A 1,153,433-nucleotide genomic window follows, 5' to 3' on the forward strand; every position below is an offset into this window, starting at 1 on the left:
TTTAATCAGTGGAGGCTCATGTTCATAGTTTATAGGATTAAAATTTTTTATCAAATTTTCTTTCTTATACAGTGATTCTGTGTATTCCTACCATTATGTTTTTTTTATTTTTTTATTTTTTATCAGCTCTGCATCATTGAAGGTGACTCTCCTTGCTTGATTCAACACGAAGTCAGTACACGAGTATATAGCTCTCCTTTGTACCGTTAATAACTTGTGTTTTTAACTTAACTTTCATACGAACTTTAGAGTCTCTTTGTTTTACAAAACACGCCAAGCTTGATAGTTGCTGCTAATGGTGTTGGCATCAGGAAGGATTTAATTTGATCGTGAACAATTTTTTTGGTTATTTTTCAGGATTAATACTAAGTTTCCAGTTGTTGCCACAGTGATCGGTATTGTCATGACACACCAGTAACATGCCACTGACTAAATTTTAGTTGTGACCTCTCGCAGTTTATAAACGTCTTTGGCTCCTGCTGTCCACATTCTCTAACACAGCGGTCGTCGAATCGCGGGCCGCGTGCGGCCCAAATCAAGTATTCGTGTGGCCCGCGGTGCTCAGCCGATTTTATAATAGTATGCATCAAGCAACTAACAGCCGAAACCAAAAGCGTCAACGAGCGTTAAGAGCTCCTCAAGAGCGTATTTTCTTGCTCAGCAAGAAACAAAAACAGTAATATTTTAAGGTGTGCTTAATTTTAATTGACGTTGGTCAGTTCGGCTGTGAACTAAGTAAAGTTTGCCGCTTACGTCATGGCCAGAGTAGTATGTGGCGCGGCGACTGCGAGTTTTATAGAAGTGAGAGGGTGAATGTTATGTTGTTTGTCTTCCAATGCTCACAACTCAGGAGCGTGCGCACCTAGCACCGATCAACTGCTATGGTACATACGTCAAACGGAAGTAACATGGATTCGCGAATGCACATCCCGTTGCCCGCCACAAGCAGATACAGCAACAAATAATAAATGGATAATAAAGAAACAACAAATAAGCTAATTCAAGCAATAGCTTCGAAAATACATATGGTAACTGGCGCACGCCAATGAGTAGTCTAGTACTCAGGGGCGGGTTTTCGTGCGCCCGTCTTTTTCCTAATACAAAATCCCGAATGAAAACAGTCTTTTTCAGTCGCTTGTTATTCTTTCAGATACTGGGGCGAGAAGAAGCCTAGGAAATATTCCCGGGATTCAGAGAAACAGACATTGGATCCTGCTGCGATGGCGCGGGCCATAGTACCCCCCTAAGTATGGAAAATTGGGCACTAAGTAAGCCTTCAGAAGAATGCATGTGATTCCGAATTATTATTTTCTTTTGGACTTTAAAATTTTTGATGTGATACCTTATAACATGTGCATTCAAAATGTATAAGTAAAAAGCTATCAACAACCATGGTTTAGTGAAAATTTAATTTAACTTTCAGTGACTATCCTCCCCCTCCCCCTCCTTTCCTATGGGACCCGAGGAGTCGCTCTACATAGTCAATATTGACTCTTAAGTGAAAAGGTCTGACAACCTCTGTTCTAACACGTCTTACTTGTGAAAGGTGCACGGCACAGGACTGTCGAGCATGGTTGAAAGAGTGGTCTCGGATATAAGCTTCAGAAGCTTGTAGAGCTGGATTGATTTCTGTTTTCTGTGGGTTTGGTTCATTACTTTGGGCAAATACGGTGGCTCAAGATGTTCTTGTGAGCGTAATATTGTTTCCACGCGTCTTATTGGTACAAGATTTCGATAAAATAACCCGTTAGCCGGCCGGAGTGGCCGAGCGGTTCTAGGCGCTACAGTTTGGAACCGCGCGACCGTTACTGTCGCAGGTTCGAATCCTGCCTCGGGAATGGATGTGTGTGATGTCCTTAGGTTAGTTAGGTTTAAGTAGTTCTAAGTTCTAGGGGACTGATGGCCTCAGAAGTTAAGTCCCATAGTGCTCGGAGCCGTTTGAACCAAATAACCTGTTGCCGTAATCAGGTGCTTCATCGCGTGCGTATCAAGAAGACGTATAAAATAGTGAGTAGCCCGAGAGGGCCTCACCTAACATTAACGTCGGCAAAACATGATATTCAGCAGATGTGATGGTTTCTTGAACAAACTCACTGTAAATTCCTTTGCTCAGTCCTGTTCAATGAAACTTGGCCTCTTTGGATGGTAAGGTCTTGAAGCCATAGTGACTGACCTTATCACGTGTTCCCAATTTATTGCAGTTAATTTTTACGAAGCACGTACGTAGACCAACAAACACCCGCTGTTATTCTGTTGAACCCACTGTCAGTCTTCATTCCACGTCGGCGTCGTCTTTTACTCTAACACCACACGAAAACCAGCTTTATTCGCTTTTTTTATCGTACTTATTTTCTCCATTCGTCTTGCAATCCTCGGCAGTTAGTGACTTGGAGTGTTGAAGGGGCAATTAAGTCAAAAACCTCCCACTACCTGCCCTACTTCCCCACCTCCCTTTGACCACTAAAATTTTTTGATCAGAAATGCTTTTACTATGCATTGCGGCTGCTGCTTCAGAAATCTAGTTCTTTTTAGTGAAGATACCAAGAGTTCAACATTTTTCACAACGATAGTAAAGCACGCGCACGGACCATCTAATGGCTGCAGGTCACCTGAGCGCATGACACTCCAGTGAATCCAGTCAATCCAATCCCCTTACATTCTCTGCGGAAGAGACGCCGGCGACATGCGTGGAGTTTAGGTTCTCTCTGTAATTATATTGCAGCTGGTATCCATAATCGTCAGAAGGTCATGCTCCAAACGTTGATACATGATGGTTGTTCAACCAAAATTTTTTTCCTTGTGTTTTGCTTCAGCTTAATTTTTACGCTCCTACGCTGACGGTAGGTTGTATGAGCGCAAGCACTTTCTGATCTCCGCAGAAAACCACTCCTCTTGGATGTGGAAAGTGATGTGTTGGCAGAAGAGCCAACACCGTGTAGCTAGAGGAGGCCGAAATGCACGCGTTTAAGCTCACGCAAACTGGCGTGAGGTCTGGAACAGGACAATGTAATTAATATAGCCAATAAGGTACGTTGCTGCTGGAATACTTAACTTCAATCCATAATGTACATCGCTCTTGACGGTGCATGTTTTACAATCTCAATATAAACTGGTAATGGCGCCTTGCTAGGTCGTAGCAAATGACGTAGCTGAAGGCTATGCTAACTATCGTCTCGGCAAATGAGAGCGTATTTGTCAGTGTAGCATCGCTAGCAAAGTCGGCTGTACAACTGGGGTCGAGTGCTAGGACGTCTCTCTAGACCTGCCGTGTGGTGGCGCTCGGTCTGCAATCACTGACAGTGGCGACACGCGGGTCCGTCGTATACTAGCGGACCGCGGCCGATTTAAAGGCTACCACGTAGCAAGTATGGTGTCTGGCGGTGACACCACAGAAAGTGTTGGAATCAACGAACGGTGTTAGCTGTGCTGAGAGACTGGTCGTGGAACTTCGGATACTATCCTGCATGGAGCGCCACCTCAGTAGAATTCCTGGTTAGAGAATCTTGAAGCATTATTTTCCATTCAAGAAGGCCAATGGCATTCCATTTAATGATTTTGATACTTATTCACAGTACCTGATGTATTATAAAGGATTTTGGAGTGTTCTATGATTAATTTTCCGATCCGAGTTTGTGATTATGTTGGCAGATAACGTGGACGATTTGCTCCAGAATTTAATGGCTTGTCAACGGGACGTTAAGAGTCAGTTTGGTCGCCTGCGTAATCATTCGCGGATGTGGTGGCTTGTCTCTCGAGCTCAAAGTGAGTCAGGAGACGGTATATTTCGTCCATTTTGTATCAAGAATTAAGTAAATAATCGAAAAGTCAGCTCGAATTTGTCGTTTGTTGGCTTGAGTATTTTAGGAGGCAGTACTCAGAACTTACCAAAGAATTAATGTCCAGCAGAACTTAGTATTTGTAGATAATACAGTGTAAAACAGAACGATTCCCACTTTTCGAGAGAAAGTCAATGTGCATGTAGTAAGCCGCTGAACGCGCGACGTAATTTCCAGCTGTTTCGCATGAAAAAATTACGATAGGAGCCTCGAACAGGGTATTCAGGAAGGAGTCCTCGACTTCAGAATGGAATATCTCAAAAACTAACATCCATAGACGGGTGCAACAATAGTTATGTTCATTGTGAAACTGTAGGAATGTTATACAGAAGCTATCCAGAAGTTTAGAAACAGTTCGAAAAGCTGCTAACAGATGGCGCTGCACGCTGTGCAACTCGTACAGTATCAGCGTGCACAATTAAACTCGTCCTCTGCAAGCAGCTTTTGCAGTCACGTCACAATCTTTCGGAAAGGTCCACCACTCGAAGTACGGAGGTGGCGTAACGAATGAAATTTGCCATCACATCCTGTAGGGTCTCAACGGGACTAGATTCAGATGCCACACAGATCGCCGATTTAAACTCATCCAGCGTTCTGTGACGGTTCCGGCAGACAATGTCTTTCAATGTTCCCCACAAAAGGCAGTCACAAGGAATCAGATCAGGAGACTATGGAGGCCAATGCATCCCTGCACCGGTAAACTTGCAATAATTCAACGCACTGACTCTGCTCCCAAAGTATTAATCAAGAAAGCGAAACCCCTGTTCGGTCTGGCCCAACTTGCATGAACCACTCGGTGCCTGATCGATTCTCCAACGCTAGTTGTGGGACAAAAACCTGTTCAAAATTGTAATTAACGTTCAGTAGTGACGGTGAATACAGTGGTTCAGCTTCGCACAAACGGGGATTTTCGGAACCCCGAAATCGCTAGTTTTGTTTATTCGCCACTTCATTCGGGTTGAAGTGCGCGTCATCTGCTACCAAGATGCAGCCAAAATCAAATCCTTCATTACCATTGTGAGAACCTGGTTCGGAATGTCAACTCTTTGTCACGCAGCTCGTACAGTTATGGCCTGCCAGCTTTAGATTTAAAATGGAAATACGTGTAGACTTTATCTCAGTATCTTCTGCATGCTTTAACGCCTCAAACCAGTCTCTGCTGCAAATCTTCGGGCGGATTTCCTTGGATTTTGCTGAATAATTCTAGAAACCGTGGCGACATTTTCAAGTGTAACTTTAGCTTGCCTGGAACCAACATTTCCCACTAGATCGTCAGCCACTCTGCCCGTCCGTTGGAATTTAGCGAAGATCTTGCGAATGGTTTTTGCATCGTGTCCTTTTGGAACATTAAATCGCGTTTGCCAACCTGTGCCTTGTAGCCATAGGACTGTGTTCTAGAATGTGGTATTATAATACTAGAAAAACACGGTGTTCAGTGGAATACGTGATTTCAACCTCTTCCTTCGGTACAATAACCCCTTTTCGCATTTTAGTGGTGGAATTGATCGTTCGGATCTGCGGTGCACTGTTTATAGGCATTACTTATTGCGATTACAGCGCCATCTGATAGCAGCTCTTCGAAGTATTTCGGAACGTCTGTATAATTTCTGTATAAAATTCATACAGCTTTCACAATAAAAATACATTTGTTGCACTCGTCTGTCGATATTAGTTCCCGAGATATTTAATTTTGAAATCAAGGACTCCTTCATTGGACACCCTGTACTTTCAGCTACACTGCTGGCCATTATAATTTCGACACTATGAATGCGGCATGCAATAAGTGTCAAATCGGCAAATGACGTTGTACATGCTCGGTTATGCAAATGATGAGCATTTAAGCTCAACCGCACGAAGTAGGTGGGAGTAACGCCATCCGCTTTCTGTATACAGGATGGTCAGAAACTGGAAAAAAAAATGTTCACATGTGTGTGAAATCTTATGGGACTTAACTGCTAAGGTCATCAGTCCCTAAACTTACACACTACTTAAGGTAAATTATCCTAAGGACAAAAACACATACCCATGCGAGGACTCGAACCTCCGCCGAGACCAGCCGCACAGTCCATGACTGCAACGCCCTAGACCGCTCGGCTAATCCCGCGCGGCAAAGACTGAAAAACTTGCAAGGATGTTGCAGGGTAAGTTGCGCTGAGAAATTTATGTTAAGAAAAAAATTCGATACGTTGCGCCGTTTCCGAGTTAATTGGCACTGAAGTTAGCCTGTCAGGCCGCTACGCGCTATAATTCAAGCTGTCCGCAAGAGACGGTGTCACCGAACGTGTTCTTTCTTAAAATCGAAAAAGAGAGCGGTACAAAAATCGGAAATGGGATGGTAGTAAGGATCGAACTCAAGCCAATGGCTGAGCAGTCTCGTGCACTATCATCTACGCTATGAGATCAATTGACATTAATTGTATATGGCGGGCCTCTTGAATTTCCGCGTGCTACGGCCTGATGGGCTAGCTTCAATGCTAATTAACTCGGAAACGGCGCAATGTATCGAATTTTTCTTAACAATTATTTCTCAACAAAGCCCACTTTGCATCACCCTTACAAGCTTTTCAGATTGTTTCCGATCAACCTGTATATGACAAGATTATGCACAGGGTTTCTCATTCAGAAATCGCATTTCAATGCTTGTCTGAGACGGGATCGCGTAACGTCTAGTGGAAGAAGCAGAGACATCTGGGGCGCTAAAGATATCTTGAGCTACCTTTACTTTTACCGCAATAAAAAATAATCAAGTTAATAATCGAGTCTCGTAACAATATTTTTATTGAGAAATTACTATGGATTAGTATTATTAATAATTCACAGTCAACTGATCACTCTCATTCTTGACTAATCTTCACACTTGAACTTGCTACAACTAAGATTTTTTACTTATTCATTCTTCAGTCTTAACATTTCTGCTTCTGCATGTAAACTAGCTGTTCGGCCAGTAGCCCGTATTTATAACGCTACGTATAGAAAGTTCTCTGTACAAGAAAACAGTAGAATATTTGCGAATTTTCTCGAACAAATGCCAGACAGAATAGCATCGAGATCACTAGAATGGCCGCGACTTTTTTCGTAGGTATGTGTTAGCTATCTATGTGCCAGATAGAAACGTATAAAATACGATGACACGGACACGCGTGCTACATAGGAATGTACAACTACTTGATTCAGTCGAGTCGACTGACGATGAAACGAATGAATAGCGTGCGGACTGACTGGCGGGGGCGGCGCGGGTGGCAATGCGGGCGGCCCCGCATGGAGGGGGAGCAGGGTGGGGGCGCACCCCGGGCGCCCCCCCCATATGTATCCGCCGCTGCCTCCACGTCGACGAGACGTTAAAACCTTAATCTTCTTTTCTTTTATAATTTTCGAGCACAGAAGCTTTAAGCTTGCCACAAAGCAACTCACATTCACAAACTAAGAGGGCTATGTTTTGCAGTAGAAATGAACACATGCTATAAGACTTCCGTCCTATAACTGCTTTCAAATATTAGAATTTGTTATAAATGTGAGGGATGCTTTACGCGGAACCGTCATAAAACATGTTGAACTACTAAACCACACCTTCCTACTACAATCGAAACTGGGAAGCTCTCTAAAGATTTGAAATATTGTATTTTGAACGTTATTTGTGAATGCAATTCCTCTGCAGAAAACATTAGAACATTTCTAAAAAGAGAGATGGACTAAGTTACTTGTAGAGTACATCTATTAGAACAGAATGCCTTGCACTAGCTGCAATCGGGGCCAAATGGTAAGCAGTTGTGTCCTAACCACAACTAAAACGGAAGGTGGTACCGAGGACAGAGTTGAAAAGTATGGTTTTGTGTAAGGGAGACGTTAGAAGGAGGGAGAAAGAAGTCCAGCCAACTACGAAGTCATTGGAGGCGGAACACGTGTTCGGATTTGGGAACGATAGGGAAGGAAATTGGGTGTCATTTTGAAGGAAACTAGAGAAAACCTAAATTAGGATGACCGGGTGAGGATTTGAACCACCCTCGTGAATGCGAGTCCAGTGTCTTACAACTGCGCCACCTCGCTTTGTGACATGGCGTGAAAACCTGCGTATGTGCACAGTGGACCATACAGCAGCAAAAGCTGGTCCAGAAGAACACTGCTGGAGGTAGCTACTTATATAGTGATACACTAGTTCATTAGAGTATTGCCCTCGTCCGGTGGTTCATGATTCATCTATGCCGGCCGAAGTGGCCGTGCAGTTAAAGGCGCTGCAGTCTGGAACCCCAAGACCGCTACGGTCGCAGGTTCGAATCCTGCCTCGGGCATGGATGTTTGTGTTGTCCTTAGGTTAGTTAGGTTTAACTAGTTCTACGTTCTAGGGGACTAATGACCTCAGCAGTTGAGTCCCATAGTGCTCAGAGCCATTTGAACCATTTTTTTGATTCATCTATATCTTACCAATGAAGAAACAGCATCCTATAGACAGGTGACATTTTGGGAGACCTTGAGCCTAAAATCTTTACTTACGCTGAAATGTGGGAAACAACTAATGTTCCGTTTTTTGGACACATGAAGTAGCCTGTTAGCTGACTAACTTCCTCGAAGCGAGAGAGAGAATAGTGAGTCATTCCGTGACGTCATACAATCTCTGCGTTGCTGAATCCAGCAGCGGAGGTAGATCAAGTGGGTCGAGACAGTGGGCTGTTGCACAACTCTTGCCCGTACATGTCAACGCAGACGAGAGCTAGACTGCATGAACTCACCCGCGGGTTCTCCGACATTCTTCTTATTCGCTTGATTTACCTCCTCTGTCTAAATCGTGTTCAACAAGGTAGCAGCCGTTAATAGAAAAGACATTTGTCGATGCAAACGCACTGTATGTGCACTGAAAGACAATACTTACGCCTGGTGTTGCGCGCCAGGAGCCTTTAGGAGATTAGCGTGAAACTATTGTAGTGGCATCGCTGTGTACGGCCATTCTCTCACTGCATGAAAAAAAAAAAAAAAAAGTCCCGTCAAGCGAATTTGGTTTAAAATTGAAGGAATGGTTTGGCTAAAACGTTATGTCAACATCGAAGTAGTTGAAGACGAACAGTAAGGGGAGGAAGAAATCGATCGCAGCCTTGTGGAAGGAAAGATCCTGTCATTCACTTTGTGTGGTTTAAAGGAACCACGAAAAATCGAAACCAGTATTATACGATACTGTAGTGCCTGTGTTGTTAAGAAGAACGATGCAATTTTCCTACAGGCATTATGGAATGCATGAAATGTATTGTCAGTTATAAATGCGAACGAGCATCAGCTGTATAAGGGACTGGGACTCGAACCTGGATTTCCCGCTTTACGCGGGCGGTCGCCTTAACCACGTTGGCTATCCGTGCACGACTCACGGCCACACCCAGTCTTCCATATGTCGTCTTCCCTGCGTCACAACCTGTAGTCTTACACGCATTATGTAAATCCCATGCTACGGTCGCAGGTTCGAATCCTGCCTCGGGCATGGGTGTGTGTGATGTCCTTAGGTTAGTTAGGTTTAAGTAGTTCTAAGTTCTAGGGGACTTATGACCTAAGATGTTGAGTCCCGTAGTGCTCAGAGCCATTTTTTTGTAAATCCCATACAGGTGAGGACATTTTAATTGAAAATGGCAGCCTAGTATGAAAGTCGCTGCCTGGTATCGGTGAATAAATACGATATTGTAGTGCCTGTGTTGTTAAGAAGAACGATGCCATGTTCCTTTGGACTCGCATGCACGAGCCGGCACGGCACTACAATACCTCATAGCGTTCAAAATGTCATTGGATTTAAGCTGTCCATTAGACCGATGTGCCTGTATCTGGGGGCCTAATGTTTGTGCTTGTCCTCTGGACACTGTAGTTTATCGTTCGGTGGTATTGCCACTCACATTGGTGGGGATCCCACGACTTTCATGCGAATATGGCATCCATGGTTCCGTGTGGGCATTACTCAACACCATGCGGGATAACAGTGGCCGAAAGGATAGACACAATGATCACTCGGTCGTGTAGGATCGTACAATCACTACCCTAACATTGAGTCAGGAAATGGACTTATTTGCAGCAAGACAAGTATCCACAAGGACAGTGTGGAAATGAGCAGATCATCACTGCCTGTAAGTACAACAACCATTGTTGCAGCTTTCCTTGACAGGGAGAGACGGGCCGAGAGTGGCGCGCACGACAACACTTGAAACAGCTGTGGCACTGCGCCGTCTTTTCACACGAGTCCCGGTTCTGCGCACTGCATGACGGTAAACGTATCTCTGTACGATATCTCTGAGGAGAACGACTGCCAGATTGCATTCATCATCGTCATACTGACCCAGCATCTGGGGTGTGGTTTGGGGTGCCATTGGGTACAAGATACGATCACTTCTGGTTCGCATAGTCACTAATTTGGACAGCAGGGGTTAAATTTCTGACATGTTAAGGCCGGTGGGTGTGCCCTAACTTCAAGGTCTCTGTGATGTTATCCTTAAACAAGGTAAGTCAAGACCGCTTGTTGTCCCTGCTCGGCCGGCCGATGTGACCGAGCGGTTCTAGGCGCTTCAGTTTGGAACCGCGCGACCGCTGCGGTCGTAGGTTCGAATCCTGCCTCGGGCATGGATGTGTATGATGTCCTTAGGTTAGTTAGGTTTAAGTAGTTCTAAGTTCTAGGGGACTGATGACCTCTGAAGTTGAGTCCCATAGTGCTCAGAGCCATTTGAACCATTTTTGAAGTGGGCCCACAGATTCTCAATTGAGTTTAAACCCGAGGAGTTTGGTGGCCAGGGGTGTACGGTAAACTCACCCTAGTGCTCTTTAAACCGTGCACGTAAACTGCGGGCTGTGTGACATGTTGCACTGTCCTACTGGTAGACGCCATCTTGCCGAGGATAACGAACTGCGTGTAGTGGTGAACTGGGAAAGATGCATACTTGTGTTGATCCATTCCGCCTTTCGGAATGACGTGATCACCCAGAGAATGCCATGAAAACGTCCCCCAGGCCATAACGTCCCCTCCTCCGGCCTGGACATTTCCGACGATCGTTGCAGGGTGTTTGCTTACAGACATTCCACGCCTTACAAGCCAACGGCCAGCTGTCATCTGAAAACGCCACCTGTCGCCACTGAGTGGGCGTCCAGCTGTGGTGCTGGCGACCAGATTCCATCTTTCGTCGCAGATGAACAGCAGTCAGCATGGATGCATGAAACAGGAACCTTCAGCGGAAGCACATACGCATCAACGTTCGCTGAACTGTTGTTGAGGAGACTCGGTTGGTAGCCCGTAGGTTCATCTGGGCGGTCAACTGCTCAATAATTGTGCGTCTATTCGCGCGTACACATCACCGCAGCTGTCGTTCACACCAGTCATCTACGACCCGTGGTGCACCACGGTTGCCTCGGCCCCGACTTTGAATAGCGCCATTTTGCTATGCACGGTATACTTTGACCACGGGGGCATGCGAACAGTTTACTAAGTTAGCCGTTTCGGAAACTCTTCCAGCCTTGTCCCGGAAGCCAATACTCATGTCCTCTGGGGTGTCCGTATTACGGCATGGACTGTACTGTTTCCCGGGTCCGCGCGGCATGCTTTATATACTCTCTATTCCTAGTGCTGCCACCTGCCGTCTGTGAACAGTTATTGCCCATTGGCGTTGAACATAGGTGGCAGCCACATTAATGTGATTGGACTGTGAAGTTTTGAAGTTTCATGGATACCTGAAGCACTGCCTTCATCAGAAACAAATGTGTACAGGAGAAACAGAGCTATTCTTTTTCGCAGCATGTAATGTTACTTGAATTACGTAACCATTACGGCACCTCACCTCAATCTCTCGACACCAGCAATATTCTACTGTGTTTCTGTAGAAAAGTAACATATTTCTGTGACAACATTCAGATTTGATCCCTCCAAAACCCAGGCGATCATTGTAGGCAAAACCACCCCCTCCTTCCGCCTCCTTGATTTCTATCTCACCGTCTATGGCCGTCCTATCGCCCTCACTCCCACCCTTAAGTACCTTGGCGTCACCCTCGACCGTCGCCTCTCCTGGACTCCCCATCTCCGGACAATCCAAGCCAAGGCACGTTCCCGCCTCCGTTTCCTCAAGCTCCTTTCCGGCCGTACGTGGGGTCTGGACCCCTCCACAATCCTCCACACCTATAAATCCCTCATCCGCCCTATCCTTTGTTACGCCCATCCAGCCTGGATCTCCGCCCCCCCTACCTTTTATAAATCCCTCCAAATCCTTGAACGCCATGCCCTCCGCCTTGCCTATTGCATCCGTCTCCCCTCCCCCACGTGGATCCTGTATGATCTCATCCCCTTCCCCCACCTCCTCCTTTTCCTTGAAAGGATACGGATCCTGTACACCTCCCGTAAACTTGATCCTCCTCACCCGCTCGTGTCCCCGATCCTCTCCCACCCCCACCCGCTGCCGCGCCTGTATTCCCACATCCCACCCGGTCTCCATCTCTCCACCCTCCTTACCCTCTCCCAAGGTGGCTTCCGCCAGCTCCCCTCCCTGATGATGTCCTCGTCCCCTCCATCTACCCCTCCTATCAACTTTGACCCTGACCCACCCCCCACTTCCGGTGTCCTTTCCTTTCGGCACCCTCCCTCCCTTCTCTTCTCTTCCCTTCTTTTTCCTTTTCCCCCGTCCCCTCCCTCCACCCCTCTACCCCTGGGCTTCCCCTCCCCTTCCTCCCTCCTCCCCTATCTCCCCTGCCCGTGGCATCTCTGCTCTCCCCTCTCGCTCTCCCACTCCCCCTCCTCCTCCTCCTCCTCTCTTAGCAGGTCCCCGGACTCGCACACGCATAGTGAACATTCGCGCGCCGGAGATCATCGCCCTCGGTTTAGTGTCTGTGCCGTCGTGTTTGTGCATCAGTGTTTTTCGCCGTCCACGCTCCTTCGTTCACATGTGTCGTCTAACTCGTCAGTGTTTGTGCACAGTGCCGACAGTTTTCTTGTTTGTTTCGTCGAGTGTGAACGGCTTCATGTTTTTTAATTATTGTATCTACTGTTTTTTAAACCGCCAGTCTGTTACTTTTCTGTCTCCCTTTCTCTTTTATTGTACTGCTTATGGCTGAAGAGCGGAGTAACCTTTTCCGCTGCCAGCCCACCTTGTATGGGGTGTTCAAATTACAATAAAGAAAAAAAAAAAAATCAGATTTGATTTCATTAATGTAGAGGTACTTTGATACATCGATATGTTTATATTGCAGCGATATTATTCCTATGTGTATTCTTTCTTTTGTCACTATGATCTTTGTCGTACCTGTAACTCTGATTTTTGGGCGCGTAAGCGATTATTAGAGAGCCAAGTCTTGGTCGTCATGTTGAAAAGACACAAATTGTGGTCAGTTTATGAAATGTGAACTTTAACAGTGAGGAAGATATTTTCAGGTATGTTTTATATTGTGAAGTGGTGTTTTATGAGTTACGTGATAATACAACAAAAGTAATAAAAAAGAAGTGTAACTTAAATTCGGAGTGCTGATTACTATTTTAAATCACCGTTGTCCTAACTTGCAAAAGTTTAATCTTCAAGAATGGTTTGTGAAACACATCTATAAAACTTTTGAATATCGCAGAATAACACCTAGGCCTCTTTCCATCCGAGCTTGGAATCATCACCACCTAGATTTTCGACGATTGAGCCATGAGTTCACAACGAGACCAGCGTGGGAAACACGAAAAGATGAGTGCCTAGTTTATCCGTTACTTCATGAAATGACTTTATTAACTGTGCTCTAGTGACACCTGCCATATAATATAACTTTGTTTTGCCCGAAAATGAAATATTTAGCAGCGTGAGCAACACTACAATCATAATTAATTTTTGACCTTCGTTGTGGTAGGGTTGTTAGAAGCAGGAAATGCAACTTGAATACAGCGAGTGGACTAAAATATGGAAACACCAAAAACATAACACTTTACCGTGGCTAATACCTTGTAGCCGGCCGGTGTGGCCATGCGGTTCTAGTCGCTACAGTCTGAAATCGCGCGGCCGCTACGGTCGCAGGTTCGAATCCTGCCTCGGGTATGGATGTGTGTGATGTCCTTAGGTTGGTTAGGTTTAAGTAGTTCTAAGTTCTAGGGAACTGATGACCTAAGATATTGAGTCCCATAGTGCTCAGAGCCATTTGAACTAATACCTTGTAGGAAAACCGTTGGCATTCAAAACAGCTTCCAGTCGCCTCGGAATGGATACATACAGATCCTATATGTTTTTCAGTGGAACCTTTTAGTATTCTTCCTCCAAAACAGTGGCTGCTTAAGGTAATGATGATGACGCGGATAGTGATCATGCACCCATTTCTCCAAAGTAGACCGCAGAGGCTCAAATATACTGTGATCAGGTGATTGTGGTGACCAGGGGACTTGCGACAATTCATCTTCGTCCTCGCAAAACCAGTCCTGCGCAGTGGGAGCTGTGTGAACATAGGCCATTTCTTCTTGGAACACATCATCACCACTGGGGAAAAAACTTTGTACCATGGGATATATCTGATTAGCCAAAATGGTCAGATAATCTTTGGCAGTAATGTGCCTTTGCTGAGTAACATTGTGGCCCATGGAATACCACGATATGGCTGCATAAGTCATCACTGAACCACCGCTACGTTTTTCTCTTGGGAAGTGAACTCTGCCAGAAGTTGGAAACAGTTGCAAAAAGACTCATCCGACGAAATGACTTGCTTCCATTGCTCAGTAGTACAGGTTTTATGGCTTCGGCACCACGTTTTCCTGTGAGGTGTGATTTTAGAAATCCAGCTCGCCCTTCAATTTCCAGCTTATGGAGTTCCCTTCATATCGTTTTATTGCTGATAGGTTTCCCGAGTACGAAATTCAGGCCTGAAGTGACGTTTGCAACTGTCGTCCTCTCATTATTCGTCACAGTTCTGTTCAATGACCGTCTGTCACGGTCTCTCAGCACACACTTTCGTCCGAGTTGTGACTTTGCGGATGATGTTTTTCCACTGTCACCAAATGCGATATAAATCTTCGATACGGTGCTCTTGAAACACCAAACACTACAGGTCGCTTGGTTACGAAGGCACGCGCCGTATCAGCACCAACAATTTACCGACGCTTGAATTCACTTAGCTCCGACATAATGCACCCACAACAACATAGAACCCTCTTCTGACAACGACTGGTTCTTGCAACTTATTGAGGACATTGTACAGATGACGTTGGTGGTCATATACAACAGCACAATCCACAGCCTTGGCTACCATCTTCATTTATGTTCAAACATGGATTACTCACGGTGTTTCCATATTTTCGTCCAGTCCCCGCCTATTCATACGAGACAGAAAGTAAGGAGCAATCAACTGTTTGGATGTTTCACAACATAAACCGAAACCAACAACAGTGGTTCTTTAGTGAAACACCTCCAATAAAACGATCATTTGTTACTTTGATTACACTGGACGAGTCGCGATCATTACCTTAGATATCAACTAGCGACCTGTTCTGACTTCGCTCGGGAAGCACTAACTATCTTCGGTCGGACGATTTGCCCAACGTAGTGGTAGTAAATTACGTACGTAAACGTCCTCGTGAATCATTTAAGCCGGCCGCTGTAGGCGAGCGGTTCTAGGCGCTTCAGTCCCGAACCGCTCTGCCGCTGCGGTCGCTGGTTCGAATCCTGCCTCGGGCATGGATGTGTGTGGTGTCCTTAGGTTAGTTAGGTTTAAGTAGTTCTAAGTATAGGGGACTGATGACCTCAGATGTTACGTCCCATAGTGCTTAGAGCCATTTGAACCATTTGAATCATTTTATCTGTTAGTGAAAACCCAGTCATAATCCCTAGGGTAGTTAATAAGATTAACCTTCACATACAGACGGAGAAACAAAGCAGGGGCTTTAATTTAGTAATGATTGTATATAGAAGAACTGTAAATGCCGAATGGTGTACAGCAGTTAGCACAAATCATCGATGATATCAGGAAAAAACCGAAAACATTTCATCACCTTCGTCAGCGCAATGTCCGCTGCAGCACAGCACGTGAAGCTTCGTAGTGAACAGTAATTTTAATCACTACAAGAAGCCCTTGAATATTTCCAGAACAATGTTTTTGAGATACCAAAATCATACTGTAAAAAAAAAATTTCCGGAATTGGTATGAAAGAACGTAGAAGCATGTAAATTTTCAAAGAAAATATGTTGAGAGGCGATAAGGCGACTTTTTCGTTATTTTATTTCACTGTTTTCTGTAAAATTTAAAAGGCGGCTATCGTATTCAGTAATTCGCTTTTCAAGCGAAAAGGCAGGCTGTCTTCAGAAATGGGTCCACAGTGGACCATTTGAAAGCCTTGAATGAAACTGCAGAACGAAGCAAAGAGTATATATTGCAGTTCTCCCTAGGGTTCGTGGATTCTGAGAAAGCTTGTGGCTCATTTACAACAAAATCGATACTGAAAACCCTTGAAGAGCATGGCACACATATCAGGACACACTACGTTATTAAAAGTATGCGGATACCTCCTATGTATAATGCGGGACTGGACACCAAATGTCACGAGAAAATTGCAGCGAAATGCAGGAAGATCTGCAGCGGATAGGCTCTTGGTGCAGGGAGTGGCAAATGACCCTTAACATAGACAAATGTAATGTATTGCGAATACATAGAAAGAAGGATCTTTTATTGTATGATTATATGATAGCCGAACAAACACTGGTAGCAGTTTCTTCTGTAAAATATCTGGGAGTATGCGTACGGAACGATTTGAAGTGGAATGGTCATACAAAATTAATTGTTGGTAAGGCGGGTGCCAGGTTGGGATTCATTGGTAGAGTCCTTAGAAAATGTAGTCCATCAACAAAGGAGGTGGCTTACAAAACAGTCGTTCGACCTATACTTGAGTATTGCTCATGTGTGTGGGATCCGTACCAGGTCGGGTTGACAGAGGAGATAGAGAAGATCCAAAGAAGAGCGGCGCGTTTCGTCACAGGGTTATTTGATAAACGTGATAGCGTTACGGAGATGTTTAGCAAACTCAAGTGGCAGACTCTGCAAGAGAGGCGCTCTGCATCGCGGTGTAGCTTGCTGTCCAGGTTTCGAGAGGGTGCGTTTCTGGATGAGGTATCGAATATATTGCTTCCCCCTGCTTATACCTCCCGAGGAGATCACGAATATAAAATTAGAGATATTCGAGCGCGCACGGAGGCTTTCCGGCAGTCGTTCTTCCCGCGAACCATACGCGAGTGGAACAGGAAAGGGAGGTAATGACAGTGGCACGTAAAGTGCCCTCCGCCACACACCGTTGGGTGGCTTGCGGAGTATAAATGTTGATGTAGATGTAGATGTAGAGCGGGTGGACTGCCAGTATAAAAGGAGGTAGGGAGTAGAGTGATGTCAGTAGGGAACCAGTAACGGCACAATGTGTCGGGCACGTGAGCTCAGTGGCTTCGAACGAAGACTACGCATTTATTGTCACCTGAGTAACAGATCCATTAGAAACATTTCAATCTTTCTAAAGCTACCCAAGTCTATTGTTGGTAATGTGACTGTGAAATGGAAATGCGAAATAAAAATAACGACTAAGCCTAGTCCATACAGACCTCGTGTGCTGCCGGACAGAGGTCGTTGAGCATTACGGAGGGTGGCTGTAAAACACTGCATGAATTCAGTGGAGGGAATCACTCTTGAGTTCCAAAGTGTTACCTGGAGTCCAGCTAGTGAAATCTCTATGCGTAGGGAGCTAAAAAGAATGGGGTACAGTGGTCGAGCATCTCCTCAAAAAGCCATAAATTTCTGTAATCAGTGTTAACCAATCCTTCAGGTGGTGTAAAGAGCGCTGCCTCTTTACAGTGGATGACTGGAAACGAGTGATTTGGAACGATGAATCTCTCTACAGCATGTAGCAATCCGATGGATGGGTTTTGGTTGGGAGGATGCCTGGAGAACGTCACCTGCCATCGTGTGTAGTGTCAGCAGTGAAGTAAACAGGAGGTGTTACAATACTGGTGCTGTTTTTAGTGGTTAGGTTGTATTCCTCTTATTGCACTCCAGATAACGCTAAATGCTGAAGGATACGAGTATGAACAAATTTTACAGGATTATGTACTGCGTATTGTAGAGGAACAGTTCGGAGACGAAGACTGTATCAGCAATACAATGTAACCCTCATAAAGCTGCGTCTGTGAGGCTATAGTTTGTGGACAATAACATTTCTGAAATGGACTGTCCTGCGCAGAGTCCCGAGATAAATCCAGTGGAACACCTCTGGGATGAGGTAAAACATCGACTTTTCTCCAGACGTCCGAGTCCAGCATCATTACCTATTCTGGACTCGGCTTCTGAGGAAGAATGGGCTACCATTCCTCCACAGACATTCAGACACCTCACTGAATGTGTCCCCAGCAGAGTTCAAGTCATTATAAAGCTGAAGGGAGAACATATATCCAATATTAAAGTTCACTAAAAGGTACTCGAATACTTTTGACCAGATAGTGTGTGCTCAAGAACGTCTGCATGAAGAGCAAGTTTTCAGACCTATAAACGATTCGGTTGCCTGTAAACTTCCTCAAAGGTAACTTGGAACGGCTTTGGAACTGTGAAGTATCCTTATTTGTCTGCTCTTTTCCAGTTGTTGCGAAAAGGATAAAGAAATACATGACATTGGAACATATCTGAAGCAGAGTCGTTTTGTTGATGGTGTTCTGCTCCTTGTCGCTAGCGGTGACAAACTTCAACAGCGAATATACCAATCCAAGAGAGGGGGTTGGGATTGGGCTGTTTGGGGGAAGAGACCAAACTGCGAGGTCATCGGTCTCATTGGATTAGGGAAGGACAGGGAAGGAAGCCGGCCGTGCCCTTTCAAAGGAACCATCCCGGCATTTACCTGGAGCGATTTAGGGAAATCACGGAAAACCTAAATCAGGATGGCCGGACGCTGGATTGAACCGTCGTCCTCCCGAATGCGAGTCCAGTGCCAACCCAACAGAGCAATTTTGCAATTAGGATGGGAAATCAACTACAATAAGACTATAATCACGTATGGCCCATATATGTAAGTGAAAATAATACAAATTAACAATAGTCACGGAACCAATTTATTAGCTGTCATATTTAGAGAAGCTTAAGGCCACAGCTTGATGTACAGCAAAAGAAACAGTAAAAATAATACATAGTCCTTTCAGTGAATTCAACTCTACTTATAGCAGAGAAGTATCGACTTACGTAATGCTAAAACTATTCAGAAGTTATCAGTGAACAATGGAGGCAAACGTATTCGGAATTATGAAGAAAGGCTGGATAATAATGAAATGGATCAGGGAAGAGGCTGGAGTGAAATACATAATGATGATTGCAATGAAAAATGGAGATAGGTGGATCACGTAGCATGATAACTGGGTCAAAGAAGTACTTTGCTGGATTCAAAAAGATAACAAAAGACAGACGGAGCGACCTAATTGTAAAGTTAGATGACATTAGAAAACATGCGAGAGAAATGTCAATATGTATAGCTGAAGAATGAAATTCGAGAAGTAGTCCTGGAGGAGACATTTATTCGGAAGTGTATACCAAATGGCTAGTGATGATGTTTCACTCAGTTTTATTGAGCCCTTCAACTTTAAAGGAATATAAGTAGAAGGGCTTCAATGTGATTACTAACAGCCCCCTCTCTCATCAAGGGAACTGAAATGATCAATAAAATGGAAAACGACTGAGGAAAGAGAACTGTACACTGAGGGCATCAGCGCTTTTTCTTGTCTCCATTAGCACCATTTGCTGCCGCGTTAGCACGAGTCTGGCATCAATGTATCTAGTTCCCCGCACTGTTTACCTCTGACCCCTCAGCATCGTGCGGAACGACGCGAGTGGTGAATGGAACGTCGAAATTGGACGCAGGGAGCACTGATGCGCGAACGTCACACATGGCAGACACCATGGGTGAGGATTTCTTCGTGGTCGGGAGTAGAAGACTATTACTCCCATGGGCCTCTAGTATTTCTTGCGACAAGTACGGAGAATAAACAATCGTATATCGGAGAGTTAAGTAGCTACTCGCTGACAGGTCTACGTGACGTGCCCAAAGCTACTATGCAGCCGACGTTGCAAGTGTTCATACAGCTCAAGATATACAAGGTGCCTTACGAGGTACGAATAATATTTTTTATCCCACAAAAATGACGGCATTTTTGCCAATATTAAGAAAATGCACTAAGTTAACGTCTGCTTCCTATTAGGAAATGGCACAGTAAGTCGACAATTTGTGTGAGCTTTCAGGAAGAATGATGCACTGTGGCGCAGGAAAATAATCGGAAACTATATAATGAATGTCTTGTGAGATACTGCCATCGGAACATCGCCTTACCATCTGACGTCAAACCTTTATCTAACATTATTACTGTCATAAGTTTCCTTTAATTTACGTCTATGGTCACAAACTTTTTGTTAACAGATTATCAGTTTCGGTCTTTAATGACCATCATCAGATCTGCAGCAAAAATGGGAAAAATATAAATACACTCGCAAACTGTATACAGCTTAAGAACAATACATTGAACATAATGAAAAATGGTACTGACAAAATCTACATTTGTGCGCTTTAAATATGAAGAGGCATACCTGTTTCAGAAAAGCAAAGCCCTAATGTACTGCAGCCATTGTGGCATCGTCAAATGTTAAATGCGGAATCAGCACCAGCATCGTCAAATACATGTAAATAACATTACATGCACGAGTCATGTTGTCAGTAGTACTACTGTTTAAGACAAGCTGTCGTACAGTGGCCACAAGATGTTTGAGCTGTAAGTTCACCAGATGTCGCTAATGTCGGCATACACTAGCTTTTAATAATTAACTGAAACAGCGAAAATAAAGGGGGATACAACAGTTGAAGTCTGTAATAAGCTTATAACGTATAAAAGGCATTACAGTAATAAAAATCAATAAAAAGAAGAACACGACAAAAGTAATATTGTTAAAAAGAGGAAGAGTTAAGAAACAGTGGTTGACATGTGCTCAAGTGCCAATATTCTAGATAATGATATAAACATTAAACATCGTTGATAGTGCAAAAAATAGGGAACCAACTAGACTGCTTAACTGTCAAAATGACTTTGTACCCAATGCCTACTTTGCTTTATTTGACAATGTTTTACTCTAATCACTGCACGCCTCTGTTATATATAGTGTGTTGATAAGTTCACCTAGTATTGAGTGCATCACAAATTTACTTCGTTTCCATACGTTTTACGCATGACTCTAGTATGTTCTTGTTCCTTCTCTCCCGGGTTCCCGGGTTCGATTCCCGGCGGGGTCAGGGATTTTCTCTGCCTCGTGATGACTGGGTGTTGTGTGATGTCCTTAGGTTAGTTAGGTTTGAGTAGTTCTAAGTTCTAGGGGACTGATGACCATAGATGTTAAGTCCCATAGTGCTCAGAGCCATTTGAACCATTTTTTTGTTCCTTCTCTATTCATGTCATAGACTGCGTTAATCAGACAATGTAGATCATCCACTGTTACGGAATTTTATCATTATTTTCTTGCAACGAAGTGCCGCAGGGTACGAGGGGCCCTCTGCCTGTCACGCTCCTCCAACCACTTCCCGCCTGTGCAAAATTCTGACGTTAGCGTTAACAGAGGGCGCTGATTATGTGCAGCACTATGTTTTTTCTCTCATTTGTGGCTCCTTTAGCAATCTGTTTTATGGTTGTTTAATATTACCCGGTGCACTATCAACGATGTTTAATATTTATATCATTATCTAGAATATTGGCACTTGAGCACATGTCAACCACTGTTTCTTAACTCTTCCTCTTTTTAACAATATTACTTTTGTCGTGTTCTTCTTTTTATTGCCTTTTATTACTGTAATGCCTTTTATACGTTATAAGCTTATTACATACTTCAACTATTGTATCCCCCTTTATTTTCGCTGTTTCAGTTAATTATTAAAAACTAGTGTATGCCGACATTAGCGACATCTGGTGAACTTACAACACAAACATCTTGTGGCTACTGTACGACAGCTTGTTTTAAATAGTAGTACTACTGACAACATGACTCGTGCGTGTTATGTTATTTACATGTATTTGACGATGCTGGTGCTGATTCCGCATTTAACATTTGACGATGCCACTATGGCTGCAGTACATTAGGGCTTTGTTTTTCTGAAACAGGTATGCCTCTTCATATTTAAAGCGCACAAATGTATATTTTGTCAGAACCACTTTTCATTATGCTCAATGTATTGTTCCTAATCTGTACACAGTTTGCAAGTGTATCTATATTTTCCCCATTTTTGCTGCAGATCTGATGATGGTCATTAAAGACCGAAACCGGTAATGTGTTAACAAAAAGTTTGTGACCATAGGCGTAAATTAAAAGAAACTTACTACATATACGGGTCACTGTCTTTTCGCGACGATGTCGCAGCTTGTTTATTACTGTCATTTGTGATCCTGATATGTGTCACAGCATACGGCTTCTTGCATGTGTAATCATTTTTATAAACACATTATAGTTTACAATCCGCCTACATAACTGAGTGGTCAACGCGGATGACTGCAACGTTTTTCCCTTGGTGGGAGAACTGGTACAAGTGCTCTTCGCCTCTTAGTGCCAACTGGGGATCTACTTGACCGAGTAGGAGAGGCTCCAGGTCAATAAAACTGCAATGGCTAGAAGAGCTGTGTACTGACCCCACGCCCCTCCATACCACATTCAATGGCGCCATTGGCAGAGGTTGACACAGCGGTCGCTCAGCCCTGATTGGCCCGTCTAGGGCAGAAAGCGGAACTTCATCTACCTACCTACCTTTACCTTATTATAGTTTACACATTAGCACCGAACAGAAAAATAACAGATGCGGCCTACAGGGAAATAAGTTAGACCTGTGGAGAAAAGAGAAGCAGTTCTATGACCATCAAGAGCTCGGATTACAAGCCAGTACTAAACAAGGAAGGTAAAGCTGAAGGGTGGAAGGAATATACAGAAGGGATAACCAAAGGGAAATTAACTGTAGATAATTTTATTAAAAGGGAAGATAAGTTAAATGAGGATGAGATGGGAGATACGATACAGTGGGAAGAGTTAAACAGAGCACTGATTAACATAAACAAGGCCCCTGGAGTAGACTACATTCCCTCAAGATTACTGAGATTCTTCCACTTTGTATGTAAGCGATACGAGACAGGCGAAATATCTTCAGACTTCAGGAAGACTCTAATAATTCCAATCTCAAAGAAGGCAGTTGCTGAGAGGTGTGAATATTATCGACCTATCAGTTTAATAAGTTGTGCTTGTAAAATAATGAAGTGATTTCTGGCGTTCCCCAAGGTAGTGTTATAGGTTCAAAATGGTTCAAATGGCTCTGAGCACTATGGGACTTAACATCTATGGTCATCAGTCCCCTAGAACTTAGAACTACTTAAACCTAACTAACCTAAGGACATCACACAACACCCAGTTATCACGAGGCAGAGAAAGTGTTATAGGCCGTTTGCTGTTCCTTATCTATATAAACGATTTTGGAGACAATCTGAGCAGCCGTCTACGGTTGTTTGCAGATGACCCTGTCGTTTATCGACTAATAAAGGCACCAGAAGATCAAAACAAACTGCAAAACGATTTAGAAAAGATATCTGAATGGTGCGAAAAGTGGCAGTTGACCCTAAATAACGAAAAGTGTGAGGTCATCCAGGTGAGTGCTAAAAGGAATTCGTTAAACTTCGGTTACACGATAAATCAGTCTAATCTAAAAGCAGTAAATTCAACTAAATACCTAAGTATTACAATTACGAACAACTTAAATTGGAAAGAACACATAGAAAATGTTGTGGGGAAGGCTGACCAAAGACTGCGTTTTATTGGCAGGACACTCAGAAAATATAACAGACCTACTAAGGAGACTGCCTACACTACGCTTGTCGTCTTCTTATAGAATACTGCTGTGCAGTGTGGGATCCTTATCAGAGAGGACTGACGGAGTACATCGAAAAAGTTCAAAGAAAGGCAGTACGTTTTGTATGGGAGAAAATGTCACAGAAACGATACAGGATTTGGGCTGGAAAACATTAAAAGAAAGGCGTTTTTCGTTGCGACGGAATCTTCTCACGAAATTCCAAACACCAACTTTCTCCTCCGAATGCGAAAATACACTCCTGGAAATTGAAATAAGAACACCGTGAATTCATTGTCCCAGGAAGGGGAAACTTTATTGACACATTCCTGTGGTCAGATACATCACATGATCGCACTGACAGAACCACAGGCACATACACACAGGCAACAGAGCATGCACAATGTCGACACTAGTACAGTGTATATCCACCTTTCGCAGCAATGCAGGCTGCTATTCTCCCATGGAGACGATCGTAGAGATGCTGGATGGCTTGCCATGCCATTTCCACCTGGCGCTCAGTTGGACCAGCGTTCGTGCTGGACGTGCAGACCGCGTGAGACGACGCTTCATCCAGTCCCAAACATGCTCAATGGGGGACAGATCCGGAGATCTTGCTGGCCAGGGTAGTTGACTTACACCTTCTAGAGCACGTTGGGTGGCACGGGATACATGCGGACGTGCATTGTCCTGTTGGAACAGCAAGTTCCCTTGCCGGTCTAGGAATGGTAGAACGATGGGTTCGATGACGGTTTGGATGTACCGTGCACTATTCAGTGTCCCCTCGACGATCACCAGTGGTGTACGGCCAGTGTAGGAGATCGCTCCCCACACCATGATGCCGGGTGTTGGCCCTGTGTGCCTCGGTCGTATGCAGTCCTGATTGTGGCGCTCACCTGCACGGCGCCAAACACGCATACGACCATCATTGGCACCAAGGCAGAAGCGACTCTCATCGCTGAAGACGACACGTCTCCATTCGTCCCTCCATTCACGCCTGTCGCGACACCACTGGAGGCGGGCTGCACGATGTTGGGGCGTGAGCGGAAGACGGCCTAACGGTGTGCGGGACCGTAGCCCAGCTTCATGGAGACGGTTGCGAATGGTCCTCGCCGATACCCCAGGAGCAACAGTGTCCCTAATTTGCTGGGAAGTGGCGGTGCGGTCCCCTACAGCACTGCGTAGGATCCTACGGTCTTGGCGTGCATCCGTGCGTCGCTGCGGTCCGGTCCCAGGTCGACGGGCACGTGCACCTTCCGCCGACCACTGGCGACAAAATCGATGTACTGTGGAGACCTCACGCCCCACGTGTTGAGCAATTCGGCGGTACGTCCACCCGGCCTCCCGCATGCCCACTATACGCCCTCGCTCAAAGTCCGTCAGCTGCACATACGGTTCACGTCCACGCTGTCGCGGCATGCTACCAGTGTTAAAGACTGCGATGGAGCTCCGTATGCCACGGCAAACTGGCTGACACTGACGGCGGCGGTGCACAAATGCTGCGCAGCTAGCGCCATTCGACGGCCAACACCGCGGTTCCTGGTGTGTCCGCTGTGCCGTGCGTGTGATCATTGCTTGTACAGCCCTCTCGCAGTGTCCGGAGCAAGTGGGTCTGACACACCGTTGTCAATGTGTTCTTTTTTCCATTTCCAGGAGTGTATTTTGTTGACACCGACCTACATAGGGAGGAACGATCATCACGATAAAATAAGGGAAATCAGAGCTCGTGCGGAAAGATATAGGTGTTCATTCTTTCCGCTCGCTATACGAGATTGGAATAATAGAGAATTGTGAAGGTGGTTCGATGAACCCTCTTCCAGGCACTTAAATGTGACTTGCAGAGTATCCATGTAGATGTAGATGTAGATTCAGAAACGACTTACAGAAAAATGGAAAAACTAGCAGAACCCGGCCTCGAGGAAAATAAGTTTGGATTCTGAAGAAATATAGTAACACTGACCCTACGACTTACCTTCTCTTTGTAGATAGGTACAAGAAAGATAAACGTAAGTTTACAGCACTTGTAGACTTAGAGAAGGTTTTGACAATGTTGGCTGGAATACACTCTTAGAAATTCTGAAGGAAGCATGGATAAAATAATGGGAACGAAATACTATATACAGCTTGAACAGAAACCAGACTGCAGTTATAAGAGTCGAAGGACATGAACGGGAAGCAGTTGTTGAGAAGGGGGTGAGACGGGGTTGTAGCTTATCCCCGATGTTATACAATCTGTAAATTGAGCAAGCTGTAAAGGAAACCAAGAAGAAATTTAGAAAAGGAATTATAGTTCAGTGAGAATAAATAAAGGCTTTGTGGTTTGCCGATGACATTTTAATTCTATCACAGAGCGCAAAGAACATGAAAGAGCAGTTGAGTTCATAGTGCCTTGAGAATAGATTATAAGATGGGCATCAACAAAATTAAAACATGAGTGATGAAATGTGGTCAACTTACCGATTCATGCCGAAGGAATCAGATTAGGGAATGAGCCACTAAACGTAATAGATTACAATGAGGCGATAAAAGCCATTCGATAGAGATACTCAGATATAGAGATGGAGGTAGTATCGCGTACACAAGCTACAAAACGGCAGTGCATTGTAGAAGCTGCCATTTGTACTCAGGTGATTCACGTGTAAAAGTTGCAGACGTGATTATGGCGGCACGACGGGAATGAACAGGCTTTGAACGCTGAATGGTAGTAGGACCTAGACGCAAGGGACTTTCTATTTCAGAAATCGTTAGGGAATTCAGTATTCTGAGATACACAATTTCAAGAGTGTGCCGAGAATACCAAATTTCAGGCATTACCTCTCACCACGGGCAACGCAGTGGACGGTGGCCTTCCCTTAACGACCGAGAGCAGCGGCGTTTGCGTAGCGTTGCCAGTGCTGACAGACAAGCAAAACTGCGTGTTATAACAGCAGAAATCAATGTGGGACGTACGAAGAACGTATCCGTTAGAACAGTGCAGCAAAAACTGGCTTTAATGGACTATGGCAGCAGACGACCGACGCGAGTGCCTTTGCGAACAGCACGACATCGCCTGCAGCGCCTCTCCTGGGCTCGTGGTCATGTTGACTACTAGACGACTGGAAAACCGTGGCCTCGTCAAATGGGTCCCAATTCCAGTTGGTAAGAGCTGATGGTGGGGTTAGAGTGTGGGGCAGACCGAGCTGGTGGTGGGCCCATAACGGTGTGGGCTATATTTTCATGGAATGGTCTGGATCCTCTCGTCCAATTGATCCGATCATTGATCATATCAGGACCGGAAGACTTGCTTTTATTAAGTGATTTAAGTTGTTTCTCTACTCCGAGCATATCTACTTCTAACCTACTCATGTTGGCAAGTGTTCTTGATTCGAATTGTGGAATTTTACCTCGTTTTGTTTGGCGAAGGAAATTCGGAAGGCTGTATTTAGTAACTTTGCTTTGGTAGCACTGTCATCGATAGTATTTCCATTGACATGTGGTGCGAGAGCAGAATTCTGAAGATTAGATGGGTAGATAGAGTAACTAGTGAGGAGTTACTGAATCTAATGGAAGAAGGAAGAAATGTATTGCATTACTTGACTAAAAGAAGGAATCGATTGATAATACACATTCGGATGCATCAAGGAATCTTCAGTTTGATAACGGAGGGAAGATGAGGGGGGGGGGGGATAAAAATTGTAGAAGGAGGCCAAGAGATGAATAAAGCAAGCACGTTCCACTGGATGTATGATGGAGAAGTTATTCGAAGATGAAGAGTCGTGCACAAGATAGAGATGCGTGGAGAACTACGTCAAACCAGTCGTCGAACTGAAGACCTCAAAACAACAGGAAATGTAACACTTTTTGTCACATTTACACTGCGCGTAACAGTATACATACTAACATACAAAGGACTTTACCTCAGACACAACGTTTGGGGGGGAAAAACGAGGATCGGAGGAAGAACTCATAGTTGGGCAAGCTGGCACAGCAGCTATGTTCGAGCTGATAGCTCGGGTATAAGGGGCAGTCAAAATAAAAAACGAGACAAATGGAAGAAGAGTAAGTAAACTGTTTGTTATTTCGAAAGTAATCCCATTACTGTTAATAATTTTTTCCACTGTGAGACAAGACGGTCAATGTCTTCATGGAAAAATGTTTGCAGTTAGTTATGGAACCATGATTGTACCTGCGTACACCTCTATATCTGCGTCTAAATCTATATCTATACTTCGCGGTGTGAAGTGCATGGCAGAGTGTACATACCGCTCTACCAGTAATTAGGGGTTCTCTCTGTTCCATTCAAGCATGGATCGCGGGAAGAATGACTGTTTAAATGCCTCTGAGCGTGCTGTATTTAATCTAATCTTGTCCTCACGATCCCTATGGGAGCGATGTGAAGGATGTTGTACGTTTCAAGAGTCATCATTTAAAGCCGAATCTTGAAACTTCGTTAGTAGACTTTCTCTGGAGAGTTTCCTTCTGTCTTCAGGAGTCTGTCAGTTCAGTCCTTTCAACATTCCTGTTACGCTCTCCCACGCATCAAACAAACCTGTGAACATTCGTGGTGTCCTTCTCTGTTTGTGTTCAATATTCCCCGCAAGACCTATTTGGTACGGGTTCCATATACTTGGGCAGTATGCTAGGACGTGTCGCACGAGAGATTTATTTGTAAGAAATCTCCTTTGTAGATTTTTTTACATTTCCCTGGTATTCTACTAATATACCCCGGTATGGTACCTGCTTTACCCACGACTGACGCTATGAAATGTTCAATTTCATGTTCCTACTAAGTGTTACACCTAGGTATTTGTATGAGTTTACCAACTGTGACTCGCCATATTATAAGCGTAGGAAACTATGCTTTTTCGTTTTGTAAACTGCACATTTTCATATTTCTGAACATTTAAAGCATGTTGCCAAACTTTGCACCACTTATAAATCTTAAGACTGACTGAACATTTTTGGAGTTTCACTCAGACTGTACATCATTGTAGATAACTGCATAAACAGCGAAAAGTCTGAGATTAGTATTAATATTGTTCGCAAGGTCATTAGTATACTACACCAAGGGATCCAACACACTCCTCTGGAGTATAACCGAAGTTATTCTACTTATGTCGACGACTCTGCATCCAAGATAACGTGCTGCGTCCTCATTACCAAGGAATACTCAATACAGTCACGACTTTCGCCTGATACCCCATACGATCGTAGCGTAGCGTAGGTATGGTACCGAGTCAAATGCTTTTCGGAAATCGAGAAATACTGGATCTACCTGACTGCCTTGATCTATGGCTTTTAGATGTCATATGAGAAAAGTGCGAGTTGGATTTCGCATGAATTATGTTTTCGAAATCCTTGCTTGTTGGCATGGAGGAGGTCGTTTTGTTCGAGATATGTTACTATGTTTGAGCTCAAAATATATTCTAAGTTTCTACAATAAATGGATGGCAAGGATGTTGGACAGTAGTTTCGTGGACCACTTCAGCTACCCTTCTTGCAGACAGGTGTCACCTGTGCTTTCTGACAGCTACTGGGCACAGTTTTTTTGTTCGAGAGATGTGCGATAGATTGTAGTTACGAGAGTGGCTAACTCAGGCGAAAACTGGACGTAGAGTCTGATAGGAATTCCGTCAAGCCCTGGATCTTTGTTCATTTTTAACGATTTCAGCTGCTTCTCAACGTCACTGACACTAATATCAATACTGACGGAAAGAAATCGAAACACCAAAAAATAATTAATGTAGAGTAATGAAATTTCGGAAATACATTTTTCTTGGTAACATAACTAAGTTATTAACTTTGCAAGATCACAGACTAATGAAAACGCGAGACAAGCCATTACAAATGTGAAATGCTGATACATCAATAAACGGTGTAACCGTCAGAATGTTGAATGGAAGTATGCAAACGTGTCTGCATTGCCGCGCGGGATTAGCCGAGCGGTCTAGGCGCTGCAGTCATGGACTGTGCGACTGGTCCCGGTGGAGGTTCGAGTCCTCCCTCGGGCATGGGTGTGTGTGTTTGTCCTTAGGATAATTTAGGTTAAGTAGTGTGTAAGCTTAGCGTCTTCTGACCTTAGCAGTTAAGTCCCATAAGATGTCACACACTTTTTTTTTTCGTGTCTGCATTGTGTTGCACAGGTGCTGTATGTCAGTTTGTGGGATGGAGTTCCACGTCTGTTGCCCTTGGTCGGTCAGTACAAGGACTGTTAATGCTGTTTGTGGATGACGCTGGAATTGTCGTCCAATGATGCCCCATATGTGCTCTATGGGACACAGATCTGGTGATAGAGCAGGCCAAGGCAACGTGTCGACACACGGTATAGCATGTTGGGTTACAACAGCGGTATGAGGGCAGGCGTTATTCTGTTGGAAGTCACACCCTAGAATGTTGTTCTTGAATGGAAAAATTGTAAGTGGTAAACGGGGTCACGCATTGCTAAGGGCCGTAACCTTGAACGTGATTTTCAACGTGATTTGGAGGTTAAAGTGATTATTTTAAAATAGGGTCCCTAATATTTGATTTAAGATTTGAAAAGAGCGGCAAATTCCAGGCGTGAAATGCAACATTATTCAAGGTCATGGTGAGGTCAGTGAAGGTCAAATAAGCAAACATGTTTTTAGTTCAAGTAGAGATTAACTCGGAATAGAGGAGGGATACAGAAAAGTAAACTGTTAGACACAAAATGGAAGGAGAGCCTGAGGCATGATGTACGTTTTACTTATGTTAGTTGTGCCTTGAAAATCTCAAAATAACGCGTATATGTTGTGATGTATTTATTCTTACCAATAAACACGTTAATTAAAGTAATTCTTCAGGCTTTCCCGGCGATCTAAAGACATCTTGGGTTGTCGGGTGTTCTGCTGGATATCAGCGTCGTACTCACACGATATTTTGGTAGCGTATCTCGTTACCTTCATCAGGTGCGACCTGAGACTACTCCTCGAGTGGACCTGGTCCAGTATTTATGGTGGCATAAATACTACCGAAATATCGTGCCAGTATGACGCTGATATCCGGCAGAACACCCGACAACCCAAGATGTCACGATAATTAAAATTTAAAGTTCAAATATCTCTTGGCTCTTTCCAAATCCAACGACTCAAATAGGGGTTTCCGTGAAACAAAACGCAGCCTTAGAATGACCTTCCATGATTGACTTAAAGGTCATGGTTATCGGTAAGGATACGTGACTCCTTATGCCCCTTCCCATTTGTATCTAACAGTGTATTTTGCTGTACCTCTCCTCTATTCAGAGTTAATCTCTACTACAAGTAAATACATATTTGCTTATCTGACCTCCATTGAACATGCCGTGGCCTTCAATAATGTATCATTTTATCTGTAGAATTTGCCGCCCTTTTTAAATCTGAAATCAAATATTAGGGTTCCTATTTAAAAAAAAACCACTAGAGTTCCTTATTGAGATGTGAGACTACTGATTCTTTGTCTAGTTTTCTGAACATATGAATCTTTCTACTTGTTTTAATTGCCCTTTGTATTTTGGTATGCGTTGTTTCAATAACTGCCTCATGGTCACTGAGACCAGATTCGTTGTCGATATCCTCAAAGATGTCAAGTCTAATTGTTTACATTAGATCTAACACATTTCCATAATGAGTGGGGCTCCGAATTATCTGTTCTAGGTAATTTTCAGAGAAGGTATGTCTTATTAATGTTTCATATTATGTCTTGTCACTTCCACCGCTAGCAAAATTATAATTATCTCAGTTGATTGTTGGGTGATTAACTTATTCCAATGACTACAGTATTGTGAGGGAGCTTAGGTAAAAGCGAAATGAGGTTTTCTCTAAAGTTTTCGGGTACATCAGGAGATGAGTCTGGTGTTCAGTAGAAGGATCGTATTATAATTTTGTGTTCGCTCTTGGTACTTTATCCGAAGCAAAGCGACGGCCATGAATGTCGTTCTTCAGGCCTCCAAAAGATGGAAGTAGCATTGGGAGAAATAGGGACTGTGTGGAGGATGTGTCAGGGCTTCCCCCCGAAACTTCTGCACCGTACTAGAAACAGCCATGTGTTCGGGCATTTTGTTTGCAGGTTGCTTCGACAACGCTCCAGAAGTTTCTCTGGAAAGTCCTTACACATTCACCATACAGTCCCGGTCTCTCCCCAGGTGATTTCCATGCGATTTAAATGTATTAACAACTACGGCGATTACTTTCAAAGTAATAAATAGTTTACTGACTTTTCCTATGTGTCTCGTTTTCATCTGACTGCCCCTTACACAGTGAGGCTGAAAAATACTAAGAATCTAATCTGCGCTACATGACCATACTACAGACAACGCCTGTACGTAGCAGAAGTTATCTGTCGCTTGAGCAGTGCATGTCGAGATGTTCTAGTTGTCTAATCTTAAATAGTGGGCAGTATTGTTCACCGCTACAAAGTGTAAGTAGAGGGTTCTTCCTATTGTAGAACATATTAGGGTTTCTTCCCCGTACATTCGCGTACGGAGTACGGGTGGGATGACTGTGTAAATGCCGCGCTGTAATTAGTCTAACCCTGTCTTCGCAGGCTCAGCGTGAGCTGTATGTAGGGGACCGTAGTTTAATCCTAGATTTTTCACTTAATACTGGTTCTTGAAACTTTGTAAGATGGGTTTCACGGTGTAACTGACGTCTACCATGAAGTTTCTGCCAATGCGCTTACTACCGTAAGTGTCATAAAATTTTCTTGACGGGGTGAAAAATTTGCCAACGTTAGTCATACAGTGTTATGCAAGAAATGTATAACTGAGATCAAAATTTAGCTTAAATTCAAAAGAATTACGAGACACGCTCCCCGCGATTAGCCTATAATGAATATTTATTGTAACAAAAGAAGAATTACAAAAACTATATAACTTTTGTAATTTAAATTTATTTATCTCTGAGAAATAACACTTGACAATGTCGGTTACTAGTATCGTTCTGTGCAGGAGATCATCTTTAGACCCAGTTCCTGTGAGGACAGTGTTGTATAAAGTGTAAGCATTCAGTCATGCCATTTTAAACCACAGCACAGTTACAGGGGTTGGACAAAAATATGAAAACACCGAGGGAAATGCGTTCTTGAACATAAATGTAGAATTTAGCCACGCCTGTACATTGCGATGTTGTATTTTGCCACAAATGGCACCTATGCAATGTCCTCAATGCGTTGTAAATGTCACGAGGTAGTCACAACAGTGTTCTGTGTACTTGTAAGTGTACATTTCGGAACTAGTGAAGTCGGACGTGGGCAAATTGTTGGTTCTCGTATGGTGGATGCTTCCGTAACCAAGTAACCTAAGTGTTTGGTGTTTCAAGACGCACTCTATAGAAGATTTATAGCGCATACGGTGAAAGCGGAGAAATATCATCTGCTAAGTCACAACGTGGACGAAAGTGTGTGTTCACTAGAGTAGCACTCTCCGAAAATTACGGTTCGGTAGATTTGGTACACTACATAAATTGTAGCGTTACCGCTAGTGTTGCTATAACTACTAGGGAATGAAACATAAATGACTGTGTAAGAGAGAAAAAGGGATCTGACGACTTCTCTCTCTTTTTTTTTCTTGGTTTGGTCGTTTGTTTTGCGCATAATTAGAACCGCACATCAATCAGTGTTAGGTCCTTTGTGCATTGTATATCCTTACAGAAAATAAATTGCATTTTATAAGTAATAAAAATTATTTGATCGCGTAACTCGTGCGCTTTTATGTAGCTAAAGCAATTACTTTTGATACAAGTACAATCTACATGTACAAACATAAAAAATTTACATAATTATCGTCGTTATTTTGTACTCAGTGGAACTTTCTTCATAACGATCAGAAACAAGACATTGCTGTTGTTAATTATAAATCCTAAAGTTGTTTATGAATGACATAAACACGTTTCATGTAAGTTCGACGAAGGGTGTTGAAGCAATGTTTGATATATTTTTGTGTAGCGGTTTTATTATTTAATTTTTTTGTTGAGGAAATTACGTTTTCTAGCTCTACGTTAGATATCTGTTTCACGTTACAAATCAACAATTTTTGAATAAAACCTGAATTAAACGCTGATCGTTTCAGTGTTGCAATAAGTACTGTTAATTTGTAAGTAACAGACAACAGAAGAGCTATGTAGAACAAAAATGTTCCGTGGGTTACCTTATCTTTTATGTATCCTCAATTTCTAGAAGGTTCGTTTTTTAGGGGAATCTGGTAAGACACTGATCGCATACGTAAAGAAAGCGATGTTTATGAGGTAAAGCCCGATATGTATGCAACACACCCAACATACAGGAGATGTGGATACGACCTTAACTGACTATTGGTGCTAGGAAAACTATGCTTACTTATGGTCGTCTACGATAGCCTTCGGTAGTTTTACAACTGTAGTGTTGAGTGATCGTGATAGACGGCCGCTGAAGAGGATTGTGTCAAAAATAAGAGGGCGACAGCTGCAAAGGTCTCTGTAGCGAACCGTGTCAGCACCAATACAACACGAAGGGAGTTCAATAAGCGGAGAACTACAGGGCGAGCTGAAATTTCAAAACCACTCATCAGTGATGCAAATACCAGTAACAGGAAAACGTGGTGCCGCAGCCCTATGGAGCAATGGAAGGAAATCATTTGGCCGGATGAGTCTTTTTGCACACTGTTTACAATTTCTGGTCGAGTTTACATCCCAAGAGTGAAACACGATGGGGTTTGGTGATGATTTACGCAGCCATATCATGGTATTCCATTCGCTCCATGGTTAATCTGAAAGGTCAAATTACTGCCAAGAATTATGTGACCATTTGTCTGACAAAGTCAATCTTCCGCTACACTGTTCGTTCCGCAATGGTGATACTGTGTTCCGAGACGACCGGGCCCTTGTTCACACAGCTCGCATGTCCAGGATTTTTTAAAATTTTTTTATTTTATTTTATTTTATTTTATTTTATTTTTTTGTGAGGCCGAAGATCAATTGTCACTTCTCCCCTGGCCATCACAATTACATCTACATCTACATCTATACTCCGCGAGCCACCTTACGGTGTGTGGCGGAGGGTACTTATTGTACCACTATCTGATCCCCCCTTCCCTGTTCCATTCACGAATTGTGCGTGGGAAGAACGACTGCTTGTAAGTCTCCGTATTTGCTCTAATTTCTCGGATCTTTTCGTTGTGATCATTACGCGAGATATATGTGGGCGGTAGTAATATGTTGCCCATCTCTTCCCGGAATGTGCTCTCTCGTAATTTCGATAATAAACCTCTCCGTATTGCGTAACGCCTTTCTTGAAGTGTCCGCCACTGGAGCTTGTTCAGCATCTCCGTAACGCTCTCGCGCTGACTAAATGTCCCCATGACGAATCGCGCTGCTTTTCGCTGGATCATGTCTATCTCTTCTATTAATCCAACCTGGTAAGGGTCCCATACTGATGAGCAATACTCAAGAATCGGACGAACAAGCGTTTTGTAAGCTACTTCTTTCGTCGATGAGTCACATTTTCTTAGAATTCTTCCTATGAATCTCAACCTGGCGCCTGCTTTTCCCACTATTTGTTTTATGTGATCATTCCACTTCAGATCGCTCCGGATAGTAACTCCTAAGTATTTTACGGTCGTTACCGCTTCCAATGATTTACCACCTATGGCATAATCGTACTGGAATGGATTTCTGCCCCTATGTATGCGCATTATATTACATTTATCTACGTTTAGGGAAAGCTGCCAGCTGTCGCACCATGCATTAATCCTCTGCAGGTCTTCCTGGAGTACGTACGAGTCTTCTGATGTTGCTACTTTCTTGTAGACAACCGTGTCATCTGCAAATAGCCTCACGGAGCTACCGATGTTGTCAACTAAGTCATTTATGTATATTGTAAACAATAAAGGTCCTATCACGCTTCCTTGCGGTACTCCCGAAATTACCTCTACATCTGCAGATTTTGAACCGTTAAGAATGACATGTTGTGTTCTTTCTTCTAGGAAATCCTGAATCCAATCACAAACCTGGTCCGATATTCCGTAAGCTCGTATTTTTTTCATTAAACGTAAGTGCGGAACCGTATCAAATGCCTTCCTGAAGTCCAGGAATACGGCATCAATCTGCTCGCCAGTGTCTACGGCACTGTGAATTTCTTGGGCAAATAGGGCGAGCTGAGTTTCACATGATCTCTGTTTGCGGAATCCATGTTGGTTATGATGAAGGAGATTTGTATTATCTAAGAACGTCATAATACGAGAACACAAAACATGTTCCATTATTCTACAACAGATTGACGTAAGCGAAATAGGCCTATAATTATTCGCATCTGATTTATGACCCTTCTTGAAAATGGGAACGACCTGCGCTTTCTTCCAGTCGCTAGGTACTTTACGTTCTTCCAGCGATCTACGATAAATTGCTGATAGAAAGGGGGCAAGTTCTTTAGCATAATCACTTAGAATCTTAAGGGTATCTCGTCTGGTCCGGATGCTTTTCCGCTACTAAGTGATAGCAGTTGTTTTTCAATTCCGATATCGTTTATTTCAATATTTTCCATTTTGGCGTCCGTGCGACGGCTGAAGTCAGGGACCGTGTTACGATTTTCCGCAGTGAAACAGTTTCGGAACACTGAATTCAGTATTTCTGCCTTTCTTCGGTCGTCCTCTGTTTCGGTGCCATCGTGGTCAACGAGTGACTGAATAGGGGATTTAGATCCGCTTACCGATTTTACATATGACCAAAACTTTTTAGGGTTCTTGTTTAGATTGTTTGCCAATGTTTTATGTTCGAATTCGTTGAATGCTTCTCTCATTGCTCTCTTTACGCTCTTTTTCGCTTCGTTCAGCTTTTCCTTATCAGCTATGATTCGACTACTCTTAAACCTATGATGAAGCTTTCTTTGTTTCCGTAGTACCTTTCGTACATGATTGTTATACCACGGTGGATCTTTCCCCTCGCTTTGGACCTTAGTCGGTACGAACTTATCTAAGGCGTACTGGACGATGTTTCTGAATTTTTTCCATTTTTGTTCCACATCCTCTTCCTCAGAAATGAACGTTTGATGGTGGTCACTCAGATATTCTGCGATTTGTGCCCTATCACTCTTGTTAAGCAAATATATTTTCCTTCCTTTCTTGGCATTTCTTATTACACTTTTAGTCATTGATGCAACCACTGACTTATGATCACTGATACCCTCTTCTACATTCACGGAGTCGAAAAGTTCCGGTCTATTTGTTGCTATGAGGTCTAAAACGTTAGCTTCACGAGTTGGTTCTCTATCTGCTCGAAGTAATTCTCGGACAAGGCAGTCAGGATAATGTCACAAGAGTCTCTGTCCCTGGCTCCAGTTCTGATTGTGTGACTATCCCATTCTATACCTGGTAGATTGAAGTCTCCCCCTATTACAATAGTATGATCACGAAACTTCTTCACGACGTTCTGCAGGTTCTCTCTGAGGCGCTCAACTACTACGGTTGCTGATGCAGGTGGTCTATAGAAGCATCCGACTATCATATCTGACCCACCTTTGATACTTAGCTTAACCCAGATTATTTCACATTCGCATTCGCTAATAACTTCACTGGATATTATTGAATTCTTTACTGCTATAAATACTCCTCCACCATTGGCGTTTATCCTATCCTTGCGGTATATATTCCATTCTGTGTCTAGGATTTCGTTACTGTTCACTTCCGGTTTTAACCAACTTTCCGTTCCTAATACTACATGCGCACTATTTCCTTCAATAAGAGATACTAATTCAGGAACCTTGCCCTGGATACTCCTGCAGTTTACCAATATTACGTTAACTTTTCCTGTTTTTGGTCTCTGAGGACGGACGTTCTTTATCAACGATGATAATGTCCTCTCTGGTAAGCCGTCAGGTATTTTATCGTTTCGCCCAAGGGGGGGTCCCTCTAACCTAAAAAACCCCCGTGTGCACGCCACACGTACTCTGCTACCCTAGTAGCTGCTTCCGGTGTGTAGTGCACGCCTGACCTGTCTAGGGGGGCCCTACAGTTCTCCACCCAATAACGGAGGTCGATGAATTTGCAACCATTATAGTCGCAGAGTCGTCTGAGCCTCTGGTTTAGACCCTCCACACGGCTCCAAACCAGAGGACCGCGATCGACTCTGGGCACTATGCTGCAGATATTAAGCTCAGCTTGCACTCCGCGTGCGATGCTGGTTGTCTTCACCAAATCAGCCAGCCGCCGGAAGGAACCAAGGATGGCCTCAGAACCCAAGCGGCAGGCGTCATTCGTTCCGACATGTGCTACTATCCGCAGCCGGTCACACCCAGTGCGTTCAATAGCTGCCGGAAGGGCCTCCTCCACATTACGGACGAGACCCCCCGGCAAGCACACCGAGTGCACACTGGCATTCTTCCCCGACCTACCCGCTATTTTCCTGAGGGGCTCCATAACCCGCCTAACGTTGGAGCTCCCTATAACTAATAGGCCCGCCCTCTGTGACTGTCGGGATCTTGCCGGAGAATCGGCCACTGGCCCAACAGGCGAGGCATCCTGTGGTGGCTCGGAAACGATGTCATCACCACTAGGAAGCACCCCGTACCTGTTGGAAAGGGGTAAGGCAGCTGCCACGCGGCCAGATCCCACCTTCGCCTTTCGGCCAGGCACGCGAGAGCCCACCACTGTCCGCCATTCACCCTGGAGTGATGGCTGACCGGTAAGATGCTCACTGCCGGAAGACGCAGCGACATCAGGGGTTCCATGTGATTCCAAGGCCACCGAAGTAGGCATAGGTCTCACCACAGTTGCCCCAACGCCACTATGAGCCGACGCCTGCGCCTCGAGCTCGATGAGCCTAACAGACAAAGCCTCCACCTGCCCCCGAAGAGTGGCCAATTCTCCTTGCGTCCGCTCACAACAACCACAGTCCCTACACATGACTATGTTTACCCTACCCTATACGGTGACAAATTCCCAAGATAATCTTCTGATGAGCTACTCTGATAATCAAGAAACACTCACTGAAATACGAGACGCGAAAACTACGCTAGGTTTTCCCAGAAAAACTATTTAAAAGCTAAGCGCAGCAAATAAGTACAAAAACGCTTTATACAAACAGCACTCGCTGCTGCTGGTGCTCTCGCTCTCGCTGTCACAAGACAACTGCTGATTCAAGTGACTAGTGGCTAACGGCCGCGAAACAAACAAAAGACGGTTTTAGGGCGCTTTCTGTTCTAAACGATCAAGAAAACACTAAGAAATCTAACACGAAAACTACGTAAAGTTTTATCAAGAACTGTTAGTTACTATGCAGAGCAGATAAACACAAATAGAATCCCTTCCTTAGTGGAAGGTCGTAAACAAAATGCAAAATAAACGCTTTATACAAACAGTACTGTGCTGCTGCTGGTGCTCTCGCTCTCGCTGTCACAAGACAACTGCTGATTCAAGTGACTAGTGGCTAACGGCCGCGAAACAAACAAAAGACGGTTTTAGGGCGCTTTCTGTTCTAAACGATCAAGAAAACACTAAGAAATCTAACACGAAAACTACGTAAAGTTTTATCAAGAACTGTTAGTTACTATGCAGAGCAGATAAGCACAAATAGAATCCCTTCCTTAGTGGAAGGTCGTAAACAAAATGCAAAATAAACGCTTTATACAAACAGTACTGTGCTGCTGCTGGTGCTCTCGCTCTCGCTGTCACAAGACAACTGCTGATTCAAGTGACTAGTGGCTAACGGCCGCGAAACAAACAAATGACGGTTTTAGGGCGCTTTCTGTTCTAAACGATCAAGAAAACACTAAGAAATCTAACACGAAAACTACGTAAAGTTTTATCAAGAACTGTTAGTTACTATGCAGAGCAGATAAACACAAATAGAATCCCTTCCTTATTACCAGATCTCAATATTATTGAGCCTTTGTGGCCTACTTTGGGGAGAATGGTGTGTGATCACTCTTCATCTCCATCAGCGTTACCTGAACTTGTCACTATTTTGGAGGAAGTCTGGTATATGATTCCCTTTACAACCAAGCAGGAGCCGTACTTCTCAGTTCGAAAACTAATGGAAGCTGTTTTGAATGGCTCTGGCTCTGAGCACTAAGGGACTTAACAGCTGAGGTCATCAGTCCCCCAGATCTTAGAACTACTTAAACCTATCTAACCAAAGGACATCACACACATCCATGCCCGAGGCAGGATTCGAACCTGCGACCGTAGCGGTCGCGCGGTGCCAGACTGTAGCGCCTAGAACCACTCGGCCACCCCGGCCGGCCTGTTTTGAATGCCAACGGTTTTCCTACGCGGTATTAGCCATAATGATATGATGTGTTTTTTGTGTTTCCATATTTTTGTCCATCCTCCGTAGGAACGTACTGTATTCGCGGGAATGTTGTATGTGAAGATATGGTGAACAGTGCGGAACTAGTAAGTAACTTAATAAATTCTACAACTACGTCTACATCTGCAAGGATATTCTGCAAATCACATTTGAGTGCCTGGCAGAGGATTCATCGAATCACCTGCACAATGATTCTCTATTATTCCAATCTCGTACAGCGTGCGGAAAAAACGAATACCTATATCTTTCCGTGCGAGCTCTGATTTCCATCATTTTATTGTGATGATCGTTTCTCCCTATGTAGGTCAGCGTCAACAAAATATTTTCGCATTCGTAGGAGAAAGTTGGCGACTGCAAAGAAAAACGCCTTTGTTTTAATGAGGTTCATCCCAAATCCTGTATCATTTCAGTGACATTCTCTCCCCTATTTCGCGATAATACAAAACGTGCTGCCCTGCCTTGAACTTTCTCGATGTAAACCGTCAATCTTATCTGGTAAGGATCCCACATCGCGCAGCAGTATTCTAAAAGAGGACGGACAAGTGTAGTGTATGCAGTCTCTTTAGGAGATCTGTTACATTTTCTAAGTGTCCTGCCAATAAAACGCAGTCTTTGGTTAGCCTTCCTCACAACGTTTTCTATGTGTTCTTTCCAATTTAAGTTGTTCGTAATTGTAACTCCTAGGTATTTAGTTGTACTTACAGTTTTTATATTTGACTGATTTATTGGGTAACCGGATTTTAACGGATTCTTTTTAGCACCGATGTGGATGACTTCACACTTTACGTTATTTAGGGTCAATTGCCCATTTTGACATCATTCAGATATTTTTTCTAAACCGTTTTGCAATTTGTTTTGACCTTCTGATGACTTTACTAGACGATCATCTGCAAACAGTCTAAAGATGGCTGCCCAGATTGTCTGGTAAATCGTTTATATGGATAAGGGACAGCAGATGGCCTATAAAACTACTATGAGGAACGCTAGAAATCACTTCTATTTTACTCGATAACTTTTCGTGAGTTGCTTAGCGACCTCTCTGACAGGAAATCAATAATCCAGTCACAACACTGAGATGATACTCTATAAGCACGCATTTTCACTACAAACCGCTTGTGTAGTACAGTATCAAAAACCTTTTGGAAATCTAGAAATACGGAATCAATTTGAAATCTCCTGTGAATAGCACTCAACACTTCGTGTGAGTAAAGAGCTAGTTGTGTTTCACAAGAACGATGTTTTGTAAATCCGTGTTGGCTGCGTGTCAATAGACCATTTTCTTCACGGTAATTCATTGTGGAAGTGTAGACGGAATTTAATTTATACAAAATAAATTTAATTTATATAAAATACAAACATCAAAAAAGGTTTTGCATCACCTCGGTTCCGAGAGTTCCGAAATCTGTACAGAAAATTGGAATAGAGATCAACATAAACATCATTTCCGCCCTTGTTATTGCTCATGAAAATCACAAAATGGCTCTGAGCGCTATGGAACTTAACTTCTGAGGTCATCAGTCCCCTAGAACTTAGATCTAATTAAACCTAACTAACCTAAGGACATCACATACGTCCATACCCGAGGCAGGATTCGAACCTGCGACCGTAGCGGTCGCGCGGTTCCAGACTGTAGCGCCTAGAACCGCTCGGCCACCATGAAAACCACACATTGCATATTGTACCAGCGTACATCGAGACCTTCAGAGGTGATGGTCCAGGTTGCTGAACACACTGGTACCTCTAATACCCAGTAGCACGTCCTCTTTCATTGATGCATGCCTGTATTCGTCGTGGCACACCATCCACAAGTTCATCAAGGCACTGTTGGTACAGATTGCCCACTCTCTCAGAGTGGTTGATGGGTCACGTCGTCCATAAACAGCCTTTTCCAATCTATCCCAGGCTTGTTCGATAGGGTTCATGTCTGAAGAACATGCTGGCCACTCTAGTCGAGCGATGTCGCTATGGTGAAGGAAATCATTCACAAGATGTGTACGATGGTTGCGTGAATTGTCGTCCATGAAGACAAATGCCTCACCAATATGCTGCCGATATGGTTGCACTATCGGTCGGAGGATGGCATTTACGTATTGTATAGCCGTTACGGCACCTTCTTTGATCACCAGCGGCGTACATCGGCCCCTCGTAATGCCACCTCAAAACAGCAGGGAATCTCCACCTTGCTGCACTCGCTGGACAGTGTGTCTAAGGCGTTCAGCGTGACCGTGTTGCCTCCAAACACGTCTCCGACGATTGTCTGGTTGAAGGCATATGCGACACTCATCGGTGAAGAGAACGTGATGCCAATCCTGAACGGTCCATTTGGCAAGTTGTTGGGTCCACCTGTGCCGCGCTGCATGGTGTCGTGTCTGCAAAGATGGACTTCGCCATGGACTTTGGGAGTGAAGTTGCGCATCATCAACCTATGCGCACAGTTTGAGTCGTAACACGACGTCCTGTGGCTGCACGAAAAGCAATATTCAACATGGTGGCGTTGCTGTCAGGGTTCCTCTCAGCCATAATCGGTAGGTAGCGGTCACCCACTGCAGTAGTAGCCCTTGGGCGGCCTGAGCGAGGCATGTCATCGACAGTTCCTGTCTGTCTGTATCTCCTCCATGTCCGACCAACATCGCTTTGGTTCACTCCGAAACGCCTGGACATTTCCCTTGTTGAGAGCCCTTCCTAGCACAAAGTAACAATGCGGACGCGATCGAACCACGGTATTGAGCGTCTGGGACTGGTTGAACTACAGACAACACGAGCCGTGTACCTCCTTCCTGGTGGAATGACTGGATCTGATAGGCTGTAGGACCCTTCCGTCTAACAGGCGCTACTGAAGCATGGTAGTTTACATGTTTGGGCGGGTTTAGTGACATCTCTGAACAATCAAAGGGACTGTGTCTATTGTACAATTCCCACAGTCAACGTCTATCTTGTGGATTTCTGGGAACTGGAGTGATGCAAAACTTTTTTTGATGTGTGTATTAAAACAGAAGTGACTGTAAACCAAGTTAGCCCAAAACGTCTCCTCGAAACAGTCTACCTTCTCTATCTTTTACTTCAGACTTAATTAATGCAAATGGACTAGAAATTAACGAGCGACATTCAGTCACGAAACTAGGATGAAACACGAGATAGGAGGTTACAAATAAACCAGTAAAAATTACAAGGGTAGCATACAAATTCGTCGCTGACGGATATGAACTACTCCTAAAACGAGAATCGTAGTCGGAGTCCAGTCACACACTAGATCGAGTTCCAGTAGATGTTAACTTCAAGGAAACAGGCGAAGGCGCCGGCTTGTAATGTCCGTTCACTCCAATAGGAGAATGTACCCAAGCTTTCTGTTGAAGTTGTGAGAGTGGCAACGGCTAGAGGGCGTTCGTCCGTTGGGGAATTAGCCCAGCTGGCGGCTTCGGCCACTGCTGTGCGACTCGACGCTGCTATTTACGGAGACGAAGGTGATGGCAGGCGTATCTGTGCTGTCACCACCTGTGACAGCCTGTCGTGAGGGCGGCGAAGAGCGGTTGGCACCTGCCTCTACTGCTGCAGGTGCCGCTCGAGCGAACGGACGCTGCAGAGTGAGCGACATGCGTGGTCGCCGAGTAGATATGTCGGCACCAGCGAGAGTCGTGCAGCCCGTCAGTGGGTGACGCTCGCTCAAGGTCCGTTGGTGGGCAGGGGGCGCTGGGTAGGCCTGGCTGTCCAGTATCATCCGCTACTGCTAACATTTGGGGAGTGGAAATGTCAGACATTCTGAGTGCCAAATCCCACGTTTCTTAGGAGAATGAAAAAGCAATGTATCTCTTTTTGTACGTAACATGTCTATACACAAAAAATTGAGAAAATATTGTGATACCACAGAATTATGCTCGTCACATTACTGATAAAAATAATGAGATAATTTTGAAAATCGTTGCAAAGCGGAAGCAGTGTAACAAACATGTCTGGAATGGCTGCAAGGAGAATCTCGTTTTTTTTTTTTGGGGGGGGGGGAGGGGTCTTATCCTCGGTTCCTATTTGCACTAGGAACATGGGGAAAAAGCTCTTAGTTTATCCTGGACCAGTGGCCACTTGTAAAGCCATTCTAAATCTTTCTTACTGTAGATATGTTACAGTATATTAAGCAAGCTCTGAACGACCAACAAGAGCTGGCGCCCAGGAAAATTGTGAGAAATGATTAATTTCGTTTGTAAAAGATTTTAAGTTGGCTGAAATTAATGCTCAGATAATGGCACCATTCGTTTGTACGCCGTTCAGTATTTACGTGCAACAACAGTAACCCTCGTTCGGATTTTAGGTGCAAAATCAGTCAGCATTAACTAACTCCGGAATGGAGCAAGGTTGATGGTTCAAATTTGGCCCGCGATGTATCGGGTCTTTGTCTAAGATGGGTTTTAATGTTTTGAAAGAATCATACTTCATTTGGATTTTACGTGGAAAAAACACGTTTTTCTGGGAGGGATTGGCAGTGCACCACTTCTATACTTTAAAATTGTCCGAATCGGGTCAAACTTTGCACGAAGATAGATAAAAGGATAACTTCAAAACGAAATTTCTGTTATCTAATAATCGTTACCCGTGTTGAGATAAGTCGAGCTAAGGTGCTGCAGTCATGGACTGTGCGGCTGGTCCCGGCGGAGGTTCGAGTCCTCCCTCGGGCATGTGTGTGTGTGTTTGTCCTTAGGATAATTTAGGTTAAGTAGTGTGTAAGCTTAGGGACTGATGACCTTAGCAGTCAAGTTCCATAAGATTTCACACACAAAAAAGTCGAGCTAAATGTACCACATAAAATTCGTCCTTAGGTGAACTGAGTGCGCAAAAACGTTTTAAAGCGAAGCAAACAGGTAAAAAATCCATTTTTACCATAAAACTGAAAACTCGATTAAAAAATCTAGTTTCATTCGTATTTTACGTGCAAAAACGCTTTTTTGTGATTTTATTTTTTTACGCACGCCACTTGTATGTCTCAGACTTGTGCGAATCGGTTCAAATTTTGTAAGAAGCTAGACAAGTACATATAAGTACTGGTCGTCTTGTTGTTTTGTGAAAGCTTTGTCCGTCGCTTTGATGTAAGCAATATGGGTCAAAAGACAATTAAAAAACCTATACCAGATCATTCGTCGTCCGAGTCAGCAAAAATCTACATCGGTTGCCAAGCTATGGCGTTCTTATGTCAAAATTATGATAGAGTACATGTTAGAAACCAGAATGAAAAATGCAAAACATCTTTACATACTCGCGTCTATGGTGAGGTTTGTAAGAACAAACAGATACAAATTTATGTGCTTCTGGAGAGTGGGATGCATCTACAATAAGAAGTATCCGAGAGTGGGATGCATCTATAATAGGAAGTACCCCAGTGTGGGGATGCATCTGTCCTAAACTTTAATGACGCGTTGTGTCATATTGCAAGTCATGGCAAATGTCATGTTGGACGACATGATAGCATGTGTCACGTTATACGAAATGACATCCTACTTTACTTGATGCGGTGGATTATATTACATGACATGTATACTAAAGCTAAGCCCGACGTATCCCTTTACACATTTCTCATTGCCGTTTGTTCTCTTCCACATTTCGGCTTATAATCTTTCATATTATTTACAAAGTCATTTCCACAAAACAATGTCTACATGAAAACAGAATGCATTACATGCACAAGATAGACTGACCACAAGCACTTGCAGCATGACAGAAGCTAAACTGGACTGAACTTCTGGCGTATTTCTCTTCTATTTATAGGTGAGTGTTTGAGGCCAGAATTTTCTCTGACATTATGGTTTTTCAACTGCAATAATTTCTTAATCAAAATATGAATTTCAACAAAATAATACACTTTCATAAACAGAAAAATCAAGACAATTAGTCTGTAATAATGGATTTTAAAAAGAATTAACCTTGAAATTATGAAAGTTCTTGAAAATATGAAAATTCTGAACACCAATAATTTTTAAACTAATGTTTTCTGACAAAATAAAAGGTTCATTTAAAAGAAGATAATGAAAACTTTGAAAAGGGTATGTTAGATCAAATAATGTTTGGTTGTATGGAAATTTTATGTAATGCTTTTGTATACAATTCAATTTTTAATATTATTCATTTGAATAAAATAAATCTAATTACGTAGTTATAGTAATGATAACTAAGTACTGAGTAATAAATTTTATTCTTTAATATTTTAAGTAAAACATTGACAATTTAAAAAAAGTTGTTATATTACACGTTGTGTACTTATCAGGTTCAATAATACGAAACTAGAGTGTGAAACAGTTACATAAAACTTTATTTTTATTTTTAAAAACTTCTTCTGTTTCAAACAAACGATGAGATAACGAACCTTTTGCGGATTATGATACACTTACCACTTGACAAAAAAAAAATCGGAATACTTCTATTAGTTATAGTCAACACCGAATATAATTACCACATTTATGTGATCAATAGTATCGCGTAATACGAAAACAAACATGTATCTCAAAGTGAACGTGACACCTGGTATGAGATACTTCAGTAACGAAATTTTATCTAGCTCCCTGATGCATTACATTGTTGAAGGTTGCTTAAATATACCGAGCGTTTCACAAATTAGTGCTGTCTATAAAAACTGAACGTACGCAGTTCCCTGAAGATGGCGGCGGCTGTGGTGGTGGAGGCAACTGAGGGTAAGGCTGTTTCTGTCGCCGGTGCACATAGAGGTATTATTACCCAGCAGGTGGCCAAAAGTCCACTTTTCAAATGCGAATTATTTCCGGAATGCATAACTTCTTGTGATAGTCTGATAGATCGTCTCTCGTGCAGTGCATCAGAAGCTTGTCTACTGGCTTGAAATCAAACTGCGTTTGTGAATATGCCGAAGTGTTTTTACTTCAAGTGTGGTGAAAAGCAATATGGATCCAGAAGATCCGGGTATGTACCAATGTTTATAATTATTTTCATTCATATTATTTACTACTTTTATTAGTAATCATTACTTTCTATAGCTCAGGGTGTTTCCCTAAGTATTTGTTAATACAGTGTGATGGAAAAATCATTTCTCTACTGGAAAGTAGCCACTGAATACCGCAGATTGATTTTGTTGGTTTAGTTTTACGTTAATAAGTTGTCAGCTAGAAAAAATGTCGTCTCAGAAATGAAGTTTGCAAACATTTTGCTTTTATCCTAGGTTCTTCTAAAGTTAAAATTGTGACAGGAAAAGGCCTCTATGACCTTATGAACATATGTTCTAAAAAAGAGTTTGAAAATGATTGGCCTTTATAAAAATTACATATTATCATAGTCTATCTTCCCTGAGGAAGAAAAGAAAGGTTTTAAACCTAAACTGTCTTACATGAAGTCACAGTTAAAGAAACAATGGTTTGCTTCACATTAAGCTGAAAATACCTTCTTAAAAATAACCATAATTGGCCGTAAAGTACCGTTAAAATTGCAAAACTCGAGTTGGTAGGCCGTCAAAGTTGTTCGTAGATTTGCGCGAACGCAGTAAAAGGCATAAGTCACAGATTTTGAGCAATAGTTTGGGGACCACAGAAATAACGTATGCCAGTCATACGAAGTTCTGAGAATCTGGAAATTTTGAGGATTGTAAAGTAGTTAAAGATATTACTTCATCTCCTACACGAGGAGCTACATACAGATATGTATTAGATCGGGGTCGTAGAGACTTACAAGTAAAACAAAAACGACTTTCACATATCCAAGCCTTGTCAATCTTTGTGGAATCCTCGCTGATAAGGAAAAAATATGAAATAATCCTAACAGCTGATAAGGTTTATGCCTTTTATAGTATCCTTCAAAAGTACTGCTACCCTGCGACTGAATCCTGTCAGGTGACTGCCACATAATCGGAGATTCAACTCCAGCCTTGCTTAATCACACATGTAAGCGATTAATATTATATTTGGAATAGGTTTTAAATCATCTTGCAGATGATGAAAAAAATGCATTGTAACTTATCTATAAATTGGGTTGTGACGGTTCACAGCAAACTGAGCTTAAATAAAAATTTTAAAACAACCATGATTCTGTTGCGGACGTTCACTCCTGGAAATGGAAAAAAGAACACATTGACACCGGTGTGTCAGACCCACCATACTTGCTCCGGACACTGCGAGAGGGCTGTACAAGCAATGATCACACGCACGGCACAGCGGACACACCAGGAACCGCGGTGTTGGCCGTCGAATGGCGCTAGCTGCGCAGCATTTGTGCACCGCCGCCGTCAGTGTCAGCCAGTTTGCCGTGGCATACGGAGCTCCATCGCAGTCTTTAACACTGGTAGCATGCCAAATGGCTCTGAGCACTATGGGACTTAACATCTATGGTCATCAGTCCCCTAGAACTTAGAACTACTTAAACCTAACTAACCTAAGGACATCACACAACACCCAGCCATCACGAGGCAGAGAAAATCCCTGACCCCGCCGGGAATCGAACCCGGGAACCCGGGCGTGGGGTAGCATGCCGCGACAGCGTGGACGTGAACCGTATGTGCAGTTGACGGACTTTGAGCGAGGGCGTATAGTGGGCATGCGGGAGGCCGGGTGGACATACCGCCGAATTGCTCAACACGTGGGGCGTGAGGTCTCCACAGTACATCGATGTTGTCGCCAGTGGTCGGCGGAGGGTGCACGTGCCCGTCGACCTGGGACCGGACCGCAGCGACGCACGGATGCACGCCAAGACCGTAGGATCCTACGCAGTGCCGTAGGGGACCGCACCGCCACTTCCCAGCAAATTAGGGACACTGTTGCTCCTGGGGTATCGGCGAGGACCATTCGCAACCGTCTCCATGAAGCTGGGCTACGGTCCCGCACACCGTTAGGCCGTCTTCCGCTCACGCCCCAACATCGTGCAGCCCGCCTCCAGTGGTGTCGCGACAGGCGTGAATGGAGGGACGAATGGAGACGTGTCGTCTTCAGCGATGAGAGTCGCTTCTGCCTTGGTGCCAATGATGGTCGTATGCGTGTTTGGCGCCGTGTAGGTGAGCGCCACAATCAGGACTGCATACGACCGAGGCACACAGGGCCAACACCCGGCATCATGGTGTGGGGAGCGATCTCCTACACTGGCCGTACACCACTGGTGATCGTCGAGGGGACACTGAATAGTGCACGGTACATCCAAACCGTCATCGAACCCATCGTTCTACCATTCCTAGACCGGCAAGGGAACTTGCTGTTCCAACAGGACAATGCACGTCCGCATGTATCCCGTGCCACCCAACGTGATCTAGAAGGTGTAAGTCAACTACCCTGTCCAGCAAGATCTCCGGATCTGTCCTCCATTGAGCATGTTTGGGACTGGATGAAGCGTCGTCTCACGCGGTCTGCACGTCCAGCACGAACGCTGGTCCAACTGAGGCGCCAGGTGGAAATGGCATGGCAAGCCGTTCCACAGGACTACATCCAGCATCTCTACGATCGTCTCCATGGGAGAATAGCAGCCTGCATTGCTGCGAAAGGTGGATATACACTGTACTAGTGCCGACATTGTGCATGCTCTGTTTTGCCTGTGTCTATGTGCCTGTGGTTCTGTCAGTGTGATCATGTGATGTATCTGACCCCAGGAATGTGTCAATAAAGTTTCCCCTTCCTGGGACAATGAATTCACGGTGTTCTTATTTCAATTTCCAGGAGTGTATTTCAGTCACCTTTAGGACATCGCCAATTATTAGTCGCACGGATAACGATCCAATTGTTTGAAAAAATCCTATACCATCATTTCCCTGATTTAGTTTTCCTCATGAAACACCTGATGTTACTAATGAAGACGTTGGTTACATCAACAAGCAAATTGAAACAGTACAAGAAACAAAAATTGCAAGAACAAAGGGTAATTCATCTACAAAATACACTTTGCTGAAGACTATGGTAGATGCAAAGGTCTGCAATGCAGGAACAGAGTCAGCGTCGACAATGTGATGCCCCATTTGCAAGGCTACGTCAGAAGACTTCAAAAACCAAGATATTAAATACTGAAGCTTTTCAGTTTGGGCAGTCTACACACTATTCCCGAAGTAAATTTTTTTAATTTTTGTTGCATTTGTCTTATAAAATAAACATTAATAAGTGGCAAATCCGTTCAAAAGAACCTTGTTCAAGCACAAAGTTACATAAAAAACGTTTAGAAATCGATTGGGGTTAATTGTAGATGTTACCAAGCGAGGCTAAGGAAATAATAATGATGGGAATACCCGTAGAAGATTATTTGGAGACCCTGAAACATCAGCAGAAATAACAGGTGTAGATCTGCAACTCATCTATTGATTCAGTGTTATTCTAGAAGCTATTTCCAGTGGACATAAGATGTACATAGTCAAAATTTCTGCTTGTACTGCTGAAACAGCAAAACTGTATGTTGATTTATATCCACGGCATCCTATGTCTCCTACTGTACACAAGATTTCGGAGCATGGCCAAACTGTCATTGAACATGCCCTCTTACCCATAGGCAGTTTATCAGAAAAAGCAGCGAAGACCCCCAATAAGCACTTTCTTCTGCACAGACAAACGTTTACCAGGAAATTCTCACGAGAAGAATGCAGTCTGGATGTAATAAACAGACTGCAACCGACAACTGATCCATTAATAATAGGTACGAGGCTGAAGCCAAAGAAAACTAGCAAATATTTATTAAAAGAAGCTTTACATTTACCGTTCTCAAGCGAAGGATGGATTAGGCATATCCCTCAAACTGAAAATGGTAAAGAGGTGTCCCCAATACATCTACATCTACATCTACATAGAAACAAACTGCTCAGATGAAAAAGACTGGTAGGCATCAACAGTATAATAGATAATATTGTAGCTAGTAAAGAAAGAATCTAATAAAAATACTATAATTTTGATTTCTTTCATGTTATAAAGTCTGTAAATACACTCCTGGAAATGGAAAAAAGAACACATTGACCCCGGTGTGTCAGACCCACCATACTTGCTCCGGACACTGCGAGAGGGCTGTACAAGCAATGATCACACGCACGGCACAGCGGACACACCAGGAACCGCGGTGTTGGCCGTCGAATGGCGCTAGCTGCGCAGCATTTGTGCACCGCCGCCGTCAGTGTCAGCCAGTTTGCCGTGGCATACGGAGCTCCATCGCAGTCTTTAACACTGGTAGCATGCCGCGACAGCGTGGACGTGAACCGTATGTGCAGTTGACGGACTTTGAGCGAGGGCGTATAGTGGGCATGCGGGAGGCCGGGTGGACGTACCGCCGAATTGCTCAACACGTGGGGCGTGAGACCTCCACAGTACATCGATGTTGTCGCCAGTGGTCGGCGGAAGGTGCACGTGCCCGTCGACCTGGGACCGGACCGCAACGACGCACGGATGCACGCCAAGACCGTAGGATCCTACGCAGTGCCGTAGGGGACCGCACCGCCGCTTCCCAGCAAATTAGAGACACTGTTGCTCCTGGGGTATCGGCGAGGACCATTCGCAACCGTCTCCATGAAGCTGGGCTACGGTCCCGCACACCGTTAGGCCGTCTTCCGCTCACGCCCCAACATCGTGCAGCCCGCCTCCAGTGGTGTCGCGACAGGCGTGAATGGAGGGACGAGTGGAGACGTGTCGTCTTCAGCGATGAGAGTCGCTTCTGCCTTGGTGCCAATGATGGTCGTATGCGTGTTTGGCGCCGTGCAGGTGAGCGCCACAATCAGGACTGCATACGACCGAGGCACACAGGGCCAACACCCGGCATCATGGTGTGGGGAGCGATCTCCTACACTGGCCGTACACCACTGGTGATCGTCGAGGGGACACTGAATAGTGCACGGTACATCCAAACCGTCATCGAACCCATCGTTCTACCATTCCTAGACCGGCAAGGGAACTTGCTGTTCCAACAGGACAATGCACGTCCGCATGTATCCCGTGCCACCCAACGTGCTCTAGAAGGTGTAAGTCAACTACCCTGGCCAGCAAGATCTCCGGATCTGTCCCCCATTGAGCATGTTTGGGACTGGATGAAGCGTCGTCTCACGCGGTCTGCACGTCCAGCACGAACGCTGGTCCAACTGAGGCGCCAGGTGGAAATGGCATGGCAAGCCGTTCCACAGGACTACATCCAGCATCTCTACGATCGTCTCCATGGGAGAATAGCAGCCTGCATTGCTGCGAAAGGTGGATATACACTGTACTAGTGCCGACATTGTGCATGCTCTGTTGCCTGTGTCTATGTGCCTGTGGTTCTGTCAGTGTGATCATGTGATGTATCTGACCCCAGGAATGTGTCAATAAAGTTTCCCCTTCCTGGGACAATGAATTCGCGGTGTTCTTATTTCAATTTCCAGGAGTGTACATTATTACCCTACCAATATGTTCTCACAGTACAGATAATACCAAACACTGATTTTGACCAACTTTTTGCATGAAGTACCCCTATGTGGGGCGGTACTGCCGGTGCAGGGTCGTCGGCCACGGATGAAATATTGTGCTTTGGTGTCCAGGGCGTAAGTGGTGATATTGATGGCGCCCGTGGCGGACACGCTGATCAGTGCATTGACGGAGGGGAGGCGAGGGGTGGCTGCACTTCTACATCTACATCTACATCCATACTCCGCAAGCCACCTGACGGTGTGGGGCGGAGGGTACCCTGAGTACCTCTATCGGTTCTCCCTTCTATTCCAGTCTCGTATTGTTCGTGGAAAGAAGGATTGTCTGTATGCTTCTGTGTGGGCTCTCTGATTTTATCCTCATGGTCTCTTCACGAGATATACGTAGGAGGGAGCAATATACTGCTGGACTCTTCGGTGAAGGTATGTTCTCGAAACTTTAACAAAAGCCCGTACCGAGCTACTGAGCGTCTCTCCTGTAGAGTCTTCCACTGGAGTTTATCTATCATCTCCGTAACGCTTTCGCGATTACTAAATGATCCTGTAACGAAGCGCGCTGCTCTCCGTTGGATCTTCTCTATCAACCCTATCTGGTACGGATCCCACGCCGCTGAGCAGTATTCAAGCAGTGGGCGAACGAGTGTACTGTAACCTACTTCCTTTGTTTTCGGATTGCATTTCCTTAGGATTCTTCCAATGAATCTCAGTCTGGCATCTGCTTTACCGACGATCAACTTTATATGATCATTCCATTTTAAATCACTCCTAATGCGTACTCCCAGATAATTTATGGAATTAACTGCTTCCAGTTGCTGACCTGCTATTTTGTAGCTAAATGATAAGGGATCTATCTTTCTATGTATTCGCAGCACATTACACTTGTCTACATTGAGATTCAATTGCCATTCCCTGCACCATGCGTCAATTCGCTGCAGATCCTCCTGCATTTCAGTACAATTTTCCATTGTTACAACCTCTCGATACACCACAGCATCATCTGCAAAAAGCCTCAGTGAACTTCCGATGTCATCCACCAGATCAGTTATGTATATTGTGAACAGCAACGGTCCCATGACACTCCCCTGTGGCACACCTGAAATCACACTTACTTCGGAAGACTTCTCTCCATTGAGAATGACATGCTGCGTTCTGTTATCTAGGAACTCCTCAGTCCAATCACACAATTGGTCTGATACCACGGGCCTTCGATCCGGCAATCTTTCCTTCGAAGGAAAGAAGGGAGATCTGGGTTTAACGTGTCGACACCCGCGACGAGGTCATTAGAGATGGAACACATGGCCAGACTAGGAGAGGATGGAGTAAGAAATCGGCCATGTCCAAGCCAAAGGAACCATCCCAGCACTTCTCCTAAGTGATATAGGGAACCCACTGAGCCGTGTACGGCTCGCATTGGTGCTATTGGTAGGTTTCCGCCCTCTGTTAGAGGCCAGACCATATCCTTTAATTGGCATGGTTGCGGTTGTTTGTCTTCTTGTCGTCTTGACTTGCGCCACTCGTTTCGCAAGCGTTGCCTGTCCGCTAGTGGCAGCAGTGGCGGTTGTCGATATGTAGCAACTGTTGCCCTATGTTTGGGGCGACATCGTTGTTCTTCTGGGTCGTGTCAGTGTGCAGTTCGGTTGGAGACTCAGGAGCCAGGTCCGAGCAGTGTGAGAACACGCTGGGACTGCTGGCGGCGCGCATGGATTGCCGGATCGAAGGCCCGTGGTCACGAGGGTGCACGACCTCGTCGTAAACCGGATCCTACAAGCTATAAAGCTATAAGTTGAGTGCATTTAGATTCAAGTAGAGAAACCTCTACCATTGTGAGATCTTACGATTCTCCAGTGACTTGGGTTTGTGTTGCTGCTCGTAGTGTTGCTGAGGCGAAGAGCAGCGAGTGGAGTGCTTGGGGAAGGCGGATCTGATTAGCTTTCCTGGACTTCTAATGATTAATTATTGCTTTCAGTTTGCTACTATTTGTTAAGTTCAACCAGCGTATTTTTCCTGCCTCATGGTCGCTAGCGCCCCAGTTATTTGCCCTGAGGGTTAGTGTATGTAATGGCGGTGTACGTTTCCTCTCCTTGCCGCTGCTGTCTGGTGAGGCATGTAGTTTTGACAGCTTTCTTGATTGTAAGTTGGTTGGCGATTCTTCTGCTCTGGTGGTAGTGATTCCTTTCTCGTTCCATGCGCTCTAAGCACAGTATTCTGCGGGCGGAGTCCAGACTGCCGGTTCCGGCTTTGGCGTATTTTTACATCTTTGCATTTGGTTTATTGGACGTCAGGTAGCCTCTGCAAGATTATCATTAGTCATTCGTTAGACTGCCACTAGTCTGAGTTACCATCTTGTGAAGTGAATGCAACTCTTGGCTGCCTATCTCATCGCCCGCGAAACTGTTTTTTGCCGGACCTACTCAGAGGTCGATTCCTGGTGCGCCGTCTGTGACTGGCCCTTGTCTTTTATTAGTGTATTTGCTGTTTTATTGTATGTTTACCATCATTTTGCCCACCCGTTTGGTGATTAGTTGCCTGTCTTTTTAAATTAACCTTGCTATTGCATTGCTGTTTTACAGTATGTTTGTTAAAATTTTTTATAATTGCCGTTCTTGGTGCTAAAGTCCTTCAGCCGTTACTGTGGTTACTTGCCTTAAAATTCTAATTGGGATCACATTGGCTTGTTTTTAAAACATTATTTGCTGTGTCTCTATTTTATGCTCATTTGGTAAATGGTAACGCACTGAAAGCACTATTAATTACACAGCTGGTTAGACACTGGACTCGCATTCGGGAGGACGACGGTTCAATCCCGGGTCCGGCCATCCTGATTTAGGTTTTCCGTGATTTCCCTAAATCACTCCAGGCAAATGCCGGGATAGTTCCTCTGAAAGGGCACGGCCGACTTCCTTCCCCATCCTTCCCTAATCCGAAGAGACCGATGGCCTCGCTGTCTGGTCTCCTTCCCCACACAACCCAACCCAATTACACAGCTGTTTATTCCTTCATTAATAACGTGTGATATCTTCATTTATTGCTGAGTCTGGAATTACCGTTTTAAAATAAATGTGTGTAATTGCAAAAGGGAACCAACAGTAACTGATTACAGCCCTGTCCACAATTGTAACCGAATCCTGCCTTCCTTGATTACCAGGTTTCACCCACTACAACCGAGCGACCCTTCCGAATGTGAGTCCAGAGTAGTTCCGCTGTGCCACCTATGTCAGTCAGGCATGGTAGGAGAGATAGCAGTTATTGTTAGGAAGTAAGGGCACCGTTGCAACCAGTTTAGTCCGCCACAGAGATGGTGTGGTTGGTTTCGATGAATTAGCGGGAGTGGGTATGAGATGGGGATGTTTTTTTTTCAGTTCTGATTATCGCGCACCTTACAACAGCTTCTTTTTTCCACGCGAAATGTACGCTGACAGCAGTAGAATCCTTCTGCAGTAAGATGCTAATGCCTGTTCTCTGAATTTTCTCAATAGGGTTTCGCGAATAAAAGGAGTCTACCCTACACGAAGGATCTCCGAATACTCGCGTGTTGAGCGAAACTACTGGCAACAAATCTAGAAGCACGCCTCTGAATTGATTTCTTTAATCTGACCCGGTGGGGATCACAAACATTCGAGCACTACTCAAGAATGGGTCACACTATTGTTCTATACGCAATCCCCTCTCAAGATGAGCTACACTTTGGTAGAATTCTTTCAATTGCCTTCCCTGCCACCGACCTTACGTGCTAGTTCCATATCATATCGCTTTACAACTTTATAGCTAGATATTTTATTTAATCGCATCAGAAACACAGTTTGTTTCCAGAAACAAACATAATTCAATATAAGCTAGATATTTTATCAACGTGACTGTCAAGCAGCGCTCCACTAATACTGTATTCGAACATTGTATGATGATTTTTCCTACTCACTTGCATTAAGTTACGTTTTTTTTCATTTAAAATTATGGATATTATTTTATATTTACTGAAATTTGATGAGAATTGTTAGTCATTACCCTAAGTGGAAATTTTGTTCAAGAATTTCTTTCCTAGCCATCGTATATGACGATACTTTCCCAGGAACAACAAAACTGTAAGCGAATATTTTGGTGCTGTTGGTCCCATCTGATAATCCTTTATGCGTATTGAGAACGTTAGAGGTCCTATTGCACTTCATTGGCCCACATGCTACAGGATACACCGGGCTGCGCCCCTGCAACGCGGTCGTCATACTTGCAAAAAAAATGGTTCAAATGGCTCTGAGCCCTATGGGACTTAACATCTATGGTCATCAGTCCCCTAGAACTTAGAACTACTTAAACCTAACTAACCTAAGGACATCACACAACACCCAGTCATCACGAGGCAGAGAAAATCCCTGACCCCGGCGGGAATCGAACCCGGCAACCCGGGCAGCGAGAACGCTACCGCACGACCACGAGCTGCGGACGTCATACTTGCAGTTGAGTACCGCGAACTCTACTGCTGTAATCCGATCCACGAACGACGACGGTTCGCGCAGCTCGAGACACGGACGGGGATTGCATTGTTGCCGGTTCCAAGCAACGTTTGAGGTAGGCCTTCCGTTTGCAGAAAGCGTGTATATTGCAAATTACGTCCCTTGCTTGCTGGTACACAATTTGTCGCTTAGCACCACATCAGCAGTGGCAACTCGTAACAAATGGAATAAACATTCAGTAAATAACTATACACGATCACGTTTAATGCTCGCGTTAGTAACGCCATTCACAGCACAGCACTGGGAACACTACTGAGAATGCGCAGAACAAATCTAAACTCAACCACCATCGTTTATGGTCCCAAATGTAGTAACTTTACTCCGGGAGATGACTTGGAAACAGCGGACGTCAACACAACTCGTTAGGCTGTTTTCCTCCAAGCCTCAAGCAGCCGCCACAGCATCATGGCACATGCCGTGCAAATATGCGGCGCACGTGTAGTACAAACAGCGCTGCAGTGGCAGACACAGTTCGCTTCTCCAAAATCACCTGCCCACGTAACGCCTCACCAGTATCCGTCTGCTGACTGGGACTTATGTCGTAACTGGTTCATTCGGCGGGGTCAATGGGGATCGCTTTTGCTGTCCATCAGACGGAGCGCTCTTGTCCTCGCCGTGAGCACCAGCCGTTCAACGCTCACTAGACATCTGCTCTTGAGTCCAACGCTTCGCTGGAACTGCGTCTCAGTCGCCCACAACCTCGCGGGACCCGATCGCTAATCGTCCTCAGCACTCTTCTGATCATCATCCACTACGGATTTCATGGAGTACGTCACTGTGAGCACCTTCTCTGCGTCGTCAGAGACTGACATTTCACTTTGTGAGCAAGTGATGTGGACACTTGTCCTCAGACTCGGTGTTGAGTTCTGTTTCTTAGGTAATAAACAAACGTTTGTTAGTACCTGTGCATTTCAATTGTCGACTATTGCACCCCTCGGGAACAGACAGAAAACATCGCACGATTCTTTCGTTTCAGCTGGACACTAGGCTCTGTTTGCACTACGTCGCTTTGGTAACCAAGTACGATTTATAATTTGATTTAAATAATACTGTACAAACAAGTGCTGTCAGTTGGATTGTAGCCATATGGTAGACGTTTGATGTATCTGTTATCGTTACTCTGTAGTTTGAGAGGTCCCTGTTTGCTGCACGTAAGTACTTGCACATAAGTTCTACAGTACGAAAAAGATGTTGCACGTATAAGCATTGTTTAATTTTACCGCATCTCAGATACTATTTTATCACAAAGATTCCCAAGTTCTTAATTGAATGCCTTTACGTACTCATGAATTTCAAGAGAAGAGATAATACACTGAAGATCCAAAGAAACGGGTAGACCTGCCTAATATCGTGTAGGGCTCCCGCGAGCACGTAGAAGTGCCACAACACGAGGTGGAATGGACTCGACTAAGGTATGAAGTAGTGCTGGAGGCAATTGACACCATGAATCCTGCAGGGCTGCCCATAGATCCGTAAGAGTACGAAGGGGTGGAGATTTCTTCTGAACATCACGGTTCAAGGCATCACAGATATGCTCAATAATGTGCATGTCTGGGGAGTTTGGTGGCCAGCGGTTATGTTTAAACTCAGAAGACTGTTCCTGGAGCCACTCTGTAGCATTTCTGGACGTGTGGGGCGTCGCATTGTCCTGCTGGAATTGCCCAGGTCCGACGGAATGCACAATGGACATGAATGGATGCAGGTGATCAGACAGGATGTTTACGTGCGTGTCACCTGTCAGAGTCGTTTCTAGACGTATCATGGATCCCATATCACTCCAACTCCACACGCCCCACACCATTACAGAGCCTCCACCAGCCTCAACATTCCGCTGCTGACATGAAGGGTTAATGGATTCATGAGGTTGTCTCCATACCCGTACATGTCCATCCGCTCGATACAATTTGAAACGAGACTCGTCCGACCAGACAACATGTTTCCAGTCATCAACAGTCCCACGTTGGTGTTGACGGGCCCAGGCGAGGCGTAAAGCTTGGTGTCGTGCAGTCATCAAAGGTAAGCGAGTGGGCCTTCGGCTGCGAAAGCCCATATCGATGATGTTTCGAAGAATGGTTCGCACGGTGACACTTGTTGAAATCTCCAGGAATTTGCACTTGTGTCACGTTGAACGATTCTTTCCAGTCGTCGTCGGTCTGGTTCTTGCAGGACCTTTTTCCGGCCGCAGGGATGTCGGAGATTTGATGTTTTACCGGATTCCTGATATTCACGGTGCACTCGTGAAATGGTCGTAGGCGAAAATCGCCGCATCGTCACTACCTCGGAGATGCTGTGTCCCATCGCTCAAGCGCCGACTGTAACACCACGTTAAAACTCACTTAAATCTTGATAACCTGCCATTCTAGCAGCAGTAACCGCTCTAACAACTGCGCCAGACTCTTGTGTCTTACTCAGGCGTTGCCGACCGCAGTGTCGTATTCTGCCTCTTTACATAGTTCTGTATTTGAATACGCATGCGTATACCAGTTTCTTTGGCGTTTCAGTGCAGTACTCGTAAGTAATCACAATTAGCTATATGCTTACGTAAATTCAGTCAAGCGAAATTTTCTGCTTAACAATACTGTCTCAAGCCTACTGGAGTTTAATTCACAGTGGTAAGAAAATTATATGGTATCAACGCTTTTCGCACTGCACGAATTATGTATCGCAAACTTGTACCAAAGTATTACAGCGAATCTACTCAAACTAATTCAATTCACAATTAATGTAGAAATGGACATTAAAATTAAAGCCCTTCACTTATCGATATGACGTCAGTAGTAGCAGCAAAAAATTATTTACATAAACCTTTAATTAATGGAAATTCCATCCAGCGAAAATTACGCTCTTTTGTTCCGTTAATTTATCATAATATTAGAGATCAAGCGGCAAGCCAATCAGGGATATAATTTACGACCTACATCGGATTTCTTTTATTTTGCTTTTAAGCTAACAATCCGATTTCGTTTATCTTTTCTATCTGTAATCAGTTTAAAATGTTTATGAATTAAACATTATCTATAAATTTTTGATTGTCAAGTAAATACCTTTTGATAAAAAATCTTTCTTTTTCAAATTAGTTAGTGGTAAAAAATTATAAATCTTTACGTCAGCTTTACGCCATTTACGACTACCTAGCGTTTATTGAATGTCTTTGATTCTTGAAAGACATTTTCAAGTTATTATTTCTCAGTAATTTTAGTCCTGGTTACGTAAAGCAAGTCGTTGAACGGTAATTTATTTTCAATCATAAGTCGGGAACAAAATTTTCTTTTCAGTACGGTGGCTTTATTCTATCTCTTTTATTTCAAAATTCAGTACAGTTAGTTCGTCGTAAGTGTACCAGTGCCGGCAAAACATAAAACCCCTCTCACGGACAGAAATCACCAACAAAAAGGACAAACCGGAACCTAGGTGTTACCATCACTTTAGTTCATACGATTAAATAATCAGATCAAAATTAAAGGCTCTCCAGGTGTTGGCAACACGTGCCCCTCTAAAAATCCTTAGTTGAAATATTCACTCGACTCTGTTAATCATAAGTAATAACTTTGCAGTACACACGTCATTTACAAGGACTCCTTTGAAAGTCGTGGCTCTCTTTCACTATGTAAGGGTAGATATTCACGAACTCACGTGCAGATCGTCAATTCTACGAACAAGATAATAGTCCGAAACCAAATGCTACATTCTGTCACCTTGAATAAAACTCTCTTGAACCATTACTTTGCTCAAGGCCCAAAGCTACCAGTACACAACTATTAAAGAGCCTCAGCTCTATCTCTTAAGAGTTTCCGCTAAGGGGGTTTCCCGAACCTGTAGCTTCCCACCATGTAAGTGTACTGATACCAGACCGTTATAGTCAGTCAAATCTCACAGACCCAGTCATTAACTCCTTTTCCTTATAGCCCCTTAATATACATCAATACCAATAAATAATTACGCAAGCCCGAGAAACTATAACTCGCGACTAAAAAGCTCCCTGCGTTACATAAACTGTTAGGCGAAACCTGACTGATCATCCACGAAACTAGTAAAACAGCTGCTCCCAAATTTACCTTGGCAGGATACTCGAAGCAGCATGTATTGTCGGCAGTCTCTTCCACTTCCGACTTATCGCACGCAATTGCTCACTCCCGACAACTAGCGTACCCAGTACTACCCCTTCACGACTTAAATCGACTTCTCGTTCGGTTGAAACGATACTGCTTTTCTAGACCATATGAAAAAGGACAGGAATCACTAAATTTAAAAAATGTACAGCGCCATTATTCCTTTTAACACTTTAAATATTGTTGGTTAAGGCCGCCGGCTGCACTCCCAGCGGCCAGCTACGACAGCTGGCTGTACTGCGGGGTGAGAGGATGTAGTGCACAGCAGAAACTCCCGAACATGCATGTACTCGACATTATGAAATCTACAACACGGATACAAAACACATACTAGAAAACTTTTAAAAACATTGTTTTGTACATTTACTTGGATAGTAACTTATTTCAGGAAGCAAATTTCAATATGTAAAAGCGACACTAAATAAAAAAAAAAACGTGAAAATCTAGAATTTCCCAGCATGTACAGTTGAGGAAAAGCTCTCGGATTTCCAGCATGGTGACAGTATTGTAAAACCGCGACGTTTCGACGAGTGACATAGTCATCGTCTTCTGGCAAAGATGTCACTCATCGAAACGTCGCTGCTTTATAATACTGTCATCCGGCTGGAATCTCGAGAGCTTTTCATCAAAAAAATGTGCATTTTCAACTTGGCACAGCACGTATTATTAAAAAATGCATGTAACCAAGCAGTCAAATGTGGACACAATCCGTGAGTGTAGGATGCCCTGTCTTCTTTGTTTTAGTGGTATGAAATGCTGGCAAAGCGAGCCCTCGTTGACATGCTGAAACTGCTACAAGGTTGCTGCCACCGGGGGCTCTAGAAACTGTTTACGTAGCAGGTCTAACTCTTCCACAGAGGTCGGTGGCACAGTATTTAGATCTAGATTCGTTTTCAGGAGGACAGCGGTACATAATTTCCCTAAATCGCTTAAGGCGGATGCCGGGACCGTTGGTTTCAAAGGACACAACGGATTTCCTTCTCAAATTCAGGGTTGTGCTCCATCTCTAATGAACTCAACATCGGCGAGCTGCTAAACCTATCGTTTTTCCTTCTAACTGTACCGCCAGTAATTTCTGCTTGTCTGCTAGTTGCTGAAGTTGCAATAATCCTGTAGTAGCCTTCTTAGTGCTGTATGGCATAGTACATACACGGAAATGTGAAATCTATCGTCCTAAAGTTTCTAGCATGATACAGGTCATCGGACCCTAGGCTAACACACTACTTAATGTAACTTAAACTAACTTACGCTACGGACAAACACACACACCCATACCAGAGGCAGGACTCGAACCTCTGACGGGGGGAGCCGTGCGAACCGTGGCAAGGCGCCTCAAACCGCGCAACTACCCCGCGCGGCTATTCATTGACCTAACACGTAACAGAGGACCACGACAAGTAAACCTCAAGAACGTCCGAGACTCTAGCCCAGGTCAGTCACAGCAACTGGAGAATTTAAGGTGGTATTAGTGACCTTAGCTGATGACACATGTGCGGTGACAGTGAATAAAATGGATGATTTATCGCCTAACACTGTTTCCCTACGAGGCAGAGAGGATCACTCATCACCTACTGCAAGGGTTTCTTACAGAATTAATGAAAAGGAGACATGGGGAAAGCTACAGTCAATGAAAGACAATAAATAAAGATAATAATAATATTTCAAAAATAAAAAAGAACACAAAAGTGACATATCCCTGTTATACATTATCCATAGCTCACTTAAAATTTTGAATGTCTTGGCGAACTTTCGACGTGCTGAAGGGCAGGTAATTAAGCAAAACAAATACATAAAATGTACACTTTCAGTAATTTAGCCCAGTCCCGAGAGAGAGAGAGAGAGAGAGAGAGAGAGAGAGAGAGAGAGAGAGAAAGAGAGCTGATTGTAAGTGGTGGGCCACGAAGGAGGGTTGGAAGCCACGATTTCTGAAATGATGGCAATGGCACGACCGGCACGACATCACTGCCTATGTAGTCGCGGTACCGAACGCATACGGTACAATCGGCGTGATTGCGAGGTTGCAACCACTGTAATTTCAGCTAGCTTCCTGTTATGAACCGTGTTGTGCTATATTAGCCGGTCTTCAGACGGAGCAGTTTCCGAGTATAGAAAGCAGCACAAGGATTCTAAGATGGTGGTAACTTTTGCGATTCTCTGTCCGTGAATAGATACGTCTACCATCTGCAACCGACTGCTCTCAAATGGGGGCCTGCGGGTCATGTCTCCATGGTGTTCTAAAACGCAGCGACACTCCTTAGTGTGCTTCAGCTCCAAAAAAATGGTCCAAATGGCTCTAAGCACTATGGGACTTAACTTCTGAGGTCATCAGTAACCTAGAACTTAGAACTACTTAAACGTAACTAACCTAAGGACATCACACACATCCATGCCCGAAGCAGGATTCGAACCTGCGACCGTAGCGGTCGCGCGGTTCCAGACTGTAGCGCCTAGAACCGCTCGGCCACTTCGGCCGGCCGCTTCAGCTCCCACAGCCAATATAACTGGGATTGGAGAAGGTAACGTTTGCTGTGAACCCGGACAGCAGGGCAGCCCGAACATTTGAAATTCAAGTTGGGAGCCATGCTATGGCGACAGTTCTCCGAATGTGGAGCAATTAGTCTTCCTATACGTCGGCGTGGCTGTTGCTTATGTTCGAATGTAGCCGCTCTAGAATTTAAATATCTCCTCCATTTTGCATATTAATTAGATTAATTAATTTAAGGATGGTAAATTATTGTGTCCCTTCCAACTGATAGTCCTCTATGCAGGCAAGGCATTGGTGGATCGGTTAGCTGGAAAAAATTACTCTTGCTGTTGAGTGGTTATAATTAAACTGACGGTGTTCCGAATGCTGCAGAGCGGGAAGTATACATCGCAGGACGCTGAAACATCATAGGTATGTTCATTAATTCGTGCATTCGAGGAGTATGCTGAAAAAATAATACTTTCACTTCCTGCCGGCAGGTGAAAATATAGCGCTGTAAGCAGTCAGAATGTGGTGTGGGTGCAGAAAAACGGGAGGAACGATCAAACGCGTGATATCGGTCCTTCTGATACGTTTATTAGCATATGGGCACAAGTTACAACAAGTGTTGAATATGGGCTCCCAACTCAGCAACATGCTGCACTTGTAACATGGCATGGTCGATAGTTGTTCGCAGCATATCTGGTGTAATCAGAGCGATATGTCGTCGTACGTTATCCTCTACATTAGGAAGAGTCCGGATATATCCCTGAGAGAGAGGATCTTTCAGATATCCTCACAACCAGAAGTCATATAGATTTACGTCGCAAAATCTGGAACGCCACACGTCTTGAAATTGCCTAGAGATAATGCGGTGGTTGCCGAAGGACTCTCGAAGTAAGTCTATTACCTAGCAAGCGACATGTGGTGTCGCCACATCACCACATCCTGCATGAAAATAGTGGTGTGGACGCAGTAGCGTTCTTGCAAAGCTGGAATCATGTGTTGTACCAGGAGGTCCTTATAACGTGCAGATGTTACTGTACACCTAAAAGGCCAATCAGAAGTCATCTCCTCGAAGAAAACGGACCGAGAATGAAGGAGCTTGTGAAACCACACGACACAGTCACACAAGCTGAGTGGAGTGGATGTTTCTGCACAACATGTTGCGGAGGAGAACCCCATAGGCGATAGTTCTGTCCATTCACGGCACCTTGTAGTATAAAATGTGCCTCCGAAATGTCTCTCCTGTAAGAGAATATATACAATCGATGTACGAGTACAGGTTGTAGACACATAATTGACGACAGATGGATGTTTGGGTCTGGCAGTGAGTTGTGCTGGGATAACCTAATGGTAAGGCGACCTCTCGCGATAAGCGGAAAATCGGGGTTCGAGTCTCTGTTCGGCGCAAATTTTCACTGTCGTCATTCCACTATACAGCTGATGGTTGTCCGTATTCGCAACTGTGAAAACATTTCATGTATAAAATGTGCCTCGTCCGCCCAAGGAATATTCCCCAGCCATATGTCATCCATTTCCATGCGTTCCATAAAACGAAGGACAAAGTCATGGCGTTGAAGCCTATATTGGGGTTTCGTTTGATGCACATTTTGAATCTTGCAGGGATACCAGAGAAAAATGCTTCGCAAAATCTTTTGAACTGTTGGCCAGGGGAGAGACAATTCCCTTGACACAGCTCGAGCACTGGCTGCATAATTTGAGGCTTGTGTTGCACGGTCGGCTATAGCTACAGCAACTACATCAACAACTGCCACGGGAATGGGCCGCCTCTCTCTCCCTGCTGCACCACCTAATTCACCTGTTTCCTAAAATTTCTTGACATGCGGCCTCTTCGCAATTGTTTCTTTGGGCGATATTTCCTTATGATAGCGCTGCTAATGCTGACCTTCTGATAAAACAACTTTACCAGCAGAGCACAGTCTTTATTCTCAACAGCCATTGCGTTTCGTACGGAAAACTTCTGCTTTCGTAATCCTTTACATCAACAGCCTTTCGACAAAAGGAATTAATATGCGTCACCAAGTGACAAACAGCATACCGGCGTTAAAAGGGGAAACATTTCACATTATGACTGATTACAGCGCTATATTTCCACCTGGAGACAGAAAGTGGAACTATTAGTATTTTCAACATTGTCTTTGAGTGTACTCATTAACGAATTTACCTATGATCCTTCAGCGTCCTGCGATGTACAGAGCGCAAGCTGAAACACTTGGAACATTATCAGTTTAATTATAACGACCCGGTACATAAAAAAGATTAAATTAATTTGACAGTTTTTTAACTGATTAACTGAGAAGTCCGTGCTTAGTATCAATCAGGACTAAATTAAGTAAGCAACACCTTTACGTCACTGAAGTTAAAGAATTAATTTTAACTTGCTATCTCTCTTTTTGTTCGGAAATGGGAAGGCCAGCCACTGTGGCATTGCCACATGCGGTGTATGCTTACGAAAAATCTATGGGCTACAACTGTCCCCTTCAGGGTTCCAGTTTGGGGAACAACTATCTTTGTGGGAACCAGAATCCCTTGCTAAGAAACACCCATAAGCAACATAAAAGGAATACCAAATACAAACACCAATGAATGAAAAATAACACCTACACAAAATATAAATGGAACAGTATTTACACAATCAAAATGCGATGTTCTCTCAAGGACCGCCTCAATACAAATAACACTTTACAAGAAATTTTAAATGAGTTGCAATGCTTGGTGGTCTGTGCCACTCCACAAACTGTATCTTACAATCATGGTTTATCTTACACAATTACTCTTTGATGATAGTTTTCTGAACTCATGGGAATCTAATGAACTCACTTTTTGTATTTATGTTTGTTAAGGACAGACTATCCCAAGACGGATCCTTCCTATTCTGAATTCGAATGTTACACTGGCTCTATCACTTGTGGAAAAAGGAACTTGTTACCTGGAGAGCCGGCCGGGGTGACCGAGCGGTTCTAAGCGCTACAGTCTGGAACCGCGCAATCGCTACGGTCGCAGGTTCGAATCCTGCCTCAGGCATGGATGTGTGTGATGTCCTTAGGTTTAAGTAGTTCTAAGTTCTAGGGGACTGATGACCTCAGAAGTTAAGTCCTATAGTGCTCAGAGCCATTTGAACCATTTTTTTTTTTTTTTTTTGTACCTGGAGACTTTTCGTGGTCCAGTGTCTCACTATGCCACTACCAGCATTTTTGCGTAGATACTAAGGGCTTTAAATATCACCCTCTCTAAAGGGGCACTGTTTACACACTTCAATCACACATGTAGTTGGGGGCTGGCTCATCATGAAATGACCAGCTGAGTCATCCCAGTGGATGTGAAGGAGGCGCAAATAATCTGAAGAGATCTCGGTTGGTGACCTCCTGCGGCCGGTGGGGCACGCCTCCGTAGGTCGGCGACAACCAGGACACTAGGACACTGTAACAACCACTTCAGTGCCTCACTGCACTGTATACACTTCTCCCGGGCCCTGACAAGCGTCAGCTCAGCCCCAGCTGCTGTCGCCTGAACTATTCGGTCGCTGTCACTGCCTCATTCCCTGCAGATGACTTTCTTGTTTATGCCCCCATAAGGACATACTGACGATACACGACTACGGTCGCCCAGTTGCGGGCTGACCTCACCCAGGCAGCAGGTTTATTTATGCATTCATACACATCATAATTAACAATGTAATAGACACAATTAAAACTGGATAGCTTTCTCTTAAATGTCAGGATTTCTTGCAGCCACCCTACCATTCACAGAGGTGCCACCTCAATTTGCAATGTGAATCGAACCTTTGTAATTTTGCCTGCAGTTTAATTGGTTTGTCCTTCATGACAGACGAACCTTGAGACAGTACATTACTGGCGACAGTTTCCCCCAGCTTGAACAAACTTCCCCGAGTTCTAAAGCGTGTCACTGTAGGTCAATTTTAGCATGGTGATTAAACAGAAAATCCAACCCTAGGATTGAGCAGCAGCCTTCCTACACACTGGACACAGCTTGTACATTCTCCTGGAACTGGTCCGCCCCAACATGAAAACTCGATAATGCTGAACCTAGTGTCTCCACATCACTGCTATTCACCCCATGTTAACTATAACATGGGGGGTTCAATTGATTTTCATCCATGAGGTCCAGACCCGCCACTGACACGTGCACCCCGGAATCCAATAAATATTTGTATTTCTTACCATATCTAACGTCTACTAAGCAACACTCTGCATCTGCATAGATTTTCGCAACATTGAAACTTGCTGAGAACGCCCAGCGGCGGATTTACAGTTCCCTTCCGTATTCAACACTTACTTATTCCGCCCCGCCCATTTCATTTTACATTCCTGCAACCCAGCTCCTGGTGTGCTGTTACTACGCCTCTCTACTCAAGCTCTGTACCTAACCTGATGGCAGGTTAGCTAAAGGTCCTTCATGGTTTCATGCCCATACCCTCATCCACACATCAGCTAGCACTCCACTTACAAAAGCATTCAATCCACTATGCTCCAGCACCTGGAGAATAATTTTACTTTATTAGTCTCCATCAACTCATATGCATGTGCATTAATTTTTCTTATTCTGTCGACAAAACTTTCTACTGACGCGTTCGGCTTCTGCGATACTCCACTCAGCTCTTCCTGCAAGAATCTTGAGCTATTCCACATCTTATAGCATTGTGCGAGGCCCACCTATAGTTTGCTGAATGTAAACGTGTTCAAATGGCCAAGGCACTATGGGACTTAACATCTGAGGTCATCAGTCCCCTGCCGGCTGGAGTGGCCGAGCGGTTCTAGGCGCTACAGTCTGGAGCTGCGCGACCGCTACGGTCACAGGTTCGAATCCTGCCTCGGGCATGGATGTGTGTGATGTCCTTAGGTTAGTTAGGTTTAAGTAGTTCTAAGTTCTAGGAGACTAATGACCTTAGAAGTTAAGTCCCATAGTGCTCATGAGCCATTTCATCAGTCCCCTAAACGTGTTCCTTATACCCTAATGATACCTATGATTTCGATTCTTGATCAGATATCTGTAATCATACACATGCATTATGGCAAGCAACATGCGCGTGTTTTTTTGTGTGTGTGCATGATTTTTTTTCTACACCTTTACCTAGAGAGAAAAATTATTGTTGTATATTCACTGTAACATCAGGCATGGTGTCTTTTTAATGTGAGATACCACTTCCCAGTGAACATTGGGTTCCACCAGGCAACGCTAAAAAACAACTGTAGTAAAAAGCAATTAATTCCACCTAACTGTTAATGTCGGAAGTTACCCTAGCATGGGAGTGTCACTATCATTTAGGGATGACACTGATACAGGTTTTAGCAAAACTGCGATGAGTTTTTCGACAAAGTAATACAGATTATTTCGATATGGAAATAACATTGGTTACTTCAGTACAATGATCAAACGAATTTTTCGTTGGCGATCAGAAATCTATAATCATATTTGTGTCTTACAATAAGTTCATGTATAAATAACATCTGCACATACAGGGGGATAGAAAGCACCCGGTAAAAACAATTCCCATATATTTTGGCGACTCTATCCCATGTAGGAAGGAATGATCATCATAATAGAATAAGAGAAATCAGAGCTGGTACTGAAAGATTTAGTTGTTTAATATACGCTTTGTTCATTTTCTCCTATATGCTATCAAAGAGTGGAATAGTTGAGAAGTAATCTGCAAATCCCATGTGAAGCACGTTAATGTGAACCGCAGAGTAGTTTGTTACAGTTGTTTTGCTGTAACATAGCGATGTATGGAGTAAGATATCACAATTTAGTTTATTTATCTGTAACAGCCACCGCACCACAATTCTGCTCACAGTGCCTTGCAACCGGCTGGGTGTATGCATATTATTATTACAGTGTGAGAGATGCATAAAAGTGTTCTGATATGAAGCATGAGAAGAGCTGTATTTAATATTAACAGTAATGTGTGGCACAAAGATCAACTGAAGCTTCTTGAAAAGTGCTACTTAAACTACAAGTTGTACTGGTAGTGTCAATTTATGAACCAAATGTATTTTTTACTGCTACAGATCAAGGAAGTTAGAACTGCAGTGCTACATGTGTGCTTTATACTCGAAATCTCATTTATAAATAACAAACACAGTTCTTATTTTTGGATGCAAGATGGAATTTTTTCGTTCGTGACTGGCAACACGCATTTGTTTCTTTGTACGCATAGTGTTACTCTACGCATCCAAATGACTATTCAGAGAGGAAACTCCAACGTATGGCCGCTTTCCATCGATTTTTTACAGCAAATGAAAATATCTTGTGTACCCTGTTATATCCAGATTTTCCCTTACACTGTGTTTGATATATTTTGTAGGCCTTGCTTGCGCATCTGCAATGGACTGCTCTTTTTCTAGTAGCAGTTTATATTCTTCCATTGTGGTAACTGTTTTTGAAATATTCCAGTTCTTGCTTTTTGACTCTGTTCTCTTCCATTTCCAGTCTCCTTCTTGGTACATAGCACATTAACTGTATTTAAAGGAGTAATTTCTTTGATAGGAAAGTTAACTCTCTTTCACACGTTAGTTCTTTTTCTTAAGACCCGCGAATAATGTTTTTTTTTGGATAAAGAATCCTAGTTTGGAAATGTCTACATTTGAGTGTTATGGAGACTAATGTTATAGTTTGAGAGAAATATGTTTTTCCAGCTTTAATATAACACTCCTGTACAGCAACTTTCCTAAAACGTTTTAATCTTTACTCGTTCTTGTTTGTCCGGAAGTTTTACTTGTACATCAGTCAACTTTTGTGTGTTCTTGTTGCCACAGTTGAAAAATTGCAGAACGCTGTTAAATAAAACACAGCAGCTGTTTTGTAAGCTATCTGATAATTTATGCCACACAAAACTTATTGGTCTAAGGTACAGTGAAGCATGTTGTAAATACTGTTTGTTGGCATTTAATACACTTAGACAGTCTTCCATAGGGTCAAACACATCGTCCACTCCATAGTTGTAAATTGTAGGTACTATTCTGACAGTACCATGCTCTTTAGCGAAGAACGATGTAGAAGTTTTTGGTAGATAAGTATCAGGGCATTTTATAAAATTGGTAAGATGGTTACCAAAAATTTAGTTCATTCTTGGGCTTGCGATCTGACATATAAATTTGTTATACAGGGTGAGTCACCTAACATTACCGCTGGATATATTTCGTAAACCACATCAAATACTGACGAATCGATTCCACAAACCGAACGTGAGGAGAGGGGCTAGTGTAATTGGTTAATACAAACCATAAAAAAATGCACGGAAGTATGTTTTTTAACACAAACCTACGTTTTTTTAAATGGAACCCCGTTAGTTTTGTTAGTACATCTGAACATATAAACAAATACGTAATCAGTGCCTTTTGTTGCATTGTAAAATGTTAATTACATCCGGAGATATTGTAACCTAAAGTTGACGCTTGAGTACCACTCCTCCGCTGTTCGATCGTGTGTATCGGAGAGCACCGAATTACGTAGGGATCCAAAGAGAACGGCGATGGACCTTAGGCACAGAAGAGACTGGAACAGCACATTACGTCCACATGCTAACACCTTTTTATTGGTCTTTTTCACTGACGCACATGTACATTACCATGAGGGGTGAGGTACACGTACACACGTGGTTTCCGTTTTCAATTACGGAGTGGAATAGAGTGTGTCCCGACATGTCAGGCCAATAGATGATCAATGTGGTGGCCATCATTTGCTGCACACAAATGCAATCTCTGGCGTAATGAATGTCGTACACGCCGCAGTACATCTGGTGTAATGTCGCCGCAGGCTGCCATAATACGTTGTTTCATATCCTCTAGGGTGGTAGGCACATCACGGTACACATTCTCCTTTAACGTACCCCACAGAAAGAAGTCCAGAGGTGTAAGATCAGGAGAACGGGCTGGCCAATTTATGCGCCCTCCACGTCCTATGAAACGCCCGTCGAACATCCTGTCAAGGGTCAGCCTAGTGTTAATTGCGGAATGTGCAGGTGCACCATCATGCTGATACCACATACGTCGACGCGTTTCCAGTGGGACATTTTCGAGCAACGTTGGCAGATCATTCTGTAGAAACGCGATGTATGTTGCAGCTGTTTGGGCCCCTGCAATGAAGTGAGGACCAATGAGGTGGTCGCCAATGATTCCGCTCCATACATTTACAGTCCACGGTCGCTGTCGCTCTACCTGTTTGAGCCAGCGAGGATTGTCCACGGACCAGTAATGCATGTTCCGTAGATTCACTGCCCCGTGGTTTGTGAAACCCGCTTCATCGGTAAACAGGTAGAACTGCAACGCATTCTCTGTTAATGCCCATTGACAGAATTGCACTCGATGATTAAAGTCATCACCATGTAATTGCTGACGTAGCGACACATGTAACGGGTGAAAGCGGTGATGATGCAGTATGCGCATGACACTACTTTGAGTCCACCGGCTCTCGCAATGTCCCGTGTACTCATGTATGGGTTCATGGCAACAGCAGGTAATTTACCAACTGCACCCGCTTCTCCTATGACGGGCCTGTTACGGACCCGTTTGCGTGCTACGACCATACCTGTTGCATACAGTTGGCGGTACATGTTTTGCAATGTGCGGCACGTTGGATGCTCTCTGTCCGGGTATCGTTCTGCATACACCCTGCAGGCTTCAGCTGCATTTCGTCGACACTCGCCATAGATGAGTATCATCTCCGCCTTTTCAGAGTTCGAATACACCATGGTCACAGTTCCTACAACACTACACTATCACAGACGTGTGTACTACAATTGGTCTGCGTGCGGAGACGAAAGCAGAATAACAATAGCAGCAAGCGCTACATGCGGACACTGCGACAGCTAGACCAAACCACAACAGTGCACTACAGCCACACTCGTAAACACGGTCGTCATCGTAAACATGTCCCTGCAGATGCTGCTCGCCGACCGTGGCCCGTGTTTGTTACAACACGCAACTGAACGTCGGAGGTTTCAAGCGTCAACTTTAGGTTACAATATATCCGGATGTAATTAACATTTTACAATGCAACAAAAGGCACTGATTACGTATTTGTTTATATGTTCAGATGTGCTAACAAAACTAACGTGGTTCCATTTAAAAAAACGTAGGTTTGTGTTAAAAAACATGCTTCCGTGCATTTTTGTATGGTTTGTATTAAACAATTACACTAGCCCCTCTCCTCACGTTCGGTCTGTGGAATCGGTTCGTCAGTATTTGATGTGGTTTACGAAATATATCCAGCGGTAACTTTAGGTGACTCACCCTGTATATATCTTTACAGTGGAACTTGTCCGTATGAAACAACCCTGCCTTCGTTTCCAGTAACTTCACCGTTTCCGTGGTAGTCTTCTTCTTGTTTACTTTGGTGGTAGGTATTGAAATCTCCATTTTGTTAAAAATCCCAGCAAAATTTTGCATTGTATCCACATCCATAAGGTAATAGTTGTCTACCTGAAGTTATTGCAATAGTCCAGGCAGTTGGTTCATTAGAACATCCATTTCAATGCCGGCGAATTCCACTTTATACGGCACAGCCAAAGGATTTTTATACTTATATAAAATAGTTTCCAGTGCTTCCATGCCATTTCTTTCCAATATGCATTTTGCTTCCGCATTATTGCTCCTGCGTAGGAGAAATGATGATTTCATCTTGACATTATATCCCTAAAATGTGCGCCTTTCCACTATTAAAGTACAAATATATGGTGTCATCTCACTCTTAAATGAAATGTTTACATTAAAGTCTCGCAGCTTCAGTTGAAAATTCTGGTTACGTCCGCTGTATATGTTTTCTGTAAGTGTGGGAGAACTCTTTCCGATGTGTTTTAACCGAATTCAGATAGTGTATTATTCTGACATCGCAAAGCAGTTGTTATCAGATGATATGGAACTGTGTAGTGTAGTCCTAAATGTCTTAATAAAATACTCTGCAGGCAACAAAATTATGTTTTTAATCCTATGAAAGACTGTCTATGTCGAAGAAGGGCGGGATTGTGCAGACTCGTATCTGGTAATTACAGGCAGAAATTTTTCGAACGTAGAGTTAAGATCATGATGTAGCCACAGCCATCTTATTAACAGAAAAAAAGCCACATCCTTTGAACGTATATAACTACACAGCCCCATATCGCACGACAGAGTTGGCAAAATGCTGTGTATCTCTAATGCAAAGTAAACTATGTAGAATATAAAAAAAATCTACTTATCTTCCATATCTCTTATGTCCGAAGTGTCATGTAAACTAATGTGCATTGCTATATGGCACAGCTGTATCGCGTTTTATTACCAGAACACTCAGAAGATGTAACAGTTCTATTGAAGATACTAAATATACAATACCTGCCAGTAACCGAGGGCGTTTGAAGATTTTAATTTTTCTTTTTATTTCCTATATTTTTTAAGCAGATCCAAATGGGAATGAAGGTTAATAAACAGTTTTTTTCGAATGTCCTCAAACCCGTCATTTTTAGCAAGTACACTTACATGTGATCACTTTCCATTAGTATTTACAGTGCATGCAGATATCTTTTATTCCCCATTCATATCCAGAATTTTTTCCGTATGCTGTGTTTAAAGTAATTCGTAAGCCTGCCTACACATTGCCTTGGTTTTTTGAATAACAGCTTATGGTTTTCCTTCATGGTAACTGTTTTTGCCAAATACCACAGCCTTCGTTTTCCATTTCCAGTTTTCCGCACTAACTGCAATTAAAGTAGTAATTTCTGTAATAGAGATCGGCTTAAGTCTATTCGATACATTGCTTCCTTTTCTTAAGACCTGTGGAATAACAGTGTTTGTGGGAACAGAAAGTTTTTGGTGTCTTTTTCTTAAGACCTGGGATAACGAGATGTGTAGTGCCCAGTCCACCACAGGCTGATACAATATAACTCTCTTTTCTTTGTGCAGATCCAAGTAAGAATGGAATTTTTTAGAACAGATCTTTTATAAATCCCTTTATATAGTAGTAAACACTCTCATATCGATCATTTTCCTGCAAGTCACCAACATGTCACCACTTTCCATTATTATTTACAGTATATACTGATAACCATTTTCTCTCTTCATATCCGGATTTTTCCGTGTGTAAGTGTATATGCAATCATTAATAAAGATTTTTGTACAAGAAAACTTGTATTCTTATTTGTTACCCTACCAGGCATAGTTTGGTTTCTGTAGCATCCAACAGTAATGCGGATACTCCGTCCAGCCAGAGTATCTACAAAGTACTTGAAGTGGCATTCATTCTCCTCCCAAACGCCTATCCGAAAAAAATTCTTTCAGTGCAATGCTAACTGTCAAAATCATCCTATTTTACACTAAAACACATGGATTTTAGTGGGAGTGTAGTGGATTACAACATTAGTTAGCGCGTCATATGTGAATGTGCTGACTTTTGCTATCTTAAATAAAACTTTATGCTTACTAGTTTTTTAAAAAATTTCCACTCCACAACCACCTAAAAAAGGTGACATCCCTTTTTTACATTCTCGTATGGTGCGAACACATGATACAGACAAACTGCTGCTACCAAAGTTTATTATGTGCTCTAAATATCACACATGTACCTAACCGATGGAAATAATTTCGAAAACACTGAATTATCTAATTGAAAACTCCTAGCCCAATTGTGCAAGTGAACCAGACGAAAGTGAATACAGATATCTAAGTAATGAAACTGAAAGAAACTGCGAACTGGCTAAGCAGGAATGACTAGAGGGTAAATGCAAGGCTGTAGAAGTATGCATAACTAGGGAAAACATGCATGCCACCTATAGGAAAATCAGAGGGACGTTTGGAGAAAAGAGAAGCAGCTGCACGAAGATCAAGCCAGTACTAAGCAAAGAATTGGAAGCTGAAGGGTTGAAGGAATATGTAGAGAATCCATATAAGAGAAACAAATTGGAGGAAAATGTTATAAGAAGTGTATCCAACGGCCTATCCGCAGTGGCAACACCGGCTTCTCGTCAGATCACTGAAGTTCAGCTCTGTCTGGCTTGGCTAGTACTTTTATGGGTCGCCATCCGGGTCTGCTGAGTGCTGTTGGCAAGCAGGATGCTCTCAGCCCTTGTGAGGCCAACTGATTGAGCAAGTAGCGGCACCAGATAACGGCTGGGAGAGCAGTGTGCTGAACACATGCCCCTACATATCCGCATCCGGTGTCGCCCGAGGGCTACGAATGACACGGCTTGTTCGGACAGGTTTTCTTGTTATAAAAAGAGTAGAGGAAGTAGGTGAAGATCAGGTGGGAGATACGATAATGCGAGAAGATACTGACAGACCACAGAAAAACCAAGTTGAAATAAGGCTCCTGGGATAAACGAGATTGTCCCAGAGTTATTAAGATCCTTGGGAGAGCCAGCCACCACAAAACTATTCCACCTGGTGTGTTAGATCATGAGATAAACGGTATACTCTCAGACTTCAAGGGGAATATAGTAATCCCGTGCCAAAGAAAGCAGGTGCTGATAGGAGTGAGCACTGTCGAACCATCAGTTTAACCCTTTAGTGACCAAATTATTGCCGGAAGTTGTAGACTTTTTATGAACACTTTATTGGGCTAAGAAACCGTTCATAAAATCATAGTTTAAATCATTAAAGTGAGAGTTTAGCCTACGAGTATAAAAAAATTAGTGGGAACTATTGTTCCCACCGAACTCTGGAGTAACTTCACTTGCTAATTTAAAAAAAAAGTATTTCATTTATTTTTTAGTGCAAAAACATGTTAAACATTACATTTATATTTGTATTAGTTCATATTGTCTTTTGAGTTCACTAAGGTGATGTACTATGGAACTTAGAGAAGCATGGCGCTACACATCAAGGTACACAACAGTTGCTACACATTATCTTCGTTCTCTTTTCTTTGTTCTTGGTGCTACATTGGCGGCATCTTCTGTTTGTTGTACCTTTTGTAGGGAAGTGAGTTCCAACTTTCTCCAGATGAACTTCATCTGGTACTCCAGACACACCTCTTTTTGGTGTTTGAAAATGAACGGGCCTTCCTCTTCTCTTACGACTTGAGAAGCCAGAATAAGCTGCCTTGCCAAGTGAAATCTAAATGTTAGTTGGTCTGCTTCTGTCTTCTGTAGCTTCCACATAACGTAGGAATTGACAACTGCCAAATCTACAAGAAAGAAAAACAGTCTGTGCCACCACTTCCATGAACGACGGCCTACAGCATACCGTTCACGCAGCTGATCAAATCTATCCACTCCTCCCATTATTTTATTATACTCTGCCACAGCCAATGGGCAGAATACTTCACTTCTGCTTATATCTTTGTTTCTTCTCAAAACAGTTGTAACGTGTTTGGGATTGTGGTAATTTGATAATATACAAACAGGTTTACTATCCTGCCACTTCACTGCTGCAACACATGACCTGGCAGCAAATTCGAATTCTCCCCTGCTAAGCTTGGAATTTTTTTCGGCATATCAGGCAAATCCTTCCTGTTTGGACGAACAGTTCCGATGCCGTAAAGTCCATGAGACTGTAACTCTTCCATTATTCGTACTGTTGTAAAATAATTGTCAAAAGCTACCAGCCTCTTGCTGCCATCCATTGCCTTTGTTAGAGTAAGCACAACTTCTTCACCCAAAGTAAACTCGGATGTATCATTTGTATCTCTTTTTCCAGTGTAGATGTCGAAATTTATGATGAACCCAGTACTAGCATCAGCTAAGCACCACACTTTATATCCACGCTTCACTGGTTTCATTGGCATATATTGTTTGAGTGTTGACCGTCCTTTGAAGGCCACCATACATTCGTCAACTGCTAAAACAGAAGATGGTTTGTAGACTTTACAAAGCTTATTTGATATTGCTCTGATGACAGGTCGAATATTGTGCAACTTGTCATAACCTGGCTTCCCTTTTTTGACACACGTGCTGTTGTCATTGCAATGCAGGTTCTCAACAATTTTTTTGTATCGAAGCTTTGTCATGACCGATGAGATAGCAGTTACTCCAAGAATAGGGTCACTGCTCCAACAATTTCCGAGTTCTGGAAGCTGATGAACACCCATCAAAATAAGCATTCCCAAAAAAGCTTTTAGCTCAGGAACAGTATTGTCCTGCCAGTTGGAAGATACTTTGGTTGTTTTCTTCCCTGACCTCACAACACACCTTTCCTGCCTTGCATATAAGTTTGTCTGATTGCAAATATGAAGCAACAGCTCCTCTGTAAATATAGACTCAAAATATTTTATTTCTTTATCAGACTTTGAGAAATTTGCAATATTTTCTGCGCTTTCTTCTAATTTCAGTGGACGATTTTCAAAATAGGAAATATTCTCATTCCACATTTTTTCACTAGAAGAAAATGTTGCAGCAGCTGTTTCTGGGGTTGAATCGGATACACTTGCTTGACAAGGAGACATGTTTCCAATTTCACTAGTGTCTATTGTCAGATTGAAACAGTTGTCTTCATTTGAAACAATAACGTTATCACTATTTTCGTCCAAAATCTGAGAAGTATTTGGTGATTCAGAATCATCATCAGAGTCAGCATCGATATCTGAATCTTCTACATCTTCTGGTAAAGCATACAAAACTCTGAAAACCTCTTCTGGTGTCAGTCCAGGCATTCTAAACAATAAGAAACAAACAATAACTATGATGCCGATTGCGCAGCCATATGCATTGCACTTCACACAAGTTCAGTGGGAAAAATAGTTCCCACTAACTTACCTTGTAATATTTATGTAATTTTCATTCAAATCCAGCAAATATACATGAACACTATCTCCCTCATAAATATAAAAGTAGATAAATACAACACAAGTCACTTCACACGCAAAAGGAAAGCACACTATCCAAAAAATGCTGTAGCGGTCGAAACAGCGACTCGTTTTCACGAGGGAGCGCTTCTGCATTGATTGACTAATAAGCTAGAAATAAAACAGCTTTCGCCTAACCGTTGACAATGTACACGTAGTTAGCACACTCTAACAGAGATGGTAGCACAAGTTAGAAGTGGGAACACGGATTACCACTGAACTTACAGCGAAAACAAATAAGTGGGAACTATTGTTCCCACTGGTCACTAAAGGGTTAAATTAATCACGGTTTGCAAAATATTGACACCTATTATATCCACACGAATGAAGAAACAAGTAGAACCTCCGGAAGGTCAGTTTCGGTTCCTGAGAAATGCAGGAACACACGAGGCAGTACTGATTTGGTTCAAATGGCTCTGAGCACTATGGGACTTAACATCTGAGGTCATCAGTCCCCTAGAACTTAGAACTACTTAAACCTAACTAACCTAAGGACATCACACACATCCATGCCCGAGACAGGATTCGAACCTGCAACCGTAGCGGTCTCGCGGTTCCAGACTGAAGCATCCAGAACCGCTCGGCCACACCGGCCGGCGGCAGTACTGACCCTACGCCTTATCTTTGAAGATAAAAAAATGGTTCAAATGGCTCTGAGCACGGGACTTAACTTCTGAGGTCATCAGTCCCCTAGAACTTAGAACTACTTAAACCTAACTAACCTTTGGTGCAGAGCTGGGCGGAAGGTCTGAATCAGAGGCTCAGACGGTTTTGCGACCGTGTTGGCTGCAGATTCCTTTACTTGCGCCATAGGGTGGTGGGGTTTCGGGTTCCGCTGAATAGGTCAGGAGTTCACTACACTCAGCTGGCGGCTACACGCGTAGCGGAGGCTGTGTGGCGTGGACTGGGCGGTTTTTTAGGTTAGAAGGCCTCGGGAAAGTACGGGGTGGGCTGCAATCTCAAAGGGTGCATGGCAAATACAGGACGTGCTTGGATCAGGGAACAGTCGGAATTGTAGTTGTAAATTGTTGTAGTTGTGCTGGGAAAGACCCTGAGCTACAAGCGCTAATAGAAAGCACAGAAGCTGAAATCGTTATAGGTACAGAAAGCTGGCTAAAGCCTGAAATAAGTTCTGCAGAAATTTTCATGAAGTCTCAGACAGTGTTCAGGAAAGATAGATTAGGCAGAATTGGTGGTGGAGTGTTTGTGTCTGTCAGTAGTGGTTTATCTTGTAGTGAAGTCGAAGTAGATACTCCGTGCGAATTGGTATGGGTGGAGGTTATACTTAACAGCCGAACTAAGTTAATAATTGGCTCCTTCTATCGACCCCCAGACTCCGATGATATAGTTGCTGAACAGTTCAGAGAAAATTTGAGTCTCGTAACAAATAAATACCCCACTCATACGGTTATAGTTGGTGGGGACTTCAACCTTCCCTCGATATGTTGGCAAAAATACTTGTTCAAAACCGGTGGTAGGCAGAAAACATCTTCCGAGATTGTCCTGAATGCTTTCTCCGAAAATTATTTCGAGCAGTTAGTCCACGAACCCACGCGAATTGTAAATGGTTGCGAAAACACACTTGACCTCTTAGCCACAAGCAATCCAGAGCTAATAGAGAGCATCATGACTGATACAGGGATTAGTGATCACAAGGTCGTTGTAGCTAGGCTCAATACCGTTTCTTCCAAATCCACCAGAAACAAACGCAAAATAATTATATTTAAAAAAGCGGATAAAGTGTCACTAGAAGCCTTCTTAAGAGACAATCTCCATTCCTTCCGAACTAACTATGCAAATCTGGACGAGATGTGGCTCAAATTCAAAGATATAGTAGCAACAGCAATTGAGAGATTCATACCTCAGAAATTGGTAAGAGATGGAACTGATCCCCCATGGTACACAAAACAGGTCCGAACGCTGTTGCAGAGACAATGGAAAAAGCATGCGAAGTTCAGAAGAACGCGAAATCCCGAAGATTTGGCACGGACTTCATTGCGAGATGCCTTTAATAGGTTCCACAACGAAACATTGTCTCGAAATTTGGTAGAAAATCCGAAGAAATTCTGGTCGTATGTAAAGTACACAAGCGGCAAGACGCAGTCAATACCTTCGCTGCGCAGTGCCGATGGTACTGTTACCGAGACTGTGCCGCTAAAGCTGAGTTATTGAACGCAGTTTTCCGAAATTCCTTCACCAGGGAAGACGAATGGAATGTTCCAGAATTTGAAACACGAACAGCTGCTAGCATGAGTTTCTTAGAAGTAGATACCTTAGGAGTTTCGAAGCAACTCAAATCGCTTGATACGGGCAAGTCTTCAGGTCCAGATTGTATACCGATTAGGTTCCTTTCAGATTACGCTGACACAATAGCTCCCTACTTAGTAATCATATACAAACGCTCGCTCACCGATAGATCTGTACCTACAGATTCGAAAATTGCGCAGGTCGCACCAGTGTTTAAGAAGGGTAGTAGGAGTAATCCATCGAACTACAAACCTATATCATTGACGTCGGTTTGCAGTAGGGTTTTGGAGCATATACTGTATTCAAACATTATGAATCACCTCGAAGGGAACGATCTATTGATACGTAATCAGCATGGTTTCAGAAAACGTCGTTCTTGTGCAACGCAGCTAGCTCTTTATTCGCACGAAGTAATGGCCGCTATCGACAGGGGATCTCAGGTTGATTCCGTATTTCTGGATTTCCGGAAAGCTTTTGACACCGTTCCTCATAAGCGACTTCTAATCAAGCTGCGGGCCTATGGGGTATCGTCTCAGTTGTGCGACTGGATTCGTGATTTCCTGTCAGGAAGGTCGCAGTTCGTAGTAATAGACGGCAAATCATCTAGTAAAACTGAAGTGATATCAGGTGTTCCCCAGGGAAGGGTCCTGGGACCTTTGCTGTTCCTGATCTATATAAATGACCTGGGTGACAATCTGAGCAGTTCTCTTAGGTTGTTCGCAGATGATGCTGTAATTTACCGTCTAGTAAGGTCATCCGAAGACCAGTACCAGTTGCAAAGCGATTTAGAAAAGATTGCTATATGGTGTGGCCAATAACGAAAAGTGTGAGGTGATCCACATGAGTTCCAAAAGAAATCCATTGGAATTCGATTATTCGATAAATAGTACAATTCTCAAGGCTGTCAATTCAACTAAGTACCTGGGTGTTAAAATCACGAACAACTTCAGTTGGAAAGACCACATAGATAATATTGTGGGGAAGGCGAGCTAAAGGTTGCGTTTCATTGGCAGGACACTTAGAAGATGCAACAAGTCCACTAAAGAGAAAGCTTACACTACACTCGTTCGTCCTCTGTTAGAATGTTGCTGCGCGGTGTGGGATCCTTACCAGGTGGGATTGACGGAGGACATCGAAAGGGTGCAAAAAAGGGCAGCTCGTTTTGTATTATCACGTAGTAGGGGAGACAGTGTGGCAGATATGATACGCGAGTTGGGATGGAAGTCATTAAAGCAAAGACATTTTTCGTTGCGGCGAGATCTATTTACGAAATTTCAGTCACCAACTTTCTCTTTCGAATGCGAAAATACTTTGTTGAGCCCAACCTACTTAGGTAGGAATGATCATCAAAATAAAATAAGAGAAATCAGAGCTCGAACAGAAAGGTTTAGGTGTTCGTTTTTCCCGCGCGCTGTTCGGGAGTGGAATGGTAGAGAGATAGTATGACTGTGGTTCGATGAACCCTCTGCCAAGCACTTAAATGTGAATTGCAGAGTAGTCATGTAGATGTAAATGTAGAACCTAAGGACATCACACACATCCATGAGCGAGGCAAGATTCGAACCTGCGACCGTAGCGGTCGCGTGGTTCCAGACTGTAGCGCCCAGAACCGCTCGGCCACACCGGCCGGCCTTTGAAGGTAGATCAAAGAAGGAGAAATCTATTTTTATAGCACTTGCGGATTTAGTTTTGATAACGATGAGTGGACTAAACTCTTCTAATTCAGAAAGTAGCAGAGATTAAGTACAGGGAGCGAAAGGTTGTTTAAAAGTAGGTACAGAATACAGATTGCAGTTAGGAGAATCGAAGAACATGAAAGGGAAGCCGTATTTGAGAAAGGACTGGGGCGGGGTTTGAGCCTAGCCCCAACGTTATTCAGTCTGTACATTGAACAAACAATGAAGGAAAACAAGGTGAAATTTGGAAAGGGAATTACAGTTCATGGAGAAGAAATAAAACCGTTAAGGGTTGTTGGTGACATTGTAATTATGACAAAGATTGCAAATGATTTTGAAGAACAGTTCAACGGAATGGATATTGCCTTGAAAAGAGATTATAAGATGATCATTAACAGACGTAAAACAGGGGTAATGGAATGGAATTGAATTAAATCAGGCGATGCTGAGGGAATTAGATTAGTGAAAAAGAAACATAAAGTAATAGATGAGTTTTGCCATTTTGGCAGTAAAATAACTAATGATGGTCGAAGTAGAGAAGATATAAAGTGCAGACTGGCCATTTCTCGACAATGGTTTATGGGAAAGAGGACTTTCTTAAAATCTGGTCTCAATTTAAGTGTTAGGAAGTATTTTGTGAAGGTATTTGTCTGGAGTGTAGCCTCATACGAGAGAGAAATGTGGACAACAAGCAGTTCACAAGTCGGCTAAGAGAAGGGATCGGTTAGAACACATCCTTATGCATCAAGTAACTGTCATTTTGGTAAGGGAAGGGAAGGTGGGGAGAGGGGGATAAAAATTGTACAGTGAGGACAAGGCTCAAATACAATAAGCAGATTGAAATAGATGTAGGTTGCAGTAGTTATGCAGAGATGAAGAAGGTTGCACAGCATAGAGTAGCATGGAAAGCTGCATCAAACCAGTCTTCGGACTGAAGACAACATGGAGCCAGTAAATTATCGTACGGTAATCAACTCCTGCCATTTATGGTTATCTGTAAGCAGTGCAGAGTACACTTTACTCGTCTGATAATTGAGTAAAGTATTGTGTGTGCGTGTTTGCTACCCTGGCAGCAAATAAAAAAATTGTTGCTGATTTGTGTCTGCATTTTCAGCTTTCTGTCATAAGCGTTTCCGTTTGGGTTTCTGCTGTTGCGGATATAAGGGGAACAGTCGCGTTAAGTTTCGATACCATGCATGGTGAAACTTCCATACTTCCATTTTTCCTGACTAAACATTAATGTTTTTTAAAAAAATGTGAAGGACAGGAAATTAATTAAGAATAAGTTATTATTATTATCATTATTATCATTATCATTATTATTATTATTAATAGCAATAAAAGGAGGATCCTAGACATTTGGAATTGCCACCTTAGATTATTGCAGAATCGACAAGAAACAACTGCAAAAACTAACCAGAAACAAGGACTTGGAAACCGAACTACAGCGACTCTGGCCTAAACCAGGGAAAGTGATCCCAGTGGTTCTCTATACAATTGGAACAGTGCCAAAAGATCTCAGTGTGCGCTCGAAAACCATTGGTATTAAAAAAGTATTCATCTGACAACTACAAAGAGCCACTTTACTGGGATCTGCACGAATTGTCTCCCTATACTTTAAGCAGGCCTAGACTCTTGCGAAGTGTCCAAATAGTGATAAAATTTGAAATCCCTCATAGTGATCACATTTTTTGGGTTTACTGTTATCGCATAGTAATAATAATGAAAGGAAAATCGATTTTGGGATCTTTTAGAATCTGAAATCTCAAACATACTTCACAATAATGCTCAAATACTTCTCCGCGACTTCAGTTTACAAGATGGAAGGAAAATAAATTTAAGAATATTGTAGGAGAATGGCCATCACACTTAACAACAAATACAAGTAGTGTAAACTATTCAGAATGTTTAAGATGTTTCGGTTAAAATATCCACACACGTTCGTAAAAAACGAAGAAAACTAAGCTTGAATATCTCCAAATTCAGATCTAGGAGAATTTCAGCTGGACCACATAGCCGTATACGAAAGGAATATCAGTAACGTTATGAATGATAAAGTGATCAGAAATCGGTAATTTGATTCAAATCAGTATTTTTCTTAGGTTGAAATTAGATTTATCTCATAGAACATAAGAAATAAAACCCAGAAAGTAAACAACGCCAGTAGAGCCAATATTACGAACGAAAATATAGGAAAAAATAGAGAAAAAATTGAAACCACCCTAAAAGGTGATTGGCACAAGCACAAAGAGCAAATTATTGGAAGAGTAAACTTTAAGACTGACTAAGAATGAGTACACTGTGTAACGAGAAATGTGAAGAAACACTGCAGCAATAAGCTCAAAAATGGAAAAGGGGAAATCTTTAAAAAAAAATAAAAATGAAAGCCTTTAACAACAAAAGAATTTAGCGTTAAAGCAAAATTAGCAAATATTATTCTTGAAACCCCTACAAATACTAAAATCTGGTTGAACACAAGAGGAAGGTTTATCATCTCTAGTATTTATCTGTGCTTTAGAGCTTCTTTGGGACTTTTACATGTTTGAAATTTAAACACGGACGCTACGAAAAACATCTACAACGACGGGGACAACGGACTCCCTCTACTGTGAATATGAAGAGGAAGAAGATCTTAAGGAAAGAAGATTGAGTTTAACGACGCGTCGACATCGATGTCATTAGAAATGGAGCACAAGCTCGGATTGGTCGACTTTGGTTTGCTGGGAGAGTGGTTTTCCTCTAAAGGAGACTGTATATAGGATGCTGGTGCGACCTATTCTTGAGTACTGCTCGAGTGTTTGGGATCTGTAGCAAGTCGGATTGAAGGAAGATATCGAAGCAATCCAGAGGCAGGCTGCCAGATTTGTTACCGGTAGGTTCGACCAACCGGTAAGTTTTACGGAGATGTTTCGGGAACTCAAACAAGAATCCCTGGATGGAAGGCGACGTTCTTTTCCAGAACCACTATTGAGAAAATTTAGAGAACCGACACTTGGAGCTGACTGCCAAACGATTCTACTGGCGACAACATAAGTCGCGCGTAAGGACCACGACGATAAGATATGAGAAATTAAGGCTCATATGGACGCATGTAGATAGCCGTTTTTCTCTCGCTCTATTTGCATGGATCAGGAAAGGAAATGACTTGTAGTGGTGCAGGCTACCCTCCACCACGCAGCGTACGGTGGCCTGCGGACTGTCTATGTAGATGTAGACGTAGATGTAAAGGCTTGGTTACACATCGCCTTATCAGACAACCCCCATCTGCTGCTCCACGGGATGGTGCGACGGAAGGTCGAGGGAGCCACGCAGCGGAGACAGCTGAGGTCAACAGTTGCGGCAGATGGGCAGCCAACACCTGTGTGGGAGCGTAGCCGTGTGGCGTGACGCGCCACCTAAGGAACTAGAACAGGAGTGACGTGGGCCAGCAGGTAACTGCGTTCCTCACCAGCAACAATGATGCTCCTGTGAACTGGATGCCCGTTCTTTGCGACTGGGAAGCCGGCAGACAGAGGAAGAGACAGATTTCACGACAACGAGCTCATCAGCGCCCTTCGAAGCGGCTGAAAGGGGCCCAACTCACTTCAAAACCTGGACAGAGTACAAGCGGATAAAAGTGCGCGTCCTGACTTTAGTCCCGCGAAATCTTGGGTATACTGCGTGGGTGCATACTAGTCCAATGTTGCGGTGCTGTTTCAGTCACAAGTCAATATACACTCCTGGAAATTGAAATAAGAACACCGTGAATTCATTGTCCCAGGAAGGGGAAACTTTATTGACACATTCCTGGGGTCAGATACATCACATGATCACACTGACAGAACCACAGGCACATAGACACAAGCAACAGAGCATGCACAATGTCGGCACTAGTACAGTGTATATCCACCTTTCGCAGCAATGCAGGCTGCTATTCTCCCATGGAGACGATCGTAGAGATGCTGGATGTAGTCCTGTGGAACGGCTTGCCATGCCATTTCCACCTGGCGCCTCAGTTGGACCAGCGTCCGTGCTGGACGTGCAGACCGCGTGAGACGACGCTTCACCCAGTCCCAAACATGCTCAATGGGGGACAGATCCGGAGATCTTGCTGGCCAGGGTAGTTGACTTACACCTTCTAGAGCACGTTGGGTGGCACGGGATACATGCGGACGTGCATTGTCCTGTTGGAACAGCAAGCTCCCTTGCCGGTCTAGGAATGGTAGAACGATGGGTTCGATGACGGTTTGGGTGTACCGTGCACTATTCAGTGTCCCCTCGACGATCACCAGTGGTGTACGGCCAGTGTAGGAGATCGCTCCCCACACCATGATGCCAGGTGTTGGCCCTGTGTGCCTCGGTCGTATGCAGTCCTGATTGTGGCGCTCACCTGCACGGCGCCAAACACGCATACGACCATCATTGGCACCAAGGCAGAAGCGACTCTCATCGCTGAAGACGACACGTCTCCATTCGTCCCTCCATTCACGCCTGTCGCGACACCACTGGAGGCGGGCTGCACGATGTTGGGGCGTGAGCGGAAGACGGCCTAACGGTGTGCGGGACCGTAGCCCAGCTTCATGGAGACGGTTGCGAATGGTCCTCGCCGATACCCCAGGAGCAACAGTGTCCCTAATTTGCTGGGAAGTGGCGGTGCGGTCCCCTACGGCACTGCGTAGGATCCTACGGTCTTGGCGTGCATCCGTGCGTCGCTGCGGTCCGGTCGCAGGTCAACGGGCACGTGCACCTTCCGCCGACCACTGGCGACAACATCGATGTACTGTGGAGACCTCACGCCCCACGTGTTGAGCAATTCGGCGGTACGTCCACCCGGCCTCCCGCATGCCCACTATACGCCCTCGCTCAAAGTCCGTCAACTGCACATACGGTTCACGTCCATGCTGTCGCGGCATGCTACCAGTGTTAAAGACTGCGATGGAGCTCCGTATGCCACGGCAAACTGGCTGACACTGACGGCGGCGGTGCACAAATGCTGCGCAGCTAACGCCATTCGACGGCCAACACCGCGGTTCCTGGTGTGTCCGCTGTGCCGTGCGTGTGATCATTGCTTGTACAGCCCTCTCGCAGTGTCCGGAGCAAGTATGGTGGGTCTGACACACCGGTGTCAATGTGTTCTTTTTTCCATTTCCAGGAGTGTATGTGCCGTGACAGTTACTGGTAAACCGTGAATCGGAAAACGACACATTTTTTCAGATATTGTGTATGTAATCTGTTTAAAGCATATTCAGCCCAGCTGTCTGGATAAAATAAGACGAGCATGACAGCAGGAGGTACGTTTATGATACTTTTAGCCAGTGTAATGACGTCTACCGACTCAAAGGAAAACTATTTCCGGTTTTATCCGAAATCATTGGCTACAAGTTTTCCACTGCGTGGCTCCACTTCTGTAAGTGGTTCTCCTACTACCTTAATAGTATATTTAACGAGTTCAGATGTATGTGTGTGCACATATTTGCGCGTTTTTAGTGGACGGTAATTTTTGTACCGTGCGGCAGTGCCACACAGTTGACAGTTATTGTGCAGTAATGCAAAATATTCTGCAATAATATACGATGCCGAAATCAGTCCACATAGTTTTCGACGCACGGATATGCCGTAATCGAAACTGCTCCGTTGCCGATCGTTCGATCATCTGGAGATCTTCAGAAAGCTCGGAATGATATCCGGCGTTGCCGAGAAGATTTTACACGCAAATATTTCCTGAGAAAACGATGCATGAAGTATTTCATCATCTTCTGGCGTATTCGGATCCACTCATTTCGATATTCCAGAAAATGGCAACTGAGTAAGGTAAACAGATGCCACCTGAGGTAAAGATCTGCTTTTCGAACCATTTCCCAATTGCCAAACCGACAGTGACCCTTTTGATAGCGACAATGGCGCAAGCCACGAATGTGACAATGATTTAGACTGTAAAATGTAAAAAGATGAATAAAACACTTCAGTACCGCAGTTTAGACTTCTAATTCGCTAGCAGAGACCTCAAAACATTTTATGAAGTTTTATATTTATAAATATGGTGTGGGTTCCCGTAGTCATGTCCTAGTTCATGAACCACGGGCAACGTATGAGTGGCCAAGTAAGTGGTCCCGACAGTCGGGATACCAGTTACTTTGGAATAAGGCTGGGCATCTCGGACATATTCTGAGTCGTGGTCACCTCTGTGCTCACATGGCAAAGACTACCAAATCCACCGGTTAGTCCCTCAACCGTTAGGGGTAAAACTCAATGGGACTCAGGGCAAGTAAGGCTAGCAACCTGATTCCCTGGTACTTTAAATATGACACTGACAACAATCAGAGCAAAATGCCTCGGACCTTTGGAGGTGACGGAGTCCCACCTCTAACTGACAAACCAGGGACTCCTAAGATACGACTTGGCAAACAAATAGTAATGAGATGGGAAGCTATTAATATCCATGGGGGCTACTCTGGGAAGAAGGTAGAGCTGGCAGAGGCTGCAAGTAAGATGGGGCTGGACGTTTTAGCTGTTAGTGACATTCGGGTAAGGGGTGAGAAAGAAGAGGAAGTGGGAGAATACAAGGTCTACCTGTCAGGAGTCAAAGCAGGAATAGCACAATGGGATGTAGAGCTTTACATCAAGAAAGTAATGGAACCCAGCGTAGTTGCAATAAGGTATGTAAACGAACGACTGATGTGGATAGATTTGACAGTGTCTAGCAAGAAAATTAGTATTGTGTCAGTATATTCGCATTGTGAAGGGACAGATCAAGGTAAGATGGATAGTTTTTATGAGGCACTCAGTGATGTAGTTGTTAGAGTAAAGGACAAGGACAGTGTTCTGCTCATGGGTGATTTTAATGCCAGGATTGGAAATCGAACAGAAGGGTATGAAAAGGTTATGGGTAAATTTGGAGAGGATATGGAGGCCAACAGGAACGGGAAAAACTCTTGGATTTCTGCTCCAGTATGGGCTTAGTAATCACAAGCTCCTTTTTTAAACATAAGAACATTCACCGGTATACTTGGGAAGGCAGGGGAACCAGATCTGTCATTGACTATATAATAACAGATCAGGAATTCAGGAAGGCTGTGAGGGACACACGTGTATTCAGGGGATTCTTTGATGACACTGATCACTATTTAATCTGCAGTGAAATTGGTATTGTGAGGCCGAAAGTACAGAAGGTCAGGTCCATATGTAGGAGGATAAGAGTGGAGAAACTTCAGGATAAGGAAATCAGGCACAAGTACATAACAGTGCTCTCAGAAAGGTACCAGTTACTTAAATGTAGTCAATTACAGTCATTGGAAAAGGAATGGACAAGGTACAGGGACACAGTACTAGAAGTGGCTAAAGAATGTCTTGGAACAGTAGTGTGTAAAGGTAGGATGAAGCAAACAGCTTGGTGGAATGACACAGTCAAGGCAGCCTGTAAAAGGAAAAAGAAGGCGTATCAAAAATGGCTACATACTAGAACTCAGGTAGACAGAGAAAGTTATGTTGAAGAAAGAAACAAAGCCAAACAGATAATTGCAGCATCTAAGAAGAAATCTTGGGAAGACTTTGGAAACAGGTTGGAGACTTTGGGTCAAGCTGCTGGAAAACCATTCTGGAGTGTAATTAGCAGTCTTCGAAAGGGAGGTAAGAAGGAAATGACAAGTATTGTGGACAGGTCAAGAAAACTGCTGGTGAATCCTGTGGATTCCTTGGGCAGATGGAGGGAATATTTTGAAGAGTTGCTCAATGTAGGTGAAAATACGATCAGTAATGTTTCAGATTTCGAGGTAGAATGGGATAGGAATGACGATGGAAATAGGATCACATTTGAGGAAGTGGAGAAAATGGTCAATAGATTGCAGGGCAATAAAGCAGATGGGGTGGATGAAATTAAGTCGGAACTCATCAAATACAGTGGAATGCCAGGTCTTAAATGGCTACACAGGATAATGGAAATGGCCTGAGAGTCGGGACAGGTTCCATCAGACTGGACAAAAGCAGTAATCACACCAATCTTTAAACATGGAAACAGAAAAGATTGTAACAACTACAGAGGTATCTCTTTAATCAGCGTTGTGGGTAAAATCTTCTCAGGTATTGTTGAAAGGAAAGTGCGAGTATTAGTTGAGGACCAATTGGATGAAAATCAGTGTGGATTTAGGCCTCTTAGAGGTTGTCAGGACCAGATCTTTAGCTTACGGCAAATAATGGAGAAGTGTTATGAGTGGAACAGGGAATTTTATCTATGCTTTATAGATCTAGAAAAGGCATATGACCGGGTTCCTAGGAGGACGTTATTGTCTGTTCTACGAGATTATGGAATAGGAGGCAAACTTTTGCAAGCAATTAAAGGTCTTTACATGGATAGTCAGGCAGCAGTTAGAGTTGACGGTAAATTGAGTTCATGGTTCAGAGTCGTTTCAGGGGTGAGACAAGGCTGCAACCTGTCTCCATTGTTGTTCTTATTATTTATGGATCATATGTTGAAAACAATAGACTGGCTGGGTGAGATTAAGAAATGTGAACACAAAATAAGCAGTCTTGCATATGCGGATGACTTAGTTGTGATGGCAGATTCGATTGAAAGCTTACAAAGTAATATTTCAGAGCTAGATCAGAAATGTAAGGACTATGGTATGAAGGTTAGCATCTCCAAAACGAAAGTAATGTCAGTAGGAAAGAGAGATAAACGGATTGGGTGCCAAATAGGAGGAACAAAGTTAGAACAGGTGGACGGTTTCAAGTACTTAGGACGCATATTCTCACAGGATGGCAACATAGTGAAAGAACTGGAAGCGAGGTGTAGCAAAGCTAATGCAGTGAGCGCTCAGCTACGATCTACTCTCTTCTGCAAGAAGGAAGTCAGTACCAAGACTAAGTTATCTGTGCACCGTTCAATCTTTCGATCAACTTTGTTGTATGGGAGCGAAAGCTGGGTGGCTTCAGGTTACCTTATCAACAAGGTTGAGGTTACGGATATGAAAGTAACTGGGATGATTGCAGGTACTAGTAGATGGGAACAATGGCAGGAGGGTGTCCACAATGAGGAAATCAAAGAAAAACTGGGAATGAACTCTATAGATGTAGCAGTCAGGGCGAACAGGCTTAGATGGTGGGGTCATGTTACACGCATGGGAGAAGCAAGGTTACCCAAAAGACTCATGGATTCAGCAGTAGAGGGTAGGAGGAGTCGGAGCAGACCAAGGAGAAGGTACCTGGATTCGGTTAAGAATTATTTTGAAGTAGTAGGCTTAACATCAGAAGAGGCACCAATGTTAGCATTGAATAGGGGATCATGGAGGAATTTTATATGGGGGACTATGCTTCAGACTGAACGCTGAAAGGCATAATCAGTCTTAAATGATGATGATGATTATATTTATAATTTTTATCCGCCAAATGGTATAACCATTTTGAATTCTGTAGCTCCGACATCGTATTCGTAATCAGCGACTCCAAAAATCTAACACAGTTTTATATTATTTTATATCCAGTTTTCTATTATGTCCAGGTGAAGATGGTCCACTGTGCGGCAGGATGCGCATACAAACCAGGCAGGAATGGACTGCCTTGTGGAATATAGACATTATAATCTATTCGTATTTCAATTAGTTATACTATATACGAACGACAGATAGGGCGCAAACAGGTTGTAAGGAAATAGTAGCAGCAGGTATTGTCAGGCCGCAGCCGCTCTGCCTTTTGCGCCCACAGTAGGCAGACAGTGAAATCTGAATTACTGGTTTCGAATATCTCCACTGCTGACAGCAATTAAGTGCGCCGCTGGTTAACTGTTCGAGCGTTCCCCGGTACTTGCTATATTCTCGTCTACTGAATAACACACCTATTCACTTTATTATCAGCAGGAAGCTAAGTTTGCAAATAAAAAACGCTGTGAAAACGTACACTGTCATGACAGTTCAGTGCTTTAATTTTCTGCTCTATTTTTAACATTTTCAATAAAAGTTCTCTTTATTGTAGCTTATTTTTCGGACATTCGTTCTCATAACTTGAAACGTCAGTTACAGACACAATATCTGTTCGTCATGGAGGGCCCACGTTACCCAACATCAACCACTATAGGCGGGGACAAACGCCTCGCAAAACAGCCCAAAAAATCGTGATCCGTTTCAAGGTTGCGTTATGTAATGGGATTAGGTCATAATATATCTATTACTCTGCGAGTCGTATTTATCTCTTGTAGTTAGAATAATCAGAAGGGTATAAAATGATTTAGAATACACATTATGGATTAAAGCTCTAAAGCACGTTTGCTGCAGCCACCCTTAATATACAATCACCTTCAATGGAACCATAAAGGAATTACAATATTCAGATTTAAAAATGTATAGCCACGTGGAAAGATCACTACATCTACGAATGTTTCTACCGTAAGACTCGGTGGAGAAGTACATGTTAGATGACAAATGTGACAGTGTTGGGTTCAGTTGTCAGTCAGACCTAGGATTCTTACTCCACATATCACTTCTTTTACCTCTGACAGTGATGTGTATGTCTAAAAATGACACGCCATGTTATGGTTCGTAGACCACACTAGAGTAAGCCCTCAGTTCAAAATGACAGTCACCCCTTAAAAGAGTACACTAGTAGCTTTGGTGTACTGTAGATGCTACCAGGCTGGCACATGGCTCTCCACCGCTGACATAAGCCATGACATTCAAGTGTTATACATTTGTCTGTCGGTTGTATGGAATCATCGCACTAAGATGGGTCGTCGTGGAGACATGACAGACTGGTAGAAATAAAGTATTCCGTTCGGAAGTGTTCTTGACCACACTGTGAATGAAGTTGCCTGATTTGTTGCTGTATCAAAGCGGACTTCCAAACGTGTCTAAGGGGAATGGTGTACCACTCGCAGCCGTGTAAGGCGACGTGCAAACAATGTTCATAGAAAGATTCTAAACGACAGGAAGCAGAGACGAGTGCCACGCCACGTCAATGAAAATCCATTTCAAGCCCGACAGGAATTGCTGCGGTCAGTTAATGCAGACCCATCTCAATGAATTTGCAAGCGAACTTTTTCTGTCGGATTTGCATGCAATGGGATTTTGGAGTCTGGTACCAGGTGTTTATAATTAAAGCGCAGCTTCTCACGGACGTCCAGTGTGAACCGTGATTATCGTCTGCCAGTGAAACTTTGTAGATATGCTAACACGTTAACGTGGAACCGATTTACGCTGAAATAAAATGGTTCCAGTTTTGACCACCAAGTGCAAATCTGGCGATGCGCACTGTTTGTATGACAGTATGACTTCCACGCTGCCATTTGACAAGCCATGATGGTTAATAACAAAAGCAGCATTATGCTTTTTTCAGTTGTTTGACCTTTTCTGCACACGTCCTGTTCCTAATCCATTGCATATGGTAATATTTCTATACGTCCTTGCAAACCCAGCTTGAGATTTGTACCTGGTGGTCGAAATTGGAACTAAGTTTATTTTTTTATTTTATTTTATTTTTTAAGCGTAAATCAGATCTGCATTAACGCATTAGCATGTCTACCAACTTTCGCTGCCTTATGATAATTACAGCCCAGACTAGACCTTTGTGATCAGATGCACTTTAATTATAACCATTCGGTACGTCGCAAAAGGCCGTTGCTCAAAGCAACTCATAAAACAGCACGTCTTCAGTCGGCCAAAGAACACTACAAAATAGCCGATTGATCCCCTGATGGTGAGTCATGGCTGGACAGCTCAGTCGGCAGAGCATTTGCCCTCGGAAGGCAAAGGTTCCGGGTTCGAATCCTAGTCCAGCACACAGTTTTAATGCGCAATTACTATCAACTGTCAAAGGGACAAAGGAGCTGCCTCACTCAAACAGGTACTTATGCTGCCTACATTGTCAAAAATTACGTAACACAGCAATATTAATTCAATATGCCAGCTCCGCCATCCACTGGTAAAGACGAGGAAAGCTGTCAACTGACGCAACGGAGCAGTAGTAGAAGAATCGATGGCAGCCGAGCTCCGCAGCAGAAAACGATGCCGTGTGGCCCATTGCCAGGTGCAAGGCTTTCTACTGGACGCCGTTTCTGTGGCTTCCGTGCTCGGCTAGTCAGACGTACTAAATACATGAAAAATATAGTGTCATGTTGTGCTGGAAGAAGTTCTCGTCGACGATGAGGTCATTAAAGGTAAAGCACATGTTAGTAAATGGCATGTCGAGATGAGTACAGTATCAATTATTTAAAATTTGAATCAGTCAACTCATACAATTATGTGATTGTAACAATTTATGGGAATATGAAATGGGATAATCACAGTAGTTCAGTTTAAGGTGAAGCACGTGGCAGGTTCATGGCTAGGATATTGGAAAATGCCACCACACTACAGAGCAAATGGTTCAAATGGCTCTGAGCACTGTGGGACTTAACTTCAGAGGTCATCAGTCCCCTAGAACTTAGAACTAGTTAAACCTAACTAACCTAAGGACATCACACACACCCATGCCCGAGGTAGGATTTGAACCTGCGACCGTAGCGGTCGCGCAGTTCCAGACTGTAGCGCCTAGAACCGCTCGGCCACCAGGCCGGCACTACAGAGCAGATTGCTTATAAAACACTAATGCGACTCAAACTCTAACACTACGCAGGTGTATGGAACCATGTACGAATGATCACATATTTCATTAGTCATCTATATGTATAAGTCCAAAGCTGCTGTAAGTTACCTGAGGGAAGTAATTTACCTAGGTTGGCAGTTGTCTTTTTGAAACACCGTCGTTTTAAGGATTTTGCTTCGGTTCGCAGAGGAAAACATTTGAGACACATTGCCCCTCAGAAGCGACACGTAAAGACCACAGAAGGGACGTTCATTTACACACATTTCGCCATCGAAAACGACAGTTTGTCGTGCGATGTGCAACACAACAACGTTCTTGACAATCTTTGACACTGCTGACACCACCCGGACGATTCACCTCTTCTCTAAGGACATCGTGAGACTGCAACCCCACTGAACGTCATAGCAACTCTTTGGAGTGTAGCACAACTGCAGTTTTTGCTCTGGTATACAGAATGGAACGGCTAGGGACAGTTATTAACCATTAGACATAATATGAACGTGATCCGAAGCAGCAAATATTGTTTATGCTTTTCGAGCCCTCCTATTTTACTCCCTTTAATTTTTTTGCGCCATGTAAATATTCTAAAGTACTGTAATGTGTTGTACGCAGGCACAATGACAAAACCCACTTAAAGGTAACTTTTTTTTCATTATACATATCAATTTCACGACTGCGATTATTGTGCCTGTAACTATTTGTTGTTGTTGTAGTTGTGGTATTCAGTCCAGAGGCTGGTTTAATGCAGCTCTCCATGCTACTCTATCCTGTAGAAGCTTCTTCATTTTGCAGTACCTACTACAGCCTACGTCATTCTGAATCTGCTTAGTGTATTCATCTCTTGGTCTTCCTGTACGATTTTTACCCTCCACGCTTCCTTTCAGGACTAAATTGGTGATTCGTTGATGCTTCAGAACGTGTCCTACTAACCGATCCCTTCTTCTAGTCAAGTTGTGCCACAAATTCCTCTTCTCCCCAATTCTGTTCAGTACCACATCATTAGTTACGTGATATATCCACATAATCTCCAGCAGTCTTCTGTTGCACCACATTTTGAAAGCTTCTATTCTCTTCTTGTCTAAACTATTCATCGTCCATGTTTCGCTTCCATACATGGCTACACTCCATACAAATACTTTCAAAAAACACTTCCTGACACTTATATATATATTAGATGTTAACAAATTTCTCTTCTTCTGAAACGCTTTCCTTGCCATTGGCAGTCTACATTTTATATCCTCTCTACTTCGACCATCATCAGTTATTTTGCTCCCCAAATAGCAAAACTCCTTTACAACTTTAAGTTTCTCATTTCCTAATCTAATTCCCTCAGCATCACCCGACTTAATTCGACTACATTCCATTATCCTCGTTTTGCTTTTGTTGATGTTCATCTTAGATCCTCCTTTCAAGACAGTGTACATTCCGTTCCACTGCTCTTCCAAGTCCTTTGCTGTCTCTGACAGAATTACAATGTCATCGGCAAACCTCAAAGTTTTTTTTTCTTCTCCATGGATTTTAATTCCTATTCAAAATTTTGCTTTTGTTTGCTTTACTTCTTGCTCAATATACAGACTGAATAACATCGGTGATAGGCTACAACCCTGACTCACTCCCTTCCCAATCACTGCTTCCCTTTCAAGCCCCTCCACTCTTATAACTGCCATCTGGTTTCTGTACAAATTGTAAATAGCGTTTCACTCCCTGTATTTTACCTCTGCTACCTTCAGAATTGTCAAAAGCTTTCTGTAAGTCTACAAATGCTAGAAACGTAGATTTGAGTTTCCTCAATCTATCTTCTAAGATAGGTCGTAGTGTCAGTATTGCCTCGCTTGTCCCAACATTTCTGCGGAATCCAAACTGATCATCCCCGAGGTCGGCTTCTGCCAGTTTTCCCATTATTCTGTAAAGAATTCATGTTAGTATTTTGCAGCCGTGACTTATTAAACTGACAGTTCATCAATGTTCACACCTGTCAACACCTGCTTTCTTTGGGATTGGTATTATTATATTCTTCTTGAAGTCTGAGGTTATTTCACTTGTCTCATACATCTTGCTCACTAGATGACAGAGTTTTGTCATGGCTGGCTCTCCCAAGGCTATCAGTAGTTTTAATGGAATGCTGTCTACTCCTGGGGCCTTGTTTCGACTTCGGTCTTTCAGCGCTCTCTCAAATTCTCCACGCAGTATCATACCTCCCATTTCATCTTCATCTGTTTCCAGCAGTTTGTCATCAATAGTGTAGTTGTGCAGTAGTGAATTTCTTTTAGTATGTATGTGCAATATGTTATATTTATTTACGTTCAGAGTCAACTGCCAGAGCCTGCACCATTCATCAATCCTCTGCAGGCATTCCGAAAATCAGTACTGTCTTCTGGCGTTGTTACCTTTTTATAGACAGCTGGATCATCTGCGGACAGTGTTAAAGAGCTTTCGACACCTTCTATTACATCATTTGTATATATCGTAAACAGAAACGGTCCTGTAACACATCCTTGTTGTGCTCCGGAATTACGTTTACGTCTGTCGGTTTTGTTCCGTTAAGAGAGACGTGTTGACATCTGCCTGCAAGGAAATCTCTGTTTACGGAATACATGTTGATTTATAGACAGGAGATTTTCTTCCTCCAAAAACGTCATAGTTCTTAAGCTTAAAACATGTTACATACGTCTACAACAGATTGGCGTCAACGGGGCAGGTCTATAATTGTGTTAATATTCTGCAAGCCATCGTTTCTGTACATTTGAAAATAATAATGCTGTTTTTTCATGGAGATCATTTTTGCAATTAACAATGAAGGAAATCCGCAAACAGTTACATTTCCTTTTAAGGTATGTTCAAGCCTGTGCGGTTTTTGTCGAGACACCCATATTAAATGCCTCAAAATTCAATTTATCATGCCGTAACAAGTGCCCGAAGCGTATTTCAGCGATCCGGAGTGGTGTGTTTTTGTACTATTATGGCAAGAATGAAAGTTGTAATTGAAATTAATTCGCTGCAGTGAAATGAACGGAGTCAGTGGGGGTATCCATTGTAAATAAAGTGTGGAAAACACGGAATAGATTATCTGCGCCGTATAGGTGCTGCTTCTGAAATACTGTAATTGTTAAAATCTCATAAAACGAACCCACACATCATCGTCGAAGTATTTTTTAACTTACTTGGTCTTTCGCGAGTTACGCTCAATTCAGTAACCTCATCCGTTAATTTATCATTACAGCACACTTTACACTAAAGTTACATGCTCGTTCACTCTCTGTCACAGAAGATTGACTCCTCAACCAAAACAGGGTTCTCCTCACAAAGCAGGGAAGAAAAACTGATTAACTGCAAATTGCCCTTCAGTAACAATGATGTTACTAAAATTAGAAACATGTTGATACCAAAATGTGTCCTGTTGAAACAATTTTATGGATATTTTATGTCTACTGCTCGGAAATATGGCGCGCAATTTTCAGTTGGTGGAATTTATTTTTAGGAGATTTTAGCCTTATAATGTTTTACAGTAAAGCTGTTTACTTGAAAATCTGTATCACTTGATGTGCTGTCTGGGAAATAAAACAAATTTCAAATCAGCGTACACTCCGCTGCAGAGTGGCAATTCGTTCTGGGAACAATCCTTTTCACCGCAGTATCCTGTCTTCCAGGAGTGCAAGTTCCTCAAAGTATGCAGGAGCACGTCTGTGACGTTTGGAAGGTAGGAGAAGAGATATTTTTTACTTTTATTTGTTTGCTTTTGGTTTCAAGACCACACAGCCAACCATAATTGATACATATTAGCTACAACCGACAGTTTTAAATATTATGTTTGCACAAAATTTAAATGCTTTTATAACAAGAGAGATATAATTTTTATAAAAATTGTATGTATACACTACGCTTACCTATGTACAAAATTTAAATTAAACTCAGTTACAAGAAAATGAGTATTATTTTCAATTAAAACACTTATACAGATACATTACACGTTATGTTACCGATCTGTGTTCTGACGTATTGGGTAATGAGGATCTGTCCATCAGGTAATGCGATTCTTTGTTTCGGCTCTGCGCCCTTGAAGTGGCCTCTCCCACATATTGTCTCATGTTGCCGGTCTTCTCTGAGGGAGAAATAAGGATCACTCTTGCCGTACTCGAAGGATCTAGATTTTTGCCTTGGGTTATTATCTGAACACTCCTAATTCCTTGAAAGCTATGAATACGAGCTTATACGCCCTAATGTCTGTTGTTCTCAAAAGAGTGGTAATTCAGTGGATGCCTTTGTGCCCCATAGCACTCACTGTTTTAGTGTCCAATCTGTGCTGTGTATCATTTCGGGACATTCAATTTCATTCACGCAGTGGTTGTATAAAACGTTTGACACCGTTTTTTTTCATATATCAATGAGTTGTCGTTGGTTCTTCTTCTCCTTTCGTTGTCTCATCGCACTTGCATTGTCCTTTTAAGTCTTTGTATGAAGTCTGTGTGTGGACGTTTGGATGACATGGCATTCCTGAAGCTCCGCCTTGTTTAGCCAGTTGGTCGACCTGTTCGTTGCTGCTGATGTCGTTGGGGCCTTTGACTAGACTAATGTGCCTTCTTCATACTGAATTTGTAGTCTGCTGACTTGCTGGATAATTTTATAAACTACCGGGTTGTTGGTGTCGCCGTGTACAATGGTTCCTCAAGATCATGACTGCTGCTCAAGTAGAAGAGGTACTGGCGGAAGTAAAGCTGTGATGGCGGGCAATGACTCGTACTTGGAGAGTTTACTCGGTGTCGCCACGGTAGCTCCGGATGTTCGGTCAGGGGATGGCAAACCTCTGACCTAAAAAACTGAATGAAGTTTTCGTCGATGGAATTAGAGAGATGTGATGCGACATCCGCACAGAGCTGCTGAAGAGAAACGACGAAGAAAAAGGAGAGGAAAAAAAAAGACGTCGGTGGCCTACTTTCAAGTTTCGAGCCCCGGTCCGGCACACAGTTTTAATCTACCAAGAAGTTTCAATATTACTAAAGTTTGTAATTTTAAGTTGCGTAGCATGTAAGGTGAACCACATTTGATATCAGCTATTCTGTAGACATGGAACTTGAGGGAGCAGACTGCAGACGCGTTGGCGGAGTGTAGTGAAGGAAGGGGGGTGGGGGGAGGGGGAGGGAGAGAGGGAGAGACAGAGAGGGTAGAGGCATGTTACAGGCAGTCGAGGTGCAGTTTTGTTTTACTGCATGGATGGCAGTTGCTTTGACTGCTGTACGACTGTTTTATATGGGTATTCGGCAAGAGCGAGGTTCAAATGCTACTGTGGTCATAGGTCATATTGGTTCAAGCTTTTCGCTCTTTGCCCAAATCTTTTACATTGAACGTCGGAATACCTATCATTGTCAGATCTATCAAATTCTACTGACTTCGCTGTTTAAGGTACTTCAAGGTCTAATCTTCGTCACTATACTGTGTGTGTGGCAGAAGAAAGACAATTTCTGAAACAATGTATTCAAGAGCTGTGCTCACACAGAGGAAGCAGTTAAGTAGTGGGAACGTCACATTACACCGTTTAATGAAAGATAATGATCATCATACAAGCCGACAATATAGCCACATTTACTGTGGGAAAAACTGCAGTAACAGCTAGCCCTTCGCATGATCTCAAATAGAAGTTCATTCTGCTAGTGTGGCGAATTTTCTCCGGCGTGCAATGGGAAAGTACTGGCAGTCCGCGAACTGGTCCCACCCACGTGCCACGTAACCGAGTTGACACACAGCTACACAGAAGGCACAGCTGGAGGTCGATGTCCTTCTTATAGCTTCAGCTCCACAATTACAGTCGTGCGCATCATCATACGTACCTTTATCTATGTAGATTTCACTAGCCCTTGTTCATTGCTCGAGCTTGGTCCAGTGACATTACTAAAAAAGAACGCAAATAATGCACCAAAATTTGGGCTATTCTAGAGTTCTTGCCCGACACGAGGTTTAAATACACTGTAACGCACTGCGCGCCGACCGCCGTTGTGTAGCCGTTACAGTCGCTGATCTCTGATGTGCAGGATACTAGTTCGACTCCTATCTGCAGGAATGATATATCATTTAAAACTTGCGATTTCTGGGACTTATTTATTTATGGAAGATTTAAGTTGTTAGCAAATTCAATGTATGTACAAATACACTCTTTTCTGGGGCGCACACTGGACTCCGCGTCCGGCCATCCAGATTCAGGTTTTTCGTGATTTCCCTAAATAGCTCCAGAAATATGCCGTGATGGTTTCTATGAAAAGAACCTGCATCCTTGAAAAATTCTGAGTTTGTGCTCCGTTTCTATTGATCTCGATGTCGACGGGAGTTAAACCCTAATCTTCCTTCCTTCCTTTTGCTGAGGCAGGCAGTTCAGCTGTCTATAGTTTCATGTGCACGCAGTAATCGTACTTTATTTGCGAAGTGTTAGTTCTTCCTGACGACTTTGTGCTCGCGACTGATAATTGATTCCTGATTCTACTTGACAAAAAATTACTACGTCATATAACAGATGTACCGAATAAAGCAGCTCCTTTCTCCATTCTTAAAACACACTGAGCTTATGCTCCCTCTCTATTGACCGCAATGTCGACGGGACGTTAAATGCTAATTTATATTAAAAATGAAGAAATTCCTCCAGCTGTATTTAAGGTGTCGATTTTATTTTGGCAGCTAGTTTCAACGTTGTAACAACGTCATCTTCAAGCTCATACACTTGTTGACGTCAACTGCGGGCGGCTGATACTAGAAGACAGTGGTGATGTATGGACGTGCTTGGGAGCACTGACTTCTAGTATCAGCCGCACGCAGTTGACGTCGACAAGTGTATGGACCTGAAGATGACGTTATTACAATGTTGAAACTAGTTCCCAAAATAAAATCGACACCTTAAATACAGCTGGAGGAATTTCTTCATTTTTAATATAAATTTATACCAGCTGACGTCCCACTGTCCTCCATTTCCACTATGGATGTATGAAGATTAAATACTAATGTTCTTTTGTTGTATTGAGGCAGACTGTTCAGCTCCGTCTATACTTTCACGTGTGCGCAATAATCGTACTTTCAGTGTCAAATGTTAGTTCTTCTTGAAGAACCTGAGCTCGCAACTCATAATTGATTCCGGATTCTACCTGACAATATATTACCAGGTCATATGACAGACGTATCAAATAAAGCAGGATGTTAGCTGCCTTTATATCCTTTAATAAACGGAAGGTCGTCTCTAAACAGGAGAAACAGACTCCTACTACACAAGTCGATAATAAAAACAGTAATAACAGTAATGTTGTATGCCTGACCCATGTAGGGACATGCTGCGTCTACGCATGTTAACAAACTTTAGGTGGTCCAAAATAAGACACTGCGAATAATATTACATGCTCCACGGTTCGTCAGAAACTCCACAATCGACAATGATTTAAAAATTAAAACTGTCTCAGAAGAGATCCGCTCCATATCCGAAAGCCTTTGCGACAAACATCCTTACCCAGCCAACACAATTACCCACGTACTGAAGTAGAATTTGATGAGTCCCGCTTCGAACTGAGTCCCGTTGATAGCGAAGACGTGCTGGAGACGCTCCGGACAGCGGTGCGATACCAACCGCCATACGGCCCGACAACCATGATTGATGGTCTGGGGTGCCGTTTCTGTTCATAGCAGGACCCCTTTGTTTGTCATCCCCGGCACACTTACAGCACAGCGGTACGTTGACCATTTTTTATACCCTGATTTACTGCCCTTCATGGAAAGCCTTTACATTTCAGCAAGATAATATCCGTCCGCAACGCCAAAAAGCTCTCTTCGGAGAAATATGTAGTTGAAAATGGCAATAACACATTAAATGCCATCTCGAAGATATCCGGTTATTTACTGCTTATTGGAAACCAAAATGTATCCAAAATCACTTCTAAAACTTTTGATTTCAACATCCTGTCTGCTTTCAGATCTACCAGTTGCTCTTGTAAGACTAAATCAGAATTATTCGGAATGTGTTCCGAATCCATGAATTGATCACGAACTGAGTCAAACTCTTCAGCACTCTTTCCTAAATGTTTTTTTTTGAAAAAGCACTACATTTTCTTTAATTAAGTCTATTAACACCTTATTACCGTCAATAATGTGCCGTACAGTTGAGAACATCTCACACGATCCATTTTCAAGTGCCTGTAGCCACAAATTTAACTTATTAATAAAGCCTTTACTACTACTCTCCATACTAGTCAGAATATTTTCGTTTTTACTTTGCATTTTTCTGTTTAGTTCATTTAAGTGTACGAAAATTGCGGAAAGATATGCCAACTTAAGTACCCATTAATCATCTGCAGATAAATCCGCATACTCATGCCCCTCAATAAAAAAAAAAATGCAAGTAACTCATCTCTAAGTTGAAACACTCGCATTAACACTTTACCTTGAGATAACCATCATACTTCTGTATGTAGCAGAAGTGTAGAGTGCTGTGTTCCCATTTCTTGACACAGAAAGTTAAAAAGCCATATATTAAGGGCCGCGTTTTTGATGAAAGTCACGGCTTTTACTACTTCTTGCATCACAATTTTCGGAGGAGCTGGCAAACACATAGCAACAATGGCTCTGCGGTGAGTGAGACAATGGCCGGTTCGTGAGTTAGAATTTACTTAGAGTACTTCACCCACAAATCCTTTCACACAGCCTTTCACATAAGCGGCTCCGTCTGTACAAACACTAAAGTAAAACTCCCACGATAATTCATTACGGTCCAAATATTCGTGATTCACTGGTTGCTCGTTCCGGCAGTTCTTTGCAAAAAAGGGGAAATTACTTGCAATTACATCTACATCAACATACTTTATGTACGAAAAATGTTATGCGTGAGCGCAGATATCAGTAGACTCATCGATCTGAAGTGAAAACCCGCAAGAGCTCTTTATTTTCTCCTTCGAAATGTCTTTGATGTTACTGCACATGTCACTAACTCGTCACCTGATTGTGTCAGCAAGGAGAGGAACTTTGAAATTTCGGTAGCAGTTTCTGAACCAGGGACTATTTTTCATATTTCTTTAGAAACACTGTGTGTGTGGTTTACTGGTCTTTATGATAAGTTCGGCTACCTTCTCGTTAGCTGCACTTTTTGCGAACCCGTACCGACGTAGTCATACACTTCACTGTCTTTTTTTTTTAATTTCGTTCCAGCATCCGACGAAAATAATTCACATCATTACTTAACAGAGAGGAATGTTTTGTTGACAAATGTTGTCTCAGTTCAGTGGGAACAATAGGAGCATTACTGAGTTTCACCATACACAGGACAGTCGGGCATTGGGCATATTTTGTCACCACAAAAAAACAGCAAGATAAATAATTATCACTATGTTGCCTTTGAAATATATACTTTCTGTTTCCTTTTTTCGGGATCAATGGTTTCACTACCATCACTCGAGGACAGTCCACTCCATGCAATGAAGTTATTCGTATCGAAAAAAAAAAAAAATAGTAACACTGTAACGGAAAATACTGATGTTGCACTCACAATATTCTCCTACTGCGGAGCTCAGTTGTGATAAAACGGAACTGAAATGCTCGAACAGTGGACAGTCCAGGAAAGAATAACAACAATACTGTTGAACTGATGATGATGATGATGAGCGTTTGGCGTCATTGGCCGGGAGGCCCCTCGCGGCGCAGGTCTTATTACATTCGGCGCCACATTGGGCGACCTGCACGCCGGATGGGGATGAAATGATGATGAACACAATACAACACCCAGTCCCTGAGCGGAGAAAATCTCCGACCCAGCCGGGAATCGAACCCGGGCCCGGAGGACGGCAATCCGTCACGCTGACCACTCAGCTACTGGGGCGGACACTGTTGAACTGAAATACTGTGTCGTTATCTGACTATGTGTGGGTCTTCTGACGGCGAACGAAAAGTGTAATAAATTTTAAGAGGCAGCTACAAACTAGAAAAGTATCAAAACAATCCAATAAAAATAAGAAGAGAGGGATATTTTTGCTAATTCCCGGAATTTTGGGGAAGATCATGTACACAAAAGATGAGGTGTTACAAAGTAATGTCGTTCTAGCGGCAGTAAAGGCGAGAATACAATTTAAATAAGACAAGAAAAGAATAATGTCAATATTGAATAAATAAACAGTGACAGTTATCAGTATGTATTACACAATTACAGTCTAAAAAGCACTTTCTTGCTTAAAATTGAAAGAAATAAATTACATTTAACTTCTTTAAAAACATAAATTTTAACATCAAGTCTAAAATCGAAAAACACCTTAATTTATTACAATAACATGTAAATTTTCGCGTCATACCCTTCAATTTGTGGCGGCACATCAGTATGCCGTGGCACACCGGTTGCGGAACTCTAATGTAGAACACAGCCTGGAACAGCGCGGAGTCTCGAAGTGTGAGGAATACTGACTTAATATAACTGGCTGTAAAAGCAGGCAAAGAATTAAACATATTTCTGTTGATGGCAGTTCTTTTTGACTAACAATTCCGCTGGAAGAAGAATATACGTAATAAAGCGTTCCCAAATCAAATACTGTCCCAAGTAGAAATATGAGAGCACGTGTGAACAGTGCAAGACCTTGGGAAGAAAATAAATAAACAATGATTTAGCGAAATTCCTGATTATTAATAAGTAACTCAATAAGCTATGGCAACAACAGAACTACATTTGTCCTATAATTGACCACATCGTGTACAAGTTCACAAGGCATGACAATGAGAACAAAAGAAAACTTCATACACTCTAGAATACACGGAGCAATATTAAAACAGTGGGAAGGTAACTAGTGCCATACTCCAATCTCACGGATGGACAATTGAAATACCTATACTGTTCGTCGAGGAATAAGACGTCTCTCTCTCTCTCTCTCTCTCTCTCTCTCTCTCTCTTTGAACAACGAAAATTAACACTACTGAAGTACATCTATAGCCCTGATGGCGATGCAAACAAACTCTTACGCCAAGCTGCGCTAGTGCTGCCACCACCTTTTCACAATCCTTGTATTTTACAGCATGGGAATGGTCATCGGAATGTGAGTTCACTTCAGTACTCACAAGGCGTTCGCAAGTCAGTCTCGTCAAGCGTGGAGATCTAGTACGACTAACAAAAGGAAAAAGAGCAGAGAGTGCTGAAAGCATGAAACAAAATGCCGAAAGGAAAATACCTTTGTCTAGCATTCAACGGGACATGCTTCGATTGAACTCTGCCGCGCCGGCACCTGGCTGTTCAGCCAGCCATTGACTACAGATTTTCAGGGTGTCCCAGCAGGAATGGTCAGTATTCAGGGATATGAGAGGAACAATCATTCGAAGCAAAAAAGTCTGTTAAACATGGGCTGTGAAATGCATACCTTAAGAACTATGAGCACATCTTCATCTTCGATACTGTGAAACAAATCTCATCTGATAGAATACTGTGAAACACGTCTCTTCTACTGAACAATTGGTCATAGCTCTTAAGGTATGCATTTTAGACCCTATGTGTACCAGACATTTTTTTATTTTGTTTTCGTCCATACTGCCTCCTCCCACAGTATGAAAAGCAAAGGACGTGCAGTAGAAGAGATTTGTTTCACAATATCGAAGAGGAAGGAGAGCTCATAGGTCTTTAGGTATGCGTCCTAGAGCCTATGTTTACTTGACTTTTTTTTCGAGTTATTGGTCCGCCGCTTGCGGTCTCGCGGTAGCGTTCTCGCTTCCCGAGCGCGGGGTCCCGGGTTCGATTCCCGGCGGGGTCAGGGATTTTCACCTGCCTCGAGATGACTGGGTGTTTGTGTTGTCCTCATCATTTCATCATCATCCAGGAAAGTGGCGAAATTGGACTGCGCAAAGGTTGGGAAATTGTACGGGCGCTGATAACCGCGCTGTTGAGCGCCCCACAAACCAAACATCATCATCATCATCATCATCGAGTTATTGTTCCTGCCGTGTCCCCGAACATCGACTATTTCTTCTGTGACTCCTTGCACTTTCACTGTAGTGTGCTTAACAGTCGAGAGCCCTGTTACAGAAGGTTCTTGCAATGTCGTGTGACTAGGGTCTCCCGTCGGGTAGACCGTTCGCCGGGTGCAAGTCTTTCGATTTGACGCCACTTCGGCGACTTGCCCGTCGATGGGGATGAAATGACGATGATTAGGACAACACAACACCCAGTCCCTGAGCAGAGGAAATCTGCGACCCAGCCGGGAATCGAACCCGGGCACTTAGGATTGACATTCTGTCGCGCTGACCACTCAGCTACCGGGGCCGGACGTCCTTGTAATAATGTAGAGACTCACAAATCGCATAAAAATGAATAACTTACTTGGAAGGCGACATTTAAAGAATGGCTTTCATCTTTTTTAATACATACTTGTTTATTCTAACACTTATTAAAAACCGAGCGAGGTGGCGCAGTGGTTAGACACTGGACTCGCGTTCGGAAGGACGACGGTTCAATACCGCGTCCGGCCATCCTGATTTAGGTTTTCCGTGATTTCCCTAAATCACTCCAGGCAAATGCCGGGATGGTTCCTCTGACAGGGCACGCCCGACTTCCTTCCCCATCCTTCCCTAGTCCGATGAGACCGATGACCACGCTGTCTGGTCTCCTTCCCCAAACCAACCAACCAACCAACCAACCAACTTATTAAAATAAAATTGCACAGCCAGAGCAATTTTTCTAAAAGTTTTTGCAGTACGCTTGATGTCCGGTTCTCTGCGATAAAACCTGTCAGAATTTCGCAAAGTTGCTGTTTCTTTGCATTATTCATAATATCACAGAATATATCCATAGCGTCTATGGGACATTCATTGTGTGCACTTTGCTTCTTCTTCTTTAGGGTAGATAACTGAATTCCACTCCTTCGGCATCGTGTCTTTCCGTCATTAATTTGCACACCATAGACTTATTTAACTTAAAACATTTTGGTTGTACGTTCCACCACTTTTCCAGCAGCACTGTCATGCCTTTCTCCTTCTCATCGTCAGTAAATGTAATGAACTCAATAGCAAGCCGCCTCACCAGCCAGTTTAAGGCATCTTCCGCGATCACTTTCCGTGCTTTCTCAGATAGGTCAGAATGCGTACTACTGTGAACTGAAAGATGGCTGTTCACTGTCAGGTGAGCAAGTTACACCACCAGACAAAATAGTGTAGCACCCAGAAGACATAGTCGGGTGTCAATGTAGTTTCGTGCACAAACGCAACATCGGGTGTTAAGTAAATCATTAGAGTTGCTAGTCTCTGTGACAGGTAGAACGGCCACCAGAGAACAATAGTGTTGTTCGTGTTTGTGTTGTCGCAAGGCGTGGTAGTGTATATAAGGGACGTGATCAGCGTCGGATGTCGAGTGTTCATTGTGACGGACGTGGAGATGCTGCATACTCGTGTAAGAGAGCGTTATCAGAACCTGGCAGTCTGGAAGGGGTCACATCGTGCGTCTCAATTTGGCCAGTTTGTCGAATCCCACAATATACATATTTTTGGGGCAATCGGATGTGACGATAGGGCGACGTTGGACTGTACGGTAACACAAGGGCAGGCATGGGAAGGAGCGCATGGTTCCCGGCACGAATCCGCCCGGCGGACTTGTGTCGAGGTCCGGTGAGCCGGCCAGTCTGTGGATGGTTTTTAGGCGGTTTTCCATCTGACTCGGAGAATGCGGGCTGGTTGTCCTTATTCCGCCTCAGCTACACTATGTCGCCGATTGCTGCGCACACAAGTTCTCCACTCCACATACGCGTACACCACCATTACTGTACCATGCAAACATAGAGATTACACTCGTCTGGTGTGAGACGTTCCCTGGATGGATGGGGGGGGGGGGGGGGCGGGTCCACCGGGGGCCGAACCGCACAATAACCCTGAAAGACTGGTTCGGTGTGGGGCGGCGGAGGGGTGAAGTGGACTGCGGTAGTCATCGTGGGGTTGTGGACCACTGCGGCTACAGCGAGGACGGAGCCTCTCTGTCGTTTCTAGGCCCCCGGTTACCATACCATACAATACAATACAATACAATACAAGGGCAGGTCAAGGTTCCAGTCGACAAAGTCTGACCAACACAAGGAAGATCGCTGTATCGTGCACCATGTCCATTGTAACCCCTTTAAATCTGTGCCTAACAGCCGAGAACAAGTGATAGACTCCCTGCAACGTTGTGCGTCATTCTGCACCATTGGTTGGGGACTAACAGCAACCGGACTAAGGAATTACCGTCCCATGCATAGGCTGCCGTTAACACCACAACACAAACGGTTGAGTCTGGAGTGGCGCCATGACTGGGAAGCATAAACTGCTGCTGAATGGCTCACACTGTGATCAACAATCAATCTCGATTCCACGCTATCCTGTATGACCTTTGTCATCGATTAGGGTGGAGACCTGGGGAGAGATTCCATTTTTGCAATGCTTCGGAGAGGCGCAGTGGCGTTATTTCTGGAGGCATGGTGTGTGAATCCGTTGGGTACGACTTCAGGTCATAGCTGCAGCGTCCTGCACCCTCATGTCCTCTTATGGGACAGTATCGTGGTGCCATATCTCAAGAGGATAATGTTCGGTCACACATAGAACCTGTCGCTATGAACTGTATGTGTGATGTTGAAGTACTCCAATCGTCAGCAAGATCCTCAGATATTTCTCTTCTTGTGTGAGACCAGCTCGGACATCACCTCAATCCCAATGCTAGTATGCACTGCATCAAGGACCAGTTACAACAGTTATCGGCCAGCTTGCCTCAGGAGACGATACAACGACTTTATGACACGCTTCCCAACAGAATCAGCACCTGCATCCAAGTGAGACAGTGTGCTCTGTAATACTAGTAAGTGTGCTCTAACTGTCAAGTTATATGCAAATTTCACTCGATGTTGTAATCATTGAAATAAGGTTAAATACCAACTCAGCCCATGAAGTTCCATTTCGTTTCATCGTTCCTTTGCAGGTGCTTCACTTTTTCTTTTGTAAGGCACCGTAATTCCCCTGTACCGGATATAGGGTTCGTTTTGTCGAGTGATCCTTAAGACCCCAAGGGTTTTACTTACAATAAACAACTGGTAGCAACAGATTTTTGTTTGAACTGTCAGTCAAGATATCTCATTTATAGAAGATTTATAGCCAGAAGTCAGCTGGGATCCTGCTTCGACCGTTACACAGATGAGCCAAAACATTATGATCATCTGCTTAATAGCATGCTGGTCCACTTTTAAAACTCAATACAGCAGCGATTCTACGTAGCATGCATTCGACATGGTAGGTTTTCTGAGGTATGTGGCTCCAGATGTCTAAACACAAGTCACATATTTCCCGTAACTTAGGGGCTGGTGGTTTGTGGGCGCGGTGCTGGTGCCCGATAGTGTCCCAGATTGTTCCGTCGCGTTCAACTCAGGCTAATTTGGTGGGCAAGACATCAGTGTGAGTTCACAATCATGCTCATCAAATCACTGTGCGTTTTTGGCCTTTTGACATGAACGGTTATCTTCAGAATGAGATTTTCACTCTGCAGCGGAGTGTGTGCTGATATGAAACTTCCTGGCAGATTAAAACTGTGTGCCCGACCGAGACTCGAACTCGGGGCCTTTGCTTTCGCGGGCAAGTGCTCTACCAACTGAGCTACCGAAGCACGACTCACGCCCGCTCCTCACAGCTTTACTTCTGCGAGCACTTGCCCGCGAAAGGTAAAGGTCCCGAGTTCGCGTCTCTGTCGGGCACACAGTTTTAATCTGCCAGGAAGTTTTCAACAGTTATCTTGCTGGAAAATGCCATCGCCATTGGGGAACACATCAAGCATGAAGGGATTCAGGCGGTTTGCAGTAATGTTCAGGTAGTCTAGAGCAGTCATAGTGCCTTCGATTACCATCAGAAGTCCCGTAGAAGCCCAAGCGAATGTCCCCCTAGAGTAATACTGCCCCCCTTCCCAATCCCACCGGTCTGTGTCTGTGGGATGGTGCAAGTGTTTCAAGCAGCCGATTGCCTGGATGACGGCGTATCGAGACACGATCATCGACCTTTTATAACACGAAACGTGATTCATCCTACCAGACGACACGTTTCCATTGATCCACGGCCCAAACTCGATTGTTCCGCTTCCACTGCCATCGTAACTCGTGACTTCGTTGGGTCGACATGAGAGACATGAGGACATATAGCGACCGTCTGCTGCAGAGCACCATATTCAACAATGTGTGCTGAAATGTGTTTTCCGAGATACTGGTGCCTGCAGGCACCAGTATTCTACTCTGTGGTCAGATCTGCCCAAATCTCTGGCCGTCCTGTTTCACGTAAGTGAAATCTCCGACCTCCACATTTCCCGATAAGGCGTTGACGTTTAGCACCTCGTCGCTTACTCGTGGTTTAATCGTCCTTCAGCCACTTTCTGTAGACGATCACGACAGTGGCACACCAACAGGCGACCAGTTTCGGCGTTTTCGTGATTACAGTCATCAGCTGCGAGGCTACAACAATCTGCCCTTAGTCAGAGTCGCTTATATCAATGGATTCCCCCATTTGAGGACCGTTTCGTCACTATAAAAGTTGCCCATTCGTTTGCATTCCGCTTATTTACTTTTCTTATCGCGCCACGGACATGCAACGCCAAGAGGCCATATTCAATGTCGTGATGAGCAATGGTAATGTTCTTTTGGATTCTCAATGTACGAGACATGTTCAGAAAGTAAGTGCACTAGATTTTTATATTTTTTTAGGAAAAGTGTGTTTCAAAAAAAATTACAGTATATTGTTGACACTGCTGTTGACTGTTTTTCCACATAATTGACATCCCGTTCAACCTGTGACCTGCGGCACAAGCTTCTTCTTAACAACCTCGAAGAATTCTCCCGCCAATTTCCTCCCCCATTCAGAACTTCTTTCTAGACCTGCTCGTCGATTGAAAATCTAATTCTACTCATCTCTGCCTTCATGGAGATGAAAGGATGATAATCGGAGGGCAGCAAGTGAGAGGAACATGGGAATGGTTCAAAACATCCCAACCGAATTAGTGCAAGAACGGGCGTTGCCATGCAACAAGCACTCTCATCTCGTCAGCATTACCCGTCTTTTGTTTTGAATGCTCCCTTTGAGTTTTTTAGGGTCTCACAATATCGTTATGCACTGATGGTCTCTCGCCGAGGCATTAATTCTACCAAAATGATACCTCTTCGGTCCGAAAACACTGGGGCCATGATTTTTATGCCAGAAATTGTGCTTCTGACTATTTTAACAGATGGTGAATTTAGGTGACGTGACTGTGACGACTGTCTTTTTGTGTTAGGCGTCTAATTAGCCTCCCACGTGTAAAGTAGCAAGTTATTACGAGATAACATTCGTTGCAAAAGCACGCAGCCGTTTGGTACGCTGCAGGATGGATTTTTTTTTTTTATTTTGTCGCTTAGCTCACAGCACAACTAACGCATCCTGCGATGAGAACTGCATAGCGTAACAGTCAATGCGAAGATTCGTACCCTCTACGAATCTAAATAATCCATATTTGTTATTATCCGATTTTGTTCAAATTTGGTACACAGCCTTATGTTATCAATGGAATGATGCTGTCAAAATTTCAGATTTTTGTTTATCATAGTGCCGGAGACAAAGAAAATTATGATTTGAAGCCATTACAAAGTTACCAGTGCATAAAAACCAATTAATTAGAATGTTCTTTTTTAACACTTTAGTCACTGTGCATTACGTAATACAAAAATCGGTCAAAATGATTATTTTATTATATTTTCTTGTGTGAGTGCGTGAGAATGACTGAGAGAGTGTATGTGGGACATACGTTAAAACTTAATAGTTCACTTTTCATAAAACCTTGTACAAATAGACCGTGGGAAAGTTGTGGTGCAACCATGATTCAGATGACGTATGGCGGTGTGGGCTTGCTTTTGTATGAAAGCAGCCAGAATGAAAGTTAGAGGCGGAATAAGTTTATCTATCAATTTGGAGAATAATTCGTACTTCGCTTATTTTGATAAAACAATATACTAGAAATTGAAGTTTTAATGACGTTAATTACTATCAGATTATTGATTGGATAAGAAAAGTTTTGCCGCGAGAATGATCTGGAAGGAACATTCAACAGCCAATCAGAGTTAGCTGTTCTCGCGTGAAGTGAGTAGAACAGTTCGAGATAGTCGCTTGCTAACCGGCCTACGGCTAACACCATCTTAGATAGCTCCGTAAAAATACTCTAAAAAGTGAAGAAATAGTGAGTTAATTTCGGTTCGAATACCTCGTGACTGAAGCGACTGGAGTTACGAGCATTTTACTGAAAGTTTGGTGTTTCTAAATAAAATATACTCCTGGAAATGGAAAAAAGAACACATTGACACCGGTGTGTCAGACCCACCATACTTGCTCCGGACACTGCGAGAGGGCTGTACAAGCAATGATCACACGCACGGCACAGCGCACACACCAGGAACCGCGGTGTTGGCCGTCGAATGGCGCTAGCTGCGCAGCATTTGTGCACCGCCGCCGTCAGTGTCAGCCACTTTGCCGTGGCATACGGAGCTCCATCGCAGTCTTTAACACTGGTAGCATGCCGCGACAGCGTGGACGTGAACCGTATGTGCAGTTGACGGACTTTGAGCGAGGGCGTATAGTGGGCATGCGGGAGGCCGGGTGGACGTACCGCCGAATTGCTCAACACGTGGGGCGTGAGGTCTCCACAGTACATCGATGTTGTCGCCAGTGGTCGGCGGAAGGTGCACGTGCCCGTCGACCTGGGACCGGACCGCATCGACGCACGGATGCACGCCAAGACCGTAGGATCCTACGCAGTGCCGTAGGGGACCGCACCGCCACTTCCCAGCAAATTAGGGACACTGTTGCTCCTGGGGTATCGGCGAGGACCATTCGAAACCGTCTCCATGAAGCTGGGCTACGGTCCCGCACACCGTTAGGCCGTCTTCCGCTCACGCCCCAACATCGTGCTGCCCGCCTCCAGTGGTGTCGCGACAGGCGTGAATGGAGGGACGAATGGAGGCGTGTCGTCTTCAGCGATGAGAGTCGCTTCTGCCTTGGTGCCAATGATGGTCGTATGCGTGTTTGGCGCCGTGCAGGTGAGCGCCACTATCAGGACTGCATACGACCGAGGCACACAGGGCCAACACCCGGCATCATGGTGTGGGGAGCGATCTCCTACACTGGCCGTACACCACTGGTGATCGTCGAGGGGACACTGAATAGTGCACGGTACATCCAAACCGTCATCGAACCCATCGTTCTACCATTCCTAGACCGGCAAGGGAACTTGCTGTTCCAACAGGACAATGCACGTCCGCATGTATCCCGTGCCATCCAACGTGCTCTAGAAGGTGTAAGTCAACTACCCTGGCCAGCAAGATCTCCGGATCTGTCCCCCATTGAGCATGTTTGGGACTGGATGAAGCGTCGTCTCACGCGGTCTGCACGTCCAGCACGAACGCTGGTCCAACTGAGGCGCCAGGTGGAAATGGCATGGCAAGCCGTTCCACAGGACTACATCCAGCATCTCTACGATCGTCTCCATGGGAGAATAGCAGCCTGCATTGCTGCGAAAGGTGGATATACACTGTACTAGTGCCGACATTGTGCATGCTCTGTTGCCTGTGGTTCTATCAGTGTGATCATGTGATGTATCTGACCCCAGGAATGTGTCAATAAAGTTTCCCCTTCCTGGGACAATGAATTCACGGTGTTCTTATTTCAATTTCCAGGAGTGTAGTTTGAGAGTTTGAGCATGTGAAATTTCTGGTCGTAGTAACAGTTCCACGTGGCATGTTTCGTGCTCTGTACGGAATACTTTGGCGAGCACTTCTTTCGAAGAAGGCAATGGCCTTGCCGTAGTGGATACACCAGTTCCCGTCAGATCACCGAAGTTAAGAGCTGTCGGGCGTGGTCGGCAATTGTATGGGTGACCATTCGGGCTGCCATGCGCTGTTGCCATTTTTCGGGTGACGCCAATTGAGGAGCTGCTCGACCGAGTAGTAGCGGTTCCGGTCAAAGGAAGCCATCGTAACGACCGAGAGAGCGGTGTGCTGACCACACGCCCCTCCTATCCGCATCCTCTGTGAGGATGACACGGCGGTCGCGTGGTCCCGGTTGGCCACATGTGGCCTGATGACGGAGTGCTCTTTCGAAGAAGACCACTGAAACGACCGAATGTTTAACTCGCGAATAGTTGTGGGTCGGTACCTGGTAGAACGTGAAAATTAGTCGGGTCAGACTTGCAAGGATTCTGGCTGCTCTTCGAGTGAAACTATGTTGTGCAGACAGTGAACTTTGAATGACAGAGAATTACCATATTAAATACGGACTTGATAGCCATTTCATGTGTTTCCATATGAATAAAAAGCAGAGTCAATCTAATTTTAAACGCTTTCTGCAAGTAGACTGCATCCTCCGAACGCCCGATTTTTTAAAAATGAACTTTCAGGAACTGACTTTCAACTTGAGTTACGTGGCCTGTGTGTGGTAGGTATTAGGTAGTGGTTTCACCAACGCTGCTTTACAGTGCCTAGCACGTATCTGCTACTACAGAGTGAAGGGACGTCGGAAAGAAACACATCGAGGTAGGTGAAAGAGAGAATGCGGACGACCGACCCAGCCCCTGCCGCACACGTTTCGTCTTCAGTCACAAAAGAGCTCAGAAAATCCTCATCTTCCAATTCAAGTCGCTCAAGAAACTCGCAGGTGTCATTGGACCGATTTTTCTTGTGCTGCTCTATCAGCTGTTTTGGGACCAATCTTGGGCCCAGTTTCTGGTATCCCAGCTTTTCCATGGGTGTCTTGTATAAGAGAGTTCTGCAGAGTTGTGGAAACATCGCAGAAATTTCATCCACCGTCAAACGACAGTCTACATGAACCGTTTCCCCGTTTCTTTACACCAGACCATTAGTCAAAATGGAATGTCTTCTGCTCTCCTATTCGCCATGAACATGTGTTCTGCCTCCATTAAACTACCTACGCCACTTACACACTCATCGAAAGGTCTGTACCCAAAGACTGTAAAGTTGCGCAAGTTACACCAATAGCCAAGGAAGGAAGCAGGCGTAATCTCCTGAATTACAGACCCATATCACTAATATCGATTTGCAGTATGGTTTTGGAACATATTGTTTGTTCGAAAATAATGAACTATCTCGAAGATAACGATTTATTGGCTAATAGTCAGCATGGATTCAGAAAGAATCGTTCTTGTTAAACAGAACTAGCTCTCTACTCTCTCGAAGTAATTAGTGATATCGACAAGACTCGTCAAACTGATTGAGTATTTTTAGATTTCCAGTAGGCTTTTGACACCGTTCCTCACAAGCGTCTTCTAATCAAACTGAGTACATATGGAGTATCGTCTCAGTGCCCGCCCGGCTAGCCGCGCGGTCGAACTCGCTGCTTCCCGTGCGAGAAGACGTGCCGGTCCCCGGCACGAACCCGCCCGGCAGATTAACCGTCGTTTCTAGGTCCCCAGTTTAAATACACGATACAATACAAGGAAGTGTTATAGGCCCTCTGCTGATCCTGACCTACATAAACGACATAGGACACAATCCGAGCGGCTCTCTTAGAGTGTTTGCAGATGATACTGTCATTTATCGTCTTGTAAAGTCATCAGATGATCAAAACTAACTGCAAAATGATTTAGACAATGTATCTATATGGTGCAAAAAGTGGCAATTGACTCTAAATAATAAAAAGTGTGAAGTTATCCACGTGAGTACTAAAAGGGATTACAATTACGAATAACTTCAGTTGAAACGATCATATAGATAATGTTGTGGGTAGTGCAAATCAAAGACTGTGATTTATTGGTAGAACACTTAGAAAATACAATAGATCGACTGAAGAGACTGCGTACACCATGCCTGGCCGCCCTCTTCTGGAGTATCGCTGTGCAGTGTGGGATACGCATCAGACGGGACTGACAGAGGACAGCGAAAAAGTTCAGAGAAGACCACCAGCTCGTTTTCTATTATCGCGAAATAGGGGAGAGAGGGCAACGGACATGGCGCTTGAATTAGGGTGGCAGTCATTAAGACAAAGGTGTTTGTGGCAGAATCTTCTCGTGAAATTTCGATCACCAACTTTCTACTCCGAATGCGAAAATATTCTGTTGGCTCCCACATGCATAGCGAGAAATGATCATCATGATAAAATATGAGATATCAGAAATCAGACTTGTTAGATAGTGGAACCTTCGAGAAATAGCTTGAAGGTGGTTCGATGAGCGCTCTGCCACGTACTTAATTGCGAACTGTATATTTACATGTAAACACACTCGTTCTGTTCGTAACATCTTCGCCGTAAACCGTTTTGATTTGCGAAAAATTTCGGTAAGTGTTATTTGTTCCTCGCGTAGGAAGCGGATCACAGCACATGGCTCGCACTTACCGGGATTTCTTACCGACATCATTCACGCAGCTGAACACTTTACCGTGAGTTTACATACTACTGTGTTCCTGAGATGTTCGTTCAGGTCAGGGATGCCCCCCCCCCCCCCCAAAAAAATCACTCTCTACCACCCAAAGTTTCCAACCATCAAAAAAAAAAAAAAAAAAAAAAAAAAAAAATCAGCTCACTCACTCTCTGAACGTGCCTTGCACATTGACGCTAACGACGCAAGTGTTACTGTAAATGATACACGAAGATTCAAATGCGGAACACAGCAACGCTAGGGCTTTTAATGATGATCACATAACCGTTGAAGATGGCGCAGGTTTTAGCACAGTGGACTCTCATTCGAGGGGAAGAGGGTACAAATCCTCATCCGGCCATCCTTATTTGCGTTGTCCCGGGTTTCTCTAAATCGATTAAGGAAAATGCTAGGAACGTTACTTTGAACAGGAAGAAGAGGGGATTTCGTTTCCCATTGCTTCACGATCCGAGCGTATGCTCCATCTCTTATGCGATAACGTCTCGCTGGGTTTTGATTTTCATTTCCTTTCCGATCGTAACATAAACGCAAAGGCTTTACGTGCAGTTACTGGGTTACATGTGAAGGGCTTATTTCAATAGTAGTACAAGTCCATTACCTTCACTTTTCTGCCTATAATGCTTCTGATCCAAACAAACAGAAAGAAAGGTTCATCTCTAGCAAGAAGCCATATACTAGAATATTTATCGTATCTCAACTGCAGATTTTTCAGCGCTCATTTAACTTTAGGACTCTGTATCGCAGAATAAACAAAAATGGACTTGTACCACTATTGAAATAAGCCCTTCATTTCTAACTGCGGTTTCGTTATCAGCCATTTTTCGTTCCCTTCCAGGTGCCAACATCTCCACATTCGTATTTGCAGTTTTACTCATTAATGTTCCTTGAGTTTAGCCCTTGATGTTGTGCCCCCATTTCTGCTAATTTCTCTTCTTTCTCTAATTTATAGCTCATCTTCTTATTACTGCGTGAAATTATTCGACCTTTTGGTTTCCTTCTCTGCCAAAAAATATACAGTTCATAGTACACTAACTTCCCTTACCCATTTGAAACACGCCTTGGTTTATGGTTTAACATTGTACCTTTAACAAGCAATCAGCAATTAGCGCTGCAATTCCTTGAAATATGGAGACCAAATTTAACAACTAATGTGCCGAATATTTTTCTATGCCATTCATACAGTTTATCAAGAAGGTATTTCTCACTGTACCTTTGAAATGTAGAGCGGTTGTTGTTGTTGTTGTTGTTGTTGTGGTCTTCAGTCCTGAGACTGGTTTGATGCAGCTCTCCATGCTACTCTATCCTGTGCAAGCTTCTTCATCTCCCAGGACTTCTGAATCTGCTTAGTGTATTCATCTCTTGGTCTCCGTCTACGATTTTTACCCTCTACGCTGCTCTCCAATACTAAATTGGTGATCCCTCCATGTCTCAGAACATGTCCTACCAACCGATCCCTTCTTCTTGTCAAGTTGTGCCACTAACTCCTCTTCTCCCCAATTCTATTCAATACCTACTCATTAGTGATGTGATCTACCCATCTAATCTTCAGCATTCTTCTGTAGCACCACATTTCGAAAGCTTCTATTCTATTCTTGTCTAAGCTATTTATCGTAGTTTTGCTTTTGTTGATGCTCGTCTTATATCCTCCTTTCAAGACACTGTCCATTCCGTTCAACTGCTCTTCCAAGTCCTTTGCTGTCTCTGACAGAATTACAATGTCATCGGCGAACCTCAAAGTTTTTATTTCTTCTCCGTGGATTTTAATACCTACTCCGAATTTTTCTTTTGTTTCCTTCACTGCTTGCTCAATATAGAGATTGAATAACATCGGGGAGAGGCTACAACCCTGTCTCACTCACTTCCCTACAACCGCTTCCCTTTGATGTCCCTCGACTTTTATAACTGCCATCTGTTTTCTGTACAAATTGTGAATAGCTTTTCGCTCCCTGTATTTTACCCCTGCCACCTTCAGAATTTGAAAGAGAGTATTCCAATCAACATAGTCAAAAGCTTTCTCTAAGTCTACAAATGCTAGAAACGTAGGTTTGCCTTTCCTTAATCTAGCTTCTAAGATAAGTCGTAGGGTCAGTATTGCCTCACGTGTTCCAACATTTCTACGGAATCCAAACTGATCTTCCCCGAGGTCGGCTTCTACTAGTTTTTCCATTCGTCTGTAAAGAATTCGCGTTAGTATTTTTCAGCCGTGACTTATTAAACTGATAGTTCGGTAATTTTCACACCTGTCAACACCTGCTTTCTTTGGGATTGGAGTTATAATATTCTTCTTGAAGTCTGAGGGTATTTCGCCTGTCTCATACATCTTGCTCACCAGATGGTAGAGTTTTGTCAGGACTGGCTCTCCCAAGGCTGTCAGTAGTTCTAATGGAATGTTGTCTACTCCGGGGGCCTTGTTTCGACTCAGGTCTTTCAGTGCTCTGTTAAACTCATCACGCAGTATCGTATCTCCCATTTCATCTTCATCTACATCCTCTTCCATTTCCGTAATATTGTCCTCAAGTACATCACCCTTGTATATACCCTCTATATACTCCTTCCACCTTTCTGCTTTCCCTTCTTTGCTTAGAACTGGGTTTCCATCTGAGCTCTTGATATATATATATATATATATATATATATATATATATATATATATATATATATATATATATATAGCGGTTACAGTTCCTCTATTACGCCCAAGAGAACATCTTACAACTTCGAGATCTCAATGTGCATTCCTTCTACCAGTACTTTTCGCTGCGTTCCAGAAGGTCCTATGGATTTTGCGGCATGATTTCGTCACTGTTATATTCGTCCTCGTAGGAGTATATCTAAATCAGATATTACACGAGATAAAATACTTTATTAGAGAAAGAGGTATCAAGAAATCTACCTCTGCCCAAATATTATTTGGGGTTACACTAACTCAAATAATTAGGAAAACTTTTTCTTATATTTATTCGTTTTTTTTTTCAGTATGGAGATGCTTGTCTGAGACACTAGACTTGTTTTAATTATGAGTGGCTTTTAGTTCTCAGACCTGTTTTTACAGTTTAACTGTTTCCCTCTAAAGAATTTCAGACAAACGCCAGGTCGAGCATCCGTTCTGCCTAATGGCCTCGATGTTGCTTGGATGACAAAGCCTAACGCTCTGTTTTTCCTCCAATACATAGCATTGAAATATTGCGATGTTTTTAAATACTTACGGTAAAGTCAGTGTCACATTTGTGGAATGATAATTGCAGTTTCTTCTTAATAGATAGTTTCCCGTAAGTACACGAAACATTTTCTTTTATTCTTGAAACAATTCTTGCTCTTTTTTCTCGAGCAAGGGACTAAAACAAAAAATTGGAAGGACTCTTAAATTTGCCTTTCGTGTTGTTGGGTGGTATTTTTTAATACCATTCCATGACTTCATTATCGGAACTCTACACCCCCAACAGAGTTCCTGAAATGTCTTTTTATTGTAAAAGCACTGTAGCAATTTTGAAAAAAAGGAATAAAAATGGATGCGATAGATAAAAATACTAACGGAGAGTCTGGAAACTAAAGAATAGTTTATCCAACAATTGATAAAAATCGTTTTCTTTTGCACTTGTGCGCTTTTTCTATGAACAAGTATATATTAAAGTTGACTTTTGCCCTGACTAATGGAAATTATATCTCTGAAAATTTAAAATAAATCATTAAAAAAAAAAGGAAAAGTACCAATAGTCTTGCGTTGGATTATCAATACGTTTTACCTAAAGGCTGATAAGTTTGATTTTTATATTTGGTTTGGTAGACTGTGCCACATTTCAGCGAGGCACTTTTATACCAATTGATGCATGTATGTGACTCTCTCAATTTAACAAAGTGGCATACCATTAATCTGGGAACTAGATGCCACGTGTTCTACGGGATAGTCCCTTATTTAACTCCAGTGACCTGTTGGTCTGACAGAATGCGTATGGGACGTAAATCGTCCACATTTTCATTAACAGTCATTTTTCAAATAGCGCGCTTTTTCAGTAACGTGTAGCGCGACCAAATAGAGAAAAACGTTGTCATATAAAAAAAAACTGAGAACATACACGCTTTGATTAAACGAGCCACGAGATTGGAATTCTTTTTGACGGTTTTATGCAGTTACTTTCACAAAATGGTTCAAATGGCTCTGAGCACTATAAGACTTAACATCTGTGGTCATTAGTCCCCTACTACTTAAACCTAACTAACCTAAGGACATCACACACATCCATGACCGAGGCAGGATTCGAACCAGCGACTGTAGCGGTCACGCGGATCCAGACTGAAGCGCCTAGAACCGCACGGCCACACCGGCCGGCTTACTTTCACAAGGAGAGCAGTTTGTCACTTCCGCTTTCGTTGTGCATTGGCTATTGTTCTAGGTCGCCTCCTTTAAAAGTTTGGTTCTAGACCGTTCGAGGCGTAGATTACGTTACTTGATGTGATATATTGAAAACTTTTGACAGAAAGGCCAAAATGAAAATGTGTTTTTATTGATTGAAGTCTTAAAACTTTAGCAAAGTTTGATGAAAATATTTTGAAGGAAATAGCCTATGTGAAGATGAACTTTTTGAATAAATGAACCATGTAAAAATGTGTGTGTGTTCTGAAAAGACACAAATTAAGAACTGGTAAGTGTGTTGGTGAAAAACGGTCTGTCGTTTTCAACTTTCTTGCATTTCAAGATATCAGCTGCAAAGCTTTGCATCTCATTTCTGTGTTTGTGCTTAGCCCTGCCTGGCACTAATGCTACTGCAGAAAGAGTGTTCTCTATGGCAAATGCTTTATGGACTGATGATTAGAATATGGTTAGTGTGGAAACTGTTAAGGAAATAATTATAACAAAGACTGATTTTCAGGGTACAACATGCGATTTATAATACTCTATTTGAAAATATCAAACTGCTTAATGTAATACATTCTTCTGTAAAATATAATAATACAGATTTTTTTAAAAACTCCCCATGACGAAACTTCCTACCCAGTACTGAGACTGAGAAATAAGTAACCCACGTAAGTAATAAACATTGTTTACCCTAGTTTAAGACCTCCTTATATTAAAGTGGTATACAGTGTTTGCATGTGATAACAATAAAACAATAGTATGTTTACTCGATTCGTAATGAAAGGTATTTTGATTTTGTTTTAGCTCGGGTTTTAATTGAAAGGTACGATGATCTATGTGCTTTTAGCATAAACCAAGTACTTTAATACAAATATGCTATGTAGATACAGTATTAAAGTTCTCATAAAATTTCGAGTCGTTTGAGTTTCTAATTTGTGTCCCTTATTTTGATTTTGAAGCTTGTCACTGTATATTAGCCATTCAGCACCAAACTGTTTAAGGTATATGTGTATGTAAGGAAGCTGTGGTGTGTTACATTTTTTGTCCAATTTTTTTATAAATAACTTGTTACCAAATGTTAACTAGAAGAATTTCTCTGCATGAAATGTTTTAAGAACTATCACCACCACCACCACCACCACCACCACCACCACCACCAGTGCGGTGCAAACAAGACCAATCACACAATCTGGATATAGGAAGGACAAAACATTAAAACATACTACTACCTTCACTTCCGAAAATGAAGCTAAATTTTGATAGTGCATGTATTTAAACCCAGAAGGCCTTACTGTAAACTGTGGCGAAGATTGATGAGTGATGTGTCTGCTGAAACAATGTTTACAACGATAACAAAGTTAACCACTGAGAGTGAACTGAAATTGTGCATAGAAATATCCTATCATCTATTAAACTTTGTATTTACAATGGAAAATTAGAAATGTAACTTTCGCCATGCCTTTTTCGTGGGCGTCCACAGCAATTTATCCCACGATGGAGTAAGAATTCTATTTTTTTTAAATACGAAAGTGTTAGCGAGTTCGGAGGCGTCATCCCTGAGAACATAATTTTACAGGAGATGCATGAAATTTCTCATGTTAAAAAGAAGTTTTAGTTATTGACTCAATGTTCCCATTAGGTCCCAGAAGGTACACGTGATGTTATCATTATATTCAAAGTATAAATTTTTATAATACTTTTTAACTAACTATTAAGACAACTATGCAATAACATCGAAACCAGTTAGTCTGTCTGTGTGTGTGTCCGTTGTATGATCAATATCGGTTTGTTGCTATGGTGGCACGATCATATTTGATACTTGTGTGTATTTAAAATTAGATTGTATTGAAATTTTGACACATGTAGCTGAAATAACTTACCTAATAAGTATGCCATTTATCTATGACAGAATAGTCATTTCGTGAACACTTAGATATAGCTTTTTATAGATGACCACAAGGATAACGGACCCGAGGATGCATGACAATATCCAAACGTGTTAACATATAAAACACAGCAAAGTCATCCAACCTATACAAAATTGTTAAGGCTTTCGTGGCCACTTGTTGACAAACTGCCTATTGGCTTCTGTCTCGGGTTCTTCGGCCGACGTTCATCTAATGATTTTTTCTGACGTTTCGCCAGCACGAGTGGCTGGCATTGTCAAAGCTTCACCCTCCATTGCCGGTGGTGAACTGGAGGCGAGCTCGCGGCCGCAGATTATATGTACCCGGCGCGCCAACGTCCGAGGGCTTCTCCGCGGTCATTTCCGGTGCGGTTCTCCTCTTGCTACCTGCGACGGTCGTTCGCTGCAGTACGGGAAGCTAGGATCCGTTTACCTTAAGGCTTTCCTCTTTCTTGTTGAAACTGTTCGCGTGTTTTTGCATTTCTACAGCTTCTCTGAACAAGCGCGTGTGATAGTGCTTCTCTACAGCCAGAACTTCCGTGTCGGTGAATTGTATTACGTGGTCGGTCTCATTCAGTGCGTGCTCTGCCACGGCCGATTTCTCCACCTGCCCCAACCTGCAATGCCGCTTATGCTCTTTGATCCTGGTGTTAATTGATCGTCCAGTCATTCCGACATAAACTTTCCCGCATGTGCATGGTATACGGTATATTCCCGACATTGCAAGTGGGTCCCTTTTCTCCTTCGCCGATCTAAGACACTCTTTGATCTTCCTTGTCGGTTTGAAAATCGTCTTTACGCCGTGTTTGCGCAATATACGGCCGATTCTGTCCGTCACTTTGGGAATGTATGGCAGAAAGGCCGTACCCGACATTTCTTTTTCTGGTTCCTTACTTCGCCGAGTGTTTGGCTTTGTTACACTTCTAATGTAAATTGTGGAGTACCCATTGCTCCTCAGAACAGTTTCCAGGTGTTGCATTTCTCGTTTGAGGTGTTGAGGCTCACATATTCGTCCTGCTCTCGTTACGAGCGTACTAATCATGCCTCTTTTCTAGCTCGGGTGGTGGTTTGACAGTTTGTGCGGGTATCGGTCCGTGTGTGTCGGTTTTCGATACACGCTGTGTCCCAGGTTTTCCCTTGTGACCAGCACATCTAGAAATGGTAGTTTCTTGTCCTTTTCTACTTTCATGGTAAATGTTATGTTGGCATGGAGGCTGTTCTCAGGAATTCACCGAGCTGTTCTTCACCATGGCTCCACACCACGAAAGTATCATCGACGTACCTGTACCACACCTTAGGTTTGCAAGTCGCCGAGCCCAGTGCCTGTGCTTCGAATTGTTCCATGAAGAAGTTGGCCACCACTGGACTGAGAGGACTACCCATGGCGACGCCTTCCAGCTGTTCGTAGAAATCGCCATTCCACGTGAAACAGCTCGTGGTGAGACATGCCCGCAAGACATCAAAAAGCTCTTCCATGCATGGAAGACCATGCACAGTACCTTTCATGTAACTGCTGAAAATGTTTCATTACACTGACTAATCTTCTTGAGGCACTATAAATTCCTTCTCTTCCTGTCAGGTTTAAATTTTACTCTAATAGATTGGATGCTCAAACACATAATTCTACAACAGCAATAACACTTCTTGCCTTCTGTAAACAGTTTTTCAGTGGAGAGAAATAGCCCACCATATCATATTAGTGAAAACAGTGTCAAAGTGGAACAAGGTATGGTGTGAATTAGGAGGAGTGAAGCAGTTAGAACAAACCACATGGGTTTCACATTTAAGAACTTTCTTAAATGAACACCATTTCTTCAATTCATTAAGGAGATTTGAGAGATTTTATTATATATCTCATACACATTACAGTGAAGAAAACCTGCACAATCACATATTCTTTATAATGAATTTTCAGGGAATCCCATTCAAACTGACTAAGTTATACAGCAAATGGTACTGATCTTAAATATATTAATGAAATAATTTTCTAACAATCAGTAAACCATATTCTCAGTAATTGGCTACAGCTACAGAAGGAACAACAACTGTCACTTTGAGTTTAAAACCTAACTGCTTTGTAGATATCAGTTTTGTAATCAGAAGTGACAAACAAAATAAGTGTCTGTGGCTGCATTCAGCTGGCACAAGTGCCTTTTAACAAGAACAGATATATTTAAAAATTAACTAATCATAACAAAGGATTAATTTTTAACTTTTGTACAAAAACAGGGTATTTCAAATAATTTGAATCACAAATGAAGTACACTTTATCAATTCAAAAATATTAAAACATTTCATGAATGCTTACTTTTGTTGATATTCTGGGCAAGCTACATTAGGAAACAACCATTTATTGGTTATATAATGTATAATTTCAGAAAGAAATATATTTATCATTTTAATTCAGTCTGATCTAGTATATGCATTTATAATTATTAAATTGATATAGTAAATTTTGTGCACAACATATGTGCTTTTTAAAATGCCATGCATCAATTCATCTGCCACATTAGTTGTTTTCTGGAGACTAGGGAGATAACAAATACTGCAGTTGCACACTTTGACACTCTTAATAAAGTAGCAAGATGTAAGTGTCAGCCACATTTTATCACATTTCTCTTTACCCACTTACAAATGATTACATGATTGGATTTTAAAATATTTCAATCTTAAATACACTTATTAAAATAGTGGATGAGGCCAATACTGTTAAATACTGGTGATGGGAAAGGGGGGATTAAGGCTCTGGATAATACATCATACATATTTGAAATACTTCTGTTGAAGCAGTTCTTTGGCAGCATACATAGGCCATTAAGCTGGACAAATTATCTACTGGATTACGATATCCAGTCTTCATTCCAGCACAGTGTTACTAACTGAAATTTTATTTTTCAATTGTATTCAGTGCTATGACTTTCCTGAAACAAAATCTATTATTCAGTTGACAATTGCTGTACAAATTACATGTCTCCTCCTGACATAAACCTTCATAGTTCTTCTGTATAATACATCTCAAGCCAAAAAGATCTCTTACTGCAAATGTTAATTTTGTCTTTATTAAATTTCATGTTCAAAGCTCAGCAATAGTGTTCCTCAATTTTACAACCATATGTATAACAAAAATGATTGAGATGAGGCTCTCAAAAAAGTTAGCAGATATTAACCTATTTACAGGTATTCAAACCAAATAAACTCAAGGACATATTTGAAAATATTAAGAGCAGCATGTTAATTTCTGGTATGTATTTAGTGAGAAAGTTAATTTTAAAAGTAAATGCTAAAAAAATGCGAAGCACGTGTTGTTGTGAACAATCAGTATGGTTTTATTCTACCCATTTCAGAAATAAGTATCTCTTACTCAGAAAGTATTTGCATAATGGCAGAACAGCATCACCTGTACTTACAGTAGCATTGGAACTACAGTTGTAAAATAAAATTTTTGTGCTGTTAAATGCTGGTCATGATGTAATAGGAGCATCTGCCTAGTGATATTTGTAAAAGTCAATGGTTTTAGACATCCAGTGAACATATTGTCATATCATTTTGTTATATTTTTACATACTCAAAATCATCTGAAATGTGAAACTGTTAATTGTAAATTAAACATTCCTTGCTGTAGAAATGGTTCTCAGACGTTCAGATGCTTACACAAATGGAAAGGATAGCAAAAAGAGGTTGCACCAAACTTCCCTTAAGTATTTTGTTAAAGATTTTGATGGCCTTGCCTGCATGGTATTTGACAGTAATCTTCAGTAAAAAAAATTGAAAAATTATTTATTTTTTGAGTGGTGCATGTTCAGTTTCACTTACAATAATTTAAAAACCTAATTTTGTTAGCTTACAGCATTTTATAAATGCAGAGGAAAGATTTAGCTATCATGCAGTCTACACTGTCTCCTGGGAATACTGATTTGACTTGTGTCAAGCAATGTTGAAAATTGTAGGGAGGGAGCTGGAAGTGGATGGTGACCAACATTGTAAGCAGTTTAGTATCACGTGTAGTAAATAGCTTTTTTGAAAGAGAAATTGTGGAGTTTTAAGGACTATTGCTGTCTTTTGCCTTTCAGGCAGAACTAATGTTCTTCACCAGGCATCACATCAACATTCATCTGACATACTACGGTAGTCACTTGCATGTATCACTTGTGTTTACATTGTGCCAAATATGTGAGAATTTTTGGAGCAGTTACTATTTGAGATGAACATAGGTAATATCAGAATTGGTGAAGTCTCAATACCCATATTATAGACAAGTAGTTCATTGAGAAATATATTAGTACATAATTCTCAAAATGAGTAATTCCTGAAATTTTTATTATTACAACATGAATTTAAAATAAAATTTATAAGGTGGTGCAGGCAGAAAATATGTTCAGTGAATGGCTAATCTGTGATTATACAAATCTGGCAGTGCTCATGGTAATATTGGTGCTGATGAGTACAAAACCGTTCACAGCTTACATGAAAGGTGCATTTGCTATGCTAGAAACAACATGGAAATTTGGTTAGTTATCACATTACCTCTACATACAGGTAGTAACATTTTATTTTAGAATAAAAGGAAGTGTTTCAGCAGACGATTAGTTTGTAGATTTAAACTAGCAGTGTGTAGCCCTTCTTTGAACCAGATACTATCATGTACATGGAGCAGTTATAGATGAAAACAGGTATAAAAAGTGGCACATGATAGTTTCACTTTAATTCCAACAGAAACTGTGAAACATATCATCTTTGTCATAAAAAATGCAAAATATGAATAGTTGTCTAGAAAATTTCAAGGAATATTATCATTGAGAGAAGACATGCACAGTAGAAAAAATATCAGTAATGGCTGAGTGATGATCCCTCCAAAATCACATAAAAGACCAAATCAATGTCACTGTAGTCCTAACTATAATCATGAGTATGCTATGCTATTTTATAAGCAGGATTGTATCAGAAACTCATGCTGAACACTGCACTGGATGAAAATCAGAACTTCATGGAAACTGCTTTACATCACTTTAGCGAAGAAACATACATAATATTATAGATATGCACCAACAGCAAGTCTTCTCATGCTTCCAGATATGGCAGCACAGTATTTTGCAAAACAGGTGCTCTTCTATCTTGCAGTGTCACTGTACTGGTAAAGATCCTATCACTGGTTATATGGTCCTTTGCTTTTTCTATTGCATCATATCTGTCTAAAAGCAGAACTAGCAGGAAGTATCAACTACATTTATATGCACTTCACTTATAGGCTCACAATACAGTCAAATTAACAGTATTAGTTTATATATAGGTGCACAATTATATAATAACAGTTTTGACTAATGCAAACTGATTCCACCATCTTCTTTATGTAGATGACTAAGACTCACTTTCGATAATAACTGTAAGGTGTTACATCTAATGCAAAAGGTTTCTCAGTGCACCATTTGCTTGAATAGTTTGATACAGCAGTCACATAATTGGTTGACAACTGTCTGGAACCATAAATCTTTGATTTGAAATATTATTGGTACAATACTACATCAAGAAACATGACTTTCTTTTTGGCTATTTTAGTATCGAAATTTTAAAGATTCTTTTTTTTTTTTTTTTTTTGGAGAAGGAAGACCTACACGATTATCAGTCAGTAGACACGAAAAAGATAACACAGTAGTTCCGAGAATGATATTACCACTGGGGAAAAATGTTCAGATTCATCCTTGATATGAACAGGTAGACAATAGCTCCAAGTGTAAGGTTACAACAGTAATTACAAACAATGATAATAAAGGAAGGAGGAATTTTACGCATTCCTGCTTTAAATTAAACTATTATGTACAAAAATGTTAACAAAAGTACAATCTACTCGAGTCTGTAAGTATTTAATACACACAAACATCAATAAATTCCAGACATGTTAATTCCTACAACTCCCCCTCCTGAAAAGGAAACAGAAACCATCCATCTTACCAATAATGTTTTTGGAGGTATTACACCTGGTTGAATAGTTTCTGAGGTACTGACAGACACAAGCAAGCAGTATAGTCCAAGTAAGGGTGTCATCACCAATCAAATAACAGATGAAAAACAGACAACTGCATCAAAATAGCTGGCACATTTTTGATATAGCTATTTTCATAGACGTTTCACCATTCTGTTATCGAATCCAGTCTCTATCAGTGTCGAAACCCCCAAATTTTCAAATACGTGCCTCTACTTCATTTAAAGTGCAATTGCAGAACTTCAGTTCTTTGAACTGTAACATTCACAAAGTCACTTATATGAGGGAGGAGTAGGTAAAATATTGCAGCAATTCCTCAAGAAACAACATCATCCATATTGCAGTCTCACAGCTCGCTAAAGCATATACTGATAATGCAGCTCCAAATGTGCCAAATTCACAAATGAAGCATGCTGCAGACTTTTTTTTCTTGTAACTTCAGGCAATTTATAATCACCTACAATTTCCCCCGCCATCACGCATACGATTGGTCTAATGAAACTGCCAGCTTGTTGCCTTTATCAACCCAGTTTCGCAGACGACCGCGAAGTTCCTCCAGAGATTTTGACTTTGCTTTATTTATTCGTTTGTACTTGACATCCTTGGGCTTTGTTACTGATCTGTGGTTGCTCATAACACGATTGTAAGTTGTCATGACTCGGTGGTGTGGAGACTGCGGCGTCGGAGGACTTTCGTGCAGCCGCTCGAAGCTGCCGTAGAGTGCTTGCAGCCTGCCGCTGCACGCGTCTTCATCTGGAGCGTCTTCAGGCCCTGACGCAGCATTGTCAGCTGAGGAGCTGCTGTCAGCCGCCTGTGCCCCTGATACTGAGGCCGAGGCCGATGCTGATGGTGATGGCGAGTTCGTCTGCTCTCCCTCTCCATCTTCTTCAACGCTGTATACCTGCAATTGTAAAAGTGCATCTAAAAATCTGTCAAGTATTTTAGAGTAGGTTGCGCAGCAATGTTTAATCACTCAGTAAGAGACACTATTGAGTGCCTATGTATATACGAGGGTGGAACTTAAATAGTGGCAACTATTTATTCAGAACCGATACAAAAGAGTTATATGTTTGCACCTGTTACTGTCCTCCAAAGGCCGGCCGAGCGGTTCTAGGCGTTACAGTCTGGAACGGCACGACCGCTACGGTCGCAGGTGCGAATCCTGCCTCGGGCATGGATGTGTGTGATGTCCTTAGGTTAGCTAGGTTGAAGTAGTTCTGAGTTCTAGGGGACCGATGACCTCAACAGACGAATGGAAAAACTAGTAGAAGCCGACCTCGGGGAAGATCAGTTTGGATTCCGTAGAAATGTTGGAACACGTGAGGAAATACTGACCCTACGGCTTATCTTAGATGCTAGATTAAGGAAAGGCAAACCTACGTTTCTAGCATTTGTAGACTTAGAGAAAGCTTTTGACTATGTTGATTGGAATACTCTCCTTCAAATTCTGAAGGTGGCAGGGGTAAAATACAGGGGGCGAAAAGCTATTTACAATTTGTACAGAAAACAGATGGCAGTTATAAGAGTCGAGGGACATCAAAGGGAAGCGGTGGTTGGGAAGGGAGTGAGACAGGGTTGTAGCCTCTCCCCGATGTTATTCAATCTCTATATTGAGCAAGCAGTGAAGGAAACAAAAGAAAAATTCGGAGTAGGTATTAAAATCCATGGAGAAGAAATAAAAACTTTGAGGTTCGCCGATGACATTGCAATTCTGTCAGAGACAGCAAAGGACTTGGAAGAGCAGTTGAACGGAATGGACAGTGTCTTGAAAGGAGGATATAAGATGAGCATCAACAAAAGCAAAACGAAGGTAATGGAATGTAGTCGAATTAAATCGGGTTATGCCGAGGGAATTAGATTAGGAAACGAGATACTTAAAGTAGTAAAGGAGTTTTGCTATTTGGGGAGCAAAATAACTGATGATGGTCGAAGTAGAGAGGATATAAAATGTAGACTGCCAATGGAAAGGAAAGCGTTTCAGAAGAAGAAAAATTTGTTAACATCGAGTATAGATTGAAATGTCAGGAAGTCGTTTCTTTAAGTATTTGTATGGAGTGTAGCCATGTATGGAAGTGAAACGTGGACGATAAATAGCTTAGACAAGAAGAGAATAGAAGCTTTCGAAATGTGATGCTACAGAAGAATGCTGAAGATTAGATGGGTAGATCACATAACTAATGAGGAGGTATTGAATAGAATTGGGGAGAAGAGGAGTTAGTGGCACAACTTGACAAGAAGAAGGGATCGGTTGGTAGGACATGTTCTGAGACATGGAGGGATCACCAATTTAGTATTGGAGAGCAGCGTGGAGGGTAAAAATCGTAGAGGGAGACCAAGAGATGAATACACTAAGCAGATTCAGAAGGATGTAGGCTGCAGTAGGTACTGGGAGATGAAGAAGCTTGCACAGGATAGAGTAGCATGGAGAGCTGCATCAAACCAGTCTCAGGACTGAAGACCACAACAACACAACCTAAGGACATCACACACATCCATGCCAGAGGCAGGATTAAAACCTGCGACCGTAGCAGCAGCGCGGTTCCAGACTGAAACGCCTAGAACCGCTCGGCCATAGCGGCCGGCCTTGAAGGACAGTAACAGGTGCAAACATTTAACTCTTTTGTATCGATTGTGAATAAATAGTTGCCACTATTTAAGTTCCAACCCTCGTATATTAAATGTTCAAAAGTATCCAGACACCTATTAGTGGATTGTAATATGGGGTGTGTGCAGACTTCCTTTCATGAAAGTTTGGACCTTCCTGGAGGGGGCGGGGGGTTGAGGTCCACATTCAATGATATGTGAATCTCTGTGGAGGAACGTCATCCAATTTCTCCTCAACAGCGATAAGCATAGAATGTAGTGATGTTGGACGCTATACTCTGGAGCGAAACCGACGCTCTTTCTTGTCCCAATGGTGTTCCATTTGGTTCAGCTCGGGACTCTGGGTAGGCCAGGCAATTTCATGAAAGTTATTGTCCACAAACTATTTCCTCGCAGGTGCTGTCTTATGAGAAGTTGCACTACCCTGCCGATACAAACAAGGGACAAGAACCTGAGCATGAAGAACACTCTCATACCGTAACCCCACCTCCCTCCTCCTCCTCCTCCGTTCTTCACTGTTGGCGCAACACATAATAGTAGGTAATGTTTTTCCGGCATTCACAAAAACGCAAGGAATTCCATCGGATTGCGACAGGATATAGCGTGATTCATCATTCCGCACACTAGTTTCCTGTCGTTTAATGTCTAGTAGAGTTTCCCTTTACATCAGTTTCAAGTGTCACTTAGTACTCACCACAGAAATGTGTGGCTTACAAGGAGCTGATCGACGATTGCACACCAGACATTTTTAACGCCCTACGCTGGTAGAACTTTGGAACTCAAGAGTTATTCCTTCCGCTGATTTCATGTGGTTTATTTTTCTTTTACGACACTCGGCACTGCCTCGATGATCCCTGTCTGTCAGTACATGAGGTTTGCCGGATCTTGGTTTACCTGTCGTTGTTGACTGGTGTTTCCATTTCAGAATCACCATCACCAACTTGGGTAACTGCAGAAGGGTTGAAATATCCTTGCTGGATATGTTACTCAGGTGACATGCAATGAGTAGTCCGAGCACACTGATCTCCCGATCGACCCATTCGGCAGTTACTGCTTCTCTATTAATAATAATAATAATAATAATAATAATAATAATAATAATAATGATGATGAGCGTATGGCATTGGTGGCCGGGAGACCCCTCGCGGGGCGGTTCGGCCGCCGCTCCACAAGTTTTTTAACGCCACTACGGTGACTTCCGAGTGAATGAGGATGAAATGATGATGAAAGACACACAACAGCCAGTCATCTCGAGGCAGAGAAAATCCCTAATCCCGCCGGGAATCGAACCCGAGACCCCGTGCACGGGAAGCGAGAACGCTACCGCAAGACCACGAGCCGCGGATGCTCCTCTATTATTAATGCAGTACTCCCCGCCTCTTTATATATTGGCGGGTCCGCCTCTCGTGACATCTATTGACCAATTCCGCATTACATACGATGTCCCGATACTTGTAATCAGATAGTGTATATGCTATACGGACGCGCAATGTATCTCAACGTACCAGGTTACTAACAACGAACTCTTGGAAAAGCGAAACTTTGTCACAAGGTGGTCAGTCGGTCAGTGTAACTGATCATTTTAAATTCTCAGGACTGAGGGTAGATGGAAGTATTTCTTGAAATATAAAGTTCAAGATCTTGTACAGAAACTGAATGCTATTTTCTTCGATATAAGAATGATTCCTGTTTATAACAATGAAACACAAAAGTTAGTTTACTTTGCTTGCTTCCTCTCTATTATCCCCCATGGTGTTATATTTTGCGGCAACTCTAAGCACTCACCAAGAATATTCTTAGCTCAAGAAAGGGCGGTAAGGCTGATCTGCTGTTCGCGAACTCTGTGCAGGTGTCTCGGAATTCCAACTCTGCCATCTCTATACATATCTTAATGGATTATTGGCTCATTCATATAAACTGCACACTTGTTCAGTGAATACTAGGGGAAACCTATTAGTAAATGGATAACACTTCCTAACTATTCACCGCAACTTGAACTCTTCTTTTGATGGTCCGTGTCCGGGTAAAACATTATGGGACTGTAGATCCACCTTGATGAAAACACTGTTTTAATTATCCAAACTAATCTAGGCAAAATGCCACTATCTTCAGCTGGTTCCTTTATTCTAAAACGTGAAAATTAACATCGTTACATTATACAACGAAAATCATTTTTATATGTCGCACTGTTAGCTTCCAGATACGTGTGCGAATATTCTTACACTACCTTTTTACTATTATAATCACTTCATATTTCTGTGTTTGTTGTAGTTTTTAGACATACAGCGTGTCTTCTGCAAAAGACATGAGGAGCTATCATTAACAAATATAAAACAACGAACTTGAAAACGTGTGTGTCATGAAAATTAAGTCTGCGACTGTGTTGAGACAATTTTGAACGATAACGTTTTATATCATTTATAGGCGTTATCCGATCAACGTTGCTCCTAAGAGAACGGAACAAGCGTAACTTTCACTTTGACAGCAATTCAGATATTACGCCTTGTTTCTTTGTCGTGATGTATCGCGTGTCGCGCGAATTTTGAATGCTGCAGCGGAAATTCTGATGAGTTCTACGTCATTATACGCTGGGGAATGTGGGAGGTAGAGCGTGCGAATGTGTTGTTAACGTTAATTCACCGTGTATGCTACCCTGTTTCACAACGTAGAGATAGCTTCGAAGTGGCATGCGAGCTGTCACTCTTTGTAGCTCTCAGGAGTTTTATATAACTTAATCATAAATTACAGCTTGTTTCGCCTGTATATTGAGTTTGACAGGAGTTGCACGTGAGTTGGTATATTCCTGCATTGCTTAATTTGTTTGGAGTACTATTTTCTGCTCTTAGCCTTCTTTTTTGTGTTTTTTGTTCTGTATGCTGTTGGAATCCCTTGCCCCTTCATTATGTTTACAGTTCTGTACTACTATATTGTGTTAGTGTGTACTGTTTGCTTTTCAGATGTAGTATGGTATGTTGTGTTGTGTTGTGTGTGTCCTCCGCCTCTGTTTTCTCTGTCGCTAGTTGTGCACTGCGTGAGTGGCCACTTTGACTATCTTTCACTTTTATTTTGTCGCTGTGCTTGCTCTTGGTGTCTGTTTTGTGTTCATTATCAATAACAATTTATGTGATTATTTTTAGTTTTCATGTGTGGTTTTGAGACTTGAGACTTGTTATGTTTAACATATGGAGCATGTGTCTAAAACTGGTATGTTTGTATGTTGTTGGGTGATTGGATGTGTTATGGATAACAGTGCTGGTGGTTGTGTGTTTTCTGTAGAGAGAAAATTCGGTTTGGTTGTTGTGTCGTGTTATTTTGAGGTCCAGGAAATTTTATTTCTTGTTTTATTCAGCTTCCATTGTGAAGTGCGTTTGTAGTGTACTGTGCTGATATTATTGTGTAGCTCTTCTCCTTTGTGTTTCATCTATTAGAGAAATTTTGTCATCCACATATCACTACCAGTATACTATTTTTTACTCTTCTTGTTTCACAGTGTTCTACATCTACATCCATACTCCGTAAGCCACCTGACGGTGTGTGACGGAGGGTACCCTGAGTACCTCTATCGGATCTCCCTTCTATTCCAGTCTCGTATTGTTCGTGGAAAGAAGGATTGTCGGTATGCTTCTGTGTGGGCTCTAATCTCTGATTTTATCCTCATGGTCTCTTCACGAGATATACGTAGGGGGGAGCAATATACTGCTTGACTCCTCGGTGAAGGTATGTTCTCGAAACTTTAACAAAAGCCCGTACCGAGCTACTGAGCGTCTCTCCTGCCGAGTCTTCCACTGGAGTTTATCTATCATCTCCGTAACGCTTTCGCGATTACTAAATGATCCTGTAACGAAGCGCGCTGCTCTCCGTTGGATCTTCTCTGACTCTTCTATCAACCCAATCTGGTACGGATCCCACACTGCTGAGCAGTATTCAAGCAGTGTGCGAACAAACGTACTGTAACCTACTTCCTTTGTTTTCGAATTGCATTTCCTTAGGATTCTTCCAATGAATCTCAGTCTGGCATCTGCTTTACCGACGATCAACTTTATATGATCATTCCATTTTAAATCACTCCTAATGTATACTCCCAGATAATTTATGGAATTAACTGCTTCCAGTTGCTGACCTGCTATTTTGTAGCTAAATGATAAGGAATCTATCTTTCTATGTAATCGCAGCACATTACACTTGTCTACATTGAGATTCAATTGCCATTCCCTGCACCATGCGTCAATTCGCTGCAGATCCTCTTGCATTTCAGTACAATTTTCGATTGTTACAACCTCTCGATACACCACAGAATCGTCTTCGAAAAGCCTCAGTGAACTTCCGATGTCATCCACAAGGTCATTTATATATATTGTGAATAACAACGGTCCTATGACACTCCCCTGCGGCACACCTGAAATCACTCTTACTTCGGAAGACTTCTCTCCATTGAGAATAACATGCTGCGTTCTGTTACCTAGGAACTCTTCAATCCAATCACACAATTGGTCTGATAGTCCATATGCTCTTACTTTGTTCATTAAACGACTGTGGGGAACTGTATCGAACGCCTTGCGGAAGTCAAGAAACACGGCATCTACCTGTGAACCCGTGTCTATGGTCCTGTGAGTCTCGTGGACGAATAGCACGAGCTGGGTTTCACACGACCGTCTTTTTCGAAACCCATGCTGATTCCTACAAAGTAGATTTCTAGTCTCCAGAAAAGTCATTATACTCGAACATAATACGTGTTCCAAAATTCTACAACTGATCGACGTTAGAGATATAGGTCTATAGCTCTGCACATCTGTTCGACGTCCCTTCTTTAAAACGCAGATGACCTGTGCCCTTCTCCAATCCTTTGGAACGCTACGCTCTTCTAGAGACCTACGGTACACCGCTGCAAGAAGGGGCAAGTTCCTTCGCGTACTCTGTGTAAAATCGAACTGGTATCCCATCAGGTCCAGCGGCCTTTCCTCTTTTGAGCGATTTTAATTGTTTCTGTATCCCTCTGTCGTCTATTTCGATATCTACCATTTTGTCATCTGTACGACAATCTAGAGAAGGAACTACAGTGCAGTCTTCCTCTGTGAAACAGATTTGGAAAAAGACATTTAGTATTTCGGCCTTTAGTCTGTCATCCTCTGTTTCAGTACTAGTGTTGCTGAACATTCTGTTGTCTATATGCTCCAAGAAAATAAAGAGAAAACGGAAATGGTGTGACAGTGGGCCAGTGCATGTATAGTCTCTCCTCTAGGCATCAGGTCGATACCAAACCACTGTGGCCTAATCTTCTTAGCGTTCAGAATTTGCATGTTTTATTTTGTTGCGGTTAGTGAAAGATACCAGTTCTTTGACTGGCATTTTGTTTATGGACTTTCATACGAAACCCAGGTTTCGTCACCAGTAAAGATTTGGTTCAAAGACTCTTCACCATTCTTGTAATGCTGTGTGAGGAATATTTGTGCAGCTGCCTACAGCCTGAACAACCAGTAATAATTTGGCAAAGAACTGATCGTGAAATTTCATTCATCATGAATATTCGTTCTTGCGCCATTAAAACTGATGTACCATTTTCGAACTGAAGCTTCGTTCGACACATGTCCATAAACTTCCGATATCTCTCTGTAAAGTCGGCCGGAGTGGCCGAGCGGTTCTAGGCGCTACAGTCTGGAACCGCGCGACCGCTACGGTCGCAGGTTTGAATCCTGCCTCAGGCATGGATGTGTGTGATGTCCTTAGCTTAGTTAGGTTTAAGTAGTTCTAAGTTATAGGGGACTGATGACCTGAGATGTTAAGTCCCATAGTGCTCAGAGCCATTTGAGCCATCTCTCTGTAAATTTCGAAAGGGCACGCTTTTTTCGCATTCAGAAACCGTGCTGAAGTACGAACTTCACATTTGGCTGGATCGCTAGTTTTTCACACTTTTAAAATCGCACAAATAAACAGTGACTTACTGTTGCTGTTCGCTTCATAGTGGCGCCAACGATTAGGAAGGTCAATGACACAGAGGCGGGGGTGGGAGGATAATTGCGCGGCTTGTCATAGCAAAACGATCTTTACTCTTAGACTGACCCCCGTACGTAAGTACATACGTAGATTCAGTCCCTTGTTTGATCCTGGCGACACATGTCAGCGAATTGAGAACCGCCCGGTAATCACGCACCTTGCGTCCTGTAGCGATAAATCATCTTTCTCCTGGCCTGTCATTCTGGTTAGTTATTCTCGATTTGGCTATGTTAGTGGCAGAGGGTGACCGAAGGCCCTTCCCCCTCCATCCCCCCTTCCCCTTCCGGGAAGGAATTTGTAAAAATTATCTGTCTGCGTCTCGTGTTAGCCCATGTCAATGTTTGAGAAAATTTTCGAAATTTTTGTGAATCGCGTAACTTAGGCGGAACTTGGGTATCAACATGGAATTAACCTAGTCGTATGTGGGAAACCTCCTACAAACCACATCCAGGCTGGCCGGCACACCCGCCCTCGTCGTTAATCCACCGGGCGGGTTCGATTCGGGCCCTTCGCGCCTCCCTGAATCCTAGAAGCGGCAAAGCGGCGAGATAGCGTGCGCGCATTCCGGGCGGGTCGCCAAATGATGGTAAACCAGTAAACACCCGACTCCTTAAAGAATCTAACTCCCATGTATAAGAAGGATTGAACTGTCTGATTACAAATGGGTCACTGTGTTAAATATTTACAATGTTGCGTAAAGTTTGTTGGAGGTCGTTAAGTGCTCTCATTGTAAGACACTGGATGAATCTAGTCTGGCTAATTCGTGCTGCATAAAAAAGTAGCTAGTTTTTCACGCATCTCAATGTTCATGGCATCATATCTCATGAACTATGTGTCGTAAAACAATACAATTTTGCAGGTACATCCAGTGATATATACATACACTTAGGTGACAAAAGTCATGGATACCTCCTAATACGGAGCTCCTTTTGTCTGGTGTAGTACAGCAGCTCGACATGGCATGGAGTCAACATGTCGTTGGAAGTCCCCTGCTGAAATATTGAGCCATGTTGCCCCTATAGCCGTCCATAATTGCGAAAGTGTTGCTGGTGCAGGTTTTGTCCACGCACTGCCTTCTATGGGATTCACGTCGGGCGATCTACGTGGCCAAATGGCTCAAATGGCTCTGAGGACTATGGGACTCAACTGCTGAGGTCATTAGTCCCCTAGAACTTAGAACTAGCTAAACCTAACTAACCTAAGGACATCACACACATCCATGCCCGAGGCAGGATTCGAACCTGCGACCGTGGCGGTCTCGCGGTTCCAGACTGCAGCGCCAGAACCGCGCGGCCACTTCGGCCGGCTACGTGGCCAAATCATTCGCTCGAATTGTCCAGGATGTTCTTCAGACCAATTGCAAACAATTGTGGACAAGTGACATTACATCGTTGTTTGCCGAACAAGAAGTACATGAATGGCTCCAAATGGTCTCCAAGTAGCCGAACATACCTATTTCCGGTCAATGATCGGTTCAGTTGGTCAGAAGACCCAGATGGTTCCATGTAAACACAACCCACAATGTTATGGAGCCATAACCAGCTTACGCCACGCCTTGTTGACAACTTGGGTCCATGGCTCCGTGCGGTCTGCGCCACACTCCAACCCTACCATCAGCTCTTACCAACTGAAATCGGGACTCCTCTGGTAAGGCCACTGTTTTCCAGTCGTATAGGGTTCAACCGACATGACCACGAGCCCAGGAGAGGCGCTGGAGGCTATGTGGGGGGGTGTGAGCGAGAAAAAGTTTCATAAATGTTTAGAATTGTGTGTAACGTTTGATGGAAGTCGTGAAGTGGTCTCATTCCCGAATACTGTATGAACAAAGTCCTGGTATTTGCACGTCGTTAGTTGTGCTGCCTCTAGACAAACTGTTTCTAATTGCAATACTTGTCGTATTGCGTTAAAGTTGTAAAATAAGATTATGTTTCTTCCTGAGTATACAGGGTGTATCAAAAAGAATTATCCGATTTAAAAAAGTCATAACTATTTTGTTATGTGAGATATGTGCGTGAACAATGTACTTTTGGAAAGAGCAAACTTTCGAGTTTTACGTGGTTCCTGCTAGGTAGCAGCAGTGTGCGCCCACTTCATTTCTAGTAAAAATGGTGTCGGGACAACAGAAAGCGTTTTGTGTTCTACGTTTTGCACAGTAATAACTGTTCAGCCTGGCTTTCGTACTAGGTACGGTGTGAATCTTCCTGCAGCACAGAGCATTAGACGATGGCATGAACAATTCCGAGAGACAGGTTATTTCTGTAAAGGCAAACCGCCGGACCGTCCCGGAGTGCCTGACGCAGATGTCAAACGCATCCGCCATAGTTTCACGAGGAGTCCGCAGAAATCCGTTCGCCGTGCAGCTAGACTGCTCAACATGCCCCCGATGTCCATCTGGCGTGTGTTGTGTTGACGTTTACGTATGACACCATTCAAAATTCAGCTACTGCAAGCTCTTCGTGAAGGTGGCAAACAACAACGTGTGGGGTTCTATAAATCTTTCTTGGTAAGGTGGAGGATGAAAGTTTTCTTCCACTCTAAGTATTTAGTGACGAGGCAACATTCCATTTAAATGGAAAAGTGGACCGTTATAATGTGAGAATATGGGGCACGGAACAATCACGTTAAGTTGTACAACATGAGAGGGACTCTCCAAAATGTAATGTGTTTTTCGCAGTTTCACGGGAAAAGGTGTACGGTCCATTTTTCTTGGCCGAGAACACTGTTACAGGAAGCACATACCTCGATATGCTTGAGAACTTTCTTTTCCCACAGTTGGAGACTGATTCGAACGACTTCGTTTACCAGCAGGATGGGGCACCGCCACACTGGCGTCAGGAAGTGCGGGAATTTTTAAATCAAAGGATTACTAAACGATGGATAGGTCGCACGGGACCAAATGACTCAGCCTTACATTACTGGCCTCCAAGGTCACCGGACCGGACTGAATGTGATTCTTTCTTGTGTGTGTGTGTGTGTGTGTGTGTGTGGGGGGGGGGGGGTATCAAAGCCTCTGTTTATGTGCCTCCGTTACCAACAACAATGAAAGACCTGAGACATTGCATAACAGCAGCTGTGGAAGCTGTAGCTCAAGACATGCTCGCTGCAATGTGGGAGCAATTTGAATACCGCATTAACATATGCCGTGCATCTCGAGGGGGACATGTTGAACACCTATGAAAAGGCATGAAAAAATCTTTGAGTTTCCCCTTCGTCAAAAAATAAAATTCGTTGTATACGTTTGTTAGTTTGAGAAACAGAGACGTGCAAAATCGGATGATTCTTATTGGTACACCCTGAATTATTGCACCACATTAAATTTTTAAAATCCTTCAACAGTTTCACGAAATATGGAAAATCAAAGTTTTTTCACTCTGGAAGCCGTTAGATAGGCAACCTGCAGCTGTTAGAGTGTTCCGGGATATCGGCTTAGTAATACAGATGACGAGGCTATTTTATTAGCTGCGCAGAGGGCACTCACAGTCTCGAGGATCTCCGGGCGGCGCAGGAAGCCGTTGGAGCGGCGCAGCGACGGGTACTTGGGCTGCTCGAGGGCGTCGGAGACGCTGCGCACGACGGCGACGGCGCCGCCGCTGCGGCCGGCGTAGCGGCCGTGGTGCCACGCGTGGCCGGCGCCGACCTGCCCGTGGCCGTGGCCGTGCGCGTGCGCAGACGGCCCGTGGCCGTGGCCGTGGCCGTGCGCGGAGCTCGTCTCGCCGTCGCCCTCCTCCATGATGACGGCGCTGTCACTGTCATTGAGCGAATCCAGGTTCGTCGAAGCCTCCCCTGGCGGGGGTGACTCGCAGCAGTCCAGCCCGGCGTCTGCCAATCGGGAGCGCAGCACCTGCAACACCCCAGACTGCGCTTTGCATCTCACTGTTCCAACCAATTCACGGTTTACCATTAGGAAGTATTCAAACACACCTCTCTCTCTCTCTCTCTCTCTCTCTCTCTCTCTCTCTCTCTCTCTCGCACACGCACACGCACACGCACAGTGCACCAACACGCACACAGTGCAACAACACGCACCCTCCCTCCATCGTCACCCCAGCGCCCTACTCTACGCACACCACCTACAGCTGCCATGATCCCTCACAGTCAGCCCTAAGGCATGTGATCAAGGACACGTGCAGTGTGCTACAATATACAGAGTGAGGCGATATACACATCGGACTAAAAAAAGTGGTGATAAACGTTGTTCACCTCGAAGAGGGACATCAATTAACATAACGCTCGGTCCTATGCACCACCTCCAGGGGTGGGAGTGCGGGTGACTTTGGAATCTTAAACAGGAACTCCTATTTTTTATTGCAGATTTGGATTCTCCGTGAAAAAATATGTAACTTTCAAACGGTTCAAATGGCTCCGAGCACTATGGGACTTATCATGCGAGGTCATCAGTCATCTGGCCATTAAAATTGCTACACCAAGAAGAAATGCAGATGGTAAACGGGTATTCATCGGACAAATACATTATACTACAACTAACATGTGATTACATTTTCACGCAATTTGGGTGCACAGATCCTGAGAAATCAGTACCCAGAACAACCACCTCTGGCCGTAATAACGGCCTTGATAAGCCTGGGCATTGAGCCAGACAGAGCTTGGATAGCGTGTACAGGTACAGCTGCCCATGCAGCTTCAACACGATACCACAGTTCATCAAGTGTAGTGACTGGCGTATTGTGACGAGCCAGTTGCTCGGCCATTGACCAGACGTTTTCAGTTGGTGAGAGATCTGGAGAATGTGCTGGCCAGGACAGCAGTCGAACATTTTCTGTATCCAGAAAGGCCCGCAAAGGGCCTCCAACATGCGGTCGTGCATTATCCTGCTGAAATGTAGGGTTTCGCAGGGATCGAATGAAGGGTAGAGCCACGGGTCGTAACACATCTGAAATATAACGTCCACTGTTCAAAGTGCCATCAATGCGAACAAGAGGTGACCGAGACGTGTAACCAATGGCACCCCATACCATCACGCCGGGTGATGCGCCAGTATGGCGATGACGAATACATGCTTCCAATGTGCGTTCTCCTCGATGTCGCCAAACACGGATGCGACCATCATGGTGCTGTAAACAGTCCATGCTGCTGCAAACGTCGTCGAACTGTTCGTGCAGATGGTTGTTGTCTTGCAAACGTCGCCATCTGTTGACTCAGGGATCGAGACGTGGCTGCACGATCTGTTACAGCCATGCGGATAAGATGCCTGTCATCTCGACTGCTAGTGATACAAGGCCGTTGGGATCCAGCACTGCGTTCCGTATTACCCTCCTGAACCCAACGATTCCATATTCTGCTAACAGTCATTGGATCTCGATCAACGCGAGCAGCAATGTCGCCGTACGATAAACCGCAGTCGCGATAGTTTACAATCCGACCTTTATCGAAGTCGGAAACGTGATGGTACGCGTTTCTCCTCCTTACACGAGGCATCACAACAACGTTTCACCAGGCAACGCCGGTCAACTGCTGTTTGTGTATGAGAAATCGGTTGGAAACTTTCCTCATGTCAGGACGTTGTTGGTGTCGCCACCGGCGCCAGCCTTGTGTGAATGCTCTGAAAAGCTAATCATTTGTATATTACAATATCGTCTTCTTGTCGGTTAAATTTCGCGTCTGTAGCACGTCCTCTTCGTGGTGTAGCAATTTTAATCCCAGTAGTGTACTTAAACCTAACTAACCTAAGGACAGCACACACATCCATGCCCGAGACAGGATTCGAACCTGCGACCGTAGCAGCAGCGTGGATCCGGACTGAAGCGCCTAGAACCGCTCGGTCACAACGGCCGGCAATATTTAACTTCCGTTTCATTTATTGACAGATGTCGCTGTAATCAGTACACATGAATATGGGGTCACAGTTGTTTGCAAAGCGGTAATATCTCACAAAAATACACATCCGATTACGAAAAGCAAAGTACATTATTTGATATTTGGGGAAATGCTATCATGTGGCACCGTCTACCCTCCCGCAATGCATTCTTAGACTACATTTAGCGTTACCCAGGGACAACGACGTGAACGTAGCAATGATGTGTTCCCTTCGGGGTGCTTGATTTTGGTGAGTCCCCTTGCCTCCCACTGTCACGGGGTGCTTGATTACTCTGCGTCCCCTTGTCTGTCGCAACTGTTTCAATGCAGCAAATGTTCGAAATGTTGTTCGTTGTTTCTAATGCACATTGCAAGCCAGCGCGTGAACGACAATCCGACATGTATTAGTATGTCTGCACAAATGCTTGCACCTTCATTGCGAATCCGCTGCCGCATGTCTCTGGGTTTTGTTGTTACATCCATATAAACAATCTTTTAGCCATCCCCTCAGGAAAAAGTCGGCAGAAGTCAAATCTGGTGAACGTGCGGGCCACGTCTGAGGACATCCTCGTCCAATCCATCGACCTGGATAGTTTTGACTAAAAACTTCTCGAGCAAGTCGTAAATAATGCGTTGGGCATCCATCGTGTTGAAACCACATATCCAGTCTCGTTTGAAATGGAACATCGTCCATTAGTGTGGGTAAGACATTACCCACAATGTCGCTGTACATTTGACCAGTCAGATTATCTTCTATGAAGTATAGGCCAATTACCTGCGTACCTAAAATACCGCGCCAAACGTTGATGTTCAACTTGCCTTACCCAATGGGGATTCTCCACTGACCAATAATGGATATTACATCGATTCACTTGACCACGAGTCGTAAAATTTGATTCAGCGGTGAAAAGTATCTGTGAAATGAAATTATCATTGACTGCCAATTGTTCCTGTATCCATTTGCAGAAATAAAGGCGATTGTGAAAATCATCACCATGCAGTTCTTGATGCAGTGATAAATGAAATGGATGCCATTTGTGTGCATGCAGTATACGCAGAACACTTCTTTGCGAAATTCCTGAACCTCGCACAATTTGTCGAGAATTGATGTGAGGATTTGCAGCAACCGCAGCTAAAACATTCACTATGTTATTTTCGTTGGTCAAAGGTCGCAGTCTGACACTTTCTCTATGTTTAAGACTTCCCGTTTCAGTAAACAGGTGGATACTACTGCAAAATGTCGTTGCAGACGGGACATTCCTATCGGGGAACAGAATAGCATACCTTTGACGGGCTTCGTCAACATTTCTATGAGCCTCAAAGTACGTGGCAATGATATCGACCCTCTCTGCAGTCGTTAACATCGTGGGACAATTGCGGCGACATGTGTACATTCCGAATCATTTAAGTAACATTCACAGTCTGACCGCGGACTGAGCGCGTAATCACGGCCTGTGCTTCATTCGATTGTGGAAGTACTTCGTCTTAATCGGATATGTATTTGTTTGAGATAGTACCGTTTTGCAACAATTATCACCTCATTTCCATGTCTGCCGATTATAGCGCCATCTATCATGAAACGAAAGAAATGTCGCATACAAAAGCTACATATTTTTTCACGGAGAATCCAAATCTGCAATAAAAATAGGGGTTCTTATTTAAGATTTCAAAGTCACCCCCCCCCCTCTCACCCCCGGGGGTTGTGCAAGGGGATCGAGCGTTTTGTTAATAGACGTCCCTTTTCGAGGTGAACAACGTTTATTGCCACTTTTTTTAATCCGATTTGTATTTCACCAAATACTCCGACAAACAGTTTTAAAAGCCTCAGCCTGCAGGTTCTCTGCAGTGAAATGTTTAACTCTGGTCTACAAATTGGAAGAAATCTCTGCTATGTACGTCTAGTACATACAAAGAACGCGGAAAGGACATAATGAATATGAGTGTACAAACATCTCCACATATTTGTAAATAGTTAAGTAATTTAAATGAGCTGTTAAGAATCACTACAGATCTTCGAACAAAATATGTATAATTAAATAATTTTGTTTATATTGGAGACCACCGAAGATATCTAGTGTAAATAGGCGACACGTGTTTTCTACACACAAATAAAACATTCAGCTGCAAAGAAGTTTTTTCATATCTATATGATATGGTGTTATTGAAGCAGTAACTGAGGAAAATTGCCTGCAAATGTTAAAATCAAGGAAGAGATAAATGTATGGCGCCAACGGTGTACTTAGCGAGGTGCACCTGCCCTGTGTGATATAATTTCATAACCGATTATCGAATAAAGTCTATTATGTCACCTTAGTCACCTTACAACAAATTCTTCGACCCTAACCAAATATTTTATATCGCGCGAACTCTGTTTTTTTCCCCTAGACATACCTGTAAGAACAGTGCAGTCTTTTCTGATTCCATTGATACAATACAAAGGGGTGACAAAAATCATGCGATAATACTTAATACCGTGTCGTACCTTCTTTTTCCCGGCGTAGTGCAGCAACTCGACGTGGCATGGATTCAACAATTCGTTAACAATCTCCAGCAGAAATATTGAGCCATGCTGCCTCTATAGGCGTCCATAATTGAGAAAGTGTTGCCGGTGCAGAATTTTGTACACGAACCGACCTCTCCAATATGTCTCATAGATGTCCTATGGCATTTATGTTGGGGGATCTGGGTGTCAAAATCACGCTCTTATTGTCCAGAATGTTCTTCAAGCCAATCGTGAACAATTGTGGCCTGGTAACATTACGCATTGTCAGAGATAAAAATTCCATCGTTGCTTGAGAACATGGAGTCCATGAATGGCCAAACATAATCTTTTCCAATCAATGAACGGTTTGGTTGGACCAGAGGTCCCAGTCCATTCCATGTAAACACAGCTCACACCATTATGGAGGCACCAGCATGTTCCACCGTGCCTTTTTGACAACATGGATCCATGGCTTCGTGGGGGTCTGCGCCACACTCGAACCCTACCATCACCTCTTACCAACTGAAATCGGGACTCATTTGACCAGGCCACTGTTTTCCAGACGTCTAGGGTCCAACCAATTTTGCACACGAGCCCAGGAGAGGCGCTGCAAACGATGTCGTGCTGTTAGCAAAGGCACTCGTGTCGGTCCTCTGCTACCATAGCCCATTAACACTAAATTTCACTGTATTATCCTAGCGGCGTCTGTCGTTCGTCCCACATTGATTTCTACGGTTATTTCAAGCAGTGTTGCTTGTCTATTAGCACTGATAACTTTACACAAACGCCGTTGCTCTCGGTCGTTAAGTGAAGGCCGTCGGCCACTGCGTTGTCCGTGATAAGACGTGTTGAATGAAATTTGGTATTCTCGGGACACTCTTTACACTGTGGATCGTGGAATATTGAATTCTCTAACGGTTTCCAATATGAAATGTCCCATGCATCTAGGTCTAACTACTATTCAGTGTTCAGAGTCTGTTTATTCCCGTCGTGCGCCCATAATCACGTTGGGAACCTGCGCACATCAATTACGTGAGTACAAATGATAGCCCCTCCAATGCACTGCCCTTTTATACCTTATGTACCCGATACTACCGCTGTCTGCATATGCGCATATTGCTATCCCATGACTTGTCATCTCAGTGTGTATCATGCAAATTCCATTTTTTTTTTATTCTTCAGACATGTTTGTCGCAACAATACAAGCTTGTTGATTCCACTGATACAATACAGTCTTTTGGAAGTTGTGTTTTGAATTCATATCAGAACCTTATCTTTTGCTACCATGAATTGAGGATATACAGTAAATAAAGACCACAGTAGTGTTGCACAGAAGGTCAAGCTCCTAGAGGTGTGTATATAAATTATTAAAGTTATTGCTTAGCACAGACGGCAGGAAATCAGATCCGGCTCATATCGTGTCACACATCCGATATTTGTGGGCACACAGAGTGCAACATTGCAGAAGGCAGGGCGCCGCTCATAATACAATTCCACACCGAACCGTAATCAATTAGTCCAGGCAGTGTAGTATGACGTAATCTAATCCATGATTCTGCGGGCCTTGCATTACAGAGCCGTAACACGTAACCTCCGAGCTCAGCTACTCCACGATGTCCCAGCACTGACGGAAAACGCGATGGCAAGGGGAACGGATAATAAATGCATAAATGAGAAACCACTGTGGGGAAAAGTTCGCTGACATCTCCAGATAATGAGGCCAATTGACCGCATCGCTGGCTGCGATGACGTTATGCCCAGCCTAAGTACAAACTTTTCAGGAGTCTCAGTGTCTGGTCGTCTTATCTGCATCACTGATTCCGACGAAATGACTTTTTTGCAGTTACAGGATAACTTGGTTGGCGAATCTTGTTGTGCTGCCAACTACGAAGAGACCAAATCCAACCGGCTGTAGTGGAACTTAACTGCTGCAAGCTGACTCTGCTGTTTGGTCACCACCGAAATTGAAGACGTCGTTGAGCCTGGGCCTTTCTCCAGTTAAGGACCATACCAACTGAAAATGGCTCTGAGCACTATGGGACTTAACTTCTGAGGTCATCAGTCCCCTAGAACTTAGATCTACTTAAACCTAACTAACCTAAGGACATCACACACATCCATGCCCGAGGCAGGCTACATCCGTAGCGGTCGCGCGGTTCCAGACTGTAGCACCTAGAATAGCTCGGCCACCCCGGCCGGCATACCAACTGACTGCCACCTACTGCCGACAACCTGTTGGGCAAGATACGTGAGGACCACCTCCATGGGTGTACGTAGTACCACCTCACTGGCTGTATGCTGTGTTGCTGATTTATGCCCTAGACCTCCACCTTCGCGACACCCACCATTCGTGGTATGGTGTTGGCACCTGCTTAAGGACACATCTTCTTCGAGAGCTCTAGCTGTCGGTGAGCCAAAATGGGTTTGCGCCTACAGACTCCTTTCTAGCTACCCGCACGACATACCCGCTGTGTCCTGACCTGTAGGAGGGCCGCAGCTGACGTAAGTCCGCAGTCTGTCACACTACAGTGTGCAAATCAGCAAGCCTTCCGCCTTTACAGACAAGAAAATCTGTACTGTAAAACCACAAGTAACAAATATGTTTCCCAACAACGATGTTTCACTGAGAACTTAGGGCATATGACAGTCATCCACACCAGCTCCCAAGCGTGGCCTCCTGCACCAGCAACGTCACCACCTCTCCTGTTCTGCCTCATGTCCACTAAAAATCCTGACCCGACGAATGGCCGTTACTGTAGCGTGACAGGTTTCACTGGGAACCAAGTCCCAATATTGTATCACATAACCTAACGTGTAATATTCACATTCAATTAAATGACTGTACTGAAAATATGAATGTTACATACCTCAAAGCAAAATAGTAATACAAATCAAACACAAACTACACTCTCTCAAAATATTGTTGAGGCTTTCGAGGCCACTTTACGTATTTCCTGCTGGTTTTTGTCTTGGGATCTACCACCAACATTTGTTCCTTACGCTAGTACTGATGCAATGAAACAGTCCGCACTCTATACAAATCGCAGCTCTGGGAACAGGTTTGTAAGTTTTTGAACAATCACTATGACTATTTGGTTTGGTTTTGTTCTGCTTTAGGGAGCAAAAAACAACTGGGGTTTTACGCGCCCAAATCAAAACTATAGAACACGAAGACAGAGACGTGTTAAAAAACGACTATACATCAATCCCAATTTACATAACAGGAGACAGTTAAAAACAAGCACTTAGAGAAAGGGCTAAAATGATACCATACAGAAACAGAGGTCCAAACTAAAAATTAAATGGCCTTCACCATATTGCTTTGGTGGATAAAAAGTAAAACGCGGTTGACAACTCACGCGTCATTTGCTAAAACGGCCGATAACTCAGACGACAAAGCCAAGCGGATACGTAAACGGTCAGGGAGTGGCGGACAGTTAAAACTTGGGCGCAATGTGTACAAAGTGGTGGGGTAGCGCCACTTATCAAATGACGATGGCTAAGAAGGCACTGCCCAATACGCAGCCTAGTTAAAATGGTCTCCTCCTGTCGGGATGGCCGAGAGGTGGTCAGCCAAGCCGCTGGGAGAGGCTTAATAAGCCTGAGCTTATTCCCGTGACAGGAGAAGCACTGGCCATGCCAAAGGGACAGCACCTCCTGACAGACAGTAATACAGAGATCATCAGAGGGAATATAGGAACTAGCGGGCTGAGGTGCAAGAACTGCAACCTTGGCAGCAGCGTCAGCAGCCACGTTTCCTGACAGACCGACATGACCAGGAACCCACAGAAACATCCCACTGGCTCCACCAAGAGTGAGCAATTGACAGTTTTCCTGGACCCACCGCACTAAGCGATGGGTGGTGTACAGCGCACATACACTTTGAAGGGTGCTGAGTGAGCCTGAGCAGAGGACACAATTTAAAAGTCTGTGTCGCCGGATAAACTCTGTGGCCTGATACAGGGCGAAGGGCTCGGCTGTAAATACTGAGCAGTGTACCGAAGGCCGATATCGAAAGACACGGGTACCAATGACGAAGGCACACCCGACCCCACGGTCAGTCCGAGAGCCGTCAGTGTATACAAAGGTACTATCGCGAAGTTCCATGCGAAGGTCGTGAAACTGAATGCGATAGAGCGAGGCTGGAGTAGCGTCCTTAGGAAGCGATTAAAGGCAAAGGTTAACATGGGCCGCTTCACGAAGCCAAGGTGGTGAAGGGTTCACACCCACCGGGAAAGTTGCAGGTAGTGTGAAGTTAAACCGCCGTAGCAAGTGCCGAAAGCGGACTCCAGGATGTAACAGAGAAGAGGGACGTGCCCCATACTAGTGATCAAAGGAATCATCGAAGAAGAAGGCATAGGATGGATAGCCACGCGTCGCAGATAAACGGCATGCGTACCTGCTGACGAAAAAGTCACTGTGGTAGGACAGTGGTAGTTCAGGAGATTCAGCATACAGATTCTCAACCGGTCTAGTGTAAAAGGCGCCAGTGGCCAAACTGACGCCACGATGGTGAATAGTGTTCAGACGGCGTAAGAGGGACAGACGTGCAGACTCGTAAACAAAGCACTCATAGTCCAGTTTTGAACGGACAAGGGACCGGTACAAACAGAGGAAGGTTGTTCGATCTGCACCCTGGGAAGTATCATTGAGGACACGCAGGACTTTGAGGGACCACATACAGCGAGCTGCCAGGTAAGACACATGGGAGGACTAAGAGTGTTTCCTATTGAATATGAGCCACAGGAATTTCGTAGTTTAAACGAATGGAAGAGCAACAGGCCCAAGATGTACAGGTGGTGGGAGAAACCATTTGCACCGCCAGAAATTCATTTAGACGGTTTTGTCAGGGGAAAAACGAAGGCCATTGTCGATGCGGCACGAGTAAAGACGATCAAGACATCGCTGAAGACGCCGCTCGGTGAGACAGGTCCGTGGAGAACTGCAAAAGATGGCAAAATCGTCAACAGAAAGGGAGCTGGAGACACATGGCAGGAGACAGGCTATTATAGGGTTAAAGGCGATAGCAAAGTGGACGACGCTCAGGACGGAAGGCTGAGGCACACCGTTTTCCTGGATAAATGTGTCCGACAAGGCAGAATCCACACGCACCTTGACAACTCGGTCTTTTAAAAATTCCTGAAGGAAACAGGGCAGGTGGCCACGGAAACCCCACGTGTAAAGAGTATGGGGAATACCAGTCCTCCAGCAGGTGTCTTAGGTCTTCTCCAAATCGCAAAACACGGCCACAATCTGGGATTTACGCAGAAAACCATTTATGTCATTGGTGGACAAAGTAACTAGGTGGTCAACTGCAGAACGCCGTGCTCGAAATCCACATAGTGTAGCCGTTAGTAAATTGCGAGACTCGAGCCACCATACCAGTCGGGCATGAATCTTACATTCCATCACCTTGCAAATGCAGCTGGTGAGAGAGATGAGGTGGTAGCTAGAAGGAAAGTTTTTGTCCTTACTGGGCTTAGGTATGGGTACGACGGTGGCTTCACGTCAACATCCGGGAAATGTGCCCTCTGCCCAGATGCGGTTGTACGTGTTAGGCAGAAAGTGCTTGTCTGCAAGAGAGAGGTGCTGTAACATCTGAATGTGGGCAGCGTCTGGCTCTGGGGTGGAGGATTGGGGTGAACTGAGAGCATGGTCTAGCTCCCTCATAGTAAAGGCGGCATTGCAGCACTCACGATTCTGAGAAGAGAAGGGTATCGCCCGACCCTCCTCTGCTCGTTTCCGTTGGAGGCATGGTGATCGTGGGAAGAGCTCGAAATGTCCGCAAAATGGCGGCCCAAGGTGTTGGAGATAGCAATATGGTCCACGATGACATCGCCTGCTACTGTCAGGGCGGAAATTGGGGATTGGATCTTGGTCCCCGAGAGCCGTCGGAGGTTGGCCCACACGACAGAGGAAGGGGTGGAACTGTTGAAAGAACTAGTAAATGAAATCCAGCTAGCTCGTTTCCTATCCCGAAGAACGCGACGACGCTTTGCACGCATGTTGCAAGGAGGCGGACCGGGCTGTCATCACGTGGCAACACCACCGAAGAGGATCTTCGAGTCGGCGAAGAAGACAGTTTGCCTTTAGTGGACTTCTTCGACCCTTTCCGGATAGCAGAGGAAGACTCGGGTGTTTTTCGGTTGGAGGGACGTAGGAGGGCTTCGCAAGAGTACTCCTCCTGTCCTTTCCGGCCTACTGATTGTGTAGCCGGTGGTCTCATCTCTTGAGGCGAGAGTTTGATAGCTTGTTGCACAGCTGGACGGGGGGATGGTGATACAACCTTGACACTGAGCGATTTTACAACCTCAGAGCTGAATTTGAGGTCGCATATTTGTGGCCATGTCCTTCATGGAGCGAGGGGTAACAAGAACAGAACTATAGGTGCCAGACGGGAGAACGCAGGGTTTGTAACTAGCCAGTAACTTGCGAGCGACTGGGTAAGGCACTTTTTCCTTTACCCGGTTCTCTTTGAAAGGCCGCTCATCAACATACAGAGAGAAATCCCGAGAGGGGGCGGCATGGCCGTCTTTGCAGTTGATACAGCGTGGAGACGGAGGCGGACAATCGCCCTCGTGTGCAACCCTATCACAGGTTACACATTTGGCTGGGTGTCGACAAGAAATTGTAGTGTGGTTGAAACGATGACAATGGAAGCAGCACATCGGGTTCGGAATGTATGGCCGGACTGTGGTATTTTCATAGCCTGCTTTGATCTTGGATGGAAGCACCACTCTATCAAAGATGAGAAAAAGAGTGCGGGTGGGCACTAAGGAGGAATCTACCCTTTTCACCACCCGATGGATGACAGTGACACCCTGATCAGAGAGGTAAGATTGGATTTCGGCCTCTGTTAGACCGTCGAGCAGCCTAGTGTAAATAACACCATGGGAAGAATTCAAGTTCAATGGGCCTCGACACGAACAGGTTAGCTGTAGAGAGGCGAGGCAGCAAGCAGTTGTTGTGCTTGAAAATCAGAAGTAGTCTCCAAAAGCAAAGTGCCATTCCGTAAACGAGAGCAGGATTTCAAAGGGCCGGCAATTGCATCTACACCTTTCTGAAAGTTAAACGGATTTACTGTGGTGAAGCACTAACCGTCTTCAGTACGTGAGACCACGAGGAACTGTGGTGCAGCAGGAAGGGTCTTAGAATCGTTAGCCTCATGACGTTTACGTTTCGTAGACATTGATTGGGAAGATGATTTGCTCATCGTGAGAAAATTCCCAATGATTGCCAGCGTCTCTGATGGTGCGCTCCTTCCAACTGGAGGCCCGCTTCACAAGGGGGCGCTCCCGCCTTAGGTGATTGTTCATACCTCGTGTCACACCTCCTGAACACGAGATAGAGGGACCAATCGGCAATTTGGGAAGGTTGCAGCTCAGACAATCACCCCTCCCCGGGCTTGGCCCGTACCAGGGGGTACGTGCGAACCTTACCTGTCGACCCGGGGCTGGGAGTTACACGTTACCCAGTCACCTGTTACGTGTCAGACGCATTGGCTGGTCGTGAGGAGCGCACAGGGAGGAAGAAGAAAAAGAGGAACCTCAAACGCCGAAGCGGAGGAACGAGGGGAGAAGGGAAACAAAGAAAGGAAAAGGGAATGAAAAACAGTTGAGAGATTGTTCGTATGTCAGCGAAAGACAACGCAGAACATTCCCAATAACACCCCACACAGGTTCCCCAAGGGAGGGGAAAAAGAATAGCACGACGAGAGACATGCAGCACAGAAGGGAAAAGATGCTGCAGAGGCTGGGGCCCTGTGGTAACAAAGCACGAACGCGCCAAAGAGTGGTGAGTCCCCTCGGGGGTGGGGGGGGGGGCACTACGACTATGAATCAATTTTCGTGAATTTATCGTGAATTTATCGTTAATTTATCGTTAATTTCAAAGAAGCCAATAATGATCAGCCAGCAAGCAATACTTTAAGAAGTGTCAAAGGTAAAAACGGGAGAAAAACGTATCAGTGGCATATGAAGATTCTCCACAGATAAGCTGCGACCTCACAATGCTGTCGCCATGAATTACGAGTAGCGCTGTGTCATGGGCTGCTTGTATTTGTCACGAGATTATTATGTACAGGTAATAGCTCCAATTCGTACTTTCATGCCAATTTTCACGTAAGGGTATGCAGTCTGAGAAACTTACTCCACAATGCCCTGTTAAACGCACTATGTGCGTGCATCACTACACCGCCATTTCAAATCTGCGATGTCTAAAGCTTTTAACTGCAGTGCAGTTGATATGATTACCCAACATTATAAGAATCACGTTCTGCAAGATTTTAGAGGAAGAGCCAAAGAACTGACAAGTCGTACACATTCTACGCTTCCTCGAGTCCAGAGTTCGTCATCCATAGGGCTAAGTCAATCACTTAACGTTTCTATAAGGGGCGGTCAAGATGTTTCCGTCTGAAGTCATTGCTGCAGCTTATATGCAACGCCTAGCGCGACCTCGATACGAATATATACACTATATGATCAAAAGTATGCGGACACACCCAAAAACATGTGTTTGTCATATTAGGTGCATTGTGCTGTCACCTACTGCCAGATACTCCGCATCAACGACCTCAGTAATCATTAGACATCGTGAGAGAGCAGAATGGGGCCCTCCACAGAACTCAGGGACTTCGAACGTGGTCAGGTGATCGGGTGTCACTTGTGTCATACGTCTGTACGCGAGATTTCCACAATCCTGAACATCCCTAGGTCCACTGCTTCCGATGTGATAGTGAAGTGGAAACGTGAAGGGACACGTACAGCACAAAGGGGTACAGGCCGACCTCGTCTGTTGACTGACAGAGAGCGCCGACATTTGAGCTGGATCATAATGTGTAATAGGCAGACATCTATCCAGATCATCACACATGAATTCCAAACTGCATCATGATCCACTGCAAGTACTATGACAGTTAGGTGGGAGACGAGAAAACTTAGATTTCATGGTCGAGCGGCTGCTCATAAGCCACACATCACGCCGATAATTGCCAAACGACGCCCCACTTAGTGTAAGGAGCGTAAAAATTGGACGATTGAATAGTGGAAAAACATTTTGTGGAGTGACGAATCACGGTAAACAATGTGGCGATCCAATGGCAGGGTGTGGGTATTGCGAATGCCCCGTGAACGTCATCTGCCAGCGTGGGTAGTGCCAACAGTAAAATACGGAGGCGGTGGTGTTATGGTGTAGTCGTGTTTTCCATGGAGTGGGCTTGCACCCCTTGTTGTTTTGCGTGGCACTATCACAGCACAGGACTAAATTGATGTTTTAACTACCTTCTTGCTTCCCACTGTTAAAGAGCAATTCGGGGATGGCGACTGCATCTTTGAACACAATTGAGCACCTGTTCATAGCGCACGGCCTGTGGTGGAGTGGTTACACGACAATAACATCCCAGTAATGGACTGACCTGCACAGAGTCCTGATCTGAATTCTATAGAACACCTTTGGGATGTTTTGGAACACCGACTTCGTGCCAGGCTTCACCGAACGACATCGATACCTCTCCTCAGTGTAGAACTCCGTGTAGAATGGGCTGCCATTCCCCAAGAAACCTCCCAGCACCCGATTGAAAGTATGCTTGGAAGAGTGGAAGCTGTCATCAAAGCTAAGGGTGGCCAACACCGTACTGAATTCCAGCATCACTGATGGAGGGCGTCACAAACTTGTAAGTCATTTTCAGTCAGGTGTTCAGATACTTTTGATCACATAATGTAAGTATCGACATGTAGGCAATGCATTAGTGTGACACTCGTGTATTTCCGACGTGCTTACATTAAATGCGGGAACGTGAACTATGGCGACGTTATTAGCAAGTGCGTCCAAACAGGACCAGTGTTCTATTATTCTTTTCTAGGCTGCTGAAGGACAAACACCGGGAGACATTCTTCGAGGAACTAAGAATTCGTGTGGTGCAGCATGCCTATCGAGAACCGCCGTTGTGAAATGGTGCTGGTCACGATCGACACAAAAGACTTCCTCATGTTGCCAATGTCGTAATGCTAAAGTTACGCCAACTCAAGTGGGAAACGCTCGAGCACTCGCGTCTCCGGCCTTAAAATAGTGCTTGAAGGATCGATGACTCCCGTCGAACAAGAATGCGGGCAGTTACGGACTTCTTCACGGAGCAGAACATGTTGTTTTACTGGACGGGTTATCTTCAACGTCGACGTCGGTGGGATGATAGCCTCAATGCTCACGGCGATTTTGCCCGATTGTCATACCGATTCTGGGCTGAATGGACTTCGAACGAAAGCTTTACGATCGCTCCTTATATTTTTAAGATTCCAGATGAACACTGCAATGACTAAGATTACGAATTTTCAGAAATAATTTTCTAGTCTACCACAGTAAAAGTGCAGCCTGTCTGGCAAGGAAATGAAAAGCATTGCCACCTGCACCTACTAACCACCTTAAAATCGTTGAGAAGTTGTTCTCTTAAACTCATTTGACGTAAAACGTTTTTCAGACTTTAAGGAAGACCATAGCCTGTGTGCATAAATCGCAGTGAGGTGGAAGATAAAATACGAGCCATTACTCTAGGCTCTTTAAGTAGTTTCCTTTTAATTGAGCTAGGTGGGGAAGGGGGGGAAGGAGGGGAGAGTTTTCTACGCTGCAAGGCGGTGCTGCACTGGGAGTTTCAGGTTGTCTAATTAGCTGTGCGCTGACAAATGGGTGGGAACGGAACTCGCCGATTGCTCCTTTGGAAGCTTAGCACAATGGTAGAAACTGGCGCTAATTGGATCATTCCGACAAGATGGCTTTCCCACCATCGCTCTTTCAGTATAACTTTTTTTTTTCATTTCCAGTAACTGTAGTGTACGTCTTACGAAATGGGTTCGAATTAGTGAAACATTTTCTAATTACGCGAAGGAAAGGTATTTTGTGCAGTAATCTACAGATATACGTCGCCCTGCTGGAGTGGAATAATTAGTTGGTATATTAACGTAGCCGTTACAAAGATAATCTAGTTCTTGCAACTGATTGAAAACTTTACAACAGTAGACAAGAAACGCACTTCTTTGGATGCACTCTTTGTTAGTATTGGTGTAACTTCTTCGAAATAAATCCATTGATGACTAAAATAGAAGCTTTTCATTCGTAAGTACAATGAATCACCGCATAGTATCTATAACTCGACTCAACTAAGTACACTGACAGAAAAAATGTCAACACCAAGAGCGAGTTGTGCGACAAGCCGAAGTTGGCAGGCGCGTTTCTACTAGGGTGAGTCAAATGAAAACTTTAAATTTGTAATAACAAATCGAAATTTTTCGCCCTTATCCTGTAAGTTGGTAAGCTTGCTACAAATAGCGTGTAGAATGGCCTGTAGGTGGCAGCATAGTGCAGATGCACACATACCGTCGCAGAAACAGTATAAAGATGGCCGCCCCACTTGCGACTTGCACCAAGGAAGAACAGCGTTCTGTTATTCGGTTTTTGCGTAGTGAAGGTGTGAAACCTACTGAAATTCAGCGACGAATGAAGGTTCAGTACGGTGATGCATGTTTGTCACAGCAGCAAGTCTACGAATGGAGTACGAAGTTCGCAAATGGTGTGACTTCAGTGGAAAATGCTCCTCGTTCAGGTCAGGCACAACGAGTTGTGACTCCACAGAACATTGCAGCAGTTGAAGCCATAGTGAAGGAAAACCGCCGAGTGACACTGAATGACATTGCAGCATGTTTACAGATTAGTCATAGATCAGCAGCCGGCCGGGGTGGCCGGGCGGTTCTCGCTTCAGTCCGGAACCATGCGACTGCTAAGGTCGCAGGTTCGAATCCTGCCTCAGGCATGGATGTGTATGATGTCCTTAGGTTAGTTAGGTTTAAGCAGTTCTAAGTTCTAGGGGACTGATGACCTAAGATGTTAAGTCCCATAGTGCTCAGAGCTATTTGAACCATTTGATTCATGGGTCAGCACACCGCATTGTGCATAATGTGCTCCAGTTTCACAAAGTGTCTGCAAAATGGGTGCCATGGCAGCTGACTCCTGAAATGAGAGAACGACGTGTTGATGCTTGTGAAGAACTCTGTTAGAATATTGCTGCGCGGTGTGGGATCCTTACCAGGTGAGATTGACGGAGGACATCGAAAGGGTGCAAAAAAGGGCAGCTCGTTTTGTATTATCACGTAATAGGGGAAAGAGTGCGGCAGATATGATACGCGAGTTGGGATGGAGGTCATTAAAGCAAAGACGTTTTTCGTCGCGGCGAGATCTATTTACGAAATTTCAGTCACCAACTTTCTCTTCCGAATGCGAAAATATTTTGTTGAGCCCAACCTACATAGTTAGGAATGATCATCTAAATAAAATAAGAGAAATCAGAGCTCGAACATAAAGGTTTAGATGTTCGTTTTTCCTGCGCGCTGTTCGGGAGCGGAATGGTAGAGAGATAGTATGATTGTGATTCGATGAACCCTCTACCAAACACTTAAATGTGAATTGCAGAGTAATCATGTAGATGTAGAACTTCTTCGGCGCTTTGAACGAGAAGGTGATGGCTTTCTTGCAAGAATCGTTACTGAGTACGAAACCTGGGTTCACTTCCACCAACCGGAAACCATACTCACCAGACCTTGCCGCAAGTGATTTCCATATGTTTGGACGACTCAAAGACACAATGGGAGGAAAGAAGTTCAGTTCTGATGAAGAGGTACGCCACCCAGTGCATGAGTGGTTGCGCAGACTACAAAAGAATTTTTTTTTCTAAAGGAATTTATGTACTTTGTAAGTGCTCGAGGACTTTCATTGAGCGTGGGGGAGATTATGTTGAAAAGTGATACAGCTTTGTACCACTTCTGCACAATAAATAATATTTTAAAAAATATTTAAGGTTTTCATTTCACTCACCCTCGTACATCTGAAAGACGATGTCTATTCAGATCTCGCGCCAGTTCTATAAGAATGGCGCTAGCAGCGCCACTATTAGGATGTGTATCAGGTTTGATTTAAATACACGCTGTAATGGTCGTGAGCTTTAGTTACCTTTGAGACTAGACATGAGTATATATTAGTCAAGAATGCCTTTAAGGCGACAAAGACGGCATTATCAACAGCTCACTGAATTTGAACGAGGTCTCGTAATAGGGTTACGAGAAGTTGGATGTTACTCCTGCGATACTGCAGAAAAACCTGGCAGTAATGTTGTCACTGCACGTGATTGCTGGCAGCGGTGTCCAGGTGAATGTGCGGTCGCAAGAAGACTCGGCTCCGGACGGCCACGTGGCACAACCGAGAGGGAAACTATCATGCTCGGCGTATGGCTCTGGTGCATCGTACTGCCACTGTAGCAGCAATTTGACCAACAGTTGGCACCACAGTGACTCAACGAACTGCTGTAAAGTTCCGATACAGTCGCCCTGTAGCGTGCATTCCACAAACCACCGCCATTTACGACTTCACTAGTGTCAAGCGACAGCTCATTGGATGGCAGGGTGGAGGCCTGCTGTGTTGTCTGATGAAAGCTGGTTCTGCCTCGGTGCCAGTGACGGCCGTGTGTTGGTTAGGAGGAGGCCAGTTGAGGACCTGCAACCAACCTGTCTGCGTGCTACACACGCTGTACCTGCATCTGGTGTTATGATCTGGGGTGCTATTTCGTATGACAGCAGGAGCACTCTCGTGGTTATCCCAGACACTCTGAGTGCAAATTTGTGCGTCAGTCTTGTGATTCGACACCTGCTGTGCTGCCGTTCGTGAACAGCATTTCACGGGGTGTTTTCCAACAGAATAACGCATGTCTACATACCGCTGATGTAAACCAACTTGCTCTACAGGGTCGACATGTTGCCTTGGCCTGCTCGACCGCCAGATCTGCCTCCGTCGAGCATATATGTGACATCGACAACCGACAACTCCATCGCCATCCACAAATAGCATTAACCGCCCGTGTACTGACTGACCAAGTGCAACAGGCATGGAACTTCATCCCACAAATTGGCGTCCAGCACCTGTACAGCACAATACATTCACGTTTGCATGCTTGCATTTAAGATTCTGGCGGTTACACCGGTTATTAATGTACCAGCATTTCCTATGATTTTCCAATGATTTATCTCGGGCTTACATGAACCTGCGATCTTGCAATGTCAATCACTTAAATGTATTCCCGAAATTTCATCACTCTACATTTATTATTTTTTGGTGTTGCGATTCTTTTTCTGACAGTGAATTAGTGCGTAATTTTGGATACCTAATTAAAAGCTTCTCCTGCAGCTACCTGTTCATTTAAATACACGCTGTAATGGCTCAAATGGCTCTGAGCACTATGAGACTTAACATCTGAGGTCATCAGTCCCCTAGAACTTAGAACTACTTAAACCTAAGCAACCTAAGGACTCCACACACATCCATGCCCGAGGCAGGATTTGAACCTGCGACCGCAGCAGTCGCGCGGTTCCAGACAAACGCCTAGAACCTCTCAGCCACACCGGCCGGCCATCAATAGTTGATCAAGGCGTTTTACGGATGCAGCATCTCGTCGACGTTACTGGTGCTCTTATTGAACAAACTATGTAAGCGGCAGTTAATAATAAAACCATCAACATGCCTTTCTCACATGCTTGACCTTTTCTGTCCACGTCCCATTCCTAGTCCATTACATACGGAAACGTCTCTATAGTCTCTTTCTTGCCTCCACAGCACCATATTTGCACCTGATGGCCAAAATTGGCACCAATTTTTTTCCACAGTTAATCGGTTCTGCATTAACACATTAGAATATTCACTAAGTTTTGCTGCCGTACGATAATTACAGCTCACAATGGACATCTGTCAGTAGCCGTATTTCTATTATAACCACCCACTATTAGATATACTATTAGGTATACTACAACGAGTGCCATGCAACAAACTGTACCAATTGGCACCAATTTGCAACATACGCTTGTTGTTGTTGTTGTTGTTGTGGTCTTCAGTCCTGAGACTGGTTTGATGCAGCTCTCCATGCTACTCTATTCTGTGCAAGCTTCTTCATCTCCCAGTACTTACTGCAACCTACACCCTTCTGAATCTTAGTGTATTCATCTCTTGGTCTCCCTCTACCATTCTTACCCTCCACGCTGCCCTCCAATGGTAAATTTGTGATCCCTTGATGCCTCAGAACATGTCATACCAACCGGTTCCTTCTTCTTGTCAAGTTGTGCCACAAACTTCTCTTCTCCCCAATCCTATTCAATACTTCCTCATTAGTTATGTGATCTGCCCATCTAATCTTCAGCATTCTTCTGTAGCACCACATTTCGAAAGCTTCTATTCTCTTCTTGTCCAAACTGTTTATCGTCCGTGTTTCACTTCCATACATGGCTACACTCCATACAAATACTTTCAGAAACGACTTCCTGACACGTAATAAATTATTTGTTATCTCTTACCGAGTTGCCACATTTCAGTTATAGTACCGTTCTATCATACAAGTGTTTAATTATCAAGCTTGCAATCAGCCATCTTGGTGAACTATGGAAGGGAAACAATTCACAGCTGGAGTCGATGTCTGGGCTGAATTAATAGTAGCATTCAGTTACGACATTCGTAACAGCTGTGGTGCGCACTATGAAGATAAGTTTCATAACAGGAGGGAATAAGGCAATACTGTGTTCTCTAGGAGCCTGCTAAGAACAGCAATATAGTTTCCCCGAATTGTCCCCTACGAAATGGTTGAAATGGCTCTGAGCACTATGCGACTTAACTTCTGAGGTCATCAGTCGCCTAGAACTTGAACTAATTAAACCTAAATAACCTACGGACATCACACACATCCATGCCCGACGCAGGATTCGAACTTGCGACCGTAGCGGTCACTCGGTTCCAGACTGAAGCGCCTAGAACCACACGGCCACACCGACCGGCTGTCCCCTACGCTCATGGCCTAAATGACGGAATGGCAGCGGCTGTTGATACTTGTGACAAAACCGCTCTCTTGGAACGCGTCCCTATTTGACAACTGCTTTCCACACGCTGTACGACCGTAAAAAAGCATTGCGTGTAGCACAATGGGTTGCGCGTCAAGATGCCGCTTGGAAGTGCAGCGTGCTACCTTCCTCCGTCTGAGGACCAAGTTCGGCGCGTCCCCTCTGGCTGCACTTCGGTCGTCGCGTGCCAGCAGTGAAAGGTGGACCTTGAGCTGATCTTGCTGGCCTTACTGTGTGTGTGTGTGTGTGTGTGTGTGTGTGTGTGTGTGTGTGTGTGTGTGTGTGTACGCCCGCGTGCAAAAGCTTGCCGCCGGTTCGCTACATCCCTGGTTTCTCGTAGGCGGGTGCTAAAAATAGCTCCTGTACTACGCCAGCACTGTAAGCGTAACACCTTCCAGACGTTACTTATATAGGATATAGACAGATCGCGTTGCTTATCACCCACACAGACTTCCATATTTTAGCGACAAGGGAACTGAATATTCTAGTGTGGTACCGTGTGCAGTTGTTGAACGTAAATGAACGGCACAAATTTCCGGCGTTGGCGAGATTAGGACGTTACTACCTCGAAAAACTTTGAGTTGACGTTGCTATTATCTTCGGGGGGGGAGGGGGGGGTGTGAATATGACCCAGATAGGAGCTATTTCTTCCGTTAAGTTTTAATATTTAAACCCCAGCGTTCGAAATTTAATGACTGTTTTTCTATACATTTTACATGTATTGAGGCTCAGATGAAAAAAAAAAGTTTTCTCCCCTTCATTATAACTTAATATGTTACAGTTCTGTCCCTTGGATCTATATGACAGTTCATAATTCACAGCATGTTCAAATATCAGCAGTAAAATTTTATTTCTTTGTGTCTGAGATACATCCATTATGGTTTCTCTATACTAATGCAGGCCTCTGTTGAAATGTTGAAGTTACAGAACACTGCACGTCGTTTCTTACGCTCAAATTACCAAGACATTATCGCTACCACTATTGTTCCATCATCTCTTTGGTGCGGACGCAGTTCATGTATCTAATTTAGTATCTTCTGTGTTGTTATCATAACGAAACCTTTGCTTTCTGACGAGCAGTTGGACGCAGTAAATGCATCTGACAGTGAGGAGAATATTTCTAAAGAAGGAAATCAAACCAATAACGACAGAATTCGTCCTATATCTGGATCAGAACACACCACAGGTACTGATGCTTCACGTGGAAACGTGCAACCGGTGAGATAAAAATATCTTTCAGAACTTAGAACATTTTCCACAAACTAGAAGAGCATTCAGTGCAAACGTTATAAAACTGATCCCTGGTCGAACAAGGTATGCAATATCCGGAGTGATATAAAATTCTCTTTTTAAGCTCTTATCGACGATAAAAATGGTTCAAATGGCTCTGAGCACTATGGGACTTAACATCTATGGTCATCAGTCCCCTAGAACTTAGAACTACTTAAACCTAACTAACCTAAGGACATCACACAACACCCAGTCATCACGAAGCAGAGAAAATCCCTCACCCCGCCGGGAATCGACGATAAAACAGAGTATTGTGGTGGAAATGACTGATATTGACGATCAAAAGGTTGATGGTGAAAGAAAATAAGAATTAGATCAAATTACTCGTGGAGCCTATACTGATTATTCATTACTTACTTGTGTGTATAAATACACTCCTGGAAATTGAAATATGAACACCGTGAATTCATTGTCCCAGGAAGGGGAAACTTTATTGACACATTCCTGGGGTCAGATACATCACATGATCACACTGACAGAACCACAGGCACATAGACACAGGCATCAGAGCATGCACAATGTCGGCACTAGTGCAGTGTATATCCACCTTTCGCAGCAATGAAGGCTGCTATTCTCCCATGGAGACGATCGTAGAGATGCTGGATGTAGTCCTGTGGAACGGCTTGCCATGCCATTTCCACCTGGCGCCTCAGTTGGACCAGCGTTCGTGCTGGACGTGCAGACCGCGTGAGACGACGCTTCATCCAGTCCCAAACATGCTCAATGGGGGACAGATCCGGAGATCTTGCTGGCCAGGGTAGTTGACTTACACCTTCTAGAGCACGTTGGGTGGCACGGGATACGTGCGGACGTGCATTGTCCTGTTGGAACAGCAAGTTCCCTTGCCGGTCTAGGAATGGTAGAACGATGGGTTCGATGACGGTTTGGATGTACCGTGCACTATTCAGTGTCCCCTCGACGATCACCAGTGGTGTACGGCCAGTGTAGGAGATCGCTCCCCACACCTTGATGCCGGGTGTTGGCCCTGTGTGCCTCGGTCGTATGCAGTCCTGATTGTGGCGCTCACCTGCACGGCGCCAAACACGCATACGACCATCATTGGCACCAAGGCAGAAGCGACTCTCATCGCTGAAGACGACACGTCTCCATTCGTCCCTCCACTCACGCCTGTCGCGACACCACTGGAGGCGGGCTGCACGATGTTGGGGCGTGAGCGGAAGACGGGCTAACGGTGTGCGGGACCGTAGCCCAGCTTCATGGAGACGGTTGCGAATGGTCCTCGCCGATACCCCAGGAGCAACAGTGTCCCTAATTTGCTGGGAAGTGGCGGTGCGGTCCCCTACGGCACTGCGTAGGATCCTACGGTCTTGGCGTGCATCCGTGCGTCGCTGCGGTCCGGTCCCAGGTCGACGGGCACGTGCACCTTCCGCCGACCACTGGCGACAACATCGATGTACTGTGGAGACCTCACGCCCCACGTGTTGAGCAATTCGGCGGTACGTCCACCCGGCCTCCCGCATGCCCAGTATACGCCCTCGCTCAAAGTCCGTCAACTGCACATACGGTTCACGTCCACGCTGTCGCGGCATGCTACCAGTGTTAAAGACTGCGATGGAGCTCCGTATGCCACGGCAAACTGGCTGACACTGACGGCGGCGGTGCACAAATGCTGCGCAGCTAGCGCCATTCGACGGCCAACACCGCGGTTCCTGGTGTGTCCGCTGTGCCGTGCGTGTGATCATTGCTTGTACAGCCCTCTCGCAGTGTCCGGAGCAAGTATGGTGGGTCTGACACACCGGTGTCAATGTGTTCTTTTTTCCATTTCCAGGAGTGTAGTATGGTGAAACAACAAAACAAAGAATCTAAGGGATCCAGAAACAGGTCAGTCATTTTTCCTACCGTAATGTCACAGAAACAATTTTGGTGCATCTCACGCGCGTTAGGGCACCATTAAAATTCCGCTCGAAGAGCTCATATAGCAAACGACAGATTAGCACCTATAAGAGTACCTATAAGAGTACCGTGGGAAAAGTTGGTGGAAATACTTTCGGAACTATATAATCTTGGCATAAATTTAATCGCAAACAGAACATATTTTAAATCATAATAACTTTTAGTAATTTATGTTAATCCTTTAAATACCAGTCAGGTCATTATGATCCGAAAGAACATATGCGTGTAGCTCTTTTAATGAAAGGATTTGGTTAATACGCAGTGTTCTTTCCTACCATTTACGCAATAAGGGCAGAATAACAGCGAGCGCTTAGCTTTCACTGTGACGCAGCGTTGCAAGAGGGACTTCAGTAACTCAGATTCCATGACGTGACAAGTCCTCATTCGGTTGACGCTGCCATGGTGAGTTGGGTGTAGGTTGGGGGTGGGGCCGTCTGGAAGGTGGAGGCAGTAGTTGTGATGGGGTGGAATAATGCAAGTTGGTCCGTCTTTCCATTAGGAAGTGTAGACGCTCGTTTAATATTCGTCGGGCGATTTCATTGCACAAGCTGCCGGAGCACTCGGGATATGAAGGAAAGAAGTACTTATTGCGATTCTTGAACTTTATTAATATTGACGTGTAATTCATCCACGCAGATTTTATAGCTATTTCCTATTCAAAAGCTAGAATAAACAGTGTTGGAGAATACGCCAGAATATTCTTTTGTAAAAACATGCTTCACCGCCAAAATGACGTAAAACAAGCACTATTGCATTGTTGATATTTTATTAATAGCTTTCGTTAGTGCTTGAAGTGCCATGGGTATGTAGTGCTCAATTTCTACTTACCTATTTCCGTTTAAAGTCCCCACAGATACTCCTAGTTTAGATTTCTGCTACAGCTTGTTAAAAGCAAAAACCGCATGAAAGATGGCGGACAAGAAATTGTGCTCGTATCAAATATTCTGTACAAAGACGTCGTTAGTGAGAATGCCTGCGGTGTAACCTAGATAGATTAAATGAATAAACATACGTTGTCACAAACGCCTCACATCTCTCTAAAAGTGCCTTAACCCTTCGAGTACCAGTGATTCCTGCCTGAAATCACCATTTTGTTACGTTTTTTTTTAAACTGTTAGGGTCTTTCGCATGAAACTACCGATGCTATTGCAAGACAGGGACGTTTATTGGTACACTGAGGTAAGTCTACGAATGTAGGGCATTATAGCAGCCACGTAAAGCGTTTAGAGCAGCAGTCGGCGCGAAATAGTGCTACGCGACTGTAAGAGATTGTGGCATGCATGTTTTTTTAATATAGTGATCATATTGAGAACATAACTTATTCTGGAAGTAAGTATATCTAAAGTTATTGTAACGTAAATTTGAGTTTGTACTACTGCTGTTATGAGTAGTTTCGCAATGAAACGACTAGAGCACTATGTAGTTTCAACATGAATTTCTTAAATTTTAGGCCCATTTTTCCTTGTTATCTACAACTATACGTTTTTGTTTTATGAGCTCTGGAAGTTTCGAAATGTGGGATTGTGTGTAGCAAACATTGCTAAATTGCTTTCAAATACAACTCATGAAATGATGGATGGTTTAAAACTGTATGTCCCAGTGGTTCTTAAGTGACAAAACAACTTTTATTGATTGTAACTTCCTGACAGATTAAAGCTGTGTGCCGGACCGAGACTCGAATTCGGGACCTTTGCCTTTCGCGGGCAAGTGCTCTACCATCTGAGCTATCCAAGCCGTGCAATTCGCTGCAGAGTGAAAATCTCATTCAGGAAACATCCCCCAGGCTGTGGCTAAGCCATGTCTCCGCAATATCCTTTCTTTCAGGAGTGCTAGTTCTGCAAGGTTCGCAGGAGAGCTTCTGTAAAGTTTGGAAGGTAGGAGACGAGGTACCGGCAGAAGTGCGGCTGTGAGGACGGGGCGTGAGTCGTGCTTGGGTATGTCATATGGTGCCGGTACGGTATCTCAGCATGTTCGGTCAGAGAGCTGCGCGTTCTCTGTAATAAAAAAAACTTAGTCAAGGAATCAACGATGAACTTTAACAGATGTCTTGTGACGTCTGCCCAGAACAAACGCAACGAACTACACTCCTGGAAATGGAAAAAAGAACACATTGACACCGGTGTGTCAGACCCACCATACTTGCTCCGGACACTGCGAGAGGGCTGTACAAGCAATGATCACACGCACGGCACAGCGGACACACCAGGAACCGCGGTGTTGGCCGTCGAATGGCGCTAGCTGCGCAGCATTTGTGCACCGCCGCCGTCAGTGTCAGCCAGTTTGCCGTGGCATACGGAGCTCCATCGCAGTCTTTAACACTGGTAGCATGCCGCGACAGCGTGGACGTGAACCGTATGTGCAGTTGACGGACTTTGAGCGAGGGCGTATAGTGGGCATGCGGGAGGCCGGGTGGACGTACCGCCGAATTGCTCAACACGTGGGGCGTGAGGTCTCCACAGTACATCGATGTTGTCGCCAGTGGTCGGCGGAAGGTGCACGTGCCCGTCGACCTGGGACCGGACCGCAGCGACGCACGGATGCACGCCAAGACCGTAGGATCCTACGCAGTGCCGTAGGGGACCGCACCGCCGCTTCCCAGCAAATTAGGGACACTGTTGCTCCTGGGGTATCGGCGAGGACCATTCGCAACAATCTCCATGAAGCTGGGCTACGGTCCCGCACACCGTTAGGCCGTCTTCCGCTCACGCCCCAACATCGTGCAGCCCGCCTCCAGTGGTGTCGCGACAGGCGTGAATGGAGGGACGAATGGAGACGTGTCGTCTTCAGCGATGAGAGTCGCTTGTGCCTTGGTGCCAATGATGGTCGTATGCGTGTTTGGCGCCGTGCAGGTGAGCGCCACAATCAGGACTGCATACGACCGAGGCACACAGGGCCAACACCCGGCATCATGGTGTGGGGAGCGATCTCCTACACTGGCCGTACACCACTGGTGATCGTCGCGGGGACACTGAATAGTGCACGGTACATCCAAACCGTCATCGAACCCATCGTTCTACCATTCCTAGACCGGCAAGGGAACTTGCTGTTCCAACAGGACAATGCACGTCCTCATGTATCCCGTGCCACCCAACGTGCTCTAGAAGGTGTAAGTCAACTACCCTGGCCAGCAAGATCTCCGGATCTGTCCCCCATTGAGCATGTTTGGGACTGGATGAAGCGTCGTCTCACGCGGTCTGCACGTCCAGCACGAACGCTGGTCCAACTGAGGCGCCAGGTGGAAATGGCATGGCAAGCCGTTCCACAGGACTACATCCAGCATCTCTACGATCGTCTCCATGGGAGAATAGCAGCCTGCATTGCTGCGAAAGGTGGATATACACTGTACTAGTGCCGACATTGTGCATGCTCTGTTGCCTGTGTCTATGTGCCTGTGGTTCTGTCAGTGTGATCATGTGATGTATCTGACCCCAGGAATGTGTCAATAAAGTTTCCCCTTCCTGGGACAATGAATTCACGGTGTTCTTATTTCAATTTCCAGGAGTGTAAGTCTAGGGGACTGATGACCTCAGATGCTAAGTCCCGTAGTGCTTAGAGCCATTTGAACCAGCTGCAGCCTGCCGTGTTTCTTTATCGCAGTGTGCACGTGACTCGTCACTTGGTCGAACCAGAACGATATGAGTAATGTCCATGAGTGTTCGTGCTGTTAAATAAAAAAAATACAATGAGTTTTTCTGGGTTATAATGAAATACAGAGGCTGGATTATCCAACACCACCCCACCTCCCGCCCTCCCTCTCTCAAAACATTTTTTTTTGTCCTGGTTGCTACGTTAGTGCGAGCGCGAACGACAAAGTTAGCTAGCTGACATCGTGGCGGTGGAAGTCATTTTAATCCCTTGCATTTGGTTGGTGAGGGGAGAGAAGGCGGTTGTGCATGTTGATCAGACTATATGTGATTTTATTTAGATTCTCCCGAACCTCCCCACATTATGTAATGAAGTGTGGACACGTCACACTGTGGAGGGTCGTCCATCTGCCTTTAAGCACGGCCGTGTTTCCAGTCAATTGAGATTATGTACAGATGGGACTGACTCGCACAGAATACTCTGCAGCGAGCTATAGAGTACGTGTCATGCGGCCAGCTTAATTTCTCTTCGTAACTGATTCAGCTGTGTGAAATGGTACCAACCAATAACGTTCGCCCCACTGTGCTCAATACTGAACTGGAGGAGGAGGATATTAGTGTTTAACGTCCCGTCGACAACGAGGTCATCAGAGACGGAGCGCAAGCTCGGGTGAGGGAAGGATGGGGAAGGAAATCGGCCGTGCCCTTTCAAAGGAACCATCCCGGCATTTGCCTGAAGCGATTTAGGGAAATCACGGAAAACCTAAATCAGGATGGCCGGAGACGGGATTGAACCGTCGTCCTCCCGAATGCGAGTCCAGTGTGCTAACCACTGCGCCACCTCGCTCGGTTCTACTGAACTGGAAACAGAAGAGCTGTTGCACATTAAAAATGGCGTCGTTGGTTGGGTAGAAATGGCAGACGGCAAAACAGCTATGTTTCACTCCACTTTACACCACGACTACAAAATCACACACTTGGCAATGGGGAGCGCATCATCAGCCTCTCAATTCCCAATTACTACCCATTCCAGTGACTCTTTTCTCCATTTTGCACCAGCCTATAAACATGTTTACATTCAATACCGCACAAGAAAACTTCTGGGCCTGCAAGTACATAAGCAGCGAGCAGAACAGCGTTTGCAGTCTTACCTGTATGGTTCGTTGCTGCCTGGCAATGATGGTGTCCCTCTGGGCTAGGAGATTGCCCAGGTCCTTCTGCTTGCGACAGAGTCGCGACTCGAACAGTATCAGCTGCGCAGACAGCGTCTTCAGCTGCTCAGCACGTTCTCGCGCCATTCGCACGAACAGCTCCTCCTGAAAACGGCAGGACACTAGTTAAATACTTCTGAGCACCAACAGTATCAGAGTGCTTCTGTATCCCGGCGTCATTCGGCACGGTTCACATTCGGTTTTTGTAAACTGAAATCTTACTTTCATTCACAGAGAGTCGATGTGCAGACGTCTGATTTTAGACTTGCTTATACACGATCCAGTAACATTAACGTGACTACCTCCTATGTTCGACGTATAAGTGCAGTGACACTCTCAAACGGCAGGTGGCAGCACTAGCAGTGGAGGGTATATAATGAGTGTCGGTGGGTGGGGGGGGGGGGGGGGACGTCGATAGCAGGGCAGTCATCGTCGTAGTGCGGAAACAGAGCGGTTTATCTGACGCCCAAAATGGCATGATCATTGGCTTGTGGACCGAAGGCGGAAGTATTTCGCAAACGGTTAAGTTTGTAAGCTGTTCGCGTGCTGCAGTGCTTGAAGTATCGGGTGATCAAAAAGTCATTATAAATTTGAAAACTGAATAAATCACGGAATAATGTAGATAGAGAGGTACAAATTGACACACATGCTTGGAATGACACGGGGTTTTATTAGAACCAACAAAACACAAAAGTTCACAAAATGTCCGACAGATGGCGCTTTATCTCATCAGAATAGCAATAATTAGCATAACAAGTAAGACAAAGCAAAGATGATGTTCTTTACAGGAAATGCTCTATATGTCCACCATCATTCCTCAACAATAGCTGTAGTCGAGGGATAATGTTGTGAACAGCACTGTAAAGCATGTCCGGAGTTATGGTGAGGCATTGGCGTCGGATGTTGTCTTTCAGCATCCCTAAAGATGTCGGTCGATCACGATACACTTGCGACTTCAGGTAACCCCAAAGCCAATAATCGCAGGGACTGAGGTCTGCGGACCTGGGAGGCCAAGCATGACGAAAGTGGCGGCTGAGCACACGATCACCATTAAACGACGCGCGCAAGAGATCTTTTACGCGTCTAGCAATACTTTGTTTTTTTCGGTTCTAATAAAACCCCAAGTCATTCCAAGCATGAGTGTCAATTTTTACCTCTCTATCTCCATTATTTCTTGGTTTATTCAGATTTCAAATTTATACTGCCTTTTTGATCACCCGGTATATCGTGCAAGACAAAATTGCGCTTTCCAAAGCCAGCACCGAGGACACTGGTGCACCACGGGCCATAGATGACAAGGGTGAAAGAAGCGACAACTGCGGAGATGTGTACGGGCGAATACACGTGCAAATGGTTAGCAGCTGACCGCCCAGATGAACCAAGGGGCTACCAACAGAGTCTCCTCAACGACAGTTCAGTGAACGTTGCTGCATATGGGCCCCCACAGCAGGCGCCTGGTTCATGCACGCACGCTAACTGCCGTTCATAGGGGACGAAGGTTGGAATTTACACGACAGTATCGCAACTGGACGTCCAGTGAGTGGCGACAGGTTGCCTTTACAGATGAATCAAGTTTTATGCTCCGTCATACAGATGACTGTTGCAAACATCCAGGTCGGAGGAGAGAGCGTTATTATCTGAAGAATGTTTCCGTGGCATTCTCTGGGTAAACCCGTCAGTCTGTAAGGCCAAATGGATCAACGCAAGTATGCATCTATCCTTGGGGACCATGTCTACCCCTGCAAGCACCGAGCGAGGAGGCGCAGTGGTTAGCACACTGGACTCGCATTCGGGAGGACAACGGTTCAATCCCGGGTCCGGCCATCCTGATTTAGGTTTTCCGTGATTTCCCTAAATCGCTCGAGGCAAATGCCGGGATGGTTCCTTTGAAAGGGTACGGCCGACTTTCTTCCCCGTCCTTCCCTAAACCGATGAGACCGATGACCTCGCAATTTGGTCTCTTCCCCCAAAACATCCCCAACCCTGCATGCATTTTGTTGCTCCTCTGAACGACAGCATCTACCAGCAGGACAATGCAACTTCGTCACACAGCTCGCAGTGTACATGCGTGGTTCTAACTGCACCAGATTGAGTCTACCGTACTCCCCTGACCACCAAACTCCCTGGAGTTAAATTAAATCGAGAATCTGTGGGACCGCCTCGATCGGGTTGTTCACGCCATCGATCCTCAACCGAGAAAGCTGGTGCAGCTGGCCACGACACTGGAGTGGGCGTGGCTCCACATCCCTGTCGGTATCTTCCAGAACCTCACTGACTCTTTTCCTGAACGTCTAGCAGCGGTCCGGACTGCAACCTTGGTCACATTAATGAGACTGGACGGTGTATTTTAGTGTTTTAATACACTGCCACTGATCGTATGAGAGTGTGAAATCCAATAGCAATTAACTGTAACGACCTTAACATTAGCTCTGCATGTCTGCCAAGGACGCTTTTAGTTCTAGTCTTTAGTTTGGAGTACACTAAAATCTCTCTCAGGAAATAAAATAATTTCTTCCAACATATCTTAAACTACGAAAATAAAAAATAAACCTAAAAGGAACCTAAAAATAGACCAAAAAGAATTTCGAACTGCTTTTCATTTCGGTTGGTTAGGGTTCAAATGGTAACGGTGACCACTATTGTTGACTAGAAACAATTTTTTCTATGAAAGTAGGAAAACAGACCCGCCAGGATAGCCGAGAGCGCTAACGCGCTGCTTCCTGGACTCGGGTAGGCGCGCCGGCCCCGGATCGAATGCGCCCGGCGTATTAACGACGACGGCCGGTGTGATGGCCAGCCTGGATGTGGTTTTTAGGCGGTTTTCCACATCCTCCTAGGTGAATACCGGGCTGGTCCCCACCTCCCACCTCAGTTACACGACTCGCGGACCTTTGCCACACATTCGTACTATTCCACGATTTACACTAGACACAGACAGCTGGGGTACAGTAATTCCGTCTTGGGGGGGGGGGGGGGTGGCGGCAGGAAGGGCATCCGGCCACCCCTTAAAATTAACCATGCCAGTTCCGTACTTAACATTGCCCACCCTGCGCACAATGAGGGATAAAGGCAGTAGCGAGAAAAAGAAAGATGAAAGTAGGAAAACAGTAGTATACAAAGAAAACTATACAAAATGCTCCAATCTACCATTAATACCGCGAATCGTGTACCTAACCGCGACTGATGACCTCAGAAGTTAAGTCGCATAGTGCTCAGAGCCATTTTGTGTACCTAACCATGCGTACATTATGATATCCAATAACAAAACCACACACCGATTAGCTTGTACAGGAACTGAACGGGATGTTATCATAGATTATTCAGATACAGCGTAAAAACAGATACAAAGAAAGCTGGGAAGAAACAGCATCTTCGAATGTGAAGTTGTGTATACCTGAAGGAAAGGGGGTAATTATTTATAAGAGGTACGTATGTAAACATCAAATGATGGTGCTGACATAAAGAGAGGGATAGAAAAGAAAATTGCAAATAGAATGCAGCGTCTGGTAAGAAGAAGATAAAAGTTTCAAGCAAGTGATAACAGTGATATGACACACTACACTGAACTATACGAACTTATTCATATATTTCCACCAAAGATTGTAACAAGCTATAACCAAAATTTAATAAGATAAGTTTATCTTTAGAAGATATTATTTTTCATGGCTGCCAACGTAGCTAAAAACGGAGAGAAAATTTTCCAAGCGTTCAAAGATTTCTTGAAATATTTTTATAGTTCAAGACACTAATGAGACAGACAGATAGCCAATAACAGAATTAATGACGTTACTGACGTATTGCCTGGAGAGGTATCTGAAAAAATCTGAGGTATGATGAAAGAGAAAACGCAGGGAGAAACTGGTGTTTCGGTAGAAATGGTTAAATTTGGAGACTTTGGAGACAGAGCAACACGGAAGTCACCTGCAAATTTCCAGAATTAATTTTCACTCTGCAGCAGAGTGCGCGCTGATTTGAAACTTCCTGACAGATTTAAACTTAGTGCCGAAGAGGGTCTTACACCTGGGACCTTTGTCTTTCGCGGGTAAGTGTAATGGCAACAAGCACGACTCACAACCTCATCCCAAAGCTTTACTTACTGCAAGTATCTTCTCAAATGGAGCACTGGCGGAAGCACGGGTGTGAGGAGTGGTCGTGAGTCGTGTTCAGGCAGCTCAGTTGGTAGAGCACTGGCCCTCGAAAGGCTAAGGTCTCCGGTTCGAGTCTCAGCTCGGCATATAGTTTTAATCTGCCAGAAGTTCACTTGCAAAATTTTTTACGCAATATTTGCTGAGTAAGACAATTGCCCAAACCCAGAACAATGCTTTGCTTATTCTCCTTGACAAGGAACAGGACAGACAAAAATAAAAAATAAAATTATTGACCAATCAGCTTTCTCTCCGATACGTAGAACATATTCACTAAAGCTGTCACTAACCGCATGCAGAAAAAAAATTAGATTTTTAATCGGGTAAAGATACAAGCGCCGGAAGCTGTGACCGAGCGGTTCTAGGCGCTTCAGTCCGGAACCGCGCTGCTGCTACGGTTGCAGATTCGAATCCTGCCTCGGGCATGGATGTGTGTGACGTACTTAGCTTAGTTAGGTTTATGTAGTTCTAAGTCTAGGGGACTGATGACCTCAGATGTTAAGTTCCATAGTGCTTAGAGCCATTTGAACCATTTGCACGATTTTCATATCCTCTCGCTTGCTACACCCAAACTGTTAGTCCTACAGAAAAAAATGAAGGAACTTTTTGTAAGAAACTTAATTTAGCTAAATTGTGAACTGTGATACGTTTTCGCTAGAGAATGTAATTTCCGAATTATTCAAGAAAAACAGAGGTGCATTATGGTAATTATTATGGAGGAGAGTAAAATAAATATATAGATCAGGCGAAAATACGTAATGAAAGACGTAACTGTGATTTTAATGAAACTAAAATGGTGGGGTCGTGGCTTGCAGCAAGGCGAATAAACGTCTGAAAAAATATTGAAGTTCTTTCCTGGGTTCCAAGAAATACGACAAGACGGAGACGCCGACCTAACGGAAGATGGGTGGGTGGATGGATGGCATTATAAAATATGCACGGCCAACACGGAAGCGCGTAGCTGAAAAGCGCAGTGCAAAAGTCTGGAGGAGGCTTTTAACAGCAGTGGATGTAAAACGGCTGCTACCGATGATAAAATACTACCGAAACACCGCTGGTTATGAAAACGGAAAAAGTCATTCTTGTATTAATGAGGAGTTATAAAACTCTTACCACAACCAGCACGCATCATTTCCTTTCCCGATCCAAGCTTTTGGTCGATCTTTAATGGCCTCGTCGTCGAAACCGTGAAATTCCTTCCTTTAACATGAATGCATTCTTTTTGTTTGCCAAATTTCATTTTTCATTTTTATTCCTTTTTTCCGTGGACAAATTTTTTTCAAAATGAATAAAGTGCGTTTATTTTATTTGTTCTTTCTTAGAATGTCACTGACAATACTGGTATCAAATCCAATTTTTCTACACAACAGTCAGTATCAACTTTTTCGCTGTTATTCTACTACAATTCTATTTCCGCCTTCGTAAAAGTACCATATAGCGGTGGTCTTAGATTAAAAATCGGGTGTCTCTACCGGCCGCTAGATTGAGGCATATCAGTGTGTCATTCAAAGGCACGCTAAGCAAGAGAATACTCCGAATATACAGTAGTAGCCGTGGGTCATTTTGACGTGCTCAGTCAGTATCGACAAGGAAAACAAAGTACCTCACCGGTGATGAGACAGTCTTGGGAAGTTACACTGCCTGACAAAAAAGTGAAGCACCCACAAGATATGGTCAGATGTCATTGCCACTTCATGCACATGCAGAACATTGGCGGGTACTTCATTGATTAGAGGTACAATTCTCTGTGACAGGTAGAACAGCCACCACAATGCATCTGTGTTGTTCGTGTTTAATGTTCTTACAAGGTATGGTAAGGTGTATACGGGGTGTGAACGGCATCAGATATCGTGTACTCGCGAGAGACAGCGTTATCGTCACATGACAGAGCCGGAAAGGTGACTCACTCTGAGTCTCCATTTGGCCGATTGGTCGAATCGTGAAATATCCAGATTTAAACGGCATTCGGATGTGGCAGTGGCCTTTTGTTGGAACGCATGAGCACGTGAGTGCAGGCATACTCATCGTCAAGGTTGCAGTCGACCACGTCTGATCTCCATAAGGGAGGACCACCGTTCAAAAATGGTTCAAATGGCTCTGAGCACTATGGGACTTAACTTCTAAGGTCATCAGTCCCCTATAACTTAGAACTACTTAAACCTAACTAACCTAAGGACATCACACACATCCATGCCCGAGGCAGGATTCGAACCTGCGACCGTAGCGGTCGCGCGGTTCCAGACTGTAGCGCCTAGAACCGCTCGGCCACTTCGGCCGGCAGGACCACCGTCTTGTGCACCAAGCACGTCGTAATCCCCTTCACATCTGGGCCAGTCGTCCGGGGACAAGTAATCATCCCGCACTATTGATCGGAGATAAGCAGCTTCAGGAATAAGGAATTACCGTGTCATGCGTAGACTGCTGTAGCCCCACAATACATACAGTTGAGTTTGGAGTTTTGACGTACTGGCGGACACGTACTGCTGATGAACGGTGTCGCGTTATGTTCAGCGAAGAATCGCGGTTCTACGATATCCAAAAAAATGTTCAAATGTGTGTGAATTCCTAAGGGACCAAACTGCTGAGGTCATCGGTCTCTAGACTGACACACTACTTAAACTAAATTATGCTAAGAACAACACACACACCCATGCCCGAGGGAGGACTCGAACCTTCGGCGGGAGGGGCCTCGCAATCAGTGACATGACCCCTCAAACCGCGCGGCCACTCTGCGCGGCGTGGAGTATCCCAGATGGCCATCGACCTGAAGAGAAGAGGTCCCACTCTTCAAATGTTTTGGAGAGGCATAGCCGTGTTACTCCTGGCGTTGGAGTGGGGAGCTGTCGAGGATGACTTCATCTCACGGCTGGTGGTGACAGACAGCTCAACGGTACGTCACAGAAATCCTGCGCTGTCATGTGTTACTTCTCATGCTACAGCATCGTCGAGTCGTTTTTCAACATACGGCACGTGCTCTATGAACGGCCTGCGTGATGCTGAGGTACTGTCGTGGCCAGCAAGAGCGCCAGATATGTCCCCGACAGATAATGTGTGGGACTAGATCGGACATAAAATCTATTCCAGTGACAGTATCCAGCATATCAAGGAACAGCTACCACAGTTGTGGGCCAACTTTCCTCGGGAGAAGTGCAACGGCTTCATGACACCTTTACCAACAGATAAAGTGCGTGGATTCATGCTAGAGGGTGTGTGACATACTGGTAAGTGGGCTCATATTGACAAGTTTTTTCTACATTTGATTATTTTGTAATCACTGAAATAAGATCACATGCCGTCTGAATACGTGAGGTTTTATTTCGTTCCCTCTTTCCCTTCTGGGTACTTCACTTTTTTGTCAGGCAGTGTATATTCGCTTCGTTATCAGATAACTTCTTCTAACCACTTACCAGTCCACAAACGAGATATACAAGATGATTTTTTCCATAGTGTACAAACTCTACGGATTGATCGATGAGAGGATACCGAACAAAACAAGGTCTAATGAACTTATGTCTGGAGATGCGTGGCTTCCATGCTAGAGACCATTTATTCAATCACGCTTTGTTACAGAAACTGCAGTCTAATACGCGCTGTACCATGCAGCCACAGTTACAGTACGCATGGTTTCCTCCTGGAGGGTGATAATGCTCCTCATACGACATGCCCTAGAGACCTCTCCTATCATGTAATTGGTAACGTTGTGCCCGAATCACTTCTCTTGCTGATTCACGTTGTAGTGGATGTGATGCAGCGTTGTACGCAATGGTTACGTATTCGAATCGAGAGGCTACCGACATGGTATTTACTTACAGAAAAGTAAATGGCAACGGGCAGCAAGGTTGTATCACGAGACTTATCCCCGCCGACAACAACCATAGCGCTCAACGTCTGCAACAGTGTTCCACCGTTTGTCGGAGACAGGGTCGTTTCAGGAAGCAGGAAATCATGAAGGACGTGCCCGAAATGTTCGGACATGAGACTTTGAGTAAACTGTGATTAACAAATGGTTCAAATGGCTCTAAACACTATGGGACTTAACATCTGAGGTCATCAGCCCCCTAAACTTAGAACTACTTAAACCTAACTAACCTAAGGACATCACACACATCCATGCCCGAGGAAGGATTCGAACCTGCGACCGTAGCAGTAGCGCAGTTAGGGACTGAAGCGCCTAGAACCCGTCAGCCACCGCGGCCGGCTGTGATTAACACTGTGGAAGGCGACAGCCGTGTCAGTAGCAGGCAGTTAGCCCTCCAGTGCAGAATAATCCAGACGACGATGTGGAACATTCTTCATGACAATTGGTACTAGCCTTATCACTTACAGCAGCGACAGACTTTCCACATCGGGCGCAGTTTTGTCACTGGTTTCTTCACCAGGCAACCACGATTACGGGATATGTGTCATCCACCTTATTTACAGATGAGGCCGCCTTTTCGCGAAGTGGTATTTTCAACTTTCATGACAGTTATCTGTGGTTGTGGGACAGCATGCAGAACCTTTACGGTACGATGACAGCAGCCGTCCGTGTGTGGCCAAGCGGTTCTAGGCGCTTCGGTCTGGAGGCGCGCGACCGCTACGGTCGCAGGTTCGAATCCTGCCTCCGGCATGGATGTGTGTGATGTACTTAGGTTAGTTAAGTTTAAGTAGTTCTAAGTTCTAGGGGACTGATGACCTCCGATGTTAAGTCCCATAGTGCTCAGAGCCATTTGAACCATTTTTACGATGACGGCGAATCATCAGCATCGGTGCAGCCGAAATGTGCGGACCGGTATAATTGGCGACTGTATTTTGTGACCAATCTTCCACCCACGTCGCCTAACAGGCTGGAACTATCGGTGTTTCTTGCGGGTGACTGTGTAATTTTTATCTCTCTGGCCCCGCATACTGTCTTTCAGTAATATCATTTCTAGATTATCACGAAAGTACCTAAATGAGGTGAGAGTAATCGTAAAAGCTAATTTAAATACAAAACAAATTTTTAATACACTACGTTTTTAAATAGGACTGTAAAGTATAAAATAATTTCTCCTACCTCATACAGATTCTGAACCCCATACAGATGATCCTGAAAATTTGTGACTGTGAACTTTAATAGTTATGAAAATACTTGTAAGATTTAAAATGGGAAACGTGGGGTGCATTCAACAGATAATATTAAGGAGGCGAACTGTTCATGTATCAATTAGTAAGTAGCGTAATAGTACAGAGGTGAATTATTTATGCATGAACTATGCATCCCATGCGCGTCACGTTTGTTCTTTTTAAATCTTACAAGTATTTTCATGGCTATTAAAAATTCAATCACATATTTTCAAGACTATCTGTATAAGGTTGTGAATCTGCATGTGGCTAGAAGAAACTATTTTATTCGTCTTAGTCCGATTTAAAAAAGTAATACACTAAAAATCCATGTTGATTTAAGTAGTTACTGTCTGCTTTTTACTCTTCCGTGTGTGAAATTTTTTAATCGATATCCAGCAGTTTTATCAGATTACAACAGAGACATGTGGTAAATTTCACATTTATTTCAGTTTCTCTTCACCTGACGCAACCAGTATGTTGCTTCGTCCTGTGTATAACTCGTGAAAAGACCATGAAGGTAAAAACTACAGAGATTCTAGCTCTCATGGAGGCTTGCCAGCAATCGTTCTTCCCGAGAAGCATTTGCAACTGGAACAGGAAAAGGGTGAAATGTCTTGTGCATGGCTGAGACTACTTTGTGTACCACTGCCAATAAATCACACACACACACACACACACACACACACACACACACACACACACACACCCGCTGGTTTCTCTGCTTGTCGACAACTTCACATACTACATACAGGAAAGAATTGTGAAGTACAGCATAATTAAAATGCTGTTGACAAATGGTCTATAACCCCTCACTTAAGGTATTTAACAGCACAACGTGTACTTTCGCTCCCACAAACGAATAAACAGTCGAGATGAAAACGTGGGAACGGAAACGCCCAAAGAATATGTTTAAAACAAAGAGCCAATATGTATCAGGAAAGAGAGAGAGAGAGAGAGAGAGAGAGAGAGAGAGAGAGAGAGAGCTACAGCTGTTTGGTCAAAGTATTTACATGAAATAAATGCCCTGCCATTATCCTTAGAAACAAAACATTACACAGTGTGACTTAAAATTGTTTATATTAACGTCACTGATACAGTCCACTATATCTGTTATTCAGAATTTTGATGCGGACATAAGACAGCCTCAGTGAAATTTTTGAATGAAGTAATTCAGCTTTAGGCTGTTAAAATATTATTTATTGCGAAAAGCTGACATAATAACAGCAGCACAGAGCTAACATAATAGTAAAACAATACCCACTAAAAACAATAAGTCAAAATGTACACGACATTTTGACTTTAGGGTTCATAGTGGGCGTTGTTTTCATCATATTAGCTATGTGCCGTTATTATATCAGCTTTTCCATGTTTGCTCACATAGTGTATGGAACAGCAGGTGGGTTTGTACCACCACTGTTGGGAACTACGTTATTGAGCCTCTCACAGCTTTATGTTCTTGAATGCGTCGCACTAACCCACAATGCTCGACAATGATAATGTGTCGAAATTGAAATCGGAATAAATAATATTTTAACAGTAAATGTATTCGCAATTGCGAATATGAACCACCCTCGGCTGTATATTAGATTGACGAGAGTGAAAATTTGTGGCAGAACGGGACTCAAATCCGAATTTCCCGCACCAACCACGGCCAGACCCAAAAGTCTTCCGTATGTCGCCGTCTTTGTGTCACAACCTGCTCTCGTACGTTACGTATATTCTCATCCAGGAAAGGCATATTTATTGAGTGTCGAGAGACTGCTACTGGCGGAAAAATACAAACTGTATCGTACTTCTTAATAACACAGGCGCTACTATTTCGTAAAAAAAATCGTTATCGTTGATAAAATGCACCGTTGTTTTGTTAAAATTTCTTCTACCTCAATGACGGATATGATCTCTCGTATTCACTGATTTGTGTGGTGTTTAAAAAATTCACAATAGCGTCGTAAATACAGAAGTCATTGCTGAATGAAACATGGTATGGTTCTGTGGCAGTGTTGTATGTCATGACAGTTAAAGTAGTCCCTCATGTTTATTGGTAATAGTGCTTAAGGCATGACTTAAGCCAGCTATATGATCACAAGGAAATCTACAGTCTACAGTCGCCCAACAGCTGCCTCCATCTGCGCATCTTGAAGCTACTGCCTGCTTCAGCTTGAAGGTGAGTTTTATTTCGCCCGGTATAGCGCGGCGTGAGCCTTACCTGCTGCTTGACCCTGCGGCGCCAGGCGAGCAGCTGGTGCGCCTGCGCGCGGTAGCGGTCGCGCAGCTCGCGGATCACCAGCCGCGCCTCCTCCACGCTCTCTACCGGCCGTTCCTCCATGGCCTGCAACATCAACACGAAAACATCAATCAACAACGACATCGCATTAGCCAACAATATATTTATTTATTCACTTAATTATTTGTGCATTTATACCGACGAGCCAAAACGTTATGTCAACAACGCTTTGCGAGATTGAGTACAGCACGGTGGCGTTTCGGGCACGTGATGCGGTAAGCACTACTGGCCATTAAAATTGCTACACCACGAAGATGACGTTCTACAGACGCGGAATTTAACCGACAGGAAGAAGATGCTGTGATATGCAAATGATCAGTTTTTCAGAGCATTCACACAAGGTTGGCGCCGGTAGCGACACCTACAACGTGCTGACATGAGGAAAGTTTCCAACCGATTTCTCATACACAAACAGCAGTTGATCGCCGTTGCCTGGTGAAACTTGTAAGGAGGAGAAATGTGTACCATCACGTTTCCGACTTTTATAAAGGTCGGATTGTAGCCTACCGCGATTGCGGTTGATCGTATCGCGACATTGCTGTTCGCTTTGGTCGAGATCCAATGACTGTTAGCAGAATATGGAATCGGTGGGTTCAGGAGGGTAATACAGAACGCAGTGCTGGATCCCAACGGCCTCGTATCACTAGTAGTCGAGATGACAGGCATCTTATCCGCATGACTGTAACGGATCGTGCAGCCACGTCTCGATCCCTGAGTCCAAAGATGGGGACGTTTGCAAGACAACAACCATCTGCACGAACAGTTCGACGACGTTTGCAGCAGCATGGACTATCAGCTCGGAAACCATGGCTGCGGTCACCTGTGACGCTGCATCACCGACAGGAGCGCCTGCGATGGTGTACTCAACGACGAACCTGGGTGCACGAATGGCAAAACGTCAAAAAATTGCTCTGAGCACTATGGGACTCAACTGCTGAGATCATTAGTCCCCTAGAACTTAGAACTAGTTAAACCTAACTAACCTAAGGACATCACAAACATCCATGCCCGAGGCAGGATTCGAACCTGCGACCGTAGCGGTCTTGCGGTTCCAGACTGCAGCGCCTTTAACCGCACGGCCACTTCGGCCGGCGGCAAAACGTCATTTTTTCGGATGAATCCAGGTTGGGTTTACAGCATCATGATAGTCGCATCCGTGTTTGGCGACATCGCGGTGAACGCACATTGGAAGCGTGTATTCGTCATCGCCATACTGGCGTATCACCCGGCGTGATGGTATGGGGTGCCATTGGTTATACGTCTCGGTCACCTCTTGTTCGCATTGACGGCACTTTGAACAGTGGATCTTAAATTTCAGATGTGTTACGACCCGTGGCTCTACCCTTCATTCGATCCCTGCGAAACCCTACATTTCTGCAGGATAATGCACGACGGCATGTTGCAGGTCCTGTACGGGCCTTTCTGGATAAAGAAAATGTTCGACTGCTGCCCTGGTCAGCGCATTCTCCAGATATGTCACCAATTGAAAACGTCTGGTCAATGGTGGACGAGCAAATGGCCGGTCACAATACGCTAGTCGCTACTCTTGATGAACTGTGGTATCGTGTTGAAGCTGCATGGGCAGCTGTACCTGTACACGTCATCCATGCTCTGTTTGACTCAATGCCCAGGCGTATCTAGGCCGTTAATACGGCCAGAGGTGGTTGGTTGGTTGGTTGTTGGGGAAGGAGACCAGACAACGAGGTCATCGGTCTCATCGGATTAGGGAAGGACGGGGAAGGAAGTCGGCCGTGCCCTTTGAAAGGAACCATCCCGGCATTAGCCTGGAGCGATTTAGGGAAATCACGGAAAACCTAAATCAGGATGGCCGGACGCGGGATTGAACCGTCGCCCTCCCGAATGGAGGTGGTTGTTCTGGGTACTGATTTCTCAGGATCTGTGCACCCAAATTGCGTGAAAATGTAAACACATGGCAGTTCTAGTAAAATATATTTATCTAATGAATAGCCGTTTATCATCTGCATTTATTCTTGGTGTAGCAATTTTAATGGCCAGTAGTGTCTATAAGCGGAGCAGAGACTAATGGGGAATTATTTCAGCGATGATACGGGCTGCAAATGGGGACACTCACTGAAAAAAATTGGACTTCGACAAAATGCATGTGGTTTTGACCCGGCCCCTGGGAACGAGCATGTCGGAAACGGTGGATCTGATCGGCTGTTGGGGTGCTACTGTCGTACGTATATACTTAGAAAGAGATTAAATTACTAGTAGGCTACAAGGTGTTTGAAGTCGGCGGCTCATCGCAGAACGTGGAGATCGGACGCTTGCGCGCTGTAAAGCAGAACAGGCGGCGATCTGTGGCAGATCTTAACGACGGAGTACGGTGCTGTCACAGGCACAAGTGTTTTGGAGATAACCGTTCAACGCACATTGCTGAACATAGAGATATGCACTAGGTGACTCCTACGTGTTCTCATATTGACTCAACGACAACATAAATTACGATTGCAGTGGGCATGGGTTAATAGAGAAAGGACAGTGGACGCATGGAAACATATCGCTTGCTGGGATGAATCACATTTCTTGTTACACCAGGTCGGTGGTCATAATGGGATACGCCGTCATCCAAGGGAACGGCTGCTCGAAACGTGCAACGCGCCACGGAAGCAGGCCGTTGAGGACAGTATTATGCTACAGAGGATATCCACTTGTGCATCCGTGGAAATTTCGGTGATAATCGAAACCACTATGACAGGAGTGGACTACGTGAACATTGTTGCCGATCACTTGTATCCCTTTATGTTTGATGTATTATCCTATGACGATGCCATCTTCTAGCAGGATAGCTGCCCATGCCACAAGGCCAGAATCGTACTGCAGTAGTTTGAGGAGCATAGTAGTGCACTTATTGATGTCTTGGCCACCAAATTCTCCTGATCTGAACCCAATGGAAAACATCTGAGACGCTATCGGGCACCAGATCCCCATCCAAAAACCGCCGTCCTGTGATTTACAGCCGGCCGGTGTGGCCGAGCGGTTCTAGGCACTACAGTCTGGAACCGCGTGACCGCTACGGTCGCAGGTTCGAATCCTGCCTCGGGCATGGATGTGTGTGGTGTCCTTAGGTTAGTTAGGTTTAAGTAGTTCTAAGTTCTAGGGGACTGATGACCTCAGCAGTTAAGTCCCATAGTGCTCAGAGCCATTTGAACCATTTTTTGTAATTTACAGAAACTGGTTGACATGTGCGTAGACATCTAGACTTTGAGAAATTCACCAACGACTTGCCGAATCCATGTCAGGCAGAACTTCTGAAGTAATCCTAATGTTGACCAACACGCTGTCAAGCAGCTGGTCATAATGTTTTGGCTCATCAGTGCATTTCACGTTGCAAGAGTAAGGCTCTCAGGCACTCTCGTACGTCCAACCAGACACCATTTGTGAGTCAGCGTTACAATATGCACCGTACATTAGCACCACACAATGTTAATAATAATAGTAATAAAAATCGTCATTCTCATCTCCACCATTATAATTGTTATTGTGACAACTGGTGGCAGATTTTATACAAAAACCATTGAAAAAAGGGAAAGGAAAATTCTCAGAAAACCCTTTGTACTAAAATGCGGTAATGGAATTTGAATGAAAAAGAAATCACACGAGACCTATCACGTTTACATTAAAAAATAACAGATAGCATCCGAAATCTGTAATTACATTTTTGCTGTCACTTACATAGAATAGGCAATATTGGGCTCACCAAAAAAATTCGAAACTTAGCCTTACCAACAAAAAACCATAACTAATTAACAGAAGTTGAAGATCTGCAAGAGATTGGTTCCCATTAAGAAATCATTCAAGATAGAATGCAATTTTGATTTCTGATTCACGAACAGAAATTTTCTGAGAAACCTACCGTACCATATTCAGAATTGAGAGAATAATGTACAAAGAAACATTTTGAATGCAGATGGCATCTGAGGAAAGGACATTAAGCTCAAATTAGAAAACAAAAAATCTTAGATAGCCTAATTATTTTCCAACCCATTTATTTGTCATTCACATCTACATGGATACTCTGCCAATCATACTTAAGAGCCTTTCCGTGCGGGCTCTATTTCCCTTATTGTATTACGACGATCTTTCACCCTACGTAGATCGGTGTCAACAAAATACAATCGCATTCGGAGGAGAAAGTCGGTGATTGGAATTTCGTAAGAAAATTCCGCCGAACGAAAAAGTGTGAGCAGCTGCCTTTATTTCAGTGATGTCCCCCCCAAATCCTGTGTCATGTCAGTGAATGTCTCTCCCCAATTTCTCGTTAATACAAAACGTGCTGCTCTTCTTTGAACTTTCTCGATGCACTCTGTTAATCCTAGCTGGTTAGGATTCCAGACCGCGTAGCAGTACCTCAAAAGTAGACGGACGGGTACAGGGCAGGCAGTCTCTCTACCAGATCTGTTGCATCTTTTTGCCAATAAACCACAATCTTTGGTTCGCCTTCCACCACAACATTTTCTGTGTGTTCTTTCCAATTTAAGTTCTTCGTAATTATAGTTTCTAGGTATTCAGTTGAATTTACAGCCATCAGTTTGACCGATTTATCGTGTAACCGATGTTTAACGGATTCCTTTTAGCACTCATGTGGATGACCTCACACTTTTCCATTCTTTAGGATCAACTGTGAATCTTCGCACCATATTGGCATCTTATCCAAAACGTTTTGCAATTTGTTTTGATCTTCTGATGACTTTACTAGACGATAAACGACATCATCATCTGCAAACAACCTAAGATGGCTGCTGAGATAGTCTCCTAAATCGTTTATTTAGACTAGGAACCGCAGTGAGCCTGTAACACTATCTTGGGGAATGTCTGAAATCAGTTCGGTTTTATTCTATGACTTCCCGTCAATTACTACGAACTGTGACCTCATTCACAGGAAATCACGAATGTAGTGACGTAATTAGACGATATTTCATAAGCACGCAATTTGATTACAAGTCGTTTGTGAGGACAGTGTCAAAAGCCTTCTGGAAATCCTGAAACACGGAACTGATTTGAAATCCCTTGTCACTAGCACTCAACACCTCCTTTGAATAAAGAGCTAGTTGTGTTTTGCAAGAACGATGTTTTCTAAATCTGTGTTGTCTGTGTGTCAATAGACCGTTCTAATCGAAGTAATTCATTATGTTCGAACACAATATGTATTCCAAAATGCTGTTGCAAATCGACGTTACTGATATGGACCTGTAATTTAGTGGATTACTCATACTGCCTTTCTTGAATATTGGTGTGGCCTGTGCCACTTTCCAGTCTTTCGGTACGGATCTTTTGTCGAAGAAAATCTAATTGGTATATAGTCTGGACCAGAAGACTTTCTTTCATTAAGTGATTTAAGTTGCTTCACTACTCCGAGGATATTTACTTCTGCGTTACTTATGTTAGTAGCTGTTCTTGATTTGAATTCTGGAATATTTACTTCGTCTTCTTTTGTGAAGGCATTTCGGAAGGCTTTGTTTAGTAACTCAGCTTTAGCAGCACTGTACCGATAGTATTTCCATTGCTATCGTGCAGAGGCGCCACTGATTGTGTTTTGCCGCTAGCATACTTTACATACGACCAGAATCTCTTTGACTGTCAGGTTTCGAGACAAAGTTTCGTTGTGGAAACTGTTACAAGCATCTCAAATTGAAGTCCGCGGTAAATTTCGAGGTTCTGTAAAAGGTTGCCAGTCTTTGAGAGTTTGCATTCGTTTATTTTTTTAATTAATTAATTAATTTATTTATTTATTTTACAACAGTGTTCTGACCTGTTTCGTGTACCAAGGGGGAACAGTTCCGTCGTTTGTAAATTTATTTGGTGTAAGTCTCTCAATTGCTGTCGATCTGTCGATACTATTTCTTTGAATTCAAGCCACATCTTGTTTACACTTACCGGTACATCGTTAATTTGGAAAGAGAGGCGATTGTCTCTCAGGAGGGTGTCAAGTGAATTTTTATCTGCTTTTTTTTTTAATAATCGTATTTTTCGTTTATTTTTGGAGAATTTGTGAGTTACAATGTTCAGTCTCGCTACGACAACTCCATTTCACTAATCCCAGTATCCATTTTGATGCTCGTTATTAGCTCCTAAGCGTCATAATTATTTCATTACTGAATAGTCAGTGGTAGGTCTCCCAATTTTTGAATTCTTAGAGAAATATTGAAATTTGCACATAGGATTAGTCACATATTTTCATATTTCTATCGTTACGAACAGTATCTATAGTAGTAAATAATCCATAGGCGGTAAAAACTCAAATTTGTAAAAGAAGCAAGCGGAACTCTTAGATCTAATTTTGTTCGCAGCTACAAGACTAAGTTTAGCGGTGTACTCTTCTCCCGCAACATTTCCTGTGACCTATTTTATGATGACCATACACGAAGCTACACAATGCGGCCAACAAGCCTCGGAAACCTGCCGTAGTACGTTTCAAAGAAACCAGTCGTCTAATAGGAAAATGGACCTCCTTTGGATAGTAATACAATGTTTAATCTTCGGATAGGGCTTCCAGCTACATTTATGGGAAGATTTGTTGGCGTTTCTCCGGCAGCATGGTGAACAGTTGTCAAAGTTTTACACGAAAAGATCTGTTATGGAAAGGTCACTATACTTCATCCCGATGCCGGCCGCTGTGGCCGAGCGGTTCTAGGGGCTTCAGTCCAGAACCACGTTGCTGCTACGGTCGCAGGTTCGAATCCTGCCTCGGGCATGGGTGTGTGTGAGATGTCCTTAGGTTAGTCAGGTTTAAGTAGTTCTAAGTCTAGGGGACTGATGACCTCAAATGTTAAGTCACATAGCGCTTAGAGCCATTTTGAACTTCGTCCCGAATATGTTGGACGAAGTTCAAGTTGGAGCTTTGAGTGAGCGAGACCACCACACCACCCTCATTTCCTTCAAACCACGATGTACTCATCCACTGTTTGTGAAAAGAACCATCATGATGTTAATACACGAAATGTGTGGTTGCGGTTTTCGCTGTGTGCGCGCGCGCGTGTGCGTGTGAGCGCGTGTGCGCGTGTGCGTCTTTTCTTGTTGATTTATGTCTATAATCCTTGTAGACACTGAAATTCCCCCATCACAGTACTGCGGCACACCGCTAGAGGAGTCAAAACAAAATGGTGCAACCCATTGATAAAGTAGAGGTAGGCTACTCTAATACCCATAGTATGATCGCTCTTTCACTGAAAAAATGCTAAACAGTTAACGATTTTGTTTACGCGTTTGTTTGTGCAGTGTGTAAACAGTTCGTCTCCGAAAATGGTTTATTGTTCAAAAGATATACATCCAGTATCCTCTACTTATCTTTCTAATTTGTAAAATAATTTAAGGACATCCTATTAAAGTCACCGATATGTAACCTGAGGACACACAGAGCGGATTTGGTGTGGTGTTGGTTAACTTTGGGCAACATGATGCACTTAGACAGTGTGACCATGGTCATAGTGCAAGATACCGAACATCGAACATGTAGTAAGAATTGATCGTGAAAGTTAATGCGACAGCTCGCAATAAGCAGTAATTTTGGGTCACGACCCCGATCTGCATAGAATTTTGCAACTATCACTACATATTCATTCTTTGCACATCCATCGTATCTAAACGGTTTGCACTTACATCACATGTCAACGCATCTACATTGATTTCATCCCTACAAATTAATTAATTTCATTTCGCCTCATATAATTCGTGAGAGCTAATGAAACTGGTGGCACCCTGATTACCCTCAACGAAAGACTCTGAATTAAAGGATGCAGAAATACCAGCCGCAACACATTGAATAGTTCGACATGGAATTTGAACGTGAATTTCTCAGACCTTATACTTGGCTTCGAAGTCATTGGAGACAGTGCCTGTGAGAGACAGTGGCAAACAGGATGGGCAGTGAATTTGATCGCGGTCAGATCAGCAGAGCGAGGCCAATGGAGTACTTCAGCTTCGGAGTCGTGCAGACACTGCAGTTTTCCAGGGCAAGCGTGTCAACGGCTGCCAGAGTACGTCGGTAGGAGAAAACAGTGCCGCCGGTCAGGGTCGACTATCTGACTTCCGTGATCTGGACAACGAGACAGCGCAGTGCCGACCGTCCACCCGGTCAACACTTTTGTGTTTGGCTCCCGTCTACGTAGCCAGTCAGCTCAAGATATATCGAAAACTGCTAGTTCAAAAAAATGGCTCTGAGCACTATGGGACTCAACATCTTAGGTCATAAGTCCCCTAGAACTTAGAACTACTTAAACCTAACTAACCTAAGGACATCACACACACCCATGCCCGAGGCAGGATTCGAACCTGCGACCGTAGCAGTCCCGCGGTTCCGGACTACAGCGCCAGAACCGCACGGCCACCGCGGCCGGCCTGCTAGTTCGGTTGGCCACTTGCACGCAATGACACACACATATACACTCATATCTACCATTCTGGATCCAATTTCAATACGGAAAATCACCACCATGTGGTACCGGCACATTTAAAAAGAAAAGAAATGAGCCTGTACTTGAGGCACGACCAACCTGGGACCTCCGTACCCACGGTTTCATTAGACAGCATTATTAGAAAGGCAATTGGCCAGCACATAGCTATCGCAGTCTGTAATATGAAGTTGCGAAATTTTTCAAAGCACTCTCCTCCTGCAAGTAGTTTCTCTTATAACGAGAAATAAATAGCTGTATCAGAAGTCGAACCGAGATTCTCAGTGTGGCAGTCACACCGTTCTCCTGTACATTTTATATTTCATTAACCGAGACGTGCAACTGAATTACAGTAAACATTTTATCATTGAAAGGAGGAGGAAATATTAGGGTTTAACGTGTCATCGACTATACGAGGGTGTGTTGGAAAGTAATGTCACCCGATTTTTAACGTGAAAACTCGTAAAGCTTTTCTAATAATTAACGTACTACATCTTTAGTCTTCATGTCTACATACTTACTTCGCACCATAGTCTCCCTGGCGGCGAACATTTCTCTCCCAACGAGAGACCAGTTTGTTGATACCTAAACTGTATTTGCGTGACTTTGTTGAGGGAGTCAAAACATCTCTGCTTGCACCGCCTTATCGCTATCAAAGTGAAGTCCTCGAAGGTGTAAGTTTTGGAAATAGATGAAAACTGGACAGAGCGACGTCGGGACTGTATGGAGGATGTTGGATGACTAAACTCAAGGCGTCGGATTGTTGCATATGGCACAACGCTCGTGTGTGGTCTGGCACTGTTATGTTGAAGGAGAGGGTCTTCCATGTGTCGATGAACGCTTCTAATTCGAAACTATATCACAGTACGCTGTTTTCTCACATACCAGCGTACTTACTTTACGCACCGCCATGTTACACGCTACAATTCGGAGCTCTCCAGCGGCAGAGGGCTGCACATACATATGTAGACACGAAGATGTCGAGTCTTAATAAGCTGGTGTGGGGAAGGAGACCAGACAGCGAGGTCATCGGTCTCATCGGATTAGGGAAGGACGGGGAAGGAAGTCGGCCGTGCCTTTTCAAAGGAACCATCCCGGCATTTGCCTGGAGCGATATAGGGAAATCATGGAAAACCTAAATCAGGATGGCCGGACGCGGGATTGAACCGTCGTCCAGAGTCTTAATAATGTTTTTTTTATTAAAAAAACTTAAAAAATTTAGCATTCCTTTTAAGCACGCCCTAGTATGATTCTTAGAGGCGATTACAAGCTAGGATCGGGGAAGGAAATCGTCCGTGTCCTTTCACTGGAACGATCCCGCCATTCACCATAACCTGTCCAGAGAAATCACAGAAAACGTATATTTGGATGGCCGGACGTGGATTATTCGGCCGTCCTTCTGAATCGTAACCACCTACAGGCATGGTATCAAAATTGCCTTGACTTGTCTTGTCTTTCTCATTCTCCTTCTCTGCCTCACTCTAGCTTCTCCTCCTACCTATTTCGTGTCGTCTTTTCTTTCTCGTTGGTCAGATCCACTAGTCCCGCTATTTCTACTCTAAACTTCCTCGTTTAGTAGATTTTTTTACTGATTTCACATTTATCTTTTGCTGATGTACAACATTTACCCATGGAATTTTCTTGTTTCTGTTCTCGTGATAAGTTAACATCTAATTGCAATCTTATCTGTGTCCGCCTTCTTAGCTGGGTGATCTGCCGGCACGGTACCTCAGCGTGCTCGGTCAGAGGGCTGCGTGCTCTCTGTAATAAAAATTTAAAAAAATTGAGTTAAAGAATCAACGATAAACTTGAACGGCTGTCTTGTGACGCCAGCGAACTATATAAAAAAATGGTAACGTGCTTGCCTCCCATACACTGGGCCCGGGTTCGATTCCCGGCCGGGTTGGAGATTTTTCTCCGCTCGTGGACTGGGTATTGTCATCATCGTTTCATCCCCATCATTGGCCGCAAATCGCCCAATGTGGCGCCGACTGAAATAAGACTTGCACTTAGCGGCCGAACCCGCAAGGGACATCCCGGCCGAACCCGCAAGGGACATCCCGGCCAACAATGCCATACGATCATTTCATTTTCAACTATATCTGTTTTCATTCTTTGACTTTGTCTATAGAAAGCCAGATTTCTTTTCTTCTTTACGATCAAGATTTTTATTTTCACATACTTTCTTACTTGATCTCAAGTGAGACGTAAATTCATCTAATGCTACATTTCTCGGCCGCAGGCTCTTCCTCTCAAACTTCTGTACTTCTTTCTTAGTCTCTCGGAGTCGCTTCTAGGCAACTGTCTTTAATGCATATAAACATACAGATTTGGTTGCGGCACTGTAGCATATTAATAATAAACCACTTGAAACTGCTTTGTTGCAAATTTCAAAGTTTTTACTCCCACTAATGCAGTGCGTCTCGGAACAGTTCCCAGGATGACACTGTCTTTTGCCGGTTTAATTTAGAACATCGCTCTCTCCTTTACTTCCAGTAACCTGCTGCTGTCAGAGAGCCGAAGCTCTCAAACTGCCAGACAATAGGCCTCTCGAGCAAGGGGATCACAGTGGCAGGATTTCGGAGTTCACGGCAACTTCCACAGAGACATGATGCCTCACCTTTAGTGTTTCAGCCACGGGCATATGTAGCTCATCTCAGAGCTATTACGAGCGACTTCTGTTGTGATTTGCCGCTCCAGACAGCATAATGTGAGCAGTAGTAACTAAATTACTGTCACATAAGAATATTAGAGGTCTCGGAAGCTGTGTATATCCGCCTGTTGAAACACTTTTCGACATTGTCCTATCATCACGTGAATTGTTTTCCCTAAATCTGTCGTCCTAGTGGCTCATACACTATCTGATCAAAAGTACTCTAACACCTCTATGTAATGCGAAATTTATCCCTAGATGTCACGAGAGGCGGACCAGCCAGTATAAAAGGAGGCGAGGACTATTATGACGTCAGTAGAGTTGCAGTGACAGCAGAAAGGGGCGGTCAGGGGAGCTCTGCGACTGCGAAAGTGGACTGGTCACTGAATGGCAGCTGAATAACTGATTCATCAGGGACATTTCAACGCTTCTAAAGCTGCCTAAGTCGACTGCTGGTGATGCGACAGTGAATTGGAAGCGCGAATGAACACCCACAGCTAAATCAAGATCAGGCAGACCTCAGGGACCATCGAGCATTGCGGAGGGTGGTTGTAAAAAATCGCCTACAATCAGTGGATGTTATCACTTGAGTTCCAAAGTGATACCAGCAGTACAGCTAGCACAATGGCTATGCTCAGTCAGTTAGGAGAATAGGGTACAATTGTCGAACAACTACTAATAACTCAGTGAATGGCTGGAAATGAGTGATTTAGTGTGATGAATCACGCTATGTCCTGTGGCAATCCAGTGGAAGGCTTTATGCTTGGCGAATTCCTGGAGAATATTACCTTCCATCATGTTTAGTGCCAACAGTGAAGTATGTGGGAGGTTGTTTTATGGTATGAGAGTGTGGCTCACTTATTGCGCTTCAGCTCTAAATGAGGAATGATAGGAACACAGTTTACAGCCTTGTGTACTGCGTACAGTAGAGAATCACTTCGGAGGTGACGATTGATTGTGTCAGCGTGACAATACACTCTCTCAAAGCAGCATATGTGAGGCAATGGTCTGTAGACAGTAATATTCGTGCAATGGGCTGTACCGCGCATAGTTCGATCTGAACCCAGTGGAACACCTTTGGGATGAATTAGAACGTCGACTATGCTCCAGATCCCAGCGATCATCATCACTACCTTCTTTGGTTTCGATTCTTGGGGATGAATGGGCTACCATTCTTCCACGAATTTTTTACACTTTACTGAAAGTGTCCCAAACAGAGTTCAAGATGCCATAAAGGTGAAAGATGGCACACATTGTATTAATATCCATTAACAGGATGATGATGATGATTGTGGGACGCTCAACAGCGTGTTTATCAGCGCCCGTACAAAGTCCCAATCTTTACACTGTCCAGTCTCGCTACTTTCCCGAATCATGATGAAACGATGAGGACAACACAAACCGAACCGGCCGCGAATCGAACCCGGGACCCCATTTTCCAGAGGCAACAACGCTAGCCACTGTATCACCAGCTGCGGACTCCATTAACCGGAGTTCGGATCCAGAATGAGATTTTCACTCTGCAGTGGAGTGTACGCTGATATGTAACTTTTTGGCAGATTAAAACTGTGTGCCGGACCGAGACTCGAACTCAGGACCTTTGCCTTTCGCGGACAAGTGCTCTACCAACTGAGCTACCCAAGCACGACCCACGCTCCGCCCTCACAGATTCACTTCTGCCAGTACCTCGTCTCCTATCTTTCAAACTTTACAGAAGCTCTCCTGCGAAACCTTGCAGAACTAGCACTCCTGAAAGAAAGGAGAGCTTCTGCGAAGTTTGGAAGGTAGGAGACGAGGTACTGGCAGAAGTGAATCTGTGAGGGCGGGACGAGGGTCGTGCTTGGGTAGCTCAGTTGTTAGAGCGTAGAGCACTTGCCCGCGAAAGGCAAACGTCCCGAGTTCGAGTCTCGGTCCGGCACACAGTTTTAATCTGCGAGAAAGTTTCAGGAGTTCGGATATTTTTCAACAAGTAGGTATAATGTACCAGTACTTGGACATGCTACAGGTGTGTTGTTGGTAAGAGCAAAAGTTAGAAATCGTTGTGTAAAGCAGCTCACACTGTTGCTCACGGATTGTAAAACAAAGGCTACTTACAGTTCTATTTTGATTTCCTTGGTGATACAACTGACGTGTAGCACCAACAAAGCGTCAACAATCTTTAAACAACAAAGACCTTCGAATTTTTTCTCTTTATTATGAAGTTGGAACTTTCCTCAACACTGAAGTTATCGGAGATGGAGCACTCACTCAGTTTTGTAATGATGAGAAAGGAATAACCCTGATATCTACCTGTAGTGAATCAGTGATGCCACCGAAACCCAAAAATAATTGCTGCAAGCCGTCTAGAACATGAGTACATTGTTGTGTCGCTGAGGAACTATGGTACACGCACTTTGGTCAGCACAGAATGAAGTATGTATTAGGTTTTTGCTTTGAATTTTTTGTTTCAAAGTTAACGAGGTATAATGGATTTATCTGAAAATTTCAACTTCCTACATGGAAATGTGAACCCTGTTTTGTATCATTTCGGTAGTTTGAAACTGTCTGCCAGGCTGGGACTCTAAACACGGAACCATGGCTAGGTGACTATTCAAGATTCCGGGTTCGAGTCGCAGACCTGAACACAGTTTTAATCGACTAGAAGTTCAACAACACTCCTTTGCAGAGTGGAAAGACTGATTTTGCAAACCACCTTGTGCGTCCATGATTTAGAATAGGAATGCTACCAACACACATTGCAGACACGAAATTTTCAAAGCTGTATTACAATTATAGACGACTTTTGAAAGAGCTCTGTAGCAGCCAGTGGCTCCGGGATATTTGCAACGACCAATACATTAGTACTTTAGCAACTAGTAAAAAGACAGACATATTGTAAATTATATGTAATTTAAAAATACTGGAAATCTATTGGAATGATTTTTAACAGCCAGTGTTGAATTCTGCGTAGCATCGATTATTCGCATCATCGACACCATATAGAAGGCTATGAATAAGTACCTCTAGAATTTCGGAAGACGACTGTGTGACAACAAGCCAGAAAACAGACTCATCAGTAGATAGAGTGTCTCTCCCAATTTTTAGCTCAAATTACAAGCGCTCAACATGGGCACTATTAGTGATGCGGCAAACGTCAGTACCCCGTGAAATTCACTGAAAGCGCTCACACAAATTTCCCGGAAAGGCGCGACAGCAGCCCGCGTTGTAAATGTATTCACTGGATTGCCTGCCTGCAGGCGCGAACTAATTCGATGCAACGATAGGGAGTGGGTTATTTGTCCACATGTTCCGACACGCTGCTCCATAGTGCAACTACGCCATGGCACGTACACTCCTGGAAATTGAAATAAGAACACCGTGAATTCATTGTCCCAGGAAGGGGAAACTTTATTGACACATTCCTGGGGTCAGATACATCACATGATCACACTGACAGAACCACAGGCACATAGACACAGGCAACAGAGCATGCACAATGTCGGCACTAGTACAGTGTATACCCACCTTTCGCAGCAATGCAGGCTGCTATTCTCCCATGGAGACGATCGTAGAGATGCTGGATGTAGTCCTGTGGAACAGCTTGCCATGCCATTTCCACCTGGCGCCTCAGTTGGACCAGCGTTCGTGCTGGACGTGCAGACCGCGTGAGATGACGCTTCATCCAGTCCCAAACATGCTCAATGGGGGGACAGATCTGGAGATCTTGCTGGCCAGGGTAGTTGACTTACACCTTCTAGAGCACGTTGGGTGGCACGGGATACATGCGGACGTGCATTGTCCTGTTGGAACAGCAAGTTCCCTTGCCGGTCTAGGAATGGTAGAACGATGGGTTCGATGACGGTTTGGATGTACCGTGCACTATTCAGTGTCCCCTCGACGATCACCAGTGGTGTACGGCCAGTGTAGGAGATCGCTCCCCACACCATGATGCCGGGTGTTGGCCCTGTGTGCCTCGGTCGTATGCAGTCCTGATTGTGGCGCTCACCTGCACGGCGCCAAACACGCATACGACCATCATTGGCACCAAGGCAGAAGCGACTCTCATCGCTGAAGACGACACGTCTCCATTCGTCCCTCCATTCACGCCTGTCGCGACACCACTGGAGGCGGGCTGCACGATGTTGGGGCGTGAGCGGAAGACGGCCTAACGGTGTGCGGGACCGTAGCCCAGCTTCATGGAGACGGTTGCGAATGGTCCTCGCCGATACCCCAGGAGCAACAGTGTCCCTAATTTGCTGGGAAGTGGCGGTGCGGTCCCCTACGGCACTGCGTAGGATCCTACGGTCTTGGCGTGCATCCGTGCGTCGCTGCGGTCCGGTCCCAGGTCGACGGGCACGTGCACCTTCCGCCGACCACTGGCGACAACATCAATGTACTGTGGAGACCTCACGCCCCACGTGTTGAGCAATTCGGCGGTACGTCCACCCGGCCTCCCGCATGCCCACTATACGCCCTCGCTCAAAGTCCGTCAACTGCACATACGGTTCACGTCCACGCTGTCGCGGCATGCTACCAGTGTTAAAGACTGCGATGGAGCTCCGTATGCCACGGCAAACTGGCTGACACTGACGGCGGCGGTGCACAAATGCTGCGCAGGCCAACACCGCGGTTCCTGGTGTGTCCGCTGTGCCGTGCGTGTGATCATTGCTTGTACAGCCCTCTCGCAGTGTCCGGAGCAAGTATGGTGGGTCTGACACACCGGTGTCAATGTGTTCTTTTTTCCATTTCCAGGAGTGTATTATGTATCGAGAATATAAGAGAGAGAGAGAGAGAGAGAGAGAGAGAGAGAGAGAGAGAGTCATGTGTGAAGTACGTAACACTCAGGTCAGCGTCCGTTTATACACGCGCTTCATTAATCCATTTTATTCGGCATATTGTTCTGGATATTTATATAGAGTGTTATAGGAGGAACAGTCAATATTCGGTGATATAACAAGAACGATCATTCGAAGGAAAATGGCCTAGTATACATGTGCTCTGAAATACATACCTCAAGAACTATGAGCACTTTTTTCAGTAAAAGTAATGTGTTTCACAGCAGCAACGATGATTAAGTGATCATGGCTCTTACGGTATGCATTTTGAGCCTATGTTTACAAGACTCTTGTCCTTCAGATGATGGTCCTTGACATATTCCTGATTACTGACTATTCCTCCTGGGACACACTGTGTACACGCTGTGTCACTGATTGATGAGGGCCGGCCACTGTGGCAGAGCGGTTCTAGGTGCTTCAACTCGGAACCGCGCTGTTGCTACGGTCGCAGGTTCGATTCCTGCCTCGGGCATGAATGTGTGTGATGTCCTTAGGTTAGTTAAGTTTAAGTAGTTCTAAGTCTAAGAGACTGATGACCTAAGATGTTAAGTCCCATAGTGCTTAGAGCCATTTGAACCATTTTGATTGATGAGGACATCGAAACGTATACTGCGGTGACAAAAATCATAAGATATTTCCTAATATGGTGTCAGACCTCCTTAAGCTCAGCGTAGTGCAGCAACTAGACGTGGCATGGGCTCAACAAGTCGTTGGAAGTTCTCTGCACAAATATTGAGCCATATCGCCTCTGTAAGCCGGCTATAAATGCCAAAGTGTTGTCGGTATAGGATCTGATGGACGAACTGACCTCTCGATCATGTTCCATAAATGTTCGATGGAATTCATGTCGGGTGATCTGGGTGGTCAAATCCTTCGCCCGGGTTGTCCAGAATGTGTATCTAACCAGTTGCGAACTACTGCGATTCGGTGCCATGGCGCACTGTCATCCATAAAAATGAAGTCCTGAAGTCCATCAATAGCTGCAAATAACCAGTTCCAGTCAATGATCGATTCAGTTCGACCATAGGACCGAGTCCATTCGATGTAAACACAGCCCACATCTTTATGGAGCCACCAAAAGCTTGCACAGTGCCTTGTTGTCAACGTGGGTCCATGCCTTAGTCGAACGCTACTGTCAGATCTTACCAACTGAAATCGGAACTCACCTAACCAGGCCACGGTATTCCATTCCTCTTGGGTCCAAGCGATATGGTCACGAACCCAGGAGAAGTGCTGCAGGCGATGTCGTGCTGTTAGCAAAGGCACTCACGTCGGTCGTCCGCTCCCAAAGTCTATTAACGCGTTGTTTCGCCCACTGTCCAAACGGATACGTTCGTCAGACGTCCCACATTAATTTCTGCGGTTATTTCACGTAGTGTTGCTTGTCTGTTAGTAATGACAACTCTACGAAAACGCCACTGCTCTCGGTCGTTAAATAAAGGCCGCAGGCCATTGCGTTGTCTGTCGTGAGACGTATTGCCTGAAGTTTGATATTCTCGGCACATTTTTGGCACTGTGGATCTCCCTAACGATTTCTAAAATGAAATGTCCCATGCGTCTAGCTGCAACTACCATTCCGCGTTCAAAGTCTTAACTCCCCGTCGTGCGGCCATAATCACATCGGAAACCTTTTCCAACAATCACTTGAGTACAAATGACGGCTTCGCCAATGCACCCTGCGTACGCGATACTACTACCATCTATGGTTCAAATGGCTCTAAGCTCTATGGGACTTAACATCTGAGGTCATCAGTCCCCTAGATTTAGAACGACTTAAACCTAACTAACCTACGGACATCACACACATCCATGCCCGAGGCAGGATTCGAACCTGCGACCGTAGCAGCAGCGCGGTTCCGGACTGAAGCGCCTAGAACCGCTCGGCCACAGCGGCCGGCTCCACCATCTATATATGTGCGTATAAATTCAATCGCTAGCGTAATACAGGAGGATCAACGATCTGTGAGACGTGCTGTATGAAGCAGAAATACTCGAAAACTACTACAGAAGAAATCCGCTGCAGCTCGTGTGCAGAGGGCAGTGAGGAAACGGCCCATTGAGAGGTGAGTGGTCTCTTCCCTCACGGTCGTGTTGCTGCCCAGCTGCCATTGTTCACAAGAACGAATGCGTGACGCGTCAGTGCTACAAACAACGCCGTTGCTCGGCGGAGCAGTGGAAGCGAGTTTTACGGAGTTGTTATAATCACGGTACATTATCTCGTTCTTATGAAAGCGTGTGTGGTACTCATGAATGCTTGTGAATTATATTTACCTGCGGATGGTATATCGACACCTAAGTTCCTTGTTATGAAAGTCTGGGGGTCATGTTTCTCGATTTAGGCACAGGAGGTTAAATTCCGGCGATGGTAAAACGAAAACATATGTTTATGAAAATATTTTAGGCAATAGCACATATCCATTAGTGTAGCAATTGTTCGGACTCTGATCTCGTCTATATCACCAATTCAATGCTCCTGAAAAGCGAATTTTCTGGGCTAGCCAGCTGAAATCCTGCATCTGGATTCCGGTTTCGTGGTGTAATAATAATCATAATAAAGTAGACGATAAAGGCTATGCAAGGAAAGAAAGTTGTATATACTGTTAGTTACAGATTTAACATCATTGGGACGAAGAGCATTGTGTCTTTGTTCGTAGACATTTGGTGTTTTAAAGTGCCAGCGTCGGCTATCTCAATATGTGCCTCAATAGCTACCGTACTGAGAATTTATTGTTTGACAAAAATCGTTCTGTAAAAGTAAACTCACTGTTTAAGAATGTCCATAATATTTTCATAATATCTTAATTTTTCCCACAGATCGATGACAATAAAATTAACCTTTCATAACCATCATTAAATTGTATTTTCTCCGGTGACTACATGGTTAAGATGAGTTGGACAAGGTTTATGTTACCTCCAATAGAAAAACCGTAGTATAGCAATGCAGCGTTTAGAAGAAACCTTGGGTTTATGAGCACCTACTGATATTTACAGATGAATTATCTCTTACACTGGGTATCGTGCTGTTCATAAAACTAGATTAACATTAGTTTTAACACAGCCCACCCTATACTGAAACAATTTCGTCAGAGATGAAACTAGAATAACAGTGCGTGCAGAATCTTTGATTATTTTAAACATTGTTCTATTGACAGAAGTTACTAAGGCTATGACTTGGTTATTTTAAACCAATTTTTACTGGATCGTTACGTAATTGTAATGTACCACCACTATCAAGGCCTGTGTCTGACTTATTTTGTTCGGCCAATAGGCTTTTGATTTGTTTTATGGTCGTTTAGTGTTCCAGTCTCCTTAAGGCCTGAGAAGCGTAGTATTTCTAGTTATCCGTATATCACCATTATTTCTGTTTGTTCATTTCAGTCTCTTTAGCTTTAATCAGCGGATTTGCTATATATTTTTTCAGAGTTGCGTTTCTTACCTTCATACTCCAGCAATGCTTTGATCCCAGTTTCTCTGTGTGTGTGTGTGTGTGTGTGTGTGTGTGTGTGTGTGTGTGCGCGCGCGCGCGCATTATATTATTATTATTATAGTAGTAGTAGTAGTTGTTGTTGTTGTTGTTGTTCCTGACATTAACTCGTTTTATAATCGGCAGAATAAGGATTGATTGCCACACTGTGTAGCAGGTATAGAAGATCGAACTAGGTACAGTCTTGTATTGCACATGCTAAACGCCATGCATTTATTTTGTATTGCAATACAGGACCTTCAACATTATATCACCGTGGTATGTTGAAGTTTCGCAGCTGATTAAGAGCGTTGCGCCCTTATCTCTTTGAAGCACAAGTGTGTGCGTTTTCTTCATTATACCTTTCAGACCTGTCTCAGAAGTTAAAACAATGTGTTATTGCATTTCCTCACTCATAAGGTTCCGCTTACAGCTTCTGTCGGAACATTCTCCTGCGCCTGTGAAAGATGACTCTCCCATGTCGAATCCAGAATGATCAATTCAGATATGACACACGGACCAAGACGACCGCACCGTATGATTAGCCTTTCTATCCCTCCAGTTATTTACATCAATTTTCAAGCTTTCTTACCTTATAATACAATTTTAGTTACAAATAATGGGATATTTCACATAAATCAGTCATCAGTACTGACGATCTGTCACATGCACACAAAAATTGTATTTAATACGCCCTATATGCATATTACAGGACCTGATGATTGATTGTAGATCTCAGAATTTGCTGGAAATCATGAGGAATCTTCTGCTGTAATTTGACGGGCAAATACTTTATACTGAATTTTAAGTATGAAGACGATATTTCATGAATCACACATTCATTTTTTTTTCTTGGAATTATGTTTTTAAAAATGCCGTGGTACTTCTTTCACAACAGTAGCAATAACGGAATTATTTTGAGTGGAATAGTTATTTACATGTCACTGTGGTGAAGGGTCCTTAGAACTAGTAATTTTGTGACGATTTCCCAACGCTGGTGTGAAATGGATGTGAAGAAGTGCAGTTCACAGATTGCTGTCACTGTTTCTTTGCCGAGCGAGCTACAGGCAAGAGCGCACTATTCTCAGCTTGCCCTTGAACATAACGACCTAACGACCTTGCATTTCTGCATACGTCTCCCTGTAACGGGACACACTCTTGTGCGAATGCCAGTAAATCACTTTTAATCGTCAGATTATTACTTCGGAGCCTTTCCTCTCTTCTGAACTAACAAGGTAAAAGAACCGTCATAGACTATTACACGTGTTGTTCCGGATTTACGGATGACAACGATGTAGCTGAGATTCAAATGTCCTAATCCAGCGATATGACGCTTGGAAACTATCTAGAAATACAACCAAAGGTGACTACCAGCCACCACCACTAATGGTGTATAGCGACAGCCAACCTACCGTATATGGCTACATACAATTACAATCCGAAAATAACCAAGAAACTGCATTATTGTTCCCATGTATTAAGCGAACAACCGATGACGTAAGCTAGAATCTTGTGAGGAAGTATTTACTATCCTGTTACAGTTATGATGCACGAATCGAGTGAACGTGATCTACACTCATGCTCATAAATTAAGGACAATGCTGATACATGGTGAAACAACGCTGTGTTGGGCGGTTTTCGGGTTTAAATCACCTCGGGGTATGACCATGCGATGCATATGACCTGCGGTCGTCGCACGGTGGCGCTGGTAGCAGTTCACATACGCAGCGGTAGAATACTAGGGCGACTGGAGGCTGGTCAAACATAGCAGGTGGTAGTACGGGCCCTCCGTGTGCCACAAAGTGTGATCTCAAGATTATGGCAACGATTCCAGCAGAGAGGAAACGTGTCCAGGCGCTACAGTACGGGACGTCCACAGTGTACAACACCACAAGACGACTGATATCTCACCATCAGTGACCGCAGAAGGCCATGGAGTACTGCAGGTAGCCTTTCTCGGGACCTTACCGCAGCCACTGGAACAGTTGTCTCCAGACACACAGTCTACAGACGACAGAATAGATATGATTTATTCACCCGGAGACCTGCAAGGTGCATTCCACTGATCCCTGGTCACAGGAGAGCTCGTAAAGCCAGGTGTCAAGAACACAATACGTGGTCATTGGAACAGGGGTCCCAGGTTATGTTCATGGACGAGTCCAGGTATAGTCTGAACAGTGATTCTCGCCGGGTTTTCATCTGGCGTGAACCAGGAACCTGATACCAACCACTTGATGTCCTTGAAAGGGACCTGTATGGAGGTCGTGGTTTGATGGTGAGAGATGGGATTATGATTGATGCACGTACAACCCTGCACGTTTTTGACAGAGGAACTGTAACAGATCAGGTGTATCGGGACGTCATTTTGCACCAGTATTTCCGTCTTTTCAGGGGTGCAGTGGGTCCCACCTTCCTCCTGATGGATGTTAACGCACGGCCCCACCGAGCTGCCATCGTGGAGGAGTACCTTGAAATAGATTATATCAGGCGAATGGAGTGGTCTGCCTGTTCTCCAGACCTAAACCCCATCGAGCACGTCTGGGATGCACTCGGTCGACGTTTCTCTGCACGTATTCAAACCCCTAGGACACTTCAGGAACTCCGACAGGCAGTGGTACAAGAATGGGAGGCTATACACCAGCAGCTGCTCGACCACCTGATCCAGAGTATGCCAAATCGTTGTGCGGCCTGTGTACGTGTGCATGGCAATCATATCCCATATTGATGCCGGGGTACATGCGCAGGAAACAGTGGCGTTTTGTAGCACATGTGTTTCGGAACGATTTTCTCAACTTATCGCCAATACTGTGGACTTACAGATCTGTGTAGTGTGTGTTCCCTATGTGCCTACGCTATTAGCGCCAGTTTTGTGTAGTGCCACGTTGTGTGACACCACATTCTGCAATTATCCTTAATTTATGAGCACGAGTGTGACACATGAACTGAAGGTTTTGAGCTTTACGACAAGGCAGAGCCCACGTCGCTAAGAAAAGTTTCTGAAAATTCTGGAAATTCACCGGAACATTCAGTAAGACCTTTCATTGGTCGACTAAAATTTTTCGAATAATCTGCACCAACTCTATGGTGAAAACTGCACGTCACAGACAAATTTCTGAGCGTCTTTGGGGATCTTTATTCCGCAACATCGACATCTACGAAAATGGCAATGATGAAAAAATGTTTCGTTGGAAATGTTCCCTTCCACGGAAGTAACTATGGTTGAAGTTTCACTCCTACGCACAGTGATGAGCCAGAACATTATGACACTGTCCACCACGAGCTACATGCAGCACGATGGCGTTCCGGGCACGTGATGCATGGGGAAAGTATACAATCGGACCAGAGGAGAATAGGGATTCATAATAGCAACGATACGAGTTGCAAATGGAGAAATCGCTTAACATTAGAGACCTTGACAGAGTGTCAATTTTTATGGCCAGGTGTCTGGGAAAGATCATCTCGGAAACTACGAAGCTGGTTGACTGGTCTCGCGTCCTGCTGTGGTGAGCGTCTATGGAACACGATTTAAGGACGGTGAAACCGCAAGCAGGCATGTGTCGAGGTGTTGCAAGTCCACGCCTCATCACAGAACGTGGAACTCGGAGGCTTGTCCTCTCTGTAAAGCAGGAAGGCTGCGATGTGTGTCAGATAGGACGACACAGTACAATGCTGGCGCACGCACAAGTGTTACAGCGCACAGCGTGCGGAGCACATTGCTGAACATGGGGGCTCTGCAGTAGACGACCGCTACGCGTCCCTCATGTTATCCCAACGGCGTCGTCAAAAACGATAACAATGTGTACGGGATAGACGAGATGGGGCAGCGGATCAGTGGAAACGTGTCACCTGATCGAATGTAACACGTTTTTTGTTACACGAGGCTGATGGTCGCGCCCACGCCGCCATGCAGGCGAAACGCGCAGATCACTACGCAGGCCGTTGGGGGTAGTGTTATGCTATGGTCGGCAGCTCGTGGTCGTGCGGTAGCGTTCTCGCTTCCCACGCCCGGGTTCCCGGGTTCGATTCCCGGCGGGGTCAGGGATTTTCTCTGCCTCGTGATGACTGGGTGTTGTGTGCTGTCCTTAGGTTAGTTAGGTTTAAGTAGTTCTAAGTTCTAGGGGACTGACGACCATAGATGTTAAGTCCCATAGTGCTCAGAGCCATTTGAACCATTTTTTGTTATGCTATGGGGGGACTTTCGCTTGGCCTTCCATGGAAGCTGTGGTAGTAATTGGAGTCACAGTGACAATTGTGGACTACATGAACATCAGCGCGGACGACCTGTATCGCTTTGTGCTTGATGTCTTCCCTGACGGCGATGACATCTTGCAGCAGGACAACTGTTGTTGCCACAAGGCCAGGATTGTGCTACAGTCGTTTGTGGAGCCTGCCACTGAACTCACATTGATATCTTGGCCAGAAAAATCGCCTGATCTGAACGCGATGGAACAAATTTGGCATACCATCGGACGCCAGTTCCACGCCCACAAACCACAGGTCCGTAATTTACGGGAATAGCGAGCCCTTCGTGTTGACGTATGGTGCCATGTACACTCGTGGACAAAACGAGCGAGACCTCTCGCCTTTTCGTTATACTGATCCGCACAGCTTTAAAGTCTGCTGCACAGCATAACAGGCAAGGCGACGAAGTGCTACCAACATACTATGCACAGGAGTGCTTTGTTATGGTAGTGGAAACAAAGGACTTACTCAACAGGAAATGGGCTCTGATGTCCTTCCGCCTATGCGCCGATGCTGGTTAAACTTTTCGTGCTCTGCTTAGAGTATTTGAGCCTAATGTCCGGATGGCTCCATCAAAAAGGAATTCCCTGTCCGATTCTAGTCCACTAGAGTCTATGCTTCACCTATAATGACCTAGTTCTCGCTGAGGTGTGAAACAATATACTTCCTTTTTAACTTTCTTTTTTTCTTTCTTTCCTTCTCTCCTCCCTTTCTTCTTTCTTTAACAGGCGCATTGCTTTTAAACTAGCTCTTATGCTAACGTCAGTTGTGTTAGAGGATAACAAATATACGGTTGCGAAAGAGTATTCATGGCGAGTTTACATTCGCACTTGAAAAGTGACCTAATCCCATTGCCTGTAAGACTTCGGATTACGAAGTCTGATCAAACCGTGGTATTAACTGAGTCTCTACGCATCTCGTATTGTCTCGCACTCTTACGAGAGCAATATCTAAAGTAACTCATTTTCATATTGCACGCCAGTATGTAGATTCGGTCAGTTCGCATTTGGTAATCTGAGAGGGAATACCCTTTTTACGTTGTGAATTGTGCGAAAAAAGCATGGAATGGCTGTTACTACCGTCAATTTTGACGATTACAAAGCGCGCGCAGTAATTAATTTCATGTGTATAAAGAAAGTGAAATCACGCCGACATTCACTGCACAATTTGAGAGGATTATTGAGACAAACGTTATGAGTGAGAATGTTGTGAGTGATTATGTTTCGGCAGAGACGAAGTGACGCGAACGATTATCCAAGAAGAGGATGGTTCAAATGGCTCTGAGCACTATGGGACTTAACATCTGTGGTCATCAGTCCCCTAGAACTTAGAACTACTTAAACCTAACCAACCTAAGGACATCACACACATCCATGCCCGAGGCAGGATTCGAACCTGCGACCGTAGCGGTCACGCGGTTCCAGACTGAAGCGCCTAGAACCGCACGTCTAAGAAGAGGACGACTGACGATAGTCGACTATGAACTAGTGCGAAAACTGGATGGAGTTTTTATTGAAAATTGTAGACTGACGGTTACAAAATTGTGGGACCGTTTTCTTCATGCAACATAAGTTTTGCACGACGTGTTAACTAACAGCGCGTTTTATCTGTTTCATGTTCCAAAATTTATTTCTGACTGCCGTAAGACCCATAGAAATAATGCAGCTTTTAAGTTCCTGCATCGGTACGCAGACGAAACACGGTATAAAAGATACTGCTACAGGTGATTTGCCAACTATTCACGAGTGCCAAATTTGAACGTCGAAACAAAAGCAGAGTCCGTGGAGTGAGTTTATGCCAGATCATTGCGGAAACGTCTGAAATATTTTCTTCTTATAAGATTATGGTCGCTGTATTGAAGGGCTGAAAAGATGCCCTGCTGGTTCATTTTATGGAACGCGATACATAATAGAATTCAACACTGTAACGCGAAGTGTTAAAAACATGCCAGAGCAATTCAAAAGAAATTACGAGATGTATTGAGTCCCAACGTTGATTCCCTACCTTACACTAGTCCACATACTGACACGAAGATTTGAGAATTCTGGACAAGTTTCAAATGAGAGATGTTTCGCCGTCCTCCGTAGAGCACTGATTGATTCCCCGCCATTATCACTCATTCTTCAAAACAAAGATGTGACTATCGTATCAGATACAATAAGGTCACTCAAAACAGGGTCTATTCATAATTAAGTAGTAACTTCAGCTTGTGTAACTTTCATATGTGTACAATAAAGATGTATTTTGTGTATTAGCGTTTACTTAGTAACCAAATATTTCCGAACTGCCGCGGTATTATAGCAATGAAAACACTAAAATGTGGTGTGGAATAAAAGAAAGCCAGATTTGAGTTACCATCCCCTCGACGTGGGTGTTATTAGGGACTAAATTCAAGCTCGGACTGTACAAGGCCGGCAAAATAAATCGACTCTATTCTTTTTCAAAGGCTGAGGGAGAACACAGAGAAGGGAAAAATACAGGAAACATCTACGATATTATTGTGTCGACTTTGTGCTGTTTTATACCGTGTGGCGCTATATTTTGGTATGACATTGTAGATATTTCCTGTAATTTTTTTGACAGTTCACAACTACACATTTATTACACCAAAATATTACGTCACAGGGTATAAAACAGCACAAAATCGACGTGAAATCGAGATTTTAGAATTTCGCGCGAGAGATAACAAGAACAGTTACCAGATTGTCACATCAGATGTCACATACAGGGTGTTACAAAAAGGTACGACCAAACTTTCAGGAAACATGCCTCATACACAAAGAAAGAAAATATGTTATGTGGACATGTGTCCGGAAACGCTTACTTTCCATGTTAGAGCTCATTTTATTACTTCTCTTCAAATCACATTAATCATGGAATGGAAACACACAGCAACAGAACGTACCAGCGTGACTTCAAACACTTTGTTACAGGAAATGTTCAAAATGTCCTCCGTTAGCGAGGATACATGCATCCACCCTCCGTCGCATGGAATCCCTGATGCGCTGATGAAGCCCTGGAGAATGGCGTATTTTATCACAGTCGTCCACAATACGAGCACGAAGAGTCTCTACATTTGGTACCGGGGTTGCGTAGACAAGAGATTTCAAATGCCCCCATAAAAGAAAGTCAAGAGGGTTGAGGTCAGGAGAGTGTGGCGGCCATGGAACTGGTCCGCCTCTACCAAACCATCGGTCACCGAATCTGTTGTTGAGAAGCGTACGAACACTTCGACTGAAATGTGCAGGAGCTCCATCGTGCATGAACCACTTGTAAAGGCACATGTTCTAGCAGCACAGGTAGAGTATCCCGTATGAAATCATAACGTGCTCCATTGAGCGTAGGTGGAAGAACATGGGACCCAATCAAGACATCATCAACAATGCCTGCCCAAACGTTCACAGAAAATCTGTGTTGATGACGTGATTGCAAAATTGCGTGCGGATTCTCGTCAGCCCACACATGTTGATTGTGAAAATTTACAATTTGATCACGTTGGAATGAAGACTCATCCGTAAAGAGAACATTTGCACTGAAATGAGGATTGACACATTGTTGGAGGAACCATTCGCAGAAGTGTACCCGTGGAGGCCAATCAGCTGCTGATGGTGCCTGCACACGCTGTACATGGTACGGAAACAACTGGTTCTCCCGAAGCACTCTCCATACAGTGAGGTGGTCAACGTTATCTTGTACAGCATCAACTTCTGACGCTGACATTAGGGTTATCGTCAACTGCACGAAGAATTTCCTCGTCCATTGCAGGTGTCCTCATCGTTCTAGGTCTTACCCAGTCGCGAGTCGTAGGCAGGAATGCTCCGTGCTCCCTAAGACGCCGATAAATTGCTTCGAAAGTCTTCCTGTCGGGACACCTTCGTTCTGGAAATCTGTCACAATACAAACGTACCGCACCACGGCTATTGCCCCGTGCTAATCTATACATCGAATGGGCATCTGCCAACTCCGCATTTGTAAACATTGCACTGACTGCAAAACCACGTTCGTGATGAACACTAACCCGTTGATGCTACGTACTGATGTGCTTGATGCTAGTATTGTAGAGCAATGAGTCGCATGTCAACACAAGCACCGAAGTCAACATTAGCTTCCTTCAATTGGGCCAACTGGCGGTGAATCGAGGAAGTACAGTACATACTGACGAAACTAAAATGAGCTCTAACATGGAAATTAAGCGTTTCCGGACACATGCCCACATAACATCTTTTCTTTATTTGTGTGTAAGGAATGTTTCCTGAAAGTTTGGCCGTACCTTTTTGTAACACCCTGTATACGTCAGGACAACGTAGCCATACTTTAAAACGGAAATCTTCCGAAACAGCTGTAGTAATAACCAATAATTGTTTTAAGCACTGATACTGGAACCTTACTTAGAATGTCCTTTAATGAGATAACTTACAGAATCGGTACGCGTGTCATTTTGTAACAAACAACCTCAAGTTTGATTCACGCACCGCATCAGTACCCAATTCCGCCATCAGGAGCGCCAGCGTAGTACAGAATTAAAGTGGCTACTTTCACTGGTGCGGAGCGTGTTCGTTGTGTGTTCTGGTTTCATAAAACTGACTCTACTACAACTGTTCGGCGTAAATTTCACACCAAATACGCCAAAGAAGTTCCAAGCATGCCCACAATTTACTCTCGAGTCAAGAACTTTATTGAATGGGTTGTTCACTGCGACATGATGTATCAACAGGTCTCCCACGTGTTGTTGATTATGTCGAACAGATTAGGGAGAGCTTCGCCCGCCGTCCACAAAAATCAACGCGACGTCCGTTTCGCGGGACTGGCATTCCATATTCTTCCCCTATCAAACAATTTGGTAGACCTGAAACATCGAATCTACGCTACGTTGCACAAGTTACGCTCGATTTGCTGCAACGAGTGTGGGAAGAAGTTGACTACCGATGGGATGTTTGCCGCGTCACAAATGGTAGTTACATCGAACCAAAATGACACTTGACACTTTTACACGAAACCTGAGGTGGTTTTCTCTAAAATGACACATCTGCCGATTCTGGAAGTTATTTCAATAAATTTCTTTATCATTCTAAAGTTGTTAAGTCCTTTTTGACTAATCTTCGATAACTTCTATTTCCAAATCGTAAACATTGAAATAGTAGCGAGAGATTCCGAAGTGTGAGCTGCGGCAGGTTTAGCAGAGGAGCCTCTAGTGAAAGCAGCATGCAGGCAAGCGCTACGATTTCACCCGCCCGCCACTGGACTATCGGAGCTGATGAGCATTTCTAATTCATTCCGCGAGCATAGCGGCACGGCGGGTGAGAGCTCATTTCCTGCAGCGATTGCTTATAGATCGGAAGGAACTGGATGTCCCAAATGTAGCACGCATTCCGGGTGAGACCTCGAAGTTGTTAAGGTGGAATATTTTTGGTATTGATTAACATGTCATTATGCTGGTTTCACCCAGATGAATTTTAAAGTAACACTCACTAAATAACTTTTAGTTTCTTGTTATAGCGATCTTACTTGAAGCAATACCGATCTCAACTTTACTAAAATATGGATATTTAGACATTTCAGCTGCTGTCATCGTCGATGTGAAAGAAGAATTCAACGTCATATCCTCTCAAAGAAATACGTACGGATAAATTGCATTAGTTATAAATTTGTATTTCTCGTGCGGAATTGTCGTGCTCGGCTGGGTCGCTTAAACTTGTAAAACTTACAGATCGACGATACTGCCAGCAAAACTTCCTGTAAGTTAACGAAGGTGACATTCTATACCAAGCCTGTAATTTTAATTGGACCTCTTGTTGTTTACGTCATATGTGCACAACTTTTAAGTGTCAGCATATTGAGCCGGCCGTGGCTGAGCGGTTCTCGACGCTACAGTCTGGAACCGCGCGACCGCTACGGTCGCAGGTTCGAATCCTGTCTCGGGCATGGATGTGTGATGTCCTTAGGTTAGTTAGGTTTAAGTAGTTCTAAGTTCTAGGGGACTGATGACCTCAGATGTTAAGTCCCTTAGTGCTCAGAGCCATTTTTTTTTTTTTTTTGTCAGCATATTGAGGTTATAATATAGGCTCAAAAAATCATATATCATGACAGTTACACGATCAACTGTACAGACGGCGTTTTTGGTTTATAGATGAATAAAGTTAAAAATTCAGCCCTGGCGCAAATGTGTCATTTTCATTTAATAAATGTTGCCTAGTTTGATTGGGTATATACGAAAAAAGTAAAACATATCTCTGGAGTTAATACGACAAGAAACTAGCCATCGTTTGGTCAGGACGTATTCTTACGTCATCTAAATGCTCATACAATAACGAAATCTTTCGCACTTCCACTAATTTTTGAGGTTTACTGCTTTGGAAGAGATTTAAGGAAGACTGGAATATTATGTCAACTTGATCATGAAGTCAAGCTCTGCAATAGCTCGAATTAATATTGAAGTGGTTTACCCAGTACAAAGGGGTTCTTGAAATGAAATGATCGTATGGCATAGATGGCCGGGAGTCCCCACCTGAGGAACATCGGCCGCTGAATGCCAAGCCTTTTCAGGTGACGCCACATTGGGCGACTTGCGTGTCGTTGATGGTGAAATGATTATGAGGACCACGTGCGGAGAGAATTTCTGACTCGACCGGGAATCGAACCCGCTCGCGGATGGCAGTCAGACGCGCCGACCACTCAGCTAAGGAGACGGACAAAGTATTTTTAAACACTTCTTACAAATCCATAGGACTTACTTAATGTGTTGGGAAGATTTATTTGAATAGTAACCGCTGTCGGGGTAAGAATCGTTTCCAAGCTAAATGAGCAAACGTGTAAAACAAAGTATTCTGTTGGGTAAAGGAGCGAGCGTAATTTGCTGTGAGTGATAATTATTAAATTTCAGTTGCAAAACTAATATAGTAACAATGTCTAGAGGTAAGGTACATAAAGTCTACAGCTGTTGAGTATCACGTCACACACTGTGTCGCTTCATCCACGTCTTGTTCCAGTGGGTAGCACAGAACACTGTTACTTCATTGGTTAGAACGTTAAAAAGTAATAATTACCAGAGACCCATTAAATTAAATATTTTGTGATTGTTTCTGTAGTATAGGGAAGACCATATTTCTGTTGACAGATTCCTATTCAAATTATGCTCTCCTTTGTAGTCTCTACACGTCTGATACGTTTATAATCGAAATTCTAAAACGCCTTGTATATACTTAGTGTTATCGGCATAGACCGAACATCTAATGATGGGCTTAGTGTATCCGGCAGAAACAGAGTGAAAAGATCAGGTATATACACACAGTGACAATGATTTGGATTCAGAATGAAAATCAGGCTTCATCATCCTGATCCAAGTTTCTACTGGGCTCCCCAAAATCACCGTTGGCGAATGCCTGTATGATTCCTAAAAAATGCCATGTCTATTTACTTCACCTACCCATTTTTTAAGCTGATTAGTGTTCTGTCTATAATGAAATCGCTGGTGCGGGGGCATAAATAGAACGAGGCAGTGGAAAGGATTTGGTAGGCAGCATTAGTGGTGACGAAGAAGTGCAGCAAGCACTGGTGTAAAACAATAAAAAAAATCAAAATATGAAAAAAGAAGAAAAGTTCTATTGTCGGTAAAGAGACGGTGTAAATATGAGTATTTTTTCTTTTTGTTATGGTCCTAAATGTTGTGTAATAACGGCACTACAATATCAACTTTTACTGCGGAGTACTTTTGTTTGCACATCTTTCTTATAGTTTGTGTACTTATTCATTTCATTGAACTGAATAATCTCTAATGCGCCAGTCTTCATAAGGCAATGGAACGAGCTAGCTTTATAGGTGGATACAGCATAATGAACAGCTTTAAAGGCGTGAAAAAAATTGTAGAACGGAGTAATGAGTATGAATTACGACTATGCCTAAGTTTTGTGGGATTTGACATAGTTTTCGACACAGTTCGACGCATCCAAATTTACACTACCAGAGGACCGCATGATGCTGCCCGGTTACCGTGTCATCATTTATGTTGTGCCATCATTCGGATGCGGTATGAAGAGGCATGGGGATGGGGCGCCAGCACAACACTCTCCCTGCCGTCGACAGATTTCCATGCTTTGCTGCCGCTTTTCAGTAGTGCATTCGGCCACGACTTCGTTTTTATGGATGACAATGCACGACCGCATCGAACAGTGCAGGTGGCGGAGTTCTAGGAACGAAAGGATATTCGAGGAAAGGACTGACCTGCTCTCTCCGCCGACTTATAACCTATAGAGCACGGGTGGGATGCTTCGGGGAGATGTATTATAGCACGTCCACATGCACCACCAACGACCATCCCGCAGTTGGTAACCTCGCGGGTGGAGGAGTAGAATTCCCTACCACAAGGACACCTTACCAACCTCGTGGCCAGCATGCGAGCACGTTGCAGAACATACACTGCTGTCCGTAGTGATCACACACCCTATTAAGAATCATGTCCCTCCTTTAGTAATGTCTAGGGAACCATCGTTAATCGCGGCGAGTGCAGTGTGATTATTGACTGAGTAAATGTCTGGTTTCTGTTCGTCTAGTTTCGCATTTCTTTCAGTTATCTTTTGTATACTGTACCAGTTCTTTCCATGTATGGTCCAAATTTCATCGAGCTATGTTACTTGGCAGCGGAACATCTTGCCAAATTTATTTTCATCCTTAAGTTTTGTACACCAGAGTAGAATTCGTGAAAGTTAGGAACGAAGTTATAGGACTACCAACCCGTTTTTATATTTAGGGAGGTTGAAGACAATGGCTGGATGGACTGCAAAACAAAAAAGTCAGAAAAGTAAAAACACCTGGAATTGCTTCTGTTAAGGGTTTTCAAAATTAAGCTACCGATGTGTCTGAGACGAAAGTTTTCAGTCAGTGTGTATTACCAATTTTGACATAAGATAATGAGGCAAGGATTTTAATGTGAAAACCATAAAAACCTGAGAACTACTTAGCGAACAATGGACAGTCATATTGGCAATTGCTTGAAGGCACGGAAAAACAAGGATCACATTGCAATAGAAGGATTTATTGTGAATGTAATGAAAATAAAATGGAAATGGGAGGAACATAAAACTAGACGAATCGAGGGACCGAGAAAGTACTTTGCTGGATCTCCGGAGATAGGGAAGACAGAGACAAGGATGTAAGCAAAGGCTATGAAGCCTCTTGCATGAAGATTAGTAATACATTGATATTTGTGGAGGAGGCCTGTATCTATAAGTGCATATCAAATTGTTGCTGCCGCTGCTGACGACGTTGATAATCATTCGATAATTCATCTACAGCAGTTAAGAAATTCGTAAATGAATTCAACCTCAGTCGTACTTCTCTGGAAGGTTATCCACAGCAACGATGTCCCAAAACTGTGACTACATACGTATACGTTGAGAAAATGTTCTATTGGGCAGTGTATCATTGACGATTAAACATGTATGAAATAGGTGACGCACAGAAAACCGAAAGGCATAGTGCAGTTAGCTTTAAAATAAAACATAAATTCAGGAATATTTGTACAAGACAGATACAGTTTTTGAATGGTAACTGGAAGCAAATGCGAAACGATGTTTTCAACCACGTTTGAACAGTTTTATATAGAATTAATCTGGTTCTGTACACCTATTTAGTACTGTGGTGAAGCAACTTACGTAAGCAGCTAAAAAACTGTATAAGCAGTATCAGTGGACCGGTGGAACTGTAACAAAAACAGGCTTAGCCAATTTAACCTGTCACAAAAGAAGGCTGGAATGCAAAAGCGATTCTTGCTACTGATGCACTTACAAAGGGTAAATAAATAACTAGCGAATACTACGAAAATCGTCCTCACTTAAGCCCTTGTCTGCTATACTTGATTCCTAAACTAAAGGAAGCACTTCATGACATTCGAAATCTCCGTATACTAACAATGCGCCAGAAACAAACATTTCAACACTCAAAACAGCGTCATAATTTTTAAAGTAGATGTAAACAAGCATGCTCAGTCTTAAAAGGTTACATACCTCTTGCGATGATGATTTAAATGGGTGTTGTATCGCGCCATTGTATAAAATACTTTCATTATAAACTTAAAATAACGTTTCGAACGTATTACAACGGCCTTCCTCAGGGCGAGACTCTTGTACCTTACCCCGAGGAAGCCGGCCATGGTGGCCATGCGGTTAAAGGCGCTGCAGTCTGGAACCGCAAGACCGCTACGGGCGCAGGTTCGAATCCTGCCTCGGGCATGGATGTTTGTGATGTCCTTAGGTTAGTTAGGTTTAACTAGTTCTAAGTTCTAGGGGACTAATGACCTCAGCAGTTGAGTCCCATAGTGCTCAGAGCCATTTGAACCATTTTTACCCCGAGGAAGGCCGTTGTAATATGGCTGAAACGTTGTTTTAAGTTTATAATAAAAGTACTGTATACAATGACGCGATACAACACCCAGAAGATTTTTAACCATCATGACACCGGCCGCGGAAGCCTACGTGATTATACCTCTTGCGGTGTTGACAAGCATCTAAAAACTTGCGCGATCTGTAAAGTTAGTAATCATCTTAAAGCCACTTGTCGTACGCGACAAAAAGTACATCATGCAGAAGCCTTCGAATATGGACGTGCATCAAACGCTGCCACAACGTAGCCACGCTAGTCCATGCACCGACAATACTGAACGACCGAAGCAGCTCGTTGTAGCGCAGGCCCTATTTCGTACGAAGGACAGCAGCGCACGAAGATCCTAATATACGCTATCCGATCAAAAGCACCAGGATACCCCTATGTAATGCACAATTGACCGTTAGATGTCACGTGAGGCGGACTCACCGGTATAAAAGTAGGCGAGGATCCTGTGCTGTCAGTGCACAGTTACGATGCGGAAGAGTGTGGATCGGAGCGAAGATGAAGTGAAGGGTGGCGGATCGCCGTCCGCCAGAGCTTGCTTCGCCGGCGGCCCCATCCGGCCCTCCACTTACGAAGTCTCGCATTCGAGCGTGGTTGGAGGATTCGGAGAACTATCTGGACGCGAATTCACGACTGTGCGACCGGCGGGCAGCACTGTGTAATGCTGCTCATCGCCTCGCCGCCGCGATACGGTTGAGATTACCGCCTCGCGCGTGCCGTTGCAAGAGCCTCCTCATGCACCTTCTGCCGGCGGCCGCGTTAGGTCGTCGTCTACTGTCGCAGCGCCAGCCGTGGACGAACAGGCTGCTACGGGCAACACACCGGAAGCAAATCTCGCGTTCCTGATGTGAGTTCAGCCTGAGGGAGCATCCAGAAGACCAAATTGTGAAAGCCGCCCGCAAATGCATGCCGCTTCTGAAGAGGACTACTCCTCCTCGCCTCCGTTTCCTTTTCTTCTTCTTCTTCTTCTTCTTCTTCTTCTTCTTCTTCTTCTTCTTCTTTTCCTCCTCCCTCTCCTCCTATGCCAAGGCACTTAAGCCGTCTGGGCCGCCCTGTGCTTTATCGTTCCCAAGCGCAAGCTTACCGCCAGGGCTGCTGAGCTGAATTAGACTCCACCCCTGCAGATAACCAACCACTTCAGTGATATCTCTGACCCAGTCTGCTACTGTGATGCCGCCCCACAGACAGAGAAGGATCCTCCCGAACTGGATGAAGCACTTTGAATCTTTTAAATTGAAGGTCAAGGGGGCAACCACGCCGCATTCTGGCCACCTCGCCAGGTACTCTGCTGACGAATACCACAAGGTGCTAAAGCTCGTCAGTAAGGAGCTCCTCCATTGTTACACATTCTTCAGAGCCTCTGAAGCTGCTGAAGGCGGTGTTTTGACATCTTCCCTTCAAGGTGTTCCCATACCATCTGAAGGAAGAGCTTTAAGAGTTGGGCTTCCGTGTACACACATCTCGCATGAAGTCCCCATACACTCACAGGGATATGCCACTCTTCCTCACTGTCCTCATAGATAACGCGGAGAACAGAAAACTCTTCCACCTGGTGTCTGTGGACAACATCTCTATTTGCAGTAGAACAACTCCTAATCAACAGACGTCATTTGCCGTAATGTTTGCGCCAGAGCACGTGGCCCACTACTGCTTGATGCTCTACCATCGCATTAAGTGCACGTGGCCCACTACTGTTTGATGCCCTTCCATCGCATTAAGTGTGCTGTCCCTCCCCACAGCAGGGACTGGACCAAGCCTGACGAGGTGACAAAGTGTTTCAACTACAGCAAACAGAACATTGCCAATTCATGTGCCTGCCTAGCCTTCTAGCGAACCGGCAGCAAGAAGAGGGGCAAGAGGGCACCTTCCTGGCGTGTGCTGCCTGGAGTGGGCTTCACTGGCGCCATGCAGAGAAAGGAGTCGCCGGCTGCACCACCCACCCTGCCCCTGACGACGCCATCTGAGGTCCTGCAGGGACCCTCTACCTGCCTGGCCCGTCCAGTGTTGGCGATCTTCCACTGCAACCAGGCCATTTCGATACCTCTGCTGCTCCCCATAGATAGGGTCGTCCGGCAGTCCTCTGAGCATGCTGACCAGCAGGTGGTCCTCATTGTCCAGAATCCACCCCCATCCGACTTCATGGGGATCCTGCTGGCAGCAGCAAAGTCACTGAGTCAACAGCAGAGCACTACCACCCTGCCAACACTCCCTTCGTTGTGTTGACTAGGAACATTATCAGAACCAGATGATCACTGACCTCAATAATATGCCAGATCCTGACATTCTTGGCACTGACGCAGCATTGGACCACTTCACCCATTGTACGTTGCAGGTGGTGGATGTGGCCTCTCCCAGGTGTCTGTCGTGGTCACCAGATTTTATGTGACAGCTGCCACCTCAACCCCTCAAGGCCATCAAGGAGAAGAACCAGGCCTTCCACCAATGGCAGATTACCCATCATTTGGACAACAAAGTGTCATCTCGATCAGCTGTGTCTTAACATTTGGGCGTCGCACGCCAAACATTGTAACTGGGATTGGGTGACTAAAATAGCTACCCACTGCATTGATGATGGCAGTGACTGATGGGAGCCAAAGAGGATCCTCTGTGGGCAGCAGCAGATTCCACCCTGACAAGTGGGGGCAAGACTTTGTCTGCAAGCCTTATGCCAAGGTCAGCATCTTGGCTGACGCCTTTGCAAGCAACTTCTTTCCAGTGGTGGACTCAGTCGACTGTAAGCACATCCAGCCAGTAGAGGGCCAGCAGCCTATTTTCCTGGCTACCATTTCCAATGATGACTTCATCAAGCCCATCTGAGAGGAAGAGATGGGACTGCAGGTCTTGCGCCTCAGCCGCAAGAAGGCAGGTGGTTCCGATGGTTTCAACAACGACATCCTGTGGCAACTGAATCCATACACTCATCACCTGCTCACCACCATTTTCCAGTGTCGTTCTTCAGTCTGGTGGCTACCCCTCCATATGAAAACATGTAGAGGTGTTGGCCAGTCTGAAGTGTGGGAAGAATCCTCAGCTGTCATAGCAATACCAGTCGATCAGATTGCTGCCATTGCTCTCAAAGGCCTTCAAGTGGCTCTATGCCAGTGGCTGATTCGCCACATCACTGGTGAGGGCCTCATACTGGATGATCAGTTTAGCTTTCACAGGGACCACTTTATAGCCCACTAGCTGCAGTGGGAGGTGGAGTAGGCAGGAGGAGCTCTGGAGCGTCGTCAGTACCTTGGGGCACTGCTCCTGGAGGTCTCTAGTGCAATGGACTCCATGTGACATGATAGTCTCGTGTACAAACCCGTACGGACGCCTCCTCCACTCTTTGATCACCAGGAAGACATTCCACGTTCGCACGGAAGAGACCAGTATATTCTGGGGTACAACAGGGCCCTCTTCTGTACTCCTTGTACACAGCTGATATCCCGAATGTCATGCACTCCCAACTGGTACTATATGTGCACGACACTGCAAGTTTAACCTGAAGCCGGCAGGGGTGGCCAAGCGGTTAAAGGCGCTACAGTCTGGAACCGCGCGACCGCTACGGTCGCAGGTTCGAATCCTGCCTCGGGCATGGATGTGTGTGATGTCCTTAGGTTAGTTAGGTTTAAGTAGGTCTAAGTTCTAGGGGACTGATGACCTTAGAAGTTAAGTCCCATAGTGCTCAGAGCCATTTGAACCATTTTTAACCTGAAGCATGAACACAGAGATACTTTCCCGCCACCTACAGCTCGCCTGCGATTCTATTAGTGCTTGTTCGAGAAAATGGCGCTCCAAATTCAATGCCGTGAAGAGCTTGGTGCTCCCATATCGGCAGGCCCCACTCCATGGTCCACGGTGGGCAAGTACCTGGGAGTGTAGTTGGGCCATCATTTAACCTGTCGACCCCACATCTGAGGCACCTCCCCACATTGTATCTCAGCCCAGCGTTAATGCTTCTTCTGCACTGTGCTGTCATCCTGCACCTGTTCTCACTCGCCCAGTGTTATAATATGCTATCGTCGTGTGGGGCAACACTGCCCTGACCCACATCCAGCACCTCCAGACAGTGTAGAATCTGCCATGCACATCGCCCTACACCTCCTGCGAGACTACTCCACCCGCTAGTTTAATGACGACACTGAGAAGGCACAGGAGTCTGATAACATTCTTATCTGGCACTTGGGACATCAGTTTCATCTTTGGGTGACGTCGTGACGGTCGGACTTGCTGCTGGCGTGAACAGTGCTGCAGAATCTGATGGTACACCACGCTTGATGGCATTCTCCGCTCATGACCAAAATCAACATCAGAAGACATCAGGTCCAATGTGACCTGTCCGTACTGAATGAATGTGAGTAAGTAGAGAAGCAGTAATAGCAGAATGGATCGGTGATGAGAGCTCAGTGAATTTGAATAGGCATTGGATTCCACCCGAATAATAGAATCATGAAGGACATTCCAACTGTTCTGGAGCTGCCCAAATCGGTCGTTGGTCATGTGATTGAGAAGTGGAAACGCGAAGTAACAACAACAGCTAAACTAAGACCAGGCAAACCTCATACACGGACACAGACAGCCGAGAATTGCAGAAGATGGTTGTAAAAATAAAAAAAAATAGCGGAAGGAATCACTCTTGAGTTTCAGAATGCTACCAGGATGAGGTACAATGTTCCAGCAGTTCCTCATAAGGAACAAATTTCTGCAGTCCAAGGTAGTCGACATTTGAGGTGGTATAAACAGCAACACTAGTATACAGCAGATGACTGGATACGAGTGATTTGGAGTGGTGAATCACGCTGTACTCTATGATATTTCGATGGAAGGAATTGTCGTTCGTCGAATGCGTAGAGAACTCTACCCGCCATTGTGTGTCGTGCCTACAGTGAAGTACACAGGATGTGGTGTGCAGTATGCGAGTGTTTTTTGTGGTTTGGTTGTGGTCTCCATATTGCGCTTAAGAAAACACTAAATGCGGAAGGATATTAGCGTGTTTTTACAGCATTTTGTAGTATGTACGGTAGAGAAACAGTTGGAAGACGATGGTTGGTTGTATGACCATGACAGTGCCCTCTGTCATAAAGCAACATCTGTGAGGGAATGATTTGTGGCCAGTAACATTCCTGAAATGGACTGACTTTGACAGGGTCGGTATCTGAGGCCGCACGGGGTAGCCGCGTGGTCTAGGGCGCCTTTTCACGGTCCCTGCGGCTTCCCCCGTCGGAGATTCGAGTCCTCCCTCGGGCATGGGTGTGTGCGTTGTCCATAGTGTAAGTTAGTTTCAGTTAGATTACGTAGTGTGTAGGCTTAGGGACCGATGACCTCAGCAGTCTGGTCTCGTAAGACCTTACGACAAATTTCCAATTTTCCGGATCTGAAACCAATGGAACGCCCCTGGGGTGAATTAGAACGTCGATTTCGCTAGAAGCCGCCAGCGTCCAACCTCACTACACAATCCGTTCTCGAGTCTTGAAGGAGAATGGGCAGCCATTCCTCCACAGACATTCAGACACGTCACTGAAAGTGTCACCAGGAAAATTCAAGCCGTCATAAAGGCGAAGGATGAACGCACCCCATATTCATGTCCACTAATAGGTGTCTATTTACCACATCGAGGAAAGAAATACTATACTTCAAACGGAGTAGCGAACACTGAGACTCACGAGCATACCTCCCAGAGAAACGTACAGCAACAAACAGACACTGCAACAGGGATCAACGCAATGGCGCCAAAAGCGAGTTGATTTCGTTACGATTCCAAACAGCAGTCCACATGACTGGCCTAGTGAACCAGTGTGACATTTATCTACAGATTGACGTTAAACTGAAAAGTGTACCTCATTCAGCAAAACATAAAAACGAAAAAAGTCCACAAAGAAAAGCACGCGAAAACCAAAAGGATGGTACTAAAACAATGTGAAGAGGAAATATAAAAGTTGGAGAAAAGTCTCCAACGTGCAAGGACAATACGAAGAAAAGATGCTGCAGATGAAACTACATTGTATGAAACTGAACAGACAAATCAAATAATGCGAGGTGACTGATTGGAGAGTAATCCTGCAAAATAGGAAGTTAAGCCCAACGAAACTGTCGACCATCAATTTGTCGAAAAGTAGTGTTACAGGTCCTCTGTTGTTCCTGATTTATACAAATGATTTAGGAGGCAATGTGAGCAGCCGTCTTAGGTTATTTGCAGATGGTGCCGTCGTTTACAGTCTCGTAATCTCATCAGAAGATCAGAACCAGTTGCAAAACGATTTAGATAAGATCCTGTATGGTGTGAAAATTGGCAGTTGATTCTAAGTAATGAAAAGTTTAGTGTTATCCATATGAGTGCTAAAAGGAATTGGTTAAACCTGTATTACACGATAAATCAATCAAAACCAAAGGCCGTAAATTCAACTATACACCTAGGAGCTACAATTACGAACAACTGAAATCGGAAAGAACACACAGAAGATGATGGTGGGAAGGTGAGCCAAAGATTGTATTTTTTTGGCACAACACTTATTAGATGCAAAAGATCGGCTATAGAGAGTGCCTACACTACGCTCGCCGGTCCGATTTTGGTGTACTGCGGCGCGGTGTGGGATCTTTACCAGATAGGATTTACAGAGTGCACCGAGAAACTTAGAAGAAGACCAACTCTTTTTGTGTTATCGAGAAATAGGAGGAGAGAGTGTCACGACCATGATACAACATATGGAGTGAAAATCATTAAAACTAAGGCGTTTCTCGTTGCCGCGAGGTCGTCAGGAAATCTTAATCACTAACTTTCTCCTCTGAATGTCAAAATATTTTGTTGACGCTGACATACATAGGGAGAACCGATCATTATAATAAAACAACGGAAATCAGAGCTCGCACGGGAAGGTGATCCGATGAACCCTCTGCCAGGCACTTAAGTGTAATTTGCGAAGTAGCCATGTAGATGTAGATAATGTGATAGATAAATCTCATCGACAAAGTATACCCAGAATCAACTCACGAGTACGCGATAGCAACTCTACACATTAAATTTAATGTTTAACGGAGTAATTGTATGTAGCAGACACAGAATGCCTCAAGAAGAAAAATCAATATTCAGAGATATGACAGGAAGTTGACTCGAAGCACAAACGTCTAGTAAACATGGGCTCTAAAAATGCATACCTTAAGGGCTAGGAGCACTTTTTCAGCAAAAGACGTATGTTTCACAGTAATGAGAATGAGCAAGTGCTCATAGCTCCTGAGGTATCCATTTTAAAGCCAATATTTTCTGGACGCTTTTGCTTCGAACTCTCTTCCTGTCAAATCCCTGAATATTGACCATCTCTCCTGAGACACTGAGTAGGCATAAGTATCCTACATAAGGATGTTACAGCATAAATAGGAGAAATAAATTCTGTATGTTCCTTCTACGTTGCACGGCTTACAAATATGAGACAGTGTGTCATACCTGCGTTGAAAATTTTAGCTTAAGCCAACGCTGGCTGCGCAGGGCGCACTGAGCTCAAATTACAAATCGTCCTACTTGGACCTCGTGCTGACTGTATCCATCTAGACTAGCTTTATCCCACCTAAACAACAACACTGTTATTGATGATCATTACAGTAAACACAGTCGTAATGCTCAAAAAACATCGAGAAAACAAAAGCAACGGCATATTCGCAAAACGCAAGCACAAATGATCGTTCAACATCGCATGCTGAAATCCTTGGTTATCAATATTTACTTCTATAGCAGAACGTATAGCGTAATTGAAATTTTGCCTATCCTTTATTAAATCGTAGGAAAGATTCTGGAAGATGTTAAGAGTTGTTCACTGGTAAGTATGGTGATGCAACAGCTACGAAGTACCATTTCAGCAATGTGATACTTCTTCGCATTCAAGGCGTTTAACGAATAAAAAATCGGCAATGTTTCACTATCAGTCAAATTATGGTAAAAAAGAACAGGAGCCGAACTGTCATAGCCCAGTGCCTTTTAAAATGACTTATTCCAGTTACCAATGAAAGAAGGGCACACAATCGCCTGTCTCCAATAAATATTTAAATTATACTTTGAAATGAGTTATTTACATGACTGCCATACTCTCTAAGAGCTAGGCGAACTCTGACGTTTTCTCCAAAAGTAATCCACGAAACTCAGTACAAAGACTACATTCACCAAGAAAGTAAATAATTATATGAAAGAACATGCTAAATCCCGTCCTTGATTCACGACTGAACTCAGTATGCGACGACATCGTTAAGGGATGCGTCTCTACTGACGATAAACAGTATCGAATTGGCTTAGGACCAACACCACACCGCAGTCAATGGCCCTTGTGGACGCTTTGGCGCGTATATTCACATGCGGACGTGGAACGGAGATTTGGAACAGGATCAAACTGGATATTATCAATAGAAAGTACGTTACACGAATATGTAAAACACACATTCGTCAACCTGACTATCAGTTATATCCAGGCATGAAAGATTCCGCTTATGACCCACAGAAAACTATTACTACTACTACTACAGCGCTCCCATCGACAAGACGTCAACAGCATGACTCAACTGCACCTTGAGGTTCAGAACTGCAACTTCAGAAGGAGTGCCGAAGAATGAGAAGCGGTGACCATCAAGCTTTTACCAGAAGGAGGGAAGGAAAATTAAAGCTAAATGCTCCGTCGGTGACGTGGTCATTAGAGACGGAGCGCAAGTTTGTATAAGCGAAGAAAATCAACTGTGTCCTTTTCACAGAAATCATCCCAGCCGTTGCCATAAGTGATTCAACACTATTACCAGGAAGGCTAGAACTCTAGTTTTTATTCGAATCAACAAAACTGTTTAGAAAAACTGTATTAGTAGCACGGGGGTACTTACATTAACAGTTTCAACTTTGATGGACTGTTCAGACAACGATAGTGTTAACATTTATTGTACATGGCCAAACTGCTCTCTGAATCTCTCAAGGACATAGTTCTTTTCCGGTTACATTTCGTCTAGGACAAAGTTCACATTTACTCACTTCGAACTATATTGGAAAAACTGAGGATGCGTATTACGTCATGGTCACCTACCTAACGTGTTAGACACGACAGTAATATAGAGTGCATCAGTGACAAAAACTTATCACCCTATGATAAAAGTATTCGTAATAATAACAGAATGTGGTGATTGACTGTGGGAGATTAATAATAAACGTGTTAGAAGCGACCGTTAAAGTACTTTTCTCTTTTCTTTCTACCTGCAGTTAAGAGAACAAATTTACTCAGAGTCAAATAAGAACAAGGCAGTAGCTGCGTAAACCAGAACTTCCCCGATATTTCTGACGTTATCAATTCAGTTTTTTTACTCACTGCTACGTAGTGCATTGCTTGCCAGTGTGCGATCGATGCAAAATATTTATAAAGAAACACTGACATTCGAGGCGAGAAGTTATTATAAATTCACGAAAGAAGAATGTGCCATATCGATTTCCATTGGTCGGTTGCACAATATGTTTCGAAGTTCACTTAATTGATTGGAATACGACAGAGAAATATCGTCTAACGTTCAAATGATATGAAAAGCGGACTGTTCTGTAAATGAATGTTTGAAGTTGATTCTACTAGTTACTTGCCTGTTACTCAGCTCGAACTGGAAAATAATGCAGTAAGCGTGTGCGCTATCTGTCCGTTACGCTTTAATCGGCAGACTGTGAAACAGATGGGCAACGAAGCTGGAACTCATACTCCGTGGAGCTAAGTGCATGGAGATGAACGATAATGGCGGAAGCTGACGTAATCGTTACGGCAATGACTTTCGCAGTACGAGCGCTCTATTGATGAGACTTCGAAAGGTGGTTGACTGGACGTATCTCTCTCCGCCCCGCCCCCTCCCCTCTCTGACAGACAGACTCTCTCTCACTCTCTCTCTCACACACACACACACACACACACACACACACACACACACACACACACACACACACACATTTTTGATTTCCGCGAGCAAGTGCTCAACCGACTGAGCTATCCAAGTATTTCTCATGACTCAACCACCAGTTTTTCTTCCACCAATACCCCATCTCCTTCCTTCCACACTTCCAAAAGTGCTAGTCCCGCAACGTATGCAGATGCAGCGGAACTTACGTGCAGTTTGGCAGGTAGGAGATGAAATACTGGTGGAAGTACAGCAGTGAGGGCAGGTCTTGAGTCGTGCGTGGATAGCTCGGAGCTCAGTAAAAATAAAATAAAGAAAAAATAAAAAGTGGTAGAGCAGTTGTCCACGAAAGATAGTTCCCAGGTACAAGTCCCAGTCTGGCACACAGTTTTAATCTCGAGGAAGTTTCCACTCAGGGCACGTTCTTCTGTGGAGTGAAAATACGTCCTGTAGGTGTACAATTATTTAGCAGGTTGAAATGACGCATTTACTGACGTCACGGAACACACTGTCGCACTGTTTGAGGTAAGAACGACTTTTATTTCCCATATGTACCTACATTAGGCTCATAGTTACCGCCGTAACTTGAAACATTCATTAGTGGACAGAAGTACTTTCCGGGTTGCACAGAAAGCTTCGTTCATCTCAACCCACAATATATCAGGAACAGCCAATGTTTTCTAGGGATTGGTAGCATTACACGGCTATAGATATACTGCGTTATGGACGGCATCTTCGTCGCTGCAACCCCTATACGACCATTATTGCGGACCACCTCTCCTCATGCTTTGTGTGCTCCCCTAGAGCGACAGCATCTACCATCAAGATAACTATTCGTATCACAAGGCCAGAAACGTTCTACAGTTATTTGAGGAAAATGGTAGCGAACTCACTTTGACGTCTTTGCAATCAATTTCTCCTGATCTCAGTCCGATGAAATACGACGAGCGCTCAATAAGCAATGAATAACTTTTTCCTCTCGGCCAGTTTCGCTTGAGAAAATACAGCGTTTGTTGTGGGACATCGTGAAACATTCCCGCTTCAGGCCCTACAGTTTTATGAGGTTCCGATAAATGGTGGCGCTATACGTAGCCTTCAAAATGGCGTCTGTAACGGGGTTGCGTTTCAAGCACAGAGCAATCATTGAATTTCTTTTGGCGGAAAGCCAGAGCATCGCAGATATTCATAGGTGCTTGCAGAATAACTACAGAGACCTGACACTGAACAAAAGCACGGTGAGTAATTGTGTGAGGCGCCTGTCATCATCGCAAGAAGCTCTCACAAACCTGTCCTATTCCCGGCGTGCCAGCCGGCCGCACACAGCCTCAGGAAGCTGAAGAAACGACTTCAGCTTTTTCGTCGCCACGAGACATGCAAACGAACTTTTCCTTCTCCACGACAACGCAAGGTCTGACAAGTCTGCGCACCCCAGAGGAGCTCACGAAACCACACTGGACTGTTCATCATCCATCCTACCGCCCGGATCTCGCACCTTCAGACTTCCATCTGTTTCGCCCTTACGAAGGATGTACTTCGCGGGAAACAATACATGGCTGATGGGAAAGTTCTTGACGCAGTAAGGCGTTGGCTCCGACGGCGACCAACAGTGTGTTATCATGCAGGCATACAGCTCCCCCCAGTAAGGTGGCAGAATACCGTCGCAATGAACGGAGATTATGTTGAAAACTAGTGTTTCGTAGCCAAAAGAGTGGGGCATAACATGGTCTATTGGAATCCGGAATAAAACCAACATGCTATCATAAAAAATGTGTTGCATTAGTTATTGAACGCCCATAGTACATACGGGACTATCAGGTACCAGCTTCGTGCTCACAAACCTCCGACCCATAAATTAAGGGGAATTGTGTGCCGCCGGCTGGACAGGCCGAGCGGTTCTAGGCGCTACAGTCTGGAACCGCGCGACGGTCGCAGGTTCGAATCCTGCCTCGGGCATGGATGTGTGTCATGTCCTTAGGTTAGTTAGGTTTAAGTAGTTCTAAGTTCTAGGGGACTGATGACCTGAGAAGTTAAGTCCTATAGTGCTCAGAGCCATTTGAACGAATTGTGTGCCCTGTGTGTAGACATCTGATGCCATACAATCCGGGAACACACCAAGAACTTGTCGAATCCATCCTACGAAGAATTACTGCTGTATTGATTTCTAATTTTTCGTCCACACACTACTAAGCAGGTGATTATGATGTTTGGGCTCATTAGTGTACATGTTAACGTATATCCATTTTATTTGAACGCATTTTATTGTCAATTTATTGATTCTAGTTTTATAAACAACGTTTGCCGACTGAAGTTTTATTATTCTGCGCAGACGCAGGTCTTTTACTGGTTAAACATTGTTCGTACCTACAACAAGTAATCTTGAATAAGATTTCTAGTGTTTGTCCTATTGTTCTTCCCCTAAACGAATGTTGAGATCATCCATTCAAACTGGCAATGTCCGCTACCTTCTCCATAGTCGTCATAATGTGCTGATGCTCGTGTTTAATGATCTCTATCTCATAGACGTGTTCATTCATAACAAATAATAATATGTATCACGATAATGAATCATAAAGAATTTAATTTTTACGAGGGAGTGCTGAAAAGCAATACCGCGGAATTTTTTATCTGAAAACTCTTAAAACTTTAATAAGATAAAACGTTGTTAGCATACTAAATTTTCATTCTTTATGTCAACATATTTATTTCTCAGAAGTCTCGCTGGCGACAAAAACATTTCTCTCAGCGAGAGACCAGTTTGTTGGTACCGTTGCTGTAGAATTTTGAGTTCGTTGGCGGAGCCACAACCTTACCTCTGCCTGCCCGGTTCATCACTATCAAAGTGAAGTTGTGGAAGGTGTTCTTTAAGCTTTCCAAATATGACAATCGGATAGCGCTAGGTCGGGAATGTATGGAGGATGATCGATAACAGTCAACCCAGGGCTTCGGATTGTTGGAAATGTCGCAGCGTTCGTGTGTGGTCTGGTTTAGTCATGCTGAGGGAGAGAGTGCTCCTTGTGTGGATGAATTCTTCGAATTTGAAACTATTACAGCACGCTGTTTCTCACGCACCGGCATAGTTACGTTACACACCGACATATTACATGCTACAGTCCGGAGCCCTCTAGCGGCAGGGGTACTGCAGGTTGCGTCAACGAAACAGGCAAATCGACCGAATAATATACACTATATGTAATGAATACCTCAACCAATATTGATAACAGAATAAAAAATCAGATGAATTACTCTTAAGCACGGCCTCGTACAAATTATAAGAAGTAACAATTGGTTTCGTGGGAACACTTTTATATTTAGCGACTGACTTGTATAAATATTACATTATTACGTTCCAGATGTTAAATGAATTCCAATGCAATCTGCGTGTATCTGAGTTATACCGTACTATTTTCCCTTATGGAGTGGTTGATTGGGGAGAATAGACCAAACAGCGACGTCATCGGTCCCATCGGATTAGGAAAAGATATTGAAGGAAATCGGCCGTACCCTTTCAAAGGAACCATCCCGGCATTTGCTGAAGCGATTGAGAGAACTCACGATAAACGTAAATCAGGATGCCCGGATGCGGATTTGAACCGTCGTCCTCCCGCGCCACTTCGCTCGCTTCCCTTATGGACCCGCCTCCGTATCCGTATCCGAGGTCGCTATCGCACTCCTTAGCATGTTCGAATTCTGGTGGTGAAAGAAATTTTCACCGCTAGTGTTCGACCAACGAGCGGAGGAGAGGGGGCGTAAAGTTCATTATCACTCAACTTCCAAACCTTTCCGGAGCGTCTTATTAAAGAGGACATGTGACACTGGGTAAGTAGGCTGTATAGGTTTTTTTTATTGGTAACGCCACGTAGCGCTCTGTCTGAAAATCACTGGCTGTGCTGTGTGCAGTCTGTGGCTGGTTTGCATTGTTGTTGGCTATTGTAGTGTTGGGCAGTTGGCTGTTAACAGTGCGTAGCGTTGCGCAGTTGGAGGTGAGCCGCCAGCAGTGGTGGATGTGGGGAGAGAGATGGCGGAGTTTTGAGAGCGGATGATCTGGACGTGTGTCCATCAGAGACAGTAAATTTGTAAGACAATGTCATGACGCGCTGTTAACAGCCAACTGCCCAACACTACAATAGCCAACAACAATGCAAACCAGCCACAGACTGCACACAGCACAGCCAGTGCTTTTCATACTGAGCGCTACGTGGCGTTACCAATAAAAAAACCTATACAGCCTACTTACAACTGTTGGTCATCCGTTAATAACCTCGGCGCTATTCGAGAGGAGCAGGTTATTTGCTGGTACTGCGTTTCGCCCTGGTCTTCCCCTGATCTTCATGTAGCACAAACATAGTGACGTAATTTTCGAAGGTATCATAAAGTGTACCGAGACAAACACTTAATACATCTCAGACTCTCTCAAGACTTCTCTAAAAATCCCACTACCTCCCTAGATTCGCCGTTTCTCAATATAAAAGTAGTTGAAATCTGCAGTAAACTTACACAGCTCATGCTGCAGAAGACATTTTGTATAAGGAAATGTTGCATGTAACGTTACTGCGGCATGTCAGGAAATAAAGAAGAAAAATGCTGGTTTGTGAGTGACGGAAATAGCCGCAAATACTTTAAAAACGTGTTATTTGTAGCTGGTAGCGTCATTTGGTAACTATCATTAACGAGCGCGGAATTCACGAGATCTAACATGGATAAAGCAACTTGGAGAAACACACTATGGAAAATTATTGGCATGCATTTAGTAACAACATTTTAAAAGAATTCAGCTTCACTGCGTATCTAGATGTATTTCATGGAGGTTTCCACCAATAAAAGCCACGGTAATAGTAAACTTACCGCCGAAACTACACTACGCTAAATAATTAAACGATCACTTTTTTGAACCCCGTTATGTTCCCCCATTGTGATGCAGAGGTGGGAAATTTGGCTAAAAGCAACCTACAACCTTCCTCCTGAACTGTGCAAAAGCGTAGCGCCCTGAGACGTCACCCCGCGGGCTAGGCGATGCTTCTAAAAGCAAGATGCCGACACATGCGGAAAAAAGGCCAGAAGGCCACGTACGGTGCAAGGTGGGTTAATGTGGCACATTGGCACCAGATTTCACCACAATTCTGCCCAACGCCACCCCCTCCTCGCCCCCCCCCCACTTCTGTAGGGCGATTCCGTGATGGTCGCCAGCTTTCAGGGATAATTAAAGTCTTTCTGATACCTGTGACACTTGAATACATGTGCCGTACTGTCGTTGCTAATATTGTAGGGTAGACAACGTTCTGAGGTGGCAAGGATAAAACAAGAAAAAAAGTCCAGTAAACATGGGCTCCAAAATGCATGCCTTAAGAGCTATGAGCACTTTTTCATCTTCGCTAGTGTGAAACATCTCTCCTGCTAAGCAAGTGCCCATAGCTCTTAAGGTATTTATTTTACAGCCCATGTTTATGGACTTTTTTTGTCCATATACTCTCTCTGAAAGTGGTCTACCCCACAGTCGTAGCAGCAACAATACCATTACATGTATTTCATTGTCAGAGGTATCAGAAAGGTTTTCGGTTAAAACTTTCGTCTCGGTCGTTTCTGGACCAGGATCCCTTATCTCAGGTTGAGACATGTATCGTTCTACATCGTCTCTGAAAGTCTGTAATATCATCATGGAATTACACTCTATATCACACCTACTCTTGACGCCTCTGGGATGGAGGTCACAACCGCCACGCCCAGCGTTCAAATCATTCTGTTTTCTTATTGGTGGCCGAGGAAAACAAGTCAAGACACACTGGCACTCAGAATCGACACGAAAAAACCTCAGGAGCTGGCAAATTGTGTCAATGAAACGATCCTTTCCTTTGAGGCGTTCATTTAGACACATTTCGTGATCGAAAATGGCAGATTGCAGTGCAATGTGCAACAGAATGATTCAACCTTTACCTAAGGACATCGTGGGGCTGCAATCCCACTGAAAGTGGCCTGACCCATTTGGAGTGTAGCGTGACTCCAGTTCTTGCTGTGGTATAGGGTGCAGAACCACTAGGGACCATTCAAACAATTTGACGAAATTTGAACGTGACCTGAAGCAACAAAGTGTGTGTATGCTTTTTCAGCCCTCCTGTTTGCGTCCTGGTGTGATTTTATCACTAGAGGCGGCGGTGGGGGTGCGACATTGAAACGTGGACTTACGAAACGGAAAGGAGTCCCTTAAGGCACCGCAGTTCGACATGATATGAAGTGCAACGCACCTCCGCTGAGCAATTTAAAAAACGTACATGTACAGGAACAACCTCTGACCGATTCCTAAACGTCAGCGAGCATCCAATCCTACTGCAACACTGATTCCACAGGCAACAGGCAACTAGGAGCTGGTCAAGGGTTTTCTCTTTCAAGATAGACTTTTAAAGTGCGCGAGTGGCACCATGTGTGTTACCAAACGCACCCCACACGATGGGGTTAAACTAAAGGACTGAGCAAGCATAAACACCTTTTGCTGGTTCCGATCACGTTCTAATTACGTCGAACTGTTTCGAACCATCCCTAGTGGTTCCACCCAGCATACCAGACTAAAAATTGAGGTCCCTCTACCCTTCAAAGGGACCGGATCACACAGTGGTTGTAGCACCACGACGCCCTTACGGAAGGGCTGAAACGTCCAGGGCGTGTCAACATTGCCAAAGGTTGTCAAGAACGTCGTTCTGTTACATATAGCACCACAAATTGTCATTTTTGACCACAAAATATGTGCAAATGAACGCCCCAAGGGAAGGTTTGGTTTCATTGACGCCCCTATGCCTCCTCCTGGACCCTTTTCGTGTCGATTCTAAGCCGCGGTGCATCTGAAATGTGTTCCTTGGCCACCCATAAGAAAACTGTGTGATATCACAGTTGGACATCGCTGTTCTGAACTCAGTCGCAGAGACGACAAGAGGAGGTGTGAGATGTGGGTGAGGGTGTTGTGACGACCTTCCAATCATATAACATATCCACTATGGCGTTGGGCAGAACTGGGCTGAAATTTGGTGTCAATGTAGCGTCATTAACCTACCTTACACCTCACATTATCTTCTGAAATTTCGCCTTTTCTCCGCATTTGTCGATACATTTCTATTGAAAGTGTCGCCTATCCTGAGAGTGACGTCGCAAGGCGCCAGTCTTTCACACCGTTACAGAGGAAGGGTTTAGCACCTACAAGCCAAATTTCACACTTCTGCGTCGTAAGTGTGTAAAATGACATCGTTTCAAATAAATGATCCTTTCATTATTTGACAAAATGTGTATTAGATATAATGACATACTTGCATCAAGACGGGCCTATAAATTCATTGCCGGCCGATGTCGCCGAGCGGTTCTAGGCGCTTCAGTCTGGAACCACGTGACCGCTACAGTCGCAGGTTCGAATCCTGCCTCGGGCATGGATGTGTGTGGTGTCCTTAGGTTAGTTAGGTTTAAGTAATTCTAAGTTCTAGGGGACTGATGACCTCAGCTGTTAAGTCCCATAGTGCTCAGAGCCATTTGAACCATTTTTTATAAATTCATTATCAATTGTCATTTTGACAGTATATTAGTGACACATACATTAAAAACGAGCTGCAGTGTTTTACTTTACGAACACTCTATTTGGTAATGACTTTCTAACGACTGGATAAATAATGTATCACAGTGAGTATAAACATCAGCAACATTAGGCGAGGGCAATAACGAAAACTGTGGAGCACCACTCTACTTGGGGAGAACTGTTCGATTCCTGGTTGTCGAGGAAATTTGCGTTGCCAGTATTTTTCCGGGGAGTGGAGGCGTGGTGATGGCTTATGTTTACTGGCCGCCAGACTACATAAAATCTCCAACTTCTCCGCAGCATTTTATGGAATGAGGTCTTGTCAGAGTTCATAGTAATTTTCCGTCCGTCAGACAAGGTTGTTAAACTAGGCGGCTTTGACCCTAATTTGAAAGATTTGGTAGCACGAGGTTTCAGTTAATCTTTTCTCAGTTTTTACTATCGACGTAAAAGTGACTCTGCACACCATACTCACTGTACGCAGTCACATACATTACTAACTTACACTATAATATCAGTCACACCTCTCAATCGATACTTGTCGAAGAACCCTCAGAACGAATTCTTTCTAATTAGGCGGTTGCACTTACCTTTGGGTTTCCCAGGAAGCAGTAGCGTTCGATTGAACTTTATCAACATAAATAATTTAAAATTAAGTACTCTAAAGGAGAAGAAACTTTTTTTGTTATCAACCCTAAGTACGCACGACGATGACTTTCTTAAAATTAACATTCTTTGTCCCTATGACCTGACTAAGCTAAGTTTGATGATCACGTGAGAACGATCATTGTGTGTAAACAGAGTTCTGGCCTTGTTAATATTTTGAAACTCTTTTTGCGGACAGCTGTTGCCGTGATCTAATATTATTGTTGGCATTAAGATATAGATGCACTGAAATCGGAAATGCTGGTTTTTGGGTTAATTTGCTACCGTTAGAGGGATACGCAACTTATTTGCTAACTGTTTAAATAAAACTAATGACAAAGTTTGCTGTTAGGGCAGGAGTACCTAAGAACTCTGGTTAATACTGTTGTTCGATACTGAACCAAATCAATTAAATAATTTCAGTTGAATTAACTACGTTCGTGGTGTAGTAATGTGTTTCACGGTAAATTAATATTGTTTCGGATTTGGACCGCAGACGCTGCAAGCTATCTGCTAGTCTAGTACAACATGCAATCGTTTTAATTACTCTCGGCAAATAATATGAGCGACTGTAATTAAATTCTCGCATATTTAACCACTACACAATATAGTTTCGCTAAACTTAAATTTCTCATATGGCTGTATTTTACACGGCAGTTTATGCTTCTATGTCGTATCTGTATTTATTTAAATGTTACAAAATCTTCAAAAAATTTGAAGGACGGAAAAAATAGCTTTGAAAAATGGGAATTCTTCGTAGCGTTCGGATAGCTGCCTTTCAGTTAGTTGTTCCACCTTCTAACCGTTGCTCCACAACGACTTGTGTAATAACTGATAAATTTACGATGCATACTGCACTACTCATACCAACGAAACACATCATGAAACCTTTACAATAGTTGATTCTTCACTTTTACACGTAACTCGAGACTTGTTCGGGTACTAAATTTGAAATTTTCAGCACTGTAAGAAGCAACTTTGATTTATGATTGCCCTTACACAGGCCAGATGCACTAACAACGCCTACATAATCGTTTCTATCTTTAAAAGATTGTGAGTATTCGCTATCTCACGTAGTTTACACAATGTGAATATTCGCTATCTCACGTAAGTAGTTTATAGTGTCAAATAAATGACACTATTGGTGTGTAGTAATTTGGAAAAAACTCTGTACCATGGTATACATTTGTTAGTTTACCCCCCGGAAATAAAGACAAAGATAAATTCGATAATTACGTAAAGGCATCAATAGAAAACAATGGCGCTTTGCATCGAAATGGAACACTTACTATACTTACTAAAACGGAAAATATAGAAATAACGAAACTGACCCCTGCAGCCAAAACGATAAGCATAAAAGAGACATCAACTGGCCTCAAGGAGTGGTCAAAGATTAACAGTGAGAATGTTCACAAGATACAGGGTGTTTCAAAAATGACCGGTATATTTGAAATGGCAATAAAAACTAAACGAGCAGCGATAGAAATACACCGTTTGTTGCAATATGCTTGGGACAACAGTACATTTTCAGGCAGACAAACTTTCGAAATTACAGTAGTTACAATTTTCAACAACAGATGGCGCTGCGGTCTGGGAAACTCTATAGTACGATATTTTCCACATATCCACCATGCGTAGCAATAATATGGCGTAGTCTCTGAATGAAATTACCCGAAACCTTTGACAACGTGTCTGGCGGAATGGCTTCACATGCAGATGAGATGTACTGCTTCAGCTGTTCAATTGTTTCTGGATTCTGGCGGTACACCTGGTCTTTCAAGTGTCCCCACAGAAAGAAGTCACAGGGGTTCATGTCTGGCGAATAGGGAGGCCAATCCACGTCGCCTCCTGTATGTTTCGGATAGCCCAAAGCAATCACACGATCATCGAAATATTCATTCAGGAAATTAAAGACGTCGGCCGTGCGATGTGGCCGGGCACCATCTTGCATAAACCACGAGGTGTTCGCAGTGTCGTCTAAGGCAGTTTGTACCGCCACAAATTCACGAAGAATGTCCAGATAGCGTGATGCAGTAATCGTTTCGGATCTGAAAAATGGGCCAATGATTCCTTTGGAAGAAATGGCGGCCCAGACCAGTACTTTTTGAGGATGCAGGGACGATGGGACTGCAACATGGGGCTTTTCGGTTCCCCATATGCGCCAGTTCTGTTTATTGACGAAGCCGTCCAGGTAAAAATAAGCTTCGTCAGTAAACCAAATGCTGCCCACATGCATATCGCCATCATCAATCCTGTGCACTATATCGTTAGCGAATGTCTCTCGTGCAGCAATGGTAGCGGCGCTGAGGGGTTGCCGCGTTTGATTTTGTATGGATAGAGGTGTAAACTCTGGCGAATGAGACGATACGTGGACGTTGGCGTCATTTGGACCGCAGCTGCAACACGGCGAACGGAAACCCGAGGCCGCTGTTGGATCACCTGCTGCACTAGCTGCGCGTTGCCCTCTGTGGTTGCCGTACGCGGTCGCCCTACCTTTCCAGCACGTTCATCCGTCACGTTCCCAGTCCGTTGAAATTTTTCAAACAGATCCTTTATTGTATCGCTTTTCGGTCCTTTGGTTACATTAAACCTCCATTGAAAACTTCGTCTTGTTGCAACAACACTGTGTTCTAGGCGGTGGAATTCCAACACCAGAAAAATCCTCTGTTCTAAGGAATAAACCATGTTGTCTACAGCACACTTGCACGTTGTGAACAGCACACGCTTACAGCAGAAAGACGACATACAGAACGGCGCACCCACAGACTGCGTTGTCTTCTATCTCTTTCACATCACTTGCAGCGCCATCTGTTGTTGAAAATTGTAACTACTGTAATTTCGAAAGTTTGTCCGCCTGAAAATGTACTGTTGTCCTAAGCATATTGCAACAAACGGTGTATTTCTATCGCTGCTCGTTTAGTTTTTATTGCCGTTTCAAATATACCGGTCATTTTTGAAACACCCTGTATAATACAATGCAGAGCTTATTTCATTTGCCGTGTGTAACAATGTACAAGGCTGATTGAACGGAATGAAGTAAATACATGACTGACTTCTTTGAGAATCAAAGGTCATCTTATGAAAGCTATTTCGATTTTACTCGTGTATCACTGTGTACTTTAGTGCAGGATCAGGGATGGTTCCAGATGACCAGCTCTACAAGAAATTCATATTTGAACTACGGCCGAAAGATGATACTGACCGATCGGGACTGCCTGCACATCTCCAGGTGCATGGACGCAAATCACTTTGTTGTGACACAAGAACTGTTGCAGGTTGTCAATGCTGGTTTTTCCTGATCCATTTCGACACTTCGAAAGGAACTTCTTCAGATGAACAGTTTGAGCACCAGTGCACGAAAACGACGCCTGTGCTCTCAAATATGCGCTATTACGCTGAATTAAGAGACAAACAATGGAATACAGAGTATTGTAAATGTGTTACCTTGTCATATAAAATAAATTTCTACCCGTGTGTCAGCCCCGTCGTAAATCACAGAGAATCATCACAGACAACAGCGCGCAACTGAAAGTGCAGGCTGAAGGAGGCTCTGTGGTAGTCTGGGGATACTTCTGTTACGCTGAAAAAGGGTCTATTGATTGAGATACAGGTATATTGAATCAAAATGGCATTCAGCAACTGGACAGTCAGGACTTGCCTTCCTCGGTCATTTTGAGAAAATCTGGTGCTTGTCCCCCTCGTCGGCTGTTAACAGTGCTCCCACCCCAAGCGGATAATAAAAAATGGTTCAAATGGCTCTGGGCACTGTGGGACTTAACATCTGAGGACATCAGTCCCCTAGACTTAGAACTAATTAAACCTAACCAACCTAAGGACATCACACACATCCATGCCGAGGCAGGATTCAAACCTGCGACAGTATCGGTCGCTCGGTTCCAGACCGAAGCACCTAGAACCGCTCGGCCACACCACCCGGCAAGCGGCTAATATGAAAGCAACTTGCCCCCTTCTGTAGAGGCAGTAAAGATGAACAGCACATTGGGATTCTGAATATAATGGTAACGATATCTGTTCAGCCTCTGTTCAGTCTTGCATGGGGTTCTTCATTAGTACGGAGACTGAAGAAGACTGGAGGAAATGCCGTAACTTAAAATTATCCATATAAAATAAATGTATTCAGAGATTATAGGTTCACAATATTCTGCCTAGCAGCCTTCAGTAACTTAAGGATTGCCTTAGATTAACACATAATACATAAGATGCCAGAAAAACACCCTCAAGGTCTGTGTTGAGCGGCACCAGTGTATAATACGAGTATGTTAGGAGTATGTACATACTGAGAGGTTGCAGTGTCAGTGATTCGTTTGACACGGTCATCGGCAATCAGATGGCGCTCAGAAGGCCTGTCTGTGCACCCTCTGTTTTGAATCTGCAGGCAGTAGCTGTGCTGTCTTTACAAATGTACAGTGTTTACAACATTAACTCTAGGTTACAACCGTGCTCCACCGATGGATACGTACTCCTCTTGAATAGCTTCAGCTATCTGAACGTTATGGCATTATGGCCTGCAGGAAACTGGATGGAAGTATCGACGGATTGCTGCACATGTTGGGCAGAATGTAACAGTGATGTGTCGCTGCTTTCGACAGCGGTCTGTGGATCATTCCCACATTTGTAGACCCGGTTCTGGACGTCCAAGTAGTACAGACGCACGTCAAGATCGAAGCATTATGCGAGCAGCGGTGGCCGACCGATCGTCATCCATGGACGAAATCCGGGAACATTTTGCGCCTGATATGTCATCAGGGATCATTGTGAACCGTCTGCTTGGAGCAGGGCAACGATCACGTGTGCCTCTGGCTAGCCTACCACGGACACCACGACACCGCCAAGCATGGCTACTCTGGTATCGTGAAAGAGCTGACTGCAGAATGGAATGGTGCTCTGTTGTCTTCAGTGATAAGAGCAAGTCCTGTTTGTATGCGAGTGATGGACGTGCACTTACGGTTGCTGCGACGGAGCGTGTTCTTGGTCGTGTACAACTGCCCTCGCCAGCATCACCAGATCTCTCGCCACATCAGTACCTATAGGACATGATGAAATGGGAACTTACTCGTTCTCCAGGGCTTGTAAGAACCATTGCCGAATTGCAACAAAACGCGCAAGATGCTTGGGACGTTCTATCGCAGGATGCCATTCGGCACCTTTATGGTCGCTTGCACTCGAGAATACACGCCTGAGTTGCCGCATCTGAGCTGTTTACTTTGTATTGATATGACTCTTTGGGCATTCTTTACTGTGACGTGTGTTTCATCTGGTCTGAATTTGTCACATACTTCTACAATGACGAATTATCTGTTACCTCACTCGTCAACAGAAAACCGCAAGGACAAGTTCACAAAAAGAACGTACACGTAGATCTAGTGAGCTGCCTATTCTAGAATGCATTAACCTACCGAAAAAGTACATCATCTTCCTGTCTAAGAAATGCCAGTAGCACGGGGATAACAGCCTGTGCGATGTAGGTGGTACTGTTACTTTACTCTGCAGAAACACCAAATGTGACCGGAAGCTGTAACTGATGGCCCCCCACACATGAAGCCTGAGATGGTCCCTGTGTGTCGTGACTGTTGCATTTTTTCCGGCAGTGTATACAGAAAACTTAGCAAAAGTGCACAGAAACTACAGAACTCTATACAAACTTACTTGAGCTACACAAAGGGCCGTGCTGTGCTGGATGGAGAGTCTCGGAGGAAATTCCCTTTAGACAGAGAGACAATACTGCAACATAAGGTATCGATTCAGGTGACAAAGGGGAGGTCACGGTGGAATCTTTCCACATGGCTGGCGGCTTAAGTCTGTGGCCGTAGAGCGACATGATGGCTGCGAACGCGAGCAACAGTGCCGAGGTCAGAGCCATGACTGAGCATCGTCTGCACAAGCAAAATGAAAGCATTATCGTCAGTCGATGATTGGTGTAAATAGTTTGCCCAAATAGCTTGCTTCATAAAATGGTTCAAATGGCTCTCATAGAACCTTAATTTTTTTCACAGATCGATCACAATAAAATTAAACTTTCATAACCATCGTTAAATTGTATTTTCTCCGGTGACTAGATGGTTAAGAGGAGATGGACAAGGTTTATGTTACCTCCAATAGAAAAACCGTAGTAAAGCAATGCAGCTTTCGGAAGAAACCTTGGATTTATGAGCACCTACTGATATTTACAGAGGAATTATTTCTTACACAGGGTATTGTGCTGTTCATAAAATTAGGTTAACATTAGTTTTAACACAGCCCACCCTATACTGCAACAATTTCGTCAGAGGTGAAACTAGAATTACAGTGCGTACAGAATCTTTGATTATTTTAAACATTGTTCTATTGACAGAAGTTACTAAGCCTATGACTTGGTTATTTTAAACCGATGTTTACTGGATCGTTACGTAATTGTAATGTACCACCACTATCAAGACCTGTATCTGACTTATTTTGTTCGGCCCAATATACTTTTTTGATTTGCTTTATGGTCGTTTAGTCTTCCACTCTCCTTGGGGCCTGAAACGCGTAGTATTTCTACTAGTCCATACATCTTTATTCTTTCTGTTTGTTCATTTCAGTCTCTTTAGCTTTAATCAGTCGATTTGCTATATATTATTTCAGAGTTGCGTTTCTTACATTTATACTACAGCAATGCTTTGATTCCAGTTTCTCTCTCTCTCTCTCTCTCTCTCTCTCTCTCTCTCTCTCTCTCTCTCTCTCTCTCTCTCTCTGTGTGTGTGTGTGTGTGTGTGTGTGTGTGTGTGTGTGTGTGTGTGTGTGTGTGTGTGCGCGCGCGCGCACTTGTGTGGTGGTGGGAGGGGATTATTATTATTATTATTATTATTATTGTTGTTGTTGTTGTTGTTCCTGACATTAACTCTTTTTTATAATCGACAAAATAGGGATTCATTGCCACACTGTGTAGCAGAAAATGGAACTATGTACAGTCTTGTATTGCTTATGCTGAACGCTATGCATTTAGTTTGTATTGCATTACAGCACCTTTAACATCATATCACCGTGGTATGTTGAAGTTTCACATCTGATTAAGAGCGTTGCGCCCTTATCTCTTTGTGGCACAAGTGTGTGCGTTTTCTTCACTATACCAAATGGCTCAAATGGCTTTGAGCACTATGGGACTTAACTTCTGAGGTCATCAGTCCCCTAGAACTTAGAACTACTTGAACCTACCTAACCTAAGGACATCACACACATCCATGCCCGAGGTAAGATTCGAACCTGCGACCGTAGCAGTCCCGCGGTTCCGGACTGAAGCGCCTAGAACCACTCGGCCACCGCGGCCGGCAGCTTGTTTCATATCCTGAAATTATTTACATTTTTTCTTATTGCCATAACATAATATTTCTGAAGTTCATTTTATAAATGTATCTGAAAATGGACCTCTGATGTCTTTACCATTGGAAAAATTTTAGCTTTTCGATTCCGCTTCAGTTTTCTTAGACGGATGCCTATTCTGCTTGAAAGATGACAAACACATTCTAGTTTACTTACTAACAAGCAATACTGTATATTGCAAATACGCAACTCGCGATATGTAGTGGTTGAACAAAACTCTTTTTTCCACAGGCCAGTTGCAACATCCAAATAGCAGTCAGTATTTTTAACACTGTCGGTATAAATAAAAATACAAACAAATATGGCTGGTTGCTGTATTATTTAAAGCAAAGAAACATTAATTTTGACTATTTTGCAAATTGCGACTCCCCTTTTGAACGTAATGAACTGCTATAATGAGAAAACAGTGACGCGTGCGAAATTTTGCGAGTGGTATGGTCGGTGTTGAGAAGCCGGCTGTAACCCGTAGCCGGACGCGGGGCGCCTGGCGGGCGCACGCCAGCAGCCGGCTGCTCCAGTGACCCAGCGCGCCTCCAGCAGTTCTCCAGTCACGATTTACACGCTCACACTGCTTCCCTGCGAAGGCGTCGCAGTATGGAGCTGCTCCCATCCAAGTTACAAGCCTCGAACGAACAATGAGAACGAGCGAGCTAGGAAGCAAACGATAATGTAATGAACACCTATCTTCACGATAGTTACCATAGTAGAATATACAGTTGAACTAACAAGATTTAAGTAGTGTGATTAGCAGCTGCGGTTCGTCGGGGAACGAATAAACACAGTTTCTAAATTGTTTCTAAGGAACTTTTTACTTTCATCACCTGCTTCGCTTCTTGGGTCGGATTAGTCTTTACACACTTAGTTTGGTGGATACATCGAAATCACCGACGCGATTTTCATACCCCTTATATTACTATATTTCTTTAGCCACTGATCTCTCGAATACCCCTCTTCGCATATCAGATACCCTTGATCATTCTAGAAATGCCGTACAAGATCTGACACGCCCACCATCCTGTCTGTACCTATGCATAAATATAAATCTTTCTCCATATTAATCCTCGTAGTACCACTGGGGTCAATATGATCACATAAGCGCATTGAAAAAAAAACATATCTTTTTTGCTTTCAAAACTATTTTTTTAAATGTATAACCTTCTCTCTTTGGGTCAATTGTGTCTAAGCATGCTTTGTTCAGTTTTATATTTACAACACATTAAAATTTATTCATAGTTATGCACTGATTACCACTGAGGTCAATATGACACCAGTCCAAATTTCCTTTCCTTTCTTGTACGTAATATTTATAAATACAGAATTATTTCTGTTACATTGGAGAACTTTAATTTATGTTTTTAAGTTAGTTCATTAAAATACTGCCAACGTATACGGTGAAAATTATTTGAGATCTGTATGACCGCAGTCTTATTCAGTGAAAAGAAAAGGAAGCAGGGTGGTTAAACACCATTTCGCAGTATGCCAGCTAACTACCTGCTAACTTATACGTCCTAAACCCACTCTACATTCAAGAGGGCAAATCAGTTTTTCCTGTTTTTATTGCCGTAGCTTCCCTCCCAGTATATACCAGTTCATTTCGTCGCGGCCAACAGTGAAGCAGTATCTTTGCCCCATTGTTAACATAACTTTGCAGCCCACATTTCATTTCAGCAATCGATGGAGCTTACTGGTAAAGCACTTGTTCCAGTTCGACAGAAGGGCGGTTTAGATCACCGTTCTGCCATCCAGATTTTATGTTCTCCGTCTCTAATGACCTCGTCGTCAACGACAGATTGATCCTAATCTTACTTTCTTTATTTACTTCTTCCTTCCTTCCTTCCTTCCTTCCTTCATATTTCATTTTCTCTTTTCTTTCTTTCCTCACATTTTATTTTTATTTCTTTACCTTTTTGCTGATTTTTCCTTGTGTCTCGCTATTCCCCAGACTAATTAACTATTAATGCAAATTCAAGTCTTTTGTAAGTGCTGCTATGTATTTATGTTAGCACTTCATTAATCCCGTTTCGTGTGTATGTTTCTTTGAAGAATGTGCAACATTTTGAGCACAGACACGACTGATTTTCGGAAAATTGTCAGCGTCCTGAACAACATCTTTAGGCAACCACAGTCCGATACGAGAGGCGCAATTAACATCCACAGTCGAACTCAAAACCCCAAATCTCTAATCATCAGCGACAAAGATGCAATAAATATTACAGAGAACATGCAACAGAAATCACTGTCGATTGGAAAGTAACATGACCGACGAGAATGTTCACCATGCTGGACCTGTAACATGTTCAAAGCAGCTTGTAATCCGTATTACCCGGTTCGTACCGTTAAACATTTAAGTGGCTAAGTAGTTAACACTGTCTAATAGCATTCTGTTGGTCCTTCTAATGAATAATCGCAATTAACGTTATTTTGACGTACTTTGTATTTAGGTTATTAAATGAATCTTTTGACTAAAATTTTACACAGCTATCTCCATTCACATTTTGTTCGACAAATACGCACTTCATGTTAGCGGTTTTATAACAGAGCACCTGAAGCAGTGTGATGGAGGAAACAAATAAGGATGAAAAGCTTAACTACTGTCAGACTATCTCTCTGGCTCTTCATGACAATTCTTTTGACTGTATGAAAAGTGGGATTTGCTAAACGAGTGATTTAATATATTTCCCTTCATTGTTAGACGATCTCTATGCCTAACTATGTTTTTCCATTCACTAATGGTCTTCGCTGATTCTTACTGGTTATGAGTCATGTTAACCGTTTTCTTCATTTGACACTCCAGTAAGAAATGTGAGGTTTGTGTCTAAAGCATGTCTGTTTACTGTAAGTGAGTGGGGTGAGGGTATGTAAAGTGGAGTTAATACGTCTAGAAAGTATGTAGTAAGAATTAAAAACTTGAACATGAAACCTTTCATAATTTTATGTATATAGATTTATGAATACAGTTCAGAAAGCTTGTAATGCATGGCGGGTTTTCCATGCCTCGCATGCGGTCTACCGTTCAGGGGAAGCAATGTCTTCCAGCTCCTTGGGCGTTATGCTATTTTGAAATTATAGCTTATAAGGATAGTACAGAAAAGTGTAAGTGTGACAAAGCGACAAGAAGTCTAAGCACACGGTAGCGGACCGACAGTATCAGCAGAAATACACTTACTTCTTTTCTTCGACGAAAACACGAGTAATGACGTCTGCAGTCGCTGTCAGTGTAAACTGAGACTGAACGAGGTATGGACTGAATTTAAGAGAGAAATTGTTAGTATATTTCGCATCTCGTCGAAGTTCTCTCGCCCCTATGTTTGTACGGTCAGTTCGACTACGCTGCAGCAGTTTCGCTGAACAGCCCTTATATATCCTCCATACACTCCTGAAATCTCCCCATGCGATACCCTTTTTTTGCGAGCCCTGAAGAAATACATTCCATAGCGGCACTGACGACGTTGTCTCACAGAGGAATAAATGTATTAACAATTAAGGCGATTTACTTTTGAGGTAGTAAGCAGTTTACTTACATTTTCCCAAGTGCCTCGCTTTTATTTGTAACTTATACGCACATAAAAAAAAGTCTTGCATCACCTCCGTTCCGAGAGTTCCGGAACTTGTACAGAAAATTGGAACAGAGGTCAACATAAACATCATTTCCGTCCTTTTTATTGCTCATGAAAACCACACATTGCATGTTGTACCACCATACAGCGAGACCTTCAGAGGTGGTGGTCCAGATTGCTGTACACACCGGCACCTCTAATACCCAGTAGTACGTCCTCTTGCAGTGATGCACGCCTGTATTCGTCGTGACATACTATCCACAAGTTCATCAAGGCACTGTTAGTCCAGATTGTTCCACTCCTCAACGGTGATTCGGCGTAGATCTCTCAGAGTGGTTGGTGGGTCACGTCGTCCGTAAATAGCCCTTTTAAATCTATCCCAGGCATGTTCGATAGGATTCATGTCTGGAGAACATGCTGCCCACTCTAGTCGAGCGATGTCGTTATCCTGAAGGAAGTCATTCACAAGATGTGCACGATGGGGGCGCGAATTGCCGTCCATGAAGACGAATGTCTCGCTAGTATGCTGCCGATATGGTTGCACTATCTGTCGGAGGATGGCATTCACGTATCGTACAGCCGTTACGGCGCCTTCCATGACCACCAGCGGCGTACGTCGGCTCCACATAATGCCACCCCAAAACAGCAGGGAACCTCCACCTTGCTGCACTCGCTGGACAGTGTGTCTAAGGCGTTCAGCCTGACCGGGTTGCCTAGAAACATGTCTCCGACTATTGTCTGGTTGAAGGCATATGCGACACTCATCGGTGAAGAGAAGGTGATGCCAATCCTGACCGGTCCATTCGGCACGCTATTGGGCCCATCTGTACCGCGCTGCATGATGTCGTGGTTGCAAAGATGGATCTCGCCATGGACGTCGGGAGTGAAGTTGCGCATCATGCAGCCTATTGCGCTTAGTTTGTGTCTTAACAGGGACGTCCTGTGGCTACACGACAATCATTATTCAACATGGTGGCTTTGCTGTCAGGGTTCCTCCGAGCCATAATCCGTAGGTAGCGGTCATTCATTGCAATAATATCCCGTGGGCGGCCTGAGCGAGGCATGTCATCGACAGTTCCTGTCTCTCTGTATCTCCTCCATGTCCGAACAACATCGCTTTGGTTTACTCCGAGACGCCAGGACACTTCCCTTGTTGAGAGCCGTTCCTGGCACAAAGTAACAATATGGACGCGATCGAACCGCGGTATTGATCGTCTAGGCATGGTTGAACTCCAGACAACACGAGCCGTGTACCTCCTTCCTGGTGGAATGGTTGGAACTGATCGGTTGTCGGATCCCCTCCATCTAATAGGCGCTGCCCAGGCATGGTTGTTTACATCTTTGGGCAGGTTTAGTGACATCTCTGAACAGTCAAAGCGACTGTGTCTGTGATGCAATATCAACAGTCAACGTGTATCTTCAGGAGTTCTGGGAACTGGAGTGATGCAAATCTTTTTGATGTGTGTATAATTCAGTAGGCGAAGAAGTATGGCACCGTAACGGAATTAGGCCTAATAACTGAAGTGCAGGAGAAGAAGAAGATAAAAAATAGTATTGTATTTTTAACAGTGGTTTGAGTTATAAGGAATATTTATTCGCTGCAACCACTTACAATTAGAAGGCTAATATTAACTATCAGAATACATTTAAGTGCAGAAGTAAGATAAGTTTTTATTCCAAGAGATCTGAATAACTACGATTTCGTGACCAATCAACGTTCACGCAAGACTGCATCAAAAGGTTGACAACCCATACACGAGCATATGAAAATCTTGGCACTGCAGTAAACTAATTTTCAGCTTCGTTTCTCAGCTGATGTGCAGTGCGGTATCACTGATAGCCAGCTCGATGATCCAGTCATTTTGGATAACAATCTTACCGGAGCACAGTGTCTTCTATAGTGGAGAACCTATTGAGAACTTGGAAGATGTTGCTCTAGCAATGTGTGAGGAATGTACTTACAATGTGGATAAACCCCCTGCACGTCTTTACGTCTAGTGGTACGGTATAAATACCTCGATTAAATGTGTCCTGGACCTTAGATCGGTCGTGGCAATGTTGTTATATGACCACCGAAGTCAGCTGGTCATTCTTCGTTAGGTAGTTTGTAATGTTTTTTATAAACGAAATTTATCCGCGAAGAGCCTGCACAAAGGAGAAACTGCTTGCTCGAAATGTAAGGATGTAAACGCTAATTTCGATTAGTAGTTCAAACAAATATTCAAATGTGAGTGAAATCTTATGGGACTTAACTGCTAAGGTCATCAGTCCATAAGCTTACACACTACTTAACCTAAATTATCCTAAGGACAAACACACACACACCCATGCCCGAGGGAGAACTCGAACCTCCGCCGGGACCTCTATTAGTAGTACAGCATCTGTTAAACGAGCTGTAAAATGCATTGTAGTTGCCACAGGCATTATTAACCACGAGCTGCAAAGGTAAATTAACAGCTAAATGACAATGAAATCTCGGTTAATTAACTATCACCTGTGTCATTTCAGTTCGTCGCAGTTTCAAACTGCTGTATCTTGGACACTGAGAGGAGACCACGTGTTTTATGATTTTTCCCTGCAAAATGTTCCATACTGTTACTTCTATGTAATAACTGCTCAAGAAATTATCTATCTGTTGGAGTAAAAGTGAAACTGTCACCAACCCGAAGGTTGTTTTGAACACTACATTGGTTTATTGGGCTTGGACCTATTGGAGGTCGTATACCATTGCCTTCTTCCCGCCTTTGAACTTAAACTCACAGAGTTATGGGGAGCCTATAGCTTCATATGTACTTCGAACCACGGTGAAACTGAATTTTTTCACGTTAGGAAACATTGCCAGAGATGAAAAATATTAACACACAGAAATCCTAGGACTTATCGGGAACCGAACCAGAGACATTAGGATCCGTAATCTGGCACTTTGCCACTGGGTCATCGAGCCATGACATGAATTTAATTTTGTCCTCTTTATGCTAGATCTGAAGTGTAGGCACAACGATGATTTTTCGAAGACTCCTCCTCTAGGATATTGCAGTATCGGACAAGGAAAGGTGAAAAAGAAACAAAGCTGAATGTAAGGGAGATGATTTCGGGAAAGTTGCTGAAGTGCGCTGCATATCCTGTGGAATCAGAAGTTCTGACGTGTTATGGGTGTCCGAGTCGAAATACAGACGAAAAAGCGCGCGCATCCGTGAGCGCGGACTGAATACGGGATGCAGTGCGGGCGCAGGCAGATGTGCCGCCTGCGGCTGCGGCTGCGGTTTGCATGCAGGCCGGCGGCACGCGCGTCCCGTTACCCGCGGGCTGGCTGCCGGTGCGTCTGCCAGCCGGCCTACTCCCACGCCGCCACTGGAGCAGGACCACCGACAACGCGGACACGTCACGCATCGCCAGGCCCACCGCTGCTACTCCAAACAGTGACCTCTTACATCTGCCTATACCGTCAAACATTCGTGGGAGTAGCCTAAGCTGGATATTTACAGAATGCTGTCTTCTCGGGCTTCTAGCCACGTCAAGTGATTATGTACCTTATCTTATCAAAAGTATCCGGACACCTGTTAGCAGACATTCATACGGGATATGTCCGTCCTGCGGTTTTATACTGGTTGAGTTCTTCTGTGGACACTTTCAGTGAGGTGTCTGAATATTTGTCGAGGAACAGCAGCTAATTCTTCCTCAAGAGCTGAAATCACATATGGAAGCTGTGCTAGCGTACACTGGCGCCAGCACTCCATGCAGTTAGAGGCCAACGACAAGACTCGCTGGAAACACGCCGCCTACGTCCCCTTAGCCGTCAGTATTTAGGATCGCCGCTGTGGACTGGAGGGCTAGTTTAGCCAGTCAGTTTAATCAGTTAGTTCGAGCTGTTACGCCAGTTTGAGTCTGTACACCGTGGAGTTCCAGCGTGTCACCGAGCCGGAGCTGCAGACTTAGCCTCTAGCACAGAGAGAGGTAACTCATAGCAACCATAGAGTGAACACAGCGGACTTCTACTTCAGCAGCATTGAGGCTACGTCGACTATACAGAAGAGAGTTTGTACCACAGCACATGGAAACTTAAAGTTAAGTAGCTCCTCGTTTCTGAATAAAGAACCCAGTTATTAATTGCGTGCAGTTTGTGTTATAGAACGAGCATACCAGCCACCAACCAACATCCTCTCCTTGCTTCTCATGGTACAGCTCTACAGAGATAACGAGACGACATAAAAGTGGCAATGTTGGACGCTGGGGTCTGGAGCAAAGTCGACGTTCTAACTTATTCCAAAAGTTTCCCTTTGGGTTCTGTTCGGGTCTCTGGGCAGGCCAGTCCATTTCAGGAATGTTGTTGTCCACGAAACATTGCCTCACAGATACTGCTTAGTGGCAGGGTTAAGTGTCAGGCTGACGTAAACAGTCACGTTTCCGAACTGTTCCTATAGTGTACGCAGTACACTTCTATGGTAAAATGTCTTCGTATCTTTCCGCATTTAGCATTTTCTTAAGCACAGTATGTTCCGACGTAACGAAAGCGCCGGCACGAAGATGAAGAATGCAAGAGCAGAGAAGGCTGAGAGACGACGTCAGCCAATAGCATGCTGACTAGGGACTAGGACGTCACTGTGACAGGAGCGGCCACTACAGGAAGAAAATACAAGCGCTGCTCATGCCAGCTTCGGCCTGACAGTAGTAGACCGGCACTAGCAGACCCGGACCGTACAAGACGGACACCAGCAGAGAGGCCTACAAGAACAGTGATATTAACGGTAGCAGTGACTTACGTGCGAGTGTGAATAACTTGCATTGACATTGTAATTAGCGAAGGACTTCGATCATTCGCATGTCGCCCATCGCTTGCGACACCATTGTAGACCCAAAGTAAAGTAGTGACAATTTACTGTAATAAAAAACCATTAATGTGATCTTCTTGAATTGTTGTACAGTTATCCGAGAAAGCAGCATCCTTTAGGCACCCTATAAGCGACGAGTGCACAGGACCACACACAGTTTAAGTCGACCACACCCTGACCACGAAAAATATCCCCTTACGGTTACATCACTGCCCCTATACTTCACTGCTGGCACAAGAGATGATAGGTGGCGTTCTCCGCACATTCGCAAAACCAAAACCTTTCCGACGGTTTGCCACAGGGTACAGCGTCATTCATCACTCCAAATCACTCGTTTCCAGTTGTCCACTGTCCAGTGCCGTCGCTCTTTCACCACCTCAACAATCGCTTAGTACTGACTACAGAAATTTATGGCTTATGAAGAACTTCTGGACCAATGTACCCCATTATTTTTAACTCCCTAACCGCAATCATCATGCTGACTGAACTGCAGAAAGTGATTCCTTCTGCTACTTTCCTGCTACTTTTTATACCGACCCTTCACGATACTCGCCGGTCCCTCTCTGTCAGCTCATGAGGTAGGCCTCATCTCGGTTGTTGCTTCACTTTCCCACTTCACAGTCCCATCTCCCAAAAGTCAACGTGGGCAGCTTTAGAAGGGTTGAAACTTCCCTGGTGGATTTGTTACTCAGGTGACGTCCAATGACTAGTCGACGTTCGAAGTCGCTGAGCTCTCCTGACCGTACTGCTGCTAATACTTCTCTAGTCCGCCTGCCACGACATCTAATGCGCAATACTTTTGATAAGTGTATGTGTCATACCGCCGCGAGACCATGGCAGGTGCGAATCGAAAGGTGAGACGAGATGTGGGCGGGCTATGATCCCCTCCACAAAACACATTTCAGTAGAAAAGTTTTTTATTTTTTTTTACTTTTATTAATTTCCCAGTTTCACGGCTCACTTTCCCAGAATAAAATAGCATGAAAACTAAGAGTCTCGAAAATGTCAAGGGATTCTATAATTTATAGGCTACGCCTTAACACAGGACACTGTTCAGTTGGTTGTGTGAGGCCGGCCGTTGTGGCCGAGCAGTTCTAGGCGCTTCAGTCCGGAACCGCGCTGCTGCTACGGTCGCAGGTTCGAATCCTGCCTCGGGCATGGATGTGTGTGATGCCATTAGGTTAGTTAGGTTTAAGTAGTTGTAAGTCTAGGGGATTGATGACCTCAGATGTTAAGTCCCATAGTGCTCAGAGCCATTTGAACCATTGGGTTGTGTGAGGGCCTATCCACATAGATAGGCTTAGGACATGATCGGTAATATTATAATCTGTTAGAAGCACACTTTCCCACGTTGAGCGTAAAAATTCGGAAAAGTCTTAAGTCCACAGTTAGAACCGGAAAATCACAGGAAGGAACACAGAGAGGGAAAGGTCGACCACTAAGAAAAAAAAAAGTAACAGAAAGACTCTTTCCGAGCGCAGGTGGAAGCGACAAAAAGAAACGGCATCCCCTTCATTTACGAGCTCGCGTAAACGTAGTTTGCAGACTTAAGTTTATCGTAATGCTAACTGAAATACTGACAATGGTAAGTACACACTTCCATCTTATATTGTGTAAATTACTACACTGTAGAAGTTCTGAGAGCTTGATACTATATAGGTTCTCAAATTAATGGCATTACACATGTTGTTCTCAAATTTTCGGAAGTTCGCTTTTCCGATGCTATGTATCTCTAAATTGCAATTTCTTCGATGTTATACCAAAGCGATATGCTAAGAACTTTGGTACTCTATTATTATTATTATTATTATTATTATTATTATTATTATTATTATTATTTCTTTCTTTTCTCAGACGTAATGTCTGGTCAAAAATGGAAAGTGACGCGGACCTTGATCAAGCGTGACTTCCTTTTAACTGTACGGTATATGTTATATTGCATTTAGGAACTTTCGGGTAATTGAACATGTATCAATAATTACGGATTTCTGTAGTTGTATATATAAGTTTGGATGTAGCTGTATTGCATTGATGTACTGCTGGATATTGTGTGGTATGACTCCTGTAGTTGATAGTATAATTGGTATAATGTCAACTTTATCCTGATGCCACATGTCCTTGACTTCCTCAGCCAGTTGGATGTATTTTTCAATTTTTTCTCCTGTTTTCTTTTGTATATTTGTTGTATTGGGTATGTATATTTCGATTAGTTGTGTTAATTTCTTCTTTTTATTGGTGAGTATGATGTCAGGTTTGTTATGTGGTGTTGTTTTATCTGTTATAATGGTTCTGTTCCAGTATAATTTGTATTCATCATTCTCCAGTACATTTTGTGGTGCATACTTGTATGTGGGAACGTGTTGTTTTATACGTTTATGTTGTAAGGCAAGTTGTTGATGTATTATTTTTGCTACATTGTCATGTCTTCTGGGGTATTCTGTATTTGCTAGTATTGTACACCCGCTTGTGATGTGATCTACTGTTTCTATTTGTTGTTTGCAAAGTCTGCATTTATCTGTTGTGGTATTGGGATCTTTAATAATATGCTTACTGTAATATCTGGTGTTTATTGTTTGATCCTGTATTGCAATCATCAATCTTTCCGTCTCACTGTATATATTGCCTTTTCTTAGCCATGTGTTGGATGCGTCTTGATCGATGTGTGGCTGTGTTAGATGATACGGGTGCTTGCCATGTAGTGTTTTCTTTTTCCAATTTACTTTCTTCGTATCTGCTGATGATATGTGATCTAAAGGGTTGTGGAAGTCGTTATGAAATTGCAGTGGTGTAACTGATGTATTTATATGAGTGATTGCTTTCTGTATTTTGCTAGTTTCTGCTCGTTCTAGAAAGAATTTTCTTAAATTGTCTACCTGTCCATAACGTAGGTTTTTTATGTCGATAAATTCCCTTCCTCCTTCCTTTCTGCTTAATGTGAATCTTTCAGTTGCTGAATGTATGTGATGTATTCTATATTTGTGGCATTGTGATCGTGTAAGTGTATTGAGTGCTTCTAGGTCTGTGTTACTCCATTCACTACTCCAAATGAGTAGGTCAATATTGGTATAGCATAAGTATTTATAGCTTTTGTCTTGTTTCTTGCTGTCAATTCTGTTTTCAGTATTTTTGTTAGTCTTTGTCTATATTTTTCTTTTAGTTCTTCTTTAATATTTGTATTATCAATTCCTATTTTTTGTCTGTATCCTAGATATTTATACGCATCTGTTTTTTCCATCGCTTCTATGCAGTCGCTGTGGTTATCCAATATGTAATCTTCCTGTTTAGTGTGACTATGCTATTTTTCTTACATTTGTCTGTTCCAAAAGCCATATTTATATCATTGCTGAATAATTCTGTTATCTTTAGTAATTGGTTGAGTTGTTGATTTGTTGCTGCCAGTAGTTTTAGATCATCCATGTATAGCAAATTTGTGATTTTGTGTGGGTATGTTCCAGTAATATTGTATCCATACTTTGTATTATTTAGCATGTTGGATAGTGGGTTCAGAGCAAGGCAGAACCAGAAAGGACCTAATGAGTCTCCTTGGTATAGTCCACGCTTAATCTGTACTGGCTGTGATGTGATATTATTTGAATTTGTTTGGATATTAAGTGTGGTTTTCCAATTTTTCATTACTATGTTTAGGAACTGTATCAATTTAGGATCTACTTTGTATATTTCCAATATTTGTAGTAACCATGAGTGGGGTACACTGTCAAAAGCTTTTTGGTAATCAAGGTATGCATAGTGTAGCGACCTTTGTTTAGTTTTAGCTTGATATGTCACCTCTGCATCTATTATCAGTTGCTCTTTACATCCTCGTGTTCCTTTGCAACAGCCTTTTTGTTCTTCATTTATAATTTTGTTCTGTGTTGTAAGTGTCATTAATTTCTGTGTAATGATTGAAGTTAATATTTTGTATATTGTTGGTAGGCATGTTATGGGGCGATATTTAGCTGGGTTTTCTGTGTCTGCTTGATCTTTAGGTTTCAAATAAGTTATCCCATGTGTAAGTGTATCAGGGAATGTGTATGGGTCTGCAATGGAACTGTTAAATAATTTAGTTAGATGTGAATGTGTTGAGGTGAACTTCTTTAGCCAGAAATTTGTTATTTTATCTTTTCCAGGGGCTTTCCAATTGTGAGTAGAATTAATTGCTTGGGTGACTTCATGTTGCAAAATTATCACTTCAGGCATTTGTGGTATCATCTTTTATGTGTCTGTTTCTGCTTGTATCCACCGTGCATGCCTGTTATGTTGTACCGGGTTTGACCATATGTTGCTCCAGAAGTGTTCCATGTCTGTTATGTTTGGTGGATTGTCTATTTTAATGTGTGTGTTATCTATTGTCTGGCAAAATTTCTTTTGGTTTGTGTTGAATGTTTGGTTTTGTTTCCTTCTATTTTCACTTTTTTGTATCTTCTAAGTCGTTTGGCCAATGCTTGTAATTTCTGCTTCTTTTCATCTAATTGCTCTATCGCTTCTTGTTGAGAGATTTTACCTAACCTTTTTCGTTTTTTCTGACATTTCATTTCTTATAAATTGTGTTAGTTGTCCGATGTCTTTTCTCAGTTTTTCTATTCTGATCTGTAGACTGTGTTGCCATGCTGGTTTTGTGGGTTTCTTCTGTGTGCTGGTTGGTTCTGATCTCTGCCTAGTGTGTATATTAAGTGTAGTGAGTGCTCCTATACAAACCAGTAGTTGTAACTCTTCCATAGTTGTGTTTACATTTATTTTGTTGTGTATGATTGTGTTGATAGTTGTTATTGTTGTTTCGACTTGTGGGTTATTTGGCGGTCTATGCAAGAATGGTCTAATGTCTGTAGTGCTTCATCTGAAGTTACATGGATAGTTTGCCAATATCTCGATAGCAAGTTTCTCCGAACAGGTGGACTAGTCGAGGGGGATCCATCGCGTGGAATGCCAGATCGCCACATTTCAATCAAATGTGTTTTTTTTCTTTGGAGGCGTTTAAAATCCTTGGTATATTCAGCCCCATTCCCGATGTCGATGATCTGAGGAAGCGCATCCAAAATGGATTTGAACAAATATGGAAGACACCAGAAATTTTCCATAGCGTACGCCAAGTGTGGAATTCAGGTTCAGGGGATGAATGTAAGCAGCAAATTGTCAATCTGAGCAATTTTTTTGAACGTAAATGTGTTTGGTAAATGTATAACTTTTGTATCATGAATAGTAAATCCTTTAAGATCTGTAAAGTTTGGTAAATGTATCTTTTTGTGCCATGAAAAAAAAAATCATTTCATACTTCCCTATCGAAGGCCTTTCGCACCCGTGTTCCTGTAAACTTTTGTCAGTGTTTTGATATCAAAAATAAATCTCAAATTTTAACACATTTCTATACGCCCTATGTTGACAGATGACGTTTTAATTAAAAAAAGTAAAGAACTTGGAGGAGCAGTTGAACGGAATGGGAATGTGCTGAAAGATGAATATCGACAAAAGTAAAACAAAGGTAATATAATATAGTCGAATTAAATGAGGCGATGCAAAGGGAATTAGATTATGCAATGAGACTCAAAAATAAGTACATGAGTTTGGCAGTATAATAACTGAAGATTACCGAAAGAGAGATAATATGCACTGAGGTGTCAAGTTATGGGATAGCGATATGCACGTATACAGATGGCGGTAAAATCGCGTACACGAGGTATAAAAGGGCAGTGCATTAGTGGAGCTATCATTCGTGCTCAAGTGATTCATGTGAAACGGTTTTAGACGTGATTATGGACGCACGACGGGAATTAACAGACTTTGAACGCGGAATGGTAGTTGGAGCAAGACGCATGGGACATTCCATTTCGGAAACCGTTGGGGTATTTGATATTCCGAGATTCACAGTGCCGAGAGTGTGCCGAGAATACCAAATTTCAGACATTACATCTCACCACGGACAACGCGGTGGCCGACGACGTTCACTTAACGACAGAGAGCGGTGGCTTTTGCGTAGAGTTGTAAGTGCTAACAGACAAGCGACAATGTTTGAAATTAGTTAATGTGCGACGTCTACGAACGTATCAGTTAGGACAATGCGTCGAAATTTGCAGTTAATGGGCTACGGCAACAGACCACCGACGCGAGTACCTTTGCTAGCAGCACGACATCGCCTGTAGCGCCTCTCCTGGACTCGTCACCGTATCGGTTGGACTCTAGTCGACTGGAAAACCGTGGCCTGGTCAGGTAAGTCCCGATTTCGGTTGGTAAGGGCTGATGGTAAGGACTGAATGTGGCGCAGACCCCACGAAGCCATGAACCCAAGCTGTCAACAAGGCATTGTACAAACTGGTGGTGGCTCCATAATGGTTTGGGCTGTGTTCGCATGGAACGGACTGGGTTCTCTGGTGCAACTGAACCGATCGCTGACTGGATATGGTTATGTTCGGCTACTTGGAGACCATCTGCAGCCATCCATGGACTTTGTGTTCGCAAACGACGATGGAATTTTTATGGATTCCAATACACCGTGCCACGGGCCACTGTTGTTCGCGAATGGTTTGAAGAACATTCTGGACAACTCGAGCGAATTATCTGGCCACCTAGATCGCCCAACATGAATCCCGTCGAACATTCATGTGCCATAATCGAGGTGTCATTTGGTGCACAAAATCTTGCAGCGTCAACCCTTTCGCTTTTATGGGCGGCTATAGGGGCAACATGGCTCAATATTTCTGCAGAATTCCCAACGACTTGTTTAGTCCATGTCACGTCGAATTACTGCACTACGACGAGCAAAACTAGCTCCGAGACGATATTAGGAGGTACCGCATGACTTTCTTCACCTTTGTGTGGAGTGCAGATTTTCACCAGCACGAAAATAATTTCTGAAAAGGAGGAATTCGTTAACATCGAGCATAAAGTTAAGAGTTAGGTAGTCTAGTCTGAAGCTATTTCTCTGCAGTGTTGTGAATTTATGGACTGTGAGAAGTGGACAAACAGTTCACCAAGAGGAGCATGGAAGCTTTTCGAGTGTGGTGTTACAGGAGAATGCTGAAGATTAGCTGGTTAGAATGGATAGTGGATAATTGATGAGGAGACAATGGGGGGGGGGGGACTTATGTCGTAACTTGACTAAAAGAAGGTTCAAATGGTTCAAATGGCTCTGAGCACTATGGGACTTAACAGCGATACGTCGACCGAGAGCAACCCAGATGTGCTCGATGGGGTTTAGGTCGGAGGAACAGGCAGGCAACTCCATTCGCCTGATATCTTCTGTTTCGAGGTACTCTTCCACTATGGTAGCTCGGTGGGGCCGTGCGTTATCATCCATCAGGAGGAAGGTGGGGCCCACTGCACCCCTGAAAAGGCGGAAATACTGGTGCACCGATACATTTGACCTGTTACAGTTCCTGTGTCAAAGACATGCAGCGGTGCACGTGCACCAATCATAATCCAACCCCACACCCTCAAACCACGACCTCCATACAGGTCCCTTTCAAGGACATTAAGGGGTTGGTATCTGGTTCGTGATTCATGCTAGATGAAAACCCGGCGAGAATCAACGTTCAGACTACATCTGGACTCGTCCATGAACATAACCTGGGACCACTGTTCCAGTGACCATGTACTGTGTTCTTGGCACCAGGTTTTGCGGGCTCTCCTGCGACCAGGGATCAGTAGAATGCACCTTGCAGGTCTCCGGGAGAATAAACCCCGTCCGTTCAGTCGTCTGTAGACTGAATGTCTGGAGAGTTGCTTAGCGCGAACTGAATTTTAAGGTGGTAATTTATTACGCAAACGCCATCGAAAATATAATCCATTACCCGTCTTCAACGTGCTTCCTGATCTTTGGCGTTCTTACTGAGAAGTTTTACACATTTGTGGAAAAAATGCTTAGATATGTAAGACACAAACAGCCTGCTTTGTTAAATAAAAGCCGGCCGGAGTGGCCGTGCGGTTCTAGGCGCTACAGTCTGGAACCGAGCGACCGCTACGGTCGCAGGTTCGAATCCTGCCTGGAACGTGGATGTGTGTAATGGCCTTAGGTTAGTTAGGTTTAATTAGTTCTAAGTTCTAGGCGACTGATGACCTCAGAAGTTAAGTCGCATAGTGCTCAGAGCCATTTGAACCATTTTGTTAAATAAAAATGAAGCCTCACTATTTCACGTCTATGGAGAGCGTGTTGTGAGAAGAACATGGATCCTAAAAACAATACAGGTTCTGCTAAGAGACCCTTCTGCATGATCCATATGTGGTAAAGCATTAGGAAAATTATAAAACAAATTTCAAGGACTTTTATACTAGATATAATTTTAGCAGAGGTGCAAGGGTCGAAACGCTTCTGCAGTGTTTCGTCCGGGCAAAACGTCAAAGAGCTACGAATGTAGAACTAATGCATTAGCATTTCTTCCAGACGAGAATGTAACTTTGAGCACTGCGTCTTTCCATAAATAAAAGTTTCGTTTCGCCGAGTTGCTGTTCTTTTACATTTCATTATCGAATCCGGCATAACATTACGAAGGAAAAAATCTCCTACAGGGAAATGGTTGTGCCACATTTCTTGTGTAGTAGACGGACGACTCTGCGCAAGGACATTAAAAAACAGCCGTTATGTGAATGACTGCACATACGCGGGCAGCATGCACTCTAACGACCTGTGGTAGCATGCAACAGCGGTGTCGTAACTGTTGGACATTTCCGGGAGTTAATGCTATCTTTTCTTGCTAGTGAGACATATAGGGCAGCCAGGATAATTAACATATGAGATATGGCTTGGAGCTGATATGATAATGCCGATGTTCACGAACAGGCAAGCATTCATTCATGAAAGAGAATGAAAGAACTGCTCTCTCTTTTCTGTATCCCCCAGTCGTCGTGGTGTATCTCGTCGCACGCGAATAATCGAATCGTTTTAGCTCACAGTGGTGGGTTCGGCGTCGATTTACATTCTTTTCTCCTTCTGACTGACTTCAGAATAGTTGAAGTAATATGTTACCTATTATAAAGCATTTCCACTTATATATTCCAGACTGCTTGCATTCCTGGCTTAAAATGGAGAATAGTAATAGTCAGTGCTGTAATCAAAGTTTCATCGTTTTTCTGTTGTGTATGTAAAAATCATTTAAGTGATAACTGCAGTTTAACAATACTGTTAATGTAGTAGTAGTAGTAGAGCATTGTCCGATAAGTGGCCGCTAAACTTCATCATTCAGGACAGATTATTTAATAAAGAAGTAACAGCGGTAATGTGTTTCCATCCGCTTATCGCCTCCACGACGTAGTGCGAGAATACTGACTTACCTTAAAAACAAAATGGGCGGGTGTGAATCTCACTGCAAGTAAGTGCCTTAACCAGTGCACCACCTTGGTTGGTCGTCCGATGGAAAGAGGTATTGAGTATAGTGAGAAGCGCTTCGGGATTCTAATATAAGACTGATAACAAGAAAACCACCTTGTGGCTGAAACAAAGTCTCACGTTACATTAGTCTGTAATTGTTGGCATTCTGCTGCTAGGGCGATGTCTGAGTAACAACTTGGACTATGCAGGGTGTGTCTCCTAAGAATTGTCAGGCGCATTTTCTCTGGTGTTTCGGCATATATTTGTAATTTCGTTTTTGCATTGTGTAGATGAAGTCAGCCCAAACAATTACTGCTCGTCATGTCTTTCACGATCTAATTTTGCCCGAAAACTATCTGCAGATATCAGTATTAGTCATCTCATCTAAATGGTTCAAATGGCATTATGGGACTTAACATCTGAGGTCATCAGTCCCCTAGAACTTAGAACTACTTAAACCTAACTAACCTAAAGACATCACACACATCAATGCCCGAGGCAGGATTCGAATCTGCGACCGTAGCAGCAGCGCGGTTCCGGACTGAAGCGCCTAGAACCACTCGGCCACAGCGGCCGGCTCATCATTGCAAACGAAATTACTTTTAAATCGAAATTTTACCTGCCCATACAATAGAGCTCTCTCAAGTTACTCTAGTACATTATTAGTTTTACCGACATGTATTAAGGAAGACAGAATAAACAGCAATTCAACAGCGACTCAGTAGCGCAGCATGCGTGACAGTAGTAGGTAGCGCGGACGACGGCAGTGCTTCGCTGCTGCAGTACTGGTTATTCTTCGCGTTTTACTGTCCCTGTTAACACATACCGATAAAACGAATGTCGCTCTTGACTAATCTGGTATCGATTTGTCGAATCGGCACGTAAAATTCAGGTTTAAGAGTCATATTGTTTGTAACGGGAAAGAAACCAACGCTGTTCGTCGAAAGTGGGCGTCGTATGAAAGGCATGATGAACAGCAATTGTTTGTGTTGACTCCAGCCACACAACGCAAAAACGAAATGGCAAATATCTGCTGTAACGCCAGAGAATATGTGCCTGACGACTCTTAGGAGCAATATACTGTATACACCGCCGACTAAATAAAATAAAAAGTGTTAGATAAAACGACTCTTCTATATGGATGCGTATGCTCCGACTTCCGTCACGTTACGTGTTATGTTGCTTGAGGTTTTCGAGACAGACTAGTTGTAAATATTGTTTTACAAAATAGCTTCGTTCATATACCGCAATGCTTCCAATGTTAATATCATGAACGCCGATGACCTCATTATTCAAGAGATGTTACGTGCTAATCCCCCTTTCTGTAACATTATGTACCATTTCTTAACTTCAACACTCTAATATCAGAATGAGAATTACCTGCATATATTTCGTTTTCGTACGAAACTACAACACGAGAAGACCAGATACCACGTACTACCTGAAAAAGAAATACTTACAAACAAGACAGAGCTGTGTTATTTCCATATTACGCATTTTAAGTTAACAGATTTGCTCAGTTTTAAAGTTACTTTCCGTTTTGCTAACTAACTGTTCCTCCCTAGTTACGCAGCAACATTCATAGTGTCAACCACACTATCAATGAAGTCATATTACTCATACCTAACAAAATTGGCTGATACTTCGATCAATGCTCAGTTTATCTATAAGTAGTCTTTTCTGTCGAAATCTGTTAACAATTGTTAAAAACGAAGAGGAGAGTCAACTCTGTATTCAATGCAGTGCTAACGCGCTATATGGAAAATGAAGGATAGATCTGCATGACCACAATACGGCGACCTGCCTTCTTTCATGGGTCAACCCTGAAACGTCCGCCGCCCCGTCCCCCCCCCCCCCCTACCCCGTATCATCCAAGTTGTTACAACCTCAGAACATAATCCTATAAAACGGTGGTAATACACCTAGATATGGTACACATACTTTATATTTGTTCTTAACCCACTGGATTTAAAAATAAACATTAATTTTATACTATTAGAACACTATTTTAATAAACTGCGATTTTTCCATCCCGTGGAACGCGGAAGCTATTAGTCCCAGAGAAAAAATAAATAGGATCTTTCTTGTAAGGAATTTAAAGAACTTTAATTTTGTGCTGGAACGTATTTTTGCTAGAAGTCGCGGTTTTCGAGTTATTCAAGAAAACAGAGTGAACTTTCAACACCCCATAGTGCTACGGTCACACCCCACCAGTCATGAATTTTTGTATGTTGTTCATGGCACTTCCCCTTACCACTGTACAAAAATTAGCTACAATATTTTTCTGCTATTTGATTTTTTCTGGTCTTCATTGACTGGGCTGTACGGTGCATGGCAGAGGGGTACCTTGTACAGTTGCTAGTCATTCCCTTTCCTGTTCCACTCGCAAATAGACCGAGGAAAAGGCGACTGACTGTATGTTTTCGTACGAGCCCTGATTACTCTTAACTTGTCGTCGTGACCTTTACACGAGATGTACGTTGGTAGCAGTACAATCGTTCTGCAATCTGTCGCAGATGAAAGTTATCTAAACTTTTTCAGTAGCGTTTCGCGAAAGGAACGTTGTCTCCCATCCAGGGATACCGATTTCAGTTCACGGAGCATTTCCATAATACTCATATGTTGGTTGAACGAACCGGGAACAAATCTAGCAGCACGTCTTTGAATCACTTCGATGTCTTCCTCTAATATAAACTACTGCGGAGCACGAATACTCTTAGCAATACTCAAGAATGTGTCGTACAAGTGTTCTGTGCGCGATCTCCTTTATGAATGAATTACACTTCCCTAGATTTCTTCCAATAAACCGAAGTCGACCATTCGCGTTCTCTACAACCGACCTTACGTATACATTCCATTTTATGTCGCTTTGCAACGTTAGAGATAGATACTTAATCGGATGACTGTGTCAAACAGCGCACCACGTATGCTGCATTGGAACATTATATAATTGTTTTCCCTATTCAGCTGTGGAAAAATTAACTGAACTGTTCATTATTTCAAAAGTAATCGCTGTAACTGTTAATATATTTATGTCTTTCAGAGAAAAGAAGATCAAGACCTTCATGAAAAAATGTTGTCTGTTGCTTACGAAATCGTGACTGTACCCAGGCGGGCACTACTTCTTCCGTAGCAAATCGGCAGCCACGAACGTTTTTCTTCGGGGCACCAAAAATATGGAAACCACACGGGGAGGATTGGGACTGTATCGAGGATGTGCAACTTCTGCAGCGTACTTTTCGTTTCGATTACACTGCAGAAGTTGCGCTGGGAAGCCATCTGCATACAACGATCTGTGCCTACGCGGTTTCCATATTTTTTTTTTTTAGCCCTGAACAAAGATATTCGTAACCGTCGATTTGTTTAGTACGAAGAGGTGCACGACTGGGTACGATCACGGTTCCTTGGACAAGCGAAAATATTTTTCATTGGGAGCACTGACTTTCTTTTCTTAGGGCGTACAGTGTTATGAATGTATTAATAGCTATGGCGATTTCCTTTGAAATAATAAACGTTTTACTTAATTTTTTTTCACATATCTCGTTTTTATTTGAAAGCATCTTACGAATTCTAACCAAGACATCTTGAATCGTGCTACAGTCACTCAGACACTTACCCTTGCACTACTGCATCAGCAAACTGTCGCAAACTGCTGCTCACCCTATTGGTCAGGCCGTTTATGTACATTGCGAATCAGAACTTCACCGACAGAAGGTTCAAATGGGTCTGAGCGCTGTGGGACTTAACATGGCTGACATCCAAGTAAGTGTCCAAGGAATAGAAAAGCAACTGGAATCACTCAACAGAGGAAAGTCCACTGGACCTGACGGGATACCAATTCGATTCTACACAGAGTACGCGAAAGAACTTGCCCCCCTTCAAACGGCCGTGTACCCCAAGTCTCTAGAGGAACGGAAGGTTACAAATGATTGGAAAAGAGCACAGGTAGTCCCAGTCTGCAAGAAGGGTCGTCGAGCAGATGCGCAAAACTATAGACCTATATCTCTGACGTCGATCTGTTGTAGAATTTTAGAACATGTTTTTTGCTCGAGTATCATGTCGTTTTTGGAAACCCAGAATCTACTCTGTAGGAATCAAAATGGATTCCGGAAACAGCGATCGTGAGAGACCCAACTCGCTTTATTTATTCATGAGACCCAGAAAATATTAGATACAGGCTCCCAGGTAGATGCTATGTTCCTTGACTTCCGGAAGGCGTTCGATACAATTCCGCACTGTCGCCAGATAAACAAAGTAAGAGCCTACGGAATATCAGAGCAGCTGTGTGGCTGGATTGAAGAGTTTTTAGCAAACAGAACACAGCATGTTGTTATCAATGGAGAGACGTCTACAGACAAAGTAACCTCTGGCGTGCCACAGGGGAGTGTTATGGGACCATTGCTTTTTACAATATATATAAATGACCTAGTAGATAGTGTCGGAAGTTCCATGCGACTTTTCGCGAATGATGCTGTAGTATACAGAGAAGTTGCAGCATTAGAAAATTGTAGCGAAATGCAGGAAGATCTGCAGCAGATAGGCACTACACTCTATGTAAAGAGAAAAAGAGCGGTTTTATCACACTGCCCTGGGGCACGCCTGACCATAGCACACTGGTATCTAGACAAAACAAAAACCGGGTTCTGTTCCTCGGAAAAATGTTGCGAAGCTGCGCTACATAGCGATTGAGGGTCTGGAACTGTGGAACGCCGTCCTCAAACACGAGACTTGCGAATGGACGACACCCTGACCCATGGACATTTACGGCTACATGATGTACATCTGTACGATTATTCTACAATTCGGCATTAAGTGCCTGGCAGAGGGTTCATCGAACCACCATTAAGCTATTTCTCTACTGTCCCACTACGGAACAGCGCGTGGGTAAAAACGAACACTTAAATATTTCCGTGGTAGCTCTGATTTCTCTTATTTTATTATCACGATCATTTCTCCCTATGTAGGTGGGGACAACAAAATATTTTCACGCTCTGGGGACAAAGTTGGTGATTAAAATTTCATTAAAAGTTCCTGCTGCAGCCAAACACCTTTGTTTTAATTATTGCCACCCGAATTCGCGTATCATATCCGTGGCACTTTGTGATAATAGAATACGAGCTACCCTTCTTTGGACTTTTTTCAAGTCCTACGTCAATCCAATCTGATGCGGATCCCTCACCGTACAGCAATACTCCAGAAGCGGGCGGACAAGCATAGTGTATCTAGTCTCTTTAGTAACCCTGTAGCCTCTTCTAAGTGTTTCGCCAGTTAATTTCAGTCTTTGGTTCGGCTTCCCCACAACATTTTCTTTGAGATCCTTTCAATTTAAGTTATTCGTAATTGTTATCCATAGTTATTTAGTTGAATTGACACCCTTTAAATTTGTGTGATTTATCATTTAATCAAAATTTAGCGGATTCCTTTTAGTACTCATGTGGAGGAATTCACACGTTTCGTTATTTAGAGTCAATTGCCATTTCTCGCACCATACTGATGCCTTGTCTAAATCATTTTTCAATGGGTTTTTATCATCTGATGACTCTGCAAGACGATAAATGACAGCATCATCTGCAAACAGTCTAAGATGGCTGTTCAGGTTGTCTCCTTAATGGTTTACATAGATTAGGAACAGCAGAGTGCCGTAACACTTCCTTGGCATAATGCCAGATATTACGTCTGATTTACTCGGTGAATTTCCGTCCATTATTACGAACTGTGACCTTTCTGGCAGGAAATCTCGAACTCAGTCTCACAACTGAGACGGTAGTCCATAGGCACGCAATTTCATTAGAGCCTTCTGGAAAAGCCTTTTGGAAATCTGAAAATATGAAATCAATTTGGCATCCCTTGTCGGTAGTACTCATTATTTTGTCAGAATAAAAAGCTAGTTGTGTTTCACAATAAATGTATTTTCTGAACCAGTGTTGGCTATCTGTCAATCTGTTTCTTCAGTATAGTTAATAGTGTTCCAACTCGGCGTATGTTCCAAAATCCTACTGCAAATCGACATAAGTGATATGGGTCTATAATTCTGCGGATTACTCCTATTTCATGTCTTTAATATTGATGTGACATGGGCAACATTCCAATCTTTAAGTACGGATCTTTCGACTAGCGAGCGGTTGTATATGATTACTGAGTATGAAGTTATTGTATCAGCATACTCTGAAAGGAACCTAGCCGGGCGGGATTAGCCGAGCGGTCTGAGGCGCTGCAGTTATGGACTGTGCGGCTGGTCCCGGTGGAGGTTCGAGTCCTCCCTCGGGCATGGGTGTATGTGTTTGTCCTTAGGATAATTTAGGTTAAGTAGTGTGTAAGCTTAGGGACTGATGACGTTAGCAGTTAAGTCCCATAAGATTTAACACACATTTGAAATTTTTTTTTGAAAGGAACCTAACTGTTGTACAGTCTGGACCGGAGGCCTTGACTTTGTTAAATTATTTAAGCTGCTTCGCTGCACCGAGGATATCTACGTCTAAGTTACTCAAGTTGGCAGCTGTTCCTGTCTTCAATTGTGAAATATTTACGTCGTCTTCTCTGGTAAAGGAATTTCGGAAATCCTTGTTCAGTAACTCTGCTTTAGTGGCACTGCCATCAGTAACATTACTATTTCTATAGCGCAGTGAAGGTATTGATTACATCTTGCTACTTGTGTACTCTGCATATGCCCAGAATCTCTTTATATAGCTAGAGATATTTTAGACTTGTCATGTGGCTCTCAGCACTATGGGACTTAACATCGGAGGTCATCAGTCCCCTAAGACTTAGAACGACTTAAACGTAACTAACCTAAGGACATCACACACGTCCATGTCCGAGGCAGGTTTTGAACCTGCGACCGTAGCGGGTGCGCAGTTCCAGACTGAAACGCCTAGAACCGCTCGTCCACTCCGGCCGGCCAGACTTGCCATGTGAATTGATGTTTTAGTTCTGAGGTACTCCTCATTAACATAGGGTAATGAAATCCTTATCTCGTTGTTGCAACAAAAAAAGACATATTTTATTACTTTCCACCTGCAGGAATTGTGCAGCTATTTTACTGTGCCGGTGTATTGTGGGCCACGATGACGTCAGAGCTGGCTGTGGCCAATACCGGTATCGGTGGCTCCCCTCCCCTTTCCTCCACTCAACAGCCCCTTCCATCATTATGACTATAGCCGTTCTGCGTAGTCCCAGTTCTAATTCAGCCATCAAGCACGTCGCGAAGCTGATTACGTCGTCGGTGCAGCACCGCCGTCGTCACGCGACACGTACGCTCGTAGCGGGAGGTAGTTTACAGCTGGACGGCGCACCAGGAAGTGCGCATTCTCCTCACTTCTCATAACGGACAATGCGGGAGCAGATGCAGCGCAGTAGCTGCAGCGCGAATGCTCGTGCATCGATGATGGGCGGCGGGGCTTCTGCATACAATTAACAGCAGAGCGCGTTAAGCCGCAAGATAATTTTCCCATGAATATTTATGTGCTCTTGGCAAACCGCAGGTCCGGCGGGCGCGGTTTTCATATTGCAGCCTCTTGCAAGGTTGTGCGAGTTTCTAAAACAGACACGCCAGGAAAATCAAAGCAAATGTCGTAATTTCCTTGTCCCTAAAAGCTGGTAAATAACTCTTGCTGAGTGACACTGTTTCATTATTTCATCCAAAGCAGGTTCTTTTTGCAGGGTAACAGGATTACGATCGCTGTCGCACATACAGTAGTTTGAATTTTGACACTTCGCCAAAAATCGCACGCTTTTGGACTACATTATCGCAAATTTATCGTCCTTAGTGTCAAAATAACGCCAATCTTATATTACAATCATAACGAAGACTTGTTACTCACTATTTTGTGAAACGTTTGATAATTTGTAGGTTCCATCTTAATAAAAATAGTGCTCTATTTATTTTTTATTCAGAAGTATGTTAATGAAATTACGTCATCTTCAGTGAATACTTATCATATAAGCGCCGTTGCCTTCAGGCCCATGACATGGCTCATAACACATTCTGCAGTCGAAAAACCACTTTCAGTGAAATGAGAGACTACGAGAAAAGCAATTGTCTAGATCTGTAACTAACACAGACCGATCCTTGTAGCTCGTAATTGTGTGTCACGAAAAGTCATTTGAATCTATTAATCGTCACATGGCTATACGCTCATGGTGCAGAACTTACAGGGAAAGCGAAATAAAACAACATGTAAGAGATAATTACAAAAAAAAAATGGAAGTTACGCAGCGATGATCATAAAAATCCCTAATTTCTGAACACTATCATCTTTAATATCTTCCGGTATCTACTTCAACGATGCCCGATGGTGTGGTATTTGCTTCGCTTACAACAGTTACCTTTTCAGCAGATATGTTTTCCTTTAACGGTTACATCATAACAGTATCACGCGCTAATAACTTTGACACGTATAATCATTAAAAGTGGATGTACGAACTATCGACCAAGTAAAGTGCCCACTGATGTACGTAAGGCTGATAGGCGCGATAGGGTACGCAAGTTCCATTTGCGGTAGCGTTCTCGCTTCCCACGCCCGGGTTCCCGGGTTCGATTCCCGGCGGGGTCACGGATTTTCTCTGCCTCGTGATGACTGGGTGTTGTGTGATGTCCTTAGGTTAGTTAGGTTTAAGTAGGTCTACGTTCTAGGTGCTCAGAGCCATTTGAACCATTTTTTTTAGCAAGTTCCATTTAGTTGAATTAGAACAAAATCATTGTGCAAATATCAAGTGAACTGAAATTTGTAATATTTCTCTATTTGCGAAACAAGAATCTTGCATACGTTCCTTGTACTACTGGAAATGCTCCTTATTTTTGACGGGTGAATCGTGTTTTTTAACAAGATGAGTCACCCTCTTGCAGTGTTGTAGGTTCGTTATAACCACAGTAGTCTTCTATCTGTCCACGAATTTACCTTCCCCCCACCAATGTATAGACGAACAGTGTATCAATTATACACACTATTTTTTTGCATGTAAGTCTACGGCTGTACAGCAGCGTTCTGTGTTCCTTGACCTCGAAAAATGTGTTATATTCTAGTTCCCTTTTCCAGCTGCAGACAAATACACATTCAAATACCTGTGTCCACATTATTGTCTTCCCCTTCAAATGTAACTCAAAACCAGTATCGACAGCAAGTATCATACTCAGTATCATTTAGAATGATACAGTTCATATATTTTAGGTTCCATCTTGTCTCCTCTACACGACCGACAAGATTAAGTCAATATTCCCAACTGGACGCCTCTAATACCTCGACTACACAACATACACTGCACTATAATCACCCCCCTCGAAATCACACAACGGAAATAATAGTTCCTTAACACAGACCCGCCCAAACCCAAGGCAATACTTCTGAGATACAATCAGCAGCTTTCACCAGAATAAATTTTACCTCACTAATTACAGTCACCCCATGTAACTAACTGATGTACTAAAATAAATCTTACCGAACTTTTACTATCAAATAAACATGATCCACCAAATATACTATGTGATCAAAAGTATCCGGACACCTCCAAAAACATACGTTTTTCAGGTGCATTCTGCTGCCACCTATTGCCAGGTACTCCACATCAGTGACCTCAGTAGCCATTAGACATCGTGAGAAAGCAGAATGGGGCGCTCCGCGGAACTCACGGACTTCGAACGTGGTCGGGCAATTGGGTGTCACTTGTATCATACGTCTGCAAGCGAGGTTTCAAAAAAATGGTTCAAATGGCTCTGAGCACTATGGAACTTAACATCTATGGTCATCAGTCCCCTAGAACGTATAACTACTTAAACCTAACTAACCTAAGGACATCACACAACACCCAGTCATCACGAGGCAGAGAAAATCCCTGACCCCGCCGGGAAGCAAGCGAGGTTTCCATGTTCCTAAAAATCCCTAGGTTCACTGTTTACGATGTGATAGTGAAGAGGAAACGTGAAGGGACATGTACGGCACAAAAGAGTACAGGCCGACCTCGTCTGTTGATTGACAGAGACCGCCGATAGTTGAAGAGGGTCGTAATGTGAAATAGGCAGACATCTATCCAGATCATCACACAGGAATTCCGAACTGCGTCAGGATCCACTGCAAGTACTATGACAGTTAGGAGGGAGATGAGAAACCTTTGATTTCATGGTCGAGCGGCTGCTCATAAGCTACGCATCACGCCGATAAAAGCCAAACGACGCATCGCTTGGTGTAAGGAGCGTAAACATTGGACGATTGAACAGTGGAAAAACGTTTTGTGGAGTGACGTCATCTGTCAGCGTGTGTAGTGCCAAGAATAAAATTCGGAGGCGATGGTGTTATGGTGTGGCCGTGTTTTTCATGGCGGGAGATTGCACCCCTTATTGTTTTGCGTGGCGCTATCACAGTACAGGCCTACGTTGATGTTTTAAGCACCTTCTTGCTTCCCACTGTTGAAAGATGAAATCGTCATCCCCGAATTGATCTTCAACACGATAGAGCACCTGTTCATAATGCACAGCCTGTGGTGGAGTGGTTACAAGACTACAACATTCCTGTAATGGACTGGCCTACACAGAGTCCTGAACTGAATTCTATAGAACACCTTTGGGATGTTTAGGAACGGCGACCTCGTGACAGGCCTCACCGACCGACATCGACACCTCTTCTCAGTGCTTCACTCCGTGAAGAATTGGCTGCCATTCCCCAAGAAACCTTCCAGCATCTGATTCAACGTATGCCTGCGAGAGTGGAAGCTGTCATCAGGGCTAAGGGGGGGGGGGGGAGGGGAAACTTCATGTTGAATGCCAGTATTACCGTTGGAGGGCGCCACGAACTTTTAAGTCATTTTCAGCCATGTGTCCGAATACTTTTGATCACATGGTGTACAAACCACCCAACAGAAACCCTGAAATATAATTGTTAACCTGTCACATTCAGAAATTGTCAGCCCAGGCCTCTCTTCTACCAACTCATCAAATTTATCTAGTTTTTGCGACTTCTCCACTCTTCCTTCACCTTCTGTTAACCTGAAAATCCCGCAGTCCAGCCTCACGTTTCCAAATTCGGGACACTTGCACGGCTAAACTAAGTTTCCAATTATCTCATCAATCTAAACCCTCAGAATGCGGTCTCAACGCAGTTCTGATCAAATCCTATTCCAAAAGCAACAAATCCGTCTTGGCAGTTACCCACCCTTCCACATAGTGTAACACTTCAAGCTGTGCCAGGTCGTCCTCTCACATTTTTATTCCTATTTAAATAATGATTTTCATGTTTCTTGCTTATCATCTTCTTTCTCTCTTTCGAGTCAGACGATATTTGCTTTCCGTGATCAAACTGTTTTCACATTTAACTACATGATTGGTCAGGGGCAGCAATGCATTTTATTTCAACTAAATTCTGATATTGGGGAAACGTGTCATTACTTGAGCATATAAGACCTGTACACTGTTGATTTCGGCTTATCGAAACATACAGCTGGAGAGGAAAAACAGCTTTTCCTACGGAGCAGGTTTGCTAAAAGCGATTCAGAAACAGAGTTCATTGTTCCAGCAGGAGCAAACACGAGTACGGATCGGCCAGCCTAATCCACCTAATTCGTGGCTCCGGGAGGTCAACAGGGTTCCGCTGGATGGGCGGCCTCAACGCCCTGTTTACACAACACAGAACGGAATGCTTCGGAATATGGAGAGACGTAAAACCTCTTACGTTCCTAAACTGCTACATGTGGTCTGGGCGACCTCTTCCTGAAACTACCATTTCGTTCTGTTGCTGGACAGCACTCCACATCCTGATATATCGCCACAGCTGCTCCTGAGAAAATTTCCGCTTCAGGCAGGGGGAAGTAAACAATTTCAGGGGGTAGAGATCTAGTCCATATAATATACTCTATTAGGTACAGCAACAGAACAATTAGCCGCAGTAGACATCAGCCGGGAGGGAATGGTTGAGGAGGTGAGCACGTCACACTGAGTGTAAAAGCACATGTGCATCAGACAGCAAAGGTGTTCACTCTGGCGGTAGGTGCAATGTTAGGCTTGGAAAACATATTGCGTACCCTTCAATCACTCATGGATGCAGCTGAAGAATGAGATAGAAAGCAGAAAGAGAGGGAAAAGGCGTTTATGAAATACCGCGAGGAATTTTCGAAGGAAATGGAGAAATACGAGGCCACAGTAGTGGCAATCATAACATGAGTTACACAGAATGCGAAAGCGATTCAGGAACTCAAAGCAATGATACGTTCCAGAGCAACCAATCGGAAACAAACGAGTTTCAGCGGTGTTGCTTAGCCACGACTCAACGTTTAAAAGAGACAGAGAAGGTAGTCGTGTGAACTTCCACAGAAATAGAAAAGAGAATTGCACAAGCAGTGTGTAATGAGGACATTAGCTGGATAGGGCCTCTCCCGCGCCAGCAGGTACAGGAACTCACATTCCGAGAGTACTTTATACACTACGTCCATATATCTGTTAGCTGCTGTACTTGCCTCGATAGGTACAAATTTACAAATCTTTAACATAACGCAGCGCTTCAGCAACCGTGAATTGTTCAGGTAAACTAAAAAAAATTACCTTGCAACTGAAGGCTGAATATCTTATTGTCTGAACAATTCACGGTTGCTGAAGCGCTGCATTATGTTAAAGATTTGTAAAAGTGTGTCAGCCCACCCACTTACCAGAAGACTTCGGGTGTTAGAGGAGAAGCCGTAGTGGAAGATTAATGGCGATCCTTCACATATCTGAGCTCGCGTAATTTTCAAGAGAGGACGACAATGGACGACGCCTACACCACCAAAAAAAAGGCGGTGTAGTATGCTACTTTATAGTTTTGCCTTTTCAGCATTTCAACAGCGTATCCCTAATCCATCATGTAAATAATTTGGGTTAGGTGATTGCGTGCAAAGCATCGATTATCTGAATAATTATATGTATTCTGTGATTAATCAGTTTATCAAATCAAATGATTCAAATAACTCTAAGCACTATGGGACTTAACATCTGAGGTCATCAGTCCCCTAGACTTAGAACTACTTAAACCTAACTAACCTAAGGACATCACACACATCCATTCCCGAGGCAGGATTCGAACCTACAACCGTAGCAGCAGCGCGGTGCCAGACTGTAGCGCCTACAGCCTCTCGGCCACAGCGGCCGGAAATTAGTTTATCACCCCCAAGTTTTCTATGTTAGTCTTCAACATGGCTTGTAAGTTGTTATCTGTAATTATTATATAGAGCCGTTTGGCGCGTGTTTTCTGTTTAAGTTGCCGGTTAAGAAGGTAGACTGACAGACATGATTTTTTTTTGTTGAGAATGAAATAGCATATGGCCAAGGTACCGCAAAATGGAGATGTGTTAAGCGTATTATGCTGGCACTGGGTGTACTAGGACATGCTTCTTATTAACTTTAAAGGAATCGACATTTAGGAATGTATTCTAGGGACCAAACAGATATGAAGTTGCAGTTTATCACTCACGGGCTAGTGACCAATACTGATAACAGACAACACTAATTCTGAGGAGGACTGACTGACACTCTGTGAATAAGTGAGTACAGATCGCCGGCCGCAGTGGCCGAGCGGTTCTAGGCGCTTCAGTCCGGAGCCGCGCGACTGCTACGGCCGCAGATTCGAATCCTGCCTCGGGCGTGGATGTGTGTGATGTCCTTCGGTTTAATTAGTTCCGATGTTAAGTCCCATAGTGCTCAGAGCCATTTGAACCATTTGACTGCAGATCACTATGATTTTTATTTTCAGGCTTTATTGTGGCTGTTAATTAAGTATTCTTATTTACAAAGAATTTCCTTTCTGTTGTACGGTTGCCATTAGTTAAATGACTTTATTTCACACAATAACTTACCTTAGAAATTTCGATTGGTACATAAATAGAAAGTAACTTTTTCATTACCTTCTCGTAAGGACGCCAGACAACTCGCTTCTGACTTCATACTTGTATGATCAATTTTTCGCAACTCTCCCTCAAGTTCATGACTTGTTGAAAATATCTTTTTGATGGATTGCTACAATTTTAGAATTAAAAATAGTATGGAATGAGTAGCTGACGTGTTAATTAAAAAGTACTGTAGACCATCTGTGGCATGGTCCTAATTTAGGATTTCTAAGTTATGTACAGCCTCGAGAACGCGACACATCCACACACACACACACACACACACACACACACACACACACACACACACAGTGGGAAGGCTTAAGGGGTAAAGGACCAGCACGTCAACGCCAGAGCAGGTCTGTTCGGTCCATCGACACCGTTGGGTCCTGGCGGCGTGAGCGACAAGTAGCAGATCTTAGCGGGCGATGACAGATGTGGACAATGACCTGTCCGTATTAACACGATGGTCATCACTGCTGATCAACGCACGTCTCCGCAAGAGAGGATGGTCAAAGGAACCGACTTACGGAACCGGCGGCCGCTCATGCGCCTAAGTTCACATTCTTGGTTTTTTTTTTTTTTGAAGAAATCAAGGCTGAATTAAACCGCTAGCTTGATAGTAATTTAACTTTGATTCAGACAATACTGTCCGGTAATACACTGGTGGCGACCCAAGTTTGCCTTTCTGAATAATTTGCTCTTTCGTTGGTGTTATACAGTCGATGTCTAAAAAAATATTTTTGTGTGTTATTGATGAATTAATAAATATATGTAATTAGCATATAAAACTCTATGATTTAAGTACTTATCCCACCATTATAATTAAACTTAGACGTCCTCCAACGATAAACATTTATGACAGGCCCTCTGGTGAAATCAGTGCTTAAATTTGACGTTTCGTGTAAGCGCCACAGTTATATCAATAATCACTTTTAGTGTTTCGTGGGGATATGCTACCGCTGTCTAATCTAAAACGGTACTGGCAACTGACTTTATTTGGCTATCCACGAAGGTTCGTAGCAAGTAACCGGTTTTATTTCCGAATACCTCCGACCTCTAGCGATAGAACGCAACATTCTCCACCGCGTCCTCACAACAGAACTCCTTTCTTTATCTTTTCTTTTCTGTGTACCTGGTCATGCTTCCATGAAATAACAGCAGCTCTCATGTCAATCCAATCCCGTAACACCCTCACAATACACAATTTTCACACGACATTCTGTCTTAAGAACATTGAAAATTCCGTCACCCAATCCACTATTCACCAAAGAGGGTTCTTCACTTTAGTAGCACATGTAATTTACTACCATCATCATCATTATCATTATCATAATCATAATCATCGTCCACTAGCAAAAACAGAGCAGAAATAAGAGAAACAACAACAACATACCGCTAACAGCCAATCATTCCTTTTCCGTGAAGGGCGAGAGAATTTAACCGAAATTAAAAAAAATATCGTTAAGGACACTCCAACGTAAGAAAAAGCAATCGGCTGACCTGCTGAGAGGCGATGACGACAGACGAGCAGAGAATAGGCTCCACAAGCCCGGGAGGCCCCGGTGTAGAGCTGCTCACTAGAGATCCCAGCGGGCCGCGAGCGCTGCAACAAACGTAATACGCTTAGAAATGTATGTGGCGGAATTTTCTTTTGTCGAGTTTTTATTTTTTCCATTGATATTATCTATGTTACCTGAAATACGTAAACTTGTATGTCAGTTAGTGTTGTAAAGGTGTATTTTATACTGCACTGATGCTATGTTCAAAGAGATTAAAATCTGTAATATCACAGTAACGGACAGTTCGAGAAAAGCGGGAGGACGCAAAGAAAAGGAGGATTGGCGTGATGTTTTCTGGATATCGTATACAGTTAACTTCAGGATTTGAATGACTCAAGAACTAACAGTTAGTGGTAAATGTAAAGTAAAGAACGTGTAATTCCAAGTGATTAAAGTTGTTAAGATTCTACGAGTGATTTATGAGCATCGTTGAGTTGATATGTGAGCTACGTTGTCAAGTCACGTTAATTTGACCACCACCTATGTTCGACGCCAACGTCCAAAAACCACTCGAACACTGCAGTTGACATCACTAGCAGTGGAGGGGGGACCCGTGAAACAGTACAGCCGTTGTTGTAACGCGGAAACTGAGCGATTTATCTGATGTTCAGATTAACGTTTGCGGAGATGTGTACGGGCGAAGAGACGTGCAACTGTTGAGCAACTGACCGCCCAGATGAATCGAGGGGCTACCAGCAGTGTACACTTAACGACCGTTCACCGAACGTTGTTGTGTATGGGCGTCCACAAGAGGCGCCTGGGTCGTGCACCCATGCAAACCGCTGTTCATTAGCGACGACTGTTGCAACTTGTACGCCAGCATCGTAAGTTTACGCCCACTGAGTGGTGACAGACGGCCTTTTCAGATGAATCACGTTTCATGCTTTTTGGCGTGGACGGCCCTGCTACAATCGTCGGAAGGGTCCAGGCCGGAGGAGGGGCGTTATTGTCTGTGGAATGTTTTCGTACATTCCCTGGGCGATATCGACATTCTGGAAGGCACAAGGGATCAATCAAGTATGTATTTCCCTTGGGGACCATGGACACCCTTATATGCAGTTTGTTTCTTCTCGGCACGATGGCGTCTACTAGCAGGACAATGCAACGTGTCTCTCAGCTGGCATTGTACGTGTACGGTTCGAAGAGCACCAGAATGAGTTTGCCGTACTCCCCTGCTCATCAGACGCGACGGACTTAAACTCAACCTATGATAGGTGGGACCGCCTCTTTCGGGCTGTACGCACCATGCATCCGCAGTAGAGAAACCTAGCGCAGTTGGCCACGGCACAGGAACCCGCATGGCTCCACATTCCGGTAGCTGTCTTCCAGAACCTGACTCTCTTGCTGAACGTCTCGCAGTGGTCCGCAGAAGGTGGCTATTCAGGCTTTTGATGGGTGGCCACATTAATGTGACTGGACAGTGTATAAACGACGAGTCGGCCTGATTGGCCGAGCGGTTCTAGGCGCTAGAGTCTGGAGCCGCGTGACCGCTACGGTCGCAGGTTCGAATCCTGCCTCGGGCATGGATGTGTGTGATTAGGTAGGTTAGGTTTAAGTAGTTCTAAGTTCTAGGGAACTGATGACCTTAGCAGTTAAGACCCAACGTGCTCAGAGCCATTTTTGATAAACGACGAATTACTTAATTCAAATGGTTCAAATAGCTCTGACCACTATGGGACTTAACTTCTGAGGCCAACAGTGCCCTAGAACTTAGAATTACTTAAATCTAAATAACCTAAGGACATCACACACATCCATGCCAGAGGCAGGATACGAACCTACGACCGTAGTAGTCGGGGTTCCGGACTGAAGCGCCTAGAACCGCTCGGCTACAAGGGCCGGCAATTACTTAAATACGGTAAGGAACGATTTTACTACTAAATTATACTGTTGTGATGACGCAGCACATGAAATTGCCTGATGTGTGTTTCTGAGTACTAAACGATCGCGCACCTTCAGGTATGTCGGAAGTCGACGATTGTAAATAAACTCAAAACATTAGTCTTACCTGCATATTTCTCCATATGCTGCTCCGATTTTATTTGCATTTTTAAGAAAAACTCCTTGGTTCAACCCAGTTCGTCGCCAAGAGTGTCAATCATTTTAGCGCATATTCGAGTAAAATCAAGAAAGCTGCCACGCCATCTTTGCAAAATTGATGAAGCCAGCGATTGTTCAAAAATGGTTCAAATGGCTCTGAGCACTATGGGACTTAACATCTGTGGTCATCAGTCCCCTAGACCTTAGAACTACTTAAACCTAACTAACCTAAGGACATCGCACACATCCATGCCCGAGGCAGGATTCGAACCTGCGACCGTAGCGGTCACGCGGTTCCAGACTGAAGCGCCCAGCGATTATATCACCACTTACTGTCTTCCTACGTCACGAGTTAGGGAAGACGTCTTTCTATATCCTTTAGGGCATCGAAAAATTGCAGCAAAAGTGAATGAAATATACAGTCACGTGCAAGTAAGAAGTACCAACAATCAGTTGGAAGACATTCTTTTCTTATGTAGGAAAAAAAACACAGACGAATTAACTGGACATTTCGTTATTTATTTAGTTTTACTGAAGCACAGGTGTTTAAGAAGTAACGCTCAGAGTTAACAGCTGGCACGGTAGCTTGTACCAGACAACAAATTAAAAGATGAAATTCTTTGGAACAAGTAAAACTCATTTACGACGGGTACCGTATCAGTTCTACCAGCATAAATTGTTAACAGGTGTTAATATTGTTTATCTGAGTGCTTATACGCTATGTGATCAAAAGTATCCGGACACCTGGCAGATAATGACTTACAGGTTCGGGGCGCCCTCCATCGGTAATGCTGGAATTCAATATGGTGTTGGCCCACCCTTAGCCCTGATGACAGCTTCCACTGTCGCAGGCATACGTTCAGTCAGGTGCTGGAAGGTTTCTTGGGGATGGCAGCCCATTCTTCACGGAGTGCAGCACTGAGGAGAGCTATCGATGTCGGTCGGTGAGGCCTGGCACTAAACCGGCGTTCAAAAACGTCCCAAAGGTGTTCTATGGGATTCAGGTCAGGACTCTGTGCAGGCTAGTCCATTACAGGGATGTTATTGTCGTGTAACCACTCTGCCACAGGCCGTGCATTATGAGCAGGTGCTCGATCGTGTTGAAAGATGGAATCGCCATCCCCGAATTGCTCTTTAACAATGGGAAGCAAGAAAGTGCTTAAAACATCAATGTAGGCCTGCGCTGTGAGCCACGCAAAACAAGGGGTGCAAGCCCCCTCCATGAAAAACACGACCACACAATAACACCACCACATCCGAATTTTACTGTTGGCACTACACACGCTGGCAGATGGCGTTCACCGGGAATACGGCAGCCCCACACCCTGCCATCGGATCGCCACATTATGTACAGTGATTCGTCACTCCACACAACGTTTTTCCACTGTTCAATCGTCCAATGTTTACGCTCCTTACACCAAGCGAGTCGTCGTTTGGCGATTATCGGTGTGATGTGTGGCTTATGAGCAGCCGCTCGACGATGAAACCCAAGTTTTCTCACCTCCAACCTAACTGTCACAGTACTTGCAGTGGATCCTGATGCAGTTTGGAATTCCTGTGTGATGGTCTGGATAGATGGCTGCCTATTACAGATTACGACCCTCTTCAACTGTCGGCGTTCTCTGTCAGCCAACAGACGAGGTCTGCCTGTACGCTTTTGTGCCGTACGTGTCCCTCCACGTTTCCACTTCCCAATCACATCGAAAACAATAGACCAAGGCATGTTTAGGAGTGTGGAAATCTCACGTACAGCGTATGACACTAGTGACGCCCGATCGCCTGACCGCGTTCGATGTCCGTGAGTTCCGCGGAGCGCCCCATTCTGCCCTCTCACGATGTCTAATGACTACTGAGATCGCTGATATGGAGTACCTGGCAGTAGGTGGCAGCACAGTGCACCTGATATGAAAAACGTATTTTTTTTACGTGTGTCCGGATACTTTTGATCACGTAGTGTGTGTGAGTTGCGAATGCGATTTTGCCTCTGAAATGAGGATTAACGTAGGCAGGACACCTTCCTAAATAGTAAAGGAATGCTGAACGAACATCCTACAGCCTCTTAAATCAGCAATAATTTAACTTAAAAGGATTAATTGCACCTAAACTGCAATTTAGCTCTGGTCTACTTAAAAACGTAAAGAAAATTGCACTTCGAAAGATGTCTGATTTCTGATATTTATCGTCACATTCCTTAATGAAATTATTCTGCTGATAGCGGCACGTGTTAACACTAATATATTCAATAAAGAGCGAACAGTGATGAGTCTGCTTCAACATACAAGGATGGGATAACAAGACTTCATACAATGTTTGGTAACAGGAAAATCACTGCTCTGAATTTCTGCGCGAATAAAACTGTCACTGTAGTGAATGACCGCGCAGGTCTTTCCGGCGTGTCTCATGAATCCGTGGAGTTACACTCCCGGCGCCCGTTACAAGGCTTGGCTCCAGAAAGGGCTCTGAGCATTATGGGACTTAACATCTGAGGTCATCAGTCCACTAGATTTGGAACTACTTAAACCTAACTAACCTAAGGATGTCACACACATCCGTGCCCGAGGCAGGATTCGAACCTGCGACCGTAGCGGTCACGCGGTTCCAGACTGAAGCGCCTAGAACCGCTCGGCCACAACAGCCGGTACAAGGCTTGGCGTCCGGCACTATTTATTACGATCTTGCTGGCCTTCTCATCTACCAGAACTGGAAAACGCTGACAGAATGGGCATTTGACGGAATAACAGCGTCAACTCTCAAAAATAAATGAGCATCAAATGGCGTGGAGGGTGCCGGCCGTCGAACCCGGGTATGCAGGGTGAATCACCAGAAACTTGCACCACAAATATTGCGGAAACGGAAAGTGCTATCGATGTGCGGTTTTCACAGAATGGATTGGTAGTCAGGCGCTCGTATTGTTAGCCAATAAACAGATTGTAATAATACTTAAAGTATTTTTGTGCTAACATACGCGTTTTTAAGTGGAAAAGTGGCTACTGACATTAACAACTAAAAGTAGGGTGAATTATACTGTCAGTGATGTTTCTTGCAGGATTCTAGTGCGCGTCGTTTACGAGATTGTATTTGGAGGAGTTTCCACACCCACATTTGTTTCTGACATTTACCCTGCGTTGTTCCTAGGCACGACGTTATGTTTGCTTACAGTGTGCTTGTGTGTTCCTTGAGTGCAGTGCGACTTGCTAATCAGTTACTGTGTGACAGTCCAAGCAATAGGTCGTGAGTGGAGGGTGGGATTTACCAACGCAGAAAAAGCCGGCATGCTCGTGGTGTATGGGGAGTGTAAGAAAAATGCAGTTCATTCTTGTACGGTGTCAGTGTATGTGAAAAGGAATCCCAGTAGGCGTCAACCATCTCCGCAATTATTTATCAACCTTTTCGACCAGTTACGTGAAAGTAGTAGTGTAACACACACACAATGTAACAGAAGGAAAGAAGTGACGGCAGAAGAGGGGGTAATTAATGTTCTTGATGCTGTTGCAGCTGATCCGTACGTTAGCTCCTGCGCAATCGCACGAGGAAGCGGCATGAGTCAGGGAAGTATCCTACGCATTCACCATCGACATAGGTTCCATCCATGCAGCTCTCTCGGTCATGAGCTGCATGGTAACGATTATGATAATAGTGGTAACTTCTGTACATGGGCATTAAGACAGGGTTCTCCATGTGTATCACGCATCTTATTTAATGGTGAAGCCACATTTACCACTCATGGCCAGGGAAACCGCCGAAACACGCAATATTAGTCTGTTGACAATCCTGTTTGTCTTCATCAGGTGGAACATCAGCGCCGGTGGAGTGTAAACGTGTGGTGTGGGATAGGCCCGTTTTTGATAGACGGAACACTGAAAGCGCTCAAGAATCAAAGCTTTCAAACAGACCCTCTTCCACGGATGCTGCAGACTAGGAGGAACCTGTGGTACTAACATGATGGCTATTCAGCACACAGAGCTCGAGGTACTGCAGCATGTCTTCACGAATTTTTTTCCAAGTCCTTGGACTGTACGCAGAAGACCTGTACCTAGGCTTGCCGGTTCCTCCGATTTGACGCCTGCAGACATTTTTCTGTGTGTAAAGTTAACAGACGCTATCTACAAGGACATACCAACTACAACCGATAAAGTGCAACGACGTATTACTGCGCATAAAAATGGACCCAACAATTCGGCTGAACAGCAGAAAGCACACCATTATCACGGCAGTATTCCAAGCAGTTTAATTCCTTGTAGTATAAAGTAGACGTGTGGGACGACCATCACATTCACGCGGGCTGAAAAAGGATACTTTATTATGCACGTACGAGCATTTCGACACACTTATCTTACTTTTTACTGTTATATAAGTAGTTGGGCATTCGGGCGCTAGACAATTTTCTCGAAACGTTCCGTACAGCCAATAAACTTCCACTCCGGCATACACTATACGTTCGTCATTCGCTCTAATACAGTAGAACATTTCACGCACACAACTCTGCTGACTGACAGGTCGATGTTTACGATCTTAAGCGATTAAGAGCACTGCTATGTAATAGGGCGATGTTTTGTGCAACTGAACCATGCGAAATGAATGCTAGTTTCATATAAAAGTGCTAATTGTACTAGGGTACTGAGAAGCACAATATTAAAGAGGAAACCACTTCCTAATGTTCTGAAAAATTTTGCAGGACATTAGAAAGTGTTTTCCTCTTTAATATTGTTATCATGTTCTGCTAAGGATCAACGGAGAATTTAGTGAATGTTAAGAAAAGAATAGTTTTATTGTGGACAATCTCCAGTATTCTGTCGACAACGAATTTATCGATGGTGGAAAACGAGCATTAACTAGAGTAGTACTAGGGAAACATTCGGCCAACACATCTTTAAGGAACAAAAGATTAAGAGTGCTATACTCTAGTGTTCTACCATTGCCGCATCTTGCTAGAAAACATGCGTTATGTGCAACATTTTAGAAAATTTTCTTAGGGAGTAGTAGCTCTCCTCTGGGGAGCAGTTGTTTATTTTACTTCACAAAGATTACTACACAAGTACTTCCTCCACTATGTTGGGCTCTCTTCGTTGTTTGTTGCTGAAAAATTAAGTGATTTATTTCATTTTTTACTTGCTTAAAACACTGGTGCTAATTATGACATTCGCTTTGCAATTGTGTAGGAAATGCTTGTAGCTAACTTTGACTAGCTTCCAAACAGAACGGTGCCTATGATGGGACGCAGCTGTAGATATTAACGTCACCAGTATCTCATTCTTATCAGTGACATCGAGCGAGGTCTTGCAGTTCTTAACACACTGGACTCCCATTCAGGGGACAAACGGCTCGAATTCCCATCTGGCTACTAGATTAAGATTTTCCGTTATTTCCCTAAATAGCTCCAGGAAAATGCCTGATGGTTCCTTCGGAAGGGCACGGCCTATCTCCTTCGCTATCTTTCCCAATAAGAGCTTGTGCTCGATTCTAATGACCTCGTCATGGACAGGACGTAACGCGCTAGCCATCCTTTTTCTTCAACAGCGAGACTGCACGGAGGAAAAAAGTAAGGGTTTCAGCAAACTGCAGTCTACTTTTTCTGTTTGATCTGAAATATTTTAGACGAGAGCGTGTAGACAAACCCGATGACTTTCAAAAATTCTTAATCTTGCAATAAATCGCTTCAAACGATGCCTAGACTCAAATTCTTGAAACAGTGAAAGACTATGATGGAACAGTATATCCTTGTACTATAGTTTTCAAGGGGACCATCAGACCTGTTAATCTCTGATGTAGATGGGTGTTCGGTATGTTGTAGACACACCTGTCCGCTTCATGCGACAGCCCCTAGTTTCCAAGGAAATCGAAGTCCAAGTTCAACGCGTACGGGCTATATCCATCACGTTAATTGTGTTCAAACAGAGTTCGTGTAGCACAGGGGCCAAGGTTTACGGTTACCACGCAGGAGGTACAGATTCAACCCATCCCATGTTTTTCTTTCCTCATCGTATATAGTATTATCAGATAATGTATGCCAAACAAAATTAAAAAAAAAGTCATTTTCGGCGTAGTCATTTTATTAACAAAGCAGTTATTACAACAAACGTATTCCGTAGATTGCTGAATCGTCTTACTCGTTGTCACCTGTATCGATTGCTGTGCTAGAACAGAATTCTGGATCGTATTTGTCGTAAAAGCAACCGAAACAAATTCGTCGAGCACCACGCACAATTAAAGAAAGCTACTGCAATGCAGGCGCCGGCCGGAGTGGCCGAGCGGTTCTAGGCGCTACAGTCTGGAGCCGCGCGACCGCTACGGTCGCAGGTTTGAATCCTGCCTCGGGCATAGATGTGTGTGATGTCCTTAGGTTAGTTAGGTTTAAGTAGTTCTAAGTTCTAGGGGACTGATGACCACAGTAGTTAAGTCCCATAGTGCTCAGAGCCATTTGCATCATTTTTTTTGCAATGCAGGCACACAGATTTTTCAGAATCAGAACCAGAAAACACAATTCGCTTAAATTAAAAAAAAAATCATCTTTATAAGATGCAAACCACGTGTATTTGATCATTTCTGTGAAAGCAAATACACTTCATTGATGCAGAATTAAAGAAACTATTTTTATGGAACCACCTCTCGAAGTGATATCTCTAGTAGTCTTTAGCAAGTCGGGAGCAATTTGAAACTTTTTCGCGAAAATTTTAACGTGTCTGCAGAAATGAACGTCACAGATTTACAGGTTTGGCAAAGTACAGTGCATTTTTTTGGGGGGGGGGGAGAGTTTTAGGCTGTAGGTGCATGCTTTACTGTCATCTACAAAGATTTTATTGTGATGTGTCCGATCGGACTGCCATCGCCACGAATCAATAACGTGAAGAAATTTTTCTCATCCCAAGTGGGGAAGAGTGACAGATTTTAAAAATCTCTCGTACAGCAGTTTCATGAAGCTACCTGATTTGATGCAGGTCACAGATACATTTTTTAATTTGTACATGAAATCGTCAATCCGTTTTTGAACAAATCAAACCACTTTCCCATATGTTATTGCATATATAAGGAAAAGTAAGGGAACACCTTTCCTGATGCTGTTATACTCTGCTGTGAATGAATGACTAATCTTGTTCCCCCAAGGGATTCATTGTGCGTGTATTGGTACTGGCAACCGGTTTGCTCGATATTAATTACATAACCGAGTTCAAAGTTAATCTTTCTGGAATCCTTCCGCAGTTGCTAATACTTCGTCCATCGTTGCCGAACTCTTTGGGGCAGTCCTAATATTTATAAATGGTGCAAATGGCTCTGAGCACTATGGGACTTAACATCTGTGGTCATCAGTCCCCTAGAACTTAGAACTACTTAAACCTAACTAACCTAAGGACATCACACACATCCATGCCCGAGGCAGGATTCGAACCTGCGACCGTAGCAGTCGCGCGATTCCGGACTGAGCGCCTAGAATCGCGATACCACCGCGGCCGGCTAATATTTATAATTTAACTACTAATCACAAGCGCAATATACATCTAAAGAAAGTGTGCTGTATCTATTGAATTATTAACGAAATTACTACGGCGAAAATTATTTTTGAATAACTTAGCGTCATATATACTAGTTAAGTATACTACGTACGATGAAAATGAAAACACGGACCGGGATTTAACCCACACAAACAGCGTGGCACACGTAAAGATTAGCCCCTGCTCTACGCTCGCTCGATAGATACACGATAAACATGACGGATACAGCACGTATGTTTTGAACTTCAACATCACTCTTCTCGGAAACTACGGTCCGTTGCATAAAAAGCCTCTAGTCAGCACTGGTCTCTCTGCAACATGCGTAAGAGTCATCAAAATCGGTGATTAACAGGTCTGATGATCCCTTGTCAGACTGAAATATAAATTTCCAGAAATTATGGGCACAAAGGCTCTGCGAGCGTTCTTCTACGAGAAAGGAATGTCAAGAATTCATCCGTATCGGTTTCATGCAGTTTTTACGAATGTGCCTTATCTCTGAGAAGGAATTTCTTCCAAATAAACACGAAAAAGATCATTCGGTTTGAAAAGCACTGACATAAGCAGGCTGTGACACTACGAAGAATGAAATGAACAAACTAATCTGAAGTCCGAAGCAGGCCAGCAGCACGCCCGTGCGCGCGCTGTGATCTCTTTCAGTTGATCATCAACATCCTAGTTGATCGAGGAGCAGACAATACTTTCTGCGGTCTCGCAAAACCGGCCCCGTGTAACATAGGCTGCTGGCAGTAATGAAGTCATTAAATACTCAACACTACACAGTAGGTTCAAGGACGCTAAACGAGAATTTTGGCAAATATTATTACGCGAACAGGCGAATATCCTGCTAAAAGGTAAGGCTGCCTCAAAGGGAATGTTAGTTCGAACACCACAATGGCATATTTCAAGTGTTACGCCTTTGCCTTCTCTCTACATCTACATGGTTAATCTGCAATTCACACTTAATTGCCTGGCAGAGGGTTCATCGAACCATTTTCATACTACTTCTCTACCATTCCACTCTCAAATGGCGCGTGGGAAAAAGGAACACCTAAATCTTTCCGCTCGAGCTCTGATTTCTCTTATTTTATTATGATGATCATTTCTCCCTACGTAGGTGGGTGTCAACAAAATACTTACGCATTTGGAAGAGAAAGTTGATTGAAATTTCGTAGTCCGCAGCTCGTGGTCGTGCGGTAGAGTTCTTGCTTCCCACGCCCGGGTTCCCGGGTTCGACTCCCGGCGGGGTCAGGGATTTTCTCTGCCTCGTGATGACAGGGTGTTGTGTGATGTCCTTAGGTTAGTTAGGTTTAAGTAGTTCTAAGTTATAGGGGACTGATGACCATAGATGTTAAGTCCCATAGTGCTCAGAGCCATTTGAACCATTTGAAATTTCGTAAATAGATCCGCCTTTGTATCAGTGACTGCCACCCAAACTTGCGTATCATATCAGTGACACACTCACCCCTATTGCGCGATAACACCAAACGAGCTGCCCTTCTGCACTTTTTCGATGTCCTCCGTCAATCCTACCTGGCAAGGATCCCACACAGTGCAGCAGTATTCCAGCAGAGGACAGACAAATGTAATGTAGGCTGTTTCTTTAGTAGGTTTGTCGCATCTTCTAAGTGTTCTGCCAACAAAGCGCAGTCTTTGTTTCACCTTCCCCTCAATATTATCTATATGGTCTTTCCAATTCAAGTTGCTCGTAATTGTAATTCCTAGGTATTTAGTTGAATTAACAGCTCTTAGATTTGTACGATTTATCGTAAACCGAAAATTTATCGGATTCCTTTTAGTATCCTGAAGTTTGAACTGCTTTACCAACCCAGTTTTAAGAAACACAGTTTAACGTCGACTCTGGACCATGGTATACGAATAAAATTCGAAACGTTCTTGTTTCCACTGATACAAACATCTATAGTATTATTGGATGGGGCCAAGTCGGGGCCATATAGAGGACGATCGATGACAGTGAACCCAAGGCGTCGGATTGTTGCAGGTGTCGCAGCGCTCTTGTGTGGTCTACCATTGTGGTGCTGAAGGAGAGGGTTCCCCATGCATGGGCGAACTCTTCGATTTTGTGCTTTCGGTTTTCTGAGGCTCTCTCACGCACCGACATAGTTCCGTTACACACAACAATTCGGAGTCCTCTAGCGGCAGAGGGTTGCAACTTGCGTTAGTGAAGCGGAAAAGTCGACCGAGAAAATGCGTGACATGTATCCTAATACCTCAACCGATGCTGAGAGCAGAATATAAAATTCTGAGGCATTACTTTTTAGCACGTCCTCGTAGACGCTGAACATGCTCCGGTGGCAGACGCTACAGGTGGCATCATGCAGCACTAAGGGCTTGCAGTGTTAATTTCGAGAACGTATGTTTGAAGTAGGGTCGGGCAATATATTACTTCTTCCCACATACTTATCGCAAAATGACCACGACGAGGAAATCCGAGAAATTACGGAAGGGGGAAAAACAATGGTACCAAAGGTATCCTCCGTTACACACCGTAAGGCGGAGTACAAGGTATAGATGTACATGAAGAGTGTGTGTGTGTGTGTGTGTGTGTGTGTGTGTGTGTGTGTGTGTGTGTGTGTGTGTGTGTAGTTCAACTGGTTCAACGGGCTCTAAGCACTATGGGACTTAACATCTGAGGTCATCAGTCCCCTAGACTTAGAACTAATTAAACCTAACTAACCTAAGGACGTCACACACATCCATGCCCAAGGCAGGATTCGAACCTGCGACCGTAGCAGTCGCCCGGTTCCGGACTGAAGCGCCTAGAACCGCTCGGCCACAGCGGCCGGATGTGTGTGGAGTGGCTAGGGTAGTATTGTATTGTTTGTCTTTCATTTCGTGGGTGACGCCGTTGTGCTGCTTCCCGAGCTCCCGGCGCTGGGAGAAAACGGTGCTCCGTTTAACGCGGGTGCGAGGCCGCGGATGGGAAGGAGACACCTCGGACAAGGACGGCGAGGTTCCGCGGCGCTCTCACTACCGCCCCCAGCCAGGGAAAGCCCGCCTCTGACCACGAGGCGCTGCCACCAGCTTATCCAAATACACCGGCTGCCGCAATCTTCGTAACACTACTCCTTGTCTCCTCACTGCTTGTAACGTACGCAACAAAATGGTGAGCAAGCACTTTTCAGCCCATTTCGCATGTAGCGCAGTGTCATAAACCTTGATTACTCTCCAATTCTCACTTACGTCTTTGGTAGAGGGTTCGCAGAACCACTGTCAGGCTATATTTCGACCGTTCAACTCTCGGTTAGCACGTGGTTCAAATGTCTCTAAGCACTATGGGACTAAACATCTGAGGTCATCAGTCCCCTAGTCTTAGAACTACGTAAACCTAACTAACCTAAGGACATGACACACATTATTTGTTCATGAGACCCAGGAAATATGAGATACAGGATCCCAGGTAGATGCCATTTTCTTTGACTTCCGGAAGGCATGCGATACAGTTCCGCACTGTCACCTGATAAAGTAAGAGCCTACGGAATATCAGACCAGCTGTGTGGCTGGATTGAAGAGTTTTTAGCAAACAGAACACAGCATGTTGTTCTCAATGGACAGACGTCTACAGACGTTAAAGTAACCTCTGGCAGCCGGCCGGTGTGGCCGTGCGGTTAAAGGCGCTTCAGTCTGGAACCGCGTGATCGCTACGGTCGCAGGTTCGAATCCTGCCTCGGGCATGGATGTGTGTGATGTCCTTAGGTTGGTTAGGTTTAATTAGTTCTAAGTTCTAGGCGACTGATGACCTCAGAAGTTAAGTCGCATAGTGCTCAGAACCATTTGAACCTTTTTTTTTTAACCGCTGGCGTGCCACAGGGGAGGGTTATGGGACCATTGCTTTTCACAATATATATAAATGACCTAGTAGATAGTGTCGGAAGTTCCATGCGGCTTTTCGCGGATGATGCTGTAATATACAGAGAAGTTGCAGCATTAGAAAATTGCAGTGTAATGCAGGAAGATCTGCAGCGGATAGGCACTTGGTGCAGGGAGAAGAACTGACATGTGATTACACTTCCACGCAATTTGGGTGCATAGATCCTGAGAAATCAGTACCCAGAACAACCACCTCTGGCCGCAATAACGGCTTTGAGACGCCCGGGCATTGAGTCAAACAGCTTGAATGGCGTGTACAGGTACAGCTGCCCATGCAGCTTCAACACGATACCACAGTTCATCAAGAGTAGTGACTGGCGTATTGTGACGAGCCAGTTGCTCGGCCACCATTGACTAGACGTTTTCAGTTGGTGAGAGATCTGTAGAATGTGCTGGCCAGGACAGTAGTCGAACATTTTCTGTATCCAGAAAGGCCCGTACAGGACCTGCAACATGCGGTCGTGCATCATCCTGCTGAAATGTAGGGTTTCGCAGGGATCGAATGAACGGTAGAGCCATGGGTCGTAACACATCTGAAATGTAACGTCCACTGTTCAAAGTGCCATCAATACGAACAAGAGGTGACCGAGACGTGTAACCAATGGCACCCCATACCATCACGCCGTGTGATACGCCAGTATGGCGATGACGAATACACGCTTCCAATGTGCGTCACCGCGATGTCGCCAAACACGGATGCGACCATCATGATGCTGTAAACAGTACCTGGATTCATCCAGAAAACTGATGTTTTGCCATTCGTGCACCCAAGTTCGTCGTTGAGTACACCATCGCAAGCGCTCCTGTCTGTGATGCAGCGTCAAGGGTAACTGCAGCCATGGTCTCCAAGTTGATAGTACATGCTGCTGCAAACGTCGTCTAAATGTTCGTGCAGATGTTTGTTATCTTACAAACGTCCCCATCTGTTGACTCAGGGATCGAGACGTGGCTGCACGATCCTTTACAGCCATGGGATAAGATGCCTGTCATCTCGACTGCTAGTGATACAAGGCCATTGGGATCCAGCACGGCGTTCCGTATTACCCTCCTGAGCCCACCGATTCCATATTCTGCTAACAGTCATTGGATCTCGACCAACGCGAGCAGCAATGTCGCTATTCGATAAACCGCAATCGCGATAGGCTACAATCCGACCTTTATCAAAGTCGAAAACGTGATGGTACGCATTTCTCCTCCTTACGCGAGACCTCACAACAACGTTTCACCAGGCAACGCCGATCAACTGCTGTTTGTGTATGAGAAATCGGTTGGAAACATTCCTCATTTCAGCACGTTGTAGGTGTCGCCACCGTCACCAACCTTGTGTGAACGCTCTGAAAAGCTAATCATTTGCATATCACAGCTTCTTCTTCCTGTTGGTTAAATTTCGCGTCTGTAGCACGTCATCTTCATGGTGTAACAAATTTAATGGCCAGTAGTGTACATGGGTCCATAATTCAGAGAATTACTTCTATTTCCTAGCTTGTGTATGATGTGACCCGTGCAGGTTTCCAGTCCTTAGGCACGGATTTTTTGTCAAACGAGCGGTTGCGTATGCCTGCTAGAAATTGAGATAATTCACCAGCATACTCCGAAAGGAACGTAACTGGTATACAATTTCGACTGGAGGACCTTGCCTTTATTAAGTTATTCGAGTTGCTTCGCTACACCGAAGATATCTACTTCCATGTTACTCATTCTGGCAGCTGCTCTTCATTAGATTTCTGGAACAGATACTTGTATCTTTCTTGGTGCAGGCGTTTCAGAAAACAGTGTGTATTAATTGCGCTTTAGTGGTGCTGTCGCCGGTAATATTACTATTTCTTTCAGCATTTAAAGTATTCTCTGCGTCTTTCCGCTGGTATACTTTACATACGACCAGAATCTCTATGTATTTTCTTCCAGATTTCGTGACTGAGTTCCATTGTGGAAACTGTTAGAAGTATCTCTCATTGGAGTTCCGGCAACGTGTAGCACTACAGTGTGGACTAGAATTCAACCTAGAAAATTTCGGAGGTTAAGAGATGTTTTCTGAGTATTTTGATACTAGGGACTCTCAGTCGCCGGTTTCTCACAACAGAGTAATTGCATTCCGTATGATCTTGTCCCTATTTATGCCTGTATCTATATTGCAATGAAGACATCTGCAGAACAGTGTAAATATCGACGCTTTGCGCTTTGTGTGGAAACAAACTTGTTCCATTTAATCACCGTGCTTGCTGTAAACAACAGCAATGCAAACTTTATTTTTCGCCACCGAACATACACTCCTGGAAATTGAAATAAGAACACCGTGAATTCATTGTCCCAGGAAGGGGAAACTTTATCGACACATTCCTGGGGTCAGATACATCACATGATCACACTGACAGAACCACAGGCACATAGACACAGGCAACAGAGCATGCACAATGTCGGCACTAGTACAGTGTATATCCACCTTTCGCAGCAATGCAGGCTGCTATTCTCCCATGGAGACGATCGTAGAGATGCTGGATGTAGTCCTGTGGAACGGCTTGCCATGCCATTTCCACCTGGCGCCTCAGTTGGACCAGCGTTCGTGCTGGACGTGCAGACCGCGTGAGACGACGCTTCATCCAGTCCCAAACATGCTCAATGGGGGACAGATCCGGAGATCTTGCTGGCCGGGGTAGTTGACTTACACCTTCTAGAGCACGTTGGGTGGCACGGGATACATGCGGACGTGCATTGTCCTGTTGGAACAGCAAGTTCCCCTTCCGGTCTAGGAATGGTAGAACGATGGGTTCGATGACGGTTTGGATGTACCGTGCACTATTCAGTGTCCCCTCGACGATCACCAGTGGTGTACGGCCAGTGTAGGAGATGGCTCCCCACACCATGATGCCGGGTGTTGGCCCTGTGTGCCTCGGTCGTATGCAGTCCTGATTGTGGCGCTCACCTGCACGGCGCCAAACACGCATACGACCATCATTGGCACCAAGGCAGAAGCGACTCTCATCGCTGAAGACGACACGTCTGCATTCGTCCCTCCATTCACGCCTGTCGCGACACCACTGGAGGCGGGCTGCACGATGTTGGGGCGTGAGCGGAAGACGGCCTAACGGTGTGCGGGACCGTAGCCCAGCTTCATGGAGACGGTTGCGAATGGTCCTCGCCGATACCCCAGGAGCAACAGTGTCCCTAATTTGCTGGGAAGTGGCGGTGCGGTCCCCTACGGCACTGCGTAGGATCCTACGGTCTTGGCGTGCATCCGTGCGTCGCTGGGGTCCGGTCCCAGGTCGACGGGCACGTGCACCTTCCGCCGACCACTGGCGACCACATCGATGTACGTGTTGAGCAATTCGGCGGTACGTCCACCCGGCCTCCCGCATGCCCACTATACGCCCTCGCTCAAAGTCCGTCAACTGCACATACGGTTCACGTCCACGCTGTCGCGGCATGCTACCAGTGTTAAAGACTGCGATGGAGCTCCGTATGCCACGGCAAACTGGCTGACACTGACGGCGGCGGTGCACAAATGCTGCGCAGCTAGCGCCATTCGACGGCCAACACCGCGGTTCCTGGTGTGTCCGCTGTGCCGTGCGTGTGATCATTGCTTGTACAGCCCTCTCGCAGTGTCCGGAGCAAGTATGGTGGGTCTGACACACCGGTGTCAATGTGTTCTTTTTTCCATTTCCAGGAGTGTACATTCAGTACTGCTCAGTTCTGTCCCAAGGTTGTTTTTCGGGATGTGTTTGTTAAATGTTAACAGCGATACACAGCAATATGGATAGGTTTACTGATGAAGAGTTGGCCGATAAGCACCTCATGTGTGTTTTCACTAAATACAATGGATGAGCGAAACAACGACGTTATGCTGAAATGTTTCTGCGGCGACGACATCCACGTGGAACAAAAGTAATTGGGGAAATAAACAGAATAAATCATAATTACGTTATTGCCCTGCAACGAACCACTGACGGCCAAGGACCCCTTACACCAAAGTACTCAGAAAATATCTCAAGGCAATAATCAAATTTTGGTCGGTGGAATTCGCGTACATACTCTATATTCGCCCAAAAAACTTCTCTATTTCGCCTAGAGGAGGCATTATTAACAATGAACTTTTTTCGTTATGTTGATACATGTTTCTTAATAACCAGAGTTAAGTATCCATTTGCTTTCCAGAGTAGTTTTTTAGTGTTTTTTTTAAAGTAGCCGAGTTGGATTTGTTTTATTCAACTTTATAGTCCGTAATATCGCGCCGTCCTAAAACTCTAATCTGGGGAGTTTATTGCGAACACAGCTTCATCCTAATTGGTGAAGGTTTGTAAGCTGTCTTCTCATCCATGTTCAACAGCTAAGAAACGTATGTGTCCATACTGTTACTAAAGAGAGCAATAGTATTCTAGGAGATTAAACGTTTACAAAATAGGTGACACCATGGTTATACCAGTAGTAGTACGGTACACTTGGAAATATTGAAACTCTCAATATAATCTGTGTTTTGGCCCATGACGCCATCAAAATGGTAGAAAAACTACTCGTGAAATCCAGTGTGCCTTAAATGTGATATTACAGAAATTATAGTTATTTTTGGGGCATCACGTTCTTTGGCGTCACGGAGTTACAACTAAAATGTCACATTTCAACCTAACCTAAGGCTACGCCGCAGATCACCACAACCTAAATTCCAAAAACTAATATAAAACGAAATCAATATTTTTAAGAGTTCTGTACTATCTCTGATTGTGCACTTATGACGTCACGTGACAATATAAATACGTCACAGGTCAAAGGCAACGTCCAATATCAGTAGCTTTAATCAACGCCATTTAGAGAACAAGTTCTTACAGCTCGGGTATGACGTCACGTGTTTCGGGTTCAGCCGTTAACTCAGTTTCCAGCGAAGTCGTTGACTGATACTGCATTGACGGCTGATAAATATCAAGCACTAAATTTCGCTTTGATGGTCCACCTGATATAAGTGATTTTATTGAGAATTATGTTGCCACGCCGTTAAAGAAACTTGCAAGTTGCTAAATTTGTTTTCAAATATATTGCATGAGGAGACTCAAACAGTAAGTTACACATTATCACAACAGGCCAAGTAACTTCTACTGAGTGCTGCACTACACTCGAGACTGACACAGATATACATGACAGCATTCCTCAGTATAGTCACAAATTCTCTGTAAACAATGGTCGGAAGGTTCCAACGATCTTTCAGTTTCTGGACGATAGAAATCTGCTCCTTTGTCACGCTGCCATTCGGTAACCGCTGTGTTAGCGTCTTCATCGTTGAAAAATCCGCTCAGACGTCCTTTCAGCTTGCCGAAAAGATGAAAATTGCATGGTGGAGAAGCTGGACTGAACAGCGGATCAGTATGATCACGACTACGCGACCTTCGTCATATTCTTGGCACCATCTCTCAGCTGGACGCGACATTGTATTTGATCCAAATACTGCCAGAATTTCACGCTTAATTTGTGTGCAGTTTAGATGTTTTGCCGTAAGAATCGTACCGCCGGCCGGAGTGGCCGAGCGGTTCTAGGCGCTACAGTCTGGATGTGTGTGATGTTCTTAGGTTAGTTAGGTTTAAGTAGTTCTAAGTCTAGGGGACTGACGAGCTCAGATGTTAAGTTCCATAGTGCTTAGAGCCATGTGAACCATTTCGGATATTCTGATGCCACGTCAGAAGTTTTTCAGCGGGACGCCGAGATACCGCGCCGACGTTAAGCAATACTTTCGAGGGTATACGTGCACGGAAATTGCGTCCATATCTGCGCTTCGATCCTAGTTGAAACGCCACGAGGCGTTAATTTAATAGCCAAAATACTAACACCGCAATTAAGCCCTGAAGTTGACACGATGCTGACCTGACAGCCGCCGTATTTTCATCTCACAACGGCGGCATTGATTGCATTCGGCACGTTACTCTCATCGTTGTCATCGTTCCGAACTTTAACCGGTCTTACAATATGAGTGCACCCCGTTACCGTCAATTCAACAAGGTAAACTCATTCACATTAATGGGAGCCGAACCTGGATTCTTCACTTTATTCTACATTTAATGAAAATGCAGATCATATAAAGGATTGCTGTTGGCATCATATTTTCCAATGAATTACGCAAATGAAGCTACAATGATGCAAGTTTGGATACAAAGACAGCATATGAGAACAAACAGAAATGAGCCAAAGAAGCTTACCTCAAACGCAACTCGTATAGCAACAGCTGAAAGCACCCGAGTGTATTTGTACAAGTTACGAAGTAAATCCATGATAAACAGTGCAAAATACCGAGTGGCGCGGTTTCAGAAAAATGAACGCCAGGAAAGTAAATAACTGACCGACCATCGTCGCTACGCCGAACGCCGAACCGATGCGTGTCGGCCCGCAATAAAGTACGTACCAAAACGTCGCACAGTTTTACGCTTGCTGTAAACGTCCTCATTTACTGTAAAATGAAAACACGCTGCGCCTACTACCTGACCACAGTATTATTGCGCTTTGCCTCCTGTGAGCGTTATCGGGAACACGCAGTGGCGACACAGTACAGAAGCACAGTGGTGACTAAGGAGAGCAGTTCGCACTACGAACGATTTCAAGACAGCTGTGTAAATGCTATCGTGTGGCCCAGCGTGTCGTCGTGAAATATTACGATAAAAGCTCACGATAAGCCGACCGAAGCGCCCTCACTTCCAGGTGCAACAATATTGTTGTCGACTAATAAGTGCATGTAAAGCAAGCAGACCTCAGCGAGATAACACTGCCATTGAACTTACCGAGAACAGAATAGCAATGTTCTTTTTCTTTGTTTTATTTCAACTCTGCATGCTGATGAAACATCCAACACTCATTTCTGAACTCACTGCGTTGAGGTTTCTAACTTGCCCACAGCTAGCAATGGTACAATATATCGTAATTTGAGTCCGAAGTCGGATGCAGATCATTACCGAAAAACGTGAATTTTTCTTTCATTTTGGACCAAACAGTTACATAGAGTACAAAAATAAGTTATCAGAGAGTGGAATCAACCTACTGCGATTTCAAAAAGCTGCGCAATCTGTAGCTCTTCTGAGAAAAAAAGTTGTACCTTAATGGGGTATACATTTGACGAGCAATATTAAAATAAAATGCAGTTATCAAATGATATTCTTATGATTCGTTGTAGATTAGAGCATAAATTAAGTAAAATCCACTACGAACCAACTAATATTATATCATAGATATCCGAGTTACCGAGGGTCAGTCGCGAAAGGTGTAAGAACCATTTTATTTTGTGAACTGTTCAAGACACCGAAACGATGCTTTCTATAAATGATATTACAAAGAGAGGTGCGTAATTTTGCTACACACTTGATAAACCTTACTCCTATATTTACCAAGAGAACAAAAACCAAACAATTTTTATAGTGGAACGGTACACTTTTCTTAACAAAATTCCAATATTTTTGAAAAGCTTATAAATGATGGCGATGAAACATTTAGAAAAAGTATTGAATAACGACTTCCACTTTAGAGGCAAAGCAGTTGGGATCCTCACGTCAGGCTCCAGAGATTTATGATATTTTACTTGTACGCTCAACAGAATTAGCGAGACGTTTTATCATCTGACACCTCATTCGTAGTCCCATGTTTGCCTGCGGACATGTACGCCAACAAGGAGAGTTTACGTATGCTACTTGTATATATTCACTGTAAAAATTATTAAAAAACAGCAGTGCGAAAGTATAGGGTTTATCCGGTTCGCCAGTGCCCAATGGTCCAGGCACTTGTAAAAATTATAAGGACATTACTCCGATCACATATCTGAAACATTTTAGGTAAGACAACTTTACAAAAAATTGAACTACCAAATTATCTGTCGTGTGGAGCCAACAGGTACTGTGATTTAACGTCGAAGTATTGGCCTATCTTCTTGTGTATAGTGACAGAGTGTAAAAACGAGAGACCCGCTTAGCGGTGATTACAACCCAACATTAGACTGCAGCCATCATACTTCTCAATTTTAACCTATTACTGACGCTTTCGTGAGAAGTCTGGACGCCAAGATTAACAAGCGCTATATCACTGTTACTGTACACGTCTTTTTGAAAGCTTTCGAATTGTGTTAAATGTATACCGCTCCATTTCAAAAATCAAACTTGCTTTATCATCTCGGTTGATGAAAGAGTTAAGGATACTAATTGTGGAACAGAATTACGTGTCTCTGTGGTTACTATCACCTGTCAAAAGCTTTGTTTCAGAATTTTGAGCGTTGACCGATTAAAAGGTGTTGTTTTGTCTTAAGTGAGTCATTATGTACAACACCACTCTTAAAAAATAAGTATCGCAGATAAACAGCTCTAAGATATACTTACGAGCCAAAACTTTATAATCAGTGCAGTGTTCGCAGAAATATTTGGTTTAGATTAGATAAGGTTTTGGGCCGTGTATCCATAGTAGGAAGATGGACAACGACGTTCAGTACACTGATGTACGTATGATAATTCGTATGCAATAGAGGCCACGCCTCATGAAAGAATAACTCATCCGTTCATTAAATATCATCTTGCGTTACGGGTGCTGTATGAACATCACGCATTAATGTATCACCATGCGCGCAGGTTTGCGCAGCTTGCAACAACAATTACACATATATTCAATAAATTTCAAACTAGGTTTGTACAGCATTCATAGAATTCATAACGGAAAGTTATGATAAGTTACTGCTGTACCGGTCATGACGTATGATATGTAAATTTCATTCTATGTAGTATTTTAACCTACTGAGCTTTTCTGATGATGTAATTCTCTTTGCTATTACACTTTAATGCAAAAACATACACGGAATTATCTGGATGGAGCGGAAATTGGTAATTTGATGTACAAGTACATACAAACAAATGATCACAATTTAAGAAAAATTAATGATTTATTCAAGATAAAGAGCTCCAAGAAATGAAGTCAGCAACGCGTTGGTCCATATCTGACCCTCACACAAGCAGTTATTCGTCTTGGTATTGACTGACAGTTGTGGGGTGTCCTCCTGAGGGATATAGTGTCGGACTCTGTCCAACTGGCGGGTTAGATCTTCAGAATCAAATGGTTCAAATGGCTCTGAGCACTATGGGACTTGACTACTGTGGTCATCAGTCCCCTAGAACTTAGAACTACTTAAACCTAACTAACCTAAGGACATCACACACATCCATGTCCGAGGCAGGATTCGAACCTGCGACCGTAGCGGCCACGCGGTTCCAGACTGTAGCGCCTATAACCGCACGGCCACACCGGCCGGCGATCTTCAGAATCCTGAGACGGTTGTAGGGCCCTGACCAGAATGCTCCAAACGTTCTCAGTTCGAGAGATCCAGCAACCTTGCTGGCGAAAGTAATGTTTGGCAACCACGAAGATAAGAAGTAGAAACACCCGCAGTGTGTGGGCGGGGATTACCTCTCGTAAATCTAAGCCCAGGTTGGCTTGCCACGAATAACAACAAAAGGGGCGTATAATCTCGTCGTCGTACCGTTGCGCTGTAAGGGTGCAGCGGATTACAACCAAACGGGGCGTGCTATGAAAAGAAATGACACCACAGACCTTCACTCCTGGTGGTCGGGTCATACGGCGGACGACAGTCAGGTAGGCATCCCACTGTCAGGGGCGCCTTCGAACATATCTTGGCTGATCATCGGCGCTTATTTCGAAGCAGAACTCATCACTGAAGACAATTCTACTCCAGTCAATGATTCCAGGCCGAATAAATCATTGAAACTTCCTGAAATCTGAATAATTCTTTGGTTTGTACAAGTGTATCACATCTACCTATTTCCTTCCTATTCGGGTAATTACTTCTGGCGCGTCCTATTTTTGTCTTAAAAGTGTAATGGGCCCGAATATGACCGTAAAGTGCAGTTGAAATCCTTTACGTTATTGAGTTAAGCGATCTTGACATTACAATAAAAATTTTGTATGTGACTGCAGGCTTTCTCGGCGAATTTCATATATGAAGTCTTCACGGTTGTCAGCCGAGTAGCGTCGTCGTCTCGTAGCAACGTTTCGATGGAATGCGTCTCCATAATCTTCAGGCGAAGTGATCGCCTGAAAATGATGGAGACGCATTCCATCGGAAAGTTGCTACGAGACGACGACGCTACTCGGCTGACAACCCGTGAAGATTTCATACATAAATAAAAATTTCACACATCACTGCGATCGTGCGTCCATAATTTAAGCACGTTAAATTTCATGTCATTATGTCATTATATTTCATAGATTTTGTCGCCCCCCCTCCCCCACCCACCTCCATTGCTTCGGTACATTTCAATGAATTCAATTGATAACATTTTCTGTACCAGGTCTAAATGCTTTGCTGATGCTTCTGCTGGCAAAGAAAAAAAAAGCAACGGAATCTAATTCCTTCCCCTGTCCACACCCTAACGTGCTATGCCACCACTCAAGTGATTCTTATCATCATCACTTTACCATACTCTGTCACGGTTGGGTCGAGTATAAAAATATTCATTGTTTTTAAAATTTGACGTTAACAAATACCGCGCGGGTTACTGGGAAACCACCTCCATTGCCTAGGTCGCTATTCCACGCTTGTGTGGGACGGTGGACTCAGGTATGCCGGTTCGAATCCTTATGGTGGAACATTTTCAGTGCCAGTTTTGGCGTGCAAGGGGAGGAGATTGATCACCAACCTGTCCGCAGTGTATCAAAGTGAGGGCATGTGACACTGTTGATGGTGACCCATCCGTCGAATGGGGCATTAAGCTCGGTGACCCCCTTGATGCTGTTCTAGAGGAGTAGGCTGTGTGCCGGCACCGCGTTTAACCCATTCCCTTCCCTCCATTCGTAACACAAACCCCACATTACAGCGTACAACTAGTCATCCACACGAAACATACACACATTTAACACTTCATAACAGGTGGGATGAAGGTAATGATAAACCACCTCCACTAGGACCTTGTCAAGAACGGCGACGCAGTATTTCTGTATCTGCTCTCCTACGCTCATTCACCGAGTATGGGATTACTTTTGAGTTTCACTTACCAGGAAACACATACTGTTCCGGCATGTCTTAAAGTGTACCCCGAGTGCGGCAGAAGAGAAGATTCTCCCCGGGACTCTGGATAAGCAAGGCTGACAAGTTTACAGGTTTATGTAAAGTGTACATTACGAGAGAAGCGATCAGCGGTGTGTCGGAATGGAAGGGCGTCAGAAACCGGCTGTCGCCAGAGCCAGAGCAGGAAGTGATCACGTAACCGGCCCGCTTTCATCCAGCCCTGCTGCCCCTGCCTTGTCCGCCTCCGCTCACGGATTCCGTCCGCTTCCTCCTGTCACACGTGCAGGGAGGCTCAAGTCCAACTCTCTAAATCAATATTTACACAAATGCTTTGTCTCTAAGAGTCAGAGGCGCAAGCATCGGCTCTTCTTTGTGTTGTTGTTGTGGTCTTCAGTCCAGAGACTGGTTTGATGCAGCTCTCCATGCTACCCTATCCGGTGCAAGCTTCTTCATCTCGAAGTACCTACTGCAACCGACATCCTTCTGAATCTGCTTAGTGTATTCACTTTCTGGTCTCCCTCTACGATTTTTACCCCCAACGCTGCCCTCCAATATTAAATTGGTGATGTCTTGATGCCTCAGAAAATGTCCTACCAACCGATCCCTTCTTCTAGTCAAGTTGTGCCACAAATTCCTCTTCTCCACAATTCTATTCAGTACCTCCTCATTCGTTACGTGATCTATCCATCTAATCTTCAGTATTCTTCCGTAGCACCACATTTCGGAAGCCTCATTTCTCTTCTTGTCTAAAGTATTTATCGTCCATCTTTCACTTCCATACATGAATTCACTACATACAAACACTTTCAGAAGAGACTTCCTGGCACTTAAATCTATACTCGATGTTAACAAATTTCTCTTCTTCAGAAAAGCTTTCCTTGCCATAGCCAGTCTACATTTTATTTCCTCTCTACTTAAACCATCATCAGTTATTTTGCTCCCCAAATAGCAAAACTGATCTACTACCTTAAGTGTCTCATTTCCTAATCTAATTCCCTCAGCATCACCTGATTTAATGCGACTACATTCCATCACCTCGTTTTAATTTTGCTGATGTTCATCTTATATCCCCATTTCAAGACACTGTCCATTTCGTTCAACTGCTCTTCCAGGTCCTTCGCTGTCTCTGACAGAATTACAGTGTCATTGGCAGACCTCAAAATTTTAATTCCTTCTCCATGGATTTTAATTTCTACTCCGAATTTTTCTTTTGTTTCCTTTACTGCTTGCTCAATATACAGATTGAATAACATCGGGGATAGGCTACAACCCTGTCTCGCTCCCTTCTCGATCACTGCTTCCCTTTCATGCCCCTTGACTCTTGTAACTGCCATCACAAATTGTAAATAGCCTTTCGTTCCCTGTATTTGACTCCTGCTACCTTCAGAATTTGAAAGAGAGTATTCCAATCAACATTGTCAAAAGCTTTCCCTAAGTCGTCAAATGCTAGAAACGTTGGTTTGCTTTTCCTTAATCTATCTTCTAACATAAGTCGTAGGGTCCTCCCCAAGGTCGGATTCTGCCACTTTTTCCATTCGTCTGTAAAGAATTCCACGCTCCGACCCGTAGAAAGCCAGTTTCGTTTCCTCTGTTAATGACGTTCTCCTGAGTAGTGCCCGCCTGGAGATCAGAATGGGGGAATATTTTACCTCCGGAATATTTTACACAAAAGGACGCTATCATCATTTAACCATACAGTGAAGCTGCATGCCCTCGGGAAAAATTACGGCTGTAGTTTCCCTTGCTTTCAGCCGTTCGCAGTACCAGCCCAGCAAGGCCGTTTTGATTAATTTTACAAGGCTAAATCGGTCAATCATTCAGACTGTTGCCCGTGAAACTACTGAAAAGGCTGCTAATGTCAATTCCTATCCCCTCTCCCCTTTTTTACCTGCTCCGCTCCCGAATGACGCGTAGGAAAAAGGAAATAATTGTTGCTAGGCCTTCGTGTGAGCTCTATATATATATCGCTCTGTAACTTAACATTCGTTATCTTTTCTCGAGATACGCATAAAACGAAGCAATGTGTCGGTAGACATGCTCTCGGATTTTATGCAATAAATCACACGGTGCAGAACGCCTCTTTTGTAGCGTATGCCACTGCAATTGGATCAGCCTCTCCGTGAAGCTTTCACGTTTACTGAAGCCGGGTTTTCCTATGAGCAGATATTTTGCACCACGTAATACGTAATATGATCGGCGTACTGCGTCGTCCACTGAACACACAAAAAAGTGAAGGTGTTTTCCGACAGAGCGCAATGTGTAGTGCGCCAAAGCTTTACTTCAAGGCGTGACAGGCCGACTGGTTCTGGAAGAGTCTGATGCGTTGCACGCTGCATTCTAGTGAATGAGTGCCAAACACGGTAGAAGAGTATCCGTGATCACTGGATAACAGTGAGAAAAGATGAAATATGTATCACAGGATCTGTTGCAGAACAGAAGAAAGCTAGCTACTGGGACTGGTTGAGATTTCTAGAATGTGTGTAGGATGGAAGGAAAACTCTTCCAGATGTTATACCGCATACTTGCAATATGCAAAATTCACCTAAAGTGACAGCGGGAACCCAACAAAGGAATCTGCAGCAAAGTTGACGATAATGTAGGGGAACAACTGAGTGTGAATCACTTTCCCGTATCTCAGCAAACATCGGAACTACCTCTTTTAGCAACATGCAAACAGCCTCCGCCCGAAAAAAGAAAAAAATGTGATGTCCTCCTTAGGTATTTAAATGAGAACAGTGAAGACACATCACACTTTAAAAATTTCTGAGAGAGCACTTCAAACCACTACCATAAGAGATGGAATAAACATGTTCTTCAAAAGCTGCGCGGGATTAGCCGAGCAGTCTAGGGCGCTGCAGTCATGGACTGTGCGGCTGATCCCGGCGGAGGTTCGAGTCCTCCCTCGGGCACGGGTGTGTGTGTTTGGATTTAGGTTAAGTAGTGTGTAAGCTTAGGGACTGATGACCTTAGCAGCTAAGTCCCATAAGATTTCACACATTTTTTTGTTCTTCAAAACCATGGCTACCACAATGAAAACACTTCGGTCATATCGCATTGCACAGACCAAGATTGAAATTTTCTGAACCGTCACAGAGATGGAAGTGTTAAACTGACAGCGTCAATGCGGTTCTTGTTCATCACTGAATTATTATGAAAGTTATTGATCCTCGCAACGCTCGTCAGCATTATTCCTCAAGTCCGCCATCGACATACCTACAACACCTCTTACTGAAATTACTGAAACGAGTGACATTGTCGCTCAAGCACTAACTGACCCTACTGACGAGCAGTACTAACACAACAAATAATACAAAACAAGACAGTGGTTTGTATAAGGTTCCATAATTTATTTGCTTTGTAAAGCTCACTGGAATTTATGGAAACTGAGCTGAGGTTTTTGTTGTGCGTTACTGGCTTGTAACGCGTTTATTTTTTCCACTGAACGTCTTGCAAAAATAAAAAGTTATAAATAACAATTACAAGGAAACTGCTTACACACGGTGTACTTCCCAGACAGCATATGTGGACTGAATAGTTAATGTGCTAGCAGTTTCATTTTCTGAGGAAACGTACGAGGGCATGCTGAAAAGTAATGCCTCCGAAGTTTTAATTCTGTTCTCAACATCAATTGTGGCATCACATGTCACGCATATTACTCGATCGACTTTTCCGCTTCGCTGACGTAAGTTGCAACCCTCTGCCGCTAGAGGGCTCCGCATTGTAGTGTGAGACATGGCAATGTGTAACGCAACTATGTCGATGCACGAGGAACAGCGAGCACGAATTCGAGGAGTTCATCTACACGTGAAGTCCCTCTCCTTCAACGTGACAATGCCAAATCAAACATGAGCTCTGCGCGCTGCAGCGTCTGCAGCAATCTCACGCCTCGTGCTCCCTGTCATCGATCATCCTGCACACAGTCCCGCCTTGGCCCCATCCGATTTTCATGTTTCCAAAACATAAACACAACCTTCGAGAACTACACTTTGATAATGATGAAGCGGTGCAAGCAGAGGTGAGGTTGTGACTCAAATAACGAAGTCAAACATTCTACAGTGACGGTGTCAACAAACTCGTCTCTTGTTGGGAAAAATGTATTCTTCGCCAGGGTGAATATGTTGAGAAATAAATGTATAGACATGAAGAAAAAAGATTTGGTATGCTAATGAAGTTTGTTTTATTTGAAATGTCTGAAGAGATTTTATATAAGAAATTTGGTGGCATAGCTTCTCAAAACCGCACGCCCTCGAATTCAAGTTTTGCATTCCTGCCGACGGAGGACGCCCTACGCTGTTAGCGCGGCGCAAAATTCCTGGTCCATGGAAAACCGGAATTAAATGAACCTGTGACGAAACGCGCTGCACTTCATTAGATCTTCTCTACTTCGTCTACCATCCTATCTGGTTAGGGTCCCAACCTGATGAGCAATATTCAAAGTAACGATCGAACGAGAGTTTTGTAAGCTACCTCCTTCGTGGATGGACTACAGTTCGTGGGAATTCAACAGATTAATTTCAGGGTGGAACCTGCGTTACCTACGACTAGCTCTATGTGGCTCGTTCCACTTTAAATCGGTATGTATATACGCTCTCAGATATGTAATGAGGCCAACTGCTTCTTCGACTGTTCGCCAATCGTGTAGTCATACATAGCGCGATTTCCGACTATTTATCCGCTGTGCGTTATATTTGTTTGCATCGAGGGTCAGCTGCCGGTCTCTGCACTAAGCGTCGATCTTCTGCTGATTTTCTTCCATTTCGCTACAACTTTCTCAGAGTTGCACCTCCTCTGTATACAACAGCAACATCTGCACCGAGTTTCCGACGTTATCTAACAGATAACAACGATGTTCATGTCCGGGGATTTTAGTGGCTAGCGGAAGTGTTTAAACTCAGAAGAGTTTTCCTGGAGCCACTCTGTAGCAATTCTGGACGTGTAGGGTGTCGCATTGTCCTGTGGAATTGCCCTAGTCCGTCGGAATGTACAATGTACATGAATGTAAGCAGGTGATAAGATAGGATACTTACGTACCTGTCACCTGTCAGAGTCGTATCTACACGTATCAGGGGTACCATATCACTGCAACTGCACACACCCCACACGACAACAGAGCCTTCAGCAGCTTGAACAGTCCCCTGCTAACATGCAGGTTGCGTGGATACATGAGGTTGTCTTCATACCCGTACACGTCCACCCGCTCGATACAATTTGAAACGAGACTCGTCCGATCACGCAACATGTTTCCAGTCATCAAAGGTCCAATGTCGGTGTTAACGGGCTGAGGCGAGGCGTAAAGCTTTGTGTCGTGCAGTCATCAAGGGTACACGACTGAGCCTTCGGGTCCGAAAGCCCATATCGATGATGTTTCATTGAGTGGTTCGCACGCTGACACTTGATGATGGCCCAGCAATGAAATCTGCAGCAATTTGCAGAAGGGTTGCACTTCTGTCGTGTTGAACGAGTCTCTTCAGTCGCCGTTGGTCCCGTTCTTGCAGGATGTTTTTCTGGCCACAGCGATTTCGGAGATTTGATGTGGTACCGTATTCCTGATATTCACGGTACACTCGTGAAATGGTCGTACGGGAAAATCCCCACTTCATCGCTATCTTGGAGATGCTGTGTCTCATCGCTCGTGCGCCGTCTATAGGACCACGTTCAAACTCACTTAAATCTTTATGACCTGCCATTGTAGCAGCAGTAACCGACTGAACAACTGCACCGGACACTTGTTGTCTTATATTGTTGTATTCTTCTCGTTTACATATATCTGCATTTGAATGCGCATGGCCAGCCGGAGTGGCCGTGCGGTTCTAGGCGCTACAGTCTGGAGCCGAGCGACCGCTACGGTCGCAGGTTCGAATCCTGCCTCGGGAGTGGATGTGTGTGATGTTCTTAGATTAGTTAGGTTTAATTAGTTCTAAGTTATAGGCGACTGATGACCTCAGAAGTTAAGTCGCATAATGCTCAGAGCCATTTGAACCATTTTTGAATACGCATGCCTATACCAGATTCTTTGGCGCTTTAGTGTAGTTCTGCTGTGGTGCGCTTAACAGGTGCATCACAAAGATGGAGTGAAATGGTGTCGGAACTGGAAACTTGCTCCAAAGTTGAAAAATGCGGGAGACTGCGGTTCTGATGGATAAAACGTCTAAATTGCACACATATTCCCCATGAAATTGGTGTGGGCCAATGCAGCCGTAGTGAAATGGCGCCAACAACTTGACCAAGGCCACTTAGTCGTTTGTGAGGCTAATTCACCATATAACCCAGATCTTGCATCAGGCGATTTCCATCTTTTCGGCAAGCTAAAAGTACGTCTGCGGAGGGGGAATGAGATTTTCCAACAATGAGAACACGCATACAGATGTTCTCTAATTGCCTTGTGAGGAAGAAGCTGATTACCATCGTCAAGGAACTGAACGATCAGTAGAACAATTCGACCGTTGTTTACAGACATTTGGTGACTATGATGGAAAACAGTGACTTCTATCTGCGTCACTCTGAAGCGTAGTACAGCACTTAACAAAAGTTATTTGGCCTTCCAATATAAGGTGTAACTTACTTTTTTTAAATTGTTTCTGAGCGGATCCACAGCCTCTAAATATTTTATATAAAAGAACCATGGGCCATACTAGGCAGTACTGTAAAACGATCTCTATTTACATTGTGCATTAGATAATTTCGACAGCTTGTGGTTTTCAAGCAATTGTAAAATACACTACTGGCCATTAAAATTGCTACACCACGAAGATGATGTGCTACGGACGCGAAATTTATACCAACAGGAAGAAGATGTTGTGATATGCAAATGACTAGCTTTTCAGAGCATTCACACAAGGTTGGCGCCGGTGGCGACAGCTACAACGTGCTGACATGAGGAAAGTTTCCAGCAGATTTCTAATACACAAACAGCAGTTGACCGGAGTTGCCTGGTGAAACGTTGTTGTGATTCCTCGTGTAAGGAGGAGAAATGCGTACCATCACGTTTCCGACTTTGATAAAGGTCGGATTGTAGACAATCGCGATTGCGGTTTATCATATGGCGACATTGCTGCACGCGTTGGTCGACATCCAATGAATGTTAGCAGAATATGGAATCGATGGGTTCAGGAGGATAATACGGAACGCCGTGCTGGATCAAAACGGCCTCGTATCACTAGCAGTCGAGATGACAGGCATCTTATCCGCATCGCTGTAACAGATCGTGCAGCCACGTCTCGATCCCTGAGTCAAAAGATGGGGACGTTTGCAAGTCAACAACCATCTGCGCGAACAGTTCGACGACGTTTGCAGCAGCATGGACTATCAGCTCGGAGACTATGGCTGCGGTTACCCTTGACGCTGCATCACAGTCAGGAGCGCCTGCGATGGTGTAATCAACGACGAACCTGGGTGCACGTATGGCAAAACGCCATTTTTTGGGATAAATTCAGGTTCTGTTTACAATATCATGATGGTCGCATCCGAGTTTGGCGACATCGCGGTGAACGCACATTAAGAGCGTGTATTCGTCATCGCCATACTGGCGTATCACCCGGCGTGATGGTATGGGGTGCCATTGGTTACACGTCTCGGTCATCTCTTGTTCGTATTGACTGCACTTTGAACAGTGGACGTTACATTTCAGATGTGTTACGTCCCGTGGCTCTACCCTTCATTCGATCCCTGCGAAACCCTATATTTCATCAGGATAATGCACGACCGCATGTTGCAGGTCCTGTACGGCCCTTTCTGGATACAGAAAATGTTCGACTGCTGCTCTGGCCAGCACATTCTCCAGATCTCCCACCAACTGAAAACGTCTAGTCAATGGTGGCCGAGCAACTGGCTCGTCACAATACGCCAGTCACTTCTCTTGATGAACTGTGGTATCGTGTTGAAGGTGCATGGGCAGCTGTACCTGTACACGCCATCCAAGCTCTGTTTGACTCAATGCCCAGGCGTATCATGGCCGTTATTGCGGCCAGAGGTGGTTGTTATGGGTACTGATTTCTCAGGATCTATGCTATCAAATTGGGTGAAAATGTCATCACATGTCAGTTCTAGTAAAATATATTTGTCCAATGAATACCCGTTTATCATCTACATTTGTTCTTGGTGTATCAATTTTCATGGCCTGTAGTGTACAATGTCTGTTATGGAGATGTATGCAGACTGTGTGATGCTCTTCCACGTTGGTTTAACAGATTCTTGAAAATAAGTTGTCGAAATCACATAACCGTGCAGTTTAAATAAAGAACGTTTACATTACAGCCGACTACGGATCATTTTTTCTTTTGTTACTTTAAGCCTCCTTGTAAATTACCTCTAGGTACTTTTCCTTCAGTTCTCGAGGCTGAACGCAGTAGCAGGCAATTTAATGGACAAAGCAAAGCGCCGTGACAGCTACGTTCAGATGGCGAGCTACCTCGGCCTCACTCTCCAGCGAAACCGGAAGACAGCGCCTAAGGTTTTTTTTAGGTATACGGCAGCGGGGCCACCTTTCACTATAAACACTGGCTTACCGGTGAATCGAGATTCAAGCGAGAGAAACGCTACACAGAGAAAGGCTAATACAAGAAAAGCGATAAACGAAACCAACTGAAGAGTGCTAAGGAAATCGGGAACTTGTTGTAGTAACCGTTTAACGGTTTAACATCTCTTTAAAATCAGTCTCCAAAGAAGGAGGCTTCTTTTTTCTCTCTCTGAGATTACGTTGGAGAAAAATCTGAATCGTGATTGGTGTCCAAGTACTTCCTAGCCACTTAAGAGTGATTCTTGAACTGGAATGATTTATGAAGGTGAGTAAATAAGTCGCAAATGTCAGAATACGGTACATCGTTCTAAATTCCTCTCCTATATTTATCTTGACAGTGGCAGCACATGTCACGTGGAAGGTAGCTGGCACACAGTATTCCATGGGCAATGATTAATAATCTGCAGCCAGAACAAGATGGGAAGTGTGCTATGAGCGTGTACCCGACTAGAACAACGCGATTTATGTGAGCCAAAGGACGGTCCGCAGCGGGTAGATATAGAAATTTTTCTCGTGTGTGTTAAGAACTGTACTTCTTGGAAATCTTTGTTCAATTGGATATTCACCAAAGCACAAAAAAAAAAGGCCTGGCAGCCCTGGTTATCCAGTAATTGCACATTGATTCCCCGTATAGGGCTATTTAGCTACCCCCAGCACACATTTGTTTTGTGGGTTGCAGAAATTTAAGGAACCAAATCAACGACTTACATCCAGAGAGGTCACTCGTTAGATGCTAACGCTGTCACAAGAATTCTATGCTGCAGGTATTTAACGCTTTGTCGAGAGATGAAGTAAGTTCAAATGGCTCAAATGGCTCTAAGCACTATGGAACTTAACTGCTGTGGTCATCAGTCCCTTAGACTTAGAACTACTTAAACCTAACTTAACCCTTTGTTTCCTGACATAATAAAAAATGTACTTTTTAACATTTTCTTTGCAGAATTTATGCTATTGTGGCCTCAAATGACGGTAGGATTTTTTGTAAAATTTTATTTTATTTTTCACAACGTTTTTCTCTCCTGGTACTCACAAGTACCGTCAGACTCCATGGACAGAATCACAACATGCGCAGAAAAATGCTCCAATTTTTATAAGTTGTTCTTTATTCCACATAAATATTAAATATTTTAACATTAGAAAATTAATTAACAGAAATATGATATATCTGAATTTTTTTATATTTCACATAGATTTAATCTAGAGCAACTTCACAATACATAGTAACTTAGCTACACATTTTTGACAGTATATACATATCACATATTTAGTGATACCTCATGAAATTGTAGGAAACAGTTCTTTTTCTCACTGCAGCACAAATACACTTTACATGTACTACATTGTGAATGTGGTCACGACTGAATTTTATTTTTCGCACACATTTCGCATCTTCCTCTTTTACAACTGAACACTACAAAATGGTTTCCTCTGTTGCCAAGACGTACATCCTTCGGAACAGGAAAGTTATCCTTCCTTCTCTTTGGGAGAGTTATTTCATCTTTACGAGAGTTTCTCTTTTTGAGATTTGGCACTTGCTGTTCATTCATTAGCCCTAGTGCCACAGCACGCCTGAATTCCAGCAGTAGCAGTGCCCCATGTAGATCACTGAAAATGACGTAAGCATTAACAAAAGCAATTTCTATTGCTCTCCAGAAGAGACGGTGCCACCATTTCTTTGATCGCTTGTCAAGACCATAAGTTAAACGTAATTTGTCTGCATGATCCACATCACCCATGTTTCTATTGTAATCACATACAATAACTGGACATGGTATAGTCATACTAGTTCCATCTTTCTGTTTTCTTGTCACTACGCTCTGTTCAGTGCCATGGAAGTTTGACGCAAAATACACTACTTTATTTTCCTTCCATTGAAATACTGTTAGGTCTAAAGATGACTCTCTGTGATTTGATTTAGACATTTTTCTTTAGGTAAATTGCCTGGCAAACCTTTCCTGTTTGTTCTAATTGTTCCACAAGCAAATGTATTTACCGATTTCTATGTGAGAAAAAGTGGACAGAACAACTAGTGAGAGGTAACGCATTGTTGCTACAATAAAGTGTTCACACAACCTGACGGTACTAATAAGTCCGCCTTATATTTTCCACTTTATCTCATTCACAGGTAACGTAATGCTTCAAACTATTATAAAAAACAAAGAAGATAAGTACGTGCAATGGAAAACTCAACGGATGTTTCAATAAATTGCGCACAAATTCAGGCAACACCATGGAAACAAGCACATACAATCTTCTGTTTTCACAGCAGCGCGCGAAAAACAATTTCAAGCTCTGACCGCCAGAGAGGTGTATGTATTGCACAATAACATCTATGAAACAGTAGAGCAGAGTTACTGTTACGTACCGACAGGCCCTCAGATCACGAAACAGCACCACGAGAAAATAATGAGAGTCAAAACTTACTGGTACTTTTAAGTACCGTCAGGCAACAAAGGGTTAACCTAAGGACATCACACACACCCATGCCCGAGGCAGGGTTCGAACCTGCGAACGTAGCAGCAGCGCGATTCCGGCCTGGAGCGCCTAGAACCGCTCGGCCACAACTGCCGGCCGATGAAGTAAGTGTTTAAGTTTATGTTGAAAAGGAAAATAAATTTCAGGCTACTAGACGAGGCTCTGGTGTCTCTATCCCAGTTTATGACTTACTTATCGACTTACTCTTTTACGAGGTAGGGCGCAGTATTGCTTGTATCATCTGTGAAAGATGTCGGTTAGAAAATGTAGTCTAAAACTTTACGTTGAGTTTCAGTTTCACCCTGAATAATGCATTACATATGCTTTCCTAAACGATTAATTATTTCATTTCTAGATCATCTTAAATAGTATTTTTCAAGAATAATTATTCCTCCGAAATGATATGCTAGTATAGTCAAAGGGACGTGAGCTAGATTCGAATCGAAGCCGTGTGCCTTATTATTATTCACGTAAGGGCTCAATAGGACCACGCGAAGTACCATCAATCAATGTCGCTTTTAATGGTTGGCTTTCCTGTGTGTCTCAATTTGTTTCATCCTTTCAGAATGAGGTCTCTTTCATCAGACCACGGTGTTCCAGTCCGTTTTCTAATTTCCCTCTGAGAAATTTACAATCAAATATCTTTTGTCTGAATGTTTTTCGATCTCTAACATCTGCCTGAGTTATAAAAGTACTTTAAGATCATTCTTAATTGCACCGATCCACTTAATTGGATCAGTTTTGGCCTTACTTCTGTTTCTGTAGAATTCTACTATTTGTTTAGTCAACCTAGTGAGTGCCAATCTTTTAATGTGTCCATAAACTTTAACTCTTCGTTTCCTCATGTCATCACGTATGTCTGTGTATTCTTCTATTTCCATATTACTTCTCAGCCTGTAGGTTTCTCCAATGATTTTGGGGCCTAATATTTTTCTAATAATCTTTCTTCCTTTCGAATTTCAATATCCCTCTTTCTATTTAAAATTAAAGTTTCTGTTCCATAAAGACATTCAGGTTTAATTAAAGTGCTGTAATGCCTAAGTTTACTGAATTTAGAAAGTGATTTTTTTATTACAAATAATTTGTGTTAGTCTGAATGCAGGTGCGGTTTTTCCACAGCCAACTTTGTTTGCAGCTTTTTCCAGACCGTTTTCTTGTATGATATCTGCCAAGTATTTAAATTGAGAAGCTACTTATTTCTCCTTATTTCGTGTTCAGAAACTTTGGTGCTTGTTTGTTGTATGTCATATATTCCGTTTTTTCGAATGATATTTGTCGTCCTACCTTTTCCACAACGTCTTTAAGAATTCAAATTTTTTTTTTGAGCTGTGGTAATATCCCTAGTTAAAATTGCCAGATCATCTGCAAAGGCGAGGCAATCTACTCTAATATTACTTCTACCTAACTTGATTGACAGAAATATATTTTGACTCGACTTTTGCTCTCGCCATTCCGTAATTACCTTTTCCAAAACACAGTTAAAAAGTAATGGGGAGAGTACGTCTTCCTGTAACACCAGTCTTTATATCAAATGGCTCAGAAATTTCTCCCATGAATTTAACTTCACAGCTAGTTTCCGTTAACGTTTCCTTAGTCAGTATTAGAGGCTTTTTACCAAGCTGTTGTTCCTTTAAAATTTGGAAAAAGGGATTCCCGATCAACTGAGTCGTAGGCCTTTTTATATCCACAAATGTACATACAATATTGTTACTAGAAATCCTTCGGTGCATAAGGATTAGTTTTAAATTAAGAATGTGTTCCGGCCAGGATCTTTTTGTGCTAAAGTCACCAATTTTAGGTTCTAACTGTTCTTGGGCTCGATCAAATGAACATTGCGAGAGAATTTTGTATGTGACGGGGTCGGTAATTATTAACATCGGTTCTATCCTCTTTTTTATACAATGAATGAATTAGGGTAATTTTTCAGGCCTCAGGTATTTTCTCAGTTTGTCAGATATGTAACATTAGTTGAGTGATCTCTTTTACAGCAGTTGGGACAGGTGATTTTAGTAGTTCTGCAATTATATCGTCTTCTCCGGATGCTTTATTGTTTTTAAGTCTCTTCATTTGTTTAGTTATTTCGTCACAATCTGTAGAGTTAGGACTGGTGTTATTATTAGTTTGCAATAGTTGGAATTTGTTCGGTGGTTCTGGACAGTTTAATAGTTTTTCAAAATGATTAGCAAGTACTTTTTAATTTTCCTGGTTGTTAAGAGCCAACCTGCCATTTTCATTTTTGAAGCAAAGACTATGAGGTTGGTAACCTGTTGGTTTTGTTTTGAATGTTTTATAAAAGTTTCTTGTATTGTTCTTTTGGAAGTTTTTTTATTTCTAAATGTTGGGCATTTTCGTAGTTTCCTTTGGTCTGTTGTACGTATTTTCAGTTTTGTTACTATTCCAATTTTTGAATGCCTCACGCCTAGACTTAACTGCTGTTTCACAATCCGTGTTCCACCAAGGGTGTTCAAAGCGGATTTAAATCCTGTGCTGTTTCGATGAACTTTTCTTTTGGACTTTACCGTATGTTGGACTGTTTTTCGTCAAGTTTGTTAGAGATGGGGTTATTTTAGCATTGTCAAATTTTGGGATAACATATTTTTTTCGAAGTGTTTTTGAGGCTGAAGTGTTACTTTTATTCGCTTTAAATAATGGTCAGAATCAATATTAGCGCCTTTCCTAACTTGGACATTCAAAATTTCTTTGCAGTTAGGGTATGAAATTGCTACATGATATAGTTGAAATTCCCAAATAAATGTAATTGGTGCCGGCCAAGTTTTTGTTTAGAAACATTATTTTTAAATGTGTTGTCATGATTTTAAGGTTAAAATTTTTGCGCGTTTCAACAAGTCTTTGACCATTTTGGTTTGTCCATTTATGCGCAGGAAATCCATACACTGTTTTCTTATATTTTTTTCTCTTTACGTAATTGAGCATTAAAATCACCCATTAAAATTTTAACATGGTTTACGGGAATTTTTGAGATAATGCTTGCTAACGTTTCGCAAGCTTCATTAACATCTTCAGGTTTTTCACTGTTATCCTCATCGAGTGGCATATGGACATTAATTAAAGTGTATGCTTTATTTGCGCATTTAAGAGAAATTGTCATTAGTCTATTATTAATAGGTTTTACCTCCGTTACTGAATTTAAAATATTTTTGGAGACTCAAAAGCAACTCCCAGCTGTGATATATTATTAAGTATTGTTTGATAAGTTTCACTTTGAAAAGGACGATAACTGCCGAAATCCATAGTGATATTGTCCGTCATTCGTAATCCTTGAAGTGCAATAATTTCAATCTTCTGTTTTTTTAATATATCTCCCAATTTATGACGTTCACTTGGTTGCAAAATTAATTGCATGTTGTGTGAAGGAAATAATTTGCTTGTTTTGGTTTTAAATTGGCCAGAGGGCTCCGACTTTCGCTGTTGAATCAAACTGCATTTTAACCTGGTCGCCCCAGAATTCTAAAGATCAGCTGTGCCAATAATACTGGCGATGAGGTAATATTGTGATTATCAAAATGCTCCATTATGATTGTACCTGGAATCAGGTGGGGTTGAGTAGACTCACTGAGTGAACTCAGAGTGTTAAGACTGGAAGAGTTAGTTCCAGAACATAAATTTTAGCCGGCCGCGGTGGCTAAGCGGTTCTAGGCGCTTCAGTCCGGAACCGCGCGACTGCTACGGTCGCAGGTTCGAATCCTGCCGGTTTAAGTAGTTCTAAGTCTAGGGGACTGATGACCTTAGATGTTAAGTCTCATAGTGCTCAGAGCCATTTGAACCATTTATAAATTTTAGTCGCACCACTGGTGAACAGACGCTGACCGCTTTGCCGCTTGCTACAAGACGGTCAAAAGGTGGATTTAGTATTGTTTTCTTTGGCCCAGGTCTGCTTATTCTGTCCACCATATTTGATGGAACGATCACTATCCGCCACTTGTGATTCGTCAAGTACTGGAAGAGTCACTAGTTTGTGACCATTTATCGTAAATTCCTAGGTGGCCCTTCTCCTCATTACATAATCCGCAGAATCGTTCTTCCATACTGCTGAGGGACCATTACACCTCGGAGAAAGTATAGATTATAGAGTAGATTGTTCTACATCAGTACTGAACTGAAACTGAATTATTTTAACCTTGACAGAATACATGTCACATTGGACACTTCGACAGTTAATGTGGTGCCACTACTCAAAATTTATTGCTCGAATTCTTATTCTTTATTATTTCTCTTCATTATTAAACACGAATAATCTGTTTTCAGCTCTAAATGAAGCATATAAAACTAAGTATACTGAACGGACGGCTTTAAGTTGATAGACAACACGTATTATACGATGGGCTTATTTCAATAGTGGTACAAGTCCATTACCTCTACTTTTCTGTCTATAATGCTTCTGACATTAATGGTCCAAACAAACAAAAAGAAAGGTTCATATCTAGCAAGAAGCCATATGCTTGAATATTTCTGGTATATCAACTGCAGATTTTTCAGCGCTCATTTAACTTTAGGACTCTGTTTCTTAGAATGAACAAAAGTGGACTTTTACAACTATTGAAATAAGCCTATCATATAATACGTGTTGTCTACATGCATACATTGCAGGGAGTCCATAACCTCTCTTTATCTTTTCAAAAATTTTTGTTTTAAATGCAACTGACGAGATATCTTTGTCATATATGTACTATGTACACAGTGGTTTTTAAAGTTTTTAGTCAGATTACATTTTTTGTTTTAGATACCATGTTATACAGAATCACTACTCCAGAAGAGAAGGCACTGAATGTGTCACAGCTCTGAAGTTTCGCTGGATCTGCAGATCCTATTTTATTCCAGTAAACGTCATGTCCATTAATTCGTGCATGGAACAAAAATTTTGCTAGACAGGGACAGTGTTCCGTAAAAGGAATGGACGATTAAGATTTTCTAAATCATCGATCGTGTAAGACCAGTCTTCAATCGTTCTGCATGAAATTCTATCCGTAGTACTGTCACACATAATTGTAGTTATAACATTCAACAGTGCACTAAGCCCTAAACAAAAATTAGCGATTTTATGTTCACAAGGTGCATTTGTTTCAGGAACCGAAACCGAATGATAAACGAAGACGAAAAGGGCTAGTAATTAACATGCTGGAAAGAATGTCTGCGGATGAAACATTCACCTAGCTTCTTTCAGAATGAGATGACCTTTCGTCTTTCAGGAAAACTGAACCCCACGTGGCTCTGGAACTTCAGCGAAGTAGTTGGTCCGTTTTTCCTCGGCGAGATATCAGTAACTGTAAATGTGTCCTGGATCTTTTTACTGAATACGTGACACCACAACGTGATTTTTGAGCAATGATGATTTTCCATCAAGATGGTGAACTGTCGATTGGAGACTGAAAATTCTTAAATTTCTAACTGAAGCATTCCCAGACCGGTGGTTTGTAAGGTGTGGCACAGTTTCTTGACTACCTCATTCACCAGAAATCATTCTCCTCGAGTTCCTGCTATGGGATTCTTCAGGTATCTGACTAAAATAAGCGACATCACTGATCGTAAGCACAGGGTTATGGCTGCCGCTATGACCACTAACAAGAGTTAGCAAGAAATCAGTTACTTTTTTGATGTGCTTCGTGCAACTAATGGTGCCCATATGGACATGTATTAATTGTAGACAAAAAACTTAAATATATTTAAGAGTTCGAAGAGGAGCATAATTACTGCATGTAAAACATTACAAGCGGAGTGCTTTCTTCATATTAGTTAACAATTCCACGATAAAGCGAGAAATGGCGGATTGGTCTCTAATTTCAGATTACCGCTAGTGGCAGCTTTATCAGGGTGTGTACATGTAAACAGTGCTAAGTGCTAAAACCTTGGCCGCCAGTAGCAGGTGTTCGTGCCAGGGAAGCACTTCTTAGGAACGATTTGTACGAACCTGAGAATGATATGGATAATAACGACTCAGATAAAGACTCTGAAAATGATCCTAAACGCAAAGGCACTTCTAAAGTTGTTGATAATCAGGTAAATTTTGAATATCTCTTTAAGCAAGTAAACATTGTAAATTTGTATCCCTCACCGTTGGTTACAGGCTTCAGTAAGGTGCTTTCTGTAACTTATTTTTATTTTGCTGAATCCTAGAGAAATTTTTGGGGCTGTTATGCTTCATTATGGCATAAATTGTAATCGCAAATCTTAGTATCAAAACCGATACAATTGTGAGTTTGTAAATTTTTATTTTTCAGAGGTTTCCTTGTAACTTTTCGTTAATACACGCAGCAAGAAAACAGCCGTAAGTCAGCTCTAATCCATGTTAAGCGCACTCAGTTTGCAACTATCAATGTTAAGTACCCAATGAAGAATAAAATTTGGTACAGAATTCACCATTTTGAAAATATGTCCTCTCTGTGGATATGTTTGGAAATAATGACTTATCCGAATAAAAATATCATGTTACACGTACTGTAAGTATATTATTGGACTTTATTGAAACTTTACTGCGCAGTTTCTCAAAACAACCAACTATCCCTTACCATTGTTGACAGCCGAGGTCTTCATGTGTATCTCATTTCGTAATAATTTTCACGTATTAGTATTTTCATTTGCCTCTGTGACAATTTTTTTCATCTGTAACGAGACTTTGTGGACACCCTGTACTTCGCAAGCAACTTCATCGCGGAGGGTACTTTGTAACAGTATTAGCGTTTTTTTTCTGTTCTATTCGTGTACTGGTTGCCGGGTAGAGCACTAGACTCCGGCCCAGGAGGTGCATGTTTTCATCTAGGATAGGCGTGGAGACTTTCCCTCGCCCCAGCCCTCTCCCCCCCCCCCCCCCCTTTTTCTCCTACAGGACGGCTCGATGTCCACTCAGCTTGCAATTAAGTAAGTATCGGGGATTTCTCCCGGGGGCCAAAGGCTGCCGAGGCGGCGGGACCATCACCCTCCCGCTCTCAACGCCTCGGCGAAAGGTTGTATCAACAGTGATGCCACAGACTTTACTTTTACTATTTGATCATGGCTATCAATATGCCTCTGTACGTGATATAACATCTCGTATCTTATTCTCGCAAGCTCTATGGTTCTCCTAACTTTCCCAGCAGATTTACTACTTCTGGGTTGGCACGGTAGCCTTAGCAAATTCAAAGAACGACATTATATCCAGCAAACTTTAAGTTTCAATGTTACGTGACTGATAAAGTTCTAATTTTAAGTAATAACCTGGTGAAAATGACATCGTCCTTTGAATTTGCCCATCGTGAGATTTTACTTCAACAGATTCCCATTTAAGTTCTCCGAGCATCTCTGTTATACTTATATTCCTATCTGTTACGATCCTAGCAGCGCGTCTCTGAATTCACAAAAAATAATGTTACAGTATAACGCTCCATGGACATTTTAGTTACTAGAGACACACTAGATCAGCTTGTTAAAATATCCACTTTACTGAAAAAACAATTTCAGCATATTGTTTAAGTGGTTCAGGAGAACTATGGAAAACCTAACTCAGGTTGACCACACTGCGTATTTGACCTCGCTCCTCTTCAGTACCACTGTAACAACTTACTTTTGTGCTCCTTCGTTTAGAAGAAGTGTTAGCTTCCAAAAAGTTAGCAAAATTTTGGAAGTACATAATTAGTCACGGGCTAACGATTTACTGTCTTACTTTCATGTGTTTATACCTTAGTAGTGTATACCGGGGAAGTGAAAATAGCTACGGGAATAATATACTGAGCAAAAAATACATCAAAACTATGGATTGTTACGCGCTAGCGTTCTTTGAAGACCTGTTTCAGCTTCTTGTTCTGTACTCCTGTATTTATCCTACGCTATTTTATTCATTTCATGGCATGTATCTTTTCTACTGAAATAAAAAGTCCCTCAAAGGCGTTATTTTCTTGTCCATGTATCACTTGCATCAACAGTGGAAAGGGCAACTGGTTGCCTGTATTTACAATTAAGTCTGAGTGTAACGCTATTACCTGCCGAAATTCCTCGCTGATAACTCAGCAGACCTCCTGAAGACTGCCCAGTGTGTAGTGATCCTCTTTCTCTGCAATTTGGAGAAAATGTATCGGTTTTCTCTTAACTAGTCTGGGCAGATTTAATGGGGAGGGTGAATCTAGGGAACATTCACCAGCTCGTTTCTCATTTTCGCGTCTGAAAATATTTGCCCCAAATTAATGCAAGTGTTATGCACACAGTTATACGAAATGAATGTATTAAATTACTCGGTACCCCAGCGAAGACCTGAGACATTTATGTGAGATTTTTGTGCATCGCAGAGTAGGGTAATGATTATTTTCTTTATCCTATCCATTTTTGTGGATCTATTATGCTTACAGTTTGTTCGGAGGTCGAAAGGGAGTGAACGCTTATTGATCCTTTGCCGAAACTAGGTAGGACTGGGTCAACCACTTGTTCGCTGGCCCGTATTGGTATGTAGTCGTAATCTGAGAGTGCGGTTTCATTGTTACTGTGACATCACAAAGCTGCAGGGTTTTGTAATCTGATCTTTGCTTTCGTTATTCTATCCATACAACCTTGGTGACATCTGAAGCAGCGCACTAAGCCAACGTGTCGAACCCATTGAATGCTTTCTTGGTTTGTAACTTCGGTCCTGTTGAGATCCATGTTGATATATGACTCTATGACGTCTGAAAGATGTATTTTGAAAGATCTATGTACAATATTTAACAATATTACGATTATTACAAACAAACAAAAACACACAAATATATACGAGGAGTATTCGGAAACTAAGGTCCGATAGGTCGCAAAATGGAAAAGTCAATGAAAATCAGATGGAACTTTGCATAGATGTGTTGGGCAGTGTCTGTAGCATGCGTTTAGATCGCATCGCGGCGCTCTTTTCAGTTCTGAGCACAGAGTGAGCACGTAGAGATATCTACAAGAATTGTACCTCCCGCCAAGTAAGTGTGTCAGCTCAGAGGTTCCGCCTGATTTCGTGCCACCCTCACCTAACTGTCACGCATTTCCTTCATGACAATTCTCGGCTGCACACTGCAGGGGCAATGAGCCCGCACCTGCAGTGTTTTCCATGGGAAGTGTGACCACCCACCATACAGCCTGGACTTTGCTGCCTCTGATGTTCATCTCTGCTCACATGAACTGCTGGTTATGAAGACATTTTGACACAGACAACGAGCTGCAGACCAGTGGAGAGAAGTGGCAGAAAAAAAAGACGGGTGCCTTTTATGACGAGGGAACAACGCTATGACACATATCTAAGTCGGAGCGGCGACTATGTAGAAAAGTAGCTGGAAGGTGCATCAAACTGTTGCAAATAAAACGGTTTTGAGTTTCATTGTGGATTCCATCTACCGACCGATCGGGCCTTACTTTCCGAACAGTCCTTATTTTGTATTAATATATATGGGGTGTTTCACAGTACCTATTACGGACTTCTATGGGTTCTAGAGGGGAGTAAGTAGACAAAGTAAGTAGAAAAAGTAAGTAGGAAAAAAAACGGCAATGCACCGTTTGGAAGTTTGAAGATCGGATCACTTTCAAATCTTCCGTTTCATGGTACTCACACAAACTGAGAAGAGGCGTCGTCGTCGTCCCCTGTGGTAATTATAACAATTACCATTTTCGTCCGACTATAACAACCGCTACGAGAAACTGATACGTTCGCAACTAGGAGGGTTGACGTGGTGTTCCAAGGACGCGCCGCACTCTCGACTTTGAGCAAGACGTCCTTATGCATATAAAAGAGAACCCGACGGTGAGTACTCGAAACGTGCCCATGCCATGGGTTCCTGCAGAGCGCACAGTTCAGGGCTAATTTTCTCGTGTGTGTGTGTGTGTGTGTGTGTGTGTGTGTGTGTGTGTGTGTGTGTGTGTGTGTACTGTGAAGTGGAAGATTTGAGTGTTACACCATTTTGAAGTTCCATATCAAAACTTTTTCTATTAACTCCCATCTACAGATCCTAGACGCCGGAATTGTGGAACATCCTGTATACATAAACAGTGAAGGAAAATTCGCACATTCTGACTCCGCAGCGCGATTCCTCACATACTAGAAATACAAAAATGTCTGTCACAAAATTTCTTCCCGCGCCTATTTCTGGCAGCAAATGGACGTTAAAGATTGGCAATCAGCATATAGGAGTAGCGCTGTGCAGTTGGTGCTGTGGATAGCGTTTTGCTATAGCATGCATGAGGTCGAGGGTTCGATTCTGGGTCGAGGTGCATTTGTTTTTATTTGTACATTTCATTCTGCCATTTAATACTGCAGTATACACCGTTTCTTAATCCATACGTGTCTGACATTTACATAGTACAGTGTTTTGTAAAGGTGAACCAAATACTTGGTCATACAAGACAGCTGAAAGGAATGACCTGTCAGGACAGGATAATTACAAAAGCAATATCAATTTCGAGATGCTAAAGATGATTGCACAGTTAAATAACTCAACATCTACAAGTCATTTATACGACACGCAGTACGTCCGCTCACATGTAGCACATTAGCAAGAAGTGACAATAATAATTTCCGTACTAATGACCGCATGACGTTTACAAAAGAATACGTTGTCCTCAGAGCAGATGTTCAAAGCGACCCACCTGCACGTCTAAACATTGCGCGACCCACTGGATCATACGGCTCTGGACTCTTCAAGAAATGGTTCAAATGGCTCTAAGCACTATGGGACTTAACATCTATGGTCATCAGTCCCCTATAACGTAGAACTACTTAAACCTAACTAACCTATGGACAGCACACAACACCCAGTCATCACGAGGCAGAGAAAATCCCTGACCCCGCCGGGAATCGAACCCGGGAACCCGGGCGTGGGAAGCGAGAACGCTACCGCACGACCACGAGCTGCGGACTCTGGACTCTTCGCAACATGGCTGCATCCAAAGATACAAGAGCAGCGTAAACACGCACTCTCAGTTCTTCCACATGTGTCGGCGGAGTAGAATACACGTGGTCCTTCAAGTGTCCCCACAGGACAAAATCCAGGGGATTTAGGTCAGGGATACGGAGGACATAGAACTGGAGCTCCCCTTGCGAGCCATTTTCCTGGAAATGTTCTGTCTAAATGCCGTCTCACATTAATTTCGAAGTGTGGATGTGCAGCACCATGTTGAAACCATAACCTCTGCCGAACATGAAGTGGAACATCTTCCAGTGCGTCAGGCAGACATTTTGAGAGGAATGCATGCTACCTTCGTGCAGTCTACAGGTCAGGCAACAAGTAGGGACCCAAACTCATGTCTCTCAATATTCTGGTCCGGATTTTGAAGCCAAAGCGAACTTGATGTTCCCGGTCGGTGGTGACGGTTGGATAAACATCTCTAGGGCATTGTTCATATTGAAGACACCCTCACGAGCGAACGCTGCTTCATCCGACCATGTTACAGTGTTTATGAAGTCGTCGTTGGCTTCCTGTTCTTGTTCCAACCATTTACAGAATTGCATCCGCAGACTGCAGTCTGCAGCATGCAGACGTTGCGTTAGAGAATAATGGTAGAAATGCATCCCATGCTCGTGCAGCACGTCAACGACCGTGGGTTGCGAGACACGCAGCTGCCTTGCTACGCTACGTGTACTTCGCTGGGGTTCTTGGTGTATGACCTCCAGAATAGCTTCCTCAGTAGCTTGACGACCTCTGTCACGCGATGGTGGAAGCAGAGAACCTGTCTCCTGAAGGCGAATCTCCAGACGGCGGAACACATTTTTATCTGGATGTCGTCGACTAGGATACCTAGCAGCATATTCACTAGATGCAGCACCTGCCCTGTTATCACACGCACCAAGGACCAGAACCATAGCCACATATTCCTCGTTGGTGTATGCAATACGTCCTCTACACTGTTTTAGAATAACACAAGAACACAAGATATGTGTACGAATGTACACGGAGTCTGTCACTCCGCGTGACTCCACTAGCAACGAATACCTGTCTGGTGAAAAGCGCATGCAGTATAAACACATCATTAATCGCAGTGGGCTATTCCACCTAACGCGCATTACCTCTCTGGCCATCCATCTATAACAGTCTTGGCCATTATTTTAAGTTATAATCCACCGCCGGCCGAAGTGGCCGTGCGGTTAAAGGCGCTGCAGTCTGGAACCGCAAGACCACTACGTTCGCAGGTTCGAATCCTGCCTCGGGCATGGATGTTTGTGATGTCCTTAGGTTAGTTAGGTTTAACTAGTTCTAAGTTCTAGGGGACTAATGACCTCAGCAGTTGAGTCCCATAGTGCTCAGAGCCATTTGAACCAGCCATATAATCCCACCATTTGCCTCGAGTGATTCAGTAATTTTGGTGTGACTCCCTCAAGGCCCCTTGCTCATCCTGTTCAACACGAACGAGCGCTTCATGTTTACACAGCGATGCATTAGACTAGCCTTTCATACATTATGTGTGACCTGTATTAAAAAGCCACGCCTTTTAATTGAGATTAACTCCTTAGGAACAATATTTTGAGACAGAATTGCACACCAGTATCTGATTAGAATATCCATTGTAACTGACAATAAAATATTAAATATTCAGGGATCTTGCGAACGGTCTTTGTGAACCAGAGCTGTCAAGCATCCTGTCTACTCGACATAACGGCCTCATTCAGTACGCAATCTCCGCCTGGGAATTAATGAACGGGGTAGACAAGAACAGATTTGCTAACAACGTGTGGAAGCGGAAACTTAGCAATGTGGGCTGCGGCCTGGAGGTAACTTCGCTAATTAGCGACCCGTCAAACGCAGCCGCTCCGCAGTCTATCAGACAAGTTCACTGTTCCTCATCAGCAACTTGTTAACACACTCTGTGTTCAAGATGCTGCGCGGAGCTCAATTTCGCACATCTCAGTAGAAATTTGTTATTTTTATTTAGGCACAAATTTATTATGTACACGCCTTGTCGAGAATCAAACAAAAATTATAAAACAAAAACAAAGTCCTTTATTTATTCATTTACTGATTATTTAGCCCGACTAGGTTAGGGGCTTGAGACCCCCTCTCACATCTGACTAGGAGCAACACATGCCGAAAAAATTACTAATCTTCCCAGAAATAGTAATAATAATAATAATAATAATAATAATAATAATAATAATAATAATAATAGTAAAGGGCATTTGCATAGATATGGATTAGATTAGCGGAATGGATAAAGGAAGAGAAGAAGACTGAAACGACAGTGACAGCGACTGTTAGAAGAGAACAGAATATATGGGAAAAGTTCAGGGGGAGGGGGCATACGAGAGTAAAGATGTGTAGAGTATTGGAGTGTGATACAAATGGGGCATTAGTTGTCTTTTGGAAGGGATCTAATTTCAGATATTTTGAGGACGATTGTTCCAAAGTCGGATTCCTGATACAGAAAATTATTTAGAAAACATGGCAGAATTTTGCTTTGTTGAGAACGAGTATTTCTGCTCTTCAGATAATAGTGTAAGAGTTGAAGACAAATAAGAGGGAGTGCAATGACTGAGAAGATGATAGAGCAGAGTATGAGGGTCTCTACGCTTTTTGCCACGTAACCATGATAATTGCTCGTAAGCTGATATGACATGGTCGAAAAAGCGTACGTCACAAATGCATCGTACATAAGCATTCATCGCCAGTTCCAGCCTGCTTTAGCTTTCGTAAGGAAGTCCTTTGAGGATGGTGTCACCGTAGTCAAGTATGGTATTAGTGTAACCGTGAGTTTCTTTTTAAGCTCAAAAGGGATATTTTTTTATATTTCTGTAGTGAATGAAGTGAGTGACACTCTCTTATAGACTGCAGTTGCATGTACAGTGCAGTCTAAATAATGGTCCAGAATTTTCCCTAACAAAGTGGATAATTACTCGTTGGGATAAGGGGGGTTAAATGACATTTTCTGAGAATTAAAAACAAAAGCGTTTAACTGTATTTCGGTCACGACTCTAAATTATTTTTAAAAGATCACTGTTTCGTAGGACTATAATAGAGATTACGAAGTTACCAGTAATAACACTTTCTGTTTCAAATATTATGATTAACGTATGAGTCAGTATTGATGGATGTTACACCTTGTGAAAAGAAATGAAAATCTTCCTCATATAGCACACCCACTGCACAAACACTTTGGAATTCTTGTGTGATGGTCTGGATAGATGTCTGCCTATTACACATTACGACCCTATTCAACTCTCGGCGGTCTCTGTCAGTCAACAGACGAGGTCTGCCTGTACGGTTTTGTGCTGTACGTGTCCCTTCACGTTTACACTTCACTATCACATCGGAAACAGTGGCTCTAGGGATGTTTAGCAACATGGAAACCTCGCGTACAGACGTCTGACGCATGTGACACCGAATACCTGACAACGTTTGACGTCCCTGAGTTCCACCGAACACCCCATTCTGCTCTCTCACCATGTATAATGAGTACTGACGTCGCTGATATGGAGTATCTGGCAGTAGGTGGCAGCAAAATGCACCTAATATGAAAAACGTTTGTTTTTGGAGGTGTGCGTATAGTCTTGATCACATAGTGTATAGAAGCGGTACTGATAGTCTCAGTGACTCATTAGTTCGTGAAGCTACAAAAACTTAATATTATTTATCTTTTATCACTTTAGAAATAAAAGTGCTCTGTTCAAAGAAAATTTGTTTCCATTCTAAAGTTTAATTAGGCGCTAGTGTTTTAATATTCAGTCAGGGGTCTCAGAAAAATTGGAAATCACGGATTAATAGCGTAATGTGCAGCTTTCAAAACTTTGAAAGTATTTCGCTTATTTTCTGTGCAAATGTATCACAGACATGCTGCAAAGATCAAAAGAAAAATCATAGCCCCAGATATCAGTCTGTGTAATTAATGTAACTGGTGATACTTTGGTTCATTGTTTCCCTTTGCTCGTGTGCTAAATTTTTGTGACTGTTCAACAAATATAAGGTACTTTGCATTTATTGACTCTTCCGTCGGTTCTTGGTAGAATATTTTATACATTCTGAATTAAAACACACACAACCCTAGTGTAATATTCTGCAGTATTTATTATTTATTTCACAAACCAGTTTTCGCCCGCATCTCGTGGTCGTGCGGTAGCGTTCTCGCTTCCCACGCCCGGGTTCCCGGGTTCGATTCCCGGCGGGGTCAGGGATTTTCTCTGCCTCGTGATGGCTGGGTGTTGTGTGATGTCCTTAGGTTAGTTAGGTTTAAGTAGTTCTAAGTTCTAGGGGACTTATGACCACAGCAGTTGAGTCCCATAGTGCTCAGAGCCATTTGAACCATTTTTTTTGAAACCAGTTTTCGACATCATCACGTACAAAGGTAAATATGTGGCGCAGTAAAATCTTATAGGATGAAAGTTTTTAATTAATGGATCTACAGAGTAGCTTCATTTCCAGAGATGAGAAACGTTAATGTTAGATTCAGGAAGAAAACGAGAGGAATTACTTCAGTGTAAATAGTCTTACGTCGCATTTACGCTGAAATACTTATTCTAGTTTTATTCTTGAATCGAACATTAACATTTCTCATCTCTGGAAATGAAGATACTCTGTAGATGCACGAATTTAAAATCTTTGATCCTACAAGATTTTACTGCACCACATGTCTTTGTATGTTATGATGGCGTAACTGTCGAAAACCGGTGTGTGAAGTAAATAATACATACTGCAGAATATTACACCAGTGTTGTGTGTTTTTTTAATAAATTCTGCAGAATATTATACCAGTGTTGTGTGTGTTTTCATTCATAATTTAAGATACTTTGCTTAACGACACACCCACTTCAAAGAAAAGAGGGAAGTTAGGGGTTGACGTCCGGTCAGCAACGTGGTGGTGATAGACAGCCTTAGCGAGGCGATCGTCGCCCCTGGTAGAGCTGCAAAAACTGCACCTCCGTCCCCAGGAACAACTACCTTTCTGTAGGTTTGTAATTTGAAGGTGGGTGTAATACAAATGAAGTATTATTGAAAGATGTTACTTAAATGACCTATAAGATGAAAAATACTGCACGCAACAAATGTAACGTGTAACTGTAGTAACTAGGCAGCAAATACTACGAACTTTCTAAAAAAATTGAAAGCAAAGCAAAGCCTATGTGTTACTGGTTATGGCATCTGCTATACATTGGTTTTATTTTGATGAACAATAAAGAACAAATTTTATTTGCTCCTCAAACTATTAATTATGCATAAATCGTTCACTGGAAATAAAGGTCATCATTAAGTATTGGGAGTACATTCCTTTCGAAGAATAGTGTTTTCTTATATTTTTACTTCCCATTTGCTTTCTTTGAGCGAAGCAAAGACGTGTCTTATTATTTCGACAAGAGAGCTGAATTTCAGACAGTTTGCTTTACCTCTACTCCATCCTAAGTTGATTTTTTGTTGTCATCTTTATTTGACAAACTGCGTTGACAGTATATTGCAGTCACTATAACTGTCAAATGAACTTAAAAATATTTTAATGAGAAGCTGTACTCTCCGACAGCTCTTTCTGCTAGAATTTGAAAGCCACTATTTCGTTAACTTGCTCAGCTGTATCGATCATTCTGGTATATTTGGCACCAAAATTTACTGACGATTTCCAGAATAAGATAGAGAATTCTCATTTAAGGAGCTCCTGACAGGAAATTAAGGTGAGGTGAAATGGTATGTTATATGTGACATTCGTTTCCCAATCCGCTTATTATTCTATAAAATTATTTGAAGCTGCCTAGATTAAACAGTTTCACTGTAGGCCACAGTTGACAGAAATCAGCGAAAATCAGAAGCCTTCTATTAAATAGCATACTTGCTTCAACGTCTTCTGTCAAACCTTTGAGATTCTACAACACAGTAGAGAATTAGCATGAAAAACTCCACTGCTGGACGTACGGTGAACGTATCAATTAGGACAGCGTGGCAAAATCTGGAGTTCATGGGCTATGGGAGCAGACGACCGACGCAAGTGCCTTTGCTAACAGGACGTCGTCGCATGCAGCGCCTCTTCTGGGCTCGTGCCATATCGATTAGACTCTAGACTATTGGATAACCGTGGCCTGCACAGGTGAGTCCAGATTTCAGATGGTAAGAGCTGAAGGTGGGGTTCTGATATGGTGCAGACCGCACGAAGCCATGGATCCAAGTTGTCACGAGGCATTGTCCAAGCTGGTGGTGGCTACATAACGATGTAGGTTGTGTTTACATAGAGTGGATTGCGTCCTCTGATCCAGCTGAACCGATCACTGACTGGAAATGGTTATGTTCGGCTACTTGGAGACCATTTGCAGCCATTCCTGGACTTAATGTGACCAACCAACGACGGAATGTTTTATGAATCACAATGCCCTGTCACCGGGCCTCAGTTGTTAGCGACTGGTTTCAAGAACATTCTGCATAATTAGAACGAATGATTTAGCCACCTAGATCGCCCAACATGAATCCCATCGAACGTTCAAGGTATATAATCGAGAGGTGAGTTTGTGCCGAAAATCGTGCACCAGCAATGCTTTTGAAATTATGGACGGCTATAGAGGCAGCATGGCTCAATACTTCTGCAGGGACTTCCAACAACTTGGTGAGTCCATGCCACATCGACTTGCTGTATCACGCAAGACAAAATGAGGTCCGACACTATTTTAAGAAGGTATCTGATGACTTTTGTCACCTCAGTGTAATTAAAGTGCAGCTACGCACTGAGGTCAAGTGTGAGCCGCAATTATCGTACGACAGTGAAACTTAGTAGATGTGTTAATCCGAAACAGATTTACTCTGGAGAAAGTAAGTTCCAATTTTGGCCACCAGGTGCAAATCTGGCGCTGTACAGCATCTCGTCGACCCCTTCAATGCCAGTATTGAAGAAATTGTGTAAGCGGCGGTTAATACAAGGCGTGTTTTTTTAGTAAGTACCGTTTTGAAATTAAAAAAAGACGTGCTAAGATATCTCAATAATTTGATTTTACATGAAAGCCTGTACCTTAATCTACTTTTATACATAATTTTCGTCAATATTGAGGCACTTCTCATTACGTTGTACCAGGTTTTGAATACCCTCCTCATAGAAGTCTGGCGCCTGACTTGTTAATCACTGCACCACCACTTTTTTGACTTCCTCATCGTCTTGAAGACGCTGACCGCCCATGTGTTTCTTCAAGTGCAGGAACAGATCACTGGGTGCAAGATCGGGGCCGTACGGAGGATGATCTAGAGTTTCCCATCGAAAACATTTGATGAGATCTTTGGTCTAATTCGCCACATGCGGACGGGCATTGTCTTGCAGCAAAACGATGCCCTTGCTCAACTTCCATGGACTGTTGCTTTGATTCTGGTGTGACGTAGGCTACCCATGTTTCATCGCCCGTAACAGTTTGGCTTAAGAAATCATCACCGTAGTTGTGGTACCGCTCAAGGAAAGTCAATGCACAGTCTAAACGTTTGGTTTTGTGCATATCCGTCAACATTTTCGGTACCCAACGTGCGCACAATTTTCGGTAATTCAAGTGCTCGGTCACAATGCCACAAAAAACACTACGAGAAACATTAGGAAAGTCATCCCGCAAGGAGGAAATCGTAAAGTGTCTGTTTTCTCTCACATTGTTCGCTTCCTGCACCAAACTTTCATTAACGACCGAAGGACGCCCACTCCGTTGCTCATCATGCACATTTGTGCGGCCATCTTTAAATGCTCTCAACCACTTTCTTACCATTCCATCACTCATAATGTTTTCTCCGTAAACTGCACAGATCTCACGATGAATATCAATCGCTTTTAGGCCTTTAGCACTAAGAAATCTTATAACAGCCCGTACTTCACACTCGGCGGGACTCACGATTATCGGAGGCATCTTAAACACTCATTACATAACGTAAACAAGGAAGAATTAGACTGTAATGGCGTCAGTGCGTAGATTAAGGTACAGGCTTTCATGTAAAAATAAAATTGAGATATCTTAGAACGTCTTTTTTTAATTTCAAAACGGTACTTACTTAAAAAACAGGTCTCGTAGTAAAATTAAAATAATGCTTTTCTCATTTGTTTGTCCTTTTTTGGTCACGTTCCATTACTAATCCATTACTTATGGAAGCATTTCTGTACTTCTTTCTTCCATTCACAGCGCCATATTTGCACCTGGTGGCCAAAACTGCAACTAATTTTTTGCACCATAAATCGGTTCCGCATTAACGTATTAGAATCAGATGTTATGTCCCACAGTGCTAAGAGCCATTTGAACCATTTTTAATTATAAATCTTTCTTCTGAGTTTTTTCCGGTCAGTTTTTGCGTCCCGTGTGTGTCTGCGCCCTCAGCGGGACCCTATCTCGCCATGTCGTCGGTACGGCCCTGAGCACTGGCTGAGACTGTACGAGGGGAACGAAATAGTTGCCTGTTCACAGTAATGATCGCAGCAATCACCCTCAGGGTGTTAGAGAAGCACGGAAAATCTAACACTGGATTGAGGGGGATTTGAATCCTGTTTCATCCACTTGAAAACGCTTTCAATTTCAGTTTATAGGGTCCTGTACCTAGGTTGGATTCTTTATCCGGCAACCTCCAGTTACGTAGACAGGCTTGTAATTACACCGAGTGGCGAATAGTTATGGAGGTAAAAGGACTCTAGCTGGTATTCAGCTGGTGAAGCCTGTGCACCGCGTTTGTCTCCATACAGTCCTGCTAGAAATGGGTTCCTGGCGGCGCAGTTCAAGTTGCCGGCGGTATGTGTCACAGTAGACCGCCGATCGCCCCGAATGGCTCTGCGGAGGCGACGTGACGTCCGTTCGTTAAACACTTGTGTGTGCGGCGGCATACTCGCGTGGGAACAGTGTCTCTGCTATAGTGAAGAAACACCCCAGACGATGTTGACATCTCAAGCCGTATTCTTGGGTAATACATATGCTGCAGCCAATGCATCTTGTACCGATTGTGACCCCACGTTCAAAGTCGGTTAACACGCTACGTGGGGCCATGTTCGCTGCACATCAGTGTGTAACAGACTGTTCAGATGTCGTGCCTACACTCACACCATACCCTGGCATCTAGCAGCAATGTTCAGGCGGTATATTCGGCATCTGTTCAAATAAGATAATCCTTCCTGTGACGTTGATCATTACATAATGAATGATTTCCTGACTAATGGCAGATGGTCCTGTACTGAGATCTTCAGCGAGTATAGGCACTGACGTAAGTATTTCTGGTCTGGTGCTGATTCGATGATCAAAAACTTTTATTAAATGTGCACCTGCCTTCAGATATGAACTCTGTACATGTCAGCTAATTACTGGAAATTTGTACCGTGAAGCTATTTCTAGGTGCATACTTTTCCATCAGATAATGTAAGCATTCTGAATACCCGAAGAAACCTGTTATGTTAATCCCCCCACGAGAAAAAGATAACGTTGTTAAACGCCCTACACACTTGTACTGAAACACCACAATATACCATTATGTATTCTTTCACAGACCCCCCTGCCCTGCTCAATAGACCAAGTTCCATGATTTGAATTCCACAACTCTATGTAGTTTCTAAGGAGGTGAGGATATGTAACCTTATTGGTGGTAGTCCTCACAATGAACAGGGACGTTTAGCGGACCCTTTGGTCTACTCGCACTTTACATGTATTTCAGTTTTCGTATTCGTCCCTTACAACACATATACAAGGTTATCCATACGACACAGTTGCACAAGTAAAGCACGCTATGATTTAGCTAAGTGGAACCATCACGCATGAACCCCTAGTCTATGAAGAATCATCTGTTCAAGGCTATCCCTTATCGTAAGAGCCAAGGATCGCCAAACCACAATGATAAATTGAAGATAAAATCCTCATATGACGCAGGCTAAGAACTCAGGAGATTTTACTATCAGTGACAACAGCCACGAATGTCGGGATACTCACACAGTGATGAATAAGTATTTCTATAAACCTGGCTCTCGCGATTCCGGCCGTTTTCCGTCTCAGGACAAAAGGTGGCGGTACTGAAATCATTCTAAACCAGTCACAAATGACGGATAGAGACTGATGTAAAATATCTTTCACCTAGAATATTTACGTGGTTCTAAAAAAATTAGGGGTTCGAAGCATAATAAATTTCATTAAGAAGTAGTTCAAAGTCTCCTAGAAACCTTGTCTCGACATATGGCGCGGTATGTAGAACAGTAAAGTACCAGCCATGTATAACACGTTAGAGAAAATTCACCTGAGAAGTTCCGAAAGTTTTAGTGTTGAAACAGGTGACACACGAACATTGACACCATCAAAAGTCTTCTGGGTACTTCATTTTTTTTTTTTGTCAGGCACTGCATTTCGGAGCAATCGAACAAGAAATCGATATATAGGCCACTCTGGTAGCAAACATGACAAGTCCGTCCCAAATCCCGTTAGAGAAGACTGAAGGGTCATTCTGAGTTACGTCCAACAGACGGAACTGAAAAGAAAATTAAGAACTCAAGTGTTGCTAAATTAAAAGAAAAAAAAAACTCCTATGCAGTCGATGTCGACTTTTCGTTATCAAAAATTAAGTTATCGACTTTCATGTGGGCTGTAGAGCTTGACGTGTATAAAACATTTATGTCGCTTCTGAACAGAATATTCCTGGTTCTAAATGGGCCGGCCGGTGTGGCCGAGCGGTTCTAGGCGCTACAGTCTGGAACCGCGAGACCACTACGGTCGCAGGTTCTAATCCTGCCTCGGGCATGGATGTGTGTGATGTCCTTAGGTTAGTTAGGTTTAAGTAGTTCTAAGTTCTAGGGGACTGATGACCTCAGAAGTTAAGTCACATAGTGCTCGGAGCCATTTGGTTCTAAATGGTTATGCATGAAGTATGAGAATGCATGCTTTCTCAACGAATTTAGTAGACGGAATCATCTCTATTTATTAGTTTCTAGACGATGCCGTCACAAGGCTGATAACCCGACAAAATTTCATCGATATTACGTAGTACTTCGTTGCTTTATATCACAACGGGTGATGTTCATCCTAAAATTTACTACCGAATTCTGGAATAATAAAGTTGACGTAATATTTTTACGGCTAATAATGTGCCAAGTAGATTTAACTAACGGCGTAAAGTACCATCAATAAATCATTGTTCAATTGCCGGTTTATCCATCTAGGGTTCTTTACACTAAGGAAGAGTGTTCACTTTTAATGTCTTAATAGTTTTAAACGCAAATGGCGTGCAGCCAGACAGCGTCTGAGTGGAGGCTGCCAGTAAAAGAAGCGGATGGAATACTAATGTGACACGCGGTGCAGCTTCAGAGTTCGCACGCGGTCAACGGCTGCCTGTCTTTCCTCCATGTAGCTCTCACTAGTTCCGAGTTTTAAGTTGCCCGGTATGCCAGCACAGAGACCCTGTGGATTAGACATATTTATTAATATCAGTTGTCAATAATTACGAATGTAAGAACACAAATGCTCAACAGTAAAAACGTGCCTGCAGATTTTCTTAACTAGTTACACCATTAGTCCTCTGAAGGATTTCTTCTCGGGTCTTGTCAAGTAGAACGGGTGTTCCTATCATAGTATGGTCATCCAGATAGACGTTTTCGACGGATTTTCTAGAGCGTTTGATGCTAATGCCGAGGTGAGTCCTTCACCGTAAGTGTGTCCCCGAACAGCTATCCGGAACTGTCCTTTCCATATGTTGGTTTCAATAATATGAGACCATGCAGAGATTGGTTAGCACTGAATGGTTAATTTACTTACAATTTCTTGTCCAGTATGAGATTGGCGATCAGTCTGCAATGACGTGCGACAGAATTTGCTTCATTCGTCCTTTAGAGCGAAATTCTGTTCTCAGTCGTCCTTAAAGCATTTCATCAGTCTTACAGTTAACAAGTTCTTGTTGAGGACAACGGAATGACTCTTGTGAACACACAGCCATACTCCTTCCCTCTCGAAAAGATATCAAGAGATCTGGAAAATGACGTAGTGTAGTATTGAGAGGTGCATTTTACGAGTGGATCCTCCCCAAATATATCACGTTCACTATGTTGTTTACAGTAATACATTAGTTGAGAGAAGAGGCAGCTTAGAAACCTGTTATCAAAGACCGTAAGACCGTTCCACAATTCCGACACCTAACCATCTCCTCGGACTACTGTAAAATGTTTTTTGCACATGCGCTCGTCATGAGTGTTAAAAACAAATCTTTAGAGACACACTTGCCTCTAAATATTGACGTCAGAATACTTATCGACCTCAGAAGTCATATCGTGAGACGTAGCCTTGCCCCACTACCCACAACACCTCCCCTCCCCTCCCCACCCCACCCTTCACACACACACACACACACACACACACACACACACACACACACACACACACACGAGAGAGAGAGAGAGAGAGAGAGAGAGAGAGAGAGAGAGAGAGAGAGTCCAATGTTCCGAAACTTCTTCAGTATGCGAGCACCGCTTTTGTTTCCCTTCTGGCTTACTAGGTATCTGTCCTGTTCTCCTTCAGGGTAAATCACACGTTCATTTCGACAAGAAAGACCATGTTGTTGTTGTTGTGGTCTTCAGTCCTGAGACTGGTTTGATGCAGCTCTCCATGCTACTCTATCCTGTGCAAGCTTCTTCATCTCCCAGTACCTACTGCAGCCTACATCCTTCTGAATCTGCTTAGTGTATTCATCTCTTGGTCTTCCTCTACGATTTTTTCCCTCCACGCTGCCCTCCAATACTAAATTGGTGATCCCTCGAAGTCTCAGAAAATGTCCTACCAACCGATCCCTTCTTCTAGTCAAGTTGTGCCACAAACTTCTTTTCTCCCCAATTCTATTCAGTGCCTCATCATTAGTTATGTGGTCTACCCACCTAATCTTCAGCATTCTTCTGTAGCACCACATTTCGAAATCTTCTATTCTCTTCTTGTCTGAACTATTTATCGTCCACGTTTCACTTCCATACATGGCTACCCTCCATACAAATACTTTCAGAAACGACTTCCTGACACTTAACTCTACACTCGATGTTAACAAATTTTTCTTCTTCAGAAACGCTTTCCTTGCCATTGCCAGTCTACATTTTATATCCTCTCTACTTCGACCATCGTCAGTTATTTTGCTCCCCAAATAGCAAAACTCTTTTACTACTTTAAGTGTCTCATTTCCTAATCTAATTCCCTCAGCATCACGCGACTTAATTTGACTACATTCCATTATCCTCGTTTTGCTTTTGTTGATGTTCATCTTATACCCTCCTTTCAAGACACTGTCCATTCCGTTCAACTGCTCTTCCAAGTCCTTTGCTGTCCCTGACAGAATTACAATGTCATCGGCGAACCACAAAGTTTTTATTTCTTCTCCATGGATTTTAATTCCTACTACGAACTTTTCATTTGTTTCCTTTATTGCTTGCTCAATATACAGATTGAATAACATCGGGGATAGGCTACAACCCTGTCTCACTCCCTTCCCAACCACTGCTTCCCTTTCATACCCCTCAACTCATAACTGCCATCTGGTTTCTGTACAAATTGTAAATAGCCTTTCGCTCCCAGTATTTTACCCCTGCCACCTTCAGAATTTGAAAGAGAGTATTCCAATCAACATTGTCAAAAGCTTTCTCTAAGTGTACAAATGCTAGAAACGTAGGTTTGCCTTTCCTTAATCTTTCTTCTAAGATAAGTCGTAGGGTCAGTATTGCCTCACGTGTTCCAACATTTCTACGGAATCGAAACTGATCTTCCCCGAGGTCGGCTTCTATCAGTTTTTCCATTCGTCTGTAAAGAATTCGCGTTAGTATTTTGCAGCCGTGACTTATTAAACTGATAGTTTGGTAATTTTCACATCTGTCAACACCTTTTTTTTTGGAATTGGAATTATTATATTCTTCTTGAAGTCTGAGGGAATTTCGCCTGTCTCATACATCTTGCTCACCAGATTGTAGAGTTTTGTCAGGACTGGCTCTCCCAAGGCTGTCAGTAGTTCAAATGGAATGTTGTCTACTCCGGGGGCCTTGTTTCGATTCAGGTCTTTCAGTGCTCTGTCAAACTCTTCACGCAGTATCATATCTCCAATTTCATCTTCATCTACATCCTCTTCCATTTCCATAATATTGTCCTCAAGTACATCGCCCTTGTATAGGCCCTCTACATACTCCTTCCACCTTTCTGCTTTCCCTCCTTTGCTTGGAACTGGGTTTCCATCAAAGCTCTTGATATTCATGCAAGTGGTTCTCCTTTCTCCAAAGGTCTCTTTAATTTTCCTATACGCAGTATCTATCTTACCCCTAGTGAGATAAGCCTCTACATCCTTACATTTGTCCTCTAGCCATCCCTGCTTAGCCATTTTGCACTTCCTGTCCATCTCATTTTTGAGACGTTTGTATTCCTTTTTGCCTGTTTCATTTACTGCATTTTTATATTTTCTCCTTACATCAATTAAATTCAATATTTCTTCTGTTACCCAAGGATTTCTACTAGCCCTCGTCTTTTTACCTATTTGATCCTCTGCTGCCTTCACTATTTCATCCCTCAAAGATACCCATTCTTCTTCTACAGTATTTCTTTCCCCCATTCCTGTCAGTTGTTTCCTTATGCTATCCCTGAAACTCTGTACAACCTGTGGTTCTTTCAGTTTATCCAGGTCCCATCTCCTTAAATTCCCACCTTTTTGCAGTTTCTTCAGTTTTAATCTACAGTTCATAACTAACAGATTGTGGTCAGAGTCCACATCTGCCCCTGGAAATGTCTTACAATTTAAAACCTGGTTCCTAAATTTCTGTCTTACCATTATATAATCTATCTGATACCTTTTAGTATCTCCAGGTTTCTTCCATGTGTACAACCTTCTTTCATGACTCTTAAACCAAGTGTTAGCTATGATTAAGTTATGCTCTGCGCAAAATTCTACCAGACGGCTTCCTCTTTCATTTCTTAGCCCCAATCCATATTCACCTACTACGTTTCCTTCTCTCCCTTTTCCTACACTTGAATTCCAGTCACCCATGACCATTAAATTTTCGTCTCCCTTCACTATTTGAATAATTTCTTTTATCTCCTCATACATTTCATCAATTTCTTCGTCATCTGCAGAGCTAGTTGGCATATAAACTTTTACTACTGTAGTAGGCGTGGGCTTCGTGTCTATCTTGGCCACAATAATGCGTTCACTATGCTGTTTGTAGTAGCTTACCCGTACTCCTATTTTTTTTATTCATTATTAAACCTACTCCTGCATTACCCCTATTTGATTTTGTATTTATAACCCTGTATTCACCTGACCAAAAGTCGTGTTCCTCCTGCCAGCGAACTTCACTAATTCCCACTATATCTAACTTTAACCTACCCATTTCCCTTTTTAAATTTTCTAACCTACCTGCCCGATTAAGGAATCTGACATTCCACGCTCCGATCCATAGAACGCCAGTCTTCTTTCTCCTGATAACAACGTCCTCTTGAGTAGTCCCCGCCCGGAGATCCGAATGGGGGACTATTTTACCTCAGGAATATTTTACCCAAGAGGACGCCATCATCATTTAATCATACAATAAAGCTGCATACCCTCGGGAAAAATTACGGCTGTAGTTTCCCCTTGCTTTCAGCCGTTCGCAGTACCAGAACAGCAAGGCTATTTTGATTAGTGTTACAAGGCCAGATCAGTCAATCATCCAGACTGTTGCCCTTGCAACTACTGAAAAGGCTGCTGCCCCTCTTCAAGAACCACACGTTTGTCTGGCCTCTCAACCGATACACCTCCGTTGTGGTTGCACCTACGGTACGGCTATCTGTATCGTTGAGGCACGCAAGCCTCCCCACCAACGCCAAGGTCCGTGGTTCATGGGGGGGGGGGGGGGGGGGGGGGGGAAAGAAAGACCATAAGTCGTCATAAACAACAATCCAAACTGGGAAGTAGATATTAGTCCTGCTCACCTGCCTTGGAAGCTGCGTAGTTTGCACAGCTATTCGCGGTGTCAACTGTGAAAATATTTTAATTACTAGAGTTTGACATATTTTTGATTTTGTAGATTTGTAGCCTCTTCAGTTTGCCATGAAAATTATCTGGCCCTTATGTTACAAATTTTGGTGAAACATTAATATCTTTTGTTCGGTTTTCACAGCGCCTGTGTGAGATCAGATTATAATTTTGGCCTCTTTCCACCACATACACACTGTCGTAACTTGTTAGGAGAGTGACTTGCCTCTTGTACTGTTATTTAGCTGCACCCTGTCAGCAAAGTGCAAATGTGTCATGATGTGTCCTTAGATGTTTACCACAGAATGCAGTGAGACTGAAATCGTAAAAATCAATATTTTTAGAAAACATGTTAACTCCAAAATACTTACAGAAACTTATGTACAACATACATACTTGCAAAAAGTGTTAGTCGCAGAAGTGGAAAAAATGAAACGTGTCTGTAGAGCTTGATGAGTAGTGTGACTATGCCGCAATCTTTAAAACTCAAAACAATCACGACTAACAATAGGAGGAGTTTGTAGACATGATGCATGTCTCAAGCCCGTTGCTTGTACCATGTCCTCAGGCCTTCGGCAGCCAAGGAAGTGAATGGTGTAGATTAACCATATTCCCACCAGCTACAGGTGCATCCCAGTTATTTTACCAGATCCTCAATGTCTTAACAGCGACGCTGGTCAGAGAGAACATCCGAAGTGATAAGCAGCAACCGCGTCTAAGTGTGAATACTCTTGCCGAAAGACAGTGCGAGAAGGATTCAGGAGAAGCTGAACATGTGAATGCCGAAATACACTGCCTGACAAAAACAGTGCAGCATCCAGAAGGGGAAGAGGAAACAAAATGGAACTTCAGAGGTTTACAGGGTATGACCTATTGTTTCAGTGATTCAAAATCGAGCCAAATTTACAAAGAACTTGGCAGTATGAGTCCACTTATCAGTATGACGTTTCACCCCCTCAGGCATGGATTCATGCGCTAATTCGGTTGGGAAGGTGTCAAAGCCGTTTCATCCTCTCTGAGGGAAGCTAGACTACAACTGTTGTAACTCGTGCTTGATAAACTGGATACGGGCTCTGGTACGGCGTTAATACGTCCTAGCTAGATCCAAACTTCTTCTATTGGGGACAGTTCTGGGATATTCCTGGTCACGAGAGTACCTCATCACGCAGACCGTTCACAGAGACACGTGCTATTATGGGCAAGCATTGGCGAGCTGAAACATGGCAGTACAGTACTGCCGCATGAGTGGTAATACACGAGGAAGCAGCATATCTGTGATTTACTGTTCCATCTATCTCTATCACCCATGACCTGAAGTTATACCCGATGGCTACGCACACGCACACCATGACGCCGGGAGTAATACCACTAAAACTCTTTAAAACAGAAGACTGGGACTTCTCTCGTATGTCGCCGCCATACACGACGACGACGACGGTCTCCCGGGATTGTGCAGAACCGCGATTCATTTTTGAACACAGTGCGACGCCATTCCCAGTAGTTCATATTTCCTGTGTTTAGTACCACTGCAAACACAACCGTTTGTATTGTGGTGATAACGGCAGCCTATGCAAGGGACGGTAATTCCCTATTCTGGCTGGCTCCGACCAATGGTTTGCTGTGACACAAAATGTTGGCAAGAGTCCATTACTTCTTGCATAATTTCATGTCGCTGTCACTGCCTCGTCAAACTTCCGATAATTATGATATGTTATTAAATAGTACTGCGTGCCACTCCTCAGCCTATCACTGATGTCACTGGTGTCCTCACACGAAACTGTGTGTACACCCCCTGTATCGTCGGGACAGTACGAGCAAATTGCGATCTTGCGTTGTCTTGTTGAAAGATGAAGTCATAGAGACTTCGAGGATAGAGGACAGCCATCGGACTTAACACGTCCGAAGTGTGACGGCTGCTGTTCAAATTAACGTCTATGCGAACCAAAGATGATCCTGTTGTGTAACCAATGGCCCTCCATACCATCACGCCAGTCGTTGGGCCCGTATGACGATGACGGATGCAATCTGGCAACGTTCGTTCTCCTCGGTACCTTCACATACCGATACGTCCATGGTTATACTGTTCGCAGAAAAAGAGATTCGTCTGAAAAAGCGACTTGATGCCACTCGTGTGTCCAGTGTTGGTGATTGGCCGCAACATTGTCGGCACGCCTCTCCCTGTTATCGCCTCAAGGGAAGTCGCAACAGCAGTTGGCGTGCTGTCAAACGTCGTCGCACAGTTCCGGTGGATACTTGCCTTACTGCAAACAAGTCCATTTCCTGACTCAGGATACGTGACGATGGTGTACAATCCTACACGGTTGAGCGAACCACATGTCTGTCCTCGATGTCGACGGGAAGTTAAACCCTAACCTTCCTTCCTTCTTGGGCGATATTCGCGTTTGGACGCTGAGATCCTGCATGGCGTTGAGTATGACCTTCCTGAAACCATCGACTCCATATTCGTATGACAGCTGAGGGATTCCGTCCAAAGCTGCAACAGTTTCGCTGTACAATAAACGGCAGTCTCTATAGGCCACGATGCTGGTGCTTATGAGACGTGCATGTAAACTTTTCTCCTTCTCCCACGGGTCATAACACTATCTTTTCAAAACAATCAACATTCATTGGGATTTCTGAATGACAAACTCACTGTGTCATCTTTCCTTACGTACGGACTGTAGAATAGCGTTACTCCTACGTATTTAGTACGGCTGCAATGAAATGTAAATCATTTGCATTTCGGCTTGGAATCTCGTTGGTTGCAGAAGAACTGTCCTCAGTGATGAGTAGCGCCTCGAGCTGATCCCCGATGACCAGAGAAGAAGTGTCCAGAGACGTTTCGGACAGCAGTTGGATACCGGCCTGATTGTCGCCCGCCATACGGCCTTAGAAGCAGGAGCAATGATCTGAGGTGCCATTTCTTCTCATAGCGGGTTGCAGCACAGCGGTACGTCGACGATATTCTACATCTCGTCTTGTTGCCCTTCATGACAATCCATCATGGGCTAATATTTCACACGATGAGAGTTTCTACTGCTTATCTTCGTGCTTTCCAAATCCAATCTTAGCCAGCAACGTCACCGGATCTCTCTCCAACTGAGAACTTTTGGAGCATTATGGGCAGGGCCCTCCAACCAGCTAAAGATTTTGACGATCTAACGAGCCAATTGGACAGAATTTGGCTCAATATCCCTCAGGAGGACATTCAACAACTCTGTCACTAAACGCTGAGCCGAATATTTGCTTGCGTAAAGGACAGAGGTGGACCAACGCATTATTGACTTGCTCAGTTTGTTAAGTCCCTCTCTTGAATAAATCATCGATTCTTTTCTGAAATTTTAATCATTAGTTTGTCTGTACATGTACATCGTATCTATCTATTTCCGTCCCATGCAGGTAATTCCTTCATGGTGTGCCGCTCTCTTTTTTTTTTTTTTTACTTAGAGTGTATTTCATACCATAGTTAATATGTTGACTGAATACAGATATTTTCATCGGATTGTTATAGTTCTTTATGCCAGTCTGGACTATTTTAAACGTGTCTAAGAGCATATGAGGCTGACTCCACACTTAAGAGAACTCTGGCATATGATCAACATTTTCTAAAAGAAGAAATAGGACTTCAGTCCTGGTCGCTGCGTAATCCATTCACAGCAGGCGCACATACAACCGCGGTACTCTGTCCGCTCGTCGAATTAGTCACTTAATTAATGTTATCTCCGTGTCTGTGGAAGTTGTGTTAAGATTTGCACATTTTTATGCGCCCTTTGAATAAGGTATTTCTAAAGTTAACCTTCAGGGTATTATGAGACGGTACATTCCCACACTGTTCGAAGTAGGGAAAAAAGAAAGAAAAAATAGGAAACAGAATCAGCTGGAACTACTAACGACCAATATGAAGTTGCACAGTTCAAGACATATATATCTGAGAAGAATAGATGAGTGGAGCTACCCCAAAAACGCTGATACACATTCCGTGTTCAAATATTGAAACCATCATCCGAATGTGTAATGATCGTTTCCGTTTCTAATTATTGCAACATTTGTTTTACAGTGGTTGTCCAGGTACTGCTGTTTGCCAGTTTTATCTATGCTATAGGACGTTAAAAAGCGAGTCACATACTTCTAACTTCTGAGCATTCGTGAAAATATTTCAGATTCAAGATCTTAATCGCGTTGGAACGGAAATAATAATCATAATCAATTGTCGTATCTTAGATCTGCTTCTATTTTCATAGCGTGTGAAAAGTATTAGAAATTCTTCCCTTTAACAAAATTGATTTACTTTTCTTACGAAATTACCATATATCCTTTTGGATTTCAGGTTTGCAGGGATGTAAACACAACAATATGCAAGATATCTTGAGACTATTTAAAGACAAAATACGCACCTCCATCTTGTCAACTCTGTACAGGGTGATTCTGTGGTGATGTTACGAACTTTCAGGGATGATGGAGAAGAGTAAATGCATAAATTTGAAATCATGGACCCTGGTTAGGAAGCGACAGAGTCGAAAGCTGTTAGCTAAAATCTTTCGGTTACCTCTGACAATGGAACATATTTACAGGTACTGTAGTTGCTAAGATTTTAGGGTAGGTGACACTCGGATATGGTAACATGGTCCATTACAAGAAAGAAATTTCAAACATGGGCTCTGAAGTGTATACTTTAACAGGTATGAACACTGGTTAATCTTCTCTACAGTGAAAAACATCTCTTCTACTGAACAAATGTCCATAGCTCATATGGTAAAAATTTTAGAGCCGATGTTTACTAGACGTATTTTTCTTGTTTTGATCCATACCACCACCTCTGGAAATTGCCTACCCTACAATCTTAGCAACAACAGTACTGATACAAGCAGTCCATTGTCAGAGGTATCAGAACGATTTTCGCTTATAAATTTCGACTCTGTTGTTTCCGGACCAGGGTTCCTTCACCATCGTCCCTGAAAGTTTGTAACATAATCACGGAATCACCTTCAATATCCGTTCAGTCAACTAAAAGTAAAACGTCAAGTAAAACGGAAGTCATACCAGGCGTTCCTTAAGTGTTATGGCCGCTCTGCTGTTTCTGAGCTACGTAAACGATTTAGGAGACAATCTGAGCAGCCCTCTCAGATTTATTGCAGATGATGCTGTCATTTACCGCGTAGTAGAGTCATCAGAAGATCAAAAGAGATTGCAAAATGTCTTAGACACGACATCTGTACGGTGCGAAAAGTAGCAGTTGACTCTAAATGTGGAAAAGTGTGAGGTCGTCCATATGTGTACTAAAAGAAATCCGTTAAATTTAGGTTACACGATAAATCACACTACTCTAAAGCCTGTCAGTTCAACTAAATATCTAGGAATTACAATTACGACTAAATTTGGAACAAACGCATAGATAATAATAAGGGAAGACGAGCAGAAGACTGCGGTTTATTGGCAGAACCCTTAGAAAATGCAGCACGTCTGCTAAAGAGACTGCCTAGACTACGCTTGTCCATACTCTTCTGGAGTATTGCTGCACGGAGTGGGATCCGTATCATATAGAATTAAGGGAGGACATCGAAAACGTTCGAAGAAAGGCAGCTCATTTTGCATTATCGCGAAGCAGGGAAGAGAGTTCTACGGATATAATACACGAATTGTGATGGCAGCCATTAAAACAAGGAGTTTTTCGCTGCAGGAAGACCTTCTCATGAATTTTCGATCACCATCTTTCTCCTCAGAGTGTGGAAACATTTTGTTGGCGCCCACCTACGTAGACAAAAATGGTCATACAAAAATGAGAAAAACCAGAGCTGGCGTTGAAAGATTTAAGTGTTTGTTGTTCCCAGGCTCTGTTTCAGAGTGGAACGGTAAAAAAATAGCTTGAAGGTGGTTCGATCAACCCTCTGTCAGGCATTTAATTGTGAATTGTAGAGCAATGATGTAGATGTAACGGAACGTTGACTTGGTATTTTTACTGCATGGGATGCCGTAAAGATCGGTTTAGCCACCGATATGTGACGTTTTAATTGCAAACCATAGACCTCTATGATGTGATACGTGGTTGATTTGTTGGGTCATCAGCTGTCTCCTCTGCACCTACATTACCTGGAATGCGGAGAGGATTTGAGTTTAGTTCGGAAAATCTATAAAAACGATTACCTTCCTCGTTTGCGTCATCTATAATTCACCAATTGCTGACGTAACTGTATTATCTTACACCGGTCGTTCCATTGTACCTGGCTTGCTTTAACTGCCCAGCGATTCCGGTCAGCTTCTCAGCATACTGGCGTCAGCTGCTCGTTGTGACAACACTCCTCTTGCTGCCTGCCCCTCCCACGCCTTTGCTGGCGGTACTTTTCTGTCCATAAACAATTTATGTCAATACGTGCATGGAATGCAACACGCGACCGCTGGAGAGTTAGATACACAGGAAATATATTACAGCACCTCAGGCACTAATGTACGTGTTCATTTTTCTGTATTACACTTCGCTTTTCAGGCCCTGCGAGTACACTGTGAAATATAACTAGCTTTTCACATAATTTCTCTTGCAGTTCAGAAAGCTGAAATATCGAAAATTGAAAGGACTGCATGAAATACTTGGAAAACGCTAATCAAAGAACAAAAATACGGGAAAGGAAAGTGAGTAAAGCGTGAGAAACATGCACAATAAGATAGGAGAAACTATCTGATATACTCGTACCTGGTCTACAGCACTGGTTTTCAATATAGCACATCACTATGTGCAGACCCAAAGCGTTAACTGGCATATTAAACTGAGTACTACTAAAAATGAGTGTGTTTTTTGACTCAGATTCTAGCATTATAAGCTATTAACTTCGATCGAACTACCAAAATATTTTCATTTTTTCCTAAAAATATGTAACACAGTACTTCCGCTGCACGCACGTACTTTTTCATGGCTCCATCTAGTCAAGAACAATTGCAAATTTTAACTGTAGAAGGACTCACTTGGTCTCAAATGCATAGTGTAATAAATATTCGAATATTTCTAGAGTTACTTGTGTTCTTTACATTCCCTGTGTGTGTGTATAATTTGATTCACTGATACATAATGAAGCAGCCACAATGGTAAAGATGATTATGAGCTAATTTTTTGGAGATGTGGTCCGCCTATTCAACTAATAAAATGTAAGGCTGTTTGATTCGTCACAAAACAAACAGTCTTTCATGTAAAAACAACCAAGGAACGATGGAAAACATAAAAAAACTGATGACTAGTTTCGTTTGTGTGTGCACCACCAAAAGTTGTACAAGGAGTTTTTTTGTAGATGCCATTCTCTGTAGACTCAAAACCTAAAACGTCCATCAGAGAGTGTTAGTGGAGCTGCCGCGTAATGATATGATAAGGTATTGCGACGGTACTGTAGGACTGTGATGTATTTCTGTGTGTGTGCTGTTTGTGGAATAGCCTGCAGATCGCGATCTGATTCCTCGCAGCCCGCAAAAGTATCGAATTGTGTGCAGAGAATTGCAGCCCCGGGACCCACACAGCGGCTCTGGTGCAACAGCAGCTTTGTTGGAGCTAGAATCTGATGGTGCGTGTGACCCGGGGCGTGACAAGAGCTGTCATGAGTTGCGAGTAAACTGCAACAGTAGTCTATCCTTCATCAAATAGACTACACCGAAGTACGGTGCTCAGCGCTGAACGCCGCCATCAGTGGCGACCTGAATGAACTGTCTCCCACAAATCATTGATAATCTTTGCAGAAATAACGATTCAGACTTTTCTGACATCCTCGAGTGCGTAGGATAGACCATTCTTTTACGATGAACAGCCCTTTAAAAAACCGCAGAATTGTGTACTCGCAATAGCTATATTAAGGTTCTACACGTGCTCTAATCGCAACAATTGGAAAGTCTCTTTCAAAGCTACGAGGATGACTTACATTCTGGAAGCAACCCTTGGGCTGTGGCTAAACAATTTTCGACGATGACATTTTTGCTACTATTCATACTGTAGGTAGGTTTACAGGAAAGGCTCTGTGGTGTTTGGGAAGTTGCTGAGAGATGCTGGAGGAACTAAATTTGTCAAGGGGGGGGGGTCTCGACTAGTGCCTAAGTAGCACAGTCGGTAACAATACCTTCTGCGAAAGATAACGCTTTTGGTTGGGGTCCCATTTTGAAGACAGTTTTATCCAGTCATGAAATTCATAGTAACCTACTGAACAATGCATAGGGAACAATTTTTCTGTTATTTTTGTCCTCATTGTCAGGAATAAAACTGAGAAGTGCCACTGTTGACCATTGCTCCTAAAGCGTGAACCAGTCTTGCGATCATACATTAACCCGGTATAGGCTATGTGATGAAAGTATCTGGACACCTATTGGTGGTTATTAATACTAAGTATTTCCACCCTTTGCCTTAATGACTGCTTGAACTCTGCTGGGGACACTTTCAATGGGACCTCTGAATGTCTGTGGAGGAATGGCAGTCCATTTTTCCTCAGAGCTGAAACCAGAGAAGGTAATGACGTTGCACGCTGGGGACTGCAGCGAAGTCTACGTTCTAACTCATTCCAAACGTGTACCACTGGGTTCACTGTCATTATCTACAGACCATAGAGTCACAGATGCTGCTTTCCGATAGGGTGCATTGTCATGCTGTAAAATCTGTTTATATCTTTCTGCATTCAGATTTATGTTAGGCGCAATACGGTGACAACACCCCAACCACGAAAAACGTCCTATACCGTAACTCCACCTCCTTCGTACTTCACCGTTGACGCTACACTTGATGGCAGGCAACGTTCTCCAGGCATTCGCCAAACCCAAAGGCTTACATCGGAATGCCACAGAATATATATTCACTACTCCTAATCACTCGTTTCCAGTCATCCACTGCCCATTGCCGTCGCTCTTTACGCCACCGCAAGTCTCGCTTAGCACCGACTACAGAAATATGTGGCTTGGTGGAGCTTCTCGACCATTGCACCCTCTTGTTTTTAACTCCCCTATGCACAGTCAATGTGATAGCTGTGTTGCTGGTAGCTCTCTGAAACTGACCAGCGATTTCTTCCGCTGATTTCATGCGGTTTCTGACAACCTCCTTCGCAATACTCGACGGTCCCTGTCATTCCGTACATGAGGTCTGCCTGATCTCTGTTTAGTTGTGGTTGTCCCTTCGCCTTTTCACTTCACAATCACATCAACAGTCGACTTAGACATCTTTAAAAGGGTGGAAATGAACCTAACGGATTAGTTACTCTGTTAATATGCAATGATTAGTCCACGCCGGCCGGGGTGGCCGAGCGATTCAAGGTGCTACAGTCTGGAACCGCGCGACCGTTACGGTCGCAGGTTCGAATCCTGCCTCGGGCATGGATGTGTGTGATGTCCTTAGGTTAGTTACGTTTAAGTAGTTCTAAGTTCTAGGGGACTGATGACCTCAGATGTTAAGTCCCATAGTGCTGAGAGCCATTTGAACCATTTTTGATTAGTCGACGTTCGAAGTCACTAAGCTCTCATGACAGACCTTTTCTGCTATTACTTTTCTTTTTTAACTGACAACCCAATACTCCCTGCGTCCTTTTCATACTGGCAGGTCCGTCTCTCGTGATATCCGGTGGTCAATTTCACATTATAGAAGGGTGTCCGGATACTTTTGATCAGATACTGTACTTCAATAAACATGCACAGCAGTCAATTTTGCTTCAGAGGAACAGAGTGAGTGTAATCCTCGAAAGTGACGCGAATGTGTGTTGGTGTTACAAAGGTTTCTAACGTTTTCTGTTATTGTAGTTGGTAAGAGTGACAGGTAACACGTTAGTCACTTGCAAAAAATGACACTCAGATAGGAATACAGGTTCCTTCCGAGTAGCGACCTATGCCGCTTGTAAAGACAATAGAGGGAAGACGTAATTCAGCTGCGTCGTCAAGTAAGTTACAAGTTGTCTGCGATGTTAGTCACCCATTGATAAAAACAATCCTGCATTCTTTGGCAACGTTGGTCAATGTTCCTTTGAAGTTCCCGTTTATACAAAATAATAAAAGGCAATTTTTAGAAAAAACACATAGGATATTCTGGATATTGTTCAAGGATAGTTGTATCTTTCCATAGTAGACCGATGATTTTTTCCCTTTATTTAGATGAGGTGAGCCGGCCTCTGTGACCGAGCGGTTCTGGGCGCTTCAATCCGGAACCGCGCTGCTACTAATGTCGGAGGTTCGAATCCTGCCTCGGGCATGGATGTGTGTGGTGTCCTTAGGTTAGTTAGGTTTAAGTAGTTCTGAGTCTAGGGGACTGATGACCTCAGACGTTAAGTCCCATAGTGCTCAGAGCCACTTGAACCATTTAGAGGAGATGATTAATACTGATCTCTGCAGAGGATGGTTTTCACGCAAAACTAGATTTTCCATTGACAGTCTGGTGGTTTTCATACCATGAACTTGACGCTCTTGTTTAGTTGGCAGCTATTCTATCAGCACTGATGTGTTCATCTCTCTTACACATATTTCAACTACGGCTGCGAGCGCGGGAATCATAATTTCACTGTTGGGTACCCTTGCCGTAACACCTAGTTTCGTCTGTTTCTTAAGATTAATATTCAGCACAATGTTTATTACTTTTCGGGCCAAAGTTGAAACGAATGAGTACATGCTTGCGAACTACAACCTAATTTCAGTAACACGTACTGCGTAAGACGTTAAAAACGAATTTTACAGACTGTTACAAACGAGCGAAATGCATGTTACAGTGCTATTATGATTCTATCAATTAGACAGTCTGTATTACACTATCACAGGAGAGCAATACACTGGACTGAAAGCTCAACATCGGAGAACCTGATAAAGTTGTTATTTGCTTCCAAATAAAAATAATCCCGCATTTATTTTCTCTCTTTTGTTTTCGAAACATTAGGAGACTTTTTACGAGAACAAAAATTTACAGCAAACTGTAAAATATAAAAATTAGCTTGTTGCTGTATTACCTGCTTATTTATTATCCATATGGAAACCATTTACTAGGATCTACATATCTTACCTACTCAATCAACGAAATTTGTCAGTTGTAACTGGTAACATTTAAAATAAACGAATCAATAAAATACTTGTTGCATTGTTTATCTAATATTAGAATTTTTCAATCAGTACCATTGTTAGCTGCTTCAGGTGGAAATTCGTGACCTACCGAGACACCTTAACGTCTACTTCTCCTTTATATGAACCAACTGCCACGCAGTAACTTCATTTCTGCTTCTTTGTTATTTCTACTCTTGTCCATTTACTCTAGAATCCTGAGATTCTGTACCATTTCATGTATTTGTTCATGATATCATCTAAAAAATATGATTCAATTAAACTCGTTGGACCACACAGGTTTGTCACTTTTGTCCAAATAGCATCTAACACATCCTCTGGACTTTATAGGCGCTCCGCGTGACCGTGGGATGAAGTAGACAAGGCTGATACAACAATGTTTAACCACTGCTATCAGAATATCTCATGCAGATGGACCAGATTGCGTAAATGTCTTCTCCGACGCCGGGCACATTATTCCGAATAGTTCCGGAGATATTTCCACGGCGTTCCATATCCGGGGACGTTGTGAGGCTGTCAGTAAGTTGGATTGCTCCTCGATGTTTCATGTCGGAGGAAAGAGCTGAAGAATTCCTGGTTAAAATGGCGGAGAAAACGAAAATACCTGTTTTGAGTGCACCTTAGTGTAGATGTATTGATTCTAGGTACCTGTCACTTCAGCTAAAGGATCCTGTGTAGTTAAAAAAAATCCCCAGAACATCAGAGTGCCTCTTCCAAATTGAGCCACCTCTCGGACGCTATTCTCCGGCATATTTAGTAACATAGGGGTACTAATTTTCATGTCAGGGGTGTAGTTAATGGCCGGCCGCGGTGGTCTAGCGGTTCTGGCGCTGCAGTCCGGAACCGCGGGTCTGCTACGGTCGCAGGTTCGAATCCTGCCTCGGGCATGGGTGTGTGTGATGTCCTTAGGTTAGTTAGGTTTAAAGTAGTTCTAAGTTCTAGGGGACTTATGACCTAAGATGTTGAGTCCCATAGTGCTCAGAGCCATTTGAACCATTTTTGTAGTTAATGTTCTGACTGAGCTTTGAAGTTTTAATGTGTCTCGTGAACGAGAAATCCCTCTAGAAAGGTCGTTATGTAAATAATAAAACAATAAAAGAGTACTGGCATCATGTGTAATCCTTTATTTGTGTATTAATTAACTGGAAACCTCTTTCGTGCATCTCTAAGTAACTCTCGACAGCGTGATTCTCAAACTGCTGTTTCCAACATCAGCCTCGTGAGAAATAAAAAAGGGGAACGCGAAGAAACGTTAGCGTGGATATGGCGGCACGGTAACTCTGAACATTTTAATAACGCAATTTCCCTCCGTTTGTTAAGGAAAAGAGGGTGCTCAAAGTACAGTACCAAATAAGTACTAACGTTTCGGGTTGCAACAGCAACTTATTCAAAAAAGTGGAACACCCACATAAAGTAGTCCAAATGAAACTCAACTCTAATGGTGTAGGAAACATGGTGTCAGCATTAAAATTAACATTCCAGAGGAATGGTGTATACGTCGGTCCAGCACGGTCCTCTCTTGTTGGATTGGAAAGTCAATATTACGCCAAGCTAAGATATGAAAGAACTACAAGGTTTGGACAAAAATAAGGAAGCACTAAAAACACATCACATTACTATGCCTAATACGGTGCATGAAGCCCTTTGACATTCAAAACAGCTTCCACTCGTCTCGAAATGGATAAATACTGGCACTGTACGGTTTTCAAGCAGACCTTATACCATTCTCCCTGTAAAACAGTGGCAAGTTCAGGTGATGATGGAAGAGGTGAATAGCGATCACACACTATTCTCTCCAAAGTAGACCTCAAAGGCTTAATAATAATGAGATCTGGTAACTATGGCGGACAGCGGAGATGCGACACCTCATCCTTGTGCTCACACAACCAGTCCTGCACATCTGAGCTTAATGAACAGGGGCCCTGTCGTCTTGGAATGCAGCATCACCATTGGGAACAGACATTGTGTAACGGGATAAACGTTATCACCCAAAATGGTCACATAATCCCTGGCAGTAATTCGCCTTGCAGAGTAACCACGGGGACCATAGGATACCACGATATAGCAGCCCGTATCACCGAACCCCCGCCATATTTCACTCTTGGGACAGAAACTCGGCTAAAAGTTGGAAAACAGTGTGACGCAAGACTCATCCGACCAAATGATTTTCATTTTAATCACTGATGGCTGCTTTTGGAATTCCAAAAACCCTCGATTCCCTTTTTACAGAAGGTGCTGACAGGATTCACGAGTGCGACATTCAGTTTTGCAGAGACTTTTACAGCTGTCGTCCCATTATATGTCGTCATAATCCTCTTCAATGACCGTCTGTCACGATCATTCAACACACATTATCATCCGCGTTGTGACTTACCGGATGATGATTTTTCGTTTGCACCCAGCAGGCTTGACTAGCATCTGCATTTATGTTCAAGCATGCATTTCTCGCGGTGTTTCCATGTATTTGTTCAACCCCTGCATTGAGAGAAGAGGTAACATAAAAATAGGTATCAGTAGATCTCCTCGTTACAAAGGACGTAATATTAATACGCGAGTGAGTTTGAACGAAGAAAAAGGATTCGCCATACTGCAATATTTCAGTTCGAACAGGGCGTTCTGTCGAGACTGTGATGCATACTTGAGATGATCACAGAACGAGAAGATCGCTATCTTGTCCAAAGGTGGTAACAGCTACGTCCGCTATATTGACTTCAAGGCGCAGTTGTGCGACAGGTGTGCACCTAATTGTGTTGAATGTTAGAAGAGTGCCAGTGCTTCCGCATTCAGATGTCCAGAGACATCACACGCCTTGTAAGACCCCCCCCCCCCCCCCTGACTTCAACTGACTAATGATGTAAAATGGTAAATTTGTGGTAAGATCTTATGAGACCAAACTGCTTAGGTCATCAGTCCCTAAGGTTACACACTACTTAATCTAACTTAAACCGACTTATGCCATGAACAACACACACACCCATGCCCGAGGGAGAACTCGAGCCTCCGGCGAGGAGAGCCGCGCGGACCGTAACAAGACGCCCCAGACCGCGCGGTGACTAATTTTCGTAGGATTAGATCACACAGCATTGCTTTTACCCTTCTTCTTGCTGGTAGATCTACACTGAAGAGCCAAACAAAATGGTACACATGCGTAATATATTGTAGAGCCCCCGCCAGCACGCAGAAATGCAGCAACACGACGTGGCATGGACTCAGCTAATGTATGGAGTAGTGCTGGAGAGAATTGACACCATGAAGCCTGCAGGGCTGTCCATAAATTCCTAAGAGTAAGACGATGTTGAGATCACTTCTGAACAACACGTTGCAAGGCATCCCAGATATTCTCAATAAATTTCATGTCTGCGGCGTATGGTGGCCAGCGGAAGTGTTTAAACTCAGAAGAGTGTTCCTGGAGCCACTCTGTACCCATTCTCGACATTCTGGACGTGTGGGGATCGCATTGTCCTGTGGAATTGCCCTAGTCCGTTGGAATGCACAATAGACATGAATGGACGCAGGTGATCAGACAGGATGCTTACGTACGTGTCACATGTCAGAGTCGTATCTAGACATATCAGGGGTCCCATATCACTCCAACTGCACACGCCTCGCACCATTACAGAGCCTCCGTCAGCTTGAACAGTCCCCAGCTGACATGCAGGGTCAATGGATTCATGAGGAGGTCTCCATACCCGTACACGTCCACCCGATCGGTTCAATTTGGAAACATGTTGTCTGGTCGTACGAGTCTCCTTTCAGTCATCATCAGCCTAATGTCTGTGTAGCCGGGCTCAGGTGAGGCGTAAAGCTTTGTGTCGTGCAGTTATCGAATGGTTCGCACGCCGACACTTGTTAAAGGCCCAGCATTGAAATCTGCAGCAATGTGAGGTAGGGTTCCACTTCAGTAACGTTGAACGATTCTCTTCAGTCGTCGTTGGTCCCGTTCTTGCAAGATCTTTTTTCCGGACGCAGTGATGTCGGAGATTTGATGTTTTATCGAATTCGTGATATTCACGGTACACTCGTGAAATGGTCGCACGGGAAAATCCCCACTGCATCGCTACCTGGGAGACCCTGTGTACCATCGCTCGTGCGCCAAATATAGCACCACATTCAAACGCACTTAAATCTTGATAACCTGCCATTATAGCAGCAATAACCGATCTAACAACCGCGACAGACGCTCGTCTCACATAGGCGTTACCGCCCGCAGCGCCGTATTCTGCCTGTTTACATATCTTTGTTCAAATGGCTCTGAGCACTATGGGACTTAACATCTGACGTCATCAGTCCCCTAGAACTTAGAACTATTTAAACCTAACTAACCTAAGGACACCACACACTTCCATGCCCGATGCAGGGCTCGAACCTGCGACCGTAGCGGTAGCGCGGTTCCAGACCGAAGCTCCTACAACCGCTCGGCCACACCGGCCGGCTCATACCTTTGTATTTCAACACGCATGCCTATGCCAGTTTCTTTGGTGCTTCAGTGTATGTAGTCTATAAAATAATTTAACTGTTTCACTTAATCTCTTCTAATAACAACAAACCACATCTTGCCGGCCGCGGTGGCCGTGCGGTTCTAGGCGCTTCAGTCCGGAACCACGTGGCTGCTACGGTCGCAGGTTCGAATCCTGCCTCGGGCATGGATGTGTGTGATATCTGTAGGTTAGTTAGGTTTAAGTAGTTCGAAGTCTAGGGGACTGATGACCTCAGATGTTAAGTCCCACAGTGCTCAGAGTCATTTGAAACCACATCTTGCAACCGCATGTGGCAAAGTGTGACTAACTTTACTGAAAAATATACTTTATTAGTTAATTGGGTAGTTGCAAAAATTTCGTTACCTCCGGTTGCAAGCCCATAAGTAGTTGCTAGGTCGGATTAAATCAAGTTCCGATTACTTAAACTGATTCTGAAATACTAACGATCATAGAGTTCGCGTCACAGCAAATAAAGAAATAAATAAAGAAATAAATAAATAATAAAAAATGATATAATGGTGGACCAAGCTTGACGTATAGTGAAATGATAATCAAATCAAGATCCGACGCTGTCGACAGGCGTTGATATACATCAACACGGACAGTTGAAAATGTGCAGGCCGCCCGGGACTCGAACCCGGGATATCCTGCTTACATTGTAGACGCTCTATCCATCTGAGCCACCGAGGGCACAGAGGATAGTGTGACTGCAGGGATTTATCCCTTGCACGCTCCCCGTGATACCCACATATCCAACTTCATGTCCACACACTACATTCGTAGTGCCCCTGCCCATTAAATTCATTACTTGCGGCAGACGATCTTACCGAGTCCTGTAAGAGTTCGGGCAATACGTGTGCATCCGCACAGAAAGAGGTCAGTGGCCGGATAGCCTTAACTATATACAATGGTATCTCAGTTCAGACACATGTAATACGTCTTAAAAACGAAGAGTAAAGAACACTTATGATTCTTTGAGCAAAATAAATGAAAAGACGTAGGTAAGTCTAGGATTACATTTAACTGTAATTCCTACGTGAAACGTTCCATTGTGAATAGCGCTACTAATGTCAATTTGAAGTACTTGGAAAGCATTATGTAAAGCAAAGTTTTATTTTTCTTCTCGAAAAGTATGTGGTTAGATGTTCCTATGTGACGCTTTCAACAAATACGGAGATAGACCCATTAGATCAATTAAATGTTTCTTGTCGGAAGATAAGCAAAATGGTTGTGTTCGTGGGACGTGTAGTGTATGCGTGACATGGACGCGAGATCTGAGTAGGGAAATAGCAAAAAGCACGCGCAAAATGCTCCGGAGAGGATGAGTGGCAATATTCTTAAACAACCCGACATATACCTTTCCTTTCGCTAGCTTTCCATTGTAGTGGCGAGACAACGTAATACCTTCACGTGTTGTGCACACCGTGCGAGCCAACTTTTGTGTGCAGACTCAGTCTGCAGGCAACGTTCCTTTCGCGAGCATGACGTGTGCATCTACAAATGACCACAACTAAAGCGACCCTTTTGAACTGAAACTGCATTAAGAGACCACGCTTACATCTGTTGCAGTGTGCTGTAATTTAAAAGTCGTAGTGGTTCTTCAGACGCTGTATTCACATTCCAGACAATATAACTGGATTTCCCAGCGCCATTAATCGCTGCTGCTGTTGCTCCTGCGGATCTCCGACCACATCGGGCCAGTCTGAACTAAGAGGTTCAGGTACAATAAGCAGAGATGTCTGCATAAACCGTTGCACATAGGTCAGAGGTACCAAGAGTTACTTGAATGAACGAAGATTATTTAATCAGAGTAGGAACTACTTGGCATTGTACCCAAAACGTTAGTTCCTCTTTCCTTAATAACCCTAGAGAAATTGTATTATTAAAATGCTCAGAGTTCGCTTGCTATCATACCCACGCTAATGTTTCTTCCCCCTCTGTAATTGCTCGCTACGTTAATGTTTGAAATAATATACTGAGAATCACGCTGTCGCATAGTTCTTTAGAGGTGCAGGACAGAGTTCTCCAATTAATACACAAATGACGGATTACACATTAATCCAGCATTTCCTTATATTCATAAAGACGTTTCTAGAGAGAGTACTCGTTTACAAGACACTTTGAAATGTACACTGATGAGCCAAAACATTATGTCCACCTGCTTAATAGCTTGGTTCTCCGTCTTTGGTACGAAATACATCACTGATTCTACGTATCAGTAATCTAAAAGTTTGTTGGTATGTTTGCGGAAGTTGTTGTTGTTGTTGTTGTGGTCTTCAGTCCTGAGACTGGTTTGATGCAGCTCTCCATGCTACTCTATTCTGTGCAAGCTTCTTCATCTCCCAGTACCTACTGCAACCTACATCCTTCTGAATCTGCTTAGTGTATTCATCTCTTCGTCTCCCCCTACGATTTTTACCCTCCACGCTGCCCTCCAATACTAAATTGGTGATCCCTTGATGCCTCAGAATATGTCCTACCAACCGATCCCTTCTTCTGGTCAAGTTGTGCCACAAACTCCTCTTCTCCCCAATCCTATTCAGTACCTCCTCATTAGTTATGTGATCTACCCATCTAATCTTCAGCATTCTTCTGTAGCACCACATTTCGAAAGCTTCTATTCTCTTCTTGTCCAAACTATTTACCGTCCATGTTTCACTTCCATACATAGCACACTGCGGAAGTATGCGACATTAAAGGCCTACGCACAGGTCATGTAATTCGCGTAGGTAACGGGCTGCTGATTTGCGCATAGGGTGATGAAGCCCGATAGCGATCCAGATGAGTTTCATAGAATTTATATCAGGCGAATTTGGTCGCCAAGACATCAACGTGAGTCTACTATAATGCTCCTCAAACCACTGCAACACGGTTCTGGGTCCGAGACACGGACAATTATGCTGCTGAAAGATGACATCGCCGTCGGGGAAGACATCAAGTATGAAGGGATGCAGTTGGTTCGCAGTGGTCATTGTGTCTTTGATTACTATCACAGGTCCCATGCAACCGTAGTATAATGTCTCCCATAACATATACTGCTTCCACCAGCCTGCGTCAGTGACGTGTTGCACGTTTCGGGTTGCCGTTCACCTCTACGTCGGCGTTTGTGGATAAGACCATCGACCTAGTGTAGCAAAAATGTGATTCACCCGAAGAGCCGACATGTTCCCGTTGATTGAAGGTCAAATCCCGATAGTCCCGTGCGCACTGCAGTCTTAACTGACGATGTCGTTGGGTCAACATGTGAACAAGTCGGGGTGGGTGGTCTGCTGCGGAGCTCCATGTTCAACAATGTATGATGAACGGTGTGCTCCGAAACACTTGTGTGCGCACCAGCATTGTGCTCTTTCGGCAGATATGCCACAGATCACCATTTGTCCTACTTTACAGAGCAGAAAATCCTCCGTACCCTACGATCTGTGGAGGGTCGTAGACGTCCAACCATCTGACGCGTAGTGGTTGTTTCACTGTCCCACCTCTTACCACACATGCTCACGACAGTAGCACGTGAGCATTCGACAGCTTCGCCGTTTTCGAGGTACTCGTTCACAGGCGCTACGTAATAATAATCTCCCCCTTGTCAAAGTCGCTGATCATTTTGGATTTGCCCGTTTGCAGCCCATATCTTTGCTAGGGTGATTCCCCGTCCGTGTCTGCTCCGCTTACATACTTTTGTTACCGCGTCACGTGCCTGCAACGCCACCAGGCGGCATACAACGTCGCGGTGGGCAGTCGTCATAATGTTTTGGCTTATCAGCGTAGGTACTCACTTCTCTTTTACTGGTGAACATTTTTACTTGCCAAAAACCGAATCATGTTGGAGACATTTCGCTGTGATGTGGAACTTGTCAACTATTTTACAGAAATGATCGATGCTTTTACATTCAGATTGGCGCAGTTCGCTCGCTTCAAATAGTTCAAATGGCTCTGAGCACTATGGGACTTAACATCTGAGGTCATCAGCCCCCTAGACCTTAGAACTACTTAAACTAACTAACATAAGGACATCATACACATCCATACCCGAGGCAGGATTCGAACCTGCGACCGTAGCGGTCGCGCGGTTCCAGATTGTAGCGCCTAGAACCGCTCGGCCACGTCTGTTGAATACATTTTTAATCAAAAGTAAATAAAGTTTTAATATAAGTTAACTCTGAAATCGATGTTTTGAATAATACCACGTCGAAATTGAGGTATATGATACAAACTAAAATCTCTGTATCAACAGATGAAGGGCTTATGCTTTCAGATTTTTCATTCCTCAAAATTAGATGCTATAGAATGTAAACTACTCATTAAGCTTACCTAATGTGCTCCTGTATAAGCTAAAAGGAAACTATAGTGCTGGAAATAGATCAAAAATTTCCTAATCATACAGGATTTCAATACTAAGTTAACTAAAATTAGACGTCAGCTAAGGATAAATACATATACTGATGAGCCAAATCGATATGACCATCTGTTTAATATCATATCGCTCCATCTATGGAACGCAATACAGCAACGATTCTGTGTGGCGTGGATGCGAAAAGTCATTTGTAGATTTCCGGAGATTTGTGGCACCAGAGATGTACATACAGGTAAAGCAATACTTGTATATTTTATTGTATTGTATGTTAACTGGGGCCTAGAAACGACGGAGAGGCTCCGTCCCTGGCGCAGCCGCAGTGGTCCACAACCCCACGACGACCACCGCAGTCCACTTCACCCCTCCGCCGCCCCACACCGAACCACTCTTTCAGGGTTATTGTGTGGTTCGGCCCTCGGTGAACGCCCTCTCCCCCCCCCCCCTCCCCCCTGGGGAACGTCTTACAGCAGACGAGTGTAATCCCTATGTTTGCGTGGTAGAGAATTGGTGGTGTACGCGTACATAGAGAACTTGTTTCCGCAGCAGTCGCCGACATAGTGTAGCTGAGGCGGAATGAGGGGAACCAGTCCGCATTCGCCGAGGCAGATGGAAGATGGAAGACCGCACGGCTAGCCGAGCGGGCTTACTTGTATATTATAGCTCACTGTTTTACGGACGCGGAGCTGGAGCCCGATAGCGTTCCAGAGGTGTTCCATCGGATTACAGCAGACGAATTTGGTGGCTAAGACATCAACTATCACGCTCTTCAAACGACTGTAGCACGATTACGACTCCACAGTTATCTTGTTAGAAGGCAGTACCGCCGTTGCGGAAGACAAACCATGAAGGGATACAGGTGGTTCTTATAATATTCATATTCTACATAGGTGTCGTGGTGCCTTCGATTGCTGTGAGAGGCTCCATGGGAACCTAGGTGAATGTCCTCTCCCTCCCTCCTCCCCCACCCCCTCCCCTATCATAATTTTCCCCTCACCGGCCATTGCACAGTGCAAACCTTTCGCCTGGATGACGGCCTATCCCAACACGACCATCGACCTAGTGATTCATCCGAAAAGGCGACATGCTCCCATTAACCCACGATCCAAGGTCTATGATCTCATGCCGACTACAATCGTAACTGACGAAATGATTATGTCATCTGCTGTCGAGCACCATGTTAAACGATGTGCGTTGAACGATGTGCTCCAAAACACTTTTGTCTACGTCAGCATTGTACTCTGTCGTTAGATCTGCCACAGATCTTTACAGATAGGACAAGCCTCCGATCTCCACTTTCTGTGACTAGGCGTAGACAGTCAAAACTTGGTCGCCTACTAGTGGTTCACCGACCTTCAACCACTTTCCATAGAAGCCCACCATAACAGCCCGCGTACAGCCCACCAGCTTCGCCGATTCAGAGATGCTCGTCCTCAGGCGCCGGGACACAATAATCTGTCCTTTGTGAAAGTCATTTATATCATGGGATTTGCCCATTTGAACCCGTATCGCCTGTAGAAGGATTCTCCGCTGGTCTTTGCACCGCCTGCACCGAACGTCTCTCCTAAGAGGCGTCAGGCGCATTTCCTCTTATATTTCAGCAGGCATTTGCATTTTGTTTGTTTGTATTGTGTAGCTGGAATCAGCCCAAACAAACAGTGCTCCTCTAGTCTTTCATGCGACGCCCACTACTGACGGAAAGTATCGTCTTGTTCGCAGTTGCAAGCAAAATGATTTCCAGCGCGGAAATCCAGCCCAGTTGATACAGTGATCTCCCAATTCGTGTAGTGCGATATTTCTTTTATCGATTTCTATTAAAAGGGGGGGGGGGGCGGCAAAACTAAGAATAACTGGTACTCCAGCAGCGTCAGCATCGCCCTGGGCCTGGTGATCAGAAAGAACAATCGGTGTTTGTCTGGTCTCAGATATAGCAGGTGATGTTTTTTATTAATAACCTGGTAAAAAAATCAAAATATCAATTAGCCGTAGTAGCATGGCCAAAATTTTTCGTTTTCAGATAAACCTTTTGTCAGGAACGAATAATTTTTATTCGTAAAAAATTGGCATTGCTTCAAAATATTGTGCTATTATAGAAAATGGGGAAAAGCGATCCATGCTATTTTGATAACAACGCCGATACAAACGAGCAACAAACCCAGGGCCTAAGAACTGGTACAGCGATGCTGAGGCAAAACGTACAGGTTATCATGTGGCCTGACCTCATGGTACACGTGTACATGCAGTGTTCAAGACTCGACCAATCTCGTCTACATGGTACTTTTTCACTGTAGTCGACGGACATCAGGTTTATTACATCTCTAGTCAAAGTATTTTACTTAGTGCGGTATCAGTGAAGTACAATGCTGCATTTCGTTTAAAATATTATAAACTAGAGGAGTCATAACAAATTTGCGACATAATCTAAGGCGAAAACTAAACAGCTCTTTCATAGTCTACAGTGAAAATGGAGAGCAGCTGGTCTGCTGCCTGTGTCTACACTACGGGCTTTTATCTGCCTTTAGCCCTTGAAAACGGACAAATTAACACGAGAAACAACCTCAGTTTTCACCCTTTAGCACTGACTACTCGTAATGTCCAAATAGTGGTATGATCCCAGACTACAATATGATTTCTGAGCAGAGTTTCAAAAAATTAAAATCAATAGGAGAATACTGCTGTTTTTTTGTAGTAGTCAACCACTTACCACTTTTCAAGAAGAGCAGCAAATGGTGGACGGAATACTTTTTTTTATCTGCCTATGTAATTTAATATTTTTGATTCTACGTACCTTTAAACTGAAGGAGTCAAAATTTTTCAATCTTTATTCGATTTCTACGTTTATTACAAGAAATAATAGAAATAAAAAACCGAGAACGGTTATTTCAGAAACTAGTTTTTTTGAGCGGTTTTAACAGCCCGTTTAAGTTGACGTTGAAGAAAAATAGATATAACCGAAAACCGGTTGTTTCAGCGATAACCGCCACCCCTACCTGGCGCGCATTTATTGCTACCGCCAAGACGCTGCTGGATCGCTGTGTATTATTCGTGTTTTACTGTCCCTGTTAACACCTATAGATAAAACGAATACCGGGATAAACTAATATGCGAACGATATGTCGAACGGGCAAGTAAAATCCCGATTTAAAAGTAATTATTTTTTTATGTAATGAAAAAGATGACGAGAAGGAATTGTTTGGGCTGACTCCAACTACACAATGCAAAAACGAAATTGGAACTATCTGCCGAAACACCAGAGAAAAGCCGCCTGACGACTCTTGGGACAGAGGCCCGATATAGTTTTCTTAACGCGTCACGTACCCACAACGAAACCAGGCGGTATTTAGTCTCGCGATGGGTAGCGGTCGTAATTTTTTGCTCATCAGTGTATTTTTACTCAAGGAAACACTGGATTCCAGAAATTTCTGATAGAATATTTCACGTGAAGATGTCTCTCGAGGTACGACACTTCAGACAAACAAAAATAGCCATTGTGAAGAGATGAGTTAATCAATACGCTCATATATATTTTAAGCGAGACTTATGTTTTACAAAAATCATTCTTTGACGTTTTTAGATATGCTGTTGACGTAATGTGGTAAGGTTACATTACAACTAATTTCAGGTTTGGTGAACAGGAGCAATATTGAAGTAAGAAAATTAATAGGCTGACTAGGTCATTATACACGAAACATTACAGACTGAAGAAGAAAAAACAAAGGAATAATCCATGGGCTTCTTTGAAAGAACAAATCACGATATTAGCCATAAGCAATTTAAGAAAACAGAAAACCCGAATGTGAATGAACGGGTGGAAACTTGGACCCTGACGCTTCCGAATGTAAGTGCAGTATCTCAGCTGGGGGCGCTAGGTTGCTCGGTAGTCATGCAACTAAGTCTGTATTGCGGAAGCTTCATGATCGTCTCAATACTGAGCCAGGTAAGTGAGTTCGACGTAGGGTTCCCGAGTTTTACAAGTCAAGATCTATCGCAAAGTGAGTTGTATATCTACAGAGCCGCGGAAATCTCACACTAAGAAGCCCCAGCAGAAATTGTGGAGATGGATACAGCACGGGCGAAGTAATTAAGTTTCCCTCACTTTCCGCTACTAAGACTATGCATGAAGCGACAGACGGAATGTGACTCAGCAAAATTTGTACCCGACACTGTGCAGTTTTGCCCTAAATTCAAATAAATGGATATGTCTGAACCGTCTGCTAGGTTGGGGTGTGAGAAAGTCACATTCTCCGCCACTGGTTTAAAATAAAATGTTAAAGAAAAAAATTAGTGAAAATATTCAAATGACGTGTCGAATAGCACGAAGCAATAACACTTGGAGAACGCGAATCATGAGCATAAGGGGGAAAAAATTACAAGAAGTGCAATTCTGAGCTTACACCTGTTTAAAACTATCACCGCCATGAGATGTAGCTTTAGAGTGCAGCATATTAAGTTGCCAGGTGATGCTTCGGCAGTCCGCCTTCAATGAACGGCAGAACATACATCTTCACGAACGTAGACAGTAGTGCATTACGAATTGCATTTTCTGTCTGCAGCGTTTTTGACACTATTTGAATTTAATGGCTCAGTTGCGATATCTGGTGTTAGTAGTCCACCCTTCCGCGGAATTACATATTTCTCGTCATAAAAACTGTGGTGTCACCGCCAGACACCACACTTGCTAGGTGGTAGCCTTTAAATCGGCCGCGGTCCGCTAGTATACGTCGGACCCGCGTGTCGCCACTGTCAGTGATTGCAGACCGAGCGCCGCCACACGGCAGGTCTAGTGAGACGTCCTAGCACTCGTCCCAGTTGTACAGATGACTTTGCTAGCGATGCTACACTGACAACTACGCTCTCATTTGCCGAGACGATAGTTAGCATAGCTTTCAGCTACGTCATTTGGTACGACCTAGCAAGGCGCCATTACCAGTTTATATTGAGATTGTAAAACATGTACCGTAAAGAGCGATGTACACCAATTATGGATTAAAGTTAAGTATTCCAGAAGCCATGTACTACTTTTGGCTACTATATAATTCCTTGTCATTTTCCAGACCTCACGCCAGCCTGCGTGAGCTTAAATGCGTGCTATTCGGCTACAAGTCATAGTGGATTGGCTGTCGGGTCAGTCCACTACAAAAACTTAAGCAATAACTTACTGTTGTCGTCTTGAAGTATTCGTCAAGAGGCTCTTCTCCGACGCGGAATGGAATTCAACTGCTGTGGTCACCACGGAAGTTCAGTGTCTAATGCATCGACTGTTCCGAAGTAAGCAAGTTTCCGCCCACGGGACGCAGGCCTCGGCTCGATCCTCGCACCTGAAAAATAATGGCATTTTAGCAGAATTCTATGAACATATTACTGATTCTCAAAGTTTTGCTTTACTTGCAATCTCGCTACCAGAAAATATTTGCAGCATTGCTGTAAATGTAACAGAACAAACGTTTTGAGAGAGAGAGAGAGAGAGAGAGAGAGAGAGAAGAGAGAAGAGAGAGGATTAGTGGTAGGTATTTTGCTGGAGCTCTGAGCGATTTTCTTTGTGGAGATCTTGGGTTCGATTTCCGGTACTCCCAACGATTTTACGTTGATGGGAGGTCTGGACAACACGCTTAGTTTTATGATAACTACTGACAAGGCGGCTTAAATGGAAGTTGGCTTTGGTTCGACAGCTGATAATAACGGGGAGGACAGCGCTGGTTAACGACATGCTCCTTCATGCCCACAACCATTGAAATTTTGGAGGATTATCGTATACGGTGGGTCGTCACTCTGTGTCTCAACGGTAAGACAGGCGAAATGGTGCAGTGTAAAACACAGCAATCGGATTAGAATGGACGGTGCTTTAAAACACGTGCTCATAGTGATTTAGGCTTCCTGTTGTTTCCCTGGATCGCCAAAGGGAAATTTTGAAAGGGTTCCTTTGAAAAGAACAAGGCCGATTTCTTTCCTCATGCTTCCCCAATCCGAGCTTGTGCTCCGTCTCTACTGGCATAGTCGTCGACGAGACGTTAAACGCTACTACTCCTTCCCTTTCATGGGCGTATAACAGTTTTATTATTGTTACCAAGATATTGGGGACAGCACGTCTGTAGTCTCAGAAAGCATCGTGAGGGCCCGCGTAAGCTGTGTGAGCTACAGATAAGACTGGATGAGATCGTAGCGTATTCGGTAGTGGCTAGATCGTTGGCGGAAGACGCATCGGGCACCTAATTTTCGTAGTCGTTCTGGCGCCGGGATTTTTATGGGCCACTATCGCGACAGCAATTCACCCGAAGGACTTCAGGCCGTATAAATCGACCTAGTCGAGGACCAACAGAAAACACCAACGATTAGCACGAGATTTTTGTTTTTTTAATTGATTTCTGGCAACGCTCAATTCGACAGATACAATTATGTGATATAAAGATCGAAATAGAATATTTTTAAGTATTACACAAAAAGAAATTAATTAAAGAGAAGAGAAAATTGTGAGAGATAATTAGCCTAAGAAGTACATTAGTGTGACTGCACCATTTGGTTTTGCTTCGTTGTGTTTAATTTTCATTGGGTCGAGACTTTCTTTATCCTTCGAGAGTATCGTTCCTTTGCTTCCTGGGTCCACTTTCTTCCTTTTGCAGACCTCTTCCTTCCCGAAATCATGCCTTCTGTGTCACTTCTCTAAAAAGTATTTGTTATCTACTACGTCCACTTTGACTCCTGCGTTTCCATTCGGTATATGTTGTCATAAAACTGTAGTCTTCTTTCCCTCAATTTCTCAGTTAGCTTTTACATTTTTAAATGAAGCTCTCTGTTTGATCTTAATCTGTATTCAACATTACTGCTCATATTACTTCTAGGTCCCAGTACTTTCCTTAGACTTCTTTCAAATTTTTCCAGTTTTTCAAGATCCCCAAATCTTGCTGGTTTAGTGTTTCTGCTGCATACGGTGTTTCAAGCCATACCACGTTTTGATATTGTCTTAGTTTTGTGATCCAGGACAAAGTCTTTCTCTTACTTTTTTTGTCATTTGGAATGTCCTTTCCATTTTATGTACTCTATTTTCTGTGGCTCTGTTTTCTTTCGTGTTGCTTGTTGTCCATTCTCCTAGATATTCGAAACAGTTTGTTTTAGATAGTGTGTTTATATGAATTTTAACATCTGTAGGGACATCATTGATAATTGTCATGGAATGTGTTTTTCAAATGATATTTTTAGTCCTATTTTGTTTTCTCGTCACTAAGGTTCTGTAATTAGGTTTTTGGCACAGCCTAGTAAGTCAGTAATTCCATGTCACCTGCAAAAGCTAGACAATCTATGGCGATTTTATTTGAGTTTCTTCACAGTTGAACACACTTAGTATTGATGGATTTTTTCTATTCTCTAGCTTCTCTAATTTGCAGTTAAAAAGTAGGGACGATAAACCATCTCCCTGTGTTATTCCTGATTTTATTTCAAAAGGTTTTGACAGTTCCCCCATAAATTTCAGTTTTGATGTGTTTCTTGAAGTTCCTTTAATTATTTCTGTTTTATTGCCGAGTCCGAATCCTTTTAAAATGCTGATGAGTGCATTTCTATAAACTGATACATATGCTTTAAAAAAAAAAAAATATCCACAAGTGATCAAGTATTTAAAGTTTATGATTTTTCCCATTTCAGTTATGTTCTTTATATTTAGTATTTGCTCTGCACAACATCTTTCCTTCCTAAATCCTGCTTGATACTCTCCTAGTTGTGGATCGAGTATTCCTAGAGCTGTCTTTAAAAGTGTCATGAACAAGATCTGATACCTCACTGGCAGGAGGCAAATCCCTCTGTAACTGTTACAATCAGTTTTCTTTCCTTTTTTATGTAACGGGTGTATTAACGCAGATGTCCATTTTGAGGGTGATACACTGCATATAAAACACACATTTAATAACCATAAAATTCAGAAAACTCTTTACTTTGCACCATAACCGCCAAATGAAAAAAAACTGTTCGCTGTTCGGGCCCACGCCGTAAATGTATCGTGAAAACGTCGGGATAAAATCAAAACAAGCTTTTGTATGTCCATCTTTCTGACTGAAGGTCTGCGGCACTTCGGCCGTTCACTTACGTAATGAAATGAAACACCTGCAACTGTCGTTTTGATGTCATTTTATTAGACTGCAACCAGTTTCGGTGATTCAATACACAATCTTCAGGCCTTAACTGACACTAAGGTAGTGAACTACAATCGTATACACCCATCCGTGACCAACATCCATGAACTGATTTCCGTAGAATATTGTAAAAGCGATGTTGTGTCCGTGCACCCATCAAATGGACTTTTTAGGCTTTTTGGATTCCTTCGTCACAAACAAAACAAATTCGGTACCACAAACACTTGCAAACATGATCTATCCGTTGTGGATTCAACCATTGTTTTAGCAGTTACAATCTGACGGTATTTTGTCACACAAGAAAGTTCGACCGACGAGTGAATAGACTTTTTAATTTTCAAAAGGCTTACCCCGTTAATGAAAAAAGTCTCTACCACAAACATCGAAGAACAACGCCTTTAGAATGTCACAGTACTCAGAATGCACGGTGAGGTATCCATATTTGTACAACGGCTAAACGATGATTCTCGTAACGTAGTGATAATAACCGATGAAAGAGAACTATTAGAATTGCAGCTACGACAGTGCAATAAATGTTTTTATAGATTTTATATTTGTGCCAGAATGCTATTTACTTCTTGCAGTGAAAACAAGTTAACATGTGAATGATGATGTTGTCAATAAGGCAGAACAGACTCTTCGTGAATGAGAAACATGGAAGCCACAAAACTGTGTTAAACTGAAGTCCGGAGACACGAACACAATCATCGTATAAAGCACAGCAGTAACTGAAAGTATGAAAACAGTAATGAAATCAGGAAGACAACAGAAACACCCAGTCCCCGGGCGGAGAAAATCTCCGACCCGAGCGGGAATCGAACCCCGGACCCCGTACTCCATAGGTAGGAACGCTAACCACTAGACCACGTGCTGCGGTAATTGTAGTACTAGTAGGCAGCCAGGTAAGCAGCCAACGTTAAGACGGGAGCGGCAACGCACTTACGCCCCAGCGCTGGTCATTAGCTCACGTAACCCCCTTCCAGGTGCAAGACGGCGGGTAGCGTCACCTGCGGGAAGTTTGTCTTCATGCATCCTGCCGGGTTATGCGATTCGTTTCTGACCCAGGGCACAACACTACCGTCCGCAGCTCGTGGTCTAGTGGTTAGCGTTCCTACCTATGGAGTACGGTGTCCGGGGTTCGATTCCCGGTCGGGTCGGAGATTTTCTCCGCCCGGGGACTGGGTGTTTCTGTTGACTTCCTGATTTCATTATCATCCTTCGGGAACAGTGGCGCGACTGGACTGCGAAAACATTGGGAATTTGTACGGGCCCAGATAATCGTGCTGTTCAGCTTCCCACAAATGAAATATCATCACACAATACATGTAACAAAAACACTCTTCCAGAATCTAACAAAATGGAATAGTGATTAAGACACTGGGCTGTAATCCATCTATATCTACACGCTACGAACTACTGTGAGGTGTAAGGCATAGACTACTTCACATAGTACCATGTATTAAGCTTTCTTCCAGGTCTATTCGTGTTTGGATAGCGGAAAGAAAGACTTCGTCATTGTCCCTGTGCGCACCGCCATCAGTCTAATCTTGTCTTTGTGGTCTCAGTGGGAGCGGTAAGTAAGGGACTGCTGAGTAATTCTATACTTCTTTCAGAATACTGGTTCTTGAAACTTCCTAAGTAGGCTTTCGTGAGACACTTTCTGTCTACATGCATCTGCCAGATCAGTTTTCTCACAGCCTCCGTGGCGTTCTCCCATGGGTGAAATAAACACGTGACCATTTGTACTGCCCATATTTTATACGGTCAATATCTTATTTTAGTCTTATTGCCGGCTGGGATGGCCGAACGGTTCTAGGCGCTATAGTCTGGAACCGCGCGATCGCTACGGTCGCAGGTTCGAATCCTGCCTCGGGCATGGATGTTTGTGATGTCCTTAGGTTAGTTATGTTTAAGTAGTTCTAAGTTCTAGGGGACTGATGACCTCAGCAGTTAAGTCTCATAGTGCCCAGAGCCATTTGAACAATTTTTTTAGTCCTATTTGGAATAGATGCTACGCACTTGAGCTGTAGTCTAGGAAGGGTCGCACGCCTGTGTGTAGACTGATTGCATTTTCCCAGTATTCTACCAACGAACCAAAGTTTTCCATCTGACTTATCTGCCGCTGAGCCAATGTGATCATTCCACCTCACTCGGGGAGTGGGGTTTCAAATCTCCGCCCAGCCACCCTGATGCAGATGTCTGATTTCCATAAACTGCAAAAGTCGTTTATCTCTCCTGTCCTTGTCAGACTGAACTTTTACTCACGTCGATGAAACGTTAAAAAATCAGTAGCTCAATGTAACGAAAGACGTTGACAAGCAGCATTTATTTCGTTATTCATGGAGGTCAGAATGTGTGTTATATTCGAAGATGTTACTTCTCCATTTTGAAACACTTCATTGGGGTGACGTGAAGGTTTCCAGCTATGTGCGAGGTACTTATTGCGGGCTAGAATGGTAGTGGGAAGGCATCTTGAAATTATAGCCCCCCAAGTTCCGTCAAACGTTGGCACTAGCGTATGTTATGTAACCATTGTTTGATTGTCTGCCTTCAGTAAACACGATATGTCACTCGCGACCTCGAGGGCTCACTAATTTTTTACTAATCACTAAAGTTGGTTTATCATGCTTCCAAGTATCTTAGGTGACTCTTTGAGTGTCTTAAAAAGAATTGGAGACATGCTTGGTGGAATGATGAGTGCGATGACGTAGAGGGAGACAACGAGATTGAAATATCTGGAACACAAAAGTGACAAGAACAGGAAAAAGTTTTATAGAAGCAAGGACACATACACCAAAAGGTCTCAAAAAGATCAGAGCACAACAAATAAAAGCCCAAATAACGTGAGTTGAATCATCTTTTAAGCAGAACAACACAAAGAACTTCTATAAAACATCATTCAAAAATAGTTTAAAGAAGTACACGCCATCAGGTTTACAATTTATATATGCAGAAATACAGAAGACTTATACAATAACACAGGGAACTGCTGAATAATTGTGGACTACTTCAAAGAACTACACAACTGCGATCTACCAACGAAAGAATTTCATTTTGATAACGCTATCCAAAAATACAACCTGACTGAACGCCATAAAACAATAGAGGAAATCAGGAAATCAAACAACAACTTAAAAATAACAAAGCAGCAGGAGAAGACAATATAGTTGCTGGATTGCGGAAACTGTCTAGTGACAATATTATTCTGTGTCCAACAGAAATCTTTTATGAAATTTAGACAACAAACAACTTAAATGTGTGTATTATATGCACTGTATCACTCCACTGTAGGTTTCTTTCCTGCAAATTGTGTGCTGTTACGTACCTCATGTTTCAGCTGCGAAATATTTACTTTTAGTAGAAAACATCACGCCGATCTCGTTGTTAGTATTGATACCTTCGAATGATTCTCACTACAGAGATTTACTAGAGTGCAGGATGGACAACTGTTCATTGTTGAAGGGTGAGAGGTTCAATCCATGCATCTACGCTAAGCTCATAACTGATCAGGACATCCAAGTTGTTCTCTTTGTGGGGAACACTAAAATGTTATGATAAATGAAGTAATTCTCTTTTAAACATTTCACAGCTAAGTGAAGTGAGTAGCCAAAACAATTTCCTATCGTTATCACAAACTAAAGGTTAATTATCTATGCTGAAACTTCAGGTTCTTCCTTTCACCTGTGTCATTCCAGGAAGTTGGATGCATCTATGATAACGTCAGGAATGATGTCAGCTAAGTTATGACTTTATGGTCGCTGCATTCTTCAGCTACGTAAGTGAGTTGTCTCTGTTGTGTCTACAGACGTTTATGGCCTCGGAGATGTCTTTCTCTCGACGGAGGTAAATACTCTGAGAAGCGGATGCAGACGCACCGCTGACACACAACGTTTTCATTCGTACCGCTGCTTCGCCATCACCATCGCGAGAGAGCAGTGGGCTCGTGACTTCAGCACTTGCTGACGACACTTAACGTTCAAAAGAGGATCTGACTCCATAAATTTATAAATTAATTTGTCTGTTTTTCGGCGAAACTCTTTCTCCCCCTTTTCCTCCTCAGACCAGACTTTTTCAGCAAGGGTTTGCCATTATTAATTGGATATTTTTTCTGAAGCTATGAAAATATCGATTTGAAAGTGGATTCATGATCTTTTACACCCTTCTTGCTTCAGAAAGAACCACGTAAAAGTTCATAGCTTCTAACTTGCTGGCTCTTAGACATAGTCAAATGTGTATTACATAGAACTGCCACAATATACACAGCGTGGTATTTGCGACGAACATGGATACTGCAGTCGTTTATAAAACTGGCAGTCATAAATGAGTTTCATTTCATCTATTTCATGAGATAGCTTAAATGGTTGCTTATTTATTTACCGTGGCAGAGCTGACAATTTCCGTATGATTACGTACTTACAACGTAACAAAACTTAGTAAGAAGTGTATTCATCCAGACATGTGTAAAAATGTGGAAATTATGCAAAATGTAATTTGTAAACTGACATTAATACAGCGAAAGCAGCGGTAACATATCAGATAACTATTTAGCAAAGCCATGACCAATTGGTGTTGCCTATTTAGATCCACAATTACGCATTGTTGGAGGGCATGTTACAGTTCATCATTTCAGACACATCTTTGTTGCCTCCCACGAAGAGTTTACTCAAGGAAAGTCTCATTTATTAGGGCTGGTCCTGGTTTTCCAAATTTGAAATCTTAGTTTTTTTAGTAATTTCCACGTCGTCCATGCTCCTGGATCTCAGGAGATGGGATTATCTAGTCCTTTAATGCGTTATTCTGTGACTTACAATGTGTGTGGGAAGGCTGTTATCTAATGGCCGTGTCTACGACACACCTATATAATCTTTCTCACGTCAGGTTGCCTCCTTCTGTATAATGGCTGCTGGTTCAGTATTTCCCGAACAACAGACTTCGTCTCAATGTCTTGCTTACAAAAAAGTAATCAATCTACATTTTTAATTTGAGACGGTGTCTACTTTATTATTACAGGAGAACTGTAAAAATGTCGCTTATTGCAAGGCACAATTAGCATAAAAAAGCTAATACTGGCTAAGCTCACTGATTGCAATTTTGTTTAAAGTGCATGTTAAACCATACCTAAAGGCATAATCCAACACCGCGGGACGTAGTTTGGTTTGTCTCTAGGCGGCGTTTCGGTTCTCAGTGATATATGTTGCAGGAATACTTAACACTGTACGCTGAATCGAGCCCATTGAGCAACAAAATCTTGGGCATTTTCTTCAAGACTGACGCAGCTCGATATTCAAACTACAGCTGCGTTTGTATATTACAAACTACAGTAGGTGGACAAAGTATGAAAACACTGGAAACACAACACATTACCATGCCTAATACGGTGTAGGAAAACCGTTGGTGTTCAAAACAGCTTCCAGTCGTCTCTAATATTATACCATTCCTCCTGCAAAGTAGTAACAAGTTCTGGTAACGATGAAGGCGGCGGATACCAATCACGCACCATTCTATCCAAAGTGGACCACCAAGGCTCAATAATATGGATATCTGGAGACAGTGGTGGCTAGGGGAGATACGACAATTCATCCTCGTGCTCAACAAACTAGTCCTGGACGATGCGAGCTACGTAAACTGCTGCTATGTCGTCTCGGAATGTAACACCACGAATGGGGAACAAACATTGTACCACGGGAGAGACCTGATCAGCCAAAACGGCTACATTATCCTCGGCAGTAATATGACCTTACAGAGGAGCCATGTGTTCCAGGGAATACCACGATATCGCTTCCCCGTCACCGAAACCCGTGCTGTTTCGCTCTTGGCAGCAAGCAGTGTGCATCGTAGGCACTGGACGGCGTACTCCAGACGTAAACTTGTTCAGAAGTTTTAGACACTGTGTACCAATATTCATCCGACTAAATGACTTTCTTCCATTGCCCCATAGTTCGTGTTTTGTAGCTTTGGCACAACGTTTTCCTTTACGGACATTTGCGTCACTGATGACTAGTTTGGGCATTCTGACATGCCCTGGAATTCCCTCTTTCTGGAGCTCCCTTTGCGTTGTTTTGGTGCTGACCGGTTTCGCGAGAGCGACAAGCAGCTTTGCAGTGACTTTTGCAGCTGTTGTCGTCCTACTCTTCGTCACAATCCTCTTCCGTGACCGTCCGTTATCAGCTCTCAGCACACACTTTCGTCCGCGTTGGGGCTCAAATGGCTCTGAGCACTATGGGACTTAACATCTGAAGTCATCAATCCCCTAGAATTTAGAACTACTTAAACTTAACTAACCTAAGGACATCACAAACATCCATGCCCGAGGCAGGATTCGAACCTGCGACCGTGGCGGTCGCGCGGTTCTAAACTGAAGCGCCTAGAACCGCTCGGCCACAACGGCCGGCTCGTCCGCGTTGTGACTTAGCGGATGATATTTTTCCTCTTTTTTTTTGTACGCGGTAGACATCTTGACTGCGGAAGCACCTGCCATATGAGCGCCATCGATTTGCCCACGTTCGAATGCAGTGGGCTCTGACACAATGCACTCACAACTAACAGAACACTGTTCTGACCACGAGTGAAACTTTCAGTGTACTGAGGACATTGCACAGGTGGCGTTAGTGTTCAATTACGAGAGTGCAACAGTCTTGGCTAGCATCAGCATTTGTATATAAGCACAAATTTACCGCTGTGTTTCTATGTTTTTATCCACCCCCTGTATCTTAAGTGATGTGGCGGAAAACACATCGTTTACTATTATATATTTTCCCCTTTTGTGGCCGCAACTCGTAGCCGGCGCAGAAACTCAGCGCGTTCACTCAAGGGACTGGCCACCCACCATAGGGAGAGACGAAAGACGACGACGACGACGACGACGAAAGACGACGACGACGACGACGAAAGACGACGAAAGACGACGAAAGACGAGTGGTTAGCGGCGCTGCCTCTAGACCGCAGGGTCCCAGGTTCGATTACCAGCCAGGTCATGTCTGTGTTGCCCTAATCATTTCAGGTAGTTATTTTCAGGTTCTATAGATCATTTTCACGACTTTTTTTTATCGAAATGATGTGCAGTCAGTCAGTTTACAGGAGACTATATATAAAAACATGATTTTAAATTACATTTAAAACTTTTTTCCCTAATTTTCAGACATTTTATGTTACTAGACAAATGGTCAAATATTTTTATTGCTGTATACTGTACTCCTCTGTGAGCCACTGACCCCTTCAACAATGGGTAATAAAGGTCATTTTCCCCTCTAGTGTTGTAGGTATGGACATCACTGTTCTTCTCTAACTGTGGTGGATTAATTATCTCGAATTTCACTAGCGAAAATATGTATTGCGACGGAGCATTTAAAATGCCTAGCTCCTTGAAGAAGTACCTACAAGACATTAGTGGGTGAACACTACATATTACTCTTATTGCTCCCTTTTGTGCAATCAACACTCTAAGTGATGATTTATCCCAAAAAATAATTTAAAAATAAATAAATAAAAATAGAAGTAAAATTGTCATGGTTAAGACTTAGTGAGACGTCATGCGACGTCCACACAGAACCGACCTCTTTGTATACGAGTAAAAATATCCAAAATATGTCAAGAGGTTGATACTTTGTTTCCAGGATTAACAGTTATCATCAGCGACACTCAAGTCGCCGAAGTGATATTGAATAGGAACACTTGGACCGGGCGGTCGAATAACCCGAGACGGAGTCTTCCGGCCAATAATGCTGTATAATTATTTCATTTTTTCCCTTTTGCTCAATTCGCAAACGATATGTGGCACGAACAAGTAATGGTAAGCTTCCGTATTAGCTCTGACTACTCTACTTTATCTGCCATGGAAATTGCGCGAGTTGTCGGTAGGTGGATTTAATTTATTGCTTCTCTCTTCCTGGATAGTATGCTCTCAGAATTTCAACAATATACTTCTCCTGGGTGCACTACACCCCTGCTGCAGCGTCTAACACTGGACATGGATAAGCATCTCCGTGACGTTCGCACGCTGACTAAACGAACCCGGAACGAAAAGCGCAGCTCTTCTTTGAACGTGCCCTATCTCTGCTATTAATCCTATCTGTAAAGTTCCCGGACTGCGCAGCGGAAGTGAAAAACCAACCGAAGGAGATTTCTGTAAGTTACTTATTTGAAAATTAATTGCCTTTCTTAGGGTACTTCCAATGAACATCAGCATGGTACAATATCTCTACAAGTTTTCTGTGACTATCACAATAGTTCGCTCCAGGCGCATACTTCTAAATTTTCACCGTTGTCACTGTTTCCAGCGACTGATCAACAGTGGTATAATCAAACAACAGTGCGTTTCTCTGACCACGCACAGCAAAAAGAAGTTTTTTATACCGAGCGTCAACAACCATTTCTTGCACCAGGTTAAAATGGCTCTGAGCACCAAATAGTGTTGTACATTACAGAAGAAGTTGAGAACGGCGACCACGATATTCAGTACAGATACAATATTTTCGTAAATAATTCTAGGTCACTCTCTGAAGTATACCAGTAGACGAATCTCATCGGACGCTGGAAGTATCCTGGAGAAAAGTATTTCCTCGTCGGGGACTGGTGTCGCTTAAACCAGACATTTGGTGCGCTCTCAAAAAATTCAAGAGGCGTCAGAGCATGAGAGGGAGGTAGCCATGCAAATGGACTTCCCATTCCGATCCAGGGCCCGGGATACGTGCCATCGAGTACGTCACGTTCATTCACAGAAAATTGTGCAGGTACCCAGTCTAGTTGCATCCACATCTGACGACGCATATTAAGTGATACATTAAGTGGTACCTTCCGATGTTATCCACCAGGCTATTAATAAATCATGTTGTATATAGAGAAAAAAAGTATAGCATATCGTGTAATACATCTTTGGTGAGACAGTATGATGAACAGTGCAGTGGACTGTCGATCTGTGGACTTAGTGACTGATGGGGAAAATGTAACACCGAAACTGTTGATAATTATGTATCTGACACCTAGGAACCTTCCTTTAACCTGAGGTTAATCCGTGACTTGAAGTTCGCTCGACCGAAACTTATTCTCAGAGAATAATAAGGCATTACAGCAGTTTTTGTCCACGTGCGTAGTTCAGCGGTAAGCGTGTCTGGCTGCTGTGTCGATGATCTGGATTCTATTCCCGGTACTATCAGGGATTTTTCCTTGGTGGGAGGACTGGAAGAGGAGGCACTCAGCCTCCTGCTGAGGACTCTCTTGAATGAGAAGTAGCGGCTTCACGGTCTGGGAAGCCGACAACGGCCGAGTGAGCAGTGTGCTGATCCCACGCCCTTCCATACCGCATCCAAATGCCACTGGCAGAGGATGACACAGCCGTCAGTCCGTCCAGATTGTCTCATCTCTGCCAGAAGGTAGAGCTTTACTTTGCGCACAGCAGCTTTTAGTGGTTCCTTTATGCTATTCTTTAAAGTGTGCACACAGTAGTCAAGTATGGTACTACAAAAGCTTCACTATATATGTATGGTAGGCCGTCTGAATACTTTATTCTGCATTTCCGTGTGGTACTAGGCGTCAAAAACCGATACCTGCCGTCGTCGCTTGATCTGAAGAGTAGCCTTTGAAGAGGACGGTTTGGAATACTTCGAAGAAGCACTCGCGATGTTGTGCAAGTTCAGGGCACTTCTCGTACTGACTATGAAGAATATTTATCAGATGCAGGAAGTCCAGGCATTAGTACAGGAGGACTACTTATGACGAGAACAATTTGCGCAATGGTATTTACAGAAAAGCATTCCCAAACCACGATTGTCGACTCTGGTGCTATTTACCCATGAATGCACGTTAACTCCAGATGGAACTGTGAACTTTAACAAAACTCATATTTGTGCAGAAGAAAATCCGCGGGCGCAGATTGTTGGACTTAACCAACGTAGGTTCAATGTGAACGTAAGGACTGAGATAATTTGTGACCCTATAATTCGGTCTTATGTAATATCAATTAGATAAAAATGCTCGATCTACCAGATTTGTATCAGAGATGGTCTTCCTGCTCTACTGAAACAGATGCCACTTCGGGTTCGTCAGATAATGGGTCTGCAGTTTGATTGAGCTCCATCTCATTTTTATGCAAACGTGTAGCAAGGACGCTACATATCGAAATCTATAGACTGGTCGAGGGGGTCTGTTTCCTGGCCATTAAGGTCACTTCTTCGCTATTGTCTGTGGGATAGCATGAAGACTATGACGCATGCTACTCCTGTAACACCAGACGAGGACCTTATCGTATGAATCGTCGCTTCCACTGAAATGCTGAACGTACAGCTGCACTTATTTCAACATGTGAATCAATGTCTACACTGCCGATGATTATTCTTCACTTAAGATGGAGGTGTATGTTTTGAACCCCCCCCCCCCTTTTTGTTATGTACTGCGCGGTGTGGCGCTCTTGCTTGGTTTCTTGACTAAATGTTGAATATGATTAGTTATCCAACCTTGCCAAACCACTAAGCGTTCCGCAGGCCGAAGCCGCGCGTCCAAGTTACACCGATGGCTAATGGGTTGCATAACTGTTAGGATACCAGGCAGAATACAAGGAACTTTGACATTACTGTTGTCACATTTCGAAGCACCTCAGCGCTGAAACTATACGTCTCCAGCTTGAGGTTCCCACTTGAAAATTCCATATTCTTGTACACCCTGTACATACATCGTGAACAGTAATAGTACTATAACAGTTTCCCATCTGACAATCTCTCTCCATCGAGAACAACATACAGACATCTGTTATCTAGGAAGTCTTCAATCAAGTCTTGAAAGGTAATTTTATGTTCGATAAGCTCGTTGAAAGTTGACAAAGGCGACAGCGTGAAATGATACTGAATCTCTTACTGGACGCTAACAGCCTTGTGCACCTCACAGATGAACAATAGGAGTTGACATTCACACGACCGCGACTTGCTGGATTCATGTTCATTCCACAGGAGCTTTATGATCTGAGAAAAGGTCAAACTATGCGAACATAAAACGTGTCCCATTATTCGACAACAGACATACGGCAGCGTTATAGGGTTGTAGTAACGAGCATGTCCGATGGCCGTTCTTGAAAGTAGGAATGGTTCAAATGGCTCTGAGAATTATGGGACTTAACTTCTGAGGTCATCAGTCCTTCTAGAACTTAGAACTACTTAAACCTAACTAATCTAAGGACATCACACAACACCCAGTCATCACGAGGCAGGGAAAATCCCTGACTCCGCCGGGAATCGAACCCGGGAACGCGGGCGTGGGAAGCGAGAACGCTACCACACGACCACGAGCTGCGGACTGAGCGATTTCAGTTGATTATCAATTCCACGATCTCTTATCCCGATACCTGTCATTTCAGCGTTCCTGAGACAGTTTGAAGGAGGGACTGTAATACCAGTTTCTTCAGCGTAACAATTGGAAAAGGTAGGATTTAGTATTTCATCTTTCTGTGTCATTGTCCATTTCGCTACCAGTGCCATGAATGAGGCCCACTGGATGGGTGACTTTGGTCCGTTTATCTGATGATTGGCTTTTTTCGCAACATCTTTGGGTTTGCTGTCAGTTCGTTGGATAAAATAATATCTTCTAATTCACTGAACGCTCCTTTCACTGCCTTCCTTATACTCGTTTTGAGTACGTTCAGCTTTTCTTTGTACATAAGGCTTTAGTTTTGTTTCCATCTATTAAGAAACTACCTTTGATTTCGAACAAGTCAAGTCTGCGGGGAAATCTTGACGGTCATTTACAGTGATTGCTCACCTGCTCTCTTTTCATATTTTCCTTTTTTTGTACAGGAATGAATTTTCTGCTTGTAGCGCAAAAGAATGACTATAGTAATAATAAGCATATGAAAGCATTTGGTTCTGTTATTGCCTCACCAATTTCCCTGGAAATTATCGATGAGAGGCAAATGTTAAAATGCTTTCAAAACGTCTTTCTATATTTTCTGTGCAAGGTTATGTTGCTGTTCGCCAAAGAGCGCGCTCAGCGACGGCCTCATTTCCTTTTTAATGCTTATTGTTTTTATAAACGCACTTTTCCATCCACTGAGAACTCTAAAAAGCAAATCACACGATCGCTTTACGTATCTGCACTTTGTTTTGTGTGTCAATAGAAGCTGAAAGTAATGTAGAAACTAGACACGTACAGTAGGAATTCCAATATAATCCACATGACGCTCCGAAGAGCACAGTCTGCCGCCCTCCCTAAAGTAAATTTATTTGCTCTGCACAACTGCGTGTAGTTATATGGAGAAAGCAACCTACGCTTCGTATTTTCTCACAAATTCATTTGGTTCCAGCACAAAACAATGCACTGTAATGGGTTGGACAGATAAAGGAAATTTCTGAGCTTTCTCTTACAGTAAGGTTCCATATTTTGAGACAGTATTATACAATGCATGCTGATTGTCTTTTTCGTAGTGTAACAGGAAGTTCTTATCTAGTCTAATGTATAGAGAGTGTTTTTGCTCTCTCCAAAAATCAGCAGTGTTTTGAAATTCTCATGGACGATCTAAGTGAGATATAGAATGTGTATGTGACGCATTGAGAGTCTGACCAGGGCTAGAAACATCTCTGGTAGAAATAAGAAGTACAAAAAAAAAAAAATGCTAGCAAAAATTCTTTAATCGATTTGTAATCCAAATCACATTTAAACGTGTAAGGTCTTATTGCATAATTACAAAATATCACGAGCAGAGAAGCTAACGTGAGTTACAGCAATGTTGAACTGCTATTTGGGGTTCAGTCAGGAACTTTACTATAGAGTTTTTTTGTTCGCCATAACAAAAACTGTTTCGTAATATTATTTCATAATTTACACAGTTTGTGGGATTTGTGCAGTCTTAATTTTACTATAATACCTTATGTCGTATTCCTAACAACGTTAACTCTTTATTACCAGTAGAATCATGGTACCATTATTAGCGTAATATGTTACCGAAAAAAAACCATGGGGTGAAAATAACAAATAGTAACTAAAAGAGCAATAAAACATACAGCCGTTTGTGAGTAACGAAACACTCTCTAAGGACCGTTAGTATACACAATATGCGACTATGTAATCACAGAGAATAAGCATACGAGGTAGGTGATTAGCTACTGTTATTACGATCAGTGTTGTTGAGTATGTCACGCTATATTTGTAAACTGCAGTCGAAATACAGTAATGCCATGAAGTTTACTTTTTCTATAGCATTGGTAGTGGTATTCCGATTTTATTATCTTACTATCAGAAGAACGTAAACTTTTGTTAATATTCGTTTCAGGGAGAGAAATAGGCACATGTTTGAAAGAGACTCAAAACCAATGGAAATTTTATGCTGGGACGTAAAGTAAATTTCAATTACTACTCGTAAAATGGCCAAGGCAGGAAGTAGCTCAGTGCTTAAGAGGCAGAATTTTCGCCATCGTATTCCTGTTGATAAAAATTTACGAGACCATTACTACACCGATAAGTGGTATCCATAATAGAATATGGCTTCACAGAGCGAAACTGTAGATACTTTGATACAATTCTTTCTCTTTACATTCCGTCATCTAATGTCCGTCAAAATGTGGAACGCAGTATTTACAAATAAGATTTAGTAGTTTTACGACAAGAGACAGAGTTTGCAAGGTAATATGCAGTGTGGTAATAGACTCTCACTATAAAGCGCTGAGTGTGGTTATAGCCCGGAAAACTTCAACCTCAGCCATAAGATCCGAGGCTACGTAACACATAAAACATGTGAAACGAGTCTGTTCAGCGGTTCGTGTGAAACTGATATCCCAAGAACATTTAATTTTACAAATGGTTTCATACTTACATACAATGGTACACAGCAACTAATGCAATGTAACCTATCTCTAAAGGCTTATTCTTTAAAATCTTTGTGGCCCTCTATGTACGATACACAATTCTAATAATGTATGTTTTGATCGTGTTTCTTAAATAGTCGTACTCATTGGTCACCAGATACGACCAGGCGTTCCAAGTAAATTAATATTTCTCCTCATTTGGGTTAGGAAGAAGGAGGAGGGAGAGACAGTCAAATTTCGCGATAGGAATGAAATTTTTAAAAGTAAATATCCGACCATTCGTTTCAGGTGAGTAAAGGAAACTACAGGAAACCTAAATCTGGGTGACAGGACAGAGCTAAACTCAGCTCTTGCCAATAAAGAGACCAGTGTCAGAGGCTGTATCACGACGCTCGATATTAATGGTAGGTGGTTTACAACGAAACAGTAGACAACTTGTATGTTATTTGGTGTGAGGTCTCTCAGAGATGGTCGAAGTAATGGATGGATAAAGCCAGTAGTCTTAAGTCTGATGTCTGCTTTAGATTCTTACAGCAAAGAATACTATGTCTGGAAGTTTCGATCACGAACAAGAAGCGTACCAGTGTGCAGTAAATACCTGAGCGAGGAAAACACACACACACACACACACACACACACACACACACACACACACACACACACACACACAAATGGTTCAAATGGCTCTGAGCACTATGGGACTCAACTGCTGTAGTCATCAGTCCCCTAGAACTTAGAACTACTTAAACCTAACTAACCTAAGGACATCACACACATCCATGCCCGAGGCAGGATTCGAACCTGCGACCGTAGCGGTCGTGCGGTTCCAGACTGTAGCGCCTTTAACCGCTCGGCCACTCCGGCCGGCACACACAAATATATATGTAAATCAAGAACGTCCTACGTATTTGTAGGAAGCTGAATGTGTCTGTCACAAATCGGGATCGGGGGAAAACCAAATAACAGTGAGACTGCGGTTGTAAGTGAAAACATCGGGAACAGAGTGAATGTTGTTCGTTGTAGAAAGTAGACGAAAACAAATGTTTCACACGTACAGTTAACTCGTCGGTAAACCAACGTACCAAATTTGTGGGTTAGGAACTGATGACGCTGCTTTTGCAGTTCAATAAACCAAAACTAAAATTTGGCTGCTTGCTGCTGTACTCTGTAAATATCTTACATCACATAACAACTAAGGTTCCATAATAATGTAGTTATTTGACAAATTAGCACAAAGGAAAGCTTTTTCTGACAGACTCGAAAAATGTGTTCACTTACAAATTTCATGCTGACGATAATGGCTGCAATGTTAATACGAAAAGTTGCAAACCACATTGCTACAACTTAATACACTGGCTCTTAACACCTAATAATAGTATACAATTTTGCATCTGGTGTGTCAAAATGGTCCGGCCGGCTAAACTTTCAGAACACATTCCACACACAGATGTGTGTTTTATGATGATGGGGACCGATTTCCTTTAGTTCCAAGTAAGGACTCATTTTCTAAAATTCTTTATATACATTAACCATGAGACACACGGAGGAACAAAACGTATCAGTATACCACATGAAATTCTTTTTTATATGAAATGTTGAAAATGCTTACCTACAATGCTTTGATACATGTATTGATGATGTCCTGGAGTACTGCGTATCACCCCGCCTGTACTCTCGTAAAACAGTCCTCGGATTTAGGTCCAGAGAATTTTTTCACCTCTATCCAACAGCTTAAAACTTAACCAGACATAACTGAAGGTAATACCGAAAACTTCATGTACAATAGAGTTCCATGCGCTATGCTGATATATTTTGTTTGTGTATTTGCCGATGCGTCAATAGGAGTAAGGGGTAAGTTTGCATGAGTAAGACATAATTCGCACTCTCCCCTAGTATGCCTTAATTATTTTGTTACCGCCACTGTGGCAAGCCATACTGATATCTGAACTTGTCGCGTAGAACTGATCATGGCATTTTCGCTTTATGGCACGGTAATGTTGGTTATTACGCTTTATTGACATCAAGACTATCAACGCGTGTCGAATACGTTCCTTCTAAAGCACGTAATAAATTGAGATTTCAGTGTAAGGAGAAAAAATAAATACGACCAAACGTGATGTGGGCCAAGTGAATTCAGTATATGGAGAAAAAAAAAATACGACCAAACGTGATGTGGGCCAAGTGAATTCAGTATATGGAAGTAATACAACGCATAGATGATGTAACTTTCCAGCTACGAGCCAATCGTCATTTAAGTCTTTCTTGTACAAAATGAAAAAGTTATGTCATCACTCACAGTCGGTAGTGGTGAGCCAGCGGTGCCGACACGGTAGCTCAGTGTGTTCGGTCAGCGGGTAGGCTGCTCTCTGTAATAAAAAAGCTGACTGAAGCAAAGGCGTCCCGGGATAGAATCCCGGTGTGACCGTGGAAATTTTCAGTCTTCCTTTAATCTAACCTCCACCTCTGAACGAAGTGATGAGTATTCAGAATCGATTTGTGGTTCGAATTCCACGTTAAGCAGCACGTCCCCTCTCCCCGGTTGGGTAAGTGGGGTAGATTAGCGACACGCAAATGGCCGTAGTTGCGTCCAATTGAAAGACTCACTCTAGGCCATTGATTCACACGCAGTTATCTTTATTATTATTACACCTCACTTATAGAGTAGTCACAGACACAACGCCCTGGTTCTTGTTTCCAATGTTTGCAAATCACGCTAAAGACATTGCAACAGTTACGAACTGCCGAAAACATGGGCTGTGACTAGTGAAACAAAAAAGCTCACTGAAATGTGTTAGGTAAGGCCATTCAGTAACTCTTATAACGCGTATAAATACACACACGTTGAAGACTGAGGGAAGTGACTGTATTGTACTGATATTCGTCTCTTTCGATTTCATAGTCCAAAAACTTTTGGATCATCGTGTAGATCTAACAACATGAAACTGCTAAGCGTTTCAGTTATTAATATTTCTTGTGTTGAGCTGCACGGCAATTCACGGCTCCAAGGAGAGCCCATAATTGCATAACTCAGTAGGAAAAACCGTAAGAGTTTTTCTGAGGAATGGACAGTGGTAGGAACGTCGGCTCCCGTAGCCTTATTAACTTCGGTCTCAAGCCTGCCAGACGACGATGGTACATGGGAAGGCGTTCCGTTGCCAGCCCAAGGCGCTCGCAGCGGCCGACTCGGTAACCTCCGATATGGGGCAGGCGGGCTGCTTCCCAGCAGGCGTCCCTGCGGCAGCCTGCATGTCTTAGCGGAATGCAGTTGCTGCACTGCCGACCTCCCTCGCCTGTTTTGCCAAATATTTATTTCGCTGCAAAACCGTTTGGAAGATAGTTGCACGTGAAATTTTGCATTTGGGGATGATTTAAGTCGGATATTCACATACGCCTGTGTACTGGAAAGTAACGAACAACTGGTTGTTAGAGGGCAAACGACCAGATGAGCGATTGCATGACGTGAGATTGTACATTGCTGGCTATTAAAATTGCAGCGCCATGAAGACGGCGTGCATCTTGGATACGCAAATTGTACCATCTGAACAAAAGTATCCGGACACCTTCATGGAATGTGAAATTGACAACTGTTCACTGGGATGTCGTGAAAGTCGGGCACGTCAGTATAGAAGGAGACGGGTGGTACTATGATGTCTTCTAGAGCGGCAGGTGTTTTTTTCCTTCATCAATAGCTTTCTGGATAATAGGCATATAATAGTGAATGATAATTAATTGAAACCCTCAGCTGCCGACAGGTGTTCTTGATATGCCTCGATTGTGACAGCTGAAAATGTGTACCCCGTCCGGGACTCGAACTCGGGATCTCCTGCTTACATGGCAGACGCTCTATCCATCTGAGCCACCGAGGACACAGGTGAATAGCGCGACTGCAGAGACTTGCACGCCTCCCGTGAGACCCACATTCCCAACTGTCCACCATCTACATACCTAACGTACGTAATAGATATTTGCCGTGATGACTGGTTGTTGTGTGATGTCCTTAGGTTAGTTAGGTTTAAGTAGTTCTAAGTCTAGGGGACTGATGACCATAGATGTTAAGTCCCATAGTGCTCAGAGCCATTTGAACCATTTGAATTTAGATATTTGCCCATCCACTCATTACTCGCACACACTAAGGTGACGATTCCCGTAAGAGTTGGGGCAACCTGTGCGCATTCGCACAGACGAAGGTCAATGGCCGGGTAGCCATTTAACTATATATGAAGACAGTAACTGTCCTCGAAAGAGCAGATGCCATTGTTGACCGTGCAGCTTCTCAGTTACTGTCTTCATATATAATAGTGAAGATCGTGGGACAGCACTCTAGCCTGATACTCCTCACAGACGGGATCCCTCAAGGTTCTGTGTTGTCTCTGCTATTCTTTGTCGTCTATGCCAATGAAATTTCGCTATTGCCTCGAGTGGTGCTTGCCTAATTCGCGGACGACACCGCCTTGCTGACCGGTAGCCGAAGGGTCAATGTGGTCACCGCTCGCCTACGTCAACTCACGATGGTAGAATATTGGAAAAAGGAAAATATAACCACTAACAATGCAGACAAGAGGAGAGCGGTCATGTTTACCCAACCAGGCCCGGATCTGAGAGAAAGGCTGATTCTTCACCACCAGTTAATCTCATGGAACACTCACGTCAAGTACCCCTCTAATTCGAAAACCATCCAGACTTTACAAAATCGATGCTTTCGACTCATTCTTGTGGAGCCCAGCTGGGCGAAAAACCGTGACCTACATGAAGAGCTTAACCAGTCGACTACCCAGAAAATCATCATCAACACACACGCAAGGCCATGGACAAAACAGAAGCCCTACGACCGACGTCACACCACGTCACCTAGCATACGTTGGCTCAGTAGCCCCTGAGTGTCGGCACCGAGTCCGGGTGCCCCGGGCGATTATTGAAGTCTTACAATATCCATCCACCTTAACTTTCACCTACATGCTGTAAAGGCCAAAGGCTACGAAACCCAGTGCCCTTATTAAGATTCCAATAAAGATAACGTTACACCTTGACCGTCCACAAGGGAAGTCCAGCCACTAAATTGGTAAGACTTCGTCACAATCATCCAAAAAATTGTGTTGTAAACATAGAAGCAATGACGGAAGAATAGATCGGTCATAATAGGTCAGAGAATTCGGACGTGGATTAATCATTGGATGTTGCCCCAGTAAAAAATCCATCAGTGACATTTCAATCCTTCTAAAGCTGGCCATGTCGACTGCTGATGTGATTGTGAAAAGAAAACTCGAAGGAACAACTACAGCTAAACCAAGACCAGAAGAACTCTTGTACTGACGGACAGGGACCGTCGGGCATTGCGTAGGATGGCTGTACAAAACCGCATAAATTCAGTGGAAGGAATTATTCGTGAGTTCCACAGTGCTATCAGCAATCCAGCTACCACAGTGACTGCGCGTTTGTAGTAAAAAAGTCACATTTTTGTAGTCAGTACTAAGCGGCGCTTGACGTACTGTAAAGAGCGACATCACTGGACAGTAGACGGCAGGAAACGAGAGAGATCACGCTATACCCTGTGACAATACGATGGAAGTGTTTGGGTTCGGCGAGTGCCTGGAGAACGTTGCGTGTCGCCAGTAATTATCAGAGGAAGTGTTGTGTTTCGTTCTGTTATGGTATGGGTTTTTTGCGGTTAGGTTATGGCCCGTTGTTGCACTTAAGGATATGAACACATTGTTACCGCATCGTGTAAGTAGAGTATCAGTCCTGAGACTATGCTTGTTTTTATCAGCACGAGAGTTGCTTACCGAGGCTGCAGTTTACCTTTCCGCGATATTGCTGCTCGCCGTGGTCGGGAATAGATGACAATCATGTGAACCTGGACTTGATGAGCTCAGGAAGGACATACTGAACGCCATGCAGGATCCCAGCGACAAGAGCTCTAGAAGGCACAGATACTGTTCTCTCGCTTGTGCATGGTAGTACAGACGTGAATCAGGAAATGGACCTGTTTACAGAAAGGCAAGTATCAACGCTGACAGCGTGGCGACGTTTGGAGCACCTCGAACTGCCAGCAGGGCAACCATTTTTGTGACGCGGCAGTTGAGAGAGTTACGTCGACAGTGGTGCGCCCCACTTGACACAGGCCCGGTTCTGCCTGCAGCATCACGATGGACGTATCCGTGTGTCGAGGTTCCGCGGAGAACGATCGCTGCCAGTTTGTATTCGTCATCGTCATACGAACCCAGCTTCTGGCGAGCTTCTATCAAGTGCCACTGACTACTAGTTCGCAAAGCTGGTAATTCAGGCAGCAGCCGTTACATTTCGGATTTGCTCCGCCGCTAACTGTTACCGATATTCGAGGTCACTGAGACGTTATCTTTCAGCACGATAACGCAAGACGGCCTGTTGCCCATACTGCCCTGAACTACCTCGATGCAGTGCGTCTTCGACTTTCTCTAGCCGACACGTTCTCGAGATCTTTCACTCTCTGACTACACCTGGCAAGCCACCATTCGCCAACGACTATGATTGATGGCCTCCGGCATGGAACTGAAGCAGAATGGAATAAGCTCATCCAGAATCACTTCAACACGATGCCCAGTCTGATTACATCCATTTTGGTGCCAGAAGTGGCAGCTCTGTTACTAAATTTCGTACCCTGTGTAGCTCCAAATGTCCACAAATTTAATCATGAATTCTTCTGTAAGGGGGCGATCAAAAAGTTTGCGTGTGAGGGTGTAGCTGCAGCTTATATGCAATGTAGCGTGACTCCGATGCGAATACACAGGGCGTTTTTGTAAGAACGTGCAAGAATGTAACAGGACAGAGGATACTCCACTGAACAATTTGAGGCAGGGAACCTGGGGTCGGAGAAGTCAGCTTAAGGAGATACGGAAGTAAACTCGTCTCCCGCTGTGTCTAGCGTTACTGTTCAAAATTCAAATGGCTCTGAGCACTATGGGACTTAACAGCTGGGGTCACCAGTCCCCTAGAACTTAGAACAACTTAAACGTAACTAACCTAAGGACATCACGCACGTCCATGCCCGAGGCAGGATTCGAACCTGCCACCGTTGCGCTCGCGTGGTTCCAGATTTAAGCGCCTAGAACCGCTCGGTCACAGCGGCCGGCTAGCATTACTGTTTTCCAGCTTATCTCCAGCTAACACGTGTACAAGTTTACACGTGCTGTGCTGTTTATTTACATGCACATTCTTTATTTCCTGCAAGGAAACAAGGAGGACGAGCCTGATTAGTAGGAAGTCATGATGCAGGTTTTGTTTACTTTAGTTGCCCATAAGATGGTTCTGTTGTATTTAAATTGTATCAAGACAGAACGTGCTATGAATCAACGGCAGACGCAGTCATTACTCAGTGCTACTCAGAGGCGTAGAGTGCAATATGTTGGAGCCATACCGGTTCAGAACTCACTGACATGCAACTTGTGTATAGGGAAGTACGTTGCAATGCTCTCGCTGCTGAAAGGCTGTACAGGGGAAGATTTCCTAACACACATCATCCGTCACAACGAGTGTTGTTCTCTCTATCGAAAGAATGCAGGAAGCTGGTTCACTGGAAAGAAGAAACGGGGAACCTGGTAAAATGAGGATCATTCGCACACCCGATTTTGAAGAGGAGGTGCTGGAACGTGTTGCAGCGGGCCCCACTACAAGTACTCGTCATATTGCACGTGGAATGGGCGCTGCACATACTGGAGTGTTGCGAGTACTCCACGAACAACAATTACACCCATAGCACCCACAACGAGTCTATGCAATGCTTGTGACTGACTTTGTACCAAGGGTCGCATTGTGTTGGTGGTTGCTCCAACAATGGATTAATCGACAAGATTTCCTCCAAATCGTCCTATTTACTGACGAGGCCTCTTATGATCGTGATGGTATTTCGCACAGCAAGAGGACTGCGTGCGGGATGAGGCAAACCCTCACGCTGTAGTATAGTCACACCATCAAGTACCTTTTGCTGTGAATATCTGGGACGACATTGTAGACGACAATCGCCCTGAGGCATACCTTCTACCTGGCTGTCTGTACTTGAGGTTCCCGCAAAGAGTTCTGCCTGAGTAGTTGGAGATCGTACCCTTGGCTGTTCCAGAGAGGATGTGGATACAACACGACGGTGCACCGCCTCACTTCAGTGTGGATGTCCGCAGCCATTTCAGTGCTGCATTTCCTGGTCGCGGGAGGTCTACTCCACGGCCTGTGAGGTCACCTGGCCTGAATCCCCTTTATTATTTCCTATGGGGATATCTAAAGTCACTTGTGTATGAGACCCCAGTGGATACGGAGATGGAATTAGTTGCCAGAATTGTAGCAGCCTGTGGTAGGATTCGAAACACACCAGGGATATTTGTCAGGGTGTGCCAGAATCTTGTTCGCCGACGCCATTCTTGCGTTAAGGTTGATGGCCATTAATTTCAGCACATTTTGTAAGATACGGTACAAATGGTACATTCAATGTGTGTCAGTGATGGTATTTGCAGTTAACTGTAACTAATGTAAATAAGGTACACAGTAATGTGATTTTATTCGTATTATCTCCTTAAGCTGGCTTCTCCGACCCTCAAATTGTTCGGTGGAGCATCCTCTATGTCCCGTTATATTTTTGCACGCTCTTACAGATACTACCTGTATAGTCACAAACATGTAGGCAACGGATTATGTGGTATTAGAGCATTCCAGACGTGCGTCCGATAAATGCGGAAACGTGAAATATGACGACGTTATTACTAAATGCCTCGAAACAGGACCAACGTGCTGTTATTCTTTCTTGGCTCCCGAAGGATGAACACCGGTAGACATCCATCAGAGAATAAGGAGTGTGATAGGGCAGCTTGTCTGTCTAAAACCACCCTTTCGGGATGCTGCTTCATGATAACGCTTGTCCCTATATCGCAAGTGCCGTAACACTGAAAAATTTCTGAAATTACGTCAACTGAAAGTGGGAGACGCTCGAGCACCCCCCCCCCCCCCCAATTGATGTGTCGAAGATTCCTGTCGGAAGAGCATACGCAGCAGACAGTTACAGACTTTTTCACGCGGCAGGACACGGTGTCTTACCAAACGGGCATCGTCAACCTGATGCTTCGCTGGGATGATTGCTTTAATGCTCACGGCGATTTTGCCCTATTGGCATACCGATTCTGGGCTGTGTTCCTACAAACGGAAACTTTTTGCTCGCGCCTTCTACTACGTATGCTCTGTACGACAGTAAGTTAGTCTTCTTTATTTGCTATCCTTCCTGAGGTTGCAGTTTTAATGGCAAGTAGTGTGTTAAAACTACTGTGACTAAACCCAATAACGCTTAATCCTGCGTTTATGCCTCAGTGTGGGTTTCAGAACAGAGATCATCGTTGTCACATCAGAGGTCATAAGAGTGATAAGCAGCTCAGCTGCCGTCTAGAAGAGCAATCTCTAAAAGCTACTGAGTAATTCTCGTGTAGGCTATTATTCGCTGAATAAGAACACAAACCACAGGCAACGAAATAAATCAGTGTATTAACAAATGTACACAACCATAGCTACAAGCAACGTAATCTGTCATCAGGAAATCTTCATACGTAATTTCTCTCTGTGCATGTTGCCACACACAGTAACTGATTACAAAAAAATCTCCGATTATCTCCGGCTAAGTCAGTTCGTACCACATTCTTTCTCCCAGCAAGACACGCAAGATAGATTTTGTGATATTTGGAAAAGCAGTGGATAGCTACTTTAATATATTGCGTTAATCATGAATTATATACGAACAATTAATTTGCAGTATTCTCCAACGAACAATGTTCATGGGCACACCATAATTTTACTAGCAAGGAAACATTCAGATTCTTAACAATAATATTACAAGAAGTACTGCAGTATAATTTAGAACGTACAAGCTGAATTAACTGTTGAAATTGTGAAACAATTCTACGAACTAGTTTTGATTTTGATCAAAAATACCGTTGTAAGAAAAGTCTGCAGAGCAGATCGACTTTGTTCCAGTTCATGCTAGCGGAAAGTATTCTCTTCTCGTGGTATTATGTAATTGTAACATCACTCTCGGGTGCAGATTGTGGTATCGTCCGCAGAACAACATATGCAAAAGTTGGTACCTTGACGGCACCACAAATAAAGACGAGCGCTTCAAGATACTGCAACGAAACGGAGACGGCTGCGTGGACACGCCCCCAAGTGTTTCCTTACTCCGCAACAGCCGGAAGGAAACTTATGTCTGAGCGCAATGCCTCTTAGCCCATTCTACGTAATAAGTGATCAATTGTAATTGTAGTCGTAGCTGTAGCTTACGACGACAGTATAATCGTAGTACAGATTCGACTATGTGCCAATAGAGCAGTTATTCTCAATTTAATGTCAGTGAAAGAATTTTACTCTGGTCTGATACTAATATTTTTTTAATTAAGTGTTAAATGTTATAATTATCAACGACAGTATAAATTACCTGTCATCTGTACGAACACTACTTATTTCCTAAGTTATGTGTTAACATGTTCGAGTTATAATAAATTGCTAATAATGTGTGTGTTAATTGTAGACCTAGTATCTGCTCGATCTCATACCGAACTAGACTTGCTACAATACGCTACACAAAAATAGAAAAAGCACTTTCTCATTAAAAAATACTGTGACAGAGAGTACTGTTGCAAGCTCAAAAGAAACTGGTATAGGCATACGTATTCAAATACAGAGATATGGAAACAGACATAATACGGCACTGTGGTCGACAACCCCTGCATAAGGCAACAAGTATCTGGCGCAGTTGTTAGATCCGTTACTGCTGCTACAATGGTAGGTTATCAAGATTTAAGTGAGTTTGAACATGGTGTTATAGTCGGTGCACGAGCGGTGGCACACAGCATTTCCAAGGTAGCGATGAAGTGAAGATTTTCCCGTACGACCATTTCACGAGTGTACCGTGAATATCAGGAATGCGGTAAAACATCAAATCTCCGACATCGCTGCAGTCGGAAAAAGATCCTGCAAGAACGGAATCGACGACTGAAGAGAATCGTCCAACGTGACAGAAGTGCAACCCTTCCGCAAATTGCTGCAGATTTCAGTGCTAGGCCATCAACAAGTGCAAGCGTGCGAACCATTCGACTTAACATCATCGATATGGATTTTCGGAGCCGAAGGAGCACCCTTGTACCCTTGATGACTTTACGACGCAAAGCTTTACGCCTAGCCTGGGCCTTTAACACCGACATTGGGCTGTTGATGACTGGAAACATCTGATCGGGCGAGTCTCGTTTTGTATAGAGCGAACAGACGTGAATGTGTATGGAGGCAACCTCATGCATCCATGGACACCGCATGTCAAGCTGATGGAGGCTCTGTAATGGCGTGGGGCGTGTGCAGTTGGGGTGATGTGGGACTCCTGATACGTCTAGATACGACTCTGACAAGTGACACGTACGTTAGCATCCTGTCTGATCACCTGCATCCATTCATGTCCATTACGGATTCCGATGGACTTGTGTAATTCAAACAGAACAATGCGACACCCCACATAATTGCTACAGAGTCGCTTCGGGAACACACTTCTGAGTTTAAACACTTCCGCAGTCTTTCAAACTCTCCAGACTTGAAGATTATTGAGCATATCCGGGACGCCTTCCGACGCCCTTTTCAGAAGAGATCTCCACCCACTTGTACTCTTTAAGTATTTTTGGACAGACTTGCAGGATTCGTGGTGTCAATTCCCTCTAGCACTACTTCAGACTTTAGTCGAGTCCATGCCACGTCGTACTGTGGCACTTCTGCGTGCTCGCGGTGGCCCTACACGATATTAAGCAGCGTACCAGTTTCTTTGGCTCTTCAACGTAATAACAGTGCTGACTGTACCATGAGACATACATCCCCACTATTACATGAAAGTTTCAGGATACTTTTAATAAGTCTTCAGTTAATTATATTTCGCAAATGGACGTGTGTTGTCTAAACTTTTTTTTCTTGAATGAAAAAAATTCTTTTTTAAAATATATTCGAGGGCCCCTGAAAAATTTACTGCTATAACTTAACAGTTCTTCATGTTTTCGGTGTATAATTTCGCTCAAAAGATTGGAAATGCGTTAAACATGAACAGCGAGGCTACTGGATCTTCGCAGGTTGCACTATATTTGCGAGCCAATTGAAGTAAAACTTCACTGTCTCAGCTGCCTAGACCTTCAAATATTCTATACATACTATCTAGTTCCCCACCGCTGTTTCTATATGAATGTTCAGGCTAATCTCAGGAACTAATGTACGGATTTTGGTGGCTCTCATTAAAAGATAGACTGGTTCAAGAGGAAGATTCTGTACATAATTTGTTACCGCTAAGTAATGATGAATATGTAGTACATATATCGTTACCAGTTCCATATTTAATTGGCGTTTGGTATGCCATTATGGGGCAATGACGTGAACTGCGTGTTGGTAAGTTCCAGAGGAGCCAGTATCGGCGGGAAAAACGGTGAAGTAAACTGCTGCCGCGATTCCCAGAGAGCAGCGAAGCTTCTCCACAAAGTATGTCGGCCGTGGTGTCTGCAGACCAAAAGGTCGCGGAACCGAGCCCGGTCGAACCACGGAGTTTTCAGTCTATTAATTTAGCGTTCAGCTGTCAGTGATGTGAAGATTCGCCAGAAATATTCGTAGTTCGGATTTCATATTAAAACTGTGGGTCCTCATTTTTTCCATGGTTGAATTATTATTATTGCTATTATTATTTTCGTACTTTCAACCAGGATCACGTAACAACTTCAATTCCTCTTGTTTCTTGGTGGTTGTTTCCTATTTTTCCCATACTCCATTTGCTCCGTGTTTTCTTTTCCTTTCTTCTCTTCACGTTGTTCCCAATTTCTTATTTCCTCTGCTTTGAAAACCTTCCAACTTGGTGTTTTATTCTTAAAAAGTTTTCTTTCTTTCATTTCTGGTTCTTTGATATTCTTTCTTTTTCTCTCCTTATTTCTTTATCCAGGCTATTGTCAATTTCTCATTCCAGAAATACAGGAGTATTTGCTTCATTCATACGGTAGAGATACACAAAAAAGATTCATCTTCATTTAGCCACTACTTCTGATACTTTCTCTACATTTTCGTGGATCTCCTCATTACTTCTCATTTTCCAACCATCTGTAGTTTATATCTCGCCCATTAATTTTCTAATAATTCGTCTTTCACTTTGCTGTGTTCCATCCAGCTTCTAGTTCATCGTTAGGTATTCATATCTATAGAAACGTTCTGATCATATGTGGCATAGTGTTTTAGTTTGGTTTTTTAGATATTTTCTTGTTGTAAATATTAGATGACATACCACATGCTCTTACCGCTCTGTTAACTTTTACATCTATTGCAAATTTTGCTACGCCATTCTTTCGTTTTTTTTTCCAAGATATTTAAATTTACTTACTCGCTAAATTTTACCTATTTGCGTTTCTATGAATTTTGGTGTACTTTTTTATTTGTTAGGAATTTTGTGTTTTCAGCTGAAGTTTTGAAACCAGTTGTATTTGCTATTTTTTCCAGAAGATTTATTTGAATAACTGCGTCGGTCAGATTTTCTGGACGTATGGAAAAATAGTCTGCAGAAGGCCGGTAGTTTGTTTTAATTCTATTTGTTTTCCTTTCCGAAATTATTGATTCAATTTTGTGACTTCTTAGTTAGTACTAGTGATAATTCATCTCCTTATGTAACACCAGCATTATTTCAAATGGGTGAGAGTCTTTTTCCATAAATTTAACTTTAGATACCGTAGTTGTTAGAGTTTCATGAATTAGGTTTACTAATTTTGCTTTAACACCAAATTCTCTAATGATATCTATTGTTTCTCCGTCTACAGAATCAAATGTTTCTTTGAAATCATTGTGGGTTTACTGGTTAACATTCTGTGGAGAATTATTGATTTTAAGTTAAAAATCTGTTCTGCACAGATTATTATTATTTCTTTCCTTTCTCAGACGTTATGTCTGGTTAAAAATGGAAAGTGACGCGGACCTTGATTAAGCGTGACTTCCTTTTAACTGTACGGTATATGTTACATTGCTTTTAGGAACTTTCGGGTAATTGAACACGTATCAATAATTACAGATTTCTGTAGTTGTTTATATACACGTTTGGATGTAGCTGTATCGCGTTGATGTACTGATGGATATTGTGTGGTATGACTCCTGTAGTTGGATTATTATTATTATTATATTACTATTACAATTATTATTATTATTTATGAGGAAAGTAGATCTCTAAACTTTCTTGACTGGTATACTTTAAATTTTTACATGATACTCTAATAAACGCCTGGACGGGCATAGGCTACGTAAGTTTTTAATGTTTATTGCATATATATATAAAAGCAAGTCTCTTACCGTTGTTACCAAACTCTCGAAGAGTTCTTGACTGATTTACTTCAAATATTTACACGATGCTGTGATAAATGTTCAGGCGGACATTAACCATATATTTTTAATGTGTATGGTATGTAAACGTCTATATAATATACGATGGAGAAACGTTGTAATAAAATACCTTGAAAAGTTCTCTATCTATTTACTTCAAATTTTTACATGGTACTCTAATAAATATTGAGAAGGACTTAGGATAAAGAGTTTTTCAAACGAGAATGTACAGGTTTCTTGATAAAACAGACACATATATTCAAACAAAAATTGTATGAAGAACTATGTTCCGTTTTGTTTTCACAGAAAACAGAAAAGCTGCATTTATGGCTTTTCAGCTTATGATTAGAATACTACTACGAAACCTACCTGCTTGCAGATTAAAACTATGCGGAATACTGTCAATGAACTACTGTCTTCACAGATCGAGCAGCAGGAGAGGTCTCTCATACTCCGTATACCAAAGATCCCAACCGATTTCCGAATTCGTTTTAAGCGACTTCATTTTCCGATCAAGGATTCCTTGGCCATAGCAACAAACAACGCCCAAGCTCAGAGAGAGGAGAAAGAGGAGACAGTCAGAAAAGAAAGGGCGTGGGAGGAAACGGATACAGAGCGGGGGGAAGGAGGAGATGGAGAAGGAGAGGGAGGAGGAAATGGACAAAGAGAGAAGGAAAGGAAATTAGGGCGTGAATACAATTCTTTTATGTAGTCTGCAATTGGGAAGTATTACCGGGCTCGCTACTCTAATATAAATTTAAGTGTTAAGAAGTCTTTTCTGAAGGTATTTATCTGGACTGTAGCCTTATATGGGAGTAAAACGGGACCGATAAATAGTTCAGGAAAGAAAAGAACAGAGCTTTTGAAATATGGTGCCGCATAAGAATTTTCGAGATGCAATGGATAGATCAGATAATTTATCTATTGAGGTACTAAATCGAACTGAAGAGTAAAGAAATTTGTATCCCAACTTGACTGGGAGAAGGCTCAAATGGCTCTGAGCACTATGCGACTTAACTTCTGAGGTCATCAGTCGCCTAGAACTTAGAACTAATTAAACCTAACTAACCTAAGGACATCACACACATCCATGTCCGAGGCAGGATTCGAACCTGCAACCGTAGCGGTTGCTCGGTTCCAGACTGCAGCGCCTAGAACAGCACGGGCACTCCGGCCGGCGACTGAAAGAAGGGATTGATTGATGGGACACGTCCCGAGGCGTCAAGGACTGATCAGTTTATTAATGGAGGGAAGATTGGGGAGAAATGGTGTGGTTTTGGGGGAAGTGTGGGAGGCGCTAGGGAGCAGGGAGGGGGGCGTAAGGCGTGTAGAAGGCGACCTAGGCTTGGGTTACGGTAAGAAGGTTTAAAGGTATGTAGGTTACAGTAACTATGCCGACACGAAGTGTCTTGTACAGGATACTAGCGCGGAGAGCTGCATTAACCAGTCTCGGGACTGAAAACCACAACAACAAAGACGACAACTCCCTTCTCACTTTCGCCCCAACTCGTAGGCGAGAATTTTGAAGTCTCAACGTGCCCACGCGACCCGGGGAAGCGCTCAGACGTCGGCCGCAGTTAAGAAGTGAGCGACCAACTGCCTTCACGCGAGGCGATTTCCACAAAGGTGGCCACGTTCTCCGAAGTTGGAGAAGGGCGATACTGCGAAGTGGCTGCTGCGGCTGTCCTTATGAGGAGCGGGCAGCGGCCGGCTTAACAAAGGGCTGTCGGGCAGCGGGCAGTGTCCGCTACCAAACCTGATCCCGCGGTGCGCGGCCGGCGCTGTTGCCGCCTCTTTGCACGTCGTCGATCGCCCCGGAAAACCGCTGCCCGCTGCCCGCGCCGGAGAAACGCAGTGACGCAACGCCAGGCGCTTCTGCAAGGCTCGGCCGTCACCCGCCATAGCTTTCCCTGTCAAAATAGACGGCCGCCAGCCCGTTTCAGTCTCGGAGGTTTTTACTCGTAAAGCTGAGCCAACTCCACACCCACGCATCGCGTCGGCACGGATGTTGAAAGTGCAAATCGTGACAACTCTGACTTCCAGATTTCAACAATAGAACGTATTTGTGCAATAACCAAATAACTCACGATTACGTACTTCCGAGTAAAACACAAAAAAACTATCTAGAAATTTGAAAACTTCATATAACGGTCTTCTCTTTTCACAATCTTTATGTAGGTCACCTAAGCACCGTAATAGCTTATTATATAACCAAACAAAGATTTATTACGACATTTAATGAATTTTAAAAAATGGACTTGTCTCCCTCTTGTACCAAGCAACTTTGTTTTTCAAATATGACGTCAACAAATAAAGAAGCCCCTAAATAAGCAACAGCTATTAGCAATTACTGATTATGATGATGATTCTGAGAATTTTTTTTATTAAAAAAAGGATACCATCTTAAAATTCACGTGTGTGCAAGGTTAATTAGTTCATTGTGCTTCTCCCTTTGATGAACTATGTGTACCTTCTATAACAGTTCTATCACAGACCAACTTATTATAATATCCCATGTCTGAGGTTGTCAAATACGTTTTGACAAGGTTCGTGACATCTTTATATTTCTTAAATTTAATTGAGAGATGCAATTTATAAAGTTTTTTCTCAGAAAAAGTCAATGCAGTGATGCTTTGTGAGTCTCGAAATCGAGGTAGACAATTTGTAATAATGATGGGCTCAGTGAAGTACATACTCGCGTGCAGTAGAGTACTCAAAGAACCTGTATTTTGAAACAGTAAACTCTTAATGTTAGATCGAAATAGCATTTTTGGGTGGAATAAGAAGTCGAAGTAAATCTTGTGAACTTCTTCGATGTATTTCACGTGTCAGAATCTGACTACAGTTTGGTGCAAAGACAAAGCAAGCTCTGACCGTGTCTGGTTCTCGCCCCCAAACACCTGACGTCGACAAGCCTACACCCCATGTTACTCTCAGTTGGCCCCATGGACATATCTGACTCTTCCACCACGGGATATAGAAATTTTAAAACTCTGCAATTGGTCTAAAATCTCATTTTCGGCCAGAGTCGACGTATTTATTGCACCAATGTCTTCTTATATAGTCATACTGGAAGTTGTTAGGTCCTGGATACAGTCCAGCAAAATATGAAGACTGGTCTGGATCAGAAAGAGAATTTGAATAATGTTATCCTGAAGCAAATCTGAAAGAAAAATTGGTAGGATATACTCAAATCTACACAGACGGATGAAAATGGGACTAGGAGATAACAGTATGTGCGCTTTTCTTCTCTCCACGAATTTTGAAGGAAAGGGAATATGAAGATCAGGAGAAGACTTACCAGGAGACGTTTCCATATTCTTGGCCGAATCATTCGGACTTGAAGCCATCTAATACGTAAAAAAAGGGTAATACTGTGATTAACCCGAACGTTGATTTGACCGCCACACTTCTTTAAAGGCATGGTCGTATTGGAGGTAGTACTGTATGGCCCTAATTCCTCCGACCTCTGAACAGGTTTATCCAGCCAGTAAAAAGACCTTTGAATGGGTTTACCCAGTCAGTAAAAAGGAGACCTACTGTTTGATGTGGACTCCAAAACAGAGAGTATCTTGGCATTTTCACAGCTAAAAACCATTTCCAAAGCTGAAACAAATGGTGACTGACAGAAATAATTCCTAGAACCTAATTGACAGGATCTTTAAACTTGTAATCTGGCGCTTACCCATCGACAGACACTTATTTTCTTTCTCTAAAATTCCCAGAACTGTAACAATCGCCAATTCATAAAATGTTATGAAACAAGTCGGCAACAGAATTTTAAAAAAAAAGAGAAAGGTAAGTATGTTTGGAACGTACTAGTTCAGTATCATTAAGCAAAGAGAAAAGATAAAATTTTAAAATTCGTCAGAAAAAAAAATACTTCAACCACTATGGAAATAAGCCATTAAGAGCTCACGGTATATGGACATAAAAATCTCCTAAGTGAACTAGCCCCTAAATAATGTAGGAAAACAGTACTTGATATGCGTGCATATGACTTCCTGACGGATTGGACACACTTTTTATCAAAAGTATGATCGAACAAGTGGCGAAGTATACTGCTCTCTCCTGCAGTGCAAACGTTGTAAGAGAAGCAGAGCTAACATTTCGAAGGTGCTCTCGAACCTTGGTCATTGCCTATTGCTTCTAACTATGCCAGTTTTTAGAGATCCAAGTGGTACTGCATACGACGCCATGACTAGATTCGTTGCAAATGGAGACTTAAAAATCTGAAAGGAAAGACGGATATCGGGATATCGAGTTTGATGAAATAACTGCATTAAATATTTCTTCTACCAACAGTTAGATAGTATCAAAGATACATAGTAACATTAACATATTTTTGTAACTGTTTCAGCCTGACAGTACTGAAAATGATTCTCAAATCTACCAACGGTTTGGCTTCTCTCTCTCTCTCTCTCTCTCTCTCTCTCGGGATGTAAGAGAACGATAGTTTTAACAATATCGTCAGCCTAAGATAAAATGTATTACAGATTAAGGCCTTCGCATGTAATACAGTTATTGTCATTGTGTACCTTCAATTCCATTTACCAAATCGGGAAGTTTCACTTTAACATCTTTAAGGAAGCTCCTTATTTGTGAAGTAAATCATGGAGGCCCACTCATACAGAAACACAGATTTTGTGAAATCTGTGATGGCTTTGACTGTTTGCAGAACGTAGCTTCACAGCGCGTGGTATCTACACCATTAGGTACTGCTGTCGCCTTTAAGTGATCACCGCCGAGTCAAAAAAGTTTATTGATTACAGCTCGTGTCTACTGTAATTGCACATGCATGTTGGACTGAAGTGTCGCATTGCATCTATGGTTCTTCGTACCAGTTATCTTCATATTTCGGCATTCCTAATTATTTAGAGTTACAAATCTCAAAACAGACGTTTACAGTTCAAAAACTTGAAGGTTGAAACTAAAATGTAATAGAATATTCATTATATTGATGATTTGGCACTGGATGTCGTTGGTACTTTGGATAAGGCCGAAGTATCAACGATTAGACAATAGTTTAAGCCGCATTTGGACAGTGTTTTTGACTTGTGAATTGGCCAATGTATGCACAGACTCTGCACCTATTCGCCAGTTTTCAGGAAAGGTACGGCAGCCAAATGGAGCCTCAATGAATGTTAGGTTGTTCGTTCAGCGTGCAAGGGTAAAGAGATGATTGTAAGATGGAAAGCGACTCAGAGGTAATAATTATGGCGGGCGAGTTGTTGAACGTTAGGGGTGATTAGTTGAGCTTGGACGGAGCGAAGGTTGGATTGTCGGGACAGCAGGTAGGGATGACTAACCTGACATTGATCTATATACAGGGTGGTCTGAAAAAGTCTGAAAAACTTTTAAGGATGTTTCAGCGTAGACTATGCTGAGAAATAAATGGCAAGAAAAAATTCGATACCATATGCACTTTCCGATATAAATAGCATTGAAGTTGCCTATCAGCCGTTGCTCGCGCAGATTCAAGCGGCCCGCCAGATGAGTTAGTGTTAGTTGTTCTCATAGCGTAGCTGATAGCGCGTGAGACTGCTCACCCTTTGGTTCGGGTTCGATCCTTACTACTGTCCAATGTCCAACTTTTGCGTATTCCTCTTATTCGGTTTTAGGAAACCGAATGAAGAACTCGTTTGACAACACTGTCTCGGTCGGGCCGCTTGAATTTGCGCTCGCAACGGCCTGATTGGCTATTTTCAATGTTAATTAAGTCGGAAACGGCGCAAGGTATTGAATATTTTTCCTCAACAATGGAAATGGAAATGTCGTGTGGCTAGGGCCTCCCGTCGGGTAGACCGTTCGCCTGGTGCAGGTCTTTCGATTTGACGCCACTTCAGCGACCTGCGTGTCGATGGGGATGAAACCCAGCCGGGAATCGAACCCGGGCCCTTAGGATTGACAGTGTCACGCTGACCTCTCAGCTACCGGGGCGGACTCCTCAACAATAATTTCTCAGCACAACCTCCCCTGCAACGGTCTTATACGCTTTCCAGATTGTTTCTGACCATTATACAGTTGTATGTCTACATCCACATCGATACTCCGCAAGCCACCGTACGATGCGTGGCGTAGGGTACTCTGTATCACTACTAGTCATTTCCTTTCCTGTTCCAATCGCAAATAGAACAGGAGAGGAAACGACTGGCCATCTGCCTCTCTATGAGCCCTAATTTCTAGTATCTTATCTTCGTGGTCCTTACGCGCTATGTATGTTGGCGGCAGTAGAATCGGTCTGCAGTCAGCTTCAAATGCCAGTTCTCTAAATTTTCTCATTAGTGTTTCTCGAAAAGAGCGTCACCTTCCCTCTAGAGATTCCCATTTGAGTTCCTGAAGCATCTCTGTAGCACCTATGTGTTGTTCGAACCTACCTGTAACAGATCTAACAGCTCGCCTCTGAATTGCTTTGATGTATTCCTTCAATCCGACCTGGTACGGATCCGAAACACTCGAGCAGCACTCAAGAACAGGTCGCACCAGCGCCCTATATGCGGCCTGCTTTACACGTGAAACGCCGGCCGAAGTCGTCGAGCGGTTCCAGGCTCTACAGTCTGGAACCGCGCGACCAATGTTCGAATTCTGCCTCGGGCCTGGATGTGTGTGATGTTCTTAGGTTAGTTAAGTTTAAGTAGTTCTAAGTCTAGGGAACTGATGACCTCAGAAGTTAAGTCCCATAGTGCTTAGAGCCATTTGAGCCATTTGAACAGGTGAAACACCCTTTCCTAAAATTCTCCCAATAAACAGCAGTCAACCATTCGCCTTCCCTACCACAGGTCTTACATTCTCGTTCCATCATATCGCTTTGCAACGTTATGCCCAGATATTTAAACGACTTGACCGTGTCAAGCTGGACACTAGTAATACTGTTTCCGAACATTACAGGCTTGATTTTCCTACTCATCTGCATTAACTTCCATTTTTCCACTTTTAGGTGTGTGTGTGTGTGTGTGTGTGTGTGTGTGTGTGTGTGAGATGACAAATGGGAGAGGGTGAAACCCGGTGTCATAGCCCACTCCTCTCGAATAGCAACAAGGGCGCTGCCGAGCTTTTCTCTCCATTGGATGGGTCCGCCGCTCGTGGTCTCGCGGTAGCGTTCTCGCTTCCCGAGCACGGGGTCCTGGGTTCGATTCCCGGCGGGGTCAGGGATTTTCACCTGCCTCGAGATGACTGGGTGTTTGTGTTGTCCTCATCATTTCATCATCATTCAGGAAAGTGGCGAAATTGGACTGAGCAAAGATTGGATAATTGTACGGGCGCTGATAACCACGCAGTTGAGCGCCCCACAAACCAAACATCATCATCATCATCATCAACATCATCACCCATTGGATGGACGGATCACCACCAAGAGTGTCGCATGGCCCCACTTCATGAGATACTGTGCAGGGGTTTGGGAGTAAACCTAGGACATTAGCTCGAGGTCCGGTGATACGGATAGTTAACGACACCATACCGCATCGCCTTTGCCATAAAGGCAAAGCGAAAATCCCCAACAACACGTAGCGCACCTGGGGTAATCGCCACTCCAAATACCGCTACGCGCGGCATCGTACAACTTCGGTGATCTGACAGGAACCGATGTATTCACCGAGACAAGGCCACTGGCTATTCGGTTGGTGGACTTCGGATTTAGCCAGAATAGTTCGAGCGAGCGAATTGTGTGTAGCGGTGTTCAGTGTCGAGCAGTGGGATGATACGGATTGTGCTATTCGTATACCTAACGCGACTGTAAACTGTAGAGATAAATACAACCTTTCACGGTCTGCTCTACGGAGAAACAATAAGGGACAGATAAGTGTGCACACAGACCTCATGTATAGTTATCGAGATATGTGTCGTATGACTCACCTTGTACATCCCGTTAGTCCAGAAAGTTTCGAGACTGAATTATAGATGAATAGAATAAAGTTCAGATGGTGATTTTAACGCTAAATGTGCGCTACATACTTCAGTACAACGCAAAAATGCGTGTGAGAATTGCTAAGGGACCAAACTGTTGAGGTCATCGGTCCCTAGACTTACACACTACTTAAACTAACCTACACTAAGGACAACACACACACACACACACACACACACACACACACACACACACACACACACACACACACACGTTCCGGAAGGAGGACTCGAACCTCCGGCGGGAGAGGCCGCGCAATTCGTGACAGGGCGCCTCAAACCGCGCGGCCAGTCCGCGCGGCAGTACAACGCACAGAACGTTCATACAACCACACGTGCAACAGCCAGGAAAGTCCTTTGGAATGTTGTGCAACTCGCACATATGCAAAATATGGGCAGCCATCAGCTCTATAAGGGAATGACAACGAAATTTTGTGCTGGACCGAGACTCTAATCAGGATTTGCCGCTCATCGCGAGCGGTCGCCTTACCATTAGGCTATCCAAGCACGACCCACGGCCGGACCCGAACTTCCATATATCGACAGTTTGTACATCCATTACGTATATTCCCGTACAGGCTAGACTTTTTGCTTGAAAGTCGCGTGCTCGGTGTTGGTGGACAAAGATAATATTGTAGTGCCAGTGTTATTCCGAAGAACGACGGAATGAAAGGTACATTGCTTCGTAATTCTGAATAACACAAGCACTGCAATATCGTATTGGCTTTTGTTTGTCGGTTATGTCGTCAAATTGTTGACCCTTCATGTGTATTTCTGCTCCTTGTCGTTATTGATAGGTTTGTACAGACAACACCAAGTTCGTACCCCGTCATGATTTTTCCAGAAAAGCATTGCCCACGTTTTGCATTTCAATAAAGTCGCGGCAGGCGTCGAAGCGTCTTTTCTTCCTTTTTTTTCTTCCTGCTACGGGAGTCACGGTGTGCGGAACAAACTTTGCACACACTTTTCTCTTCTTCACAATATTCTGGAAAATATTTTGACACTTTAGAGATGTTGACACACAACGGAATCACGGCCGCTGCCTGACATCGGCCCCTCACAAAGGACTGTTCCAACGCACATCAATAGTCAAAGCTGCCACCGTAATTACTGCGTTGAAGTCGCCTATACGCTAGGAATAAAGTCAAACTCCGAACTTTTCGGGCGGACGGTGTATGGCGGAGGATACTTCACCCATATAATTGACTTTTTATAGAAATTCCATTCGTGTACGGAGGGAGGTTAAAAGTACTGTCTATTTTCACACTATTCGTGCCTAGTCTGTCACATCTTACTCACACGATATCTTTGCTAGGTATAAGAAGAAAGCATTATAATTTTTGTCTGCCCAGAATTACACAGTTTCCTCTAACTTGGTTTTGCGAGAATAACGTCCTCTTTCTTCCAAAGAGCCCCCTTTAAATTATTTGAGGATATCTGCTAGACGTTCGTTAGTTCCAAAATGTACTGTTACATTTCCATTGACAAATAGGTACTTCAATTTAACAATAAGTTTTCTGCTAACAAAGACATGGCAGTAATTTCGGCTGGTCCCGGCGGATGTTCGAGACCTCCCTCGGGCATGGGTATGTGTGTGTGTGTGTGTGTGTGTGTGTGTGTGTGTGTGTGTGTGTGTGTTTGTCCTTAGGGTAATTTAGGTTAGGTAGTGTGTGGGCTTAGGGACTGATGACCTTAGCAGTTAAGTCCCGTAAGATTTCACACACATTTGAACATTTTTTTGGCAGCAATTTGCTTACTAGTATTTCAGTTTGCATCATAGCAGAAACCTAGTTTTCACTGACACGGCGCAACTGCCATTATCTGTAGGAATAACAAAAAATGAAGGTGAATATTCGAGGCACGCAACATCTTAAGTTCATTTAAGTATTCTAAAGGCGTTCCGTTTAATGCAGCTGCGAAGAGCTCTCATTCCGTTTCTGTGCTGCCTGGAAATAAAAGCGCTTTGTCTTCCTCTCACCTTGCCTTCCACTCATCTTCCCCTTTACTGGATATTTTAAGCGAAGGCCTCAATTTTATTTTAGCGCCATCGCTCAAAAGATGCTGTTGTAGACACTCTGAAAGTGCACTGATGACCGTTCTTTTGGCCTGTGTCGGGCTTTGTGAAGCGCCGTACTGTCAGCTGCTCGCAGGCTCACTGACAATGGATAATTAATCGATCACTTCGTTCATTAGGGACACACCGAACGAAACGCGAAAAGTTCAATTAGTTTGGTGTATCCGATAACTGGCAGCCTGTGTGGAGCGGGATTTATCCGAATATTAACGAACCAGGAATACGCAATCCCGCCTCTCTTTTTAGTAATTAAATGCGCACCGAACGAACGCGAGCTAAACTCTGAAGCTTTGGCATTAGGGATGAAACAAACAATACGGCATTCAGTTTGTACGTAAAAATTCAATATCTAATCTAATTTCTAATTGTCACTGTATACTTCATGATGTCTGGAATACATGCCAATCTGAAATCCTGATAGCAGGTTTTGGAACGGGGTTATTCGTTAAAACGGGTAAGTACGCTTTATAGCTTCGCTGGATCCTTATTTAAACGTAAATTCCGAGACATGATTGGAGGAATATACATCATCATGAGGCGATCATGAGAATACAAAAATTGTTTTGTCGTGGCGTGTTTTGGACCGTGGAGGCACAACACCCCTGAAAAATATGTCTTAATTTACTTGTCTCTTGCAAAACGCACCTACCATTCACCCAAGATACACGAAACGAGAAAATTTTAATTGACATTTTAGTAGCCATCCTAAAGACAAATTTACACAGAAGGGGCGAAACAAGAAGACGGGGCTATAAGTGCATTCGTCGATAGCAAAGTTAAAATAGATGGAACAAATTCGAGCTCCATGAAGTAGCGTCCACACTCACTGCAGATCCTAAATAGATTTTACAGGGACTTAAACACGCGAATGGAATTCTAGAAAACTCGCTTTGGCATATGTAACACCAAACACCCACACGCATACAGCTGAGATACATATATCACGTCCCTGGGTGTAAAGGGATGGCCACATAAAGGGCATCTGGCCCACTTAATGTAACCATGCGAAATCAGTTAAATAACGATGCAGACCCTGAGCCGATGCGGGACAGAGGCACTAGTAAAAGAAGAAGGTCTTACAAAATTATAGGGATACTCTATGTCGCAGAGGTACATAATCGCGCATCACGTCCTCTGTACCAAAACTACAGATACAGCAGGAACTTTTTAGTGACAATAGCACGACCGCGATTCAATCACGAGAGATTTCAGCAACATCTCTAACGCCTGAGCACGATCGCATATTCTTCATATGAATGTGACAGTGAGGAAGACGATAACCACATTTCCCTTAGCTGTATCAAGAACGTAAGATACTAATGCAGTGTCTGATGCCTTTGGCAATGTTTTACTAGCATTCAAACTGTTTTACTGTTTTAGTGACATAAACATAACAGTGTAGGAATTACGATACCATTTTGTAGCAGGAGGACAAATAAGAACCCAGGAAAAGCTATTTTTTTTAATATTACGGTATACTAAACCGGTAAGTATGATTTGCGTTATCAACCCTCCTTTCATATTAATGAATATATTTCAATTTTGTTTGATCATTAACTCAATTTCAAGTTAAATGAATGTGATTGATAATTGTTATCTTTTAACACTGCAGGCTGTATACGTGATGTTCAAAAAGATTGCTAACTTTCAAAAAATTACGAATACTTAGATCATCACTCAGTGAATTTCTCAGTCTTGGATACGTGCTTCTGATCCACTTTAATGGAGGGGGAGGGGATGCTCATTACTCTTCCCCCTCAAAATATTTTACTAAAAGGATAAATATTTGTACTTTTATCAATTTCCAGATTTCTCGAAATAGGCAAGGAATTCTAACAAACTACAAGCTACGTATAAGACAGGATAGTTGTCAGCTGCTTGCTCCCGTGGTTCGGTACGCGACCTGACCGCCTCCAGAAGTCATTACAACCCGTTCAAGGCGGTCACTCGCCGACGGACCGTACCTCCTACTGACAACAAATCGGACACTGCTCTTGAGCTCACAGACAGAACCGGCAAAACACCTCAATCTGAATTAGGTAAGACAGAAAGGGAAGGAAAAAATAAGACAAACTCAGACATAAATGGAAACGACTGGAAGAAATAGCATTCTTTTCATTTACCTCAATTGTCGTTCACTTATTCAGGGATGACAGATGGAAAACGATTTAGGCATAACAATTATGGCGGGCGAGTTGTTGAGTAATGGCTGCGATAAGCTAAGCTTGGACGGAGCGAGAATTGGACTGCGGGAACAGCAGGCAGGGATGCGTGATGCAGCATTGATCCATATTAATACACTGCATGATGAAAAAAAATGTATTCAGGAAGAGGGGTGGAAACGAAATGACACATCAAGTTCAGATGGTATGGCCGCGCGGGGTATTCGCGCGGTCTAGGCGTCTTGCCTCGGTTCGCGCGGCTCCCCCATCGGAGGTTCGAGTTCTCCCTCGGGCATGTGTGTGTGTGTGTGTGTGTGTGTGTGTGTGTGTGTGTGTGTGTGTGTTTTCCTTAGCGTAAGTAAGTATAATGGCTCTGAGCACTATGGGACTTAATATCTATGGTCATCACTCCCCTAGAACTTAGAACTACTTAAACCTAACTAACCTAAGGACATCACACAACACCCAGTCATCACGAGGCAGAGAATAAGTAAGTATAAGTTAGATTAAGTAGTGTGTAAGCCTAGGGACCGATGACCTCAGCAGTTTGGTCCCATATGACATTACCACAAATTTCCAAAAATTTTCAGACGGTATGTGATGTACCATGTGCGGACGAGCATTGTCCTGTTGAAAAATGGCATCACGGTACAGTCGCGTGAAATTTAACACATGAGGACGCAGGATGTCCACTTCGTACCGTTGTGCCATCAGAACTCTGTTAGTCACACCCGTCTGTGACCTGAAGTCGTATCCGATGGCTCACCACACCATGACGCCAAGAGTACCTCAGCTGTGCCTCTCCGAAACATTGGAACAACTGAACCTCTCCACACGCTGCTGCCATACTCTTCGACGATGGTCGTCCGGGGACGCGCAGAATCGCGGTGCATCGCTGAACACAGTGCCACGCCATTCATCAGCGGTCCGTGTTTCCCGATTACGACACCATCCAAACGCAGAAATTTGTGTTGTGTTAACGGCAGCCTATGCACGGGACAGTAATTCCCAGTCCGTCTGCTGCTAGTCTCCAACCAATGGCACAGAATGACGCAGTGAGTCCATTACTTGTTCTCGGATAGCAGGCGCCGATGAGAAGTGGTTGCGATGTCCTTTGTGTACAGTACGGTGATCGTCCCTTGTACTGGTCTGACACGGTCGACCGAAATCTTGTCGACGAGTAGGTCAGCTCTCATGTTCCCACGAAGTCCAAGATCGAGCCACGGTCACATCGAAATGCCCGACGAATATGGATATTGCACCATTCGATCAGCCGCAAAGTGGAGACCGACGATGAGCCATCCTTTCAAACTGCCAGGTGCAGGTACACGGCAAACGTGTACGCGGCATCTCAGTGTCCTCGTGTCATCTCGAAACATGTGACGCTGTTCAAGCAGCTTGTATACCCTACCAAGCCTGGTACCACCACCGGACACTAACAGTACTAGTGCACTCTGGTGGCCGTTTTATCTATCACAGATAATTACAACTCAGACAATTTACATATCCGCCGAGCCGGCGAAGTGGCCGTCCGGTTCTAGGCGCTGCAGTCTGGAACCTCGAGACCGCTACGGTCGCAGGTTCGAATCCTGCCTCGGGCATGGATGTGTGTGATGTCCTTAGGTTAGTTAGGTTTAATTAGTTCTAAGTTCTAGGGGACTAATGACCTCAGAATTTGAGTCCCATAGTGCTCAGAGCCATTTGAACCATATCCGGCGATGGTATGCACGTCTACGAAGTTGACTTGACATATGACCATGCGTTCTGGGTGCTTCACTTCTTTTGTGAGGCAGTGTATATGGTTTACTTCAGTTTTTCCTTATATTAGCAAAAGTACGTTGGAGAAATATCGTATGTTCATCAGCTGCGGTAAATATAAAAGCTTTAACACCTGCTTTACATATCTGTGCTAAATGCTGGAATTACCATATTGATTTCAGTTTCAAACTCGGCTCAGCTTCGATTCATATCTTTTTGAACGTACACCTATAAGGAGAACGTAAAACAACCAAAAACTGAGGACTAACATCACTACTCGACATTTGTAATTTTCGCATTCTTAAGGGTAGCTTTTTATAATCCTACCTGAATTTACTTAAAAATACAGCTGAAAACATTGAATTAGTCAATCTGGGTGGAAATGGATACATGGTACAAGGAGGTACTGAGTGAATTGTGAGCCACAGTACATCCTTGTAGGAGCTTCCTGTATTAGATTTTTCTGTTTTTTCGCTAAACCACCTACAGCGAATATTATATTTGTTAGCTCAACAAACATACGGTCCGTCTCTCGTGTACTATTGGTCCAACTACCAGGTAGGAAGGAAACTTTGGATTTAACGTTGTGTCGAAGACGGAGCCATTGGAGATGGAGCATTAAATGCTTGAGGACTGTGCATGGACAAAGGAAGAATTCAGTTCCATCCTTTTCATAGGAACCATCCCAGCATTTACGTTAAGAAAGACCGCGCGAAACGGAAATTTGGATGACCAGATGGTTATCTGAGGCACCGTCCTGTTTAAAGAGAGACCACTGTCTTAATTAACCATCTTTTATGATAAGCAAAAGCAAGCAAGGTGTAATGTAAGTCCATAGATTAACAGCAATTACAATGTCAGTTCCAATATTTTGATGTAAGCCTCGGTTACATTATTTAAAAGCCAAAGTCACAAACCACTGCACGACAGTTTCTAAATTGTACGATAATAACGAACCAGTCAAACAGCCGTGCGTTGCGGAGGGAAAGATATGGGAATGAATAAGCTTTAATAGTAGAAGACCACGAAAACTGCGCCCGCTATCGACCAAAGCCAGAGAATGCGGCTTCCGGGCAATTCACTGAAACAGACCTTGGACTGATGAAAACGTATCTCGCACAGGCAACGTACAAGGGCTATTGTGCAATGCAAGCACTCTTTCTATTGACTAGGACAACGGCAGTGTGTTTCCACGTGCAGATAAAGTTCCATTGTGAAACTTCACCGATCACTGAATGCTACTGCTTCTCCGAGTTTTAGCAAACCTGTCCCTGTACTCCGTTGCGTTTCTTTCTTTTTCTTTCACGTAGACTGTGTACGCTGTAAATAAACATGCAGTACCATTCATCTGACCATGTAGTTACATAGTCTTCATTTCAGACCGAGCAAACATGGTTTCCGAATTTTAGATAATACGGTATTAATGTGCGATCATATTGTGCCTCACCACAATCAAATGTCCACGCGACCGTATTCATCAGCACGTAACAATGATGAATTACAGAGCAATTTTTCGTCATTCAAATCCTGTAATCAAACTACTACTCTTAGTTTTCTGTCGTTCCTTAGTTGCTTATGAATTCATGGAGATATGGTCCGTATTTACAACTAAATGAAAGTTTGTTTATTGACATACACATTTTGCTTCTTTTACTTATGGAGCATCTTTAGTGGTCTGTAATACATGTTTGTTTATATATATATATATATATATATATATATATATATATATATATATATAATGCATTATGTACTGTTACAAGTATGTTAATATATTACGTTTTCTCATGACATACTCTTGTTTTTCTGGTTAGAAACAACTTTTGAAGCACAAGTTTCGAGAGGTCAAATTCTCTTGTGGTGTTGTGTTCCAGTGTTGTTCGTTCACATGTGTCATTCTAGAGATGTGTTTACTCTTTCGTCTTTTGTTTGTGTTGTGTATGTGTGGGTTGATCTTTGTCCATTTGTTTTGTAGTGGCTAACGTGATCAGTGAGTTATTGCGTATGTTGATTTGGTCATTAATCGCTTTCTATTTCATTGCAAGGAATCCTTGGATATGAAAGTTTTTTCGCAATGTCAGGAGTTTCTTGTAATTGTTCACTCTAATAATTTTCATGGCCTATTCCATGTTGGATGGTTGATTTCCATATTTTCTCTGGTGCTCAGAAAAGGCAGAATGGATATTTTCATGCTGCTATCTTACTATATGTTCTTTATACCTAGCTTTGAAATTCCTGCGTGTCATTTCCAGATACACTGCCTCTCTAGAACATCTTATCTCGCAATGTACGATGAGAGTCTAGAGAGTTCAGAAGTCTAACATTCCTTTCTCTTCGGATAGTCATAATTGAAATTTAGGAGCTAATATAGTAATTTAAACGATCTGACTATATACTTGGATCACAAAACAACAGTCCGCAGCTCGTGGTCGTGCGGTAGCGTTCTCGCTTCCCACGCCCGGGTTCCGGGGTTCGATTCCCGGCGGGGTCAGGGATTTTCTCTGCCTCGTGATGACTGGGTGTTGTGTGATGTCCTTAGGTTAGTTAGGTTTAAGTAGTTCTAAGTTCTAGGGGACTGATGACCATAGATGTTAAGTCCCATAATGCTCAGAGCCATAGTGCTCAGAGCCACAAAACAACAATACGAGAGCCAGAAATAGCAAAAAAGTGCACTGCCTAACACAAAGCTTCACTTTTTAGAAACTCCGTAATTGTCTCCCATTACAATGCAGAAGTTTGAAAACTGGCTCAACGGTTCCTACGACCTACCTCTGTAATGGTGCCTCAGATTACGTTCAAATTTCATTGAATAGTTTTGAACAGTCCCTAGTAATTCGAACCTGTACACGGCAGCAAAAATTGTAGTAGTGTTGCACTTCAAAGGGGTGCGATCGTGTTCAGCGAGGATGCAACCCCACAGTGTTATTAGAAAGGTTGAAACGTCGGGGTGTTAACAGAGTCGAAGGTTGTCAAGAAAGCCGTCTTATTGCTCATCGCACTACGAACTGTCGTTTTCGATCGTGCAGTGTGTGAACAAGGACACCCCAACAAACGAGGTTGTTTCATTGATGCCCTTTATTCCAACCTCTGAGGCCTTTTTGTGTCGGATGGGAGCGGCGGTGTGTGTGAAACGTTTTCCTCGGCTACCCATTAGAAAACCGCGTGGTTTCAACGCTGGGCGTCGCGGTTCTGATGTCCATCACCGAGACATCAAAATAAGGGGTTAAATGTGGGTAAGAAGAGGTGTGGCGACCTTCCCATCGTGTGACACGTCCACGGTGGCGTTGGGCAGAATTATAGGAAAATTTTTTTGCCAGTGTGAGATTATTAACCCATCTTATACCTCAAATGAACTTACGAGCTCTGGCCTTTCTGTACTTTTTGCCGCATTGCAGAGGAAGAATGTAGGCAGCTTTGAGCCAAATTTCAAACTTGGACGTGACAATGGGAGACAATTACCGAGTTTCGAGGAAGTTAATCTTTTTGTGTTGCGCAGTGTAGACTGAAGGAATGCCGTTGTTTCCTGTATGTCAGAATTCAGTGTAGAGTTCCTTATAGAGCCACATAATTGACCAAGCTATCTGGGCAACCACTGGCTCCTGCATACGAGGGAAACTACACATTATGTTCGAAAAGCGGTTTCACAAGAGCATCCTGTGGCATAAAACACAGAATTTTTTTTTAGGTTACTGCATTTTCATGAAGTTTTTGTCGGTTTTTCCTAATTAAACAGTTCTATTGAACGACATCTACTAAAGCGGTGAGTACAATATACACTGACGGAAATGGAAAATGCTACAGCATGAACAGCTGGGCTGAGTGCCACCGAACTGATTCTCCAGTATTTCCATTCCTCTGGAATATGGTGATTAAAATGTCACCCTCGTGCGAGCTTACTTTAGTACAGAAAGAAGCCAATCCTGCCGATGAATAATGGTGTGCCTGACGCCTATTGGGTGTACCTGACATTACAGGAACTTCCCAAGTGGGGATTGCAACACAGCATGCCCGCAGGACATGCATGTACAGCTTATCATCATCTTTCGGACTTCGAAAAAGGTCGAATTTCTTGCATGAGTGACACGGCCGCATCATACCAACAGATCACACAGAAATTTCGCTGTAGTAAAACGAGTGCAGAAGGAGTGGTCTCAGCACAACAACGTAGCAAGAAGAGTTTGTCCTTCTAGACGGACTGCACTAGGGGAAGATCATAGGATTGTCATCACAAACCGTCGGGAACAGATTACAGGAAGCAGGGTTGATGTCTTGAGTTCTCACTCGCCATTTACCACTGACTTTATAGCACTAAAACGGACTTGCATATCGTAGAGAGAGCCAACTGGGACACTGAGTGGCATCATGTGGTTTTCAGTGAAGAGTCTCGCTTCTTTTTGTGGTGATCTTATTGAAGCTAACATACCTGCAGACGAACTGGTGTTAAGTCATAGGAAGCAACGATTCTCTAGATGCGTTACTCTCCAACTACTGGAATCATAGTGCCAGAAGCTTTTGGATATGACAACAGGACACAGGTGGTAATTGTGGAATGTAGGCTGAGTGCTCTTTATTCTGGGGTAAAATGGTAAATCCTGTTGTCATATCCCTCATGGTCAGGGTGTCGTATGGCGTATTCCAACAGGAGAACGCAAGACTCCACATTGCAGTTCACGCCACAAACGCCTTGAAAAATGCCCAGATCCTTGACAGGCTTCTCCGTTTGTCACACATAAATCATGTCTGGGGTACGATGAGAAGATTTTTACTTTCATCTAGATACCTGTCAGCAATCTTCAAGAAGTGACACGACATGTGTTTCACTGATGGCAGGAAAATCCTCAAGCGGCGGCTGTTTGATTCCATTCGACAACGAATACAAGCGAATTTGTCAGTCAGCGACATGGCGGATGAGCACTGTTTTTGTGCATCGCGCACGCGCACAAGGCGTTTGTACCACAGTTCTAAATGCGGAAAATAGGAGCATCAACAAGCAGAATATGAAGGCAGGTGCAGCATCCATATTGCGATCGATGTTCTTGATGATGTGCTAACAGTAGATTTAAATATGTATTACGCCAACTGAAGACGGGCGAAAGCCCGTAATACTTGTAGGTATAAATAAAAAAAAGGCTGAAAATGTCACACGACGCAGGCGCTTCGCGTGTTCCTCTAGCGGCCTATAATAAGAATATAATAAGAATAATGACAATAATGATAGTAATGAGACGTGTCTGGTTGCTGTACTTCTTTAGGAGCTCAACAACCAGAAAAAAGATAAATTAACGCAAAGCTTTATGTTTAAAAATATTTCGATTTTTATTTAAATTGCATTCTTAAATCGCACGTACAAGCAGTCGAACGAGGGATACTGCAGAGCTGGTCAGAGGGATTACTCCTGTTGCAACGCGAATGGAATATTTCGACGTGTCGGTTGACTGAGATGTCGTCAGGCCACGCAGTCAAGCGCTGGATGGCAAATCGCACGCATTTATTCATAGGTACTCTGTACGTTGGACACGCAGTCTCCCGACACCCTGCAGCCGATGGCCTGTTCACGTACTGTTGACGCAGTCATCTTCGGTGGACATCTTTTTCATCACAGAGGTCACAGTCGGCTACAGCGATCTGCTACGATGTGGCACAGTGTGACGATGTTGATTAGTCGTCGTGGCACCGCGGTTGGAGTTCTGAACGCTGATCGACAGCTAACCCAGTGAACGATGGATGACTAATAGTAGTCCCAGTCTGGCACTGCTGTCAGTGACAGTATCTAAGTCTTAGACCTACTAATGAGGTACACTGCTACACTGTGTGATGACTGTGGCAACTGCTGACGCGATAAATGCCCAGCAACGGTCCGACGATAGCTGAAGGTAGCTGCAGCGGGCCGAGTGAAGCTGTGTATCCTCTTCAATCTGCAGTCGGAGGATGAAAGTTCTCTTGCGAACTATTTGTCTGACGTCAGGCGGAAGCACGATGTACTCCCTGTTATCAACGCCCTCTGTAGCGTCAGTGCATAATTGTGACAGATGGATTGGACTATGTGTGTGACTTATGGCAGAGGCATAATGTGTGCCCTGTTAAAGGTGCGCCCTCTGTAGCGACCAACCATAGCTATGAGACGCCGCCGGCCGGGGTGGCCGAGGGGTTCTAGGCGCTACAGTCTGGAACCGCGCGACCGCTACGGTCGCAGGTTCGAATCCTGCCACGGGCATGGATGTGTGTGATGTCCTTAGGCTAGTTAGGTTTAAGTAGTTCTAAGTTCTAGGGGACTGATGACCTCAGATGTTAAGTCCCATAGTGCTCAGAGGCATTTGAACCATTTTTTATGAGACGCCACGCTGTTGACTGGCTCTTCCGTGTGCGTTTTTATTTTATTTTTTAATATCTTTTCATTCTCATTATCTGATTGGGAGAGCGCAGGCTGCTTAAGAGCATCTTGTTTGTTCTGTTCACCCATTTCAATTTTTACTCTTATTTCTTTATTTTTCACCATTTTGCGTTATAAAATTTATTTTTATTTACTATTTTGATATATATTTCGTTCTTAAAATTTGTTATAGGTTGGTGGTTTCGCACCCTCTTTACATATAGCTGCATGCCGTGTCTGACGGCGGACACAGTACTGTAGATGCTTGGCCTTCAGGAAGACAATGCACCAACCAATGACTCTCATATTGTGAGAGAATTGTTTGAGAACCACACCATGCACCTAGGACAGCTTATGTGGCCTCCCAGGTCACCCGAACTCAATTCTGTCAAGGATATCCGCAGTGCTATCGAGTGAGGTGGCTGTGTCTAGAACACACCTCCAATCATTCTCCGTGAATTGTGTATGATGGTTGTTGACCCCCATAATCTAGCCCTGTTAGAGCATACTCAGTTTTTTCTGTGGCACAGCGAGCGCAAGAACTTTACTGACTACGCCTCTGGACAAAGAGAACATTTACGGGGAGATCGCGCACTGTCGCCTGACTGCCTCGTGATGACTGGGTGTTGTGTGCTGTCCTTAGGTTAGTTAGGTTTAGGTAGTTCTAAGTTCTAGGGGACTAATGACCATAGATGTTAAGTCCCATAGTGCTCAGAGCCTGTAGCCTGACGTCAAAACAAACGCACTTAGTGTGGTGTTAGACGACTTAGTGCCAAATATTGTAAAAAGTATTACCTATTTTAATGCACATACACATTAACTGATTAAAAGTATCCGAACACCCCTGTGTTATGAGGAATTAACGACTTGATATCACGAGGAGCGGACCAGCCAGTATAAAAGAAGGTTGGGGAGGGTATTGTGTTTTCAGCAGAGAAACAGAAAGAGCTGAATAGATTGGGCAGGACAGTTCAGTGACTTCGAACGTGAACTAATCATTGGATATCACCTGAGTAACAAATCCATCAGGGAATCAATAAAACAATTACATAATTGCAACAGAGACTGTTCACTCATCAGGGACATTTCATCCCTTCTATAGCTGCCCAAGTCCACTGATGTGACTGTGAAAGTGAAACGCCCAGGAACAACCACAGCTAAACTAATACCAGTCAGACCTCATGTACTGACGGGCAGGCACCATCAGACATTAAAAAATGGTTCAACTGGCTCTGAGCACTATGGGACTTAACATCTGAGGTCATCAGTCCCCTAGAACTTAGAACTACTTAAACCTAACTAACCTAAGGACATCACACACATCCATGCCCGAGGCAGGATTCGAACCTGCGACCGTAGCGGTCGCGCGGTTCCAGACTGTAGCACCTAGAACCGCTCGGCCACCCCGGCCGGCCCCCATTGTGCTTAGATAATTACTAAATACAGAACGATATGAACATAGTTTGAAGTATTCTGTATTGCGTACAGTAGAGGAACCGTTCGGAGATCATGGTTGATTGCATCAACATAGCAATACAGCCTGTCATAAATCACAATGTGTGAGGTAATGGTTTGTGGACAATAGGATTGTTGAAATATTCTCGCCGGCCCAAGGTCCCGACCTCAGCCTAGTGGAGCTGTTTGGGATGAGTCAGAACGTCGACTTTGCTCCCGAGCCCAGCGTCCAAGCTCACTACCTTCTCCGGTTTCGGCTCTTGAGGAAGAATGGGCTGCCAATATAGAACAGACATTCAGACACCACAATGAAAGTGTCGCCCAGCAGCGTTCAAGGCGAAGGGTGGACACACCTCATACTCATGTCCACTGATGCCCGGATACTTTTGATCAGATGTGACGAATTAATTCAGAAGAGTTCAATCTAAATTTGCGTGGACGAACGGACATTTGAATCTTGTTCAGTCCAATTTGTAAAATACTGCGCCGCATTACTGGATAGTTTCAAAAAAGAATGAAACCGGGTGATGACAGCGCTGTGCTAGTCAACTACATAAAATATACAGGCGATCAGCTATATAATAAACCATTCCCATCTTTATCTCAATTTACATCAATTAACCCATTCACAAGCAGTGTCATAAAACAATTTTATTCTGTCCTTCAACCGAAAGTGATTGAAAGCGACGACGCTTTCACTGTAGAAAGCTCAGAGTAACAATTTATAGAGTGCTATCGATTCCACTCAGGTAGCGACACTATACCTCGCGTTGGGGAGCTTGTGTGTCCATTTATGTGAAGTATTATGCAAGTACATTCCGGATGTTTCTTTATGGCTAGTTAAACACAGTTTTGACTTCCGGTATCATCAGGTCCCCAGGCGGTCTGCTAGGGAAAAAACAAGGTCGTAAATTTAAGCCAGTGAAAGCCGGTTCTTTTATTAGTAAGTCGTAATGAACATTGACGACAGAACGTTGATGTTTCTCATCCCAGAGCTGGTATTGAGGACTGAATTACAATGTTTCGTTCAAATTCAGTGGCAAGACAATAAAACCTTCAGAAATTGTTCAGATATCTGAGTTTTTTAGGAGGGCGTGCTGAAATGTAATATCTCCGAAATTTTTATAGGAAAACTCAAAGCTTTTTAAATGCAACAAAAGTTATTTATATTCTACATCTTTATTCGTCATGTCTACATATTTATTTGTCAACGTAGTCAACCTGGCGAGGAACACATTGCCCCCAATGAGAGACCAATTTGTTGATACCGTCACTAACATGTTTGACTTTGTTACCCGAGCCACAACCTCACATCTGTCTACACCGCTTACATAATTATCAATGTGAAGGCCTGTAAGGGGTTCTTCAGTCGTTGGCTACAGATGAAAATCGGATGGGGCCCCGTCGGGACTGAATGGGGGACGATTGATGGCAGTGTACCCAACGCGTCGGATTGTTGCAGATGTCGCAAGGACTCATGTGTGATATGACATTGTCATACTGACGGAGAGGGTGCTCCATCTGTGAACGAACTCATCGAATTCGAAATCCGATTTACAGCACGCTGTTTTTCACGCACCGCCATAGTTATGTTACACACCGCCAAGCTACGCGCTACTAGCAGCAGAGCTGCAAATATGTGGACACGAAAACTGAAGATGTAGAATGTTAATAATATTTGTTTTATTTAAAAAGCTTTATGAGTATTGACATATACATTCGAAGGGTTTACTTTTCAGCGCACCCTCGTATAAAGCTAGACATTAACTTAGTAAAAAAAACTAACGAGACCAGTATGCTAACACCTTTCATATACCATGTACAGCAGCTGTAGCGCTGTTTAGCGTTTTTCATTTTTATCTTTTTTTTTTATTTTTGTGTGGTAACAGATCTGTTTCCGTAAAACAGCCGCCGTGACGACGACAGATTGACGCCCCATCGACTGTCGCATAGCTTCAGCATACCCAAGGGGCCTACGTACAATTTCACTGTTTCCGAAATTCCTGTCATTTACGAAACCAATTAATCAAAATCCAAGTCTGTTTTCTAGTTGTTCCATGCTCTTCTCCACTGTAGAAACTCCTTTTCAATGGCTGCACTTACCATCGTCCAAATCCTTGAAAAGAGTGGGACTCATAACGGAAGTACGGTGGCCATGGAGGATGGGGAAATAGTTTCATAATACAAACTGTGTAGTTATCTTTTTTCTACTTGCCCTGCCTAAAAGCATTTCATTCCTATTCGCGAATCTCTAATGCTTAATTCATCATTTGATGCATTTCATTGTTTCGCTAGTTTTCAAGAATGAATAATGTATTACATCATCAGTAAGTACCCTCAACATCCGAATCTTTCACCACTAAAGGGACAGTTTCCGAATTTCTTTCGGAATTTCGTCAGAAAAGAGCCGTACGTTCTGTAATGTCAACGTTTAGTCACGCAGCATTCCTCTGTGCAAGAATAAGAACTTTTTTATTCCGAGCGGGAGGAGTATGATACATATCCAAAATATTGGTCTTATTTTGGTCAACAGATCATCGGGAAGAATGGAAACAGATCAACGTCTTGTCAGCGAGAGCACTGTATACTGAACGCAGATGGGAACTGATGACACAAGCAGTCGGCAGGGGACATTTTGAACGACCTGTCCAGTGATTTAAGGGAATCACAATGAATCTAAATAAGGATAGATGGCCGGGAAATTGAACCATGCTCCTCTTGAATAAGAGTAGAGTGTGTTTATCAATACGCCACCTCGCGGTAGCACATCAGAACTCCATTGATCCAGGGTCTTGACGTTTCTGGGTTATCGCGACTGCCGACTCTCTTCCTGGAAGTCTGTTGACAGCGGAACGACAATTGTGCCTGTCGACAGCTGCTGATTCATCGGTCCCACCCGCCCAGTCTCACTTGCCCCGTCACATGCCGGCAGGCAACAGCGTCTCGAATTGCGTTACTCCGAAATGCAATATTCCTGAGGAACGAACGCGTATGTGTGGCGGAGGGTAGTTCTGCTGCCATTATCTGTTCCCTCTTCCCTGTTCCGTTAACGGATGGGAAGAATGGTTATTGTTAAATTTTCGTTTAGCTCTTATTTCTAGAATTTTCTCACTGTGACCATTATTCGAGACGCGTGTGGGAGGAAATAATATGTTGCCTCACTCTTCCTGCAACGTACTCTCTTGAAATTTCAACAGTAACCCTCTCTGTGATGCACATCGCCTTTTTTTAGCGTCTGTCACTGGTGTTTGTTGAACATCTCCGTTATGCTCTCGCGCCAACTAAACTACCACGTGACTTTTGTTAATCCAACCGGGTAAAGCTTCCAGACTGTTTAGCAATACTAAAAAATTAGTCGAACAAACGTATTACAAAACACCTCCTATTTGACGTTGTGGCCGAGCGGTTCTAGGCGCTTCAGTCTGGAACCGCGCGACCGATACGGTCGTAGGTTCGAATCCTGTCTCGGGCATGAATGTATGTCATGTCCTTAGATTAGTTAGGTTTAAGTAGTTCTAAGTTCTAGGGGACTGATGACCTCAGATGTTATGTCCCATTGTGCTCAGAGCCATTTGAACCATCTGAACTTAAGGATCTTCCTATCGGTCTCAGCCTGGTTTCTGCTTTTTCCACTCTTTTTACGGGGTAATTCCGGAAGTTTAGTCATAGTTATTTTGCGGTAGCTACTGGGTTCATTGATTTCTCAAATAGCGTAATCATTCAGTAATGATGGTTCAAATGGTTCAAATGGCTCTGAGCACTATGGGACTTAACATCTATGGTCATCAGTCCCCTAGAACTTAGAACTACTTAAACCTAACTAACCTAAGGACATCACACAACACCCAGCCATCACGAGGCAGAGAAAATCCCTGACCCCGCCGGGAATCGAACCCGGGAACCCGGGCGTGGGAAGCGAGAACGCTACCGCACGACCACGAGATGCGGGCATTCAGTAATGATGTTCTGCGCCATCAGTCTTCTGCAGGTGTCCTTGCAATTGGCTACTATCTTCCGACGTTTCTTCCTTCTTATAGACAACTGCATCACCCGCGTACAGCGTCTTTGAGTTTCCGACGTTATACAGACAAACTGCAGGGACTGATTCCTGACTGGAAATAGTGGTATCTGCTGTAGCCAGTGCGTTAGCTCGGAATCAGAATTGTCTTCCGGCACGAAAATGAAGACATTCCACTGCATTTAAAACACTTACGATTAAGTGTTTGTCATAACCATTTCTATCCATGTCGAAATCATCTTGGGCTCCCATCCGGGTGGCATCTTTCAAGTTATTGAATGTGTGGTTTATCATACAGTTGACATCAATAACCCCTTCCCTCCCTACCGCTTCCTCCACAAATTTACGTAACAGCTTTGAAATTCTTCTAGCGAAGAAGATGAGTGACAATTATTGAAACGTCGCGGAATTCCGAAGTTGCCACCCAGATGAATGCCCCAGAAGATTTTATCAGCAGTAGACGCCGCGAATGTCTACAGATATCAGTGATCGTAAGGCTGTGACAATATGTATGACGACGGGTCCTACAAGGAAAGTTAAAAAAGGTAGGAAGATATATTTGCTCAGCAAGGGTAACAGGATACAAATTTCAGAATATCTCAGCAGTCAGCATCAAGTATTCGGTGATGAGGACGACGATGTGGAGAACAAATGGAAAAAATTCAAAGACATCGTTCAATTTTCCCTAGACAACTATGTTGCGAAAAGGTTTTAAGGGATGAGAAAGATCCACTATGGTTTAATAGCCGTGTTAGAAAAGCGCTATGTAAACAAAGAGCACTTTATCTCAGATTCAAGAGAAGTAAAAACCTGGCTGACAAACAAAAGCTGAACGAAGCGAAAATGAGCGTAAGGAGAGCAATGAGAGATGCGTTCAATGATTTTGAAAGTAAGACATTGTCAACCAACCTGAGTAAAAACCATAAGAGATTTTGGTCGTATGTAAAATCAGTAAGTGGGTCAAAATCATCTATTTATTCTCTCAGCGACCACACCTGCACCTACACGGAAGATGACAGAGCAGGCCGAAATACTGAATTCGGTCCTCCGAAGTTGTTTCAGCGCGGAAGATCGTAACACTGCCCCTCCTTTCAATCGTCCTGCGAACGTGTAAGTGGCAGATATTGAGATAACCGATCGCGGAACTGAAAAGCAGCTACAATCGCTTAGTAGTGGAAAGGCTTCAGGACCAAATGAGATACCTATAAGATTCTATAAAGATTATGCGATAGAACTTCCTCTCCACTAGCAGTAATTTGTCGTAGATTGCTTGAGCAACGGAAGATACCTAACGAGCCGGCTGCTGTGGCCGAGCGGTTCTAGGCGCTTCAGTCCACAACCGTGCTGCTGCTACGGTCGCAGGTTCGAATCCTGCCTCGGGCATGGATGTGTGCGATGTCCTTAGGTTAGTTAGGTTGAAGTAGTTCTAAGTCTAGGGGACTGATGACCTCAGATGCTAAGTCCCATAGTGCTTCATGCCATTTGACCTATTTTTTTTAGATACCTAACGACTGGAAAAAAGCGCAGGTCATTTCCTTTTTTTAAGAAAGGCCGTAAGACAGGTCCACACAATTATAGCCCTGTATCCTTAACGTCAATCTGTTGTAGAACTGTGGAACATGTTTTATGTTCAAGAATTATGACGTTCTTGGAAAATGAACATCTCCTCTATAAAAATCGACATGGATTCCGCAAACAGAGATCTGTTCCTCCTTGAGATCCACAGCGCAGTGAAGAACGGTGCTCAGGTTGATGCCGTGTTCCTTGATTTCAGTAATTCATTTGACACCGTCCTTCATTGCCGTTTAATGAAAAGAATACGAGCTTACGGAGTATCGGAGCAGATCTGCGATTGGATTCAAGACTTCCTTGGAGAACTCAACACGGCGCTCTGAACGGAACTAAATCGACAAATGTAAAGGTAATAATCGGAGTACCACTGGGAAGTGTGATAGGACTGTTGCTGTTCACAATATATATAAATGATTTAGTAGAAAGCGTTGGATGCTCTTGAAGGCTGTTCGCAGATGATGCCGTTATTTCTACCAAAGTAGCATTGCCAGAAGATAGTAAGAATTTGCAGAACGACCTGCAGAGAATTGATGAAAGGTGCAGACTCTGGGAGTTGACCCTGAACGTAAATAAATGTAACATATTGCGCATACATAGGAAAAGAAATCCACTACTGTACAGCTACACTATTGATGACAAACGTCTGCCGTAAAATATCTAGGCGTAACTATCCAGAGCGACCTTAAGTGGAATGACCATATGAAACAGTGGTAGAAGCAGACTCCAGACTCTGATTCATCGGAAGAATCTTAAGGAAATGTAGCTCATCCACGAAAGAAGTGGCTTATAAGACGCTTGTTCGTCCGATTCTTGAATGTTGTTCATTTATCTGGGATCCCTATCAGGTAGGACTGATAGAGGAGATACAGAAGATACAATGAAGAACGAAGCGTTTCGTTTAATTGACGGGAGAGCGTTACGGAGATGGTAAACAAATTCCACGGCAGACGTTACAAGAGAGGCGTTGTGCATAACGGAGAGATTTACTATTGAAATTTCAGGACAGCACTTTTCAGGAGGAGTCAGACAACATATTACTTCCCCCCCCCCCTCCCCCCTCCCCATATACATGTTGCGTATTGACCACGAGGAGAAAATTCGAGAAATTAGAGCCAATACAGAGGCTTACTGACAATCATTCTTCCCACGCACTATTCGCGAGTGGAACAGGTTTGAAGGGGTCATATAGTGATACTGAAAGTATACTCCGCCACACATTATAGGTGGCTTGCGGGGTATGAAGTATATATAGATGTAACGTGTATTTCTATCGATTTTAGTCATTTAAGGACCACTTGGTGAGTAATCTTTTCTGATGAGTGTACTTTTCTTCTCACAGCTTCACTTTTTTTAAAATTTCTGGTCTTCTTCAGCAATAAGTTTTATTTTTAGGCATTTTATAATATAATTTCGTGTTATACGTGTTTTCTACCATTTTATTTCTCTTCTAACAAACTTCTGTCCCTCTGTATCTACACATTAAACATACTTACATTTTATAATCTGATAACATGAGCTCTTCCATTAAGATATTATACATATTTCTTCACAGGTAAATACAGCGTTGCCTTCTTAAATGACTTTTTTATTGAATGGTCAGAAAGTGCTCAAACAATGCTGAGCACAAGAACAGAAGTGGACAGAGTTAAAGCAGAACTTATGTTCCCACTTATCAAAACGTAGACCCTCGATCAACCTGAGATATGTTTAGATCCCAGTACGATTATCAAAAGTTAGAGTTTCTCTTTTTTAAGACAATTGTTTCCCCATTTCGGTTCGAACTTGTGGTCCGTCTCTAATAATTGCCTCGTCGACAAGAAACTAAAACCTGGACTACCCACCTCCATATATACCTACCCAACCCGCTATCTTTTGAGAGTGATGATGGGGTATCCTCTTGACTGTCTCTGACCTCTGAATAGATTTACGTAGCCAGTTGTAGACTCAGTTACAATTTACTGTGGGATTCGAACCGTAGTGCTACTTTATTGTACGAACATTGGCAGTACTGAAAGTCACGTCAAATATTAGGAAAAACTGTTAGAACCAATCGAGGATTGAACTTCCTTTGATTTTATAGTTTCGTATTTGCTCACCACGTCATATGCCTATGTATTATGCTACTGCAGTTCAAAGGAAACAGTTGTGCCTCAACCAGATGACAGTTCAAGGTCCATCAGATGAAAAATTATTTAACTTCGTTTCTGTACTGTCTAGGATATTACAGAGTGATCGACAAAGAATTTCAGTTGCTTTTCCTCTAGGAGTTTTCCTGTCAGTGCAAATACCATGTGGCCTTGCAAGCGGTGTCAGTACACTGATAGCGAACGCGTCCTTCCAAATAACAAACTTCTTTCCCTTCAGTCTGTGTTTCAGTGACTACACTACAGTTACGACGTGCTATTACAATATACTACGTGGTAGAATGTATAACTGTGTAAGACGTCATTCACATACAGATATGTATATAGGTTCGAGTCCTCCCTCGGGCATGGGTGTGTGTATTTGTCCTTAGGATAATTTAGGTTAGGTAGTATGTAAGCTTAGGGACTGATGACCTTAGCAGTCAAGTCCCATAACATTTCACACATATTTGAACATTTGAACACATACAGATAAATCAAAACATGATGACCACTCCTCATCTCGAGAACGAATGCTGCTTTGTGGTGTAGCAGACACGTGGTTCGGTAAGAAAGGTGTAGAAGCGAAGCAAAGACGAATGGGTGATCACTCCAGCTGTGATACCGGCTGAAATGTACTGATTAGCTTACATTAGATTAGTTTTCGTCCCATAGACCCAAGAATGAAATTATTCTCGTGGTTGTGGAACATGTCAAAGCATAATATAAAAGAACATAGAACATCTGAATATAATACTTCCCTGATAATTTGTCGGGAGATTGTCAAAATATGCAAATACGTTACAAGTACTGCTTAAGCCAAGCCGGCGCTATTTGTAGCTGGACAGTTGTTGAGCTTCAAAATGGAAACACTACATGCGTCACTTCTGACATTACAAAATCACTAACCTGAAACGAATGGAATCAATGGAAACAAAATCAGTGAATTACAATTACATGAAATTGTATTACCGATACTTGGTCAGAAAGGTTTCATCCGAAGTGAAATGAAAATGTGATCAACATAGACTTGTACTTGAGTGGGACTCCTGATTATATGAATCAGTAGCCATAGCCAGTGAGCACAGAGAATAAGCCATAAATCAATTCCACTACCTTTTTCCTTCTATTTTGTGAAATGGTAGCATCAGAAGAATGGATATATTGGATTACTATGGCTTACTTTACCACCACTAATGACAATTCATGTCACTGCGTTTTACATTATAACGAACGGTCACAATGAAGACGAGGTAGATGGGGAAAAAAGTAAGTAAACTGTTTTATTATTTCAGAAGTATTCGCCATAAGTGTTAATCATATTTTATATCACTGTGAGACAAGGGCCGGCCGCTGTGGACGAGCAGTTCTAGGCGCTTCAGTCTGGAACCGCGCGACCGCTACGATCGCAGGTTCGAATCCTGCCTCGGGCATGGATGTGTGATATCCTTAGGTTATTTAAGTTTAAGTAGTTCTATGTCTAGGGGACTGATGACCTCAGATGTTAAGTCCCATGGTGCTCAGATCCATTTGAACCACTTTTTGTGAGACAAAACGGCTGATGCCTCATGGAAAAATGTTTCTGGTTGCCCACGCAACCATGATTGCACCGAGGCTTGCATCTCTTTGTCCGAAATGAATGGACGGATACATAAATCGCATGGGAAGAGATCAGGACTGTATGGAGGCTGTGGAAAGGCTGCCCAGAGAAACTTTTGCAGCGTACTCGAAACAACCTTGGCAACACACGGACCCGCTGCAGAAGTTTCGGTGAGAAGACCTCAACATATCCCCCATCAGTCCCTCTCTCCCCATGCCGTTTCCACATTTTTGGAGCTCTGAAGAGACATTCGTGGCCGTAGACTTGCTTCGGACGAAGAGGTGCACGCTTGGGTAGTTATAATTTCGTAGGAAACCGCTAACGTATTTCGTAAAGTCATCGAAAGCCTTGTCTCACGGTGGGATAAATGTATTAATAGTTATGGCGATTACTTTTGAAATAATCTCACCGTTTACTTACTTTTTTCCATGTGTCTCATTTTCTTCATTTGACTGTTCATTATGCATTGTAGTACATTATACTCCATATATCCCATAGTGAGCCCCTCTGAGAAGTGGAAATGTCAAATAGGTACACTCAATGTAAGTGCAATGCAGTAAAATGACATAAAATTACGAAAGACTATTGTATTAAAGTGAAGATTTTAGTTATATTATATAAAGTAACTATGTTATAAAATCCGCAACATTATCTATATGACATTTAATGTTCTCTGGCAGGTTGCTGAACATATGTGAACCCACGTATCTGACTTCTTCCTGTAGTAATGTTAAGCCTTGAAGTCTCTGCAGATGTTTCTGGTTGCAGTGATTTTAATGTAGCGCTTTCAACTATGAGGAAACAAAATATTGGTAGTGACAAAGGGTGCCGATGAGTACATGTACGCATTGTAACGTAGTTTTTAAAATACCACATTTTTCGAAGAGTTTTCGAGAAAATATTGTACAATTAACACAAAATATAATACTTATAACACATTTCTTTGTTGTGAAAATACTATCACTGTAAGTTGAGTATACCCATAAAATGATTCCTTAACCCATTAGTGAATTTTTTAATTACCTGTGGAAGTAATTTCATCCTAAATTATTCCATTCGTTTCATGTCACTGATTTAATTCAGTTGATACATATCCCTATGGCAGGGTAAGGCGCTGGCTACATCCACATACATACTCCGAAAGCTACCATACAGCACACAGTAGCCTGGCGGAGGGTACCTTGCACCACTGCCAGTCGTACCCTTTCCTCTTGCACTCGTAAATGGAACAGGGGAAGAACAACTGTTCATTGCGTGTCATTTTTTAGAGTGTTTGGAAGCGGTAAAAAGAAACATTTTTCCTGTGGCAAAAGAGTCACAGATGCTCTGTTTCCTGCTAGAGGTCCATGAACTTTTTGACGCAGGTGATGTCCAAAGATTATATTCGAACTGCTTTGCGATGAAAATTGTTTTAAAGATGTTGATGACAATTTTGTACGTTCACATTAGTGCACAACTGGCATCTGCCTGCTAATTATTTCCAACACGCTCGAAACAACCACCAAGTGTTTCAAGAATAATAGCTGCAGCTTCAGCCAAATGGGAAATCAGGGTGTATCAGTGTGTCGTACACCAAACGCTTCATCTCCCCCCCCCCCCCCAAAAAAAAACAGTAGGAGCGGGATGGGGGAACCTGGTGGCCACCGTACTGGCCCCTTCCTCCCAACGGACAACTGGAGAAAACATTGTCTAAATGATCTATGATAACAACGGCAAAGTGTGGTGGACCCCATCATGCTGGAACCATGGTCGCTACCCGACTGTTAAGTGCACATTCTCCAACATTTCCGGCAGCATTTTAAGGAGAAACGTACTGTACTGTCCTTCACTGAGAGTAGAAGATAGAAGGTATGACCCAATCAGTCGCGAACATTACCAGCCACACAAAACTAACCCTTCCTAGTAGCAATATGTACTTTGTTGCTAAACAGATTCCTATTTACTGTGTTGCACACAAAACAGTCAAAATAGAGGGGAACGTTGGCCTAAGGCAAGTGCAGCGTAGAACGCTTCAAGGAATGACTGCTAGTGGGGAAGCGGTGCACTTGTGATATTTTTGTCACATGAAAACGTATTTATTTTTACATCCGCTAACCATTCTAATATTTTGTATACGTAATTTTTTACACACTTTATAAGATTCTGCATGACCCCTGATTCCTCTTACGTTGTCTTCGCGCACCTTACGCGAAATGTATGTTGGTGGCAGTAGAATTGCTCGCAAATGCCCATTCTTTAAACTTTCTTAATACTGTTTCCCGAAAAGAACGTCTTCTCTCCGGAGATTCCCGCTGGAATCCAAGGAGAATTTTCCCAACACTCGCTACCGATAACAATCTAGCAGCACACTTCAGACCTGCTACCAAGTTTTCCTTTAATCAGAACTCGTGTGGATCCCAAACACTCGAGCGGTTCTCAAGAATGAGTCACACAAGTGTTCCCGCACGCGATCTCCTTTGTAGATAAGCTACGCTTTCATAGAGTTCTTCCCCGAGCTACAGTTTCCTAGAATTCTGCCGATAGACAGAAGTCGATGATTCGCCTTTCTTACAGCTGGTCTTTGGAGCTCATCGCATTTGATGTCGCTTTGCAACGTTACGGCCGAATATTTAATCAACGTAATTGTGTCAAGTAGCACACTACTAATACTAAATTCGAACATCATGGGGTTGTTTTCCCTACTCATCAGCATTCACTTACGTTTTTCCACATTTCGAGGAAGCTGACATTTATCACTTCAAATACAAATTCTATCAAAGCCATTTTGCAACCTTCTGCAGTCACCCAACGATGACACTTTCCCGTGAAATACATTGTCATCAGCAAGTAGCCGCAGGTAATTGCTCACCCCATCGTGAACGTAAATGATGTGAACATTTACGTATACCCAACGGTCAGAAACAGCCTAAAAGCTTCTAACGGTGTTGCGCGGTAGGGTTGTGCTGAGAATGAACTGTTAAGAAAAAAATTCGGTATTTTGCACCCTTTCCGATTTAATCAAGATTGCAGTATGACAATTAGGTCGTTGCGCGAGCAAAATGAAGCAGCCTGTCTGAGCGTGTCGCCAATCGAGTCTCCGTTTGGTTTTCTCGAACCGAACAGACGTAGCTTTCGCTCACCTAGCCTAAATTTATCAAATCCGAAAAAAGGAACATTTTAACTGGTAATGAGCACCTGAACAAGTGGTAACTCATGGGCCCATAGATGTCTGTGCATTGCCGCATTTTAGCGCATGAAAATGCTTGAATTTGTGCGGGCACCGACATGATTGGCTAACTTCAAATGCTAATTAAATCTGGAACGACGCAACGTATCTATTTGTTTTCTTAACAGCTATTCTTTAGCTCACCCTTTCCTGCAGCTCCATTACAGGCTTTTCAGACTGTCTCTGACCACCCTGCGTAGAGAACTGGAGCAGTCCTGTCACACTTCCGTAGGACACTGTTGACAATACGTCCGTTTCGTCCACGATATCCGCTCTCTTGGCGTTTTATCTTGAAATCGTAAACATTAGGGTTGTTTGTTCTAAAAGTAGGGGGATAACTTCAATAGTGAGCCTATCGGTAAAGGTGACTGCCAGATTCGAGACGTGGTCTGGCACAAATTGTCATGTGTCCTCACATATTTGTAACACTGCAATGGCCCGCACAACGCTGAGTCCTGCTAACTGATCCGCAGGTGCTAGTCGTCGATATTTTTGTTAAAATTATTTTACAATATGCTCCGCAGTGGTTGGTCTAACTGCTTTCCAAGTATCGGCAGATGACAGTTGCGGTGTTTGCACTGGTTTCCAAGCGAGGCAGTACACGGGAGACAAGACAATAGAAAACGTGCGCGCAGGCCGAGTAGCTGCAGCTCGCTGAGACGTGGCACAACGAAGCTACGGAGCCGGCGCCAGGCAGACACAAACCGGTGAAAGCTCTGCGCACAAAGGCCACGTGTGAGCTTTTCTTTCTTGGTAGAATACGAAGGATGATCATCACTGAAGCAATGAATATCGAGCGGACAACGGAAGGGAAGGTCACTGCCGGGGCATGCGGAAAGTGTTATCAGAGAATTTGCCTTGCCGGCCGCTGTGACCGAGCGGTTCTAAGCGCTTCAGTCCGGAACCGCCCTGCTGCTACGGTCGCAGGTTCGAATCCTGCCCTGAGCATGGACGTGTGTGATGTTCTTAGGTTAGCCATATGAACCATTTTCTAGAAATTGCTTTAAACGCTTTAGACAACGCATACGCGACCTAAACATTATTGAGGTTTCGAATCCTGTATGCCTGCGCTACGAGAATAGTACCCCATAGCATTGCGTTAGCTCACTAAATGCTCCTTATTAGCGCCAGATAGTGGCAGTGGCAGCTCACCAGACAAAAAAATAGTCATCCCTAGAGAAGTCAGTACATGCATCATCTAATACCGTGTAGTTCGGCCCCTGGACTTCATAACAGCGTGGATCCGGTTCGGGAGCGAGCCCGTAAGGTTGTGCAGGTACGACACATCCAGGTTAAGACAATCGCTGAGGAACTGATCACGCAATTCCACCAAATTGCGAGGATGCAGATGTCGCAACTTACCTGCTGTTCCAAAATGGCCCGCAGATTTTCTATGGAGTTCGAAACAGGTGATATAGCAGGCCAGATAAGAAGTCAGAGTAGGGGAGTGTTCAGAAACCAGTCACATTCTTCCAATTCGATGAAATTTGCTGTTTTGGTCTTCATGGGCCTGTGAGAACAATGGCCTCTTGTGAGGTGACCCACTCCAAATGTTGATTACATGCAGTTACCGTCGCAATGATCTCTCGCTAACAGGTTGGGATGGAAATTCATTCACCGCCTACAGCAATTCCTGTTGGGTTTGGTAGCGATTTTGATTCACAAGCCGTTAAACTCTTCTCCGGTACCTCTCAGTCAGGATCTTTTTCCGCCCAGAATTATAATGTCGTGTACCGTGGCCACATATGTTTCACCACTGCCTGTAGACACATTGAACAGCTCGCCGCGAAGCACCAACAAATCTCGCAACTTCACATACCGTATGACTATGGTTACAGTCCAAGAACATTGCCTCTTTCTGCCACTCTGCCACATCCTTACATGTACCCATATTTATGTACAATGTCCGCTTGAAATAAAATTGTATCACTGATTGCTACTGCCTTATGCTCAAGTAGAGGCAGAGCGCGTGCTGCTGAGCGCGTGGCTCGATCGCTCCGCCATTTGTAAAGGCCTAACGATTCATCTATGCGTGCTCACTGGGGTGATTTTTCGTCCGGTGAGGTTATTTCTTCTTCTTAGATGTTCAACCATCAGGCCGGTTAGCAGCAGTTCGCCATGCATTTCTGTCTTCGAATTCCTCTTGAGAACGGGTTAGGTGATGCAACTGATATCCTCCACGATCTGGTTGATATATTCTGGTCTCGGTCTGCCTCTTGTATTTTTTTCCTTCTACGGCCCCTTTAATGATACTTTTAATGGTGCTATCATGTCCCAGAAGATGACTGACCCGCGTGTCCCTTATGCGTTCTATCACCTTCAGAAGACAAGGCTTCTCTTCCTCCACTGTGTGGAGCACCTCTTCGTTTGGTACCTTATCTACCCAGAAAATAGAGCATTCTAATGTGACACATCTCGAAGGCTGTTGTTTTATGTTTTTCTGCTTTTCAGAGTGTCCCTGTTTCACTTATACACAGCAGCATACCCCAAACAAATGTCTTCGAGGGTTTTTGTGAGATGTTTGTTTATTCTGCTGAATTTGAAAAGGTGTCTTCTCTCGATAACACCAGTCGTTGCCAGGTGGATTCGCTCACTGTTAAGTGAGCACTGGGTGACAATGTTTTGCCTATTCACGAGTAAGATTATATTCGGAATACGTAAGCACAATGGATGAAAATTAGTCACCTCCAGGAGACACCACGCTAATACAGTGTAACATTGCCTCTAGTCTCGATAAAGGCCAAAATTTGGGGACGACAAACACGTCAAGTTTTTCAAGTGTACCAAAATAAGATGATTCTCACTGATGAAATGATCTCATAGAGCTACCAAATTGCGCGTATGTTGATTGCTACGTTTCTCCTACTGTTCGAAACAGTCCCAGACTGTCTTTGCGATTAATATCGGGCAATTTAGTGGATCAGTAGAGGTACCCTGTGTATTCAGTTGTTATCTTGGAAGGCGTGAGTGTCCACAGCACTCTCACCATAAAGATTTCGAGAAAAGGGCAACATCAAGTCAACGAGAGTGTTAAACGTTCTGGTTCGTATTGACAGTAAACTGAAGTAAAGGGCCCAGGGCACAGTACGAAAAATATCACAGAACCACCTCCAACCAGAACTACACCCTCACAGCACTTTCAGTTAAACGCTTCTTGGATAGTTGAGGCACTCTACGCCTTGCATCGTTTGAAGGATCTGAAGGATACTAAATCTCTACTCGTGCCATTTTTTACAAGTGACCAACGTGTTACCTGTGACATTTACCTACTAGAATAACTCAAATGGCTCTGAGCACTATGGGACTCAACATCTTAGGTGATATGTCCCCTAGAACTTAGAACTACTTAAACCTAACTAACCTAAGGACATCACACACACCCATGCCCGAGGCAGGATTCAAACCAGCGACCGTAGCAGTCCTGCGGTTCCGGGCTGCAGCGCCAGAACCGCACGGCCACCGCGGCCGGCTACTAGAATAACTGCAAGTACCGGAAACGCTTGCGACACCAACATATATTCCCGTCGCTTTCGAGGATTACATGCATTCTATTCACTTGAAGAAAAATGCACTGCTGTGGAAAAAAATGGTTCAAATGGCTCTGAGCACTATGGGACTTAACATCTATGGTCATCAGTCCCCTAGAACTTAGAACTACTTAAACCTAACTAACCTAAGGACAGCACACAACACCCAGCCATCACGAGGCAGATAAAATCCCTGACCCCGCCGGGAATCGAACCCGGGAATCCGGGCGTGGGAAGCGAGAACGCTACCGCACGACCACGAGATGCGGGCGCACTGCTGTGGATGTCCCCTCAAGTACACTATCGGATAAAATGTATCCGGACACCCCTGTGTAATGTGAAATTGACCACTGGATGTCAGTATAAAGGGACGCAGGGAGTATTGTGTTATAAGTAGAAACTCAGTAATTACAAAATGAATCGGTCAGGACAACTCAGTGACATCGAACGGGGACAGGTCATTGAATGTCACCTGAGTAACAAATCGATAACCGCCATTTCAATTCTTCTAAAGCTGTGCAAGTCGACTGTTGGTGATCTCACTGTGAAGTGAAAACGCGAAGGAACAAGCACAGCTGGATCGAGACAAGGCAGGGGTCATGCACTGACGGGCAGAAACCTTAGAGCATTACGGAGGTAGGTTGTAAAAAAATCGCATGAAATCAGCGGAAGGAACCACTCGCGAGTTCCAAAGTGCTACCAGCTTTGCAGCTACCACAATGATTGTGCACGTGGTGTTAAAAAGAACAGGGTACAGCGGACGAGCAGCTCATCATAAGCCACATATTTCTGAAGTCTCTGCTAAGCGACGCTTCGGGTGATGTAAACAGCGGCGCCACTGGACACTGGTTACTAGTTGTGATGAATCAAGCTATACCCTGTGCCAATCCGATGGAAGGGTTTGGACTTGGCGAATGTCTGGAGAACGTCTGCCGTAATATGTAGGGCCAACAGAGAAGAACGAAGGAGGTGGTGTTACGGTATGTGGATGATTTTCGCGGTTAGGGCCTGGTTCCCTTATTGCCCTTAAGAAAACTCTAAATGAGGAAGGATATGGACACATTTTACCGCATTTCGTACTGCGTGCAGTAGCGGCACAGCTCTGAGATGACTGACTGTGTCAGCATGACTATAGCCTTTCATGAAGCAGCACCTGTGACATAACGGTTTGTGGATGATAACAGTCGTGAAATGGACTAGCCTGCCAGAGTTCCAACCTGAACCCAATGGAACATTTTTGGGATGAGTTAGAACGTCGACTTTGCTCCGACGTCCGTTATCACTACCTTCTCGGTTTCGGCTCTTGAAGAAGAATGTGCTGCCAGTCCTCCACAGACATTCAAACGCCTTTTTGAAAGTGTCTCCAGCACAGATCGAGCCATCAAAGGAGAAGGGTGGGCACACTCGATATTCTCTCCAGTAATTGATGTCCGGATGCTTATGAGCAGCCGCGCGGGGTAGCGTCTTGTCACGGTCGGCGCAGCTCCCCCTGTCGGAGGTTCGAGTCCTCCCTCGGGCGTGGGCGTGTGTGTTGTCCATAGCGTAAGTTAGTTTAAGTTAGATTAAGTAGTGTGTAAGCTTGGGGACCGATGACCCAAGCAGTTTAGTCCCATAAGATCTTACCACAAATTTACAAAAAATGGTTCAAATGGTTCTGCGCACTATGGGACTTAACAGCTGAGGTCATCAGCGGCCTAGAGCTTAGAACAATTTAAACCTAACTAACCTAAGGACATCACACACATCCATGCCCGAGGCAGGATTCGAACCTGCGACCGTAGCAGTCACGCGGTTCCGGACTGAAGTGCCTAGAACCGCTCGGCCAGCGCGGCCGGCACAAATTTACAAATTTTACCAGCGCATAAAGTCTTTGCGAATTTCATTCCGTGTACTCAGTTGGACAATAACTATGCCTCGTAGATAGGCGCGTGAACATTGTAAACAAATAGCAGCATTTGAGAGAGGACGTGTAGTTGTGCTCAAACAAACCAGTTGGAGTAATAGGCGAATCGCTAGACATTTCAACAGGAGTGGTATCCCTATTCGATGATGTTGGCAGGAATGGGTGAACCATGTCAAACACAGCATCAAAATGGAATCCGTCGACCTTGGGAGACGACAGAAACTGAGAACCGTGCAATTGTCAGGGCGGAGAGGCTCTCATCGTTATCGCCCATACGACGTGCAGCCGGCCCTTCTGTGACCACAAGCACCATTAACAGTAGGCTCACAGAAATAATGCTGAACTCACGGCGCCCCTTACGCTGACTACCGTTAACCACTGTTCACCAACAAGCCCTTTGACAGCGGTGTCTGGCACATTCGGCCTGGAATCCCATTTACTGGAGTAGAATTGTCTTCAGTGATGATTATCACTTCTAACTGAGCCTCTGTGACCATGGAACACGTGTCTGGTGACGCCCCAGACAGCGGTGGAATAGCAACCTAACTGTCGCCTGCTATACGGCCCAGTAACAAAGAGAGGTGGTCTGGGGTACCATTTCTTTTCACAGCAGGACCCTTTGGTTGTCATCCGCGGCACCGTTACAGCACAGCGGTACGTCGACAATATACCACGCCCTGTTTTGTTGTCCATTTTGGCAAGCAATCTTGGGCTTACATTTCAGCAAGATAATGCCCGCGCGAACGCGGAAAGGGTTTGTACTGCATGTCTTAATGCTTCGCAAACCTTACTTTGGCTAGCAAGATTGCCGGATCCCTCCCCAACTGGTAACGTTTAGAGCATTATGGGGAGTCAACTTCAATCAGCTCGGGATTTTTACAATCTAACTCGCCAATTGGGTATAATTTGGCACAAAATCCCTCAGGAGGACTTTCAACCATCTATTAATCAATGCCAATGCGAATAACTGCCCGCATAAGGGCCAGATGTGGACCAGCGCGTTACTGACTTGCTCAGTTTGTGAAGCTCTTTCTTTTGAATAAATTATCCAGTTTTTCTGAAATTGTAATCATTTGTTTGTATAGGTACATCATATCTACCCATTTCCATCACATACGGATAATTCCTTCGTGGTGCGTCGATTTTGAGTGAAGTTGACCATACGAGGGGTCCGTTTCGATACAGAATGGTTTTTGTTTTCGTGGAAATCGCATACTCTTGTACCCGTACAATACTGCAGTGCCTGTGTTGTTCAGAATTACGATACATTATTCATTCAGACATGGATGATGTTCGCATGTCCGAAGGAACAGACACTGCTGCGACAACAGCCGTTATGGAACACATGAAATGTATTCGCAGTTGCGAATATGGACAACCATTAGCTGTATAATGGAATGACGACAGTGAAAATTTGTATCGGTTCGGGACTCGGACCCGGATTACAAGCTTATAGCGAGCGGTCGCCTTGTCATTAGACTATCCGTGCACGCTCCACGGCCAGACACATAGTTGATGATTTGTAGAAGTTTGGGTCTGGCTGTGGAGCGTGCTCGGATAGTCTAATAGTAAGGCAATCACTCGCGACAAGCGGGTAATCGGGGTTCGAGTTCCTGTCTGGCACAAATTTTCACTGTCGTCATTCCATCATACAGCTGATGGTTGTGCGTATTCGCAACTGCTAATTCATTTCATGTACTCTAATATCCCGTTGATGGTATGTTTGGCACCAAAAGGGGTGCTTATTTAGATTAATAATTGTGCCTTTGCACGAGTTTGCCGGTTGAATCTTGTGTTGTAAATCCACCACCTTGTGTGCAGTAATGAAACGAACGGCGTCTGCGATGAGAGACCGGTGGCGCTACGGAGCGGGGAGTGCAGATCGGCGAGAACGGCGCTGGCGACGTGCAGGTTACGCAACGCTGGCCTGGCCTTCGCCGCCGCCGCCACCGCCGCCGCCGCAGCTGCCGCAGCTGCCGGAAGCCCAGCGTGCCCTGTGCCGTCCTGCACAGCTACACTACTCTCGTACTTATTGTCGCGGAACTGTTTTAAACCAATCGCGTCCACTGTCCGGGCCAGAGGAATGCTGTGACGTACGGATCCGGAGCTCGGCGTCACCGGTACAGCAGAGTGGCTGAAGGCTAAGAAACCGCTATTTGCTTTGCACGAGACACGTTGGCCCCCTCCCAGACGACAGATGAACTCAATAATAGTCGCTAATACATAATTGGCACTATATTTTGAAATTAATAATTCCAGGTACGCAGAAAGTAGTTTAATTAGTATTGTTTCTTTTATTCATTAGAAAATATCATATGACGTATTCTACGCGGTGGGCTAGGCAGAACAGAAAATATTTATGTTATATTCCACACTTCCATACAGTAATAACTGCTGGCACATATAGGCGTCCAATGGAAGTTTTAGAACAGTGATTTTCAGCGTTTCAGTTCTCTCAGACTGGGAGGATAGGAACAAATCTCATCTACATGATTAGTCTGCAATTCACTCGTGTTTGTCAGTGTGTTCATGGAGCCACGTCCAGACTGTTTCTACACCATTCCACTCACCAACAGCAAATGGGAAAAATGACCACGTAAATATTTTCGTGTGAGCTCCGCTTTCTCCTATTTTAATAAGATTGTCATTTTTCATTACGTAGCTGGGATCACTAAAATATTTTGACATTCAGGGGAGGAAATAGGACACCGAAATTTCGTGATATCGCCTTTTTTCAATAACTGGCAGTCCAACACGCTCTCTCTCATGTATTTGGCAATAATGTAAAACGAGCTGTCAAGGATCCCACAGTCCGCAGCAATATTCCATAAGAGGACGAACACGCTTAGTGTAGGCAGTCTCTTCAGTAGATTTATTTCATCTTATCTTTGTTCTGACAATAAAAGTCAGTCTTTGGTTCGACTTCCGCAGAACATTTCTTTGGGATGACTTCAATTCAAGTTGTCCGCAATTGCAACCATTAGGTATAATGTTAAATCTAAACCTTTGCATTTGTGTAATTTAACGTCTAACAAAAATTTCTGAGTACTGATGCGGTGAGTCGCACATTTTTTTTATTGTTTTAGGTCAACTGCTATTTGTCGTACCATGCAGATACCTATGTAGCATGTAAACACCACTCAGTTCAGATTTAGCAGTAGATTTACAGCCTTTGTTATATAATAATTTACTGTTTTGTTTAGTCATCATCAGTTAGGGCTATGACAAGTTAGTAAAGCTTATCGCACAGCGTGCTAGCTTGCCAGACTAACGACCATTTGTACGGTACATAGGCCAGCCTGACTATGGTTTTTAGGCTGTTTTCCATGCCTGTTTAGGCAAGTTCAACATGGCTCTGAGCACTTTCGACTTAACTTCTGAGGTCATCAGTCCCCTAGAACTTAGAACTACTTAAACCTAACTAACCTAAGGACGTCACACACATCCATGCCCGAAGCAGAATTCGAACCTGCGACCGTAGCAGTCGCGCGGTTCCAGACTGTAGCGCCTAGAAGCGCTCGGCCACTCCGGCCGGCGTTAGGCAAGTGCTGAGTTATTTTTCAGTGTCTACCTCAGAAAAGTAAGATAAACAAAAAGTTCAAATACTATAAGACAAAGAGCAATGTTTACATGATTTACAGACGGATGGTGCTCACTGCTTCCCTGCCTGAAATTAAAGGATGATTGTCATGACAAGGAGGGCATCCAGCCACAAAGGTACAAAAAATAAACTTACGTATATGTGACTGAAGTGACATATGAAAATTTGTACCAAGTGGGCTGAGGCGTGAATGGGAATTTCGATTGAGCATGGCGGCATGCCAGAGGGGCATAGTGGTTAGCGTATCTGCCTAGTGAGCAGGAGGCCCTGGTTCGACTCCCGTCATTAGCACAAATTTTCATTCGCCTCCTCAGTCTGCACACATACATCATAGATGTTTGAGACCTGCGTAAGGTCTCTGGAACCATACAGTTTCATTTGATTAATACAAACTTTGCCGAATAATGGAAACAGCGGCCCTCTTGCTACGGTGTAATTGCTAGGAAAGAGGTAGTCAGTGCTATACTGAGGACAAAACAGAATCGCCCATTGATGTCCTGGCAAAGGTTCTAGTGAGAGAGACGTACGTTGTGTGTCGTGTGGATTTTTGTCTCGAAATCATGTGCTATCTAGTGTTATGTTGTTATAGATGAGTACGGAATAAAAGAGAGAGAAGGTGAAATCCGATGTCGATACACATACCACGCCCAACGGAGCCATCGACCTTCACATCTCAACAGAAGCATTGTCATACGCCTCAAATTCGCGAAACACTGCGGAGGGATTTGTGATTTAGCGCGCGATGTAGGCACACAGTCTAGTGATCAGGAACTGTATGTCACACCTTTTCCTCTCGTCTCCTTGTTGGCCAAGTTTCTAGGTCGAATAGATGCATACTCTTGTGCTTATCGGCCTGGCCTAACTAGACGATTTGCTTACTGACAAAAACAAATCAGAGTCGGTACCAAGCTTCATCTGATCACGCAGTACCTTACCAACAGGATCGTTGTAAATAGTATGTAGTCGTTAAAGAGAAACTATTTCGCAAGACGCAAGTACCGAATCGGTATCCTCTAATACGTTAAGTTAGTAGTTACTCGCAAGTTTTCCTTCCGCCTAGCAACTATGACAGAGTCAACAGTGTTCGTATTCAGATTTGTTTTCATTGGTTGGCTGAGCTCTGAGTGCCGATTACGTTCCGTTGGTCAATTTGTTGTTACCCGCGCGCAATTCGTACCCGACTGAAGTATTTCATGTATTTCTTTACTTTATTTTATTAGTTTTATTAGTGCCGTGAACTCTTTCTAGCTATGCAATTAGAAGACCACCGGGCACTCACGTGTACGCGTTTCTTTAATATCCCTCTGACATTAAATTCAGTAGAGAGGTAAGATGGCTTGTAGTATCTGAGTAGTCCTCAGAAGAGAGAAAAAGAGTGAATTTATTTAAGCAACTATTATAGGTACTTCTCTGAAGGTACTGAATACACATTCATGTCTCTGGTTCAATTACCGCAGTGAGCCATTCACTCACTCATTCCGCGTAACACAGCGAAACACGTAGCTACATTAGATCGCTAAATTCATTGTAATTACGTTATGACGAGCCGTAAATGTTCTAGAAATAGCTTACAATAACTGAGCAGATACGCCGAAAGAAAAAAAAAAAGGAGTGCGATGTAAAAATAATTACGGTCGCTCGTGAACTGTGGGTGGTGTTGACCTTGAGCGACACTGCAAACGAGCTCACGCCGCAAAGTTTCCGTGCAGGCGAAGAGAAACACACATTCCTGAGGTAAACACGCTATGTCCTTCAGAAGAGAGTACTGCATTTATGTTCAGTATTTCTAGATATAGAAACGTGGTCCGGGAACAACTGAGTCGAAAGCTTTAACCGAAAATGAGAAAATTTCAAATTTATCGTTTGTCAGCTGACGACGACAGATACCCAGGCAGGTAGATTTTTTTTCAAAATTTTATTTTTCTACCGAAATTGCACGAGGCGCTATATTGGCAACAAAGTAACATGCTTCAGCTTCTATGCAGGATCGTATCGCTGCACGAAGTTGTTTCGGAGTCGTTCGAATTACGTAAGTATTGTTAGCATAATGTCAGACAGCAAAAATTCTTACCAGCGCTCCTCTACTGACTCTCATACAGGACTAGAGATGTGACGCCAATAACATCAGCCAAGTGGCGTCTGTTCAGTTGGTCATCGAAATGTTGTGTAAAATTCGTTACTTTTTAGACTATAAACACAGAAATCATAAAATCGCGAACTATCAATTACCAAAATGAAAAATGGCGCTAACAGAATCAACGGCAACGAAATGTAAAGTATACAAAATTCACTCAGTTTTTCGTGGAAGAATTGTTCCAAATAACACACGTCCTGCCAAAAAAGAAATAAACAAAAGAAAATAAAACCTCTATACTCTTAAGCTGTGCGTGTGGCCTATCACTTCATTCGTCAGTTTTCCTTTAATTTATGGCCTTACGACAGAATGTGTAAAAGAAACAGAATTCATACCATGCCTCACCCGGGTAGCGTTGAATACTCTGAAATCGCCGGGATGAATAAGGAATCTGCTTCCACTTTATTTAAAAAACTGGAAGTACAACTGAATAGAGTAGAACTTTTGTTAGCTTCAGCTTGATGACGCAACTGCGTTGTGGTCAAGTTTAAACTGATGGAAAGGAAGTAGGGGTAATTGATATATTGTGCCTATACGCAGTTACGATATACTAGCACCCAAGATATTTGTTGGAATGTGTACCGCTCCCGCCATATAACACATTCTTGCGTACATCTTATATGTTACGACCTATTGGAGTAAATACTTCACGCTCGACTGAGGGACTGGTGCTATATTAATTTTTTACAGTTTTCCTGGGATTTGTTGTCACATCGGCAATTGCATTGTTAGATACCAATTATGTGGCCTAATTAGATTAAGACGGAGAAAATAATTGCTCTCTGCCTTGTCTAAGACCTTATTTTGACTATCGCCCCGAATGTCAGATACGTGATCGATTTCATGTCAGCTCGAACACCTTTGATTACTAACTGATTTGATGTGGTACGACGATAATTGTGCTTTGATGTCAGTTTACGTATAACAAATACGTTATCACATGCTATACTCTGTCACCCTCTTAATGGCCATACATGGGAAACCTTCACATAGAAACCAAAGCTAGAATCATCATCATCATCATTTTTTGCCTTTATCCCGAGCCCACAGGTCAGCATGATTGCTGTCGGATTTGGCGTTGATAATGTTAGAGGGTAGTCGGACACCCTCTCTGTCGTCATCCCTTTTACACCCCCCCCCCCCCCCCCCTCCCGAGGAACAGAATTTGTGACCCCAACTGTCTGCCTGTAGGCATGTCCAAATACGCGAACGTTTTCTAAATGTTTACGAGTCGTGTAACTGAGGCGTGATGTGGATACCAGCCCGGTATTCACAGAGTCGGAGTGGGAAACCACCTAAAGAACACATTTAAGGCTGGCCGGCACACCCTGCCCGAGTCCCAGAAGTGGCGTGCTAACACGAACAGCTATTCGGGCGGGTAAACCAAAGCGAGAATATGAAATACAGTCTTCTGTTACGTGATATCAGCCATATACAACGGTTTCATCTTTATTTCAAGTAACTCTTTATGTGGTAGGTCTTAAACAACAACTAAACCTGTCATTGCTGTTTTATGACAGATTGTTTATTAAGCAAGCAATACTGTCTACCCGAATTTTTCACTTTGATAATTGAGTAAGAGCGTAAGTAGTTACCTGTTAGTAGCAGACGTCGCGAGCTAATTTTTCGTCTTCAGTTATGATTTTTATACAATATGTTTTGTTTTCGATACGAAATGGTAGCAAGATATTTACCCTCACCCAAACCTCAAAACTGACCATCTATAACAACGGAAGACTGGAAACTAGTAAAACACTCTTCACGTCTTTATTTATTCGTGATTAAACCTCTGTTACTTCTAAAAGTCAATTTTTAAAAATTGTATATATGTGAAGTGAAAGAGACTGGAAACATGGTTTGCAGGTTCTCACTTGACTACAGACAAGTGTGGATGTACACGGTTTCCTTCTACTGTAATAATCCAAATCCTGTAAGTCGTAATTTCGATGAAACGAATTCTGTGAATTTAGACCTTCATTTGTTGTTATGCATAGCACACTTCAAGTCCCCTCAGTCCGCTATCACGTGAGTACCGGGATCTCCCCCGGGGGTAAAAGGGAGCTGGGGCGATGATCTCGTCATCCTTTCCCTCCTAGTACTGAGGTGGAGAACACCATCTGACGTCCCACCCATGAGTCGGGTTACCGGCTTGCACTATAGATATGCTTTTAATGTCCGATTCATTTTATCATAAAGCATGAATGACAGGATTTTATTTCGTCAACGCCGACATCAGTTGTTGTTATGCCAGACTGAGATTCATTGGAAGAATCCTAAGGAAATGCAATCCGAAAACAAAGGAAGTAGGTTACAGTACGCTTGTTCGCCCACTGCTTGAATACTGCTCAGCAGTGTGGGATCCGTACCAGATACGGTTGATACAAGACATAGAGAAGATCCAACGGAGAGCAGCGCGCTTCGTTACAGGATCATTTAGTAATCGCGAAAGCGTTACGGAGATGATAGATAAACTCCAGTGGAAGACTCTGCAGGAGAGACGCTCAGTAGCTCGGTACGGGCTTTTGTCAAAGTTTCGAGAACATACCTTCACCGAAGAGTCAAGCAGTATATTGCTCCCTCCTACGTATATCTCGCGAAGAGACCATGAGGATAAAATCAGAGAGATTAGAGCCCACACAGAGGCATACCGACAATCCTTCTTTCCACGAACAATACGAGACTGGAATAGAAGGGAGAACCGATAGAGGTACTGAAGGTACCCTCCGCCACACACCGTCAGGTGGCTTGCGGAGTATGGATGTAGATGTAGATGTAGATCAGAGGAGAGCTAACTCAGCAGTGGAAGGATGGAGAGCAGCTGGCGCTTGTTCGTGTAATCACACCAGCATTTGCCTCAAAAAGTTTAGAGAAATCGCAAAGACTCTCAATCAGACTTGCCAAATCGCGATTTGAGTTCCATTTATTTCTGATACGGGTCCACTGTCTTAACCATTGCCCCTCCTCGCACAATAAACACGAATTGTAGTCTTTGTACACGGTTGCGCCACTTGCTGGGTCTTAAAAAGAAAATGTGACTGGAGTAGTTAGCGGTAAGTTTATTGTAACTTCTGTACCTTTCACTGCAGTAGGAAAACGTTTAGATTAACTTCGAACCCCACTAGAGCTATGCAACAGCCCAGACTTTAGGAAATTTCCTTCTGTAGAGCTCTAGCATTACCTGTTTGAGAGACTTCGGAGACTAAAGTGTTTGCTTTAAAAGCGGGGCTCTTAACATAGGGGTGTTCTCATGAATTTCACACCGCCCTTCCCGGTTCTGTTGAGAGGTTTCTTCTTTATTTTTAGTGCAATGTTTAAATATATGACCGTAAGGAAGAGGGGTGGGTAGCACACCGCCCTGTCAATAAGAGGTCATTAGAGCCTAAGCACTGACTCATACGGACCTGTAAGAGGGGAATAAACCCATTGTGAATTTGTTTAAGCCACTAACCCTCTGAATTGTGATGAGTGTTACGAGCCAATACGGAAAACCTCTGTCTAAAAAAGATCTGAAACTCGCTCGTCGAGCTTTTAGTGGACTAGCACAAGGTGTAACAATACGATTTATCCATCTATTAAGACGTCTGTATACTTTTCGGACCGAAACTTCCACTTTGCACGGGTGTGTACGCCGTAATATAAGATCATGTGTATCAGATTAGTATGCAAACGAGATATTTTGAAGAGACCTCGTGACAAGAGGTCTTTTCGAATGTCATCTTGTATTGCTTGCGAAAGGTAGGTGCAGATTGTAGTTCGATCAGACAGAAGGTTTTTAGCTGTAGTAGCTGCAAAGGAATTTAGCAAAAGTCAGTGTGTGTCATTAATGGCAATTCCTGATTGTTTCGATACCAGTAACACATACAGGTGACGCACACTAACAGGAAGTTTAAATGAATGTTGCTCATAGTTCTCTCAATGGTTTTTGTAATGAAGTTCAATTACTCTACCGTAATTTCTCCGTCCGAAGAGCCGGACGGTGTGGCCGAGCGGTTCTAGGCGCTTTAGTCTGGAACCGCGCGACCGCTACGGTCGCAGGTTGGAATCCTGCCTCGGGCATGGATGTGCGTGATGTCCTTAGGTTAGTTAGGTTTAAGTAGTTCTAAGTTCTAGGGGACTGATGACCTCAGATGTTAAGTCCCATAGTGCTCAGAGCCATTTGAACCATTTTCTCCGTCCGATGAAGAGCTCATCCGACACCAAACAATTAAACTCTGTCAGGTTCTTTCTTGACAAACCCGAGGAAGTATTTGCAAGTAGCCGCTATGCAATCAGTGTAGGATGGCTGACAAATGCTAATACGTGTAGTAAACGTTTTAATTATCAACGCGAAAAATGTTACATATTTTTTTTGTCTGGAGCAGTATTGAAGACAAATACGTGCAAAAGCATAGTGAAATCACCGCGCCACAGTATCGTAGCACGCCACTACAGGAACCAAACAAAATGGCGCATCCCACTGATCACGTGGCAATTCGTTTTCGGCAGCATCGGAAATGTTGCAACTGTGTCAGGTCAGTCCAGAGGACGACTTTCGCCGTCTGGATTGGCCAATGTTTAAAAATCATTTGAACTCCATGTTTGGCCAAAACTTTTCCAATACCGTCAGTAAACGTGTCAATAAAATGCACAAAAATTTACCATGTTAGCGGCTGTTGTTCCTCACTTGTTCTGGAATTCCCATTCCTGGGAAGTGGCGCTCGTTCCAACTTTTTATGGGAAGAATAATTTTTATTAACAGCCAACCGCAAATAAATATTTTAATAACTCTACTAACTCCAATAAGAAATTGGAACGAGCACTGCGTCCAATAAGAGAGAATTCAAATACTAATGAGAAACAACGGCCACCGTCAAGGAAAACTTGCCTGCCTTTTATTAATACGGTTACTGATCGTATCGGAGAAGTTTTTGGTTTAATCACTTTCTTGACCCACCAGTACAATAAAACAATGCCTGAGAACTGCAAGAGATGTACATCATCAATTAAAGAAATCTGGTGTGTATAAAATGCCTTGTAGTTGTGATAAAGTATAAGTTGCAATGGATACATGATGAGAATTAACACTCACTCAACCGAACACAAAAGGAACTGCCGCTTTCAGCAAGCTGATAAATCGGCCGTAACGTAAAAATGCTTCTGTAAATGGAGACCATGAAATAAAATTTAGAGAGAGTAGCATTTTAACGAAGCCAATGCATCATCGTGCAAGCTTATACAGCGAGGCAACAGAAATCTGTAAGCACGATGATAATTTTAAAAGTAGAGGGAGTTAAATGATACATGAATACCGATTTTGTGCGAAGAATGTCACAATAGATTACTTTTAAGAGAGAAGTATGTCAGAAGCACGGATAAACACGCATTCATCACGGGATGGAAGGTGGTGCAGTCTATACAGCTCTACAAATTCGGAAGCCGCCCAAGCTCTGGACGGAATCGCCGATTTTTCCCTGTCGAAGTCTGCCGCAGATGGGGATGACAGGTCCGTGAATAGTTTCATATAGGGTATTCAGCTGCCCCTACTGATGGCTGATGCAACCCACAGTGTTTAATCTGGCTTTCAAAAACCACGCACGAGATTTTCATGTTCTCTGTCTCGCTACGTGCAAAGTAATTATTCCAACAGGAAGAAGTTGAACACGATCTTTTTGTACGAAATTAAGTGTAGTTTAGTTTTTAACTGGAATAAGTTTTCGCTAGAGACCGTAGTTTACGAATTAAAATGTACAAATGTGACCCTCAAACGCACCCCACTCCCATGCTAAGCCCCCACAGGTCAGAATTTCTAGTATGTTGTTCACGGCAGTCCCTGCTACCACTGTACAAAAATTTGCGACTGCACGAATTATTTCCCGCATTCGACCTCTTTGGCCTTCATTTACTGGCATTACGCCACCGGCATAGTCGAGCACTTAAATTGTAAAATTGACGTTTGTATACATTTTACCTAACAGTTTTGAGAATTGTAGCAGTATAAAATAAAAATTACATCGTTGTTTTCGTCAGGCATTCTTATTACGAAGCTACTGTGTTTGTAAGGGTTAAGTTTGGATCGAATTGTTAACGTAATTAGTTTTAGCGTAACGTTTACAAGAGTTAGTTTTCTTCCATTACCCTCACGGGAACGTCTGAATCATTCATGCTTACGAAATAGCCGACTACGCTGGTGGCATAATAGCCCAATCAACAGAGACCAACCACGATGAAATATCGGAACTATTTCATGTAGTCAGAAATTTTCTGTACAGTGGTAGGAGGGAATGTCGCGAACAACATACTAGAAATTCTGGCCGGTGAAGGGCGAGTGTGAGGGTGGAGGTGGGTTTGAAGGTCACTTTTGTAAGTTTTTCTTGAATAATTCGAAAACCATGACCTCCAGTGAAAATTTATACCAGAACAAAATGTAGCTACATTAATTTCTTGCAACAAGATTCTGTTCATATCTCATATAGGATTAATAGTTTGCTTGTGGCGAGCGAGAGAATATGAAGATTTTGATGGCCAGGTATAGCACTGCGGGTTGCATAAAACATCAGCAAGGGCAGTTAAATCACTGTGTATATGGATTACCGCCTCTCAGCCCGAAAGTTTTAGCTGAAGTATCCAACAGATTAAAAACACGTGCCGAACCCGGAATCGAAGCAGGAGCTTAAAAACGTGGGAAAAAGTACAACAACTAACCAATGCGTAATTCGATCGTTCCATTCCATACCATCACTTATTTTCGTGACCTAAAGCTCAGTCTCTGAGGACTGAGATTGTGTGGGATGGCGCAGAGGTTAAGACACTGGAAGCGCATTTGGTAGGCCATCTTGACTTAAGTTTTTGCATTATACAGATGTAAACGCTGCTAGTGCTTCGTCTCTATTGATTTCGATTACTAAAAGACGTTTAAAGTGACTTGCACACGTTCAGTATTTATTGACAATACTAGTTAGTCAAATTTTCATTATTCTGAAACGGTTATCACACCCTCGGCAATATCGTCACCCAGCAAGGCGGTTTTACAACGTTAAGATGTCGGACACCCAAAAGAATGCATGTGTCGCACTTATATTTGTTATACCTAAAAAACAACTAAAACTACGAAAAAGAGGAAATAGGTCCGGGAATGGTACAAAAAAAGGAGAGAATTGTCACATGACCGATAACTCAGAACCAAGGACCCGAAATATTCGCAAGACTATTTTTGGATGAGTCTTGAAACGTTTATGTTGATGTGACATAAAATAGAGAAGCAAAATACATTAATGAAGATGCAATCGCATTATATAAGATTTTTGGCGATAGACGCGTCATTCGAATGCTTGGAATTTAGTGCTACATCTGCTAAAACAATTAGCAAAACTGTTATGGAAAGCTGAGAAATAATCTTATCTTCAATGAAAGGGTATATTCAGATAATTAAACTCTTGCGTTTTGTGATAATTTCCTGAGACTGATATACATTTCGCAGACTTCTCACTAGTCACCGCATATACAGGGTATCGCAGGAGAGATGGTCATTATTCAGGGATATGACAGGAATGATCATCCGAAGAAAAAAGTGTAGTAAATATGGGCTCTAAAATGAGCTGTGAGTACTTGTCTAGTAGAACAGACGTGTTCCACAGTATGGAAGATGACCAAGTGCTCATAGCTCTCAAGGTATGCATTTTAGAGCCCATGTTTAGTAGGCTTTTTGTCTTTGAATGATCTTCCCTGTCATATCCCTGCATATTCACTATTTCTCTTGGGACACCATCTATATGGCGTACTTTTCGAAAGGCAACTCATTTTTACACACTTCTGTGTAACTCAACAAGGTAATAATATGTTTTCAAACTAACGACGAAAATAATACCATAGCGAATCATCCAGTGGCCATCCTAAAGTAATATATACAAAAACTACTCTCGCATAGGCCTATAAAAGACGACTTTTTAGTTTTCGTCCACCTATTCCTTTGAAGACCGATTCTACATGGAATATATTTCCCCTCGGTAAATTCAATCATACTTTTCTTGTTCATTGTAGACAGCAGAACAGTGGACTATTAACTGCAGACCGTAAATGGAACAGTGACGAACTAAAAACGAAAACGGAGAACATCGTTCGGTTCACGAAGCCCTGTCAACAAGCAAAGGACCAATATTGTCAAACTGTAGTTAGTCAGACTATCACGCTCAGTACGCATTGACAAAACTGAATATGTTTGGGCCATTAACACTGCTCGTTAATAATTCTGGCACTGACACTGTATTAATACGCCACCTCAGACGATCAGTATACTGACGGCTTGACATTATTATTGAACGTGTAAGGACTTCTAACCATAACTTATCTCCCGTCCACTACGCTCTGCAACATCTTATACCCTGACGAAAAAATGTGTTTGCTGTTGCTCTCCAGGGGGTGTCTCACTCGAGCACCGCTGTTGGGCTGCGAGTGGCTTCCAGCCGGTGCTACATTTTCCAGCATCCATCTGGCGGGATTGGTGCGGGCGGCTGGCGGCTGGAGTGTAAGCCCGGCTGCGGCGGTGCCAGAAAGTAGGCCACAGCCCGGAAACAGCGGACAGCGGCCGACACTGACAACCATACAGCTGCACTCCACGATAACTACACCCCAAATGCGGCACTGCCTCGCCACTGAAAGAGCAACGCAGGCAAGGGGAAAGTTTCACATCCCGACAGTGATATACTGAGCTTTTTGGGCGAAAAGTGCACATCTAGTGTCATTTTAGGTTAAGGTACTTTGTCTAACCTTTGTTCAAGTATATGAATTCAGCCCTCCAATAAATATTCTCAAAGGTCTGCCCAGCCACCTCATTTTAAATTTGTTTGTGGTTTCCGGAGATTTATAGATGCGAATTTATAGACTGTTACTTCGGAAAGATCTGTGGCAGCCACAATTTCTGCATCCAGCTTTAAATGTTTTGCACTCTGAAACGTTTTAGTCAGGATGTCTCTGATCTTGACACACCAAATAACTTTGTCCAGAAGAAAAACAGAATTGTATCGAGCAAATGTTGCTTAGTTACCAGGGCTACAGCAATCAGCATAACTGCCTTCCTCGTAACTTCGCTCTAATCTAGATATGAACAGCAGTACGCCTTTTCTAACCACAGAGCACTAAAGGAGTAAAATGTTACATTGTTCCGGTACCACAGATTCATAATTTATAGGTTGGACACTAGTTAATTACGATTATTAGATCTCCAGTGGTATGTTACATACTAAATAAGTACATTCTTGAGGGTATTTTTGGTCTGTCGTTGCAAATACAAAAATTTTTTCAGCAGACGCGTTTCGCTTTATTGATGTAAAGCGTCATCAATGGTCTGTAATTAAGTTATTTACATTCTGATTTGCTTTTTAAATCTAAAAACAGTTCGTTAGGAATAGGTTGATTTGTACTTACTGTGATTTTTCGTCTGATTTCTCGCTTACATCGGGAAATGCGGTCTGCTAGCGCATCAGTGTTTTTCTGTTTTTGACTGATAATTTTCGTCTAATAACACCACATAAAAGCGTGCATGTAAGTGCGCATATAAGTGTAGTGTGAGAAATGCATAGAGCTGCAGAACATCTAAAAATTAGACGAAAATGATCAGTGTCAAAAACAGAAAAACAGCGATGTGCTAGCAGACCTCATTTCCCGATGTAAGCGAGAAATCAGCTGAAAAATCACAATAAGTACAAATCAACCTATTCTTGCCGAAATGTTTTTGATCTAAAAAGCAAATTAAAATGCAAATAACTTAATTACAGACCAATGATGATGCTTTAACTCAATAAAGCGAAACGTGTCTAGTGAAATAATCTCGCATTTTTGTAGTTGCAACGACAGACCAAAAATACCCTCAAGAATTATAAAGCAACTAAGGACACTATGGCCACACAAATGAAGAAATTAAATAAGTACGAAATGTACTTACCCTATAATGACAATTTATTGCTCAAAATGTTATCGGAAAAGAAGTCATAATTTGTGTTACGCGGTAGTTACAAATTATTGTAATTCCGAGAGTATTTTACACACAAAATAGGTCGAGTGTCTTCTGCTTTAAACAATGTTAACACAATCCAACCAAGACCTTGCTCGGCCTTCCACAGTCACCCAGGGATTATTCTTCCGATTCCTCGTTTTCCTCAATCGCTACTTTAAAACTGTGGTCTGTATCAGTGGCGTCTGTCCACGAAACGTTATTTTCAAGGAAATCTTCCTCTTCACTAAATTTTCCATTGTCGGTTGCTATCAGCTTCTTCAAGCAAATCACCCAGTATGTCGGTGTCAAAATCTAACTCAGCACCATCCATATTGCGCTTAAATAAGTAGAAAAAGGCGAGATTAGCGCTGTAAACAGGCAATGTAATATAAAGTAACGATCTTCTAACCGTGACTGCTTGATATTTCATCTAAGATGTCATACTAAGATCAATTCCTAGCGATAAAACAAGTATGCCGACTATTAGAAAAGAGGCACACCACTACTAAGCATTCATAATATGTACGGGAAGTGCACCTTTGTCAGCAAACCGCTGGAGTCAGACAAATAACTCGGCCGTTGCTAACAACAATGTTTGCCATGAAGGTACTCACGTGCCTGTGTTGATCATGTGTCCAGACTGACAGGAACCGCGAAGAGATATCCACTGCAAACGTAAATTTTACGATGGTTTAGTTCTCTGGGTTAAACAGTACCCTGTATTTTTATTCGGTAATCCACTTTCTCTGCTCAAGACATGTTCAAAAATATATCACAGCGTGAACATGACGTTATTAAAAATGTATCACAAAATTGGCTGGCTCTCGTATACTAGCAAACAGTGGTGGTACCCAAGGAAAATGCGCACCAGTCATTTAATCAACCATTTTCGGCTGAGGGTTTGTCTTTGTGTCACATACACCACCGAAGAGAAGATAGAAATGCTACTCATCTATTAAGTTAGATGAACAGTAATTACACCGATGTGTTTTTTTTTTTACACTACAAGTACATGTAGTCCAGCACTGTAGTACTTTTGGACGATATGTTGATATGTTGTGCACAATAAAGGCAGTCCTTGACCTAACTGCGTCATCATTACTTTTCTTTGATTGTGGCTGAAAGTAGGCATGAGGCTTCTCCAGCAGACGAGCTCTGCTGAGAGTGATACCCTGACAAGAAGTCGCCCTCCCAACGGATGTTCTCTCGCCATGTGACTCTTCGGGAAACGGTAACTTTCAACCCGAACTTAAGCGCCGACGTGTTTCATCTTTGAAATAACTTTTTCATTGCTTTCGTCGTGCATCACTGTTGATTTTAGGAACAGCAAAATTTCCTGTACTTCAGCTTTGAGCTGTGGAAGATCCAGTTTCCGAAAAAGCTGTCAACCTTATCTTGTGCTGTTATCTCTACAAGACGCTCCCCCTCTCCCCCAAAGTATAGCTTTCCGTCACCTCCATAGTTAACGTGCCACAGATACCCAGAATTTCAATAATAATAACAATAAAATGTTTAATATGGCCATAATACTCTGTTTACATCGGTGGTTAGTCAGTGTTTTCGTTTTGGGAGCTTCTGAATCTGCCCCCTTGGATCCACGCCTGATTGACAGGCTCATATAGCTTAACTCTGATCGCTCTAGCTCGCGAGACAGGGATGTCAGACAGAACAGGAACGAATCCGCGACGCGGAGTAACAACGACCACGGTTTGGTACACCGACTAGCCTCAATGTGGTTTTTAGGTGATTTTCCGCGTTCGTTCACACAAGTGCTGCGCTCATCCTCACTCTGTCTTCGAAAACGCGATACATAAACAGTTAAAATACGAAAACACGCAGAACAAATTTTACACAGTTCACACACTGATGACGCGCACAACTTCCCACTATTACGTTCAATGGCAATTGTGGCGTCCGACCACAAACGAAAAAATACTATAAATCTGCCTCATGAAAATAGCGAACGCGTAAGAAGGGATAAAAGTAAGGGAAGAGAAAGATCTTTACATACCGAGGTAAAACGTATTATTTCTCCAAAGAAATAAACAAGAAATACTTGTTTTGAAAAGTTCATTTTGTTACTTTCCTTGTTCGATGAGTGAATAATAAATGGAACTATAATGCAATCGAGCCGCAGGACATGCCGTGCCAAGTGGTCAGTTGCTGGAAGTTTATCCTCTTTCACTGCGCACGAATTTCAGATAATATGGTTCATACATTCGTTTCACAAATTGTGCCTCCTACCACAGCGAGCGCCCGACAATGCCTCGTGTTTGGAAATTTTTTGTAACTATTGCATTTTTATGCAGAAAAATATCGGAATGTAACGAAACAGTTATAATAGACGTTTTTCTTAAAATAAGTTAGTTTAGTAATTAAACTACAATCAAACACTGTTTGCATCTACCTTTGAGAAAAAAATTCACATTACCCATCAGGGAGTTAATTATTCCCAGGTTGGGCCCCATTGACCACCCAGTAAATGGAAAAGACTTCGCCTTTTTTGGTGCAAAGAAACCAGGTTCCACACCCTGCTTCCTAGTGAGAATCGGTGTTCCAACTTCTCGTCCACAATAAAAAGTATGCTCTCAAAATCACTTTGCATTCATTTTGAAACGGTCCTAACATTGCTGAGAATTTCTTTTTCTGTTTTGTCGAGCATTGACTAAATGTGGTACTACCTTTGGATAGAAGCATCTTATTGCCAGTTCTTCAAGCTTTCATATAAAATGTGCCGTAGATTACAGTCTACAGTGGAGTGCACATTGATTTTGAAACTGTGTGCCCAACCGGAACTAGAGATGTAAGAGAAAGGCACTGGAAGAACTGCATCTGTAGTTGAGTCCTAATAGCGCAGTGGGTGTGTGTCTGACCTACAGTCCTCTTCTTACACTTCTAATCGATGTGCAAAGTTTGCAGCTCATTTTCTTGTGATTAGCTGTGGCTTCGGTTATTGCATGTAGAGAGGTTGGACAAAAATACGGAAACAACCGCGAGAAATGCATGTTTGAACATAAATGCGGATACTAACCAAGCATGCAGATTGCGCTATTGTGTTAGACCACAAACGACACATGTGCAATGTCCTTAATACGCTGAAACTGTTAATCGCCACCAGAAGAGTGCTTCGTACTGTTATGAGTGCATTGTGTCAGAGCTAACTGAATTCGAACGATGACAAATTGTTGGTTCTCGTATAGTGGCTGCTTCTGTAATCAAGGTAGCCGAAGTGTTTCAAGAAGCACCGTATCGAAGGGTTATACCGCGTGCACGAAAAGCAGAGAATAATCATCCGCTAGGTCATAACGAGGAGGAAAGTGTGTGTTGATTGATCGTGACAGACCGTCATTGAAGAGCATTATGACGAAAAATAGGACGACGACAGCTGAAAAAGTGACACCAGAACTAAATGTCGCAATCGCGAACCCTGTCAGCAGCAAAACACGAAGCGAGCTGCATAAGCGGGGAACTGCAGGGCATGCTGGAATTCCTAAACCACTGATCAGTGATTCAAATACCCGCAACACGAAAACGTTGTGCCGAAGCCGTAAAACCTGGACTATGCAGTAGTGTAAGAAAGTCATTTGGTCGAATGAGTCTTACTTCGCAGTGTTTACAACTTCTGCACGAGTTTATTTTCCGTGAGTGAAACGCGACGGAGGGTTCGGTGGTGATTTTGGCAGCTATATTGTGGAATTCCATGGGCCGCATGGATGCTCTGCAAGTTCGCATTACTGCCAAGGATTATGTGACCATTCTGTCTGATCAGGTTCATCCCATGGGACAATGTTTCTTCCCCAATGGCGACGCTGTGCTCCCTGTTCACACAGCACTTGCAATCCAGGATGAAGTGTTACTCCTCCCTGCCCACCACACTCACCAGAACTCATATTGAGCTTTTGGATAGAAGGGTATATAATCGCAACCCACCTTCATCATTGCTACCTGAGCTTGCCACTATTTTGCAGTGAGGTTCCCTTGAAAACCATAAAGGACCTGTATTTATCCTTTCCGAGACAAGTGGAACTTGTTCTGAAAGCCTACTGTTTCTCTACGCCGTATTAGACATGGTAATGTGTTGTGCTTTCGTTGTTTTCCTTTTTTTGTTCACTTAGTGAATACGAACCCCACTAAGAAAATTTCCGAGATTGTTCACGAATATTTACTGAGTGTTTTGGTATGAGGGATCCGTGGTCTCCGGTGGCTAGTTACAGAGTATTGTCGTAAGCATAATTTATTCCGTTTGGTACCTCAGTTATTATTGTTTCTGTGAACACACGAGTAGCTTCGCATCAGTGAAGAAGCCGGTAATATAAAATCACCAAATGTACAACACAAAACACAGAGTAATGCAACAACCCTCAGACAGGCGTGAAAGTGAAACGATGTGGCTGCCGGCGCTGTGAGAACAATTCCGATTAAAGATTAAGAATAAAGAATTTTGAAGAAACGTATGGAACAAACTGTGTAAGCGGCGGTTAATAATAACGTCAACATTATGCCTTTCCCATGAACTTAATCTTTTTCACATCCCGATTCTAATCCATTACATATGGAAACATATATGTGTTTTTTGCATTCGTAGCGCTAGATTTGTGCCTGAAGACCAAAATTGAAACACTTTTTTTTCCCAGCGTAAACCGGTTCCACATTAACGCATTAGAATATCTATCACGTTTCGTTGCCATACGATAATTACAGCCGACACTGGACCTCTGTGAATAGTTGAGCTTTAATTATGACCACTCGCTACCATGGTGGGGTACGGGAAATCGAAACAAACAATTTGATGTAAGACACTTGTGGTCTATCACGCTCGAAAACAACCTCAAATTGGCCTGCAAAAGTCACATAAGTTATAGTGCATTCGCGTCGTGCGTGTATCCTCTCCCTGCCTTACGCCTCCGGCTTAGTCGGCTGTTTCGTTAACGTTATTAATTTACAGTTTTCCCGTCAGGGCAATGAAAGACTTTTCTAAACACTATACAGAAACTAATTACCTTCAGTTCGATATAAACTTAACTCTGGCAAGTACAGTAGTTCCGTATTAATAAAGTGAGACGAACAATCCGATTTAATTATGAATTTTGTGATGTTAAAACACACAATTTCTTGAGTTGCACAAATGTCAATTTTTCTTTTCGTAAGTGCAAGAACTAGGAGTTTTAAATATTAAAGGACGATTTTAATCAAAATTTCGCGTGGCGTGGATGCGCTGTAGCTTATGTGGCTCGTGTGGGATAATTTGAGGCTGTTTCACAGCTTGATGGATCCCGTGTCCTTTATCGACTTGTCCAGCTAGACCTTACGTACACCACTGTGGTACTCTATATTCAGCAAGTTCGTATAGAATTTTTAAGTACTGTTTTTATAATTTAATTCATTGGAACATGTACATCCGCACCGAATCAAACAAAAATTTACGAGCTTTTTTAAATAATAAATCAATGTATGACGAACTATCCTCAGAAATAATTTTCTGGTCATTTAAGCTGATATACATAAAACGAATTGCGAGATGATTTAAGACTTTGCTACACAGTGCAAACTACTTTGCTTAGACGGTTTGATTAGACTTGACCTACGTTTAGAGATAAGAAGAAACAAAATTATGCTCGTTCTATGATGTCAGGGAGAAAAATTCTATGTGTGGCTCGTAGATAGTGTTAATACAATGATTCCATCTGCCGGAAAGGTTACGGCCCATCTTTCCTGCAGTACTGAAGGCATTCTTTTTATTAGTTACTGTTGAAAGAGGAAAACAATGTATTTAATATTATCCATTTTTCCGATGTGACGTAGCGGTTGTTATACCCTATCAGTGATAATTATTTGCATTCAGTGAGCACTTCTTACTTTCTACCCGCCTCCGTAGCCGAGATCATCCGAACGACATGAGAAGATATGGCGCCGAACACATTATGCCAATCTCTTAAAAAGAGTGTTCATGGATTCTCTCAACGGTTCGGGTGTTCCAGCCCTGAAAAGTTTTACTGCACAGTTAGTTTCGATTGGATATACGAACTGACCCTTATGGACTGTGGATTCTGACAGACGACTCCCCCTCCTCTGTGCGAGAGCTGGCGATTTGAACGTTCTTGTTATCTGATATAATGTTGAAAGTCAGATATTTTCATTTCTCGTGGGAGTGCGTACCTGATTATTTTGAGCGGGGTGGTAAAAAAAGTAACTATTTGTCCTACAATTTTCTTCCTTTTGTGGTATTTTGTAATTTTTAATGTAGTTCCTTGTGAAAAGTGTGGAATACACTTGAAACATGTTCTGGTTGTAATAAAAAAAGGCGAAACAAGCGGTAATGCGCGTTCCTGCAAATCCAGAGGTCGCGCGGGATCGAATCTCTCTCGGACCACTCTCCGATTGAAGAAAATAAAATAAAATGGTCGCTAACGTAGTCCTTTGCCTTGGCACTCGACTCGGAGGTAAGCCGGTTCGTATCTTTGTCGTGGATGAAATGTTTACTGCCAGTATTTGGCCGGCAAGGGGAGGAGAGGTGACAGCGTAAAGTTTTAAAGTTTCTGACCACGATTGTTTATACTAATGCCCTGGATTAAATCCAAACCTCTATAGTGCGCCACGAAGTGAAGGTATATGACGCTGTTGACTGCTGATGGTGATCCGTCCGTCGGACGGTGGGAACGGGGGGGGGGGGGGGGGGAACGTTATGCTCTACGGCTTTACACACCGTTCAAGAGGTGGCTCCTTTGATACACATGCTTGGCCACTGCTGACTTCTAATTCCACTGACTCAAAGGAAGAGAACCCAAGTTAGTGAAAGAACTGGATATAGCCATTCACGAGATAAAATTCACCCACGTTCTAGAGCTGAAAATAAATGACAACAGATAGAGATTTTTGGATATTTTTTAATGCAGATGAGTAGTTTTAAGTATAGCATGGAAGTAACGGCCAGAGACTGGCCAAACAAAATCTTTGGAAATATAAACATGAGCTGCGTGTGTACAGTGGTGCCCGAGATGTAGCTGCCCACAGCTATCTCCGGACACTGGCAGAAGCATCAAGTAGTATCGACAGGTGAAGATGACATGGCCTGCTGTGCGTAGTTACAGAGTTTCAAGTGGACGATTTTATGTAAGACGAGGATTCATACTGTATCATGTTTTTTATTTTATCTAATGAACACCACAAACAGTGTCAAAAACTGTATGATGAGGGCATCGTTTCTTGAATTATTGCTGGGAAAATCAATTACTTACGATGAACTGAAAGTCAAGGACAAAGCAAATTAAAATAATATGTGAGTGACCGGGAGAGGGGGGAGAGCGGGGGGAGAGGGGGTCGGGAGGCTGAATTGTAAAAACTTAAAAAAACCAACACGAGGACAATGCAGTTGCCCTAAACTCTACTCTGGAAATACGACATCTGGGCGATATGTAGTAAAAAATGCTAGAACGTCAACACTTCAACACTGTTCTCCCCCCCCCCCCCCCCCCCCACACACACACACACACACACACACACACACACACACACACACACACACTCTCTCTCTCTCTCTCTCTCTCTCTCTCTCTCTCTCGCGACACTGACCTATTCCTACGTCTGATAAATAATCCAGAACTGCACTTCATGGATGGAAACTGCCCACTGGAAAAAAAAAAAAAGTTGGACAAACTGCGTTGACCCGATTAAGGATTACGTCGGGTAGTAAGTGATCTTTGTTTTCTCCCAAAATCTTTGTCTATGAGAACATGTGAGCTTGCCCCGGTATACGTATAGAGAGCTCGGAGGCACCATCTGCGCGGAGGCAGCGAGCGGCAGGTGCGGCGGATTTTTGTTGCACCGGTCTTCCGCTTGAGCGCGCGGAGGCCCGTGGCTTCCTGTGGCCGCCCAGCTGCGGGACCGGTAAGTGCTGTTACGTTGCTGCTCCAGGACTTCATTACACAGACTCATTGTATCAGAAGGCGACAAGATGTCCTGTCCTGTGAACTGTAGTTGTATACAGGTGCTAGCTGACATCAACAAATTAAATTGAAAGAGAGAGAGAGAGAGAGAGAGAGAGAGAGACTTATTTTCTTGCCTTGCTGATTTCCTGCAACTTTTGCTTTTATAAAAAAGTATTTTCCGTCTTTCCACACGGAGTAGCAAATAATAATAATAGACTATTGGCCTTTAAAATTGCTACACCAAGAAGAAATGCAGATGATAAACGGGTATTCATTGGACAAATATATTGTACTAGAACTGACATGTGATTACATTTTGACGCAATTTGGGTGCATAGATCCTGAGAATTCAGTACCCAGAACAACCACCTCTGGCTGTAATAACGGCCTTTATACGCCTGGGCATTGAGTCAGAGCTTGGATGGCGTGTACAGGTACAGCTGCCCATGCAGCTTCAACACGATACCACAGTTCATCAAGAGTAGTGACTGGCGTATTGTTACGAGCCAGTTGCTCTGCCACCATTGACCATATGTTTTCAGTTGGTGAGAGATCTGGAGAATGTGCTGGCCAGGGCAGCAGTCGAACATTTTCTGTATCCCAGAAACGCCCGTACAGGACCTGCAACATGCGGTCGTGCATTATCCTGCTGAAATGTAGGGTTTCGCAGAGATTGAATGAAGGGTAGAGCCACGGATCGTAACACATCTGAAATGTAACGTCCACTGTTCAAAGTTCCGTCAATGTGAACAAGAGGTGACCGAGACGTGTAACCAATGGCACCCCATACCATCATGCCGGGTAATACGCCAGTATGGCGATGACGAATACACGTCTCCAATGTGCGTTCACTGCGATGTCGCCAAACACGGATGCGACCATCGTGATGCTGTAAACAGAACCTCGATTCATCCGAAACAATGACGTTTTGCCATTAGTGCACCCAGGTTCGTCGTTGAGTATACCATCGCAGGCGGTCCTGTCTGTGATGCAGCGTCAAGGGTAACCGCAACCATGGTCTCCGAGCTGATAGTCCATGCTGATGCAAACGTCGTCGAACTGTTCGTGCAGATGGTTGTTGCCTTGCAAACGTCCCCATCTGTTGACTCAGGGATCGAGACGTGGCTGCACAATCCGTTACAACCATGCGGATAAGATGCCTGTCATCTCGACTGCTAGTGATACGAGGCCGTTGGGATCCAGCACGGCGTTCGGTATTACCCTCCTGAACCCACCGATTCCATATTCTGCTAACAGTCATTGGATCTCGACCAACGCGAGCAGCAATGTCGCGATACGATAAACCGCAATCGCTACAGGCTACAATCCGACCTTTATCAAAGAAAACGTGATGGTACGCAGTTTCTCCTCATTACACGAGGCATCACAACGTTTCACCAGGCAACGCCGGTCAACTGCTGTTTGTGTATGAGAAATCGGTTGGAAACTTTCCTTATGTCAGTACGTTGTAGGTGTCGCCACCGGCGTCAACCTTGTGTCTGTAGCACGTCATCTTCGTGGTGTAGCAATTTTAATGGCCAGTAGTGTAATAATAACTCAGGAAAACGGCGAGGAAAAGATGGGTTACGAAATCCGTAGTCACCAAACGGAAACTGCTTTCGGGCCTCTACGAGGGCATGCTGAAAAGTAACGCCTCCGATTTTTTTTTATACATGAAAACAACTCAACCTTTTTGAATAAAACAAACATTATTAACGTTCTACATTCCATTCTTCAGGTATACATATTCATATGTCAACATAGTCGTCCTGAAGATTAACACATTTCTCCCAACGAGAGACAAATCTGTTGAAATCGTCAATGTAGAATGTTTCACTTCGTTCACGGAGCCAAAACCTCATTTCTATCTGCACAGCTTCATCACTATCAATGTGAAGTCTTCGAAGGTGCTGTTTAAGGTTTTCAAACACGAAAATCGGAAGGGGCCAAGACGGGACTGTATGGAGGATGATCGATGACAGTGACCCCAAGCCGTCACATTGTTGCAAACGTCGCAGCGCTCGTGTATGCTCTGGCACTGAGGAAGTGGGTGCTCAATGAGAGGACGAACACACTGAATTCGAAACTCGATTCTAGCCAGCTGTTTCCCACTCACCGACGTAGTTCTCTTACACACCGCCAGATTACACGCTACAAGTCGGAGCCCTCTAGCGGCAGAGGGTTGGAACTTGCGTCAGCGAAGAGGGAAATTCCACAGATTAATATATGGGGCATGTAATACCTCAGCCGATATTGAGAACAAAATAAAAAAAAATCTGATGCATTACTTTTCAGCACACTGTCGTATAAAAGGAAAGGCATCTCGTAATACAGAAAACTGAGAAACACAATCATAAAACCAGTGTTTCTTTATGGGGCTGAAACTCACTTTAAGCAGAACAAACATTAAAGAAATCTTAAAGAGACAACGAAAAGCTGTTAGGAAAATTTTAGCTCCACATTGTGCTGAAGAAGGAACATAAGTTCAAGACCAAAGAAGGAAACTGGAAAGTTCAAATGGTTCAAATGGCTCTGAGCACTATGGGACTTAACATCTGAGGTCATCAGTCCCCTAGAACTCAGAAGCACTTAAACCTAACTAACCCAAGGACACCACACATATCCATGCCCGAAGCAGGATTCGAACCTGTGACCGTAGCGGTCTCGCGGCTCCAGACTAAAGCATCTAGAACCGCTCGGCCACACCGGCCGGCAACTGGAAAGTATACCGATATTTATTTTGATATGAAAACAATCCACAGGCTAAAATTCTGCGGGCATATTAAATGAATCGAATCAACCGGATTAGCTAGACGGGTTGTAGAATTCTACCGCAATCGTAGTAAAGGTGTTCGTAAAGATGAAGTGATAATATGGATCGGTGCAATGAAAGAAGAGCAGAAGGAAGCAGGAACAACACAACTGGATATAGCTGACAAAAAAATTATTTGGGAAGAAAATTCACGTCTGGACAGTTGGGCTGACAGGAGAACCCAAGAAGACCGGAACAACTGTGGTGATGTCACGCGGAAGAGACGTCATTTTGAGGGAATGGAAGTAATGTGGCCACAGAGGAAACCTAAAAAAACTCTGAACATGCTCCTTGTTGTACATTGCTTGGTCCAGTAGGCCTCAAGGTTGAGCAATAGTTCAATATTACACTTGGAACCAAAACTCTGCCACCAAGGAAAAGAATAATGACTTCGTCAAGATAATTTACCGGAAGTTAGGACCGCAATACCTGTTAAATACAAGAGACTACTTAATAATGCAAATATAATCCTCTCACTGATCTAGGCAATGATAAATCGAAGTATACTCAAATCGCAGACAAAACAGTTTGGTAAATTCGATGCATTCGTAACGATGATAAAAAAATCTTATGTGTAAAGGACGATTGAAAAGTTTCCGTTTGAGGGTGTCGCTGCAGCATATATGCAACATGACACGACTGTAATGCGGGTATATAAGCACTGATATGTAGGCAAGAGATTAGTGTTGCATTCGTGTCTTTCCAAGGTGCGTGCGGTAAATGAAGGAACGTGATCTTTGGCGGTTGGTTGGTTGATGGTTGGTTTGGGGAGGGGACCAAACAGCGAGGCCATCGGTTCCATCGGATTACGGAAGGATGGGGAAGGACATCGGCTGTGCCCTTTCAAAGGAACCATCCCGGAATTTGCCTGAAGCGTTTTAGGGAAATCACAGAAAACCTAAGTCAGGATGGCCGAAAGTGGGTGTGAACTGTCGTCCTCCAGAATGCGAGTACAGTGCGCCAACTCGCTCAGTAACTATGGAGGCATATTTACGAAATGCGTCCAAACAGGATCAATGTGCTGTTATTCTTTTCATGGCTGGCGAAGGACAAAAGAGCGTGTATGGAGCCTCATGTCTGTTTAAAACCACCGTTGTGGAAGATTCACACCTTCTGCATCTTAAACAGCAGCCTTGAAGGGTCTACGATTCCTGTAGGACGAAGATGTGCAGCAGTCGGTTGCAGACTTCTCCACGCAACAGGACACGGTGTTTTACTAAACGGTTCTCTTCCCCTCCCCCAAATAACCAAGCCTAGAAGGTTATCTTCAACCTGATGCGTCGGTGGGATGATTTCCTCAATGGTCACAGCGATTTTGCCTGATTGGCATACCTATTTTGGAATTTACGGCCTTTGAACGGACATTTCATAATAAATGAAAAGCAGCAGTTTGCTTTTGTTCTACAATATTACTTTTATTGTTAACCGGTTTTCGGCTTACAAGGCCATCTTCAGACATCTACTGAGTATTATCATCAAAGAAGTTACAATGTTTGCAAACAAACTTTATGTTCGTCCTTATATTAAGAATGGAAATAATAATATAAATTATTATATTGTCATATCACAATACCATCCATTTCAGATTATGATTGCCATGATGGGAGAGGGGAGGGAGGAAAGGGAGAGACATGGAGGGAGGGAGGGAGGGAGAGCGAGGAAGACAGAGAGGCGCGGGTCATATATACAGGGTTATTACAAAAGATTGAAGCGATTTCACAGCTCTACAATAACTTTATTATTTGAGATATTTTCACAATGCTTTAAACACACATACAAAAACTCAAAAAGTTTTTTTAGGCATTCACAAATGTTCGATAAGTGCCCCTTTAGTGATTTGGCAGACATCAAGCCGATAATCAAGTTCCTCCCACACTCGGCGCAGCATGCCCCCATCAATGAGTTCGAAAGCATCGTTGATGCGAGCTCGCAGTTCTGGCACGTTTCTTGGTAGAGGAGGTTTAAACACTGAATCTTTCACATAACCCCACAGAAAGAAATCGCATGGGGTTAAGTCGGGAGAGCGTGGAGGCCATGACATGAATTGCTGATCATGATCTCCACCACGACCGATCCATCGGTTTTCCAATCTCCTGTTTAAGAAATGCCGAACATCATGATGGAAGTGGGGTGGAACACCATCCTGTTGAAAGATGAAGTCGGCGCTGTCGGTCTCCAGTTGTGGCATGAGCCAATTTTCCGCGGGCTACGCGTGAAACTTGCCCGCACGCGTTCAACCGTTTCTTCGCTCACTGCAGGCCGACCCGTTGATTTCCCCTAACAGACGCATCCAGAAGCTTTAAACTGCGCATACCATCGCCGAATGGAGTTAGCAGTTGGTGGATCTTTGTTGAACTTCGTCCTGAAGTGTCGTTGCACTGTTATGACTGACTGATGTGAGTGCATTTCAAGCGCGACATACGCTTTCTCGGCTCCTTTCGCCATTTTGTCTCACTGCGCTCTCGAGCGCTCTGACGGCAGAAACCTGAAGTACGGCTTCAGCCGAACAAAACTTTGTGAGTTTTTCTACGTATCTGTAGTGTGTCGTAACCATATGTCAATGAATGGAGCTACAGTGGATTTATGAAATCGCTTCAATCATTTGTAATAGCCCTGTATGTATATATATATATATATATGTGTGTGTGTGTGTGTGTGTGTGTGTGTGTGTGTGTGTGTGTGTGTGTGTTTGTATGTGTGTGTAGTTGGACGTATGTTTGAACTGAGGTAACTTTTACTTACGGGTTTTCTTTCTTTCTTGTATTGCCACTGTGGACGACAGTCGTCAAATAACATACCTGCAATAAAGAAAAAAACTGAGTTAATGACAAACACTTTCTCCATATTTACTTTTCGAAGACTCGTAAATAATAATTAAACATTTTCTGCGCACCATGACTTGAATTTAACAAATTTTTCTTGAGTGACATCATCTTTACGAAGATGCAATAATAAGTAGTTCGGAAAATTTTGCATATTATGTATGTTCTTAGGTTTTTTAACATATGCACATCACAAAAGTCCGTCTCCGTAGCTGAGTGGCCACGCGGTTGATCCGGGTTCGATTCCCGGTACTACCACGGATTTTTAGTTGGTGGGTGGACTCTAACGGGGTGTGCTCAGCCTTGTGATGCCAATTGAGGAGTGAGGAGCTACTTGACCGAGTACGAGCAACTCCATCTTATGGAAACTGACAACGCGCAGGAGAAATACCTTCAAACAAGACGACGAAGTAAATATTCCAGAATTCGAATCAAGAACAACAGCCAACATGAGTAACTCAGATGTATATATCTTTGGTCTAGCGAAGCAGCTTTAAACAAAGACAAGGCTTCCGTACCAGATCGCATACACGTCAGTTTCCTTAGAGAGTATGCTGATACAATAGCTCCATACTTAGCAATTATATACAACCGCTCGCTCGTGGAAAGACCCATATCCAGAGACTGGAAAGTTGCAAAAGTCACACCAATGCCTAAGAAAGGAAATAGTAATCCGCTGAATTACAGATCCATATCACCAACGTCGATACATGCATTGTTGCCAACAAAAGAAAACAATGGTAGAATGTTGCGTGACATATGCCACGCTAGGCAGAAATGGGTTAAACTGGAAAGATCATACAGATAATGTTGTGGGGAAAGCAAACTAATGACTGCGATTTATTGGCAAAACACCTAAAAAATGTAATAAGTTCACTAAAGCGGCTGCTTACACTACGCTTGCCCACTATCTTCTAGAATATTTGCTGTTCGCCTCAGAGTGTGAAATCATTTTGTTGATGTTCATCTACACAGGAAGAAATGATCATCATAATAAAATAAGAGAAACCAGGACTCGCACGGAAAGATTTATGTGTTCGTTATTTCCGCGCGCTTTTCGAGAGTGGAACGGTAGGGAAATACACTCCTGGAAATGGAAAAAAGAACACATTGACACCGGTGTGTCAGACCCACCATACTTGCTCCGGACACTGCGAGAGGGCTGTACAAGCAATGATCACACGCACGGCACAGCGGACACACCAGGAACCGCGGTGTTGGCCGTCGAATGGCGCTAGCTGCACAGCATTTGTGCACCGCCGCCGTCAGTGTCAGCCAGTTTGCCGTGGCATACGGAGCTCCATCGCAGTCTTTAACACTGGTAGCATGCCGCGACAGCATGGACGTGAACCGTATGTGCAGTTGACGGACTTTGAGCGAGGGCGTATAGTGGGCATGCGGGAGGCCGGGTGGACGTACCGCCGAATTGCTCAACACGTGGGGCGTGAGGTCTCCACAGTACATCGATGTTGTTGCCAGTGGTCGGCGGAAGGTGCACGTGCCCGTCAACCTGGGACCGGACCGCAGCGACGCACGGATGCACGCCAAGACCGTAGGATCCTACGCAGTGCCGTAGGGGACCGCACCGCCACTTCCCAGCAAATTAGGGACACTGTTGCTCCTGGGGTATCGGCGAGGACCATTCGCAACCGTCTCCGTGAAGCTGGGCTACGGTCCCGCACACGGTTAGGCCGTCTTCCGCTCACGCCCCAACATCGTGCAGCCCGCCTCCAGTGGTGTCACGACAGGCGTGAATGGAGGGACGAATGGAGACGTGTCGTCTTCAGCGATGAGAGTCGCTTCTGCCTTGGTGCCAATGATGGTCGTATGCGTGTTTGGCGCCGTGCAGGTGAGCGCCACAATCAGGACTGCATACGACCGAGGCACACAAGGCCAACACCCGGCATCATGGTGTGGGGAGCGATCTCCTACACTGGCCGTACAGCACTGGTGATCGTCGAGGGGACACTGAATAGTGCACGGTACATCCAAACAGTCATCGAACCCATCGTTCTACCATTCCTAGACCGGCAAGGGAACTTGCTGTTCCAACAGGACAATGCACGTCCGCATGTATCCCGTGCCACCCAACGTGCTCTAGAAGGTGTAAGTCAATTACCCTGGCCAGCAAGATCTCCGGATCTGTCCCCCATTGAGCATGTTTGGGACTGGATGAAGCGTCGTCTCACGCGGTCTGCACGTCCAGCACGAACGCTGGTCCAACTGAGGCGCCACGTGGAAATGGCATGGCAAGCCGTTCCACAGGACTACATCCAGCATCTCTACGATCGTCTCCATGGGAGAATAACAGCCTGCATTGCTGCGAAAGGTGGATATACACTGTACTAGTGCCGACATTGTGCATGCTCTGTTGCCTGTGTCTATGTGCCTGTGGTTCTGTCAGTGTGATCATGTGATGTATCTGACCCCAGGAATGTGTCAATAAAGTTTCCCCTTCCTGGGACAATGAATTCACGGTGTTCTTATTTCAATTTCCAGGAGTGTAGTTTAAAGGGGGCTCGATGAACCCTCTGTCAGGCACTTAATTGCGAACTGCAGAGTAATCGTGTAGATGTAGATATAGATGTAGGGACCGGTGTGCTGACCGCACGCCTCTCCGTACCGCATCCAATGACGCAATTGATGGCGGATGACACAGCGGTCTGTCGGTACCGATGGGCACTCCAGGGATTGTGGGCGGAGTATGTTTTTACGTTTACGTTACACGATAAAATAATTTATCAAAGAACAAGTTGCATCTCCTACAAAGATAAATTGAAACACTTTGATAAAGATGTAAAATGGTCGACAGAGATACAGAAAAAGAAAGGAAACTAGAAAATTTTGTATTCCTGTCCGAAGCAAACCGAATGAAGAACGAAAGATGGTAGTCACTTTACTATATGGTGGAAAACTTCATGAGTTAATTTAAGCGATTTTGTCTGACTGGCTTACTGATTCTGGACTGTACGTGCTTCGAACGGAAACTTCTTGCTCCCAACTATCTTTCCGAAAATCGTAGCTGTAGATTAAGATGTCACGAAGCAAGAGCAGATAATACATTTTTACAGAAAAATGTCAGATGCCAACGTCCTTTCCACAGAGAGTACATGAAATGATCCTCATGGATGTGGAATAAGCCAAAAAAATCTCAAATATATTTTCATTTACGAGTTAATAACAAACCTGTAAAATACACTGAGGTGCATATAATAATTCTTAGGCTATTGTAGCTAGGAATCATCAAACAGAAACTCAGTTTACAAAACCTGTTTACGTTGATCACATTGCTGCAAATCTCGAGCGCAGTAGTCACATTTTACATAACGGTCACCTTATATTAATACTGAATAAATATCAATGGATTCTACTCAAAATTAGTTGGTGGAGTAGCAATAGTTTGGAACCATTACACGCAATAAAGAAATCTCTTAGAACGATAATCTAAATGTACAACTATACTCTGCAAAGAACTAAGAAGTGCGTGTCAGATTTACCTCCCATTGCACCATATAATGTTGTTTCTTTCCTTTTCATTCGCGTATGGAGAGCGGGAAGATGACTGCATGACTCCTACTGCGCGATTTGCAGTCAGTCTTGTCTTTTCCGCTTGTACGGGAGCGACACTACATTCATAGATCCCTCACTTAATACTGGTTCTTGAAACGTTGTAAGTAAGTATTCGCTGGGTAGTTGGCACCTGCCAATTCAATTTTTTTACCATCTACGTAACCCTCCATCCCCCCATGAACCATGGACCTTGCCGTTGGTGGGGAGGCTTGCGTGCCTCAGCGATACAGATGGCCGTACCGTAGGTGCAACCACAACGGAGGGGTATCTGTTGAGAGGCCAGACAAACATGTGGTTCCTGAAGAGGGGCAGCAGCCTTTTCAGTAGTTGCAGGGGCAACAGTCTGGATGATTGACTGATCTGGCCTTGTAACATTAACCAAAACGGCCTTGCTGTGCTGGTACTGCGAACGGCTGAAAGCAAGGGGAAACTACAGCTGTAATTTTTCCCGAGGACATGCAGCTCTACTGTATGATTAAATGATGATGGCGTCCTCTTGGGTAAAATATTCCGGAGGTAAAATAGTCCCCCATTCGGATCTCCGGGCGGGGACTACTCAGGAGGACGTCGTTATCAGGAGAAAGAAAACTGGCGTTCTGCGGATCGGAGCGTGGAATGTCAGATCCCTTAATCGGGCAGGTAGGTTAGAAAATTTAAAAAGGGAAATGGATAGGTTAAAGTTAGATATAGTGGGAATTAGTGAAGTTCGGTGGCAGGAGGAACAAGACTTTTGGTCAGGTGATTACAGGGTTATAAATACAAAATCAAATAGGGGTAATGCAGGGGTAGGTTTAATAATGAATAAAAAAATTGGAGTGCGGGTTAGCTACTACAAACAGCATAGTGAACGCATTATTGTGGCCAAGATAGACACGAAGCCCATGCCTACTACAGTAGTACAAGTTTATATGCCAACTACCTCTGCAGATGATGAAGAAATAGATGAAATGTATGACGAGATAAAAGAAATTATTCAGGTAGTGAAGGGAGACGAAAATTTAATAGTCATGGGTGACTGGAATTCGTCAGTAGGAAAAGGGAGAGAAGGTAACATAGTAGGTGAATATGGATTGGGGGGAAGGAATGAAAGAGGAAGCCGCCTTGTAGAATTTTGCACAGAGCATAACTTAATCATAGCCAACACTTGGTTCAAGAATCATAAAAGAAGGTTGTATACCTGGAAGAATCCTGGAGATACTAAAAGGTATCAGATAGATTATATAATGGTAAGACAGAGATTTAGGAACCAGGTTTTAAATTGTAAGACATTTCCTGGGGCAGATGTGGATTCTGACCACAATCTATTGGTTATGAACTGCAGATTGAAACTGAAGAAACTGCAAAAAGGTGAGAATTTAAGGAGATGGGACCTGGATAAACTGAAAGAACCAGAGGTTGTAGAGAGTTTCAGGGAGAGCATAAGGGAACAATTGACAGGAATGGGGGAAAGAAATACAATAGAAGAAGAATGGGTAGCTCTGAGGGATGAAATAGTGAAGGCAGCAGAGGATCAAGTAGGTAAAAAGACGAGGGCTAATAGAAATCCTTGGGTAACAGAAGAAATATTGAATTTAATTGATGAAAGGAGAAAATATAAAAATGCAGTAAATGAAGCAGGCAAAAAGGAATACAAACGTCTGAAAAATGAGATCGACAGGAAGTGCAAAATGGCTAAGCAGGGATGGCTAGAGGGCAAATGTAAGGATATAGAGGCTTGTCTCACTAGGGGTAAGATAGATACTGCCTACAGGAAAATTAAAGAGACCTTTGGAGAGAAGAGAACCACTTGTATGAATATCAAGAGCTCAGATGGAAACCCAGTTCTAAGCAAAGAAGGGAAGGCAGAAAGGTGGAAGGAGTATATAGAGGGTTTGTACAAGGGCGATGTACTTGAGGACAATATTATGGAAATGGAAGAGGATGTAGATGAAGACGAAATGGGAGATAAGATACTGCGTGAAGAGTTTGACAGAGCACTGAAAGACCTGAGTCGAAACAAGGCCCCGGGAGTAGACAACATTCCATTTGAACTACTGATGGCCTCGGGAGAGCCAGTCATGACAAAACTCTACCATCTGGTGAGCACGATGTATGAGACAGGAGAAATACCCTCAGACTTCAAGAAGAATACAATAATTCCAATCCCAAAGAAATCAGGTGTTGACAGATGTGAAAATTACCGAACTATCAGTTTAATAAGTCACAGCTGCAAAATACTAACGCGAATTCTTTACAGACGAATGGAAAAACTGGTAGAAGCCGACCTCGGGGAAGATCAGTTTGGATTCAGTAGAAATGTTGGAACACGTGAGGCAATACTGACCTTACGACTTATCTTAGAAGAAAGATGAAGAAAAGGCAAACCTACGTTTCTAGCATTTGTAGACTTAGAGAAAGCTTTTGACAATGTTAACTGGAATACTCTCTTTCAAATTCTGAAGGTGGCAGGGGTAAAATACAGGGAGCGAAAGGCTATTTACAGTTTGTACAGAAACCAGATGGCAGTTATAAGAGTCGAGGGGCATGAAAGGGAAGCAGTGGTTGGGAAAGGAGTAAGACAGGGTTGTAGCCTCTCCCCGATGTTATTCAATCTGTATATTGAGCAAGCAGTAAAGGAAACAAAAGAAAAATTCGGAGTAGGTATTAAAATTCACGGAGAAGAAGTAAAAACTTTGAGGTTCGCAGATGACATTGTAATTCTGTCAGAGACAGCAAAGGACCTGGAAGAGCAGTTGAACGGAATGGACAGTGTCTTGAAAGGAGGATATAAGATGAACATCAACAAAAGCAAAACGAGGATAATGGAATGTAGTCAAATTAAGTCGGGTGATGCTGAGGGAATTGGATTAGGAAATGAGATACTTAAAGTAGTAAAGGAGTTTTGCTATTTAGGGAGTAAAATAACCGATGATGGTCGAAGTAGAGAGGATATAAAATGTAGACTGGCAATGGCAAGAAAAGCGTTTCTCAAGAAGAGGAATTTGTTAACATCGAGTATAGATTTAAGTATCAGGAAGTCATTTCTGAAAGTATTTGTATGGAGTGTAGCCATGTATGGAAGTGAAACATGGACGATAACTAGTTTGGACAAGAAGAGAATAGAAGCTTTCGAAATGTGGTGCTACAGAAGAATGCTGAAGACAAGGTGGGTAGATCACGTAACTAATGAGGAGGTATTGAATAGGATTGGGGAGAAGAGAAGTTTGTGCCACTAGAAGAAGGGATCGGTTGGTAGGACATGTTTTGAGGCATCAAGGGATCACAAATTTAGCATTGGAGGGCAGTGTGGAGGGTAAAAATCGTAGAGGGAGACCAAGAGATGAATACACTAAGCAGATTCAGAAGGATGTAGGTTGCAGTAGATACTGGGAGATGAAGAAGCTTGCACAGGATAGAGTAGCATGGAGAGCTGCATCAAACCAGTCTCAGGACTGAAGACCAGAACAACAACAACGTAACCCTCTCCCATGTGTCGTAGCTGTGCAACCGTTGGTCGGTGGCTTTGTCGTCTTGAAAAATATATGTTCCAAGATTGCATTGCTGAAATGGTCCCTAGCTGTATTTATTAATTCCTTTTCAGTGATTTCACTGTACTTCGAACCACTGACTGTATTTTTGTCCTTCCAGCCACTTTCGAACAAAAGGCACTCCACAACGTATCATTTTCAGAGAACTTTTTTGATTTGAACACTCATTGTTCTCTTACTCTACTTCCTCAATCCAGAGTTTGAACCTAGCATCACTATCATAGACTTCTTTTCATCACAGAAAATTACACTGTCCCAGTCTTCCACGGTCCATTCTTCATACATAAATCCTGTCTGCTACATGCTTCTTAGTTAGCGTAGGTTTCTTCTTGGAAGTATTCCTCCTGACATTCATTCCGAAGTCGACTAAGCATTTTTGATGCGAAATAATCTCTTAAATATCTTGTTCAATTTTGAAAGAAATTTGACGCGATCTAACTTTTCTTTGTCCCTGGTTTTTAAAATGTTTTCCACCGTTCTGTGGTCAATGAACAGTTTGCTTGCAATTTCTCTAGTTGAATGTTATGTATTTTTGACTAACACTATTCCTAGTTTCCTCCGTGAAATATACTTCCTTCTTGCCATAACCTGAAACGAAAATTTTAGGTTATACGTTCTGCAGGGACCTGTTCAAATATTTAAAATTAACCAGAGCGTCAAGACGTTCTGATCTTGGCACAGATCTAAGGTTTAATATGGGGACATCTTGTCAAGATGGATGTCATCGTGTTGAGTCCGTCGCATGATTTTTCAAGTGTGAACCAACCAACGCTACGATATGAACAAGCATTCCCTTTCGGGAGTAGATCCGCCATCTTGCATTTCAGTACGGTAACGTCTGTCCCTAGAATGATGTGGTGTGTGGTTACAACAACAGACCGAAGAAGCTATCTTGATTAGGGAAGTCCACGTAAGTGTCAGAAATGGCTATTCATGCTATTTCGTACTGTCGGTGTAACCGCTTTCACACTCCGGCCTTAGCTGCTTCCTTATCCACAGATTCACCCATAGTTACGATGGTGTTCAACAACAGTAAACACAAAAAATATCAAGTGCCGAAGAAAAAATACTTTTTCACACTGCAGCAACTGTTAGTAGGCTCAAAATGCACAATGGAGTACTGTCATGCTATCTAGGGACATAGTGCTGAATTATTGGCACAGGGTCTTTCTTCAAATTATTTACAATTTGATAAATATTAAAAAGCTTGGCAACAACATTTTCCCATTGTGTTGAATTCAACGAATATCTGTACGGGAAACAAAGTTCTAGTCATAAAAAATATTATTTTAATTAATTTGACAAATGATTGTGACTTGTGTGGGGTTCTAAAAATACGATATTCAAGCAAAAAGATTGAGTAAAGGAAGTGAAGAAAGAAAATATTCTGATTCAACTAAGAAGGATATGTTTCTGGACCGCATTGTATTCTAAGATGGGCAGCACACATGTTTTGTAAGAAATCTTCTTAGAAGACTACTGAATTTTCCCGGTCTTCTACCATTCAATGTAAGCATGGCACATCTTTGCCTAAGACTGAGCCATATAATTCCATTTGATATCCTCAAAAATAGTAACACCCAGGTATTTGTACGAGTTGACGGATTCCAATAGTGTCTCACAGACATTGTTTCTGCGTTTTTTGGCGCGCACTGTTTTACGTTTCTGGATATTTACAGCAAGTTGCCGATCTTTGTACAACTTCGTTACCAATCCAACTGAATATTTGTGCAGCTTTTCCCAGACAGGGCTTTACTATAGGTAACTGCTTATCTACGGAAAGTCTAAGGTTACATTAATTTTGTCTACAGAGTCATTATGAACACAAAGTGTCCTAATACACTTCCTTGGAAAACACTAAGTTATCCTTACACCTTTAAATGACTCAACACAACATGATACGCAACGTTTTGTCTATCAAGCAATCCCCTATTCAGTCACAAATTTCGTTTTGATACCTCATATGATCGTATCAGGGAAGCAGTGGTTGGGAAGCGAGTGAGACAGGGTTGTAGCCCTCCCCGATGATATTCAATCAGTATATTGAGCAAGCAGTAAAGGAAACAAAAGAAAAATTCGGAGTAGGTATTAAAATTCATGGAGAAGAAGTAAAAACTTTGAGGTTCGCCGATGACATTGTAATTCTGTCAGAGACAGCAAAGGACTTGGAAGAGCAGTTGAACGGAATGGATAGTGTCTTGAAGGGAGGATATAAGATGAACATCAACAAAAGCAAAACGAAGATAATGGAATGTAGTCAAATCAAGTCGGGTGATGCTGAGGGTATTAGATTAGGAAATGAGACACTTAAAGTAGTAAAGGAGTTTTGCTATTTAGGGAGTAAAATAACCGATGATGGTCGAAGTAGAGAGGATATAAAATGTAGACTGGCAATGGCAAGAAAAGCGTTTCTCAAGAAGAGGAATTTGTTAACATCGAGTATAGATTTAAGTGTCAGGAAGTCGTTTCTGAAAGTATTTGTATGGAGTGTAGCCATGTATGGAAGTGAAACATGGACGATAACTAGTTTGGACAAGAAGAGAATAGAAGCTTTCGAAATGTGGTGCTACAGAAGAATGCTGAAGATAAGATGGGTAGATCACGTAACTAATGAGGAGGTATTGAATAGGATTGGGGAGAAGAGAAGTTTGTGGCACAACTTGACCAGAAGAAGGGATCGGTTGGTAGGACATGTTCTGAGGCATCAAGGGATCACCAATTTAATATTGGAGGGCAGCGTGGAAGGTAAAAATCGTAGGGGGAGACCAAGAGATGAATACACTAAGCAGATTCAGAAGGATGTAGGTTGCAGTAGGTACTGGGAGATGAAGAAGCTTGCACAGGATAGAGTAGCATGGAGAGCAGCATCAAACCAGTCTCAGGACTGAAGACAACAACAACAACAACATGATGATCGTACTGTCGTTAGTAAGCGTTGGTACAAATTCAAATGCTTTTGGCAAGTCAAGAAATAATGTGTGTGCCTGATTTTCTTGATCCATGGTCAAATGCGAACTATTTTAAGGATGAAGCAAGTGTTACGGCGTAAAGTTAAGAGCCGGCATGCCAGTCGGGAACGACAGATAAGAGATGGCTGTGAGAAGACCGGACCTCCCTCCAGGACGACAGCGCGACAGCAGCGGCCCCTATCAACACCACCTGGACTATGAGAGGACATGAGCGATGCGACCGACTGGTGACGGCCCAGTTCAATAGTAGCTTCAAGATTATCGAGTTCTATAGCAGCGTCGACACTAGTCATTTTTCTTTTACTACCTATGTAGCATAGACTTTAAATTGTTTGTACTGAAGAAGAATCATTATTTCATATGTCGCCCTCTGCTTGCGGCATATCTGTGTAATTGTCAAAGTTAAGTATTGTCATTAACTTTTTTTAATAAAACTCATTAATACGACCTGTTTGATTTAATTGTCTAGCGAACGGAGTACAAAGGCTTCCTATACACCCCATATTGGACCACAAAGCTGGACGTAATATTTGACTACGGGCACAGAGACATAATTGTAAATGGTTTAGAGACAAAACCACGTGTTAATCTTCCCAGTGACATTTGATATCTGACAGGATTTTAACTCTGATGAAAGCCGTAAGAAATGTAAAGAACATGAGCTGGTGTTCTGTCTGATTCAACTGCGGAAGGCAGTTGTGCTGATGAACCGCAGAAGAGCGTATACAGTTGCAGGGGAAAAACATTTAAATATACTGTTAACTTGTTACATCGACCGTTATGTTTTATTAATGACCATTAAAAAGGTTAAGTTGTTATAATTTCATGCGTCTAAGGACCTAATACATTGCAATGTGAAACTCCATAACAGGTCTGCCACGATAAAGTGTTTTGTATCTAAACTAGGATCGACTTACAAAAGTTATGTGCAAGGTGTTATGCCTCATTCGATCACAGTATGAAAATCGAGTAAAAAAATTCCGTTCTTAAATCGTTTGGAAGAGTGGCTACTATTAATGCGTGATTTATCACAGCGGGAGACACGTTGTTGGTCATTCTATTTGGACCGCGTCGCTAATTTACATCAGTTACATACACATGAGAAAAATTTTTCATTTGCGTGAGTTTGTGTACATACTCTTCGTCGCAATACTTTAAGTAAGTCAGTTTACATGTATTTTGTTTATCATGGCCACCGAAAATAACTTTTTACCTCGAGGAAACATAAAATATGTATCAAAAACAAATGTTGCTTACCTACCAGGGGTCATTAACATACAGGTTTGCCTTACTTTTCTTTTTTTGTTTGGTAATCCACTTGCTCTTCTGAATACCTATTACACTACTGGCCATTAAAATTGCTACACCGCGAAGATGACGTGCTACAGCCGCAAAATTTAACCGACAGGAAGAAGATGCTGTGATATGCAAATGATTAGCTTTTCAGGGCATTCACACAAGGCTGGCGCCGGTGGCGACACCTACAACGTGCTGACATGAGGAAAGTTTCCAACCGATTTCTCATACACAAACAGCAGTTGACCGGCGTTGCCTAGTGAAACAACGTTGTGATGCCTCGTGTAAGGAGGAGAAATGCGTACCATCACGTTTACAACTTTGATAAACGTCGGATTGTAGTTTATCGCGATTGCGATTTATCGTATCGCGACATTGCTGCTCGCATTAGTCGAGATCCAATGACTGTTAGCAGAATATGGAATCGGTGGGTTCAGGAGGGTAATACGGAACGCCGTGTTGGATCCTAATGGCCTCGTATCATAAGCAGTCGAGATGACTGGCATCTTATCCGCATGGCTGTAACGGATCGTGCAGCCGCGTCTCGATCCCTGAGTCAACAGATGCGGACGTTTGCAAGACAACAACCATCTGCATGAACAGTTCGACGACGTTTGCAGCAGCATGGACTATCAGCTAGGAAACCATGGCTGCGGTTACCCTTGACGCTGCATCACAGATAGGAGCTCCTGCGATGGTGTACTCAATGACGAACCTGGGTGCACGAATGGCAAAACGTCATTTTTTCGGAAAAATCCAGGTTCTGTTTACAGCATCATGATGGACGCATCCGTGTTTGGCGACATCGCGGTGAACGCACATTGGAAGCGTGTATTCGTCATCGCACATACTGGCGTATCACCCGGCGTGATGGTATGGGGTGCCATTGGTTACACGTCTCGGTCACCTCTTGGTCACATTGACCGCACTTTGAACAGTGGACGTTACATTTCAGATGTGTTACGACCCGTGGCTCTACCCTTCATTCGATCCCTGCGAAATCCTACATTTCAGCAGGATAATGCACGACCGCATGTTGCAGGTCCTTTACGGACCTTTCTAGATACAGAAAATGTTCGACTGCTGCCCTGGCCAGCACATTCTCCAGATCTCTCACCAATTGAAAACGTCTGGTCAATGGTGGCAGAGCAACTGGCTCGTAACAATACGCCAGTCACTACTCTTGATGAACTGTGGTATCGTGTTGAAGCTGCATGGGCAGCTGTACCTGTACACGCCATCCAAGCTCTGACTCAATGCCCAGTCGTATCAAGGCCGTTATTACGGCCAGAGGTGGTTGTTCTGGGTACTGATTTCTCAGGATGTATGCACCCACAGTGCGTGAAAATGTAATGACATATCAGTTCTAGTATAATATATTTGTTCAATGAATACCCGTTTATCATCTGCATTTCTTGTTGGTGTAAAATTTTAATGGTCAGTAGTGTAAAAACATACCGTGGTGTAGCATTCACGTTAACATGACGTTATTAAAAACTTAACAAAACTGGTTGACAAAGGGAGGTCATGACGTTGAGATCGCAGATTTACTTCCAACTTTATACACCTTTAGCATACGATTGAAACAGCATGATGTGCAAGTAGTTCGGTGCACTACTCTGGCAATTCAGAGAAAATCGCAGGAGCAGTTTTAAGCGTCTGTTATGTGGCTTACGTATCTGTGAGTAAAGGCTGAACGTTACAGTTCATGGCGGTCAAGTGGTTAGCTTTCGAGCTTCTTATGACGAAAATTGTTTGAGGAGACTTTTCGGCTCCGATTCTAACTTAATTTTTAATCTATAGTATCGGAAAAAACAAATTTCTCAAAATGTCAACAAGGTGTCTTTTCTCTTAGACGCTCTGAACATTCCCTGTAAATGCGGGAAAACTGCATTCATCCGATGTAGAACATGTAGTTTCAATTTATGTTTTCCATGTCTGTATGACAAATACTATATTGGAGCGTGGGATGTAGAGAGCATATCCCACGAGTAATTGTTCATTACTCTTGTGGTCTGGCACATTGTGAGATACCACGTTACTGAATAACGCCATTCGCGTCATTATCTATCGAGGTTTGACTTGATGAAAAAAGTATACGAGGGTAAGTCAATTATTATCCGCAATTATTTATATTTTTATTTATTTTGGTAGTACTGTCGTGTTACGTTTATGACGCATGCTTTGTTTATTTGTTGTTATATCTTTGCGATTTTCAAGCTGCTAGGTTGGTTTCGTTATCGCTGCCTTGCTGTTAATCATGGCTGCTCCACTGTCTATTTGCACCAAAGAAGAGCAACCTTCAGTGATCCGTTTTTTGTGGTCGGAAGGCGTATCAGGGGCCGAAATTCATCCAAGACTTCCGGTACAGTACGGGAACAGTGTTTTGCCACAACGGAGTGTCTACGAATGGACTGAAAAATTCCGAAATGGCCGCACAAGTGTTAGCACAATGAAGAAGCCGGACGACCGTTTACCGCCACAAATGAAGAAATCACTGAGCGTTCACGTGAAATAATTCTCTTCGACAGGCGATTACCTATTGACGAAGTGGCACATCGTCTGCAACATAGTCACGGTCCTGCCTACGAAATCATCCACAATAGACTTGGGTTTCATAAAGTTTGTGCAATCACACAGTTGCATAAACAAACGCGTTTGGACTTCGAAAAAAAAAAAAAGAAAAAAAAAATTTGGATCGCTATGGTAACGAAGGGGAAAACCTCTTAGACAGGATCATTACTGAAACTTCCTGGCAGATTAAAACTGTGTGCCCGACCGAGACTCGAACTCGGGACCTTTGCCTTTCGCGGGCAAGTGCTCTACCAACTGAGCTACCGAAGCACGACTCACGCCCGGTACTCACAGCTTTACTTCTGCCAGTACCTCGTCTCCTACCTTCCAAACTTTACAGAAGCTCTCCTGCGAACCTGCAGAACTAGCACTCCTGAAAGAAAGGATATTGCGGAGACATGGCTTAGCCACAGCCTGGGGGATGTTTCCAGAATGAGATTTTCACTCTGCAGCGGAGGTGCGCTGATATGAAACTTCCTGGCAGATTAAAACTGTGTGCCCGACCGAGACTCGAACTCGGGACCTTTGCCTTTCGCGGGCAAGTGCTCTACCAACTGAGCTACCGAAGCACGACTCACGCCCGGTACTCACAGCTTTACTTCTGGAAACATCCCCCAGGCTGTGGCTAAGCCATGTCTCCGCAATATCCTTTCTTTCAGGAGTGCTAGTTCTGCAGGTTCGCAGGAGAGCTTCTGTAAAGTTTGGAAGGTAGGAGACGAGGTACTGGCAGAAGTAAAGCTGTGAGTACCGGGCGTGAGTCGTGCTTCGGTAGCTCAGTTGGTAGAGCACTTGCCCGCGAAAGGCAAAGGTCCCGAGTTCGAGTCTCGGTCGGGCACACAGTTTTAATCTGCCAGGAAGTTTCATATCAGCGCACACTCCGCTGCAGAGTGAAAATCTCATTCAGGATCATTACTGGTGACGAAACATGGATCCATCATTACGAGCCGCGCGGGATTAGCCGAGCGGTCTTAGGAGCTGCAATCATGGACTGCGCGGCTGGTCCCGGCGGAGGTTCGAGTCCTCCCTCGGGCATGGGTGTGTGTGTTTGTCCTTAGTATACTTTAGGTTAAGTAGTGTGTAAGCTTAAGGACTGATGACCTTAGCAGTTAAGTTACACCCACACACATCATTACGAGCCGGAAAGTAAACGGCAGAGTTTGGAATGGAAACATCCAAATTCGCCGTGAAAGAAAAAGTTCAAGGCCCAACCATCCGCAGGAAAACTGATGCTTACGGTTTTTTGGGACACAGAAGGTCCAGTACTGGGAAATTATGGGGAAAGGGATACAACAATAAACAGTGCACGTTACAGTGAGACGCTTACTGCCAGGCTAAGGTCTGCAATTCGAAGCAAATGCCGAGGATTGCTGTCAGAAGGTATTGTGTTGTTGCACGACAATGCCCATCCGCATATCGCTGCCCACACTGCTGAAACGCTCCAGAAACTCAAATTTGAAATACTGGATCATCCTCCATATAGTCCCGATATTGCCCCTTCTATCACTTGTTTGGTCCAATCAAACAGGCATTAAGGGGCCGTCGATTTGCCTCGGACGAACCAGTGAAAGAAGCGGTGCATTCCTGGCTCGCAGCTCAACCAAGAACCTTCTTTTATGAGGGCATCAAGAAGCTTGTGCAACGATGGACCTAGTGCCTTGAAACTCAAGGAGACTATGTAGAAAAACGATGTTCTTTTAAGTTTCCTATTGGATTAAAACAAAATTTTATAACTACTTTGCTGATAAGAACTGACTTACCCTCGTAGATCAAAAAATAAATGTTGGCAGGATTCGAACCGTCGCCTCATCTACTACCTTCTTGCATAGCGTGTACGCTTACACCTCTTTTTTTGTTCGATATTATTCGTTGCATTTGTTCGGGGCGGCCGTCCCATGACACCTGTTCATGTTCATCGATGATCCATTCACTAAATTTTTTTATTGTAGGGGCCAACTAACCCTCTGACCGAACACGCTAAGCTACCGTGCCGGAAAAATGGTTGTTTCCTTGACCACAGACATAAGTTGCATAACAGATGCGTAAAACTTCTCTTGGGATTTTCTCGGAATTTCCAGAATAGTGCACCTTACTACTTCTACATTATGTTGTTTTGATGGCCGCGCGGGATTAGCCGAGCGGTCTTAGGCGCTGCAGTCATGGACTGTGCGGCTGGTCCCAGCGGAGGTTCGAGTCCTCCCTCGGGCATGGGTGTGTGTGTGTTTGTCCTTAGGATAATTTAGGTTAAGTAGTGTGTAAGCTTAGGGACTAATGACCTTAGCAATTAAGTTCTATAAGATTTCACACACATTTGAACATTTTGTTGTTGTTTTGATGGCCTACTACATGTGTACGAAGTTTGAAGTAAATCTCTTATTTCAACGTTGTACCCTCCTCTTGTCAGTCCCCTATACCTCCACAAAGTGCAGCTAAACGGGGCAACACAGCACACCAACTTGCTGGTGTCGACAGTAAACCAATGGAAACATACAGAAGCTGCACACTGGTCATTCACTCAACCATCTTCAGTTGAAGGTTTGCGCGAGCACAATGTACTACAACGAAGAGAAGATACAAACGTCTTCACTATACACAATGCCTTCACTATACACAACATATCGTTTAAAAGTACTACAGTACTGTCCTATATGTACCCGTATTGTAAGAGACTACTCTTCTCCATAGACGAGTAGCATTTCTACCTTCTCTTCATTGGTGTACATTGAACTGACAACCTTCAACTGAAAACGGTTGACTGAATGACCCGAATGCATTTTCCATGTTTTCATTTGTTTTCTGTCAACTCCAGCAAGTGGCCCAGTTACGTTATCTTGGGTAACTTCACTGTGTGGTGTAGTATAAGAGTGTCATTTCTGTGTTACGTTTTTAATTACATCATGTTTACGTGAGTGGTACACTGTGATTCGTTTTTAAACAGGTCTTGAGGAAAGTAAATTGATTACTGGATAATAAATATAGAGTGCTATTTTAAAAAAGACTTATTACTATTCATATCTTGGTATGGAACAAAGCTACAAGAAATGCAGTCATGCTAGTTAACGCAACCCTGGTAGCTAAACAAAATTTGTCTGATACATTGTTTTTCATTTTGCTTCTGGACAAAAAGTTATTTGGCGAGTGGTGAAGTTGAATGTGCTACTCTCAGTGTTACACAGAGTGTATACGTAATTCAGGTCTCCAAATGGTATTGTATAACCATGTTTAGTGCTACGTATAAATACCTTTCTGAGGAATTTGTATTTTTCGTATTCACTATGCCGGCACAGTATCTCAGTGTGTTCGGTCAGAGGGCTGCATGCTCTCTGTAATAAACAAACTGAGTCAAAGAATCAACGATGAACTTGAACGGATGTCTTGTGACGTCCGCCCAGACCAAACGCAACGAACAATACCGAACAAAATGAATTAAAAAAAAAAGCGGTTCTAGGCGCTTCAGTCTGGAACCGCGGCATCGCTACGGTCGCAGGTTCGAATCCTGCCTCGGCCATGGATGTGTGTGATGTCCTTAGGTTAGTTAGGTTTAAGTAATTCTAAGTTCTAGGGGACTGATGAACTCAGATGTTAAGTCCCATAGTGCTCAGAGCCATTTTAACCATTTTTGAACCTTTTGTTTGCTTGCTTCCTCGGCATAACGACGCCCCAGTTAACAGGCTCTAAATCTGAAGTGAAATGTCATCCCATTTAATTCTGGATGGGACGAAAGTGTAACAAAATAGCGCAGCACCAGGTTCTCTGAAACAAAGAGGTGTGGCTAGTGAGTGCTCCGGTGTGTTCGCAAGGCCGGCCCGCCCTGTGGCAAAGGTCAAGGCTGCAGCTGCTCCTTTTCCACAGGCCAGCCCAGTTTCGCATCTGCAGGCTGTGTGTCGCCCCCACTTGCTCCCCTGCGTCAAAAGCCGCCTGCCCTTTGAACCCTAATAATTAAGCATGCACAAACTTAGACCTTCTATAACAGAGCCCGCATTGGATCCACATGGTTCATTAAACAGCTCGAGTCACTTCATGAGAAAAGTGTCGTCCCACACTTTATATTGTGACAAAGTTTGGATTCTCTTTCCTTTTGATTGCTTTTGATACAGACAATGAATAAAATAGTGAGAACTTCGTTCGAATGGCAATTTTATCCCAGGTTCTACTGTAAGTAAGTAATACGCTGTGTAGTCTCTTCTACCAAACATGGTTTCAAAAACAGAAGCATTGATAACAAGTGATGCAGTAAAATGGCACCAACAATCTACCTCGTTCTTATGCGCATCAGTGAACACAGCATCTACAATCATTAAGTTCTTCTATAGGCAAACCACAACAACATTAAATCGGAACTAATTATCATAATATTGGCAGTTCTTGGTGCTATTCCGCTTCAAACTATCACGATGCAAGTAGAAACAGGACTTTTAACAAAAATTCTGAAGAACACGTTTCCCCCAAAGGCAATTAACGCTACCTGTCAGTAGTACTCGAAATCTTTAATATCGGAGAGACTGTACCGGGTGAAAGACGAGGTCTACGGAGCAGAAAATGTTTCGCGTTAAGGAGTATGGAACAGATAGCGTGGTCTGGTCAGTCATGGTAATCTATTTTTTTTTTAACATGAAGGATTCATGTTTTGAGAAAATTCAAGCAAAACTGTGTTTCGGACAGTGATCGCAACAGGAAAACGATGAGGTGGGATCCCATTGTTCGGGTGACCGTAACATGATATTATGTTAGTAATGATAAAAGTAATAATAAGAATAGTAGTAGTAATAGTAATAACAATACAACAACAGTAATAAATAATGTAGGACCCACAACTGTCGGTATCTTTGTATCATAGTCCTTCCTAATATGCTTACCTAGTTTCCTCCCGAAGAAGGATATGGTATTTGAAGAGGACTATACACCACCACACGTAGCCGTGAACTATAAGCGCTCTTCATTTTTCGACTAGTGCATCAAGCGAAACAGCGCGGTGATTGTGGCACAAATGTGCGGTGGCAGCAGAGTGGTGGGGGTGGGGGGAATACAACTCCCTGCTCCCAAATTTATTGCGGAAAGACAAGTACAATGATCTTCGTGGATAGTTTCGCAACGTCTTGCAATGACTATGACTGCGAGTTTCTTGGTGGCTGAAATGCTAAGAAGTGATCACCAGCAGAATCTGTGGACAATGAACCGGCCGCGGTGGCCAAGCGGTTCTAGGCGCTTCAGTCCGGAACCACGCTACTGCTACGGTCGCAGATTCGAATCCTGCCTCGGACATGGGTGTGTGTGATGTCCTTAGGTTGGTTAGGTTTAAGGAGTTCTAAGTTCTAGGGGACTGATGACCTCAGATGTTATGTCCCATAGTGCTCAGAGACCTTTTCTTTTTACTCTGAACTGTTTTAGTCGTTTCAAAATTTTCGAAGTTTCTGAGTAGACCCTTCTCTGATGCTCGTAGGAGGACTACTCGAAGGTACAGTATGTTTGACAGTTGCATTTAAGTGAATTGTACTACTATCAGAACTATGTGCGCTTGAACTTCTATAGAAACTCAGAGGTTATTTCTGATCAACTAAACACAGATTTCGATGTGGCAAAGAAGGAAAAAATTCGGGACACACTATTCTGGGCTCTAATCAGAAAGAACCTTATGTCACGCTTTCTCGCATAGAAAAAGAGGAAAAGGGAGGGGGGCGAATCTGTGCACCAGGAAGCAACTATGTGTGAGAACTGTCACATCGACAGAACGAAATAGCATGAACAGCCAAGTCTGACACTTATGTGGCGTTCGCTAGCCAAGGTACCATCTTGAGTTTGTTATAATTAACAGACATCACATCATTCTACGGACAGCCCTACTGAAGTGTGGAATGCCGCATCTACTCCCGAAAGGGAATGTTTGAACGGTTACGCCATTGGTGTTCGTGTCGTAGCGTCGCCAATGGTGATCGGTTCACACTTGGGAAATCATGCGGGAGTATTGAACACGACGACACTATTAGCTATGACAAGATTTCCCAACATTAAATCCTCGGTTTGTGCCGTGGGCAGGACGCCTTGATGCCCTGATTCGATTTGCATTGTGTCTTGGCGAAATTTGGGTTTGGTGACTAGCGGAACCGCGCTGCCCTCCATTCCTGAGAAGGCTCACGTTACTAGCTGCTCAGGATCTACGCATAAAAGAGGATTTTTGTTTCATCATCCCCTAGACGACGAGGTTACTACAGACAGAAATCAAGTTTAGTTTCATATAGGAAGGTGCAGGAAAACAGCCGTGGCTGTGTTTCAAGAACCATACTGTCATTTACTTTTAGTAGTGCTACATAATCAATCGCGGAGAACTTAAATACTGACTGTCAGACGATAATTGAACCCACTCCACTCCACTCCGAAAGCGGATTCAGCACCTTAACTGCTGTTCAAACTAACCCATTCCTAAGTTTATCACAGAAGGCGACTAAATTGCCGCTGAAAGCCTGTTCTAAGCGTCGTATTTGTTCAAGGTCCCGCAGCTCTAACGTATCTATAGACGATATACGACGATTAACGATTGCTAACCACTTTGAGAAATGTGAGATATCATTACCGTTCGGTAGTTGCTGAAATCTTCCAACGTCTTCTTGAATCTCTTACGTTCTTCCTTACTTCCATTGTTGCCACTACATGGCATAATCAAGTCTGAAAGAACAAAATGGCTGTAAATCCACAAAATTGGTCAGTCTACCTACCTGTGTAACATCGCCTAACATCCTGTCGTCTTTTAAGCTATCAGCGAGCTCCGTGATTTTCCTGTTCACTCTCTAAGGATGTCGCGTGTTTTCATTTTTCTGTGTCATCGAATTGATGTGGATATTGCACCAAACGTTTCCTATTTGATCACTTCATCCATTTTGTGTCTAAATGTACACCCCTGTTGGATCTTCAAGATAAGGAATCGTCGCAGAATGCTATCAGTTGTTATTAGAGCAATGTTCTCCGGCGTTTATTGGATGAATCTTGTGTGTTCATTTCAAAAATAGGCGTTTGTGTCGCAGTACATTAGTACACAAATGTAGCAGACTAACAATGAAAAATTTCCCTGACAATATTTTATCCTAAGGTGACAGCTGCTATTTGGATCCTAAATCACCGTCTTAAGAACCTGCTGCCCACCAATTCTCTCCTGTTGTTGGTGATATCGCTAAAGAATACGGAAACTGTTTACACTTATCGACTCTATAAAACAATTTTCATTTCTGTGATCTCCTGAAGAGCAAACTGGCTGTTGTAATGCATTAAACCATCAGCCACTTCCTGACAGTGAAATTTTCATAATTTATTTTGCGTCACTACATACAGGATAACAGGGATAAGTACAGATATTGTTATATACACCCATTAGGGTGCTAAAATTGTTAGTCTGCATATGACGTAAATGTTGATGTAATGCTTTTCATTACATCGTCCTCAGTCAGCAATAGAAATATCTGCACTTGTACCCGTTACATCCTGTATAGTTGAACAACATTTTTTTCTCGTTAATTTATGTGATATTGTCAACTAAACACTATGTAAAAAGAAAACGGAGCGATCACTTAAAGCAAACGACGTATTTGATTAAAATTTTATTTCATAGAATATATAAAAGAAATAAGATTGTACTCCATCTGCTTTCTGTGTTATCGTCGGTTTCAGTCCTCGCCGCCCCCCCCCCCCCCCCCCCCCCCCACGATACCACCACCACTATCTAACAAGCAACATATTTACTAATAATATTTGTAAGAATTTTAATTGGTGGAAACTAACGGTGGCATATACAAGAGAAAACAGCATGCATCTAGAAACAACTTTTTCTTATTTTTGTGTGGTGTCTGTTCTTTCAGACATGCCTTGACGGCCATGAAGATCATTTCCGTGCTGATGCACAGTCTCCCGAACTCTTGGGGGAATCGGGGTGATGCGGCAGGCAATGAGTATGGTGAACAGGGGGCGCTACGTAAGTAGTATGTGAAAAGTTGGGGATCTGGGTTGGAGGGGAAGAGTGCTCGGATAGCCGAAGCGATTACGGCGACCGCTCGCGTGAAGTGGGATATCCGGTAGTGCTGAGGTCATCGGTCCCTAGGCTTACACACTACTTAATCTAACTTAAACTAACTTACGCTAAGGACAACACACACACCCATGCCCGAGGGATGACTCGAGCCTCCGATGGGAGGAGCCGCGTGAACCGTGGCAAGATGCCAAGACCGCGCGGCTACCACGCGCGGCGGGGAAATCAGATTTCGAGTCCCGATCCGGCAGAAATTTTCATTTGTCGCCACTGAATTCATCTGAATGTCCGATTGCAGCCGGTGTTACAATTTTTATTTAATTTTATCGTAAAGAACACAGCGTAATCACCGAGCAGGCGACATGCTGGCCAGACACTACACAGAAGTTCGATACGACGGCGGTTCAAATCCCTTCCTGACCATTCAGATTTAGGAGTTCCGTTGTTACTCTAAATTGCTTAAGCCAAATGCCGGGATAGCTGCTTTGAGAAGGACTCTGCCGATTACCGGCTCTATTCTTTGTCATTCCCAGCGAGTACCTGGTCTCTGATGACCTCGCTGTCGACGGGACTTTAGGGTTTAATCTTCGTTTTTCCTTCCACTTCGAAATGAACTAATGCTAAAGTTGGTGCAGCTCACGCGAATACGCTACGTTCAGCAGTTAATTCCAAGGTAAAATTGGTGAGAATATTTGCTTCTCATTAAAAGTGTAACTGTTAAAGAGAAGGCGAGAGTTTCACACAAAAACATTAAGACACTTAGCGTTCCTCAGCGAGCAATGGAGAGGTAAGTGATGGTAATTAGTAGGCGAGTCAGGAAAACATACAAATGGATTAATGAGCAAACGAGTGCGAGACGTAATTATGTGTATGATAAAAAGTAATGGCGACAGATGTAAACAGATGAAGGGGGTGTTTAATGGACATAGAAAGTTCTTTGTTGGATTCCAATAAATAAATAATATCACACATTTTCTTCAGACGTCTACCAACAGCAGTAATACATTCTGAAAAGTGAGTGACACAAAGCTGCAGTAACTCTGTCGCTACTGAAAGTGGCTCAGCTTCGTATTTGTGGATTTTCGCTTTAATAGATGTGCACAATTGTAATGACTATATACCAGTAAATGTGTTTTCATATCTCAATTTGTGTGACATAATAGTACTGTTCATTCTTTCATACAAAGAGGACGGCTTATTAGCGAAACCGGAAATAACATTAAATGATTAAAATACAGCTTTGTGACATGCATTTTCGAAAAATAAACAAGGGAGAGACGAAGTAACAGACCTACCAACCTGACATATCATCGTCAACGTCGTCATTACTGTATTCATACTGACTAACTTCACCGACGAGTTAATAATGACGAGAAATTGTAGTTTCCCTCATTTTCATGGTCTCTACACTGTTTCAGTGCTATGTTCACTTCCACACCTGTACATGATCCTGAGACGTTTCTTGTGTGTCCCTAGTTAGCAGACTAATGAGCAGCTGAACTACAAAGTCCACCGTAATAGCTCGCAGCACCACATTCCGTCTTGTGATTACTCATATTCTAAAACATTTTTCTAAGGTAGTGCTTTACAGCTGTAATGCGTTAAATAAAAAGAACGTTTATAATTGAGTTAGTGATAACTGAACGTGCACAGTAAAGCTGCAACACAATAGCTCATAGACAAGTTCAAGTTTCATGGACATATATATTGCTGCAAAACCATGCATTCGTATGCAACGTATCTCTGTGGGAAGGAGACGTGATGCAGCAACAGACGCCCGGGGAAGCTGGGGTTACTGTACTTTGAGGAATCAAAATCATGTAGACAAATGCGGACCGAACGTAAACATCAAGAGTCACACTCTTGGGAACGAAAGTCGGTCCAAACCTTTTTTATGTGTCGGTTATGGCTCTAGTCAATATGTACAGTATCCAAAAAAACAATAGAGGAAAAACGTATGTTGTTTATGTAATAAGTATAGCAGAGGTGATGTTAAAAAACTGTATAACTGCCGGACAACGAAAAGCGTCGAAATCATCACTAGGTGAAATACCTCTTCGACTCCAAACGCAATATCGAGTCTATTTTCCAAGACACTTCGATCCGACGCCTAAAATGATCAACAAGAATGTCCAAAGTTTGCATAAAACAAGCACGAAACGAAACAACGTAGGATTGCACGGTGTGTAGTAGCGTTACGTCCACCAAAATACTTTTGAAACAATCATGTTACGCACGCTTCTAAATTTTAGAGCTGTTGATAGTTTTGTGTTAGAAATTCGACGAAGGGGAGCATTTCGTATTGTAATTAGATTTTTTGTTGACAATATCTACATTTAGGTGTCACGTTAATAAATTTCTTCTTCAGAAGTCATACCTGTAGACACCCACGAATGACATCGTTTCTGTGTAACAATTTATATTTATATATGGAAGAATTGTTAAAGGGACACGAATTAAATTAGTAGTAACGTCTACAAGAGCAATATTACGTGAAAGAAATGTGTAGCTACTTAACAGGAATCCCCAATTCGCCTTATATTGCAGTTGTCTCACGCATCACTCTGGCCAGTCACTTGGTATAGATTTCGTCACACCAGTCACACTTCTCCAGCCAGGAGAATATTTCGTCCTGACCATTTGGCCTCCTTACTCCGCAAGTTGGTCACTATGTGCACGATATCAAGCATACGATATGGCTCTGGAATGGGTACCAGGGACGCCACAGGCGGTAGCGCCAATATATTGAGGATGGCAGCGGCAACAACGCGAAAGTCACCACTTGGCAATGGCAGTAGAGAACTCGGTCGAAAGTTCGTGGATTTTAAACCACTGCTCGCGGCTGGAAGACCGAGAGAACTTTATTAGGTGAAATACGATATGTTTTTCACCACGCAGTCACAAAATTTTCTTAGCAGTTGGGATGTAAGTGTAATAAGAGTACCTTGAATAAGTCTTGCAAAAAGAGTACAAGCCGCATTTTCAGCAGGAGTACAGATGTATCCAGTTATCAAAAGCTTGTTAGTGACATGCAACATAAATAGCGATGTTTGCCTATTGGCGTCAGTATTCTACATTTACATCCATCCTCACGGTGTGTGGCGGAGGGTACTTTGAGTACCTCTATCGGTTCTCCCTTCTATTCCAGTCTCGTATTGTTCGTGGAAAGAAAGATTGTCAGTATGCCTCTGTGTGGGCTCTAATCTCTCTGATTTTATCCTCATGGTCTCTTCGCGAGATATACGTAGGAGTCAACTTTGATTAATACATCAGAAACCAAGATGACAAAATGACTTAGTCCAGTGCTAAAAGATGGTCCATATAGGCTGATACTATTAGCACATTTCTGTTTTTATATACCAGCTGATGGCATATATAAACAGGTCTTTCTTTACTCAGTTTCCTCTTGCACGGGACACAAACTATAGACACTTCGCCGACTGCTGTGGCCGAGCGGTTCTAGGCGCTTCAGTCTGGAACCCCGCGACCGCTACGGTCGCAGGTTCGAATCCTGCCTCGGGCATGATGTCTTTAGGTTAGTTAGGTTTAACTAGTTCTAAGTTCTAGGAGACTGATGACCTCAGATGTTGAGTCCCATAGTGCTCAGAGCCATTTTCAATTGTCTGGCGCATACCCACTCCCTGTAACACCTAGCATTACATAAAAAGCGAAGTTTGGCCTCCTGATTTCTTAAGCTTCCAACGAAAGTGATACAAGTTCGTGGTATTCAACGTCTCGTGATAGGCGATTAGCAGAAATATTGACATGGGACGGTGCATTATGGACTTTATTATAATGTGATAGTTCTGGAAAGAATGACCTTTATTGTTGTTATTTCTCGAATTCTCAAATGATCCGTCGCAATGTGATTCTTGTTTCATGTATTGCAACGACATGTAGCTGACTGCCAACTGAGTCGCCCACACGACGTTGACCACAGCAGTTAACCCCGGCGGCGGCGATTTCGCTCTAATAGAGGTACTTTAGGAGGACCCTTGACTTGGTGACCTGTGGAACGTACAGCGACTACACGGCTTCGCAGATGGAGTGGGAGTGCCTAATGCATCTTATACACAAAGGAGTGAACGTACTGACATCCACCTCCTTACCTGTCAATAATGTACGCGATTGTCTCTCGCACGAAATGCGAATTGTCTGATATCACGGCCATGTGTGCCGTACTGCTGAGATTGGGAATGGAGATTCTCTCTCTCATACTCACACACACACACACACACACACACACACACACACACACACACACACACACAAAACCAACATGTTAGCTGTTCGGGATTGAATTATTCATCAGAGTACGTGTTCAAGAGCAGTCGATCAAAATTTTTTGATTGCATAGAAATAAAGCACTCTTTCCTCCCAATCCTACCTGCTCGGAGTTCTAAACATTTTGCTGCAGCAAAATGATTAAATCTCTGAGAAAATAAGTTATTTTTTTAACGAAAATGAAAGAGCATACACAATTAGGGTTCATAATTACACCCTAACGTTACCAGTAATTGTAATATATTAAATATTCCTGGGTTTTAAAACCTATGCATTGGCGATACGCGTACCTAAACGGCCATCAGACAGATCCATGGTTATAGTTTAATTCAAGAGCTACGAGATATAAATTAATGTGCTGACAGTACGTCAAAAATTGAGTCTACCTAGTGCCTTCTACAGATGTGACCTGGTATTCGAATTCCATTGGGTTAAATTTGGTAGTGTGCTATATTGTACTAAATTAGTTCTTCCATTATCGAAAAACAACTGGAACTTCTCAAAGCGAAGAAGGCACCAGATTCTGACGGAATCTATCAGATTTTGCACTTAATGTGCTACCTTCACAGCAAATTTTTAACAATAATCTCTCGTGCGGTGAGTAGTCGAATCTTCTTCGACTTCCTCGCCGGTTCCCGTTTCTCTACCGGGTCAGCAGTGTTATTCGGGTTTTGGCAATGTCAATGGTAGTAGACGTAATCCACTAAATTACAGGCGCATATCATTAACGTCGATATGCTGCAGGATTTTGGAACTTATACTGTGTTCGAACATTATGAATTATTTCTAAAAAAAAAAAAAAAAAAAAAAAAAAAAAAAGTCTACTGACAGTCAATACTGCTTTAGGAAACATCGTGCTTGTGAAACACAACTAGCTCTTTACTCACATGAAGTGTTGGGTGCTACTGACGAGGGATCTCAAATTGATTCCGTATTTATGGGTTTCCGGAAGGCTTTTGACATTGTACCACACAAGCGGCTTGTAGTGAAACAGTGTGTTTATGGAATACCGTCTCAGTTATGTGACTGGGTTCGTGATTTCCTGTCAGAGGGGTCACAGTTCGTAGTAATTGACGGAAAGTTGTCGAGTAAATCAGAAGTCACTTCTAGCGTTTACCATGGTAGTGTTATAGGCCCTCTGCTGTTGCTTATCTATATAAACGATTTGGGAGACAATCTGATCAGTCGCCTTTGGTTGTTTGCCGATGAAGCTGTCATTTATCGACTAAAAGTCATCAGAAGATCAAAACAAATTGAGAAACGATTTAGAAAAGATACCTGTATGGTGCGAAAATCGGTAGTTGACCCTAAATAACGGAAAGTGTGAGGTCAACCACATGTGTGCTAAAAGGAATGTGTTAAACTTCGGTTACACGATAAATCAGTCAAATCTAAAGGTCGTAAATTCAATTAAACACCTAGGAATTACAATTACGAACAACTTAAATTGGAAGTCACACATAGAAAATTTTGTGGGGAAGGCTAATCAAAGACTGCGTTTTACTGGCAGGTCACTTAGAAAATGTAACAAATCTACTAAGGAGACTGTCTACACTACGCTTGTCCGTCCTCTCTTACAACACTGCTGCGCGGAGAGGGATCCTTACCAGATAGGATTGACGGAGTTCATCGAAAAAGTTCAAAGAAGGGCAGCAAGTTTTGTATTATCGCGAAATAGGGGAGAGAGTATCACTGAAATGATACAGCATTTGGCATGGACATCATTAAAACAAAGGCGTTTTTCGTTGCGGAGGAATCTTCTCACGAAATTCCAATCACCAGCTTTCTCCTCCGAAAGCGGAAACATTTAGATAGAGACGATCATAACGATAAAATAAGGGAAATCAGAGCTCGTACGAAAAGATATAGGTGTTCGTTCTTTCCGTGCGCAATACGAGATTGGAATAATAGAGAACTGTGAATGTTGTTCGATGAACCCTCTACCAGACACTTAAATGTGATTTGCAGAGTATCTATGTAGATGTAGATATAGATGTACATGGCAGCTAGTGGCCGGATGACCTTTCTTACGCCATCACTCCCCCCTAAGCAGAAATTGTGTACCACATCTGTCTACGTCTAGAGTAAATCTCATGGTCAAATATGCTAACGTTTCTAAATGTTTGCGTAGCGTGGGGAAACCGTCCGATATTCACGCAGCTGAATGTGGGAAACCGCCTAAAAACCACATCCTCGTTGTACAGTTCACCAGCCCTCTTTGTTAATCCGCGTGGCGGTTTCTATACGGGACAGGTTCGCCTCCCTGAATCCCGGAAGCTGCGCTTTAACATGCTCGGCTATCCGAGTGGGTCGTGCGTAGTCCAATGTGACTTGAAAAATATCCGTATCCACGAAGTCTGTCCGAACATATTTTAACATTATGACCTTCCTAAAATAAAGGGGCTTCTCCTCAAGGATTATTAAGGGTTGAGGATAAACCTTTCGTGTGAGTAACAATTTACTTTACTAACATACAAAAACTTCCAAATAAAAGACAAAGGTGAATATTTTAATTCTGTTTTCCTTCATTTCTATAAGACGCTCAGCATTGTTCCAAATGTCTATTAGAATCAAAGATACGATCCTGCGGAATATCTTCATAGATTTGTAATTGGTTTCAACTATTTCTTGACTAATGGAACCCAGTGTTGCACTGGAAGACTAATGATCAACAGAAAAGAAAGTAACACAAAGTATGCCGAAAGGATGCGTAATGGCAGCGTTAATTTTTTTTCTGTATACATAAATGTTTCATCACATAGCATCGGCCGCATTGTCAGATTCTTCGCTGTTTATGTTTTATACAGGGAAGCATCGACACAATACGTTCATTGAAAATAAAGAACAACTTTAATACTATTTCCAATTCGTTTAAGATCTGATAGATGTCTTCAAACGTGGAGTATTGAAAGAGGATGTTCATAACAAAAAAGGAGGAAGATTAGGGTTTCGCGTCCCAACGTCGACGAATTCTTTAGAGACGGAGTACGAGCTTCGACTGCGGAAGGAAGGGGAACGATATCGGCCGTGTCATTTTCAAAGCAAACACCCCGGAAATTGCCTTAAGCGCTTTAGGGAAACCAAGGAAAACATAAATCTAGATGGCTTGACGGGGATTTGGACCGCCTTCCTCTCTAATGTGAACGCGGCTTCTTAACCAGTACTCCTCGTCGCCCAGTTAACCCGATCACATGCTATTACAAGACCGAACTTCTGGAGCCCATCACATCGGTTGAATATTCAGGGGTAATACAAAAAAGTATGAAATGGGATGAATGCATGGTATTTGTATGAAGATCCTGGGAAGGTGCTGTGTATCTCTACAGATAAGAACATGCCACAGCGCAACATGCAGTGCCTGACAAAATGGGTGAAGTACGCAGGAAGAAAAGAAAAGTTTCAAATAGCTCTGATCACTATGGGACTTAACTTCTGAGGTCATCCGTCCCCTAGAACTTAGAACTACTTAAACCTATCTAACCTAAGAACATCACACACATCCATGCCCGAGGCAGGACTCGAACCTGCGACCGTAGCGGTCGCGCTGTTCCAGACTGTAGCGCCTGGAACCACTCGGCCACTCCGGCCGGCGCAGAAGACATGGTCAGAAGTAAATGTAACTTTGTACGTGTACACACTCTCGGCGGACATTTAATGATCACAGTTGTAATTCTCCATGACAGGTAGAACGGCCAACAGAGTATTAGTGTTTATCGTTTAGTGTTGTTACTATGCCTGGTAGAATACATAAGGGCGTCAACAGCGTCAGATTTTGAGTGCTCACTGAAGAATATGGAGACCCCGCGTAATAGTTTGAGACAGCATTATTAGCACCTGACGTAGTTTTAAAGGGGTCTAATTGTGTGTCTCCATTTGGCCGGCTGGTCAAACCGTGCGATTTCCAGATTTGTGAGGAATTCTAATGTGAAAATGATCCGATGATGGAATGCATGGGACTGTGAGGGCAGTCATACTCGCCATCACGGTTCCGGTCCACCACCACAAAGGAAGATCGGCCTACTGTATACCAAGCACAACGTAACGCCTTCCACATCGGCCTACAACTTTCTGTGTCACTGGTCGTAGACTATTATCAGCTGGACTAGGAAATTGCCGTTCCATACGTTGGCTGTGTTACACCACAACACGAACGTCTGTGTTTGGAGTGATACTGTGGCAGGAAATAATTGACTGCTGAGGAATTGCGTCGCACTGTGTCCAACGATGAATTTTAGTTCTGCACTTCCTCCAGAAGACCGTTGTCGACAAGTATGGTGGTTTTGGAGAGGCAGAGTTATGTTACTCTTGGCGTTACGGTCTGGGGGCCATCGGGTATGATTTCGGCTCACAAATGGTAGTGACTGAGGCAACTCCGAAGGTACGACTGTAAGTTACGGACATCCTGCGTCCTCATGGGTTCTCACTCTTGCGGCATTATCGTGTTGCCTTTTTCAACAGGATGGTGCTCGTCCACACATGGCATCTGTCTGCATGATACTGAAATATTCCCTTGGCAAGCAAAGGCCACTAAATCTGTCCCGAATAGTACATATGCGGTACCAGCCAGGACGTAAACTTCGTAACAGTGCCAGTATCCAGTATATAAAGAACAAGTTACAACAATTGAGGGCCACCTTGTTTCAGGAGAGGGCACAGCAGCTTTATGAGACCCTTCCAAACCGAATCTGTGCATGCATCCAGGCCAGAGGGTCTGCAACTTCATACTGCCAAGCTCTTTGCGATTCTTTCTCGATTTTGTAGTCACTCAAATTACATCACATACCCTCTCAACCCGTGAAGTGTCATTTCATTTCCTCTTCCCCTTCTAGGCGCTTCGCGTTTTTTGCAGGCAGCGTATTCTCTACCTACGGCCTTGCCGCAGTGATAACACTGGTTCTAGTCAGATCACCAAAGTTAAGAACTGTCGGGCTAGGGTAGCACTTGGATGAGTGACCGTTCAGGCCTGCCGAGCGCTGTTGCAATAGTGTCTGAATTGGAACAGGTCTTGCAAAATAATTTACCTCGCCAGTTTTTCTCTGGGGTTTCATAAAATAAAAATTGAAGCAAGAAACGCCAACATCTCATAAAATATAACTGAATAACTCTCTAACGCTTATAGACGAAGAAATATTTATGTGGAGTCAGGAATCATAATAATAAGGATCAATCTATGTATAGAAGTTAAATGTGGACTGAAATAACCCAGATTTGAACAATTATTCCAGGTCTTCTAAAAGCGTGTTTTTAGTAAACAAACAAAAATGTTTAAACATAATATTACAAATTTTCTCCATAGAAGACAAACTTGCAGAAAATAAAGTAGGGTTCCTATTAAAATAAGTAAATAGAGTTGCCCTCAGTTTCACCGACAAAAGCGCCATCTAGTAGACATGGAAAAAGGACTACCTTGTTGGCCCCTGTCAGTCCCGATAATCTTCTCTTGCAATGTTGCCACACCAGCTGCACAGTACTTAAAGAGTTTTGATGTGTCAGTTTATATGGCTATTTTATGTATACAGATGCAGATAATATGTATTCTGTCCTGTTAAATTATTTTTAGTATAAGTGTGCTTCGTGTTACTCCTATGTCAAACGAAGGCGAAACCCTAACTGAAAAGTTATGCAAGCAGTACGGGATGTAAGAATTATAAAATCTCAAGACATGGTGAGCAATCAAATGCCATATGCAATAGCTTCTATACATACCGACTTACCAGTAGTTTGTCTTTTATATCTTTTTCTATTTTTTACAGTCTAGCAAAAAACTTGCTTGATCCATCTGATCTTCTGGCTAGTTGCTTTCTCCATCTCTATTATACCTCCATTAGCCATAATTAGGTTTTTTTCATTCATCCATTTGTTTTCCTGCCTCTTCTAGAAATGCCCAACATGTATCTCTCCTAGCGATCTACAAATACCGAAGTTCCGCTAGTGTCGAATGTATGTAAATAAGGACAGCGTTATCAGTTGGTTGTGTTGGCCTCGTCTGTATGCTGTGAAATATCTTCGCCGAAATTCGTCAGACGGTGAACACAGAATGGCACTTTTAGCAAGGACTTTTACGATTTATTCTTAAATACAGCTTCCCCCACATAAAAGTGTCAAAGTTTGTAGTGACAAAAAATGGTTCAAATGGCTCTGAGCACTATGGGACTTAACAGCTGAGGTCATCAGTCCCCTAGAACTTAGAACTACTTAAACCTAACTAACCTAAGGACATCGCACACATCCATGCCCGAGGCAGGATTCGAACCTGTGACCGCAGCGGTTGCGCGGTTCAAGACTATAGCGCCTAGAACCGCTCGGCCACCTCGGCCGGCTGTAGTGACAGGAACAAAGGAGTGAAAAAATGGATTCAGTCGGTTTATGGAAAACAATCGACACATTCGGCTGTAGTTTTACGTATCTGCTGACGTTCATTTATTCTTTTGAGCGAAACCAGTCTTAATGAGGAACCGACTGAGAACAACCATTTCAATTAGTAGTAGTTTTACGTATCTGTTGAATTACTCAGTAGCCGAACGGTTCTAGGCGCTACAGTCTGGAACCGCGCGACCGCTATGGTCGCAGGTTCGAATCCTGCCTCGGGCATGGATGTGTGTGATGTCCTTAGGTTAGTTAGGTTTAAGTAGTTCTAAGTTCCACGGGACTGATGACCGCAGCAGTTAAGTCCCATAGTGTTCAGAGCCATTTGTACCATTTTTAATTACTCAATCATTTCTTTCGACTGAAACTAGTTACCTCCGCCCCCGGACGAGGAAAAGGATGGACAGTTAAATGGAAGGATTCAAATCCAGAGATTGACTGAAAGCATTCATACAAAATACGTCACTGTCAGACTTGGGTCAGTCGGTTGCCTGACATTAAGTGAAAGCACACAAACCCGGAGAGAGTGTGAAAAAGATTCACGTAGCTGACATGACCGCAGGGACTATCTAGTTTCATTATGTTGTTTCATTCGACTGAAAAAAGCGACTGAACGAAAAAATAACCTACTGGCCAAGCGGTTTTCCCGTAACTAGAAGTTTGCAGAAGCTGTACCGCCGTTAAGACGCCACTTCCTTCCATTAACAGCTCAATGATCGACGGAAGTGCACTAGGAGCAAATCTGTCTCAAAAAAGCACGAAGAACACAATGTAACTGAAAAAAATTAGCGTGGTAGTCAGTCCAAGGTGTCAGTTGGTACAGGCTTAGTGGTCAGCGTTGTGTGTCGCAAATACACAATGAATCAGTGGACTCCGTTTGACACCGAAACACGATAAAACAGCGTTACGGCGCCACCATGTGTGACGTACGTTAATGATATGGTTTGGACCCTCAGATGAAATTGTACCTGTCATAGAATATTAATAGCTATTAGAAGCTGTCAATGGTTTCGTAATTCCTTTTCAACGAGAAATTCGTTGCTTCAGAAGGTCAAAGTCGTTCACTATACGCGTAGTGACTAAGTGAGCTGATTCAATGACAGATGTAGCCACACAGGTAGCAACAATTTAATTCTGACGTGCATCTTTGAAACGCGAAAATGCAAGCAACTGTTATTTTTTGTCACAAGCACGCTCTTCTAAATGGTAATACACCATGCATAATTGTACCGTATTCGGTTCTTATTCGAAGTAACTCAATCTATTTCAGGTTTATTTAATGCAGCTCGGGGAGCCAGATATTTGGAATGCACATGGCTGCTTGATAATTGTTTGTATTTTGCATCCATGTATGCCGTACTTTCCTTCTGACACGTATCATCCATCTCGATGAACCAATCTCTCGTGCTTATCTGACTTCTTCCAGTGGGTTCTCCCGCATACTTTCTTCATGGAAACACAGAATGAAAATAGGGCTTTGTGTCCAGCAAACGATGGAGCTGTTCAGTAAAGTGCACTAGTCAGAGACCAATTGCTTTCCAATGTTTCCGTCACCCAGAGGCAGTGTAATATAAGAGCTTTTGTTAATACAAAATTTATGTACACAAGACACGATCACTTTTTTTCTCTCTTACTCATCCGAAGAAAATAAGAAGTTTAAATATAAGAGGGCGATCAAGAAGTTTCCGTCTGAAAGCGTTGTTGTTGTCGTGTTGTTGTTGCTGTGGTCTTCAGTCCTGAGACTGGTTTGATGCAGCTCTCCATGCTACTCTATCCTGTGCAAGCTTCTTCATCTCCCAGTACCTACTGCAACCTACATCCTTCTGAATCTGCTTAGTGTATTCATCTCTTGGTCTCCCTCTACGATTTTTACCCTCCACGCTGCCCTCCATTACTAAACTGGTGATCCCTTGATGCCTCAGGACATGTCCTACCAACCGATCTCTTCTTCTAGTCAAGTTGTGCCACAAACTTCTCTTCTCCCCAATCCTATTCAATACCTCCTCATTAGTTACGTGATCTACCCATCTAATCTTCAGCGTTCTTCTGTAGCACCACATTTCGAAAGCTTCTATTCTCTTCTTGTCCAAACTATTTATCGTTCATATTTCACTTCTTTACATGGCTACACTCCATACAAATACTTTCAGAAACGACTCCCTAACACTTAAATCTGTACTCGATGTTAACAAATTTCTCTTCTTCAGAAACGCTTTCCTTGCCATTGCCAGTCTACATTTTATGTCCTCTCTACTTCGACCATCATCAGTTACTTTGCTCCCCAAATAGCAGAACTCCTTTACTACTTTAAGTGTCTCATTTCCTAATCTAATTCCCTCAGCATAACCCGATTTAATTCGACTACATTCCATTATCCTCGTTTTGCTTTTGTTGATGTTCATCTTATATCCTCCTTTCAAGACCCTATCCATTCCGTTCACCTGGTCTTCCAAGTCCTCTGCTGTCTGTGACAGAATTACAATGTCATCGGCGAACCTCAAAGTTTTTATTTCTTCTCCATGGATTTTAATAACTACTCCGAATTTTTCTTTTGTTTCTTTTAATGCTTGCTCAATATACAGATTGAATAACATCGGGGAGAGGCTACAACCCTGTCTCACTCCCTTACCAACCACTGCTTCCCTTTCATGTCCCTCGATTCTTATAACTGCCATCTGGTTTCTGTACAAATTGTAAATAGCGTTTCGCTTCCTGTTTTTTATCCCTGCCACCTTCAGAATTTGAAAGAGAGTATTGCAGTCAACATTGTCAAAAGCTTTCTCTAAGTCTACAAATGCTAGAAACGTAGGTTTGCCTTTCCTTAATCTAGCTTCTAAGGTAAGTCGTAGGGTCAGTATTGCCTCACGTGTTCCGAAAGCGTTACTGTAGCGTATATTCAACGTAGCACGACTCCGATGTGGATATAGAAGCACCGACATGCACGCAAGGGATTCGTGTGGTATTCGTATCTTTCCGACGTGCGTGGGATGAATGCAGAAAGGTGAACTATGGCGACGTTATTACCAAATGCACCCGAACTGGTAGACATCCACAGAAGAATGATGAGTGTGTGTGTGTGTGTGTGTGTGTGTGTGTGTGTGTGCGCGCGCGCGCGCGCGCGCGGCAGAAGTTAGCCATCTCCAGTGGGAGACCCTCGAGCACCCGCCCTATAGTCCTGATCTTCCCCATGCGATTGTCAGCTTCGTTAAAAAAAAAAAACCTTGGAACGTGGACGATTTTTCAACGTGGTGCGTCGGTGGATTTTGCTTAATTGGCATACCGATTCTGGACTGTACGGAGTTAAAACGGATAGTTTTGATCACCCTTTTATATTCAGAATGTAATTTATTACCATCACTACACAACTTTGCCTGCAGGTCAGTGTTACATGATTCCCAAAACCTCTTCATTCTTTTGCTGTATTCCTGTTTCCTTTGTTCTGTCCACATTTTGCCTGTTTTCTTCCCGTTTTTTACTTCAAATTTTATGTTCATGATTTTGATACTGAGACTGTTTCATTTATCATTTCAATACTGATCCCTACTTATTTTAGGTCGTCTTCTAGTTCTTGAAACCAACTGTTTTTTTTTTTTTTTTGAACTGTTTAATTCATCAAAAATTCTGTTGTCGAGTCTGTTGTTCATTCTGTGTATTTGTCCATGGAATGTTAGCGTTTTCCTCTAATACCTGTGACCCAGTCTGTTCGCTCGTATAATTCTTTGGTTGGTCTCTACATCCATATACTACCTCTGCGTACTGCTCCAAAAATTTTTCTGAGGATTTTATCTCTTACTTTTTCTGTCTCTGTGAGGCCTAATGCTCCGATAGTGGTTGTTTCTGATGCGTAGACTGCTTCAGGTAGTACAACTGTGTTGTGAGGAATGAATCTGGCCTGACTTGAAATACTTTGTTTATTGTGGTAAGTCAGTTTGTACGCTTTCTGAAGTTTGTGTTCTTTCTATGTTGGAGGCCTATTTGATCCTCCTATTTGTACACTGCTGGAAATGGAAAAAAGAACACATTGACACCGGTGTGTCAGACCCACCATACTTGCTCCGGACACTGCGAGAGGGCTGTACAAGCAATGATCACACGCACGGCACAGCGGACACACCAGGAACCGCGGTGTTGGCCGTCGAATGGCGCTAGCTGCGCAGCATTTGTGCACCGCCGCCGTCAGTGTCGGCCAGTTTGCCGTGGCATACGGAGCTCCATCGCAGTCTTTAACACTGGTAGCATGCCGCGACAGCGTGGACGTGAACCGTATGTGCAGTTGACGGACTTTGAGCGAGGGCGTATAGTGGGCATGCGGGAGGCCGGGTGGACGTACCGCCGAATTGCTCAACACGTGGGGCGTGAGGTCTCCACAGTACATCGATGTTGTCGCCAGTGGTCGGCGGAAGGTGCACGTGCCCGTCGACCTGGGACCGGACCGCAGCGACGCACGGATGCACGCCAAGACCGTAGGATCCTACGCAGTGCCGTAGGGGACCGCACCGCCACTTCCCAGCAAATTAGGGACACTGTTGCTCCTGGGGTATCGGCGAGGACCATTCGCAACCGTCTCCATGAAGCTGGGCTACGGTCCCGCACACCGTTAGGCCGTCTTCCGCTCACGCCCCAACATCGTACAGCCCGCCTCCAGTGGTGTCGCGACAGGCGTGAATGGAGGGACGAATGGAGACGTGTCGTCTTCAGCGATGAGAGTCGCTTCTGCCGTGGTGCCAATGATGGTCGTATGCGTGTTTGGCGCCGTGCAGGTGAGCGCCACAATCAGGACTGCATACGACCGAGGCACACAGGGCCAACACCCGGCATCATGGTGTGGGGAGCGATCTCCTACACTGGCCGTACACCACTGGTGATCGTCGAGGGGACACTGAATAGTGCACGGTACATCCAAACCGTCATCGAACCCATCGTTCGACCATTCCTATACCGGCAAGGGAACTTGCTGTTCCAACAGGACAATGCACGTCCGCATGTATCCCGTGCCACCCAACGTGCTCTAGAAGGTGTAAGTCAACTACCCTGGCCAGCAAGATCTCCGGATCTGTCCCCCATTGAGCATGTTTGGGACTGGATGAAGCGTCGTCTCACGCGGTCTGCACGTCCAGCACGAACGCTGGTCCAACTGAGGCGCCGGGTGGAAATGGCATGGCAAACCGTTCCATAGGACTACATCCAGCATCTCTACGATCGTCTCCATGGGAGAATAGCAGCCTGCATTGCTGCGAAAGGTGGATATACACTGTACTAGTGCCGACATTGTGCATGCTCTGTTGCCTGTGTCTATGTGCCTGCGGTTCTGTCAGTGTGATCATGTGATGTATCTGACCCCAGGAATGTGTCAATAAAGTTTCCCCTTCCTGGGACAATGAATTCACGGTGTTCTTATTTCAATTTCCAGGAGTGTATATATTCCCCAAGATACTTGAATTTTTCCAATCTTTTAATCTTTCCGTATTTTGTGTACATGGCTTGGTGGTGGTTGTTCTTTCTTCCCATGTACTGGGTTTTCTCATTTGACAACTGTAGACCAGATGTGGCAGAGATTTCATGTGAGTATTCCGGTGCCTTTTGTGCTTCTTGTATACTGTTGCTGATTATTGCCAGGGCATCTGCAAATACCAGGTGTTTTATGATCGTCTTATTTGCACATGTTCTTCCTAGCTGAATCCCTTGTACTTTTTCTTCCCATTGTTTGATAATATTATCCAAGACCAAGTTGAATAAAAGGGTGACAGACCATCTCTTTTTCTGACCCCTGTATGTATCTCGATTTGGTCTGAGCTTTCTGAAATACATTTTATTTTGGATGTGGTGTCTGTGAGTGTTCGTTGTATAAGTGTCCTAATTTTTCTGTCTATTCTATAGTCTTCTAGTGTGTCAAAAACAGTCTGCCTCTCTACGGAGTCGTAGGCCTTCTTAAAGTCCACGGATTTGACTGTTGTGTTGGTCGTTTGTTTGACCTTCAGGAGCGATCTCAGATTCCAAATCTGTTCAATACAGGACCATTCTATTCTGAACACTGCTTGGTATTCACCTATTTCTGTATTAGTTTTCAGTTCTCGTCTCTTGTGTAATGCCTTTCAGAGAATTTTGTTGGTGACTGATAATAACTAGATACATCTGTAGTTATTAGGGTCTGTCTTGGTGCCCTTTTTGTGGAAAGGGTGAATATTCCTGTGGAATATTCTCTGTAATCAATGTTTCTGTAAGAATTTTATAAGTTTTCTTGGTGATGGTCTTCGAGTTTCCAGATCTCGTGGAGAGGCAGAGGAGGACGGAGGGGGAGGGAGGCGCAGGTGGTTTTGTGTGTGTGTGTGTGGGGGGGGGGGGGAGTGTTTGTGAACATATATTTGAATCGAGGTAACTTACAGTTTTTCCTTCCTGCATTGCCACTGTGGACGATGGTCACCAGATTACGTACCTGGAAGGAAGGAAAAAGTTACTTATTGACAAAATTTTTAATATTTACTTTTTGAAGAACCATATATAATAATTTGATGTTTTCTGCGCACCTTAATCTGCACTTAACAAATATTTCTTGAATGACATTTTTAGAAAGACCATACAACTTCAACAGAAAACGGTTCGGAAAATTTTGCATATTACGAATATTCTTAGGTTTTTAGGACGTCTCACCCCGGCAAGTGAAGTGAGAAGTCGAAAAACAGCATCTTTACTTTATGTCACTGAAAAATGTGTGATGCGCCCCAACGTATACGAAAAATGTAATGAAATTTACTGTCATCAATACTTACTTGAAATTTAAAGGAAGCTTATACTACGTCATTATAAGTTTTATAGAATTAATCCTTTAAGTAGAGTTTTCCCAAGTACTACAAATTTAAGCTGTGTCACTTTTCTTGCTGGGGTGCGATTTACAAATGATGCAACGCCCGCCTCCGTAGCTGAGTGGCCGCGCAAAACTGACTGGCATGCTAAGGACCTGGATCGATTCCGGTACGACCAGGAATTTTTCCTTGTGAGGAGGATTGGAACAAGGTGTACTCAGCCTCGTGATGCCAATTGAGGGGTTACATGACCGACCAGTAGCGGCTCCAGGTCACGAAAACAAACGGCTAGGAGAGCAGTGTTACTGGCCCCATGCCTCTCCACACCGCATGCAATGACACCATTGGCGGAGGACGACAAGGCGGTAGGTCGATACCGATGTCGGTATCGACTTTTTTTTTACGTTTACGTTATATGACAAAATAATTTCTCACTGAGCAAGTTATGTCTGGTACAAGTTTGTAATGTTTGGAAGCTAGTGTGAAACACTTTCGTACAGATTTGGAATGCGGGTCAGAAGCATATAAAAAGGAAGGAAAGGAAACTAAGTAACGTTCTCTTCCTATCCGAAGCTAACGGAATGAAGAAAAAAGTCAGTTTATTTACTATATTATGGGAAACTTTGTGACTTAATGTAGTCTTACCTACTCACACTATGGTCTAAAAGGAACATGTTTAAATTGAAATAAACTGAGAATTTCGTGGCACCGCTCATAAGAGGAAGGAGCACAGATGTCGCTGCAGCGGATGAGCATACACATTAAAAAAAATTGCAGATTTATGTGGATCGTATTACGCTGAGGTGTACTAGATATCTGTTTCGCGAAAACTATATGCTAAATACATACATTACGATATTAATCCTACAGCCAGCGATTAATGAGGCTTAAGATCATGAAAATCGACTTACTTCGTTTCTGGATTAAGACAGTTCATATGAACTATACAGAACCTTAATTATTCATACATCTAACAACCGGTTTATGGGATTAAGTTACCTGCTAGCGCCCCGTTCGCGCGGTTTGTTGTGGCTGCTTCGAATAGATGAGGATGTTTCCTGTAAATGGGACTTTTCAGATATTAAGAAAGCGTGAAACACCTTCACGGGACTGCTGGCGAATTAACTTATTTATAATCAAGTATGTATGTGTGTATTAAACCGGGGACCTAGAAACGGCGGAGAGGCTTCGTCCCGCCGTAGCCCTCGGTGGTTCACAACCCTGCAACAGGCCACAGCAGTCCACCCACCCCACTGCCACCCCTCACCGAACCCAGGGTTACTGTGCGGTGAACAGAAGGTGATGCCAATCCTGAGCGGTCCATTCGGCATGTTGTTGGGCCCATCTGTACCGCGCTGCATGGTGTGGTTGCAAAGATGGACCTCGCCATGGACGTCGGGTGTAAAGTTGCGCATCATGCAGTCTATTGCGCACAGTTTGAGTCATACCACAAAGTTCTGTGGCTGCACGAAAAGCATTATCCAACATGGTGGCTTTGCTGTCAGGGTCCCTCAGAGCCATAATCCGCAGGTAGCGATCATCCACTGCAGTAGTAGCCCTTGGGCGGCCTGAGCGAGGCATGTCATCGACAGTTCCTGTCTCTCTGTATCTCCTCCATGTCCGAACAACATCGCTTTGGTACACTCGGAGACGCCTGGACAGTCTCCTTGTTGTACTTCCTGGCACGAAGTAACATGCGGACGCAATCTAACCGCGGTATTGACCATCTAGGCATGTTTGAACTACAGACAACACGAGCCGTGTACCTCCTTCCTGGTGGAATGTCAAACTGATCGGCTGTCGGACTCCCTCCGTCTAATTGGCGCTGTTCATGCATGGTTGTTTACATCTTTTGGCGGGTTTATTGACATCTCTGAACAGTCAAAGGAACTGTGTCTGTGATACAATATCCACAGTCAACTTCAATCCTCAGGAGTTCTGGGAACTGGGGTGATGCAAAACTTTTTTTGGTGTGTGTATAACTGTGGTGGGGTGACAATGTCGTCACACTCGTCATTTAACCTATTAGAGCGAAGTCGTGTGCGTAGAACGTCTGAATCGTGCAATCTTTGCATATTATTGCAATTTAACTGTTTGAGTATGTTATCTTCTCTGACGGAGAATAGTGACTAGCTCAGTATTTTCCAAAACGAGCGTGAAAATCGCCTAAAAACTACATTAAGGATGGCCAGTGTACCAGCCCAACGATCGTTGACCAGTCGCGTGGATTCGACCTGGATCTTGTTCATCTCCCGGTCTTGCAAAATAGCGCGCTGCGTGTTATGGTATACGAGCGGGTCCAGTCGCAGATGCAGTTCAGGGAAAACATTGTCTTTACATTTACCTTCACCTCCCGCTTCCCATAATTTCCTCAAACTGACTTTTCACCGATGTTTATGGCGTGTTCGGAAATCACCGTTACAAATCTCTATGACTTTTAGATGGTAGTGAATACGCAATATTTTGAATAGGAATCCATGTCCGGAAACGTACCGTTTGCAGAGGGAAAGAGAAAATTCTCAGAGTTGCTTGTCCTGCTATGCAGTAGCGTGCATAGGATAACGTCATGCAGCCACCTGATGTCAATGTCTGTCTTCCTGAGAGACCTATTCAATGCCTGTGCGTCTCTGATACAGCAAACGCGACTCGCTACACGTTTCCGGAACACACAGACTGCTCCTTGTGTATGGTGAGGTTCGAAGTAACGGAAGAATTGCTACTCGGCTGTATCACGAACGTTTTCCGCATCGTAGCACGCCATGGCACAAACTTTTTGCCGAAGTTACGTAGCGGCTCCGAGGAACAGATACCTTCACCGCGAGGAGACAGGAATGTGGTGCTCCACGGTAATGCCGCACGTCCGAATTCGAAGAAAATGTAGTGCATCGCGTTGAAGAGTACCATTCAACGAGTACTTAAACAACTGCGCGTGCAATGGGTGTTAGTCACAGTAGCCTCTGGGACGTTGTGAGTGTGCAGCAGTTGCATCCGTACCACTTAAAAGGGGTACACGCTGTGAGTCCAGCCGATTCTTTACAACGCGTAGCCTACTGCACATGGTTCCTGCATCGTTGCAACGACACACCCTTGTTTCCACAGAGAGTTCATTTCATAGACGAATGTACACTCCTGGAAATGGAAAAAAGAACACATTGACACCGGTGTGTCAGACCCACCATACTTGCTCCGGACACTGCGAGAGGGCTGTACAAGCAATGATCACATGCACGGCACAGCGGACACACCAGGAACAGCGGTGTTGGGCGTTGAATGGCGCTAGCTGCGCAGCATTTGTGCACCGCCGCCGTCAGTGTCAGCCAGTTTGCCGTGGCATACGGAGCTCCATCGCAGTCTTTAACACTGGTAGCATGCCGCGACAGCGTGGACGTGAACCGTATGTGCAGCTGACGGACTTTGAGCGAGGGCGTATAGTGGGCATGCAGGAGGCCGGGTGGACGTACCGCCGAATTTCTGAACACGTGGGGCGTGAGGTCTCCACAGTACATCGATGTTGTCGCCAGTGGTCGGCGGAAGGTGCACGTGCCCGTCGACCTGGGACCGGACCGCAGCGACGCACGGATGCACGCCAAGACCGTAGGATCCTACGCAGTGCCGTAGGGGACCGCACCGCCACTTCCCAGCAAATTAGGGACACTGTTGCTCCTGGGGTATCGGCGAGGACCATTCGCAACCGTCTCCATGAAGCTGGGCTACGGTCCCGCACACCGTTAGGCCGTCTTCCGCTCACGCCCCAACATCGTGCAGCCCGCCTCCAGTGGTGTCGCGACAGGCGTGAATGGAGGGACGAATGGAGACGTGTCGTCTTCAGCGATGAGAGTCGCTTCTGCCTTGGTGCCAATGATGGTCGTATGCGTGTTTGGCGCCGTGCAGGTGAGCGCCACAATCAGGACTGCATACGACCGAGGCACACAGGGCCAACACCCGGCATCATGGTGTGGGGAGCGATCTCCTACACTGGCCGTACACCACTGGTGATCGTCGAGGGGACACTGAATAGTGCACGGTACATCCAAACCGTCATCGAACCCATCGTTCTACCATTCCTAGACCGGCAAGGGAACTTGCTGTTCCAACAGGACAATGCACGTCCGCATGTATCCCGTGCCACCCAACGTGCTCTAGAAGGTGTAAGTCAACTACCCTGGCCAGCAAGATCTCCGGATCTGTCCCCCATTGAGCATGTTTGGGACTGGATGAAGCGTCGTCTCACGCGGTCTGCACGTCCAGCACGAACGCTGGACCAACTGAGGCGCCAGGTGGAAATGGCATGGCAAGCCGTTCCACAGGACTACATCCAGCATCTCTACGATCGTCTCCATGGGAGAATAGCAGCCTGCATTGCTGCGAAAGGTGGATATACACTGTACTAGTGCCGACATTGTGCATGCTCTGTTGCCTGTGTCTATGTGCCTGTGTTTCTGTCAGTGTGATCATGTGATGTATCTGACCCCAGGAATGTGTCAATAAGTTTCCCCTTCCTGGGACAATGAATTGACGGTGTTCTTATTTCAATTTCCAGGAGTGTAAGTTCACTAGAGACTGTGTTCTGAATTAGCGAAACAGTCATGCCTGGGTAGACGAAAACCCTGGTGCCACGTATGTTCAGGGATTTCAGCATCGATTTGGTATTTACGTGCGGGAAGGTATTCTGAACAGTCATGTGATTGGCCATACTTACTTCTACTCAAGCTAACTGGTCCTGCACACTTTATCCGCCTCCAAAACGTATTGGACCCGTTCTTGAAAGCTGTGCCACTGAATGTCCTTCAGTAAGTATGGTTTCAGCATGATGGTGCACCATATCGCTTTTCACGTGCGGTTGGGAGACATCTCAGCAGGCGATATGGTGAAAGAGGGATAGGCTGACGTGTTCCAACGGCTTGGCCACCGCGATCGCCGGATTTAACTCCTATGGATTACTACTTGTGGGGTCGTATGCAAAGTTTAATTTACGAGAATCCTGTAGAGACAGAGGAAGATCTGCTGGCACAAATTCTGGCCGCTTCACTAGAAATTGAAGAGACACCAGGTGGGATGGTGAGTGTGTACCAGAACACGCTTCGCAGATACAATGTCTGTAACAAAGTTGGTAGTCGCCACATCGAGCCGCTGTTGTAATGCATCAGTACTGTTCTGTATGTACAGTCTGCGGGGTTCTTTTTGTTTTGTTTTAGAGTAATGTGTTTCAGTGTTAATACAAACAAGTGTGCTTAAGTGATAAATAGGTGTTTCGTTATGTTTCCTTTCGAATTGTTACCTAGTAATTGTACTACATTACGCCTATTTCAATTTCTCAAGCAGAAGTGGATGAGTTAAACATTTGAACTGAAACCGTCGTCGAATGGAAACGGTACGTTTCCGGATTAGGGTTCCCATTCAAAATATTATGTACCCACTCCCCGCTACAAGTTCTAGAAGTTTGTAACAGGAATTTCGGAACACCCTGTATACAGGAAGAAACAGCCGACACTTACGTTGAAGTGTGGAACGCCTATATTTGGTGTTAACTTTCTCCGCAAGCGCAACCCTTTTCGTACAGTGTCTTTCGTGTTAGGCCTCAACATTTTACTGTACCATAACAATTAGCGAACTAAAGTGCGCGTCATTTATGACGGCGGCCGACTTTAGGTTCGTTCTGCGCATCTGACGTCACAAAACACAGTCAGCCAATGAACAGAGAACGACGTTGCCAGAGCTCGACTGCAGTGCAGAGCACGGACGAGTGTCTTCAGTTTTAGAAATGTTCAGTCATAAATAAAGTAATTGAACAAAAGCAATATCTTGATAGCAGACTTTCTTTTATAGAAAGTTTAGAAAAAGCATTCTTTATACCAATTGCTTCATATTCTATTAATTAATTAAACCAAATAAGCAATGAGCCTCCTAATTCAGGCGAAAGCAAGAAAAGGTGTTTGTATCATTCTCACTAACCGCTTTTTCGTAATAAAGAACAGCTGTAATTGTTTATTTCCTATTGTACTTCGACGAAACGTGAGTAATTCATAATCATACCAACAGCGTTTGTCGGTATTCTGTTGCGTGATATTTTAAAGTCTCCGGGAGATAAATTGAATGACGAACTGTGTTAGTGTAATGGTTAAAGTGCATGGCTGCTAAGTGAAAGGTTCTGAGTTCAAACCTTGATTGGTGGTTAATATTTTCTTTATTTTAAAAACAATATCGAAGTGTCCTACTTCATGAATTTTATTCGTTTCAATGTAATTTTTTGAAATTTCTAGTGGCAACTAAAATCGACAATAAGGAAAGTATACGCTATGGACTCTTACCTCTGCAAGCTCTTCAAAATTTCGTGCAATGGTTTACTACATCTAATGCTGCACAATAACTGCGTTGAACATCGAAACAAAATTAAGTCATTTATGGGGGGAAGGTATCAGTCAAGATGTGTAAAAATCAAATTTTTGGATCAAATAGTTTTTGTGAAATCGAATGATAAAGTGTGTCCAAGCAGTCGAAACACCATGTGTCTGCACAGGCGAGCAGTGCAATGATGACAAAATCGCGCATATCGCGGAATGTGGGGAGCACGTCTCTGTAGCAGCGAAAGGGTTAATGCGGCCGTGGTCGCTTTACTTCATAACCTGCGCGCTCCCTCCCTGAACGTAAGTTTGCGAAGTATACTATACTGTGGCGCTGCTACTCTTGGCGCGTACAACTGGCAACGCAGCAAACTCCCGCGTCTGGGCGGGCATGCGCGAACCGCCAAGATAAAAGAATTGAACTATAGTATTAGTGATTCGACATAATTCCCGGTCATTCAGCTGCGGGCCATAGAATATCTCGAGATAGTGAAGACGGCAGCAGAGGCCTCCCACTGCTCTCTCTTGCAGTGCAAGAACTTGCCTCGTAGAGCGATGTACGGCTCCAGCCCCGTTCGCCCGACAGCGTGGGTAGTTACGGAGCGACAGACTGCAATTACTCACTTCTGATTTAAAGTATGACACGTATGACAACACTAATTCTTTTCTTATATGTTGCATGTGTTCCGTACTGTATCATTAGTTAGAATTCCAGTTTTCCTCAGATACAAGTTATCACCAACGGCGCTATGACTAACGTGCTATGCTCAACTTCTTGTCTTTTACGCGCGTTCGACAGCAGCTGCGTTTGCCATAAAATAACGGAAGGACGAAAGGCGGCGCCAGTCTGAACATTTCTCCGTGCGGCAGCAAATCTACAAATATCGTATACCCAGGTATGGTGGTGTACAGCACGTTTGTCGAAATTATAACACCGTGGACGATACATGTGACGAAAATGATTTTCTTTTCTGGAGGCTAGATACGTGACAATACACAAACGATTACAATTACGGAACTGTACACGCTCTGACTGTGGATTCTGTATCGTGTGAAATCTCTATGTACTGCAATCGGAGTTAGTAAACATCGTGATATGTAGTCAATGAGGTCCTGAATGTATTCACGAGGAATTTCCCTCCACTGAATTTGTATAAGAACCCAAAAAGCATCAAAACTGGTTGCTGGACGATCATAGCGGAAGTGCTGCCAATTAACCACATCACAGATACATTCGATGGAAGTGAACGTGTAGACCAACGAAGCATTTCTACCAGTCTCGCACATTCCTTGCCACTTGTCCGTGGGTATTTTCCTGTTGGTATATGCCTAGAGAAGGGGCACTTCATCGAGCTTTAATTCATCTGACGTAGCTATTACTATTCTGAGCTTCCCCCGTCGTTAAGAGTCCGCCTGCTTATGAGAGTGGTAACATGTTTGCCAACCATGCAGCGGGCCCGTGTTCGATTCCCGGCCGACTTGGAGATTTCTCCGCTCGTGGACTGGGTGTTGTATTGTCTTCCTCTTCCTCCTCCTCCTCCCCCTCCCCCTCCCCCTCCCCCTCACCGTCACCATCACCACCATTACCGTCACCGAAGCACAAGTCGCCCATTGTGGCGCCACCTGAAATAAGACTAACTCGGCGACCGGAATTCCCCGGATGGGGCCTCCCGGCCATCAATGCCACACGATTATTTGATTTGATTTAATTTAATTTCCATTGTTGAGAGTCAAGTTCAACTATTATGTACGTTGGCACCTTTATCACAACACTTAGGGCTTTTTCCGTATAACGAGATAGGCTACCAGAAGAAAGTCATAACAGTAGCGTCTAACACATATGCCATCATTACCCTGCACTGGAGCTCGTCGGCAAACTCTAAATATTGCGAGTCCGAACGCCTACGCCTGCGACAGCGTTACCGCGTAGTCCGGTGTTTGCAATTTCTGGGCAGTGGAAGTAGACGAAATGGTAATCGTAGAATCAGACCAGCTCCCAGGAAATTAATACCTGGTAATATTTTTCCTGCCGGCCGGGGTGGCCGAGCGGTTCTAGGCGCTACAGTCTGGAATTGCACGACCGCTACGGTCGCAGGTTCGAATCCTGCCTCGGGCATGGATGTGTGTGATGTCCTTAGGTTAGTTAGGTTTAAGCAGTTCTAAGTTATAGTGGACTTATGACGTCAGATGTTAAGTCCCATAGTGCTCAGAGCCATTTGAACCATTTTTTTGGAATATTTTTCCTAATAGGGTACTGCAGACTTCCACAGGGTTTCTCAAGAAATGAATCGAACAACGTACCCAGATTTTCTACACGGGATGACACACAAAAGATAGTGTTGGCCTGTATGATTAATGCTCGCAAATTATCTGCCTAAGTATTGAAGGTACTGTCTTTCATTTTTATGGGACGATGTAATTTTAATGATATTTGATAGCCCGTAAGAAAACTGAGTATAGTGACGTTATACATGACGATGTGCCCGGAAGATGTAGGACTACGATATGTGAGCAGAAGCGTGCCGAACTACAGGCAGATAACCTTTATTTATTTATTTATTTATTTATTTGTTTATTTATTTACACATCTAGTTCCGTATGACCAAATTGAGGAGCAAATCTCCAAGGTCACGGAACGTGTCAGTACATAAAATTACTACATAAAAGTAATAACAGATAAAATAAAATGTTTATGAACCCAAAAAAAGTAAAGCCATAAGTTTAAGTAAACGCAATCAACAATACAACAAGAATCAGCTTAATTTTTCAAGGGACTCCTCTACAGAATAGAATGAGGTATTTCGATTTGAAAGGGTGTGGATTACTGCTAAGATTTTTGAATTCTTGTGGTGGCATACTGAAAATGGATACAGCAGCATACTGCACCCTTTTCTGCACAAGAGTTAAGGAAGTGATTCCTTGTAGAATGGTAATTGTCGGTGTGACATTTAGCATATATACTGGGTCATTTTGTGAATGCGTGACTGCGAACATAAATGTTTGTGATACGACCGTGCTCTTCTTTCTAGTCGTACTGAACGTTTTTAAGTCACTGAGCAGTTGTTTTGGAAAAGGCGCAGCGTTTTAATACCTCGGTAAATAAATTTGCCAGTACTGACGATGCAGTAAAATGCCATCACCTACTGAAAACCTTGCTTCGATGTTCCGATACGTTTGTGAAAACATGTGAAGAATTCCATATCACTGGGAACTCTTTATATAAAAATCTATTGGCAGATGTTCCGGCACGCCATTGGAAAGAAGAGAAGGTGACAAACTAAGCATCAGTAGTAATCAGTCGAATACACACTTTTTTTGTCGAAGTAGTAGATTCAACATCTTGTATCAGAAAACTAATTCGTCCCGTTTGTGACTTCCTGTGATGAAAACTGTTACCTCATACATTTTCCTAATGGGTATGCATTACTTTCGCGATACAGTTATTACTACTTCTATATTATTTTCATACTTCTGTTAATTACGTAGGTGTTATACAAATACATGATAAACAAAAGATAACTAAAGTTACGAGAATGAATCTTTCACACTGCAGCGAAGTGTTCTGGAAACAGTCCCGTAGGCTGTGGCTTAGCCATTTCTCTGCTACATCGTTCCTTCCAGGAGTGCTAGTCCTGAAAACGTCTGACGTTTGGAAGTAGGAAAGGCATCTGCGGAAGTAAGGCTGTGAGGGCGGGCCGTGAGTAGTGCAAAATCAAACTAAGCGCCTCGGCTTTAAGTGGAGTGATATATCTACCCAAGAAAACGATTACTATTTGGCATTGGTAGAGAGAGAGAGAGAGAGAGAGAGAGAGAGAGAGCTTTGTATCGTGACGAGAGCCGCCACAAACATGATAAACGTCGACCAAGTTTTGCGGCCAGATTGTACATTTTGCCCTCACGCCAAACCAAATATCTTTGCCTGTCTTTGACTTTTTTCCTCCCCAGACTCAAGAGTACTGATACATATTAATTTATCAGCTTTTAGTGATTGCAACATTGGAGCCTCAAATCAAACCTAGGTGTCATATATTGACCGTCAGCGCAAATTATCTGGGTTTGATTCTCGAGACAGATTAATAATGATGATGCAGCGTTTGGAATCAAGCCAGAAACACAGTCATCTGACGGTACAAGATATTTGGGAAAATCATGGAAAGCTACAAAGAAAATAGAGTTTAAATCGAGAATGTTTGGAGATCAGTTATGAGCATGCAATAGAGACAAAATATTATTCGGTGTAAGCTTGGTTTCTTTTTTAAGCGAAAGCGAAGAAAATGTGTTTTTAATGTTTCAAATGGCTCTGAGCACTATGGGGCTCAATTTCTGAGGTCATTAGTCCCCTAGAACTTAGAACTAGTTAAACCTAACTAACCTAAGGACATCACACACATCCATGCCCGAGGCAGGATTCGAACCTGCGACCGTAGCGGTCTCGCGGTTCCAGGCTGCAGAGCCTAGAACCGCACGGCCACTTCGGCCGGCGTGTTTTTAATTTCGTGTCTAATTTTATTATGTATGGAATTTAACAAAAATCTGGACAAATCACTTTCATCTACAATAAATTTGAACAAATCGTTCACTTCATTAACGAACTTATTGTATATTCACTTTATTGTTATACAAGTAAGATACTTGTTTTAGGGAAAAAAAACATCTTTCGATGCAGTTGCCGCAGTTCTTCAGTTTAATTTCTCTAATTTACTTACAAAAGCAGCTAAAAAATATAGAAGAATAGTACAGAAAAACTCTGCAGCAAGAAGTTAAAATCAATTACGCTGTGTTTTTATTAAGAGTTTTGTTGAATATACGAAATTTATTTACTCTTATCTTCTCTTTTACTATTAGTTAATTCCTTGCTAATCTAAATAATTTAAAGAATGTGATGATACTGGTTAAGCTATGTATAAATTTTTTTCAGATTGAATTTTTTAGTTTTTCAGCACATTAAATAATTTTTAGTTAAAAAAGAAGAATGTAGCTCAGTAGGTAAGAGTATTGGCCAAAACGATCAAGCGTCCGGGTTTGAGTGCAGGTTCAGCACACAGCTTTGATCTGCCTAAGAAGTTAACTTCAGTTAATTGTACGTTTAGTTATCGAGTACTCAGTGGAAATTTGTGAGAATCATCTTTAAAGTTTGTATCACATTTAAGTTGAAACTAACATACATAGTGCCTATTTTTTTCTCATTGTTTAATGACATCAATACGACTTCTGCACGAATAGTGTCGAAGGGCGTCTTCTATTCAAAAGTTTTTGCAAGCGCTGTTTGATGCTACTGTTCATTTATGAAACCACACGCTGGCGCGATTTTAAAGGGCAAAGAAGTATTGGCGACGGTGTCCCAGGAGAGAAGCAGGCGGCGTGCGTACTAGCAACCATAATGGCCGACGCGTGGAACAGGAAACGACACCTGCAACATCCTGGGCCTCGCCTTCCCACGTCCAGGAGTCATCGACTTCTTCTCCTCGGCTGCGCTTCTCGCGTTGCTGCTTTCTGCTTATCTTCATCTTTATCACTGCCAAGCACTATCCGTGGCTGTCTAACTGGTCGGTTATGGTCTCCGCAGACTACCAAATAAACTTCACGAGTCTGTCAAATTATTTGGCAGTGTGCTACTTGTTTGATGTTTTTTCCAACGCTGAGTCTGAGGTAAATTTAGACTGACGGGTGATACGACAAAATTCTTACCTTTTACGTATGCGTATGTCAAGCAATAATCAATTTTTTGCCGGACTACTGTCTGTAGTTTTGATATATCTGGCAACTGGAGCGGATATCGAAGATTTGAAGTTTTTATCCTGCATTGCACCTCGTACATTACCCACTAGAGTCAAAATATTTCGTGATACGATACTGACAGCGTGACATCTGCTTTAAGAGTGAGATTAAATTTGATGTCTTGGTTGGTACGTCTGTGAGCTTAATTGACAAAACCGTCGATAGCAAATAGCGAATTTGGCAAATAAGTTTGCTCGTTTACTGGGGCCTTTACTCTTCCCTCCTGCGATTGGTGCACCATGACACTGCAGGAGAGTACAATGCAAGTGGTAGCAGAGCGTCAGTTTTCTGTAAAACTGGAGTTCTGTGGACTTAAAAATAGGGAGGTCCTAAGCAGTTAGTTCACCTAAATTTGGTTAGCTGCGACATTTGTTAACTTTATCAGAGACTCCATTCACAGAAGGAACATTGGAAAAAGCTATTTCCATTTAATCTCTGCGCTAGTCCTTTTTTCCTTAAAAAGACCTCGTGCAGGGCGTGACGGTCCACCGGATGTCAACGGCCACCATGCCATCTTGTGTCTTGCGGCATTATGCGGATTCTATATAGAGGGGTATGTGGTGAGTATACCACACTCCTGGGCCACTACTATTCGGTGAAGTAACTCCTCAGTTGACATCACGAGGAGGAGTGCACCCCGTACTAGTCCCCCCCACCAAGGAAGAATCCTTGCCAGTATCGAAAATCGAACTTGCGTCCTCTGTAGGGCAACCAACTACGCTGGCCATCAGCTACGGATGCGGAATTTTCACCAAAAATCAGATTAAATGCACACGGAGAACTTCCATATCGATTATTCAAGACTTGCTTACTTGATGTTCCTATCATTCCACGGACATGAACCTGTAATTCGTCTTTTCAATAGCACCGAGGAGACATATTTGAATATGAATGGACCAGACTATTACCGGGAAATATCCATCACGATGCTGACAACGAGTGTTTCCTCATCAACCAGATGACGAAGGTTCAAAAAATTCCCAGCACATAGTGAAGTAACTAATGTCATCGATAGGTATGGACTGAGAATACTACTGGAGTCCCACCTTCGCTTCGCAGAATAGCGCACTGAGATAATACTGGGTATACAATCGTCCACTAATTCGATTCTCTGTAGGTATTCCGAAACTATCAATAATATAGATAAATTGAGTCCACATTAGTGAATACCGCATAAGACACTTAACCTAGTTTCTTACGATTTTCTGTTATTCCGAAATGGCGAGGTTCTGTTTGCAGTAAATAGTGTCCCATAGTGCTCAGAGCCATTTGAACCTTTTTTTTTATACAGAGTTGTGTTTACGTTGTTCTGTGTGTTTACGTAGATGAGAGGAAACAATATATTGCAGCCTGGTGCTGGAGCACTGGCAGATCCGTTGATCAGCAGTAAATCTGTATGTTGACAAAATGATATCTTTAAATATGGTTCTCGGGCGACACGTCGGATGTCGCTGTGCACATTCAACAATATTTCGTCAGAGGTGCAGCGAATACGATGAGATTTTGTTGAATTTTCGCAACAGTACCCGAAGTCTCGCCCGAGAACCATATTTACAAATAGTCCGTCGCAAGCCACAAGCAACACTAGATGATAACTGGCTCCTGAAATGACTAACTTTGTATTATGAATGAAGTTTACGTGCTGTTAAGAGTGCAAGGCCGGACCGTGCAAATGCAATATACCATTAATTATTTAGAACATATGTCGTGGAGAAAATCAGCGGTCTAGCTAAAATGCTTTAAAGTTGATTAAAAACAGTATTGATCGCAATATAACATTTATTGCAGTATTAACAGGTTTCTGTCAGAACGTGGTTATCTTCAGACCTACTGTACCATGAAGATAGGCGGCGGCGGTGAACGGAGGTGTCTTGGCTCCACTGCAGTTCCCGCATGATTGTATGAAGATGGTCACATTCCGCCCGAAACCGGTTACCATTGCAAATACATGTTTTACTGCGGTCAAAACATTTTTAATCCATTTTTAAACAAAAATACCGTGGGTACTGACAACGTGCTGCAGCTTTATTAAACTATTTATTATTATTATTATTATTATTATTATTATTATTATTATTATTATGTTCGATTAGAGCCTGTTGGATCACGCAGATCATCTTGATTCTTTTTCCTTTTTGTCGGCACTGCTCTCATTTTTTCTTCCTGGGCTCTCTTCCGTTCCTCTGTCCAATTTGTTTCTGCTTTCTTCGGAGCTTCGTTCTCTGACTCAACTTCCTATCTGTCAACTTTCTGATTAAATACCTTTCTGTCCAAAATATCTTAATAACTAATCCGTGCTTTTTTTAGGTCCTTTTTGACCCCTTGTATCCAGGGTATAGTTTTGAGTCCTAAATATTTAAGAATTTTGTGCGTAGGTCTTGTTTTGGAAAACCTAGAGACGTGGCCTTAAAATTTTAATCGCCTTTTTCTAATGTCTGCTGCAAGGTTGGACAATTTCTCTGGCCACGCGGGGTAGCCGTGCGGTTCTACGCGTCTTGTCACGGTTCGCGCGGCTCCCCCCGTCGGAGGTTCGAGTCCTACCGCGGGCGTCGTGTGTGTGTGTGTGTGTGTGTGTGTGTCTGTGTGTGTGTGTGTGTGTGTGTTCCATAGCGTAAGTTAGCTTAAGTTAGATTAACTAGTGTGTAAATCTAGGGACCGATGACATCAGCAGTTTGGTCCCATAGACCTTACCACAAATTTCCAAAATTTTCCAATTTCTCAGTTGTTTGACGAGATTTTAGTCCATAGCGCTCTTCTGGTTTCTTTGGTCCTAGTATTTTTCTGATGATTTTACGTTCTTCCTTTAATACCTTTTATAGGTCACCTTTTATGTGGACTGTAAGGGTTTCACTGGCATACAGGACTGTTTTACTACTGTATTGCAGTGCCTAGTTTTAATGTGTTTGGACAAGCATTTTTTTTGTCACCTTTTGGGTTCTTCCATAGCCTCTCTTTGGTTTTTAAGGGCAAATGATTTGCGCTATTTTCTATTTTATCACGTATTTATGCTATTTAAAAATTGCGAGATAATGAAGTGTAAATTGCGCGAACTGATGGATCAGAACAATCAGAAACTGCACCACAAAAAGGCGTTTCCGCGCTTCAACACAAAGAAATTTCGAAGAGTGAAACTACGTAACGGATTGCACTGAGAGACTCTCCGGTGAAAGAGTTCTTACAGTGTCCGCTGTTGCGTGTTGCTGTTGGTTACGCTTCGCGTGATGAATGATGGGAAGGAAACACGACGAATTACGAGTCGGATGGGTGTAGCCAGCCACGTTATTCGTTTGTAATTTCCTACGCTTCGTAAATACAAATTCAGAAGTATGATATACAAGTATTTGAGTGAAACGACGAACGTTGACCTCGAGCTGCACTACACATCGGTTAGCAAAACTGTTTTTTCGGAGTTCACATGCATTGTGTTTGCCAACTCCAACCAAATTATTACAACATGTCTAACCTAGTCTCCGGCTAAACTACGGATCAATACCATCACGACCTACGTTTCGGGGTGAGGATGGCGGTGGGTTAGTATCACACTCTTATGACTTTAATGTGACTGCTGCTCGTTTCACTAACAGCATTTTAAGCTATTGAGTCCGAACCTAACCGAGAATCGCTACGTTTTCGGGAAAAAAATTGATTGTGATTATCAACGAACTGACGCAGAAAGGTATAACTGTAACTACTGTCTATATCAGAATGGCGGTGGGTAACGTAACTACACTATGTGATCAAAAGTATCCGGACACCCCCAAAAACATACGTTTCTCATATTAGGTGCACTGTACTGCCACCTACTGCCAGGTAATCCATATCAGCGACCACAGTAGTTATTAGACATCGTGATGGAGCAGAATTTGGCACTCCGCGGAACTCACGGACTTCGAACATGGTCAAGTGATTGGGTGTCACTTGTGTCGTAACTCTGTACGCGAGATTTCCACACTTCTAAACATCCCTAGGTCCACTGTTTCCGAAGTGATTGTGAAGTGGAAACGTGAAGGGACACGTACAGCACCAAAGCGTACAGGCCGATCTCGTGTCGGCCGGTGTGGTCGAGCGGTTCTAGGCGCTTCAGTCCGGAACCGCGCTGCTGCTATGGTCGCAGGTTCGAATCCCGCCTCGGGCATGGATGTATGTAATGTCCTTAGGTTAGTTAGGATTAAGTAGTTCTAAGTACTAGGGGACTGATGACCACAGATGTTAAGTCCCATAGTGCTCAGAGCCATTTGAACCATTTGAGCCGATCTCGTCTATTGACTGACAGAGACCGCCGACAGTTGATGGTAGTATGTAATAGGCAGACATGTATCCAGACCATCACACAGGAATTCCAAATTGCATCAGGATCCACTGCACGTACTATAACAGTAAGGCGGTATGTGAGAAAACTTGGATGTCATGGTCGAGCGGCTGCTCATAAGGCACACATCACGCCGGTAAATGCCAAACGACGCCTCGCTTGGTGTAAGGAGCGTAAACAATGGACGACTGAACAGTGGAAAAGCGTTGTGTGGAGTGACGAATCACAGTACACAATGTGACAATCCGATGGCAGGGTGTGGGTATGGCGAATGTCCGGTGAACGACGTCTGCCAGCGTGTGTAGTGCAACAATAAAATTCGGAGGCGGTGGTATTACGGTGTGGTCGTGTTTTTCATGGAGGGGGCTTGCACCCCTTCTTTTGCGTGGCACTATCACAGCACAGGCCTACATTGATGTTTTAAGTACCTTCTTGTTTCCCACTGTTGAAGAGCAATTCGGGGATGGCAATTGCTTTTTTCAACACGATCGAGCAACTGTTCATAATGCACGGCCTGTGGCGGAGTGGTTACAGCACAATAACATCCCTGTAATGGACTGGCCTGCGCAGAGTCCTGACCTGAATCCTATAGAACACCTTTGGGATGTTTTGGAACGCCGACTTCGTGCCAGGCCTCAACGACCGACATCGATAGCTCTCCTCAGTGCAGCACTCCGTGAAGAATGGGCTGCCATTCCCCAAGAAACCTTCCAGCACCTTATAGAACGTATGCCTGCGAGAGTGGACGCTGTCGTCAAGGCTAAAGGTGGGCCAATACCATACTGAATTCCATAATTACCGATGGAGGGCCCCACGAACTTTTAAGTCATTTTCAGCCAGGTTTCCGGATAGTTTTGATCACCATGTATGTCGATGAGTGAGAAGCAGTATGCTACAATCGAGTTTCGAATTCGAAGTGTTCGTTTATGCATGGAGCACCCTCTCCTTCAGCATGACAATGCAAGGCCACACACGAACACAGTGACATCTGCAACAATACGACGCCTTGGGTTCGCTGTCACCGATAGTCCTCCAAAGAGTCCCGACTTGGCAACATCCGATTTTCATATATTTCCAAAACTTAAAGAACGCCTTCGAGAACTTCAAAAAATGGTTCAAATGGCTCTGAGCACTATGGGACTTAACTGCTGAGGTCATCAGTCCCCTATAACTTAGAACTACTTAAACCTAACTAACCTAAGGACATCACACACATCCATGCCCGAGGCAGGATTCGAACCTGCGACCCAGACTGAAGCGCCTAGAACCGCTCGGCCACACCGGCCAGCCGAGAACTTCACTTTCACAGTGATGAAGTGGTGCAAGCAGAGGTGAGGTTGTGGCTCCGTCAACGAAGTCAAACATTCTACAGTGACGGTAAGAACAAACTCGTCTCTCGTTGGGAGAAATTTGTTCGTCGTCAGGATGACTGCTGAGAAACAAATATGTAGACATGAGGAGTGTAGATGCAGAATGATAATATCGTTAGTGTTATTTAAAAAGCTTTAAGACTTTTCACATAAAAATTCGGAGGCATTACTTTTCAGCACCCGCTGTTATTTAGCATTCCTGCCGTTTTTATTACAGAAAGGGTCCAGGACTGCGAAGCTGCTGCAGCCGTCGTCCTTTCAAAATGCCTTGCACACTCTATTCAGCAGTACTGGCTATTATAATGCAGGAAAGACGGTAGCGCCTCCACGTATCTGACTGTCACTTTGAACACACGTTGGGCGAAGACTTGTCTTGAAACACTGCGTTGTCACTCTGCGTGCCAACCATAGAGTTCACGTGTCATTGCAGTGAGAGTCGTTCGTGGTTTCTGGAGAACGGATTACACGTCAATGGTACGCAGTTCACCAACCCGAAGGAGATTTACCCACATCGTGTATCCGGGAGACTGGACGCTGCTGTGCTGTCGTTACGACCCTATGGGGAACCCGAAAATCACTCAGAGCTATAGGCTATTCAGATTACGTGCTCCGATCCTTATCTATCTACTCGTTCCGGTCACTCTTGACTGTTCCCTGTAGAGAGACAGTATGTCATCGTATAACAGATCCACTTCGCAGATTCCAACCTTCATTCAGCGCAGTTCTTACTCATGTGCTGATGCGCCCATTGTCGTATACGCGGCTTATTTGTACTTGCTCCATTTATTAAGTTTCTTCAATGACTGGTCCTAACAGTGGAGTAGCTATGATACGGCAGTCCGAGTGCTTGCCCTCGGCGCCATTGCCATGTGAACATAGTTTTGTGATGGTCGAAAAGAAAATGAAGTAGGAGAAGAGAGATGGTGAAGGATGGAGACAGAGGGGGAAGAAGGGGAAGGATTGGAGGACACTTTTTTTTTTTTTTTTCACTTGCCGCCCTGATTTTACGACCCACCACCTAAGTGCTTAAGGTGGGTCTATTTTGACAACTTGGCCGCTACGACCGGTGTGCGGACCCTGATGTAGTAGATGAAACTCACACCAGTTCCCGCATCCGGTCGCACCGTTGCCCGTGCCCGCCACGTGGAGGCGGGTCTGTGCTTTTTTTTTTTTTTTTTTCCTTATTTCTTTCTTTACTTTGGCAGCTTTCCCAAAACCGATTTAACAAAATTTTTACAAAAATAAATTTTGAATTAGAAGAAGGAAATACAAGGAATAGTTTAGACTGAAGAGGAGAAAAGACGATAGGAAAGGAAGAGATGATAGTCCCACCACCGTAGGGGACTGAGGATGAGCGCCTTGGGATTTATCTTCAAGCCTCTGATCCTCAGTCCCCTCACCTTAGCCTAGGAAGTTCTATTCTATTCTATTTATGGCGTTTGATATCTCTATTTATGTTCTATCTGGTTACTTGTATACAGGTTTAGAGTGCCGTGGTAGCTGATGGCAATTGCGACGGTGCGCCGACACTGTTTATGTCTAATTTTATACATTAATCTATTGTCAGTTTTAGGTCTACTTATGTAAGTCTATTGCATGTCAGTTGTTTTATATTGAGACTTAGTTTAGTTCTTCCACACTATGGTGTCTGTCTGGGTGCTGCATATAGGTTTATTGTCTGTGTGGTCTTCTGTTCCTGTACTCTTTGTGGCATTCGTCAGAAATTTTGTCTGTTAGTGCGTTCATTATGTCCCAAAGTTCAGGTGTTCTGATCGCATCGTATATGTGTTCCTCTGTCTGTAGGTGTTGTATCCCAGGTGTGTTCCTGTGCTGTCTGTATTTCCCGCAGAATAGGATTGTGTGTTCGGGGGTTCCCATACCTCCACATGTACACGTTGATGTGTCTCTAAGACTCACGCGATTTAAGTGCGTGGGATAAGGTCCGTGGCCAGTCAAGAAATGCACCATGCCGCGGCTAGGATCGGCATGTTTCATTCTTAATCTTTCCGTTATGTTCGGAAAAAATGTATAGACTCTCCGTCCCTTATCACTTGTGCCCCATTCCTGTTGCCATGTGTCGATTTTCCATTTTTTGAGGTCCCGCTTATTGTTCAGCGGGGAACCAGTCAATATGTTGACCTGGTCTAGTCTACCCATCTTTAACCAGTACAGAGCGGCCCGATATTTGATTGTGATATCTATCGGGAAGATTCCTAGCACAACACACAGTGCTTCAACTGATGTAGTGCCGAAGGCTCCCGATAGTCGCAGAAGGACGCTTCTCTGCCCTCGCCTAACCGCTGTTCTGTTTGTGACGAGGTTGAGTCTGTGCGCCCATGTACTGGCCGCAAAGCTTAGCACTGATTCGAAGAGTGCGCAGTGGTAAGTTCGTGTGACTGACAGAGGAAGTCTGTATTGTCCTGAATTAATCCTTGCCAGTTTATGTAGTAATTTTTCTGCCTTGTTTGTTGTTATTCTGATGTGTTCATGGAAGTTCAGCTTCTCATCTATGTATACGCCCAAGTAGCGGGTTACCGTCATTCTCTTTATGTTGTTGTTCTGTATTTTAATAGATGGATTGCGTCTGAGTTGCCCTTTGAGCAGTGTGTATGTTGTTTTGTTGCCCGCTATCTTGAGCTTGTTTGTGTTGCACCATTGTGTTATTGTTTGCAGTATGCCACTCGCCTTCTCCTCTAGCTGGGCTCTTGTGTTTGCTGAGATAACCACCAATAGGTCATCTGCATAGGCGACAGCACCGTCTGTCCTCATATCCTCCTCCAGCAGTTGCAGGAGAGGTTCAAAAATTATGTCCCAGAAGATGGGTCCACAGATCGATCCCTGCGGACATCCCTTGGTAATTTTCCTTATTACCTTCCGGTTGCCCACGCGCCATTCCACTATTCTGTCTCTACAGTAGTCTAAAAGACTGTTGTATAGGGCTGCGGGTACTTCCATCTGGCGTAACCTCAGAAACAGTGCTGGCCACCACAGGTTGTCAAATGCTCCTGCGATGTCTATCATGATTGCCAAAGAGTATGTTTTATCTGTGTTTTGTGTAATTTCTAAAGCTCTGTTTATTGCATCATCGATGCTTTTCCCTTTCCGAAATCCAAACTGGTGGGGATTCATTCCAAGTAGGGTTCTGTGAGCCTGCAGGCGGTCACACAGTAGCCTCTCTTGGATTTTTGCCATGGTGTTTATGAGGCATATTGGTCTGTAGGATTTCGGATCTGATTGGTCTCTGTCTGATGATTTTCGTATGATGACTGCATTTGAGGTTTTCCAGACTGTCGGTACACGGCCTAGCCTTAAGGCGTCGTTTAGTAGTTCTGTTAAGTATGGGGTGATCTGTGGTGCTAGCCTCTTAAGCACTTCTGCATGGATCCTGTCGGGTCCAGGTGCTTTTTTATTCTTTAGCTCTTTTATCGCTACCGCAACTTCCTCGTGCGCGAAGGGACAGGTGACGGCGTCGGTGTTATACTGTTCATGAAGTTCTTGTCTGAGTGTGATCTGTTCCTGTGTGTCTGAGTCTGTGGCATCTTCCGGGAGGAGTTTGTTCAGCAGATATTGTGCTGTGTTTCTCCACCCCACTGTCATTGTGCCGTCATCCTGCCGTAGCGTGCTTAATGCCAATGGGGTCTTTATTTTTTCTGTCAGGATCTTGTATTGTTCCCCCCAGATATTCTGTTGTGTGTGTGAGGTCAAGTAGCTCTCCCAATGTTGTTTCCTGGTCTGAAATAATGTCTTTTTGAAGAGTTCTTTGGCTTCCCTATATGCAGCTAGTCTTAGTAGTTTGTCTCTTTGTATCCATGTCCTCTGGTATAGTTTTCGTTTCCTTGTCATGTCACGTTTGAGTCTGGTTAATTCGTCTGACCATGGTGTTTCCCGTTGTTTGCTATGTGTGTGCGTAGGTATTGCTGTTTCTTGTGCTGTTTGGATGATTTGTGTCAGTTTGTGTGCTCTGTAGTCCACGCTTCCCTGTATGTTGTATATATTCTCATTTTGAACAATTTGTTGTAGTCTGTCCCAATTCGCTCTTTTAAAGTTGAAGTGTGTTGTATTGTGTGTGGTGCGGTAATTGTTTGTTGTGAGACTTATTTCTATTATGTTGTGATCACTTGTGGTCAGAGAGTCGTGTATGGTCCATCTTTGCAGTCGTCCTAATGTTCTGTCATTCGCCAGAGTAATATCGATTTTGGTGGCAGATCCGTCTGCACCTCTGTATGTAGGTGTAGGTCCGTCTTCATTTATAATATGTAGTTGTGTCTCCTGTATGACGTCGTTGACTTTCCGTCCTCTGTCGTCCGTTCTGTTCGAGTGCCATAGTGTGGATTTAGCGTTGATATCTGCACATATAATTAGGTTCTTATTTCTAGAATACTCAGCAATGTCTTGTATCATATGTAGGTATGGCTCTATATTGTCACTGTACTGTGCGTATAGTGATGAGACCACCCATGTGTCTCGACCCTTAGTTATTTCTGCCGTGGCCAGATGACTGTTACATAGCTGCGTAATCTTAGTGATATTTAAAGTTTTGTTGAGGACAACTATGGCAGCCTTGTAGTTTCGTCTGTCTGAGATTGTGACAGCGTCCCAGGGTAGGTTAGTTAAGTTCCCCTGGGTTGTCACGTAAGGTTCTTGCAGGCAGAGAATATCCGCCTGCAAGTCCAGAGCTACTCGCGGCAGTTCTGCACTAACGAGTGTGCTTCTATTAGCATTAAGTTGTATTATTTTCATGGGTGTTTCACATGAAGATAGAATTTGTGTCCTGTTTGCGAGTAGTCAAAGTCAGTTCTGCCATGTGCCCTCACTTGGTCCTTGTACACTTGGTGTGGGTTATATGTTTCCCCCCTCCGACTACACGCTAGTATGACTAATTTTTCTAGCTCTGCTGGGTCTGTAGGTATGTTTGCGGTCTTTAAAGTCATTCTGTCAGATTGTTCAGTGGTCGGGAAGCATACATAGCTGCCTAGTGGGTGAAGTAGTCTGGTTAGCAGTCTTTGTGCTGTGATGAATGTGTCCTTATATTCTAGCCTACTTAGTCTTAAGTTTAGTTCTACATTGTTGTAGTCAGCATGCCATGGTGTTTGGCCGACTTTTCCCTTCTGCTCTTTTTCTACATATGGGATGATTCCGCTATATTTATCTCGAAGTGCAGATGTCACCGGTGTGGTGTCTTGTTCCGTCTTCAATGGTGGTGAGGCTGATGAGCTGCTACCTGCGGCTCTTCTTCTTTCACCTTCACTTTTTCTTATGTTTACACTACCTATTGCACTGTCGTCACCTTTCTTTTTGCTATCACTATCTGTACACTCATCGTCACTATCGTGATCACCCGTAAGTAGGTTTGTGTCAAGGACTACTACCTTTTTCCTATATGTCTCGTTACATCCGGTCATCTGTTGTGTTTCATTATGTTGTTGAGGTGTTATGCGTTGTTGTGTATGATCTGCAGGGTTAATTATCCCTCCAGATACAAAATTCACTGGTTTTATATATCCTGTACATCTTTTTGTATTATACCTTTTTGGTGTGTTGTCGTTTATTCTTTCTTCGCTGCTAGCTTTGGCATAGTCAGGTGTTGCGTGAGATTTCTGTGTATTGTCCATTTGTTCGTTTTCCGTGTGTTTGTTTAGGTTTACAGACTTGTCTGTGTTCGTGTTTGTTTGTGTGCTATTGTTTTGTATTTGATCGGTGTTGCTGTGTGCATTGTATAGCACTTCAAATTCCAGCTCGTCAATTCTCGCCTGCAGTGATTGCTGGTAGCTGACCCAGTATTGCATCTGTTTTTTAAGTTGTTTGGCTATGTTATAATGTATAGCTCCATTAAGTACCATGTCGTCGATGAAGTCCATGGTATTTATATAACTGTCATGTAATGCGTGCATGCCTTGAAGAGATGGGATATCGTCTGTGTGTGTGGGGTGAGTGGGAAGCAGTCCCATCTGCCTGCGCCAGCTTATAGCTCTTTGATGGTTTCGATTAATGGTCGATGGTGATTTATAGTTCGTTTTTTGCATTCTTGATTGGGGCAGTGTTGGGCTGCTTTCATTCTCCATAATCGAAGCTCTGTAGCAGTCGATCTTGGAGGAATTTATGTGTTTGACACTCAAGACCTCTTCGTCTGGCACACAATTTGCCTCGGATTCTGCAGGGGATGCAGATGTCTTGTTCTGCTAGTTTGCACTGATTTCTTATGTGGCCCTTCCCTTTGCAATTGGAGCACGTGATTTCGGTGTCTTTACACTGCTTTGTGGTGTGTCCAATATCACAGCACTTGTAGCAGGTGGGGACTTGGGCGAAATTTTTGACAGTTAGAGACTGGAAATCTATATAGACTCTATCCCGTTTTGTCAAAATTTTGTGCAGATTCGGTGTGACTTCAATAACTTGATGATTGTATCCCCGCCCTCTTGGTCCTGTTCGGAATTTGATTTTTGTCTCTTTCAGGAAAGCCTCTTTCTCAACTTCCTCACTAAGGTTCAGTTCATAGAGGCTTTCAAGAAAGTCTTTGTCACTGATTGTGTCTGGCACGTGGTGTATGATCACTAGCGGTCGTCTCTTCCGTGGTGGCTCGCACCTGATCGTGTTAATGTTCTTTGCTGACTCGAGCAGTTTTTTACAGTCGTCCTGTGTTGCAGTCTCAACTATGACAGCTGTTGCTGTAGTTTTGACTGCCTTAATTTTTATCTTGTCCTTTTTTGGGTCAAGTTTCTGTGTAAGGGTTTGTCGCACAGTTTTTGGGTCCTTATTTTCTGTCGAGGTGATGAAGAGTGTTGTCGCTTGTTTTGCTTTGGCGTGTTCTATTTTTAGTGTTTCTTTGGATTTCGGTTGGGATTTGGCGATACTGGCGAAAGTTGGTATTGCTGGGAGTATTGTCTCTGGTTTATTTGTTTTTGCCTCATCCAGTTCTTTCTGTAGTTCTTGGTTGTCTCTTTTTAGAGTAAAATTTTCTATCCTGAACTCCTCTACTTGGACGGACAGCTTGTTATTCTCGTCTTTGAGAATATCAATCTGGCCCTCCAGTCTCGCATGTATGAGCGAGTCTGTTGCTTCAAGGTCATGTCTGGCTGCTGCGATTGTTTGTATTTCTACTTGTTGTCTTAGTCTTGCGTTTTCTTTTTCTAGGGCCTGAATTTGTCCCTCTAACCTAGCTTGTGTCACTGCGTTGCCGATTAGCTTATTTCTAAATGCTGACAGTATAGTCAGTGACACTTTTTTTGCTTTTAGTTCTGTTTGTATTTCAGCAATGAAGGTGTCGATGGCATCGACCTTTTCCTCGTCAATTTTATTGGGCTGATCCTCCATGTTTGCACATTGTCGAGGAGTCCCCGGCGTGCTGGAGGCGTTGCTGGCTCTTCTCTTGGAGGACAGTACAATGGGAAGAAGGTGGAGATTTATGGAAGGAAATCGTGAGAGGGTTCAGACTGGATCGTGTTAGCCAACAGTTTCGGATGACCTGCATTTTCCTGGCACAAAGGCGAGCCTGCTTCTTGTTTTCGGCTACTAGATGGAGCTACTCATTATGCCGAGTGAGCATCTCCCGAAGGTTCCCGCACCGAGTAAACCAGCCCACGACGAAATACGCCGCTCTGCATTGTACCTTCTCTATTTCTTTTGTTAATTCTGCCTGATTAGAGTCCCAGACTGATGAAAGTACTAAAGAATCGGTCGATGAGTGTTTTGTAAGCCACCTCTTTTCTGTATGTATCAAATTCCTTAAGATTCTCTCTTCGAATCTGTCTGGCATTTGCGTTACCTACTGTTTGTTTCACGTGATCATACTTTAGATCGTTCTGCATTGTTCAGCTTTTATACTTCACGATAATTACCGTTTTCAGTGATTCGACGCCACTAGCGCAATTTTTACAGCTTTGCATTTTCGGAAATGAAACAACGAAAAACTAATCGCCATATTGTTGTGAAAAATGTTGCTTTTGAGTGTGTGTCAGCCCCACTTTGAACTGTACCATTCAAAAAATACTAATTGAAAACTGTACCCTTGCTTGATTGTTAAGTCTTGTTGGTTTGAACTAACGAATAAACAGCCTAAGAGGCGACAAGAATTAAAAAAAAAATTGGCAATGTCTGCAGGGGCGGGGAGGTGGAGAGGAAGGAGAAGGGAGTAGTGGATGACATCTATCCGTGGTCTCAGCCCCTCACTTCTATCACTCTCTTCTACCCACTTTCCGAATTTAAAATCAATCAGGCCATGCTTTATGGTGTTGTGGCTTTCACATTTTTAGTTAATGAGTTCAGTATGTAGCCATAAATGAAGGGCTTATTTCAGTAGTGGTACAAGTCCATTACCTCCACTTTTCTGTCTATAATGCTTCTGAAATTAATGACCCAAACAAATAGAAAGAAAGGTTCATCTTTAGCAAGAAGCCATATGCATTAATATTTCTGGTACCTCAACTGCAGATTTTTTCCGCGCTCATTTAACTTTATGACTCTGTATCTCAATATGAAAAACATGGACTTTTACCACTATTGAAAGAAGTCCTTCAAATGTAGTATTCAACCCAGCTTTTGTGATGACCGATTCAGTTTTCTCCGAAACCTGCATTTCATATGGGAAAATCTTTTTATTCATGTTATTTACCGACAGCATGATTTAGAGGTGATCTACATGCGAACATGTTTATAGCACAACTTGCTCGGTCGAACGAATTGCCCCTGCATTATTACCTACGCATTTAAGACGCCAGGTACGACACCGTGTTACGAGGTGGGCATCTTTAACTTTCGAATCGTCCCTGATGTTACTCTTGGACAACAGGACGCTTAATGTAGAGAAAGTTTTCCCCGCATCAGCCAAGGCAGACATGGTGCTTAAGTCTCTCACCCGGAAATAACGGTTAGTTGCGCTGCTGCAACCGTGTATAGGAGAGTCTGCCCGTGACGGTGTGTCAGTCTCCGGGGATTGCTGCCGGAACGTATCTGCTGACGATTGAAACGCTGCAATCGGTACCGGACATACAAACTGATTTAACGAAGGATCATCAACGATTTACGTAACGTAACTAATACAGTGTTTAATTGCGTACATGTAGTGGCATAGCTATGATTCGCGCGTGTGTATTTTTAGACGCGAATTTGTACCTAATTTACATGAACCACTCCTGAAACCCAATAAAAAGAATAAAGTTCACGGATTATCTGTGCTGACACATTATCTTTTGCGCTGCATCTCTCCTGAAGATCCATCAAACGTTATATGCTGCCTTTGTACATCACTGTCATGGTTTCATACGACAGTAAACTGCTGACCAGGAACAACTGATAAATCAGATAACAGTGAAATGCATCGACTTTCCACCCTGAAACGTACGTGGCCAGTTAACACAATAAAAATTGTTTACTTGACGAAATAATAAACTACATGAATCCGTGGTGTCTGTACTTTCGGACATGTCTGAAAAAACAGACATCGTGTACTCCTGTAATTGATTCGCCTCGATGGGCAAAGAATGCACCAAATTCAGTGCGGATGCAAAATTACGTCCGACCTCCTGCCGGAATCTGCAAGTAGCGAGCGTGGAAGACACTGACAGACTGTGGATAGGTGGCGCTAGATGGTAATCTGAGCCGGCCGAGATAGTTCGCGCAGTTTCGATAAACATTGTGTCTGGGTGGCGCAGTGGCAGTTGGCCTTTGGCAGTGCTGCGGTGAGGACGCGCTGTTTGTGTTCCTGCCGCGGAGCGAGCGCTCGTGTTGTTTACATAGTACTCGGCCGTTTCGCGCGTGCCGTACTCAGCATATACACTCCTGGAAATTGAAATAAGAACACCGTGAATTCATTGTCCCAGGAAGGGGAAACTTTATTGACACATTCCTGGGGTCAGATACATCACATGATCACACTGACAGAACCACAGGCACATAGACACAGGCAACAGAGCATGCACAATGTCGGCACTAGTACAGTGTATATCCACCTTTCGCAGCAATGCAGGCTGCTATTCTCCCATGGAGACGATCGTAGAGATGCTGGATGTAGTCCTGTGGAACGGCTTGCCATGCCATTTCCACCTGGCGCCTCAGTTGGACCAGCGTTCGTGCTGGACGTGCAGACCGCGTGAGACGACGCTTCATCCAGTCCCAAACATGCTCAATGGGGGACAGATCCGGAGATCTTGCTGGCCAGGGTAGTTGACTTACACCTTCTAGAGCACGTTGGGTGGCACGGGATACATGCGGACGTGCATTGTCCTTTTGGAACAGCAAGTTCCCTTGCCGGTCTAGGAATGGTAGAACGATGGGTTCGATGACGGTTTGGATGTACCGTGCACTATTCAGTGTCCCCTCGACGATCACCAGTGGTGTACGGCCAGTGTAGGAGATCGCTCCCCACACCATGATGCCGGGTGTTGGCCCTGTGTGCCTCGGTCGTATGCAGTCCTGATTGTGGCGCTCACCTGCACGGCGCCAAACACGCATACGACCATCATTGGCACCAAGGCAGAAGCGACTCTCATCGCTGAAGACGACACGTCTCCATTCGTCCCTCCATTCACGCCTGTCGCGACACCACTGGAGGCGGGCTGCACGATGTTGGGGCGTGAGCGGAAGACGGCCTAACGGTGTGCGGGACCGTAGCCCAGCTTCATGGAGACGGTTGCGAATGGTCCTCGCCGATACCCCAGGAGCAACAGTGTCCCTAATTTGCTGGGAAGTGGCGGTGCGGTCCCCTACGGCACTGCGTAGGATCCTACGGTCTTGGCGTGCATCCGTGCGTCGCTGCGGTCCGGTCCCAGGTCGACGGGCACGTGCACCTTCCGCCGACCACTGGCGACAACATCGATGTACTGTGGAGACCTCACGCCCCACGTGTTGAGTAATTCGGCGGTACGTCCACCCGGCCTCCCGCATGCCCACTATACGCCCTCGCTCAAAGTCCGTCAACTGCACATACGGTTCACGTCCACGCTGTCGCGGCATGCTACCAGTGTTAAAGACTGCGATGGAGCTCCGTATGCCACGGCAAACTGGCTGACACTGACGGCGGCGGTGCACAAATGCTGCGCAGCTAGCGCCATTCGACGGCCAACACCGCGGTTCCTGGTGTGTCCGCTGTGCCGTGCGTGTGATCATTGCTTGTACAGCCCTCTCGCAGTGTCCGGAGAAAGTATGGTGGGTCTGACACACCGGTGTCAATGTGTTCTTTTTTCCATTTCCAGGAGTGTAGATCACTATAGCGCACCAATACAGAAAATCGACGCTCAAATTTACGTTCCGCAACGAATTTGCACGGCCCAAAGCACTCGAAGTCGAACGATTTCTACGAGAAGAAGTTAAAATTCCGGCGACCGACATTCTCGGCATTCACTTGTCCATTGTGAGTAGTATCGTATATGTCAAGATCATGAACGACGCAACATGTGAACGGATCCTTCGGGACACGAAACAGGGCCTCCGTTTCTGCCATGCTGATGGCAATGTGGGGACTGTGCACGTCGGTTATTCTGGCATGGGACTTCGCACGATCAGAATTTTTCGAACTACCGGCGGAGGACGTCGTGACAGCGCTGCGCCCCTACGGCACGGTGCATGATCATATTGCGGAAAAATGGACGCAATTCCAAACATATCCTGTTCTGAACGGCGTCCGCCAGGTCCGAACAGAACTTAAAAGACATGTACCTTCATATCTGAATATCGGTGGCTGCCGTGCCATCGTCATCTACGATGGGCAACCGAAGACCTGCTCTGGTTGTGGGAAGGAGGGACACCTCAGATCCGAATGTATCCAACGTCGAATCACTCAACTGCCACCGGCTGCCGCGGACCCGCCGTCGCAGCCAACGCTGCTTCCCGTGACTTATGCAGCAGCCCTCACAACAGCTACCACTTCACCACGACAGCCGACATCCACTGTTGGGTCGCGGCTCCATGCTCCAATACAGGGCGATGATGACACACCCGTTCCACAAGCTACGGATTCAACTCCGATGCCGCCGACCCGGCGACGGATAACATACACGACGATAGCATGGCTGTAGACTCGCTTATTGTGCCTACGGCTGCCTTTGTGCCGGAACGTCGTGAATCTTTGCCATCGTCTGACACAGAAGGACACACCAGGAGGCAACGCTCTCCGAAGCGACAGAAGAGGAGGCGTAGAGCAACTTCCGAACGGGATGCGACGCAGCCTCCAGATGATGACGATTCCACCTTCAATGACGACGCTACCACAGAATCAGCCGCCATTTGCTGCAGTGTGGCACCATCGAACGAAACTGAGGACAAACCACATATCTACAGTGGCAAAATCGGATGCCGAGATGCAGGACAGATGCTGCCCACCACCTTCTGGAGTGCAAGCACCCATGCCGTGTCCTGAGGAAGCTAGGGAGGCCGATCTTGCTTTGAGTTCCCCGACGTGGGCGGATGACCACGACGACGACGGAACCATGCAAGTTACGCCAACAGGGCCCACGGCATTGGCGCCGGCTCTCTAGAAAGGACTGCAGGTGAGGTTTGGGGGGATGCGGAGGTGTCGATACAGTCAGAAGCGTCATAGGTAATTCCAGTCTTAATGGATAACTTAACACTTGCGGTTCGGCAACAAGCTTATCGTATCGGCACGCTTAACCTCATCACGATACGAACGGCAGTGAAGATCCAGTTGCTGCGTGAGATGCTTCGTTCTTCGGATGTTGACATTGCCCTGTTGCAAGAAGTATATGTAGCGGCCCTCCCCGTTTTCTACGGTTATGTGACATATGTGTCACCAGCGGACCGGAATGGCAGCGGTACGGCAATACTAGTGCGCGACGGAATTGCCATCAAAGAAGTGACTTACCTTCCGTCAGGAAGGGGGCTGGCGATCACAGCACTGGGCACGCGCATCATTAACATTTACGCACCATCAGGAACTGACCAACGCCGCGAACGATCGCTGTTCTACTCGGAGGATATCGCCCCCTCTTTATCAGCCGCTTCGAGCAATATATCTTCGGCGGCGATTTTAACTGTGTGCTCCAACCCAAAGACCAAGTCCCACATTTCTCGACTTGTCAAGAACTTCGGCTCCTGGTTCGAGATCTGCTTCTCACCGACACGTGGGAGACAGTGCACGGTGACCGTCCCGGGCCGACATACCTTACTAGTCACTCCGCCAGTCGCCTAGACCGCATTTATGTCTCACGAGCTCTAGCACCGGGAGTATTGGACGCCGAACGTTGGCCGCTTGCCTTCTCCGATCATAGCGCTTTCATATGCACACTCACTCTACAACAGCAGCGGATATGGCGCAGCCGAGGACCCTGGAAGCTGAATGTGACATCTTCAAGCCCCGGAATGCCGTCAGATTGTCGCCAACACATGGCTGAATTGCGAACGTCGTCTTCCCCGATACCTATCGACTCTAGCATGGTGGGTGGACTGTGCAAAACCAGCTTTTCGGCGTGTGTTACACAATTCGGAAAAGATATCGCAGCTTGGCATCGTCACACATTGGACTTTTATTACACGATGCTTCGCGAACTCGACAGCCAACCACCATCTCCAAACCGACAAAGGGAAAGCCGCCGAATTAAAGGTAAAATATTGTCTCTTACGAGGAAACGTTTGGAGGGGGTCGTAGTGCGATCGCGACGTCAAGACCGAGTGGAAGGAGAAAACCCGTCTATGCATCACATCGTGCTCGACAGCCGCCGACGCCGACAGCAGCTGATCACGGACCTCGTATTGCCAGGTGGTAGGATTGTAATGAGTCAGGCGGCGGTTACAGAAGCCTTCGCAGATCACTACCGCCGGTTTTACTACGAGGTGAATACAGAGGACGAGGAAGCGGACGATCATGACATACTGCAGCACGTGTCGCACATCCTCGACAATGCAGCAGCGGCGACGCTGTTAGGTGGGATTACACGAGACGACATCGAGGACGCGCTTAACAAGGGAGCACTCAACAAATCTCCCGGGCCAGACGGACTGCCGCTCGAGTTTTATCGTACTTTCCGCGATCTCATGATGCCCCCATGGATCATCATGTACCAAGAACTGATGACCCCCGGTTCCCACGTGCCACCTGGATTCGTGGAAGGTCTCCTCATACCTATACACAAGCCTTCCAGAGGTCGGACGGTCGAGGACTACAGGCCAATTACAATGCTCAACTCGGACTATAAAATCTTCGCCCGACTACTCGCCAGCCGCATAAAGAAGGTTCTGCCCCTACTCCTCTCAATGGAGCCAGCGAATGCAGGGATTTAATAGCCATCGAAACATCCTGTCGCCTTCGAGCTGCTCTGATCTCCATTGATTTCGACCACGCCTTCGACAGAGTTCACCACAAGTTCCTTCTGTCCGTTATGGCCCGCATGGGCTTTCCGCCTGACTTTCTCGACATCTTTCAGCGCCTTTTCCGTGGAGCTGCATCCCGTGTGCTGGTGAATGGACGGATTGCGGGTCCCTTTCTGATCCGACGGTCAGTTCACCAAGGATGCCCACTCTCCATGATCCTTTACGCGATCGCACTCTAACCACTTGTCGGAGGGTTGAAAAAAAGGCTCTCGGGCATGTCATTGAGGGATCACACCTTTCACTGCAGGATATATGCTGATGACCTATTACTTGTCCGATCTGGTGACGAGGTACGCTCGGTGATACAATGGATCAATCGCTATGGTTTGGCAGCGGGCAGCCTCATGAATGTGGCCAAGTCGGCAGCGATGCCCAGTGGGAGAGGTCTACAGGAGGACGCTTTAGCCCCACTCCCACTAGTTAACAAGATCCGGTTCTTGGGCATAACATTTACTCAGGATGTGCGCCGCACGGCTGCCATGAACTATGCACGATTACTACAGGCAATACGCACAGAAGTTCGCCGGAACTTACTTCGACGGATGGACCTCCTACAGCGTGTGGTATACCTCATCCTTCACGTGGCGACTAAGATGATCCACATGGCTCAGGTCCTACCGATATCGACAGTGATGGCACACAGGACTGCAAGCAGCGTTTGGATATTACCTTACCTCCGGACACCTATTCAAAGTCCGCTACGAAACACTCACCCTCCCTCCGCTTGATGGCGTACTGGGATTTATAAATGTACGAGCGAGGGCTACAGCATTATACTTGTGCACAATGATGAAACTGTTGACTCACAAAGATGCTTCCCTTACGGGTCGTCTGTTAGAGGAATTGCTGCTGGCGTCTCTTCTGCCACCTGTCACGGTTGCGCACATTACTCCCTCACTCTCGCACCTCTCGGCATTTATTCTTGAGTATAGTTACGTGCACCCAGACCTTCCCAACACTCGCACTCCCAAGGCGAGAGACTTTTACAGACTGCTGCTAAGGTCCATCCCTCGCAATGTGATTGAGAGGAAGAGCCCTACGACCCTATGGCCTGCAGTGTGGAGAGCGGTCCAGAAGTCGTTCCTCCCCACGCGGGTACGAGCCGCGTGGTACCAGGTGGTTGTAACACGACAAAGGCTGCACGCTATTGGGATGACGGATTCCCCCCCTCTGCCCACATTGCCACCTCGTGGATACTGACAAACACCGTTTAACATGTGGATCGGCGTTAGAGGTATGGCTGCTAGTGCAGAAGATCCTCGCCTGCTATCTACGTATCGCGCCTCGCACAACTGAGCCACGGCTCCTCCTTTGTCCAGAGGATACTTATTTCCCACCTGCGAAGACTCACGCTCTCACATGGTTTAAAGGCATGCCCATATACTACCTCTTTCGAGATGATGAGAAGATGGTGCTTGATTACTGGCAATTTCTCCAGGACAGTCATAGCACACTTGAGTGTACACCCTGATACCGACAACTATTTGCGAAGTATTTGCGCAGTGTCTTCGATAACCCCCCCTCACAGTTGGGGAGTACCGGGCAGAGGATGACCGCCTTCATGGGGCTCCACACGCTGCGAAATGTTGTATCAATTTGGAACATGGAATCTGTACGCAGATGAGCCATGCACATGGAATAGCGTGAGGGATTTGGCTACATTTTTCTTTCTTTATTATCTATCATCACACTATTGGTTTCAAATTCTATTTCATAGTTTAGAAGGAACTCTTGTTCTGTTGTTGCTACGGATGTACATTCTACTTTTGTTTGTCGTAACTGAAAGACGCCATTTTCCATCTATATAAAAAAAGGTTGGCAGAGGAAAAAATATAAAAAATAAAAAACCAAAAAAAGTTGGTAGAGCACTTGCAAAAAAAAAAAAGTGGTTGCGGCTACTGCTCGTGGAAAGCGGGAAATCCGGGTTCGAGCCCCGGTCCAGCACCAAAAATTTAAAAAAAAGTGGTTAATGCAGCTGCCTAATAAGCAGGAGATCCCAGATTCGAATCCCGCTTCGGCACACATTTTCACTCGTCTCCGTTGATAACGCAGAAAGTCCTGATGCAGCTGATATCAATACTTCGTTTCCTTTCTCCCCCTCCTCCAAGTTACATAACATTTTAGACTGTGTATTTACTTATGCCATGTGTTAGTAAACATCATTCCCAACGTATACGAGCTTATGAAATGTTTTTTTCAGGTTAATTCTTACATTTACCGCTTCTAACCTCCTCCTTTACACGTACTCTGCAAGTCAACGTTCGGTGCATCGTACCAAAACAGCCACTGCTTGGAACTGACTAACTGTATCCTTCGGTACATGTCTCAATCTCTTATTTTATTTTCATAATATGTTTCGATATATACGCTAACGGTAACTGGGTATTTATCCATTTTACCTCCAATGCCGACACAATTTACGCAACTGGATTTTGCGAAAGCGAAAGATTCTCAAAATGGTTTAAATGGCTCTGAGCACTATGGGACTTAACTGCTGAGGTCATCAGTCCCCTAGAACTTAGAACTACTTAAACCTAACTAACCTAAGGACATCACACACATCCATGCCCGAGGCAGGATTCGAACCTGCGACCGTAGCGGTCTCGCGTTTCCGAACTGAAGCGCCTAGAACCGCTCAGCCACCGCGGCCGGCTATTCATTTCAAATCAATGCAAAGAAGAGAGAATTGTAACAACCATAATTTAGCGAGAGAAACTAAGTAACTGGCATGTTTTGTGAAAAACTGTGAAACACCGAAAAGAGGAAGGCAGAGACAAAAAAACTCCTGGATCTTCATTAAATATTTATGATTTGAATTCATTTTAGCGGCAATTACAGTTAAATGGATCTTAGATATCCCTGCAGAGAAAGGGAGCACTTTACATGACGGTCGTGACTTGACCTGCTCGTACAGTTTAATGTATTGGATTGCGGGAGAAGGCGAGATCCAATCCGAGCCCCAGGTTACAGCAGCCTGCTGGAGTATTATTGAAGAAAGTTTCCAAGATTCATAGCCAGATGGCGCACAAACTTTCTTGGGGAAACGATGTTTGCGGCGTCAAGAATTGCAGAGAGCCACGGAACGAAAATAAAAGTAATTACCAAATGACGGATATTCGATTGCTCATCTTTAGCAAGCCATGCCACAGGCAGAAATGCGTTATAGACCCCATAATAATCCTCTGCTGTCAGCATCTAGAATAAAGGTAATGACGCTCTGACTCATACCTTCATCTGGGCACTGCGCCCGTGACGTTTTATCGTACAATAAGAGAAACAACACTAGTTTTATCTTCATAGACTGTCTCATACGTGTCCTAAGGCACTCGGGTCCTTCAGTTCGTCCGAATATCAAATCTGGATGTAATTTTGCATTGCGTCCCAGGAGCAACCGACTTAATAGGATACAAGAAGTAATAACTCAACAAAATTCCCTGTAAGAAACGAGGAGGAGTATTGCGGAACTTAGATAAGATTAACATTACTCAGAGAAAAAAAAGTTTTAATAGAATGCGACGGTAGTGCATTCTATTGCGATAAAGGGAATGAAAGACGTTAACAATTCAATTTTTCTTCCTTAGTGGTATCAAGCGACATGAATAGAAAAGTTTGTGGGTAAACGTCGCAACGAACTCCAGACGGTGGGAGCCACAGCTGTTTAACGTACTGATACGAACAATAGTAAAACGTTTTATTGCTCTTCTACATACATACTCTGCTAGCCACCAGGCTAGCGCCAGAGTCATATCTCCTCTCTCCCCTCCCCCCCCCCCCCCCCCCGCCCTGTTCCACTCGCGGATCGCGCGATGGAAAAACGACTGTCTGAACTCCTCAGTACGAGCTCTAATTTCCCTTATCTTTGAATGGTGAACATTGCGCGATTTGATTGTAATAACATATGCTCTACATCCTCGGCAAAGATCGGATTTTGGAATTTAGTAAGCAGCCCCTTCCGTGTAGCGCGTCGTCTATCTACAAGTATGTCCCACTTAAAACTTTCTATGACATTTGTAACGCTCTCGAGATGGCTAAATGTACCAGACACGAATCTTGCCGCTCTTCTTTGGATCTTCTCAATCTCTTGAATCACATCCAACTGGCAAGGGCCCCATACAGACGAACAATATTCTAAGACTGGACGAACTAACGTATTTTAAGTAATTTCCTTTGTTGAAGGACTACATCGCTTCAGGATTCTACCCATAAACCGCAATCTAGAGTTCGCCTTACCCGTTACTTGTGTAATCTGATCGTTCCATTTGATATCATTTCGAATAGTCACAGCCAGATACTTGACGGATGTTAACTCTTCCAAACACTGCGCATTTATTTTGTACTCTTACATTAATGGGGATTTTCGCTTTGTTATACGCAGTAGGTTACATCTACTAATATTGAGAGATAACTGCCAGTCATTACACCACTCATTTTCTACAAATCCTCACTGATTGGTTTACAACTTTCGTGTGGTACTACTTTCCTGTAGACTAAAGCATCATCGGCAAACATTCTAATGCAGCTGTCAATACCATCAACCATATCGTTTATGTAAATCGTAAAAAGCAGCGGACCTATTACGCTGCCCTGGGGCACACCTGATGTTAAGCTTGTTTCTCTTGAAGTCTCCCCATTCAGGACGACATCATGCTCTCTGCCTGTTAGAAAACTTTCTATCCAACCGCATATGTCATCGGATAGACCGTAAGCACGCTCTTTTTGGAGCATGCGACCGTACGGAACTGAGTCAAACGCCTTTCGAAAGTCGAGGAATATGGCATCAACCTGGGAGCCGGTATCTAGAGCCTGTTGTATATCATGCACAAAGATGTCCAGCTGTGTCTCGCATGACCGCCGTTTCCTAAAACGTGCTGGTTTCTGCAAATGAGCTTCTCAGAGTCTAGAAAGGTCATTATGTCTGAACACGAAATATGTTCCATGATTCAACAACAAATCGTTGTCAGTGAAATTGGCCGGTAATTATGTGCATCCGATTCTCTACCTTGTTTGTAGATTGCTTTGCCCTGGGCCTTCTTCCAGTTTCGTGGAACTTTCCTTTGTTCCAATGATCTCTGATAGATTATGGATAGGTATGGTGTTATATTTGTAGCATAGTCAACATAAAATATTACGGGGATACCGTCTGGGCCCGATGCCTTCCTGCCGTCTAAGGATCTTAACTGTTTTACAATCCCACATGTACTAAACACTATGTCAGCCATCCTTGCGTTTGTTCGATAGTTGAAAGGGGCGAATGGTGCTGCAGTCCTCTACCGTGAACGAGTTTTTGAAAGCTAGGTTTAGAATTTCGGCCGTCTGTTTACCATCATCCGTTACATTACCCGTACTGTCAGCAAGAGAAAGTATCGAATTGTTTGTGGCATTCATAGATTTTACATACGACCAAAAAAATTTTTTTTTAGAATCTGCAGATAAAATATTGCTTTCAAATTCGTTAAAAGAATCTCTCATTGACCTTTTGACAGCTGCTTTCATTTCACATAATTTCTGTTAGTCAGCGGGGCAGGGACTATGTTTAAAATGACTGTGCAAAATTCTCTGCTTTCTCAGCAACTTCCTAATATCTTTGTTGAGCCAAGGTGGATCCTTTCCCCCCTCTATATTTTTGCTAGGCACATATTTCTCTAGCACGTGGTGGACAATACCTTTAAATTCCGACCAAAGATGCTCAATATCTTTGTGTCCGCGGTTAATGTTTGGAGCTGACTATGATGATATTCATTAATGACACTTATCTGCTTTCCCAAACAAGAAAATTCTACGCTGTTTTTTTTTCCAACTTCTACTGACACAGAAGCCACAACGACATTATGGTCGCTAATACCTTCTTCTAGATTAACGTCCTCAAAAAGATCAGGCTGTTTGCCGCCAAGATATATAATATGTTCCCATCTCGAGCTGGTTTCTAACCAATTGCTCAAGGTTGTATGTAGAGAGCGCTCCTAGAACAACTTCACACGAGTCTTTGCTGCTGCCCCCTGTGATAAACGTGTAATTTTCCCAGTGAATGGACGCCAGATTAAAGTCTCCACCTATAACTAATGGATAATTTGGATATTCCTTGTGCTCAGGTGGTTCTCTTGTTATGCAGTAGTGAGTTTCAGTGACATTACTGCCGCAGTATTAATTCTTCACAGTCCAGCATTGTAGGAAGAACTGCAGGTAGCTTATGCGCAAATAGTCAGTAAATGCGTGGAATATACAGACTGTTCTGCAATGCTAAGCAACAGTTTTCTTCTGCCATTCTCACTACACACGCGTACAAACTACAGATTTGTAAAATGGAAATGTAATTGCATCAAATGAAAAGACAACATGTTATCTAACATGTCAGAAACCTATCCTAAAAGGACCACATCGACATATAGGTGAAGCGAAAATGTTTAAACAAACTTTAAGGAGATGGATCCTAATATCAAAACAAAGGAGGAAAGATGAATGGAAATATCTCAGGAAGTGCTTCATTTTAGTAACGGGAAGTCACCTATTTGCAGTAGTTGGTTGATAGGAGTTCATCAAAACGCATAGAATGTCGTAGAAAATGTTGAAAATGCCTCTTTCTTTCTCTGTATACGCTGGAATACGTCGGATCATTGACTATCGCATCCTTTCAATGATTCTCAAACACCTCAAAAATAGCTGTCTCAAATTTTCGTGACACGTTCATGAAAGTCCCACCATTTGGAATTCCTGTCACATACACTATAATTTCATTAGATGCCACACAGATCAAAATCAAAACGAGTGAGGGCTTGTGAACTTGCAGGGCACGGAAGCGGTACTTTCCTGACTATACATCGGTAACTGTGACGAACAGTTCAAGTAAAACGTGTGAGAGCTCTGTCAAACAAACCCCCTTATACTTCTTATCGGCAGGGGAGTATTCTATAGAAGTTTGTAAGAGTTCATCAGCAGGTATTTTAAATGGCGACTCCACGTAAAATGTGTTTTCAATGAAAACTAAGCATTCCTGGACATGTTAAGTGATTTTGGTTGTTGTGAGGAACTTGTTTCCAAAGTTTGTCAAAGTATATCAAGTGTACTCTGTATACACAAGGTGCAAAATTTAACGGGAGCCAAATGAATTTTAACTCTTCCGTGACGAACATCCGTAAAATTAGCTTAACTTGGATAACCTTCAAATAATGCGGGAGGTTATATGACTTGACTGATGACTAATATGTAACTACTTACTGGATTATTTTTGAACGAGTGCCTGTCAAAGTAGAAAGATGGTAGCAACTGATCGAATTAAAAGTCAACTGGTAATAACCTTATTTACAGATTAATCTTGAAATTCAAAGCCTGCGTACTGTTACCATAACACTCAACAACGGATTAAGAAGCAATTAGACAACCTGTCACAAGGTGAAGTGCTTCATTTAACACTAAGACAAATTTCAATCGATAAAATATTCTAGTTCGGAGGTTTAACTGCCTCTATCATTCATCAACAAGTGACTTTTAGAACAGAGAACTTTCAAGACTATTGCAACAGATATACAGTTGCTACGGAAAATGCTCATCACAAGAAATTTGTCCGAAGAAATCCATCTGCGAACCTCTTTACTTAATCCAAAAGGGACTATGACACGCTCACAGCCCCAGGAAGTATTGCTTAATTTGGCTGCCACTACAAAGTCGTTTTGGAATGGATAGTATGCTCTGCCTACAATACAAATATGCGGCGAAGACTGAGCAACTGGATTTCTCATGCTTTATTTGCAGAACTAAACGTTTTCGATGACTGTGTTGCGTGTGTTCCTTCAATAGGCCTAGTACACAATTGTTCTTAAATCGAATAGACTCTTATGTGGGCAACATTTATTGATGTTATTTTACTCAAATCCTCTAGGTAAATTTTGCCTTGTAGGGAAACCCTTACAAATCTTTTCTTTGTGATATGTGTACTAATGAATGCTTGACTTAACTGACAAAGCTGTAACTCCTCACTCAGTATGGTGACAAAGGAAAGCAACATATCCGATTTTATTCTGATACGACATCGTGAGACGTATGCAGCACACGTCAGCCACACTCGCGACGCCCCCATAATCTAAATGTAGCGGACGCCGCTGCCGTGCTTTCCATGTTGACACCCAGGTAACGTAGCAACTTTTTCCTGTCCAGACCGCAACTAGACATATCGAGGTTGGGGCAGCGAAATCAGCTCTGCCGTCTGCGGTCGGCTCCTCCCATTTCAGACCTGTGGAAATACGACGCCTCATCCTACAGGATGCACTCGTGTCAACTTCCAGCGCTCCCAGTGACCGTCTGCAGAATTAACAGCTCTTAGGTCTCGTCATTGCATAATAATGCCTTAGAGCTTGAAATTTCACACTATTTAATGAGCTTCACTTATGATTATCATCATATAATCTACTTTTAATGATATAGGCTTCTTGAAACTGTTTAGCTGGTAGAGTTTTTGTTGCTCGGTAGAACGATTTGTCTGTTTTAGTTAAAACAGAAATAGTTTCCAGCTAAATACAACGATCGTTCCACACGACCAATTATGTTTACCTCGATAACTACTTCCCACTTTGGTTCAAATGGCTCTGAGCGCTATGGGACTTAACATCCGACGGCATCAGTCCCTTGGAACTTAGAATTACTTTAACCTAACTAACCTAAGGACATCACACACATCCATGTCCGAGGCAGGATTCGAACCTCTGACCGTAGTAGCCGCTCGGCCACGGTGGCCGGCTTCCCCACTCTTATCATAACGATTTCTTCAACGGTGCCCAGAATATGTGCAGTGAAAACTAACAAAGCTGAATATATCGACTTTTAATACATAATACTTTAGCTAGTAAGTTTTCTATTGAGGAGATAAAAAAACGAACATGGAAATCGGACATTCTAAAAGTTGTGTCAAGAATTTTGAGGATGGGACCAGAAATGATATGGGGGATCTATCAAGTTATCGAATATGTAATATCCCATGTAGTGTAGAAGGGCTGCCTCTTCGCAGTTTTAATTACTACTATTGGCAGATACGTTTTTTGTAGCATGAGACTGTACTTTCGTCACGGTTCCTAACGACGTATGTTTTAGTAGTAGTAAAAAGTTTCGTATTCCTATGGAAATAAATATTTAGTACGATTTGCGGTCTTTAATATTAAAACGAACGTTTCGGTTTGTATTTATCGAACCAATCTGACTGCAAGTTTGTGCATTCAGGGGGTCTTCTTAGGATCTTCGCTGACTCAAACTGGGTCAAGCCAGTTAGGATGTAACGCAGAGTTTGATATTACGTTACATTTGTGGTTAAATAATGGAAGCAACTACGTAGCTCACCTTTCATCAGTTAGATAATAAATTTCTGGAGTAAATACGCGCTGATGTACTCGTAATTGAAAATGTGCAGAGGCTGATAGTAAAAGATATATATGTGTTACCAATATTCTTCTTATTATAAATATTAACATTTAGCTACAGAAGGACGACACTTCCGTTACATGATGGATGGATGGCAGGGGAACTGGCAAGAGAATTACCCGTGCCCTATAAACACTCGTCGTAAGTAACAGCCATACAATTCACCGATTAACTGTAACACAGTTGCTAGATGAATTTTTTTTTATTTTACGACGTTTCTCAACTTCCATAATTTTCCATGTGTTCAATCTTCTTCTTGACGGCCCCTTGAATTCTTCACACGTTTAACATCTTGCATCCACTTCTAGGTGGTCTTCCACGTTTTCTTTTTTCAGCTGGTTTCCTTTCATAGTTTGTTTTTGGAAATCGTATCATCCATTCGTTGGACGTTGCCATACGAAGTTAATATTTTACTGTCTATGGCATCGAGAATAGTGTTCTTTTCTCCTACAATGTCGGGTATTCTGACATTTATGACGTTTCCGGTCTAGAGGTGCGACAACGGTTCTGACTGAAGAAACTTACCGAAAGATGTTCGTAATGGCTAATTTATTGACCATCCTATCTACCACAAAAATCATCCGTGAATGATAGTTACAATTTCTGTGTTTCAACAATGTCTGTGTCTTCATATTACAAACACAGACACTGTAACCATCACTGACGCACCTATGCCTCGATGGGCTAGAATGACAAAGAATTTCTGTCTCCCTGTGCGGGAATCACAAAATGTTCAAACGTAAGGGTTGTGGACTCAGTGACATGGAAGTCTGGGTCAATGCTGGTGGCGTGCTATGATAGCCGAAGTGGTTACGACGACTGCTCGCGGTAAGTGGGAATTCTGGTTCGAGCGCCATTCAGGCAGAAATTTTCATTTGTCGCAAACAGCTGACGTTAGAGCTAATCCATGTCGTAATAATAATTATCCGACTGTGATGGTGGATGTCTAACTTTTTTGCAGTGCGAGGTGCAGACTTTTTCCGACTGATAGTGAGATTATTTTACTTTTGGACAGTCTAGGCTTCATACATTTCATGAAATAGAAGGCAGTGAAACGGCATTTAATGCTTCAGTATTATTAGCTCATTAATAATATCTAGGAGTACCCGGTTGTCAAGTTAAACAAGAGAAGAAGTTTGGGAAGCACGAGAGAGGTACTAGCAGAACAAAAGTTGTGAGGACAGGTCGTGAATCCTACCTGAATAGTTCAGGCGCAAAGCACTGACCACGAAAGTCAAGGCTCTGGGTTCGATTCCAGGTCCATCAATAATACAGTTTTAATTTGTCAGAAAGTCTAAGCGTCACAAATTCCGCTATAGATTGGATTGAACTGATGGGGTTAAAGGGACCAAACTACGAGGCCATCAGTCCCTCCATCCTGTATGCGGTAAGCCACGAAGAGTCCTCAGAGAGGAAGGAAACAGAAGAAAAATCCCGATTAGTCCGACTGCTACCGAGAATCAGTAAAACCAAGAGAGAGAAGCAAGTAGAAGTGAGAGAGGGGTAACAGGGTGAATGTGGGTGAGTTGCCCCTCGCAGAAAGAAGCTGGAAGCCACAGGGACAAGCTATGCAAAGGGAGGAGCAGCGTCTACAACCCAGCAGTGTTTCCTCGCCCTCCATTACCACGAGAAAAACTAGCAACGCAGAGAATTTGATAAACTCTCAGGGATGGGAACAAGGACGACGAGATAGTAAACCAACGACAGATGTAAAAGAAAAAGAAGAATTAAAAGGTTGGGAAGGGCAGAAGCCAGGCCGGACCACCGACCAAGGGCAGCCATGGGCCCCCTTGGACGAAGCAGGCGACGGGGCACCCCTCAAATCCCTTAAGCGGCCGACGAGACCAGTGTGCCATACTTCCCAGAGAGGAATGGAAAAAACTTCCGAAGATAAAACGTAAAAATAGATCAGGCGCTTTGGCGTCGTCTGCTAGTACCAGAGGCAGCATGTCAGCAGGTTGAAAATCTCGCCCTAAAGTGACCAAATTAGGGCAGTCCAGTATGATGTGGGCCACAGTCAGACGGGCACAACATGGACAGTGGGGTAAATCCTCACGTCGTAGGATGTGGCGGGCAACCTACCGTTTTCTGTCGACTTCGCATTGGTCACACTTGGCTCACCCATCGCAATTCCGCTGTAGAGTGATAGATTTATTCTGTAACGATGTTAACAACGTCGTCACATAGACCGCATTCAAACTTTTTGAACATTTCTTTAGATGATAAATTGCAGTAAGTTATCTTATCTGTCTAGGGATGTTATTCACAAGTTATTTCTTTTTTACTAACTTTTAATTCATGTTGTAAATTTCAAGCGCAAACAGGTCTAACGATTCCGCCATATGTGCCATCTGAAATAGTTGTCGTACGGCAACAACATTCTCTTCAGTGAGCTATGGAAGAAGTTGATATGAGTGTGGGCTCTCATCGAGGTCTAAGTTACTCTTCTGAAAGTCTCTCAACTACCTACATTTTACAATTATTAACATACTGCCTGCAGCTGAATTACAGCAAAAAAATTTAAATTGAGAAATATTTATTTATTAGAGATAGTAACGAGGTAATTTCATGTCACAGACCTCGGCCAATTTCGGTCATGTACTGAAACAGTTGCTCTGCAACTGTTGCACAATTGTACAATGTTTGCCATCAAAACTGCAACACCAGTAAAGGATAGCAAATACCGAAATTTCACATATTGTGCGTACCCGGCGTAAGAGGAGAAACACACGATTAAATTTGTGGGTTGCTTGCTACGAAATTTAGTTCCCAGAGCTGCCACCTCTGGTAGAAACAGTGGCCTTAACCCATCTGGGCACTGAGTCGAAGGGAACTTGGATGAAGTACGTGTACGCCTTTCCACGCTGCTTTAACTCTACATCAGATTTCACCAATTGTAGTGGCTGGCGCGGTAGGTGTTTTCAGTGGGCAAGAGATCTGGAGAATATGCTGGTTAGAGCAACAGAGACCCACTGTGTCGGGGTAGGTTAGGACACCACAAATAACATACTATCTCGAGTTATATTTTAAGATAACGTTACTGAGACATCGAAGATAGAGCACAACCACCTGCCTAGCACGACAGAAATACATTGCGGAACATAATTAAAAGATCACATTTTTGAAACCTCAATTTTCTCTGATTGCAATGCAAAAGTTTGAAATCTGCATCAAATGTGCCTATAAGCTTTCTCTGTAATGGTGGAAAAGTGTGGCGCCCTGCGACGTCACACTCTAGCTCGGTGCGCTTCAGACAGCAAGGTGTAGACAGAGGCGAAAAAATAGGCTGATCTCAGAAGTTCATGTGACGTGTAAGGTGAGTTAGTAATGTCACTTTGGCAAAAAATTTCATCACAAGTCTTCCCAACACCACCGTGGACGTGTCACACGATGGAAAGGTCGTCACACCACCCCTTACCAACATTTCACCCCATCTTTTGTCACTATTGCGATGGAGGTCAGTACTGCGACGCTTAGTGTCAATATCGCGCAGTTTTCTTAAAGGTGGCCCAGGAAAATATTTCAGACACACAGCCGCTCAGAACTGACACGAAATGGTACTAGGAGGTGACATGAAGGTCGTCTATGAAACCACTCGTTCCCTTGGGGCGTTGATTACCGCACGCTTCACGGTCGAAAACGACGTATTACAATGCGATAAGCAATAGAACGACGTTCTTCACAACGTTCTACTCTGTTGACATCCACCGGGTGATTCTACGTTTCTTTAAGGATGTCGTGGAGCTGCAACCCTATTGAACATGACCTAACCTCTTTGGTATACAAAAGCAACCACAATTTTTGCAACCACTAGGGAATGTTTAAAACTATTAGAAGTAGTTTTAACGTGATCCAAAGCAGTTAAGAGTATTAGTGCATTTTCAGCCCTCGTGTTTTGCACCCTCCTGTAGCGTGATCATGTGGAGGAAGTGGGGGTTCAACAATGAATGTAAAAACGGCAATGGGTACTCCCTCTAAGATAGTCCAGTTCAGCACACTCCTTCCCCCCCCCCTCCCCCTCCCCTCGCCGAATCCAGCCGCGTATTCATTTTTAACACTTTAAAAATGCACCTGTGCAGTGACATCGACACCTACTCCGCTGAGTTGCATCCCGATGATGCTCTAGCGCCTATGGGGAGGCAACCCCCTCAACACCCCGTGGGCTCCACATGCCTGCAAGCAGGCGCTACAGCAGCAGACTGTCGTTTTCGACCGTGATTTGTGTGAGAATAAACGCCCCAAGGGAAGTGGTGGTTTCATTGACGCACTTTATGCCACCCCAGGCCTTCTCGTGTCTATTCTGACCGGCGGTGTATCTAAAATGTTTTCCTCGGCCACTTATAAGAAATCTGCGTGATTTTTAACGCTGGGCGTCGGGGTTCTGGACTCCAAAATAAGAGATGGAATGTGGGTAAGAGGCGGTGTAACGACCTTCCCATCGTGTTGCACGTCCACGGTGGCGTTGGGGAGAATTTTAGCGAAATTTGGTGCCGAAGTGACACCCTTAAACCACCTTACACCTCACATGAACTTTTGAGCTCTGGCCTTTTTTCCACATGTGTCGACACCTTGTTGACTGAAGCGTAGCCGACCCCAAGTGTGACGTCGCATGGCGCCAAGCTTTTGCACGGCTACACAGGAATTATTTAGGCGATCTTAAGCCTAATTTCAAACTTCTGCGTTGCAATGGGACACAGTTACGGGATTCCTAAGAAGCAATCCTTTAATTGTGTTGCTCAGTTTATAGCTGCTGTCCAAATTAAAAATTACGTGAGCCCTAGCTAATAGTGTTGAGCACCTAATGGCACCCCTTACCATCACGTCAAGTGCAAGGGCTGTATGACAATGACGAATGCAGGCTAGCATCGTTCATTCTCCTCCGAGCCTCCACATACGGATATGCGCATCGAGAGGCTTTGCTCAGAACTGGAACTCATCTTGTGCCTCTATTGTGTCCAGCGTAGTCCTGGGAAGCGCCGCTGCCGGAGCGCCTCATTCTGTTGCCACGCCCAGGAAAGTCGCAACAGTGGACACCTTACTGTACGTCCGTGCGATACCAGACGACATTGCATTGTCCGTGTGGATACATGTCTCGCTGCAAACAAGCTCGTTTCCTTACAACGTGACGCGGCTGTACGATCTCTCACGGCCGTGTGTCCTCTCCAGTGCTAGTGGTAGGGGGCCACAGAGATCCTGCGTGGCGCTGAGTATGGTCCTCCTGAACCCATCGATCCCGTATTGCGTGATCCCTACAAATGCGAACGGTAATCTCGTGGGGCGGTAAACAGTAGTCTACACAGGCAATGATCCTGCTGCTGTCGAATTCCGACACGTAGTAGTAGATGTTTCTCCTTCTTACATGAGGCATAGCACTATCTTCTTACAAACAACTAACACTGAAATGCGATTGCTCAATGAGAAACCAACGGTGTAATCTTTCCTTATTTAGAGAATGTAGATGGCGTCCCTCCTTCGTACTTTGTGCGGTTGCGTTGAAATGCTAATAACATGCATATCTAAACATGTAGTACTCAGCATGCCAATTTGACGATATTAACACGCCGCCTTCATGATGCTGCAACTTTAATAGCCAGCCATGTATTATCTGCTCTAGTACTTACCGATTCCGTTTTATATGTTCTGTGGGAACTGTGATAAGGTTTATGACGAATCACTTCGTGAATATAATACGCCGCTTCACTTGTTGATAGCCAAAAGTAGCCAAAATCTGTAATCGTTTTTCAAATTCTGAAAATATATCATTGACTTACACATTTGCCTTATCCATGCACCGGATATTTCGTCCACACACTGAATCCTTTTCAGCCCTCTAGAACGATCTTGTTACAAAACCATTCGTGACACCTCTTTCCACCATCGCGAAGTCATTGACAAATATTATCGACCGAGATTGGGTTGGGGCTTATTCGGAGGGCGTGTATTGAATTCCCCCTACTGGCATTCAAAATTGAGGTTTTTCGCAGTTTCCCTCAGTCATTAGAAGTAGAATGCTGGGATGGTTCCTCAAGCGGGATCACAGTCCTCCTCCCTAGTCTCACCTGAACATAACAATCTCATTGTCGACTGGCTGTTAAACTCTGACCTTCCTTTTCATAACTCATGAACAGTTACGGTAAACCCGATGAAAAGAAGACTGAACCCTCTGCTTCTTGTATGGATCAGTCTAAACAGTGATACCGTTGCGAGTGTTCATCTTACATGTCAGAATAAAATATTTCACTCTATAATTAGAGCGGGCTGTTCGAGTAATTACCTAGGGACTTATCAAATACGGGCAAGTTTGTTTTGGGACAGAGGTAGTCCCAACTGAGAATATTTGGGAAGGGACATCCATTTCCGGAATTTTCCTTACAAGGGAAACTTTCTGAAACCATTGGTCAGAACCAGGGCATAGGAACTACACCAACTGACAAAAAAAGTGACACACACAGAAAGGGAGGAGAAAATGAAATGAAACTTCACGGGTTGAGGGAGTATGTGAAGTTATTCCAGTGACCACAATATCTAGTCAAATTTACAACTGACTTGTCATATGAGCCTACTTAGGCCTACAGTATGACGCTGCGCCCTCCTGCCTTGGGTACATGCTCTGATTCGGTTGGGGAAGTGCGCCATAAAGCCGTTTTATCCTCTCCTCAGGCAACACAGAAGAACTGTTGTAACTGGATCTTTATATGCTAGATACTGGCACTGCGACGGAGCTAACTTTTGAGCCGGTCCCACGCATATTCTATCGGGACCAGATCTGAGGATCTTGTTGTCCACAGCAGTACCTCAACAACACGCAGACACAGAGAGGCACTTCCCACGTGTGGGCAAGAATTGTCCTGTTGGTAAATGGCACCACGATACAATCACATGAAAGGTAACACAGGTAGACGCTAGATGTCCATGACTTACAGTTTTGTTGTCAGAGTTCCCTCAGAATCAGTATCATACTCGCCGACGACTGTCATTCGGGGTAGTGCTGAACTGCAATTCATAGTTTAACACGATGCGACGCCATTCATCAACAGTTCAAGCTTCGTGGCCACGACATCACTCCAAACCCAGCCGTTGTGTTGTTGTGTTAATGGTAGCCTACGTTTGGGACTGTAATTCCCTTAGGCTGGCTGCTGTTAGTCTTCCGATAAATGGTGCGGGAGACAGTGTCGCACGGAGTCCATTACTTGTTCTTGGATGACAAGCGCAAATTTGAAGAGGTTACGATGTGCTTGCTGCATAATACAGGGATCGTCTCTTTCGGTGGTCAGACGTCGTCATTGGTATGTTCACGACGAGCATTCCTGGCCACGCGTTCCCATGCAGCCTAAAATCGAGCCACTGTCACATCCGAATGCTCGCCAATTTGAATATTGCACGATTCGACCAGCCGTCCAAAGGGAGACCCAGTATGAGGCCCCTTTCAAAATATGCTATGTACTGATAACGCTGTCTCAAACAAATACTGGATTCCTGTGTCCTCCACAGTTGTCAGTCAATATCTGACGCTGTTCACACTCCTTACATACCATACCAGGGCTGCTTAAAACACTATAAACGAACAATACTAATGCACTCTGGTGTTCGTTCTACCTTTGTCAGAGAATTGAGACTAATGATTTATGTAGCCGTCGATGGTACAGCCATGCACGTAGTTACGTTGACATCCGATCATGTCTTCTGGGGGCTCCACTTTTGTCATGCAGTATATTTTTAATTTAATTCCAGGACGATATGTTCGAGACAAAAAACATGAAAGCTTTGTGAATGTGGAAGTTTATTTGTGAATGTGCATAAGGAGTATAAGTCGAGGACTTGCTCGACACGGGCTGTACTTGTACAGGGTGACAATTATTGAACTATATGAAATAAAATTGTCATAACTTCTGAACAGTTTACGTTAGGACGTTGAAACGCACAGTTGGCCGCGGTGTACGATGGGAATTAGTATGCGCTGTATGGTTTGGTTTGGCGACGAAGCCCATTTCGTCAGGAAGCAAATTTGGCGCATTTGGGGGACTGAGAATCCGCGTTTCGCAATCGAGAAGTCTCTTCACCCTCAACGGATGATTGTATGGTGTGCAATGTACAGTCGCGGAATAATCGTGCGATGTTCCTTGATGGCACGGTGACTACCGAACGGTACGTGAAGGTTTTGGAAGATGATTTTGTTCCCATTATTCAAAATGACCCCGATATCGACGAGATGATGTTCATGCAAGACCGAGCTCGCCCCATCGAAGCAGGAGAGTGTTTGATGCCCTGGAGGAGCACTTTGGGGACCGCATTCTGACTCTGGGGAACATGGGCCTCGATTGGTCGACATATCCTCCGGATCTGAACACACGCGGCTCCTTTTAACGAGGCTATATTAAAGACAAGGTCTACAGCAATAACCCCAAAACCACCGCTGAGCTGAAAATAGCCATTCAGGTCATCGACAGCATCGATTTTCCGACACTTCAGCAGGTCATGCAGAATTTTGCTATTCGTCTGCGCCACATCATCGCCAATCATGGCAGGCATATCGAACATGTCATAACCTAAATTAGAATCTCCGTAGCGACATTTAATGTTGAATAAGCCGGTCACGGTGGTCGAACGGTTCTAGGCGCTTCAGTCCGGAACCACGCGGCTGCTACGGTCGCAGGTTCGAATCCTGCCTCGGGCATGGATGTGTGTGATGCCCTTAGGTTAGTTAAGTTTAAGTAGTTCTAAGTCTAGGGGTCTTATGAACTCAGATGTCCCATAGTGCTTAGAGCCTTTTGAACCATTTTTTTTAAAATGTTGAATCAAGGGTATGCAGCCGCGCGGGATTAGCCGAGAGGTCTTAGGCGCTGCAGTCATGGACTGTGAGGCTGGTCCCGGCGGAGATTCGAGTCCTCCCTCGGGCATGGGTGTGTGTGTTTGTCCTTAGGATAATTTAGGTTAAGTAGTGTGTAAGCTTAGGGATTGATGACTTTATCAGTTAAGTCCCGTAAGATTCCACACACATTTGAACATTTTTGAAAGGGTATGCACGCCGTAGATTGTAACAAATTTAAGTTTTTTTCATATAGTTCAATAATTGTCAGCCTGTACTATAAGACCGTCGTTATGCAACTTCCTAATAACGAAAGTGCACATGTAGTAGCTTCGATCAGGACTGGCGTTGAGTTAATAAATTTGCCACGCCTCTAGAAGCGGAACTTGGTGTGGTGATTGTGGGCGAAGCAGATGCACGGGTAGCTCCGCACTGCTGGCGTCACCTGCTGCACTCAGACAGCAGGTGCTGTCCGCGCCAGTCGTAGTCCTCTTCCCTCTTCCTCTCTACAGCCCCCGCTGCCTCTGTCCACTCTCCTCCACGCTACATGTTACATCAGAGCACCTGCCCACACTAACCGGCAATTCATCTGTGCGCAGTGTTGCTTCTGATCTCAGTACTAAAGGATCTTCACCTGAGCAATTTAGGTACGTGACCAGAATACTTCTGGCAGCATCTGAATTACAAGAGTTGTACGTTATTAAGGCTTTGAAGCTTATCAGGAACGGAATGGCACTTGATCAGACAGTTATGAAACTTTAATACGTGATGTTATCCTTGTAAACATGTTCTACTGGCCGCGGTATCTCACGATGTGAGAGGGGCCATACGTGGTTGGAAGCCAGGTTAGGAGCTGTTAGGATGAGAATCAGTTTGTCAGCAGTCAGACTGCGCCGGCTCCTACCTCTGTGCCAATACTTATCTGACGATGCCGCTGTCGCAGATGTAGGCAACACGTCTGAAATGTGACTTAACTAAGGAAAGCCGGCCGGTGTGGCCAAGCGGTTCTAGGCACTTCAGTCCGGAACCGCGCTGCTGCTACGGTCACAGGTTCGAATCCTGCCTCGAGCATGGATGTGTGTGATGTCCTTAGTTTAGTGAGGTTTAAGTAGTTCTAAGTTTTAGGGGACTGATGACCTCAGATGTTAAGTCCCATAGTGCTCAGAGCCATTTGAACCTTTTTTTTTAATTAAGGAAATGGGCAATGACTGGCCATTTAAAATATAGTCTGGAGAACCAAAATTTAACGACAACTGCGATTACTGCATCTGCATAATCGTAAGACATGACCAAAACGTCTAGCACAGGATAGCACACACGTGAGATACTGAAGAGTAAATTGCCTGCTCGCTGACAGTGATCATCCCCTCACTAAGTGGCACTTTAGATTATACTCCTCCACTTCAAAACACAAAACAAGGCTGCGCTACAGGACAATACCGAAATAGGTCCTGATCTTCCAGTGATCCCTCACTAAAACGCACCATGTTTATGACAATATTACCACGTCGTATATTGTTCGCTGTTTTCGCGATTTGGCAGATTTACTTTATTTTAACATTTTGGACGGATGCTCTAATACTATCAATTTTTAAAAAAATCTTTCGTATGAAGTTGTTGATGATATATTTGGATTTCTTCATCATAACAAACTGGCATGCAAATGAGTTATTGAATAAATCGGGAAAGAGTAATGAAGAATATCAGTTCAAGAATGTTGTTACAATGGGTGGAAAACATGTTTAATACTCATCTCATTTTGTAGTAATATTTGCGGTTCCAGTTCTCATAACAGCATCTAGGATAAGATTTTCACGTCCCGGGTTTTGAATGTTTGGGAAGATACTGGTTTACGAATTCGCTAAGACAGCCTTTCACATAACAGGATCATGAATCGTTTCCTATGCGTATTCAATTAAAAACGACACAGACTCAGACCGCTGGGGACACCATTATGTTATGGGTACCTTTGTTTGGACTTCCATTGAACCTGTGGTAGTAATCAAAGGCACAATGATATCTACGCACTACAGTAACATTACCACAGACCACCTGAATCGCCTTCATGCTTTACGTCTTACTCGGTGGTGGTGGCATTTTCCAACAGGATAGCTGACCTCACAAGGCCAGAATCGTAATACAGTAGTTCAGGAGCATGATAGTGATCTCATTTTGAAGTCTGAGCCACTAAATTCACCTCATCGTAACTCTAGGGAACATATCCAGGAATCTATTGGGCACAATCTCCTCGTCCATGAATCTAAGGCTTATAATTTGCCGGAATTGCGTGATCTGTACGTAGACATCTGGTGCCACATACCTCCGGAGACCTACCAAGGATTTGGCGAATCCATACCACGCAAAATCGCTGCTGTGTTGGATTCCTAAGACGGATCACGCTATTATAGTCAACGAGGGAAAGTTAGGGGAAATATTCGTGTAGTCGGAAATTGTTGTACGGTGGACTTAACAGCTGCAAATAAGTACTCATTTAATAAAATGAAAATAGCTCCACTATATAAACACGAGCTCAGTGAAGTTATTTTGTCTACTCATATAAGAGAACTGGACAGGAAATGCTGGAGTGGTAAAGTCAGTCTGCAAAATGAAAAGCGAGCATCGCACGTGGTGGGAAAATTGCCTTCACTGGAAGAACGCTACAGCTGCCGTGCGTGATGGCAAAGATCATTTTCCCTTCTACCAGCGTAGAACACTAAGCAGAGATTTACGTCTAGTGTCAAATGCGTTTCTTGCTTTAGCATTTTTAGTAACTCATATCTGTATTCCATGTGTGTTAATACACTTTGTGGAAAGTAAACAAGCCCTTGCCATGTCTACGCACTGAGTCACCATTGATTCATAAGGCGCGTTCCGGAGGGTCGATACAACTTTGTGGGCCGGCCGGTGTGGCCGAGCGATTCTAGGCGCTACAGTCTGGAACCGCGCGACCGCTACGGTCGTAGGTTCGAATCCTGCCTCGGGCATGGATGTGTGTGATATCCTTAGGTTAGTTAGGTTTAAGTATTTCTAAGTTCTAGGGGACTGATGACCTCAGAAGTTAAGTTTCATAGTGCTCAGAGCCATTTGAATAACTTTGTGAACCCATCCGTAGCTGCTGCTTGTGAGGTAGTGCGGTATGTGGAGCGGAGAATCACCTGCTCGCTCTTCAGTTTGCAGATCTACGAAGGAGGGAGGAAGTGCATGACCACAACCCGGCAACCAACCTTCCGGTGCGCTGCTATCCTCCACCCCAGCTCCTCCACCCTGTTACACCCTCAGAACACAGTTCATTCTTAATGCGGCTCTACTGCACTTAGACGTGGTACACACGCCTAATGTCTCTTCTTAATCCACTTAATTGAAAATTAAACAATTTTATACGATTAACACACTATTTTTAATAACCTGCGATTTTTCTATCCTCTGCAATGCAGAAACTACGAGTCCTAGAGAGTCCAAATGAAAAGGGTCTTTTTTTTAAGGTAATTGAACGTGGTTTAATTTTGTACTGGCAAACATTTTCGCCATAGGCAGCCGTTTTCGAATTATTCAAGGAAAACTTATCTGACCTTTAAACAACTATTTTCCCCGCCCCCAACCCAACCCTCCCACCCCAACGCCCACACCTCACAGGTGGAATTTGTAGTATGTTGTGCATGACATTCCCTCTACCACTATACAGAAATTTGCGATTGCACAATGTTTTGGCCTATTGGCCCTTGTTTGTTCTTCGGTGACTCAGCTATCATGCAGGTGGGCATAAAGTTTAGTCTCATCAGTGTACGTCGCAGTATACCGGGTGATCAAAAAGTCAATATAAATTTGAAAACTTAATAAAGCACGGAATAATGTAGATAGAAAGGTAAAAATTGACACACATGCTTGGAATGAAGTGGGGTTTTATTAGAACAAAAAAAAAGTATTGCTAGACGCGTGAAAGATCTCTTGCGCGCGTCGTTTGGTGATGATCGTGTGCTCAAGAGGAGGAGGATATTGGTGTTAAACGTCCCGTCGACAACGAGGTCATTAGAGACGGAGAACAAGCTCGGATTAGGGAAGGATGGAGAAGGAAGTCGCCCGTGCCCTTTGAAAGGAACCATCCCGGCATTTGCCTGGAGTGATCTAGGGAAATCACGGAAAACCTAAATCAGGATGGCCGGACGCGGGATTGAACCGTCGTCCTCCCGAATGCGAGTCCAGTGTCCTACCACTGCGCCTCCTCGCTCAGTGTGTGTTCAGACGCCACTTTCGTCATGCTTGGCCTCCCAGGTCCCCAGACCTCAGTCCGTGCGATTATTGGCTTTGGGGTTACCTGAAGTCGCAAGTGTATCGTGATCGACAAACATCTCTAGGGATGCTGAAAGACAACATCCGACGCCAGTGCCTCACCATAACTCGGAACATGCTTTACAGTGCTGTTCACAACATTATTCCTCGACTACAGTTATTGTTGAGGAATGGTGGTGGACATATTGAGCACTTCCTGTAAAGAACATCATTTTTGCTTTGTCTTACTTTGTTATGCTAATTATTGCTATTCTGATCAGATGAAGCGCCATGTGTCGGACATTTTTTGAAATTTTTTACTTTTTTCGGTTCTAATAAAACCCCATGTCATTCCAAGCATGTGTGTTAATTTGTACCTCTCGATCTACATTATTCCGTGATTTATTCAGTTTTCAAATTTATAATGACTTTTTGATCACCCGGTATATTCCAAACTGTCGTAATTAGTTGTAGTTTACAAGTTACACCATCATGGCACAAAAATAGGGGTAAATTAAAACTACACCACTGATATGGACCCCCTCCAATGAACTATGACTGGGTACAGAACCCATCTGGAGAAACTTAGACTCCTCATACAGCACAGACCTATCTGTCTATGTCTTCACATGATGTACTTTAAATGATGTGTATGAAACAGTACTTTAAATGATATGTATGAATACATGACTGAAAGAGAAAAAAGTAAATTTGAAACCCGCCACATTTTACTCAAACATATCAACAATACTGTGACTTACATATTTATTGGCGTTTAACTGTTACCAGCCACGCTCTTTGTATTTAGCAAACATGATCCCAGTTAACCTTTAGCATCGCGTGACCGCATATGACAAAGTAAACATAAACTACAGGTTTCAGTTACGTGCTTGAGTTCTCTCGTTTTCTTTATGCAGCTATGTGGAAACAAACGAATGATCCCCTCGTCGGAGGTTCGAGTCATTCCTCGGAAATGTGTGTGTGTGTGTGTGTGTGTGTGTGTGTGTTTTCCTTAGCGTAAGTTAGTTTAAGTTAGATTAAGTAGTGCGTATGTCTAAGGACTGATGACCTCAGCAGTTTGGTCCCATAGAAGCTTACCACAAAAAAACCAATGGTATGGCTGAAGGCTCAATATAAAGGGACGCGTTTATTAGCGTTATGCTAGCACTGAATTTGAATGATAGCGACTGGTGGTATAAACCATTTCACCTTCCAACGCATTATGCGGAGCCTCGTTCTAAGGGCTCCTAAACTCACCCGTGTTTCCTGCCATTGGAATCCCCAGCAATCCCCCGAGCTTCGTGATGTGCGTGGTTTGCGCGGTTTACGGTCGGTCTCTCTCTCTCTCTCTCTCTCTCTCTCTCTCTCTCTCTCTCTCAGTGCTCACTCGGATTCCGAGCAGCGTACGCTTCAAAGATAGAGGTCCGCCATTCCGCCGGGACGGGCATTCAGGTCCGGCGCTTTTGAACGCATACGAGCGAGCGATAAAAGCGCGCACGACCGTCCTTACCTACCACTGCAGCCAGCTGCTTTCGTTACCGTTCTGGCACGAAGGATTTCATGGAAAGCCTTTTCAGTTGGATCCCGACGTTTTGAAAAAAACTTTTACATTCATTGCGTTGCCAACAAAAAATAAATATTACACAGGTTCCATTAGCAATAATCCTCTTTTATACGGCAGCGACGGGAATCGTAAAACGTCACATGGGTAAGAGATGAGGTAGCGTGGTGGAACATCAACATCAGCAGCAGCGTGACGTCTAAAAGCAGCTCGCAGAACACAGCTAAGCACCATAGAGGCTATATTAACGAAGATCCAGTTCCATGATGTCGTCAATTTAACCTATTTACAACATAAAATCAAAATTCAGTTTCACGTGTATAAATAACCGAAAACAGATTTAAATATTTATTATCATAATTTTAATATGTTAAAAAAACATTTTTAAGTTAGTGGTTGGTAGTTGTCTTTACAACACAGTATCATTATGCCGTATCTCATTCAACGTGATCCTAGTACCTTTTAGAATGTCGGCAGCTCCAAGAAGTATAGGAGAAGTTCGAAGCCTGCTCTCCTACAGCTTGTAGTGCGCAACTTAAATCGTAAATTCATCTGGAGTTGTAAATAGACGATAAGTTATCCATATCAAACGGTTAAAATGGCTCTGAGCACTACGAGACCTGACTTCTGAGTGATCAGTCCCCTAGAACTTAGAACTACTTAAACCTAACTAACCTAAGGACATCACACACATCCATGCCCGAGGCAGGATTCGAACCTGCGACCGTAGTGGTCGAGCGGTTCCTGACTAGCGCCTAGAACCGCTCGGCCACCCCGGCCGGCAGAAACGTGAACTATGGCGACGTTATTACTAAACAAGTCTGAACTGGAGCAACGTGCTATTATTGTCTTGGCTGGCGAAGGGGAGACACGGGTAGATATCCATCGGAGACTGAATAATACGTATGGGGCAGCATGTCTGTCAAAAAACCACGGATGGAGATGCTGATGCTTTATCATGGTAACGCACGTACCCACATCGCAAATATCATAACGCAGACGTTAGCCAACTCAAGTGGGAGACACTCGAGCATAGTCCTGATGTCTCCTATTTGATCATCACGCCTTCGGTCCCTTAAAAAAAAAAGCCTTGAAGGGCTGACGATTCCTGCCGGACGAGGAAGTGCAGCAGGCAGTTCCGTTCTTCATGCAACAGGATACGCTGTTTTATCAAATGGATTTATTGAACCCGGTGCGTTGTTATGATGATGACTCAGTGGTCACGGTGATTTTAGCTGATTGGCGTACTGGTTCAGGACTGTACGATCTCCGAAAGAAAAATTTCCGATCGCTCCTCGCTCCTTATGTTATATGTTATTCAGTAAGTAGCTGACCGTAAAAGACTACATCCACCTAATAAGGGAAAATATTCTATCATGAAATCCACAACACTGTGTGAAGTAGGTCACAACCAATTATCATGGGTCTCATGTAGCCTTAAGTAATGAGACTGCTATGGATGAGCCGGCCGGAGTGGCCGAGCGGTTCTAGGCGCTACAGTCTGGAAACGCGCGACCGCTACGATCGCAGGTTCGAATTCTGCCTCGGGCATGGAGGTGTGTGATGTCCTTAGGTTAGTTAGGTTTAAGTAGTTCTAAGTTCTAGGCGACTGATGACCTCAGAAGTGAAGTCCCATAGTGCTCAGAGCCATTTGAACCATTTTTGAACCCAGTATAACTATTGTCTTCTACGAAATTTTGTAGCAATATCCTACCCCGCGCCAAGTAAAGCACTAGATATTTACTTAAACAAGAGAGTAATGTTGGAAATTGTTCCTTAGAAGGTCATCTGAGCCCGCGGATGGAGTATCAGAGACGTCGCGTTTATGCACAGGATTGAATTCGCTCTTATATTATTAGAAGCAGATCGCGATCACGAGCAAAGCGTTTAGCGACGGATGCTTATAAGCGTCTTTGTTCGATAATACTGCTCACACATTGTCAAAAATCGGCATTTGTTCGCGTGTAGTATAGGGCAATCGAAGCTGCGCTTAAATAAATAACTAGGCGTTTGGGTGTAGAAACTAGATGCAGTTTCGAAACTATTGTCGTGCACACGTGATCACTTGTTTAATCTTGTCAATCTTGTCGTCGTCGTCGTCGTCGTCGTAGTGTTCTTCCGAAGTCTGTAGTCTACGCTGTGCAAGTCTTTTCATCTCTGCATGATTACCGCACCCTGTATCCATTTAAATCCCCTCACATTTCTCTCCTTTAGCAAATCGATGATTTATTGATACCTCAGAATGTGTCCCATCAACCTCTCTCTTTCAGTCGATTTGTGCCAAAAAATGTTTTTCCTTTAATTCGATTGAGTACCTCCTCGTCAGTTATTGTATCTAGCTATCTAATCTTCAGCATTCTTCTGCGGCAACATATTTCAAAAGCTTGTGTTGTCTGTCGACCTTTAACTTCAGTACAAGATTACACTCCACACAAATACCTTCTGGAAAGACTCGCGACATTTAAATTCATACATTAGAGATTTATTACATATTGGCAAATCTCTTTTTAGAAACGCTTTTCTTGGTACTGCCAGTCTGCTTTTTATATTCTCTCCCCTTCGGCCATCCATTATTTTACTGCCTAGATAGTGAAACTTGAGTACTGCTATTAGCGTCTCAAATCCTAATCTAATTCCCTCAGCATTACCTAATTTAAATTGACAACGTTTCATTACCCTTGATATAATTTTGTGGATGTTCATTTTATATCGTCGTTGCAACATACTAGGCGTTCCATTCAGCTGCTCGTCCAGGTTCTTTGCTGCCTTTGTAAGAGGTTAAGTGTCATCTGCAAACCGATAATATCTTATTTCTTCTCCCAGAAGTTTAATCTCCTTTCTAAATTTACCCTTGGTTTCCTTTTTCTGCTTGTTTCATGTGCAGATTGAATAACGCCGGGAATGGGCTACAACCCTGTCTCACTCCTTTTTCAAGGACTATTTCGCGTTCATGATCTGCAGCTCTTAACTATTGTTTAGTTCCTGTTGAAGTTGTAAATAAACTTCCGTTCTGTGCATTTATCACTATTATCTTCAAAATTTCAAAGAGTGTAGTCCAAGAAACATTGGCTAAAGCTTTCTCTAAATCTACGAATGCCATAAACTTAGTTTTGGATTTCTTCAAACCATCATCTAAGGTAAGTCGTAGGGTCAGTATTGCGTGGCGTGTTCCTAGATTTCTCCGGACCGAACTGATCTTCCCCGAGATCGGCTTCTACCAGTCTTACCTTCCTCCTGTAAATAATTTATGACAGCATTTTGCAACCATAGCTTATTTAACTGGTGGTTGTGTAGTATTCAGACGGATCAGCACCTATTATTGTTGAAATCTGAATTAATCTAATAGTTTCTAAAAACCGAACTGCCTATATCCGATTTCCCGTGAGAGTTTATCTGTTAATCTTGAAGTCGATGTCTGTTCAGCAGTATTTTGGAAGCTTTCACATGATTACTTCCTAATAGCTCAATGCGTATCATCTATACAGTTATTGTGATTGCATCTGTTCGTGTTTTTGGGTACATACTCGCCATCGCTTCCTTCCTTCCTTCAGGTATTTTCATACTTTAGACTTACCCGAATTTATGATTTTGCTAGCGTGTTCCGGCGTCTTCTTCAACGACACTGTCACTTTCTTCCCATTTTGCTGTCAGTGTCAATAAATGTAATGACGCTAACAGCAATTCGTCACGCCTGTCAGTGAAGAAACTTCCAGCGATCAGTCTCCACGCAAGATAAACAGCGCGCAGTACGTTGAACTGGAACTTAATTTACCTAGGCTCGGTAGCCAAGTTAGCTCCGCTGTAGGAGCGGTTAAACAGTTCGCTTAGCCGGCCAATAATTTCCGTGCGGCATTGCGACACGGTGAGCCACAAGTGGGAACTGATAGCAAGATGTGGAGGTGGTGCGCACAACAGGTGGGAGGCAGGCAGTGTTATTGTGGGCCAGTTACAACTTCCGCGAATCGAGTCGCTGACTCAGGCAGAGTGGCCTTGCGCTCTGTTGTGTGTTTTCGTGGCTCTGCCACCGACGTGCCTTTTCACAGCCACAAGAGCGGCGCGCTGTCGTTGCAGAAGCTGATGCAATCAGCGGCCGGGCATTGCCTGAATGAATTACTTTATACTGACGAGCGAAAGATCTCAGACACGGCCAACCGATTCCGCTCATATTTGACAGATCGCTTTTATACAATCTAAAATTAAAGACTAAGGTATTTATTGACCTCCGGGACGTACACATGTAGCCATCCCAACACTGGAAATGTTATATTACAGATCACACTTGGGCTCGGAGCACTATGGGACTTAACATCTGTGGTCATCAGTCCCCTAGAACTTAGAACTACTTAAACCTAACTAACCTAAGGACAGCACACAACACCCAGCCATCACGAGGCAGAGAAAATCCCTGACCCCGCCGGGAATCGAACCCGGGAACCCGGGCGTGGGAAGCGAGAACGCTACCGCACGACCACGAGATGCGGGCTGATCACACTTCGTTTTGGCAATTCGAAGTAGACATTATTATAAGTCGTAGGCTGGGATGAAAGTGCATATGCTTAACAAAGGACTGATTCCGACATAAAACAAGTTTTTCAACCACGGTATACTGCAACGAGTAAACAAGATGAAAATGGAACACAGAATACACAGAGGCAGTACGCTACAAAATATCCCTGGCACACAATAAGGCATGATAAATTTCTGTTGTCACGGATTTGGGATGTTCCCAATTCAGTCCAAATCCCTAAAGTTCATGACACACACTCCACTTGAAACTGATCAGGTCGAGAGTTAACTGAAAATATACCACTTTTCATCACCGTATATGTAGTCTACAACCGCATATCTTCCTGGATGTCGAGGAAAGAAACTGTTTCTCCTGTCGCTGTCCGGCGAAAGTTCAGCTGACGTAGTGATCAAGGAGAGGAGAACCTGTGCTCCATTCCGAAATACATTCTGTAGTTTTTTTAGTTTGTATTTCGTTTTGTATCGAAGTTGGTAGGAATAGGAGGATTAATAAGATAAGTAAATCAATAAGGAATAATAACAGAGCAGGCAAATAAATGTCTGAAACGTATGGGGTTGGCAGGAAATTAAAATTTTAATGCTGGATGCTTTACAATTCCTCTTTCACTATCTCTGATATATGTCCTCTCTATCCTTCGAATAATTACATGGACGGTACTTGTTACATGGTGATTCGAAGCAAATATACTCGCAGAACAAAAACAAGTAATGATGCAATATTCGCGCAGCTACATCGTTTCTTCCCAAGATTCTGTGTGAAAACGATGCCATCCATACATTGGCTGAAAAATCGGCACTGACAGTTGATAATGAATTATGCTATGGATCATTATTACACCCGAGTGGTTGGACAAGTCTCGCTAGATTTCCAGAAGCACATCACAGTTTTCAAACCTCCGAATAAAGCTCTCTATCGTGACTAGCTGTAAACAAGAGTCGCGTGGTCTGCTGTCTGTACTCAGTCCCTCGTGATGATTTCGTAGCGATCTTATTCTCAAATTTCTTTTTCATACATCGAAACTTAAAATTTTAATTCTTTTCTATTCCAAGTAGTTTGAGAAATTTGTCTACCTTGTTATTTTTCCTTGTTCTTCTATTTAACTTATAAACCATCCTATTCTTACAAACGTAGATATGATAAAAATACAGGTGAAAATAATACAGAATGCATTTAGAAATCTGACACGGGTTACCCGCTCCCAAGCCACGGACTTCGGTCGCTGCGCCAACGGGACTTCCACTGAACAACGTTTACCGTATGGATACATAAGCGACGGTCGGAAAAGTTCCTTTCCTCGATATTGGAAAAATATGCGTTTTTGGACCCCATATATAATTACGAAAAATAGGTTTCAGTTACTTATTTCCCTATGCGCGTGGTGGCAGGGTTAGTAATAAAGCAACAAAACGTGCTTTTTTATTCTTCATTACAAGAGGTGCAATTCAGTCAGAGCTATGTGGCATAATTTTTGTGGAGAGTATGGCAATGAACATTAACAGCTCAAAGCATTCGATGATGGCAGCAGCCGTTCCCCGATATTCTTCGTTTGCGTAAGAGGGAATCGATATGTCGCTCCTATGTGCATGGAACAGAAGTCCACTCATCGAACCAACCGACGCGTAAGCCGTTCTCATAGAGGGCCATGCAGCTAAAGTTGACGTGGACGCGGACGCGGACGGTACATATGATCAAGAGAGAGAGGCCGGCCGGTGTGGCCGAGCGGTTCTAGGCGCTACAGTCTGGAACCGCGTGACCGCTACGGTCGCAGGTTCGAATGCTGCCTCGGGCATGGATGTGTGTGATGTCCTTAGGTTAGTTAGGTTTAAGTAGTTCTAAGTTCTAGGGGACTGATGACCTCAGATGTTAAGTCCCATAGTGCTCAGAGCCATTTATTTTCAAGAGAGAGAGCACCCTCAACACACGGGACGAGATAGCGCGATTTTCGTTCTCAGCGGTCTCTAGCGGCAGTTGTAGATTTTATTTGGCTCGCAAACGACAAAGTTTGCTTACGAAATTAGAAAAGCGAAAAATTCCTACGTAGCTCTATTAAAACGCACATTTCCTCCTCTGTCTACATGTTAGTCACGTTGTTCTGTCTATGTATAGTACACATAAATAAACTTCATTATCCATGAACACTTTATGAGACAAAAAAGAAAGTTCCATGTCCAAGGAAGGAAGATTAGAGTTTACCGACACGTCGGCATAGATGTTACTAGGCACGAAGAACAAGCTCGGTATGTTTCAAGGATGAGGAAGGAAGTCAGCCGTGCCCTTTCACAGGAATCATCCTGGTATTTTTCTGGAGCCATTTAGAAAAATCATGAATTAGTATATGGCAGGGCACGAACCTGGATCCTTTGGCTCCTTAACTCCTTATCTCTAACCACAAAATCACAGCTCACACGTTCCATGTCCAGTCAGTAAGGACATCAGCGTATAAAACTTCAGGAAATAGGGCAAACTTACTCCTGAGAGACAGCGCATTTCTATTTCTTTTTAAATGAAGTATTACAGATATTATTTCTATCAATTTAATAAGGATGTCCCACAACCATTTAAAAAAAAACAAGTGGAAAAAAAATTATCTGGATACAGTGTTACCAACTACGCTACTCTCAAGTTCTTAAAGGAACAAAGCTTTATGTTACGCTCTTCCAAAGGCTTTAATTGCTGATATGTTATTAACTGGTATTTAATTATAACAAACCTTATCAAGAACGACACGTTTATGAATATTCAGTGTGTCGTTACCTTAACATGGCGGACTTTCATGAAACGCGAGTTAAAACACGAAAATAACTAAATACGAAATTTTTTTTAATCACCAATATAACGTTTCCCGTCATTGTATCACGACAAACCGTACCAATAACGGCGCGTTTTTGAGACCATCTCAATGTGCTGATATACAGGGTGAATCACTAACTATTGCCACCTAGAAAAGCTGAAGTATGCTAGTAGCTGAAAATTTTGTGGGCCAAATGTTGCATGGGACAACGGGGACCATAATATGACGTTGGTTTTTTGTTACTAGGTGGGGGCGCGTCAGAAATGTGGTCAACTCTTTTTTTAAATGGGATGCTATAGTGTTATACTTATTTTCTGATAGCGGCTGTCGAGACGAATCCAATGATTCGTAACAGTAAGGTCTTTGAACGTCAACGTAGGTCAAAAAGGTGGCATGAACATACATTTACAGAAGGTGTTCGAAGTGATGACCATTGGTCTCAAAGCAGTGCTGCAATCTTCTACTTATGCATTGAATGGTATTCCTTATCACGTCGGCATTTATCGAAGCACATGCTCTGACAGTTCTCGCTCTTACATCGTGCAAATAGTAAATAGTCGCCGAATACGGCGTACCCATCTAACGTGCCATTGACATGTAAACACCATTCGACGGTTTCGCAGTACAACACTAATAGGAACGGTAAGACTAGTATCGTCGAATCAAGCGAATGTGAATAATGTATTTCTTCGAAGAAAAAGTCGATATGCTTCTCATTTACGGAGAATGCCAACGAAATTCAGTGAGAGCTAAAGGCTTATACGCTGAAAGATATCCCCTTACACGTCGTACATTTAAATACGTGAATGATCAATTGAGAACAACTGGATCTTTAACGCATCGGAAACATATCCGGTAAAGGAAAGTTACTAACAAGGAAACGGAAATTGATGCTCTTGTCACGGTGGTTCGAGATACTTGTGTTACCTCGCGCCAAATCTCAAGGGAATCTGGCATGAGCCAGAGTAGTGTTGTTCGTGTTCTGCATCGCCATAAATATCATCCTTACCGTATCAGTCTCCACCGAGAATTAACTGGTGCGGAGTGTATGCGTCGCATTAAATTCTGCCGATGGGCTCAAAATGGTTCAAATGGCTCTGAGAACTATGGGACTTAACTTCTGAGGTCATCAGTCGCCTAGAACTTAGAACTACTTAAACCTAACTAACCTAAGGACATCACACACATCCATGCCCGAAGCAGGATTCGAACCTGCGACCGTAGCGGCCGCGCGGTTCCAGACTGTAGCACCTAGAACCGCTCGGCCACTCCGGCCGGCAGAACGTATTTCAAAAGGTGTAAGTTATAATAAAAAAAAAACATCAAATATGGGCTAAAACTGGAAACGACACGTACAGTATAGCGTCTCCCAAGTTCCGCTTATGACGTAGAAAGTATTCTTCCTTCTTATTGGTTCTATTTTTAGTGGCACGTTGTCGAAATATCTAAAACCTTATTTTGTGTTTCGTGTGACAAAATTACTAAAAATGGTTCAAATGGCTCTGAGCACTATGGGACTCAACTGCTGAGGTCATTAGTCTCCTAGAACTTAGAACTAGTTAAACCTAACTAACCTAAGGACATCACACACATCCATGCCCGAGGCAGGATTCGAACCTGCGACCGTAGCGGTCTCGCGGTTCCATACTGCAGCGCCAGAACCGCGCGGCCACTTCGGCCGGCGACAAAATTACTCCTCGCCATGAAATAGGAGGCTGTGACGTCACAAAACTCTTACAGTTCGACGTCAATGTTGAGCTAACTGGTCGCGTGTTAGGACGGCTAGCCTTTCCTCATGATTGCGTCCATCTGGCCTGCTTTGCGGCGACGTTAGTGTTGCAAACCATATACGATTTAATTGCTACAAGCAATTTCCCCTTGTCAGCCAAATTCTCATAGTGAACATTTCATCCTCCAGGAGGATTCCAACCGGCTTACCTCCGAGCGGGTCGTCAGCGCACGGACATGCGTTAGCGACCTCGCCTACGGAAGCAGATTTATCTCCGTTCATAGATTACAATAGTAGAGAACAAAAAAAAATTGAAAATGTGACTATTACTGCTGCCGCAGAATACATTGTCTTGTAAATGAAGTAGCACCAAGACATGACTTAAGGCAGTGTCTTTTTCTCCGAGTTTTGGCAAGAATATATTGAAATATTCATGCAATTAAGCCTTGTACTAGAAATCTCTGCTCCTTTCTTATTTGGAACTGTTTTCTTCTCTTAAACTAGTGCGATAATGTGGAAACTATCAATTTCCACATCAGAGGGACACACTCAGTATTTGGCATGAAAAGTTTTAAAAAAATTTAAGATTCATAGTTATATAAAAAAAGATCAGAGAATACTAATCTTTTAGTTCATGGCGACCTCTAGCTGTGACATTGACTAGGGACTGAACTGCGTAACTGCAGGAATGCGCATTGTGAGGAAGGGTCGATGACAGCTGTCTCATCACAGGGGAACTGTGATAATGGACTTTCTTTCGCAATGAGAGGAGCCATCGGCACAACCCGACTTATTTTTTTCCGAGGTGCTATTAAAAATCTGTTGGCAACTAGCAAGAAGCTAACTTCAGCTAGGATGAAGCTATATAGCTTGATAGTGTTCAGTGTTCAACTTGCCAGTGTTTCGTTACAACTGCTTCGTAACATTTGTGACGGTAAATTATATGTCAAAAAACACGGTAGCAGCAATTAATGAATGATCCCTCGGCTGTACAGTCCTGCTAACCGTAGCCGACACAGTACTAGTTCAAATGGCTCTGAGCACTATGGGACTTAACTTCTAAGGTCATCAGTCCCCTAGAACTTAGAACTACTTAAACCTTACTAACCTAAGGACATCACACACATCCATGCCCAAGGCAGGATTCGAACCTGCGACCGTAGCGGTACACGGTACTGACTCTGTTCTTTATGAGTTGTACGTACGTGGGTTTAACAGATACTAAAAGTGCCGGTATCTCTACGTGACATGCAACTGAATTCGTAAGGCCTAATTTAAATCCGTGAACAGCCGTTGCGTAGCCCTGTCGGCAGATAGGCGATTCCTGCAGCAGCAAATTGCCAGTTGCTGGCACGCTGGTAGCTTCAGTGTCACTTGCAAGCGTGTGATAAATTAGTCCGCAAATTGAATCTCCCGTTCCAGTCTGCCGAGCGTGCCGCTATCGAACAGGTGGCACGGTTGGTTTCATTACGGTAAAACAATTTAACAGTTTTTGCCGTTATCCTTAAAATAGAATTTCATAAAAATGCAAATATAAGAGAGATGCGCGAGTTTATATTTTGTATATTATGAAGCACTTCGGAACTGAGTTTTAACTGAGCCCTGTTTACTACAGATTCAAAATTTCAAGGGAGCACGTCCTTGTTTTTGACAAGTAATGCTGTTTTAACAGTCGTGCAACGCTGACGCTAGGAAACTTATCTCTACGATGGTGTTTAAACTTCAAACAGTATTCCACCACGAAGTAACAAGTAGTTGATAGGAAGTTGTGAAGGCGGCTACGTGTCTAGTACTACGCTCCACGTATGACTGCTCTTAGTGTTCCTTCGCTTCTGCGAGTAGCGCGAGGTCGTACAACTCCTCAACGGCCAGAGACATAATCTATGAATAGTAATTCTAAGCTCCCTTCTTAAGGTCACAGGCTGCAGTTTACCTCCAAACGTTCGTGGACAGTGTAGTGACCAGAAACCATATAAGTATGCCTCTTCGATATTGTCATCTATAATACTGTCAATTTCTTGTATCACCAGGATTCGAAGCAGCTACCTCTGGATGCTGAGGACGCGAAATGCAACTATGCTCGTCTATGCTGGATATGCGCTCGTTGTTATAGTTTCGGATAACACAAGTAACATCCAAAAAATTATTACTGTAAAACATTTCGTCATTCTACATGTAATGTGTGGCGTTGATTTAATATTTCAATGGTTACTTGCACTGCTGCATTTTTTTTCGCTCCATCAAATATACGGATTCATTCTGGGGTAACGCTTTGTCGATTAAGGACGTTTACTTGCCGGTGTACATCTGCGGGTCGTTTGCACGTATTCCTTACATGATTCCACGTTTGTGACTTCGCACACTTGGCCCCATACCTAGATTATTCCTCCAGCTTTGTTAGTACCGAGAGAAAGTGACAACAGATGGTCCTGTCGATGTTGAGATTGTTCAACACGATGTACAATCTAAGACTGGACAAAGATGGGGAAAGGTATTTGCCGCAGATTTGTTGAAATAATCATCTCTCCATCTGGCCATCTAACTTTGAAGAAGCAACGCGCATGATGATGTTTCATACAGAAGAGTCGCAACGTTAGAAAATCGTAGTTAAATGCACAAAGACGTGCAGAGAATCGAGGCTTGGTGTAGGGACTGGCTGTAAACCTCAACGTCAACGAATACAACGTATTGAACGTTAAGTAAGCGGGCAGACTAGACATAGTGTGCCGGTCCAGACTGCTGTACACACCGGTACCTCTGATACCCAGTAACACGTCCTCTTGCATTGATGTATGCCTGTATTCGTCGTGGCATACTATCCCCAAGTTGATTAAGGCACAGTTGGTCCAGATTTTCCCACTCCACAACGGCGATTCGACGTAGATCCCTCAGAGTAGTTGGCGGGTCGCGTCGTCCATAAACAGCCCTTTTCAATCTATCCCAGGCATGTGCGATAGGATTCATGTCTGGACAACATGCTGGCCACTAATCGAGCGATGTCGTTATCATGAAAGAAGTCATTCGCTAGATGTGCACGATGGGGGCGCGAATTGTCGTCCATGAAAACCCATACCTCGCCAATATGCTGCCGATATGGTTGCACTATCGGTCGCCGGCCGCTGTGACTGAGCGGTTCTAGGCGCATCAGTCTGGAACCGCGCGACCGCTACGGTCGCAGGTTCGAATCCTGCCTAAGGCATGGATGTGTGTGATGTCCTTAGGTTAATTAGGTTTAAGTAGTTCTAAGTTCTACGGGTCTGGTGACCTCAGATGTTAAGTCCCATAGTGCTCAGAGCCATTTGAACCATTTTTTAGACATGGTGTGAATACTCCATTGCTGAAGTCAGTGGAAGCAGTCGCATCCATTAAAAATCTGAGAATACGTGTATGAAGCGATTTCAAGTGGACCGACGACAAAACTAGTAGTAGAAAAGACAGAGGCCAGATTGAGATTCCTAGGAAGAATCCTGAAAAATGTAGCACACCCTCGAAGGAAGTAACTTACTAAGCTATAGTCCAACCGATACTTTAGTTTTTCTCAGACGCCTAGAACCGTTACCAGATAGGATTAATAGAGGTAAGACTGAGTAAACACAGAAGATCCAAAGAAGAGCAGCGCGTTTTGTCACACGTTCGCTTATTAAGCGCGAAAGTGTCGCGAATTTCCTCATCCAACACCAGCGGCAGAGGGTACAAGAAAGGTGTGGTTCCAAGAGAGTACGTTCCGAAAAGGGTCTTACCATAAACCTCTCGAGAAAAGATCATGACGATAAAATAAGGAAAATCTGAGTTCACGCAAAGGTTTACCAACGATCTTCTTCCCGCGCACCATTTGCGACGAACACGAAAGCGGAAGAAGTGATAGTGGTATACAAAGTATCCTCTGCTACACAACATAAGGTGGCTTTTGGTGTATGGATGTAGGAAACAGGTTTAGATGAACACTTGACGTAGAACACGTAAGACAGAATTGGCGGACGGGTGTATGAAACTTGCTTTCCCCGAATGAGAATCGAATATCTTCATCACTGCTGCATCTCGGACGGTTGCAGTCAATGGTAAGTTAAAGGTCAACAAAGAATAGTAAAAACACCATATAGCTGAAGGCACAGGCCATTTAGCTGGAATGAACTGACTGTATCACACATTGACGTGATGGGTGTGTCACTGACAAAATGAAGTCGTGGGAAGTAACTTTATCAAGAGATGAAACTTTTATGAATATAAACCAATAGCAAGTAAAACTGTTGCACCTTCTGTTATCGAGATTCATACATATTTTCATGGTTGCTGGAAAGTGTGTCCAGTACTTCGAAAGTTACTTTTATTCCAAATCCATGATGGCAGCAAACCAATTATATATAGCGAGGGAAAACGCCGAGTTACATCTAAACTGAAATATGTGACATGGGAGATAAAGGCAAGAACATCACTGAGTTTATATTACTATGAACAGATCAAAATGTTTTGATCAATGCGCCACATCGAAGTGTTCGGTAGTGACATATTGCATGTTACTTGTATGCGCATATGATCACATAAGTCTTGTAAATCAAATAACACAGTTTCTTCTACCTTACGTTATCTATTAACAGCGAACTGCGTAATAGTTAGTGTTAGTGTTCCATCATCAGTCATACAAAGATTTTAGCATGCACAGAAACATTCGTAGTTTTAGGGATGTTCTGTATTATGCTGCCTCATCTGCAAATACTCTGAGGCATATATAAAACACCACCTCGCCTATTATTAAGAAATCCTATAATTTCAACTACCGGTTACGTTTATTGAACATCCTCAGATGGCAAGTTCTATGATCATACATAATAGTTTGGCACACATGAAAACGGTTTCGGTAACACGATGAAATTATTTTCGTATGTACCAAACACTAAGATAATCATCTGACAACGTTCAGTCAACGTTACCAAATGGTTCAAATGGCTCTGAGCACTATGGGACTTAACTACTGAGGTCATCAGTCCCCTAGAACTTAGAACTACTTAAACCTAACTAACCTAAGGACATCACACACATCCATGCCCGAGGCAGGATTCGAACCTGCGACCGTAGCGGCCACGCGGTTCCAAACTGACGCGCTTAGAACCGCACGGCCACACCGGCCGGCAACAACGTTACCAGTAGAGGAAGTTAAAGTACTTTTTAACAACAAATGAAGTCATATTCTATACATAGATTAAAATAACCACACTTATTACTCTCATACATCACGGCAATGGAGGATACACATTGGGACCAGTTCCACATACCATTAGGCTTCGCGATGTAGATTTGATATTAATTTAGATGTTAAATAAGGACCAACCTCGATCATCGCATTTTTATTGAAAAATGCCGTCATTAAACCGTAATCTCCACAAACGTTCTTTGCACTACACCACTTACAGAATGTTACAGCTGAGTTTATTTCCGTTCTGTCGAGTGCCTTTAGTGAATATGATGTCAAAAGTAACACTACAGTCTATATAAAAGCATTTGTATTTCGAAGAACGGTTACTGCTACGAGCTTTTGTTATTTCGCATAATGGCGAATATAGCTGTGAAATGGCAGGCAGATAGAATACAATTTTACTACGTGAGTTACGGTGAAATGAAAGAACGTGCAGAATGGAACTTTTTCCAGGAAAACTGTTGTAATGAAGATAACTTTCCACAGAAACACACACGCTTTTATCTCGTTCATTGTTCTTTCTATGCAGCAGTATCTCGTACAGCACTTTATGCTGATGTGTTTATTTAAATCTTGTCTGACTCGTAAACAGCACCAAGGATATAATTTATACATAAATTCAATGTAATGTAAATATAACACCAGTAATTTAAATTGTCACCATTAGCACTCTTTCATATACCCGTCCGCACTCTTGCTTGCTGTGACAATTATCCCCTACTGCCCTTGCAAGATCACGCACACGAGAAAGAGTCGTTGGGGACAGAGACCTCCAACTTCTCACAGCACAATAAATATCTTCCCAGCCAATTTACCATCCAGATTAACAGTCAGCATAATTGTATACGAATACGTTAAGACAGTGATGTTCGTTTATCTTGATACCTTGGTATCTCTATTTTCCATGGCTCCTTGCATATGCATTTCCTCTTCAAATTCAGATTGGTCGGAGCTGGAAACGGATTCCTTATACTGAACGATGGGATATGTTTGTTTATCTCATCTACAAATTTTGGGGCCGATTCGGCAGTTTTCTGTGCATCCTCAAGTAAAGTTATGGAATCATCCACTGCTTCCCTTGAAATCGCTGTAATCCATGTCGCGCGCAATGTGATGTGCATAACGTAGTAGGTCACTATAATACACATCCTGTAAATTGTATAGAGCATACTTGAAACGCGCAAACATCAATTTTTGTAAAAAGTGCAGCTTGTGCTCTCTTTAATATCCGAAGTTTTTCTTATGTACTACACGGTCATATTGCTGCGAACTACTTCTAAAACTGTTCATAACTGTTTTTTTTTTTTTTACTGTGCTGCAGATGATCTACCATTTACGTAATTATTTTAAGTACCCGCTCCTTAGACAACGATTGTCTTTTAGTATGTTTCTCTGAAGACGGAATCTATGACTCCCTGGCCGAGAAGGATGATGAACTACATGACACCACACATATTTCGATATCACTATCACTTATTAAGCACGTATCGTCATCATTGTACTCCTCATGTACATTTTCCGCACAGTCGAGTGAATACGATACCACTCATTTCACTGATTCATCTTGTATAAACGCTAATATTTCACCTACTACTTTCTTTTACTGCGAAATTCCTTGGGTTCCTTTCTGATGAAATGTCAACTTTGTCAACTGTTGTTGTACATATAATGCAATGTTCCTTTGTTTATCGTTGCCATTGCTGTACTTTGTATGATCACGACTAGCACTGAAAGTAGTTGTGAGTTACTCGCAGTTCAATTACGCTCCGTAGCCTCATGCTGTGCTCGTAATTGGACATCTTCAGTCCCGCCCCCTGTTGCCATTAGTAGCCAATATTGTAGTTGCGTGGTAAACGATGTCATAATCATCACTGGCATTTTGCAACCTCGCACTCAAGGGGATTCCTTGTCAGTTCATTATTGTTTCCCCGTCAAAATCATTGGCATGTGAAATACAGGTTTCTAATAGAAAGCTCGCAGATAATTACGTAGACGCTGATGCAATAGGGAGGCGAAGTTGGTAAGTCAATAAGGAGCACTATTAAAAACATTTCATGAACTCAGATGGCGTATTTTCCTATTCCTTTCACGAGAAAGATGGATTTTGTTGTTCCTTCTGATGTGAAGTATTGATTAAAAAGCTGATTCCTTAAAAACGTGGCCAAGCGGTTCTAGGCGCTTCATTCCGGAACCGCGCGACTGCTACGGTCGCAGGTTCGAGTCCTGCCTTGGGCATGAATGTGTGTGATGTCCTTAGGTTAGTTAGGTTTAAGTAGTTCTAAGTTCTAGGGGACTGATGACCTCAGATGTTAAGTCCCATAGTGCTCAGAGCCATTTAAACCTTAAAAACGTACACATATTTACAAAAGCTTGTACCTGCTGCTGCAAATTTTGGACATTTATTTTGCTCCGTATAATTTAATATAATTTTTCTACCTCAGTTTGTGTGTCCTAATAAGTAGTTAACACTGCTATGAAACTGAAGTAACAGCTTAAGGAAAACGTAACCATATACGGTCAAAATACGAGTGAATGCTGAAAAGTAATTCCTCAGAATTTACGTGTGACCTCTTAAGGCTTTTTAATAAAAACAAAGGTTATTGACGTTCTACGTCTCTACTCTTCATGTGTACATGTTTATTTCAAAACGTAGCCACCCTGATGAACACCACATTTCTCCCAACGAGACACGAGGTTTTTGACACCGTCACTGTAGAATGTTTAACTTTGTTCACGGAGCCACAACCTCAGCTCTGCTTGGACCGCTTCACCACTATCAAAGCGAAGTCCTCGAAGGTGTTGCTTAAGGTTTGGAAACAGATGGGAATCAGAAGGGTCTAAGCCGGGATATTACGGATGATGGATGACAGTGAACTCGAGGTATCGTAGTGTGCGTGTATGGTCTGGCACTGTCATGTTGATGGAGAGCGTGCTCAATATGTAGACGAGCTCTTCTAATCCGACGGTTACAGCAAGCTGTTTCTTCTGCAGATGTATAGAATAAAGATATTGAATATTAATGATGTATGGTTTGGTTTATTTAAAAGGTTTTAAGAGGTTTTATTTTTTTTTTAATTCAGAGCCATTGCTATTCAGCACGTTGTCGAAATTTCATTTGAACTGTAGAAGAACTAAGTATTTGTTCGTCTTAGTCGGCGATTAATCTATCCAAACACAAATTTGCTGTGTTAAATACTGGAAGTAAAAACATGAAGCAAACGAAAAATTGTATAGATATGCCAGTTGAAATCTACTGTTGCTAGAAACTATTTTTGAAAAACCCAAGTAGACGTTACTTCCAGAAGAATTTCCCCTGTTTGGGGCCGCATTGTCGCTAGATTGATTCCCAACGCCGTCATCTACTTTTCTCTCGACTACAAGCCTACATGAGTCGTGTAGGATTTTACCTCCGGTGCAGCTTACTACTCTAGTGTTAATTTTGGTGTTTGTTTAGCTTAACGTGTTTTTGTGTGACCTCTCTTTGCCGTGGTGGTTATTATTCCATATTCGTCTCTGGTCCGCTTGTACACTTTCTTTAGAGAGTCACGTGCCCGGAACGCCATCAGGCGGCAATCAGTATCGCTGTGGGCAGTGGTCATTACATTTTGGCTCAACGCTATAGGTATCTTTCCTGTAACCAAGTAATCCATGTTGCGGTGGCGCTCTATTCTGAGGCAAGACGAGTCGAATCCTGTCGCTGGAAAATCTTCACTGCCAATATTTGGCCGGCGAAGGGAGGAGAGGTGGGGACGTAAATTTCCCGATCAGCAGTGTTTGCGCCAATGTTCTGGATTAAATTCCAAATCTCTCCGCGATGTCTCGTGCAGTGAGGACTTGTCACACTGTTAAAGGTAACCCGTCTGTCGGTTGGGGAGGTTAAGCTGAGCGGCCCCTTGGTGTTATGCGACAGGAGTAGCCATTAAAAACTACATGCACGCACAATCAGTCACGCACACGACACAGATATACACTTGACACTTCGTAACAGGTCGGAAGAAAGCTACGGCAAACCACCACTAATAGGACATTGCCAAGAGTGTTTATCCTGGATTCGTGCATCTACACTGACTTTTTATGCGACCAGTATATCGCTAAGTTTGATAAATATCGGTCTGGTGTTTCATGGTGTAACATTTTCCAAGTCAGTCAGTATATTCCGTGTCCTTCTCCAATGCTGGAAGGAATAATACAGTAGGGTAAGGAAAATACAGGTGTCGGTTAAAAATGTGGAAGTACCGGAAAAAATATATGCTTCAACATAAATGCAGATTATAGCCAAAGCTGCAGGTTGCACTGTTGTATTGTACCACGAACGGCGCCTGTGTGATATCCTCAATGCCTTGCAAGTGCCAGTCGTCGTGTTTACTTCGGAGTGAATTATGTCGGAGCTAGGTGAAGTCCAACGTGGGCAAGTTGTTGGTGCTCGTATGGTGGGTCCTTCCATAAAGAACGTAACCAAGTGTTTGGTGTATCAAGAAGCATACAGGGAAAGTGGAAAAATAACAACCGCTAATTAACAACGCGGACGAAAGAGTGTGTTGAGTGATCGTGACGGACGGTCATTGTAGAGGATTGTGGCGAAAAGTAAGACGACGACAGCTGAGAAAGTCACTAACTCAATATCGCACTCGTAAACCCCGGCAGCACCAAAACATGGAGTTCCATAAGCGGGGAATTGCAGGGTGAGGTGGAACGGAGAACCGACTGTGATGCAAATGTCCATAACAGGAAAATGTGGCCCTGAAGCCATGAAAAATGGACTGTGGAACAATAGAAGAATGTCATTTGGTCACTGCTTCCAACTTCTGGCCGAGTTTACGTCGCGAGAGTGAAACATGGCAGAGGTCCGTTGATTTGGGCAGCCACATCATGGTGTTCCATGGGCCCCATCATTACTCTGCAAGGTGGCCCTGATGCCGAGGATTATGTGATCATTTTGGCTGATCAGGTCCATTCCATGGTACTATATTCCCCAATGGTGATGCTGTGTCCCAAGACAACAACGCCCCTGTTCACACAGCTCACGACGTCCAGGACTGGTTTTGTGTGGGCGAGGATGAATTTTCGCTTATGCCCTGGCCACTGCAATCACCAGATGTCAGTGTTATTGAGACTTTATAATCTGCTTTGGAGGGAAGGGTGCGTGCTCTCCATCCACCTCCATTATCGTTACCGGCATTTGCTGTTACATTGCAGGAAGAATTGTATAAGATTCCCTTGAGAACCATACATGTCCTGTACTTATCCATTCCGAGACGACTGGAAGCAGTTTTGAACGACAATGGTTTTCCTACACAGTACTATGCACGGTAATGTGTTGTGTTTTTGGTGTTTTTCTATTGTTGTCCACCCTTGTATTTTCCCTTGGTGTGAAGTATATCACACAGTTCCCAAATGCACGAGTGTGCTTTCAGGCACACATAGCAGTAGTTGGTAGAGAGAGAGAGAGAGAGAGAGAGAGAGAGAGAGAGAGAAGGGGTGGGGGTTGGGAGGGGTGGTGCTGGAGTCGGCCGGGGGTGAGTTGATGAGCCAGACAGTCAGTGATGTTTGCTTTGGCGTCACGTTGCCTAGGGCAGCGCATCGTGCTGCATTGCGGCGGGCGCAATCAATACGGCGGCGCACGCGACAGGTGCCCGCGGCCGCACGTGCACGTCTTGCGCTTCCGGCAGCTCCGAGGGCCTCGCCACGGGCCCTTTCGCTTCCGTCCTTGCGGTCACTGCGGAGATGGTCTCCTAGCGGGCGCAGATAGCCTGCGGACGGCTAACGGACAGCAGGTGGCCCAGAGATCATGTTCACCCACGTGTTCGAGGAGTGGCAGTGGCTTTCCATCATCGTAAACGTTTGTACATGCGTTATGATAAATCATCCCTAAACCTCGGGAATTCTTCCGGGTCGCACTACGTGCTGCACTTTGCACCTTACCATTCCACTCAATAGCACACCAAATTATCTCGGACTAACCTTTATAAAAAATTCTGTTTCCTCCAGAAGATACACCCTCACATAGAGAAGCGCCGAGATGCCTACTACTCAGGTGTAGCCGAGTTAAGGCTAGCCTCAAACAGAGATAGCGCAAGGCAAGATCTGTTTTATGCTTCTTCCTTACGGCATGCATATAGTCCCAAAGCGGACATCCATCCCCTAAACTCGGATATACAATGCCACTGAGTTATAATTAACATATTATCAACGGTGCCGCAAGACATCGGGGTTGTGTCTAAACTCGCCGCAAAGAGGAGCTAAACTGGAAGTTCTACAAGTAATCGTAGTTACCGTTCACTGTATTCGGGACTAGACCAGATTTGAAGTCGGATCAGAGCAAGCAATACTTCCCACACATCATCTTCATATTACAGTAAAGTATTTGTAGAGCTTCTTTTAATAAGTGTTGTGAATTGTTGTTAATATATGTTAGCATTTTGACATAGCTGTTGCATAATCCAGTATGGCTCTATGATGAAGCTGTACACTTGCTGGCCGGCCGGGGTGGCCGAGCGGTTCTAGGCGCTACAGTCTGGGACCGCGCGACAGCTACGGTCGCAGGTTCGACTCCTGCCTCGGGCATGGATGTGCGTGATGTCCTTAGGTTAGTTAGGTTTAAGTAGTTCTAAGTTCTAGGAGACTATAGTGCTCAGAGCCTTTTGAACCATATACTTGCTGCGTCCAAGCAAGCCACCTTATAACAGCAGCTACTTTCGTTGGTAAAGAGTTATCTTCCTGCCAGATTCATATGTTTTACACCAATTACATTAGGTTAATACAATATCAAGTTAATCAAACCCTCATTTACACATATGCCAAATTAGCAACATATTTAAAATTTTATTTAAATTAAATACCCTTCTAAAACAGTGCGAAGTAAAAGAAAGTAAAAACAGTGACGAAGGGAAAAGTAAGTACAGTAGTTCAGGTATCTATTAACGAGAATGAAATTGCTTCAACTCTAAATACAAAGTATTAGAAAGTTACACACATCAAAGAAAGTTTCGCATCACATCGGTTCCGAGAGTTCCGGAACATGTACAGAAAATTGGCATGTAGATCAACATAAACATCATTTCCGCCCTTTTTATTGCTAATGAAAACCACACATTGCATGTTGTACCACAATACAACGAGACCTTCAGAGGTGGTGGTACAGACTGTACACACCGGTACCTCTGATACCCAGTAACACGTCCTCTTGCATTGATGTATGTCTGTATTCGTCGTGGCATACTATCCCCAAGTTGATCAAGGCACAGTTGGTCCAGATTTTCCCACTCCTCAACGGCGATTCGACGTAGATCCCTCAGAGTAGTTGGCGGGTCGCGTCGTCCATAAACAGCCCTTTTCAATCTATCCCAGACATGTGCGGTAGGGTTCATGTCTGGATAACATGCTGGCCACTAATCGAGCGATGTCGTTATCTTGAAAGAAGTCATTCGCTAGATGTGCACGATGGGGGCGAGAATTGTCGTCCATGAAACCTCATACCTCGCCAATATGCTGCCGATGTGGTTGCACTATCGGTCGCCGGCCGCTGTGGAAGAGCGGTTCTAGACGCTTCACTCCTGAACCGCGCTGCTGCTACAGTCGCTGGTTCGAATCCTGCCTCGGGCATTGATGTTTGTGATGTCCTTATGTTGGTTACATTTTAGTAGTTCCAAGTTCTAGGGGGCTGATGACCTCCGATCTCAAGTCCCATAGTGCTTAGAGCCATTTGAACCACTATCGGTCGGAGGATGACATTCACGTATCGCCCAGCCGTTACCGCGTCTTCCATGACCACCAGCGGCGTACGTCGGCTCCACATAATGCCACCCCAAAACAGCTGCGAACCTCCATCCCGGTTCAAATGGCTCTGAGCACTATGGGACTTAACAGCTGTTGTCATCAGTCCCCTAGAACTTAGAACTACTTAAACCTAACTAACCTAAGGACATCACATACATCCATGCCCGAGGCAGGATTCGAAACTGCGACCGTAGCAGTCGCGCGGTTCCGAACTGCGCACCTAGAACCGCGAGACCACCGCGGCCGGCCCTCCATCCTGCTGCACTCGCGGGGCAAAGTGTCTAAGGCGTTCAGCCTTACCGGTTTGCGTCCAAACACATCTCCAACGATTGTCTGGTTGAAGGCATATCAGACACTCATCAGTGAAGAGAATGTGATGCCATCCTGAGCGGTCCATGTTGTTGGGCCCATCTGTACGGGCTGCATGGTGTCATAGTTGCAAAGGTGGACCTTGCCATGGACGTCGGGAGAGAAGTTACGCACCATGCAGCCTATTGCACACAGTCTGAGTCGTAACACAACGTACTGTGGCTGCACGAAAATCATTGTTCAACATGGTGGCGTTGCTGTCAGTGTTCCTCCGAGCCATAATCTGTAGGTAGCGGTCATCCACTGCGGTAGTAGCCCTTGGGCGGCCTGAGCGAGGCATGACATCGACAGTTTCTGTCTTTCTGTATCTCCTCCATGTCCAAACAACATCGCTTTGGGTCACTCCGAGACGCCTGGACACTTCCCTTGTTGAGAGCCCTTCCTGACACAAAGTAACAATGCGGAAGCGATCGAACCGCGGTATTGACCGTCTAGGCATGGTTGAACTACAGACAACAATAGCCGTGTACCTCCTTCCTGGTGGAATGACTGGAACTGATCGGCTGTCTGTCCCCCTCCGACTAGTAGGAGCTGCTCATGCATGGTTGTTTACATCTTTGGTCGGGTTTAGTGACGTCTCCGAACAGTCAAAGGGACTGTGTCTGTGATGCAATATCCACAGTCATCGTCTATCTTCAGGAATTTTCTCAGTTAATTAGTCACGTAAAATGTATTGCACTCATTTTTGTGGTGTTTCCAAGGTTTCATCTGTTTTACGCCCATAGTTATCACCGATCGTCAAATATCAAGTCAATGCACTTTCGTGACATTTTCACCTTTATTTACAGATCACCTTCAAGAGAAATACGGCAACGTTTGGTTTTAGTCACCCATTCAAACACTGAAAAATAAGGGAGTCATTTTTGAACTATGATGAATAAAGTTTTTAAAAAATGGTGACTGCCCAACGTGTCAGTTAATCCATTGGAATTAAATAACTGCAATCCGATTACCTTAAAAAGCCGCATAAAAAATTACAGTAGTGTCCTTGTGAAACTAGTAACTGACGAACGAGTACACGTGCAGATCGAGGGAGAGAGATTTTGTCTCCCAATATTCCCCTGGGAAGATGTACGTAGGAACAATAACATGGTAAATTGTCATGACATGCAACCCATCCGTTTAATGAACTATATTGTGCGGATATAATGTAGTGTGGCCATTCCGAGCGGAGCAGCAGCCAGGGAACTGTTATGCTCCGGGAATCGGCTATGATTATCGGAAATCTTTATCAAGTTAAGGATTCATTACGCAGCTACATGTTCTACACGCAGGGCTGTGGACGGTATTCTCAAATACCAAATTTCAGTTTCTTATCGAACACTGCCCATACCGCAGATCGTTTTATTCGTTTAAAATAAGTTTACGCTTAGTTCTCGCCAGAATAAGTGCAATACTCATGCACACAGCAACTTACAAGCTTAATTGTGTAGATCAGCAGTTCAATACCGTTAACAACTAAACTGTTTTTACTTGTTTATCGGCAGTTTGTCAGGCTTCCCAGAGTAAAACCCGTTTCTTGGTGTACAATGCGTCAGTGTATCTCCTGAGATTTGAAGAAACTTGCGAAGTTTGTCGGCTGGGTCGTTTACTGAAGACAGACTATTAATAAGTACCTCACTAGTTGTATAAGACATCAATGTGCGCAGCAGAGCCCTGTAATTTGAGTTCCAGCATTTTAACTCAGCATCGGACTGCTGAAGAAAAATCTTACACATGACACTGATGTGTGTTTGCATCCACAAAAAATTAGGTAAACTTAGTTTCAGTGCTCGAGTATAAATGCATCCTCAGTTTCTATCTACATTCATGTAGAAGATATAGCGTTGTGAAATCGAACAAATCTTTCTGTAGCATCCTATATTTCTGGTGCCCACCTCCGTAGATCAGTGGTCAGCGTGTCTGGCTGCTATGCAGAGGAACCGGTATTGCTAGAGTTTTTTTTTTTTTTTTTTTTTTTTTTGTGGGAGGACTGCTAAGGGGTGCACTCAGCCTCTTGAGGCCAGCTGAGAAGCTACTCGGTTGAGAAGTTACATCTCCAAGGTCAAGAAAGATAACGACTGGGAGAGCGTGACGCCACATCCAAATAACATCATTGGTAGAGGATGACATGGCGATCGGTTGGTCCCGATTGGCCTGTCTGGGCCAGAACAAGGACGTTTACTTTTTTCTGTGTTTCTGAAGCCCCATAAATTAGCCTAGGAGGGTGAGGGGAAACTAGCGGTTTAGATCTGGCTCTGGTTTAATTTCCTGCGTCTCAATCAAGCTGACTGCGTAATAGATTATACGAGCACGAAGATACAGATCACCATCAATTAAAAGAAAAGCTCTTTAGTTGGTGGATAATTTGCTCCATCTGTCCACTAGCATTTACAGGTTACAGTCTCAAACGTACCTTGCGGGAAACACTATTTCTCGTTGGCAGACTACAACTTCACTTGACACGCGGTTATGTAGCTTCAGTGCTACCAAAATGACCCCCGTTACGTTGGGGGTCGTCAGGTAATATTCGCGTTTTGGCTAAGTGCCACTTAGAACTCTGCTGGGAAGTAACTATAGTTCGCCGGTTCATGTCGTGCGCGTGGCAACGCCATAAACGTGGGCACGAGGGAGTCCTAATGCGGAGGACGCTCACTTACCGGTAAGCTGACCTCACTTGTCAGAGTTTACGGCCGCGTACAGAGTTTCCACACGTGTGAGCAACGGTTGCAGCGCGTTTCCGCTACAGAACGAAGCAATGTACTTAACATTTGATTCAGCAGAAAATATTACATCTACTTCATGACGTGATTCACACAGTGCACCGAAGTGTGTTCTTTTTGGGAGACTGGCATGGTATTTCAGTACATCTACTGACTTTCGTTACGATTAGATTATTCAAACATTAAAATTTGTTTTTTAAAATACTGATGGACTGGCAAATAAAGTGGTTCCAGTTTTTGGAGCCCGCCATACAGGCAAAAATTATGTTCACGTCTGCAGCTTGTGATAACTGCTAGTAGTAGTATAACGCACTGGTTTGCAAAGCTTAGGGACGAAAGAAACGTTCGCCTGATGTGTATCTCTATGCAACTTGGACCATATATAAAAAGAACTGCTACAGTTTAATACAGAAGACGTACGCAACGAGAATAACAGAAATGACATTTTTATTCGAAGACAGTAACTACGCTGAAGTCACCGCGATTTATGATGGTCCATTTGACGTTACAAATGGCAGGACATGGTTATTGATGGGGTATGTGATCACCACGGACGGCAACGCATGCGCTGCAACGTGCTCCTATGCTGGCCACGATGTTGGTAAGGAGCGCGTGTGTGTGTGTGTGTGTGTGTGTGTGTGTGTGTGTGTGTGTGTGTGTGTGTGTGTAGCGAAATATTCAGTATGTATCTGGAGTTTAGGTTGTACATCACTACTGGCGTAAAACCACATTAATGCTAAGTAAGGGAAATAGTCATAATGCAGAGTAACGTGGGTGAAATGGGCATCAGAGGTGCACCTAGCAAAGTAAATTCGTCTGCAGTTTTCATGCTCCTTTCTACAAACATTTAGCCATTTATTTTGAAAGGAAAGAGCAATACTTTACATCTCGCAGACAAGGGTATAAACATGATACTGTCCACCACCACCACCACCACCACCACCACCCAAATCACTGGTATCACTCAATGAACAGGAGGAATTAACAAACACAGTATTTATTAGCAACTTATACATTACTATCATTAATATGTGAGAGTAATTTAGGGAACTACCCAGAAAGATTCTGCGGTTAACATCTTGTTAATGTGTTTTCTTTTATTTTTCATTTTTGTCCGTAATCTTCTCCGTGACAAAATACACAAGTTCCGTTCATAAGTGTCAAACAAAGAATCAGCGATGAGGCCTACATGAGCCACACGAGTGGGTGGTGCTTCATGTGTGTAATGCCCGCCTGGTCTGTTCAGGGAGACATTACAACTTTCCATCCGGTAGCGAAGGCAGAGAAATCCGCCTATGGCGGAGTTAAAACTAATGTAATTACTAACTTATCATACAGTAGTAATTAACAATGATAGAGGTAACTAACAGCCTTAGCTGACAGAAAATGACATCTTTACTATATTTCACAGAGGGAATATTTTTTTAAAAGAATACTTATGGTAAAACTTCACGATGTCAGTAACCCAAACAAAGATTGTATTTTTTTTTTCTTTCTTTTGTGAATTCGTGGAGGGATCTCAATGTCGAGAAGTATTCAGCGATGGAGTGCAACGTTGATGTATCAGTTGAATTTTATGTTTCATAAGTATGTAGTTTATCGATCGTTGTTGGTTCACATTTTGTCCAGGAGTATTCCTTTCCTTATCTAAAAAGAAACATTAGTATTAAAAGTTTCACTAATTAGCATGTACACCGTAACAGTCGACGTTGCAGAAAGAAATGACAGCCACCTGTTTTCATCTTCAGTGCTAATTATCTGTTCGTTGTATCTGTCGGCACACGAAGATTTTTTTTTTTTTTTGCGATCTTCCTAATTGGCAGCTTGTATAATCGGACAAAACTAAACGCAAAAGTAAATTTCAAAAGGCTAGGAACAGTGATTCACCTGAAGTTTAGTGAAATAATGGCTTACGTTTATTTTGTCAATGATGGATGTAACTTGCTTTGTTTCTGCAAATTTTATAAGGGAAGAAAATCGGAAACTCGGAACAAACTGTGAAAACAGAGTGGTTGCGATGTACACCATTTCTAGACTATGTCCATGAAAAATTTAAGCGGCTGATCCCGGCGGAGGTTAGAGTCCTCCCTCGGGCATGGATGTGTGTGTGTTTGTCCTTAGGACAATTTAGGTTAAGTAGTGTATAAGCTTAGGGACTGATGACCTTAGCAGTTAAGTCCCATAAGATCTCGCACACATTTGAACATTTTTGATCGCAGTAACGCGTAACGACCTGATAAGGAAGTTAACATACATAAACGTAGTTTTGTAACACAATTAACTGAACAGATAATCTCTATTGGAACTGCAAATAGAAATCATTAAAAACATGACTGGTAACTTGTTTATAGTGAAATGTCACCTAATGTACTCATAACCGCTAGCTTTCAAACTTCGAACGCAAAATTTTACAGGGAAGTGTAAAATTACCTATTTTTATTTGCGGTAAAAGTGAGAAGGAGCCCTAGTTGACACGCTGTTCAATTTGGATGTCCATAAGTAATTGCTTTACGATTATCCAAGGCCGGACGGAAGAAGTGTGAGTGAAATTTAGAAGGCTCAGCTGTCACTCCAACGCGACAATATCAACAAGCTGTTGGCTCTAAGCACTGTGGGACTTAACATATGAGGTCATCAGTCCCCTAGACTTAGAACTACTTAAACCTAAGGACGTCACACACATCCATGCCAGAGGCAGGATTCGAACCTGCGACCGTAGCAGCAGCGCGGTTCCGGACTGAAGCACCTAGAACCGCTCGGCCACAACGGCCGGCAATAAGCTGTTCCTACAGAAGAAGTCCTACCTCATGAACAAAGAAGAGAAATACCATAGCGTGAGTCCCATTTAAGTCGAGACAGAGGGTGCAATGTGATCGAAGTACAACAAATATAAATGTCACAATTGCCGAAATATTATCACGTCAGCTAAAAAGCTTCACCGAAATCCGAAGCAAATTCAAGAAGCGTAGAAAAACTGTCGCAATTACATAGTGTTTTGGGGAGACGTGCGATTTATTCCAAGCACACAGATAGCTCTGCTCTCTCCCGGAAACTTGAGTTATTCACGATCTGGGCCGTAGTCCCAAACTGGCGTGAAACGTCTGGCAGCTCTGCGGAAACGGAACTTGCCCGCCAAGTGGATTCACTTGGACATGTGCCACCGCCTAAAGACCAGTACAACGGGAACAGGTTATGGGGCCGGTGAAGCTCACGGTGGATTCTCTACCCAGCTTTCTGTCCCCCGGCTGTGTGACGAGCAAGAAGCTATGATGGTACCTACAGACGAAGTCCCTATATGGTTGCATCCGAAGTTCCAAATAACTATTTCACCCTGCAAAGATAAATTTGTGTATGCTACTACCATATTTCTACAACCTTCTTTGCTGTCACTTTCGATGTTCATATTGCATAATAAGAAAGGCATGATCAGCCTTGTATCTGCTGTTTGTGTTCTTCTGCCTTTCAGCGTGTAAGCATCTATAGTTATTTGTTCATAGCATACTTGAAATGTAACTAGAAATTCTGATTTAGTCTATATTTATCGTAAATCATACCATTACTTTTCACTAATGCCATGTAGAGGTTTGTTAAGTTTCAATGTTAATTACGTTAGAAGGAGATCAGTCTGGTGATTTGTAGATTTTTGCGTCATCCGTGCGCCCTTTCGCCTAGATTTGCACGATATAGAAAAATTCGAACCTTGCAATCTAAATTTCTTTAACGAAGTTAGACTGTGCGGCTGGTCCCGGCGGAGGTTCGAGTCCTCCATCGGGCATGGGTGTGTGTGTTTGTCCTTAGGATAATTTAGGTTAAGTAGTGTGTAAGCTTAGGGACTGATGACCTTAGCAGTTAAGTCCCATAAGATTTCACACACACAATTTAACGAAGCCCGATTCATGTTTTCTGGTGCGATACAAATTATTTTGTTGCATTATACGCACAAACATGGTCCGCCGTCGGCAGACTTACCTGCCCTCCAATAAAGATTCTGAGCCTGCCGACTATCAACATAAGAAACCCAATTTACTTAATTTCACCATCCGCGATAAATGTAACTCAGCACTTATGTTATTACTTCTAATTAAGCTTTCTATCTTCTGAAACTTCCTGGCAGATTAAAACTGTGTGCTGGACCGAGACTCGAACTCGGGACCTTTGCCTTTCGCGGGCAAGTGCTCTACCAACTGAGCTACCTAAGCACGACTCACGCCCCGTCCTCACAGCTTTACTTCCGCTAGTACCTCGTCTCCTACCTTCCAAACTTTACAGAAGCTCTCCTGCGAACCTTGCAGGACTAGCACTGCTGAAAGAAAGGATATTGCGGAGACATGGCTTAGCCACAGCCTTCTGTTTATGACACCAATATTTCAGTTTAAATTCCAAAATCTGGCACACATTGCAAAACACACACACACACACACACACACACACACACACACACACACACACAGAGAGAGAGAGAGAGAGAGAGAGAGAGAGAGAGAGAGACTGGAAATTGGAGTAACGTGTACAACACACTTTCCATACCCCTAAGCTAAAAATAATCATAGGTTGTTGAATCAGGCAAAAAGCTAGGCACGCAGCAGATTCTGCGAGACTTGTCTTATGTTTCCGAAAGACAACGCACAGCACTAAAATGAGCTGGAACTGAATCTTGTTGGAAACACACGTAGCTGAGCAAAAAAGCAGTGATGTGTCTAGCAGTTGCTACAGGGTGGTATGGAGAAACTGACTTACTCGTTTTTATAGAAGTACGGCTCGTAGACAACGTATTTCAAGCACTTCACATAAAATGCGGGGTACTGCAGTTCCAGATATGAATTTCTCCAACTGTTAATAACCCGAAACGCTCAACTAAGCTTCATATGTGAATAATACGTGCATTTAGAATGCAGTACCACTAGCATTTTGATCAAGAAACAACTGCTTTAATTCCGTAAGATGTGCGAAATCTGATACTTCAGTTTTCTGCGGTTTCTGAATGTGATATACGTGTATTACCAAATCTCAGAGTACGGTGTTAACGCATCACACCTTCCGGCACCAGATAGCTCACAAAGAAGACTGTGTTTCTCTAAGGCTTCTAGAAGGTACAGAAACTACACTCTGTGCTCGAAGTCTCCTGTTAGCAAATAGGCACCTGTTGGTACGACGAGTCTCTTCAATTGCCCATCGCCTTGTTGTACGGCAAAAATATGTCAGCAACGTAAAACAGTTCGTAGTTCATGTTCAGTCCAGAAAATTACATGTAAACGACGACAACTGTTAATATACTAAAGGTTCAGAAGACGAACAGCAACCAACAACGAATAGGCTACTGTAAAACTGACAATTTCATTAGGATGTTATGTGAACCATTTTTTCTTTAACAAATTATTTTATTAAGTATAGATCGTTAATTCTTATAAAATAACTGCATTACCGATCTCGTCGTGTTGTTGGCATCGACAAATATGAAATATTCTCATACATGTTTCCCTAAAATTTACTGTAACATTTCCGTGTACGTGCATATTAACAGAGATAGAGTTTCATATTTTGACTGTGAACGTAGGGCCATTTTCTGTTAACATCGATCGTGTGACAGAAAAAAGTAGTATGGTACTGCAGTCCAGTTACCTGTATTAAGACTTTTCCAGGCATTCATCAGTTTTTTCCACCAGGAATTCATAAGGAATTTCACACAATAGGTTCCCTTGCGGCAGTATGACAACGCATTTTAGATTTGAACTGCGCCAGAAAAACTGCCACGATCTTATATAGGATGCTAACCATCTGTTTCTTATTTCAAGAGATGACATTGTATTTCGAAAATTACTCAATTGGAATCTTAACCGAAATCTTGTTACATTTAGTGTCTGCCCCGAGAGCAGGCTGTTTGAACGTACCCTCTTTCATCATCCTATCCCCTAAAACTTTGTAATTAAATTTCTTTGGAACTCCGGTAACTTTATGAAGCAGCGACATCCCTCCCACCAAAAGGGACTCTACGCCGCCTCCAGGAAGCGAACAAAGTGAAACGAATGCTAAACCTGCAGAGCAAGTCCCTTTTAATACAACTTCAATTACATTGTCAGAATAGGATGCACGAAATTTATTTTCATACTTATACTCAATACTATTAGATACAATCACGTGTTAATTACGTATTTCATATAATTAACGTAATAGAGAGACTCATGCTTAATTTCTCCTTTGTTTGACATCTATATTCTGTTATACTCACGAAAGATCTGTTACAACAATTTTGCTTGGAATTTTATTGTACTGGAAATGAGTAACTACACGAAACCATGATCGTGCCAGTGTGGTTATGATTTCCCACCGCTACACCTTTACCGATAGTTAATTATCTGAAATCGTTCATTATCTGATGGTTGCATACCGACGTTAGGAATTAACATTTCATCAATGTTGAGGTTATTGGAGATTGACCATGGGTTCAACTCGACAAGAATGAGGAATGAAAACGGCCCTAGACTATAAACGATCAACCATATTCCTCACCTAAGGTGTGTGTATCGGTAAGTAAACAACTTCCATACAAGAATGAAAGAATAAGATTATGTCTTAATAATTTGATATTACAGCAGCCCCACGCTTCTGCTGAAGTAGCGGAAGACTGTAACGAAGTAACTTTAAGACCTTACCCGGGAATAGTTTACACAAGCGTGTGTTTGAGAAGTCAGTGAATTTTTCCAGTGGGTGTTCCCATACGTAAGTGGTATGCTGAGACTCAACAGTCCCTCCTCGTTCAAAAAGTGTAGCTGATATTTTCTGTGAGGGGAAATGGGGCAATGGTGGAGGGCGCGGACGGTTATCACGTAGCAAACGCAGAAATAAAAGAAAACAATTGCCGTGTTAGAAGCTTTGTTATCGTTTATAAGTGTGTGTGTGTGTGTGTGTGTGTGTGTGTGTGTGTGTGTGTGTGTGTGTGTGTGTGTATTCCTAAGGGACCAAACTGGCCGAGATCATCGGTCCCTAGACTTACACACTACTTAAACTGAACGACACACACACCCATGCCCGAGGGAGGACTCGAACCTCTGGCGGGAGGGGCCGCGCAATCAGTGACACGGCGCCTCTAACCGCGCGGCCAGTCCACGCGGCGTTTATAATATGTTGCTTCCTTACCATATTATGATTAGTGACACACAGTAACTAATTTTAGAGGAATGAAGTGTAACGCAGACAGCTGAGTACAACACTGAAACTAATTTCTCTTCTAATACACTGATCAACCTGAAGATTATAGTGTAAGCGCTCGAAACGCGTCGTGAAAAAAAACGTAATTGACTGACACACAAGTTGTATTGCTCTGATTTTTTCATAAAGATCAGTTTGAAATTCATAGTCCAACATGGACGACATAAGGAAATGCTGTAACAATCCACTTAAGCCAGGCCCCTATTTAACAGTACAGTAGTGTAAACCTTCCCTGAGAAAATGAGATATATTTGCAGTGTCTTTTCTTTCGCACAAATAAAGTAATTTCCAAAGCAATTTAAAGTATTACGGAAAGAATGAAATGTCACGCTCTGACGCAGAGATCATTGACAGTAATTAAGGTTGATTATTGTTGTGTAGGTACATAGTGCAAGGACGTAAGTCAATTATGCCAGCAGTGGGTTCCTTCATTTTCAACAGTCAATAAATGTTTGGCTGATCTACACGTAGGGCCTCATACGGATTGGACTACCGGCGGTTAACGAGTGTGTAATACATAGCGCCATGCTCACGCAATAAAAAGGAGTACAATACACTTATGCAAAGAATTTACTGCGAGAAATATTTGTGAAAGATGAGTATTCCATTGCTGAATGGTGATCAAAAATCAATATGTAAGAGAGCACCTCAGATTTAGACAGTCTTTTTTAATCCTATTGATTTTCTTAATGGACACCGTAACTGAAAAAAAATGTTCAAATGTGTGTGAAATCTTATGGGATTTAACTGCTAAGTTCATCAGTCCCCTAAGCTTACACACTACTTAACACCCATGCCCGAGGGAGGACTCGAACCTCCGCCGGGACCAGCCGCACAGTCCATGACTGCAACTCCGTAACTGAAATAACAGTCAAAGTAGCCGGTAGAAAGCAGCGGAAAGATGAAGTCACTTCCATGTACCGAAAAAGTTATGGCAATTTTTTTTTGAAATGTAAAAGGGATCGATCTTACTGATTACTTTGCAAATAGTGACATAATAATTCACGAATATGGCATAATGTTCTGGGTAAGCTGTGTTAGAAATGTATTAAGAGGAGACCTGAAATTCAAAATAGAAACAAAGATCGTCTTTCGTCAGAACTGTGTAGCTGTCGAGGAAAGTGCTTTTGTCATGGGAAAACTGAGTTGTTTCAAATGATAATTGTTGGACATAATACCTTTTTCCCCATATTTGCCACCCTTTGACTTCCAAATCTTCCCATGTCTAAGGTCATTTGAATGTACAAAAATTATTTCACCCAATTAAGGGATTATAGTAGCTGTAGATACGCTTACTGCATACCTTCTAGAATCACGTTTCAAGGATGGGATCTACTGTGCAGAAACCCATCAGACAACGCACGTTAATTTAAAAGGGGGCTGTAGAATTGGAAGTGGATTTTTGACTTAGAAAACGCCTTCTCACATAGTCAGGAAAAGAAATTCTCTCATTCATCTTGTCTCTTTAGCTACATGACTGACTGTGATTTGATATTGGCTCTAAGCACTATGGGACCTAACATCTGAGGTCATCAGTCCCCTAGACTTAGAACTACTTAAACCTAACTAACCTAACGACATCACACACATCCATGCCCGAGGCAGGATTCGAACCTGCGACCGTAGCAGCAGTGCGGTTCCGGGCTGAAGCGCCTAGAACCGCTCGGCCACAGCGGCCGGCTGTGATTTGATATTCGTTAGAAAACTATTTGTATCTCTAAAGTATAGCCAGATAGCACCACGAAAGTCAGCGAACACTGATTTAGTCTTTTTCACTTTCGGTGTGTTTGTAAAGATTTCGAGAGGAGCACTATATGACGCCAGACTATACGCTGGAACTTAGCGATCCTGCAGATAAAACAAACTGAATTGTGAGATACGCAATGGTTAAATATGTTTCAAACTTCCCTGTAGCTCTTTCGCTCCTTTCTGTAGCACTTCGCAACGCGGAGTTACCCCGACAAGTGCGGTTAGAGATAAGCGAGCGCGCGTGCCAAAGGAACCAGGGCGTGTTAGCGAGTCGAGTAGAGGGCCACGCCTCTCGCTGATGTGAATACTGCGTGACGCGGCGCGGCGCGGCCGGCCTCTGCCTTTCCGCCAGGGGAACAATAACGCTTGCCGCTTTCACCCAGCCGTCGCCGCGCGGCGCAGCCGACGTAACCTGAGACTTACAGGCGTCGCCAGCATACGAAGACAGCATAGGCTATCGCGTAACGTTACACTTAACCAGTCACAAACACGTGACATCGATTCGACAGTGCTTCAGTCTTTACCTTGTCCAGTAACTCTGAAGGTTCGTATATTTTCTTTAAATGCGAATATTTTAGGTTAGGCTTTACCGCGATTGTTATTGACACTAAATGAAACAATATGTTTACTGTTACCAGCCACTGTTTATCCCCACGACACGTTTCAAAGGTTTAAACCACCATCATCACGTGGTTTGCATTTGTTAGTATAACATTGTGCGTGTGCGCATGTGCGCGTGTTGTGTTAGAATTTTTTGGTGGAACTTGTGGCACTGTCTAGTGGAGAAACAAAACACTATTTCAGAACATCGTTTTGAGTTTCTTTTGACTAAAAACTAAACACGCACACACCTTAATATTTACCGTAAATATTTTGTTATGTTATCTTAACAGCCCCCAAATGTACAAGGGATTGATCTCAATTACAAATATATCATCAAATCAATAGCTTGTACCCCTGTCAGCTTGAAACTAAATGTACATCTACTAATGGCAGAAATTGTACATCCATCTACATATCTTAAAGCATTAACCACTGTATTATCCCAACCTTTAGGCAGTTGTGTTATGTAACGGATATAATCTTAAGAACCCCCTAAACAATTGAAGGTTGCTACTGAAAACATGTGTCGTTTGGTTCAGGAAATAGATTGCCGAAAGAGTACATCAATTTGGAACGACGATGAAACTCTATAGATTTAGATATATACTCTGCTAATCACTATTAGAAAGCTTAGCGCAAAGTATCCTTAATTGCAGCATGTTTCAAAGTTTTTCCATCCCATCACAGCGTTACAAGAATAACAATTTATATATCAAAGGGTGCTGTTATTAGTTTTATTTTACAACCTCAGTATCTACAGGAGCGATATGCAGGGACATACAGAATATTCACAAATTCTACCCTGAGTGAGAGCTCATGGAATTTTCAAACTAAAATCCCAAGTGATATTCTTGGAGTGTCGACCAGGTGAGTTATTTCAGCACTAACTTTATACACCCTCGTAAAATTATCAAGTCCGTGAGCGTTGTCTCTGCTCTTCTTCGTGTACTTTGAGAGAAAAAGGGAAGGAAAACAGGTAAAGGTTTAACGTCTCGTTGAGCACGAGGTCATTAGAGACTGAAAGCAGCTCAAATTGAACAAAGGATGTGGTAAGGGGAAAAGGAAATGCACCTTGTCCTTTTAAAATGATATACCCCGTCATTTGCGGTGGAAGAGTTAGCCAAAATACAGAAAACCTCAATTTAAATAGCCTTAAAAGCACGTGGACCCTAGTCCTGAATGCTAGTCCAATGCACTACATCGTACGGTTACTTGAACCTAATTTGCATACCACATACTACACTTATTTGTTTTATCAGTAATTCTTATGATTTTGAAGTTGCACGGTGCAGTCACATTCACCTGAGCAGTTCGTATGCTCTACACGCAGTAATCACTCAGGCAGTTTGACAGGTGGCAGCACTAGAGGTGGAGGGCCGTTGTCGTAAGGTGGAAACTGAGCTATTTACCTGACGCCCCGAAGGGTATTTCACTGGTCTTCGGGCCCAGTGTTGAACCATTTCCGAAACAGAAACTGCACCGCGGTTAAGGTATACTGCGCATAGCAGAATCGCGCTGTCCAAAAGCGTCGCTGAGCCAACTGTGTTGCAACACGGGTCACAGATGACGCGGCTGAGCGACGGCTGCAGAGACGTGTACAGGCGAATAGACGAGTAACTGGCCGCCCAGATTAACCCAGTGGCTACCAACTGTTTTCCTAACGACCGTTCCGCGAACGTTGCTGTGTATGGGCCTCCACAGCAGGCGCCTGGTTCATGCAGCCATGCAGACTGCTGTTCATTGCCGACGAAGGCTGGAATCTGCACGCCAGTACCGCAACTGGACGTCCACTGAGTGGCAACAGGTGGCCAAAAAAGTTTTATGGTCCATTGGACAGATGGCCTTAGGCGTGTACAGTCTGAAATGTCTGAAAGCGTACTCCCTGCAAGCTGGAGGGTGCGTTATGATCTGTGGAGTGTTTTGATAGCATTCCCTAGGCGATCCCATCATTCTGGAAGACACACTGGATCAACCCCAGTATTCACCTTTCCTTGAGGACCTAGTCTACCCCCCCCCCCCCCTACATTCAGTTTCTTTTTCCCTCGGCACGGTGGTGTCTACTAGAAAGACAATGCAACGTGTCACACAGCTCTCAGTGTATGTGCGTGGTTCGAAGAGCACCAGGATGAGTTTCTCTTTCTCCACTGCCAACTAAACTCTCCGGATTTAAATCCAATCGAGAATGTCGCATGGTTCGACATCCCTGTTGGTACCTTCCAGAAACTCACCGACTCTCTTCCTGCACGTCTCGCAGCGATATGCGCCTCAGAAGGGGGTTATTCAGGCTTCTGACAGGTGGTCACAGTAATGTGACGGAACAGTATAATTCCTGGAAGCGACTATTGGTTTAATTCTACAAAAATTTGTTTGTTGTGCACTGTGAACAAAAAGTCAGTCTCTCTCTCTCTCTCTCTCTCTCTCTCTCTCTCTCTCTCTCTCTCTAAATGGTTCAAATGGCTCTGAGCACTATGGGACTCAACATCTTAGGTCATAAGTCCCCTAGAACTTAGAACTACTTAAACCTAACTAACCTAAGGACATCACACACACCCATGCCCGAGGCAGGATTCGAACCTGCGACCGTAACAGTCCCGCGGTTCTCTCTGTCTGTCTGTGTGTGTGTGTGTGTGTGTGTGTGTGTGTGTGTGTGTGTGACATGGTATTTTATTTTAATTGCTATTAAGGTAATAGATCAGACAGATTTCAAGTAAACCACATGTTGTGTACATAGTTCTGCATAGTCAGTGCGTACACAACTTTCCCAATAGAGCGCGCCCCACTAAGCACAACAGCGCAAGCGCAGCGCTCGTCCGTCTCCGCACTACGAGATGGCGCTGTCTTAGAGACGGACAAAATTCTGCTTCCGCCGATCCGCGTATTAATATGTAACGCAGCCAATGAGATTGCTGCTAACGTAGAACCTTTTCTCCTCGCGGATCACACTCGCGCAGTGATACCTGAACGCGCAAGGTATTATAACGAGTGTACAGACCTCAGATTAGTCAGTCTGTATTAGTCTGCGCCTAATAAGATTATCATATTCCTGTACATAGCCATGAAGAGAAATGTATAGACACTTTGTCAAGTATCAGAAATATGTGAGAATAAGATTAACATACCAAGACCAAAGGAACGTCAGATTGTCAATTGTAAATAGCATCCAGAATCAAGTTAAGTAAGGTTTATGATTTTTATTATTTTAATAAATGTGTGTGAAAATTAATCAAGTTCTGCTTAAAGTTGGTCACCGTCAATCTGCTACTCTAAGCGTGCAAGTGGCATTTCTATCGTCTGACCTAACGGCAGAAGATAAACACACCACGATAAGACCACGAGACATATTGCTGACACTCGCCTCCTTCGCTAGAGCGACAAGTCAAATAATCTGATGGTGTGTGTACCGAAGGTCTTACAGTACGCACACCACACCACACATATTTTTTCTGAACTGCTTTCCCTGTTAAGAAAAGCTGTTTTATTTTAATCTCAGTTTCAGCGTTATCTGGTGCGCGCCCTCCCTATGTTAGCACTTTTCGCTGAACCTTCATTATGCATAATTGCAAACTATACCCTTCTCCAATGACACACGTCAAAAGATAAAGCAATAATTTTTCTCGTTTCGTTTTTTCTACCTGTATCGCACAGATGAACATGTGGGTCGTACTAGCCTTTAACCAATGGAAGTACATCACAGCTTTCTTATTAAGCAGAATAAAACTACAGCTTACATTTATTTAAGCTGTTTGTTTTGCCTCGAGCCAATGTTGCTTCATAATTCTCGCAAAAATCTCCGAACTGAAGCTTCTGGAATGACCGAACAAATTCCATCATTGTATATTTATATCTGTAATGGAGATGAATGTTTTTTCAGAAAACGATGCAAATAGTTTTCATTGAAATTTCCAATACATGCCGAAATTGGCTTCTATCGAATTCCAATACCGCAAGACCTGTGTATTCAGCACCGTGCACCTGCACGCGGCTGTATCTTATCAATGTGAGTATTTGCGCAGTGAGTGTACGGCGTTATTCTGCGCGGGTAAATAAACCTGCGTGACGCAGATATAGGATTGAGCGATGAAATTTCACATAACGGTTGGTACTACTATTAAGAGATTGTTTTCCCATTGAGAACGAAACTCAAATGGAATGCGAGAACTTTGACCAATAGCCGGCAGATGTTCAATTTCCTGCTGCCGCTAGTCCTTTAAACAATTCTTGACCTCCCAAAATTCAGTCAACAGGTAACGCCGCAGTCAGGTACTTTAACTCAATTCAAGGTAAGAAATTAAGACTATTTCTACTTTTCTTATCATGTATTAGTCGATACGCGCTGGATAAATACGTATCATCAGAGTTAATGTTAGATAGCAAAAATAATTACGCTGCTAAAAACGCAGTGAAATATATCCTAGTTTCGAAAGAGGTCATGTGTGTAGGGATAAGCGAATGTGAGATATTCCAGACAAGCCATTGGGAGAACACTTTCGTACACAGGCCTACAGACAGTTTTCCTTCTATCGCTGTATGAAGAAATAGAATACAACGGAGGAATTAGTGTATTATATTCGCTGAAAATGGAAAATGAACATCGCGAAGGAATACTCCAACGAGAAGATTCTTTGGGACGTCGTTGTTGTTTTCACTTCGAAGACAAAGTACGATGCAGCTCTCCATGCTAGTCTACATTTCTCCATACCTCAGGACGTGTCCTATCAAACAACTCATTCTTATAGTAAGGTTGTCCCATAAATTTTCCCATTTCTGCTCAGTATCTCTTCATTATTTTCTCGATCCACCCATCTAACCTTCAGCGTTCTTTTGTAGGACCACATTTCAAAAGTTGATATTCCTTTCTTGTTTGAACTGGTTATCGTCCACGATTTATGGGGCTACATTCCAGAGAAATACCTCACGAAAAGTTTTTCTAACATTTAAATTAATATTCGACGTTAACAAGTTTCTTTTTTTCAGAGACTTTTATCTTGTCACTGCCATTTCCACTTTATATCCTCTCTACTTCGGCCATTATCACTTATTTTGCTGCCCAAATAACAAAACTCCTGATCAAGTTTCAGTGTCATTTTCTCATCTAATTCCCGCACTATTACCTGGTTTAACTCTCTATATTCCATGACACTTCTTTATCTTTTGTTAATGTTTATCCTATAGTCTCCTTTAAGGCACTTTCTATTCTGCTCAACAATTATTCCAAGTCCTCTGGTGTTCGACAGAATTACCGATTTCGTTTCAAAATTTCGTCTTTGTTTCCTTCACAGCTTGCCCACTGTATAGACTGAATAATATCGAGGACAGGATACATCCCAGTATCACTCCCCTCTCAACGAATGCTTCCCTTTCATGTTCCTGGAGTCCTAAAACTTCCGTTTGGTTTCTGTACGAGCTATGAATAATCTTTCGCTCAATTTATTTTATACGACTACATTCAGAATTTCAAAGAATGTAGTCCAATCAAAATTATCAAAATCTTTCTCTAAACGCACAAATGCTATAATGTAGGTGTGCCTTTCTTCAATGTATCTTCTAGGTACGTCGTAGGGTTAGTATTACGTAACACGTTCCTACATTTTTCAGGAACGCAAAATGATCTTCCCTGAGGTCAGCTTCTACCAGTTTTTTCAGTTCTTCACCACATAATTCTTGTCATTATTTTTCAACAGTGGCTTGTTAAACGGATGGTTTGATGCTGTCCACACCTGTCAGCACCTGCCTTTTTTAGAACTGGAATTATCGTATTCTTTCTGAAATCTGAGGGTATTTCACATGTCTCATATCTTGTGCACTAGATGGATTAGTTTTGGAATAGCTGGCTTTTCCAATGATCTCAATAATTCTGAGGGAACTGGCATGTTACAAAAGTTAACCCCTGTAAGATCATAATCACACTACCGTACATTTATGGACTAATTATCTTTTTTACTTCATTCTAGCTACAATGCAGTCCTGTAATCGCGCATAGAGACTATCATGAAAGTTTTGAACATCATCTTCGGAAACAAGGTCCCTCGCTGCTTCCACCTATGGTCGCAAATGGATAGGGGATGTTGCCGGTAATGCAGACACAGCTCGCTCTGATTGGTCAAAGAGTAAAGCACCTCTGAGGAAAGAGAAAGATATAAATCCATGTCAGTTTCTCGTCCGGTACGCATATTTAACTCGCCGGAAAGAGACGTGTATTTCTTTCCGGGAATGATTTTTATTGACGGTAATCTCCAAAGCAGAACCAGAACAAGGAACAGACAGGTTTGTAGAATCTGATTTTGATTTCAATGAGTCTGATCATAGAAAGGTTAAAAAGAGAAGGATACGTAACATAAAGCTACCTAAGAAAGAAATTTTTCTACTTGCCTCTTCATCAGTTATACTTTCTACAGATCACTAATTATTTTTTATGGAAATATATACATGATTAGTTTTAACACCAATGAAAATTTTTTCACTCCTATCCATTCAACTATACTTAAAACTAGTTTTGTCACAGGCTACCAGTTTTTAAATAAAAATTCTTCTATGGAATAGAAGGAGATGCCCAGAAAAAAAGATTTTAGGGTAGATTTAAAACTTGCTTTGCCGCCTGTCAGACGTATTATGTTATTGGGCAAACTATCGAAAATTTTGTTGATGCATATTGAACGCCCTTCTGATCAAGTGGCAGCTTTAGTAATGAGTAAAAGAGTTTTCTAGTTTGTGGGTATGAACATTACTATTTGTGATGGATTGTTTATGACGAATTTAATTAGCAAACATACACTTCTTTTAAGGATGTTAAAATTGATAGCTACTTTAAGAGGTATCAAAAATGGTTCAAATGGCTCTGAGCACTATGGGACTTAACATCTATGGTCATCAGTCCCCTAGAACTTAGAACTACTTAAACCTAACTAACCTAAGGACAGCACACAACACCCAGTCATCACGAGGCAGAGAAAATCCCTGACCCCACCGGGAATCGAACCCGGGAACCCGGGCGTGGGAAGCGAGAACGCTACCGCACGACCACGAACTGCGGACTAAGAGGTATCTATAAGATGAATGCGTGTGAACACCACATATTACTCTTGCTGCTCGCTTTTTGCAATAAATAATTTCTTTCTAAGTGGCGAATTATCCAAGAAAATTATTCCACAAGACATTCTTAATGTATGTAAATACGCAAAATTTGCTAGGAACTTTATTTCGTTTGTTTCCAAAACTAGCAATTATAAGAAATGGGGAGCTGAACTTAACTGTTTGAGCATCTCAGTAATAAGATTTTTTCCATTTCAAGTTTTCATTAATATGTACACTCAAAAACTTTGACCATTCTATCCTGCCTACTGACTCTTGCCCATATGCTGTATCAATTGACGGTATGACGATTTTTTTGTACAGAACTGCATATAGTGTGATTTCTCGAAGTTAAAGAAGAATCCATTTCAGGAAACCAATTAGTGGTTTGAAAAATATCATTAACAATTTCTTCTGTTGCTTTTCCTCTTGTGGGTTTTGTTGTAACACTAATATCATCGGCAAAAGTACTAGTTCTGCTTAATGAATTATAAGTGGAATTCCATTACATATTCTGAGCGACTATTAGTTGACAGTATATTTTTGTCAAGATGATGTTCTGTAACATCGTTGACGTTATTTGGAGTTATTGAATTTGTTATGACACGGAGCACTAGCACAATTAGACAAGGGCATGGGAACAAATCTGCTGTGTCCTTTTCGAAGTCCCCGCCGTAAGCCATTTATGGGAATGGGTAAAGACCTAAATCCAGATGACTGAGCAGATTTGAACCACGCCGCTCCCGAATAAATGTTACCTGTCAACCACTGCGCCAGTCGCTCGCTGTAAGGCTCTTCAGGGTACACATTATAATTTCTGAAAGTAACGGTGTCAATAAAAGATATTATTAAACCGAAGTTTCTTGTCCAAGGATGAAGTGCAGAACGGTTAAGAGGATTGTCACCTATAAATAGCACTCTATGGCAACACAACATCTCTAGAATTTTTTTCCCATTGATTATCCACCAGTGATTTCAAAAACTCAAGTCGGCAAAGTTACTACATTTAATCTGGACACTGAAAGGACAGAATCGTAGGATCGTTCAGATCGTTCGACTGGGCGAGAATTTCATTAATTTCGCATCCCACGACAAGATACAGCATTTATACAACAAAAAAAAAAAAAAAAACCGGTGAGTGTTATTGAGGTAATAACATGGTGATAAGAAACAGGATTAAATTGTCTTACAGAAGCCTGTGAGATGGTGAATTTATGAAGTGGAGACGGTCCGCTCTCATGCTGCCTATTCCCCGTGCTTGGACTGTACTCCACAAGCTGTCCAGATTTATCCTATGGAATCCAAAAAAATCTGTGGCGTCGCCCGGCACTTCAAAAGTCGAAGCAACGAGGCGAAAATTCTGAAGACTCCTCTGTGACTTTCATTGAGTGCGGTGACGTCATAGTCTTCTTTTTAGAAGGAGCTTGAAGAGCACACACTTGTGTTGCCGGAAAAGGATACTTGACAAGAATGACGTCAAGGCACAGATCGATCATCACTGTACTTACTGGAGCTTCGATCATATCAATCCTACAATGCTTTCTGCCTTTACTGAACTGAAGATCTGGCTGAGAGTTACTACGCAATTCGCTTACCCTCCCAATACAGTATCTGCTACGATTTTGCGTTTCGATTAGTTAAGGTCACAAAAAAATAATTCAACTGAATTTTTCGTCGGTGTTCGGCAGAATATGATTATATTAAAAAGGATAACACTTCCTAATGTTCTGCAAAATTATATTTAGACACGAACCATCTTTCGGCTTATAAGGCCATCTTCAGGTGAGAAATGAATATCGCAAACATAGATAAACATGATGGGCGACTTACATAGATATTATTTGTACATAAGATACAAAAAAATGAGAAAGTGTTCACACAGGAAAATATTACAATAATTACATTAACTAAGCAAAGGGGGGAGGGGGTATACAAAGTTTATCTTGAGATACATGTTTACCCCCATTTTTAAGTTAATGTAATTATTGTAATACTTTCCTATAGAAACACTTTCATTTTTTTATCTTCTGTACAAATAACATCTGTATAAGTCGCACATTATGTTTGTCTGTTTCCAACATGCAGTTGTCACCTGAAGAAATCCTGGGAAGCCGAAAACCGGTTCGTGACCAAATAAATATAATTTTGCAAAACATTATGAAGTGTTTTCCTTTTAAATATTAAAAATCAATTTACTCTAAAAGCAAATATCATAGTCACTGGGTGAGCGCTTGCTACACACGGGTAACCTCGACTCTGAAGGTAAGTTTGATACAGATTCGTGTGTTTTTAATTTGTGAACAGAAGTTTTGAAAGCTTCAGAAAACAAGCACTAGACATCTAGCGCGAAGCTTCTGTTTTTTACAATTTTTTTTAGGGCCCATGCAGATATGGACAGATAGTTGTACCTTGGTACATTTTTCAGACTTTCGCATCTAGTCAGCCCTGTAATAGCAGTTAAATATTTTTTCTATTACATTTTTAAATGATGGCATTCACTTGTTACGTGCTGCAGTCTTTCTGAAATCACAAAAATTACCCCACAAAATTTCCAAACACACATGTGTCAAGGTACAGCAAATGGCTTGGTGCAAATGGCTCTGAGCACTATGGGACTTAACTGCTGAGGTCATCAGTCCCCTAGAACTTAGAACTACTTAAACCTAACTAACCTAAGGACATCACACACATCCATGCCCGAGGCAGGATCGAACCTGCGACCGTAGCAGTCGCGCGGTTCCGGACTGAGTGTCTAGAACCGCGAGACCACCGCGGCCGGCTGAGGTACAGCATGTCTATTTGCCTAGGTATAAAATATTCGACAAATTTTAAAAGCGTTGCGACAGAGAAAATCTAGTCAATACTGTAGTTAATAGTCTATCTATCTGGTATGTTATTTCTCTGCTACACACCAATAACCACTAAGTGAAACCAACTTAAGCAGTAACATTATAAAAAATCAGTTAAAAGTTAAATACATTTCGAAACAGAAGCTACTGAAAACTAACACAAATTTCCATTTTTAAGACATAAAACTTTTAAGAGAGTAAGGAAATTCAGCTCATCTGCAAGTATCACATGTTCCATGGTAAAATACTTCTGTTTCAAGGTACAAGATGGTACACGACCGACGAAGTACGGCTTAACTGTCTACATGTGATACAAACAGTATTAAAAATATATATAATATTGCTCTCGATAAAAGTCTGTACCAGAAGAATTAACATAAAAAAATTATATGATGTTTAGAGTACAAATAGATGTACAAATTAATTTGCAATATGAATGTAAAATGACTCGTTCCATATCATGACGATTTATCGTGCAAAATGATAATGAAACGTGAAAGTAAATAACGAACCAATATATTCCAAGTACCTATTATAATGTATTACACATCACTTAAATTTGTATAACGCGAAATATTTACAAATCCTGTGCAACACACGTGTTTAACAGCAACAAAAACCGTACAAAATGGCAAAAACTGCTTGTAGGGTGTCTAGTGCGCATTCCTTCGTGTGATTCTACAATCAGTCGCTGAACTGAAGTACTGACGAGAGAACATCGAGTATTCAAATGCACACTATCATATATGCACAAAACCATCCCCTACAATTAGTAGATGTCAGTACCCCAAAATCTATTTCTTCATTTAACTTGTGATGGTTTTAAACTTATTCTTTTACAACTTATGCTATTTTTTTAATTTTTTTATTTATATCGGTTTTATGTTTACGTTGTACTACACCAGTTAATCGTTGCAAATACGTCTTTCGTTATAATTACTGACTAACGATTATTTCTGTCACATTGTTCACGATGTTATCTTACGACGCACATTTCATGCTATGTAAATTTTATCTAATGTGAACATGAGTCTTCTCTATAAAAATGGGATAAATGTATCTCTGTCACGTTGTCTAGGAAGTTATGTAATGACGTCTAGTTCGTCGCTATGTATAAAAAAATATCCATTGTAAATGATAGTTTTCTTTTTATAAATAACAGATGTCTTAATATATTACATTGTAATGAGAGAGCTTCTGGTATATTAACATACCACAGAATGGTGTCTTTGTAAAGTAGCACTGATTTCATTTCTATGATCAATGCTCGCGCTATCTACCGGCCTTCGTTTACTTCTCAGATAGCTTATTCGCCGCAATCAGCTTGACACTGGTTCTCTTCGAATGGACAATGGCACTGTCAAATATGCCTATATGAGATGATACCGGCTTTATATTCAGTCTGGTGTGCTCAGTTTCGCGATCCTTATACTAAATTTTGATTTAAATTTTATTATTAACTGTAAAAATTGAAAATTCTTTATATAGATCACTAATATGCATATCTGCGTTAGTATGTATATATTTTCTATCGTTAATTTCGTTGTAGATTTTATCCCACAGCTTCTGTCTGATGCTGAAATTTTGAAAACCTAACGCTTAATAAAGAACTGTGCAATCAAGACTTTTCTATATTTAAAAGTTGTGCCGAATCTGAATGGTCACCTGCCTCTACGATGGATGTATTTCTCTATCAAGTAATGGCAAGACATTTCCGATGGAATCATATTCGGATGGTTTATCTGGTGAACCGAGGTGTGTCTGCCCCCTCCTGCAATCTGGGAAGACTTCTTATCAGTTTCAGAATTCTCACGTATTTCTAAAAATGACTAGCTCTACTCAGCCGCAGATTTATCGTTGTCGAATGTAAGGGGAAACACTGTGGCTTTAGTAAGCACTACACTGTTTTGTTGTCAGGTTGTTCACAAGAAACTGGCAGCGGTTTCGGTGTGGTTTTTCAATCTTTGGGGATGCAAACCTTCGCAGAACATTGCCTAAATAGAGTACCCTATCTGTTCTCAGTCAATTTCTTGTACAGCCGCTAACTAGCTACGGAAAGGGACAGCTCCAACACCTAGCACAGAATAAACATGGCCGCACCATAGCTACCCAAAACATACATCCTCAGTTTCCACAAGAACAGCTTCTTTCGCTTTCTGCACATCTTAATCTCAACAACAGGTTTACATTTGACCCGTTAAGACCTACTGAGATTTCATTCAGTTTTACACGAAAGAGCAACTGTAGCAGCTCATGTCATGTTTAAGGTATTCTGTAGATGTGAATCCAAATGCAGAGAAAATAAGAATTTATGCTCTGGAAGAGTAGAAAAAAGTGGTAAAATATCAAGGTCGGAATGCGTTTGGACCTCAAATTACATGGCTCTCAAATTATATGGGGGTGCAACCTAGTGCGACATCCAGTCATAGAGTTAAGATTTTCTACATAGAGGGTACCACAGCTGTGAATTTATTACAACAAGGTGTCATTTTCCACTTCAGTTTTATTAATTTTATTCGTTCACCCGTCTAAGGTATTCTCGAGTGATTCTGTAGTTCTATTCAGAATAGAATATATATAACCCCCCACCCCGCCCCCCGAAAAGAAATGTAATGATGTGAGTGTAAACAGATTTTAATCATTTTTACCTGTAACAGAAAACTATGCGTTACATACTGAAATGACAGCGTCTTTAATTTGTATTTTCTATTCGTTTTGGTTCACAAATGCTGTCTTGGTTTGACAGCATGACATTTACAAAGATATTACATTGCTCAAATAGTAAAGCTAAGCATGGAATAAATGGAAAAATAATTTCAGATACTGTGACTGTATATTTTTTGTAATTGAGGAAAATTAAAGAACAGTAAGATATAAAACAGTATGGAAGATTCTGCTAATGACTAGTCAGAGATCACCCATACAATAAAATAAAATTTGAAATTTAATCTCACCTCACCATATATTTCAATATTTTTATTTTACATACTACTTTCTTACTATCTTTAACTTTCTTCATTTACACACATAAATGTAGTCATAGCATCTGAAATTATTGTTCCATTTATTCCATGCCTAGCTTTATTCTTTGGAAATGTCTAGCTGTCAAAGTAACACGACAATATTTATGAACTATTTTCTATTCGTTTATAGAAAACACAGATTTAAGGGCGCTGTAATTTCAGTACGTAAGGCACAGTTTTTTTACTGAACGTAAATTGCATTTAAAATACGTTTACGTTCGCATCACTACATTCTATTCTTGGAGGTAATATATTATATTCTTTTCGTACAGAACAACATGATCACTTGAGAGTGACCTAGAAGACAAACTAAATGTAAAAAAACAAAATTAATACAGTGAATGTGAAAAATGCCACCTTTCGGCAATGGATTTACGATTTCTGCAATACACTATTATAGCTCACAATAACGTACCAAACGAGGGATACGAGACCAATTTTTGTTCAGTACTAGGCTATTAACAGGCTGCCCCACAGGTCAGTTTGATGGTTATTTTCGAACATTTTCAACAACCACATTCGTATTAATAATATAAAATGATATATGCCTACTTGGGATATAGTATGAAATATTTTTACCTTTAGAGTATGACAGTAATTTACATTGAAACCAATGTTGACTTGATAAGTTTCAAACGTTTAATATGGCAACTCTATGGTTTGTTGGACTACACACTACAAACTAGACACAAATATAAAAATATGGCAGTTTTGGACTCTTACCCACCATTAGATAAATTTATGTGGACACCGTGGTTGTTCACAGCATATTCAGCATGAAGATTTAGAAGAAAGTACAACACGAATGAACATCCTGTTTATTCTTGGTATCCTGAATCAGTAGGCTCAAGTCATGGTACAAGAAACAACCCAAAATCATCCCCAATACAGCACAAGACCATCTCTGGTCTGAAATACTACTTCTACATTCTGCCGGTTAAACGCCACATTGCGTCATAGGGGCATTCGACACCTTGCGTCATTTGTAAAGAGGCTAAATTGCGATTCGTTAGACCACACTACACACCTCCAATCAACTACGGGTCTAGTTTCCGTTTTTTTTCGCCCACTGAGGAAATTTAGCTGTGTGTGCCGCTGTGGGCAATGCCCATTCGCAAGAAAAATGGCTCTGAGCACTATGGACTTAACATCTGAGGTCATCAGTCCCCTAGAACTTAGAACTACTTAAACCTAACTAACCTAAGGACATCACACATCCATGCCCGAGGCAGGATTCGAACCTGCGACCGTAGAGGTCTCGCGGTTCCAGACTGTAGCGCCTAGAACCGCACGGCCTCTCCGGCCGGCTCATTCGCAAGAAACCCGACTTGAAATACCCATTGCTCGTCAATCCATTCTCCTGTGGCGATTCCATACAACGGGCTGACATGTACACACAACTTCACTGCGATGACACATCAGTATGGAGGGTCACATGACCGTCTGGTACTAGTTCTACACCAACTACAGCGCTCCAAGGCGACCAGTGTTCCGTTTCAAGGGGTCACTAATTTCTTTTTTTTTCTGGTGAGCTTACTTTTCAGCATATAAATAGCTATCTCGTTTCCGTGTTATGGAAGGTACATTGTCCAGTCACAAGGTGGCCACCGCCTATGTTCGACATCAAAGTGCAATAACCACTCACAGACGGCAGGTGGCAGCACTAGCAGTGGAGGAGATATATAGCTTGTAGCGCGGACACAAATACTGCAACCGTTGCCGTGATGTGGAAACGACGCGATTTATCTGACGTCCAAAAGCGCATGATTATTGGTTTTATTGCCAGGATGGAAGCATTTCGGAAAGGATCTAGTTTGTAACCTATTCGTGTGCTGCCATGGTTAAAATATACTGCCCAGGACAAAATAGTGCTATGCAAAACTGGAGCCGTAGCAACTGTGGTGCACAAAGATGACAGGTGTCAACGACGGTCGCGGAGATGTATACTGGTGAATAGACGTGCAACTGTCCAGCAACTGAACCCGTAGATCAATCCAGGGGTTACAACCAATGTCTCCTCAACGATCGTTCAGCAAAAGTTGCTGCTTATGGACTTCCTCAGCATGCGCCTAATTCATGGACCCATGATGACTGATGTTCATCGGCGACGAAGCCTGGATTTGCACACCAATACTGCAACTGGACTGAGTGGTGACAGGTGGCCTTTTCAGATGAATAACGTTGTATGCTCCATTGGACAGGTGGCCGCTGGCAAGTACGGCGCGAAATCTCTCAAAGCAAACACTCTGCAACAACTACGGTCTGGAGAATGACTTCGTGATATCGTCATCCTGGGAGGCACAATCGATCAACACAAGTTTTCAGTGCACCTGCGTGGTTCAAAGTGCACCAGGATGAGTTTACCGTTCTCCCCTGGCCTACAGATTCCTCAAATTAAAACGAAATCTAGAATCTGTGGGACTATAACAATCGGGCTATTCGCGACAGGGATCCTCAACCGCGAAACCTAGTACAGTTGGCTTCAACGCTGGAGTCGCCATGGCTGCACATCGCTGTCGGTACCTTCAAGAACCTACTGACTCTTCCTGCACGTCCTCCAGTGGTCCACGCCGAAAAAGATGGTTTTTCAGGTTTTTTACAGGTGTTCACCTTAATGTGACTGGCCAGTGTAGAAGAAAACTGCATGTCCTGATTATTAAACAGAGTTCTGAGTTCACTACAACAACGAAGAACGAATTATGCGTTTATAAAAGGCGGTCGCAACACCCTGCGATAGCCCATCTTGTTGTTTTTGTTGTTGTTGTTGTCTTCAGTCCAGAGGCTGGTTTGATGCAGCTCTCCATGCCACTATCTTGTGCAAGCTACTTCATCTCCCAGTACCTACTGCAACCTACATCCTTCTGAATCTGCTTAATGTATTCATCTCTTGGTCTGCCTCTACGATTTTTACCCTCCACGCTGCCCTCCAATACTAAACTGGTGATCCCTTGATGTCTCATAACATGTCCTACCAACCGATCCCTTCTTCTAGTCAAGTTGTGCCACAAACTTCTTTTCTCCCCAATTCTATTTAGTGCCTCATCATTAGTTATGTGGTCTACCCATCTAATCTTCTTCATTCTTCTGTAGCAGCACATTTCGAAAGCTTCTATTCTCTTGTCCAAACTATTTATTGTCCATGTTTCACGTCCATACATGGATACGCTCCACACAAATACATTCACAAACGACTTCCTGACATTTAAGTCTATACTCGATGTTAACAAATTTCTCTTCTTCAGAAATGCTTTCCTTGCCATCGCCAGTCTGCATTTTATATCCTCTCTACTTCGACCAACATCAGTTATTTTGCTCCCCAAATAGCAAAATTCATCTATTACTTTAAGCGTCTCATTTCCTAATCTAATTCCCTCAGCATCACCTGATTTAATTCGACTACATTCCATTATCCTCGTTTTGCTTTTGTTGATGTTCATCTTATATCCTCCTTTCAAGATTCAGTCCATTCCGTTCAACTGCTCTTCCAGGTCCTGTGCTGTCTCTGACAGAATTACAATGCCTTCGGCGAACCTCAAAGTTTTTATTTCTTCTCCGTGGATTTTAATTCCTACTCCGAATTTTTCTTTTGTTTCGTTTACTGTTCCCTCAGTATACAGATTGAGTCCATCTTACGCAACGGAATTTGAGTCATAGCTCAGTGGTAACTAAAGGACGTCGTGAGCTGGAAACTGAAATCGGCTGCAGCAGAAGTGTGACCACTAAGCGGTGTCGCACGTGTTGATAGAGCACTTGGCACGTGCATTAACGCGACATGAAACGGTAATAAGGTCTTCGGCACTCGTAAACAGCGCGCGGAACGTAATTTACGATTACGTGCGCAACAGTTGCGGCTGTGGCTCCGACGCTGCGAGTGTGACGGCTAGCGCTGTAATTGTGCCCGCCAGTTGTAACCTCCGAGCTAAGCGTGCCATTCCTTCCCTCCACTATTAACCTGTACAACAGCAGTAATCCAACTACAAACAAGGCACTTTCGTCATCACGGCTCGTCGTGGACACATTTGGAACCGTGTCTATGCTCGGACAATCACTGACAAAATAGATTTTCCGAAAATTACCTACACGTAACTCTCTGTAGATGTAATACAGCATTTCAGCATAATTCACGTTGGACGTTCGACATTCCTGTGGACTGCCTGGTACATGTCCTAATGATGACCAAGAGGCGACAGCGCTTGCAGAGTGCCATTTTCTAGAACAAACAACTTATCTGTAGGAATCAACACTGATTCAGTTTGCACCCATCACTGTGAAACTCTGCTTACACTACTCGGTCACGATATCCAGAAAGCTGCGCACGGTAAACAAAATACATGATTACCGCAAGTTGGACTAAATACCTCGCAGCGAACAGAGCGCGGTAAGTCGTTATTAAAGGGTAGAGATATCGTCAGAAGCGTTATTAGCGGCCCGTGTAACTCACAGAAGTGTGATAGGATCGTTCCTGTCACGTTATTCAGGCAGATGACCTGTCAGACAACGTTTGTAGTCTCTTAGTGTTCGCAGGAAATGCAGTTATATGTAGGATGGTCACATGAGAAAATGTTACGAAATTTAGAGACCTTTGCAGACGATCGCTGCCCGGTGGAATTGCTGTCACCTGACCCTCAACATGAATGTCTGCTATCCCTCACCGGAATCTACTACATCCGCAAAGTACCTGAGTCCAGAAGCAAAATAAAGATGTATTAAGTAAATTTTGTGTATCTACCAGGGAGGCTTAAATATTATGATTGTCTTTCCTGTAACTTTGTGTGTTACGAAGATATGAGCAGCAGTATGCCTTTGATAAATGGAACCCTGTATATTTTTTATTTCTTGGTAAGTCACTTCCTCTCCTCAAGACCCACTAAAAACTTATCACAGTTGACCATTCACGTAAGCCTGATGTTATTAAAATGTAATAAAATTGGATGACACCTGTACTAAACAGTGCAGTTATCTGGGACAATGTAGCTCATACACTTGTTGTAGTTGATAGTAAACAAATAGAAATACGAGGAAAATAGAAATTTCTCATTGTCAACCGTCTTCAGCTGAAGATCTGTGTGAGTACAATACACACCAACGAAAATAAGGTATAAATTGTACTGTTCTATGTAGAATGTAATTTAGCAGAACAGTAATTCATCATTTTTTATTTGTGGAATATCAACTATTCAGTGTAAACAAACCTAGTGGTAGGCCATGTCAGGTTTATAGTTGATTTGCTTTTTGCAGTGCAGGGTAGTTATTTACTTTAATTTTGGCCCAGTGTGTGACTTCCACCTGATGTCCTAAGTGGCTTTATGGTTTTTGTAGACTGCATGCATTCCCAGTCGCAATTTTGAGACAAGAGGCATTTTCCCAGGCCGCACTTTAAAGTCGGGATCCCTTGCAGCCACATTTTGGGACGGTATTATGACGGTCCATTTACAGTAGATGTTTGCTTATTATAGTCCGATTAAAATTACTTGATAGTTGACTTCTGTCACTTGGCGCTACAGTGTTGCCACATCGGCTGCCGGCTACCGCTCGGTTATAGCTGACACACACACGCCGCGTCGCTTCACAAATGTTGCTAAGGCCGGTATTACACTATCAAATTTCTTTGTCCAATATCTTTGTCAAAGATATTTGATAGTGTAATAGGGACTTTGTCAAATGTCGTCCAATATTTGATCAAATCTAGGGCCTCGCTGTATATTTGATCAAAAAAACCGCTTGTCTTCTGTTCACTGTAATGTGACATGTTACCATATGGAGCGCTAGCATCGCTGCAGCGTTCTGTCGTCTGTAGTGTTTTTATAACCATTGCCGGTAAATACAAGTGGTGTGTGCCGACAACTACAAAATTAATAAAGATGTCTGAAGCTGATGAGGCGCTTTACAACGTGAGGCACCCTGAATACAAAAATAGATTAAGAAGATTGGAGACCTGACCAGAACTGACCTGACCTAACCTAACCCAACCCTCTCCTGTAGCAAGGAATCTGAGTGTTACAGCGAGCCTGTCTTCTGAAGATGTAGCAGTTCTTAAGTGAATATTGTGCTTTGTGATATGAGGATACACTTCATTGAGCACATACAGAAATGTATGCTCATCCATTCTTAAGTAATTGATGTACGACTTGACGTCTTCCACTGTAAGCGCACGTAACAAGTTTTGTTGAATGCTTTTATCGTATCGTCGTAAAACCCACGGCTTCACCCAAATTAGATTAGTTTTTCGTTCCATAGATCCGTGCTGAGGAGATCCTCGTGGATGTGGAACATGTCGATTTTTTTTAAGCTGAAATAACAATACTAATAGTATGAATAAATACAATACACCATTTGTTTCTATTAAAAATTTCGCCAATGGAGTAGAAGGAGTTGGCTAGTAGTAAGTTTTTCAGGCTCCTTTTAAACTGATCTTTATTTCTAACTAAACTTTTTATGTTTCCTGGCAAAATATTGAAGATGAGTGTTCCTGAGTAGTGGACCCCTTTTTGAACTATAGTAAGTGCTTTTAAGTCCTTGTGCAGATCATGTTTGAACTGAGTTGTTTGTTGGAAAAAGAGATATATTATTTACGACAAATTTCATTAAGAAGTAAATATACTGAGAGGCAGTAGTTAGTATATCCAGTTCTTTGAAGAGGTTTCTGTAGGACGTCCGTGAATTTACTCCACAAATAATACGTATTACACGCTTTTGCACTCTGAAATCTTTTGTTTGACTTCAAGATTTACCCCAAAATAATATCCCATATGACATTATGGAATGAAAGTAGGCAAAGTATGCAAGCTTTTTCATTTTTATGTTGCCTATGTCTGCTAACACTCGAATTGCAAATACAGATTTGTTAAGGCCTTTCTGCAGTTCTGTGGTGTGCTCCTCCCAACTGAATTTATTATCAAGGTGTAATCCCAGGACTTTAAGACTGTCAACCTCGTATGTATGGTTCAATTTTTCCCCCACTTCTTTTCCGCATGTGCACACAATGCAATTGGGGTACGTACAACTGCCGCGGTTAATAACAAGTTGTTGTCAGCCATCTTGAACTTTGACGAAAAATTTGATGACAGTGTAATACCCCTTCAAGCGCTACGTCAAAGATCTTTGTCAAATATATTGGACGGAATATTGGATCACATCTTTGATCAAATCTTTGACAAAGAAATTTGATAGTGTAATACCGGCCTAAGGTGTAACGCGGAGCAACGGTGGAAGTGGCCACCGGAAAAGCGAGATACTCTGTCGAATTCTGATTTTAGGCGACCAATGACTGAACTATGACAGACGACGCGTTTTGTAGTCCTGAATTTGAACTCGCATCCTAAGCTAACCGCAACCTAGTAATGAGCAACATATCCGAGAAAACGGCAGTTAGTCTGCAGCAGAACTAAAATGACGATCACTTTGTTCACGGCGATTAAAGCTAATCTTTACGAGCACACACAAGACTGATAAATTCAGTTTCAGCGCTAAAAGCGAACTGTAAAATCTCGCTGTTGCTTCGCGAGTTGACACGATACACACCGATGAGCAGTCCTGGTTGGAACTCATTTGCAGGTTATAGGCTACACAGGCAAATTCCAAACGAAAAAAGGATAATAGAAAGAAAAATAAGAACATATAAAAAACTCAATATGATGATGAAAATGATGCAACAAAAGATTAAAAATTACAAAATACATCGAATCCAATTAACTAATAGTAGAGAGAATCATCAAATAAAAAATATCAACCGACGACATTCGAACCCACAAACGTTTACATCTCAGCCCTTAGCTTGAGTACTGCGCTACAGAAGACCTCCAGATTACATTGTCACAAGCAATTGTGACTAGAACCGGTTGCAACGATCATTTTCTGTCTTCAAAAAGTTTGGTTTCATGCCATCTCATATGAAGTTTACCTACTGTAAGCCGAACTGTGTGATGATGTTACTGAATTTGTGAAGCCGAATCGCGTTTTGTGCAAAAGAATCCAGTAGTCTTTGGCTAGTGGTGTGTACGAATTGCGTGTTATTTCGTTACCATCGTTTTGTGTATGTTGTTTTGGGTGTGTGATGAAATGCGAAATAAAAGGGCCGGACCCAGGATTAGGGATGCAAACACAACAAAGAAAAAAAGCCAGACAAGGCATTACAAGCAAGCTGACCGTTTCTGGTGTTAGTTCGGGCGTGACGTTGCGCACTCTGATTGGAGGAAGGCACCTCCAGCACGTGAAGTGTCAAATAATTTTAATGAGACTATAGTTGTTCGGGCATGGGCATGACCTCTTGCAACTGCTAGGTAGGCTATTTTTTAGTCATTTCGTCTCAGTTTTTAGTTTCCGAATTTTTTAATTTTTTAAATTGTTTAAAGGAGTAGGTTGCAAGTTTTTTTTTATTTTCGATTTCAGATACAGCTGACGAGGCGGGTAAGACCCCTACCCGTGGTAATGTATAAGCCTTCGGTCAATAAAAGCATTTTACAACTGCGGCGAATTTGCTTACTATCAACATAGAACAGTAACTGCAGTAATGTTTTTATTTACAATACGGGTACAGGTAGTACAGTACTCCAGCACACGATATGTTGTGTACACTGAAGGCACTCCTTGATTAAGAACTGAATCATCACTACTTTTATTTTATTGTGGTTGACTGAATGACTGGTGCGCGTTTTCATTGTTTTCCATTTCTATTTATTTCGCCTTACGTTTTTTAATAACGCAATGTTACGTAACGAACAAAGTTACAAAGAAGAGAGTGACGCTGGTTTTTCCCCTTCGTAACCAAACAACATTAGCTTGATGCATTTTTTATTTTGCTTTTGGACAAAATGTTATTTGAGGTGGTCAAGTTAAAGAGGACCCCCCTGTGTATTTCCGTAGTGTTTTAAGGTGGAAAATCTAACGTATAGCGTAATGTGCTAGGTTCGGAAATATGGAGGTGAGCCAGCCTCGGATAGAAGGAGCGCGCCAAATTAATGACCGTGTGTTGGTACTTCTGACAACCTGAGTGTGGTGTATAAGCTGTTCCATACGCTCGTTTAGCAAGTGATGGGGCTGTCCGCACAATCCGCTTCAGACAATACTATGCATGCAGTTAAAATAAAGTTTACGCGATTCGCGGATAAATGGCGTGCACGATTTCCTATCTTTACGTTACTCAAACGACTGTGGCGTCAGGAAAGACATCCGGCCACAAAATTAAATAACAAAAAATTACCAAATCCCGAAGAAAGTGGACCCTGTACTGGACGGGATAAACCATAGGCAAAAGAAATAAAAAGTTTTAAAGGTGGAGCAGCTACATAAATCTAACAATAGGGAAGTTACACGCAAATGTCAGAATTAGTGGAGAAATTCTAACGAAGTGCAATACACTAGTGAGGTACAGTATCTGAACGAAAGAATCCGGACGCCTATAACTGGACATTAATGTAGGATGTGTCAACTGATCTCCTTTATGTCGGTTTGAACTTTGCTGAGGACGCTTTGAATGAGGTGTCTGAATGTCTGTGGAAGAATGACAGCACATTCTTTCTGAAGAGCCAAAACCAGAGAAGGTAGTGATGTTGGATGCTGGGATCCGGAGCGAACTCTACGTTCTAATTCATCCCAAAGGTGTTTCACTGGACATTCGGAGTCACAACATGAACCCAATGAAACACCTTTGGGGTGAGTTAGAATGATTCTCCAGGTTAGGGTATGACCCCTTACTACATTTAAGAAAACGTTGAATGCAGAAGAGAATGAACATATTTCACTGTATTGCGAGCTAGACGATGGTTGTATCAGCTTGACAATACACCCTGTCATCAAGCATGAATTGTGAGACAGTGTTGTAACATCCCTATTTTCTGATAAAGGTATATCATTCTTAAGAAATTTCTACGTGGATTCGAATTAAGAATGAGCAGAGTGAGACCGAAAACAAAAAACGAAAAATACACACACACACACACACACACACACACACACACACACGCACGACGTTACTGGTTCGCGGACCTTCCCTTCTAAGTAACCTGCTGTAGGTCAGATTAAGAATACAGGGAACTCAATTCAGTACCAGATTAGAAATCACCAGCTTCTCCCGGAACTGGCTAAACGGTGTGCTGTAGCCGGCGTTGAACCGCCTGCCCCGCAACCCACCTGCCGTCGCCGTAACAAAGGTCGTGCAGCGACAAAGGGATTGGGTGAAGCCCAAGAACTGCAGGAAGAGGTGGTCTCAAACACTTGATACGCAAAGCAAAGACACCGTTCCGAGTAACTGCTTCCTGAGACTAACCCAGCAGCTGCTCACGGAAGTCCGCTTCTGCAAGGAGACCACATCCGACCTGTGAACATTTCTGAGAATGGGATGCATTCCTTCCTGACGTTGGATTCCATGCTGCAGAGTTGCAGAGACATGGCTTAGCCACAGCCTGGGTGATGTTTCCAGAATGAGAAGTTTGGAAGGTAGGAGACGAGGTACTGGTAGAAGTAGGAGGGACGTTTGAAAAGTCCGTGCAAAAATAAAAACTACTTACGTGTTTGGGGTAAACCTTTTTTATTTTTCGACAGTCTCCTTTTACACTTATACACTTCGTCCAACGAAGTTCTACTTTGTTGATCACTTCAGAATAATAGGAATTGTCCAAGTGTGTAAAATAGCTATTAGTTGCTGCAATCACCTCCTTGTTTGAATAAAATCTTGGTTCCGCCAGCCATTTCTTCAAATTGGGGAACAAATAGTAGTCCGAGGGAGCCAAGTCTGGAGAATAGGAGGGATGTGAAACGAGTTGGAATCCTATTTCCATCAATTTTGCGACCACAACTGCTGAGGTGTGTGCTGGTGCACTGTCGTGATGGGAAAGGACTTTTTGCGGTCCAATCGCCGGCGTTTTTCTTGCAGCTCTGTTTTCAAACGATCCAATAACGATGAATAATATGCACCTGTAATAGTTTTACCCTTTTCCAGAGAGTCGATAAGGATTATCCATTGCGAATCCCAAAAGACAGTCGCCATGACTTTTCCGGCCGAAGGACTGGTCTTCGCCTTTTTTTGTGCAGATTCTCCCTTGGTAATCCATTGTTTACACTGTTGTTTTGTCTCAGGAGTATAGTAATGTATCCATGTTTCATCCACAATGGCGAAACGAGGCTTAAAGTCCTGCAGATTATTCCTGAACAGCTGCAAACCATCCTTGCAACACTTCACACGATTCCGTTTTTGGTCAAGCGTGAGCAATCGCGGAACCCATCATGCGGATAGCTTTCTCACGTCCAAATGTTTATGCAAAATATTATGTACCCGTTCACTCGAGATGCCCACAGCACTAGCAATCTCACGCACCTTAACTCTTATGTCATCCATCACCATATCATGGATTTTATCAATGATTTCTAGAGTCGTAATCTCCACAGGGCGTCCAGAACGTTCTGCATTACTTGTGCCCATATGGCACCTCTCCGAAAATTTTGAAACCACCTATAAACTGTTCTAATCGAAGATGAACAGTCGCCGTAATGTTTATCAAGCTTCTCTTTAGTGTCCTGAGGCGTTTTGCCTTTCATAAAGTGATACTTGATCACAAGACGAAGTTTTTCTTCGTCCATTTTTTTTACAATCACTCTACTATCTTGATTCACACGAATGTCAAACACAAAGAAATATACCAATATGGCTGAAACTTTGTGTGCGTTCTTTTCAAATATGCTGCTAACCAAACATGACCTCGATACGCGCCGGTGGTGCCACCTCCCGCACTTTGCACGGACTTTACAAACGCTCCTTGTAAAGCAGTGAGGAAGGGGCGTGAGTCGTGCTTGGGTAGCTCAGTTGGCGAGTAGCACTATGGTGTAGTGGTTATGATACTAAACTTTTAGCCGGCACGGTAGCTCAGAGGGTTTAACTGCCCTCTGTAATAAAAAAAAAAACTGAGTTAACCGATTAATAACGAACTTACACGGATGTCATACGACGTCCACCCCGAGCAGATGCAACGAACAAAAGCGAACAAAATGATATTTAAAAACAAAAAAAGTTGGTAGAACACTTGCCCGCGAAAGCCAAGGGCCCGAGTTCGAGTCTCGGTCCGGCACACTGTTTTAATCTGCCAGGAAGTTTCGGAAGTATTACTGTTGAAAACTGTTTGTCTTGCGACAGCGTAGCTAAGGGCGCACAAATACCCGGACTGCACACCGGTATCTGAAAATGAGAGTACTTAACGGCTTACAAGAAGCTTTAAGCGCAATTTCAATTATTTTCCTAAACTTTTCTCGCTTACCTACTTAACGTAAAATAGTCCACAAGTTAACTCATTTGTAAATTAATCAGACCTTTGAAGCTGTTTTATACACACGAGTTCGATTCTTTATACAATCGGATGTTTTGTGGTACTCACCAGAATGGTGTTCTTTATACTTTATTTGCCGATTGCAAGCAACCGTGAATGCTACACATGACAGGATATAGCACGATCAACTGTTTGGAAGCGGCTGTTGCGAGGCAGAAGACGCAGGGCCCGGTGCCACAGCGGCACACGCGCCTCAGCCAGAGTAAACACATCTGCACGTTCGGACGGCCGCCGGCCACCCCTTCAGCGGGCCAAGGACACGCACAGCGCATCGCCTCCTGCTGCTCGCTTAGCCCATCTCCTCTTCACGCTCTCCTGCTCCGCTAAGCACGGAACCGCTCTCCACTCCAACCTCTTCTCCCCGAGGTGCTTGCATTAAGCAAATTATTATGTATTCCAGTACTGAGTGCTGCCTGCACTCTGAACACCACCAGCACGATGATACGCTGGAAGCGTTGTATCCTGCCTGTTGGTGAAGCGAGGTACACAGTCAATTTCCGGAAGTACTTTTCCCCACTGTTCGGCTCCACAGCCGTCGAACATCGATTAAAACAAGTCAGGATTGCACTTTATATTACACTACTGGCCATTAAAATTGCTACACCACGAAGATGACGTGCTACAGAAACATTCACACAAGGTTGACGATGGTGGCGACAACTACCACGTGCTGACACGAGGAAAGTTTCCAACCGACTTCTCATACACAAACAGCAGTTAACCGGCTTTGCCTAGTGAAACGTTGTTGTGATGACTTGTGTAAGGGGGAGAAATGCATACCATCACGTTTCCGACTTTGATAAAGGTCGGATTGTAGCCTATCGCGATGGCGGTTTATCGTATCGCGACACTGCTGCTCTCGTTGGTCGAGATCGAATGACTGTTAGCAGAATACGGAATCGGTGGGTTCAGGTAATACGGAACGCCGTGCTGGATCCCAACGGCCTCGTATCACTAGCAATCTAGATGACAGGCATCTTATCCGCATGGCTGTAACGGATCGTGCAGCCACGTCTCGATCCCTGAGTCAACAGATGGGGACGTTTGCAAGACAACAACCATCTGCACGAACAGTTAGACGACGTTTGCAGCAGCATGGACTATCAGCTCGGAGACCATGGCTGCGGTTATCCTTGACGCTGCATCACAGACAGGAGCGCCTGCGATGGTGTACTCAACGACGAACCTGGTTGCACGAATGGCAAAACGTCATTTTTTCGGAAGAATCCAGGTTCTGTTTACAGCATCATGATGGTCGCATCCATGTTTGGCGACATCGCGGTGAACGCACATTGGAAGCGTGTATTCGTCATCGCCATACTGGCGTATCACCCGGCGTGATGGTATGGGGTGCCACTGGTTACACGTCTCTGTCACCATTTGCTTTGAACAGTGGACGTTACATTTCCGATGTGTTACGACCCGTGGCTCTACCCTTCATTCGATCCCTGCGAAACCCTACATTTCAGCAGGATAATGCACGAACCTATGTTCCAGTTCCTGTACGGGCCTTTCTGGATACAGAAAATGTTCGACTGCTGCCCTGGCCAGCACATTCTCGAGATATCTCACCAATTGAAAACGTGTGGTCAATGGTGGCAGAGCAACTGGCTCGTCACAATACGCCAGTCACTACTCTTGATGAACTGTGGTATCGAGTTGAAGCTGCATGGGCAGCTGTACCTGTACACGCCATCGAAGCTCTGTTTGACTCAATGCTCAGGCGTATCAAGGCCGTTATTACGACCAGAGGTGGTTGTTCTGGGTACTGAATTCTCAGGATCTATGCACCCAAATTGCGTGAAAATGTAATCACATGTCAGTTCTAGTATAATATATTTTTCCAATGAATACCCGTTTATCACCTGCATTTCTTCTTGGTGTAGCAATTTTAATGGCCAGTAGTGTATATGGAGAGCTAAAGACGTCATCAAGCCGTAGATTGGTTTGAACACCACAGTGCTTTACTAGGCATCGTCCTGTCGGAGGTGCTATGCCGCCACCTTCCTACGAACTCTGAAATTGCTGATCCCAGCAGTTATACGGAAATCCAAGGGACAACTCGGCACTTTTCATATCAACATTGTCATGGGTTTTAGTGGCTCTGAGCAGTATGGGACTTAACATCTGCCGGCCGGTGTGGCCGTGCGGTTAAAGGCGCTTCAGTCTGGAACCGCGTGACCGCTACTGTCGCAGGTTCGAATCCTGCCTCGGGCATGGATGTGTGTGATGTCCTTAGGTTAGTTAGGTTTATTTAGTTCTAAGTTCTAGGCGACTGATGACCTCAGAAGTTAAGTCGCATAGTGCTCAGAGCCATTTTGAACTTAACATCTGAGGATATCAGGAATTCCGGACATTTGCCACACTTGCCCCTTCGCCAGGTAGCGATCCCTCAGGTAAGGGACGCCCTTCCTCGTACTACTACTGTCCGCTTTCAAACCGCCGTCTCGACATCTTACTCGATACAACCAGTACGTAAGGGACCTTCTTCTTCGACATCTTGGCGAAATACAGAGCTTCTTTTCCGAAATCTAAATATTTATATCTTTTAGGAAACGAAAGCAATTCCGACGATTATGTCAGTATGTAATTAGTTCTGCCAAATATAAATATAGATCCCTCTGTCCGTACAGTAACTTTCTTTCACGCTTACTGATTGCGATAGAAACAATCCATCGCCATGGGAGCAACAAGAAAGGAATGCTTTAAAGAGAATGCGAATGTACGCTAATCATTTCTTTTTGATCACTGCATTTGTGCCTACTTTAATTACTACAACTGCATGCCCAAAAGACAATAAGGAAAGAAAAAATGGGTATATGAATGTTTGAAAAGAAGAACGACATATTCCATATTAATTTTCTCTCTAAAATCCGATATCCCTTCCGGCGAAACATTTGTTAATAAAGTGTAGCGGGACAATGTCCAAATCATGATTGAAAGCACGTTCATAAATAGAGATAAGAACATCTATGACTGACATGTCATCTAAAGTGGACGTACAATTTTAAAATGTTAGAAATAAAGTAATACAGAATGCTATGCTTGTAACTTACGTTGTTGTTCTACATTGTTTAGCTCTGGTATTAACAGGGTCACAGAAAAAGCATCCTAGGTTTTGGAGGGAAAAGCCGTAATTGTCATGATCTCCACTACAACAGAAACAAGAAGCACAACTTAAGGAAAAATAATGTAATGTGTGTTCCAGCTCACAAGCGACAATTAAGCAGGTAGTTCCTGTGACTTAGTATGGACAGAGGTTATATTCGACAACCGGAATAAATTAATAAATGGCTCCTTTTACCGACCCCCGGTCTCAAATGAAACAGTTGCTGAACATTTCAAAGAAAACTCGAGTCTCATCGCAAATAGGTACCCTACTCATACAATTATAGTTGGCAGTGATTTCAATCTACCTTCCGTATGTTGCCAAAATACATTTTCAGACCATACTGTAGATAGAAAACAACTTCCACAATTGTTCTAAATACTTTTTCTAAAATTATTTTGAACAATTTGTTCACGAGGCCATCCAAATTGTAAATGGTTACGAAAACACACTAACTCTTAGCCACAAATAATCCTGAGCATCACGACGGGTACAGGAACACAGGAACACACAGCCGTAGCGAGGCTCAATTCCGTAACAAAGAAATTCACCAAAACTAAATGCGAAATATATATATTTATAAAAGCAGCTAAAAATTCGCTTGACGTCTTTCTTAGAGACAGTCTCCAATACTTACAAATTATGTAAGTGAAGACCGTATGTGGCTTAAGTTCAAAGAAATAGTATCAACAGCACTCGAGAGATTCATACCAAATAAATTAATATCAGACGGAACTGATCCCCCATGGTACACAAAACGACAGAAAGCTGCTGCAGGAGCACCGAAAAAGGCAAGTATAATTTAGACGAGGGCAAAATGTCCAAGACTGGCGAAGCTTTACTGTGGCTTGAAATTTTTGCGGATTTCAATGCGAGATGCATTTAATAGTTTCCACAACGAAACTCTCTCTAGAAATGTGGCGAAAAATCCATAGAGTATCTGGTCCTATGTTAAGAAAAGCAGCGGAAAGGCTCAGTAAGTACTTTTACTGCGGGTCGGGCGGCGAGTGAGGAGCAGGAGGAGGGGGAGACAAGGGACCCAAACCTTCGGAACAGGTAAAATCGTGGCAAATGTCCGCCGTGGCAAATGTCCGCACACCGATATCAGTCCCCTAGAACTTAGAACTACTTAAACCTAACTAACCTAAGGACATCACACACATCCATGCCCGAGGCAGGATTCGAACCTACGACCATAACGGTCGCGCGGTTCCGGACTGAAGCGCCTAGAGCCGCTTGGTCACACTGGCCGGCTTGTCATAGGATAAAAATCCTACGACGGACCGAGGTCGAACCCGAAACCTTCGGATCCGTAGTCTGATACTTTACCAAGCTTTTTCTTTAAGTATACATAATACAACTTGAACGTACACCGTAATTTTTATCGATTTCATATCCATACAATAAATCTGATAGCAAAAACTCCATGACAGGCTATACTGCACACGGCTAAAACATTACCGATATACGAGTTCACATCAAATTCTCCTCAAATCTTCATTCGGAATCCCCGGTGACGTGCATCTCAGTAATTGTTGCCTCGAAGTAACGTTCATTTTGCCCACTTAAAGCTGAAATTAATCTAGTGCACTCTGTATGTTCCTCGCCTTCAGTACAACATATGCAATTGTTTCCATTTTACCACAGTCGGGATGCATTTAATCCAAGAGACAAAACCAAGCTACCATTTTCAATATTAACACACCTGCACATAAGAGAAGTGAAAGTTCGGCGTTCAGACTAGTTAGTGTAAGTACTTGTGCTATTAATAATCATGACGTTTTATTCTGCTCTACGTACAGCATAGAACCACATCTAGTTGTTCTGCTGACCCTCACATTTAATTTCGTCGCTCAACGATGCACCTATTTTAAACTTCCGTGCTAACAACCGAAACAACTAGAATCTCATGAAAAGCTCACAGATCTATACATTAATATTTTTATGGCGAAAATTTTGTTCTCCCTCATTCAATGGCGAAGGCGATACTTTCTGTTTTTCCAAACATGATTTTAGGCACAAATTTGTTCTCTTTCAGACTCTTCGATTTTGCGATTTATTACGCCAACAGCCACAACTAACTGTAGGTTGACATAAGGTGCATTTGTCCGCAGGTAAGCAAAAATAGCACGCAACACGGTTTTTAACTCTTCATTATGTGCATGTCAATTCAAATCACGATATTTTTTTAGAAAAAATCTGTTCGTCCATCACATATACTTGGGAGTATGACACGTCATTTAAATTGGAATAAAGTTCGTTTTCAATGTTCCACTACTTCTTTCCATAGACACCACTGCGCATTATTGAGCCACAGAGTCTCACGGCGTTTCATTCATCACTGTTGGCTAATTTGTAACGGAAATTCAAAGTATACTCTCACAACGTTCAAACAAACTGTTAGCAGAACACACATGTAGTCAAAAAACAGAAAATGCGGAGGCATATTGGAAACGCAACATCGATTAAACAGAATACAAATAAATGCAGAACATAATATAACTGTCCTTACATCTATTGCCAAAGGAACTATACACCGAAACTGTGTTAGCTTGTAAACGTGCGTCTCGACTGACAATGGGCAATCGTTGTGTCCAATATTGAAAATGACCATTACGTTGAAACTGGCTCATGGTAGTGAACAAAGCATCTTATCCAAATAATGTACAACTGCCCAAGATATTTTAATTCGCATTAGCGTGGTACGAAGCAGTAACTAGTTTTTCATAGTTAACAGTGACTCCATGAGGCATGATACTGGCACTGTAGGAGTTCCGAAAAACCGTCGATAGCCTGACTCTTCAAAACAGAACATGGGCTTGATAAATACTAGTCTGATTAAACCTCAGGAATTATACCGGTTTCTCGATTGATAGTCCAGAATTTTATCGTTTGGGCACTCCTACAAGGTTAACTGCACACATCGCCTGTCTGATGCCGCACCTTACAGGTGTGTGCATTTTACTACCGGGTGCTACAACGTGACCCCATTAAATGCGTAATTAATCTAATATTCCACATCCATTCTTTTCATGTAACTGGTTTTTGCAGCACTCCATGACCTTTAGTCCCATACGAACCCCTTCATCTCAGAATAATCGTTACGCTCAACAATCCTCAATAAAATTCCATGTGGCTAGGACCTCCCGTCAGGTAGACCGTTCGACTGGTGCAAGTCATTAGAGTTGACGCCACTTGCGTGTCGATGAGATGAAATGATTATGGTAAGTACAACAACACCCAGTCGCTGAGCGGAGAAAATCTCCGACACAGCCGGGAATCGAACCCGGACCGTTAGGTATGACATTCCGTCGCGCTGACCACTCAGTTACCAGGGGCGGACAGCTCCCAATTATTTGCTGGATATATTACAATCTCTATCTTGCCTTACAGGTTTTGCCCTCTACGGCTTCCTTTAGTACCATGGAAGTTGTTCCCTGATGTAATACGTGACTTATCTTGTGCCGGCCGCGGTGGCCGAGCGGTTCTAGGCGCTTCAGTCCGGAACCGCGCGACTGCTACGGTCGCAGGTTCGAATCCTTCCAGGGGCATGGATGTTTGTGATGTCCTTAGGTTAGTTAGGTTTAAGTAGTTCTAAGTTCTAGGGGACTGATGACCTCAGATGTTAAGTCCCATAGTGTTCAGAGCTATTTCATCTTGTCTCTTCTTCTAGTTACAAGTTTTACCATTCTCCTTTGGCTTGGTGCGGCACCAGTGGTTCCATATTCCAAATGAAAAACAGTATCTGCTGAAATATTTATTGATAACGCTTTTAACCTTCTTAGCACATCATCAGATGGACAAAGTAATTACTAAATAGACGTTTTGATTCGCGAACATATTTTAACTATTAAGTGGCTGAATAAACTAATGGTGCAAGGGTGCAAACACCTTAAAAAGGCAGCGGAGGACGCATTAGTCAGATTTAAAAACCGTGTCAGAAATCACCTTAACTAAATTTGTCATTTTATTGTTATTTATATCTTACCTCTCACTGTTCTTTCGGAAAACACCACATATACAGGGTGAGTCACCTAACGTTACCGCTGGATATATTTCGTAAACCACATCAAATACTGACGAACCGATTCCACAGACCTAACGTGAGGAGAGGGGCTAGTGTAATTGTTTAATACAAACCATACAAAAATGCACGGAAGTATGTTTTTTAACACAAACCTACGTTTTTTTAAATGGAACCACGTTAGTTTTGTTAGCACATCTGAACATATAAACAAATACTTAATCAGTGCCGTTTGTTGCATTGTAAAATATTAATTACATCCGGAGATATTGTAACCTAAAGTTGACGCTTGAAACCTCCGACGTTCAGTTGCGTGTTGTAACAACACGGGCCACGGTCGGCGAGCAGGATCTGCAGGGACATGTTCACGATGACGACCGTGTTTACGAGTGTGGCTGTAGTGCACTGTTGTGGTTTGGTCTAGCTGTCGCAGTGTCCGCATATAGCGCTTGCTGCTATTGTTATTCTGCATTCGTCTCCGTACGCAGACCAACTGTAGTACACCGTGTTACCAGACGTCTGTGATAGTGTAGTGTTGTAGGAACTGTGACCATGGTGTATTCGAACTCTGAAAAGGCGGAGATGATACTCATCTATTGGCGAGTGTCGACGAAATGCAGCTGAAGCCTGCAGGGTGTATGCAGAACGGTACCCGGACAGAGAACATCCAAAGTGCCGCACATTGCAAAACATCTACCGCCAACTGTATGCAACAGGTATGGTCGTAGCACGCAAACGGGTCCGAAACAGGCCCGTCACAGGAGAATCGGTTGCAGCTGGTGTGTTGCTGTTGCTGCTGTTGCCATGAACCCACACATGAGTACACGGGACATTGCGAGAGCCGGTGGACTGAGTCAAAGTAGTGTCATGCGCATACTGCATCGTCACCGCTTTCACCCGTTTCATGTGTCAAATGGCTCTGAGCACTATGGGACTCAACATTTTAGGTCATAAGTCCCCTAGAACTTAGAACTACTTAAACCTAACTAACCTAAGGACATCACACACACCCATGCCCGAGGCAGGATTCGAACCTGCGACCGTAGCACGTTTCATGTGTCGCTACATCAGCAATTACATGCTGATGACTTTAATCATCGAGTGCAATTCTGTCAATAGGCATTAACAGAGAATGCGTTGCAGTTCTACCTGTTTACCGATGAAGCGGGTTTCACAAACCACGGGGCAGTGAATCTACGGAACATGCATTACTGGTCCGTGGACAATCCTCGCTGGCTCAGACAGGTAGAGCGACAGCGACCGTGGACTGTAAATGTATGGTGCGGAATCATTGGCGACCACCTCATTGGTCCTCACTTCATTGCAGAGGCCCAAACAGCTGCAACATACATCGCGTTTCTACAGAATGATCTGCCAACGTTGCTCGAAAATGTCCCACTGGAAACGCGTCGACGTATGTGGTATCAGCATGATGGTGCACCTGCACATTCCGCAATTAACACTAGGCTGACCCTTGAAAGGATGTTCGACAGGCATTTCATAGGACGTGGAGGACGCATAAATTGGCCAGCCCGTTCTCCTGATCTTACACCTCTGGACTTCTTTCTGTGGGGTACGTTAAAGGAGAATGTGTACCGTGATGTGCCTACAACCCCAGAGGATATGAAACAACGTATTGTGGCAGCCTGCGGCGACATTACACCAGATGTACTGCGGCGTGTACGACATTCATTACGCCAGAGATTGCAATTGTGTGCAGCAAATGATGGCCACCACATTGAACATCTATTGGCCTGACATGTCGGGATACACTCTATTCCACTCCGTAATTGAAAACTGAAACCACGTGTGTACGTGTACCTCACACCTCATGGTAATGTACATGTGCGTCAGTGAAAAAGACCAATAAAAAGGTGTTAGCATGTGGACGTAATGTGCTGTTCCAGTCTCTTCTGTACCTAAGGTCCATCACCGTTCCCTTTGGATCCCTACGTAATTCGGTGCTCTCCGATACACACGATTGAACAGTGGAGGAGTGGTACTCAAGCGTCAACTTTAGGTTACAATATCTCCGGATGTAATTAACATTTTACAATGCAACAAACGGCACTGATTACGTATTTGTTTATATGTTCAGATGTGCTAACAAAACTAACGGGGTTCCATTTTAAAAAAAAACGTAGGTTTGTGTTAAAAAACCTACTTCCGTGCATTTTTATGGTTTGTATTAACCAATTACACTAGCCCCTCTCGTCACGTTCGGTCTGTGGAATCGATTCGTCAGTATTTGATGTGGTTTGCGAACTATATCCAGCGGTAATGTTAGGTGACTGCCGGCCGCGGTGGTCTCGCGGTTCTAGGCGCTCAGTCCGGAACCGCGCGACTGCTACGGTCGCAGGTTCGAATCCTGCCTCGGGCATGGATGTGTGTGATGTCCTTAGGTTAGTTAGGTTTAAGTAGTTCTTAGTTCTAGGGGACTGATGACCACAGATGTTAAGTCCCATAGTGCTCAGAGCCATTTGAACCATTTGTTAGGTGACTCACTGTGTATCATTAAGACGAGAACGGTCAATGATCTCTTCAGTGAGGAGGCACACCAGGCTCCAAATCTTACGATAATCGGTGAAATTCCGCGAGTACTGAGGATAATGGGCAAGTGGCATTACATTAGTAGTGCGTAAGTTGAGAATCTGGGTCTGATGGGAGGCATGCTAGGGTATTCCGTGTAGCTGCAGTGACCACTGTGTCTGGATGTTCAGTGGTCAGTCCGTCTTCGGCGTTGTAGCGGCTCGGACGTGCCTAGCGCACCAGCCGTGCCCCGTTTAGCGCGAGCTTTGTTTACATCCGTGAGGCTTCGTATAGCGGTGTATTGATAACTACAGATCACGATGGCTCTTTCTTACCGGAAGGCGACTATCGAGTTCACGTTCGACGCACAATACACAAGACCAAAAGCACACAAAACCGAACGTTTCATGCGCGAAGTGGTAAAACTATATCCCCGGGACCTGATAGAAATTCACCTTTCAGTAATGGCCAGCGTCGTATACGTAAAACTCATAGACGAGGCAGCGTGCGACAGACTTATCCGTCGATCCACCGCTCTTGCCACGCCGACGGGAACGTGGGTTTGGTTTCTGTTGATCATGCTGGTCTCGGAGTGATAACGGTACGCGTATTTCAACTTCCGTTCGAAGTCCCTGCGGACATGGTTATCGTAGCATTTCGCCCTTACGGCACAGTCTTTGATCATGCTGCGGAGAAATGGACCAGCTTCGAGACGTATCCCGTACTCAATGGAGGGCGCCAAATAAGAATTGAACTCCAGAAGCACATACCATCTTATGTGACAATAGCTGGCTGTCGAGCCATATACTATGGTCAACCGGAAACCTGCTCTGGCTGCGGACAGGAAGGCCATGTCCGAACTGACTTTCTTCAGCGACGTCTAGTACAGCTACCTCGGGACACCCAGCAACCGCCACACGAGATGACGTCGCTGCCTATTACGTATGTGGAAGATACGCAACGACGTGGGCGACGGACATGACAAGCCGTTGCCTGTAGAATCTGCGAGTATCGCCCCCGACCCCTCGTCACTGACGGTGCAAATGGCCTTGTCACATCAACAGTCAGACACCCCACTTCGATTTTGCAGATTACCTCATTTCTTATCAGCCCATTTAATTTTCATCTTGCTTCTGTTGATTTCCATTTCAAAGGCTTCGATTCCCTTTTTTCTAGTTTTCCCACAGCCCAAGATTCAGTTCCATACAACGTTTTGCTCCAGACGTGTATTCTCTGAAATCCAATTCTCGATTTTGGGCCAGTGTTTCATACAAGTAGACTTCTCTTGACGAAGAATACTTTCTTTGCCTATACTGATCATCTTATAGCCCCCTTGCTTCACTCGTCAAGCATTAGTAGAACTCACAGAATTCATTCTATTCTTGTATCTCAAGGTCCCAAATTTTGATGCAAAACTTGCAGCTAATTTCATTGCTTCTGTTCTTTAATATTATCTTCTTTTAATTTACTTTCAGTCCAGATTCTGTGCTTAATTGGCTATTCTTTCCATTCAGCAACTCCTGTAATTCTGCCTCATTTTCACATAGCACAGCACTTCATTCTGCGATTCTTATCATTTATGTCCTTTCATCCTGAATTTCAATCCCAATTCTGAACCTACATACTACATAATCATTATGCAAAACACTTTGTCGTCATTTATCCACAAATATTTCTACGGCCGAATGCACTGGATACCAACTGGAGCTCAGAAATCACATAATTAACGCAACTACACATCAGTATTTACGTGTTTTTTGGTCATGACCAGGTGACAGTGCATCTGCGTTTTGAAGTGTGCCGTGTTTAACAATTTCAGTTATGGTTGGGTGGCTCAAATGGCTCTGAGCACTATGGGACTCAACTTCTGAGGTCATTAGTCCCCTAGAACTTAGAACTAGTTAAATCTAACTAACCTAAGGACATCACAGACATCCATGCCCGAGGCAGGATTCGAACCTGCGACCGTAGCGGTCTCGCGGTTCCAGACTGCAGCGCCTAGAACCGCACGGCCACTTCGGCCGGCTATGGTTGGTTATTAAATGTTTTTCCCCGCCGAATGACATAGAAAGCGGTAGTTCCGCACAGAGATACTGGTCACTGTTCTGATGGCAGTTAATTGTTATCGATTCACCCATAATGGCACATTAATGCGGACTATTTAAAGATACAGTACACAATTCAGGTCAAATGCAAACAACGTAATTCCAACCTGATGATCATACTGTTACAGAGTGATTGTTTGCACTTCACTGAATGACGCAATCTGCAAATGTAGCACAACCGAGCTTCAGGCCACTATGAAAAGAATGTAACCAAAAAAAAGTTTTTTTTTCGAGAATTTGTTTGATTCAGTGTTGGAACATCGACGCCCTTTTAAGAACCAGTTTTTTCCTGTTATCGTTGGCGATGACAAACAGGAAATTAAGGAACGACACTCAAAAATAAAAACTATGCATTAACGATCAAACAGCAGAACAAGTTTATGAGTTTTTATGTTTAGCACAACTGAAGAGTAGAGCAAGGACAGCAAAAGAAAGAACTAAAAGAATAAAGAATTTTTATCCTGTGACGCAGCATGTAAATTCTGCTAGTAAGTTGGCCGATTTACTCCTCTAACAGATACAATTAGCTCTACGGATAGCTCATGTTAATCGAATCCGATCATTTATAAAAATTAAAGCAATCTAGACGGACAATAAAAAATTGTTTTCTCATCTACATCTACGTGATTACTTTGCTATTGACAATTAAGTGCCTGGCAGAGGGTTCAATGAACCACCTGCAAGCTGTCTCTCTACCGTTCCACTCTCGAAAGGCGCGCGCGGGAAAAACGAGCACTTCAATTTTTCTGTGCGAGCCCTGATTTCTTTTATTTTATAGTGATGATCATTTTTCCCTATGTAGGTGGGTGCCAACAGAATGTTCTCGCAGTCGGAGGAGAAAACTGGTGATTGAAATTTCATGAGAAGATCCCGTCGCAACGAAAAGCACCCTTGTTTTAATGATTGCCATTCCAATTCACGGATCATGTCTGTGGCACTATCTCCTCTATTTCGCGATAATACAAAATGAGCCGCGCGGACTGAGCCGTGTTGTCACGGTCCGCGCGGCTCCCCCCTCGGACGTTCGAGTCCTCCCTCGGGCATGGGTGTGTGTGTTGTCCATGGCGTAGGTTAGTTTAAGTTAGATTAAGTAGTGTGTAAGCTTAGGGAACGATGACTTAAGCAGTTTGATCCCATAAGGTCTTACCACAAATTTACAAATACAAAACGAGCCGCCCCTCTTTGAACTTTTTCGATGTCATCCGTCAGTCCCACTTGATGCGGATCCCACACCACACAGCAATACTCCATAATACGGCGGACAAGTGTAGTGTAAGCAGTCTCTTTAGTAGATCTGTTGCACTTTCTAAGTGTTCTGCCCATGAATCGCAGTCTTTGGTTTCCTCTACCCACAACATTATCTATGTGATCGTTCCAGTTTAGGTAATCCCTAAGTACTTAGTTGAATTTACAGCCTTCAGATTTGTGTGACTTATCGCGTAATCGGTATTTAGCGGATTTCTTTTAGTACTCATGTGACTAACTTCACACTTGTTTTTTAATCTTATGGGACTTAACTGCTAAGGTCATCAGTCCCTAAGCTTACACACTACTTTACTTAAATTATCATAAGGACAAACACACACATCCATGCCCGAGGGAGGACTCTAACCTCCGCCGGAACCAGCCACACTTTTCTTTATTCAGGGTTAATTGCTACTTTTCGCACCATACAGATATCTAAATCATCCTGCAATTCGTTTTGGTCATCTGATGACTTTACAAGACGGTAAATCACAGCATCATCTGCAAATAATCTAAGAGGACTACTCTGTCTCCTATGTCGTTAATATAGATCAGGAACAAAAGAGGGTCTATAACACTTCCTTGGGGAAGTGTTTTACAACAAATTATAACGAACCATCTCCGAGGATAATATGTCAATTTTTGCAAAGTGAGGGTATCTCAGTGAGCAAAGAAGAGAGAAACGTTGGAACTACGAGGAAATACAGGAAAAAAGCAATGGGATCAAGGAGCAGACGTGAGTGCGTGATGTAATCACGAAAATGAAGTGGAGATAGGTTCGACATTCCATAGGAACTGATAGTAGGAGCACCAACGAGATTCTCTGTTGCATTTCGGGAGGTACGCAAAGATGGAGGTGAGCACCTAATGAAAAGTTGGTAGAGAATATCATAAAATATACAGAAGCAGCGTGAATGTGTATGGCTTAAGAATGTGATGCGTAGTGAAGTTTTAATGAAGCTTTATGACTGATGATCGTGAATATGTAATCCATGCTAAGCAACGGCGACGGGACGTTAAATCTGAACCTACTTTCCTTTGCGCCCAGATTTTAAGGAAGGTTCCATTTTAATCTGTTATGGACATTTCATTAGGAATAAGCACGTGGAACGAAAAAGAGAAAGGAATCGATCGCGATCTTGTCAAATGAAAATGGAAGGGACGGAAAGAGAGACTACTATTTAACGATTTTCTCTGCCTCGTGATGACTGGGTGTTGTGTGCTGTCATTAGGTTAGTTAGGTTTAAGTAGTTCTAAGTTCTAGGGGACTGATTACCATAGATGTTAAGTCCCATAGTGCTCAGAGCCATTTGAACTATTTAACGACCGTAGACTATGAAATTACTAAACACGGGCCACCAGCTCGAAAAAGACTAGAATCGAGAAGGCAGTAGGTTATGTTCTTTTCAAAGAAATTAATTCAAAATTCATCTAAAGGGTTTGGTAAAACCATGGAAATCACGATGGCCAGACAAAAACCTGCTCTCGAGAATAAAAGTCAACGTCACAAGCTAAACGCAGTTTAGCGTTAAGGGGCCGTAGTCATATAGAATATTATTCTTCAGGATGGTTACCATCCCAATGTAATGCCTGTAAACTGCGGAATATGTTGAAATTGTGCCATCATGTGCAGCTGGACGTTAACCTCCAGCGTGACGTTGGAGATATTTGCCCCGTGTGACGTAGGCGTACCATCCGTACGTGCCCACACCCGCGTACGTGCTGTCACTGAGTAATCTCTCACTGAACATGAATCCTCATTCTTGCGAACACCAATAGTTTCAGTATCGGACGTAGCTCCGTCGTCTTCTTCGTCGATCTACATGTAAGATTTTCTTGTTCTTTATCTTTTGATTCCTACAGTGGTAGACCTGAATGAGAGGGGGAGGGGGGGACTATCCATTCGGATAGGCGCTGTCGCTGCAGATCACTTCCCACAGTCATATACCTTGTTTTAAATAGCAGCGAGGATTGTGGAAGAATGGTTAAACAATTAACCACCATACCAGCTTCTCCTGAATTGATCAAAAATATTGTTTCGGTAACTTTAATTAGGAAATGCTCTCGTATGTATTTACTAGAAATTACAGTTCATCTAATTTTCTTGTAAACTTTAATATTCCTTGAAGTTTTGAGCCAATGAAACGTCCTTGATTCACACTTAAAATTATGTTTCACCACGCATATGAAAGATTATGGCTTCACTGTTATGCTAATTCACGACTGCTCATCCCCAATAACCAACATGGAGTAGGAAAGAGTTTTGTACCTTGATATAGTTTCCAGATTGTCCTCTAGTCAGCCTTGTAATATATGGTTAATACATTTTCTGATTCTGTTTTTAAAAGATAACATTAACTTTTTATGTGCTACAGTCTTTTTCTGAAATTACAAAAATTACACTGGAACACCAATGTTTGCAAAGTGTGAAAACATGTTTCAAGGTACAACATGGGAACGTACAGAGAAAGAAAAAGTCCACTGAAATTTAAATGCGTTGTAAGCAAAAAAGTCTTGTTAGTACTGTATTTAATCGTGTATCTGTTACAATATTACTCTGCTACGTACCAATAATCAGTTAATGAAATCAAATCAAGTAGCAATGTTATCTAAAACCAATTACAAGTCAAATACATTTTTAAACAGAAACTACTGGACTGTAACAAATTTCCATTTTCATAACAGAAAAAATGGTTAAGGCATTAAAGAAAGTATAACACGTTCCATGTTAAAAGACCTCCACCTGTTTCAAGGTACAAGATGGTGCACTGCCAACCATGTATGGCTTAATTGTGAACTATTTTTGCTTATACTGTTACTTTAACTAATCGTATTTGTGCCTTTTGTCGAAAGGAACAACTGGAACACCCGTATCATCATAAAATTTTTTATTCTGGGAATTTTTTGTCCTTAATGAAAATTCATCCCAAGGTAGTGAAGGTTGATGAGGAGCCCACTCCTTGAACGGTTAAGAAACGGACAAAGTAAGTCTTTTGTAGATCAACGTGAAGAACTACCATGGAATAACAGTCAACATAGACGTGTAACAAGAAAGAGCGCAGTAGATTATACTTGAAGAATGAAGTATTGAACAACCTTTGTGCAAGGTGACTTCCGTCTCTGAAGAGCGCTGGCCAAAGAAAAATTAGTTTCTTAGCAACGTTTGGACCGTTCTCAATACAACCAGCGGTGTGCAACAATTTATTATTATTCTGGATAAGACTTAGTCCACTGAGTCACAACAGGAAAGAATCTCAACTAAAGCTTTGGTTGGAAATTGGTGACTTTGCAGATGCCTGGATTGCAAAGAACGCTTATACCGACAGTACACTTCCTCACCATGGTTTTTTGGCAGTTGATAAACTGTAGTGTAAGTACGAAATCTAACATTTTTCCAGTTTATTCAACAGATCTTGCTGGCTCCACAAATTCGCACTTCTAAGGAAGTTGAAATAAATTTTTCGATCTAATGAACAGTAATGGGAGCAGAATCACGCATCAGATATTACATCCACTCCGTGGTAAAACGTCGGAGAAAGTGCATTGATGAGATGATGTATCAAATGTATTTTTTACCTATAAACAACTGTATCGGCAAGCCGAGAACATTTCCCGTCGCCTATGTGTTTTATGTCATTTATCGTAATAGCAATTCATCAAAATTTCAGGCAGAATTTACTTCTCCAATCTCTAAGACTTGAACATGAGCCACTTTCAACGTTCTGAAATTGAGGGCCCGCTAGACGACGATAAATTCTGCTTTAGGAAAGGTAAATGCACTAGAGAAGCATAATGAAAGCACGTCTTAAGAAAAGTCAAGCACGTTTATCAAATTTGTCGGCTTAGGAAAAACGTTCGCCGACATAAAATGTTGCAGGGTGTTCGAAATTACCAGGAAAAAGATGAAAGCTATAGGGAAGACGTGTAATATGCATTACGTATAAGAACGAAGAGGGGGAAAAAAGAATGCAAAACCAAGAATGAAGTGTTCCGATTAGAAAGCGTGTAAGACATGGATGTAATCTTTCACCGCTACTGTTCAATCTTAAGGATGCCCCCAGGAGAAATGGTCAATATTTAGCGACATGAAAGGCACGACCCTGCAAAGAAAAAAACTTAGGTAAACATGGGCTCCAAAATGCATACCTTAAGAAATATGAGCAATTTTTCATCTTCAAAATTGTGAAACACATATCTAAGGTACACATTTCAGAGTTCATGGTTACTAAACTACTTTTTCTTGTTTTGGTCCACACTATCTCCTCCCAAAATATGGAACGCAAAGAGCTTACAGTAGAAGAGATTTATTTCGCAGTATCGAAGATGAAGTACTTATGGTTCTTAAGGTCTGTATTTTAGAGCCCATGTTTACTAGACTTGTTTTTGCTTCTAATGATCGTTCCTGTCATATCCCTGACTGTTAACCATTCCTCCTGGGACACACAGTATACGTCGAAGAAGCAATAACGTAAATAAAGGGAAGGTGAAGGGATGGAATTAAATCTGAGGTTGAGGCAGTGATAAGGTTCGCTGATGACATTGCTATCCTCAGTGAAAGTAAGAAAGAACTACAGTACAGCCGGCCGGTGTGGCTGAGCGGTTCTAGGCGCTTCAAATTCAAATGGTATGGGACTTAACATCTGAGGTCATCCGTCCCCTAGAACTTAGAACTACTTAAACCTAACTAACCTAAGAACATCACACACATCCATGCCCGAGGCAGGATTCGAATCTGCGACCGTAGCGGTCTCGCGGTTCCAGACTGAAGCGCCTAGAACCGCTCGGTCATTTCGGCCGGTCCAAAAATTCGCCCACGTTAGACTTCACCTACCTCCGACATAATGCACTCCGAAGTAACATCCCTGTAATGGACTGCCGGCCGGTGTGGCCGAGCCGTTCTAGGCGCTTCATTCTGGAACAGCGCGACCGATACGGTCGTAGGTTCAAATCCTGTCTCGGGCATGGATGTGTGTGATGTCCTTAGGTTAGTTAGGTTTAAGTAGTTCTAAGTTCTAGGGGACTGATGACCTCATCTGTTAAGACCCATAGTGCTCAGAGCCACTACAGGACATATCGAATGGAAAGTGCATTCTAATGAGCACACTGGACTAAAAGTAAACCGCAGAAAGACGAAAATGAGGAGTCGCATAAATGAGAATAGCAATAAACTCAACATCAAAATTTGGAACAGCAAAGAAATCGAGGTGAAGCCATTACGCTAGTGCGTGCGTGTGTGTGTGTGTGTGTGTGTGTGTGTGTGTGTGTGTGTGTGTGTGTGTGTGTGTGTGTGGGTGTGCGCGCGTGTGTGTGTTGTGGTTACAATGTGTGATGAAATACGAAGGATCCAAATACACCAATAACGATAGCGCAATTTGGCAACGGCGAACAGTTCGGGCTTGATGTTGAGTGCTCCGACTGGAGGAAACCAGCTACAACGCCTGAAGTGTCAACTGTCAAGTAATTTTACTCGGACTATAGACGTAAGTATCATATATACACATATAGCCTTAACAGTAAGTACCCTTAAGTAAATAATAAAAAGTCTATGTATTTTTCCACTGATAGCTTGACAATGGCAATTAGAGCCAAAAAAGGCCTATCGCAATAAAGAAATTCAGGAAAAGCAGTGGCTTTGTTTGATATTTATTATGTGATTACAAGACTTATATCGCACTGTGGAACCAGAAGAACGGAAACAAAATTTTACTGAAGGCGGTTTTCAAATGGTTCAAATGGCTCTGAGCACTATGGGACTCAACTTCTGAGGTCATTAGTCCCCTAGAACTTAGAACTAGTTAAACCTAACTAACCTAAGGACATCACAAACATCCATGCCCGAGGCAGGATTCGAACCTGCGACCGTAGCGGTCTTGCGGTTCCAGACTGCAGCGCCTTTAACCGCACGGCCACTTCGGCCGGCGAAGGCGGTTTTACTGACGCAGAATGTCATTTATTCTGAAGTAAGCAATGGAAACGAAGTATAGTGCTATCAGTGTGGTTACTTGCGGATTCACGGCGCATCGTTTTTGAGAAGCATGCACGCTATACGCGGCCTGGCAGCAGAGCATGTGCGGGCGACACGTGAGCGCCGAGCGGTGGTGGGGCTTCGCCAGGTTGGCCGGCAATCCACTTAACCTGCGCAGCTGGCAGCGGCCGGCCGCCGCTAAAGCTTCCACTCGCAATATCCAGCCAACAGCCTGCTGGCCACTGCGGGCACTCGCCGCTGCACTTGCTGTATTCTGCAGCAATGGCTCGAAACACTGCATCGAAGTAGTGCTTTCTTTCTTACTATGCAGCAGACTTCCCTGATCGTATCAACTATACACTGAGGTGACAAAAGTCACGGGATACCTCCTGACATCGCGTCAGACCTCATTTTACACGGCGCAGTGCGGCAACTCGACGTGGCATGGACTCAACAAGTCGTTCGAAGTCCCCTGCAGAAATGTTGAACCATGCTGCCTCTGCAGCCGTCCATAACTGCGAAAGGGTTGCCGGTGGAGGATTTTGTGCACGAACTGACCTCTCGATTATATTCCATAAATTTTCCATGTGGTTCGCGTCTGGCGACCTGGGTGGCCAAATTATTCGCTCGAATTGTCCACAATGTTTTTCAAAGCAATCGCGTATATCTGTGGTCCAGTGACGTGGCCCATTGCCATCCATACAAATTCCATCGTTGTTCGGGAACATGACGTCCATGAATGGCTGCAAATGGTCTACGTAACCGGACATTCAGAGGAACCAGTGCATTCCATGTAAACACAGCCCACCCACTATGGAGCCACCACCGGCTTGATCAGTGCCTTGTTGACAATCTGAGTCCATGGCTTCGTGGGTATTACGCCACACTGTAACCCCACCATCAGCTCTTACCAACTGAAATCGGGACTCACCTGCTCAGGCTACAAGTTTCCAGCCATCTAGGGTCCAACCGATATGGTCACGTGCCCAGGACAGGCGCTAGAGATGTCATGCTGTTGGCAAAGGACTCATCTGTCGCCCGCTGCCATAGCCCATTAACGCCAAATTTTGCGGCACTGTCTTAACGGATACGTTCGTCTTACGCCCCGCATAGATTTCAGCTGTTATTTCACGCAGTGTTGCTTGTCTGTTAGCACTGACAAGTGTACACAAACACCGCTGCTCTAAGTCGTTAAGTGAGAGCCGTCGGCCACTGCGTTGTCCGTAGTGAGATGTAATGCCTGACATTTGGTATTCTCGGCACATTTTTGACACACTGGATCTCGAAATACAGATTTCCGAAACTGAATGTCACATGTGTTTAGTTCCAACTACCACTCTGCGTTGATTGGTTGGTTGGTTGGTTGCTTTTTAGGGGGAGGCGACCAGACAGCGAGGTCACCGGTCTCATCGGATTATGGAAGGAAGGGGAAGGAAGTCGGCCGTGCTCTTTCAAAGGAACCATCCCAGCATTTGCCTGGAGTGATTTAGGGAAATCACGGAAAACCTAAATCAGGATGGCCGGACGCCACTCTGCGTTGAAAATCTGTTAATTCCCATCGTGAGATCATAATAACGTCGGAAACCTTTTCACATTAATCACGTGAGTACAAATGACAGCTCCGCCAATGGACTGCCCTTTAGCACCTTGTGTACGCGATACTACCGCCATCTGTATATATACTTATCGCTAGACCATGATTTGTCACCTTAGTGTAAGCTACGCTTCATTGTCCATTCCACCAAATAGGCTGTAACCTATCCATTCGCTGGATAGTTGCAGTCCTATCAGCTGCCGAAGTTGTAGCGGTAAATCGTGTGCTTGGAAACAGAGAGGTCGCTGAATCGAATCCCGCTCGGACAACGGAAATTTCCTACCAGACTTTAATGGTTCGGATTCCACGTTAAGCCGTAGGTCTCCTTACCCGGCTGAATAACTGCGATAGATTTTAGGGAGACGCAACTCACCGAAGAGACTGCCAGTTGAAAGACTCGCTCCCGGCCATTGAGCCACATGAAATTATCATCCGCATTCTACCATCTGCCAAGGTTTTCTCATACCCTCTCATATTACTCCTCTCCAGACCTAGCTGCATCCAAATGTCTTCACCAGCAGCTCACGCCACCATCGTCCGTAATGATTTCAAGACCACACACATCACCTCATGAAGCTTAATATAATCGTTATTTTATTCCTGTGAATGGGTTTTGTACTGTGTGGTTATAACTGCCCTATAGCACCGAAACTTTGTAGGTATTCTAAAGCGGAACCGATTTACGCCAGAAAAAAGCTAGTTCCAATTTTGGCCACCAGGTGCAAATCTGGCGCTCCGAATGCAGGAAAGATGTGCAGTAACGTTCCCATATGTAATAGGTTAGGAAAGGGACACGGTTAGAAATTCTCAAACAAGTGAGAAAGGAATAATGTTGATATTATTAGCCACTGCTTTCACAATTTGTTCATTATCGGCACTGGAGACGTCGACGAGATGGGGTTTGCACCTGGTGACCAGAATTGGAAGCAATTATTTGCTAACGTAAATCCGTTCCGCATTAACGCATTAGAATATCTACCAAGTTTTGCTGCCATACGATAATTACAAAAAAATGGTTCAAATGGCTCTGAGCACTATGGGACTCAACTGCTACGATAATTACAGCCCACACTGCACCTATGTGAGTAGCCACACTTTAATTGTAACCACCCGGTGTGTACTATGAGTGTTTTACTCTAAGATTGAAGATCGGCAACATGGTCACTATCACCCGTTCCCATTCTGTTGTGGAAGTCCCGGTTTCGACTCCTGGCGAGAACCTCAGCGTCCTCTGAGATGGAAAAATCTCATGCCCATTCAGTCTCATGAAACCAAATGAGAAGCTGTAAGAATCAATAAGCGGCTAAAATTGAACCGCCGACAGAATCTAAAAATGGTTCAAATGGCTCTGAGCACTATGGGACTCAGCTTCTGAAGTCATCAGTCCCCTTGAACTTAGAACTACTTAATTCTAACTAACCTAAGGACATCACAAACATCCATGCCCGAGGCAGGATCAAACCTGCGACCGTAGCGGTCGCGCGGTTCCAGACTGTAGCGCCTAGAACCGCTCGGCCACCCCGGCCGGCGACAGAATCTAAGGCTCGCTTTAGTCTCTGAATCTATGTATCTTTTTAGTAGTGATACCGGCATTATGTTATATCACTTGAAATATCGAATTTCATAGCTAGATTTTTAAACAGCAGCTAGACGAAAATTAGGCCGGCCGGAGTGGCCTTGCGGTTCTAGGTGCTACAGTCTGGAGCCGAGTGACCGCTACGGTCGCAGGTTCGAGTCCTGCCTCGGGCATGGATGTGTGTGATGTCCTTAGGTTAGGTTGGTTTAATTAGTTCTAAGTTCTAGGCGACTGATGACCTCAGAAGTTAAGTCGCATAGTGCTCAGAGCCATTTGAACCAAAATTAGCTCTTACTGATCACAATTGCTAACATTCGATGCGATATTATTCTGGTAACATAAATAATAGTCCATTAACGGCATTTTCAGTTAAGGTAAAGAAGGTAACTCGTTTACTTTTCAGCTGCTTGACTAACTTCGCTTTGTTTCCAAAACAGCACCCAAACGCAGGAGAACGGTGGTAACCCACTGGTGAAACCCTGATGAAGTTGGTGGATGTGGAAAACTCTCACAGTGCAGCATGTACATTTCTTGAAGTGTGACGCTTTTCATATGTTGCTTCGTCCCATCTGACACTGCTAAATCTTGAGCTCTGTCAAAAATAAATAAATAAATTAATTAATTATCAGTTTCACTCCAGCGGCACTTCACTAGGCATGGCTCTGTTATCGTGGTAGGCCTTCACCTTCCTCCACACGAGAACGGTCTCAGCTAGTTCAAACAAGGAAATAAAACACTAAGATTGATGGGATCCTCGTGAGAGTGTTTTTACGAGTAAATACCTGTAGTTTGGAACGTACCCACGGAGTTATCAACACCCAAGTAACAATTCCTTCATTTCCATCACAGCGGTAGGCGCTTATTACAACATCGTAATCGGAGGTGGACGGCTTTGAAACCCACTGAAGACTTAATTGGGAATGGCTGAAATTTGTTTCGCGGACATCATTTCATTCGAATAATGCGATGGTTTGTTCAGAAAAAATAATCCCTTCTCTCATCCCTCTGCAAATGACCTAGAAATGTGAGTCTAATGAAGTCTGATCCAAAGGAAATGATCATAGTGCGCATTGAAATACATCAATAGGGACAGCTGGAAATTTGTGCCGAAATGGGACTAACCTGGATTTTTCCGTTTCTCGTCAACTGTCGCCTTGAGCGCCTCGGCCATCCGGGCATGGCCCCTGACCGAATCAAATGACTGAATTATCCACACACTACAGGGGTAGTTCCCCTGCCCATTATCCTACTTACTCGCAGCGATTCTCTGATTGCCTTAAGAGTTCGAGCGTGTTTGTGCATCAGATTGAAGGAACATTCAGCTGTCTCGCTCTAGTTATATATATGTGGTGTCTGTTTATTCGGCATGTCCGAAAAAAACAGGCACCAGATATATTCTAATGATGATACGATATAGAAGTAACCTTAACTTTACACTAGCTTTCTTTTTTAAAATCGCACCAGAAGATGGAAGGCACGAAAGCTCGTTACACAACTAATTTAGACAAATATTGTACTGTACTAAACGAAATGCAGCAGACTTACCAAGCGACGTAAATCGTTCAACATACATAAAGCCACATTTGCAAGAAGAACTCTGTAAATAAACTATGCAGCTCTCGTCGAGATTTCTGCGTTTACTACACTGAAGTCCACCTTCGTAGCTGAGTGGTCAGCGCGCCTGTCTGCCACGCTGTAAATCAGGGTTCGATTCCAGGTACTGCCAGAGATTTTAGAACGGGATGCACTCCGCCTCGTGATGCCAATTGAGGAGCTACCTCACCTAGTCGTAGCAGCTCCATGTCACTAAAAAGTTGCAGAGACGGGGAGTGCGGTGTGGCGACCCGACGCCTCGTCATACCATTGGTATAGGATGACATGGGGGTCGGTAGGAACCGATGGGCCCGTCAGGGATTATGGACAGAGTTTACATTTACTACACTTTGTAGATTTCTCGCCAGGAGAAGATCATGTTTTGAGAAGGTTGACTCTCATAGTTTTGGAGAAAGAGGGTTCGCCAACTACATTAGTGTCAATAGCATCCTTAAGGCGTTTCTAGATCTTCGGAATCCTGAAGAAATGTTATCGGAGCAGTATCTCGTTGCAGGAAAGTGTAGCACCAGCGCAGCAGGATTTACGGAAGTTTCTCTCCACTGTATTACCGGCGCTCAAGTTTCGCAATTGAACTTGACATTTTTGTGCTACTGTCTACCAAGAGCACTTTTCTGCTGTGAATTCCGGTAACAACTAACATTTTTCTTCACGCGTTTGTCTTCACAATCCACGACGTTTACTTCTACCACGAACGATAAGAACATAACCTTCGGGGGAGATTGTCAATGCTATCTGCGTTGCGAACAATGTTGAATAAATTAGTCTTTTTCTGAAAGTTCCCACATCTTTCTACGGAAATTATGGCACAATTAGCGCTTGTTTCGAATTCACACATGTAAATTCCATTAGCTTCGCTACTAAGTAACTGACAAAGCGACAGTCTCTCTGCTGTTGAGTGATCTATTTGGTTGTTTGCTGTAAGGGCAGCAATGTTTTAAAGAGAAAATAGCACTACGTCACCCACTGTCTCATAAGTTGTCGGCGTTACATCGTCAAGGATGCCTAACGAAAGCGATGGCAGAACGTTTCACACTTTCACAAATGATTGTCTTTAGAAGAGAGAAGCTAAAGAACTGGTCATCCAGAACCGTGGGAGCGGATGGTAAAAGGACTACTTCTTCGCTCGTAACAATAAGGAAGCAATATTGAAGGAATGTTCGCCATTAAGAGCACGAAGAATAAACGCAAAACAGAGAGCGGCACAAACCTGCTCTTCCAACTACTAAGAGCACAGATAACATCGACGGCAAAACGCTAACTATGCGCTCAAGTGAACTCGGGTAGTACGATTTCAGAACCGACACAGTGCTGCCCTTCCTCAAGAAAACTTACTTCCCGTCTCGCTCATTAAATTTACTGGCTGCATAAGTAAACCAGACCAATAAGAAGTGGAAATTTTAGGTATAAGGTGTGGGCGCAACTGCCTCTAATTTATTATTCGCTGTGCTCGAGAAGGTAAAAGCGTGAGTCAATTCCATCGGTCTCTTAACTATAGGCCCACGGCGCATTCCTTTCCTAACGGCAGAACCGCGGCATTCCAGTTCTCAAATAAGAGAGATATTGCGCAGTCGAGCGAAGAAAACGATTCCTGCGTTCCTGTCGCATTGTCCGGAAATCGTAATGCCCTCCAAGCCGTTCCTTTTCTTCTACAGCGCCTTCACATTTATCACTAGCTCATACTATTTTCTCCCATTTCGGTAAACTTCAACTCTAGCTTTCCTCTTGTGTGTTCTGGGAAAACGTCGCGACGTAAAAGTCCGAAAAGTGTTATCGGTGTCTTTCATGGCTGCAACAAGCAAGTAATGGGTACCCAATACCGTAGACTGTTTGGTGCCGGAAGTAGTAAAAAGACTACAGTATGCACTCGGATTCACCGTTAACGGACTGCCTTTCCCTGCAGCCTCTCGACTGTTTAGCTTTCAGGGTCAAAAAGGTTCAGCCGTAAAAGAACTACCACGTACATAAAGCTGCCGTGAAATTCATTCTGTTGATATACCACAGCACTCGCTTTTACAGTCAGTACTTTTCCAACCTAATACCTAGCATGCTACAGGAACAAAAATACCCACAAAGAAATCTGATAGAATTGACACTACTTCATGATCACAGTTTGTCAGTATGCGGCTGTATACTCGTGTTCTGGTTTTCTTCATTAAGAAATTATTTTAGCACCAATGAAAAGTGGGCGTTGCATAAGGAACGCTGTATTTTTACATATTTTTTATAATGAGAGATTACTGTTAACGTCTGTATTTCATAAACAATACCATTTCTGCGGTTCTCCCATACTGCAATAGAAGTTATTGCTCGTTACGATTTCAGTTCTATATCTGTTGCATCCATGTTCTATTTAATCTGTGAATCTCTTTAACTGAATTTCCCTTTCTTGTCTTTTGTATTTCCTTAATTTTTTTTTCAGCATTGCTAACTCGTAGTGCTTTAAATAGTGTTAAACTGCAAGATAAACCATCTCTCTGTGAAAACTGTCGTCGTAATAGCATCTAAACTATAGTATATATCCGTCAGAATTAGATTTCTACGTTCGATTCATGCTTCCCAATGCTTTTGACATGGGAAAGGCTACAAAAAACTAGTTCCTAGTTTCCATAGCATCTAAGCTATGTCGATACGCACACTGCGAAAAGTTGAGTTTGTTTCAAACTGCCACCTGCGTCAAGTGGGAATTTCTTCGGTAACTGGTAAGCCGCCATAAAAAACTTTGGTCCTCAGCGGCCAAGAAGTGTGCTTCAGGAAGTTACGGTCCTAGCGCTGCCGTCAGAGAGACAAAGCCTCCTCAACTTTTACGAAACTTTTACCCTTTACTTTAGCGCAGGTAGTTCACTTCAGTGTTGGAAGATTATTTTGCAGAACAAAGAGGTCACATGTGAAAAACCACACACTCAGCAAAAGAGGAACACCTATGATAATAGTAATACAACTCAAAAGGAGTAATTTTTGAACTTCCTCAACAACAAAATATATTTTATCCGCTTAATACTCTCTCCCTCTTTATCAGTGGGTTGGTCTCAGTAACCTAAGGATAGAAACACTGAGGTGTTAAAACTAAGCTGCTGTAAGACTGATAAGGCCGGCCGCGTGGCCGCGCGGTTCTAGGCGCTGCAGTCCGGAACCGCGGGACTGCTACGGTCGCAGGTTCGAATCCTGCCTCGGGCATGGATGTGTGTGATATCCTTAGGTTAGTTAGGTTTAAGTAGTTCTAAGTTCTAGGGGACTGATGACCTAAGATGTTGAGTCCCATAGTGCTCAGAGCCATTTGAACCATTTTTCTAAGACTGATAGCATTCCCTATGTTTTATTCATTCGGTTACCTGAGCTCAACGTTTAATTTTGTATTTTTGTTACAGCGTGTCGCAGAGAGCATGATCATTTGATATGGAAATTTACTGATACTGCAGAAAAGTTGGAACAAGCAATAAACATAATAGAAGTCTCGAGTATTTTCTTATAAATAATTAACCACCTGATTCTATAATCAAGCCCTGTAATTTGAATTGCTGTGGCATTCGGAAATTGTTAACTTTATGCTGGAAGCAGTTGTACACGAGAAGAGGTGGACAAAGATCAGAATATGTAAAATAGATTATCAAGGAAATGGATATATTGTAGTATGCATGCATGAATGAAAATACACATCATGACACCAGATGGGACTAATGAAATGAAAGAAATTAGAACTGCTACACAAAATTTGAATACCAAAGCTGTTAAACTCCACTAGTCAGCAATATCCTACTGACGAACTTCTAAGAGTTGTGGAAATAAAAAGCATTCACTTTATCATTTTGTTTTCTGCAGTATCACGTTTCCACCGTATTGTCTGTATCTGGTATACCTCTATTCGTCGTGTGATTGGTACATCTATTTCTGGTCCAATGCCTTCCAGGCATCGGAACTCCGTGAATAGAATTAACTCTGCCCTCATTTCTTTCGTGCTTAACTGTCCATGTCTGATGTTTTTGCGGCGCTGACCGAGCACCCATCTGGCATTCGAATAAACGATTGTAGCAAATGCTGCTGCTCAAGTCTGCCTGCTCCTCGACGGTAGCTCTCCTGAAGCCACCAACTGTGTGAAGTTTCACGCAACTAGTAGGTACTGCAAGTTTCAACCGGCCCCAAGCATCCACAGTCGGATTCCTGTCATCAGATACTACAGGCCACTTCTTTCGGTTGACTCCTGCCTTATGAAGAAGGCTGTTCACGAATTGGGTGTGGTATGCTCGTGCTCATGCATTTTGGTCTTCAGTGACCACCCTGTCACCGAAATGTTGACTGCAGGGCTGGACAACACGTTGGAGCATCCTGTCTGATGCTCTGTGAAAGTATACAACGTAAACTCTGTCCAAGAACCCTGGCAGGCTCGTCGGTAACGATCGACCGCCGTGTCATCCCCTGTAATGGCGCCATTGGATGCGGTATGGAGGGGCGTGGGATCAAGCACACAGCTCTCCCGGCTGTCAAACAGCTTCTCAGCTGGCATCATGAAACTGAGTGCACCCCACTACAGTCCTCCCACCAAGGAAAAATCCCTGGCAGTACTTGGAATCAAATCCGGGTCTTCAGCCGCGCTGACCACTCAGCAACGGAGGCGGACGTCTGACGCTCCACAGCCCTCGAATTACCCTTGTTAGCTATTAGAAGCATCCGACATGAGTACATGGTATTGGCCCTAAACATGACTGACCCAGCTCCTTGCCGAACCCAAGGAGTTGCATACCCGAGACGTGCATCTGGTTGTGACCGCCTCCATCCTCTTCTACGAAGTTCATCAGGCGTCTTGCATTCGTCGTCTAAGAGAAACCGACGCCACTGATCCAGATTCCATTACAGGTATTCACTTGGCCATCTTCTAAGCACACCACGATGCTGGAAGGTTTATACTGTTGCTCTTAATGAACTCTTAGAGGCCGAGTTGACTGTGGGGAAATTGTTGTATACTGTCAAGGTCGACACAACCGTCTCACTTGCCTGAAAAACACGGAGTGCAGTTATGTTGCATTCTCCTTGGGGCATGTGCCCATGAACCATAATTTGTAGGGAACGATGTAAGCTGCTAATGTTCACCACGGGAAACCACAATAAGGCAGACCTTTAACATTGTGTCGCACGATGATTCAAGGAATAGTGGTGGTGTAAATTTTCCAATTTATGTGTGACGTTTTGAGTCTAGGTCCTTTAATGTAACAAGTCTTAGCTTCACCACATGTGTTAGGAGGAGAAGAGAGAGGTTACAAAGAGGCTAAGCCAATGGATTCTTATGTGGGAGGAATCAGGTTGAAAGCCTTGTCCAGGAACCCACATTTAAGTTTTCATGTAGTTTATCTAATATAGCACCGAGCGAGGTGGCGCAGTGGTTAGCACACTGGACTCGCATTCGGGAGGATGACGGTTCAATCCTGTCTCCGGCCATCCTGATTTAGGTTTTCCGTGATTTCCCTAAATCTCTTCAGGCAAATGCTGGGATGGTTCCTTTGAAAGGGCACGGCCGGTTTCCTTCCCCATCCTTCCCTCACCCGAGCTTGCGCTCCATCTCTAATGACCTCGTTGTCGACGGGACGTTAAACACCAATCTCCTCCTCCTCTAATATAGCAAGAATAATGGAGAATAGACTACCTAAAATAGCATTCTACAGCACTATAGATGCAACGCGAGGAAGAGGAAGACTCAGAATTAAGTGGCAAGATAACATCAGTAGTGGGGCTAGGCCAGTGTGAGCTCATTTTGTTAGTGCGGGTTGCCTACATCAGGGACAGGTATGCACTCAGGGGCAAACCTATTGTTCTCCTTTGATTGACAGGTACTTAACCTATTGTTCTGTTAGGTACTTTCCATATCACCCCCATTTCCTTTTGATTGACAGGCACTTAACCTATTGTCCCCCTCCCCTTACCCCCTTGCTGCTACAGGTACACTTTCTGGTTTGAGTTATTGGAATAGACCTCCTCTCACCCTCATCAATTTGATTGTCTACTTAATCAAATTGATCAATTAATTAACTTCTTTGGTGGGAAAGTGCCTTCCCCCTGCCATGCCCCCTGGTGAGAAGTTCAAATTCCATCAGGACAATGCAACCTCGAAGCTGTGGCGGAAAAACAAAATGTTTGGCATTTCTCCAAACTAGAGACCAGTTTGTTGATTCTGCCACTAGCCGGCGACAGAGGCACAACCTCACCTTTGCTTGCAAGACTTCATCACCATGAAAGTGAAGTCCCCGAAAGTGTTCTCTAAGTTTCCGAACTACATGAAAATCGAATGGGGGCTAAGTAGGAACTGTGTGAGGTATGATAAACGGCAGTGAACCCGAGGCATCGGATTATTGTAGATTCGCAGCACTCGTGTGTGGTCTGACATTATCATGCAAAAAGAGAGGGTGACCCTCTCGTGGACGAATTCTTCGAATTCGAATCTCTATTACGCATACGATTTCTCACGCACCGACTTATTTACGTTACACACCGCCATGTTATACGCTACAATTCGGAGTCCTCTAGCGGCAGAAGGCTGCAAATATGTGAACGTGAAGAGTAAGGGCTTAGAATGTTAACGTCTGTTTTATTTAAAAAAGCCTTAACCATTTTCACATAAAAAATTCGGAGGCATTTCTTTTCAGCACGCCCTCATAGTAAGGTCAGATCCGTATCTGGTTGATTATCGATTAACTGCCGACCTGACACAGAATCTAACAAAGGCTCAATTACTCTAACTTTCGTTATGACTTGAATTTTTCAATATTTAACAAATTATATGGAGTAGTGCTATTGCCAGATTCACTGCTGAATCTAGGATATTCTTAAGTATATGGATCAACCGACACAAATGCTTTTTAATTGTTTCTCTTAGTTTATTACAAGCAGATAGACGAGGGTACAAGAAGCAGGCTTTTATGGGTATCGTTCGGTGCTTGTCAATGGTTGCGACTTGCCGGTGTTTATATTTTACACTGTGAAGCAACAGTCCATGCATATTTCCTGGAACAGAGCTTCCTGCTCTCACTAGTAGTTGCCGCTCCCACCACAAGATTGTGTATTAATGTTCATTAGCTGCGGGAGCACAGTCTGCAGACTATTCTAGCGTCTGAATTTACACAGCGTAATGAATTTTAGTTGCACTTTACTTGTAAATGACGTCCTTAAATATGACCTACGGATCTGGGACCTTTTGCTTGTGTTGTTTCTCTGTCAGCAACGGAGCTCTGCGCACTGTGTCACAGACAAACACCATCCATGAACTATCTCAGCGGTTTAAGTTTTCACAAATTATGACTCTGGCAGCTTCCATAAACTTATCAACTTGTAGATACCGATATGATCTTTAGAGCATTTACCTGCAAAGGGCACAGTGTTCGGGATAAGTCCACCCTTTCTCCAAGCTATCAACCATTTCCGATTCGCGCCGCCCAAGTATCTGCCGAAATTTAGAAAATTATTGTGTGCGATTATTAACAAACTAAATTAGTTAAAAAAATTCGGTAAAATATCACCTCTCAGGTTTTTCTTCCAATCTACGATATACTTTATTCTATAATCCTCGGAAAGTGGCACTTGCGAAACGGACGAGCGATACACAGATACCTTCTTTGTAAAATCCTAAGCGTGCAATTTTCTCATCTCTCAAACTAATTTCATAAATCGTACCCAGAGTTGAAAAATCCCCACGTGGTCCTTAAGTAAGAAGTAATAATTTTCGCATATAACTCTCGCAAGTCAGCAGCCCTTCCTCACACGTACCAACCACACTGACCTTTTATCGCACCCATACTGCCTGAGAAAGATACTTCCCAACTCTACCGAACAAGGCTTAATAACATTAATGTACTGTAAACTTGCGATTAACACAACAATTTTATAGTGGTAGTGACGTAACAGGCTTTTAATGCTGGGCAGACAGTAGAGGCGAAGTTGGAGAAGTGGAGGTAAGCTCTCCGGTTTGTGCCTGAAGATCTTAAAACTGTTGAAAATCAAACGTGAAACATAGTACATAGACTGTTATATGAACCCTCCCCCTTTCACACTGAATATTAATTCTGTGTCTTTTTCGCTGCACTATCTCAGCCAGCGATTCCCGTAGGAAAACCGATGAATTTCACTTATCCCGCCACCAATATTTGGAATAGAATTTCTCAAAATAAATAAATACAACAAATAAATATAAACGACATTTCTTTTCAAACTTATGAATATCAATTAAAAATTTACCGGTAAATCTAATTATTAGTTCATTGTCAGTATTATTGACTCGCATTGCCACTATAGAAACTCAAATCATTTTAATACTAATTGTCACATTAACATTGTTATTCCTTAGATAACTTTGATTTTTGTGTGGAACAGTGGTCCGACGTAAGAGAGGATCCGATGGCTCTAATCAGATCAAGTTAAGTAAATAATGTGGTATGCTACGATTATCTGCGCCTGAGCAATAGTAGGTACAGTACCTTTCTAGATCATATCAGATTGCGAATGCTTGAGTCACGACCTGGCACACAGTTTCAATTTGTCAGGAGGTTCGTATCCACATACATTTCACCATAGAACATGAGAAAGATAACAAAATTAATTTTCTACGCATGACAATAAATAACACAGACCAAACCCTAAATATCAATGTATATAGAAAACTAACACACACAGACACAGACACAGTCATTAATAAATCTTCGACGCGCGGGATTAGCCGAGCGGTCTCAGGCGCTGCAGTCATGGCCTGTGCGGCTGGTCCCGGCGGAGGTTCGAGTCCTCCCTCTGGCATGGGTGTGTGTGTTTGTCCTTAGGATAATTTCGGTTAAGTAGTGTGTAAGCTTAGGGACTGATGACCTTAGCAGTGAAGCCCCATAAGATTTCACACACATTTGAACATTTTTTGAATAAATCTTCCACACATCCCAACTCACATTAACAAGTTGCATTCAGATCCTTCTTAAACAGAGCACAGAAATTCCCACTTAATGTTGCCGACTATGAGACAGAAATGAAAACGATCAAATAAATTGCACATAATGGCTATCACCAACATGAAAGACACTATCACAACGCACAACTAAAAATACCAACAAACAATGTGACATAAATTCCTTGCACAACATACAAAAACCCAAGTAAAGAACTTTACCATGTTTGGGTGCCATATCAGACAAAATAGCCAAGCTGTTTAAAAAACAGACATCAGGATCACCTTTGCCACCAACAACAACTTAAAAAAGAAACTGATACGTAACATCTCACATTCCACAGAGAAACTTAGCAAATCAGGAATTTATAAGATTACATGCAGTCATTGCAACAAATATTACATTGGTCAAATGGGAAGAAATTTTAAAACCTGCTTTAAAGAACACATTGACTGTTTAAGACTTGGCAAGCCGAATAAATCAGCTATAGAGAAACATATAAATGAAACAGAACACAGTGTTACAATAGACAACGGTCTCAAAGTACTACATAATTTAAAAAAGAGCTGGAAAATGTACATCTTGGAAGAAATGGAAATATTCATCCATGGCCACATGGGAAATAATGAGATCCTGAATGGAATGACTGACTTCAAAAATTCACATTTATTTTCCAGTTTAACTACAGTACTCTTAGAATAAAAGATACATAACATGACAGTCGTTTGACTCTAGCCACAGCAGTAGCTTAGAACTATGTAAAATACATAGTTTATATCATGATTTGTACAATAATATCGTAACAGATGCTCAGTTTGTAATGTATTTAGTCAACCTACATCTGTAATACGATAACAAGACGTGCAGAAGACATGTAAACATATGACATCACATAGATCGACAGATCGATAGTCTAATCGAAACCAGCTGTATTTCGACCGCCATCTTGTCCACCGTACTACAGATTTGTTCTTGTGATCGTGTTTCCAAGTTACTGTTACGTTAGCGAAAATTTGTGAACTGTGATCAAGAAAGCCAAGAGAGCCACGGAAATGGAAACATCTCAGCTCATCACAAAGAGACTGCCGCGCCAGAAGAACAAAGTGAGTGACTGTTTGTTACAAAACATTTTCATGCAAACATCAGTCCAGCTTCCAAAGTGAAATCGCCTCTAAGTTTTCTCTTCTTTCACAGGATAACGACAGCATTTATGAAAAGACTATGTGACATCAGTATGACCTTACTGTAAAATTGTTTTTGTAATGCCATTTAGCCTGAAGATGAGGTATTCCCTCGAAACATGTTGCTAAATAAATAAGTAATACAATAGTTAACAAAATTTGTGACTGGTAGCGGTAATTTAAAAAACCTTTGCACATACATTTCACTAGCGAGTCAAATGCCGTGACAGAAGTTCAGTTACTGCGCCCATAGGAGTATAAAAGTTTATAGCTCGGTACTTGGTGAAAAAAATGGCGACTTTCAGATGACATTTCCAGTTCATACCACTAGAACACCAATCTTCTTAATTAATTGGAGTTCTAGAGAACTGTTGCTAGAATGTTCAAAAAAAATTTCTGCTGCCCACTGAACAAGCTAATGTGAGCTAGATTTCAATTAGTACATTCAATATGCGATACCATCATATGACTGGTGGTAGCGTAGTTGCATTGCAAGAGAGATCCCGTACACATTCGGACCATTATGAATCTCTCACTACTGCAGGTGAAGATTGTGGCACGGAAGGAAAAGTCGTCAGCCCTTAACAAGTTTACATGTACACTGAGATGTGTTATTAAAAAAGTTTTGGAGTTATTTATTCAATATATGCAACCTATGCTGCAAGCAACATGCTCACTTTAACTGGCATGTGTGGCTTTTTTCCGCATTTTAATCTGACGAGTTACGGCGAATTAAAACAAAATACCGTGCTAATATTGGCAGGTGCAACGTGTACGCGAGGTAGCGTCCTAAATTTCTGAACTGTCTGAATTAGGATTTAGCTTGCATTGCACTGCCATCACACAAGGCTGTGTATATCGAGCGCGTTCAGCAGACTCCGTTCTACGCACTAACATATTACTTAAGTTTTAACAATATTTTATACGAGACTCTTGGCTCAGAGTCGTTTCATAAGACAGAAAGCGACACATACCAATCCAAGGAAAATAGTGCTGTTACCTTTACAATAAGAATTGTAGTGTACTAAAAATGCGGCTGCCGCCTAACCATTAAATATGGTACTTTTGAGAAATGAACTTTCGAACATGACTAAGCTACACCATGCTGCACATTTTCAACGTATTGTGTCACTTATGCATGGGCAATTAGTGTATTTATATGGGGATTGTAGCAGGGAAAAGACAGTTCGAGAGTCTTCGTATTGGGACGCGAAATCTGCTTGGATAGTTCGGCAGTTCGATATCGGCCAGCAAACCCACAAACGGAGTCGATCCCAAGTCCGCAATCACGTGTCATGCAGTAGCTTTCAAATATCTTCCATGATCTAGAATAATAAACACGAACAATGCTAGGCAAGGAAGTAGCCATCAAGATTAGTGAATATTTGGAACTCAATGTCCCTAATATTATGAACTGGGAACTGATTAGCTACCACTCACCTTACATTACGGATAAAGACCTTTTCGAGACTTTGTGTTAGATGATAGCCTGACCATTCTCTTTCCGCTGCACAGAAGTCACTATGACATAGTCAGCTCTTTGCTACTTTTGTTAATTTGTTCGTCTTCCAGTCCATGTTCCTTATTCCCAACATGCCTCTACTCCATTTCCTGTTGGAAAACTCAAGATTTGTCAGGTTTAAGCATTTATGAACTAAACTCATTGCCATAAGACTGACTTAGCAGCAGACATTGCTTTTATACTTTCCGTTTCATGCAAGCTGGAAATCATTGTTTGAGTAGAGCGTTCAAGTCATGTTTATTTTCCATATATTTTGATGAATTTCCATCGGCTCTTCATTTTCAATTAAGCTAAGGGCATGAGTTCGTCAACTACCTTAACGACAGCATTGTTCTACTTACATGGGGCCGACGTCTACACGGCATCACCGGTTTTGTCCAGATTTACGCTATATGCAGGGCTTGGGCTGAAACAATGGTTCAAATAGCTCTGAGCACTATGGGACTTAACATCTGTGGTCATCAGTCCCCTAGAACTTAGAATTAACTAAACCTAACCAACCTAAGGAAATACAAACATCCATGCCCGAGGCAAGATTCGAACCTGCGACCGTAGCAGTCCCGCGGTTCCGGACTGAGCGCCTAGAACCGCTAGACCACCGCGGCCGGCAGGGCTGAAACGAGGTGACGTAAGTGGGAGCACCAGATGGCCAAGCGAATAGAGAAGAAAGCATTTTTGGCGCGGGTCATGCGAGAAATAAGTCCTTTATGTTAGCGTAGTTTGTAGGAAGAGGTTGATGCAGCGGAAAGAGCACAGACCAGTAATTAGAAGGTCGTCGGATCGAGTCTCTAGGGGGAAGCTTTTTTTCTTTCTTCTGAAATTTTACGTTACTTGCTTTGCAAATAAACCGAAATAGTGCTCAATATATTGTGCTCATTTATATCTTCATAAAAGGCATAAAATGAGAGACAAAAGAAAATCTGGGATTGAAAATAATTTGCAAGAAAGGATTGTATTAGCAGCATCCATAAGGACTGCAAATAACTTTCCAAGAAGGAACTGTGATTAAGGCGTACAGGACATCCATCAGTTTCATTTTGACTTTCTGGCAGCCACTGGAAGATGCACGAAACAATAGGTTTGCTTGTTTTTAGGATATCACCCCAGCACGTGTAAATAAACAATTGTAAAATAATAAAAAGAATAATTTCATGTACGAAATTCTCGTATACTCCTTAAAATTTCCTGGAAACTTATTTGTAATCTCAAATGTTCCTTTGCATTTCCTTCTAATATGTATGAAAATAGTAATAAATACAATATATTGATCATTATTTCATTTTATTTGTAATATAAATACCGCAAAAATTGAAAATAAGAAAGTTTCCGCATAAGGACTCGACCCCGCGACCCTCGGATTACCGTTTTGTGTTCTTTCCGCTGCGTCAACCGCTTCCTAGAAATAACGCAGAGATAAATGGCTCATGCCTCTCCCGACTGCGCCACAAAAATGCACGATTAGACGTCTGGAAATTCCACTTCTGTCACTTTCATTTCTGCCTGTAAATTTGGACGGAATCGGTGATGAGTAGGTGCAGTGTTCTGTATTTTGGAAGCTGTACACAAGGGAAGATCAGCTTCTGGTGATTTCACTGTATTCTTTATTGTTCCATTCAATTCATGACGCTATCGGTTTCGGGGTCATATGATCCTTTCCAGTGACCTTCTAGAGATACATTTTTGTAAAGAACTTCTGAAAACTGTAGGCCTAACTGTCGCCTCTTTTCTGGAACCTTGTGAGAAATGTACGTTGGCGTCTACTCTGCTACCCTGTATCAAGAGACCTACTAGGGTCTAACAAGAGCAAGCTCATTCTAAATAGGTTAGCACCAGCAGTCGATTCAGCAGACAGAAGACGGCAATGCTAATCTTCGCAAATATTTTGTCTTGTTTTCATCATTCCAATTAAAGTTTTGTTTGACTCACTGGTATCACCTAATTTCTTGTTCAGTTCTGAATGTTTCACTCACTCGATGTAATATAATTTAAGTTTTAACCTTATTGCATACGTTAATAAATAGACATATGTAGTTTCGATTAATTCTTTATGAGGTGCTATCTGCCCAGAATCCGTCGAAATAAACAACAAACACATAATAAGAAACTAAGGTTCCGTAGATACGTTATCTACGTCGCATCATTTCCAAGGTACGAGCATCTGTGTACAAATCCACAACCAACCTGAGAGAGCATTATTCTGAAGAAGACTGCATTGTTAATTCACGCACAGATGTGGGATCCACTGACCGTTTTTCTCTAAGGTACTGAACAACAAAGGAAATGGTTCCGAAGTGAAACAAGGGCTACTGCACTTCGTTTGATGAATATTTGCTTACTATACTCAAATTATCACTTGATAAATTATTGTATGCTTATTTAAAACCCTCTATTTTAGAAATAAAAATTTATTCTACTTCCCGATTCCAAGTCACATTTCTCGAAATGAGTGGCAAAATAGATTTAAACTACGTATTTAATTTAAAGTGCTCCCCCTAATTCTTTTTACGACTGTTCTATAGCTGGCAAAGATTGCTTTCCGTGATAGTGGAAACACGAATTTTGAAAACAACTAATTCATTTTCTGCTACGATGGGACAGATTTGTGAAGCGATGAATCCCCATTGTTACTATGAAAGACTTAAGACTATGGACGCCGTGGATCGACAAATTTTCGTATGAATACGGGAAAAGCTCTGTCCGTGGTGTACAAGAAAACGACGGAACATGGTGCAACACAGTACTGGAGTATATATTTGCATGTGATTGCGCTACGGAAGCCGAGAGACCGCTAGTCAAATGCTAATTCTGTTATATTCCCACTACAACACTGGCTCTCGAAAGCAAAAGCGCCGTAACATCTTATGTATATTTAAAGACTGAAAAAAATGCGTAATACTAAAAAGATTTCTTTTCATACGCAAAGCTTACTATGAACGTTTTTCAGTGTCGTGCTCCCAGCAGAAAGGTCCCAACCTGCTTCTATGCTTGTTTATAACGGTCCATATATGCGTTCCGGTTAGTTCTAAAATTTATACCGCGCCTGTCACAGAAAAAAAGTGGCGAAGAAGCTTGTGAGACATGTCTCACTGAGAAGGCAAAATTAGAACTTGGCGTCGACAGTGAGTTCATTAGAGACTGAACTTAAGCCCAGGTAAGAGAAGGAAAATTATACTTCAACCATCTGTCGACGACGATTTCACGAATGGGCACAGCATAAGTTAAGACTGGGTAATTTTTATTTTAATTATTTATTTACTGGTTTCTTTAAGCTGGCAATATTAAACTCCTCACGTCCTCTCTTACATATAACTAGGAATTTTAGATATTTTACACTGAATACACTATCTGGTCAAAATTACATAGATACCCCTATGTAAGGCGAAACTGACCCCTAGATGTCACGAGAGTTGGACCCACCGTATAAAAGTAGGCGGGAAGTACTACGCGCCAGTAGAGAACCAATAACACCGAAGTGGGTTGGTCAGGAGATCTGAGAGACTTCGAACGTGGACTACACACAGAAGTCACCCGAGAACAGATCAATTTAGAATATTTCTACTCTTCTAAAGCTGCGCAAGTCGATTGTTAGTACTATGATTATGAAGTGGAAGATCTGATGTATTGGCGGACTGGGACCGTAGAGCGTTACGGAGGTGGGTTGTGAAGAAATTGCATGAAATCAGGCGCCAGTTCCAAAGTGCTGCCATGAGTCCATCTAGAACAACGATTGTGCGCAGGAAGTTTAAAGTAATAGGGTGCAAGTTCGAACAGCTCATCATAAGCCACACATTTTTGTAGTCAGTCCTAAGCGAACTTTGAGGTGGCCTAAAAAGCGGCGCCACAGTACAGTGTATGGCTGGAAACGAGTGGTTTGGGGTGATGAATCACGTTATAGAACTGCGGCAATCAGATGGAAGGGTTTGGGTTCGGCGAAAGGACTGGAGAACTTTACCTGTCTTCATGTGTTGTGCCAGCAGTGACGTAAGGATCAGGTGGTATTATGCTAAGGGTATATTTTTCGTGCTTAGTGTGAGGTCCCTTTTTTGCGCTTAATAAATTTTAAAGCAATGCGTACAGTAAAGGAACGGAGCGGAGCGGAGACGGTGACTGTATCAGCACGAAAATGCATCCTATCATAAATCAACGTCTATGAGACAATAGTTTGTGGACAATAACATTTCAGAAATTGACTGGCCTGCCCCGAGTCCCAATATGGACCCAACGGCACATGCTCGGGATGAGTTAGAACGTCGCCGGCCGGAGTGGCCGTGCGGTTCTAGGCGCTACAGTCTGGAACCGAGCGACCGCTAAGGTCGCAGGTTCGAATCCTGCCTCGGGCATGGATGTGTGTGATGTCCTTAGGTTAGTTAGGTTTAATTAGTTCTAAGTCCTAGGCGACTGATGACCTCAGAAGTTAAGTCGCATAGTGCTCAGAGCTATTTGAACCAGTTAGAACGTCGACTTAGTTCCATACCCCAGCGTCCAACGTAGTTAACTTCTCCTGTTTCGGCTCTTGAAACACGTGCTGCCATTTCTACACAGACATTCAGATACGTCACTGAAAATGGCCCCATCAGAGTTCAAGCCGTCATAAAGGTGAAGGGTGGACACACCTCATATTAACGTCCGTTGATAGGTGTTCGGATACTTTTGATAATATAGCGTATATTGCGAAAAGCATGTAATAAATTATATCAAATGCGGAATACAACATATAGAGCTCACTGTAGTCCACAAAAGAACATACTTTATATTCGTTAATAAGAAGTACAACAACAGAAATTACAGGAAAGTACATTCAAACAACGAGCGCTGTCTAGCAGCAGAAGGCATGAGGGAAAGGCTGGAAGAGCGAGAGGAGGGGGAACAAGAGAAGATACAAGTTATGAAGATTACATATTCAGAGATTGCCGAAAAGCATTTGAGACGGAGCCCCACTGCAGGCTGTTAACGACGGTATGAGCATACGGGATAGATTCCCGTACATGGGAGTGGTTCGAAGACTTCTCGAGTAATAGAACCCAGTACGTTGTTCTCAACGGCGAGTGTTCACCAGAGACAAGGGTACGGTCAGAAGCGCCCCGGGAAAGTGATTGGAATGCTATTATTTTCTGTATACATAAATGTTATAACAGACATTGTGAGCAGCCATCTGCGGTTGTTTGCTGCTGATGCTGTAGTTTACAGGGTGTCGTCTTTGAGTGGCTGTAGAAGGATATAAAATGAGTTTCCGGGTGGTGTGATGAATGGCAGCTAGCTCTAAATGTAGAAAAATTTAAGTTAATGTAGATGAGTAGGAAAAACAAACCCGCAATATTCGAATACAGCATTGGAAGTGTGCGGCTTGAGACAGTCAGGTCGATTAACTATCTAGGCGTAACGTTGCAAGGAGTTATGAAATGGAACGAGTATGTAAGGACTGTTGTAGCAGAGGAGGCGAATGGTCGACTTCGGTTCACTGGGAGAATTTTAGGAAAGTGTCAATCTGAAAAGGAGAAAGGAAGATATCGTAACAGTTCAGTTCAGAAGCGTGCTGTTACATTTGTTACCCGTAGTTTCGAACAACACGCACGTAGTACGGAGATGCTTCAGGAACCCAAATGGAAATCCCTGGAGATAAGGCGACTTTCTTTTCCAGGAACACTATTGAAAAAAATTAGAGAACTGGCATTTGAAACTGACTGCAGAACGATTCTACTGCCTCCAACGTACATTTCACGTGAGGACCACGAAGATAAGAGAAATTAGGGGCTCGCAAGAAGGCATATAGACAGCCGTTTTCCCCTCGTTTTGTTTGCGAGTGGAACAGGAAAGGGCTAGTAGTTGCACAGAGTACCCTCCGCCACGCACCGTACGGTGGGTTTCGGAGTATGTAGATGTGGATGTAAAAGGAAAAGACGTTACTGAGTGAAAAATGGAAAGAGGATTAAGTGTAACTAGGAAAAAAACAGGAGCATCTGTACTTATCTTTGACAAAGGGGCTGGTCATAATCGTTAATTATGAGGGTGACAGAAACTACTTCTTAAAAGCAACATGACACTGAATTGCGCGCAGAGTGCATGGTACTTTATTCCAGAGGCGAATAGCACCAAAAGAGGAGATGGCGGATGTTTTTGTTTTATGGATGGGCACAGCTAGATAAGGATCAACCATGGTCCTTTTAAAGGAACCATTCCGATATCCTCATTGAGGAACATAAGAAGATCGTCGAAGACCTAAATCTGAATGGCTGGACAGAGATTTGAGTCTTGCTACCCTCAAGTTTAAGTCCTGTGTCCTAACCGATCACCTCTTCGTTCGACAATTGGAGGACGAACTTTGGATCAATGTTTCGGGGAAATGTCTCTAGTGTTTGGAGAAAACTATACACACAACTTTACAATTTTCAGGTTTTTCACAGAGATTCAGAAGGGATATATTAACCTCGAGCGGAATTGCTAAGGACTTAGATTCTTTCACGGGATTCTTGAGAGTATTTTGGGTGCAAGTAATTTTGTTTAACACAATCAAACAAATGAAACTTTCAGCCAGCACCTTAACACATACAGCATTCAGCCGCTTTTTATATGACTTTTTTTAGTCACGTAAAAATTACCTGATTACTGTATTTCTTAAAGCAATTTAATCTACAGCCACGAAGCTGAATCACTATTACTGCGCTTGAATTAAAATTAGCCATGTAGTTGTTATATAAACAAGTACGAATAATATCCTTCACCTCAATAAAAATGGTCCGTATAATAAGAAATTAACATCTATGTTGTTGATATGCATCACCAAATGCTGGGTGTAGTTTGCTTATTTTTCCGGTGTTCCGTGCGTAAGTGGACAGTGTAAGTAATGATTATCATACCTGAATTTCTACATAACAGGGCACTCTGATTTCCGTAAATGAAACTGTTTGCATATTTTACCAATATCGATAGGACAATAACTGTCAGCACGAGAAATACTTGTGTGTTCGAATTATAGTTAAGCTTTCAGCACGCAGCAGTATTGTACACACAGCAAAAACTACATTCAAACTGTCATAATGAAATTAAGAAGCACACCTAAAATGTAAATTTCCCGAAACGTTCCGTGAGCAAGATTAAGTAAACAAAGGTCGTTACTGCCATCAGCAATTTTTTTGATACCGGAAACTAAACTATTGTTTTACCATTACATATTGGACTTCCCGCAACTTTTTGTAAAATAAATAACGTCTTTGAATTCTTATGTTATTACAATTATATGCATATCAAAGCACTCCGGTGTCCGTAGAAAACTTATTGGATGACCTCTACTTCTTAAATGATAAATTCCTGTCATATGACAGTAGCTGATGAACTACGAAAAAGTAAGGTTCCACTTCTCGGTGTCGAGCCGTTAGGGACCAAAGAATTTCACGTACGAAATAAATTAGAGCGCGCGCCGTACTGACGTAACTGTAGCTAAAGTTATATCGTATTCAGCGTGTGCTGCCTCCTATAACGTTAAAGTAATGAGATCGTAATTCAACCGACGAAAAAATGTAACCTTACCGAAAGCGAAACTGATATCTGGATGCCTGTCCGTGACCGGAAACTTTTCCAATAACGGCGATACGTCAATATCGTTCTGACGCTACAACATCTCTCTCATTTTTGTTGAGTTCTTTCTCTCTGATCTTTCACTGGAACAGTAATGTTTCCCGTCTTTTGACAAAGTCAAGGCAGACATTGACTAAGTAAAGGGAGGCATAACTTTCTGTAACAAGAATATAGCTTCAGTTTCACTTTAACGGCAAAATTTAATGTCGCTGCGGTTTGCCATTGTATTCACTAGGCTGCAGGAATAACACTCCTCGCGTTACGGGCATAAGCCTCTTCGACAGCCTGAGTTCTTACCTCACATACACTATGTGACCAAAAGTATCCGGACTCACCCAAAAAATACGTTTTTCGTATTAGGTGCATTGTTCTGCCACCTACTGCCAGGTACTCCGTATCAGCGACCTCAGTAGTCATTAGACAACGTGAGAGAGCAGAATGGGGCGCTCCGCGAAACTCACAGACTTCGAACGTGGTCTGGTGATTGGGTGTCACTTGTGTCACGCGTCTGTACGAGAGATTTCCACACCCCGAAACATCCCTAGGTCCACTGTTTCCGATGTGATAGTGAAGTGGAACCGTGAAGGGACACGTGCAGAAAAAAAGCGTTCAGGTCAACCTCGTCTGTTGACTGACAGAGACCACCGACAGTTGAAGAAGGTCGTAATGTATAATAGGTAGACATCTATCCAGACCATCACACAGGAATTCCAAACTGCATCAGGATCCACTGCAAGTACTATGAAAGTTAGGCTGCTCATAAGCCAAACATCACGCCGGTAAATGCCAAACGACGCCTCGCTTGGTGTAAGGAGCGTAAACATTGCACGGTTAAACAGTGGAAAAACGTTGTGTGGAGTGACGTCATCTGTCAGCGTGTGTAGTGCCAACAGTAAAATTCTAAGGCGGTGGTGTTATGGTGTGGTCGTGTTTTTCATGGAGGGGGCTTGCACCCATGTTGCTTTGCGTGGCACTATCACAGCACAGGCCTATAATGATGTTTTAAGGACCTTCTTGCTTCCCACTATTTAAGAGCAATTGGGGGATGGCGACTGCATCTCCCTGCACTAAAGAGCACCTGTTCATAATGCACGGCCCGTGGCGGAGTGGTTACACGACAATAACATCCGTGTAATGGACTGCCGGCCGGTGTGGCCGTGCGGTTCTAGGCGCTTAAGTCTGGAACCGCGCGACCGCTACGGTCGTAGGTTCGAATCCTGCCTCGGGCATGGATGTGTGTGATGTCCTTAGGTTAGTTAGGTTTAAGTAGTTCTAAGTTCTAGGGGACTGATGACCTCAGCAGTTAAGTCCCTGTAATGGACTGGCTTGCACATAGTCCTGACCTAAATCCTATAGAACACCTTTGGGATGTTTTGGAACGTCGACTTCCTGCCACACCTCACCGACCGACGTCGATATCTCTTCTCAATGCAGCACTCCGTGAAGAATGGGCTGCCATTCCCCAAGAAACCTTCCAGCACTTTATTGAACGTATGCCTGAGAGAGTGGAAGCTGTGATCAAGGCTAAGGGTGGACGAACACTATATTAAATTCCAGCATTACCAATGGGGGCGCCACGAACTTGTCTTTTCGGCCAGGTGTCCGGATACTTTTGATCACATAGTGTAGAAATTATCACCGGTGTGCGGTTTTGTAGTTTCTCTGTGCTATATCCCAACACTGAATTGTCTATGCGCGTTGCAAGGCATTCGCCAGAGACCTGGCGTCCGCTGTTCTGCGTCTGTTCGTATTCACGCTTAGAAGCCGACCGGATACGACGTGCCGACCATTCCAAGCGACGATTTCAGGTACTTTTTCACACACCCGTGTGAATGCTGAGCTGTTTTGCCAGTTTTGTTTCACAGAGACAGCATAGCATGACCAACATTTCTACGACGGCATAGGCACTTCAATTAAGCAGGAGACACCCTTCAACTGCGTTTAGTAATAGCAATAGCACATTAAAAGAATTACTGTTGCCAATTTTTATACTGGTGTTCTCTCGGCATTTGAGAGTACTGATGTGTAATGAAAGCTCTGTTTTCTCTCAGGAGAACATGCGTTAAACCAAAAAAAATTTTTATTTCGGAGCGTATATACTAGGTCATCTAAGACAAGCACCTTCTTATCCTTTCATCCTGTGGCGTCTGCAATCAAGAGCATGAATGTGACGTTACGTAGAGGCTATAGGCAGTCGACAAATAACGCCAATAATAAAACGCTTCTATTTATACTGGGTAGGCTAGTGGGGTCCATACTAGATTAATCTGCCAAAGTGCATCGATCGTGTACAAAAAAAAAGAACCACTAATGCTTACAGGTTTACATCCTTAGCAACATTTTTGTTAAGCTTTTACGGGAAGTTGCGATTCAATATGCTTCGAGAGGACTGCACGTGTGTAATCTGGTACAGGTCATACACAGTGTGACCAGTTCTTCGTTATTGGCATCCGATGCATGACACCTCCGAGGCCATGAAAATAACTTTACGAAAAAAAGGGCACCTAATTTTCCAACGTTAACGGTAGAATTGCTGCAAAGGAAGACTTCTTCATCCTACTGGAAGTATTTCGCGTTTTATCTAAGACCCTAAAAACGTGCAATACATCGAAAGAAAGTGATTTTTACAAGAGACGAACGCCAACAGGGTGACATGTCCTTTACAGTTAAGAAACTATTTAGAGGTTCTCTAAAGCCTCAAAAACGCGAACACAAAATCTGCGACGGCAAGTCAGCTCTGGCAGATGATACTATGGTGGGTAGATATGGGACGGAATGCGTTAGCAGCACACACGACACCTGTGTGACAAGTTCCATTTTAAAACAAATTTACCCTAACGATCTCACCGCGACGGTAACGCTGGGAGCTTTAATCTGATCAACGTGAAGGCGCAAAGGCACAGTTAAGGAACGAAATGAGAGAAAAGATGCATTTTTTTATTATTTGCATTTTCATAGTTTGTATAATGATGTCAGCAGAAAAAAATCATCTGAGCTTATAAAAGCCGCCACACACATACGGACAGTGCTCACAGTTTGGACTAAGCAGTTTAAATCTTGAGGCTTTTCCCAACGTCTGTAAGGAAGTCTCTGCGTCGGAAGACGGCAGAACCAGAAAGCTTTTTGCTGCCTGCCTACAGCCCGGGGCTGTGCAGTTCAAACAAGCTGTGTGTGCCCAAGCCTCTGGCGACCTTCAGCTCCGGAAATCTTTCTACTGCCAAGGAATCTGTAATCATTGAATGTCGTAACTTCCACTGCATTCACGGACCCATTCATATAAATTTACGACAGCGAGTCCTGTCTTTGGTCTTCAATGTGTAAAGAATTTAATGATGGAAACAATATCAAAAGGTAAAAAGAAATACAAGACTTAACACAACTGAAGATCGACACTAATATCCAAAGGAAACGTTCAAGCATGTCATCTCTGGCAAATGAGATTTTACGCAGTTCCAACATTTTGTTGGGAAAGGACCAGCAACTTAAATTTGATAATTCTTTATTTCAGATTTCTGTCACAGGTTCGTGTATTTTATACTCGAGAATAGTTTCGAACGTAGCCACTCAGTTTCAAACCATACCTGTACTTAAGGGCATATCGACGGAAAACCTCACCGAAGTACTTTGATAATATAACAGGTCTTACAACAGATATTGTAGTAACAATGTTGTCCGAGTATATCGCGAGGTTTTGCGTCGATAAGCACTTCAGTGCAGGACTGGTCAGAAAATAAACAGCTACGTTCGAAACTAGTCATGAGTATAAAATACGCAACTGTGACAGAAATTTTAAATAGAGAAATTAAATTCTGATAACGGCCAGATAACATCTGTAAAAAGCATCATGCTGGATATTATTTTGATGCTATTGGAGAAACCATTGCCACGAAATTACAAGACCTTCCAAAACAGTAGCGCCTCATCGCTGAAAAACTGTCGTTGCCATGAAATTGCAATTACCTTCCACACCAGTGGAGCCTCATCGCTATAAAACTGATGACACTTGCTAAAGATGAAGTGAGCTGCTTAAATTTATGTTGCAGACTAGTCAGAGAGTTACTTAAACAAAATTATGGCGGTTGCATTTTCTAGGAAGTGAGACGCTTCCATTTGAGTAGATGCTCAAATTCACCAGGTATGGACACTGAACAGGCCCTGACAGGTCAAATTCAGTTAAGACACTGGTTTTGGCAAAAACATGGGACTATCTTTCAGTGACAATGTGTAAATTATGATTGAGTTTGAAACTGAATATTATGTAATCTAAGTTTGTTTATTAAAATACTAACAAAATATTATTATTATTATTATTATTATTGTTCTTATCAGTATCATAATATTCAAATTAATTCCTTGTATTCATATAATCCCTACGAAAAGCTTCCTGAAACAGTCGAGCACGTTTCTGATGTTGACAAAATATTATTGCTGAAAACTTCGTCCAGTGGCCATGATCGTCACCGTCAATCGATATTGGGGAGAAATGGTTATCTACATTAAATATCTCTTTTCATTTAAACAGAGTGACTAATAAAATCAGTTGAAGATAACTTTCTTCTGTGCATCATCAAACCAACTGAAAAGAATTCTAGGCACACAATTTAAGTACGTAAATACGCGGAATATCGCTTACACAGTTCGCAGACAGAATTCACTCCCTTGAGCTTAAGATTACACTTTAACAGATGAGGGTATTCCAGAAACGAAACCAAGAACCAGACTGACTAGTGGGTGTAGATTCAACAGCGAAACCGAAGTAACGTAAAGAATGAATAAATCTATCAAAGTTGTAGGCTTTATGATAAGGGCTGTCGAGGCGTTAAGTTTCCATGCAGTAGTGTCTGATAGAAAGACCACCTTATCAAATTTTACCCTGGTAGCCTTTACTTTAGTTTTCTACCTGTTTCCGCTTGTTTTTTTGTTTAGTTCAGATTTTTAAAATGTATATTTAACAAATTCAATTGAAAATTTGAAATTTTCCTAAAACATGTACCATTGAGACATGAGAATCGTGTTGTTAAGCGTAGCGGTTAAAGCGGTTGATTTCTATTCAGAAAGAACGTGGTTCAAATATTCATTCAGAAACACTGATATAGGTTTCAGGTGTTTGCAAGTGGATGCCGTTGTGATTCCTCTGCAAAGCCCACATCTCATGGAATCATTCCGCACGCGAACTGCACGGTGTGATTGCATGAATACTCAGTACCATATCATGCAAATATAATTGAACATTACAACTACAACATACTTTTAATTTAGAAGTTTATGATCGCACCGTCGGTGCATTTAGCAAATAGAAATTATAACTAGCTGATAAATTTTCCTTTGTTGGGGACGACAAACATAATTAAGTTTTTAAACTATAACACTGTCGCAGTAGTCTGTATGTTTTTATTATTTGCACGAACGTGATTTCGGCGTATGGTCCATTACCACGGGCAGCTGGGAAAGGTAGCAGTACATATCAGACATGTCTGCCTAACACGTCATCGTCAAACATGTGAATTGTAATGTTAGATTACGACGTTACGCCGACATGTGACATATATCGGGATCTTCCCCAGTTGTCCTTGATAACTGCTAAAAATTCGAAATCATGATAACGAAATAATAAAAAGCATAGAGTAAAATGGTGGCAATGTTGTCATTTAAAAAAATAACTCTTTCTTGAATATCACCGATGTTTAAATGTTACTCGGAGAAGCAGCATTTCCATTTCTCGGACTGGCAGCTACCGCCTGAAATTTACTGTGAAATTTCAGGAGGAGGTTAAACATTGCTTGACAGAGAAAGGCTTTTCGAACGTTGGAAATATGCGTAAACAACTATATGACAGATCAGAAGCTGTAGACATGATGCAGAATACTGCATTGTCTAGACAATATCAAAAATAATTTTGGAAGCACACCTTTGCGAAATTCCTTGATATGACCACTCTCCTTTTGACAACGAGCTCACTTATAGATTTTTCAAGCGTGGGAGAAATCATCGACCGTAACACTGAGTTAAGGAAGCTTCCTTAGATTCGACCTGAGTGCTTTACGGAAACCACTAGAACACTTAAGTCAAAATAGACAAGCCATGCTATAGGAGAGAGTGGTGGGGTGGGCACAAATAATGAACAGTTGTTGTTGAATAAATAATAAAACTGATGGGCTGTGTTGCCCTGGAGCAGCAGAGCGCTGGACGTTTCCTTAAATGCCAGGGCCGAGCCCTGCAAAAGCTGAGACCGGCCTGCGGCTGGCAGCACCGTTACTCTAGGCTACCCAGCAAGGCCTTGCAGTTTTCTTGCAGGTAACGCCATTTTTTGTCTACATACTTTCAACGGAAAACAGAACGCTACCTATCCTGAATGAGTGCCGCAAACATCTTCAAAAAAAAAAATTCATTAACTAAATCAAGCTATGATGCTGATGCTTGAACAGTTCTTTTTCAGTAACAGTAGCAGTAGGCGACTTCCAATACACAGCCGGTTGACTAGGAAAAATCAGACGCAAAGAATACATATTTGACACACTATTTTGACTTTTTGCAAAGGATTTACAATGTACTAGAGCTTTTATTTTTCTAATTAACAGCACATTATTGTGAGACTTTACGACGCTATCGATTGCATGCTGGTTTCCCAACTACTAATGCTACGCACTAAAGAAATTGTTCATTTTTTAACCAATATAAGTAAAAATTTTTCTGTTGGGTCCAGAAATACAGAATTCCAAACAGAAAAATCTTTATAAGCAACAAATGTCTCGAGTTCACAATCCGTTTAATTGACAGCTTCAGTAATAAGCAAGACATCACTTTCCAGCTGCAAGTGGTGGAAATACGTACTGGTCCTGTTTTTTCTTCGTTGTGTGTTAGTTAATAATGCATTACGTGGTTCGTGCTCCCTAAAAGGAAGGCAGAAATGAGCTTCCTGTGTGTGAAGGTTAGTCCATTACGTCATAGTCTATAAACTTTCTCTGTTTTCTTTCTTTAAAAAAACATAGTTTATAATACAAATGAAAAATGCAATTCGATAACAATAAAAGTTAGTTATTTATGCTGGAAGTGTACACACATCACATGTAGGGAATGTTTCTCCCAAAACAAAGATTTACACGATAACATCTATTTGCTAAGAGTCCTCATTCGGAGTATACAATTACAATAAAATGAGGTATCCGCGTAATATTAGCTATACGTATGAGTAATTAGACTTTTAAAGCTAGTACTGATAGTATGTCCAGTATACAGATCTACATATTGTTCGCGTTATAAGACGAACTTTAACCATAAACTGATCCTTGCTGCAACTTTACTTCTTTGTTGTTGTCTGTAACTATGTCACTAAACCCGCGCATACGTTTGTCATTCATTATTCCTTGCGATCACGCTGGCCTATCGTTATCGTTGCACACGACGTAGCAAAAAAACTGGAAAAGGTTCATGTGTTTGCAGATTACAACTACGCATTCGCTTGAGCGCTTTGTTGCCGTAGTAGCTAAGCAGTTGCAGTGTTGCAGCGTGAACTCGCACGTAACAACACAATTTTTGATTGTTTTCTTCGGAACTCTGTAACTATGTCACTAAACCCGGTACGAAATGCACAGAACCCACATAGATTTCGTTTTCTTTCTGCGATAACATTACACTCTAAACAGAAAATGCACGTCTACGAGGTAACTACCGGCGCCCTTTTAGTCGAGCGGGTTATTTCGCGGTGGCTGAAAGCACACGTAGCGATTTTATTTCCAGCGTTCTAACAAACTGGCTTCAGTATGCGCTACTGATCAATAAAATTCTTCGTAAGATCAAAAACAATATTAAGAGGAAGCGCGTTTCTGACAGCTACTGACAATGCCACACGCTGGCACTACGGGCGCTCCGACGGTGACTTCAATTCCTACGACCACTGGACGACAGTAGCAACTATTTCCTTCGTATGTCACACTCCCAAGCAAATAATCCTGCATAAATGGTCTTAGTGATTTCTCTAGCACACAGGGAAATCATTCTCCTTTCGTTATGAAAACTGAGCGCACTCACTAACAACGAAGAATTTGACTATGACGGGTGACAACAGGTTGTTCATAGTCGGCAAAGTCTTCGTAACGGCGAAACTTCGACGAACAGAAATTCCCGAAGGTACAACAGATGCAGCGGGAAACACCTGTTACGTCAGTTAATATGATCTGTCATTGAAACACCTGTTAACTGGAAGGCGCCTAAAATTTTCCGCGAAAATAAGCAACAAAGTCCAGCAGCGTAATTAGAAAAAAATAGTAAGTTACCTTGCCATTTACTTCGACTTCCGCGTCTTCTGCAGCGACACAGCTCTAACCGCACGGACGTCTACTGTCAAAACTTGGCCCGCTGTTGGTGGCTGGACCATGCGGCGCGCGAGAAAGAAAAGCGTCTGCGCTGTTGCGGGCAAGTTGAATGTCTTTTGCACTACAGAAGAAAGGTACCGGGCAGTGTCACTGCTGTCGCTCGACTGACGCTCCCGTCATCACGCGCCGCGGTCGGATTAACGTTCCTCACGCTTGGCGATGTACCATCTGACTGCACCTAACCGCACGTTTACGATGAAATAACTGTTATTTGTGGGCAATGAGCTCGGCTGCGCTGAAAGAGCTCGGCTGCGCGCAGAGCCATCTACCGTCAAGCCGCGAAGCACGCAACCTGTCCTGCCATCTGCTGCTGATATTGAACATTACAAGACCCACGCTACATTAAGTAGTTAGCCGACTTCGCTACTACGTGACGCACCAGTACAAAGAACAAATGGTTCGACAGATACGAGGGAAACAAACTTTGATGTCGTTGTGCTTAGTTTGTTCGTTGAATCAAATATGTTCCTTTTTTACTTTACAAATAGTTCATGTTTTTATGATATTACTGCCGCATTTGTGTCAATGCCGCCTCTTTTCTGCTGTAGCTAATACCTTTCCTATATTTGCAATGTTCCTCAAACTGAAGGTAAATAGCAGTCTTGACTTTAGCACGGAAGTGAACGGCTGCGCGGAATCGACGTTTCTTGCACCAAATTATTGATTTCTGTCATTCACTCTTCTAATAATGCTGGCGAAGCAAACGCTGATGTAGTACCGGAAACTGATCAACAAGCAAGTACTCGCAATAGGAACTCTCTTCTCATGAAGGGTCTTCAGCAGCATTGTCATTACAGGCTTTCGCATTGCTTAATGTTGTAACCATAAATGAATAATTTCAAAAGTCTTCATCTTCCGTATTTCTTGAGCTATTCGTGTGTTCTATAGCGACTGTTAAATATTAGTAGTTGAAAATTAGAAATTTTCTGCCTAGCCTCACCTAGAGAGGAAACCAACAAATGGCCTGGAATAAACAAAAAAATTATGTACACCATTTCGATCCTTCCTTAAGTCTGTGCGGAAAGTGGGTTAACAGGTGCATAGGTACTCAACTGACGATTGTTAAACAAATGATCCTTCACATTTGAAAAGCCTGTTTAGTTTATCAAAAGCACTCAAATTTTATTTCATTTCTTCGTCTTTTTCCCCTCCCTGTGACGTCATTCTCTAAAATTGCTCTAAACTTTAAATGCAAAGGATCATCAACTGGTTGTATGACTCTAAGCCAACCCATATCTTTGTAAAACTACTGTGGGTATGGTAAACATTTAGCTCGGTAAGGGTCAAAACCCTCCTCGCTAAGAATTACTTTCCGAGACTGAAGTTGTCGTTTTTGTCACAGATGTGCTTATTCATTACTGCAGTCACTCTCAATCACCTAGTGGTAATATAGTGATATGGAGTCAGGAGTAGTGCGCAGGGTAACATTAGTAACATCTTCACACACGGTCCACTCACGCTAATATGACTTACCGCATATTTTTGATGTCAACGTGCAATAACCATCTAATGACGCCAGGTGGCAGCACTAACAGCGGATGTCCCATAAAGCGTGTCGGGGAGACGCGGAAAACAGTGCAATCGTTGGTGTAATGCGGAAACGGAGCGATTTATCTGACGTCTAAAAAGGCGTGATCATTGGATTTCGGTCCAGGGATGGAAGCAGTTCCGAAACGGCTAAGTTTGTGAACTGTTTGCTCGCTGCTGTGATTAAAATATATCATATTTGGCGAAATGGCGCTATCAAAACCGACACTCAGGTGCACCACGGGCCATAGATGGAGGTGAACGACGGCTACGAAAATGAGTACGGGAGAATAGATGTTCAGCTGTTGACCGTCCAGATGAATCAAGGGAATACCTACAGGTTCTCCTCAACGACCGTTCAGCGAACATTGCTGCGTGTGGGTCTCCGCAGTAGGCGCCAGGTTCACGCACCCATGCTGACTGCTTTTCATCGGCGACGAAGGCTGGAATTTGCACGCCAGTACCGGAACTGGACGTCCACAGAGTAGCGACAGGTGGCCTCTTCAGATGAATCACATTGGCTTGTACGACGCTGCAACAATTGTCGAAATGGTCCAGACTGGAGGAGGGAGCATTCCCTAGGTTTTGTCGTCATTCTGGAAGGCACAGTTTGTGGTGTCACCGCCAGACACCACACTTGCTAGGTGGTAGCTTTAAATCGGCCGCGGTCCATTAGTACATGTCGGACCCGCGTGTCGCCACTGTCAGTACTTGCAGACCTAGCGCCACCACATGGCAGGTCTAGAAAGACGTACTAGCAGTCGCCCCAGTTGTACGACGACTTTGCTAGCGACTACACTGACGAAGCCTTTCTCTCATTTGCCGAGAGACAGTTAGAATAGCCTTCAGCTAAGTCCATGACTACGACCTAGCAAGGCGCCATTAACCCTATCTGGAGAGAGTCTAATTTGTATCGTCAATAGCGATGTACCACAATGATGGAATAAAGATAAGTATTATACAAGCTACGTACTTTTCTTATTAGCATTCATTACTTATCCTGTTCTAGACTTCACGCCAGTCGGTGTGAGTTGACGCGTGCCCTTTCGGTAACCTCACCCTGTGTCTAGACTGTCTTGTCTAGACACAACACAGTGGATCAACAAAATTGTGCATCTATCCTTGGGGAACATGTCCACCTCTACATGCAGTCTGATTTCTCCTCGGCACAATCTACCAGCAGGACAATGCAACGTGTCACACAACTCGCAATATACGTACGTGGTTCGAAGAGCAGCAAGATGAGTTTACACTACTCTCCTGGCCATCAAATTCCACGGATTAAAGTCCAATCGAGAATATATGGGACCACGTCCTGAATCCGTAACCGAGAAATGCAGCGCAACTGTCCACGTCACCGAAGTCAGTATGGCTCCACATCCCCGTCGGTACGTTCTAGAACGTCAGTGGCTGTCTTCCTGCACGTCCAAGGCGCAAAAGGTGGTTTTTCAGACAGGTGGTGACGTCAGTGTGACTGGACTGTGCACATTTTTCTCAAGTTAAGGGGCTTAATGTGAGAAAAATTGGAAATGTTCTGCCAGGTCATAGTGCACATATATTACTAAAACTAAACGGAATTTATGCGTAATCATACCTCAAGGAAGAAAAAATATTGAGATGAATGAGTCATGAAATGTATTCGCAGTTGCGAATACAAAGAACCACCAGCTGTAAAATGGGAATGATGACAATGAAAATTTGTTCTGTATCGGGACTCACTTTACGCGAACGGTCACCTTAAACGCTTTAGCTATCTGTATAAGAGCAAGACCAAGACTTTCATATATCGTCGTTCCTGCGTCACAGTCTATACTCGTACAAACATTATGTAATTCCGTACAGGGGAGGACATTTTAATTGATAATTGTTACCTGATATCGGCGTATTAATACGATATTGCAGTGACTGTGTTGTTAAGAAGAGCGATGCAATGGCCGAAGGAACACTGCATCGTTCTCCTTAACAACGCAGGTACTACAATATTGTATAAATGAGTCAACTTGCAGTGTTAGATATCTAAAGCCAATCTCGAAGTACACTCTTAGCAAGAAGTATACAATACCGACAAAGAGAATGACAATATAGTAATTTTCTAGAAGCCTTTATCAGTTTTCCTGAAATCTCGTTTCCCACAATCAGTGCAAATAGAAACATGCGGCTAATGAGCAACTATTTGGGTAAAGAATAGTATTAGAATATCCTGCAGAAGGAAACGAGAGCTGTGAATCTAAACTACATCGACAAATTTTCAGAAGTTGTTCAGGGATATTTTCTGAATATTGTGGTATAACGACCCGTGATTTCCGATGGTGAGCTGCAGATAAATAATGTAATTATGATTCATTCAGTTTGTTTCCTCAGTTGCCTTCATTTATGTGAAAATACGTTCTCAACAGTGCAATATATAGCCAACAAAATGTGCAACACAGAACACTGAGTAATACGACAATCCTCAGACGAAACGTGCACTTTTATCACAGTGTGTTCAGTGTGTTGTGTCAGCATACGGTACAGTATGTAACAAAGGAAGAACTATTCCATTACAGGTATTATTCAAGACGTTGATCATCATGATCACAGAAGAATTAACAGCGACTGTCTTACTCACTCAAGAATTCACGCATCTGCGACAATCCTAGCAGCCAGATCGATTTCTGTATCGACCGGAATATCGTGTCCTAGGTTTTTCACACGACCCCAGAAGAATGTCAAACCGAACATAGAACAGAACCACTGCGACCAGTCCATTGTTGCCAAATATTTACCCTAGTGTGTTTCCTAATATCGAGTACAAAGTGAGCCGGAACCCCACCATGTTGATGCGATACTGCCCGAAAGAAAAAGTGAGGCTCTCAGAAGGCGTCGCCGGGGTGCTAATGTAACTTCGTACACGTACACACCATCTTCCGGTATGCAAATGATTAGTTTCAATTCTCTGTGACAAGTAGAATGGCCACCAGAGAGCATTAGTGTTTCTCGTCTTTAGTTTTGTTACCAGGCTTGGTAGGGCATATCAGAGACGTGAAGAACAAGTGTTGAGTGATCACTGTGAAGAACACGAAGATGCTGCGTACTCGTGTGAGATAGCGTTATCGGTACCTGACAGAGTTTGAAAAGGGGGCTGATCGTGGGTCTCCATTTGGCCGGCTGGTCTAAAGGTGCAATATCTAGATCTGTAAGGCATTCGAATGTGACAGTGGCTCGAAGTTGTACTTCGTGGGAGCAGGCATAACCGCCACCAAGACTTCATTCTACCATGTCTGACCACTACAAGGAGGAATCGCTATATTGGGCACTAAATACACCGTAACACCTTCACACTTACGCCTGCCAGTAGAGTACAAGTAATGGACTCCCTCCAACATTTTGCATCATCGCGCACCATTGGTCGGAGACTAACAGTAGCCGGAATACGGAATTAGCATCCCATACGTAGGCTGCCTTTAACAACACAACGCAAACGGCTGCATGTGGACTGGTGCCGTGACTGGGAAGCGTGGACTGCTGATAAATGGTGTCGCATTGTGTTCATCGATGAGTCGCGGCTCTGTGCCACCTCCGGTGACCAACGTCGGCTAGTGTGATGGTTACCCAGAATATGTCCCATTCTTCCAGTGTTTTTGAGAGACACGGAATGTTACTTCTGACGTCACAGTGTGCGGAGCCATCGTGTATGACTTCATTCACATTTGGTTGTCTTTGAAGGAACTCAGACGGTACGCTGGCAAGTCACGGACATCCTGCGTCCTCATGTGTTACCACCCATGCGACGGTACCATGGTGCCATTTTCAATAGGACAATGTTCGTTCCCATACGCCACGTGTCTCTGTGAACTGTCTGCTTTATATTGTTGTACTCCCGTGGTCAACAAGATCCCCAGAGCTGTGCCCGACAGAACATATGTGGGACATCTATTTCTTCCCGATACCCGTATCTAGAAACAGGAGAGGATACAGCGGCCTTATGACAGCCTTCCCAACCGAGTCGGTGGATGCATCCAGGCCAGAGTGTTTGCAACATTAAGTTGGCACATACTGCCAATGTCTTTGTAAATGTGACTCGATTTTGTAGTCATTGCATTAACATTATACATCTTCTCAACCCGTGAAGTCTCATACCGTTTTCTCTCCCCTTCTTAGTGCTTGACTTTTTTTTAAATTTCAGGTAGTGTATACAGGGTGGTCAGAAACAGTCTGAAAACTTGCAAGGGTGTTACAGGGCAGGTTGAGCTGAGAAGTAATTGATGATAAAAAAAAATTCGTTATGTCTCGCCGTTTCCGAGTTAATCAGCACTGAAGTTAGGCAATCAGGGCGTTGCGCGGGCAAATTCAAGTGGCCCGCAAGAGACGGTATCGACAAACGTGTTGTTTGCTGGTGGCCTTGAACGTAACAAGACAACGATACAAAAATTGGACGTGGGACGGTAGTAAGGATCGAACCCGAGCCAAATGCTGGACACTCTCGTGCGCTACTATCTACGCTGTAAGAACAACTGACACTAATTGTATCTGGCCATAATCTTTTGTCCCTTGCTGTGATCATGCTGGTTGCTGCTGTAGAACTATCTCAAAATGTTGCAGATCATTTGTTTATATCAGAGTTGGCACACGTTTTACACCTAGATGCGATCTGAAACTTTCCGACAAATTAAAACCGTGTGCCGGACCGAGACTCATACAGAAAATAAAAGAGACAAATTAGTTCCACCAGAGGAACTCGAAACTACAACTTTTTTCCTCTTTAAAGTGACAAACTAATTACAATTTCTCAGTGCTGTGAAACAAGTTTATTTTTTAAGGTCACAGTCAGCTATAGGCTGGAGGAGACAAGGTGGGCAGGGATGTAATCCCGAGGCCTGACCACAGTGCCTCCTCACTCCATTTGCCGAGCTGCACCCTCATACGGCATTTTTTTTTTTTTTTTTTGCACATGCCGACATTGGAGAAACAAATTAAAACTAGTCTATCTATCCAGAACCCTGAAAACCCCGCAAGGCAATAAAGGATGACAGGCGGACGGAGTCCAAGTGGTAGGGGTGCCATGTTTCGTTCCGAAACGGGCGGGCAACTGCCACGCCGGGAACCGGGAACGTTACAGCTTAGTGGGGGCGTGGTAAAAAAGCTGTTGAGATGATTGGCAAAACAGGCGCGATAACGGTGACCGCGCGCAACCTCAGCATGTGCAGTCTGCAAGTACTGCCAAAATTCGAGGCACGAGTGATGAGCATTTCCATATACACTCCTGGAAATGGAAAAAAGAACACATTGACACCGGTGTGTCAGACCCACCATACTTGCTCCGGACACTGCGAGAGGGCTGTACAAGCAATGATCACACGCACGGCACAGCGGACACACCAGGAACCGCGGTGTTGGCCGTCGAATGGCGCTAGCTGCGCAGCATTTGTGCACCGCCGCCGTCAGTGTCAGCCAGTTTGCCGTGGCATACGGAGCTCCATCGCAGTCTTTAACACTGGTAGCATGCCGCGACAGCGTGGACGTGAACCGTATGTGCAGTTGACGGACTTTGAGCGAGGGCGTATAGTGGGCATGCGGGAGGCCGGGTGGACGTACCGCCGAATTGCTCAACACGTGGGGCGTGAGGTCTCCACAGTACATCGATGTTGTCGCCAGTGGTCGGCGGAAGGTGCACGTGCCCGTCGACCTGGGACCGGACCGCAGCGACGCACGGATGCACGCCAAGACCGTAGGATCCTACGCAGTGCCGTAGGGGACCGCACCGCCACTTCCCAGCAAATTAGGGACACTGTTGCTCCTGGGGTATCGGCGAGGACCATTCGCAACCGTCTCCATGAAGCTGGGCTACGGTCCCGCACACCGTTAGGCCGTCTTCCGCTCACGCCCCAACATCGTGCAGCCCGCCTCCAGTGGTGTCGCGACAGGCGTGAATGGAGGGACGAATGGAGACGTGTCGTCTTCAGCGATGAGAGTCGCTTCTGCCTTGGTGCCAATGATGGTCTTATGCGTGTTTGGCGCCGTGCAGGTGAGCGCCACAATCAGGACTGCATACGACCGAGGCACACAGGGCCAACACCCGGCATCATGGTGTGGGGAGCGATCTCCTACACTGGCCGTACACCACTGGTGATCGTCGAGGGGACACTGAATAGTGCACGGTACTTCCAAACCGTCATCGAACCCATCGTTCTACCATTCCTAGACCGGAAAGGGAACTTGCTGTTCCAACAGGACAATGCACGTCCGCATGTATCCCGTGCCACCCAACGTGCTCTAGAAGGTGTAAGTCAACTACCCTGGCCAGCAAGATCTCCGGATCTGTTCCCCATTGAGCATGTTTGGGACTGGATGAAGCGTCGTCTCACGCGGTCTGCACGTCCAGCACGAACGCTGGTCCAACTGAGGCGCCAGGTGGAAATGGCATGGCAAGCCGTTCCACAGGACTACATCCAGCATCTCTACGATCGTCTCCATGGGAGAATAGCAGCCTGCATTGCTTCGAAAGGTGGATATACACTGTACTAGTGCCGACATTGTGCATGCTCTGTTGCCTGTGTCTATGTGCCTGTGGTTCTGTCAGTGTGATCATGTGATGTATCTGACCCCAGGAATGTGTCAATAAAGTTTCCCCTTCCTGGGACAATGAATTCACGGTGTTCTTATTTCAATTTCCAGGAGTGTATATTTGTCCAATTGAAACGTCCCCTTAGAAAAAATTATACACGACTGTGCTTAAACTGACACACAATATTATTTAGCGCAACGCAATCTGACTTTCAGAAATCCCTACAAAGGAATGGCCCTCACTAACATTAACCTATACCTTTCACAAATCACTTACCTCACCAAAAATCTTCGTTACTCGAACTACTGCAATACAGCGAGCCTACTGCAACACAGCGAGCGCCACTACTGCCAGCTAAATAAAAGATTCAAACTACGGAAGTCACTAACTACTGATAGGGATAGTTAGCAAATGAAAGATTTTAATAGAGAACAAACACTGTATTTACCTTAATAATCATAATATATATAGCAGTTCAATTTCAAAACTCCGCCATCTCTCTCCTCACATCCACCACTGCTGGCGGCTCACCTCCAACTGCGCAACGCTACGCGCTGTTCACATCCAGCTGCCGCTGCCCAACACTACAATGGCAGACAACAATGCAAACTAGCCACAGACTGCACACAGCACAGCCAGTGATTTTCATATAGAGCGCTACGTAACGTTGCCAATAAGAAAACATAAACAGCCTACCTACATAAAGAAAACATAAACAGCCTACTTACACAATGAATACCTCTTTATCATCTGCATTTCTTCTTGGTGTAGCAATTTTAATGGCCAGTAGTGTATACTCTGTCTTAGAAAGCATCGGTTTCCGTGCCCGGTTCATCAGCGTCCTTCGGCGGCTCTTTAGCGGCGTGCATTCGTTGGTCCAGGTCTCTGGGCGTGTGGCGGATCCGTTACCGATCCAACGGTCAGTCCACGAAGTCTGCCCCCTCTCCAAGCACCTTTATGCGGTGGCGCTGGAGCCACTCATAGGTCTGCTGACAGCCAGTTACCTGGACTCACCTTCCGCAGTTGCGTCTTTCGATATCGAACATACGCAGATGGCCTCATGCTGCTGGTTCGTTCTCGGGAGGATGTCGTATATATCCTCGACAACATTTCGGCTCTTGGGAGGGCGGCTAAAAGTGTGATGAACTTACGCAAATCTACGGTGCTGTCAGTTGGTCGCGAGCTACCCACGGAAGATCTGGCGCCCCTGCCCTGTGTCCAACGTCTCCGCTATCTAGTGATCACTTTAACGTAGTCAACGTGCCGTGCCGGCTGGAGTGGCGGAGCGGTTCTAGGCGCTTCAGTCTGGAACCGCGCGACCGCTACGGTTGCAGGTTCGAATCCTGCCTCGGGCATGGACGTGTGTGAAGTACTTAGGTTAGATAGGCTTAAGTAGTTCTATGTTCTAGGGGACTGATGACCTCAGCTGTTGAGTCCCATAGTGCTCAGAGCCATGTTGAACCAACGTGCCGTACAGCGGCGGTCAACTTTGGGAATTGCCCGTACGATGATCAATTCCCAGGAGTGTAGATATGCCAAGTCCAGCCCTCTTTTTTTTAGAGAACTGCCCGAGACGTTGTGGCAGGAAAGGACTCTGGGTCAATAACATGCGGCAGCACTCGCAGAAAACACGCGACCAGTTGTCGCCCAAATAACCAGACATCCGCAACGGCTATACATTTGAAGCGGTGATGATCGCCGGCCGATGTGGCCGTGCGGTTAAAGGCGCTTCAGTCTGGAACCGCGTGACCGCTACGGTCGCAGGTTCGAATCCTGCCTCGGGCATGGATGTGTGTGATGTCTTTAGGTTAGTTAGGTTTAATTAGTTCTAAGTTCTAGGCGACTGATGACCTCAGAAGTTAAGTCGCATAGTGCTCAGAGCCATTTGGTGATGATCACCGTCGACACTACGACAGACGGCGCAGAGGAGAGAGTCCGCCAGTTCTATGCCACGGAGTCGCTGATCAGTCGGATACTCCCACACGTCGCAAAATACCAGGTCGACCTGATATGCGACGGAAAGGAACTGTGATGGCTGTGCCGCCAAATCAGTCCATCGCAACAATTAGAACTTGCGTCCTACGACGTTAGAGGCGACACTATGCAAGAAAAGGACGTAGAAATCCTTTGCCCGCGGCCGGCGCGTTCGTGGGCAATCGGTGCGAGTATAACTGAGTCCCGCGACGAATGCGTGGTGTGTACAAACGCGGGCATGATGCTGCCGACCGGGACCGGCGGGGAGAGGGACACTGGCAAGTAAATGGTGCGTGATGGAAGCCTCGACACCGCGTTATTGTTTGTACATTGTGGCCATGTGAAGTGCCGCCGCACGATAGCGTACGCTCGTAAGACCAAGCCTTCCTGCACGTGGAAAGGGGGGGGGGGGGAGGGGGCGAGTGTCACAGCGGACTTTGAAGATGTACCCACCCGTTAGAAACAGTCCGAATATAGCTTGAATACTATGTCCTATCGTAATCGGCATCGGTAAAAACTGCGTAATATGAATTGTTCTAGATGCCATACAGGCGTTCAGGTAGGCAACTCTCCGCAAGGGATCGAGGCAGCTTAGCGAGTTGTGACTGATCATCGTACGGGCAATTCCCAAAGTTGACCGCCGCTGTACGGCACGTTGGTTCAACATGGCTCTGAGCACTATGGGACTCAACAGCTGAGGTCATCAGTTCCCTAGAACATAGAACTACTTAAACCTATCTAACCTAAGTACTTCACACACGTCCATGCCCGAGGCAGGATTCGAACCTGCAACCGTAGCGGTCGCGCGGTTCCAGACTGAAGCGCCTAGAACCGCTCCGCCACTCCGGCCGGCACGGCACGTTGACTACGTTAAAGTGATCACTAGATAGCGGAGACGTTGGACACAGGGCAGGGGCGCCAGATCTTCCGTGGGTAGCTCGCGACCAACAGACAGCACCGTGGATTTGCGTAAGTTCATCACACTTTTAGCCGCCCTCCCAAGAGCCGAAATGTTGTCGAGGATATATACGACATCCTCCCGAGAACGAACCAGCAGCATGAGGCCATCTGCGTATGTTCGATATCGAAAGACGCAACTGCGGAAGGTGAGTCCAGGCAACTGGCTGTCAGCAGACCTATGAGTGGCTCCAGCGCCACCGCATAAAGGTGCTTGGAGAGGGGGCAGACTTCGTGGACTGACCGTTGGATCGGTAACGGATCCGCCACACGCCCAGAGACCTGGACCAACGAATGCACGCCGCTAAAGAGCCGCCGAAGGACGCTGATGAACCGGGCACGGAAACCGATGCTTTCTAAGACAGAACATACACTACTGGCCATTAAAATTGCTACACCAAGAAGAAATGCAGATGATAAAAAAATGGTTCAAATGGCTCTGAGCACTATGGCACTTAACATCTATGGTCATCAGTCCCCTACAACTTAGAACTACGTAAACCTAACTAACCTAAGGACAGCACACAACACCCAGCCATCACGAGGCAGAGAAAATCCCTGACCCCGCCGGGAATAGAACCCGGGAACCCGGGCGTGGGAAGCGAGAACGCTACCGCACGACCACGAGATGCGGGCGCAGATGATAAACGGGTATTCATTGGACAAATATATTATACTAGAACTGACAGGTGATTACATTTTCACGCAATTTGGGTGCATAGTCTTGAGAAATCAGTACCCAGAACAACCACCTCTGGCCGTAATAACGGCCTTGATACGCCTGCGCATTGAGTCAAACAGAGCTTGGATGGCGTGTACAGATACAGCTGCCATGCAGCTTTAACACGATACCACCGTTCATCAAGAGTAGTGACTGGCGTATTGTGACGAGCCAGCTGCTCGGCCACCATTGACCAGGCGTTTTCAGCTGGTGAGAGATCTGGAGAATGTGCTGGCCAGGGCAGCAGTCGAACATTTTCTGTATCCAGAAAGGCCCGTACAGGATCTGCAACATGGGGTCGTGCATTATCCTGCTGGAATGTAGGGTTTCGCAGGGATCTAATGAAGGGTAGAGCCATGGGTCGTAACACATCTGAAATTTAACGTCCACGCTTCAAAGTGCCGTCAATACGAACAAGAGGAGACCGAGACGTGTAACCAATGACACCCCGTACCATCACGCCGGGTGATACGCCAGTATGGCGATGACGAATACACGCTTCCAATGTGCGTTCACCGCGATGTCGCCAAACACGGATGCAACTATCATGATGCTGTAAACAGAACCTGGATTCACCCGAAAAAATGACGTTTTGCCGTTTGTGCATCCAGGTTCGTCGTTGAGTACACCATCGCACGCGCTCCTGTCTGTGATGCAGCGTCAAGTGTAACCGCAGTCATGGTCTCCGAGTTGATAGTCCACGCTGCTGCAAATGTCGTCGAACTGTTCGTGCAGATGCTTGTTGTCTCGCAAACGTCCCCATCTGTTGAGTCAGGGATCGAGACGTGCCTGCACGATCCGTTACAGCCATGCGGATAAGATGCCTGTCATCTCGATTGCTAGTGATACGAGGCCGTTGGGATCCAGCACGGCGTTCCGTATTACCCTCCTGAACCCACCGATTCCATGTTCTGCTAACAGTCATTGGATCTCGACCAACGCGAGCAGCAATGTCGCGATACGATAAACCGCAATCGCGATAGGCTACAATCCGACCTTTATGAAGTTCGGACACGTGATGGTACGCATCTCTCCTCCTTACACGAGGCATCACAACAACGTTTCACCATGCAACGCCGGTCAACTGCTGTTAGTGTATGAGAAATCTGTTGGAAACTTTCCTCATGTCAGCAAGTTGTAGGTGTCGCCACCGGCGCCAACCTTGTGTGAATGCACTGAAAAGCTAATCATTTGCATATCACAGCATCTTCTTCCTATCGGTTAAATTTCGCGTCTGTAGCACGTCATCTTCGTAGTGTAGCAATTTTAATGGCCAGCCGGTCAACTGCTGTTAGTGTATGAGAAATCTGTTGGAAACTTTCCTCATGTCAGCAAGTTGTAGGTGTCGCCACCGGCGCCAACCTTGTGTGAATGCACTGAAAAGCTAATCATTTGCATATCACAGCGTCTTCTTCCTATCGGTTAAATTTCGCGTCTGTAGCACGTCATCTTCTTAGTGTAGCAATTTTAATGGCCAGTAGTGTAGAAACACATGGCGCACCCTGTCAAACACGCTGCTAAAATCTACGGCTACGACCGCCGCACGAAGTCTACACGGCACTGTCGGCGCAATCACGTCACGACAGTCTGTAGTGGCTGTCTGGACGTTAACTGTGCCACCTGGCGGCGTTTGGTCGGTGGAGAGGACTCGTGATAAGACGGATCTGCAGCTCGCCGCCAGTAACCGCGCAAAAATCTTGTAATCAGTATTTAATAAGGTGGTATGGCGATAGTGTGGCGTCGTAATTCCAGGTGTCGGTTTACGAACGGTAACAATAATACCCCCAACAAAAGCTTGGGGATTCGCGGCTGCGCCGGCCGCGGTGGCCGTCGTGCGGTTCTGGCGCTGCAGTCCGGAACCGCGGGACTGCTACGGTCGCAGGTTCGAATCCTGCCTCGGGCATGGATGTGTGATGTCCTTAGGTTAGTTAGGTTTAAGTAGTTCTAAGTTCTAGGGGACTTATGACCTGAGATGTTGAGTCCGATAGTGCTCAGAGCCATTTGAACCATTTGAATCGCGGCTGCAGACGTGATCAGATCATTACACACCTTCGTCCCTCGTGTAGACATGAGACAAAAAACGTACGATAAAATTTAGTTTAGAGACCATCGACGCCTGGCGACTTGCACAGGACACCCCTGAAGATAGCAGTAGTTACCTCGGAGGTCACGTAATCCGCTCCTCAACCGTGTGGGCGCGTGGAAAGTCCACGGCGACAAGATCGAAGTCCAGGACAGCCCCATCATCGGCACAGTACACTCGGCAATAATGGTTCAAAAATGGTTCAAATGGCTCTGAGCACTATGGGACTTAACTGCTGTGGTCATCAGTCCCCTAGAACTTAGAACTACTTAAACCTAACTAACCTAAGGACATCACACACATCCATGCCCGAGGCAGGATTCGAACCTGCGACCGTAGCGGTCGCGCGGTTCCAGACTGTAGCGCCTAGAACCGCTCGGCCAAATAATGTTTGACAAAGCTATCGACTATGTTCTCTTGGCAGGTGACCCGCTGCGCACGTTACTAAGTTTAGTCTGCAGTGCCTGCGGTGGTGCACAATATGATGTATGGATGAATTCTCCCGCCACACCGCGTTGGGTTGCGGGGACGCACCCCAGCCCCATTGCATTTTCCAGTGAGCAATAGTTTTAGCTTCACCTTAACCGTAGTGCTTTCAGTTTGCACTTCCGGGGAAGGTGGTGGTGATGATGTTTGGTTTGTGGGGCGCTCAACTGCGCGGTTATCAGCGCCCTTACAAATTCCCAATCTGTGCTCAGTCCAATGTCGCCACTTTCAGGAATGATGATGAAATGATGAAGACAACACAAACACCCAGTCATCTCGAGGCAGGTAAAAACCCTGACCCCGCCGGGAATCGATCCCGGTACCCCGTGCTCGGGAAGCGAGAACGTGACCGCGAGACCACGAGCTGCGGACTCTGGGGAAGGTGGCTGTGCCATCAAGGTCGTGGAGACCGCTGACGTAGTGTAAGCCTGTGATGTGGCTGTGCCCTGCTGTACATGAGGAACATGCGACGGAGCGTCGGTTTAGCACATTCCAGACATCGGTCCATCACTGACGCTTATGATCAGGGACGCCGTTCGCCGCTTGTCCACGTCTCAGTGATAACGTTGGCAACAATCGTGGTTCTCGAGATGCGGAGTGTTGAGTTTCCATGGTGGCCGACCCCTCCAAACCTGCTGGCGGGGAAGAAGCAGTGTACAGATGTATGTGCAGTGGTCAGAATAACAAAGACCAGGGCTCTACATCGAGCACCGCATCAAACAGTCCACGGGAGACATAAACGCGGTGTAACCGACTTGCCGAGTGGCTCATGTGAAACGTGAATCCCGGGTCTCTGCGCACAGTGGGCTAGATCGCAAACAATGAGTCTCAGCTTCTGGCACGTTGTAAAACTCGGGTATTGATCTTTCCGGCTGAGTACGCAGCTAAAGTCCCCTCGAAAGAGACGTTCAAGTCGCCATAAGAACAGTGGGGCAATCTCCACACAAGGTCGCGCATTTTCACGCCGACGCCCGGCACCAGAAGGTGCATAGACGTGAATGACAATCGTGGAGAGTATCGTAAACGCCATAAGATGGGAGATACATGATGTCGTCAATCAAGATGCCACTCCACGGCCAAGGCGACCTTACGAGAGGCACAGAAGTCGTATCTTGCTATCCGACGTAGCGCTGCTAAATGCACCTCTTGTAACAGCGCAATGTCTAGTTCGGAAGCCTACATTATATCTTTCAGGAGATGGATATTAACGGGCGCGTGGGCACCGTTGACATTCAGCAATACGGTATGCGTTGAGCTGCGTACCACCGGGTTGGGTGCGGGAGGGGGAGGGGGCTACGGGTGGCTTGCTTTGAAGACGCGGCGGCTGAGACTCCTGTAGGGGATCCGCTGTTTCTTCAAAATCCTCGCTCCACGCCAGAGGTGACTCCGTCGCCGTGGTAGCCATATGTTCAACCCCCACCGACACCTCCAGAGCAGCTGGTGTCGTCCCTTCTCCGCTAGGAACTTCACAGGCAGGAGTGCCAGAGCAACTGAGGGCCGCCGTTTCCCAGACGCACTGACGACACCGCTGTTCACTGCCTCAGTCATTGGAACGTTGGTTTGCTCATTAGGTAGTGTATCATGTGGACAGGGAGAAGTGTCCCATTCCGACGTCGAACGGTGCCTTCTTTTCCGTCTTTTAGGGGAGCGTCGTTTACGCAGTCGTCCATCCGTGTCCGAAGACGGGAGGGAGTGGCACCGGTCAAGCAGAAAGGCCGCCATCGGACAACTAAAGAGACGACCAAGGAGTCACGTTCGACAATAGCGTCGGCCACTGGCGCAGCCGGAGCAACCACCGTAACTGAGGATAAGGCTGAAGTCACATCGTCAGTCACGTTGTCCACAACCGGCCCATGACATATCGGAACACTATCCATCAGCTGTTTATGCGATTCCGAGAGCTGCCGGCTGGCCGGCGGCGCCTTAAGCGCCGTCGCATATGTGATCGGAAGTATCGTAGACAACAAGGGAAGTACCACTCCTCCAGTCGGTAGCCGTGTTATCCGTCGCTGCAGACATTCAGACCTGGTGTGGCCCACTTTTCCACACCCAGAACAACTACGCGGCTGTCCGTCGGACATGATTACGGCCCGACACCCGCTGATGATCAGATAAGACGGAACATGGCTGCACAGATCAATTGTGATTTGACGCACTCCATTAAGGATAGGGTATCTGCGGAAGTGGGCCCAGAGTTCTGCCTTATGATCACGTATAGCACCGTATTGCCGGAAAGCCGCTACGACGTCCTCTGCAGGTACCTGGAATGGCAGTTCGAACACGCGAATAGTTCTAATGCCTAATCCCGCATGTTCGCCTTTGACCACGGCGACGTTACCTTCAGCGTGACGGGAACGAAGTCCTTGTTTGGTCGTGTTTAAAACGCGCTCTAACGCAGCGTCGTGGATCATTTTAACGTAAAAGGTGTCGCTGAGAATCGAGAGATCGATAGCCAGAGGTTCTGGTGGCGGGATCTTCGCCTCCTCGCGGAGGAAACGTTCCACAGCTTTCGGTCGTGCGTATTCCGGACAAGAGTTGAAACGTAATGTCGATTTTCTGAATTTACACGTATTTGCATGATCTCATTGTGCGAAGCTCACGCGTAGGCTAAGTCGCAAGTAAACAATCACGAGCGCACACGCCCCACAGGCGGAAGTACGGCACGTCCTATCCGGGTGGCTGCTAAAACCGGACTGAACCCTACCGAGTGAGCTACGCAACCACGACTCACGGCCCGTCCTCTCAACTCTGCTTCCGCCAGTACCTCATCTCCTACCTTCCTAACTTCGCAGAAGCTCTCCTGCGGAACTTGCAACACTAGCACCCCTGGAAGAAATGATATTGTGGAGATACTGCTTAGCCACAGCCTGGAGAATGTTTGCAGATTAATATAATCACAGTTAGTGTTGATAAACATTTTGAATTGGCAGCTGTTGAGCTAACAAAGTTAGACACCCTTAAAATGAGCGTGTACCGCTCACCTAGAGGTAACATGGACTCTTTCTCCAAGAAACTAACTGAAGTCCTAGTAAGAGTCGCAGCCATCAAAACTGACGTAATACAGGGTTATTACAAGTGATTGAAGCGATTTCACAGCTCTACAATAACTTTATTATTTGAGATATTTTCACAATGCTTTGCACACACATACAAAAACTCAAAAAGTTTTTTTAGGCATTCACAAATGTTCGATATGTGCCCCTTTAATGATTCGGCAGACATCAAGCCGATAATCAAGTTCCTCCCACACTCGGCGCAGCATGTCCCCATAAATGAGTTCGAAAGCATCGTTGATGCGAGCTGGCAGTTCTGGCACGTTTCTTGGTAGAGGAGGTTTAAACACTGAATCTTTCACATAACCCCACAGAAAGAAATCGCATGGGGTTAAGTCGGGAGAGCGTGGAGGCCATGACATGAATTGCTGATCATGATCTCCACCACGACCGATCCATCGGTTTTCCAATCTCCTGTTTAAGAAATGCCGAACATCATGATGGAAGTGCGGTGGAGCACCATCCTGTTGAAAGATGAAGTCGACGCTGTCGGTCTCCAGTTGTGGCATGAGCCAATTTTCCAGCATGTCCAGATACATGTGTCCTGTAACGTTCTTTTCGCAGAAGACAAAGGGGCCGTAAACTTTAAACCGTGAGATTGCACAAAACACGTTAACTTTTGGTGAATTGCGAATTTGCTGCACGAATGCGTGAGGATTCTCTACCGCCCAGATTCGCACATTGTGTCTGTTTACTTCACCATTAAGAAAAAATGTTGCTCCAACACTGAAAACAAGTTTTGCACTGAACGCATCCTCTTCCATGAGCTGTTGCAACCGCGCCGAAAATTCAAAGCGTTTGACTTTGTCATCGGGTGTCAGGGCTTGTAGCAATTGTAAACGGTAAGGCTTCTGCTTTAGCCTTTTCCGTAAGATTTTCCAAACCGTCGGCTGTGGTACGTTTAGCTCCCTGCTTCCTTTATTCGTCGACTTCCGCGGGCTACCCGTGAAACTTGCCTGCACGCGTTCAACCGTTTCTTCGCTCACTGCAGGCCGACCCGTTGATTTCCCCTTACAGAGGCATCCAGAAGCTTTAAACTGCGCATACCATCGCCGAATGGAGTTAGCAGCTGGTGGATCTTTGTTGAACTTCGTCCTGAAGTGTCGTTGCACTGTTACGACTGACTGATGTGAGTGCATTTCAAGCACGACATACGCTTTCTCGGCCCCTGTCGCCATTTTGTCTCACTGCGCTCTCGAGCGCTCTGGCGGCAGAAACCTGAAGTGCGGCTTCAGCCGAACAAAACTTTGTGAGTTTTTCTACGTATCTGTAGTGTGTCGTGACCATATGTCAATGAATGGAGCTACAGTGAATTTATGAAATCGCTTCAATCATTTGTAATAGCCCTGTAATATGTGGAGACACGAAAATTAATACAGGTGTTGAAAGTGACATTGGTATAAACTTCTAAAACATTTCGAACACTTTTGGCGTCGTACAAATGATAAATGCCGCTACTAGGATGACAGAAAGCTTAGCAATAGTCTTACGGCGCGTGTCCACTAGCAAGTAACTTCCGCAAGTAACTTCTCCAAGTACTTGTTGAGGTGTTTGCATTAGTACGAAAACTTGCGCAAGTTGACGTCTGCAAGTCGCTTCGGCAAGTTGATTTCACAAACTTGGTGCAAGTACTTGCGGAAGTGTATCCACTACAGTTCGCGTTGTAGGACAGGCAAGTTGTAGATTACAATGTCGTGTGCACAAAACAGAACAGCCGCCAGTGTTGTTGTATTGTTATTGTTAAAGAAAAAGCGTGACGAAAAACGAAAAGTTAAGAAAAAGTGAAGTGTTTGGGTAAAGAAATGGATACAGAGGCGTTCATGCTTAAGTTTCCAAGAAACACTACTCAACGAACTGAAAGCAGAGGACTTTACCCAGATTACAAACTTTCTGAGAATGTCTTTCGCAAGTTTTGAACACCTCTTGTCAATTGTAGAATCAAACATTCGGAAACAAGATACAAAAATGCGGCAAGCTACATCAGCAAGAGATCGTCTTTTCATTACTCTTCGATTTTTAGCTACAGGTAAGAGAATGAAACATGTAAATGTCAAATAATTATTTGTCGTCAATAGTCGTACATTTATATTTATTTCACTGAATTACTTTTTTTAATTTTTAGGCGATAGTTTTCACTCTTTGAAGTAACTTTTCCTAGTACCCGTTTGCACAGTCTCTCGAGTTGTTACGGACTGCTGTGTGGCTCTGCATGAATGTTTGAAAAGAGAATATTTGAAGATTAGTATTTTGATATTTCATAACTCACACAGATAATTCGCTTAAGTTACCCTGTGGATGATGAACTTGGGCAGCATCAGAAATAATAATTACTTTCTGTGATGGTGTATAGATGAAACTGCTTTCTCCTGTCATCCAAGAATTAGTTATAGTTTCATCTTCCTCAGATACTTCCAATATTGCCTTGTGTATTATCCTTTTTAATTTTTTTCGACTTGACATTTGTGTTCATAACTTAATTCCGATGCCACATAGTCTCCAAACTCCTGATGTTCATCAACAGGTTTGTTCATCGCTTCTATTGCCTTGTTTAGAATAGTGTCTGAATTTTCCTCGGTATTTTTTTTTTCTTTTCAAAAGTCTTCTTTCCTGTGCTTTTTCCTGGATTGCATCTGTCTCACACTCATCATCTTCCCCGACATTTTCTGATCCCTAAAATAAACATTGTAATGTAATATTTATCTTCAAAGGGATAAATTTCAGATATAATTTTGTTTTCTATAATTTTAGGTACCTTCAACAGAAAAAGAATGGTTACAAATCGCTACTGGTTTTGAGAATAGATGGGATTTTCCAAACTGTATTGGCGCTATAGATGGAAAACATATAGTCATACAGGCTCCCAAGAAATAAGGCAGTGTGTACTTTAATTATAAAGTATTGTGCTATTGGCACTGATTGGACCTGACTACAGAGTTATATACTTCGATGTGGGCAGTAATGGTAGAATATCTGATGGTGGAATTTTTTAATAATTGTAGACTTTCAGAGTGTCTTGAGTCTAATTCTTTGAATGTACCAGTTCCGCGAAATTTGCCTGGTAGAAATGTGCAGATATCTTACGTCATTGTTGCTGATGATGCATCTGCTCAAAAAAATTATATTATGAAGCCCTACTCTTTTAGAGGCCAACCAGAGCAAAATTGTGTGTTTAACTATCGGCTCTCTAGAGCAAAAAATGTGCCTGAAAACTTTTTTGGGCTTATATGCACACGTTTTCGAGTATTACGAACGCAAATTCTTCTAAACCCAGAGAAATCGAGGAGAAATTGTTAAAGCGATTTGTGCTCTTCACAACTGTTTACTCACAGAAGAGAGTAGAAGTTCCGTTTATGCCCCACCTGGCACGTTTGATTCTCAAGATTTACAGACGCAAGGAGAATGGCGCAAAGACATATGGACAGAAACGAATATACCGCTGGAATCAATAAACATACATAAATGGCCACAGATGGCCCAGGAAGTCAGAAATGAATTCACAAACTGTTTTGTTTCAGCAGAAGGGGAAGTAGCCTGGCAATACAGACGTCTTTAAATTTCAATTGATTTTTGATGAGAGTGTAAACATAAATACATCTGTAATAAAAGTAATAAATACTATATGCAGAATATTAAATTTCTTTCACTTACCATATTATCTTCGGTTTCTTTTGGTGTGTAGGAACCAAACATAAATTTCATGGAATCAAAGAATTCCCATTTACTTTTATGTAGGTCGTCTGAACTTTGTCCACTTTTTCTTTTCTTCAATTTATTTAGTTCTTGATTATACTACGTACGCAAATTGTGGATTTTTTCTGTATTTATGGCTCTGTAGTGTCGAATTATGACGCAATAATTTAAAATGCGTCTTGTTTTTTTAACCGATTTTTAAAGTCCATGTGTTGTGTGTCCCACAACACGGGAAAACACTCCACTCGCTGAACAAGCCATTGTGTTTTTTCGCTCGTCCACACGAACTTCAAGACTGACATTTCGTACTGTATACACTTCTGCAAGTTCCGAAAAAACTTCTCGGAACTGGCAAGTCCAGCAAGTAATTGCAGCAAGCTACAGACAACCGTTTACACTAGCTTGCGGAAGCTACTTCTCCAAATTGACGAAACTTGCGGAAGTCAACTTGCTGCGGGTGTTTTCACATGCAGAGAACTTGCAGAAGTAGCTTCTGCAAACTACTTGCGGAAGTTTACTTGCTAGTGGACACGCGGCTTTAGACCATCGACGAGAGGCTCCAGAAAAACAGTTCCTCCGAATTTTTATTTGAAAACTCTTACTTCTTTTTAAATAAAGCAAATATCTACATATTTATTCTTCATTTCTACGTATTTGCAACCCTCTGTCGCCAGAAGACTCCGAATTTTAGCGAGTAACATGGCAGTGTGGAACGTAACTATGTCGGTGCGTGGGACACGGCGTGCTGTAATCGAGTTTTGAATTCGGAGAGTTCGTCCACACATGGACCACCCTCTCCATCGGCATAACAATGCCAGACCACACACGAGTGTTGCGACAGCTTCCACAGTCCTACGCCTTGGGTTCACTGTCATCGATCATCCTTCATATAGTCCTGATTTGGCCCCATCCGAGCTTCACCTTCTTCCAAGACGTAAAGAATGCCTTCGAGGACTTTGTTTTGATAGTGATGAAGTGGTGCAAGTAGGGAGAGTTTGTGGCCCGCAAACAAAGTCAAATATTCTATTGACGGTATCAACAACTGGTCTCTCGCTGGGAGACATGCAATAGTCGCCAGGGTGACTATATTGCGAAATACGTATGTAGACACGTAGAATAAATTTGTAGAATGTTAATAACATTTGTTTTATTTAAAAAGTTTTAAAAGTTTTTGCATAAAAATTTCGGACACATTACTTTTCAGCTCGCCCTTGTACTTGCAGATATCAGCAGGTAAAATTGCAAAGTATTTATGAAAGATCTTGGCCTCTCCGAGCATTGCAGTCAGATAATAAAGCTAAGGCAGGCTTGGTACAAACCCACAAAACTGCAGGTCCACAAAAGGATTTTCTAGGGCACTGATAGCTCAGACCTGGGACAAGGTGTATATGTAAAACAACGTAGATTTTAAGTTTTCTAAATTCTGCACATGATTTAAATTAAGTTTTGAGGAGTTATTTCCGAAAGTACCCATTACAACAGCAGTATATAACGAAAATAGATGGTTTATTGCGGGTATTAGGAATTCCTCCCACAACTTACACTTCTCATTTTTTTAAAGAAACTCTACACTAATGCACAGTTCCAAGATTACTATCGCAATTATCGAAAATATTGAAGAGGCTACTGCGTACTGCAAAATGTCTTTCAGTGACAAATTAATGGCTCTGAGCACTATGGGACTTAACATCTATGGTCATCAGTCCCCTAGAACTTAGAACTACTTAAACCTAACTAACCTAAGGACATCACACAACGCCCAGTCATCACGAGGCAGAGAAAATCCCTGACCCCGCCGGGAATCGAACCCGGGAACTCGGGCGTGCGAAGCGAGAACGCTGCCGCACGACCACGAGCTGTGGACGACAAATTAATACAAAATGCTGAAAATAAAAGCAAAACTGTTTGGTTAAGCTTATCCATTATGGATGCTTAAGAGCCCGTGACTCTTTATTCGATATAAATAGAGAAAACTGTAATTATTAATTTTTTGAATACTTGTTTACTCCATAAACCGCTTTTCTGAGCTTTTCAGGCTCGTCTTCAGATGGTGCAGAGGACTTTACAATATTATTTCATAGTGTAATGGTGAGCGCTCTCGCAGTCGAGTACCGAACATTACGCTATGAAATAGTCATGTAAAGTCCTGTACACCATCTGAAGACGAACCTGGAAGGATTCCTAAGCCGGTTTATGGAATAAAAAAGCATTTCAAAACGTGACTAGGTGCAGTTCCCCGTATTTATATTAGTTTGATATATCATAAAACATGAAATGACATGCAGATTTATAAGACCATACAAATGAAAGATGTGGGAAGCGTAATAGAAAATCCACAGGAATTTGAAAACTTTGCAAATGACCGTTTCTCTGAAACTGTGGAGACATCGCAACAAAATATTTCTAAAACACTTGCACCACCCACAATCCCTTACACAGCAAGCACAAATGATGTCGTTTCCCACAATAGCGCTGAAGTCAGGAAGGCGATAAGGAAATTTAAAAAAAATAAGAGGTCAGCAGGCATAGATGAGATTCCAGTCGGTGTTCCGAAGTCTTGCATACACAGCATACAGGGACCATTAACAAACATAATAAATGGGTCCTTTAGCTTAAGCATTTTTCCAGTGTGCCTAAAGCACCCACTGTCTGTGCCCTGACTAACGAAAGGTAACGTGGATAGCACTGACAACTACTGGCCAGTTTCACTTACGTCTACATCCTCAAAAATAAGTGAATCAGTCATCAAAGATAGACTAATGAGTTACATGAATAAATACAAACTTTTTTTTATACCGAAACACGGTTTGAATTTGCGAAGTGGGAGAAGTACGATATCGGCTATAAGAGAGTTCACAAAAGTGGTACTTGAAGCTCTTGACAAGGATGAAACCGAGCGAGGTGGCGCAGTGGTTAGACACTGGACTCGCATTCGGGAGGACGACGGTTCAATCCCGCGTCCGGCCATCCTGATTTAGGTTTTCCGTGATTTCCCTAAATCGCTCCAGGCAAATGCCGGGATGGTTCCTTTCAAAGGGCACGGCCGACTTCCTTCCCCGTCCTTCCCTAATCCGATGAGACCGATGACCTCGCTGTCTGGTCTCCTTCCCCGAAACAACCAACCAACCAACAAGGATGACTGTGTTACAGGCGTATACTTAGACTTGCCCAAGAGTTTTGAGACTAATCACGATAAAAGCACTAGGTGTAAGAAGAATAGTAAACGAGTGGTTCTAGTCTTACCTGGAAAACAAACGCAGAAGGTAGAGATAGATCACATTACAGCTGTTGATAAATCTTTATTAAAAACTTTTGGGCAGGAAACATATAAACGAAGGAGTAACTCAGGGAAGTGTGCCGTATCCAATTCTATTCTTAATATAGAATGCATGAAGAAGAAGAAGAAGAAAAAGAAAAATGTGCATAAGACATGACCGGAAATCAGTGTAACTTCGTATATGCGCATACCATTGGCAGATATGTAAATGATTAAAGTTGCAGTTCTCTGTTAAAGGTAGAATGGCGTCCAGAGTACATTAATGGGTGTGAACAGCGTTAGATGTTGAGTGTTTGCTGCGAAGGACACTGAAATGCTGCGTACTCGTGTGAGAGAGCGTTATCAGTAGCTGATAGAATTTGAAAAGGGGCTCATTGTTGGTTGCCATTTGGACAGTTGGTCGAATGGTGCAATATCCATATTTGCGGGACATTTGGAACATGTGTAGGCTACTTGTCGTAGAAACAAACTGAAAGTAGCTTCATTCCTTAGGTCAGAATAAGGCCTTTTAGAGATTTCCCTTGTTTATTCTGTATAGTTCGCGTCCCACTTTTCCTCAAATGTTCCCCTTAATTGTATGGCAAATTCGGTTACTGGAAATTCCTCCCCCAAATTTCCAGACGTGTCTCGCTGCCCCACGCGCAGCTCTGTGGAATTTGATTGAAGAGACACGAGCTGTGCTGTGGGCCGGATCTCCACCAATCTGTCAGGAAATACGAAAGGAAAGGAAATGAAACAAGTTAATTTTAATAGCAATCGCTAAACTCCTTGAGATCTGCCCTGGATAATTTTCCAATATCAGTCGCGATCTAGGCTCAGAAGAGCACAAAAGGCTACACATAACAAAAATGAAAAAAATTTTAAATTTTTTTCTTGTGTGAGATTTTTAATTGCTTGTATTCGGGTAAAATTAATAATTGTAATTGATATCTTTATTGATATAATTCAGTTAAATTTTAATTAATAAACTGAGCTGAATGTCCCCATTTTTAGAAATGGGTGGGGTTCAGAAGTAGAAGAAGGAAAGTGTCGACTGGCCCCAAAATTGGGGTCGTGTCGGTAATTTCCCTGTACTTCTGTTCAGCTAGAAACGCCTCTATTCATTATTCTGGGGCTGCAGACAGACAGAAGAGGGAAGGTGACTAAGGGTTCCAGCGTATTTAACAGGTGCAAACCTCAATAATATCAAAGTGTTCCTAAATTCAGTATATTACCTGTCTGATAATCGACAACTTGACTGGGACGGTGACGTCAGTCAGCTCTACAGTATGTACTCAAGATTTCGCTCTTCTTACTAAGAGGGCGATGGATTTGGATGTGTGCTCAGCCCACAGAAGTTTAAGGAATCAGCACCAGTTGTCGTGATTGCTCAAAGCAAAACGAAAATATCAAGACAGGCGCTATAGACATTTCTACTGAATCTGGTTCATCACACAATTCCCTCCAAACGCAGCGGCAGATGCGTTATTGTTGGACGATTAATTACTCAAATATGACAGGAACTGTGCAGGGATTAGTATAAATGTGGCAGTGCTGCTTCATGTCAGAGACATTCCGCAATGGTAGCTCAAGTGTGAACATCCTCGCAGACATACAAAGGTTTTACGATGGGTGTGGACAGTTTGTGTTTCAAAATGTTGCATTCCTTGCATTCGAAAACGCTGAGTGTGTATTGATAACATTCTCAACAATCGTCGCTTCACCTAAACCATTTAGAACTGTACAGAGTGCGAAGACTTGCCGGACAGCAGCCTGGTTAACGCACACTTACCACGGAAAGGCCGCGCGGGATTAGCCGAGCGGTCTCAGGCGCTTGCAGTCATAGACTGTGCGGCTGGTCCCGGCGGAGGTTCGAGTCCTCCCTCGGGCATGGGTGTGTGTGTTTGTCCTTAGGATAATTTAGGTTAAGTAGTGTATAAGCTTAGTCTCATAAGATTTCACACACATTTGATTTGAACCACGGAAAGTGGTGAGATGAAGAAAGACTGCTGTATGAAGAAATGGTGAAATCGCTCCTAATCTATGTCAAAGATCGTTAAAAAGTTTTGTGGCTTTGTGACATTTTCAAAAGTGCGCCAATAAGGAACTCTGAAGATTATAACTGTCCAGATAGTCAGAGACTCTGGGAAACGTATGATGGTGATAGCATAAGCGATTACTTTTATTCCTCAGAAAATTTACAAATAAATTTAAGCTGGATTAACAATAAATGATATTGTCTGTTTTTAAAAAACTCTATTTTTATTTCTTCTCATCCTGCTCCTCCTCCTCCTCCTCCTCCTCCTCCTCCTCTTACAGCGTTCAAATATGTATTCATTATAAATTGCCTATATGGCTCGCTGAGTACTGGAGTTAAAATTCGAGAAGCTTCCTGAATACATTTTTGAAAGTGCCACCTCTCCACAACAGACTGCATCTAAGGACCTACATGAACCTCTCTGTACATGGTAAGTGGTCAGTCATTTAATGTGCAAACTGAGGTGCACACTTCCTCTGGAAAATGAACATACGTACTTTGATATCAGTGTGAGTTTATGTCACGTGTGAACGTAGCCCATCAAAGTCCACAGAGCGAGGTGGCGCAGTGGTTGGCACGCTGGACTCGCAACTGGGAGGACGACGGTTCAACCCCCGACCGGCCATCCTGTTTCAGGTTTTCCGTGATTTCCCTAAATCGCTTAAGGGAAATGCTGGGATAGTTCCTTTGAAAGGGTACGGCCGACTTCCTTCCCTAATCCGTTGTGACCGATGATCTTGCTGTTTGGTCCCCTCCACCAAATCAACCAACCAACTGTCAAAGCCAGAGCTCGCTCCTGGGCCGGCCCTACCAGAGAGATAGGGTGTGTCTACATCTACATCTACAGCCTACATCTACATTTACATTTATACTCCGCAAGTCACCCAACGGTGTGTGGCGCAGGGCACTTTACGTGGCAATGTCATTACCTCCCTTTCCTGTTCCAATCGCGTATGGTTCACGGGAAGAACGACTGCCGGAAAGCCTCCGTGCGCGCTCGAATCTCTCTAATTTTACTATCGTGACCTCCTCGGGAGGTATAAGTAGGGGGAAGCAATATATTCGATACCTCATCCAGAAACGCACCCTCTCGAAACCTGGACAGCAAGCTACACCGCGATGCAGAGCGCCTCTCTTGCAGAGTCTGCCACTTGAGTTTGCTAAACATCTCCGTAACGCTATCACGCTTACCAAATAACCCTGTGGCGAAACGCGCCGCTCTTCTTTGGATCTTCTCTCTCTCCTTCGTCATCCCGACCTGGTACGGATCCCACACTGATGAGCAATACTCAAGTATAGCCACTTCCTTTGTTGATGGACTACATTTTCTAAGGACTCTCCCAATGAATCTCAACCTGGTACCCGCCTTACCAACAATTAATTTTATATGATCATTCCACTTCAAATCATTCCGCATGCACACTCCCAGATATTTTACAAAAGTAACTGCTACCAGTCTTTGTTCCGCTATCATATAATCATACAATAAATTATCCTTCTTTCTATGTATTCGCAATACACTACATTTGCCTATGTTAAGTGTCAGTTGCCACTCCCTGCACCAAGTGCCTATTCGCTGCAGATCTTCCTGCATTTCGCTGCAGTTTTCTAATGCTGCAACTTCTCTGTATACTACAGCATCATCCGCGAAAAGTCGCATGGAACTTCCGACACTATCTACTAGGTCAGGTGACAGTGGGGGACTGTATCGAACGACTTCCGGAAGTCAAGGAAAATGGCATCTACCTGGGAGCCTGTATCTAATATTTTCTATGTCTCATGAACAAATAAAGCGAGTTGGGTCTCACACGATCGCTGTTTCCGGAATCCATGTTGATTCCTACAAAGTAGATTCTGGGTTTCCAGAAACGACATGGTACGCGAGCAAAAAACATGTTCTAAAATTCTGCAACAGATCGACGTCAGAGATATAGGTCTATAGTTTTGCGCATCTGCTCGACGACCCTTTTTGAAGACTGGGACTACCTGTGCTCTTTTCCAATCATTTGGAACCCTCCGTTCCTCTAGAGACTTGCGGTACACGGCTGTTAGAAGGGGGGCAAGTTCTTTCGCGTACTCTGTGTAGAATCGAATTGGTATCCCGTCAGGTCCAGTGGACTTTCCTCTGTTGAGTGATTTCAGTTGCTTTTCTATTCCTTGGACACTTATTTCGATGTCAGCCATTTTTTCGTTCGTTCGAGGATTTAGAGAAGGAACTGCAGTACGGTCTTCCTCTGTGAAACAGCTTTGGAAAAGGTGTTTAGTGTTTCAGCTTTACGCCATTATCATCCCAGAGTGTCTGCATATGCTGTTTCGATCCACTTACTGATTTAACGTAAGACCAGAACTTCCTAGGATTTTCTGTCAAGTCGGTACATAGAATTTTACTTTCAAATTCACTGAACGCTTCACGCATAGCCCTCCTTTCGCTAACTTCGACATCGTTTAGCTTCTGTTTGTCTGAGAGATTTTGGCTGCGTTTAAATTTCAGTGAAGCTTTCTTTGCTTTCTCAGTAGTTTCCTAACTTTGTTGTTGAACCACGGTGGGTTTTTCCCGTCCCTCACAGTTTTACTCGGCACGTACATGTCTAAAACGCATTTTACGATTGCCTTGAACTTTTTCCATAAACACTCAACATTGTCAGTGTCGGAACAGAAATTTTCGTTTTGATCTGTTAGGTAGTCTGAAATCTGCCTTCTATTACTCTTGCTAAACAGATAAACCTTCCTCCCTTTTTTATATTCCTATTTACTTCCATATTCAGGGATGCTGCAACGGCCTTATGATCACTGATTCCCTGTTCTGCGCTTACAGAGTCGAAAAATTCGGGTCTCTTTGTTATCAGTAGGTCCAAGATGTTATCCCACGAGTCGGTTCTCTGTTTAATTGCTCAAGGTAATTTTCGGATAGTGCACTCAGTATAATGTCACTCGATGCTCTGTCCCTACCACCCGTCCTAAACATCTGAGTGTCCCAGTCTATATCTGGTAAATTGAAATCTCCACCTAAGACTATAACATGCTGAGGAAATTTATGTGAAATGTATTCCAGATTTTCTCTCAGTTGTTCTGCCATTAATTCTGCTGAGTCGCGAGGTCGGTAAAAGGAGCCAATAATTAACCTAGCTCGGTTGTTGAGTGTAACAAAATGGTTCAAATGGCTCTGAGCACTACGGGTCTTAACATCTTAGGTCATCAGTCCCCTAGAACGTAGAACTACTTAAACCTAACTAACCTAAGGACATCACACACATCCATGCCCGAGGCAGGATTCGAACCTGCGACCGTAGCAGTCCCGCGGTTCCGGACTGTAGCGCCTATAACCGCACGGCCACCGCGGCTGGCTGTTGAGTGTAACCTCCACCCATAATAATTCACAGGAACTATCCGCTTCTACTTCACTACAGGATAAACTACTACTAACAGCAACAAACACGCCACCTCCGGTTACACGCAATCTATCCTTTCTAAACACCGTCTGTGCCTTTGTAAAAATTTCGGCAATATCGCAGCCTCATGGGCAGGCCTTTTCAGATAGTAGTGGCTGGTGGCTGTCTGCAGTTGCTGGCACGTGAATACATGGATAGTGATTGTACCATTAACGGAAAACTTCTGCAACCATTGGGAGAATATTTGCCAGGTACACTGGGTTGAGGGTGAAGAGACATTTCGATCGCGAAATGTGGATTTTCAGTCCCCCAAATGCGCCAATTTTGCTTACTGACGAACAAATTCAAACGAAAGTGGGTTTCGTTGTTAAACCAAAGCATATTCACATCAAAGTCCTGTTCGTCAGTTCTGTTGACAATAGTGGTGGCGAAACACAACCGCAGTTCCATAGCCCTCGGATTAATGGTTGACTGGTTTGAATTTTGTGCGGGAAGAGATGTAGGTCTTCAACAACAATTTGTCGTAGTGTCTCCAGCTTTATTACCACCCGTTGTGCAGCTCGTCTGATCGATTTCCTGGGGCTCGTTTGAAACACTTGGGTGTCTTCTCGATGTTTTCAGGCGTTTTCATCCTTTTTGGACGACCGCCATCACGAACACCACCCGTTCTCTCAAACTTGCTTATCAAATTATTGATTGTTACCGCACTTGGACCGGTTGTATTCAGCTTGAACTCGGTCACAATCTTCCTGTGAGCCACAGTTGGGTTGTTATTGCTCGCATAATAGTCCTTCACAAGCACTAAACGCTCAGGCACGCTGTACCGTGCAGATGGCCGACAACGACAAGGCACGTGTGCATGCGCTACGAACTCCCATCATGCCCCGCAACCAACCGTGCAGTTTGAACGTCCTAACGCAAACCGTTCAGAAGCTATGACGATTTTATTTCATATAGTTCAATAATTGTCATCCTCTATCTGCGTTGGAACCGATAAGCATTCTCGTTTCCTATTGATTGCAATATGTGGCTTTCGCCTATCAAAAGGGCCACTTCAGCGTGAACGGTCATTCTGGTCAGATCACTGATGGAAGTCACTTCTGTTCCTTCCACTGGTGAGTAGACTGACCAAAGCTCTGTTTGATGATTCTCAGTAGCTGTTCCAGTATTAATTCCTTACAGAGCAGACTGGCTGGAGTGACTCTCTAGTGCTTGATGCACTGCCGCGTACGGTACATGCCGTTCTGTGAAGATAGAGTGTGAGGTAGAGGCGTCACCTTCACAATGCACCACAGACACTCGAAGTCAGAGTAAACGGCGAAGTGGCATCGCTCCTGGTGGTCGGCCTTCTTAATCTTTAAGAATTCTTTATCCTGGGTAGGTATATCCACACCTACTGGTTGCTGGTTTGAGCAGTTAGTGAGGTACCTTTCTCGATACTCACTCGTGATAAACGAGTTCAGTCACCTATGGCAAAAATGGCATGCTCCGTTATGTTTGGGCATTTGAGCGGAAAGTAGGCGACACATGTTTTTGATCCACCCGTAGTGCTGCTGCTCGCCCTCAGAGATTAACAACTGGTCTACGTGTTTGGGGCACCGACTGGCTAATTTTGAAAGGTAGAAGGATCAATCTAATTTACGATTTACTTATTTGTTGCGTGCTCATTGTCGTCTTCGTCATCTGGGTTATCGCGTCCATCGTGTTAACGCACGTAAATGAAAAATCATGGTTCTGCCTCTCAAATTTTGGAATGTCCTGAAATTTTACAGGGAATGTGATACCTTGAAAATTGTAATGCTGGCAGATATCAAGTATTTTATACGTTTTCGGATAATGTGCATTTTAACGGCAATTTTTATCGCTAGCGAGAAGCGCCCATGCAAAGTAATGATTATCCTTAAGATTCTGGAAGAAGTAAGTGTATCAATGGCATGCAAGTACATATCCAGATGGAGTATACTGCCAAGTGCCTTACTGGACCCTCCTTCCTGCATTTCGAAAGAAATGGTCCAGGTAAAGGTTTCGAACCACTCTGCGATTGACCACCTCGCTATATCATTCCATTTCTCAGCCACCATCAGCATCTCTGTCTTCATTCGGAAGGTGTGTAGTTCACAGTACAGAACTGCTTCGCACTTGATAGTGGGTTTCTGTCGATCATTGATGTATCCAGTGAACTCCCTATCCACAACTGCTGGAAAAGTATTAAGCAAGGTGGTAGGCTGTCACTAGCTCACATTTTAGTTATCAGTGTGGAAAGCACCAGCAATCACTGTGTGGTCCAGCGCAGCTATAGGACTTACTTGGTGATCCATAGCAACACAGGTGTGGGCGCTGCTGCTGCTGCTGCTAGACCCAACGCGATCTCTGATGGTAGCGACATCCACGAGATGGGCCAGGCCACGGAGACTGTGGCCCAGACCATGGCAAATGGACCAAAGTTATGATGCCAGACTCGCCTGTGGTGTCGACGGCCTGGCCTGCACTGCAGGTGACGAGGCAGGCTGCTCCTGCTGTGCTTCTGGTTCTGAGTACATCATCACAGATGATGATGGACTGGGCTGCAGCATGGTTTGCTGTGCGTAAATCATCATCACGAGTGGTCGACCAGGCTGCTTGTACATTATCATGGGTGATGGTCTGGACTGCATAATCATGACCGATGGACTGGGCTGCTGGTACATCATCACAGACGACGGGCCGAGCTGCTCCTACATGTCCAGCTGCAGGAGTACCATTGTCGGATCGGCTGCTGCAGGCACAAGACTGCCACCCATAATATCCTCCATACCAACTGCACAGAAAAAGGAGGAAAATATTAAGTAACTTGCATAATTAAATAAACAAATACGTCTAGGCGTCTACAGTCTTTCTATTCACGTCTGAATGAGTCCACAGGATCCTGTTGGCCGCTATCTCGAGCATTATTTGGTCCAAATTTGTCTGTGAATCCACACTCCCCTGGATGACGTCATCGAGTGCACCTAGAAACAAATAAGATCACATCATGTTAGTAGTCAATGCATGCGATTGTGTGTTTGGTGTTAGTATTGTAGAAGAAAAAGAGTGGAAAGAACAACCATTCACGTATTTCCTCCTCGATGACTGATGTCATCTACTACGAACTAACGCTAGAGAATGGCTTCATAGGTTGCATCAGAACATTCGCCCAGAATTCATCATCATCGAGGGAACCTTCAAGTAGACAAGAGCACATCGCTTTAGTAATGCAGGCATGCAACTCTGTATGGCACTTTATTTTATTGTAAAGGAGGACTATTATCGCTCCTTGACAGCTGGTGTCATCTCTCAAGAACTTACTGTAGAGAACAGTGTCGGCTCTGATACGTGGATCTTCTGCACATCGTCGTCATCGTCGCTAATTACTATGTGCGACTGCGGCTGTTGAATTATTAATTATAGGAGTCGGCTGTGGCACCGAATCCATCCACATGGCCGCTACCTTGTTGAAGAATTCTGCAACAGACAGGAACAAAGAACATCACGTGCACGGAGAGAGAGAGAGAGAGAGAGAGAGAGGAGAGAGAGAAACAGGTACTTAAGTTCACATGAATTGGGATTTATCCAGCCACGATCCTCTGGAATACCAAGCCACTTAACAAGACCCTCGAAAGCGCTGTCGCTCAACAGGGGTAATGGTATGCTCCCATCTGCAACAGAAGAAGAAGGAGAAGAAATTATTCATCAGGCTGCAGCTAAAAGAAGGAATACGCACACATGGAAAAAACAGTATGAACAGAAATCATCTCCACATACCTACAGAATCATTATCAGAGATCAATTTGGGACGCTTACTAGCGGCACCATCGTCGTCAGCAGCAGCATTACGACGCTTCATAGCACACAGGGGTTCGGTATTCCAGATTTAGAAGAATATGCTGGATTATATATGAACACTGAATGCTGACAAGGTCTAGGTGTTAAGAAAGAACAGGGGAAATAGCAGTGGGAATGAACTTCCACGGCACAGTTCACAGCCCCTGCAACACGAAGTACCAACTGCCACGGCAGATAGAAGCTCCGTAGTGTATACCTTGGCACGCACTATCTGGATCCTGCCTTCCATTTCACTGCATCAGGACTTTTGTGGAACGCATTATTAAGGAAGACACGTGTCAGCATAGAACTGTTGACCGATGTTGGCATGCTGCTCTTCTTCGAATGAGGGGTTAATGGGGGACGTTGTCAGTGCATGCACAGGTATGCCAAGGCGAATAACCCGCGAATGAATCAAGTACAAGTCATCTGATGATTAAGTTACACCCTTTACGTGAATGTAAGCAACTTCTACGGTTACACCATGTACCAGTGCCTACCATTTGGAGGGTTCCTGTGGCTGCCTGAGGAGGAAATAGTAACTTCGAAGTAAAAATCGTACATGTGGATGAGGATGCTAGTGAGGAATATGTTCTGGAGGTAGAAGTGGAATATCCCACACATTTGTTTTACAGGCATAGCGACTTGTTGCTATATCCGGAATGCCTTCAATGAAGGACTAGTCGCTGTGGAGACGGCCAAAGTTTCACTGGTGATCACGAAGCCTGTCTATATCATAGTGTGTGTTGTGCACCTCTCCACATGCACCGCATTTAATAAGACTTTGCAATGCCAAACCTCATCGATATATGGATAAAAACAGTTTCATAAGTAGAGCGAAAGTTTTTTTTCCTTTATTGTAATTTCATTCCCCTGCCCCATACGGGCAGGAGAGGGTTGGCAGCGGCACTGTCCATTGCTCTTCAGCCAAAGGGGACTCCCTGTTCTGCGCTCATACGCAGCACACCACGCCTGGTACACGCGGCGCTCGGGGACCACAGCACAGCTACGACACCTGAAGATGGGCTTATAACAGTCCGAAACCGGTCGTGTGAAAATAAAGTAATTCACAACTGACGCGGTACTTTCAGCCTCTGCTATAATGCTCAGTTGCGGATGTTTTGCCAACAGGATTGTCTGTACATTGGGTATGGTTAAGGAAACTGTGGGAGCAATTATAATTTAAGGATGACACTAAAGACAGTCTCAGTGTGAGGCAGATTTTTTCCGTTAATAAGGCGAGGATATCTGCTGGATTTCCTGAAGAAATTGCCAGATTACCTGAATATCCTAAGCAAATGAGCTCTGTTTCCCCATGGCATCACTGGAACTTTTGCGTGCATTGGAAAGTTCGATAATATCACCTGTGGTCCTGAGAGGAGAGAGCAGTCGACGGCAGGTTGGCATTATTGAGGAAGGGACAGATCAAATCGGAACGCCTATGACGGTGGCAAAAGCCACGGAAACCGTATCTGCAGCACTGATCGGTTGAAAGTCTAAATGTTCAATATTTTCGTGGATTCGGTAGGGTTCAAGAGGTTCAGAGGGAAGCGAACGCAGGTTTCCACATAGTAAAATTGCGGGTTTTCCTTTGGTGAGCACAGGCGATAGTGGTTTCTGGAGCTTTAGTGACTGATAGTTATGGGCTATAGGTACCAGCAACTCACAATACTATCCAAGCGTTCGGAAGAAGTATGTAGCACGGTTACCGCTCATTTTACTAGGATGGGACTTACTAGCGACAGGCCAGAGTAAGCAGATAATCTTAGTAACAAGCAGAAGGAGGCAACGATTGCGAAGAAAGCCCTTGCCAAGGTTTAATTGAAGCTAAGCTGTTACGAGGAATCCAAAGTGTTTCAATCAATCCGAAGTTTTTTACCCTTTTGTATATTAACTAATTTTTACGGAAACCTCGCCGATGAGGTGGGACTCTTGTTAGCGGTTCAGTGGATACAACACGCCGTGTCTTATCTTCCAAGCCAGCGGTAGGATTTAAGGAGTTTTCTGAGTAGCAGTCAGATTGCTACAGGCCTCATAGTAATGGAGTACGTCTATGTGGGTCTAAGAGAGACTGCCAGACCTTATCTAGCATCAGTTACACAATTACAGGAGTGAAGAAAGTTAATCGGAGTGCAGCGATTAATTTTTCTGTCACCTACTGCCGAGTAATTACTTCGCAGAGCGAAATTGCTAGCGCAGCAATCTGCCTGAAACACGTGGACTGCGGTCACGGACTTTTCCTTCGGGACCATGTTGAGAATATCAACGTTTTAAAATTTGCCTATTTCCAGATGCTCTCAAATTGAAGACACATAGGAATTATTTTGCGGAAATATGAAATCCGTCTTAAACTAATGATGTTACGCACACTCTTGGAAAAGGAAACGTGAACAACGTTCAAAGATATAGTTGTTTAGACAACAAAATTCGTCGTATCTCAAAGATAAACGTTTTGCGAATTAATTATAGAACAAAAATTTTAATCTCCAACACTAAATCTCAGTCTTGACGTTAATTTTATATTTTAACTAGCTGAGTACCCAGCGTTGCTGAGGTCTGTATTCATTCCAGTCTTCCACGAATCCATCTTCTCCTTCCTCCTCTCATTGTCCAGCTCCTCCTTCATCTCCTCTCTGTCCACTTCCTCCAGCCCCTCTTCTGTCCACATTCTACACCCTCCCGCAACTCTCTTTCCATCTCGTCTTGCACCTCTCTCTGTCCATCTCCTCCTCCCACTCTATTTCTCCATCTGCCCCCCCCCCCCCCCCCCGTCCATCCGGCTCTTCGCCCTTTGTCGATCTCCTCGTCTCTGCATCTAATTCCATTTCCTCCCCACCTTCCTTTGTTTGTCTCCTCCTTCCCCTTCTCTTTGTCCAACTCAGCCACCCCTCTCTCCCTATTCATCTCCTCTTCTTCCTTCCTCTGTCCATCTCCTCCTCTCCTATCCCTCTGTCTGTCTCCTCCTCGTCTCTTTATCTGTCAATTTCCTCCTTCTCCCCTTTCTGTCCATCTCCTCCTCCCCCTATCTGTATCCATCTCCTCCTTCCCCCTCACTGTCTGACCATCCCCTCCAGCCCCCTTTCTCTCTCCACATTATCACGCTCGCTTCAATAGGAGGCTGTTTCTTTCCAGATCGTAACTAATATGTGAACGAAATTTGCTTGAAATCATTCCAGAGGAGTAGGATGAGCTTTTTACCTGTGTCTTTGCCCGTTTTCCCACAAGTTAAATATATTTCACATATATTTAACATATTTCACACGTATTTGTACACATTTCCCCCATAATCTAGCGAATTTCACCCTGCAGTTTCATTTTCACACAGTCTACATCTACATCTACATCCATACTCCGTAATCCACCTGACGGTGTGTTGCGGAGGGTACCTTGAGTACCTCTATCGGTTCTCCCTTCTATTCCAGTCTCGTATTGTTCGTGGAAAGAAGGATTGTCGGTATGCCTCTGTGTGGGCTCTAATCTCTCTGATTCTATCCTCACGGTCTCTTCGCGAGATATACGTAGAAGGGAGCAATATACTGCTTGACTCCTCGGTGAAGGTATGTTCTCAAACTTCAACAAAAGCCCGTACCGAGCTACTGAGCGTCTCTCCTGCAGAGTCTTCCACTGGAGTTTATCTATCAACTCCGAAACGCTTTCGCGATTACTATATGATCCTGTAACGAAGCGCGCTGCTCTCCGTTGGATCTTCTCTATCTCTTCTATCAACCCTATCTGGTACGGATCCCACACTGCTGAGCAGCATTCAAGCAGTGGGCGAACAAGCGTACTGTAACTTACTTCCTTTGTTTTCGGATTGCATTTCCTTAGGATTCTTCCAATGAATCTCAGTCTGGCATGTGCTTTACCGACGATCAACTTTATATGATCATTCCATTTTATGTCACTCCTAATGCGTACTCCCAGATAATTTATGGAATTAACTGCTTCCAGTTGCTGACCTGCTATATTGATAAGGGATCTTTCTTTCTATGTATTCGCAGCAGATTACCCTTGTCTACATTGAGATTCAATTGCCATTCCCTGCACCATGCGTCAATTCGCTGCAAATCCTCCTGCATTTCAGTACAATTTTCCATTGTTACAACCTCTCGATATACCACAGCATCATCTGCAAAAAGCCTCAGTGAACTTCCAATGTCATCCACAAGGTCATTTATGTATATTGTGAATAGCAACGGTCCTACGACACTCCCCTGCGGCACACCTGAAATCACTCTTACTTCGGAAGACTTCTCTCCATTAAGAATGGAGAATGTTTATGACGTAATATCTGTTGAACTATGTGCTGTACAGTGATACAGTTTAGCAGGTACATCCATTGGTATATGTGGCTACTGTTTGCAAAATGCGTTGTGAATAGAGATTGTAGTAAAGAAGTAATAAATTAAAATGTCAAGCATGGTGTGGCAGTTTCTCACAAATCTCAGTATTTGATGCCATACATCCTGAACTATGTGTCGTACAGTGATATATTTTTGTGTGTACATTCAGCGGCATATGTACAGTGTAGAGTGTGAAAACTGTTGGGAGTAGAGTTCGTAGTAACGAAATAATAAATTTAATCATCTTGCATAATGCCGAAATTTTTCACGTATCTCTGTGTTTATGATGTCATATCTCTTGAACTATGTGTCGTCGAATGATGTAATTTTGCTCGCACATTCAGTGGTATATGGGAATACAGAACTTTGAAAGGTTTTCGTTCAAAGTTTCTGCCGACATCCTTGGGAGAAACTTCCTAGAAAACAGTTGTATGAGTAAGAGGAGATTAGTGTTTAACGTCCCGTCGACAACTAGGTCATTAGAGACGGAACACGAGCTGGGATTAGGGAAGGATGGTGAAGGTAAGCGTCCGTGCCCTTTAAAAGGAACCATCCTCGCATTTGTCTAAAGCGATGTAGCGAAATCACGGAAACCTAGATAAGGATGGCCGGACACGGGTTTGAACCATCGTGCTCCCGAATGCGAGACCAGTGTGCTAACCATTGCGCTACCCTGCTCGGTAGAAACAATTGTAGACATCCACATCTTCACACGCAGAATTAGAGACTGGCATTAAATCCAAGTAAAAATATAAAAAAAATTAGGAAGTAATTCTGAGATTCAATGTTAGGAATAAAATTCATCCTACTTTCTGGTAGGTGGTAGTTCTGTTCCTGATCGGAACTCGAACACGGTCCTATAACTTACGCGGACTATTCTCTTATCCAATGAGATATCCAGGCACGCCTTGTGGCTCACCCAACAGTTTCAGTCCACCTTAACTCCCTTCAGCTTTCCAGACTTCACATACGCACTCCTTCACTTACCGGACAAACACTCCAGGTAGAAAACATACGGCAGAGATGATGAAAGAGAAACATAGACGTCAATTGCATCAAGCAACTAAAGTAATTCAATGGCGAGAAGTGAAAATTTATACCGGACCGGTACTCGAATCCTTATTTCCCGCTTTACGCGAGTGGCGTCTTGACTGCTTCAATTACCTTAGCACGCTTCCCGTCCAATCCAAATTCCCAATACACATATAACAGTAATATGACAGAAATTTAAACATTTCTTTCACCGCCCTCTGAGCGTGTACACGTACAGCTTCAACACGATACCACAGTTCATCAAGAGTAGTGACTGGAGTATTGTGACGAGCCAGTTGCTCGTCCACCATTGACCAGACGTTTTCAATTGGTGAGAGATCTGGAGAATGTGTTGGCCAGGGCAGCAGTCGGACATTTTCTGTATCCAGAAAGGCCCGTACAGGATTTGCAACATGCGGTCGTGCATTATCCTGCTGAAATGTAGGGTTTCGCAGGGATCGAATGAAGGGGCGTAACACATCTGAAATGTGGTCTCACTCGCGACTGGGTTCAGAATACATTTACACACAACAAAAAAAGTTTTGCAACACCCCGGTTCCGAGAGTTCCGGAACCTGTACAGTAAATTAGAATAGAGATCAACATAAACATCATTTCTGCCCTTTTTCTTGCTCATGAAAACTACACATTGCATGTTATACCATCATACAGCGACACCTTCAGGGGTGGTGATTCAGATTGCTGTACACACTGGTACCTCTAACACCCAGTAGCACGTCTTCTTGCATTGATGCATGCCTGTATTTGTCGTGGCATACTATCCATAAGTTCATCAACGCACTGTTGGTCCAGATTGTCCCATTCCTCAAAGGCAATTCGGCGTAGATCCGTCTGAGTGGTTGGTGGTTCATGTCGTATTAAACAGTCCTTTTCAATCTATCCCAGGCATGTTCGATAGGGTTCATGTCTGGGGAACATGCGAGCGATGTAGTTATCCTGAAGGAAGTCGTTCACAAGATGTGCTCGATGGGGGCGCGAATTGTCGCCCATGAAGAAGAATGCCTCGCCAATATGCTGCCGATATAGTTGCACCATCGGTCGGAGGATGGCATTCACGTATTGTACAGCCGTTACGGCGCCTGCCATAACCACCAGAGGCGTACGTCGGCCCCACATAATGCCACCCCAAAACAGCAGGGAACCTCCACTTTGCTGCACTCGCTGGACAGTGTGTCTAAGGCCTTCAACCTGACCAGGTTGCCTCCAAACATGTGTCCGACAATTGTCTGGTTGGAGGCATATGCGACACTCATCGGTGAAGAGAACGTGATGGCAATCCTGAGCGGTCTATTCGGCATGTTGTTGGGCCCATCTGTAACGTGCTGCATGGTGTCGTGGTTGCAAAGATATACCCTGCCATGGACGATGGGAGTGAAGTTGCGCATAATGCAGTCTATTGCGGACAGTTTTACTCGTAACACAACGTCATGTGACTGCACGAAAAGCATTATTCAACATGGTGGCGTTGCTGTCAGGGTTCATCCGAGCCATAATCCGTAGGTAGCGATCATCCACTGCAGTAATAGCCCTTTTGCGTCCTGAGCGAGACATGTCATCGACAGTTCCTGTCTCTCTGTATCTCCCCCATGTCCGAACAACATCGCTTTGGTTACCTCCGAGACGCTTGGACAGTTCCCTTGTTGAACTTCCAGGCACGAAGTAACAATGCGGACGCAATCGAACCGCGGTATTGACCTTCTAGGTATGGTTGAACTACCGACAACACGAGCTGTGTACTTCCTTCCTGGTGGAATGACTGGAACTGATCGGCTGTCGGACCACCTCCGTCTAATAGGCGCTGTTCATGCATGGTTGTTTACATCTTTGGGCGGGTTTAGTGACATCTCTGAACAGTCAAAGGGACTGTGTCTGTGATACAATATCCACAGTCAACGTCTGTCTTCAGGATTTCTGGGAAGCGGGGTGATGGAAAACTTTTTCTGATTTATTTACACTGCTAGCCACTAAAATTGCTACACCACGAAGATGACGTGCTACAGACGCGACATTTAACCGACAGGAAGAAGATGCTGTGATATGCAAATGATTAACTTTTCAGTGCATTCACACAAGGTTGGCGCCGGTGGCGACACCTACAACGTGCTGACGTGAGGAAAGTTTCCAACCGATTTCTCATACACAGACAGCAGTTGACCGGCGTTGCCTGGTGAAACGTTGTTGTGATGCCTCGTGTAAGGAGGAGAAATGCGTACCATCACGTTTCCGAACTTCATAAAGGTCGGATTGTAGCCTATCGCGATTGCGGTTTATCGTATCGCGACATTGCTGCTCGCGTTGATCAAGATCCAATGACTGCTAGCAGAATATGGAATCGTTGGGTTCAGGAGGGTAATACGGAACGCCGTGCTGGATCCCAACGGCCTCGTATCACTAGCAATCTAGATGACAGGCATCTTATCCGCATGGCTGTAACGGATCGTGCAGCCACGTCTCGATTCCTGACTCAACAGATGGGGGCGTTTGCAAGACAACAACCATCTGCACGAACAGTTCGACGACGTTTGCAGCAGCGTGGACTATCAGCTCGGAGACCATGGCTGCGGTTACCCTTGACGCCGCATAACAGACAGGAGCGCCTGCCATGGTGTACTCAACGACGAACCTGGGTGCACGAATGGCAAAACGTCATTTTTTCGGATGGATCCAGATTCTATTTACAGCATCATGATAGTTGCATCCGTGTTTGGCGACATCGCGGTGAACGCACGTTGGAAGCGTGTATTCGTCATCGCCATACTGGCGTATCACCGGGCGTAATGGTATGGTGTGCCATTGGTTACACGTCTCGGTCACCTCTTGTTCGCATTGACGGCACTTTGAACAGTGGACATTACATTTGAGATGTGTTACGACCCGTGGCTCTACCCTTCATTCGATCCCTGCGAAACCCTACATTTCAGCAGGATAATGCACGACCGCATGTTGCAGGTCCTGTACGGGCCTTTTTGAATACAGAAAATGTTCGACTGCTGCCCTGGCCAGCACATTCTCCAGATCTCTCACCAACTGAATACGTCTGGTCAATGGTGGCCGTGCAGCTGGCTCGTCACAAGACGCCAGTCACTACTCTTGATGAACTGTGGTATCGTGTTAAAGCTGCATTGGAAGCTGTACCTGTACACGCCATCCAAGCTCTGTTTGACTCAATGCGCAGGCGTATCAAGGCCGTTATTGCGGCCAGAGGTGGTTGTTCTGGGTACTGATTTCTCAAGATCTATACACCCAAATTGCGTGAAAATGTAATCACATGTCAGTTTTAGTATAATGTATTTGTCCAATGAATACCCATTTATCATATGCATTTCTTCTTGGTGTAGCAGTGTTAATGGCCAGTAGTGTACATGCTCTCCTAGCGACGTGCGGCGCGGGACTCGTATTATGAGGATTACTGCTCGGCGTAAACACATGGACACGTTTATTAACAGACACGGATTACTCCTTTGCATTATTAGTCTGTTAATTCACTTTAAATAAGTTTCGCCAGTCTCGATTTGACCCGCTAGACAGGGTCAAAACTGTCACTAATCCTATAGCATTAATAAATGCCCTGCAGAAGTCTCACTACTTTCGGAAAGCTTCTGAGAACTGATCACTGGGATTGAAAGAGTACATCGCTGACAGTTCATATACCGCCGGCAGTAGGCTTCTTGCGACTCCCGCCGATATCTCCTCGATAGCAAAACAGGAATACAGCCAAAGCCAGTTAATCAAAATGTACACAAACACGACATTTCAAGTTTCCACAAAAACAATTGGCTCTAAGCACTTTGCAATATGGGACATAACATCTGTGGTCATCAGTCCCCTAGATTTAGAAGTACTTAAATCTAACTAAGCTAAGGACATCACACACATCCATGCCCGAGGCTGGATTCGAACCTGCGACTGTAGCAGCCGCGTGGTTCCGGACTGAGGCGCCTAGACCCGCTCGGTGACAGCGGCCGGCTGCACAAAAACAAATGGAATTTATTGGCTTCAATTGAACGTAACCAAGTACATTTCAATCAGTAAACACCACCGTCCAGTTAGCTACTTGGCTTCCCAACACAATTTGACACATCTGCCTGCTGAAGATGCGTACGCTTGCGATAAAGCAATACTCGCCTAGTACACTGGAAATGACTCGATTAGAATTCCATGCCTGTGATCGGGAACGCACTTTCGAATTCTTGCAGGTGTTTCGTAACTGAAAAATAAATTGGGAAATTAGTAAGAATCACTGATTACTGACCGCAGAAACATACTTTGAAACACCTCCTCCACCACAGCGGGCATAAGTCTTTCCTCTTAGACCACGGGAGGCCTGTTGGCCGACTTTCTGCATTAGCGACTACCAAGCCGCTCCACGAAATTATTTTTAGCATCTGTACCACTCAGCCAGTGAACCTCAGGAACAGAGGTGGAGATTGAGGGACTCGTAGTTCATATCTCTGAATTTGAGAAATACGTTATCAGGAAATCTCTTTACTCTGCAACGTGGTGAAGTTAATCCATGGCAAGAAATATGGCACCTGACGGCCTGTACCTAACTCATTGCAGTTTTAGGAGGTTTTTGCATTCTTCCCCCTCACCTCGGTAAGTTTACAAATTTAATAAATTACGCAGTTCACAAAGAAATGTACTTCATTATATATGGTAATAAAATATTTTTCAGAAAGAGGTAGGCTAAAAAATTAGTTCCTTTTAGAAATTTGTGTGGTATATATTGTTGCTGGAAAGAAATATGTTAGTTAGAAATGGTTGGCACTGTACGATCTTCAGATACATGCACTCCGTCAATCCCAAAAGATTCGACACTGGATTAATAAAAGTTAAAATAGTGGTTTTAACGTCTCAGGTATTCTATACGGACTCCGCCATCTCATTACAATGCACTCAACGTTCATAAAGTCATGTGAACTGTCACAGAAGTCCTTCTTTGGTATATTGTTCAGCTTGTGCATAACACTGACTTGAATGTCGGTTATGACATCGAAGTGTTGCCTCCTCATGAGAATTTCTGCACTTTGTCGTTTTGTGGCAGTTTCTTATTGATAACACAATCCCGTCATCAGTGCTGATCTTAGCCGGCCGAAGTGGCCGTGCGGGTCTAGGCGCTACAGTCTGGAGCCGAGCGACCGCTACGGTCGCAGGTTCGAATCCTGCCTCGGGCATGGATGTGTGTGATGTCCTTAGGTTAGTTAGGTTTAATTAGTTCTAAGTTCTAAGCGACTGATGACCTAAGAAGTTAAGTCGCATAGTGCTCAGAGCCATTTGAACCATTTAGTGCTGATCTTCTTCATAAAAGAATTGGTCTTGTTTGGAATTTCAAACAAGTCGTGGCAGGTGTTCTCACGTTGATGTTCTGGAGTGAATATTTGCGGGACAAACGTTGCACACGTATTTCTTTTTTATCTTTTTTTGTTTAAATTGGCTTTCGGGAAGTACCTATAGAGCCATCTCTACAGTGAAAGATACGACAGTGTGTTTCGAGAATTCAGAACATTTATTAGGGCCAAGCCATAACCTGGTACGAAATTAAACAGGCTTAAACCTGTCACGTGACGCTATGTAGGTGCTTTTCGTGTCAGTTATGACGGTACGAAGATAAGGACAACATAACACCGAGTCCCCGAGCGGAGAAAATCTCCGACCAGGCCGGAAACCGACACACACATTTCTCATCTTCAAAATATTCTTGAGAATATCTTGAGCACATGATTTAGATATGTGTTTCTATTACGACTTATGATACAACAACGTTGACATACAAAGACAGCACGTCCATTACTTAATACTGCCTGTTCACAGCTGATTGATCGAATGCACATCTGTTGTTCACAGTAGTTCACGATGTCACGGTAGTTACTGCGTGGACGTGACTTATATTCCAGGAATAAAACCAGTCTTGGAACTATTTGTACGGAGGGTATGATTTTGTACTGTGTTCATTTTAGAGAATTTGCTATCAGTGTATCTCTTTTAACTACAGTGGCTATTCAAAGGATCAGTTTTGGAAATGCTTACTTATCTGGAATTTGATTTTTTTGGGTCGAGACATAGCTGACTATGTTGATCTCTGTCAGACATTTAGTATATATCTCGTCTACGATTTCATGCGGAAATAAGGCTAATGTCTTAAAAAGAAAGTTAATTTGGTTCTCGTCAGAACATCCGTTAGTATCATAGTCTTGTGTTGAAATGACTCCACACAAAGTAAATAAAATCGTATGACAGGGGGTCGTCGCTCATATTGGCACTTTTACTTCGCTAAGAGTGTTCTATTTTATTTCATCCTGCTTGTGTATATGAGTATGATGAATACCAGAAAGCGCACAGTTCTCGTTGCCACATACCCTACTCCTCTAACTTACACGTGTTATACGTGTTAGCACCAATTGTGTCGCTGAGCTTAACATACGCATCCGACTGACGTGTTGTCAACGATGTTGCGTGATCGTATTCTATAAGAATCTGTGGAGATGTTCTGGATTCAAACAATGACAAATGCATCAGGAAATGTTCACCAGTTCCTCCCCCCTTTTTCTGTAAGAAATTCTGCTCTTAATTTTTCCACCACAAAATCAGATTCAGTTCTCGGTGGAATGTCGCTGCGGTGGAAACGCTTATTCACAGAAGTGATGCCTCGGTAGACTGGGACACAGCTCAAAGCTCTACCGTACATCTACCAGATAAATACTACATTGATGTCATTTATTTATACCGAGCGATGCGACGCAGTGGTTGGCACACTAGACTCGCATTCGGGAAGACGACGGTTCAAATGCGCATCCGGCCATCCAAATTTAGGTTTACCATTATTTCCCTACATCGCTCCAGGGAAATATCGGGATATTTCCTTTGAAAATGGCACGGTCGAGTTCCTTCATCATCTCTCCGTAATCGAAACTTGTGCTCCGCCTTTAATTACCTCGCTGTCAACGGGATGTTATACTCTAATCTCCGTTACTTCCTTGCATTTATTTATTACAGGGCGAATGCATTAAAATTTCTAACAGAAGTTCAGTGTAGTCTCTAATAGTTATTTGCTTAGACGTATGCAATGTGAAAAAATACACACAACACCACCGCGCTATATTTATTCTATAATCAAGTGCTGGGAATACAGTTCTATTCTCTAAATAAGATAAAATAAATTACGTGTCGGGTGATGTAAGTCTTAGTCAGGGGTAAATATTTTTTTATGCTAAACTGTAAAAAGAATGTGATACGCCATTGCAGGTAATACTTTTGATTTGAATAAAAATGAAAACAAACCGAATTGTAATAAATTGGTACGTGCAGGATTATTCACGTACTATCAGCAGGCAACTTTATTGTTAAATATCGATACCAAATCACGTGCTCGTTTATTTTACCCGGTAATTGCTGTAACTGTTTAAAATTCATAGCGTATAGTCTCTATATTGCAATCAGTCGTGGTTTTGCAGCCTGCACGTAGCGATTTCTCGCACATCTTTGTTTACTGTTGTTATTCTTATATTATTTTATCAGTCGCTACGGACAGTATAAATATCAATTGTTTCTTGCTTTTCCTCTCCTCCACACCTCCTTCATTATTTCACCGTGCTGTTCTCTTCTTTGTTCAGTCCAGCTTGTGCTAGTCTTCTTTTTGGTCTTTTCTCGAAGGGTTGCACAATTTCGTAATTTTTCTTTAAGTGAGTGATTTTGAACCTCTCCTTGCCTTGTTATGTTTCTTTGATCCCTGAGTTTGCCATTCTCAATTCTGTAAAATAATTACGTAATTTTATTTTGAATCTGTTATGGCCCCTTCTTTAAAAATGAGCACAAAAATAAATTCTTCACTTCCTGATTTTATCTGTAAATTTTTCAGAATGTGCCCAATGTTCAGTGTCATGATATTTTCTGTTTTCTTCTCCATTTTCAATAGAACCTACTATTATTCTTAATTATCTCCTTCAGTGATAAGGTACTTTCATTTTGACAACTCTTGATCATTTATTATTGTTATTATCGTCATTTCTTTTATCAAACAGCAGTCCTGTCGTCATACCGTTATTTTAACTTAAGCTGGTGGTAGACGCTTTGTATCTACTAATCTTAGAATTTCTTATCCGTATATTACCCCCTTTAGGTTTTTGTGTATTGCGTTTCTGAGGTGAATATTGATGTTCAGTGAGTAACTTGTTAAGATTGGAGCGGCGAAATACTTGGAAAAGCACGTAGGCTGGTCCATGTACCAGAAACACTGTCGTTAAATTGATGCGCAATTCTGATTTGACTACCCTTGCCACAGGGTAGGGCTCTACACTACGGATTACGAAAAGATTTCCCATTCTACCAAGTCGTTGCACAATTTCATTAATTTATCTTTTTTCCTACTCCAAATTATCTGCTGAAAGGTTTCTTAAAATTCGTTCTTAACGTTCGTACACTCTAACGGCTAAATCACGCTCCATTGCTACTCTAGCTTTGTTTACAACCGAGGTTATCCTGTCAACCTTGTAATCTTAAAAAGAACTCTAATTACTTCTGCTATCGCTGCAGTAGTTACTACCAAAATGGGCACATAGGACCGTGAAAATTATGAACTGTACTGAAAGACGTCTGTCACATATGCGTCAGGTGAATGCCACCTGTCGCGGAAGCGGGATTACTTAAGGAGGAATGGGTTGTCGTCCCTACCTGATGCAGCCAAGTGTGAACAGCAGCATTGTGAGTGAGTGACCCTTTCCTCCGTCCTAAACTGTTATTAGTCTTGCACGGCTGCCTTCGGGCTGCAACGACACACAGAAGTATCACGGACTTCCGCAAGGTGAATTCCAACTGATTCCTGCCGTGTGGCTACCAGCCTGCTTCAAGCCTTTCTACAGTGTTTGTCGCCACTTCGGCGGCTTGCGCGTCAGGTTCGCTGCCCATTTACTTCTTCTTCTGCTTCAGTACCCCGCAAGCCACCTGACGGTGTGTATAGGAGGGTATTTCTTCTACCACCAACTGACTGTCACCTTCCGTGTTCCACTCTCGAATGGCGCATGGGAAGAATGATAGTCGGTAAGCCTCTGTATTAGTTTTAATTTATCGAATTTTTTCATTGTGGTCTTTTCCCGAAATGTATGTGGGAGGAAGACTCTTCCCGGAAATTACTCTCTCGTAATTCCAGTAGCAAACCTCTCCGTAATGCACAACGCCTCTCTTGGATTGTCAGCCATTGGAGTTTGTTGAACTTCCCTGTAACGCTATCGCGCCAACTAAACGACCCCGCGACGAAATGTGCCTCTCTTCGTTGGTTCTTCTCTATCTCTTCTGTCAGTCCTACCTGGTAAGGGTCCCAGATAGATGAACAATAGTCAAGAATCTGTCGAACAAGCGACCTCTTTCGTGGATGAGTTATATTTCCTTAAGATTCTTCCTATGAATCACAGTCTGGCGTGTGCTTTTCCTGCTTTTTGTTTTATATAGTGAATCTGTCTATGGTTCTCCGTATTCCAAGGTATTTTACGGTATATACTATTTCCAAAAATGGTTCAAATGGCTCTGAGCACTATGGGACTTAACTTCTAAGGTCATCAGTCCCCTAGAAATTAGAACTACTTAAACCTAACTAGCCTAAGGACATCACACACATCCATGCTCTAGGCAGGATTCGAACCTGCGACCGTAGCGGTCACGCGGTTCCAGACCGTAGAGCCTAGAACCGCTCGGCCACCCCGGCCGGCTACTATTTCCAACAATTTGTCATCAATAGTGGAGGATATACAGGAGTGGATTTCTCTTCCATTGTATTCGCAGTATGTCACATTTATTTACGTTCAGTGTCAACTGCCAGAGCCTGCACCATTCATCAACCCTCTGCAGGCCGTCTGCAAATCGGTAGTCTTCTGGCGTTGCTACTTTCTTATAGACAACCGAATCATCTGCGAACAGTTTTAAAGAGCTTCAGAAGCTTTCTACTAGATGGTTTATGTACATCGAAAACAGCAATGGTTCTATCACACTTCCTTAGGGAGCTCTGGAAATCACCTTTATATCTGTAGATTTTGTTCCGTGAAGAGCGATTTGTCGAGTTCTATCTGCAAGGAAGTCCTGCATCCAGTCCCAAATCTGGTCCGATACTCGGTAGACTCGTATTTTTTTCTCTAAATGGCAGTGCGGGACGGTCTCAAATGCCTTCCTGAAGTCAAGGGACGCGGCATCAACCTGAGCGCCGCTGTCTACAGCGTTACGGATCTCATGGAGGAACAGAGCGAACTGGGTTTCGCAAGATCTTTGTTTGCGGAATCTCTGTTGGTTTTTATAAATAAGATTTTTGTTCTCTTGAAAGTCATAAAACATGTTAGATAATTCTCCAACACATTGACGTCAACGATATAGGCCTATAATTATGCGCATGTGTCTACAACTCTTCTTGATAACGAGAATGGCCTGCCCTTTTCTCTCAAGCAGCTTCTCTTGGGCCTCAAGAGACTAAAAGGACTCAGTTCCAGATCTTTCTATTAGAGATAAATCTGAGCTAATGTCATGGAATCAACTCGAGGGGTCTCCGCGGGGATGTTAACGTCATTCAGTTTTTTGCTAAGAAATGTTACGCAACCGACAACACTTTTTGCGGGACCATCTGAAAGAAGGATTTTTCTATCGATAAGTAAATAAATAAATTGTGATAATGAATTACATGTCGTTTAGTAATGAGTTAATTTTTACATATCGTCGTAAGCAAACAGATAATACCCGTGTCGCCGGCCGGTGTGGCCGTGCGTTCTAGGCGCTTCAGTCTGGAACCGCGTGACCGCTACGGTCGCAGGTTCGAATCCTGCCTCGGGCATGGATGTGTGTGCTGTTCTTAGGTTAGTTAGGCTTAAGTAGTTCTAAGTTCTAGGGGACTGATGACCACAGATATTAAGTCCCATAGTGCTCAGAGCCATTTAATACCCGAGTCAATAGTTGTATCGAATCTTTACTACACTAGTGTCTCAGAGTTTAGCATAATAGAAGGGCCTTACGGTCCGGAATAGGTATGCTGATCAGATAAAATCGCCGTGAGCATTGAGGCAATCAAATAACCTACGCACCAGGTTGAAGATACCCGTTAGGTTAAACAGTGTGTCCTGCTGGTTGAAGAAGTCAGTAACTGCCAACTGCGCATCCACATCCGACAGAAATCATCGACCTTTCAAGGCATCTTTTAAGGGTCCGAATGGGTGACAGTACCGTGGGGATGATCGGAACTATAGAACCGGTGCTCAACTGTCTCCAACTTGAGTTGGAGTAACTTCTGCGTTACGACATTTGGGATACGTGGGCGTGTTGTGTCTAATCGCCATCAGCAGGGAACTAGAAGCACCATTCCACCACAGCGGCTTCCGACAGGCATACTGCTCCATGCACATTCTTCATTCTCCGATGGATGTCTATCGGTGTTTGTCTCTCAGAAACCAAGAAAATAATAACCGCACGTTGGACCTGTGTGGACGCATTTGGTAATAATGTCACCATAGCCCACGTTCCCGCATTTCCCGCAAACTCCGGAAAAATACGAATGCCACACTAACCCCTTCCCCAGATGTCGGTTCATATATATTCGCATCGGAGTCGCGCTACGTTGCACATCACGCTGCTGTAACGCCCTTAAACGGAAGCTTTTTGATCATCCCTTACAGATAAAGAGAAAAACGGAAAGGGAAATCTCTATAAAATGATGACAGTCAAGATCTCGCCACAAATCGAAATTTACCTATCTGTAGCCTATAGGAAGCAACCTGCGCTTCAAATAGGCGCAAGTTACCGAAGATTTGTGCATTAAATCCACTATGTCTCTGCCGTACATGTGTATGAAACTCTGTTCACATCAAGTGGTATAGAGATGAGTTGCTGAAATCGGATACACAACTTTTCAGAGTCGCAACTGGTACAGACTTCTTTTCGTGAGCGGTAATGTTCGTTCGCATCAAGCTGCTCTTTTGTTTGAATTTCTCGCAGGAATAAATATCCACCAGGATGCTCTCCACGTCTGAATATCATACAGCCTGTCTGAGACGCATTGGTGAGATCATGGAGGTAAGAATATTCTTACCTCCATGGGTGAGATCTACTGCAGCGTGGCAGCCATCACAAAGTGCATTCGCAGACCTACGCCCAGCTCTTTCTCTGGAGTGAAATGGACTGCCTCTGCAGCTCGCTGCCACTGGAGCACTTACGGCACGCTATAAAAAGCACTCCACGTCGTCATAGAACACTCGTGGCAGCTGGAAGTAATCATATCTCTTATTAGATGTCTGTTGTAGAGAAGATTTTCCGGTTTTCTTATTTTTCGATATAATAGCTTTTCTAATTACAAGTTTTGGTCTTGGTTATTTTGTTAAGTGTCTTATGAACAGCTTACCGTGTGCTATATCTGTAAGTAGGCTGTTTAGGTTTTTATGTTGGTAACGTCACGTAGCGCTCTGTATGAAAATCACGGGCTGTGCTGTGTGCAGTCTGTGGCTGGTTGGCATTGTTCGAATATTCGCTATTGTAGTGTTGAGCAGTTGGATGTGAACAGCGCGTAGCGTTGCGCAGTTGAAGGTGAGCCGCCCGCAGTGGTGGATGTGGGGAGAGAGATGGCAAAATTTTGAGAGCGGAGGTGTGTCCATCAGAAAGAGTAAATTTGTAATATTGGATATCATGAACTGATATATATATATATATATATATATATATATATATATATGATGACTTTTGAACATTATTAAGGTAAATACATTGTTTGTTCTCTATGAAAATCTTTCATTTGCTAACTATGCCTATCAGTAGTTAGTGCCTTCCGTAGTTAGAATCTTTTATTTAGCTGGCAGTATTGGCGCTCGCTGTATTGCAGTAGTTCGCGTAACGAAGATTTTTGTGAAGTAAGTGATTTATGAAAGATATAGGTTATTGTAGGGCCATTCTTTTGTAGGAATTATTGAAAGTCAGATTGCATTGCGCTAGAAATATTGTGTGTCAGTTTAGTGTTGATCAGAATAAGTAAAAAGAGAAATGTCTGAGTACGTTCTGTTCTGCTCAGCTGTTTGAAAAACAAATAACGTAAGAGGTTTATCAGCACAGTAGTTCATTAATTTTTCCAAGGGGATGTTTCAAATCCTTCTTGCACCCCGCTCAGAAAATATTCTCTTCATAAGTGTGCTTCACTTTCGGACACTAGAGCATTGTGTCATAGCTCAACATGAAAAAAGTGAAAACTGCATATCATTCCATTCAGCCATGACGCACGGTCGTTTCATCAATTCTGTTACGATCTAAAGGAGCAGATAAGCGTCGATGCCTTCAAGCAATGTGCCATATCCCCTACATCATCTGCACCTATACTCCGCAAACCACCTTACGGTGTGTGGCGGAGGGTACTTTATCTACCAGTGTCACTCCCCTTTACCTGTTCCAGTCGCGCCGGCCGTTGTGGCCGAGCGGTTCTAGGCGCTTCAGTCCGGAACCGCGCTGCTGCTACGGTCACAGGTTCGAATCCTGCCTCGGACATGGATGTGTGTGATGTCTTTAGGTTAGTTAGGTTTAAGTAATTCTAAGTCTAGGGGACTGATGACCTCAGATTTCAAGCCCCATAGTGCTCAGAGCCATTTGAACCATTTGTTCCAGTCGCGTAAGTTTCGCAGGAAGAATGATTACTGGCAAGCCTCCGCATGCGCCCGAATCTCTCTAATTTTATCTTCATGGCCTTTCCGCGAGATTTGCGTAGGAGGAGATAATATTATGGTTGACTCTTCTAGGAATGTATGCTCTCGGAACTTCGACAGTAGATTATGACGTGATGCAGGACGCCTATCTTCCAGCGTCTGCCACTGGAGTTGGTTGTGGATCTCCGTTACGCTTTCGCTTTTTCTAAATGAACCTATAAAAAAATGTGCTGCTCCTCTCTGGATCTTATCTATTTCCTCTATCAGTCCTATAGGGTACGGATCCCATACCGACGAGCAATATTCAAGAACTGGTAAAGCTTTCTTTGCAGGTGGACTACATTTTCTGAGGATCCTTCCAGTGAATCGCAGGATGGTATTTGTCTTACTGTCGATTACTTCTGTGTGATCGTTCCACTTCAAAAACTCCGTACGCATACTCCTAGGTATGCTGAGAATTATACACACTATGCGATCCAACGTATCCGGGCACCTGGCTGAAAATTATTTAAAAGTTAGTGGCGACCTCCATCGGTAATGCTGGAATTCAGTACGGTGTTGGCCCACCCTTAGCCTTGATGACAGCTTCCACTCTCGCAGGCATACGTTCAGTCAGGTGCTGGAAAGTTTCTTGGGGAATGGCAGCCCATTCTTCACGGAGTGCTGCGCTGAGGAGAGGTATCGATGTCGGTCGGTGAGGCCTGGCACGAAGTCGGCGTTCCAAAACATCCCAAAGATGTTCCATAGGATTCTGGTCAGGACTCTGTGCAGGGCAGCCCAATACAGGGATGTTATTACCGTGTAGGCACTTCGCCAGAGGCCGTGCATTATGAACAGGTGCTCGATCGTGTTGAAACATACAATCGCCATCCCCGAATTGCTCTTCAACAGTGGGAAGCAAGAAGGTGCTTAAAACATAAAAAAAGTCGCTCTGAGCACTATGGGACTTAACGTATGTGGTCATCAATCCCCTAGAACTTAGAACTACTTAAACCTAACTAACCTAAGGAAATCACACACATCCATGCCCGAGGCAGGATTCGAACCTGCGACCTAACGGTCACGCGGTTCCAGACTGAAGCGCCTAGAACCGCACGGCCACATCGGCCGGCTTAAAACACCAATGTAGGCCTGTGCTGTGATAGTACCACTCAAAACAACAAGGGGTGCAAGCCCCCTCCATGAAAAACACGACCACACCATAACAACACCACCGCCTCCAAATTTTACTATTGGCACTACACGCGATGGCAGATGACGTTCACTGGGTATTCGCCGCCGCGCTTGATTAGCCGAGCGGTCTTAGGCGCTGCAGTCATGGACTGTGCGGCTGGTCCCGGCGGAGGTTTGTGTCCCCCCTCGGGCATGGGTGTGTGTGTTTGTCCTTAGGATAATTTAGGTTAAGTAGTGTGTAAGCTTAGGGACTGATGGCCTTAGCAGTTAAGTCCCATAAGATTTCACACACATTTGAACATTTTTTAGGCATTAGCCATACCCACACCCTGCCATCGGATCGCCACATTGTGTACCGTGATTCGTCACTCGACCAACGTTTTTCCACTGTTCAATCGTCCAATGTTTACGCTCCTTACACCAAGCGAAGCGTCGTTTGACATTTATCGGCGTGATGTGTGGCTTATGAGCAGCCGCTCTACGATGAAATCCAAATTTTCTCACCTCCCGCCTAACTGTCATAGTACTTACAGTGGATCCTGATGCAGTTTGGAAATCCTGTGTGATGGTCTGGATAGATGTCTGCTTATTACACATTATGACCCTCTTCAACTGTCGGCGGTCTCTGTAAGCCAACAGACGAGGTCGGCCTGTACGCTTTTGTGATGTACTTGTTCCTTCACGTTTCCACTTCACTATCGCATCGGAAACAGTGGACCTAGGGATGTTTAGCAGTGTGTAAATCTCGCGTACAGACGTTTGACACAAGTGACACCCAATCACCTGATCACGTTCGAAGTCCGTGAGTTCCCGATTCTGCTCTCTCAATATGTCTAATGACTACTGAGGTCGGTGATATGGAGTAACTGGCAATAGGTGGCAGCACAATGCACTTAATACGAAAAACGTATGTTTTTGGGGGTGCCCGGATACTTTTGATCAGATAGTGTATGTTTCATTTTCAAACACAATTTAAAATGCACATATACAATGTAATATGCTCATATACTTTATATTACAATACCCTCCCATTCTTTCATCATTTCAATCCTGTTTGTCTAGTACTAGTACGTATGGGCCCTACCAACAGTGGAACAACGCACGTCTTGTTGCCATTAGTTTAGTTCCACTCTTAGTAAATTCAGGATGTCTTCCACCTGATCTAGATAGTAAATGCAAAAAGGAAAAGTGAAGAACGGTTTTAACGCCCCGTAGAGGATTAGGTCTGAAGAGACGGAGCTTATGCTCGGGTAGGGGAAGGATAGGGAAAGAAAGGAGCCGCCTTGGAAATTTTCTGGTTTAGAGAAATGACGGCAAATATAGTTCCGAATGGCCGGCTGGGAATTTGAACAGCCGTCTCCCAAACACGAGTCTAGAATCTAGTTTAAAGCGTGCTTGTTGCAACCTCAACCTTTCTCTCCCTTTCATATCTCTCTTTTTCCCTACATCTTTTTTTTGTTCGTACATTGCTCTTGTATCTCCAGTCCTCTTCTACAGCCTCTCCTTTGGTGACTCCTCTTTTTTATATTCATCTGTTTTTCTCCGATTGCGTCATCAGCTTAGTCTGGCTCTAGTGTATTTCTGTCCCTGGTATTGATATGAATACTACCAGTACCCTTCTAGTGTTACTTACCGTATGTGCCAAATCATGAAAAATATAGCTCAGTTTATGTTTACGACCCTGTGATTGGTAAACTAAATTTCAATGCTTTTCGTTACAACATAAACACCAGAAAACTAAAATGTAAATTCAGATACACACATGTGTGTGGATGTGTCTATATTTTAGTTTTCAGGTTGACTACAGCCACGATTTCAAATCCAGTCGTGGATAAATTCAATACAAATACAAATAGCTTCTTTAATTCTTTCTTTCTAACTCTTGTCATAACCTCTTCATGATCTGAGTATCCCTATTGCGCTTAGTTCTTCATTCTGATACTGTTTTTTATTACCTCTACTGCTGCAATTCTTGATACCGTGGTACAGTTAAGTTTATTAGTCCATTCGTATTGATTATGGTTTGCAACAGTGGTTCAAGTTAAACGAATAAATAAAGATAAATGAATACAAAGTGATTCCTATAAATGAAAGAAAAGATCCTTAAGTGTCATAACAGAGAGAGCGTTCTTATAGCATCATCACGCTGCTCCGTGAAGGTTATCATAGTAAAAGGAGGGAAGGAAGATTAGAGTTTAACGTCATTAGAGGCGGAGCACATGCTCGGATTACGAAGGGGAAGGAAATCGATCACGCTCTTTTCGAAGGAACCATCGCGAAGTTTCCCTGGAGCGATTTAGGAAAAATGCGGAAAATCTAATCTGGATGGACGGACGGGAATTTGAACCTTCGTCCTCCTGAATACGACTCCACTGTGCTAACCACTGCTCCACCTTACTCGTTTGTTACCATGATGATAACACGATAGTTCATTGAGCTTGTTCCATTTGGTTGGTCCAGGATAAGAAATTTGTACTGGTCATGGTAGTCCAACACATTGCGACTTAATTCCTTTCTCATTGAATATTGCTTCTAACCATACATCCACGATTGAGATTAAACTTTTCTTGTTACTTGAACTTATTAGTAAATGTCAGCCACATTAGTTAAATACGAATTTCGATATATCGTGCTCTGACTCACGGGGTACGTAAGTAACTAAGCTTTGGTAGTTCACTTATGCTACATCGAGAACGGTCCCGTATGACTGGGAAACAGCATCGAACTCTCCCATTTATAAGAAAGATGAAATAACGGACAGATGTAGTTACAGACGAATATACTTTGTTGCAGGATCATAGAGGATAACAATGATATTCAGGGAAATGAAGGGTCTCATGATTAATCAGTACCGAATCTGAGACGCAGCCCACTGTTTCAACATGCCATATTTCGCAGTCATTTGACGCAATAAAACAGGTATGTACCAACTCCTTTGGGCCCTGAAAAGCTTTTGACTCAATGTCACACTATCGATTGATACCTAAGATACTAGTATGCAGAGTATCATTCAAATATGTTATTGGTCCAAATTCTTTTTGTTACTAATATAACTCATTATGGCGAATTCTGAAAAAAAAAGAATATAAATTTAATGTGCTTCAAGTGAGCGTCATAGAACCATTAATATGCTGAGTGCACATAAACAGTTTAACATAGAGGGTCAGCAAGACCGTGAAACTGATCGATGACTAATCTTCTGTGTACAGGAGCATATCGCGTCACTTGAAGTTCCTTAGGAAATGCTGACCGACGTGGGTATTATTCACAAATCATCTGTCGGATAGCACTCCTTTAACGTGAACAAATATACAGTAATGTGCATAAAAAAATAAAAACCTAGTTAGTTCCATACTAATTTTGGAGTCTCTATACAAAATACGTATTAGGCAACAAATAACTGAAACAGAGGAAAGGGACACAGCAGAAGACGAATGGGAAGCTTTGACAGATGAAACAGTGACAGCAGCAGAGGATCAAATGAGAAAAAAGTCTAAGAAAAGTGGGAATTCTTGTATAACACAGGAGATTCTGAATTTAATTGGCAAAAAAAGAAATATAAAAAAACCATTTGGAGGAACGAGACTTCTAAAAATGAGATTGACAGTAATTTGGAAATGTCTAAGCAGGAATGTTTAGAAGCCAAATGCAACGCTGTAGAAGCATGTGTGACAAGAAAAAAGATAGATGCCATCTATAGGAAAATTAAAGAGGCCTTTGAAGGAAACAGAACCAGCTGCTTGAATATCAAGAGCGCAGATTGTAAGCCGGTACTGGGTGAGGAATGGAAAATAAAGGGTTGCAGGAATATACAAGGATATAGTGGTTGTTGTTGTTGTTGTTGTTGTGGTCTTCAGTCCTGAGACTGGTTTGATGCAGCTCTCCATGCTACTCTATCCTGTGCAAGCTTCTTCATCTCCCAGTATCTACTGCAACCTACATCCTTCTGAATCTGCTTAGTGTATTCATCTCTTGGTCTCCCTCTACGATTTTTACCCTCCACACTGCCCTCCAATGCTAAATTTGTGATCCCTTGATGCCTCAAAACATGTCCTACCAACCGATCCCTTCTTCTAGTCAAGTTGTGCCACAAACTTCTCTTCTCCCCAATCCTATTCAAAACCTCCTCATTAGTTACATGATCTACCCACCTTATCTTCAGCATTCTCCTGTAGCACCACATTTCGAAAGCTTCTATTCTCTTCTTGTCCAAACTATTTATCGTCCATGTTTCACTTCCATACATGGCTACATTCCATACAAATACTTTCAGAAATGACTTTCTGACACTTAAATCTATACTCGATGTTAACAAGTTCCTCTTCTTGAGAAACGCTTTCCTTGCCATTGCCAGTCTACATTTTATATCCTCTCTACTTCGACCATCATCGGTTATTTTACTCCCTAAATAGCAAAACTCCTTTACTACTTTAAGTGTCTCATTTCCTAATCTAATTCCCTCAGCATCACCCGACTTAATTTGACTACATTCCATTATCCTCGTTTTGCTTTTGTTGATGTTCATCTTATATCCTCCTTTCAAGACACTGTCCATTCCGTTCAACTGCTCTTCCAAGTCATTTGCTGTCTCTGACAGAATTACAATGTCATCGGCGAACCTCAAAGTTTTTACTTCTTCTCCATGAACTTTAATACCTACTCCGAATTTTTCTTTTGTTTCCTTTACTGCTTGCTCAATATACAGATTGAATAACATCGGGGAGAGGCTACAACCCTGTCTTACTCCTTTCCCAACCACTGCTTCCCTTTCATGCCCCTCGACTCTTATAACTACCATCTGGTTTCTGTACAAACTGTAAATAGCCTTTCGCTCCCTGTATTTTACCCCTGCCATCTTCAGAATTTGAAAGAGAGTATTCCAGTTAACATTGTCAAAAGCTTTCTCTAAGTCTACAAATGCTAGAAATGTAGGTTTGCCTTTTCTTAATCTTTCTTCTAAGATAAGTCGTAAGGTCAGTATTGCCTCACGTGTTCCAACATTTCTACGGAATCCAAACTGATCTTCCCCGAGGTCGGCTTCTACCAGTTTTTCCATTCGTCTGTAAAGAATTCGCGTTAGTATTTTGCAGCTGTGACTTATTAAACTGATAGTTCGGTAATTTTCACATCTGTCAACACCTGCTTTCTTTGGGATTGGGATTATTATATTCTTTTTGAAGTCTGAGGGTATTTCGCCTGTCTCATACATCGTGCTCACCAGATGGTAGAGTTTTTTCATGACTGGCTCTCCCGAGGCCATCAGTAGTTCAAATGGAATGTTGTCTACTCCCGGGGCCTTGTTTCGACTCAGGTCTTTCAGTGCTCTGTCAAACTCTTCACGCAGTATCTTATCTCCCATTTCGTCTTCATCTACATCCTCTTCCATTTCCATAATATTGTCCTCAAGTACATCGCCCTTGTATAAACCCTCTATATACTCCTTCCACCTTTCTGCCTTCCCTTCTTTGCTTAGAACTGGGTTGCCATCTGAGCTCTTGATATTCATACAAGTGGTTCTCTTCTCTCCAAAGGTCTCTTTAATTTTCCTGTAGGCAGTATCTATCTTACCCCTAGTGAGACAAGCCTCTACATCCTTACATTTGTCCTCTAGCCATCCCTGCTTAGCCATTTTGCACTTCCTGTCGATATCATTTTTGAGACGGTTGTATTCCTTTTTGCCTGCTTCATTTACTGCATTTTTATATTTTCTCCTTTCATCAATTAAATTCAATATTTCTTCTGTTACCCAAGGATTTCTATTAGCCCTCGTCTTTTTACCTACTTGATCCTCTGCTGCCTTCACTACTTCATCCCTCAGAGCTACCCATTCTTCTTCTACTGTATTTCTTTCCCCCATTCCTGTCAATTGTTCCCTTATGCTCTCCCTGAAACTCTCTACAACCTCTGGTTCTTTCAGTTTATCCAGGTCCCATCTCCTTAAATTCCCACCTTTTTGCAGTTTCTTCAGTTTCAATCTGCAGTTCATAACCAATAGATTGTGGTCAGAATCCACATCTGCCCCAGGAAATGTCTTACAATTTAAAACTTGGTTCCTAAATCTCTGTCTTACCATTATATAATCTATCTGATACCTTTTAGTATCTCCTGGATTCTTCCAGGTATACAACCTTCTTTTATGATTCTTGAACCAAGTGTTGGCTATGATTAAGTTATGCTCTGTGCAAAATTCTACAAGGCGGCTTCCTCTTTCATTCCTTCCCCCCAATCCATATTCACCTACTATGTTTCCTTCTCTCCCTTTTCCTACTGACGAATTCCAGTCACCCATGACTATTAAATTTTCGTCTCCCTTCACTACCTGAATAATTTCTTTTATCTCGTCATACATTTCATCTATTTCTTCATCATCTGCAGAGGTAGTTGGCATATAAACTTGTACTACTGTAGTAGGCATGGGCTTTGTGTCTATCTTGGCCACAATAATGCGTTCACTATGCTGTTTGTAGTAGCTAACCCGCACTCCTATTTTTTTATTCATTATTAAACCTACTCCTGCATTACCCCGATTTGATTTTGTATTTATAAGCCTGTAATCACCTGACCAAAAGTCTTGTTCCTCCTGCCACCGAACTTCACTAATTCCCACTATATCTAACTTTAACCTATCCATTTCCCTTTTTAAATTTTCTAACCTACCTGCCCGATTAAGGGATCTGACATTCCACGCTCCGATCCGTAGAACGCCAGTTTTCTTTCTCCTGATAACGACGTCCTCCTGAGTAGTCCCCGCCCGGAGATCCGAATGGGGGACTATTTTATCTCCGGAATATTTTACCCAAGAGGACGCCATCATCATTTAATCATACAGTAGAGCTGCATGTCCTCGAGAAAAATTACGGCCGTAGTTTCCCCTTGCTTTCAGCCGTTCGCAGTACCAGCACAGCAAGGCCGTTTTGGTTAATGTTACATGGCCAGATCAGTCAATCATCCAGACTGTTGCCCCTGCAACTACTGAAAAGGCTGCTGCCCCTCTTCAGGAACCACATGTTTGTCTGGCCTCTCAACAGATACCCCTCCGTTGTGGTTGCACCTACGGTACGGCCATCTGTATCGCTGAGGCACGCAAGCCTCCCCACCAACGGCAAGGTCCATGGTTCATGGGGGGCAATAGTGGTATAAGTACATATATTTTCATTGGTGACTGGAAAGTGTACTGAACGATATTAAATCAGTATTGTTTTCATTTGCAGACTAATAATTATAGCCATTAGGAGCAGGATGTCTTAGGTTGGTTAGTACCTCTAAGTACATGTGATAAGATCAAGCCAAAAATGCTAATTTTCCCCTGGACTACTGGTCAGGTATTGAAATGTCAGCACTTGGATGCAAAACGTTTAATCTATACTGCAGGCATAGTCCACTTACTGATGCAGTTACTACCGTGTGAAAAAAACATCAGGTGATAAAATATGTGACGTGTTTGCGGAAAGATTGTTTGACGCAGAGGAAAAACAACCGACAAACTGATGCGTGTACGTATTAAGGTACCACTTTTTAAAAAATCTGCACTTATACCCTGCATAGAAAGGTTACAAAAGGGAAATAAACTTAAAGAATGTTATAAAAAGGAAAGTGGAAGTAGATGAAGATGAAATGGAAGACATGGTGTTGCGAGAAAAATTTGAGAGGGCGCTAAAAGACTGAAAACTTCAAATCAGGCCCCTGGAGTTGACGACATTCCCTCAGAATTAAAACGATTTTTGAAAGAGTCAGCCATGGCAGAACCGTTTCACCTGGTGTGCAAGATATAAATGACAAGCGATATACCCTTAGACTTCGGGAAGAATGTAATAATTCCAATTACAGGGAAGACAGGTGCTAATGGCTGTGAATATTACTGAACTACCAGTTTCATAAGTCATGATTACAAAACACTGACATAACTTATTTACAGAAGAATGAGAAAACTGGTAGAAGGCGACCTTGGAGAAGAACAGTTTGGTACCTCGAAAAATGTGAGAACTCGTGAGGCAGTACTAACACCACAACTTCTCTTAAACGATAAGTCAAAAAAAGCAGACCTACGTTTCTAATTATTGTAAAGTCAGAAAAAGCTTTTGAGAACGTTCACTGTAAAACACTTCTTGAAATTCTGAAGGTAGGAAGAATAAAATATAGGGAGTTGAACGTTATTATACAACTTGTATAGAAATGAGACTGCAGTTAGAAGGGTCGAAGGACATGAAAGAGAATTAATTGTTGAGAAGGGAATGAGACAGGGTTTTAGTGTATCCATGATGTTATTCAGTCTTTACAGTGAGGAAGAAGAAAAAGAAACCTAGAAGAAATTGACGACAACACTGTAATTGTGTTAGAAATGGCAAAGGACTTGGAAGAGCAGTTGAACGGAATGGACAGCTTCTTGCAAAGAGGTTATAAAATAAATATAAAAAAAGTAAAAGAATGGTAACGGAATGTATACAAGCTAAATCAGGTGATGCTAACAGAATTAGATTAGCAAATGAGACACTAAAAGTATTCGATGAGTTTTCTATTTGGGCAGCAAAATAAAATATGATGGCTGAAACAGGGATAATAATGTAAAATGCAGACTGGCAATAAAAAGAAAAACATTTCTGATAAAAAACTTTGTTGAACATCAAATATAAATTTAAATGTTAGGAAGTCACTTATGAAGGTACACTACTGGCCATTAAAATTGCTACACCACGAAGATGACGTGCTACAGACGCGAAATTCAACCGATAGGAAGAAGATGCTGTGATATGCAAATGATTAGCTTTTCAGAGCATTCACACAAGGTTGGCGCCGGTGGCGACACCTACAACGTGCTGATATGAGAGCAGCATGGACTATCAGCTCGGAGACCATGGCTGCGGTTACCCTTGACGCTGCATCACAGACAGGAGCGCCTGCGATGGTGAACTCTACGACGAACCTGGGTGCACGAATGGCAAAACGTCATTTTTTCGGATGAATCCAGGTTCTGTTTACAGCATCATGATGGTCGCATCCTTGTTTGGCGACATCGCGGTGAACGCACATTGGAAGCGTGTATTCGTCATCGCCATACTGGCGTATCAACCGGCTTGATGGTTACACATCTCGGTCACCTCTTGTTCGCATTGACGGCACTGTGAACAGTGGACGTTACATTTCAGATGTGTTACGACCTGTGGCTTTACCCTTCATTCGATCCCTGCGAAACCCTACATTTCAGCAGGATAATGCACGACCGCATGTTGCAGGTCCTCTACGGGCCTTTCTGGATACAGAAAATGTTCGACTGCTGCCCTGGCCAACACATTCTCCAGATCTCTCACCAATTGAAAACGTCTGGTCAATGGTGGCCGAGCAACTGGCTCGTCACAATACGCCAGTCACAACTTTTGATGAACTGTGATATCGTGTTGAAGCTGCATGGGCAGCTGTACCTGTACACGCCATCCAAGCTCTGTTTGACTCCATGCCTAGGCGTAAAAAGGCAGTTATTACGGCCAGAGATGGTTGTTCTGGATACTTGGTTCAAATGGCTCTGTGCACTATGGGACTCAACATCTTAGGTCAGTCCCCTAGAACTTAGAACTACTTAAACCTAACTAACCTAAGGACATCACACACACCCATGCCCGAGGCAGGATTCGAACCTGCGACCGTAGCAGTCCCGCGGTTCCGGACTGCAGCGCCAGAACCGCTAGACCACCGCGGCCGGCTCAGGGTACTTGATCTCTTAGGATCTATGCACCAAAATTGCGTGAAAATGTAATCACATGTCAGTTCTAGTATAATATATTTGTCCAATGAATACCCGTTTATCATCTGCATTTCTTCTTGGTGTAGCAATTTTAATGGCCAGTGGTGTATATCTGTACAGAGAGAAAGGAAAGGTCTCATTGAAGACAGGGAGGTAGGGTGTTCTTGGGATTGATAAGAGTTGACAGAAAGAAGCACTTACCATGAAAAACCTGTGGCTTTTGCCATTTTGGAACAGCCTTAGCAGAACTGAGCACGCAATTGATGGTATGTGTGTGGGAGGAGAGGAAGTGGAGCGGGAATTCTTGATGTTGCACGTTGACTGTTAGATGTTCGATTCAAATTAGATGTACAATTAAAATTATAGTGTTAGAACCTGTCGTTTTTGCTGTTGTTTGATAATTTGAGAATTTTGCCGTTCCTTTGACCTCTGCGTCTTCGTAATTGTCTAGTTTAAAAATACGCATCATCAGTGCAAGTTGTAGAAATTTTTACGCTCTACAAGAAAGGTCTAAGTACTTCTTATCGTAGAAAGCAACAGAAAAATTATAGAGAAACATCTGAAATAATTACGTAAATTTCGCGATTTTCGGCTCCCCCAAGTGAGCACACTGTCCTCGAGGTCGAAAATTTGGATTCTGGATTATACACCTCTCACATACAACATACTAGAAGTTCATAAAATTCAGACCTTTTGCAAGGTTCATCGTGCCTGCCGACTGGCAACATACTAGAAGTTCATAAAATTCAGACCTTTTGCAAGGTTCATCGTGCCTGCCGACTGGACTATAGTCTGCACACCTGTGCTCACAATCTTAGTGCCATGTGAAATACTGAGAAACGCAGGTACACACCTCCGTATTAGAATGTGGAGTTGTCAAAATTGTGAAAGTTTGTTGCCGTTAAATTTTTTAATAAACTGCATGTCATAGGTACCGCTACATCTCAAATTTTATTCCTCCGGATTGCACTTCAAGTTATGCTAAAGCGATGTACTAAGTAAGCACTGGTGTGAAAACTTATTACTATTATTTTAAATATTTGATGTATTTTATTATTATTTTTATAAAATTGTTAGGCATTTGTGACAGATCAAAAATTGGGATAACGGAACGTTATGGGTACATTAGGGGGGAGGGGAACAGCAAGAAAGTGTGACACCCAGAACCAAAGCTTGCACCGTTGCTTCGGTATTCTTTAACAGGAATATTAGTTCTCTGCGATTTGCGTGAACTGAACCGAGCCCTACAGTTAACCTGCCGGTATTGTAGGAAATTGAAGCGTTAAAACTAATTGAGGTGTGTGTCAGCGCGATTTCAAATGAGAAACAATGCATACTTTTTAAACTGGTGTAGTTTATTCAAGAGTAGCTAATTAAGCATTCACCTTCCCTGGTTAAGTAAATATATAAATTACCAGATTAAGTAAATCATCAGATTAATTAAATGTATAACTAAATGAGAGCGATAGCTAATGATACGAAACTCCTTTAAAAAACGCAAACAAATGCGCGGCGCTCGCTCTTAAGCCTGTAGTAGTACATTAAGCGGCCGTCCGATGGCTCTGGCTGCACTGTTGGGAGGTAGCGGCAGAGGCGCAACAGCGTTACACGATTATTGTGACCCGTCAGTTGTCAGAAGCCACAGACCTCCGATGTCCGGTTGCAGGATGTCGTTTCCTTCCAAAACGATAAGACGACTGCTTGACAAGCAAACACGTTGTATGAAATTGCTCTCAAATGGTTTCAGTTGACAGTGCAAAAGTTTTAGGAGAACATCACAGGAAACAACGATTTTAATATCATTCAGATGACATAAGATGCTGCAGTCGAGTTTACTGTTCGCTACTGAGGCTAATTGGCCAGGTTAACAGAGACAGATGAACTAGTATATATCATTAGAAAGTCTCTACTGTCTTAATCGAACCGTTTGAGTTATACGTAGAAAAGGACAAATTACGACAATCTTTGGCAAGCCAACAAATATTTAACCAAAAGCACTCCAAAACATGCAGTGGTCGTCAAATTTCACATACAAATTGGTCACAAGTTTGGAAAGCGTCGACAACGTTTTACTGCCGGATTGCAAATTTTTCCTGAACGCTAAATACACTGCGTTTGCTTGGTTTGTCGATGATTTGACATCTCTCTCAACGGCACTGCCATTCAGGTACTTAATGCATTTTTGTCGTTGCGGCTTCGAGCCAGGTATGAACCGCTACTGCACCTTTGGCTGCGTGTGAGTTTCGACTTTCAAGACACATTGATAACTGAAGGTGAATCTCAGGAATTTTCATTCAAGTCTGTATCACTACCACCTTGTGGAACAAGGCAACTGGAAAATCGTCTTGTGAAATGGCAAAGAAAATAGACTTAAAACGCAGGCTGTGTTGACACTAAAATATGACTGCTATGGAGGCGAGAGTATTATTTTGTTCAATTTTGGCCTATTCCCTTTTGAAGATAAGTAGAATAATATATATATTGTATTCCATCTCTTAATTTTAGTATTTTACAGTTTAGCTCATAAAAATTTGAACATTATATTGTATGTTTAAAGATAGATTTTTCTGTTGTTTAATTACTCTAATTTATAGCTAAAATCAGTTCAAATAATGTACCAACATAGCACAAAGAATACTTTGGAAAAAATACGTTAAAGCTAATTTATATTATTTATAAAAAAATATTTTGTGGACACAAAAAGATCTTCATTCGTATTGTCCCATTTTGAATTTCTTTATCCATTTAGGATAATTAAGTTGAATGATGTATTGATAATGATTATGCTTCGGTCAGCATTTGTACAACTATATAGCTTATCTCATTTCAGCTCTATAAAACACTAATAAGGTGGCAGCAGCGCGGTCAAATCCCTATCCAGCCATCTGAATTAAGTCTCGTCAATGACTTCACTAAATGGCTTAACATGAATGCCGAGTTGGTTCTTTTGAAGACAAGTCGATTTTCCACCAGATCCTTGCCCAACATGAGCTTGTGCTCCCTCTCTAATGAGCGTGTCGTTTACAGGACGTTAACCCTGGTATATCCTGTTGTTTCCTTGTTCAATCAAGACAAGGGAAGCAAATGTATCTTGTACTAGTGCAGGAAGCGGAAAGATAAAATCATTGAATCCTTTTCATTTCTTTTGTGTGGGACGGTAACAAGTGATGCCTACCTGAATAAGTTGCAAGTGAATGCATTTGCGAGCCTACTGATGGTAGCTTTCTTTCCCAACACATTGCCCATCCGCACTACGTGCTTACTACCTTTACGATCTGTTTCCAGAAAACGACGATCAATGTCTTCTAAAATCAGCCTTGACCCAATTCCGTTAAATTTTATTGGCGAGGGAATCTATAAGCCAAAGTTTGTGAAAAACCTGTTGCATATTGAACAAGCGATTACATACGTCTGCTAGAAAAATTTCGCCACTAGGATTCATAAAATGTCTATGTTTCATACGCAGTAGCAGTCACGATCAGTATCATCTTTAATAATTCTATTTTTACTCGCCTGTGGTTCCAGACTTATGAGATAATATCCGTATTTATTCAAAAATAAATCGATAAAGCGGAAGACTGTCGTGTGACATACACTCCTGGAAATTGAAATAAGAACACCGTGAATTCATTGTCCCAGGAAGGGGAAACTTTATTGACACATCCCTGGGGTCAGATACATCACATGATCACACTGACAGAACCACAGGCACATAGACACAGGCAACAGAGCATGCACAATGTCGGCACTAGTACAGTGTATATCCACCTTTCGCAGCAATGCAGGCTGCTATTCTCGCATGGAGACGATCGTAGAGATGCTGGATGTAGTCCTGTGGAACGGCTTGCCATGCCATTTCCACCTGGCGCCTCAGTTGGACCAGCGTTCGTGCTGGACGTGCAGACCGCGTGAGACGACGCTTCATCCAGTCCCAAACATGCTCAATGGGGGACAGATCCGGAGATCTTGCTGGCCAGGGTAGTTGACTTACACCTTCTAGAGCACGTTGGGTGGCACGGCATACATGCGGACGTGCATTGTCCTGTTGGAACAGCAAGTTCCCTTGCCGGTCTAGGAATGGTAGAACGATGGGTTCGATGACGGTTTGGATGTACCGTGCACTATTCAGTGTCCCCTCGACGATCACCAGTGGTGTACGGCCAGTGTAGGAGATCGCTCCCCACACCATGATGCCGGGTGTTGGCCCTGTGTGCCTCGGTCGTATGCAGTCCTGATTGTGGCGCTCACCTGCACGGCGCCAAACACGCATACGACCATCATTGGCACCAAGGCAGAAGCGACTCTCATCGCTGAAGACGACACGTCTCCATTCGTCCCTCCATTCACGCCTGTCGCGACACCACTGGAGGCGGGCTGCACGATGTTGGGGCGTGAGCGGAAGACGGCCTAACGGTGTGCGGGACCGTAGCCCAGCTTCATGGAGACGGTTGCGAATGGTCCTCGCCGATACCCCAGGAGCAACACTGTCCCTAATTTGCTGGGAAGTGGCGGTGCGGTCCCCTACGGCACTGCGTAGGATCCTACGGTCTTGGCGTGCATCCGTGCGTCGCTGCGGTCCGGTCCCAGGTCGACGGGCACATGCACCTTCCGCCGACCACTGGCGACAACATCGATGTACTGTGGAGACCTCACGCCCCACGTGTTGAGCAATTCGGCGGTACGTCCACCCGGCCTCCCGCATGCCCACTATACGCCCTCGCTCAAAGTCCGTCAACTGCACATACGGTTCACGTCCACGCTGTCGCGGCATGCTACCAGTGTTAAAGACTGCGATGGAGCTCCGTATGCCACGGCAAACTGGCTGACACTGACGGCGGCGGTGCACAAATGCTGCGCAGCTAGCGCCATTCGACGGCCAACACCGCGGTTCCTGGTGTGTCCGCTGTGCCGTGCGTGTGATCATTGCTTGTACAGCCCTCTCGCAGTGTCCGGAGCAAGTATGGTGGGTCTGGCACACCGGTGTCAATGTGTTCTTTTTTCCATTTCCAGGAGTGTATGTCCCACGTTACAACCCTTACATATTATAAAAATAGGTGCACGCATGTATGTACACTGGTGTCCAAAATTAGAGCAAAAAACTCTGTTTCTCCATCCCGTGTCTCTTTCACGATATAATCAAACTGTCGACAGGTGTCCGTATGATCGTGTTCTGCACGGAACATAGCATTCCAGTCAACGGACAACCACGCCTACGATGCCTTCAGGGCACCTATCAAACGGGATAGTGTTTGCCGGATCGTCCCACATCTACAATCGCGGTGTACACAGTCACAGACGGTGCAGTATGGCACAGAAAAGACATCCACCAGATTCTCTGTAGTGGAGGGCTATAGAAAAAATGGAAGCAGGACGGTCCCAAACTGATGTGGCCCGATGGCTGACTGAATAGTTCTCTTGTTACTCGTATGTGGCGACAGTTTACAGAGACCGAAACTGTATCCCGAAGACCAGGGAAAGGCCGACTACGTGTGAGCTCAGAAACAGAGTACCTTTATTTGACTGGCTTTCGGGACACGACGGTACCGCCTTTGTTCTGCACGGCAACTGGGATCTGACCTCGCAGCAACCAATGCATGTGTTGTATCGAGGCAAACGGTATACAGAAGGCTTCAGCAGAATAGCCTCCACTGTCGGAGACCTGCCGGAGGTGTACTTCTGACGTGTCTTCACAGAAGGGAACGTCTAGAGTGGTGTCGTCAAAATGCCGCCTGGACGGTCGAACAGTGAGCTAACGTTCTTTTTACATATGAGTCCCGCGACGGATTCGGATCTGGAGGAAACAGGGAATACGATTTCGGGACCCAAACATTGTGGAAAGAGACCTGTACCGAGTAGGATCCCTAATGGTCTAGGCAGGGATTATGTTGACCACTTGAATACCTCTTCATGAAATTGTACGGGTTGCAAGGTTTAACTGCTATCAGATATCGTCCTGGGACGTCACGTACGGCTGTTGTGAAGTGCTGTGGGCCCAAACTGCTTATTGATGTACGTGGTTTATGTTTTCTTGGAAACGAAAGATATTTTACGCATTGCGTGGCCTGCTCGCTCTCCCGATTTGAGTCCCGTAGAACATGTCTGGGCTGCATTAGGGAGACGAGTCGCATCACGTCAGCATCCAGTAACCACTCTTCAAGATTTGCGAGCAGCTCTGCAAAAAGAATGGGCGTTATTGCCTCCACATGAGATTATTCACAGCATGCCCCGTCGTTGTCAGGCCTGTGTTGCTGTCAGAGGTGAACACACCGCATACTGAGTACGTTGATCAGTTGTCGGACTGTGTGTGAAAATCTGTTAAAAAAACCAAGATCATTTTTGTGTACCGTTATGTATGTTGCAGTTGTTTACGTCCTGTATTCTTTACATTGTTTCTACTTTACTATCACTTGTTTGTACTGTTTTGTGGCAAAATAAACGAAACTTTGCAAAATTTCCGTCTGTTGCTTTAATTTTGGATACCAGTGTATGTTCCTCATCTCCTCCTAAGCCACTGTACCAATTTCAACCAAACTTGGTTCACATATCACTTACGTCTAGAAGGAATCGCTTTGGGCGTAAGAACCACTTACCTATCAACGGGAAGGGCGTAGGGGTGAAAAAGAAATATAGCTCACGATGCGCGAATTCCAAAACCTTATTCATCCAGTATTTGACAAGAGCACTTAGTGACTTGCAACAAACTTTAGACATAATTTCAAACCTTTACGCCGAGCTTGGTAGCCGTGTGGTCTAGGGCGTCTTGTCACGGTTCGCGCGGCTTCCCCCGTCGGAGCTTCGAGTCCTCCCTCGGGCATGAGTGTGTGTGTTGTCCTTAGTTTAACTTAGATTAAGTATTGCGTAAGCCTAGAGACCAATGACCTCAGCAGTTTGGTCCCGTAGTCATTACCACAAATATCCATTTTCAAACCTTTACGAAACTTCTTCTCTGTGACAGCCCCCAAAAGAATGGAAACATGTTTAAAAATGTTTATCACTTACTAAATTTTCGCTGTTCATGCAATAAAACTGCCGCATGAGGTTTTAATTTATTACTTCTTCACTACTAACTGTATTCACTTGACAGACAGTATTTACATATACCACTGAATGTACCTGAAAAATTACATCGTTGTATTACACATAGTTCAGGAGACATGAAGTCATAAAGATTGAGCTGTGTGGAAAATATGAGAAATATATGCGACATATGTGTACTCTGGCAAAGCCGCGGGTAAAAAGCTTCTCCTAAACCAATGGATCGATTTCAACTGAACTTGATAAGCATATTAATTACTATCTGGAAAGAAATACTGTCAGAATAAGTACCACCTGCCTGCTATTATGGTGGGGATGATTACTTTGCGATGGTGAGAGCAGGTGAGGAGGATGAGATGGACACAGATGGGGGGGGGGGGGGTGTATAGAGAGAGGGAAGGGGGAAAGGGAAAAGGATGAGCTGGATGGTGAGGGGTGGGGGAAGGAGATTGACTTAGAGTGGGTGAGGAGATGAACTTAGAGAGAGGGAGGATATGGACAGGGAGAGGGGGAGGAGCAGATGGACGGTGAGAGGTGGTAGTGGCAGATGGACAGGGAGAATGGCAGGAGGAGAGGACGTAGAGCTCGATGAGGAGAAGATGGACAAAGGGGGAAGGACGAGGTGGACTAACAGAAGACTGGAAGAAATACATACCTAGTAAGAAAATATTGCATACCATTAGAACAGATAGTCAAACATTCAATGCATGTTGTTGCAATCTCTTCTCAAAAGTGTTGGTTCTTCAGCAGGAAAACATTTTCGCAGTTACTGTTGTAAGTAGGCTGTTTAGGTTTTTATGTTGGTAACGCCACGTAGCACTCTGTATGAAAATCACTGGCTGTGCTGTGTGAAGTCTGTGGCTGATTTGCATTGTTGGAATATTCGCTATTGTAGTGTTGGGCAGTTGGATATGAACAGCGCGTAGCGTTGCGCAGTTGGAGGTGAGCCGCCAGCAGTGGTGGATGTGGGGAGAGAGATGGCAGAATTTTGAGAGCGGACGATCTGGACGTGCGTCCATCAGAAAGAGTAAATTTGTAATTCTGTATATCATGAACTGATATATATATGATGACTTTTGAATACTTTTAAGGTAAATACATTGTTTGTTCTCTATCAAAATCTTTCATTTGCTAACTATGCCTATCAGTAGTTAGTGCCTTCAGTAGTTAGAATCTTTTATTTAGCTGGAAGTATTGGTGCTCGCTGTATTGCAGTAGTTCGAGTAACGAAGATTTTTGTGAAGTAAGTGGTTCATGAAAGGTATAGGTTATTGTTAGTCAGGGCCATTCTTTTGTAGGGATGATTGAAAGTCAGATTGCGTTGCGCTAAAAATATTGTGTGTCAGTTTAGTGATGATCAGAATAAGTAAAGGGAGAAATGTCTGAGTACGTTCAGTTTTGCTCAGCTGTTTGAAAATCAAGTAACGTAAGGGGTTAACCAGTACAGTAATTGATAAATTTTTCTAAGGGAACGTCTCATAGTTCTGCTGTCTTACGTTCTCCGTACGTACCAATCCTACCTTCTCTTCACAGGTTTTTCAACTGAAGATGGTTGACTGAATGTTCGATGTGCATCTTCCTTGTGTTTCCATATACTTAGTGTCAGCTCCAGCAAGTGGATGAGTTACCTTACCGTAGGTAACTGTACTGTGTACTGGAACAGGATATTTAGTTAATTTTGTGTTTCGTTTTTCATAACGTCTTCTTTACAGGAATTATACACTGTGATACGTTTTTGAACAGGTTTGGACGGGAGGAGGTGGATTACTGAACGAAAAATGTAGGGCCCTATTTAAAGAAGGCGTACTGCTATTTATATCTTCATAAGGAACAAAATTACAAGAAAAGCAATCATGCTGGTTAATGTCCCCCTGGAACTTGAGCAGCCGGCCGGTGTGGCCTTGCGGTTCTAGGCGCTTCAGTCTGGAACCGCGTGACCGCTACGGTCGCAGGTTCGAATCCTGCATCGGGCATGGATATGTGTGATGTCCTTAGGTTAGTTAGGTTTAAGTAGTTCTAAGTTCTAGGGGACTGATGACCTCAGATGTTAAGTCCCATAGTGCTCAGAGCCATTTGAACCATTTTTGAGGCTGAGCAACAATGCCTTTATACAATTTTTGTTGTTGCTTCTGGACAAAAAGTTATATGCGGTGGTCAAATTAGATGTGACGCTCTCTATGTTCATGAATTTATTCATATTCATCTAACAAGAATTGTGCCTCTACCGCAATGTCTGACAAGAATGCATATATTTATAGAAATTACAGTAAAACGTACTTTTGTTGAGAAAAGGCTTCACAACAAATTTGTTTTGGTGCACTACCTTCTTTACACCTATGATCCCATTTCCTAAGGTAATAATAAGATCATATATGTTACTACAGCAGTCTAGGGAGTCGAAGTATCGATGTTTCAAACATGAGCGGGTGGCGTTAGTGCAACGTGTAGACGTTTCACTCTCCCACACATTAGAGTGTTGTAATAACCCTTTCACTCTTACTTTTACAAAATTAAAAAGTCGCGTAACTCTAAACCTGGATTGTATGACAACAGAAATTTATTGTTACACGTGGCGTAAACGACTGCATTTCAGTGTAATTATTATAACACAAGGATGTGCTGCAAAGTAATGACTCCGATTTCTTCACGGGAAAACTCTTAAGCTTCTTAAATAATACAAACATTATTAACATTTTACATCTTTATTCTTTGTGTTTACATATTTGTAGCCCTCTGTCGCTAGATGGCTCCGAACTGTTACGTGCAACATGGTGGTGTGCAACGTAGGTATGTCGGTGCGTGAAGAACAGCGTGAGTAACCGAGATTCGAATTCAAGGAGTCCGTCCACACATGGATCATCCTCTCCTTCAGCATGAAAAAAAATACAACGAGCGTTGTGACCGCTGCAACAATCTGACGCCTTTGGTCCACTGTCATCGATCATCCTCCATACAGTTCCGACTTGGCCCCATCCGGTTTGCAAGTTTTTCCAGAACTTAAAGAACACCTTCGAGGACTTCACTTTGATAGTGATGAAGCGGTGTAAGCAGAGGTTAGGTAGTGCTTCCATCAACATAGGCAAACATTTTCCAGTGAAGGTATCAACAAACTAGTGTCACATTGAGAGAAATGTGTTCGTCACCAGTGTGACTATGTTGAGAAATAAATGTGTAGACAAGCAGAATAAAGGTTCCGAATGTTAATAACGTTTGTCTTATTTAACAAGCTTTAAGAGTTTGCACATAAAATTCGGAGGTTTTACTTTTCAGAAACGATGTGTGGGACACAAGAGTGGTCCTATATTCATCGCTATGAAAGATCTCATCAAGTAATTTTTTTATTTGTATTCGTATTACATGCAAAGCGAATTTTAGAAAGACGGTTTTCAGTCACAAATAATAGTGCTTCACTGCATTACAGAGCACGTGTAGAGAGTGTGTGTCCTCCTTTATACGAAATTAGTTTTTACATCGTTTCCTTTGCCTCCGGATAAGTCGAGCTCGTGAAAAAGAGCATTTTTATTATGAAAATGTGAGAACTAAGAGTTTGGAAAAGACGCATTACAATACCGATTGAAAGAGTGAGGAAAGTGGCAAAGTGTAATAAAAATTAATACTGCTACATTTGATCAGTAAATCTACATAAACTGAAATTCGCAAAAACTAACAATCTTTAACAAGTATTTGCATAACTTTTTATCAAGAGTCGACTGGAACAGTAGAACATTAAATAAAAGAAGACATTGCAAAGAAGGTTTGTGAATGATCTTCAGTATGAACAGAAACAAAATTTAGTTCACCTTACTTATTTGATCACTGAGGCCGATCATTCTCAGATATTGTCAATTGCAGCCCACCTTTGCTGTTACTACACCGGGAACACCTAGTAACGACTTGCTGAACGCATACTAAGGGCCGGGAGCAAGCAGCCGGGGGGCCCACATACGGTTACGCCATAGTTCATCATGTACTGACTACAAAAACTTGCTTCCAATCACATCGTATTTTATGACACATGACGCAAAGTGCCACACCAGTCTTGTAAACAACGGAGTGCAATGAATGTGACAATAGCGGTGTACTTAAGAGGAACATTTTTCACTTCCCTAATCAGTTACTCTTAGAGGCACTACTGGCACCCTCTTACGACGAGAGCACAAAGTCTATAATAATAAGTCATAATAAGTCAGGTTGGCTTTAAGACTGTGCGGTCAGGTTGGGATGGGAATTTGCGGGTTGTCCAGTTTCATGGAGTGGTTCAAATGGCTCTGAGCACTATGGGACTTAACATCTATGGTCATCAGTCCCCTAGAACTTAGAACTACTTAAACCTAACTAACCTAAGGACATCACACAACACCCAGTCATCACGAGGCAGAGAAAATCCCTGACCCCGCCGGGAATCGAACCCGGGAACCCGGGCGCGGGAAGCGACAACGCTACCGCACGACCACGAGCTGCGGACTGGAGTGGTTCTCACAGTAGTTCAGCAGCTACATCGTTTACACATTATGTCCAACTGAGCTATCACAACATTTCTGACGGTCTGCTTATTGAGCGCTGATCCCTAAAAAACAAGAAAAGGAAAAAAAACATAAATAACGTGACCACCGTCTCTGTAAGATTGTAATCGTGTATCGTGTCATTTTCGTTTACCATAACAGTATACCTTATAAAACAGATCAGCACTTACCTAGAAGTGTTCGTCGCCTAACTTCGCGAAGACGTTGAAAGGACGATGCGAAGCTGTTTACCAGTGCCTGCCTTATCCTCTGCCAAAGACATCATTAGGCATCACTATTTGAGGAACACATTGTACATGAATACCAGAGTTTACGTCACGCGGCTGGCTGAATACTGTTGTAAGTGTCTCAAAAAGGACGAATACAGACTTCCCAGAAAAACAGGGTGTAAAAAAACTATGTTCAAAACATATTAGGGTGAACAGAGGAGATAAAATGAAAGACTTTTTTATCCCACAAAAGTCACAGATGCACTCTAGACTTCCCTTAGGCCAGCGTTTACAGCTTTTTTGACTGTTTCGTATACAGCAAATCTGATTTGCAACGCACATCTTACTGCAACGAGTAGGAAGGACAAGTTTGCATTACTGCTAACAACGACCACGCCGTTGTTATGTTTTTATTGCTTATGTTATGTTCTGTTTACGTGAAAGTTTCTACTGATGTTCACAGTTTTTTGATTGCTGGTTACGCATCTCATGTATGAGCAGGCACGATGCAACACTCGAACAGCACGGCGGCTGTATGCAGAACGATTTCCATGGGGGACGTTACCGAATCATATCACCTTTCAAAGTCTTGATAGCCGACTTCGTGAGACACACCTGTGGATTTCTTTTTGTGGAGTTAGATGAAGCGTTTCGTGTGCGAGCCTCTGACAGACACTCCAGAAGGGCTGATCGTACGTTTGGGTGAAGCTGCAGCCATTTTTCGTGAAACACTTGATTGTTTTGAGCCTGTTAGACAATTATTACCACGTAGATCCCAGTTATGCATTAACGTAAGTGCAGGAAATTTTCAGCAACGCCCCTAAAACAATATTCATCGCGTGGCAGTTCGGACAGCGTCTGTGAACTTCACTAGCGTCAAAACTTTCATGAACTTTCGGTGCAAACTACTGTCAACAGGCACGGAAACAGTTTCTTATAGTGCAATTGCAGTCCAGATTACCTGGACTTCGCCTTTAATAAGTCACTTACATACCGACACCATCTTCAAAAAACAGCAGCAAATGTGAAGAACCGCAACAATTTGTTGTGAAAGCTAAGTGATAATTCTATGGGAACCGACAGAAACTCTCTGAAAACAACAGAACTTGTTTTAGTTTATTCTTTAGTTGACTACTGTTCAGCTGTGTAGCTCAGCGATTGTCAGGTCAACATAACGGATGTTCAGCTTCGATATGTGATGACCATAGTATCTGATATGATTATGCCTACGCCTGCTCAGTGGCTCCCAGCGCTAAGAACATCTCTCCGTAATGGAAAAATGGTTCAAATGGCTCTGAGCACTATGGGACTTAACTGCTGAGGTCATCAGTCCCCTAGAACTTAGAACTACTTAAACCTAACTAACGTAAGGACATCACACGCATCCATGCCCGAGGCAGGATTCGAACCTGCGACCGTAGCGGTCGCGCGGTTCCAGACTGTATTGCCTAGAACCGCTCTACCACCCCGCCCGGCTCCGTTATGGAAAAGAATACAGAAGAATCATTATTTTCCCATACATATCACTCAGCATTGTTCTATAATCCGAGTCTAATCTTGTCAACCAGCCCGGAGAACCGCCAAGAGTCTGTCAGCCAGCATTTTCAATCATGTAACTGCCTGGGAATCGAAATTGTCATCTTCACCCCAAATATCAAACTTCCCGGCTTCAATGTCCCTCGTGTCGTCACCCGCCATAAACTGAACCGAATGGGTACTCTCTACAGCTGGCGGAGGTGAGACTTTCCAAGACCTGACCGCAGCGAAGTAGCGTAAACAGTGCCACGCATCGTCCATGAATGCCCCTCACGTGCTTTCGCTGAATCCGTGGGTCTAAAGCAGGGGTGAACAGACTTACTATTACCGCAGGCCACAAAACCCTCACTGTGACTAAGTAAGGGTCGCAAGGTAAAAAAGTATCGTCTCGTGTGACATGTTATTATTCTGAATTTGGGATCTCCCTGCCCCATTACCAGTAGACTGAGCTCAAAAGAAATAAATTCTAAAAGGGCCCACTCTCTTCTTTTCGGGAAGGAATGCAAGATGAGTATAAAAAGAAAAAAAAATTGCAAGAACGAACGGCGAGGGTCAGGCGACCATCAGATCGATAGAAGGACGCATGGGGCCCGCGGGCCGTGGTTTGTGCACCCCTTCTCTAAAGCTGCTGAGTGGCTGGATAACCTGTACACTAATCTTTGATTTTTTCCTTTTCTTTAGTTAACTGAATTTTATGATTTCCTAGTTTTAATTGTTAATGCGCCGGTACTTGTGTTTGTTCAAGGGCGTCAAATTCCAAATAAAATAAATAAATATCTGGTACACTGACAGCCGATGGGCGCTGTTTGTACATGCACGTTCAGTACGCTCCGTAATTCACTTCCGAACGAACAGCAGAAGAAAGGAGGGACCATTGCCAGAATTTTCAAAATTGGAATTAATAACTACTTAAGTGCTGCATCTGACAAGTAGGAAAGTGACTGTCCCCACAGAGAGCACACGTACGCACATAAACCGACTGCCCCAGCCCCACTACTCTCGAACAGATGCGCGTAATGCTTTGCGCACAGCGATATGCGGCAGGGGCAACGAAGGTCGGCAGAATGTGGGACTAGGCCCCACCAGCATGCTAAACGGCCAGCTGGGACAGGTCGTTGCAAAAGGAACCCGACGCGAGCGCAGCGCAGGCCTCGCTGTGAGGTGCAGCCAACCACTGCCGCCACCGATACCTGTAAATCCGGCCTATCGGAAAACTAGGCGCTCTGCACCAAAAAAATAGCCTCAAACAAGGAAAATGGTAACGTTTCAAATCGACCTCTACACGCATCTTTTGCTAGGTGGTCACACCAGAATCCTCTCCGTAGAAGTGTCTGTCTATATAGGGTGTTCCAAACGTTTAGGCACAAAATTATATAGAAGCTGTATGATTATACCTTAAGTTCTTTGAAATTAGGAACTAATGGTCAGATATTAATATTTGGTTTTTTGTTAACGTAAATAACTAATATTCCATTACTCACTTTTTCTCATCTTTCTTCTTCTGACTCTCCGGCCGGGGTGACCTAGCGGTTCTAGGCGCTACAGTCTGGAACTGCGCGACCGCTACGGTCGCAGGTTGGAACCGTGCCTCGGGCATGGGTGTGTGTGATGTCCTTATGTTAGTTAGGTTTAAGTAGTTCTAAGTTCTAGGGGACTGATGACCTCAGAAGTTAAGTCCTATAGTGCTCAGAGCCATTTGAACCATCTTCTGACTCCTTTTGTGCAGCCTATCACTGTTTCATATCCTGGGTCAGTTTCGACATCTCAGAAAATCACTTAACCCAGGATCCTCATTCTCAATTATTTGTTGCATATATTTCAATCTCTGTCTTTCCCTATAGTTTTTGTACACTAAGATTCTCTCTTGTACCACTGAAATTATTCTCTAATGTCTTAATACAGGCGCAAGCCTTCTGTCCTTCGTTCTAGTCAGTGTTCCCCAAATATTCGTTTCCTCGCCGATTCTGCGAACAATCTCCTCATTTCTCACACTATAGCTCTACTCCTTATAGCAACAACTTAAGCTCATAGCAGTAGTTGAAAGTGACGAGCGCCCGTCTCAAAGCATGCGTTACAATAGTGCATAACATTTTGGTGCTCTCTTTCAAATGCCCTATGCCCTACCAAACAGTTTTCCTTCAACTTTTTGCTGCGTTTTCAACCAGCAACGACGTCACATAACACCATAATGGGGGAGATCGATGGTCACCTACTAGTACTTAAAAATGGTTCAAATGACTCTGAGCACTATGAGACTTAACTGCTGAGGTCATCAGTCCCCCAGAACTTAGAACTAGTTAAACCTAACTAACCTAAGGACATGAGACACACCCATGCCAGAGGCAGGATTCGAACCTGCGACCGTAGCGGTCGCGCGGTTCCAGACTGTAGCGCCTAGAACAGCTCGGTCACCCCGGCCGGCTTACAAGTACTTAGAGATTACAATTACGAATAACTTAAAATGGGACAATCATATAGATAATGTTGTAGGAAAAGCAAACCAAAGACTATTTATTGGCAGAACACGTTGCAAATGCAATAGGTTTACTAAAGAAACGCCTACATTACGCTTGTCCGTCCTCTTCTGGAGCACTGTTGCGTGGTACGGGATCTGCGTCAGATAGGATTGACGGATGAAATCAAAAAAGTTCAAAGAAGGGCAGCTCGTTTTGAATTATCGCGAAATGTAGGAGTGAGTGCCACGGATATGATACGCAAATTGGCGTGTCAATCATTAAAAAGAAGGCGTTTTCCGTTGCGGCAGGATCTTCTCATGAAATTCGCGTGACCAAATTTCTCCTCAGAGTGCGAAAATCTTTTGTTATCGCCCACCTATATAGGGAGAAATCATCATCATAACAAAATAAAAGAAATCAGAGCTCGCACGGATCGATTTAAGTGTTCCTTTTTTTCCCGCGCTCTGTTCTAAAGTGGAACGGTAGGGAAATAGCTTGATTGTGGTTCTATGAACCTTCTACCAGCCATTTGACTGTGATTTGCAGAGTAATCATGCAAATGTAGATGCAGATGTTAGTACACAGAAATATCAAAGCTGGATGAGCTGTTGACATTACATCCTGCAGCGCGCAACAGCAGCTACAGTGTACAGTACCTGTGGCAGCACGTATCACATGAACAGCAGGTGTCGTGCACCAGTCAAAACAAGTGGAAGGAATTTAGTCTTGTTATTTGATCTGTTTCAGTCCACAAGATGACAGAGAATCGTGGTTTGCATCTCGGGCTGTAGTAGTTAGCGTCGCTGCATCTAGAACGGGGGTCATTGCCTCTAGACCGCGGTGTCCCTGGTTCGATTCCCGACCGGTTCAAATGGCTCTGAGCACTATGGGACTTAACATCTGAGGTCATCAGTCCCCTAGAACTTAGAACTACTTAAACCTAACTAACCTAAGGACGTCACACACATCCATGCCCGCGGCAGGATTCGAACCTGCGACCGTAGTGATCGCGCGGTTCCAGACTGTAGCGCCTAGAACCGCTCGGCCACTCCGGACGGCGATTCCCGACCGGCTCAGATAATTTCTTTTCGTTAGAGGACTGAGTGTTCCTGTTGTCCTAATTATTTCATCTCATCTTCATCACAAAGCCGCACAAGTCGCCGAAGTGATCTCAAATAGAAAAGTCTGCACAAGCCAGTACAATCCCAGACGAGGTCGCCGGCCAATAATGTCATACGATCATTTCATTTCGTTGGTGGTGAGCGGAGACGAATGTGGAATATGGATTTCATACGCTCCATAACTGGCTATTATAGCAGTTGAAACCACCACCAGACTAAAAGAAAAATTCAAAAAATAGGATGTTCGAATGCTCTCGATAGTCCTGAAATCTGGGGTTAAGATCATTTAGCCCCATTGTTTGCAAACGTTTTTATGATAGGGTTATAGGTCCCACTGCACGCCAGTATTCTCCACTTCTCGAAGCGTGCTTTTCACAGGTTAGTTACGCGTGCTTATTAATAATGTGACATACGATCCAGCACCATATGAAATTCTGCTTTACAAAAAATACTCTACCGCTAACCTTCGCTATAACGACCCAGATGCTTGTAACTTAACTTCCAGTCAGAATGACACCTGTTGCGAAATTTTCCTTTGTACATCCCGTTGCACCAAGCATTACATGCACGGCCACAAGCTTTTGTTACGCATATCACTCTTACTTCGACACCCAGTCATGAACCTTTAACAAAGGGTAAACTTCACTACAGACAAATCACAGACAACTGTTTTTTATTTTGTCAGAACAGCGCCGCCAACGTCGGTTCGGTAGGTGGCTGTTGGAAATGAAACTTAAATTGTTTAAAAACACATAATTACTTCACACGCATTACTTGTATAAGATCTCGTACTGCGGTATTGCGTAAATTATTCATTATCAAACCATTGTTTCCTGATCAGAAGACATTCAATTCAGGATCTTTCATTACGTGTATAGTGTTTACCTTGAAGTTTTAGGTACCCGTATATGGGGTCCCAGGGAAGAGTTCTCAGTCTGGCACAGAGATGGCGCTGATGTCATTTTTTTAACGGCACTTATTACGCAAAAAAAGAAAAAAATTGGAAAATTTTGGAAAGGTCTTATGGGACCTAACTGCTGAAGTCATCGGTCCCAAAGCCTACACACTACTTAATCCAACTTAATCTAACTTACGCTATGGACAACACACACACCCATGCCCGAGGGAAGACGAACCTCCGACGGGTGCAGCCGCACGGACCGTGACAATGCGCCCTGGGCCGCGCGGCATCTTTACCTGCTGTAAAGTTTTGTTCATACGATTTCCCAAAGTAGTTATCTGCTGTGTGATTCGTTTGAATGGATAAAATGGCGCAGTCGTAAGTCTTTATCCTGAGCTGTTTATCATCAGAGGAACTTCACCCAAAGATAGTGAAGGCTAACGGAGAGTATGTTGTTTCATTTTCAGTAATTTATGATTGAATTTAAATGTGGCCGTATTTGTCTTGAGGATATTAACGATATCCCAGAGTACAGTCACAGATGAAAACTTCGACAGAGTACATTATATAGTTCTGGACGATAACAAGTATATGAAATCGCGAACGCTGCAAGTATATCGGAACAAAGAATATGGCAAGTTTAACATGAACTGTTAGGTTTGAGAAAGAATTACGCAAAACGGATGTGGCATGTGTTGAATTTTAACTAAAATCAAATGTGAAAACGAATTTCTCAATAATATGTGGACCATTTTAAAAAGAATCTATCCGATTTTGTGCGTCATTTTGTGATTGTAGGTGAGTCATGGGCCCACCACTTCACAACAAAATCGCAACTACAAAAGCAATGGTTGGATGATAGGATTATAACTCGTAGTCCACATCAGTACTCCACACAGCATTTCTCAAAGCGTTGTTTTCATGGGTTAATTGTAGCAAAAGAGAAGTGATCACTAGTTCATCCTACCGAGTTTAACGAAATGGGTAAAAAAAAATGAATAGTGAATACTGCGCGATTCGTTTGAGTGAAATAGATGAAAAAATGAAGTACTCAGTTCAAATAAGATGGAATTAAATGACCTCACATTGGAGACAAAAAAGTTTGTTAAACTGAAACAGGGATAAGGTGCAAAAATAATTACACTTATTCATTTGCATATAAATTGTCAATAGAAATCTCTCAGGACTGATTTGACTCGACACAGACACGACGCACTAATTAAGCATGTAGGGAAGGATTAACCATTTTATCTGACCACTTGACGGAATTGACAGCACAGATGGGCGTAGATAGCTGATGTGGTTCTGGCGCGACGTGTTGATTTGCCGGTGGGCTGGCACGGTCTCGCGGATCAGTTGATCGATAGGCAGCGGCTTTTATCTCTGCATTTCTGTGTACCCATGGCTTCACTGGCGACGCTCAGGGCGGCTTAAGCCGCGCTCTCTTCACTGCTTCCTCCTTAGTCACTCTCCAGCTAAAAACGCCTCTCAGCAGTCAGCGCCACTCTATTGTCCTGCTGCAGAGGTCGTTCGCTGTCTCACGATGCTCGTGCAGCGTTTTTTGTCTGCAGTAATTAGACTGCAGACGTGGTGTTCAAGTTATATTTGGATGTGCACGCCAGATAGCGGAAACATAATCGAATCTTCTAGAAGCCGAATATTGGACTGAAGGGAAAACCGTATAAAGGGGAACGGAAACTAAGAGTACCACCAAATTACAATAGCCATCTGGATGAATCAGATTCAAAGTCTGAAAACCAAGTAGAAAGCACAATCACATGCCCCAGAACGCAGTCAGAGAGACCTCCGGTATCAGAATGATAATCTGAACAGCATACTTCCCAGAATCAGAGTCAGAGCCAGGATGATAACGGAAGGGAATGGAATGAGCCTGTTCGCAAAAGAATGACCTCTTGATTGCTCTGCTTGGGAGTTTTGTTATCCTTCTCCCATTCTTGTCGCTCAGAACGCTGAATGTCCCGTCGTATTGTCTTGAGATTGTTTTGCTCAATGTGCAATGCCACACAGAGAACGATTGACGCAGGATAACACAACTATGCCAGTGTTGGTTACACGACACCAGCCTTTCGATCTCACTTCGAAAAATCCTTGGATTCATGTAGACATGAACACTAAAGATGCAGAATATTAATAACGTTTATATTACGTAAAAAATCGAAAGACCTCCCACATAAAAAAAATCGGAGGCATTCCTTTTCAGGCCGCCCTCGAAGTAATCCTACGTAATAAGGGTCCCAGATTGGCGAGTAATACCAAAGAAGCGGTCGGACGCTCATTTTGTAAGCTACTACATGCGCAGATGAATCACATATCGTTAGAATTCTTCCAACGCAGCTGTCTTTTCTACAAATAGCTCCATACGGCCGTTACGATGAAAGACATTCTTGACGCATATTACTAAACATTTCAAGATTGTAACAGGTTCCATTGATTAACCACCAATCGCGTAATGAAACTGTAATGGATCTTCCCGCCTATTGAAGCACAATACGTTCCATTTGTTTGCGCCGAGGATCAACTGTTGGCACCTACACCAAGCGTCGATTCTATGGAGGTCTTGGCGCATTTCGCTACAATTTTCGGAGGCAACTTTCTTATATACAGCAGCATAATCTGTGAACAGCCTCATAGACATTCCGACGTTACCCGTGTGAGCATTTACATTGTGAACAGTAACGACGCACCAAGAACTGTCAGCACGGCGACCATTGTTGCGGCTTCTTTTGACGCGGCACCAGAGGGAGGCCCGTCAATGTCGGTGCACTCGTCAACAACAGGCACATACTGGCACCACGTTGTTCTTTCAGATGAGTGCCAACTCTTGGTACAGCGTCATGATCAACGTATTTTGAGGCACCGAAAAAAAGGAAAGTTTCCAGATCGCATTCGTCAAGGTCATGTAGATTCAGGACCTGGTGTGATGAAGCGGGGAGCCATTGGATTCACAACACGCTTACCTTGGTTCTCGTAGCCGGTAATTTGAACAGCAGGCGCTACATGTCTGACATGTTTACGTCGATAACAGTGCTCTGTCGCTGAGGTCTCTCTAATGTTAAGTTTCAACTAGATAACACAAGACCAGGTGCTCACCTATCTTGATACGGTGTGTGTTTGATTGCTGCCATGGCCATCCCGTTTTTCAGACCTTCCACGCACGTACTGTCCAGGGATTGACACATTACCACTCGTCAGTCACAATGAATGATGAACTCTGGCCCAGAGTTGAAGCAGCATGGGATGACGCACCAATATTTGTCACCCAAGTGCAGTTCCACTCAATGCCCACCTGGGTAAGAGTCAGTGTAGATACCGGAAGTCACTGTTGTGTGCTATCCAAATACAGGGTATTCAAAAGTAACTGTACACTCTTTGTGGGTGTAATTTATGGATCAGTATAAGACTAAAATGTTAAATGAAGTTTTGTCTGAAACTGCTTTATTTCGGAGTTATGCATAAAATCAGTTGTAGCAGGCATTACATGATGGGCCAGTACAGGTTTTTGGATTCTCTTATTCGCCTACATCATGATGCTTTGTCGACAGTGCCCCTACACACTTCAGTCGGGAGATAAGTGTCTCAAAGTTGCTTATACCGATAAGTGGACAGTTTGTGCAGGACCAGTTGCTTGGCCCATCAGATCTCCAGATCTTAGCCCCTGAACTTCTACCTTTGGTGCCGTCTCAAGGATCTCGTGTATGGTGTTGCAATTGAGAATGTAGCACAACTACAGCAGCGATAACAGCTGTGCAACTGTGCAGAACGAGGTGAACGGAGCCTGCAAATTTCCAGGGCTGTAAGAAGTCGAGCGCGTCATTGTCTTCGTCTACACGGACATAATTTTGAACATGTCCTGAGGTAAACTTACAGTACGTAGTTGAGTTGAATTTCGGGTCTCTTCAAGTCGTTGCTTTCTGAGAAGAATTTTATTAATTTTATGTTGCACTTGTTATACCTGCTCTACTGCATAACACTGAAATGAAGCAATTTAAGACAAAACTTTAAGACGTTTTATTCTTATTGTAATACATACGAAGTGTGTACAGTTACTTTTGAATCACCCTGTATTGTGCATGGTCGTCTAGAGAAAACGCGTGTGACGGGAAACCCAGTCGTCTTGAGATCAAATACCAGTCGGACCGCGGAAATTTTCAGTCTATTTTTTCGCTAGATTGCACCTGTCAGTGATGAGAAGATATGCCAGGGACGAAACATGGCCCGTGATTCTAAGTTAAACTCTAGTTCTCCTTTCCTAGGTGGGATTCCTGGAGTAGCTTAAGAGCGCGCAAGCCGCCGAAGTGGCGTCCAATGGATAGAACTTGGAAACAGATAACTGGGCATCTCTCTTCACGGCCTCCCAGCCAGTCACGCCGTACGAGCTAGCTTTACCTCCAGATATAATCACGTACTCTTCCTGCTACACGGTATATGCACAACAAGTAAAATTTTGATATTACTTTCTCCTGGTGTAGCAGTTTAATGGCCAGCAGTTTACACAGGACGAACCCGAACTCCAATGACAAAATTTCGGAAGTTTTTCAGGAATACTTTTTGAATGTTTTGGTGTAAGTGTTCCTTTGTCTCCGATAGTTCGTTACCGAGTATTTGCATTCACTTTAATTTATTTCTCACGAATATCATTCTACACTGTCCAGTCACATTAATGTGACAACCTGTCAGAAACCAAAATATCCACCTTTTGCAGGGCAGACCACTGCGAGCTGTGCAAGAAGAGAGTCAGTGAGCATCTGGAAGAAACTGACAGGGATTTGGAGCTATACTGACTCCAGTGCCGTGGCCATCTTTTCTATGTTTATCGGTTGAGGGTCTAAGACGAGAACAGCCCCATCGATGTTATTCCATAGATTCTCGATTGAGTTTAAATCCGGTGAGTTTGGTGGCCATGAGAGTGCCTGAAACTCATCCTGGTGGTTCGAAGCACGCACGTACATCGCGAGCTATGTGACACGTTGCATTGTCCAGCTGGTAGATGGCGTTGTGCCGAGGAAAAAGAAACTGCATGTTGGTTTGGGCATGGTCCCCAAGGATACAGGCGTACTTGAGTTCAACCAATGTGCCTTCCAGATTGCCGAGTTCACCCAGGGAGTTTATTATTATTTACTTTCTGCCATCTACAATGACATGCCACCTTCTTACTAATACAGGTCGTACTTTCACAATACGAAATTTTAAACGTACAGAATGTGTAACTTATTAGTTATATTTTATTTTTTATTTTTTAAATACTTACAGACTTAAAAGTAACTAAGAAAAGAATATCGTAAAATTAAAGATTTATGAACATACGATAGGAATTTAGGAAGACAGAGAAGAGGTTATGGTATACTATAACATAAAGACATATTACAAATTCAGAACAAATTTCTATAATAAAGCCGGCCGGTGTGGCCGTGCGGTTCTAGGCGCTTCAGTTTGGAACCGCGAGACCGCTACTCTCGCAGCTTCGAATCCTGCCTCGGGCATGGAAGTGTGTGATGTCCTTAGGTTAGTTAGGTTTAAGTAGTTCTAAGTTTTAGGGGACTGATGACCTCAGATGTTAAGTCCCATAGTGCTCAGAGCCATTTGAGCCATTTTTCTAAAATAAACAAGATTCTTGCATTTAAGAAGGAGAAATAAAAGCTTATAAACATATCTAAAATTTCAAAATTTTGGAAAATCAAAATGTAAACCATGCCCATAATTATAACGTGATTCATTTCTAAAGGCTGCCGGCCGCTGGGGCCGAGCGGTTCTAAGCGCTTCAGTCCTGAACCGTGCGACTGTTACGGTCACAGGTTCGAATCCTGCCTCGGGCATGGATGTGTGTGATGTCCTTAGGTTAGTTAGGTTTAAGTAGTTCTAAGTTCTAGGGGACTGATGACCTCAGATGTTAAGTCCCATAGTGCTCAGAGCCATTTGAACCATTTTTTTTTTTTTTGCACTGTTTCTGGCGTCCCCCGACACGTTTAATATACCCTCCACTGCTGCCTACCTTAGGTAAGTGGTTATTGCTCGTTAATGTCTAACATAGGCAGTGTTCATATTAATGAGACTGGACCAACATATACGTATTATCTTGAAAACATATGCAAAACAGTGCAAATGTCGAAAGTGTGCACTGTTTAATTTGTTTGGGAACAAACTTGTTCCATTCATCACGGCCCTTGCTGTTGACAGCAGTAATGCTGACATTAGTCTTAGTCCTCAAGCTTGAATTGGCATTGTGCGGTTCTATCTCGTGTTAGTTTTCCACTACAGTTAAAAAAAAATAATTCAAATGGCTCTAAGCACTATGGGACTTAACATCTGAGATCATCAGGCCCCTAGACTTAGAGCTACTTAAACCTAACTAACCTAAGGACAGCACACACATCCATGCACGAGGGAGGATTCGAACCTGCAGTCGTAGCAGCCGCGTGGTTCCGGACTGAAGCGCCTAGAACCGCTCGACCATAGCTGTCGGCCCGGTACTGTTATTTGTATGTTAACAGTAGTGTGCAGGATAGATTTAGTGATGAAGAGATGATCAATATGACACCTATTCTTTGGGTTCGCTGAATGCCATGGAAGAGCGGCACAACGAAGTTGCTGTTCCCGCAGCCATGGGAACCATACTACAGCACTTTTTGCGTGTGTGTGAGGGTTGTTGCATTATTCTATTTTTTAAATTGTACGCATATCCAATGTTATGAAAGTATATACACAGAAATATGAGTAACTGGGTTAAAAAAGCGAATAAATAACAACTAAATTATTATTCTATAGCGTGCCAGCGTAGAACACGGCTCCCTCGTACCAAAATACTTAGAAAATTTCCATGAAACACCTTCGAAATTTTCACGATGGGGTTCAGATGCACCATGTCGACACACTGGAAGGGGACTCATTTTTTAATCAATGCTTACTGCGATGACGGGACTGTCCATGACTGTCACATACGCCTAAAAAAGAAAACTGTGTTAATATCACCTTAAGGGTTCAAATAATGGCTCTGAGCACTATGGGACTTAACATCTGAGGTCATCAGTCCCCTAGAACGTAGAACTACTTAAACCTAACTAACCTAAGGACATCACACACATCCCTGCCCGAGGCAGGATTCGAACCTGCGACCGTAGCGGTCGCGCGGTTCCAGACTGAAGCGCCTAGGACCTCTCGAACACCTCGGCCGGCCATTAAGGGTGGTCCTCGCTATTATACCTGGTGAATTATTCGTTAACCAAGAACCACAAGGAACTATAGTGGTGCTGTTTCCACCACTACCCAAATCTGTTTTAGCAGAAGCATCAACTGGATTTTCCATTTCTCATTGCTTGGGTCAAGGCCTTAGACCACTTATGACTGATATTTAAAGAACGTTTCACCAGATTGTAAAATAATGACTTGCTTGTTCAGACACCACGTCTGCAAACATTCACATTAAAATTCCCACGAAGTTAAAAATCCACATGATTGGTATTAGCACGCAGGATTGTTACTGAAGGCCGGCCGGAGTGGCCGTGCGTTTCTAGGCGCTACAGTCTGGAGCCGAGCGACCGCTCCGGTCGCAGGTTCGAATCCTGCCTCGGGCATGGATGTGTGTGATGTCCTTAGGTTAGTTAGGTTTAATTAGTTCTAAGTTCTAGGCGACTGATGACCTTAGAAGTTAAGTCGTATAGTGCTCTGAGCCATTTGTTACTGAAGTCCAAGTACTTCGAATGCAACCATGCGGAATATTACACGATGAAATGGAATTAATTCATGTAGCCTTATGTCCACCTAACCCGATAAAGTGATGATACTACTATGAGCATAGTTATGTGTTATTGTAACTATGTCTTGTACATTTGGTGCTCTGCAGCTTGTAGAAATTGTAAATATTTTCGCATATATAACGAAAATGCCTCACATTATTTTAAACGAACAGACCGCTCAAGAAAACAAAAAAATTCATCGAAAATTTCAGTTTTATTCCTTAAAGACAACACATTTCTTCATTCTGCTAACAGAAGTAATACGAATTAGACGTAGCATTATACAGAGTGTTGGTTTTAACTGAAGAGATTGATATACACTCCTGGAAATGAAAAAAGAACACATTGACACCGGTGTGTCAGACCCACCATACTTGCTCCGGACACTGCGAGAGGGCTGTACAAGCAATGATCACACGTACGGCACAGCGGACACACCAGGAACCGCGGTGTTGGCCGTCGAATGGCGCTAGCTGCGCAGCATTTGTGCACCGCCGCCGTCAGTGTCAGCCAGTTTGCCGTGGCATACGGAGCTCCATCGCAGTCTTTAACACTGGTAGCATGCCGCGACAGCGTGGACGTGAACCGTATGTGCAGTTGACGGACTTTGAGCGAGGGCGTATAGTGGGCATGCGGGAGGCCGGGTGGACGTACCGCCGAATTGCTCAACACGTGGGGCGTGAGGTCTCCACAGTACATCGATGTTGTCGCCAGTGGTCGGCGGAAGGTGCACGTGCCCGTCGACCTGGGACCGGACCGCAGCGACGCACGGATGCACGCCAAGACCGTAGGATCCTACGCAGTGCCGTAGGGGACCGCACCGCCACTTCCCAGCAAATTAGGGACACTGTTGCTCCTGGGGTATCGGCGAGGACCATTCGCAACCGTCTCCATGAAGCTGGGCTACGGTCCCGCACACCGTTAGGCCGTCTTCCGCTCACGCCCCAACATCGTGCAGCCTGCCTCCAGTGGTGTCGCGACAGGCGTGAATGGAGGGACGAATGGAGACGTGTCGTCTTCAGCGATGAAAGTCGCTTCTGCCTTGGTGCCAATGATGGTCGTATGCGTGTTTGGCGCCGTGCAGGTGAGCGCCACAATCAGGACTGCATACGACCGAGGCACACAGGGCCAACACCCGGCATCATGGTGTGGGGAGCGATCTCCTACACTGGCCGTACACCACTGGTGATCGTCGAGGGGACACTGAATAGTGCACGGTACATCCAAACCGTCATCGAACCCATCGTTCTACCATTCCTAGACCGGCAAGGGAACTTGCTGTTCCAACAGGACAATGCACGTCCGCATGTATCCCGTGCCACCCAACGTGCTCTAGAAGGTGTAAGTCAACTACCCTGGCCAGCAAGATCTCCGGATCTGTCCCCCATTGAGCATGTTTGGGACTGGATGAAGCGTCGTCTCACGCGGTCTGCACGTCCAGCACGAACGCTGGTCCAACTGAGGCGCCAGGTGGAAATGGCATGGCAAGCCGTTCCACAGGACTACATCCAGCATCTCTACGATCGTCTCCATGGGAGAATAGCAGCCTGCATTGCTGCGAAAGGTGGATATACACTGTACTAGTGCCGACATTGTGCATGCTCTGTTGCCTGTGTCTATGTGCCTGTGGTTCTGTCAGTGTGATCATGTGATGTATCTGACCCCAGGAATGTGTCAATAAAGTTTCCCCTTCCTGGGACAATGAATTCACGGTGTTCTTATTTCAATTTCCAGGAGTGTATCTCGACAACTACACATTGGATCAAAAAAAGTTATAATTCCAATTCGTTTGTCTCGAATGGGGCCATCCAGCTATAACACACTCGACGCGTTACCCCATCACGTGCGTGGGTGACGGAAGGCAATTTTGAAATCTTCAATGGGAACCCCCATTTTTTATTGCAGATTACTATTCTACGGCAAAATCAATATACGTTTTGTCTGAAGCATTTTCTTCGTTTCGCCGCGGATGGCGCTGTAGGCGTAGGATTAGAAATGGGTACCCAATGGTAATTTACCACATGCTACTCAATGACCCCTGAATATCCAATGCCACGTGGGATCCCACCTCCATTCTGCGAGGGTAGGGCAGGCCAGTATTTCATAACTTCTACTTGGAAACCCCATATGCAATGTTGTCTTGCTCCGACATATCTAACAGGTGACAATCTGATGTACCACCGTGGCCGTGTAGGGAAATACGACGTATCATAACAGGCAGTACGCTATGACCGGAGCTCACGTATCGTGCAGACTTACAACAGGTAGCCGCTCTAAACTTTAGATTACTTGCGCAATATTTATTGCCTGCACATCTGTCTATCATTTGGAGAACAGACCTTCAAGCTGACGATGAATATCGCAGCCACAGAAGGAAAAAAAAATGAAATGATCCTTATTTACGGAGAATGTAGCAGAAATGTTGAGGCTGCTGTTGCCTTGTATGCCAAGCGTTTTCCAGAGAAAACTCGCTCTCGTTCGTTCTTTCACAAGGTTATGAACGCTTTTATGTCTGATGGCAGCGTACAGGCCGTCAAAAGAAAACGAAACAAACGTGTTACAGGAGTAGTTAATGAAATAGCCGTATTAGTAGCAGTGCACAACAACCCACGAATAAGGACCCGGCAATTACACCGCGATACTAGTATGTCCGTAGCTTCAAATGGCTCTGAGCACTATGGGACTTAACATCTTAGGCCATCAGTCCCCTAGAACTTAGAACTACTTAAACCTAACTAACCTAAGGACATCACACACATCCATGTCCGAGGCAGGATTCGAACCTGCGACCGTAGCGGTCGCGCGATTCCAGACTGAAGCGCCTAGAACCGCTCGGCCACTCCGGCCGGCTGTCCGTAGGTAGTATTGCCACAATATTGCATCGTCATACATATCGTCCATACCACATGTCACTGCATCAAGAACTTCATGACACCGATTTCCATAACCGATTAGTGTTTTGTGAATGGGCATGTCAACAAATGCAAACGACCCCTCTGTTCTTTGCTGAGGCACTATTTTCCGCCGGCCGCTGTGGATGAGCGGTTCTAGGCGCTTCAGTCTAGAACCGCCCTTGCTGCTACGGTCGCAGGTTCGAATCCTGCCTCGGGCATGGCTGTGTGTGATGTCCTTAGATTAGTTAGGTTTAAGTAGTTCTAAGTCTAGGGGACTGATGACCTCAGATTTCAAGTCCCATAGTGCTTAGAGCCATTTGAACCATTTTTACTGTTTTCCATTGAGTCTACATTCACAAACCATGACAGTGTTGACCGGGATAACATGCGTTATTGCAGTGTAGACAATCAACATTGGCTACGGCAAGCTAACCATAAACGTTCTTGGTCGGGTAGCGTATGGTGTGGCATCGTGGGGAACAAACTCACTGTTCTGTATTTTATCGACGACACGTTGAATGGACTCAAGTATCGAACTTTTTGGAACAGGAACTACCGGTACTACCGCAGCCTGTTGCGCTGGACGTTCGAAAACGTATGTGGTTTCAGCATGACGGTTTTCCAGCGCATCACGCAGTTTAAGCACAGGAGGTATTAGACCGTGTTTACACTGGTCGGTGGATCGGCAGATGTGGCCCTAGTAATTGGATCGCTAGGTCGTCGGATTTCTTTCTGTGGGGACACTTTAAAAGATAAGGTGTCCAGCAAGTGCCAAAAGGCCGTGAAGACATGGTCGACCGCATCAGAAACGCCTGTACTGACATGCTTCTGTCCTGTGTACTGTTATTTGAAAAGCAGATCACTAAGTGTATTGACTATGGCGGTCCTGCGTTTGAACACTTACTCGAATTGGATAAGTAGAGTAGCGTTCGTCTCGAGCCAATGTCACAGTGACGCGTCGAGTAGTCCACTGTTCGATATGTTGGGGGAATACATCATTGCGAATGGGGTTTCCAGATATAAGTTATGAAGTATCCGTCTGTCCTACCTCACAGCATGGAGGTGAGGTCCCACACGCCATTGGATATTCAAGGGCCACTGTGTAGCATGTCGCGAATTACAGTTGTGTACCCATTTCTATTCCTCCGATTATAGCGCCATCTGTGGCAAAACTAAGGAAATGCTGCAGACCAAACGTATGTAGATTTTTCTGAAGATTCGTAACCCGCAATAAAAAAAATGAGGGTTTCCATTGAAGATTTCAAAGTTGTCCCCCACCACCCACGCACGTCGTGGGGTAGCGGGTCGAGTGTGGTATCATTGGGTGTCCGCCTCCGAGACACATAACTTGGAATTATAACGTTTTTGATCCGTCATGGAGTTTTCGAGATATTTCAATGTGTTCAGTTAAAATGAACATCATTGGCGTAGGCTAGACGACCTTACATGCATAGCAAGTCAGATTACATTACAGATAACGCATTACAAGAAATTTTTGTGTTTTGTGTAATACAGATACGCATCTTGATGAGAAACGCCCAAAACTAGTTCGGTAAAATAAAATAATAGCAACAAGCAGCTTCTGTCGAACAATTAATTACTACTATGACACATTTATTGCAACTATCTTAGTCACGCAGCTAGGACTAAGATTTCAGTGTAGACTTCTGACTTACTATCTTGGAGTAAGTACCTCTGCCCTATTTCTGTTTCATTATGGAGCGTTGTTTATGCTGATGTTCTGTTCTAAAATCTTGCGTGGGGACTTCATTCGCTACTGGACCCACGATTAGAAGCCGCTTTTCCCTTGCTCACATGGCCTACTAAATATAAACCTTTTTTTACATGAACTTCCCTATCCGGGAAGTTCAAATGTGTATGCAAGATTTCAAAGTCTACATATGTTCGTACATTTTGAGATTACAAAACAGGGTACGCTGCAACATCATTACGAAAGCTTTTTAATTAGTTCATGGAGGGACCGGTAAAACAATAAGGCTGCATATACATCTCCTTACTGTGACTGATGTTTGTGTAGGGGTAAGGGTATGTTCTGACAGTTAGACTGAAGGCGGTCTGTCGGAGCATTAAGAGCAGTTTTTCACTTGAAGCACGACGCCTCCCATCCTCTTTCATTGTGCGTCTGTGTGACAACCACGCATTCAGCGTCGCGGCCCACGCAGTTGCTCTTTAGTCCTCCTTAATGCTTTGGGTCACTCCCTTCTGGTAAGAACCCCACACACTCCTGCCGCGCCCAAGCTACAGTCGGAGGAAAAACTCGCATTCGGGAGGACGACGGTTCAATCCCGTCTCCGGCCATCCTGATTTAGGTTTTCCGTGATTTCCCTAAATTGCTTCAGGCAAATGCCGGGATGGTTCCTTTGAAAGGGCACGGCCGATTTCCTTCCCCATCCTTCCCTCACCCGAGCTTGCGCTCCGTCTCTAATGACCTCGTTAAACACCAATCTCCTCCTCCTCGGAGGAGGAGGAAAATTTTGCAACTAGCGTCGTTCATATGTCACACATGCTACTGCATAATGTAAACAGTTTGTCAGAGAGAATCATTTACTTTCCTCCTTGCCCCACATGTCGGTTTTAACTAAAACCTCGTTATACAAATATTACTACACGCACTGTCTAGAAAAAAAGAAGCAAACTAATCATCTGTGGAATATTACGTTCGCTATTAGGTAACCAGGAATCTGACTGATTGCTTGGTTAGCTATATACGGAACAAAATTTAAAACTCCACGAATGGTCCATTCATTTCTCTTTTCCTAGACATCGCTTCTAGTAGTATCTGTATTAAGAGACATTATTTAAAATCAACATGTGGAGAAAGCAAGAAAGTGAAGAGTTCATTTTGCCACGATGTTTCTGGCCAACAGAAGTCTACTAATACAGACGTAGACCTTAGTTTGAGAAGAAATTTCTGAGAATCTGCGTTTGGAGCATAGCATTGAATGGTAGTGAAACATGGATTGTGGGGAAACCGAAACAGAAGAGAACCAAAGCGTTTGAGATGTGGTGTTACATAAGAATGTTGAAAATTACGTGAACTGATAGGGTAAGGAATGAGGAGGTTCTCAGTAGAATCAGCGAGGAAAGGAATATATGGAACACACTGACGAGAAGAAGGGACAGGATGATAGGACATCTGTTACGACATCAGGGGATAACTTCAATGGTACTATAGGAAGCCGTAGAGGGTAAAACCTGAAGAGGAAGACAGAGATTTGAGTACATCCAATAAATAAATGAGGATGTAATTGACAAGGGTTACTGTGAGACGAAAAATTTGACGTACGAGAGGAATTCGTAGCGGGGCGCTTCAAACCAGCCAGAAGACTGATGGCTCAAAAATAAGTAAATGAATACATAAATAAAAAAGCTAAGCCAATGATTGAAATTTCAGAACAATGCATGAGTGTTACTGTCATAGTATATGTATTCTTCAAAAGCAGCGCGAGCCAGACTACGAGCTGTGTTATCGAAAATAATTGAATTAACTTTTTAGGTAGGATACTTACATCAAGCTCAAGGACAAATACCAGATGAACTTAAGTCTATACATGATTTGTTTCTTTATCACTGTCGAAAGCATATTTAGTCTTAGTTTATCTATGAATTCATCTGGATTCCACTCCTTCGCATTGTTTTGAATATGTATCCGTAGGGATACTCAGAACAATTAGTTTGTGAAACGGATTTTTGCAAATGTAGAGACGCTTTATCGATATGTCATGAAAGCCCACAATGCCATTGCTCATTGTTACCGGAGGGGAAAGAGTGGTTAACGAGGCACCGACTGAAGAGGTGCAATAATAATACACGTTGTATATGAAATAGAGGTTTAAATGGCTCTGAGCGCTATGGGACTTAACTTCTGAGGTCATCAGTCCCCTAGAACTTAGGACTACTTAAACCTAACTAACCTAAGGATATCACACACATCCATGCCCGAAGCAGGATTAGAACCTGCGACCGTAGCGGTCGCGCAGCTCCAGACTGTATCGCCTAGAGCCTCTCGGCCACTCCAGCCGGCTGAAATAGAGGGATGGGAAGAAAAGGGAAAGGGTGGGTGAGAAACTAGTGCTTTCCAGCCGCACAGGACGTTGTGTAAATGCAGCAACAAAAGTTGAAAATTTGTGCCGGACAGGGACTCGAATCCAGATTTGCCGCTTCTCATGAGCAGTTGCCTTAACCACTTTTCTGTATATTTGTATTTTATTTTATTTATTTATTTTATTTTTATTTTTTATTAAATTAGTTTATGTACCAGAATTCCAGGCGGAACATCCAAATGTGTCTTCTCGAAATCTTAATGGAGATTCCGTTTGTAGTGATTTCAGAACATCATTTCGGCAAAAAAAGCATCAGCATCTCATGGCCTGGACGTTCCAGCAGAAAGGCGGGTCATTAAGGCGCTCCATAGAAAATTGGAAAAGAACTGCTTGTATCTGGGGTTGCGAACAAGTGCACAGTGTCGATCGTTAAGGTACGTCCAATAATCTAGTTCTGATTTCTCGTCGGGGCCAAAAAGGTTGCGGACCGTATGACCATGTATCCAATTCATAGCGTTAGTTTTTGTTGCAGGGTAATCAATCACATCCGGGAATAAAAGCGTCACAAAAGTGATCTGAGCAGGTGTCTGTCGGATAAGGAAAGCCGAGATACGCTGCGCGAGCCTCCAGACGTCAGACGACGGACCACATGAGAATCGATGAGAGTCTGTGTCATCTACGCCACAGTGAACACAGAGTGGTGTGTCAGCGAGGCGGATGCGGTGCAAACGAAACTGGTTGACGGTAATATAACAGGTGGACTGGATGCTGGTGTCGGGATAACCTGCTTGCATCGCTTTCTACACACGGTGCCATGTGATCTGCGGAAACTTGTGTTCGATGGGGTTGGGGGTTCGACACATTCGTAATGTGTCGTGTACAGTCTTTGTCTGGAGTATACCTAGAAGGGGTAAGGTGTGGAGGATGTAACTTAATTCGAGAAAGAAGTGCCTAGGGGGGTGGAATGTCTGATAACATGACTTCGGCTAACATGGAGACTGGCACATATTCATGCAAAAGCAGACCGGTCAGCCTCGTCGGGCAGCGACTCCAGACTTTCAGTTGGGAGCTAACAAAAAGTGCCGTAACTCTGTTTAACACATGGAATAAGCCCACTCCACCACGCTCCCGTGAGAGGACAAGGGAGGAGTGTTGAACCTTAAATAACATCCCGGTACAGACAAAAGATCCCATCGCCATCAACATACGACGCGCGAGGGTAATCAGAACCGGGAACACTTGTGCCACATGGTTGATGCTGATGCGTGTTAAAATTCACGTATTGCGCCCGCTGTACAATGTTGAGGAATCTAAGCCGGTGGTCCACAAGACCAGCCCTGATCATTTGGAGGAGACGTCTACTGTTTGTTACAGCTGAACAACGGAGGTCATTCATAAAATCAATGCCGAAACAGGGGACGCTGGTGGACACACTTAGAGGAGCGACACATCTCTCAGGTAGACCCTCATCGGGCCGCATCTCGTGGTCGTGCGGTAGCGTTCTCGCTTCCCACGCCCGGGTTCCCGGGTTCGATTCCCGGCGGGGTCAGGGATTTTCTCTGCCTCGTGATGGCTGGGTGTTGTGTGCTGTCCTTAGGTTAGTTAGATTTAAGTAGTTCTAAGTTCTAGGGGACTGATGACCATAGATGTTAAGTCCCATAGTGCTTAGAGCCAGACCCTCACCAATGACTAGAACCTTTGATTTGGGAATGTTAAGAGAACTGCCCAATGTCTCCCCATATGTCGTCACCCAAGTCAGAGCCGTCCAAACATCGTCTTCATTGCGGAGGTAGAGAACTAGATCGTCACCATAGGCTGTACAACAGAAGCGGTGCCCATGCAATGTCAGGCCCATCAGGCGTTGGCGAAGCCCCTACAGTGGTGGCTATAATGACAAAGCATACAGTATTGTGGAAAGTGGGAAACCCTGTCGGACAGAGCGCTCGATCGCTAGAGACGCGGTGAGGCGGTCATTACAGAGTATTCGTGAAGTCTCGCCGCTCAAGAGCCGCTTTACCACTGTTACTATACGAACCGGAAAACCCATGTGTTGGAGGACCGATTTCAGAAAGGTATGGTTGACACGGTCGAATGCCTGACTGAAGTCAAGCGATGCTAATGCGCGAGGTAAATGTTGCGACCGCGGGTGCGCGATCATGTCCCTGTAACGGCAAAGGGCCGTATGGATGTTGTTGTCATCTCCCAGCGAAGTCTGATCAAGGGAGGTGACGTATCTTGCAGCCTTCTTGAGTCGTGAGGCCAACAAACGGATAAAAATTTTCATGTCACTGTTGAGAAGAGAGATGGGCTGGTAATCACAGATCCGTTATCGCCCTTGTGGCTTAGGGACTATGGTGATAACTCCATCAAGGGAGTTGGTGGAATCGTCGTTGTGGGTGACATCAGTTCACATCAGATGGACGTCCAAGTAGGTACCAAAAGATAGCTGAAACACTTGTAAAATTCGAGGGGGAGGCCGTCAGGTCCAGGGGACTTGTTGGCAGCTCCTGCCTTGATAGCATCTAGCACCTCATTGGGGGTCACTTTTTCCTGAAGTTCTTGAGCCACATCCTCTGGCACGGTGCTGACAGTCAGTGCTGCTATCTCCTCAATTAAGGTCGGGAGATGTGAGACGGCAGCGTGCAGCCGGTGGAAATGAGAATAGAATGTGTGACCAATGGCGCGTTGCGCAGTGTATCGTCGTCCTTCCGCATCGGTGAGGTCCTGGATGAGAGCTCGACGACGACGTCGGCGTTCTGTGAGGAGCTGGTACATCGATGGCGTTTCGTGCGGTATGTGGTCACGGGTACACGATCTGACAAAGGTCCCTTCCAAGCTTCGTTGCATGAATGAAGTGATCTGCACTTTAGCACGATGCACTATCGTCTGACGGACAGGAAAGAATGCCATCGAAGAACAGTGACGAAGCACCGCATAATAATAGCCCATGATGCTCGCTTGCCACGCCCTGAATTCGTTGTCATATCCCATCAGTGCCCTGCGTAGAGCTGGTTTCGCGCGGGATAGCCACGAGTATAAGGTGGAAGTGTATGCGAGGCAACATCGACGTCAGAGGGCCCACACATTCTCAGCGATACGTCGACAGTCAGGGGCAGTCAGGTGGGAAACGTTTAATCTCCACAGGCCGCGACTGTACCACACCTGTTGGCGGGCGAGGACGACATCGCAGATGTATTCGTCGTGGTCAGAGACAGCCAGAGGCCATACTTCGGCATGTCGAGTGTCAGCAGCAAAGGAACGTGTGAGGTATATACGGTCGAGGTGACTGGACGAATGCACCGTATAGTATGTGAAACCTGTGTGGATGCCTTGAACCTTTGCCCATATGTGAACAAGCTGAAGTCTGTCGAGGATGATGGAGAGGGCCGCACGCGGGGAATGACTTGGAAGTTGGTCATCAGGCCCTTGTGTCGAGTTGAAATCTCCATCGAGGACCATTTCATCCAGGGGACCCTCATAAAGCGGCTTTACCTAGTCAGGAAAGAAGGTGTGTTGGTAACGACGTCGACTGGAGCCGGACGGCGCATATACATTGAGGATGCGGACGCCGAACAGCATGAGAGCCATACCTCTAGCATTAGGAAGATACACTACATCTTCAGCAGGGAGTCCAGAACGGAGGAGGATGGCGACTCCACTACCATTGTCAGGAGCATGGGAGATGTGTGCCGTGTAGTCAGGGAGGGCGTAGAAATCAGCTACGATCAATTCTTGGAGGAGGGCAATGTCGACATCAGCAGCATAAAGGGTCCCTCGGAACATTGCCAGTTAGTGTGAAGCCCGAATGGTGGCCAGATTCATCGTCACGATGCGGTAGCGTTGTGGTCGTGCTCACACCATTGGCATAGGTGTTCCGGCTGAGATGTCCAGCTGACGTGTAACATCCGGCACAGTCACTGTAGCCGCAGTGACTGGGTGGAAGGTGGATCACGCACCTCCAAGGGGCACTGCCTGACGGGAGAGCCACCATCTCGATCTGCTCCATCGCCGAAATCATCAGCCCAGGAGACTGGAACAGGTGGTAAGCGACTGTCGCACTCATTGAGGACGAGGTGTGGTGACGCTGCTGTGGTGGGATCCAGGGAATCTCCCTCCATCGTATCCATCATTGTCGGGTGGGATCACTCCTCTGATGGGACATCAGGAGTGACCACTCCAGTCGTCAGCTCCACTGACTGTAATGGCACAATAAGAAGTGTGTCGTCGGGTGGCGTTTGACTTCTTCCGTTTTCGGGGCTACCGCTGCTTTCGGAGGTGCTGTTCTGTGTCAGTATGTGGACGTTCAATGTCCGAGGTCGCGCTCATCTGAAGAAAAGCAGAGGTAGGCACCCCACTCGAATCCATGTCCATCGCAGTGGGCGGGCTGGTCATCGAGCTCTGGAGAGTTGGTGGCCTCGTAGCCGTCGGAGGAGATGGTGCCGGTGAGGCCGCGGCAGCACCGTCATTTCCAGTGGGGAGTGCCGGGGGAGAACAGGCGCTTCCTGAAGTGACACATCGGGACTGCGTACGGCTGTGACGTAGCTAGGTAAAGAAGATACCGTCGCTTTGGGAGCTGAGTCACTGGTCGGGACCAGGAGCAAACGTCTATGGAGACAGTCTGACCGAACATGGCCCTCTTGTCCGCAACCGGAAAGCGTACGCGGCTAGCCATCGTACATAACGATATAACGATGTACCATCATATCAGCAGATATTATGGTACATGTTTGGAGAGTTAGACCTTGATTTGGCGGACACCTTCAAAAAAATGGCTCTGAGCACTATGGGACTCAACATCTTAGGTCATAAGTCCCCTAGAACTTAGAACTACTTAAACCTAACTAACCTAAGGACATCACACACACCCATGCCCGAGGCAGGATTCGAACCTGCGACCGTAGCAGTCCCGCGGTTCCGGACTGCAGCGCCAGAACCGCTGGACACCATTCAACACTTCGTACGTAGTGAACATCTGCCGTTTTTGCGCGATGTGGACCACAACATTGCCGTAGGGGCGGAAACCTTCGACGACCGCATCTTATGGCACTTCGAAAGGGATCTCAAATACCCTAATTGTTCGAAGACGGAAACCACCGTGATCTACCATTACGTCTCCAATATGTCCGTCAGAATGCTTAAACTGGAATCCGTGAGCGTGTTGTCGAACTACCTCAGCACATGCTTCCTCCGTCGTCATTTTAATATAGACGATAGTGCCAGTGACAAAGAAGTGATTACCTATCACTTCCTGGGGGTACAGGCGTAGCTCTTCGCGAACGAATTGTTCAGTTTTATACGAGCGTGGATTTTATGTTCGACTTGGAATGTTACTTTAAGTGTCGCTCGGCGGTAACAGTGCGCCATGAGGTGCAGTAGTAATGGACGCTACACAACACGAAATACCGCGACGCGGAAGTAAACAACTGCGGTGTGCTGTCCGGCACGCAGAGCTGGTCCGCACGCGACCACGGCCGAAAGCCGACTGTTCCGACCATCCGGACACGGTACCTGACCAACCCAGACATCCAATTTATAGCACGCTGCAATGCAGCGCCTTATTCCATTAACCCCATACTAGCAAATTATTGATTCCCGTAGGAGTTCGGACGATATTAGTGTATCCTCACTGAGGCAGATGTCATGGAGCCGTCACTCTCTCACAGAAATGTGTAGCGTCTGTCTGGCGGAACTGACACCCTACCTCATCTTCCCCAGTCCGACCCTGTGCTCCATCTCTAATGACTTCGTCGTCGAAAGGTGGTTTAACCTTAATCTTCCTCCTTTCTTCTTTCAAAACGCGCATGGCCCGGTGATTAAATGCGCGTCTAGAAGCAAGTTGAGAATATTTTGTACAATTTCTATGAGTTGATGACGTTGAGAAGAAATGTTATGAGCTCAGTTGTAAAAATAGAATGTGCAATGTTCCTTCAATATTGACTCGAGAAGTAAATTATCTCGGCAATTATGTTTACATTATATTTTACCTTTGTTTTCATTATACATCTCGTGCAAGTGGAGCTTGTTTGTAGCGGCCCACAAGTTCAGGCATCCTCTCTGGTAGATACCACAGCAGTTACATCTTCTCAAGTTCATTTTTAGTGGACGGCCGGAGTGGCCGTGCGGTCTAGGCGCTACAGTCTGGAACCGCGTGACCGCTACGGTCGCAGGTTCGAATCCTGCCTCGGGCATGGATGTGTGTGATGTCCTTAGTTTAGTTAGGTTTAAGTAGTTCTAAGTTCTAGGGACTGATTACCTCAGAAGTTAAGTCCCATAGTGCTCAGAGCCATTTGAACCATTTCATTTTTAGTGATGTTATCAATGATTGGACACGTGAGGAAGGCACTAAGACTAACTATCCAACGCCACACTATTGAATTAACTCTGTGACTTAGTCGTCAGGTTCCCTAGCGAACCACCACAGAAGACTACTATTGAAGTTACATAAAGATCTGTCGAGAGACGAAAAGGCTCTGTTTTCAAGGTTGTGCTGCTACCCGAAAGCCGCTGATCACGAGTGCGAAGGCGCTTGGAGTGGTCTGGAGAGTACTGGAAGGAATGCGTTGTGGTGTGATGAGTGATGATTCTATGAGTTAAGAATGCTTCGGATTTAACGTCTCGTCGATAATGAGGTAATTGGTGACGGAGCACAATCTCGGATCGTACAAGGACGAGTAAGAAAATTAGTCGCTTCTTATCCAAAGGAACCATCTCGTCATCCGCCTTAAGTAATGTCGAGAAAACAAGGAAAACCTGTATCAGAATGGCTGCAAGGGTGTTTGAAATCCATTCATCTTGAATACTAGTCCAGTGCGCTAACCACTGCGCCACCTCGTTTGGTCAGCAACGGTATGGACTGATCAGCCAGAACATTATGAACACCTTACCTAATAGCCAGTAGGCCCATCTTTGGCACGGATGACAGCGGCAACGCATCTTGGTATCGACACAATGTTGGCGCCACATTTGCACACACAAGTCACCTAATTCCCGCTAATTCCAGGGAGGGAGGCGCTGAGCTCAGACGCCACGTTCCATTACATCCCACATGTGTTCGATCTGGTTCAGATCTGATGAGTTGAGGGGCCAGCACATCAATTGGAACTCACCACTGTGTTCCTGGAACCACTCCATCACACTCCTGGCCGTGTTATATGGCACATTATCTTGTTGAAAAATGCCACTGCCGTCGGGAAACATGATCGTCATGAAGGGGTTACGTAGTCTGCAGCCGGTGTACAATACTCCTTTGCCGTCAGGATGCCTTGCACGAGTTCCACTGGACCCACGGATGCCCGCTTGAATGTTCCCCAGAGCATAATGGAGCCGCCGCCAGCTTGTCTCCGTCTCGCAGTACAGGTGTTAAGGAACTGTTCGGCTCGAAGACGATGGATTTGCGCAGTGCCATCGGCGTGATGAAGAAGGTACCGGCATTCATCATACCATGCAATGCTCTGCCACTACGCCAACGTCCAAGGTGACGCGCCGATTTCAGTTGTAGTTGTCGATGTCGTGGTGTTAACATTGGCACATGCCTGATGTTAGTTACGCCACAGTTCGACGCCTGTTCTGTTTTACCAACCTGCCCAGCCTACGACGTCTGACATCTGTAATGATGGGTGGCCGCCCAACCATGCAACGTTTGGACGTGATTTCACCTTGGTTTCGCCACATGTTGGAGACACCACAGCACTCCTCGAACACCAGGTAAGTCGTGCAGTTTCCGAAATGCTCGTGCCGAGCCTCTGGGCCATCGCAGACTGCCCTCGGGTCGCGCGTCTTCCCCATTCTATGCACGGACGGCACGCCCACTAATACTACATGCACCGTGCTTGTGCCTGACTAGCAGCCATTCCACGACAGGTGACGCTGTTATCACCTGGACGGGTTTATATCGACAGTAGGTCGGTGGTAAGAATGTTCTGGCTGATCCGTGTAAGATGTGGTACTCAGCAGGGTGGAGGTGCACGGCGTTTGTATGTAAGTTATTTGTGTTAACAGAGAAATTGCGTAATGTTCTTTCCGGAAGCTCTTCCTCTGTTTTCGGCTCTGACCATTAACATTTGTAAAATGGAAGTCAATACCGGGCTAAGTGCCAAAAAATTTATTTTGAATTAGACCCGAAAAACCAAGCTAAGTGCCGTTGCCGACAACCTGGAAAACGGGCTAAGAGCTAAGATCATTTCTAGTGGTGCAAATAAGGTCCGAAAGGTAGCATGAGCGCCATGTGCCGACCCACTGGTGACGCTAAAGCGGGCTAAGTGATACAAAACTTTGTAACTGTTTGCAGCGTATGACAGAAATTTTGCCCGAACTGCAAAAAGTGAGAGGCTGGAAGAATGCAGAGTGTCAAGTACCTAAGGACTCAGTAAAACTTACGGAGAATGTGGCACCTAACAATTAATTTGTGATTACAATGCTCCAGCCTGAATATCTTTGGATTTTAAAAAAAGCAGCCGATATAAGTATTAACGCAACGAAAATAAATACTTCCAAATACAGTTGAATTCAAGTGAAAAAATTGGCACCTGGTGTCGTGAAGGTGAGAACAATGTTTGACGAACTTGAACACTGAAGCACCTACAAGATTTTCAAGAAGGGGATTACCACTGACATAAAAAGAACATTGTTTTATCGTCACAGCAATGTAAAAACAATTTGTCAGCTGAACAGAAAAAGGACTGCAAGAGATGCTGCTGAATTTGAAAGAAGCTACTAGAAGTAGCAGATTGGTCCCATAAGAACTTACCACAAATTTCCAAACAATTTCTAACAGTTAATCAATTAAAACTGCGTTGTGCTCTACAACATTAAAATAAGGGCTAAAACTAATTTAATCACAGGATAATGTATCTGTAAAATGTATCTGTAAAATGTTTATTATTAACAAAACTGATAAGTGCTTGAGATTTCTCTCATTGGCACTTACCCCGTTTTTGCCTCTACCTGTATGTCATTTAGTGCGTTCCGTGCTTTTCAGAATAAAATATTTATTTTCATTGAGAAAACGAATGGAATGTAAAAAAGGTTTGCAACAGTTATGTGGCTCTTTTTGTAGACAATAAATATAAAGTATTGTTAATGCTTTTTCACAAAAATATTTTTGTCAAAACACATGTCCCGTTATTGAATTCCACTCTGCATTTGCGTATCGAGAATTAACTGCGGGAACTTATGATAACATATTATATAGTAGTGTGGTTGCCAGAAATCAGACCTTCTGTGGAAGAAGCAAGGGTCAATGCATTGTGTTGGAAGAATATCAGATGAACTTACCGAATTGGCTTGATCGAATTTCCTGTCTGAAATCCACTGAATATTTTTTGGGTGAACTAGGATTCTACTCACGTGCCAAATCAATTAAACTAGAAGCTATTCACTAACCTTCACAAAGAATGGAAACCAACTCCACCCCAATGTACTAGAACTTACGGAAAGTGACAAGCCTATGTTAAACGCGAATTTTAATATTTTTGGTGTTGTCTGCTACAGTACACTGACAGGCCAGCCAACAATTACGTAAGTCCTATAGAACTTTACTCAGCTATATGAATGTCAAAAGAGCAAGTATATGACAAGAAGCTGTATCTGTTGAACTGCGAAGAAAGCTTAAAAATTCTGGACAAATGTTGGTGTCCTCGTTTCATAAATATTTGTTTGAAGAGTAGACTGACGAAAGCGTATTACATTGCATCGTATCGCTACCATTGGATAATTCATACTGACTTGTTGAACGGGGACGAAAATGATATTCAAGAGCCACAAAAGGCGGGACAACGACAGTGAAAATGATGCAAATGTACTTGCATCATTATTCACAGAATGTTAATGTAAGACATATATAACAACATCGTAACAATGTTAACACATAGGAAAGAGAACGGAGACAGTAGAAAGAACTACAGGCCCATTGGTCTTCACTAATTACTAAAGATAGGACGTGCCAAAATCTCTCACTGTTACGTCCAGAAAAAGATATATTCTTTAAATAAAACGCGGAGTCAGCAGGTTTCAAAGATGTACCCAGCACGCTGGATCACTGGCAAGTTGTAAATGCGGTTATAGGCGGAAGAAATGAATGTAAGTTACCACTCTGTACTGAATTTATTGAGTTCTACACAGTTTTTTAGTTTGCTTCAACAAAATTTAGACTGAGTTAACTTGATAAACGAGAAATCCGTTCCACATGCAAAAATTTATTAAGCAACATCTGTAATAAGAATGAAGCTTGGTTTTGATTTTATCAAGTGATAGAATAACCAGGACCAAAGCAGGAGTCAGGCAAAATAATGTTATTTCGCACAAGTTTTTTCAGTAGCCTTGAATTACGTTTTAAAAAAGTAACTGAGATTGAGCATTCGATTCAGTGGATCATATTTTAACCGCACGGTCCATTCACATTAATGTGACCACCAACTATGTTCGACGTCAACGCGCAATAACCACTCACAGACGGCAGGAGGTAGCATTAGCAGTGAAGAGTACATAAAGCGTGCCGGGGGGGACGCGGAACCAGTGTAGTCAAAAAATGTTCAAATGTGTGTGAAATCTTATGGAACTTAACTGCTAAGGTCATCAGTCCCTAAGCTTACACACTACTTAACCTAAATTAACCTAAGGACAAACACACACACCCATGCCCGAGGGAGGACTCGAAGCTCCGGTGGGACTAGCCGCACAGTCCATGACTTCAGTGCCCTAGACCGCTCGGCTAATCCCGTGCGGCTCTCGCGTTGCACCGCAGTTCCGTCGGCGCCCGTTTTTTATGGTGCCATTTTACGATGCGCTATATACTTTACCTACTTCGACACACGAAGAGTTTACAAACTTATCCATTTTGAAAATACTTCCACTCTTGTACCAAAAGCCACTGATCATGCCCTTTTGCACATGAGATAAATCGTTCCGTTATCTTATTATGACAACGACTACACTGTGCCTAGCGGGATTAGCAGAGAGGTCTCGCGCGTTGCAGTCCAGGACTGTGCGGCTGGTCCCCGCGGAGGTTCGAGTCCTCCCTCGGGCATGGGTGTGTGTGTTTGTCCTTAGGATAATTTATGTTAAGTAGTGTGTAAGCTTAGGGACTGATGACCTTAGCAGTTAAGTCCCATAAGATTGCATACACATTTGAACATTTTTTGTGCACCGCGAGCCATAGATGACAGGGGTAAACAACGGCTGCGGGGATGGATGCGGGCGAACAGACGTGTAGTTGTTGAGTAACTGACCACCCAGATGTACAAAGAGGCTACCAACAGTGTCTCTTCAACGACCGCTCAGCTAAAGTTGCCGAGTATGGGCCTCCGCAGATGGGGCCTGGTTCATGCACCAATGCTCTTCATCTGCAACGAAGGCTGGAATTTGCACACCACAACCGCAACTGGACGCCCACTGATTGGCGACAGGGCCTAATTCAGATGAATCACGTATGTTCCTTCAGACAGGAACCCTTTGGTATGTACGGTGTGAAACGTCTGAAAGCAAACACCTTGCAAAAATCGTCGGAAGTGTCTAGACCGGAGGAGGGAGCACTATGGTCTGGGAAATGTTTTCATGGAATTCCTTGAGTGATATCGTCATTCTGGAAGGCGCAGTGGATCAACACAGTATGCATCCACCCCTGGGGATCATGTCCATCCCCACATCTAGTTGATTTTTCCCAGAACGGTGGCACCTACCAACAGGACAATGCAACGAGACACACAGCTCTCAGTGTACTTGCGTGCTTCGGAGAGCAGCAGGATGAGTTTACTCTACTCCCCTGACCACCGAACTCACCTGATTGAAACTGTACGCGCCATGGATCATCAACTGATAAATATAGCGTAGCTGGTCACGGCACTTGGGTCGGCGTGGCTCCACCTTCCAGTACCTAACTGATACTCTTCCTGCACCTCTCGCAGCGAACCACGCTGCAAAAGATCGCTGTTCAGGATTTTGACGGATGGTCACATTAATGTGACTTGATAGTGTACGTTAGACTATCAAATGACGTTTTTTAGTGGCCTTGCGGTTCTAGGCGCTACAGTTTGGAACCGGGCGACCGTTACAGTCGCAGGTTCGAATCCTGCCTCAGGTATGGATGTGTGTAATGTCCTTAGGTTAGTTAGGTTTAATTAGTTCTAAGTTCTAGGCGACTGATGACCTCAGAAATTAAGTCGCATAGTGCTCAGAGCCATTTGAACCATTTTTTTGAAGTTTTTTATGAGTCAACAGCATAGGAACTTTAACACAGAATGGATGAACGTCTAACGTCTTATGTGGTGGATGAACGTCCATTGACTTGTCTACTTCTTAGCCCCGCGTCAGTCGTCTACTTTCGAACCTTGATGAGGACTGCAGCATGTGAATATTTGATAAGATGCAACCTCTCCGAGATTTTCTTTCCCAGCAGCCAAGTCACCACAATCTATCCTTTGTCATAATCGTTAACTTTCCCCATTCCCTTCACACAGTGAAATCAAATTATTACTTTGTATCCATGACAGCTACTGTACGACTCCCTTGCTGTGCCACGGATCCTGGATGTAACGCCATCCACAGTTAGCTGCTGCATCAGTAGCTGCAGCAGTTAGCACCCGCGAACCGCCGCGTGGAAGCAAACAGCCCTGGAACAATCATCGCGTCCTTTTTCCGTATAAGGTTACCCTCCATAAATTAGTCACCTTTGTGTTAAGTGCGTGTTTAATGTCCACAAAGCTTGAAATTAGCTGCAAATTCGTGAGTCATGGATTCGAAAAGTTTCTGAATATAGAAAATATTATACATCACAACATTTGCTGTAACAACTCGAATAAGTCAGACAAATTTATTGGATGCCGTCCATGACGTTTGCTGCGTTGTTACTAGCCGTCCTATAGTTTACAGTTGATGGAAACCGGGGACTCTGATGACCAGTCTCAAAGTGTAATTACCCTTTAATCTCTCTCATTCCGAGCGATCACAGAATTGGTTCAAATGGCTCTGAGCACTATGGGACTTAACATCTACGGTCATCAGTCCCCTAGAACTTAGAACTACTTAAACCTAACTAACCTAAGGACATCACACAACACCCAGTCATCACGAGGCAGAGAAAATCCCTGACCCCGCCGGGAATCGAATCACAGAATTAATCCGATGTTGCAAGAATTGTTGGCAGACCTGGTAAAGCTGAGTTATTCGTTAAGATGACCCGCAAACATCAAAGCGCGGTTACTAAACAGCCCGATAAAGGCATTCTGATCGAAATTAACTGTCATCTCAACCACAAGACGTATTTTCAAACGATTAAAGCATCTCCAGAAAATCTCACAAACTCCTCTAATTTGCATATCCATCATGCATTCCTCATGAATGGCTTTACGCCGTTTGCGATGAATTCACATAAGCAGGGATGCGTTTCATATTAACAGATGACACCTTAGCATCTCCCCATTGCTCCCTGTTATCTCGTAGTTCACTGTGACGTCGCACTTCAGATACGAATTTAGGCATAGCCTCCGTGTGAGAAATTGATTCAAATGTCCATCTGGTGCTATTCTATACAGATTGTTAGTCTGGAAACTGATCAGGAAAAACCAGCGATGTCTTCCAGGAGCAATTGCGTTTTTATTAAGCTATTTTCACCCACAAGCCGAGATATACGTCTGCGGCCACGAGCTGTCAAGATTATCGTCCGGCCCGAGGTCACACGTGAGTCCTTTGACGCAACCCTGAGTGCCACTGCCTATAAACCCGGAGGGCAGAGAAGCCTGTGGTAATAGACACGAGTTAAATCCACCACTTCGATCACAAAAGTAGGTTCCCTACGCCCATTTCTCACTCGGCGAACCATGCAGATCTGCCTGGCTACACCTGCCAAGCAGTTGCCCATTTCTTTACGTTACCCAATGCCATCTGAAAGTATCCAAATCAGTAAACTGCTGGCCGTTAGAATTGCATCACCATCAAGGCAGCACTCAACGAACCTCAGAATATCACGAAAAATACTACTGTACGAGCTTGGGTACGCGCGTGATTAGCATTTCAGTGCAACCGCTATGAATAGGTAGGAGTAAACTATCTATATTCTGTATATTACGAAAGATTTCGCAGCAGGTTTCTCATTTATAAGCAGCATTTGAATGTTACTTGTTTGTGAGAAAATCGTGTTATGTCCCGCATAAAAAGGAGAAATGCCTACCAGCACGTGTCTAAATTCGACAGCAGCAAAATCGTGGGCAATCGAGGCTGTATTTCATCATTCTGTGATATTGCTGCTCGCTTTGGTCGGGATCCTACAACTGCCACGTGAATATGGAATTGATGGGTTCACCCAACGCAATGCAGGATCTCATTAGGGCCACGCGACTATCGCCCGAAAGGAAACACTTATTGTTCGCTCGGCCGTGCGGAACCGTACTGCCGTATCACATTCCTCGAATCCGGAAATGGGCTTGTTTGCAACAAGACAAGTGTCCAAGCGGACAGTGCTACGACGTCTGAAGCACCACAGACTGTCAGAACCGCAACCATTGATGAGGTTTCCCTCGATGCAGCAGTGTCCCAGTTCTGCGTCAAGCACCATGACGGACATATCCGTGTATAGAGGCATCGAGGAGAACGAATGTTGCCGGATTACATTCGGTCATCGTCATACTGGTTCAGCACCTGACATTTGCCGTAAGCAGTTAGTCTGGACAGCACTCGTTACAGTTCGAACGTGTTACGGCCTTCGGCTGTGCACTATCTTCAAGGTTTTCGTGACGTTATCTTTCCACAAGATATCGCAAGACCGTAAGAACCTCTGCTGTCCTGGTCTTCTTCGAAACAAGGGTCCTCAGATGTTGCCTTGGTCAGCACGTTCTCCAGATCTCTCGCCCATTGAAAGCAACTGGTCACGGATTACCGAAAGATTGGCACGCCAGCACTTGCCAGTCATTGTAACAGATGATCTATGGATTTAGCATGGAATGACGTATCCATATCTGCTTAGCTGGACGTGATGCCTAGCTGGGTAAGAGCCATAGCTGCTGCCAAAGGTGACAGCTTTGTGTAGTAAAGTTCGCACCATATAAACCTCCCAAATCACCTCCAAATTACATCTTGTTTCCTCATACTCTACTGTATACGCTTGATACGTAAAATTTCGTTATTTACTATTCTGTTACCTTTGCAATTTTAGTGGCCAGCAGTGTACGAGGCGTGTTTTTTAAGTAAGTACCGTTCTGAAATTAAAAAAAAGACGTGCTAAGATATCTCCATAATTTTATTTTTACATGAAAGCCTGTACGTTGATCTACGCACTGACGCCATTACAGTCTCATTCTTCCTTGTTTACATTGTGTACTGAGTGTTTAAGATGCCTCCGATAATCGTGAGTCCCGCCGACTGTGAAGTACGGGCTGTTATAAGATTTCTTAGTGCTGAAGGCCTAAAAGCGATCGAAATTCATCCTGAGATCTGTTCAGTTTACGGAGAAAACATTATGAGTGATGGAATGGTAAGAAAGTGGGTCAGAGCATTTAAAGATAGCAGCACAAATGTGCATGATGAACAACGGAGTGGGCATCCTTCGGTCGTTAATGAAAGTTTGGTGCAGGAAGTGGACAATAAGGTGAGAGAAAACAGATGCTTTACGATTTCCTTCTTGCGGTATGACTTTCCTAATGTTTCTCGTAGTGTTTTGTATGGCATTGTGACCGAGCACTTGAATTACCGAAAATTGTGCGCACGTTGGGTACCGAAAATGTTGACGGCTGTGCACAAAACCAAACGTTTAGACAGTGCATTGACTTTCCTTGAGCGGTACCACAACGACGATGATGATATCTTAAGCCAAATTGTTACGGGCGATGAAACATGGATGACCTACGTCACACCAGAATCGAAGCAACAGTCCATGGAAGTTGAGCAAGGGCATCGTTTTGCTGCAAGACAATGCCCGTCTGCATGTGGCGAATCAGACCAAAGATCTCATCACATCTTTCATGTAAAAATAAAATTATTGACATATCTTAGCACGTCTTTTTTTAATTTCAAAACGGTACTTACTTAAAAAACACGCCTCGTATTAGCTTCAACAGTCTACGATCCTAAATTGTTGTTTAGTGAGGTCAGAAACGCTATATTGAGTTACATTATCAGCCATTTCTCTGAAAGTTTAATGGTTTACTTGTATTACATTTTATCACACGTTGTACAATGTTCATTTGGTCTGCTGTTTCCTGCATGTTGCGGCATTTTTTTTGACAGTTTGTGCTCCCGATCTAAATGAATGAAGCGGAATTACTTTATGCTTCATTATCTTTCAGCCCACTTCCTACTGACAAGTTTTAGGAAAACTTCTTGATTTCGAAAGATGTAACTTCCATTTTTACTTAATAATGAGAAACTTGCACCGGGTAAGTAGCGACGAAACGTCCTTACACACTAAGCTTGCAAAACGCTTCCAATGAACACATTTAAGTTTTTCTTGGAAGTTAGTCAATATGTTCATTAACAGAGAGTAATGAGTCGACACAACGGACAATGCAGCATGCAACGTAAGAACATAATCCTACCGAGCTTTCATACATTACGTATTTTATGCTCCTGCACCGTTAGTACACGTCAGTTTCCACAGTGGATGTTATAGGCATATACTTTCAGCCTTATACGGAATAATGTCGGGTGAATGGAAATAAAATAACTATGGACACCGTACTGTTGACGTCCCATGAACGTTTCATTTTATGCGTCTACGTTCTGCTCAGTTGCAGCTCCCCATCAAAGTTTTTAAGGGCCATCAGTTAATTCTTGGGCCTGGTGTTATGACCGTCATATTTTCTATCACAGCTAACAACGCAGTTGGTACAACAAAAGGTTCTTGCAAGGTGAATCATAAAACTGCCTTAAGCTCATAAAGAGCAATACAGTAGCAGCAGTAACGTACACAACTGACTCGCAGCAAGTAATCTTTTCAGCAAAGCTCCATCGGAGAGCTACCTTTGTTATTGAGTAAAACGAACTACTCCACAGCGATTCTGGATTACTCAGTGTATATTACTTTAGCGGAAACCAGGAAACTAAGACTGGCAATAGTAAATAGACAAAATTATAGACACAGATGTATTGTTAGAAAGTTGGCGCTGTTGTTGACGCTCTCCTGGCTGACGCTCTCCTGGCATTGCAATGTACAACAGTGTGCTTCATAAAGTTGGGTGAAAGGCTGTCGTAAAACAAGAAATACAATACACAGAAAATACCTTGTAGTTGATCGAAGCATCAATTTTTTATGCCTATGTACGTCGTGTGGGTCTGAAAATATGTGCCTTTCGGGATACATTCCAGACGAAGGAACGAAAGGAAGTCTGTGGACGTCAGATGAAGAGAAGTGCGGTGGCTGATTGAAAGTAATTGCGCGGCGCTCATCAAAGAAGATGCGAGCAGTGATGGTACGTGCACATGCCGTTATCCGGCAGTAAACATTCCTGTCCAGTCCATCACAACTTTGAATGACACCGAAAATACCGTCTCAGGTCTGAACTGTATAATACGAGAATAAAATTTTTCCCTTTGGGCACGAATCTACGTTCGGCCTTTCATCCTGGACTTCTGAATATGAGTCATTTTGGGAAGTAGGCGAATGTCTCACTTGATGGTTTCTTGCAGAAAGACATACCACACAGAACATTTGGAGACTGTTGGATTGATCGTTTGGGAAATACAGAATGGCCTGCACTCACTTGACTTAACACCTCTGGGCTTTTGTCTGCGGGGAAAATCAAAACAAGAGATATAAAAATAATACCGACGTTTCCCGAAGATATAAAATGCCGCGTAACAAGGGTCTGTGACCACATGAAATTCAACGAGTAATACTGTCTATGAAATTACAATGAAATCCAGATCTTTAGCTGCTTACAGGCGATGATAAATATCAACGGCGACGGTTGAGAATGTGTTCCCCGACCGGGACTCGAACCCGGGATCTCTTGCTTACATGGCAGACGCTCTGTCCGTCTGAGCCATCGAGGACACAGTTATTGTGCGACTTCTTCTTCTTCTTCAGTAGCTCTACAGCCCTTGGTGAGCCTTGGCTTCTTCAACAATCTTCCTCCACACTTCTCGGTTATTTGCTGCTCTTTTCCAACCCCGGACTCCCATATTGCTGATATCCATTATTACCTCATCGATCCATCTTCTTCTAGGTCTCCCTTTTCGCCTAACTGAATGGATCATACCTTTCATCATTTTCTTTGGGATTCTATCCTCTGCCATTCTCTCCAAGTGTCCTAGCCATCGTATTCGCTGTGATTTCACAAATTTTACTATGTCCCTGCCTTGTATTAACTCTTGTAATTCGGCATTGTAGCGTATTCTCCAGCCTTCTTCCTCCCTTATTGGCCCATAGATTTTGCGTAGTATTTTCCGCTCAAAGCTTCTTAGAGCATTTTTATCGTGTTCTGTCAACGTCCATACCTCTGAGCCGTATGTGATAACTGGGCGGACTAGGGAATTATATATTAGCAGTTTAGTTTTTCTTGTAACAAGGCTATTTTTGAAGAGCTGCATATTTGCAAAGTAAGCTCTGTTTCCTGCTTGTATTCTTTCCCTTATAGCCTTTCCAATACTGTTATCATTTGTTATTAGGGCTCCCAAGTAGTTAAAAGAGGACACTCCATTGAAGCATTTCCCATTGATGTTTAGGTTTTTAGGGGTTCTTCTGGCCTCAGATTGTGACATTACCATATATTTTGTTTTGTTTTCATTTACTATGAGGCTAATTTTTAAGGCTTCTGTTTCCATTGCCCGGTATGTTTCTAAGAGTGTATTGGTATTTCTTCCTACTATAGCAATGTCATCAGCGTATGCACATATCTGGCTAGTTTTCATAAATATGGTGCCTCTTTTGTTGATTTTATTTACTGCACTGTGCAGGGCTATGTTGAATAGGACAGTGGAGAGACTATCCCCTTGCTTCACACCTTTATTAAAGTCAAAGCTATCACTTGTTCTGCTAAGGACCTTTACTTTTGCTCTTGTCTCTGTCATTGTCATTCTGATTAGTCTTATTAATTTAGCACATATACCAACTTCTTTCAGTACTCTATATAGTTCTTGCCGATTTATGCTGTCAAAGGCTTGTTTGAAATCGATGAATAAGAAATGCAGATCTATATCATATTCATAGAACTTTTCCATCATTTGCCTTATCACAAATATTTGATCAGTTGTTCCTCTGCCTGGTCGAAAGCCACACTGATATTCCCCTAGTATGCCTTCTGCACACTTCTGTATCCTTTCGTTTAATATACTTGTGAAGATCTTATAAGCTGTACTTAGGAGTGTTACACATCTATAGTTTTCACATGCTGTTCTGTCCCCTTTCTTATAAATGGGGACTATTATTCCAATTTTCCAATTATCTGGCATAGTTTCTGTTTCCCATATATCTGATATTAATGTGTGCAGTTCCTTTATTACAGCCTCACCACCAGTTTTTATTAATTCAGCAATTATGCTGTCTCCCCCAGGGGCTCGATTGTTTTTTGACTTGTGCACAGCCTGGGAGACCTCTTGTAGTGTTGGCTTTCTTGTCTCATTGGTTTCATTGTCTACTTCCAGCTCCACTCTTCCCTCCTGTGCAGCTGCCTCTTCATCTTCTAGGCTGGTGCTTAGTGTATCTTTGAAATACTCTGCCCATCTTCCCACTATCTGTTCTTCCTCCCTTATCATTTTCCCATCTTTACTGGAACAGGCCGTTATTTTTGGTTGGAATCTATTCTTCATTTTGCCTATGGCATGATAGAACTTTCTTATTTCACTCTGTTCCTTTAGTTCTTCTAGTTCTTGAAATTTCTTCTTATTCCACTCTCTTTTCTTTCTCTTGCACAGTCTGTTAGCTCTTCTCCTTAATTCTCTATATTGTTCCACATTATTTCTGGTTTCTCTCTGTAGCACTTTTGTTCTTGCCCTGTTCTTTTCCTCTATTGCTGACCTGCAATCTTCATCAAACCACTCCTGGGTTCTTCTGTTCCTTCTTATGCCTATTATTTCCTCTGCAGCATCCTTAATGGCTTTGTTCCACCTTTTATCTACTCCTACTGTGGTCTCTTCATTGCTCAACTTTCTGCTTAGTGTTACTTGGTATTTTTTTACTTCATCAGGGATGTTCAGTTTGTCTGTATTCCATTTCATCATCTTTCCCATTCTGTTGCCCTTTGTTAGTGACAGTTTCTCTCTCAAGACTGATTGTATCAAAAAGTGGTCTGAATCACAGTTTGGTCCTCTGCAGCTCCGTACATCCGTAACTGACGTGGAGTGGCGTGCAGTCACTAAAATGTGGTCAATCTGATTGACTACTCCATTGGCTGCAGACTTCCAAGTACCCAGATGGATCCTTTTATGTGGAAAGCAGGTACTTTTAATAATCATATTATTCCTTGCTGCGAATTGGCATAGTAAGTCTCCATTCTCATTGTTTTCTTCATATAGTGAATATTTTCCAGAAACTTCATACGGATGTTCATTCCTCCCAATTTTTGCATTAAAATCTCCTATTACTAGCATCAGGTCATATTTAGGTACTGCACAGCATACTTTTTCCAAGTCTTCATAGAACTGTTCTTTAATTATATCCTCTTTTTCCTCTGTTGGTGCATGTGCATTAACTATTGATATATTCCTAAATTTACCTTTTAGTCTGAGTCTGCACATCCTTTCATTTATAGGTTCAAATTCTAGAAGGCTTTTCCTAACTTCCCTAGTTATTATAAACCCTGTTCCAAGTTGGCCTGTTCTTTCTTCTGGTCCACTATATACCAATGAGTACTCAGGTTTATCTATCTGCCCATTCCCCTGCCATCTTATTTCCTGTAGCCCTACAATATCATATTTGAATTTTAAAATTTCATTGGCTATTTCTTTCATTTTTCCAGGCTGAAGCATTGTCCTCACATTCCACGATGCTACTGTTAGATCCTTTACAATGACATCCAGATCTTTAGCTGCTTACAGGCGATGATAAATATCAACGGCGACGGTTGAGAATGTGTTCCCCGACCGGGACTCGAACCCGGGATCTCTTGCTTACATGGCAGACGCTCTGTCCGTCTGAGCCATCGAGGACACAGTTATTGTGCGACTGCAGGGACTTATCTCTGACACGCTCCCCGTGAGACCCACATTTCCAGCCTACTGTCCACACACTACATTTTGTAGTGCCACTGCCAACTATACTCATTACTCGCGGCAGTCAATCTACCAATTCCCGTAAGAGTTCGGGCAATGTGAGTGCATCCGAACTGAAGAAGCTCATTGGCCGGGAAGCCTTATCTGTATGAAGATGGTATCTGTTCTTTCGGACATGTCCGAAAGAACAGATACCATCTTCATATAGCAATACTGTCTGTCCAGAAACGCTTTATAGTTTCTACACGTGCTCAAGGGCGACATTTGGAACACATGAGAGGCTATGACAGTCACAATACTAAACACACGGATCGTACCTGAGTTACATGTTTACTCACATTTGGTACAGTAGGACAGATGTTGGAGACCTATTCTCCTGGCGGCGGGACAGTAATTTAGGGCGCCGTTATCTTGTTACTATTTGACTAAGGCGCACACATGTTATGCCGTTGACGTCTCTTCGAAGGCTCTTCCCGGTACCAGAGAAACCAGTCTGTGGTTCCATAAAAAGCACGAAGTCGGTTGGTCTCATGTATCGGCAGCTGTAAATGATAAATACTGTAATGTCCTGGCAGATTACAACTGTGTGCCAGACCGAAATGCGATGCTGGCAGATACATTGTCTGATCAAAAGTATCCGGACACGTATTTGTCGAGACTAATATGGAGTGTGCACACACTTCGCCTTTATAGGAGGTCACCACCAATTACAGTTGTATGAGTGGGGTACTTATTTGAGATAAGACTCAAGTTTTCTATGAACTGTTCAGCAACTGTATAATCTGTATCGAGGACTGGGAAAAGGAACCGGCAAAGAGGGGAAGAAGTCCAGTGTGTATTCTGTGCGCGTACCGGGGGCAGTCATCCCTGGTGTGGAGCTGGTCCTTCCGGATGCCATGAAGAACACAGGGTGCAGCCAACGTCTGTGCTACACTGAGGTGACAGAAGTCATGCGATAGTAATATGCACATGTACAGATGGCGGTATTCTCGCGAACACAAGATATAAAAGGGAGGTACATTGGTGGAGCTGTCATTTGCATTCAGGTGATTCATGTAAAAGGTTTCCGCCGTGATTATGGCCGCACGACGGGAATTAAAAGACTTTGAGCGCGGAATGATAGTTGGAGCTCGACACGTAGGACTTTACATTTCGAAAATCGTTAGATAATTCAATATTACGAGATCCGCAGTGTCAGCTGAAATCAGTGTGCGACGTATGACGAACATATCAATTATGACAGTGCGGCGAAATTTGGCCTTATTCGGTTATGGCAGCAGACGACCGACGTGAGTGCCGTTGCTAACAGCATTACATCGCCTGCAACGTCTGTCCTGGGCTCGTGGCCATTTCGGTTGTACCCTAGATTACTGGAAAACCGTGGCCTGGTCAAATGAGCCCAGATTTCAGCTGGTAAGAGTTGAATGTAGGGTTCAAGTGTGGTGCAAACCCCACAAATCCTGGGACCGAAGTTGTCAACAAGGCACTGTGCTAGCTTCTGGTGGCGCCATAACGGCGTGGGCTGTGTTTACATGGAATGAACTGGATTCTCTGGTCCAACTGAACCGATCAGTGGCTGGAAATGGTTATATTCGAGTGTGCTCCCTGCCGCCGTTGGATAAGCAGCTGCAGCAGCAAGTCGTATACTCCTAGCTCACTCATTTGCTACATAATTTAATTCTTAATTTCTTTGCGTGTTTTTGGTACTTGCATTGTTTAATTCATAAATTTCGGGCGTATTATAGTATTAGAGAGTTGTAGCATCGCGTTTTAGTACCTGAATAGTGTAAATTCGCTTAGTCGTCTGTCTTCTGTTTTTGTTTTGAACGGCCAGTGTCGGTTGGTCATAGTCAGTGTGCTCATTGCCGCCGTTGGATAAGCAGCTGCAGCAGCAAGTCGTATACTCCTAGCTTACTCATTTGTTACATAGTTTAACTCTTAATTTCTTTGCGTGTTATTGGTACTTGCATTGTTTAATTCATAAATTTCGGGCGTATTATAGTATTTGAGAGTTGTGGCATCGCGTTTTGCTACCCGAGTAGTGTAAAATCGCGTAGTCTCCTTCCGCCGCTGAGCAGTGTGTCAGCAGTGCGCAAGTAGCAGCATTACTGCATTTACTAGGCAATCTTGTATTTTAATAACCGTTTAAATTTTGTGTCGATTTGTTTGCGCTCTCTGTAGATTAGTTCAGACGTTCTTTGCACAACAGTTTTTAGCATGGATAGGGACTGCAACTGCTGTGTTCGGATACAGGCTGAGTTGGCATCCCTTCGCTCCCAGCTTCAGGCAGTGTTGGCTTCGGTCACACAGCTTGAGGCTGTTGCCAATGGGCGTCACTGTGGGGGTCCGGATGGGGGTTTGTCGGAGACGGCCAGCTCGTCCCACGCATCCCCCGATCGGATACGACTGTGGTTGCCCGGGATACTGCCCGCATTGAGGCTGATCCCTCACCTGTGCTAGAGTGGGAGGTCGTCTCAAGGTGTGGCAGGGGGCGAAAGACATTCCGGAGGGCTGAACGGAAGGCCTCTCCAGTTTGTCTGACGAATCGGTTTCAGGCTCTATCTCAGGCTGATACTGATCTTCGGCCTGACATGGCTGCTTGTCCTGTTCCAGAGGTTGCCCCTCAGTCTGCAAGATCCGGGCGGTCGCAGAGGGTGGGCTTACTGGTAGTTGGGAGCTCCAACGTCAGGCGCGTAATGGGGCCCCTTAGGGATATGGCAGCAAGAGAGGGGAAGAAAACCAATGTGCACTCCGTGTGCGTACCGGGGAGAGTCATTAAAGATGTGGAAAGGGTCCTTCCGGATGCCATGAAGGGTACAGGGTGCACCCATCTGCAGGTGGTCACTCATGTCGGCACCAATATTGTGTGTCGCTATGGATCGGAAGAAATCCTCTCTGGCTTCCGGCGGCTATCTGATTTGGTGAAGACTGCCAGTCTCGATAGCGGGATGAAAGCAGAGCTCACCATCTGCAGCGTCGTCGACAGGACTGACTGCGGACCTTTGGTACAGAGCCGAGTGGAGGGTCTGAATCAGAGGCTGAGACGGTTCTGCGACCGTGTGGGCTGCACATTCCTCGACTTGCGCCATAGGGTGGTGGGGTTTCGGGTTCCGCTGGATAGGTCAGGAGTCCACTACACGCAACAAGCGGTTACACGGGTAGCAGGGGTTGTGTGGCGTGGGCTGGGCGGTTTTTTAGGTTAGATGGCCTTGGGCAAGTACAGAAAGGGCAACAGCCTCAACGGGTGCGGGGCAAAGTCAGGACATGCGGGGACCAAGCAGCAATCGGTATTGTAATTGTAAACTGTCGAAGCTGCGTTGGTAAAGTACCGGAACTTCAAGCGCTGATAGAAAGCACCGAAGCTGAAATCGTTATAGGTACAGAAACCTGGCTGAACCCAGAGATAAATTCTGCCGAAATTTTTACAAAGGTACAGACGGTGTTTAGAAATGATAGATTGCATGCAACCGGCGGTGGAGTGTTTGTCGCTGTTAATAGTAGTTTATCCTGTAGTGAAGTAGAAGTGGATAGTTCCTATGAATTATTATGGGTGGAGGTTACACTCAACAACCGAGCTAGGTTAATAATTGGCTCCTTTTACCGACCCCCCGACTCAGCAGCATTAGTGGCAGAACAACTGAGAGAAAATTTGGAATACATTTCACATAAATTTTCTCAGCATGTTATAGTCTTAGGTGGAGATTTCAATTTACCAGATATAGACTGGGACACTCAGATGTTCAGGACGGGTGGTAGGGACAGAGCATCGAGTGACATTATACTGAGTGCACTATCCGAAAATTACCTCGAGCAATTAAACAGAGAACCGACTCGTGGAGATAACATCTTGGACCTACTGATAACAAAGAGACCCGAACTTTTCGACTCTGTAAGCGCAGAACAGGGAATCAGTGATCATAAGGCCGTTGCAGCATCCCTGAATATGGAAGTAAATAGGAATATAAAAAAAGGGAGGAAGGTTTATCTGTTTAGCAAGAGTAATAGAAGGCAGATTTCAGACTACCTAACAGATCAAAACGAACATTTCTGTTCCGACACTGACAATGTTGAGTGTTTATGGAAAAAGTTCAGGGCAATCGTAAAATGCGTTTTAGACAGGTACGTGGCGAGTAAAACTGTGAGAGACGGGAAAAACCCACCGTGGTACAACAACAAAGTTAGGAAACTACTGCGAAAGCAAAGAGAACTTCACTCCAAATTTAAACGCAGCCAAAACCTCTCAGACAAACAGAAGCTAAACGATGTCAAAGTTAGCGTAAGGAGGGCTATGCGTGAAGCGCTCAGTGAATTCGAAAGTAAAATTCTATGTTCCGACTTGACAGAAAATCCTAGGAAGTTCTGGTCTTACGTTAAATCAGTAAGTGGATCGAAACAGCATATCCAGACACTCCGGGATGATGAAGGCATTGAAACAGAGGATGACACGCGTAAAGCTGAAATACTAAACACCTTTTTCCAAAGCTGTTTCACAGAGGAAGACCGCACTGCAGTTCCTTCTCTAAATCCTCGCACAAACGAAAAAATGGCTGACATCGAAATAAGTGTCCAAGGAATAGAAAAGCAACTGGAATCACTCAACAGAGGAAAGTCCACTGGACCTGACGGGATACCAATTCGATTCTACACAGAGTACGCGAAAGAACTTGCCCCCCTTCTAACAGCCGTGTACCGCAAGTCTCTAGAGAAACGGAAGGTTACAAATGATTGGAAAAGAGCACAGGTAGTCCCAGTCTTCAAAAAGGGTCGTCGAGCAGATGCGCAAAACTATAGACCTATATCTCTGACGTCGATCTGTTGTAGAATTTTAGAACAAGTTTTTTGCTCGAGTATCATGTCGTTTTTGGAAACCCAGAATCTACTATGTAGGAATCAACATGGATTCCGGAAACAGCGATCGTGTGAGACCCAACTCGCTTTATTTGTTCATGAGACATAGAAAATATTAGATACAGGCTCCCAGGTAGATGCTATTTTCCTTGACTTCCGGAAGGCGTTCGATACAGTTTCGCACTGTCGCCTGATAACCAAAGTAAGAGCCTACGGAATATCAGACCAGCTGTGTGGCTGGATTGAAGAGTTTTTAGCAAACAGAACACAGCATGTTGTTATCAATGGAGAGACGTCTACAGACGTTAAAGTAACCTCTGGCGTGCCACAGGGGAGTGTTATGGGACCATTGCTTTTCACAATATATATAAATGACCTAGTAGATAGTGTCGGAAGTTCCATGCGGCTTTTCGCGGATGATGCTGTAATATACAGAGAAGTTGCAGCATTAGAAAACTGTAGCGAAATGCAGGAAAATCTGCAGCAGATAGGCACTTGGTGCAGGGAGTGGCAACTGACCCTTAACATAGACAAATGTAATGTATTGCGAGTACATAGAAAGAAGGATCCTTTATTGTATGATTATATGATAGCAGAACAAACACTGGTAGCAGTTACTTCTGTAAAATATCTGGGAGTATGCGTGCGGAACGATTTGAAGTGGAATGATCATATAAAATTAATTGTTGGTAAGGCGGGTACCAGGTTGAGATTCATTGGGAGAGTCCTTAGAAAATGTAGTCCATCAACAAAGGAGGTGGCTTACAAAACACTCGTTCGACCTATACTTGAGTATTGCGCATCAGTGTGGGATCCGTACCAGATCGGGTTGACGGAGGAGATAGAGAAGATCCAAAGAAGAGCGGCGCGTTTCGTTACAGGGTTATTTGGTAACCGTGATAGCGTTACGGAGATGTTTAAGAAACTCAAGTGGCAGACTCTGCATGAGAGGCGCTCTGCATCGCGATGTAGCTTGCTCGCCAGGTTTCGAGAGGGTTCGTTTCTGGATGAGGTATCGAATATATTGCTTCCCCCTACTTATACCTCCGGAGGAGATCACGAATGTAAAATTAGAGAGATTAGAGCGCGCACGGAGGCTTTCAGACAGTCGTTCTTCCCGCGAACCATACGTGACTGGAACAGGAAAGGGAGGTAATGACAGTGGCTCGTAAAGTGCCCTCCGCCACACACCGTTGGCTGGCTTGCGGAGTATAAATGTAGATGTAGATGTAGATACCTGGAGACCATTTGCAGTCATTCATGGACGTCATGTTCCCAGTCAACGATGGAATTTTTACGGATGGCAATGCGCCATGTCACAGGGCCTCGACTGTTTGCAATTGGTTTGAAGAGCTTCCTGGACAATTCGAATCACCCAGATCGCCCGACATGAATCACATCGAATATTTATGGGGTATTATCGAGAGGTCAGTTCGTGTACTAAATCCTGCACTGACAAGGCCTTCGCAATAATGGACGGCTATACAGGCAGAGTGGCTCACTATTTCTGCAGGGGCTACCAACGACTTGTTGAGTCCATGCTACGTCGAGTTGCTGCACGGGGCGAGGCAAAAGAAGGTCCGACACACTATTAAGATATATTCCATGCCTTTCATCACCTCGGGTTAGCACACTGGACTCGCATTCGGGAGGACGACGGTTCAATCCCGCGCCCGGCCATCGTAATTTAGGTTTTCCGTGATTTCCCTAAATCGTTCCAGTCAAATGCCGGGATGGTTCCTTTGAAAGGGCACCGCCGAATTCCTTCCCCGTCCTTCCATAATCCGATGAGACCGACGACCTCGCTGTTTGGTCACTTCCCCCAAACAATCCAATCCAATCATCACCTCGGTGTAATGTTGTGTGTTACTTCGGATCAAAAGAGATTATCTCTGATTTCTGGAGATTATCTGAAGTAGTAAAGACGGCCAGTCTTGCAAAATGAAAGCAGAGCTCATCATCTGTTGCATCTTTGACAGGACCGACTGAAGGCACTTGGTACAAAGCCGAGTGGAGGGTGTGAATCAGAGGCTTAGATGGTTCTGAGACCATGTAGACTGCAGATTCCACGGCTTGTGCTATATGATGGTAGTTTTTCGGGTTCTGCTTAATAACTTAACGGCCATTACACTCAGGGCGTGGCTACGCAGGAAGAGATTTTTTAGGTTAGAGTGTAATGCGAAATTATAGAAAGTGCGTCAGTCTAAAAGGGTGTGGTATCGTGACTTCCGATACCACAGTGCGTCTGTCCTGACTTAGAAGTTGGCAGAAACTCACGTGACTGCACCGCCAATCTGCGGGCGGCGCGAGACACGCCTCCTCAGCTAGCACAGCCGCTGTCGCCACGAAGACGACTTTTAGGACGCCGCACTGACCTCTAATCTAGTTTGTCTGCCAGTTCAGCCCTGTCTGTTTCTTCTCTCAGCATCTGATGTTACTGCTGATTTCGAATCGGTCTAATTCACGGGCTTTCATTGGATGTTGCTCTAGACTTGCTGTTATTCAAGTTACAAGTTTATCAAACAATATATGTGCATCTTATTATTTTTCTCTCCGTTATAAAACTTGTCAATACCTTGTCATCCTCCTCCGGGACGACCAAAGAGAAATTATCTCCAAGTGCTAATAGAAAGCACTGAAGCTCAAATCGTCGTTATAGTTACTGAAAGCTGGCTAAAGCATGAGATAACTTAAGCTGAAATTTTTTACAAAGGACCTAATCGTATTCATAAAGGATAGGTTAAATACAATTGGTGGTAGTGGGTTTATTGCTGTCAGAAGTAGTTTAACTTGTAGTGAAATTGAGTTAGAAAGTTCTTGTGAGTTAATCTGGCTAAAGGTTTTTCTTGACAACGGTTCAAATGGCTCTGAGCACTATGGGACTTAACATCTGAGGTCATCAGTCCCCTCTTGACAATGGAAATAAATTAATAGCTGGTTCCTTTTTCCAACCCTCAACACAGATTATACAGTTGCTGAACAGTTCAAAGAAAACTTGAGTCTTATCTCAAATAGGTACCCCACTCATACAACTGTAGTTGGTGGTGACGTCAATCTTCTCTCCATATGTTGGCGATGATGCATGTTTTAAGTCGATGGTAGGTATAAAACGTCGTCCGAAATAGTACTGAATGCTTTCTCCGAAAATTATTTTGAACAATTTGTTCAGGAGCCCATTCGAAGTGTAAATGGTTGTGAATACATACTGTATCTCTTATCAACAAATAATCCTGAGCCAAAAGGAACATCATGACAGATACAGGAATTGGTGACCACGAAGTCGTTGTAGCAAGACTGAATATCGTAACATCTAAATCCACCAAAAGTAAACGCAAAATCTATCTATTTAAGAAAGCAGATAAAAATTCGCTTGACGCCTTCCTAAGTGACAGTCTCCACTCCTTCCAACCAGCTTATGAAAGCGTAAATCAGATGTGGCTCAAATTAAAAGAAATAGTATTGTCAGCATTGAGGAATATAGGCCAAATAAATTAATAAGAGGTGGTACTGTTCCCCCATGGTACACAAAACAGATCAGAACACTGTTGGGTAAGCAACGAAGGAAGCGTACCAAATTTAAAAGAACACAAAATCTCCAAGACTGATGATGTTTTACTGACGTTCGAAACTTGGTTCGGACTTCAATGCGAGATACGCCAGGTTTCCACAGTGAAATTCAGTCTCGAAATCTGTTAGAAAATCCAAAAAATGCTGGTCGTATTTATAATACTCCAGGCCAAGACACAACAAATGCCTTCACCGCACGGTAACAATGGTAATGTTACCGGTGGCGTGCCACTAAAGCACAGTTATTAAACATGGTTCGGTAGCGTTCTCGCTTCCCACGCCCGGGTTCCCGGGTTCGATTCCCGGCGGGGTCAGGGATTTTCTCTGCCTCGTGATGATCGGGTGTTGTGTGATGTCCTTAGGTTAGTTAGGTTTAGGTAGTTCTAAGTTCTAGGGGACTGATGATCATAGATGTTAAGTCCCATAGTGCTCAGATCCATTTTTAAACATGGTTTTTCGAAATTCCTTCACAAAAGAAGACGAAGTAAATGTTCCAGAATTCGAATACCCACACCGTAGTCGCGCCGGGTTGCATATACAATGCAGCAACGCCCGCAAACGGAAACTGTTTAATCTCCTTATATACAAATGATTTTGGGGACAATCTGAGTAGTGCTCTTAGATAATTTCCAGATGATGCTGTCAAATACCGTCTCTTAAAGTCATCAACTGAACGAAACCAATTCCAAAATGATTTAGACAAGATACCCGTATGATGCGAAAAGTGGCAATTCACTCTAAATGACGAGAAGTATGAAGTTCTTCTCATGAGTACTAAAAGGAATCCACTATATTTTGGTTACGTTGCAAATCACACAAATCTAAAGTCTTCGACTTAACCTAAATACTTAAGGATAAATCTTTCTTATCAAAGATATTCGAAACTGCCTACGTATAACCGTTTCTATGGATCTAAAGATAATGCCAGCTTTGGCTGAGATTGGTTCAATAGATTATGAGGATAAGGAATATTAATAGTTATGGATGTATTAAAACTGCTATTTTTATAGTAATTTCTAAATTCGAGGGGTCGGCCGGAGTGGCCGTGCGGTTCTAGGCGCTACAGTCTGGAGCCGAGCAACCGCTACGGTCGCAGGTTCGAATCCTGCCTAGGGCATGGATGTGTGTGATGTCCTTAGGTTAGTTAGGTTTAATTAGTTCTAAGTTCTAGGCGACTGATGACCTCAGAAGTTAAGTCGCATAGTACTCAGAGCCATTTCAACCATTTCTTAAATTCGAGGGAAATTTTGTAAACAATTACGGATGACAAACTGGAACGAACACATAGACAATGTTGATGGCAAAACTAACCAAAGACTGCGATGTATTGGCAGAATACTTGGAAGATATAATAGGTCTGCTAAAAACTGCCTACACTACGTTTGTCCGTCCTCTTCTGGAGTATTGCTGCGCGGTGTGAGATCTCCATCAGATAGGATTGACGGAGGACATCGTAAAAGTTCAAAGAAGTCACACAAATCTGAAGGCTGTAAATTCAACTAAATAATTAGGGATTATAATTACAAATAACCTAAACAGGAACGATCACATAGATAATGTTGTGGGTAGAGCAAACCAAAGACTGCGATTCATTGGCAGAACACTTAGAAGGAGCAACAGGTCTACTAAAGAGACTGCTTACACCAAGCTTGTCCGCCCTTTTCTGGAGTATTGCTGTGTGGGATCCGCATCAGGTAGGACTGACGGATGACATCGAAAAAGTTCAATCAAGGGCAGCTCGTTTTGTATGCAAATGGTTCAAACGACTGTGAGCATTACGGGACTTAACATCTGAGGTCATCAGTCCCCTAGAACTTGGAACTAATTAAACCTAACTAACTTAAGGACATCACACACATCCATGCCCGAGGCAGGATTCGAACATGCGACTGTAGTGATCGCGCGGTTCCAGACTGAAGCTCCTAGAACCACTCGGCCACACCGGCCGGCTGGTTCATTTTGTACTATCGCGAAATAGGGGAGCTAGTACCACAGACATGATACGTGAATTTGAGTGGCAATCTTTAAAACTAAGGCGTTTTTCGTTGCGACGGGATCTTCTCATGAAATTTCAATTACCAGTTTCCTCCTCCGATTGCGAAAACATTCTATTGGCACACACCTACATAGGGAGAAATGATCATCACGATAAAAATAAGAGAAATTTGGGCTCGCACAGAAAAATTTAAGTGCTCGTTTTTCCCGCGCGCCGTTCGAGAGTGGCACGGTAGAGAGACAGCTTGAAGGTGGTTCATTGAACCCTCTGCCAGGCACTTTATTGTGAATAGCAGAGTAATCACGTAGATGTAGGTGTAGGGAATCTCGTTTTTCGTTATTCCGAAGTAGGGGAAAGCGTGTCACGGATATGACACGTGAGTTGGAGTGTCAGTCATTAAAACAAAGGCGCTTTTCGTTGACTTTGGGAAAGATGATCATTGTAATAAAACGAGCGATTAGAGCTCGTACGGGAAGATCTAAGTGTAGGTTTTTCCTGTGCGCTGTTCGAGGGTGGAACGGTATAGAAATAGCTTGAGGGTGGTTCGATGAATCCTCTGTGAAGCCCTTAAAGTGTAAATTATAGAGTAGTCCTGTAAATGTAGGTATAGAGGACGTTTCAGTGAAGTGCCTGAATGTCTGAGGAGGAACGGCAGCTCATTCTTCCCTCGGCCACACACAGCAAGGTGGCTTGCGAAATACAGATGCAGGAGAAAAGCCAAAACCAGAGAAGGTAGTGGTGTAGGCTGGCTGTGGAGCGAAGTCAGCGTTCTGACTCATCCCAAAGGTGTTCCATTGGCTTCAAGTCGGGTCTCAGGGCAAGCCAACCTATTTCAGGAATGTTACTGTCCGCAAACCATTGCCTGACAGGTGCAGCTTTATGACAGGTGATACGTGAATTGGAGTGTCAATCATTAAAACTAAAGCGTTTTTCTTTACGACGGGATCTTCTCATGAAATTTCAATCACAAGTTTTCTCCTCCGATTGCGAAAATATTCTATTGCCACCCACCTACATAGGGAGAAATGATCATCACGATAAAAGTAAGAGAAATCATCTCCGAACGGTTCCTCTATTGTACGCAGTACACAGAGCTGTAAAATATGTTCTCATCGTTAAACGTTCACCGTTTTTTAAGCGAAATAAGGGGAACATACCATAATGTAAAAAAACACCCCAACTCTGTAACATTACCTTCTCCGTACTTCATGTTGGCACTACACGTGTCGTCACGTGACGTTCTCCAGGCATTCGCCAGACCCAAACCCTTCCATCAGATTGCCACAGGCTATAGCGCGAGTCACCACTCCAGATCACTCATTTTCAGTCGACCACTGTCCAGTGGCGTCACTCTTTACACCACCTCTAATGTATCTTAATACTGACTACTGAAATGTGTCTCCTTTGATCCATCATGGACAGGGGACATCAGCTGGTTAAGTAATTGTCAATGCCAATGAAATTCTCCAACAGCCGTGTAACTAAGATGTTATTTCATTTTATTTTGACTACAACCAGTTTCGGCATTCCACTATGCCATCTTCAGGTCCCACATGCACCTCTCAAAATAATCGATAATGCCATACAGTGCCATGTATCCCTGGATTTCGTGAATTCAAACCGTTTTACAAGTGCTTTATTCCAAGGTTTAGTAGCAACCTGTTGCTTCAAAGCCTTCAAATGAAGCGCTTGTGAAACGGTTTGAATTCACGAGATCCAGGGATACATGGCACTGTATGGCATTATCGTTTATTTTGAGAGGTGCATAAGAGGCCTGGAGATGGCATAGCGGAATGCCGAAACTGGCTGTGATCAAAATAAAATAAAATAACGTCTTAGTTATACGGCTGTTGGAGAATGTAATTGATATTGACAATTACACAGAAATGTGAGGTTTATTGGGCTGGCTGGCTCTGAGCACTATGGGACTTAACATCTATGGTCATCAGTCCCTTAGAACTTAGAACTACTTAAACCTAACTAACCTAAGGACAGCACACAACACCCAGCCATCACGAGGCAGAGAAAATCCCTGACCCCGCCGGGAATCGAACCCGGGAACCCGGGCGTGGGAAGCGAGAACGCTGCCGCACGACCACGAGATACGGGCAGGTTTATTGGGAACTGACCGATCATATCCCATTCTTTTAACGCCCCAGGTACAGCCACTGTGCTACCAGAACTGCTCTGGAATTCACTAGTGATTCCTTCCGCTGATTTTATGCAATTTTTTACAGCCACCCTCCCAAATACTCGACGGCTCCTCTCCGTCAGTAGATGAGGTTACCTGGTCTTGGTCTAGCTGCTGTTGGCTTTTTCACATCACAATCACATTACCATCAGTCTTCTTGGCAGCTTTAGAAGGGTTGAAATGCCTCTGATGGATACTCAGGTGGCGTCTAATGACTAATCCACGTTCGAAGCTCTACTGAACGACTCATTTTGCTGTTACTGCTTCTCTAATGACGGCTGGAAACTCCACGAATCCTCTTATACTAACGGCTCCGTCTCTCGTGAATCTAGTGGTCAATTCTGCATTAGATAGAGGTGTCCAAATACTTTTGATCAGTGTATCAATAAAATATTTACCAGACCTGTCTACATCTTTACTTCCGCTTACATCTAGCGACTGTACAGTGCAGAGAGGAGGGTTCTTTGTACCGTTGCTAGTCATTCGCCTCCCCGATTCCACTCGCAAATGGAGCGAGTGAAAATGATTGCCTGTATGCCTTTGTATCTTATTTTTTCCTTACGCGAGATGAGTGTTGAAGGCAGTACACCAGTTCTACAGTCTTTCATAAATGCTGGTTCTCTAACCTTTTCTTTCAATTGCTTTTCTCGAAAAGATAGCCTTCTTCCGTCCAAGGATTCTCATCCACGATTATGGAGCATTTGGTAACACTTTCGTAATGATCGAGTCGATCTACATTCATATCTAAATCTATACTCTGCAAACCAATGTGCAGTGCGTGGCAGAGAGTACTTCCAATTATATCAGCTATTAGGACTTTTCCTAGTTCCGTTCTTGCACGGCGCGCCGGAAGAATGACCGCTTAAGTGCCTCTGTCCGCACCGTCATTAAGCTAATATTGTCGTCACGATTCCTACTGGAGCTATACATAGGGAGTTGTGGTATATTCGTGGAGTCATCACGTAAACTCGGTTCTTGAAATTTTGTGAGCAGACTTTCTCTGGATACTTTGCGTCTATCTTGAAGTACACTCCTGGAAATTGAAATAAGAACACCGTGAATTCATTGTCCCAGGAAGGGGAAACTTTATTGACACATTCCTGGGGTCAGATACATCACATGATCACACTGACAGAACCACAGGCACATAGACACAGGCAACAGAGCATGCACAATGTCGGCACTAGTACAGTGTATATCCACCTTTCGCAGCAAAGTAGGCTGCTATTCTCCCATGGAGACGATCGTAGAGATGCTGGATGTAGTCCTGTGGAACGGCTTGCCATGCCATTTCCACCTGGCGCCTCAGTTGGACCAGCGTTCGTGCTGGACGTGCAGACCGCGTGAGACGACGCTTCATCCAGTCCCAAACATGCTCAATGGGGGACAGATCCGGAGATCTTGCTGGCCAGGGTAGTTGACTTACACCTTCTAGAGCACGTTGGGTGGCACGGGATACATGCGGACGTGCATTGTCCTGTTGGAACAGCAAGTTCCCTTGCCGGTCTAGGAATGGTAGAACGATGGGTTCGATGACGGTTTGGATGTACCGTGCACTATTCAGTGTCCCCTCGACGATCACAAGTGGTGTACGGCCAGTGTAGGAGATCGCTCCCCACACCATGATGCCGGGTGTTGGCCCTGTGTGCCTCGGTCGTATGCAGTCCTGATTGTGGCGCTCACCTGCACGGCGCCAAACACGCATACGACCATCATTGGCACCAAGGCAGAAGCGACTCTCATCGCTGAAGACGACACGTCTCCATTCGTCCCTCCATTCACGCCTGTCGCGACACCACTGGAGGCGGGCTGCACGATGTTGGGGCGTGAGCGGAAGACGGCCTAACGGTGTGCGGGACCGTAGCCCAGCTTCATGGAGACGGTTGCGAATGGTCCTCGCCGATACCCCAGGAGCAACAGTGTCCCTAATTTGCTGGGAAGTGGCGGTGCGGTCCCCTACGGCACTGCGTAGGATCCTACGGTCTTGGCGTGCATCCGTGCGTCGCTGCGGTCCGGTCCCAGGTCGACGGGCACGTGCACCTTCCGCCGACCACTGGCGACAACATCGATGTACTGTGGAGACCTCACGCCCCACGTGTTGAGCAATTCGGCGGTACGTCCACCCGGCCTCCCGCATGCCCACTATACGCCCTCGCTCAAAGTCCGTCAACTGCACATACGGTTCACGTCCACGCTGTCGCGGCATGCTACCAGTGTTAAAGACTGCGATGGAGCTCCGTATGCCACGGCAAACTGGCTGACACTGACGGCGGCGGTGCACAAATGCTGCGCAGCTAGCGCCATTCGACGGCCAACACGGCGGTTCCTGGTGTGTCCGCTGTGCCGTGCGTGTGATCATTGCTTGTACAGCCCTCTCGCAGTGTCCGGAGCAAGTATGGTGGGTCTGACACACCGGTGTCAATGTGTTCTTTTTTCCATTTCCAGGAGTGTATCTGCCAGTTTCTTCAGCATCTCTATGAGACTCTGCCACGAATCAAACGAACTAGGGACCATTCGTTATGCCATTCTCTATACATCCGTACTTTCAATATCCTCTGTTCTATTTGGTGTGAGTTGCACACACTTGTGGAATATTCTGTCGCAGAAGTGATTTTTAAGTAATCTCTTTTGTAGACTTGACTGTATTTCCCTAAGATTCTACCAGTGATCCGAGTGTTCCACCAGCTTTACCTACGACTGAGCCTATCTGATCGTTCCATTTCACGTCCCTACGAACTGTTACACCCACGTGTTTGTATGACTTTACAGATTCCAATTGTGACTCTGACATTATAATCATAGTATACTATGCGTTTTTGTTTTGTGATGTGCACAGTTTTACATTTCTGAATATTTGCACCATTTTGAAATCTTACCAATATCTAACTACATATTTGTGTAGCTTTTTCGGACAGTACTTCATTACAGATAACTGCATCATCTGCGAAAAGTCTGAAATTACTATTAATATTGTCTGAAAGGTCATTAATATGCAACATGAATAGCAAGGGTACCAACACACGCCGGTCGGAGTGGCCGTGCTGTTCTAGGCGCTGCAGTCTGGAGCCGAGCGACCGCTACGGTCGCAGGTTCGAATCCTGCCTCGGTCATGGATGTGTGATGTCCTTAGGTTAGTTAGGTTTAATTAGTTCTAAGTTCTAGGCGACTGATGACCTCAGAAGTTAAGTCGCATAGTGCTCAGAGCCATTTGCACCATTTTTTAACCAACACACTTCCTTAGGGCATACCCGAAGTTAGTTCTACATCTGTTGGTGGCTCTCTATCCAAGATAACATGCTGCTTTATCCCTAGCAAAAAAAATCCTTAATCTAGTCATAAATTTCGCTTGATACCACATACGAGCTTACTTTTTATAACAAGCATAGACGCGATCGGCAACAAATTTTGCAAGAAGCCTCGTAAGTTCTTCGTGTCTTCCTTCAACCCAAACTTGTAGGTATCACAAACACTGGAAAAGTGCTCTAGAATGGTCTCCATAAGCGACTCGTGCGTGATCTGCTTTATGAGTGTGCTACACTTCTCAGGATCTTCCCAATAATCTGTAGTCCACCAATGACTATCCCAACAACTGAGATTATACGCTCTTTACATTCTACGTCTTATGCATAGATATTTAATCGACATGACTGAGTCAAGCAGCAGATAATTACGTAACACTTTATTCGAATATTACGGTAATATCTTCCCAACGAATATTCATTAACTTACATTTATCCACATTTGAAGCAAACTACCATCCCGCGTATCAAAAATAAATTCTGCCCAAGTCGTTTTGAATCCAGTTTTTGAGACAGAAGGCGGTAAGAGCAGTTTGTCCCAAGGACTCCTTCCCCCCCTCCCCCTTTCCACCAAATTTTCACAATTTTTCATCGATTTTTTTGTCAAAACATGTCATTTTCACGCAACATCGTTACTCGTTATGTTAGTTGACCGTCGAGCCGCACGTATCTCACGAGAAAAAACTTTGCTTTTGTTCCGGAAACGTTTGCAAGAATCTTAGTTACTCCCTCCAGTCACAGCTTCTGTCTCGTAGACCTTTAGCGACACCTTAAGGACCTTTTAGCCGTTTGTAACATAACATGAATTCTTACATTGCACCGTCGCACTGTGATACTTGTCGCATACGACTGACAACAGCCCTCGTATCTGCTTCAGATTAGTACGTTTGATGCACTGCAATGCTATTCTACATATGTGTAGGTGCATTCACGTAACTGTAGGACGTATTGTCTTTTAAGCACCCGTGCATTCACTGAACGGTTTGGCCCGTTTTGCAGTCGCGATGATGTTGCCTCGACGTAAAATACACTCCTGGAAATGGAAAAAAGAACACATTGACACCGGTGTGTCAGACCCACCATACTTGCTCCGGACACTGCGAGAGGGCTTTACAAGCAATGATCACACGCACGGCACAGCGGACACACCAGGAACCGCCGTGTTGGCCGTCGAATGGCGCTAGCTGCGCAGCATTTGTGCACCGCCGCCGTCAGTGTCAGCCAGTTTGCCGTGGCATACGGAGCTCCATCGCAGTCTTTAACACTGGTAGCATGCCGCGACAGCGTGGACGTGAACCGTATGTGCAGTTGACGGACTTTGAGCGAGGGCGTATAGTGGGCATGCGGGAGGCCGGGTGGACGTACCGCCGAATTGCTCAACACGTGGGGCGTGAGGTCTCCACAGTACATCGATGTTGTCGCCAGTGGTCGGCGGAAGGTGCACGTGCCCGTCGACCTGGGACCGGACCGCAGCGATGCACGGATGCACTCCAAGACCGTAGGATCCTACGCAGTGCCGTAGGGGACCGCACCGCCACTTCCCAGCAAATTAGGGACACTGTTGCTTCTGGGGTATCGGCGAGGACCATTCGCAACCGTCTCCATGAAGCTGGGCTACGGTCCCGCACACCGTTAGGCCGTCTTCCGCTCACGCCACAACATCGTGCAGCCCGCCTCCAGTGGTGTCGCGACAGGCGTGAATGGAGGGACGAATGGAGACGTGTCGCCTTCAGCGATGAGAGTCGCTTCTGCCTTGGTGCCAATGATGGTCGTATGCGTGTTTGGCGCCGTGCAGGTGAGCGCCACAATCAGGACTGCATACGACCGAGGGACACAGGGCCAACACCCGGCATCATGGTGTGGGGAGCGATCTCCTACACTGGCCGTACACCACTGGTGATCGTCGAGGGGACACTGAATAGTGCACGGTACATCCAAACCGTCATCGAACCCATCGTTCTACCATTCCTAGACCGGCAAGGGAACTTGCTGTTCCAACAGGACAATGCACGTCCGCATGTATCCCGTGCCACCCAACGTGCTCTAGAAGGTGTAAGTCAACTACCCTGGCCAGCAAGATCTCCGGATCTGTCCCCCATTGAGCATGTTTGGGACTGGATGAAGCGTCGTCTCACGCGGTCTGCACGTCCAGCACGAACGCTGGTCCAACTGAGGCGCCAGGTGGAAATGGCATGGCAAGCCGTTCCACAGGACTACATCCAGCATCTCTACGATCGTCTCCATGGGAGAATAGCAGCCTGCATTGCTGCGAAAGGTGGATATACACTGTACTAGTGCCGACATTGTGCATGCTCTGTTGCCTGTGTCTATGTGCCTGTGGTTCTGTCAGTGTGATCATGTGATGTATCTGACCCCAGGAATGTGTCAATAAAGTTTCCCCTTCCTGGGACAATGAATTCACGATGTTCTTATTTCAATTTCCGGGAGTGTATTTAGGAAGATTTAGAGCTGAAAACAATGTTATATAGGTGTTTTTTTTTTCTTTTGGGTTGCTATGCCCTCCTCAATACTGCTTTGTATATTTCAAGTAACGAAACAGGATTCTTCTTTCTACCTTCATCAAAGCTGATGCAGAACGCCTTATAGTTTATCTTAATAACGGTTAGGTGATAAATTCGTACTAATTCCACTGATTATTCTCGTTCCCTTTCATGTCTGGTATAAGATAGTTTAAAATTGAAAATCCAATGAAACCGGTACTCTGTCATACGAAACTTTCCATTTGATTAATACTGACGCACTGCATTCATCTTTATGTTACGTCTGAAGTATTAGCCGACATAAGACGTAGGGCGCATTCTTAGTTGGACAAGATTAGTAAAAGAAATCGATGTTTTGCTGAAGAAACCGTGAGCAAAGTGAGAGGAAAAAGTTACCTGAGAGCAAGACAGGAACGTTCCTTGACTTTAGAAAATGGAGTAGTGTGAAAAACTGCACCGTTATATAGCACTTCGTTCAAGTAGCTCGGGGGGACCCTAAACGTGTTTTTTTAGGATCGTTACTCTTCACAGTACAGGGTTGCTCGTAAGTACTTCTGGAGTTTCGGAAGACTATTATGCGAAAACTACTCGACCGAGCATCTCTTAGACTTTTTAATTCACATTAAATGTGCTCAGTGCGGATATGACAAACATCGATATGTGTGTGCGTTTCATTGAAGTCGCTGCTGCAGGAAGGTGTAACGTAGCCCGCTTTAGAAATCTGCTTATTGGGTTGCTTGTCTGTAACCGCGTTCTAATTCGATGCGACAATACGGAGTTGATGATTTGTGTACATGTTCTGACACGCCTGTTTCACAGTATAACTACGCCACGGCCTGTATTACGAATCTAAACTTGGAGAGATGTTGTGTCCACTTATATGTGTAATTTTTCTGTGTGTTTTGTAATTTCGCTCAGTCGCCATCTGATACCCTGTAGGTACTTACGAATAACGCTCTCAGTACCTACAAATGATCTAGTGGATAACGCAGGAAGATCCACGAGTCTGCTCTTGCAATAAAGCCGTTGTGTGTAGAGATGTTGCAGCACTAGAAAATTGTAGCCATGTACGGGGGGACAAGCACAGGATCGACACTTGGTGCAGGGACTGTCAGGTGTGCCTCAACATAGACAAATGTAATGTACTGCTCATAGATAGGCGACAAGATCCGTTATTGTTTGATTACACGACTGCCAAACTATCACTGAAAATAGTTATACACGAGAGCGTGCTGAAAAGTAATGCCTGTGATTTGTTTTATGTGAAACAGAGGATGACAGACTAAAGGCCAAAATACTAATTGTCTTTTTCCAAAGCTGTTTCACAGAGGAAGACAGCACTGTAGTTCCTTCTCTAGATTGTTGCACATATGAGAAAATGGTAGATATCGAAATAGACGACAGAGGGATACAGAAACAATTAAAATCGCTCAAAAGAGGAAAGGCCGCTGGACCTGTTGGGATACCAGTTAGATTTTACACAGACTTCGCGAAGGAACTTGCCCCCCTTATTGCTGCGGTGTACCGTAGGTCTCTAGAAGAGCGTAGCGTTCCAAAGGATTGGAAAAGGGTACAGGTCATCCCCGTTTTCAAGAAGGGACGTCGAACAGATGTGCAGAACTATAGACCTATATCTCTAACGTCGATCAGTTGTAGAATATTGGAACACGTATTATGTTCGAGTACAATGACTTTTCTGGAGACCAGAAATCTACTTTGTAGGAATCAGCATGGTTTTCGAAAAAGACGATCGTGTGAAACCCAGCTCGCGCTATTCGTCCACGAGACTCAGAGGGCCATAGACATGGGTTCCCAAGTAGATGCCGTGTTCCTTGACTTCCGCAAGGCGTTCGATACAGTTCCCCACAGTTGTCTAACGAACAAAGTAAGAGCATATGGACTATCAGACCTATTGTGTGATTGGATTGAAGAGTTTCTAGATAACAGAACGCAACATGTCATTCTCAGTGGACAGAAGTCTTCCGAAGTAAGAGTGATTTCAGGTGTGCCGCAGGGGAGTGTCGTAGGACCGTTGCTATTCACAATATACGTAAATGACCTTGTGGATAACGTTGGAAGTTCACTGAGGCTTTTTGCGGATGATGCTGTGGTATATAGAGAGGTTGCAACAGTGGAAAATTGTACTGAAATGCAGGAGGATCTGCAACGAATTGACGCATGGTGCAGAGAATGGTAATTGAATCTCAATGTAGACAAGTGTAATGTGCTGCGAATACATAGAAAGAAAGATCCTTTATCATTTAGCTACAATATAGCAGGTCAGCAACTGGAAGCAGTTAATTCCATAAATTACCTGGGAGTAGGCATTAAGAGTGATTTAAAATGGAATGATCATATAAAGTTGATCGTCGGTAAATCAGATGCCAGACTGAGATTCATTGGAAGAATCCTAAGGAAATGCAATCCGAAACAAAGGAAGTAGGTTACAGTACACTTGTTCGCCCACTGCTTGAATATTGCTCACCAGTGTGGGATCCGTACCAGATGGGGTTGATAGAAGAGGTAGAGAAGATCCAACGGAGACCACCGCGCTTCGTTACAGGATCATTTAGTAATCGCGAAAGCGTTACGGAAATGATAGATAAACTGCAGTGGAAGACTCTGCAGGAGAGACGCTCAGTAGCTCGGTACTGGCTTTTGTTGAAGTTTCGAGAACATACCTTCACCGAGGAGTCAAGCAGTATATTGGTCCCTCATTCGTATATCTCGCGAAGAGACCATGAGGGTAAAATCAGAGAGATTAGAGACCACACAGAGGCATACCGACAATCTTTCTTTCCACGAACAATACGAGACTGGAATAGAAGGGAGAACCGATAATGGTACTCAAAGTACCCTCCGCCACACACCGTCAGGTGGCTTGCGGAGTATGGATGTAGATGTAGAAACTCTTAAACGTTTTTAAATAAAACAAGCGTTATCAACATTTTACATCTTTATTCTTTATGTCTATATACTTATTTCTAAACATAGTCACCTTGGTGACGAACAATTTCTCCCGACGAAAGACCATTTTGTTGATACCGTCACTACATAATGTTTTAAGTTTTGTCAACAGATGAAAATTGGATGGCGACAAGTCGGGACTGTATGGAGGATGATCGTTGACAGCGAACCCAAGGCGTCGGATAGTTGCAGATGTCGCAGCACTCCTGTGGGGTCTGGCATTGTTATGCTGAAGGAGAGGGTGCTCCACGTGTGGACGAACTCTTCGAGTTCGAAACTCGATTACAGCACGCTGTTTCTCACGCAGCGACATAGTTACGTTACACACCGCCATATTACACTGCACAATTCGGAGCCCTCTAGTGATCGAGGACTGAAAATATGTAAACATGAAGAGTAAGGATGTAGAATGTTAGTAACTATTGTTTCATTTAAAAAGCTTTAATAGTTTTCACATAAAGATTCGGAGGCATAACTTTTCAGCACGCTTTTGCAGATTCATTACCTAGGACTATCCATACGGAGCGATTCATAGTGGAACGATCACATAAAAGTATCCGTAGCAAAGGCAACCCCAGAATGAAACTGATTGGATGAATCCTCAGAAAGAGTAGTTCAGTATGGAAGGAGAGAGAGTTTAAAAATTACTCGTTAGATCTATACTTGAGGATTGCTCCACAGTCTGGGACTATTGTTGATAAAATTGATAGTGGAGATGGAGATACTGCAAAGGAAAACTGCGTGTTATGTTACGGGTGTTTGTTTAGTGAGAGCGGGAGCTTCACGGAGGTTCAATGAACTCCAGTAGCACAAGCTACAAAAAAGACGTTTAACATCAGTGACACGGTTAAATTCTGAGAGTGTACGTAGCCCTTAGTCATACGTCTCGTCAAAACAACAAAATTTGAGGGATTAGAATTGTAAGGAGATATACTAATAGTCGTTATTTTCCGAACATAATTTGCGACTGGAAACGGAAAGGGATGACGTGACAGTAACATACGACACGCATTGTAAAGTGGCTTCCGAAGGATACATGAAAATGTAGCGGACCTCAAGCCATGCTGGAAGACCAAGTGAGGGGTGGGGGCTTTGCGTATCCTGTATTGCGTTGCGAGGGCCTCAAACCCTATATTAACGTTCTGCACTCCACTGACGGCCAGCACTCCAAGCATAATGCCCCCTACAGCTCATGCCCAGATTTCTAGTAACCTTGTACAGGTATTACTGTGCCATGTGTCACAGTGTTTCTAGGCCACCTTCTAATGTACACATTATCACCGTGCATCATGGCCTTTCATGGTTCTCGAAGGTCCATTAATTTATGGACTTGAGTGTATTCAGAAATTTGAAACAACCTACGTGCGAAGAGACGACTAGTCGTCGATAGAAAAACAGTAAGAATAAAAACAATAATAAAGCTTCTCAAACGCTGGAACTGTATCATTGAGAAGTTGGGAGGCTATACTGAAGAAGTGTAAAGAGCAAAAAACCGAGAGAGGTGACGCAGCGGTTAGCACACTGGAATCACATTCGAGAGGACCACGGTTCAAACTCACGTCCGGACATCATGATTTAGGTTTATCGTGATTCCCCTAAATTGCTTCAGGCAAATGCTGGGATGGTTCCTTTGAAAGGGCACAGACGATTCCCTTCCTCATCCTTCCATAATGTGAGCTTGTGCTCCGTCTCTGATGACCTCGTTGTCGACGGCATGTTAAACACTAATCTCAAGAGCAAAAACCTACGCTAAAATAGATAATAAACAATTATCATCAACCGTTTATTATCCACCGTTGAAAATATGCCTTTTCCATAGCTCTGCACGTATTGTGAACTTCAGTTTTTCGCCTCAAAGTGTGTTCTGCTTGTTTATTAATGCTGTCAGCCTGTCTTTCATTAGGTCGTCCTCTAGGTCTTTTCTTATCACAATAAATCCAACAAAGGATTTACTTTGATCATCTCTCGCATTTTCGTCTTTCTATAGGCACAGCCCTTTCATATTTCAGTTTCGTAATATACACTGTCACGTCCTCATCTCCAGTTTTACCTCTTTTTGTTCGGTCTTCTGTCCCTTCCTGTTAGGCCCAAAATGAGTCTTTCCACTTCTCGTTGGGCAACCGCTCCATTTCTAAACTGTCCCATAAGTCAGAATTGACAGTAAACACTTTTTATGGACTTTTCCAGCTAAGGCACGCCAGAAGTTTACTCCTGAATACAGTATAGCGTTTCCCAGAGAACTCCAAGCCATTTTTACTCTACGTTTGTTTATTTGTGTCTATCCGCTTGTTGGTTTTGGTTATCCTAAGAATCTAAATCCGTCAGCTGTTTCTGTAAATTCGATATTAATTTTTAGTATTTTCCTCGGAGCAGATTGTTTGTACATTATTTCGGAATCATTGTAACTAAACTTCGAGCCTGCTGTTGCATCTGCTCTCTTCGGTTCCTCCATCTTTTGCTTAATTTCTTTTGAGCCCAAGACACATAAAGCAACATCATCTTCAAATCGAAGATGGTTCAGATAAGATTCATTTATTCATATTCTCTCTTCCTCTGAGATTAATAATTTGAAGGTCTCTCCCATGGTAAAAGAAGCTGGCATTGGTGAAACGGAGTCCCCTTGCCTATCCCCTTTTTTATTTTTAAGGTTTTCACTCTCATCGTGCAATCGAATGCAAGCTGTAGCCTTGTTGTCTATCTCTCCAATAAAGTTATATAGGTGTATAACATTCCTTGATTTTCAAGTGCTGCAGATTTTATTACCGCAGAGTCAAATGCTTTCTTATAGTCTGTAAACTCCATATAAAGTGGAAATTGATATCCGTTGATTCTATTACAACCTGTAGATGTTTCATTGCGCTATATTTTCTTCTACAACTAGATTGGTCTTTCTTTTTGGCTAAAGTCTAAACTGTTTTTCTGGATGATTTGTAAGGATTTGGTAAAAACTTTGTATACCACTGACAAAAGACTAACTGTAGTACACCAAATTTCCCTGCTCCCTTTATTTATAATTATAGAAAATAACGGTATTGTTCCAACTATTAGTTATCGTCCTCATTCTGTGAATATCTGGAAAAGTTTTGCAGTTTGCACATGTCCCACTGATTTTATTGTTTCTACTGGTATCCCATCCTTCCCTCCATTATGGGCACAAGATAGTTTTTTGAAGAATTATTTAAACACCTTTAGCATGATTTCCCGGTTCGTCGTAACAGAGCCAACTAACATTCTGACTGACCGATGTGATATGTTACCCATCCCGTTTCGTTTTCTTTGTAGTTCGACTGTTATCGATTGTTTCCTTTATAGCCTTCTCATCATACTTCCTGAAATCTTCTCATAAATGTTTCTCAACAGTTTTGTTCAGTTCAGTTAATTCTCTCTGACTTCTGCTATCATTTATCTTTACTTCTTTTCTCTTACTCATCAGCTTATTTGTGTCGTCTGAAATTTTGTTTTGTTTGTGCCGCTTCACTTGTGCTACATCACTAGCTATTTCCAGAGGAATATTTGTTGAGGCATCATTCCCACTATTTAACTATGCAGTTTATTCACCCTCTAGAGCCATAAAACAAGGTTAACTTTAATGGAAGCTATTCCTGTTTTAAACCAAACTTTTTGGACTCATTGAAACTGGATTGTTTTCGAAGGAGTTTATTTCTTTAAAATTCAACGCTCTATTTTATTTGGCATCTTTCTAACCTGTGGTCACTAGATATCATGAAATGGTTTAAGACTCGGATATCCTGAATAATTTGTATATTATGGAGAGAATTAGTCGATAGTATGCTGCTTGATATTTTATTTTTGTATACAAGCTTTTTTCATCTTTATGGACTTCATCAGCATATCTGCAAACACTCGCATTTATTTATATTTTACATAATATGTAATTTATAAACGTTTTTATATTGGCTATTGTACTCTCGTCCTGATATTGTACATGGACATATGTCAACTTTGAGTAAACTGATACTGCTGTCCATAGTTGTTGCACATATTTTTTTTCGGAATGTTGTAAAGTTTTTCAATGATATGATGTTGCGGGTGTATTACAATGTGTTTTTTTTTATTATTTTGACAGTCATAGAAATTCAAGCTTGAAAGCTAGTTGTTTACTCGACGGTATTTATGTTGTTTTGGGCCATGTGTGTATGGAACTGTTATTTCCGTGCTTTTAATCTCTGATGTTTTGGTAATCCGTTGTCCTTAAATAAAATTTCTATTAATTTATTTTTTAAACTGTGCGTGCTTGAAATCGATTTGTTCACAATGCCCTACTGTGACATAATGTATGCTGCAGGTCCCAATAGAAAGAAAAGATTTGTTTATGAAGTTCCAACATAATGGCTGACAGGACCAGCAACTTGAGTATGAAATATTTTTATTTTTTTCCAATATCCGTCACAGTTGCGACAATAGTCATCTCTTTCTGGTGAGTAGTTTCTGGTCATCACGTCTATTTTCAAACCATAGCCTAAAACGTAAGTGTAATCATACAGTACATCAATATACATATGAGTAACAAATGTTCATATTCATCGTTAGAAAATCATTACATGAATACAAAATGTTAGGCTTCATAGGAATAAATAATGTGGTTTCCATCAAAGTGAACGCTGCGTTGTATTTGAAGGAAACCATATTATGTATTCGAATGAAGTCTAACATTTTTTATTCATACGATGGTTTCTAACGATGAATATGAACATTTGTTACTTATACGTACATCGGTAGACTCTACGATTACACTTATGTTTAGTGCTATGGTTTGAAAATGGACATGATGATCCGAAACTAGTGACCACAGATAGATGACTATTATCGCAACTGTTACGAATATTGCAAAAAAATAAATAAAAAATAAAAAAGACTTGTTTATTGCTTGCCAGGACGCAGTCGATCTCAGTTTTATTTCAGTTTCGTCCTGTGCATGTCCTTTTCCCTGTTGGGATTTTCTTTAATTGCATTTGTTTTTATCAAATGACTCTTTAGAGGTCAGCTTTATGCATTTAAATACAACGTGTAATATCCCCCGTCTGCTGATAACCATAAACGTATGTTTGCACCAATTAAAATCAGGTGATTATGGTGTCACGAGAAACTATCAATCCGAAGATAGAATTTATGTTTCTTCCATTTGAGGCCGAGTCATAAAACCAAGTTTGTAGAGAAATATCTGGCTCAGTTCTGAAGTAACACGTCCTTGTTTCTTTTTTATATTATAACTTCTGTTATGAGGGGTCCTAGATTAATTATGGACCGCTCCCAACTTATCCGCTACTTCACTGTTGTACGAGGCGCGTTTTCTTTTTTTTTTAATAAAAATAATACTCGGAGACTTTTCTTAAGAATTTCATTTTTACACGACAGCCTGTACTTTAATCTACTTTTTTACGCAATTCTCACCAATATTAAGGCACTTGACGCTCCGCGCAACCAGCTTTGAATACCATTCTCGCAGAAATCTGCCGCTTGAGCATAACTTTCGATAATCTAAATGTCCTGTTACAAGTATTATAAACCACTCTTCTTGATACTTACGGAAATTCATCACATAACATTTAAAGCGTAAAGCGTCTGTCCTTTCTCACTTTTTCATCGACTTCCTGTACTAAATCGTCAGTAATGGCTGATGGCCGCCCACTTCGTTCCTCATCATGCACCTTCGAACTCTCATCTTTTAAAGCTCTCACCCGTATTTGCACCACCCCAACGATCATAAGTGTCAAGAAGTGTGCTTTACGCAATTGTTAGAGAAAGTTTAAACACTTGAAAGTTATGCCCAGACTTGCCTTTATTACGTGACTTACGTTCCTTCACCAAGCCAAAGGCATCTACATACCAATTACTCATGTTACCTGATGTTCCTTATTCGAGTTCTGGATTGTTAACTCAGCTTCTTTGGTGAAAAACTTTCGGAAAATTTTGTTCAGTAACTCACTTTTAATGGCACTGTCGTTGGTAACGTTACCACTGCAATCACACAGTGAACGAATTGATTGCTTTTTGCAGCTGTTCTACTTCACTTACAACTAGAATCTCTTTGCATTTTATGCCAGATACAGGCACAGTTTTGCTGTGGAAAATGTTAAGGTATATCTCAGATTTGTAGTACACTAGTAAAAAATTGAAAGATCACATACAGGCATCCAATTTGGAGTTGGGTTCGATTTTTGATGTATTTATGACCAGCTATGAGAGTGAAAGTGATGCTGAAAATGACAATACGCTTGGTAGTTACGTACTATCAACTCAGAAAGCACACTAGAACCTTCAGTAGGGAGTGGACCATTACAATTAGCTCTGCTACTGTTACCTCTAGAAGCTTATTCTCCAACTTCGTTCATTCTGCTCGTTATACGTACCAGATACGAGTGAAACGCATTCTCTCTGGCAATAATATCGTCGGTGCTCTTCGGAGGAGTGAGACTGCAGAAGGCGGCAGTGCGTGACGCAAGTTCACGTTTGGCGAGACTAGGCCCGCATGTGCGCGAAGGCCACTTCCCGGACGTGCAGCCCATCGCTGTACACACCAATCATCGGTACGCGCCTTGTTTAGGTAAACAACTCTGCGCCCACGGCAGCGAGACCGCCGTTGCGCAAATACCAAAATACACCGTCAGCAGGCGTGTACAGCCGCCCACCATACTTGGGGGCAATGACGTTATCCCAACTGACAGGGACGACATTGTATTCGCAAAGCCTCATAACCTCAGGAGGGAACTAAAACACACACATACGCACGTACGCACACACCCGCACGTACATTCACAGGAATGTTCTCATTATTTCACAGTGGAAAAAAAAACAAGGCGAAGAAGCTCAGGTGGGTCAAACCAGATATATCAAGAACTAGTAAATGTATCGTGTGGTTTTCTATAAGTTGCAGCGAGAAAAGTGGCAAATTTTTCGACATATGCAAATAATTTTTAACGTTATTAAGTCTCATTCACTCAGGAGCTGGGTGGGCACTGTTCTGTAACTGCCTGGCGGACTAACAGTATTTGTCGGACCGGTACTCGAAACTGGAACGTTGGCTCTCCAAGACAACTGTCTCGCCGATTTAGCTGTTTAGTCGAGACTCACGATCAGTGTCGCAGTAATACGCTCACCAGTACCTCTCGTCTACCTTCCAGACTTCACAGACGTCGTCCTCCTAACAGTGCGCCACAAGCACTACTGGAAAAATGCCATAGCCACAGTGTAGGTGACTATCTGATCAAAAGTATATGGTGGACATGCGGATGTGATACAGAATTGAGCACTAGATTTCACGAGATGCAGATCCGCCACAATAAAAGGAGGCGGGGAGTATCGGTAAAGAAGTAGCAACAGCACGATGGGTCGTTCAGGAGAGCTCGGCGACTTCGATCGTGGACTCGCCACCGAATGTCACTTGCGTAACCAATATATCAGGGACATCTCAGCCTTCTAAGAATGCCCAAGTCGAGTGTTGGTGATATAACTTTTAAGTGAAAAGGCGAAGAAACAACCACAGATAAACCGAGGATAAAAGAATGGGACGCTATGGTCGAGCATCTCCTTATAAACCACATGTTTCTGTAGTCAGTGCTAGAGGTGGTGTAAACAGAGACACAGCTAGATAGTGTATTGCTGAAAACGATTGATTTGGAGTGCTGAATCGCGCTATACCCTGTAGCAATCAGATGGAAGGATTTTGATTTGGCGAATGCCTGGAGAACATTGTGCCAGCAGCGAAGTAGAGTGTAGTTGGTGTTACGGTAGGGGGGTACTTTTCGTAGTTAGGTGTGATCCACTTACTACGCTTAAGAAAACGGTAAACGTGGAAGGATGCTTTTCAAAAATGGTACAAATGGCTCTCAGCACTATGGGACTTAACATTGGAGGTCATCAGCGCCCTAGAACTTAGAACTACTTAAACCTAACTAACCTAAGGACATCACACACATCCATGCCGGAAGCAGGATTCGAACCTGCGACCGTAGCGGACGTGCGGTTTCAGACTGTAGTGCCTAGAACCGCTCGGCTACCCCGGCCGGCGACGCTTTTCACCAGTGCGTAGTCAGTACAGTATTGGAACCTTTCGGAGACGATGACTGTATCAGCGTAAAGCAGCATCTGCAAGGCAATAGTTTGTGAACAATAACCTTCCTAAAATAGACTGGACTGCCGAGAGACCCGTCTTGAACCCAACGGAACTCCTTTGCGATGAGTCAGACCGTCAAGGACCCCGCGTCCAACATCACTAAATTCTCTGGTTTCGGGTGTTATGTATATTTATACTCCGTAGGCCACATTACAGTGTGTGATGGAGGAAAGACAGGGCTGCCATCCCTCCACAAACATTGAGGTACTTCACTGAAAGTGTCCTCAGCAGAGGTCAAGCCGTCATAAAACCGAAGGGTGAACACACCCCATAATAATGTCCACTAATAGAAGTCCGGATACCTTCAATCAGGCTTCGCATTTCGGTCCAGCACACAGTTGTATTCTGCCAGAATTTACAGTGTTTATCGCTTACAACTGCCGTATTGTGAAACCGAACGACTGTGTTTTTTATGGAAATACAAACTTTTTCTGTGACATGGAAAAGAGCCTTTTAAGAGAACTACAACGGCATAACATGTGTGCAAGTGGATCAAACAATAACAAGGTAACAACGCCACAAGCTACAGTCCTGCCGTCAGGGACACAAAAGCAAGTTTATTATTATGACTGTCACGCGTTCCAAATGTCCCCATTGACCACTTATACACTGAAGAGCCAAAGAAACTGGTACACCTGCCTACTATCGTGCAGGGCCCTTGCGAGCACGCAGAAGTGCAGCAACACGACGTGGCATGGACTCGACTAATGTCTGAAGTAGTGCTGGAGGGAATTGACACCATGAATCCTGCTGGGCTGTCCATAAATCCGCAAGAGTACGAGGGGGCGGAGATCACCTCTGAACAACACGTTGCAAGGCATCCCAGATATGCTCAATAATATTCATGTCTAGGGAGTTTGGTGGCCAGCGGACATGTTTAAGGTCAGAAGAGTGTTCCTGGAGCCAGTCTGCAGCAATTCTGGACGTGTGGGTGGCGCTCTGTCCTGCTGGAATTGCCCGAGTCCGTCGGAATGCACAATGGACATGAATGGATGCAGCTGATCCGACAGGACGCTTACGTATCTAGACGTATCAGGGGTCCCATATCACTCCAACTGCACACACCCCGCAGGCCGGAGTGGCCGTGCGGTTCTAGGCGCTACAGTCCGGAACCGCGTGACCGCTACGGTCGCAGGTTCGAATCCTGCCTCGGGCATGGATGTGTGTGATGTCCTTAGGTTAGTTAGGTTTAAGAGTTCTAAGTTCTAGGGGACTGATAACCACAGCAGTTAAGTCCCATAGTGCTCAGAGCCATTTTTTTTTGCACACACCCCACACCATTACAGAGCCTCTTCCAGCGTCACAGCCCCTGCTGACATGCAGTGTCAATGGACTCACGAAGTTGTCTCCATACACGTATACGTCCATCCGCTGGATGCAATTTGAAACAAGACTCGTCCAACCAGGCAACATGTTTCCAGATATCAACAGTCTAATGTCGGTGTTGACGGGCTCAGGCGAGGCGTAAAGTTTTGTGTCGTGCAGTCTCAAGCGTCCACGAGTGGGCCTTCGGCTCGGAAAGCCCATATCGATGATGTTTCGTTGAATGTCTCGCACGCTTACACTTAGTGATGGCCCAGTATTGATATCTGCTGCAATTTTCCGGCGGGTTGCACTTCTGTCACACTAAATCGCTACCTCGGAGATGCTGTGTCCCATCGCTCGTGCGCCGACTATAACACCACGTTCAAACTCACTTAAATCTTGACAACCTGCCCTTGTAGCAGCAGTAACCGATCTAACAACTGCGCCAGACACTAGCTGCCTTATATAGAAGTTGCCCACCGTAGCAGCGTATTCTGCTTGTTCACATATCACTGTATTTGAATATGCATGCCCATACCATTTTCTTGGGCTCTCCAGTGTAAAAGCTATGAACCATTTCCAGGCAGTCAATATTGCTCGTTGAATTTCATCTGAACTCATAGCAGCACAGACCCTCGATACACGGAATTTCGCGTCTTTTTGAGTCGTCGGTGTTTCCCTGTGGATCTCGTGTTTTAATTGTCTCCACAGACAAAAATCCAAAGGTGTTAGCTCAGCTGAGTGCAGGCATTTTTGTGTTTCGCAAAAGGCCCTACCAACGATCTTCGCATTTTCTGTTATCGAAGTCTGTAGTTATGTGTAAGGAGGGGTCCTTCATTTTGGTACAACATGCAGTACCTCATGCCCAGTGACACCATATCAGTTAGGACGTTTAGATACTTACAGTTATTTAGATTCTCATCAATAAAATACGGTTCAATGACGCTACTGATGAAGAGCCCGCCCCACAAGTTGACACACCAAGGTCGTTGTTTATGGTTCAAATGGCTCTGAGCACTATGCGACTTAACTTCTGAGGTCATCAGTCGCCTAGAACTTAGAACTAATTAAACCTAACTAACCTAAAGACATCACACACATCCATGCCCGAGGCAGGATTCGAACCTACGACCGTAGCGGTCGCTCGGTTCCAGACTGTAGCGCCTAGAACCGCACGGCCATTCCGGCCGGCCGTTGTTTATGCATTTTCAACTGACGAGTGCTGTATATTGCAAAGACTGATTAGCCCATGGTTTGAAAACTACGGTTCATCCGTAAACAAAATATTTCATACAAACGCGGCATTACTTCGTAGTTTTCGTAGACCCCATTCGGAGAATTGTTAATGATAGTCAATTGAAGGTCAATGCCATGAAGCTGGTGATGCAGTGAAATGTAGAAAGGATGAAATGTATGGGAATGTAGTATTAGTAGAACATTCCTTTTAATGATCCCTTCATCTATCCCATAGTGACGGCCGGCCGCTGTGGCCGAGGGGTTCTAGGCGCTTCAGTACGGAACCGCGCGCCTGCCACGGTCAGGCCTCGGGCATGGATGTGCGTGATGTCCTTAGGTTAGGTAGGTGTTAGTTAGGTTTAAGTAGTTCTAAGTCTATGGGACTGGTGACCTCAGATGTTAAGTCCCATAGTGCTTAGAGCCATTTGAACCTTTTTTTTCATAGTGACGAGTGGATTACCTTATCGCTGCTGAAATGTTAGCAGCATTTCCTTCATCTGCTGCTCCTCTTTTTCATTAATGTATTTTATCCGTCACTGTTCTAGTTTGTGAAAAAATTATAATCTTTGCAAAAGCATGTCTGAGAACATAGATACCTTTCAGTGCACAACTGAACCGATGCGCTAAGGGTTTTGGCGTCAATCGCCGTACTAGTACCGTATCCACTTTTTGTCAAATGTTTGAATAGAGCGAAAACAATACTCCCTAGAAATTAAACAACGGATTTTTGTCCGAATTTTCATCGCCGAACAGAGTGTGTGAAATGGGCAAATGGATATCAAATTGACGTAATCAGCGATCTGAGGGAAAATTGAATTATTTGGAACAGCTGCTGCTAGCTATGTAAACTGAGGGTCCAAAATTTCACTCTTCAAGACCTAGTTACTTTGCGCATAAAAAGATGCGTTGGTGTAGAAATTGTGAAATTGTTTCTTTCTTATTGAAAAAAATAAAATGAATATCAAATTACAGAATAAAATGAAACTTCTTTCTTTCGATCTATATACAATTAATAATAACAGAATACCGATCAATATTTAGTGCTTTCTGAGCAAAACTTGAAAATAAAAAAAGTGAGAGAACAGCCAGATATTTCGTGAAATGATGTGTCTAAAGTTAAGAAATGATATAGGTTAGAGAAATGTGTGACGCTCCTAATTTGCTGTACGAGACCTCGAGTGTTATTCAAATGTTTCTCCAATCTACATTATTTTATACTTTTAGATAGACCCTTTCACAAAACAATTGATCGTTCTTTTTTTTTCAATTTTTTTAGCTTGTTGTCTGGACTGTGAAAGACCGAATTGCTTGACGAGCGAATTGTTTGACTGCAACAACATTAGAGCACAGCTTTATCGGCTTTAAGCGCACAGGTAAACACAGGAACCGTACCCGAGTTTTGTATGTGCTTACATCTAGTACAGCAGGACAAACGCCTGTAGACTCTCCTCTAACGGCGTGTCAGTTGGTTGTGGCGCCGTTTCCTTGAGAGTATTTGTTCCAAACATGTTAAGTTTTTGAAGTCCTCTTCGAAAATTCTTTCCAATGGCACAGAAAGAGTGTACAGAGTAAGGAAGACAATCTGGTGTCATAGTTTGGCGTCTGTAAACTTAAAAGGTTACTTGTGTACGTCAGAAAATTATTCGGTATAACTTAACGAAAACCGCATCTCGAAATATTTACTGCTTCTAGATAATTTCGCATGGCCTGTCCAAGCTTCCTCACACTGTACGTTAGTGATACTCAGTTCCGCAGCAAAGAACTAATTTTTTACACAGATGTGACTAGGTCGAGGACACGAGTACCAATACTTCCATTTCTCCGACAGCAATCCACGATTTTATGACGCACGTTGGTCACGAAAGAAATATTCGGAATTTAATAAATAAGATTATACAGGATAAAACTTTCTTGAACGGAGCTGTGTTATTACATTAGAATCAAAAAATGGTTCAAATGGCTCTGAGCACTATGGGACTTAATATCTGAGGTCATCAGTCCCCTATAACTTAGAACTACTTAAACCTAACTAACCTAAGGACATCACACACATCCATGCCCGAGGCAGGATTCGAACCTGCGACCGTAGCAGTCGCGCGGTTCCGGGCTGCAGCGCCTAGAACCGCGTGGCCACTGCGGTCGGCCATTAGAATCGAACAAATTTCATGTTCCTACTGCATTGGGCACGAAACATGTAATCATGTAGCGATATTGCACGCGTTAAGTACCCGCACAACGGAGATACAGCGTGTTTCAGAAACGCTTTTTTAATCTTTATCTTACAAAATAATAATTGAAAGGTATACAGGGTGTTACAAAAAGGTACGGCCAAACTTTCAGGAAACATTCCTCACACACAAATAAAGAAAAGATGTTATGTGGACATGTGTCCGGAAACGCTTAATTTCCATGTTAGAGCTCATTTTGGTTTCGTCAGTATGTACTGTACTTCCTCGATTCACCACCTGTTGGCCCAATTGAAGGAAGGTAATGTTGACTTCGGTGCTTGTGTTGACATGCGACTCATTGCTCTACAGTACTAGCATCAAGCATATCAGTACGTAGCATCAACAGGTTAGTGTTCATCACGAACGTGGTTTTGCAGTCAGTGCAATGTTTACAAATGCGGAGTTGGCAGATGCCCATTTGATGTATGGATTAGCGCGGGGCAATAGCCGTGGCGCGGTACGTTTCTATCGAGACAGATTTCCAGAACGAAGGTGTCCCGACAGGAAGACGTTCGAAGCAATTGATCGGCGTCTTAGGGAGCACGGAACATTCCAGCCTATGACTCGCGACTGGGGAAGACCTAGAACGACGAGGACACTGCAATGGACGAGGCAATTCTTCGTACAGTTGACGATAACCCTAATGTCAGCGTCAGAGAAGTTGCTGCTGTACAAGGTAACGTTGACCACGTTACTGTATGGAGAGTGCTACGGGAGAACCAGTTGTTTCCGTACCATGTACGGCAGCTGATTGGCCTCCACGGGTACACTTCTGCGAATGGTTCATCCAACAATGTATCAATCCTCATTTCAGTGCAAATGTTTTCTTTACGGATGAGGCTTCATTCCAACGTGATCAAATTGTAAATTTTCACAATCAACATGTGTGGGCTGACGAGAATCCGCACGCAATTGTGCAATCACGTCATTAACACAGATTTTCTGTGAACGTTTGGGAAGGCATTGTTGGTGATGTCTTGATTGGGCCCCATGTTCTTCCACCTACGCTCAATGGAGCACGTTATCATGATTTCATACGGGGTACTCTACCTGTGCTGCTAGAACATGTGCCTTTACAAGTACGACACAACACGTAGTTCATGCACCATGGAGCTCCTGCACATTTCAGTCGGAGTGTTCGTACGCTTCTCAACAACAGATTCGGTGACCGATGGATTGGCAGAGGCGGACCAATTCCGTGGCTTCCACGCTCTCCTGACCTCAACCCTCTTGACTTTCATTTATGGGGGCATTTGAAAACTCTTGTCTACGCAACCTCGGTACCAAATGTAGAGACTCTTCGTGCTCGTATTGTGGACGGCTGTGATACAATACGCCATTCTCCAGGGCTGCATCAGCGCATCAGGGATTCCATGCGACGGAGGGTGGATGCATGTATCCTCGCTAACGGAGGACATTTTGAACATTTCCTGTAACAAAGTGTTTGAAGTCACGCTGGTACGTTCTGTTGCTGTGTGTTTCCATTTCATGATTAATTTGATTTGAAGAGAAGTAATAAAATGAGCTCTAACATGGAAAGTAAGTGTTTCCGGACACATGTCCACATGACATATTTTCTTTCTTTGTGTGTGAGGAAGGATTCCTGAAAGTTTGGCCGTACCTTTTTGTAACACCCTGTATTTATTTAGCTAGGTAAACGTAAGAAAAGTATTTTCAGCTATTTTTATCCATCCTGTAACTGATGTATTGAAACCAGCTGTGTACAACAAAGTTTGAACCAAATTTCCATCAATTTTAGTTATGGAGCTAGAAAGGTTCAAGGTTTTAGGGTGGGTGCAACTTTCTGTACATAATTGGCTATGTTCAGATAGACGCCCCGGTGGCGTAAATTTCATTTAAATGAGCTGTTCAAATGAGTGTCCATTTCCCTGAATGCACAAATCAATGCCCCTTCCGAATGCCCTACAGAGACGGTGTAAATTTGCTAGTACTACGGAGTGACAAGCTTTTTCGATGGGCTGATTGAAGTCATGTCCGGTTACACTGTAGAATGTATCCTCACATTGCCGTATACAACGCAGGTTGGAATGCACAAACAAACGAGGTTCGGTCTGCGACGGATACAAAAGTAGAGTAAACATGACATAAACATCCAACGACTACGTTGTCATGATGTGTTCGGCAAATGCGACATGATGCGAATGAAGCAGCCATAGCTAATTCTGAGAAGCTTCCTGTCTAAGAGCTCCTTCAGCCTTTACCTTCTTACGTGCTGAACAACTACTTCGAGAAACAAATAGTTTTAGGAGGTGCGGCGGTAGTAAAAGAAGACAAGGAAGGAGTGAAGTCATGAATGTATTTGTTTTGTCTCCAATGTACCACGATCTTCAGGTTACAAGAAGTTGCTGTACTCACTGATATCGGCCTTACATCTGTGTGGCAAATAGGAAACAGCAGCATGTTTCGCCGGTACCATCTGTCACTGACACAGAAGCTGTATGGGAATGGCTTTAATCAGAGGGTAACTTTCGGCGAATTTCACTCTGGAGGCCTTACAAACTGTTATACTCTCTCATGAATTCACGTTCATAGTTATGGTGTAGTCAGCCGAGGTGTCCATCGTCGAATGAGGCGTTCCATTTATGCGTGTTGTGGTATCCTTAAAGATGAAATCACCCATCGCCACTACTTCGCAGGGTACACTAACAGGTGACACCTATAGAGCGCTTATCAACGACGGTTTAGGTCTTCATCTTGAAAACGTCAATCAAGACGTTAGAAGCCTGAAGCGGATGCAGCACTATAGTCCCCCAGGCCATTCTAGGTGCGATTTTGTGCAAGAAATGAATAACAAATTTTCTGGAAATTGGTTGGAAATCGCGTGGTCTTCAGGAGTGGTCCGGGTCTTTCTCAACTCTCTACCTCTCAAGCCAGCACGCTACTCATCAATCTATACGAGCAGGTTCTTTTAGCCACATTGCAATTCCTTCAAGAGAACTGTTAAACTCTACCGATGTTTGGTCTATGAGGCGAGTGACTTGGAGAGGGTAGATCAGCACGTTCTCTACCGAAAAACTACGGTTTCTTGTGGATTCCTAAAAAATGCAGTTTGCATTTGAAAAGATTCTTTGAAAGTCAAAAAAAGTAAGTAAACTGTTGTCATATCGTTTCATTTCGGCTCGTACAGAGCACGCTGCTAAGATACTGATGCGTGTGTGGTTACAGTGGGTAGAAATGAGAAGCATTCTGCGTCGTGAGGTTATGCGACCATGTCTAGAACCAAATTAAGCACAGCCTCACAAAAATCCAGATTCACGCCTTTCATTTCCGCAACAAGCATGCATCCTCAGGGCCTCCAGATCACGTGAAAAGAAACGGTGTTGAAGAACTTTCTCTATACCACTCCATACCAAATACTTGGGTGTTACCTGGACAGGACATTGACAACATATGCCAGAACCAAAGTGAATGTCAGTGGCAGAAACAATATCCTAGGGAAAACTGCTGCCTCAGACTGCACGAGATAATCACCATCTTGTCCGCATAAATATGGTAGTCTAGGTAGATGCGTCCATAGTATTGGTTCAATGGTTGAATACTATTCCTAGTGTGATCATATCTGAGTTGACGAAACAACACTATCTATGGCGAATTTCCATTAACAACAAAGCACGAATACCTCAGACTGAAACGGACACGTGAACGCCGTCGCTGTTGAGGTGAGACGGAAATTCTAGTGTTTTCGAGCGAGTCCTGTATAAAATTGTCCTACGGTTCATAGGTGAACAGCAAAGCCGAAAAACACAATGTGTAACGGTTTCGAAAGCCATTCCATACAAGGGTTCTGAGTGTCTATGCATGGAGGGCAATATTAAAGAACTGGTAAATTTCGAGGATTTTGGACATGTCTAGATCTACATCATACTCCGCAAGCCACTTAACGATGTGTGGCGGGGGGTACTCTTGGCGCCACTAACTAATCTCGCCTTCCCTGTTCCACACACAAATCGCGCGTGGGAAGAATTATTGTCGGTAAGCCCCTGTATTAACTCTAATATATAGAATTTTCTCGTGATGGTCGTTTCCCGTATGAGGGAAGAAGTAATGTATTGCCCGACTCTTCCCGGAAAGTTCTATCTCGAAATTCCCACAGCAAATCTCTCCGCGATGCACAACGCCTCTCATGTAATGTCTACCACTGGAGTTTGTTGAGCATTTCTGCAACGCTCTCACGCCGACTTAACGACCCAATGACGAAAGGCGCCGCTCTTCGTTGGATCTTCTCTAGCTCATCTATCAGTCCTACCTGGTAAGGATCCCAGAACGTGAACAATACTCAGTAATCAGTCAAACAAGGGCCTTGTAAGCGACTTCTTTCGTGGATGAGTTACATTTCTTTCACATTCTTCCATCGAATCTGTCTGGCATCTGTTTTTCCTAATTTTTGTTTTAGGTGGTTATTCAACTGTAGTTCACTTCTACATATTTTGCGCAGTTTTTCATCAATAGTATCGTTGTACAGTAGTGCATTTCTTGTACTTCATATGTGCAACTCGACATGGCATGGACTGAACAAGTCGCTGGAAGCCCCCTGAAAAAATACTGAGCCATGCTGCCTCTATAGCCGTCCATACTTATGCAAGTGTTGCCGGTGCAGGATTATGTGCACGAACTGACCTCTCGATTATGTTCCATAAACGTTCGATGGGATTCAATCGGCCTATATTAGTGGCCTAATCATTCGCTCGAATCGCCTAGAATGTTCTTCAAAGCAATCGCGAACAACTGTGGCCCAGTAACATGGCGCATTGTCATTCATAGAATATTCCATAGTGGTTTAGGAACATAAAGTCGATGAATGGCTGCAGATGGTCTCCAAGTAGCTTAACATAACCATATCCGGTTAATTATCGGTTCAGTTGGACCAAAGGACCCAGTCAATTCCATGTAAGCACAGCTCACATCATTATGGAGCCAGCAGCGGCATGCACAATGTCTTGTTCACAACTTGGTCCATTGCTTCGTGCGGTCTGCGCCACATTCGAACCCCACCTTCAGCTCTTATCAACTGAAATCAGGTCTCTTCTGACCAGGTCACGATTTTTCAGTCGTCTAGAGTCCAACCGATATGGTCACGAGCCCAGATATGGTCGGCGCTGCAGACGACGTCGTGCTGTTAGCAGAGGTACTCGTGTTGATCGTCTGTTTCTATAGGCCAATTACGCTAAATTTCGCCGCACTGTCCTAACGGATACGTTGGTCGTGCGTCACACATTGGTTTCTACTGCTATTTCACGTAGTGTTGCTTGTGTGTTAGCACTTACAACTCTACGCAAACGCCACTGCTCTCGGTCGTTAAGTGAACGCCGTCGGCCACTTCGCTGTCCGTGGTGAGAGGCAATGCCTGAAATTTGGTATTCTCGTCACACTCTGGGCACTGTGGATCTCGGAAAACTGAATTCTCTCACGATTTCCGAAATGGAATGTCCCATGCGCCTAGCTCATCCTACCATTCCGCGTTCGAAGTCTGTTAACTCCCCTAGTGCGGCCATTATCAAGTCGGAAACCTTTTCACGTGAATCACCTGAGTACAAATGAAAGCTCCGCCAATGCACTACGCTTTCATACAGTGTTTACGCTATAGTACCGCCATCTGTACATGTGCATATCATTGACTTTTGTCACTTCAGTGCGAGAGCGACGTGCAGATATCGGAAGTCTTGAATCCAGTCACAAATCTGGTCCTATAATCGGTACTTTCGTATTTGTTTCACTAAACGGCAGTGCGCGACGGTGTCAAATGCCTACCAGAAATCAAGGAGAACAGCATCAATCTGATCTCCATGAGGTTTGCAAGAGCGCTGTTTGCGGGATCCATGGTGATTCTTATGGAGGAGATGGTCGTCCTCGAAAAACATCATATTTCTTGAGCACGAAACACGTTCTATAATAGTGCAAAAGTGTAACGTCAACGATATAGGTCTATAATTATGTGCATCCCTCCTGCAACCCTTCTTGAAAACGGGAATGACCTGCGCTTTTATCCAGTCGTTAGGTACCCTTCCTTACTCTTGCGATCTCCGATAAAATGCTACTGGAAGGGGAGTAAATTCTTTCGCATAATCTTTGAAGAACCTTACAGATAACTCATCTGGTCCTGATGCCTTTCCACTACAAGGCAATCGTAGTTGCTTATCTAGTCCGCAGTGGATTACCTCCACATCTGCCGTTTCGATGTCCGTGTGATGATTGAAAGAAGAAACCGAAGTACAGTTTTATAAGACAACTCCACAAGTCATATTTAGTCTGCACCTACATCTATATCCCGCAAGCCACTGAACGACGCTTGGCGCAGGGTAGTTCCGTGCCACAGTCTTTGCTCACTTATCTGTTCCATTCGCAAATGGTACGTGGGAAGAACGGCTCTCGATAAACATTAGCATCGTCTACAATTTCTTGTGTTTTCTCGTCGCTGTCAATTCACAAGGCATGTTATAAGAAGCAATATTCAGGGTGGTCCATTGATCGTGACAGGGCCAAATATCTCACGAAGTAAGCGTCAAACGAAGAAACTACAAAGAACGAAACTTGTCTAGCTTGAAGGGGGAAACCAGATGGCGCTATGGTTGGCCCGCTAGATGGCGCTGCCATAGGTCAAACGTATATCAACTGCGTTTTTTTAAATAGGAACCCCCATTTTTATTACATATTCGTGTAGTACGTAAAGAAATATGAATGTTTTAGTTGGACCACTTCTTTCGCTTTCTGACAGATGGCGCTGTAATAGTCACAAACATATGGCTCACCATTTTAGACGAACAGTTGGTAACAGGTAGGTTTTTTAAATTAAAATACAGAACGTAGGTACGTTTGAACATTTTATTTCGGTTTTCCATTGTGCTACATGTACCTTTGTGAACTTATCATTTCTGAGAACGCATGCTATTACAGCGTGATTACCTGTAAATACCACATTAATGCAATACATGCTCAAAATGATGTCCGTCAACGTCAATGCATTTGGCAATACGTGTAACGACATTCCTCTCAACAGCGAGTAGTTCGCCTTCCGTAATGTTCGCACATGCATTGACAATGCGCTGACCCACGTTGTCAGCCGATGTCGGCGTGTCACGATAGCAAATATCCTTCAACTTTCCTCACAGAAAGAAATCCGGGGGCGTCAGATCCGGTGAACGTGCGGGCCATGGTATGGTGCTTCGACGACCAATCCACCTGTCATGAAATATGCTATTCAGTACCGCTCCAACCGCACGCGAGCTATGTGCCGGACATCCATCATGTTGGAAGTACATCGCCATTCTGTCATGCAGTGAAACATCTTGTAGTAACATCGGTAGAACATTACGTAGGAAATCATCATACATTGCACCATTTAGATTGCCATCGATAAAATGGGGGCCAATTATCCTTCCTCCCATGATGCCATACATTAACCCGCCAAGGTCGTTGATGTTACAATTGTCGCAGCCATCGTGGATTTTCCGTTGCCCAATACCGCATTTTATGCCGGTTTACGTTACCGCTGTTGGTGACTGACGCTTCGTCGCTAAATAGAACGCGTGCAAAAAATCTGTCATCGTCCCGCAATTTCTCTTGTGTCCAGTGGCAGAACTGTACACGACGTTCAAAGTCGTCGCCATGCAATTCCTGGTGCATAGAAAAATGGTACGGGTGTAATCGATGTTGATGTAGCATTCTGAACACCGAAGTTTTTGAGATTCCCGATTCTCGCGCAATTTGTCTGCTACTGATGTGCGGATTAGCTGCGACAGCAGCAAAAACACCTACTTGGGCATCATCATTTGTTGCAGGTCGTAGTTGACGTTTCACATGTGGCTGAACACTTCCTGTCTCGCCGACCAGTGTGGCCGAGCGGTTCTAGGCGCTTCAGTCTGGAACCGCGCGACCGCTACGGTCGCAGGTTCGAATCCTGCCTCGGGCGTGGATGTGTTTGATGTCCTTAGGTTAGTTAGGTTTACGTAGTTCTAAGTTCTAGGGGACTGATGACCTTACATGTTAAGTCCCATAGTGCTCAGAGCCGTTTGAACCATTTTTGAACTTCCTGTTTCCTTAAATAACGTAACTATCCGGCGAACGGTCAGGACACTCGGATGATGTCGTCCAGGATACCAAGCAGCATACATAGCACACGCCCGTTGGGCATTTTGATCACAATAGCCATGCATCAACACGATATCGACCTTTTCCGCAATTAATAAACGGTCCATTTTAACACGGGTAATGAATCACGAAGCAAATACCGTCCACACTGGCGGAATGTTACGTGATAGCACGTACTTATACGTTTGTGACTATTACTGCGCCATCTATCACAAAGCGAAAAAAGTGGTCCAACTAAAACATTCATATTTCTTTACGTACTACACGAATATGTAATAAAATGGGGGTTCCTATTTAAAAAAAAAAACGCTGTTGATATCAGTTTGACCTATAGCAGCACCATCTAGCGTGCCAACCATAGCGCCATCTGGAATCCCCCTTCAAGCTAGACGAGTTCCGTTCTTTGTAGTTTTTTCGTTTGATGCTTATTTCGTGAGCTATTTGGCACGGTCACTATCAATGGACCACCCTGTATAAACCGACTCTTCTTGGAATGTAGACTCTCGGAATATCAATACAAAAAGTCTCCTTGGTGCACAACACCTCTCTCGTGGCGTCTGACATCTCCGTAACACGCTCGCACTTAGTAAACTATAGCGTGACGACAGGTGACACTCTTCTCTATCTACATCTATATCTACATAGATACTCCGTAAGCCACAGTTCGGTGCTGGCGGAGGGTACCCTGTACCACTACTAGTAATTACCTTCCCTATTCCACTCGCAAACAGAGCGAGGGAAAGGCGATTGTCTATATCCCTCCGTATTAGCCCACATTTCTCGTATCTTATCTTCGTGGTCCTTACGCAGAATATATGTTGGCGGCAGTGGAATCATTCTTCAGTCAACTCAAATGCCGATTCTCCAAATTTTCTCAATAATTTTCTTCGTAAAGAACGTCGCCTTCCTTCCAGGGATTCCCATTTCAATTCTCGAAGCATCTGTGTAACACTTACGTGTTGTTCGAACCTACCGGTAGCAAATCTGGAAGCCCGCCTCCAGAACTGCTTCTGTGTCCTCCTTCAATCCGACCAGGTAAGGATCCCAAACACTCGAGCAGTATTCAAGAACAGAACTCACCAGCGTCCTATATGTGGTCTCCTTTACAAATGAACCACACTTTCCTAAAGTTCTCCCAATAAACTGAAGTCGACCATTCATCTTCCTTACCACAGGCCTCACATGTCCGTTCCATGTCATATCGCTTCGCAACGTTACGCCCAGGTATTTCAACGACGTGACTGTGCCACGCAATACACTACTAAAGCTATATCCGAACATTACAGGTTTGTTTTACCTACTCATCCGCATCAGCTTACATTTTCCCACATTTAGAGCTAGCTGCCATTCATCACACCAACTGGGAATTTTGTCTAAGTTATCTTGTATTTTCCTACAGTCTCTCAGCGTGCTGGGTGGAAGAGTCGAGATAAATGCAAGCTAGGTAAGGAGCCAATGCTGCAGAGTACTCTTTGTAAAACCGAATTGGAATTCCATCCCGACCTAGTGACTTACCTGCTTTCAAATTTTTCATTCGTTTTTCTACGCCAGGGATGCTTATTATTATGTCGTCCATACTGGAGCCTATCTGTTCGTCAAATGATGGTATATCTGTACGATTATCCTGAGCGAACGATTTCTTGAACGTGAAATTTCAAACTTCGGCTTTCATTTTGCTATCTTCAACTGCCACACCAGACTGGTCAACAAGTGACTGAATAGAAGCCTCACACCCTCTTAGCGATTTTCCATAAGGTTCTCTTCAAGATATTTTGCTAAGGTATGACGGTGGTAGTTGTAGCATGCTTCGCGCATAGATCTTTTCACAGACGCACGAATTTCTACTAACCTTCGCTTGTCGTCATTCGTCTCTTTAGAACCGAGAATGCAACAGCCTATGCTTCCTCAGCATCATCCGAATTTCGTTATTAAACCATGGTGGGTTATTTCTATCTTTTATCCATTTACTAGGCATACAGCTCTCCAGACCACAATTTACAGTCAGCTTGAACTTTACCCATGATGCCTCTACGTCCCTCTCACTGGAACTAAGTGACTTCGATTCACGCTCTAAGTGAGATGCTAACCACTGCTTATCTTCTCTATCTAGCAGAAACACTATCCTATCCTTCTTGACTGATTTGTAAATTTTCGTAACGATAGTTCCTATAATGACATCATGACCGCTAATTCCCGTTTCTGTACCGACACTGTCGATAAGATCCGGCCTATTTGTAGCTACAAGATCTAAAATATTTCCATCTATCTCTCCTACTAATTTAACCAGGAAAGACTTTCAGACGGATGATCATTAATCAAGAATTTTGAGAGCATCTTTCATGGACGAATTAAATTTCGTTAACACTCGTACAATGTATCTAAGCCAGACATCTGATTTTCCCACAGTTAGTTTCGTATTGCCAGTTTATGTCACTGTGAACTGTTTCTCCTAGGTATTTTGCGGTTGTTGCTGCTTTTAGTGATTTTTCGCCAGTAGCATAATCAAACAGTGATGGATATTTTCGCCCATGACGTTACATTTATTTATGTTCAAGGTCAGCTACGACTCCCTGTAACAATCATCGATCCTCTGAAAGTCCTCCTGCATTTCGCTACTGTTTTCTGCCGTTGCAACCTTTCTAAGGACAATGGCATCGTCGGCGAACAGCCTCATGATCTTCCGACATTATCCACTCAATTATTTACATCAGTGTCGTGTGTGTATTCGTTCATAATTTATGTAAAATGTAAGCAGTTACGGCTCTTCAACACTCTCTTTGGGTACTCCCAAAATACCTTTACATTTGCCAACTTCGTCCCGTTAAGAATCACGTCTCGAGTTCTGTCCGCTATAAAATCCTGAATCCAGTCACAAATCGGTTCGAATACTGAGTAAGCTCGTATTTTGTTCACAAAACGGCAATACCTAACTGTATCGAGAGCCTTCAGGAAAACAAGGATGAGGGCATAAACTTGCGTGCCTTTGTTTACAACACTGGACTTCATGGACGAACAGGACGTGCTATGTTTTGCAAGACTTCTGTTTACGGACTCTGTGGTGATTTTCATAGAGGGATTTTTCATTCCCCAAAAAATTCCACTCGTACCACAAAATGTAAAAGCTTTAGAAGAACGACTGATACAACGGATTATATGGCTTCACTCGCCACAGACTTAATATGGGCCAACTACGGTTGATTGGCAAACTGTTCCTCATAGCTCTCCACCAAACACTGATCCTATCTGTTCCCTCAAGGTCAAGATGGCTGTCTCAATGACAACACAATCCAAGATGGTTACCTCCATGATTGTCGTTTAAGTCCATCTATATTGCTGTAACTACGACACCTCAGTGGACATATTCCGGCGTAAAACCGGCGGGAAATTAATGAAAATCCAGGTTTAAAACATTAAGATAGTTTGTTTTAAACAGTTACGTATTGCATGCTCTATTTCCTTAAACATTTATAAACGTTCATTACCACAGCGTTTATATGCAGTGGCACTGTACCACAAGGAGAAAAAGGAACAGAATTTTTATTATAAACATTTTCCCAGCACTAGGAATCGCGGTCCATATGTCCACCGCATCTTACGAGTGCAGTGTGCCGCCAGCTCACGCCACAGACTCTAACATACTCGTTCGGTTTGGTATAAGCTGTCCTTACCACTTACCACGAACGGATAGCTCTGACAAGTTTAAAGTGCCTATGAAGCCAGGCCCTGTCAGGAGTAAGAAGTTCCCACATCTACATGTACATCTACATCTATACTCCGCGAGCCACCTTACGGTGTGTGGCGGAGGGTACTTATTGTACCACTATCTGATCCCCCCTTCCCTGTTCCATTCACGAATTGTGCGTGGGAAGAACGACTGCTTGTAAGTCTCCGTATTTGCTCTAATTTCTCGGATCTTTTCGTTGTGATCATTACGCGAGATATATGTGGGCGGTAGTAATATGTTGCCCATCTCTTCCCGGAATGTGCTCTCTCGTAATTTCGATAATAAACCTCTCCGTATTGCGTAACGCCTTTCTTGAAGTGTCCGCCACTGGAGCTTGTTCAGCATCTCCGTAACGCTCTCGCGCTGACTAAATGTCCCCATGACGAATCGCGCTGCTTTTCGCTGGATCATGTCTATCTCTTCTATCAATCCAACCTGGTAAGGGTCCCATACTGATGAGCAATACTCAAGAATCGGACGAACAAGCGTTTTGTAAGCTACTTCTTTCGTCGATGAGTCACATTTTCTTAGAATTCTTCCTATGAATCTCAACCTGGCGCCTGCTTTTCCCACTATTTGTTCTATGGGATCATTCCACTTCAGATCGCTCCGGATAGTAACTCCTAAGTATTTTACGGTCGTTACCGCTTCCAATGATTTACCACCTATGGCATAATCGTACTGGAATTGATTTCTGCCCCTATGTATGCGCATTATATTACATTTATCTACGTCTAGGGAAAGCTGCCAGCTGTCGCACCATGCATTAATCCTCTGCAGGTCTTCCTGGAGTACGTACGAGTCTTCTGATGTTGCTACTTTCTTGTAGACAACCGTGTCATCTGCAAATAGCCTCACGGAGCTACCGATGTTGTCAACTAAGTCATTTATGTATATTGTAAACAATAAAGGTCCTATCACGCTTCCTTGCGGTACTCCCGAAATTACCTCTACATCTGCAGATTTTGAACCGTTAAGAATGACATGTTGTGTTCTTTCTTCTAGGAAATCCTGAATCCAATCACAAACCTGGTCCGATATTCCGTAAGCTCGTATTTTTTTCATTAAACGTAAGTGCGGAACCGTATCAAATGCCTTCCTGAAGTCCACGAATACGGCATCAATCTGCTCGCCAGTGTCTACGGCACTGTGAATTTCTTGGGCAAATAGGGCGAGCTGAGTTTCACATGATCTCTGTTTGCGGAATCCATGTTGGTTATGATGAAGGAGATTTGTATTATCTAAGAACGTCATAATACGAGAACACAAAACATGTTCCATTATTCTACAACAGATTGACGTAAGCGAAATAGGCCTATAATTATTCGCATCTGATTTATGACCCTTCTTGAAAATGGGAACGACCTGCGCTTTCTTCCAGTCGCTAGGTACTTTACGTTCTTCCAGCGATCTACGATAAATTGCTGATAGAAAGGGGGCAAGTTCTTTAGCATAATCACTGTAGAATCTTAAGGGTATCTCGTCTGGTCCGGATGCTTTTCCGCTACTAAATGATAGCAGTTGTTTTTCAATTCCGATATCGTTTATTTCAATATTTTACATTTTGGCGTCCGTGCGACGGCTGAAGTCAGGGACCGTGTTACGATTTTCCGCAGTGAAACAGTTTCGGAACACTGAATTCAGTATTTCTGCCTTTCTTCGGTCGTCCTCTGTTTCGGTGCCATCGTGGTCAACGAGTGACTGAATAGGGGATTTAGATCCGCTTACCGATTTTACATATGACCAAAACTTTTTAGGGTTCTTGTTTAGATTGTTTGCCAATGTTTTATGCTCGAATTCGTTGAATGCTTCTCTCATTGCTCTCTTTACGCTCTTTTTCGCTTCGTTCAGCTTTTCCTTATCAGCTATGATTCGACTACTCTTAAACCTATGATGAAGCTTTCTTTGTTTCCGTAGTACCTTTCGTACATGATTGTTATACCACGGTGGATCTTTCCCCTCGCTTTGGACCTTAGTCGGTACGAACTTATATAAGGCGTACTGGACGATGTTTCTGAATTTTTTCCATTTTTGTTCCACATCCTCTTCCTCAGAAATGAACGTTTGATGGTGGTCACTCAGATATTCTGCGATTTGTGCCCTATCACTCTTGTTAAGCAAATATATTTTCCTTCCTTTCTTGGCATTTCTTATTACACTTGTAGTCATTGATGCAACCACTGACTTATGATCACTGATACCCTCTTCTACATTCACGGAGTCGAAAAGTTCCGGTCTATTTGTTGCTATGAGGTCTAAAACGTTAGCTTCACGAGTTGGTTCTCTAACTATCTGCTCGAAGTAATTCTCGGACAAGGCAGTCAGGATAATGTCACAAGAGTCTCTGTCCCTGGCTCCAGTTCTGATTGTGTGACTATCCCATTCTATACCTGGTAGATTGAAGTCTCCCCCTATTACAATAGTATGATCACGAAACTTCTTCACGACGTTCTGCAGGTTCTCTCTGAGGCGCTCAACTACTACGGTTGCTGATGCAGGTGGTCTATAGAAGCATCCGACTATCATATCTGACCCACCTTTGATACTTAGCTTAACCCAGATTATTTCACATTCGCATTCGCTAATAACTTCACTGGATATTACTGAATTCTTTACTGCTATAAATACTCCTCCACCATTGGCGTTTATCCTATCCTTGCGGTATATATTCCATTCTGTGTCTAGGATTTCGTTACTGTTCACTTCCGGTTTTAACCAACTTTCCGTTCCTAATACTATATGCGCACTATTTCCTTCAATAAGAGATACTAATTTAGGAACCTTGCCCTGGATACTCCTGCAGTTTACCACTATTACGTTAACTTTTCCTGTTTTTGGTCTCTGAGGACGGACGTTCTTTATCAACGATGATAATGTCCTCTCTGGTAAGCCGTCAGGTATTTTATCGTTTCGCCCAAGGGGGGGTCCCTCTAACCTAAAAAACCCCCGTGTGCACGCCACACGTACTCTGCTACCCTAGTAGCTGCTTCCGGTGTGTGACGTTTAGACATCAGAACAATAGCTGTTGTGCATTATCTAAAATAACTCAATGAGGAAGGGGTAACCTCTAATTTAGATAAAAAAACGAATTGCTACCTGTATTAATTATTTTTATTATAATAATCACCAACACAGTGGGTTCAGGTTGTGTTTTTGTTGATGAAAACTCAAGAAAAATCTCAGTGAACCTAACTTAAGCAAGATAAACAAATGATAATATACCAAAACAGTTCTTACGCTAGTGTAATCTCAAGAGAAACACAAGTACTAACGTAACTTCAAGAACACTGAACATCAAAACTTTAACCCCAAAATATTAACCTGACAGAGTTATAAATACGGGCTGACATAGACACGAGAGAATGAGAAAAACTATGCAGATCAACTTCAATCTAAAGCAGATCAAAGGTGAACACACTTTAGCGACTCCCATACTTAGTGCCTGAGCAACGCGGTCTTTACTTTGTGCAGACTGCGGCGATAAGGGCGGGCGTGGTCGGCTGTGGCGTGTGTCTGCGGCGGAAGCGTGACGCCTTGCGAACCTGTAGTCCTACTCTGGCTTTGACTGGGTATACAGTCGTAATCTGCACTAAGCGAAAAACTGTCTTTTCCTGGCTAAATCAATCGGCTGTGTCCACTCGCTAAGGCTGAGTGATGTGTACACTGTTGCCCTCAAATGTTCCACAGAACTTAAGTAGCACAGATCGTAGCTCGTAATCTCCAATCCTGAGGTAATACGGGACATTAGAGCCTCGTAGACATACACAGGTGTTCGCAACAAAATGTCTTGCGGAACCACGTCAAAGCAGGATGCGCTCCGTCCAGCACATGGTCCTTATAGGAAGAGAATGCTCCTAATTACTCACTCGTAGTTGCCTATATTGTTGCAGCCTTCCCCCACAGTATTGTTGGTTCGCCTCCTGCCACAACTAGTGTCAGCCAGTGAGTGCTTTGCTGCAACATTCGTCGTATTCGTCGTTCCTTTGCCCAGTGGAGTTTCAGAAACGAAGTGGGGTGTATGCTAGTTTCACCCAGTTCAATGAGCATTCACCCTAATTTCATTTAGCAATAATCTCCGCCCGAACAGTAGTTGTCCACGTGAACACCATACATTGTCCTCACCAGTATCACATGATTTTTAAATGTTTGCCAAAAATATTGGTGATCCTCAATGTTGTCTTTCTTTCTGCATCTCACAAATAGCCTCCCGCTGCGTTCCTGATTGCTTTCTTAAGTTAAAACCCTTTCGCAGAGAACGTGTGGGCCTCACGCCCATGTATGTGCGTGCCACGTGAATTTATTTTTATTTTTAAGCTGAGGAGGCACTATCTGCGTTCTTACATTTCTGCAGGAATGGAAGGGCTGTGTTCTTCTTCGAGAATACCCCAAAATTGATCCACTGCTGAGTTAACATGTTTACTGCAGCGTAGGTATGCATCAGATGACTCGCTCATGGTGACTATTTTGTGTTGTCGTTGTCACTGTAGAGTATTGTACCATGGGAAGCAAGGAGAAGATGTTGTTTGGTGGCTGCTATCCTCTTTCTATAACACAATGCACACATATATTAACAGGGTTCTTTATTCATAAGAACAAGAAGCTACTTATATTTAAGCTTCCATGTGTGGTGGTACAACCTCTTTCATAATAGTCCACGCTAGCCTCACTGCTAGTGAAGTAAAAGTCCCACTATAAACACCACGCTCTAGTACCCAGTGATGAGAACTGACAGATGCCAATTAGAATAGTGACTGTGACTCTGATTCTGACTGACTCTCTCTGCGACTGGGCTGACTGTCTGTGACTGACTGGGTGACTGCGATAGACAGCCGCTATGGTCCGTGGTGGTGATCTAAATACTGGTGGTCGAGAGGGCGTTGGCAGCACGTTGCTTGCGAGTCTGTCTTTGGCCTCTCTCCTGATAGTCGCACTTCATGTAGCGCCTATTATCGATGTTCTTGCAACCCTGAAATGCTGCACCGCTGTCATGTAGGGAGGCTGTTAACGACAACAGGGAGAGTGGCAGGACGCTGGACATAGAGATGAGCCAGAAGTCATGACTGTGGAGGAGGGCATACTCCCAACTGTAATCTGCCATCTGGTTTGCGAGGCAGCAGGAACATCCTTCAGTAAACTGCTGCCAGGGCACACACCCCAGCCTGAAGGCCTGTTCTGCGGCAATGTCGGTGACGGCGACAATTATGGCAGGTCCAGGTCCATCGGGTTGGTGAGCATGGACAGCGGGGGCGAGGACGCCCCATCCATCTGCTGTTCCTGGGCTGCCCTGGTGGCACCAATTCGTGGCTGTGAAGGCTGCACCGTCCCATGAGGCTGTGAATCTGGGGGGAGAAAAGCAGTAGAATCATGGGGCAAATGACATATTCTGGTGGTGGCGCTGCAAACCATCAGGACCTGCAATCAAGTACATAGAAGAGCCAATGCATTCCTAGATCATGCCTCTTTCCCAGTATCACAATTTCCGTAAACCATGAAAAGAACAAGATTGCCCAACCTTATTGCCGCAGTCTGCACAAAGTAAAGACGCATTGCTCAGGCACTAAGTATGGGAGTCACTAAAGTGTGTTCACTTTAGATCTGCTTTAGATTGGAGTTGATCTGCGTAGTTTTTCTCATTCTCTCATGTCCATGTCAGTCTGTATTGTGTGACTCTTCTAGGGGCTCAAATTCGAGGTAGGCATTCGGCAGATAGACGATATTGTCCAGATACTATAGAATAGTCAGTGTACAGCCAACCGTGCGATTTTATAACACTGTCAGGGTAATATTTTGGGGCAAAAGTTTTGATGTTCAGTATGCTTGGAGTTACGTTAGTACTTGACGAGTATGTTAAGAGTCTGTGGCGTGAGCTGGCGGCACACTGCACTCGTAAGATGCAGTGGAACCTTGGCGGTGCTGGACGCTGTGGTGGATGTAGTAAGTGGAGCAGCGTCCGATGGCGGCAGCCACGCAGGAGTTCCGCTGGCGATGGTCCGTCTCGTGGTTGGGAGCGATAGGAGGCGAGAAAGAGTTGCAGTGCCTGTTCCCATCTGTGGGTGGTGTAAAGCTTGGCCATCTGTTGCTTAAAATCGCGTACGAAGCGTTCTGCTTCTCTATTGGACTGTGGGTGAAACTGAGCACTTGTTAGAAGACGAATGCCCTTGCATTCACAAAACTGCTCAAAATCAAGTGAAGTGAACTGTAGTTCGTTTTCCGACACAGGTACTTCTGGCAAACCTTCAATGCTTGGATGGTACTACATGATGTGGTGGAGTTCCTAGTCACTGCAAATTTGAACTTGCTAAAAAAGTCTACCACAATGAGCCAAGGAGTGTTCCAAAATAGTCCTGCAAAGTCAATGCACCATCGTTGCCATGACGATTGATTCTTAGGCCAAACTGAGAACTGGTTCGTCGCGCATGTGCGATACTGTGATATCATCTGTTCAATGTTGGTGTCCATGCCCTGCCAAGTACAGTGCCGTCGCGCTAATTGTTCAGTGCGAACAATTTCCCAATATTGGTGGAGCAATCGCAACACATCCTTTTGCAACACTTTGGGAGTAAGCAAATACAATTGTCTATTGTTATTTTCAATTAGAATCATACAATATTGAACTAAAAGATTATGCTAATGTGCAAAATATCGGTGTACAACTGAGTCCTGGATACTGTTCAGAGAACGAGGCCAAGATGTGCGAATGTAATGCAACAAAATCTTGAGATATGGGTCTGCTTCCGTGGCCAGTGCGATTTTTCTGTAGTGCATGGGAAAAGATTCCAGCAATTCAGAGTCCTGCCCATCGATTTGGCAGCAAAGTGTGGCAGATGCATCAAATTCAGAGTCTGGACCAATCAGAAGGAGAGATAGGGCTTCTGCATTGCCATGCTTTGTCGTAGGTCTGTACACGCCTTCCTACTGTTACTACAAAAGCAACAAAGCCCAGCATTGCAATTTTTGAGCAGTGCATGTAGGAACTGGCTTTGACGGATGAAACAAGGACTGCAACGGTTTGTGATCTGTCACTAAAAAGAACTTGCGACCATACAAATAGTGATGGAATTCTGTGACACCATACACAATAGTAAGAGCCTATTTTTCAATTTCAGAATAATTGCACTGAGTTTGAGTTAGCAACTTTGAGGCAAAATCAACAGGCCTGTCTTGTGCACCAATTCTGTGCAAAAACAGAGCGCCTATTCCGTCGACCTGGCACGATCAAATTGCACTAAACATCTGTCGCTAAGCAAAGCATTTTTCAGTTTCTGAATTGCGTCTTGACAGTCTTTAGTCCACACAAAAGTTACATTTTTGCGACGCAAGCGATGCAATGGAACCGCGATCTGAGCGCCATTCGGTATGAACTGAATGGCCGGCCGGAGTGGCCGAGCGGTTAAAGGCGCTACAGTCTGGAACCGCACGACCGCTACGGTCGCAGGCTCGAATCCTGCCTCGGGCATGGATGTGTGTGATGTCCTTAGGTTGGTTAGGTTTAAGTAGTTCTAAGTTCTAGGGGACTTATGAGCACAGCAGTTGTGTCCCATAGTGCTCAGAGCCATTTGAACCATTTTTTGAACTGAATGTAGTATGTCACCTTGCTTAGTACTGACAGCAGTTCAGACACATTGCGAAGAACAGGCAGGTCACAGATTGGAAGCAAATGACATTGGAGGGTGTGCACACCCTGACTGTCTATCACATGACCTAAGTACTGTAGTTCAGTTTGAAAAAAGTCACACTTTTCCAAATGACACCTGAGTGTTCCTTCAGACAACACTTAGAAAAGAGTACACAAATTGGCAATGTGTTCCCATGGTGTACGACATGAGACATTAATATCGTCAAGGTAGTCTGAACAAAACGGCACTTTTGTACTCAGCTGTTCCAACTAACACTGAAAAATAGTGGGTGTGGAAGCACTGCCAATACTTGAACAGTCCTAAGTGTGTATTTACAACTAGCACTATCTGTGATTCTTCATCCAATGGAATTTGCAAGTAGGCAGCCCACAAATCGATCTTAGAAAAGCCAGTCCATGAGTTCTTCAGGGCGAGGTAACAGATAAGTATCAACTACTGTCTGCGGGTTGACTGTAGACTTGAAGACAACAAAAATGCGAATGCGACTAGAAGGCTTCAGCAACAAAACGAAAGGACTTGCCCATTGGCTATCTTGAATAGGAGCAATTACACCATTATCTTTCAATTCTTTCAATTCACTGTCTACTTGGACTCGCAAAGCATTTGGAACAGGGCGGGCCCGGAAAAACTTAGGTTGTGCATTGTCTTTCAATGTAATATGCGCTACGAAGTTATTAGCCTGTCCCATGCCTTCTGAAAATAGTTCAGGAAATTCCTTAACCACACTAGTGACACTGTCTTTTGGTGCAGATGTAGAGACTGACAGTACATTGTTGTGGATGCTAAGGCCAAACAAATCAAAGGCATCTAAACGGAAAATGTTATCACTGTCTCTTGATGTCAGCACAGTAAAATTCACTGTCCTAGTGTGAGATTTGCAAGAGGCAGGCAAACTACACTGTCTAAGCACTAGATTTTCCTGTCCGTTGCAAGCAGTGAGTTGCTTGCTAGATTTAGAAAGGCAGTAGCCATATATTGCGTTTGTGTTCTTGTGGCTTAAATTCGAAGAAGGCATTCGGCAAATAGACGATATTTTCCAGCTACAGAAGAGTAGTTAGTGTACAACCAATTGTGCGATTTTATAACACTGTCAGGGTAATATTTTGGGGTAAAATTTTTGATGTTCATTGTGCTTGAAGTTTCTCTTAAGATTACTCTAGTCTAAGAATTGTTTTACTCAATTTTCATTTGTTTATCTTGTTTAAGTTAGGTTCACTAAGATTTTTCTAGTGTTTCATCACCAAATACGCAATCTGAACCCACTGTGTACGGTGATTGTTAAAATAAAGATATTTAACACAGGTATTATTAGTTCGTTTGTTTGAACTAAAGTATAGGTTACCCCTTCCTCATTGCTGTACTTTAGGTCATGCATAACAACTATTATTCTGATGTCTAAATGTCAGTGTGTCTGTGATCTCCTTACCTGGCAGGGCCTGGGTTTACAGGCACTTTATACTTGTGATAGCTATCTGTGCATGGTAAGTGGTAAGGACATGTCATATCAAACCGGGCGAGTACGTTACATAATGGCGACGCTGGCAGGATCAGTTTTTGGTTAGAAGCGACACTGCCAGGATGCATATCTGATTAGAAGGTAGACTGACAAGTAGTAATTAATACTGTTAATGTTTTGTAGATCAGATGTGTTACGCTGTTGAAGTGTGACTTGAAAAATTTTGTTAACATTTCAGTGTTACAGAGTATCATTAATTGACTGACAGAGTGCGAATTTTCAGTACTTACAAGGTGGTGCATTATCCTATTGGAAGTTAGCAAATCAGTGTAATCCCCAACTTTTCGTAGATCTGGAAGTGAATTTAAAGAAAAATGTGTCACTGTCTTTTCAATTTGTTTAGGTTTCATAACAAAACGTTTTTTTTAATTCAAAATTTTTAAATTCAGTGATTGGTATACTTAATAACCTTTACTTGTGTTTTGCTGGCGCACAGGTGATGATCAAAATGGCTCTGAGCACTATGGGACTTAACATCTATGGTCATCAGTCCCCTAGAACTTAGAACTACTTGAACCTAACTAACCTAAGGACATCACACACATCCATGCCCGAGGCAGGATTCGAACCTGCGACCGTAGCAGTCGCGCGGCTCCGGACTGAGCGCCTAGAACCGCTAGACCACCGCGGCCGGCGGTGATGATCACATCGCTGTTCGTGTCTGTTGGATTCTGCTCCAACCATCGTTGACAGCGTTCAGCATCTGACTTAGACAAATTTTGCGTTGCATTCTAGAATTCATACAGGTCTATGTATGTTGTTTTGAAAGCGTGTTAAGTCATATGATGGTAAGTTAATGCGAAGTGAGGCACGTAAACTATGCGAAGCTCAGAGATCTCTACAAAGATCGAAAATGATGGAAAGACATAGGCCAGATCATAGACAAGTGATAGACGAGCTAGAAGGGGTCTAGCGTGTATTGCAGCAAGGAAAATTGCGTGAACAGCACTAATTAGTAACTGCAATGTCACATCATGAAACTGAGACGAATTCAAGCCATTCACATCAAGGGGTTGATAGTGAGAACGGAGAAGTGGCAGTCTGTGACAGAGACATAACTTCAGATGAAGCTGGTTGGAGTATCTCGAACAGAGCGCCGTTGTAATGAACAAATTGCCACATGATAGGATCAAAATAATGAATGTCAGTGCACCTGCACTTTATTAAGAACTTAAGGAGACGGTGCAGGAAAGACAGGAGAGAGATAGATCGCATCAAATGACTACCGGGAAAGATAGAAACATACCCGATAATATGTTTGCAATGTTACAGTATTTGGTACAAACCATGAAAAGTGTGCAAGAGGGTTTGTTGACACAAGGACGTCAAATGCAAAGTGTTGAAAGAGGGTTTGCCCAGGCGAACACACGCATATGAAATTTAGAACAAGGGCAGACTGATCTCAATTGTCAGTTATATCAAAATGGGAAATATGCGAAAGAATCACGAGACATGATGCACTAAATGATGGTAGGTCATAGACAAATGCGAACAGATATTGACGAGGTGCAAAAAGATACGATCAAGTTGCGTGACGAGACTCAACAGAGCGTCAAAGAGGTCAAGCAACAGGTAGATATTTTTGCAGCGAAAACGACTCGTAGGGCACAACAGGTCATTGAAGAGACAACAGTTCGGAGAAGGGTTACGAAAACAGTTTTCAAAAGATTTGATAGTCAGATTTTGAAAATCGAATCACAGAACAAGGAGCAATTCCAAAAACCTAGAGCGGAATTATTGCGAAACATAGAAGGTCGAAGTGACAACGACATCGTGTTTTCTGGGTCTATTACGACGTCTGAATAAATTGTAATTCAAGTAGAGACACTGTGAAGCTCGTAACAAAGTCATCTGCAGGGGATAACGAGACGCAACAAGATCGCAAAAATGTGGAGATACGCGAATGTAGCTGCGTGTCTGAGTGCACAAATGTGCAAAGGGACAAAACAAGCGAAAAAGCGATTCTGCCGATGCATACAATGGGTACTGGCAAGCTGCAAACGAACATACCAATTGATCAGCGACAGACGATGGCCAATGTACAGATAGAATTGCGTGAAGCACAACAAAATCATTCCATACATCAAGTGCAAAATGTAACGTACGCTGACCATCGTTCACGAGAGCAACAAGTAGATCACGTAACAACAAGTTGATATACGGAACAGTACAGTTCGTACCAGAGACTGATGCCACTGGCAAGAATGGACGTAGATCCTGTCATGGACAGTATGTGCCAATATCGAACATCAGAAACAATGACAGAGAATATAGGACGTGTGGGTCAACATGAGACGAATAAGTGTGTACCGTTATAACGGTTTAATACACATGTAGAGGATAGCTCAAGCGTGCAATACCCAATGGCGGTACATCGCACAGACGTGAATGATGTAGGTATGATTGGAAGGATGAGGGGTGGTTTGGAGCAAACATCATATGTTGCCAACATCAAATTTGACAATGACCACTTCCTCACTGTACGGAAATTTCAGTATTACAAAGAAAATGGAAATTCCTTGCATCCAAAGAGCTTTATCAATCACTTTGAGATTGGTTTACCAGAACATTGGCCATTATTAGACAAGTTGGATTTCATTTGTGCACACATGGATGATGCGTTAGCAGAAACGACACTAATACGACCTATTCTTGAGTACTGCTCGAGCGTTTGGGATCCCTATCAGGTCGAATTGAGGGAGGACATAGAAACAATTCAGAGGCGGGCTGCTAGATTTGTTACTGGTAGGTTTGATCATCACGCGAGTGTTACGGAAATGCTTCAGGAACCCGGGTGGGAGTCTCTAGAGGAAAGGAGGCGTTCTTTTCGTGAATCGCCACTGAGGAAATGTAGAGAACCAGCATTTGAGGCTGACTGCAGTACAATTTTACTGCCGCCAACTTATATTTCGTGGAAAGACCACAAAGATAAGATAAGAGAGATTAGGGCTCGTACAGAGGCATATAGGCAGTCATTTTTCCCTCGTTCTGTTTGGGAGTGGAACAGGGAGAGAAGATGCTAGTTGTGGTACGAGCCACGCCACGCACCGTATGGTGGACTGCGGAGTATGTATGTAGATGTAGATGTAGAAGGATAGGTCAAACTTATTGATCCTCTGAAGAGTTTAAATTGTCATTTTTGTCACGATGTTGGTCGCCTAAAATAAGAAGTAGAATCAAATATGAATTGCTTCAGAAGACACTGTATGAGAATTCGAAAGGAATGAGTCCAGTTAAATTCTTTGAGAACATGGTAAAAAAGAATCAGTGCTTAGATAACCAATACAGTTATGGAGATCTAATCCAATTATGTACGATGAAACTCCCATTAACAGACCAACAGTCTTTATCAGGTGAAGCAGGAGATAACGTGCAGGCTTTCAAGGAAATCCTTTTTGAGTTAGACCTTATATTGAGCGAATATGATGCACGAAACCTAAGAAACGAACAAGACAATAACACTGATAAGCCAAGGACAGGAAATGGGAACCATGACACTAGCAATGGGTCATTGGTAGAATTAAGGCCGGTATAATGGAAGATATCAAGGAAGTTGGAAATCAGGTCGAAACAGTAAATGATACAACAGTCAATTTTATGGAAACAATAATGATAATAACAGAAATGGGATCAAGCATAAATAGAAGGAAAATAACAGGAACGTCACAGGGGATGCACCATGTAAGCCATTTGAGAGTACATGAGGGATAGATTGTCAGATGTCAAAAGATTGAATGATCCGAGGCATATTAGTAATGTTCCAGTTTATATATCAAAAGAGTTATCATCTGCAGATCACCTATAACCCAAATTACAGTTGTACAAATAGAAAAGGAATCTTTGAATCAGTGGAAGACGATTGGAAATTAAGGGCTATATACTGACATAATTCTTCATCTGAAAAGGTGATGAGAAAGCAAAGATAAATCAGACCAGAAATATGTCTTAGGGAGAAATATGTCTTACAGGTATGGTAAGATTACAGGTGTTCAAATAATTTTGTAGTATATTGTTGAGATAATTTGATGAACATATATGAGTTGATCAGTAGGGGAACATTTTCGGTTCGAGGGTTTATGTTGTTGGAGACAACAGCAGAAAAGAGAGTAAATAGGGCAAAAAAGAAAGACGACAAAAAATAAAACATGTATTTATACGATTTTTACCTTTATCTGCATGAAAAAGCTAACGAGGTTTGGAATCCAAGAAATAAAACCTAACTGCATGTAATAACTAACATTTTCAACGTTTATCACTATTATTGTATACTTTGACTATTTTCCTAAGAAGCTGAGGAAACTTGCTTAAAGCTGGGCGCTGTGGCCGAGCGGTTCTAGACGCTTCAGCCCAGAACCTCGCTGCTGCTACGCTCGCAGGTTCGAATCCTGCCTTGGGCATGGATGTGTGTGATGTCCTTAGGTTAGTGAGGTTTAAGTAGTTCTAAGTATAGGGAACTGATGATCTCAGATGTTAAGTCCCATAGTGCTTAGAGCCATTTGAACCTTTTTTCTTTTCTTTATTATTATTTTTTTAACTTGCTTAAGATGAAGGACAAATAGCATCTGTGTAAAGTAAAATAGAACTTGATTAAGAACCTATTTCTCGTATACAGAAAATTATTAAAGATTTTGTTACAACCTTAAGCACCTTGAGCGAGGCTCTAGAAAGTTAACAGAATGAGCAGATGTTGATGGAGCCTGGTAGGGCGCTAAAGGCATGAGGTATTTTTATGGTTCTTACCTCACAGAAACGGCGTGTTGGAAGTTGAAAGCAATTGGTGGCGAGCCCATCCCTCAGAAAACCTTGCCGGACAGGCCCACAGCTGTACAGAGCACACAGAGCAGCCCCTAGTCGAGACAGGTCTCCAGCAGAACAATGCCAAGCTATCTGTCGTGGTGCCAGTGGAAGGCTGGGCTGGGGGGTGACAGACTGAAGGGACGTGTCTACACAGTGAAGTCGTAAACCATACACTGTGTGCAGAGCCACACGTAATAAAAATTCACAAGTTTTGTGTTCGCCGATACTGCAAATAGGCCTGTGACCCACTTCCATTGGCCACCTCTGTTGTATAAGAAACTCCAGTGTCTGAGAAACGCTTAGAGATAGAATCTTTATTACACCTCATAGCTAGGACTAACATTTTCCAAGGCACAGGTGAATTAGATAAAGATCTTTAAGACTGTATTTGTTCGCTTGTTGCCGCACGAAGCGACACGGCTTTAGAGAAAACCATCCTCTCCCTCTGCAAAAACTTAAAAAAGCCAGTAATTGGCGGTTTCTTTTTTTTTTCAGAGATGCAGGTTTCTTAACTCTTGCGGTGGTTTGACATGAGTTTGTGCTGTCTTGTAGGAGGGGAGATTTAGCGTCTCTAAAGCCCTGTGATTGGCTCAAGACAGGGTGAAGGTGGTGTCGTTCATGCACTTTGCGGGAAAACGGAATTTTTTTTATCTAGAGAGGATCAAAGCACTCGGGTTCTGGACTTCAGTCTGGAAGCATCTTCTGGTCGAAGCTCTGGCATGTGTGGTTGGTGCAGTCCTCAGACTGACTCCACTTGCACGTAGTTAGACTGAAGTTCTTACTGTACCAACAGTGTGACTTCAAATGTCTCAGACTACTCGTTTGCCGAGGGCACACTTATTCGTTTTTCGTTTACCATTCTCGACATTTGGTACCCCTGTGTGCTCTGTCGTATAAGTGAGCCAAATTGGTCCTTGGTATGACCAACAAACGGGCGTGTCACACACTGAAATCTACTGTAATTTCAGGGCTCTGGTAGAGAGTAAATTGCGATCCATCTGCCTGATCGCTAGACCGTGAGATTTTTGCATTTCTTTCGTGGCCGCGGTCCATTCAAAGGTGCCGCCTCCACATGTTGCCACCGCTGCACACTTCTAGCCAGCTGCAATTTACATCACCACACGAAGCAAACAGGGTAATGGACTGCTGCACCAGCCTTGTTAGAGCATACAGATCTCAATCGCCACTTGCTCTCAACTGCACCTATATTGAGAAACTTCTGTAGATTATCAACCAAAATCTGCTCAGCGTCAAATCAGTTCCGATTGCGTTATCCACATTTTTAGGGCCAGAGTACTCGACTCACTTCTGCCACCCAGGATCCTTCTCCATTGTTCTCCTGACACAACCGTTAGTCGTTTACAGTATTCAATCAATAACTACAATTTGTCTGTTTTTTCTTTTAAAAAATAAATGTTGTTAGTAAATTTTACTACATTCTCAATCATTTCATATAGTCAGCACCACAGGTTAACTTTCGTTGTGGTGTCGCATACAGGGAGAACTTTCAGGCCCATAGTAAAGTTTTAGGGCAGTCACGAAAAAAAATTGGAATTAGTTTATCATAGGTTAAAACATTTTTGTAACACGAGTGGATATAGAGTACCGCAACACCAAGTTACAAGTCGACGATGATCCAAAGGGTCAATGTGAATATCCTGCATCAGATGAGATGGCAGAGTAACGGCGAAGGGGAAAGGTGGACAGAGTGAGGGGTGAGGCGTTCGAGTTCAGTGGTTCTATGTCAACGTAGCAGATAATTTCTAGAAGATAGTACAGAGCAAATTATCCGAAATGTTCATCTACAAAGTTAGAACCAGGTGACAGGCAGACGCTGGAGCGGAAAAATGGAATTTAGAAGAGTTGGTCAGCAATATTCTTGCCTGACAAGGCAGCCTGGAGCTATAAAAACATCACTATGAGGAATAGTCGCCACGATGAGAGGCATATCTATAATGAGGGAGTGCTATTATAAGACTTCCATCTCCAGAAACACCATGGTAGTTAAGGTCAGTAGCACGTACCAGAAGTACTGCTGGAAGACGCATAGAAGGGGAATGTGTTAAAACTAATCACATCATCCCTTACCAAACTATTAATATCAGGAATTCCTGGAAAACAACAGTTATAAATGCTAGGAATCCGAATTACCATATCGAAGCCCGGAAAAAAAATACAAGCAAGAAGACAGGAAGAAGCGGCAAATACAGAAGAGATGTTGTAGAAGACATGGAACAAAGAAGATGGGCTAGAAAAAGGACGAACATAGCTACCCACAACCCATCCTTACTTATAACCATTACTAGGAAACCATGTTTAATGTACCACTCTGAAATGCTTAGCTGGACGTCAAACCCACCTTAGCGCATCTTACCCTATGGAAAATGAGTGCAGCAGAGTCCAAAAATACATAACATTGATATGGAATGAGGGCAGACATGATGGATTGACACTACCGTATATCAATGAGTCATGTACAATGTACATGACTGCTCTGTGGCATTGATCTACTAATAAATTTAACAGTCATGGGACTGTGTATGGAGCTCAGATGCCACACTCTTGTAATACTCACTCTGAGCTTACTCCGTGATTCTTTTGTGTACACAGCATCACGCAGCAAGTTCAGAAGACTGCAACATCAACATTGACAGTAGTAGTAGTATCGTATTCTGCCTTACGGCAGGACTTGTCATGGGTTAAGCCTCTTCCACTTTTATCTGTCCATAGCCAGTATTTTTATTTCTGAATATTTGTCTCCTTTGATATTGTCCAGCATTTGATATCTTCTTTTTCCTCTTCCACTTTTTCTCTCCAACATTCCTTCTATTCCTTCCTTCAATAAACAGTCGCTCCTCAAACAATGTCCAATCCAGTTCCGTTTTCTTTTTGTGATGACTTTCAGCATATGTCTTTCTTCTCCAGCTCTTCTTAATACTTCTTTATTCCTTACTCAGTCTTCCCATTTCACTTTTTCCATTCTTCTCCATATCCACAACTCTAGTACCTCCGATCTTCTTTCATCTTCTTCCTCACTGTCCATGTCTCTGCACCATACAGTGCAACGCTCGAGATGTAACATTTGGCAAGTCTTTTTCTCAGATCTTTGTTTAGTGGGCCACAAAATAATTTCTGTTTCCTCTTGAATCCTTCTTTTGCCATTGCAATTCTTTTCCCAATTTCTGTTGAGCAATACTTATCATCCATTATTACACTTCCCAAGTAACTGAAGTAATTCACTTGCTCTATTTCCTCTCCCCCTACTTTCACACAGCATTTTCTCCCCTTTCCTCCAATTACGATGCCTTTCGTTTTCTTATTGTTAATCTTCATTCCATATTCTTCTAATTTTGTGTTTAGATCATCTAACATTTGTTCCATCTCTCTTGCACACTCTGCCATCACAACCATGTCGTCAGCAAATTTTATACACTCCACTATCACACCTCCTGTACAAACTCCTCTGTTCCCATCAAAGCTTTCATTAATAATTTCCTCCAGATAGATATTGAACAGTGTTGGTGATAAACAACAACCTTGTCTTACACCTCTTCCCAGTTCAATTTCATCACACCTCCTACTCTTTCTCTTGTCTCTGGTTCAAATATAAATTTCTAGTTAGCTGTCTATCCCTTCAATCCCATTTTTGCTTAGGATTTCCATCAGTTTGTCCCATCTGACATAATCAAAAGCCTTCTCAAGATCAATGAACACAGCATACACCTTCCTTTTCTTCTCCATGTACCTCTCCCCTATCACTCTCAGTACCCCAGTGGCATCTCTGGTTCCCACTTCTCGCCTGAAACTAAACTGTTCATCTCCTATTATGCAATTCAGCTTTCCATATAGCCTTCTGTCGAGCGTCCTCAGCAAGACTTGGCTCCATGCGATATCAGCCTCACTGTTCTATTTTCCTCACACTTTTTGCTGTTCTTTTTCATTTCTATAGGTATTAAGATACTTTCTGTAAAGTCCTTTGGCCATTTTACTGTCATGTATATTCAATTAAATCAACTCCATTTTCCCTTCTTCCTCCAATGCCTTTAACAGTTTAACAGTTCCACAAGAATCTCATCAATTCCCATTGCCTTTCGATTTTTCATCTCCTTCGTAGATTCTCCAATGTCACTAATTAGTATTGCATTTCCTTTGTCATCATCTGCAACTTTATCTTCTTCTTCTATCCCAAGGTCTTCTTCACTTGGTCGGCTGTCTGTAACGTTGATAGAAGATGAGACAAATGTATCAGGAAAAAAAAACACTATGTAGATATTATGTCACGCTGTATCATAAAAAAACAGAGATTTTTCAATACAGTATTTTAATACATATTTGATATTATGTGGTTCTATATATAGGTATGTAGATGTAGATATGCTTCTCATAAACTTTTCTCACTCATGTATATTTGTGTATATTGTAGTCCAATATATACATATATGTCAATTTCTGCATTTTTAATTCATGAGTGATTTTAAATGTTCTGTTTCTTAAAGTAATTTATGTATTTCAGATTTGTGTGTTTTATGGATATAATATAAAAAATGGAGATACAGGTGTTTTTGACATGCTTTAATATATCATCTAAGGATGATAATTCATTATGAACATAGTTGAAAATAGATGAGGTTATATAGACTGGTTGAGGTTATATTTCAGTTTAGCAAGTAGTTTAAACGAAAAAGTTCCATCGTCCTACCTAAGGTACATGGTTCGTAAAGTCAGTTTAGTGAAAACATGCTTTTTTAAATTTTTAATGCTAATGTTCCAATGAAGAACATTCAAGATAGGATAATAATATGTGTCGTTAATATGTACTGTAAATTAATAGTGGAAAGATGTAAATTATATGCATGTACAAAGGAACTTTGCATCATAATCGGAATAACACAGACAGTGCAGTATCATATTTATCTGCCAATACCTGGCAACCGACTTTCAAGTACATCCCACCTATATGGGAATATACATGCTGGATGTACGAGTACAGGTCGTAGACATATGGTTGATGACATATGGAAGTTTGGACCGGGCTAGGGGCCGTGCACAGATAGGTAAATTGTAAGGCGAGCGCGAATGGTAAGCGGGAAATCCGGCTTCGAGTCCCAGTCCGAAGTCCCCGTCCAACACAAATTTTCATTGTTGTCATTCCATTCTACAGCTGATAGTAGTTCTGATTCGCAATCGCGAATTCATTTGATGTGTTTTGTAAGGAACTTTGCATTGCAATCACAATAACACAGACACTGCAATGTCGTATGATTTTCTAATGTTTACCAAAAATACCGGCAACTCGCAATTTTTTATTTCTTTCTCCATCTCAAAAATAGCCTCCCACTACGTTTCTGAATGCTTTCTTAAGTTAAAAAGCTTTTGCAGAACAGATGTGGGTCTCGCACCCTACATATGTAAGTGTCACGTGAATTTGGTTAACTTTTAAGCTGCGTTCTTACATTTCCACATAAACGGAATTGCTGGGTTCTCCTTTGAGACCACCCCAAAATGGATACATTGCTGCGTTAACATGTTTACTTCAGCGCAAAAAATGGTTCAAATGGCTCTGAGCACTATGGGACTTAACATCTATGGTCATCAGTCCCCTAGAACTTAGAACTACTTAAACCTAACTAACCTAAGGACATCACACAACACCCAGTCATCACGAGGCAGAGAAAATCCCTGACCCCGCCGGGAATCGAACCCGAGAACCCGGGCGAGGGAAGCGAGAACGACTTCAGCGCAAGTTTGCATCAGGTGACTCGCCCAATGGTGACTCATTGTTGTGCAGTTGTCTAATACGAAAAAGTCAGGTGCTGTCCATTAGCTGTGTCCCTTATTGATCTCCTGCGGTGAGAGTTCACTGGTTTATGGCTTTCCTAATTTGAGTTCCCTTTTGTTGTGCCTGGATCGGTTGGAAAGCCTCGCTAACACTTCACCCCACTGCTACAGAAACGCTACGTGTCTATCAACATGCAAATTAGGTGGATTTTGTGAGTATCGAGTTCATGCAAGCTACGCATGAACTAATTACTCTCTGTACTAAGCAAATGACGTGATTCTATGTGAAGTATGGCTTGTGGGTACCAAATTCATCGACATGATGAGTAAAATCGGTTTCTTAATACAAAAATTATGTCAGGTACTAAAAATTATCCTGCCACCTCAAAATACGTTCACACTGACTATCTCCCCCACACATCTCCCCATCCTGACTTCTCCCCTAGCTGACTACTGAACTTCTGGTAGGCACATAGGCACATGATGTGAAGCCTCCATCTGTCAGGCAGCTGGAAGCACCCTCCCCCACCACTCTGCCCTCATCGACTATACACAAGAAACAACTTCAAAAGTAAATTTCTTATCTGTATTAATCTGATCTTTCACCATGAAACGTTCATGTAGTGGCACTAGTTCTGGAGAGGGTGATGAAGATAGCAAATTTGCTCGTCTTGATGCTGACATTTCAAGTGAGTAACAAAAACCATTTATGTGTGTTCGTGTGTGGTTGTGTACAGGCATGATCTAATGACTTTTTTTCATTTTAAAGATGACAATGATTCATGCACAATTCCATCCCCACTTACAGCCTTGTTAATGAAGCTGATAGAGGCTCTAGTAGTTGGAGGCGGGGAAAAGGTCGATGGGAGCAATGGAATTAACACTGCTAAACAGTGATGATTGTGTTTGTAAGTACCAGTCCATATACACATGCTAAAATAATAATTAATTCTCACATACAATGTTTATCTGATGTCTTTGTTTTTTTGTTTCCAAGCGCTTTTGAAAAATGTCCATCTGCTGGCTCCTGTTATGTACTAGTTCATGCACAAATAATTTACGCTTCTGTATGATTCCTACTACCCAACACTCATATATCGTTTTTTTAATGGAAATTTGGGAATTATCAGGAGTAGGCTCTTCATCAACTCCAAGGCCATCATGATCACATAAGCTGGGCCATTGATGTCACATGAAATCCAATCGGGGTCGTCGACGTCATGATTACCCCAACAGGACTGTCACAGTTACTCCAGCCAAGACCACCGACCTCTGGTAGTTATAATAATAATCTGTTGGCTAGCAGCAGTTTTTTGCCCTGTTCCATTAGTGTAACGACATCGCTCGACTAGAGTGACCAGCATGTTCTCCCGCCATGAACCGTATTGAACATGCCTGGCATAGATTGAAAAGGGCTGTTTATGAGTGACGTGACCCACCTACGTCGCGCCACAGGTTTACTGTACTCGGTGATTAGAGGTGGTTTGAGTGGTAAGATATCATATGCCTGCATCAGTAGCTCTATGGCTGGTTAGTGAGGTCCAATCCTTTTCTTCAATATATGCCTGTCCATTTTTGAAAAGAAACTTGAAACCATAAATGATATATGGTATCCCGCCACTAAGTGTAGTGCAGAGGTCTGTTGCAAGCTCGCACATCCACCAAAACTGCACAGAGATGTCGAAAAAAGTCATTGTACTTATATGGTGTCAAAATGGTGTGATATCACGGAACGCCTCAAAAGAGTCACTTCTGGCTTTCGAAAGAAATTACAAGGCAAATGCGCAGCCTATGATTCAATACGAAATGTCTGATATACGGGGGTATTATAACTCTGCTAGTAATAAATTATCCATGTAGGATGTCACTGAAGTAAGCCTGGTGAGTATTAAGTTGTAGGACAATTAAACTTCAATTTCGCTGGTCAGCGCCAGAAACATGCAGATATGTTGTTAGTCTTTCAGTGTGATGAAAACACAACCGTTGGCTCAAGAAAATGTCCTGCCTAACTCCCCTCCTCCCCCCCCCCCCCAAATTGTCAAAAGGCCTCACACTAATCGCTTGGATGTTGGAGCAATCTTCTTTTGTAATGATGCAAGAGCATAGCTCGTGCAACGTCACCCTCAGACTGGGCAACAACACTTCAAACAGCAATGCGTCGAACGTGCGAAAAAAAAAAAGCCACAGCACAGAAATTCATGCGAGCTGTAAGATGGGTTAATTGTGTCACATTAGCACCAAATTTCACCATAAATCTGTCCAGCGCCATTGTGGAAGTTTCACATGATTGGAAGGTCGTCACACCTCCTCTTACCCACATTTCACCCTTTCACTCCTCTGCTATGGATGTCAGAACTGCGACATCCATTGTATTTGGAGGTGTCATGGTGAAATGCTTTAGTTTGGCACACACTGATTTTTCACCTGCAAATGTTGCACTAAGTTGCCCTATAGCAGTGTCCCTTCTTGCAGATATTTTTTGGCTTTATCATCTAAAATCTCCTGCATGATGTTCTGCAAAACCTTTATTTGTTGCATGTATGATGTGTTCATTGGAAGCTATATCCAACAGATTAATTCCCTTATCACCACATGCTAGCTGCTTTTTTGGCTTCATTTCTGATTCACAATAGTTATACAAAGGAATGTGTAATTCTGCCATGTACAGTATGCACCCCACTGGACATGTTATGCTATGCATGTTTGTGGGTTTGGGTTTGCGTGCCTTATTATACACCACACCTCTGCTATCCACACAGCTGTAGTGTGCTGAAGGAAAGCCAAGTTGTGAACCAAGATCTTATTTCCCCATGCTCTATTAGAAACTGGTCTGAAATGCTTTCATGTAAAACCTACCAGCTATTTCACTACTTATGCCATTCTCTAAGATGTAAGTTCTAGGGTCTGTTTGTTGCGATTTGGAAGCTGTAAGTACCTCAGCTGATTGTTTCAGTATGTGTAATTTTCGAAATGGGGTTTTGTATTTTGAAATACGTACTAAATTGCCAACATCAGATTTCTGTTTACGTGGAGACATTATTTTATTATGATTGTACATTATATTCAGAAGCTCATTATTACGAACTCCAATTGGTTTCATTTTTATTATTTGATGTACAGTTCTATTATACTACCAAATTATTTGTGCAGGAACGTCCATCTATCTGTATATATGCAAAGATTAAAATGCATCCATGTGTGGGTTTTTGTCATTCTGTTCAAATGTTACGTGATACATGCTTTGCTGTGCATGAATGTTAAGTAGTAATATATTTCATACAGCTTTATTACAGTCTTGAAATATGTATTATTATACTTTTCACTATGATTGGTTTGAAGGTTTAGAGGAGATTGATTTCTCTCTATCTGCAGCCATTGTTCATAAACAATTGTAACTTCCTTCCCCATTTTTGTTTTCACAGGTATGGGCCTGGTGAATTCTAAGTAACACCTGTGATCATTAAAATATATTTGAATTTTTTATTTGAGAGTGAATACTGCTTCATATCTACAAGATCTGCCTGCTGTAAATCATCCAAATCTCATATTATAACACGTCTAGATGGGAATGTTTTGCACGTCAGTTTGTGCGGTTCTTGAACTACTGTCTCTGTAATTAACTGGCAATGCATGTTTCACGAAACTCTGAAATGATTGATATGATTTCATTCATAGTACTCGCCGTCCGGGGTGGCCGACCGGTTCTAGGCGCTACAGTCTAGAGCCGCGCTACCGCTACGGTAGCAGGTTCGAATCCTGCCTTGGGCGTGGATGTGTGTGATGTCCTTAGGTTAGTTAGGTTTAAGTAGTTCTAAATTCTAGGGGACTGATGACCACAGCAGGTAAGTCCCATAGTGCTCAGAGCCATTTGAACCATTTTTCATTCATACTATCTGTACTCCCAGTAGTTGCTAATGATGTGAGCAGCTGTAACCATTCTATTATTTCATTGCGATCATCATCATAGTATATCTATTGCAGAGATCGTTTCATTTTTGTATGTTGAAGTTCGCTACCTGTGCTGGTGCTACATCTACTGGCTAATCTGGGTTTAATATGATTTTTATTTTTTATACTACTTGGGCTTTCTTTTCACCCATTTTGAGTGGTGTTTTTCCTTTGTATGTTAGAGTTACACAATATTTCAACATACATTTCTATCTCTTTTGATACATAATTATCAAAGTATCCAGTTTTTAAGAGTATTAGATTCACTAAACCCGACGCTCTTTCAAATTCTCTATGCCCAGCCTCTGTCGCATGCTTGTTTAAATATAGGTTGTGTTCCAAGCATATACAGTTGTTCCCTTCTGGCTCTGAATGTGCCATCTATCTCAGTATTTTCTTAACGCTTAATGAAATAACCAATGGTATATCCTCCTCCTCTTTATTTACCTTCATCCTTCAGTTTCTGTTTAAAACAAAGCTGTGAGAGAATGACCTCATTGGAACTCGTAACACCTAACATGTTTATTTCAATGTAAACACATTGGCTTTTGTGATTTCTTGTCTCATCTACAGTTATTAACATCCAAAGTGAGACTACTGTGATGAAGATGTAACATGGCAGTTTAAATAACTAATATGGTGACAAATATGGAGTTGATGCGTGAAAATCGACAATGTGTTCGCAAAAAATGCGACAAATCTGTGATTACAATCTGGATACTCCAGCTCCATTGAACTCCAACATTGAATGTGGAAACATAAAATAAATGTATAATCCTCTGAAGATGGGCACAAGACCAAAACTGGTCATGTCGTCAATAAATCACCTTCAGTTTTGTCTCGGAGTTCGACAGCATCCATTCCAGATAAAATTCACAAATAAAATAATTTTTCAATATATTGTGTTTTTTTTTCTAAACAGATAAAATATTATATAAATTCATAATCATTATAGCTTAACCATTTGGTGTGGATAGTGATGGGGCTACTCTCTTCCTTATAAACTTCTGTTTAAGAATCAGTTACCTTACTAACTGAACTACAACGACAGCGTGTTTTCATAAACTTTTAGAATCAAAATTGACATGAAGGGATGAAACGTGACAGGTCACAAATCACTATACCCATGTGCCAAAACCACAATACCGTTGTTTTGTAGACTTGCACACAAATTTGTGATATGCTATCCCCAAAGAACGTATCCATGCCATAACTCGCTCAATATCAAAAATTTTAGGAGTTCTCATTGCACCATGGTGGGATCGAATTGTCATAGCCAGAGATCATGCCAGTTCTTTATATAAAATCATCTGAACATCTCACCTGTGGTTTTTTAACAAGAAGGCGTGGAAGGATCAGATTCTGCATTAATATTCTTTTGACATCTGGAGCTTGAGGTCAGGGCTAGCAGATGTCTGGGGGAAGATAGCTGCCACAGCCATCTGGGGCACAAGTTAAGGGCTGGCGGCAAGTGTGGAAAATTGTCAGTGCTGGCAGCAGATTGCATTCATATTCGTAGGATGTGGTGGACACATTGGCTGCTGTCACGAGTGGTGGAAATATGTTTATGATAAAACACTATCACAGCGAATGTTCCTTAATGTTTACACAAATAGACCATGCAATATGTAACTGTTTCAAAGAAGTTATCTTATTTGAAACTTTGATTTTCCTTTTAGCTTTCCACCATTTTTACATTGAACTATGTCCCCTGAGACGTCAAAGTAGCAGCTACCTTGGTGGAACTACATGATAATTCATGGAGGCAGTCATCTTGGAGTGTGATGTCACTGAATCAGCCACCTTGACTTTGACAGAACTATTAGGGGCACGATAAGGGGTAGGGTATGGGAGAATGGGGGCCATAAATCACTGGTAAGGGTGACAGATGGAAGAAATAAAGGTGACAGGTCACAAATCACTATACCTATGTACCGAAACCACCATACCGAAATAAAGGTGACAGGTCACAAATCACTATATCCATGTGCCAAAACCACCATACCGCTGCTTCGTGGACTTGCGCACAAATTTGTGATCTGCCATCCCCAAAGAACGTATCCAGGCCACAACTCACTCGATATCACAAATTTTAGGAGCTCTCATTGCACCATGGTGGGCTCGAATTGTCATAGCCAGACATTATGCCAGTTCTTTGTATCAAATCATCTGATCATCGCCGGCCGCGGTGGCCGTGCGGTTCTGGTGCTGCAGTCCGGAACCGCGGGACTGCTACGGTCGCAGGTTCGAATCCTGCCTCGGGCATGGGTGTGTGTGATGTCCTTAGGTTAGTTAGGTTTAAGTTGTTCTAAGTTCTAGGGGACTTATGACCTAAGATGTTGAGTCCCATAGTGCTCAGAGCCATTTGAACCATTTTGAACCATCTGATCATCTCAACTGTGGTAGAATGTTATGTTCAGCTACATGTATCTTTCGTGAAGCTACAATTTTACAAACGTCTGTGTTTTAGAGACTGTTAACTGAGTGACATTGTAATGAAAAAAAAAGTTCTTTTGATTTAGTATGATAAGCATGTGCAACTACTACTCTGCGTGCAAGAACAGTTGCATTTAGAAAATAAATTTATGTACGATTAAATGATTCAATCTCTGTTAGCAGTTGTAATATTTATAATTCACTCACTAATGTCGGAGTTTTGTGAAAAAGAAACTAAGAAGAGACGCTAAAAATAAAACTGTCCCTCTAAAAACTGAGATTAATCACACTGATACAAGACCATAAGCATACAGACAGCATCAATCTGCCTTTCACACTTGTGTCCCTTCTAACTTCTCATGACCTTACACCGAATAGAGTTGCACAAACGTTTTTAATGTAGTTCAGGATACTGACGCATGATGTAATCATAAGTAAATATACATCTCTTTCTTTTCTTGCCTTACCAATCAAATTACGATGATGAATAACCTTTACAGCACCAGCATTCGATCAGGCTACATTCACATCAAATGCTACGTCATCATCACTAGTTAGGGTGGAGATTACCAAATAGTACTGAACAGTTACTACTCAAGGCCTGTTGCTCCCGTCGCTGAGTAGGGCAAGTAGCTGGAATTCTACTTAAATACATTTTTGTAACGCGAACGATTTAACGTACGTGCAAAGTACTGCACATATATGTAAAAAGTAGATGGCTTGTTAATAAAACATTTCCTCCTGTGTCAGTAGAGATACACTTATTCAATTACTTGTACATATTGCCTTATAAGAAATTTTCACCAAGAGAGTTTTAATAATCAGGATTACTATTTGTGACCGAACAAACTTTAATACATCGTAGCATTTTTAAGAAATGTATTATTTCCTGAAACAGGTCAAGGCTATATCTCTTTCTTAAAAGAGTTTTTGTGTCAGGGAGAGCTTTTTGGTTTATTCACTATAATTGGGAGCTTTTCTCTCTCTCGCTGTGTGTTTAGAAAGGAAGCGTCAACTTCCGTACTTTCCAATCTCAAACTTAATAGAAAATATCAATTACGTCGTGACGATGAGGTTGGCTTTAGGGTTCTCAACAGCATGGTAACCAGTTTGACTTTATGTACGATGAGGCACCATAGCTATTTTCTACGGAACGTGCGACAATTCCTCGCCGGAACGTTTCATGGGCGATCGACTGGTCGAGGAGGTTCGGTAGTATTACCCTCCCGTTCACTGGACCTAAATCCGTTGCATTTCCGGCTATAAGAACATTTAAAGGCAGTAGTGTATGCCCAACCAATGAACAATGTGCAGACACTACAGGAGCTTGTGACCAATGTATGTGATGCATCCCAGTGGAGTCAGGTGTCTATGAGAGTGCATAATACACTGCGAAGGAGTGCTAAAGGACGTCTAAGGATGGATAGTAAGCGCATACAGCAGCACTGCCTATGGTGTCTACTTCCACTTAACAGACAGATGGGAATGAAAGGACGGATTGGCCCATGTTTCAACAGGTATTAGTTTTCGGACGTATGATTATAGGAACTTTCCTTCTAGCATTGACAAATATTACCTTCCTACGGAATATGTGACCCTTTTGTCTAAACACCCTGTGTACGGGGTGTCGCACACGTACAGAACCGATCGTTTCTCTCGCAAACAGTGCGTGAGAATTTTTCTGGTAGAATGTGTATTATGCAAACAATTAATGAACTGCTACCCATCTCTAGGATGTGGCGATCAAAATACAGTTAGCATAACGGACAACCATATGTAAACAAGGCAGGTGGAAAAAAGTAAGTAAACTCTTTATTATTTCAAAAGTAATCCACATAACTGTTTACACATTTATCCCACTGAGAGGCAACACGGTCATTGCCGTCCTGGAAAAATATTTGCAGTTGGTTACAGAACCACGATTGTAACCAGGCATGCACCTCTTCGTCCGAAACAAATCGACGGCCACGAATGTCGTTTCTCAGGGCTTCAAAAGTATGGAAATCGTCTGGGGAGAGATCGAAACAGAATGGAGGACGTGTAAGGGTTTCCCAGCGAAACTTTTGCGGGCCCACATGTTGCAAAGTTGTTTCGGCCATGCAGTGTCTTTCGAATTGTAATTATGTTCGTGTTTAGAAATACGAAAAGAACACCAATGCCGGCTTGTGACTTAATGCATATCGGCATGTACTGAATAATTTTGCTAAATGAGGACGAGCTGCATTAAACGATCCCTGAGAGGATAAGGAGCAAAAAAAGTCCATATGGCCATTTAGCCAGAAATGCATTCCAAGGGAGGTTCACCCACTTGAAGGTGAAGACAAGAGATCTTTGACAGAGTAGGTTTCATTGACCGAAGGAATACATGACACACCAAGCAAATGTCTGAACTTGTGTTTTAGCACCACACTCAGGAGGGAAGTGAGCTAAAACACCATCATGTAGCAGCCACATTGCGCTTCATACCGCCAAATGCACGTCTTCCAGCAAGGGAGACAGGATAACCCATAGAAAATGCAGGTATGCTTCGCCTGTGAGGCGTTGCGGAAGGACGACTAGTGCTACGAGGCGGTCACCAAAAATCCTCGCCCACAAAATGAACCTGTACCGGTGCTGATGATTCGCTGTCACCGTACCATGGTGATTCTCCATAGTCCACAAGTGCGCGATGTGAAGGTTGGCGATACTGCCCGTCGTGAAGGTAGCCTCGTCTGGATGACAGGAATCCTAGCACCGTGGTGGTTTGTATAACGAACCGCCAATAAAACCGTCGACGCGGAGCAAACCCGTATTAAAGCTTGCACGCCTTCTAACGGTAGGGATAGTGGTAGTCGTAGAGAATGTTTCGCTCAGTGGTCTCGCTTACATCATGCTGGCGTGCCACGTGCCTGGTTCTGATTCCTGGGTCACTGGCGAAGATCTTTTATCACCACCTTCAAGTGGGTGTATCTCCCTTGAAAAGCATTTCCAGTCAAATGTCCGTATGACCTCTTTTGCTCCATATCCTCTCAGGGATCGTTCGCTGCAGTGTGTACCCATTTAGCACAATCACCCTGTATACTCTGCAAATCAATGTACAGTGTACGGTGGAGAATACATCGTACCAATATTATCGATTGTTTGTCCTGTTTCATTCGATTATTGAGCGAAAGTAAATTACTCCTTAACACACTTTTGTACGTGCCCTAATCTTTCTTATCTTATTCTCATGATCCCTACGCTAGACACAGATCGCGGCAGCTAAATGGTAACACAGTCTTTTTCGAATACAGGTTCTCTAAATTTACTGAACAGGGTTTCGTGAGAACTACGTAGTCTTTTTCCAAGGATTCACATTTAACTTCGTCCAGCATTTCTGTTGCACTTTGGTATGGCCTATACCAGCAGCAGGTCTCCGAATACATTCGACGTCTTTGATGCGTTCTCCTGAAAGTGAGTTAATCGGAAATCTGACGAAAAAGTTTATCTGATTACACAGTTAAAAGGAATTTTAAAGCATATTGTATGTTATTTTTAAATCTTGCTCAAACCATCAGAGCGTGGGATTTTTTTTATGCTATCAGCGAATCGACACATCAGGCAAAATGTTTCGTTTTGAGAGCTTTCTTTATTCAACCGTACTGATTTACAACTACAGTTAATCTCATTTCTTACACTTTCCAGATAATGCGAGGATCCGTCGATAATGGTTCATGATAAATACATTTTACGAAGGCGTGCTGAAAAGTAATGCCTCCGAATTTTTTTGTGAAAATTCCTAAACATTTATTAAAATTCTACAACTTTGTTCTTCATGTCTAAGTATTTATTTCTCAACATAGTCACCTTGGCGACGAACACTTTTTCCCCGACGACAGACAGGTTTGTTGATACTGTCGCTGTAAAGTGTTTGACTTTATTGAACGCGCCACTATCTAACCTCCGCTTGCACCGCTTTATCGTTATCAACGCGAAGTCCTCGAAGGTGTTCTTTAGGGTCTGGAACAGATGAAAATCGGATCGGGCCAATTCGGGACGGTACGGAGAATGATCGATGATAGAGAACGCTAGGCTTCTCGTTGTTGCAGATGACGCAGCATTTACACTATGTGATCAAAAGTATCCGGACACCTGGCTGAAAATGTCCTACAAATTCGTGGCGCCCTCCATCGGTAATCCTGGAATTCAATATGGTGTTGGCCCACCCTTAGCCTTGATGACAGCTTCCACTCGCGCAGGCATATGTTCATTCAGGTGCTGGAAGGTTTCTTGGGGAATTGTAGCCCATTCCTCACGGAGTACTGCACTGAAGAGAGGTATCGATGTCAGTCTGTGAGGCCTGGCACGAAGTCGGCGCTCCAAAACATCCCAAAGGGTGTTCCATAGGGTTAAGGTCAGGACTGTGTGCAGGCCAGTCCATTACAGAGATGTTATTGTCGTGTAACCACTGCGCCACAGGCCGTGCGTTATGAATAGGTGCTCGATAGTGCAGAAATATGCTCTTCAACAGTGGGAAGAAAGAGGGTGCTTAAAACATCAATGTAGGCCTGTGCTGTGATAGCGCCACGCAAAACAAGAGGTGCAAGCCCCCTTCATGAAAAACACGACCACACCATAACACCACCACCTTAGAATTTTACTGTTTGCACTACACACGCTGGCAGATGATGTTCACCGCTCATTCGCCATAACCATACCCGGCCATCGGATCGCCACATTGTATACCGTGATTTGTCACTCCACTCAACGTTTTTCCACTGTTCAATCTTCCAATGTTTACGCTCCTTACACCAAGCGAGGCGTCATACGGCGTTTACCGGCGTGATGTGTGGCTTAAGCCGGCCGCGTTGGCCGTGCGGTTCTAGGCGCTTCAGTCCGGAACCGCGAGACTGCTACGGTCGCAGGTTCGAATCCTGCCTCGGGCATGGATGTGTGTGATGTCCTTAGGTTAGTTAGGTTTAAGTAGTTCTAAGTTCTAGGAGACTGATGACCTCAGATGTTAAGTCCCATAGTGCTCAGAGCCATTTGATTTGTGTGGCTTATGAGCAGCCGCTCGACGATGATATCCAAGTTTTCTCACCTCCCGCCTGTCATAGTACTTGCAGTGGATCCTGATGCAGTTTGGAATAACTGTGTGATGGTCTGGATAGATGTCTGCCTATTAAACATTACGACCCTTTTCAACTGTCGGCGGTCTCTGTCAATCAACAGACGAGGTCGGCCTGTACGCTTTTGTGCTGCACGTTTCCCTTCACGTTTCCACTTCACTATCACATCGGAAACAGTGGACCTAGGGACGTTTAGGAGTGTGGAAATCTCGCGTACAGACGCATGACACAAGTGACACCCAATCACCTGACCAGGTTCGAAGTCCGTGAGTTCCGCGAAGCGCCCCATTCTGCTCTCTCACGATGTCTAATGGCTACTGAGGTAGCTAATATGGAGTACCTAGCAGTAGGTGGCAGCACAATTCACCTAACATGAAAAACGTATGTTTTTGGAGGTGTCCGGATAATTTTGAACCCGTAGTGTATGAGCCGTCTCTTATCATCATGCTGAAGGAGAGAGTGCTCCACTTGTGGACGAACTCTTCGAATTCGAAACTCGATTAAAGCACCCAGCGACATAGTTACGTAACACACTGCCATGATACGCCCAACAATTCGGATCCCTATAGTGATAGAGGGCTGCAAATATGTAGACGTGAAGAACAAATGCGTAGAATGTTTATAATGTTTATTTTATTTAGAAAGCTTTAAATTTCGGACGCATTACTTTTCAGCACCACGTCGTATTTGAGGGAAAAAGACAGAGTCAGACCGACCTACGGTTAAGTACTTTAGTAGCTTATTGCACTCTACTGCTTTTCCATGACGACTCTTGAGCGCTACTTACCTAACATGGTACGTGTTGATCAGGACGACGTTACTTGTTCCATTGCATTGAAATCTTCTCATGTTGGGTTGTCCAGTGAACTGACTGCTTCAGTTCACCTCGCTGCCGCGTTCCCAGGAAGCGTTGTGCCTGTTTAATGCACTTCAGCCTGGAACCGCGCTGCTGCAACGGTCGCAGGTTCGAATCCTGCCTCGGGCATGGATGTGTGTGATATCTTTACGTTAGTTAGGTTTAAGTAGTTATAAGTCTAGGGGACTGATGACCTCAGATGTTAAGTCCCGTAGTGCTTAGAGCCATTTTTTGTTAAACCTATGTTCTGCTTGTTCATGGACCTCGAAATCCGTACGGTAGCACTGTAAGAGAGTTAGAGCTGTAGCGATTATTACTCGACATTATCTCAGTTATACAATAAACCCTTATTTATGAATATCAATTGGAAACTAAGATCTCAGGAAACCTTGACTTTTCTTTAAAAAATGCGTTGAATTTATGTAGCAGGTTCAGCCTGACTTACATAAGTAGTGTACCATTTGCAGATTCACGATCCAATTGTCAGATTTCTAAAGGTATCCGTATTTGAAGTCTTACCGATAACCTTCAGTGCGAAAGTTCCGATAAAAGTTTCGCACCTGTCGTTTACCTTGAACAACTGACCACCTTGATACGCTAAGATTCATCTGACGTGATAATTAGCGATTGCTTTGTTTTTGAGCCACGCTCACGTCTTCCGAAAGCGTGAATGATTCGTCGATTAGGCCACAATAGCGTTAACCCTTTCTATCATTAGGAGACGGAAGAACTATACTTTTCTGTAAGCACCTCACCGTTGCAGTCCCATACCCTATTCAGCTACTTTGGCTCTAGACTCAGTAGGAATTTATTGATGCTAGAATCACTATTTGTTAGTGCTCTGGTCGCTCTTTAACATAACTCAGCAAAAAAAAAAAAAAGTGTTTGCGCACAAGCTGCACTGAAACTCAGGATATTTTATAACTAAAGTGAAGATATTCCAGTTGCCAGACAGAGGCGTTATGTCGAGTCATATCTTACATAAGTTTTCAAGTAAACCACATAAATGTTCATAGGACTTTTATTCGTTACGGTCGTTCCGAAGAGTCAGTCGGTGTACTGCTGGTTCATGTTTCTTGCGAAACGGGAAATCTGTGTCCAGTATAGCTATCTGCAAACCACATCCCGTGACAAACCGTGCTTCATCCACGGAACTTCTCTGGACTAGCCTTACACGTTTTAATTACAATAGAATCTATCAAATACTCAGACTGTCAGTGTGAAAGTTACTGGATTAACATAAAGATACTGTATTTGTAGAGCTAAAGTGAAATTTGTGAGAGCAGGATATTTCAATTTGAAGTATGTGGGGGAATAAAGCATTGTGCTCTTATACATATGCGCAGGCTACAGTTTCAGAATGTGTATAAAAAGCTGCATGTGGGCGTACATATTCTTTTTCATTAACAATAATATTTGTGCATTTAAAACCAAAAACACAAATGTGTCTGAATAGTTCTTTAGCACCGCTTATCAGTTAGGATGTTTCGTGGGAGTGCATTCACAAAACTGGCTCTCCGTTCCAGAGGTTTACAAATCCGCCATTCAGAAGAAGATAAAGGAAGTGGATGCGTTCTTTTTTCCATAATCAACAGTAGTCTGTAGATGAGTTGATTGTCGGACATTGTACTTCTTTCGCTGAAAGTACGTGCGGCTGTATGTCTTTTGGTATGGTATTCCTAAGCTACCCCATGAAATGTTGCATAAGCTAGCAGAACGGCTTACCTAACACGCCGCATGATTTTTTTTTTATGTCTGCAGCTTCCTCGTATGGAATTTCACTTTCTTTTCCTCACACCAAACAATCGTAGTCGATGATGACTTCTTCTTCTACTCCTATTTCAGTTCGAGGAGAGGGTGTTGGCCTTTTTCTCAAACCAAAGGAGCAAAATTGTTGTCTATCTCTTCACTGCCCGTCCTATATCCTATTTTTTTAGTTTGGTTGGACTGTAATGCTTGCCACGGTAGGAGCTCACGTGGCTTCCTTCTGATGTGGTCATACTATTTTTTTAGTGTAATGTCTTCTGTCGTTTTTACTTCTAGTTGTCTTACATCTTCACTCCGCATCTTGTCAGCTGCTTCAGTTCTTCGATAATCTTTTCTTAGAATCCAGTTTTCACTACCATAAATGAGAATAGGCTTATCTACCACGGTGTGTAACCTTAGTGTTATCTTTTCCTTATAGATCTATCAAGATACTTCCTTACACAAACATTTATAGCGTATTTCTGTATATTTCTAACCACATTTGAATTAGTTTTTTGTATTGATATTTCTGTCCAGAGATATTTAACGAATTTATATGTTATTTTAACGATCACTGTTTTTGGTACTCGTATTTCCCTACCATTGCCATTACTTTTGTTTCAGTTACAGATATAACTATTTTATACGTTTGGAGAAAGTTATTCGATTTGAATACTTTTCTTGTAAAGCGATTTCACAGTCTGCTAGGAGAACTTGGTCGTATATCTGTAAATAAAAGAGTATTCGTAAATTTGTTCCTTCCCAGATTCACCATCTTCTTGGGATTTTCAGGATTCCATTCTTCTGAAACTTCGATGATTATACAAATCGAAAAGGATTGGTAAGGACCATACGCTTGTTTTAGTCCCTGGTTTACAGTCAATAGCTCTTCGTCTGTACTAAATTTAATGTTACCCTACACCTATTTAACGACATTCAACCAGTTTAGGAGTACATCGTAGTCTTTATTTCCCGTATTTATTTCCCTACCTGCTTTGTCGTATTCCTTATACAGGGTGAGTCACCTAACGTTACCGCTGGATATATTTCGTAAACCACATCAAATACTGACGAACCGATTCCACAGACCGAACGTGAGGAGAGGGGCTAGTGTAATTGGTTAATACAAACCATAAAAAATGCACGGAAGTATGTTTTTTAACACAAACCTACGTTTTTTTTAAATGGAACCCCGTTAGTTTTGTTAGCACATCTGATCATATAAACAAATACGTAATCAGTGCCGTTTGTTGCATTGTAAAATGTTAATTACATCCGGAGATATTGTAACCTAAAGTTGACGCTTGACTACCACTCCTCCGCTGTTCGATCGTGTGTACCGGAGAGCACTGCAACATACATCGCGTTTCTACAGAATGATCTGCCAACGTTGCTCGAAAATGTCCCAATGGAAACGCGTCGACGTATCTGGTATCAGCATGATGGTGCACCTGCACATTCCGCAATTAACACTAGGCTGACCCTTGACAGGATGTTCGACGGGCGTTTCATAGGACGTGGAGGACGCATAAATTGGCCAGCCCGTTCTCCTGATCTTACACCTCTGGACTTCTTTCTGTGGGGTACGTTAAAGGCGAATGTTTACCGTGATGTGCCTACAACCCCAGAAGATATGAAACAACGTATTGTGGCAGCCTGCGGCGACATTACACTAGATGTACTGCGGCGTGTACGACATTCATTACGCCAGAGATTGCAATTGTGTGCAGCAAATGATGGCCACCACATTGAACATCTATTGGCCTGACATGTCGGGACACACTCTATTCCACTCCGTAATTGAAAACGGAAACCACGTGTGTACGTGTACCTCACCCCTCATGGTAATGTACATGTGCGTCAGTGAAAAAGACCAATAAAAAGGTGTTAGCATGTGGACGTAATGTGCTGTTCCAGTCTCTTCTGTACCTAAGGTCCATCACCGTTCCCTTTGGATCCCTACGTAATTCTGTGCTCTCCGATACACACGATCGAACAGCGGAGGAGTGGTACTCAAGCGTCAACTTTAGGTGACAATATCTCCGGATGTAATTAACATTTTACAATGCAACAAACGGCACTGATTACGTATTTGTTAATATGTTCAGATGTGCTAACAAAACTAACGGGGTTCCATTTAAAAAAACGTAGGTTTGTGTTAAAAAGCATACTTCCGTGCATTTTTTATGGTTTGTATTAACCAATTACACTAGCCCCTCTCCTCACGTTCGGTCTGTGGAATCGGTTCGTCAGTATTTGATGTGGTTTACGAAATATAACCAGCGGTAACGTTAGGTGACTCACCCTGTATAATAGGCATTAAATGTATTCGCAGTTGCGATAGTGAACCACCTCCAGCTGTGTAATGACAATGGATATTTGTGCCGGACTGGGACTCGAACCCAGATTTCACACTTTACGCGAGCGGTCCGACCCAAACAGCCATATGTCGTCGTCTATGTTTTATGCCTGTTCTCGTACATCCCAGTAATGTAATTTCCGCAAAGGGGAGACATTTTTTTTGTAAGTCACAGGCCCGGAATCGACTGATAAATACAAAATCGCAGTGCAGTGTTGTGATGCATGTCCGATGGAACATTGCATCGTACTTCTCCACAACACAGCCACTGCAATTTTGTATTTATCTATTATAGTTCGTAAGCAAAATATGTGGTGAGGCAATCTACACTGAAGGGTGAAATTCGAACAGTGAAAGCGCCAACTTCCTGCGACGTCGTCTTATCAGCATGTTCGTTTTCCTTCAGTGAGGACCTGCACCTTATAATGGTCGCCTAATCGTTGATATTCCTATATTCGCACTATATCACACCAATATACGAAGCTTGTTAGCACTTGATGTAGAGAATTGGGTTGGCGCCATTAAATTGTATTGTAGTAGTTGCTGCTGCTGGCTGGTTAACTGCTGTATCTTGATGTTAATGTTGGCTCTATATATATTCGTCAAGGGGTAAAAAGATGAGGTCCCGTGTTGTTGATGTGCTTGTTGATAAATAATTAACGACAGCATAAGTGAACTTCAACTATTTATTGGCATGGTAGCCCTCTTAACTCCGCTGACCACCCAAAGACGTTGTCACAGTACAGAGTAACACTTCTTTTACAACATTTTCGCATTGTTTTTCCACATAAGACAATAACATACACACTTTCCAAAAGTTCTATCAAGACTGAGCTGACGAAGCTTCTTGCTGCTTGTATTTATAACCTCGTCAAAGAACTACTAAGAAGAGATGTGGTTTACAAGTCAGGCATCCATCTGTTATCGTAATTTGTGCAAAAAAGTTATTAATTTACATCGAGTGACATTATTTAACAGGTCATTAAAATGACAGACAGATTTGTCAACTTGTCAGAACAATTCTTTGTTGCAAAAAGGCCGTTTTTCAAAGGTACATCTACTGACTTCTCTCAGTTGTATACATAAGTAAATAACGTGGATTATTAAAACTTACAGTGGTTCTCGTTTAAAATAGATGTGTTTGCGTGAATAGTGAGTGAAAACAGTCTTAGTGAATAAATAGGTTTCACTGGGTAATTTTTATTTAAGGAGATCCAAAATACATAAGTTGACCAATATTATTCGTATTTCATATTAATTATTTCAGTTGAATATAGTGTTTTTACATAATGACATCTGCTGTATCAGTGTTCAAATGATGTTAACTTATGTGTGGGTCAGTTATTATTTATATTTTAATGGGTTGATTGTTTATGTAGACATGTTATGCAATCATTGCTAACATACACAATTACTTTTCTATTATTATAATTGCTAGTTAAAGTGGTTGAATTAGGAGGGTATCGCATACTTCGTTATAATAAAGCCTTTAATAGGTTCCGTTACAACCTTCAGCTGTTGATGATACAATGTTCAGCACAAAAAAAATGGTTCAAATGGCTCTGAGCACTATGGGACTTAACATCTATGGTCATCAGTCCCCTAGAACTTAGAACTACTTAAACCTAACTAACCTAAGGACGTCACACAACACCCAGTGTTCAGCACAACTTCGTGTTGTAAATGTCACACGTTCTTCCGACACGATGTACTTTTCACGCTTAACGTCATTTAAAGACCGCTCACCATCATTATGCACATGGCACGAGGTCCTTTCACATGTTTTAGAGATAAAAAGTATTCATTTTCCCCTAAAGCTATTTCAATAATTGCACTTATACTTCCATGTTCTGTTAATTCTATCCGGTATTCGAGAAATGACAATGGGTAAAGAGGTTCAATCTAACTTCCTTTGTGAAAAGTTTTCGAGAATGTACGACACTGTCGTCTCATAATGGAGACTGAAGATAGTCGACGGCGAATACGTAACAGAAACGAAAGCGAAATCTGATGTGATCACCGAATCGTAATAGGACGGCTAATTTTCTATGTGAACGTAAAAGATTTGTCAGATCGTGATAGTGGCATACTCGGTTTTCCGACAATTGTGTAGGCACGCATATTATTCAAACGATAGTAATTCGACAGATAATTCATAAAATTGGATACTGTCTTTTTTAGACTATTGTATTGACTAGCTATTAGCCAACGGCTGCTTGAACACTGAAGTGTACTGGTTGAACTATATCTCGACTAAATCATCTATCCACCATTGTTCATTGATGTTTAAACAACAGAAGTTGGTGGTCGCTGTTCTTGGACGGCCTCAAAGAAGCGGATATTGTCACCAACGATGCGGAGTTTTTATCTGAGACAATAGGAATATGCCTGTGCACTGACTAAAATCATCCATAGAGTATGCTGATCTTAGTTATTATTTTAACTATTGTAAGAGTTTTATCTGACTGGACGATGCAAGAAATATTTTCAGAAACTGAAAATTACTTATTATAACTTAATTATTATCCATATCTTAAACTTGTTACCTGATATATCGCTATTAAACATTATAATACTGAAGCCCTTAAGTCACTGTCATAGTACAGATTCCTTCTTGGAAATAGAACATGAGTTCCAAAAGAAATCCGTTGGAATTCGATTACTCGATAAGTAGTACAATTCTCAAGGCTGTCAATTCAACTAAGTAACTGAGTGTTAAAATTACGAACAGCTTCAGTTGGAAAGACCACATAGATAATATTGTGGGGTAGGCGAGCCAAAGGTTGCGTTTCATTGGCAGGACACTTAGAAGCAACAAGTCCACTAAAGAGACAGCTTACACTACACTCGTTCGTCCTCTGTTAGAATATTGCTGCGCAGTGTGGGATCCTTACCAGGTGGGATTGACGGAGGTCATCGAAAGGGTGCAAAAAAGGGCAGCTCGTTTTGTATTATTACGTAATAGGGGAGAGAGTGTGGAAGATATGATACGCGAGTTGGGATGGAAGTCATTAAAGCAAAGACGTTTTTCGTCGCGGAGAGATCTATTTACGAAATTATAGTCACCAACTTTCTCTTCCGAATGCGAAAATATTTTGTTGAGCCCAACCTACATAGGTAGGAATGATCATCAAAATAAAATAAGAGAAATCAGAGCTCGAACAGAAAGGTTTAGGTGTTCGCTTTTCCCGCGCGCTGTTTGGGAGTGGAATGGTATAGAGATAGAATGATTGTGGTTGGCTGAACACTCTGACAAGCACTTAAATGTGAATTGCAGAGTAATCATGTAGATGTGGATGTAGATGTAGATGTAGACGTGACAGGCGTCAGAAGAACACCTCTCCTTCCCCCCCCCCCCCCCCCCCATACTCCCAATAACATTTCCTGCTCTACTGTGAGAAGTATCTGTAAATTTCGGGCGAATATCAACATAAAAGCTAATTCCAGATGAAATCCGTCATTAATTGACAACTATGTAAAATAATGGCTTTGATTACAAATGCCAGAAACTGTTTACTTCAACAGTTTACGAAACATGCGCCACTTCTTTTTCTTTCCATACTTCCAAAAGCATTCTCCACCCCTTAAGAAACTCTGCTGCGTCTAATGGTTTGCTTCTGTCATACGTAAGATTTTTTGAACATAGAACTGTTACAAATACTGATGGGGCAACACATTATGGCCGCGCGCGGTAGCCGCGCGGTCTCAGGCGCCTTGTCACGGTCCGTGTGGCTCCCCCCGTCGGAGGTTCGAGTCCTCCCTCGGGCATGGGTATGTGTGTTGTCCATAGCGTAAGTTACTTTAAGTTAGATTAAGTAGTGTGTAGGCTTAGTGACCGGTGACGTCAGCAGTTTGGTCCCATAAGACCTTACCACAAATTTCCAAACACATTATGACCAATGACCACTGCCAACTGCATGACTGAACGCTGTGTGGCGGCGCTACAGGCACGTGGCGCAGTAAGGAAAGTATATAAGCAGAACAGATACGAACTGAGAATGAACGTCTCCATGTCAGTGTACTTTAACCTCCATTATCTCCCCTTACACTGTTTTATGTCCCCCTTTTTTATCGCCTCAATGTAACATTTTATTCTTGTATTAGTTGTCATGTCACACGGCTGAAAAGCGGCGGATAATGCCGCTGATATCCCTCCTCTGCCCATATGGGGCAGAGGACTGAAATCACAATAAAGAAGAAAAAAAAAAAGTGAAGAATCTCTTGTGCTGTGCACTCCGCCTCGCCTCACCTCGCCTCCCCTTCCGTATATGCCTCCCGTCCTCCACCCAGATCCTCTATGACCTGATTCCTTTCCCCCATCTGCTTCTTTTCCTTGAACATATCCGAGTCCTCTACGCCTCCCACAGACTTGTTTCCCACCCCCCCCCCTAATCCCCTGATTGCTCCTCTCCTCTCCTCTCCTCTCCAACCCCCACCCACTTCCACACCTTCACCATTGTTTCCCACCTACCCTCTACCTCTACACCCTTCATCTCATTTCCCAAGGTGGCTTCCATCAACTCCCCCTCCCAGATGATGCCCTCTCTCCCTACATTTATCCCTCCTATCAACTATGATCCTCACCTCCCCATCACTACCTCTGTCCTTTTCCCAGGCACCCTCTCCCCCCCCCCTTCCATTCTGTTTTTCCCTGCCTACCCTCTCTTTGACTCCCTGCTCTACCCAAAGTCCTTTTGCATTCCCCCCTCTGCCTATCCCCACTCCACCTTGCATCCGCCCTGCCCCCACTTTGTGTCCTCCCCCCTTTTTGCTTTTCCCTCTCCTTCCCCCCCTTTTCCCCCTTCATCTGTTTGGGTCCTCCTCCTCCCCCCCCCCCCCCAATCTGGCTTAGGCTGTGGTGTGTCATCTTTGTGTCTACCCTCTGTTGTGAACAGAAACCATACTGTCGCCAGATGTGATTTTTTTATCTCTTGCAAACAGAAACCAGACTGTCACCATGTTTTTTACTTGTTTGTCTACCTTCTGTGTGACTTAATTAACATCACCAACCCTTTGTTTTTATGTTTTAACTTCCACAACTTTCTGCCATTTTACAGATTTAAAAAAGTCGCCGTTTTTATCTCCTGTTTTATTGTTTATTATCTTCTTATGTTTTTAAACATCCTGTAGGCTTCATAGCGGCGTACTAAGCTGCTGCCAGCCCACCCCTCCCCGTCCTCTAGAGGGAATCGAAACTCAATAAAGGAAAAAAAAAAGAACAGAGAATCATTCTACTGACGATACGGAACGCCGATGGGGAAACCCACTGGCGTGGGAGTCTTTGACAAAGGGCACACTGTTATCTGCCTCCGACTGTGCACGAGCATCTGGGAAACGTCTCTTCGCGTGATACTATAATTAGTATACATGTTGGATGTTCACTCTTCATCGTATAACATGAAGTTCAGAAGTTTGCCACCTCTGTAAAAAGGGTAGGTAGCGATCTGTGGCACGTCTGGCGAAAGGGTACAACGCTGACACAGGCGCAAGTGTTTAGAAAAACACCATTCAGCCCAAATTGTTGAACATTAGCCCCCACAGCAGACGACTCTTATGAGTTCTTATGTCTGTCTTGATTGTAGTAGCCATGCTATTATCGATATTTGACCGTAGATCAGTGGTTCCCAACCTTTCCGAGACCATTATCTCAGCATGCGAAATTAGCTAGTAACCTCCGCCCTCCCTCCCCATCCTACTCATCTCCTCTACCACCACCATCATCATGAACATTAGTGCCTAACTAAACTTTAGACTAAAAAAAATCATCTTTGAACACATGTATTTTTAAAATGACGAAAGAAATTATGCTTAGTATTTGTAGGCGCTTTATTAAACCACGAACTAATGAGCTAATATCATTTGTACTGCTCATTTCCAAAAACCTTTTTTCATAGAACGATAAAGCAACTCTCTGTGCATTACAACTGCTACCTGTAAGTCCTCCTCAGAAAAGAAAGCTAACCATCCTCCTCGAGGGTACACACTTGTTACAAAACATGATTTGTCTGCACCACTGCTTTTCCTAGTGGCGCTTGCTTCACGCACACGCTGCACCCTACTTTAAATTCAACCATATTTAACTGTATGCAGTATACTTACTCTTTACAAATCATTGGATTGCTGGTCACACTACTTCTGTAATGGCAGAAATTGGAATATTTCAGACTGCCAAGCTTTCTGTCTGACTACTGCCGCTAATAATAATAATAATAATAATAATAACACCAGTCCACACCAGACTTTTTGCAGAAACCGAAGTAGACGTTCTTCATAGGTTCCAATGCGCTGAACACAAATACCATGATGAAAATTCTCCCCTAGCTCAGGGTATAAGTAAATTGGGACTATACATTTCACGTATAATGCTTCCACAATCAATTTCATATATATATATATATATATATATATATATATATATGTGTGTGTGTGTGTGTGTGTGTGTGTGTGTGTGTGTGTGTGTGTGTGTGTGTGTGTGTGTGTGTGTGTGTGTGTGAATTGAACTTACCTAGTTTATTCACGCCATTTCTTTGTCTATCTCTTGTGGATGGTGTCTGCATCTTGCAGAATCAGTCAGTACTACAGTAGCCCATCGTCCTGCGTGCCGCTCTTCCATGAGAGAAATGTCCTGGTGGAACCACTCGCTGTGGTCATCACTTAAAGCTCTACGGTTCTCTGGGAACACATCGGGGAGGGAGTGAAGGAAGTGTATCTTCAGTGTCATGTTGCATCAGTGATCTTATAAACATGCACGAGTTCGTCCACAAGGTCCATGTAATTTTCGGCTCTCTTGTTTCCCAAGAAAAATATTGCCTCATCACGAAAACATTGCCATACATTCAGCTGATTAGGGGGTCAGAGTGGACTCAAAGTGTGCATGCCCCAACGGAAGGCGTATCTGTGGGCCTACGAATATCCCCTTTGTGATCTTCTGTGTGCCGAGACATGGAAACGTCTTACACAAATACTGAAATGTTGCTTCGTTCCTCTGCACAGGCTTACCACAAATGCTATCTTCAGTCTCAATTTAATGTTCGATGGTGGGATGACATTTTTTTTTTTGCATTTACTAGAGATTCTTCGGAAATATTTTTTGATCCAAGTAACAGAGCTGTTCGTGGAGGTCATTCCATTCGTGATAGTATTTTTCTTTTCCACGAGTATCCCACTCACACAGGTAGCAGCAATACTTAGCGTAACCCTCTTGCAAACCCATCAGCGTTGCAACGACTTTGAAATCTCCAAATACCAGCCATTCATGCTTATTGTAATTAATACAGTTTACAACGGATTTCAACATACAGCTTCCTTTAGCTAAGGCAGAATATGCGAGAGGGATGGATGGTCTTTCAACACTATTCTGTAACAGTGTTGACTTCAGGGGTGTTTTTCGAGTTGTCTATATAGTGTCTTCACTCATCTGGACTTTGCTTAACGTTCATGTCTTCCAACAAACCGTCAATATCACTGCAGAATGTAATGTCGCCTTCAGTACTGAAATATCAAGTTTCTTCTCAAGCTTCCGAAACATAGACATACATAGTGTGTAAGCGAAGAAATTTCACAGCCGCAGTCCTGAGACCAAGAGCTCGGTTTTACGCTTTGAAAGATATAGATCCCTAATCAAATCACTGAATTCGCAATGTTTAATTTTGTGTGGTTCTCCAAATGACAATGTTGATGTAAATGTGGGGTCAATGTCACTAACAGATGACTTCATTTTCTGGCTGCATGTGTCGGTTCAGCATCATTGCTACCACTGCTCGATGGCGGTCCGTTTGGGAGTATAAGAACTGGCAAATGACAGATAGGATGTCAGAGTTTCGAATATTCCTCTTCCTCTCGGTACTGACCACTTTCCGCGAGAGAGGTGCCATACAAAAATAGCAATTTGATGCATGATTTGTGGGTTCATGGCAAACAACAGATACACCAAACTTCACGGAGACGTTTTTAATTTGCATCCAAACACTCAGGGTAGAGGAACACGAGGTGCAACATACGTACGGAGCCCACAATTTATCTTGATCTCCAACTCGAACCTGAAATACAAGGCATATACTTGTTTCGCAGCTTTAGTCAATGGTCGCCTTCTTGAACAAAAAATATCGGCGCAAATGTGATAAAAGTTATCAGTTTTGCTAATGCAGCTGTGGGGCAATTTTTGTGAAAATACACGCTCAGAGCAACACAGTTCTTCAATTTCAACACTTCACCTCACATACATTCACTGTCAACCGCCACTACATTCGTTCCAGTAACAAGTGAACTCAGGCAGCACGAAACCGTGACAATCTACAGTTAATATCGCATCTGGTTTCTGCACTCGACAATTCTCACGTGATTGAATGGTGCGCATATGAGCCATGGTGTAATACAGTGTTGCCAAATTGTTCTTGAAGCGTCCACCTCTCACTTACTCTCAGCAGAGGAACCAATGCCTTTGTATGTACACTCCTGGAAATTGAAATAAGAACACCGTGAATTCATTGTCCCAGGAAGGTGAAACTTTATTGACACATTCCTGGGGTCAGATACATCACATGATCACATTGACAGAACCACAGGCACATAGACACAGGCGACAGAGCATGCACAATGTCGGCACTAGTACAGTGTATATCCACCTTTCGCAGCAGTGCAGGCTGCTATTCTCCCATGGAGACGATCGTAGAGATGCTGGATGTAGTCCTGTGGAACGGCCTGCCATGCCATTTCCACCTCGCGCCTCAGTTGGACCAGCGTTCGTGCTGGACGTGCAGACCGCGTGAGACGACGCTTCATCCAGTCCCAAACATGCTCAATGGGGGACAGATCCGGAGATCTTGCTGGCCAGGGTAGTTGACTTACAGCTTCTAGAGCACGTTGGGTGGCACGGGATACATGCGGACGTGCATTGTCCTGTTGGAACAGCAAGTTCCCTTGCCGGTCTAGGAATGGTAGAACGATGGGTTCGATGACGGTTTGGATGTACCGTGCACTATTCAGTGTCCCCTCGACGATCACCAGTGGTGTACGGCCAGTGTAGGCGATCGCTCCCCACACCATGATGCCGGGTGTTGGCCCTGTGTGCCTCGGTCGTATGCAGTCCTGATTGTGGCGCTCACCTGCACGGCGCCAAACACGCATACGACCATCATTGGCACCAAGGCAGAAGCGACTCTCATCGCTGAAGACGACACGTCTCCATTCGTCCCTCCCGCCTGTCGCGACACCACTGGAGGCGGGCTGCACGATGTTGGGGCGTGAGCGGAAGACGGCCTAACGGTGTGCGGGACCGTAGCCCAGCTTCATGGAGACGGTTGCGAATGGTCCTCGCCGATACCCCAGGAGCAACAGTGTCCCTAATTTGCTGGGAAGTGGCGGTGCGGTCCCCTACGGCACTGCGTAGGATCCTACGGTCTTGGCGTGCATCCGTGCGTCGCTGCGGTCCGGTCCCAGGTCGACGGGCACGTGCACCTTCCGCCGACCACTGGCGACAACATCGATGTACTGTGGAGACCTCACGCCCCACGTGTTGAGCAATTCGGCGGTACGTCCACCCGGCCTCCCGCATGCCCACTATACGCCCTCGCTCAAAGTCCGTCAACTGCACATACGGTTCACGTCCACGCTGTCGCGGCATGCTACCAGTGTTAAAGACTGCGATGGAGCTCCGTATGCCACGGCAAACTGGCTGACACTGACGGCGGCGGTGCACAAATGCTGCGCAGCTAGCGCCATTCGACGGCCAACACCGCGGTTCCTGGTGTGTCCGCTGTGCCGTGCGTGTGATCATTGCTTGTACAGCCCTCTCGCAGTGTCCGGAGCAAGTATGGTGGGTCTGACACACCGGTGTCAATGTGTTCTTTTTTCCATTTCCAGGAGTGTAGTATTATAATTTCGCATAACTGTGAAACATACATCTTATTTACTTGTAACCCTGAGCTAGGAGGAAATTTTAACCTTGATATTCGCATTCAGCTCATCCAAATCTACAAAGCACGGCTACTTTCATTTATGTAAAAAACAAAAAAGTGAAAATTTATGGACCAGTGTAATTACTGTGTAGACCCTACATTATCAGTTACATAGTTAGCGTTGTGTTGTGCTGCCAATTAGTTCGTTTATTGTTGTCAATTGAGAAATGACAGTTTCCGGCCATCATCAATGATAAAATCCACTACAGTTTTAAAACACGTCTGTAGCGGATTTTATCATTGATGACGAGAGTGAACAGTTTTGGATGTCCCCTCAAGAGAAACGTGTGTCGAATTTCTGGTAAACTATAGAAATTACCTGCAGCTCGGAGAAGGCACTTTCATGAGATGGTTAAAATATGCGGCACAGATGTCTTAATTTTACTGTCAGATGCGTCATACAATGTGTGTGTGTGGGGAGGGGGTGGGTTATTGCTAGAATTTGAAATAAAAATGAAATTATAACTTATATAATTGATATTTCTTACGAAATAGTTATCTTTTCAAAAAAAAAAAAAAAAAGAAAGAAAGAAAGTAGTTTTCGCGGCCGAAACATAGTTGATACCTTTTGTTTTTACCGCTCAGAAAATTTCATTTTGTTTCTCGCGTGGGGAGGAGGGGTGGTAATTTTCCCCAGACTCTTACCAACTCGATAGTAGTGCCTGGATACGTTCTCATACAGGAGAAAGCTTACTGGAAACACGCACCACGTTCCAGAAGCAGTATTATGCTATGGGGAACATCCACTTGGACTCTATGGGACAGCAATCGAAGGCTCCATGACAACTGTAGACTAAGTTACCATTACTGTGAATAACGTGCATCCCTTCACGCTTGCCGTTTTTCCCGACTGCAATGTCATCTTCCAGCAGTACAGCTATACGTGCCACAAGTCCAGCGTAGTGCTAGAGTGGTTTGATGAGGATGCTAGCAAAATATAGCTGATGTCCTGGCCTGCAAATTCGCTGGATCTGAACCTGCTGGAACATTTCTGGGACGCTATCGGGTGGCAGCTCTTCGCTCACAAACCACCGGCCCGTAGTTCGAGGGGTTGAACGACCTGTGCGTAGACATCTAGTGCCAAATACCTTTCTAAACCTACCAAGACGTAGTCGAATCAGTGCCACGCATAATCGCTTCCGAATTGCGTTCCAAAGTTGTACCAACACGCCATTAAGCAGGTAGTTAAAGTTTTGGCTCATATTTTATACTGTTAAAAACCTGCAAACGATGACAGCGTCGAAGACAAATTGACATCATTTCACCGTCTTACGGAAGGGATGTTAGAACAATGTGTAAGAAAATTTTTAAAAGTACACGAATCATAATTATCTCCGCTCCAACATCCACGAAAACAAAATAGTGATTATCAGCCGAGGCCATCACTTAAATTTAAAAATTGTGCTGATTGTTCCGGTTGTATCATCTAAACGTTCGTGTCATCAAATTCACTTACAGTTAGATTACAAAAGTTACGGGATTCCTAATATCATGTTGGTCTTCCTTTTGCCTGGCGTAGTGCAGGAACTCGACGTGGCATTGACCCAAGAAGTCTGGGAGTCCCCTGCAGAAATATTGAGCCATGCTGCTTTTCCAGAAGCCCATAACTGCGGAAGCCTTGCCGGTGCAGGGTTTTGTGTCCTAGAAATGTTCGATTGAATTCATGTCGGGCCATCTGTCATTGTCATCCATAAAAATTCCATTGGTTTGGGAATAAAGTCCATGGTAGGTAGTAAGCTCCTATGGGACCAAACTGCTGAGGTCATCGGTCCCTTATGTCCATGAATGGGTACAAATGGTCTCCAAGTAGACGAACATCACCATTTCCAATCAATAGTCGGTTCAGTTGGACCAGTCCTTTCCACATAAACACTGCCCACATCATTATGGAGCCACCACCAGTATGCACGATGCATTGTTGACAACTTGGGTTATTAGCCTCGTGGGGTCTGCGCCACACTAACACTATCATGAACTCTTACCAACTGAAACCGCGATTGCTCTGACCAGGCCACGGTTTTTCAGTTGTCTACGGTCCAACCGATACGGTGACGAACGCAGCAGAAGCGCTGTAGGCGATGTCGCGCTGTTAGCAAGAGCGCTGGCGTCAATCGTCTGCTGCCGTAGCCCATTAACGCCACATTTCGCCGCACTGCCCTAAGGGATTCATTCATTACACCTCCGCCAATGCACTGCCCTTCTACACTCTGTGTACACGATACCGCCGCCTTCTGTATATGTGCATATTGCTGTCCTATGACTTGTCACCTCAGTGTACCTCATCAGCCAATGTAGTCGGCTTACAGTAACGGGCACGAGTTTTTGGAAAATACGACAGCCAAGTCATATAGCACTGTCAGTGTCTCTTATTGTGCTTCCTCCGAATAAAAATTCGGGTTATAGTCTTCTTGTAACTTCTGTGGAATCAGGTACAATAAAATGAAATACCGGTTACAAATTTGGTTATATGTTACATTTGCAGATGTGCAGAAGTGGTAGCAGACTGTGAGAATACGCATTTGCGGAAAAGTGAATATGCAACATGTAACTAAATGTCAGAAGTACATATGCTTCGAGAAGTTACTGTTTCGAAATCCTCTGTGCCTGAGGAATTCACTGGAAGTAACATCCACAAGACTAAAAACGTACTGGCAGTCACAATAGAAAAGCAACAAGGCAAGTAAACTTAGATATCCAAGTCTTAGCTGCGCGGGGTAGCCACACGGTCTGGCGCGCCTTGCCGCGGTTTGCGCTGCTCCCCTCGTCGGAGGTTCGAGTCCTCCCTCACGAGCGCGGGCGTGAGTGTGTAAGCTTATGGACCGATGACAGCAGTTTGGTCCTTTTGTGGCGGCGTTCGTAGCGACAAACACTTCGCTGTAGAAACGGCTTACGAAGTCACCGCCACACTTTTAATAGCGGGCCGACCGGTCCGCTGGAACAGTGAACAGAAAGATGAAAACCCAAACACTCTGATTAAATAAAAGTCGGTACTTATCTTTATTAACGAAGATACAGAAACACAGTAGTGAACTCCGTGTCTACAGAAATCTGTCTAGTTCGAGTCGGAGCGGCTAGGTCAGCGTCGGCTGACGACAAACAACAACTCTGCTGCGATGAACACACAACTGACTAGCAAGTACACAAATCGGTGGCGAGTATACAACTGAGCGGCGAATACAGAACTGTCCTAGCGCTCGCGACTCCAGCGCTTAAGAAGCCAGAAGCCAGCGGTGGCGCGCGCAGACTTGCGGCGATTTCCTGTATCGCTGGCGCTGCTTATGCGGACGGCGTCCGGACTTTGATGCTGCCAACCTCTTGGCAGCGGGCTCGGTTGGCATTACTGGCTAGGATATAACAGGTCCCATAATACCTTACCAAAAATTTCCAAGTCTTAAACGTATGTTTGCTTTTCCTCTAGATCCTACATTAAGATGTGTCAGAACTTATTTTTATGTTTTCCGACTAAATCTTTCTTCTAGATATATAGAATGCTCCAATGTTGTATCACGGAGATATATTGTTGAAATAATTTTGTTAAAACTTTCATTCTAAAAATGAAATTTTCTGAATATTTCCACGTAAAAATGAGACTTGTGGAATAATCCATTTTCTGGTCTGTTATTTATTACAAATGCATTGTGTCTCCTCTCTCTTCTAGCAACGCCGTAAACCAAAACAAAAGGGAGTTTTTTTCTGTTAACCATTTTTAGGACATAGTAGGAGTACGAAGTATGCACATAAATACTCCTTCCGGAATCTCTAAGGAAACTATTTACAGCTTTAAAAAATCGTGAGCTGAAATTGCAAGTCAATAGTTGAACCGAGGTAATAATTAGGTGTACACGTCTGGCCTTCATTTTAGTGTAATGAATGACAGCAATCGTTGACTTTGCCTGTATTAAAATAAGTAAACCGACAATTTCAAGCAACAATGGCGGCCGTGGCGGTTTAGGGGTAGCACTACGGAGCGTCAAAAACGTAGAGACACACAAAATCAATTCTAGGTGAGGCTAAACAAAGGCTGGTTTCTCGTGGAAATTTTGAAGTACAGTGCATCTGTTAAGGAAACAGTACCCAAGACTGGGACGATCTTCCCAGAATAGTGTTTCACTGTCTGAGGTCCTTATCGAGTCAGCCTCACGAAAAACCTAATTCATACACGCAAGTGTAGTATTTTAACCACTTGGTATAACCCAAGCAAGAGTACGTTACACGTAACATGACTTCGTTCTTCAAAATCCAGTTCGGTAAAAACAAAAATGTATTGGAGCTAGATCGTGTGCGAATTCAAAATTCACCGCATAGCTGTTTTACCGACGGTGAGATTTCAGTAACAGATTAGCATCGTCCCTTTCGTGAATTACAACACTGGCCAATAAAACTGCAACACCATGGAGGTGGCAAGGAATAAACCTCAAACGAGCGTAGAGTGTACTTCATACTTCGATGTGCACGTCATTATCGCAACGGAACAGAACAGAACGAAGTACGTAGGGACTTCATAAAGTAAGTTACACATGTTGTCCAACGCCAAAACCATAACGCAAAAATGACATTGTCACAAGAGCCTTCATGTTCCGGGTTTCCAGCAGACAGTTCCGCTGCGGTACGGATAACAGGTGTATCACAGCGTGCGAGTGAAAAGTACTGGAGACGTACTCCAAAGCTGAAGTATGTGGGACAGTACGACCCTTGTGGACAAAATGTCTAAATTGCAGAGAGATTCGCCGTGAAATTCTGCAAGTATATGGACCAAATGCAATTTCACGACTAGCCGTAGGGAAATGGTGCCAACTGAGACCACACAGGCGTGAGTGATGCTGACCGGGAGGAACTGATTCGCAGCAATCTTAGAGTGACTATCGTGGACATTGCTCAAAAGATGCGGATCTCAACAGGCAGTGCTCATCGCCTGAGGTATCAACATTTTTGTTCATGTTCGGTTCTGCTATCTCACTCCCCTGCATGCAAAGGCGTAAGGTATATGGCGCTCTGGACTTCGTTGCTTTCCACTAAGTTACGTTCAAGGATTTCCTAAACTGTATAATTACGGGCGATGCGTCATGGGTCCACCAAATCATACCTGCAACGAAGAGAGCGTCTATGGAATAGAGAGGCACCTCCTCGCTAGAAATGCAGAGTTTGTACCATCAGCAGGGAAGATCATCGCCACTGCTTTCTAGTTTTGCACACAATTTATTACGAAGGGCAGAACAATTAACGCTGATTCTTACTGTGCAACACTGTCATTGCTACCACTGCGCAAAGCCACGAACAAGAGACAAATTAAGCAAATGCATTCTTCTGTTTTGCACAACGCAGGCTTTGCTTGGTCGTTTTTTATAGGATGTTTGGAGCCATCCGCCGTACAGTCCAGATCTTGCACCGTGCGATTTTCATCTTCCCCCCCAAGCTGAAAGTACACTGTGGCTAAGGAGAAATTGTCCATCGATGACGTCGTTTATATCGCGGTTCTCGAATGGCTTCGCAACCAAGGACAGTTTCTATCGTCGAGGAATTTCACGGTTGGAAGATAGTTCCGACCGTTGCTTACAGAAACGATCACATCTGTTTAAGACAAAGTCTGTGAATACAGTCTGCGATCGTGTTATGGCCCTTTGTGAAGATTCTTCTTTTTCACGTAAATTGTACAGTTCATCATTACCGGTTTCGGCCATTGCTATTTTCAGATTTCTTACAAACAGAAAAACAGTGGGGATGAGAAACTAAACTCAGTTGGCTGAAGTTAAATTTACAACTGGCCTAGTAATACGTAAGAACTAAAAATATTAACGTGGTTAACGGTCATGTAAACCGGCCATACATACCATAAAACATTGACATAATTATCAACGTCAATAACTAGGTACAGGGCAAGTGTTGGTGATGGTATGGGCGCGTCCTGTATTTATATATTTGTAACAGATTATATGTGACTGATTGGAATATAGCAACGGCCTCAACCGGTAATAATGACTCTTATAATTTACGTGATCACGATGGCCTTTACAAATAAAGTACCGACTATGTTGAGAAATAGTGTCATAAGTGAAACTGCGAAGTGTAAGGCAACGTTCAGTGAAAACGTTGTGGCAAGCGATAATGTGTATCTTACTTTCTGAAGCCCCCTCGTAGTTGGCACTAACGCCATTTACATTATGTACAATGGGAAGATTAAGTACAGAGTTTCTCATTCAGATATCATATGTTATTTATGGTCGGTAGTGAGAAGATCTTGCTATGCCTCGTCTACAGAGGAGAAACGGCTAGCAAGGTGTGTTGGAATTTGACAGCTGCATGATCGTAGTATACTGAGACCGCAATTCAACGTTCCACGATATTGCTGTTCGTGTTGGCCGAGAACCCACGACTCTTGTGGATATGTAATCAGTAGATTTAGGAGGGTAAACTCAATGCATGGAGGTTCTCAGGAGCGACAAGCGACAGAAGGGACAGACGCTGTTTCGGCACTGGAGTAGAACAGCCACGTCACGCGCTTTAAGTCAGGAAAAGGGCTTTTTCAACCAGGTTAGTATTTACGCGGACGTCTGGAATACCACAAACTATCAGCACCGTAATCTAAAATAACTAAACCGTCCAGTTTTTATATGTGGGAGTAGACATATCTGGATGACCGGAACAAATTAGTGCAGCATTATGAAACAGAAGTTTTCCTGAGAAATTTTCACAGTTCTTGTGAAAGTACACCATATTAATCTGATACCATCAGTACAGACTATGTATATGTTCATTTCTCACTTTCTTACTCGACTGTGTTCATCTGACATGAACACACAGAATCATTATGCTGAAGCACAGTTCGTTGAATTGTTTGTTTATGAAAATTCATGAATAAACTACAGTCTGCATTCAGCACACCAATGAAGCGAAACCTGTAACTCACTTCAACTATACGATCATGCGCTTTCGTATCACAGTGATTTTTACTTCCAGGATTCAGATTGAGGTGACGGATTTCAGCTGAGCTAAGTTCTGCATTTGTACGTGAGGGTTTACTGGAATGTAAAATTTTAACCCTTTTTCCGAGAGAGTTCTGCTTCTTCACACAATACTGAAATTTTGTAAACGTCCAATTGGATAGTTTTACTGTCTCAAAGATAACACGTATCGTTCTAAAATTTTGAACGTTACTTCTGATATTATTTGACGTAGTGATTTGTATGCTGACAACTATCGTTCTCATAAAACGTTTCCATTCTACCTGTGAAATCCCCAAACCAAGTCTACCCAGACATATTGCGTGAAAGTATATTATTTTAGTAGGTATGTGAACCGTAGTTTTCTGAAGCTGTTCCAAATGCGGAAATAATTAAATAGACTGTGTGAGTCTTTTCGTTTTGGACGTCATGAGGAAACAGCAGAAATTCATTTCATACGGTTATTAGTTTCAAAAATATAGGGTTCGATGAAATATTCCATGAGAGCTACAAACAGCTTAAGGTGAAAAATGATTTTAGGGAACAAATTTATGTATGGTTTGTGGCATTAACTCTGTTGAGAATTCGACATCGCCAGGTAAGTGTGTTAGAATCGGGTTTCATATCTGGGCCTGGTTCACTCAAGAGGAACCAGCGAGGTTAGTGTTTCTTAACAGACTGTTGATATATTACTGTGGTCTTTTGGTGTCTTGCTACCTGCTCCATTCTATACGTCATTTCGAAACCTTTGCCTTTTGCCAATTTAACGAGCTCCTCGATTATGACAGTCATTCTAAGAAAACCGGTTCCGCTGTGAAATTCAGAGTCTATTGAAAATCCACCGAAACTTATTTGAAGGCACTTCACGCTGCCTTGTGACAGGATACACACACACGAGGAATGAACAATCAGAACGTCCACTTGAGTCTGTTTTTGAAATTAAAATTTAATACCAAAGAGACAGCTTGGAATTTATTACAGCTGTCAATCTAATCAATATATTCTGTAAGCGGGATCAAATTCTGCTACTGAATTCTTAATTCTCAACACGGTTCTTGAAGCTACGCATGATAAAGACGCGATTACAACGGTGATCAGTTTGACGACCAAAATTGTAACACAAGTACGTGACCTATCAGAAACAGATTCGTTTCAGTTATCTGAGCAGTTATTCGTTTCATTATATCCTGATTACTTATAACTGAGTACCTGAACAAGCAGAGAAGATTGTGCACTAACTAGAGAGTATAAAGTTACGAAACACTTTAGTGCCAACGCAGGACATGTCGGAAGGTACTAGCCACAAACCGACCTATTTACACTGTTGGCATGAAAGAACACGATGAAGGATGGCAATAACTAAAATTTACTTACTCTTCGTGTCCAAAATAGTAGGATGGAGGAATGACCACCTGTGTGATAGGAACGATGCGTTTCAAGCAGGCAGAATTCTGTATGGAGAAAAGTCTCCAGACCGAAAGTAACTTCGGAAGTGTCCCTGGACAGCTTTATAGGACCATTACCTTTGAAAATTGCAATAATTTCCAAGTAGATAACGTCGGAAGTTCTACGAGGCTTTTCGCAGATGATGCTGTTATATACAGAGAAGTCGCGACGGTAGAAAATTGTAGCGAAATGCAGGAAGAACTGCAGAGGATTGAGGCATGGTGCATGCAGTGGCAATCGACAAACATAAACAAGTGTGATGTACTCTGAATAAATATAAAGACCCGTTAATGTAGGTGTTACACGATTGCACTGGAAGCAGTTACTTGCATAACGTATCTAGTAGTGTGCATGCGGCGCTATTTGAAGTGAAATGATCACACAAAATTAATTGCGGGAAGGCAGATGGTAGATGCATTGAAAGAGTCCTCAGGAAATTTAGACCAACAAACACTCGTTCGACCATTCTTTAATATTGCTCATCGGTATGGTATCCGTACCAGATAGGACTGAGGAAATAGAGACGGTCCTAAGAAGAGCAGCGCGTTTCGTTACAGGTTCACTTACTAAACACGAAAGCATCACAGAGACGATCAACGAACTCCAATGGCAGACGCTGTAAGAGAAACTTTTTGCTTCACGGTGTTATCTGCTGTTAAGGTTTAGAGAGTATACTTTACTAGAAGAATCAAAAAATTTATCATTTGCTTTTAAGTATATCTCACGGAACCTTACCGGCAATCATTCTTCTTACGAACGATTTGCGTCTGGAACAGGAAAGGGAAAGTGAAAGTGACAGTGGTACACAGTACCTTCCGCTACACACTTGCGAAGTGTGGATGTAGATGCAGTTGTAGGATGTAGAGATTTGTAGCCGATTTTGAAAGGTATGGGGTATGTGAAGCATAGTACAGAGCTGCCACTTCTGGAAGCAACAATGGCTCCAGAGCTTCTTGGGATGGAGTAGAAATGGAGTCCCCAGTATCAACACTTCAGACATGAAACAGCTGCTGCCAAACCGGTAACGCGAACGATTATGCTGTGTGTACACTTGCCATCCCTACATCGAAATAAGTGTCCAAGGAATAGAAAAGCAACTGGAATCACTCAACAGAGGAAAGTCCACTGGACCTGACGGGATACCAATTCGATTCTACACAGAGTACGCGAAAGAACTTGCCCCCCTTCTAACAGCCGTGTACCGCAAGTCTATAGAGGAACAGAAGGTTCCAAATGATTGGAAAAGAGCACAGGTAGTCCCAGTCTTCAAGAAGGGTCGTCGAGCAGATGCGCAAAACTATAGACCTATATCTCTGACGTCGATCTGTTGTAGAATTTTAGAACGTGTGTTTTGCTCGAGTATCATGTCGTTTTTGGAAACTCAGAATCTACTATGTAGGAATCAACATGGATTCCGGAAACAGCGATCGTGTGAAACCCAACTCGCTTTATTTGTTCATGAGACCAGTAAATATTAGACACAGGCTCCCAGGTAGATGCTATTTTTCTTGACTTCCGGAAGGCGTTCGATACAGTTCCGCACTGTCGCCTGATAAAGTAAGAGCCTACGGAATATCAGACCAGCTGTGTGGCTGGATTGAAGAGTTTTTAGCAAACAGAACACAGCATGTTGTTATCAACGGAGAGACGTCTACAGACATTAAAGTAACCTCTGGCGTGCCACAGGGGAGTGTTATGGGACCATTGCTTTTCACAATATATATAAATGACCTCGTAGATAGTGTCGGAAGTTCCATGCGACTTTTCGCGGATGATGCTGTAGTATACAGAGAAGTTGCAGCATTAGAAAATTGTAGCGAAATGCAGGAAGATCTGCAGCGGATAGGCACTTGGTGCAGGGAGTGGCAACTGACCCTTAACATAGACAAATGTAATGTATTGCGAATACATAGAAAGAAGGATCCTTTATTGTATGATTATATGATAGCGGAACAAACACTGGTAGCAGTTACTTCTGTAAAATATCTGGGAGTATGCGTGCGGAACGATTTGAAGTGGAATGATCATATAAAATTAATTGTTGGTAAGGCGGGTACCAGGTTGAGATTTATTGGGAGAGTCCTTAGAAAATGTAGTCCATCAACAAAGGAGGTGGCTTACAAAACACTCGTTCGACCTATACTTGAGTATTGCTCATCAGTGTGGGATCCGTACCAGATCGGGTTGACGGAGGAGATAGAGAAGATCCAAAGAACAGCGGCGCGTTTCGTCACAGGGTTATTTGGTAACCGTGATAGCGTTACGGAGATGTTTAACAAACTCAAGTGGCAGACTCTGCAAGAGAGGCGCTCTGCATCGCGGTGTAGCTTGCTCGCCAGGTTTCGAGAGGGTGCGTTTCTGGATGAGGTATCGAATATATTGCTTCCCCCTACTTATACCTCCCGAGGAGATCACGAATGTAAAATTAGAGAGATTAGAGCGCGCACAGAGGCTTTCAGACAGTCGTTCTTCCCGCGAACCATACGCGACTGGAACAGGAAAGGGAGATAATGACAGTGGCACGTAAAGTGCCCTCCGCCACACACCGTTGGGTGGCTTGCGGAGTATAAATGTAGATGTAGATGTAGATGTACACCAAGTCAGAATCTAGAGCCGTGTAAGGACGAAGAATGTAATCGGGCAACGTTCGTCGTCCTCAAAGCTCCGAAACACGGATACGGTCACGGTGATGCTGCACGCAGAACACGGTCCGGTACGGAAAGACGACGTGGTGCCACACAGTATTCCAGGGTTTTGGTTGGGCGCAATACTGATGGCGCGCTGCTCTGCTGCTGCGTCAAGGGAAGCAGCAACAACTTCAGAAAACTACTCCGCATGTCCATCTTTTCAGGGATTATCGCAGGACTCGGCTGTTCAGTACAGAATATCAAATCAAACAACTTTCAGCCGTCTAGTTTCAAAGCTGTTATTTTATTGGGCTACCAGTTTCGATGATATATTATTCCATATTCAGGCCCCCTGACCGACATTTACGAAGATTCCAACCTCGGTTTCGTTCAAAATAATGGCCAGCATTCAAAGACTGACATCTATAGATTTCTGGTTGATACAGCGATCACTCTGAGTCGGTAGAAGTTTGAAGTGATCGCTGTATCAAGCAGAAATCTACAGGTATCAGTCTTTGAATGCTGGCCCCTATTTTGACCGGCATCTAGATTGAAATCTTCCTACACGTCCGTCAGGAGGCCTGAAGATGGCCTGATACATCGCCGAAACTGGTAGCCCAATAAGATAACAGCTTTCAAATCAGACGACTGAAAGGCGTTTGATTTGACATTCAGAAAACTACCGTTCACATACCTATTAAAATAAAATACTTTCGAGTAGACTTGGTTTGGGGATTCCACAGGTTGAATGCAAACATTTTTCACGAGAAAGATAGTCGTCAGATACAAATAACTACGTAAAACAATATCTGATGTAACGTCAAAATTTTAGAATGACACGTATTATCTTCGACCCAGCAAAACTGTCAAATTGGACTTTTTACAGTATTTCAGTATTGTGCGAACTCGCAACTCTCTCGGAAAAAAAAGATTAAAACTTTACGATCCATTAAATTCTCACGTGCAGATGCAGAACTTAGCTCAGCTAGAATCAGTCACCTCACTCAGATTCTTGGAAGTAAAAATTTGCTGTGATACGAAACCGCACGATCGTTTAGATTGCCATAGTTGAAGTGACAGGTTCCGCTTCATTGGTATGCTAAAGGCAGACTGCAGTTTATTTATGAATTTTCATAAACAAACCTAATTCAACGAGCTGTACTTTAGCAGAATGCTTGTGTGTTCATGTTGGATGAACACAGAGTTGAGTAAGCGTGTGTAAACTTAGTACATGGATAGTCGATAACGATGGTTTATTAATTTAGTGTACTAGTATCACAAGAACAGAAAGACTCTCAGGGAAACTTTTGTTTCGCAACTCTGCATTAATATCTTCCGGTCGTCCAGACATGTCTACTCTCATGTGCTTTTTAAATACTTTCGATACTGTCTCCTCTGGGCCTAGCGTATTTCATGTGCATCTGTTTTGGACATCGTTGCTCACTGTAATGTGTATCACTTAAGTCTTAAAGATTCCAGAAAATGCGTTTCGTTTTTGGGGTTTACTTGGTGGAGTTTTGTTAGTGCAACAGAACTATTTTTCTAGTTTTGTGAATTCATACAGCAGCTGCCTTCTTTCTAATTTTGCTTTTATATGTGGTATTAATAGTTAATTTTTTACAAATATTAATGGAAACCCCATGGATGAAAATAAGATTATTTGACAAGACTGCCACTGTACTGTGCTTAGCAGCTGATATTTAACTGTGTTATATGCCGTGTCATGAACCATGGACCTTGCCGTTGGTGGGGAGGCGTGTGTGCCTCAGCGATACAGATAGCCGTACCGTAGGTGCAACCACAACGGAGGGGTATCTGTTGAGAGGCCAGACAAACATGTGGTTCCTGAAGAGGGGCAGCAGCCTTTTCAGTAGTTGCAAGGGCAAGTCTGGATGATTGACTGATCTGGCCTTGTAACAATAACCATAACGGCCTGGCTGTGCTGGTACTGCGAACGGCTGAAAGCAAGGGGAAACTACGGCCGTAATTTTTCCCGAGGGCATGCAGCATTACTGTATGATTAAATGATGATGGCATCCTCTTGGGTAAAATATTCAGGAGGTAAAATAGTCCCCCATTCAGATCTCCGGGCGGGGACTACTCAAGAGGATGTCATCAGGAGAAAGAAAACTGGTGTTCTACGGATCGGAGGGTGGACTGTCAGATCCCTTAATCGGGCAGGTAGGTTAGAAAATTTAAAAAGGGAAATGAATAGGTTAAAGTTAGATATAGTGGGAATTAGTGAAGTTCGGTAGCAGGAGGAACAAGACTTCTGGTCAGGTGACTACAGGGTTATGAACACAAAATCAAATAGGGGTAATGCAGGAGTAGGTTTAATAATGAATAGGAAAATAGGAATGCGTGTAAGCTACTACAAACAGCATAGAGAACGCATTATTGTGGCCAAGATAGATACGAAGCCCACACCTACTACAGTAGTAGAAGTTTATATGCCAACTAGCTCTGCAGATGACGAAGAAATTGAATAAATGTATGATGAAATAAAAGAAATTATTCAGATAGTGAAGGGTGACGAAAATTTAATAGTCATGGGTGACTAGAATTCTGTAGTAGGAAAAGGGAGAGAAGGAAACGTAGTAGGTGAATATGGATTGGGGCTACGAAATGAAAGAGGAAGCCGCCTGGTAGAATTTTGCACAGAGCACAACTTAATCATAGCTAACACTTGGTTCAAGAATCATAAAAGAAGGCTGTATACATGGAAGAAGCCTGGAGATACTGACAGGTTTCAGATAGATTATACACTCCTGGAAATTGAAACAAGAACACCGTGAATTCATTGTCCCAGGAAGGGGAAACTTTATTGACACATTCCTGGGGTCAGATACATCACATGATCACACTGACAGAACCACAGGCACATAGACACAGGCAACAGAGCATGCACAATGTCGGCACTAGTACAGTGTATATCCACCTTTCGCAGCAATGCAGGCTGCTATTCTCCCATGGAGACGATCGTAGAGATGCTGGATGTAGTCCTGTGGAACGGCTTGCCATGCCATTTCCACCTGGCGCCTCAGTTGGACCAGCGTTCGTGCTGGACGTGCAGACCGCGTGAGACGACGCTTCATCCAGTCCCAAACATGCTCAATGGGGGACAGATCCGGAGATCTTGCTGGCCAGGGTAGTTGACTTACACCTTCTAGAGCACGTTGGGTGGCACGGGATACATGCGGACGTGCATTGTCCTGTTGGAACAGCAAGTTCCCTTGCCAGTCTAGGAATGGTAGAACGATGGGTTCGATGACGGTTTGGATGTACCGTGCACTAATCAGTGTCCCCTCGACGATCACCAGTGGTGTACGGCCAGTGTAGGAGATCGCTCCCCACACCATGATGCCGGGTGTTGGCCCTGTGTGCCTCGGTCGTATGCAGTCCTGATTGTGACGCTCACCTGCACGGCGCCAAACACGCATACGACCATCATTGGCACCAAGGCAGAAGCGATTCTCATCGCTGAAGACGACACGTCTCCATTCGTCCCTCCATTCACGCCTGTCTCGACACCACTGGAGGCGGGCTGCACGATGTTGGGGCGTGAGCGGAAGACGGCCTAACGGTGTGCGGGACCGTAGCGCAGCTTCATGGAGACGGTTGCGAATGGTCCTCGCCGATACCCCAGGAGCAACAGTGTCCCTAATTTGCTGGGAAGTGGCGGTGCGGTCCCCTACGGCACTGCGTAGGATCCTACGGTCTTGGCGTGCATCCGTGCGTCGCTGCGGTCCGGTCCCAGGTCGACGGGCACGTGCACCTTCCGCCGACCACTGGCGACAACATCGATGTACTGTGGAGACCTCACGCCCCACGTGTTGAGCAATTCGGCGGTACGTCCACCCGGCCTCCCGCATGCCCACTATACGCCCTCGCTCAAAGTCCGTCAACTGCACATACGGTTCACGTCCACGCTGTCGCAGCATGCTACCAGTGTTAAAGACTGCGATGGAGCTCCGTATGCCACGGCAAACTGGCTGACACTGACGGCGGCGGTGCACAAATGCTGCGCAGCTAGCGCCATTCGACGGCCAACACCGCGGTTCCTGGTGTGTCCGCTGTGCCGTGCGTGAGATCATTGCTTGTACAGCCCTCTCGCAGTGTCCGGAGCAAGTATGGTGGGTCTGACACACCGGTGTCAATGTGTTCTTTTTTCCATTTCCAGGAGTGTATAATGGTAAGACAGAGATTTAGGAACCAGGTTTTAAATTGTAAGACATTTCCAGGGACAGATGTGGACTCTGACCACAATCTATTGGTTATGACATGTAGATTAAAACTAAAGAAACTGCGAAAAGGTGGGAATTTAAGGAGATGGAACCTGGATGAACTGAAAGAACCAGAGGTTGTACAGAGTTTCAGTGAGAGCATAAGGGAACAATTGACAAGAATTGGTAAAAGAAATACATTAGAAGAAGAATGGGTAGCTTTGAGGGATGAAGTAGTGAAGGCAGCAGAGGATCAAGTAGGTAAAAAGACGAGGGCTACTAGAAATCCTTGGGTAACAGAAGAAATATTGAATTTAATTGATTAAAGGAGAAAATATAAAAATACAGTAAACGAAGCAGGCAAAAAGGAATACAAACGTCTCAAAAATGAGATCGACAGGAAGTGCAAAATGGCTGAGCAGGGATGGATAGAGGACAAATGTAAGGATGTAGAGGCTTATTTCACTAGGGGTAAGATACAGGGTGTTTCAAAAATGACCGGTATATTTGAAACGGCAATAAAAACTAAACGAGCATCGATAGAAATACACCGTTTGTTGCAATATGATTGGGACAACAGTACATTTTCAGGCGGACAAACTTTCGAAATTACAGTAGTTACAATTTTCAACAACAGATGGCGCTGCAAGTGATGTGAAAGAGATAGAAGACAACGCAGTCTGTGGGTGCGCCATTCTGTACGTCGTCTTTCTGCTGTAAGCGTGTGCTGTTCACAACGTTCAAGTGTGCTGTGGACAACATGGTTTATTCCTTAGAACAGAGGATTTTTCTGGTGTTGGAATTCCACCGCCTAGAACACAGTGTTGTTGCAACAAGACGAAGTTTTCAACGGAGGTGTAATGTAACCAAAGGACCGAAAAGCGATACAATAAAGGATCTGTTTGAAAAATTTCATCGGACTGGGAACGTGACGGATGAACGTGCTGGAAAGGTAGGGCGACCACGTACGGCAACCACAGAGGGCAACGCGCAGCTAGTGCAGCAGGTGATCCAACAGCGGCCTCGGGTTTCCGTTCGCCGTGTTGCAGCTGCGGTCCAAATGACGCCAACGTCCACATATCGTCTCATGCGCCAGAGTTTACACCTCTATCCATACAAAATTCAAACGCGGCAACCCCTCAGCGCCGCTACCATTGCTGCACGAGACATTCGCTAACGATATAATGCACAGGATTGATGACGGCGATATGCATGTGGGCAGCATTTGGTTTACTGACGAAGCTTATTTTTACCTGGACGGCTTCGTCAATAAACAGAACTGGCGCATATGGGGAACCGAAAAGCCCCATGTTGCAGTCCCATCGTCCCTGCATCCTCAAAAACTACTGGTCTGGGCCGCCATTTCTTCCAATGGAATCCTTGGCCCATTTTTCAGATCCGAAACGATTACTGCATCACGCTATCTGGACATTCTTCGTGAATTTGTGGCGGTACAAACTGCCTTAGACGACACTGCGAACACCTCGTGGTTTATGCAAGATGGTGCCCGGCCACATCGCACGGCCGACGTCTTTAATTTCCTGAATGAATATTTCGATGATCGTGTGATTGCTTTGGGCTATCCGAAACATACAGGAGGCGGCGTGGATTGGCCTCCCTATTCGCCAGACATGAACCCCTGTGACTTCTTTCTGTGGGGACACTTGAAAGACCAGGTGTACCGCCAGAATCCAGAAACAATTGAACAGCTGAAGCAGTACATCTCATCTGCATGTGAAGCCATTCCGCCAGACACGTTGTCAAAGGTTTCGGGTAATTTCATTCAGAGACTACGCCATATTATTGCTACGCATGGTGGATATGTGGAAAATATTGTACTATAGAGTTTCCCAGACCGCAGCGCCATCTGTTGTTGAAAATTGTAACTACTGTAATTTCGAAAGTTTGTCTGCCTGAAAATGTACTGTTGTCCCAAGCATAGTGCAACAAACGGTGTATTTACATCGCTGCTCGTTTAGTTTTTATTACCGTTTCAAATATACCGGTCAGTTTTGAAACACCCTGTAGATACTGCCTACAGGAAAATTAAAGAGACCTTTGGAGATAAGAGAACCACTTGTATGAACATCAAGAGCTCAGATGGAAACCCAGTTCTAAGCAAAGAAGGGAAAGCAGAAAGGTGGAAGGAGTATATAGAGAGTCTATACAAGGGCGATGTACTTGAGGACAATATTATGGAAATGGAAGAGGATGTAGATGAAGATGAAATGGGAGATACGATACTGCGTGAAGAGTTTGACAGAGCACTGAAAGACCTAAGTCGAAACAAGGCCCCCGGAGTAGACAACATTCCATTGGAACTACTGACGGCCTTGGGAGAGCTAGTCCTGACAAAACACTACCATCTGGTGACCAAGATGTATGAAAAAGGCGAAATACCCTCAGACTTCAAGAAGAATATAATAATTCCAATCCCAAAGAAAGCAGGTGTTGACAGATGTGAAAATTACCTTAGTATCAGTTTTATAAGTCACAGCTGCAAAATACTAACGCGAATTCTTTACAGACGAATGGAAAAACTAGTAGAAGCCGACCTCGGGGAAGATCAGTTTGGATTCCGTAGAAATGTTGGAACACGTGAGGAAATACTGACCCTACGACTTACCTTAGAAGCTAGATTAAGGAAAGGCAAACCTACGTTTCTAGCATTTGTAGACTTAGAGAAAGCTTTTGACAATGTTGACTGCAATACTCTCTTTCAAATTCTGAAGGTGGCAGGGGTAAAATACAGGGAGCGAAAGGCTATTTACAATTTGTACGGAAACCAGATGGCAGTTATAAGAGTCGAGGGACATGAAAGGGAAGCAGTGGTTGGGAAGGGAGTGAGACAGGGTTGTAGTCTCTCCCCGATGTTATTCAATCTGTATATTGAGCAAGCAGTGAAGGAAACAAAAGAAAAATTCGGAGTAGGTATTAAAATCCATGGAGAAGAAATAAAAACTTTGAGGCTCGCCGATGACATTGTAATTCTGTCAGAGACAGCAGAGGACTTGGAAGAGCAGTTGAACGGAATGGATAGGGTTTTGAAAGGAGGATATAAGATGAACATCAACAAAAGCAAAACGAGGATAATGGAATGTAGTCGAATTAAGTCGGGTGATGCTGAGGGAATTATATTAGGAAATGAGACACTTAAAGTAGTAAAGGAGTTTTGCTATTTGGGGAGCAAAATAACTGATGATGGTCGAAGTAGAGAGGATATAAAATGTAGACTGGCAATGCCAAGGAAAGCGTTTCTGAAGAAGAGAAATTTGTTAACATCGAGTATAGATTTAAGTGTCAGGAAGTCATTTCTGAAATTATTTGTATGGAGTGTAGCCATGTATGGAAGTGAAACATGGACGATAAATAGTTTGGACAAGAAGAGAATAGAAGCTTTCGGAATGTGGTGCTACAGAAGAATGCTGAAGATTAGATGGGTAGAACACATAACTAATGAGGAAGTATTCAATAGGATTGGGGAGAAGAGAAGTTTGTGGCACAACTTGACTAGAAGAAGGGATCGGTTAGTAGGACATGTTCTGAGGCATCAAGGGATCACCAATTTAGTATTGGAGGGCAGCGTGGAGGGTAAAAATCGTAGAGGGAGACCAAGAGATTAATACACTAAACAGATTCAGAAGGATGTAGGTTGCAGTAGGTACTGGGAGATGAAGAAGCTTGCACAGGATAAAGTAGCATGGAGAGCTGCATCAAACCAGTCTCAGGACTGAAGACAACAACAACAACAACAACGTATGCCGTGTAGTTGTTTCATTCTTATCGAAATAGAGAAAATGTATCTCCACATACCTTTCTAATTTCTCAGATTTTTACTTTAATGATTTGCAACTGATGTTCGTATCAAGGTGTATAGCTCAGCTGTCTGACTTCTCGGAATACGACGACTCTCTAAGAGCGTTAAATTTGCGTGTGATGAGCAACTTGTGTTCATGAAAAACTTCTGATGAACCATTCGTTTAGACTTCAATGTCCTTTGAAGGAAGAGCTATGCAGTATACTGTTCAACTTCCTTCGACTTAAATTTCCGAAAAAATTTATAATCAATCCTAATACACAATTTGCTTGAGGTTATCTTATCATTACAAATGATTACTGACTATATTTTACGCAAATGACTGATATAATCGACGAATTTATGATGGTTATTTCCTTACCATTATTAAGAAATCTCTAAACCTCTTTACTGACTGGTCAGGAGCAGAGTACACTGAAGCTGTCAGACTTGAACGTGTATCCGTGCTATTCACTGCAGAAGTGTCACGTTTATTAGTCAAACTATGTAGATTGCAAATTTCTATTTTTTTTAATTCATAGATTGACAGTCTCTTAGACAACTAGACTTTCTTATCCATAGTTACACGTGGTACACAAATCATTCGTGTAAATTAGACGAGGCAGTAGGAATAACTTTGGGAAGGCAACTAAAATCAAATATATTTTGGACGTAGTCTTTATTTATATATTTTCATCAATGTGACAGGTCAATTACTATCTGTCGTGAAAAAACATCTGTGATGGCATATTGCCTCTGAAGGTGCGACTACTAACTCACTTCTTTGTGTAACAGTGATTCAGGTAGATACTCTCTTTGGATAACAGTTTTCACACTAAATTCTTTTTAACAGAACACACAAAAATAATTCTCTTACATACAAGGTATCAACGAACTGATTATCATACATATTTACAAAACGATATTGACTGACTAATTATTAGTTACATGTTCATACAATGTAGCATTAATAAATTCCGAAGAACGTACATTATCTAAAACTCTACTTATAGAGCAGGCAAAATAGTAATTTTCGTTGCACATCATTTCTAAGATTATCACCTACGGGTGATCAACAGATTTAACCGACAGAACTTTCAGTCCCAAGAGTAGTTTTACTGATGCTAGAGTCAACAGAAATGTTTAGATTTAAGTTTAGAATGATGTCAATAAGCGTGTTTTTCACGCACACTATATAGTTTGTTCACGTTCATTAAATAGCACACGGTAGTGGTTCATTACATAGCAGTAGTAAATTATCTTGCCCGTAATTATGCTTTCAAAACTTTCAGCACCTATTGTGTCACTTTCCTCAGCTTGAAAATCAGGAAATATACTTCTATTCGAGTACGAGTGACCGTATTGGTCTAGCGGGTAGAGTGTTGCACTGCAGTCCTGGAGGTCCGAGCTTCTATCCCGGGTAGAAGCGGGGAGTTTCCAGTCTCTCCAGGGTGGTCCCAGATCCACTCAGACTGTTACCAAATTGATTACGGGGAAGCTTTCTCGGGTGGGTAAAACGCGTCCGGGGCGACGGGCTCGTCACCCTCCACCTTATAGCTCCGCAGCGAACGAAACGGTGAAGTGAGACCAGGAACACGTTCACGGGTTTAGCTCCACAGATTTTACCGTTACTTGACTAGACAGACAGTATGGTGACGATTAGATTAGTTTCTGAATATAGTTACTCAAATCTGCAGCCAAGCTGAGTCGTCCAATGCACGAGATGTTTTAGAAACTGTTGTATTCCAGCCGATTTAAAATTTAGTAGCTGGTCTAATAATAGAAGATAAACAATGTGTGCATCTGGATGCTATAATAGTCAACATAGGAGCCAGGTTTTTTTTTCAGGTGGCGATAAATGACAGCAACCAGCCTGTCTGGAATTTCGTTTTAAATATCAAATCAAAGTCAAAAAAATACCTTCTTTTGAAAAAACACTTTTCTACGATATATTTGCAAATATGCTTCTCACCAATTCTGTTTGGTATTAAATACCATTAATCAGGTATCTGCACAAAGGAACAGTGACGTTTTTGCAAAGCATACGAGAGAAGATTACTGTAAAGTGAACCTCGTTAACTTCAGCAGTGGCAAGTGAAAAGTTTAAGCTCCCTAAGAGGGACAAGCGACCATAACCAAGGGAGAGCACTTGCTACAACCACATTTGTCATAAATAATGTTTGCTATTATAGTAGCTAATGTCTCAAACTCTTTTTCCTAGAAAACTGAAGAGGGTTCAGTCATTTTAATTTTATTACAAAACGTGCAATAACTGCGTAACATATATAAGATATTGAAATATTGTTATGTAAGCAACAGAGGCAAGTGCTAATGTATTACGATGAGAATGTTTGTGAAAAAGCAGCGACAGTAACAAGGACACGCTTCAGAATGATGTGAGGAGATGTCTCTAGTCAGCCTTAATAGCCTCTACTGTCCGTAAGTTTCATAGCAACAACACCGCAAGAAAATTCGCAACACTGTTTAGGATGTGGAACGACCGGCTTGTAGTGTATTCGCAGACATACTTTACGAACATTTCTTTGAATAGTAAAATGTTCAGAAACGGTAGGGAGGAGGGCGGAAAAAGTAGTCACTGAAACTTCAGCTTATGACTGTTTTGATTCATTCTGTGACCTAATGGACCAGCGTTTCCATTAAAGAACGTGCAAGTTGTAAGCTTCCCTTCGTTTAGCTGAAGGAGGGTGGAGAGTGATACAGAATGGTGCTACAGAATTAGTGGCAGTGCCTACCCATCTGCAGATGGAGCTACCGGTAGCAGTTTTGGTCTAGCTGAAACAGCACAGAACTCGGGAACACCGTTGACTCAGGAGAAAGCACTCGTCCGCGGAGGCCAGGCGGGAGTTCAGAGGAACGGCTCGACCCAGTAGCGCACGAGCGGCGCCGAGTTGCGGTCGCCGCGCAGCACGCGGCTGCGGTGCTTCACGTCCTTGGGCTTGAGCACGCTGCGGTGGTTGGAGAGCAGCCGGCTGGGAGTGAGGATGGCCTTCTGGCTGAGCCCGGTCGCCTCCAGGAAGCTCTCGTAGGAGTCGCGCTGCTGCTGCAGCTGCGCCGGCGACGGCGACGGCGGCGCGCGGGCCTCCTCGGCGCCGTCGCCGTCTGCGCGGCCCACGTCGACGTCCACCTCCTCCAGCCGGAACTCCTCGAAGTTGCTCCGCAGCAGCGAGTCGTCACCCACCATCGCCTGCTCCTGCCGGCACACACAAACACCAATCACATACTTGGCAGACAGTGTAAGCTTTCTCCCGAGAAAATTTGCACGTAGGCTGGATAAAAAGTAGTGGCAACACGGCCGTCACGTGATGGATGGGAGTCACACGGCATGCCCGCTCTCTGTAATTGCTAGCAGAAAGTCAGCTGAAGTAGTGCAGTGGGCGGCGACGGCTGTGCGAGTCAGCTGCTGTGTCTGAAAGTGCGGGAGGGCAGTTCAAGCGCCCTGACAGTATGTTTAGGAAACACGAATAACGTGCGTGATCAAGATTGAACTGGCACGTGGTCACAGCGCACAACAAGGTTTCCTTCTGGCACTGCTCCCATCACGCATCGTGACAATAGACTTTTACACACGACGAACCCCGTGCAGAAGCTCCTGCGTGTGTGGGGGTGGGAGATACTGGAACATCCACCCCATTTACCCGATATGAGTCTGTGCTATTACAACCTGTTCGCCAAAATGAAGAAACCGCTACAACAAAAGAGAAGAAGACATTCGTGCCATGTTATGGTTTTAGGGCGCAAAACTGCTACGGTCATTAGCGCCCGGTCTGTGTCTTAGGAAAAGGTAAAAAACCAAACTGGAAACCAGCTGCAATGGGAGCGAAACTCAAAAAAATGGGGAACTAAAAAGGAAGGAAAGCTTAAAAAACCACTTTAGAAGGGGGGCTGTTTGTCCCCAAAAAGAGCTTCAAATGACTGACGTCATCTCACACACTAAAACTCGAGAACGCGATCGGCTGAGCGCGTGTCATCTGCTAAAATGGAAGATATATCATGCGACAGCTGTAGACGGGCACGTAACGGAGTAAAATAGGGGCACTCAAGTAAAAGGTTTCTCACCGTCCACAGTTGAGAGCAATGGGGACAAAGCGGGGGAGGATCGCCACTTAAAAGATGTCGATGGCTAAAAAGACAGTGCCCTATCCAGAGTCTAGTTAAAATTACCTCCTCCCGACGACGAGTTCGGGAGGAAGAGGTCCAAGCGCAGGGAAGAGCTTTCATGTCCCGCAATTTATTATTGGGAAGTGTCGACCAATGTGCATGCCATAAAAGAGCAACACGACGTCATAAAACACTCTGTAGATCGGCGAAGGGAACCATGGGAACAGCAGGCTGAAGAAGAGAGATGCAGCCTTGGTCGCTATATCGGCCGCCTCGTTTCCACAGATCCCAACATGTCCTGGGATCCAGAGGAACGCCACAGAGACGCCCCACAAGTGGAGCAAGTGGAGGCAGTCCTGAATCCGGTGGACCAGAGGGTGGACAGGGTAGAGAGCTTGGAGAGAGCTGAGAGAATCTGAGCATTTAATATACTGTATCCGCTGATGGCGACGGACATATTGGACAGCCTGGAGAACAGCGTAAAACTCCGCAGTACAAACCGAACACCGGTCGGGAAGCCGAAATCGATTAGGGTGTGTCGCCAACAATATAGGCGCTCCCAACACCAAATGATGTTTTTGAGCCATCAGTGTAAATGTGTCATCCTTCATTTGTGCGCATAGAGCAGCAAATTCCCTACGATAAACAAGACAAGGGGTACCATCCTTGGGAAACTGACAAAGGTCACGGAGCAGGCAGGTCCGGGGCAGGAGCCAAGGCGGTGCTGTATCCCAAGTTGTCAAGAAAGTTTTACGAAAGTGAATGTAAAGAGAACGTAGCAGTTGACGAAAGCGGACTCCCGGTGTTAGCAGAGAGGAAGGGCGGCCTGCATACCCTAAATCCAAGGAGGCGTCGAAAAAAAATGTCATGGGCCGGATTAGCAGGTATGGAAGACAGATGGCTAGCATAACGGCTCACAAGGACAGCTCGCCGATTGGACAGCATAAAGGCTTTCCACAGGGCTGGTGTAAAAAGCTCCAGACGCTAAACATAATTCACGGTGGTGGACAGAGTCGAGACGCCGAAGAATAGACGGCCGAGCAGAGGAGAGGAGTAAACTATGCTTCCATAGTCCAATTTCGAGGGCACTAAGGTGCGATAGAGGCGGAGAAGGACCACTCGGTCCGCTGCCCAGGAGGTACCATTCAGGACACGGAGGATGTTGAGGGAGCGCAGACAGCGAGCCGAAAGATAGGAAACGTGGGAGGACCAGCACAGTTTCCTGTCAAACATAAGACCCAAGAATTTAACGACGTCCGCGAACGAAAGGTTGACAGGGCCTAGATGTAAGGAAGGCGGAAGAAACTCCGTACGAGTGTTTACTTCTGTCTTTGAAAGTGTGAACGTGGCAATGATAATATTGGGGAGTGAAAGGTTATCTATATTCTTGGAGATGAGCTCTGTCTATGCAACTAAATGAGAAGTTTTTTATGCCATACCCATGTCACGTTTTTTTTTTATTTGTGAGGCATCTTCAGTGGTCTGAACACGTGTTTATGTATATAAAAACTACTTTATCTATTGATTACACTTGTTACAGTGTCACAGTTCTTTTTCTTACTGTTATCTCAGAATCAATCTTACAGAACTTGTGCTCTAGATGTTATTTGGTTCTACTAATGATTTTTTTTGTGTTATTTCCATATGTGTCGTTCGTTCTACAATGTACTCTGTTGGCCTGTGTACACCACGTTTAGATTATAGGCGTTTTCGTACACATTTCTTGTTTTTTCCATTCGCCTTTCGTTTATGTTTGTATTAGTGTGATATTGGAAGAATTTTTTAAAAAATTTACGTGCCTGTGATGGTGAGGTATTACTTATCCTCCCACCACAAACACTTAAATCTTTCATTGGTAATCCCTCCACTCAAAATTCTCCCCTTTTCGCGGAGCAGGCCTCACTCCACACTAACACACGCACATACAAATAATATCGAACTACATAAAAAACACAAAAAAGGCGAACGAAAAAACACTAACAATTTTCTACATTATATACAGCGTATTCGCATAATCATCACACGTTGAAAGCGTTGTTTTCAACTGAAATGTGTACGAAAACGGCAAAAAATCTGACATCTTGGCATATACAGGCCAACTTAATACAACTTCAGGGCGATACACATGAAATATCACAAAACCGTAAGTAGAACGAAATATTAGCTCAGACTTACGAAACTTGAGCTCCAAAACTTGTTTCTTACGCAACAGTAAGAGTATCAAAACACTAATATATTAATATACACGGAATCATTGTATAATTCAGTTATACACCAAAAAAAGACCTATGTATTATAGGTCACTGCACACGCCTTACAAACAGAAAGAAGCGAAACACGTATAATACAAGACAGACTTATTTAATTGCATAGACGGACCACATTTCCAAGAACATAGAAGAAACTAAGGATTGTCTGCAGCTCGTGGTCGTGCGGTAGCGTTCTCGCTTCCCACGCTCAGGTTCCCGGGTTCGATTCCCGGCGGGGTCAGGGATTTTCTCTGCCTCGGGATGACTGGGTGTTGTGTGATGTCCTTAGGTTAGTTAGGTTTAAGTAGTTCTAAGTTCTAGGGGACTGATGACCATAGATGTTAAGTCCCATAGTGCTCAGAGCCATTTGAACCATTTGAGCCAAACTAAGGATTAAGGAGCGACGGGGAACATGAAGAAAGCTGTTTATCTGCAGTTTGTACAAAAAGCTTACTGCATTTGGCAGAGATGAAGGACACGAAAGGGAATCGGTAGTTTAGAAGGGATTGAGACTTGAATGTAGCCTATCTCCAGTGCTATTCGATCTGCACATTAACCAAACGACATGTAGGAAGAAAGTAGTGTGAGAAGAAATTAAAAGTTTCAAGTTTACTGATGACATTGTCATTATGCGTGGGACAGCGAAGAACAGTTGAGCATAGTGAGTACTGTCTTCAAAGGAGGTTATAAGATAGACATCATCAAAAGTAAAACAAGGGCCATGGAATGTAATCTAATTAAACCACGCGATACTGAGGTAATTAGATTAGGATATGAGAAACGAGAAGTAGACGACTTTTGCTGATCGGAAATCAAAATAACTGAAGACGCCCGAAGTAGAGAAGATATAAAATGCAGACAGGTAATAGCAATAAAAAGTTCCTGAAAGAGAAAAATATATTAACATTGAATATATGTATTTAAATGTCCGAAGTCTGAATGTATTTGCCTGGATTTTAGCCTTGTACGGTGATTCTGAATCGAAACGGGGAGAAAAATTTATGACAACTTTACTAAAGTAAGGAATCTGTTGACGGACACATTCTGAGGCGTTAAGGAAGAACAGCTTTGTTAATGGAAGTGAGAATAGTGGCTAAAATTTTAGCAAGAGAGCAAGGCTGTAATACAGTAAGCAGATTTAAGTGTGTGTGTGTGTGTGTGTGTGTGTGTGTGTGTGTGTGTGTGTGTGTGTGTGTGTGTGGTAGCAAGTTATGGACAGGTGAGGTTTGCATAAGCTAGACAAGTGTGGAGGGCTGCATCGAGTTAGTCTTCCGACTGCGAAGGTGATGATGACCTAAGTTTTTGATAAGCCTTCGGCAGTGTAGCTAATAATTTAAACCAAGTACTGCACCAATTGTCTTTTTTCATGCGTAGTACGACGTGTTTCAGGAATTTATTACCATTTATAAGTGTGCTGAGAATTTACGCTACTATTGGATGTGACATCTCCATGTGTATCGTTGTGCCTGTTTGCACAAGTTTGGATATGGTCACGTATGTTCCATTTTAGTCAATTATATCTGTAAATAGGATGATTCATAAGGATTAAGGGATTGGCAGACGAGTCGAAAGTCAAAAACTTCCGAATAGGAACATTTAGTCTCTGAAGTAATCCTGAGCCAATGACAGTTTTGGAACTTCCCGAACAACAAGGACAATTTACGCACACGCACCTCCATGTCAGTGGAGATTATGTACTATTTACTCAACAATTGTGCATTATAGGTGTTCAAAATAACCGGCACACAATTCCGGCATTGAAAATTCTGGTGCGACCTACTGATCCATCACGCATCGCACGAACGTCTTCAGACCCTGAAAATGTCCTAGCGAGAAGAGTTAGTTTCTGTTTAACTGGTGTCGCGGATACCAGGGGTTAACGACTAAGTAGTTTTGGGTGCACAGAAGCTGTAAATCATGTTTGGTCAACTAAAGGGTGTATGCATTAATTGTCTTTTTTGTTCCAGACATTCCAAAGATTTCAGTGGCTCAAAATTACTTTCAACACCAGAAGTTCCCATTACAAAGTAACAGCATTTCGACTCCATCAGCTCCAATTTGCTCACAACCTTCGGTATCACGCTGTATACATTAAGCTGCCCCTTCATTTGGTTGCCAGTATGGATCTCCATGGTGCAGGTGACTCATTCGTTCCTTCTTTCCTTATTAGTTATTTAGAGCACACGGGGAACCATACATAAACAAACAGTGTCTTTAAACCGATTGCGACATCGTGCAGTGCTTTGAGCAGTAGAAGGTGCAGAGATCAACTTTAAAAATCAGACCGCATAGTTGTCACTAAATGGCGCCTGCCGAAACAGAACGGAGAACGCCTTTCGTTGGTGTGTCATACGGAACAAGCTAGCTAGGTAGCTACTAGGGATACCCCTACTGGAAACCACACCAACCAAAAACCACCCACTCTTCCTCCAACCCCCCCCCCCCCCCCCCCCCGATCACCCAACTTCTCTCATTCTCTACAGCTGCTGTGATCTCTCAGTACTGAATCATGTGACCAACAAAATGTTCAGTTTACTGTAGTATAAGCTATGTGCAGAGATGTTTTTGAATGTGGTATCAGTTAGAAGAAACTTGTACTGTGTGCATTTGGTACAGAAATAACCCATGGCTGCAAAAAATGCAAATAAAATTAATCTAATTGTAAAAAAACATCATAATGTAGCTCTAAATACAACATATTTAAATGAGCTGCCAAGAGTCACTAGCGAGCTATCGAAATATGTGGAGTTCACTTTATTTTTATCGTAGACAGCTGGAAACACCTCGGAGGAATAGGTGAAACGTGTTTGGTGCACAAATAAAATAAAATCAATAACTGGGGTGAAATGAATGGAAAGGAAACGGGATGGGAAAGAGTTAGGAAGGAAATAATGATTTCCAGCCCCACAGGGCATTGCGGCAATGCAACGGCGGGAGCTGAAAATTTGTGCCGGACCGGGCCTCGAAACCGGATGCTCCGCTTCTCTAGATCGGCTGGCTGCCTTGACCGCCTCGGCCATCTGGACAAGCTATCTGTCAGACCCAAATTCCCAATTTCTCGCTCGTCGCACTTCAACGGCCTCGGCCCATAAACCCTCCGTTCTTAGATTTCTGATTCCTGTAGGAGTACGGACGTTGCTTGTGCATCCGCACTGAAAATTTTTCATCTAACAGCATCGCGCACATAGAATTACTATAGATATGAGTGGTGTCTTTTCTGTCTGATACGTGCGTCCGAACTCCTAGGGGAATCGAAAATCTGCGGGCAGGGCGTTAATAGGCGGGAGTCGTTGCGGTGTGGCAAGCAGGAAGTTAGGAATTTGGGTCTGACGGAAAACGTGTCCAGATGGCGGAGACGGTTAAGGCAGCCGTTCTAGAGAAGCGGAGCATTCGGGTTGGAGTCCCGGTCAGACAAATTTTGAACGCTCGCCGTTGCATTGCCGCAATGCCCTGTCTTTCCCATCCCGTTTCCTTTCCATTCCTTTCGTCCAAATCATTGATGTATATGTAGTAACTGCTTCACCGCAAGTGTTGTCTGTTCTGTCGGACACGCTCGGCACCGCTCATATGTATAATTCTCTTGCAACTTTCAGTTGCAAGAGAATTTTTTTTTTTTAATCCACATGATAAAGCATATCAATCAGCAACTGTGGGGGAAAATGCCTGCATGTCTTAAGATGTTTATTTACAAGTTTAAACTTTTGAAATAGGACTTATCTGTTTGGAACACTGATTTTTAATATCCACAGAACAATACAGCAGAACTACGTCGAATGATAAAGGGAGTAAAAGAAGATGTTAATTACGATGTATTAAAAAAACTAAAAACCCGCCTCGATTGCGAAAAAAAGCACCTAGTGTTTACCCAGGTTTCGGCGTAGATAACTACACCTTGAAGAACAGTAAAACCCACAAGTGCCTAAGAAGACCTTAGTCAATGTGTAAAAGAACACCATAGCTATACAGTTATAAACGAAAAAGAAAAGGAAAACACAAACAGTACATATGTACAAAGTCAAAACCACTGCTTAACAGTGTACGCTCCAACTCACACCGGCCTATGTTCGATGGGCCATGACTCGCCATAAACCGCAACTACAAATGGTCGCTCACTTACAAGCACGACCCGCTACCTATGCACGTGCGCAAGACAAGAAGTTACTTGAATGCGCATGCGCATACGAATACGAGAAAGTTTATACATGGGTCAGGGGTAAATAGCCCATATATTCCCAACCGTGGATAAACGTATATCAAAAAATGGAATTGATAGAATAAGTGACGAGCTAAGTAGGAGATGAAACCTAAAAATAAACGCACCCGGTTGCTTATGCTAGGAAAGAAACATATATGAAGCTGCCTATGACAACAGGAAGAACTCTTAAAAACTATACCTAAAGCTAGTAGTTAGCCTGGGGGGGGGGGGGGGGGGGCTGAGGGGACGTAATCTAAAGACGTCGTGGTAAGAAAGATATAGGAATAAAACTTGAGGTGTTCAAAGTGCTAAAATCACTTTCATCGTAAAAGGAAAATGAGGATAAAAAGAAAGATGAGGATAAAAAGAAAGATGAGGATAAAAAGAAAGATGAGGATAAAAAGAAAGATGAGGATAAAAAGAAAGATGAGGATAAAAAGAAAGATGAGGATAAAAAGAAAGATGAGGATAAAAAGAAAGATGAGGATAAAAAGAAAGATGAGGATAAAAAGAAAGATGAGGATAAAAAGAAAGATGAGGATAAAAAGAAAGATGAGGATAAAAAGAAAGATGAGGATAAAAAGAAAGATGAGGATAAAAAGAAAGATGAGGATAAAAAGAAAGATGAGGATAAAAAGAAAGATGAGGATAAAAAGAAAGATGAGGATAAAAAGAAAGATGAACAGCTTGACCAACCGCGCCCTGACCCATGTATAAACTTTCTCGTGTTCGTATGCGCATGCGCATTCAAGTAACTTCACTTGTCTCGCGCATGTGCATAGGTAGCGGGTCGTGCTTGTAAGTGAGCGACCATTTGTAGCTGCGGTTTATGGCGAGTCATGGCCCGTCGAACATAGGCCGGTGAGAGGTGGAGCGTACACTATAAGTAGTGGTTTTGAGTTTGTACATATGTACTGTTTGTGCTTTCCTTTTCTGTTTCGTTTATAACTGTATAGCTATGGTGTTCTTGTAATCATTGACAGAGGTCTTCTTAGGCACTTGTGGGTTTTATTGTTCTTCTGAGGAAGGTGTAGTTATCTACGCCGAAACCTGGGTAAACACTAGGTGCTTTTCTCGCAATCGAGGCGGGTTTTTAGTTTTTTAATATATTAACCAACGATTGCCGACGCGCTGCGATGTTGAAGGTTCTTTAATTACGATGCGCTGAGTGATTTACATATTGATCATATGGCCCAAAATGAGCAGCAGTTACCTGGGCTTGTCCGCGAGTGAGCTCGGTGACGATGCTGCCGCCGGCGGAGCCTGTGATGAGCGAGGAGACGGAGCAGCCGACTCTGATGGCCGAGACGTCGTCCGGCGCCAGCTGGCGCGCAGGCCGCGCCGCGCCAGCCGCTGCCGCTGCCGCCGCGTCGTCGTGCGCGCGCGCCACGGCCAGGCTGCCGTTGCTCAGGATCTGGCGCTGGCGCTGAAGCTGCAGCTGGCGAGGCGCGTAGTAGTCCTGGCCGTATCCCTGCGACATCCCGACGCGCGCCGGCCCCAGCTTGCCCTGGCGCCGCATCAGCAAGAGACTGCCCAGCTGTGGCGGTTTCGGAGGCAGCGCCGGGGGAATAGGTCTCTTGGGCAGCGCCGAGGTCGCCTTGCTGTCCTTCAGACTGCTCGAGCCCGTCTTCTGATCGACACAGCTTAGCTTCTCAACCTCTTTCCGTCCACTGTCTGCCGCCGTGCAATCGTTTGCTACTTTTGTATTTTCTTCCTTCAGAACAGACTTACCCACTTCCTTTTTAAGCGTTTCGACGGACTTCTCATCGATGTGGCGAGCTTCGTTTTTGTCCACCTCTTCCAGTTCCACATTCCTGACCAAAGTGAGGCCTTGACTCGACATCATTAAACAGGCTTTTTCTTCCAGATGCTGAGCTTTCGTAGGGGGCGACGGTGTCTTCTCCTTTATTGCCCACCTCATCTGTTCGAGCTTCAGTTCGGTAGCCTTCTTGTGCAATGCTGCTACTTTCTCCACCTCCTTCACAATATCGAATTCCTCCTCATTTTTCTTCTCTGAGAGATTTTCCAGCGTTGCAGCTCCTACAGGTGCCTGAGACTTTTCATTCGCGTTTTCCATAACGCCATCGTGTTCTTCCTGGTCCTCTTGTTCTTCTTCGATGCTGGAGCACGTGTACGTGAATTTCACCCTCCTTTCCTTTTCATTCAGCTTATCCCTGTTAGAGAATTTGTATTCGTGAGCGTCTCCTTCGTCCTGGTCACGAAGTAGTATTTGATTGACACATTCCAGGACAGGATTGTGATTGTACACTTTGTACAGATCTCTGTCCGCAAAATCCTCGTGCCGCCCGAGATAGCTGTGATCGTGCTCCTCCGTTTGGCAACTCTCGTCGCGTTCTTCTTTCAGAATGCCGTTAGTAGGCTCAGCCGGTTTAAGGGCAACAGCAGTGTCACTTTCCGACGTTTTTGAAGAAAGGGACTCCAGTGAATCGTGGTGTCCATTCCATTTCGGAGATTCTTCAGTAGCTAAGGCGGAGCCAGGCGAGTTGGAATTTTCGATGGGTAAAGATAACGTCTTTGTTCTTCTCGCTGCTCTACGTAGCCTTGCAATCTCTAGCGCCTGTAAGAAAGAAAATACAGTTATTCTCATAACTTATAGAATTACTGTATCAATAGTCATAGGTAGTACTGGCAAATGACGGTGAATTACACAAAACCTCCCGCTGTTCGAACCATTACTTTTGAGTAAACAATCAACTGGACATTACTAAACTGCTTCTTACTCTGCCCAGATGTGTCTTGAATCCGTACTTTTACAACTGACAAGTGTGAAGTACCATCTCAAGTAGTTCTTCCTTGCCACACTGTATGAAGGGAAGTATACATATCCTCTATGGTACGGTGCTGTCATAGCCAAACACGTGGAAGTGACCCTTTACTGAAACTGTACGTTTCATTATACTCGCAACCAAGTCTTAAAGGAAAATATTTATGTACAACTGGAATTTCTCTGTCTCTGACTTAAAATCTTGCAATGGAGACTGTTGAAACTTATTTCTTTCTGCACATTGTTATCTATCGTCCGGATTTAACACATGAGCTGCTAAAACGTCTTAGTAATAAGTTACCAACTTACTACCGTAGAAGATAAGCTGTAAAGTACCGTGATTTAGAGTCAAGGATGCTGATCAGAAGGATGCAGTCTGATCGGTCATTCAGAAAGGATGGAAAGATTGTCTTCATGTGGGATGGATGTATTCTGGACATAGAGAATGATGTTCAAATGTGTGTGAAATCTTATGGGACTTTACTGCTGAAGTCATCTGTCCCTAAGCTTACACACTACTTAACCTAAATTATCGTAAGGACAAACACACACACACACACACCCATGCCCGTGGGAGGACTCGAGCCTCCGCCAGGACCATCCGCACGGTCCATGACTGCAGCGCCTGAGACCGCTCGGCTAATCCCGCGCGGCGTAGAGAATGATAAGGCTGTTCAGAGGTTCATGTATTTCTGCTAACACTGTTCCTAGTCGAAGATAGATTACACTGTTACTTCAGTAATTCTTCCCATAGTTTCACATTTTCAATTCGTGATACGTGCAAACAGATTAACCCGACGAGATCCTAATCTTTGACATTTTATCCGCATAGTATTTGCAATAAATTATTCATCAAATAATTACTTATTCAGATGAATTGTCTGTTTACTCTCAGATTGCAGAGACAATATTACAGAGTATCTATTTCTAGTAACTGCGTCTGTTCCGTTAGAAATGCTGGAAGACAGAGGAACGCAAATCAAAAGTCAAGGATCTAGTCTTGTAATAAAAATATTGCAAGGGATACATTTCCCTGGATTCGAAAAGTTGCGAAAATAGCTTCTGTAATTACGGACAATGGACAGGGCTGACACGTAGCGAATCAACAAATTCTGTAGTTTTCTTTAGCGAACTATAGAATAAATCACATTACAAAATGACAAACGCAAATTGCTCGCTAATTTATCGCCATTGTCTGTCTTTACAAATGTATATGGAGAATGTATTAAAAGTTGTGATTGCAGTGCAGATAGGGATAAAGTGCACAAACTATGACGTCATCAGTCTCTCCTGCCCATAAGCGTCAAGCTGGGGAAAGTCCCCAACAGTAAAGGCACAGTCAAAGCCTGAAGAACCCAATAGTAACAGAGTATCAATAAATCCGCTAGACAGAAGCAAGAAGTAGTGAGAAAGCGGTGAGAGTGTAGGTGGGTGAGTTGCTCCGCGCAGAAAGCAGCTGGAGGCCCCTGGGACATGTCATGTGATGTGAGACGCATCCTCTGTATTCGACCAGTGTTTCCTCACTCTCCATTATCACAAGAAAAACTAGAATGCAAAAAGTTAATGTGATCTCAAGAGAGATGACAGTAACAAACTACAGACGTAAAAAAAATAAGAACTAAAGAGGAGGGAAGAGCAGGAGCAGGCCGGGCCACTGGGCAACGGCAACTATGGGCCCCCTGGGTTGGAGCAGGAGACGGGGAACCTCAAAAGGATGACGAGGGCAATGTGCCCTACCTCACAGAGAGGAGTTTAAACATGGGAAAAACGTAAAACTCTAACAGCTGGTGTGGCATCGTCCGCTAGCACTAGAGGCAGTGTGTCAGCAAGTTGAAGGTTTCGCTGTAAGGTGATCAAATTGGGGCAGTCCAGTACGACGTGGGCCACCATCAGACAGACGCCAAACCGACAGTGGGGTGGTGCCTCATGTCGCATGACTTGACTGTAGGCGAGCTTTTTGTGGCCAATGCGAAGTCAATGAAACTGTAGATTTTCTGTGAAAAACCACGAAGGGAATACTACCAGTGGTCGTGGTCCACCTTCCTGCTAGTAGTACAGAGAAACCAGGGCACAGCTATTCGTGTTCCGAGCCTCAAACTGACGAAAGGTCTGGTACCAGAACCCCAACCTCTTAAATTGACATCCTGGTAGCTTATGTGGTCAGGTCGTTCGTTCCCTACGACCCTAATGTGACCTGTGGTCCAGACAAAGACGACCGACCATCCAGCTTGATGAAAGTCAGACAGGAGATACTGGATGGTGACAACCATTGGTGTCGAGTGTAGCAACAGTCGATAGCGAGAAGACTACTTTGGGTGGGACGGCCGATTAAGAACGTACCGCCAGTGCAAGAATCAATAACAACAGTGACTGAGGACTCACATGATGTCCAACAATTCTGCAGTGAAAGCACTGCCTCCGCTCGACAGGGAAATTAGTTCACTGTACCTTGCACGTGTCGGCAAAACCAGTTCGTCTGTCGACCATAGAGCCGTCAGTGTATACCACTTTGTAACCCATAAATGAAGAACAGCCAGGAACAAATGGCGAGAAACCATGGGGTCAAATCAGCCTTTTGGTTCAAAGAATAGGTCGAGACAGATCCGATGCCGCGGTACACATCCTGAGGGTGCACGCGATTATTCAAATATGGTTCAAATGGCTCTGAGTACTATGGGACTTAACTGCTGAGGTCATCAGTCCCCTAGAACTTAGAACTACTAAAACCTAACTAACCTAAGGACATCACACACATCCATGCCCGAGGCAGGATTCAAACCTGTGACCGTAGCGGTAGCGCGGTTCCAGACTGTCGCGCCTATAACCGCTCGGCCACTCCGGCCGGCGCACGCGATTGTTCCCTGACAAGAGGCGACAGGTGGGACAGGATCAGAGCTTTGTAAAGTCGCAAAGAGGTAGAGTGGTCTGCACCCCTGCTTATGTTACTGAGGCAGCGAAGTGTACTAAGGTGTGACCAGCACGATCACTTTAGTTGGCGAAGTGACATCTGTCGGACATCGAATACCAGACCCAAAAAGGGCTGAAGATTCCACCAGACTGAGCAGTTGATCATCGAGGTAGAGTTCTGGTTGTGGATGGACAGAACAATGGCGACAGAAGTTCATGATGCATGCCTTGGTGGCTGGAAACCAGAAGCCATGGGTGAGGGTGCAGGACAGCGCCTTTCACAAGGCACAGACAAAACTCAGGAGTGGACCATGTGGTGTCTTAAGCGTTTTGTAAGCTGAAGACGGTGATGTGTGTTGGCATTGGGCAAAAACTGACGTAACAGCTGATTCCAGGCAGACGAAATTGTCACAAGTAGAACAGCCTTTGTGAAAACCACCCATGGACGGAGACTAAAGACCCCAAAACTTTAGGTACCAACACAGATGTTGGCACACCATGCATTCGACCAACTTGCAGAGAACATTAGTAAAAGACTTACTGGGCGATATCTGTCCATCTCAAGGGGATGTTCACCCAGTTTCAGTACCAGGACGACCACGCTCTCTCACCACTGACATGAAAACTCGCCCTTGCTCCACATACATTTGAAAATTGCAAGGACGTGAAGTTGGCTATCCACCAATTGGTAGAATTGAGATAACTATTAAAAGTCGTCTTATTAACACCATGAGCTACGCTTTAAATGTTTATTTGTCGAACTGGTAGTCGCGTAAATAACTCATCTACTGCATGTGACAGACAAAAACGACGGAACATACATCAATTTCAACAGTATATACAATAGCAGAAGTATGAGTCTACTTACATTACGTATCTCTACAGAAATGAAACATATGTCAATGAATATGATAGGATAGAATATGATATTCTTCCTAACTGACATGCATGTCACTGCTATAGAGTTACAAGATGTACGTGGGCTTTTATTTCCGCTATTATGTATACAGTAGTTCTGTTGTAAAATTTATTTACATATAGTTGTTTGTTCCTCTGTATCAAATGCCACTGACTATGGTCTACACACCTAAATACAAGTTGGAAAGTAAATATTTCAAGTGCAGCCCATAGTGTTTAGAAGGTATCCTTTATTAAACACTGTCATGTTTTGCTGTGGGTGCAGTCTGACCCTTGAGCCGCGTAAGGGCGAAGGGATAAAGGGAAAAGGCACTAAGGCATTCCACTCACTGACCGGAGTGTTATATGGCGCTAGGTGACATGTAGTGAAACTAAGTAGGTTCACTCCATCTGCAGTTTGAGGACACGAAATGTAGGCTGATAATTATCAGATGCAGAGGCTTAAGCATAATGCAGAACAAAATGTTCAGTATACAGCATCTGTGTCGGTGTAGACAATGACCTTAAGGGAGACACTGGGTGCACTTGCGGGGGGACTGGTGTCCACAGAATAATCGGCCTAGTAACAAACCGTTCCCAGCATTCTTGTTTCTGTCGTTTTATTCAGTGATGAACCCAGGGACAGATCTGTTTAAAGGCACTGGGGTGCTACATTGATGAATGTCTGCTTAGGCTGTAGGATAGCCCATCTGTGATCTCTAATAGGTATAGCGATTTCTGAAGTTCATCAACGTACAAGGTACTGTTCTCCAACTGGAGGTTGGCGGTGGGAGACTCCAAAGAGAGAGGGGACTACTAACTCTGCTGTCGATGAAATGGCTGCAGTTGTGCTCTTGGCAGCCACATCAATACCTCCACTTGGTGGGGTGCAAAGAGCGACAGCTGAGGCAAAGGCATTCCATTCAGTGTTGTTGAGAGACCATCTCAGGTAGGTGATGCTGAGGAAGGGACAGGTTGATCGTAAATTATCACAGTCACACAGGTCACCGTGGACTCCAAGATGAATGGAGGGAAGAAGACCGGTGTTGAAAATGCAAAGATCAGTTTCGATAGATTTACAACCATCACTGGTTTTAGTTCCAACCCACAAAGGGTTGTGGCCGTTGAAGTTACCCAAAATGAGGGAAGGGGGGGGAGGAGGAGGAGGAGACGGAAAAGCAGTGCAGATAACATTCTGTGACATTTCACTGTCAGTGAGAGAGATACACATTATTAACAGTAAAATCCAGACATTTCTTCACATGAACAGCCACATCCTCCAAAGTTGTGTGAAGTGATTTGTTGACAATAGACCATACATGCAAACACCCGATGTTCTATCATAGTCAGCCTTATTATTATAGGGTTTACACAATGCTGGGAACTAAGGGCAGTGCATAAAGCTATGGAAATGCGTAAGAGATGTTGCAGCTCAGTTGGGTAGTGGAAGAAACTGCTATAGGTTCACTGGAGTATCATGCTGTCGGTATCTCTTGGAGGTGTGAAGGGTAAGAAGCAACAACAACCTGGTTGATTAACCATCGCTTTGCGTCCCCATGCCCTAGCCACGAAGGGCACATTCGCCTTCGTATATGCGTGGAGTTTTACAGGTTGCGCATCTATAGTACGACCCTTGTGTGGGCAGGAGGGGGGGGGGGGCACCGCCGTGCAGATACTTTACGACTCCTCTCCTCCCCCCTCACAATGGGATCGTCACCTGTGATATAAATTAAGGATGTGAAGATAGAAAAGCACAAGAAGAGGGATGTACACCACGTTGGGCGACCTCCCCTGCACGATCCACACTTCCTTAAGATTTGGAAGAGGAATCGTATATCCAACCCAAGAACGGAGACTGTATAGCGAGAAGTGAGAAGTTGTAGAAAGTGTCTGAGGACAGAACAACTTAGTGCCGATCATGTTTTGATTTGGTTAATGATTTTGGATACGAAGACCATCCAATTACAATGCAGAGGGAAAAAAAAAAAAACAGGATAGACTTGCTAGCACAGAAAGGGAAGTAGCACTGCAAGGGCCGGGACACCCTGGGGGAGCGAAGTACGCTTAAACCACGGTGATAGACGTGTGATGATCTTCCGCATGTATCACCTGCGATGCCAATAATCGGAGAATTTTATACACGAGCCAGTCGGCTGCAGCATTTAAATGGTTATGTTTTAAGAGAAGATGGAATCTTCTGAAAACTTTTTCTCCTCTTCGATTGGTGGCGTATTTTACGATGTATCCGAAATCTGTCGCAACATACCAGAGGATACTGTTTTGCCTGCAAAGTCCCTTACAAATAATGATCTGCTTCTCGTGAATGTACACGGAGTAATGCTGAAGCATGTATCAATTAGTTATCAAGAGCTCCTGTCCTTTCCCTTATATTTCACTCTTTCTTCGAATTCCCTTCTGCCTACAATTTTGCCATTTATCATCCATCTGTTTTCCGCTGTTTTCCTCTGTTTCCTGGCCTTATCCTGCGTCTTCACGGGATGGGTATGTTAATCTGGATTTGGCAACTTTAGTGGAGGAGGATGGCTAGATGCTATTCCTGTCGCCATCTCGCGATGGCGGAGGCCGGCATTATTGTCTTCAGTATTTCATATTAATTTTCTTTGTTTTTGAAGAGTTACATTACAATACGATTCTATGTTGGTTTGAATCTGAACAAACGTTTAGCATTGTGATATCGACTTCCCTTTGTGAACCCTACTTCCTACAACTTCTCCTATGATCAGGTGACTCTTAGTTAACAAATGTCATCACGAATATATTAACGCGGTGTTTCTATGTTATGGTGTTCCCGTTGCGCGCAGTGACTAAGTTGTTAATGGAATGTTGCACAACAAGCAAGGGTTTTTATTCTGGTGACGAGTGGGTAGCGCTCGCAGATTTTTATTTCTGAGCTCTAACCATTAGTAACTGCAGTTCAGTTTCATACTGTTTACTCCACGATAACGCCCGTCGCCAAAATGTGAAGTACTGTCGCAGTATTTCGGGTGAGGATATTTAGCGCATTCATCTTACTATCTCAAATCGATGGACTTTCTTATAGTTACGGAGTTTAAGTAATGTAAGAGTGGATATATGTTCCCAGACATCACTGAAATTTAAGTGCTGAAGGAAGAATGGTGGAACATTAGCACAGCGTTTGAATGAAGAATTTTGTTGCCTGTTTCACGTTAGTAGTAATTGTGTTAGAAACGGACTGCACGAAACCAAGGTAATACAATACAAACCTTCAGAAAAATTCCAATATTTTCATCTCCACTTCCTGATACACGTTATACATGAAGCAGCGGCTTAACTAGGTTAAGTGGCGCCCAGGGCAAACTTCGACCCTCCACTCCTTGCCCATCACACGACTTTACAGTTAAGTAAAAGGTATGCCGTTCTTTTCTGTGTGCTACACACCAAAACATGGCACAACACGCTGTTCAACGTAGCATTGCTTGGAACAAAAACGCGATTCCTTCCATTGTCTGTCAATGCAAAACTGTAACCAAAGAAAACCACACTTTATGCTTTGGTCGCTTTGGCTCACTTGGCATAACGAAAGTGGTCCATCTACTAGCTGAAAACAACAAAACAGCATATCCGTACTAGCGACACTTACGTCCTACGAAGCAGTTGCTCAACACAGTCCACTAAGACTCTTCATTGGTTCCCGCAATCTCAGTCCCCTTTTCCATTCTAGTGCTCTTATCCTTCATTTTCGTCCACTAATTCTATTTCTGTCTTTCTTCACCCTCTTTATTCCATTTTTGCATTGCTCGTTTGTTCCGCCTGTCACAAGACCATTGCCCCTTAGGGTAGTAGCGATGAGGGCACGCAATGGGCCGCAAGACCCTGGAATGCTTCCATTATAATTTCCATCTTCCGTATATTCTGTTTTTACGTGGCTTCGTCTCACAAGCAAACTACTCATATCTGTGGCACACTGATGGACTTTCGCATATTGACAGCTGCTTCTGCTGCACGAATGTATGTGGCTGAGCTCTTAGAAGCGAGAGTTGGTTCGGCCAATGTGTAGTTATGGCGTGGTCACCGCACGTGGCTTGCCAATTTGGCAGGAGAACAAGGCGTTCCGCTTCAGCTGTTCCGTTTAGGCTGTTTTGGAGTGAAGTTGTGCTTTGATCGTTTATGATATGGTGTGCCTTTGAGGCCGTATTGCATTTACACTGAGAAAGATGGAATGCGATAAATAGAAGCAGTTTATAGTTTGTACTCACGAAGTGGTACTGAGACTCTACGACAATATTTTCTGTACGGCGACTCCTGAACACCAAGTAATTTGTCTAATTATTTTACGACTTTGCGAGCTGAATCGGAACTGTGCAGTAGCTTAGGCAATATTAACGGATGAATAGCAGAAGTGGCAGAGAGGCAGTTGCTATGAGAAATGTTGGACAGATTTCTGTTATTTTACTGTTGTATCTTCTATGTGACCGGTTTTAGCGAGCTGGTATTTCAGTTGCCAAATAGGTTGTGTGTTTTACATGATTTTCAAATGTATTTTGAAAAACTACTCTTTTCTGGGTGTACTGAGGACAGCATGTGTTCCACGTAACTTGTTTGCTTGAAGCACAATAATAGTCCAAATCTGATACCTTTACTTCAGTTCCATATTCTTCGTGTATTCAGTTAAAGTGCAAATTCGTGAGGTAACAGAGGTGAGCTACTTCACGGCCTTGCATGTATGCCTGTTCGTAAGTAACTGAGCGAAATACTTCCGTGACTAATTCAATTAGTGTTTTACTCTGCATCGGTTTTGCTCGTAACGACTATTCAAAAACAAGCACTCGCTGCAGTAGTAAATTATAAGTTGCGTTCAGTAACTAACGTAACATTATTTTCCTGAAAGCAGGTTGGTTTTATTCAGGATTCCAATCGTGGAATTATTCCCCCCTCCTCTGGCAACAAAACCATATTTTTTCAACATAAACTCCATTCGATGCGACTGCCTTACGCCACCTTACTAGGAAGGCCTATATTGTACCATTCTACAGGTCGACGTCGGAGTCTTTATGCATCAAAAAACTTCCCCATCATCCACGTACTGCTTCCCGCGGAGTGCATCTTCCATTGGGCCAAACTCTTTGCTCTTTATGGTTTTCTGTTAGGCGCCGAGGAACCCGGCAGGTACGCACCTTCGAGTACACCAGCTGGTGGACGAGTGTCAGCACTACCAACAGACGTCCATTTGAGCAGCGAGGCGTTTGTCATCCGTCTATCACCTTGAGTGTGCGTGTTCGCACGTTCCAACACTGTAGGAGTCACCGCCGTGTGTGGCCGTCCAGCACGCGGGATATAGGACAGGTTTGTGCGACCTTTTTTGCGATGACAGACTCCTCGCCTAAAGACTCACGGTGCTTTTGTTCACTGTCAGGTCTCCACAGGCATCCTTCTAGCGCCTAGGAATATCTGCGATTCTTTTGTTTTCCGCCAAAAGAAACTCAGTGACAGCTCTCTGCTTGGAACGCACCTTCTTTATAGACGCCATTTTGAAGTCATGTGTAGCGCTTCCACTTATAGAAACTTCATGAAACTGTAGGGGCTGACGCGGGAATATTCCACGATGTCCCAGAATAGATCTTACATTTTTTTTTACCAGACATTGATCGAGACAAAGATGTGTTACATTACTTATTAATAGCGCGTCGTATTTTCAGATCTCGGAAGGTAAGCTCGCCTCGAGAGCTCCACGGCAGCAGCTGTTTCGTCATCGAAATTATGTTCTATGACGTTACATAACTTGGTCGCAATCAACAGATGATTTTAGATGTCAAGAGAATTTCCGTTGCGTTACTTATGCGTGTCTAACCCTGCCGGAGGGCAGTTAGATCGCGGGATAATACTTTCTTCGGGCTTTAATCACTTTTCAGAGATGTTATCTTAGATCAGAGCTATTTAAAGTGGAAATTTATGCCCACTGCTACTAGCGAAGTCACATCTAATTCAGGCAGACACCATACAACCCTAGTTACGCCACCGGCATAAAGGGGCAAACATTGAAGAGGTAATGAGCAGTACGTGCCTGTTGTCGGATGAGGTCGTCCCTGGCGGCGAGCTGCGCGCGGATGCTGGCCTGCTCTGAGCGCAGCCGCCGCTCCAGCCCCAGCAGGGCGGCGAGCACGGAGTTGAGCTGTCTCCGGCGCAGCCTCGCCTCGGCGCTGAGCAGCTGGCGCCAGCGGGACTCTTGCGTGCTCAGCGCCAGCCGCGCCAGCGACAGTTCGCGACGCGTCTCCGCGCAGCACGCCGCATCTCCCTGAAACACATCGACCTTACGTCAAAACACGAAGCTTTAGTACAGTAAACAACTAACACTTTATAGTCAACACCCCACCAGCAAATACACCATCTACTCACATTAACACGACCAACGCCTATGTTCGACGTTAACGTGCAATAACCACTCACGGACGGCAGTTGGCAGCACTAGCAGTATAGGGTATCTAATGCGTGTCTGGGGATGTGGAAAACAGTGCACCGTTGTAATGCTGAAACAGAGCGATTTATCTGACGTCCAAAAGGGCATGATCACAGGCTTTCGGCCAAAGGTGGAAACGGTTAAGTTTCGAAACTGTTAGCGTGCAGCCGTGGTTAGAGTATACCGTGCATGGCAAAATGGTGCTTTCCTAAACCGGCACAGAGGGAACTGTAGTTCACCAAGGTCCATAGAAGACAGGGGTGAACGACGGCTGCGATGTGAACGAGCGAAAAAACGTGCAGCTTTCGAGCAACTGTGTGCGCAGATGAACCAAGGGGGGGGGGGGGGGCACCGATATAGTCTCCTCAACGAGCGCAGCAAGCACCTGGTTCATGTACCAATGCCGATTGTTGTCCATCGGTGACGAAGGCTGGAATTTGCATGTCAGTACTGCAACTGGAAGCCACTGAGTGACTACAGATGGTTCAAAATGGTTCAAATGGCTCTGAGCACTATGGGACTTAACATCTATGGTCATCAGTCCCCTAGAACTTAGAACTACTTACACCTAACTAACCTAAGGACATCACACACATCCATGCCCGAGGCAGGATTCGAACCTGCGACCGTAGCAGTCGCGCGGCTCCGGACTGAGCGCCTAGAACCGCTAGACCACCGCGGCCAGCACAGATGGTCTTTTCAGGTGAGTCGCGTTTACAGGACAGATGGCCGTTGCCGTGTACGGCGTGAAACGTCCTAAAGCAAATACCCGGAAACAATCGTCGAAAGGGTCAGGGCTATAGGGAATTCTCAGGCTGATGTCATTCTGGAAGATACAGTAGATCAACACAAGTATGCTTCTATCCTTGGGGAGCATGTTCACCCCAACATGCAGTTTGGTTTTCCTCTTGGCACGACAGAATCTACCAGCAGGACAATGCAACTTCTCGCACAGCTCGCGGTGTACATGCGTGGCTCTAAAAGCACCACGGTGAGTGCATCGTACTTCCTTGGCCACCAGGCTACCCGCATTTAAACTAATCGAAAATCTGTGGGGCTACGTCAATCGAGATGTTCGTGCCACGGATTCTTAACCGAGAAACCTAGTGCAGGTGGCCACGAAACTGAAGCTGCACGATAACTACATCCCTGTCGCTACTTTCCAGAACCTCACTGACACTCCCTGAACGCCTCGCAGCAGTCCGCGCTGATAAAGGTAGTTATGCAGGCTTTTGACAGATGGTCACATGGTACTGGAGAGTGCGTTATTGTATGAAAGATGCCTGCGCGCTAACAAGGGTACGTGTCGAGAGCAGCACTCGCTGCCATTACAGAGAACTTCTCAGGAAGCTAATGTGTACCGCATTAACTTACTATCTGTTGTGGAGCAGCATTTTTTTCGGAACAAATTCCGTCAGTGTGTTTTGAGATAGACGTCTCAAAAACCAGTGAACGGTTAGAATATTTTAAATCGAGCTGTTACAACACCTGACACAGAACAGCTGCAATCGCTTCTGATTGCGAAGCGCTGCATGGACCTAGTGCTCCACAACCGCTGCTAACTGACCCAAGTATGGTATAAACCTGAGAGTTTCCCCAAGATGTAAAACACACACACACACACACACACACACACACACACACACACACACACAATATACGAGAGAGAGAGAGAGAGAGAGAGAGAGAGAGAGAGAGAGAGAGAGAGAGAGGGGGGGGGGAGGGGGAGGGGGACCTCATGAGGTGTTCAGTTCAACTGACACAGGAAGGGTATTAATTAGAATTGTTAAGTACATTATACTGCGATTCCAACGGATGAACACAGGCAAATTGCCTAATTTATTAAGTCACTTAACTTAATCTCCAAATTTACACATTGTCATCAATTTTCCTAAGCCATCTGGACCCATCTGTGTGTTGTCTGGGTACAGAGTCATGAAGGCATTGTAATTTTTGCAACCGCCAGTAAGTTGAATTAAGAAAGCCACAAGCTGGGGTAAATCAATAAGATTCGAAACAGTTGCCTCCGAACCTGAACCGCAGACACGTAGTTGCGGAAGGAGACGGTTTTCCCGTTTCTCGGGCGGGTCATTGTTCTGCTTCCACATCAGGTTACTCAACCCAAGCGCGAGGTGTTTATCTCGACCCTCCGGAAAATTAGCCGCAGGAATCGTCACAACTGCTGCCACCGCCGCTCCTCTTGAGGTTAGCTGCGGGAACAACATTTCTCTCCGAGTAGACACACCACTGAGGTGTCCCCGCAGCCATGAAAAACACGGGCATACGCTCTCCAAGACCGTTCGGACATGAGATGCTCGTTCATTTTGTTGCTAGCCTTAGACGATGCTTGTTCGCGACAGTATTGCTTAATAAATAGTTGGGAAGTTGGTACCATCCTTATTAGACATGAACTGGCTCCCATTGCTTTAGAACCAGTCTTGTATAAAATCCGAGGAGTAACAGATTGCGCCACGGGAGACTCCACGTGCCTACTGCATCAGCCATAATCGCGTTTCACGTTACTTGTACCGTTCACTGGTCGATGCTGATTTAATAATTTTCTTGCGTCCTGCCCTTTCTGTCCATATCACGTATTTCCCATGGCCAGCCACGCTATCCCATACGAGTTAGTAGTTACTTTGATTCTTCAACAAGTTTCACTGGATGGTATTCCGTAAGGACTATCACTTATTGTGAAATGATATAGGAGTCTGAGGTCTCCGCGGTCAACGGACAGAAGATTATCTTTAGCTGCTAAGAGGGAAATTTTATCAGACACACAGTCAATACACATACATATCTTCGTAATACAAACGCCAGATGACATTTTATGCATGCAGTTCTTAGTGCTGTAGATACTCTGAGGAGGAGGATCCAAGCAACTAACAAGATTAAAGTTTTTTTAAGCCCCGTCGAAAATAAATTTAACTTTTTAACGGCAAGTTAATATCATAATGTCTTGTCTCTTTCTTTAAATCCCAACTTCAACTAGCTAATTGCTTCATGCTCTGTTAAGAGGCCTCCTACTACTACCTAGCACATGCACTCTAACAGCACTTTTCTAAAGATATGAAACACGACCTGTTTGGAATTTCACGCTCGTGCACAAGAATGCCTTTTTGTCGGATTTTCGTATTGAAAAACTAACTTCCTGGCTCTCTAAGAATCGTTAACTCCTGGCTTCAGAAATATTTAACACTTTTGGGAACATCCCCCACTGAGATGGCCCACAACGTGCCTCCTATACCAAAGAGGTTTGCAGTCGACTTCGCGTGGAATTTTATTAACATTCAAGCCTTTCAGCAGGTCATCATCATGAGCAGAAGCTGAATGCACGCAGTTACATTGGTCACTTTCTGGTTGCACTAGCAGACAGAACAACCCACGTGGAAGGTGCTCTTCCCTGTCAGTGCCCTTTCGGAATGCATAAAAGCACCTGTTCTCATGGGTAAAACTCCAGCCCTTAAGCCAGTATAGCAGGCACGGCAAAGATAACAACCACATAACACGGCCAAGAATGATGTTGCAACAGTTTTCTTGAAGTATTTGTCAATTCAGTTTTCACATGTTAGACTCTTTTCGTGATGTGTAAGAACTTACCATCCGTGCAGCTCCTTTATACAGAATCAAAGTTCGGAACCACATTGGAAATCGTATTCTATTGAGACGAACCCTTACTCTATTACAAAAGCAGTGAGCTGTACAAACACGGACTCTTGTCAATTGTCAGTTAAAGTCTTAAAATAGCATGCAATGAAATAAGGTAATCGTATTCGAGCATTAAACCTGTAAGTACAATGCTGCATTTCATCGTCTGTCGGAGAAATTAACGGTAAACTTTTGGCAAAAGTAACAAGGAAGATACCCATTCTACAACTGCGCTGACCCGAAAAACCACACGACCGAAATGACCAAGAAATTTGTACCTCTTGTCTCATACGAATCGTGGACGTGTAAATGAGAAGATCCATCAAACTCCCTCGCTAAATAACTGGCTGGCGAATTCGTCCGGCATTTTGTGTTGTCTAGGATGTTTTTTATAGCTTTCGCAAAAATTTATAGAATTTCTTGGAGTGATGTCATTTCGAGAAGAGCTCTTGCAACAACTTGTTCTTGTGGAATTTTGTATGCGAGCCTATTCGGCTGCTACCGAAAGAAGTCATTCGCAACGAAATTTCCTAAGTTGAGAGAGCAACATTCGGTAAAAAAAAAAGGAGAGAAAAAACTAATTCTTATGGCATTCTTGGCTGGGAGACTCCGGAGCGCAGATTCAGCAGCCTAATTGGAATTTTTTTTCTGTCCTTCGCGCACAATGGCATCTTTCCTTCGTAAAGGTCAAAGTTACTTTTTTGTGTATGGTAATTGTATGTGACCAATGTGCGTATATAGTGTGGTGTGGTTCCATGCTTTTGTTGGATTATGGTGAGGGAGGGGGGGGGGAGGGTGAACGGGGGCGGTGTCGACACACAGCCTACTCTCTAATAACACCTGAGTGTAGTAGACCTCTAGTGCCACATACCTCCGGAAACCAACAAAGGATTTTTCGCTTCAATACCACGCAAGATCACTGCTGTATTGCGTTCCGCTGAAGGTGGACCAGCACAGCATTAAGCAAGAGGCCACAAGATTTTGGCTCGTCAGTATAACTAATTTCATGCCATGATTTTTTTTCTTCTATTCGTAAGTACGTTATCGTCACCATTTCTCTGTAAGATTGTTATCTATATGATTTAGAAGAACTTTCATTTGCAATCCGACCGCACGTAAACTATGATTTCTTAGTACATATTACAGCAACATATTAATTGGTAATTTTCTATGTGCACTAAACGCGGAGCCTAAGGTTTTTCTATGGTCTGTAATGTCCAGGTGGTATCAGATCGCGAATAGTCAAAAAGAGTAGGCACATAGCTTAAGTATTCTAATGAAACAGAGACCAAATATCTGTTATAAACATGTGAAGTTTTTGTTAAAGGTAAGTCACAAAGGTTCACCTGGAGTCCAGTCTGGTAACCACGTTCGCGATCTGGACCATAGTAACATATTTACATACACAGACAGTTAAAGAACGGAAATTCTCACGCCGAAACCACAGAACGTCTGCTAGCTTATGACTTGCGGCTGACAATATGAACTTGTTCAGAATGAACAGAAGCATCCATTCCGCCAACACAAGGGAGACGATCTGTGTTTTGAGCACATCTTTAGCCACTATCTGGGGAAGTGCGCAAATTCATGGAGCGTTCATTTTCAGCTGACAATCACAGACGTTGGAGGCTTCCCTTCAATGGCAAGTTATCACATTTGCCACAGGAATATTTTAGGTCAATTTAACTTCGATGTGGAGACATAATTCGCTGCAAAGGGTAGACCGTAGTCAAATTCTACTCCTAAAAATTAGTACCCTAGGTTACTTCTGGTATAGTATCTACGTCACTGAAATGCGTTGGCAAGTACGGAAGCTGTTTTTGCGTAAATCGGATACAAACTTGCTTGTTTGATTCTGTTAGTCAAATTTTTATTTTTCACTACGATTTTCATACAAAATCATTGCAGACAAATTCTAGAATTATATGCATTGATAGCTTTTAGTCGATACATTCCAGTTACACTTACTATTTGAGATTCTAAGAAGTAAGTCAAATTTTACAGGGTGTTTTCGTCTACGTAGTGTTGATTCTGGAATTTCACAGTTATATTTTATCACCGTTTTGTTTTAATGCGGCCTCCGTATGTTTTAACTTATTATGAGACACTATCGTCGGTACAGAAGTCCAAACGAGTAGAAAAGAAGCAGTGAGTAGCAGTAGCAGGAAGCAGATCAGAGTCCACCTTAGTATGGTACGCGCGCAAACGCCGGTGAAGGCCGGCGCGACCGCCGCATGCAAATGTCGTAGGTTGCTCGCTCCTCAATCACGGGCCCCCGCTACAATGTTTAAAACTTTACTAATTCAGGAACCCCTGCGTAAATCAGTTCCACGCAGCGTTTTTTACAGTTGAATTAAACTTTATACCGTTTAAAAGTATTTTCGGACTGCACCTTTTCATTCGTTCCTGTGGATCGTTTACACTACAGTAAGGAGTTTGCTCCGCCCTGGAGGTAATGGACCGGTATTTTCCTAATCCTCCTAAACGGGTAGTGGTCCGGATGCACCAGGACGGATCAAGATCGAGTGTTTGCAACACTCATTGCAGAGGAACTTGTTAAAATCCTGTCAGGAAGCAGCAAGTTACGGAAGCGCTGGAAGCGAGAACAGAAAATGGCCAATGAAAGCGCCCGATAGGCACACCCCTTGCATAAGATAGCGGAGCCAGAAGCTACCTCGACGGTTGGTGGTTCACTAAACAGAACAGACTTGGTGACGTTTGATTGAAGCAAAGAGATTCGACCGTTTCCGTGGAAATTTGACAGTGGTTTTTGTGACACTTTTTCCTTTATTGACACTAACTTTTATTTCAGTTTTGTTGTGTGGGTATTATTGGCGGAAGTTGCTACGTGTCAGTTCGAGGCCGTGTAGGCACTGCAAACGGCGTACATATTAAATTCCAGTGGTCGGACCTGGGAATATTTCTGAAAGTAGTTAGATTGCTAAAAGCCTCTCGTGATTGACACTGGAGTAATGGAAAGTTTAACCCTGTCTCGTGGATCAAAGCGAGACTGCCTTATTTAGAATGATTTTCTTTTGTGTAGCAGGCAGCAAAATTAATACGGTTCCGACAATGAACGTCCCCAATTAAATCCCCGGACTAATACGCAGCTTTGTCTCATGCGGCAGCATCACCGAGAGCACTTCGATTCAGGCTGCAGCTGCGAGTGTGAAGCAGCGCTACGATACAGAAGCTCTGAGGAAAGGAACATCTAGCTGTAACACTATTTGAATGCTCTCGCCTTGAAAGAGATTAACGTACTTGGTTTCTATGAATCATCTAAAAAAATAATAAATAAAAAGCTAGGTATGGTTCCGAACTTGTGTTATTGTCTGCCAGTATGTATAAGGGGCAGTCAAATAAAAATAAGACAGATGGAAAAGTGAACCGTTTATTATTTCGAAAGTAATAGTCATAACTTAATACATTTATCTCACTGTGAGACAAGACAGTCAGTGACATCGGAAAATGATTGCTGTTGTCTACGGAACTAAGAGTGCACCCAGGCTTGCACGTATTCGTCCGAAGGTAACCGACGACCACAAATGTCTTTTTTCAAGGCTCCACAGACATGGAGTCGGGGCTGTATCGAGACTGTGTAAGGGCTTTCCAGTGAAACTTCTACAGGGTATTCTAAACAGTCTAGAGAAGATGTGAAACCGGTGTAGAGGTTTCAATGGGAAAGTTTCATATCGTACACAGTGTCCCGATCTCTTCCCCATGCCGTTTCCACATTTATGGAGCCCTGAAGAAAGACATTCGTGGCGAATTTGCTTCCGACGAAGAGGTACATGCCTAGGTACACTCATGGTTCAGCAAGCAATCTCAAACATTTTCCCATGATTCCAGAATGAGATTTTCACTCTGCAGCGGGGTGTGCTCTGATATGAAACTTCCTGGCAGATTAAAATTGTGTGCCGGACTGAGACTCGAACTCGGGACCTTTGCCTTTCGCGGGCAAGTGCTCTGCCATCTGAGCCACCGAAGCACGACTGACGACGCGTCCTCATAGCTTCAATTCTGCCAGTACCTCGTCTCCTGCAAGGTTCGCAGGAGAGCTTCTGTAAAGTTTGGAAAGTAGGAGTTGTACTGGCAGAATTGAAGCTGTGAGGACGGGTCGTGAGTCGTGCTTGGGTAGCTCAGATGGTAGAGCACTTGCCCGTGAAAGGCAAAGGTCCCGAGTTCTAGTCTCGGTCCGGCACACAGTTTTAATCTGCCAGGAAGTTTCATTTTCCCATGATGTTATGGACCGTCTTCTGTCACAGTGGAGTGATTGTATTAACAGTTTTGAAATAATAAACAATTTACTTTTCCCATCTGTCTCGTTTAATTTAACTGCATCTTATACATGCTTGTGACATTGCTTTGCACATTCTTATTGGATGTATAATAAGCTACGCCTGAATTAGTTCATATTGGTTTCTATTATTTTGTTCTTGTTATACACCTTAATGCTTGTTATTTGCCTCTCAGCTTACTCGGCAGCTTCCTTTGAGTGTCAGCTAAGACTGGAACGTGTCAACTGTAGAAAGGAAGGAAGGAAGGAAGGACCATTAGGGTTTAACGAGCTATCTACGTCAAGATCATAAGAGATGTAGCACATGCTCGGATACAGGGAAAGTGAGGAAAGAAAAAAAGCGTGTCCTTTTGAAAGAAATCATTCCAGCATTTGGTTTGAGGGAGTTAGGGAAACCACGGTAAGCTTGAATTTCTCTGGCCGGACGGCGATTTCAAAGGCTATCCTCCTGCGTGTTTCCGTCTCGCTCGGTCGTGTCGACTCTAAACTACAAAACTTTAGTTCTTTTTGTCCTCGAAAAGCATTTTTACTAAATATTTTGGGAGTATATTTTAGGATTATATCGGTAGTTATGTCTTTTGGCCCTCTCACATAAATACTAATTTTAAGTAAACTGAACTGGTGAACTACAACTCACAAGGGACTTAATATGTGTGTACCCCATTCCTGAAAAGGAATTTAGGATACCACGTGAAAATGAGAAATGCTAACCGACAAGGAGAGCACATGGCTGATGTGATTATACTATCACATCAGGTATGTGCTCTGGGTGACTGGTTTCACTGTGTTCTTCCGTCTAACCGCCGTACTCTCGCACCGATTACAGCACCATTTACCATGAATATAAAAGAACTATAGAACTGGTTCGGATAAACTAGATATTTTTTGGCATAGAATCCAAATCCGCAACAAAAAGGGGGGTTTCCACCTGAAAATACAGACTACTTCTCCCTGGGGGGGGGGGGGGGGGGGGGGGGGGACAGTGTGGGTTAGGGGTTGACCAGTATTATCGTAGATATATCTCCTCTGTAAACATCTTTTCAACTGAAACTTTTTTCATACGATGCGTATTTGAGATATTTAGTTGTTCCAACTCACACGCTTAGTGAAGACCTAGAAGATTTGGGAAATTTTCTGAGAGATGCAAATGTTTCTCATTGCTTCGAAATGGGGTCCACAGCGTGAACCAAGTGATCAAGTAAAATCGTTTTCCTTTATTTAGCTGGAATCATTTTAGAATATGCAACTGATAGCTCCATGTAAATATGTACATGTAATCTGGACTTTAAATGTACTTTTTCTGAGTTATTCGTACATACTGATCACTTGAAATTTACCACAGTTGTCGAAATAAGCTGACTGTGTGACATATATTTCTTTGTTTAGTAATTATAGCTAAATAGATAAGGTCACGTTAACAATTTCTTATTTACCAATTGCTACTTCTTCCCTCATAGACCTCCCGATTAATCACCATTTGCTATCCACTGAACGTCTGTACTCGCAACAGAAGAGAACACGATGCACTCCCATCAACTATTAGCGAATCCGTCGTGAAATAGAAACGATAGAGCGCCCACAACTCAAAAGTGATCATCGGCACAAAAACCCAGTTTAGAGATTCGTACTGCGCTGAAAACGGAATGAGAAAATGTCTTTACCCCACTCCAAACCAAGGAAACACTGTATCAACGCCTATGCCTAGTACCATGTTTCGGCAGGTAGGGAGTAAACTTTTCTCGCCAGAACACCTGCACGCAAGGCATACATCATCGTGATAAATGCTGGGCGTTGTCCAACGTGGTCGAAAGAGAAACACCACGGGGCCACGGAACCGTGGAGATGCTAGTGGACTGGAAAAGTTTTTTGTATCATGTAATGTGTCCGATGAAGTGTGTGGGTTGGGAAAGTCTGATGAACAGTATGTACTGGCGCATTTGAGTAAATAATGTGGCACTACCACTATCATCGAACAATTCTCAGACACCACGTCGGCGGCTTATCTCCACAATTTGGGTGAATACAGCTGCGGGTTTCCCACCTCACAGAAACCAGAGATCGATGCTGGGATCCGAATCCAGGACCTCCATTCAAGAGAGAATGACTAGTTATTAGACTACCGCTCGACTAGGTCTACTGTTACAGAAGCAGATATAATTATAGACTGTTGGTTTCTCAGGGAGAGGGTTTCGCGCTTCTTGCTGTTCAACGTGGCATTGTTTAGGATGAGTGTTACAACGGAATTTTTATAATTTCTTTGATGTGTACAAGCAAACAATGTTCTGGAAGCTACGTTTGTAAACTCAGAGGACTGCACCAACACCGGCGGGGGGCTAGGGAGGAGGAGGCGGCGGCGGCGCGGTTTCTGGCCCCCCAGCTTATTGGCTATAAACTGTCTTAAGCAGAATTCCGATTTGTATCTAACTTAAATTTTATACAGAGAGCAGCAGCTCTAACTTTATACTCAATAAAAGAGGGATACCGTTAAATATCTTAGTTCATTTTCGAAAATGAACTACCGTAGTTCGTACCTGGCGAATTAGTACACCCGCGTGGATCGTGGTTGTTAAAATTAAAGATACGATCTTCTCCGTTGTAGCAAGGGCTGTTTGACGAACAAGAAATCACCAACCGTAGTTTAACGTTAGTGCTTTGGTGCAGTTGTTATACCAATTATTCATAGGAAGATTTCCAAGGGAGAGTAAAAGAATTTCAGCTGTGAATGTAACTATGAATAATTTATTTTTCAGTAATTGTGAAAAAAATTACCTCTCACTGCAATGAAACGCTTAATTATACCATGATCGATTTACAGACTTCTAACCTTATCACATCTACCTGTTCACAGTGAGATACAATAAAATGGTGCAATAATTCCTTTACATATTGTGTGTGTGCTAACAAATTTGTTAACGTCTCCCGGTCATGAGATTAACGAGTGTTACATTAATATTAAGAATGTGTATAACCTACGAATGTTTTTAATGCCGCGCGGGATTAGCCGAGCATTCTAGGGCGCTGCAGTCATGGACTGTGCGGCTGGTCCCGGCGGAGGTTCGAGTCCTCCCTCGGGCATGGCTGTATGTGTTTGTCCTTAGGATAATTTAGGTTACGTAGTGTGTAAGCTTAGGGACTGATGACCCTAGCAGTTAAGTCCCATAAGATTTCACACACATTTTTTTTGTTTTTAATGTCTGACAAGCGACGTGTATACCGTGATGTCTAACTTACGTACTGAAGGATAATCTGTGTAGGCAGTTTGTTTATACCACAAATTAGCAGAACAAAGTGGGAACACCACAGGTTTTCTTAAATACGTAATTTAGACAACATCATTATACCGATCTGATACTGATTTGAGGGTCGTTAATCAACCACCGGAGGTGGTAAAATTTGTTAGCACATACAGAATATGTAATGTTATGTAGTGCACTGGTTTGCTGCATACCACTTAACAGGTACATCTGATGAAACCAGTAAGCATCGAAACAGATTATGCTACAATAGCATTTAATTGCAGTTTGAGACGATCTCTCTTTTCCTAACTGATCATACCTGCAGCCCCGATCAACTACACGAAGTTTAATTACATGTATTTCACCTTCACACTTTCATCGTTCTCAGTATTTGCAGTCAATTTCTTCCGACTTGCGTCAGCATACGTGTCATGTCAGCAACGCCTTACTCACGCGAGGAACCACGAATTTGTTGAAGCGGTTTGATTTGCCTGAAATTGGCTGCAGCACGCGATCGCGCCACACGACTTGCCGACGACCTTGTCCTGCCTTTGGGAGTGCAGCCTGCAGCGTGTATCTGACGAAGTAAGCGACTGCCAGGAAGGCCGTCCACAGCAGCTGTCAGCCGCGTGGGGGCGACCCGTGTCCTACCGGATACTGGCTGCTGCTGCTGCTGCTGCTGCAACTTATCTGATCTCAACTGCCGCCAGCCGGAAACACAAATGGTCCGCCTGCATCACGCACACTGCCAACGCGTACTCTTAACTTCCGCCGAGACAAAGCGAATTGTCTCAATAAGGCTAGCGGGGAAAATCCATTGCAGAAGATACTGAAGATAATGGCTGTTTATCTAAGAGTCATTTTGAAGGCGGTTTCCCCAAGTCCATCTAGGCAAATGATGATGCTGGTTCCATAATCACGCCTCAGAAAACTCCAATAGGCAACTGATGGACTGCCGAAGTTCTTCCTACGTGACGCCAATGCAACAATGCAGTTTTCCTGTTCCAAGTTTTACACTTATGCAAGCCCATTGCCACTTTTTGTTAATGCACATTTCTCCGCCACAAAAAGGTACGACGGATTGAACCATTAGCATGTGACTAGAAACCGAACGTCTGTCTATAATGGATTGCGGATCGTAATCTGTTACCAAACAAATTATTTTTCCCAATGTTCTGTGGAACTGTTTCGACGCGGAAGAAGTGTGCGCGCGCACGTGTGGGCGTATTCCAGTGCCTTGCAGCGCTTCCATAGGTTTCTTCTCTCATGGCTGGTATCCATGGGTGATATAAATAAAGCTAGTAGGAAGTGTGGACAGAATCGGCCCTATATTGCGCAAACATGGCGTAAAGACGATTTTCAAACCGATAAGGAAGATCAAAGAGTGTCTTAGATCGGCGAAGGAGAAAAGAGACCCACTTGCAATGTCGGGAATATACCGTATACCATGCACATGCGGAAAAGTTTATGTCGGAATGACTGGACGATCCATTAACACCAGGATCAAAGAGCATAAGCGACATTGCAGGTTGGGGCAGGTGGAGAAATCGGCAGTAGCAGAGCACGCACTGAATGAGACCGACCACGTAATAAAATTCGCCGATACGGGAGTTCTGGCTGTAGAGAAGCACTATCACCCGCGCATGTTCAGAGAAGCTGTAGAAATACAAAAACACGCGAACAGTTTCAACAAGAAAGAGGAAAGCCTTAAGGTAAACGGATCCTGGCTTCCCGCACTGCAGCGAACGACCGTCGCAGGTAGCAAGAGGAGAACCGCACCGGAAATGACCGCGGAGAAGCCCTCGGACGTTGGCGGCCGCGAGCTCGGCTCCAGTTCACCACCGGCAATGGAGGGTGAAGCTTTGACAATGCTAGCCACTCGTGCTGGCGAAACGTCAGAAAAATCATTAGATGAACGTCGGCCGAAGAACCCAAGACAGAAGCCAATAGGCAGTTTGTCAACAAGTGGCCACGAAAGCCTTAACAATTTTGTATTAATGGAAACATGGGTTTATTATTTTTCCATCCTGGACTACGCTGATTTATTGTGTTCTACACATAAGGTGTTTTATGTAGGATTACAAACACGGAGTTATCAGTCTGATCAATATTTTTCTCGATTCCAAGGCTGAAAGTACGATTTCTCAACGTACTCTCATCGGGAACACATCAGTAGTAACCTTTTTCAAGTATGATTGCATAATAGGATTACGATTGGAGAGCTAGCTATCAAATGCTGTAATTGTCCGTTCTGCGCCACGTGAGAAGAAAGCTGCTACTCAGACTTCATTGGTGACGCCTGCAATCAGACTGCTGCTTCAAATCACTTTTGTCACGTTTTAGCTCCTTGTTATTTATGTTCCACGCTTATCTATTACGATTCTGCGATTACTTCACCAGGACATTATCCCTTCGTCCCCAGTTGTTAGAAACGTTTTAGCAACACATCGGGTCACGCAAGCGAAGTGTCCCTGGTCACCAGATTACAATCCTATACTGCGCATTTGGGACGCTACAGGGCGAGAGGTGCACACCCCGTTCTGACCGGTCTGTGAAATATGGGCGGCTGTGACAGGTCGTAGACTGGGATATCTACCACAAGCTTTCGGCGCCTCGAGGAGTGCATTCCACGGTGCGTCGATGCAGTCATGATTAACGCAAAATACAGAAAGTAGCATCCTGTGATTACAACATCAATGAGTCACAATTGGAATCAGTACACTTTTACAAACAGCAGGGTCTTGCAACTCTTAGTGATATTAAATGGAATGATCACAAGGTTCAGTCGTACGTAAGGCAGGAGGCAGACTACAGTTCATTGGTGGAATGTGGGGAAAATGCAGTCAATCTACATTCACGAGTCACTTATGCGTTCTTTCTTAGGAGACTGCTCTCATGTGTGGGACCCATATCAGATTGGTTGATTGGCGACTCCATGGAGTGCTGTGTGCACAACGACCATATATGTTAAATTAAAAGAAGGGTCAGCGTTGGCCGTAATATTGATGTTTTATTGATAGCAGAATCGATTTTCGATCACATAGTGATCACCTTCAGTGCTGTACAAATTAAACTCAGACACTGGTATCAAGTTATCAACAACCAAAACTGTGATCGCTTCTCAGTTTTGGTTATTGATAACTTGATACCAGTGTCCGAGTTTAATTTGTACAGCACTGAAGATGATCACTGTGTGATCGAAAATCGATTCTGCTATCAATAAAACATCAATATTACGGCCAACGCTAACCTTCCTTTTAATATCAGATTGGACTAACAGGGTGTAGTAAATGTACACAAAGGATGGCACGAATGGTCAGTTGATTTTACTCGCAGAAGAGCGTTGCGGAAATGTTGAAAAACCTACTTTGGAAGAGACTTTGAGACATATGCGAACTATCCCGCAAAAGCCTACTTACAAAATTTAAAAAACTGTATTAAGTAAAGTATCTACTCTTCAGCTTCCTACGTGTGAAGACTAAGTCTAATAACAGCAAGCACAGTAGCTTTTAAGCATTCATTCTTCCCACGCTTCATGAACGATTGAAACGGGAAGATAACATGTGGCACCATTTATGTATCCTCTCTCATGCGTTTCATAGTGGTTTGCAAAGGATGGATTCAGACGTACTTGAGTGGAAAGAGAGGCTAAACGCTATTTGGTAGGTGCCTCTTATTTCGGCTGCACGTAAGATTTTACCATACCGTGATTTGACTATACAGAAGCGCCGCAGCAGCTGTTATGGCTATGTTTAGCGCTTCCTCTTACAGGCATTATGTAATGAAATCCAAATTGCTGCTACAGGTGTTTAGTGTTTCTATTGCGAATGAGCCATTATGTTCGATTGCCAGCTTCATATCATCTGCGAAAGTTACATATTTTTATTTTGTTTTATTATAATGTTATCTTATTTTTAGATACACATACAAATTTTGTACATACGTCCACGTATCATCAGTGGTCGATGTCACTATATTCTGTAATCGCGTGGTGTAGATTTAGGACTTATGTCATAAGAAGTTTTGTAGTTTGCTGCTGTTAATCGCCCTTTCCCGTAATTTTTATAATTTGACGTTTAACAGTCAGATTTGACAGATTGAAAGGATCAACAGTTGGTCAAAGATGCTATGCGTTATAGTTGCTACGGTAAGTTTATATCATTTTGGGCTGCATGTATGATCTTTTTAATCGGTGTGTATGTAGGATGTCGTCTGTCTCTATCCGTTGTCTTTGGTTAGGTACTCAATAAAATTTTGTATGAATTTTTTATGTTTTAAATCTGTTTGTTAATTTAAAATATCGTCAGGAAATTTAATTATTAGACCTTTAGATAACATATACGAAATTTTCATTGCTAATTTCATTTGTTCTGCTTTGCGGTTATTGTTCTTTAAGTAGTTTAAGAATGTAGACGGGTTATTTTCAGATACGTGGATGACACTTGCCCTTATAGATTGACATCCAACAAATCCATCAAGCACTAAATAAACCACTTCCTAAAATGCACTTCACCATGGAAACAGGAAAGAGAAAATCAATTTCCAAGACATCAAATCATTATCAATAATTCACACATTTTCGAAATTTACAGAAAGCACACAACAACTGACAGCATTATAAATGCTAATCCATGCCACCCAAAGGCACCCAAGCTCTCATACTTCCAAGTGGCCATACAGAAAGAAGTCTGTATATTACGTTGTATAGCACAACAAAATGGTTTCACCCCGGACGTAGTAATGCAGATATACAGAAGAAAAACTACACATACACAACCAAAAATTCGTCAGGACATAAAATTATCTAGTTAAACACGGAAAAAGGCTACACCAACATACATACATGTAAAATATTTAGGCACGATATCAAACAAAGTAGACCCCAAGTATCCAGATCGCATGTAGAACCAACAACAGTATCCACCATGAACTTCACTCAGGAAAAAAAAAATACAAATATACACAAAACCAGGCATATACAGAAGCGAATGTCAGGATTGCACTGCATTTTACGTAGGACAGACAGGGCGCAACTTCAGTTTAAGATGTCGACAGCACAGGATAACCAAAACGCAGAACGAATGGAGTTATCAATGAAAATTTTGTACACGTTACCTAAAGATCTAACAATGGAAGTACTTTAAGAGCTAGAAATTTGCATACTCTTAATTCAACGCCCTGACGATGTTTTAAATTAACAAATATAAAACGTAAAAATTTCACACAAAATTTTATTCAGTAACTAACCATAAATAACGCATTGACGCAAACCTACAGACACACCGATTATAATGATCAAACATGCACCCTAAAATGACAACAACACACCATAGCAACTGTGACCTTGTAGCCTCTTTGTCCAACTGTCGAAGCTGTCATTCCGTCAGAACTGACGGTAAAACGTCAGATTATAAAAATTACAAGAAAGGGCGATTAACAGCAGCAAACCACAAAACCGCTTATAACGTAAGGGTCATAAATCTACACGATGCTGTAATAGAATACAGAGTGACAGTGACCACTGATGATATATGGCCCTAAATACAAAATCTGTATATATGAAAATACCATAACCAACATCATTATATAATATAAAAATATTATGTAACCTTCGCAGATGGACTGAAGATGACAATCTAGCCGACGTAGATCCATCACAATGAAACACTTAACTCCTATAGCAGCAATTTGGATTTCTTTACATAATGTGTCTAAGAGAGATCTTCAACGCTGCAGGTCCATTGGATCGTAAATTTAATGCATTCGTTTGCATCTCTGCCGCATGTTCAACACACATTATACAAAATTTTAGAGATTCCTACTGCTACTACAATAAAATTGTCCCAGTCGAGTTGAACGTCAGCGAACGCCGGCGTGAAGATGAGCAACACTAGGTACAGCAAGCGGAGCAAAAACGCCTCTTTCGTCGTCTGCTCTCATACGGAGGGTCTATTTTCATCCTTTTGTTTGGAAGACGAAAATAAAAATGGTTCAAATGGCTCTGAGCACTATGGGACTTAACTTCTGAGATCATCAGTCCCCTAAAACTTAGAACTAGTTAAACCTAACTAACCTAAGGACATCACACACATCCATGTCCGAGGCAGGATTCGAACCTGCGACCGTAGCGGTCGCGCGGTTCCAGACTGAAGCGCCTAGAACCGCTCGGCCACAAAGGCCGGCTTGGAAGAGCATGGAAATAGTCTTCGTAGTTATACTTCAGAATTAATATGTTTAAAGATATGTCAAGACAAAATTCGGAAGAAATTTGACAATTTGTGGCAGCACTTTGTTGCCTGCTATCCTTGTTTTGCTTGAAAAGTGTGTAACTTGATCGGCTCATTCGGAATTCTTTAGGATTGCTTGATCCAAACATAGGGGCCTAATCATTTTGTTTTAAATTCGAGTACGTTCCAGAATACTATTGCAGATCGAGTGGTATATGAAAGCAGCTCTGCAGCCCATTTCTGTTGTATTTTATAAACTGGTGCAGCGTGTACTCTTTTCTGCCGGCCGGAGTGGCCGAGCGGTTCTAGCGCTACAGTCTGGAACCGCGCGACCGCTACGGTCGCAGGTTCGAATCCTGCCTCGGGCATGGATGTGCGTGTTGTCCTTAGGTTAGTTAGGTTTAAGTAGTTCTAAGTTCTAGGGGACTGATGACCACAGAAGTTAAGTCCCATAGTGCTCAGAGCCATTTTTTTGTACTCTTTTCTCGCTTTAGGAAAAATCCCTTATTTGAGACGTACGCGTAAAACTGCTCTAGAAGTGGTTAACCTGTGAGGCGTAAGACCATGGAATAAAGAATTTTTGACACACACACACACACACACACACACACACACACACACACACACACATTATATATACGTCGTTCTACGTAATTGATTTCATATTACTTGGGTGCGAGCTGTATTAAATACGACACACTTCTAGAAAATCAGCAGTAGGTCTTTAGAAAAAGACAACAGCGTCTTCTTGTGTACAGCACAGTTATGGATGCGCATCTCATCCGACCAGATCCTTAAATGCAGAAAAGTGCAAAAAGAATCATCATACTGCCTGAACAGTAAACCCTCTCACACTTTGGTAGAACCCATCAACTAGGACCTTCATGGTAGCGATACAGTTATTTGAACGTTATGAGAGTGGAAAATAAGTTTAATGCACAGGAGAAACCGAAAGATTAGAGTTTATCATCCTGTAGACAATATCATGAAAAGGAGGAAGCTCCGATAAGACAAAGAAGATAGCAGTTTTATTTCCAAAGGAAATGTAATTCACTGTGACTGATACAGGGAGATGATGGTCGGATGCGGGTTTCTGCTGTTCCAGTTCAATTCGAATCCAATGTCTAAGCACTGCGTCCCCTCGTATGCTTTGAACCCACACGTTTTGGGAGATTACAAACTGGACACTTGAGTGATGAGTCATTCCATTTAGAGTTCAGTGACTTACTGCAGGTCAGTAATCCAACGGCGGAAGGAGGCACCGACCTTCCAGCCAAAGACCTACCATTAACTGTCGCACACCTGTGTTCGTTGACCGCGTTCACTAAATGGCCTACCGACGATACTTAAAGCTTTCCCGCGTGGGTCGTTAACGACCTATGGAGGACTCGAAAAAAGAGGAGGCTTTCGAGGCTTCGAAAGTTCATTTAGTGTTAATGTGTGAACTGTAACTATTTGAAGGGACAATATTGCCAAATTCAGGACTACAATTCGAAAGTCAGTCTTAATTTTCGAAATTTTACTGTTGTAATACCTGTATGTTTCCCTATTACTGTACGGAATACCGTTACAGAGTGTCGTGGGTCCTATTCAGGTCGGCCATTCGGAAACTGATCCTATAGTGTGATCTATCATTTTCAGTGCAATTGATGCATTTCATAATTCTGTTATGTCTATATATAGAACATGAAGTGTAACATATGTTCAGGCAACTTGTGGCAATCTCTAAGACGATACAGTTCTTGGGAAAATCTTTGGGTTGAGTTTAAAGACTACGGCTATGACAGCGACACCAGAGTCGAAGGCACATGCTGTCGTCTCCGTATCCCTCGCTTCATATGCGAACGGTATGCTGCACAGAGTTGCTTGGCTAACTTGGTTACGAAGTATGTTGGTCACCGCTGTACAGTGCCTGGCTGTATGTTACACACAGCTGCTGAACGACATACCGACAACGTGTTATTTGGGCACGGGAGAATAAGTCAATGGCTTAAGACCGCATTTACATGCAAGGTTAGGAACGATACAATATTTAAATGACAGTAGACCAGAACTGATTGTGGGCTCCTCCAGAATTAGGGCCTACCATTCCTGTGCGTCACTTTGCTTAATAGCAGATACTGCACTAAAGAAAAGACAATTTACAGGGACACGAATCGAACCAATTGTGGAATCTTTTAGAAAATTTAAGAAGCTTCTCTACCATCAAAATTAAATAAGTTTATATTTTTTATGACTACGGATTCCTCGGGAACACAGTTTATTCACAATCAAACACGGCTTAGTCCACTAGATCGACGAACTTTGTCTTGCTACCCATTAGCTCTGCAACGTAGTAACCCTTGTGTGTAAACATAAGTCACACTTTACATAACACTAGCCTTCGCGAACAGAGATCACGTTAATATCAGGTAACCATAGAACGAAACTTAAATTTTTCATTAACGCTACACGCTTTAAACGCAACTTCTCCAATCTTTGAAGACTTGTTACTCCAACCCGCCCGAACTCCTACGCTAATATTACGTATTATTACGTATTTAAGCGTCGACGAGGCGTACTATACTTTGACGTTTCCATTTAGTATGACGGCTCTTCATTGATTAACCTCTGTCTAACGAGATCTTTCCGGTGTTTTAATATAGACCACTGTTGGACCTTGGCGAACGCTGTCTCTCTATAGTCTGAATCACTTATCGCTGGTACATTGTTCTACACAAATTTAGATTTGGGTTCATTCGGGACTTCGACTGCATGTTATGATTTTAGCCAACTTCGGAGTACTACTTTGTAAGACAATAAAAGTTTCATATCAGATACTGACTACGTTTTCAATGCTATTGAAATCCCTGTTCTTATAACGATCATATCAGCTGCAATAGTTGCAACGGACTTTTGATGTGCCAATACAAGTTATGTACAAAGCTTCCGTGTAATTTTCATCACATTGGTTGTTACAAACATTGTAATCTCAACTTAGAAATGATACGCCAACGATGCACTAACTGTAAATCTTCATGATGAGTTCTGCGGATCGATAGCTACGAGTCAAATATCATAGGATGGAGAGAGTTCAACCGCGTACCATTTTATTTGTAGTATTGTTACCTCATGCTGCTGTTGTGGCAAGCTATTTCAAGTATCGGAAGAAGGCAACTGCATGCTCTTCCTTCCAGCAGAACAATGGCTGGTGAAGCATTGTGGTTTTCAAACAAATCTTCTGACTTGATATTTTTTTGTTCTTGGGGCCCACAGTGCAAAATATGTCTTGTATTGACATGATTACGATAATGATATACGAGTTACACATCTTTATATGAGTTTTATTACGTACATGACAGTGAGCTCATTTCGGCATGTCTCCATCAACAGGTGTTCCGTAAATACGTTAATAAGTGATAGTCTTAATATTGAAAACCGTAACTATGATCATAAAAGTATTTTACATTCCATTGGCGTTTTTACCTTACGTGTAATATCTATGTTGCCACATAGGTTCCTTATTGGAATTTGTATTTAGAGGTTAGTTTGGACGTTCGTTATAGATGTTCTGTTATGTGGTTTTTAGATATAGATTAGTCAGTTTTGCGTGTTTTTCTCTCTTGACAGCTTGGATGACAGTGAATGTGCGATATCAATTGTTTACATAGTCACCACTAGAAGTAATGCGTGTAAATTCGGGTATGTTTTTATTGTTTTCTTAAGTTTGGTTCTGTTTATGTTCTTTACCTGAAATTTCTTCTGATTTGTGTTGAGATTATTATGTTTTATTTTTATCTTTACGTGTTAATTTCTAGTAGTTTATATTTTGCGATTTTTTATAGGTTAGTTTTACTGTATTTATTCAGTTAGTATGAATGTGTTACTTAGTATCTCTGGTTTGTTTATTTTACGCTTTTTCCTGCTTTGCCAAAATGAGCTCATTGCGATTTACCCAATAACACTCAAAGAGCAATGTAACTGGTATATGATTACAGTAAACTCTGCGTTGCCGTCGTCTTTATCGTATGCATACGCTACTACTGATCTCCAGTCGTTGCGTATTCATAAACGATAGCGCGGTGTGTTGACTTATTACAGAAGAGTTAAAATGTTGCTGAAACTCATTTTTGACACATAGAAACAAACCGTCAGACATTTTACATAGTTTATTTGTTTTCTATTGATTCATTAGTCATTTTTGTCACGAGTGTCAAACCTTTATATCGATACAGGTGTATCTAATGTTTTATTTATTGGTTTATTTAACCTGGCAAGACGTGTACGGATGACGATTTTAGTTCAACAATTTTGATTTCTAATGTGACGTTTTGCTTCTTGGCGAGTACAAACTTTCTGACCGTACCTAATTCCGTCAGTCCCAAGATTTTTTTTCTGTTATTTAATGTGGCTGAACCGTTGCAGTACTTCAAGTTAGAGAGAAACTCCGATTCACGCTCGAAAGTAAAGCGCCAGTCCCTTCCCCCACATAAATGGTTCGATGAGCTCGTTCTCTGAACGGAGTTAAGCAAGAATATATCATTTCCAACTGGACCAAGCGCGGGAAAGCAATATGCTGTTCAAACAGGCTGGAGCATACTTTCGATGTAGATGTTAAAGCTATTTGAAGAGATCACGGCTTATTAGCATTCGTAACCGCAACGTGTTTTTTAAGTCCGTTGTCAGCGAGACGGCGAGGACTGACAGTGACCTCGGGCCCTTCCCGCTTTGATAATCCACAAGATGGCGGAGAGTTTCGCCGGACAATGCCTCAGCAGACCGGTTCCCAGCCGGCGCCGACGCCACCGCGGCCGTAATTTATAGATGATTCGGCCGGCTGCAGTCCCACTGTACGCCGGTTCCCATGGCGCGCTCCTCGTTACTGACTGCGCTGTCGGTCTCCGGCCGCAAATAACCTGCCGAGATGCTCCTACTGACCAATACAGTGAGACAGCGGTAATAAGCTTTTGCTGCTCCGCGTTGGCCCCGTGTTCCTCCTTGTCTCTGATGTGGAAGAAATGGCACACTTTATCGTATCTTCTCCTGCCATCCCTCTATCATACACAACAACACAAACCTTTTTCTTAATTTTAACAACGCGAGTCAGTGTGTTCAACATTTTATTGCCTAATCGTGTAGGTTTTGTGTGATGTGAAGTTCAGGAGTGGGTAAGCTCAACCTCTCAACGTTAACTGAAGCTGCGAAAATAAATAACCAATGACACTGGCAAGCTTGAGTAGTGGCATCAGTTTTACACCTTTGTACAGTATCATGAGACACTTAAAGACTTTTCATTTACACCGAAATGAGGCGTTACGAGATGAATACCAAAAGTAAAACGAACGTAATGGCATGTAATATATACAAGTCTATGTTGAGGGAATTAGGGTAAGAAATATGACAGTAAGAATACTAGATGAGTTATTATTTGGGCTGCGAAGTAACTGATAAGGGCGGAAGCTGGGACTATATAAAATGCAAAAAAATGGCTCTGAGCACTATGGGACTTAACATCTATGGTCATCAGTCCCCTAGAACTTAGAACTACTTAAACCTAACTAACGTAAGGACAGCACACAACACCCAGCCATCACGAGGCAGAGAAAATCCCTGACCCCGCCGGGAATCGAACCCGGGAACCCGTGCGTGGGAAGCGAGAACGCTACCGCACGACCACGAAATGAGGGCTATAAAATGCAGGCTGGCAACAACAAGAAGGGCGTTTCTGAGAAAAAGAGAAATTTGTTGACATTTAACACAAATTTATGAATAAAGAAGTCTTTTCTCTCGGTATTTGTCTTTAGTGTAGCCTTGTCTGGATTGTTAATCATCGGCGTTTCAAGTTCATGGAAGTAGAGAATAGAAGCTTTTGAAATGCTGAAGGTTATGTAATTATATCGGATAACAAACAAGGGAGTACTGAATCGAACTAAGGAGAAAATAAATTTACGATGCAGTTTGCTTGAAAGAAGGGATCGGTTGGTAAAACACATTTTGGGATACCAAGGAATTAATTTGGTTATTGATTAAATTGTGGGGGTTGGGGTGGGGGTTGTAAGCATTTTAGAGGACGAGGGGGAGCAAGGTTTAAGTACAGTGGACAGGTTCCAATGGCTGTAGGTTGCAGCAGTGATAGAGAGGTTTGGACAGAATGTACTAGCGCAAGTTTGGCAGGAAGGATATGGTGCTGAACGGATTAAAATACTATAAAAACTAGGTAGGTAGAGCCAAAATAGCACCAAATGTACTTTTGCAGTAAGTGGACATATTACAAGGGTTTTCGAGTTTTCTTGATGCATGAAACGAATGCCAGTGTCAAATGTTTGCTTGTGCTTTTGGGTGTTGGTGAGTATAACTGTAGCCGATTAGAAAAGAATCGCCGACTGACTTTATTCCCTAGCAGATCACTCACCTGCAGGGCTTCTGTCCCAGGCGCCAGACTTCGTTCCTTACGGCAGGCGTTTCATCGCCTAGTAATGACTATTTAAAAAAGGGGCAATAGGGAAGCTACAGACAACGAAAGTCGAGATTACGTGGGAAACATTCAAAAATGGGCACATAAATGAGAGGTAGCCCTGTCATAATTTTCCAAAAATTTTCACTATCAGAATGTAGAGGCCGGGCAAGTAATGGACTTTATCTAGGACAAGTTGAAAGTATACAGGCTGTCACAACAAAACCGTCTTCATTCTGAAGACCAGTCCCCAGAGAGAGGGCACAGAAATGAAATAATGGATATCACTGTAACAGAAGAAACTAACCATCGGTCTCTCTCACTGTAACCGTAACAGGGGGCCGGCCAAAACAGCCCACCACGCCACATGTCGACCTGCAGCGCCAGTATCTTGCGGCGCAGACGTAGCGGTAGTACAATCGCAACCATTGTAACTGCTAACTGCAATTTTCTTAGTAACTCTAAACAACGTAAGTGGTTCGCTGATGACTATCCTAGGCTGTTCCCAACATAATGAGGAGCAGTAGCCACTAAATGGCGGTAACTGCCGCACACCGAACCTCGCGATGTTGACATCTCTAGCAAGTGGAACGGAATGGGCTGGAGAGCAGCTCCCCAGGTTATTTATAGGCTCGGTCGATGAGCTACGGTAGAACTCCGCGGTACACGAAAAGGTCCTTGTATCCGAAGTAGCAGGGGGGAGGAGGGGTGGGGGGAGGTGGAATCGTTCTTGCTGTCTCGGCCGCCTGGAGTGACCGAGTTTCGGCCGTCAAGTTGGGTGACCTGAACTGGCGCGAATTCTCAGAACGTGGAAAAACTGTGCGCCTCCGCCACCGCGTGGCTTCATCGAAGATTCGAAATAACGCCCAGAAAACCAAGTTAGATTTCGCCCTCTTTGGCGTTTCTGTGTTAACTAAACGGGGAATGTTAAATTTGCCCCGCCCCTCAAACCGATGGTCTTCTATGTAGACAATACCTCGATTGCTTCTGTGGAATTGGGAAAATTAATTTAGTGGTATAAATCATTAAGTTTGGTGAACTGTTAATTAATCGACGGTCTCAGTTAGGAGTCATTTTAATCGGAATTTTATTTGGACTTCGAATGTGATCAGGATTAAAGGATTAATTTTATTTCTCTCTCTTCCTTTGTGGTGAGGTCTGGACAGATGTGGCCTTACCAGGTGTGTTTTATCCTTTAACTCACTGCCTTGATGCAGTCAGTTATTTCATCAACACCCTGAAAGTGGGATTTCCAGCTTTTTTCAAAACTCACTTCAATAGTTTGAACTCTTCGAAATATAGCGTTTCTCGCAACTTCATCCTGTGCCACTGTTTTAGTTTCCGAGTAACCCTGTTATGGTCTAGTTACACGTGTCTTTTTTATTGCCATTCAAGTATTAATTTCAGATATAAGTGAGAAGAAATATTTTGCCCCACTTTTTCTGAGTGACGGGAGAAGGGCTGTAAGTGGGGAAGAATCATTTTATTAGATTTTTTCAATAAATCTGTTTCAGGTTTTGAACCAAATTTCCGAAACGTCACTGAACGTCGAGTTCCAGGGAATGTAGTACCCGAAAGAACATGTGAATACGTCGAACGACTAGTCAGACAGCTGTTGCAATGCCGAAACAAAAAAAAAAAAAAAAAAAAAAAAAAAAAAAAAAAAAAAAAAATCATAAAATGTCTACTTCAGTCTTCGTTTTGTATCCATTTTGGCTGACATATTTATGGTTGCGTCAAGCTAAGGCGACTTACGTTCACCAAGCAGTTTTTTAACAGCAAAGTTTAATATTACGATGCGCAATACCTGTAATTTTTTTAGAAGACTTATTTAATTTCTTCTCAGTACTTCGCTTTCATTTACTAACTAAATGAAGTGAAAGTGAGATCGTTTTCTTTTTAATTAATTGCAGAGTATGCAGTTTCTTTATATTAGTGACTACTGTATGAAGCTGGAAACATTCATTACTCTTAGTTTTATTAGTTACTATTCTCTGGAGTGACGCCGGAGTCTCGGAACATTATTGTTTGATTCAGATGGGTAGTCTACAGCCCCAGTCACCTTTATGCTAATAAATTAATATTCCCATGAGATTCTGACTAAGCTCCTAATGGCGGCTGCTTACCCGAGTCAAATTGTACAAAAACTTTAATTTTCAAATTTTACCTCCTTCACATTATTAGAGTCCTGAGCCACTGCAACCGTTTCCAATCTCCGTACTAGATTCTAGTTCAAAACATCTACGTGTAGTTGGTTAGTGTGAATTGCATCGGCACCAGCACCAAACAAAGACGTTACTAAACCCACAACCTTATTTTGGCATGATCACGTTACACGTCACTTGGAAAGCACGCCTTTTTCACACATGACTGATGCTGACTTGCACCGTGGAAAACCGCAACGCATCCTGCCTTCACATCTACGGGGATGTGTGTCACTGCCTTCCTCCTACCTAGTTAGTATGCTGGTCTCTCCCTGTCAGTTCGATGGACATCCAGTTTCATGAAAAACTTCGGGTACAGGTTACACTAGACCTATCTAGAATTATAATAGGCGCAAGAACTGGGTTCACTAATAGGGAAGCGTTAACCGAACACCGCATTCGCCATACTACTTAACTTTGTTTTATTCTTCGTAGTCATTTATGCAGAAAATACTGACATGCTTCCTCAGATGAACACTGCCAATTCCTCCGCCGTATGGTTAGTACTACTGAGATCACCTTCCAATACCACGTTCTAGGCGCGCAGTCCGGAACCGCGCGACTGCTACGGTCGCAGGTTCGAATCCTGCCTTGGGCATGGATGTGTGTGATGTCCTTAGGTTAGTTAGGTTTAAGTAGTTCTAAGTTCTAGGGGACTGATGACCACAACTGTTAAGTCCCATAGTGCTCAGAGCCATTTGAACCATTTTTTTACAATACCACGCGTCCTACATCCTCCCCGCTCCTTCGATCGACCAGCACGGCTCTTGTATGCAGTGACACTAACCGGCAATATTCGTAGGATCAATGCGTATCAGGAATATTGCCGTTCAGCTTCCAAATACTCCACACATTATTAAATTAAACGTCGTATGGTATTGTTGGCTGGGATCTCCCTCGGGGTGGGTTCAGCCGCCTGGCAGGAGGGGTCCTCCCCCCCCCCCCCCTCTCTCTCTCTCTCTCTCTCTCTCTCTCTCTCTCTCTCTCTCTCTCTCTCTCTGCGTACAATGGTCCTTACTGTTATGTGATAGTTGGGTGTGGGTATGAGCGTGCAGTTTAGTGCCACCTCATAGGCTACCACGATTACGGAGATGAGTTATCCGCTTGACAGATTTTAGTGAACAATCATAAGAAACCAAGAACTGAACGGATGGCGCAGTGTATATCTGGAAGTCAGAGGAAATGTACGTATAAGTCATTTTTTAGGACAAAAATAGACGTATGGTGCGACTGGGGAACATCAGATCACCTGAGTATCAAGTAAATTTTGCATTACGGTAGGACAGCACCAAGCAAAAACGTTACTAAACCCACAACCGGATGTTGGCTGGCCACACCAAAGCGCACAATTAGATTGATTTTTTACGGCCTCAGATTTTGTTTTTGCGTCAACAGAATTCCGAAGGTTACCCGAAATAAGTCTAGATTAATGCGAGTTCGGTTTCTCAGCAGGTGTTCGAGTAAATTCTTTGCTTAGAATCTCTCTCTTCAACTACAGTTTAAAAACTGTATTTATGAGACGTAGCGCTGAATAGACTAAACTGCTCCCAGACGCTTTTGGCCTGTGTCGTGCACTCTAAACTTAAGGAAAGCAATGTTCAGATTCTGATCTCTTTCAACGGTAATATTCACAGAATTTTGCGCCTCTGAAACCCACTTATCCAACGATGCAAAGAAATATGTGGGTAGCAGTCGTTTCGGGTCCAGTGAATAGGGTGAATAGATGACTTCTCAGAATCTGCAGTTCAGGAATTTAATGTATTCAGTGTAGAAACATTAACGAAAGAGGAACTACAGGGACTGCTTTAAGATACTTTGTTGAAGGACGTTATTTTCCTGAGGGGCTGTTTCCTGTTTGGAAAGAATGTTGTTGCCGATTAGCCGTTTTCAATCTCTTGGGCTTGTGAAGAATCGACGCCTGGTGCAGGAAGTGACAATTAACCCTCAACATAAACAAATGTATAGCTTACACATAGACAAAGACCTATCATTGTATTATTACTCGATTGCAAAAGTATCGCTGGAAGCATACACTTTCATAAAATATCTAGATGAATGCATACAGAACGATTCAAAGTGGATCGACCACATGAAACTAATCGCACGAAAAGCAAATGCCAGACGGATTCATTGTAAAAATACTCAGGACAAAAGAGGCAGCTTATAAAACCCTTGTTCAACAAATACTTAAATATTGCCCGTCAGTATGGGATCCATACCAGATACGGTTGACAGAGGAAATAGGTAAGATCCAAAAAAAGGGGCGCGTCTTATTTCAGTTTCATTTATTAACCACAAAAGCATCACGGAGATGATCAACCAACTACAGTGTCAGACGCTGCGAGAGGCGTTTTGCATCACGATGTGTTGTACTGTTAAAATTCTGAGAGTATACTTCCCTAGAAGAAACAAAAAATGTATCGCTTCCTCCTACGTGTATCTCGTGTAAAGTCCACGAAGAAAAAAATTAGAGAGAATCGAGCCCACACCGTGTCTTCCCGGCAATCTTTTTCCTTTCCAAGAACCTTTCGCAACTGGAACAGGATAGGGGGAAGTGATGGTGGTACACACAATACTTTCCGACACACACCGCAAGGTAGCTTGCGGAGTACAGATGTAGATAATGGCCAGAGGGCTGAAACTGGCTAATCCCTAATCAAACAATGAGATCTTTTAAAATAAAAACAGCTGAACACAAAAAAGTTACTTATTTGAAGAAATTTAATGCAGCCTCTAACATTCGGCCCGAAAAGTTTTCCTCCTACCCTTGTATGCTGTAAAAAAATAAGAGGTTGTGTTTTCTCTGGGTATTCTTGTTTCTCGGGAAAGCAACTCCAACACTAGCCCGACTGTTGAGTCGACAGGAACCTATAAGATGTGGGCTGCTATGACCCCTTCATAGCTATAAAGTTTGGGCGCCAAGTTCAATGGACCTTCCGTTCAGGTGAAGCAGCTGCTTATCTGACTCCAGCGTTATATCAGTGCAGTCAGAGGACATGTTCTTCTAGACACCACATGCAATTACAATTATTCAGCTGCATTGTAACACGTCACCACCGAACGAGGTGCCTCAGTGGTTAGCACACTGGACTCTCATTCAGGAGGTTGATTCAAACCGCGTCCCGCCATCCTGATTCAGATTTTCAGTGATTTCCCTGAATCGCTTAAGGCAAATGCTGGAATGATTCCTTTGAAAGAGCACGGCCGACTTCCTTCCCTATCCTTCCGTGACCCGATGGGTCCGATGATTTCGCTATTTGGTCCCCTTCCCCGAATCAACCCCAACGAATCGTAACACGTCACGAAATTTTGCGCTCAGAAAAGAAGCCTGAAAACTGAGCACACGACTTAAAAAAGCAGCATTTTACAGCTCCAAAAATTTGGGTGTAAGTTGCCGCAAATAACAAAGCAGAACTTGAGAATACGTCCAGACTTCTCATCAGAATTCATTATCAATGGACAGCTGCCGTCCGTTACAGTTCATAACTTAAGAGTCACAGATTTACGTACCTGTTATAGAGAAATAATGAACTGTATAATATCTGTTGAAGAAATCCGCCAGAAAAATTAGAGTTTGCTAGCAAGAAGTCCGTATCTGAAGTTCAGCATATCGTGATCAAATCTTCATTAATTGTCACGAAGTGTATCAGGGTGCCAAAACAAATTATTTAAGAACAATAATCTAAAGCGTACCACTCTCATTAAATTTATGTTTTACGCACCTTTCTTAAAAAGGTGTAATGTACGTACAAGTACATCGTATCTGGTGGCGAATACGAAAAACACTGGAGAACTAAATACATCGATTTAATAATCCCATTTATCATCACACTTGCTAGGCAGCTACGTGATTGTCACCATGCCCTTTGGAGTTTCATGTTTGTGTGACCTCCTATTTGTTTTCGAGAACAATTTTATCGTAGCTCGCGTGTCAATTGCTATGGTAAACTGCAGAGGACCTACTTTTATTAAGGAAATGACCCTTAATAGAAACGAAAATTCACTTTTCGTGCGTAAGAGACTACCAGAAACGAATATACTTTTCGAACTTCCTAAAAAAATCTTGGAGAAGTACTACATCTTCTATATGAATGATGTTTCGCATCGCGTTTCTGTGTCTGTACGTGAAGGCTAACCTCAGGAGCTGCTGAGAGGGGTTTCGTCACAGGATTCATTGAGACAGACCGATTCACGATGAAGCTTTTTATACATAATATATTACCGCTACGCCAGACAAGTCGCCAAACTAAAGATACTTAGTGTTATCCCTGCGAAGTCAGAGCAGCTCTAGTGTTAATGTGTTTGTTTTGTCTGAAACTGATCATCCACCTTCGATTAATGTTATGTTCTTTGGCGAGGAAATTAACTGTAATAAACGATGACAGTTACACAGTAAATAATCGGAAGGAATCCAGTAACAGTGAAATGATTCGAAAGTTAGTCAAGTACGATGCGGCTCTTAGAACAGGGCCAGTTGTAAATTTAAAGTAATTACCATTTTCCAGCACGGCTCTTTATCAGCATCTCATCCTCGAACTACACCTGATCAAAGATTTTTCGTTTTAGATTTTAATGTAACCCTGGTCTTTGAGCCAGTAGCTCAAGCTGACGTAGTATAGCTAAGAAACGGAGTTAAATACCTGTCACCTGAAACAGATTCAATGGAGTAAGGAAAAAATCTACATGGCCACCGCCGATTCCAACCACCTTCCTCTCTCAGCTGACCAAGTACATCTAATGACTTCAATGTCGACGAGCCGATAAATTTTAACGATCGTTTCTGCTTTTAATCACTATCCAAATTTATTTAATTTATCGAAAAGTTAGAGACACAGTGACAGTGTGATTCACTTTTAATTCCTACCTAAATTATTTTTGTTGGTGGAAGTATATACCTCTTCCGTGCTGCAATCTGTTTTGTGAATGCCAACATGTAGATTTACTTCGCCCGCTCTCGACAGACTATACGCAAAGACTTCTTTGATATTAGGATGCAGGTTTGGCTCTGCGATGCTGTGTGTCCAACGGTACGAGATAAGCTTAACCTTAGTCTTTGACGACGTTTTCTGCCAGTGTCACAGCCCAATATTAGAAATAAGGAACTAGATCATTAACCTAGAAACCATTCGCTTTTAAGTCCAATAGTAAGGCAGTCTTGACGATGCGGCAGTTCAAACGTGTGCTTGAATGTTGAGAATTCCACCTAGCGATGTGTTTTTGTTGAACCGATCAAGTAATTAGGAGCAAATTAGATTTTAATGTTCCCAGAGAAAGTGGTTCTATGAGTCACGTAAGAGGTCGCCGACTGCATTCTGTTGCGGTCGACAACGACTAACATCAGAGGCGTTGACACTTTAATGAATCTATTATCTGCACCAGATTTCTTTCAACCCAGGTCGCTCACCGCTACTCTTGAGAACAGATAATTTCAGTGATCGTCTTAACCACTGGAAGAATGCAGTTCAGCTGGAAACGAGAGGAAAGCACATTAGGTGGAAAATACAATGTAGATAACGTCCTTGAGAAGGATATCCCGCAGCAAATTAGTTGTGGAAGTGGTAAACGTGTGTGACTTGCTCGATAACATACGAAGAAACACCACGGGTTCCAATGAAAAACTATCACATACCTATTATTGAATCTTGTTTCTCCCTCTGTGCGTTCATTCGCAAATTAGCATCTAAATTTCGTAGTATTTATTGTCCAAAGACAGCTATGCTTCTGGATAATTACGTCAGATTATTTCGAAAAACAACCATCTCTTGAATTATTTGCGTTTAGCGCATTCTGAAGAGGGAAAGAATACAGTTTACAACCTCAAGAATGTTGCCAAATTTCTGCAGTTGGTCACATCGGTTTGATATCTTACTATAATATCACAGCCATTTAAAACGGATGGAAAGCGTGTAATCAGCAGTAGGGGTGACGGATGGAAGACATTGATTAAGGAAACTACATACAAGGGTTGGTTGGGTTGTTTTGGGGAAGGAGACCAGACAGCGAGGTCATCGGTCTCATCGGATTAGGGACGGACGGGGAAGGAAGTCGGCCGTGACCTTTCAAAGGAACCATCCCGACATTTGCCTGGATCGATTTAGGGAAACCATGGAAAACCTTAATCAGGATGGCCGGACGCGGGATTGAACCGTCGATCTCCCGAATGCGAGCCCAGTATGCTAGCCACTGCGCCACCTCGCTCGGTAAACTACATATAAGACTATATGAAAAATGTAAGGTGCTACTCCTGTGTTTAGAGTGCTTATCAAGTAGTTAAAAGAGCAAGGACCGATCGGACTCATTGATGCTCTCTTATTTGGTTGCAACAGGTAGGTACACCCAAAACGAGATGCTCGGGGAACTGAAACGGAGAATATTTTGACCAGAAGCGACGTTCTCGCTTAACACTGTTGCGGTATATGATGAATACCGTGCAACAATTCAACTGCCTCCACATTTATTTCGTGTACGAACAGTGAGATTAAGACGAGAGATTAAGGTAAATACGGTGGCATAACGAATTTTATTTTCATTGCTTCACCGACGAAACAAGGACAGAATGACTAACAATGGTACGACATACTTCCACGAAAAACTGTTTGTGGGCTTTGCGCGTACAGCCCTAAGCAATGGAGACTAAGTAGTATGCTGTACTGACGGCTGCATGAATTTCACAGAACGAAAACATCTGGATGACAATTTAGAGCTACCCAGAATTCAGCTCAGCTCACGGAGATTGGCCGCAGCTGAGTACAATTTGCGCTCGGTAGTATCTTTTCTGTTGAAATTCCAGAGCGATTAGGTGGTGCATTGTCTTTCTGAAAGTGCGGGTGACATTTAGGGCGCTCCGACAGCACATATATCGGTGATTCATTCCTCTCATGCGAATATCCCCCACACGATAACACCAACGCCATATGCCTGAACAGTGCCCTACTGAAGGGGAAACTTTCGAACAGGTGTGTGTGTGTGTGGGGGGGGGGGGGGGGGGGATAACTTCTACATCGCATAGTGAGGTGGTGGTTCTGGATGGTACGACTGATTATTGCTTGCCAAAGACGAAATGGGGAGCTACTTACTGCACTGTGGTCCTACCATTCGCTGTTACTATTTGTTATAGTCTGTTGCACATGTCAACGGCACGATAACGTCCACTGCAGTTTACCCTGGTAACTGCAGTTTTCTTCAAACTGAGGTACTCGTAGCGCACCTTTGACACGACGACACGTGCAAAGTCCTAAGGCAAATGACTGCACGGTTATGGAGATGGAGTGACCCTGCATCTGAAATGCTTGCTCTACAGTAGCGCTCTCGTTCCGACACAACATAAATATATCTAAGTAAGTTCCTCACCTGCGAATATCTATAGATCTAGAGGCATGGAAAATAGTTTCAACAATACAGTTAGTTTCAGATATTGAACAGCTATAACCACTTCAGCTTACCAAAAGAAAAAAAGGAAAAATCTGCAAGTGACGTTTGAGGTTTGGTTGTTTACACACGATAAATTTTTTTCCGACAGATTTGACAAGATGCTGAACAGCGATACAGACCGTGTTTTTCAATACTCATAATGTGGTTTGAATTAGTTGGCACCACACGATTACGGCCCAAAGTTGCGACGTTATCGTAAACAAGGAAGCTACAACAAAATGGTTCAAATGGCTCTGAGCACTATGGGACTTAACATCTGAGGTCATCAGTCCCCTAGAACTTAGAACTACTTAAACCTAACTAACCTAAGGACATCACACACATCCATGCCCGAGGCAGGATTCGAACCTGCGACCGTAGCAGTCGCGCGGTTCCGGAATCCGCGCCTAGAACCGCTAGACCACCTAGGCCGGCAAGTCACAACAGCGCTCCCCTCTGCGGCGATGGATAATCGCTTGAAAGTCCATACTTTACAGAAATCAAAGCCGAAATTCGTGTGCGTATGCATTCCAGAAATCTGCTCTTAATTTTAATGGTGGCAGAAATTGTTTTAATTGAAACATAAAACTGTCACATTAGGAAAAGTTTCCCCCACCTGAGAGCTAATATCCAAATGCTTTTCGCAGCGGAGGTGGTAACATAGTGGTAGGCGACGATGCCCGACTGTCATTGGTGTAGCAGCGAAGCCAACTCACTGTCAAATGGCAACTAATTTAAATCAGTCTATAAAGCCAGTGATCAACGAACTGTCTGCAGCGACAGCGCGGAAGCTAGAACGCACTGGATGGTAGCGTTGGACATTTTATGGAGGCTGTCTCTCCTAAGAGTCATCAGGCACCTTTCCTCTGGTGTTTCGGCAGATATATCCAATTTCGTTTTTTTCAGCGTGTAGTTTGAGTCAGACCAAACAAGTATTACTCACCACGTCTTCCTCGCAGCGCCTCGTATCGTAGTGAAGCGTCGGTTTCTCTCGCTTTACGAACAAAAGGATTTTTTAAAGCGGAATTTTGGGTGCTCATTTGATAGCGCGGTCCCAGATTAGTGTAAAGCGATATTCTTTTTATCGATATGTATTAACAGGGGCAGTACAACACGAATAACAGCCAGTACTCCAACAGTGACATCTGTCTCTGCCACCGCCATGCAGCAGTACTGCCGGTCAGCCGCTCCTTAAGTTAGAATGTAGTAGAAAGTAAATAGCCTAATTTTTCCTTCGCTTCATTCTAGACTGAAGGTCTCCGAGTCAATTCCACCAGTTTAAAAGTGACCAGCTAAGTGAATGAGTTTGCGATGGCTTACAATATCTTAGCAGATTACATTCTCTTAATACGAATAACATTGAACTGAGTTGGAAATGAACGGAAGTTCTCGGCACAATAAACTGATCTTAGCAATAAAAAGCGCAAACAAGAATGTACTAAGTAGGAGAGAAAGTATGTTTTCCGAGGAAAGAAAAACAGTTTATGGTTCAAATGGCTCTAAGCACTATGGGACCTAACATCTGAGGTCATCAGTCCCCTAGACTTAGAACTACTTAAACCTAACTAGCCTATGGACATCACACACATTCATGCCCGAGGCAGGATACAACCTGCGACCGTAGCGGTCGCGCGGTTCCAGACTGTAGCGCCTAGAACCGCTCGACCACTCAGGCCGGCTCGGATATTGGGGAAATGCAGCGAGTCTACTAAGGTGCTTGCTTACAAATCGCTCATGCGACCCATCCTGAAATACTGTGCAGTTGTGAGAGACAAGTACCAAATAGCACATATTAAAGTTATACTGAGTAGGTCCTTGGGCTTCGGGACGCGCACAGCTTCTGAAAAACTTGATTTAGCAGACGCTTGAAAATATACGCCAACTATTTCATGAAAGCTTACTTACAAAATTTGAGGAACCAGTATTAAACTAGAAATTTTGAATACGTAGTACAACTACAGATGTACCACTCCAGCAGGGACCAAAGAGACGCGACTAGAATGGATAATAAAGCGCACATCCGCATTGAAGCCATCATTATTCCTGCGCTCCTTATGGGGGTGCAATTGGCAGTACCATTCGCCCCACACTTCACACTGGTTTGCAGAGTATGAGTATAAACAAATTCAGATAAAGTAGTGAAAAATATTTACAGCTATAAGGAGCGATCAAAAATTTTGCATTTGAGGGCCATTGTTGCAGCGTATATGCAACGTAGCGCGATTCCGAAGTGGTTCTATCAACACAGACATGTAGACAAGGGATTTGTGTGGCATCCGTCTTTTTCGGCGTGTACGCCGTAAATGCGGAAACGTCGACTACGGCGACGTCATTCCAATGTGGGTCCAAACAGGACCAACGTGTTGCTGTTCTTTTCTTGGCTGCTGAAGGACAAACACCGGTAAACATCCATCAGCGAATGAAGATATAAAGCTTGCATTTGGTTAAAAAAATGGTTCAAATGGCTCTGAGCGCTATGGGACTTACCATCAGAGGTCATCAGTCCCCTAGAACTTAGAACTACTTAAACTTAACTAACCTAAAGACGTCACACACATCCATGCCCAAGGCAGGATTCGAACCTGCGACCGTAGAGGTCTCGCGGTTCCAGGCTGAAGCGCTAGAACCGCTCGGTCACTCCGGCCGGCCATATGGATAGCTATGCATATCATTTAAGAAGTGTGTTAATGTTGTGCTTAGTGTTGTAGCTGTCTGGGGCACTCTGGGATGCTCTCTGGGTCACTCTGGGCATCTGTTTGACATACAGCAGAAAAGAACCCCCTTGGATCGTGGCAAAGAACCCAACCCAAGCATTCCAGTTACTGGCACAGACAAAACACGAGCACTTAGTGCAATTGGGGGGGGGGGGGGAGCCCGCTCCAAGAGGGAGGGGAGATGGCTGCCCCCCACCCCCCTTTCTGCCTGCTATGTATATGTTGACATATATATCTTGACATATGGGGCAGCATGTCTGTCGAAAACCACCATTGTATAATAGTGCGTCTGGTTCCGCGCCTGGTGCGGTTCGACAGAAGACGGCGGTCCATCCATTATGCCAACTAAAGTGGGAGATACTCCAGCACACGTGCTATAGTCCTGATCTCTCCCAATGCGGTCATCACGCCTTCTGTCCCTTAAAGGCCCTGAAGAGTCGATGATTCTCATCAGACAAAGATTTACAGCAGACAGTTACGGACTACTTCACGCAGCAGGACTTTGTATTTTAACAAACATACCTTCAGCCAGGTGCATCGGTGGAATGATTGCCTCAATGTTCACGGCGATTTTGCCGGATTGGCATACCGATTCTGGACCGAACGGAAACTTTTTGATCACCCCTTATACTTCATTTATATCAAATGGTTCAAATGGCTCTAAGCACTATGGGACTTAACATCTGCGGCCATCAGTCCCCTAGAACTTAGAACTACTTAAATCTAACTAACCTAATGACATCACACACATCCATGCCCGAGGCAGGATTCGAACCTGCGAACGCAGCGGTCACGCGGTTCCAGAGTGAAGCGCCTAGAACCGCACGGCCACACCGACCGGCCATTTATATCAGTACGGTCTATCACTTTTAATGATTTCGTCAGGGCACTGCACGTTTCACCGTCAGTGCAGTGTATGCAAACCGGCTCGAGCTTGGGAGCAGCTGAGAGTGGCGTTGCGCGGGAGGAGCAGCTGGCCGAGGGGCGGGTATGACGCAGCCGCAGCGGCGGCGGCGGCGAGGAAGCGGGCGAGGCGAGGCGTCTGGCAGGTTAGCAATGCGCCCGTGTCAGTGGGTCAGAGTGCGTGACGCGGGTACAGTTAGCCGCAACCCGCCTCTCTCCAGCCCAGTCTGGCCACCGTAACCCTCTTTCCCAATATCAGGTCGCTGCACATCACATTTCCGCTTTCGGGATGCACTAACTGGGAAACCACGTGGCAGGGACAGCGCGTGGACCGAAATCCGTCACGAAAATCTTCGTTATACCACTGAAGTAAGATCGCAGACGAAAAGGCCAGGTATACTGCACAGACCATCTGACACACTACGTGTTAAACATTTTCTTTACCAGCGTTAAAGACTTCGGTACAATTATTTTCGCAACATACGTACAAAAAAAGAGTGCTTTATGGTATTTTCGTTACATTATCAAGTGAGACAACTTTGTCATCCGGGATAAACTGTAACCGTTTTTGCAAACTATTTTATTTGGCCCTCTATCTAGTTCCTCAACTAACCAAATAGCGGTGTCACTGAGCATCTTGACGTTTTAGCGTCCAAATAATTGGTACGTAAAATTTTTGAGAGTGCAGCCTCAGAATCTTTATTTCTCTTTGTTATACTTCGGTCGTATCCCTTACGGCCAGCATCAGAGTGATACATCGATATCGCAGTATGTGTCTACACACTGTTACAGATTCACTGTATGAGTAATCCATGCTGCTTTTTGACGTCTCTGGCGCTTCCACGTGGTTGAAATCGACGAGAGTACTGTAGCTTCCGTCTGTTGGCTCACTCTCAAAGTGGCCAAAAGGTGTGTGCCGAAATACTAGAACAACGTAGTTTCGCAGGCCGTTGTGGCCGAGCGGTTCTAGGCGCTTCAGTCGGAAACCGCGCTGCTGCTACTGTCGCAGGTTCGAATCCTACCTCGGGCATGGATGTGTGTGATGTCCTTAGGTTTATTAGGTTTCAGTAGTTCTAAGTTCTAGGGGACTGATGACCTCAGAAGTTAAGTCCCATAGTGCTTAGAGCCATGTGAGCCAACGTAGTTTCTGTGGCTGCACTCCCAATACACTGCGATGACTGAAGTCATGGGATACCTTCTAATATCGTTTTGCTCAGTGCAGTGCTGCAACACTCCGTGGCATGGACTCAAGTGGTTGGAAGTCTTGCAGAAATATTGGACTATGGTGCCCCTATAGCCGTCCAAAACTGCGAAAGTCTTGTTGAAACAGGATGTTGTGCACGAACTGACCTCTCGTCTTTCTCACATGAATGTTCGATTGTATTCATTTCGGGTGATCTGAGTGGCCGAATCATTCATTAGTTATGTCCATAATGTTCTTCAAATGAACTGCGAACATTTGCGGCCCGGTGAAATGGCGCACTGTCATCCATAAGAACTCCATCGTTGTTTGCGAATTCCAAGTCCACGAACAGTTCAAACTGGTCTCCAAGTAGCCGACATAACCAACTGCCGTGAATTATCGGTGCGGTTGGACCAGGGGACCCATTTCATTCCATGTAAACGTAACACACTACATTATGGAGCCACCAGCAGCATGCTCAGTGCCTTTTTGAGAACTTGGGTACATGGCTTCTTTGAGTCTACGCCACACTAACTCTACAATCAACTCTTAATAAATGAACTCGGTACTCATCTGACCAGCCCACGGTTTGCCAGTCGTCTATGGTCTAATCAACATGGTCAACGAGTCCAGGAGAGGCGCTGCAGCCGATGTCGTGCTGTTAGTAAAAGCACTGTCCTAACAGATACATTTGTCGTTCGTCCCACAATTTCTGCGGTTATTTCACGCAGTGCTGCTTGTCGGTTATCCCTGTAACTCTGGACAAACGCCGCTGCTCTCGGTCGATAAGTGAAAGCCGTCGGCCACTGCGTTGTCCATGGTGATAGGCGATGCCTGAAATTTGGTATTCTCGGCACACTCTTAACACTATGAATCTCTGAATATTGAATTCCCTAATGATTTCCGATATGCGTCTAGCTCCAACTACTACCCCGCGTTCGAAGTTGTCAATTCCCGCCGTGCGGCCACAATCACGTCAGAAACCTCTTCACAAGAATCACATGAGACCAAACGACGGCTCCGCCAATGCACTGAAGCCGGCCGGGGTGGCCGAACGGTTCTAGGCGCTACAGTCTGGAACCGCGCGACCGCTACGGTCCCAGGTTCGAATTCTGCCTCGGGCGTGGATGTGTGTGATATCCTTAGGTTAGTTAGATTTCAGTTGTTCTAAGTTCTAGGGGACTGATGACCTCAGAAGTTAAGTTCCATAGTGCTCAGAGCCATTTGAACCAATGCACTGACCTTTTTTCTGCCTTGTCTGCACATCGCTATCCGGTGCTTGTCACCTCAGCGAATATACAAATTATGACGATATTACTCTGCAACTTGGTGTCTCCGTAGTGATTCCAAAGGTAACTTTACCATCGCTGTTTGGTGTTTTAAGGTATTAATGTTTTCTTACTCTGTCAGGTTTCTACAGTTTATGGAACTGTGGCTCGTCAGCACGAGTCTGGTGTGACAAGAAACGATATTCAGCCAACCAAGGAATACTTTTCTATATATCCAAGGTCTCGTTTCAGTGCTCTAGTGCCCACTGGAATCTTTTTTGATGATGTTGGGTCATTATGGGAATACCCAGGGTGTCGCCTGGTACGGAGACCTTCGTCCAGTAATGTACGTTGAATGGTGCAATCTACACTCCTGGAAATGGAAAAAAGAACACATTGACACCGGTGTGTCAGACCCACCATACTTGCTCTGGACACTGCGAGAGGGCTGTACAAGCAATGATCACACGCACGGCACAGCGGACACACCAGGAACCGCGGTGTTGGCCGTCGAATGGCGCTAGCTGCGCAGCATTTGTGCACCGCCACCGTCAGTGTCAGCCAGTTTGCCGTGGCATACGGAGCTCCATCGCAGTCTTTAACACTGGTAGCATGCCGCGACAGCGTGGACGTGAACCGTATGTGCAGTTGACGGACTTTGAGCGAGGGCGTATAGTGGGCATGCGGGAGGCCGGGTGGACGTACCGCCGAATTGCTCAACACGTGGGGCGTGAGGTCTCCACAGTACATCGATGTTGTCGCCAGTGGTCGGCGGAAGGTGCACGTGCCCGTCGACCTGGGACCGGACCGCAGCGACGCACGGATGCACGCCAAGACCGTAGGATCCTACGCAGTGCTGTAGGGGACCGCACCGCCACTTCCCAGCAAATTAGGGACACTGTTGCTCCTGGGGTATCGGCGAGGACCATTCGCAACCGTCTCCATGAAGCTGGGCTACGGTCCCGCACACCGTTAGGCCGTCTTCCGCTCACGCCCCAACATCGTGCAGCCCGCCTACAGTGGTGTCGCGACAGGCGTGAATGGAGGGACGAATGGAGACGTGTCGTCTTCAGCGATGAGAGTCGCTTCTGCCTTGGTGCCAATGATGGTCGTATGCGTGTTTGGCGCCGTGCAGGTGAGCGCCACAATCAGTACTGCATACGACCGAGGCACACAGGGCCAGCACCCGGCATCATGGTGTGGGGAGCGATCTCCTACACTGGCCGTACACCACTGGTGATCGTCGAGGGGACACTGAATAGTGCACGGTACATCCAAACAGTCATCGAACCCATCGTTCTACCATTCCTAGACCGGCAAGGGAACTTGCTGTTCCAACAGGACAATGCACGTCCGCATGTATCCCGTGCCACCCAACATGCTCTAGAAGGTGTAAGTCAACTACCCTGGCCAGCAAGATCTCCGGATCTGTCCCCCATTGAGCATGTTTGGGACTGGATGAAGCGTCGTCTCACGCGGTCTGCACGTCCAGCACGAACGCTGGTCCAACTGAGGCGCCAGGTGGAAATGGCATGGCAAGCCGTTCCACAGGACTACATCCAGCATCTCTACGATCGTCTCCATGGGAGAATAGCAGCCTGCATTGCTGCGAAAGGTGGATATATACTGTACTAGTGCCGACATTGTGCATGCTCTGTTGCCTGTGTCTGTGCGCCTGTGGTTCTGTCAGTGAGATCATGTGATGTATCTGACCCCAGGAATGTGTCAATAAAGTTTCCCCTTCCTGGGACAATGAATTCACGGTGTTCTTATTTCAATTTCCAGGAGTGTATTTTCAAAAAGATCTACTGAGGATTGATGTATGGTGCAGGCTGAGGCAGTTTATCTTAAACGTAAATGCGAGTAAATGAAACATATTGCGCATACACAAGAAAAGCAATCCACTACTATGCAACTACACTATTGATGAAAACTTGCTGGAAAAGACAAATTCGTATGAAGTATCTTAAGAAGATTTTACTTATCCATGAAGGAAGTGGCTTAAAAAGCGCTTGTTCGATCGATTCTAGAGTATTTATCATCAATCAGATCTCTACATACACACACACACACACACACACACACACACACACACACACAAATGTTACTTCCTCCAACATACATCTCGCGAAATGACCACGATGAGAAAATTCGAGACATTAGAGCTAATACAGAGGCTTACCGACAATCATTCTTCCCACGCGCCATTCGTGAGTGGAACAGTGAATGGGGGCGGGGGCTTGGGGAGGGGAGATCAGTGGTACCGGAAGTCACACACCATGAAGTGGCTTGAGGATAACTGACGTAGGTTCAAAATTGAAAGCATTTGTGCCTGCACCAGCGTTGTATTCTGTCAGTGGATTTGCGACGGACCGCCGCCCATCCTGCCTTACACAGCTGGCATACCTCCGACCTCCCAATTCTTTGAAAGTCTGATACCTCGTCACCCACACATGGTTTCAAAAATGGTTCAAATGGCTCTGAGCACTATGAGACCTGACTTCTGAGGTCATCAGTCCCCTAGAACTTAGAACTACTTAAACCTAACTAACCTAAGGACATCACACACATCCATGCCCGAGGCAGGATTCGAACCTGCGACCGTAGCGGTCGCGCAGTTCCAGACTGTAGCGCCTAGAACCGCTCGGCCATTCCGGCCGGCACATGGTTTCACCGTCCGACCATTTTGCATTTATGATCACGACAGTGGCACGCCAACAGCCAACCAGCTGCGCCGTTTGCGAGACGCTCGTTTCCAGTCACCGGCTCATAATAATCTGCGTTTGTCGAAGTCACTAAGTAAGCAGTGTTTCCCATTTGCGGCCCGTATCGTCGCTATCAAGATTCTCCTTTCGTCACTGTTTCACTTATACACTTCTCTTAACCGCGTCAAGTACTCCACACCACAAAGCGGCATTCAGTCTCGCTGTGGGCAACGGTCGTAATGTTTTTTCTAATCAGTGTAAGAAGAGAAAACGATCTTTGCTTGACCTTTCTTACAAGCTACATACGATTATATTTTTTAGTACGAGAAATCAGGTAGTAACGCAGCACAAAAAACTTTAAACCAAAAGCACGTCAACACTTATCAGTAACCGAAGTTCTATAAATTTTATAATTACAAACCAAAAATAACTTACACCCTGCGGAGCACACAATAAGATATGACTTATGGTGTTAATCGTCAAGCGTGGAAAGGCGGAAAATGAGTGAACTTCGGCACTGAGCATTGTGTATGGCTATTACAGGTCAGTAGGTACCAGTAAACGAAATGTTTCTTGGAACATACTACTCTTCAAAACTCTAACATATGAATCAATTTTGATCAGATGATTCGATTTTTAACTTTCTCTACTGGGGCGAGGTTTTATTAATAGACGCCTGTATTAAGTACGACCTCTCCATGTATCAAATTAGCGATGACACGGAAGTAACAATGTATGTACCTTATTGCGCAGTTTGTGCTTCTATAAAAATTTTGCAGGCTAAGCACGTTCTGATATTTGCTTTACTTTGAACCTTGTCAACTTTAATCACGGCTGGTCTGAGTGTGTATATTGGAGTCTTAGTTTTTCGTATTTGCGTGGACCTGTACACTTGGCGTTAAACGGATATTACATCATAACCGAAGCTGCCTTTTTTTTCTTTTCTTTTTTGCCGACATGCTGATGAAATCCAAGAGCACATACAGAAAGCCGTCCTTAAACCGAGAAACAAGGGAGCCTAGAGATGTGCTGCTCTTGTTATGCAAACGAGTGGAACGCCGAGCACTTGACGCTACATTCCTGACAGACGTAACTATTAGTTTACTAAGAGTTAGGAGGCCTCGAGTGTTCCACAGGTTCTCCATATATGAACAGACTTCGCCTCCATTGTGCTGAACACATCTCTTAACTAAATGATATGTTGTGCGCATAAAGGATTAGCAAACGTATCGATGTTAGAAAGTGCTAACGGTTTACTAGCCATACCTCGCTAAGCGTTTCTGGAGACAGAATGTACTTCCTCAGAAGACGTGGGCACCGTACGAATTGATGCAGTTCGTAACCAAGTTTATTTTACTGGAAGTGTGTTTTACGTACGTTGATCGTTTGTCGAAGAAAATATTCTAGAACGAAGCAGCTGCCAACATTTTTGAGTAATCTCAAGTCTCCAATACCTAACCACTACTGAAAGTTACTTAACGCACTGACATATTTGCGAAAGCCAAATCCAAATCTTAACAAGCCGACCCCGTGACGATACAGAAAAAAGGCGAGGAAAATGAAGGTTAATCTAGTGAGTTATCAGGATATTCTTGTTACTGTACAAGTTGTCATTTCACTGTGGGCGAAAGTGCGGTATAAGTCATCCATAAACAAACTGGGTTTCATATGTGGAGAGTACTTTCCTCCATTCACTCTTGTCAATCCCCATGTTGATGATATACAGTAAGCATGGATAGCCATAGATGTACAACAGTGAACTGACACTCACTTGTAAACTTATGAAACAATGACTAACATCCACTCCTTAGGTTACCAAGCTCTCCAAACAATTTTATTCCCGACATTGTTGGATTCTGTTGTGTGGTTAACGCCAGGTATACATACAATGGTTCATGTTACTTTTCGTCTATGTTCTGGAGACCACGGTTGATATCCCCGTATTTCGGATCCGGTACCAAAGGTGTTAAATGTCACCGTAGCACATTCGTCATTGCCAAGATCGCGAGCTAATCAGTTGTGTCAAGATGTCCAGAGATTGTCTTGCAGAACATGATTCACACGGTGTCTTGATGTTCACTACATACTGTCGCAGTTACACCACATACACTACGAACAATTGACTTAATGAGTGCAACTTCTTACTTTCATTTTTTTAAGTCGCGTTTCTATCTGAAGCCGTATTCCATAGAAACACGAAAATTCTGGTGTGTGTTAAACCTTTAATTAGTTTCAGTGACTTATGATATTCCAACTATATTCCCCTTTTTACGATTATGCTTAGATTTTTAGGGCTTAACCTGAATGAGCTGGGTTGGCGTGAGAGAGCAAACTTTATGGTGAACGAACGGTACTACGAAGTACCGAGGTGCAATCCAGTGGCAGGTAACCATGTTTTAATAGTACGTGTCGATGATGATGCACGTTTTCAGCCGGCGAACGATGTGGCTGTGCGGCTCCTTGCTTATAATGGCAATTTTGCCTATAGTGGCGTGACCAGGTGACGTAGTGGGAGCACCGCCTATCGTCAGTTGCCAGGATCTCGCAACTTCTCTACCTCCATAACGTCAATATTTTCCTCAGCGGAATCGACGTCACTATCCGGTCTAAGTACAACAAACATTGTTTACTTAAAATTTTGTTAGCATACGTCTTTCTGAAGATACGTGGGAACACCGAACGTAAAGGAGCTGGCAACTAATGATACATGTTAGACAATCACTTGGTACATTCAAGCCACGATTTGAACGTATTCGTTCACCGGCTTACTACAGTTACAAGACTTGCTTAACTGTACTGTTGTCAGAAACGTTTGTGGTGAGAATTCCGAATAAGATCATCTTATGCCACAATCCGTTCAATCCGTTTGCAGTATCCACTTCGGGCACGCTACATCGAGCGCTTCGTGTGCCACTACAGGAAACCATTCAATGAGGATGTGAAGACCACGCTACCCGACTCATCCGCCAGAATGGCTGCTGAATTGCTGGATGGTATCGTCACACCACATGACGTTTCCCCTAGTTATTCCTGGGTTTCCACGTTGAAGCCCCAAATAAACTGGTATAGGCATGCGTATTCAAATACAGATATATGTAAACAGGCAGATTACGGCCCTGCGGTCGGCAATGTCGATATAAGACAACAAGTGTCTGGTCAGTTCTCAGGTCGGTTACTGCTGCCACTATGGCAGGTTATCAAGATTTAAGCGAGATTGAATGTGGTGTTACAGTCGGCGCACGAGCGATGGGACACAGCACCTTAGATGTAGCGACGAAATGGGGATTTTCCCGTAAGACCATTTCACGAGTGTACCGTGAATATCAGGAAGCCGGTAAAACATCAAATATCTGACATCGCTATGGCCGGAAAAAGATCCTGCAAGAACGGGACCAACGACGACTGAAGAGAATCGTTCAACGTAACGGAAGTGCAACCGTTCCGCAAATTGCTGCACATTTCAGTGCTAGGCCATTGACAAGTGTAAGCGTGCGAACCATTCAACGGAATATCATCGATATGGGTTTTAGGAGCCGAAGCCCCTCTCGTGTACCCTTGACGACTGCACGACACAAAACTTTACGCCTGTCCTGGGCCCCTCAACACCGACATTGAACTGTTGGTGACGAAACGTCTTGCCTCGTTGTACGAGTCTCGTTTCAAGTTTTATCGAGCGGATGGAAGTGTACGGGCATGGGGATAACCTCATGAATCCATAGACCCTGCATGTCAGGAGAGGACTGTTCAAGCTGGTGGATGCTCTGTAATTGTGTGCGGCGTGTGCATCTGGAGTGATACGGGACCCCGACACGTCTAGATACGGCTCTGACAGGTGACACCTGCATCCATTCGTGTCCATTGTGCATTCCGATGGGCTTGGACAATTCCAGCAGGACAATGCGACACCCCCGATGTCCAGAATTGCTACAGAGTCGCTCTAGGAACGCTCTTCCGAGTTTAAACACTTCCGCTGGCCACCAAACTCCCAGACATGAAAATTATTGAGGATATCTGGGATGCCATGCAACGTGCTGTTCAGGAGAGATCTCCATTCCCCCGTACTCTTACTGATTTATGGACAGCCCTGTAGAATTCATGGCGTCAGTTCCCTCGAGCGCTACTTCAGACAGTAGTCGAGTCCATGCCACGTCGTGTTGCGGCGATATTAGGCAGGTGTACCAGTTTCGCTGTCTCTTCAGTGTAGAAGTTTAGACTTATTATTATTTTTAGGTAGTTGAGATGAAACTGTTGTCTAAACAATTACGGTATATCTGTAAACCAGTTGGGCGACCTTAGGGAACACACCACCAATCGCCAATGAATAAAATTCAGTCGTTTATCCTATGCCTGACGTGCGCATGTTAAATCTTATGCGACGTGTTTTTCATATGAATGAAACGTTGGTGGGGAAAGAGAATGATTTAGCTGAAGATGAATTAATCGTGCATATGTTAATCTTCGATGATGTGCGTGCATAAAACATACGAAGGAGATTACGCCTAGTCACAAGATGAAATTTTTGGTCTAAGTTAGTTACAGCAGTAATGATTGAGCGTAGGTTTCCATAAAAATATACTGCTTGGAAGTGAATTGATCCAGTTGCGTCAAGTGACACCATGACGTGTATATGCCACATTTTACTTCAATAATGAGCCTGTTTCCTTTTTAACGCCACTACAGTGAGCTGTCTCAACTAAAATATAATAATGAAAACTAAGTATTTCCGAAAACTATAGCCAGAAATTTATTGTTACTGGTACAGACCTTTTATCACGACATTTAATAGAGTAACATGAGACTAACGTTATCAGACTTCCAAATGATTTTTCTGTTACACGTCCCATGTGGTGACAGCTCATTTCTTCAAGCTTACACATTTTGTCTTTGAGACCCAGTCGTTCCTCCCTCAAACCACAATTTTATTTATTTTGTTTTTAAGTACCACTGCCTTAGCATGAAACCACTGACGCTACGAAAGCCTTTGCATCGGTAGTTTCATGCTAAAGACACTGGTTCTTAAAAATAAAACTAATAAAATGATGGTTTGAGGCAGAAACCACTGGGGCTCCAAGGGATAAGAAGCCGGAGTGAAAAGGCAGCTACTACGCTGTGGTTCAGTGGAAGATTCATATATATATATATGGTTCATATGGCTCTGAGCACTATGGGACTTAACTTCTAAGGTCATCAGTCCCCTAGAACTTAGAACTACTTAAACCTAACTAACCTAAGGACATCACACTCATCCATGCCCAAGGCGGGATTCGAACCTGCGACCGTAGCAGTCGCGTGGTTCCGGACTGAAGCGCCTAGAACCGCTCGGCCTTGATTTGAGCTGCCGGACAGGGTTAAAATTAACACTACTCCAGTGTCAATAATTGCAGCCCTGTATCAACCCACCTATGATGAAAATGTTTCTGAGATGCGACAAGTTGACTGGAAAATACAGGGAATGAGTGGGGGTGCTGGAGGGGGGGGGGGGGGACAGAGAGGGGAATAATTAGGTATACGATACACTGAGGTGACAAAATTAATGGAATAACTATATGCACATATACAGATGAATGTATTATTTCGTACACAAGGTATAAAGGGCAGTGCATTGGCGGAGCTAGCATATGTACACAGGCGTTCCACGTGAAAATTTTTTCGAACGTGATTGTGGGCGAACATCGGGAATTAACAGACTTTGAACGCGATATGGTAGTTGGAGGTAGACAAATGGGAAGTCCTATTTCGGAAATCTTTAGAGAATTCAATATTCCGACATCCACAGTGTCAAGAGTGTGTCAGGCATTACCTATCACAGGTAACACAGTGGCCGACCGGAAGGTGCGGAGTTTGCGCAAAGTTGTCGATACTAACAGACAAGCTACACTAGGTGAGAAATAACCATAGAAATCAATGTAGGACGTACGACGAATGTATCCGTTAGGGCAGCGCGACGAAATTTGGCGTTAATGGGCTATGGCAACCAACGACCTACGCGAGTGGCTTTGCTAACGCATCGCCTGCAGCGCCTCTCCTGGGCTCATGATCATATTTGTTGGAATCTAGAAGAATGGAAAACTGTAGTCTTGTCAGATGAGTCTCTATTTCAGTTGGTAAGAGCTAATGGTAGGGTTCGAGCGTAGCGTAGACCCCACAAAGCCATCGTCTCAGGCTGTCAACAAGGCAGTGTGCAAGCTGGTAGTGGCTCCATAATTGCGTGGACTGTGTTTACATGGGTCTCTGGTTGGGAATGGTTATCTACGACTACTTTGAGACCATTTACAGCCATTCATGCATTTAATGTTCCCAAACAACCATGAATTTTTTATGGATGTCAATACGCCATGTAACTGCGCTTCAATTGATCACGATTGATTTAAGAATATTTTGGGTAATTCGAGCGAATGATTTCGCCACCCAGATCGCTCGACATGAATCCCATCGAACATTATCGTGAAATAATCGGGAGGCCAAAATGTCTTCCTTTGCACTCTGTGTGGTTCTTTACTCGATACGGAAACGAGGTATTTATATCGTTCATGAACAGAGAATTGATATATGAATTTATTCTTCGTCTAATATCAAATAGCAAAAATAATACATGTCTTCGTTGCTTTATTTGCAGCGTCAGTTGCTAACAGGAGAATGAATGTAGAAATATCTACGGATACAAAAGATTTATAAATCTGTCACTCTTCAATACAATGTATTCAGATGAGGAGCCCTGGTCACTATGAAAGTCTGTAAATATTATTCAGCTGTCAAACACAAAATGGAGCTCAGTGCATAAATGTTCGAACGTAAGTACACCGGCCGCTGGAGTCCCGGAGAAGGGACGCTTGCCGGCCGCTTCGGCGAAGCGGTTATAGGCGCTTCAGTCCGAAACCGCGCTGCTGCTGCGGTCGCAGGTTCGAATCCTGCCTCGGGCATGGATGTGTATGATGTCCTTAGGTTAGTTAGGTTTAAGTAGTTCTGAGTCTAGGGGACTGATGACCTCAGATGTTATGTCCCATCGGGTTTACAGCCATCTGGACCATTTGAAGGGATGCTTGCAGCTCATTGGCAGCGGCGCAATCATTCGTAGCAACGCTGTCGTGCCGCTGAAAGTGCAGCCGACCGGATAACGGCCGATACCGCATTAACAAGGTGACCACGCGGCAATCAAATTTTTAATTTTTTTATAATTACGATACGTAAACTTTAGTACTCAACTAATGATCCCCATAATAGTTCGTTTTAACTCAAAAGTTCTCGAGAAATTTTACTTTGAAGTTTTCCAAACGTCTTCAGTAAGCTAAATCAAGATCAATTTTTATCGACAGGCCGTGTGGATGTGTGATGGAATACACGCCTACCACGTAGGCTGATGTAAATTTCCAAACAGAGGTGCACATTCAACTAGCAGTTTCGTGAAGTTTAAAACACAATTCGGTCACTTTTGTTTTTATCCGTATATTCGAATACCTACGACATTTAAATACAAATGTCATCATATACATGTCAGCTAATATATCTAATTACGATTTTTATGGAAAATCGTATTTTATTTCTAAATAAATACCACACACAAAAATCCAGTTTTCATTGCAAATATAAGTTCTTAATTACTGGTCTTTTATAAATGATTGTTTAAATTAAAAAAATTAAGTGTCTCTTTCATCCTTACGTCTTTCATGCCTCATGAATATTTTCATGCAACGTGAACTGTTGCTTAAAATTGTCGCAGGATTGGGAGTCTAACCTGTGGCGAGCGCTCTGTCGCACAGCCATACAACACGTCTAAATAAACTGACCATGCTTTAACATATTAAAGACGGTCGGAATACTTCAAAGTCTATTTTCTCGAGAATGTTTGACTGTTCTATCTATTTAGGGATAATTAATAGTTGAGATCGGAAATTCACGTCCTACAAATTTAAAAAACATCCAAAATCCGATTGCCGTGTGGTTCCCTTGTCATTATATACTTACGTAACGGCTGTACAGTCAAGGCTCCAGAAGCTGATTAAGAAAAAACGTTTGTTAAACTACTTAGATTCTCAGTCTCTAATGCTCAGACACTAACACAGCACCATCAGGCGCCACACAAAGCATTTTTTCAATGTATCACATCTGGACCGTATTGTGCGTTGTACCTAATCTTATTTCATTCACATCTGCTCATTAGTTTCGAACTGACTCCATGTTTTAATTACATCTGTTCTGCACACTTTTTTTTTGTCATCAGTCTACTGACTGGTTTGATGCGGCCCGCCACAAATTCCTTTCCTGTGCTAACCTCTTCATCTCAGAGTAGCACTTGCAACCTAAGTCCTCAATTATTTGCTTGACGTATTCTAATCTCTGTCTTCCTCTACAGTTTTTGCCCTCTACAGCTCCCTCTAGTACCATGGAAGTCATTCCCTCATGTCTTAGCAGATGTCCTATCATCCTGTCCCTTCTCCTTATCAGTGTTTTCCACATACTCCTTTCCTCTCCGATTCTGCGTAGAACCTCCTCATTCCTTATCAGTCCACCTAATTTTCAACATTCGTCTATAGCACCACATCTCAAATGCTTCGATTCTCTTCTGTTCCGGTTTTTCCACAGTCCATGTTTCACTACCATACAATGCCGTACTCCAGACGTACATCCTCAGAAATTTATTCCTCAAATTAAGGCCGGTATTTGATATTAGTAGACTTCTCTTGGCCAGAAATGCCTTTTTTGCCATAGCGAGTCTGCTTTTGCTGTCCTCCTTGCTCCGTCCGTCATTGGTTATTTTACTGCCTAGGTAGCAGAATTCCTTAACTTCATTGACTTCGTGACCATCAATCCTGATGTTAAGTTTCTCGCTGTTCTCAGTTCTACTACTTCTCATTACCTTCGTCTTTCTCCGATTTACTCTCAAACCATACTGTGTACTCATTAGACTGTTCATTCCGTTCAGCAGATCATTTAATTCTTCTTCACTTTCACTCAGGATAGCAATGTCATCAGCGAATCGTATCATTGATATCCTTTCACCTTGTATTTTAATTCCACTCCTGAACCTTTCTTTTATTTCCATCATTGCTTCCTCGATGTACAGATTGAAGAGTAAGGGTGAAAGGCTACAGCCTTGTCTTACATCCTTCTTAATACGAGCACTTCGTTCTTGATCGTCCACTCTTATTATTCCCTCTTGGTTGTTGTACATATTGTATATGACCCGTCTCTCCCTATAGCTTACCCCTACTTTTTTCAGAATCTCGAATAGCTTGCACCATTTTATATTGTCGAACGCTTTTTCCAGGTCGACAAATCCTATGAAAGTGTCTTGATTTTTCTTTAGCCTTGCTTCCATTATTAGCCGTAACGTCAGAATTGCCTCTCTCGTCCCTTTACTTTTCCTAAAGCCAAACTGATCGTCACCTAGCGCATTCTCAATTTTCTTTTCCATTCTTCTGTATATTATTCTTGTAAGCAGCTTCGATGCATGAGCTGTTAAGCTGATTATGCGATAATTCGCGCACGTGTCAGCTCTTGCCGTCTTGGGAATTGTGTGGATGCTGCTTTTCCGAAAGTCAGATGGTATATCGCCAGACTATATTCTACACACCAACGTGAATAGTCGTTTTGTTGCCACTTCCCCCAATGATTTTAGAAATTCTGATGGAATGTTATCTATCCCTTCTGCCTTATTTGACCGTAAGTCCTCCAAAGCTCTTTTAAATTCCGATTCTAATACTGGATCCCCTATCTCTTCTAAATCGACTCCTGTTTCTTCTTCTATCACATCAGACATAGAGGCTTTCAATGTATTTTTTCCACCTATCTGCTCTCTCCTCTACATTTAATAGTGGAATTCCCGTTGCATTCTTAATGTTACCACCGTTGCTTTTAATGTCACCAAAGGTTGTTTTGACTTTCCTGTATGCCGAGTCTGTCCTTCCGACAATCATATCTTTTTCGATGTCTTCACATTTTTCCTGCAGCCATTTCGTCTTAGCTTCCCTGCACTTCCTATTTATTTCATTCCTCAGCGACTTGTATTTCTGTATTCCTGATTTTCCCGGAACATGTTTGTACTTCCTCCTTTCATCAATCAACTGAAGTATTTCTTCTGTGACCCATGGTTTCTTCGCAGCTACCTTCTTTGTACCTATGTTTTCCTTCCCAACTTCTGTGATGGCCCTTTTTAGAGATGTCCATTCCTCTTCAACTGTACTGCCTACTGCGCTATTCCTTATTGCTGTATCTATAGCGTTAGAGAACTTCAAACGTATCTCGTCATTCCTTAGTACTTCCGTATCCCACTTCTTTGCGTATTGATTCTTCCTGACTAATGTCTAACTTCAGCCTACTCTTCATCACTACTATATTGTGATCTGAGTTTATATCTGCTTCTGGGTACGCCTTACAATCCAGTATCTGATTTCGGAATCTCTGTCTGACCATGATGTAATCTAATTGAAATCTTCCCGTATCTCCCCGCGTTTTCCAAGTATACCTCCTCCTCTTGTGATTCTTGAACAGGGTATTCACTATTACTAGCTGAAACTTGTTACAGAACTCAATTAGTCTTTCTCCTCTTTCATTCCTTGTCCCAAGCCCATATCCTTCTGTAACCTTTTCTTCTACTCCTTCCCCTACAACTGCATTCCAGTCACCCATGACTATTAGATTTTCGTCCCCCTTTACATACTGCATTACCCTTTCAATATCCTCATACACTTTCTCTATCTGTTCATCTTCAGCTTGCGACGTCGGCATGTCTACCTGAACTATCGTCGTCGGTGTTGGTCTGCTGTCGATTCTGATTAGAACAACACGGTCACTGAACTGTTCACAGTAACACACCCTCTGCCCTACCTTCCTATTCATAACGAATCTTACACCTGTTATACCATTTTCTGCTACTGTTGATATTACCCGATACTCATCTGACCAGAAATCCTTGTCTTCCTTCCACCTCACTTCACTGACCCCTACTATATCTAGATTGAGCCTTTGCATTTCCCTTTTCAGATTTTCTAGTTTCCCTACCACATTCAAGCTTATGACATTCCACGTCCCGACTCGTAGAACGTTATCCTTTCGTAGATTATTCAATCTTTTTCTCATGGTAACTTCCCCTTGGCAGTCCCCTCCCGGAGATCCGAAGGGGGACTATTCCGGAATCTTTTGCCAATGGAGAGATCATCATGACACTTCTTTAAATACAGGCCACATGTCCTGTGGATACACGTTACGTGTCTTTAATGCAGTGGTTTCCATTGCCTTCTGCATCCTCATGTCGTTGATAATTGCTGATTCTTCCGCCTTTAGGGGCAATTTCCCACCCTAGGACAAGAGAGTGCCCTGAACCCCTATCCGCTCCTCCGCCCTCTTTGACAAGGCCGTTGGCAGAATGAGGCTGACTTCTTATGCCGGAAGTCTTCGGCCGCCAATGCTGATTATTTATCAAAATTTAGGCAGTGGCGTTCATAATTGGCTGATGGCGGCAATCCGTTTTAGGACTTGATGCGTTCAGATATACTGAGCCTGAACGTTATACCCAGTGCATCGCATAAGAACGCTGAGGGCTAAAGTAGTCGACGGACAAAATCGACGATACCAAATTGTGTAACCAAGTTAGGTTGTATGTCTAAAATCTGTTTTGTTATGCAAACAAGTGATTACAAATTTAGCTAATATATGCCAACGAAAACTGATCTAACATGCTTTACATTTCTTCCACGGGAGTAACAGTGCACACCTGCGACGTGTCTGGAAGACAGCAAGGACGAGTACATCTACATCGATACTCCGCAATCGATCTTACGACGCGTGGCGGAGGGTATCCCGTACCACTACCAGTCGTTTACTTTCCTGTTCCACTTGCAAACAGATCGAGGGAAAAAACGACTATCTATATGCCTCCCTATGAACTCTAATTTCTCTTGTCTTCGTGGGCCGTACGCACAGTATATGTTGGAGGCAACAGAATCGTTCTATAGTCCGTTTCAAATGCCAGTTCTCTAAATTTTCTCGATAGTGTTCCTCGAAAAGAACGTCGCCTTCCCTCTAGAGATTCCTATTTACGTTCCCGAAGCATCTCTATAACTCCTGCGTGTTGTTCGAACCTGCGAGAACAATTCTGGCCTCAATATCTTCGGTATTTCTTTTAATCCGACCTGGTACGGATCCCAAACACATTATCAGTACTCAAGAATAGGTCGCACTGAGGTCCTACATGCAGTCTCCTTTACAGAGGAACCACACTTTCCCCGATTTCTCACAATAATCTGAAATCGACCAAGCGCCTTCCCTACCACAATCCTCACACGCTCGTCCCATTTCACATCTCTTTGCAATGTTACGCCCAGATATTTGAACGAGGTGACTGCGACGCTACTAATGCTGCATCCAAAAATTACGGGTTTGTTTTTCCTACTCACCCACATTAAATTACATTTTCCCATATTTAGAGCTAGCTGCAGTTCATCATGCCAACTAATAACATTATCTAAGTCATCTTGTACCCTCCTACAGTCACAATGACGACATCTTCCCATACACCACAGCGCAATCAGCAAAGAACGGAAGATTGCTCCCTACCCTGTTCGCCAAACCATTTATGTATATACAGAATAATAGCGGTCCAATCACATTTGCCTGGGGCACTCCTGACGATACCCTTGACTCTGATGAAATTCATCGTCGAGGCCAACATACTGTGTTCTATAACTTGAGAAGTCTAAGAGCCATTCGCTTACCTGTGGACCTATTCCACACACATCAAAAACAGTTTTGCATCACCCAGCTTCCCAGAAATCCTGAAGATTGACGTTGACTGTGGACATTGTATCACAGACACAGTCCCTTTGACTGTTCAGAGATGTTACTAAACCTGCCCAAAGATGTAAACAACCATGCATAAGCAGTGTCTATTAGACGGAGGAGGCCCGGCAGCCGATCACTTCCAGTCATTCCACCAGGAAGGAGGTACACGGCTCGTGTTGTCTGTAGTTCAACCATGCCTAGACGGTCAGTACCACGGTTCGATCGCGTCCACTTTGTGCCAGGGAAGACTCTCAACAAGGGAAGTGACCAGGCGTCTGTGAGTGAACCAAAGCGATGTTGTTCGGACATGGAACAGATGGAGGAGATATAGAGAGTCAGAAACTGTCGGCGACATGCCTTGCTCAGGCCGCCCTAGGGCTACTACTGCAGTGGACGACCGCTACCTACGGATTATGGCTCGGAGGAACCCTGACAGCCACGCCACCATGTTGAAGAATTCTTTTCATGCAGCCACAGGACGTCGTGTTACGACTCAAACTGTGCGCAATAGGGTACATGATGCGCAACTTCACTCCCGACGTCCATGGCGAGGTCCGTCCTTGCAACCACGACACTATGTAGCGCGGTAGATGGGCCCACGTAGATGGCATCACGTTCTCTTCACCGATGAGTGTCCCATATGCCTTCAACCAGACAAACGTCGGAGACGTGTTTGGGGGCAACCCAGTCACGCTGAACGCCTTTGACACACTGTCCAGCGAGTGCAGCAAGGTGGAGGTTCCCTGCTGTTTTGGGGTGGCATTATGTGGGGCCGACGTACGCCGCTGGTGGTCATGGAAGGCGCGGTAACGGCTGTACCATACGTGAAAGCCATCCTCCAACCGATAGTGCAACCGTATTGGCAACATATTGGCGAGGCATTCGTCTTCATGGACGACAATTCGCGCTCCCATCGTGCACATATTGTAAATGACTTCTTTCAAGATAACGACATCGCTCGAGTAGAGTGGCCAGCATGTTCTCCAGACGTGAACCATATCGAACATGCCTGGGATAGATTGAAAAGGGTTGTTTATGGATGATGTGACCCACCAACCACTCTGGGGGATCTACGCAGAATCGCCGTTGAGGAGTAGGACAATCTGGACCAACAGTGCCTTTATGAACTTATGGATAGTATGCCACGACGAATACAGTCATGCATCAATGCAAGAGGACGTGCTACTGGGTATTAGAGGTACTGATGTGTACAGCAATCTGGACCACCACCACTGAAGGTCTCGCTGTGTGGTGGTACAACAAGCAGTGTGTGGTTTTCATGATCAATAAAAAGGGGCGGAAATGATGTTTATGTTGATCTCTGTTCCAGTTTTATGTACTGGTTCCGGAACTCTCCGAACCGAGGTGATGCAAAACTTTATTTGATGAGTGTACATGCTCGTACGTTCTTTAACAGCCTGTAACATAGCACCGTGCCTAACGCTTTTCGGAAATACAGAAATATTTAATCTGCCTGTGGACCTCCTTCCACGGTTTGCTGTGTATCATGTGAAAAAGAAGGCCAGCTGCTCTTCTTACGAACGACGCTTTCTAAAATTATACTGATTCATGGAAATAAGCTTCTCGGTCTCAAGAAAATTGTTGGTACTCTTCAGCATTTCTCGCAAATACGTCGACTGCATGCATATTGTCGGTATGGTATGTGAGATACCCTCTCACAGAAATACTGTATACATCATCTCTCATTTTTTGGACAGGGTCATCACCATAGTCCAATCTAATACAACCCGATAGGCCAGCGCCCTCTGGTCTTTGGCGGTGTTTTCAGGGCAACAATTGTTCGACAAAAGCCGTCATGTGTTATTTAGACAGATTTAAAACCCAAGAGCGAACTATCCATGTGCCAACACCACATGCAACGCAGCGAGCGCATGCCTTTAGAAAAACAACTAAAATCGGCTGGTCGGTGGGTGACATCGACACTTGACTCGTTTCAACGTCAATCACAAAGTTATTTTAATCGAAGTATAGCCACACGACACACGTCACTTAATTCACAGGTAGTGGTCAGGTAGTCATCTTCGAGTCCAGCCGTGTGTGGACAGGTATTCTCTATCATGTGAAGCCCAGTACAATATGCAACGCAGAAAGTATGTACATACCGTTACAGCACGTTATCCCCACAAATGTCAGCTGTCACAGTAGTCCTAGGAAAATCATGCAATGGTCTACATGCTGAAAACAAAGCACTGCCCCACTATTCGTGAATTCTCTTTTTTTTTGGGGGGGGGGGGGGGGGGATATGGTTGTTTGGGGAAGGAGACCAGACAGCGTGGTCATCGGTCTCATCGGAGTAGGGAAGGATGGGGAAGGAAGTCGGCCGTGCCCTCTCAGAGGAACCATCCCGGCATTTGCCTGGAGTGATTTAGGGAAATCACGGAAAACCTAAATCAGGATGGCCGGACCCGGGATTGAACCGTCGTCCTCCCGAATGCGAGTCCAGTGTCTAACCACTGCGCCACCTCGCTTGGTGGGGGGGGGGGGAGGGGGGGGGGAGAGAGACTGTGTTTATGGAAGAGTACCACCCACCCTGATGTTTTTGTCTCCATTTGGAGGAGTTATATGCAATTCGGAATCGTTCACTGTATCTAATGGTGCTACGAACCATTATGCCACGTGTTCGTTCCGTATGACTTTGGATAACATGGATGCGTTTTACGTATTACCGTATATTACTGTAATCCATAGCGTGAGCTGGATTAACCGTAACAGACTGTTGCCAAGCTACACACTCCACCCTAGACTGAACCGTATAATGTCAGCGATATCTTGAGCAAAGTCGTAAGCGTAGTAGTTGGCTGCGCACTAAAGAGACAAACAATGGAAACACATGGCAGAGCAGCAAATGAGGTGGAAGTTTATAGTCCCCCACTGCCTCGTGGTTTTTTGTCGTGTAGTACTGACAACTTATATTTTGTTCCTCCGCTAGGCTTAGGCCTCTTCCAGTTTTTTGGCTCGTAGCTGCCACATTTGGCGTCGACGAGGGACTGAATTAGTATATTAGGTTTGCAACTGGCAGAGCATATACAAAGATTCTTCACAGCCTTTTACTTATCTTACTGTAGCTATTCAAATGATTTACTAACCATGAAACAGCTATTGCTGTGTATTTCGAATTTGTGTCTAAGAAACAAAAAAAGTATTCTGAAACTTCTCGGTTCCAAATGTAAACGAAATATGACCTGTGTTTTGTTATAAAGGGTCCTTAGGGACTAATGAGACTAATGTGATCGACACCCCAAATTTATTCCAACCTAAAACACACGTGACATGTTAACGTGCTAGGGAAGTACGCTACGAGCTACCAGTTACGTTTTACCTAGAGCACGTGCTGCGAAGAAAAAATCCCTTCTTGTCATGTTACTGGAAATAGCTTAGAAACGAAGATTTTCTCGGAGCCTGGATCCTATTTAAAATTTAATGCAATGTTCATAAGGAATTCTGCAAACTCTTTGTAGGTCTGTTTGGAGTATCTACGACGGAATGGATCGCAAGGGACCCCAAAAATAAAGCTTAGTAAGGGAAACCGACATGGGCAGTACCACATTAGATACTGGGACACTTGATTGTGGCTGAAACAGAATCCCATGATTAATTATCTTCCACTGAGTTATTTTATTTCTCTTGTGTAGAAGTATAGTTGACAGATTTGATTAGTATGAAGCAGAATGAATATTCATCCTGCAATTAGGAAGCAAAACGGATTTTTAGAATTGCTTCTGAAGAGTCTTCTCACATTCTCCATGAAATACTAAATTACGTTAGCCTATGTGAAATGCGTAATTTTCAGACACAAAAACAATTTTAAAATATTTTCATTTATTGGACCGTATACGCTGCAGCGTGAGAAGAATACGCTACTGTAGCCAATTTATTTTCAACTTTAAATTTTGGAGGTGCTTCTGTACTTAGAAAACATTCACTAGAATCTGGACTATGCTTTCGCTTAAAGTATATTCGCGTACTTACAACACGTGTGCGTTTGGGCACAATAGAACCGCTCACGAAAAAAGGAATCATTTCCTTCTGCACAATGAGAGACACACAAACCTGAAGACTAAGAAATTTGTTGCCACACGTAGGCTCCGAATCAGAAATATATTTTAAGCTATGGATTTTAATACAATTCCATAATTAGGCATTACCTTCGAATCCCTCCTAAGATGTGATCACATTTCAGGTCAACGGAACTTTAAGCTGGCAATCAATTGCAGAGATCCTAAGTATGATCAACAGAGTGAAAAATCATTAAGTCAATGAGTAAGTACAGAGAGCACAGAATGAAGCTAAGCATTTAATTACTTGTAATAAAAATTGTAATTACATGTGTCCATCTTTAACACTGTTGACGTGTCTAATGGATGACATTTATTCACTCTAATAAGGTGTCGCACAGAACTCTACATCACATGACTGTACAATATTAAGGGGTACTAATGGAACACCAATTTTCGTAGTTTATATAATAAACTAAATGATCCCCGTCCGGAATTGAACAACAGCAACTGCACCGCCTTCAGCTCATAATTGAATGACTTAGAATGATTATTCCTTGCAGATAGATGTACGATGATACATGATCTTGCTTTAGTTGGTATTGCGTGTTCCACAATATTCGGAGCTGTGAACTTTTACCTGTTCTTGTACTGTTGACAATGTCCAAATACCTTCAAGACCATGCACTTTCATTTTATGCGCTACTCCGCATGCCTGGTAATTTTCACATCATTAGCATTCTTTTTTAATTATCTCAAGTTTAACAGTAATGCTGCCGATTTTGATGACTGTGGGACTCTACTTTGACATTCCTGGGGTCCGAAGTGTTCCTTCAGACCTGCCATCCACTTCCTAGGCAGTAGACCTAGTTTCCTATTTCCTTCTGGGATCCACCTTCACATCATCTTTGTCTGGATATTGTCAGCCACTCTTTGTAAATGGCCATACCATAGTTACCTCTGCCTGTCCACAGCTATTATGTTCCCTTCCAATTCGATCATTTTTTCTCATTTCTTCGTTTCCGATGTGGTCCAATCTTGAGACCGCAGCGCTTCGTCTTCACTGATCCGTTTCTACGGATAGCAGTCTATCTGTATTCCCTATTTCCTGTCTATGGCCATTGGTAATTATTTGTAATTTCTCTGCTAACACATAGTAATTCATCACGTTCATGCACAGTTCATTTAATGAAATTTTAAGGATTGAATTAAAATTACAGTTTCAAAATCAGGGAACCACATTACTTTAAAATAATTTTTAGGTAATCTAGTAAGACAGTGTCTTTTGACTGCACCGAGTCATGGGAAGAAGATTTGGTTAAACTTTATTCTACCCACTAGACTCCAAGTCCAGGTGTACGCGGGACGCCGACTGACTGCTGTTTAATCCTCTACCGCCGAGGGACCATTGGAGGTTTATGTGGTTTGTATCTTGCTCTCCTTGTTAACGTCAGCTTACTGTATCAGCCTCACTACTACATGACGTAAATCAGTGGTCTTTACGAGGCTTATTGAGTCCTATTCCAGTAAAAATTAGTAAAAACCCTTTGCGCTATAGGATACCTCTGCACGGTCCCCCGCGCGGCGATAAAACGCTGAACGCTCAGGAACATCCTTACAATAGCCCTAAATTCAAATACATTATATTTCCACCACATTAACGAACCTGTTTCTTTTCCCACTCTTCCCCCTCCCTCCCAACCCACACCATCCCTCTCCTTCGGCAATGCAAGTTACGTGCGCCCGGTGTGTAACACTTCAGATCTCTAGATGATAGTCCCTGTCTCAGCCAATCCTGTAGATTACCTGATATAACGTTCTCCTGTAATGCCCATTTCACTTCTGGCATCGTTGCTAGAAGTGGAGGAATGTGAACTTAGTTCCTTAGCGTATTTCGTATCTTACAGAAAGAAATCTCACACGGATCCAGGTAGCGAAATTGCCCTGTGCAGAAGATGATGTCCAACTGTTCTTTCGGACTAAAACGTTTTGAGACAGACACACACACACACACACACACACACACACACACACACCTTATCGACCCGGACCCGTTTGTTTGGTTAGAACTGCGAGAAAGCAGTATTTCTAACGTAAATATCTAGACATCGTCTCTATTTCGTCTCTATTTTTTTGCAAATGTCACCCCACCCCTTACCCACATTCTCACAAAATCTGCGTATTTACAGGTTTGTGCTGCAGGTATTGAGGAATCTACTGAATTTATTTCAGTACATCCCTGTTGTCTGTTCATGACACCCGCTACCGGATTTACACTACTATGATTTTTGCGGCGGCTCCATAGGGAACTTCCATTAAGAAGACTACCTTCACTTACACTTCGTCTGCCAGTGTGTCCTCTTTTACGACAGGTGCATTCTCTGACGTAAAGTTGTTCGTATGGACTTCGAACGAGATAGAGATAACTTGGAAAGTGCCTCTTAAAACCAAACACCAACTGTGATCAGTACGTATCTAGTTACATGTTGTTGTTTATTCAATTTTTATTTAGTTGTTTCTCTGTGTCACAGAGAAAGAAGTCAATGAAAACGTTATCAAATATCCATTGAATTACAGTTTGAAAAAGAGTAACTGTTGAATTACAAAATTAATAGTGGTTAGAGTAGGCAAGCTATCGGACATGGCCTATTTTATCCAACACTGTCTAAACTTTAAAACATAAACAATCTTTTGAGATGAAACTTCCTGGCAGATTAAAACTGTGTGCCGGACCGAGACTCGAACTCGGGACCTTTGCGCACACTCCGCTGCAGAGTGAAAATCTCGTTCTGGAAACATCCCTAAGGCTGTGGCTAAGCCATGTCTCCTCGATATCCTTTCTTTCAGGAGTGCTAGTTCTGCAAGGTTCGCAGGAGAGCTTCTGTAAAGTTTGGAAGGTAGGAGACGAGGTACTGGCAGAAGTAAAGCTGTGAGGACGGGGCGTGAGTCGTGCTTGGGTAGCACAGTTGGTAGAGCACTTGCCCGCGAAAGGCAAAGGTCCCGAGTTCGAGTCTCGGTCCGGCACACAGTTTTAATCTGCCAGGAAGTTTCATATAAGCGCACACTATACTGCAGAGTGAAAATCTCGTTCTGGAATCTTTTGAGATGGTGGTAATGTGTACCTCCAGTGATGAAAACTGTTAGAGGTTTTTCCTTTGTACTTTGTAGAAGGACTGGAACAGGGAGCACTCAGCCTCTTGATACCGTCTGAGGTGCTATTTGACAGTGTGGTAGAAGCTCCAGGACATGAAAACTAGCAACGGCGAGGAGAGCGGCGTGCTGACCCTCGCCCCTCCATACCGCATCCAATGACACCATTGGCATAGGATGACACGGTGGTCGGTTGGTACCGACGGGCCGGCCAGGGCCTTTGGGCGCCGTTTATGTTTTACGACCCTTTTTATTACGGTCTTCGACCTCAGGTCACACACGTCAACCTGTCTCGACTCCTTAGTAAGTCACCAGATTTTTTTTTTAATGCAGTGAAGTAGTCCGAGCATAAAAATCAAACTACTACTATACACCACTATACGCGCTTTAATACTCTGCAATTCAACACACTGGGAGAGGTGCCTGTTCAGTTGTACTTCAACGAGTTAATAGGGGAAGTATTTCAGTGCTTACCGTTGTGAACAGAAATTTTATTTTGTAATTTAGTTTCCCAGTATTTCAGTATATTTTGTCTTTCTGTTTGGGTAGTTCTGGTGACTTGCTAAGAAATCTAAACCTCTTATGACTATATGTGAGAGATGAGGCAGGAAAATATATTTTTATAAAATTCGTTTTCAAGACGGTCACAAGGCAGTGTGTCTAGCCTGTACGTCCGACATCTTTTTTGCACGGAACCATTGGACACTAATGCTAGTATCTTACTTGGTAGACAAATATTTAGCCCACTGTTTTGCACTACACTTATTACGCGTAGCCAAAACGTTGCAAGTGAAACTACCTGCCATTTGACTGACAAAATAACTGCGTCAACACGTGAAGGAGAGTAATTTAGACTTCCCACGCTTTTCACAGTAACTCAGTACAGATGAAGCAGGTATAGACCCACAAGAAATCAGGGGAAACATCGAAGTCAAGTTGTTCTCAGTTACACTTCTCGCTGGCCACTAATTGAGGCATAGGTGGCTCGGCCGTGTTGTGTGATTAGGAGCGGTATTGTGGACGAGGTGGCGGCCGGGACAATGGCGGGCGCTGTGACTGCGGCCGTTTGTCTAGGAGGGCGCACGGCACTGCGATGCTATCGCCCCTAACAGATGAGCGGCCCAGCGCCGGCTGCGCCTCTTCACAAAGTCGCCGTAAATATTCTGTCGCAGTAGGTATCAGGTATATTTCAAAATTAACAGCGCTTTGACTCTTGAGACATTTATTGCGCATCATCTGTCACTTGAGCAGGAACATTTCTTTCCAGCTCGATTTCATTGTACCCGGATCGTTATCGGGTGATAGTGGGAGATCCACTCTGTTGTCTAAAACTTATATGGTATAGCGAGTACAAATGTGCGTGGGCGCTCCTCTGCAACTTATCGGTTTGGGACACCACTATTATGAAACAGAGCCCACAAATTTTTCAACGTTCAGGGCCACAAATGACACCACGTTATGGATGGCTAACGTAAATGGCACGCCTGACTAGTGTGCGTGGAAGTTTGCTTGAGGCTAAGTTTATGCAGACTGCTTGAAGCTTGATCAATTTTTATCCACGCAAGTCAGCAGAAATTAACGGTGAAACACATTCTTGAACAAGTGTGTGAACTACATTTAGACTTTTAACAACTCGTAAATATGCTAAGCATTTTTCGTAGCTTCATCGCTTAGCCCTATCTGAAGCAAATCAGCTTCGCACTGTCAAAAGAGATTATTCGAATGAAGTCAGTCTGATCCTGGACTTTAAATCTAATTACGCAATAAGGGACGCTACATTTAGTCTGCTTTAATAAAATATGAAGCACTTTACCTATGAGACAACTAGGAGCAAGTCACATGATTAATAGGCCGGCCGCGGTGGTCTAGCGGTTCTAGGCGCTCAGTCCGGAGCCGCGCGACTGCTACGGTCGCAGGTTCGAATCCTGCCTCGGCCATGGATGTGTGTGATGTCCTTAGGTTAGTTAGGTTTAAGTAGTTCTAAGTTCTAGGGGACTGATGACCACAGCAGTTAAGTCCCATAGTGCTCAGAGCCATTTGAACCATGATAAGAAGATTGCAGAACTGCATTGATACCAATGGTCATCGCTTCGAACACCTTTTGTAAATGGACGTTCATGCCACTTTTTTGACCTCCGTTGAGCTTCTAAGACCTTACTATTCGTCTCGATAGCCGCTATAATTTGATACTTATTAGTATCAAATTATAGCATCCCATTTAAAAAAAAAAACGAAGTTGACCTTCATATCTCTGAAGTGACCCCACCTAGCAACAAAAAACCAACGTCATATTATGGCCTCATTGTCCCATTCAACTTTTGTCCAAAAACTTTTCAGGTCAACTTTGGAAGTTATTCTTGGTGGCAACAGTTAGTGACTCACCCTGTATAAACACCGATCACATCCTTTGTTTTAAGAAACAAGAACGGAGAAACAACAAGCACAGAGTATAAGATTTCTACTTCCAAGCGGGCAACCATCTCGAACGTAAGACAATCACCATGAGGCTGCTGTTTAATGCCCTATTTTTTCATAGTCTCCAGATGCCATCTCCGTCGAAAATATATGGAATGAGCTCTATAGCCGATTTCGAAGGAAGTACTACTACGGAGGAAGTACTACCACGAAGGAAGTACTACCACGAAGGAAGTACTACCACGAAGGAAGTACTACCACGAAGGAAGTACTACCACGAAGGAAGTACTACCACGAAGGAAGTACTACCACGAAGGAAGTACTACCACGAAGGAAGTACTACCACGAAGGAAGTACTACCACGAAGGAAGTACTACCACGAAGGAAGGACGACGGTTCAGTCCCGCCTCCGGCCATCCTGATTTAGGTTTTCCGTGATTTCCCTAAATCGCTCCAGGCTAACGCCGGGATGGTTCCTTTGAAAGGGCACGGCCGACTTCCTTCCCTGTCCTTCCTTAATCCGATGAGACCGATGACCTCGCTGTTTGGTCTCTTCCCCCAAACAACCCAACCCAACCGTGACATTCACACATAGCGGTCGGACCTAACAGATTTCGTTGTATTTCGCGAGCAGACCTTATCTTAGTCTGTAAACACTCAGTTAAGCACTGACAACGTAGATTCCTGAAAAACGTGGTTGCAGAAACTAGTTTAAAATTACATTCAACTTCAGCGTAACCCTCCGTTAAATGCCCATTCACATCCAGTACTGTACATCATTTGCTTTAAAGGTAATCCTTTAGAATTCTTACTACAAGCGTACAGTGAATGTCATGAACGTTACGTCTTGTGGAACAGAGTAATGGTAGTACCTGGTGCTTTTATGTACTCACGTGAACCTTCGTGAAGAATAAATGCTTTAATAACTCTGGCGTAACTTTTCTGTAAGCATTATGAACGACATACGCAATTATCTCTATTATTTGCTAAATAGTAGTCTATTAACAGTCAAATGTATTTATTAATTATAATTAGAGTGGTTTAATCTATCAAAGTGGCTTTCGTAGGCATATCTGTACTGCTGTTAAGGCCATTTATAACCTTTTACTAGATTCTTTACTGGCAGTTTTAGAGCCAAGTGACCTTTACTAACTATTTATCTGCTGCAGATGATTTGTTCCGCCCCTAATCCACAGAGTCTGCTACCCATAGGATTAATGACAGAGAAATTAAGTTGTGCGCACGATATTATGGCTTCAACTGGCGACAAGAAAATTTTCACACACGTTTGCTTTGTTTTACGACATGACGAAACAGACTGCTTGGAGACACACCAATCGCCTGCCATCCGTGTTGAGAGAAGCACGTCGGTAACGCTCCCGCGAATACTGAACAGATTTAGTTCAAAACGTATTGTTCTTTTCTGCTTTTTTTTTTCGTCTACTCCAGGGTACCAGGTTCAAATGGCTCTGAGTACTATGGGACTTAACATCTGTGGTCATCAGTCCCCTAGAACTTAGAACTACTTAAACCTAACTAACCTAAGGACATCACACACATCCATGCCCGAGGCAGGATTCGAACCTGCGACCGTAGCGGTCACGCGGTTCCAGACTGAAGCGCCTAGAACCGCACGGCCACACCAGCCGGCTCCAGGGTACCAGACGCTCTACCATTCGTCAATTGTAAGTCAACTGATGGTTTGGTAAGCAAACTCTATCGTGAATGTATTACATTTGGTTAGCACTCTTTCAAGTAATGTTAATCTTCCCTGCGAGTAGTTTTTGCGACTGCCCTATTTAAAATCTTTGGGGTGCACTCAGTCTCGTGATGCCAATTGAGGAGCTACTCGACCGAATAGTAGCGGCTCCGGTCACAAAAAACCACCGTAACGACCGGGAGAGCGGTGTGCTGACCACACGCCGCTCCTATCCGGATCCTCAGCTGAGGATGACTCGGCGGTCGGATGGTCCCGATGGACCACTTGTGGCCTGAAGACTGAGTGCTATTTAAAATCAACCCAGGTGTGTGCTCTGATATTTAACTGTATTGACTGAAGGTAGTGACTTATGAATGATGTCATCAGTGAGCTGCCTATTTGCGGGCTATACATTGCATTTGTTTATTTTGTCGGCCAATTGGAAATCCCTGCACAAAGTGGATGCATGTCTTCCAAAAATAATCTTCCTTTGCGACTTCCTTGTATACAACAGCATCATGCAGTAACAACTTCACCATGTTTAAGTTTATAGTCAACATCAACGGTTCCGTAACACTCCTCAGGGGACCACCCGATGCTACTTATGTAGCTGACTACATTAAGAGTGGAAATATTGTGTCAGCTCTCATTTTTAAGGAAAAATAAAAGAACGCATCTTTTTTACCTAACTTATTTGTATCAAAAGCTGATGTTATCTGATAATACCGAATTATGCTGCTCACCTCATCACTGAAAAAAATAATGAAACTAATTATAAAATAAACGATTTGTTGAGAACCTTCTGAGTGCCATTCCAAGAATCTGACTAGTTCTAAGTGCTAGTAAGAAAGTTTTTGTTCGAAGTGCCATTAATACTGAGGCCTCAAGTTTTATTTGTGATAAAACGAGAACAAAAATTCAGCAGTAGTGTTTTAACTAGCATAACTGCAGTCAACAAAAACCGCTTCTCTGATCTTTTAAATTTTTTGTAAGAGATTATCAAAATTAAATTGAAGAATAAATTTCTCAGTATTAACTCCTGTTTCTTACACAATTACTTTCTTTGGGTCAGATGTTGCGAAGTTTACTGAAGAGCCCTTGTCCTACTGAGGAACTCTTGTCTCTTTTTCATAAGTTTTACAGACTTTGTCACTTCTCCAGATATTTTTGAAACCCAAATTATCTGTCATTGAAGAAGCTGCTTTACTGATGCAAACAGGAGCTTAAACGCGCTCTGCTTATCCCACAGACCTCGACGCATGGCACTTTTAAACTCCAGCGGGAAGCAGCGCTTGGCACAAAGATCGTTCGCCATCTAGCAATGTTTGGAACGTTTTCTCCACGATACGATACTCTGGACAAATCATGAGACATGCAACAGAGTATCGAGAACACAATAGCTGTGAGAACGCCTTGTGTGAAAATATGGCACTTAGAACGTAATGGACGTTGTCTCCACTGCCGTCACAACCAATCCATTTAAAAATAAATGCGGAGATACAAATCTGTACTGCGGATCTATATGATTTTTTTTTATCACTTAGCGGTCTGACAACTAAATGAAAAGGAGATTATTTCGCTACCATGAGTACTGTACTCAAGTACTGTACTCATTAAAACAACGAAATAGTAGTGAGACTAACGACAGAGTTTACCAATCCAGACCACTATCTCAATAACCTTTGAAATTACTCGTCGACTACAGGATGGATGGCACTGACATTTCAGTTACACGTGCGTTCATTACTTGCAAATCAATACGATAGTGAAACAGCGATACATAAAGAAAATAAATCAGATCATTAGTATACTCTCCGATTCATTGTTTCATTGCTTTCACACAATCTCTCTTAACCATTGATAAGTATCTGCCACAATAATTAGACTGTTGTCATTAAGCGATAATGATGAGGGTGCAGTTGAATAATTTTTTCTTAGAGGCCATTTTAAAGCATATATCACCTGATAACATTTTCGTCGGATGTTGGGCCGTCTCCCTCGTTCACATCACAGACCTGTCTTTCGATCTTTAGCCGATTATTCCGATTTTCGTCCTTTCATTCCGTTCATACTCAACATCAGGTATTTCCGATGGTGACATCTCGGCTGTTTGGGCTTTTTCACATCTATGTATTTATAGATACGTCCTTGCGTCACGCACCTGCCAAATTATACAATAAAGTTCTGTACCCTCATGTAAATTACCCAAGAATGCACATCGTGACAAGTCAGTACTCAGTTACATGATAAAAAATTAGTAATTCAATTCAGAATCATTTTTTACGTGTTATTATGAAGTTAACAGTTTTCCCTAGAGGGAGCAGCACAGACTAGACGCTACTTTTCTTTCTATAAAGATTATACAGATTTCTCTGCAGGTTCAAGTAAAAGTACAAGTTTGTACGAAACAAAATTCGTATCCGTGGAAGTGGCAGCCTGTATCGTTACATAATTTTCAGTCGACCCTCTATTCCGTGAACCCTTATTTTATTCACTGGGCGACAGTGCAGAGCTGCATAGGAAGCCTTCCTCAAGTAATACGAGAGGATTCCTTTCACTTGAGACGTAACTCACCCAGCTGACGGGGCAAGAGTGTAAAGCGTAGCAGACTGTCACTGTAACATCGAATAAAAACCGCGGTGCTAATTGGCATCCTCCATATTCACCAAGTGTGACAGAAAGATACGATAGCGTTCTAGGAATGGAGAGCTTCCTTTCAATTAAGAATCTAATACTATTAGTAACTATTCCTAACGACAGCTTCTAACATGCTAACTAGCTACACATGCAGACTGAAACCTACATGAAAATTTGATATGAAGTCTAGGTTATTCTTTCATTCGTTTCGCACAAATGCATCTTAAGTAATCGACAAGTACAATGTTTGCTTAAAGGCTCAAACTATTCGAAAAATATATAAAATAAATTTTAGACTACTTGTTACATATTGCTGAACTATTATTAGTACTGAATACTTTTTTTTAAAATCAAATCCAAATGTTCACCTATTTTCGAGGCTGCAGTGGTATCAGCGCGCAATTGATTGATTTTTTGCAGCAACAGACTAATCGCAAAGGAAGACTCCATGAGTGGACGACTGAGACACTTAACGAATTTGCTTTTGTTTTGGTTACTGACTGCAATTTTGCTCAAAGGTGAAACTATGAACTCTTAACAATTTTTTGTAAAGGCACTTTACTTTGAAACCTTGACAGTACGTAACGTAATCCGATACTGTATCTTAATTTACTGATCTGACACACTAATCCCAACTGCCATGAACGTGTTATCGAACCAAATCTGAAGAGAGATTCAGTCTAACTTTTTTGTGACAGTTCGGAAGATATTTTCAAAATTGACGGCGTTTACGTAGCTTTGGCCAAAACGGACCGTTAATGGGGCGTTTCATTTACAGCTGAGATTTTTTTTTGTTCTGATCATCAAAACGTTTTGTATTTTTTGTTTGTTTGTCCAGTATACCATACACTGCGTGACTAGAAAAGTGTCACCCAGAAGACACGGTCGGATGTCAGTGTGAAGTGCAGGTGCACAACAGTGGCCTCTACATAAATGATGGGAGTAACAATTATCTGTAAAAGGTAGAAACGGCCACCAGAATGCATTAGAGTTGTTCGCATTTGGTGTTGGTATCAGACCTGGTAGGATATGCAAAGGATGTGTCAGATGTTAAGTGATCACAGAGAAAGGGATATAAATGTCGCACACTTTTGCGAAGCAGCGTTATCACCACCTGACAAGTCCAAAGAGGCCTTGTTTTGAGTCTCCATTTGGTCGACTAAACGAATCGTGCAATATGCAGCTTTGTGGGGCATTCCGATGTGACAATGGCCGGATGTCTGACAGTATAGGAGTGGGCAAACATACTCGTTATCCAGGTTCCAGCCGACCACCACAAGCGCGGACAGCTGTATTGTGCACCAAGTACATCATAATCCTTTCATATATGTGCTTGCCATTCGAGCACAAGTAATCAATCCCTGCAACACACTGTCACCCCGCCCTATGGTTCGGAGTCCAGCAGCAACTGCACTAGGGAATTACCGTCCCATGCGTGGTCTCCTGTCAACACCACAATGCCAACAGCCGCGTCTGGAGTGGTGGCATGGCTGGGAAGTATGGACTGCTGATGAACAGCGTCACAGAATGTTCAGCGATGGATCTTTGTTTAGCATTATCTCGGATGACAGTCATCGAGTGTGCAGGCGACTTTGGGTGAGATCCCATTCTTCCAATGTTAGTCTTGGCGTCACGGTGTGGAGACCCATTGGGCATTGACTACGTCACGGCTGGTAGGGGTTGAAGGAATCTACGGCACAATGGTCCGTTACGATCAACTTGTGACCTCTTGTGTTACCCCACATGCGACAGTATCGTGGCGTCATTTTTCAACAGGACCATACATGGCACGTGTGTCTATGAACTGCCAGCGTGATTTTGAGGTACACCTGTGGACAACAGAATTCCCAAATCTGTCCTCGACGGAATATGTATGAACCAGCTCGGACTTCCCAGTACTAGCATCCCAGATATTAAGGACTAGATTCATCAGTTGTTGACCATCTTGTCTCAGGAGAGGATATAATGGCCTTAGCTTTAAGACAGCTTTGCAAACGTAGCCAGTGTAGGCATCCAGACAACGTCCACGGAGTGCAACATCATAATGGTAAGTGGGCTCATACTGCCAAGTTCTTTGTAAATTTGACTATTTTGTAGTTCTTGTAGTAATTTCGCATTCCCACGCAACCTCGAATTTTCGTTTTGTTTCCTCTTTTCCTTCTGGGTGTTTCACTTTTTTGTCAGGTAGTGTATGTAGTTATTGGGGTGACACCGGTATCTACACGTAGCACGTACAAAGGAACGCCTCACTAACAATACACCTGAGACGCTACACAAACCCGCGATCTCCGCCTTGCGATGCAGCAGCGCTACCCCGAGACTACGGAGGCCGGCCATTCTAACTTTGTACACAGCCTGGGGCTCTGCTCCGGAATTTGCATTCCGCCTTGAGACGCACTTCCGGCCGGCTTTCCTGTTTTGCAAGTTGATGGCGCGCCTCCTTCCTGCCACGGTCGACCACGTTTGTCGGCCAGCGGCCTTCCTTGACGTACCAGCCGTGCCCGGCGCCGCACCAGACTGCGTCCCGTTCACTTCGAGGTTAATTGACGCGTAGCACTGTAGCGGCGTGGCTACCGACATTGACGGCTTTGGCCGTGGCCTTTGCAAAGAAGCAATCGAGCCTCTGCAACGGTGCACCTCTTGCAAGTAGGCCCGTTTGAACCTAGAGGCCCGCAAACTGGTCCCAATCAAAATATACTTTGTGCATTCAGCTGTCTTTCTCGAGGACATCATTTTCTGAATATTCCCCATTCTACAGAAAAAATGTGGTTGACACAAAACTGATGGCATTCTCTCTGTTCAAGGCCAATAAACAACAACTTGGCTAGATTTCGAAGTGTGGAAAAGCATGTAGTGGTCATCAGTCCGAAGGCTGGTTTAATGCAGATCTCCACGCTAGTCTATACTGCACAGGCCTATTCATCCCAGCCTAACTACCAAATCCTACATCCGTTTCAGCCGGCTTATTGTATTCAATCCATATCTTCTCCTACAATTTTTGCCCCTAAACTTTCTTCCATTACCATATTGACAATTCCATGGAATCTCATGATGTCCCGCGCACGAGCCGAGCCCTTCTTTTAGTCAGGTTCTGCCATGAAATTCTTTTTTCCTCAGGCCGATTCTGTACCCCCTCAATTTTTATTCGATGTGCCCACCTAATCTTCAGCGTTCTTCTGTCGTACCTCATTTCAAATGCTTCTTTTCCGATCTGTACTGCTAATCGTCCACGTTTCACTTCCATAGAAGGCTACACTCCAGACAAACCCCTTCAGGAAATACTCCCAAACACTTAAATCTATATTTGATGTTAATAAAGACATCTTTTTCAGAAATTATTTTCTCGCTACTGGCAGTTTGCGTCTTATATCCTCTCTACTTCGGCCACGATCAATTACTTTAATTATCAAAACTCATTACTACCTTCAGTTTCTCATTAATTTTTACCTCCAGCACAGCCTGATTTAATTCCACTACAGTCCATTACCCCCGATTTCCTTTACACCATGATCACTGTAAAGACTGCATATTTTCAGGAATTGGCAATAACCCGTCTTACTTCCTTCTCAAACACGGTTTCTCTTTCATGTCCTTGACTCTCCTAACTGCAGTCTGGTTCTTGTACCTAGTTCTAAACAATCTTCTGCTCAATTTATTTTATTCCTGTATTTTTATCTACGAGTGTTCTCCATTCTACATTGTTAAAAACTTTATCTAAATCTACAAATACAATAAACGTAGGGCTGCCTTTCTTCAACCAGTCTTCTAAGGTAATTCGTAGGGTAAATACTGTCTCGCAAGTTCCCACTTTCTCCGGAATCCAAGCTGATCTTCCCCACGTCTTCCGTAAATAATTCGTGTCAATATTTTGCAAGTATGACTTCTTAAACGGATGGTTCGGTAGTATTCACACCATAATTTTATCATGGCTGGCTCTTCCAAGGGTCTCAATAATTCTGTGAGAACGCCGTCTACTCCAGGGGTGGCCGGCCGAAGGGACCGTGCGGTTAAAGGCGCTGCAGTCTGGAACCGCGCGACCGCTACGATCGCAGATTCGAGTCCTGCCTCGGGCATGGATGTTTGTGATGTTCTTAGGTTAGTTAGGTTTAACTAGTTCTAAGTTCTAGGGGACTTATGACCTCAGCAGTTGAGTCCCATAGTGCTCAGAGCCACTTACTACTCCAGGGGCCTCGCTTCAACTTAGGTCGTCCAATGATCTGCCAAATTATTCTCGCAGTATGGTATGTTCCAGTCAGTCATCTTCAACTACTTCCTGTTCTACAACATCACACTGAAGTTCGTTTCCCTTATACATACCCTCTATGTATTTCTTGCACCTTTCTGGTTTTCCTTCTTTGCCAACTACTTGCTTCCTAGCTATGTTCTTAACATTCATAGAGCTGTTTCTTTTCTCCATTTCCACCGAATTACGGCCTTTTTTACTAAATACGAAGAAGGGATCAAATTCGTATAATGCCAATTTAACACTCAACTGCAAAGAGCCAACAAATAGTGAAGCACCGAAAATCCTTAAATGCTTTTAAGTCGCGTGTTTACCTGTTATGTGGATAATCTAGTTTTTATTGGAGAAATTCGGAAACTGAACAAAATCGATGCAGTATGGTGTAATTTATGGGACACTGCGGTTAATTTATACGTCAGTAGCTTGTTAATCTTCATACATTATAATGTACCAAAACATGACGTTCATAAAACAAGTGAGTAGTCATTCTGCGCTAACAAATTTGAGCCCTTCCTTCGCTACAACCAAGACTCAGTCTTACTGCGAATTTGTGCCATGTCTAACGCTGGTGTAATCAGTAAGAAAGGAGTAAGTATAATCAGAGACGAAGTAGACTGCAGTTTAATCTTTGCCTAGGAGCTGCTGAGGACAACTGCTCTCAAAATAATGACCACTTTGTTTTATCTGCGAACAAACTTGTGTGTATGTGCTGTAGTGGACGTTTCTGCAGTGCATGTGCATGGTAGACCCGTACGATCATGGTTGTTGCCGGTAAGACCGTTGGGTTCGAGTCCGTTAGCTATACCGTTTAAATCTGTGTGAACTTTTACTCCGACTTGTTTTGTTCCTTAAATTTTTTTTTTTTTTTTTTTTTTTTTTTTTTTTTTTTTTTTGTGGCTCTATTGCTAAGTTAAGTGCGAGACTAGGGCGAGAACTTGATAGGCACTTTATCACTTCTTTAACATTAGACTTTTTTTATTGAGAAGAGCCAGTTTGTACCGTGACCATGTTTCGGAATACATGTAAACTTATAAGTCCCCCTTTAACCCCCTGGATAGCTCAGTTCATATATCTGAGTAAGTAAGTGTACATCATTTTTAACAGGCCCGCAACTTGCTGAACAGTGGGTTGTTGAAATAACCATCGACTGCTTTGCTTTACTTTTTAATGATACTCTGATTATTGTATAATAAGGTCGATTACAGTAAACATTTGCTACAAAAAAAGCGCTTTTACACTGAAGTAAAATGATTACTCATGTTGACAAATCTAACTGGTGACGCTGCGGAAAGCTACACCTTCGGAAGAGATGCTGCAAGAAGGAAAAAAAGGTTGCTTAGCTGCCCTGTCCTGGCCCAATTTAAGAAAAAATTTGTAGCATTCTACTTAAATATGGCATCCAGTGCACTCAGCTCCGACCACCAAAGATAATTTTTCTACTTTTTGGTGTTAAAGACTATCTTGGCCCTAGAAACCTAGTTGAACACTTTATTATGTGCCAAAGCGGCATCTTGTACAGGAGACAAGTCATTAGGGGAGATGCGAGAGATATCAGCGATGCACCTGACGAATCATCACGTAAATCAGCTATCGCTGAGCACTGCCCGAACTATTACCGTGAGATGAGATACCTTAAGTTTCATATAGTGGTGCAAGAACAGCGTATTTAACGAGCCAAATAAAGTTAGGGTTTCGGGACGAAGAATTCAATATAAAGAAGGCTTGAAAACCGGTACCAAATTCCATAATACCTCGCCGGCTACCTAATGAATTAAAGCTCGAAAACATCGAATGGAACATCCATTTCATGAAATGACAGCATTATGTTAAAATACACAAAACCGCATCAAAGCATATAGGAGGAGCCGGAACTAACTCTGTTCAACATGCGAGCGCGACACCCACAATGCCTTAAGAAAATCTGGTTTAGGTCCAGCCAGCGAGTTTATAAAAAATACCCACGCGCAACATCTGTGGATGGTAAGTAGGCCAGTCGTCTAAATATTGCGTGTAGAAACAGAACACTTAATGCTAGAAACCGGAATACAAGCCACGAGTCACAACGAGAAAAATTTTTCCATTCTGGGTCAAGTAAATCTAGGATTCCTAAGTTAACTAACAAAGGGGGGAAAATTTATGCTCTACATCTGGAAGATAGGCCAGGTTGAGCAGATACGGATACAAGGCTGAATTCTTCGCAAAACTAAATTTTATATAGAAACTAGCCTCCTTTAAGGCCCACAGCGTTTTAAATGCAGAAACTATTAATTTACTAATTAGAGCAAACAGACGTTCCGTTTTTGCAGCAATTTAGTGGTCTCTCTAAAGAAGGAAGACGCGTGTGAGCGGCTAGACAAAACATTTTGTCCTCATAGATTTTCTAAACCACACCAGGCGAATGCTGACGTTAATATAATACCTATCAAGTATCTGCGTTCATCTTTGTTCAACAGACTTGAGACCTCGACATCGTCCGTGTATTAAAATTTTACATGAAAACTATTACAATACTTCTTAGTTATTACAATTAAGAGAAGCCGCATCTATTTAGCTTCCTTAGAAACATTAAAATATGTGTAAATACTTGTACTTAGATGCAGTCAGTATAAATATGTCAGATATGGGAGGGAAAACACTTGTATGGCTTAATTTCTGCCACGACAGAGCTTAATAGAGTTAAGCAGCAACGACATTTCATACGAGGGACAGCTTAAGTATTGAGGACATTCTTTTCTCGATGCATTGGAACTCCGTGGAACGTGACAGTAAGCACAACTTATACGGTTGCCAACACGAATAGGAAGCCAGAAGAGATTTACTGAAGCCGTAATTCAAGTTGAGGATCCGGAGGAAACCGAAAGCCGTACGAGCGCCATGGCGGTGCAAGAGAACATTGGGTGCCGGTGTGTAAACTGCTGTCGAAAGAAAACCGGTCGGCTACAGCTCACTACTTTACTGCGCCTCCACCCTCCCACTCCACAGCCAGTGACCTAGTACTGAGCCAGCAACAGTCTGTATGCACTCCGTACCACGTTTTTGAGCCGCTTATCACAAGAATATGAGGGGGACTACCTCCATCCTACCGAGTCTTTATGCAGTCTGGAAAATGTGAGAAGTACTCTGCTATTGACGAGGTCTCAAAGTTAAAAGGTAAACTTGCCGGCAGATGAGTCTTCGTCTTTTTTTTTTTTTTGTTGTACACAGCCAGCAGCTTTCAGCAACTAGTTTCATTGTCACTCCTTTCGGCTGTTATCTGGAGGAGCAAATAGCGAATTGGAGCACAAAAATTAGTGCTCTTTAAAAAAAATCCAAGTTATCAGTAAGAATCGAGCACCGGTAGCGAAGTGAGGGCAGGTTTGGAACTTTCTGTCGGACAAATACTCTGCCAGGCCGGGACTCTGGACCCGGAACCTTGTCTTTCTGAAACAAGCCACGACTCACGACCCACCCTGATGGCTGTACTCGCGCCACTATCTCTCTGCTACATTCTGAACTTTGTAGATAAGTGATCAATAGTATCTAAACAGCTATTAGTGGACATTGTACGGGATGTGTCCACCCTTCACCTTCAAGACGGCTTCAGTTCTGCTGAGGACATATTCAGTGAGATGTCAATGTCTGGTGGAATAGACCATTCTTCACCAAGAGCGAAGGTAGTGATTTAGAACTCTGGGGTCTGCAGAGAATAATAATTTATATGTCATTCCAAAGCCCTTTCATTGAGTTTAGGTCGAGTCTTTGCGCAGCCCAGTCCATTTCAGGAACGTTACTATCCACAAATCGTTGCCTCACAGAGGCCGTTTTATGACAGGATTAATTGTCATGCTAATACAATCAATCATCTTTTCCGAGTTGTTCCTCTTCTGTACGCCGTACACTGTGTTCATATCCGTCCACATTTATAGTTTTCTCTAGTACTGTAATCACGATGAACACACGCATGCCGTACCACCACCACCACCACCACCACCACCACCACCACCACCACCACCACCACCCCCCACCACCACCACCACCACACTTCACAGTTGGCACTACTCATGATAGGTAAACCATTTTCCAGTCGTTCATCAGATCCAAAACCTTTCATTGCATTGTCACAGGGCATACTATGATTCATCACTTATCACTCGTTTCCAGTCATCCTCACTCCAATTCCGTCGCTCTGAGGAGCTGTTCGACCATTGCACCCCATTCTTTTAAATCCCTACACACACACACACACACACACATCAAGCTATGTGGACCGCTAGTGGCATTTTGGAACTCACGAGTTTCAGCCCTTGAGGGATGAACTGCCATTCCACCACAGACATTCAGACACCTCATTGATCGTGTCCCCAGCAGAATTCAAGCCTTTATAAAGGCGAAGGATGGACATACCCCATATGAATGTCCACTAATAGATATAGGGATATCTTTTTGTTTAATAGTATTTCACTAGCAACAGCTCACAATTACTTTTTACCGTTTGTGTGTTTGTTCACTCTAATACTAGGCACAAAATCCTTTATTATTTGAATACACGACTGGCGATCAGTCACTAGAAACCGTCATATGCCTAAGAGTGTCTTGAGCGATTTAATATAGATCGTCAGCGAAAAACTAGTTTTATTAATAGCGGTTGCCGGGCACAGTGAAACTATCAATCTCGGGGAAATTATCTTTATCTAAGAATGAATTAGCTTACAGAACATCCCTACGACCACCTCATACTGCTCTTCAGTATGTTGTGCATACCCGATGGGATACGGAAGATACAGAAACGTGCAATACATTTCTTATTTTAGCAAGTGCGGGAGTGCCACGGAGATGCCCCAATAACTCTAGTGGAGGATGCTGCAAATTCTGAATATGCCACTGTAGATTCCTATTAAAACGCAAGATCATACATTCATAGAGCAGTAGAGGAACTTACTAATTCTATTTGTTACTTCTCGAGAAATAAATTACGACTGTAAAACAAGACATCTTCGAACCGCTACTGAGGGTTGTTTACAGTCGTTCATCCTGTGCGCGATTAGCAAATGGAACAGCAGAGAAGGAGAAACTATAATGGCACCCGTAGCCCCCTTCGCCACTGATCTTCAGGAGGTTGGCAGAGTGTAGGGTCGTAAACTGTAGCAAACAGATTCACAGGTGGTGCGTATTACCTGCGCTGTTGCCACTGCAGAGGGACAGCTGTAGATTATACGCGAGTAGTCACCACCCCATTTTCTACACATCGTGCGTCAGCACCTTACCGCAACGTTTCATAGGCGATGGATTGGTCGAGGAAGTCTGGTTGTACGGTCTCCTTCACCGGGCCTGAATCCGTTGCAATTTTGGCTGTGGAGAAATTTGAAGGTATCGTTTTATGCCCAGCCCATCGATGATGTGCATACGTTACAGAACACTGCGATAAATGTATGTGACTCAATTAGAATGGAGCCAGGTGTATTAGAAGTGTGATTCACTGTCGGGATGCGTGATAACCACATACAGCAGTGTCTCTAGTGTCAGGAAAGAAGTCAGTTTGGTCCATATATCAACATGTGTGTCTCCAGACACATGATTACAGGAACCTTTGTGCTACTTTTGACCAATTATACCTTCTGTAGCAACATGAGACTCTTAACAGTCCGTATGGCGTTAATGTTGCAGCCTGTGGCTCCCTTTAACTTTTGGCACTTCGACATTAGAAGCTGAGTTGTCAGCGTGGCTGACTGCCACGCGGGGGACCCAGGTTCGATTCACGGTATTTCCAGCGATTTTTTCTTTGGTGGGAGACGTGTAACGGGGTGCACTCAACCTAATGAGGCCAACTGAGGAGCTACTTGACCAAGTAGCGGCTGTTCCAAGGTCAAGAAACCCGACAACGACCTGGAGGACGGTATGCTGACCACATACCCCTCCATAACACGTCTAATGATGTCATGGGCAGAGGATGACATGACGGCTGGTCGGGACCGATTATCCCGCCTATGGCCAGAGCGCGGAAAATCCAAAACTAATGAACTCCGTATGCTTTCTTGAATACTATTCCACAAACACTGGACAAATCAGTCTCTCAGAATTTACAGATCGTACCTAATAAACAGTCGAGGTGCATGAAAGCGAAGCAGTGGTTCAGTGGGGAGTGAGAGGGGGCTGTAGCCTATCTCCAGTTTTATTCAATCTGTATATTGAGCGAACAGTACAGGAAACAAAAGAAAAATTTCGAGTAGGAATTAAAATCCATGGAGAAGAAATAAAAACATTCAGGTTTGCCGACGACATTGTAATTCTGTCAGAGACAGCAAAGGACCTGGAAGAGCAACTGAACGGAGTGGACGGTGCCTTGAAAGAAGGATATAAGATGGACATCAACAAAAGAAAAACGATAGTAATGGAATGTAGTCTAATTAAATTAGGTTACGCCGAGGGAATTATATTAGGAAATGAGGTTCAAATGGCTCTGAGTACTATAGGACTTAACATCTGAGGCCATCAGTCCCCTAGACTTAGAACTACTTAAACCTAACTAACCTAAGGACATCACACACATCCACGTGCGAGGTAGGATTCGAACCTGCGACCGTAGCAGTAGCGCGGTTCCGGAATGAAGCGCCTAGAACCGCTGGGCCACAACGGCCGCCAGGAAATGAGGCACTTAAAGTACATTAGTTTTGCTGTTTGGAGAGCAAAATAACTGATGATGGCCGATGTAAGGAGGATATAAAATGTAGACTGGCTATGGCAAGTAAAGCGTTTCTGAAGAGAAATTTGTTAACATCGAGTATAGATTGAAATGTTAGGAACTCTTTTCTGAAAATATTTGTATGGAGTGTAGCCATGTATGGAGGTGGAACATGGACGATAAACAGTGTAGACAGGAAGAGAATAGAAACTTTCGAAATGTAGTGCTACAGAATAATGCTGAAAATTAGACGGGGGAGGTCACGTGACTAATGAGAAGGTACTGAATAGAATTGGGGAGAAAAGGCATTTATGGCAGAACTTGACTAGAAGAAGGGATCGGTTGGTAGAACACGTTCTGAGGTTTCAAGGGAGCACCAATTTAGTATTGGAGGGAAGCGCGGATGCTGAAGATCGTAGAGGGAGACCAAGAGATGAATACACTAAGCACATTCAGAAGGATGTAGGTTGTAGTAGTTATTCGGAGATGAAGAGGCTTGCACGGGATAGAGTAGCATGAAGAGCTGCATCAAACCAGTCTCTGGACTGAAGACCACAACAGCAACCAAATTTACAGTTCATTATAATTCTGAAACAGAATAGCTGGTCGAGATACTGAAGTGTTTAAAAAATTAACATTGAAATGCAGCGCCTCCACTAAACTACAGAAATGGCAGTTCAACCAACAACACCACATTATTTCAGTCTAGTAGTTACCAATAAGGCTTTTAGAAACTGACTGAGCATTGTGTAACTAATACTGCTATTGTAAACTATGTATAATCACTCTGTTGTTCTAAAGTGCCACGAAATCTAATGTACAATTGCTTATCTTTATACTGTAGGTGCGCTAGAAATACTCCTGACTGTTCGCTGTACTCTGCAACTTGTGCAGTCCTGGGGCTCTTGTCTATTTTCCTAGGACATACACAAGAATTTCAGCTCATACTGCGAAAATTTTACTTTATGTTTAACTTAACGTATTCAGTTACAGACCCGTAAGCGCGTTAACTCATTCTGAATGGTTTTTACTGACATTACGTCTAAATAAAATGCAAATGTGATTACGACACCAATTTAATATTTTGATATTTCCTTTACGTTAGTCAAAAGACGCGAAGCGTTAAAATGTATGGCAAGTAACAACAAATTCAAAGAACGAAAAAGTGACCTTAAAGATCATAGCTCATGCTCTCCTGCGCAAGCTGTTAAACGAATGAGAGGTGGAGGCAGTTTAAGTACAGTTGAAGCCCCGATTTAAATAAAGTTATTTCTCAGATAATTCAACTATTCATAAATTACTGGTACTGTTTCTGCAGCCGTTGCGATCTTTTTGACTGGGACGTACAGATTTCCTTACGATCGCTAACTGCATCATGCTTATTCAGAGAAGTTGTTTGACTCGTGTTTAATCCCGGCCACAGGCGCTGTAATAGCTAATTAGTGACTAGATTAGCTGGAGTGGGTTTCTAGCACTAACGTCATACAACAGCCTGTTCGGTATACATGTAATAGTGTTTCTGCAGTTTTCTTTTGGCCGCCATACTATGTAAGCGTTTCGCCATCGCAAACTGATGTAGGATATCCTCTTCCACTGGTCACAGCTATAGTTAACAACCCATGCCATTACACTTGACAGAAACAATAACAGACCTCGACTCTCAGCCCGATTAAGTTAATCTTTGTTTTAATCACCCTTCCATCGTGTCCTTTTCTTCTTAGCTTTAAGGTGATATTACTGTCATTTTCAAGGCTTACTTGACGAAATGTTTGCTACAAGAAATCCAACGAAATAATTCTGATTTTAGGTAAAAGCTATTCTACACAAAAAAATTTCCTTTAAGATACCAAAATATGGCATGTTTTCTTGACTAAGTGCTCCATGAAAGTGGTTTGCTGCGAACGGTCACATCCGGTGCCAAGTATGAGTTGCTTAAGATCAGTTAAGAACGATTTGTTCATTTCGTCTGCAATGAATGCGAAAGATTTAACAGCAGTGAAACATCTCCATACATTTCTGAATGAAGAAAATGGTCACGTTACTTTTCAGTACGTCTTCAGAGCACTTATGCAAATAAATAACCGAACAGGAAAATCGTTTTACAATAGCTATAAAACCGGTTCTATTAATTTACCCAGCAGGCTTGTCTGAATAACGTCGTCTATAGTTCAAGAATCTTCGGTTATAACACTATCATGTGTCTGGATACAGCGTCTTTCTTCATTAATCTTAGAGGTCGCAACAATTAATAATACGAAAGACTTCCTCAGAATTCTTTAAAGACTGAATTACAGCGTTTCTCAACGATTTGTCTGCGATTACTGTAAGTAGGCTGTTTATGTTTTCTTATTGGCAACGTTACGTAGCGCTCTCTGTATGAGAATCACTGGCTGTGCTGTGTGCAGTCTGTGGCTAATTTGCATTGTTGTCTGCCATTGTAGTGTTGGGCAGCGGCAGCTGGATGTGAACAGCGCGTAGCGTTGCGCAGTTGGAGGTGAGCCGCCAGCAGTGGTGGATGTGGGGAGAGAGATGGCGGAGTTTTGAAATTTGTCATGAACTGCTATATATATTATGACTATTAAGGTAAATACATTGTTTGTTCTCTATTAATATCTTTCATTTGCTAACTATCCCTATCAGTAGTTAGTGCCTTCCGTAGTTTGAATCTTTTATTTAGCTGGCAGTAGTGGTGCTCGCTGTATTGCAGTAGTTCGAGTAATAAAGATTTTTGTGAGGTAAGTGATTTCTGAAAGGTGTAGTTTAATGTTACTCAGGGCCATTCTTTTGCAGGGATCTTTGCTAGTCAGATTGCGTTGCGCTAAAAATATTGTGTGTCACTTTAGTGAATGTTTGAGTACGTTCAGTTTTGCTCAGCTGTTTGAAAAGCAAATAGTGTAAGAGGTTTATCAGCACAGTCGTGTATAATTGTTCTAAGAGGACGTGTCATTACTTACTACAATTAATTTACAGTTTACTACGTCAACGCCACGATATTGGGAAAAAAACCATATCCAAACCGAAGCTTGGAACGTCAGCGCATGTTTTGCAGTTTGACAGCTTTTACTCTGCAGTAAAAGACTACAAGGAATTTTTTTTCTGTTTGTCACAGAGACAATCATTTAAATAGTCAGTTCATCTTTGCTGGAGTACCAGCGACACTGTTTTTCGTAGCATATAATTTTTTTAGGAAATATTGTGAAATCTGGGAATATGAGAATGAATATTACACGTACGTAATATGATCTACCACAAACTGGTAATCATGTCTGAATATGTTGAATAACTGTCGAGTCAAGTAACACCAAACCCCTATTAAAGGGAAAGTTTAATGAAGTGCAGCGTAGATTTCTTTCGTGGGGGCAAAAAAGGACTATCCTGCTTCCCAAGGAGGTTGTGTTCACTAGCTTACTACCACTACAACAACAACAACAACAACAACAACACCAACAACAACACCAACACCACCAACACTAACACCAACACCAAGTCTTCATGCAATAGTACTTGCAGCTTACTGGCTCTGAGCACTATGGGACTCAACATCTATGGTCATCAGTCCCCTAGAACTTAGAACTACTTAAACCTAACTAACCTAAGGACATCACACAACACCCAGTCATCACGAGGCAGAGAAAATCCGTGACCCCGCCGGGAATCGAACCCGGGAACCCGGGCGTGGGAAGCGAGAACGCTACCGCACGACCACGAGCTGCGGACACTTGCAGGTTACTAATTATCACCTACTTATGTACTCTATCCAGGAAACCATAGCACGCGAACAGATGAAAAAGAGAATAAGAAGTTCTAAGCTGTGTCAGGTCTGATGACTTTCCCCTAACTGAGTGCGAAACCCGTCTGTCTGGTCTAAATCACTAGTACGTCGCCACGCTTTTTAACACAGAACGGATCAAAATCCTTCGTTAACTGACTAAAAAAGTAACAAAAGATGAAAAACACCAAATCATTAATAACTGTAAGTAGGCTGTTTATGTTTTCTTATTGGCAACGTTACGTAGCGCTCTGTATGAAAATCACTGGCTGTGCTGTGTGCAGTCTGTGGCTAGTTTGCATTGTTGTCTGCCATTGTAGTGTTGGGCAGCTGGATGTGAACAGCGCTTAGCGTTGCCCAGTTGGAGGTGAGCCTGAGCCGCCAGCAGTGGTGGATGTGGGGAGAGAGATGGCGGAGTTTTGAAATTTGTAAGACTGGATGTCAATTATGAATATTAAGGTAAATACATTGTTTGTTCTCTATTAAAATCTTTCATTTGCTAACTATGCCTACTAGTAGTTAGTGCCTTCCGTAGTTTGAATCTTTTATTTAGCTGGCAGTAGTGGCGCTCATTGCATTGAAGTAGTTCGAGTAACGAAGATTTTTGGTGAGGTAAGTGATTTGTGAAAGGTATAGGTTAATGTTAGTCAGGGCCATTCTTTTGTAGGGATTTTTGAAAGTCAGATTGCGTTGCGGTAAAAATATTGTGTGTCAGTTTAAGCACAGTCATGTATAAATTGTTCTAAGGGGACGTTTCATAACGTTCACTCACATTGTCATGCTTTTCTATATTTTATAGCTTTATGCAACCTCTTCAGAGATGAAATTGTGTCGAGACACAAATTTTGGCCATACATACATTTTGCAAGCGCTTAATGACGTAAGCGTGTTACATAATTCCTTTAAGAATGCGGTTTAGTAAGATTCAAGACACCACAACAGTTAAGAATAATAGTACGAAGCTGCATTAAAAAAAATATTTCGCATGAAAATCTGAGTGAAACGATGGTCTTTGGAGGTGACGTCGAAACTATACTGTGGTTTCATGAAAGGTAAGATTCAATCCGTACACAACAGGAATTGCGCTCTGGCGCAGCGATAATAAAAGTACTCGGGACAATGGGCTTCAAATGTATTTCGGCTCTCGCAACATCGCTGTCCCGTTGTAAAACTCAGGCAAAGAGAAACGCGAAGGCATCTAACGAAGTGACGCAAGCAACATGCAAGAGGCAAACCGTGGTAACCTCTTGCTGAAAGTTTCTTCCAGGAAACATTTGGACTGACTAGTCTGTCGATTGGTCCATTACATACTTCTGCAGGCAGCGCGAACCTATTCCGGATAATCTGCAAGTCCCCATCCTGTCATCCAGAGAGGCTGATTCCTTTAATCCCAGCACTCGAGTGTTAGGAGCCTCCGAAAAAACCCCCAAGTGCCTAGTTTTTCGTATTCCTATGCAAAATAGCACAGGAACTTTTTTTGAATTTGCATATTTATAATCCCCGATTCGAACACCTCGCTACACGTTTTTAGAATATATATCGTATAATAGACACTGCCCTTGTTATGGTTATAACTCTGCTGTATATACGAGTAGTTCACAAAGGACAGGAACATCAGGATTATCATCTTATTTCCTGTTATTTCATTTTACAGTGTGTAAGAGGAATACAGCTGAACACGTTCAAATGTATCGTCTCATCTCCGTTATAGCTTGTCGGCAGTTCATCTCCTATGAGGTGTGCGTTACCTCGCCAGAATTTAGGTTTACGGAAGTAGTACGCAAGACATGTCTTCATTTCAGTTCGTATAATAAACAGTTATTTCATTTCCTAGAGATTTCTTTCCTGTCCTGCGCCCGGTATCATATTTACGCTACGTCATCAGCAGGCTGACGCTATATTGTATAACCAACATTCCACAATAGTTTTTATTTATACTTTATACTCTCGTGATTAATTTTTAAGAGCAATAGTAGTTACTGTGATGTATACGATACCGTTACTTTTCTTTACCCCAAAACTCCAAGCAGAGGCAAAGCAGTATCGTAAATGTGAATTTAACACTTACATAAAGGCAGTTCGGCATTCTCAGAATGTGATATCAAACGTATAGCTGTACAGCAGACATATTACAATGTATGTGATTCACCGACATCTAAAATACATTCTAATAACCAGATGTATCGATTGCATAATCCGCTGCAAAACTTTACTACTATATCTACCACAAAACAAGCTTTAAGAAATCTAATTAAGGAGAATAACTGCCCCACACGTAACGCTCATAACTATTGAAGATACATGACAGTTGATTTTATGCATTTCGTACACATCAGATACATTTTACAAACGTAAGTCCGCTGAAAGTTGTCTCATTACAGAGTGAGGACTTCAGATGGGCTACAGTAAGGAAAGAAAGGGAGATCATAGGAATCAAGGAATCACCCCGGTTCTGTTCATTCTTGCTTTGCCATTGGGGGGTGAGGCAGAGGAGGGGGTGGGGGGGGGGGAGAGGAGGAAGAGGGTGAGGGTGACGGGAGGGGAGGAAGCACAAAAAATCCGGATGAAGGTGGGGTTGGATGAGTCTCCGCTTTAACAAAAGAAGCATTTTAACACATTAGCCATTTTTTAGTATTCTCTCTTGAGAGTATGTCTCGGGCTGAATTGAATGTCTGGTACGTGTTAGAGTGGTCCCATAGCAGTTCAATAGCACTTGCAAGTTTGTGCAGGAATTCTGGTAGTACGCACAGATGTTCGGTTCAGGTCAGGTCAGAAGCTGGAAATTTTGGGGCCAGGGAAGTAGTTTTGAAACGTTGAACGCGTTGTTACAGACATTCGATGACACTTGTAGCCATACGACAGTAGACAATGTCTTGCTGCAAAATTCCGTTCTCAGGAAAGACTACATGAACAGGAAAGCCTCACATTTCAATGTTATAGGTAATACCATGAAAACATTCTGACCACAACGCTGTCGCAACGCGATTTTTTCTTCCCCTTGGGTTACGAAAGGCATTTTCTGAGATTCGTCGCTGGCACCCCAACTTCCATCCTTTATGTTAGGCAGAAATCGTGATCCGCCGGTCAATAAAAAGCAGTTATTTCCATACAGCCCGTTATCTATAGGATTTTGAGTCCCGCACACACAAGTGTTCGCTGACCTCTTTGACAGGAGTCGCATTGCCCCGATTTATTCGAATGTTTACCTGATCCACTGTAGCATTCTGACTGACATACACGCACCTACGTCATCAACATTACCAGAAGTAGATCATGGAGCTCAGTTGTTTGTAGTATCACCACTGGTACCACTAGCCCCCTCACAGCACAATTTTACACAGAGACTCCCAGCTCTCAGATTTCATTGTTCCAAAAACACTGTCCCTTTCTCACGAAAGCCGGCGTTTCTTTTTTTTCACCTCTGATGAAATGATTTATTTACTAATGACAGCAATGAGAAAATTTCTTACCGTCTGCCTGTCCGTCCCGTTTTAACCTAATTTTGCTACTGCACATCAAGTGCTGCAAATATAAGTATATGCTGTAACCGTGGCACATCGATGGATATGGCCATAAGGGAATTCAGTTTGATATGAAAGATTATAGAAGTAGAAATAGTCAGGACTTGCCTTTTCTATACTTTTCACCTACGAAAAACTGAATGTTTTCTCATAAGATGGTATTTAAATTTTACTAAAAAATAGAAGACACAAATGTAATTTGTCGTATATATTTATTACTTCTCCTATTTGCTCTGAACAATAACGTACTAATCTTATTTTGAGATCAGCTCACGTGGTCAACCATGCGACTCCAGGACATTTCAGCCAGACTGAGGGCATTGAGGATTAATCAGTGAAGAGTTTACCATCATAATGTTCATTGTACGTGACGAATGTAAGTTTGATCAAGCAAGGTATGTATTGTTTTTGTACGAACTTGTGCTAACTAAGAGAAAAAATCTTGCAAACATGTCTGTGATTATATCAGTGCTACCAAAGATTGACCATCACTTTAGAATACTGCAAGCAATCTTCAGTCATTCACTAGTGTCTGCAATCAATGTCCCAAGACCTCAAGTATTCCGTTTACAGAAACCTAATCTCACCTCGCGTTCAAGTTATGGTGCTGGGAATCGATTCGTTCATTGTCACGATTTGACTAGGTCTATGGTACAAACAGCGCTACTGTGAGGTTTGGAAGGTAGGAGACTAGTTACTGGCAGAATAGAAGCTGTGAGGCTGGGTCGCGAGTCGTGCTTGGATAGCTCAGATGGTAGAGCACTTGCCCGCAAAAGATAAAGGTCCAGAGTTAGAGTCTCGGTCCGGTACACCGTTTTGATCTCCCAGGAAATGTCAGCACTAGGAAGGGTTCTACACTTGTGTGTTAATACACATGAGTGCTGGCTGACAAGAAGTCGCTCCGCGAAGTGCTTGAATTAACGTTCCTTGCTTTCAGAAAGACCTTTACGTTACTGCTTTATCGTTCTGGGACTGTAGATCGACAGTCTAGAGTACAATCAACGACTGGACGTTATTTTTGAGATTTTCTTCGGGTTAATGACGGTATATCTTACGTTCTGGTTTCGAGGTGTCGGGTGACTCCGTTACTATGCCAAACATTTTCCATGAAGAACTTCGTTTCCATCAAGTGCTGCGAGCTGTGGTTTAGTGTACTTTCTCTGCTTAGTTTTAAATGTCAGATATTGTTTGTGTCACGCTCCTATTTATAGAAGAGTTCGACTGTTTGCTACTCTATTTTATGCGTGTTTTTACACGTTCACACCGCTACGCCGTAAAATCCATATACCTGTAGTGTTTACTAGATCTGCCTGATGCGATAACTAGCGAAATAATGGACTGAGCTATTCCAAGTCTCGATTAAATCGAATTCATTATCCCTGTTCATGTTCATGGATATCCTTACTTAGACTAACTTATTATACAGCTCTTGGATCACGATACAGATTGTAATATTGGTATTGTCCTAGCACATTTCATTTCACGGTAATATTCCAGGCAGTCTCACATGCGAGGGGTCACACCGGCATGGGATGTGTTATACATACGGCTGTGTGGTCTGGATCGTCTTCAACAACAAGTATCAGACGTTTCATCGTTGATTGCGGGGGTTACAATGCAGCATTGGCTGGGGTCTTCCCGTGAGAGTATACCAATTTTTTACAGAGACTGTATTAGCAGAGAGCAGCTAAGTGAATTGTGGAGCAAGACATAGCCGTCTTTGAGCGGCACTGATCTGACGAAATTTTATGAATATTTGGACAAATTAATTAATACGAGGTGTGATCAAAAAGTAATAGGAGTATTTGTTTTTCTTAAAGAATCTTAATCAACATCAACTTTGACGCCTCCAAAGTAATCCCCGCCATCAGATACAATACACACCTGCCAGCGTTTCTCCATTCTTGGAAGCACTTCCGGAACTCCCTAATCGTAATGGCGTTCAGTTTTTTCAGTGATTGTTTCTATCTCATCAATGGTGGCAAAATGACTTCCTTTCGTGATTCTCTTCAGCCTTGGAAACAGAAATCACAGAGGGCCATGTCCGGCGAATAAGGTGGCTTAGGCAATATAACGGTTTTGTTTTTGCCAAAAATTCACGAACAGGCATTGAGGTGTGGGAGGGAGCATTGACGTGATGTAATTTCAACGACTGGTTTTGCCACAATTCTGGTTGTTTTCTTCGGATTTGTTCACGCAAGCGACGCGTAACTTCTAGGTAGCACTCCTTATTGACCGTACGACCACAAGCCACGAACTCATGATGTCATGATGGACTATCCCATAGTAATCGAAAGAAACAGAAGAACATGCACATGTGCTCGAACTTATCTACTTCTTTCGGTCTTGGCTATGTCCCATCGGGCAGATTGAGCCTTTGCTTTGACGTCATACCCGTACCACATGCTTCATACCCTTTTACAGTATTCTAAATAAGTTCTGGATCGTTGTTGACTTCATTCAGCAGTTCGTGAGCGACTTGTACGCGACGTTTTTGGTCGAAATTCAACTATTTCGGAACACACTTTGCTGCTACACGTTTCATGACCAAAATATCCGAAAAAGTTCTTCGGCATGAGCCTAAAGATACGCCAGTATCATCAGCAACATCTCTGACAGCGATTCGGTAATTTTCCAGAAGCATTTTCTTCACTTCTTCCACAACGTCGTCAGTAACTTGTGCGCTAGCACGTCAAGGGCGGTCGTCGTCGTCATCATCTTTGAAACGTTTATACCACTCGTAAATAATGTCTTAATCACAGTAGATTCGCCAAAAGCCACGATCAACATTTCGAATGCAGTGTAGCACTTTATTCGATTTTTGAAGCAAAATGTAATGCAAATTTTTTTATCCATCTTTTTCGAAAGTAAAAATTCGCCGAGCACTCGGCCGAGCACCCTTTTTGACTTAATAAATAAAATATTCAAAATAAATGAAAATGCAATCGTACATCAGGAACACGTGTATCAACAAGATAAAAAACATTTTTAAAATCTGATGTATAAAGCTCGTGCACCGAAAAAAACACGTCGTATGAATATAAAAAGTAACAGCTTGCACAGTGAACTGCACTCAGGAGGATCCGGCTTCAAATCTCCATCTGACCTTCCAGATTCAGGTTTTTCGTTGTTTCCCTAAATCACTGAAGGAAAATACCTAGTTGATTCTTTTGAGAAAGATTGCAGATTTCCTTACCCACCGGTATTCTTCCTAAGGTTATGCATTCCGTCTTCTGACCCTCGAGCCGGCCGGAGTGGCCGAGCGGTTCTAGGCGCTACAGTCCGGAACCGCGCGACCGCTACGGTCGCAGGTTCGAATCCTGCCTCGGGCATGGATGTGTGTGATGTCCTTAGGTTAGTTAGGTTTAAGTAGTTCTAAGTTCTAGGGGACTGATGACCTCAGAAGTTAAGTCCCATAGTGCTCAGAGCCATTTGAACCATTTTTCTGACCCTCCGCCACGAACGACACAAACCCCTATCTGCGTCCCTTACTGCTGTCCTTTAAGACGATAGTACCTCGTTATCTTACGTCAGTTGTGGGGTAATGCTTTCCGATAGCCTAGTCAAAGACGAACATTTAATGACCAAATCCGCAACAAGGGAAGTTCTTTGCAATTCATTCTTAGATTTCACTAGTCGGCAGAGAGTGCGGCAGCATTGTCGGGCATGGCGTGCGCGCAGCAAGGCCGCCGCCCAAATTACGGAGAGGGGCGAGCAGGCCGGTATTAAGCGAGGCACGCGAGTACGGCGCCGTCGTTGCGCAACCCGCCTACTGTGGCGGGTCGTCTTTCTGGCGAGGCAAACACACAGTGCGCTGACGTCAGGCGGGCGACGGCCGGCTCCTAATTGCGAAAGCTTGCCTTACACAGAAAGCGCCAGGCGAGCCAAAGGAACCGCTCGTTGTCACGAGCGCCGCAGCCCAACGTAAACACCCTCAGCGGAAATAGCCACCTCGGCCGACCGTCATGGCTATGTGTCTTATTCGACGTTCTTTATCCTTTTTTGTCGAAAGATGACTAACGCCTTGCGTCTTGCGTCTTTTTGATATACGAAACAAAAGCCTTCGAAAGTAATTCAGTATCGTTTGGTCACTTCGTGAGCAAAATTTCCCGGAACCAGCCTCAAACGTTCTTGAGCAAACTATGCTCCATAGCTGAGGAGTTTGTTAAAGCTGTGCTTGTGGGGAAGAAGGAATCCAAAATGCACACGGTGAATTTTAGGATCCTCTCTAAATCAGTATCAAAATTGCAGGGACGAGGGCTTAGTGGGATTAGCGGACTTTATGAAATTTACGCACACATCTGTTCCCAACGAGAGAGCCATTTATTCTGTTCTGTTCTATTGTTGTCGGTATTTTATTACTATGACATGTATATGAAGTCTGAGAAATTCCGCAGACACAGACGTACGGAAAAGCGATGGCCCAAAAATTTGGAAGACGAAATCGAAATGAGAAATATCATTTTCGTATTTAGCATAAATTCTAAGAACTCGAAGTCTGAACTGTAACCGTTTAAATAACTAAGTTAAAAATTAGGAGTTGACACTCACCCTTTGAGTCCTTGCTTTGGTGGGCTCCGTCTCTTTCTCCGGTAGTTTGATCTGAAACAGGAAAAAAATTCTCATTGTCAGGGAACGACATGCATTACTAGACGCAACTGGACTGTGTTGAATTCATTTCCTAAAGTAAAGAAAAGCAATAACAACAATTATTTGCGAATACTAGTGACCATCAAACAATCTACTTCGTTATTGGACATGTAATTGTTCGGTTGGTTCATATTCCTTCTCTCTCTCTCTCTCTCTCTCTCTCTCTCTCTCTCTCTCTCTCTCTCGCTGTGTGTGTGTGTGTGTGTGTGTGTGTGTGTGTGTGTGTGTGTGTGTGTGTCTCAGGCATTCTATTTTCATTCATTCATTCTTCTGAAAGTTGCTCCCCATTTATTTCTACACTCCTTGATCTGCTCATTTATACTCTGATGTCTTAGTTCCTGTCCGATTATTGTAGTCATTCTACAACCAGCTGACCATGTTTGCTGTTAAAACATTTCTCGCTAAAATTCCTCCAGCACTTAAGCGTTCGAGCTCCTAAACGCGTTGGTTTATATCCCTCTTCCAACGTTATGCTCCCATGAATTGACAGTGATTTTCATTCTCGTCTGTTTTTCCATAACTGTACAGGGAGTTCCAAAGCTTTAATATCAAAATGTTATACGATCCTTAACCGAGTAACGGAGTACTACAGGAAAAGGAATTAATAACCGGCAATGAATTAAATGTTAACTGACAAATTACACCTTGTAACAATCACTGAAGCAATTGCTCGAAGTGACTGCAAAACTTCCAGTACATGAACTACAACATAAACTGTTGACAGAACTGAAGCCGGCCGCGGTGGCCTAGCGGTTCTAGGCGCTTCAGTCCAGAACCGCGCGACTGCTACGGTCGCAGGTTCGAATCCTGCCTCGGGCATGGATGTGTGTGATGTCCTTAAGCTAGTTAGGTTCAAGTAGTTCTAAGTTCTAGGGGACTGAAGACCTCTGATGTTAAGTCCTATAGTCCTCAGAGCCATTTGAACCATTTGAACCATTTTATTTGACAGAACTGATGTCCAGGTTCAGAATCATTTGGCCCATTACTTGCACACACTAAACGTAAGGGGGTGCAATCGCTGCTACAATACTCTCCACACTGTTCTATGAACCGCGCAGTTCACGGGGAAGCTTACGGATGCTTGTCAGTGGACCACCTCTCTCTCGATCGAAAACCATCCCTTGTAATTCCAATGTGGAAAAATTGTTAATGAGGAAGCTATGTCAGCCCCCTTACTTGAACGACCCCGTTTCCAATCCATGGTGATAAATTTCTTCCAGCTGAGATGACATTTTTTTTGTATGTTTTTGCGTCCATTCTTTCAATTTTCCAGACAGTACATCCTGCGGCATCATACATTCCATGCTTTCTCGAGGTAGTGCTACGAACGCCAATTCGTCATTTGTTTGTTTTCAAACAGAGGAGCTCGTAAGTACATTGTTGATTGAAGATCTTTTAGGGCTACCTCATGACCATTTCCGACAAGTAGTTCCTGATATGAGTAGACTCAGTCAAAGAATGAACAGTATCTCTAATTTTATTAAAGGTGTAGGCCTCCCCCTGGTCTACTTTTCGTGCAGTCTTCAAATGTAACACCGCAATGAAGCAACGTTACAATAACGTAATGACAAGGTCATAAGAAATTGAAATCCTGAAGTTTATGAATAACGTGACGTAACAGCTGAAAACTTTTGAGGTAGCAGTACATTCAAGTCCGTTGCCCGAGATGTTTCAAGAACGTAATTATCCATGAACCTATATTCTTTATCAGTGTCTTGGTGGAAAACATTAATAGCGACCTCAGACTTCCTGCAGATGATTCAGTTATCCGTAACGAAGTGATTTCCGAAAGAAGTAACAAATATTCCATCGCACCTTGAAAAGATTGGTTGGTTTGGGGGATGAAAGGGACCAGACTGCTACGGTCATCGGTCCCTTTTTCCAAATACAAAGAACACCCACAGAGAATAAAAACGAGGAACAGAATAGATCACAGACGATACAGAACAAGAGAAACTGAAACGAAGACAAGACAAAACGAACTAAAACCACACAGAGTGTGACAGTGGTTGGCCGACCATAGAAATAAAAAAGGAAAAGCCAACCACTTAGAAACACATTAAAAAATCAGTTTAAAATCATAGGCCAAAGGCCAGAATCAACACAAAACAATAAAATAAAACAAACACTCAGATTAAATGATAAAATCCCCCTGCCCGAATAAAACGTAAAACTAAGTCAGCCATAGTGGAGTCGTCTGTTAGAAGGGCAGGGAGCGTATCAGGCAGCGCAAATGTCTGCCTGACCACAGCTAAAAGGGGGCAGGCCATCAAAATGTGGGCCACTGTCAAAGCTACCCCACATCGACATAGAGGAGGGTCCTCCCGGCGCAGTAAATAACTGTGTGTCAGCCGGGAGTGGCCAATGCGGAGCCGGCAAAGAACTACTGAGTCCCTGCGAGTGGCTCGCAGGGATGACCGCCACACAACCGTCGTCTCCTTGACATCACGGAGTTTATTGCGCGTTGTCAGTTCGCGCCATTCATCGTCCCATAGCGCCAAGATTTTGCGGCGGAAGACTGCCCGCAAATCAGTCTCTGGGAGGCCAACGTCCAGAGATGGCTTACTGGTGGCCTCTTTCGCCAGGCGGTCAACATGTTCGTTACCCGGGATACCGACATGACCGGGGGTCCACACCAAGACCACAGAACGGCCGCAACGGGCAAGAGTATGCAGAGACTCTTGGATAGCCATCACCAGACGAGAACGAGGGAAACACTGGTCGAGAGCTCGTAAACCGCTCAGGGAATCGCTACAGATAACGAAGGACTCACCTGAGCAGGAGCGGATATACTCTAGGGCACGAGAGATGGCGACCAGCTCAGCAGTGTAAACGCTGCAGCCATCCTGCAAGGAACGTTGTTCGAAACGGTCCCCTAGAGTGAGCGCATACCCGACACGACCAGCAACCATCGAACCGTCAGTGTAAACAATGCCAGAGCCCTGATACGTGGCCAGGATGGAATAAAAGCGGCGGCGGAAGGCCTCTGGAGGGACTGAGTCCTTCGGGCCCTGTGCCAAGTCGAGCCGAAGGCAAGGACGACGAACACACCATGGGGGTGTATGCAAAGTAGCCCGGAAAGGAGGTGGAACAGTGAAAACCTGAAGCCCAGAGAGAAGCTCTTTGACGCGGACCGCTATTGTACAACCAGACCGGGGCCGACGTTCTGGCAGACGGACGACCGATCGCGGGAACAGGAGACGATAGTTTGGATGCCCGGGCGAGCTTAGAACATGGGCAGCATAAGCGGCCAGCAAACGTTGGCGCCGGAACCGCAGTGGAGGTACACCTGCCTCCACTAGTACGCTGTCCACAGGGCTGGTGCGGAAAGCACCAGTGGCAAGACGTATCCCGCTGTGGAGAATGGGGTCCAGCACCCGTAACGCAGATGGGGATGCTGAGCCATAAGCCAGGCTCCCATAATCCAGACGGGACTGGATTGACGCCTGATAGAGCCGCAACAGGGTATAGCGGTCGGCGCCCCAGCGGGTGTGGCTCAAGCATCTCAGAGCGTTTAGATGCCGCCAACACGTCTGTTTAAGCTGCCGGATATGAGGCAGCCAAGTCAACCGGGCATCGAAAACCACCCCCAAAAACCTGTGGGTCTCCACCACAGCAAGGAGTTCGTCGGCAAGATAAAGCCGCGGCTCAGGATGGACTGTTCGGCGCCGGCAGAAATGCATAACGCGGGTCTTGGCTGCCGAAAACTGAAACCCATGCGCTACAGCCCAAGACTGCGCCTTACGGATAGCGCCCTGTAGCTGACGTTCAACAGCTGCAATGCCAGTAGAGCTGTAGTAAAGGCAGAAGTCGTCAGCATACAGGGAAGCGGAGACAGAATTTCCCCACGACCGCAGCAAGCCCGTTAATGGCTATTAAAAACAGACAGACACTTAAAACAGAACCCTGTGGCACGCCGTTCTCCTGGACGTGGGAGGAACTATACGAGGCCGCGACTTGCACGCGGATGGTACGACACGACAGAAAATTGCGGATAAAAATCGGCAGAGGACCCCGAAGACCCCATCCATGAAGCGTAGAAAGGATGTGATGACGCCATGTCGTATCGTACGCCTTCCGCATGTCGAAAAAGACAGCGACCAGGTGCTGACGGCGGGCAAAGGCAGTACGGATGGCCGACTCCAGGCTCACCAGATTGTCGGTGGCGGAGCGGCCTTTACGGAACCCACCCTGAGACTGAGCTAGAAGGCCCTGAGACTCCAGTACCCAATGCAAGCGCCGGCTCACCATCCGTTCGAGAAGCTTACAAAGAACGTTGGTGAGGCTAATGGGGCGGTAGCTGTCCACCTCCAGAGGGGTCTTTCCAGGTTTCAAAACGGGGATGACAACGCCTTCCCGCCATTGCGACGGAAACTCCCCTCGACCCAAAGACGGTTGTAAAGATCGAGAAGGCGCCACTGGCAGTCCACTGAAAGGTGTTTCAGCATCTGACAGTGGATGCCATCTGGCCCAGGAGCGGTATCAGGGCAAGCAGCTAGGGCACTGCGAAATTCCCACTCACTGAATGGAGCATTGTAAGATTCTGGGTGGTTGGTGCGAAACGAAAGGCTCCGACGTTCCATCCGCTCTTTAAGGGAGCGGAAGGCCTGGGGGTAATTCGCAGAAGCGGAACTCATAGCAAAATGCTCTGCTAAGCGATTGGCAATGACGTCGGAGTCAGTACAAACTGCTCCATTCAGTGAGAGCGCAGGGACGCTGGCAGGGGTCCGATAGCCGTAGACGCGTCGAATCTTGGCCCAGACCTGCGAAGGAGTGACATGGAGGCCAATGGTGGACACATACCGCTCCCAGCACTCCTTCTTGTCTTGGCGGATAAGGAGGCGTGCCCGCGCACGCAGCCGTTTGAAGGCGATAAGGTGGTCTATGGAGGGATGTCGCTTGTGACGCTGGAGCGCCCGCCGGCGATCTTTAATCGCTTCAGCGATCTCAGGCGACCACCAAGGCACAGCCTTCCGCCGAGGGGACCCAGAAGAACGGGGAATGGCAGATTCGGCGGCAGTAACGATGCCGGTGGTGACCGATTGAACCACCGCATCAATGTCATCAGTAGAGAGAGGCTCAAAAGCGGCAGTGGAGGAGAACAAGTCCCCGTCAACCTTATTCATAGCCCATCTGCTAGGGCGCCCAGAAGAGTGACGCTGTGGTAGTGACAAAAAGAGCGGAAAGTGGTCACTACCACACACGTCGTCATGCACACTCCATTGGACAGACGGTAAGAGGCTATGGCTACAGATGGAAAGGTCAATGGCGGAGTAGGTGCCATGCGCCACACTGAAGTGTGTGAAGGCACCATCATTTAACAGCGAGAGATCGAGCTGCGACAATAAATGCTCAACGATGGCGCCTCGACCTGTTGCCACTGACCCACCCCACAGAGGGTTATGGGCGTTGAAGTCGCCCAATAGCAAGAAAGGTGGCGGCAATTGGGCTACCAGTGCAGCCAGGACATGCTGCGAGACCTCACCATCCGGTGGAAGGTAAAGACTGCAAACGGTAACAGCCTGTGGCGTCCACACCCGAACAGGGACAGCCTCTAAAGGTGTTTGGAGAGGGACAGACTCGCTGTGCAGAGTGTGAACGACATATATGCAGACGCCACCAGACACCCTTTCATAAGCCGCCCGGTTCTTATAATAACCCCGATAGCCACGGAGGGCGGGGGTTCGCATTGCCGGAAACCAAGTTTCCTGCAGAGCAATGCAAAGGAAAGGATAAAGGCTGATAAGCTGGCGGAGCTCAGCTAGATGGTGGAAGAAACCGCTGCAGTTCCACTGGAGGATGGTATTGTCCATGGCGGAGAAAGGCGTGACGTGACTGGGAAGGCCGATTACGCCGCTGGGTCACCTGCTGCCTCCGATGGAGCACCCGTGCTAGTGCTATCCATGGCGTCTGAGGGACTAGCGAGATCGAGGTCCTCAGCGGACGCCAGGATCTCCACCTCGTCCTCAGACGCAGAGCTGGAAGGTGGCGGTGGGGTGGCTGCCACCGCGAATTTCTTGGGCTTAGAGCTCTTCTTCTTGGATTTCTCACGCTGCTCCTTGGGTTTAACTGGCTGGGAGGGCTTCACCGATTCAGTCTCCGGGACTGAGGAGGATCGTGAAGCCCTTCGACCAGCTGATTGCGGGCACTTACGCCACTGTCGGTCGTCAGCCTTCCCACTGGTGGAAACCTGGGAAGGGAGGGACCCAAGGGACCCCTTGCGAGCATGAGAAGCCAAAGAAGTTGGACACTTCTCCGGCTTAGAAGCAGGGACGGACGTCCCTGATGGGGGGGGGGGGGGGGATGGTGTTGCCCCTGAGGTAGGTGGGGCAGGAGCAACCCGGTGGGTAGAGCCCCCCACTGGCAAGGGGGCAGGAGGAGTTGTACCACTCAGCGATCCGCCCGGAAGTCGCGAAACTGATGGGGCGAGCACAGGTGTTGTAGCAGCGGCGTAGGATAATGTCATTCTCACGGGATGTAATCGGTCGTATTTCCTTTTGGCCTCAGTATAAGTCAGTCGGTCCAGGGTCTTATATTCCATGATTTTGCGTTCTTTCTGGAAGATTCTGCAGTCTGGCGAGCAAGGTGAATGGTGCTCCCCGCAGTTGACACAGGTGGGAGGCGGGGCACATGGAGTATCGGGATGAGACGGGCGTCCGCAATCTCCACATGTGAGGCTGGAAGTGCAGCGGGAAGACATATGGCCGAACTTTCAGCACTTGAAGCACCGCATCGGGGGAGGAATATAGGGCCTGACGTCACATCGGTAGACCATCACCTTGACCTTTTCCGGTAACGTATCACCCTCTGAGGCCAAGATGAAGGCACCGGTAGCTATCTGATTTTCCTTCGGACCCCGATGAACGCGCCGGACGAAATGTACACCCCTGCGCTCTAAGTTGGCGCGCCGCTCGTCATCAGACTGCAAAAGAAGGTCCTTATGGTAAATAACTCCCTGGACCATATTTAAACTCTTATGCGGTGTGATCGTAACAGCAACATCCCCCAACTTGTCACAAGCAAGCAACCGTCGTGACTGGGCAGAGGATGCCGTTTGGATCAGGACCGATCCAGAGCGCATTTTTGACAAGCCCTCCACCTCCCCAAACTTGTCCTCTAAATGCTCGACGAAGAACTGAGGCTTTGTGGAGAGAAAAGACTCCCCATCAGCTCTCGTACAAACTAAGAATCGGGGCGAATAACTATTACCTCCATCCTGAGACTTACGCTCCTCCCACGGCGTGGCCAGAGAGGGGAACGTTTTCGGATTGTACTTTTCAGCATTAAATTGAGCCCAAGAACGCTTAGAGACTGCTGGCGGCTGGCCGCCAGCGAGAGATGATGTACCACGCTTCATTGCGGGTCATCCGCCCTGATGCCACCTACTCCGACCAAGGGCCCTCCCCACGGGCGCCACCCAGCCGCAGCAATAGCCACCTGGCAGGATGTCCATTGCCGGGAGTCCTGATGCCCCAGGGAGACGGGCATCTACTCCTTGGCATACGTGGGGAGTTAACGGCGCAGGCATCAGTAGAGCGATCCCTGTGTTGTCAGGGGGCTACAACCAAGAGGGTACATGGCGGCCCCACCACAACGGACTGGCTACCGTGCTGGATCTTAGGTGCAAAACTGTCCAAGGTCGTCGTCGCAGTTAAAAGAAACACTGCAGAGTGCAGCGTGGGAATCGCACCCAGGGACGTATCCTCGCCCAAGAGATGGAAAACGAGCGGGACACCATTGCAACGACGAAAAAGCCGGCTAAAGGTCTCAATGCACGACGGATACAGTGCACCATGTAAGGCGCCCTTCCCCAATTGGCTAGCTCTTCGGAATAATTTAGGAAGATGGAGGTCAAACCCGAGAGGGGACCATCACATAAGGCCGAAACATTTGAGACTCCCTTTAGTCGCCTCTTACGACAGGCAGGAATACCGCGGGCCTATTCTAACCCCCGAACCCGCAGGGGGCCCTTGAAAAGATTTCAAAGTAGTGCAAAAATTGGCAACTTGTTCAAATGTTCATAATGTAAAATTGTGCACTTCACAAAACGAAATCAAGTAGAATCTTAAGACCACAATACCAATGAGTCACAATGAAAATTAGTCAACTCAAATAACTGTGTGCAACAGATTGTTGTGCTATTAAATATAATGATTACGTGGACTCAGTCGTAGATAAAGCTAATGGCGGACTTCGGTTCGTTGGTAAGAAACTTTGAAAATGCCATCAGTCTTCTACAAAGGAGATCACAAAATTTTGCGACCCATTCTCGTATACTAAAGTGTGTGTGACCCACACGTAAAACGACTAATACGACATATTGGATGTACGCAAAGAAGGCCAACACAAATCGTCACAAATTTGTTTCACTCATGAGATTTCTCACGGATATGCTGAAAACTCTGAATTGGTAGTTGCTTTAAGGTAGACACCAACTATCCCGCGCGATTCATCTTACTAGAATTTTTTGAGGAATCTAGGAACACACAACTATGTATTGTTTCGGCAGGGACCGCCAAGGAAAGATTTGTCTAACAACATCGCATACAGAAGCATTTAAACAGAGATGCATCCTCTGCTCCCCTTTTGATTGGAACTGGGTGAAATCCGAATCCGTAGTCTTCTGCCAGATATTTCACAGCCGTTTGCAGAATACAGATGCAGACCTAAATGTAGACTTACTGAAGATCTGAAGACAGTTATGTGCTACAGTTTTAGGACTGTGCAGTCGGAGTAACTGTGACGTAGGTGATATACAAACACTGCGCATGAAATGTATTCGCAGTTGCGAGTATGGACGGACAACCATCAGCTGTATAATAAAGTGACAATGAAAAATTTTGCCGGAGAGGGATTCAAAACCATATTTCCCGTTTATGGAGAGCGATCGCCTTAGCATTAGGCTATCCGAGAAAGACTCAGAGCCAGAACCAAACTTTCACATGTCGTGAACCATGTGTCTACTATCTGCACTCTTACATCCATGTGTATTCCCGTACAGGGAAACATTTTAAATTAAAGTCTCTTGCCCAGTGTCGGCAGATAAATACGACATTGCAGAGTGTGTTTTTCCGAAGTACGATGCAATATTCCTTCGGGAATAATGGACTGTGCGTAACGAAGTGCAAAAGTGTAGCTTGGGAGTAGAGTTCCCTAAGCACATGTACAGTGTTTCTGTGTGCATTTTCACAATAGAAGGGTATAGACACGAGAAAGGTTACTTTTAAAATAACTTTATGACAAACAATAATGTGAAGCAAGCAAGAAGGTAAAGAGGGTCCTACAGAACCCAACAACGTTTAAAAGAACTACACACACAACCATAATATTTGTGAAGGCTATCAGGAATAATAGCTGGCAGCCACTGCTGCAGAAACTGTCGCTGGAGCTGTTTCCCCTACAGTGCGTGGGGCCGACGCGGCATTGACCCTAATACTGGCTAACTGGCTGCGAATTGCTTGCCATGTCTGATGGAGCCACGTCCTCGGAACGAAGGCAATTGGTTTCTACCCGCACAATCAGCAGGAAGGCTGTGTATGCTACCCGCATACCCGGACAATTTATCGCGAAGTCCTAACGGTGTCCGCCACCGGTCGCTGCGTTCTTTGTGCTAAGCAAGCCGGAACTCGCACCTATCCAGTTGAACGTAACTATCCATAAAGAGAAACACACGGGATGTAGGACGTAGGGCATTCTGGGAGATGTCTGCCGCAGAACAGTGCAGTCCCGATGAATTCTTCGTCTGAATTTTTGGAAGTGCCTGATTTGTCACCTTGCAACAGATCACACCCTTATGTATGCAAATAATTTGTATAGCTATAGACTGTCTTACCTGTACTGAAAACGATGTGATGTTAGTTTTAGTTAATTGATGCGAAAGAAAGACGATTAGAGTTCGGCGACGATCTCATGAGTGAGTGAGGTGGAGGGAGAGAATATATATATATATATATATATATAGAGAGAGAGAGAGAGAGAGAGAGAGAGAGAGAGAGAAAGAGAGAGAAAGAGAGAGAAAGAGAGAGAAAGAGAGAGAAAGAGAGAGAAAAAGAGAGAGAGAGAGAAAGAGAGAGAGAAAGAGAGAGAGAAAGAGAGAGAGAAAGAGAGAGAGAAAGAGAGAGAGAAAGAGAGAGAGAAAGAGAGAGAGAAAGAGAGAGAAAGAAATCGGCCCTATACTTTGACTTTTGAAAGCAGCCGTCCTCCAAAGTACAAGTCCACTGTTCTACTTCTGCACCACTTCGCCAGGTAAATTTATCCAGGTCTGTTATTCATTCTTGCTTATATTCTGCATCCTGGAGTCCTTCCAAAAATGATTTCGAATAGCTTTATTTCTTATAAATCATCTTTGCTACTAACAAAGAACCCCTTGAGTGCGAGGTCGCTGTTTTGGCATTTGACGCCTCCACATATTGTCTGCCATTGGCTGCTAATGGCAACAGGGGGCGAGACTGGAGGTATCCAGTGGGGAGTACAGCATCAGGCTAAGGAGCCTAGACGAACTGCTTAGTCGATGAGTGATTTACAATAGTACACAGTGCTAGTGGTGTTGATAAAGCAGAACAATAGCAAACACAAACAAAGCAAACACTGCCTTATGTCTGCAACAGCTGCCGAAGATGAATTGTCGTCAGAAAAGAACCCAAGGAATTTCGCAGAGCTATAAACAAGTGACAGATCAAATATTGGAATCTCTGCAAGATGATTCAGTGGAGCGTGTGGTGTCTTATACCGCTCGAGTGTACGGACAATGTACATGAAGAGTACAATGACGACGATAAGCACTTAACAATTGAAAGTGATACTGAAACAGGCGTCGAGCCATGTGGTTCATCATCCTTGTCAGACGGGAGCCACAAATCCAGTTTCCAGTGAAACTTATGAAACGACATTTGTTGTCCAAGGAGCGGGTACTAGACATATTTACGAAGTAGTGCACAAGAAAAACTGCGGATAGTAAAGGGAGGACATGACGCACTTGTTAAAAGACTGGTATTTGCCCGTTTTAAGGACGCTCGATACAGTTTATAAGACGTGCACGATAGCGATCTATTACGTTATGCACATCAAATTTGGTGCAACAAACTACAATGATTTCAAGGGAAGTAGTGGATGTTGCGCAACTTCAAACAGTACTACAGAATTTTAAGACGCAAGATAATGAAATTTCGAACAAAACAACTTGACGATGCACAGAAAACTGCGGAATCGGCCTGAAAATTTGTAGAAGAGATAAATGAACGTACCCCATCGTTCGGTAAGGGATTTACTTTAAACTGTGACCAATTGGGATTTGAGAGGAAATGCATAAGAAAGGAACCCTGGAAATTAGACGTACGAGGAGAGTTTTATCGAGATCAGCTAACATCAGTGCCTTAACGCATTCACATATAATCATCCCGACTATTAATCAGGATGGCAAATTGGCTGGAAAGTTATTTATTGTGCTGCAAGAAATTGGAGGTCCTCTGCCCCCTAGGATTCTTCCTCGTGTGCGTGATCTTACAAGGGCTGTAGGGAATATTCACGTCACAACAAGCAACAGTGGGATAATGGGCGTAAGAGAACTACAACTATGGTATGAGCACTGATTTTGACTAATAGTTGGCCAAAATAACTTGCTTTTGCTTGATTCCTGGTCTGCGTACAAAAAGCATACTTATTTAGAGCAAACTATCCCTCCTAAAAAGAGTGTGACATTGTAATTCATACGACCTAGAAACGCAGGGCAAATGCAGCCTCTGGATGTTTGCTTTTTCCGTGCCTACAAAACTTATTATAGCACTATCTGCAGCTATGCCTTACAGGATAGCCAGTTTCGCAATACGCTCCACGACAGACTTTCGTATTCGGTTGCATGCCATCACATTCCTCCAGTTCTCATCACCCCGTTACACCAATATGATTGTACATGCATTAGAGTCGATTCCTAGCTGAACGTCTTTCACTGTTTCAACTCCAAAGGAGTTCGCCTTTGATTTTGATGGTGCGAACCTATGTGATCACTGTGGCGCGCTATTTTTCATTTGGTGTTCATGGTGCAAGTTAATGGTTTTGCTTTGAATATTTCTTGAATGTCGACGATGTCCATTTCGTGAAGTTTAATACATACATCCCATAGAAGGTTGATCTCTGCACTTCCCAGACATTTTTTGTCGCTCTCCTGATGCACATGGTAAGTCATTAGCAGCTAGTATTTCTCATGTCATAATTGTTAACACAACGCTTTCAAATGAGCCTTAGTAAAGACCGAAATTGCGACGTCGCACTGAAGGGTTCCTGACAAATACCGTATTTATATTTGTTCTGTGAGTAATTTTGTGCATCATTTAGTAGTTTAAGTCTAACTAAATCCAATTCTTATACTGTATATGTAATGAAGGGAAGCATACTGTGCATTTGGCAGCAGGAGAGCAAGCTTTGGGGATTAAAATACAAGCGTTTGTGTATTATGCTCAAAATACTTCTTAAAAAGAATTCTTAGAACGACTTTCAGGTTCCACTACAATAATTTTTTAGTTAACGAAAGATTCTGTCTTGCATTTGAAATTTACACATCTACACTTTACACCAGTAACACGAAATGTGCTACCCGATCTGAAGTATCAGGACACAAATTAGTGGAAATTAATGTGTGGTGTTTAGCCTTCTTCTTTTAGACGGCTTGAATTCTGCTGGGGAACATTTTCAATGAGGTACCTATGTTTGGAGGAATAGCAGCCCACTCCCCCCTCTAGAGCCAAAAGCTGAGGAGGTAGTTATGTTGGACGCTGGGGTGTGGAGCAAAGTCTACGTTACAACTCCTCTGAAAGGTGTTCCACTGGGTTCGGATCGGGACTCTGGACAGGCTATTCCATTTCAGTGATGTTACTGTCCACATACCATTGCCTAACATGTGCTGCCTTATGACAAGCTGCATGAACATGCTAATACTATCGTTGCTGAACTGTTCCACTACTGTACAGAGTGCACAGTGGTGTAAAATATGTTTCACAGCCTTCTGCATATAGGAGTTTCTTTAGCGTAATAAGGGAATCACAGTTTAGCCACGAAAACACTCCCATAGCCGAACACCGCCTCCGTACTTCACTGTTCGCACTACATTTGATGGCAGATAACGTTTCTCCAGGCATTCGCCGAACCCAGGCCCTTCCATCGGGTTGACACAATGTATGCTAAGATTCACCACTCCAAATCGCTCGTTTCCAGTCATTCAGTGTCCACTGGCGTCGCTCTTTACACCATCTCAAGCGTTGTTTACCCTTTTCAGAAATGGGTGCTTAGGAGCTGCTCGACCATTGTACGCTGTTCTTTCATATTCCGTATGTACAATAACTTTCTTAGCTGGATCGTTGGTAGGAATTTGGAACTCACGAGTGATATCTTCAGCTGATTTCACGCTATTTCTTTTTCCAACTACCGATCGTAAATGCTGGGCGATCCCTGTCCTCAAGTACATGACGTCTGCCTGGCCCCGGTTTCATTGTTTGTTGCTTCGTGTTTCCACTTCATAATCACATCAGCAATCGACTTCGCCAGCTTTAGAAGGGATGAATGTTCCCGATGTATTTGTTGCTCACGTGACACCCGATGACTTATCTACGTTCGAAGCCACTGAGCTATCCTGAAGGACCCATTCTGTTGTTACTACTTCTAGACTGACAACAACACAACCCTCTTTTTGTACTGACAGGCTGGCCTCTCGTGACAACTAGTGATAAATTATACATTACATAGGGTGTCCGGACAATTTTGTACATCTACATCGATACTCTGCAAGTTACATTTAAGTGCTGGCAGAGTGTTCATCGAACCACCTTCACAATTATCTATTATTCCAATCTCTTATAGCGCGCGGAAAGAATGAACACCTATATCTTTCCGTAGGAGCTCTGACTTCCCTTATTTTATCTTGGTGATCGTTCCTCCCTATGGAAGTCTGTGTCAACAAAATATTATCGCACTCTGAGGAGAAAGTTGGTGATTGGAATTTCGTGAGAAGATTCCGTCGCAACGAAAAACGCCTTTCTTTCAGTGATGTCCATCCCAAATCCTGTATCATTTCTGTGACACTCTCTCCCATATTTCGCGATAATACAAAACGTGCTGCCTTTCTTTGAACTTTTCCGATGTACTCCGTCAGTACTATCTGATAAGGATCCCACACCGCGCAGCAGTATTCTAAAAGAGGACGGACAAGCTTAGTGTAGGTAGTCTCCTTAGCAGGTCTGTTACATTTTCGAAGTGTCCTGCCAATAAAACGCAGTCTTTGGTTAGCCTTCCCCGCAACATTTTCTGTGTGTTCGTTCCAATTTAAGTTGTTCGTAACTGTAATTCCTAGGTATTTAGTTGAATTTACGGCAAATAAACAATTTTTTCAGCCTTCAGTTGCAAGGTAATTTTACTCGTTTACCTAGGTTTCGATTCCAGTAATGGAATCTTCTTCAGAACAAAAAATAAAATTATTTTGTGAGCCAAACACTGGCCATGTCACAGATTAAAAATTAAAACATTAAAGACGCATAATGTTTTAATTTTTAATCTGTGACATGGCCAGTGTTTGGCTCACAAAATAATTTTATTTTTTGTTCTGAAGAAGATTCCATTACTGGAATCGAAACCTAGGTAAACGAGTAAAATTACCTTGCAACTGAAGGCTGAAAAAATTGTTTATTTGCTGTACATTTTACAATTGCTGACACGCTGCAATATGTTAAAGATTTGTGAATTTACGGCATTTAGATTAGACTGATTTATCGTGTAACCGAAGTTTAACGAGTTCCTTTTAGCACTCATGTGGATGACCTCACACTTTTCGTTATTTAAGGTCAACTGCCACTTTTCGCACCATTCCTATATTTCTTCTAAATCGTTTTGCAGTTTGTTTTGATCTTCTGATGATTTTATTAGTCGATAAACGACAGCGTCATCCGCAAACGACCGAAGACAATTGATCTGATAATTTGTGTAACTTACTTCCTGAAACAAGTAAGTTTTAGAAATATTTTGAGAAAGAATTGAATCGTTAACGCAGCTGGAAACTAACATATCGAGCATTCAGTCCATCCCATGAAGTAGATATCAGCTTTCGTCGTATATGGAACCCCCGCTGGTAATCTTACCACTGTGTGGCGTAACGGAGATACTCGCACAGCAAGACTAAGGTGGCAGGCAATGTACTTAACAATATACGAGCTCTGATAAGATTACGTACAATGCTGTACAGCGCGCTAGGTCGTTTCGCTTTCCCAGATAAGGAATATGTCACCCATTAGAAGTTACAAGCGACCCCATTCCGCTGCGCAGCACGACAGTTTGATCTTGCCTATTCAAACTTTTAACTCTGTTTCAGACAAAACTGTTTCATTATTTGCAGGGGGAACAGCGTCTACCAGCTACTTTAAACGAGCAATTTTTTCAACACAAACAGCAACACAGCGAAAATTGCTTTATTTGAAATTTAAGTTCCTCATAAAAGATTGACGCAGGGGTGAGGGCAGAGGGAAAACGAGCCAATGACAAGGAAATTTTCAGGTGCCTCTGACACGTGTAGTTTTATAGTCCATCTGACGAGCGTGTTCTACCTGCAACGGCTGTGTACCCAGATTTGTACTAAGCCACTTTTCAAAAGTTATAAAAAGTATTCAATAATGCTAGAAGGTAATAAAATGTACTAATTCTTCCATTATTAAAGCACCCAGCTGGAAGAAACGTACGCACTGCTGGTGTGTCGTCATGATCCTAAATTCTTAATACACGGTGTCCCAGGAGGAATGGGCAGTATTCAGGGGTATGACAAACGATCATTCGAAGAAAAAAAGACTGGTAAACATAGGCTTTAAAAACGCATTCCTTAAGAGCTATGAGCAGTTTTTCCATCATCGATACTGTGAAACAAATGTCTTCTGCTGAAATGCTCATCGTTCATAAGGTATGCAATTTAGAGCCCATATTTACTAGAATTTGCTTCGAATGATTGTTTCTGTCATATCCTTGACAACTAAACATACCTCCTGAGGCACCCTGTATGGACTCTGTAATATACTGACAATGAAACCATTACATATTTAACCAATTAGTGACGAAGAGGGGGATCAAACCAATTTGCTTTGTTTTAAAAATTAGCATCGCGTTCGTCTGCTGTTACAGAAATTCATTAAGAATTTTTTTTTTTACTTTAGTATAACGTGCATTCCAGTGTCACGATATTATTCACCAACACTAACGGCGCTTTATCTCAAATTCAACATGAAAGTGGAGTAAACAAAAACTTATTACCAAATCGAGCTGTTGAATTTTAAACATAAACGGGAGAGGCTGTTTAGATCTGAAATACGAGTATAATATCTTTTTAAATATCTGTATACAGTGAATCACCAATGACTCCTTTCAAAATTCTATGAAATAAAATAAGACATTCGACCAGCTTACGTTCAGAGGCATGTTGCAGAATCTAAGACTCTACGTAACCCTCCAAAGGAAGCAAGTAGATGGAGAAACCAGAAGATTGGATTACCGCAAGGGATCTTCCCCCATTCTGTACAATATATACACAAATGACCAGACACGCCAGCCGGAAATTAACAGACTCATATACGCAGACATCGCCATCACTGCTCAAGGAAGAACATCGAAAGAGGTTGAAAGAAAACTGACAGGGGCTTTGGAAATCTTGTGGAACCACTGACAGGAAATCATATGCGACCTGATCCAGGAGAAACTCGAGTATGCCAATTTCATCTGCGTAATAGAGAAGCCACAAGACAGTTGGAACCAGAATCGAGGGGGTTGGGTTTGAGCCAGCCCAAAATACTTTTGAGTCAATCTAGATCTGCCACTTAAAAAAACATTGCACATAGATAAAACGAAAAATATATGCAAGAAACAATATTATACTGAAACTGACAGGATCAACATGGGGACCGCAGGCTGAAGTTCTCCGATCAGCAGCAGTCGGATTGTTCTGCAGCCGGATAGTGTGCAGCACCTGCATCGAAGGCGTCTTGCCACTCCAATCAAGTAGACATCGCTTTAAATGAGAGTCAGGACTGTCACCGGATGTCTAAGGCCTACACCGGTCCACAAAATTTACCCACTTGCGGCAATAGCACCACGAAATATCAGACGCAAAGTAGCCTGTGAAACAGAGGGGGAAAAAAGAACAGCAAGCCGACACACGGCACTTTATGTATAGCAACCGAAGAACTCCAACTCGTCTGAAGTCAAGGAAGAATTTCAGCCAGCTGACAGTACTGTTACGAGGAAGACCTGCGACCCGCCACGTACCTTCATGGTTGGGCTGTGCAAAATACAAATCTGCACCCAAAGAGTAAATAAAACAAAGGTGGCAGCTACAGTATAGTACATGGAGAGCACTCGATAGATTAAGTTCAGGAGCTGCAAAATGCGAAGTAGACATGGTTAAGTGGGGTTACTCTGAAGATGACCAGTGTGAATGCAGGGATACAGACGTTTGCACATTTTCTCACGTGCCCAAGAATGGAGTTTGTTGACACAGCGGAAGACATTTTATGCAATAAAAATGCCATTAAGGCAGCAGAGTTTTGGAAGAAAAGTGTTTAGATGTTCCCGGCCGGACAGAGAAAGTAGGTATAAAAATATGATTAAAAAGGCCAAAATGTATCAAAAACGCTACAAGGGTTTATGTGCGATAGTTTATTATTCGTTTAACTTTTACCTATTCTGACATTTATTAGATATGAAGCTGTGAAACTTTAATCAGGCGAAGTCTTCCGAGAGTTTAACAAACTGCTGAGGAGAGAGGTAGTAGTTCTTCGTAGTATTTTGTTCCTGTTTGCGTATTAGAAGTTATCGGCTCCAGAAGCTCGTAATTGAGACAACCGAAATGGAACGGGATCTTCTCTCAAAGTTCGTAAGGTTTATCTAGTAAGGATGTTTATTAAAAAAACCTTTGCAATCGAGCATGAAATAAAAAGTGAAGAGGGCAAGTTATTTAGCATAAAGGTCTCCGCTGTACAAACTTAATCGTCTGAGGTTGTGTTGGCGTCAATATGTGAAAAGGTCGCAACTTCCCCTGAAGCCTTTTTAGCGCTTCCTACATCGCGCGGTCGCTTCCATTCAGATGTACTGTTTATGAATCAGAGCAACAGCACTTACAAAGAAGACTTTGTGACGCATTATCTCGTACGCAGCAGGAAACGGCGATACGCTGCTTCTACGAAACCTCTTGCGGGCAGTGTCGGATGAATGAAGCGTTTATTTTAATCGGAAAAAAGAATTTAGTGATGAAGTGCTGCTGGGACACTGAAGTGGCGAATATGCTTGACAGACAGATGAGAGGCACCGTATACGAGCCAGAACAGATTCCTCCGACAAAACATTATTTCCAACAACATTGAAGAACCAGATACTAAACTAAAACCACAAAAAGCTACCGACTTGTTAACTTCCGTTTCTTCGATACGGCCTAACACTAAACTTAACATGTTGTAATTAATGGCGTGAAAAAAGTGTAGAAAGTGTTACATTTGTGTTCGAATTAGTGAATTCAGTGGAATTAACCGAACTCTAAAAGGGGGTTTCAGAAGTTATTTGAATTTTGAAGTACGTTCCTATATCAAATCAAGGGGTAAATGAGACGAAAACATGTCCAGAAACGCTTTATTTTTTTAGTTGCTGAAATGGCATTCTACAAAGGAACATCTGCCATTTGTAGTCATCAGTTCGCAGTAACTATTACAAGTGTCATCAGCTCAAATAAATTAAGAACTATCTCAAAATGGCATCTTCTTTATTCTGCATACGCCGTAACTCTTCATGGGCGGTAGTGCAATTTTAAAAGATACCCAAACGGGATTGAAAGCTCTCTCAGCTTTCCGTGACGTGTTGATCAAGTGTGTTTGGAATTCCCGTTCCATGAACTAATTCTTCTGCCCACAATATTTAGCTAATACACAAGTCGGCGAGGACTGGTTCAACTAGTACTTATTATCTACCTGGTGAGGTAGGCGTCAAATACTGGCTACAGAAAAATCTGAATAAAATGTTCTGAAGCCCCATAATGTGGAAGCCTTATGCTTCTTAATGTCCCGGAAGATTTTGTGAAACGTGTTAACATTCGACAGCATGTCTACCTTTATTTGTAAATTCACATAACGTGAAATTTTCGTGATTACTTAAAACTCCTGACTGTCCGGATAACTGTTTACATGTCATCCCTTGTTTTGATATCTGGAACTTGCTCGAAAAATTTAAGTTTTCGTTTACAGCCTGTAAAAGAATTGATCGTACGGACAAACTACAGAAAGCCAGATTAAAGCAGGTTACACGGTTTACGTTTTCACTTACGAATATTTTGAACCCTGCTCAGTGTCAATTTTTATTTAGTGTGCATCCTTCGGTTCAGTGCTGTAATTTGTAAGAACATAGGTTGTTCTTGATTAATTACGGAATTTAGTGTTCTACAGAACCCTTGTTAACAGACGTAAAAAAATTATCAACAAGCATGTAGGCACTGCGAAATTCAGAACATCGGATTATTGATCAGAGGGTCCGAATCATCGTCGTCTGCGACTGAACAAATCATCATCAGTGTCTAAAAACTGAATTTTGATTGCTAAAGTTGCAATTGTTTAAACTAGGGGCGCTCCACTTTTTAGGCTTAAGATCTACTATATGCAATTTACTCCACTTAGACATGATCTGACTAAAAAAATTCATTAAGGTTTAAGCACAAATCATAGCCAAAAATCGAACATTTTAGTTACATAATGTAGATAAAATTCTATCTCCATCAAAATTTGTGGTCTACTAAATTTTCGACATATACACACGAAAAAAACACACGATCATAAATGTTGATTGAAAGGTTAGTGAGATACCTGACTTTGCACATCATTGGCAAGTTGTTATAACTGATGAATAATTTGTCAGACCCAACCCTCAGTTTGGATTTCACTATGTTCATCGTTTAAAACGCTGCCTCACGGGTAAGTGGATCCAAAAAACGATGAAACATTTGCTGTTACTTTTACAATGTTAGGGTAGGTCTTACTAATTTCCAAAATTTATCTTCATTGTATTCTGACTTTAAGGAGACGCTATTTTGAAATGTAATTACTTCCTCTTTAAGTTCACTCTCACTGCAAGAGAAAATATTGCTCATTTTACTTTAAATATTTTCCACAGCCACGTTTTGGAAAGGCTGAGCTATGAAAGCTCTAACAGGTTCAGTTGCCTTGAAATCTGGAAATCTCTTTACAAATTCTGTCTTCAGTGCTGCCGGGTTGACCGTGTACTGCTTCGCCGCTTCTTGATCAAATTATATTTGTTGAATAGATAGTTGTGACTATTGAAGGAAAGTATTTCTCAATTTCTGTAAGGGTGCTAGCCAAAGGGGAAGGCTTTGCATGAAACAACTTACAGAAGAGTTTAGAAGATTGTTTTTCCTTGATATTCATTGTTTATCTTGTTTGGTTTAACTGTCATATCAGTTACAGATGTCAACCACCTCAAATCATACAGTTGTGAGTAACCTACCTTACTTTCACATAAAAGACTTAATAGATGGCAGAAGTTCTCTAGATCTGTTCACAACCATACCTCTACTCAGCCATTTAACCTTTGTGTGCAACAGCATGTCTGCATACTGACTATGCAATTCTCCGAATAGCACTCTAAACTTTCTTCTCCGTGGTGATTGTGAGCAAATTGAATTCACAGTTTTTGTGAAAATAAAACATGTGTCATTTTCAAAATATGCGAACAAGTGCTAGCTGGTGCACGATACATAGATACTTTAAGAAATGCGGCAGAGATTCGTCATTCGCACACTAGATATCAACTCCTTTGTGTCTGCCTGGCAAGAAAAGCGCTTAGTCAGTAGTAATGGACGCAAGCTTCTGAACTGGCGAATCATATTCGGAACAGAAGGATTTGATTACGCTGTAAAAATAATTTCATGTGACGTCTTTACGAAAATCATAACTTTAGGTGAATCGTCTCCATTTTCTGACTTGTTCAAGTGCAGTGAGGACCAAGTAGGACTACAAATCTATCAGTTGACTTTTCTATTTTCCGCCATTAATTCCATATTTCTTATAGTAGATCTTGACAGAAGCGTGTGTCTAATAGGTGATGTTACGACTTTTTTTTACAATGGGGAAAACAAGGACTCACTAGCTGCGAGAACGCACTTCAACAATCGTGCCGTCGTCAAATGGTTTTGCATGTTTCATCAGTACTTTTGATACACGAAACGATGGTATGTTCGATGAAAGACTTTTGTACATGCTTTTAAAAAACCGACTGCTGTGACTAATTTACTTTCAAAATCAGTTTTTTTCCTCTTCAACTCACTACCAACAGCTGCTTCCGAGTCAAGGTCTTTGTGAACCGTTGTAAAACGGCGTTCAGTATTTCCCTTTTTAGGTATAACTGAAGTAGCATCGCATATCAAACATACGACCCTATCCTTATGCATTTTAACAAAAGAACTGTTTTTTCCTCTCACCATGAAAGTTTTCTCTCTTCCTGTGTTTAGTTGCACTCATTTTTTACGAACACGTTGTTAAATGACAACTTGGCGTATGGGCTCCCTAGTTCTGATCGATATTCTCGGCAGCGGTCGGGAGATTTCGTCTCTCAGTGGTTTGGAGATGTTCGTTACCAAGGTTGTGTTTCGATAACACAAAGTATTTGACTGATCATTACCTCCGTCGTGCGCATTTTTGTTCCGTGGAAACTCTAAAACATGGGTTGTGTTGCCTACTGGAGGCGGAGCTTATGAGTAAACTCTCTACAAAGCGTGAAGTTTAAAATGATTTTATCCGTTAATCAAGTTTGCTAAGGGTCCCATAAACACACTCAATGAAACTTCTGCTGCAGTTTTTGTCATACTTTAACTCCATCGTGGATGAACAGCACTTCTTTAGGTTTCTTGTCTAACCGTCTCAGCCAGGCACACACCTTCCCACAGCCAAGTTTATATCGTCGTCCACTTTAAATCGCTTGGGTCATATGTCCTGTGATAACTGATATTTTTGACGATTCCAGGGACTGACCGACATTCGTGAATTCCGACAGCACTGCCTGACAAACATGAAGCACCCAGAACACATGATGGGGCGTGTTGCTCGTGTTTAGTGTTAGTACCAGACCTGTTACGGTATATAAAGGCGTGAGCAACGTAATATGTTGAGTTATCCCTGAAGGAGACGGCGATTCTGCGTACTATTTTGAGACGGCGTTATCAGCACCTGACGGAATTTGAAAGGAGCCTCCTTGTGGGTTTCAAGTTACCCGGCTGGCCGAAACGTTCATTATCCAGATTGGTGGACGTTTGGATATGGCAATGGCCATTTGTTTGACTGCATGGGAACGAGGAGACAGGCAAACCCACCTTCACTATTTCTGTTGACCACAGCAAGGAACGATCGCCTTATTGTGCACCAGGCATATCGTACCCTAGTCATATCTGCACCTGTCATCCAAGAACATGTACGGTTTTCTTGGAATATTCCATGTCATCCCGCACCATTGGTCGAAGGCTATCAGCAGACAGAATATGGAATTACCGCCCCTATGCGTAGACTGCCGTTAACACTGCCGTGCCGAGATCGAGAAGACTGCCGTGCCGAGATCGAAGACTGCTAAAGAATGGCATAGTGTTGTGTTCAGAGTTATATCACGATTCTGCACTCACTCAGATGACCTCCGCCAAGTATGGTAGTGACCTGGGGACAGGTCACATGCTCCCAATAATCATGGCGAGGGGTGCCATCAGGTATGACTTCAGGTCACGGCTGGTTGGATTGACGGATCTCTGATGGTACCACGGTACGTTAGGGACATTTCGAGTCATGTTACCTCTCATGCGACCGTATCTTAGTGCAATTTTTCAACAGGACAATGCTCTTCCACATATGGCAAGTGTGTGTGATGTTGAGTTACTCCCATGGCCAGCAATAACCCTAGGTATGTCACCGATGGAACGAGTGTGGTACCAGCTCTGACGTCAACTACGTCCCAGTGTCAGTGTCCAGGATATCAAGAGCAAGTTCCAATATACGTGGGCCAGCTTGCCCAAGGGAAGACTGCAACGGTTTTATGACACTTTCAAATCCAACCAGGCCAGAGGGCGTGATACGTCAACTGATAAGTGGTCTCATACTACCAAGTTTTTCGTAAATTTCACTCCGTCTCGTAACCACTGAAATATTGCCACTCACACTCACAGCCCATGAAGTTTCGATTTGTTTCCTCTTCCCCTTCCGGGAGCTTCATTTTTTTGTGAGGCAGTTTACTATTTAAGACCTTCCTTTCGTTTATGCTCAGTACACTGATTTATGTTGAGAGTAGCTCCCAGTCTTTAGAGTGACCCTGTGGCTGTAGGCGGAAATTCTGACTGGCTAACTTTTTTGAATGACACCTGCTGTGGGACCGGCCGTCCGCACATGGTGCCAATTTCCATTTAACACTGGTCTCTCTGTTTGGGAAACAGACACTGCTAGTTCCGAATGAGCGCTCCGTCCAAGCCCAAGAGGAAATACAGACGCCTTACAGTCTGCTCGGAGGTAGCTCTTCCGGAGAAACAAATTAGATCTCAGATTATGTTGCAGAAGCCCATTCAGAGAGACTTCTAAGAGCCACGAGGTTTGCGCAGCAGCCGGTACAGCTTAAGGCGGCCATGCTAAAGGCTCAGCTGGCACGTGCCTAACCACAAGTAGGTCGTTTGTGAAGCATCACGAATGCCAGTGCTGTAATTTCTTCACTCGTTAGAAGTAACTTTATACAACCAAATACATTGTCGGACTACTTGCAGTACTGCACCACACGCTAATTTTTACAGACAGACATCGGTGAACTCAAGTTTTCTGATGCAGGATACAAATAAATAATTATCAGCCACAACAACAAATTTTGTTTTATTTCATGCAAATGTCTAAAGCAATACAAACATTCTTGATAGTGTTTTCCGGTCTATTGTTGCTGCTACTATATCCTTTGAATTTGCTTTAGGCCCTGAAGTGTAAAAGACCTATACTGACACGATTTTTTTGCAGCTTCTCATATTGTCGTCTGTAAGATTACATTAACACAAAACCACCACGTGGCATGAGTAAACGCCACTATGAATTAGTATGGACAGGAAATTAACATTAACAGTGATTGGAAGCTGTTTGTATGTACTGAGCGATGATATATAACTGTAAACTACTCCAGTCTTAATTTCATTCAGAAAATTAAACAACAAAATGTCAATTAAAGCATTTTGCTACAACTTCGAGAAAAACTTAGTACAGTTGAAATAAATCGTATAAAATAGGCCGGTCTTATTGTCGCAGCTTTAAATAATACATGCATATTCTGCAAACAATTCAGTAAACACTGAATGCTGGCACAGATTGTGTAGGCTCCGTACTTAAAGAAGAGACATTCACTTCATTTTAGTTAAAACTGAATCACAGAATTAGCCACGGATGACTAAAATCATTTGACTTTACGTAATTCGTGAACCTATCATGTAACTGAGATGTAAAAAAAAAAAAACTCCTATACAGTACGATAACAGAAGAACGTAAACAGGATGAGCATGTATCAGCAACCACTGACTAAGTGCGATAGCTAATGAAGGCAACTGAAGCAATCTTACCTACGACGTCATTGCGCGTTACCCACAATTTTACAACGTTACACAGCCTCTTTATGAATGTCTTTCTAATGTTTCGTATCACGGAAACAAATGAGAACATTGATTGTATAAATTACATGGAATGAAATATACGTGCGCTTAATGACCTTGTAAAACGCCTTGGTGAGCCATGCGAAGATTGCCCATCTTTTTTCTGCTAAACGTTTCCTCAACAGCCCCGGTAATAATCTATTTACAAATTTAGTTATTTTCGACAGTGTCAAATATTAGAAATAAAGTAACTGTTACAGACTTCAATTCAAAATTTATCTTCAACGAAGCTGAACTGATGCTGTAATGTTTCGTGGAATAGACATTTTGTACTCTATGGCACCCGTTTTCTATGAGGTCCTTTTCATCAAGTTAATGTTCCTCAGTCACTGTAGAATGTTCGACTTTGATGACAGAGCCACAACCTCATCTCTGCTTACACCGCTTCATCACTATCGAAGTGAAGTCCTCAAAGGCGTTCTTTAATTTTTGGAAACAGATGCAAACCATATACGGCAAAGTCTGGACTGTGTGGAGGATGATCGATGACAATGAACCCAAGGCGTCTGATTGTTGCGTATGTCGCAGCGCTCGTGTGTTGTCCGGCGTTTCCATGATGGAGTGGTGTTCCGTTTTTGGACGATCTCTTCGGATTCTGAACTCCATTACAGTACGCTTTTTCTCAGGCACCGACATAGTTACGTTACACGGCGCCATGTTACATGCTACAATTCTAAGCCGTCTAGCGGAAGAGGGCTTCAAACACGTAGACATTAGGAATGAAGATTTAGACTATTAACATCATTTCTTTTTGTTTTCACACAAAAATTCGGAAGCATTTCTTTTCAGTGAGCCCCCGTGGGTTAAGGCTAGCAAATGAGATGAAGTAAGAAAACAAGTAGTGAATAATGCAAGGTGTCGACAGTCTAAGGGCTTTTCCACATTTTTTTTTATAAATCAAATCTGTTGCCAATTTTATGGCTGGAGTATTGGTTCTAACGTAACGTGGGAGACTTCAGCCACGGCTTCGTCTTCTCGTAAGCGAGCGAAACTATTTTAATCGCACCGCACTTCGAAACTGCCAGAAATCTAACCAACGGATGTATCCTCTGGTTGGTGTTAGCAGTTAACACTGTAAACTAAAAGAAGGTATTACGCCACTTTCGCCTTCGCACCGAATACATGCAGCGCTCATACAGACTGCGTAGTTGCACAAAGTTTGACTTTATCAATACCTCTAGATAGTAATACCTATTATCCTTTAATTTCAGTTTCAATTCGCTAGATTTCTTTTAAATCTATATAGAAGCTACAAATCCTAAGTTGCCACGCTCCTCTCCCATGACTCTCCTATTCATTATCGCTTTTATAGACTTATTAATGTGAAAATGCGAAGTTGCACAGTGATTCCCGTAGTACGTCAAACTTTAGAACACCCCTCCCTTTCACACTTTTTACTGGTTGGATAAGTCCTTTACAAAAACAAGGAAGGCAAGGGCGTACCATCATTTCGGCTACACGTAGTAAAGTATTGTGGTGTTCAAACCAAACTTCAAATTGAGGATAGCCTTCCCTTTAGAGTAAATTTTGAAACCTGTAATGCTACAACCGTTACAAAACTCTCGTACGCGTTTTAAGAAAATGTAAGTTTCATATATAAAAACGGGATGCTCGCAAAGAGGGCAGTGTGTAATACGCCTACTGCGAATTATAAGTCGACTGCGACAAGACTCTTCAGACACTGGAATAGAAGTAGGGGTACAATGGAAGTGGGGCCTTTACGAAGCAGTGTAAAGAAATAACACGTCCATAAAATCAGACGGAATATGCTTATGTCAGGAAGGCTATTGTCTGACGTGCTTCTCAATAGCATGACTTCACCTTTTACTGCATCCTGTGGACAACGTTGGTATTAAAAGGAAAGTGATATGGCAATGCTCGTCACTTTCCTGGAACAGCAGCGTGTAGGGGAGTGCGAGAAAGCAATGTCCCTCCATTCCACCCGCATGGAGGCGACGAATACAGAGCCGGATACGCGTAGCGCATGGTGGGCAAGTGTGCCACATTTTTAGGACAGCGTCACATTCCAGCCGAACTATACAGGCGTGATTCAGACATGGCGCGACCGATCCGGTCAGCCATGACCCCAGCCAAGGAAGTCTGCCCACACTTTGCTTTCCGCTCACGTCGCGTCGGCAGGCCCAGCAAAGCGCGTTAAGTGGTCGTCCCTTCCTTCTGGAGAGGGGTACGCAGCGTGCGATTAGGTTCAATGACTTGAACGCAGGCACATTCTAGTCTTGCCTGCAAAGCGCGGATACGGAGCTCGTGAATAGCTCACCACACCTATAATTTATTTGAAATGGTGTTAGAGTCCTTACTAATAGTGTTGAGCCCCAACTCTACAACTCTCGTGGATACATGTATCTTATGACCGTTTGTTTTCCGGTGTTGCAGGTCCACGGCTACATACTGAATGAAGTTTCTGAAATTTGTAATTAACAAAGAAAAACTTTAAATGATGTTTATTTTGCTTCCAAAATAAAAGTGACACTAGTGATCTGCACTTAACTACCTCGCTGCATCAATGTCTTCCCCTTTACGCTACGCAATAACAATACAGTGCCATCTAAAAAAAAGCACATCTGCAACTGTCAACACGTCTGCTCGGTACTTTTGACAGCTTGCCAAAACACTCCACATAATTGCTACCACTGCCTAAATGCCCAATCTGAGCTGGGCCTGTGACGTCATTTCAAGTAAGGGTCACCAGCGTTGATTTGAAGCGCTAATAATTAAACGACTATCAGACTACTCTCTGGGAGATTCCAAAATCTGACCCCTGTCCTGGAATATGTACACCTCTTACAATTCATACACCACCTCCCCGCTCTTACCTACGCCGATAAACAACAACAACAACAACAACAACAACAACAACAACAACGAAACAAGAATATAGTTCTGCTAACAGGGAGAAATCTCACAAAAACGCAACTCCGGTTTCTGCGCAAGAAGTATAAACTGATTGTTTTATATGAATCTGGCGAATTCCGCTTTGTTTAATGAATACAAACCCCAGCTAGCTACTGGATCCGTAATCGGATTTAAGACTTGTGCAGATTCAGGAAGTACGCGCTTACTCAAACTCTATACTAACATACAAAAGACTGAAGGAAACTAAACAGTACCATGCCTGCCCATGGGCTGGCACTTCCAGTTCTTTTAATCTTTCTGTGTTTAAAAACTAGCTTGATTCGTGATTGTGGTTAAGAGATTATCAGTGAGATCATCAGTCCATCGGTCAAGACATACATCTACATCTATACTCCGCGAGCCACCTTACGGTGTGTGGCGGAGGGTACTTATTGTACCACTATCTGATCCCCCCCTTCCCTGTTCCATTCACGAATTGTGCGTGGGAAGAACGACTGCTTGTAAGTCTCCGTATTTGCTCTAATTTCTCGGATCTTTTCGTTGTGATCATTACGCGAGATATATGTGGGCGGTAGTAATATGTTGCCCATCTCTTCCCGGAATGTGCTCTCTCGTAATTTCGATAATAAACCTCTCCGTATTGCGTAACGCCTTTCTTGAAGTGTCCGCCACTGGAGCTTGTTCAGCATCTCCGTAACGCTCTCGCGCTGACTAAATGTCCCCATGACGAATCGCGCTGCTTTTCGCTGGATCATGTCTATCTCTTCTATTAATCCAACCTGGTAAGGGTCCCATACTGATGAGCAATACTCAAGAATCGGACGAACAAGCGTTTTGTAAGCTACTTCTTTCGTCGATGAGTCACATTTTCTTAGAATTCTTCCTATGAATCTCAACCTGGCGCCTGCTTTTCCCACTATTTGTTTTATGTGATCATTCCACTTCAGATCGCTCCGGATAGTAACTCCTAAGTATTTTACGGTCGTTACCGCTTCCAATGATTTATCACCTATGGCATAATCGTACTGGAATGGATTTCTGCCCCTATGTATGCGCATTATATTACATTTATCTACGTTTAGGGAAAGCTGCCAGCTGTCGCACCATGCATTAATCCTCTGCAGGTCTTCCTGGAGTACGTACGAGTCTTCTGATGTTGCTACTTTCTTGTAGAAAGTTCAGCTGGAGTTAGTGACGTCCGCCAGGAATGGGATTGGAAGATGAAAGTACGCAGGAGTGGTAAAATCTAGGCACTAAGAGCAGTACAGATACCAGAACTAAGAAATAATTTACGGAGGAGTAAAATTACATCGATCCGGTTTATACGTAGGTCAGGGCAGTCTAGAGCTCCTTCAGGACTGAGGGAATCTGATCTGTATCCGAACCCCGTCCAACCAATCAATAGCGAAGACCGTTACTCAAAGAACTACTTGTCGGTAGATTCACAACAGTGTAAGTGAGAAGTTTAAAAACCGAATGGACACCAATTGGTCCTTCAAGAATAAACCGAAGTGAGATAAATAAGGCAGCTGGCGCGTGGGGCCAGGGCGAACGTCCCCCGTGACTCTGCATGCGACTGGAGTGATCGCTCCCACAGCCAAACCGGTTGATGACCGGAAACCAGTCACTCGCCAAAAGGTACACTATAATCGTCAGCAGGGCTGCCGGTCGCCTCCGATTTCGCAATAGCTCCTTTAAATTCCACTGACGGAGAAAAATCGCAACATCAAAAAATAATGTACATTCAAGAAATTTCATGAATACAATTATCTAGGTAACACATTTAAGTGATTAACACTACAAGATCACAGGTTAATGTAAGCGCAAGATACGCCATTGCAAATGTGGAATGCTCCTACATTAGTAACTTGTGTAACCGCCAGAATGTTGAATGCAAGGATGCAAACGTGTATACACTGTCCTGTACGCGTGACAGATGTCAGTTTGTGGAATGGAGTTCCATGCCTGCTGGCCCTGATCGGTCAGTGCAGGAACCGTTAATGCTATTTGTGTATGACGCTGGGGTTTACGTCCGATCATGTCCCATATGGGCTCAGTTGGAGACTGATCTGGTTATCGAGCAGGCCAGCAGATCATGTTGGGTTACAACAGTAGTATATGAGAGAGCGTTATCCTTTTGGGAAATGCCTTTGGAATGCTGCTCATGAATGACTGCACAACAGGTCGAACTACAGACTAACGTACAAATTTGCAGACTGTTTGTGTGTGATAACCTCGAAATTACTCTTGATGTCCCATGAAGTCGCGACCCAGACCGTAACTCCAGGTGGAAGTGCAGTGTGTCTAGCACGCAGACAGGTTGATTGCAGGCCCTTAACTGGCCTCCTCCTAACCAACACACGGCCATCACCCGTACCGAGCAGAATCAACTTCAATCACAAAACACAACAGACTTCCACCCTGCCCTCCAATGAGCTCTCGCTTGACACCAGTGAATTCGCAGATGGCAGTGGTTTGGGGTTCGTGGAATGCACGCTACAGGGCGTCTGGCTCGGAGCTGCCTTTGAAGTAACCGATTTTTAACTGATCGTTGAAGCACTGTGTTGCCAACCGCTACTCAAATTGCTACTGCAGATGCAGTACGATGCGCCAGACCCATACGCCGAACATGACGGTCTTCCGTCTAGGTAGTTCCACGTGGCCGTCCAGAAACCAGTCTTCTCGCGATCTTACATTCTCGTGATCACCGCTGCCAGTAATCATGTACTGTGGCTATATTCCTGCCAAGCCATTCTGCAGTATCGCAGAATGAACATCCAGCTTCTCGTAACCCTGTTACACGACCTCATTCAAACTCCTTGAGTTGTTGATAATAGCGTCTTTGAAACTTCCTGGCAGATTAAAACTGTGTGCCGGACCGAGACTCGAATTCGGGACCTTTGCCTTTTGCGGGCAAGTGCTCTACCCAAGCACGACTCTCGCTCCGTCCTCACAGCTTTAATTCCGCCAGTACCTCGCCTCCTAACTTGCAAACTTAACAGAAGCTCTCCTGCGAACCTTGCAGAACTAGCACCCCTGAAACAAAGGATATCGCGGAGACATGGCTTAGCCACAGCCTGGGGAATGTTTCCAGAATGACATTTTCACTCTGCAGCGGAGTGTGCGCTGATATGAAACTTCCTGGCAGATTAAAACTGCGTGCCGGACCGAGCCATGTCTCCGCAATATCCTTTCTTTCAGGAGTGCAAGGTTCGCAGGAGAGCTTCTGTAAAGTTTGGAAACTAGGAGACGAGGTACTGGCGGAATTAAAGCTGTGAGGACGGGGAGAGAGTCGTGCTTGGGTAGCTCAGTTGGTAGAGCACTTGCCCGCGAAAGGCAAAGGTCCCGAGTTCGAGTCTCGGTCCGGCACACAGTTTTAATCTGCCAGGAAGTTTCATATCAGCGCACACTTCGCTGCAGAGTGAAAATCTCATTCTGAATAGCGTCTTTGTCACCTTACTGGCATTCTTGACTAGCATCAACTCATCACGAGAAATCTCACAGGCAACTGAACTAACGCTTACGACTGTTAAAGTGCGATTTTAAAGCGCATATGATTTATGTGGTGTCACCGCCAGACACCACACTTGCTAGGTGGTAGCTTTAAATCGGCCGCGGTCCATTAGTACATGTCGGACCCGCGTGTCGCCACTGTCAGTAATTGCAGACCGAGCGCCACCACACGGCAGGTCTAGAGAGACGTACTAGCACTAGTCCCCAGTTGTACGACGACTTTGCTAGCGACTACACTGACGAAGCCTTTCTCTCATTTGCCGAGAGATAGTTAGAATAGCCTTCAGCTAAGTCCATGGCTACGACCTAGCAAGGCGCCATTAACCATTTCTGTAGAGAGTCTCACTTGTATCATCAAGAATGCTGTATACAAATGATGGATTAAAGTTAAGTATAACCGCAGCTACGTACTTTTCTTTTTAGCATTCATTACGTATCCTGTTCCAGACCTCACGCCCGTCTGCGTTAGATTATAGCGTGCATTTCGGCCTCCTCTATCTACAACACATTTGCCAACACATCAATTTGCATGCTCTTAGTGGCGCTACAAGCGCAACTCTTATACGACTGGCGTGAAATATGTATAATCATCAACTTTCAGTTGGAGGGACACGTCTACCAACTTTTGTTTACGTCTCAGCAGCAGAGTTCAGGCGTTCTCATTACCCGATACCTGCTTCCGCTAATAGAGCTTTTTCTAGAAGTCGTTGCTTCCTGTCACGACCTTCAGAAGTTGTTGGAAAATATCTGCCCCCGGCTACTGGAAACTGAAATCTGAAATTTTTGTCCGCAGCAGGACGAATACACGGTCGCCGCCAGTGAATGATGTTACAACACACGTGAAATTAGGACCAGACCCTGGGATTCCGTCGTAAGAAGTAAATGCTCCTGTTCACTCCAAGTCACAGCAACGACCTCCGAAAGAGGGTTGTGAAATGGAGAAGGAACCTGAATTGGGTTATGTGACAGCGAGTCCAGGCACGAGCGTGCGGCCGCGGAGGAATGCGAAGACGCGCGACCATCGGTATGCAGCGCCAACGCAGAGGCACAAGGCCGCGCTGCGCCGCCGACAAATATGATTGTCCGGGGCTTGCGGACCTGCCTTGCCCTGCCGCCATGAATTATTCAGCGCTCTCTGCGCACCACTACGACCCTCATTACAACACCTCTAACCTAGTAGTATCGAAGTGTTACTCCAGACAGGGTATTTTCAGGTATGGCGAAAGAAAAACTAACGTTGCCTCTTGAACGGCCACCTTTAACTTTTCATTATATAATGATGAACTTTGGATAATACTTTTTGAAGCTGTTTCTGTAGCCAATATCGATATATGAAGGACAGATTGAGTTGTCAGATGTTCGGAAGCCTTCAGTCACCAGTTTCCGGGCAGTGGGCCTATCAGCGTACAGGGGATTGGTTTGCTATTAAATCATTCGTGTGGTTTTCGTATCCCACGGCTACTTTTCACTAATTTCGTATTCTGAACTTGCTATGAATTGCGGAATTTAACTGGTTTCCATGGGCGTGGTGTTCCAAAGGTCTCTAGTCTTTGTGAATTCCGTAGGCTTGTCGCTGATTACAGCCTCCTGCTCTTCTCGTTTAATCCGAAGTATTATGCTTTCAGTTCAGTCACACTCCTGTTCAATTTATTTTGTTTCATTGTTTTCTGAAAGTCTTTCACTCTGTTACTCCGTAACACTTTTGGAGAAAATCTAATCATTGGCCGAATGTTTCAAACGGAGAGGCCAACAATATCACCAGGTTTGAAGCCTCATGTGGAAATGTAATTGTGTTTCTTTCAGTGACATTTGTTATTTCTATTTCTCATGTCACTACAAATGTGTCCATTGTCCTATAATCTCACTTTTTCAAGGGGACCCTCAAGTAGTCAAACTTTAATTTTAACTACCTCGTATATTCGACTTTCGTTGCACGTGTCTTCAAATGGCTCTGAGCACTAGGCGACTTAACTTCTGAGGTCGTCAGTCGCCTAGAACTTAGAACTAATTAAACCTAACTAACCTAAGAACATCACACACATCCATGCCCGAGGCAGGATTCGAACCTGAGACCGTAGCGGTCGCTCGGTTCCAGACTGTAGCGCCTAGAACTGCACGGCCACTCCGGCCGGCTGCACGTGTCTTTCGAATGTTGAATGACATATTACTGATTATTCGATTAAGGGGGAAACCACATTAGGAGGTTCAAAAAATCCGATATTTTTTATTGCATAAATCGTTAGCTTAACTATCCAAGAATACGCTGTCAAAATTTCAAGGCAAAATTCGCATTCGTTTAGATTTTATGAGCATAGTATCTTTATGGCGATGATCAAGTTTTAAAAAGCGAAGGTATAGGTCACGTCCAGAATAGAATGGGGACTCGACTCCTAAACATTCTAAAAACTAAAAAAATTTATGGAAAAGGTAAACTCACATAATCATTAGTGAAAATGCTCAATACTTATGAGCTAGCGATTCGAAGACATATAGATAGTGTACAAGACATGAAAAAAGCAATTATGGTGACATACTGTCATATGATTTCCACGGAGTATTGCCCGGAGGGAGAAGACAGCTGGTGTGTGTGGCAGAAACGAAAAGCCCTTTGAAGGGAACATGAACCGCAACCTACTCCATTGAACCCCCAGGTAAAGAATGTACTTCTTCCAATATATGAAGATTTCTCAAGGGATGAATTACTGGAGAGATGTTTAGGTGGCCCCACACAAAATGAGAATCAAAGTTTTAATTCTACTATTTGGCGATTAGCTCCTAAACACTTGCACTCCGGACTAAAAGTCTTTGAATTGGCATTGTATTTAGCAGCTGGCTTATTCAATGAAGGAAATTCATCCCTTCTGATGGTCATGAACAAGGCAGCAATTTTAGTAGGCACGCAAAGCTTCAATCATGTCGAACAAATGGATAACCAGCGCGTGAGCCGGCAGAATCTACGTAGTACATTGGAATCGGAGGAAGGTCGCAAAATTTGGAAAGCAGTGTTGCAAGCGCAAAACGAAGCATATGAGGAAGAAGGGATTACTATATGGAGCTGGAATCGCAGATTAATCAGTAAGCATTTTACATTATTGTTAATTTCCTCTAATTTCTAGTTTCCGGGAATTTATTTTTCAAACGCGTTTAGCTCGAAATGACTTTCACATTTGCGAGCAGTCTAACTCAAAAAAAGTATAGAACCGATCATTACGAAAATTGATAGTACGATTCTTTATAAAATTAAGAATTATATGAACCAACTTATGAGATATTTTTCTTTGCATAATTAGACAAAAAATCGTGAAAATGCCGGCCGCGGTGGTCTAGCGGTTCTGGCGCTGCAGTCCGGAACCGCGGGACTGATACGGTCGCAGGTTCGAATCCTGCCTCGGGCATGGGTGTGTGTGATGTCCTTAGGTTAGTTAGGTTTAAGTAGTTCTAAGTTCTAGGGGACTTATGACCTAAGATGTTGAGTCCCATAGTGGTCAGAGCCATTTGAGCCAATCGTGAAAATCGAAGTAAATTGTTCCAACGCCTGCAAAATTTTTAATTTTCATTATTTTCACCTGCATTGAGATTCATATTCTTAGAAAATAAGTTTCTAATGTAAAATCAAAACTTCTTGATTTCAGTGGGATAACTATACTCTCAACCTTCAGCGGACATCACAGCGTAACTTTGTTATTTTTGGCTGAAATTATTCAAAAAAATTCACAAAAACTGTTCGAAGTATGAATGAAATGATGCAAAATTTGATTAAATTCTCATTAATTCATCCCACTAAAACAAATTCCAAGAAATCGTTGTCAAACAGCCTCCTAATGTGGTTTCCCCCCTTAAGCAGTGGCATATCCCTTGTCTATCGCTATTTCGTGATTATGTCTTACAAGGCGCTACCTCTGTCTCAACTAACTATTGCAGACGTTACAATTTGCAATATTTAGTATGTCAGAATTTCCCCTATTTTTAAGTGTATGTACCACGTTCTTATGCATTATTGTTTCAGTAGAAAAGGTCAGTCTTAACGTCGGTCGCTGAGCTGAGAGATGATGTGTCTGATTCTGAGAAGCGTTTTTGTTCATGTTGCACAAATTAAAATACATCGTGTTACTTCGATGCGGCTAATATTACCTGGCAGCAGAAGCATATTCGAATCCTTCGCACGGCAACCTCATTCAACCGACTAAGTTATCTTAATATGTATGTTAGTTACATTACGGGCGTCGCTCTCCATTGCACACTGTTCGCCTGTAAGTTGTTAGCATCACACTTTGGTGTTTTTATGCTCATTGATGTTCTATTTTCATACAATACTTGCTATTTATTAAGTAACACGAATTAGGTAAGTTTCTCCTTCAACTGTTTTCCGTATCGTAGATAGCGTTCTGTAACTGATTTTTGGGTCACTAGTTTGTTTATAAGAAGATACAGTTTCACTAATTCAGGGACTGATGTTTCTACGTATACTAGTAGTTCAATAAAAAGAGCAGCCACCTTAAAAACTAGGTGAGAAGTCCAATAAACAATTTAACTGTAGTATGCCCTAGCATATAGCAAACATATTTAAATCGGAAGTGCTTCCCATCAAGAATACGCTGACGGAAATGAGAAGTGACATGAAAACGTCATCCGAACGTTATCAAAGAACTGTGAGGATGCAAAAGTCATGGGATAACTCCAAACATCGTGTAGCAACACGACGTGGCATGATCTCAGGTCTTTGGAAGTCGCCTCCAGAAATTCTAAGTCATGCTGCCTCTATAGCTGTCCATAATTGCGAAAGTATTGCCGGTGCAGGATTATGTGCACGAACTATATCTCGATTCCGTCCCACGAATGTTCGAAGGGATTAATGGAGGGCAATATGGGTGGCCAAATCAATCGTTCGAATTGTCCAGAGCCTTCTTCAAGCCAGTCGCGAACAATTGTGGCCCAATGACATTGTGCAATGTCAGCCACAAAAATTCCATCGTTGTTTGGTAATACGAAGTCCATGAATGGCTGTAAATGGTCTGAAAGTAACCGAACATAGCCTATCCAAATCAATGACTGTTCAGTTTGACCAAAGGACCCAGACCCTTTCACGTAAACACAGCTCACACCATTATGGAGCCCTCACCAGCTTGCACAGTCCCTTGTTGACCATCTGGGTCCATGGCTTCGTGAGTTCTGCGCCACACTAACCCTACTATCAGCTCTTACCAAATTGAATCGGGGCTCATCTGACCAGGTCACTGTTTTTAAGTCTTCTAGGGTCCAACCGATACGGTCACGAGCCCAGGAGAGGCGCTGCAGGCGATGTCGTGCTGTTAGGAAAAGCACTTGCGTCGGCTGTCTGCTGCCATAGCCCATTCACACTACATTTCGCCGCACTGTCCTAACGGATACGTTCATCATACGTACCACATTGATATTTGAGGTTATTCCACGCAGTGTTGCTTGTCTGTCAGCACAGACAACTCTACGCAGTCACCGCTGCTGTAGGTCGTTAAGTGAAGGCCGTCGGCGACTGCGTTGTCTGTGGCGAGAGGTAATGCCTGAAATTTGGTATTATTGACACATACTTTACACTGTGGGTTTCGTAAAATTGAATTTCTTTACGATTTCCGAAATTTAATGTCCCTTGCGACCAGCTGCAACTATCATTCCGCTTTCGGAGTCTTAATTCCCGTCGTGCAGCCATAGTCACGTCGGAAACCTTTTCACATTGATCACCCGAGTACAAATGATAGCTCGGCCAATGCACTGCCCTTTTATAACCCGTGTACCCAATACTACTGCCATGTACGCATATCGCAATCCCACGACTTTCGTGACCCCAGTACACTATAATACTTTGATGCCTGAATTTTAATCCTTATGCTAACTTTCAGTACAGGAAAATGCCGTTCCTATAAATGAAGAATGTTGCGGCTACATAATGGTTATTGGGTGCATTTAACGTTATTGGACCTTTTGAGGACAATATCGCAACACAGAATTTCCAGAGGGTACGGACGTGCAGCTTATCGCTACCTTTCTGACTTTGAAAACTTTGTCACAAGGGTGCATCATCCTGGCAGACAGCTGGCTGTTATGCAGTGACTACAAACCGACTGTTAACGAGATATACACAGGACAACAGTGTGGCAAGGAGAATCGGTATGGACTCTTCCAGAAGGACTACACTAGAAATCCTTTGGATTATTCAACTGGCTTCGACAAAAAGTCGGACGAAACAGCTGCAGTTAGGGCATGTCACCATGAACTATCGTCCGATTGCGTAGTTGAGCGATCTAGGGGGCTGACTGCCGTACGGCTGACCCAGGTTAGATTCCAGTTACTGAAAGCGATTTTTTGGTAGGAGGACTAGCACGGAGCTTCCTCAGCCGCGTGAGACCACCTGAGGAGCTACTCGTCTATGACCAGAACGCGGAACGTTACCTTACTTTACATTACCACGAACTGTTTGGAACATTACTGTGTACTGGGTTGTGATCACAGAGTTGCCGTGTCTTGTTTACCACTGACGTATCACAGACAACAGACTTGCATGATATAGAGCCCGAATCTTGGGCATTGCGTGCCATTCTGTGATGTTTAGAGACGAGTCTCTTCTGTTTGCGGTGGTAAGATCGAAGCCAATCTGTTCGTAGGCCATCTGCTGAATGGTCACAACAAGCAAAAATTCTTTAGAACAATCCCTCTCCAATTTCTTTTATCATTGTGGGGGAGCTGTTGGGTGAGAGGATATCTTAACAGGACTGATTTGATAATTCCCGAAGAGGCTGAATGCTCACCAGTATGTGGCAAAATGATAAACTCTACACTTTTCACATCAGGAACGTCTTGAGAAAGATACGGAATCTTCCGCCTCCCCGGCCCCTTCATGAGCCGTGGGGCACGTCTGGAGTGTGATGAGAATACATACAGTTATTTCATAACTCGTCTCCAGCCAGCTAACTTCAGGAACTAACGCAGCGCGTGCATTCCTCAAGATAACATGCGCGGGCTATTTTGATGATTGCCTCAACGAATACGGGAGTATATGCGTGCTCGTGGAGGCACTGACTCATACTCATGAAAATGGACTTGAGTCATCATTCAATATCAGTTATGGATAAGTTTGGTAAATATCAGACTGGAGCTTGCTTGTGTAACTTTCCTTTTCCGTCCGTGTATTTTTATCTCGTTTTTGTAAGTTAAAACGGCGCCTTACGTGAAATGCTCCAAACGGCAATTTCACCTAATTTGCATTCTACCTCAAGTCTGTAGCGCAACCATTTTTATTACACGTTTGTAACTGTGAATAATTTTTTAGCTTAGGCTAACTCACCAGTCAAGCAATGAATCAAGTATTTTGATGAAAACATGAAAGACGTCTAATGACGAATTGTAGAGATTCTAAAATGGTAACGGTGCTTTTTGAATGAAGTAACCTAAAACTAATTAGTTGTTAGTTGATGTACACAAACATCCTACTGCTCTGGACACGATATTTCAGTGAACTAGGTCCCCGCATCGGTTATTGAGAGCTAAGGTACTCTTGTAGAGAAGGGAAGGCGTTTTCCCGGAGGAAAGCCTGTAACTCATTATGTCCAAGAGAAAGAATAATCTTTAGGGCTCGTTCTACACCGAGCTGATTACAATGCCATCACGAGTCTTTCTGGGGAGTAGGGGCTACAGACGCAAGTAGAAAACGCCGTGGCGGGCTTAACGAACAATTGCGGAATTAATATGAATTGAATCGTGAAATTCGTTATTTACGTATTTAAACAAGTTACGATTTATATATAATTTCGCTCTTTTATTTTCCAGCAGAATATTTGTAAAATCTTTCTTGCAGGTGAAATCAGTCACATAAATAGTAGAAAGTTGGTTACAAAATTATTCAGGTAAGAGTGTACATATGTCGGCGGTTTTTTAACATCCAATAGTTCCCAAATCATTAAAGACCGAGTGAAAGGGAAAAGTATTAATAAGTGGATACTGTACAACCGAGTAAAATTTATTAAAAGAGTTGTTGGTAGCTAGACTGCGTGATGGTGACAGAAGCTTTTTCACAGAGTCCAAGGATCTAGGGGCTGAGGTTCAATCGATTGAAGCAATGCACCTTCGCGAGTGCCTTTGCCAGCAGCACATCGCCTTAATTTCGACACACTGTCGTAACGGATTCGTTCATCGTACGTTCCACAATGATTTCTGTAGTTATTCCGCGCAGTGTTGCTCGTTTATTAGCACTGACAACTTAATGACCGAGAGCAGCTGCGTTTGCATAAAGTGAAGGCCGTCGGCAGCCGACTTATACGTGGTGAGAGGTAATGCCTGAAATTTGGTATTCTCGGCATGCTATTGACACTGTGAATCTCTGAATTCCCTAACGATTTCCGAAACGATATGTGACATGTTTCTAGCTCCATCTATCATTCTGCATTCAAAGTCTTAATTCCCGTCGTGCGGATGAAAGCCCCGCCAATGCAACGCCCTTTCACAGCTTGTGCACGCGATACTACCGCCATCTGTATGTGCATATCGCTATAGCATGACTTGTCCACTCAGTGTACTTCATAGGAAAGCTACAACCCATCACTCCGATGCCTGGGGAGGAACAACGCTGGAAGGAATTCACTAGAGCGAGGTGGAGAACTAGTTAGAGCGCACAGTCGCGGCAGGAAGCGGCTAGCAACGGACTCCGTAAAGAGCTGGCAAGGGAAACAAAAAGAAAGCTGGCCAGGGAGCAAACAATGCGCCACGGCTGAGCTCCGCCCAGGTTTCACTTTCCGTACCAATTACGGCGCTGGCTCGCCGCCCAGCCACAGGCTACCTGCTACCACCGCCTACGCCGCAACTGGCATGCGCGGAATGCCCCTGCCCTAGCCAGTTCCTGGATCACCATTTCCGTGATACACTGGTGGAAGCTCGTTTAACGCACCGTAACATGTTATGTAACTGCTATACACTATATTCCATATAATGAGGATAAGTGGCAATGATTAGAATGGTTGTTTGAGGGTTGTGGGACTAAACAGTGAGGTCACCATTACCTCGGTCAGGAGTTAGTGACATTCGCCAGAAATTTAACCTAATTATGATAGTACGTATAAATGGTAAGTTAGCGGCACTGAAGAAAAATGTTGTCAGAGTTGAGAAATAAGTTAGGATAAATAAGGGTATATTGGCCGGGTCGGTACGTAGGTCGGAGCAGACTAAGCATCTCTCAGTGCTCATCTGCGTCGAGATAAATCCTACCTGCAGCAGTGATTAGAAAACAACTCGTTCAATATCTAAGGTATTAGAGAATTGAACAATTAGAAGTCTTTACTGTTATTTCAATAGCGTATTTACTTAATAAATGGACCTTTTGAAGCATAGCAGTATCAGAGCTTCGGCTGGTTACCTGAAGACCATTGGCAAAGTAAAAACGCTGAAATACAGCAGATAGACTTAATGAAGTTTTACATCACTTCACCGTGTTTCGCCATGAACAGTCACTACGGCTACCATGAAACAATATTTATTACTGAGTAGCACATTTGTACAGCACGAGTTCAGAACTTAACGACGACTGACCACTTTGAGCGGGCTGACTACTAGCGAGGCGGACCCACCAGTATGAAAGGAAGGGAGGGGTGTTCTGTTAGAGCAGTAACAGCATAATGGGTAGGTCAGAAGAGCGTAGTTACTTCGAACGTGGTCTATTCACTGGATGTCACCTATGTAACAAATGCATCAGGGAGATTTAAACCCTTCTAAAGTTACCCAGGTCGTCTGCTGATTGAAGTGGAACATGAACTAAGGAAACTTTACATAATGACGGATAGGGATAGTAGAGCATTGCAGAGGGTGGTTGTAGAAAATCTCATGGAATCACTGGAAGCAACCACTCGGTAATTCTAAAGTGCTACCAACAGTCCAAACAAGCACAATTACTATATTTAGTGAGTTAAAAAGAATGAGGTATAGTGGTTGAGCAGCTCCCCATAAACCACGTATCTATAGTCAGTGGTAAGCGATCCTTGAGGTGGATGACGAAACAGGTGATTCGCAGTGATTACTCACGTTGTACCCTGTGCAGTCCGATGGAAACGTTCGGTTTGGTGAATATCTGCAGAACGTTACCTACCATGACGTGTAGTGCCAACAGAAGTGCAGACTCCCACCAGATACAGTATGGGGCTGATATGCTTCGTTAGCATGTGGTTCTTTTATTGTGCTTAAGTAAATGCTAAATGCGGAAGGGTATGAATATATTTTACAGTACTGTACCTTGTGCAGTAGAGGCACAGTTCGGAGACTGGCTGCATCAGCATGAAAAGGCACCCTGTCAAAGTAGCATCTTTTAGGTAATTATAGTCCTGAAATAGTCTGGCCTGCCAGGAGTCCTGAACTGAACCCAATGCACCAGCTTTGGGACGAGTTAGAACACGTACTTCGCTCTAGCCCCCAGTGTCCAACATCGGTATACACACACACACACACACACACACACACACACACACACACACACACACACACTTGTTAACACCTAAAAACATGTCAGATATTTGAGCTTGAAGTGTGAATACCGGTGCCATCAATTCGTGAAGTACCAGGAAAAGAATTTTAATGTAGTCTTCACGATCCGGTATGTCTATACGGCCCGCGACACCTTTAAGATTATTATGTAAGCTGTTTAGGCAATATTTAACTTGGCTACAGAAATACACATTGCAAGGCAGACAACTGTGTCACGTCAAAATATCCATGGGTGTACTGCCGGTCTACAGTCTCCAACGGGCACAATATTTCGGCGATCATACATGTCGCCATCATCAGATGAACTGACTGACTGAGCTCCGGTGAACGTGCCGGCACGGAGATCCGTACGCTATGGCTGCTCAGAGGGAACTGGGTTCATCACCTGATGATGGCGACATGTATGATCGCCGAAATATTGTGCCCGTTGGACACTATAGACCGGCAGTACACCCGTGGATATTTTGATTATCAAATACGCGGGGAGAAACTCAAGAATCACAACTGTGTCACGATTCCTTATGTCTCCTATACCTCGCCATGAATGTACAACAAAGATCGTTATTACTGTTCCTTTCTGAAGACGCATGATTCGTTGTTGCGAAGTAAGTGCTCGGGGGAAAACTAGAATTTAAAAAATTGCACGCTGCATTAGCTGGTTATGCTAAAGCCCCATTTTGGGCCACGTTTTCTCAAAATCGCCTCAGAAGCACTTTTTGCTAGAGCAGGATTCGTTATATTACGTATGTATTACAGTCTTATCATAGATAATTATGATCTGTGACCTGTTGGATGTATGCTTCTCTTAATAGTTAGACGATATTTGTTCCCAGTGAGGGACTGGAAAACAGGTGCCGACCAACTAGGTCCACAGTCTTGAGTCTGAGGAATTGAAGGGCCGTAAGGCGTGCACACATACGCGACTAAATATGGTGGGAGGACATGAGTGGTAGCTAAGGATTTACGACCACGCGTCATTGTTTCCTTATTGGATGATGCAAGCGATCGTGACATGTATTTGATTGTTCCCCTACCATAGCGCCTGATGTCAGTCCTGAACGGTGGGAGCGCACCACTTACCAGACCATCTAGAGACACGAAAACGACTATCTCCCTGTCCAGGATAGAACCCGCTGACGCCTAAATACGTATATCTCAGTTCTCGATTGCTCACCCTGTTGACTACACCTGCGCTGTAGCCAATGAACCACTGTCAATGACAAATACACTATGGGAACACTGGGACGGAAACGTGGAGCCAACTATTGTTTATGCTTCGCGCAGAGACACGGGAGGCCACTGTGGCGATCTCCGCCCCTCGGTCAGGGCTGCCTTGAAGAGCCTGTCCTCAGTCGCTCAGCCAACACCGCCGGAGGGCGCCTGCGCATGTCACCACGGTCTCCACATCACAAGTTACGTGTGCTTCAGTTCTGCTGAACCACGAACAGACCTCTTGCAACTGCATTATTCGTCAACTCTAAAAGCCGATTAATTGCGCTACAGAAGCTTGCAGTAGTTCTTTTAGTTTCCGTGATCCATACACAACGGTTCAAAAATGGTTCAAATGGCTCTGAGCACTATGTGACTTAACATCTGAGGTCATCAGTCGCCTAGAACTTAGAACTAATTAAACCTAACTAACCTAAGGACATCACACACATCCATGCCCGGGGCAGGATTCGAACCTGCGACCGTAGCGGTCGCGCGGTTCCAGACGGAAGCGCCTAGAACCGCATGGCCACTACGGCCGGCCATACACAACGGAAGCTCGCTTTTAAATACTATTCACGCAGCTAGGTAACATTACTGTCACATGTTACCATGCCAGTCTCGTGGACCATACTCAGTATTTTTGTATGGGGAGCGCAACAATTCTTGTTGTGAACCTCAACCTAATTTGGTCAATTTCATTGCTACTTTTGTACACCATTATGAATTAAAAAAACGTTTTCTGCTAACTGTTTCGGCAACAGCGGATTTCGTACCAAAAACCCAAATGTTTGAAAGAAGTTCGAAGAGAGAAGTACACAGCCGCTTAAAGCTAGTTTTTCAGGATTGTCATAACCGCGTAAAATGTTGCTTATTCCTCTGGAACCTTACTGAAATGGTTTGAGTCGTTAATACATCACTGTACAGAGCTGTGATAATGGTGGTCGAGGTGTTTAACATCAGTTTTATGGAACAAGTTGTATACTTCAACACAACAAGTACGAGATTTTCTTAGGGGTTCTTAATCATGCAGTTTTTGAGAGTTTGTGCGTCGCTGTACAGTACTCAGATCCCAGCTGAATTCAGAAAACCTCTTCGAGGAAGACTGACAACTGTGCTGCCTCCGTCTTTTGGATAGCGTTGAGTGGATGAGAAGGTGAGGGATTGGAATGTGTACTGAGACAGACTTTCATGCTGTCCCTCGCTCAATACACGATTTGAATGGGACGAAAGTTGTATTGGTACGAAGTACCGTCCGTCACGCATTGTATATTAACATGTTCACCGTATGTGTAGAAGCAGTTTATTTATTTACTGTGAACAACAGCCCTATCCATCAGTTTCGGAGACGTTTGATGACCACTAGATTCCACGACTTCCTTGCATCAAACCACTCATGAGACATGCATAGTGTACATACAGGATTGTTGTAATTGACGTTCCAATTTCAAAACGCTGTAAAACAAGAATCACTGCTTAGACTGACGTCAAATTTGAACATAATATTATCGAAGAAGGGAGAAACGTTATGATGATAAAAAAATTAACAAAAGTTTTAGAACTACATGGCGCTATGAGTGGCAGAATATGCAAAATGAAAGACGCGGGGTACACACGGCTGTTCCCGAGTTTGTGTCTCAGACACTTGGCATGGCTGTCTCAAGGAAGGATCACGCACTGCTGATAAAGCTCTTTTACAAGAACGGTGACTTTGCGCCAGTAGCTGTGGATAAGTTCCGGATATGGAAAAAAAGGTCTGAAGAAAATGATTACTAAGCTGGAAAAGACAGATTCGTTAGAAGTGTAATGTGACAGGAGGAGTAAAACGATCCGACGTCAGTATAAATGTGGCCACAGCATTGCAGGAGGAGTCTAGCGGTGGTGTTGACACGTGCAGTGCACAGGGAATTGCGCGAACTTGGGACATTCCTGTGAGCACGGTGTCTGAAGTTCTACGGCACATCCTGCAATGCCATCGACACAAAATCACATATTCAGGCATTGATTCATGCTCTGCTAGTAAGACAAACGTTTGCCCTAGAATTTCATACTCGCGTGGAAGCGGACAGTGAATTGCCATGGAACATTCTGTGGACAGACTAAGCCCATTTCCATCCCCAACGACTTGCCAATACACAGAACTGTAGCCGAACCTATTTGTTATGATGCTTCCAGAGCCATCTGCAAATTTTTGTTTCCTTGACGTCATTCTGAGCAATAGTTCTTGTTTTACAGCGTTTTGAAATTGGAACATTAATTGTAATGACCCTGTACATTCAGAATTTTTCACTCGTTGCGTCACGCTTTCTTTTGCCATTGATTTCTAAAACTTCGTACTTCTTAGACAATGGTGGTCGGTTTTAATTTCACGAATCAGTATGCAACTATCACCGTTCGCTATTTTAAGAAAGACTAAACGTAGCACACTGTTACTAGCTTAATTTGATGCAGAATCAGTTACGATCCTGTTTTCAAGGTCATTGAAAAAAAGCAGCTGAAATAACGAAATATTTTCGAACCATTGAATGTTATAACCGCAGCACAAAAATTGAAAAATTTCGTATCGGAATAGGAGAGAACAAAACTAAGTACCACCAAGGGACGAACTTTCCGTTCCTTAGTTCTATCTTTTTGGTTCCCGCAAATAGCAGAAAATATTTTTAGTTTGTACGCAGTGTCAGCTACGTTCTTTCCAGTCACAGTTTGGCTGCGCATATAGCCACAGGTCGCCACTGTTTAAGACTGATAGGATTTATGTATTTACCATCCTCTAAGTACATTGTCGTGTTACATAATAACTGATGACACTTGCTCACGGGGTTCACTGGAGTATCACATCGGTGGAATCATTTTTCGGTCTTTAGACACAGCTACCTGTTTTACGCGTGTTCTGTCGCTCAAGCTACTTTTCCTACATTTCAGTGAAATCTGTACTCTTAGTAACAATGGAGTCGTGGAATTTTCGTTGTATATTTATCATCATTTACGAGCCCTTGACTGTTTCCTCGCCTGCTACATTCACATAACAGGCACTATCAGTGTATCATTACAAATGTATCCACTGCTTAGAGACGTTTGGAAATATCTGAAGCACAATTTCTCTACATTCATTTAATTTTTAAAGAAGCTCAGAGGTTGCTTGTTATGTTTTCGTTGGAAGCACAAGGTCATAAAGGACACTTCACTCTTCACAGATACTGAATCGTGGAACAAATCTTTAATATTTGCGATACGAAACACACTAAATGTAACTTGACAGTCGCCCCCTCCTCTTCATCCCATCTTCACCAGAAAAGGAGATATAGCTCACTACCCAAGAGCGACATTACTTTTTATACACGTGCGTTGAAATCTAAGATTGTGTGTTACTTACCAACTGGTTTTCTGGCATTACTTCTGTTGTAAGAATCTATATCACTGATGTTAACCGTTTAGAGAGTAGTTCGAGATACAAGCTATTGGAAATTTTATAGGACGATAAAAAATATAGTACGATAGTGCTTGTAAAACATGCGACGATGTTTAGTCATTCCCGTTTATAACGTTTCTGTTCGCTTTACACAGTAATGAGAAAGGAACCCGTACTAACATTAATAACGGAGGTAATATCATGGTTCAAAGTCCCGTTGTTAGACGGACTGTCAGTATAATCATCAATTAACACTGTAAACGGATTGTTAAATTTTTTTCGATGTATCGCTAATGCATTATATACAGCGTTGCTAACTGACCATTTTTCACACTAACGCTGATTTGTCGGAGGCGGAAAATTTAAATAAATTCATATAATTATTCTTCCAACTCGAGGTCGCAGCTGGAAAGATATAATGCTATCCTCTGATTCAGATGTGCAGACGAAAAAATTTTAATGAAAGGGGAAGGAATTCCATTAGGCTGGTGAGGACGCAGGTAGTGAGACCGGCGGTCCGGGTCCAGAGCCTGAACCTACCTGCGCGGTCCATAGCAGTGCGTAGAAACCGTCTCCGCACGTTGGCTATTCCTAGGAACCGCATTCACTGTTAAGTCTCAGCGTATCAGCTTAAACATAAAAAATAACATGACTATTTCTCGTTGATAGCGTGTTCTACCGAGTAAAGAGACCTAATATTATTTCCTTAGGAAACGAATGAAGGAAACAGTGTGTCTTCGTCACTTCAGAGGAGCGATCCCTGTATTCACCGGACTATTTTTGGAATCTACGAGAAAGTGTCAATCAGATTATACTGGGTCAGCACGCTGTTCCTCCCAAATAAGATGAGACGTGTAATGGATTTGAATTCTGTTACTGTAACGTTATTATGATCTCAACCGTACTTCGTCCTCAGCCTCCCTGAGCGAGGAGAGAGAAAACAAACACTGGACTTTTATTCTCGAGGAGCAACCATCCAGACTTAAGTGTACCGAGGTTCCCTTTAATCGCTTAAGGCTATCTTCTGGTTGGTATCTTCTGAAAGAATAGCGCCAATTCCTTTCCTCATTTCGAACTTTGGCTCGATCTCTAATGGCATCGTTGTTGAAACGTATACCCCTATTATTCCGTCACTTAAAATCTCTCATGAGATGCGGATAACATTTAAAACTGAAGAAACAAACATTTGATTTCTTGCGGTATTTTGAAATAAGTCTATGTAAAATTTGTTAAACACTGACGATGACTGCAGCTGCTTTTATTTAAATATGAAAGACCAAGAACTTAATTATATCCAAAGACAATTCTCGAGAAACTGTTTCTATACTGCTGAAGAGCACCATCGATGTAATTTCTGAACTGTGGTGAATGATTCTATTTGCGACTAAATTCTGGAAAATCGAATTCATGGTAACAAATGATAACTTTCTATTCTCGTTATTTGGAATAATTTGCACCGCACTTCACAGGAGGTCGAAGTATTTATGCTGCACCAATAGCCATGGAGATCTGGAGAAAGAGAGAACTTCCGTTTTCCATTACGTCGACGATTAGGTTCTTGCACGCATAACTCGTGCTGTGGCTTCGCAAGGATATGGAAGACGATCGGGCGTGCCTTCTTCAAATGAATAAGACAACTGAATTACGCGACCTTCGAAAACTATGAGGAAACTTCCATTTGGATGACGGGACTGGCATTTAAAACCCACACTTCCCGAATGCGATGCCAACGCTTTAACGTCTCTCGGCGATACTCAGATCACATTTTCCATATAAATTACTGATTTGGTTACTTTAAATTTTTTAGCATGTATTAAGTTGTCTTCAGTGATACTCGCAGACGACGGGACATTTCGGAAAGTGCAGTAACACGACGTTATCGGTACTAAACCACGGGAACGGGTTTTTAGATTGCTCTCAGGGAAGTTACATGTGATAGCGCAAGCGAGCCTTGCGGAAGACGGACGAGGCTGTTGGGTACAGTCACCGAGTTCAGACGACAAAAAATTTCGAGGAAACGTTTAGTCACGGTTTCTGCGTGTCACATCCCGTTGACTTAACTCCATTTCTTTCCGACAAGAGCAGTAGGAAATATCAAACAAGGGAAGGAGATGCCGGGAGTAAGTAACACTGTCGATCATAAGGTCGTTAAGAAGAGCACAAGATTGGATGAGACAAAGTGGTGGGGACCCATGTAGAATACCACAGTGATCATTTCGTTTCAGATGAGATTTAGATCACAGTTGGAGGCCAGTACATCTTTCAGTCACAATCATTAAAGGTGTATTTAACAAATAGTAAAATAAACCTAAGAAAAATTTGGAAAGGGAACTAAAGTTCAAGGAGGTGGTCTAAAAATATCTAATTTGGCCAATGAAGTTGTGTAAGGGGGCGATCAAAAAGTTTCTGTTCGAGGTCGTACGTTTCAGAATCGGCATACCAGCCAAGCAAAATTGCCGTGAGCATTGAGGCAATGATTCCACCGATACAACAGGTTGAAGATAAACCTTTCATAAAATGCTGTGTCCTGCTGCGTGAAGAATTCCGTAACTGCCTGCAACACATTCTCGTCAGACAGTCATCGTCGACCTTTCAACGCCTTTATTAAATGACCTAAGGCCCAGTAATCTCGTGGGGAGAGATCAGGAACATAGGGCAGGTGCTCGAGTGTCTTCCACTTGAGTGGGCTTAACTTCCGCGTTACGTCGTTTTCGATAGTTTAGTTTTAGGTTTAGTGTAGTTTAGTTAGTCGTCACATTAAGCAGCAGCATCCCTTTCACAGCTTTCCCCAACGTTTCGCCTTAATTGCAAGCCGTAGATGTTAGTGGTATATACTCAATTCATTTCCCGATGGTTGTCTACCGGTGTTTGTCCTTCGGCGGTCAAGGAAAGAACAAAACGTTGGTCCTGTTTGGACGCATTTGATAATAATGTCACTACAGTTCACGTTTCCGCATTTACCGCATGCACGTCGGAAAGGCACGAATGTCAAACTAATGCCTCCCCTTCATGTGGGTGCTTATACGTTGTATATACGCTGCAGCAACGCCCTCAAACGGGAATTTACGTCGCCCCTTGTAATTCTGTCAGAGACAATGGTTCAAACGGCTCTGTGCACTATGGGACTTAACATCTGAGGTCATCAGTCCCCTAGAACTGAGAACTACTTAAACCTAACTAACCGAAGGACATCATACACATCCATGCCAGAGGCAGGATTCGAACCTGCGACCGTAGCAGCCGCGTGGTTCCGGACTGCGCGCCTAGAACCGCTAGACCACCGCGGCCGGCTGTCAGAGACAGAAAAGGACTTTAAAGATCAGTTGAGTGGAATGGATGTTTTTGAAAGTGGTTGTAAGACGAGTATCAACGATAGTATAACAAGGGATAATGGAGTGTTGTTGGATTTAAATTAGGCGATACAGAGAGAATTAGATTAGAAAATGAGACACTAAAAGTTGAGTTGTTACTTGGGCAGTAAAATAACTGATGGCTATTTAAGTAAAGATATAAAATGCAGCTTGGCAATAGAAAGGAAAGCATTTCTCGGCAAAGTGTTTTTTTTAACATTGAAATGTGCATGTGAGTACGTCATTTCTGAAAGTATTTGGTGTGGAGTCTTGCACGGCAGTAAAAGATGGATGATAAACGGTAGTAAGAAGAACATACAAGATAATGAAAGGATGACTTTTTAAAGGAACTATCCTGTCATTTTCAAAAATGGTTCAAATAGCTCTGAGCACTATGGGACTTAACTGCTGTGGTCATCAGTCCCCTAGACCTTAGTACTACTTAAACCTAACTAATCTAAGGACATCACACACATCCATGCCCGAGGCAGGATTCGACCCTGCGACCGTAGCGGTCACGCGGTTCCAGACTGTAGCGCCTAGAACCGCACGGCCACTCCGGCCGGCTGTCATTTTCATGGAGCGATTGAACGAAATCACAGAAAACTGAACCATGATGGCTGCACAGGGATTTGAACTGCCTTCCTCCCGAATGCGAGTTCAGTGCGCCAAACACTGCGCCACCTCGTTCGATGACTTGCCAGTTTGATAATGCATGGAAGAGAGGCAGGGAGGGGGGAATCACAAGGAAGGCTTCTGTTCAGTACGCAGGTTCAAATCTAAGTTTTATGCAGAGATGATGTGACTTTCACAGGATATACTCGTGTACAGAGCTGCACCAAACCAGTCCTCGGACTGAAGCTGGCATGAGTTAATAGTGTGTGCCCGCGGATACCAGCTTTATTTACTTAAAGCCAAGCAAAATGTTCCTATCAACAAATTTCATGGCCTTTATTCCACCATATGAACAATTACATAAGAAAAGCAGTACAGATGAAACACCACCGGCAGTTCGACAGCCAGCCAGAACAGGAACAAACCGTTACTTGCATTTAATCGTGTAACGTAATGAGAGTTTTTAACACACAAAATTCGTTTCTTGTGTTCTACTAGGTAGAACAGTAGGTGACATGAACTTTTTCCGTTTTCCTTGTGTTTAAGAAAAACCACGACAGCCACGCAGTACTGGCGATTCCATACATTTCTGAATTTCAACGAGTGTAATGACGCAGAAATTGTCCGCGAACCACAAATACACGAGGAAACAAGGAAATCCGTAATTTCCTATCTCCGTGGTGGTGATTAGTGTTTAACGTCCCGTCGACAACGAGGTCATTAGAGACGGAGCGCAAGCTCGGGTTAGGGAAGGATTGGGAAGGAAATCGGCCGTGCCCTTTCAAAGGAACCATCCCGGCATTTGCCTGAAACGACTTAGGGAAATCACGGAAAACCGAAATCAGGATGGCTGGAGACGGGATTGAACCGTCGTCCTCCCGAATGCGAGTCCAGTGTGCTAACCACTGCGCCACCTCGCTCGGTTCCTATCTCCCTTTTCCTTCTTAGTCTGCTTTCAGGCTGTCGGTTAAGCACCATTTCAAGAGGAAGCATTCCTTAGTTTAGTCTGTTGTTGAGGATGGAGAGACGTTTATTAAGCTTACGTATTATCGTCGTGCCGTGGGATCTTACAACTGTTGCAGGAATTCTGAGGGCGATGTCTCATGTTGAACGCGCTCGTAGCGAGGCACGCCCATTGGTAATGTCGGAGGTGAAAAGTGAAACCATGAGCAACGCACAACAGCAACTAAGCAGACTACGTGGAGTCCGATCTCTTTCAGAACGTATCGCTGAAATTTTGCCCAGGGCTATCCGTACGAGGGAAGTAGTGGACTGTCTGCATCATACTACTGCGACGAAGAAGTAAGCTGTCAGTGGGAGCTAAGTTCTATCTGCGATAAGTACCACTTGCTGTCGGCAGGCGCACTTCAAATCTACATGCAGCTGTTACCCATCGCCCTAAAGCCTGGACTGAAGGTCAATTACTATTATACGAATATTGAAATGTGTCCTTTATTGCATGTGTGCCTCACATCTAAAATGTCTCTTGGAAGGAAGCTTTGTATTGCCCGGTGGAAAACTACGGCTCTGCTGATTGTAGTGAAGGGCTTATTTGGGAGTAAGAAGGGCGAGCGTTCTTGCGTCCATTGCTTTTTGTAGCCAATAATCCCAAAAATCTCTCCTCTTAGTACCATACAATATGAAAACCCATCGTAAAATAGCCAGATTTCTTGCGAATTACGTGGCAATTTGGATGAAACACTATGTAACTACGAGTGTTTTAATGTTCTAGTTTGAACTGTCTGTCCTGCCAGATTCGCAGTCTTGATAGCTTTCGTAAATGAAATCCGCTATATACTCAAAGGGAATGCTAGGAACTCTTCAGTAATGTGAGTAAATTGACTGTGCTATTCTTTGTGAAACAGCACGAAGTGTAGTTGAGTCTCAGTTTTGTCTGTATCTAGACATAACAGTGCTGAGTTTGAAGACTTCGTCTGTTATGAAACGCTGCCATGTTTTACGGTGCATGTTGGAGAATTGGAAACATGAGACGCTGTTCAATGTTTAGTGTTTCTGAACGGCTGTACTGGAATTATCTAAGGCGGCACAGTCAAGCGACTATCGAATTTAGGACATCGTCCAAACCCGATAAGTGCAGTCAGAGCACACACCTTGTAACTGAAGCTGTAATTCTTATAAACTTCGTTAGAGCTTCACTCTTCTAGTTTATCAGTTGTTATAGTTCCGCCGACAGCGATACGAAATCGCAGATAAATGTTTTAACATTGCGTACATAATGCTTTCGAAAAGAAGTGGAAAATTATTTACTAAATCACATGCTTTTATTGAAACTATAGTCGTTAGAAACCAATTAGAGTACGCCTGACCATAAAGAAGTACTGTATGGTCACTCGGTATTCAGAAGTATCTCTTTAAAGGAAAGAACTTCAAACCTAGGTAGCCAAGCTACTATCCAAATACTCAAACTTACCACAAGCATGTGCTCTGGGAGAAGTTACAAATTTAAGCTTAAAGCAAAACTTTTTTAATGAGAATGTTTCGTCGCCTTGACATGGAAAATCTAATAATGAACAAATTCGCGGTTGTCAAGTTTCCGTAACAACTTATCCAACCAACCAATCTATATAGAGAGAAAATGTTTGCTTACTCTCCATTTTCAAGTACTCTGTTCTGTCCGCTGGTTTGATGCCCTCGCACACTCTTCTTGTGTTGTGCTAGACTGTTCATCTCTACCTAGTAAGTACACTCAAAGCATCTTTTGTTCATGTGTGTTTGTTATGAAGAAAACGAAATGGGAAATGCTAGTTTATGTACCAGAGCTTTTTTGCTATTTATTTAGCCAGGAGCGGTAATCCAAGAAATCCGTTTACCGAACGTCTAACGTAAACCGATATGCAACGGAGAAAAACATTTTCCGAATGTGCAGGGTGATTATAACTCAAGTTCCAGTTTCACAACGCTGTAAGAACACTAACAGCTGCTCAGATTGACGTCCAAACTGAACGTAATTTTATCTAAAGAGGGGGAAACGTTATGGAAACAAAATTTAACGAAAATTTTACGACTAAATGGGGTTGTAAACAGAAGTATATGCATAAGTTGTCATTGTTGCTCTTTATGAAATTTTTGTCTTAGGACAACTAAAAACCCGTTTTCCCCATCCAATGTGGTACGACGTTGCCGTGGATTGTCTTAACTAACAGTGCCACAACTTTTGAATTCTGAACTCGGGCGGTCATGAACGTTGCACAGAACGGTTGATTTGATGTGCAACTCAGCCCACAGCTGTCGGTTTCGATAGTATTCCGTTTAAATTTTAAGTCACTTTGAGCAGCGGTTGTTTTGTATAACTTTTTGAAACTGTAACTTTAATTATAATCACTCTGTATTCTTTTCGTTGATTTAACTGAACTGTAGTTTTATAGCTAATGCTCCACTAGTGAAGGCTGTCGTGAGTGCGCTAACATTTTTTGGCAGCAGACCTCGGGTCGTCACGTTGCTTTTCGCTGTGCGGCAAACGCAGCTAGGGGAAAAAACGAAGTTAAATTGGCGCTTGCGTAGGAAGGTCAAATTCATTCCCCTCGTGATGGTGGTTCTTCGAAACGTTGTGCATTACGTGTTGGCAAAGTTATCTCCTGGTGAATCTTTTACAATTCAGAGTAACTCCCTCGCACGAGCGCCCTCCCAACTAAGCGTTTCCGGTGTGCTGTCGGGATGGTGTCATCACTATCTTGATACTAGCTAAACACGGTCCTATTAAACATCTACTTTACATTTGCCCGACAATAGTCCATGGTAAGTTCACCGGACAAAACGTTAGGAATCTCCTTAAAAGAGCGAAATGGTCGATTAGACCTGCACATGACCATAGCGTGAATGAAGTAAACCGATTTATTGGTGTATGAACGCAATATGTCCAACGTGCTTGCAGTAAGTACTAGTCGCAAACATGTAATAAGGTATTTTCCGAGGAAACATTGTTAAGGGAACTGGACGCAGTGGACGTTTGGAGACTAGTACCTCGCAAAAAGACACTGCTTGCAGCGACACGTCTTCAGTGGCCCTAACATGTGATCCTATGCGTCGCTATTTTCTTTCCTTATGATGCAAGATACCGAACGCACCGACGGCTCAGTTAAGTGTTTAAGCCTCAGTGTATAGAGAGAGAGAATAGGTGAAGCAGGATGTAGTACTGTGACATTCTGGCGATGCTTCTCTTAGCACTTGGGGCCACTGACTCAAGTAATCGCGAATAAAAGTTCTCTTTCAGATTTCTTGGTTACCAAATATTGCCTTTTCCCTGCATCCTCTTGAGTATGCTGTGGACACACCCGTCTTCCAAGGTAACGACAGCCATTTTCACAGGGCTGCACGCGTATCGAATACCCTACCGCACCTCAATTCGAAACCATCCGATCTTGTTCTCTCACAAAATCTAACCATTTGGAACAGCGGATGAAAAGGAGGAATCAATAGGCCAAAACTGTGGTAGCCCTACAGTATGTTGTCGATCAGTGGCTGCAGCTGGCTATAGCATATGAAGAAAGTGACTCGTTCCTCACCGAAACGTGTTCATTATCAGAGCTAGAGGCGGTATTTCAGGATATTAGCGTAGAAGGAACCTGTAACAGCAAATGGAAAGGTCATACAAAGGTATTCGTTTTTGAACAATTTCGGTTACTAGTATTTGCGTGCTTTTGTTGTGCCCACGTTAGAGTATTTCACTCTTAACGTTTCCATATTTCATTTTTAAAACGATTCCTAAAAATAAAAGGGGCTGCAGGTCTACGGCCCCGTCTATGATGAGGTCATCAGATACGAAGTGCATTGTAGTTTAATGGGAGCACAAATATAATCATTTTCTTTTTGGACGAGCCACCCTGGTAAGAGCCCGAAGTGATTCAAAGAAACCGTGGGAGACGCAAATCCGTATGGTTAAACTGCGATCTGAAACTCGTTCCTCCCGATGTAGCGTAACTACTGCGCCTATGACTCTCACTGAACAATTGGTGTAACTATATAGCCCGCATCTCGTGGTCGTGCGGTAGCGTTCTCGCTTCCCACGCCCGGGTTCCCGGGTTCGATTCCCGGCGGGGTCAGGGATTTTCTCTGCCTCGTGATGGCTGGGTGTTGTGTGCTGTCCTTAGGTTAGTTAGGTTTAAGTAGTTCTAAGTTCTAGGGGACTTATGACCACAGCAGTTGTGTCCCATAGTGCTCAGAGCCATTTTGTAACTATATACCGGAAGACTTATTTTTTATAATTACACTTCCGCTTTATACCAGATCTACACATATATGCAAAACACAAATGTTGAAGGTAGAAATTTAGATGGCTGACAGGCGCTTTTTCCACGTTGACATTTTCACCATCACCAGGTGAATGATCGTGTATCACCGTGTCTACATATAACTAATGGAGGGAGACTTTACAGGTATTAACCCTAGAAAGAGCCCAGAGGACCACGCGATTCCGACTGGCCGCCGTGTCGTCTCAGCCACATGGAGTCATTTGCATGCGGTTCGGAGGGACATGGGGTCAGCACACTGCTCTCCCGATCTGTCAACTAACCAGACTTTGGAATAGCTGCTTCTCATTCAAATGGCTACTGAAATAGTCTATGTGGCTGAGTGCATCTCTTTCCAGTCGTATCAAGGAAATGTCTCTGCAGTACTGGGAACTGAGCCCAGGTCCTCCACAAGTCAGTCATACGTATGGACAGTTCAGCTATGAAGGAAGAAGAAAAATGTCTCATGCTGACAGTTTTAACGTTAGTGGTTGCAGAGAGGAAATATAGCACCGCGCACAATGATAAATTTGGAAAGTAGACTTTACGTTAAGGGTTTGTATCATTACAGTCCACGCTTCTCAGTAATGGAAGTTATGTCTAATAGTGGTAAATTCTGATCGCTTTAAACTCATTGATGAAGAATTGCGTCGCCTATATCACTGTGTGACCAGCATCACAGACAGCAACCATTGGCTAGGTAAGGCCTACCTTTTCATTTGAGAATTTAGTAACCGACCCTCTTATTTCCTCCCTTACGTTTCCCTCTCTTCGTTAGTTTTCCGTAGATACCGTGGAACATCGTATTTCAACAGGAGCCTAAGTTAACATGAGAGTGTGGCAAAAGGCGTCCGCTAGCTATATAGATTTCTACCTTTTTTAACATGTCTGCGTTTTCATGTTTGTAGAGTTTGGATTTCATGTGTATGTCTATTAGCCAACTGTTCGCAGAATTATTTGAAAAAGTAAGCTCAATAAAATTATCACCACCTTCACATGGAATGACCGATGCCAACGAGGTACCATATTTTTATTGTCGTCGGTCCACTGATAGCCCTATATAATGAGTTCAGGTGAGGCTAGAATTTTCCTTTGTACGAACAAACTAAGCAGCCAGTAAGGAAGAGATGTTAACAACCTGAAAGGCGAAATTAAAACGGGAATGAGGCACTCTCAATGGAGATAACGAATTCCAATAAAGCCCTTGCTGTTTGGTTTAAGTTGTACGTAGTTCCGTCAAATCTCTAAATCCATGTTACAGATTTTAGAAAACTAAGGTCCATTTCTCATCTGGTTCAAGTCCAAATGTTTTTTGATATGAAATACTGAACACTATAGACGAAGAGAATGCGTATAAATAATGTTACAGCACACGAATATTGATGCGCTGTCGGTGTTTCATCGCCAAATTCCGTGGGAGTGTGCTTACACAGAGTCGCCAAACAGAGACAGTTTTATACTTCAGCACGATCCGCAGGAATCAAGTTGCTTTGTAACTACTTATTTGCAATGAAGTATAGGAACAACTCCGTTTATTTTGCCCTATGGCTACTTGAGTCAAGTTTGGCACGCAATTAAATAGTGATATCATGGGCAGTATAATAAACTACTTCGTGTTAAATTTGTTTCACATGTAACGTGATAAATTTCCGTGACTAATATGTTCACTTGTAATAATTTTAAGCTATTCATATAACCATGGTTTCTTGAATTACTCTTAAGTTAAACCACTTCCTAGTTTATCGAAACTATGTGGAACGAATCAGTTTATTGGTTGTATATACGTGATTTTTACTTTTATGGTTCATTGTAGCCAGATTACTATTCCACTGACCTAACATCACTGTATCTATGTTCTCCATATGTATAGGGCCATCACTGGTGCAGTTATACGGGATTTAACAATATGCATTCAATTGAATACATGTTTTGCAAAAAATCATCTTTTGTGCTGTAGATTCACACTGCACGTTTATAGGCATTAGCTGAGAAGCAAGGAAATATTTAAAGTCATGACAGACTGTTGTAGGACATCATGAGAACGCTTTCATCTGTACGATATACTAAATGGTCTGAGAATGCTCTTCCCTTTACTCAAGAGGAACTCGCTGAAATATTTCTACAAAGAACTTTGCAGCGAATACGAGTCAGCTTAGAATATGTGCTTTAGTTTCATTCTGCGCTTGTCGACAATTTTTCTTGCAAAAGACAAATTTCGAGTTGTAAAACTGGCAGTACGAAACAGTTTTTAACATCAATAACGATGCGATCTCCCATTAAATCAACTCTGTCAAAAAATTATCCAGCGTGGATATTCCACCCCTCAGATGCAGATTTTGGAATGTGTGCCGAATACTCACCTACCGTTGGCATTAGATCTTCATTATATTCAAAGTGTTTAAAACAATATGCTTCTTTAGATGTGGGAGCAGGCGGAAACGAGGAGAAAAGGTTTGATGTTCCAGGAACTCAGACTTCAGTTCGAAACAAGTAGAATAGCGGTTAGTATACTTAAGTACACAGGACGATCGGAGGTCCAGATCCCCATCCGGCCTTTATGACTCAGGTTTTTCGTGGTTTCCTCAAATCTATTAAGGTGAACATCATTAGAGAGCTTTTTCATATCATTTAATATCCTCGTTCTCGACTGCACGATCAACCACGATCTTGATTTCTGGAGTCTACACGAACGAGAGATGTTGGGTGATAGAACTCTTAAGAAGGGTGTCTTCCTTCGTTTCACATTGCCAAAGAACTTTTCTTTGTCCAGATGACATTCTTTAGCAGTTCGGATCTCTTCAGATATATTCAGTGCAGTTGGTCTAGAAGACTTTCATAGTTTACGCCAATTATAGTTTTCTCCTTCTCAAGGTAAACCATGAAAAGACGTCCTTTTTCTTCCGAATAAACACTAACCATCTTCTCCGTGAGGTGAAGTTGACTTCGTCTCTTGATACAGGGCCACCGATTTCCACAGCTTTAATAGCTGTTTCGTTTCTGGTGTCTGTTGGTCGACCCACATCTCTTCCATAGTAACAAATCCGTTCATTAGCTCCGTTTTATTAGTCTTCAAAACTATTGCTGATAAATTCTTTCCGGCATTTCCTTTTTGCCAGCACTGAACAAATGCTGCTCCCATCTTGAACAAATGTTTCTTGTTGTTCACTCTTTGGGTAAAATGTAATGTATTCTTCCTTCTTATATGCTATTGGCGTCAAATATCTCAAACCTTTGATCATCGATCGTCCAATATCAGACTATGCACTTCGTGTTTCCATTTGTAGCTGCTGTTTCTGGGCGCACATCGTGAAAATCCTTCGAGAGATTAACTGCCACGTAAAAATTCAATCACAGATTTCTTAAGACATCTTGGCCGAACTAATTTGTGTGGACGATAATCTGTACAACATAATAAATTTTGTTGTTACGGTGTTTCAGTTTATCCACTTAGCCAAAACAAACGACGACTACTTTAAATAGTCGCATGAGCTGAACTATCCAACAGAGTTTCATCGATATACGCACAGAGTGTGTGTGTGTGTGTGTGTGTGTGTGTTTTCCCTTAATTTCAATAGGATTTTATATTTGCCTCTCCAGCATAGAAAACGGGAGTTGAATGAAAATGTGGAAACACAGCAAGAAATCTATGCTTGAACATAAATACAGACGCTAGCCAAGCCTGCAAGTTGCGTGTTTTATTTGACCACGAACGGCACTTGTGCAATGGGCTCAAGACGTTGCAAGTGTCAGCAGTGGTCAGAACAGTGTTCTGTGTAGCTGCGAGTGCATTATGCTGGAGCTAAGTGAATTCGAGCATGGGCAAATTGTTGGTGCTCGTAATATGGTTGTTTCCGTAACGAAGGTGAGTCCGTAGAAGAGGTGTGTGTGTGTGTGTGTGTGTGTGTGTGTGTGTGTGTGTGTGTGTGTGTGTAGGGTTTTAATAGAAACCATATCGAAGGCTTATATCGAATACAGACACAGCGTAAAAACATATCTAGTAAGTCAGAACGCGGACGAAAACGTGTTGGGTGATCGTGAAATACTGTCATTGCAGAGGATTGCGACAAAAAATCGGGTCGACATAAGAAAAAGCGAATCCAGAAGTGAACGTCGCTTTCATGAACGATGTCGGCATCAGAACACGAAGGGAGCTCCATAGACATAACTGTATCGCGACCTGGAATTCCTAAACAGCTCATCAGTGGTGCAAATACCCGTAACAGGAATATGTGGAGCCGAAGACATGAAACCTGGACAATGGAAGAAAGAAGTTTGGTCATATCTCTGTTTCGCGCTGTTTCCAACTTCTGGCCGAGTTTACGTCCCAAGAGGGAAGCACGGCGAGGGTTCGTTGATGATTTGAGCAGTCATATCGTGGTATTCCACGGGCCCCAGGGTTACTCTGCAAAGTCGCATTACTACCAAGGATTATGTGACCATTTTGGTTTACCAGCTCCATCCCATGACACAATGTTTGTTACCAAATGGTGATGCTGTGTTCCAAGACGACAGGACCCCTGTTTACTCAGCTCGCATTGCTCAAGACCGGTTTTGGGGCACGAGGATGAATTTTCGCACCTCCCCTAGCCACCGCAGCCACGAGAGCTTATTACTGAGCCTTTGTGGTCTACTTTAGAGAGAAGGGTATGTGGTCGCTATCCACCTCCATCACCGTTACCTGAACTTCAACTATTTTGCAGGACGAATTGCGTAAGATTCCTTCGAAAACCGTTGAGGGCCTGTATTTATCAGTTCCGCGACGGCTGTAAGCTGTTATGAATGCCAAAGGGTTTCATAGTCTGTAAAATGATGTGTTTTCGGTGTTTCCATACTTTTGTCTACCTCCTGTAGATCTGTACAGTAGTAATTGTTGGAGTAGCGTTCTACCAACAGCGACGGCTCCCACTGGGCTCAGTGTGACGCGAAAGGTGCAGAAAGTAATGCCATTGTGGTCCGGGTTACGGCAGCTGGTTTCCCCCCCGCCACGGCTCGCTTCCCCGTCTGCCCCACAGCCGCAGTAGGCTGTTGCACAAGCTGCCTCACCTATCGCTGCTGCGCTCACTCCAGCTCTCAACCTTTGCGGCTGACTCAGACACAAATTTCGGCGAAAACAGGCGGACATCGAGCACTTCCAACACATGCACCGACAGAAATGTTCAACGCAATCAGAATCTTTAAAAAGAGCAGAATTGAAGCATTCCTGTGATCTGGAACATCATTTGGGTACTTTTACTCACAGTAACCAAAGAAAAAACTGAATTAGAAAATGTAAGACTATAGTATTAACGGGTGGGTTGCAATTACTAAACAAATTACGTGTTGCTAATCAGACCAACCAGTACGCCTGTTTCAGGGTGAATCAGCTGGTACTCGTCACGTTGTACGTTAATGCTGCCTCCTTTCTTCTTTCTCCTGGCCTGATTCCGTTTCTTCACGGGGTCAGGATGTTGATCTGGACTTGGGAATGGTAATGGTAGTGGTAGAGGATATACGGATGCCCTATCTGTTGTGAGGTGGTCACATTTGTCCGAGAACATCACTGGGCATGTAATTAAATATGAATAAGGAAGGAAGGTACTGTTTAAATCCCTTTCGACGGCAACGTCTGTTGGGACCTAGCACAATCTCGGATTCAGGAATGAAATCGGCAGTACCCTTTAATGGTATAATCGCGAAATTCACTTCAAGAATTTTGGGGAGATCATAGAAAACTTATTTCTACTACAGGACGAATATCAATATCGTTTCTTACTGCCACTTCACCACGCTTCATAATTCGCTTTCAGTAAGAATGATTCAGATCCTGTCTTACCATTCAGATTGAAGTTTTTCGTTTTTCTCTAAAACGTTTACGGCGAATACCAGGATGGTCACTGCGTGAAGCGTAAGAACGTCTCCCAGGCTGACCTTTTCCTAAATTCGGCCTGTCTCTCGGCTCTAGGAACATCACCGTCGACGGGACGTTGGACACATCTCTGAAGCTTTCGGTAGTTAATTATGGTCATCTCACGTTGCTGCGTGCACGCATTTCTTTTGGGGGGCACCATTTGTTATGTGAGTGAAGTTAGAAATGCGATTTCGTTAACCGATATCTATACTTAAAATATGACTTTCGCGGTTTGAGTAGTAGCGATCTAGCATTTGTGTCGTGCCTAGGCTCAAATCTACATCTTTGTCAAATCCACCTCACAGATGCAGACCACCACGACTGTTGAACGAAGAAAGAATTTTGTTGCCCGCATCTCGTGGTCGTGCGGTAGCGTTCTCGCTTCCCACGCCCGGGTTCCCGGGTTCGATTCCCGGCGGGGTCAGAGATTTTCTCTGCTTCGTGATGGCTGGGTGTTGTGTGCTGTCCTTAGGTTAGTTAGGTTTAAGTAGTTCTAAGTTCTAGGGGACTGATGACCATAGATGTTAAGTCCCATAGTGCTCAGAGCCATTTGAACCATTTAGAATTTTGTTAAGGAAATGCTGAACTTCATTTTATCGTTCCTTCCGGCCGTGCCAGTCCCTGCGTGAAAGCTGCTCGTAATTCAGGCTTGAAACTCTAGATTATCGGCTGACACATACGGGGACTGAATATAACCGCACTGATTACAGTACGGTAAATTTCTGCAGTTTGACGCACCGATAGTTGCACATTCGGATACAATTCGCGCATTTTGAGACGGCATTACCATCAAACTTCCTGGCAGACCTACAGGGCCAGTGTTCGAACCTAAACTTTTGTTCTATCGTCTTATCCACCTGATTACACCGCCATATGTGAAGAATTTGATGAAATATATGACGAGATAAAATTATACAGGTAGTGAAGGGAGACGAAAATTTAATAGTCATGGGTGACAGGAATTCGACAGTAGGAAAAGGAAGAGAAGGAAACGTAGTAGGTGAATATGGATTGGGGCTAAGAAATGAAAGAGGAAGCCGCCTGGTAGAATTTTGCACAGAGCATAACTTAATCATAGCGAACACTTGGTTCAAGAATCAGGAACGAAGGTTGTATACATGGAAGAACCCTGGAGATATTTAGAAGGTTTCTGATAGATTATATAATGGTAAGACAGAGATTTAGAAACCAGGTTTTAAATTGTAAGACATTTCCAGGGGCAGATGTGGACTCTGACCACGATCTGTTGGTTATGAACTGTAGATTAAAACTGAAGAAACTGCAAAAAGGTGGGAATTTAAGGAGATGGGACCTGGATAAACTGAAAGAACCAGAGGTTGTACAGGGTTTCAGGGAGAGCATAAGGAAACAATTGACAGGAATGGGGGAAAGAAATACAGTAGAAGAAGAATGGGTAGCTTTGAGGGATGAAATAGTGAAGGCAGCAGAGGATCAAATAGGTAAAAAGACGAGGGCTAGTAGAAACCCTTGGGTAACAGAAGAGATACTGAATTTAATTGATGAAAGGAGAAAATACAAAAATGCAGTAAGTGAAGCAGGCAAAAAGGAATACAAACGTCTAAAAAATGAGAACGACAGGAAGTGCAAAATGGCTAAGCAGGGATGGCTAGAGAACAAATTTAAGGATGTAGAGGCTTATCTCACGAGGGGTAAGATAGATACTGCCTACAGGAAAATTGAAGAGACCTCTGCAGAAAAGAGAACCACTTGCATGAATATCAAGAGCTCAGATGGAAACCCAGTTCTAAGCAAAGAAGGGAAAGCGGAAAGGTGGAAGGAGTATATAGAGGGTCTATACAGGGGCGATGTTCATGCGGACAATATTATGGAAATGGAAGAAGATGTAGATGAAGATGAAATGGGAGATATGGTACTGCGTGAAGAGTTTGACAGAGCACTGAAAGACCTGAGTCGAAACAAGGCCCCCGGAGTAGACAACATTCCATTAGAACTACTGACAGCCTTGGGAGAGCCAGTCCTGACAAAACTCTACCATCTGGTGAGCAAGATGTATGAGACAGGCGAAATTCCCTCAGACTTCAAGAAGAATATAATAATTCCAATCCCAAAGAAAGCAGGTGTTGACAGATGTGAAAATTACCGAACTATCAGTTTAATAAGTCACAGCTGCAAAATACTAACGCGAATTCTTTACAGACACATGGAAAAACTGGTAGAAGCCGACCTCGGGGAAGATCAGTTTGGATTCCGTAGAAATGCTGGAACACGCGAGGCAATACTGACCCTACGACGTATCTTAGAAGATAGATTAAAGAAAGACAAACCTACGTTTCTAGCATTTGTAGACTTAGAGAAAGCTTTAGACAATGTTGACTGGAATACTCTCTTTCAAATTCGGAAGGTGGCAGGGGTAAAATACAGGGAGCGAAAGGCTATTTACAATTTGTACAGAAACCAGATGGCAGTTATGAGTCGAAGGACATGAAAGGGAAGCAGTGGTTGGGAAGGGAGTGAGACAGGGTTGTAGCCTCTCCCAGATGCTATTCAATTTGTATATTGAGCAAGCAGTAAAGAAAACAAAAGAATAATTCGGAGTAGGTATTAAAATCCATGGAGAGGAAATAAAAACTTTGAGGTTCCCCGATGACATTGTAATTCTGTCAGACAGCAAAGGACTTGGAAGAGCAGTTGAACGGAATGGACAGTGTCTTGAAAGGAGGATATAAGATGAACGTCAACAAAAACAAAACGAGGATAATGGAGTGTAGTCGAATTAAGTCTGATGATGCTGAGGGAACTAGATTAGGAAATGAGACAAAGTAGTAAAGGAGTTTTGCTTTTTGGGGAGCAAAATAACTGATGACGGTCGAAGTAGAGAGGATATAAAATGTAGACTGCCAATGGCAAGAAAAAAGCATTTCTGAAAGAAGAGATATTTGTTAACATCGAGTACAGATTTAAGTGTCAGGAAGTCGTTTCTAAAAGTATTTGTATGGAGTGTAGCCATTTATGGAAAAGAAGCGTGGACGATAAATAGTTTAGACAAGAAGTGAATAGAAGCTTTCGAAATGCGATGCTACAGAAGAATGCTGAAGATTAGATGGGTAGATCATATAACTAATGAGGAGGTATTGAATAGAGAAGAGTTTGTGGCACAACGTGACTAGAAGTCGGGATCGGTTGGTAGGACATGTTCTGAGGCATAAAGGGATCACCAATTTAGTAGTGGAGGGCAGCGTGGAGGGTAAAAATCGTAGAAGGAGACCAAGAGATGAATACACTAAGCACATTCAGAAGGATGTAGGTTGCAGTAAGTACTGGGAGATGAAGAAGCTTGCACAGAATAGAGTAGCATGGAGAGCTGCATTAAACCAGTCTCAGGACTGAAGACCACAACAACAACAACAACAACAACAACAACGTGTAAAAACCATTCAGCCCATCAGTAGTTTGTGCTTATACTTTTCCAGCTCTGCAGTGGCTTTTCTGCTACCTTCTTGGACTGTTACTGCTAGGAAAATACACGGAAGAGCCAAAGAAACTGGTATACCTGCCTAATAACGTGTAGTGCCGCAACACAACGTGCCATGGACGCGACTAATGTCTGAAGTAGTGCTGGATGGAATTGACACCATGAATCCTGCAGCACTGTCCATAAATCCGTAAGAGTACGAGGATGTGGAGATCTCTTCTGAACAGCACGTTGCAAGGCATCCCAAATATGCTCAATAATGGTCATGTCTGGGGAGTTTGGTGACCAGCGGAAGTGTTTAAACTGAGAAGAGTGTTCTTGGAGCCACTCTGTAGCAATTCTGACCGTGTGGGGTGTCGCATTGTCCTGTTGGAATTGCAAAAGTCCATCGGAATGCACAATGGACATGAATGGATGCAGGTGATCGTACAGGATGCTTACGTACGTGTCACGTGGCAGAGTCTTATAGAGACAAGTGCACATGCCCCACAACATTACAGAGCCTTCACCAGTTTTAACTGTCCCCTGCTGACATGCAGTGTCCTTGGATTCAGGAGGTTGTCTCCATATCCGTACACGTCCATACTCGTCCGACCACGCATGTTTCCAATCGCCAGCAGTCCAATGTCGGCGTTGACGGGCCCAGGCGAAGCGTAAAGCTTTGTGTCGTGCAGTCATCAGGGGTCTTCGGCTCCGAAAGCCCATATCGATGATTCGTTTAATGGTTCGCATGCTGGCACTTTATGACGGCCCATCATTGAAATCTGCAGCAATTTGCGTAAGGGTTGCACTTCTGTCACGTTGAACGATTCTCTTCAGTCGCCGTTGGTCTCGTTCTTGCAGGACCTCTTTCGGCCGCAGCGATGTCTGAGATTTGATGTTTTACCGGATTCCTGATATCCACGGTACACTCGTGGAATCGTCGTACGGGAAAATCCCCACTTCACCGCTACCTCGGAGATTCTATGTCCCATCGCTCGTGCGCCGACTAACACCACGTTCAAAATCTCTTAAAGCTTGATAATCTGCCATTGTAACAGCAGTAACCGATCTAAAAACTATGCCAGACCATTGCTGTCGGCGTTGCCGACCGCAGGACCGTATTCTGCCTGTTTACATATCTATGTATTTGAATACTCATGGCTATACCCGTTAGTTTGGCGCTTCAGTGTAGTTATGGCAGAAAGTTACGTAACCTTAACCGACTGTATTTTCCAAAAGGAAAAATCTGAGTTTTCCGTACTCAGGAAGTACCAGCCCAAACTCCGTCCCCAATTGGAAGCTCCAGTGTAATAGTAGCAGCCTATACTGCAGCTGGCAGGCGGCACTATACTGTTTATTCTCTTCTATGTCAGTAGAAGCATTAGCAAACTGGTAAAGGGTCAAAAGTGAACTATGCCTTACCACAATGTGTGTTTAGAAGGGATTGGTCCTGTACTGCGTGATGATCGTTTTAAATCACTTCGGTAAATATGATGGTGGGAGTTCACCTCCAGACAGAGAACGTCTCCAGTTTCCTGCAGCCACACTTCCTACGATTTTGCGAGTGCCTTCGGGTTATTTCTTTTGTGTCCTTAATGAGATAACTGCTAAGTAAATGCAGTGCTGCAATTCAAGGTTATGCAATATACACTCTTGAAAATTAGTAAAAGCTTTCCTTACAGTTTAGGATCAGTCATCAAAACCTAGCCAACGAATGCTAAGACTTAAATTCAAATGGCTGTAAGCACTATAGGACTTAACATCTGAAGTCATCAAAATGGCTCTGAGCACTATGCGACTGAACTTCTGAGGTCATCAGTCGCCCAGAACTTAGAACTAATTAAACCTAACTAACCTAAGGACATCACACACATCCATGCCCGAGGCAGGATTCGAACCTGCGACCGTAAGCTCAGACAAGTTTCTTTCAAACTCAAATTTGTAGACATGTTCATAAACAATCTGAAGACGTCAGTTTGACCAGTGCAACAAGTTCTGAACACAGCAGTCACAGCAACACCGTAACCAATACTGCTGCCAGCCGACACTTGCCCACTCTCCCAAGAACACCAGTCTTCGTTCAAGGACAAGCACGTGGTTTCAACAACGAAAACATTCCTACATATCTCTCTGAAGCCTGCACCAATAAACTGAGAAGAAATAATGTAATTCCGGGGCGAAGCAGAATTTAATCCCAAGACATCTGGTGTACGATGTCTGAAACGCAAAACAATTTTTGAAACGTGTAAAACGCGAGATCTGACACAACCGACGGTATAATAGGGTATACGACTATCCTAAGTCGCTGTCAATCATGTGTGACAGCGAAGGTTAACCTGGGTAACCATAACTTGTCCTTGTGGGAGAGCAACGAATTGTTATCCATTTTTAAATAATAATGGCTTCTACTACCCATTTATTCTAAATTACGAATTTTTAATCATTCTATACACTATCACTTTTGATTAAGTTTCACTCTTCCTTATCCTAACACACGCCTTCAGGGGATATCCTCCCGTTTTTGCTATGCTACACCTTTGGACACTGGCGGATACTAACACGGTGGTATATACAAATGACCACTTCTTTTAGTAATTGAAAACTGACGAGCTACATCTCCGGTGCTAATTACTGGTACATCTGTGGGATGTGTGTTCAACACATCCCTCGCTAATTTATGCACATCAGACGCCTTTTAATCATACTAATGAAAAATTCACAGACGTGCGGGGTAGCTGTGCGGTCTGGGGCGCCTTGCAAACGGTTCGCGCCGCTCCCCCTGTCCGAGATTCGAGTCCTCCTTCGGGCACGGTGTGTGTGTGTGTGTGTGTGTGTGTGTGTGTGTGTGAGAGAGAGAGAGAGAGAGAGAGAGAGAGAGAGAGAGAGAGAGAGAAACTTACCACAAATTTCCAAAAATTCACTTGTTTTGTTAACCCCACTCCTCCCCCGCCAACTCTATTATGTCCACCAAGTTCAAAAAATTTTCCCCTAACGTAATTGAGTATTTTAAGCCAAATGCTGCTACGCTAACTTCGACCAGCAATGTGGCGCGAATGCAAGTTTAACAGCATAGATGTAGTGAAGCAAATATGGCATACTAATTTTCAGTAATAGTGATAGCTTTTATCTACAACGTACTGAACTTTTACCATCCTTATCAATTTTCAGTACATCATGACCTAGCTACAGATCTGCATGAACGTTGAAATTTCGTGCAATCATTTCACATAAAAAAATCTATGCTACAATTTTCTGCATTTACTACATTACCACACAGTGGCAAAACCATTCAATATTTATATTTTGTCGAGTTACTGCAACAGTTGTGTCTCATACCACTGTGTGTCTCTTCATTTTATCACTTGCTATGCATTCGCAGCCCAGTTTTACTGAAAGCTAACAGTACTTACTGCCTATTAACGTACAAATGCCTTCCGCTGACTCCGCGAAAGCCAATGTAAGTTTCACTGAATCTGAATACTCTTCCAACAAAATAATTCTCTCTCCCGTGAAGGAAGAAGACGCAGTTTAAATATAGACTAATATATTTCGGTGGTACTGAAGTTATGCAGTATTCGATATTCCCCAGTTTAGAAAGCATACCCAAATAGCAATGAAAGAGCTGTATGAGGAAAGTATCATGTCTAAGGTAATGTCTGCCATGTACCTCACTGTGTTGTTAGTGGCTACATTTAAAGTTACATGTTCTCGTAAAATGTCCTACAGTTTGCGAGTCGTGTAATTTCATCGCTAATAAAACAAAAGGTGATTACACTGCCGAGTCAAAGCAAAATTATCAGCTGCGTAGTAGCGTGTTGGTCCACTTTTGGAACGCAATGCAGCAGCGATTATGCGCGACGTGGATTCGGTAGGTCCTTGTAAGGTTCCTGGATGTACGTGTCAGAAGACGTCCTTAACTCCCGGGTGTTTCTGGGCGCAGAGTTGACAAGCGTCCCACATGTGCTCCACTGGCTTCAAATCGCGTGAATTTGGTGGCCAAGACATCAACGTGAGTTCACTATCAAGCTACTGCAGCACGATTCTGACTTCTAGATACCAAGAGTTATCCTGCTGGAAGACGCAATCGCCGTCGGAGGAGCCAATCAGTATGAAAGGCTGCACGTGGTTCGCAGTAATATTCACGTATTCATCAGCTATCATGATGCCTTCGATTAGTATCACAGATCCATTTAAGCGTAGGAGAATGTTTCTCACAGTATAATACTGCCCGCCCCCCCCCCCCCCCGCCCCCCCTCCAGCGTGCATCCGTAGTGCGGTTCATATTTCGAGCAGCCGTTCGACTGGACGAAGTGTCCAGCGGACACAACAATCGACCAGATGTAACGAGAAACAATCACCCGACCAGCCGACAAGTATTCGTTGATCCACGGTCCAGTCTCTATGATACCGTACCCATTGTAATCGTAACTGACAGTCTTTGGTCAACTTGGAAACAAGTTGGAATCGTCGGCTGCGGAACACAATGCCGAACAATGTGCGATGAACGGCGTGCTCCGAAACAACTGTAGTTGCATCACATTTCCGTTTTTTCATCTGATCTGGCACAGATCGTCCACCCCCCCCCCCCCACCCCCCTCGCCTCATCCTACTTTACAGAGCAGACTAACCTCTGTTCTCCACCTTCTGTGATGAGGTATGGACGTCTAAGCCAATTCGCTTTCTCGTGGTTACACCGTCTAACAACTTTCCATGGATGTTCACGCCAACAGCCGACCAGCTCCACCTTTTCCGAGATATTTGTACCCAGTCACCGGGCAATAACAATCTGTCCTTCGTCAAATTCGCTTATTTAATTTTATGTCCGCCCCTGGTAGCTGAATGGTCAGAGCGACTGAATGTCATACCTAAAGGCCCGGGTGCGATCCCCTGCTGGGTCGGAGACTTCCTCCTCTCAGTGACTGGGTTTTGTGTTGTCCTTATCATTTCATCCCCATCGGCACGCAGGTCGCCAAAATGGCGTCAACTCTAAAGACTTGCAACAGGCGAACGGTCTACACGACGGGAGGCCTTAGCCACAAGCATTTCCAAGCATTTATTTGTTAACCCAGGAATCGTCTCACGATGATATAGAATTTGTTCTACCCAAATAGCAATGTAAGAGCTGTATGAGGAAGCTATCACGCCTTAAGTAATGCTGGTGAATTACGTAGGTTCATTTTCGCCCATTTGCGATCAGTATCGTCGCTACAGCGATTCCCCATCGTCTATGTTTCGCTTGTGTACTTACCGTGCCACGTGCCCGCGACGTTACAGACAACATTCAGTCCCGCGACGGACAGTGGTTATAACGTTTTGGTTTGGCAGTGTTTATCAGAGCCGAAGTACGAACCTGGAAAAGTTTGTATACAGACATGTGAACACTGACTAGAAGAGGGCTATTTGTCAGTTACACCGAGGAAGGAAGTGTGTGTTTAGAAGCTCAAATCTCACGCCCTTCAGTTGCTCCGCTCGTTGCTATTGTGAATACGCCAGTCGAGGGAGAGTACAGGTATGTGTTCCCACAGGTTAACAATACACAGGGTCAGCAACCGGTTTCGTTTGCCCTTTCAGGACGAAAAAATTGTTCTGTATTTTCTATGGAAGTCCTTGTTGCAATCAATTTTTCACATCAATCATTTTCGTTTAATTCAACTCTTAAAATGCAATAACCATATGTAGAACCCTGGTATGAACTTTACCATACTGTCCACCAGCCTCCATGAGAACATTTTCGGGACGAGCAGGTCTCAAATCCTCGTCCGTTGTTCATGTCATTGTCTGATGATCTCTCTCACCAGACAATCTCTGCAGTGATTCTTCCGAAGTTAACAGAATTTTTTTTATCCTCTGTTAGCCATAACTGAGATGGTCCTTCATACTGAATAACCCGTCTGTCAATGGAAAGACGACATTTTAACAACCTTCCAGCTAAATCTAACAAATTATAATATTATTTGTAGCCTTTAGCTCATTGACGGCTGTTGCAGATTGTTTCTTGGTGTGTAACAATTTTCTGTAGCTATCTGCGTGTTTCCGTGTTTCGCCATGAATCTAATTTGCAGCCTGGTTTCCCCAATAGCTTTCGTCCTTACGTAGGCCAGTGGGCCTTTCCGTTTTCTGGAGTACGGCGTGTCTTGTTGATTTCTTGGAAGACAATAGACATACTTTCTTGTTATTAGATAAGACGCGACCGTGAGGAAGGTAAGGCTTTGTCGACCAGTTGATCTTCGAGCTCAGGCTCGTATTTGACAAGTATCGCTACGGGTATCGAACGTGTCCTTTTCGAAGAGAGGCGTTTCTCTTAAGCAACTTAGAATAATCGCGTACAACGTCAACTCTGGAGGCAAGACGGGGATTCTAATTGCCCCATCTTCCACATAATAGTACTAGTACCTAGTTCGGTTTAACAGAAAACATGCAAGGGACATCACTTTGTGCTTCTGAGTGAAAGCAAAATTCTCGGACCAACAGGGATCAAATGGTTCAAATGGCTCTGAGCACTATGGGACTCAACTACTGTGGTCATAAGTCCCCTAGAACTTAGAACTACTTAAACCTAACTAACCTAAAGACATCACACACATCCATGCCCGAGGCAGGATTCGAACCTGCGACCGTAGCGGTCGTGCGGTTCCTGACTGTAGCGCCTTTAACCGCTCGGCCACTCCGGCCGGCCAACAGGGATCGATCCTCTGTGGATTTCCCATCTGACACCTAAACACATAGCCAATGAACTGACCGATCTAATGTCCAATGAAGTATAGTGCTGGATATCGTACGAACTCAGTATTAAATTAATCGTGATGTAATAGCGTTTCTCTTCAGCGACTTGAAATAAGTTGTGTCCCTCACTTGGCATTATTATAACTTGACATCTTGATCGTTAGTGAGACTGTGCTGACGCAGCAGCAGGCAAACACGCAGTCACACAGTCGTCACACGGTAAAGTCGGCGTCCCTCCAACGGGTCCTTGAACAATGAATAAAGTCAGATGAGACTGTAGTGAAGCGCAGTGTTGACCATACAGTCCACACACTAAAGTACGCTCCTTACCATGAATTCAGTCACAAATTTCGCTTTATTTCCGATCATTTCATTCAATCAGCCTGTATACGCTGTATTCTGCCATGTTCCATGTTACATGTATTCAGCAGTTTCACATATAAAGTCAAACAATGAGGTATTACCATAGTATTCACGTAACTGATGCTATGTCTCTCTAACTCACGGAGGCTGTTCATGTTGCCCAATGGTTTCTAGTGAATTCAGCAAACAAATATTGTCCAGCGTTGCGTACTCGCACGTTTGGGAAGTTAATATTGAACGTAACTTGTCACCTAACCAAACATTAGAGTAAACATACTACATTAAAATACATTATGTGTGTACAATGCCAGATCCACAATTTTGGCTTTCTATTTTGCTCCTAAGCATTCATTAGTGAACGGATTTAAGTCATGAAGAAAACATTGCACTTATCACAGTAGTAACATTCGATGCTGCTTGCAATAGCTATAAAAAACTTACAGCGATGCAAAGGTAAAACGCAACAACACTCTTTTCGAAGGAAGAAGCGCTGTATCCTGCGGGAAGACGTTCTATGGCATGACCGTGTGCCATTGATGAGAAAAGCTACTTCTTATACACTATCTGCATCGGTTTTATTTCGATATTTATGCTGTCTCTATCACTAAGCGTGATATGACAAATGAGAAATTTAGTTCGCACCGTACGACGATTGACAAGTATCTACAGCAGACGCAGAATCCGCTCTCACAAAGTCGTCTTCTGTGACAAACTGCTGCACTATACGCAGCTGTTGGGACCAGTTCAGCGGTCGTTGTTAAGCGCAACAGTCCTGCATACGAGCGTAAAAAAAGAATGCAGCTGCAGAGCATATGACATCACAATTCACAGGCAACATCAAACAGTGGAAGTGGTGTTCGTCAGGCGATTATGAACGGTAGTTTCAACTATAGCACTCCGCCCTCTTCATATATGTCATCGATATTCTGCTACCTTCTACAATCTTACACTAGATACATTTACATGATGTATCAGTGAATATTTTGGATAGATTATATTCGATCCGTTTCCTTCAAGATACAAAGGAGCAATGCAACGCTACGATGATCAGTAGGAAAGATGTTCACTCTGAGGTACACGAGGGAAGGCGCTTTACTTACGAGCTACGCTATACAGTTGTGAAGGCCGTGGGTTCATAGGAGGAGAGCAGTTTAACTGCTGTTTGTCCACCGTAAAGATCTTAACAGGCCATTGCGGAAAATGATGGCACAAGACCTCACTAAGGTTAGGAAAGAAATAAGTCTTAGTTCACCTTTCGCCTAAGTCAACAAACAGTACAAGCTCGCGTTGGAGAAAGATGGAATAGTAAATCGACTGTGGTATCTTTACAGACTGCATCGCGCCATTAGTCTAAAATATTTTAGGGAAACCGTGGAGAACAAACCGTGACACCCGCTAGGGAATTTTAAATCCGTTACTCCTGAAAATGTTCTTTTCCAGCTCAGATTCTCTTTAATGATCTCTGTATAGATTGGATATCAAATTTACATCTACATCTACATTTATACTCCGCAAGCCACCCAACGGAGTGTGGCGGAGGGCACTTTACGTGCCACTTTACGTTTCCAATGTGTCTCATTTACATTATAAAATGTTTAGCGCAATACAGGGTGAGTCACCTAACGTTACCGCTGGATATATTTCGTAAACCACATCAAATACTGACGAACCGATTCCACAGACCGAACGTGAGGGGGGGGCTAGTGTAATTGTTTAATACAAACCATACAAAAATGCACAGAAGTATGTTTTTTAACACAAACCTACGTTTTTTTAAATGGAACCACGTTAGTTTTATTAGCATATCTGAACATATAAACAAATACGTAATCAGTGCCGTTTGTTGCATTGTAAAATGTTAATTACATCCGGAGATATTGTAACCTAAAGTTGACGCTTGAAACCTCCGACGTTCAGTTGCGTGTTGTAACAAACACGGGCCACGGTCGGCGAGCAGCATCTGCAGGGACATGTTTACGATGACGACCGTGTTTACGAGTGAGGCTGTAGTGCACTGTTGTGCACTGTTGTGGTTTGGTGTAGCTGTCGCAGTGTCCGCATGTAGCGCTTGCTGCTATTGTTATTCTGCATTCGTCTCCGCACGCAGACCGTGTTACCAGACGTCTGTGATAGTGTGTTGTAGGAACTGTGACAATGGTGTATTCGAACTCTGAAAAGGCAGAGATGATACTCATCTATGGCGAGTGTCGACGAAATGCAGCTGAAGCCTGCAGGGTGTATGCAGAACGGTACCCGGACAGAGAGCATCCAGCGTGCCGCACATTGCAAAACATCTACCGCCAACTGTATGCAACAGGTATGGTCGTAGCACGCAAACGGGTCCGTAACAGGCCCGTCACATGAGAAGCGGGTGCAGTTGGTGTGTTAGCTGCTGTTGCCATGAACCCACACATGAGTACACGGGACATTGCGAGAGCCGGTGGACTGAGTCAAAGTAGTGTCATGCGCATACTGCATCGTCACCGCTTTCACCCGTTTCATGTGTCGCTACATCAGCAATTACATGGTGATGACTTTAATCATCTAGTGCAATTCTGTCAATGGGCATTAACAGAGAATGCGTTGCAGTTCTACCTGTTTACCGATGAAGCGGGTTTCACAAACCACGGGGCAGTGAATCTACGGAACATGCATTACTGGTCCGTGGACAATCCTCGCTGGCTCAGACAGGTAGAGCGACAGCGACTATGGACTGTAAATGTATGGTGCGAAATCATTGGCGACCACCTCATTGGTCCTCACTTCATTGCAGTAGCCCAAACAGCTGCAACATACATCGCGTTTCTACAGAATGATCTGCCAACGTTGCTCGAAAATGTCCCACTGTAAACGCGTCGACGTATGTGGTATCAGCATGATGGTGCACCTGCACATTCCGCAATTTACACTAGGCTGACCCTTGACAGGATGTTCGACAGGCGTTTCATAGGACGTGGAGGACGCATAAATTGGCCAGCCCGTTCTCCTGATCTTACACCTCTGGACTTCCTTCTGTGGGGTACGTTAAAGGAGAATGCGTACCGTGATGTGCCTACAACCCCAGAGGATATGAAACAACGTATTGTGGCAGCCTGCGGCGACATTACACCAGATGTACTGCGGCGTGTACGACATTCATTACGCCAGAGATTGAAATTGTGTGCAGCAAATGATGGCCACCACATTGAACATCTATTGGCCTGACATGTCGGGACACACTCTATTCCACTCCGTAATTGAAAACGGAAACCACGTGTGTACGTGTACATCACCCCCTCATGGTAATGTACATGTGCGTCAGTGAAAAAGACCAGTAAAAAGGTGTTAGCATGTGGACGTAATGTGCTGTTCCAGTCTCTTCTGTACCTAAGGTCCATCACCGTTCCCTTTGGATCCCTACGTAATTCGGTGCTCTCCGATACACACGATCGAACAGCGAAGGAGTGGTACTCAAGCGTCAACTTTAGATTACAATATCTCCGAATGTAATTAACATTTTACAATGCAACAAACGGCACTGATTACGTATTTGTTTATATGTTCAGATGTGCTAACAAAACTAACGGGGTTCCATTTAAAAAAAACGTAGGTTTGTGTTAAAAACATACTTCCGTGCATTTTTTTTATGGTTTGTATTAACCAATTACACTAGCCCCTCTCCTCACGTTCGGTCTGTGGAATCGATTCGTCAGTATTGGATGTGGTTTACGAAATATATCCAGCGGTAATGTTAGGTGACTCACCCTGTATATATATCGGTTCGTTTGCACGTTTCCTAAGTTGAAAGCGAATCCTCTTTAAGGTACGCGTACTTTTTAATTTTAATTGTATATTCCGCAGCGTTTAACCCCTTGCGACCCAACGATGCAAGAAAATTAAAATTTTTCACAAAATTGACTTATCATGGTAGGCAACGAATAAGAGAATAAATTGGCGAAAACTAAATAATTAGTTGTTTTAAGATTGTGGTCTCACTTTGGAGACACAGGGACAGTTTTCAACGACCCATGATTGCATGAGATACACGTAAACGCAATTTCGCATTTTTTTTAGACACAGTCACACATTTCGAAACTTCCATGAACTCTTAATGCCTAAAATTATAGTCCTAAGCAACAAGCAAAAACGGGCCTAGAATTTAATACATTTATATTAAAAGTACATACTGCTCCAGTGGTTTCATTTCGAAACCAGTCGTACCAGTACTAGTACAAAATCAAATTTACGTTACAATAGCGTTAGATATACTTATTTTCATTGTCACCGTCTCAATTTGATGACTAAAAAGCCACATGTCACAGTCTCTTACAATCACGTAGCAATCACCGCGCCGACGACAAGGTTTGACACAAAGTTTTGTTTTGTTTCGCTTTAGGGGCAAAAACTAACTGTGGTCATACGTGACCAAGTCGCAACTATAGAACACGAACACAGAGAGGAGTTAAACGACTGTACGTCATTCCCAACCGACAGAAGTGAAGATAGCTTAAAACAGGCATGTGGAAAAAGGGCTAAAAAGACACCATACAGAAACGGAGGTCCAAAACAAAAAATTAAATAGCATTCGCCATATTGCTCCGGTGGATAAAAAGTAAAACGCGGTAGATAGCCCGCTTGTTATTCGCTAAAACGGCTGATAAATCAGACAGTAAAGCCAAGCTGGAACGTAAATGGTTAAAAAAAGGGCAGTCCATCAGGAAGTGGCGGACAGTTAAAATTTGGGCGTACTATGTACAAAGTGGTGGGGTAGCGCCATTTAGCAAGTGACGATGGCTAGAAAGGCAGTGCCCAATACGCAGCCGAGTTAAAATAATCTCCTCCCGGCGGGAGGGCCGAGACGAGGTTGGCCAAGACGCTGGGAAAGGCCCACCAAGAGTGAACAACTGACAGTTTCCCTGGACCCACTGTACTAAGGGATGGGTGGTGTACAGCGCACATAGACTTTGTAGGGTACTGAGAGTCTGAGCAGAGGACACGATTCAAAAGGCTGTGTCACCAAATGTACTCTGTGGCCTGAAACAGGGCGAAGAACTCGGCTGTAAATACTGAGCAGTGTGCCGGTAGCCGATATCGAAAGACACGCTTGCCAATGACGAAGGCACACCCGACCCCACGGTCAATCCGAGAGCCATCAGCGTATACAAATGTACTATCACGAAGCTCCATGCGAAGGTCGTGAAACTGAAGGAGACAGACCGAGGCTGGAGTAGTGTTCTTAGGAAGCGATTGAAGGCCAATGTTAACATGGGCCGCTTACGAAGCCAAGGTAGTGAAGGGTTCAAAAAATGGTTCAAATGACTAAGTTCTATGGGACTTATCTGTCATCAGTCCCCTACAACTTAGAACTACTTAAACCTAACTAACCTAAGGACATCACACACCCACGCCCGAGGCAGGATTCGAACCTGTGACCGTAGCGGTCGCGCGGTTCAAGACAAGCGCCTAGAATCCGCCCTGATGCCAGACTGAAGCGCCTAGAACCGCTCGGCCACAACGGCAGCAAACTGCAAAAGAAGGCCCCTGTGGAATATAATACCCTGGACCATACTTAAGCTCTTATGAGGTGTGATGGTAATAGAAACATCCCGCAACTTGCCAAAAGCGTGTAATGCCCGTGACTGGGCAGAGGATGCTGTTTTTATTAAGACCGACCTAGAGCTCATTTTGGACAAGCCATCCACCTCCCCAAACTTGTCCTCCAAATGCTCCACAAAAAACTGAGGCTTCATGGACATGAAAGATTCCCCATCGACCCTTGTACATACGATATACTGGAGCGAATAAGCTTCACTGCTGTTCTTAGCCTGGCGTTCCTCCCATAGTTTGGACAGGGAGGGGAACTACTTGGGCTCATATTTCGTAGTATTGAAGTTAGGCTTTGCCCGCTTAGAGACTACTGGCGGCGGACCACCAGCATGGCGTGTCATCCGCCCTGATGCCACCCACTCCGACTAGGGGCCCTCCCCACGGGCGCCACCCAGCCTCAGCAAAGGCCAGCTGGCAGTATGGCCATTGCCTGGAGTTCCGATGCCCCAGGGTGACGGGCATCTACTCCTTGGCATACGTGGGGAGTTAACGGCGCAGGCATCAGCAGAGCGATACCTGTGTTGTCAGGGGGCTACTACCAACAGGGTACATGGCGGCCCCACTTCAACGGACTGGATACGAGGTACAAAGAAGTCCATGGCCATCGTCGGCACAAAGTGACACTGCATAGTGCATGGTGGAAAACGTACCCAGGAAGGTGTCCTCACCCAAGAGATGGAGAATGGCCAGAACTGCAATGCGACGACGAGAAAGTGGACTAAAGATCTCAATGCACGATGGAAAATGCTCTTCTGGAAAATTTTGAAAAATGGAGGTCAAACCCTACAGGGGGCCATCACATAAAGGCCGAAACGTGTGAGACTCCTTTTAGTCGCCTCTTACGACAGTCAGGAATACCTCAGGCCTGTTAACCCCGGACCCGCAGGGGTGCTACCTGGAGGAGATGCTTTACCAGGGAAACATTCACACATGGGGTGATCTGCAGCGCAGCATGTAAAGAGATTTCGGCAGCATAACTACCGACATACTTCGTTCTGCTATGCAGAATGCAATCCTGCTCTTTCAGAGTCTTCTGGACACTGATGGGCGCCAAATTGAGCCCCTTTGGAGCAGTAATGGTACCGGTATGTAATGGTATGATGTACTGTAGCAGCACATTAAAAGTGTTTCTACTGAACTGATTCTACAATTTTTCTCTTCCCCATGTCCTTGACATTAATGCTACCAAGTTTGGTAGAATTCATTAGTTTCCGTGCTATAACGTGTTAAATAGGCAAAGTTTCGTTATAACCACCCGGTATATAGTTCGGACCGGTACGTAGCTCAAATCGCAAACGAGGCTCCCCAGGGCTCATCTCTGGCGAGAAAAAGCCCACCTATATCTGACACCACGCCAACTCTATCTCAATCGAGTTGGCGCAGTTAAAGTAAAGACTGCATCCAAGCCGGAAAATTCGTACAGTAGAAGTGAGGGGGGCTAAAAACAATGATTAACAATTGGACCGACCAAAATAAAATAAAGTGAGAGAACTAATCAGGTCAGCAAGTGGGTGGGGCCAGGTGAGTCTTCCAGGACTCTGCATGCGACGGGGCTGTCCCTCCCACTGTCGTCCCGCAGCCGATCCGTTAAGTGCTAATGAGGGGAACAGCACCCAATATTCATCGGAGTGTCAGCCATAAAACAGAAAATGGAGTGCAGCAGAAAAGAGGACTCGCTTCTTCTAGAAGCAATTAAAGCAGAGTAAAAGGCAGTTGGCGAACAAGGCAGGGTTCGAGGGCCCCCAGACCCAGCGTGCGGTGAGGGACACGCTAACCCCGACCACTCTGCCGCCCACCCGGAAGTAGTTAAAACGTACCCGAGAATAAAAACTTTCTCTGAGAAAATGAAGCAGCTCAGCTGTCCGTGTGTCGTTCGCAGATATGAGGCAAAGAATCCAGAACATAATACCTAGCATGTAGAATCAGTATGTAGGTTACCGTCTCTAAGGCTCGGCAACCACAACGTGCAGGTGGCTCATTACATAAAATAAAGCTGTGGGTTAATCTGCTACGATCAATGAAGACACGACATAGGAAAGTGGATTTCTTCAGAGAGGAACGGAGGGAGGAACGCCACGCAGTAATAGCCTCCTTGACTGTGCGCCATAGCCCCCAGATGCTTCATCTCAGAGTGAGGAAAGGTCATATATGCACCCGCAAATACGCATCTGGGTTCGTCAAAGCGAATGGGGGGGAAGGAGGGTCGAATAATCGCTTCTCTAGCGATACCTACCTGACTTGGCACCCAGAGAAAGACAGCTGAGCAGGCAGTGTGACGAAGATCAGAGAGAAGATCATGAATAGGCGATAAAGGGTGACATGGGTAACATCTATCATTAAGCCTGGAGACGGCTCACAATCACTAAGAACTAAAATACTGTCGAGGGAAGTTTGTTTTATTTATCGTAGGGACCTCTTAATGGCGATCAGTTCTGCCATGAACATAGTACACATTCCTGACAACGAATGTTCGTAACCTTCGGGACATCTAAAGGCAAATCCCGTCCTATCCACGGTGTTAGAGCCATCACTGTACATAACGGTAGCACCCTGACACTCCTGAAGAACAGAGAAACAGGCTCCGAAAGGTCATGCAGGTGACAAACTTTAAATCCATGAAACAGATCGGTTCTAATTAGTTGATTGATTTGAGATTATGGTATTAAACGGCGATGTCACCAGTCCCTAAGTTAAGAGAGAGATCTTAAGTTAGTTGCTGTCTGCCAGTAATTTGAGTTATGAATGTACGTAGGAGTAGTTAAATACCTAACGAATATCAGTTAAACCGACAGCAAAAAGTATTAAATTAAGGCGAGGCAAATAACGAAGACAGTAAGAAGGTGGGGCAAGGCGGGTGTCGGCAGGGGTTTGTATGCGACGGAGGCAGACCCTCACACAGCCACCCCACCCCCGATCCGTTACAGTCAAAGCGTGTGAGCCCCCTTGGGAGACGGGCCGCTACGGAAGATAAAGGATCGACTGCTGCCGTAAATTGAAGGGAGCGCTTGTTTGCAGTTAAAAAACCTGCGTGAATGAATACGATACAACTTACCTAAACTACCATTTCAAAATTTCGGAACATTCCACGAAATTAGAGTCAGCATAAAGACACTAGTTGAGAAAGAAGTGACGAAATAACATTACTGCACTCGCTGTCTCCCCTGCGAAGTTTAAAATGAAAGTTAAAACCGCAATTTTTTCCTCGTCTAAGAAATAAACGCTGCTTACAGTCGCGTCAGGTGCTACTGTGTTTAAACTGAGTCCTTATGATGTCAGATGCCCTCCTCGTTAGACAGTGAGAAGCTTTTCACCGCGACATCCGCCAAAAGGTATAAGCAGGCACCTGTTCGTGTCGAGCAACCCGAATCCCTACTAATAAGGATGCTATGCGTGGAAAACTTGCACTCCGCTGGCTTCACAGCTGCTGCTGCTAAATGTAGTTCACTAAGACAGTCTGTTCAAAACTTTACTTTCCGACACAAATCACTACTGCTTTACGATAATTATCCAAATGCGCATCACCGTACTGGCTAAATGTGTAATGGAAGCAGGTTGTCATATGTACCCTCTGCGTAACGCTACTGAGTCTAAAAACCACGGAAGGAGGCATTTTTTATGGCCTTTAAGGTTTCAGTATTGTTTACTTACGCGAACGAATGGTTTCTACCACCTTAGCAACTAAATTTTCTAGGAACATTAAGAAAACAGTATTTTGATCTACAAGCATACACGTCGTAACTAGTTAAAGTACGATTTATTTTTGATCTACCTGTAAAGCACTAATTAACTTACAAAGGTAGCTGCTCCGGTGCAGTTTGTAGTATCTCAGACTAACGTAAAAACAGTGATACTTCCTTTACTTGTCGGCAGACTAATTGTTTTACGTTCTACTACTTTTTATTGGCGTTACAAGCTAAACTACTCAATTTCAGTTTAAGTAAGGTTCTGTATTTTAGTTTTCATACGCAGATCATGATAAATAATCACTACTTTCATTCAGTGATGCGTATCTTATGATCATTGTACTGACGATGGTTTTTACCGATAGGAACAGGTCATTTATTTGAACACGGAGTTTAATACTGGTGTAAATAAACTTTTCAGCAAGTCTTTGATCACTCCCGTCATCCACGGTGACAATGTATTTTATCAGTGTCACACGTACTAGCCATGACAAGCATGACTGTCTGGCAATCATACGAAATGAGGTTAACTTTTGAAGTGTTAATCTTATTACGTAATTTTCTCTAACTTTCGCGTGTGGTCATGTCTTTGATGATAACCGCGAATGATATCATTACAATGGCTGTGTCAGCAAATGTGAATAAATCTTAGCACATTTACAGTTCAGTTTTGAAGATTAAAAGTATAACCGCTGAATTTTAGTATGGTCTTGCACCTTTGTGTTCATTAGCTTACGTATGTCTTGCGTCGACGAATGAAAGGAAAATTTATACTGCTATTGTAAGACCTATGCAAGCTGTTGAGGTTTGACACAGAAGTACGAGGTACAACGCTTACTTCTGCTTTGGGACCACGAGGTACTGGTTTTGAATGAAGTCAGAGTCCTGAAATGATAGAGGGCGAGCTGAAAAGAAATGCCTCAGAATTTACGTGAAAACTCTGAAAATATTTTTAATAAATCCAACGTTATTAACATTTTAAATCTTTATTCTCTATATCAACATATTTATTTAGCAACATAGGCACCCTAGCGACGAACGTATTCCTCCCAACGAGAGAGAAGTTTGTTGATACCGTCACTGCAGTAGTTTGACTTGTTGACGGAGCCACAACCTCACCTCTGCTTGCACCATTGCATCACTATCAAAATGAAGTTCTCGATGGTGTTCTTTAAGTTTTAGAAACATGGAAGTCGGTTAGGGACAATTCGGGACTGTATGGAGGATGATGAATGACAATGAACCCAAGGCGTCTGATTATTGCAGGTGTCGCAGCCTTCATGTGTGGTCTGCCGTTGTCTAGCTGAGGGACAGGGAGCTCCATGAGTAGACGAACTCTTACTTTGAAACTATTACAGCACGCTGTTTCTCGCGCACCGATGTAGTTACGTTACACACCGCCATTTTACATGCTGCAGTTCGGAGTCCTCTAGTTGCAATTGTGTAGACATGAAGAATAAACATGTAGAATGTTAATAACGTTTGTTTTATTTAAAAAGCTTTATGAATTTTATAATAAAAATTCAGACATTTCTGGGAGGAACGGAAAGAGGAACGCCATGCAGCAGTATTCTCCATGATAGTGCGGAATTTATTAGAGGGAAAGCACACAACCAGATGTCATTCAATCTTCGAGTGAGCAGAGATCGTATTTGCACTCGCAAATCTGCACCTGTGACAGCCAAAGAGAATAGGGGTGAATAATCACACCTCTAGCCAAACGGTCAGCCAGTTCATTCCCTGGGATACCCACATAACTTGGGACCCAGAGAAAGACAAATGAGCAGTCAGTATGACTAAGTTCAGCGACAAGATCATGGATAGCAGAGACGACAGTGTTAGAAGAGTAACATCAGACAATGGTCAGGAAACTGGTCCTTGTATCACTACATATTAAAACGTGGCCCAGGGAGGCCAGTTCAATGAAGTTTAGAGCTCGTAGCAGTTATCAGCTCTGCTGTGAAAACTCTGCTAGTCCCTGGCAAGGAATGGTGTAGCTGACCGCCAGTGAATGTAAAAGCATATGCCCGGAAGTACAAGATCCAGAAGGGTTGTTGATCATTGGTACCCCAGAAGACTACGAAGCTTGGCCCACACCTGGGATGAAGAGGCATACGCCCCCTGGGAGGAGACACACTGTACTCCTTTTTACTGCCTTTCATTAGATAGCAAGCGTTAGCACGAAGTCGCTTAAAGCTTGGTCTGTAAAGGATGTTGCTTGAAGTGTTGTAGGGTTCTTTGGCGACGCTGGCCAGCTAGTGCAATGTCTTTGGTCTACCATCGCACCGGCCGTTGGTGGAAGTGACCTTATGGAAAGGGAATAGCTGGTGTGACTTCCGCATAGTTGGTGTTCATATGAACAGCATACAGGCGTTCATGTGTTCCACATGAAACTGTATGACAGGCAGTCAATAGATTTTTATGCCTGTATTTTATTTTCTTCCTTGAAGACTGGGCAAACTGGTGAAGGTGCAAGCTAGTATTCCATGCAATTTACACACGAAGTTGGTGTTCGTAAGGACTACCTTCGTGGTGTAATCGTCCACAGTTACCACATTTTGGATTTGCCGTGCAGCGGGAAGACGTATTGTCAAAGTACATGCTTCGGGATAACCTTATGTGCAGTGGGACGTAACGTTTCCCTTTCTGGGAATACATTCCCTTCAAAGGCTAGGATAAAGGCGACTGTATCGATCCTATTATCCTTGGAACCTTCTTGAACACAATGCACGATATGTACGCCTCGCCGCTTTTAATCCATAGCTCTTCGTCTGGGGCGTAAGGTCTCTGCGCAAGACGATTCCTTAGACCATATTCAGCGTCTTGTGTTGGACAATGTTCACTGGATATCACAGTGACGTTCGTACGCCAGTAGAGGTGTAGATGGTCAAGCGGAAGAGGATATAATCAATAGCGATCAATCATTTTTCTGACAACTTCTCCAAATTTACCTTCCCTATACTCCACAAAAAAATAACAGTTTAGTCGCAGTGAAAGTTCGAGGACATTAAGTACTGAATAAATTGTTTCCCGCTTGGTAGCCAGGGTTGATAAATCAGTAGGATTTTAACTGTTAGCATTCAAGTTTCGATTCCTATGGCTCTGAGCACTATGGGACTTAACATCTATGGTCATCAGTCCCCTAGAACTTAGAACTACTTACACCTAACTAACCGAAGGACATCACACACATCCATGTCCGAGGCAGGATTCGAACCTGCGACCGTAGCAGCCGCATGGTTCCGGACTGAAGCGGCTAGAACGGCTCGGCCACCGCGGCCGGCCTGATAGGTGACCCTGGATGTTAACGTAATACATTCCAAATGAATAAACGATAAATCCGCCACTGTACGATCACACTAATGGTGACAAATCAATGTAAACAGTAACTGTGTCAGTTACCTAGGAATAGCCATGGAAGTGACAGTGGAATAACCCTACAACAAATTGAAGGAAAAACAGATGGCAGGGCGATAGAAGAATCTTAAGGAAATGTTCAGCCACGAAAGAAGAGATTTACAAAATATTGTTAGACCAATTCCTGAGTACTTCTCATCTGTCTGGCCCACTTACCAGGTTAGGTTGACAGATGAAAGACAAGATTCAACGAAAAAGCGGCGCTTTCCGAGCGGAATAGTTTAGTCGCAGCGAGAGTGTTGAAGAGATTCTCAACAAATTCCCGTGGCAGACGCTACTAGCTAGGCGTCGTGCTTCGTGGAGAGGTTTAATGTCGAATTTTCAAGGTGATACATTCCGAGAAAAAGTCTGGCAAGATTTTACTTCTTACTGTAAACGTCTCGAGAAATTATCACAGCGGATCAGTCAGAGAAATGAGTGCCAATACAGATGCTTACCGACAATCTTCTCCTTACCACGCAACGTAACTGGAAATGGATAAGAATAGTGGTACGAGAAGAATACTCAGCCACCTGCCGTATGGTAGCTTGCGGAACGCTGATGTGTATTTAGATTTGGCGAGATTTGAATCGCAGACAATGATCCAGCAAAAACACATCGTTCTTACCCTGATTGTGAGCCGCTATCGTGGCTGGTATTAGAGTGACGGCGCAGAGGCGCTCTGCCCGAAGTTAAACCGTTTGAATCAAAGAGGAGTATGTCTTCACCAGAAATTGTCCGCTAAGTGCTACTGTGTGCGCATCTATAAACCGAGTTTAGCCCTAAGCCTTTCCGCAGTGTTATCCTGAACAGAGAAGCTGCTGAGAACCGCGAATCGGATGGTGGCGTAAGACGAACAATCCCTCCTTGCTTGCTCCCCCCCCCACCCCCCTCGAGTCAATAGTGCAGTGTGCTGACACTTCACAGTTCAAGTAGGCATCAGACACCGATATGCAGCGATACATAAATACATTAGTCATTTAAGTGTTGCTATGTTAAAAAACATACGTAAAGCTGTGTGCTATAAGAAAAGTAAGCCAGCCCGCTTACAAACTGTGCGAAATTCCATTCCAATAGCACGCTTCGGTACCCTGATGTTCCCGAAAGTCCTGTAGCCTCGAAACTACCACTGCAAAGTTAGTCGTTTCCAACTCCTAGTTTCAAACGGACATGACATGGTTATTTAAATAGAAGGCGTTTGTCGTTCTGTGTTTAGGACAGTAAAACCAAACAAGACCTAGGAAAAAAGAGCCTCGTTAACCCTCAGTGTTGTTTGAGCAACGAGAGACACTGTCACTGAAATGGAAACTGCACGGTTAACAGGCGCCCTTACCGCTCGTAACTTCCTGGAATTAAAACACGCGACGAAACAACATGTCCATAAACATATAAGTAAACTCTTGCGTCCTGGCGCGTAAACTTTATGGACTGACTGTGCAAGTAGCTGAGACAGTTTATACTCTATTTCAACGTCTCCATTTGTACTCTGCAGGCTTCTGCCAAGAGTACAGTAAAATGCACGAGGTACTAGTGTTTTTTCCCTGGCTTCCACTTTATGGTGGAGCAGGGAACAACCTTCTTGTAGGACTCCCAACTTTCCTACTGAAACCTTTGCTAGAAATTTCTCTGCACACATTTAGATTAAAACTAACTATAGCTGAAAAGGAAAATCTAATATAAAGCTCCATTCTAAGCCGTTTTCGTAAAACAAGAACAGAATCGTGTGTAAGCAAACTTTGCTTCCCCTCTGTGTTGCCGATTAAGTCCAACGATTCACTTAGGTCAGCTCTGTCGGCCTCTGATCGTAACCATCATGCGTTGGACTTCCTGTAGCCTACATTTTATGGAAGGACTGAAGGGAAAACATAATTCGTTCCTGCAAACATTTAAAACATTTTATCAAAAATTGTGCTTTAAGACTTCTCGATTTTCGACATAGGATTTAATGTATCCACAGCAGCTACATCATTAAAGACGGCAGCCTTTTTCCGACAAGAATGTGAGAACGCTGCCACGGCCTTGTTCAAAAAAACAACCTCGACAATCACACGCTATGATTTACCTGACACATAGAAGTGTGAATGTTTTTTGTGAACCTCCAAACAGACACGATGCCTAACATATTACGTCCACATCTAAACTCAAAGGTAAATTTCCTAATAAACGGGATACAACCACATGCGAGCGCTTTAAAAGGCTTATATCTGCGTTACCCCTTGAAGTATGACAGGATAAATATTTGGAAAGCAATTGAAAATAAAGTTGAGAGACTAGGTTTTATTCATGTTAGACAATTTTTGCACTAGGTTCGGAGTAACACGAAAGGCAGTAACTCTCAGCTGGTTTTGGTTATAATCAGCCTAGAGCTGATTTTTTTTTACTTTTTTTCAATGTTGCCGACTCTACACATTGCCTCAAAAAGGTACCAGGGTTTCTCTAGACGATATTTGTACCTAAGTAATGTATCAGTTTACTATAACAAACCTTCCTGTCCTAGAGGTGTACTCAAATTATGCAGCTATTATTCTTTACTCCGTGATTAAAATGTGTCCACATCGTAGCAGCAGCAGCAGCATCAAAATCAAGACTAAGAACCTTGGTGTAGTTCCATCTTAATGCGAACAGGGATATGAAATATCGCGTGACAACGATGAAGTATAAAGGTGAGTGCACTTACATAGTGTCTAAACTAGGGATATACAACTCAGAATAGCTAGGGAATCGGACAAAACACTTCTTCATACAGTAAAATATCCTGTATTAAGTGCTCCACATTTCCAGTTGGGCATTTCTATTACACTAAGCAAATTGGTGACGAATCATGTAACTGTTCCTTGTTTCTTTTTTTTTTTTCGTTTATCTAGCTTCAGGCTACCGGACCGCCGGACCGATGAACAGTATTCAAGAAATGGCTAATGAGCGTTTTGTAAGTAACATATTTCGTACGTGAATTACATTTTCTTCAGATTTTTCCAATAAACCTGTCTTCTCCACCGCTAAGTTTATGTGAATGTTCCACCTTAAATTGTTCCCGCAGAAACTCAGGTATTTCAAGGTTGAGACTGATTGCAGTGAGTGCTAGTGGATCACCTAGTAACTATATATATATATATATATATATATATATATATATATATATATATATATATACTCCTGGAAATGGAAAAAAGAACACATTGACACCGGTGTGTCAGACCCACCATACTTGCTCCGGACACTGCGAGAGGGCTGTACAAGCAATTATCACACGCACGGCACAGCGGACACACCAGGAACCGCGGTGTTGGCCGTCGAATGGCGCTAGCTGCGCAGCATTTGTGCACCGCCGCCGTCAGTGTCAGCCAGTTTGCCGTGGCATACGGAGCTCCATCGCAGTCTTTAACACTGGTAGCATGCCGCGACAGCGTGGACGTGAACCGTATGTGCAGTTGACGGACTTTGAGCAAGGGCGTATAGTGGGCATGCGGGAGGCCGGGTGGACGTACCGCCGAATTGCTCAACACGTGGGGCGTGAGGTCTCCACAGTACATCGATGTTGTCGCCAGTGGTCGGCGGAAGGTGCACGTGCCCGTCGACCTGGGACCGGACCGCAGCGACGCACGGATTCACGCCAAGACCGTAGGATCCTACGCAGTGCCGTAGAGGACCGCACCGCCACTTCCCAGCAAATTAGGGACACTGTTGCTCCTGGGGTATCGGCGAGGACCATTCGCAACCGTCTCCATGAAGCTGGGCTACGGTCCCGCACACCGTTAGGCCGTCTTCCGCTCACGCCCCAACATCGTGCAGCCCGCCTCCAGTGGTGTCGCGACAGGCGTGAATGGAGGGACGAATGGAGACGTGTCGTCTTCAGCGATGAGAGTCGCTTCTGCCTTGGTGCCAATGATGGTCGTATGCGTGTTTGGCGCCGTGCAGGTGAGCGCCACAATCAGGACTGCATACGACCGAGGCACACAGGGCCAACACCTGGCATCATGGTGTGGGGAGCGATCTCCTACACTGGCCGTACACCACTGGTGATCGTCGAGGGGACACTGAATAGTGCACGGTACATCCAAACCGTCATCGAACCCATCGTTCTACCATTCCTAGACCGGCAAGGGAACTTGCTGTTCCAACAGGACAATGCACGTCCGCATGTATCCCGTGCCACCCAACGTGCTCTAGAAGGTGTAAGTCAACTACCCTGGCCAGCAAGATCTCCGGATCTGTCCCCCATTGAGCATGTTTGGGACTGGATGAAGCGTCGTCTCACGCGGTCTGCACGTCCAGCACGAACGCTGGTCCAACTGAGGCGCCGGGTGGAAATGGCATGGCAAGCCGTTCCACAGGACTACATCCAGCATCTCTACGATCGTCTCCATGGGAGAATAGCAGCCTGCATTGCTGCGAAAGGTGGATATACACTGTACTAGTGCCGACATTGTGCATGCTCTGTTGCCTGTGTCTATGTGCCTGTGGTTCTGTCAGTGTGATCATGTGATGTATCTGACCCCAGGAATGTGTCAATAAAGTTTCCCCTTCCTGGGACAATGAATTCACGGTGTTCTTATTTCAATTTCCAGGAGTGTATATATAAAGATCTCCTTGTCTGTTTAAAAGCACTGAATTACATTTATGTCTAGATTCAGCTGGCAACCTTTGAAACGGGCGTTGATCCCGTGAAAAATTGTACATTTCGTAACAATTTTCTAACGATTTCATCTACCCGTGCCGAACTTCCGCGACCACGTTCATGGGGTAACACAGGAAAATAATTGATGAAGCATTTACTGTTGGCTTTTGTCTCTGAGTCTTCGGTCGACGTTTGGCTGACGATTTTTCGGGCGTTTCGTCTGCACGAGTGGCTGACAACTTTCACCACCGATCGCTGCTTGCTCCAGGGCACACACTCGTGTTGGCAAAACGTCAGATAAATCGTTAAACACTAGCCGAAGATCCCAAGACGAAAGCCAGCAGGTGGTGTCAAGTGGCCAACGGAAGCCGAAGTAATTTTTAATTGTTGAAGCATTCGTTCAAGCTAGGCCTACCTCCAAGAATAGTTGGAATGCACCGAGCTTATAACAATGTACCTCACTGAGAGGTACTACTTTATTTAATTTTATACTTCTTTAGATCACTTTAGAAGTTTCGGTGCCCTTAATTTCATTTAATTCTCAACAACTGGTAATTTCGGGAAAATAATTTGATGGACGTCTTCAAAATCCATAACCACTGACAATAACAACGAGACCATGAAACGGTTCCGTGACAATTTACTATTGTGAAACGTACAAGTGGTGCGCCACCAACTGCTCATTAGCGCTGCTCCTTGCTCATTTAACAATCTGAGTTGTGCTGCCTGGGGATGAGGGCGAAGGGCTGGGGATAATGATGGCTCCCTGCTGCCTCCAGCTTACGAATGCATTTGTAGCGCAGTATGAATGTAAATGTACGGTTGGAGAGTCCGAAATACGAGACAGCCGGCAGATAGCGCGCTCTAAAAGTGGACCATTTCACGGCAGAGCCATCTGTGACTGCTACAATCATCTGTGCGTTGGAAACAACGCTGGGGTCCCACGGTGCTGTCCTGAAGCAAATAAAATGTCGAATTCAAAATCCGGCGTGGTTTATCCATAAAATACCAAGGAAAGAGTAATCGGAAAACTCAGATGGCTGATATTTATACACCATTTAGCCATGTAGATGAAACAAGTTTTGGTTTTGTTGTGTTTTAGTACACACAAATTTAGCCATGTTGCTTGTAACTGATTGAGATCGGTGACTATTATAAATATGTGGAATATTTTTTACTGTTTCTGTCACTTTTTACTAATATTTATTAGCACGGCGCGTTATGGTAGCAGGCTGTTAGATGCATAACAGTGAGACGTACGTTTATCTGAAGCGTGAAGTTGATTATTTCCTCGATGTGCCAGTGAAGTTACATATCGAAATTTAACTACTGTTGGTAGAATTTAGTCTGGCACACTGAGCACAGTAATGAACAAAACGTCACTTAACACTTTCACACTACAGGCCATTAAAATTGCTACACCATGAAGATGAAGTGCTACAAACGCGAAATTTAACCGACAGGAAGAAGATGCTGTGATACGCAAATTATTAGCTTTTCAGAGCATTCACACAAGGTTGGCGCCGGTGGCGACACCTGCAACGTGCTGACATGAGGAAAGTTGCCAACCGATTTCTCGTACACAAACAGTAGTTGACCGGCGTTGCCTGCTGAAACGTTGTGATGCCTCGTGTAAGGAGGAGAAATGCGTACCATCACGTATCCGACTTTGATAAAGGTCGGATTGTAGACTATTGCGATTGCGGTTTATCGTATCGCGACATTGGTGCTCGCGTTGGTCGAGATCCAATGATTCTTAGCAGAATATGGAATCGGTGGGTTCGGGAGGGTAATACGGAACGCCGTGCTGGATCCCAACGGCCGCGTATCACTAGCAGTCGAGATGACACGCATCTTATCCGCATGACTGTAACGGATTGTGCAGCCACGTCTCGATCCCTGAGTCAACAGATGGGGACGTCTGCAAGACAAAAAGCATCTGCACGAACAGTTCGACGACGTTTGCAGCAGCACGGACGATCATCTCTGAGACCATGGCTGCGGTTATCCTTGACGCTGCATCACAGACAGGAGCGCCTGCGATGGTGTACTCAACGACGAACCTGGGTGCACGAATGGCAAAACTTCATTTTTTCGGATGAATCCAGGTTCTGTTTACAGCATCATGATGGTTGCATCCGTGTTTGGCGACATCGTGGTGAACGCACATTGGAAGCGTGTATTCGTCATCGCCATACTGGCATATCACCCAGCGTGATGATATGGGGTGCCATTGGTTACACGTCTCTGTCATCTCTTGTTCGCATTGACGGCACTTTGAACAGTGGACGTTACATTTCAGATGTGTTACGACCCGTGGCTCTACCCTTAATTCGATCCCTGCGAAACCCTACGTTTCAGCAGGATAATGCACGACCGCATGTTGCAAGTCCTGTACGGGCCTTTCTGGATACAGAAAATGTTCGACTGCTGCCCTGGTCAGCAGATTCTCCAGATCTCTCCCCAACTGAAAACGTCTGGTGAATGGTGGCCGAGCAACTGGCTCGTTACAATACACCAGTCACTGCTCTTTATGAACTGTGGTATCGTGTTGAAGCTGCATGGGCAGCTGTGCCTGTACACGCCATCCAAGCTCTGTTTGACTCAATGCCCAGGAGTATCAAGGCCAAAGGTGGTAGTTCTGGGCACTGATTTCTCAGGATCTATGCACCCAAATTGCGTGAAAATGTAATCACATGTCAGTTCTAGTATAATATAGTTGTCCAATGAATACCCGTTTATCATCTGCATTTCTTCTTGGTGTAGCAATTTTAATGGCCAGTAGTGTACATTCAGATGTTTACATTCCACTGGTCTTTGAGACGTAAACGTCTCAGTGTTTACGTGTTAAGTGGTGAAGGTGTGTATATTACTGTGCTCAGCGTGCCAGATAAATTTCCAGAAAAGATAGTTAAATTTCAGTACGTAACCTCACTGACATACCCAGGAAACAATCACACATCTGATTAATGTAATGTGTAAACAACTGTACTACATCTGATGACAGCTTGCTGCTAAAACGCACCGTGCTAATAAACATTAGTAAAAAGAGACAAATGGCAGAAATTATTTCAAAAATTTTAGTAAGGGCGCCTAATGAAACGTCTTACTTTTTCGATGAGATACACTCAGGGTTTACGAAATGTCAACGTGCTGTCACTACATTAGGGGCTGCAGCCATAGCGCACACAAGAGAAGAATATGGATGTTTCTGAAAGTGTTAGAAAGTATTTTAACATCCTTTAGAAGCATACATACTTTTACAATTACGGGTACAGAACGCAGCAGAGAGAGAAACAGTCTACGCCGTTATCGCTCATAAACCGAGTACAGCAGCTGGAACCCATTTTGACTATTTGGAGTAGTCTGAACAGTGATAATTGAGACATTTTCTTCTGGCAACTAAAGGAGATTTATTAATGTGTATCCACGCCTTTTCACGTCGACTGTCGTGCGAGCTATTTCTTCTTTTGCCCGGCTACGGAATGTCAGTACGATTGCATACCCGCTTCATAAAAACCATTACTAACCACTGCTTGACGTTAAACAAAGAGTGCTTCGCGTAGTAGTCCACGAGGTGCGCACATTAAAAATCACATTTTACTGTTCTGTCGTCTGTTTTCACAGAAAAGCTTTATGAATGGAAACAAAGGACTATTCCAGGCCGAGTAAGAGCTCTTTCATGTCAAAATAACGACACAGCCTGAGAAATTCTGCGCAGTGGGAATTGGCGTTTCACCTGCGTCGGCTAACTCTGATATTTGCGTGGAAACATTGCTGCAAACGTTGATGTGGTCATTCTTACCTGCCGCTCGAGGGATTCCTCTTGCCTGTTTCGTTACTAGCATGTTGGATCGCCTTCTAAAGCAGCTAAGTTTTAACACTGGCACACGAGGTACCAGTCTCTATTATTTGCTTTCTGGAAATTCAAACAGTAATCAGCGCTGCCTTTATCTTCATCATACTGCATTTTCTCCGGACAGTGTTCAGTTAAGCTACTGCCACTGCACGTGAGTTTGCAGCATCCCGTTACGTTAGGGGCAGAAAACTCCCTTGGGAAAACATCTGTTCGTAGATAATGAGAAATTCAAACTTAATCCTTATCGACTACGAGATTTACGTCTCCGCAATCAGTAATAAACTGCTGTGAGTAAAATTTTAACGCAGCCGAAGTATCCTCTGAAACAGCAGGCGATTTCTTAAATGAATAAAGTACACAGAAATAAAATAATTAAACTCGATCAATTACAATTTCATTCAATAACCACAACGTATTACGAAGACCGTGCTCGTACGGGTAGCGGAATAGTATATTTTGGATGACTTCACAATACTTTGGCTACGTTAGAGTAGTTGTTTCAGACTGATCGTTCTTTTTTTAACATAATGCCAGAGAATGGTACATGCAAACTCTATACTCCCACACTCCTAACATACAGCTCTGTGACTTAAGTATTAAGCTGCCTAATCCGTATCAATGGAACACCAACGCAGTCCACATAAAGTATCTATAGTTCACGCAGTACCTCTGTTCCTTATAAACAATGAAAATTGATGACTCCTAAATGAGTTAAAATACAAAGCCAGCCTTTAAAATATTTCTTTGAGACGATATTTGCGGGCTATGCACTGAGTTGATCATTTATGACAAGATAAATCTTGTTTGCCGCTCTACATTCTTATTAGGAGCACACACATCTGTCTATCAGCGAATGCACCCCGTGGTGATATAAAATAAGGAATCCATGCGTCAGGTGTGTTCGGTTTCGAGCTTCCTGGCCTGACAGCTTGAACTTTCCTAAAATATGTCCAATCTGAGACGATCATCTGTACATAGATCTCAATTACTCTACTGTGTTGTCATATCAGCGAGCAAAGAAATGACGATGTACGTCATGAGACAAGAGCACACCAATTTAGGTACGCGGTTCACCAGCTGTTAAACTTTTTACCTTGCGTTAACAGCACAGGGGTTCCTGCAGTAAAACTTTGAACTGAAAGATTTACAAACATAAGAAAAACTCTCATATGAGGCAGATGAGCTGTGTTCTTTACAAAGGAGCAGTGAATTCAAACCGTAACAAGTCTGTAAATTAATCGACGCGTGATCGTTGAGGAGATGCTTAACATATTAGTGGCAGACGCTACAATAGGTATTTGCTGTTAGTTTCAGGAGCGTGTGCTCCAAGAAGAGCAGATCAGCGTATTACTTCTTCCCATATACTTCTCGAGAAATAGCCAAGAAAAAAATCAGATAAATTAGAGCTCATACCGAAGTTTAAATAGTCGTTCGTTCCAAGAACTATCTGCGAGTGAAAGAGCACAGACTGTGAAACAACTCTCATTTGTCTCACAAGCCGTGAATCAAGGCTGTCGGGCAGATGCAGTATTTCTCGATTTCAGGGAAAGTATTTGACTCGGTACTACACCTACGCTTATTATCGCAAATACTATCGTATGGGGGTATCAACTGGATTGTGACTGGATTGAGGATTTTTTGGTAGGTAGGACGCAGCAAGATCTCAAGAGTCATCGACAGATTAAATAACTAAAGGCGTGCCCCAGGTGAGTGTGTTGTGTCCCTTTCCGTTTATGTTTTATGTGCATGACCTTGCGGGAAATAACTGTAACCGGAGATTTTCCACACCATGCAGTTACCTATAACTAAAACAGTCAGAGAAGCTGCGCAAATATTCAGTCAGTTCTTGATAAGATTTCAAAGTGATGCAAAGATTGGCAACTTGCTTTAAATGTTAATAAATGTAAAACTGAGCACTTCACAAAACAAAAATGACTAATATCACCGAGTTGCAGTTGGATTCTGTTGATGCATACAAATGCCTGGGTGTAACACTGCAGGGACGTGAAGTGGAACGATCACATAGGCCTAATCGATGGTAAAGCGGGTAGAAGACTTAGGTCTATTCGTAGAATATCAGGGAAACGTATTCAGTCTAACTAAGAACACTGCTTAAGTGTGTGTGAGCTGTACCACATAGGACTCGCAGGGGACATTGGAAGTAAACAGAGAAGGGCATCACGAATGGCTGCAGGTTTGTCTGACGCGTGGGAGAGTGTCAGAGATGTTGATGTAATTTAAATAATAGACACTCGAAACAAACGCTAACCATCACGAGAAAGCCTACTTACATTGTTTTAATAATAAGCTTAAATGAAAACTCTAGGAAATATTACAATCCTCTAAGTATCGCAACCCGTAGGTACCGTGAAGAAGAGATTAGAGTAATTACAGCACGCACAGAGGCATTTAAACATTCATTCTTCTCGAGCTCCATTCGTGAATTTAACGGGAAAAAGCTCTAAAAACTGGGACGTACCCTCTACCACGCACTTAACGGCTCTTTGCAGAGTATTGTAGTAGACGTATATGAAAGGAGGGAAATGGCAATGGTACCAAACCTACTCTCCGCCGCCCACCATATGGTGGTTGGCGGAGTCTCTGGGTAAAGACAGAATTTGACTAATATTTTCTTTTCTCTTTTCTCTTTCATTCGATATTGCAATAACATTTGTTGACATATGTAACTGCCCATAATAAACTTTATATCAGTCTGTAATATTTCAAATGTTTAACACTCACTGAACTAAATACATCAACAATAATTCAGAGCCGATTCCACTTCTCACTCTGACTTCAGATCTTAAATCTATGAAGCGAATGAAAGCCACTTAATTTACGAGATGTGGAGCGCGATTAATCGCTGTTAAAGCTCTACAGATTTGTGGGTTTATTATTGTGAAACATTACTTTGGTGCTACCTGAGTAGTCTCACCCACGTTTGTGGAAAACCACCTGAACATCGCACTCGAGATAGTATCCTCTCAGAAGTACGCCGAAATGCGTTGCACAGACGACGATAAAGCCATAAAATTAGAGAGTAAGTTCAGTAGTCGCAAAATCCTCCACAGGAGACTTCAGCGTTAATACAGAATAAATTTCGGTTTTCTTACTGCTGTCATAAATCGGAGCGCGCACGTATAAGTTGACGTAAGTGTGTGACAAGGCAGAGGAAAGAAGCCGAGAGGAGTCAGCGAGCGGGCGCCACCAGAGGTGTGGGCCAGGGAGGCGGAACAGGCGCGGCGCGTCCAAAAAGCGAGAGCACAAACCTGTGGCTGCTGGAAGCAGCTTTTTCAAAGCCGTGGCGGGAACGAGGGGGGGAAGCGAAGGCAGCTGGCCCGGGGAAGGCGAGCCGACCCAAGGCGTCTAACGAATGCAAAAGCCAGCCGCTCAACCAGTTCTCCTCACTTTTGTGGCATTCGACGGCTCCGCCTCGATGCCAAGTCAATCCTGCAGTAGCGCTGCCCACTTGGCTAGTGTTCGATGACAAACTGTATTTCAGCTACGTTTAATTCCGGTGCGTACAGAAAACTAAGATACTTACCTACTCCTGTCAAACGTTACGCCAAAACCTATGAAACTGTGGAGCTTCCATTTGTCTGCACGAATGTTCGATTTGCATAGCCTTCCGGGAAAAATTCTCCTCGCCCTAATTGTTGTGAATAAAACAAATGTATTCCCCAATTTCTGTTATTAGGAGCATTGTAGCCACCGAACCACGCAGCCAGATAAATTCGTAAATTACTTTTAATTCGAAGGGAACAAAAACAATGAAGAGCTGTGTACATGAAAAACTTCGGTATGGTAGACAAATAAAACCGATAAATACATACATTAAATATCTTAGAAAAAATAATTGTTTCTGTAGCTGTAAATTTTCAAAATTTGAAGAAAATCCCCGCAGAGAATTTCAGTTACAATTAATTATTCTAGTGGAGCGTTACCTTGTTTTCGGAGAACTCCCCTTCCGTGAATATGTTGAGGGTGGAGGTATTTTCTGTACTGAATTTCATTTCACACGAGTTACACGAGTCAGGGCAGCAGCTCACACAACACAAGCAGGGGCAACTGCGGTCACATCGCGGCCGCGCGCCGAACTGACGGAATGCCAAACGACGCCCTGCGCCAGTGGCAGCCGGCAGCCGGCAGCGCCAGCGCGCTCTCGCGCCGCGCGAACAAACTAGGCGCGCGCTCGAGGACCCTGCCTCCCCACTCGCAGGCACAAAAACATTCCACAGCCACACTGGTAGGCGCCCTTCCCAGTTACTGAACTCCAACTCTTAGTCATCCTCCCTGTTTTCGTGCTGCCGAGCCTCGGCCGCTTATTGTGTCCTCAATTCCGGCGCCCCCATTACGCGAAACTGGCAGTAGCTTCCGTTTTGGTAGGAGTCTTTCACATGTCTTGTATCTCCAGCATTCTTCACACTCATCATTAAGCTCCAAACCTCCCCACATCCTTCCACTGCACGGAACACCTAAATCCTCTTAATTTCTTGTGATCATCGTTACCGATGGATGCAAACTATGTCACCAAAGCCTCCTTACAAAATTTCAAGATCCCTTATTACGTGAGGACTCTAGGAATACACTACAAACTAGGGACCGCGAAGACAACGCGCGCAGATAGATTTAACAATTCTTTCCGCACTCCATACGCGAAACGGAAAGAAACTTCAATAGATAGCACAATAGGAGGTACTCTCTGTCATACACTTCAGAGAGGTTTGCAAAACGTAGATTTAGATGTAGACGTAGATGCAGATCGTCGGTTTCCAGTCGCAAGTACGCGTATCTCCAGGATTACGAACTGGACAGCCGTAAAGTTTTTAAATACCAATTGGCAATTACGGTAAAAAATAGGAAAAACCTTAATATAAGCTCTGGAATCACCACTGGTGGATCATGGACTGTGCGGCTGATACCGATGGAGTTTCGAGTCCTCCCTCGGGCATGGGTGTGTGTGTTTGTCCTTAGGATAATTTAGGTTTAGCAGTGTGTAAGCTTAGGGACTGAATATCTTAGCAGTTAAGTCCCATAAGATTTCACAAACATTTGAATTTTTGAACCACTGGTAGAGATACATTAATCCTTAACGTCCAGGTGCGCTCTCACAGACCGCTATCGTTTATTGTCACTCCGTTGCTAGCGTGGGGTAGGAGTTTACGGCGTTGTCTAGTTGTTCTGTCTCGACGCTGCCGTGTTTTACTTTGTCAGTAGTCACTTCAGCGTGATGTGGACCGATACTATTACTGCTTCTTTCGTGCTAGCGGTCTCTGAGACGGCACCTGAGACTTTTTCGTTACGGATTTAGTGGCCCGGCCTTCGACTACTGTTCGTGTTACAGGCCCTGACTTTGAGGATGCTGTTTTAAAGTGGTTTGAAGATAGTTTATGAAGTGATTTTCTATCAGATGGAGACAGCGAATTTGAAAGTGATCATAATACAGAATCGAAACAGTGTGAAAGTAAATACGAATTTGTTTTGCCACCTTTGAATTCCTCAAATGTAACAAGTGGTCAAAGTGATGAAGACAAAAGTTAAAGGTTTTGCTAGAAATGTATTTGGTGAAACAAATATCGCTGGTCGTCAAAGCCTCCTTTCAACCAATTTCATGTTTGGCGGCATAATATCATTAATTTGCCAACAGTGCGACCATCAGCTTAAGTCGGTAATAATCCACATCCTCTTAGTATTTATAATTTGTTTATTACTGACAATGTTAGAATATCATACTGAAAAGGGCTAATGTAAAAATAACAAAGCAACATCTGAGAATGATCGAGATGTTCAGTATGAAGCTGATTTATGCGAACTAAAAACATTTTTCGTGCATCCATTTGCCGTGGTTTGCGTATAGCGGAACCAAGATGATGATGTTTGGTTTGTGGGGCGCTCAACTGCGAGGTCATCAGCGCCCGACGGAACCTTGAACAGAAGTCGTTGCAGACCGAATCGAAAAACGCAAAACATGCACCACCTATGACGCAAAAAAAGAAGGGGAAGACGTCTTATGTTTTCCATCGTTGCAAGAAGCCAATCTGTCTTGACTACTCGACAAAAATTTGCAGCGAGTGCAAAGAAAAACTTCTGAGAAGGAAACTAAACACCTAAAAAGTAGTAGCGTAGTTTTTAGTTTTTTGAATTTGTTTTGGGAGTTTATTATGCTTTTACTATTACGTGTATTAATAATCAATAAACATACAGCAAAAATTAAAATTTAGATTTCAGGGTGTTTAAGTTTTTATAGCACGAGCATTATCATGTAATGTTATGCTCATTTTGTGCATTTTTCTCTTTAAATGTGTCTCACTCGTAAAAATAAACTATAAAATTTATTTGAATATTTTTTAACCTTTTACATAAAAAACTAAATTGTTTCAGTGAAACCGCTGAATGTAATTATTATGGCTATTTAAATATAACGGTCTGCCAGATCGTATTTAGGAGAAAGTGTGACAAAAAAATGACTTGCGAAGCTAGGCTTTAATATCAGGTCATTGAAGTCTTGGCTACAAACGTCACCCCAGACCTCTTCCTTTGTCAATCACTCACGTAATGTGGTTGACACCCATCTGCCTTCGCGATAGTAAACGCTGGTTTCAATATCTGTACAGTGACGTGCGCTGCTTTTATTGTATTACTTTGGTGCCATTATTCAGATGAGACATGAAACCTACTAAACGAGATATCAATTGTAATAATGACTGTAGTATTAGTGGGCGTGCTGAAAAGTAGTACCTCCATATGTAAAAACTGTTAAACATTTTTAAATAAAAAACCTTATTAACATTCTACATCTTTATTCTTCACGTCTGCGTATTTATTGCTCAACATAGAAAGCCTGATAACGAATACTTCTTCCAACGAGAGACCAGTTTGTTGATGCCGTCACTGTAGAATGTTCGACTTTGTTGACAGAGCCACAACCTCACCTCTGCTTGCCCCGCTTCGTCACTATCAACGTGAAGTCCTCGAAAGTGTTCTTTAAGGTTCGGAAACAGCTGAAAATCGGACGGGACCAAGTGGGGACGACATGGAGGACGATTGATGACAGTAAACCAAAGGCGTCGGATTGTTGCAGATGTCGCCGCTGTCATGTGTGGTCTGGCATTGTCATACCAAGGAGAGGGAGCTCCATGTGTGGACGAACTCTTCGTATTCAAAACTCGATAACAGCACTTTGTCTCTCTCGTACCGGCATAGTTACGTCACATACCGCCATACTACACTCCGCCATTCGGAGCCCCTTAGCGGCAGAGGGTTGCAAATGTGTGGACATGAAGAATAAAAATGCGGAATGTTAATAACGTTAGTTTTATTCAAAAAGTTCTAAGAGTTTTCACATAAAAAAATTTGCAGGCATTGCTTTTCAGCACACCCTCGTAATTTGGTTTACGTTATTTGTCGTTTATAGCCTTAAAATTTGTCACTACCTTCAAAATCTTGTGGCTTCTCACAGTTAAACATCATGACGCGCTGTCCAGGCTAACATGCACCCGCTGGCGTTTCCCTGGTTGTTATCACGGAAAAATATACGCCCCTTTGATTTTGATAGGTAGGATCTGTACGAAATATCCACATCAGCCGGCCGCGGTGGTCTCGCGGTTCTAGGCGCGCAGTCCGGAACCGCGCGACTGCTACGGTCGCAGGTTCGAATCCTGCCTCGGGCATGGATGTGTGTGATGTCCTTAGGTTAGTTAGGTTTAAGTAGTTCTAAGTTCTAGGGGACTGATGAGCACAGCTGTTAAGTCTCATAGTGCTCAGAGCCATTTGAACCATTTATCCACATCATTTTGTAAGCCCTGCGGCAAGTCGGATCCACTTATCCACAAATGCAAAGCAACAGCTCCACTCGCTAGACCTAAACTGACTGTTCTGATCAAATTTCTCCGGTCTCCGTTTCGTCAAAGCAGTTAACTACACCTTCCCCTGACTTCAGAAGACGGGAAGGAAAATTAGGCTTTAACGTCCCGTTGACGAGTAGATCGTAGTAGATCGAACACAAGTTCGGACTGGACAAGGACGGGGAAGAAAGCCACCAGAATGTTTTCCGAAGTACCTATCTCACAATTCTAATTAATAGTTTTAGAGAATCCACGGAAAGAAAATGGCTCTGAGCACTATGCGACTTAACTTCTGAGGTCATCAGTCACCTAGAACTTAGAACTAATTAAACCTAACTAACCTAAGGACATCACACACATCCATGCCCGAGGCAGGGTTCGAATCTGCGACCGTATCGGTCGCGCGATTCCAGACTGTAGCGCCTAGAACCGCACGGCCACTCCGGCCGGCAATCCACGGAAAATCCAAACCTAGATGGCCAGAGGGTCATATGAACAACACTCATTCCCACAATAAGGCAAATGCAGTAACCACGTAATTAGTAACTGAAAAGTCGTGATTGTGCGACGTATTACTCAGTCCTGCCACGAAAGAACCAGCTATGGCGAAAGAGGATCTCGCTCGAATTTTAATCTAATTAGAAATACCCGTACTCCTGCAATAAAAGTTTAGCCACCTCCTCCATCTCATGTGCGTAAGGTGCAGGTAACTGAAACCAAGAATATTTAACTTATCCTAGGATTAATTGAATACTACACTCATACAGTTTAAGGTGACTAATAATCCCTACAGCATACGCAGGCTAAGCTTAGAAAAAACTAACATGGCGAGTACTGATAATAAACTCAAAACTTCCCCTTACCAGATTACTTCCCAATGGGACACTTTTGTTATTTGTGATTGGCTGCTGCCTGCTACTTTAATGACGGACCCTACACACCGCGCGTATTTTTCTGACATACGACGATAATCAATGAAAATTGTCTCAATACACAAGGCAACATGCAAATGCAGAAAATAATACTAGCAAACAACTCAAAATTCATACATGCAATGAAAGAGAACAAAATAATAGTGGTGGCTTTAGTATCAATAATAATAATACTCATGTGCAATACTGATGCTGGTATCGGAAAGGACTTGCAAAAAATGTAACAATGCGCTAGCAATCTCTTTAATGAATGAAACTGATTTTAATGTTTAATTCTGAAAGTAACTGGAAAATGCTATTGAACGGTTAAGTGGAATTTCAATTATTTGGAATACAGTGACAATAAAAAACTAATACAACTTTAACATAATTGATTATTTAAATGAGAAACTTTCCAGTAATAGTGCGCGTGCGCTGAATTTTTATGAGTCTGCACAAAGTCATTCTCCACTTAAGTGGTGCTGTCGGTGTGTCGTCCGTCGTTCTGTTCCGTGCTGTCGGTCCATATTCAAAGAGTGTGCAGTCCAGTAATTATCGTCGTGGTGCTACTCCTTTTGATTGTAGCTGCCCGTTCGTGAATGCAACAGGAACGTTCGATGTTTATAGAATACCTACAGTTAGCGTATTTGCAATCGGCGACGCAGTTATGACACACTTCATTCAATTTACATTTGCCGAATCACGATGTAATAACGTTTATTACCCGCTGATAGTCACAGTTTTGAATTTGCCGTTTCCCTTTCGATCGCGACTCAGAAGCCCAGTCCACAATAACAAAGTACATTACTATAATTGTATTTTGATTTAACAGTGGCCAGTATGCGCCAAACAGTCCTTACTGTTCACAATAGTCACCATATGCTCACAGCAATCATGCGCCGATCGGAATATCGTACACTCAATATTAACGAATTTCTAGCTTAATTTGACAGCCAACGTTACAATACACAGCCCGTGCGTTTCGCACTAGATACCTTGCGTATATTCGAGTTTAACATGAAAGTTCACGGTACACTATATAGTCCATGCTTTCACACTGCGTACCGTACACACACAGTATTCACGCGGGTTGGCGCATTGTACTTTTAAGATTAATGTCTTGAATGTCAGTTCACAATGAAAATCAAGGCAATACGTCCCGTTGTTAGTTCTTTGTACTTGGTACATAAATAAAAACATGTACCACGGATAAAGCAATTTTAACATCGGCCAAGGACACAGCACACTCGCACTCACACGACATGACACTCAGCCGCTCTCGATTCCCAGACTCCATGTTGTGCTTGCCCTTTAGACGTATCGACATATTTCTACAGCTCAACACAGCTCACTTACCATTACATTGATTACAACAATTTACAATTTCATACTTAACTAGAACTCGACACTATCATGTTCATGAAAAATAATTTTAAATAAAATTTTAATAAACGTGCAAATACAGCCAGCAAAAATACGTGGAAAGTAACGCCTTCGAATTTTTTATGTGAGAACTCTTCAAGCTTCTGAAGTAAAACAACCTTTATTAACATTCTACATCTTTGTTCTTCATGTCTACATACTTAATCCTCAACACAGTCACCCTGGCGACGTACACATTTCTCCCAACAAGAGATCAGTTTGTTGATACTGTCACTGTAGAATGTTTGAGTTTATTGACGGAGCCACACACTCACCTCTGCTTGCACCGCTTAATCAGTATCAAAGTGCAGTCCTCGAAGGCGTTCTTTAAATTTTGGAAACAGATGGAAGTTGGATGGATCCACGTCGGGACTATATGGAGGATAATCGATTACCAGTGAACGAACCCAAGACGCCGGATTGTAGCAGATGTCGCAGCGCTCGTGTGTGGTCTAGCGTTGTCATGCTGAAGGAGAGATTGCTCCATGCGTCGACGAACTCTTCCAGTTACAGCATCTGTTTCTAACTCACCGCTACAGATATGTTACACACCGCCATGTTACTTGGTATAATTCGGAGCCCTCTAGCGGCAGACGGCTGCGAATAGGTAGATATGAAGAATAAGGATTTAGAATGTTAATAACATGTGTCTTATTTAAAAGGCTTTAAGAGTTTTCACATAAAAAATTCGCAGGTATTACTTTTCAGCTCACCCTCGTAGCAAATCCATATATAGCAATTCCGTGACGTAGACAGAAACAAAGTTTCACAATGAAATGAAGTTGTCCAAAGAACCAAGTTTACAATCAAAAAATGGTTCAAATGGCTCTGAGCACTATGGGACTTAACTGCTGTGGTCATCAGTCCCCTAGAACTTAGAACGACTTAAACCTAACTAACCTAAGGACATCACACACATCCATGCCCGAGGCAGGATTCGAACCTGGGACCGTAGCGGTCGCGCGGTTCCAGACTGTAGCGCCTACAACCGCTCGGCCACCCCGGCCGGCAAGTTTTCAATGCATCCTATAATAAATCTTCCAACGTACTGAGAAAAAAAAGTAGAAAACAACGAAAGAAGGAAGGATAGGAAAAAAGGAAAAAAGTTAACTTACTGTAATGTTATCTTGGTAACTCAAATCCTGATTTTCATTTCCTGTGTTTTCTTAGATAACTTCGCTCCAATCCGAGATAGTTTCCTCTCCTGGCACTCAACTGAGTTGCATCTTCCACCCCCTCATCCTTACCCCTCCTCCATCCCACTAGCCCCAGATTTTTTTTACATCCGATGTAACTTAAGTTATAGAACCCAGTATGTTGTCCTCGACGGCGAGGTTCATCAGAAACAAGTGTATCGTCAGGAGCGCCCCAGGGAAGTGTGATAGAACTGCTACTATTTTCAATACACAATAATGTTTTGGCGGACAGGGTGGGCAGGAATCTGCGGTTATTTGCTGATGATGCTGTTGTGTACGGTAAGGTGTCAAAGTTGAATGACTTTAGGAGGACACAAGATGACTTGGACAAAATTACTGGTTGGTGGTATGAATGGCAGCTAGCTCTAAATGTAGAAACATGTAAAGTAATTTGGATGAGTAGGAAAAACAAACCTCTACTGTCCCGATACAGCATTGGAAGTGTCCTGCCTGACACACTTATGTCGTTCAAATATCTGGTCGTAATGTTGCAAAGCGGTATGAAGTGGAACGAGCATGTGAGAACTGTGGTAGAGAAGCAGGATCCTGGGTTTCAGTTTATTGGAAGAAATCTAGGAAAGTGTGGTTGTTTCTGTAAAGGAGATCGCATATAAGACGCTAGTGTGACATATTCCTTGGGATCCGTACCAGGTCGGATTAAAGAAGGACATCGAAGCAATTCAGAGGCGGGCTGCTAGATTTGTTACTAACAGGTTCGAATAACACGAAAGTGACACGAAGCAGCTTCGGGAACTCAAATGGGAATCTCTGGAGGGAAAGCAAAGTTCTTTTGGAGGAACACTATTGAGAAAATTCAGAGAACCGGCAGTTGAAGCTGACTGCAGAACGATTCTACTGCCTGCAACATACATTGCACGTAAGGACCACGAAGATAAGATACCAGAAATTAGGGCTCATACAGAGGCACATAGATAGTCGTTTTACCCTCATTGTATTTACGAGTGGATCACGAAAGAGAATGACTAGTAGTGGTACAAGGTACCCTCCCCCATGCGCCGTACGGCGGATTGCGGAGTGTCGAAGTAGTCCATTTTTCTACAGATTTCGGTGTAAACGGGGCGTTAAACTTTAACCCCCCTGTCTTATTACATCATCACATCCCTATTAATTTTTATTGTTCGCAATACTTACGAACTGTGTAGTGTTCGACAAGAACTGACACAAAAGTGTAAACATCGTTTTCCACATAGACCTGTATAGGCGTTTCATAGGAATCGGTCATTCGCACTTCTCGTTCGATAATGTGTAGGGAATTGTCTATTGCAGTCCGTATCGCGGCCGATTCGCGTGGGCAATTGAAATGATTGTCAGTACAACGATAAACCCGTCCACAGTTGCAAATTTTACTTTTTTTATTCACTCGATCACTAGTTTCGGGCCGAGACCCATTTTCAAATCATCGTAACATGGTCAAAAATGGTATTTTCGAAGATGTGAACCATGTCTAAAACGTGCAACGAACAGTTACAGCGCAAACAGATAAAAATAACATCTGTATGCGCTGTAACTGTTCGTTGCACATTTTTGACGTGGTTTTCACATCTTCAGAAATACCGTTTTTGACCATGTTACGATGATTTGAAAATGGGTCTTGGCCCGAAACTAGTCATCGAGTGAATAAAAAAAGTAAAATTTGCAACTCTGGACTGGTTTTTCGTTGTACTGATTAACAGAACTTGCTGACCCACAGCTATTCCAGCGTGTTGGAAGTTCGTGAAATGATTGCGATAATGAAAGATTTCGAACGCAGCCGTGTGTGAAATGTTAGAAGAGAATAATTTTTTTCCAGACAGACATTTGTAAATCCAGAGAAATTCATCAGAAGCTTCTCGAAACTTATGGCCAGGATTTTAGGTGTGACCAGTCTCAGGAAGAATAACCGAATAGATTATTGCTCTGAGAGAACGGGACGACCCTTGGAGACATTTGATCATCTTCCCCACTCTCCGGACCTTTTTTTATTTTCATACGTTAGCTGGTTAACGCACTGAAGATGATGAGGACCTCCTGTAGGCATACCAAGTGGTGACACTGTCAGGATGGTGATGCGGACCTGTACAGCATTTTTCGGCGTTATTAAAACATGATTAGTGTTTAACATTTATTGGTTCAGATTTACAGCTCAGTGGCTTGTAGTCAGCCTTGGCTGACACCTCGTGCCAGCGACATAGCGGAATTCTGCTACTCCTGTTGTCGGCTTGGTTCAACTGGTCGCCAAGGCCACTTCTCAAGCAATTTGACTGAAGTCTTGTGGGCTACCATCTAGCAGTCTGCAGGGAAGGCCATGGCGTGAGATCGGGCCCACTCTCCCCCCCCCCCCCCCCCACACACACGCCGTTTAGAGCGTCCTGGATCCTGCTCTCGAAGATGACGAAGTCGTTTAGTTGGATGATCCTGGCCCCACCAGAGAGGTAGGCCCTGGCACCCAAAAGTGCTTGCAGCGATGATTTGGAACAGAGGCAGTGGACAGCCCATTCACCCACTCACCCAGCAGTGATGATGCTTAATGCTGTTAGTGTGACAATCACGGTGAGATGTGCTGGTGTTGAAAGACCTTTAGTCTCCCCATAAGCAACAAGGTAGGTGGCGACCAACACAAAATTCCTCGAATGGCAGGTCCTAGGTTTTTGGATGGTGTCATCTCGGGAATGGCAAACAGCATGTTCACAAGAAGTGCTGGAACATCTAACACATGGATGTCACTGCATGACAATAATCATTGAATTGAGTGCTGTTGGTATGAGCACCATCGATCCTAATGACCAACTGACTTCAGAGCTGGAGAACTGGGGTATCTATGGAGCCTGGCATGGAGTAAAAACATGAGGCTCAGCTCATTGTGACCATAAGTGGCCTACATCTTTGCTAGTTGTTAACAGTCCTCGTTCTGCTGTGTTTGCTTAACTGTATGTTACAGTCTCTTAACTGCAGTTTCATGTCTCTGAAATGTGTTATTGTGGCTGAGGTAATACTTGTTGCATCACATCACAAGAGCTAACGAATACATCTCCGTCCATATCTCCTAGTTTGCTGTAAGTATAATTTGTGCTTGGCGATTGATGTTGATGTAGCTGTGTGTGTTCATGCACATAACTGACTTACAGTGTTGACTGTTCCTCTCTGCTGCATGGCTATGTCACCATTTCTTCTTGGTGTCACCTGTGGCTATGCTTGTGTGAGCTTAAAAAAATTTAACTTCTTATCCATTTTTTACTATGCGGCGTAACGATCCGGTATTTCCGTGCCTTTGCGATACATTGATTAAAAATTCATCCCTCACTGATAGTATTTTCAATACAGAAAAAAGCCATTCCTAGAGATGAAGAACGCATGTGAATACATGATTGCTATTGGGTGTGTCTAATGTTACATTTTTCAGGGGGTGATCACAACAAAGCATGCCAGGAGGATGTGCATGTGCCGTTCATCACCATCTTTTTGACTTTGAGGAAGTTCGAATCATTAGCATGAGGAAAATGGGACCATCAAACTGACAGATGGCACAGACAGCTGGTTGTAGTGAAATGACTGCATAATGAATGGTGATGAGATGGACTCAGGGCAATACGAATGAAGTGGCACAATGACTAGCACACTGGACTTGCATTTAGGATGACAACAGTTCTAATCTGAGTCTATCCATCAAGATTTAGGTTCTCTATTATTTCCCTAAATTGCTCCAGGCAAATGTAGGCGTGGTTCCTTTCAAAGGGCATAGCCGATTTTCTTCCTCATCCTTGAAACATTCCAAACTTATGTTTCATCTCTAATGACATCGTTAAATGTTAATCTTCCTTCTGTTTCTCATGACAACAATTTGGCAAGGTTAGTCACGGATACTTCCTAAAGAACTACACCACAACATGCCAGGATTGTTCAATTGGCTATGACGGACAGACAAATGGCAACAGCTGAAATACGGGTGAAGGTTGCTACCAGAGTGTCGGCATCAACTGTTGGCAATGGATTACTGGAAGCTAAGTGAGGATCTTGAGTTTCTATTCAACGTTCATCACGAATAATATACCTCAAGATGACACTGACTTGCAAGATGCAGAACCAGACTCAACTGGAGCACTGAGAGGCACTCTATGGTGTTCAGTGATGAGTTTCGCTATGTTTGCGGTAGCAGATCAATTCTGACATACCCATAGACCACTTGGTGAAATGTTTCAGCAAGCAATGATTCTCCAGAACCATAAACGTCTAGCTCTGGGAATCACAGCGTGGATTTGGCAAATATTGAATGAAAACTAAATGCTTGTCCGTACGTGGTAAGAGTAGCAAGACCTGTTGTCATACCTTTTATGACCAGAATGCCAAATGACATATTCCAGCAGGATAATTCAAGTCCAGACGATGCAGTTCACAGCACAAACACCTTGAGGAATGTATCGATCCTTGACATGCCTGACTGGTCTCCTGATTTCTTACCCTAGAGCAGGTGTGAGGGGCAATGGGAAGAGGCCTTAAACCAGCATGTGTCTCAAGCTTGGCAAGAAATACCTCAGGATGACATTCGAAGGCTGTTTGCCCAACGAATACATGAGTGTATTTTTACCCGTGGTGGTCATTTCATACTGATGTTAATGACGGACATCACTTTCGAATTGAATGGAAGCTCCATAATTTAAAACTCGTTATGTGATGAACAGATCCATAAAGTTTGATAAATTTTGGCCTGGTGATTCTTACTGTCACACTTCCCGTTTCTGTCAGTGTGATTTTGTCTTCATATTAGAAAATACTGTTGAACCACCGCCACTTTTATATTTTACTGTCGCTATAGTTTTTTCTTGTGCTAGAGGGAGTGGATTGCAATTTACGTAGAAGCAGAAGGTGCTTCAGTGCGATAAAATTCGATATGGTTGAAAAAAAAGCAATGTTGAACCATTGATATCTTGTCGTTATTGTGGGGTAAGAGCAACTAGATCGTTGCGTGCGTGAGTTTACCACAGCGACACTGAATTACAGCTTCCATACTTTCCTTCTGTAATCGACAACTCTGTTTGAATTTTGTGACAATTAGAACGAAAATGAAAACGAGGGTATAAAATCTACCAGACAGGCTATTCACAAGAAACATTCAATTAAGTTCGTACACAGTAGGAAGCAAGAATTAAGGTTAATAGAAGTTCTCCACACTGCGGCACGGTGCTTGGTTGGATACGTTGCTGAATCTTCTCATGGAGAGGGAACTCCCATTTTGCATGAATGTAGATCCGTAGTCGGTCGATGTAGAACGTTTATCGCGCTCAAGGGACAAGTCTATCAGCAAACAACCCCAGCAGAAGATCAGAAAAAGGACATGGACGCTACGCAATATTGGGATTCCAGCTGTCGACCGTTGATCACTTGGCCAGTTCGCGCCATATAGCTGAGAATCAGCTACCTGGAGTATGAGACTAGGATGATGGTACAAAATAACGCTGCTTCTTTCATTGCAATATTCTCAGTACACCACTGAGGGATGTGATGAAACATTCACCAGCGCATCCCAGGTTGAATCACGAATCGCACCAGCCGCCACACCATACCATGGCTCAAGGCGTAATACTGCTTAGTGTTCATAAAGGTGTTCTGCTGATGGACATTCTGCAACTTGCTAAAGTATACATCTGCTGTCCTATAACAGTAAAAGAGACACTGTACGTGACAGCCATGCAACTAAGATGTTTTTTTTCTTCCATGCAGCCTTGAGTAACGGTTCTGTGCGATATTTTCGATGGGGCGCATCCTGACTGAACAAGGACGCATGCTGCGGCCGCATAACATGCACTCAATGGGATGAACTAAATGTAAATGTCGTGTGATTAGGGCCTCCCATCGGGTAGACCGTTCGTGGGTAGAAGTCTTTCGATTTGACGCCACTTCGGGGACTTGTACGTCGATGGAGATAAAATGATGATGGTTAGGACAACACAACACCCAGTCCCTGAGCGGAGAAAGTCTCCGACCCAGCCGGAAATCGAACCCGGGCCCTTAGGATTGACATTCTGTCGCGCTGACCACTCAACTACTGAGGGCAGACAGTGAGACGAACTGAATAGACATGTCTTGAGTTCGTAACAGGGCGCGATGGTGCAGTGGTTGAGAAGCTGGACTTGCAGTCGGCAGGAACGATTTCAAATCCCTGACCAACTAAGGCGACAGGTTTCCCATGGTTTTCTAAATTAGACGTCGGTGTGAGAAACGATCATTTCCTTCCTTCCACTGTTGGTAATGCATTCTGCGTCTGCTTTTCCTACAGTCGGAGAGTTTATGTTTGGCTATATTCCCAATCCGAGGTCTTAATTAAATGACTACTGAAGTCATCACCCTGAACATTGGTACTTTCACATTTGAAGTTATGCCCTTTCCAACTGTCAGAGTTACTCAAGAAAAGCAATGTATGATCAACCCATACCGCTTCATTTATAGAAAATTAAATCAGTACTTGAGAGATCCTTATATGAACTGTCACCATTAGAAAGGGAAATTGTAAGTGTTGTCGGGACTGCTAGGCGTACATAATCTGATCAAAAGTATTTTTCCGGACATTACTACGTAATGCATAATTGACCACAAGATGTCACGAGATACGGATCAGAAAGTAGAAAAGGAGGCGGTGAGTACTGTATGTTCAGTGGAGAAGCAGTGACAGTGGAATGGGCCAGACGAGAAAGCTCAATGACTTCGAACGTGAACTATTCATCTATCCTGAGTAACAAATCCGTCAGGGACATTTCAACCCTTCTAAACCTGCCCAACTCGACTGTTTGTGACATGATAGCTAAACCTAGATCAGACAGACCTCATGTGCTGACGGACAGGGACCGTCGAGTATTGCGAAGGGTCGTTATAAAAAAAAATTGCATGAAATCAGTGAAAGAATCACTGGTCAACTCAAAGTGCAGTCCAGTTAGCACAATGACTGCCTACGGAGTTAAGAAGCATGTGGTACAGTTTTCCGCAGCTCCTCATAAGCCACACATCCCTCTACCTTTGCTAAGCGACGCTCGAGGTAGTGTAAAGGGCGACTCCACTAGGAGGTGAATGATTGGAAAAGAGCGATTCGGAGTGACGAATCACGCTATAAAAGTGTCAATCCCATGGAAGGGCTCGATTTGGCGAACACCTGTACAACGTCACCTGCAATCACGTGTAATGCCCACAGTGAAGTACGGAGGAAACGATGTTACGGTATGGGGATGTTATTCGTCGTTAGGGTGTAGTTCCCGTATTGCGCTTAAGAAAACTCTCAAGGCGGAAGGATGTAAAAACATTTTACAGCATTGTGTGTGGCGTGTAGTAGAAGAACAATCCGGAGACAACGACTGTTCGTTACAGCATGAAAATGCTCCCTGTCATAAAGCAGCATCTGCGAGGCAATGGTTTTTCGTCAATGACATCCCTGAAATGGACTGGCTGCCCAGTGTCCCGCCCTGAACGGAATAACTTTGGGATGGGTCAGAACGTCTCCTTCGCTCCAGACTCCAGTGTCCGACATCACTATCTTGCTTCGTTTCGGTTCTTTAGTAAGAACGGACTCTCATTCCTCCACAGCTGTTCAGCCTCCTCATTGAAAGTGCCCCCAGCACAGTTCAAGTCGTTATAAAGACGTTGGATGGACGCACACTTCGTATTAGAATCCTCTAATAGGTGTCTGGATAGTTTTGATCATATAGTATATAGCTGTCACAAAAATTCGAATTCGAAGATGCGTTAAACCGCAGCCTTCTTTCAGTTTTTCGTAGCTACATCTCCCTCTGAATTTGTACTCAGAAAGTAGCATTTCGAGGTCATCGGTCCCTAGGCTTACACACTACTTAATCTAACTTAAACTAACTTACGCTAAGGACACCACACACACCCATCCCCGAGGGAGGGCTCGAACCTCCTCTCCGACGGGGGGGGGGGGGGGGGGGGGGGGGAAGGAAGGGGAGGGGGGGGGGGAGCGACGCGAACCGTGGCAAGGCACATCAGACCACGCGCGGCAGCATTTCGATGTGTATCCTAAAGGACACTATAATTTCCCTTCCTTCTTATTCTATTCCCGGCTGACACGCCAAATGAACAATTGTCACTACACTCGAATTATTCCAATGTTATTGCCGTACTCATACACAAATTACATTTTAAAAAGTAACGTAGATCTGAAACATGAGCTTCCGGTATTTTTGTATTTAGGCACTACATTACAGTGTCTTTAGTGTTGTATCCTCCGTCGGAGTTTGTTGACTAGTTACATGTCTGTCTTGCATCGATAAAACAAACTAGTCACAAATTACCAACTATTCTCTGAATGAAACCTTTCTCTTACTTCGGGACCAATTTTGGGAGCGTCCCAGAGCGCCTAGCTATATTCCAAACGTGGCTAAACTATGATTTTTCACGTATCGTTCCAGCTTCAATCGTTCTTCACATATTAACGATTCTTGAAAGGGGGCTGTCTAAGTCTACTTTCATTTTGTTTCTCATATGCCTTTGCTTGGTAACCTTGCTTATATGTTGCTGATGGTTTTCTCTGTATTGTAGTCCCATGGAAAAAGAATACGTTTGATGCATCAATATTTGGTGTAATAACTAACAACCTCTCTTAATCTACTCCGTATCGAAGATTATCTCTAATAGTGTCAATATGTGGGTGTATGTATTTAAATCTGCTGTTGATGGTAACAGAGACTTTCTTGTGCTTCCTGTTAGTGTAGTGCAACCTTTACAATTTTCTCCAGAGAAGTCTGGCAATGTTGCTTATTTCCGAGTCGGGGCATTTCCCGCTTTTTCTCTCCAAACTATTAGATATGAGGTCCTCGCCTACAGCCTTCCATAAAACAGGTATTTGTGGCAACCGCCTCTGGCTGGTATTCTTGGTGGCACTCTGTGTTCCGTCACCGAGCCGGTAAGCACGAATGTTTCTTGGAACACGCTTTGGTACGATTCCTATCTCGGATAGCGAGGTTAGATACTTGTCTGTTGATAGGAAATCGCTTCATCAGTTTCATTACATGACTGAGAGTGTTCCTTATTTCCAGTTGTGGAGTTTTTTCATTAATTTTCACGAGTGATGTCTGAACCTCAGTTCTCCCTCTGTTCATATCAGTAACAGCTCTGGTGTTTCGTTATTTGAGAGTCTTTCTGCGTTTATTTAAAAGTAGTGTTTTCTTCAGTTTGTGAGCATAATGATGTTGATGTAAATTAATTTCTTGCAACATAAAGAGATTGATGATTTCGTGTAATGTGTCTCATATAGAAATAAGACAAAGTTTACAACTGCTTAATCAAAGTTATCACTTTTAGGAACTTCAGCTCACAGTCTTGATGTGTATTTGCTTGAAACTGATTGCGGAATTTGGGGTTGTTTCCCTGTTACTGACTTAAGAACCTGTACATGGCTCGTCCGCCACATGTGAACAAAGTAAAGGTACTGCAAAAAAAAAAAATCCTATTGAGTATAGGAACGATTCTACACAGAATGTGTTGTGACCAGGCGAAACCACTTTCGTCCGGCCACACTTACTGTGCGTTCTGTGTCTGCTCAGCGAGAAGGCACATCAATCTAGAACGCATGAAATATTAGTTCACTTTATTACATAAATGAATAACAGATTTACGTAACTTTGACACACTTCTCTGTCATATGAGTACTGGGTAATTTACAACTGCCATCGACTATCAGTTGACCATTAATTAACAAGCTGTTCCCCTGGGGTACAATGCTCAACATTAACAACACAACAAGTTTACCTGAAATTTTAATACTCGTTGGTTCAAGACGATGGTGTTGACTGCTGTACTATTTGTCTCGAATTATGGACGAGCTCTTGTATGCTCAACACTATATTGACCTCGGCCTGAGGGCGCTGTTATTGCTGAGAGGGAGGGATGGACATCTGGAGCGCCTCACATACGTCTCTGCGGATTGCAACGAGCCCTCGCTAAAGTCTATGGTAACGATTCGCGTTGTCGACTTTGATTTGGCACTGCGATCTCTGGATGACATCACAGAATGGATCCTAATTTCATAAAGTTTTTCAGATATAATGTTAGTTATGGTATTTATTACTTTTCGTTGGAAGGCTCTGACTTGGATTTCAGTCAGTTTGTAGCTCAGTTTCTTGTGTCTGTATGGTTCAATGGTTATGGACGAGCTGTCTCTTTCGGCCACTGCTTGTGTCTGATCATTCTAACGTCAGAACAGGATTCTTCTTCTCTTTGCGTGGTCTCTCAGTTTTCATGTCCTTGCTTACGAAGTCATTCGTGCTGGTTTTCCCCTGCAATTTTAATTAAGCATGGTTATCATACGAGTTAGGAACTGGATAATTTTATTATTGGTTTCATGTTAGTTCACATGTTTCTTGTGGATTATTAATCATTATGATAACTCACCAGTTACAATCAGAGTTGCTTTCCAAATATTCGTCCTCATGGAAAACTCCCATATCCTATAGTTGTTAACCTAATCAGAGAAAAATCAAATCCTTTCACATTCAAAATTACATTTAATCAGGCTTAATGTGTAATGGGTGTTTATGTGACGTGCACTATGTCTCTGTGTAGTTGGATCAGATCACAGAGACTTAATTGTTTCCCTATAAAATATCAGGGTTCTGATGAAGTCTGTAAATCGCCATGGACTATCGACGATGCACGCACGGTGGGCAAGAGAGAGACCAAAGTTACGTAAATTACTTGCTTTATCTATTCATTACTCTAGGGCAAGTATCAAAGTCCATGACGATATGGTAGGTAGCTTAACTACTTAAGTATAATGATAGGCAGTCTTCAAGGATTAACTACGCGGAAATTTCGTGATACGAGGGTTGTCCAGAAAGTAAGTTCCCATCGGTCGCGAAATGGAAACCTCTGGGAAAATCCGGTAAAGCTTCGCGCAGATGTGTTGGTCAGTGTCTCTAGTATGCCCGTCGATCGTGTCGCGTCGCTCTTTTTAGTTTTGAGTGAAAAGTGAGCACGTAAGGATGCGTAGGGAATAGCGTCTTCCGCCAAGTATGAGGGCATGTTTAGAGATTTCGCCTGTGTCATGCAGCCCACATAACACAACTGTCGAGCAGTTCCTTCCTCATGCCGCACACTGCAGGGGCAATGAAGACGCTCCTGCATCGTTACCGATGAGAAGTGTTCGATCACCCACAATACAGTCCGTAATTAGCTCCCCCTGTGTCTCATCTCTGCTCACAAGACCCCCTGGCTATGAAGACAAATCTTTTCCACAGACAACGAGCTGCAGGCCAGCGCTGATAACTGGCTCAAAGCACAGGCGGCTGCTTTCTATGACGAGGATATTGGAAAGTTGATACAACATTACGACAAAACTCGGAGTTGGAGCGGCGACTACGTAGATATGTAGGTGGAAGGTGTACCTAACTGTTGCAAATAAACGTTTCTGTTTTTCACTGTGGTTTCCATTTCGCGACCGATCGGAACTTACTTTCTGGACAACCCTCATAGAATCCAAACAAAAGTATTACTACTATGCTTGCATTCGGTCTTAATCGACGTATTCGTGCAGAGAATTTGACGTGTAACCCCGAGTACCGCAACTCATCAGTCCAAGTACCCTATCTAACGTACTGTTCATCATGAAGTCATTACAGGTGGACGTACAACTCGGATTAGGGAAGGATTGGGAAGGAAGTTGAGTGTGCCACTTTCAGTGGAACCATCCCAGCATTTGGCTTAAGTCATGGAGAGAAACTGTGCAAAACCTAAATTTGGATGGGCAGGCGGGAATTTGAATCGCCATCCGCGAGAGCATGAGTTTAATCTTCCTCTTCATCTTCTTCTGCATCAAGATCTATATTTACGTCTACACCTAGATCTATACTCCACAAGCCACCATACACAGTATGGCGGAGGGTACCTCCGCCCCTACTATAATCTTCAGCGTTTCCTGTTCCATTTGCAGATAATCCAACAACACGTTTTTGTCCACGGCAGTCGGCCCTGGTGGCGACTGTTTCCCCCGCATCAATATACTCTCCGTACACCCTCTAACTGTGTCATGTGAAAACGGCAGATATTGCACTGTATCAGAAACGGAGAGTTCGATCCGACCTGGTGGTGTTATTGGTGTACCTTCCCCAACCTGCAAGCGACGACTGCCTGTATTCTACAAGACCTGACAGCGTGCCAGTCACGTGACACTCACATCTGTTCCAGGGATACTCTCTCTCTAATACAGTATTTGCCTCTAATTTATTTTCTCACAACTGTACATGTTGTAAACAGGCATCGTCATGTTTCCTCAAGAGACTCCGAAAGTGATTATCACTTCTGGACTTACAATGGGAATCATACAGCCAACCAGTTGCACGTCAGAAGTTCATTCAAACCTTTACTTAGGTTTCGATGGATATAAATCTGGCTTCCTGAGAAGAAGTAATAACACGTGTCACATATTACGAGCAAAGTGAAACGAAGTCATCTGGCTTAGTTAATATAAATGCTATGGCATAGCCATATGCCTCGGTCAACAGTAAAATAGAGCCACGTAAAATCTACGATAGACGTGCATCATACACACAAACAGACAACTTGTGTGTATGATGCACGTCTGCCTTAGATTTTACATAGATCATTTTCACTGTTGACTAAGCCATATGACTATGCCATAACATTTATACGGATCATTTTATTGTTGACTAAGTCCAGTGACTTATTTTCACTTTTCACGCAATATATGAAATGTGTTACTACTTCTTCTGAGGAAGACAAGTTTATATTTGTCGAAACCTAGGTAATGGTTTCAATATACTTTTGACGTGCAACTGGTTGGCTGTATGATTCCCAGTGTGTCCATAATTCTACAGTTGCTGACTGCGGCCATGTCAAGATTTTAAACTTCCGGCCATATCTCACCATTAAAACGTGTATGCAAAACTGTATCGTAGGCACTCTGAAAGTCAAGAAACACCAGAAAGCTTGATCTACTGCCACTAATCATGATAAATTAGTTTTCAGTTGTTGCTAAAACTATCTGAAGCTATGTGATCAATAATAATCTGTTGTCCTTGTAATTTTGTTACTCTGAAAGTCATGGAGACGAAGGCAGCTGAAATATTTCGCCCAAGGATAGTAGTGAGCGAAAATATGCCAAGGTGGGAGAAAGTTCTTTTACAATTCTTTATATTTACAAGTTATACACCTGATAACTTGACAGAAGCGGCAGTGATATTGTTTGCGGATGATACTAACCATGTTACTGACAGATGCAGAGAAGATGATTTACAATGACAATCTGCTGTGGGCGTTAGCTATCGCCGACGCCGCAGCCACCAACGATACAGTCGCGTACCGTGGGTTGCCACAGTTCCTGCCCACCTACAACTAATTCCGCCAGAGACTGAACACACTCCTTACCTGCAGACACAAGCCGAGCTGTTTACAACCGGACCTCCAGCAGCCACAGCGGTACCCAGTGGCGCCAGCCTCACCACCAGAGCATAATCATTGCCACAAACGCCGCTGCCATCTCGGCACTACCTCGCATCTGTGACTTGCGTTCCTCCACCCATATACTCGGTCAGGTGAGTTTTCAGGTCGCCACTCGACAAATCCGCAGCCAGTCTTCTTATGTCGGGTCTTACGCTGACCGCGCCTAGCGGTTCCTCGTTCGGAGTTCTCGTCGCCGAGCTGATGAAGAGACTCTCACCACAGTATCTACGGACTACGTCCCTCTTCGAGCACCCTATCACTCAATGCGGACTATAACTTCCACGGTCTACATCTCTCCTTGAGCACCTCACCCCTTATAGCCGATCAAAGCGCCACAGACTGTATCCATTCTTGAGCAACCTAGCCTCGTCACCGCTACGGCCTTCGCAGATTACGTCCATCATCAAGCGCCCTACACTCGTCGCCAACCTAAGTGTCACTCACAGATTGTCAGCCTGAACGAAGTACTGAACCTACGTTCATCCTATATCTCTCTGTACTCACCACCGTCTATGATCTACATGGACCATATCCCACCCCGAACGCCTGACGTCTCATCACTGACCATGGCCCTGAACACCTAACCGCCAAGGCCTCATGGACTACGTCCATGCTCGAGCGGCCTACACATACCACCACCTACGATGTCCATTGATTATGCCCATAATCAAGCATCTTACATTCGTCGCCCATCAAGGCCTCACTCATGGACTGTCAGGTTGAACCAAGTAGTGCAACTCATGTTCTAAATGGCGCTATTGTATTTTGTTACATGGACTTAATAAACATACAATGGTTTTTTGCTGTCTGGGAACTTCGGTTGCAGAATGCTGTTCCCCTTCGGTCAAAAACACTAAATAAACATTGCAACAAGAGGAAAAGCAGAGGAATTATAAATTTGGGGGTGATGGATGTGTTGTAAATTGGTTCACTTATATCAGATATGTGTGGGCTTTGTTTATAATCTGGGATAATGCTAGTTGATTTGTAGGAATGTTTTTGGGGTTAAGTTTTTGAAGAAGTTTATTGTTCGGCGGAATAGGATTTGTGATGGCTAGATGTCATGATCTGATTTGATTTAGTTAGGGACACAAAATAACATTGGACTTAGCTCTCTATTGCCCATATCGAAATTAAGTTCATTATGTGATATTTCTCCCTGCTGTTCTAGTAAGGCCAACAAGCACCCTTGAAGTGTAATAGGAGAGCCTTTAGTAGATCTTCGTTAGACACAGTCTCTTCAGGAATTAATGACCCAAATATTCCGTGCCTTTTGCCCTCCAATGCTTTGCATTGGAAGATAAATGTGGCGTGGTTTCACACCCCTCACAGTCTGCACTTAGGGGCTTTTCTACTCCATTGTGTATAAATGTGTCCAGAAGTTTCCATGGCCAGTCATTATGTTTATCATGAGTTTAATATGTCACCTGTTCAAGTCCAAGATTTCAGAACTTCTTGTAAACATGGTTTCGGCATCACTATCTTGCCATGTTTCTGCTTTTGGTTCTTGTTCAAAGTTATGCATACTGCCTTCTAGCCCAATTATTTAGTTCGTTGCTACCATCACTTTAATTATAGTTAGGACAGGTTCAGGTCCAATAAATGGGGTTGTTGCCCCTGTACGGACAAGCATATCAGCTTGTTAGTTAGCAGTAATACAGGGTGTCCAGAAAAGGACTCCCTAATTTCAAAATTAAATATCTCGAAAACAAAGATCGATAGAGGAATGCAGTAAATTGTATGTTTATTGTGAAAGCTGTAAGAAGTTTATATAGCAGTTTGAAATAATAGTTACAAAAGCTGCTAACAGATGGCGCTATAATCGCCATACGTAATGCGTGGTATAAATAGTGATCCGAAGCCCAGAGCGATCAGTTCCACTATTGAAACGTGAAAGGAGGTTAGCGTACCGAAGGAAGAGATTAAAACCATGTACTCCATTGAACAACCCGTTTTTCTGGTGCTAGAGTACCACAGGTTAGAAGAGAGTCCTAAGGCAACAAAGCCGGCCGCGGTGGTCTAGCGGTTCTAGGCGCTCAGTCCGGAACCGCGGGACTGCTACGGTCGCAGGTTCGAATCCTGCCTCGTGCATGGATGTGTGTGATGTCCTTAGGTTAGTTAGGTTTAAGTAGTTCTAAGTTCTAGGGGACTGATGACCACAGATGTTAAGTCCCATAGTGCTCAGACCCATTTCAACCATTTTTTAAGGCAACAAGGCGAAGTTTTCAAGCACGATTTAATGTTCCAAAGGGACCCGATGCGAAAACCATTCGTACGCTCTTCGCAAAATTTCAACGAACAGGCAGCGTAACTCATGATCTAGTGGGGCATGTTGGCCGCAAGCAAATCGCAGTTACGCCTGAAAATATCGCCACAGTTTCTGGAATTATTCAGCGAAATCCAATGTCATCCGTCCGTAGAATTGCATCTGAGACTGGTTTGAAGCGTTCCAGCAGACAGAAAATACTGAGAAAGAGCCTACACATGTTTCCATTCAAAATTCAAACGCACCAGGCCATACCCGTACGAGCTGTGCAACAAAGGGTTGCCTTTGCTAACCAGATGCTCACAATGATTGATAGTGAAGGATTTGATGTTGGCTGCATCTGGTTTACAGATGAAGCACACTTCCACCTGAATGGATACGTGAATAAGCAGAACTGGCGATTTTGGGGTTCCGAAAAGCCATATTGGTGTGAAGCGAAACCCCTGTATTCTCCTAAAGTTACTGTGTGGGCTGCAGTATGCAGCAGAGGCATTATTCGCCCTTTTTTCATTCGAGAAACTGTCACTGGTGCACGTTACGTTGCAATTTTGGAACAATTTGTCGCCACACAGCAAGCGTTAGAGGATCGACCAGGTACTGAATGGTTTATGCAAGTTGGAGCCCGACCACATCGGACCGAACAAGTGTTTCGCTTTCTTGAGGAATACTTCGGGAATCGAGTCATTGCTTTGGAATATCCCAGATTTACTGGTGCAGGCATGGATTGGCCTCCATATTCGTCGGGTTTGACTCCCTGTGACTTTTTTTTTTTGGGGCACAGTGAAAGACATGGTCTACCCGAAGCATCCCGCCACGCTGGACGAGCTTGAATCGGCGATCTCTGTGGCATGTGAATCAATTTCGATTGAGACACTACGAAATGTGATGGCGAATTTCATTCCTCGTTTGCGCCACCTCTGTAGTGCCAATGGTGAACATTTTGAAAACATTGTGATGTGATTGTTTGCAAAGCTTGTTTTCATACGATTATTTCACTTATGTATGCTGATATGAGCTGTACAGCGTACAGCGCCATCTGTTAGCAGCTTTTGTAACTATTATTTCAAACTGCTGTATAAATTTCTTACAGCTTTCACATTAAACATACCGTTTACTGCATTCCTCTATCGATCTTTGTTTTCGAGATATTTAATTTTTAAATCAGGGAGCCCCTTTCTGGACACGCTGTACCTGGATAACCAGAGACCCGTATCAGCTTTACCATATTACTTTGCTTTAGCCTCACAAGAGATTCCTGGCATTCGGCGACGATTTTTGATCTCACTGCAGAGGCTGTCAGCGATTTCAGAGCTGTTCGGCTGTCTAGATGAAAGTAGATATTATGAGTCCTCTGACACACGCGTAGATTCTCCTCCGCCTGCCCCTGCTGCCTGATGTGTTACTTGGAGTGTGATCTGACTGATGTGGTGAGGCTGACGACGAAGCAATAGAGGAGGCTGATATGACTGCGGCGCGTTCAGTTGAGGTTGGTAAGGTGATGTCTTCTGAACATAAAATTTGTGCGACTGCGGATTATGCTAATGTTAAGTAATGCAGTTGTAGTAGTTTTGACAGTAGTAATGTTTATTTACACTGAATGGTTTATAGGCATCGGCAATGTAAAATGCAGATAAATTTGGTGGTTGGGAGCAAGATGGTGGATGTATGTAAGGTGGGGGAAAGACTGGTGAGATCACACTCGCGGTAGGGTAAGCGGAGAATGTGAAAAAAGTAAGTGGAGATGAGGATGGGAATAAATGCATATCTGTTGTTAGGAGTGGACTAGAGCTGGATGTAAATGACTGTGTGTGACGTGATCGCGAAAGATCAATGGCTCATAATTTTCCAGCCAGTGATGATAAGGCCACGGGAGATACATAAGGGGCGACAGGAATCAGAGAGGCTCACCGGGAAGACAGTACAGGAAGAACAGTACCGGGCTGTAACCCAGGGAAGCACCCCATACAAATACTGCATGAATCTTTGGGAGGCCCACACCTTCCGACAACCTGAACGTGTCTACAGGAATCAGTTATGGCGCGCTCTAATAGTCTAGCATATGGCCCCAAAGTGTGCTTGCTTATACAGCCTTGTATTTTCTGCTGCTCTTGGCGTAGTGACAAATCTCTTGCGGTAGATTTTCTCCGTGCTTGAGCGCTTTACTTGCCCGTCAGGTATACATACAACAGTTCTGTGGAAGTTTTGTGCAGGACCAGTGATTTTGAGTCTTTTAAGCGCACTATTCGTGTTGATCTTACGAGTGATGAACCTTTTTTCTTTTAATTATAAAACTTTCGACTGCATAAGTGCTGATCCGAAATTATGTAGGCAATGCGATGGCACGCGGATGTTAGAACACCAATTACTCGGCTGTTAGAATGCCTAATTTCGGTATGAAGCTGCCGAATAAAGTCTTTTACCGTTATTTGTAAACCTGCCTGTTTTTCCTCTCGATATCTTGACACATTTTGGACTTCTTGCCTCGATTACTTCTCATCTGGGACTTCATTCTTTCGAGATACGAGGGCTATCCACAAAGTACATTACGTTTTGGAATTAAAAATTAATAAAGTATTGGAAATTTGTTATTATATACAGATGAAAGCCACACTTAAATACCACTTTTCTGCATAGTTGCCATTTAAATTAAGGCACTTATCGTAGCGATGGACGAGCTTGGAAATTCCTTCGTCGTAAAATTCGGCCGCCTGCGCCTTCAACCACGTGGTTACCTCTTCTTGAAGCTGTGCGTCGTCATCAAAACGCTGCATAGCCAACCACTTCTTCATTGCTGGGAATAAGTGGAAGTCGCCCGGTGCCAGGCCGGGACTGTACGGCGGATGAGGAAACAACTCCCACTTAAAAGATTCGAGAACTTCACGAGTGGCATTTGCCGTGTGGGCCCAGGCGTTGTCGTGAATCAGCAAGATCTTTGAGCCCAACTTTCCCCTGCGCTTGTTTTGTATTGCTCTTCTGGGGTTGTGCAGAGTTTGGCAATACCTTTGAGAGTTTATTGTAGTGCCTCTTTCCAGGAAATCCACAAAAATCACACCTTTTCTGTCCCAAAAGAGGTAACCACTTGGTTGAAAGCGCAGGCGGCCGAATTTTACGACGAAGGAATTTCCAAGCTCGTCCATCGCAACGATAAGTGCCTTAATTTAAATGGCAACTATGTAGAAAAGTAGTATTTAAGTGTGGCTTTCATCTGTATATAATAAAAAAAATTTCCAATACTTTATTTATTTTTAATTCCAAAACGTAATGTACTTCGTGGATAGCCCTCGTATTTACAATTTTTATACGTAGAATAACTCTCGTATATTATTTCTTATCGTCTTGGCTATCGCTTCGACGTATCCCTAACATTCACGGAAGAAGAACAGAATAAAAATGTCTAAGATATTGAGAAGAAGCACGTTGGAAGAAGGAAAGAGGAAGAGAATTTAACGCCTGCTCGGCGACTAGGTCATCAGAAACGAATCGCAAGCACAAGATGTACAAGCGTGAGAAACGAAACTGGCATCTTTCTTTTCAACAAAACCATCTTGTTATTAGCTTTAACCTATTTGGTGAAACCTAAATCTGGATGTCAGGGTGGAGAACTGGGCCCCATTCACCTCGAAGACGAGTCCAGAGCCTAAACCTCTGTGCCATCTCAGTCAGTAAAAATATGTCTCTACTAGAGCTGCGGGGGAATTTTTCATTGCATAAGGTGAAAAAGTAGAGTCAACTTACTCATTATAGCAGAATTAAAATGAAATCATTTTATGAAATTTTATAGGGTCGCAACTACATGGCCGTTTCCACGCAAGAACACAAGCAAGCAAATTCTCGGAGCTGCTCTATAAATTTCTTTGCACGTGTCCTTTGGATCATCTTATCAGACAAACAGATTACTTGATCTAAGTATTCGCACTCCCCTATGTAACGCGGAACTGGCCACTTAAGTCACGAGACGCCGATCCGCCAATATAAAAGGACGTGGCGAGTATTGTGTTTCCAGTTGAGAGGTAGTAATAGCAAAATGGGTCAGCCCGGAAAGCTCAGTGACTTCCAACGTGAGGTATTCATTCGATGTTATCCGAGCAGCATCTCCGTCAGGGATATTTCAACCCTTCTAAAGCTGCCCAGGTCGACTGTTTCTGATGTGACTGTAAAGTGGAAACGCGATGGAATGACCATAGCTAAACCAGGACCAGGTCGACCTCATGTGCTGACGAACACAGACCGTCGAGCATTGCGAAGGGTGGTTGTAAACAATCATATGAAATCAGTGGAAGGAACCACTCGTAGGTTCCAGAGTGTTACCACCAATACATCTATCGCAGTAATGTTCTTAGGGACATACAAAGATTGGGTTAAAATAGTTGAGCAGCTCCTCATAAGCCACACATTTGTGTAGTCAGTGTTAATCAACGCTTGAGGTGGTGTCAATTGCAATGTCACTCGACAGTGGATTCGTGGAAACGGGTGATTTAGAGTGACGAATCACTCTATGCCTTGTGGCAAACCGATGGAAGGGATTGGATTTTGCGAATGCTGGGAGAGGGTTACCTGCCGTTACGAGTAGTGTTAACAGTGAAGTACAGAGGAGATGACGTTGCGGTACATGGGTGCTTTTCATGGTTGGGGTGTTATCTCCGTATTGCGCTTAAGAAAACGCTAAATGCGGAAGGATATGGCCTCATTTTACAGCATTCTGTACTACATACAGTAGAGAAACAGTTCGGAGACGATGATTGTTTATACCAGTATGACAGTGCTACCGTCAAAAAGCAGCATTTGTGAAGCAATATTTTGTGGACAGTAACAATCCTCAAATGAACTGGCCTACCCAGAGTCCCGACCTGAATCCAATGGGATAGCTTTGGGCTGAGTTGGAAAGTCGGCTTCGCTCCAGACTCCAGCAGCCTACATCAGCACCCATTCTGGATTGATTCATGAGAAAGAAGGACTGTCATTACTCCACACGTCATTGAATATGTCCCCAGAAGAGTTCGAGCTGTCATAAAGGGGAAGGCGGATGAACCCCGTATTAATGTCCACTAATAGATGTCTCGATATTTTTAATCACATAGTACATGCAATAGTTGATGCTGAGTTACGTGTGGTCTTGAGGACACTGGAGGAGACGTGACGGATTTGTAATGTGAAATACCTTATCCACCTTTAAACTATGCGTTGCATGTACCCATCAAAAATCAAGTCCAGACTACCCAGAACCTATCTCACCACCCACAGTGTCTGAAAGAGCAGAGGTCATTCAGGGCATTCAGGTCATGTGAGCATTTGGGGAAACGGTTTGACGGAAGTGGTAGTCGAGGAAACATGAGCAGCTAATCACGAGGCTCAACTAACAGTTACCCACTGCGCAATCAACCTGTTGTTGAATTAGATTCGTGACTCAGTAGGAAAAAGTTTAACTGTAATTGATTACTGACGTACTAAAGCTGATAGAGTCAGCTACTGAGCCATATCGTTATCTCCTACCCACCACTGCGGAGGAGATGAAGCCCCCTCCCCCTTTCTCGTCTACAGACAGGTCGCAGTATGACGACAGATGGCTTCTTATTCCACCTAGGGGATCGTCTACTGAATATTTTAACAATGTGCGTGTTTTGTACAGATTAGAGTTCAGAGTCCATTTTAGTAAGCGATCTTCACTATTTTGGCACAAAGAATAGGCGGACGTGGTATGAAATTTATTGTTTTGAGAGCTGTCCACCCAGATTCCTAAATTATATCAGAATAAATTTTAATGTTTCATCAGCCAGTAACGCTTCGCTTTCTTGCTATTTTTGGCACTTCGTTGTTATTCTAGGCACTTTTATGGCAGGTTTAAAAACAGTGACAACCAGGAGAATGATTAAGATTTTAACTGAGTTAATGTGTTTTCTGTATTAAATTGTACCCTCCTCCGTAGGTGAGGTCGCTAGCGCAGCCCGGGGCGGTAGAGCTTGACTCGGAGGTAAGATGGTTCGACTCCTGGTGGTGGAGCATTTCCTGAGTGTAGGACAACTTTGACTTTCTAATATTAAATTGAACTCGTTTTACGCTGATTTCCATAAAGATACGGAGAAGGACGTCCCGAATGGGCGTATGTTCAGTGAGAGCTCGGCTGTGACTGATACGGATACTGAAACATCTGAATTTCCTGACGCTAGGAGAAAAGTAGTGACAATCTTCCGAAAATGAAACTATGGAACTTCTAGAGCTGTTTGTCAATCAATGATCTCGAAATAGTAGGTGTATTTAAAAAAAGTAGGTGGCATTCTGTCATAAAACAGAATAACTTTTGTTAGAGGTCTTATTTCCTACAAACCTACTTCACTTTTACAAATAACTCCAGCTCATTTGTAACCTTTTCTGTAACCATGCACTACTTTCCCCAACCCGTCTGCATAAAAATTCTCCGTCTGGGAATTGAAATAGTTGGCAGCGGCGATCTCGAGTTCCTCGTCCCCTTCAAAACGTTGTCTATCACGTCAGTGTTTCTAGTGCAGCAAGAGGTAATTGTCGCTGAGTGCGAGATCTGGATTGAAAGATGGATGGTCGAAAAGTTCTCAGTGTTGTTGACGTCCATGCTTTACAGTGATACATCTATAATTAATTGTGCATCCAAGATTAGGAAATTTATCATTCAGGGCAGCAATTATAAGTAATCGATCAGATCACACGTTTTCGTCCACTTGTTGAAAAGTTTTGTCTCAAGTACAGATAGTGTTGAGGATCAGTGGACAAAGTTCAAAACCATCGTACATTATGCGTTAGATGAGTATATGCCAAGCAAGATCGTAAGAGATGGAAAAGAGCCACCGTGGTACAACAACCGAATTAGAAAACTGCTGCGGAAGCAAAGGGAACTTCACAGCAAACATAAACATAGCCAAAGCCTTGCAGACAAACAAAAATTACGCGAAGCGAAATGTAGTGTGAGGAGGGCTATGCGGGAGGCGTTCATAGAATTCGAAAGTAAAGTTCTATGTACTGACTTGGCAGAAAATCCTAAGAAATTTTGGTCTTATGTCAAAGCGATAGGTGGATCAAAACAAAATGTCCAGACACTCTGTGACCAAAATGGTACTGAAACAGAGGATGACAGACTAAAGACCGAAATACTACATGTCTTTTTCCAAAGTTGTTTCACAGAGGAAGACTGCACTGTAGTTCCTTCTCTAGATTGTCGCACAGATGACAAAATGGTAGATATCGAAATAGACGACAGAGGGATAGAGAAACAATTAAAATCGCTCAAAAGAGGAAAGGCCTCTGGATCTGATGGGATACCAGTTCGATTTTACACAGAGTATGCGAAGGAACTTGCCCCCCTTCTTGCAGCGGTGTACCGTAGGTCTCTAGAAGAGCGTAGCGTTCCAAAGGATTGGAAAAGGGCACAGGTCATCCCCGTTTTCAAGAAGGGACGTCGAACAGATGTGCAGAACTATAGACCTATATCTCTAACGTCGATCAGTTGTAGAATTTTGGAACACGTATTGTGTTCGAGTATAACGACTTTTCTGGAGACTAGAAATCTACTCTGTAGGAATCAGCATGGGTTTCGAAAAAGATGGTCATGTGAAACCCAGCTCGCGCTATTTGTCCGCGAGACTCAGAAGGCCATAGACACGGGTTCTCAGGTAGATGCCGTGTTTCTTGACTTCCGCAAGGCGTTCGATACAGTTCCCCACAGTCGTTTAATGAACAAAGTAAGAGCATATGGACTATCAGACCAATTGTGTGATTGGATTCAGGAGTTCCTAGATAACAGGAAGCAGCATGTCATTCTCAATGGAGAGAAGTCTTCCGAAGTAAGAGTGATTTCAGGTGCGCCGCAGGGGAGTGTCATAGGACCGTTGCTATTCACAATATACATAAATGACCTGGTGGATGACATCGGAAGTTCACTGAGGCTTTTTGCAGATGATGCTGTGGTGAATCGAGAGGTTGTAACAATGGAAAATTGTACTGAAATGCAGGAGGATCTGCAGCGAATTGACGCATGGTGCAGGGAATGGCAATTCAATCTCAATGTAGACAAGAGTAATGTGCTGCGAATACACAGAAAGATAGATCCTTTATCATTTAGCTACAAAATAGCAGGTCAGCAACTGGAAGCAGTTAATACCATAAATTATCTGGGCGTACGCATTAGGAGTGATTTAATATGGAATGATCATATAAAGTTGATCGTCGGTAAAGCAGATGCCAGACTGAGATTCATTGGAAGAATCCTAAGGAAATGCAATCCGAAAACAAAGGAAGTAGGTTACAGTACGCTTGTTCGCCCACTGCTTGAATACTGCTCAGCAGTGTGGGATCCGTATCAGATAGGGTTGATAGAAGATATAGAGAAGATCCAACGGAGAGCAGCGCGCTTCGTTACAGGATCATTTAGTAATCGCGAAAGCGTAACGGAGATGATAGATAAACTCCAGTGGAAGACTCTGCAGCAGAGACGCTCAGTAGCTCGGTACGGGCTTTTGTTAAAGTTTCGAGAACATACCTTCACCGAAGAGTCAAGCAGTATATTGCTCCCTCCTACGTATATCTCGCGAAGAGACCATGAGGATAAAATCAGAGAGATACAGCCCACACAGAGGCATACCGACAATCCTTCTTTCCACGAACGATACGAGACTGGAAAGAAGGGAGAACCGATAGAGGTACTTAAGGTAGCCTCCGCCACACATCGTCAGGTGGCTTGTGGAGTATGGATGTAGATGTAGATGTAGATGTAGATGTCAGCGGTCTAGATACTGGGAGCGCCATTTCGCTCTTCATCATGTACGCTTTTACGGCAACTTTGAACACCTCGACACAGTTGTCTAACTTAACTTTTACTCTTTACTTCATGGCCATAAACTACGCACAACTCCTGATCAATATGAGCAGCCTTAGATCCTTTTGCACAGAAAATCGAATTACAGCTCTTGCTTCACAACTCTCAGGAGCAACGATTTTTGAAACCAATGGGGCTTGCTTTCATCCAGAGTCAGACGACTATGTCTAATAAGCAACCAATAGAGGGCTCTGCATTAGTGCAACTTCCTCCTGAACTGCCGACACTTAAATACAAACAGACGGCACTTACTTTTAGATTAAGCTCCATATCCTTGCATATTGCTCGCATTGGGACCTTAAAGATAGAAGGCAAAGGAAGAAAGATCAGTGTTTAACTTTCCTTCAACGACGATGTTGTTAGAGAGGAAGCATAAGCTCGAATTGGGGAAGGGTTTACGACGAATTCGATAGTACACGTTCAAAGGAACCACCACGTATTTGCCTTAAACGATTTAGGGAAGTCCCGAGAAACCTAAATCGAGATGGCTGGAGGAGTATTACGAACCGCTGTCCTCCCAAACACTAGTCGAGTATCTAACACTGCACCACATCGCTTTGGTCGCGCGGAGTGGCCTCGTGGTTTGAGGCACTATGTCACGGACTGCGCGGCCCCTCCCGCCGGAGGTTCGAGTCCTCCCTCGGGCATGGGAGTGTGTGTTGTTCTTAGTATAAGTTAGTTTAAGTGGTGTATAAGTCTAGGGACCGATGACCTCAGCAGTTTGGTCCCTTAGGAATTCACACACATTTGAACATTTTTGAACCGCGCTTTGTTTTCAAGTTACGCTAAAGAGCATGGTAGTTTTGTTTAATATAAGTTTGAAGTTATGGAATAGAGGAATCTGAGGAAGTGGAACTTTTTCCCGTGATCAGGAGTGCAAGTATATCGAACAGAAGAAGTAAATACTAGACAAAATGTGTGTGTATGTGTGTGTGTGTGTGTGTGTGTGTGTGTGTGTGTGTGTGTGTGTGTGTGTTTGAGGGGGAGAGAGAGAATTGCAGTCATAGTTTATGCACTACTTTATAAAATAATGCAGAAGACAAAAGGCTTTGTAGTGTGCGTCTAAGTGACTCTTTCTCCTTGGGGTCATCAACTGTTTACAGCAGCGCCCGCATTGTCGAGAGGAACTTGTGCACGAAGGTGCGGGCTGTGTCGGCGATACTGAAGGTTCACTACTATAAACGCCACTACTGGACGGACTAGGTGGAATATTATCAAATTCCTTTCCATATGTTTGAAATACTCGTCAATAGTACAGCCACCCTACTTATCAAATTTGGCACCTTTTGACTGCAAACCTTCGGGGATTCCCAAATCCAATGAATTTTTTGACAGGAAATTTTTTCGTCTAACGAAGAAGTTACAGCTGCGAAAAGGATGTCTTGTAGACTTTCACTTCAGTTACAGAATCTACTCTATGTAAATGTGCTGGAAAAAGAACACTGACCCAGTACATTTTTTTTTTCTTTATTGAATTTCAATTTCCCCCGAAGGGGGCGGGCTGGCAGCAGCTTAGTATGCCGCTCTTCGGCCTACAGACTTTGTGAGAAATATCAAGAGAATAAATAATAAAAAACAAGCGATAAAATCGGAGACTTAAAGAGTAACATGGCGAAAAGAAATCGTGGAACTTAAAACAAAGAACAGAGGGATGATGATGCTAATAAAATACATACGAAGCAGACAGGTAAAACAATAGACAGACAATTAAAAAACACTGCGACAGTCTGGATTCTGTTCGCAAAAGACATAAAATTCACACCTAGCGACAGCATGGTTTCTGTTCGCAACACGAGAAATACAAACAACACTGAATAGTCACTGGAACACTGCACTAAAAAGTTGGCAAATGTGACATACTACAGTCGAGAGCAGGTGGGGGGAAACTGGACAGAAGATGGGAAAACAAAAAAAAAGGGGGGAAAGGAGAGTAAAAGCGAAGGGGGGAACCGGGAAAGGAACTGATGGAGGAGGAGGACCCATAAGAGGGGTGGGGGGGCAGACGCGACCGGCAGTGGGGTAGGCAGAGGAGGGGAATACAAAAGGACGTGGGGGGGGAGAAGGGAGGTAGGGAGAGGTTTAGTGGAGAGAAAACAGGACGGAAGGGGGGGGAGGAAGAGGGAGCCCAGGGAAAGGACAGAGGAAAGGAGGGGGAGTGAGGATCAGAGTTGATAGGAAGGATAAATGGAGGGAGAGAGGGCATCGTCCGGGAGGGGGAGTTGATGGAAGCCACCTTGGGAAAGAAGATGTAGGGTGTAGAGATGGAGGGTAGGGGGGACACAACGGTGAAGACGTGGCAGGGGGCGGGGATGGGAGAGGAGAGGAGCAACCAGGGGGTGAGGGGGTTCAAGACAGCGGGAGGTGTAGAGGATGCAGATATGTTCGAGGAAGAGGAGCAGATGGGGGAAAGGAATGAGATCATAGAGGATCCACGTGGGGGATGGGAGGCGGATACGGAAGGCGAGGCGGAGTGCATGACGCTCAAGGATCTGGAGGGACTTATAGAATTTGGGGGGGGGGCAGATATCCAGGCAGGACTGGCATAACAGAGGATGGGACGGATTAAGGATTTGTAGGTGTGGAGGATGGTAGAGGGGTGCAACCCCCACGTCTGGTCAGAGAGGAGTTTGAGGAGTCGGAGGCGGTTGTGGGCATTGGATTGGATGGAGCGGAGATGAGGGATCCAGGTGAGGTGACGGTCAATGGTGAGGCCAAGGTAGGTGAGGGTGGGGGTGAGGCAGACACAGGACGGGCGCAGACAGTAAGGGAGAAATCCAGGAGCCGGAAGGAGCGAGTGGTACGACCTACGATGATTGCCTGGGTCTTGGAAGGATTGAGTTTCAGGAGCCACTGGTTACACCATGCAGCAAAAAGGTCAAGGTGATTCTGGAGAAGGCGTTGGGACCGTTGGAGGGTAGGAGCGAGGGCGAGGAATGCGGTGTCATCAGCATATTGCAAGAGGTGTACTGGAGGGGGGGGGGGGGGGGGGGCTGGACCCAGTACAGGACTACGATGAAATATAGGTGATTTTTCTAACTGAACTGTACGAGATGTAGTCACAAAGCTTTATTTATCTCCTCGATAAAATCGAGCAGCGACAATGAATATGGGTATTGGTGCTGGTCCTTTCTATACAGGGTGAACGTTAATGAAATATACAAACTGCATGGACGAATTCCTGACTAGAAATGGAAGAAAATAGGTCCTATGAACATGTGTCCGGAAATGCATCGTTGCCACGGCAGATGGCTCTGACGAATGAAAGTCCCTCTGTCGATGTGTAGTGTCTGTAACACACAGACTGCTGATGGCAGTTCTGGCAAAGGTTGCTTCGTTGGTAAGGAGGACTGATGACACAAATCCCATAATTTTGATGGTCTGGTGCAAAAACTATTGACAAAATCCTTCACGTAGAGGGATATCCGCAGTTGATAATCCTTGCACTCTTTGCACGTGCTAGGGATAGTAGCGGTTGTCATGCAGGATACACAAAATCTTATTTGGCTTACACCAAATTGGCAGTGGACTTGCCAGGGGCTTGTACTAGGGTTCATCTAAACACCCTGTAGAACCCGGTGTGTGTGTGTGTGGTTTGGGGATCTTATGGGCGCCCAGCGGCGAGGGTATCAGCGCCCTGACAATGATTAAAATAAACGAATGTGGATAAGAACGAAAACTGTCGTAGACGCATGCACACGAAACGACCACACAATGACTCTATCGCACACAGGCACTCTCACATGCACTAAAACCAAGGAGGAGGCATGATAGCTAATCAAGAAATTAAAACAGAGGAAAAACAAAACACAGAAGAGCTAAAAGAACAGCACAGGGAAATGTGACTGGCTGACCACTTAGAAAAAACTTGGGTGAGCCAGCCTCCCCGTTGACACATTAAAAACTTCTCCCCGAAATCTTTTTTGAAAACGTGGGACAATTCACAAAACTTTAGAACGCGAACCACATTCGTTTGATCATTGCATAAAATAGACTGCAGATCCGCCGGCAAATCCGCTGCAGTCTGCTGGTCAGCAAATAAAATGCAGTCCAATAAAATGTGGTGCACCGTGATCGGCACGCCACAAGCACCACACACCGGAGGGTCCTCTCGCCAGAGTAAAAATCCATGCGTCATAGGGCTGTGGCCGATGCGAAGACGAGTAAAGAGGCCCTCGTCCCCTCTACGTGACTGGAAGGAAGTACGCCACGGTTGAGTTGTGGGCTTGACGACACGGAGCTTATTGTCGGTCACTTCTAGCCACTCATGTTCCCAGCGACACAGGACTCTCCAAATCTGGTGTACGCACAGTCCGACGCCTCCCTGCTTACTCACCTGTCTGAAAGGATCCGTGATCATACGAACCCGCGAAAAGGCTTAAAATGTTATATAACGTGGTTCGTGTCTGTCAGAGTACTTGTTTTTTAATAGCCGTACTACCTCTCAACCGTTTCCATCTGCTTGGCCGTACACAAACGCCATCTCGGCTTGTTCCCGACATGAATACCGGACCATTCTGCTGCTTACAGTACGCTGCGTCAATCACACAGCCTACAACACACGAGGTACGCACAGGACATGGGCACAGCAACTTCCGTTCGTCAGCGTCCTCTACCGTGGCAACGATGCATTTCTGGACACACGTTCATAGGATCTTTTTTTTTTCTTTTTTCATTTCCAGTCAGGAATCTGTCCCTGCAGCTTGTCGACTTTATCAATATTTACCCTGTATAGTCAGCCTGACAAAAACAGTGAAGCATCCAGAAGGGAGAAGGAAACGAAATCAAACTTCACAGATCGAGAGTGTATGTGATGTTATTTCATTGATTACAAAATATTCTGTTGGAAGGGTGACATAAAGCCGTTGTATCCCGTCCTGAGGCAAGGTGGCCCACAACCGTTTTAACTGGTCCTTGCTATTCTGGATACTGAGATGGCGACGGAACTGACATCCCAGCTGGTCCCGCACATGTTCTATCGGGGACAGATTTGGGGATCTTGCTGGCTGTCGGAGTATCTCAGCATCATGAAGACAGTTCACAGACACATGTGCCATGTGTGGACGAGATTTATCCTGTTAAAAAATGGCAGCACGATCCTGTCGCATGAGAGGTAGCATATATGAACGTGACGTACAGTTGATTCGTCAGTTCCCTCAATCATTTCAAGCCATGATCTGAAGTTATGCCCTATGGCTCCCCACATCATGACGCTGCGAGAAACACTTTTGTGTTCCAGGGAGTCCATTACTTGTTCTCGGATGGCAGACGCAGATGTCAAGGAGTTACGACATGCCTGCTGTAAAATACAGCGAACTTTCGTTTTGGTGGCCGGACACAGTCGTCCACATCTACATCTACGTCTACGAGATTACTCTGCTATTCACAATAAAGTGCCTGGCAGAGGGTTCAATGAACCACCTTCAAGCTGTCTCTCTACCGTTCCACTCTCGAACGGCACGCGGGAAAAACGAGCACTTAAATTTTTCTGCGAGAGCCCTGATTTCTATTATTTTATCGTGATGATCATTTCTCCCTATGAAGGTGGGTGCCAACAGAATGTTTTCGCAATCGGAGTAGAAAACTGGTGATTGAAATTACATGAGAAGATCCCGTCGCAACGAAAAACGCCTTTGTTTTAAGGATTGCCAGACCAATTCACGTATCATGTCTGTGACACTATCTCTCCTATTTCGCGATAATACAAAACGAGCTGCCCTTCTTTGTAGATTCTCGATGTCATCCGTCAGTCCCACCTGATGCGGATCCCACACCGCACAGCAATACTCCAGAATAGGGCGGACAAGCCTGGTGTAACCAGTCTCTTTAGTAGACCTGTTGCACCTTCTAAGTGTTCTGCCAATGAATCGCAGTCTTTGGTTTGCTCTTCCCACAATATTATCTATGTGATCGTTCCAGCCGGCCGCGGTGGTCAAGCGGTTCTAGGCGCTACAGTCTGGAACCGCGCGACCGCTACGATCGCAGGTTCGAATCCTGCCTCGGGCATGGATGTGTGTGATGTCCTTAGGTTAGTTAGGTTTAAGTAGTTCTAAATTCTAGGGGACTGATGACCGCAGAAGTTAAGTCCCATAGTGCTCAGAGCCATTTTTTGATCTTTCTAATTTAGGTTATTTGTAATTGTAATCCGTAAGTATTTAGCTTAATTTACAGCCTTCAGATCTGTGTGACTTATCGCGTAATCGAAATTTAGCTGATTTCTTTTAGTACTCATGTGAATCGTACATAATTGCTAAATGTGGAACTATTTTATCAGCATACTCTGAGAGGAACCTGTCTGCCATACAATCTGGACCGGAGGCCTTGCCTTATTAAGTGATTTAAGCTGCTTTGTTACACCGAGGATATCTACTTCTATGTTTCTCATCTTGGCAGTTGTTCTTGATTGGAATTGGGGAATAGCTTGACGACAAGTATATGTGTCCTCACCTTCCCATTGCAGTCCAAGATATGGCCCACTATCTCATCTGAACAATCCATAAAAACTGCACCCAGTGAAATTTGCACCCAACCAGAAATCTGTGAAATCTGCGTCCAGTACCTGCTCTCTTTGTGTCACGGCTTACCTGCGCTCGGACGTTGTATTCCTCTAAACTACCTGCTCCCCTGCGGAACTGCGCCCCGATAGACCTCCTCTACTACAGCAGCCGACTGAACAAACAGCTATCGTAGAGTTGACATAGTGCGGATTGTGTATTTCTCTCACAATATGTCCGATATGGAAGTTTCAACGACCATTCGGAGTAAGCCATGTTGCCACTATGAAGATGAGTCTTAGACAGTGAAGATAACGAAAGAAGACGGGACTGTGACGTGGCGCTGTTCCACAGAGAAAGCAAACCACTACTGAGGAATGCTTAAAACCAAGGATTCGAAGGTGTTTTTTTTCACTCGAACATCTATGAGGAGCTCCGGATGATGTTCGGTTGGAAGTAAGGAAAGCTTTGAACCAGGCAAGGAAAAGGGCACGATAGGAAGAGACTTCGGTTTCCAAAATATATTCAGACGAGCTGAGTTGCCTGTATATTCTAGGGTATGATTTTGTCACCGAAATGGCGGAGTAGCAAGCATCGAAAAGAACTTTATACTACCAGTGGGCAAGGCCATAGGGAAATGAGAGATATCTGCAGACAAGAGAAGAAATTGACCTTAAATTAGAGTTACTAGTTCTCTGTTAATCGACGACAGATTAGGAGAAAAAATAATAGTTTTTAGTGGAAGAGCAGAGAGAGAGGCTCTAAGAAGTAAACAAGACATTTTTATGGATGGTACGTTCATGTGCTGTAGCAAACAGTTTTCACAAATATATACCATTCACGCAGACTTTGTGAGTACATCTATCTTTGTGAGTACATCTATCCAGTTGCCTTTACATTATTGCCAAACATAAGAAAAGAGATATAAATCAGTCTTTCCCGAAATTTAGTGGAAAATATTGCAGAATGGAAACCTGCAAACGTGACCGCAGATATCGAATCAGTAGCGATCCCTGAGATTGAAGTTGGTCTACCGACAGCCGAAGTGTGTGGATGTTACTTCCACATGAAAAAGTCTCTCTGGAGAAAAGTGCGAGATATAGGACTTACTCATGAGTACAAAGAAAATGCAGAAGTGAGAAAACAAATTCGCACGGATGCCGCGCTGGTGTTTGTACGCCCTCAAGATGTATGTGGTAGCTGGCTCGAGATACATTCACGGCCACCAGATATACCCAAACGTTGTAGATAGATGATTGGAAAATGAAGAAAACTCTATCAACATTGGGAGCTGCTATAAACGGCGACCTCGAACGACCAACGCTATAGAAGGCTGGCACCACAAAATTAACAACATACTTGGTATACCAAATCCTACAATCAATGACGTAACAAGGTGTATGAAAAGAGACGCAGAAATTTCCGCATGCGTATTAAAAATGGTTCAAATGGCTCTGAGCACTATGGAACTTAACTTCTGAGGTCATCAGTCCCCTAGAACGTAGAACTACTTAAACCTAACTAACCTAAGGACATCACACACATCCATGCCCGAGGCAGGATTCGAACCTGCGACCGTAGCAGTCCCGCGATTCCTGACTGCAGCGCCTAGAACCGCTCGGCCAATCCGGCCGGTCATGCGTATTAATGAAGACAGAACTGAGTTTGCAAGGTAAACGAAACAAAACAATCTGCATGAAACGGGCTGAAAGGTTGGAAAAATTGTAAAAAGTATGAAGACGATGGTAAGATCAGGACTTGCTTGAAAATTATCTCCTACCTACAAAAGCTTTACTAAATTCCTTGGAATACATATAGAAAATGTGCAAAATGTAAATAAAACTTATAAACAAAAAATTAGTCTATATATTGATGATGCTTATAAGCTGATTTTAAACACGTCTAAATGACAATAATTTACTTTTGTCATTTAGCCAGTCCAAAGCCTCAAAAACCTTGGCTCAATTCTATGGCGGGCCATACCGAATATGGTTTTCCGTGGTTTCTCAGATCATTCAAAAATGGTTCAAATGGCTCTGAGCACTATGGGACTTAACTTCTGAGGTCATCAGTCCCCTAGAACGTAGAACTACTTAAACCTAACTAACCTAAGGACATCACACACATCCATGCCCGAGGCAGGATTCGAACCTGCGACCGTAGCAGTCCCGCGGTTCCTGACTGCAGCGCATAGAACCGCACGGCCACCGCGGCCGGCTCTCAGATCATTCCAGTCACATACTGGGGTGGTTTCTTAAGGAGGCCATGGCTGCTTCCTTCCCCTCCTGTAACCACAAATCCTTGCGAAAGCTATATCTGCAACGATAATAACAGTCGAACAGTCGACGCGACGTAAAACACCAAACACAAAATTTGGTTTCGCTAGGTTGTTATGACGATGAATGAAGATATACGTAGCTAAAATTAAACATATCAGTGGAATGTAAACTTGTCATCATATGACAAAATTGCAGTAAACTTTATTTATTTCTATGAGTGACCTTATCACTAATGATCAGACTCATGAGCTACTTAAATGTTACTCAATGTCTTGGCGATATTTGCTGACTTTTGTAGGATCCCTTTGATGTCTGTGTGTTTGTCCGTGTGTTAAGACCCCATTCTCTCAGGAAGGGGCGGACATGTCAAGTTGAAATTCATGTCAAGTACTGACGTCTACGGTCACCTCGCTTTGTAAAAAATGTAAAATTCTAAGTCAATACAGTCAATAGATAGGGCCATTTATGTCACATATTTTGAAATTTGCAAACATACTCATCTGAACCTATAGATGAACTATCGGTATACATAATTAAGTTGGTACAGAACCCTCAGAGTGCAAGTTGTACTCGCACTTGTCCGGCTTTTTGTTAATAACTCTGCAAATCCCGGTTTTTATATTCCATTGATAGCTGGTTACATATATAATTTGCTTCCTCCCCTTCTTGTGCTATGAGAATTTGGTCATCAGCAAACAGTAAATGGTGTAGATATGTTCCATCTGCAGTCTCCAAACCCATTCTCTCACATTTACTAGACAATTTTCTGAATCTAATATCTATATATGCAGTGTCCATCCTAAGAGTCATCAGGCGCGTTGTCTCTGGTGTTTCGACAGAGATTTGCAGTTTAGTTTTTGCAGTGTATAGATGGAGTCAACTCAGACAAATACTGCTAATCGCGTCTTTCATGCAAAGACCAGTGTCAACGGTCGACGAAAAGCGTCGCTTTGTTTCTCGTTACAAACAAAATGATACCTAAAACGGAATTTTAGGTGCCTATTCAACAAAGCGGTCCCAGATTGATCTAGTTCGATATTCGTTTTATCGATATGTATTAACAGGAATAGTAAAACAGGAAGAAAAACCGGCCTTCTAGTAGCGACTGAGCAGCGCTACTGCATGGCGATAATAGTCAAACCGGACCCAGGTGGTGCTGTCGCTGCTGAAGTATTGATTATTCTTCTTGTTCTATTGCCCATGGTAGCACATATCGATAAAACAAATATCGCAGCAGACAAATTTGGGCGCGCTCTATCGAATAGAGCCGTAAAATTCCACTGTTAATATAATTTTGTTTATAACTGTAAACAAACGAACACTTTCTCTTGACAATGGGCGTCGCACAAAAGACACGATGAGCAGTATTTGTTTGGGCTGACTGCATCTACACACTACAAAAACTAAATTGCAAATGTCTGTCGAAAGTCCAGAGAAAATTCGACTGACGATTCTTAGAATGGTTCAAATGGCTCTGAGCACTATGGGACTTAACATCTGAGGTCACCAGTCCCCTAGAACTTAGAACTACCTAAACCTAACTAACCTAAGGACATCACACACATCCAAGCCCGAGGCAGGATTCGAACCTGCGAACGTTCCAGACTGAAGCGCCTAGAACCGCTCGGCCACTCCGGCCGGCGACTCTTAGAAGGCACTGACACTGGTGGTATGGGGCAACCTTGTATCAGGCCTTTGCTTTTTCTACATTTCTGTGAAAGTATATAACCAGTTTTTATTCGGCATGTACACGGTCCAGTCACATTAATGTTACCACCACCTATGTTCGACGTCAATGTGCAATAGCCACTTACAGACGGCAGATGGCAGTAATAGCAGTGGAGGGTACATAAATGGTGTCGCAGGGGAGGGGGGGGGGGGGCGGGGAGATGCAGAAAATCAGTGCAGTCGCTGTCGTAATGCGAAAACGGAGTGATTTATCTGACGTCCAAAACGGCATGATCGTTAGCTTGCGAACCAGGGGTGGAAGCGTTTCCGAAAAGGCTAAGACTGCAAGCTGTTCGCGTGCCGCCGTAGTCAAAGTAATAGACGCTCAAACAAAGTTGTCACTCGACACGGTGGGTGATGGGAGCGACAGTAAAAGCATTTCCTATTTACAGTCGCTCCCAGCAGCCACCGCACCGAGTGTCAACTTTGTTTGCGCGAACTATATCGTTCATGGCAAAATGGCGCTATCCAAATCCGGCGCCGATACAGTTTTGGTGCATCACGTGCCGCATATGACAGGGATGAACAACGGCTGCGGAGATGTGCACGGGTGAACAGACACGCAACTGTTTAACAACTGACTGTCCAGATGAACCAAGAGGCTATCAACAGTGTCTCCTCGAAAACCGTTCAGTGAACGTTGCTGTATATGGGCCTCCGCAAAAAGCGTCTGATTCACGCACCCATGCTAACTGCTGTTCATCGGCGACGAAGGCTGGAATTCGCACGTCAGTACCGCAAATGGACGTTTGCTGAGAGGCGACGGGTGGCATTTTCACATGAATCACTTTCTACGCTCCATCGGACAGATGGCCATTGGCATGTTTTCGAGGCGTTCCCTGGGTGATCTTGTCATTCTGAAAGGCAAAATGGATCGACACAAGCATACACCTAACCTTGGGAACGATGACCATCCCTATATGCAGTTTGTTTTTCCTCGATTCGATGGCATCTACCAACAGGTCAATGCAACGTTTCACGCAGCTCGTATGCGTGTGGTTCGAAGAACGCCGGGATCAGTTTACCGTATTCCCGTGGAAACCAAACTCCCCGGATTTAAATCTAACCGAAAATCTGTGAGGCCATGTCGATCGGGCTTTTCGTGTCAGGGATCCTCAACCGTGAAACCTAGCGCAGTTTGCCAAGGCACTGCAGTCGACATGGCTCCGCATTCTTGCAGAACATCATCTGCTCTTTTTTTGCACGTCCGCGCTGCTAAAGGTAGTTACTAAGGCTTCTGGACAGGTGGCCATATTAATATTGTACAGGATGGCACCCAGTCAAGGAATATTTTCGGGAATTAGTTTAAAAAATTTATTTCAAATTCCCAGTGGAATCTTTACAAGTTTTCTCCCAGAGTAATTCACGCCGTGTCTACGTGACACAAGTCGCTTGCCTTTCAAAACCAAGTCAGTTCTGTCCAGTTAAAGCTGCTGACAGGAGACGCCCTGAGACCTCTGCTGAAACTGCTAGCGAATTCACGCCATTGGTTTTAGCCATAGCGTGCACGAGACACCGATCACGTGTGTGGGCGCTGCAGTCATCTGCGGTGCCGAATACTGTTGCTTCTCTCTCTTGCAATCCAGACCTCGAGCAGAACAGACGTCTTTTTGGAAGGCACAGCCTCTGGCTCTGCCTTTCACGACCGGCTACCAACGCATGTTAATATGAACCGCTTCCTCTTCCGTTGCCCATTTTAATTAATTGTTCGACCTCGTATACTGGCCTAAACCTGCTAACTTTCGACCCTAGGGGCGCACTTTGTACTCCGTATATTGAAATATATCCACTTCATTGTACTTAATTCCCTATTTTGTCATTTAACGGCAACCCTGCATGTCCACTCTCTAATTCTGACCGCTCGACCTCCCGCATCCTGTCGCCACGAGGCATATTTGACAGTCTTCTTCCCCCTTCCCTGCCATTTTATACAATAACATTGGTGTCAGAAGTGGGATGTAACAATTATCTCCCCCCTTCCCGGCACGTACTCTATGGACCGTGTAGTATCTTTATACATTTCTTCTCTTACTTTAATTAAGATGTCTGCCATTTATAATGGTTTCCGAAGCAATTTCCTTGGAATGGTGTCCTATGCCTTGTGTAAATCTATGAACATTAATCCTATGGTTTTTTTTCTTATTCACTCTACTTTTTCAAAGTTGGTCGTACTGCTGAAATATAATCTATAGTTGATCTAGTAGATGTGAAACCACATTGTTCT

The 1,153,433-nt window shown here is 43.6% G+C and overlaps 3 protein-coding genes and 2 non-coding genes across 5 annotated transcripts; all 5 read right to left on the reverse strand.

Moving 5' to 3' along the window:
• Window positions 1-76,700: 76,700 nt before the first annotated feature.
• Window positions 76,701-77,720, reverse strand: LOC126184310 (piggyBac transposable element-derived protein 3-like). The gene has a single exon (XM_049926686.1). The coding sequence runs from the start codon at window positions 77,718-77,720 to the stop codon at window positions 76,701-76,703; it is 1,020 nt and encodes a 339-aa protein (XP_049782643.1).
• Window positions 77,721-125,064: 47,344 nt separating this feature from the next.
• LOC126183604 (homeotic protein female sterile) lies at window positions 125,065-668,238 on the reverse strand. Its single transcript, XM_049925715.1, has 7 exons — window positions 667,975-668,238; window positions 361,277-361,435; window positions 273,937-274,039; window positions 181,447-181,569; window positions 169,951-170,115; window positions 141,283-141,645; window positions 125,065-130,110 (listed from the first exon to the last, which is right to left on the reverse strand). The coding sequence occupies exons 4-7, from the start codon at window positions 181,564-181,566 to the stop codon at window positions 129,685-129,687; spliced, it is 1,074 nt and encodes a 357-aa protein (XP_049781672.1). The 5' UTR covers window positions 181,567-181,569; window positions 273,937-274,039; window positions 361,277-361,435; window positions 667,975-668,238; the 3' UTR covers window positions 125,065-129,684.
• A 113,732-nt stretch (window positions 668,239-781,970) lies between these two features.
• Window positions 781,971-782,044, reverse strand: Trnat-ugu (transfer RNA threonine (anticodon UGU)). The gene has a single exon. It is a non-coding gene; the product is annotated as a tRNA-Thr (tRNA).
• Window positions 782,045-785,063: 3,019 nt separating this feature from the next.
• Trnat-ugu (transfer RNA threonine (anticodon UGU)) lies at window positions 785,064-785,137 on the reverse strand. The gene has a single exon. It is a non-coding gene; the product is annotated as a tRNA-Thr (tRNA).
• Window positions 785,138-897,110: 111,973 nt separating this feature from the next.
• On the reverse strand, window positions 897,111-933,867 carry LOC126184311 (uncharacterized). The gene is made up of 5 exons (XM_049926687.1): window positions 933,763-933,867; window positions 931,750-931,917; window positions 919,644-919,874; window positions 908,225-909,589; window positions 897,111-899,659 (listed from the first exon to the last, which is right to left on the reverse strand). The coding sequence occupies exons 1-5, from the start codon at window positions 933,865-933,867 to the stop codon at window positions 899,315-899,317; spliced, it is 2,214 nt and encodes a 737-aa protein (XP_049782644.1). The 3' UTR covers window positions 897,111-899,314.
• Between the last annotated feature and the right edge of the window lie 219,566 nt (window positions 933,868-1,153,433).

This window comes from Schistocerca cancellata, chromosome 4 (genome assembly GCF_023864275.1).
Source record: "Schistocerca cancellata isolate TAMUIC-IGC-003103 chromosome 4, iqSchCanc2.1, whole genome shotgun sequence".
NCBI classification, from domain to species: Eukaryota; Metazoa; Arthropoda; class Insecta; order Orthoptera; family Acrididae; genus Schistocerca; species Schistocerca cancellata.

What these genes read in the sequence shown, in the direction of transcription:
- LOC126184310 (XM_049926686.1), bottom strand. Translation starts at nt 77,720, where the DNA reads ATGTCTCCTTGTCAAGCAAGTGTATCCGATTCAACCCCAGAAACAGCT.
- LOC126183604 (XM_049925715.1), bottom strand. Translation starts at nt 181,566, where the DNA reads ATGGAGGAACGGCCGGTAGAGAGCGTGGAGGAGGCGCGGCTGGTGATC. An exon ending in GCCGCAGGGTCAAGCAGCAG is followed by an intron (nt 170,116 to 181,446) that starts GTAAGGCTCACG and finishes TGCCGTTTTCAG; the next exon opens with GAGGAGCTGTTCGTGCGAAT. An exon ending in GGCAGCAACGAACCATACAG is followed by an intron (nt 141,646 to 169,950) that starts GTAAGACTGCAA and finishes GGGGTGTTGCAG; the next exon opens with GTGCTGCGCTCCCGATTGGC.
- LOC126184311 (XM_049926687.1), bottom strand. Translation starts at nt 933,867, where the DNA reads ATGACTGCATCGACGCACCGTGGAATGCACTCCTCGAGGCGCCGAAAG. An exon ending in AAGGCAGGACAAGGTCGTCG is followed by an intron (nt 919,875 to 931,749) that starts GCAAGTCGTGTG and finishes GATGTGTTTCAG; the next exon opens with GGAGATGCGGCGTGCTGCGC. An exon ending in TCACTCGCGGACAAGCCCAG is followed by an intron (nt 899,660 to 908,224) that starts GTAACTGCTGCT and finishes GTGTGCCGGCAG; the next exon opens with GAGCAGGCGATGGTGGGTGA.